At 43.7% G+C, this 1,153,433-nt stretch overlaps 3 protein-coding genes, 3 non-coding genes and 1 pseudogene across 19 annotated transcripts; 2 read left to right on the top strand and 5 right to left on the bottom strand.

Moving 5' to 3' along the window:
• Positions 1-17,281: 17,281 nt before the first annotated feature.
• LOC126277063 (mannosyl-oligosaccharide glucosidase) lies at positions 17,282-374,373 on the bottom strand. Of its 7 annotated transcripts, none has more exons than XM_049977330.1 (6): positions 374,316-374,373; positions 64,100-64,242; positions 48,375-48,613; positions 48,113-48,270; positions 30,144-30,321; positions 17,282-19,664 (listed from the first exon to the last, which is right to left on the bottom strand). In XM_049977330.1, exons 3-6 carry the CDS (start codon positions 48,579-48,581, stop codon positions 17,736-17,738), a joined length of 2,472 nt encoding a protein of 823 aa, XP_049833287.1. In that variant the 5' UTR covers positions 48,582-48,613; positions 64,100-64,242; positions 374,316-374,373; the 3' UTR covers positions 17,282-17,735. The 7 variants fall into 7 exon arrangements, with proteins under 7 accessions (XP_049833287.1, XP_049833283.1, XP_049833284.1 ...); XM_049977326.1 differs by lacking the exon at positions 374,316-374,373 and adding an exon at positions 73,407-73,797; XM_049977327.1 differs by lacking the exon at positions 374,316-374,373 and adding an exon at positions 70,557-70,657.
• On the top strand, positions 73,883-839,545 carry LOC126277139 (protein neuralized). Of its 4 annotated transcripts, XM_049977333.1 has the most exons (10): positions 73,883-74,153; positions 317,423-317,500; positions 820,980-821,146; positions 833,231-833,345; positions 833,429-833,823; positions 833,970-834,209; positions 835,102-835,300; positions 835,501-835,683; positions 836,064-836,455; positions 838,060-839,545. In XM_049977333.1, the coding sequence occupies exons 1-10, from the start codon at positions 74,120-74,122 to the stop codon at positions 838,321-838,323; spliced, it is 2,067 nt and encodes a 688-aa protein (XP_049833290.1). In that variant the 5' UTR covers positions 73,883-74,119; the 3' UTR covers positions 838,324-839,545. The 4 variants fall into 4 exon arrangements, with proteins under 4 accessions (XP_049833290.1, XP_049833291.1, XP_049833292.1 ...); XM_049977334.1 differs by lacking the exons at positions 73,883-74,153; positions 317,423-317,500 and adding an exon at positions 765,398-765,968; XM_049977335.1 differs by lacking the exons at positions 73,883-74,153; positions 317,423-317,500 and adding an exon at positions 808,046-808,485.
• On the bottom strand, positions 278,814-278,931 carry LOC126288301 (5S ribosomal RNA; annotated as a pseudogene).
• Positions 334,672-334,761, bottom strand: Trnay-gua (transfer RNA tyrosine (anticodon GUA)). Its single transcript is given in 2 exon segments — positions 334,672-334,707; positions 334,725-334,761. It is a non-coding gene; the product is annotated as a tRNA-Tyr (tRNA).
• Trnat-ugu (transfer RNA threonine (anticodon UGU)) lies at positions 472,259-472,333 on the bottom strand. Its single transcript has one exon. It is a non-coding gene; the product is annotated as a tRNA-Thr (tRNA).
• On the top strand, positions 560,369-560,443 carry Trnal-caa (transfer RNA leucine (anticodon CAA)). Its single transcript has one exon. It is a non-coding gene; the product is annotated as a tRNA-Leu (tRNA).
• Positions 839,546-849,068: 9,523 nt separating the features above from the next.
• LOC126277228 (major facilitator superfamily domain-containing protein 6) lies at positions 849,069-1,066,234 on the bottom strand. Of its 5 annotated transcripts, none has more exons than XM_049977341.1 (10): positions 1,065,868-1,066,234; positions 929,696-929,797; positions 912,082-912,380; positions 899,063-899,414; positions 892,451-892,641; positions 892,211-892,347; positions 879,815-879,930; positions 871,273-871,518; positions 849,436-849,588; positions 849,069-849,336 (listed from the first exon to the last, which is right to left on the bottom strand). In XM_049977341.1, exons 2-10 carry the CDS (start codon positions 929,754-929,756, stop codon positions 849,260-849,262), a joined length of 1,632 nt encoding a protein of 543 aa, XP_049833298.1. In that variant the 5' UTR covers positions 929,757-929,797; positions 1,065,868-1,066,234; the 3' UTR covers positions 849,069-849,259. The 5 variants fall into 5 exon arrangements, with proteins under 5 accessions (XP_049833298.1, XP_049833297.1, XP_049833299.1 ...); XM_049977340.1 differs by lacking the exon at positions 1,065,868-1,066,234 and adding an exon at positions 1,018,272-1,018,437; XM_049977342.1 differs by lacking the exon at positions 1,065,868-1,066,234 and adding an exon at positions 955,756-956,171.
• Positions 1,066,235-1,153,433: the final 87,199 nt, after the last annotated feature.

Consider the following 1,153,433-nt stretch of genomic DNA (forward strand, 5'->3'; position numbering starts at 1 on the left):
TAATTTTGACCATATTTACAACGCTTATGAAGCTCAAGAGAAAGCTTTTGACATTGTTGACTAGAATACATCCTTTGAAGTTCTGAAGGTGGAAGGGGAAACATGCAGGGAGCAAAAGGCTATTTACAAACTGTACAGAAAACACATGGCAGTTATAAGAGTCGAGGGGGCATGAAATGGAAGCAGTTGTCGAGAAGGGAGTGAGACAGGGTTGTAGCCCATCCTTGACGTTATTTCTATCTACATCTACATCTACATCCGTACTCCGCAAGCCACCTGACGGTGTGTGGCGGAGGGTACCCTGAGTACCTCTATCGGTTCTCCCTTCTATTCCAGTCTCGTATTGTACGTGGAAAGAAGGATTGTCGGTATGCTTCTGTGTGGGCTCTAATCTCTCTGATTTTATCCTCATGGTCTCTTCGCGAGATATACGGAGGAGGGAGCAATATACTGCTTGACTCTTCGGTGAAGGTATGTTCTCGAAACTTTAACAAAAGCCCGTACCGAGCTACTGAGCGTCTCTCCTGCAGAGTCTTCCACTGGAGTTTATCTATCATCTCCGTAACGCTTTCGCAATTACTAAATGATCCTGTAACGAAGCGCGCTGCTCTCCGTTGGATCTTCTCTATCTCTTCTATCAACCCTACCTGGTGCGGATCCCACACTGCTGAGCAGTATTCAAGCATTGGGCGAACAAGCGTACTGTAACCTACTTCCTTTGTTGTCGGATTGCATTTCCTTAGGATTCTTCCAATGAATCTCAGTCTGGCATCTGCTTTACCGACGATCAACTTTATATGATCATTCCATTTTAAATCACTCCTAATGGGTACTCCCAGATAATTTATGGAATTAACTGCTTCCAGTTGCTGACCTGCTATTTTGTAGCTAAATGATAAGGGACCTATCTTTCTATGTATTCGCATCACATTACACTTCGCTACATTGAGATTCAATTGCCATTCCGTGCACCATGCGTCAATTCGCTGCAGATCCTCCTGCATTTCAGTACAATTTTCCATTGTTGCAACCTCTCGATACACCACAGCATCATCTGCAAAAAGCCTCAGTGAACTTCCGATGTCATCCACCAGGTCATTTATGTATATTGTGAATAGCAACGGTCCTATGACACTCCCCTGCGGCACACCTGAAATCACTCTTACTTCGGAAGACTTCTCTCCATTGAGAATGACGTGCTGCGTTCTGTTATCTAGGAACTCCTCAATCCAATCAGACAATTGATCTGGTAGTCCATATGCTCTTACTTTGTTCATTAAACGACTATGGGGAACTGTGCCAAACGCCTTGCGGAAGTCAAGAAACACGGCATCTACCTGTGAACCCGTGTCTAAGGCCCTCTGACTCTCGTGGACGAATAGCGCGAGCTGGGTTTCACACGATCGTCTTTTTCGAAACCCATGCTGATTCCTACAGAGTAGATTTCTAGTCTCCAGAAAAGACATTATACTCGAACATAATACGTGTTCCAAAATTCTACAACTGATCGACGTTAGAGATATAGGTCTATAGTTCTGCACATCTGTTCGACGTCCCTTCTTGAGAACGGGGATGACCTGTGCCCTTTTCCAATCCTTTGGAACGCTTCGCTCTTCTAGAGACCTACGGTACACCGCTGCAAGAAGGGGGGCAAGTTCCTTCGCGTACTCTGTGTAAAATCGAACTGGTATCCCATCAGGACCAGCGGCCTTTCCTCTTTTCAAGCTGTACACTGAACAAGCTGTAAAAGAAAAGTTTGGAATAGGAATTAAAGTTCACAGAGAAATAAAAACTTTGAGGTTTGCCGATGATGATGTTATTCTGTAAGAGACAGAAAACGATTCAGAACAGCAGTTGAACAAAATGGAAAGCATCTTGAGAGGAGGATATAATGTGAACATCAACAAAAGCAAGACAAGGGTAATGGAATGTAGTTGAATTAAATCAGGTGATGCTGAAGGAATTAAATTAAGAAACAAGACACTAAATGCAGTAAATGAGTTTTGCTTTTTGGGCAGCAAATTAACTGAGGGGATATAAAATGTAGACTGGCAATGGTAATAGAAGTGTTTCTGAGGAAGAGAAATTTGTTAACATCAAATACAGATTTAAATGTTAGGAATTCTTTCCTGAAGGTAGTTGTCTGGAGTGTAGCCATGTATGGAAGTGGAAGTGAAACGTGAATGATAAATGGTTTAGACAAAACAAAGAATAGAGGCTTTTGAAATGTGGTGCTACAGAAGAATCCTTAAGATTAGATGGGTAGACTGCATTGCGTAACTAATGAGAAGGTACTGAATAGAATCAGTGATACAAAAATTTTGTGCAACAGTTTGACTAGAAGGAGGTATCAATTGGCAGAACCGATTCTGAGACATCAGTGTAGTACTGGAGGGAAGTGTGGGTGATAAAAATCGTAAATGGAGACCAAGAGTTGTATACAGTAAACAAGTTCAAAAGGATTTACATTGCAGTAGTTATTAGGAGGTGAAGAGGTTTGCACATGATGGAGCAGCCTGAAGAACTGCACCAAATTAGTCTTCAGAGTTAAGACCAGAACAATAACATAAGATGACATCTTTCATTATTTTGTAATCTCCAATTTAATACTGATTTTCACTTACATTACCGTGAATATTTTTACTGTCTCGCTCTGGGTCCTAGTAGTGCTCTCTCCGCATGCTCTCCACAATGACACCCTACTCACTGTTCTGGGGAACCAACAACGCACAGACATCTATCGTCACTTGACTAAAATACAAAATGTGGACAATTCTTTTCTGGAAAAAATCATTGTGGATGATAAGACTTGGTGTTACCAATTCAAACCTACCAGAAAATGACAAAGAGCAGTAAGTGACATGAAGGCTCAATGCTTTGACAACATAGCTGACAGTTGTGTCAATATAGCACGCGAGTTGAATAACATCCCACAGATGGACATTTCTGACAGTTTCACACAATTATAAGAATGTTGCATGTGTTTGCTCATGGGGGAGACACTGTAGAACACCTGAAGCATTAAAACCGTTATTTTACCTTTTCTCTGTTTTTTATTGATCCAGTCTCAACCCTTGTAATCAATCAAGTAATGATAATAATTATAAAATAATAGCAAAACAAAAGTAATAATTTGACATTTTTAATACAAATGAAGCTCTAATGTCTTGAAAATACAGTTTTATCACCATTCATGAGCTACTCATGAAATGTAATTATATTAACCAAGAAAGGGGGGAGGAGCTGCTCATTTATAGGAAACAAATGGTCATGACTGAGAAACAGAAATGCACAAAAATAACAGCATACAATTGGGAAAAAAACGAAAATGAATCTATAAAATCAGCACAATAAAAGTGAGGCAATCAGAGAAAAGACTGCAATAATTACAAGTTTTCCAAAGGTACTTTCATAATTTTACCAAACTGCACAGGAAACGAAACTTAAATGGCTAATGAACTAGAAAATTCTCATCGCAGGGAGGGAGCTTTATCTTGTTGAAAAACAATCATATGAAAACTGGTTTGATGCAGCACTCTTCACTAGTGCACAATATTCCGATGAGCAGCCCAGCTGTCTTCTTCAGGCACTGTGAGTTTTGTTGTTACTCACTGCCTGGTCTCAGCCAAACTGTGAACTATTGTTGGTCTCACAAAGCTGTACACGGCAGAGTTCAACTCCCGATGTCCACTACGCACTTTGACTCTTGTTTTCAGAGCTGGCACTGATATTCTGTGAAATGCAAATTCTCTCAGCGTGTTCCAACTCTGATAGATGCAATGGCTGGTGAGATTTTAATAAATTGAGCGCTAGACTCCAAGCTTTATTTAAACTGAAACTGCTTAGGTTTTCCGATATCTCCATTTCAGTAAAATCCTTAATTATACTGTCCCAGAAACTTGGTGTTTGCACAATGATACTGGTCTCATCGTATTTCATATCATGATTATATTCGAGGCAGAGCTCAATCACAGGGGATTTGCTTGATTGTTTTATTACTCGGGTGTATCACTGATGTTCCTTGCATCTGTCCTCAACTATTCTAATATCTAATAGTCTGCCCCTTGTAAGACATATTACATACGCCGGGAATGCGATACACATCTGGCCTACATCATATTTAGCATTACAAAGATGCCTTTTTATCTTAGCTGAAGGGAGCAAAATATGGTTGATGCCGTGCTTCCATATGCTTCTACCAATTTTTTCAGATATTGGGGAAGCACAACATAGGTAAGTGATCTTTGGCTTCTTTTCTTTGGACTCAGTCACAACCTCTTTCTCGGGCTGTCTTGATTTTGACTATAACACCTGCTCAATTTGACAATCATTCCTAAGGAGGAGTATTTGTGGGCATTGTAATTCTTTGGTTAGGTTCTCCTCGTCTGAATGTGTACAAGCTCTATGGAACAGAATCTTCGGCACCGCATTTCTTTGTAATGGATATTGCGCGTATATTTTCCGTCCACACTTGTGACCCAGGGATCCATCTGATCTTTACTTAACGAATACTTTGAGGAAAGGTAGTTGACCCTCTTTTTCAAGTTCCTTTGTAAATTTTATACTTCGATGGATGGAGTTTAAATTTTCCAGGAACCCTTTACGTTTCTTCTGCTCCATGTGGCCAAGTCACAAATGTGTCATTTACATACTGACAGAAACATATTGATTTCAATTGGTGGATTCTAGAACATTTGCCTCCGTGTGTTCCATATATAGGTTCCCCACAGGTTCCCCTGGTCACAGTATATACAGAAAGCTTATGTACACTGGCTTGTTATCTCCAGACCTTGTAAACTGTCAGACAGGGAGAACCTTGCAGAAGAGTTACAACACCTACAAATAGTGTTCTGAAGGAACGAGTGCTCAAATTGATAAAAAAGGCATCTTTGTAATGTTAAAGATGATCTAAGTCTCTGAAAGGCAGGTGTGTATCACATTCCATGTGTGCGTGGTATGTCTTATATGGGGCAGACTATCAGAACGGTCGGGGAGAGATGCGAGGAACATCAGTTGTGTGCCTGACTAATAAAACAACAAAACAAATCAGCTGTTACTGAGCACTGCCTCAAGTAGAATCCTGAATTAAAATACGATGAGACTAGTATCGTGATACAAATGTGAAATTTCTGGGACAGCATCATTAAGGATTGAATTGAAATAAATATGTCAGAAAACCTAATAAATAGGGATGGAGGTTTCAATTTAAACAAAGCACTCAATTTATCAAGATCTCGCTGAACCTCACATCTATCACAGGTGGAAAATGCTGCAAGAATTTGCATTTCACCAAAAAGCAATGTGGGCTCTAAAAAACAATAAGGTATCAAATGGTGTAATGGATGTCAGTAAGTGGCACAAAACCAACAATAATTCACAGTCTGGTTGGAGCATAAACAGCCAGTATGAATAACAGCAAAACTTCGAGGACCTGAAGAATATGGCTTGGCCAGATTTCAAAATATTGTGCATACAGTGGAAACAACTCAGCATAACACCCAGAAGCATGCCATTAATCAGTCACAGTGAGAAAGCCTGGTAGATCACTGCTTACTGTAGTCAAATCTTAGTCTCCTTCTACAATTTTTACTCCACACTTAACCTCCATAACCAAACTTACTACCTGATGCCTCAGGATGCTTTCTATCAACAAAACTTTTATTTTATTTTTTTTTATCCATCGAATGTTCAGCACTCTTGTCTGAACTGTTTGTGTCCCACGCATCATTTCCATATAAGACTACACTCCAGGCAAAATCCCTCAGAAAAACCTTTGTAACTATTAAATTTGTATTAGGTCTTGAAATATTTTTCTTTCTCAGAAATTTTCATGCTATTATTAGCCTCCATTTTATGTCCTGTCTAGTTACCTTGCTACCAAAACAGCAAAATTGTTCTACTATATTTAGTGTCTCGTTTCCTAATGTTATTCACTCTGTAGCATTGGCAGCACCCGATTTAATTTTTCTATATTGCAATACTTTTAGTGAGGTTCATTTTAAAACCTCTTTTGAAGACACTAGACATTCCATTCAACTACTCTTGCAAGTCCTTTGCTGTCTCTGTGAGAATTACAACGTCATCAGCAAATCTCAAAGTTTGTATTTCTTCACGCTCAACATTAATTCCCTTTCCAAATCTCCCTACTTCCTCAATGTACAGACTGAATAACATGAGGGATAATCTACAACCATGTCTCGCTCCCTTCTTAACAACTGCCTCCTTTTCATATCCTGGTTTCTGTACAAGTTGTAACTTCAACTTTTCTCCCTGTACTTTATCCTTGCTACCTTTAGAATTAATGTTTCTACATCTAAAAATGCTATGAATGTAAGTTTGCCTTTCTGCTAAGATAAAATAGATAACTACAGACAGTAAACTCTTGATTACTCGCAGTAATTGTGGACCTGAAAATTGTGGTTAATCAAATTCTGTTGATAATCCAAATCCACATTTCATGTGCACAGTAACATATTAGGGTTGTTCAAAAACAAAAATTAATTACAATATCATAATTGAAATCATTAATTAAAGTTTATAACTAATTCTGCTTTAATCGTCATAATATATGTGAAAATTCGGCAGTTACAAAGAATACAGAACAATCCAATTACACATTACCTTACACTACTTTGGAACAAAATACTGTCTGGCTCTTGTAGTATTCGAGCAGCACATTGTTTACTTCATTTGTGCTGTAATGTGTGATTATCACTCACCCGCGACCACTCCCAGGTTAATGGAAAATTTTCAGCAGCAAAGAAAAAAGTGGGAGGAATAGGTCATGGATAATCCATCTGTGGGTAATTGCGAGTTTACCATATTCCGAAAAAAATTTTGGCTGCCAGGTCATTAATTTGCAATATCAACAACATGGCTGCCAACATACTAACCTGGAGCATACCTGTTGGTGACTCACTATCCTACCTATCAAGAAATACTGAATCCAGTCACAAATTTCTTTTACTATGATAGTGCTTTCATTAGTAAGTGTTAGTGTGGTACGAAGACAAATATTTTTTGGTAGTCAAGTCTGAGTCGTGGTCACCTTTGTGCTAATACGGCAAAGACTACCAAATCCACCGGTTAGTCCCTCAACCGTTAGGGGTAAAACTCAATGGGACTCGGGGCAAGTAAGGCTAGCAACCTGCTTCCCCGATACTTTAAATATGATGCTGGCAACAATCAGAGCAAAATGCCTCGGACCTTTGGAGGTGACGGAGTCCCACCTCTAACTGACAAACCATGGACTCCTAAGATACGACTTGGCAAACAAATGATAATGAGATGGGGAGCTATTAATATCAATGGGGGCTAGCCTGGGAAGAAGGTAGAGCTGGCAGAGGCTGCAAGTAAGATGGGGCTGGACATTTTAGCTGTTAGTGACATTCGGGTAAGGGGTGAGAAAGAAGAGAAAGTGGGAGAATACAAGGTCTACCTGTCAGGAGTCAAAGCAGGAATAGCACAATGGGGTTAGGGCTTTACATCAGGAAAGAAATGGAACCTCGCGTAGTTGCAGTAAGGTATGTAAACAAACGACTGATGTGGATAGATTTGACAGTGTCTAGCAAGAAAATTAGGATTGTGTCAGTATATTCGCATTGTGAAGGGACAGTTCAAGGTAAGATAGATAGTTTTTATGAGGCACTCAGTGATGTAGTTGTTAGAGTAAAGGACAAGGACAGTGTTCTGCTCATGGGTGATTTTAATGCCAGGATTGGAAATCGAACAGAAGGGTATGAAAATGTTATGGGTAAATTTGGAGAGGATATGGAGGCCAACAGGAACGGGAAACAACTCTTGGATTTCTGTGCGAGTATGGGCTTAGCAATCACAAACTCCTTTTTTAAACATAAGAACATTCACCAGTATACTTGGGAAGGCAGGGGAACCAGTCTGTCATTGACTATATAATAACAGATCAGGAATACAGGAAGGCTGTGAGGGACACACGTGTATTCAGGGGATTATTTGATGATACTGATCACTATTTAATCTGCAGTGAAATTGGGATTGTGAGGCCGAAAGTGCAGGAGGTCAGGTCCATATGTAGGAGGATAAGAGTGGAGAAACTTCAGGATAAGGAAATCAGGCACAAGTACATAACAGCGATCTCAGAAAGGTACCAGTTAGTTGAATGTAGTCAATTACAGTAATTGGAAAAGAAATGGACAAGGTACAGGGACACAGTATTAGAAGTGGCTAAAGAATGTCTTGGAACAGTAGTGTGTAAAAGTAGGATGAAGCAAACAGCTTGGTGGAATGACACAGTCAAAGCAGCCTGTAAAAGGAAAAAGAAGGCGTATCAAAAATGGCTACATACTAGAACTCAGGTAGACAGAGAAAGTTATGTTGAAGAAAGAAACAAAGCCAAAAAGATAATTGCACCATCCAAGAAGAAATCTTGGGAAGACTTTGGAAACAGGTTGGAGACTATGGGTCAAGCTGCTGGAAAACCATTCTGGAGTGTAATTAGCAGTCTTCGAAAGGGAGGTAAGAAGGAAATGACAAGTATTTTGGACAGGTCAGGAAAACTGTTGGTGAATGCTGTGGATGCCTTGGGCAGATGGAGGGAATATTTTGAAGAGTTGCTCAATGTAGGTGAAAATACGATCAGCAATATTTCAGATTTCGAGGTAGAATGGGATAGGAATGATGATGGAAATAGGATCACATTTGAGGAAGTGGAGAAAATGGTCAATAGATTGCAGTGCAATAAAGCAGCTGGGGTGGATGAAATTAAGTCGGAACTCATCAAATACAGTGGAACGTCAGGCCTTAAATGGCTACACAGGATAATTGAAATGGCCTGGGAGTCGGGACAGGTTCCATCAGACTGGACAAAAGCAGTAATCACACCCATCTTTAAACATGGAAAACAGAAAAGATTGTAACAACTACAGAGGTCAGCGTTGTGGGTAAAATCTTCTCAGGTTTTGTTGAAAGGAAAGTGCGAGTATTAGTTGAGGACCAATTGGATGAAAATCAGTGTGGGTTTAGGCCTCTTAGAGGTTGTCAGGACCAGATCTTTAGCTTATGGTAAATAATGGAGAAGTGTTATGAGTGGAACAGGGAACTGTCTCTATGCTTTATAGCTCTAGAAAAGGCATATGTCCGGGTTCCTAGGAGGAAGTTATTGTCTGTTCTACGAGATTATGGCATAGGAGGCAAACTTTTGCAAGCAATTAAAGGTCTTTACACGGATAGTCAGGCAGCAGTTAGAGTTGACGGTAAATTGAGTTCATGGTTCAGAGTAGTTTCAGGGGTAAGACAAGGCTGCAACCTGTCTCCACCGTTTTTCATATTACTTATGGATCATATGTTGAAAACAATAGACTGGTTGGGTGAGATCAAGATATGTGAACACAAAATAAGCAGTCTTGCATATGCGGATGACTTAGTTGTGGTGGCAGATTTGATTGAAAGTTTGCAAAGTAATATTTCAGAGCTAGATCAGAAATGTAAGGAGTATGGTATGAAGATTAGCATCTCCAAAACGAAAGTAATGTCAGTGGGAAAGAAATATAAACGGATTGAGTGCCAAATAGGAGGAACAAAGTTAGAACAGGTGGACAGTTTCAAATACTTAGGATGCATATTCTCACAGGATGGCAACATAGTGAAAGAACTGGAAGCGAGGTGTAGCAAAGCTAATGCAGTGAGCGCTCAGCTACGACCTACTCTCTTCTGCAAGAAGGAAGTCAGTACCAAGACTAAGTTATCTGTGCACCGTTCAATCTTTCGACCAACTTTGTTGTATGGGAGCGAAAGCTGGGTGGATTCGGGTTACCTTATCAACAAGGTTGAGATTATGGATATGAAAGTAGCTAGGATGATTGCAGGTACTAGTAAATGGGGACAATGGCAGGAGGGTGTCCACAATGAGGAAATCAAAGAAAAACTGGGAATGAACTCTGTAGATGTAGCAGTCAGAATGAACAGGCTTAGATGGTGGGGTCATGTTACACGCATGGGAGAAGCAAGGTTACCCAAGAGACTCATGGGTTCAGCAGTAGAGGGTAGGAGGAGTCGGGGCAGACAAAGAAGTAGGTACCTGGATTCGGTTAAGACTGATTTTGAAGTAATAGGTTTAACATCAGAAGAGGCACGAATGTTAGCAATGAATAGGGGATCATGGAGGAATTTTATAAGGGGGCTATGCTCCCAACTGAACGCTGAAAGGCATAATCAGTCTTAAATGATGATGATGATGATGGTGATGATGATGATGATGATGAGTCAAGAAATACTACAAAAGAACTACTGCAGCCATCTGATACCCATGACCCACGACTTTCAGGATGTCACATGACAGAGGTGTGAGTCGGGTTCCAAATGATCAACATTTCTGAAACCCATGTTTGTTGGCATGGGGGAAGAAGTCGTTCTATTTGAGGTAACTCATTATGTTTGAGCTCAGGATATGTTCTACAATTCTACGACAGATACATGACAATGGTATTGGATGACAGTTTTAGGGTTCACTTCTGCTAACCTGCACTTTTCTCCCATCTATTGGACACATACTTTTGTTTGATGGACCTCAGTATATTACGGTTAAAATAGAGGCCAACTCCAGCACAAATTTGGTACAGAGTTTGACAAGCATTCCACTGGACTGTGGAGCTTTGTTTAACTTCAGTAATTCCATCTGTTCCTCAACACTGCAGACACTAATGGTCCACCTCCTTAGCTGAGTGGTCAGTGTATCTGACTGCCATGCAATGGGCAAAGGTTCGATGCCCACCTGGGTCGGAGATTTTCTCCACTCAGAGCCTGGGTGTTGTCTTGTCATCATCATCATAGACAGACAAGTTGCCCAATGTGGCATCAACTGCAAAGACTTTCAACTCGGCACCCGATCTTCCCCAGGTGGGGACTCCTGGCCATCAGTGCCATACGATCATTTCACAGACACTAATGTCTACATAACTCATCTTTGCTATTATGCAAGTATTACACTAGAGCACTGCTCTTTGATCCTCCTTTGTAAACTAACATTTGAAAACTGAGCACACCATTTCTGATTTTGCTTTTCTACCCTAAATTTCAATTACAGTGTCATCCATGAGCGTCGTGGCACCAGTCTGGGTGCCATGTACAGCCTTTACATATGGCCAGAATTTCTTTGGTTTTTTAAGAGGTCTTTTGATAAGAGTCTGCTGCAGCATTAATTGAAGCCTTCATGCAGCCAAACACGTTGCATTTAGCATTTCTCTATTGATATGCTTTGTTTTACGCCTATTGTGCAGTAGTCATCATTTTCGTGGTGTATGGACTATACACCATGAAGGGTCCCTCCCATCATGAACTCTTCTAGTACCAAGGGGATCTTACAGATTGATCTACCCTCTCTGGTTTTCTTCATGCTTAGGACTTGAAAGTCAGTACCAAGGCATCAATTTCCTAAAGCAGTATAATGCACTTTTCAAAACAACTTGAAAAATTTGCCTTTGAAGATTTCCATGTGGTGATATGTACAAAAGATTTCAAGCATTCTAACAAAGCTGCCAACAGCTCAGTGTGTAGTATTAGTCTTTGAATGACAAAGTTGGTGATTTCACTCTCACTAGTAGCACTTTTTTTTTTATTCTACATTTACTATTGGATGAAAATGTTCATCAACAAATACTGAAGGGAGCGGAGGAGGAGGAGGAGGAGGAGGAGGAGGAGGAGATTAGTGTTTAACGTCCCGTCGACAATGAGATCATTAGAGACGGAGCACAAGCTCGGTTTTGGGAAGGATGGGGAAGGAAATGGCCGTGTCCTTTCGAAGGAACCATCCCGGCATTTGCCTGATGTGATCTAGGGAAATCACAGAAAACCTAAACCAGAATGGCCGGACGCAGGATTGAACCGTCATCCTCCCTAATGCGAGTCCAGTGTGCTAACCACTACTGAAGAGAGCCTCTGAGAACGTCTTCCCATCTTCATACGGTCCTTCCTCTTGCCATGTTACTCTAAATACCGAGTCAGCAATATCTTAGTTAACTACAATAGGTGACTGTGGACAGACTATTACAGTAAAACTGTAGTATCAACCTCATTTGCTGCTCGATTTCTTTTTCCCCTCCCTTTGCCTTTTCCTTATTTTTCTTTCTTCTTTGTTTTTCTCATTTTATACTTATTTATTGGCACTTTTCCAGCCATTTCACTTAGCACTGATTTACAATAAATTGATAACAGTGTCCCCATTTTTAATCGAGGAAAACTGAATTAAGCAGTTCATTCTTCCAGCCCTTTGATTGTCAGACGCATTTGACAGGTTATTGTAGTGAGACTGGATGAAGAACAAAAGATGGATAAGTTGTCAACAAACAAGCAAAACTGAACAGACTTCTTACTCTCTTTATTATGTTATTAACTGCTATGGCACCCACAGTTTCACTTAAAACAATACCTTGAGGGACACAATTCTCTGATTCAACGCCATCAGTGGGGATATTGCAGATTCGGGATTTAAAATAACATGGAAGAAAAAGGGCCATATAAAGATGGGAAGACACCCTTGAAAGCAGCATTCATGAAGCTGTCTGAGGATACTGTGCCTCCATGCAGTATCATAGGCCTCCTCAATATCATAGTAAACCCTTGATATGTAGCATCTGTGTAGAAATACTTTTGTATGGCTGCCTCCCATGTGGTCAGGCCATTAAACAGGGGAGTGGTATCTCCTGAACCATCACTGGAAGTGACTAGATTCAAAGCTGTGGACAGTGTGGGAGTTGACAAGCTTCACAAGCCATGCTAAGAATCACCTTTTAAAGATTGGTATGACTCATGAATGTCTTACACCATGCTCAGAGCACATCATTACCTTGGCTTCTTAGATATCAAATTACTTTGCATTTGACAAATTTCAAAGAGGAATGTCTAGATGTAAAACTTAATTTTATGACATTTTAGTAAGCACCATGATTTGGAACCCCACTCATGATGAAATTCACTCTAAGACACAAAATAAAACAAAAAAAGGACAAACCATGAAGGAATTATCTGAACAGTATAGAAATCGATAGATGTGATGTACATGAACAAGCAAACAAATGATTACAATTTCAGAAAAATTGGATGATTTGTTCAAGACAAAGAGCTTCAAAAATTGAGCAAGTCAATAATGCACTGGTCCATCTCTGACTATTATCCAGGCAGTTATTCGGGTTGGCTTTGATTAATAAAGTTGTCGGACATCCTCATGATGGATAGTGGGCTAAATTCCGTCCAATTGGTGTGTTATATCATCAAAATACCAAGCTGGTTGGGGGACCCTGCCCCTAATTCTTCAAAAGCTATCCGTTGGGCAAAGATCTGGTGACCTTTCTGGCCAAGGTAGGCTTTGGCAATCACGAGGACAAGAAGTAGAAGTTGTCACCATGTGTGGGTGGGCATTATCTTACTGAAATGTAAGCCCAGGATGGCTTACCATGAGGGTAACAAAATGGAGGTGTAGAATTTCGCTGATGTACCACTGCACTGTAAGAGGGCCATGGATGACAACCAAAGGGATCCTTCTACGAAACGAAATGGCACCCTAAGCCATCACTCCTTGTTGTCAGACTGCATGGCGAGCAACTGTCTGAGGCATCTCCAAAAATGTCTTCACTAGTCATCGGGGCTCAATTCGAAGCGGGATACATCACTGAAGACAATTCTACTCCAGTCAATGAAATTCCAGGCCAAAGACATTTCTGGAGATGCCCTGAACAGTGGTGGGAGACCAACCTGACTGTTGCCCACTATATAGCTGACGACCTGGAGTGGTAGTTTGGGGTGCCTTTTCTCTTCATAACAGGACTCCTTTGATTGTCATCTGAGCCACCCTTACAGCACAGTAGTATGTCAATGATATTCTACACCCCATTCTGTTGCCCTTAATGGCAAGCCATCCTCGGCTTACAATTCAACAAGATAATGCCCACCAGCACGCAGTGGGAGTTTTCACTGCTTGACTTCATGCTTGCCAAACTCTACCTTGGCCAGCAAGTTTTATGGATCTCTCCTCAATTGAGAACTTTTGGAGCATTATGGACAGGGCCCACAAACCAGCCTGGGATTTTGATTATCTAACAAACCAATTGGACAGAATTTGGCACAAAATCCCTTAGAAGGATGTCAACAACTCTACCAACCAGTGCCAAGCCAAATAACTGCTTGCATAAGGGCCAAATGGATGGTATTGTCACTTGGAAAAAGACTAGAAGAAGCAGTGATTCTCACTGTGTCGCTGCTGCAGGTTCCTCCAGGTATTTTCCCTGAAAAACAACTTCTCTATTGCATCATAGTGACAAACACTTTTTTGGGGAGGAAACACACACTGTATAACCATACGTATAGTCTGAAAAGTGCTCAAAGTCCTTTGCAGAACGTTTCTATGCAGTAATCAATGTATACAAGTTCTCCCCACACTGTGTCTCTCAAAGCCCGCACTCACCACAAGGGTCTACAATATGTTGCAATTACTCTTAAGTCTGCAAATATCAATTTAACAGTTTGTCAAAAGAAGTAGTTACAGAACACAGGAAGTTCCACTCATTATGAGGTAATATACGTTGACATCACATGGGAAATAGTCAGGCTACTAAAAAAAAAGCTACAGTATGAATGAGTTAGAATCTTCCAAGAGTGTAAGTCCACCATCTAACATGCTCGAAAAATTTCTGAGTCCACCATACAACACTTAGTTTCTGGGTCAGAGCACAGAGTAGTACAGTACCAGTGTCCTTGTACTACCATGCCTCGTTCCCTGGCTGCTGAGGGTTACAGCTTTCATCTGGTGAAGTGGACAGGCTATTCATCCTCATTTCACTAGTGGCTATGTTCAAACTGAGCTAATGTGGTCCATCGAACCAGCTAAATCATTCATAGCATTTCCCAGTTTGGTCTCTGTATTAAGTTTGACAACAGTTTTTATCCCTCATTTCCTGAGAGAAACCCAGTAAAAAGTGTTACTTTAATCTGCAAATTAAAGGCACAGTAACTTTTTAAAGGCATGGCATGGTCACCTGTGGGCTCTGAAGGAACTCATAAAAACTTTACTTTGGTTGGAGTATTACTAGTACACCACCCAAAACCCAGACATTCCTATTCATTGTAAAATATAATAAAATATCTAAACTGAGGGCTTAAAATGAACATTAGTTGATCTAAACATGTTTTTACTTTTTTTAATGAGAGTCACCAATTTCAGAATAACTTCCTCAAATCGAAAGATATTTCTAAATGGGCATAGGGGAAGCTTACTGTATAATAAATACATATTACTATTGAATTACATTTCCCTAATACCATTCCTTGGTCCAAATAATTCATTTAAAAAAAAACACCAAGATCTCAAAAAGTACATGTTTTGGGGGAATGTTAGTATTGCTGTACACAGAAAATCACACACAGTTTTATCTCTGGCGGATAATGGGAGCTGTTCAGTTCACTCTGTGACTTAAGTAATTGATGTCATGTATTATTGCATGTATTGTGTTTCTTAAAATAAAGTGTACTCCATACCACTGTGTCATCTATCATTCGTTCTCACTACATCTGGAGTTCTGCACCGGTGATCCTCTGGTATACCATCATGATAAGTATTTCGTACAAACTGGCAGTGATTTTCCTGCAGCCTTGTTTTATGTGTCATGCTACAACATAGAACATTCACATGCAATGTATCAAACTGTGTTCAAATATCATCATAACTGTATTGTACTAATTGCCCAGTGCATCCATGGGGTTCTGCGTTCCATCAGTGCACAAGAGATGGCCCATTTCGACATGGAATATATAACCCACATGTTTGGTGCTATGCAATGTTGCAGCCAACAGTCTCCATGGGACTTAAATTCAGATACGAAGTGTCATTACAGTGCTGGACAGACACACACTATCCAAATAGACAGCATGCCCTCATCGACGCTGCTGTTTTGACTACGCCACTTTTGGATAGTAAACATTTTCACGAGTGTGCCTTTCAGACAGTTGAATAGTGCTCAGACATTATTTTCCACCCTACTATTATGTACAATTGACAATGTGTAACTGACACCGACAACAATGGCAGCCACCTTGCCTTGCCACAACCTCCAGTTGCCTCACAATGGCGGGAACCCAAACTTGCACGAATTCAACTGGCTATCACTGAGCATGACACCCTAATCACCACACCATTGCAGAAGAAGCCAGCATAGAGAGGGAATGTTTGATATGGAAAGGATGGCAACTATCAAGTTGTAAGTACTGTTGCTTGTTAGTAGCCTTTATGTGAACAGAAGTGGGTAGCTGAACATCGGTTACTGGACTGAACAAAATGTTCCAGCAACATACCACAGTTCCACAGACTTCTATTGGGAAACTTGTTACACACAAGAAGCCATCTGCACAACATCTGTTTCCTCCTGAATGACTGCAACAGCACCATGTTTCACTGATGATGGCCGTCTAGCCATCTCCAAGACTCACCCGCCCCCTCTGGACAGTGAGTTCCTTACGGACCTATGGTTGTCGGCTCCACACTATGCTCTGGTATGTAGTGGCAGTGAATGATAGACGACATATAAGACACATTATTTTAAAAACTCAATACACGATATAACACACTCGAGTCACAGAGCAAACTGAACTGCTCCTGTCAACAGTACGAGATAATATCAGGAGTCATTTTCTCTGGCCAGCGATGCTAATGTTCCCACATGTTTAATCTTAAGAACGCCTTACTCATTTCCCCATGTTCACCTACACTGTGTACTCATTGTAAATAATGACATTTTTTGAGGTTTTCTGTGCTGTGTGTTTGGAGATGATGCACATGCGTGTGAGAAGGAACACACATTGTACTAATACATATCACAGCCTGTATAGGCAAAACAAGAATAACTAATGTTGAACAAGTCTGTCTCGTTAAGCCTGTAGCGGAACTTCAGGTAAACTGCAAGCAACAGGCATGCATACAATGTGACATATGGAGGTTCGGATCAGTCTTGGATGTGTGCACAGATAGGTAAGATGGTTAAGGTGAACACTCGTGATAAGCAGGAAATGCAAGTTTGAGTCCCAGTCCAGTACAAATTTTCATGTGTCACCAATAGGTATGATTTCCATGCCTAACTCAGCTGGTGTTGAAAATATTCATATTTGTAACAAAATTGCATAATATTACTACAACTGCAGAGTGTCACAAATGTCTGTTTCTTCAAACATGCATGTGTGTCTGAAAACACAGACATTGTAATAATAAATAATGATACTTGCTTACTGTCAGTTTCTTTACGAAGCATAATATAAATCATTGTAATGAATCAAAAATAAAATTTTATTTTAGAGTCACAACCAATAATGAACAAGGAAAGTTCTCACCTTTCAGTTTCTTGTGTAAAATGAATCATGTACAGAATGTACAAGATTTTGTTGACAGACGTCACAGTTAAAATTGTTACATTCTTATGGGACTACTTTAGAATATCAAGTTAACCCTTCTTAAAATAGAAGGAATGCTTACTGATAGCAGAGTCACTTCACTCTCAGTAAAAAGGCATATATTAAGAATTAATCTTTACCAAAGTACCAACAAAATATATTGAGATCACAATATCAACAGCAACAACATCAGAAAGACACATTTTAATGGAAGTACCTCTGAAAATATATTGTTTCCAGTGCAGCAAATGTGGCATTTTTCTTTAAAATGTAATCATGTTCAAAAGGATTACTTGATTTTAAAAAATCTGTTTATGCAGTGATGTTTTGTTTCAGAATAATTCTGCCATCATTAAAACTACTAATGATGACCACCCTGTAAAAGGTCTTGATCTCTGCCCTTCTCCTGTTTCATCATTATATTGTTCCCAAAGATAACCAGTGCGTTTATACTCCTTGAAAATATTTTTTATCAAATTTTGCCGAAGTTCATTATATATTTCTCTTGATTTCTCCATATAGGGTCCACTGATTTCACTGTAATAATGTAGTGCTCTAACAGCAAGGTAGTTCATATTAATCCAAATGGGACCTCGCCAATAAGGTGGGTCATGTTCCGTATTGTATTTCATGTATAAAGGAGAAGTTTTAGCTAATGATCTTAACCCATATTTAGTCCAAAGCAGCTCTGGACGTTTTATATCATCTAATACCTTACCAAGTTTTGGAGAATCTGGTTTCATTAATTGTAGTAAGAAGGGAAATAAGCTAACATAACCAAAATGTGAATCAACAAACTGCAGTTCTGGATCTTTTAGAACAACACGAATTTTCTCTCGTTCTTGTTGTGACTGATAAGGCTGTCCTGGTTGCCTTCCTGGTTGAGGAGGTGGTCGCTTCAGAACTACCTTGTCAGTGTGCAACCCAAAATCTGCAAATGAAGATGAGTGTTTTGACCAATGTAGTTCATCTAGAAGAGTCTCTTCAGATAAATATGAAACAGTATTCATGTACTTTGCATTGTTCACATTCAACAATTTTGCTATTTCAGCTAGAGTAGAAGATGCAGCAGCAATCCAGCACCGCAAGTCTATATGACGTTCATCTACATTGGGATGTGATGCCCTTGGGTAATCATCCAAGCCAGATGTCAGTGTTTTGGGATTTATTTCTCTGTTTGTAGTTGAATCTCTACCTCTCCACCGGTACGAGCCAGGCATATCACCTACTTGCGTAGTATTAAACCATTCAAACCACACTTGCAGTCGTGGATAAAGACGTTCCAGTGCTTCCAGCCGCCCATCTTCCTCAGTAAGCTGGTATGCAAAATTTTGTAGTATAAACTGTAAAGTAATAAAAAATGTAGGTGGGTTGGCATTAGAATTTCTCTGGATAACAAATTCCTCAGGTACTTTGCTCAGAGCCTCTTGGCCTAATATTTGCTCTCGGGGTATCCAGCCTTCAACATTCATTAAATCAAACCAGTGACATATAATATCCAACTCAATATCTAGATCCCACGATGCAATGAGCAAACCATGAAAGCCTTCATCCCATAAAAATCCTCTTGGGAAAAAGCTTCTAGATGGTACTGCAGTGTATAAAGGAGCTTTCCAGTATGGAACAGGTCCTCTAGTGTAAGGTGACTCTACGCGGGATGCACCATAAAAGTATCCAATTCCACCAACCAAATTACTAAAAGCTGCCTTTGCAAATTCTTGTTCATCTGTACCAAATCCTTTTTCCTCCAGGTGGAATGTGTTTTCAAATCTATGACTGAAGGCATCCCTCCATATTTGTAATTCCTTTGTATAAACTGCTCCTTTCAGTGATTCTGTTCTTTCGAAGGCACTATTTGACTCAAAAATAATATCTATTTCAAAAGGCGCTTTTCCAGTAATTTGTGTCACAATAAAATTTGTTGGTAGCTCATTCCCATCAGGTCCATTAAGTCTGTGTTCACCTGGAAGAACTATCCACTTTTTATTTTTATATTTTTCACTAACAACACGAAAATTGCTTAGCACAGTTTCTTTTAGCAAATGCAGGCCAGGAGCTGTTGTACTCAAGAATGATTCATTTTCTATTATTCCTGAATTATTAACTATCTTCAGGGAGAAACTACCTAACCCATCTGTCTTTCCTGTTACACCTGTTATTTGACTATCCGCAAACTTTTTGGGTTTGATGAAACCCTTAGTCTTTTCCTCCGTTGCAGTATACAAAAGAAGAGAAATATACTGTTGCTTCATAGTCACGTCCTGAAAAAAGGAAAAAAAAAAGAGTAAGGAATTTTTCTTCAGACCACAAAAAATATTTTTTTTTTCCATACATTCACTCAATCTTCAAACATAAAGGTAAAAAATAACATTAGTTTTGAGCACCAACACTTACACTACAGCCAGTGGTGTACAAACATTTCTTTTCACATTTCTATACACTTAAATATACAAATGATTAGCATATCAGTGCAAACTGAACAAAGTAGATATGAGTAACATTATCTATGATCTGTGTACAAGGAAAGATCAAACAGCAGGTTTCTCATTCATGAACTGCATTTGAATGTTGGTTGTTATAGCTCATGTATCGAGTACAGGCATCTACCAGCACTTGTTGGAGTTCAACAGCAGAATAGGGGCTTATCAAAACTAGGGTTTATTGTTCTGTGATGTTGCTACTCACTTTCATCAGGATCCCATATCTGTCGTGTAAATATGGAAATGATGGGTCCAGAAGAGTTCTGCATGATCTCAGTGGCCCCCTGTGACTGGCAGCCAAGAGGGCAGACATATTGTTCATTTGTTCTTGTAAGATCTTGTAGACATGTCACAAACCTTGAGTTAGAAAATTGCCCTGTTTGCAGCAAGACAAGTATCCACAAAGATAATGCAACAATGTCGGGAGTACCAAAGACTATGCCCTGTGCACCATGTCATCTTTTTCAGCCAAGCCCAGTTCTGGGTACATCACATTGGACATATACTTGAGTGGAGGGTCCAAGGACAACAAATGTTGCCAGACAGAATTTTTCATCATCATATGGTCCCAGTATCTGATGTGATGTCATGAAGTGCCAATGGATACACAACTCAATTGCCTCTAGTTCCACTGATTTGTACAGCAGATGTTGCATTTCTGACATGTTACAGCCAGCACCTACATCCTCTCCAGCACATTATCTATAAACATAATAATGCAAGACCATGCTTCTCTAGCCTATGCAATGCAAAGGCTCTTTGACTGTTGCCCTGGCCAGCTGATTCTCCAGAGCTGTCCAACTGGAAACATCTCGTAATGAGTTGCTGAGAGACTGCCACACCACACTTCACCAAACAGTATGACCGGTGAACTCAGTCCTAGAGTTGAAGCAGTATGGAATGACATGTCCATATCTGTCACCCAAGCTCAGTTTGGCTTAATGCTAAGCTGTGTTTGACCCCAAATCACCTATAATTTAATCATGTATGACACAAAGGAATTACAAGACAATGGCTGCAAGCGAGCATTGATTGAAATCAATGGGGAAAGTTGAATATTTGTACCAGACCAGTATTTTAACCTGGGTCTCCTGCTTACTATGCAGATGCTCCAACCACTAAGCCATCTGGACACAGTGAGCATTACAACTGCACGGCCTACCCTTGCAAGCCTCCCATCAGACCCAAATTCTCAATTTATTCAAATACCACTAATGTAGTGCCCCTTGCACATTAATTGGATGGGGAAAAAAAATCTACTCATCAAATGGTGGCAGAAGAAAACACATATAAAAGGAGGTTCATATGTATTCCTAGAAGCATAAATGCCTGGTATGGTCTCAAGAATGTCATGATGCCAAATAGGAATCCCCTAATAAATCTTGGGGAATGGCTCCACAGGTTTCGTTGTTATGTAAGGTATCACCATTTTGATCTAGCAGCCATCATTATTTAAGACACAAAGGATGTACAGATATTGGCTGCAAGTGGGCATTAATTGAAATCAATGGGGAAAGTTGAAAATTTGTGCCCAACCAGGATTCAAACCTGGGTCTCCTGCTTACTATACTGTGTTCATTATAAAAAGAAACCTGACGTAAACACTGCACCATGTATTCTTTCATGTTTGATTGAATCTCATTGCATTTCGTTTTACGCGGAGTACAAGCCAAGCTTGTCCAATACAGTCATAAAGACAGGTTTTATGCTGTGTTGCATGCACATAGACTGAGTGATAATCTGAGACAACAGATTTACCAGCACATTTAACTTAGACAGCACTGGTCAGCCAGATGGTCCAACTAACCTGCAACGATGTGAGCAGCTGCAGTTCAGATATAAAAAGAGACAACAAGAGAAACAATATAACTTCAAATGTGATTTATTTTTTAAACACAATGACATAAGATTTGCAAAACTCAAGCACTACTGCATGCTTCTTATATGACCAGACAGAATGCATAAAATGCTCTCGTTCTCACCTAACATAGCATCCTAATTACAAACAACAAACAAGAGTGACGAAAATTTCTAACTTAAACAGAGGGTAATTTTTCTGAGCAAGCTATCTATGATGCAAAAGCATGCTGCAGGGACTTAACTGTATTGTTGAATACTGAAGCCACTGAAAGTATTCATTACAATCAGTTGTCTGGTAATCTCTTAGCCCCTTCCTTATCCAAATCTGAGAAATACATTTCAGTTCTGGAATTGTCATCTGTTACGCTGATAATGAGTCAATCAACAACAGAATCCATGAAGCCACCCAGGCATTGCATTTTCTCCTCTTCTTTTATGACAAACATGCAGTGTGTAATTAGAAACAAGAAGACATGCATTATTCATAAAAAAATATAGACGAATTTTTACAATTACAATTTGTCAGTGTTTCAAATTTTAAAAAAAAAAAAAAAAAAAAAAAAAAAAAAAAAAAAAAAACCATATGACTGAGGCAAGACTCAAACCAGCGATCCATGAACTGCACCAGATTACTAATCTGCTAATGATTCCATTATACATCCAGCCCGTATTTATATCTCAACTGTATCAAATACCACCCCTCAAAAAACTTCAAATCCAATTTTTTTCTGTAATCTTATGAAAAACATTAAGAACAACCTACTTCTCAGCATTTTTTAACCATGTTCTACACGAGTGTTTCACTACAGAGCAGGAAGCAGTGGCAGCCCATTTCATACTGTATATTAATAGTCTGACAGAGAAAAACAGCACTGAGACTGTGACTGAACACAATTTTTGAAATAAGAACTGTGTACCTAAAGCATGATTAAGAAAAACATTGATGGCTGTTAATACATTAGAATATCTTAAAGTTTCATTTAACATCACTTTGTAATAAGATATCTAATACATAAGTAGGACCTACTTCCAAGAGCGTAACAACATCAGTGTACGTGTGTTACTCCTTCTACCGAATCATCATGTTTGTGTTTGTTAACATCAGGTTTATTCTTATGATGCTCTGACTACTAAACCATCCAGACACAGCCAATGTCTGATATTCCTTTGTGTCTTAAATCATAATGGCTGCTGTATCAAAATGATATCTGATCTCTTGGAGATGCCCAAAAAACAGGCACCATATGTTGACTGACTGACTGACTGACACACACACACACACACACACACACACACACACACACACACACACACACTTCTTGCACGAGGTGCATCAACCAACATTCAAATGCAATTTATGAATGAGAAATCTGCTGTTTGATCTTTCCTCTTTCCTTCTATACAGATCATAGATGACATTATTTGTACCTACTCCAGATGGCTTATTGGTCTCAGTATCTGCCTAGTATGCAGGAGACCTGAGTTTGAATCCTGGTCCAGCACCAATTTTCAACTTTGCTCATTGATTTCAATCAATACTCACTTGCAGTCAATGTCTGTAATTCCTTCGTGTTTCACATCATTATGGCATTATGGCTGGTGGACATATCCGAAAGAACAGACACCACACACATATTTACTCATGTATTTTTTTTACCATCCTGTATATGTACAATATGTAATATTTCATTATTTGATATCCTTCCTGGTGTTGGAATTTGAATGACCAGGAGCCTGCAACCCCCCCCCCCCCCCCCCAACTGCAGTCACAGAAAAAACTGGTGCCCACAGGAAAGAAAGTAAACCAATCCCTCGGGGTCTTAAAGTAAAAATATGCTGGCTAAAGTATTTACTCCCAAAAAAATCAGTTATTTAGGGGAGGCCTTGAAATGGAACCCCACCACTTACCTACTGAGGAGGAGGTCAATAGACTCTCGTGAGAAAATACTTGTAAAAACAAACTTCACCAATAGACTCTCGTGAGAAAATACTTGTAAAAACAAACTTCACAGATGAATACAAAATTTCATGTTTTTTTTTATAATTTCTTGTCATCCTTGTTTGAGAATCAGTTTATTAAAACTGTTGATATATAACAAGGAAAATGGAAGGAATACTCAAGACAACAACAAAGGGAAGGAAAACTGCTTAAAACAACAGAATAAAAATTCAAGACTGAATACAACACGTATTTGTGTCATGCATCAAACTATTGCATCTGGGCATATTTCTTGACAAAAATAGCATTTTTTTTTTTTCAGTCTAGCACAAGATGCACTTTACCAAAGAAACCAATGTATGCTTAACAGAACATATAAACAAAGATTCCAAGACTTACCAAGCGGGAAAGCGCCGGCAGACAGGCACATGAACAAAACACACAAACACACACACAGAATTACAAGCTTTCGCAACTGGCAGTTGCTTCGTCAGGAAGGAAGGAAGGAGAGGGAAAAATGAAAGGGTGTGGGTTTCAAGGGAGAGGGTAAGGAGTCATTCCAATCCCGGGAGCGGAAAGACTTCCCTTAGGGGAAAAAAAAGGACAGGTGTACACTCGCACACACACACATAATATGTCTGCTTGTGTCTGTGTATGTGCGGATGGATATGTGTGTGTGTGTGTGCGAGTGTACACCTGTCCTTTTTTTTCCCCTAAGGGAAGTCTTTCCGCTCCCGGGATTGGAATGACTCCTTACCCTCTCCCTTGAAACCCACACCCTTTCATTTTTCCCTCTCCTTCCTTCCTTCCTGACGAAGCAACTGCCAGTTGCGAAAGCTTGTAATTCTGTGTGTGTGTTTGTGTGTTTTGTTCATGTGCCTGTCTGCCGGCGCTTTCCCGCTTGGTAAGTCTTGGAATCTTTATTTTTAATATATTTTTCCCATGTGGAAGTTTCTTTCTGTTTTATTTAGAACATATAAACAGAAACACAAAGATTTAAATATATAGTGAGACCTAACTGCAAAGCACTGCTTTTATTGGTATTAATGTCTGGGATTTGCCCATGGTTTTCTAGATCCTGTAGGGCCACCCTACATACATATTGCTAACAATACCTTGGGTGTAGACCTGGTGAGGGAAAAAGAAATTCTTATACAATATATTCCACTCAGGTAATAGAGACATTATTGAAAAGAATATCACAAATAAATTGGTGAAAAGAAGAAACTGTTAGAGAGGCTGCACATTTCGACAATACCATGAAGGAAGATTGGGAAATTAGCAGTAACTCAATTTCCTCAAGTACATCTCAATCCTGGTTTTATACAGACCTTGTCCTGTAAGCTCACATGAAAATAAAATATAGTAAGTAATGCACTAAATGCAGCTGTACAACAAAAGAATGTCTTAGTGTTGAGATTATTGCCTTTTTACTGAGGAATAAAATGGGGGGGGGGGGGGGGGAGGGGGGGGGGATTTTATTATTATTATTATTATTATTATTATCATCTGGAATTACAAACTGTCAAGAATCCTGGAATATTGTCAAACATTTCTTGCTTAAAACAAAAAGCATAATAGAAACTGAAAGGCTTTCTATAATAAAACATTTATGAGATCACTGCATACCCACAGCATAACATCAAGGAATACTTTTCTGTGGATAAAGACTTTTCATGTAACCTCACAGCCAGAAGTCACACAGATTAAGATGAGGAATCTGGACTGCCAGGCTATAGCGAAATGATGGTTGATAATTCTAGTATTTACGAAACGCCTCTGCAGCACCCGCTTCATTGGCTGTGCAACATGCAGAAAAGCCATCTTGCATAAAACTGATCCTACCCAGACATCCATGCTGTTGAAGGGTGGAATGATGTGGGTGCACAAAAGACTCTCATAACATTTACCAGTGACCGTACAGGTAACAAGACCCACAGGACTCATCTTCTAAAAAAAACATGGTCCTATCATAAATGGTGCAATCAACCCTCACCATACAGTCATTTTTGCAGAATAAAGTGGTACAGGTTGATGTGTGTGCAGATTTTCTGTTGCCCATATTCTGCAATTCTGTGTATTGACATATCCTTGGAGAATGACTGCCTTTTCACAGAATGTTCCATGGCCATTCCTTGCCCACTTCCATATGGAGTGAGAAATTCCCCACAGAATGTCTGTTTTGCTAGGAGGAAGCAAATCCTGAAATGGGTGATTTTGTAGAGACACCAATGCAGGATGTTTTGTAGGATTTTATGCACTGTGCTTGCAGGCATATCCAACATCTGGAAAATTCCCGGTGCACTTCACGTTTGCACAACACTGCTCAACCACTCCTGCAACACCGTGGCCACATCTTTGACAGATGTAAGATCAACTGCTTTCCTCCCTCTGCCAATTGCCCTTCTGTAATCGTTTTCTCCAGTCCCTTAGAAGACACCAAATCAATGCATTTTTTCATACCCTTGAGTGTCCAGAACTTCTACAGAGCCGCTGACATACAATTATCATTCTTATAAAAGAGCTCTACCAGCAGTGCATGATCCTTCATAGCAACAGTCATGTTGGGTGTCTTGAATGCAAACTAAGGAACAGCCGTATGCTGTGCATCTGTTGGTGAGCATATTCTGACACTTAAAGTGCCATCTATTTCTCAATTTTTCATATTTTCCCTGCATTAAATAATTTGCTGTTCAGATTTGATATTCTGAACAGTGGTTCTCTCTCTGCAGCATTTTGAAACTGGAACTTTAACTTTGGACTCCCTGTATAAGTCACTTCTGAGCAATTTCTACACTGGAGGATGTGAATACTCAGATGTCTTCCAAAACAGTTTCCACACATATTTAAATTATCAGCCCCTTCTGCTACATGCCTGGAGTTTCCCACCGTCTGCCTATATATTTGAGACATCATCACAATTCCTACTGTCACATTTACCTCTGACAATGATTATCATCAAAAGCTCAGGTTTCACACTCAATTTGATACAGCTTGTTGTTGTTGTTGTCTTCAGTCCTGAGACTGGTTTGATGCACCTCTCCATGCTACTCTATCCTGTGCAAGCTGCTTCATCTCCCAGTACCTACTGCAACCTACATCCTTCTGAATCTGCTTAGTGTACTGATCTCTCGGTCTCCCTCTACGATTTTTACCCTCCACGCTGCCCTCCAATGCTAAATTTGTGATCCCTTGATGCCTCAAAACATGTCCTACCAACCGATCCCTTCTTCTAGTCAAGTTGTGCCACAAACTTCTCTTCTCCCCAATCCTATTCAATACCTCCTCATTAGTTACGTGATCTATCCACCTTATCTTCAGTATTCTTCTGTAGCACCACATTTCGAAAGCTTCTATTCTCTTCTTGTCCAAACTAGTTATCGTCCATGTTTCACTTCCATACATGGCTACACTCCAAACAAATACTTTCAGAAACGACTTCCTGATACATAAATCTATATTCGATGTTAACAAATTTCTCTTCTTCAGAAACGCTTTCCTTGCCATTGCCAGTCTACATTTTATATCCTCTCTACTTCGACCATCATCAGTTATTTTACTTCCTAAATAGCAAAACTCCTTTACTACTTTAAGTGTCTCATTTCCTAATCTAATTCCCTCAGCATCACCCGATTTAATTTGACTACATTCCATTATCCTCGTTTTGCTTTTGTTAAAGTTCATCTTATATCCTCCTTTCAAGACACTGTCCATTCCGTTCAACTGCTCTTCCAAGTCCTTTGCCGTCTCTGACAGAATTACAATGTCATCAGCGAACCTCAAAGTTTTTACTTCGTCTCCATGAATTTTAATACCTACTCCAAATTTTTCTTTTGTTTCCTTTACTGCTTGCTCAATATACAGATTGAATAACATTGGGGAGAGGCTACAACCCTGTCTCACTCCTTTCCCAACCACTGCTTCCCTTTCATGCCCCTCGACTCTTATTACTGCCATCTGGTTTCTGTACAAATTATAAATAGCCTTTCGCTCCCTGTATTTTACCCCTGCCACCTTTAGAATTTGAAAAAGAGTATTCCAGTCAACATTCTCAAAAGCTTTCTCTAAGTCTACAAATGCTAGAAACATAGGTTTGCCTTTTCTTAATCTTTCTTCTAAGATAAGTCGTAAGGTCAGTATTGCCTCACGTGTTCCAACATTTCGACGGAATCCAAACTGATCCTCCCCGAGGTCTGCATCTACCAGTTTTTCCATTCGTCTGTAAAGAATTCGCGTTAGTATTTTGCAGCCGTGGCTTATTAAACTGATAGTTTGGTAATTTTCACATCTGTCAACACCTGCTTTCTTTGGGATTGGAATTATTATATTCTTCTTGAAGTCTGAGGGTATTTCGCCTGTCTCATACATCTTGCTCACCAGCTGGTAGAGTTTTGTCATGACTGGCTCTCCCAAGGCCGTCAGTAGTTCTAATGGAATGTTGTCTACTCCGGGGGCCTTGTTTCGACTCAGGTCTTTCAGTGCTCTGTCAAACTCTTCACGCAGTATTGTATCTCCCATTTCGTCTTCATCTACATCCTCTTCTATTTCCGTAATATTGTCCTCAAGTACATCGCCCTTGTATAAACCTTCTATATACTCCTTCCACCTTTCTGCCTTCCCTTCTTTGCTTAGAACTGGGCTGCCATCTGAGCTCTTGATATTCATACACGTGGTTCTCTTCTCTCCAAAGGTCTCTTTAATTTTCCTGTAGGCAGTATCTATCTTACCCCTAGTGAGATAAGCTTCTACATCCTTACATTTGTCCTCTAGCCATTCCTGTTTAGCCATTTTGCACTTCCTGTCGATCTCATTTTTGAGACGTTTGTATTCCTTTTTGCCTGCTTCATTTACTGCATTTTTATATTTTCTCCTTTCATCAATTAAATTCAATATTTCTTCTGTTACCCAAGGATTTCTAGCAGCCCTCGTCTTTGTACCTACTTTATCCTCTGCTATCTTCACTACTACATCCCTCAGAGCTACCCATTCTTCTTCTACTGTATTTCTTTCCCCTATTCCTGTCAATTGTTCCCTTATGCTCTCTCTGAAACTCTGTACAACCTCTGGTTCTTTCAGTTTATGCAGGTCCCATCTCTTTAATTTCTCACATTTTTGCAGTTTCTTCAGTTTTAATCTACAGGTCATAACCAATAGATTGTGGTCAGAGTCCAAATCTGCCCCTGGAAATGTCTTACAACTTAAAACCTGGTTCCTAAATCTCTGTCTTACCATTATATAATCTATCTGATACCTTTTAGTATCTCCAGGGTTCTTCCACGTATACAACCTTCTTTCATGATTCTTAAACCAATTGTTAGCTATGATTAAGTTGTGTTCTGTGCAAAATTCTAATAGGCGGCTTCCTCTTTCATTTCTTAGCCCCAATCCATATTCACCTACTATGTTTCCTTCTCTCCCTTTTCCTACAATCGAATTCCAGTCACCCATTACTATTAAATTTTCGTCTCCCTTCACTATCTGAATAATTTCTTTTATTTCATCGTACATTTCTTCAATTTCTTCATCATCTGCAGAGCTAGTCGGCATATAAACTTGTACTACTGTAGTAGGTGTGGGCTTCGTATCTATCTTGGCCACAATAATGCGTTCACTATGCTGTTTGTAGTAGCTTACCCGCATTCCTATTTTCCTATTCATAAGTAAACCTACTCCTGCATTACCCCTATTTGATTTTGTGTTTATAACCCTGTAGTCACCTGACCAGAAGTCTTGTTCCTCCTGCCACCGAACTTCACTAATTCCCACTATATCTAACTTTAACCTATCCATTTCCCTTTTTAAATTTTTTAACCTACCTGCCCGATTAAGGGATCTGACATTCCACGCTCCGATCCGTAGAACGCCAGTTATCTTTCTCCTGATAACGACATCCTCCTGAGTAGTCCCCGCCCGGAGATCCGAATGGGGGACTATTTTACCTCCGGAATATTTTACCCAAGAGGATGCCATCATCATTTAATCATACAGTAAAGCTGCATGTCCTCGGGAAAAATTACGGCTGTAGTTTCCCCTTGCTTTCAGCCGTTCGCAGTACCAGCACAGCAAGGCCGTTTTGGTTAATGTTGCAAGGCCAGATCAGTCAATCATCCAGACTGTTGCCCCTGCAACTACTGAAAAGGCTGCTGCCCCTCTTCAGGAACCACACGTTTGTCTGGCCTCTCAACAGATACCCCTCCGTTGTGGTTGCACCTACGGTACGGCCATCTGTATCGCTGAGGCACGCAAGCCTCCCCACCAACGGCAAGGTCCATGGTTCATTCTACTGGGAATCTCATCTCCATAAAATCCATTGCAGATACCTGTTAGGTCTATTCTTCTGTGTCATGGAACACTTATTTTAGTGTTTATATGTTCACTAATACTAACACTTGCACCAACCTGGAAGCCACATGGCATTTATTTGTGTACAGAAGTTGGAAGAAATTGAAAATTGTCCTTGCCTGTGTGGTAACACTGATCCTTGCAGTCCAATCACCACCATGGCTGCCACCAAGCCTCTTAACAAAAGATGTTGTTATCCTGAATGGACCATCATCAATTTCCTGGATTCCAAAATTTCTTCCATCATGTGCAGTCCATGTGTAACGATCCAGATTGTCACTTTGCTCACACCAATGCCTGAAGAGAGGAAACAAAGTAATACATAAATGTCACAAACAAGAATACAGGCAGGTGCTACATTATCTTAAAAGCAAAACAGACATAAAGTCAAATATTATTCCATAACGGAAGAGTCCATGGCATTGATTCTATTTAGTGTAGATAAGTAAAGCTGAGCTTAAACTTGGAAAAAGACATTCTGTTTTATTCATAGATGTATTTTTCAAACCCGTCTTGTTATAGCAGAAATGGGAGTCTATGGCTTTATGTACTGTACAGATAAGCATAATGCTGAAATAGTTGTTCTTAGCTCTTGTCTAATGGTATTATTATGGCATGATAAGTGTTCTGGCACTTTATGCCTGTGCTGTTGCACTCTTTCACTTCGTATTGCTATGTTCTCATTAATTAATTGAAGTTGGTGTCATATAATAAAGCTGAACAAGGAGCCCATTCTCAGTGACACAAGTGCCACATCATCCTCTAAGTAGTACAAAATTCAAAAAAAGTAATGAAGAGTCAGATTAAGTGGCCTATATCCAGGTTGTAATTTGTGTGTTCAAACTGATGACAAACACATAAATACCACCGTGTATCCAAGAATATTTTGTGAATACTGATCTCTTGGTTAACAGTAAAAACTTAACACTGTACTGTAAAATTTTATTCTACATTCACATTGTTATATTTTGACATATTTCATTTATATTTGAATTTTTATAGTGGTTGTACCAGTAACACAAATGCATACATCAACAATGTAGCACAAGATATTTAACTCCAGGGCTTGTCCCCATGGACATGGTGGGTTGGCCTGCATGCCTCAGTGATACAGAGAGCCATACGATAGGTGCAACAACAATGGAGGTGTATCTGTCGACAGGCCAGACAAACTTAATGGTTCCCAAAGAGGGGCAGCAACCTTCTCAATAGTGGCAGGGGCAGCATTCTGGATGATTGACTGATCTAGCCTTGTATCATCAACCAAAATTTTGCTGTGCTGGTACTGCAAATGGCTGAAAGCAAGAGGAAACTACAACAGTTATTTTTTCTGAGGGCATGTAGCTATACAGTATGGTTAAATGATGACAGCATCTTCATGGGTAAAACATTCCGAGAGGTAAAACAGCCCCCATTTGTATCTCCACATGGGAACTGGTTAGGAGGATGCTGTCATCAGGAAAAACAAGACTGGCAATCTATGGTTTGGATCTCTGAATTGTGTAGGTAGGTTTGACAATATAAAAAGTGAAATGGATAGATTCAAGTTAGACAGAGTGGGAATTAGTGAAGTTTGATGGCAGGATGAGTAGGATTTCTGGTTGCTAAGTATAGGGTATAAACACAAAACCAAAAAAGAGTAACGCAGGAGTAGTAGTAAAATAAATAAGTAAACATGAATGCAGGTGAGCTACTAAGAACAGCATAATGAATGAATTATCATAGCCAAGATAGAAATGAAGGCAACACCCAACACAGTAGTAAAAGTTTTTACGCTGACTAGCTCCACAGATGAAGAGATTGAAGACATGTATGATGAGATAAAAGAAATTATTCAGATAGTTAAGGGAGATGAAAATTTAATTCTGATGGGGGACTGGAATTCGATAGTAGGAAAAGGAAGAGAAGGGAAAATGGTAGGTGAATATGGACTGGGGGAAAGGAATGAAACAGGAAGCCATCTGGTAGAATTTTGCACACAACATAATTTAATCATTGCTAGCACTTGATTTAAGAATCATGAAAGAAGATTGTATACATGGAAGAGGCCAGGAAACACTGGAAGATTTCAGGTTGATTATAGTAGTAAGACAGAGATTTCAGAACTAGATTTTAAACTGTAAGACATTTGCAGGGGCAGATGTGGACAATTTATTGGTTATTAACTGCAGATTAAAATTAAAGAAATTGCAAAAAGCTAGGAGATCAAGGAGATGGGACCTGGATAAGTTGAAACAACCAGAGGTTGATGAGAGTTTCAGAGGGAGTGTTAGGCAATGACTGACTGAAACAAGAAAAGGAATACCGTAGAAGACAAATGGGTAGCTTTGAGAGATGAAATAGTGCAGGCAGCAGAGGATCAAACAGGTAAAATGACATGACCTAGTAGAAATCCTTGGATACCACAAGAGGTGCTTAATTTAGCTGATGAAAGGGAAAAAAAGAAGGCAGCACACGAAGCAAGCCAAAGAGAATACAAATGTCTAAAAAATGAGACTGACAGGAAACACAAAATAGCTAAATAGGAATAGTTAGAGGACAAATGTAAGGATATAGAAGCATATCTTGAGGAATGATAGCCTATAGGAAAATTAATGAGAAAAGAAAAGCAGTCGTATGAAAATCAAGAGATCAGATGGAAAACCAGTACTAAGCAAAGAAGAGAAAGTTGTAATATGGAAGGCTTATATAGAAGGGCTATACATGGGAAATGTACTTGAAGGCAATATTATAGAAAGAGAAGAGATAGAAGGTAGGAGATGTGATACTGCAAGAAGAATTTGACAGAACACTGAAAGGTCCCAGTTGAAATAAGGCCTATGGAGTAGACAACATTCACTCAAAACTACTGATATCCTTGAACGAGCTAGCCACAACATAACTATCCCAGCTAGTATGCATGATGTATGAGGCAAGCAAAGTACCCTCAGATCTCAAGAAGAATGTAGTAATTAAAATTCTAAAGAAAGAGCTGACAGATGTAAATATAACTGAACAATTAGTTTAATAAGTCGGTTGCAAAACACTAACATGAATTATTTACAGACAAATGGAAAAACTGGTAGAAGCAGTTCTTGAGGAAGATCACTTTGTGTTCAGGGGAAATTTAGGAACACGCAAGACAATATTGACCCAACAACTTATCTTAAAAGATAGGTTAAGGAAAGGCAAACATACATTTATAGCTTTTGTACATTTGGAGAAAGTGTTTGATAATGTTAAGTGGAATACACTCTTTGAAATTCTGATGGTAGCAGGGCCAAATACAAGGAGCAAAAGGTTATTTACAACCTGGACAGAAACCAGATGGCAGTTATATGAGTAGAGAGTCACTAAAGGCAAGCATTGATTGAGAAGGGAGTGAGACGGGCATGTAGCCTATCATCAATGTTATTCTATCTGCACACTGAGCATGCAGTAAAGGAAACAGAAAAAAAATGTAGATGGAAGAAAGTTCAGCGAGAAGAACCAAAACTTTGAGGCTTGCTGACAACATTGAAATCTGTCAGAGACAGCAAAGGACTTGAAAGAGCAGTTGAAATGAATGAACAGTGTCTTGAAATGAAAATATAAGACAAATATCAACAAAAGCAAAACAAGGGTAATGGAATGCAGCCACATTAAATATGCACTGCCAAGGGAATTAGATCAGGAAACAAGAGACTAAAAGTTGCACATGAGTTGTTCTATTTAGGCAATAAAATAAATGATTACAGCCAAAGTTGTTGTTGTTGTTGTGGTCTTCAGTCCTGAAACTGGTTTGATGCAGCTCTCCATGCTACTCTATCCTGTGCAAGCTTCTTCATCTCCCAGTACCTACTGCAACCTACATCCTTCTGAATTTGCTTAGTGTAGTCATCTCTTGGTCTCCCTCTACGATTTTTACCCTCCACGCTGCCCTCCAATACTAAATTGGTGATCCCTTGATGCCTCAGAACATGTCCTACCAACCGATCCCTTCTTCTGGTCAAGTTGTGCCACCAACTTCTCCTCTCCCCAATCCGATTCAATACTTCCTCATTAGTTATGTGATCTACCCATCTAATCTTCAGCATTCTTCTGTAGCACCACATTTCGAAAGCTTCTATTCTCTTCTTGTCCAAACTAGTTATCGTCCATGATTCACTTCCATACATGGCTACACTCCATACAAATACTTTCAGAAATGACTTCCTGACACTTAAATCTATACTCGATGTTAACAAACCTCTCTTCTTAAGAAACGCTTTCCTAGCTATTGCCAGTCTACATTTTAGAACCTCTCTACTTCGACCATCATCAGTTATTTTGCTCCCCAAATAGGAAAACCCCTTTACTACTTTAAGTGTCTCACTTCTTAATCTAATTCCCTCAGCATCACCTGACTTAATTCGACTACATTCCATTATCCTCGTTTTGCTTTTGTTGATGGTCATCTTATATCCTCCTTTCAAGACACTGTCCATTCCGATCAACTGCTCTGCCAAGTCCTTTGCTGTCTCTGACAGAAGTACAATGTCATCGGCGAACCTCAAAGTTTTTATTTCTTCTCCATGGATTTTAATACCTACTCCGAATTTTTCTTTTGTTTCCTTCACTGCTTGCTCAATATACAGATTGAATAACATCGGGGATAGACTACAGCCTTGTCTCACTCCCTTCCCAACCACTGCTTCCCTTTCATGTCCCTCAACTCTTATAACTGCCATCTGGTTTCTGTACAAATTGTAAATAGCCTTTCGCTCCCTGTATTTTACCCCTGCCACCTTCAGAATTTGAAAGAGAGTATTCCAGTCAACATTGTCAAAAGCTTTCTCTAAGTCTACAAATGCTAGAAACGTAGGTTTGCCCTTCCTTAATCTAGCTTCTAAGATAAGTCGTAGCGTCAGTATTGCCTCACGTGTTCCAACATTTCTATGGAATCCAAACTGATCTTCCCCGAAGTCGGCTTCTACTAGTTTTTCCATTCGTCTGTAAAGAACTCGCGTTAGTATTTTGCACCTGTGACTTATTAAACTGATAGTTCCGTAATTTTCACATCTGTCAACACCTGCTTTCTTTGGGATTGGAACTATTATATTCTTATTGAAGTCTGAGGGTATTTCGCCTGTCTCATACAACTTGCTCACCAGATGGTACAGTTTTGTCAGGACTGGCTCTCCCAAGGCCGTCAGTAGTTCCAATGGAATGTTGTCTACTCCAGGGGCCTTGTTAAGACTCAGGTCTTTCAATGCTCTGTCAAACTCTTCACGCAGTATCGTATCTCCCATTTCATCTTCATCTACATCCTCTTCCATTTCCATAATATTGTCCTCAAGTACATCGCCCTTGTATAGACCCTCTATATACTCCTTCCACCTTTCTGCTTTCCCTTCTTTGGTTAGAACTGGGTTTCCATCTGAGCTCTTAATATTCATACAAGTGGTCCTCTTTTCTCCAAAGGTCTCTTTAATTTTCCTGTAGGCAGTATCTATCTTACCCCTAGTGAGATAAGCCTCTACATCCTTACATTTGTCCTCTAACCATCCCTGCTTAGCCATTTTGCACTTCCTGTCGATCTCATTTTTGAGACGTTTGTATTCCTTTTTGCCTGCTTCATTTACTGCATTTTTATATTTTCTCCTTTCATCAAGTGTAATGTGATGCGAATACGTAGAAAGATAGGTCCCTTATCATTTAGCTACAAAATAGCAGGTCAGCAACTGGAAGCAGTTAATTCCATAAATTATCTGGGAGTACTCATTAGGAGTGATTTAAAATGGGATGATCATATAAAGTTGATCGTCGGTAAAGCAGATGCCAGACTGAGATTCATTGGAAGAATCCTAAGGAAATGCAATTTGACAACAAAGGAAGTAGGTTACAGTACGCTTGTTCGCCCAATGCTTGAATACTGCTCAGCAGTGTGGGATCCGCAACAGGTAGGGTTGATAGAAGAGATAGAGAAGATCCAACGGAGAGCAGCGCGCTTCGTTACAGGATCATTTAGTAATTGCGAAAGCGTTACGGAGATGATAGATAAACTCCAGTGGAAGACTCTGCAGGAGAGACGCTCAGTAGCTCGGTACGGGCTTTTGTTAAGTTTCGAGAACATACCTTCACCGAAGAGTTAAGCAGTATATTGCTCCCTCCTACGTATATCTCGCGAAGAGACCATGAGGATAAAATCAGAGAGATTAGAGCCCACACAGAAGCATACCGACAATCCTTCTTTCCACGTACAATACAAGACTGGAATAGAAGGGAGAACTGATAGAGGTACTCGGGGTACCCTCCGCCACACACCGTCAGGTGGCCTGCGGAGTATGGTTGTAGATGTAGAATTAAATTCAATATTTCTTCTGTTACCCAAGGATTTCTACTAGCCCTCGTCTTTTTACCTACTTGATCCTCTGCTGCCTTCACTACTTCATCCCTCAAAGCTACCCATTCTTCTTCTATTGTATTTCTTTCCCCCATTCCTGTCGATTGCTCCCTTATGCTCTCCTTGAAACTCCGTACAACCTCTGGTTCTTTTAGTTTATCCAGGTCCCATCTCCTTAAATTCCCACCTTTTTGCAGTTTTTTCAGTTTTAATCTACAGGTCATAACCAACAGATTGTGGTCAGAGTTCACATCTGCCCCTGGAAATGTCTTACAATTTAAAACCTGGTTCCTAAATCTCTGTCATACCATTATATAATCTATCTGAAACCTGTCAGTATCTCCAGGCTTCTTCCATGTATACAGCCTTCTTTTATGATTCTTGAACCAAGTGTTACCTATGATTAAGTTGTGCTCTGTGCAAAATTCTACCAGGCGGCTTCCTCTTTCTTTTCTTTGCCCCAGTCCATATTCACCTACTATGTTTCCTTCTCTCCCTTTTCCTACTACCGAATTCCAGTCACCCATGACTATTAAATTTTCGTCACCCTTCACTATCTGAATAATGTCTTTTATTTGATCATACATTTCTTCAATTTCTTCGTCATCTGCAGAGCTAGTTGGAATAAAAACTTGTACTTCTGTAGTAGGTGTGGGCTTCGTATCTATCTTGGCCACAATAATGCGTTCACTATGTTGTTTGTAGTAGCTTACCAGCATTCCTATTTTCCTATTCATTATTAAACCTACTCCTGCATTACCCCTATTTGAGTTTGTGTTTATAACCCTGTAGTCACCTGACCAGAAGTCTTGTTCCTCCTGCCACCAAACTTCACTAATTCCCACTATATCCAACTTTAACCTATCCATTTCCCTTTTTAAATTTTCTAGCCTACCTGCCTGATTAAGGGATCTGACATTCCACGCTCCGACCCGTAGAACACCAGTTTTCTTTCTCCTGATAACGACATCCTCTTGAGTAGTCCCCGCCCGGAGATCCGAATGGGGGACTATTTTACCTCCGGAATATTTTACCCAAGAGGATGCCATCATCATTTAATCATACAGTAAAGCTGCATGCCCTCGGGAAAAATTACGGCTGTAGCAAAGTAGAGAGGGTATAAAATGTAGACTGGCAATGGCAATAAAAGCATTTCTGAAGAAGAGAAACTTGTTTATTAATTTAAGTGTTAGGAAGTCTTTTCTTAAGGTGTTTATCTGGAAATTTGTGGCATAACTTGACTAAAAGAAGGAATCGGTTGACAGTACACACACTGAAACATCATGGGTCACCAGCTAAGTAGTGGGGAGAAGTTCAGGAGGTAAAAATGTACAAGGAGACCAAGAGATGAATACAGAAAGCAAGTTCAAAAGGATGTAGGTTGCAGCAGTTATTTAGATATGAAGAGATCTGCACTGGATAGATTATCATGGAGAGCTGCAGCAAACCAGTCTTTGAACTAAAGTCCATCACCGCCACCACCACCACAACAACAGCAGCAGCTACTGTTAAATTCTGCCCTTATTTGTTTCAGGTGTAAACAAGGCTCGGTGTTCTGTAAAAAAAATGAAATGATCGAATGGCATTGCTGCCCGGGAGGCCCCATCCAGGGAAGTTTGGCCATCAAGTGTGAGTCTTATTGCACTCAACGCCACACTGAGTGACTGATGTGCCAGTGATGAGGATGAAATGATGATGAGGACAACACAACGCCCAGTCTATGAGCAGAGAAAATCTCCAACGCACCCGGGAATTGGACCCGGGCCCACTGCATGGGAGGCAAGCATGTTATCATTCAGCTAAGAAGGCAGATAGTGTTCTGTAGATATATGTTTACAAAAGATTAAATTATCTATTAACACTTTCCACTATGCAAGTTCTTCCCCAGTGTTCTGTCTGTAACGTATCTCTAAATACTGTGATTTAGTCACTTGTTATGGTTCTACAGTATAACACTTTTCTTCTATGAGCTGTATTCAACTGGTCAGCATATTTTATTGTCACTTAAAAATAATGATGAGAAAAACCACCGACTGTTGCTGCTAAGTCGGTGCAGGTTGTTGGGTCTAAAACCAATTGTCAACAGCTGTTGCAATGTGTATTGTTGGTCAAAATTATCTGGAAGAACTTTAACATTAATATCTCAACAAATAGCGCTTCTCCAGTTAAGCCTGCTTGAACTTATTAAAACTGTATCTAGGTGCTTTGTGAAGTTTAATATACTTCCTGCTGCTAGATTGTAAACTGTCAGTACTAAAAGCTTGTAATTTTCCTGACAAATTAAAGTGACACAGCATTTAAAAACCTGTTAAATACAATAGGGTTAGTTTGAAATTCCTCCGACTACCCACTCTTCCTTTCTTTTTATTGGTTCTACAGTTGTACATTGGTATGTGTCCATAACTACAAATCTGTTTAGTTTTACAGATTTCCATGTGATGATTTGATACACACAAGGCTGTTAAAATTCCATCTGTAGTTTCATTTTCCTATATAGATATAAGAAGTTCATCCATTTATTTATAAGGCAACTGATATTTTGATGGAAGACACTAAATCCATTCTCTTTAAATCTTTGAATTTGTCCAAGTAGATGAGGGAGATCTACCCTATTCAGTCAAGATCTAAAATTCCATTGCCACCAGTATTATAAAATCCTCCAGTCATGGGAAAAGTAAAACTCTTGTACTATTTTCAAAAAAATACAATACTCCAAAAATAAGAAAACTATGTAGAACATTATTAAGTAAGAAACAACAAACTGAATTAGTGACCCAAATGAAATTGAGCCCATTGAAAACATCTCTGACAGAAACAATGAATTTTCAAATTTAATTCAATTCAATAATTACTTCTGCACAGTGACAGCACACATTGCACACAGTAATAAACAACATAATACAAATTCATTAGATTCACTAGTGCAGACACTGCATGCACCACCAACAGACATCTGTTTCCAAAGTGAAACCTCGAAGGAGATTACAAAATTCATGCAAATCACTAAGAAAATTTCTATCACAATAATGAAAATTTTTGCTGGCTTGATAGGATTTCCCTTAAGCTACCACTATCATTAAACAATGATTATGGGCATATTTCCTAGCAGATTTTTTAAATATGCCGCAGTAACACTCATCTACAAAATGGAATATAAACTAAAAAGGAACAAGTATTCTGTCAGTATATTCTGTGATCTTGCCAAAGTCTTTGATTACACTCATAAAATAAGTTAAATATATTTCCAAATTTCCCACCAATAGTCACCATGGACATTTCTTTCATGTTTATGTACAAAGGTGGTTGTGTACATAATGCGAAACTGTTTATCATTGCCATTGTGCTTCGTCAGGGGCCATGAAATCACATCTCGTACACAAACACAGTACACAAGAGCTAAGTTGTTGTGAATGCACAGTTGGCCATTTGCCTAATAGTGCAGCACAATGCCTCAGAACAGTCTCTCCATGGCAGACCATATCAAAATCATCACATTGCTGGGACAAAACATGAGACAAGTTGACACTGTGAATATTGTTCACATTAATCAATGTGTTACCTCCAGATTGAGGAAAAAGTTCCAAGAAACACGTTTAATAGTGGATCGACACAGCGAAGGCTGTTCACACAAAACTACAGCAGCTCAGGGCCCTATAAAGACATCGACCACTCTGCGCCATGAGTTTGAGAAGCCACAAGGGTTAACATAAGTACCCAAATTGTAAGCAACAGACTTCATGATGGGGGGTTGTACAGCAGAAGACCTCTCACAAGGGTGCTCATGCATGATGGTGTATTGGCGTAAAAGTCAAGCACCAGCACAATGGTCAGGGACGGTAGAGCAGACAGGGCTGTGAAGAAGATGTTAGCCAATAGTACGCTGACTGACCCCTCTCTAGGATGACACCGATACAGCAGCGGCCTCTAGGCAAAGAGAATGTAAGTGCCGCACCACCTGGCTACGGCCCAGTTGAAGGTGAGTCATTCTATGAGTTCTACAGCAGCGACTTAGGAACTGTATTGTTTCAATTGTAGTAGGAATTGTGTATACTGAAGAGATTTTCCTACATTGTCTGTTACCCACTGCTTGGCACACCATTGTGAATTCTCAAAACTGCCCGTCCCTACAAACACAGAGTTACGCTCGTGGCAAGAAAGGACACATTGTCATTTATCTTACTGTAAATTCATTAAGATGATTTTTTATTGTTGACTAGTGAACAGAGAAAGCAGGTTTCCTAAACAACCACATTTGACGAGTCAGTAGGACACAACATTGGCATCAAGGAAGTCAATGAATTCCATAGCGACAGACACCCCTGTTTCTCTGTTTTCCTTTTTTGTGGGCTTTTGTGTTTTGCTGGCACCTTAATTTTCTCTTATCTTCTCTTTGCAGAGGCGTTTACTTGCTTTAACAGTCTCTTATAGTGTTTTTGCTAATCAGGGTGGGTGGGTGTAGCGAAAATTTTCTTTGCTTTTGTACTTATTTTTCTTGCTTGCCTTGTCTGTTTATTGCCTTTGTATCTTCTGATATGAGAAACCCACCTATCCCACCCAATGATCAGATGCCACAGCTGCAAGCGTTAGAGGCAACGTAGCTAATGCAGATGTTTCAGTTTCAGAGTCAACAAATTGCATCTCTACTCAATATGATGCAGCAACTACTGGCCAATGCTGCAAACCTGCCAGAACAACCAACCACCCATATCGCAGCAGCCGGTGCCTTCTACATCTGGCTATGGGCTTCAGTAGGTGGATGTGTACCCTTCTGGTCCCTTTCCGGGGGATGTTTCAGCCACGTAACAAAAGAAAACTTAATCCTAATGAATCTGTATTTATTTGGATAAAAGGTAAAGGTGTATGTGAAGAAGTAAGATTTGTTGGTGATTGTGCTGTATGTTTTCATAAAGCATCAGCCACTAACCGGACAAGGGTACATCTAGAACCCGGGGCTCAAGGATGCAACAGTTTTGTTATGTAATCACTTTTCTCGCTTGGCGTTGGTGGCACGGCAGCGGGTACGCGCATACTCTAAAACACCTAGTATGCGCGTCTGGGATAATGTTCTGCTGGCCACCGCATAAACTCTAAGTCCCTTATCTAAGGTCAAAGTTTTCGCACGCTATATAAGCGAGCGCGCTCTCGCGCTATGCTCAGTCTGTGTCTTGCTGCTGCACAGGCAACTGCATTGAACGCCGCCAACATGCCTTACAGGAGATATCGACCTTGTCGTCGCACAACAGTTTACAAAAATATAGAAAACACTTAACTTACAACAACATCAGAAGACAAGAAAAACCGCATTCCAGTGAAGAGTGTTGCAGCCCACTGGAGGTGCTGTAGATTAATCTGCAGCACAGTAAAGGGGCCACTGCTGCCCTGAGCCACTGCCTGGGGGACAGAAAGTAGACGTGGCCCTGATACAAGAAACCTACTTTTATAAAGGGAACGTATTGGGCCTCGGTGGCACTGGAAGTAAGTTGATTTATGCTAGAAATCTAAGAAACTCCAGAACACGCATCTATTGAGAAATGGAATTCCTTTCATGTCAATGATGGATTTCTGTTCCAGGGACCTAGTGACTATCAGGATGTAGCAACATGAGGAAGGTGTGGCCTCAGCATACCTTCCTTACGAAGACAGCTCTCCTCCTCCTTTGGAGGTGAGGAGACTGACATAAGCTTGTCATCAGCAAGGTGATCAACTGTTGGTTGGATATGATGCCAATGCCCACAACCTAGTGTGGGGTAGCAAGGAAACCAACAGTAGACGTGAGTACCTTCTTGAATTTCTCTTGTCTAACAACTTGAAGGTCCCGAACAGAGGCAATGAACCTACATTTAGGAATAGCAGAAGGGAAGAAGTAATTGACATAACCTTTGGTTCCATGATGATGGGCAGCTACATCAAACAATATTATGTGGCGTTAGAGCCATCCTCATTGGACCACATATATACTAAATTTAAGGTTGAAGTGGGAATCAGACAGATCACTGCCTATAGGAATCTCAGGAAAACAGACTGGGAGACATATAGGAGGGACCTTGACTTAAGCTTATCAGAAATTAAAACCTCGATAAGGAATCCAGTAGAGTTTGAGGAAGTAGCACAGGCTGTTACTTCTGCCATAGTGACCTCATAGCAGGACAACTGCACAATCATCACGAAATGCACAAATATGAGTGTGCCTTGGTGGAACAATAACTTGGAAATGCAAAGAAAACAGGTACGGAGACTGTTTAACCTTGGGAGACATAAAGGACAATGGGAAAAATATCATGAGGCTCTTGTCAACTACAACCTTGGAATTAGACAAGCAATGGAGGTATCCTGGAAGGCATTCTGTGAGGAAGTGGAGAGCAGACTTCACAGAATCCTCACTACAGTACCAACTAATCCAGCTCTCCCGCAACAGGCAGGAGAGAATCTCATAAGAATCCTATGCAGGTTATTCAGGGTTAGCCTAGCAGTAGGAATCATTCCCAATGCCTGGAGGGCAGTGAAGGTTGTCTTTATTCCAAAGCCAGGGAGAATTAATCACACCAAGGCCAAGGATATGGGACCTATCAGGCTGTCCTCCTTCATTCTTAAAACATTGGAAAAACTGGTTAATGTATATGTTGGGGAGAGAAGACTAATTAGGGACCCCTCTAAACTCAAACTAACATGCATATCAACCAGGTAAATCATGTGAGACAGCTCTCCATCAACTCACTGGGAGGGTGGAGAAAGCACTTCACTTTCAAGAAATAGCTCACTGAGTCTTCCTGGACATCAAGGGGGCCTTCAGTAACACAACCTTCGATTCCATGGTTAGGGTAGCAGAGGTGCATGACCTAGGCATCACTATATGTAAGTGGACTAGTGCCATGCTTAGTGGAAGGAAGGTAGAGGCTACCATGATGAATGAAAAGATGGTAATTAACACCACTAGCGGTTGTCCACATAGATGAGTTTTGTCCCCTTTATTGTGGAATCTAGTGGTGAATGAACTCCTTGAGAAACTAAATTCCAGACAATGTTTTTGCCAAGGATATACAGATGACCTTGTCATACTAATACTTGGCAAATTTACTGACACATTTAGAAATATGGCACAAGGTACATTGGACATTGTGCAAGACTGGTGCATTAAACAGGATCTAAGGGTTAACCCTAAGAAAACTGTTGTGGTGCCATTCATGAAGAGGCACCTCCAACATTCAAATTGGAATCTAAAGCTCTTCAATGAAACTACCTGTGAAGGGGATAGTGGAATATCTTGGGGTAACCTTAGATTAGGAACTAACATGGACCTCTCACATTAAGAGCATCTGCTACAAGGTGAAAGGTACTCTAGTGAGTACCAGAAGGGCTGGTGATAAAAACTGGGGCCTAAGCACTAGAGATAAGCACTGAATATACACCACGGTGGTCATACCGAGGATTTCCTACGGGGCCGTAGTGTGGTGGAAGAAGGCAGAACAGCAGGTTGCAGCTAAGGAGCAGAGACTGGCCTGCTTAGCAACAACAGGCAGAATTAGCAGCACACCAACCGTTGGGATGGAAGCCATGCTGAACACCTTTGGGTGAAGATGGAGACAGCAGCTGGTGCATACAGACTCAAAACTGGTAAAAATTACAGCAGCTGGTGCATACAGACTCAAAACTGGTAAAAATTCGATATCACTATGTTCCACATCCAAAAGAACAACTTCAAATATTTACTGAAAATTGTGAAAAAAAATATAATATAAAATTCACTGTTTGAAGGAGTCTTACTATTTTTTGAGTTTTATCATGTCTAATCTTTCTCTTTGAGTGTGTGAAGTAGGTATATGGGGCACGAAAGAAGGCCTTTAAATATGTCTGCTTGTGTCTGTGTATGTGCGGATGGATATGTGTGTGTGTGTGTGTGTGTGTGTGTGTGTGCGGATGGATATGTGTGTGTGTGTGCGAGTGTACACCTGTCCTTTTTTTCCCCTAAGGGAAGTCTTTCCGCTCCCGGGATTGGAATGACTCCTTACCCTCTCCCTTAAAACCCACATCCTTTCATTTTTCCCTCTCCTTCCCTCCTTCCTGACGAAGCAACTGCCAGTTGCGAAAGCTCGTAATTCTGTGTGTGTGTTTGTGTGTTTTGTTCATGTGCCTGTCTGCCGGCGCTTTCCCGCTTGATAAGCCTTGGAATCTTTGTTTTTAATATATATATATATATATATAGGATTTGTTCAAAAGTAGTGTGTCACATTTTTTTTAATTTATTGCTCAGATAGGTTCAAAAACTTCCAATTCTTTGAAGTATGACCCTTCTGCATCAATATATTTTTGCTAGCACAATTTCCGAATAGTAAGCTATCTGCAGTCGAAGTAGTTTGCACACTGTCAACCAACTCAAGATGCCTTCCTCTGGGGTCCTATTTCAGCAAAAAAATCTGCCTTGGCCAGGTTGGAACTGTAGGGCGGCTGTGGCACCATTGTCAGACAGTTATAGCTCAGGTGGGCCATGAGAACAAAGTTGGTATGTGCCTGCATGTTCTCATAGTGCAGTTTCCATGAAACACTGAACTCCTTTCAGACGCATGTTACCCTGTTATTCACTCTCTAGAGCACTGCCTTGTAAAATTGAGCACTGATGCACAGACCAGGGGGTACAAATGCAATGTTCACATTCTCAAGAAAATTGGGATCATCTTCACAGAGTTGCTTGAGTTCTTCACACACATCCACTCGGCGCCACTTTTGCACGTTGGTCAAAGCTCTGGGCATAAGTCCTACGCAAATCTTCTGCATGGACAAGGCTTCTGATACAACCTCATGAAGAATCGTTTTCAGAAAGACAAATAATTCTGACATCAAATTAACACCATTTGACAGACTGTATTCAGTGACTGGCGCACTTAAGTCACATGGCTGTCTGTTTGCAACATTGACAGGTGTCCTGCATGGACCTTGTCAGCGAACTTCTCCTGATCTTCTCTAAACACCTTGTGCCACTTGTTCAAATGTGATCTGGAATGGCAATCATCCCTGAATGCTTCGTTAACCATTCCAAAAGCTTCCAGCAGTGTCTTCTTGAGCTACATGCAAAATTTTATCACACAGTGTTGCTCCAAAGTCTTCTCCATCTGAAGTTCGATGTGACCACTACATAAAGATTCACAGAAGAAGCTGTCCTAACCCTCCAAGATGGTGGAAGCAATTGAGAGACCTAGTGCCAAAAAGCTAAGGGTCTCCCTCACCATCCCCAACTGGTTCAACACTCTGCGACATATAGTCACATCACAAAAAAATGTGATGTATTACTTTCAGGACACACCCTATATTTATTTATATACCATATTTACTGAAAAACAGGTATATAAAAACAAGTGCATATTCAAATGCAGCACTGTGTCAAAATTTCAAGTCAACTGACATTACTTTTCAAGTTCTGTGAGCACAAACATACACAGGCTGAACTTTTTCCAAACATCCAAACATCTAGACTCAGAGATTGACAAGTCCCATTAGCTACATGGTAACTAGTAGTGTTCATTGCAAAGCTGCATGACAAGCAGTAAATTGCTATAAATGCAATTAGGGTATTTACATATGTAATGAAATACTATCTTTGAAAAATACAATTGTAGAAAATAAATAATAAGCTACCAATAGCAGACAAATAGCAGCTATACAATACAATTTGAGGAAGTAGTACCTTCTTTTATAATTTACTCAATTGAATGTTGGTGGCATAAGCACCAACAGCATTAAGCAGTACAGTGGTAGTTTATTGTTAATACAGTATACAGATTAAGTCTCTGTGATTTTTGTTAATGTATACCTTGGTCCATACCGCATCCCTGACATTTCTTCTTTATGGGATCTATGGAACAAGATGAATGTGTGAGTGACTAAATGAATGAATATACATAGATTAACTTCCTCTGCAGTTTTGTATTCCCACCCCCATACCATTCTTCTGCTCCCACATCAGTCTCTCACAGCCTTGTCATTTACCTACTCTTCTGTAACTCATCCATATATTCCTTGGCCTACCTCCTTCTCTTATTGCAGGTCCCCATCCTCACATTGCACTATTTTTCTGGGTTTCACTCAGCAACACTATACCTTAACCCCTGCCTCGCTATGTGCCCTACAGCCACCTACATGTTCCGCACTGGCACTATCTCACCTAATCTTCTTATGTTTCTTCCAATACCCGTCTGAGGCCTCTTATAAATTCCAACCTTCCACTCCAGCCACAATGAGAAATGGTCTACTGGAATACTCTCTTTCAAATTCTGAAGGTGGCAGGGGTAAAATACAGGGAGCAAAAGGCTATTTACATTTTTTACAGAAACCAGATGGCACTTATAAGAGTTGAGGGACATGAAAGGGAAGCAGTGGTTGGGAAGGGAGTGAGACAGGGTTGTAGCCTCTCCCCGATGTTATTCAATCTGTATATTGAGCAAGCAGTGAAGGAAACAAAAGAAAAATTCAGAGTAGGTATTAAAATCTATGGAGAAGAAATAAAAATTTGAGGTTCGCCGAGGACATTGCAATTCTGTCAGAGACAGCAAAGGACTTGGAAGAGAAGTTGAAAGGAGAATATAAGATGAACACCAACAAAAGCAAAACGAGGATAATGGAATGTAGTCAAATTAAGTCGGGTGATGCTGAGGGAATTAGATTAGGAAATGAGACACTTAAACTAGTAAAGGAGTTTTGCTATTTGGGGAGCAAAATAACTGATGATGGTCGAAGTAGAGAGGATATAAAATGTAGACTGGCAACGGCAAGGAAAGCATTTCTGAAGAAAGAAATTTGTTAACATCGAGTATAGATTTAAGTGTCAGGATGCCGTTTCTGAAAGTATTTGTATGGAGTGTAGCCATGTATGAGAGTGAAACAAGGATGATAACTAGTTTGGACAAGAAGAGAATAGAAGTTTTTGAAATGTGATGCTGCAGAAGAATGCTGACAATTAGATGGGCAGATCACTACTGAGGAAGTATTGAATAGAATTGGGGAGAAGAGGAGTTTGTGGCACAACTTGACCAGAAGAAGGGATCAGTTGGTAGGACGTTTTGAGGCATCAAGGGATCACCAATTTAGTATTGGAGAGCAGCGTGGAGGGTAAAAATAATAGAGGAAGACCAAGAGATGAATACACTAAGCAGATTCAGAAGGATGTAGGTTGCGGTAGGTACTGGGAACTGAAGAAGCTTGCACAGGATAGAGTAGCATGGAGAGCTGCATCAAACCAGTCTCAGGACTGAAGACCACAACAACCACAACATGGATAAATTTGACCTGCACATTTTGATAACACTTGATGAGGTATGTTACATGTTGCAGCAGCAAATAAGTCGCATATGGCAAGTTTCAACTGTAAATACAGAAATATATGACACATAATCAGTTCATATTTACTAAATGTACAACAAATATCCAACAAAAAGCAATTTTACATTATACAATTCAATGCTTATGTGTCATACCATACACCACCTCATGCGTTAAATTTATCTGTGAGAGGGTGTAACTAACCATCTCCACCATTATTTTTCTCTCTGTTTTGACAACAGCCCTGTGAAAATAATTCTGTTCTCTGATTTTCAACTTTTATTACCAACTTTCTGAGTTAGTATAAGCTGCGTGTTTTTTGTGCATTTAGTATTTTTGTGTTAACTTGGTATCAAACTCTCTTTTATTGCAAGATAATACATAATTGTAGTGACTTAACCAACTGTATAGTAAATAATGTCACTGGAGAAAGTGTACCTTATACCACTGCCATCTGGCCTTAACATGTGTGGAAGGTACCACATCAGACCTGTAACTAAAGAATGTGGATCTCTCGTCTTCATCCCAAAATAAACTCCTGGGCGGTATGAACCCCAATATCTATCTGGAACCTCAAGACCAGACTTGGCAACAATCTGGAACACAGAATTTTTAGGTTTAGTGGCATGCAATGACACAAGTATAAGAAAAACAGATTCTGGTGGAAATGAAACAAATGAATTAGAAAACTTCAACATACTTTCGTGTCATCATATGGAGTATTAACACGAGTCTCAAGATAGCCCATGTAACCAATACAACCAGCAACTGCTAAACAAACAACTGTAACAGCTTTCCAAACAAATGGCATGCCTCTAGACTTCTTGGAGTTGTCTTCCGCTGCTTTCTTTTTGCCAGGCTTCTGGTGTGTACTTTCTACTGATAAAGGTTTACGTTGTCGTGCCATAGTCTGTACTGCAATTAATATGCGATGGAATTCTGGAACAAAAGAAAATTTTATATATTCTCTGTTATTTTTGCTATATTGCTATGGACATCACAACTAACAAAATATAATAGATTGTCAATGAATTTAATACAAAAATAGAATCAGTAAGAAGGACAAAATGTGTTAGGATTATACTGATAAGAATTTAAAATACTGGAAAATCATGTAGTGGATTTCTTAGCAATTGTTGCCATAAAACTTTTCAGACTTTTGGGAATGGTAATGAGTGCTGTAAAGTACAATATTTGAAAGTAACTCTTGAATTATACAAACATCAGGAAGTTCTGAGAAGTTCATGTGAAGTCTGCACGTATATATCTTGCCAGCATGGATCAGAACAATTAATAATCATGTTAGTGATTCCACAGTGATCTATTCTGTAGTGACTTTTTCAATGCCAACAATGCACTCAACATCGAAACTAAGAGGAACACTCACAAATGTAGTACTTTACAAAACACCGACTAAACTGAATGAGGCAAAAATTAAAAGAAAATGGTGTGCAGCATCCAGTTATATAATATACCCAGGGGTTAGTTAATCTTTAGTAATGAAGACTGAAAAACAACTGTCCCACTAAAACAGCAAACAGAGGAAATGTCACAAGGCTTTGTAGCCTCTAATAAATTGTGAAATATTTTCACAGAAAATCGTGTAAAGATTAGGTTTCAAGAAAAGTGCAAGTAATAACTCTTAACTTCCTTGGTGAAAGTTATTTGTAAATATATTACCTGTTGGCAAGTCTTAGTGGGTGTCAGAGTAAAAATCCAATCGTTTGGGGTTCAGTCCTCTGTCTGTTCTCAGATTTTTTCTGCTACTTATGTCTTTCACTTCTGGCATTGATTTGTGAATGAAAAAAATGCCAAATGGCACCATGGTTTGGAATCCCCTATATGGTTAAGTCAGTTCAAAGGTCACAGAAGGCAAGGGCACACCACTTCCAATAAAATCGTGCCCTATAAAGCACTGCAGTGTTGAAACTAACATTTGGGTTTGGAACTGATTTACTTATAATTTGTTGAGAAAGCTCAGTAATCATGTATGCTGAACATCTTTACAGATTATGCCAATGATGATAATGTGTATTTTAGGGCAGCGATATTACAGGTGCTTGAAATTACAACGATGACAGGAGGGGTGAGATGGTTGGGGGAGAGGGGGGGGGGGAGGGAGAGAGAAACTGGGGGGAGGGGAGAGGGAGAGGGGGGAAGGAGGGAGAAAGAGGGGGGGATCAAAACCCCACACTCTCACATTATCATCTCAGAATTTCTGAAGAACCCTGTGAATCCTTGAAAAATAATTTATTCAACACATTTCTTAGGAAATGTATTCAACATGCATACCTATGCTTTTTTATCTTAATGACTGCAAAACCTGCCAAGCTATTTATATCATCTGCAGTTACCGTTCTATTGCCTCCTAAGCTCATTGAATCGCTACTTTATAATAGATAAGAAGTTAACTTTATTCAGCTGTTGTCAATAATTTGCTACTGGACGTCGATATGAACATTATCGAGGTTTTTTACCACCATAATGAGAGCAAATACAGTTCAAATTGTATATTTTATCTAGTTACAAGAAGAACCCTAGTAACCCCAATTAGCACTTAACTTGCTCTCTTTCATTTAGCTCAGTCCTCCCGACTTCCCCCTAGTCTAAACATATGGGCAGATCTGGCAGTAGCTTTTGTTCAGCCTGGAAGGAAATGATGAACCACCCTTTCCACAATCTTTTTACATGGGTTGTGATTGGAGATGACTCAACTGACATAAGGGCTTGTGATATTCCATGGCTGCTTGTGTTTTTCAATACCCACTGAAAAACATTTCCTGGTAGGAAGTACCACCATACAGAGAGTGCTATTAGCAAGAGCAGGAAATGACCAATGGGAAAGCCTAAATTTGTTTACTGAAAATGACTGGCTGAAAGGTCTAAATGTTTTTAATTTCGTGGAGCTCGCAAAATCTGAAGTTAGTCAGCAGTCCTTAAGGGTGTAGGTGTAGGTGTAGGTGTAGGTGTAGGTGTAGAAGTCCTGTGTCTTCTGGTACAGAGGTGACATTTTTGTACCGAATTTCTGAAATTGGGAACAGGTGATTCTTCAGGATCAACCAAGTTATTTCTTGCAATATGGAAAACAGAGAGGATCTTGAAGGGTGGTTCATAATTTCCTTCCAGGCTGAACAAAAGTCCCCAGTTCCTGAATACTACTCCAGGAGTCCACATTAGTGTACAGGATGAGCTGATGGGTGTGACCAGGAAGTAAATACTTTAAAATGTAACAACGCTGTGAAGCACGCAACCACTTTGACACCCTGAGCAAGCTTTAGGTAGTTCTATAGCACCCAGCAGAGACACAACTTCAAAATATACAGTGCTCTCCCTAGCATAAAGGGAAAGGGATGTTGTTCTGCTGCACAGCAAGGCATATGGAAATCTGGAGAACTGAAATAGCTAAGGAGACCCACTAGTGGAGTTACTGCAAAAAACTGTGCTGTTTGAACAAATAAATTGTAACTTTTGTGTAGACTGTGAAAACTATAGTGCATATAAAGTTGCTGTATCACAGCAGTGTATGTAAAATAATGTAAAACTTCTGTATTACTCTTATAAAAATATTTCATTGTAAATCTGGGCATGTCTCCTGTACACCAAATAAAATGATTTTGAAACTGTATATTGTGAGATAAGTAAATAATATTTCATGTGTCTCCTTATGCTCTGTGGCGTTTCTGCTGAGACAGCCATGTGTCATTGGAGGGACAGTGGCAGGGAGAAAGCGAAATACACCACCTAACCATTGCATATCTCATTCCACTCTGCTAGGTTGAAGTTATTTTAAATTTACTTCGGACTGAAGTTTGCTTACAATACAAAGATTCATCCTCCATTGAGATGACCTGGCCTGAGGTATCCAAAAATTGCAATACGTCGTATTTCAGCCTTGAGCAGTCATAGATTTCTGCTTGAGGTGAGTAGGTGAGTTTTATCATTTAGCAAGTGTGCATATCCTCCGCATGCAGATACCTCAAATTAGGAGGTGGAGCCAAGTAGCTATCTGAATGGTGTTGTTAGGGTGAAAGGCATATTTGGTGAGGTTTAATTCAAGTTAATACATTATATACATGCCTTTGAAAATTTATGTATTTGTGTTTTTGTGTGAGTTTTCCCCAATTAACTTTGTATCCCTGTTTTGTTTGTGTGGAGATTATCAGGGGAAGTACCTTGAAGTCAATGGGAGATGATATATGAACTGTAAGCAGTGTACGTATTTCAGGCCACTGACCATATCTTGGAATTTTCCTGAGGGTAATTGTTGACACTAGATTATGGAGAAGTTTAGCCCTTTCTCATGGCTAAAAGCAGAGCTGCCAATCTATATTCAGATGATTTGATAATGTTGTGATTCAGAGGTTTAACAGGTCTGCCAATAAGCATTTCTGAGTAAATCCATGGAGCAATACATAACATAATTCCTCTCACCTGCTGCACATTGCCAGATGAATGTGGATTCTTGTCACGACTGTTTGGGGTCACAGAATCTTCAAGAATGTATGAAAGGAGCATTTCTCCTGGCAACCTTGCATGGACTGGAATCACTGCAGATAACAGTGGCTGCACATCATTGAATCCTATGGTTTATCACGTAGAGGGGACATCTTTGAATAAGTCTCTGGAAGATTCCATATTACTCTATTTCCATAGGCTTTTGAGGGGAGAGTGAAACAAGAGAGATGGTGGAAAGTCAATTAGGTATCCAGGAACTGGAAAGGGAAGGAACCAGAATTGAATAAGAATATGCATTTCACATTCTGCTGCATAATGTACTAAGGCAGCTTCAAGATGATGTGCAGAAGGATGTGCTGAACAACTTGCGCAGTGCAAAATGGAAAATATAGAAGAAAAAGGTGTGGTGATGAATCTAGACCATCTTCTGAATGAGCAAGTAAGATTTTAGAAGAGAGGAATACACAGGATTAAAATTATCCAATGTAGTGCTCACTGTAGTTACTACTCTCCCTAAGGTGAAGCTTCAATTTCAGTTTAAGAAATTCGTTTTACAAAAACCTTTCTACAAGTTTGTCCACAAGAAACAGTAAGCAGTAGACACAGGTAGATGCCGTATTCCTTGACTTCTGAAAAACATTCAGTTCCAAACTGCTGCCTAATGAAAAAAGTATGAAGTGTAAGGAACATCAGATTAACTATCTGACTGAATTGAAGAGTTTCTAGCAAACAGAACAACACATGTTATTGTGAACAGAGACGTAAAAGTAAGACAATTACTTTTCAAAATATACGTATATGGCCTAGCAGACAATGTTGCAAGTTACATGAGGCTTATACAGAGAAGTCCTGACGCTAGAAAATTGTAGCGAAATGTAGGAAGGTCTGCATAGGATCAACGCTTGGTGCAGGCAGTGGCAACTGACCCTCAACATAAACAAATGTAACATACTACATATACATAACACAGAAAACCCTTTACTGTATGATTACAGATAGCAGAAAAATTACTGGAAGCAGTTACTTCCATAAAAGATATAGATGTAGTTACTTCCATAAAATATCTGGGAGTATGGGTACCAAGCAGTTTGAAGTGGAACGACCACATCAAGTTAACTGTGAGTATGGCAGATGCCACACTGAGATTCATTGGAATAATCCTCAAGAAACGTAGTACATCAACAAAAGAAATAGCATAAAAAGCACTTTTTTTACCAAGACTTTGATTGTGCAAGTCAATCTGGGATCTGTACCAGATAGGACAGCCAGGACTGATAGAGGAAATAGACTAGTTCCCGAGATGAGCAGCACATTTTGTTACAGGTTCATTTAGCAAGTGCAAAAGCATCATGGAGATGCTCACCCAACTCCAGTGTCAGATGCTGCAAGAGCGGCACTCTGTATCACGTTATGGTCTAATGATAAAAGTTCTGGGAAGCTACATTTCTAAGGCAAACAAATAACCTGTCCATTTGCATTAATTCATTAGCAATGTTTTTGATAGTTCAAGCAGAAGTATATGGAGGTCACCAATAAAACACAGATTCGTGTGCCATTTTCTTTTGCTGTTAGAGATGATGGTTTTCATGAATCATTGTAAATTTTATTATTCTTGTGTGCAGTCAATTTTTAATTAGCCCTTTTTTCATAAATTATTCTATGATGTTACACGAGGTGCATTCAAGTTCTAAGGCCTCCGATTTTTTTTCTAATTAACTACTCACCCGAAATCGATGAAACTGGCGTTACTTCTCGACGTAATCGCCCTGCAGACGTACACATTTTTCACAACGCTGACGCCATGATTCCATGGCAGCGGTGAACGCTTCTTCAGCAGTCTGTTTTGACCACTGGAAAATCGCTGAGGCAATAGCAGCACGGCTGGTGAATATGCGGCCACGGAGAGTATCTTTCATTGTTGGACAAAGCCAAAAGTCACTAGGAGCCAGGTCAGGTGAGTAGGGAGCATGAGGAATCACTTCAAAGTTGTTATCATGAAGAAACTGTTGCGTAACGTTAGCTCGATGTACGGGTGTGTTGTCTTGGTGAAACAGCGCACGCGCAGCCCTTCGCAGACGTTTTTGTTGCATTGCAGGAAGGAATTTGTTCTTCAAAACATTTTCGTAGGATGCACCTGTTACTGTAGTGCCCTTTGGAACGCAATGGGTAAGGATTACGCCCTCACTGTCCCAGAACATGGACACCACAATTTTTTCAGCACTGGTGGTTACGCGAAATTTTTTTGGTGGCGGTGAATCTGTGTGCTTCCATTGACCTGACTGGCGCTTTGTTTCTGGATTGAAAAACGGCATCCACATCTCATCCATTGTCACAACCGAAGAAAAGAAAGTCCCATTCATGCTGTCGTTGCGCATCAACATTGCTTGGCAACATGCCATACGGGCAGTCATGTGGTCGTCCGTCAGCATTTGGGGCACCCACCTGGATGACACTTTTTGCATTTTCAGGTTGTCACGCAGGATTGTGTGCACAGAACCCACAGAAATGCCAACTCTGGAGGCGATCTCTTCAACAGTCATTCGGCGATCCCCCAAAACAATTCTCTCCACTTTCTCGATCATGTCGTCAGACCGGCTTGTGCGAGCCCGAGGTTGTTTCGGTTTGTTCTCACGTGATGTTCTGCCTTCATTTAACTGTCGCACCCACGAACGCACTTTTGACACATCCATAACTCCATCACCACATGTCTCCTTCAACTGTCGATGAATTTCAATTGGTTTCACACCACGCAAATTTAGAAAACGAATGATTGCACGCTGTTCAAGTAAGGAAAACATCGCCATTTTAAGTATTTAAAACAGTTCTCATTCTCGCTGCTGGCGGTAAAATTCCATCTGCTGTACGGTGCTGCCATCTCTGGGACCTATTGACAATGAACGCGGCCTCATTTTAAAACAATGCGCATGTTTCTATCTCTTTCCAGTCGGGAGAAAAAAAAAAATCGGAGGCCTTAGAACTTCAATGCACCTTGTAGTATTTGGACATATTATGTATGTAACATACAACTGCACACCAAGTTTCTGTTCTTCAGTCCTATTTTTCGAGAAGTGTGTATGTGTGGCTTCTGCAGACACCAACCAGCCACCCATTGCTCCAGCATATTACATAAATTTATTGGCCTAAGGGTTTCATTATCCTGGTTAGGAGTAATTTCCTCTGTCACTGAAAAAGGGAGGGGCTGTGTAACATATCAGTTCCCAGCCATATCCATCAGTTCTTCTGTTCGCTTTCTGGAAGATAGAGCCGGTCTCTGGATCTGGAAAACAGTGACTTATGTAGATTGGTGATGATAGGCCAGTGCTTCCATAATCCTTTTAAATGGGTTGTGGTCAGCACCGATTAGGCTGGCTTAAAGCTTGTGATTTCTCATGATGGTAGTTATTTTCCAGTAGCTAATGCAAAGAAATTTCTCTAATCCTGGCAGAAAGCCGCACCTTACAAAAAATTCTATCAATGGGAGCATGAAATAGCTAATGGGAATGCTTGAATTCTGTTGTTAAGGCTGATTGACAGAATGGGGCTAAATGTTAAATAATTCCATGAATCAGAATTGGAACTTGCAAAAATGGCAGCACTTGTGGGAAGAAGTTGGGTGCCCTCTGAGGAAGTGGTCATTTTCTCACAGTGTATATCTGAAATTGATGGAAGGTGAACCTTCAGGCAACCAAGTTATTTCTTGTAGTACAGAAAATTTAGATAATCCGAAAGTGCATTCCTGAGAATAGGTACTGATTTCTTGTGCAGACATTTCTAGTTTTGTAGGCAAGTGTTACCATATAGCAAGTATGCACACAGTTCACGAAGAGCTCATATGAGGTTGTGGAGTTAAATAGATAGCTGGAATATTGGTGTTTTTGTGAATGGTAATGTATCTCTTCTTGTTGCCTCTATTCTACAGGCACGTGAAATGAAGTTCGTAAGAAATAGGACAGAAATAACAAATCTAAAATGGTATGAGAACTTTCCTAGTAAGATACATGAAATGAAGATGCAAAGCAAATGAGTAAGAGGAAGACCAAGGGATCAGTGATTGAAAGGTGTGGAGTGGTGCGTTGAAAAAAAGAGGTGAGGACTGGACTAGAGTGAACAAAGGAAGATGGTGGGAAAACTGGACTAGGTGGCAAAAAGACCCAGCCTGGGGCTGGAAATTTTTCATGATGATGATGATGATGATGATGATAAATGAGATACACATGGCATGACTTAATTTAATCCAATACATTACACTTATTTCTATGGAAATGTAAAAGTGTTGATTTTTTTGTGTGACTTCTACACAACTGTCTTTCAACTATTCCTGATTTGGTACTGTGGTGACTATAAGCACAAGCTGGCTGAAGCAAACTGAAGGTGGTGTACATACTCCAGGACCGTGGTTGGATCTCAGAATTTTCTTGAGAGTGTAGATAGTAACTGTGGAGAACAATATATATCATAATGCCTCTCGAATGCCACACATCGCTAAGAGTGTATAGATTCTTGCTACAACCACAAGCAGGACTTAATTGACATCGCAGAATTCTGTGGACAAATAAATGGGACATTTCAAAATTGCATCTGCTCTTTTGGTCACAAGACTGCACATCACTCTAAAATCAAGGGTGTTAACTTTTGTGTCAGCTGCACCTTGGAAACAAATTCTGGGCTTACATCAACATCTGGGCTTGCATCAACATACGTGTTCTGCAAGTCACCATACGGTATGTAGTGGATGGTACCTTGTACCACTTTCAGTCATTTCCTTTCCTGTCCCACTTGCAAATGGAGCAAGAGAAAAATGACTGCCTCTGTACAAGCCCTAATTCCTCTTATCTTGTATTCATGATCCTTATGTGAAATGTATGTTGGTTGCAGTGGAATCATTCTGCAGTTAGCTATAAATGTCCATTCTCTAATTTTTCTCAGTAGTGTTTAGAAAAAAGAATGTATCCTTTTCTCCATGAATTCCCATTTGAATTTATGAAACATCTCTGTCACACTTGTGTGTTGATCGAACTTATTGGTAACAAATGTGGCAGCACACCTTTGAACTGATGAATTTAACCTTACCTGGACAGTATCCCAAACACTCAAGCAGTACCCAAGTACGGGTTGCACTATTGGTATATATGCATTTCCATCTATGTATTAGCTACACTTTCATAGCAGACTCCCAATAAATGGAAGATGACCTTCCCTCCAACCAACATTACATGCTTGTTCCATTTCATATTGCTAATGTTAAACCTAGATATTTAATTAATTCGACTGTGCCAAGCAGCACACTACTGGTATTGTATTTGAATATTACAGGATTATTTTTCCTACTCATCTGCATTAGCTTACATTTTTCTACATTTAGATCAAGCTGCCATTCATCACACAAAACAGAAATTCTGTCTAACAAGGGAACATTCCCAGGTGTAAATAATCAATTTTCATAAAACTTGGTGGGCAAGTAGAGGGGTCAAAATAATGCAATATGGTCATTTTTGCCCAAGTTCAATTTTAAGGGATAAAATATACCCCGAAACTAATTTGGCATATTAAACAGGGAGAATATCTTCAAAACCATGATATGTAAAAAAATATGTTTTATATAAAAATAGAAATGTAGTTAATGTTATTTAAAACTGTATAATGAACTTTTGTAATAATTTGAAAATTTGGAAAATACCCCACCACCATTAATTAATTTTGAAAGATGAATACTTTTGGTACAAAATAAATTACAGAAGTTTTCATGCCACATCCATCCATGGTTTGTGTAAAACCATTTTTGGAAAATAAGCTGCATACAATGTGCTGTCTGAGCATTTTCAGCATATCTAATCAAAACATCTACACATTCATTATTATTCTAATTAACTGTTTTGCCTTTCTTGTTTTTGTTATTTTACATATCAAATTCATATTTCTTTAGGCCACCATTTCATATATGTGTATTTTCTTAATTGAAAATAATATGTAACTCATTATATCTACATCTACATTATACTCTGCTAGCCACCTAATGATGTGTGGTGGAGGGTACTTTCAGTATTCAGTACCGCTATCTGGACCATCCAACCCTGTTCCACTCGCGAATAGGGCATGGGAAGAATGATTGTCAATAAGCCTCTGTACAGGGTCTAATTTCTTGAATTTTCTTCTCATGGTCAATACGTGAGATGTATGTGGGGGGGACGTAGTATGTTGACCGACTCCTCCTGAAAAGTGCTGTCCCGAAATTTCATAGCTCCATGAGGCACAACATCTGTCTCGTAACATCTGCCAGTGGAGTTTGTTTAGTATCTCTGTAATGCTCTCTCAACAGTTAAACGATCCCTTGATGAAATGCGCTGCTCTTCACTGGATATTCTCTGTCTCCTCTATAAGTCCTACCTGATAGGGATCCCAGATAGATGAATAATACTCAAGAATTGGGCGAATAAGCGTCTTATAAGCAATTTGTTTCATGGATGAGTTACATTTCCTTAAGATTCTTTCGATGAATTTGAGTCTGGTGGCTGCTTTTCCCACTATCTGTTTTATGTGGTCATTCCACTTAAGGTCACTCTGGATAGTTACTCCAACATATTTTATGGCAGATGTTGTCTACAGCTGTTTGTCATCAATAGTGTAGCTGTACAATTGTGGATTTCTTTTCCTATGTATGATGTGTGGTGGACCCCCACCCCCCCCCCCCCCCCCCCCATGAACCATGGACCTTGCCGTGGTGGGGAGGCTTGCGTGCCTCAGCGATACAGATAGCCGTACCGTAGGTACAACCACAACGGAGGGGTATCTGTTGAGAGGCCAGACAAACGTGTGGTTCCTGAAGAGGAGCAGCAGCCTTTTCAGTAGTTGCAAGGGCAACAGTCTGGATGATTGACTGATCTGGCCTTGTAACAATAACCAAAACGGCCTTGGTGTGCTGGTACTGCGAACGGCTGAAAGCAAGGGGAAACTACGGCCGTAATTTTTCCCGAGGGAATGCAGCTTTACTGTATGATTAAATGATGATGGCGTCCTCTTGGGTAAAATATTCCAGAGGTAAAATAGTCCCCCCCTCGGATCTCCGGGCGGGGACTACTCAAGAGGATGTCGTTATCAGGAGAAAGAAAACTGGCGTTCTACGGATCGGAGCGTGGAATGTCAGATCCCTTAATCGGGCAGGTAGGTTAAAAAATTTAAAAAGGGAAATGGACAGGTTAAAGTTAGATATAGTGCGAATTAGTGAAGTTCAGTGGCAGGAGGAACAAGACCTCTGGTCAGGTGACTACACGGTTATAAACACAAACTCAAATAGGGGTAATGCAGGACTAGGTTTAATAATGAATAGAAAAATAGGAATGCGGGTAAGCTACTACAAACAGCATAGAGAACGCATTATTGTGGCCAAGATAGATACGAAGCCCACACCTACTACAGTAGTACAAGTTTAGTGATGGGTGACTGGAATTCGAGTGTAGGAAAAGGGAGAGAAGGAAATGTGGTAGGTGGATATGGATTGGGGCTAAGAAATGAAAGAGGAAGCCGCCTGGTAGAAATTTGCACAGAGCATAACTTAATCATAGCTAACACTTGGTTTAAGAATCATGAAAGAAGGTTGTATACATGGAAGTACCCTGGAGATACTAAAAGGTATCAGATAGATTACATAATGGTAAGACGGAGATTTAGGAACCAGGTTTTAAATTGTAAGACATTTCCAGGGGCAGATGTGGACTCTGACCACAATCTATTGGTTATGACCTGTAGATTAAAACTGAAGAAACTGCAAAAAGATGGGAATTTAAGGAGATGGGACCTGGATAAACTGAAAGAACCAGAGGTTGTACAGAGTTTCAGGGAAAGCATAAGGGAACAATTGTTAGGAATGGGGCAAATAAATGCAGTAGAAGAAGAATGTATTAAAAACAAAGATTCCAAGACTTACCAAGCGGGAAAGCGCCGGTAGATAGGCACAATGAATAAAACACACTAACACACACACAGAATTTCGAGCTTTCGCAACCGGCGGCTGCTTCGTCAGGAAAGAGGGAAGGAAATGGAAAGATGAAAGGATGTGGGTTTTAAGGGAGAGGGTAAGGCGTCATTCCAATCCCGGGAGTGGAAAGACTTACCTTAGGGGGAAAAAAGGATAGGTATATACTCGCGCACACACATGCATATCCATCCATACATACACAGACACAAGCAGACATATTTAAAGGCAAAGAGTATGGGCAGAGATGTAAGTCAAGGCGGAAGTGTGGAGGCAAAGATGATGTTGAATGACAGGTGAGGTATGAGTGGCGGCAACTTGAAATTAGCGGAGATTGAGGCCTGGTGGATAACGAGAAGGGAGGATATATTGAAGGGCAAGTTCCCATCTCCGGAGTTCGGATAGGTTGGTGTTGGTGGGAAGTATCCAGATAACTCGGACGGTGTAACACTGTGCCAAGATGTGCTGGCCGTGCACCAAGGCATGTTTAGCCACAGGGTGATCCTCATTACCAACAAACACTGTCTGCCTGTGTCCATTCATGCGAATGGACAGTTTGTTGCTGGTCATTCCCACATAGAAAGCGCCACAGTGTAGGCAGGTCAGTTGGTAAATCACGTGGGTGCTTTCACACGTGGCTCTGCCTTTGATTGTGTACACCTTCCGGGTTACAGGACTTGAGTAGGTGGTGGTGGGAGGGTGCATAGGACAGGTTTTACACCGGGGGCGGTTGCAAGGGTAGGAGCCAGAGGGTAGGGAAGATGGTTTGGGGATTTCATAGGGATGAACCAAGAGGTTACGAAGGTTAAGTGGACGGCAGAAAGACACTCTTGGTGGAGTGGGGAGGATTTCATGAAGGATGGATCTCATTTCGGGGCAGGATTTTAGGAAGTCGTATCCCTGTTGGAGAGCCACATTCAGAGTCTGATCCAGTCCCGGGAAGTATCCTGTCACAAGTGGGGCACTTTTGGGGTTCTTCTGTGAGAGGTTCTGGGTTTGAGGGGATGAGGAAGTGGCTCTGGTTATCTGCTTCTGTACCAGGTCGGGAGGGTAGTTGCGGGATGCGAAAGCTGTTTTCAGGTTGTTGGTGTAATGGTCCAGGGATTCAGGACTGGAGCAGATTCGTTTGCCACGAAGGCTTAGACTGTAGGGAAGGGACTGTTTGATATGGAATGGGTGGCAGCTGTCATAATGGAGGTACTGTTGCTTGTTGCTTGTTGATGTGGACGGATGTGTGAAGCTGGCCATTGAACAGATGGAGGTCAACGTCAAGGAAAGTGGCATGGGATTTGGAGTAGGACCAGGTGAATCTGATGGAACCAAAGGAGTTGAGGTTGGAGAGGAAATTCTGGAGTTGTTCTTCACTGTGAGTCCAGATCATGAAGATGTCATCAAGAAGAATGGGTAGCTTTGAGGGATGAAGTAGTGAAGGCAGCAGAGGATAAAGTAGGTAAAAAGACGAGGGCTATTAGGTATTAAAATCCATGGAGAAGAAATAAAAACTTTGAGGTTTGCCGATGACATTGTCATTCTCTCAGAGACAGCAAGGGACTTGGAAGAGCAGTTGAAGGGAATGGACAGTGTCTTGAAAGGATGATATAAGATGAACATCAATAAAAGCAAAACGAGGATAATGGAATGTAGTCGAATTAAGTCGGGTGATGCTGAGGGAATTAGATTAGGAAATGAGACACTTAAAGTAGTAAAGGAGTTTTGCTATTTGGTCAGCAAAATAACTGATGATGGTAGAAGTAGAGAGGATATAAAATGTAGACTGGCAATGGCAAGGAAAGCGTTTCTGAAGAAGAGAAATTTGTTAACATCGAATATAGATTTATGTATCAGGAAGTCGTTTCTGAAAGTATGTGTATGGAGTGCAGCCATGTATGGAAGTGAAACATGGATGATAAATAGTTTGGACAAGAAGAGAATAGAAGCTTTCGAAATGTGGTGCTACAGAAGAATGCTGAAGATTAGATGGGTAGATCACATAACTAATGAGGAAGTATTGAATAGGATTGGGGAGAAGAGAAGTTTGTGGCACAACTTGACAAGAAGAAGGGACCGGTTGGTAGGACATGTTCTGAGGCATCAAGGGATCACCAATTTAGTATTGGAGGGCAGCGTGGAGGGTAAAAATCGTAGAGGGAGACCAAGAGATGAATACACTAAGCAGATTCAGAAGGATGTAGGTTGCGGTAGGTACTGGGAGATGAAGAAGCTTGCACAGGATAGAGTAGCATGGAGAGCTGCATCAAACCAGTTTCAGGACTGAAGACCACAACAACAAACAATGTATGCACAATATGTCACATTTATTTACATTCAGGGTCAATTGCCAGAGCCTGCACCATTCATCAATTCTCTGCAGGTTGTTCTGCAAAATTCTTACTATCTTATGACACAAAATCATTACAATAATGATTATGCATAAAGAAAGGCTTAAAACATAAGTTATTTTCTTACAAAATGCACATAAAATTAACAAAATTTCTTCACATAATGCACATGGCGAACAGCACAATATAAAACAAAGTTCAGCACGATTCACAAATTGTGGCTGGCAACCCTTTAGATATCCTGATCTGTATCAGGCATATTTTGTTCATTGAAGAACCTTGGCAACGAGAAGTGATTATGTACTAGTGAATTCAGTTTGATTGCAGTGTTTCCCAGTTGGAGACTGATTACATAATCATGTGGCGCAACCTGGTTTGAAAATTTTCTCAAGAAGTTCTTCCAACATTGAATACCGTTTACGTCCAATGGTTATACCTGTCCTGTTGAGCCTTTTGGGATCACCAGATAAACAAGTTCCTTGTCCTCATGTACGATTCTCAAACCAGTTCTTCCACAATGACCACCCCGAGAATCTAACAATAAAACAATTTTTTCTCCTCCACTGAAAAAAAAAATGCCTGCCAAATACCTTATGACGACGGCAGACATTATTTTACCAGATTTTGAAGCTGTCACAAGAACATTTGGGGCTTCAAAAAGAGATTTTCGAATTCTTGTTTGTCTGGTGATCCCAAAAGGGTCAATGGGACAGGTACAGACTTGGGACATATACAGCTTTCAATGTTGGAGAACTTCTTGAGAAAATTTTCTGATCTAGTTTTGCTGAATGATTAACATTTCATCCTCCACTCGAGAAACAATATAATTAAGCTGCAGTCACTAGAACATAACATATCAGTTCCGTTCACTAAGGTTTTGCAATGCACCAAAATATGCCTGGCACAAATCAGGCCTAAATATGGCTGGCACAAATCAGGGTATTTAGAGGCTCAGCCGACACAATTAGAAATCTTGGTGAATTTTTTTTTTACATTGTGTTGTTCATCATGTGTATTGCATTACAAAATTTTGTTCATTTTATTTGTGTGGTGTAAAATACATTATGTTTTATGCCTTCCTTTATAGATATCATTATTGTAATGATTTTGTGCCGTGATAATGAGTCAAAATAATTAAACTAATAAGGAATGTTTTCAAATTTTAATTAGTTATACTGAAAAAACCCTGACAGCACAATGTGTACAGCTTACTTTGCAGAAATGGTATTTCAAAAAACAACTTTATTACACATGAATGGAAGTGGCGTGGAGCTTTTTTAATTTGCGTTGCATCAAAAGTTTTCATTTCTGAAAATTAATTAATGGTGATGGGTTATCCTGCCAAATTTCTAATAATTACAATATTGATTATACAGTTTTCAAGAATGGTAATTACACTTCAGCATTAATATAACACACATTTTTATTTTCCATGGTTTTGAGGATATTCCCTCTAAACCGAATATGCCTAATTAGCTTTGTGGGTATGTTTTACCCTTTAAAAGTGAAACTAGGCAAAATGAAAAAAATCTGTATTGCATTTCTTTGAACCCTCTGCATACCACCAAGTTTCATCAATATCATTTATTTATACCAGGAATACCCCCTTGTAAGTCATCCTGTATCCTACTAGAGTGACTCAATAACGATACTTTTCTGTACCTAGAAACTCTGCTGTAGATTTAAAACTGCTCAAGCAGTTTACAGACTAACACAATTAAAATCGAGTCTCCTCTGGAGATGATAAAAAGCTGGTGGTTGTTGTCCATCATCCAACTGCCTTTCTGTCAGTCATAATCATACGGCTGGAAAAAAGAGTAAAAATTGCACAGTTGTTAAAAGAACAATGTACACTGTACTAAGTTCTTTACCACAGCAATATGCTATGATCATGATAACAAAAAAGTGACATCTACAATAGAATTTAATGGAAAACATTTCTCTTGCACTAAACATCACCAATAATGAATTGACACAATCAACAGAGAACAAAGAACCATATACGAATGGAGAAGTGTTTATAATATCCTCAGCCACAGAGCTTTTGGAGAACATCATGCTTCCAAATAATGTTTTATGCTTTTCCAAGATTTAAAAATGGAAATTCGCTACTGGATGTTATTTGCCCAGGAAACCATTTGCAACAGGATCAAAAAAATTAAAGTGAATAAGAAGCTGTCATGTTCTAAGATGCTGGTAGATTCCAAAATGCAGACTCCTCACCAGTTCTCATAGTTAGGTGGAAGTGGATGAATTATTTATCACATGCGTAAGTTCCATAAAAGCTTACTTTTGCTGTGTTTAGTTGTGCACCGATACTTAGCCCTATCTACATTAACCATTTATATGACAGGATCTTGTATTAATAAAGCAAAGAATATCAAGATCCAGAATCTTGTTGGAAAACATTCTCTAAATTTACACATGCAGCTGTGGCCCCAGCTGAATGGCTGTTTTGGGATACCTATATAAGGGTATACATGTAGAATCAAAACACACACATCATATACTGATTGGGCACAACTATATCACCACAAAATGAAAGAATCTTCAGATCCATGATACCAGAATGGACTTCTGGTACAGAAGTGGTATCTGCCTAGGTTACTCAGCCAATAGGAATATGAATGTACAGGTCACAAGGTCATCTCACTTTTACTTGTTTGTGTAAATCAGTGCTCTGTGTTTCATAATTTGTTAGGTCTCTGTTGTGAAATTACAATCAACAACTATTGTTCCATGTTTCATTCTATGTACAAGATTATTTTCCAGTTTTTAAAAGTTTCAATACTATTTATAGAGCTTTTTTTCCCAACCACACAGTAACAGTAATCCCTTTTTACTAAACTGAGGAAGATAATCCATTTGCACTTGCTCTATTGCACTACATATCAATTCAGTCTCAAATCTGTTGAGTTTACTATACAAAAGGATCACACGCCTACATCTACAAACATACTCTGCAAGCCACCATCAAGTGCCGTATGGAGGGTACCCTGTACCATTACTAGTCATTTCCGTTTCTGCTCCACTCACAAATACAGCAAAGGAGAAATGACTATCTATATGCCTCCATATGAGCCCTAATTTCTCATATCTTTATCTTCATCATTGTTACATGAAACGCATGTTGGTGGCAGTAGAATCATTGTGCAGTCTGCTTCGAATCCTGGTTCTCTAAATTTTCTCAATAGTGTTACTTGAGAAGAATGTCGCCTTCCCTCCAGTGATTTTTATTTGAGTTCCCAAAGCATATCTGTAATACTTGCATGCTGTTCGAACTCAACAGTGACAAATCTAGCAGCACACCTCCAAACTGCTTCAATATCTACCTTTAATCCGAACTCGTGCAGACCCCAAACACTTGAGTAGCACTCAAGAATAGGTTGCATCAGTGTCCTATATGTTGTCTCCTTTACAGATAAACCACACTTTCCAAAAATTCTTGCAATATACTGAAGTCGACCATTTGCCTTCCCTACCACAATCCTCACATACTCATTGCATTTCACATCATTTTGCAACATTGAGCCCAGATATTTAAACAATGTGACTGTGTCAAGTAGGACACTACTAATGCTGTAACCAAGCATTAAAGGTTGTTTTTTCTCCTCATCCGCTTTAACTTACATTTTTCTGCATTTAGAGCTAGGTGCATTTCATTACACCAACTAGAAATTTTGTCTAAGTCATCTCATATCCTGCTACAACCACTCAACTTTTGACGTCTTCTTGTACAATGCAATATCATCAGGAAACAACTGCAGTTTGCTGTTCACCCTGTGTACCAGATCATTTATGTATACAGAAAACAATAGCACTCCTATCACACTTTCCTGTGGCAGTGCAATATGAAATTACTCTAGCACTTAGAGACATCAAATTTACATTATGATACTGGCCCACAAAAGAAACTATAGATACAGGCATGATAAAAATCCTGTCCTGGCTGCATATGATTAGCAGAGCTGATAATGTCTTATTTGTCAGTAAAACTCAGGTTCCAGCCTGAGGTAACAATTACCACAGCTGTTCACAGTCTACCAAGCCATCTCTTTCACCGTCTTGGATTTGGATGAAACTTAACTTACTGATTCATACCAAATTCTAGCATTTCATCTACCTCTGTTTCCATTTTATGGCATTACAAAATTTGCAAGTTTAGAAACTGTTAATACCATACTGGCCCAAAGAGACACTAGCTAACATTTTTAAAAACAATTATAATTTTTTCAAACAATACATGTGAAATTTGGTGCTTATGTATTTGAAAATATGATAGTACATAAAATTACTTAACACCTTTACGTAAACTCACTGAGACAGGAAAAATGTATTTCACAGTTTTGTGTTTTATTTTGTAAATCACGTTTCAGAACTGCATATAGGGAAAGCAATAATCCTCAAAACCTATATTATTATTATTATTATTATTTTACAAAAAACCTTCAAAGTGAAGGCCATCCTGTGGTAGTATAAAATTTGTGGGTTTCATCTATGTGCACACCACTGAGAAATGTGTGGATGAAGGTACTTCACATTGTACTATGCACAGTATTAAGGTTTCTATCGACTCCACTCACACATGGAGCACACAATGAGTGATTGCTTACATGCTTCTGTGTATGTTGTATTTAGTGTCATCTTGTTTTCATGATCCCTATGGGAGAGCAGCAGTGTATTTTTGTTCTTTATGGGATTTTTCTTGTTGTATAGGAAATTTTAGGTCTTTTAATATATTTGGCTGTCTCACAAAATATGTTTCTCAAATACTTGTAAAAATAATCTTTTAGAATTTGTTTCTCCTTTCAGAGTTGTTGTCATTTATAGTAATTACATTTTTTTTTAAGCAAGGAACAAATAGTAAAACACATGGTTCATGATAGACAAATTGGCAACAGACAATTTCGTAGTCCTAAGCTCATGACAAAAACTGAAAGTTTAAGTCATTACATTTATAAAACAAAAATGTTCCACTGATAGTAATTTTAAAAAATACATTCAGGCATTCATAAAACTACTGATTTATTCTTTTTTTTAACTATCTATCTAAAGTTAAAATTATTTCCTGCAGCAACATTTTTTTCTGAGTGAAGCACATACACTATTCTGTCCTAGGTAAATTCCTCGACATAAAGTTTTAGAAGTTCAACAATAGCCAAATGGAGAGAGTTAGGCACCACAGAACTATCATCTAATTGGGCTAATGGAATGACTGTGATGGTTCTGAAGGATGCATACAGAGAAAAGTAATATCATATCTTTTGTAAGATCCAACATAATTAAAGATAGGCTCAAGACAAATGTATTGCAATTATCATCACATTCTATTATATTCAGATCAGTAATATTAACTCCATGTACTACTGATTGCATAATTTACAAGCTAAATAATTTGTTGGCACCAAGGGAAGTCAATTTACATCTCAAATTACATTTCGAGGATGGGGTCAGCATCACAGCTCATTCTACTTGGTGCCAACTTTCCTAATCAATCTACTAGTTTGAAGTTATGGAAACTTCTGTTTTTTGAAAATGTTTGAAGTTGTACAAAGTACTCCACAAGATGCAGATTAAGTGTGATTTACAGACTCTTTGGAAATGAAATAAAATTTAGCTTTGGTGTCAACATTAAAAAACTGAAAAAAAATCTGATGAAAATGTACTGCTTGCACAGCCATCACTAAAACTGTGGATTATATTTTTTGGATGAAATCTGTCACAGTGTATGGAATTCTGCAGAGCATTCAGACATCATGTTTTATGTCATCAGGCATGACACAAAGACACTTCACTTATCTCTCACCTTCAGTATTTTTCAGATTAACTACAATGTGATGTATAGTGCAAGAGTAAAACAGGAACAAGTTTTTCAAATTTGTTCGTAGGTTTTGCAATGTTCGCAGAATGTGTGGCTATTTGCATTCTTTCAGTTGAAAGCCATTGATAAATATTATATTTTTTTCTAATTTTTTTTTTCTTTTGAACGGGATTCACAACAGTGGCATATTTTGGGTTTTCGTACATTAGCATTTTTTGTCTATTGTTTTATTCAAATGGTAATATGTTAATTGGTACAATCATGTTTGGCTGAATCATGTACACGCATAATGAGTGGGTACCATTAGCGTGTACTACAATGCTCAATTTGGGATACCAAAGGGGGAGGGGGGAGTACAGTGGTTGGCACACTGGACACGCTTAATGCATTCGGGAGGACAATGGTTCAAATCCACATCTGGCCATCCTCATTTAGGTTTTCCGTGATTTCCCTACATCTCTTAAGGTAAATGGCACGATGGGTCCTTTGACACAGCACGGCTGGTTTCCTTCTCCAATCTTCCCTAATTCGAGCTCATGTCCAACTCTAATGACCTTGTCAATGGGATGTTAAAACACTGATTTCCTCTTCCTCCTCCCACAATTTGGGTGCAGTAAACAGAAGTTAGAAGACTGACTTTAGTTTCAGAATATTCACTTTTAAAATTTGAATACATTTTGTACCAACTGCTTAAAATCAAAAGTTTTCTTTCACAGTTTTCTCCCTGTGCATACTCCATCTTTTTTACCTGGCAAAACTTGCAGGTGTGTGTGTGTGTGTGTGTGTGTGTGTGTGTGTGTGTGTGTGTGTGTGTGTGTGTGCAGTTACAATATGTTAAATTATAAGCCCTACTTATAAGCCCTATTTTAGCATTGTATTTTTTCCCTTCCTTTTCCTTCTGTAATACTATATTCCCCCTATTTCTTGAAGCGGCCTCTACGGGTCTGCATTCTCGTCTTGGGATATTTACAGAAAAAAAGTCAAATAAAATGAAGATAGGAGATTAAGATAGTACACTGAAAACATAGGTATTATTATGAGACTAATACCTCGATTTTCTACCGTAAAAAAAAAAAAATCATCAGGTGGTGTTTGCTAAGTAGGAATACTCTAGGAAATACCCACATTTATATGCTGTAATGTTTACCCTATAGTCCAAGTTGAATGTGACTACAGATGGCTTTCACAGACATCAATAACATTCTGAAACATGCTCAATAATCTCTTTTTACTTCTATCTGTGACTGAACTGTTTAAAATTAAAAACTACGTCTTTTTATTTTATACATGGGACATTAAATGCCGGAAAATAGTCAAAATCAAATATCCTAGTACACCCAGAAAAAACAACCAGTGCTGGAGATAGATGCATCATATACCTCCAGAACAACAAGGAAAGGGGGGAGGGCAGAAAACATGGCTGTATCCATGCGAACTGCACATATTTGGAATAATTTCCTGGGACCATATAACTTATAGTTTGTTGAGTTTTAAATAGTAAAATCTTATTAAGAAGGTTAAGATTGAAAAACAGAAATATTCTAAGAAATAGTTTTATTAATTTTTGAACAGCAACAGATTCCAAGGAAACTGAAAAAAAAGACCTAAATATTTCAATATAGCAAGAAATATACCATACAGGTACAAAAACACTACTAATTTTCTTTTTCCACTCGATGCACAATGGTTTAAAAATTATTTTAGGAACAAGATTTTGGGATTATGTCCATTCTAGCAACAGTTAATGATACGTGGTCCTGGCTGATTGTTTAAACCTGCCTGTATTACAGAAGAATGTTTCCTACAGCAAGATGCTTTCTCTGTTAGAAAACTTCTAGGGAGGAGTACCAGTCCACATAAGGCATACTCTTGATTCGTGAAAGCAATATTAGCAGGACTTTGACTTTCTCATTTTATCCACAGGGTGGTCATTACCTCACTTAATATATGTTGCTATGATGATGTCTTCAGATACACGGTATACAAACTGTGAAGGTAGAATATTCACAGGCTGCAGATGCATAGATCCAACTTTTATACAAAATATAACACAAAAATTAAAGTACACATTTTTTTCCTGTCTCACTGGGTTTGTATGCAAATATCAGACAATTTTCTTCACAAACTCTAATTTTAGAGTACATAACAACTGAATTTCGCATATGTTGGACAATGAATGAAAAAATTGTAATTTATTTCCAAAATGTTGGCAAGTTTCAACACACTGGTTACAGTTTCAATTCCAAACTTTAAAATGACAGAAAATAGAAAGGCAAGTGATAAATTTTGTATACTTACTTATCTCTTTAGGGAGAGCTACTATCATAAAAGCCAAGTATCACCCAACTCAGACACAGTGGGTGAAAAAAGGATGCCCCTCCCCCTTCTTCTTCTTGAATTGACAAGACTCACTAACAAATACGTCAACAATTTTTACAAAACTAATAAGGCCTAAGAACGCACTGTGAGGGGAAGCCAATATTTCATCAAACTTCAGTAGTAAACTACTCACACCCACTTCAGTAGTAACATGCAAATTACACATAGCGAAATAAAGTTAACCTTCCACTTATGTGTGAATTAATTCTCCATCTTTACTTCTCTCAGTAAAGGTTACATACTGGGGTCCTCTCACCCTTGTATTTTTCCTACATATGAGTGATATATATCTATAATATGCAGAAAAATACTCATAATTATATAATATAGCTTTTCTAAATTTACCCTGCAGTTAGTTTTTATTTTAATGAAATGTGTGTTAAATATGGCAAAGGGCTTTCATTTATGGGTTGGGGGTTGGTTTGGGGGAGGAGATCAGACTGTGAGGTCATCGGTCTCATCAGATTAGAGAAAGACGGGGAACGAAGTCGGCCGTGCCTTTTCAAAGGAACCATCCCGGCATTTGCCTGGAGCGATGTGAGGAAATCACGGACAACCTAAATGAGAATGGCCGGATGCGGGATTGAACCGTCAGAGAGAGAGAGAGAGAGAGAGATTGAGAGAGAGAGAGAGAGAGAGAGAGAGAGAGAGAGAGAGAGAGAGAGAGAGATTGAGAGAGAGAGAGAGAGAGAGAGAGAGAGAGAGAGACGGGGGGGGGGGGGGGGGGGGGCACACGCGCAATGACGACTAATCATCCCAGAACACAGTACAGAGGTGTGTTGCATTCAAGTGGCAACAGGTGTTCAAAAGTGCAACATACATGGTACATGCTCAGAGGAATTGTTATTCATCAGCATCATCTACCACAGCAACAATGCACTTCCTCCATTTTCAGTCAGGAATCCGTCCCTGTGGTTTGTCGGGTCTATTGATATTCACCCTGTATATGTATGTATTATTACTGCAATGTGTCTAACATGACTGACACTGTTATGCTGAATGGTTTAAGGACAAATAATAAGCATTGCTGCATTGATTTACAGTTTTTATGACACTATACAGTGAACATCATCAGTATATCATACAATTTGCACTTTAGAAATCACTGCTTCTTGCTGTAACCAGACTCACTGCTGGACATTCACTTGGTAGTGAGGTAATTTGACTCCAGTCTAGCTGGACTGGTAAAGGGATTTATTTAAATCTTTCTTAAAGATGACATCACAGCATTCAGCTTGAATGATGCAACAAAATCACTGAAATGTATAAGAAAGTTGTTTGATATGTATTTTATTGCCACTAACTGTGAATAAAAGTTTTATTTTAAAGGGTACGAGACCTAACTCTGTAGCCAGAGATACCCTCCTCTGCAGTCTCAAATCTAAACTTAATTATTATTTAAAACAGTGCAGGAGACAGATGCCAGTTATTTCTTCTCAATCTCCCTCCTGTTCTTTTGTATTTCTGAACTCTTTGTGACAATTCCGCGAGCACTGGCAGTAATTCAGATAAAAAAGAAAAAACAATACCTATAACTAGCTTCAAATTTTATTAGAATCTATATCAGAGTACATAAGAGTCAAAAGCTTCACTATTTATTTTCAGTGAAAGTGACAGTCATGTCCTTAAATTTTTCTTTTATATAAAATAACAGTATTCTGAGGCCATTAAAGTATTCAGTCGCTAGTCATGGTAGATACAAACGCAAAGAAAAATACAAACAAAAACTACTATCAGAACAGAAAAAATACAATGTAATAAAGAGGAGGAACAGATGAAAATATTAACCTGTAAAATACCTACATGAAATTCTACAAAAGCCTCAACAATAAGAAATTACACAACCTGGCTGCTTATAAACACAACTTTAATGAGTAGGTGCATAAAAAGAAAAAGAAAAAAAAAAAAAGAAGTCAGCTAACCAAAAGTTTGATATCTGCAGGTTTATAACAATCTTTATAAAAACAATAGAGTGACCTTTGATGCACAAAACACCAAGAGTAATTTACTATACTAAAGCTGTTTTGTACTGGAACTGCTATACGCTATTAAAAAAAAAAAAAAACTTATTTTCCTTTGAAAATGAGTTGTAATACATCGCAATTTACTAAGAAAAGTGTGTTTTGAATAGTTAATAAAATGATACACCAAGATTAAAGGCATTCTGACGATCAAGTGATGATAATTACCGTTGCACAAGGCACAAATATGGTTTGCCTACAATATTTAGGGGAAAGAACTTACACGATTTCTGATAAACGAGAATATTTATCGCGAAGAAAAGAAATGAGCATCAGCCGAGTGGGTTTTGGCTGAAACGTACAATGTCGGTTGCGTTGAATAACAACTACTTCAGGCCATTTCCGAAACGGCTGGGCTAAAATCACTTTAAAGACAAGAAGGCTGCGCCTGATAATAAATTTTGTATTGTCAGATTCTTCTTCTGATTTAAACTTGATAAGAAAATTTACTATACTCTAATTTTTATCTTTATATGAATCACAGCATACTTGTAAATTAACTTCAGGGTTTTTTAAAATTTATCCATGTTATATTGATGTTGTTTGAGGTCTGTGACTGTATTATAAGTTTATGTGGAAGAATTTATACTGCTACAGCCATTTACGACTGCAGGAGAATAAATTATTCCACATAACTCAGGTTTTTTTCTTTTTAATTTTTGGGCGCTTTCTGCTCACGCCGCTAAAATTATGAGGGCGTTACACACTATAAGAAAGCGTATACCATACTAAATACCGGTACGCGCACCTTTCCTGAGAAGAGTTTGTGCCTGTTTGTCGTACGCATGGAAAAACAACGTCACTCCTGAAGGTGCGCCCTGCTCTCTGGCCACGTAGTTCGTAAATCGAATACTAACATCTCTTTGATTTTACTATGAGGACGAGATAAATTTTGCAAATTTAGCAATAATGCATGCGTTTGCTGTTAGTTTTCCAATCACTCACAGCCGACACAGGCTATAAAGTGTCAGAATACCGTTTTCTACAAATCAGCATATTTATAACTTTAACGCTGTTCATTAAAATACTTGGCAACTATATTTCGCTACACACTTTAACAACACAACACACGTGCCAGACTCATAACATACGTAAACATAGTCACTTCAGATATCAACATTGATCCAGTGACACATCTTTGCCATAAATTCTTTGCATTGCATAGCATAAGTAGTGATACCAACCCTTTATAGTAATTACATCCTTTATCCAATCCTACCAACCTTTAAGGAGTCAAGTGTAACGACTCCATCATAGATGGCAATACCTGTAACGAGTTTGTAATTCGTGAACAAGTGCAAGGTGAAGAACCTTTGCCATTTTACAGTAGTCTGAAACAGTGGAAGTTGTTCCGTTAATTAGCCAAATGTTTGCAGTTGTTCAGTGGGACATTATTTGATAATCGTCATCGGTTCACCTGAAACTTCACAAGAATTCGAAATTCTGGAGATGTCTTGAGAAATGGGACAGACATCCAGCAGCCTTGGTCAAAACAGTGAGTGATGTCATTATTTACTTTTTATCGTAGCCAGAGATATATTGGAATATTATGTCGCCGTCATTCAAGCGTCAGAAGCAGTCGCACGTGATTATGTTGACAGTTGGATGCTTATCGTGTGTGTGTGTGTGTGTGTGTGTGTGTGTGTGTGTGTGTGTGTGTCGTAGAGACTGTTTTTTATTTGACAGCTAGAAGATTTTGAAACGACGTGCAGTGTATCAGTGTTCTTGTGCACAAATTACTGAACGAACATTAGTATTAGATATTTATTACAAATATTATTTGTCCATTTGGATTGATCAGAACTTTTAGTTCTACATTATTGTTGGCACGTGTTTGATTAGGCTCCTTTAGAATGAAATTAATGTCCGGGCCCTTACATAGAGTTGCTCCTGTTTCCACGAAACATTAAAATTATCTCGAGCATTTTTGGTGTTTGTCGTGGAAATTATTTATCTGGATTTACATACATATATAGCTTCTAATTAGCGTTTGTTTATTTTCCTATATTTTGTCTGATCGGATTTAATGCACTTCTTTATTAATATGCAACCTATTCAATGATTAGCCACTAATGAGAGGTATTGATAAAACTTATCGAAAGGCTGCACCTGAAACAATCACAGAGGCAACTGTTTTGCTGTTAAAATTGTTGCGTCGTTTTAATTATTCGATTCATGATGAATTTGCTGTGAGATTTTTCAGTAGGTTTTAAAGACTAATTATGCAAAATGTAAGTAGCATAATATGTATACATGTCAACAGTGAATTTGTCGTGAACGCAATCGCCTAACTTTGTTCCATAGATGGTTTCAAAGCCATAGGCATAGTTCGTTTAATAAACTGTAAGACTTTGAATAATAAAAATTTATCGCAGGTGCCTTATACCGCTTTGGGCACGTACATAATGTGCAGCTTATTTTTGTACATTATTTGTTAGTGTAGTGCTTCACAAGAAACTCTTTCGAAGCAAAACATAGGTTTCTCAGTGTCTGTCGTTTGCGATCATAAGGCGAGCCGTATTATTTGGTACAGACCGCCCCGCCCCCTTTCTTACATTAAATACGATTCTCTCTCTCTCTCTCTCTCTCTCTCTCTCTCTCTCTCTCTCTCTCTCTCTCTCCTTTCCTGGAAATTAAATAGAATGTTGGTGGTTGTTATGTAACTTTTCACAAGAGATCATCATTTCTGATCTGTAGACTTTTTCATACTTTCAAATCTTTGATGACGCTCGTCAATCGAGTCGCTATAAATCTCATCTGCATGTCTGCATGAAGTGCATTGCCCACGAATCACAACAATTCGTGTTTTAATTCAGTGCTGCAGCAAAGAGTCGTTAGTAGACTGAAAGATGCTGTAAGAGGACTTTATGAGGGAATTATTTTATCCCCGCGTGATTAAGCCTTTTACATTTCACCCCTTTTTGACCATACAAGTGAGTGTTACGTTTCTTTTTTTTTTTCAATTCTCGTTCTGTGCACTTTTATCTTCTCTCTTGCGTTCTTGAATTTATTTGTTCTGTCCTGGGCACTTGTTAATTTATTTATTTTTGTTTCTATATTTTGTTCTACCTGCTTTGGAATTTGAGCCCGCCTCCTTTCCCATTTCTCTCTCTCGATGGAATTAAAAGCATTATTTCATTTTTCAGATTTGATTGATTGCGAGCAGATACTGCAAGCAAAAGGGGTGCTGGTGGAAAATGTCTTCCATCGGGTACCTTGTCTGCTCTGGAGTGATGTCTAGTGAATGACGATTAAGATAAATAACAATAGATATGTTGCCTTCCCTAGCCGATTCAAATTCTTTTGTCCGATGTTTCAGGACTCGAGACTAGTCGATTTACACAAGTCGTGCTTTCGTTATTTGATATCGGCTTTCGGAGATGGCTTTCATTTTAAACGCAGTAATAGCAACCCACAGATAGCAGTGTCAGATAAGGATGTTTAAATGAAATATTTTTGTTTATTAATGGTTATGTTTGACGACAGCAAGAAATTAATTTAGAAGTTGAATTCACAGGAGGGTATTGCCGTTCTGCCAAACGAAACGCGAGTTTTACCAAAACAGTGACTACACCAGCGTTTGGTGTGAGTTCTGTTTCCGATTCGCACATTACTGCCCCTCAGCGCAGTGTTCTGTGCCCTAAGGACCTCAGCTATCGGACAAGTCAGTGAAATTATGAGTTCATTATCGTTGCGTCCTTCCTCAGACAAACGGGTTTATCACACACGAGCGCCCTTTTCTTCAAAGATATTTAAGCTAACGCACAATACGAGCACACTATGTAAGTCTCTAGGAAGAAAGCGGATTTCAATACAGATCTTCATTGTTTACGTTTTGATAAGGTGCTGAGAACTAGCTGCTGAGTTAATTCTGATGTCCGTCATTAATCCCTGGCCTTGTTAGACTAAAATACTCTGACCCGCCCAGTCGCGGCCGACTCTGCGATTTTATTGTATGATATCACCGCTAGATTTCGTTCCTACGGTTCCGGACAAACACATTTCGCATTGTCATTTTAATGGCATGTGCAATTATTCATATTGGCTCGCTACTAAATTCGAGTGCAGTGATCCATCAGAATTTTAATGTTCGATAATCGAGAAACGTTGCAGTGACTGCACATTATAAAGAAATTGTTTCTAGTAGACAAAACAAGCATTTCTTGACGTGGGCTGCAGCGGAGGGTATTGCTACCAGAAATAAGCGCCCCAACTATGTGTGACAGTCAACATGTTTGGCGATGTGCGAGAAATGGTCGCGATCGGGAAATGAATTAGTGTTTTCCAGAAACCCAGTGACAAAAGGACTCCAGTAAAGACCGTATTTCAGTAGCAACAAGACCCATACGTAAGTTGATCCTCAAACTATATTTCCCTAGACACGGCCAGTTTCTTTAATACGAAAAGGGATCCATCCAGCTTGCTTTAGTGGAATACGCAGTGGACCATAGTGCATATTATAATTTTTTATCAATCGCTAGGAAAAAATAAACAAACATGCCTGATCTTGGGCTGAACCCCAGGCATGGGAACTGTAACCTGACAGCTGAGCATAGGCCGAGCAATAGTGAAAGTGATCAAACTATGTAAATAAGTGTACAATGTAAACTGTTAAATGCGTGAAACTGGTGCATTCATTTGATGATTTTTTTGCGTAGTTCAAATCCCCGACCAATCATCCAGATTTAGGTTTTCTTTAGTTCGCTCCAAATCGATTGCGGCAGATGCCCAGGTACGTACAATCCTTAAAAAAGGACACAGCCGAATTTCTCACCCAATCCGAGGCAGTGTCTCATTTCTAATGCGCTCGTCTAGAACAAAACATTGATTCTGTGTTCCGTCCGTCCTTTTTTGTTCAGAGAAGCAATACACATCCTTCTGAAGAACACTAGCGGTGTCATTACTCTTCTTAGCAGTTGTTATAAACTTCCTGCAATCAGTACGTATTTAGGTAAGATTTTGAAAAAAAAAAATGCAACATTTCTCATTACTACTATGTTGGTTGAAGGAATTGAGTTGGTCATTGAAAGACTCTCCCTCCCTCCCTCCCTCCCTCCCTCCCTGGTCCCTCTCCCCCCCCCCCCTCCCTCCCTCCCTGAACGAACCACAGTTCAGCAGATCATTCATCCATTAGATGGCGGATAAAAATATGGAAAGAAGATTGATTTGTAACGTTCTGTCAAGGCGAGCTCATTCGAGGCTGAGCTCTAACTCGGATACGACAAAATTGAGGCGTGCTTTTTAAAAAGAACCACTTCCGCATTCTACGTAATCTATTTTGAGAAACTATATGAATCAGCATAGCCGAGTGGGTAATTAAACTCAGCTCTTCGTGAGTTAGTGTGTCGTGCCCAAATCGCTGCGCCATCTCGTGCAGTTGGATAACAATAACAGATTATGACCAACGACACACCTAGAACCATCTCATTGTTATGCGATACCGAAGATACCTTCCATTGTGTGTAATTTTTATGCTCACTGCACGTAGCTGGGCATAAGAGATCAACAGAAAAAATTCGCCTGTGCTGATGAACACATTGATAGGGCTCGGGTGGAAACGCTTTCTCACTCTTAGCGCTGGTCGAGTGTACCCCTTTTCTCCGAAGGGCCGGCCGCCTTAGTTTGCTGTCACCTGCTGAGCTGTGCAGATTGTTTGTTAGAAGTGAAACTCTCAATAGTCTGTGCCCTAATTTTCGTATTTGGTACTCTAGCCAGGGACTGAGACTTGTAGAATTACATGTCGTACTGGCATAATGTGATTATAGGTTTATTTTCAGACTCATAAGCTGTAGCCCAGAAGTTTTGCTTGTGCATAAGCTTCAGCTGTTGGACAGCACCTCCCCTATCCCGCGGTGACCTTTTCGCAGCGGACACCCCACCATTACAACGCCGTCTGCGCAGGTAGGGGCCGAGTTTTTTGTGTGCGTTCTATAAACCTCTGGCAGGGTATGACTGCGTCGAACGCTACGTGAGACGATGCGTCCCACGTACCAGTAGGGAATTATTCCAGTAAGTGGTGGAGATATTCCGCAAAATTACTGACCAATATCCTTAACATCGGTTTTGCTGCAGAGTTCTAGAACACATTCTGAATTCGAATATAATAAATTTTCTAGGAATTGAAAAGCTTTTGTCCGTGAATCAGCCTGGTTTTTAGAAAGCATGGCTCTTGTGAAACCCTGCTTGCCGTTTCCTCCCATTATATACTGTGAGCTGTGGGTGAAGTTCAACAGGCAGATTCCATATTTCTAATTTCCGAGATGCGTTCGACATATGCCGCACTGCAGACTGGTAACAAAAGTACGAGCATATGGAATAGGTTCCCAGATATGTGAGTGGATCGAAGACTTCTGAAGTAACATAACTTTGTATGTTGTCCTCGGCGGTTAGTGTTCATCGAGACTAGGGTATCGTCAGGAATGCCCCAGCGAAGTGTGAGTCGAATGCTGTTATTTTCTTTATACATAAATGAACTGGCGGACGGGGTGGGCACCAATCTGTGCTTGTTTCGTGTGATGCTGTAGTGTTTGGAAAGGTGTCGAAGTTGACTGACTGTAGGATGGTACAATATGGCTTAGACAAAATATCTAGTTCCGTTTGATGAATGGCTGGCAGCTCTAACTGTAGAAAAATTAACATTAATGCGGATTAGCAGGAAAAACAATCCCATAATGTTCTCATACAGCGTTATTAAGTCAGTCTTGTTGTTTAAATATCTGTACGTAACAGTGTAAAGCGATATGCAATGGGACGAGTAGTGAGGATTGTGGTAGGAAAGGCGAATGGTCCACTCCAGTTTATTGGGAGAATTGTAGGAAAGTATGGATCTTCTGCAAAGGAGACTAAATATGGGTCGCTAGGGGAAAGAAATACAGTAGAAGAAGAATGGGTAGCTCTGAGGGATGTAGTAGTGAAGGCAGCAGAGGATAAAGTAGGTACAAAGACGAGGGCTGCTAGAAATCCTTGGGTAACAGAAGAAATATTGAATTTAATTGATGAAAGGAGAAAATATAAAAATGCAGTAAATGAAGCAGGCAAAAAGGAATACAAACGTCTCAAAAATGAGATCGACAGGAAGTGCAAAATGGCTAAACAGGGATGGCTAGAGGACAAATGTAAGGATGTAGAAGCTTATCTCACTAGGGGTAAGATAGATACTGCCTACAGGAAAATTAAAGAGACCTTTGGAGAGAAGAGAACCACGTGTATGAATATCAAGAGCTCAGATGGCAGCCCAGTTCTAAGCAAAGAAGGGAAGGCAGAAAGGTGGAAGGAGTATATAGAAGGTTTATACAAGGGCGATGTACTTGAGGACAATATTATGGAAATAGAAGAGGATGTAGATGAAGACGAAATGGGAGATACAATACTGCGTGAAGAGTTTGACAGAGCACTGAAGACCTGAGTCGAAACAAGGCCCCCGGAGTAGACAACATTCCATTAGAACTACTGACGGCCTTGGGAGAGCCAGTCATGACAAAACTCTACCAGCTGGTGAGCAAGATGTATGAGACAGGCGAAATACCCTCAGACTTCAAGAAGAATATAATAATTCCAATCCCAAAGAAAGCAGGTGCTGACAGATGTGAAAATTACCGAACTATCAGTTTAATAAGCCACGGCTGCAAAATACTAACGCGAATTCTTTACAGACGAATGGAAAAACTGGTAGATGCAGACCTCGGGGAGGATCAGTTTGGATTCCGTCGGAATGTTGGAACACGTGAGGCAATACTGACCTTACGACTTATCTTAGAAGAAAGATTAAGAAAAGGCAAACCTACGTTTCTAGCATTTGTAGACTTAGAGAAAGCTTTTGACAATGTTGACTGGAGTACTCTTTTTCAAATTCTAAAGGTGGCAGGGGTAAAATACAGGGAGCGAAAGGCTATTTATAATTTGTACAGAAACCAGATGGCAGTAATAAGAGTCGAGGGGCATGAAAGTTAAGCAGTGGTTGGGAAAGGAGTGAGACAGGGTTGTAGCCTCTCCCCGATGTTATTCAATCTGTATATTGAGCAAGCAGTAAAGGAAACAAAAGAAAAATTTGGAGTAGGTATTAAAATTCATGGAGACGAAGTAAAAACCTTGAGGTTCGCCGATGACATTGTAATTCTGTCAGAGACGGCAAAGGACTTGGAAGAGCAGTTGAACGGAATGTACAGTGTCTTGAAAGGAGGATATAAGATGAACATTAACAAAAGTAAAACGCGGATAATGGAATGTAGTCAAATTAAATCGGGTGATGCTGAGGGAATTAGATTAGGAAATGAGACACTTAAAGTAGTAAAGGAGTTTTGCTATTTAGGAAGTATAATAACTGATGATGGTCGAAGTAGAGAGGATATAAAATGTAGACTGGCAATGGCAAGGAAAGCGTTTCTGAAGAAGAGAAATTTGTTAACATCGAATATAGATTTATGTATCAGGAAGTCGTTTCTGAAAGTATTTGTTTGGAGTGTAGCCATGTATGGAAGTGAAACATGGACGATAACTAGTTTGGACAAGAAGAGAATAGAAGCTTTCGAAATGTGGTGCTACAGAAGAATACTGAAGATAAGGTGGATAGATCACGTAACTAATGAGGAGGTATTGAATAGGATTGGGGAGAAGAGAAGTTTGTGGCACAGCTTGACTAGAAGAAGGGATCGGTTGGTAGGACATGTTTTGAGGCATCAAGGGATCACAAATTTAGCATTGGAGGGCAGCGTGGAGGGTAAAAATCGTAGAGGGAGACCGAGAGATGAGTACACTAAGCAGATTCAGAAGGATGTAGGTTGCAGTAGGTACTGGGGGATGAAGCAGCTTGCACAGGATAGAGTAGCATGGAGAGCTGCATCAAACCAGTCTCAGGACTGAAGACAACAACAACAACAGTGAGACGTATTCCGAGTAGTGCTCGAGTGCTTGGGATCCGCACCAGGTCACATTAAAGGAAGACATGAAGCAGTTCAGAGGCGGGCTGCTAGATTCGTTACCGGTGGTTTCGATCAACACACAAGTGCTGTATAACGAGATTCTCCAGAAACTCAAGTTGGGATCGCTGGAGGGGAGGCAACATTCGTTTCGAGGCTCACTATTGAGAAATTAAGAGAACCGACATTTGAAGCTGATTGGGGAACGATTCTACCGCCGCCAACATACATTTCGCGCAAGGACTACGAAGATAAGATGTGAGAAATAAGAGCTGATACGGAGACACATAGGCAGCCGTTTTTCTCTCGCTGTATTTGCGAGTGGAACAGGAAAGGAAATAACTATTAGTGGAACCAGGTACCCTCCGCCACGCACCATACGGTGGCTGGCGCAATATCTATATAGATGTAGATATGCTCAGGTGGGGGAGGGGGAGGGTTATTTATCACTGATGACGTCTGCCATTGTTCGTTACAGGCGAACTGTACAGGAACCTATTGGCCTTACTGAAAGAAGTATAGCAACCAGCTGTTTTATATACAGGGTGTTACAAAAAGGTACGGCCAAACTTTCAGGAAACATTTCTCACACACAAATAAAGAAAAGATGTTATGTGGACATGTGTCCGGAAACGCTTAATTTCCATGTTAGACATCATTTTAGTTTCGTCAGTATGTACTGTACTTCCTCAATTCACCGCCAGTTGGGCCAATTGAAGGAAGGTAATGTTGACTTCGGTGCTTGTGTTGACATGCGACTCATTGCTCTACAGTACTAGCATCAAGTACATCAGTACGTAGCATCAACAGGTTAGTGTTCATCACGAACGTGGTTATGCAGTCAGTGCAATGTTTACAAATGCCGAGTTGGCAGATGACCATTTGATGTATGGATTAGCACGGGGCAATAGCCGTGGCGCGGTACGTTTGTATCGAGACACATTTCCAGAACGAAGGTGTCCCGACAGGAAGACGTTCAAAGCAATTGATCGACGTCTTAGCGAGCACGGAACATTCCAGCCTATGACTCGGGGCTGGGGAAGACCTAGAGCGACGACGACACCTGCAATGGACGAGGCAATTCTTCGTGCAGTTGACGATAACCCTAATGTCAACGTCAGGGAAGTTGCTGCTGTACAAGGTAACGTTGACCACGTCACTGTATGGAGAGTGCTACGGGAGAACCAGTTGTTTCCGTACCATGTACAACGCGTGCAGGCGCTATCAGCAGCTGATTGGCCTCCACGGGTACACTTCTGCGAATGGTTCATCCAACAATTTGTCAATCCTCATCTCAGTGCCAATGTTCTCTTTACGGATGAGGCTTCATTCCAACGTGATTAAATTGTAAATTTTCACAATCAACATGTGTGGGCTAACGAGAATCCGCACGCAATTGTGCAATCACGTCATCAACACAGATTTTCTTTGAACGTTAGGGCAGGCATTGTTGGTGATGTCTTGATTGGGCCCAATGTTCTTCCACCTACGCTCAATGGAGCACGTTATCATGATTTCATACGGGATACTCTACCAGTGCTACTAGAACATGTGCCTTTACAAGTACGACACAACATGTGGTTCATGCAAGATGGAGCTCCTGCACATTTCAGTCGAAGTGTTCGTACGCTTCTCAACAACAGATTTGGTGACTGATGGATTGGTAGAGGCGGACCATTCCATGGCCTCCACGCTCTCCTGACCACAACCCTCTTGACTTTCATTTATGGGGGCACTTGAAAGCACTTGTCTACGCAACCCCGGTACCAAATGTAGAGACTCTTCGTGCTCGTATGGTGGACGGCTGTGATACAATACTCCATTCTCCAGGGCTGCATCAGCGCATCAGGGATTCCATGCGACGGAGGGTGGATGCATGTATCCTCGCTAACGGAGGACATTTCGAACATTTCTTGTAACAAAGTGTTTGAAGTCACGCTGGTACATTCTGTTGCTGTGTGTTTCCATTCCATGATAAATGTATTTGAAGAGAATTAATGAGTTCTGACATGGAAAGTAAGCGTTTCCGGACACATGTCCACAAATATATTTTCTTTCTTTGTGTGTGAGGAATGCTTCCTGAAAGTTTGGCCGTACCTTTTTGTAGCACCCTGTATATAAATCTTCGTAAATAAAACGTTTTGCCCGCATCTCGTGGTCGTGCGGTATCGTTGTCACTTCCCACGCCCGGGTTCCCGTGTTCGATTCCCTGAGGGGTCAGGGATTTTCTCTGCCTCATGATGACTGGGTGTTGTGTGATGTCCTTAGGTTAGTTAGGTTTAAGTAGTTATAAGTTCTAGGGGACTGATGACCATAGATGTTAAGTCCCATAGTGCTCAGAGCCATTTTTAAAACCTAATCCGTCGACTGCATTTCGAACCGCATTTCCAAAATAACATAGCCAGACCACTGGCGGTTGCACAGCCAACGTTTTCTGTCGAGCAACACCGGCACGACACTCTTCTTGCACACATTTGTTGAAGAGTACTGGTGTACAGCCAGCACGGTCTACACTGTAGCCAAGACGCCACGCACCGTCCGCCCCCTCCGACCAGGAACCAGTCCACATGTTGATAAAAAGCTGCCATTTGCTCAGGCCTGTACTTCATGCCTGTCTGCTCCACTACTGACCACGTGAAATACAGTTCCACCCGTACTGCAACATGACCACCTCTGTTTCTCCCTTGCCGCTGCGGCCTTTCTCGTTGGCTCTCCACAGACGGAGCCGCTGCGCCCAGCTGAGGCCCAGCACAGCTCGGGTGGGGCGGCGTTGTCGGCAGACCGCCGCGCCGAGGTGCCCCTGGACGAACAGGGGACGAGCAAACGCTGGACACAGTTATCGTAGTGGGAGGGAAATTATCGCGGTGTAATTTACAGCACATTATTAATGTTAGACAGCAGGGTCAGGTGAAAGTTACGGTGACATACACTACTGGCCATTAAAATTGCTACACCACGAAAATGACGTGCTACAGAAGCGAAAATTAACCTACAGGAAGAAGATGCTGTGATAGGCAAATGATTAGCTCTTCAGAGCATTCACACAAGGTTTGCGCCGGTGGCGACACCTACAACGTGCTGACATGGGGTAAGTTTCCAACCGATTTCTCATACACAAACGCCAGTTGACCGGCGTTGCCTGATGAAACGTTGTTGTGATGCCCCGTGTAAGGAGCAAAAATGCGTACCATCACGTTTCCGACTTTGATAAAGGTCGGATTGTAGCTTATTGCGATTGCGGTTTATTTTATCGCGACATCACTGCTCGCGTTGGTCGAGATCCAATGACTGTTAGCAGAATATGGAATCGGTGGGTTCAGGAGGGTAATACGGAACGCCCTGCTGGATCCCAGCGGCCTCGTATCACTAACAGTCGAGATGACAGGCATCTTCTCCTCATGGCTGTAACGGATCGTGCAGCCACGTTTCGATCCCTGAGTCAACGTATGGGGACGTTTGCAAGACAACAACCATCTGCACGAACAGTTCGACAACGTTTGCAGCAGCATGGACTGTCAGTTAGGAGACCATGGCTGCGGTTACCCTTGACGCTGCATCGCAGACAGGAGCGCCTGCAATGATGTACTCAATGACGAACCTGGGTGCATGAACGGCAAAACGTCATTTTTTCGGATGAATCCAGGTTCTGTTTACAGCATCATGATGGTCGCATCCGTGTTTGGCGACATCGCGTTGAACGCACATTGGAAGCGTGTATTCGTCATCGCCATACTGGCGTATCACCTGGCGTGATGGTATGGGGTGCCATTGGTTACACGTCTCGGTCCCCTCTTGTTCGCCTTGACGGCACATTGAACAGTGGACGTTACATTTCAGATGTGTTATACCCGTGGCTCTACCCTTCATTCAATGCCTGAAAAACCCTACATTTCAGCAGGACAATGCACTACCGCATGTTGCAGTTCCTGTACAGGCCTTTCTGGATACATAAAATGGTCGACGACTGCCCTGGCCAGCACATTCTCCAGATCTCTCACCAACTGAAAACGTCTGGTCAATGGTGGCCGAGCAACTGGCTCGTCACAATACGCCAGTCACTACTCTTGATGAACTGTGGTATCGTGTTGAAGCTGCATGGGTAGCTGTACCTGTACACGCCATCCAAGCTCTGTTTGACTCAATGCCCAAGTGTATCAAGGCCGTTATTACGGCCAGAGTGGTTGTTCTGGGTACTGATTTCTCAAGATCTATGCACCCAAATTGCGTGAAAATGTAATCATATGTCAGTTCTAGTATAATATATTTGTCCAATGAATACCCGTTTATCATCTACATTTCTTCTTGGTGTAGCAATTGTAATGACCTGTAGTGTGTATCTGATAAAAATTATCCGAACACCTGCTAGTGGACATTAACAATGGGTTTTTTCCCCCTTTACCTTTATAATTGCTTGAAATCTGCCGGGGACACTTTAAAGGACAGCAATCCTTTCTTCCTCAGTAGCACACACAGTGATGTCGGGCGCTGGGGTTTGGAGCGGAGTCGACGTTCGAACTCATCCCAAAGGTGTTCCATTGGGTTCAGGTCAGGACTCTGGGCAGGCTTTCAGGAATGCTAGTGCCCGCAAACCATTTCCTCATTAATGCTACTTAATGAAAGGATGCTTTGTCGTGCTGATACAGTCATCGTCTCCGAGCTGTTTCTCCACTGTACACTGTACGCAAAGCTGTTAAATATTTTCATATCATACTGCACTTATCTTCTTAGGTGCAGTGAAGGACCATAACTTAACCACAACACCCCCATACTGTAACAACACGCCCTCTGTAATTCGCTGTTGACAAAAAGCCTTCTACAGGCATTCGTCAAACTCGAACCCTTCCATCGGATTGCAGCAGAGTTTGGCGTAATTCATCAATCAAGAAGACTCGTTCCCAGTCAGCCACTGTCCAGTGGCGTCGCTCCTTAACCACCTCAAGCGTCACTAAGCATTGAGTACAGAAGTACACTACTGGCCATTAAAATTGCTACACCAAGAAGAAATGCAGATGATTAACGGGTATTCATTGGACAAATATGTTATACTAGAACTGACATGTAATTACATTTTCACGCAGTTTGGGTGCATAGATAATGAGAATACAGTACCCAGAACAACCACCTCTGGCCGTAATAACGGCCTTGATACACTTGGGCATTGAGTCAAACAGAGCTTGGATGGCGTGTACAGGTACAGCTACCCATGCAGCTTCAACACGATACCACAGTTCATCAAGAGTAGTGACTGGCCTATTGTGACGAGCCAGTTGCTCGGCTACCATTGACCAGACATTTTCAGTTGGTGAGAGATTTCTAGAATGTGCTGGGCAGGACAGCAGTCGAACATTTTATGTATCCAGAAAGGCCAGTACAGGAACTGCAACATGCGGTCGTGCATTATCCTGCTGAAATGTAGGGTTTCTCAGGGATCGAGAGAAGGGTAGAGCAACGGGTCGTAACACATCTGAAATGTAACGTCCACTGTTTAATGTGCCGTCAAGGCGAACAAGAGGGAACCGAGACGTGTAACCAATGGCACTCCATACCATCACGCCAGGTGATACGCCAGTATGGCGATGACGAATACACGCTTCCAATGTGCGTTCAACGCGATGTCGCCAAACACGGATGCGACCATCATGATACTGTAAACAGAACCGGGATTCATCCGGAAAAAAAATTACGTTTTGCCATTCATGCACCCAGGTTCGTCATTGAGTACATCATTGCAGGCGCTCCTGTCTGTGATGCAGCGTCAAGGGTAACCGCAGACATGGTCTCCTAACTGATAGTCGATGCTGCTGCAAACGTCGTCGAACTGTTCGTGCAGATGGTTGTTGTCTTGCAAACGTCCTCATATGTTGACTCAGGGATCGAAACGTGGCTGCACGATCCGTTACAGCTATGAGGAGAAGATGCCTGTCATCTCGACTGCTAGTGATACGAGGCCGTTGGGATCCAGCAGGGCGTTCCGTATTACCCTCCTGAACCCACCGATTCCATATTCTGCTAACAGTCATTGGATCTCGACCAACGCGAGCAGTAATGTTGCAATACGATAAACCGCAATCGCGAATGGCTACAATCCTACCTTTATCAAAGTCGGAAACGTGATGGTGTGCATTTCTCCTCCGTACACGAGGCATCACAACAACGTTTCATCAAGCAACGCCGGTCAACTGCTGTTTGTGTATGAGAAATCGGTTGGAAACTTTTCTCACGTCAGCACGTTGTAGATGTCGCCACCGGCGCCAACCTTGTGTGAATGCACTGAAAAGCTAATCATTTGCCTATCACAGCATCTTCTTCCTGTCGGTTAAATTTCGCGTCTGTAGAACGTCATCTTCGTGGTGTAGCAATTTTAATGGCCAGTAGTGTATATGGGTTTCGAGGATCTGCTCGATCATTGTACTCACGTCTTTTTATCTCCCTCCACACTGTCGCTGTGCTATTTGGACTGATTGTAGGACTTTGGCACTCTCAAACCGTTCCTCCTGCTGATGTATGCGATACTTTACAACCACCGTCTGCAATGCTCGGCGGTCCCGTTCCGTCAGTACGCGAGGGTCTGCCAAGTCTTGGTTTACCTGTGATTGTTTCTTCGCTGTTCCACTTCACAGTCACATCACCAGCAGTCAACTTTGACACGTTCTAAATCAGTCAGCTGTGCTGACAGACCCATTGTGCAGTAACTGCTTCTCTAGTGACATCACAATGCTGCGTGCCTCCCTTCACCTTTCGCGACATCTAGTGATCGGTTTGGAGTGTTCGGATACTTTTGATCATATACTGTATCTACGAGAAAGTAGACTGTCTTTTTATCACTTTCCAGGCACAGGTTCTCTGCGTTTTACGAGTGAATTACGACGCATATTTCGGCCCGTTCGGGTCCTCTACATGTGGATATCACCCATGTAAGGCTTATCGTATCCGCAGTTTGTGGTCTTGCGGTAGCGTTCTCGCTTCCTGCGCATAGGGTCCCGGGTTCGATTCCCGGCGGGGTCGGGGATTTTTCCTGTCTCGAGATGACTGGCTGTTGTTGTGTCGTCTTCATCATCATCTTCATCATCATTAATCCCCATTGCGGCCGGAGGAAGGCAATGGCAAATCACCTCCACTAGGACCTTGCCTAGTACAGCGGTGTGGGTCTCCCACATCGTCCCCTACGCTCCTCGAAGTATGGGAACTCATCATCATCAAGGCTCATCGTACAGTCTCATACCGATTCATTCACGAGTGTCCACTATCATTGTTATTATTAACGACCTTCACAACCTATAAATCCTTCTCCTTCCGACTTGGCATTTGATGTTTCAGTTCAGGTTTCCACAAATGGAGAAAATCACACAAACAGTTGTATTTGACAGTGAAAATAAACTTTGGACTTGAAATGTGAGAATTTTGTTACCACTACAGAGCTCCCCAAAACTCATTGGTGCACCAGCGATGCTGCAGCCCGCTTTCGTCATCTATACTCGGCAGACGACTTCCTGTTTGAGAACAGGATGACAATCGGTGCCGTAAAGATGAGAAAAATACTATCGAGGTAGACAGGAGGATGAACTAGTGTCGAGGCATTTGTTACTGAACGAACTGTGGTGGAGGGACATTGGCAGATTGAAGGAGTTCAACATTAGACAGTCGTGCCCAACTGGCTAAATGTAAACACTCCTTTTGTACACAGAGTGGCAACAGTTTTTAAGAAAAGTTCGTTGATCAAATACTAAACCAGATATTGGCGATCATACACTCGAAGAAATATGAGTGCGGCAGTATAGCGGCCGCCACCAAAACAGGCACCTCATGGTCATCTCACGGTCCGACAGCATTGCCAGTAAGTTATAATTTCAGACGTTAGTAAGAATTCCGTAAAAAAAATTAGACATCTCTATTTTTAGTCTAGATATGATGTTCTTTCCAAAAGAAAATTCTTGCCATCTGCTACGAAAAAAATAAAAAATGACGTTACAAGAAATTTTGAAGGGAAGTAATTAAAAAAGGAAATTTCTTTTTACTTAAGCTTTGGGAAAAAAACTAAACGACTCTCATAATTGTATTGAAAATGATATATGTACATTCTCAAAATTTATATATGCATTTGATAAATACTTTACTGCGAAAACATAAAAGTTGCTAAAAACAGTCTTGGATCGCATAAATATTTTATTGAAACCGGTGACCAGTTTCGATCTATTGTACGTAGATCATCTTCAGATCCTGTTCTCTGCAAAGAGAGTACTAAACAGCTTGGAGGTAAAAATATTATTATAATAATGGAGCGAAATAGTTATACAATATAATTAGTGTGAATAGTACACCCATAATGGTGACTGGAGCAGGGCTTGCTGAGCAGGCTGAATAGACAAAATCAGTGTATATTAGAAGTAGCTTTTATTACTTACACTCACGATCCATAGCCATTGGCCAGTAATGCCATGCTGGAGGCAGGGGGCGGGGCTATAACTGTTTAACGACGAGCCGCCGAGCCAGAGTCAGCAGTCGATTACATCTGCCTAGAGTAGCCCGCTCAAGCAGCCCAGCTCCAGTCATCAATTATTTCGCTTTATTATTATAATGATATTTTTTTAGTTTATTGGTAAACCGAGATCGCTGTTTTCCTGGAACAATGTTCCAGAAAATATGTGAAAGATAAAAGTATGTCGCCGCTGATGAATTTGTGTTCTGTTAGATTTTGTAGAAACTTCCAGCGAGAAAGTTGTTAAACTCTGAAATTGATTTTGGTACCATCTCAGACGTCATTATTGTATAGTGTCACGTACGGACGCATTTTATTTACAAGGACGATGTGCGTGACAGCGTCCAAGTACTTGTGTGACGCCGCCAGGATTTTAGTTCCGACAGCTCGCCTTAATAGCACCGAGAGTATTCCCTACCTCCAGAATTTTTTGGTATTTGCAGCTGTTACTGACCCTTCGTCTCTGCAACCATTACCCAATTCGCCGATATATACTATACAAAAGTAACTGTAGGTATTTTTTTTCATAATATGAGGCCACAGTCAAAATATATTTCTTTAAAGTCAGTACCGCCATCAGACTGTTTTTATGTGCGGTGTTACTTTTACACGATCATGATTTCGGCTTCAAAGTGCCATTATCAAGTGTTTTAATGTTATAAAGTGCCGAAGATGGCATACTGTCGTATTAAAAATCCAGTATTAGACACATTGTCTAAGGGTCAATATTTCTGGTAAAAGCGTACTTGGTTTGTTTCATCACTGAGTATACCAAAAGCAGTATACCACTGTGTCTAATAGTGTACTTTAAGTACGGCAGTATGCCATCTTAGGCACTGTATAACATTAAAACACTTGATGATGGCACTTTGAAGCCGAAATCATGATCGTGTAAATGTAACACTGCAAATAAAAAAGTCTAATGGCGGTCCTGACTTTAAAGCAAAAGAAAAAGTAACTGCAGGTACTTTCAGGCCCGTATTTCCCTTGAAGGCGAGCATAATATACTTTTGCGTGTGCTTTTGTGAAACCCAAGTTATATCGAAGTACATCAAAGGACTATTGTCATCATCGCGCAGTAAGTGCATTTTACACAGAACTTGCTGTTGCAATGTCTACATTCCACTGCAAATTTTCGTCCACCGTTACACTTTCTGGATCAACATGCACATGAGCGGAGAAGACAAAGAATAGCGGTTTCTGAGCTAGAATAACTAATATTTTCACAGTGATCCCCTGTATTTTTGTGGTCCTCGGGTACCCTTCTCTGTCGCCAGAATTTGGCGATTTCCACAAAACGTTTGTGCGTAGAATTGTACATCGATATGTACAATTCTACGCACAAACTTATTGTTGAAATAGCCAAATTCTGTAATATCAGTTTTAATTTCTATGCCTTTCACATGCTCACATTTAGAGGTTCTGCTGATGTTACTGCATTGTTCAATATGGGATAAGCCTGTAGTAGATTCTGACATACCACAAGATTTTATTGTCATTTTGTATACTTGTACGAAATTTGTTTTATACCTGGCTCACGTCATGCTCGCATTTAGGTGTTCTACCGATGTTACTGCACTGTTAATATGGAATACAGTTGATTCGAAAATACTAATGGTTTTTGTTGTCATTTTATGAACTTGCGCAGAATCTGTATGATTCCTGGCTTCTTCGCTGTTGACCATAATAATAAAAAAAGTCCAGTACATTCGATACGACAATTTTGGATTGTTTTCGAATGACTTTACACCCTTTACGCACACCGTCCGGAGCAGTAGTTCGCGTTGGCCCTTGGTCCTCCATTCCACTCACTACCAGACACAAAATGCCTCGTTCCACGGAAGACTGAAACCACCCATGAGCACACGATATTGCACGGAGACACTGAACATTCCATCTGATGCTGACTTGCTGCCCTGTTAACAATGTACATGAGCCAACAAAGCTATGAAGCGAGCGAATCACAGCGGGTATGAAGGTTAGTTGTCGAATTTCGTGACGGCCACTCTAATTATAATCTGGCCTTCTTGCAGCTATCGTGTGGGTGGCACATCGTTGCGTGGGCCTACAAACCACCAGTCTTCCTTTGTTGAATATGACTGCGCAGGTATATAGAGATGACAAATTTTACGTATTCGTAACTCCTTTTGCATGCTCCTTGATTCCACCGCTAGTCTAAGCCAGGAGTTCCTAAACTTTTCGTCTAACGGAACGCTTTGAGAATCCTGGCTCTTTGATGGAACACCTTGTTCATTTTGAAGATCAATAAAAATTTAAAAAATGAGAGAACCTCGTTTTAGTCAGTGATTACTTCAATTTTAAATCATAACCAATAACGCAGAAATCATATTTTTTCAAAAATATTTAGTATCGTCAGAATGCTGAAAAAACGTTATCTTATTAATAGTTTTTCGCGGCGCTCTCATTCCCTTCTCGCGGGAGAAATTAACTCATCTGAAAGTAGTTCACACAGAAAAATGTTTCACTGAGAATGAAATTGAACGTACGCATCGAAGGCGCAACGTGCAAGGGATAAAGTTCTGCATCGCCCATTATAGTTCGAGAATTTAAAATGAAAATGGACAGAGATGCATTCATATTGGACACTCTTGTTCAGAAAAAACAGAACACCTTGAACGAATAGAGATTGGATGTTCATATTCTCAGGACATGTACATCAGTGTGTTCTGCAGAAATTATCAGCATTTGAACAATGTTGGCCTGCAGGTTCAAGATCAACATCGATATTGCGGCGCAACACCACCTACCGGTAAGATGTACCTGCGGCAGTCATTGTCGCTATAAACCAAGGGTAATGGATCTGCGTGGCTTGAGTAGACGAGCAGGATGGCTCGTAGACTTATGCACGAACTTTATCGTCAAATCAGTGAGTTTAAAAGAGGGCGCATTTTGGTATGAGTGTGATGCATCCATCCGGGAAATTGCTGTTCCTGTGGGACAAAGTTTTTCAGCAGCGCAGCGGATGTGTACAGAATGGTTCACGGAAGGCCGTAGAACACGACGAGATGGGTCAGGTCGCGTCATCCAGACCCCCCCCCCCCCCTCCCCCACCCCCTGCCCGCCCCCCGAGAAGGTCGACACCTCATCCGCATGGCATTGCTGGACAGATCTGCGTCCTCCTCGGCTCTGGCGCAACATTGGAACGATGTAACACATCGTACACTATAAGGGGTGACAGTCCGTCGCCGTTGATTACGGCATGGGATTCGTGCGCATCGTCCACTTCTGTTCCCACCTTTGACGAATGTGCAGAAACATGCTAGACAGCAATGGTTTATGGAACAACGTCACCGGCTACAGGAATGGCGCCACATAGTGTTTTCGGACAAAGCCAGGTTCTGTTTGTTTAAAAATAACGCCCGCATTTTGGTTCGCCGCAGACAGGGGAGCAACATCACAGCGACAGCATTCGCAAAAGACATACAGCGCCAACGTAAGACCATGTGGTGTTGGGTGCAATTGGGTACAACCAGAAATCACAGTTGTCCAGGGCACTTTACCCATTGAGACCTACATGAATGGTGTCCTGCGAACAGTAGCCATACCCTTTCTGCACAACACTCTAGACGCCATTTCTCGGCTAGACAATGAACAACCACACGTTGCTGCAAGAAGATGTGCCTTCATGGTGTCACAGGATGTCAGCGCCTTACCCTGGACCGCCAAATCACCAGACTTGTCGTCAATCGAAAATGTGTGGGATATGGTGAAACGACAGTTGTAGTGCTGTGACTCAATACCAACCGTCACAGATGAACTTTGGAACCAGGTGAATGCACCAAGGATGGCTATACCGCAAGACGCCATTCGCGCCTTATAAGCGTCGATGTCATCACGCATGGAACAAGTTATCAGGGCCCACGGCGGACCTTATGCTACTAGGCAACAAGTCACATGCTGAACTGCTAATCATTGCTGCAGAACATATTGATGTACATGTCCTGTGAATATGAACGTCCTAATCTCTAGTCATTCTAGGTGTTCTGTTTTTTCTGAACGTGAGTGGTGTTGTACAGTTATCTGGCCATTTTTATGACAATATTTAAACATATAATTCTGGAATGCCATTAGGTAGACTGAACCGTGAAGTGTATCTGTGTATCAGTTGCCGAGGATACAGTTTTGGGCGAGAATAAATGGACTAATAAATATGTTTTGAAAGTATTCTACCTTGCGCATACAAAATTTTCTTATTTTTTCACCTATACATGTTTCAGTGAAGTTTCCCTTTGTTTTTATAAATGGCACTTACTATTGTTCAGATAGCTGTCTGTCATGTACAGCACAGCAGATGGTTTCGATAAAACTGAACGAGAAGCATATACAAAAACAACTAACAAATGTTATGGAAGCTGAATTTCCAGATGACATACTGTACTGAAATACACCAGCTGTACTGCAGATGACAGATGGTACCTACCTGAACAACAGTATGTGCTATTAAGAAAAATAAAGGGAACTCACTGATGATGAAATTACTCTAGAACATATATGGGCAAAAACGAAAGAAAACAGTGGTTGCTCAAGACATAGTTCGTACAAAACATTTATTTGTTGAATCAAACATAGGTAAAAGTGATGTTTAACCTCAGGATGAATGAGTAAATTGGCTATTTGTTCATAAACAGCAAATTACTCAAGTTGTTCACTTACCTATTTTAGTTAAGTATCACAGATATAAGTGTTGAAAAATCCCCTCACGCACCCCCTCTCGATTACACAGTTAATTAATTAGTAACTAGTGTGTTGCTAGGTGGGTAAGTATCGGACGAAAGTCCAAAGATCCGGATTTAATGTTCAGTCGCTCAAGGGTTTTTTTATATCTCTTGTCACTTTTTATATGTAAAAAAATGTGAAGTTTTACGGTAATTCGCCGTACATGTTATAGTGTGTCTGCTAGTAAGTGGCTGATCAAGTTATCCCAAAGATCAGGGGAAGGTAAGCGTATACCAACCCCAACAGAAGCATTATTAAAGTACTGCTGCGTTCAAACCAACCAGGGGGTTGAGTAGGGTTTAGATTCGGTCGTATCTCTGATTTATTGCTCCAAATAAGGGATCTGTTTCGCGAATACTGTGCAATTTATTCCGCTGTAGCTTCCCAGTAGTATTTATCTATTCAGTTGTATTTATTTCCTGTAGTACTTATTACAAGATCGATTATATCTGTTCTTTCAGACGCTTGAAGCTACAGGTAATAGGCAGGGTCCAGTTTGGTTTCTTTCTGCTTCGATGGTAATTTTTGACCTTATGATAGCTGGCTGCAATTGCTAGTGCCATCGTTCAACTCTACAGTACTATTAGTCAATAAAACTTGGCAGTAATAGAATTAAATTATCGTCAACTAATTTTCAAATGACAGCATCGCTTTAAAGAAATTTCTTCATGTCCACAGGCATACACAGACGAGCAAAATTCAAATACCGTGGGAGCAGTGGACACATGAACATTATTTGTCGGAGATTGAGCGGTTCTCGTCGGTTTAACTACGATCTTACATCTACTCTAAACTATTTTAGCATTTAAAACATCAAAACTGTTGTTACTGTGAGTCTATGATGAGTCTGTGTTGAAAAGTAGTGGACGACAAAGCTTCAAAGTCGTGTAAAATATATTACATTGAGGGGAATCGAAATGCTAGTTTTAAAATATCTCCATTTCTTTTGGCAATGTGATCTCTGAGGTATTCCTGGTGAAACTGGTAGATGGAATGTTTTCTGGTATCCAACCGTATTGACATTTAAATGTCATGAAACTCAAAAGTTTCAACGCAACCATATAGCTGAAATTGCTGTGAAAGAGGTCGGTGTCTACTATTATGTGCTGTGGTGGCATACTTAAGAATATGGAAATCTTATAATTGCTCACTGTGATACAGTGTACCTCACATATCCCCAAACACTTGCATTTGATGATGAACTGACTTCCGTACCTGATTATGCCGTTCCTGAGTAACTTGCAAAATTTAAAGCTTTGTTAGTTTCCTGGTATTAAATTACCACTGTGTCACATCAGAAACATCTTATAACAACGAAAACAATTTGCTAACCTCTTAACCAATTAGTTAGTGATTTTATTTTCAGCCTCTGCGTCAACAATAGCCGACCATCTCTAAATCCCAAATTTCGAAGAAGAGCTTACATTACTTTATGAAATTGATTTTTCCTTGCGTTTAAACAACATGGGGCTAATAATTTATAACGCTTAAAATTTGTAGAAATGTATTTGTATTTTATGTGTTTCATTCTAGAAATAAATGAAATTCGAATTGATGTAAAGTTATTTTATTTATTCATTCTCTCTTTTTTTGCTCCCACCATTCCTTGTAGCTATTACCCAATATCAGTTGTAGCATATCCATCTTATGCAACATCTATTCCAGTTACGATGTTTCGTAAGTAATCCTTCATTTATGTTTATACTTTAATTTATGTAACGTTTCATAAGTTCCTTATCCCACTTTATCTTGACATTTCTAATGGACAACACGTATTATTTTTTTAGAACCTAAAGTACTACTATGTAAATTATTCACGAAACTGGCACTTCATGACATGGAATACAGCACCTTACTTCTAAGCCCTTTGCGAAGTAATCTTCGCCACAGAAAAAAAGTCCGCATGTTTATTAAGGACACAGGGACAAAAAGTCTGCGGGCAGAATAAACATGTTAGTTACTCGCAGCAGTTAGACGATGTCAAATTGTAATTCACGCTTTGACAGCGACGAGGTATGGTGCACACAAATAACCACTACTGCACTCTGAGGTTGTGAGTTGCTTTTTTATCTCTTTTAACTGCCCTGTGAAACATATATTAAGTTTTTGTGTGCCCATCCTTCTGACTGAAGGTGTGTGGGACTTCGGCTTCACTTACGGTATAAAATGAAGTATCTGCCGCCGTCCTTTCCGTGATACCTGTTATGTAGCAGTCAGTTTCGGTGGCTCTGTTAAGGCCTGAAAATGGTGTATTGAGTCACCGAAATTGGTTGCTGCGTAATAAATAACATCGAAAGGATAGCTACATGTGTTTCATTTTATGCCGGGCACTATTTTATGTCCGTGTTCACATTTCAGTGGCTATCTCTGCCCGAAATTTGCCATTGTAAACATCTAGAGATTAGTGTCACACACTTATCCACTGGATTTTATCAACTATTTTTGGACGCTGTAGTGTTCAAATAAGTATAGTCTGATGATTTTTCGGTGCTCTCAGCAACCACTTATTTTCACATACTTGTCAGTTAGACAAATAGACTGCATTTTCGTGCTTAAAATCCGTCAGTGTTACCATTGCATTTGCACCTTTGTGGTCTATTGCTGTCTTTATGAATGATGAATATTTGGCTTTTACGGTCCAGGCCTCTCTTCAGGAATTTTGTCATGAAACAGTTTAGAATATTGGCACAATATTCGCCAGTTATTGTATTGTCCTTTTGCGAGGTAATCAGTAAAGAAAACGCCTTTTATCCATGAAAATGAGGTTCGTGCCTACTGTGACGGAGAGGTGGTTGGAGGTTGGTCAACAATGCCGTACAATCCTTTCTTCTTCCTTCATCGGATTTGTGAAATATGTCTGTGCCAGTTCGAGAACTGTTCAATTTTCCTTCTTACGTTTCTTTCCCTCTTTTCTGAAGATGCATTAAAAGACAGCGAAAGCAGTTTGTGAATTAATTTTCGTTGGAGACTTGTCCTCTCCAGTTTGAATCTTATAATAATGAAGGTTAACCAGTTTCGAAACTTTAACATTGCGGATACCTTTCTCTCACATACATCGCAGCAAAAATTGTATCAGTTAGTAAAACAGAAAGGTGACTCCATAAATAAGATACAGATAAAAAAGAATCTCTCGCGCTATGGTAAAGTGGACCGCTTTGCTTGACTTTTCCATTTGTCGCACACTGATTTGTAATGAATTGAGCATATCCATGGGGACACTACGGAACTGTTGCAGTATCACACTTCTCCTAAGTTCCAAATTCATATACGTAAAATTTGTTTCCCACTACACATACAGATGCTTGGACCCTTATGCATCCCAAACTCCACTCCTCACCTCAGTGCATTTCATCTCTGTAGGTTTGTCCTATAATTTTAACCTGTCGTTCAGTTCGTCTTCTACATTCTATGTTGAAGTCCTTTTCTGATGACTGAACAGAAGTCACGGTGCAAGGTGATGGAACAAAAAAAAAAAAAAAAGAGGAGCCTATTCATATATGGGATGAACAGGGTGTATACGACCCGGAAAAAATCCAGCAAATTTTCATTCGGGAGAAAACCAGGAAAAAGCCGGGAGTTTTTTTTTAATTCCGGGAATTTTTCATTGTTTCAGTTTTCAGTTAAATTTTTGTGATTTTGACTAGTAAGAAACAATACTCTAACAAAAATATTACTGTATCCCGCTTCTGCAGAATAATAACGCAGCAACAAAACATGAACGAGAGAAGAAAAAACGAAAATAAAACTTAAGTCGCAAAGGAAATACGCCATATACAACAAAACACATTGCTCACACAAGCGTCTGCCGACAGCAAAGTGTGTCAAAGGCTTTAGGAAGACTATGCAATGCTTCTTAACAACAAATTGCCTCCAATGAGCGTGACGTGACAGCTGTTTACGTTCGATTTGTTTTAATGCAAGATCTTTTAATGTTTCACACGTATGAATATGCGGGCTTCCTGCGTCATCGTAGCTGCCCAAGTGCAGAGACGCCTGTTATCTGGCGCTCTCTGGTAACTGCTGAAACGAAGCTATTTCTAATAGGTCACGGAAAAATATTGTGAATATTGCTTTGAAAAGCGTTACTTTCAAAGTAAACTATGTGAGAGAATGTACGACAAATTTCTTAAATCACAGAGCGTTTGGATCTCATTTAAAAATCAACTCTTTGGGGACGACCACATGAAGAATTTCGAGCCCAGAAGATGAGACATTTATGTCGTTATTAAAAATTTTTGTGGCACATTTATGTGATGCATGACGCGCAAAAAAGATCAACATTATATGTGGAAGCTTAGCTTCTCTTGCAGCTTATTAATCTTAAAGACCAGTATTATATGTGTTTGCTTTGCTTTTCTTGTAGCAACAATATGTATATTAATTTAAGCCATTAACTTTTCTTATTTGTCTGTCGCGCTACTTAAGAGTGATCTTGCTATTGGCGGACTACATCACGTGTCAAATGCTGTTATCAGCTCTGGCGAGATCGTGTCATGTGCTGTGACTGGCTTACAAAAGCGCGATTTTAATGCTTCGGAAAGTAACATGCGGTGTTTGGTGGAATTCGAATGTATACCTTCGTAACACGAAAATGGCGTACATATTGCTGCACATCAAAAATCTTTCCAAAAAGTGTTTTTTCCCCTGAGTTTCATTTTCTAAAGTGCCGGGAAATTCTACGTCGTTGTATAAAACCATAAACCATCAAAGTATTGATAAGGTCTACAGTGCCGAGGAAAAGTATTGTCACTTAACACGGAAAAGTGTATTTTCACCCGAGAGAAAGTGTATTTCGAACCCGGAAAAATCCGGGATTTTTTTTTTCCTTGTCCATGTATACACCCGTGATGAAAGATGTTCAAATTTCTATCTGACCACCCTGATCAGCATTTCCATGGTTTCCTTTCATTACTTCAGCCAAACCCCGGGAGGGTTTCTCTAGTATGACCATAAGTGATTCCTAAAACCCATCGCTGTTCCATTCGAGCTATTCCTCATTGTGCAAGACGTCGATCTTAACGAAATGTTGAACGATAACCTATCTTCCTACCCTCCTAGACCTCCTTCCATAAGATAGTTGGGAAGTAAAGCTCGCTCCCAGAGGTCTGGCAGTGATACCTGTGACGACGCACTTCGTTTCAGCACGCTCAGTCTGGTTCAAGTCAACAGACACCATATGGTACCCCATCTCCAACGTGACTGTCGCCCACGATGCGGCCCTACAGCCAGTAGTGATGGTCTAGGGTGCCATTTCTTTTCGTAGCAGGACCTCTTTGGTTGTCATATGCAGCACCCTTACAGCACAGCGGTACGTCGACGATATTCTACCCCCTGTTTTGTTGCCCTTCATGGCAAGTCGTCTTGCTTGCCAAACCCCGAACAATGTCCCAGTAAGCGCTGCGCTTCGTTATTCTACATTACGTTAGAAGACACAGTCGCGAATACGGCTGGCATCCAACCTGACAATATTATGTCGAAGAAAGCAGTGAAATGAAATGATCGTACGGCATTGTGACCCATGTGGGGTATCCGGCCGCCGGAATTGCAAGTTATTTTTAGCTGACGCCACTTCGGCAACTTGCGTCCAATGGTGATGAAATGATGATGAAAGACACACATCACTCAGTCAGCTCGAGGTAGAGAAAATCCCTGACCCCGCTGGGAATCGAACCCGGGACCCTGTGCGCGGGAAGCGAGAACGCTACCGCAAGAACACGAGCTGCGGACAAGCAGTAATGGATGTCGATAGGACACAACAATGCAGCTTTTTAAACCCCACCGTCTTTCGCTGTTCAGCAGAAAAATGGAAAAGAACAGGAAGGGAGAGAAAGGTGCTCAAACGAAAGAAACCTATATTCCATAGTCCAGTGCCTGGTGTTATCCGTTGCATTTTTTAACAGAGAAGATGTTTTTCTCGTCATAATTTGAAACTTCTATAAATTCAGCTCGACATTCTCACATTTACTCTTTAAAAAAGTTTTAATTTAGGTGCGAGATGGGCCCTTTAAGTGATGTCTGGTCCCCAAAGGTAGAACATCGCCCCTATCTCCACTATCGCCAGGCATGTTTCTAGAACTGTAGTTACAGGGTTTGTCGTGAGTAAGAGTACAACTTTCAACCGACACAGACAGCTCTAAGATTTTAGCTATATGTTTCGTAATAACATTGACAGGGACGAATGACGAAGAAAAAGAACGTAAATGTGCGGCATTTTGACATGTGGTCGTTTATAATTTCCTAGCCCATTACTGAGATTGTCATTTGCAGCCGTCAAAATTAATAAAAAGGTTGTAAATCTCTTATTTGCTAAGTAGGAGGTATCGTAATTGTTCCGTAGAGACTTCAGCAGGTCGTTGGTGTGATCAATCTCAAGTAAATCCCACTGGCTGAAGATGAGAGATTTAGTTTGTGTGTGTCCGGCAAGGAGATGCAGTGATGCGCACTGCAGATCGTCACTACACAACTCGAACGGCTATTGAGAAAAAGGTCATGATCAAGTTCCATCGGCAACCATAATTCGTAGGGTGTAGTGTACCTGTGGCTATCATAGAAGAATGTCTTCTTCCTTACATGTTACGGAATGTGTTCAAGGATGTAGGGTGGGGGTGCAGATTGTGAGATACAGGCTCTTTGCATCATCTCCCCCTAATAACGACAGGACATAATTCAGAATGTTCCAGAGTTCGCATCGTATGTGTGCTGACATATAATCAGCGAAACATAAGTTGTACTTGGGATGGTTAGCTGTATTATGAAACTACGTGTACTACTGCAAGTTTTCATGATGCTGAAGATCTGACGAAGCGACGCTCTTAAACAAGAGGGCAACATTGGCGCTCTCCGGGATCCTGCTGAAGAGTCTGGCGCAGCCGGGACTGGAGAGGTAAGTTATGCTGGCTCAGTCCTCACATCTGGCCGCATGGGCGTTTTGTGGTGCGAGCGCTTCATTGCGGTCAGCGTCCGCGACTCCCCCTGCTGTGAGAACGACTGTCTCGGGCGAGTCTAATGGAAGGCGCCGCAGCGTCCAGATTTTGTACGTCAAGCGAATCACAAGTGCCGTGTCCCAGAGGAACTGCCAGATATCGTTTAATGGTTATTAGCAGAGTTTCCGCTAGATCAAATTGAAGACTTCATTTGTCGATGCTCAAGTTTTAACGCAGTCTCCAAACAGACCGTAAGGCATATATTGAAAGACTTCAGACACATGCTGCTGGGATTATAACCGTTACATTTGTTGCTTACTGAATGGTTACTGTGAAATTCGGGGCTTCGAAATACCGGGTGATCAAAAAGTCAGTATAAATTTGAAAACTGAATAAATAACGGAATAATGTAGATAGAGAGGTACAAATTGACGCACATGCTTGGAGTGACATTGAGTTTTATTAGATAAAAAAAATACACATATTCAAAAAATGTCCGACAGATGGCGCTTCATCTGATCAGAATAGCAATAATTAGCATAACAAAGTAAGACGAAGCAGAGACGATGTTCTTTACAGGAAACGCTCAATATGTCCACCATCATTCCTCAACAATAGCTGTAGTCGAGGAATAATGTTGTGAGCAGCACTATAAAGCATGCCCGGAGTTATGGTGAGGCATTGGCGTCGGATGTTGTGTTTCAGCATCCCTAGAGATGTCGGTCGATCACGATACACTTGCGACTTCAGGTAACCTCAAAGCCAATAATCCCACGGACTGAGGTCTGGGGACCTAAAAGGCCAAGCATGACGAAAGTGGCGGCTGAGCACATTATCATCACCAAACGACGTGAGCAAGAGATCTTTCACGCGTCTAGCAATACTTTTTCTTTTTTTGGTTCTAATAAAACCCCATGTCATTCCAAGCATATGTGTCAATTTTTACCCCTCTATCTGCATTATTACGTGGTTTATTAAGTTTTCAAATGTATACTGACTTTTTGATCACCCGGTACATCATACGTTTTGCGATACGCTTCTGGAAATTCCCAAGACAATCAAAGTAATAGAACGTAAAACAATTCATCTATCTGAGTTGCTAATTCAGTGAAGCTGCAGTAGATGAAATGATGGTGTGACATGTGTCCGAGGCTGGTTTGATACAGCTCTCCACACTAGTTGATCCTGTGCAAGCCTCCTCATCTCCGAATAATTTCTCAGCCTACCTCCATTTGAAACTGCTTACTGTATGCGTCACTTGGTTTCCCTCTCCAGTTTTTCACCCACCCTTCCCCTGCCCACAATACATGCACACGCTTCCCTCCACACCAAATATTCCACGTCAGTATCCGTGTCAGAGGGAACACTGTATGTTTGTGCGTTCCGAACTGCGTTATACACAACCTTATCACGACATTACTGCACTTTTTAAAGAAGTATAGTGTTGACCGAGGGAAAATCATCGCACTGTCAATACTGTCAGGTCAGTTGTGCATGAACTGTCAAGTGGTTCGTCTTATCCTCGTGAAATACCATCAGTAGTGCAGTGTGGTTTTATCCATAATGATAAATACCTCTTAGATTGGAAAGCAGAGGAAGGTGTCCCAAAATTGAACACATTTAGGTGAAAAAGAGCTGTGCACGTTTGTCGAGAAGAAAACAGAATCAGGTAATGATATCTCGACAGAAAGCGGCCTTGTGGGCGGCGAGAACAGTAGATAAGTAAAAAAAACAATAAAATACATTTTGAAAGACTTTAAGAAATCAGAAGAAACTACGGAAAAAGTTTAAAGTATTAGAAAACAGAGGCAATCTACACTCCTGGAAATTGAAATAAGAACACCGTGAATTCATTGTCCCAGGAAGGGGAAACTTAATTGACACATTCCTGGGGTCAGATACATCACATGATCACACTGACAGAACCACAGGCACATAGACACAAGCAACAGAGCATGCACAATGTCGGCACTAGTACAGTGTATATCCACCTTTCGCAGCAATGCAGGCTGCTATTTTCCCATGGAGACGATCGTAGAGATGCTGGATGTAGTCCTGTGGAACGGCTTGCCATGCCATTTCCACCTGGCGCCTCAGTTGGACCAGCGTTCGTGCTGGACGTGCAGACCGCGTGAGACGACGCTTCATCCAGTCCCAAACATGCTCAATGGGGGACAGATCCGGAGATCTTGCTGGCCAGGGTAGTTGACTTACACCTTCTAGAGCACGTTGGGTGGCACGGGATACATGCGGACGTGCATTGTCCTGTTGGAACAGCAAGTTGCCTTGCCGGTCTAGGAATGGTAGAACGATGGGTTCGATGACGGTTTGGATGTACCGTGCACTATTCAGTGTCCCCTCGACGATCACCAGAGGTGTACGGCCAGTGAAGGAGATCGCCGGGTGTTGGCCCTGTGTGCCTCGGTCGTATGCAGTCCTGATTGTGGCGCTCACCTGCACGGCGCCAAACACGCATACGACCATCATTGGCACCAAGGCAGTAGCGACTCTCATCGCTGAAGACGACACGTCTCCATTCGTCCCTCCATTCACGCCTGTCGCGACACCACTGGAGGCGGGCTGCAAGATGTTGGGGCGTGAGCGTAAGACGGCCTAACGGTGTGCGGGGCCGCAGCCCAGCTTCATGGAGACGGTTGCGAATGGTCCTCGCCGATACCCCAGGAGCAACAGTGTCCCTAATTTGCTGGGAAGTGGCGGTGCGGTGCGGTGCGGTCCCCTACGGCACTGCGTAGGATCCTACGGTCTTGGCGTGCATCCGTGCGTCGCTGCGGTCCGGTCCCAGGTCGACGGGCACGTGCACCTTCCGCCGACCACTGACGACAACATCGATGTACTGTGGAGACCTCACGCCCCACGTGTTGAGCAATTAGGCGGTACGTCCACCCGGCCTCCCGCATGCCCACTACACGCCCTCGCTCAAAGTCCGTCAACTGCACATACGGTTCGCGTCCACGCTGTCGCGGCATGCTACCAGTGTCAAAGACTGCGATGGAGCTCCGTATGCCACGGCAAACTGGCTGACACTGACGGCGGCGGTGCACAAATGCTGCGCAGCTAGCGCCATTCGACGGCCAACACCGCGGTTCCTGGTGTGTCCGCTGTGCCGTGCGTGTGATCATTGCTTGTACAGCCTTCTCGCAGTGTCCGGAGCAAGTATGGTGGGTCTGACACACCGGTGTCAATGTGTTCTTTTTTCCATTTCCAGGAGTGTATAAAACTATTTTCTCTACATCACTTCGATATAGCATTTACACGAAGAACATTTTTGAAGTACAGGGTGACAAATGTACCACATTGTAGCGGATCTCAAAGAACTTATATTCCCGTGTTAGAAGTGCCAATTATCATCGCATGAGTGCAGCAGGGTCGCATGAAGTGAAAATGGCGACTCCACAGCAGTGCGCGCAAGCAGTAGTGTGGTTTGCAGAAACAAAATCACCGATTATTGTGCAAAGAAATTAACGTCGTGTGTATGAATGTGATGCACCTGATGTGAAATCAATTAAGGAATGATATAGGAAGCATCTGACGACAGGAAATTCTGAAACTTTCTGGGGGTGCACATTACGGAGTTTCAGAAGAGACAGTGGAGGATATCAGACAAACGTTCCTCAGAAGCCCACGTAAGTCAATTCGTAAAGCATCTAGGCAAATTGACGTACTTCGATCAACATTGCATCGTGTAGTTCATCAGTGTCTTCGTAGGTGTGCTTACAAAGCAAATTATGCAACATCTGACGCCGAACAATAAACCATGCCGACAACAACTTGCTGTGGATATGCTGCAGCCCATTGATTTGGATGCCAGCTTCCTGGAAAGATGTTTATTCTCAGATGAGGCAAACTTTCACGTATCAGGAAGGGTTAATAGGCATAATGTTCGGATTTAGGGTTCGCAAAATCCGCACATTGTCATTGAACATGTTGGTGACAGCCCTAAACTAAACGTCTGGTACGGGCCAATGCTCGACAGGATTGTTGGAGCGTTCTTCTTTTCCGAACAAACAATGAATGGGTCAGTCTATTTGGACATCTTGGAGCAGTTTGTGTACCCTCAGATACAAGACTTGCAACCCAACATTATTTTTCAATTGGTCATTGGTCAACGGCTGTTCGCAAGTTCCTGGATAGGAAATTTCCCAATCTTTGGATTGGACGCGGAGGACCCATTGCCTGGCCACCACGTTTACCCGACATTACGCCGCTTGATTTCTTCATGTGGGGATTCGTGAAGGACCGCGTGTTTGGGACCAAAGTAGACGATATTCCTGCGTTGCGACGTCGTATCACTAATACGATTGGAACAATAACAGAGGAAATGTTACAAAGAACGTGGCAAGAAATTGAAAATAGAATCGATATTCTTCGTGCTACAAATGGCTCACATGTAGAGGTGTATTGATGAAAAATAAATAAATTGCGTGAGATTCTCTACAATGTGGTGTATTTTTCACTGTCGTATCTACTGTGGTTTTTTTTTCCAGTGTCTTTGAAATCAGGGAGGTTTGAGGGGATCACCATGTATTGTGAGCAGAAGAAGGAAATCCCTATGTTGAGAAAACTGCTTATATTTTCAAAAAATGAGATACATTTTCAATAGGGGGGGGGGGGTGATGGGTATCATTTCGGAATATTGGAAAAGATGGGATTTCGTCTCAAAAAATGCAAAAATAGCACAACCATCTTTAGAGAACTTCCGACATTGCTACAATACTTGACAGCAATCAGAAATAATTAAATGGGGTGAAATAAACCAGTGGTATTCATGGACGAAGCATGGCATTATAAACTACCATGAAAAAGTGCTGGCACATGAAGACGTTCTGGATGTAATCACTAATAGCAGTGCAGGCCGCAGAATTACCGTTGTCCACGCTGGAGGAACAATGGATTTCATAGATGAAGCAGAGTTAAGTTACGATTCGTAATTGAAATCCTGTGATTATCACGATAACATGAATGGGGATAATTATTAAAAGTGGTTAGAAAAGAAATTGACTTCTAACATCCCAGCTGGTAGTGTTGTTTCTGATAACGCAGTGTTGCACACTACTCAGGCAAAGAAGCCCCCACTGGTAGAACTCGTGGGAAGGGCATAACTGAGTGGTTTATTTAGGACAAAATCAGTTTTGAAATGAGCTTAACAACAAATACGATTTTATAAACTGCGTTATAATAAGTCAAAGCATGTGTTTGAAGGAGATACAGTTTAAGAGCGTAAGGGACATAGTTTGCTGAGGCTCCCATCGTACCTCTGCGAATTGAACCCTTTATAGGTAATCAGGAACATAATGAAACAAAAAAAATGCATAAAATATGTTACTTCCATTAATTCAACCACCTTACGATAAATAACGAATGAGTCGTTATCTAAGATTACCCAACATGATTGGTTAAAAAGTGCGAACATGTAAAAGGAACTGAAAATGATTATTGGTTCTGAGAAGGGTTAATGAAAGAGGCAGTAGAGAATATAATAGTGTTGGGCTCGAAAATGAAGATGAATATGCAGCACATGACGGGGACAGTGATGTGGGTTATGACTCAATGGAACGGATTCCAGTGAAACAGATACAGCAGATGAAGAACTTTGCGTTAACCCCTTCTGTAATGTCCAACCGCTTCACAACTCTTAACCATCAAGGCTAGTGCAGTTTTCATTAACAGAAGTTGTGCCGTCCTTCCTTTCCTCGGCAACCCCAATTACTCGCTGACCCACGTAAGCCGATCGAACCGTCGTCACTCCCAGATTCAGTAATATTGTGAGCGACTAACACGGGAGAGCAAGGGTACATTCCAGATAATAACCAAACACAACGTCAAACAGTGCATCGGGGAAGCTTGTCTTTCCTTGACACGGACAAATTTACACCTGACCCTGGTTTAGAAGGCGCACTGACATGTGCATTGTCAGTCAGGAAAAAGCACTCTCATTTCAACACATCACTGAAATAAACATTCCTATCTCCTTAACTAATACTGGTGTAAATTTAACTCTTTCACCAACATTTTTCCCGGAGTGGAAGACACTGATGTATAGGTATTATAATTAATGTTGTAGTCAGAAGTAACAACATAAAAAAATATTTCGCGCCGTCTCGTTTTGCAATGCGGGGAGGGTTGAGACACACAGGATTATTCATAAGTACCTTCTAGACTTTCAGATGAGCGCACAGAAAATACAAAACACACAGTTCAGTGAGTAGAGCATCTATCAAAGTTTTTGACTCACATTACAGGTGTTCAATATGGGACCGTTTCTGGCGCTACAAACGTCAATACAGGTGTGCAGTTCACTGACACGAATTGTGCAGGAAAGCACGGTGGCAGTCCGTTTTGGAAACTTGTTGACTGAGTTGCCTATCTGCAGGCGAGGAAAGGTTTAACAATGACATGCGAAGATAGCACAACCTGCAGTTGAAATCTATAATTCTAAGAATTCTACAAACCATTAGCAGGTTTCCCTTTACCAGTGGGCCAATGATACGTAACAATAACGCGTAGCAAATTCGCACTGTTTCTCTTCTAACCTATCATGGGACACACAAATCCCAATCATAGTGAAAAAGATAAATTGATTTGTACACAGTTGGTTTAATTACATCAACTTCATGATACAAAATGATGTTCTATTTAAAAATTTATAATTCTTTGCTGTAAGTCTCAGGAAAATAACTAAATAACCTATGGTCATAACTCTGCAGAAAGATTTTCTTACATTTGGTTTCGGACAACCTGACATTAAATAAACTAGAAGGGATAGATAATATTTCGTCGGAATTTCTAAAATCAATATGGGAAGTGACAACCAAACGACTATTCAAATTGATGTGTAGAATATGAGAGACTGGCAACATAAAGGGTGACAATTATTGAACTATATGAAAAGAAACGTAAATTAGTTAGAAACTACAGAGTGTACATACTTTATTCTACATGTAAACGTCGTACAGATATTCGGATTTAGGTTATGATATTTTCGATATGCCTGCCATCATTGCCGATGATTTGGCGCAGACGAATAGCGAAATTGTGCATGACCCGCTGAAGTGTCGAAACATCGATACTCAGTGGCTGTTTTCAGCTCAGCAATGGTTTTGGCATTATTGCTGTACACCTTGTTTTTAATATAGCCCCACAAAAAAGAGTCACATGTGTTCAGATCCTGATAACATGGCGGCCAATCGAGGCCTTTGCCAGTGGCCTCTGGATACCGCAGAACCAGAATGCGGTCCCCAAAGTGCTCCTCCAGGACATCAAACACTCTCCTGCTTCGATGAGATCGAGCTCCGTCTTGCATGAACCACATCTGATAGAAACCAAAATCACTTTGGATAATGGGGATGAAATCATCTTCCAAAATCTGCACGTACCGTTCGGTAGTTACCGTGCCATCAAGGAATATCGCCCCGATTATTCCGTGACTAGACATTGCATACCACTCAGTCACCCGTTGAGGATGAAGGGACTTCTCGATTGCGAAATGCGAATCCTCAGTCTCCCAAATGCGCCAGTTTTGTTTGTTGACGAACCCATCCAAATGAAAGCGGGCTTCGTCGCTGAACCAAAACATACAGCGCACGCAAATTCCCATCATGCCCCGAGCCCAACCGTGGTGTTTGAACGTCCTAATGCAAACCTTTCAGAAGTTACGACGATTTTATTTCAAATAGTTCAATAATTGTCACCCCGTATACCATTGGAGTTTCGGAAATCTCATCCATTCTGTTCCGAACATAGCAAGAGCAGGTACGTGCCAGAACTATCGGACAGTCAGGTTAATAGCTCATCCATCCAATTTTCTGGTGAGGATAATATACAGAAGAACAGAAAAGAAAACTGAGGAGCTGTTATCTGAAGCCGGCCAGAGTGGCCGAGCGGTTCTAGGCGCTGCAGTCCGGAACCGCGCGACCGCTACGGTCGCAGGTTCGAATCCTGCCTCGGGCGTAGATGTGTGTGATGTCCTTAGGTTAGTTAGGTTTAAGTAGTTCTAAGTTGTAGGGGACTGATGACCTCAGCAGTTAAGTCCCATAGTGCTCAGAGCCATTTGAACCATTTGTTAACTGAATATCAGTTTGGCTTTAGGAAAGGTAAAACCAGCAGAGGTGCAGTTCTGACGTTGCCCTTTATAGTGGAAGCAAGACAAGAAAAATCAAGGCACTTTCATCAGATTTGTCGACCTAGAGAAAGCGTTTAGAATGTAAAGTGGTGCAAGGTGCTCACATTCAAAGAAAAATAGTAGAAAGCTACAAGAAGCAAGAGGGCACAATAAGACTGGAAGACCAAGTACGAAGTGCTCGCATTATAAAGAGAGTAAGACAGGGATGCAGTCTTTCGCCCTTACTGTTCACTCTTTACAGCGTGAACAATAATAAAACCGACAAACTGCAGGGACGGATTCGTGATTGGAAATGAAGGGAAAAAGGTCCTATGAACATGCGTCCAACTGCTTCGTTGCCACGGTGGATGGCGCTGACGAATGAAATTTCCTCTGACCGCCTGTTCCATGTGTGTACAGGCTATGTGATTGACGCAGGGTACGCCGATGTCGAAACACACTCGTTGTGACGAAATGACATCGATTAAATGAGTTCACTTACCAATCGAAGTTTTTTTTTTGCACGATTTGGATTAGTTTTCGGTACTTTCCTGTCCGTATAAATAGGTTTATCATTTTAAAGCACTCTCTTTTTACTACGCATAAAGGAAAGAAATGAAATGACAAGTTAAGCATAAGCGGGAAAAAGCACGTGTTTTTAGACTGTTTGCCATATACGAATCATATTACGACGGGAAATCTTGTTGAGAATAGTATTTTAGCTGATACTAATGCCCTCTGTGATACCATCCGAAATCAGTAGCACCTCGATTCTATTGGTTGCATCCGAGTGCCAGAATGCGCCAGACCTCCAAGCAGGAAATCGCGTTTTTAACATACACTACTGGCCATTAAAACTGCTACACCAAGAAGAAATGCAGATGATAAACGGGTATTCATTGACATGTGATTACATTTTCACGCAATTTGGGTGCATTGATCCTGAGAAATCAGTACCCAGAACAACCACCTCTGGCCGTAATAACGGGCTTGATACGCCTGGGCATTGAGTCAAACAGAGCTTGGATGGCGTGCACAGGTACAACTGCCCATGCAGCTTCAACACGATACCACAGTTCATCAAGAGTAATGACTGGCGTATTGTGACGTGCCAGTTGCTCGCCACCATTGACCAGACGCTTTCAATTGGTGAGAGATCTGGAGAATGTGCTGGCCAGGGCAGCAGTCTAACATTTTCTGTATCCAGAAAGACCCGTACAGGACCTGCAACATGCGGACGTGCATTATCGTGCTGAAATGTAGGGTTTTGCAGGGATCGAATGAAGGGTAAAGCCACATGTCTTAACACATCTGAAATGTAGCGTCCACTGTTCGAAGTGTCGTCAGTGCGAACAAGAGGTGACCGAGACGTGTAACAAATGGCGCCCCATATCATCACGCCGGGTGATACGCCAGTATGGCGATGACGAATACACGCTTCCAATGTGCATTCACCGCGATGTCGCCAAAAAAGGATGCGACTATCATGATGGTGTAAACAGAACCTGGAGTCAACCGAAAAAATGACGTTTTGCCATTCTTGCACACAGATTCGCCGTTGAGTACACCATCGCAGGCGTTCCTGTCTGCGATGCAGCGTCAAGGGTAACCGCAGCCATGGTCTCCGAGCTGACAGCCCATGCTGCTGCAAACGTCGTCGAACTGTTCATGCAGATGGTTGTTGTCTTGCAAACGTCCCCTTCTGTTGACCCAGGCAACGAGACGTGGCTGTACAATCCGTTACAGCCATGCGGATAAGATGCCTGGCATCTCGACTGCTAGTGATACGAGGCCGCTGGGATCGAGCACGGCGTTGCGTATTACCCTCCTGATCCCACCGATTCCATATTCTGCTAACAGTCATTGGATCTTGACCAACGCGAGCAGCAATGTCGCAATATGATACACAACAATCGCGATAGGCTTCAAGCGGACCTTTATCAAAGTCGGAAACGTGATGGTACGTATTTCGTCTCCCTTACACGAGGCATCACAACAACGTATCACCAGGCAACGCCGGTCAACTGGTGTTTGTGTATGAGAAATCGGTCGGAAACTTTCCTCATGTCAGCACGTTGTAGGTGTCGCCACCGGCGCCAACCTTGTGTGAATGCTCTGAAAAGCTAATCATTTGCATATCATAGCATCTTCTTCCTGTCGGTTAAATTTCGCGTCTGTAGCACGTCATCTTCGTGGTGTAGCAGTTTTAATGGCCAGTAGTGTATTTCAACATTTATGGCTCAAGTGGTGTGAATGAATCTTATAAATCGACTTTCTAAGGAACATTTTAAACCAGTTAAAAACATAGGCAATTTTTTTTCAACCTTGGTCTGTTCCCTTAAGAAGGAATCGACATACTACAAGAAATACATAAAGGACTGGCTGGCATAGCAGTAATCTTATGGTGATGAAGATTCGTAATGAGAAGCAGCTGATACCGAGGTTGACCGTGACGCTACGTATGCAGATAAGGAACGCGCCAACAGAAAGCCCTGAAATGCGTCGCCCAGCTGGTCGCGGGCAGCTGATCGCGGGCGCATTGTTTTGACTGGGGCAGCGGCGGCAGCAGCAGCTGTGGGTCGCGTGGCAGCTGAGGCAGACAGCCAGGTGCTTCCCTGGCTCGGTCGTGTTACTGCGACCTGCCGCCAGCTGCCGTCTGCCTGCAGCTTTTATTTCCATCTTATCCATTATGCACTCCTTGTTTTCTCCCACATTTAACTCGTACCGCGGATGCTGGTCCACACGAGCTGCTCCCTGCATTATCAAAGGTTCAGTTGCAACTTTATAGAGTGATGCACGGCATTAAAGAATTCCGAAGCTCGTAATTCTCTCGTCACCATTTACGTAATATGTTGAATGAAACTGTTATTTATGTATTAGATCCGTATTATAACCACATACCTAGTGTTCTACAATATGCCTAATTTTTCTCTGCGGTTCTACTTTATTCATCATCAAAATCCACTTATTCACTCCTGGCGGCCGGGCGGTGTAGCCGAGCGGTTCTAGACGCTCCAGTCTGGAACCGCGTGAGCGCTACGGTCGCAGGCTCGAATCCTGCCTCGGGCATGGATGTGTGTGATGTCCTTAGGTTAGTTAGGTTTAAGTAGTTCTAAATTCTAGGGGAGTCATGACCTCAGATGTTAAGTCCCATAGTGCTCAGAGCCATTTGAACCGTCCACTCCTGACTATATGCCTGACTCAGTGGGACCATAAGGCAGTAAGTAGCTGCTAGGCTGAATACCGTAACACCTACAACCATCAAAAAGAAACACAAAGTACATCTATTTAAAAAAAGCTGACTAAAATGCTCTTAACGGCTTTTTAAGAGACAGTCTCCACTCCTTCCCATCTGATCACGTAAGCGTAGGAAAGATGTGGAACGATTTCAGAGATAGTATCGACGGCTATTGAGAGATATATACCACATAAATTAATAAGTGATGGTACTTATCCCTCATGGTGCACAAAACGAGTCAGATGGTTGTTTAAAAAAAAAAGTTTCAAATGGCTCTGAGCACTATGGGACTTAACTTCTAAGGTCATCATTCCCCTAGAACTTAGAACTACTTAAACCTGACTAACTTAAGGACATCAAACACATCTATGCCCGAGGCTGGATTCGAACCTGTGACCGTAGCGGTCGCGCGGTTCTAGACTGTAGCTCCTAGATCCGCTCGGTCATCCTGGCCGGCGATCGCTGTTGCAGAAGCAATGAAAAAAGCATGCCAAATTTAAAAGAAAGCAAAATCCCCAAGACTGACAAAGCAGAAGTTCGGGATATGGCGCGTACTTTAATGCGAGATACTTTTAATAATATACGTTAATAAACCCAGAGAGATACTGGTCATACATAAAGCACACCAGTGGCAAGAAGCAATCAATACCTTCACTGCGCGATAACAACGGTGGAGTCACTGACGACAGTGCCACTAAAGCAGAGTTATTAAACACGGTTTTCCGAACTCCTTCACCGAAGAAGACGAAGTAAATTTTCCTGTATTCCAATCAAGAACAAGTGCCAAGATGAAAAACATAGAAGTAGATATCCTCGATGTAGCAAAGCAGCTTAAATCACTTAATAAACGCAAGTCCTTCTATCCAGATTATATACCAGTCAGGTTGCTCTCAGAGTATGCTGATGCAATAGCTCCATATTTAGCAACTATATATAACCGCTCGCTCGCAGGGAGTGCCGTACCGAAAGACTGGAAAATTGCTCAAGTCACACCAATACCCAAAAAAGGAAATACGAGTAATACGGTGAATTACACGCCCATATCACTAACGTCGATTCACCGTAGAGTTTTGGAACATATAATGCGTTCGAACATTATGAATTACTACGAGGAAAACGATTTATTGACACATAATGAGCACGAATTCAGAAAAAAACGTTCTTGTGAAACACAGTTAGCTCTTTACTCATGAAGTAATGAGTGCTAGCGGCAGGGGATGTCAAGTTGATTCCATATTTTTAGATTTCCAGAAGACGTTCGACACCGTTACTTACAAGCGTCTTCTAACGAAACTGCGTGCCTACGGAGTATCGCCTCAATTCGTGATTTCCTGTCAGAAAGGTCACAGTTCGGAGTAATAGACGGAAAGTCATCGAGTAAAACAGAAGTAGTATCTGTCGCTCCGCAAGGGAGTGTTATAGGCCCTCCATTGTTCCTGATCTATATTAACGACGTAGGAGACAATCTGAGTAGCGTATTAGATTCTTTGCAGATGATGCTGTCATTTACCGTCTTGTAAAGTCATCATATGACCAAAACGAATTGCAAAATGATTTAGATAAGATATCTGTGTGGTGCGAAAAGTGGCAGTTGACCCTGAATAAAGAAAAGTGTCAAGTTATTCACATGGGTACTAAAAGAGATCCACTAAATTGCGACCACGCGACAAGTCACGCAAATCTGAAGGCTGTAAATTCAACTAAATACTTAGGGATTACAATTACAGATAACCTAAATTGTAAAGATCACATAAATAATGTTGTACAGAAGGCAAACCAAAGACTATGTTCTACTGGCAGAACACTTAGAAGGTGCAACAGATCTACTAAAGAGACTGCTTACACCACGCTTTGTCCGCCCTATTAGGGAGTGTTGCTGTGCGGTATGGGATCCGTATCAGCTGGAGCTGACGGATGACATCGAAAAAGTTCTAAGAAGGGCGGCTCGTTTTGTACTATCGCGAAATAGGGGAGATAGTGCCACAGACATATACGTGAACTGGAGTGGCAATCGTTAAAACAAAGGCGTTTTTCGTTGCGACGGGATCTTGTCATGAAATTTCAATCACCAGTTTTCTCCTCCGATCGCGAAAACTTGCACCCTCCTACATAGTGAGAAATGATCATCACGATAAAATAAGAGAAATAAGGGCTCGCACTGAAAAATTTAAGTCTCTTTGTTCCCGAGCGCCGTTCGATAGTGGAACGGTAGAGAGACAGCTTCAAGGTGGTTCATTGAACCCTCTGCAGGGCATTTTATTGCGAATATCAGAGTAATCACGTAGATGTGTAGTGCTCACATGTATTGTTATTTGTAGCCAACAATCAATAAATGTGAGCATTGACTGTTGATGTCTGTAGTCACATATAATGTGCTCACTGATGTCCCACCCCAACAATATGAAAGATATAAAGAGGTTATAAGCTTCTTCCATTATCCATTTTTCGCGTATAAGTTTTTATCCTGATTCTTTCTTTATTCGTGAGTCTTTCTGGCATTATGTCATCCTCCAGGTCTTCTTTATCACGACGAAGCCAATCCAGAATATACGCAGTCAGTCTCCCAACATTTGCTCTTGCTGTATGCCCAGGGCATCCCAATTTCAGTGTAACAATATCTCGTCCTCAACTCGTGTCTCTTGTCTTTTTACCGCCCCAACATGCAACCCTCGATTTAATGTCCATCATTTACTTCTGTAAGTTAATGCTGGTGGAATACACTAGTTGCAGATTTTTCATTTCACCCCCTTGGAAATCTACTTCTGAATACAGCATTCATTTTCTAAAATGAATTCCAAGCAATTTTTGCTTGCAGTTTATTTCTACTCTGGGCCTTCAGAAAGTAAGTTACTAATGTCGAGCCGACCGCGGTGGTCTCGCGGTTCTAGGCGCTCAGTCCTGGTACGGTCGCAGGTTCGAATCCTGCCTCGGGCATGGATGTGTGTGATGTCCTTAGGTTGGTTAGGTTTAAGTAGTTCTAAGTTCTAGGGGACTGATGACCACAGCTGTTAAGTCCCATAGTGCTCAGAGCCATTTGAACCATTTTTTACTTATGTCGTCCCTTGCTGAGACACTACGCAACAAGAGTGGCGCACTCAGAAGAGAATACCTGTTCCTGGTTTCCTGTAAACACAGTTATGCTGTGGTAAGGATCACAGATGCATCACAGTGTGAGAGTGAAATGGTGAGGGGACTGGCAGTGTACGGACCAGATGTAATGTCGCATTCAGCCGTAGCGAAGTAGTGGCAGCAATTTGACCAAGGCCGCACAGGCGCATGTCGTGCAGTCGGCAAGCTGGAAGAACATCTGGGGGAAAGAGATTTTCCCAACGAGGAGAACGTCCACACAGCGGTTCTCACACACCTCTGTGACTAGGGAAAATTGGAAATTTGTGGTAATTCCTATGAGACGAAACTGCTGAGGTCATCGGTCCCTAGGCTTATACGCTACTTAATGTAACTTAAACTAACTTACGCTAAGGACACCCATGCCCGAGGGAGGACTCGAGCCTCCGACGGATGCTGGATGGGTAAGGAAATGGGCCGTGCCCTTTCAAAGGCATTTTCCCTAAAGCGATTTAGAGATGTCACGGAAAACTTAAATCTGGATGGCCGGATGCGGGTTTGAACCGTCGTCCCGCCAAATGCGAGTGCAGTGTTCTAATCGCTGCGCCACCTCGCTCGGCGCCTAATGGTTAGACGACAGCTCGCGGTAAGCGGGAAAACCGGTTCGAGTCCCGGTCCGCCACAAGTTCTCATTGTAGTCATTCCATTAAACAGCTGATAGTTGTCCATATTCGCAACTGCGAATACGTTTCATGTATCCACATATACAGCTGAATGTACCTACGCAAATACAACTTTGACGACACGTAGTTCGAGAGATATGACGTCACAAGCGCTGATATGCATGAAAAATGCCGCATCTGGCACGAAGGTTTAATACATTTATTCTTTACTTCTAAAAAAAATCAAGTCAACTTAAGGAAATCCCTAATACCTGGGAGTGCTTTTGACAGTTTTCAGCTTGCGAAGCACAGACTGCTGTAGGCAAAAACAATCGCCGTCTATAGAGCTGTGAAGAGCAGTTGTCATAGAGACGTTTATAAAATCGCGTTGTAGACGTGTGAAGCAGCTGCGTCCAACTTACATATACTGTATGGATTGTTATACTACAAACAGAGTTTGGTTTTTCTATTCATTTCTAATAGAAAACTGGCAAAATTAGTATCCGGGAAATGCCGTGTTAATCAGCTAGTAAAATTATAAATACAATCGGAAAACTATGTAAGGATCTTGGAGACTCATGCTCCCTTCATATTGAGTATAAGTGTGTAGGATTTACAGTACTTGCACATTTACATACCAACTTTAAAGAAACTCATCTGCAATTTTTTATACACTTGCATGATTTGAAAAGTAGCTTATTGTGGTATTTAATGATGCCGACAGCTTTCATGTGATGCATTGTATGACCAGATAGCTCTAGTGGTTTATTTGTTATTGCTTTTATAGTCTATCATAATTCAAATAATTTCAGCTTTCTTAACATTAATCCTAGAATCGTACTTGAAGTTGCAGTGTGCTCATCTCATTTCCGCCATTTTTCTTGTGTACTCGGTTATTCTGTATCAAGTTTGTCACGTCTGCAACATAGTTTCTTTGACACATAATAGTCATCTTTGATTTCAACCATCTCAGCCGCCACTGAGTCGCCACTCTTCGCCTGCCGCGCACACTCCATCCACGGGAAAATCTCTCGCATTCGGCTCTCAGCCCACACCTTTGCCGCACGATCCAGCGGCTCTCAGTGTCATGGATGCACATATAGGACGTAACAGGTCATTGTAGCCAATATGTAAGATTAACGGAGATAATTGGAGAACCTAAATGAATACTTGAATAAGTACAACTGGACAAGTGGCTGGTTCTGTGCCTCTTCAAGTATCAGCCAGAGAGCCTAACTACCAGTATCATGAGTAAACCGAGTTTAATCTTTGGAAGAAATGCGATGTTTTTTTTTTGAAGTCCTACTAGATAAATTTAGAAAAACCATATTCGAAAAAGAATGTGCAATAGTTCTATTGCCGCTATCATATATATATATATATATATATATATATATATATATATATATATATATATATATATATATCACGAAGGATCGTGATTATAAGATATGGGAAATTAGATCGTGGAGAATCATATAGACATTTCCCCATCGCTCAGTATCGTGCAACAGGAATGAAAATTGATAATATTGGTATTAAGTATAGTAGCTTACGGAGTTGATATGTCGAAGTAGATGTACGTATCTATTCTTTTTATAATTAAGTAATTAGAATCCATATTAATTTTATGTCAGGAACTTCACTGTCCTGGCAGGAAAGCCAGATAGAATACAAATTTGGCATCTTCTGATAGAACGAACTTTGTTATAAGCGGAGATATTTTCTGCATATGGTACGTGAGTATGTACACACATCAGTGTGTAGTTTGTTTTACCTCTGTATCGAACAGTCTCCCCACAAACAAGTCACAGACTTTACTACCTGATAATTTCTGCAGGGTCTTAACTGTAGTATTAAGTGGACTACGTCTGTCAGTATAGACTAACCGTTTTGCGTCCATGCGTCCATACTTCAACAGCTGACCTGTTGCACAGAAGAAAATAACCATTAATGGCTTGCTCTTCCACGTGTGCTTGGAGGTACTAACCAATCTCGAAACGTACTACTTCTAATAGCTGTAATTATTAGTCTGCAAATGAAGTAGGCCTAAATATTTATGTTATGTTGTTCAGTACACTGACCTCAATCACCAGTCAAAGTATCTACAGTTATACCCGTTACACCCTGTATAAGGTGTTCGAAATTCCAGTTATAAACTTGTATTTCTAGAGAGGACTTAGTACATAATATATTTTGAATAGGTAACCATCCCCAGAAACATACCGGTTCCGTTCTGCAAATACTTCAACTTATCGGTCCGAGCTATTACTGTTTCCCTCAGCAGAAGCGGATAAGTTAAACACCTAATTTGAAATGGTTGTAGAACGGAAACGCTACGTTTATGGAGATGAGTTCCTGTTCATAATGTAGTATACTCTGTATCCTCTAGGCGTCCTATAACTTTGTAGCCATAATATAAGAACACTCTGAGACTACTATATATCTACCTTTAATGTCTATTATTGCCGCAAAAATCTTGTCCTCATCGCAACATCAAAAACTGAGTCAACATACGTCCTCAACTCTGTAAATGGTTCAAATGGCTCTGAACACTATGGGACTTAACTGCAGTGGTCATCAGTCCCCTAGAACTTAGAACTACTTAAACCTAACTAACCTAAGAACATCACTCACATCCATGCCTGAGGCAGGATTCGAACCTGCGACCGTAGCGGTCACGCGGTTTCAGACTGTAGCGCGCATAACCGCACGGCCACTCCAGCCGGTCAACTCTTTAAAACCAACGCCAGTGGGAAATATAAAAAAAAAAAAAATGTTCGAATGTAACAATGACACATCGAGGTGACCCTTGAGAACTGCTTTGAAATAATGAAAAAGTCTTAAATTTTGTCTAGAAGTTCTGGGCGGTCTTTTGGTGTTGATCGGCAATGAGCCGAAATATAATACAGCCTCTTAGCAGTCTTCTCCTCTGGAGTTTGGCGAATTATCAGTGCTGCTACATAAAACTGGTTCTACACTGACTTGTTAACACTAGAAGAAAATCGTCGTCCTCCATCAGTTTTCGTGTTTCTGCATCTGTTTTTTGAAAAATGCAACTTTCTAGACGCCTTTGAAGCCAGGTTAGAGAGTCAGCCCCGCATTCGCTGAATTGTGGATTCCCCCTAAACGCCAACGCAATGTATAGTCAAAGGACACCACTTCCGTTCGAGAAGCCAACCCACTGAGGCACTACGGACGCTGCACCTGTCACAGAATAGGGTAGTTGTCCCCATAGGGTCACACGCCGAACCCACCAACTTCTCACTTAGCGTTAATTTTCAACTCACTCTGGAGCAACTTCCGCTAATTAGCAGTTCGCTCGAAATTCGAGAGTTGCGTTCGGGGGTTTCTGCTAATGAGACAGCCCTGCTCGGAGGGAACTGTGAACTTCCAGTAAGCTGTTATGCCATCGCGATAATATGTGTACGATCGCGAGACTTTTTCTGCGGGAAGTGAATAAGTGCTCCGCAAAACCTATTATAATGTGGCCGTTTTTCCATCATTATTTATTTATAATTTTATTATGATTTGTGTGTTATTAGCTACGATTAAAATTTTACATAAGTACTGAATAAACAAAGTTTCCTCATTTTTAAAATTTTTATTGACCAAGGTGTTCCATCAAAGTACGAGGATTCTTAGAGTGTTCTCTCAGAGGAAAAGTTTTGGAACCCCTGCTCTAGGGGATGTTTACGTTCGGTTCTTTGGCACTTCGCAGTGCCAGTTTCTGCGTGAAATCATGATTCATTAAAACGTTTGCATCAGCTTGGGCAACGAGAAATCACTGTTAAAAGATAGACTTCACTTCATTTCGATCAGGTCTGTACATCAGCACTGTACCAAAGGGTGAGCTACAGGACACCAAAACATAAGAAGTGCACTGCCCTTGTTATGTTACGGAAGCAGGGAACGATAGTAGCGTTGTTGGTGACCTGGTAGTGAATTTCGAATATGGGAAAATATGGCACGAAAGTCGGTGTTCTTACTTTGCGAAATATAAGGATTAGATGATAATATTTTTGTTTATACTTTTTGGGTGTTGGTCAACTGCATGACTGGAAACGCTTTTGTGGCCTTCTAAAGTATTATATTCGGGAAATCTCAATCAAAAACTACGATTAACTTCTAGTAGCTGGGGTTCAGAGTCATGTAGAATTTTATAACTGACATCATGATCGCCTTTAGGCTGGAAAATTATTTACTTGTTAAAAACCCCATGTTCCAATTTCGACCATGTGGCGCAAATCAAGTGGAAACAATCACCTAGAAACCATCCAACATGATATGTCATATAAACTGGTTTCACCGCAATGCGTTCGTGATTAAGGATTCTAGTGTGTACTACAGTCTTTGAATTCATTGTAAGTATGTTGCTCGTTTTCTGCATGATTTTTGCTCGCATCCGTACTGTTGGCAGAAGTAAATGATTCCTTATTTATTTCCGTTTCATATAAAACAGAATCTAGTTTCATCGCATGATGTTCTGTGAACTGGTGTATACACTCTAAGACAAGAAAAAACACACACCACGAAGAAATAATCCGAATGGGGCGGAATTCGGTTGTGATGTACATGAGAGACAAACAAATGATTACAGTTCCAAAAACAAAAAACAAAAAAAAAAAAAACAAAAAAATGGATAATTTATTCATCAGAGAGAGAGATTCACAAATTGAGGAAGTCAATAACAGTCTGCTTCACCTCTGGTGCTTATGCAACCCGTTATGCCGTCTGGCATTGATTGATAGAGTTGTTGGATGTTCTCCTGAGAGATATCGTGCCAGATTCTGTCCAACTGACGCGTCAGATTGTCAAAATCACGAAGTTGGAAGAACCTGTCTATGATGCTCCAAATGTTCTCAATTGAGAAGAAATCCGGAGACCTTTATAGCTAAAGTATGGTTTGGGGAGCACGAAGACAAGCAGTAGAAACTCTTGTCGTATGCGGGCGTTCATTATCTTGCTGAAATGTAAGCCCTAGATGGCTTGCCATAAAGGGGAACAAAACGGGGCTTAGAATATAGTCGGCATACCGCTGTGTTGTAAGGGTTCCGCGGATGACAACCATATGCATCCTGCTACGAAATGAAATAACACTCTAGACCATAACCCCTAGTTGTCGGGCGATATGGCGGGCGACAGTCAAGAGTGCCATCCCATCGCTGTCCGGCGCGTCCCTGACACGTCATCGCTGGTCATCGGGACTCAGTTCGAAGCGGAACTCATCACTGAAGACGATTCTATTCCAGTCAATTAGATTCCAGGCTGAGTGTGCCCGACACCACTGCAAATGGGCTTCTTGGCGTGCAGAGGTCAGCCCCCTTTGTGTGAGTCGCCTATTGCTGGTCCTTGTGCTCAATGAAGCACGAGCGGAACGGTGGATCGACAATAATGATGAAACGGGGGCTCTGAGTGGCTCTCTGACGATCGCTCGGTCGACCGCTTTCTTTCTGACGCTGTGTTCGGCCATGGTTCACCCATTCCTGCCAACAGTGTAGAATAGTGCCATCACTCCTATTCAAATGTCGAGTGATTCGCCGATTACTCCAACCGGCTTGTTTGAGCCGAACCACAGTGGTGTAAATATTTATTGCATCATCATGAATTACTTCGTCTTTTTGTCTTTCGCAGCAGTTTGCTTCAGGTCATATCAGTCCCATTGTTGCTACACTTTGTTGACATGTTCTTGCCTTAATAATGTGACTTATTCACGCATGTTTTCCAACAATACACAACTCTTTGTTGTTGTCGTTTGGCTTTACAACGAAAGCAGTGTTTATATTGCCATTTTGAGTTGAGACTTTGCAGTGAGAAGATGGGCAGATCAGTTGAATTAACGCTAGAAAAGAAAGCTGCTATACTTGGTTATTCGTCTGTTGGTCTCAGCACCAGAGAGATAGCCTCTATGACAGGATTTAATCAGTCTACGATTTCGAGGTTACTGAAAAAATACAGGGAAAAAGCAAATGTTGGTCGCGAGGAAGGAAGAGGTCGGAAAAGGGCGTCTACTGCCAAACAGGACAGGGTATTGAAAAGGCTTTCGCTCAACGATCGTCGCCTCTCATCAACTGAAATAAAGCGAGGCTGGGAAGGTATGTGCGACATCTCAGTAACCAGCAGAACTGTAAGAAATAGACTACTGGAGGTTGGACTCTCAGCCCATCGTCCTAGAAGGAAGCCTTTATTGACCAAGATAATGCGACAACAGCACTACAATGGGCAAAGGGACATGCGACATGTACACTAGAGATGTGGACCGAAGTAATCTTTTCAGACGAGACCAAATTTAATCTGCATGGCTCAGATGGAAAAGTGTTCGTGCGTCGAAGAAAAGATGAAGAATTTTTGCCATAGTGCATAACACATACAGTCAAACACCCTCAAGGACAGATGGTCTGGGGGTGCATTTCCAGTCACGGAGTAGGTCGTCTGGACTTCATCAATGGAACTGTCTACGCAGATTCCTATATAAGCATCCTTGGAAGGAAGCTTATGCCAACCATTAGAGACCAGTTTGGAGATTTTTCCCATTGCATTTTTCAGGATGACTCCATAGAGCTTTGAAGGTGAGTCCTATGACTAATATTTGTACTAAACACGAAGCAGATTACTTTCTTGGTTAATTATCAAGTACTACATTTTAGGTAAAATCTTTCGTTCACAAAATTGGGTTCGAGTATTAGAGTGGTCAGGAAACAGCCCTGATCTCAATACTATTGAGAACTGTTAGAAGGCTATGGGAAATGCTATCACTAAAAAAAACCACGGAATAAATGAGATCAGTTGGAGATCCTTGTGCGTGTGTGGTTTCGTGAACTGAGTGAGGAGGAAATAAAAAGTTAATTCTTTCAATGCCTTCATGATGCCAAGCGGTAATTAAGGCGCGTGGTGGAGCAACAAAGTATTGAATGCAACAGTGTGTTCATATGAGGCAATACAAACACAAAAATCCATCAGTGTTATGTTACAACATAAATATGCAGCGTTTCTTTCAACATTAGTATTCATATTTCAGAATAGCTGACAAATCCACTTTCACTCATTTTTCAAGAAAGTGTTAAATTATACAAAACATTTTTATAGAAAGAAAAATTAAGGATAAAAACAAATTGACAAAAATTATTGTGTATATTCATCTCTGATAAAAATGAAGATAAATCAGGGAAATTGAGCTCAGGTATTCAATGGTTCAATGGTTGTAACAAAAATTGTTAATTGTAACAGATGATGCAATAAATATTTCCACCACTGTACATATCCTCTCAAAAATGGTGACATATCCGTATACGATTGTTCAAGCGCCTGTCTACGAGGCATAGTTACTACACAACTGAGAACACGGAATAAAATTCTCAAAGACTTTATGCTCTGGTATCGACACGTCACCTATTTACTATCATGCCAGTTGTGTGGTGCAGTTGCGCTGTAAGCATCACACAGTCATCCATTGGTCGCCAAGGTTCACAATTTTGGATTTTCCGTTGATGCTTGTATGAATATCAGTTTGTGACCAATTTGCATATCCTTCAGGGCGCGTCTTTTTTTTTTTTTTTTCTTAGAGTGTATTCGTTCTTGCTTACAAATCTGTGTGTGAACTGCTTGATTTAAGTGCTTTGTTAGTAAATGCTGATATTTTACTTTATATTTCGTAGCTTCCGTTTTTCATACTTTCTCACGTCTATTGGAGAACTCCGAAATTTACATTGTAGTGGAAGGATGATTCTACTGTCTGCACATACTAAGTTGACACTCGGACTGGTGGCTGATGGGAGCGACCGTAAATACATTTTCCATTTACGGTCGCTCCCATCAGCCACCGCGCCATGTGTCAACTTAGTTTGTGCGGACAGCAGTACATTCATTTCTGCTAAAATGCGTTGTTTTAGTACCTGTTAATAACGTTTGAACACATTTGTGAAACTACCGGTACTGTTGCGTTATAAGCATTTGCAAAGTAGGATGCTCTTGTCACGAAGACTACAAAGCATACTCAGTGGCAAGAAGCTACATTATTTAAATCAGAATTACAAACTCATTTCGTGGCGAAATGTAATTAAGTTGAATATCAATTCTGTCAGAAGCTAATACCACTGAATTTTCCATAAATGGAAGAAATTACGGAAAACGTATGCAAACAAACATAAAGCAGAATACGAGCAATATACTTACAATGCATTAAATCGAGCAGTTTACACACAGGTTCGGATATGTGGGTGTACAGAACATCATTAAACGAAACAAATATGCAATCATTTACCTCACCCAACATTACGAACGCGAGTAAAAAGCAGGCTGAATTCGAGCAACATATTTACAATGCATTTCAAAGCGTGCAATGCACACAATAAGTCGTAATTACGAACACGTCCGATGAAATCAGCTTTTTTTTACTACAAAACAAAAAATATGAAAGAGTTTAAATCCCACAATATGAAAACGCTATGACGAAAGCCCTGAATAAAGAAAGTAGCGACAACCTTGTCTTTGTGTCTTACCGACAACTACTCGCTGACATTGGTCAGTTGAACATCACGTGGTACAAGTCAGCCATTTTGGACCAAAATAGTATGAGAGCAACTTGGAGCATTGATCTAGTAAGTGATTATCTTAGTATGTAGGGGTGTGTGGAACATACATTCTCGTTTTATGTTAAATAAAGAGCCTTATAAAACGTGTCGACTTTTCTGTGGTGAAGAACGGCGCAGTGTTCTGCAGTACATTGCTGTTCGAGGGCAGAGAGGATGGTAACAACTTTTTCCGAATTCCATAAGGCGGAAATATGCAAAACATGGCTGCATCAAATTGAAGGGAAAGATACATTTCCGTGCGAGTCTGCTAAACTATGTGAAGTAAATAAAGATTTCTCACATTGTGGATTACTTAACAATGAACTTTCGTAACCCATTATTTAGTCGCTACAACTCGTTGTCGCCTGTTTCGTAATTGGTAACGTGATGGAGTTCTAAAGTGAGGTTTGCAAGGTAGAACGTCATTTAGAACTAGTTTCTTTTATCTTTCCTTCCTGTTCACTTACTACTGTCTTCCTAAGTTTAATTTATTCGTAATACAGTTATGTAAGAGATTTAAATTCCATTTCATATTACATTTTAATACCTATTTTCATTTACTCGCTTCATTCTACATCTGATCAGTTTTTGATGAATAACAAGAACGGTGTTAAGAAACTGTATTTCGTGCCTAATGTAGCTCTTATTCTAAAAATCTGTGGCACCATTTAACAGTTTCTGACAATTCATCTTTCCAAACAAGATGTTAGAGACGATAATTTGCCAATTCCAGTTTTTCATTGAGCCTGTTGTAAAGATCAACGATTTTGGCAAGAAGAAAGAAGTGTACATTGCTTGGTACCTACGGGAAAATATAATATGGCCAGGAAATTACGATAAAATGAAGGCTGGTCCTGCCTAAGCACTTTTACGTCATAGTGTTGCAGCAGCAGTTAAGTATGCAGTAGAACAACAAATATCTTAAGGTTCTCCTGCGATCAACTGCATATCCTACACTGATGATTCAAAACATTATGACCAGCTGCTTAATAGCTTGTTTGTACGTCTTTGGAACGAAATACATCACTGACATTGCATATCAGCAATCCGACAGATTGTTGGTAGGTTTTTGGAAGTAGGTGGCATGAGATGTCTGCGTACAGGTCATGAAATACCTGTAAATAACGGGCCGCAGATTTGCGTATGTGGCGATAGTGACCCAGATGGGTTTCAAAGGATTTACATCAGGCGAATTAGGTCGCTGAGACATCAACGTGAGTTTCCCATAGTGCTCCTCGAATCACTGTAGCACAGTTCTGACTGCGAGAAACGAACAGTTATACTGCTGAAAGATGGCATCGCCATCGGGGAAGACATAAAACATGAAGGGATGCAGGTGGCTCCCAGCTGTCAACGTGTCTTCGATTACCACCTCAAGTCCCATGCAAGAACAGAAGAATTTCTTCCATAGCATAATACTCCCTCCAACCTGCGTCCGCGGCGCGCTTCATGTTTCGAGCAACCGTTCACATCGATGACGGCGTTCGTGGAGGCGACCATCGAGATATCGTAGCAAAAATATGATTGACCCATTGATCCGACACGTTTCCATTGATCAAAGATCGAACAGCGATGGCCCCACTGTAATTGTAAGTTGCGATGTCGTTGGACTAATGTGAACAAGTAGGGGTGGTCTTGCGCGGAGCTCTACGTTCAACAATGTGTGATGAATGGTGCGCTCCGAAACACTGGCGCATGCATCAGCATTGTGCTCCTTCGTCAAGGATGCCACAGATCACCGTCTATCCTACTTAACAGAGCAGACACGCCTTGAACCCCACGGTCTGTGAAGAGTAGTGGATCATTTAGCGACCAGTGGTAGTTTCCACTGACCTCCTATCTCTTTCTGTAGATACTCATGACACAAGCATTGAACATTCGACCAGCTTTTCTGTTTTCCAGATACTCGTTCACAGGCTCTGTGTAATAGTAATCTGCCCTTTGTCAAAGTCGCTTGTCTCAACGGATTTCCCCATTTGCAACCCATATCTTCTCCAGGTTGATCCCCCGTCCGTGTATGCTCCGCTTACATACTTTGCTTACCGTGTGATATGCCGGCAACGCCACCGGCTGGCATCCTACGTCGCGGTGGGTAGTGGTCATCACGTTTTGGCTGCTAATTGTATGATTTTATGGCGGTTTAAATTAATGACCCGGAGGAACAGAAAAACTTCTATGTATAAAGCTGTTGAAGCAAATATGATGAAGCTCTGCAGCTCGCCAGGAGTGTTGTTACGCTGTTTGAAAATCTTATAAAGAAGTGCCTGGAAAACGGTAGTTGTTCCAGAAATACCCACGGTAATTAACAGTCAGAATTACCTTCTGAATGAAAAAAGGTTTCCACTATATTTTATTGTGCAGGCTTTCACAAGATGGGCTGGAAAAACTTTTCGATAAAGTTCGAGTAAACAATCCATTACAGATTCCTTTAGTTTTAAGACAATTCTGCAGCTTAGTGCTCTCTCGCGGTGTTTCCGTCACAGTCGCCATGGCAGTGAATGGTGAATTCCTCACTCTTTGTCGACTACTCAGACACTGGCGTAATTGTGACGAGTCACAAAGCAGCAACGATGCAGACGTGAAGTTCAAATTTAGTCATAAGTGACGTAGATGAGAACATTTTATGAATTATCTAGCCATGACAACTGTAAAACGAGTTATGGAGACATATGTGAGAAAAAGTTCGTAGGTTAACCGAACTCGAAATTACATAACCGATGACAGCTTGTATTGTAAGCAGTTATAGATATTATTCAAGTGGCAGAGAGAGTTTCCCGCGTTAGCGAGGACCAAATTTTGGAATGAAAGTTTGTTGCTTGATGTACTGGTGGGAGTTGCATGTTAATCAGCCACAGAAACTCTTTCAGAGTGTTCCATCTTCTCACACTGTCACAGAAAATATTGTACGTATAGTTTTTGACAAGAGCGTATGTTCTTTTGGGGAAATATAACCGCTCGGCATAGATGGACACCACCGCGAGACGTGGCAATACAAGTATAGGCATCAGAAATGTGATAAAGTTATTTTAAGAGATAGTCACCAGACAGATAATTTATTTCCAGAAATTTTCGGCTTATTATGTTATGTAAATGTAAAAAGAAGTACAATCTGCAAAACTAACAGAAAAATTTAAGACGTTAACATGTAAACAGAAGTATGCGTTTATGTTTCAATATGGTCTACAATTCATAAATATCTACCTCAAGGGATCTGAAAGTGCATCATATATAACACTATTTCATGTGTAGCATGTATTACCTATCGTTATCACAAAAGTAAGCGTGAAGAAGATTTATCCTTAGTACAAGGAGAGTAAGATGTAATGATTCCAGTGACAGTCTTACGAAAGTCGTCATTTTAATCACTTTAGCGATTAGAAACCAGGGAACAAGTAAAAAAACTATAGCACATTTTTTCCTTTACGCACTAGGATATCATAAGCATATAAAGTCCCTTTCATCCCATCATAAACGAGAATTTAACAGTTCTGTACGTAGCGCTGCTGTAGCCCCATAGCACCAAAATGGCGGCCGCCACCGAGTTGGCGATACTTTTTTCAGGGCTTTGGGATTGGTGAACTTGCAGCGCTCCAAATGGCCTGGCAGCGAACCATGGTCGTGTTACGCTAAAAAACATTCAGGGTGATGGTAAATTCTTGTAGGGCTTATAGAGGTCAGAGGTGAGTGAGTACATAATATTTTGAATAGGGACCCATGTCCGGAAAAGTACCATTTCCGTTCTACGACGGTTTTAATCAGATGTTTATCTCATCCACTTCTGCTTGAATTAGTCGTGGCACAGTACAATTATAAGGTAACAAATGGAAAGGAAAGATACCGGAACATATTTTTATCAGTTACGCACATTTGTTTGTATTGACATTTAAGCATTACGTGTTTACTTGATTCCAAAACAAAAGAGAACCCAGCATACTTTACGTGTAGAACGTACTGTTTAAATGTTAATACAAACAAATGTGCTTAAGTGACAAATGGATGTTTCATTGTTTCCTTTCCTATTGTTTCCTAATAACTGTACTGTAGAAGTTTGAACTGGGGAAACAAACCGCATACATCATAATTAAGTTATTTCTTTGTAACGAGCCACCGGAGACGACAAATTTCTTATACCAGTACACTAAAAAAAAAATCCCTGAAAGACCTCCCAAATTTTGTCTGTGAATTTGTCGTTCACACTGCATATGCAGCTCACCATAACAACTCCTTTTAACAATTTCGGTCATTGATTTTCACTGTTTCATCGTCAGCTTGATCCTGTAGATTGAGCATTGACCAGAAGTGACAAAGGTTCAGGGTTGAATCGGATTTTTGCTTCTTTAATGATCACTCAGAGCAATCAGCAATATTCATCATAACTATGCTAAAAATGAATCGGCAACAGAGACGAGAAAATTTTTCCACCCAAATTTGAGATTAATGGAAACTTATCACCCTAACTTTTGCGAGAAGTTTTTAAAATAAGCAGTTGCATGCTTCTTCATCTTATTATTCGGAGATTGTCTGTTATGTAGACGGACTGGGGTGCCCACCAGCCTGCTGTATTGTTATTCGACAGCTATTGGAGGCATCCGACTGTCCGGAAGCTGCGGTCTCTTAAATAATGCGACATAACTAAAAGAGGAAGCGCCCGTCGGCGGAAGGGTGAACAGGGAGAGAGGGTAGTACTGGTGGCGTCCGCTTTGTTATCGACCATCTGTCGTTACTGTAGCAACGCCAGCTGCGCGACTGCTGCGAGATCATCCGAAAAAAAAACTTATGTGCGGGAATTTCGCTCTTACTGGCTGAGAACAGTGGCGAATGCTCCATTTTCGTAGCTCTGCTGGATAGCTGCATCTATTGTGCGGTCTTCTGACACAAGTACTCCAGCCAAGTTCACTGCATAAGCGTCAGCAGTTGGCTGCACTGTTAGGTACTTTAATAGTATACCCGGTAGCACTGATAGTTTTGCACAGTCATTCACTGAAACTGGGAAGAGGGCAACAGCCCAAGTTCTTAAGCATTACATGCCGAACCGAGAAAAACCAGAAGAGATTGCTGACGAAGAAACTTACGACACGAACACAGCAGGACAATGAAGAAGCCAAGATGATGGTAGCGAAGATGCTGAAGAAGAAGAAGAGGAGGAGGAGGAGGAGGAGGAGGAAGAAGAAGAAGAAGATGCTGATGATAATGCCGTTCAAGCTGGTGGTGACGACACTGTATCTCCAGCCTCTAAAAGAAAGAAAAGCTTATTATTGTGGTAACAAAACGTGAAACGTATATAATGTGTCGACAAAATTAAAATGATCGTTCCGGATGAAATCAATGAAGACGCAGTGGTGTAAAATGATGTCAGTGCTAACCGAAAGATGAACTTGCAAAGTGTGAAGACTGTGTCAGGCCTGGATGCGTATTCAGATAGTCTAATGGTTACAGCGGTTAACCACAAAAAAATAATAAACAAAAATAAAAAATTGTCAGGTGCGAACAGGAGTCGTCGTGTACTCAGGGTTTCGTACAAACGTAATTACTTATATGGACAGTTCATCCATTCCGGGAATTGAGAATCTCGAGATTTTTTCCTGTTGTTGACATTGATTCTGGGAAGATAACGGACCCAAGGATTCCAAGACTTCCGATAATGTTTTAATTTCAAGTCTGATATCGGGTAGCAAATGGCAAAAGATGTTTCTTCGTATGATGTAATTACCGATTAATAATTTTCTGATTTTTGTCCTTAACTTGTTCCGTGAAACCTTGCTTCTTGCCAGAATTCATTACTCCGGGTCAACGCGAAGTACCCTATAGGTTTTGACGAGTGAGCTCTCGAGTGTCAAAATATGTGACATGAATGGCCGTCTCTTGTGGAAGCATTGACTTGCGAGCTTACATTTATTGCACAGCCAAGGCACCAGAGATGTTGGTATGTGACATAAAGTTCATCTTGATACGCGTACCTGTTCCTGGAAAGAAAAGGCGTCTTAACAGGCGGGCAGACAGACAGACAGACGGACAAGAAAATGATCCTATAAGGGGTTCCGTTTTTACCGTTTGACGTATGGGACCTTTAGCACACATTTTCAGTTGTCACGACACTTTCATTAGTCTGTAAATGTTCCTGCTCTTCGTCACGATGCGAAATTTTCGAAGAAACGCATCTGCATGGGCCATGTGTTCCAGAAGTGGTGGAGTGCTCGTTATTACTGTATGGGATGTAATTTTACCCCCAACCGTGACAAAAACATTGATTTGCAGACATGCGTCAATCTGTAACAGACCTTACCTGTAACACTGTGTTTTGATAAGGTTCTCCAGTCTCCCTTTGACCTATGAGACATCGTTAACTCGGACACAATTGATACGAGCCTTAAAGCTGTTTGATTGCACTCGAACTCCTGCTACGACCATTGAACCAGAAACAATAACTCCTGTAGCGGTCTTATTCCACAGGTTAAGGTCTCGTTGTGTGCGTCGAACGTTATGTTGAAGTTAGAGCTGCAGACTGACTACTTCTATCGCAGACCGGCATGTGCGAGAACTATGGGATGGAATCTCCTAATACAGTGGCGAGCGCGGAGTCAAGAACGCTTAGTCAACAACAACATTGTTCATTAATTGTTGTTGTCATGCAAAAGGTCGACGTCTGCGTCCGGAGGCCATGACTCTGAAGGCGGAGAGTGTGTACCTAACAGAGGCTGGCAGTGTGCGTGGCCTTGCTGGTGCAAGATTGGAGTCAGCTCAGTAGCTTACGGTGGGACTTGCATATACTGCCAGCACCCAAAGTCGGCTGTCGAGGGCGCACAGACGCATCACATTGAACCCAGAACGCTCGGATACTGGACGGAGTGTCAATGGCGGATGACCTCTTGTTGGCGGTACCATTTCGAAGCTCGGAACCATGAGGCGTATCTGAAGGCTTGTAGACCAGCGGCTTTGTCTAGTTCATGGATCCCCAAGCTTTACCTCTCACGGAACACTTTGAGATTCCTAGTATTTTGATGGAACACCTTGTTTATTTTGAAGTTTAATAAGATTTTTAAAAATTAGCTAACTTGAAACACACAAATCATTATATCTTTTTTAAAATAATTAATATCGTCAAAATGTCAAATAAAAGTGTTATTAATACACCGTGCAACACAACGATCATCTTCTTCAAATCCTTGTCTCCTAGCTACGACATAGAAGTTTGAGATCTGGCTCTAAGATGCCTGCGGCCTTCCTCCGTAATGGTGCGAAAGCGTGGCAGGTACCCTGCAACATCTCCCTCAGGCTCGGCAGCACTTCAAACAGCAGAGTGGTGACATGATGATGATGATGATGATGAGTCCCATACTTCTTTACAGAGCGTAGGGGAGCGACGCGGGAGACCAGCGCCGCCTTGCTAGGCAAGGTCCTATGAAGGTGGTTTTGCGATTGCCTTCCTCCGACCGTAATGGGGGTGAATGATGATGATGGAAACGACACAACAACACCCAGTCAACTCGACGCAGAAAAAAATCCTTGACCCCGCCGGGAATCGAACCCCCGACCCCGTGCTACCGTGAGACCACGAGCTGACATATGTAAATAAAAGACCAGAGCTCAGAAATTCATGTAATGCGGGTCAATGATGTCCCATGGTCACCAAGTTCCACCACAATTGCGCCCAACGCTGGACGTGGCTCACGATGGGAAGATCGTCGCATTTCTTATTATCTGCATCTCATCCCTTCATTTGACGCCTCTGCAATGGAGGTCAGCTCCTAGCGTTAAACGCATGTATCTTATGAGCGGTCCAAAAAAATAATAAATAAAAAAATACAACGTTTCAAACATACCGCCACTCACAAACTCACAATCGACATAAAAGGCCTCATGGGGTGGCATGAAGAGCGCCGATGAAACCACCTTTTTCCTAGGGGTGTTCATTTTCAGACATTTTGCACTAGAAAACGGCCGTTATCGATACGATGTAAAACAGGACGACGTGTCTTGACAAAGTTTGAAGTTTTACTGCCGTTGCCCCCCTCCACGCTTCCCCGGAAGATTGTCTTTTCTCAGGACACGCAGGGCTGCAACTCCATTTAGCGTGATGGCAGGGTGGAACCACTAGGGACCATTCAAAAGCATTCGACGACTTTGGAAATTGATCCAAAGCAGAAAAGGGTATCGTCTTTCTAGACCAGAGGCCATCAGATATTTTTTCACAGCGGGCTGGATAACTGACTAAATTACGGGCTGCATCATCATTGTGAACAATAGTTGCACGAAAGAACGAGAGCTACGGGAAAAAATACGGAAAACTAAGTTAAGCATTCCGTGTTAAACGTGGATGAGTGACACGGAAAGCACAAAAATGGACAACCAACATAATTATTTGCTAAAAAAGTTATCAAAGAAGGCGACATTAACAAAAATGTAGTTACGTCAGCCCTAGTGCGCACATATCCAAATCTCACAAATTAAGCAGCAAAAAACATTGGTGAGATATGTGAAATTCACGTTTGGCTTTCAAGACACCTTCAGTTTTTGGTTTGATATTTCTTAATCCAGTCAAAAGAATTGATTTAAAATGTGTGAGTCAACCTCGTCCTATGTGCTGCTATAATTTACTGCATTTCTGAAAACGTTTGCTCACAGGCATGAGTTTTCCCAAGCGCTGAAGCCATATAAGCGGCAAATTTCTTCAGTTTCGGAAACTCTACATCAGGCAAGCAGCGCTACCATTCAGCAAGTTTTCTTTCTCGGTGCTTCTCTCACAGCACGTCATTTTCTTGCAAATTACTGAATGCCAAATGTAGCTCAACTGGCACGCCATCAAGGATACTATCAAATGGATTTTCGAAAATCATTTGACACGGTACCACACTGCAGACTATTGTCGAAGGTACGAGCATACGGAATATGTTCCCAGACATGAGAGTCGCTTGAAGACTAATAAAGTAACAGAACATCGTACGCCTCGACAACGTGTGTTGATCAGAGACTAGAGTGTCGCCAGGATTGCTCCAGGGAAGTGTTACAGGATCGCTGTTATTTTCTATATATGTAAATGATACGGCGGGCGGGGTGTTCAGCAATCTGCGGCTGTTTGCTGACGATCCTGTGGTAGCCGGCCGCTGTGGCCGTCCGGTTCTAGGCGCTTCAGTCCGGAACCGCGCTGTTGCTACGGTCGCAGGTTCGAATCCTGCCTCGGGCATGGATGTGTTTGATGTCCTTAGGTTAGTTGGGCTTAAGTAGTTCTAAGTCTAGGGGACTGATGACCTCAGATGTTAAGTGCCGTAGTGCTTAGAGCCATTTGAATCATTTTTTTTTAATCCTGTGGTGTACGAGGTGATGTCATCATTCAGTGACTGTAGGAGGATACAAGATGACTTTGACAAAATTTCTAGTTGGTGCGATGAAAGGCAGTTAGTCATAAATGTAGAAAAATGCATGTTAATGCAGGTGAGTTGGAAAAACAAACCCGTAATCTTCGAATACAGCATTAGTAGCATGCTCCTTGGCACACGCACATAGATTAAATATCTAGGCGTAACGATGCAAAGCAATATGAAATGGAATGAGCATGTAAGGATTGTAGTACGGGAGGCGAATGGACGACTTCGGTTTATTCGAAGAATTTTTAGGAAATTGTGGTTCAACTGTAAATGAGAGCGCATATAGGACACCAGTGCGTCTCATTGTTGAGGACTGCTCGAGTGTTTGGGATCCCCACCAGGTCGGATTCAAAGAATAAATTAAAGCAACTGAGAGGCGGTCTGCTAGATTTGTTACCGGTAGGTTCGAACGACACACAAGTATTACGGAGGTTCTTCGAGATCTCAAAGGGGAATACCTGCAGCAAAGGCGACGTTCTTTTCGAGGATCACTGTTCAGAAAACTTAGAGAAGGTACGCTTGAAGCTGAGTGCAGAACAATTCTACTGCCACGAAAGTAAATTTCGCTTAAGGACCACGAAGATAAAAAAAAAAAGTTCTCGCACGGAATCATCTACACTACTGGCCATAAAATTGCTACACCAATAAGAAATGCAGATGGTAAACGGGTATTCATTGGACAAATATATAATACAACAACTGATATGTGAACATTTTCACTCAATTTGACTGCATAGATCCTGAGAAATCAGTACCCAGAACAACCATCTCCGGCCGTAATAACGGCCTTGATACGCCTGGGCATTGAGTCAGACAGAGCTTGGATGGCGTGCACAGGTGCAGCTGCCCATGCAGCTTCAACACGATACCACAGTTCATCAAGAGTAATGACTGGTGTATTGTGACGTGCCAGTTGCTCGCCACCATTGACCAGACGCTTTCAATTGGTGAGAGATCTGGAGAATGTGCTGGCCAGGGCAGCAGTCGAACATTTTCTGTATCCAGAAAGGCCCGTACAGGACCTGCAACATGTAGTCGTGCATTATCCTTCTGAAATGTAGGGTTTGGCAGGGATCGAATGAAGGGTAGAGACACGGTCGTAACACATCTGAAATGTAACGTCCACTGTTCGAAGTGTCGTCAATGTGAAGAAGAGGTGACAGAGACGTGTAATCAATGGCACACCATACCATCACGCCGGGTGATACGCCAGTATGGCGATGAGGAGTACACGCAGAACCTGGATTCATCCGAAAAAATGGCGTTTTGCCATTCGTGCATCCAGGGTCGTCGTTGAGTATACCATCGCAGGCGCTCCTGTGTGTGATGCAGCGTCAAGGGTAACCGCAGCCATGATCTCCGAGCTGATAGTCCATGCTGCTGCAAACGTCGGCGAACTGTTCGAGCAGATGGTTGTTGCCTTGCAAACGTCCCCATCTGTTGACTCAGAGATGGAGACGTGGCTGCACGATCCGTCACAGCCATGCGGATAAGATGCCTGTCATCTCGACTGCTGGTGATACGAGGTCGTTGGGGTCCACCACGGCGTTCCGTATTACCCTCCTGAACCCACCGATTCCATATTCTGCTAACAGTCATTGGGTCACGACCCACGCGAGCAGCAATGTCGCGATACGATGAACCGCAATCACGATAGGCTACAATCCGACCTTTATCAAAGTCGGAAACATGATGGTACGCATTTCTCCTCCTTACACGAGGCATCGCATTAACGTTTCACCAGGCAACGCCGGTCAGCTGCTGTTTGTGTGTGAGAAATCGGTTGGAAACTTTCCTCATGTCAGCCGGCCGGAGTGGCCGATCGGTTCTAGGCGCTACAGTCTTGAACCGCGCGACCACTACGGTCGCAGGTTCGAATTCTGCCTCGGGCATGGATGTGTGTGATGTCCTTAGGTTAGTTAGGTTTAAGTAGTTCTAAGTTCTAGGGGACTGATGAACTTAGAAGTTAAGTCCCATAGTGCTCAGAGCCATTTGAACCATTTTTTTCTCCTCATGTCAGCACGTTGTAGGTTTTGCCACCGGCGCCAGCCTTGTGTGAATGCTCTGAAAAGCTAATCATTTGCATATCAGAGCATGTTCTTCCTGTCGGTTAAATTTCCGCGTCTGTCGCATGTCATCTTCGTGGTGTTGTAATTTTAATGGCCAGTAGTGTAGATAGACGTTTTCCCCACACTCTGTTTGCGAGAGGAACAGGCTGGTAGTGGTACAGGGTACCTCCATCTCTCGCCATACTGTGGCTTATGGAGTCTATATGAAGACGTAGATTCTGGAAAATAGGATTGTCACTATTCTTTCTGTCAAGATCTGAAAATCTTTCCAAAAATGCTTCTTCAACTCACGAATAATTTTTTTTAGAAAAATCAAGGATGACATCTTCGGGTATTGTAGCAGAAAACTCTTCGAAACAGTGAAAATGAGGAAAGTTTCTCCTTCCAGTTGTACTACAAACAAAGACAGATTTCTCCGAATTGCATTGATGAATCTGTAGAGATTACACACGGCATTATCATTTTCTTTACGTTTAAAGTTCAGCTCATTCTTGTGAGTTGTGGTGTCGATTACAAGGGATAACATTGACAGCCAGGCAGTATCTGACATCTGACGATCAGCTGTTTCTTTCTCAGTCAGAAAAACATCTGTTTCGCATCGGAGTTTGTAATAATGAAACTGGACTTTACCGCAGTTGATCCACCTCACTGCTGTGTTAGACAAACTACGAATTCAGAATCAGTTTCTTCAAGAAAAGCGTAGAACCGACGGTGATTGAGTGTGTGTCCCTGAACGATGTTCACAGCAGAAAAGACTGGTTTCAGTATACAGATATATCTAAGTTTTTCCCATAGAGTTCTTGACGATGTATGATGCAACGTATGACCAGAGTACCTGGAGTTCGTAAATATTCCAGCTGAATCCTGATCATTGAAAATAGTAAATTTAAGGTACGTAGCAACCAGGAGGTCTCCGCATTTGTGAAGATCTAGTATTTTAAATATAATTTTTAATTGCATCACAACTTATCCTGTTTCATACGTTTGATCAGGAGAAATCAAGTACCTTCGGTGGGCCGGATGAATGACGTCACTGACCGGATCTGTAGTTCGGTGAGCCTTATTCTAGACGGACATCCAACGAACGTCTACTGCGGTCTCAGTAACCAAAAAATACGCCAAGTCTGGTGTGATCTCTTGTGCACGTTAAATGTAAATAAAACTTCTTCCCGAAATTAGTATTGGATAACAGCCATTGTGAAAGCACCTCCCTACAACTTTGAAAGTGATTATTGCAAATGCAGTACGCACATCTGAGGCTGAAAAAATGAGAAACTTATGTATAAAATATCAGGAACGTCTTGCCGCGCTTTAGACAATAAACACCATTAGTTCGTCAGCAGCAAATGATTGTCCTGGCTACTGCTGTGGTGACGTTATACAGCCCATCAACTGCTTATGATTGGTCGGCAATTGCGTATGCCGCCACAGATGGTGTAAATGTCCGCGCTGGTGGTTACACCGCTCCCGTGGGAGCGTAAACGATGTGGCGAATTTCTCCGTTTCTTCTCAGCGTCTCTAGCTCGCTTTCATGCATCTCTAAGATATTGTCCGTAGTTCCGGATGAAGTTGTTCTCGCTCATTCTATCACCTTTTTAATAACATAATACCAGTATGTAGTAGGCAGGGACAAAAATTTTGTTTCATCAAACAGTATTCTGTGTCTGTGAAACTGTACTCGGCAACTGCTGATTTCTCAAGTCCGCGATTTCCTGAGAAAGAGGATGGTGGTAATCGTCGAAATCTCGAGGTTTACCGAGAGCTGACAAGAAATTCAAGAATATTTTACACGTAAGTGTCGTCATGTGAGACTTCACTCTCATACGAGAAACTTACGTTTAGTCTTGCCCCCAGATAGAACTTCTAATGTTGTAATTTACCACAACGTTCAGAAAAATTTCTACATACATCGGGGGGTACCCAGTGGCATTTCCGTCAGCTTAGAAACTCTTAGAATACTGTGAGCATTTTACTACTTCCTCAAACTATGCTAACCTTAGGGACACCCAGTCCATCAGCTTAGGATTGCTGACAAAGGGAGCAGCTCTTTTCGCTTGTAGACATCTGTGCATCCCTTCTCAGTAGGCAAGTAACTTCTGCCAGTGTTGAGTATCTCGACTGGTAGACGAGAGTGTCAGCACTGTCAGCAGCGCCTTTTAGTTGGGCAATGAGGTGTTTCATGGTGATCCGTCGATCACCTGGAATACGAGTGCCCGCACGTTCCTATATTGCAGGGTCACGGCTGTGTATGGTCACCCGGCACGCGGGAGATCGGACGGGCTTGTTCGACCGTGTTGCTATGACGACAGACGCCTCGCCCAACGACTCACCGTGCTTTTGTTCATTTCCAGTTCTCCGTAGACATTCAGCAAGCTCCTATGAATATCTGCGATGCTGTTGTTTCCCGTTAAAAGAATCTCAATGGCAGCTCTGTGCTTCGAACGCGCCAGCGATACAGACGCCATTTTGAATGATACGTATAGCGCCGCCACCTTCAGGAAAAAAAAAGTTCAAATGTGTGTGAAATCTTATGGGACTTAACTGCTGAGGTCATCAGTCCCTAAGCTTGCACACTACTTAACCTAAATTATCCTAAGGACAAACACACACACCCATGCCCGAGGGAGGACCCGCACCTCCGCCGGGACCAGCCGCACAGTCCATGACTGCAGCGCCATAGACCGTTCGGGCAATCCCGCGCGGCACCTACCGGAACTTCATAAAACTATAGAGGCTGAAATAGGAATATTCCATGATGTCCCACAAGAAATTCCGCATTTGTTCTAGCGAAATAGAGCAAGAAAAAAATTTGTTGCATTACTTACTGAATGCCCCTCGTATAAATAAGATACTAAATAGATCTTAATTTACGCCATTCCTGTATTATTACCTTTCTTCACAGGTATACGGTTGGATATTAATAACAGTTTCTTCCAAATATTAACAGTTACATGTGCTGCGGACAAGTAGGCGAGGTACTGCTGTGAAAATTGTTACCGTCTGACAGTTGGACCTAAGCTAGCGCCCCTAGCGACGAGGAAGCAGCCGTAAGATAAACGTTTGTTTTTAATTATTTTTCTACTTAATTAACGAAATAGTTATTATATTGTTACACTCCAGCCTAAGTAAATTATCGAGAGACTTGAGTGATCGTGAAATAAAAATAAAAACAGCCGAATGTCACTGACTGAGTGCCATAAGTCGCAGCATAGATGTATAACTGCAGCGTATACCGCTGAAATCAAGGTTACATAAACACATATTTCATGCATGAGGCACATATATTTATGTTTCTCGATACGTAACAATTTTGTATGGAGTCGCACATTCTTACAATTCATTCGACTTTGCAGTGCACGAATATTTTTGTGAATGTAACTACTTTTGCTACAAAAGCGAATGTGTTGTAGATACTTTGCGTTTGTTACTCAGATGTAGGAACAATAGTGGAACTTGTTTCTCCTGTGTTGGGAAACATGTTTATTACCGTTGACACTTTACTAGCACATCTGTCTGGTTTTCTCTTCAGCTACAGTTGTGGTGGTTTGTTTGGTACATTGTAATATGTAGGTATTGCATTCCATACAACTTTCATCTGCTCCACATACTGATTTGACTGGAAGAGTAGTCACCAAAACTTAACATTTCTGAGTGGATATAGGCCTACGACGTCTTTCTGCTGTTTACAAGCCTTTTTTTCTTTTTGTTCTTAAAAGAAAAAGACATTCTTCAATAAATATCCGTCCGTTACTGTGGTGTGTGTACTGTAAGACCTTCGGTACACACACCATCAGATTATTTGACTTGTCGCTCTAACGAAGTAGGCGAGTGTCAGCAATATGTCTCGTGGTCTTATCGTGGCGTGTTTATCTTCTGCCGTTAGGTCACACGGTTGAAATGCCATTTGCACGCTTAGAGTAGCAGATTGACAGTGACCATCTTTAAACAGAACTTGATTAATTTTCACACACATTTATTAAAATAATAACAATCATAGATATTACGTAACTTGATTCTGGATGCTGTTTACAATTGACAATCTGAAGTTTCTTTGGTCTTGGTACGTTAATCTTATTCTCACATATCTCTGATACTTGACAAAGTGTCTATACATTTCTCTTGATGGCTATGTACAGGAATATGGTAATCTTATTAGGCGCAGACTGAAACTTGACTATAGACTAGTACAGACAAATGTAGTCTGGTACAGACTGATGCAGACTGACTAGTTGGAGGTATGTACACTCGTTATAATACCTCTGGCGTTCAGGTAACACTGCGCGAGTGTGATCCGCGAGGAGAAAAGGTTCTACGTTAACAGCAATCTCATTGGCTGCGTTACATATTAATACACTGATCGGCGGAAGCAAAATTTGGTCCGTCTCTCAGCCAGCGCCATCTCGTAGTGCGGAGACGGACGAGCGCTGAGCCTGCGCGGTTGTGCTTAGCGAGGCGCGCTCTAGTGGGAAAGTTCTGTACGCTCTGATTACGCGCAACTATGTACACAATAGTTGCAAACTGTTCTGTAATGTCCCTCGAAGAAAACGGTCTATTGGCACACAGTCAACATGGGTTTAGAAAACATCGTTCCTGTGAAACAAAACTAATTCTTTATTCACAGGAAGTGTTGAGTGCTATTGACAAGGGGTTTCAGATCGATTCCGTATTTCTGGATTTCCGGCAGGCTTTTGACACTGTACCACACAAGCAGCTCGTAGTGAAATTAAGTGCTTACGGAATATCGTCTTAGTTATGTGACTGGATTTGTGATTTCCAGTCAGAGTTCGTAGTAATTGAGGGAAAGTCATCGAGTAAAAGAGAAGTGATTTCTTGCGTTCCCCAAGATAGTGTTATAGGTCCTTTGCTGTTCTTTATCTATCTAAACGATTTTGGAGACAATCTGAGCAGCCATCTTCGGTTGTTTGCAGATGACGCTGTCGTTTATCGACTAATAAAGTCATCAGAAGATCAAAACAAATTGCAAAACGATTTAGAAAAGATATCTGAATGGTGCGAAAAGTGGCAGTTGACCTTAAATAACGAAAAGTGTGAGGTCGTCTACATGAGTGGTAAAAGGAACTCGTTAAACTTCAAATGGTTCAAATGACTCTGAGCACTATGGGACTTAACTGCTGAGGTCATCAGTCCCCTAGAACCTAGAACTACTTAAACCTAACTAACCTAAGGAAATCACACACATTCATGCCCGAGGCAGGATTCGAACCTGCGACCGTAGCGGTCGCTCGGTTCCAGACTGTAGCGCCTAGAACAGCTCGGCCACCACGGCCGGCCGTTAAACTTCGGTTACACGATAAATCAGTCTCATTTAAAAGCCGTAAATTAAACTAAATATACCTAGGTTTCACAATTACGAACAACTTAAATTGGAAGGAACACATAGAAAATGTTGTGGGGAAGGCTAACCGAAGAGTGGTAGGACACTTATAAAATGCCTTCACTACGCTTGTCCGTCCTCTTATAGAATACTGCTGCGCGGTGTGGAATCCTTACCAGTTAGGACTGACGAAGTACATCGAAAAATTTCGAAGAAAGACAGCACGTTTTGTATTATCGCAAAATATGGGAGAGAGTGTCACAGAAATGATACAGGATGTGGCCTGGACATCATTAAAAGAAAGGCGTTTTTCGTTGCGACGGAATCTTGTCACGAAATTCCAATCACCAACTTCTCCTCCGAATGCGAAAATATTTTGTTGACACCGACCTAGATAGGGAAGAACGATCACCACGATAAAACAAGGGAAATCAGAGCTCGTACAGAAAGATAAATGTGTTCATTGTTTCCGCGCGATATACGAGATTGGAATGATAGAGAATTGTGAAGGTGGTTCGATGAACCCTCTGCGAGGCACTTGAATGACATTTGCAGAGTATCCATGTAGATGTAGATGTAGATATATCCCAGTGTCAGGGAAGACAAATTAGGTGTCATTTTTTTAGCTATTACCGTTTTTTATGGCACGACATACACTCCTAATTGTAAAAACTATGTTACAAATCAGTGTAAAGCGATATTATTCACACTCATCCGATATTGTGTTCAGAAGTGTAGCTTGCTGCCCGCTTGGAGCTTTGGTGTCGCACAGTAGACCAAAAATGAGCGGGAATGTCTGGATTATATATGTTAGACTGTGTCTAAAACTAACTATCTTCGCTTATTATCTCCGTCTTGGTAAAGAGAGAGACCAAAGAAAGGAATTCGCGGGTGAATTACTATTATTATCTGTGGCCTACGTAAACTTAGGTTATATTTATTAATTACTAATAGCGTTATTTATTTGGGATAAATAATTTGGTTCGTAACCTTGTTAGAGGCGTAAAATAAACAGATATTGCATGTTCCGTTTTTAATTTGTGCTTTGTAATTGACATACAAAACACATACTGCAGCCACCTTAAACCTGTAGTGCACGCCTTTGTTAGCAGTGCGGTTCGTCTCCTGAGGAGGCTGCAGGCTACCAGTTGGCTACGCGCCGGCTAGTGGCTCCCTCGAGGGTGGTGAAGTTGTGTCGGGCTGGCAGGGCTGCGGCGCTCAGGTTTCGCTCCTGAGGCGACGCGCGCTGCTCTCCCAATCCGGCGGCTGACGCTATCGATCCGGGCCTCCCCTCTCCCTGCGGCGTTCATCCTTCCATTGAGCGAGAGGAGGTCATGGTTTCTTGGCGAGCCGGCGAGGGCCGAACAGCCCCGAGCTGCAGGTAGCAGGCGCTCTCAGCTGATGGTTTTGTTCCCAACAGCTGGCCGCCTGCACGGGGAGGAGGCGTTCCTGTTCGTCCGAGATCAATGGCTGCACACACGGACTGCTTGTCCTCCTGTTTCTTAACACAGCGTAAGCGATTCAGCCTTCATTACAGTCTAGTTCATGCGTCACGTGCAAGTCCCAGTATACGAGTACTTGTACTGGCCGGCGAATATTCTACAGAAACAAAACGAGCATCGGACATAACCCATGGGCGCGTAATAGCACCTCCAATGATCTCAGACACACACGTCAACAAAAGTTTTTTACCGCCTCGGTATGTCGTGTAGGTTCGTTGCTATTCTGACTGTTCCTGTACTGCACAGAGTTGCCATGAGCGCCACCTACAAGTAAAACATCGTACTCGAATGGCTTGCAACATTTCAACTGAAAATAAAGCAGAATGGCTTGCAGCATTTCAGCTGAAAATAAAACAGTATTAGGAAGGCATTAGAGTCGTCTGTGAACAGTAGAGAGAACATACACTACTGGCCATTAAAATTGCTGCACCACGAAGATGACGTGCTACAGAAGCGAGATTTAACCGACAGGAAGGAGATGCTGTGATATGCAAATTAGCTTTTCAGAGCATTCACACAAGGTTGGTGCCGGTGGCGACACCTACAACTTGCTGACATGAGGAAAGTTTCCAACCGATTTCTCATACACAAACAGCAGTTGACCGGCATTGACTGGTGAAACGTTGTTGTGATGCCTCGTGTGATGAGGAGAAATACGTACCATCACGTTTCCCACTTTGCTAAAGGTCGGACTGTAGCCTATCGCGATTGCGGTTTATCGTATCGCGACATTGCTGCTTGCGTTGGTCGAGATCCAATGACTGTTAGCACAATTTGGAATCGGTGGGTTCAGGAGGGCAATACGGAACGTCGTGCTGCATCCCAACGGCCGCGTATCACTAGCAGTCGAGATGACAGGCATCTTATCCTCATGGCTGTAACGGATCGTGCAGCCACGTCTCGACCCCTGAGTCAACAGATGGGGACGTTTGCAAGACAACAACCATCTGCACGAACAGTTCGACGGCGTTTGCAGCAGCATGAACTATCAGTTCGGAGACCATGGCTGCGGTTACCCTTGACGCTGAGCGCCTGCGATGGTGTACACAATGACAAACCTGGGTGCACGAATGGCAAAACGTCACTTTTTCGGATGAATCCAGGTTCTCTTTGCAGCATCATGATGGTCGCATCCGTGTCTGGCGACATCGCGGTGAAGGCACATTTTGAGCGTGTATTCGTCATCATCGCCACACTGGCGTATCACCCGGCGTGATGGTATGGAGTGCCGTTGGTTACACTTTGATCAGTGGACGTTACATTTCAGATGTGTTACGACCCGTGGCTCTACCCATCATTCGATCCCTGCGAAACCCCATTCCAGCAGGATAATGCACGATTGCATATTGCAGATCCTGTAGGGGCCTTTCTGGATTCAGAAAATGTTCGACTGCTGCCCTGTCCAGCACGTTCTTCAGATCTCTCACCAATTGAAGACGTCTCGACAATGGTGGCCGAGCAACTGGCTCGTCACAATACGCCAGTCACTACTTTTGATGAACTGTGGTATCGTGTTGAAGCTGCATGGGCAGCTGTACCTGTAGACGCCATCCAAGCTCTGTTTGACTCAATGCCCAGGCGTATCAAGGCCATTAATACGGCCAGAGGTGGTTGTTCAGGGTACTGATGTCTCAGGTTCTATGCACCCAAACTGCGTGAAAATGTAATCACATGTCAGTTCTAGTATAATATATTTGTCCAACGAATACCCGATTATCATCTGCATTTCTTCTTGGTGTAGCAATTTTAATGGCCAGTAGTGTATATCATGCCACAAAGGACAATCGTGACCAATGAACGGGTCGGCGTCATCAAGTTATGCACAGAAGGCTTGTTAACCAGGAAATTTGCTCAGACTGTGGACCAGATTCAAAGTGATGTGGTGTAGACATAGAATCGGTTCCAATTGACAGGTGGTATTGAAGACTTACATCCCACAGGTCGACCATGTTCAACAGGTTCAGTGTATTATTGACATATACGATATTTGAGTCAAAGGAACCGTGGCCTGAGTGTTCTAAAAATGAATTTGAGTTTTGAAGAGGCTACAAGAAGTCATGTATCGCATAAAATTGTTAGAATGCGACTGCTTGATGCGAATCTCCATTCCCAACGGGCATGAAGAGCTCCGAGTCGTACACCACAATACCATGGACTCTGTTTTAGTTGAACAAGAAATGATGCAGAATGGGCACCCAAGGTTTGGATGCTGTTTTCGGATGAAACTTGTATCTGCTTGAACCCCGATGATAGCAGACAACGTGTTTGGAGACAATCCTGTAATTTCGAACACCTACAACACAGTGTCCTACATGTTTAACAAGATGGCGGAGGAGTGATGTTCTGGAGTGGTGTGACATTGGGGCGACCCTACGCTTCTTGTGGTTGTTCAGAGCAATCTCACTATTCTACAGTGCAGTGACGAGATTCTGCAACAAATAAAGGGGACTGTATCGCCATCGTTTTGGTAACAACTTCATCTTGATGGATGATAACACTCTTGCCCACCGCGCTATTCTCGTGAACACGTTCCTTCAGCATCCTAAAATTACCAGAATGGTATGGCTTGCCTGTTCCCCAGACATGAATCCAATCAAACATATGTGGAATAGATTCAAACAAGTTGTTTTTTGGACGCTGACAACGGCTACGTACTCTGCACGACTTACGCAAAATCGCCATTGGACAGTGGAACAATTTGGGTCAGTGTTGGATTGATGATCTCATCGATGGTGTGCCTCGACGTATTTAAGCCTGCATCTGAGCAAGGGACGTTCCATCAAGTACTGACGTTGCTCAGGAGTGCCGTGGAAACCCCTTCCCCGCCCCTCATGGGAAACAGACGATTTCTCCGTTACACTTAATGTTTTTTTTTTTATTTGCTTATCTGGACAAACTGCAAACAAGTGTATATACATATCTCAGCCAGTTTTTTTTTTTCTGTGCCATGAATTTCGAAATAAAGGGGTGATGACTTTCGCAAATTATTAAGGTAAATACATTGTTTGTTGTCTATCAAATTCTTTCATTTGCTAACCATGCCTGTCAGTAGTTAGTGCCTTCAGAATCTTTTATTTAGCTGGCAGTATTGACGCTCGCTGTAGTGTAGTAGTTTAGAGTAACGAAGATTTTTGTGAGGTAAGTGATTCATGAAAGGTATAGGTTATTGTTAGTCAGGGCCATTCTTTTGTAGGGATTATTGAAAGTCAGTGCACGTTGCGTTAAAAATATTGTGTGTCAGTTTAGTGATGATCAGAATAAGTAAAGCGAGAAATGTCTGAGTACGTTCAGTTTAGATCAGCTGTTTGAAAATCAAATAACGTGAGGTTTTACAGCACTAAGGGGACGTTTCAATATACCAGGGAACCTATTCCGCGTCCTTGCACCTTCGTTCACAGTCGGAAGTGTGGTGCCGTATCAAATACTTTGCAGCAATCTAGTAATATGGAATACGTCTGTTGTCCTTCATCCATAGTTCGCAGTACATCATGTGAGCGATGCTTCCTTAAACCGTGTATATTTGTGGACAGAAGCTTTTCCCTCTCAAGGAAATTTATTTTATTCGAACTGAGAATATGTTCAAGGCTTCGGCAACAAACATATGTTTAAGATATTGGTCTGTAATTCTGTGGGTCCGTTCTTTTACTCTTCTTATAAACAGGAGTCGCCTGCGCTTTTTTCTTTTCTAGTCGTTTTGGACTTAGTGCTGGGGGAGAGATTCGCGATAGATTCAAGCTGACTAAGGAGCCGATGCTGTATAGCACTCTTTGTAAAACCGAATTGGAATTTCATTAGGTCCTGTTGACTCATCTATTTTCAACTCTTTCTGATTTTCTCTCCACCAGGGATGCGTATTATTACGTCAGCCATACGGGAGTCTTTGCAATAGTCAAACGACGGGATTTTTGTACGATTCTCGTGCGTGAACGATATCTTAAATGAGAAATTTAAAACTTCGACTTCACTTTTACAATCTTCTACTGGCACACCAGAATGGTCAACGAGTGACTGGATAGAAGCCTTAGACCCACTTGACGATTCTGCGCAGGAGCAGAATTTTCTCGGGTCGCCTATCGCTCAATACGCGGATGGGATAGGGCGGAAAAAAGGTAGTAATGATGCCATGTACTTTCGCCCATGCGCTGCCAAGTGGCTTGCCGTCTAATGAAGTTGATGTAAAATTAAGGAAAATAAACGGCAACAATATTGCAAGAAAACTTACAGTAGCTGACACAAAATTCGAGAATGATGCTGCTACCTTCGGCTTCATGAAACTGACACGCCAAAAACGGTGGCGCTACAATATACTTTTGACATCTGATTGTAGCATACAACTTGGAAGGCGTCACAGTCGCTAGTTCTTGGACAATGGGAGAAGACAGGTCGGCTGGGCGACTGAATCAAGTGGTGGTGTGGGAAATTTACCGGGAGGACTGTGATGGTAGGCCACTGACAAAAAGTCTTTCCGTAGTGCCGTATGACTTAGCCGCGCGTGCCGCACGCCGTAGTGAATATACCGAAATGAAACTCAGTGAAATACAAGTTATCAATTTATTGAATATTCATTTTTACTTACAAATTTTCACATTAAATGTTGAAAGTGTCCCCCCTGTTGGTGAATACACAATTCAATTCGTCTAAACATGTTTCCAGACACAAGCTGTAACATTTCTTTTGCAACAGAAGGAGTGAAAGTGGATATTGCAGTTTTCAATTCATCGATGGATTTTGGACGGCTTTTATAGACAGTTGCTTTCGCTGCATCCCAGAAGAAAAAGTCAGGTGGTGTTAGGTCAGGCGATCGTGGAGGCCAAAGTCCCTGTGAAATAATGCGATCACCAAAAACATCAGCAAGCAGTGAGATTGAAACGCGAGCTGTATGTGCGGTTGCACCATCTTGTGGAAAATAACCGTACAGTATTCCTATGAATGGGTACAGAATATCACTGAAGTATAGTTGTGCGTTTGTTGTTTCGTTGAAAAATATGGGACCCCACAGTCTGACGTCTAGAAATTGCAATCCAAACTTCTATTTCACGGAATGAAGTGGTTCCTCATGAAAACGTAATGGATTTGCAGTACTCCACTTACGAGAATTTTGCGAGTTCATGTACCCGGATAAATGAAACCATGCCTCATCAGTGAAAAAAGTTTCAGTAAGAATATCCCTTCCATTTCGTTGAGCGAAGTTTTTGAACCACTGACAATAATGCAGTCTCTTGCCATGATCAGTATTTTTCAAGTATTGCACAACTGTCGCTTTGTATGGGGGAAAGTTTTAATTTATTCCTTACAGCTGTGTAGGCCGTTGCGACACTAACATCGATTTCCTGGGCGAGTTTTCTTACTGACTTGTTCGGACTCATGGACATTTTATCGGAAGTATTGAGTAGTTTATCCTCGGACAAAACGCTAGGACGACCACTTCTGGGTGAATCTGTCACTGAACCCGTACTTCGAAATCTGTTAATCAAATCTCGCACAGTATCGCGATGTGGGGGTATAGTCTCCGGGAAAACTGAATTAAATGTTTGACGAACTGAAACTGTGTATTTACCGCCAGCTTTGAACACTTGTTCGGCTAAAAACACACGTTCTTCAATAGTTAGCATTTTAACAGAGACAAAAACGAAACAAACGAACAAAGCAACTAAACTTAAACGTTCACGTCAGCACGTAACGACACACACCAACGATACTACTGACGCTGGCTGAGATAAACGAAACAGTGCAATGTTGGGAGAGTCCACTTGAAGGGAAGTAACTCAACGCAGGCGGTTAACAATCATACGGCACCGCGGAGAGACTTTTTGAACATCCCGTATAAGCAGCCCCATGCCGGAGTAAATTGGCCGTGTTCCCGAAACTTAAGTCTTCCAGAGGTCATAGACTGGCGGCAACGTACACTGTCTGATCAAAAGTATCCGGACAGCACTATGTAATACGGAATTGACCAATAGATGCCACGAGAAACGGCTCCAGGCGGGAAGTATTGTGTTTGGAGTAGAGAAGCTGTAACAGCCAAAAGGGTCGTCGGTCATGAGAGCTCAGTGACCTAGTCACTGGATGCCACCTGAGTCACAAATCCATCTGGGACATTTCAGCTCTTCTAAACCTGTTCAAGTCGACTGTGAAGTCGAAACGCGAAGAAACAACCAAAACTAAACCAAGGCCGAGCGCACTTCATGTACTGACGGACGGCGGGGAACGTCAAACATTGCGGAGGGTGGTTTTTAAAAAAAAGCTCATGAAGTCAGCGGAAGGAATCCCTAGTGAGTTCCGGCGTTCTACCAGCTGTGCAGATGGCATAATGACTTCCGTAGCGAGTTAAACAGAACGGGGCACGAAGGTCGAGCAGCTCCTCATAGGCCACATATCGCTAAGCGGCGATTAAGGTGGTGTAATTAGTGACAACTTTGGACAGTGGATGACTAGAAACAAGTGGTTTGGAGTGGTGAATCACGCTATGCTATGCTATGTGACAATCCGCTGGAAGGGTTTGGGTCTGGCGAACGCTTGTACAGTGTTACCTGCCATTATATACAGTGACAATCACTGAAGTACAGAGGAGGCTGTCTTACGATCTGGGGTCTTCTCGTGTTTGGGTTGTGGTCTCCTTGTTGCTCTCAAGAACATGTTAAATGCGGAGGATGTGAGCACATTGGACAGCACTGTGTACTGCGTAGTGTAGAGGAACAGGTCGGAGACGATGCACTTTCGTATCAGCACAACAATGGATCCTGTCATAAAGCAGAATTTGTGAGGAACTTATTTGCGAGCAATAGCAGTGAACATCTGTGGAATCTGTTAGCACTTCATGATCTTAGACACTGTGAAAAAAATCTCTTCTTGTGCAAACTCTTTATTTTCTATATTTTGGGAGGAGGCAGGAGGGACCAAGACAAGAAAAAAATTGTCTAGTGAATATGGTCTCTAAAATGCGTACCTTAAGAGTTATGAGCACTTGTTCCGTAGAAGAGATGGGTTTCACATTGGCCTAGATGAGCAAGTGCTCATAGATCTTAAAGTATGCGTTTTAGAGCCCATGTTTACTAGTTTTCTTCGAATGATCGTTCCTGATATATCCCTGAATATTTCGCATCCCCCGCGAAACACCCTGTGTTTTAGTTTCACATGGCTACTTTTTCACTCCTCGAACTTCTTTAATCTTAGCCCGCACAAGATCGCAGTTATGTAGTTAATGGAAAACGTTTTTAGCCGTTTAGTAATTTCGTTTTCCCTGTGCCGAAAGAACAACGTTTCTCACTTTTGGCATTACTCTGTTAGGAGTACCATACGTCAAGAAATTACACTATCCGAAGAACAGAGACGTAATGCTTCATTGGAAAGCTGGACGACAAGAAATGCGAGGGAATCCTGACGGGTAATAGCAAATTAGTATTGCGTCCTTCATAATTATACTACTACTGTTATAAAGTGAGTCGAGTTTGTAGCAACTCAAAAATTCATTGATGACACATGTTTGCGAATGATCCCTAACATAACAATATTAATTATTATTATTATTGATTTGTTTCTCGTTCCACTACGGAGATTTGTGTAACTTTAGACAAAATCTACACTCCACTACAAGTCGGAGGTAGATGTCTTAGCGATGGATTTGATGAATTACAAAACTAATGTAACATAAAAGCTCTTGAAAACACGGCGTTCACCTACTGCAACCTACCGTTTGTGATTTTTATTCTTCGATCATTGTGATGTAGATACCAAAATATCTATTCTCATAGAAGCAATTTCAGTGATATCCCTATTAAACTATGCTGTTGTTATTATGATTACTACACGTGCATTCCCTCTTTTCGTTGCATCTGTGAAATCTTAGGTTTTGAGTAGAACAAGGCGTTCTCCTCCATTTTTTTCGTCTATTTTCCTCTTCTCCCTCTTTCCTTTATACAGCAACATGCGCCATCAAATGTTCATTTTCTTGCAGCCAATCCATCTCATCTTTCATATTCATATGTCTTTGCATATAGTTTCTCTCTCTCTCTCTCTCTCTCTCTCTCTCTCTCTCTCTCTCTCTCTCTCTCTCTCTCTCTGTGTGTGTGTGTGTGTGTGTGTGTGTGTGTGTGTGTGTGTGTGTGTGTGTGTGTGTGTGTGTGTGTGCAGGCAGAGAACACAGAGGACATCATAAATACGAAGACGGAAATAATCTTGCATTTCGAGGGGCTCGTACATTTTATCGTGTGTTGACAAGGATCAGGGAGCGAGTAACTCTTTTAGGAAGAGGCACATCTGATAGTGAGCTTTGGAACATCGACTATAGAGAGGTAGTCTTTCACCTCTTGAATGGAATCCCACAAGGTAGTATATTCCGTATAGACCCGTGTGCGGTCTCAGAGACGTCGAGGGGAGCCACCCCTCTAAGCGAACATACTACACACCGTTATCATTCTTTCCACGTAACGGTGCGACTGCCGCCCATCTCGATCGATCGACACACACACACACACACACACACACACACACACACACACGTACGCACTCATGTTGCCCGAAATCAGTCTTCAGAACTCCACAGTCGGTTCCGCTTGAGTCCACCAATTTTTTTATTCAGAAAAAAAACATTAATATGTTTCAACCAACTGTTATTTAGCCACGCCGGGTCATTAACCAGCACTACTGCCTTTCTCGTAACTTCATCCATTCCTGAAATATTACCAGTAGTACGTCGTTTTTAAACAGCACCCTACATTTTTTTTATTCTGTTAACCACTTCCTCTCCTCAGGGCCTATTGAGAATCATGGTAACAAAATTCGTCCATTTACTGGAGTTAACAGTGACTAAATTGAAACACAATGAATATGTATACCTGTCATTCATTCAGCCGTCTTCTGCTGAAGGTTTGTGTTAATCTACACTGTTCTCACAAATTTCACGAAACCCTTGAGTGATCTCCAGGGAACACAATGATTCCGCGGAACATAGTTTAAGAAACGCTGTTCTTTGAAAAGGGCATTTCTTCTTTTGCACGTAGCCACTTGCACTAAATAATGACCTGAGGACAGGCTTTAACGAATACATCTGACTCTATCGCTGGTATCACCACCAACATCGCTAATATATGTATCAGTCACTTTTATTTCCCTTCACGACGCGTTTCGAAGGCTTACATCTTCATTTTATGATGGACCAATTGATCACATTAGAATTTCTTTTTCTGAATGAAGCCAGTTGTCGAGTTGTGATGCGTCGGTCGGCACGAATGATGGCATCCGCATGACTCAACATGTCTGGAGCAGTGGCTGTGACATGACGTGCCGAGCGTGGCTGATGAGCTCTGTTTCTGCATTTCCTGAGACTGTAACTTATTTTGCCCGTTGACCAACTGTACTTCTATCAACTGCAGCACCGCCGTACACTGCACTCAAACGCTTATGGATGTTCACCACGATTTCTTTTTATGAACACAAGAATTCAATAACAGCACGCTGCATGTAACGTGAGTAGTATGTAGACGCCATTTTGACGCTGTACTACTGCTCTGCCATCTGTCAGAAGGGTTCGAAACTGCGCAGGGAACAAACATCAAATGTGAAGCACCAACAAGTACGTTTGTCTATGTTAATGGCTTAAAAAAATGTGGGGCGTTACTTACTGAACGACCCTCGTATTATTGTTGCCCTTCATGGCAACCCATCCTGGGCTTACATTTCAGCGAGATAATGTCCTCCCGCACGCTTGTCTTCGTTCGTGCCAAACCCTACCATGGCCAGCAAAATACTAACGCGAATTATATGTAGACGAATGGAAAAGCTGGTAGAAGTCAACCTCGGGGAAGGTCAGTTTGGATTCCGTAGAAATATTGGAACACATGCGGCAATACTCATCTTACGGCTTATCTAAGAAGATAGATTAAGAAAGGGCAAACCTACGTTTCTAGCATTTGTAGACTTAGAGAAAGCTTCTGACATTGATGACTGGGATACTCTCTTTCAAATTCTGAAGGTGACAGGGGTAAAATACAGGGAGAGAAAGGTTATTTACAATTTGTACAGAAACCAGATGGCAGTTATAAGAGTCGAGGGGCATGAAAGGGAAGCAGTGGTTGGGAAGGGAGTGAGACAGGGTTGTAGCCTCTCCCCGATGTTATTCAATCTGTATATTGAGCAAGCAGTAAAGGAAACAAAAGAAAAATTCGGAGTAGGTATTAAAATCCATGGAGAAGAAATAAAAACTGTGAGGTTCGCCGATGGCATTGTAATTCCGTCAGAGACAGCAAAGGACTTGGAAGAGCAACTGAATGGAATGGACAGTGTCTTCAAAGGAGGATATAAAATGAACATCAACAAACGCAAAACGAGGATAATGGAATGTAGTCGAATTAAGTCGGGCGATGCTGAGGGAATTAGATTAGGAAATGAGACACTTAAATTACTAAATGACTCATGCTATTTGGGGAGCAAAATAACTGATGATGGTCGAAGTAGAGAGGATATAGAATGTAGACTGGCAATGGCAAGGAAAGCGTTCGTTTCTGAAGAAGAGAAATTTGTTAACATTAAGTATAGATTTAAGTGTCAGGAAGTCATTTCTGAAAGTATTTGTATGGAGTGTAGCCATTATGGGAGTGAAACATGGACGATAAATAGTTTCGACGACAAGAGAATAGAAGGTTTCGAAATGTGGTGCTACAGAAGAATGGTGAAGGTTAGATCGGTAGATCACATACTAACGAGGAGGTATTGAATAGGATTGGGGAGAAGAGAAGTTCGTGGCACAACTTGACTAGAAGGAGGTAGGGCATCTTATGAGGCATCAAGGGCTCACCAATTTAGTATTGTAGGGAAGCGTGGAGGGTAGAAATCGTAGGGGGAGACCAAGAGATGAATACACCAAGCAGATTCAGAAGGATGTAGGTTGCAGTAGGTACTGGGAGATGAAGGAGCTTGCACGGGATAGATTAGCATGGAGAGCTGCATCAAACCAGTCTCAGGACTGAGGACCCCAATAACAACAACAACAACAACATATAGGTGAATGTTATTTGAGATAGTTTTCATTTCTGTTGCAACTGATGTGTTTACAGAATGTAAACAAAAAAACGAAAAAGGTTTCCCCGATAAAATTTGTCATAAAAAAGCATTCCATTAATCGAAACGACTAAGAAATACTGTCCTGCAAGATCTGGTCAGGGTGCAGCACATTTTGGGCTACACACCCTGCTCAGTAGCCGTGTTGCCGCGTCGGTCAAGTGGAAGCGCACTCGTCGGCAGCGGTGTGCCGTAATGCAGTGTGCAGCACCGGCAGCAGCTGGCGCCAGGTGGGAGTCCGCTGGGACGGGACAGGTGATGATGCTGCAGCCGCGGCCAGCTCGTTACGGCCGCTGACTCGTCGCCGGCGGCCCCCGCATATGCCGCGCGGCGATCGCATTTCTCCCTCCTCAGCACTCCGAGGCTTCCGTCTCGGGACTAGCCCCGCCTGCTCTCTGTACGGCCGGTGAGCTACAGCACCGACGAAGGCGATAAATCCTACCACGGCGACTTCAGCACCGTTCTGTTGTGCGGTTAAAGTAGGAAGGAGGGACGCCTTCTGATAAGGAAAGGTGATTTGGTGGCTGAGATGTAAATAGACGAATAAGCGGAGATAAAACCGAATCTGCCAAGTGCTTCAACAGGTTTTACATCGTTACAGCATTCAGCCGAGATACGTAAGGACTTTAAAAACTGTCCGCTGTAATTCATCCGGGGAGGCGAAGTTGGAGAAAATAACATGGTAGTCTAACTGACCTTGATATGACAAGTCAGCATGCAGAGATCGTTACGGGTGTGCAGTTGCCTCTTTTCTCCCACCTTACCAGAAAATAAAAAAAGTTCGCAAACCGATTTCGTATCCTGTCCGGTCTAATAGATAGACGTATTAATTCGGTATCACTTTGAAGAAAGGTGAAACATGTAATTTATAGTGATTAGTAGAGACATATGCCGTGAAATCAGAAAACTATTTCTTCATTCCAAACGAAAATACCTGAGCTGCCTCCCCCCTTTTCGAGATCTTCGAGAGCTTCCTCAATTTTCAATAAAAACAGTACCAATCAGCGTTGTTTAGGTTTATTTCTAAACAACGGGTTTCGACGTTACACTACGTTATCTTCAGATGCCTACAAATAAACCTACACTCCGTCCAGTGTGGCGATGCGGTTCTAGGCGCTTCAGTCTGGAACCGCGCGCCCGCTACGGTCGCAGGTTCGAATCCTGTCTCGGGCGTGGATGTGTATGCTGTCCTTAGGTTAGTTAGGTTTAAGTAGTTCTAAGTTCTAGGGGACTAATGACCTCAATAGTTAAGTCCGATAGTGCTCGGAGCCACAGTTACAGTATTGATGTATTTATCACAACGAATGGTTTTTCAAGTCCTTACATATTTCGGCTCAACGCTATAACGATGTCAGACCTATTACTGTATTTATACAGTGAAAATGCTTATTTTTGACGAGGACATGTATACATGTGGGAGGATTTTAAAGTCTGACACGCGCGGAATCAAAATCTTTTGCAATACCTTTTGTATCCCGCCTGGATAGGCGTTGCATGCATCTGCTCCTGTGAACTGCTTCTGCAAAATAGGCCGAGGGTGAAGGACGCGAGTAGGGGCAGGAAAAGGTGAAGTACTTCGGTAGTGCAAGTAAAGTTAAAGCACCTTTACTGGTGTATAAACAGATACAAATACATTATTTAACTTTTGGTACAGATGAGCACGTAGGCGCGAAGCCGTTCATGTATCGAAGCTAACAGTAACTAGAAGTTAACAAAGGCAAAGTCTATAATGGGTAGCCCCCCATACAAGTAGAAGCCGCGTTACTAGGTCGTCTGCTCTTGAGCAAATGGGCTGAATCTGGAGCGGCGCTCGTCGAGTTCCACAGCGTCGGCTGTGGTCGGCGTAGTTCGTCCGCTCTCGTAGTGCCAACCTACGAGCGTGCACCTACGTTGTAGCATCATAGCTATCGATACCACAATATCACTTGAAAATGGCCCAAAGAACGATACTACAATTGTGAACTATTAATTTCTACAGTTATCGGCGAACATGGTGTCGTTTCAAAAGTTCACTCGTTTAGTTACTAGCAGGTCTAACGAGAGGACCAGCGGGAATCGAATTATTGTAATTTGTTGTATTTATAATAGGTGAAGTTCAAAACTCAAATACTAATCTCCAAAATAATTCGATGCAGATCTCAGAAATTTTGGAGAAAATAAACTATCAAGTTTTCCGATCATCGTTAATGTACTACACCAAGGCCGATTTTTTTTTTTTTTTTTCGACAGGCTGTGTGGCTGCGTGGTAGAATGCTCACCTGGCACGTGTCGCTGCTGTTCATAGACGCTTATAGAGTATCTGCGGACACCTGTCAGTGAACAAAAGCACGGTGAGTCGTTGGTCGAGGTGTCTGTCATCATCGCAGCAAGGTCGCGCGAACCTGTCCGGCCAACCCGCGTACCGGTCGGCCGCACACAGCTGTGACTCCTGCAGTGTCGGAACGTGCGGATACTTTCATCCGAGGTGATCGATGGGTCACAATGAAACAACTCGCAACTCAACTGGACGCCCATGCTGGTAGTTGAGTTTCTCGCCACCTAAAACAGAATACCATAAAGAACGACGGAGGAGCGTCTGTGGGGAAGTGCTTGTGCGTTACGAGGCAGATCGTGACAAGTTTTTGCTGAACATCATCACAGGCGACGAAACATGGATTCATCAGTTCAAACAGGAAACAAAACGGGAATCCATGGAGTGGCTACACACCACCTCTCCTCCGAAGAAAAGACGCGAAGCCGCACCCTCTGCCTGTAAGGTCATGGCGACGGTCTTCTGGGACTCTGAAGGGGTTCTTCTGTTTGATGTCATCTCCCATGGTGCAACGATCAGCTCTAAAATGCATTGCGCTATCCTCAGGAAACTAAAGAAATGATTTCAGTGTGTTCGTCGCCACAAAAATCCAAACGAAATGCAAATGAAAACGCGAGGCCTCACACAAGTCTGCGCACCCGAGAGGAACTCATTGGACTGTTTTTCCTCATCCACCCTGCAGCCCGGACCTCGTACTTTCCAACTTCCATCTGTTTGGCCCAGTGAAGGATGCACTGCGCGGGAAGCAGTACGCGGATGACGGAGAGGTTATTGATGCAGCCTGACGTCGACCAGTGGAGTGGTACCATGCTGACACGCAGGCCTCCCAAGTAAGGGGGCGTAAGACCGTCGCAATGGACGGCGATTCCGTTGAAAAACCTGGTTTTGTAGCCAAAAGAGTGGGGAATAATATGGCTTATTGGAATCATGAATGAAATGAACCTGCTTTTAGAAAAAGAATAGTTGCATTACTTTTGAAAACTTCTCGTATTAACTCACTGTAAGTTTGAAGAAAGCTAGAACATGTGATGGATATATATTGACTAGTAGAGACATTTGTCACGGAATCTCAACCCTATATCGTTATTCATCGCGAAATTTACCTGAACTGCTAACTCCTCCCTCCTCCCGCTCCGTTTTCGACGCCCACTTTTATGTTACATGCTTTGAAAACTTCTGCTCTTTTAGTTACTAGCAGGTCCAAGACGTTACCCTCAGGCAAAACGGAAATTAGCGTTTGGCGTCATTGGCCCCTTGTGGGGCAAGTCTGGCCGCCTTGGTGAACGTCTTATTACAGTCGACGCCACATTGGGCGACCTGCGTGCCGGTTAGGGATGAAATGGTGACGAAGACAACACAACACCCAGTCCCTGAGCGGAGAAAATCCCCGACCCAGCTGGGAATCGAACCCGGGCCCGTAGGACTCTTTTTTCATTTTTGTTCGATATTGTTCGTTGCGTTTGGTCTGGGCGGACGTCACGAGACATCCATTCAAGTTGATCGTTGACTCTTTGAATCAGTTTTTTTTTTTTTTTATTACAGAGAGCACGTAGCCCTCTGACCGCACACGCTGATCTACCGTGCCGGCGACCACTCATCTATCGGGGTGGACACCTCACGTGTCGGTTCTGTAACTAATTGCTCGGAGTAATTTTCAGGCAAGATATTCAGAAAAATGTCACAGGAATCCTTATGTCTATCACTAATTTTGATCGCACAACTCTCCCATTCCGCAACTTTCCTGTTCAGGACCGGTTCGAGATCATTTTTCCAGCCAATAATGTGGCGTTCTCTCATTTCCTTCCCTCGTTTCCCTCGTGCAGTTACACCTGTGTCAGCTATCACTACTAATTGCGGTAAGTTCTGTAAATAAACCTTACACTTTGGCGCCCATGGCGTGCCTTTCAGCTTGGTGCTTCAACCGGCGGCTGCTAAGTATGAAATGCTCCGTATAGAAATATTACAGTGGCGCACCAAGCGGCGGCTTTTGTCGCTTGTGTCTTAAATCAGCCCTGCCACTATTACAATAGTGTGATCAGGAAACTCACTATGTTCTCCAAATTTTATCTGAAGCGCACTGCTGCTACATCTCCTGATGAACGTGTCTATCGCCTAAGCTATCCAGAAGCAAATAAAATAATGTCACACACCAAGAAAGTGTATTTGAAAGCCCCGCATCATGTGTCAGTCTGTAGAAAACCGCTGCATAAACTAACGTTGCCTCCTGAGCGTATCCTAACGAAATGGGCCATGGGTTAAGGCTGCCGGTTTTTATAATGGACATTTTCAAACCGTGAAATGCTTTCACTGAACCTAATATTGAAAATACTCTCGCCTACGTCCGTAGCAACTTCGTATTCCTTGTCGGCAGAATTAAAGAATTTATCGCTCCGCCTTTGAGTAAATCTTTAAAAATTTGTAGATACTATCAGATACAAGCTGAGTGACATTGGAAGTGATACTTAGCAGAGGGTAGTGGATACGTCTGACGCTGTTTTCGCAAGAAATCCAAGCTACTCGACTTTTAGTACTACAGTGAGGGAGAAGACGACGCTCCAGCAGATATCTCTCCAAATATATTTCATCTCCTAAACTTTGCGCCATCAACGGACATATATGGACGATTTATTGGCATACTGGAAGAAGAAGAACCTTCAGAGTCATTTCTGCAAAGTGTTCAAATGCATTAGTCATTCAAGAATAGCTGCGGCCTGAGGGAATCCAAACAGAAAACGTTCTTGTAATGTATTCAAATGCTGTAGCCTACATGCTGAAAGCAGCAACTGCCCTTCGCGTACTCTATCACCATTTAATCCACTTCAATCTGGCTCTTGCACCGTAACGTTTCCCGAAACGCGGCGACTGACCAGAAAAAAAATGCACTGCCTACCCAAAAAATTGAAGTACGTAGAAGAATGTAACTTCTTACACGTGCACAATCTCGACGAGTATTTAAATTATCAGGGTTCAAATTCTCCGTGACAGATTGAACGGTCATCAGAGAACATTACTGTTGTTCTTGTTTAGTGTTATTTCCAGGCCTCGTAGGATATAAAAGAGACGCGAACAGCGTCTGAAGTTGAATGATCAACTGCTGACGCAAACTCCAATGAAACCTCTTTATCACCACCGGGCAGGGTGTGAGAAGGGTCTCAGTGTGGCGGCTGGTCGAATGGTGCAGTATCCAGATTTGTGGGGCATTCGGATGTGACAGTGGCCCGATGTTGGACTGCATGGGAACGTGAGGTCAGGCGTACTCGTCGTCAAGGTTCCGACTGATTGCGCCTGGCCACCACAATGGAGGATCGTCGTGTTGTGCATCAAACACATCGTAACCCCCTTTATATCTGAGCTTGCCGTCCGAGAGTAATGGACCCCTTCCAACATTGTTTCATCCCACACCATTGATAAGAGACTAGCAGCAGACGGACTAGGGTATGGGTGGAGTGCCGCTACCACAACAACACAAACGCCTCCTTAAGGAGTGGGAAGCATGGACTGGTGATGAATTTTGTTCAGCGATGAATCGTGGTTCTGTGCTACCTCTCTCTGGAGCACCTCGTCGGTGAATATGGCGGCGGATTGGGAAGAATCCCATTCTTCCATTGTGTTGGAGAGGCACAGCAGTGTTACAGCTGACGTCATGGTGCGGGAAGCCATCAGGTATGCCTCAGGTCAAGCTGGTAGTGACTGAGGAACCTCATCACTTATCAGTACGTCACGGACATACTTCAGGGTGTCCAGCGAAGGAGTTCCCGATTTCAGAGTTAAATATATCGAAAAACTAAGATCGACAGACGAGTGCAACAAACGGTATGTTTATTTTGAAAGCCGTAAGAATTTTATTCAGAAGTTACACAGCAGTTTCGAAATAGTTCGAAAAGTTGCTTATAGATGGCGCTGTAATCGCAATACACTGTGTCTATAAATAGTGCGCCTCAACTCAGAGCGACCAGTTCCACTGTTGAAATGCGGTAGGAGGTTAGCGTGCCGAAGGAATGCATTGAAATCGTCTGGCGCTGGAATACCACAGGTTAGAACACAGTCCTGTGCCAACAAGGCGTAAATTTCCAACACGATTTAATGTTCCATAAGGTCCCGACTCGAGAACCATTCGCATGAGGTTTGGAAATTCCAAACCACAGTATTCTTCCAAAATTCCTATTTGGACTGTGGTATTACAGCAGAGGAATTATTGGCAGAGATGAAAGTGAGAGATCGACCAGACGCCGAGTGAATCATGCAAGACGGGGCTAGACCACACAGCACCGAAAGGGTGTTTATCTTTCTTGATGAATACTTCGGTAATGGAGTCATTGCGCTGGATTACTGCAAATTTACTGGCGCAAGGGTGGACTGGCCTCCTCATTTGTCGTATGCACATAATTGGTACTGCCGTCACATTATAAAGTCTTAGTACAGTCTCTTTACGAACTTATGAGTAGTGTCTGTGGGAGGCAGTGGTCAGGTACATCTGCTCGCAGCACCCTCCGATTTAATCACCAAATTATATTTCGTGTTTAGTACTCATGAACACTTACAAATTCCGCGTAGGTGGGTGGAAAATAGGTGGAAATGAACAGGTACTTTAACGCCAAGCGAGCTACATGAAGGTGACAGTTCGAGCTTTTACTAACGAAACGTCGACCGTTTTGAATACGAAGGGCAATATACGTCCGCCGTATTCAAACACCAAAAAATTCAGCGTTTTGAAACCGATGGAGGTTCCGCAATCAGTAGTAAAAGAGTACATCTAATCCCTGTCAGATGATCCATTTTTAGGTTTTCCGTCTCATCTCTCACACTTAATGCAAATGTATAAAATGCGTTATTGACCATCTGTTGTTTTTATTTTAAACCCGAATATCAACCAGTTTCAGTTTTGGACCATCTTCACGGATAAGAGTTAAAGTGGTTTAAGCCACCACATTACATTTGTCATTTCTTAAATAATGTGTATAGCATGTCATGAATATCAATATACAACACAGGACCTACAGAAGGAAACATACGGATACTAAATGTATACAAAGCAGTATTGCTATGTATGCTACTCGTATGCTTACTTTTAAAAGTCCTGTGTCTATATTGATATTAGTAACATGCTCTAAACGTTATTTTGGAACGTCCCCTTAGAAGAATTTAAAAATTACAGTTCTGGAAAACCTCTTACGTTATTAGCTTTTCAAACAGCTGAGCAAAAGTTGGACGTACTCAGACAGTTCTCTCTTTACTTATTCTGATCATCACTAAACTGACACGCAATATTTTTTAGCGCAACGCAATCTGACTTTCAATAATCCCTAGAAAAGAATGGCCCTGACTAACTATAACGTATACCTTTCATAAATCACTTACCTCACAAAAATCTTCGTTACTCGAACTACTGCAGTACAGCGAGCGCCAATACTGCCAGCTAACTGCTGATAGGCATGGTTAGCAAATGAAAGATTTTGATAGAGAACAATGTATTTACCTTAATAATCTTCAAAAGTGTTCATATATATGTATCCATCAATTCATGACATCCATCTTTACAAATTTCCTTTTTCTGGCGGACACACTTCCAGGTCGTCCGCTTATAGCCAGCTCTCAAAACTCTGGCATCTCTCTCTCCACATTCGCCACTGCTGGCGGCTCACCTCTAACTACGCAACGCTACGCGCTGTTCAGATCCAACTGGCCAACACTACACAAGCGAATATTTCAACAATGAGTCCAACCAGCCACAGACTGCACACAGCACAGTCAGTGATTTTCATACAGAGCACTAGGTTGCGTTACCAACATAAAAACCTAAACACCCTGGTTACAATTTGAGTAATGACAAATGTAATGTGGTGGCTTAAACTACTTTAACCCTTATCCGTGAAGATGGTGCAAGATTGAAACCGGTTGATATTTGAGTTTAAAATGAAAACAGCCGATGATCAAACATGTATTTTATAATGCAAATGTGTCCGTATGGTTTCTATAAAAGAGCACCGCGTATTTCCTTCCCTATCCTTTCCCATCTGCACTTGTATTCCTTCTCTAATGAGCTGAGCTGGCGGTCGACTGGACGTTGAACTCTAATCTTCCTCCCTTCAGTGTTGTCAAGGCACTGTTGTTGTTGTTGTTGTTGTTGTTGTCTTCAGTCCTGAGACTGGTTTGATGCAGCTCTCCATGCTACTCTATCCTGTGCAAGCTTCTTCATCTCCCGGTACCTACTGCAGCCTACATTCTTCTGAATCTGCTTAGTGTATTCATCTCTTGGTCGCCCTCTACGTTTTTTACCCTCTCCGCAGCCCTCAAATACTAATTTGGTGATCCCTCGATGTCTCAGAACATGTCCTACCAACCGAGCCCTTCTTTTCGTCAAGTTGTGCCACAAGCTCCTGTTCTCTCCAATTCTATTCAATACCTCCTCGTTAGTTATGTGATCTACCCATTTAATCTTCAGCATTCTTCTGTAGTTAAGGCACTGTCCAAAGAAATCAAAAAATCCCGTGCTTCAGTGCAGCTCCCCCATCTTAACTGTTTCTCCGAGGCAACTTGTTTAACTTAATCTGAAGTTTATTTCTCTACCACAAGTCTGCTCTGAGAAACACAGTGAGGCAGTAGTCGTGAGGCGGGGTAAGCGCACCCGCCGCCTCCATTCCAGATGAGCGTGGTCCGAGGTGAGCTATTCCAGGGCGTGAGTTAACGAAAAGGCGGGCGAGGCGCACATGGCACCAGATGGCTGGCCGGCCTCCAGCTCGAGAGCGGCACTGAGGCAGCCGTCGCAGATGAGCCCTCGTCGGCGCGCGCCCCGCTGCGCGAGTGCCGCTCGCACAAGCCAGCCACTTGGCCCGGCCGCCCAGTGTACACGTGCTTCTGCGCTCGTGTGCGGAAGACGCGTGGACTTGCAGCTGGCCGTCCGCCCGAGGCGCCACATTCGGACTTAGCTCACCTCGTACGAGCCGTCACTCGATCCAGCGTGTATTCCTTGGAAGTCCAAAATAATTGCAATTTTCCAATTACACAATTCTGTGTTTATTGTGATGCCAAAAAATCGTTCAAATGGCTCTAAGCACTTTGGGACTTAACGTCTCAGGTCATCAGTCCCCTAGACTTAGAAGTACTTAAGCCTAACTAACCTAAGGACATCACACACATGCATGCCCGAGGCAGGATTCGAACCTGCGACGACCGTAGCAGCAGCGCGGTTCCTGACTGAAGCGCCTAGAACCGCCCGGGCACAGTTGCCGGCCCCTGTGATGCTCAAAAGATGGTTTGTCAACTGTCCTACCGGTAGTACTGTTCATCCTACTGTAGGTACATAAATAAAATGCAGTACATAATAGTAAGGAGCAGACTTGCTCAGCATCAATTATACACTCCTGGAATTGAAATAAGAACACCGTGAATTCATTGTCCCAGGAAGGGGAAACTTTATTGACACATTCCTGGGGTCAGATACATCACATGATCACACTGACAGAACCACAGGCACATACACACAGGCAACAGAGCATGCACAATGTTGGCACTAGTACAGTGTATATCCACCTTTCGCAGCAATGCAGGCTGCTATTCTCCCATGGAGACGATCGTAGAGATGCCGGATGTAGTCCTGTGGAACGGCTTGCCATGCCATTTCCACCTGGCGCCTCAGTTGGACCAGCGTTCGTGCTGGACCTGCAGACCGCGTGAGACGACGCTTCTCCAGTCCCAAACATGCTCAATGGGGGACAGATCCGGAGATCTTGCTGGCCAGGGTAGTTGACTTACACCTTCTAGAGCACGTTGGGTGGCACGGGATACATGCGGACGTGCATTGTCCTGTTGGAACAGCAAGTTCCCTTGCCGGTCTAGGAATGGTAGAACGATGGGTTCGATGACGGTTTGGATGTACCATACACTATTCAGTGTCCCCTCGACGATCACCAGAGATGTACGGCCAGTGTAGGAGATCGCTCCCCACACCATGATGCCAGGTGTTGGCCCTGTGTGCCTCGGTCGTATGCAGTCCTGATTGTGGCGCTCACCTGCACGGCGCCAAACACGCATACGACCATCATTGGCACCAAGGCAGAAGCGACTTTCATCGCTGAAGACGACACGTCTCCATTGGTCCCTCCATTCACGCCTGTCGCGACACCACTGGAGGCGGGCTGCACGATGTTGGGGCGTGAGCGGAAGTCGGCCTAACGGTGTGCGGGATCGTAGCCCAGCTTCATGGGGACGGTTGCGAATGGTCCTCGCCGATACCCCAGGAGCAACAGTGTCCCTAATTTGCTGGGAAGTGGCGGTGCGGTCCCCTACGGCACTGCGTAGGATCCTACGGTCTTGGCGTGCATCCGTGCGTCGCTGCGGTCCGGTCCCAGGTCGACGGGCATGTGCACCTTCCGCCGACCACTGGCGACAACATCGATGTACTGTGGAGACCTCACGCCCCACGTGTTGAGCAATTCGGCGGTACATCCACCCGGCCTCCCGCATGTCCACTATACGCCCTCGCTCAAAGTCCGTCAACTGCACATACGGTTCACGTCCACGCTGTCGCGGCATGCTACTAGTGTTAAAGACTGCGATGGAGCTCCGTATGCCACGGCAAACTGGCTGACACTGACGGCGGCGGTGCACAAATGCTGCGCAGCTAGCGCCATTCGACGGCCAACACCGCGGTTCCTGGTGTGTCCGCTGTGCTGTGCGTGTGATCACTGCTTGTACAGCCCTCTCGCAGTGTCCGGAGCAAGTATGGTGGGTCTGACACACCGGTGTCAATGTGTTCTTTTTTCCATTTCCAGGAGTGTATATTGCATGGCCCCAGGTTTTTCGTTTTAAATTCTCTAAGTGTTTTCAGAGCCGTTGAAAATTCAAAAATTTCCACGGCTCTCTATATGAGGCTAGGAGAAATTATTTTATACTTTTTAGTCCGTTTTAAAAACATGCCATGTCAAGAAGTTTGTTATTTAAATAATTATTTTCTGTATGCAGGCTGAAGCCATGGATGAAAATTTGTAGCAAGGCCGGGAATCGAACCCGGATCATCTGCTTACAAAGCAAATGCGCTAATCACTACGCCACACTGGCACAGTCGCTTTGGACAACAGTGCGGACTGCCCTAGCACGCCTTCCTTCTCAATCAATTTCCCATTTACGCATGAGCCCACTTGGTATTCCCCTAAATTCGAACAGCCCCGGATTCGAATCCCAGCCTTGGTACAAATTTTCGTTCGTTGTTCGAGTCTGTATATATACATCATAGATCTTTGAGACTTGGAAAGGTCTCTGCAGCCAAATAGTTTCTTTAATTCTTTTGTTTCTTAGTCTTGTGTCGGTCATATTTTTCAATGGATTTGCAACAGATGCAGATGAGGTTGCAACAGAGACATGTGGTAAATTCCAGGATTATTTCAGTTTCTCTTCACCAGAATCACCCAATACAGCCGGCCGCTGTGGCCCAGCGGTTCTAGTTGCTTCAGTCCGGAACCGGGCTCGTGATACGGTCGCAGGTTCTAATCCTGCCTCGGGCATTGATGTGTGTGATGTCCTTAGGTCAGTTAGGTTTAAGTAGTTCTAAGTCTAGGGAACTGATGATCTCATATGCAAAGTCCCATAGTGCTTAGAGTCATTTGAACCAACCAATATATTGCTCACTTCTACGATTATCTAACAAAAAGAAATCCAAGGCAAAAAATTGAAATAGTAGAGTTCACACGGAGGCTTACCAACAACCGATCTCACCATGAAACATTCGCAAGTGGAACAGGGAAAGGCGGAAATAGGTGTGACGTACGAAGTACCTCCCGTCACACACGAGAGACATAATAATAATAATTTTAATAGTCCATTGTCATCGAGTTCTGAGCTGTGTTGAAAATTTTGAGGTCTCTAGCTCATCGAGAAGTTAGTTTGAAATCAACTGCAAAGCTTGTGCCGAACAAACAGACAAGAAAGCGACCTAATAAAACCGTGTTAAAAGTAAACATTCTATCATGCTTCTACATCAACGTAGTGATTATAATAAGAATGTATCTTGTGTTAATAAACAGAACACAGAAATTCGCAGCTCATAAGTGATTTAATGATAAAACAGACCTTTAATACACTGAAAAGGAGCAAGGTAAGTGCACTTTTCTGTGCTAAGCATTGTAATATTTGTCTGCTAACATTTTACTATGATTAGAGGAAAACGTATTGCGGGCATACATTCAGTTAAGGCTACTACTGTGTTCCGAGGAATCCTTTCGGATCCAGACTGCAAAATTTTTGGAAATTTGCTTAATTTCAGAGCTATCGTCTTCCAACAGGTATGTCCAGTGTCTGCAACATATACTCTGTAAGATTTAATCCGAACTTTGACTTGGTCACATCAAAATTTTTATCTTTACCGCACGGTATTCATGGACGAACACTCACGCCCTGATCGACGCTTTGGATCATTTTGGTTTTAAAAAATCCAGTTTCGTGGCATGTGCTTTCTAGAATATTGTAGCATATGTTTGTCTCGTATGTCCCTATGGCCAGGACGTTTCCTAGTATCTTCTATGCACACTAAAGGACCACACCTTTGGAGGAAAAGCATCCACGTACCAAAGTGTTTCCTTCTCCATGCTTAATGTGTGAAATCTGGCTCGTGGATTGCATCTTCAGCTATAAGACGATGAGCGTACTGAATCTCATCGTAATATTTCAAATTAAATTTACTTTCGTTGCTCCATAACACCTTGGACCAATCATTTGATGTCTTCTTGAAGGGTTCTTTATCAAATACAATTCTTATATTTCTGTTGCCTGAACTTACGAAAGATTTCTTGCAAATTATTGACTTGAGCATAATCCAAACAGCGATAGGCTACTGCAGTTCGTGTGTAACATAATAAATGTTGATTGTATACTCCAATTGCCGTTTTATATTACATAATAGGTATCACATGCAGTTTCGTTTTCCAATAGTCGTCACAAAGCATTACTTTTGCCGTCAAATCAGTTATGCCAACCAAACGGCAAGCGATTTGTTGATCTTCTCAAGCACTAAAAAAAAAAGCATGAAGAGCTTCGGGAACTGACGAGCAACGGGAAGCAAGACTAGTACGTACCAGACGGAAAGACAAAATATTGTCTATCGTCAAGAACTTCAATAAACAGAACTTAAGCACATGCACTTTCTTTCTCTTGGAAGAGTTCCATCAGCCCTGTTAACGACGGATTTTGCTGGGTACATTGTAGAGGGACCGTTTCTGAGTATCTGGTAAGCGGCTTTTCATGCGACGGCCCGCAGTTCCTGAGAAAGTCACTGTTTAAGTTATATGCCTACCTATTGTACCCGTTAAGTTAAATAAGTTTCGATCGAGCGGACTTACTGCAGGGGCTAAGGTTCACGGCTACCTCGCTGACGGCACGGGTTCACACCCGGCCCTTGCGAATTTTTTCGTTTCATGTTCATTGTATAGAATATCATTAAATTATTCAAAACAGCCATTTTAGCCGTAGGAGTTTCATTAATAAATCAATTACTACAGCAAAATTTCTTCAAACTTGAATTCTGTTCGTTATGGAACAGATTAGGAAATTGCCTCACTCGCTGTCACTTGCATAATTGCTGCGCTATAGCAAAATTCCAGGTGGTACAGTATTCGTCGTAGAAATTACCGGAACAGAAATTCGTAGAGCACCGCGCACCTTCAACGATAGCTATTGCCCTTCAGGCACACGGATTTTTCAGAAGCGATACCGGAAAAAACCACTTTGTTTCTATTCAAAAAAGACTGTTCTTTCTTCGATCTTAACTGTGAAAGCAGGTGTACTAAATTGATGCAGATTTAAATAATTTACTGTTTGGGAGTCTTCTGTGGAAGCGATTTCTCTGTTAGTCTTTAGAAAGTAGGCAGCATATTGAATTTTTTTCCTGAAAAATTGAATTTGACTAAAAGTAAACATCATAGGATTGGCAAATCCAACCCTGATGAACCTTAGCTTCAGCGCTACGCTCTGTTAGACGAAAGATGACGTATATTACGGCGTAGAAGGCATGCATGGAACTTCACCATCGATTTTCTCGGAAACTGGGAGCCGTCGCTAGAAAATCCGCTAGTCAGGTACCCACGACTGGTCCCTCTACAACATGCTGAATACTCGTCAAAATCCTTGATTAACAGGTCTGATGGTACCCTTAGTGGAATTGCAACATATGCCGGATACTCAATAGTAATAAATAAAAAGATACCAGTTCAGAAATATCTCTGAGGCTGGTGTTAGGCCGAACTCTTCAAATATCCCGCAAGAACGCGCGAAAACATTGTATCCACTACGAACTGGTTGTTCGCTGAAGGAATTCTTAATTATTAGTGTCTTGTAGGCTGGGGGCTGCCCTAGTAACTGTTGTAAGTGGTGAAACTGTACTTTTGCTGCCCGAAGACTCCACGTAGGTCTCTGTGGTCAGCTGTTTAGCTGAAGACCGCAGACATTACGGGGCGCTGTTTCCTGTTAGGCAGGAGGAGGCGACGCGTGTGTCAAGAGCAGATGTTCCAGCCCATCAGCTGCTCCTAAATTTCGGAAATTGCGCGTTTCCGGCCACAGGTCAGACGCCCCAGTTTGCAAATGTTATGACCAAGACAGCCAGCAGGCGTTTTCCTACGCCCTGCGGAAATTCCCGATTAATTACAGCTTATCAAAAACATAGCGTGCGCTCCACAATTTTTGTATTCCCTCAATTCAGCACTTCCGACATCTGGTTGCATTAATTACGGTGGCATTTCTTTCTTTCTGTTCTCGTTATTGTGCGTTAGCTAATCGTACTTTCTTGTTAAATATTGAACGTCAGATCCGATGGATAGCACAAGTCTTTTTCTAACACACAGATTTTATTAAACAATATTTTCTACTTTCTTACTAAAAACGGATTTTTGGTTCTCCTCCATTACGCTGTAGTTTTGTTATGGCCGTGGAGCATGCTACCCTGTGGAGACAGTAAGACAAGATGGTTATGGTTAACGTCCTACGGATGTCCAGGTAATTGGAATGGTAGAAAAATGGAAAAAATTTGCTGTGTTCTTGTTGATAGAAAAAATGTTTCAGATGGCTCTGAGCCCTATGGGACTTAACATCTGAGGTCATCAGTCCCCTATGACTTAGAACTACTTAAACCTAACTAACCTAAGGACATCACACACATCCGTGCCCGAGGCAGAACTAGAATCTGCGACCGCAGCTGTCGCGCGGTTCCAGACTGAAGCGCCTAGAACCGCTCGGTTACAACACCGGCTGTTGTGAGAACCATATCGTCATTCGTCTCAAGTGATTTCAACCACTGTGTCATATGGCTCGTTGGATTTCCGTAGGTGTTTAATTCAGGGTAAAGCGGCTAGATAAGTATTGGCAGACAGCATACACCTCGAAAAACTAATCTGCACTCTCGTACGTAGTGGTAACTAACTTGATCGGAGCCTGTGTGTAGGCAATCGCGCTCAAATGAACGACTGTTTATATCGAAGTAAATTCAGAGTTTAATAACTGGCCGAAATGTAGAGGTAGCATTGCCTTTATGGTTTAGTTTTAAAAAGGAAGGACGAAAGTTTGTGGCAGTACTATGCCATTCGTAGCGACCGTGTATCTTGAAACAGTGCACTAGCAAATTGAACTAATGATTTAGGACCTCCCGGATTCGACACATCGCAATAAACGGGATAGTTTTTCCCGTTTTCTCATCCGTAACAAAGGTGCGTCATAGAAGGTGTTACAAAACGATACCACAAACTTCGACGAGTTGCAGAGGGTGTCTTGAGGAACAAATTGATGACAGGAACCAGTATCCAGAAACATCATCCAACGATGCTGCAGAGCTCGGAGCTTTAGACGGTGATGCCTACCGCCAGGCCACTCCTTCGGCAGTAAACGTGACTTTGTTTACTGACGGACCATAGGCGGGACGTCTCACAATGTAGTTTGTTATTCAGTGATAGCGGCTGATTGCCACGACCGCCAGTAGAGAAGATGCAGCTAGCTGTTGCGTGGACGGGCCGTCTCTCCTATGAATGCGATGCTCTGTTGCCTTGGTGGACGACTGTTTCGAACAATGGTTTCCATCTGTAGTTTATTTTCCCCTGCATACCAAAACATTAGAGGTTTCAAAGGGTTCCAGGAGAAAAATAGGCTGCGGATCGTAAACTGTGTCCGAAACCTTCACCCACAAAGGCAACAGAGCATTGCATTCAAAGGAGACAAGACCTGTCTACGCAGCAGCTTCCACCATCTTATCGACTGCCTATCGTAGCAATGATTCGCAATCACTGAACAACAAACAACGTTAGAAATCGGTATAGAAACGCTTATTCAAATACAGAGATATGTAAACAGGCAGAACACGGCGCTGCGGTCGGCAACACCCATATAAGACAACATCTGTCTGGTGTAGTTGTTAGATCGGTTACTGCTGCTACAATGGCAGGTTATGAAAATTTGAGTGATTTTGAACGTGGTATTATGGTCGGCGCACGAGCGATGGGACACAGCATCTCCGAGGTAGTATTTGAACTGGTAATTTTCCCGCACGACCATTTCACAAGTGCACCTTGAATACCAGGACTCCGGTAAAACGTCAAATCTCTGACACAACTGCGGCCGGAAAAAGATCCTTCAAGAAAGGGACCAACGACGACTGAAGAGAGTCATAAGTGCAACCCTTCCTCCAATTGCTGCAAATTTCAATGCTGGGCCACCAACAAGTGTCAGCGTGTGATCCATTCAACAAAACATCATCGATATGAGCTTTCGGAGCCGAAGGTCCACTCGTGTACCCTTAATGACTGCACGAGACAAAACTTTACGCCTCGCGTAGGCCCTTCAACAGCGACATTGGATTGTTGATGACTGGAAACATGTTGCCTGGCCGGACGAATCTTGTTTCAAATTGTATCGAGCGGATGGACGTGTACGGGTATGGAGACAACCTCCTGAATCCATGGACACTGCATGTCAGCATGGGATTGTTCAAGATGGTAGAGGCACTGTAATGATGTGGGGGTGTGCAGTTGGACTGATATGGGACCACTGATACGTCTAGATACGACTCTGAGAGGTAACACGTACGTAAGCATCCTATCTGCTCACCTGCATCCATTCATGTCCATTGTGCATTCCGACGGACTTGGGCAATTCCAGCAGGACAATGCGACACCCCAAACGTCCAGAATTGCTACAGAGTGGCTCCAGAAACGTTCTTCTGAATTTAAATTACGTCCGCTGACCACCAAACTCCCCAGACATGAACATTATTCAGCATATTTGGGATGCCTTGCAAATGCTGTTGAAAAGAGATCTCCAGGCCCTCGCACTCTTACGGATTTATGGACAGCCCTGTAGGATTCATGGTGTTAGTTCCCTCCAGCACTGCTTCAGACATTAGTCAAGTCCATTTCACGTCGTGTTGCGGCACTTGTGCGTGCCCGCGGGGGCCCTACACGATGTTAGGCAGGTGTACCAGTTTATTTGGCTTTTCAGAACAGTTCTTCTTCTTCTGTACGTGGGAAACAGGAAATAAACCTTAAGGAAAAAAAGGAAAGGTATTTGATTTTCAAGACGATCCCTTTGTGTATATGTCAGATGGTTGAAATTCCCAGAACACTAATCGTAGGTAACAATGGTTTCACATTTATTCTACATAGATTTCCATTTGTTGGATGAGCGCCTTAAGGGATAGCTATTCATTAGCTAGAACCAACCCTTGTAACCCTTTTTCCACGTAACTTCGTGGAATATAATTAAACTACATGAGGTAAAACTCTTTCTTTTCTTCTCGCCAAGACGTGTCAAGTGTGTATCCTTGAGGTACGACTGATTTGACACTTTCAAGTAGAGTGAGTGTTGATTCTTTCCCGTGGAAAGGTGCAAATTCATAGATTACGCTCCCATCCATCTGGAATAACGTCAAGGGGATAACCGAACCTGACGATCCCATCTGATGGCCCTGTCGTCACCATTGTTACTGGATTCATCGAACAGATTTAGGTTTTACCTTAGTACAATGGAGCACCGCCACATTGTGGTTAGTCACTTTTGTGGATCATCCTTTCTCCATGTTGCCAGCCAGGTACTGTGATGAGAATATTGCTCCGACTGGTTGCCGTAGAACTGTGCTCGTGCAGTAGTGCTGCCGGTCCCGGGGACGAGTGTTTCGCGTTAGAGACCTCGGTACATACTATCGTGCTGTTTGTTGTTTAATGTAGTAATACTTTCGGCTTAATAATCTGCTTTTATTTGCTGTCTTTTTGTATATCGCTGTGGATTTCCATAATAGTTGTTTCAATTAAGTGAAGGAGCTGAAGAAACTGAAGTTTCTCTTTCCTCGCACATTAAATGTCTGAATGATGCATTCACGTGATACTACACTCATGCTCATAAATTAAGGATAATGCTGATACATGGTGAAACAACGCTCTGGTGGGCGGTTTGCGGTTTTAAAACACATATTGATGGCGTTATGAGGGGTACGATACTAGGGCAACTGGAGGCTGGTCAAACACAGCAGGTCGTAGCACGGGCCCCCCGTATGCCACAAAGTGTGATCTCAAGATTATGACAACGATTCCAGCAGACACGTAACGTGTCCAGGCGCTTCAGTACGCGACGTCCGCAGTGTACAACACCACAAGATGACCGATATCTCACCATCGGTGCCCGCCGACGGCCACGGAGTACTGCAGGTATGCTTGCTCGGGACCTTACCGCAGCCATTGGTACAGTTGTTTCCAGACACACAGTCTACAGACCTGCAAGGTGCATTGCACTGACTCCTGGTCACAGGAGAGCCCGTAAAGCCTGGTATCAAGAACACAGGACATGGCCATTGGAAAAGTGGTCCTAGGTTATGTTCACGGACCGTCCAGGTATAGTCTGAACAGTGATTCTCACCGGGTTTTCATCGGATGTGAACCAGGAACCAGATACCAGCCGCTTAATGTCTTTGAAAGGGACCTGTATGGAGGTCGTGGTTTGACGGTGTGGGGTGGGATTATGATTGGTGCATGTACACCCCTGCTTGTCTTTGGCAGAGGAACTGTAACAGGTCAGGTGTATCGGGTCGTCATTTTGCACCAGTATGTCCGCCTTTTCAGGGGTGCAGCGGGTCCCACCTCCCTCCAGATGGATGATAACGTACAGTTCCACCGAGCTGCCATCGTGGAGGAGTGCCTTGAAACAGAAGATATCAGGCGAATGGAGTGTCCTGCCTGTTCTCCGTCGACGTATCGCGGCACGTGTTCAAACCCCTACGACACTGCAGGAGCTCCGACAGGCACTGGTGCAAGAATGGAAGGCTATACCCCAGCAGCTGTTCGGCCACGTGATCCAGAGTATGCCAACCCGTTGTGCGGCCTGTATACGTGTGCATGATGATCATATCCCATACTAATGTCGGGGCACATGCGCAGGAAACAGTGGCGTTTTGTAGCACATGTGTTTCGGGACGGTTTTCTCAACTTACCACCAATACCGTGGACTTACAGATCTTTGTGGTGTGTGTTCCCTATGTGCCTATGCTATTAGTGTTTTGTAGTGCCACGTTATGTGGCACCAATTCTGCAGTTATGAGCATGAGTGTTGTAATGCTCTTTGCTCTTACTGTCCGATTCCCTAGCGTGAGTTAAAAATACCGGCGCCGGAGATACGGAATGCATGCTACAATGTTATCAGGCTGTGCCAATCTGTATCTGCCAACAGACAATGTTATAAACATCTAACGTTTTCATCTTTATTTCGGCGCTAATGGCGTAACCGGATTTTTTAAAATTTAATTTTTTTACAATCTGTTCACGAGGATGTTATGTGTCGATTATGAGGCATTGTGCGGTGGACGACGCTATCCAGAAACAGGAAGCAGGCAGTTGCTTCACAGCGTGTTCCAGGAGATAAGTTCGCTAGCGAGCAGATACAAGTGGATCACCGGCTACGTGGTCCAGAGATGTATTGAATAACGCATATTTCTTGTCTTCAACGTGGTGACGATGTCAGAAGAAAAACATTTTAGCACAAGCTACTAAAATTCTGAAAGCAGCAGGTAACCGAATAACCGAACCTACTGAGTGTGCAATATACCCCATCCGTCAGTCCAGGCGGGAATGGATTAATAAAGAAACAGAGAAAAGTTAAAATGCTAGTTTTAAGCATTCAGGTGTTCTACGTAGTTTCCCCGCACTTGCGGAAAACACATACAGGGTGGTCACAAAATCCCCTGTAGAAACTTCTAGGACATGTAGAGGGTAGTGAGTACAGCACATTTTGAATAGGAACCCATATCCGGAATCGTATCGTTTCCGTTCTACGACAGTTTCAATTCAGATGTGTACCTCGTGAACCTCTGCTTAGGGTAAGAGAAACGTCTTATAGTTCCCTGTCCTGGTATGCAACAGAGTAGACTCTATGACGTGTACTACGTCAAACGATTCACTATCTCAAACAATCCCCAGATGTCACTTATTGTCTGCTTTGCTGTGAGACCGAGTCAATACCTATGCATCACCGATGGAGGAAACATGGTGCAGTACACGTTTGCGGAATACACAGATATGCTCCTTGTGTATGGAGAAGCTGGGGGTAACGGACGAGCTGCTAGTTGGCTGTATCACGAACGTTTTCCACACCGTCACACACCATCGCATAAACTGTTTGCCCAAGTTACACAACGGCTACGAGAAACGGGTACCTTCACCGTGAGGAGGCAGGACTGTGGTGCTCCACGGCGACGCCGCAGTCCCGAATTTGAAGAAGTTGTACTGCATCGCATTGAAGATAACTCGTCAACGAGTTCGCCAACAATTGCTCGTGCAATGGCTGTCAGTCACAGTACCGTCTTGGACGTCCTGCATCAGCAACAATTACAAAATGGCTCTGAGCACTATGGGACTTAACTTCTGAGGTCATCAGTCCCCTAGAACTTAGAACTACCTAAACCTAACTAACCTAAGGATATCACACACACCCATGCCCGAGGCAGGATTCGAACCTGCGACCGTAGCGGTCACGCGGTTCCAGACTGAAGCGCCTAGAACCGCACGGCCACACCGGCCTGCCAACAATTACATCCGTACCACTTACAAAGGGTACACGCTATTGGTCCACCAGACTTTCCAAACCCGTCGCCTTCTGCAAATGGTTCCTAAACCGTTGCATCGACGCGCCCCTGTTTCCACGTCGAGTTCTCTTCACAGATGAACACAAGGGATTGTGTTCTGAATGCTCTGGGCGGACGAAAACCGTCATACCACGCATGTTCAGGTATTTCAAGACACGTTTGGAATTAACGTATGGGCAGGTATTCTGGGCGGTTATGTGATTGGACCATTCCTCCTTCCATCCAAGCTCACGGGTCCCGCATACTTAGTCTCCCTCGACACGTAATGGATCCATTCTTGGAAGCTGTGCCATTGAATGTCCGTCAAGAAATGTGGTTTCAGTATGATGAAGAACCACCTCACATTTCACTGGCTGTCAAGAGACATCTCAACAGACGGCATGGTGAAAGATGGATGGGCCGTGGTGGTCCAACCGCGTGGCGGCCACGATCGCCGGATTTAACCCCTGTGGTCTACTTCTTGTGGGGTTGTATGAAGAGCCTAATTTATGAGATGCCTGTATAGACAGATGAAGATTTGGAGGTACGAGTTCTGGCCGCTGCACAAGACATTGAAGAGACACCAGGTGGGATGGAGAGAGCGTACCAGAACATGCTTCGGAGGTACAGAGTGTGTAAGAAGAACCTTGGTGGTCGCCACATTGAGCCGCTGTTGTATTGCATCTGTACGTTGCGGCTGGTGCCGTAGATGCTGGGTTCTTGTTGTTGTCGACTAACGTAAACCATAAGGTGTAAGTTGTAATGCAAATGCGTAAGTAATAAAGGAACGAATCAGTATTCTTTTCAAATGGGTTGCAACAATTGTACTCGGTCACGCCTAAGTACATTCCTCACGTGGGTATGGATGAGATAATTATCCGCATTGAAACTGTCGTATAACGGAAACGATACGTTTCTGGACATGGGTTCCTATTCAAAATGTTATGTACTCACTACCCTCTAGATGTCCTGGAAATTTGTAACGGGAATTTCCCCCCACCCTGTATAACGATCATATAAACTTGTGAAAAAAGAAACAGAAAAGTCTCTTCTTGGGATGTTCAACTCGCTCGTCACATCAGCTTAAATATCGGTTATGTTGTCAAAACGTTGACACTGTATGTGAATTTCTGCACATTGTCGTTTTGTGGTAGGTTCATACTGATAACAGGAAGTCTCGCCACACGTGGTGATTTTTTCCAGAAAAGATCTTCCGCGTTATACTTTCTATTCAAGTCACGGCAGGCGTCCACGTGTCATCGTTTTTGTTCGGGAGTCAACGTGCGGGACAGACTTTGCACAAACCTTTCTCTTCTTCAAAACATCCTTCAACACTTGATTCAGAGATGTTACTACATTGCGATGTATGTCACGACTACGTTGACACACTGCTCTCGCGCGTTCACTACCTAATACCGCCTGCTCACAAGTGACTGACCGGATGCACATCCGTTGTGAACAATGTGTGGTGCCCAATTGACATTAATTCTCCCTAAGAAGACATGTTCTTAAAATATCCGAAGCAGGTTTGCAGCAGAACTATGAACTACTACTTAATGTAGTAATGTAATGCCAATTCAGCTTTTGGCACTTCTGTGACTCTGTTGTTGGTTATTGAACAAGTATGCCATACGAAGCTCTTGGAAATCCATTTTTCTCTAACATTAAGATACATATACTCGGACAAGAACTAACTCAGACGTTATATTAGAGATTATGAGCAATTTACTCGAGCAGAATGTTGGGCCAATCTGTTCCAATGAACGTCTATTCGCAACTCTTCTCTGTGCAGAAGATACCGCCGCAACAAAAACGCCTGGCCGGCCGGAGTGGCCGAGCAGTTCTAGGCGCTACAGTCTGGAACCGCGCAACCGATACGGTCTCAGGTTCGAATCCTGTCTCGGGCACGGATGCGTATGATGTCCTTAGGTTAGTTAGGTTTAAGTAGTTCTAAGTTCTAGGGGACTGATGACCTCCGATTTTAAGTCCCATCAAGCTCAGAGCCATTTGAACCATTTTTGAAAAACGCCTTTCTTTTAATGATGTCCACACCAAATCCTGTATCATGTCAGTGACGCTCTCTTCCCTATTAAGCGATAATACAAAACGTGCTGCCCTTCTTTGAACTTTTTCAGTGTATTTCGTTAGTCCTATCTGTTAAGGATCCCACACCGCCTAACAGTATTCTAAAAGAGGACGGACAAGTGTAGTTTAGGCAGTCTCCTTAATAGATCTGTTATGTTTTCTAAGTGTCCTGCCAATAAAACGCAGTCTTTGGTTAGCCTTCCGCACAACATTTTCTATGTGTTTCTTCCAATTTAAGTTGTTATTGTAATTCCTAGGTATTTAGGTGAATTTACGGCCTTAGATTAGACTGATTTATCCTGTAAGCGAAGTTAAACGGATTTCTTTTAGCACTCATGTGGTTCTCCGCCCCCCCCCCCCCTCCTCCATCAGAGTTAGCAGCACTCCAGTGGCAAACGATACAAGAGAGGTGGTGTGCATTGCGGGGAGGTTTATTATTGAAATTTCTGGAGACTACTTTCCGGGAAAAATCGGTCTGTATATTACTGCGTCCTTAACACGTACCGAGCGAGGTGGCGCAGTGGCTAGCACACTGGACTCGCATTCGGGAGGACGACGGTTCAATCCCGCGTCCGGCCATCCTGATTTAGGTTTTCCGTGATTTCCCTAAATCGCACTAGGCAAATGCTGGGATGGTTCCTTTGAAAGGGCACGGCCGACTCCCTTCCCCGTCCTTCCCTAATCCGATGAGACCGATGACTTCGCTGTCTGGTCTTCTCCCCGAAACAACCCCAATCCTTAACATGTCTCGCGGAATGACAACAAGAAAATTCGAGAAATTACGAGCTAATACAGAGGCTTACCGACAATCATTATTCCCGCGCGCCCGTGGCGAATGAAAAAGGAAGAGGGGCTCAGTTAGTAGTACCAGAAGTACCCTCCGCCACACACCGCCAGGTGGCATTTTGAGTATTGATGAAATGTAGATGTGGAACACGGAGGAGAAGAAGAAAACTGGGGCACTGTTGCGCATGTCGATTCACAGCTATGGAGGTGACAAAATGGACACTCTTGGAATGGAAGTAAAGGATTGTACGTGACAAGTAGCTTACCTCAGATGACAGTCGTAAATAACTCCATTTGCGCGCTTCCCTCGCGGTGAGGGAGCGTCTGAGTGAGGGAGGAAGGGAGGCAGCACCAGCTCGGCGTTAATTCTCGCGCGGCGTCGGCGGCGATTGTTTGCTTAGCTAGCAGCAGCAGCAGCAGCAGCAGAAGTGTTCCGCTCGCGTCTCGCCTTTTGTGGCGGCCTCTGGGCGCACAGCTGCGGCATCGGAAACAAACACCTCTGCGCCGCGCTCGCCTTTCTGGCCGCTTCCTCCCTGTACACATAAAGGAGAGAGAGGCGCCCGCACCGCCGCTGCCACACTCACTTCCTTCCGGCATCCCACAGGAGGAGGGCGTGGAGGGGAGGGGCACGACGGCTGCTTCAATTTGGTGCCCCCTGCGGCCCGGCCACACCGCCTGTCTGCTGCACCAGCTTTAGGGTTTGTCATTCCAGGCGGCTGACACGGAAAGGGCGAAACAGTATTACTGTACTCACTCAACTGCTAGCGGTACGCTCCAGCCCCCCCTCCCCCGTTCTCTCTCTCTCTCTCTCTCTCTCTCTCTCTCTCTCTCTCTCTCTGCGTGCGTGTGTGTGTGTGTGTGTGTGTGTGTGTGTGTTTGTAGAAGAAGAGAGGAGGGCAGAACAGGCTTAGACCCTGTCGTATCTTCACCTCTACGTCTACCGGGTGTTAAACAACTCAAGTAACACACTTCTAGAGGTGGTAGAGGGGACTTAGTAGATCAAGTCTGACATAGGAACCCATGTCCGGAAACGTCATCCAAAGACGCTGTAGAGCTTCAAAGCTATAGGTGCCGGCGCTTGTAAATGTATGTATACAGGGCGTTACAAAAAGGTACGGCCAAACTTTCAACTGGTTCAACTGGCTCGGAGCACTATGGGACCTAACATCTGTGGTCATCAGTCCCCTAGAACTTAGAACTACTTCAACCTAACTAACCTCAGGACATCACACACATCCATGCCCGAGGCAGGATTCGAACCTGCGACCGTAGCAGTCACGCGGTTCCGGACTGAGCGCCTTAACCGCCTTAACTGCCGCCGGCCAAACTTTCAGGAAACATTCCTCACACACAAAGAAAGAAAATATGTTATGTGGACATGTGTCCGGAAACTCTAACTTTCCATGTTTGAGCTCATTTTATTAATTCTCTTCAAATACGTTTATCATGGAATGGAAACACACAGCAACAGAATGTACCAGCGTGACTTCAAACACTTTGGTACAGGAAATGTTCGAAATGTCCTCCGTTAGCGAGGATACATGCATCCACCCTCCGTCGCATGGGATCCCTGATGCGCTGATGCAGCCGTGGAGAATGGAGTATTGTATCACAGCCGTCCACAATACGAGCACGAAGAGTCTCTACATTTGGTACCGGGGTTGCGCAGACAAGAGCTTTCAAATGCCTCCATAAATGAAAGTCAAGAGGGTTGAGGCGAGGAGAGCGTGGAGGTCATGGAATTGGTCAGCCACTACCAATCCATCGGTCACCGAATCTGTTGTTGAGATGCGTACGAACACTTCGACTGAAATGTGCAGGAGCTCCATCGTGCATGAACCACATGTTGTATCGCACTTGTAAAGGCACATGTTCTAGCAGCACAGGTAGAGTATCCCGTATGAAATCATGATAACGTGCTCCATTGAGCGTAGGTGGAAGAACATGGGGCCCAATCAAGACATCACCAACAATGCCTGCCCAAACGTTCATAGAAAATCTGTGTTGATGGCGTGATTGCACAATTGCCTGCGGATTCTCGTCAGCCCACACATATTGATTGTGAAAATTTACTATTTGATCACGTTGGAATGAAGCCTCATCCGTAAAGAGAACATTTGCACTGAAATGAGGATTGACGCATTGTTGGATAAACCATTCGCAGAAGTGTACCCGTGGGGGCCAGTCGGCTGCTGATAGTGCCTGCACACGCTGTACATGGTACGGAAACAACTGGTTCTCCCGTAGCACTCTCCACACAGTGACGTGGTCAACGTTACCTTGTACAGCAGCAACTTCTCTGACGCTGACATTAGGGTTATCGTCAGCTGCAAGAAGAATTGCCTCGTCAATTGCAGGTGTCCTCGTCGTTCTATGTCTTCCCCAGTCGCGAGTCATAGGCTGGAATGTTCCGTGCTCCCTAAGACGTCGATCAATTGCTTCGAACGTCTTCCTGTCGGGACACCTTCGTTCTGGAAATCTGTCTCGATACAAGCGTACTGCGCCACGGCTATTGCCCCGTGCTAATTCATACATCAAATGGGCATCTGCCAACTCCGCATTTGTAAACACTGCACTGACTGCAAAACCACGTTAGTGATGAACACTAACCTGTTGATGCTACGTACTGATGTGCTTGATGCTAGTACTGTAGAGCAATGAGTCGCATGTCAGCACAAGCACCGAAATCAACATTACCTTCCTTCAATTGGGCCAACTGGCGGTGAATCGAGGAAGTACGGTAGATACTGACGAAACTAAAATGAACTCTAACATGGAAATTAAGCGTTTCCGGATACATGTCATCTTTTCTTTATTTTCTTTATTTGTGTGTGAGGAATGTTTCCTGAAAGTTTGGCCGTACCTTTTTGTAACACCCTGTATATATGGTGATTCCGTATTCATGTTAGAATCTTTGTAGGAGAATGATAGATGTGTCATTTTGAGGTAAGGCTTTCTGTACGGGAAACGAACGAGTCGAAATTTATATACGAAAACCGTTGTAATACATCTGACAGTGGACTACATGTACTTGTACTGTTGTTGCTAAGACTGTAGGGTGGGCATCTTGCTGAGATGGTAGTATGGACCAAAACAAAAAATATCCTTATATGGATATGGTGTCTGTTCTTTCGGACATGTCAGAAAGAGCAGACGCCATTGATGACCTGCAGCCACCTCGAACGAAATTAGAATTGTATATTAATACCTTCAGCTGCTAACGGGCGTTGATACATATATATCAACGGGGACTGGTGAAAATGCGTACCCCGACCGGGACTCAAACCCGGGATCTCCTGCTTACATGGCAGACTCTCTATCCATCTTTTTTTCGGTATTGTACGTTGCATTTGGTCTGGGCGGACGTCACGAGATATCCGTTCAAGTTTATCGTTGATTCCTGTACTCAGTTTTTTATTTTTTATTACAGAAGGCGAGCAGCACTCTGACCGAACACGCTGAGCCAGCTATCGGAGCCATCGAGGGCACAGAGGATGGTGCGACTGCAGGGACTATCTCGCGCACGCCTCCCGCGAGACCCACATTCTCACCTTATATGTCCACACACTACATTCGTAGTGTCCCTACCCAACACGCTCATTACTCGTGGAAGACATGCTTACCAAGTCCCGTAAGATTTCGGGTGATATGTGTGCATCCGCACAGAAGAAAAAGGTCATGGCCGATATTGTCAGAACAGACACCATATCCACATGTCCCTGTCTGGGGAAGATACATAATGGATGTACGAGTACCGATAGTGGACGCATGGTTGACGACATGTGGAGGTTTGGGTCTTGCCGTGAGTCGTGCACGGATAGCTAAGTGTTAAGGTGACTGTTCACGATAAGCGGGGAATCCGGGTTCGAGTCCTGGTCCGGCACAGATTTTCACTTTCACCATTCCATTCTACAACTGATGGTAGTCCGTATTCGAAACTGCGAATTCATTCGATGTGTTTCGTAACGGCTGTGATCACTGCATTGCCTGTGCCTTTGAACATGCATGCATTTCCAAAAGAACTTTGCATCGTTATCTCAATAACATAGCACTGCAACATCGAATATAAACTGTGTTTTTATCTCCACCATTAATGTCATAGTAATTTGTAAATGTTGCATTCTGCATCAGATGTACCTTATAATTTGCTTGTCGTAATGAACGGAGTGTAATATATGTAGACTGCCTAATTAGATGCAAAAAGGGGACCTGATATCCCAAGTCTTGCCAGGTTATATTGGTACATATTATAAAAGTAGATTTATCGTTGTGTGTATGTGTGTATGTCCCACATCTCCTCCTAAAGCACTGGACCGGTTTCAACCAAAGTTTGTACCCATACAAGATACTGTCAGGCAACAATCGCTGTTGGGGTTAGATCCACCTACGTATCATAATTCAGGAGACGTGAAAAACTGCTGCGTCATGCATGACGTTTTAATCTGTTACTTCTTTACTACTAACGCTACTCGCAGCACATTTCCCAGTCAGTGTTCAACATATGCCACTGGATGTACCTGCAGAATTGTATAACTTACGAGACATAGTTCAGGAGAAATTACGTCATAAACGTAGAGAAGGGTGAAATCGAAACTGCAGGGCGAAATTCACTAGAGATAAGAGATGAACTACGTGTACATATGTGTGTGAAATATGTTAAATATATACTCATATTCGGGAAGAAACAGAACATCTTGAACGACTAGAGATAGGATGTTTATATTCACATGACTTCTACATTGTATGTTCTGCAGAAATGGTTAGCATTTGAACAATGTCGGCCCGCGAGCTCAAGGTCAGCATCGATGTGGCGGCGCAGCACCACCTACAGCAAAATGTGCGTACGGCTGTCGTTGTTGCAATAAACCGAGGGTATGGATCGGTGTGACTTGATCAGACGTGCAGGATGGCTCGCAGACGTATGCGCGAACCTTATAGTCAAATCAGTGAGTTTGGAAGAGGGTGCAGTATTTGGTATGAGCGAATGTGGTGCATCCATCCGGGAAATTGCTGTTCCTGTGGGACGAAGTGTTTCAGGAGCGCAGCTGGTGTGTGCCGAATGGTTCAGGGAAGGCCGTGGAACACGACGAGATGGGTCACGTCGCACCAGGTGAATGCAGCATGGATGGTTATACCACAGGACGCCATTCGCACCTGATACGCTTTAATCCCATCATGCATGGAACAAGTTATCAGGGCCCATGGTGCACTTGTGCCTACTAGGCAACAAGTCATACGCTGAATCGAGATGACTGAAATGATAATCATTTCTGCAGAACACACTGATGTATTTGACCTGTGAATATGAACGTCACATCTCTAGTCGCTCAAGGTGTTTTTTTTTTTTCTGAAGATGAATGCATGTGATATGTATATACACGGGCAAAGCCATGAGTATAAAGCTCCTCCGAAACCCCTGGATCGATCTCAACCAAACTTGGTACACATAATTTATTAATTGCTGCCCGAAAAAAATACTGTGACGGTAAGAATTAGCAACCTTTTACTGGCCTAAGGGTGATAATATTGAGAGAGAACGGAGAAGTGTAGGAAACTGACAGACGGGGGAAAGGAGGAGATTAACAGATAGAGGGGAGGGGGAAATGGGTAGAGAGAGGGAAAGCAAGATCTGGACAGAGAAAGGGAGAAGACTGACAGAAGGAGGGGAGAAATAGGACAGAGAGAGGGGAGGAAGAGGTGATGGACAGTAAGACGGAAGAGGAGATACAGAGAGAAGTTAGGGGAGTGGGGATTGAGAGTCTGACAGCGGTGGGGGGGGGGGGGGGGGGGCAGGAGGAAGAGATGGACTAATAGAATATTGACGTAAGTACATACCCGCGTAACGCCGGCCATTCAGCTTGTAAAGAAATAAATAGTACTGCGCGATTTCCCTGAAACACTAAAGGCCAATGCCAGAATGGTTGGACGATTACCAGCACTACGCTTTTCTAATAAGAGCTTGTGTTCCGGCTCTAAAGACTTTGTCCACCCTGGATGGTAAATTGATTTTCCAGCTTGCCAACACTCTGTAATCTTGCGTGATAGAATGGTTGTAGTAAACCCTGCACCTCAGATTCTTTGTGTAACACAATTTCAACCATCCAACTGCTTTGCCGTTGAGTTAATATATCAGTTAATTCACGCAAGCGAGAGAAGTTTTAGAAAACTTTTGCAGCGATGTTTAAAGTTCTCTCATCATCAAACACTGGATGTGTATAGACTGGGTAATTTGTGCTCCACTTTAGGCAAAAGCTAGTTTTTCACGCATCTGATTGTTTATGGCATCGCAGCTGCTCAAATACGTCTCGTACAATGATATAATTTTGCAGGTATATTCATTTATGTAAGCGGATACTGTCTCCAAAATGTGGTGCGAATAGAGATAGCCATAAAGAAGTAATAAATTTGAACGTTACACATGGTGCTGAACTTTTACTGCATGAACAGCCAAAATGTAGTAAGCGATAAAGTTTCTTCCTTTCATCATTTTGTGGAGGGTGTCAGCAAGGAAAAGTTTAGAAGGTTTGAAATTATATGTGAAGTTTGTTACAAGTCATTAAGTGATCTCACTCACAAATATTGTATGAATATATTCTGGGTAATTTGCGCGCTGTAAGTTCCGCCACAGACATATACACAACTTCTTACTGTAACACTTACAGGGTGTTTCAAAAATGACCGGTATATTTGAAACGGCAATAAAAACTAAACGAGCAGCGATAGAAATACACAGTTTGTTGCAATATGCTTGGGACAACAGTACATTTTAGGCGGACAGACTTTCGAAATTACAGTAGTTACAACTTTCAACAACTGATGGCGCTGCAAGTGATGTGTAAGATATAGAAGACAACACAGTCTGTGGGTGCGCCATTCTGTACGTCGTCTTTCTGCTGTTAGCGTGTGCTGTTGACAACATGGTTTATTCCTTAGAACAGAGGATTTTTCTGGTGTTGGAATTCCACCGCCTAGAACACAGTGTTGTTGCAACAAGACGAAGTTTTCAACGGAGGTTTAATGTAACCAAAGGACCGAAAAGCGATACAATAAAGGATCTGTTTGAAAAATTTCAACGGACTGGGGACGTGATGGATGAACGTGCTGGAAAGGTAGGGCGACCGCGTACGGCAACCACAGAGGGCAACGCGCAGCTAGTGTAGCAGGTGATCCAACAGCGGCCTCGGGTTTCCGTTCGCCGAGTTGCAGCTGCGGTCCGAATGACGCCAACGTCCACGTATCGTCTCATGCGCCAGAGTTTACACCTCTATCCATACAAAATTCAAACGCGGCAACCCCTCAGCGCCGCTACCATTGCTGCACGAGAGACATTCGCTAACGATATAGTGCACAGGATTGATGACGGCGATATGCATGTGGGCAGCATTTGGTTTACTGACGAAGCTTATTTTTACCTGGACGGCTTCATCAATAAACAGAACTGGCGCATATGGGGAACCGAAAAGCCCCATGTTGCAGTCCCATCGTCCCTGCATCCTCAAAAAGTACTGGTCTGGGCCGCCATTTCTTCCAAAGGAATCATTGGCCCATTTTTCAGATCCGAAACAATTACTGCATCACGGTATCTGGACATTCTTCGTGAATTTGTGGCGGTACAAACTGCCTTAGACGACACTGCGAACACCTCGTGGTTTATGCAAGATGGTGCCCGGCCACATCGCACGGCCGACGTCTTTAATTTCCTGAATGAATATTTCGATGATCGTTTGATTGCTTTGGGCTATCCGAAACATACAGGAGGCGGCGTGGATTGGCCTCTCTATTCGCCAGACATGAACCCCTGTGACTTCTTTCTGTGGGGACACTTGTAAGACCAGGTGTACCGCCAGAATCCAGACACAATTGAACAGCTGAAGCAGTACATCTCATCTGCATGTGAAGCCATTCCGCCAGACACGTTGTCAAAGGTTTCGGGCAATTTCATTCAGAGACTACGCCATATTATTGCTACGCATGGTGGATATGTGGAAAATATCGTACTATAGAGTTTCCCAGACCGCAGCGCCATCTGTTGTTGACAATTGTAACTACTGTAATATCGAAAGTTTGTCTGCCTGAAAATGTACTGTTGTCCCAAGCATATTGCAATAAACGGTGTATTTCTATCGCAGTTCGTTTAGTTTGTATTGCCGTTTCAAATATACCGGTCATTTTTGAAACACCCTGTATCCGGCTGTGCTAAAGCTTTAACAACATAAGGTTATAGCTCTTAATGATCTGATTATGACAAGAATTTAAACTGTTAAATTCGGTCAATAATTACGTGTAATACTGAGAACCAAATTTTTGTTGCCTCTAACATGTTAGCGGAATTTGGTACATGTGTTAATGCAGAACCGACGTACACTGGAAAAAAATAGTTCCAGTTTTGGCTCCCATGTCCAAATCTGGCGCTGTAAACTGTTTATATGACATTGAAGCTGTCATCTGGCGAGCCATAATGGGTAATAATAAAACCAACGTTACACCTATCTCACTTGTTGACTTTTTATGCCCACATCGCGTTCGTAATCCATTACGTATGGAGACATTTTTATACGTATATCTTGCATTCACAACGCCAGGTTTGCACCTGCTGGCCACATTTGTAACTAATTTTTTCCCTCGTAAATCAGTTCCGCTTTAACGTATTAGCTTATTTATAAAATTCTGCTCCCATGCGATAATTACGGCCCACACTGGACTTCTGTGGGCATCTGCACTTTAATTAGAACCACCTGGGGACTGAAATACTATACTGTCTAAAAACATTTTAAATATATGTTTTCTAGGTGGACAGATTAAACAGAGATTTTTATTTTAACGGAGAACTGATTCTGACCACCAAACGCTCTTAAACGATTCACAGAAGCACCACATTAGACACTCCTGCAGTAAATGACGTCCTCGAGCCTCGCAGACTTTGAACATTCGTTCTGTAAAAGATTTCCAGGAAACTGCAACGTGCATAAAATATGCGGTGTTTTATGGCTTCCATAAGCTGTGTCGTGCGCTGTAACTGCGAGACCAGAGTGAATGGTGCTAGCAGAAGTCGTCAGAGCCCCAAATGTACAACGCTGCGCGGCTCACCTTTAACGTCCATTGACTAAACGGACAGTTTCCGTAAAACTGCGGGATCCATTTCAAGGGAGGAGCATCCAGGCAGTTCGCACTCATCGGGTGCTCCGTAAATTGGAGGGGGACCCGTGCCTCCCTTAGCCGCCATTACGAGACGAGAGCCTTTTCGCTTCCTGGCGTAAAATATTCACGAATCAAAAGCGCTCTTTCGGCTTTATGGCCCGAAAGAGATGCGGCTCTTTTTCTTTCTTTTCAGCGAGATGGAGCTTTGTTTCACTGTCGGTTTCCGCTCTGCGCCGAGCGCGCCGCTGTCCGTCTCGCAGACAAAGCGCGCCGCGTTTGTTTTTAAACCTCTCGCACGCTTATAGGATTTTTTTTTTCCCTGAAGTGCAGGGCACAGGCGCCCCTTTTGGATTTACTCGCGAACATTAGTAATTATTTTAAGCAAACTCGCGGCCGCGGGAAAGACTGCGTTGAGCCGTTCCATTTGTCTCGTGCAATAAACGCTGCCGAATATCGACGAAAGTGCGAATGAAGTCGTCGCCTTAATGTCGGTGCTTACCAAGAACTGGAGGAGAACAGTATAAGACCGGTATTTCGGCGCAATCTTTTCTTTAATTCTGACGTAACATTCCTCTCGTGAGTATAAAAGGAGGGTATTTAACGAATAAAGCAACTGTTTCTGTTGTTTGTCTTTCTCATTAAAAACAAAAATCAAAAAATAGAAGAAGGGGTGTGGAGAAGTCCGAGTAGACGCGCTCTGAGAGTTCTGTACAAACTTAATTGTGTGCGTAGATAATCATATTATTATTATTATTATTCCCATTTAAGAGAGCGCTTGAACTTGAATTCCTTTATGATGATTTTTTATCTTTTTTCTGAGCCCAAATTTTCTTCATGTGCTCACTGTGTTGTTTCTTTCGCTCCGCTGACCATTTGCATCCTGGTCTCTTCTGGGTTGTGGTGTCAAATTTATGTTTTTTGATGATGTTCCTGAATTCAATTCTATTTTCTGCATCGTTTACTGTTATGTGTGCTTGTCTGTGGTCCTCTTCAACTTCTTTTATCCATTTTGTTTTTCCCCTGCTTGAGTTGATGACTTTAAGAATTCGCTTTGAAATTCTGTTCTCATTCATCCTGTGGATATGTCCGTAGAACTGCATTCTTCTTTTCCTTATTTTATGTTTTATCTTGTCTGTGTATTTATATAATTCTGATGTTGGTCTCTTCTTCCAGATACCTTGCTCTTGTATCGGGCCAAAAACTTCCCTGAGAATTTTCCTTTCTTGTTTCTCTATTTGTGTTGTTTCAGATACATACAGTGCCTCCGGGAGTACGATAGTGTTGTAGTGCCTCAATTTTGCGTTAATGGATATGGACTTTTTGTTATAATAGTTCCACGTGAGTTTATATGCTTCCTGTAGTTTTTTTATTCTTTCCTCATTGGCCTTTTTGTTGATCCCTGATGGCTGGATGATTACTCCCAGGTACTTAAAATGTGGTGCTTGTACAATTTTCCCATGGGTTGTCACAATAGGCAATTTGTCTTGGTTCAAATGGCTCTGAGCACTATGGGACGTAACTTCAAAGGTCATCAGTCCCCTAGAACTTAGAACTACTTAAACCTAACTAACCTAACGACATCACACAACACCCAGTCATCACGAATTTGTCTTGCGGCACTCTTTGTATGTACTGGGTTTTATTATCTGCATATTCCTAACCTACTCCAGATATCTAACTGGGGAAAGGGGCTCTACAGCTTAACATGCAGTCCGAACGATTGTCAACGATAGTCAAGCAGTATATTGCTCCCTCCTACGTATATCTCGCGAAGAGACCATGAGGATAAAATCAGAGAGATTAGAGCCCACACAGAAGCATACCGACAATTCTTCTTTCCACGTACAATACGAGACTGGAATAGAAGGGAGAACCGATAGAGGTACTCAGGGTATCCTCCGCCACACACCGTCAGGTGGCTTGCGGAGTATGGATGTAGATGTAGATGTAGAACGATGTGTTGCTTCTGACAGCTCCTGGCATCATTGCGAGATGAAAGCTAGCTTGAAACGATGATTGAAAAAAATCGTGGTCCGACCGAGATTCGAACACGCGACCTTTCTGTTTCTAGGAATGCGCTTTACCGCTTTTTTCAGTTGTTTTATTCCACAAAAACACTAACAAAAATAGCTAGCTTACAATGAAATGACATAAATAAGGTGACAGATAAGTGCAGTCATAAATTACAGCATTCAAAGAATGAGAAATGATATGCAGCCTTTAGCAGTAGCACTCATTTAGCAACTCCACTGTCACCTTCAACTGGTGGCAGTTCATCAGGACCAATTTGTTTATAGATAGTTCCTATAAAGCTTTTGATCAGTGAGTTCGCAAGGATCAAATCATGTGACATGCAATATCTTTTGATCGCATTGACTTAGAAGCTTAAATTATTTAGGACTGTCCGCGGACCGTAGCTCTCATTATTTAACATAAATTTCAGGGTTGATACCTTCACCCGTTACTGAGAAAAGGGGTCTTAACATTCGCACAGACACATACACTGATTGACGGATGAACAACAAAGTAATCGTATGAGGCCAGTTTTGTACATACTAACTTGAACTGTGGGCAGCCGTAGCCAAATGTCCACATCGTCACCTAATGATGCGCCTGAACAGGCGTGAAACCGGTCGTGGTATTAATAAACCTTATACAGCCAGAACGGTGTTTCTTGCCTTCACATAAAAATGATCCCAAAAGGGTTTCGTTTCTACTGTCTGTAGTACGGGCTCCTAACAAGAATAATTTAAACACGACCTGATTCGAGACAATTATATTCCCATCTTCAGGTATACAAATTGATTAGTTGGGCATTGCAGCGTGCTGCGGAGTAGTGCTAGCGGACACATTACCCACTCGCACCATTCTTTTTATCAGTATGTACTGATATTAAAAAGAAGGGTGTCAGGTTATGGATGACAAGGTTTTCTGATGAGGTTGCTGTCCTCAGTCAAAGAGAGCAAGGACTGCAGGACCTATTGAAATGGAATGAGCAGTATACTGAGCACAGAGTGTGGATTGAGAGCAAACCGAAGAAAGAAAAACGTAATGAATAGCAGCACAGATGAGATTAGCTGTTGCATCAAAATTAGCGTTCACGATGTAAAGCGAAGGCTTCCTGCTATCTTGAAAGCAAAATAGCGGATGGCGGGAACAAGGAAGATATAAAAAGGGGAAGAGGGTATTCCGTCAAGAGAAGTCTACTGTTATCAAACACAGGCTTTAATATGAGGAAGAAATTTCTGAGAATGTCGGTTTGAAGCACAAGACTGTATAGGTGTGGATCATGAAGCATGCGAAACCCAGGAAAGAAGAGAAACGAAGCATTTGAGTTGTGGTGCTATTGAAAGATGTTGAAAAGTAGGTGAAGTGATAAGGAATGAGGAACTTCTCCGCTGAATCGGCGAGGAAGGGATGGCATAGAAAACATCGACAAGAAGAAGGAACAGAACATGTCACGGAATAACTTCTGTGGTATTAAGGGAGCTGTAGAGGATAAAAATTATGCCGGCCGATGTGGCCGAGCGGTTCTAGGCTCTTCAGTCTGGAACCGCGCGACCACTACGGTCGCAGGTTCGAATCCTGCCTCGGGCATGGATGTGTGTGACGTCCGCAGGTTAGTTAGGTTTAAGTAGTTCTAAGTTCTAGGCGACTGATGACCTCAGATGTTAAGTCCCATATTGCTCAGAGCCATTCGGACCATTTGATTTGAACTTCTTTCTCGTGTTATCCCCTGTATGCTTGTCCCTGCCGCAGATAGAGGTCGTGAAGTTGGTTGCATTTATACCTCTTTGTCCACTTAAATTGTTTGGCAACATCATGGATAGCCAAGGATTCGGCAGGCGAGCAGTGGTCTTTGTCGCGTGCTATTGCTTTCTCGCCTGACTGCACACCTCCCCCAACCCAATTTCATGCTGTCTGAGTGTGAGAAGGGGGAAGAGGGGAAACTGTGAAAGTGCCACATTGAAATGGCAACGCAGTCGCGTTTCATACGACTCGATTTAGTGTTTCTCATCTTCATAGATTACAAACAAAACAAATTTTCATTATTATTTAATTATATTTGGCACACTGAAGACATAGCTCCACTTCGGCCATCGTCAATTATCCAAAGAAGGCGGTTGCTCATAGGTGTGAATAATACTGAATCACCAGTGTAATAAGTCATAGTTGGAAAATATTGACCCGAATTACTTACAGAAGAATGGAAAACTGTAAGCGCCGATTTCAAAGAGAACTACCAGATGCGGTCATACTATCCCTACGACTTATCTCAGAAAACAGACAGAAGAAAGACAAGCCTTCGTTTGTAGCATCTGTGTCTTAAGAGAAAGGTTTTGAAAATGTTGACCGGGATACAGTGTTTGAAATTCTGAAGACAGAGATAAAATGCACAAAGTAAAAAGTTATTACGAATTGTGTTGAATCCAAACTGTCGAAGGACAAGAAAGAGAAACAATGGTTGAGAACAGAGTAAGACAGGATTGTAGCATATCCGCGATGTTATTAAGTCTGTAGATTGAGCAAGCAATAAAAAAATGAAAGGTGAAATGTGGAAAGGGAATTAAACTTTAGAGAGAAGAATATTCGAAGTCAGATGACAAAGTAAAAAGATTTCTTTTTGGGTCAATTTGATCCAAGCGCTACGTCCGTGGTAATTGCCATTTTCGGAAAACTATTTTTAACAATAAGAAACTCTTTTGAACAGCAGACTGCTTTCTAGTTGTGGAAAAAGTAAGCGACTTCCACAAACATATATATTTCTATAAAAAAGATAACAATAAAACAATATTGGTTTTCGAGTCATACAGACCCCAACAGAACAGGAGAGTTAATGCCTTACACAAATGTGGAACACTTTACCATATTACGTGTTGGCGTGTTTCATGACTGTGATGAGTCGTCGAAGGGAAAGAATGTCGGAATTACTATAAAAAGATTCGGGAGGAATTATCTGTAAACCACTGAAATTACAAGAAGACAAATACAACTATACAAGAGTATGTTAAAATATTTAATATTCAACGTCAATAAGTGATGTAGTAATCCAATAAGAAGAAGAAGCGAAGACGAATAACAGGGAAATTAGTGCTGTCTCTAGACAATAACCTCGGGCATGGATGTGTGTGATGTCCTTAGGTTAGGTAGGTTTAATTAGTTCTAAGTTCTAGGAGACTGATGACCTCAGAAGTTAAGTCGCATAGTGCTCAGAGCCATTTGAACCATCTAGAAAATAAAATATTACGGATATTTATACCGCTGAAAAAACAATCCGATGCAGATCGATACTTAGCAAAAAGCAATGGAATTGGAATGCCAAAGCGAATTTATATATTTTTATTCATTAGAATACTTAAGCCGACGAAATGGAAGTGATACTTGGACGATAAATAGTTTGGACAAGAAGAGAATAGAATCTTTCGAAATGTGGTGGTACAGAAGAATGCTGAAGATTAGATGGGTAGATCACATAACTAATGAGGAGGTATTGATTAGGATTGGGGAGAAGAGAAGTCTGTGGCACAACTTGACTAGAAGAAGTATCATCAGCATGCTTCAAACTTTCAATAAAGGCGAAGGATGGACACTCCTCATATTAATGTCCAGTAATAGGTGTTCGGATATTTTTGATGTTGTCCTGAGACTGGTATGATGCAGCTCTCCATGCTACTCTATCCTGTGCAAGCTTCTTCATCTCCCAGTACCTACCGCAACCAACATCCTTCTGAATCTGCGTAGTGTATTCATCTCTTGATCTCACCCTACGATTTCTACCCTCCACGCTTCCCTCCAATAATAAATTGGTGATTCCTTGATGCTCAGAACATGTCCGACCAACCGATCCCTCCTTCTAGTCAAGTTGTGCCACAAATTTCTCTTCTCTCCAATTCTATTCAATAACTCCGCATTAGTTATGTGATATACCCATCTAATCTTCAGCACTCTTCTGTAGCACCACATTACGAAAGCTTCTATTCTATTCTTGTCCAAACTATTTATCGTCCATGTTTCACTTCCATACATGACTACACTCCATACAAATACCTTCAGAAACGACTTCCTGACACCTAAATCTATACTCGATGTTAACAAATTTCCCTTCTTCAGAAATGCTTTCCATGCCATTGCCAGTCTACCTTTTATATCCTCTCTACTTCGACCATCATCAGTTATTTTGCTCCCCAAATAGCAAAACTCATATACTACTTTAAGCCTCTCAATTCCTAATCTAATTCCTGCAGCAACGCGCGATTTAATTTGACTACATTCCATTATCCTCGTTTTGCTTTTGTTGATGTTCATCTTATATCCTCCTTTCAAGTCACTGTCCATTCCTTTCAACTGTTCTCCCAGGTCCTTTGCTGTCTCTGATAGAATTACAATGTTATCTGCGAACCTCAAAGTTTTTATTTCTTGCCCATGGATTTTAATACCTACTCCGAACTTTTCTTTTGTTTCCCTTACTGCTTGCTCAATATGCAGATTGAATAGCATCGGGGAGAGGCTACAACCTTGTCTCACTCCCTTCCCAACCATTGCTTCCCTTTCATGCCCTTCGACTCTTATAAATAGCCTTTCGCTCCCTGTATTTTACTCCTGCCACGTTTACAATTTGAAAGAGAGTATTCCAGTCAACATTGTCAAAAGCTTTCTCTAAGTCTACATATGCTAGAAACATAGGTTTGTCTTTCCTTAATCTATTTTCTAAGATGAGTCGTAGGGTCAGTATTGCCTCATGTGTTCCAACGTTTCTACGGAATCCAAACTGATCTTCCCCAAGGTCGGCTTGTACCAGTTTTTCTAATCGTCTGTAAAGAATTCGTGTTAGTATTTTGTAGCCGTGGCTTATTAAATTGATAGTTCGGTAATTTTCACATCTGTCAACACCTGCTTTCTTTGGGATTGGAATTATTATATTCTTCTTGAAGTCTGAGGGTATTTCGCCTGTCTTAAACATCGTGCTCACTAGATGGTAGAGTTTTGTTAGGCCTGGCTCTCCCAAGGCTGTCAGTATTTCTAATGGAATGTTGTCTACTCCCGGGGCCTTGTTTCAACTCAGGCCTTTCAGTGCTCTGTCAAACTCTTCACGCAGTATCATATCTCCCATTTCATCTTGATCTAAATCCTCTTCCATTTCCATAATATTGTCCTCAAGATCATCGCCCTTGTGTAGGCCCTCTATATACTAATTCCACCTTTGTGTTTTCCCTTCTTTGCTTAGAACTGGGTTTCCAACTTTTGATAGTATTGTTTAAATCTGCCTTTCGACTCGTTGATGACGTAATTCAGCGAAATTAACATTTTCCTCGCAGATGTTATTATTTACTTGCTGCTCGGCGTGTGAAGAGGTAGGTAAATTGCGCCTTGGGGAGCTGCTGGTTTCCTACGAAATAAGACGTCTAAAATAAACTGTGACTCCGAGCAGCGCTTTAGAGGGGGCCACCTGGCTCCTTTATAGAGGACTTCCGAGAAGGGGCGTCTCGTTTAATTAAAGAGAACCTGCGAGAAAATGGGCGCGAGCCCCGTGGAGGCGACGCGGGCGTCGGCGTGAGCGAGCGTACCTCTGGAGTGAGCTCAGTCAATTAGAAGGCGCGTGGGCGACGGCCGCGCAGCTGCCGGAAGCTGGAGCTGGAAGCGCCGGCGTTGGCGGGCCGTGGGCGGCTCCAGGGGAGCATCTGCCCTGTCTGTCAACTCCGCTCCCCGCCGTGTACGGAGGGTTTTCGAAAACTACGTTGCTCACTCTTAGGGCCAGGGCCAGCAACTTTAATTGGGTGCTGCACTGTGCGAGCGGCGTTCAATAAGTAATGCAGCACTTTTTTTCCTTATAGCTGGTTGGTTTTATTAAGGTCTCCAATACACCATATTATTCCCCACTCTTTTGACTACAAAACTATATTTTTCGTCATAACCTCCGTTCATCTACATCTACATAATTACTCTGCAATTCACATTTAAGTGCTTGGCAGAGGGTTCATCGAACCACAATCATACTATCTCTCTACCATTCCACTCCCGAACAACGCGCGGGAAAAACGAACACCTAAAACTTTCTGTTCGTGCTCTGATTTCTCTTATTTTATTTTGATGACCATTCCTACCTATGTAGGTTGGGCTCAACAAAATATTTTCGCATTCGGAAGAGAAAGTTGGTGACTGAAATTTCGTAAATAGATCTCGCCGCGACGAAAAACGTCTTTGCTTTAATGACTTCCATCCCAACTCGCGTATCATATCTTCCACACTCTTTCCCCTATTATGTGATAATACAAAACGACCTGCCCGTTTTTGCACCCTTTCGATGTCCTCCGTCAATCCCACCTGCTAAGGATCCCATATCGCGCAGCAATATTCTAAAGTAGGTCGAACGAGTGTAGTGTAAGCTGTCTCTTTAGTGGACTTGTTGCATCTTCTAAGTGTCCTGCCAATGAAACGCAACCTTTGGCTGGCCTTTCCCACAATATTATCTATGTGGTCTTTCTAACTGAAGTTGTTCGTAGTTTTAATATCCAGGTACTTAGTTGAATTGACAGCCTTAAGAATTTCGCTATTTATCGAGTAATCGAATTCCAACGGATTTCTTTTGGAACTCATGTGGATCACCTCACACTTTTCGTTATTTAGCGTCAACTGCCACCTGCCACACCATACAGCAATCTTCTCTAAATCGCTTTGCAACTGATACTGGTCTTCGGATGACCTTACTAGACAGTAAATTACAGCATCATCTGCGAACAACCTAAGAGAACTGCTCAGATTGTCACCGAGGTCATTTACATAGATCAGAAACAGCAGAGGCCCCACGACGCTTCCCTGGGGAACACCTGATATCACTTCAATTTTACTCGATGATTTGCCGTCTATTACTACGAACTGCGACCTTCCTGACAGTAAATCACGAATCCAGTCGCACAACTGAGACGATACCCCATAGGCCCGCAGCTTGATTAGAAGTCGATTGTGAAGAACGGTGTCAAAAGCTTTCCGGAAATCTAGAAATACGGAATCAACTTGAGATCCCTGTCGATAGCGGCCATTACTTCGTGCGAATAAAGAGCTAGCTGCGTTGCACAAGAACGATGTTTTCTGAAACCATGCTGATTACGTATCAATAGATCGCTCCATTCGAGGTTATTCATAATGTTTGAATACAATATATGCTCCAAAACCCTTCTGCAAACCGACGTCAATGATATAGGTCTGTAGTTTGATGGATTACTCCTACTACCCTTCTTAAACACTGGTGCGACCTGCGCAATTTTCCAATCTGTAGGTACAGATCTATCAGTGAGCGAGCGGTTGTATGTGATTGCTAAGTAGGAAGCTATTGTATCAGCGTAATCTGAAAGGAACCTAATCGGTATACAATCTGGACCTGAAGACTTGCCGTTCAGTTCTATGGCCTTGCGCTAAATTTCTGGTAGGGCCAGTATGCCGACATGGTACCACTCCACTGGTCGACTTCGGAACCAACGTCCTGCAACATCAATAAACTCTCCATGATCCTCGTACTACTTCCGGCGTAGTGCATCTTTCATTGGGCGTATCAGACGGAGGGAGGAAGGTGCGAGGTACGGGCTTGAGGGTGGATAAGGGAGGACAGTCCAATGAAGTTCCGTGAGCTTCTCTCGGGTGCGCAGACTTGTGTGATGCTTTGCAATGTCGTGCTGAAGGAAAACTTCGTTTGCCTTTTTGTGGTGACAAAATCAGTTCTTCAGGTTCCTGAGGGTAGTACAGTTCAGAGTTGATCGTTGTCCCGCGAGGGAGGACGTCAGAGTCTCAGAAGACTGTAGCCATGACTTTACCGGCTGAGGGTGCAGCTTTGAATTTTTTCTTTGTAGGAGGGAGTTGTGGCTTCTCTCCACGGATAGCCGTTCCATTTCCAGTTCGAAATGATGAACCCATGTTTCATCGCCTTTGTCAGTGTCCGCCAGAAACTGTCGCGGTCAGCCTCGTAACACGCAAGTAACTCCGCACAGATGGTCGTTCGTTGCTCTTTATGGTGTTCTGTTAGGCGGCGAGGCATCCAGCGGGAACACAACTTCTAGTACACCTACTGGTGGACGAGCGTCAGCACTACCGGTTGAGCAGCGAGGTGTTTCATTGTGATCCTTAGATCACCTCGAATGAGTGTGTCCGCACGTTCCAACATTGCAGGAGTCACAGCTGTGTACGGCCGGCCGGTACCCGGGTGATCGGACAAGTTTTCACGACCTTGTTGTGATGATGACAGACGCTTCGCCCAACGACTCACCGTGCTTTCGTTCACTTCCAGGTCTCCGTAGACGTTCTTTAAGCGCCTGTGAATATCTGCGATTCCATCCTCAGCGCCGACCGTGGTGCTGGTGGAACTCGTGCAAATGGCGAGTTTCTATGGTATTGGCACCAGCTTGCATCTTTGCGCCTGTGATGCCTTTTGCAGTGGCTGTGTCTTCTTAAGACGACACAGCACTATGTGTGTATAATTCTTTCACAATCCACTTCGCATTTCTTCCGCGGTGGCGAGAAGACGTGTCTCCATTCCACAGACGGTTTCTTTGTTGCAGATGTGAAATGACGAGCTCATGTCCCATCGCCTATTGTGACGACGCAGCTTAGGAAATGTTTGCCTTCCACTGAGTAAGAATCAAGGAAGTCCTGAGAAGCATAAAAGTTGCGCCTTTGAATGCAGGTTATAGTGATCGCGGAACTCAATATGAGCATAGTTTTCGATATTGCGAAATATCTCGGACTAAGCAATGAACACTGTCTATAGCGTTGCGTATCTACTGAGCAAGATCTGCAATAGCCACTGGGAGATTACTGCGAATCAGTTCCTCGTTTCCCTGGACATTGTCGTCTGTATACATTAAAAAATATTCGCGATTGCGAAAAAGGACAACCATCAGCTGTAGAATGGAATGGCGACAATGAAAATTCATGTCGGACCGGGACCCAAACCCGGATTTCCCGCTTATCGCGAGCGGTCGCCTTACCATTTGGCTATCCGTGCGTGACTCACGGCCGGACCCAAACTCCCATACGTCGTCAACCACGCATCTACGACCTGTACTTGTACACTCGTTGTGTCTATTCCCGCACAGGTCAGACGTTATACACGAAAATCACTTGCCCGGTATCGGCAGATAAATACGGTATTGCAGTGCCTGTGTTATTCTGAATACGATGCAAAGTTCCTTTGGACAGGGATGCACGTCTGTGCACGGTGTCCATGGCCTTTCTTCCCCGTCTGAATCATCCACTTCTGTGCGTCCTTTGTTACGTTGAAGCATATTTTACGATTTGGGCATCCACAGCTCAGATGCGTGATAGAAATACCTTAAAATTTAAAAAAAAACTTAATATTCTGGAAAACGCTTTTGTTAGCCGCATTAGCTGTTAATAGCTCATTTATTGTAGGATCATACACAAGCGGTTTCGTTGTGATATAATCGTATCCTCGCATTCTGGGCTGTTATATGGTCTGGCCTTCCTGCATCAGGCATAGTCAAGTCTGCACCGTGTGGCTTTTGCGGTCAGTTGTTGATTTTTCATCACTGGTCCATATCAACGACGAACCAGGAAGTGACATCCCGTCGGAATACGAATTTTGTTGTTGTTTTAGGTTACACTTCAGTTACTTTTCGTACTAGAATATGTCTGGTTTTTACTGCTATCCAAATATCTGTGAAAAAACATGTACCAAATTTTAGGGCTTCTCCCTTTAATAAATGCCTTAATATTGCGTTAAATGAATATTCCTTCCACAGAATATTTCACTATAGTGTTGACTAAATGCATGCCAAATTTAAGTACTGTAACGTCAGCAGTTCGTGAGGAAAAAGTACGTAAAGTTTCCAAACTGTAAGTTACGGCCTTACCTTCTGTGGACGAACTAATGCAAGCCATATGTATACTTCTGTTCATTCTCAAACATTCTTTTCTTTGCTTGTCTTCTCTGGTTAACCTGATTTCCAAACTGAGCATCAATTCTCATGTTACCGATTTCCTTCTGTACCTACAGTGTGAAAGCTCCCAGACCATATGCTAGCCTCCGTACAGTTCGTAGTCTGTCGAGATTATTAATGTGTAGTAATTATACTTTACTGGAACGAGGCATGCTGCAGATTACAATAATAGATCTACACGCAACTTCCGTAATCTTTACTCCATTGCAACCACTTGTAAACGAATGCCACAAACCAAAGAATATAAAACCAGTTGCAGTGATGCTATTTCTCATCCTTCTTGATGTCCTACACAAACATCTGGTAGGCAGGTGATGGTTGAAGTGGTCGCTATAGCAAGCAGAAATCTACTAATACCAGTATTGCTGGCCCCTGATTTGACCAGAACCGAGGAAGAATCTTCCTACACGTCTGCCAGGCACCTGAAGATGGCGTAGTAAATCGCCGAAACAGGTAGCCAAATAAAATAAGTTTGGAAAGTGAAAGGTGTTTCAGTTGACATCCTTTTTTGAAGAGCCGAGTCCCACAACTATCTTCTAAAAGATAGACGTACAGAAAATTATGTTTGGCTAACGTTATCCTGGAACAAATAATAAACGTTGTGAAGGGTTGCACACAAATACAGTAACAGCTTTAATAAGAAACTGCGTAAATATTCATACGGAGCAAAATGCAGAGCAGTATAATTCGTAACAGGGACCGATTCAGAGAGAATGCTGCTCAGAACTTGTCTAAACAAAATGTAATGGGAACGTGTGTCCCAAAGTTTTCTAAACATTGACCCTGTGCATTGTTTTCAGGTTTCGTTAATGTATGAATAGGTAATGTAAATGCCACGTCAACCTGTTGCGTGGGAGTAAACTGTTTGCGACCGCTGTGATTCGCAGCGTCCGGTTGCACAACACGATGAGCGTATTTTTGCTCCATCTGTAAAAACCGTTATCTCTTGCAGTACAATCAGCCTGGTTTTTTAACGATGGAGTTACTCTGCAGTTTACAGCGGCGAGATATGGCTTTCCACCACTCAACTGACATTTACTCGCCGAACAGTGTAAATAAAGTTATCTTTAGGATATCATACTGTAAATATTAGTGTTTTACACTATAGGTGTATTATAGTTTTTTGTTTGGAGTTAAATAATTTGAAAAATCGATTTTTTTTCATGAAAGCCCCTAAATCAACAGGAGTCTTGATTGTTTTTTGAGACCTTGGACTGTTGTGTAATTACTTTGGAGTATTAAATTAAGAAAGAGTGAAAGAAAGTTGTGTATCAACTACAAGAAGACAAATCATTCGAGTTCATCTATCAGATAAAGTATGTGTCTGTTTGAAAACCTACCTTCTCACTTTGTGTAGTAGTTGCTGAGATAGGAACGATTTCGTTAAAGGTAACACTGTGCTTTGTTAGGAGTCTGTTACAAGTTGTCTTTGTGATGGGAACACTTGGCAAACAATCACTTATCGAAAGTTCCAGCGGACTGTTTCGGTTCGGTTGATATCGTTGGGGTATGATCTTGATCTCGGCACTTAAAACAAGCGCTTTGTTTTAGTAACGACAACTGATCAGTTACTTCTTGTCGGTGGCAAAATGCCAGACTCAGACGTTTGTTTTGGTTCTCAGTCCGAAAACTGATTTGATACGGCGCTATATGTCAGTGTTATCTTGATCTCTGCACAACTACTGCAACTGACCTCCAGCTGAACCTTTTCACTGTGATCTAGTCTTGATTCGTCCCTCTATAGTTTGTATCTTCCCACATACACACAATTATTTTCCGTTGCCTATTGATGCTTTAGGATATTTCCTATCAACAGATCCCTTCTTTTAGTTACATAGCACCATAAATTTCTTTTCTCTCATTTCAGTTCAGTAATCTATCAGTCTTACAAAATCTTCTCTTGTCTTCTTGGCTGTGGTGTTCAAATTTTCAGTTGCATACAAGGCTCTTCGGACAAATACCGTTACTCTTAAACTCTTTGCCGGCCGGAGTGGCCGAGCGGTTCTAGGCGCTACAGTCTGGAACCGCGCGACCGCTGCGGTCGCAGGTTCGAATCCTGCCTCGGGCATGGATGTGTGTGGTGTCCTTAGGTTAGTTAGGTTTAAGTAGTTCTAGGGGACTGATGACCTCAGAAGTTAAGTGCCATAGTGCTCAGAGCCATTTGAACCATTTTTTCTTAAACTGTTTTTGAGAAATGCTTTTGTTGCTATAGTCACTATCCAGTTTATCTTTTTCACTTCGGCAATCTTCATTTATTTTGCTGCCAAAGAGCAAATCTACTATAATACCTTTAGTTTCTCTCTTTCTAGTCTCATTCACTCAACGTAGGCCGATTTAATTCTATCACATTCTGTTAACATTTCTTTACGTATGTCAATTTGTATGTAACCTATATTCAAGACGTTACCTGTTCCGTTAAACTTATCTTCCAAGACTTTGCCGTCTCTGACAGTGTTACAATGTTTTTGGTTAACCTCAAGGTGAACTTGAATTCCCTTTCCAGTTTTGTCGTTGGTTGCCTTTACTGCTTGCTCAATGAACAGATTGAATAACATGGGGGATAGGCTACAACAATCTCTCTCCAGTCTGGCTTATAACAGTTGTTCCACTTTTCTGTACTTTAAATTTACCCTCGATGAATAATGATGGGGATGCAAGGAAACATTGGACGTAGCCCAGTTTTGGGCAAAAATGCTTTGATATTTGGACACGAACAAGTAAAAGTATTATTATAATCACAATGCACATATTCTTATCTGTAAATTTCACGCTCTCCTAAGACGAAACAGACATTTGAAATGTCATTAATGGTCATTTTGCTACAACTATTGCATTGTCGGTTGCGCTGATAGCTGTCCTGCAGGAAGGTGTGTGTGGGCTTTAGCTGTGCAGGTTGCTTATACGTCGCCAGTAGGCGCGTATTTTACTCGCGTCAGCAAAGATGTTTGCCTCTCTCTCTCTCTCTCTCTCTCTCGCAGTGCAATTATTTGTGTGAAATTTAATACATAGTTAATTTCTGCACCTCAGATTGTAATAGTATTAAAGTGTTTGTTTGCTGTTTATTAAAAAAAAAAGCAGTTACTCTTCCTCGGAGGACGAAATGGTTTGCAAAGACAAACTGTTACGAAGACTGCGATGGCTCCCATCATCCAGGAAGGTGTGTGTGGGCTTTAGCTGTGCGGGTTGCTTATACGTCGCCAGTAGGCGCGTATTTTACTCGCGTCAGCAAAGATGTTTGCCTCTCTCTCTCTCTCTCTCTCTCTCTCTCTCTCTCTCTCTCTCTCTCTCTCTCGCAATGCAATTATTTGTGTGGAATTTAATACACAGTTAATTTCTGCACCTCAGATTATAATAGTATTAAAGTGTTTGTTTGCTGTTTATTAAAAAAAAAAGCAGTTACTCTTCCTCGGAGGACGAAATGGTTTGCAAAGACAAACTGTTACGAAGACTGCGATGGCTCCCATCATCGTTCCCAAAAACTGCTGCAGAGATAAAGGTGCATGATGTTAGCTACAGTTTTTAATTTCTGGAAGTTGTCTTAAAATTTTATATCGACCCTGTTAAACATGCAGAGATGATCGTTGTTACTATCTCCGGCATTTTACAAAATTGTCTGTTGTCTTACTCGTCACAGTGTGAGCCGATTTGACCCGTGTTGAAGCTCTGTACTAGTTTACGCCCAAAACTTGTTTACAATGGCAAGTAGGTACAAAGTATATAACGTTATACCAGCCTCTGTACCAACGTACTAATGGTGCAAATGACTCTGAGCACTATGAGACTTAACATCTGAGGTCATCGGTCCCCTAGAACTTAGAACTACTTGAACCTAACTAACCTAAGGAAATCCCACACATCCATGCCCAAGGTAGGATTCGAACCTGCGAGTCCGCAGCTCGTGGTCGTGCGGTAGCGTTCTCGCTTCCCGCGCCCGGGTTCCCGGGTTCGATTCCCGGCGTGGTGAGGGATTTTCTCTGCCTCGTGATGACTGGGAGTTGTGTGATGTCCATAGGTTAGTTAGGTTTAAGTAGTCCTAAGTTCTAGGGGACTGATGACCATAGATGTTAAGTCCCATAGTGCTCAGAGCCTGGGTGCTCGAACCTGCGACCGTAGCGGTCGCGAGGTTCCAGACTGAAGCGCGTAGAACCAAGGTCCTACCGCACGCTAATGCGGTGGCGTCTGTCCTTGAGGCAGGTGATTCGAACCTTGTTGATGAGACAAATATTAATCATAATTATGGAAAAAATGATAAATTGTCCATGAGGATTAAGTAATTATTTTCTTTGACGTTTTGTATTTTATTGTTGGCAACACGACGGGGATGTTGCCCACGCTTGTACTCGTAGCAAACAAGCGCGCGTCTAGGGTTCTGTCGTGTTGTTGGGAGGGCGCGTGGGGGGAGTAGAGGATGTGAAGGGTGTCAAAGTACGTTCTCTTCCTCCCCCCCCCCTTCCAACGTCCCCTCCCCAGCTGCACATATTTTCATAACCGGCAACGTGCGACGCAGCCCTATGGGATTCGCGCACAGGATTACCTCGCTGCGATGTCTATGGCTGGTCTTCGTGTTCTGCGTCGCGGTTGGAGCAGATCTCCACCTTGGCTCCTCCGGAGACCCAAACTTATTTTAGATTTGACTAATTTTAAGAAAGATCGCACACCAGATTTTACATTCCAATCTCTGTTTTTTAACATTTTAGATGTGCATCACGGTTTCACTGTCGTTTACACTGATGGCTCCAAACAGGAGAATTTTCTTGGCTGTTCTGATCAAGTTACCAGGATTCGCCTCCCTGCTGAATATACCGTTTTCGCAGCGGAGCTCCACGCGATCCTGAAGGCACTGGAGCAGATGAATCGTGTTCGGGGCGATCGATTTCTTCTCTGCTCAGATTCTCTTAGTGCCTTAGAATCACTGCAGAACCTGTACCCGACTGAGTAGATGGTCCAGCTGATACATGACCAACTGTACTTGCTCCAACGGCGGGGTACAGAAGTATCCTTCTGCTGGGTGCCTGGTCATGTCGGCATATGGGGCAATGAACAGGCCGATCGGGCTGCCAAGGAGAGCAGGATGTGGTCCAGTGTCCTATTCCCTTGCAGTCAGTCATCGCTGCACTCCACAGGAAGTGCATGGAGTTGTGGGAGGACGAATGGCTGGCGGTGACGGCCAATAAACTGCGGTTGATAAAGTCAACCACTCGGTCGTGGCGTTCCTCCTGCCGGTTGCTCAGGCGGGAGGAGGTGGCCCTCACACGTCTTCGGATCGGGCACTGTCCTCTCACACATAGCTTTTTATTACGGCGGGAGGATCCTCCGTTTTGTGATGCTTGTGGTGTGCACATCTCTGTCCGGCACATTTTAACAGAATGCATTTTACGCCTCCCCTGAGTCCGTCAACACTATGGACTGTAGATGACTGCAAACATTTTGCTTGGTCGCACGAGTCTCGTTTCAGATAGTATTGGGCGGATGGAGGTTATGAGTGTGGAGACAGCCTCATGAATCCACGGACCCTGCTGTCAGCAGGGGACTGTTCAAGCTGGTGGAGGCCCTGTAATGGTGTGGGATGTGTGCAGTTGGAACGATACGGAACCTCCTGATACGTCTAGATACAACTCTGACAGGTGACACGTACGTAAGCATCCTGTCTGGTCACCTGCATCCATTCATGTCCATTGTGCATTCTTACAGACTTGGGCAATTCCAGCAGGACAATGCGGCACCCCACACGACCAGAATTGCTACAGAGTGGCTCCAGGAACACTTTTTCTGATTTTAAACACTTCCGCTGGCCGCCAAACTCCCCAGACGTAAAAAAATAACGAGCATATATGGGATGCCATGCGACGTGCTGTTCAGAAGAGATCTCCACCCCCTCGTACTCTTACGGATTTAAGTACAGCCTGCAGGATTCATGGCGTCAATTCCCTCCAGCACTGCTACAGACATAAGTCGAATCTATGCCACACCGTGTTGCGGCACTTCTACGTGCACGCGGGAGCCCTGCACGATATTAGGCAGGTGTACCAGTTTCTTTGGCTCTTCAGTGTATTGTGGTTAAAAGTATCGGGTCGTGCAGGAGAGCTCCGTGACCTCGAAGAGGGACTAGTCACTGGGTGCTACCTGAGGAAGAAATCCATCAGAGACATTTCAACCCTATTGAAACTACACAAGTCGACTGTTGGAAGAGGGAAGGAACCCGAATATTAATAAAGATTAGTCAGACCTCATGTATTGACATCTACATCTACATGGATACTCTCAAACCACATTCAAGTGCTTGGCAGAGGGTTCATCGAACCACCTTCACAATTCTCTATTATTGCAATCTCGTATAGCGCACGGGAAGAATGAACACCTATATTTTTTCCGTACGAGCTGTGATTTCTCTTATTTTATCTTGGTGGTCGTTCCTCCCTAAGTAAGTCGGTATCAACAAAATATTTTCGCATTCGGAGGAGAAAGTTGGTGATTGGAATTTCATGTGAAGACTCCGTCGCAATGAAAAACGCCATACCAAATCATGTATCATTTCTGTGACACTCTCCCCCATATTTAGCGCTAATACAAAACGTGCTGCCTTACTTTGAACTTTTTCGATGTACTCAGTCAGTACTATCTGGTAAGGTTCCCACACCGCGCAACAGTATTCTAAAAGAGGACGGACAAGCGTAGTGTAGGCTGATGGACAGAGACGGCCGATATTGCTGAGGGTAGCTGTACAAAATCGCATGAAACCAGCGGAAGGAATCACTTACGATTCCGAAGTGCTACCAGCAGTTATGAGGGTCATGACCCTCCACGTCAAAACATTTCACTAAAATCGTTTGTTTCCAGAATGAATTTTCACACTTCTGTGGAGTGTGCGCTGACTTGAAACTTGCTTGCAATATAAACGGTATGTCGGACGGGGACTCGAACATGGGACCTTTGCGTTTCGCGGATGAGTCCTCTGCCGACTCAGCTATCCAAAAATGACTCACGGCCGGCCCTCACAGCTTCACTTCCGCCAGCCCCTCTTCTCCTACCTTGCACATTTCACAGAAGCTCCCCTGCATTTCTCCTGAAACTAGCACTGTTGGAAGAAAGGATACTGCGGCGAAATGGCTTAGCCACAACCTATGGGATTAGGATAAGTGATACTGGCCGAAATGAAACTTCGAGGGCGGGTCTTGAGTCGTGTTTCAATAGCTCAGTCGGTAGGGCACTTTCTCGCGAAAGGCGGAAGTCCACGGTTCGACTTTGAAATCGTTGAAGTTCCAAATCATTTTTAATTTGCATATTACATTAATTTACAAATTTTCAGCTGCTTTCACGGAGAATACAGCATCGCGAGAACTAAGAGTGTCGAAAACAGCATGAAATTCTAAAAAAATTAAAGGCTTCGTTCAGCACAGGATAATTTTTAGGTGAGTTCCAGGAGGTCAGCCCGGCAGTATAGGGTTGTGGCCTGACTGCCTGTAGATAACATTCCAGCCAAGAAAAGGCGGCCATTTACAGGCTCACCATACCTGCTGACACACATAAATCTGACAATGATCGTTAGTCTACAGGAAATTGGAGGGGAAGGGGGGGGAGGAGAAGATGATGCTCTGCTAAGAATAAAATAACCGAAACAGAGTCTTTCCAGAAGGTAGGTGAAAACGACAGAAAGATACAGCATCCCCCCCCCCCCAATTTATATCCTTGCATACCCGTAGTCTTATGCTGAAGCGAAATCTTAAGCACAGATGTAAACCAACGATTTAAGCGATAACAACAATAGTAATTATTTGTAATATAAAAAGGTATTCGTTAAAGATGAGGGAGGTGTAAAGATATATGTGCAGTAGTAGTAGTAGTAGTAGTAGTAGTAGTAGAGGGGTTTTGGGCGCAAGACAGCAAGGTCTTCAGCGCCCGTTCAGTAACATAGTGAGACGGGTGTCAAGACAAATCCCAGAACAGGAATATAAAACGAAACAGAAAACATGGGTAACAATCGTTGAAAAACATGTGCTCACCCACACCAAAGCGTGGGATGAAGCAGAGCGTCAGCAGTAAAACATGGACAAAACAGGAAGAAAATGATAGAGGGAGCTAAAGCAATGTAGCAGATGGAAGTGGCTGGCTGGCCGCAAGGAAAAAAGGGGAGGAGTCAGCCACTCTGCAATACACTAAAACCTCCAGCCTAAAAGTTTAGGCCAGAGTCCAGACCGGCGGTACACCTGTGGGCTGTTCGAGTTGATTAAAAGATGATAACAGTATTAATGCGAAACTCAAAAATAGCACTTACAAGAGGTGAAGGATATGAAAGGGAAGAAGTAGTTGAGAATGGAGTGAGACGGCTCGTAGCCTAGCCCAGGCTCTCAGGGAAACCATGGAGAAGTATGGAAAAGGTATTAAAGTTGAGAGATAAGCAATAAAAATTTTGCGGTTTGTCAGTATATTTCTATCAGAGACGGCGAATTACTCTTAGGAGCAATTGAATGGAATGTATAGTTTATCCAAAAAGATGTTATAAAGTAAACGTCAACGTAAGTAAAGCAAGGATATTGGAATGTAATCGAATTCAATGAGGCGATGCTGAGGGAATATGAATAGGACATGAGTCACAAGAAATAGTAGATGAGTTTTGCTTCCTGGGCTGCAAAATTACTGACAATGGCCAAATCAGAAAGTTTATAAAATGCAGACTGACTATAGCAAGGAAAGGTTTAATGTCAGGAAGCTCTTTCTGAACGTATTCGCGTGGTGAGTTGCGAGTAGAAATTTGGTGTTACATAAGAATGCTGAAGTTTTGGTCCGTAGTTATGAATTTGGAGATATTGAACAGAATAGCGGAAAAATAATGTATGATAGAAACCTTCCTGGCAGATTACAACTGTGTGCCGGACCAAGACTCGAACTCGCGACCTTATTCTTTCGCGTGCAAGTGCTCTACCAACTGAGCTACCCCAGGCAAGTGTACGCTGAAAATAAACTTCCTGGCGGATTAAAACTGTGTGCCAGATCCAGACTCGAACTCGGGACCTTTGCCTTTCGCGGGCAAGTGTTCTACCAACTTGGGTAGCTCAATTGGTAGAGCACTTGCCCGCGAAAGGCAAAGGTCCCGAGTTCGAGTCTCGGTCCGGCACACCGGTTTTATCTGTCACGAAGTTTCATATCAGGGCACACTCAGCTGCAAAATGAAAATCTCATTCTGGAAACATCCCCTAAGCTGTGGCTAAGCCATGTCTCCGCAATATCCTTTCTTTCAGAAGTGCTAGTCCTGCATGGTTCTCAGGAGAGCTTCTGTAAAGTTTGGAAGGTAGGAGACGAGGTACTGCCGGAAGTAAGGTTGTGAGGACGGGGCGTGAGTCGTGCTTGGGTAGCTCAGTTGGTAGAGCACTTGCCCTCGAAAGGCAAAGATTCTGATTTCGAGTGTTGGTCCGGCACACAGTTTTAGTCTGCAAGGAAGTTTCATATCACTAGACACTCCGCTGCAGAGTGAAAATCTCCATCTGGAATTTATGATAGAACTTCTCTCAAGAAGGAATGCTTGATAGGACACATGCTGATGCATCAAGAATTTATCAGTTTCCTAATAAAGGGAAGTGTGGCGGGTAAAACTCGTGGAGGTAAACCGAGCTTTCTAACACACACACACACACACACACACACACACACACACACACAGAGAGAGAGAGAGAGAGAGAGAGAGAGAGAGAGAGAGAGAGAGAGAGAGAGAGAGAGAGAGAGAACGCACCACGAGAAAATATCCGACTGGGACGGAAATCGGTAGATGTGATTCACGACGTGGATGTGCAGACGATCAAATTTCGGTTTCAGAAAAACATGATGGTTTATTCAAGATAAAGAGGTTCACAAACTGAGCAAAGCAGTAACGCGTTGGCCCTCTTCTGGCACTGTTGTTGTTGTTGTGATCTTCAGTCCTGAGACTGGTTTGATGCAGCTCTCCATGCTACTCTATCCTGTGCAAGCTTCTTCATCTCCCAGTACCTACTGCAACCTACATCCTTCTGAATCTGCTTAGTGTATTCATCTCTTCGTCTCCCTCTACGATTTTTACCCTCCACACTGCCTTCCAATACTAAACTGGTGATCCCTTGATGCCTCAGAACATGTCCTACCAACCGATCTCTTCTTCTGGTCAAGTTGTGCCACAAACGTCTCTTCTCCCCAATCCTATTCAATACTTCCTCATTAGTTATGTGATCTACTCATCTAATCTTCAGCATTCTTCTGTAGCACCACATTTCGAAAGCTTCTATTCTCTTCTTGTCTAAACTATTTATCGTCCATGTTTCACTTCCATACATGGCTACACTCCATACAAATACTTTCAGAAATGACTTCCTGACACCTAAATCTATACTCGATGTTAACAAATTTCTCTTCTTCAGAAAAGCTTTCCTTGCCATTGCCAGTCTACATTTTATATCCTCTCTACTTCGACCATCACCAGTTATTTTGCTCCCCAAATAGCAAAACTCATTTACTACTTTAAGTGTCTCATTTCCTAATCTAATTCCCTCAGCATCACCCGACTTAATTCGACTACATTCTATTATCCTCGTTTTGCTTTTGTTGATGTTCATCTTATATCCTCCTTTCAAGACACTGTCCATTCCATTCAACTGCTCTTCCAAGTCCTTTGCTGTCTCTGACAGAATTACAATGTCATCGGCGAACCTCAAAGTTGTTATTTCTTCTCCATGTATTTTAATACCTACTCCGAATTTTTCTTTTGTTTCCTTTACTGCTTGCTCAATATACAGATTGAATAACATCGGGGAGAGGCTACAACCCTGTCTCACTCCCTTCCCAACCACTACTGCCCTTTCATGCCCCTCGACTCTTATGACTGCCATCTGGTTTCTGTACAAACTGTAAATAGCCTTTCGCTCCCTGTATTTTACCCCTGCCACCTTTAGAATTTGAAAGAGAGTATTCCAGTCAACATTGTCAAAAGCTTTTTCTAAGTCTACAAATGTTAGAAACGAAGGTTTGCCTTTCCTTAATCTAGCTTCTAAGATAAGTCGTAAGGTCAGTATTACCTCACGTGTTCCAGTATTTCTACGGAATCCAAACTGATCTTCCCCGAGGTCGGCTTCTACTAGTTTTTCCATTCGTCTGTAAAGAATTCGTGTTAGTATTTCGCAGCTGTGGCTTATTAAACTGATAGTTCGGTAATTTTCACATCTGACAACACCTGCTTTCTTTGGGATTGGAATTATTATATTCTTCTTGAAGTCTGAGGGTATTTCGCCTGTCTCATACATCTTGCTCACCAGATGGTAGAGTTTTGTCAGGACTGGCTCTCCCAAGGCTGTCAGTAGTTCTAATGGAATGGTGTCTACTGTGGGGGCCTTGTTTCGACTCAGGTCTTTCAGTGCTCTGTCAAACTCTTCGCGCAGTATCGTATCTCCCATTTCATCTTCATCTACATCCTCTTCCGTTTCCATAATATTGTCCTCAAGAACATTGCCCCTGTATAGACCCTCTATATACTTCTTCCACATTTCTCCTTTCTCTTCTTTGGTTATAACTGGGTTTTCATCTGAGCTCTTGATATTCATACAAGTGGTTCTCTTTTCTGTAAAGGTCTCTTTAATTTTCCTGTAGTCAGTATCTATCTTATCCCTTGTGAGATAAGCCTCTACATCCTTACATTTGTCCTGTAGCCATCCCTCCTTAGCCATTTTGCACCTCCTGTCGATCTCATTTTTGAGACGTTTGTATTCCTTTTTGCCTGCTTCATTCACTGCATTTTTATATTTTCTCCTTTCATCAATTAAATTCAATATTTCTTCTGTTACCCAAGGATTTCTACTAGCCTTCGTCTTTTTACCTACTTGATCCTCTGCTGCCTTCACTACTTTATCCCTCAAAGCTACCCATTCGTCTTCTAATGTATTTCTTTCCCCCATTCCTGTCAATTGTTCCCTTATGCTCTCCCTGAAACTCTGTACAACCACTGGTTCTTTCAGTTTATCCAGGTCCCATCTCCTTAAATTCCCACCTTTTTGCAGTTTCTTCAGTTTTAATCTACAGGTCATAACCAATAGATTGTGGTCAGAGTCCACATCTGCCCCTGGAAATGTCTTACAATTTAAAACCTGGTTCCGAAATCTCTGTCTTATCATTATATAATCTATCTGATACCTTTTAGTATCTCCAAGGTTCTTCCATGTATAGCCGGCCGCGGTGGTCTCGCGGTTCTAGGCGCGCAGTCCGGAAACGTGCGACTGCTACGGTCGCAGGTTCGAATCCTGCCTCGGGCATGGATGTGTGTGATGTCCTTAGGTTAGTTAGGTTTAAGTAGTTCTAGGGGACTGATGACCACAGCAGTTGAGTCCCATAGTGCTGAGAGCCATTTGAGCCATCTTCCATGTATACAACCTTCTTTCATGGTTCTTAAACCAAGTGTTAGCTATGATTAAGTTGTGCTTCCTCTTTCATTTCGTAGCCCCAATCCATATTCACCTACTACGTTCCCTTCTCTCCCTTTTCCTACACTCGAATTCCAGTCACCTATGACTATTAACTTTTCGTCTCCCTTCTCCCTTCTGGCACTATACAAGCAATTATTCGGCTTGCATTGATTGATAGAGTTGTTAGATGTCTTTCTGAGGGATATCGTTCCAAATTCTGTCCGACTGGCGCGTTTGATCGTCAAAATCCCGAGCTGAGTGGAGGGTCCAACCTATAATACTCCAAACGTTCTCATCTGGGGAGAGATTCGACAATCTTGCTGGCCAAGAATACAAGCAGTAGAAACTCTCGCCGTATGATGGCGGGCATTATCTTCATGGAATGTAGGCTGAGGATGGCCTGCCAACAAGGGCAATGTAACGGGGCATACAATAAGACACCTCCGAACAATACGCCTTGTGAGGTATCATCCACTGACATTAAACCATCGCCATTTGCGACTTCAATGGTGTCAAGCGAGAGCTCATTGGAGGGAAAGTTGGAGATGTTTCGTGATTTCTGATGAAAGCTAGTTCTGCCTCGGTGCCAGTGATGGCCGTGTGTTGAGTAGATCGAGGCTACTTAAGGGCTTTTCTGCATGCTAGACACACTACATCTACACCTCGAGTTATAGCCTAGGGTGCAATTTCGTAACAAAGCAGGAGCACTTTCGTGGTTTTCCACGCACCCTGACTGCAAAATTGGGCTCACTTGGTGATTCGACCTGTCGTGCTGCCGTTCATAAACAGCATTCCAGAGGGTGTTTTCCAACACGATATCACTGTTGTAACCCAACATGCTCTATAAAGCGTCTACATGTTCCTTTGGGCTGCTCGATCACCAGATCTGTCTCCAATCGATAACATGCTGGAAATCAGCAGACAACGACTCCAGCGTCATCCACAAACAGTATTAACCGCCCCTATATTGATCGAGCAAGCGCAACAGGTATGGAACTTCATCCAACAAATTGATATGCAACACCCGTGCTACAAAATACATGCTCGTTGACATACTTACATTAAACATACCGACGGTTATACCGGCTGGTAATGTTCCAGCATTTCAACTGTGCAGCGTCAAAAATGGCTCTGAGCACTATGGAACTTAACTTCTGAGGTCATCAGTGCCCTAGAACTTAGAGCTACTTAAACCTAACTAACCTAAGGACATCACACACATCCATGCCCGAAGCAGGATTCGAACCTGCGATCGTAGCGGTCACGCAGTTCCAGACTGTAGCGCCTAGAACCGCTCGGCCACTCCGGCCGGGTATGCAGCGTCATCTGACGCTTAGGTTAACCTGTGATCTCGCAGTGTTAATCTCTTAAATATGGTACCTAGATAGATGTATTCCCGAAATTTCGTTACTCTGCATTAATTTGTTTGATGTTGCAACTTTGTTCCGTCTGTGTAAGAAATGTGCCTAGTTAGATGTAGGAGAGGCCCCTGGCAAGGTACATAATAAAATAAAGGGAGAAACCTACTTTGGGAACATTCCGACATTCGTCTGAGTGACGTAGAGAAATCCTTCCGAACAGGCCATAAGGCCCAACGGTACCTACCGGCCGGAGTTTCATCCTCAGCTCACAGACGTCACTGGATGCGGATATGGAAGGGTATGCGGTAAGCTCACCGTTCTCCCGGTCGTATGTCAGTTTCCGAGACCGGAGCCGCTACTTCTAAATCAAGTAGCTCCTCAGCTTGCCGCAAAAGGGCTGAGTACACCCCGGTTGCCAACAGCGCTCGGAAGACCGGATGGCCGGGCGGGGTAGCCGAGCGGTTCTAGACGCTACAGTCTGGAACCGCGCGACCGCTACGGTCGCAGGTTCGAATCCTGCATCGGGCATGGATGTGTGTGATGTCCTTAGGTTAGTTACGTTTAAGTAGTTCTAAGTTCTAGGGGACTGATGACCTCAGAAGTTAAGTCCCATACTGCTCAGAGCCATTTGAACCAAGACCGTATGATCACCCATCCCAGCCCCACAGCGCTTAACTTCGGTGATCCGACGGGAACCGGTGTTGCCACTACGGCCAGGCCGTTGGCGATCTAGAGAAACCATAAAAAAATCGTGTGTCCTATCAAGTTCGAACCAAACGTCTATCCGTCTCCTTGTTCGGGGTTGCTAAAGCACACTTGTGCGCGCAACTCGACTCGGAGGTAACGAGTTAGAGTCGTAAGTAAACCACCCTGCAGTGTCTCATGAAGTGAGGACATGTGCTACTGTTGATATGGATCCGTCCGACGTTAAGACAGCCTCGATACTATTCGAGGGGAGTAACCACGCAATGATAGCGGGTTTCACATGCAGCCTACTTTCATCATCATAAAACTCAAATACGAGGCCACACACGCATCAGTCACAGTCACCTAGACTCAACAGATACGATTATTTGTATAAATGTGTGGTGTCTGTTCTTTTGGAAATGTCCTTAAGAAAAGACACCACACTCGATCCGTGGCTGTGATGCACAGTGTGTAAACTGAAAGTGGAGGGGAGAGAAAGGAAAGGAAAAGAACTAATGATATCAGCAGCATCGGTACCTTTGGCGGAATCAGCGGCGACTAGTGGAAATGTGTGTCAGACTGGGACTCGAACCCATGGTGTCTGTTTACTCGGATATGTCCGAAAGGTGGACAATGCATCCTCAACCTATAGTGCGGATGCATGTTTACGTTCGACCTCCAGTGGGAATCTAAAAGTATGAACACGGAGGACATGGAAGCAGACTTCGGAAAGATGGCGCTAGGTGAGTGCGAGTCGGCCAGGGAGTGTGCCGAGAAAGTCTGTGCATTTGCGGCAAACATCGTGTCCGGGTGGCGCAGTGGTTAACGCATCCGCCTGGTAAGCAGGAGATCCCGGTTTCGAGTCCCGCTGCGGCACACATTTTCACTCGTCGCCGCTGCTCCCGCATAAAGTCCCGAGGCAGGCTGATATCATTACTTCCTTTCCTTTGTCGCCCTCCACCTTGAGTTTACAAAAGATGCTGTTAAGCCGCATTTTAAACACCACGTGGGAAGAGGCCATTGCTCACGAAGAAGGGAAACTTTCTTCGATTAGGCAACTAAACGTACACTGCTATGTTTCCCCGCCAACAGTGACGTACGACTGTTCTTTTCTCTTGCCTTACCCGCTGTCGTTCTAGTTCACTCTAAGTGTTAGTGTACGACCTAATAACTGGGCAGAGACAGATGTAATTTTATCAATTAAGTAAATAATTTACTGCGCCAACAAGGAACGGAGCGTGTAAGTAATAACCATGGAGAGAGTCGTGCATCAAGTACTCTTAATTATTTTTGAAGCGCCGGGGAGGGGAACGGCATTGCAATTAGCATCGTTCGCCAACCTATAATTGCTCTTATGACCAGGTGAAGAAAAATGTCGTCAACCGTAAAACTTACGGTTTCATACCACTTTGGACGGCTTTCAGAGCTTGCAGCTGTCCGCGGAACACGGATTCTAAAAGGCGGTGACATAAATTGGAATTTTAATGGGGGAAGAATCATTAGCGAGGTAGCCTTAATCGGGAAATTGGCTCAGCTTCACGCGACGCCGCGCCGTCGCCCTAGCTTTACGACGGAGTTAACTGTCTTGGCGGCATTAAGAGAGCTCATGAATTTTTTTTACATTCATGGCCGAGGCTTTTTCTAATTGCCCTCTCCACCGCGGCTGTTGCATTCCTCCATTGGATTGTGTGAGAGCCATGAAAGAATATAAACGGCAGCGTTGGGGGAAAATGCTTCACATTGCAACGTTGGTACGGCCATCATTTTATCTGAAATTATCAATCGATAATTTTGAAAACCAGTTTGCCAGTCCCTTCGTAGCATTTTTTTTATTGTCACCTACTCCTTAAAGCAGAAACGTACGTCGTTTAGGGGTTCCCGTAACGTCAAGTTCTAATTATTGATCACTGTTGTTACCCGTCTTTTATTTCCCTGGGCCATGATCGAGCTAGGCGAAATGTTCTGAGTTCCAGTTCCTGTCGATGGTGCTGTACATGCCAAATAATTGCAAAGTTTTGCAGGTTTCCAGGTAAACATCAGTTTAATGACAGTGTTGTTCTCCTCTAAATGTACGGTCGACAGTTCCTGCTTTTTGGAGTAAATCCCTCGCTGTGTGTGGAATGCTGGATATGCCATCTCCGCCATCCAAGTTTTCCAATTACTTTGATATAATTTTAGGGAACTTGAAACACTTAAGTGAAGGAAGTATGAGAATTGCTCAGAAGAAGCTGTGTCAACAAATGATCGAGTGAATGGAATTTGTGTAGATGTCGATGGTACCTAACAGAAACGTGGGCATACCTCCCATCATGGTGTTGTTGCTACCACATGATTTGATACTGGTAAAGTTATTGATGAAGAGGTTAGGTTCTAAAACTAGTGTCGAGGGTGTAGTAATGAAGTGACTAATCGTAAATGTGACAAAAACTATGTTGGGCTTGGTGGAGGTGTGGAGGTCCAGGGTGCTGTAGAACTGTTCGAACGACCGGTACACAAACGTGGCGTGCTTTATTTTCAGTACCTCGGCGGCAGTGACTGTAAGGCTTACAGGAACGTTAATGAATCAAAGGCAATGATGATGGAGATGAAATTGTAAAACTGGAGTGTGTAGGGAAATTCTTAAAAACGGTGGGAATAAGGCTACGTAAACTGAAGTCACAACTAAGTGGGAAAAATTGAGTGACAAGTGACAAGTAGTGGGGCTGACCGACTTAAAGAGAAAGAAATAGGCCTTTTTCAAGTATGTTATAGTAATTCCATTAGAAGTAATGCAAATGGTATAGAAGCTGAAAAAGTTGCAGTACGGGCTGGCTTCTTGCATAAAGCTTCAACAAACACAAACCTCAAGATACGCTGTGCCTTCAAGAGAGTTGATTGTGGTGCGCTGTTGTTGCTGGTGAAGCTGCAAGTATAATCACTCACTTCTCGATGCTGTCACTCATAGAATAAAAACTCCCTATAAGAAACTTAGTAATGAGATGTTGCTGAAAACCTGAACGAAACCTTGAACTGTGTACAGGAGCGTCTGCCAAAAACAGCTTTTATTCAACAAAAAAAAAAAAAAAAACTGCACAGCTTGGAGTGTATGATACAGCCTGATACTTCAGTAGTGGTGCTATGATCACGACAAAAGTTTTCTATGAACTTGGAATAAAGTCAGGAATGAACGCTGCCGAAGCTCTTCGCCAGACTGATGAACAGTGGGGCTTGTATGCAGATCGAGAGGGTCCTTCTAAGGAGGCAGGAGTGCAGGAAATACTTCAAAGGAGGGTGCGCCGCGCGGGGTAGCCGCGCAGTCTTAGGTGCCTTGTCACGGTTCGTGCGGCTTCCCCCGTCGGAGGTTCGAGTTCTCCCTCGGGCATGGGTGTGTGTGTTGTCCTTAGCGTAAGTTAGTTTAAGTTATATTAAGTAGTGCCTAAGCTTAGGGACCGATGATCTCAGCAGTCTGGTCCTAAGACCACACCACAAATTTCCAAAGGAGGGTGCCAACCAAAATGATTATGGACCTATAATGTTTTGAGGTAACAAAAACAAAGAAGAATATTTCTTTAAATAAGTACTGCTAAAAACTACATTTCGTGTTATTTAGGAACCAGTTTCTCAAAAGCTGTAAGAGATGGATCACTGAGATTTGGCACAGTTGTTTTAAACCCTCCACAGTATATTTGTCACAATTTATGCATCTTTGAAGTTCGTACATCAGATATTATATGATGCTTTGTGAAAGAAAAACTGTACAATTTTCAAATAATTTCTTTATCAAACAAACAGTGTTAAAATAGATGTACTATTTGCACTAAAGGCGTAATTATCCCCACACTTCACAAGAATATGCCATACAAATCGCATGTAAAGTTCCATCAAAATAACATTTATATTTCTGATGAAATGATTACTGGAAAGGACTGTATTTTTGTACTTAAAAAATTAATATTTAGTAACTATCTATATTTTATATTTTGATATCCAAGGGCCCTGAAAATTTACACAAATGTTGATTCAGATATATACTATGTGAAGCAAAATATTCATTGACATGCTTTCAGAGCTTTAAGAGCTACAACGATTCATCTTCGGACGTAGTCTACCTAGATTCCCTTGAGCTCGTTACTTTATTTTCAAAATAGTGCAGATTCATAGCCTGCATACGTTTTGCAAATTAGTAATGTCATTTGGATACCTTATACAGCATCTCGGAATACCAAACACCTTTATTCCGAATGTGTTTGTTTCGAAGATCCTCACGACTTTCTGTTACTATATTAAACCAATATAGTGAGAGGAAGCTCCCTGTAAACCTATTTATAATTTTAGATTTTTCTTTTCGCCCACGAATTTATAATTTTTGTTTTGTGTTTTGTATGTATTGGTTATTTATCTTATATCTTTGCGATCAAAGTGTATAACTTTCAAGATCCTGAATAGTTTCTTGCAATCAGGATAGCACGGTTCGTCTATTAAAAAAATGTGCATATCCGTGTTTATTTCTGGTCTTATCGGTATAAAATAATGAGTATAAAAATAGCTTCTCCGATTTCCGTTTGCTGCCTAGATCCAAACTTGCTTTGTACAGAGAAAAATATGAAATAAAAAAGCAATTTCGGGAAGCAAACTGTTCTGTACATAGTTCAGCGTAGTCAGCGCGTACACAACTTTCCCAATAGAGCGCGCCCCATTAAGCACAACAGCGCAGGCGCAGCGCTCGTCCGTCTCCGCACTACGAGATGGCGCTGCCTTAGAGACGGACCAAATTCTACTTCCGCCGATCCGCGTATTAATATGTAACGCAGCCAATGAGATTGCTGCTAACGTAGAACCTTTTCTCCTCGCGGATCACACTCGCGCAGTGTTACCTGAACGCGCGAGGTATTATAACGAGTGTACAGACCTCCGACTAGTCAGTCTGCATTTGTCTGTACCAGTCTATAGTCCAGTTTCAGTCTGCGCCTAATAAAATTACCGTATTCCTGTACATAGCCATGAAGATAAATGAATAGACACTTTGTCAAGTATCAAGGATATGTGAGAATAAGATTAACGTACCAAGACCAAGGAACTTGAGATTGTCAATTGTAAATAGCATCCAGAACTAAGTTAAGTCATTTTTACGCTTGTTATTATTCCAATAAACGTGTGTGAAAATTAATCAAGTTCTGTTTAACGTTTGTCACCGTCAATCTGCTACTCTAAGCGTGCAAGTGGCATTTCTATCGTCTAACCTAACGGCAGAAGATAAACACGCCACGATAAGACCACGAGACATATTGCTGACACTCGCCTACTTCGTTAGAGCGACAACTCAAATAATCTGATGGTGTGTGTACCGAAGGTCTTACAGTACCACACAAACGTTCTAACAGAATCGCTGTGACGTTGTAACCAAACAGAACCTGTTTATATTTGAAGTAGCCATTAACATTTTTTTCATGTTAATTAGACTGCATGTGCTGCATCCTTTCTCCTGCGCATCTAAGCGACGTGGAAGAAACAATTAAAATCGCTCAAAGGAGGAAAGGCCGCTGGACCTGATGGGATACCAGTTCGATTTTACACAGAGTACGCGAAGGAACTTTCCCTCCTTCTTGCAGCGATGTACCGTAGGTCTCTAGAAGAGCGAAGCGTTCCAAAGGATTGGAAAAGGGCACAAGTCATCCCCGTTTTCAAGAAGGGACGTCGAACTGATGTTCAGAACTACAGACCTATATCTGTAACGTCGATCAGTTGTAGAATTTTGGAACACACATTATGTTAGAGTATAATGACTTTCCTCGAGACTAGAAATCTACTCTGTAGGAATCAGCATGTGTTTCGAAAAAGACGGTCGTATGAAACCCAGCTCGCGCTATTCGTCCACGAGACTCAGAGGGCCATAGACACGGGTTCACAGGTAGATGCCGCGTTTCTTGACTTCCGCAAGGCGTTCGATACAGTTCCCCACAGTCGTTTAATGAACAAGGTAAGAGCATATGGACTATCAGACCAATTGTGTGATTGGATTGAGGAGTTCCTAGATAACAGAACGCAGCATGTCATTCTCAATGGAGAGAGTCTTCCGAAGTAAGAGTGATTTAAGGTGTGCCGCAGGGGAGTGTCATAGGACCGTTGCTATTCACAATATACATAAATGACCTTGTGGATGACATCGGAAGTTCACTGAGGCTTTTTGCAGATGATGCTGTGGTGTATCGAGAGGTTGTAACAATGGAAAATTGCACTGAAATGCAGGAGGATCTGCAGCGAATTGACGCATGGGGCAGGGAATGGCAATTGAATCTCAATGTAGACAAGTGTAATTTGCTGCGAATACATAGAAAGATAGATCCCTTATCATTTAGCTACAAAATAGGTCAGCAACTGGGAGCAGTTAATTCCATAAATTATCTGGGAGTACGCATTAGGAGTGATTTAAAATGGAATGATCACATAAAGTTCATCGTCGGTAAAGCAGATGCCAGACCGAGATTCATTGGAAGAATCCTAAGGAAATGCAGTCCGAAAACAAAGGAAGTAGTTTACAGTACACTTGTTCGCCCACTGCTTGAATATTGTTCAGCAGTGTGGGATCCGTACCAGATAGGGTTGATAGAAGAGATAGAGAAGATCCAACGGAGAGCAGCGCGCTTCGTTACAGGATCATTTAGTAATCGCGAAAGCGTTACGGAGATGATAGATAAACTCCAGTGGAAGACTCTGCAGGGGAGACGCTCAGTAGCTCGGTACGGGCTTTTGTTAAAGTTTCGAGAACATACCTTCACGGAAGAGTCAAGCAGTATATTGCTCCATCCTACGTATATCTCGCGAAGAGACCATGAGGATACAATCATAGAGATTAGAGCCCACACAGAGGCATACCGACAATCCTTCTTTCCACGTACAATACGAAACTGGAATAGAAGGGAGAACCGATAGAGGTACTCAGGGTACCCTCCGCCACACACCGTCATGTGGCTTGCGGAGTATGGATGTAGATGTAGATATCAAGATACTGCATAAAGCCACGCATTCTACGATCCAGGGACAGGCAGTATCTGCCGAACCTTCCCCATAAATAAACAGAAGGTGCTTCCGTACACACTATCGCCGCCGTATTTCTCCGTGCGAGCTCCCGAACATATTTTGCGGCTGACACAATGGGCCTAGCAGAAAACCCACAGGGCGACATGCGTGTTCGGGGTGGACCCCTGCCCTCAGATTATCGGGAAAGAGGAGACAAACGCCGGGAAGACTCGCTGTTCCACTGGCACGAGGCAGGCGCGCCGGGCGCCTCAGTGGCGCCGTTTCACCCCAGTTAATGAACTTGTCAGCAGCGTACCTGCCGCCCGCGGAGAACTCGTTACGGGCGTTGCCACGAGTTCGCAGTCTTCGCGGCCGCGCTGTTAAAACTTGACGCCTTTGCTGTCTGCGCCGGGAGAGGAGGATGGAGCTGCGCGCTGTCGATCAGCTTTCCGAGCCGAATCCACTGCAAAAGGGAACTTGCGCGGCCAAGTTCGTGTTACCCGACAACACTTAACAAACTTCTGTCAAAGACACGTTAGGCTGTTCCGCTTCTTAGTTGCCCATGTGCCTAAACTTTTGCCGATGGAGTTTCTCGATAGTAAAATCTTTAACCTGTTTTACAAAACTGTCTAGCAAGAATGACGCCACGTGTGGAGCATTAAATCTATCCGTAACAATAGATAATAATCAGCTGTATGCTGGATAGAATACGGATATGTTCCGTCTATCTACATCTACATCCATACTCCGCAAGCCACATGACGGTGTGTGGCGGAGGGTACCCTGATTACCTCTATCGGTTCTCCCTTCTATTCCAGTCTCGTATTGTTAGTGGAAAGGATTGTCGGTATGCTTCTGTGTGGGCTCTAATCTCTCTGATTTTATCCTGATGGTCTCTTCGCGAGATATACGTAGGAGGGAGCAATATACTGCATGACTCTTCGGTGAAGGTATGTTCTGGAAACTTCAACAAAAGCCCGTACCGAGCTACTGAGCGTCTCTCCTGCAGAATCTTCCACTGGAGTTTATCTGTCATCTCCGTAACGCTTTCGCGATTACTAAATGATCCTGTAACGAAGCTTGCTGCCCTCCGTTGGATCTTCTCTATCTCTTCTATCAACCCTATCTGGTACGGATCCCACACTGCTGAACAGTATTCAAGCAGTAGGCGAAAAAGCGTACTGTAACCTACTTCCTTTGTTTTCGGATTGCATTTCCTCAGAAATCTTCCAATGAATCTCGGTCTGGCATCTGCTTTACCGACGATCAACTTTATATGATCATTCCATTTTAAATCACTCCTAATGCGCACTCCCAGATAATTTATGGAATTAACTGCTTCCAGTTGCTGACCTCCTATTTTGTAGCTAAATGATAAGGGATCTATCTTTCTATGTATTCGCAGCAAATTACACTTGTCTACATTGAGATTCAATTGCCATTCCCTGCACCATGCGTCAATTCGCTGCAGATCCTCCTGCATTTCAGTACAATTTTCCATTGTTACAACCTCTCGATACACCACAGCACCATCTGCAAAAAGCCTCAGTGAACTTCCGATGTTATCCACAAGGTCATTTATGTATATTGTGAATAGCAACAGTCCTACGACACTCCCCTGCGGCACACCTGAAATCACTCTTATTTCGGAACACTTCCCTCCATTGAGAATGACATGCTGCGTTCTCTTATCTAGGAACTCTTCAATCCAATCACACAATTGGTCTGATAGTCTATGCAACTAATTGAAGGCAGTTTGTTTATTGCCAACGCGTTTCGCTTCTTTTATTTGTAAAGCATCTTCAGTAGCGATATCCAGCACTGTTAACTGATACGTGTGGTCCTGCAGATGTATTCGTTAGTTTCCATGCTCCAGCTGGCCGATTTCCGGCGTTCTTTCGTCCACATTTAATTCAGCACGTCGCATATGTCACTTGCACTTTCCATTTTGTGATCAACGTGTATGTGTTTTCCATACACATATAAAACTAACCTAAACTCCTCCCACACAGGCCATGAAGGCCGAAGGTACCGACTGGCCACCGTGTCATCCTCAGCCCACTGGCGTCACTGGATGCGGATATGGGGGGGGGGGGGGGGGCGGGGGCGTGTGGTCAGCAAATCGCTCTCCCGGCCGTAGGGCAGTTTCCGAGACCGGAACCGCTACTTCTCAATCAAGTAGCTCCTCACTTTGCCTCACAATGGCTGAATGCACCCCGCTTGTCAACAGCACTCGGTAGACCTGACGGTCACCCATCCAAGTGCTAGCCCAACCCGACAGCGCTTAACTTCGCTGATCTGACGGGAACCGGTGTGACCATTGCGGCAAGGCCGTTGGCGTCCATACACATATGTTGATCATAAAATGGAAAGTGCAAGCGATACATGCGATGTTTTGAAATCAAATGTGGGCGAAAGAACGCCGGAAGTCGGCCAACTGGAGCATGGAAAGTAACGAATACATCTCCAGGACCACACGCATGAGTTAACAGCGCTGGAAATCGCCACCGAAGATGCTTCACAAATAAAAGAAACGAAACACGTATGGCAATAAGCAAAGTGCCTTCAATTAGTTGCAAAGACGGAACATACCTCCACGAATTTTAAAGCATCTAAGGAAAGACGGAAAACAGAAAAAAATGACGAGAATACAGATATTTGAAAAGCGAGTTATGGGTGGAAAATGAGGAGTAATGAGAAGATCTACCAAAATATTCGGAAAATATCAGAAGTAATTGCAAACGAATTAATGAGAGCAGACTAAGGAAACAAATATTCCTATATTTCTGCAAAAGAAAGTCAACAGTAGCAAGGATTAAGGAAATGAGGGAAGAGCTAGAAAGAAGCAACATGGAAAAAAAAAGAGAAGACAACGTGGGGAGAAGATGAACGAGTTCTGGAAAATTACGAGAGGTTAAAAAATATCGATGAGCCGAAATTACTGAAATTACTGAAGACTGTTACCAACCTTATCTCATTCTAGAATCCATTAAAATCTCTCAGGGTGTACTGCCGCGTCATCTTATAAAATATCTAACATTAATACCAAAATGTCCGATGTTCGCGGTCGTGCTGCAACAGCTTTTACCAGGGCGTAAACTCAGTCCAGAAGGATTTCAACGAGGTCGACGCCGGCTCCGGAACTGTACTTATTTGTACTGCATTTCAGAACATTATTAAATCTTGCCATTTCAACACATACGCAAATAACGAGGCTCATTTGATAGCGGAGCATCATTAATGCCTATAAATACAAAATATTATCGTACTGAGTGGATCACAACATTAATTATAACGCTATGTCCGAGAATGTCAACCATCATCTAAACTAGACAGGTAACACCTCAACCTAAAATAATCGTAATTCATGCACAACTCTGTGGTAATTATGGAACGGCACATTTGTCGACTGAAGAGTGCCTACATTGAATAATGCTTTGTTCTCTCTCTCTCTCTCTCTCTCTCTCTCTCTCTCTCTGTGTGTGTGTGTGTGTGTGTGTGTGTGTGTGTGTGTGTGTGTGTGTGTGTGTGTGTGTTTCTCTCCCCCCTGTATTCTTTAACTGCATTTTCTCTCTCACCTTTATTCATTGACTATGCCTGTAGATAAGCAATACAAGACCAGAGCTTTACACACATTATAGTTATGTTTATGCTGCAATGGGTATGAAAGGCAGTGAGACTGAATGAGGGTTCCTTCTGTTGCTTGTATCGAAGAACAGTCTTCTTCTTCATTCGGATCAGCGGCGCCACTTCATCATATAGGCCGACGGACTGTGTTTTAATCTGAGACAACTGAATGTCTCTAAATGAACGCACCGCACGAAAAAGACGTTCCAAGCAAAAATTTAATATTAGTAAAGGGCATATATGAAGGGCTTATTTCAATAGTGGTATAAGTACATTACCTCCACTTTTCTGCCCACAATGCTTCTGAAATTAATGATCCAAACAAACAGAAAGAAAGGTTCATCTCTAGCAAGAAGCCGTATGCTTGAATATTTCTGGTATCTCAACTACATGTTTTTCAGCGCTCATTTAACTTTAGGACTCTGTATCTCAAAATGAACAAAAATGGACTTGTACCACTATTGAAATAAGCCCTTAATATGTCTGTGCTACAAGTGGCCACCCCCTAACCACCACTCCTCCATGAGGGGGGTTCAACATTGTATTTTCAAATGGGAACCCCCATTTTTATTGCACATTGGCATTCTACGCCAAAAAAATAGTTACGATTTACCCACACCATCGCTTTTCATTCGTGGTAGATGGCGCTGTAATCGATAAATGCAAAGTGTGCCTGTTTTTGCAATTATAACCGATTTATTTGATTCTGCATTTGATTTGCGTTGGAAATGTACAGCTTTATGCTCTAACCATTGATATTTATGTTCGAAATTTAGAGTTAGCAAACTGATTGTACAATGCAATACGGTTATTCGTTCCAATGTCTGACTAGGAACTGCGTACGTTTAGCGTGATCCTGGAACAACGGCGTGGATGTAGTAGTTTTCTGTTCAGATCTTTATGCTGGATATCGGTAAGTCCCCTTGCCTCTCACCACTGGGACGCTTGATTTCGGCGAGTATCGAACGGTTGTCGTTTCTATTTCGCCGGTAGCCACGTAACGATCAGCGCGAGAGTTACGGCTGTTGGATGGAAACACACACTGAAAACAATCGCTCTGATGGCGGAGTTAGAGCCCGGCAATCGAGTCAAGCACTCCGATGGTATGGAGACTCACCGCAGTCAACCCTGTGACGAACACAAAACTAAGTTACCGTGGAAATAGCTTACACTGAGCTGACAAAAGTCACGGGATAGCGACATGCACATATACGGATGGCGGTAGTATCGTTTACACAAGGTATAAACGGGCAGTGCAGTGGTGAAGCTGTCATTTGTGCTCTGGTGATTCATGTGAAAAGGTTTTCCGAAGTGATTATTGCCTCACAACGGGAATTGACAGACTTTGAACGCGGAGTGGAAGTTGGAGTTAGACGCGTGGGACATTCCATTTCGGAAACCGTTAGAGACTTAAATATTTCCAGATCCAAAACGTCAAGAGTGTGCCGAGAATACGAGATTTTAGGCATTACCTTTCAGTTAACGGCCGTCTGCAGCGGCGGTTGCATAGAGTTGTCAATGCTGACAGACAAGCAACACTGTGTAAAATAATATCAGAAATCAATGTGAGACGCACGACGAACGTATCCGGCAGGACGGTGCGGCGAAATTTGTCGTTAATGGGCTATGGCAGCAGACGAGCGACTCGAGTGCCTTTGCTAACAGCACGACATCGCCTGCAGCGCCTCTCATGGGATCGTGGCCACATCGGTTAGACCCAAGACTACTGTAAAACCACTGTCTGATCAGATGAGTCCCGATTTCAGCTGGTAAGAGCAGATGGTAGGGCTCGAGTGCGGCGCAGATCCCATGAAGCTATGGAACCGTGTTGTCAACAAGGACTGTGCAAGCTGGTGGTGGCTCCATAATGGTGTGCGCTGTGCATGGAATGGACTGGCTTATCTGGTTCAAATGAGCCACTCATTGACTGGGAATGGTTATGTACGGCTACTTAGAGACCATTTGCAGCCATTCATGGATTTCACGTTCCCAAACATCGGTTCGAGATTGATTTGAAGCAGAGCTGAGCAGAGTGAGATTTTCACTCTGCAGCGGATTGTGCGCTGATATGAAACTTCCTGGCAGATTGAAACTGTGTGCCAGACCGAGACACGAACTCGGGACCTTTGCCTCGGTCCGGCACACAGTTTTAATCTGCCAGGGAGTTTCATATCAGTGGACACTCCGCTGCTGAGTGAAAATCTCATTCTGGAAAGATCCCCCAGGCTGTGGCTAAGCCATGTCTCCGCAATATCCTTTCTTCCAGAGGTGCTAGTTCTGCAAGGTTCGCAGGAGAGCTTCTGTGGAGTTTGGAAAGTAGGAGACGAGGTACTGGCGGAAGTAAAGCTGTGAGGACGAGGCGTGAGTCGTGCTTGGGTTGCTCAGATGGTAGAGTACTTGTCCACGATAGCCAAAGGTTCCGAGTTCGTGTCTCGGTCCGACATACGGTTTTAATCCGCCAGGAAGTTTAATATTCTGGGCAGTTTGAGCGAGTGATTTGGCCTCTCAGATGGCCTGACATGAATCCCAATGGACATTTATGGGACGTAGTGGAGAGTTGAGATCGTGCACCACACCTTCCACCGCCAACACTCTCGTAATTATGGGCAGGTATAGAGGCACAAGTCTCGATATTTCCGCACGGGACTTTCAACTTCCAACGACTTGTTGAGTTCGTTGCTAAGTCGTGTTGTTGCATTACACCGGGCAAAAGGAGTTCCGACACGGGGTTAGGAGATATCCCATGACATGTGTCACCTCAGTACATCTGCGAGAAGTATCGATATGTAGCTATATTATATGTACTGTACAGTCACATTTGCAACAGTCAAGTAACGTCTGAACATCTACCTCAACCGTTAGAACACAGAGGTTCACGTTTACAAGGGCTGGTCAACAAAGATTGAAACTTATTCTGACAAATGTTTATTACTCCATTTAACGTTTATATTATATCTTTCATAGTTCTCCTCTTACTTGACTGCACTTTCTATAATGTCAGTGCCTGTGCACCAACACGTAGTGCAGGCCATTCTCTGTCAGGTATTTGAAAACCGTCTCACTTTTCTTGAACACTGCTCCAGAGTTCTCAACTACAACACTGGCCATTAAAATTTCTACACCAAGAAGAAATGCAGATGATAAACGGGTATTCATTGGACAAATATATTATACTAGAAATGTCATGTGATTACATTTTCACGCAATTTGGGTGCATAGATCCTGAGAAATCAGTACCCAGAACAACCACATCTGGCAGTAATAATGGTCTTGATACGCCTGGGCATTGAGTCCAACAGAGCTTGGATGGCGTGTACAGGTACAGCTGCCCATGCTGTCCGAGAAAGTTCTGGCCGCGTCCTGGCGGTGTACTTCCTCAGTTTAGCCAGTACTGACGTGTCGTACGCTGTTGTAATAGACGTCTAAGGGGGAACTGCATGCTGGTAAATCATTCCTCGACAGTCAAATAAACGTGGTCACCATCACTTTTCCTGCAGGTAGGACAACCTACGCCTTTTTTGGTGTTGGAGAACATGGCGATCTACAAACTGTGCTGGCTCGTTTTATTTCGGGATCATAATGTTGCAACCATGACCTATGGACATCATACATTAAAACCCGCTCTCTTCAGGTAGTCGTGGTACAGATAGGAAACTAACTCGAAAGCCACAGGAAAAAAACAGTCTCAGTGTTTGTTGATCTGTCCTGGTACATAGTAAATGAAATGTAAAATCAAATGCATCGGTTCTTAATTGCAAAAACAGGCGCAGCTGATATTTGTCGATATAGCGTCATATACTACGAAAGGAAAACAACGATTTGAGTAAACTGTACGTATTTTTTGGGATAGAATCCAAATATGCAATAAAATGGGGGTTCCCTTGTGAAACCACAAAACTGAACCCAACCAAGCAGGAGGGGAAGATTAAGATGTGGGGATCTGTAGTACATACAGATGTCTCCTCTGCTAACAATAATTTTTCACATAGAACACTTTTTCCCGGACGATGCATCGTTTTCGAGATATTTGGTTGTCTTAAGTTAAAACAAACACCCTGTATATTCCTGAGATGGCTGACCAGTTGTGTTCTACTCGGAAAGGCAGAAAAGAGTTCTTGTTTTACGACCTATGCGGTACAATGGAGACATTGCAGCAAATGGTGCATCGTTCGTACTGCGTTACTGGAAGGAAGGTTGAAGATGACGATAAAGTTTCGGGGACAACGAGGTCATCAGTGGCAGAGGAAATTGTATGGTGTAGGAATGGAGAAGAAAATCGACCATGTACTTCCCAAAAGAATTATACAGATATTCGCCTTAAATCTTCTAAGGAAATAACAGAAGACATAAATATTTATTTCCAGAGATGGGTTTTTGTTCCTCGCGATAGCAAGTCTACTGTGCTAACCACTGCACTACGTTGCTCGGCAGTGCTGCGGGAGCACCGAAGATCGTCACCATTTCAGTAGATTGTCCTTGGAAGAATCATCTAGAGTTGTCAATGTGAGGGACTCTAATACGGCTTGAGTTGCTGATCAGAGAATAAGTCACCAAAGTGAAACTGCCTGTCCCACGATTTTAATTAGGAAAAACTTACAATGGCTTGACCTCATCCTAAGTTTACTTAGGGTTGTGATAGTATTATCACGAGATGACAGTACGGAGCATCGGACTCGTTTCCTCCCTATGGCAACTTAAGTGTTTCACTGCCGCAGCTTTTCGCTCAGCCTTTACGAAAACACAACACACGTTAGATATAAACGCTGGTTGCACCTTTCATCATTAACAGGGGAATCAGGCAAGGCTGTATGATAGGTTTATGAATGGAAACCCAAGTTTCATGCAGATTTTAGGAAAGGACAGAGAAACTACTTCTAATTGTGTTTTATATGCAGACGCTGTCACAGTTTTAATAGAGAAAGAGAATAGTGTGCAGGAGGAGATTTATCACCTAAGTAAAACAGCCGAAAACGACAATTAGACTAAGGTGGCGTGAACAGGACGGATGACACAAATCCCGGAATCGTGGTAGCCTGACGAAGAAACCAGTGACAAAACTGCTCCAGATGTGGAAATTCTGTCGCTAGTAAACTCTGCACACGTTGTGAGCGATAAGGATAGTAACAGTTGTGTTGGAGAATTTTTCACACGCTCGTATGGCTTACCCTGTACTGGCGGGCCAACTGCCTGGTGTCCGAACATTTCTGACGCGTACTTCATGATTTTCTGCTTCCTGAAACGACCCTGCCCCAGACAAACGGAGACACAGTGTGTCAAATATTGAGTGCTGTGGTGTTCTGATACAACCTCGCTGCCCGCCTCCCGTTGTCGTTTGCCTTTCCACAAGTAAACACCTTGTCGGCAAGATCTTGATGCGAATAGGTAACCATTGTGTATAACGCTGCATCACATCCACCACAAGGTGAGTCAGCAAGAGGAATGAATCGGACGCATTAGTAATTACTATGGCAGGAGAGGGCACTAGGGCATGACATATGGGGAACAATACCAACTTCTAGCAGGAAACCATGCATACTGCAACCGTAGGTGCACGGTACAACGTCTATTACACCGCAATCTCTGTAGCAAATTACGATCAAATAAATGGTCTCTAGCATGGAACTCATGCATTTTTGGACATAAGTTCATTAGACCTTTTTTGTTCCGTATCCTCTCATCGACCAATCCGTAACATTTGTAAACGGTGGAGGAAATGACGCTATAATATCGAAACGTGTAAAAGTTTCAAGTGAATCAGTCAAGTACTTTTCAGATTTCTTTCCTCTCTCTACGTATATACGTATACATTTATATATTAAAAAGATATAACCTATGTCTGTCCGAACGTTCAGTATAACATAGTGTAAAAATTTGAAATAAATTGGTGAAATACTTTTCGAGATTTTTGGTAGTAAAGTTACCCATGTACATATTAGATGTATTGAAAAATAGGCATATGAAAACACGGACATATTCAAATACGACGTTGTGTCAAAATCTTGAAGCAATCGGTGAGAAACGTTAGGAGATTTGAAAGCTTGAATAAAGGAACATTTGCATTTTTGTTGAGATTTCCTCTATAATTATTAAATATACATTTATATCTGAAATGAGACTTTCACTTTGCAGCGGAGTGTGCGCTGGTATGAAACTTTCTGGCAGACTAAAACTGTGTGCTGGACCGAGACTCGAACTCGGGACCTTTGCCTTTCGCGGGCAAGTCCTCTACCATCTGAGCTACCCAAGCACGACTCACGCCCCGTCCTCACAGCTTTACTTCGGCCAGTACCTTGTCTCCTACCTTTCAAATTTACAGAAGCTCTCCCGCCAACCTTGGAGAACCTTGCTAGTTCTGCAAGGTTCGCAGGAGAACTTCTGTAGAGTTTGAAAGGTAGGAGACAAGGTACTGGCCGAAGTAAAGCTGTGAGAACGGGGCGCGAGACGTGCTTAGGAAGCTCAAATGGTAGAGGACTTACCCGCCAAAGGAAAGGTCCCGCGTTCGAGTCTCGGTCCGGCACACAGTTTTAATCTGCCAGGAAGTTTTATAGATTTATTTACTGCACAGGTATGTGGTGCTTCGGTAGGTATAGAAAACACGAGTGCAACATGGTGTCAGATTTGAAAAAAAAAAGTAATAGCTTCCGCCACATACCGTTCGATGGCTTACGGAGCACGGATGCAGACGTGTGCCCCACTCCGCCGATGCAGTGTGTACGCCAAACGCGCGGTAGCCGCTGGCGCAGGCCGACGCGGGACGCAAAAACAAAGTGTGCGCCAGCCGCCCTGCTTTACGCCCGCAACTTTTTGCGGCGCTCGCAGAATCCGACGGACGCGCTGGTAGTCCCCGAGACGACATTTGTCTTCCGGCGAAAGCGCTTTATCTCCTGGCGGCTGGGGGCCGGGGCCGCATCTGGCTCCACGCCACGCCGGCCGCGCTGCGCCCATAAAGAAGAGCCGTGGCGCGCCAGCAAAAGTGGCAAGGGGCGGGAGGGGCTGCTGAGAGCGCCGCGCGATAACCCGCCGTCGCGTCAAGAAACACGGCTGCAGTACTGGGCCGTATCGAAGACTCGTATGCCGCTTTTCGAGATGATCTGCAGCCGCGCTCTGAGCAGACAACAGCGACGGTCGTTTATCTACATCTACATACATACTCCGCGAGCCACCCCATCGTGCATGGCGGAAGGTACCCGTAGTACAGTGTGTACAACTTTGCTTCCGCCGTTTTTCCTCCCAACGTACACTACTGGCCATTAAAATTGCTACACCAACAAGAAATGCAGATGATAAACAGGTATTCATTGGACAAATATATTATACTAGAACTGATATGTGATTACAGTTTCATGCATTTTGGGTGCGTAGATCCTGAGAAATCAGTACCCAGAACAACCACCTCTGGCCGTAATAGCGGCCTTGATACGCCTGGCCATTGAGTCAAACAGAGCTTGGATGGCGTGTACAGGTACAGCTGCCCATGCAGCTTCAACACGATACCACAGTTCATCAAGAGTAGTGACTGGCGTATTGTGACGAGCCAGTTGCTCGGCCACCATTGACCAGACGTTTTCAGTTGGTGAGAGATCTGGAGAATGTGCTGGCCAGGGCAGCCGTCGAACATTTTATGTATCCAGAAAGGCCCGTACAGGAACTGCAACATGCGGTAGTGCATTGTCCTGCTGAAATGTAGGGTTTTTCAGGCATCGAATGAAGGGTAGAGCCACGGGTATAACACATCTGAAATGTAACGTCCACTGTTCAATGTGCCGTCAAGGCGAACAAGAGGGGACCGAGACGTGTAACCAATGGCACCCCATACCATCACGCCAGGTGATACGCCAGTATGGCGATGACGAATACACGCTTCCAATGTGCGTTCAACGCGATGTCGCCAAACACGGATGCGACCATCATGATGCTGTAAACAGAACCTGGATTCATCCGAAAAAATGACGTTTTGCCGTTCATGCATCCAGGTTCGTCATTGAGTACATCATTGCAGGCGCTCCTGTCTGCGATGCGGCGTCAAGGGTAACCGCAGCCATGGTCTCCTAACTGACAGTCCATGCTGCTGCAAACGTTGTCGAACTGTTCGTGCAGATAGTTGTTGTCTTGCAAACGTCCCCATATGTTGACTCAGGGATCGAGACGTGGCTGCACGATCCGTTACAGCCATGCGGATAAGATGCCTGTCATCTCGACTGCTAGTGATACGAGGCCGTTGGGATCCAGCACGGCGTTCCGTATTACCCTCCTGAACCCACCGATTCCATATTCTGCTAACAGTCACTGGATCTCGACCAACGCGAGCAGCAACGTCGCGATACGATAAACCGCAATCGCGATAGGCTACAATCAGACCTTTATTAAAGTCGGAAACGTGATGGTACGCATTTCTCCTCCTCACACGAGGCATCACAACAACGTTTCACCAGGCAACGCCGGTCAACTGCTTTTTGTGTATGAGTAATCGGTTTGAAAATTTCCTCGTGTCAGCACGTTGTAGGTGTCGCCACCGGTGCCAACCTTGTGTGAATGCTCTGAAAAGCTAATCATTTGCATATCACTGCGTCTTCTTCTTGTCGGTTAAATTTCGCTTCTGTAGCGCGTCATCTGCGTGGTGTAGTAATTTTAATGGCCAGTAGTATATTTTCCATCGCTGGCCACTACTTTCGGGCAGTGTACGAATCCCGCGTCGAAAAAAATGGTTCATCTTTTGAATCGATCCAGTCGAACTGGCGACACGCTGATCATATATTCCACGATCAAGTTAACAGCAGCTGGCCAGTCGGAACAGGCCTAAGGTCCAATGCGTAAGTGGTGGTTACTTCATGTCGTATGACATATGCAGAGAAAAGTAACGTCACCGAACTTTGATTCCGGTAGGTGGAATGTTCTACAGCAACGTTCATGTCGCTCCATGACAGTTTCGGTAATTACTTGAGTGGCGTCTGTTACTCCAAATCAAACAGTAACGACTAAGATGCAAGAGAAAACGAGAAAGAAGTTTTTAGTCTTTTTACGTGTCAGCCGGCCATGGTGGCCGAGCGGTTCTAGGCGCTTCAGTCCGGAACCGTGCGACTTCTACGGTCGCAAGTTCGAATCCTGCCTCGGGCATGGATGTGTGTGATGTCTTTAGATTAGTTAGGTTTAAGTAGTTCTAAGTTATAGGAGACTGGTGACTCAGATGTTAACTCCCATAGCGCTCAGAGCCATTTTTTGAACCTTGCACGTGGAACAAGCCATCTATTCTCTCCAGCCCATTCTCGCGATTTTATCTTTCTCTCTTCAGGACTCTAGCGACCAATACAGTGTCATTCCGCCTCAAATGGGTGATAAATACTTCGTGCAACAATTACGAGAGTAATCCCAAAAGTAAGGTCTCCTATTTTTTTAATAAGTACATAGACCTGTTTGTTTCTACAATGGTTTATATCAATTTACAGCTTGAACATTTAGCTATTTTTTGACATAATCACCATTTCTGTCGATGCATTTTTGTAGACGCTGAGACAGTTTTTGTATGCCCATGTCAAACCAGCGCGCCGCCATGCTGTTCAGAAAGTTACGAACCTCTTATTTCACCTCGTCGTCGGAGCTGAATCGCTTTCCGGCCAAATGTTCTTTTAACCTAGGAAACTGGGCTCCAAGTCAGGACTATAGGTGGGTGGGTGATTATGTTCCACTGAAACTGTTGCAGGAGAGCAACGGTTTGCCGAGCGGTGTGTGGGCGAGCGTTGTCATTGAGAACGTGTACGCCCTTGCTCAACATTCCTCTTCTCCGGTTCTGAATTGCCCTTTTTTTCAGTCTCACAATACCTGTCAGCGTTGATTGTGGACCCAGCAATTCAGCTCCGACGACGAGGTCAAAGAAGAGCCGGCCGTCGTGGCCGAGCGGTTCTAGACGCTGCAGTCTGGAGCCGAGAGACCGCTCCGGTCGCAGGTTCGAATCCTGCCTCGGGCATAGATGTGTGTGATGTTCTTAGGTTGGTTAGGTTTAATTAGTTCTTAAGTTCTAGGCGACTGATGACCTCAGAAGTTAAGTCGCATAGTGCTCAGAGCCATTTGAATCATTTTTGAAAGAAGAGGTTCATAACTTTCTGAACAGCATGGCGGCGAGCTGGTATGACATGGGCATACAAAAACTGCCACAGCGTCTACAAAAATGCATCGACAGAAATGGTGATTATGTCGAAAAATAGCTAAATGTTCAAGCTGTCAACTGATGCAAACCATTGTCGAAATGAACAGTTCTATATGTACTTATAAAAAAATAGGAAACCTTACTTATGGGATTACCCTCGTATTACAATTATCATGGATTATATGTAATGCGAGTAGACGAAAATGGTAATATGAGCACAGTCATTTAACTTTTAACCACAAAGTAATTATAATTGCGGATAGCGGCAGAAATAACCGCAGATATTGGCATCGGCATTGGCGCAGGCTTTTATCTGAAAAGTAATGATTACTACAGGTGTGGAGTTATTTGCTTAATTTTTTTTCTTTACGACCTGTAAAGTGTACTGTAGAGGAGGCTGAAGATTATTCGTATTTTCTGTCCTGAAAGACGAGTCTTAGTTTAGTAGAGAAATCATAACGACATACATTGCCGTCAGAGGAGAAAATTACGCCTAAGGCGAAAAGGAAACGAAGTGAGACTTCACGGGCTGAGTGAGTATATGTGATGTTATTTCAATGATTAGGCCTGCAAACTCTAGTCACGTTTAGAAAGACCTTGGCAATATGTGTCTGCTTATTAGTTTACGTTGCATCCCCTGTAATCTGGATGTACGCACTGATTCGGCTGGAAAGGGTGCTATAAAGCTATTGTATCATCTCCCAAGGCAAAGTGGCCCACAACTGTTTCATCTGATGCTTGATGTCCTGGATATTGGCAATGAGACAGAACTGATGTCCGAGCTGGTCGCACACGTGTTCTATCGGACCCAAATATGGGGATCTTGCTGGCTTCAGGAGTACTTCTACATCACGCTGACTGTTTATGAAGACACGTGCCATATGTGGACGAGTGCTGTCCTGCTGAAAAATGACATCACGATACTGCCGCAACAGAGGTAACACCTGAGGACGGAAGATGTCCGGGGCATACCGTTGTGCCGTCAGTAGCTACTAGCGGTAGCCTGAACTGATTATTCTCGATGGCTCCCTACACCAGGAAACATTGGAAGTATGGGACCTTTCACCAGATTTCTGGCACACTCAAGGACGATGATCATCTCGAGAGGTGCAGAACCGCTGTTGATCCCTGATTACAGTGCGACGCCATTTATCAACAGTTCATGCTTCCCTTTCACGACACCACTCCAAACACAGCCGTTTCTGTTGGGGTGCTATCAACAGCCTAACCACGGGAGGGTAATTTCCTTGTCCAGCTGCTGCTGGTCTTCGACCAGTGGTGCGGAATGACAAAGAATGTTGCAAGGAATACAACGCTTGTTCTCCGATGGCAGGCACAGATGTGTAGGGATTGCGATGTGCTTGGTTTATGATACGGCGATCCTATCTTATAGTGGTTCAAATGGCTCTATGCACAATGGGACTTAATATCTGATGTCATCAGTCCCCTAGATTTACAACTACTTAAACCTAACTAACCTAAGGACATCACACACATCCATGTCCAATGCAGGATTCGAACCCGCGACCTGTGCAGTCCAACATCGGGCCACTGTCACAATGTAATGCCCCTCAAATGTAGATGTTGCGTGATTCCATCTGCTGGCCAAATGGAGACCCACAATGAGGCCGCTTCCAAATTCTGCGTGGTGCTGCTAATGCTGTCTCACACGATTACGCAGCATCTCCGTGTCCTTCACAATGATCACTCATCATTCGACGCTGTTCACGCCATTATATACCCTACCAGACCTGATGACTACACTAAACGACAACAACACTAAGACTGTGGTGGATGTCCTATCTGCCACAAAAAAAATTACCGAAAGTACCCTCCGCCACACGCCATTAGGTGGCTTACAGAGTATGATGCAGATAGGTAGATAGATAGATGGTGTGTACGTGTACAAGGTTGCGTGACATCCGCATACGACCATATGTTCTAGGTACTTCACTTTTTGTGTCAGACAGTGCAATTTTATGATGATTGCTGGGAAATCAAAAGATAGTTTCACCTATTAGGGATGGTCTTAAACTTAGTTCTTTCACTCCACACGATCAAGGATGCACACTTATTGTAGCTCTTTCCTCAAGCTGTTTCCTCGAGCTCGCTTTTACTAACAAATGCAATTCAAATGCTTGTACTACCGGCCCACAAAACATCTGCCTATCAGTGCAAGCTGGTCGCAGCTACTCCTTGTGGAGTCCCAGAAAACTGGGTCATACACAATTAAAAGTATATAGTACTCTCTACGAGCAGGCATAGACAATCATCCCCATTCGTCAAAGTGTCACAATCTTTTTTTACTGCCAATGTATGTGGTACCGCTTCTGAATCGTTAATTAATTTGTAATATCTGCCTAACAGTGCGCTAGACGCGATGCGAACGAATTTTCATCCGTGGACGGCACACATTTGGTCGCGGGATGGGTGGCTGAGAGGAGGAAACGTTCCTAACTGTGTACATCTGGTAGCCAGCGGGCCCGTTCAGACTCGCTAATCCGTAACCGCTGAGGGGCCGTGACTCCCTGCTGCTGAGGGGATTATGCCGCTCTGTCAGCGCGGATGGCGAATCTCGCTGTCACCGCCCCTCAGCCGTGGGAATGAACACGCCGAGGAGGTTATGCGGAGGGCACATGACGCAGGGCGAGAATCCACTCAGTGTGGGGGAGCAGCTGAAGCATTCAGTCGCGTCTGTCTTTAGAGAGTTCGGGAAGCTGCTTAACTTAAAGCCAGGTAGCGACCTCCCAGTGCTCGCGAACATGTTTAACAGAATTGCACTCTGCTATTATTGACGTTTACGTTTTAATATAGATGGGTAGGAAAAACAATACCGTAAATGAGTGATTTGAGAAAATCAACGAACCAGTTGCAGGTATTAAGTTTTTTTAACAACCACTGACTATATTATCAACAATCGTAAAATCGGCTCCTTCAGAAGTACATGTTGTTGTCGTTGTTGTTGTTGTCTTCAGTCCTGAGACTGGTTTGATGCAGCTCTCCGTGCTACCCTATCCTGTGCAAGCTCCTTCCTCTCCCAGTACCTACTGCAACCTACATCCTTCTGAATCTGATTAGTGTATTCATCTCTTTGTCTCCCTCTACGATTTTTACCCTCCACTCTGCCCTCCAATGCTAAATTTGTGATGCCTTGATGCCTCAGAACATGGCCTACCAACCAGTCTCTTCTTCTCGTCAAGTTGTACCACAAACTCCTCTTCTCCCCAATTATATTCAATACCTCCTCATTAGTTATGTGATCTACCCATCTAATCTTCAGCATTCTTCTGTAGCACCACATTTCGGAAGCTTCTATTCTCTTCCTGTCCAAAATATTTATCGTCCATGTTTTACTTCCATACATGGCTACACTCAATACAAATACTTTCAGAAACGACTTCCTGACACTTAAATCTATACTCGATGTTAACAAATTTCTCTTCTTCAGAAATGCTTTCCTTGCCGTTGCCAGTCTACATTTTATATCCTCTCTACTTCGACCATCATCAGTTATTTTGCTCCCCAAATAGCAAAACTCCTTTACTATTTTAAGTGTCTCATTTCCTGATCTATTTCCCTCAGCATCACCCGACTTAATTCTACTACATTCCATTATCCTCGTTTTGCTTTTGTTGATGTTCATCTTATATCCTCCTTTCAAGACACTGTCCATTCCGTTCAACTGCTCTTCCAAGTCCTTAGCTGTCTCTGACAGAATTACGATGTCATCGGCGAACCTCAAAGTTTTTATTTCTTCTCCATGTATTTTAACACCTACTCCGAATTTTTCTTTTGTTTCCTTCACTGCTTGCTCAATGTACAGATTGGTTAACATTGGGGGTAGGCTACAACCCGGTCTCACTCCCTTCCCAACCACTGCTTCCCTTTCATGCCCCTCGACTCATAACTGCCATCTGGTTTCTGTACAAATTGTAAATAGCCTTTCGCTCCCTGTATTTTACCCCTGCCACCTTTAGTATTTAAAAGAGTGTGTTCCAGACAACATTGTCAAAAGCTTCAGAAGTTCATGGATACGTATATTTACACGTTGGCGATGACAAACTTCAAAGGAAAGAAGCTCTTGTCGAGTAACATGGTGTGTGTGACTATCAGTAAAACCAAATAAAATCCATTGAAAAACATTCCCATCGGAGCTGAGCTAAGCTCAAAATTCTTATTATTAAAATATACATGGAATTAAACGGCGGTGAAACGGCCCGTATGCGGCACTGGTTTCGGAGGTGGAGATGATGAAACAAAACACCACATAATCACATGAACAGCGTGAAGCACCATGACGTGTGTGAAGACTTAATAAAACTCTTACGTTTTGCATCCGTGGCTAGCTGTGCTTGCCATAGAGTAAACTTTTTGAAACCTACCTACACAAGATTTACAGTGCGTTTTTGCATAATTAGCCACAATGGGAAAAATCATAGTGGGTAACTACACAGTCATATATCAGGTATGTACACTCCTGGAAATGGAAAAAAGAACACATTGACACCGGTGTGTCAGACCCACCATACTTGCTCCGGACACTGCGAGAGGGCTGTACAAGCAATGATCACACGCACGGCACAGCGGACACACCAGGAACCGCGGTGTTGACCGTCGAATGGCGCTAGCTGCGCAGCATTTGTGCACCGCCGCCTTCAGTGTCAGCCAGTTTGCCGTGGCATACGGAGCTCCATCGAAGTCTTTAACACTGGTAGCATGCCGCGACAGCGTGGACGTGAACCGTATGTGCAGTTGACGGACTTTGAGCGAGGGCGTATAGTGGGCATGCGGGAGGCCGGGTGGACGTACCGCCGAATTGCTCAACACGTGGGGCGTGAAGTCTCCACAGTACGTCGATGTTGTCGCCAGTGGTCGGCGGAAGGTGCACGTGCCCGTCGACCTGGGACCGGACCGCAGCGACGCACGGATGCACGCCAAGACCGTAGGATCCTACGCAGTGCCGTAGGGGACCGCACCGCCACTTCCCAGCAAATTAGGGACACTGTTGCTCCTGGGGAATCGGCGAGGACCATTCGCAACCGTCTCCATGAAGCTGGGCTATGGTCCCGCACACCGTTAGGCCGTCTTCCGCTCACGCCCCAACATCGTGCAGCCCGCCTCCAGTGGTGTCGCGACAGGCGTGAATGGGGGGACGAATGGAGACGTGTCGTCTTCAGCGATGAGAGTCGCTTCTGCCTTGGTGCCAATGATGGTCGTATGCGTGTTTGGCGCCGTGGAGGTGAGCGCCACAATCAGGACTGCATACGACCGAGGCACACAGGGCCAACACCCGGCATCATGGTGTGGGAAGCGATCTCCTACACTGGCCGTACACCTCTGGTGATCGTCGAGGGGACACTGAATAGTGCACGGTACATCCAAACCGTCATCGAACCCATCGTTCTACCATTCCTAGACCGGCAAGGGAACTTGCTGTTCCAACAGGACAATGCACGTCCGCATGTATCCCGTGCCACCCAACGTGCTCTAGAAGGCGTAAGTCAACTACCCTGGCCAGCAAGATCTCCGGATCTGTCCCCCATTGAGCATGTTTGGGACTGGATGAAGCGTCGTCTCACGCGGTCTGCACGTCCAGCACGAACGCTGGTCCAACTGAGGCGCCAGGTGGAAATGGCATGGCAAGCCGTTCCACAGGACTACATCCAGCATCTCTACGATCGTCTCCATGGGAGAATAGCAGGCTGCATTGCTGCGAAAGGTGGATATACACTGTACTAGTGCCGACATTGTGCATGCTCTGTTGCCTGTGTCTATGTGCCTGTGGTTCTGTCAGTGTGATCAAGTGATGTATCTGACCCCAGGAATGTGTCAATAAAATTTCCCCTTCCTGGGACAATGAATTCACGGTGTTCTTATTTCAATTTCCAGGAGTGTATAAATATAGATGACGTGTGTTACCCACAGCGAAAACAGTTAAATCTTTTGGTGGAATAGTGCACAGGGTGTTGTGTCCACTCGTACAGACATACTCTACACACGAAGTGCATTGCCACATTGGGCATGGTACCAAATGGTGCGGGTTTTCCCGTTCCAGTCGCGTAGGAGGAATTTTGTGTTCATAGTCCTCACTGGAACGATACGAAAAGAGATTCTTCGCTTAATAATGGCACTTGTAATTTTGTAAGTAATCTTTCGCGGGGTAGTTAACACCTACTTCAAATGTCTGCCAGTTCAGGTTTTTTTAATATTCCCGTGATACAAACAAATCTGTGACCATTCATGCCCCTTTCTTTGTATACCTTCAGTATCCCCAGTTAACCCTAGTTTGTACGTGTCACACATACTTGAACAATATTCTAGATTGGAGCGCACAAGTGATTTGTAAGCGGTCTCGTTTGTAGACATTCCATTTTCCCAGTATCCTGCCAAAGAAGGGGAGTTTGCCACCTGCCTTACTTACGATTAAGCCTATGTGATCATTCGATTTCCTTTTCATTCGTGACAAGTCTTCTGTCATTTGAGATAAATCTCCTGTTTCGTTCCATGCATTCAGCTACGAATTCCTCTCCTGCGTTAAACTCTTCATCTGAGCAGCAATCGCACCCTACGTCCTCAGTTATTTCTAGGATATATTCGAATCTCTGTCTTCACCTACAATTTTTACCGTCTGCACCTCCCTCTAATACTATATAGTTTGTAACACATGCCCTATCATCCTTTCCCCCATCTTACTATTGCCCATATATTCCTTTCTTCGCCGATTCTAATTTTCATCGTTCATCTGTAGCACCGCATCTCAAACGCTTCGACTCTCTTCTGTTTCCGTTTTCCCACAGACCACGATTCACTACCATACTGTGCTGTCACCTGCTCTAATCTGCTTGTTATATCCTCCTTACTTCGTCAAATGGTTCAAAGCACTATGGGACTTAACATCTTAGGTCAACAGTCCCCTAGATTGAGAACTATATAAAGCTAACTCACTTAAGAACATCAAACACATCCATGCCCGAGGCAGGACTCGAACCTGGGACCGTAGCAGCAGCGCGGTACCGGACTGAAGCGCCTAGAACCGCTCGGTCAGACCGGCCGGTGCTTACTTCGTCCATCATCGTGTTATTTTGTGTGCAGGGTAGTAGAAACCTTAGCTTCGCCTACTTCGTGGTACTCAATTTCGATGTTAAGTTTCTCGCTAATCTCATTTATGCTACTCCTGATTACTTTAGTCTTTCTTCGGTTCACTGTCAACCATAGTGCGTTCTCATCAGACTTCTCATTCCGTTCAAACATACTGTATTTTTTTTCCTGAACCTTACTTTTATTTCCTTCATTACGTCTTCGATGTATTGATTGAACAGTGGGAGGTGAAAGACTTCATTCCCATCTTACAACCTTTTATTCGAACACTTCGTCTTGGTCTTCCGGTCTTATTGCTCCCTCTTGGTTCTTGTACATACTGTGTATTATTCGTTTTTTCCTGAAGCTTTCTCGCATTGTTCTGAGAATTTCGAGCATCTTGCACCATTTTACATTGTCGAACGCTTTTTCTAAGTTGACAAATCCTATGATTCTGTCCAGATTTTTCTCGTCTTGCTACCATTGTCAAACACAACGTCAGAACAGCCTCTCTGGTGCCCATACTTTTCTTAAAGCCAAACTGACCACTATCTACCAGATCCTCAATTTTATTTTCAATTCCACTGTATTTTAGTCTGGTCTGTGATGCATGAGCCGTTAAGCTGATCGTGCGATAGGGTCCTCGCACTTACGTGCCCTTGCAGGCTTTGGAATTATGTGGACAATATCTTTCCGAAAGCCTGATGCTATGTGCTCAGATTCATAGATTCTACACATCAACTTGAACAGTCGCTTGGTTGCCGCTTGCCCTAATGATTTCAGAAATTTAGAATTAATGTTGTCAATCATTTCTGCCTTATTTGATAGAAAGCCTTCCACAGTTCTGTTGAAATCTGACTGTGACTTCCATATCGAATTCCATTTCTTCGTCAATCAAATAATCAGGTAGTTTCTCTCCTCGTAGAGGCCTTCAATATACTCTTTCCTCCTGTCTGCTTTCTCCTCTGCGCTTAGCAATGGAATTCCCATAGTACTCTTAATGTTCCCACCCTTGCTTTTAATTTCACCGAATGTTGTTTTACCTTTTCCACATGTTGAATCAGTCCTTCCGACGGCCATTTATTTTTAGACTTCTCCATGCTTTTCTGGAGATATTTCGCCTTGGCTTCCTTCCAGCCCCTATTTATTTCATTCGTAAGTGGTTTACATTCCTATATTTTTGAATATCGCTGAACAGTTTTGTATTTCCTGCTTCCATCGATCACCTGAAATATTTCTTCTTTTAGTCAAGGTTTGTCTGCAGTTACCTTCCTGTCGAACTTCCGTAATCGCCCTTTTTAGTGATGTTTATTCCTGTTAAACCGATCTGCCTCTTATGGTATCCATTATCACGGTATGTACAGCCTTAGAGAATTTCAAACGTATCATAATCGTTCCTCAGCACGATTGTAGGCGTAAAGGAATGAACTCCACTTTATAATGAGATTTCCCGATCCAAACACACTTCGAGTGAATAGGGAGAAGTTATGACGAGTAACTGTTTTATTGTGTGTATGGTTAGAATGTGCTTAACCGAAATAAATAAGAGAGATGATTGACTTGCTCTAATTCGTTTCTGACTCACGTGCAGTTCCGTCGTGGAAAGTACTTCCTTTCGCCGAATGTTTCTACCGGTATCTGGTGTTACCGCTTGTAGAATAATTCGACTGTTGACGTGAGGGTATCTGCGCCGCCCTAGTCACTTCCTGACAACAAGGAAACAGAGTGCAGGGAAGCGAAAGGCGTGACGGCTGCGTGTCTGGTTTCCCCGTAACCCGACGCACACCGTGCCCCGGTGACGTGGTCGCGTGGGAAGCGGATATCCTCGCTGATAGTACTTATCTAATAACGTGCTACTTCCTCCCGTACCGGAAGGTCATTACACTTCGCACCTTCATTGATTACAGCTCCACCTTTCGCAAACTTTGAACTTTTCTGACTAATAGTATCCTTCTGCCATGTTGATGGCGCCCACCGCTAGCAGTAGAACGAGAAAGGCTCAACTAATTAAAAGTATTTCTTTTTCCTACATTACGCTCCTTGACCAGTAACTATAGGAGACGTATGTTCTCACCTTTTCTGTCTCTTACGTGTTTCTGCAATTCCTACAGAATGAAAGTATTAAAAAAACAACAGTTGTATGTAAAATGACAATGTCCAGCTATGGTAGTAATAATAGTAGCGATAGTAGCAAGCTGCATTTAATTTTGGAGTGTACTAAAGCCCACGCCGTGGTAATTCTCCCTCCATCTTTGTTTCACGTGTTTATCCTGCGTATCATCTGAAGTGGTGTTCCTTCTACGTGGGTAGAAATAACAATAGGCGAGTACAGGGTAGAGCAAAACGTTAGTGGAGGCGGCTGCAGTTAAATACATAAATTTTCTGAAAAGGACTCGCTTCGGTTCGTCTTTTTTCCATTTATTTTCTGAAGTGCAAAAAATATGTGCAATCAGCCATCTCATTTGTATAGGATCTATTTTCTTTGTATACTGTTAGGAACTAAATTTCATGTTTTGCTTCCGAATGCCAAGACGAATAAATTTCATAGTTTTCCAACTCGTGAGCACGCCACATATAGAGTTGGGCGTTGGAGAAACTCACTACTTTTAAATTCACTCTTCAAAACTGGAATGTTTGCCCTTACGCGTTGTTGATAGTCTTACCAGAAACTGGAGCCTCTTAAAGCAGAATGTTCAAAATGGTTGAAATGGCTCTGTGCACTATGGGAGTTAACTTCTGGGGTCGTCCGTCCCCTAGAACTTAGAACTGCTTAAACCTAACTAACCTAACGACATCACACACATCCATGCCCGAGGCAGGATTCGAACCTGCGACCGTAGCAGCAGCGCAGTTCCAGGATTCGATCATGGTTCCAGACTGTAGCGCCTAGAACCGCTCGGCCACCTCGGTCGGCTGCAGAATGTTAAGCTGGTCGAAATGAGAGGTATTTGTGGTATGAAAATTGACTTCATTTTTTTCCGGTTTCTGTTTAAATTCTATTACGTTGTTTAGAAACACTTTTGCGAGGACATACAGCGAACACTGAGCGAATTCAGGAACTCTGTTAAAAAGATTACGTTTTTTTTATTGCTTCATCACTGGATCAATGGATTTAAATATTCTAACTTCTCCTGCTATATTATTCTGTATTCCGTGATTTGTCTGTTGAACTGCGTCATTTATTGTAGCTATAGTTGTTCGCTAACGCAAGCATTCTTTGTTTACGTAGTTTCTCTCTATAAGCGGACATTATGTTACACAACTCTTCAGTGAAGGTGATTTTGCTGAAGTGCTGATGAATGCGAGAGGCTGTGTGCCTTTTCCAAATTGTATTCTAGAACATTTGAAAACATTCATTACCGTTCGAGGATATCTGTAAAAGTCCGAGAACATTATACAACAATCTCGATTTCTTCCCTTGATAAGTGCGTTGATGCGAGAGAGAAAATATGTCCTGGTGAACACCACGATGCTGCCGTACCTCATTAATTTATAGTGATTTCCGCCACAAATTTGCGCAAATCTGCCGCCCTAAGTTAAAAAAATTGTTTTAACTTGCCTGTTATGACCTACCCACTGGCTAAGATTTTTTTTCTTACGACAGGATATGTAGTCCATACATCGAGGTTTATATATCTTTCCATCCCATTTTCTTCTGAACCCCTTCACTCTTTCATCCCATCCCACGATTCCTAAACGGGAAGTGATGCAAAATTCTTGATACATGAGTTTTAAGCTAATGAGACTCTCAGCAGCCATTTTTATGCATGTCATTAAATGATGTTGTTTTTCAGATTATGACAAGCTGACATTGGGTTTATTTACTAAATCTGCCAGACCTGTAATAAAAATAGCAATTGTATAATATTATGAACGTTTATTTTATCCACGTAGGGCTCTCATAATGATGCATTGTTTATACCAGTATGTTCAGCTTTTCCTCTGGAAGACATTAATTTTCAGTAATGTTGAACATTGTGTGTGGAAAAACAGCTAAACGTCTGCGATAAAATTGCAAAAGCTTATAACGCGTCCTGTTCTCTGGCTCAGCTTTCTACCTCACGTTTCGAACCACTTGCGATGTTTCTTTCTTATCGCCGTTTTGGTTAGGCTGTGCATTGAACAGTGATAAGCCGTAAGAAGGATGTCATATAGAAAACTGGAAAATTTTACAGCTGATGACAAAGACCTATACAACATTACATGATTTACAGAGTTTAGAAAATAGATCTTTTGCGTACCAAACTGGATTTTATGTCTTTAATTTTTTTGTGTGGGTCGCGTGTACAGCCAATCATTTAATTATTCGGCTTTCTGACCTGTAAAATTGTAAAACAGATGGTACGTAAGTTAGCATGACATAATACTAGCTGTTGACACATCGTGCTTACTTGGCGACTTTAGTTATCTGTGTCACGGCACTGGTCTGAAAGATAAGAGGGCTTTATATAAATTCGTGAATCTACAATACGTGTCTAACAACTGACAGTTATCAATATTTATATGACAAAGAGATGTTAGTGTTGTGAAGTGCTGTGGCGGATGAGGTACGAGGGCTGTTCGAAAAGTAAGGTCCAATCGGTCACGAAATGAAAACCATAGTAAAAATCAAAAATGTTTTATTCGCAACAGTTAGTCACACCATCTTCCTCTCTAAATAGTCGGCGCTCAGACTAAGACATTTGTCGTGGCGTTGTACAAACTTCCCAGTACCCTCGTCGCAGAAAGCAGCCGCCTGTTCTTTTGGCCAGTTCTCTACGCTGGTCTGGTGTGCCTTTCGTTGTTTGTACCAAATTGTTGTCTTCGTAGCCAGCGGTTCACGTGAGCACAGTTGAACAGCGGAGGGAGCCAATTAAGGGCTGTATTGTGGGTGGTCAAATACTTCCCATCAAAAACGCTGCAAGAGCGCCTTCATTGCCACTGCAGCATGCGGCTGAAAATCGTCTTGAAGAAAGAAATGCATGACATTTATGTTACGTGGGCTGCATAGCTTCAGGCGAAATCTCTCCTCAGAACCACATACTTGGCAGGAAACACTGTTATTTTAGGTATTTCTACGTGATCACTTTGCGCTCTACGTGAAGCGTTCGAAGGCACACCAAAGACACTGCCCAACTCATCTGTGCAAACTTCCTACGGATTTTCACAGTGGTTTCCATTTCGCACCTAATCGGACCTTACTTTCCGAATACGCCTCGTAATAGGAACCTTTAGAATGTTCCAGTTAAGCACGTCTAAGTATGACACCACTCTTTTTTTCCTGTTTATAATTAAGCTTATTTCGCTCCCGCGGAACATCACGACTACAGCTGTAATACCCATTCGTCCAGACTGAATCTATACTGCCTGGTTTCTGAAGGAAAATGTGAAACAGACTTGAGTTCCAAGGTAAAGTGAACTCGGTAGTGTTTTACTATGCGTACTGTTCATTGAAGTCGTATATACGTGTCTTATACCGCCTGCTTGCCTGAGTGGTTACGTGTTTGCCTACGATGCAGTGGGCCCCGGTTCGATTCCGAGACCAGATTTTCTCCGCTAATGGGCAGGGTGTTGTGTTGTCCTCTTCATCATTTTATCACCACCGTCGCGCACATTGCCCATGTGGCGTCACTTGAAGTAAGATTTGCAACTCGGCGGCCGAACTTCCCTGGATGGGGCCTCTCGGCCAACAATGCCACACGATCTTTTCGTCTTTCCTCAGAGCTGTAAACAGGCTGATTTGAACCACTGCACAACTTGAATATTCATCAGCTGAGGGGAAAAAACCTCGGGGTAAGGACAGAATGAACTAAAACCTAGAATATGCAGGTCAAGAGTTGCCCGCTTTCATTCTTTCTCAAAATTTTATTTCACAAATAACGAAATTCTCACAATTACATTATAATAACAGAATACAAACTCACTTCATAAATAATATCCACATTGTTCACACATTAACACTTCAGTTTTCAGTGTCGAAATGGTGATTACAATGAATTTGTTTTAAAATTTGATAACATAATACGCCATAATTACTATCAAGAATCTTGCAAAGTTTCTTCCTTTTATTGCGTTCGTTTGTAATGTACCGCAATGACAGTCGGCTAATTCTCCAGGCTTGTCTCGTTTCTGCTCCTGAAATATGCAGGGTGTCCTGGGAGGAACTGTCAGTATTGAGGAATGTGACAGGAGCGCTCATTTGAAGCAAAACACTTCGTATGGACGTATGCACTTCTTCGAATGGTTTCCGAGAGAGAATACATTTAATGTACATTGTCGTCGTATGCAGGTAGGAATGCGCTGCACCATTTCAGTAACGCTCCTGTACAGGTTGTTGAACTGCACGTTCAGAACAAAAATGAGAACTTGGAAGAATACCTGTTTCGCGCGTTGTGCTGAAAACACCACGGTCAGGAATCCTACGTATCGGAGAGCACCGACGCTATCCTTCGACAGCATTAGCTACCATCGCAGAAGCCGTAAACATCCATCATAAAAAAATGGTTCAAATGGCTCTGAGCATTGTGAGACTTAACTTAGGTCATCGGTTCCCTAGAACTTAGAACTACTTAAACCTAACTGACCTAAGGACATCACACACATCCATGCCCGAGGTAGGATTCGAACCTACGACCGTAGTGGCCGTGCGGTTCTAGGCGCTTCAGTCTGTAACCGGGTGACCGCTACGGTCGCAGTTTCGAATCCTGCCTCGGGCATGGATGTGTCTAATGTCCTTAGGTTAGTTAGGTTTGAGTAGTTCTAAGTTCTAGGGGACTGATGACCACAGATGTTAAGTCCCATAGTGCTCAGAGCCATTTGAACGTATCGGTTGCGCGGTTCCAGACTGTAGCCCCTAGAACCGCTCGGCCACTCTGGCTGACAATCCATCATATCTCCATATTCTTCGTTAGTGTAGATGTGTGGCATTTTAGCCACAGTGTGTAGACACACAGTTAACCGATGCTTCTCGTTGATGCAGTCTCAGTCCCTCGTACTAATTCACTGATAACATATCATGGACAACTGCGCATTCAACGGCCTAGTATAATGGCAGGAAAACATCGCGAGCAAAGAGGTTGAAAGCAAAAGCAACGAGATAGGTTGGGCTGGACTAAAACGTCACAGAGGCTGTGTGGGTAAGACACGGATGTGCGCCACTAGCCCAAGAACAAATGTACATCAAATGTGTTATCTCGGAGACCATTTGGAATAGGACACTTGTGCATATGAAGTATTTCTTTTTCCGTCCGGGAACAGTGTGTCCTCTGTGATAATTGTGTGAGCCGATGTTATTATTATAACAGATAACTTTTCTTTCGCCAGTTTCAGTATTGTCGGTCTGCGTGCAAGTTGCCTGACTGACACTTTCTGAGGCAGCGCAGCAAACTAGCGCACACGACACCGGCGTCTTCGGCTGGCGCTTTGGCCGGCCACCTGCACGCTGCACTGCGCTTCTGCAGCCTTGCAGCCGTGCGGAGCGGAATTGCCTCTTCCCCCACCACGTCCCCGGCGACCAATAGGCGCGCGAGGGCGGAGCGTGCCCCGCTAGCCACGTGGCGGGCCGCCTTCCACCTGTCACCTGCGCACCTGTTCCTACTCACATACCTGAAACAAAAAAACAGTCCAGCCAGCACGTCAATTTGAAGGGCGATCTCGAGATGCCTGCACCTACACATTAATATACGGTTACAGTACAGTTTACATCATACTGATTACGACACAACACCATAGTTGTGACCCTCTGTGACGTAAAGGCACGGGTTGCCAACATATTCGTTGACGCCTCAACTATTGACAATCATCAAGGAAATTTTGGTCAAAATGGACTTTCCATATTCATATAAAGCGCAATTATGAAGGATTTAAGCCTGCAATAATCTTCTTCTCTATTTTTACTGGTCTTATCCTAAATAGTCACGGGGTCGACATGTTAATGTAGATTTGGCAATGTTAATGGTTGAGGGTGGCCGGATGCCATTCATAGATACAATGAGGCGACAAAATCATGGGCTATCTGCTAACATAGTGTCTGACCTCCTTTTGCCCGACGTAATGCAGGAACTCGACGTGGCATACACTGAACAAGTCAGTGGAAGTCCACGGCAGATATTCTGAGCCACGCTGATTTTATAGCCTCCACAATTGCGAAAGTGTTGGTGATGTAGGATTTTGTGCACGAACTGATGTCTCGATTATGTCCCATAAGTGTTCGATGGGCTTCATGTCGGGCGGTCTGGGTGGTCATATCATTCGCTCGAATTGTCCAGAATGTTCTCCAAATCAATCGCGAACAGTTGTGGCCCAGTTACGTGACAGCGATGCTTGGGAACACAAAGCCTTTTTTTCCCCCCTCTGGTCGTCTAGGGACGAACCGAAATGGTCACGTGTTTAGGGGAGACGGTGCAGGCGATGTCGTGCTGCTAGCAAAGGCACTTTCGTTGATCGTGTGGTGCCGTATCCCATTTACGCACTCTCAAAAACGTTCAAATGGCTCTGAGCACTATGGGACTTAACTTCTGAGGTCATCAGTCCCCTAGAACTTCTTAAACCTAACTAAACACATATCCATGCCCGAGGCAGGATTCGAACCGGTGACCGTAACGGTCCCGCGGTTCCAGACTGTAGCGCCTAGAACCGCTCGGCCGGCTCGTTGCACTCTCCTAATGGATACGTTCGTCGTACGTCTCACATTGATTTCTGCTTTAACTCAGTGTTGCTTGTCTGTTAGCACTGACAGCTCTACGCAAACGCCGCTGCTCTCGGGTCGTTAAGTGAAGGCTGTCGACCACTGTGTTATGCGTGGTGAGAGGTAATGCCTGAAATTCGATATTCTCGGCACGCTCTTCACACTGAGTATCTCAGAAAATTGAATTCCCTAACGATTTCCGAAGTGGAATGTCCCATGCGTCTAACGCCAACTACCGTTCCACGTTGAAACTCTGTTAATTCCCGTCGTGCGGCCATAATCACGTCGGAAACCTTTTCACATGGATCACCTGTGTACAAATGACAGCTCTACCAATGCGCTGCCGTCATAAACCTTGAGCGCGCGATGCCATCTCCATTTGTATGTGTGCATATTGCTATCCCATGGCCTGGTTCATTGTAGGTGTAACTTTTGCTTCATTAAGAAATGCCCTTTAAAATTTTAAACTCAACATTGAAAGGGTAAAAATAGAACACATACGGGATCACTTTGTTGTTTATCTGTCTGCCTGTTCGACTGTAAAAAACACTTTTTCTCAGGAACAAGTAGAAGTATCAATTTACGTCTTATACTAGGGTCAATGAATACATTTATCTTTCTAAGTCAACGTAAGCAAAAGATAAGGCAATTTTTTGAGACTCGCAAACTCACTTGTATAAACATATAGAATGTTTCCTCTTGACATAGAGTCTAGAAGGTGGCAAGAAGCAAGATTTCACAGTACAAGTGAAGCAGAAAACCCGAAAATTGTTAGTATGTAACAGAAAGTTGGCTGAAACCAGTTGTAAAGAGTAATGAAATTCTAAACTCATATTGGAATGTATACCGCAGAGACAAGCTGGACAGTGAAGGGGGAGGCGTGTTTATAGCGATAAGAACTGCAATAGTGTCGAAGGAAATTGACGGAGATCCGAAATGTGAAATAATTTGGATGAAGGTCACGGTTAAAGCAGGCTCAGACATGGTAATTGGATGTCTCTATAGGCCCCCTGGCTCAGCAGCTGTTGTGGCTGAGCACCTGAAGGGTAATTTGGAGCCGGCCGAAGAGGCCGTGCGGTTCTAGGCGCTGCAGCCTGTAACCGCCAGACCGCTACGGTCGCAGGTTCGAATCCTGCCTCGGGCATGGATGTGTGTGATGTCCTTAGGTTAGTTAGGTTTAACTAGTTGTAAGTTCTAGGGGACTAATGACCTCAGAAGTGGAATCCCATAGTGTTCAGAGCCATTTGAACCATTTTTTGATAATATGGAAAATATTTCGCGTATATTTCCCCACCATGTTATAGATCTGGGTGGAGATTTTAATTTGCCGGATATAGACTGGGAGACTCAAACGTTCATGACGGGTGACAGGGACAAAGAATCCAGTGAATTTTTTTTAAGTGCTTTATCTGAAAATTACCTTGAGCAGTTAAACAGGGAACCGACTCGTGGCGATAACATATTAGACCTGCTGGTGACAAACAGACCCGAACTATTTGAAACAGTTAACGCAGAACAGGGAATTAGCGATCATAAAGCGGTTACTGCATCGATGATTTCAGGCGTAAATAGAAATATTAAAAAAGGTAAGAATATTTTTCTGTTCAGCAAGAGTGACAAAAGGCTGATTTCAGAGTACATGACGGCTCAACATAAAAGTTTTATCTCAAGTACAGATAGCGTAGAGCATCAGTGGACAAAGTTCAAAACCATCGTACAATATGCGTTAGATGAGTATGTGCCAAGCAAGATCGTAAGAGATGGGAAGGAACCACCGTGGTACAACAACCGACTTAGAAAACTGCTGCGGAAGCAAAGGGAACTTCACACCAAACATAGCCAAAGCCTTGCAGACAAACAAAAATTACGCGAAGCTAAATGTAGTGTGAGGAGGGCTATGCGAGAGGCGTTCAATTAATTCGAAAGTAAAGTTCTATGTACTGACTTGGCAGAAAATCCTAAGAAATTAACCGAGCGAGGTGGCGCAGTGGTTAGCACACTGGACTCGCATTCGGGAGGCCCGTCTCCGGCCACCCTGATTTAGGTTTTCCGTGATTTCCCTAAATCGTTTCAGGCAAATGCCGGGATGGTTCCTTTGAAAGGGCACGGCCGATTTCCTTCCCAATCCTTCCCTAACCTGTGCTTGCGCTCCGTCTCTAATGACCTCGTTGTCGACGGGACGTTAAACCCTAATCACCACCACCACCACCTAAGAAATTATGGTCTTATGTCAAAGCGGTAGGTGAATCAAAACAAAATGTCCAGACACTCTGTAACCAAAATGGTACTGAAACAGAGGATTAACAGACTAAAGGCCGAAATACTAAATGTCTTTTCCAAAGCTGTTTCACAGAGGAAGACTGCTCTGTAGTTCTTTCTCTAGGATGACGAAATGGTAGATATCGAAATAGACGTCAGAGGGATAGAGAAACAAATAAAATCGCTCAAAAGAGGAAAGGCCGCTGGACCTGATGGGATACCAGTTCGATTTCATACAGAGTACGCGAAGGAACTTGCCCCCCTTCTTGCAGCGGTGTACCATAGGTCTCTAGAAGAGCGTAGTGTTCCAAAGGATTTGAAAAGGACACAGGTAATCCTCATTTTCAGGAAGGGACGTGGAACAGATGCGCAGAACTATAGACCTATATCTCTAACGTAGAGTATAATGACTTTTCTGGAGACCAGAAATCTACTCTGTAGGAATCAGCATGGGTTTCTAAAAAGACGATCGTGTGAAACCCAGCTTGCACTATTTGTCCACGAAACTCAGAGGGCCATAGACATGGGTTCTCAGGTAGATGCCATGTTTCTTGACTTCCGCAAGACGTTTGCTACAGATCCCCACAGTCGTTTAATGAACAAAGTAAGAGCATATGGACTATCAGACCAATTGTGTGATTGGATTGAAGAGTTCCTAGATAACAGAACGCAGCATGTCATTCTCAATGGAGAGAAGTCTTCCGAAGTAAGAGCGATTTCAGGTGTGACGCAGGGGAGTGTCGTAGGACCGTTGCTATTCATAATATACATAAATGGCCTTGTGGATGACGTCGGAAGTTCACTGAGGCTTTTTGCGAATGATATTGTGGTATATCGAGAGGTTGTAACAATGGAAAATTGTACTGAAATGCAGGAGGATCTGCAATGAATTGACGCACGGTGCAGGGAATGGCAATTGAATCTCAATGTAGACAAGTGTAATTTGCTGCGAATACATAGAAAGATAGATCCCTTAGCATTTAGCTACAATATAGCATGTGAGCAACTGGAAGCAGTTAATTCCATAAATTATCTGGGAGTATGCATTAGGAGTGATATAAAATGGAATGATCATATAATGTTGATCGTCGGTAAAGCAGATGCCAGACTGTGATTCATTGGAAGAATCCTAAGGAAATACAATCCGAAAACAAAGGAAGTATGTTACAGTACGCTTGTTCGCCCACTGCTTGAATACTACTCAGCAGTGTGGGATCCGTACCAGATAGGTTTGATAGAAGAGATAGAGAAGATCCAACGGAGAGCAGCGTGCTTCGTTACAGGATCATTTAGTAATCGCGAAAGCGTTACGGAGATGATAGATAAACTCCAGTGGAAGACTCTGCAGGAGAGACGCTCAGTAGCTCGGTACGGGCTTTTGTTGAAGTTTCGAGAACATACCTTCAGGGAAGAGTCAAGCAGTATATTTCTCCCTCCTACGTATACCTCGCTAAGAGACCTAGAGGATAAAATCAGAGAAATTAGAGCCCACACAGTGGCATACCGACAATCCTTCTTTCCACGAACAATACGAGACTTTAATGCTAGGGAGAACCGATAGAGGTGCTCGAGGTACCCTCCACCACACACCGTCAGGTGGCTTGCGAAGTATGGATGTAGATGTAGATATCACACAAACATACTGTAATCCGTCAAAAATCTCAAGAAATGCTGAAGGGATTTTGATCTCACTTTCAGTAATAGGCAGAGGTGATCACAAGGAAATGTTGTGAATATGATTTACAAATTTATCGCTGTAACTGGCTTAGTTATGATGAAGTGAAGACTCCTGACGCTGCGAAAGCGATGCCTGTGCCATTTACCGGTGATAGTTGTAAGGCTGTCCTACTACTGCGTCACGATAGTGCTAGCATTGCTAGTTCTTTACGAGAGCTTATTCTGTGACAGTTAATGCATACAACACTTACAGCATTCAAATCAATGTAGTATTAGTAACTGATGCAGCATCGCACTTCTACTGTTTGAGATGAGACTCCGATAGCCCATGAAGTACCCGTCGAAGCATTCCACAGAACAATTCGACATTTGCGTCTTATCTTACTCTTAATCGCAAAAGGAACGAGAGCAGATGAAGCAACTGCTAAATTAACCAAATTAATGAAAAAAATTATAATTGCGAATGCAAAATTATACAAAAAATGTAAACGTAGAAGCAAAGCATTCTCTAAAGTGATGGAATTCCTGAGACCGATAACCTACTAACTTCGATATCGATAAAATCTATCTACATTTACATCTACGTCATATTCCTCAAGCCACCTAACAGTTTTTGGCGGAAGGTACTTCTGGTACCAATAATGGATCCGCCCTTTCCTGTTCACTCGCAGATGGCGCGTGGGAAGAATGATCGTTGGTAAACCTCTGCGTTAGCACTAATTTCTCGAATGTTGTCGTCTTGGTCATTTCGCGAGATGTGTGTGGGAAGAAGTAATGTGTTGTCTGACTCTAACCGAAATTTCGTGAGAGTATTTTCGGGAAATCTCTCCACGATGCACAACACCTCTGTGACGAAACGCACCGCTCTTCGTTGGATCTTCTCTACCTCTTCTCCCATATTAATGAACAGCACTCAGGAATCGGTCGAACAAGCACTTTATACGCCACTTCCTTCGTGGATGGGTTACATTTCCTTTAGATTCTTCCTATGAATCTTAGTCTGGTATGTCATTTTCCTGCGATTTGTCTTACGTGATCATTCCACTTAAGGTCGCTCTGGACACTCCTAGATATTTTACGCTACATAATTCGTTAGTCGTCCGCAGGTCACTCTGCAGGTGGGTACTGTCTTCTGGTGTTGCTACTTTCATGCAGACAACCGCATCATCTGCGACCGTCTTAAAGAGCTTCCGACACTCCTGCTAGATCATCATATACCTTATAAATAGTAACGGTCGTGTCACGCAGGCAAAACTGTCGAGATTCTCTATTTCCGGGATGGATGAACTATCTACATACATAATTAGGTTTGTATGTAACCCAAAGAGTGCGAGTCTTAATATCATTTTCTTTCCATAGAATGTACGCCCTACGTGAAACTACTGAAGTCGAGTATCCCGTTTTCAGTCTGGTACTGCAAACTTCATTCGTTAAATTCTAAAAGGCCACAGCGTCGGAAAATGGAGTGTGCGGAAAGATAGAATACGAACAAAAACTAATGAATAATTAGTTCTTTTATGTATGTTTTGAAGGCGTTAGTACAGGGTGTTTATAAATTAGTTTTACGAAGGTGACCTTTAATTGTGATAATTCTAAATAACTTACAGAACTGCATGATATAGCACTGAATGCAGTATATCTTCAAGTTTTATTCCCGCCTAACACTGTTAGTTCCCGACGTTCCCGCTGGGTGACATGCGCGAATGAGTTACTCCAACAGTTATAATGGAATCGAACTGTTATTAATTAGCAGAACTGGTTCACCGAAACTAAATGAGTATCACGTAGGATGGCGGGTCATCTATAATAAGATTTACGGTCCTTTCTTTTTGAAGAGTTAACTGAAACTGGCTTACTGTATCTGGATATGCTTGAACACTATCTAAAGCCTCAATTACTACTATACATGGGCACAGAATTTATGCTTTAGTAAGATGGCTCGTCACCACATTATCATCGTGACGCTGTGGCGCAATTCCGCAGGAATGTGGCGACTTGGATTGAACGTGGTGGAACAGTATTCTGGCCACCGTGATCTCCTGATTTAACTCCAGTGGAATTCTGCACAGGGTTACGTCGAAGACACAGTGCCTATTCCACTTGTTCCGGGGCGATCTGCTATACCAGATCACACAAACAGTTGCCACCACACATCGGCATGCTTCATAGGTTTTGGCAGGAAACTGATTACAGATGGGACATCTTTATGCTAAAAAAAAGGTAGCCACGATGAAAATTTGCAAATAAAACTTGAAGATGTTCTGCGTTCAGTGCTGAACAAAACAATTCTGTATTGTATGTAACTTTTTCTCAATTAAAGGTAACTTTTCTGTAACTAATTTATAAACTTCCTGTGCATCGGTCTTCCTTGTCTGAAATAACACGTCGTAGCATTCAGTCTTGGGGTTAGCCATTACAGAGAGGGATAATAGCGGGTGCTGATGATGCAACAGATCCTTGACATAAAGACTATGATTTGCAGTATCTCAGTAAAGATGCTGATGGCAGAGTTGTTTCTAACGTATATGCCCGTCATGGTTGCTGCTGCCGCAACTCGTTCTCAAAGCTTTCTCCTGAGAACCTAATAAACCGTCGTAGATATCATCGAAAAATATGCTGGGAAAAATGTGTGCTGTAAGCTAAGCGAATCATGCTGCAGCGAATAATTAGCGCGCTCTGAGCTGCACAACATGCTTTCCGGCGCCGCGACGACTCTTATCTTACGTAATTACTGCTGGCGAGTACATGAGCATGTTCCTTCTGCACGATTCGATGGAACTCATACGTGTTTCGGAGAAGTAGTCGCTCTGATTGATACGAAAAATCGAGTGAAGTATAGATCGAGAAAGAAGGGAGTTGCCTATAGAGTGGCATAAAAAAATATATAGGGTGAATCACCTAAAGCTTTCACTGCAAATAGCCTATAGCAGAAATGGAAAGTGCTATTGATGTGAGGCTTTCACAGTTTGGATTGGTCGTCAGAGGCTCGTATTGTTAGCCAATACGCAGTCTGTAACAATATTTAGAAAGTATATTTTTTGTGCAAACATACACTTTTTTAAATCGACCAGTGCCTGTTCACATTATTAAACTAAAAGTAGGGTAAATTAGAATGCCTGTGATGTTTGTTGCAGGATTCTAGTGCGACTCGTTTACGAGGTATCGTATTTTGGAAAGTTTCCACACCGACACTTGTTTGTGCCATTCAACCTGCGTAGTTGCTACGTGCGATGTTGTTATGTTTGCTTGTAGTGTGTTTCTGTGTTCCTCTAGTGCAGTGGTTCCCAAGAGGTGGTCCGCCGACCCCCAGGGTTCCGGAAGCTATGCCAGAGGGGTCCGCAAGATGCTATTAGAGTAAAAAATATATTAAATATATTTCGTATGATAACAGATTTTTTTGTTTTGGCCGCTTCCTGCATGACCAGAGCTTTAGCGAACGCTAACTTCAGCGTCTAGCGTCTTCCTACAGTGTAAAGATATCGGCAGTGAGCATGAGAAACATCTTATTCATACGGAAATAAGATGGCCTTCTCGAGGTAGGATCTTGTCAAGATTTTTTGAACTTAGAGAGGTTCGTGTCTTCCTTCTTGACATAAAGAACGCCGATTTTGTCACTAACTTCTCTTGGCTTTGCTCTTTTGCGTACTTAGCTGATGTGTTTGAACACTTGAATGTGTTAAACTTGAGTTTACAAGGAAAAAATGTAGACATGTTCAAAGTTTAGGATAAGATTAGTGCTATGGTCAAAAAGTATCAGATCTGGGCATCAAGGATAGTAAACTAGTCACTAACTAACTTTTCTACTTTAAAACAATTCTTGGAGTCGTCAGAGGAGAGCTTGCCTGGCCAGCTCAAGATCATTGTACCCGGGCATCTACGCACCCTGGCCACCATTTTTAGAGAGTATTTCCCTGAACCTGACCCTGACGACAGATGGATTCGAAATACCTTCAGCTGTGAAGAAATGGACAAAATCCAAGCCCGCATCTCGTGGTCGTGCGGTAGCGTTCTCGCTTCCCACGCCCGGGTTCCCGGGTTCGATTCCCGGCGGGGCCAGGGATTTTCTCTGCCTCGTGATGGCTGGGTGTTGTGTGATGTCCTTAGGTTAGTTAGGTTTAAGTAGTTCTAAGTTCTAGGGGACTGATGACCATAGATGTTAAGTCCCATAGTGCTCAGAGCCACTTTTTTGACAAAATTCAAGGCCTCACTGAAGAAGAGCAAGATCAACTTGTGGATCTGTTCAGCTATGGTACGATGATAAACATTTTCATCGGTGATAAAATTACAGACTTCTGGGCATCAGCATGCAAGGACTACAAGAAACTTGGAGATAAGGCAATGAAAAAAATCCTTCCATTTGCAACCACATATCGGTGTGAGCAAGCATTTTCTTCCATGTGTTTCATGAAAAACAAATATAGGAATCTGCACGACATGCGGTCGGATTTCAGAGTGAAAGTTTCAAGTTTGGAACTTAAATTTCAGAAATAATGGACTCAAAGGTCAGATTGAACTCATCTCATTAAGAACTGAAAATTAAAACTGTCTACCAATGGAGTACTCTATTGTAACTGTATTTTTTCAAATAAATAATACCTTGTATGAAATTAATGTTTTCTTATTTTTCATACATGTCTACTCAATGCAATCTCAAGTTTAGTACACTTGAAAGACCAGTACACTCAGTTTTTATTTTTTCCTGTCATTTTCAGTTCATACTCAATTTTTATTTTTAAGGAGTTTTTTTTATACTAAACACCCAGTTTTGAAGACAAAGATTTTGAGCAGTAATAAAATATTTAACAATAATGAGTATGGCTAAACTGAAAAAGTTTTAAGCTCAATGAATATGTCAATGTTTTTTTCTAAGTACCAAAAATAGAAAACGTATAAAAAGACTATTGATTTTGCTTTTTTAATTACTTGATACTGTGATATGACAAGGTACCAATCATGCTCGATGAGGGGGTCCTCCAGAAAATTTTGTTTGGAACCCCCTGCTCTAGTGCATTACCACTTCCTTGTCACTTAGTGTGTGGTAGTTCAAGCTGTAGGTCGTGAGCGGGTGGTGGGATTTACTAACGCGAATAAAGCCGTAATGTTGATGGTGTATGGCCTGTGTACGAAGAATGCAATTCGTTATTCTACGGTGTATGCGGCAAGATACCCCAATAGACGTCAACCATCTCAGCAATTATTTGTCAGCCTCTTCAACCAATTACGTGAAAGTGGTAGTGTAACATGGGGACAACGTAACAGAAGGAAACAAGTGACGACAGAAGAGGAGAAAATTAATGTCCTTGAAACCGTTGCAGTTGAACCGCAACTTAGCTCCCGCGCATCGCACGAGGAAGTGGCATGAGCCAGGCTAGTGTCCTACGCGATCCCCGTCGCCACGTCTCTCCCTACACCAAGATCTACATGGAAATATTTAACTCCTGCCGGCCGGAGTGGCCGAGCGGTTCTAGGCGCTACAGTCTGGAACCACGCGACCGCTATGGTCGCAGGTTCGAATCCTGCCTCGGGCATGGATGTGTGTGACGTCCTTAGATTAGTTAGGTGTACGTAGTTCTAAGTTATAGGGAACTGATGACCTCAGAAGTTAAGTCCCATAGTGCTCAGAGCCATTCGAACAGATTTTATGATTAACTTCTGTACATGGGCATTAAGGTAGAATATTCCAGATGTATCATGTATCCTGTTTATTGATGGAGCCACATTTATCAATCATGACCAGGTTAACAGTCAAAACATGCATGTCGGTCTGATGACGATCACCGTTATCTTCGTCAGGATAACGTCAGCGTCCATGGAGTGTAAACATATGATGTGGGATAATGAACCATCAACTCATTGGCCCGTTTTTTATAGAAGGAAAACTGAATGCACACAAGTACCGAAGCCTCCTAACGACCATCTTCCACGGATGCTAGAAGACGTTCCTCTGGAGACTAGGAGTGGATCTACGATACCAACATAACTGTCCAACCCAGAGTGTACGAAGAACTACGGCGTGTCTTCACGAATCTTTAATCTTTAGAATGGACACGGAGAACCTGTACCTTGGCCGGCCCGTTCCCGGCATTTGAAGCCTGTAGGACTTTTTTCTGTGCGGAAAGCTAATAGACGCTATATGCAAGGACATACCATTTACACTCGATGATATCCAACGACTTGTTACTGCAGTCCGCACCCGCATCTCCGGCCAAATGTTGAAATGTGTGTGAAATCTTGTAGGACTTAACTGCTAAGGTCATCAGTCCGTAAGCTTGCACACTACACAAACACAAACACCCATGCCCGAGGGAGGACTAGAGTCCGCAGCTCGTGGTCGTGCGGCAGCGTTCTCGCTTCCCGCGCCCGGGTTCCCCAGTTCGATTCCCGGCGGGGTCAGGGGTTTTCTCTGCCTCGTGATGACTGGGTGTTGTGTGATGTCCTTAGGTTAGCTAGGTTTAAGTAGGTCTACGTTCTAGGCTACTGACGACCATAGATGTTAAGTCCCATAGTGCTCAGAGCCATTTGAACCCATTTTGGAGGACTCGAACCTCCGCCGGGACCAGCCTCTCAGTCCATGACTGCAGCGCCCTAGACGGCTCGGCCCGGTCAAATGCTGGCACTTGTGCAACAGTTGTTCCATACCAGATTGGAAGCGTGTATTGCCGGTGCCGATGGTCATTTTGAAAACATCCTTTGATGGTAATTTGTCTCGTTCTCGGCCAGAATCCACATAACTAGTACAGACATTCTAATTTACACTGCTTTTAATTTTTTTAAATGTCATTAGGTATTGCTCCATTTTAAAAAAGTGCATGTTTGCACAAAAAATTAACTTTCTAAGCTTTATTACAATCTGTCGAGTGGCTAAAAATATGATCCTCAGACAACCAATCCATTCTGTTGAAACCGGACATCAACAGCGCTTTTCATTTCCGCAATATTTGCAGTGAAAGTTTTAGGTAGTTCTCCCTGTGTGTTTTTAACCGACAATATCTGTTACTGTAGAGGAGAACCAAGGCTTGACTACAATAATTCTACAACAAGAGAATCTTCCAATGGATGTAGTTTGCCGTAATGTGCAGCGATGAAGACGCTTGCACGTGATAGGCTAATACGGAGAACTACATCAAACCGATCTTCGGACTGAATGCTGCAAACAGCACAACACTCACTTCGCATCACAGTTGTTGTCGTAAGTGCATGAGCATACGCTGTCTCAGCCGCAGTACTATTCAGTAAAACTCTTTTTGACATGAGGCTGTATCATTTCGTAAAATAAAGTAACAACTTACATATCGGCACCATTGCAATTCGCCTTAACTGGATCACTCAGACTTTATGAGCATTGTCAGCATCAGTAACCAAACCTTCGGTAGATATTTTGTTGTATCATGTCGCTTTCAAACACCCAGAAAAATCAAGATGAAATTTGATGAGAATGTTCTAAACTGTAGACACTCTAATTTTGTTGCTAGTTCATCGTTGATATACGTCGCTTCCCCGCAGTTACTAGAAACGTCTCCGGGACAGAGTAACCCTATTTAATTTTTTCTCATATGTAATGAAAAACAACAGCTAGAGCACAGCGAAACTGGAGTGCTGAAGTTTGGGGTCAAAGACCCCAAGATACACTGAGGTGACAAAATTCATGGGATACCTTTTACTTGTAATTTCGTGTCAGAACTCCTTTTGCCTCAGCGTATTGCAGCAACTCGACTTTGCACGAATTCAACAAGTCGTCGTAAGTCCCCTGCAGAAATACTGAGCCATGCTAGCTCTATAGCCTTCCCTAATTGCGAAAATGTTGCCGGTGCAGGGTCTTTTGCACGTACTGTCCTTTCCGTTATGTTCCATAAATGTTACATGGGCGATTCGGGTGGCCAAATGATTGGAATTGTCCAGATTGCTCTTCAAACCAGCCATGAACAATTTTGCGGAGTGGTCGCGTGGTTTGAGGTGCCAAGTTACGGACAGCGCGGTCTCTCCCGCCGGAGGTTCGAGTCCTCCCTCGAGCGTGGATGTGTGTGTTGTTCTTAGCGTAAGTTAGTTTAAGTAGTCTAGGGACCGATGAAAAGTGTTCAAATGTGTGCGTAATCTTATGGGACTTAACTGCTAAGGTCATCAGTCCCTAAGCTTACACACTACTTAACCTAAATTATCCTAAGGACAAACACACACGCCCATGCCCGAGGGAGGACTCCAACCTCCGCCGGGATCATCCGCACAGTCCACGACTGCAGCGCCTGGGACCGCTCGGCTAACCCCGCGCGGCTAGGGACCTATGACCTCAGCAGTTTGGTCCCTTAGGGTTTCACACAGACAATTAATTGTGGCCCAGTGACATGGCGCTTTGTCATCCATAAAAATTCCATAGTTGTTTGGGGACATGAAGTCCGTGAATGACTGCAAGTAGTGTCCTGGTAGCCGAGCGTAACCACTTCCAGCCAATGTGGGACCAGAGGACCCAGTCCATTCCATGTAAACACAGCTCACACCAGTCACCACCAGCTTGCACAGTGCCTCATTTACAGCTAGGGTCCATGGCTTCGTGGGGTGTGCGCGACACTAGGACTCTACCGTCAGCTTTTACCAACTGAAGTCGGGACTCGTCTGAACAGGCTACGATTTTCCACTCGTCTAGGGTTCAACCGATATGGTCACGAGACCGGGAAAGGCGCTAGAGGCGTTATGCTGTTAGCAAAGGCATTCGCGTGAGTCGTCTGCTGCCGTAGCCCACTAACTCCAGATTTCATCGGACTGTCCTAATGAAGACGTTCGTCGTACGTCTCACATTGATTTCTGAGATTATTTTATGCATTGTTGTTTGTTTGGTAGCACTGACAACTCTACACAAACGCTGCTGCTCTCGGTCGTTAAGTGAAGGCCGTCGGCCACTGCGTTGTCCGTGGTGAGAGGCAATGCCTGAAATTTCGTGTTCTCAGCACACTCTGGACAGTGGTGGACCTCGGAATATTGAATTCCCTAACGATTTTCGAATGGAATATCCCATGCATTTAGTTCCAACTACCATTCCGCGCCCAAAGTCTGTTAATTCCCGTCGTGCGGCCATAATCACGTTGCAAACCTTTTCGCGTGAATCACATGAGTGTAGGTGTCAGCAATGCCAATGCGCTGCCTGTTTATACGCATATCGCAAGGCATATATGTATGTGCTATCGTGATTCATGTTTATATGCATATCGCTATCTCATGTCTTTTGTCACCTCAGTCTATAAAAGAAACTTGGTTTCATTAGTCTGAAACTACTTACGCCCGAAAAGGACAAAATAAGTGCGCCCTCAAACGATCCATGATTCCTTTCAAGGAAGAGACTTAAAAGAGATAAAGCTTGAAACTTCCTGGCAGATTAAAACTGTGTGCCGGACTGACACTCGAACTCGGGACCTTTGCCTTCCGCGGGCAAGTGCTCTACCATCTGAGCTTCCCACCATTACTCACGCCCCGTCCTCACAGCTTTACTTCTGCCAGTACCTCGTCTCCTACCTTCCAAACCTTACAGAAGCTCTCCTGCGAACCTTGCAGAACTAGCACTCCTAAATGAAAGGATATAGAGCATTTTCCCGCAACAGGCAAAGGTCCCGAGTTCGAGTCTCGGTCCGGCACACAGTTTTAATCTCCCAGGAAGTTTCATATCAGCGCACACTCCGCTGCAGAGTGAAAATCTCATTTGAGATAGCCGGCCGCGGTGGTCTCACGGTTCTAGGCGCGCAGTCCGGAACCGTGCGACTGCTACGGTCGCAGGTTCGAATCCTGCCTCGGGCATGGATGTGTGTGATGTCCTTAGGTTAGTTAGGTTTAAGTAGTTCTAAGTTCTAGGGGACTGATGACCATAGCAGTTGAGTCCCATAGTGCTCAGAGCCATTTGAACCATTTTTTTCGTTTGAGATAAAGATTGTTTTAACCAATATCAGGAACCGATAGTTCAAGCGGTGAATTTCTGTAGAGCAGAAAAAAAACTGAAATATTTCTGAGAGGAAGCGCGGTGCGTGACTATGGCCGTCACAGGGCCGACAGTTACACGGACGAGTGGATATCCCGTAGCGTCTCGAAGGAGTTCGTTTCGTGGAAACAGGGTTTGTCCTTGGCCAATGTCACCGCTGCTATCTGCGATCAGTGACCCAACGGGTCGAGTATTGATCACAGAATTGTTCCCTATTTAGAAATGATGCTGCTCCTCTTGGAATTATCTGTGCGAGAAGAAAATATGTTACATGCGACAGCGCGCCTTCTAGGCGCCAGCGGCCGTCAGCCAAACCTTGGTTCTTTTACCCCAGCCAGCTTCAGCACTCCTGCTTTGTTGTGCCCTTGCTGTTACTTTCCATTACATTTACAAGCTTTGTCTTTTCGGTTGCTTGAGAAAAACTGTATCTACGTTGGAAATAGACAAAAACACCATTCAAATGTTTCATTCCTTTTCATTAACATATATTGTCATAGCTTAGTATTCTTGGCTTTCTTCGCTCGACTGGGTAGAATTTTCTTAGTAAATACTGAGACTAATGCAGTGCATTGACATCTGTACTCTCTAACACTAAAACCATGACAAATTATGTGCAGGGCTTTTACATACTTAACACACAAGCGTTATTCTCTGTTCGTTGCAGAGAAACTGCAGATGAAACCTTGGATTTCATTTAGCCGAGTAGCTCAGTAATGGATTGGTAAAGTCATTCGCTTGCTCATATGTCTGTGGAGTGGCGATTCTAAGTGTTATGTGGTTAAAGAGGAATGAACAAACGACAATAGGCAAATATTCTAGTATGATAAAGCGAAACTTAAATACGAAAGAAGGTTACGCAGGTTCAACCAGTTCATGATTCCAAAATGTAGACTTTCACGGCCGGAAATATCATGTCTATTATAATTATCCGGTCTGTTATGCCGTGGTCGCCCACCTACTCGTTAGTCAAGTTTTTGACTACGCTGTTAAAACCACATATGGGCCGTTCGGGCTCTTATACAAAGAATTCGACACATTTCATCAGGAGATTGAATGGCATTGTGGTCCAGCCGGAGGACATATTGGTCAGCTTCGATGTGCTATCGCTGTTTACCATGGTTGCACTTAATGATGTATTGGAACAGCTGGATCGAATTTTTCCTGCCGATATTTCAGAACTGTTTAAGTGTTGTTTGACGACCACATACTTCAAGTGGAATGAACAGTTTTATGAGCAAACGGATGGCGTGGCTATGGGAAGCCCCCTAAGTCCCGTAATTGCAAACTTCTTTACGGAGAAATTCGAAGAACAGGCCTTAGGTACTGCCAGCAAGAAACCAAATGTATTGTTTCGATACGTAGGTGACGCGTTTGTGCTGTGGAGACATGGCAGGGAGGAACTAAGCCGGTTCCACGAACATCAGAATAGTACTGGAGGAGGAGGTAGACGGCAAATTACATTTCCTCGATGTGCTTGTTTTTAGAAACGAAAGAGGTAGTTTGGGCCACTCAGTATACCGCAAACCTACGCACATGGACCGCTATTTGCACCGGGATTCGAACCACCGCCCACAACAGAAGCGGAGTGTTATCAAGACGTTAGGGGACAGAGCTAGAAATATTTGTGAACCTGAGTTGCTCGACGCTGAGATGGAACATCTCCACAATGCACTAATGATGAACGGATATTCGTCCGCCGAAATAAGACGTGCGTTGAGGCAGCCACGCAGAAATCATACTGACGTACAGGCTATTGTAAAATCTAAGGTTTTCCTGCCGTTTGTTAAGTAACGGAAAGAATAGGGAGGATCTTGATGAAGCGGGATATTACCGGAATTTACAAGCCCACCAGGAAGGTACAGGAATACCTTAAGCCTGCCAAGGATGCTCGCAAACCATTGGAAAAAGCTGGAGTGTATAGGATCCCATGCAGCTGTGGAGATGTTTATGTGGGTACCACTAAAAGAACTGTTTCTAAACGTTTGGAAGAGCACAATGGAAATTGTAGAAGAGGAGAAACGGAACGATCAGCTGTTGCGGAGCATGCTTTCCAGCCAGGGAACCACAATATTCGTTTCGAGGAGACGCAAGTACCAGCGGCCACAAGCGGATATTACGAAAGGCTCTACAGGGAGGCAATCGAAATCGCTGAACACCCAAATAATTTCAACCGAAAGGAGGAGGGCGTGAAATTAAACGATATATTCATGCCGGTGTTAAAGAAGATGTGTACCACCCGTCCACTACTGGGTGATGGCAACGGCGATCGACGGCGACGAACAGCGGCCAATTGCACTGACGTTTTCAAAGCATGTGACGTCACGCCGCGGCGTGGGAGCGCGCGGACACGGAATTTAGCGGCAGTCAGCAGCGAGCCAGTGGGTGTGTTGGACCTTCCATCGACCTACGGACTCGCTTGAAGATGTTTCCCGCAGTCGGAGACGAAACTTTGGGAATTGACACAGAATTCATCAACCGACCACGGCATAACAGCCCGGATAATTATAATGGACACAATTCATGATCACTGATCGTGTGTCTAGGATTCGCAAGAAGATACTGTGATGGAGACAATAATTCAGAAACAAAATATGAATCCTCCCACTGCATGACCATGATGTAGGAACCTTGATATATCTTCAGTAGGAAAAAACAGCCTAGGTTGCAATGACATCAGAAGCTGTATTGACACGTTTCATCTTTTTGAGGCACCTTCAGAATTTCTTTAGGAACTGCGGATAACGGTCACATAGGAAGCCAAAATTTTGGTTGTGCACCTTCGGCGAAGGCACGCAGCTATGTTAAGACAGGGCCACTCTCCTGAAATTGACACAAATACTGAAATACAAATTGTAGTGCGCGGTGAATACGTGACAGCATGTGCGCACGCTGCATGAGACTGGTAATTTGTATTCCAGCATTTGTGTCAAGATGGGAAGTGTGGCACTATTTTACCACAGTTGCATGCCTTCGCCGAAGGTACACATCAAAAGTTTTGGCTGCTTATGAATATTACGTTACACGCACTTTCTAAACAAATTCTGAAGATGCCTCAAAAAGGAAAAAATGCGTCACTAAAGCTTCTGCTGTCACTGCAACATAGGTTGTTTTTTTCCCACTCGAAAAAAAAACTGTATGATTAAGAGTGTCTTGTAAGATTTCGATGTACAGATACTATATAGGAAAATTTAAATCTGTCACGCCTATGTCGTACCCTCGTTGTGTAAGATTTTTATCAAAAGAAGGTTTTTAAATCCTTACAAGAGCTCTTGAGTTGTGTATTGTTGTAGGTTGAGATGTCTTGTTGCTTAGTGATTACCGTGTACAAATACGGAAAAGCATTCGACATTTGAGTCTCACCAGTACTTTTCTCTTTCTGTACGCGTAAACTTCACAATTTAAGGAACACGTTTCTCTGTCTCTTCATCATGCGACTCAGCGAGGAGGCGTTGGAACCTGTTCCGGAATACAGTAGGAAGATTAGTGTTCAACGTCCCTCCGACGACTCTATCATTAGAGACTGAGCATAAGATCGGAGTGCGAAAGTATATGATGCGCTTTCCAACAGAATCGTCCAGGAATTTCCCTCAACGATGGAATACCGAAACTGTTGGCTGGAGGGTATTTGAAGTCCCGTGTTTCCTTGCGATGCGCCACGGCCGCTTTCCTTCCCCGTCCATATTTATGATAATTTCTCTGGCATTAATGAACTAGATGTCGACGGGAAGTTAACACGTAAACTTCCTTCCTTCCCTGTTAAGTTCAGAAAATTTTTGATTGAGACTCATAGCCATTGTCGCTTCCTCTAAAAATGTGAAAGATCCTACATTCAGTCGCAGTTACTCATTTACAAGCTCACTGACAAGCAGGGAGATGTATTCGTTATTACTTTCGAAGAGCTGTATTCTATAACGTCAGCATCTTTTCTGCACTCGGGCTATGGTGTAGTAGTGCAGTCTGCAAAACTGCGACTGAAGATTGGCTTTCATGACCTGTTGAATGTGCAGTCAGAGCAAACATGAAAACACCTTTGTTACACTAAGAAGGACCAGGGAGTGAGTGTTTAGGGCCCTGCTGGCGCAGCAGAGGCGAGAAGCCCCATGTCGGGGAGAAGGGCGTCTGCCATCACAAAGCTACCCTGTGTCAGGGCGACAGTCCCTACTAAAAGAACTTTCTGGTTTTACTAGTTACTGCAGAGCGGCTATACTGGTTGGTTGCAGTAGTATGGCCGGCCAGTGTGGTCGAGCGGTTCTAGGCGCTTCCGTCTGGAACCGTCCGACCGCTACGTTCACAGGTTCGAATCCTGCATGGGACATAGATGTGTGTGATGTCCTTAGGTTTAAGTAGTTCTAAGTTCTAGGGGACTGATGACCTCAGAGGTCAGTCCCATAGTGCTCAGAGCCATTTGAACCATTTTTTTTTTTTTTTACAGTAGGAGGACATAAACGATGTTTACAACAGTGATGTCGCTGATCCCGCATAACACATTACAGATCCAGTCACAGATTTTTTAATACTCCTGTTACCGATCGCTTCACATATTTACATCGCCATCTACATGATTACAATTTACAGTTAATTGCCTGACAGAGAGGTCATCGACCCACCTTCAAGCCATTTCTCTGCTGTTCCACTCTCGATCAGTGCACGGGGAAAACGAACTCTTAAATCTTTTCATGCGAGCTGTGATTTCTCTTATTTTATTATGATAATCATTTCTCCCTATGTAGGTGGGCGCCAACCAAATTGTTTCACACTCTGAGGAGAAAGTTGGTGATTGAAATTTGATGACGAGATCCTGCCGCAACGAAAAACGCCTTTGTTTCAATGACTGTCATCCCAGTTTACGTATCATATCCGGGGCACTCCCGCTCCCCTTTCCCCCTATTTCGCAACAATAAAAAATGAGCTGCCTTTCTATAAACTTTTTCGATGTGCTCCGTCGATACACCCTGGTAAGGATCCCATAAAGCAATACACTAGCAGAAGACGGACAAGCGTAGCTTACTCAGCCTCTTCAGTAGACCTGATCCGTTTTCTAAGTGCTCTACGAATGTATTGTAGGCTTTGATTTGCTTCCCCCCACAACATTATTTATGTGGTTATTAGTGAATCTTCGCATCTGTGTGGCCGGCCGGTGTGGCAGAGCGGTTCTAGTCGCTTCAGTCTGGAACCGCGCGACCGCTACGGTCGCAGGTTCGAATCCTGCCACGGGCATGGATGTGTGTGATGTCCTTAGGTTAGTTAGGTTTAAGTAGTTCAGGAACGTTTCTCTTGCTACTGTCAGTCTGTATTTCATGTCCTCTTTACGAGGACGTGCTGGAAACTTGTGACGTCAGATTTTTTATGTGAAGACTCTTAAATGTTTTTAAATAAAAAAAAACGTTATTATATCTTTATTCTTCATGTCTACATATTTGCAGCCCTCTGCCTCTGGAGGGCTTCGAATTGTAATGCGTGACATGGCGGTGAGTAACTATGTTGGTGCGTTAGAAACAGCTTCCTGTAATCGAGTTTCAAATTTTCGTCCACACGTGAAGCACCCTCTGGTGCAGCATGACAATTCCAGATCACACAAGAACACTAAATCTGCAAAAATCCAACGCCTTGGCTTCACTTTCATCGATCATCCTCCGTACAGTCCTGACTCGGCCCTATCTAATTTTCATCCGTTTCCAAAACTTAATGAACACCTTCGAGGAGTCCTCTTTGATAGTGACGAAGCGGTGCAAACAGATGTGAGATTGTGGCTCCCACCGCTAACACCACCCTATTATACCCCCCCCCCCCCCCTCCAGAACACAAAGTATCTCTTAATACGGCTCTACCTAACGTAGATGCATTATACGATTTGTCCTTAACCGAATACATTTAACAGCAAGCATTAATTTCACACTATTAAAAGGCAATTTTTAATAATCTGCGGTTTTTCATTCCCATGCTAAGCTAAATTGTTAGTGCTAGAGAAAAAATGAATATGATCTTTTTTGCAGTAAAATTACTGTAGTTTAATTTTGTACTCGGAAGCATTTTCGTTAGGAGTTGCGGTTTTCGAGTTATTCCAGAAAAAGGTACCCCCCCTCTCCCAACCCCAACGCTCACATCCCACCGGTCAGGATTTTTAGTATGTTGTGTCTGGCACTCGTGCCTACAGAGGTACAAAAACTTGCAACTACTCGAACTTTTCCCCTCTAATTTTCCTTCTCTGGCTGGACTGTCAGGGACTGACCCTGCAAGGCCAAACTCTAGTGCTCTACCCGCTAAGCCACCGCAACCACACAAGAAATGAAAACTTTAATAATTGTCGATGACATTGTAATGCTGTCAGAGATGGCAGAGGATTAAAAAGATCAGTGTGAACGAGATCCATAGTGTCTTGAAAAGTGGTTACAAGACAAACATGAACAAAAGGACAACGAGCGTAATAGAACCATCTCAAAGTCAGGCGGTGTTGAAAAAAATACGCTAAAAGATGGCACGCTGGAAGCAGTAAGCGAGTAGAGCAGCAAAATACCTACCGATGGGAGAAATACGAGAGCGTGATGAAAAGTAATGCCTCCGAATTTTTTAGGTGAAAACTGTTAAAGCCAATTAAACAAAACAAACGTTGTTAACATTCTGCATCTGTTTTCTTTATGTCTACATTTATTTCTCAACATATTCACCTTGTCGACAACACATTTCTTCCAACTATAGTCCAGTTTTTGGTATCGTCGCTGTTGAATGTTTGACTTTGTTGACGGAGCCACAAACTCACCTCTGTTTGCTTCGCTTCTTCACAAAGTGAAGTCCTCGATGGTGTTCTTTAAGTTTTGAAAATAGATGAAAATCAGATGGAGCCAGGTCCGGGCAGTACGGATGGTGATCGATGACTGTGAACCCAAGGCGTCGCATTTTTGCAGCTGTCGCAGCGCTCTTGTGTGGTCTGGAATTGTCATGCTGCAGCAGAGGGTGATCAGTATGTGGACGAACTCCTCAAATTCTAAACTCGATTACAGGAAGCTATAACGCACCGATATAGTTACTCATCGTCATGTTACACGTTGCAATCCGAAGCCCTCCAGAGGCAGAGGGCTGCAAATATGTAGACATGAAGAATAAAGATGTAATCGGTAAATAACGTTTCTCTTATTTAAAACGAATGAAGTGTTTTCACATTAAAAAATCTGGAGTCATAACATTTCAGCATGTCCTTACGAGGACCTGAAATACAGACTGGTAGTAGCAGGAAAAACGTTCCTGAACAAGAGAACAAAGTTACGTCAGATTTAAATTTCTGTAGTCTGCCTTCTGAGACGGATGCGTAGCTCCAGAAACAAACCATAAATGGCGTAACAATCATATAACGAAGCCTATTGTTTAGCAAGTTACATGATGAATCACACTATTGTTAAAGGTGTAAATTATACTAAACACGGAACTTAGGGTTTACAATTAAGAATAACTAAAACTAGGACGATCACATACATGCTGTTGTGGGGGAATCGAACCAAAGACTGCGATTCATTTGCAGAACACTTACAAAATGCATCAGGTCTACTGAAGAAAAAAATGTTCAAATGTGTGTGAAATCTTATGGGACTTAACTGCTAACGTCATCTGTCCCTAAGCTTAAACACTAATTAATCTAAATTATCCTAAGGACAAGCACACACACACACACACACACACACACACACACACACACACACACACACACACACACCCATGCCCGAGGAAGGACTCGAACCTCCGCCGGGACCAGCCGCTCAGTCTACTGAAAAGCCCCTGCGTACGCAACGCTCGGTCGCCCTCTTCTGAACTGTTGCTGTGCAGTGTGGGAGCCGCACCAGATGGAGGACTTTGAAAAAGGACGACGTGGTTTCAACGTACATAGAAATACATTCGTGCAGTAATCTTCTCTGACATAGGTAGATAAATGAAAATCAAAAATAAAAATAATAACAGAGTTTCGAACGCGTGGCATAGAAGTGTGATGCCACGACGCTAGCCATTGTGTCACTGCTTGAGGTGGATTGTTTCCTCGCTAAAAAGCACATAAATTACCTCGAAAACTTTGACAATCATCTACGGATAAACCGAGACACGTGGCGCTTATTTTGATCGATCTTGCACTGAGCAAAGTTCCTGGGAAACCGGGATATGGCACTTGCCGTGTTCTACTCGTTATAAATTTTGACTTTCCACACTTCAAGTGGTCTTGACGATGATTTGCCATCCTCATCTTTTGTTTCTGGCATCCCATCTGCGGGCTCTTCGCTCCACATGAAAACTACGACGACGACGACTCGCGTGTCACATTGCCGCAACTGACACCAGCACTGCCCCTTTCAATCCTTGGTCCAAATAGTGCGCGTCACAGGATTACCTGTGCCAGTGTATTAGCTTAGCACGGACAGCAGGCACGAAGGCGTTGGCGCTGCAGAGTCCAAAGCGAAAGAGAGCACAAGGGCGGCTGGCTAAACGGGGCGAGCCGTAATTGGCTGTGTGTGTCGGCACGTGCCGCGCAGATGCGCGCCATTCAGCGATTTGCAACATCGGGGCTGGGCTGGGCTGCGCCTCTGCAGATGAGGCGAGGAGACTCGCACAAGGCGGGGCCCGGTGTGCTCGCGCGCGCGCGCGCCTAGCTCCCTTTGTGACTCGCCGCCAGGTGAGCCGCGCGCCGCTAAGGGCGATTTTGCCCAGCTCCGAGCAGCGCCGCTCGCCCTTACGGCGGCACGCGACAGCGCACCACCTGGCGCCGGCGTTGCCGAGGCCGCGCCGCGGGTCCCCGAGGCGAGACAAGGCGAGGGGCTGAAAGGCCCAGCCGCCCTGCCGTCTGCGCCCGGCCCCGGGGTCCCTGACCTCCCCCTGCAGGCTCTTCGCGCCACGTCACAACTGCAACTTCCGCAGCTAACCCCAGCCCCGCACCCTTCAATCCCCGTTGCAAGTGGTCCGACTCAACACAAAAACTGTCTGTCCAGCTGTGGCGGGTGAATGACGTGGAATGGGTAATAAACGTAATTAAGGTAATAATCAGCCCCGCCAATGTATTAGGTTAGACACATGCAGGGTAAGACCACCCGTACTGGAACACCGAAGAACTTTGGGATTATAAAAAAAAGAACGAAGAGTGACATTAGGGCAGAAATACACTGTTCAAAAGAATTAGGGGAACACGTGAATCAACGTCTGGTACGTTAAATCTATTTTTATGCACTGTTGTTGTTGTGGTCTTCAGTCCGGAGACTGGTTTGATGCAGCTCTCCATGCTACTCTATCCTGTGCAAGCTTCTTTATCTCCTAGTACCTACTGCAACCTACATCCTTCTGAATCTGATTAGTGTATTCATCTCTTGGTCTCCCTCTATAATTTTTACCCTCCACGCTGCCTTCCAATACTAAATTGGTGATCCCTTTATGCCTCAGAAATGTCCTACCAACCGATCCCTTCTTCTAGTCAAGTTGTGCCACAAACTTCTCTTCTCCCCAATCCTATTCAGTACCTCCTCATTAGTTATATGATCTACCCATCTAATCTTCAGCATTCTTCTGGAGAGCCACATTTCGAAAGCTTCTATTTTCTTCTTGTGCAAACTACTTATCGTCCATGTTTCACTTCCATACATGGCTACACTCCATACAAATACTTTCAGCAACGACTTCCTGACACTAAAATCTTTACTCAATGTTAACAAATTTCTCTTCTTCAGAAACACTTTCCTTGCCATTGCCAGTCTACATTTTATATCATCTCTACTTCGACCATCATCAGTTATTTTGCTCCCCAAATAGCAAACCTCCTTTAATACTTTAAGTGTCTCATTTCCTAATCTGATTCCCTCAGCATCACCCGACTTAATTCGACTAGATTCCATTATCATCGTTTTGCTTTTGTTGGTGTTCCTCTTATATCCTCCTTTCAAGACACTATCCATTCCGTTCGACTGCTCTTCCAAGTCCTTTGCTGTCTCTGACGGAATTACAATGTCATCGGCGAACCTCACATTTTGTATTTCTTCTCCATGGATTTTCTTTTCTTTCCTTCAGTGCTTCCCTTTCATGTCCCTCGACTCTTATAACTGCGATCTGATTTATGTACAAATTGTAATAGCCTTACGCTCCCTGTAATTTACCCCTGCCACCTTCAGAATCTGAAAGAGAGTATTCCAGTCAACATTGTCAAACGCTTTCTCTAAGTCTACAAATGCTAGAAAGGTAGGTTTTCCTTTCCTTAATCTAGCTTCTAAGATAAGTCGTAGGATCAGTATTTCCTTACGTGTTCCTATATTTCTACGGAAACCAAACTGATCTTCCCCAAGGTCGGCTTCCACCAGTTTTTCCATTCGTCTGTAAAGAATTCGCGTAAGTATTTTGCATCCGTGACTTATTAAACTGATTGTTCAGTAATTTTCACATCTGTCAGAACCTGCTTTCTTTGGGACTGGAATTATTATATTCTTCTTGAAGTCTGAGGTTTCTTATGCACTATGTGGTTAAAAGTATCCGGGCACGTGGCTGAAAATGACATACTAGTTCGTGGCGACATCCATCAGTAATGCTGGAATTCAATATGGGTTGGCCCACCCTTAGCCTTGATGGCAGCTTCCACTCTCGCAGGCACACGTTCAATCAGGTCGTGTGAGTGGGGCCTCTCGTTGGGTAGACCGTTCGCCGGGTGCAAGTCTTTCGATCTGACGCCACTTGAGCGACTTGCGCGTCGATGAGGGATGATGATGATGATGATGATAACACAATACCCAGTTCCCGAGCGAAGAAATCTCCGATCCAGCCGGGAATCGAACCCGGGCCCTTAGTAATGACATTCTGTCGCGCTAACCACTTAGCTACCGGGGGCAGGCCATTCTTCACGGGGTGCTGCACTGAGGAGAGGTATCGATGTCGGTTGGTTAGGCCTGGCACGAAGTCGGCTTTCCAAAACATCCCAAAGGTGTTCTATAGGATTCGGGCCAGGATTGTGGAGGCCACTCCATTACAGGGATGTTATTATCGTGTAACCACTCCGCCACAGGCCGTGCAAAACTGGTTCAAATGGCTATGAGCACTAAGGGACTTAACTACTGTGGTCATCGGTCCCCTAGAACTTAGAACTACTTAAACTAACTAACCTAAGGACATCACACACATCCATGCCCGAGGCAGGATTCGAACCTGCGACCGTAGCAGTAGCGCGGTTGCGGACTGCAGGCCGTGCATTATGAACAGGTGCTCGAAAGGTGGTGAAAGATGCAATCGCCATCCCCGAATAGCTCTTCAACAGTGGGAAGCAAGAAGGTTTAAAACACCAGTGGAAGCCTGTGCTGTGGTAGTGCCACGCAAAACAACAATGGATGCAACCCCCTCCATGAAAACACGACCACTCCATAACACCATCGCCTGCAAATTTTACTGCTAGCACTACACACGCTAGCAGATGTTCGCCGGGCATCCGCCGTACCGACACCCTGCCATCGGATCGCCAAATTGTGTACCGTGATTCGCCACTCCACATAACGTTTTTCCACTGTTCAGTCGGCCAATGTTTACGCTCCTTACACCAAGCGAGGCGTCGTTTGGCATTTACCGGTGTGATGTGTCGGTTATGAGCAGCCGCTTTACCATGAAATCCAAGTTTTCTCACCTCGCGCCTGTCATAGTACTTGCAGTGGATACTGATGCAGTTTGGATTTCCTTTGTGATGTTCTGGATAGATGTCTGCCTATTACACTTTACGACCTTCCTCAACTGTCGGCTGTCTCTGTCAGTTAGCCGGCTTGTGTGGCCGAGCGGTTCTAGGTGCTACAGTCTGGAACCGCGCGACCGCTACCGTCGCAGGTTCGAATCCTGCCTCGGGCATGATTGTGTGTGATGTCCTTAGGTTAGTTAAGTTTAAGTAGTTCTAAGTTCTAAGGGACTGACGACCTTAGAGGTTAAGTCTCATAGTGCTCACCATTTTTCTGTCAATCAACAGACGAGGTCGTACTGCTCACTCACGATGTCTAATCACTACTGGCATCGCCGATATGGAGTACCTGGCAGTAGGTGGCAGCACGATGCACCTAATATGAAAAACGTATGTTTTGGGGTTGTCGGGATACTTTTGATCACATAGTATACAAACAGTATCTGTGGTCGTATTGCATGGAATGACATCTTCGTTATCAATGTACGCAATAATTAAAGCCATTTCCCATTGTCTGTGTTACGTTATGTGTTACAGTGTCAGGTATCCACTCAGAAAATAAGTGAGTACCTGTAGCCCAATGTTTTCTGGTAAGGTTCACAGATGGCACGTTGTCATTTGTGGACGCTGTATTCAACTAAGCACATGCGGTGGGACATATTAATGCTGTTCAAGCTGCAAGGGCGGTCTGTTTTATCTAAAAAGAATGGAATTTCGGTCGTGTTGCTGCAGATGCCAATGCCTCGTCATGTGTCATCCACAGGTTGTGGACGCGCTACAGGGAGACAGGTCAGTACATAAGGCGAGTTGGACGAGGTCGCCGACGCATTACAACCGCACGTGAAGACCGACATCTGGCCATGTGGGTTGCGGCGTCGTACGGATGCCGCCAGGGCACTGCAAGACGATCTCAGATGGGCCACTGGTGTCACTGTGTACGATCAGATCGTAATGAAGAGTTCACGGAAAGGATGATACAACTTAGACGTCCTGTTCGAGTACCCTTCTTGACAAGAAGTCTTACACCTAGCTGTAGTTTTGTCGTGCCCATGCCATTTGGCAGCTTCGTCTCTGGCGAAACGTTTTGTTCACAGGCAATTGCAGATATCTTCTGACGCAAGGTGATGGTCGTGTTCGGGTGCGCGATACCTGTGGTCAGCGGTGCCTGCCAAATGTTGTCCAGGAAAGCGACAAGTTTCTGTGATGTGTGGAGGCTACAGTGTTGCCAACCGTACGGATCCCGTCATTGTTCATGATCGTCTTACCGCCAGGCAGTACATCGAAAAGATCCTGTTGCACCAAATGGTAGCTGCTGCTTATGCTGGTACACTGAATTCGTTCTCATGCCAGGGCCTGTGTGGTGGGCGTCAGCAGGGATGTCTTACGAAGCTTGGACATAGCCCTTCGTCGCATATGCGGGATACGCTTGACAGACATGTCCGTGGCCGTCCTGTTCCACTACGGACTCCCCACGAACCCTCATGGGCTTTCATTGAAGGAAGGGAACGGATACCACAGGATGGCGTCCGTAGAGTTACATGGATTATGCCACATGCGTGTCAGGCGATGATAAGGATGTAATGATGATTTGTTGTGTACTTAATTTGTGAAAGACAAGGATATAATATGGTAACATACCAGTCCTCAATTATTACTCAGTGTAGCATGGCAGACACCCAATGTCATGTTGCCCTACTTCTTTTGAGCAGAGCATGTTTTTGGAAGTACTTTTACTGTGATTTGCAGCAGTAGACTTCGTAGCAGGGTAATTTCAGGCACAGTAACGTTTATATTCTAAGACAGAGTATATATTTGTTATATCACATGTTATACCTATACGGAACAATTCAAGGCTGATTAGCTATTGTAAGTGTGAAATTCAGAGTTGAATACTTCTTTTATGGCCCGAAGATTGATAGTCAAAAACTTTATGAAACGTGCCCAACATTGCCTAAATTGAAAATTTATAAAGTGTATTAAAATATTTTTATTAACCAGCATTGGTACAATGTAGGAATACACTGCCTTAAATCATGTCTTTAGTTTCCTAACCTGAAAAAAGCACTCCGTATTCAGGCCACAAGTAGCCCATCGGGACCACCCGACCGCCGTATCATCCTCAGATGAGGTTGCGGATAGGAGGGGCGTGTGGTCAGCACATCGCTCTCCCGGTCGTTATGATGGTTTTCTTTGACCGGAGCCGCTACCATTCGGTCGATTAGCTCCTCAGTTGGCATCACGAGGCTGAGTGCACCCCGAAAAATGTCAACAGCACATGGCGGCCCGGATGGTCACCCATCCAAATGCCGGCCTCGTCCGACAGCGCTTAACTTCGGTGATCTGACGGGAACCGGTGTATCCACTGCGGCAAGGCCGTTGCCTTTCCTAAACTGAAGTACAATAAAAATAAATATAGCATTTTATAAATTTTAAAAATAGTGCCTAACTACATTCAACGCAATAATTTCTTCCTCTGAAACCTCCCTAGAATAATCTTGATGTGTCCACTCCCTGCTCTTGATACACTGAATCATATCTCTCTTTTCATACTTTGCATACTTTTCCATAGTTTGCAAAACCAGGCGACTATGCTATTCGTCGATGCTACCTTGACAGGGAAATTATTCTTCATTTCCTTGATTTCTAGCGTTTTGTGAGGCGACAAAGACAAAATTGTGAAGTGCGATGTCTTCCTGTTTCTTTCATGTTTCCTTCTACGGGCTGGGAACATTCCGCGTGCCTTTCTGCAGGCCTCGTACGTTGAAGAACTGTAATGTTGGTGGGAAATGAGATAATTTCTAGCACCTGCACCTACACGCAGAGCTTTCTGCTCAAACTGTTGCTGCCTAGTTGCTGTTAAGGGAAACGTTTCTGTAACAGGGCAAACCCTAACCCTTTTGAACCCATTTACAGAATTTCCTAGAGTTGCAGCTCTCCCAGAAGAATTTCAGATCATTTCACTTATCTAAACTCAGGTCATCAACTGAATAGGACCACTCCAAATAGCAAGCCCAGTATAGGAAAATGTACCATTGTTATTTTAATTAATTGTTACGGATGACAAAGCGTACAGCGAAACGACAAAATTCATAATTTTTCTCACCGTTAAGGGCCACTTACAAAGTATGTCGTACTACTTAGTCTCCTTCAAGAATACCCCCGTCTGATATAAACACCAAAAATTTCAAATTACAACCACTGAAAAGAAAGACACTATTGACAGCACATCGCATACTCGTTACTATGTTCAACTTCCTGTCTTTAGCGAAAGCACTGGAAGCTTCACTAAAGCCGTTAGAGCGCTGCACGACAGTTGGCTCTCAATTTTTCCCTCAAAAGAGGGAATCTTCTGTGACATGTTAAGAATCACCTCAGGACTTACGTGGAGATAATCAGGAAATCGAAGGAAATTTTAAAACTAGATAGCCGGATGGAGATCTGAATTCCACTACTTCGTAATAGAATTGATATATGGATAATAAGGGTACAAGGTAAGAATAGAAACAACAGAAGTGTGATTTTTGATAAGCTGAGGGGGTGATTTTACGAGCTAGAATTAAATATAGTGTTATCCGTAACGAACTGAATGTAAGATGACCGATTAAGCACAGTAAAACTACATATAATGGCTCTCACATTTTCAACGTATGACTAGTGACAAGAATCAACACAAAAAAACGACGCTTCAGCAGTTCCATTAGTTACTGATCGAGATTTTTACTTCGGCTTGTTTGGAAAACAATATCGATCCCTCTGAACTCAAAAAGAAATTTCAGTAGCTATTACTCCCTAGCGAACGGAAAGGCGCTTCTGATTTTTGCTACCCGAAGTTTCCCATGTGCAAATTATCTGCCTCAGGGTCAATTAAAGCTCTCGGCAGGGCGGGTTAGCATGTTATTTAAGCCACTGGTTAGTGGTAGGAGGGGAGGAGAGCGTAGGTATTAAATCGTCGCCGGGGTGTTCGTTTTTTGGTTTTTCGTAGTTTTCTTAAACTACTTGAATTGAATGCTGAGATTCTTCCTTAAGCAATTTACAGCTGCTTTGTTTCCCCTCCCGTCCCACTGGCAGAAGAGACAGCTAGAAAATGTAGCCATAGTTTTATAATTTGCAACCTTTCATTCGCCATAAACGCCGTAACTGGATCCAGTTCATCGTGAGACTAAAATCAGGCCGTGTACTGTTTTCCGTCAATCACTCTGCGTGATCTCTGTCTTCAGTGATTGTTTCAACTATTCTCTTTTACCTCTGAACTACTGTCTGGTACTGTAACCGAAAAAGCCACTGTCAGGCAGTGATCGTCGTTTAATAATTAGAGTTCACGCCCCGAGGACTACGCGATGTCGACCAGTTGCTGCTTCGTCTCCTAACAAACACACCATAGCGTGGCTGTATAGGTGGTTTATGTGGTATGCACTCCGTTCTCGTCCGTTAATATCGGCTTTGTTTACTGATAACAGCGATGTAATGTAGATGCTCATCTCATTGATGACTTTTCATTTAATACCTCAACTAATCTGACCGAACATCGTGAAAAAGTGTTCAAGGTACTAGAATTGTATTCTCCGGCATTCCTGATTTAGGCTTCCCACGGTTTTCCTAAATCACTTGATGATGTCTGGATGTTTCCTTTGATAAGGCCACGACTGATTTTATCCCTACCCTTGTCAAACTGATCTTCCTCAGCGACTACCATCACGACGCATCCCCAACATGCTTTCATTAGCATATTCAGAAAAGACTTGTGCATCATAAATAGCATGGCACTTTGTAACATACCCAGATTCGGGAGCTCTTCAGAGGGGAAGGAGTCTCGACATCGCGTGAATGTAATTCAACTGTCAAGGTATTTCCCAGGAGGAACGAGTAATAATTCAGGCTTTTTTCACCGTAGTGGAACTTTGAGGCAATTAGGACTGTTTCCCATGAATTTCCTTTGTCGCCGTTTCCTGTCATTCTTCACGCCCGGAAAGTGTGATCTTCCACGTAGCTCACCTAAGCGTCCGTGTTGCAGCAGTAGAATATAAATAACAAAGAAAGACTAAGTGAATGTTGTAAACGTTTAACTATTTACTAAAAATCGCAGAGTCTACTACTGCAGTACTCGAAATGCCTGTCTGAAGACGCTCACAGTTTTTTTTTTTTTTTTTTCTGCATCCTGTTGTATCGTCGTGAAAATTTCACTGCATCTTACGATTAGGATATGAGACCAGATATCACACATTACATAAATACAAACTTTTATTCAATGAAATGTCACATTAAAAGAACACACTTCCAAGTACAGTATAATTCGGTGATGTAGTCGCTGGTTAATTCTTGCAACATGACTCAAAGTGAAACAGTACTCAGAAACAGGTTCACATCATTAGTCTCCTAATACCTCGGGGGTCGCCGCGAACTGACTACACTGCCTCGCAACTTCAATCATAAATTCACTTATTGAATTCCTGGAGGACTTTCTGCCATCTACGGGACAATTTTGAAAGATGGTGACAATAGGACACAAGTACTGAGAGCGACATTCAAATGATTCCCGCACGTTCAAAAAAATGGTTCAAATGGCTCTGAGCACTATGGGACTTAACTTCTGAGGACATCAGTCCCCTAGAACCTAACTAACCTAAGGACATCACACACATCCATGCCCGAGGCAGGATTCGAACCTGCGACCGTAGCGAATTCATGTTCACACCTGTCAACACCTATTTTCTTTAGAATTGGAGTTATTAGATTCTTACTCCTGGATATTTTACATGTCTTTGTGAGCACAGCCTACCCGTGTCAGGAACTCTACACAGACATATCATTAAACTCCCAGACACGGTGGAGTTGTAGGAACATGTAGTGAGTAAAGCTGTTTTTAAGCCTGAGTAAATGTCTTCAAGCCGAAATGGATTCGAACACAACAGTGCTTTCCTAACCATGACCCTATTGAGTTCCTTGCCCTTGCCTTCTTCAGACCTTTGAATAGTGTTACGCACCCTGTTGTCGAGGAAGCTATGTGGACTCCAGAGCACCGTGCGGCTCGGCATTTTTTTAACTGATCATTACCTTTGAGATACAAGTACCTATGGATATGTTTCCGTACAGCTTTAGTGATACGTCAGGCGAGTTATAGGCGTTGCTTGCGACATAGAAGGGCCTGCTGATTCGATGCTTCCCCTCGGGGCTTTGGGTTAACCGTGTCGCTTTTTTATGCCTTAGCACTCCCGTTAGTTTTATCCTGGAAGCTAGTGTGTGGCGACTACCCGTATCTTGGTTGCGTACCGGGTGGTACCCAGCGGCGGAGTGCAGACTGCCGTGACCGGACGCCGTTCATTACCTGCGAATCCGTGCGTACAATATCGGGTTATGTCGAAATGAGCCCATCTAAACGGCTGGTACGGGCGATCCCGCGCGAGCGCTGCGCTTCTGCCATCTACCCCTTATTTAACGCACGCGCTAGCGTCGTTTCGATGTTCTGACGGGCCCACTAATAGCATTCCTACCGTTGGCGATTTACACTGCTTGCAGATGAAAAGCAGTTTTTCTTCATTTTCGATTCATATTTAGGTTACCGTATGATATCATTAGTTTCACGAGGTTTATTTCAGAGAATCGCGGGACTGTTCGGCATGTCGTGCAGTGTCTGATACATTGAAGAGCCAAAGAAACTCGTATAGGCATGCATATTCAAATACAGAGATATGTAAAGAGGCAGAACATGGTGCTGCGGTCGGTAACGCCTATATAAGACAACAAGTGTCTGGCGCAGTTGTTAGGTCAGTTGCAGCTGCTACAATGGCGGGTTGCCATGATTTAAGTGAGCGTGAACGTGGTGTTACAGTCGGCACACGAACAATGGGACACAGCATCTGCGAGGTAGCGATGAAGTGTAGATTTTCCCGTACGACCATTTCACGAGTGTATCGTGAGTATGAGGAATCCGGCCAAACAGCAAATTTCCGACTTCGCTGCGGCCGTAAAAAGATCCTGCAAGAACGGGACCAACGACGACTGAAGAGACTCAATCGTTCAACATGACAGAAGTGCAATCCTTGCGCAAATTGCTGCAGATTTCAGTGTTGAGACATCAGCAAGTGTCAGCGTGCAAACTATTCAACTAAACATCATCGACAGGTGCTTTTGGATCCGAAGGCCCACTCGTCTACCTTTGATGATTGCACGACACGAAGCTTTACGCCTCGCCTGGGCCTGCCGACACCGACATTGTACTGTTGATGACTGGAAACATGTTGCCTCGTCGGATGAGTCTCGTTTCAAATTTTACCGAGCGGATGGGCGTGTACGGGTATGACGCGTTCTTCTTGCATCCATTTATGCCCATTGTGCTTTCCGACGGACTTGGCCAATTCCATCAGGACAACGCGACACCGCACACGTCCAGAATTGCTACATAGTGGCTCCAGGAACACTCTTCTGAGTTTAAACACTTCCGCTCTCCACCAAACTTCCCAGACATGAACATTATTGAGCATATCTGGGATGCCTTGGAAGGTGCTATTCAGAAGAGATCTCTACCCCCTCGTACTCTTACGAATTTAGGGGCAGCCCCGCAGGATTCATTGTGACAAGTCTTTTTAGTTGACGCCACTTCGGCGACTCGCGTGTCAATGATGATGAACATGAAGATGAAGGACGCCCAGTCCCCTGCCGGGAATCGAACCTGGATCTCCTTGCGTGGTAGGCAGTAACGCTACCGCTGCGCTACAGAGGCGGATGCCTTATTGCTGCATAATTAGCATATGAGACAGGTATCGACGTTAGAGTCCACGAACAATAAATAGTTTTTGCTTATTCGGTTTTTACATTTCTTATGTTATCCCCTTATTAGCATCACGTTTCGTTGCCTCCCGCATGTTCGACTGAACCCCTCAGATACCAAAGTTTGTATATAAGTTAACAGATTTTTTTTTAGCTTCTGGAAGTCGGCTTGCTGCAGGAGGAAGAAAACTTGAGCGCTCGGCTGCGACTCGATAGGTGGAGGGGCGCGATTGATTTGCTGTCGATAGCCTTGCGTGACCTGGCTCCTGGCTCCTGGCTCGTGGCTCGGGGTAGCAAATTGGATGCACGGGCGCGCCTCAGTCGTCTTGTGTTCGCCTCGTCTTGACAGAGTTTCATCGCGGTCTCAAGGGTCGGATTGAACCCCTGCTTGATTTTTACTTGTGTAGCACAATGAGAATCGTCTTGTTCCGTTTCCAGATTCCTGGCTGAAATAACGCCCGCCTCAACAGTGTTGACCAGCTTCCGAAGGAATGAAAAGTATCGAAATTGCTCCGTAACAGTAGATCATCAGTGCTAGAAGAAGCAGGAAAAGCAGGAATTTTCAGGAAAATTGAATTTACTGGTTAAATCAGGGAAATCTGAGGGGAATTCCAAAAGGTTTGAGGAATTCTGGGAGACTTTGTGGGGTGGTGAACTGTTCATTGACGGAAAGCAATGGTCGAAGTCAGTCTGTTACAAGTGAGCCTGATATTCTGGTTTGAAAACAGTCTGTTCTGGGGTAGCGTAAGGAGAGATGAAGGAGGACACTAAAGTTGCTTGAATGTTTGTTGCTCGATCGCGACAACCTCCGCCGCGCACGTTAGTTATTTTCTGTGGTTTCCAGGAGTCCAGGTCCAATTTCCAGTGCATGGGTTTGTGGGCGATAGAGTGCAACGTGACCGTGTGAATTTATCACGTACCGTAGCTATAAATTAGCCATTCGCACAAAAACAAGAATAATTTTTATTTTATAAAAAATATTAAGCTAGTCATTGTTTGAACACGTATGTTTTGTAACTGACACTGAATGTTCGGGCTTGGGTTCTTTTTTACCAGTTTCAATGCAAATTAGTACTTTGCAGACATTCCTGCAGTGTTATGTTCCAAGTTAAGAATGACCACAATGTGAAGAGGTCAGATTTTGAATGAGCTATCTTGCTGTAGTCAAAGTCTATTGATTTTACTTCCCAGTGACAACAGTTCGAAGCGTGTTCGTGCGAGCATTTGCCATATGAATTTACCTGAGGTTCTCGCACAATGACACGACATGGCCTGTTAATAAAACTGTAAATTGGCTGAATCTGGAATAATCGCCAATATCACGTAATAATCACTAATACATAGTGATAAGTCAAATTTTCTTTGCAGTAGTGTAAACTATTAAAGTAAAGCTTGCTCTCATATACAACAAAAATTGGTTTAGGAAACTATGGAATGTCAACATGGGAAAAACTGGGAATCTGAGGGAAATCTTTTGCTCAAACAAATTGCCATCCTGCTCGATCAAAAAAAAAAAATAAATGGTATCGATCGACTAATTTAGTATTTGCTTCCAATCGGGTGGTCAATGTCTGTAACGATTGACGAATACCTTGAATACCTTGAACTGCGGTGGTTCCTGATCTATATAAATGACCTGGGTGACAATCTGAGCAGTTCTCTTAGGTTGTTCGTAGATGATACTGTAATTTACCGTCTAGTAAGGTCATCCGAAGACCAGTATCAGCTGCAAAGCGATTTAGAAAAGATTGCTGTATGGTGTGGCAGGTGGCAGTTGACGCTAAATAACGAAAAGTGTGAGCTGATCTACATGAGTTACAAAAGAAATCCGTTGGAATTTGATTACTCGAGAAATAGTACAATTCTCAAGGCTGTCAATTCAACTAAGTACCTGGGTGTTAAAATTACGAACAACTTCAGTTGGAAAGACCACATAGATAATATTGTAGGGAAGGCGAGCCAAAGGTTGCGTTTCATTGGCAGGACACTTAAAAGATGCAACAAGTCCACTAAAGAGACAGCTTACACTACACTCGTTCGCCCTCTGTTAGAATATTGCTGCGCGGTGTGGGAACCTTACCAGGTGGGATTGACGGAGGACATCGAAAGGGTGCAAAAATGGCAGCTCGTTTTGTATTATCACGTAATAGGGGAGAGAGTGTGGCAGATATGATACGCAAATTGGGATGGAAGTCATTACAGCATAGACGTTTTTCGTCGCGGCGAGATCTTTTTACGAAATTTCAGTCACCAACTTTCTCTTCCGAATGCGAAAATATTTTGTTGAGCCCAACCTACATAGGTAGGAATGATCATCAAAATGAAATAAGAGAAATCAGAGCTCGAACAGAAAGGTATAGGTGTTCGTTTTTCCCGCTCGCTGTTCGGGAGTGGAATGGTAGAGAGATAGTATGATTGTGGTTCGATGAACCCTCTGCCAAGCACTTAAATGTGAATTGCACAGTAGTCATGTAGATGTAGATGAAATATTTTGTTTTGATCAAACAAAAAAGGCTGTCGAATTCAGTGTGGGGCAGATTTATTTCTAAGCGGCTTAGTGGATAACACACTGAACCGTCATTCGGGATGACCGAGGTTCAGTTCCTTCTCTGGCCATCCTGATTTAGGATTCTGTGCTCTTCTTAAAGCATACGGCCATTTGTAGCGGCACATCCTCCTTTAATCATGTTTTCGCTTTTAGTAATTACCTTAAACTCTAACATTCCTTTATCTTTGTAGTTAGTTGTTCGAAGAACTTACGTCAGTCTCAACTGTAGCTGCAGTAGGTGTACTGGTGCAATACACTCAGCACAGCTACGATCTCGAGCTGCTCATGCTCTTGCAGGTTCCTTATTCCTCTGCACGTCACTGTACTATACGTGGTTGTTGCCGTGCTTCCCTTAAGCAGAACCCCACAGGTCCTACAGCGTTGGAAAACCGTTAGCAGTTTTCCATGCCCTGTAACCCTACTGTTAAAATAAGTAACCGGATACGCGATAAAAAGTGTTTGTGTTGTTGCAAAAAAGAAGGAAAGCCAAGAAAAAAACAAGGAGAGGAGAATGTAAGTAAAATGAACAACTGATAGTGTGTGACTTGAAGTAAATGATTTGGAATCGTTGCTTTTGCACAGGCCTGCTGCAGCATCCAAACTGCTGTCGAGATTGTACTACTGTAGTAACTGAAGATCCATGTAATTTGACAGCTGAAGATGGGTGCAAACCCGAAATGCATATTGGCGTAAATAAAAACGCATTAAAAAGTGGCTGGTTGCCGTATTTTTTCAGTGAAATAAAACCGGAAGGTTGTTTTAAACGCCGTAGTCCCTGTGAATTTTAAAATTTTCCCGTAGAGATTTGCAACCGGTGGTCACCAACTACACTCCGCGATATATCGACTGCGGACCATCGAAGACTGACGATGAATCCTCCTCCGCGCAATATAAATCACGCTCTGAGTGTTCAGAGCATGCGTCAAAATAAAGTTGACAGACGGACCACACTACGCGGTGGCTGCCAAAACCGCATAACTCAGCTATATATTGTGATACAGGGGGTGTCTGGGTCAGTCTTCGATGGCTCGCTTGTTACAGTAAAAAGACAAGACGTGACATATCACTAGTTAAAGGTTTCCTGTATTTGATGTCTTTAGTGTTGTAACTTGTGTGCTAGGAAAGTATACCGTTTCAGTGCTACGGCACATTGATGTACCAGAAGCGCGTCGTTTTGCTGATATTTTCTATAGTTAAATATCATATAATGACATTTACAGTTACAGTCTTTACACAGTGTATGGTACATATGGAGGCCCGGTTTCGATGCCGAAGGCGTGACGTTGTTGATAACGTCGTGAGCCAGAGAGAGATAGCGGTCTCATATCCATCTCTTTCCAGTTTTTTTTCAGCTTTTGTTTTCTAAAAGATTCTGGGTCTTTCTTATTAATTTAATACACGTACTATCTGCAATAGTCGATGTTATTTATTAGAAATAATTTATTTGTTGCATAGGCGAACTACTGGAATGTTTCCCCAGTGCCCATAAATCTTAACATGTCTGCCAGTCTGTGTCAGAATGCAAACACTATTTACATACTGGAAGTTTTCGCTATTGTGGAACTTCGTGTAAAATATATTTTCTTATCCTGTGGTTTTATGGACTGCTTCATGATTGTATCTTGACGGCAAATATCTTTTTCACTGATTGTGAGTAGCTTCCAAAAATTCTTCTCTTCTATTCTAATACAATTACGAAATGAATCTCGATCTTGAAATCTATATAATGAAGTACATTACTTCAGGATGATAGCAGGCAATATAACATCGAGAATATTGATATTGTGCATGCGTAAACTGCCATTAGACACTACACTTTAACGTTTTATATTTAGTTTAAAACCGAAAATGGGGTGAAGATTCAATTGAGTTAAAAATAATTTCTACTGATTGTATCTCAAATCGTTGTACCGCATTACGTAGTGTTGCTCTACCAGCAGTTCGTTGTTCAAGTTATCGACAAGTCCAGAATCTTCTTCGCGATTTTCTGCACTCTTCTTCGACAGTCGCTAAGAGAGTTAACGCAGCGATTTTACGCGCGTTCTTTTTCGTATAGAAACTGCGTGATTAACGCGCCAGATGTATTCGTGAACTGCCGCTGGAGAGCGTTGAGGCCGCAGATTACTAAGAGGACCACGCTCCGTGAGATGTAGCAGGTCGTTTGAAAGCGTGTAGCAACCACGAAAGACACAACATATGGTGTGCTTCCTGAAGGGAAACACTTCTTCTTTGAGGACGGCTTAAGCTGACCTACTTGTGTGGCTACATTGTAGCTTTCGGCCGCAGCTTTTAATTAAGTAATCGATCTTTTCTGAAACTGTCGACGAAAGTAATTCCACACATGTCCTGCGGGATCGAAGGCATAACTGTTAGTGGTGGATTTTCCCAGACGCAGTTAACTGCTTTGGTAATAGTTTGATAGGAGCCGTCAGCAGATTCGCGGACCTTTATCCGGCGATCTTCCATAACCGTACATTGAACTTCAATAGTCATTTCAGACTAGCTTGCCACCTCTGTGACTTACTTCGTTAATGCCAAACGACACAGTACTTAATACCCAAGCAGATTCCCCACGAACGTGGTTGAGGTTGGCTTCTTAAACTGCAGCGTTTCAACATTTCATTTAAGATATCACTTCACGTAATCTACTTACTTTCTTAACACAATCACTAACACAGACGGAACATACTCTTATAACACGTATAAATACACTTCGCTGAAATGTAAAATAGCTTTGGTGGAAGAATGATACATAGGTACACTATGTGATCAAAAGTATCCGGACACCTGGCTGAAAATGACTTAAAAGTTCGTGGCGCCCTCCATTGGTAATGCTGGGATTCAATATGTTGTTGGCCCACCCTTAGCCTTGATGATAGCTTTCACTCTCGCAAGCATACGTTCAATCAGGTTCTGGAAGGTTTCTTGGGGAATGGCAGTCCATTCTACGTAGAGTGCTGCACTGAGGACAGGTATCGATGTCGGTCGATGAGGCCTGGCACGAAGTTGGCGTTCCAAAACATCTCAAAGGTGTTCTATAGGATTCAGGTCAGGACTCTGTCCAGGCAGTCCGTTACAGGGATGTTATTGTCGTGTAACTACTCCGCCACAAGCCGTGGATTATGAACAGGTGCTCGATCGGGTTGAAAGATGCAATAGCTATCCCTGAATTTCTTTTCAACAGTGGTAAGCAAGAAGGTGCTTAAAACATCAATGTAGGCTTGTGCTGTGATAGTGCCATGCAAAACAACAAGGGGTGCAAGCCCCTCCATGAAAAACACGACCATACCGTAACACCATGGCCTCCGAATTTTACTGTTGGCACTGCACACGCCGGCAGATGTTCACCGGCATTCGCCGTACCCACAAGTTGCCATCGGATCACCACATTGTGTACCAAGATTCATCACTCCAAACAACGTTTTTTCCACTGTTCAATCGTCCAGTGTTTACGCTCCTTACACCGAGCGAAGCGTCGCTTGGCATTTACCGGCGTGATGTGTGGCTTATGAGCAGCCGCTCGACCGTGAAACCCAAGTTTTCTCACCTCCCGCCTAACTGTGATAGTAATTGTAGTGGATTCTAATGCAGTTTGGAATTCCTGTGGGATGGTCTGGATAGATGTCTGCCTACCACACATTACGACCTTCTTCAACTTTCAGCGGTGGACCTGAACACTTTTGTGCTGTACGTGTCTCTTCACGTTTCCATTTCACTATCACATCGGAAGTAGTGGACCTGGGGATGTTTAGGAGCGTGGAAATCTCGTGTACAGACATGACCGAAGTGGCACCCAATCACCTGACCACGTTCGAAGTCCGTGAGTTCCGCGGAGCGTCCCAGTCAGGTCTCTCACTATCTCTAATGACTACTGAGGTCGCTGATATGAGGTACCTGGCAACAGGTGGCAGCACAATGCACCTAATATTAAAAATGTATGTTTCTAGGGCTGTCCGCATACTTCTGATCACATAGTGTAGTTATCAGTTGCAGATTTATCGTAAATGTCGAACCGGCCACACAGTAATGTAGATATTGTGATTCCAGATTAATGTAGGTCACTCACGTAGCGAAGTGTACGTTGTAATCTGCACGTATTAGACAGGAACGGGGCCTCAAATTCTAGTTTGTCTAAGCTGAGACTCGCTTCCCAAAAAATCACTTCAGTTGTCTCCCTGCATGGTTTTTCAAAGAAGATCGCGGCCAGTACATTCCAGTGTCCGCGGTCAACTGAACTGCTGTGTCGCCTGGAACGCCGCCCCAATCGACTAGTCTTATTCCACCCTCCCCCCAAACTTCCCCCTCGAACACATCGTACCCCCCCCCCCTCCCCCCCTTCTCCGACATTAAAAGAGAGACAAAAGTGTAAAGCATGCGGAGGAAGTTGAGTGGCTGCGAGTGGACCGTTGAGTTTGGCGCGCTTTTGCCGCATCATTAGCATGACTGAGGCGGGTCGCAGCTGCGCGCGGCCCTCGCTGGCGCGGCAACCGCGACTGGGCTCGCGTGCCGGCTCCAGGGGAGGGGGATGGGTGGCCAGGGGTGGGGGTGGGGTAGGGGTAGTGTCCCTCCGTTACCGTCCCAGGAATAGACCCGACCCGCCCATCCACACACCGCGCCGCGCCACGCTATTCACACTCCCCGTCCCTCTCACGTGAGTCCGCGGAAAAAAAAAACTGCAGGTGGGCGACTCTTCCCGTAACGAAGCGACTTGCTCGCGCCCTAAATTATCTTTCCTTGTTGTGTATCTCCTCTTCCTCCACTGATTCAGTACTCTCCATACGCAGAATACGTACAAACACACCCATACAGAACAATACTGACGAGAATTCAAAATGATGACACCAACCATCACTGAGATTCCTACTACACCAGGTAAACATATGAAAACACAAAAACGCAAACACTCAGATACATGCACTCATTCTTCGCACGTACATAGACTATATCACAGCTGGCTGCTGTTCTTGGTTTTTATATTTATTTTCTTGATGTTGTTGTTGTGGTCTTCAGTCCAGAGACTGGTTTGATGCAGCTCTCCATGCTACTCTATCCTGTGCAAGCTTCTTCATCTCCCAGTACCTACTGCAACCTACATCCTTCTGAGTCTGTTTAATGTATTCATCTCTTGGTCTCGCTCTACGATTTCGCCCTCCATGCTGCCCTCCAATACTAAATTGGTGATTCCTTGATGCCTCAGAACGCGGCGGGGTCAGGGGTTTTCTCTGCCTCGTGATGACTGGGTGTTGTGTGATGTCCTTAGGTTAGTTAGTTCTAAGTTCTAGGGGACTGATGACCATAGCTGTTAAGTCCCATAGTGCTCAGAGCCATTTGAACCAGCCTCAGAACGTGTCCTACCAACCGATCCCTTCTTCTAGTCAAGTTGTGCCACAAACTTCTCTTCTCCCCAATCCTATTCAATACCTCCACATTAGTTATGTGATCTACGCATCTAATCTTCAGCGTTCTTCTGTAGCACCACATTTCGAAAGCTTCTATTCTCATCTTGTCCAAACTATTTATCGTCCATGTTTCACTTCCACACATGGCTACACTCCATACAAATACTTTCAGAAACAACTTCCTGACACTTAAATCTATACTCGATGTTAACAAATTTCTCTTTTTCAGAAACGCTTTCCTTGCCATTTCCAGTCTACGTTTTATATCCTCTCTACTTCGACCATCATCAGTTATTTTTCTCCCCAAATAGCAAAACTCCTTTACTACTTTAAGTGTCTCATTTCCTGATCTATTTCCCTCAGCATCACCCGACTTAATTCGACTACATTCCATAATCCTCGTTTTGCTTTTGTTGATGTTCATCTTATATCCTCCTTTCAGGACACTGTCCATTCCGTTCAACTGCTCTTCCAACTCCTTTGCTATTTCTGACAGGATTACAATCTCATCGGCGAACCTCACAGTTTTATTTCTTTTCCATGGATTTTAATACCTAATAAGAATTTTTATTTTGTTTTTTTCACTACTTGCTCAATATACAGTTTGGTCGTAGGGTCAATATTGCCTTCCATGTTCCAATATTTCTACGGAATGCAAACTGATCTTCCCCGAGGTCGGCTTCTACTACTTTTTCCATTCGTCTGTAAAGAATTCGTGTTAGTATTTTCCAGCCGTGGCTTATTAAACTGATAGTCCGGTAATTTTCACATCTGTCAACACATGCAATCTTTCAATTTTTTGAGTCATGAGTGTTGTGATTGGTTTGATTCGGCCCGCCACGAATTCCTGTGCCGACTTCTCCATCTCAGAGTAGCACTTGCAACCTACGTCCCCAATTATTTGCTGGATGTATTCCAATCTCTGTCCTCCTCTACAGGTTTTAACCTCTACAGCTCCCTCTAGTGCAATGGAAGTCATTCCCTGATATCTTAACAGATGTCCTGTCCTTTCTTCTTGCAGGGTGTTCCGTATATTCCTTCTGTTACTGATTCTGCTCAGAACCTCGTCATACCTTGCTTTAGGAGTTCATTAATTTTCAAAATGCGTGTGTAGCACCACACCTCAAACGCTTCGATTCTCGTCCATTCCCGTTTACCCACAGTCCATGTTTCACTACAACACAAAGCTGTGCTCTAGACGTACATTGTCAGAAATGTTGCCCTCAAATTGCCTATGTTTGATACTAGTAGACTTCTCTTTGCCATGAATGCCCTTTGTGCCACTGATAGTCTGTTTTTTTTATGTCCTCATTGCCCCGCCCATCATGGGCTATTTTGCTGCCTAGGTAGCAGAATTCCTTAACTTCATCTACTTTGTGATCCCCAATTCCGATGTTAAGTTTCTCACTTTCCCATTTCCGCTACTTCTCATTATTTTTGTGTTTCTTCGATTTGCTCTCAGTCCGTATTCATTAGACTCTTCATTGCTTTAAGCAAATCCTGTAAGTCCGTTTCACTTTCCCCCTGAGCATAGCAATGTCATCAGCTAATCTTATCATTGCTATCCTCTCGCCTTGAATTTTTATCGCGAAACACTCCACCCCTGTCTTACATCGTTTTTAATCCCAGCGCTTCGTACTTGGTCTTGCACTCTTGGTGATGCCTCTTGGTTCTTGCATATACTGTATATCATCGGTCTTTCCCTATAGCTATCTTAGAATTTCGTTTATCGTGCACCATTTACTCCCGAACGCTTGTTCCAGATAGGCAAATCCTGTGAACGTGTCTTGATTTTCCTTCAGTCTTGCTTCCATTATCAACCCCAACGTCAGAAATGCCTCTCTGCTGAGTTTGCCTTTCCTAAAGACAAACGGATCCTCATTAAGAGATCCTAAATTTTCTTTTCGATTCTTCTTGTCAGCAACTTGGATGAGTGAGCTATTAAACTGGTTGTGCGATAGTTCTCGCGCTTGTCGGCTCTTGAAATCTTCGGAACCGTGTGGATAATGTATTTCTGAAATTCTGATGATGGTATATCGCCAGTCTCACACATTCTGCACACCAACATGAATGGTCGTTAAATCTTACAGTTCTCATATTTTGTTGTTGACATCTGCACGTTACAGTTATCGTTCTTGAGTCGGTATCTCATGGTTAGCATTGCTGACTCTCGATCACGGGGCCCCGAGTACGATTCCAGGCTACGTCGCGGATTTTCTGCGCCCTGGACAATGTGTGTTGTCCTCATCATCATTTGATCGTCATCGACGCGCTTGTCGCCGAAGTGGCGTCAACTAAAAAGACCTGCACCAGGCGGCCGAACATCCCAGATGGCGTATCGCGACGAAAATTTTGTCATTCTTTTGTTTATAATGATTAACATTAATTTTTTAAGATCGAGTCTTCAGAACTAACTTCTTCCACTGAAACAGCGATAATGTCCAACAGCCACAAACACACTTTAAAACACAGATTGTACGAAACACACATCAGAAAAGTACAGAATACCATCTGCTATTGCATTACGGCTATTAATTAACGTATCCTCAAATTATAGTAGTGAATTGCTTTTTCGAAATAAATTCAATAACTGCTGTAAGAAATTGCACATTCCTTTCGTTGAAAAATTAATTACGCTCTGTGGGAACTGGATGCGTGTTGAACTCGAAAGCTGCTAAACATTTTCGTCGATACTTGACACTTCCTGCCAGGTAATTATAGACTGATTACATCTCTGAGCCACTCATTGTCAAACACCTACTAGATAGCGCTGCCTTGATGTCGATTCTGTACAGGTGAGTCGTAAAACATAAATGTCGAAGTCTCATCCAGAAAATCGTGGTGATGGTACCTTATTGATAAACTGGGATCATTTAACCATGTTTTGGTCGGGATGGTGGGAAGTAACTCGTAGTAATGCCTTCCCCAAACTGGTTTTGACATCAGTCGTAGTTTTTGATACTCGGTCACGATTCTCGCTGCCGGCTGGTTTTGATAGTCTTAATGTGGAAGGTTAATATCAAGACAGAATCTATCATAAGTTGCCTCTTTTGAATTTATATTATGTAAGTGTGGGCCGGCCGAAGTGGCCGAGCGGTTCTAGGCGCTACAGTCTGGAACCGCATGACTGCTACGGTCGCAGGTTCGAATCCTGCCTAGGGCATGGATGTGTGTGATGTCCTTAGATTCGTTAGGTTTAGGTAGTTTTAAGTTCTAGGGGACTGATGACCTCAGCCGTTAAGTCCCATAGTGCTCAGAGCCATTTTTGGACGTAAGTGTGGATCATGATTGGTTGCTGTAAACACATAAATATGTAAAAACTGTAAACAGTACAAATGGTAACACAGAATTAGCACAAATACACTACTAACTACAATTAAATTTTTCATAAGAGTATCACACACATTTCTAGCACTGCAGGCGCCTTATGGGTCTATGAGAATCCTGGCCATCGGGAAACTCACTTTCATTGTGGAGAACTACTAAGTTAGAAGGACGGGCTGCCAAAACAAGATATTAGAGCTCGATGTTCTATTGCAAGGCCTCCATCTCCTAGTGGCGTTGGTGGTCAGGTTCTTCATATTCCTCGTATACTATTCTATCCAATTTTTTCACTCCTGAAATATTTACAGTTAACATCCTCCATCTCCTGTAACTAATTTACAGTTTGGAATGTGCTACATTTTCTTTTTAATTCGTTGTTATTGCCGTGAATTGTTTTTTATCTTTACTAAAACACTAAATGTTCGTAATATGGAACAATGTGTGTTTTTGTGATAGAAGAGTGGAAAAGAAAATTTGTGGATCTGGTACGTAACGATCAGATTGGCTTTAGGAAAGGTAAAGACCACCAGACAGACAGTTCTGACACTGCTCTTCGTACTGGAAGCAAGACATAAGAAAAATCAAAACACATTCATACGAGTTGTCGATCTAGAAAAAGCGATCAAGATGTTCGAAATTCTGAGAAACATAGGAATAAGCTACAGGGAAAGACTGGTGTTACACAATATGGACAAGAACGAAGAGGGAGACCAACAACGAAGTGCTCGGATTAAAAAGAAGAAGAAGAAGAAGAAGAAGAAGAAGAAGAAGAAGAAGAAGAAGAAGAAGTGATGGATTAAAAAAAGTCGAAGAGTGAATTTAAAATTAATGGAGAAAGGATGTCAATTATGAGATATGCTGATGACATTGAAGTCCTCAGTGAAAGTGAGGAGCAATTGTGGACACGTTGAGGGTATACTGAAGAGAGATGAAAGTAATGAGAAGTTGGAGAAATGAGATTAGCGATAAACTTAAAATACAAACAGTTACCACAAAAACAGACGAAGTTAAGGGATTCTGACACATTGAAAACAAAGTAATCCATGATGGGCGAAGTAAGGAGAACATAAAAAACGGACTTGCAGAGGCAAGGAGGGCATTGCTGGCCGAGAGACGTCTACTGGTATCATGCATAGACCTTATATTTAGAAAAAAATTTCAGAGAATGTGTAATAGTTAATAGTGGACTGTGGCACAACTGAAAAAGAAGAGAATAGTGGCCTTTGAGATGTACTAAAAATAGTGTTGAAAATTAGGTGGACTGAAAAAGGTAAGGATTGAGGAGGTCCTCCCCAGAATCGGCGAAGAAATGAACTTAAACTCCGAAAAGAAGAGGGGTCATGATGACAGGACTTACGTTAAGACATCAGGGTATAACTTACATTGTACTAGAGGGAGCTGTAGGGGCTGAAAACTGTAGAAGAAGACAGAGATTGGAATATATCCAGCAAGTAACTGAGGACGTGGAGTGTAAGTGCTACTCAGAGATGAAAAAGTTGGCGCAGGAGAAGAATTCGTGGCTGGCCGCAGCCAACCTGTCAAAAGACTGATGCCTAAAAAAAATTGTGAAGTATACTACCTGTCTTAAAACTAATGAGTAATTTATCTTTAACTACGCAATTAACAAGATTGAAAAGAGGAAATTTGCACTACTCTTTCCGTTAAAGCAGCAACTTTTACACGATTGGGGAAAATACGATTATTATACTTCAGGGAAATCAATGTCAGGATGAGATACCTCCATAAATGGGGTCCCCAAGACGCGCTCGTCTACTGAAGCTCGCCGCGCGGGATTAGCCGAGCGGTCTGAGGCGCTGCGGTCATGGACTGTGAGGCTGGTCCCGGCGGAGGTTCAAGTCCTCCCTCGGACATGGGTGTGTGTATGTTTGTCCTTGGGATAATTTAGGTTAAGTAGTGTGTAAGCTTAGGAACTGATGAGCTTAGCAGTTAAGTCCCATAAGATTTCACACATTTTTTTGTCTACTGAAGCTCGACGTAGACGTTGCTATTTCTAAGGCTGATCATTAAACAGTGTGGTAATACCTTGGGATAAATCTTACATCTCTTCCTATTATGACTCGGATTGAGAACATGTGACACTCTTAATGCTAATTCATACATCGGATGAGGACCGGGAAACTAGCGACACAGGTTTTTATATCTCTTCTTTGACTTTAATACTGATTCATAAACACTATTGTAGCACGATAATTGTGATCCCCCTCCCCACCCCCTCTGTCCCCTTGCCAAAGGTACCTCCTCCCTCCCTCCAAGTATGTGCCACATTTCTGTTGCTCTTTCATCCCCTATGTGCCCCTCCCAGATCCTCCTCACCTTCGGAATACTATCTATCCGCGTTTTTTTTATTTTTCGTGCGGAAATACAGAAAATTTGTAAGTAGGTGTAATAAAAATGCTGAAATAGCGAATTTTTTATAAAAATTATTATAATGAGTTGTATTGATGAAAGATACGGTGCACTTTTACCTAATAGAGTGTATCACTGCAGTAAATAAATTACAAATACGTATTTTGTATAAAAATGGAAGTCAAGTAGATTATTTTCGCATCTCTCTGTGTGAAACGGCAGTACGAGGTGCATTCAAGTTCTAAGGGCTCCGACTTTTTTTTCTAATTAACTACTCACCCGTAATCGATGAAACTGGCGTTACATCTCGACGTAGTCGCCCTGCAGACGTACACATTTTTCACAACTCTGACGCCATGATTCCATGGCAGCGGCGAAGGCTTCTTTAGGAGTCTGTTTTGACCACTGGCAAATCGCTGAGTCAATAGCAGCACGGCTGGTGAATGTACGGCCACGGGAGTGTCTTTCATTGTTGGAAAAAGCCAAAAGTCACTAGAAGCCAAGTCAGGTGAGTAGGGAGCATGAGAAATCACTTCAAAGTTGTTATCACGAAGAAACTGTTGCGTAACGTTAGCTCGTCGTGCGGGTGCGTTGTCTTGGTGAAACAGCACACGCGCAGCCCTTCCCGGACGTTTTTGTTGCAGTGCAGGAAGGAATTTGTTCTTCAAAACATTTTCGTAGGATGCACCTGTTACCGCAGTGCCCTTTGGAACGCAATGGGTAGGGATTACGCCCTCGCTGTCCCAGAACATGGACACCATCATTGTTTCAGCACTGGCGGTTACCCGAAATTTTTTTGGTGGCGGTGAATCTGTGTGCTTCCATTGAGCTGAGTGGCGCTTTGTTTCTGGATTGAAAAATGGCATCCACGTCTCATCCATTGTCACAACCGAAGAAAAGAAAGTCCCATTCATGCTGTCGTTGCGCGTCAACATTGCTTGGCAACATGCCATACGGGCAGTCATGTGGACGTCCGTCAGCATTCGTGGCACCCACCTGGATGACAATTTTCGCATTTTCAGGTCGTCATGCAGGATTGTGTGCACAGAACCCACAGAAATGCCAACTCTGGAGGCGATCTGTTCAACAGCCATTCGGCGATCCCCCAAAACAATTCTCTCCACTTTCTCGATCAGACCGGCTTGTGCGAGCCCGAGGTTGTTTCGGTTTGTTGTCACACGATGTTCTGCCTTCATTAAACTGTCGCACCCACGAACGCACTTTCGACACATCCATAACTCCATTACCACATGTCTCCTTCAACTGTCGATGAATTTCAGTTGGTTTCACACCACGCAAATTCAGAAAACGAATGATTGCACGCTGTTCAAGTAAGGGAAACGTCGCCATTTTAAGTATTTAAAACAGTTATCATTCTCGCCGCTGGCGGTAAAATTCCATCTGCCGTACGGTGCTGCCATCTCTGAGATGGATTGACAATGAACGCGCCCTCATTTTAAAACAATGCGCATGTTTCTATCTCTCTCCAGTCTGGAGAAAAAGAATCGGCGGCCTTAGAACTTGAATGCGCCTCGTGAAAATGGAAATGCCGTGTGGCTAGGGCCTCGCGGCGAGTAGACCGTTCGCCTGGTACAAGTCTTTCGAGTGGACTTGCGTGTCGATGGGGATGAAATGATGATGATAAAGACAACACAACACCCAGTCACTGAGCGGAGAAAATCTCCGACCCAGCCGGGAATCGAACCCGGGCCGTTGGATATGACATTCCGACACGCTGACCACTCAGCTACCACGGGCGGACGAAACGGAAGTAGGCAAGAAGGAATACAGACGTGCAAAATATGTGATTGACAGGAAGTACAAAATGGCAAAGCGGAAATGGCTGGATGAGAAATGGAAGGCTATAGAAGTATGCGTGACTATGGGAAGGAGTGATGCCGTCTGTACGGAAATGAAAGAGGCCTTTTGGCAAAAACGAAGCACCTGTATGAATATTAAGAGCTTAGATGGCAAACCAGTTCTAAGTGAAAGGTGGAAGGAATATACAGGGAGTCATTGCGAGGGAAGCAAACTTGAAGACACACAATGCAGTAAGATCCACTGTGTTACATACCATAATCTAGAGGAATTAACATTGTTGTCTGTACTAAGTTACTACCACTCTTTTTGAGAGTCTACCGAAGGAAACAATACGGGGCACTTTTTTTATCTTCAGTTTAGTTAAGTTTCTGAAGTTGATAATATTTCTCCATCGGAATAATCTCTGTCCTGATATGTCTGTCTCGGTATATCCTCAACGGGCGATTGCGTCATCTGGGGCGCTGCTGCTCCAGGAATAACGTTATCCTCCAGTGTTTTACGACTCCTCGCAGCTGCTGAAAGAAGATATGCACACGGTTGAGGTCCAGTTCTAAAAACAGACTGGCAAGGCACCTATCCCGGAATATGACGGCCCGTCTGACAGCAGTCTCTCATTTTAGAGTGGAGAGATACAGCTAGATAGATTTTTGCTCTGAGATAGTAGGAGAATAAAAAATTGAATCCTAAACTCGGTCGTACGTTGTGTTTGTAAGAACTACTGTGCTTGTTTGGAACATCTGTGATCGCTTGGAAGCGATTGAGTATTCACATAATGGCCTGCACATTCATTTCGACATGGATGAAACGTATGGGGAAAACTAGACCAGCAAAATTATATCGCTGTCATAGGTACTGTGAAGTACAAGAAGGCTAACGGCATCTAGCAGGTAGGCGTGTAACACAGTCATTATAATGATCCTTCTGTCTGTGAGTCTCTGAAAGTAGACGTGTTTGCGGAAAGATTGTGGGCTGGGTGCCATCTACTTTTACAAAACAGAAATCTTCGCTTAACGTAAAAGTTTCCTCGGTATGGTACTGCGTCATACTGTAAATAACTATCGCTGACGAGACCAACGTTTCTGGTTCTATTGGTCTTGAGTAGCCCCAGAACAAGGTAACTGTAAGCATGCCGAAGCGTTGGTGATACTACACTACTGGCCATTAAAATTTCTACACCACGAAGACTACCTGCTACAGACGCGAAATTTAACCTACACGAAGAAGATGCTGTGATATGCAAATGATTAGCTTTTCAGAGCATTTACACAAGTTTGGCGCCGGTGGCGACACCTACAACATGCTGACATGAGGAAAGTTTCCACCGATTTCTCATACACAAACACCAGCTGACGGGCTTTGCCTGGTGAAACGTTGTTGTGATGCCTCGTGTAAGGAGGAGAAATACGTACCATCACATTTCAGACTTTGATAAATGTCGGATTGTAGCCTATCGCGATTGCGGTTTATCGTATCGCGAAATTGCTGCTCGGGTTGGTCGAGATCCAATGACTGTTGGCAGAATGTGGAATCGGTGGGTTCAGGAGGGTAATACGGAACGCCGTGCTGGATCCCAACGGCCTCGTATCACTAGCAGTCGAGATGACTGGCATTATATCCGCATCGCTGTAACGGATCGTGCAGCCACGTCTCGATCCCTGAATCAACAGATGGGGACGTTTGCAAGATAACAACCATCTGCACGAACAGTTCGACGACGTTTGCAGCAGCATGGACTATCAGCTAGGAGACCATGGCTGCAGTTACCCTTGACGCTGCATCACAGACAGGAGCGCCTGCGATGGGGTATTCAACGACGAACCTGGGTGCACAAATGGTAAAACGTCATTTTTTCGGATGAACCCAGGTTCTGTTTACAGCATCGTGATGGTCGCATCCGTGTTTGGCGACATCGCGGTGAACGCACATTGGAAGCGTGTATTCGTCATCGCCATACTGGCGTATCACCCGGCGTGATGGTATGGGGTGCCATTGTTTACACGTCTCGGTCATTTCTTGTTCGCACTGACGGCACTTTGGACAGTGGACGTTACATTTCCGATGTGTTACGACCGGTGGCTCTACCCATATTCGATCGCTGCGAAACCCTACATTTCAGCAGGATAATGCACGACCGCATGTTGCAGGTCCTGTACGGGCCTTACTGGATACCGAAAATGTTCGACTGCTGCCCTGGCCAGCAAATTCTCCAGATCTCTCACCAAATGAAAACGTCTGGTCAGTGGTATCCGAGCTACGGGCTCGTCACAATACGCCAGTCACTACTCTTGGTGGACTGTGGTATCGTGTTGAAGCTGCATGGACAGCTGTACCTGTACACGCCATCCAAGCACTGTTTGACTCAATGCCCAGGCGTATAAAGGCCGTTATTACGGCCAGAGGTGGTTGTTCTGGGTACTGATTTCTCACGATCAATGCACGCAAATTGCGTGAAGATGTAATCACATGTCAGTTCTAGTATAATGTATTTTTGCAATGAATAACCGTTTATCATCTACATTTCTTCTTGCTGTAGCAATTTTAGTGGCCAGTAGTGTAGGTGATCACGACAGACGACCCGCTTCGCCGTTTCAGAGATTCTCGCTTCCAGTCGCAGCCCCACAGCAATGTGACCTTTGCCAAAACCGCTTATATGGGTGGATTTCCGCATTTGCGTCCCTTATCTTCTCTTTAATGACTGCCCATTCGTGTCTCTTGCGTTTCAATTCTGTCCTTTCTGCGTCGCACGCCTGCAATGTCACCACGGGGCATTCAACCTCACGGAGGGTCATAATGTTTTAGGCTCATCACCGTACATCGTCAGGAACCCATACCATCCAGCAGTACTTGCGAGTCGTGGATGGCAGTTGTGAAACAGCCTATAGAGTGCTGTGTGTGTACCGAGCTGATCCAGATGTGTAGGAACCCCGGGTTTGCCCCACATCGGAAGGGACGGAGCGGCGTGCAGCTGGCCAGCTCTCGAGGCCCAGCCGGCTATTGTGCGCCGGAACCGGATGGATGGGTCGCAGACAAGGGGAGCGGAACTGTCCGGATGCCGCCACTGCGTCTCGCTATACCGCTCGCTCGCGGGTGTCAACAGCGGAAGGCACCGCTTGTTTCTAGCATCAGCCACACTTGGTATCCAGTGTCGCGTTTTAACAGATCAGCGGGATAGCCGAACCTGTGGTTTAGGCGGTGCGCTAGGTTTGTGGTTCGCAAGGCCTACTCGTCATCACCGATTTCGTACGAGTTTATGGGATATCCCCGGCTTGGCCAGAAATGAAACTGATGGAAGCGGGAGCTCCAAATGGCCAAGCGTTTATGAAAAAAAGTAGCATTTTTGGAGCGGCATCAGCCATTTATGCCAGCGTAGTTTTCCAGTCAGCAGTCGGCGCACCAAAAAGAGCACGCAACGGCAATCCGAGGGTCGTGAGATCGAGTACCAATGCTGAAAGTAGTTCGTTTATTTTCAATTTTTACGTTACTTAAGCTGAAAATAAGCAGAAAATGAACAATGCAACCCACTCGCGTACTTCACAATATTCTATAACCGGTTGTGGAAAATTATTGCGAACAGCCTACGTGTGCCTAGAAGAGAGTATTGGCTCTTTTGGAACGCGAATCCAAAAGACAGTGTATGAATACGGGGTAAAATATAGGAATGTAGTCGTTAGTACGTCAGATTCTGGGAAAACAACACCCTTATACAAATTTTTTTCGACTGATGTGATGGAAGCTCTACGTGCAGGAGAATAAACTTCTTCTGTTCATTCAAGAAAGGTAGTAGGAGTAATCCACTAAATTACAGACCCATATCGTTAACGTCGATATGCAGCAGGATTTTAGAACATATATTGTGTTCGAACATTACGAATTACGTCGAAGAAAACGGTCTATTGACACACAGTCAACATGGGTTTAGAAAACATCGTTCCTTTGAAACACAACTAGCTCTTTATTCACATGAAGTGTTGACTGCTGTTGACAAGGGATTTCAGATCGATTCCGTTTTTCTGGATTTCCGGCAGGCTTTTGACACTGTACCACACAAGCGGTGACTGGATCTGTGATTTCCTGTCAGAGAGGTCACAGGTCGCAGTAATTGTCGGAAAGTCATCGAGTAAAACAGAAGTGATTTCTGGCGTTCCCCAAGGTAGTGTTACAGGCCCTTTGCTGTTCCTTATCTATATAAACGATTTGGGAGACAATCTGAGCAGCCGCCTTCGGTTGTTTGCAGATGACGCTGTCGTTTATTGACTGATAAAGTCATCAGAAGATAAAAAAAACTGCAAAACGATTTAGAAGAAATATCGAAATGGTGCGAAGATTGGCAGTTGATCCCAAATAACGAAAAGTGTGAGGTCATCCGCATGAGTGCTAAAATGAAAGCCTTAATCTTCGGTTACACCATAAATCAGTCTAATCTAAAACCGTAAATTCAGATAAATACCTAGGTATTACAATTACGAATAACTTAAATTGGAAGGAGCACATAGAAAATGTTGTCGGAAGGCTAACCAAAGACTGCGTTTTATTGGCAGGACACTTAGAAAATGTAACAGACATACTAAGGAGAGTGCCTACACTACGCTTGCCCGTCCTCTTTTAGAATACTGCTGCGCTATGTGGGATCCTTACCAGATAGAACTGATGGAGTACATCGAAAAAGTTCAAAGAAAGGCAGCACGTTTTGTACTATCGCGAAATATGCGAGAGAGTGTCGCAGAAATTATACAGGATTTGGGCTGGAATCATTAAAATAAAGGCGTTTCTCGTTGCGACGGAATCTTCTCGCAATATTCCAAACACCAACTTTCTCTTCCGAATGCGAAAATATTTTGTTCATACCGACCTTCATAGGGTGGAAAGATCACGATAAAATAACAGAAATAAGAGCTCGTACGGAAAGATATAGGTGTTCATTCTTTCCGCGCGCTATACGAGATTGGAATAATAGAGAATTGTGAATGTGATTCGATGAATCCTCTACCAGGCACATAAATGTGATTTTCAGAGTATTGATGTAGATATAGTATTTACTCGTGGGTAGAACATACAAATCCACAATTATACGATGAGATTTTTCAAGATGAGCAAGGATTCCACCGTGCGTTATTAAAGCGAAGCCCTTAAATTCACTCCTTTAGTGTAACTTGCGATGTCTACTTGTGTTGTCAGGTGAAGAACGTGACCAAAAAACTTCAAAACTGCCCTTGTCTCATCGACAGAGAAGAATAAATCACAGCCCAAAAAGATTACAGCAAAATACAGTTGTCCTCGGCAATATTTGGCGTCATGAAGCGTTCCGAGTGGTTAGCTGCCAAACTGTGCGATGAGAGCGAACGTTTTATAAATGTAAACCATGTCTTGTTTTTCGACAGAAACGTTAACCCTTAACGTCCCAGGTGCGGTCTCACATACTTCCAGCGTTTATTGTTAATCTGTAGCTAATACATAGGGGCGGGAGGAGATTACGTTACCAAGTCGTTGTTTCCCGAAGTTGCAGTGATTCCCTTTGTCAATACCTACTTCAATGTGACGTGAACATGTACTTTTTACTGCTTGTTCCGTGCTAGCGGTCTCAGAGTCCGCACTTGGGACTTGGCGTTATGGATTCAGTAGCCAAGTCTTCCTCTGCTGTTCATATTAAGAACCATACCAGGATACTGTTCTAAAATGGTTTGAGGTCAGTTTAGGAACTTACGTTGGATTAGATAGTGACAACGAAATTGAAAATGAATATAACTCGGAATAGGAGCAGTGCGAACGTGAAGAAGAATTTGTTTTGCCACCTGTGAAATGCCTGAATGAGACAAGTGATTAGAGTGATGAAGACAAGGTTGTAGAGACTGAATCTTTGGCCAAAGGTTCCGCTAGAAATGTATTTAGTCGAAACGTATATCGCTAGTCATCAAGGCATCTTCCAACGATGGACAATGGCAGTATTTTTCCGCATGTTGGACGTAAGTGGGGGTGAATGCGTTTATCGTCCACAATTCCTACAAAAACAATCCTCAGGTGACTCGCATTGATTTTTTGCAGAAGCTTGGTCACATCACAGATAAAAAGTGAGTCATCAGGTATCACGTAGCCCGTAAACTTCGTGCATATATTTACCGTGTTTTGGGTGTAGGAGAACCAAGAGTAAAACTCGCTGTAGAACTATTGGGAAAACGCAAAAAATGCTCCTCCTGTGACCCAAAAAAGAAGAAAAAGACATCTTATATTTATTATTGTTGATAGAAGATTATCTATATTTCCCTACAAAAAGTTCCAGCGAGCATTAAGAAAACCTCTGAGAACAAAACTAAAAACCTAAAAATTGCTGTTGTAATTTTCATTTTTTTGAATGTTTTATGGGAATTTTTTATGTTTTTATTATTACACGCATAATAATAAAAATGAAGTAGAAAGTAAAATTTACATTGCAGGGTATTTGACTTTTCATAGCATTAACGTTATCATGCAGTGTTTTGCTAAATTGTGCACATTTTTGTTTAAATACATTTTTTCGTAAAAATAAACTTTAAAATTTATTTGAATATATTTTGTGTGTGTTATTAATGTAACGTTTTACACAAAATCGGAACTGTTTCACTGAAATTGCCGAATAAAATTTTCATAGCGGTCTGTCAGAGCGCACCTGGGACAGTGTGACAAACAACAACAACAACAACAACAACAAAAATGACCTGGGAAGCTAAGGCTTAAAACAAACATGTAACTGTAAATATGCGGCCTTTATAATGCGTGAAAGATGCCCGGAAAATTACTGCTTTCCCTATTTTTACGCTGAATATCGCTCGGGAAAGTGTAAATGGTCAGCTGTAAAGTAATGAAATTTTTTAAATTCTCGTACACGCCTTATAATCGCTTCCTGGAAATTTATTTCCAATCCCAGAGTTTGCTTTGCCTTTTCTTTTCATGCTATTACGGAACATACGAATACAAACAATATACTGAACTTTATTTCGGTTCGAAAATAAGAAGAAAGATTCCACATAAGAATTCGACACCATAACCCTCGGGTTACCGTTCTGTACTCTTTCTCCGGATCCAATCGCTGTCTCATAAATGGCTCATGTCTCGTCCGGCCAGAGCTAAAAAATGCAATTACTTCTAAACGCTTGGACGTCCGAAGCTCCCACTTCTGTCGCTAGTATCATCATCATTTAAGACTGATTATGCCTTTCAGCGTTCAGTCTGGAGCATAGCCCCCTTATAAAATTCCTCCATGATCCCCTATTCAGTGCTAACATTGGTACCTCTTCTGATGTTAAACCTATTACTTCAAAATCATTCTTAACCGAATCCAGGTACCTTCTCCTTTGTCTGCCCCGACTCCTCCTACCCTTACTGCTGAACTAATGAGTCTCTTGGGTAACCTTGCTTCTCCCATGCGTGTAACATGACCCCACCATCTAAGCCTGTTCATCCTGACTGCTACATCTATAGAGTTCATTCCCAGTTTTTCTTTGATTTCCTCATTGTGGACACCCTGCTGCCATTGTTCCCATTACTAGTATCTGCAATCATCCTACCTACTTTCATATCCGTAACCTCAACCTTTTTGATAAGGTAACCTGAATCCACCCAGCTTTCGCTCCCACACAACAAAATTGGTCGAGAGATTGAACGGTGCACAGATAACTTTGTCTTGGTACTGACTTCCTTCTTGCAGAAGAGAGTAGATAGTAGCTGAGCGCTCACTGCATTAGCTTTGCTACACCTCGCTTCCAGTTCTTTCACTATGTTGCCATCCTGTGAGAATATGCATCCTAAATATTTGAACCGTCCACCTGTTCTAACTTTGTTCCTCCTATTTGGCACTCAAACCGTTCATATCTCTTTCCCACTGACATTACTTTCGTTTTGCAGATGCTAGTCTTCATACCACTGTCCTTACATTTCTGATCTAGCTCTGAAATGTTACTTTGCAAACTTTCAATCGAATCTGCCATCACAACTAAGTCATCCGCATATGCGAGACTGCTTATTTTGTGTTCCCATATCTTAATCTCACCTAGCCAGTCTATTGTTTTCCACATATGATCCATAAATAATATGAACAACAGTGGAGACAGGTTGCAGCCTTGTCTTACCCCTGTAACTACTCTGAACCATGAACTCAATTTACCGTCAACTCTAACTGCTGCCTGTCAATCTATGTAAAGACCTTTAATTGCTTGCAAAAGTTTGCCTCCTATTTCATAATCTCGTAGAACAGACAATAACTTCCTCCTAGGAACTCGGTCATATACCTTTTCTATATCTATAAAGCATAAATACAATTCCCTGTTCCACTCATAACACTTCTCCATTATTTGCCGTAAGCTAAAGATCTGGTCCTGACAACCTCTAAGAGGCCTAAATCCCGCATACACCGTAAATTTTGACTAAATCGGTGATGACGAGTACTCATTGGTCCTCTTGTAAGCAGTGCAGGCAAGGTAGCTCACCGTCTTTGGACAGGAGACTGGCCACGATCTATAATCTTAAAAAAAAAAAAAAAACGATCGAACTTGTCATTAATGAATGTGAACGGCGTCCAAAACGTTCAAATGTGTGTGAATTCCTAAGCGACCAAACTGCTGAGGTCATCGGTCCCTAGACTTACACACTACTTAAACAACACATACACCCATGACCATGGAAGGACGCGAACCTCTGGTGGGAGGGGCCGCGCAATCCATGACACGGATGAAAGATGTCATGCGACATTCCCACGGAATTACTCAAGAAAAACTACGAAGAAACAGATAGAAAGTAGAAGAAATAAAAGTGGTATAGTGCCAGAATACTAACCCAAAGGTCTCGGGTGCGACCCCAGTCACTCCTAGGATTTTCTCTGCCACTTACCACGTCTTTCACCAGGAAAATGTTCTTTAGTGTGAAAAATGCCGAATTTCACCCTGATTTTGAGTGCACGCTAAATTGTTGGTCCTCTGATAACACACTGGGTAAATCAGTTTAAGAGTTCCAGGAAAGTAACGCCATGCCACTTCCAACAGGACTGTGGCTAGTTGTTTTTGTTTTTGTTGTTGTTGTTGTTGTTGTTACTGAAGACCACAACAACGCCATACCACTTCCAACAGGACTGTGGCTAGTAAAGCTCTCCGGTATTCAAACAAACTGTCGTGTTTGTGACTTCACAGAGATACTGCCAGAAGTAAAACTATGAGTACCGGGCGAAGGTCGTGCTTCGGTGGCTCAAATGGTAGAGTACTTGCCCGTGAAAGGCAAAGGTCCCGAGTTCGAGTCTCGGTCGGGCACACAGTTTTAATCTGCCAGGAAGTTTCATATCAGCGCACACTCCGCTGCAGAGTGAAAATCTCATTCTGGTATAAGTTAATGTTAGTAAGGGCCTTTTTTTTTGTACAGATTTTTGAAAGTCAGATTGCTTTGCGCTAAAAATATTTTGTGTCAGTTTAAGCACAGTCATGTACAATTTTTCTAAGGGGACGTTTCAGCTGAAGTTCAAGACATTAGTCAGGAAGAATCAATACACAAAGAAGTTGAATACGGAAGTTCTAAGGAATGACGAGATACGTTTGAAGTTCTCTAACTCTATAGATTCTATAGATACAGCAATAAGGAAAAACGCATTAGTCAGTACAGTTGAAGAGGAATGGACATCTCTAAAAAGGGCCATCACAGAAGTTGGGAAGGAAAACATAGGTACAAAGAAGGTAGCTGTGAAGAAACCATGGGTAACAGAAGAAATACTTCAGTTGATTGATGAAAGGAGGAAGTACAAACATGTTCCGGGAAAATCAGGTATACAGAAATACAAGTCGCTGAGGAATGAAATAAATAGGAAGTGCAGAGAAGCTAAGACGAAATGGCTGCAGGAAAAATGTGAAGACATCGAAAAAGATATGATTGTCGTAAGGACAGACTCAGCATACAGGAAAGTCAAAACAACCTTTGGTGACATTAAAAGCAACGGTGGTAACATTAAGAGTGCAACGGGAATTCCACTGTTAAATGCAGAGGAGAGAGCAGATAGGTGGAAAGAATACATTGAAAGCCACTATGAGGGTGAAGATTTGTGTGATGTGATAGAAGAAGAAACAGGAGTCGATTTAGAAAAGATAGGGGATCCAGTATTAGAATCGGAATTTAAAAGAGCTTCGGAGGACTTACGGTCAAATAAAGCGGAAGGGATAGATAACATTCCATCAGAATTTCTAAAATCATTAGGGGAAGTGGCAAAAAGACGACTATTCACGTTGGTGTGTAGAATATACGAGTCTGGCGAAATACCATCTGACTTTCGGAAAGCATCATCCACACAATTCCGAAGACGGCAAGAGCTGACAAGTGCGAGAATTATCGCACTATCAGCTTAACAGCTCTTGCATCGAAGCTGCTTACAAGAATAATATACAGAAGAATGGAAAAGAAAATTGATAATGCGCTAGGTGACGATCAGTGTGGCTTTAGGAAAAGTAAAGGCACGAGAGAGGCAATTCTGACGTTACGGCTAATAATGGAAGCAAGGCTAAAGAAAAATCAAGACACGTTCATAGGACTTGTCGACCTGGAAAAAGCGTTCGACAATATAAAATGGTGCAAGCTGTTCGAGATTCTGAAAAAAGTAGGGGTAAGCTATAGGGAGAGACGGGTCATATACAATATGTACAACAACCAAGAGGGAATAATAAGAGTGGACGATCAAGAACGAAGTGCTCGTATTAAGAATGGTGTAAGACAAGGCAGTAGCCTTTCGCCCCTACTCTTCAATCTGTACATCGAGGAAACAATGATGGAAATAAAAGAAAGGTTCAGGAGTGGAATTAAAATACAAGGTGAAAGGATATCAGTGATACGATTCGCTGATGACATTGCAATCCTGAGTGAAAGTGAAGAAGAATTAAATGATCTGCTGAACGGAATGAACAGTCTAATGAGTACGCAGTATGGTTTGAGAGTAAATCGGAGAAAGACGAAGGTAATGAGAAGTGGTAGAAATGAGAACAGCGAGAAACTTAACATCAGGATTGATGGTCACCAAGTCGATGAAGTTAAGGAATTCTGCTACCTCTCGGCGAGGAAAATAAAGTTTGGAGACACTATTAGAAGGGAGGGAGTGTCCAGAGATTAGGGAATAACTTCCATTGTACTAGAAGGATCGGTAAAGGGAAAGGAACTGCGGGGAACACATAAATTGAAAAATATCCAACAAATAATTATAGATATTAAATGGGGCTGTTAAATTGAGCCGGCCGGTGTGGCCGAGTGGTTCTAGGCGCTACAGTCTGGAGCCGCGCGATCGCTACGGTCACAGGTTCGAATCCTGCCTCGGGCATGGATGTGTGTGACGTCGTTAGGTTAGTTAGGTTTAAGTAGTTCTAAGTTATAGGGAACTGATGACCTCAGAAATTAAGTCCCATAGAGCTCAGAGCCATTTCAGCCATTTGTTAAATTGAGATAAAGCGGATTGGTAAAAGGTAAAGCATGAAATTTACTTGCAGCTGTGAATGTAGACAACCATTAGCTGTATAATGGAATGACAACATGGAACATTTGTGCCGTATCGGGAATCGAACCCGGATTTCCAGTTTGTCACGAACGGTCGCCATCCGAACACGCCTCACGGCCATACCAAAACTTCAACACCATGTGTCTGCTACCTGCAGTCGTACATCCATATTGTATATTGCCGTACAAGGGCGACCTTTTAATTGAAACTCGCTTGCCCTGTGCCTGCGGATAAAGACGATACGGCAGTGCCTGTGTTGTTCAGAAATACGATGCAAAGTTCCTTCATCGTACTTCTGAACAACACGCACTGCAGTATCGTAAAAAGTAAAGTAGTCATCAGCCTTGTTGGCTCCCACCGACCTTTGAACTGAATTAGCCAACCACAGGCCCGCCGTACTCGCCACGAGTCTTGCCGAACATATGATCAATCCGTGCGTCGCACAGATGCGATCAAGGAACTGAACAAATCGAGGGAACCATGCTACAGCCAGCGACTTTGGAGGTTTCCTTTGGTCGTAAGTTGAATGTTGAAGCCGTCCTGGAAAGACCCATCACTAGAAGCAATCAAACCCATTAAAATCTAGGAGTATGCTTATGGGGCGATATAAAGTGGAACGGCCACATAAAACGAATGTTAGGAAAGTCAGACGCCAGCCTTAGGCAGGCTATAAGAATTCTCAGGATGAGTGGTCCACCCTTGTTCGTCCGATAGTTGTCTGTCTGAGACGTTTACCAGTGTTGACAGAGGGAACAGAGGAGATCCAAGGAAGAACATTGAGTTTCGCCACAAGTTCATCTACCAAACGCGAAAGCGTCGTAGAGATGTTAATCCAACTCTATTTGCCGTCGCTTTAAGAGATGCGTTGTGCAACACGATGTGATTTACTGCTAAAATTCAGATAGCGTCCGTCCTAAGGAAATCAAAATATTGCTTCATCCTACGTGAATCTCGTGAAGGTAAAATTGGAAGTCACACGGAAGCCTGGCAGCAATCGTTATTCCCGCATGCCATTCGCGAGGGAGGAATAGTGGTTGATAAGTACATTCCTCCACACACAAAAAGGTGGACTGTGGCGAACAGACATAGATACCCTTCCAACTAGACCCTAGCTGGAAACGCAAAATAAAGAGCTCTCTCTCTCTTACAAAATTAGAAATAAACAACGTCAAAACAGAAATCCATAACCTTATTGCCCATTATAGCAGGGCTTCCTCGTGTCCTGCCTACAACCCTTTGAGGGAGGGGAAAAACGATATTGGAAGGAAAACTGTCTACGATGTCCAGATCCTTAGAGTTCGACGTATTCGTTCTTATTTCGGTTCAAGACACTGTGCGCTCACTGAACATCTCGCAAGCAAGAAAGACCTAATACTTAGAAGAAGATGATGACGATGATGATAATGCTGGTCAAATTAACACACTGTTCGAGGAGTGTTTTTATCTGTACCTTACCTACATATTGATAAATGAAAGATAATACGTATAGGTAGGCTCAGAAGTCTGGTAGTGTTAATGGTACAACGTTGGACTCAGTCACATGGAACGAATATCCGGGTGCAACGTTAATCAATATAAGTGGAACGAAAACGGAGAATTGGTTCTTACGCGTAGCTTATAGGCGACATCGATTCACTGTGAAAATTCGATATAGTGTAGCTCATCTGCACTGGAGATAGCGTGCGAAATCTGAGGCGATCTTTGATCAGTTGTCGAGAAAATCATCTCACTGCATTTGTCTATGGGAACGTACACACTCGGATAAAAGAGGAGGTGAAAGCATTCGGAAGCAAGCTGCTACAATATCAACTGAATAGTTCGGTTAGTACGACATCCTCACGGAGATGCAATCGTACATGGGAATCATTGGAACAGTGGTCTTGACTTTTTTGTTGTTGCGCGGAACGCTCCTGAAAAAGTTGAAATTACCAATATATGAGAAAGGATTTAAAACGATGTTGTTGCCATCAACGAATGTGACGAGGAAGGATTGTAAGACAGAGGTAAGTGAATTGGGGCTACTAGAGAGGCGTACAAACAGTTTTTTGTGCTGTGTCCATTCCAAGTGGAACTGGAAAGCGTGTGAACAAAAACCATCTGAATACGTTCCACTGTGTACAGTGTTCAATAGTCCGCAAATGATGAAATGTAAATGCATGCGTGGCTCGATGTGCCTGTATAATGCACCACAAAACTGTCGCTGCTTGATGGGAGTACGTACATTCAGTCAGGATGTTTAACCTTCTGCTCAAAGCATGGGAGCAATTACTTGCAGTCTGCCGCAACGTACTTTTACGTGCTCCTTTATTACGTCAAAATTGTGAAGGGGGAACATCCGGACATTATTGCAGGAGAAGCTAGGAACTGTGTGGTCTGGAAAAGCACAGTTCACGTCGGCGGAAAATTTTAACCACCTTACTATGAGATCCCCGTCAATGGCACTACTCAGTGGCAAGCTCCGTTGAAATTACTCTCTTAGAGTCCAAGCGCGGAGGGTCGTTATAAAATCGCGTTCCCCTGGTGGACGCATGCGTCATTAGTTTAATGGGCATGCGGCCTTTTTTCTGCGGTATGAAATGCTACAGTGACCTCTCACACGAAATAAAAAAAAAGTGCTTCTGCGAAGTGACGTAAATTCCTGAATTCTTTCAATACGGACGAATACGCAGAACCGTCGCTTAATAGCATCACAAATATACTCAGATCGAATGTGGTGCGGATTACGCCGACCAAGAGAGCCCGATAAATGAGTGTGACAGCACTGCGCTTATGCATCACAAATTTCTTTTATTTATAGGAGATAAAACTCTTTTTGTCTCTTCAAATATGAGTGCCGTGTGGATACATATCGCGGCAAAATTCTTCCATTTCTGGTGAAACTAATGTTTTATGTTTGAGATATGTATGGTAAATAAAACGGAATACCTCTTTTAGAAGCCAGTCGCTGTTCTAGGCGCTTCAGTCTGGAACCATGCGACCGCTACGGTCGCAGGTTCGAATCCTGCCTCGGGCATGGATGTGTTTGATGTCCTTACGTTTCAGTAGTTCTAAGTCTAAGGGACTGATGACCTCAGATGTTAAGTCCCGTAGTGCTTAGAGCCATTTGAACCATTTTTGAACCTCTTATAGATAATTTTAAAATTTGAATCTCCTGTGTTTATAACCCTACCACAGGGTTTTCCACTAACGATATGGGCCATAGCAGTGTTACTGAAAGGTAACTGATTTAGCACACAATCGTTTACGTGTAAATATCGAAACTACCCTAATGTCTGGAATTCGCCAACCCACCCCTAATGAACCAGTTTAAAATTCCACTTTAATACTTGAAGTCTGCCACAATAAACCACGTCCCTGTGTAACCAGGACAAGACTGTCGCTTTGGAATAAAGGGATAGGCGTGATTTTCAATACAGATTTCTTTGAAAAACTAGTGGATGTTGTTAGCAAACCATTACCCTAACTCTGTATTGCTAGATGTTGAATGGGAACGGTATATGTGGCGGTTGTTGGGAGTGATGGTGCCGGGTTCGAGAGGTAGGCGTAGTAACATTCCCCAGATCATCACTTCTTATTAAACAACGCAAAACCCAACCAGTTACGAGATCAGCCACAGAACTACAGTTTTACAATAAGTATATACAATGATACCCAGAATGTAATATCATTTGAAACAGTACAATTAGCATACCTTAGGAATTTTATAGTTGTCTTATATGTTGTTGTTGTTGTTGTCTTCAGTCCTGAGACTGGTTTGATGCAGCTCTCCATGCTACTCTATCCTGTGCAAGCCTCTTCATCTCCCAGTACCTATTGCAACTTACATCCTTCTGAATCTGCTTAGTGTATTCATCTCTTGGTCTCCTTCTACGATTTTTACCCTCCACCTTGCCCTCCAATACTAGATTGGTGATCCCTTGATGCCTCAGAACATGTCCTACCAACCGATCCCTTCTTCTAGTCAAGTTGTACCACAAACTCCTCTTCTCCCCCACTCTATTCAGTACCTCCTCATCATATATGTGATCTACCCATGTAATCTTCAGCATTCTTCTTATTTCGAAAGCTTCTCTTCTCTTTTTTTCTTGTCTGAACTATTTATCGTCCATGTTTCACTTGCATACATGGCTACACTCCATACAAATACTCTCAGAAACGGCTTGCTGACACTCAAATCTATACTCGATGTTAAAAAATTTCTCTTCTTCAGAAACGCTTTCCTTGCCATTACCAGTCCACATTTTATATCCACTCTACTTCGACCATCATCAGTAATTTTGCTCCACAAATAGCAAAACTTCTTTACTACTTTAAGCGTCTCATTTCCTAAGCTAATTCCCTCAGCACCACCCGAGTTAACTCGACTACATTCCATTATCGTCGTTTTGCTTTTGTTCACGTTCATCTTATATCCTCCTTCCAAAACACTGTCCATTCCGTTCAACTGCTCTTCCAAGTCCTTTGCTGTCTCTGACAATTACAATGTCGAACCTCAAAGTTGTACCTATGGACAAGAGAGGCCGGCCGGTGTGGCCGAGCGGTTCTAGGCGCTTCAGTCTGGAACCGCGTGACCGCTACTGCCGTAGGTTCGAATCCTGCCGCGGGCATGGATGTGTGGGATGTCCTTAGGTTAGTTAGGTTTAAGTGGTTCTAAGTTCTAGGGGACTGATGACCTCAGAAGTTCAGTACCATAGCGCTCAGAGCCATTTGAACCATAATCAATAGAAAACATTGAGGCAATCTTGTTCGTTTTCGCTAATTATGGATACAAACACCAGAGTGACTGCTATATTTTTTCATCTAATTATTGATACAAACAACGCAGTGCATAGCTATTAAATGAAACATCTCCGACATTGTTCACTGTTGATTCTGTTGCGAATATCTTTTCTAATGAAGATACAGTTTTTCCTTTAAAAACGAGGCACAAAAGCGATTATGATTTAATAGTACACGATTGGAATAATAATTTCAGCACGTTCCACCTACAAGGAAGGCTGACTACAATTTACGGCAACATTTTGAGGAAAGTTGATCCGCAGCGGATGACCCCAAGCTTAAAGTTTTTCAAACAATTTTCCAAAGAAAGAAAGTTATAATTAATCAGTAGGTTCAATAGAGTATTCAGCTATTTCAGAATTAGAATCTTTTTTCAGTTAGGTTTCGATGGGCTATGACTTTCGGCCCATCCTATACTTTGTTCTGTCTTCCATTTCTTGCTTATTTATGCCAGTTTTGTTCTAGATCTTAATGCATTGTCCTAAACTTGTTGGGGTTTCCTTCTAATTGTTAAAAAAAGCCGTTCAACTTTTCTTTTCGTCCTGCTAGAACTGATTCGTTAGATTGCTCCTTCTCCTAATTTCTTTTGTAATCATTTCTACCTGATTGTACAGCTCTGTATTACTTCTTTTTCTTAATGATTCTACGGTTGTTGTGTGTTGTAATACATTCGTCACAGTTTCTCTACCCTTTTTTCTCGTTTCATCTTCTTTAATTGATACCAAAATTAGTAAATCTAATGAGTATGAGCTTTCTGGCCGAATTACTGTCTTGTAATTTTTGTGTGTATTGAGAATGATTCATAATTATTATCGTATGATAATTGAAAGCCGGCCAGGGTGGCCTAGTGCTTCTAGGCTCTACAGTCTGGAACCGCGCGACCGCTACGCTCGCAGGTTCGAATCCTGCCTCGCGCATGGATGTGTGTGATGTCCTTAGGTTAGTTAGGTGGAAGTAATTCTAAGTTCTAGGGGACTGATGACCTCAGAAGTTAAGTACCATAATGCTCAGAGCCATTTGAACCATTTGATAAATGAAATACTAAGCTCACATTTCGTAATCTTGCTCTGATGACTGTTTTCCCCCTCCATTAGGTTGATAACCTCCCTTGATGCTTAACGTAAAATTGGTCTGTTCTTATGATATATCGATACTTTATGCTTAATTTGATGGTTCAACTTTGTTGCATCTCATTACCTCTGTTTTTACGATGGATATTTGTTGTCCTGTTTCTCCTGGTGTTTGTTCCAGTATTTGTATCAGTTTCTTTGGTACTAGACCTTACTGATAACAGAGGAGCCTAATTACCTGCTAACCATGAGGAGCGCAGCGAAAGTGTTGTTTTCTCCATTGTGTGATCCTCGCACGTCTGTTTTTGCCGCTTTCAGAAGGGGGTGCAGGGAGTGGAGGCAGAACGGTCCAGCCAGCAGTAAGCGTGTCGCAGGGACCTGTGCGGTGCGAAAGGGGTAAGCTCCGCCTCCTTCACCTTGTGTTGGCAGCAACGAGAGTAGACGGGCGTTTGCGCTCGTTGCAGAACATCTATAGTGCATAAGACTGGCGTGCTAAGTGAAGCTCTTTTACGTGTTTCATGTCACTGAACTGGCATGGGAGACGAGTACCGACTGTAGACGACGAACTATAGCTGTTATTCAAATTAGCAGTTTATGTAGGTATGATATGCAAACAGTCGCTCTTTGAATTTAATATGGTTTACTGTATCATTACCTAATATTTATGGAATATTCCGTCGATTCTTGGATGAACACAGACATATTAATAACTTGAATAAAAAGTATTAAATTTCCATAATAATATTTATTCGTTCGTTTGAATCAGCTTTCGGCTTCATAGGTCATCGTCAGATAACTTAATGCTAGTACAAGAACATTATATTCGGGACTTTGTGCAGTTAGATGCTGGGGTCGTAGTACTGTCGGAAATAAGGGAAATTTAGGCGTAAGTTAATGAAATATGTACGGATCAAAAAAATCATTATATTTTTGGATACTTGGCATCCTGATATCCATATGAAAATCAGTTCGATAATGTACATTTTAGCCTACTACACACACACACACACACACACACACACACACACACACACACACACGCACGCTCACCTACACACACAGTGAAAAGTGCGCCTTGGAATGTGCGCTGTCTGATCGCTTTCAACAGTACTGATTGTGCAATCCATTGGTGTGATACCTCTTACAAAGTCGTCGATTCGTTCGTCTAGAGCAGGAGCAGTCAACATTTTGTACCTACCGCCCACTTTTGTATCTCTGTTACTACTAACATTTTCTAACTGCCCACCGGTTCCAAATAATGGTAATTTATAAAGTAGGGAAGTAACTTTTATTTATAAAGCAGAGTTACAGCAAGTTAAAGCATGTAATAAAAATTACTTCCCGAACACGTTATGTCAAAATGTTATGAAAACGTAATGAAAATATTTTAAAAATGCATACCGCCCACCATGATAGCCAGAACGCCTACTAATGGGTGGTAGAGACCAGGCTGACTGCCACTGGTCTATAGTTTGTTTTTTCTGTATCATCAGGAAATTCTATTCGGCACGCCCTGCTTGGAATCTGCTACAACACACACACACACACACACACACACACACACACACACACACACAAACGCATGCGCACTCGCACGTGTACTTATCTTTCTTTATCACGAGCTAGACGTGGATTTGTACACCACCCTCCATAAGTTTGAAAACAACAAGTGATTATGGACAATGGACAAGAAATACATTACAAAATTGCATTTCATTGTTTTCTAAATGTTTATCAAGCTCAAACAGTACATAGATAAATGCAGTTATTAAATTTTAGATTCCCCAGAGTAGCCACCCTTTGCTTTAATCACCGCCTTGCATACTCTCGGCATGCGATTTATCTTTTTTGCAAGGGTTTCGTTTAGAGTTAGTCTCCATTCTTGCTGAAGGATACCCGAAAAATGTATCTCACCCATGATTCGCCGTTTTTGGATTGCCTTGTCCATCTCATCCCGTAGTAGCTCGATTGGGTTACAAACAGTGGACTGGATAGGCCATTTCAGGTTTTTCAAAGTTTTCTGCGAACCCACAGACTTCACGTAGTTCTGACACAGTTTCGTGTCCTTACCGTGTTACAAGAGGAACTCTTTCCCAGTCAGGAGTAAACCAAGTGTCTTGGCACGTCCCTGGAGAAAACATGATAAAACTTTTGGTTCCCATGCTGTTCAGTGTTGATGTCTGTTAGCTCAGGGAAGCCTTTTTCTCCTTGTTAACAGGGCGCAACAATGGTTTCCTTGCTGCCACATAACGCTGGAGGTTGTATTCTGCCAGGTGGCATCTCATTGTTGGCCACTCACTAGTGTATCCCTAGTTATGTTTAGTTCAGTGTAGAATTCACGGACACTTTTTAATCTGTTATATTTACTGGTCACTACTAAATACTTTTACTGGCTTTCAGATATTTTCCTGGGTACTCCTGAGCGGGAATGATCATCATAGGAACCTGTATCTCGATGACGGCGTATGGTCTTGGCAAATCCCCTAATGAATATCTTCAATTTCTTTGGTTTTGGTCGCAGGCTTGCCTTCTTGGTGCAAAGTAATTATCTTTACATGTGAATAATAAGGAATCTGACCCTTTTTAATTACTTTTGGTGCGTTTACTACCTTCTTTCACGGATTGTTCTGCCTTCATACAAACGGAACTACAAGTGAACAGAACTGTAAAAAAACGTATCTCTACAAGTCTTGCCGTCTGTTTGCGCCACCTGGAGTGCTTAGTAGAGCTGCTTGGATAGATAAAGTCAGTTTATATAAATCTGAGCAATACCAATATGTATGTATATGTACAGTAATTACCTATAGCCTGCAACACTGTGTCGTTATTAATCGTTATCTGAGCATCATATCCTGTACTCTAACCAATAACTCATATGTTTCACTCCCATCTTGCCCCGTTGTAATATGCGGCACGATGTTTCCAAACGTATGGAGCCTACTGTATATAAGGTTCGCTGATGAGCAAAGTGGTTATTAACTACACCTACACATACAGTGTGATTGCGCTGATGCAAACGAACTGTAGCAAACGGTACCTGAGATGATAAGGAACAAAAAAGATTATATGTAGATATGGCTGGAAATGCGTTGCGAGGTAGCTAAACCCACTTGAAAGTCGAAGCAAAAGATCTTTGACAGTGACCCAGGTACCAGCACCAGGCATTGGCCGACCAGAATGGGGTAAGCCAGATGACCGTGTGGAACATTCTCCAACTTCCACTATCCGTATCACTTAGGACGCGTGTAGGTCTTGGTGTCTACGGACTTGCCTCCGTGGCGACGGTTTTGTCGATGGTTCGTCGCACAAGCTGCGGTGCTGGGACTTCTATAGTCGATCCTGTTTACTATTGGGTCTATCTTTACGAGGGAAGGTATCGTCAACCTTCACAACATTCACCTGTGGGCTATGGAAAATCCTCGTGGTATGGCGAGCAGCGAACCATGAACAGCGGTTCAGCCACAACATACGGGATTATTGGCAACCGCCTCGTGTAACCAGTTATCCTTCCCCGACGCCTTACAGGCGAGGCATATCCTCACTTCCTGCGGGTGGCGTTGCCTCCTCTGCTGGAAGTTGTCTCTTTGGTGGCACTAATGTCAATGCGGCTACTTCATGATAGTGCTCCAGCTCACTGCCCTCTTGAGTGTGGAACTGAAAAACTGGTACAGACACAACATTCCCGTTTGCCTCGTGTGTTCTCATGCGAGCTTTCAACCATTGAGACCTACAATGTCAAAGATCGTATTGAAACTGACACTGACACTGTTAAAGATCGTTTATCGGAACCTTCAGGTGGGTATACATGCTATGGAACGCATCTCAGCGCACATGTCCATATGACTCTTTTTGCGCCTTTTCCTATCAGGCACTTGGTCCCCATTTAGCAACATCACCCTGTATGAAATTTTGAAAGTGAGCGATATAAATGAGGTAGCATGGGTTGAATATTTGACAGGGTTGTTTAAGGATAAAAAAATTACCAGAAAACGGAAATAAATCAGAGATCAGTATACATGTAAACGTTGATGTAAGTGTTGCACATGCAGAAGTAGAAGAAGATGTAAGTTTGCTAAAAAAAATAGGTAGTCTTCAGAGAAAGATGGGATTCCCAATTAATTATTGAAGTATGGAGGATATCCACTAACTGAACAACTAACCAAGTTGGTTAACAATGTTATAATTCGTAAGAAAATTCCAAATGAGTGCAGGACTTCTATTACTATCCTGGTGTAGAGAAAAGGAAGTAACAAAAATCCGTCCAATTACAGAGGGATAAATCTACTCAGTCAAACTCTTAAACTCATAACAAAAGTAATAGGAAATAAAATAAAAAATAATACAACCATTCCGTTGGAGCAGAATGGTTGTAGGTCTGGTAGGTCATGCACAGATGCAGTATCCATTCTTAGACCGGTTGTAGATGTGTCCACTGAATACGACAGACCAGCTTATCTTTGTTTTATTGACTTAACAGAAGGCTTTCGATAGGATTCAGTGAAAGGATGTGGTAAATCTCCTCTACAATCGAGGCATTCCTTCCAGCTAATTAAAAACAATTGAGACATTTATTTCAACAACTATACCCAGGCGTATATTGGTTCCAGGTTAACTAGCCACATAGAAGTTAATAGTGGTATTCAAAAGTTGACTCTCTGAGCCCACTACTCTTTAGTGTAGTCATGGACTAGGCGATAAAAAAGGTATTGGCTGGCAGTGGTTATAGAAGGGGGGACGAAGTTTTTCTATCAGTTAGAGGATATAACCGGCAGAAACTTTTACGTATATTTAATGTGACAGCCAAAAACCTAAATATAGTCATATCCACCCAGAAAATTAAATATATGAGCATATCTGTGGAATCAATTAGAAACAACCTGGAAGTAGATGAAAAAATTATTCAAGATGTAATGACATTTAAATTCCCTGGTATTGAATTGTCCAGCAGTGAAATGTCGTAAAAGAGGTTAGAGAACACGTAGCAGAAGGAAACGAAGTGGCAGGATGTTTCAGTGATACGGTTTCCAAATACAAACGTCTAGGAACTGATGCAAAGGCAAAAATAGCCAAAACAATAGCGAGACCAAAAAGACATTCACAAGTGAGATAATACTTAAAACATAAGAAACTAGAAGACTTTTCGAAAACACGGTAATGAAAATTCTGCGGAGGGTTGTAGGGAAGACACTGAGATATAGAGGGAGAAGTAAAAGCATTAGGAAAGCATGTGAAGTAGACTCCGTTAATGAGTGGTTACACAAGCGAAAGCATCAGTGGAACGAATATATAGACAGGATGGATGAACGGAAAATTGAGAAAATCGTAACTGGTAAAAGAAATAAAGGTCGTCCAAAGAAAAGATGGAGTCACATCCTCAGAGTAGATTGAGGAGTACTGAAGGAAACAGATTTTGTCGAGAGAAAAAGGAAGAAGCACAAGAAAACCCTGTATACTCTGCCAGCCATTGTGCAGTGTATAGTAGAGAGTACAGCTTTCTAGTATTATCGATTTTCCGCCCTATTACATTCGCACACTGAGCGAGGGGGAAATGTCTGTATCCGTCAGTACGTGTCATAAACTCTCTTACCGAGCGAGGTGGCGCAGTGGTTAGCACACTGGACTCGCATTCGGGAGGACGACGGTTCAATCCTGCGTCCGGCCATCCTCATTTAGGTTTTCCGTGATTTCCCTAAATCGCTCCAGGCAAATGCCGGGATGGTTCCTCTGAAAGGACACGGCCGACTTCCTTCCCTAATCCAATGAGACCGATGAACTCGCTGTTCGGTCTCTTCCCCCAAACAACCCAACACAAATAAACTCTCTTTCCTTATTCCTACTCTGGATACACGATGTTGGTAGCTTAGTGATCGACAGTGTTCTTCGAGTACGGGTCCATAAATGTATCCGATTGAGTTTCGCAAGAACTACGCCGTCGTTCTTCGAATTATTCCCTTTTAAGTTTCCCATTTACGTCTCTTTTTCGTAACGTTTCTACTAACCTGTTGGATCATAACAGCTCGTCTCTGCGTCCGTTCGATGTATATAGTCATGCCTACTGAATAAAGATCTTTAACGCTGGAACAATACTCTAGAATCGATCGCACTCGCGCACTGTTTGCTGTCCCATTTATAAAAGCACCGCGCTGCCCCAGAACCCTTCCAACAATCTTCCCTACTACTGATTTTACGGATCTTCCCATTTCACATCGCTGCTTACTATTACCCCTAAACGCAAATGTAAACTACATATACACGCCCTAGCGGGCGCATCAGTACCGACCGATCGCCGTGTCATCCTCCGCCAATGTCGTCACTGAATGCGATATTGATGGGCGTAGGTTCAGCACACCGCTCTCCCTGCCGTTGTCAGTTTTCGTGACCTGGAGCCGCTATTACTCTGTCACATAGATCCTTAGCTGGCATGACGAGGCTGAGTGCCCCGTTCCAGTCGTTCCACCAAGGAAAAATCCGTGGCAGTACCGGGAATCGAACCAGAGTCCTCCGCGTTGACCACTTGGCTGTGAAGGCGGATGTTACCCGTAAACACTTTTACTCTTTTCATTGTTGAAGATGTTCACCACTGACCTTGTCATCAGACACTACACGGTTCTTTCTCATTTTTATGTGCATTTAAAAGAGAGAGACATGTTTCACAGGTTAAGGCGCTAGACTCGCAATAGGGAGGATCGGGCTCAACTCTCTGTTAGATCATCGAAAATTAAGTACTTCACGGTTTTCATAAATCGCTTAAGGCGAATGTTTTCTGAAACATGACCACGACTGATTTCTTTTCCATCGTCGTCTAATACGAGCACACGCTTAGCGTCTGTTGACCTTCTTATCGACAGGACGTTAAATTCTAATTTTCCCCTCTTTTACGCGACGATTACTCTTCCTCTCAATATATTTGCAAAGCAACAAATATTTGCACCTTTTAATATTACTGAGCAGTCATAATTACAGGGTACTAAGCATTAGAGTTCATTGAACATCGTACAGGACATTTCTCTTCACATGTTCTCCAGATTCGAGATAGGGGGGGGTGAGAAATTCTTCTCATCGCACAGTGAAAATAATTCCAAACTGCAGATGCAAGATGCAGTGGTCCGAAACACCTGCTGTACGGCTGGTCACAGTTGCGACATTTGCAACGTCTTGTGGCCTTTTCACATCACGCCACTAATATGCTGCGTGTGACATGCATTGCAGCCTTTCATAGTTCGCAAGCTCATGCGTTCCCGGTGTGCGTTAATTGTTTCTTGCTTTCGGGCCTACTGAAGGTGGGGAGGTTCCGTGGACTAGAGAATGATGGTGCATTTTATCTCCCCTTTGTTTGTGAAGCTTGTACTAGATTTTCGAATTGAGAGAGTCACGACTGCAGAGCACGTCGTGTAAGAGGCTGTTGTAAGTACTGCTGCTGTAACGAACTAGCGCGCAGTTTTTGGTTTCTAGGTCCCTGTCAGTACGAAAGTGAGAAAATGTGGTATCCGTCTGAGCCCGCACTACCACCTTTTCTACACAGGTTACACCAGTCAACACAAGAAAAGGGGGCCAGTGGGTCCCAAAAAACTCTTATTCGGCCGGAGTCGGTGGACAAAACCCCGAGCTGACAATCACGATTTCGGTTCTCGGAAATGACGGCCAGCGAACGAATGGCGATGAATGAAAACTGAACTTACGTGCTTGCAGTAGTAAGATGTAGTAGTAGAGCTGCACATGGTGTCAAAAGTAGGGAGCACAGATTAGGGTTGTGACATGTTGTTGGCAACGTCTTTAGAAACGTAGCATGAGCTGTCCGCGTAGGCCACTACCACGTCGATACCAGTGGTTGTGTTTTATTACTTGGAGTTATCGCGAGCTGTCGGTCGCTTCCGCTTATTTGCTTGTATACTCCGCAGCGGTATAAATTGTTGTGTGAAAAAAATCACTTTTTACATAAAAGTTGAACGTGAGCATAAAATAAGGCTCCCAGATCGGTAAATCCACGTAAACGCCTCTGTGCGCGCTGTGATTAGTTTAATCACACTTCGCGATGGGTACGGGAAAAATACGTAGGAGTTGTGGTGTATTCTTAGAGTAATATTTAAAGCTGGTTCTTAAATCTTTTGCGAATATCTTCGAGCGTCTATCAGTTCAGTTTTTCCAGCATCACCGTGACGCTCTAATGTGACTCAACCCTGTGGCCATTACTGCTGCCCTTCTTTGTATACGAGTGCCTTTAATATCCCCTTACATTTCTCCAGTAACCTACCAATGAACCGAAGAATATTTCAGTCATCAGCTTTTGACTGGTTTGGTGCGGTCCGCTACGAATTTCTCTCCTGTGCCAACCTTTCCATCTCAGAGTAGTACAACCTACGTCCTCAGTTATTTGCTGGATGTATCCCAGTATCTACACTTCTTACCATCTACAGCTCCTTCTAGTACCATGCAAGTTAATCTCTGATGTCTTAACAGCTGTTATGTCATTCTGACCCTTCTTCTTGTCAATGTTTTCCATAAATTCCTTTCCTCGCCGGTTCTGCAGAGAACCTCTTCATTCCTTACCTTAACATTTCACCTAATTTTTAATATTCTTCTGTAACACCACATCTCAAATGCTTCTATACTACACTGTTCCTGTTTTCCCGCAGTCCATGTCTCACTGCTGTGCAATGCTGTGCTCCAAACATAAACGTACATTGTTAGAAATTTCTTCCTCAAATTAAGACTTATGTTTGATACTAGTAGACTTCTCTTGGCCAGGAATTCCCTTTTGCCGTTGCTGGTCTGCTTTCCATGTCCTCTTTGCTCCGTCCGTCAAGGGCTATTTTGCTGCCTAGGTAGCAGAATTCCTTAACTTCATCTACTTCGTAATCACCAATTCTGATGTTAAGTCTCTCGCTGTTCTCATTTCTGCTACTTCTCGTTACTTTCGTCTTTCTTCGATTTTCTCTCAATCCATATCCTTTACTCATTAGACTGTTCCTTCCATTCAACAGATCCTGTAACTCTTCCTCACTGTCACTGAGGACAACAGTGTCATCAGCGAATCTTATCACTCATAACCTTTCATCTTGAATTTCAATCCCGCTCTTGAATCCTTCTTTCATTTGCGTCATTGCTTCTTCGACGTATAGATTAAACAGCAGGGGCGGAATACTACATGTCTGTCTTGCACCCTTTTTAACCTGTGCACTTCGCTCTTGGTATTTCAGTCTTATTATTCTCTCTTGGTCCTTGTATATTTGTATATTACCCATCTTTTCCTATAGCTTACTCCTATTTTTCTCCGGATTTCTAACATTTTGCATTGATGAACGCATTTTACAAATCGACAGATCCTATGTACTTGTCTTAATTATTCTTCAGTCTTGCTTCCATTATCAACGGCGTCAGATATGCCTCTCTCGTCCTTTACTTAAATCTATCACCTGCTTAACCTACATTTGACCCTCCCATTTCGTATCCCAACAAACTGTTACATCCTGTTATTTCTACAATCTGACTGAGTCCATTTGTGACTCATTGGCGTTGTAGTCACAGGATACAATGTTTTCACATTTTGTGAAGTTGACCGTTATTCACAACGGAACATTTAAAGCAAGGTGCCAGTCTCTGCTCCAGTTTAAAACCTTATCAAGATCCAACTGAATGTTAACGCACCTTTTTTCAGACAATACTTCACTATAGATGATGATGATGTTTAGTTTGGCCGCGCTCAACTGCGCAGTCATCAGCGCTCGTACAAAGTCCCAGTTTTTACACTACTCAGTCCAATCTAGCAACTGTCACGAATGACGGTGATGAAATGATGAGGTCAACACAAACACCCAGTCCCTGGGCAGAGAAAATTCCCAACACTGCCGGGAATCGAACCCGGGATCCCGTGGTCTCGAGGCAGCAATACTAGCCACTAGAGCACGAGCTGCGGCCAGTACTTCAGTATAGATAAGTGCATCATAAGTATAATATCGTATGTTTCTGTTAATATTGTCTGCAAGCTACTTCTAGAAATCTCGATTACTCTCCATCCAAGATAACATTCAGTGTCCTCCCTTCAAAGAAATCATCAGTCCAGTCACAATTCCTCTTGATACCCCCATACGATCACACTTTCGATAAGAAGCGCAGATGTGGCTCTGGGTCAAATAGTTTTCGGGGAAGGCAAGAAATACTCTAACCAATTGCCTGTCTTGATCCATCACTTTCAGATTGAATCGTGAGAAAAGCACGATTTGGGTATCATGCAACCGATGTTGTCGGATACGAAGCTTCACGAAGGATACTTTGCCGAAAGGTGATTTTAGATGGGCATTATTTTACGGAAATAGCGTTGCCGTCAACATTGTTTCGTTGTGACTGCAGTAGACCGCAATTTTGCGGTATAGCTGGGCAATATTGCTGATGTTGCAGGCTGTTGAAGGAAGTTGCCAACGTGTTGCCTAGGAGTTGTCAATGTTATCGTCCTCCGTGGGTGGAGAATATTTTATTACTAGCTTAGCGCCCCCTGCTTCCCTCGCGTCGACTTTTTTGTGTTTCGATTTCATCGAATTTTTATGAATGGGGGGGCTCCATGTGGTTCCCAAATTGTGCAGCGACCGTCAACCATAAAATTACCAAATAAGCAGCAACCAGTCGCAAGATCATGTTTTCTTTATTTAATTTTGGATATAGATTTCAACTGATTAACAGCCATCATCGGTGCTTTCAACGTGTATGTTCCCTGAGTAATAACACTGTCTTAAACAGTGGAGTCATCCATGTTTGACGTCTGTGTAAGGCAGTGTTATTACTCAGGGAACATACACGTTGAAAGCACCGATGATGGCTGTTAATCAGTTGAAATAGATATGCAAAATTAAATAAAGAAAACATGGTCTTGCGACTGGTTGCTGCTTATTTGGTAATTTAGAATTTTTATGTTGGTTCACAAACTGCAACACCTTCTAAGCTCTTCATGATAATTAAGCCCATATAAGCATGGTCTTTTCCTAAAGTAAATCTGACCAAAGAGCGATTCTGGTTTATTAATCATGCCTTTTGCGTTGTAGAGGAGATATTTCCACAGCAACTTTCATCCTCTAACAAATATTTCCTTGTGTCTAACCTAGAAGTGAAATACCAGTTTTCATAAATTTAGCTTAAATTTTTTTGTAATGTGTCGAAATATTTGATACAAAATTTTTATCCCCTATTGCACTCCCTTAGGGGTTGAATTTCCAGAAATGCTGAAACATGTATTTTTTATTTTCTGGCTGAGGAAGCAAATACCAGTTTTCGTAATTCTAGCTTCAGAAGTCCGTTAATAGCGACATACCTTTAAAAAGCCTTTCATCTCCTATTTCACGCCCTTAGGAGTGGAATTTCGGACAATCCCTTCTTAAAGAATGCCTACAATAGAAGATCCACACCCTCTCCAAACTTCAGGTTTCCATCCTTAGCGGTTTGGGCCCTTCTATGATGAGTCAGTCAGTCGGTCAGGACATTGCCTTTTACATGTAGAGATTACATGGCAATATCTATCTCTGTTATTGTCTGTAAATGATTCCCTCTCGCCCTCGCCTTTGTTTCCCACTTCTCTCACGGAGAATGATGCGGCGACGTGCCTGGGTGAGAAAAATGTCGCTTCGCTTTCGTTCGAATGTTTTCGCGCGGACATACAATCACATGTGTTTTTTATTGTGTACAGTAATGGAGAAGTGGGCAAACGAGAGAAATGTCAATATTATATATCCGATTCAGGTACGACCATAGCCATGAGGCGTCGAAATTAATGTAGCCTATACAACGGTCAAAAAAAGAAAAAAAAAGTTGGCAAGCTGTTGCTAGTGAGCTCAAAATGAAGTCCTCGAACTTTTTGCCAAATGCGTGGCAAAAATATGCATAAGAAGAGTGGAAGCGCAGGTGCTTCATCTATGCGGTTTGTGTGTTTGATGTCATGAGTTTCATACCGCTTGCAGACATACCTGAAGCAGAAGTATCTATAAAGAGGCGACTGAAATTAGGTTGGCTGATAATTGAATCAACAGAGACAATGGGTCCTCTTAGCAAGACGTGGAATCCTGTATCATCTCGCATCAAAACTGAACGTTCGTCGGTGCGGCCTCGATTGCGATATATCGTTGCCAGCAGTGTTTCACTAAGGGCGGCGCCACCTCCCTGTTTTTGAAGGCAGAAACCGTGATGGGCGGCGCATGCGCCGTGCACTGAACGGTGGCCTATATAGGACGTCGATTTGAAACCTGGCGTCAGTTCTCAGCGGGACTCATCAGCAGAAGCAGCGTTTTCCTGAAGATGGCGACCAGTTGGATGGCCGAAATATCGAGTCAAGTTGATTTTAGGATCCTGCAGCAAACCCGAAGAGACTTTCATGACTTATTACGCCGGCAAAGCCTACGTAATCACGTCAGTAGTGTAATTTTAATGGCCCATTTAACAGACATCGCAATGCTGTCGCAGCATAGTCAGACAGGACAGACTTATAAGGTGGGGGGGGGGGGGGGGGGTAGGCGCTATGTCAGAAGACACCCGAGGGGCGCAGCTGCTAGTCGTTGCCAAGGTCGAATATCGTAGCTCCCTACGGGCGCCTGTGGGAGGCGCGTGTCTGTCGCGCGACAGGTGCTGGGGCGCCATGTGGCGCACGGCTCCGGGACACGCTTCGCCTGCTGTTGCACCGGTCACCGGCCCGCTCCACACCGACCTGCCGCCGCCACTAGATTTATTGCTGCGCATCCATCTTACGCCAAATTACATTAACGCTCTCCATTATTCGGCCATTCCGCTATCAAAATCCACCCAATCGTTATCCCGCCGCTACAGTACTCCATCCCTCTGCCCCCTTCTCTTCTGAAGTGGTGCCGGCGACGTGTAGCTGCCATTATTGGAACACCACTTAATCGTTTTAATTTCCCCCTCCCCCCACGACTTCAAAGCTGAATCGGCGACCGTCGTTAAACCTGTTAACTCGACGGTCTGTATCTCGCTTCCAATCGTTTGTTTACAGCAACAAAAATGGTGTACCATTTTTTAAGGTTCGACCGAGTGCCACATCGTCTCTGGTTAGCTTGTGCATAGCCAGGTGAGCTGCTCCAGACCATCGTGGTTCTCGTTTTTCATGTTCATCTGCATTTTTCTTGCCCGTAGATCGATCGTATTTTCGACAGCTGAGATGAAAAGGTTCGCAGAGGAGACGAATTCGTGTCGGGCCGTATCAGGCCATTCAGAAGACTGATGACCCAAAAGAAAAAAGAAAGAGAGAGAGAGAGAGAGAGAGAGAGAGAGAGAGAGAGAGAGAGAGAGAGAGAGAGAGATCTATAGTTCCGCTAAGAATCGAGTACCTCTCGAAGAGATCTCAACTGTAGTACAGTATTACGACTTATGTGTAAGACTACAGGCTCTTAAGATGAAAAGAGTTTAATTTTTTTTATTTATTTATTTTTCAACAGAGAGCAGTTTGGGTTCAGGAGAAAGGTAAAAACGCGAGAGACAGCACTGTTAAAAGATTTCAGAGTCTCAGCCGCATTTGAACATTGATATGTATCAATGGTAACGGGTGAAAATTTGTGCCGAACTCGACCCGAATTTCCCGCTTTACGCGAACGGTCGCATTGACCGCCACGACCATCCCAACACGCTTCCCTTCAAACTGAAATTTCCAGCCTGTCACACAACACTGTTATAGCAAAATTTACCTATGAACCCATTTCTCGCAGATCTTGATTCTCGATCCGTGCTTTCAGTGCGGATGCACACCGTACCCGATCTCTCATTGGAATAAGAATGTGTTCATGGGTAGGTGATGCTATGTCAGTTGAGGGAGGTGGTTTTAAGTGACCACTCTAAGTGAAATGGAATTTTCGTGAAACCATGGCTGTTCACAGAAGCTTGTGGCGTATACATCTCCAGTCTACATACTGTAAGGTATCGACCAAATCAAAATATCCACGGGTGTACTGCCGGTCTATAGTGTCCAACGGGCACAATATTTCGGCGATCAAACATGTCGCCATCATCAGGTGAACTGACGGACTGAGCTCCTGTGAACGTGCCGGCACGGAGATCCGTACGCTATGGCTGCTCAGGGGGAACTGGGTTCGGTCGCGGCGGCGGCCGATTTAAATACCCTCCGCCCGCGGCGCGCTCCCTCCGCCGTCCGCGCCCCGCGCCACGGTCTCGCGGTGGAACAGATTGCGACGGCGTCTGAGATGACGTCGGTGTGATGGCTCTGTCCGCCGTGGTCGTCACAACTATGCGTTTGCTCGATTTACTCTTGATTAATCCAATCGCTGGTTCCCAAGCCTTGCTAAGATTATAGCCACAGTCACGGTTTATGAGGTCGTCATTGGTGCGAATTTCTATGGCCTCTCTAACAACGCTGTCCCAGTATCTCGACGTCTGTACCAGAATCCTCGTGCGGTCATACTCCATAGCGTGATTTTCCGACAAACAATGTTCAGCGACCGCCGACTTGCTCGGATACTTCAGTCGAGTGTGCCTCTGGTGTCCACGGCATCGATCCTCGACAGTACCCATCGTCTGACCAATATACGAATTGCCACATTGACACGGAATCTGGTACACGCCGGCCTTCCTCAAACCGAGGTCATCTTTGGCGCTCCCCACCAGTGCACGAGTTTTATTCGGAGGACAAAACACAGCTCCGACCCGGTGTTTCTTCAGAATGCGGGCGATCTTCCCCGAGAGTGCGCCTGTGTATGGAATAAATGCAGTGCCTACCTCCTCCCTCGTGACTTCATCCATCTCAACAGGTTGTGCTGCAGTGGTTGGGCGGAGAGCACGTTGGGTCTGCCACTCTGAGTACCCATTTTTTCGAAACACAATTCTCAGATGTTCCAATTCCTGGGGTAGACTCTCAGTGTCAGAGATAGTGCGCGCCCTATGTATTAGAGTTTTAAGTACCCCATTCCTCTGTGAAGGGTGGTGGCAGCTGTCTGCGTGCAAATACAGATCAATGTGTGTCTGAAAAACACGTCCAAAAGAACAGACACCACATGTATTCATATCAGTATTGACCCTACAGGTTATCTGAGAAGATAGCTGGAAAAAAGAGAAACCTACGATTACCGCAATTGTAGATTGAGAGAGATCTTCTGACAACGGTGGCTGTGATATTCTCTTTGAAATTCTGAAGGGATAAAGTACAGGGAGCGAAAGGCTACGTGCAACGTGTACAAAAAAGAGAGTCGAAGGACATGAAAGGTTTGCAGTAGTTGAGAAGGCTACTAGCATCGTTCTGTCAGCGATAGCTTCTCCTGTAAAAAATGGTGGGTTATCCTTCTATACTTGTAGTTGGCGCCCCCCTAAGAACGGAAAACGATCGACTTAATGCTTTAATTTTCAATAGTTGATTCAGTAGTTAATGGACGCCATGTGCTCAGACCACCGTACAGGATGGAAATGCACTATTTCAAACCTGTTTCCAGGTCATCGTTTTCACTTAACGAAAAAGAAGAATAGACGATATCATTTTCGGCTGAATGTCACTTTTCGTCGATGTTAATTTCAAGTGTTCGCTTCTCTCGTTAACTGCGTATTTTGAAACCATTTAAAGTACAAAAAAGCACTAAAATGATGCCGAAATTAATCATTTCGCATCACGTTTCGACGTGTCCATATGGTGATGGAAAATCGGTTCTGTCTCCCGTGTAAAAGGCAGATGCTCCAGTTCGAAACTGGTCGTTGGATTTTAACAAAACAGTGTCAGTATTTGTACTAGTGACACCGTTTTTCACTATAGAGCTGCCAGGGATTTTTCTTTTTCTTTTTTTTGTTTGCCGTTCAGTTTTCTATTACATGTATCAATACATTACTTGTAAACTTCAAACCGAAAACTTGCATTCTTTTTCTCTGATATGTCAAAGTAAACGTAGATTTTTATTTTTTATCTTTGATTTTTATTTTCTAAATTTTTAGTTTGTATTTTTTATGTATTTGTTGATTTTATTTTATTTATTTATTGAATTTATTTCTTTTAATGCTATTTATACTTTCGTTGTCATTATTTTATTTTTTATTCTTTTTTACTCTTGCAAGAAATCCTGTGGTAGAACGTCATCAATGAAGATTTCACAGATTCCTCTTCACAGGTGAAATCGTATCTTACATGTAATCATCGACGTTACTAAATTAAAGCTTCCGATTTTCGGACGTTTGAAAATGTAATTTCGCTCACAATATGACCAATCCAATAATACTACACAGAAGACTGGCAACAAGTAATCGGCAAGTGCCACCCTGTTGCAATCTACGTTTATAAGTTTACGTCAGTGAACTAATGACGTCAGGATAGCTCCGTTATATTCACCAAGGTAAGCTCAGACTTAATACTGGTTTGAATATCGTAGGACTTCATCAGAGAAGGCAACATTGTACTTCTGTGATCTTTGCATTGGCTCAGATATTAAGCAACATACGTGCAGTTTAACATGAACAACAGGAAACTGTACAGACGATATTTTTCGGAGAGATAAACTTGCCACAAGACGAGTAAAACCTGTAAACCTCCAACTGCTGTATCTCTTCCTGATTATTTCATCTCGACGTAAGTCCCACCCACTTCGTAGTCAGTAATCTCTGTCCAGACACATAAAATGGTTCTACTGTACTCTTTCTTCAGTTGGGAAGTTAAATATTTCGGAAAAATTTCTCAGTGTTCATCACATTTTCTGGTTTTCCATAAATTTCTCTCCTCGACTGTTGATTGTAATGCGCCCTCATTTGATATATTCTTTCTCAACCTACTTTCTATCATGTTTCCGCAGCTCCGTATTTCACATGGTTCTAGATTATTGTTTCCACTTTTACCCAAGGTCAACGCTTCAATTTCATACAATATTTTTGTACGAACGTTGATTTAGAAACAACTTTCTCAGGTGTATTTCGATACTTGTTGTCTTTTAAGGAATCTTTCTTTGCCCCTTATACTTCCAGTGCATCCCAAATGTCAGCTATCGGAACCCTTGTTCTACTTACAAGGGAATTTTGAGCAGCGGCGACAAGCTGCAAGAGACGGGCCCCGAAAGGATAAGAAACAAGTGTCACCAGACGAACATACGTCTCTAAATATGTGGTTTCCGTGGAAAAAGCATTTTATTCGCACTGACAGCGTCGTATTACTGGAAATGAGAGGTGAGATATAAAATGACGCTCAGCAAAAATTTAATGCGACAGTGGTTTCGACAGTGAGCTAACCAGTTTCGCACCTGCAGAGTGGAAAATGCAAGATAAATCCATTTAATGTTGGTTTAAACCAAGTATCGCCCTTGGTGAATATGCCACTCACGTCGAGTAAACGCGTCAATGGAACCCACACGCATATGGCGGTGAATTTCTGTGTTGTTGTGCGGAGATATGAGTCGTGAACATTATGGTAACACACATTTAATATCTTGCCCGAGGTATCAAGTTTCATGTCATCTTATTTTATCAATTGCTGTTCAGTCACATTAATTTCAAGGATTACGTAACAGAGTATGATTCTCAAATGTGTTTTGAATTTAATGTAAATTTGCCCTGCTTCTCACAAAAGGCATACATTGAGTCGTCATTGGCGTAAATTAAAATATTCCTTCGGGCCGGATTTGAACCAGCGACCTATGGATATCTGCTCTGTTCTCCTCTACAGTCCACCGCTCTACCAACTGAGCTACCGAAGGGACACAGAAAGCTGGCGGCAGCTCTGGTACACACCGAGTACTAATTGTGGCGCTTTCTTCTGTCCTTGTTGAAGGTCGTTTACTCTGGTTGCAAACAGTGGGAAAGCATATCGCAGAAGTCAATTTGTATTAACACGCGAGTACAGTTCATTCGTAATTCATACAGACGTCCACGTAATAAAGACGCCCATTAGACAGTACAGCTTTACAGTGCGTCCTACGTGCAAGCAATGTATTATCTGTATGATGATTCACTGGGCTAAGAATAACTCCGTTTACAGCACATTTCATTGGTCAAAACCATGTGCTTTCATGCCAGATAGTTGCTCTGTTCTCCAGGACGGAAACGGTATTGTGCATTACACATCATATGTTCGTTATTCCAGCACTAGTATCTGAGTACTTTCTGTGGAATTCACTGCTTGCGTTACTGAAAATGCTTCAGGCGGTAGGGTTGGGCAGGAAGTCTGTCGTGGGTCCAGTGTTCGGTTCTTGGCGGCGCGGGGTTGACATTTTGTTAGTGATTTAGGATGAGCTTAAAAAATATGTTTTATCATCGGCGTTTCAGATGGGAGGGAAGAGGGAACCGCAATGATGCCTTTCCAGACTTCTTTTACCGTTGTTCATAGTGTAGGCCACTATATTTGGAGATTCTCGATTCGATTCGATTAATTCCTTTTGGAGATTCTCCATGTCCACAGTAAGTATCTCTTGCCATAACCCCCTATTTTTCAAGTGCAACAGATACCAGGATTTTAATAACAATAAAATATTTTAAAATAGTATTTCGTTTACTCTCAGAATTCAGGCAACTGCAATTTCGCATTCAGTGCTAGCTAGACGCTGATTCTTTCGGACGTCATTGTTGTCATTCTGCTTAGTGGTGGATGATTCCCTGTTTGCCTTGCGTCATTCAACGTTCTGTGTTTTCTGGTTCCATTTGTGGACTCACAAACTGTCTTTTGTATGTTACTGGCAGCCTGTGAAGAGTCGCCTTTAATTGCACTGAATGGTTTCTGCTGCAGATCATGCGCCAAACCCTGGACCTCCCGCGAGCAACTGAAAACTGAGCAGTGTTAAATATAGCTTGTAATTTTTCAGAATTCCTCGCAGTTTTCGAGACCCTCAGTTCCCACGCCACTTTGTTTTCCGAAAGTTGGAAGCTTATTTGTGTAAAAATATAAAAGGTAAACAGTTTTTTGGATGGAAGGGAAGGGCAGGGGGACGGGTGGTGGTGCCCTGAAAGATGGGCGAAACTATTGATTACGAGCAAAGAGTTTCGAAGTTCCAATCCCAAAAAGGTAACACTTTCCAAATAACCCCTGTCTTACATGATTAATACATCTTGCTGAATTTGTGGTATGTAAGAGTTAGAGTGTTAAACAAAGATTCCAAACTCTGAAAAAGTGTATTCATAACTCCTTTATAAATAAGAGGACATATTAAATTTTTTTTCGTGCCTCATGCTTTACTGTTCTTAGCTGTGTTGTAGTACGACAAGATTGGATAATAAGCGAGAACAGGACTACCGGCAAGAGTTCACAACGAAGAGGACTTTGCTTAATGATAACAACATTGGCTAGCAGGAATGTTTTTGCGCCGAGGTTAAGGTCTCTTACTGTCTGTTATTACAAGGACAATGGAACGAATGATACGATTTGTATTAATTTACTGAAATTAAAACTTGAGAAGAAAAACGTTGAAATAAAAAACTGGGCGGTTTTCTCTTAACTACTTAAAAATGATACGAGTGTTGAAAATTCGCTACTTCGTTAGCGTACCCTTATCTATTGAAATAACGTTGAATCCGACGTATACAGTAGTATCTGCGTAATACATACGACTCAGTAACAATGTTGTTTTTACAGTTTGTTAAATATGGTCGTCCCTATTGTGAGGTAACGGGCGAGTCGTCGCGCCCTGAAAATATTCTAAGATCGGCGGAAGCTGTGATCGCACGGACCGCTCGGCCGGCAAGGGCCCGGCAGCAACCACGTGGTGCCGAACGTTAGCCGGACGAGAGGGGCAGCTCCAGCGCGTGGTCCGTCGAGCACGTGGCTGGGAATTCCTTGGTGACGTTGTGCGCCGGGAGGACCAAAGATGGCGGATTTTGTGAAACAGTCATGGCAGACATTTCGCAGTTCGTATAGAAATCAACAGTAGCCACATGAATCATGACACCTGAAAAACAAACATGTACATTACCATTATTTGCACGACGATTCTGATGGTGTAATCAGATTTTTCATAGCTTTACAAGTTTAAAGTTTAGTATCTGACTGTAAATTATACAAGTAACACGCAGCAACGAATTTCCAAAATGTAAACGCTTCATCCGATCTCGACGATCGCCGTGTATTTAGAAAGCTATTAGTGTAAACCTAAATTGGTTCAAATGGCTCTGAGCACTATGGGACTTAACTGCAGTGGTCATCAGTCCCCTAGAACTTAGAACTACTTAAACCTAACTAACCTCAGGGCATCACACACATCCATGCCCGAGGCAGGATTCGAACTTGCGACCGTAGCAGTCGCGCGGTTCCAGACTGTAGCGCCTAGAACCGCTCTGCCACTCTGGCCGGCTGTCCATATGGTTTTATAAATGTTAATCCACGTTTCAGATCTGATGATGGCACCTTCAGAATGCTGAAACCGGTCATCTAATAAACGTCTGAAGCAATCGTGGCTTTTCAATAATTTAAAATAAGCCCTTTGCCGAAGTCGCTTATGCCAGTGTATTCCCCCACTGGCGACCCGTACCATCGTTAGAAGGATTCTCCAATCGTCTCTGCTCCGCTTATATACTTTTCGTACCACGCCACATACCCGCAGCACCACCATACCGCATTGTATCTCGAAGTTGGCTGTGGTCTTAATGTTTTGACTTGCCATTGTAGTTTCTTTACTGTAGATACCGAAGCTGCAATGTGTTGTGGAAGCGATTACACTAATCCTAGGGAATGTACAGAGAAGCAGTGCGAGATGTGCTTGAATAGGCGTCTCATTCTTATATCAAGATGCGGAACACTCTTCTAATCAAAGAACCTGATGCAATTATGCTAGAAGTAAATATTTGAATTGTTTGATTAAGTGCATACCGTCTGATCGGACTACGTGAAAAAAGTATTTGTAGATATAATATTCGTAACCCTTTCTTTTCCTTTTCTAAATTGGCATCTTTGACTGCCAAGGCATCCCAAAATACGCTGCGCACGGAATACTAAAACACGCAAGAATTTGCTCTGCGTCGCTTGCGTCTGTCACGGCCTCTACGACTTTTGGTTCTGAGGTACTGCCTGTATGGCGGCTGACGTCATGCCAGCCTTCGATAAAGCGTCGGCTGGCAGAGGGGAGAGGAGGGGGGGGGGGGGGGTTGCCGTGTTATAAGGGGCCATTTATCACCTGCGTGGCGGCGTGACCAGACTGCGAACGGCTGCAGCCTCCTCTGCGGCCTGAGATTGCAGACGGCGGCGGGCATTGGCGAGGCGCAGGGCGATATTAATTGTGGCTGCTGCTGCTGCTAGCGAGGGACAATGCGAGCGGGCGCCCCGGGCGCGGCTTAAAGACGAGCGCGGCCTCACGGGTCGCAGTGGCGCTTCTGCCTGCCTCCCAGCGCTGTGGCCCAAAAACCGAGCGTCTGCAGCCAGCCTCTCTACCACCCAACACCCCAGAAAATAGTTCACGACGCGACTTCGGGAATGCATACTGTGATATCTCTTAGATACAAGAGGGCTGTTCGGAAAGTAAGGAACGTACGGTCGCGAAATGGGAAACACAGTGAAAATCAAAACCGTTTTATTTGCAACAGTGAAAGGAGTCTACTGGGGCACATTTGTATGTGGCACCCGAATATGATAAAAGATGTACACCACTGGCTATTAAAATTGCTGCACCACGGAGATGACGTGATAAACGATGTACACCACTGGCTATTAAAATTGCTGCACCACGTAGATGACGTGCTACAGCCGCGAAAATTAACCGACAGGAAGAAGATGCTGTGATATGCGAATGATAAGCTTTTCAGAGCGTTCACACGAGGTTGGAGCCGGTGGCGACACCTACAACGTGCTGACATGAGGAAAGTTTCCAACCGATTTCTCATACACAAACGGCAGTTGACCGGCGTTGCCTGGTGGAACGTTGTTGTGATGCCTCGTGTGAGGTGGAGAAATGCGTAACATCACGTTTCCGACTTTGATAAAGGTCGGATTGTGGCCTATCGCGGTTGCAGTTTAACGTATCGCGACACTGCTGCTGCTCGCCTTGGTCGAGATCCAGTGACTGTTAGCAGAATATGGAATCGATAGGCTCAGGAGGGTAAAACGGTACGCCCTGCTGGATCCCACTAGCAGTAGAGATGAGAGGCATCTTATCCGCCTGGCTGTAACGGATCGTGCAACCACTTCTCGATCCCTGAGTCAACAGATGGGGACGTTTGCTCGACAACAACTATCTGCACGAACGTTTGCAGCAGCATGGACTATCAGCTCGGAGACCATGGCTGCGGTTACCCATAACACTGCATCACAGAGAGGAGCCCCTGCGATGATGTACTCGACAACAAACCTGGGTGCACGAATGGCAAAACGTCATTTTTTCGGATGAATCTAGTTTCTGTTTACAGCATCATGATGGTCGCATCCGTGTTTGACGACATCGCAGTGAACGCCCATTGGAAGCCTCTATTCATCATTGCCATACTGGCGTATCACCCACCGTGATGGTATGGGGTGCCATTGGTTACACATCTCGGTCACCTGCTGTTCACATTGCTTTGGTAGCGCTTTGAACAGTGGATATTAAATTTCAGATGTGTTACAATCTGTGACTCTATCCTTCATTCGATCCCTGCGAAACCCTACATTTGTCCGCAGCTTGTGGTCGTGCGGTAACGTTCTCGCTTCCCGCGCCCGGGTTCCCGGGTTCGATTCCCGGCGGGGTCAGGGATTTTTTCTGCCTCGCAATGACTGGGTGTTGTGTGATGTCCTTAGGTTAGTTAGGTTTAAGTAGTTCTAAGTTCTACGGGACTGATGACCATAGCCATTAAGTCCCATAGTGCTCAGAGCCATTTGAACCAAACCCTACATTTCAGCAGGATAATGCACGACTGCATGTTGCAGGTCCTGTACGGGCCTTTCTGGATACAGAAAATGTTCGACTGCTGCCTTGGCCAGCACATTCTCCAGATCTGTGACCAACTGAAAACGTCTGGTCAATGGTGGCCGAGCAACTGGCTCGTCACAATACGCCATTCACTACTCTTGATGAACTGTGGTATAGTGTTGAAGCTGCATGGGTAGCTGTACCTGTACACTCCATCCAAGCTCTGTTTGACTCAATGACCAGGCGTATCAAGGCCGTTATTATGGCCAGAGGTGGTTGTTCTGGGCACTGATTTCTCAGGATCTATGCACCCAAATTGCGTGAAAATGTAAATACATGTCAGTTCTAGTATAATATATTTGTCCGTTTGTCATATGCATTTCTTCTTGGTGTAGAAATTTTAATGGCCTGTAGTGTATGTCTCTGATAGGCTTTATAATGCGGATCGCTGTCTGTGCACGAACCAAGAGCCAAAGATACTGTGTCTGGTATGAGATGGTAGCGTTGGAGTAAGACAGCACTGGGCATACTGTTGTAGTCTGTGAGCTAAAGGCGATGGGGTAGGCAGTTTTTGTGGTGCGCTCTGTGAAGTCATCGAGTGTTAGATTAATGTAGGTATGTCAATATTGTCGAACATGGGAACAGAGGCCTTCATGCAAGCAAAGTAAAAATGTTAAATAATTATGTTTTTAGTTTTGCCAGAGCGTTAGTATAGATGAGTTGGCTGATGATTTGTAATTGTTGAGAAACCCCAGAATCTACGTAAATTGATTTGGAAAGGAAAGTTTAGTTAGACATTTCACTTTTGTAATGCTTCTAAGATTTGTTAACAGAGCTCTATGTAATTTGATGACTTGCATTTATGCTGAATTAGTGAATATAGATAATACTTGCTGTATAAATCTCATTGTTTGTGGATCAATTAGAAAATATGATATATTATTCTAAGCAATGTAACTTCAGTTGAAGATGTTTTTGAAAAGACAAACTTAAGACCAAGGAACACGTAGAAGCAAGAGATCTGCAGCGTAAGAATATGCATGACAAATCCGTAATACCAATACATTACATTATTGGTGACTTAGTATTGTTCGAAACCCATACTCAGTCATGTTAACAGAATCTTCCGTCGGTTCTTGGTAGAACAACATTATATTAAATGAAAAGCACCAGTTTTCTTTTGCTTTACAGTATTAATTTTATTGTCTTAACCGGTTTACGGCTTACAGGGCCACCTTCAGATATTTACTGAGTATTGTCACCAAAGAAGTTACAATGTTTACAAACAACATTGGAAAAGAAGTAAAACGTCTAGATTGAAGCAGAAACATACAGTAAGTATGCCAAAGATGTTACTTCTCTTCCAATTTTGTTTGTAAGCATTGTAACTTCTTTGGTGAGAATACTCAGTAAATGTCTGAAGATGGCCCTGTAAGGCGAAAACAGGTTAACAGAATAAAAGTAATATTGTAGAACAAAAGCAAACGTGTGCTTTTTATTTACTAAACACAGTCGCCCAAGGAAACAGAGGAGATCAGGAAATTTGGCAATAAATATGTGAGCCCTTACCTTATTATACCCCAATATATCGAAAGTAGAATCATCCTAGAAACAATTTTCTCAAAACAGTATGAAGGCAAATACCACGTGGGAAACATTATTTCTTTTTGCTGACCTGATGACATGCATTCAGATGCAGAAAAGGAAGCTACTGAGCATTTGGAATTCTTCAGCAATGGTAAACGTGATAGTACAGTGAAGGAGGAGAAGAGAGTGGAACGCAGGCGGGGAGAAAGCAGTTGGGTACTCAAAGAAATTATCAACATTATATACGAAGGCCAACACCTCCCTTTTAAACTCGTTTCAAGCAAACTCCACTCATAGACAATGTGGAAAGAGCTGGCGAATTTTTATGAAGAGCGGGAAATGGGAAGAAAGAATTGCTGGTGTGCCCCATTCAGGAACAGACACATATGTGAGTTGAATATCGTGTCACTGAGAGTAATGCACATCAGAATCTCTCTCTGCGAACTCGCGAGTTTACATCTTAGAAAATGTGTTCTGAAAATTGTGTTCAGAGCACTGGTAATTGCAGACTGAGGATAGGAAAGGAGGAAAAAATGCACAACGATTGTGATAAATAAGGAATACTTGGTAGAGTAAGGCTTCAGCTGTGACCCAGAGTCATGGCAAAACTCCAAAAATAAAATGATCAATAAGTCTTCCTTCTCGACCATTAGCGTTCTTCCGTAGTATCGTCGTACGCGTTTCATCCGTACCTCGTCGAATATGCATGAGTCGTAAAGCACTAAACCCATTCCGGGATGCAGTATAAATGATACCAAGTCAGAAAATGCGGACTTCTTGCTTCGTGAAAGGTCGCAGTAACAAAAGGCAAGCGATGCTTTATCATTAGTGAAATGAGTGTCGTCAGGAAGGGCAGCATCTTTAGTCACAGGGCGACGGAAGTGCTGGTGCAGATCAGGCAAGCTGCCGACGTAGCTATGTTGGCAGACGAGAGAGGATTTTTTTCACCAACAGTAGAGTAGTTAGATTAAAAAGAACACGGAATCTGATACAGTTGCATTTTGGATATTCTTATCATACCTTTACGTTATAGGAACTCACTACTGTATATTCCATCTGTACACACACACACACACACACACACACACACACACACACACACACACACACACACACACACAAATACACCTGTACTTGTACCGTACTTGAATTTGAGGAAAGTCTAGTTACCGCTAGTGGTAATTACAAGGCCCCAGGCAGGATTCGAACCCGCGACCGTAGCAGCAGCGCGGTTCCGGACTAGAACGGCTTGACCACTCTGGCCGGTTGTGTTCGGTCTGTATCTGACAAAAATAGTAGCGCAAATGAAATTTCACGGATTGAGGGACATGAGATGTTATTTCCGCGATTACAAAGAACATCTACATCTACATACATACTCCACAATCCACCATACGGTGCGTGGCGGAGGGCACCTCGTGCCACAACTAGCATCTTCTCTCCCTGTTCCACTCTTAAACAGAACGAGGGAAAAGTGACTGCCTATATGCCTCTGTACGAGCCCTAATCTCTCTTATCTTATCTTTGTGGCCTTTCCGCGAAATATAAGTTGGCGGCAGTAAAATTGTACTGCAGTCAGCCTCAAACGCTGGTTCTCTAAATTTTCTCAGTAGCGATTCACGAAAAGAACGCCTTCTTTCCTCCAGAGACTCCCATCCGAGTTCCTGAAGCATTTCCGTTACACCCCCGTAATGATCAAACCTACCAGTAACAAATCTGGCAGCCCGCCTCTGAATTGCTTCTATGTCCTCCCTCAATCCGACCTGATAGGGATCCCAAACGCTCGAGCAGTACTCAAGAATAGGTCGTATTAGTGTTTTATAAGCGGTCTCCTTTACAGATGAACCACATCTTCCGAAAATTCTACCAATGAACCGAAGACGAATCTGGCTATTGTAAGAATAGGGCAGATGGCCAAATGGAGACCCATGAGGTCCCTCTGTTAGGTGCTGATAACGCTGTCTAATACAAGTACGCAGCATCTCCTTGTCCTCCTTAGTGATCACTCAGCATCGGACATTACTCACACCCCTTTATACCCTAAGAGGCTGGGAAACAACACTAAACACGAACAACTCTAATGCACTATGTTGCCCTGCCCGTTTGTCACAGAGAATTGCACCTTTAATCATTTAAGCTGCCCAAGCACGACTCACTCCCCCTTCTCACAACTTTACTTCCTTTACTTCTGCCAGTACCTCCTCTCCTACAGTAAAAACTTTACAGAAGCTCTCCAGCGAATCTCGGAGAACTAGAACTTCTCAGAGAAAGGATATTGCGGAGACATGGCTTAGACACAGCCTGGGGGATGTTTCCAGAATGGGATTTTCACTCTACAGCGGAGTAGGCGCTGATATGAAACTTCGCAGGAGAGCTTCTGTAAAGTTTGGAAGGTAGGAGACGAGGTACTGGCAGAAGTAAACCTGTGAGGGGGCGTGAGTCGTGCTTGGGTAGCTCAGACGAAAGAGAGAGAGAGAGAGAGAGAGAGAGAGAGAGAGAGAGAGAGAGAGAGACGGTAGAGCACTTGCCCGCGAAAGGCAAAGGTCCCTAGTTCGGGTCTCGGTCCGGGACACAGTTTTAATCTGCAAGGAAGTTTCGTTGCAGTTATGACTGAAGTTTTCGATTAAAATCAGGTACGCGACGTTATTTTTCTTTTAAGTTGATATGATAATAATTATTTAAAACTTCCATGTACAGAAAGAAAGATCCTCATTTTTTTAAATAGTTCTGCTTTTCATTTATGAATGGAATATTTTAAAAAATTTCCGTGTGGTGAACTTAGACACTGATGAGATAAGGTGGTGCAGAGCAGGTGTTGTGTAGGCAGGGCTGCGCGACACACAGTTGCAGCAGTAGCGGCTGCGGCTGCGGCCGCCTGCCTACCTGGCTCCCCTGCTCCACTTCCTTCCGTCTGCAGCGGAACAATGCCAGCAGCCGGCGCCGCCGATGCCCGGTGTTTCGTTTCCAAGGGGGGCGCAAACCGGACCGCTCCGGCTCCCTTACAAGCGCTGCAAACCGAGAACCGGCTTCCACTTGCGTTTGTTGCGATTTTCGCAGATGGCCGGAGGCGAAGTGCACCGCACGCGAGTCGAAACAAAGCAGCAAGAGACATAGTTTACCGATAGGCTTCGTTTCGTCCAGCAGCACGGGATGGCGGAGTTGTTAAGGCAGTTGGCTTGTGTGTGGGAGGTGGTGAGTTTCAGTACTACATTTGGCCGTGTTGATGTGGTTTTCCGTGTCTTTCCTACATAAAGAATATGTTGTCGTTGTGGTTGTTGTGGTTGGCAGGAGAGCCAACCCGTATAACTAAAGGAGGCCGAAATGCACGCGTTTTAGCTCACGCAGGCTGGCGTGAGGTCTGGAACATGGCAAGGGAATTAGACTTGAGAAAACCGGACGTAGCTGGTGGAATACTTAACTTTAATCCATTAATGACGAACGTCGCTCTTGACGGTACATGATTCACAATATCAATAGTACGGATACTGGCACCTTGCTAGGTCGTAGCAAATAACGTAGCTGAAGGCTATGCTAACTATCGTCTCGGCAAATGAGAGCGTAATTTGTAAGTGAACCGTCGCTAGCAAAGTCGGCTGTACAACTGGGGCGAGTGCTAGGAAGTCTCTCTAGACCTGCCGTGTGGCGGCGCTCGGTCTCTAATCACTGATAGTGGCGACACGCGAGTCAGGCGTATACTACCGGACCGCGGCCGATTTAAAGGCTACCACCTAGCAAGTGTGGTGTCTGGCGGTGACACCACAGTGGTCTTCAGTCCTGAGACTGGTTTGATGCAGCTCTTCGTTCTACTCTCTCCTGTGCAAGCTCCATCATCTTCCAGTCCCTACTGCAACCTACATCCTTCTGAATCTCTTGGTCTCCTCCTACGATTTTTACCCTCCACGCTGCCCTCCAGTACTAAATTGGCGATCCCTTGATGCCTCAGAATATGCCCTACCAACCGACCCCTTCTTCCAGTCAAGTTGTGCCACAAATTTCTCTTCTCTCCAATTCTGTTCAATACCTCCTCATTAGTTATATGATCTACCCATCTAACCTTCAGCATTCTTCTGTAGCACCACATTTCGAAAGCTTATATTTTCTTCTAGTCTAAACCAAACATGGCCATACTCCATAAAAATACTTTCAGAAACGACTTCCTGACACTTAAATCGATACTCGATGTTAACATACTTCTCTTCCTCAGAAACGCTTTCCTTGCCATTGCCAGTCTATATTTTATATCCTCTCTACTTCGACCATCATCAGTTATTTTGCTTCCCAAATTGCAAAACTCCTTTACTACTTTAAGCGTCTCATTTCCTAATCTAATCCCCGCAGCATCACCCGATTTAATTCGACTACATTCCATTATCCTCGTTTTGCTGTTGTTGATGTTCATATTATATCCTCCTTTCAAGACACTGTCCATTCCGTTCAGCTGCTCTTCTAGGTCCTTCGCTGTCTCTGACAGAATTACAATGTCATCGGCGAACCTCAAAGTGTTTATTTCTTGTCCACGGTTTTAATTCCTACTCCGAATTTTTCTTTTGTTTCCTTTACTGCTTTCTCAATATACAGATTGAATAACATCGGGGATGGGCTAAAACCCTGTCTCACTCTCTTCCAAACCACCGCTTTCCTTTCATGCCCCTCGACTCTTAAAAGTGCCATCTGATTTTTGTTCAAAATGGAAATTGCCATTCGCTCTCTGTATGTTACCCCTGCCACCTTCAGAATTTGAAAGAGAGTATTCCAGTCAACATTGTCAAAAGCTTTCTCTAAGTCTACAAACGCTAGATATGTAGGTTTGCCTTTCCTTAATCTATTTTCTAAGATAAGTCGTAGGGTCAATATTGCCTCACGTTTTCCAACATTTCTAAGGAATCCAAACTGATATTCCCCGAGGTCGAAATAAAGAATATAAGAAGCACTTTTCATAATAAACGCGAGGGACTGGTTAGCTATCCTTACTGATGTTTGATTGTAAATCGATGACTGGACGATATAAGATGCGCCTGAACCTCGCACGTGGCACATAACAAATAAAGTTTATAGGCCTACAGAATTTTGAGAAGGTGGGAATGTCACCCGAGATCAGTCTGTCAAAGCAATCCACCCACTCTTCCGTCGTTCCACAGTTCAGCCACATGCCATGCCAGATCGTACAACGCCTGCTGTTTCGCGATACTATACTAGAGACTAGAGAAGAGTATGTTAAATAATCTTCCACAAGTTACGGCTGCACTTGTGTATTTTTCGACTGTGCTCAATAGAAATTACTCAGATACGTTTTATTACATACACTGATTTATTTGTCGGCAGCGCAGACTTTTGGTAGACCAGTTATAGTTGCTGAATGTTCTGCGATAGTTATGAGAGTTTCCATCTGCAATTACCTACATCGTGCTGCTTTAATTTAGTCTTCTCGACTCTGCTGAAAAGTCGGCCGATGTGGCCGATCGGTTCTAGGCGCTTCAGTCTGGAACTGCGTGACCGCTACGGTCGCAGGTTCGATTCCTGCCTCGAGCATGCATGTGTCTGATGTTCTTATGTTAGTTACGTTTAAGTAGTTCCGAGTCTAGGGGACTGATGACCTCAGATGTTAAGGCGCACAGTGCTCAGAGCCATTTGAACCATTTGAAAATATGCTACAAAAATACTTCTGAGTTTGTTGACCAGGTAGTATCACCTGAGTGTGTACTCGTATATACGCGTATTTCTCTAATAATCAGCCGTTTTCTGTTCTTCATATCCTATTACAGTAAGCTTTCCTACAATACGTAACTCGTTTCTAAAGCATCACCACCACATTACAATAACAATCTGAAGATAATAACAACCCACTTCGACGATCTGGCGGGAACCAGTGTTAGCATGGTGGAAAAGCCGTTGGCGGTAGTGTAACTCACAGCGCACAAATTACACAGACTATATTCATCCAGGATTCTAGAATAAGATCGCTTAGCAACTTTCAGCCAAATTTACACGTAACCTCTAATCTTTACGAAAGTTTTCCTTCTGACACCCCTCACGAAATACTGAGAGGAAAAACGTTTATCAAAATGAAATTTTTACTCCGCAGCGGAGTGTGCGGTGATATGAAACTTCCTGGCAGATTAAAACTGTGCCGGACCGAGGCTCGAACTCGGAACCTTTGCCTTCGTCGTTCAAGTTCTCTAACTATTTTTTTTTATTGTGTTCGGTAATGTTCGTTGAGTTTGGTCTGACGCCATAGGACATCCGTTCAAGTTGATCGTTGATTCTTTTACTCAGTTTTTTTTTAAATTTTTTTAATTTTTTTATTACAGATGTACTAACTGAGCTACCCAAGCACTACTAACGACCCATTCTCATAGCTTTACTTCTGCCAGTACCTCGTCTCCCACCTTCCAAACTTCATAGAAGCTTTCCTGCGAAAGTTTCCCGCGAAAGCCAAAGGTCCCGAATCTGCCAGGAAGTTTCAAATCGTTTATCGCTTACTACGTTTTCGTTGTTAATGCAGTAAAACTACGGAATCAAGCATTAAATTTTATTTTATTACTTCTTTCTTCTAACTCTATTTGCAACCCATTTTTAAGACAGTGTCCAGATATACCACTGTAGCTGTATGGCATATACACTCCTGGAAATTGAAATAAGAACACCGTTAATTCATTGTCCCAGGAAGGGGAAACTTTATTGACACATTCCTGGGGTCAAATACATCACATGATCACACTGACAGAACCACAGGCACATAGACACAGGCAACAGAGCGTGCACAATGTCGGCACTAGTACAGTGTATATCCACCTTTCGCAGCAATGCAGGCTGCTATTCTCCCATGGAGACGATCGTAGAGATGCTGGATGTAGTCCTGTGGAACGGCTTGCCATGCCATTTCCACCTGGCGCCTCAGTTGGACCAGCGTTCGTGCTGGACGTGCAGACCGCATGAGACGACGCTTCATCCAGTCCCAAACATGCTCAATGGGGGACAGATCCGGAGATCTTGCTGGCCAGGGTAGTTGACTTACACCTTCTAGAGCACGTTGGGTGGCACGGGATACATGCGGACGTGCATTGTCCTGTTGGAACAGCAAGTTCCCTTGCCGGTCTAGGAATGGTAGAACGATGGGTTCGATGACGGTTTGGATGTACCGTGCACTATTCAGTGTCCCCTCGACGATCACCAGAGGTGTACGGCCAGTGTAGGAGATCGCTCCCCACACCATGATGCCGGGTGTTGGCCCTGTGTGCCTCGGTCGTATGCAGTCCTGATTGTGGCGCTCACCTGCACGGCGCCAAACACGCATACGACCATCATTGGCACCAAGGCAGAGGAGACTCTCATCGCTGAAGACGACACGTCTCCATTCGTCCCTCCATTCACTCCTGTCGCGACACCACTGGAGGCGGGCTGCACGATGTTGGGGCGTGAGCGGAAGACTGCCTAACGGTGTGCAGGACCGTAGCCCAGCTTCATGGAGACGGTTGCGAATGGTCCTCGCCGATACCCCAGGAGCAACAGTGTCCCTAATTTGCTGGGAAGTGGCGGTGCGGTCCCCTACGGCACTGCGTAGGATCCTACGGTCTTGGCGTGCATCCGTGCGTCGCTGCGGTCCGGTCCCAGGTCGACGGGCACGTGCACCTTCCGCCGACCACTGGAGACAACATCGATGTACTGTGGAGACCTCACGCCCCACGTGTTGAGCAATTCGGCTGTACGTCCACCCGGCTTCCCGCATGCCCACTACACGCCCTCGCTCAAAGTCCGTCAACTGCACATACGGTTCACGTCCACGCCGTCGCGGCATGCTACCAGTGTTAAAGACTGCGATGGAGCTCCGTATGCCACGGCAAACTGGCTGACACTGACGGCGGCGGTGCACAAATGCTGCGCAGCTAGCGCCATTCGACGGCCAACACCGCGGTTCCTGGTGTGTCCGCTGTGCCGTGCGTGTGATCATTGCTTGTACAGCCGTCTCGCAGTGTCCGGAGCAAGTGTGGTGGGTCTGACACACCGGTGTCAATGTGTTCTTTTTTCCATTTCCAGGAGTGTATTTCGGGAGTCATTACGTTCTGCACGTGGGAGTTCGATTACTTAAACTGTCGGTGAGGGCTTCCTGGTCAACCATTAATCTTCCTTCCGCTGTGTATCTATTCCATAGAGATTGAGCAGGTAAAATCAGATACATAAAAATTTACACAGATGTACAAGCAGTCATTGCTCGCAACAACCCACTTTTGAGTGGAACGGGAATAAACCTTAATATACAGTACAATAAAAATACCCCGTGTATCGTACACCAGGAATTTTCCAAGTATAGGGTTTTCCCAGTGTGAGCTTGAATGTGAATTTGCGCTCCTGAGAACGTTTCACATTTCCAGTGAGTGATAGGCACTTGTCTCTGCGGCTGTTTGTCGCTCCAGCGTTGGAGCGGCTGTGGTTATCGTTGGTCGCCAGCCAAACGCCACCTCCCGCCTGTGTATTCTTAGTCGCGCCCAAACTCGACGTCACAGGAAATTTGCCGCGGACGCGTTTAGCTATACGTTTCTTCCTCGAGAAGTTAATTCCGTTTCCAAGGACTGCCAACATTCTTGTTTACCTCCCCGAGTTCAGAGTAGAGGTGAGAATGTAGGCGAAAAGAAAAAATCTAAAAGGTTCAGTTTTATGGCACTGTCAGCTGCGAGACCCTTCTTTCTCAGAGACTGAATACAATGTCTTCGATGTTTCTCTTTAGTCGGGGTGATTCATGGATAGACTGCAGCGTTTTACGTTGATGATAAAACAAACGAGAAGGATGAAAGCCAGTGCACTCACATTCAGATCGATCACGGTGTCTCACAGCCTTCTCACACGAAATACCCTGAGGAAGTTTGGCAGTTAGCGCAGAACATTCCGCGCGTTCCAGTAGTCTGTACACTCAGGTGGCAAAAATCATGGAGTACCTCCAAATATCGTGTCGGACCTACACTCATGCTCATAAATTAAGGATAGTTCCAGAATGTGGTGCCACACAACGTGGCATTACACAAAACTGGCGCTAATAGCACAGGCACACAGGGAACACACACGACACAGATATGTAAGTCCACGGTATTGGTGATCGTTGACAAAACCGTTCCGAAACACATGTGCTACAAAACGCCACTGTTTCCTGCTCCTGTACCCCGACATCAATATGGGATATGAGCACCATGCACACATACACTGGCTGCACAACACGTTGGCATGCTCTGGATCAGGTGGTCGAGCAGCTGCTGGGGTATACTCCCCCCCCATTGTTGCACCAGTGCCTGTCGGAGCTCCTGAAGTGTCGTAGGGGTTTTAAGATGTGCAACGATACGTCGACCGAGAGTATCCCAGACGTGCTCGATGGGGTTTAGGTCCGGAGAACAGGCAGGTCACTTCATTCGCCTGATATCCTCTGTTTCAAGGTACTCCTCCACGATGGCAGCTCGGTGGGGCCGTGCGTTAGCATCCATCAGTAGGAAGGTGGGACCCACTGCACACCTGAAAAAGCGGACATACTGGTGCAAAATGACGTCCCGATACACGTGACCTGTTACAGTTCCTCTGTCAAAGACATGCAGGGTTGTACGTGCACCAGTCATAATCCCACCCCACACCATCAAACCACGACCTCCATTCAGGTCCCTTTCAAGGACATCAAGGGGTTGATATCTGATTCCTGGTTCACGCCAGACGAAAAGCCGGCGAGAATCACTGTTCAGACTATACCTGGTCTCGTTCGTGAGCATAACCTGGGACCACTATTCCAATGACCATGTACTGTGTTTTCGACAGCAGGCTTTAAGGGCTCTCCTGTGACCAGGGGTCTGTGGAACGCACCTAGCAGGTCTTCGGACGAATAAACAATGTCTGTTCAGTGGGCTGTAGACTGTGTGTCTGGAGACAACTGTTCCAGTAGCTGTCATAAGGTCCCGAGCAAGCCTACCTGCAGTACTCACTGACCGTCTGCAGGTACTGATGGTGAGATACCGGTCTTCTTGTGGTGGACGTCCCGTACTGTATCTCCGAGGCACGTTTGGGATCGTTGCCATAATCTTGAGATCACACTTCGTGGCACACGGAGGGCCCGTGCTACGGCCTGCTGTGTTTGACCAATCTCCAGTCGCCCTAGTGTCCTACCTCTCATAACGTCATCAGTATGTGTTCTTTGAGCCATTTTCAACACACAGCCACCTTCAGCACGTCTGAAAACGTGTGCACACTTACTTGCTGCACTGTACTCGGACATGCACCAACACACCTCTGCGTATGTGGACTGCTGTCAGCTCCACCGTGCGGCCCCGAGGTGATTTAAACCGACAAACCGCCCACCAGAGCGTTGTTCCACCATGTATCAGCATTGTCCTCAATTTATTAGCGTGAGTGTACTTCCGCCCGGCACAGTGCAGCAGCTCGACGTACCATAGACTGAACAAATCGTTGGAAGTCCCCTGCACGAACACTGAGCCGTGCTTCCTCTATAACCGTTCATAATTCCGGAAGTGTTGCTGGTGCAGGATTTTGTGCACGAACTCACCTCTCGATTATGTCCCATAAATATTCGATGGGATTCGTGTCGGGCGATCCGGGTGGTCAAATGATTCGCTCGAATTGTCCAGAATATTCTTCAGACCAATCACAAACAACTGTGGCCCGGTGGTATGACGCATTGTCATCCATAAAAATTCCATAGTTGTTGGAAGCATGACGTCCTTGAATGTCTGCAAATGGTTTCCGAGGAGCCGAGCACCCTGGTCATTTCCAAGCAAACACAGCCCACACCACACATGGGCGCTCTCGGTCGTTGAGGAAGACCGTCGGCCACTGCTTTATACATGGTGAGATGTAATCGCTGAATTCTGCTATTTTCGGCACACACTTACCACTGTGGATCTCGCCGTACTGAATCCCCCAACTTTTTCCCAAATGGAATGTCCCATGCGTCTAGCTCCAACGGCCGTTCTGCGGTCAAACCTGCTAATTCAAGTCGTGCGGCCATAATCACGTCGGACACCTTCCCACATGAGTCAAATGACATCTTTGCCAATGTACTGCCCTTTTATGCGTTGTGTACCCAATGCTACCGCCATCTGTATATATGCATATCGCGATCCCATGGCTTTTGTTGCCTCAGTGTATATGTAAGCCGCTACGTCTTCTCCCATTAACGATCACATACTGACGAAGAATCTTATAACTGATTGCTTATTATGATAACAGTTGCGATTTAACCAAGGCGATTACAAGATTCGGCCGGTGTGGCCCATCGTTAGACCTTTTCAGCTTAGTTCCATTGCTTAGTAACATGGCAATTTGATCGTTGAAACATGATTGACCTCGGAGCTTAATTGTTGTCATTGTGGTCATCAGTCCGGAGACTGGTATGATGCAGCTCTCCATGCTACTCTATCCTGTGCAAGCTGCTTCATTTCCCAGTACCTACTGCAACCTACATCCTTCTGAATCTGCTTGGTATATTCATCTCTTGATCTCCCTCTACGATTTTTTACCCTCCACGTTGCCCTCCAATACTAAATTGATGAGCCCTTGATGCTTCAGAACATGTCCTACCAACCGATCCCTTCTTCTAGTCAAGTTGTGCCACAAATTTCTCTTCTCCCCAATCCTATTCAATACCTCCTCATTAGTTATGTGATCTACCCACTAATCTTGAGCATTCTTCTGTAGCACAACATTTCGAAATCTTCTATTCTCTTCTTGTCTAAACTATTTATCGTCAATGTTTCACTTCCATACATGGCTACACCCCATACAAATACTTTCAGTAACGACTTCCTGACACAAATCTATACTCGATGTTAACAAATTTCTCTTCTTCAAAAATGCTTTCCTTGCCATTACCAGTCTGCATTTTACATCCTCTCTGCTTTGACCATCATCAGTTATTTTGCTCCCTAAATAACAACACTCATTTACTACTTTAAGTGTCTCATTTCCTAATCTAATTCCTCAGCATCACCCGACTTAATTCAACTACATTCCATTATCCTCGTTTTGCTTTTGTTGATGTTCATCTTCTATCCTCCCTTCAAGACACTGTCCATTTCGTTCAACTGCTCTTCCAAGTCCTTTGCTGTCTGTGACAGAATTACAGGGGCATCGGCGTACCTCAAAGTTTTTACTTCTTCTCCATGGATTTTAATACCTACTCCGAATTTTTCTTTTGTTTCCTTCTCTGCTTGCTCAGTACACAAATTGAATAACATCGGGGAGAGGCTACAACCCTGTTTCACTCTTTTCCCAACCACTGCTTTCCTTTCATGTCCCTCGAGTCTTATAAATGCCATCTGGTTTCTGTACAAATTGTAAATAGCCTTTCGCTTCGTCAACATTGTCAAAAGCTTTCTCTAAGTCTACAAATGCTAGAAACGTAGGTTTGCCTTTTCTTAATCTAGCTTCTAACATAAGTCGTAGGGTCAGTATTGCCTCACGTGTTCCAATATTTCTACGGAAACCAAACTGATCTTCCCCGAGGTCGGCTTCTACTATTTTTTCCATTCGTCTGTAAAGAATTCGCGTTAGTAGTTTGCAACCGTGACTTATTAAACTGATAGTTCGGCAATTTTCACATCTGTCAACGTGTGCTTTCTTTGGGATTGGAATTATTACATTCTTCTTAACCACTGAAATGTTCGAAATGTTTGATGTTCATGGAATCTACTCTGGATTAGAGATGAGGCACTGCTGAAGTAAAGTTGTGAGTAGGTGTAGTGCACTTTGGTTGGATAGCGCAGTCGGTAGAGCACTTGCCCGCGGGAAACAAAGTTCCCGGATTCGAATTTCGGTCCGGCACACGGTTTTAACCTGGCAGGAAGTTCAACTGATATCCTCTTCTAGTGAAGTTGTGCCATAAATTTCTTTTTTCCCCGGTTCGATTCTATATTTGGCCAATTGTTATTCGACCGACCCATCTAATCTTTAGCAGTCTTCTATAGCAACACATTTCATTAGCTTTCCTCCACCAAGTGTCCGAATTGCGTATAGTGCACGTTTCACTCCAGACAGATGCCTAAAGAAAAAAAAAACTTTCTGAAGACCTTAATATTAAATGTTAACAAAGTACTCTTTTTCACTGTTGTGGTATTGCCAGTCCTCTTTTATATCACCTCTATTTTGGCCAATATCAGTTATTTTGCTGTCCAAATAACAAAACTCATGTACTAGTTTTGGAGTCTCATTTCTTAATCCAACTCCCTCGGCATCGCCTAATTTGAGTCGACTACATTCGTTGTCCCGCTTTTCTTGATGCTGATCATATCTTCAAGACACTAACCTTTCAGCAGCTGTTTGATGTCATCTGATAGGATTACAGCGTCATCAGCAAACCTCGATCTTTTAATTTCTGAACTTTAATACCTTTCCAAATTCACCTTGCATTTCTTGACAGCTTTCTGAGCGTGCAGATTGAATAACACTGGGAGAAGGCTACAACACTGTGTCACTCACTTCTCAGCTACTGCTGGTCTTTGTCCTTCGGTCCTTTATAACTTGTAGCCTGGACTCTACGCAAGCTGTACATAATCTTTTTCTCCCTGCATCACATCCATCCTACTTTGGGAAGTACAAAGAACAGTGAACATGGTCAAACACTCTCTCTTAATCAACAAATGCTATAAATGTACGTCTTGTAAGATAAGTGGTTGAGTCCACGTGGCTTCCTCTGTTCTTACCTTTGGCCGGAGCATCACCTGATATTTCTACGAGTTTTTGCATTTTTCTGGAAATAATTCTTGTCATTATTATGCAAACACGATTTATTAGACCTATAGTTCGGTAATACTCTCATCTGTCATCAACTGCCACCGGTAAAGCTGGAATTATTCTTCTCAAAGCCTGTGGGTCTGTCGCCTATCTCATAGCTCACATACCAAATGGAATAGAGTCGTCACGGAACAGGGTGACAATTATTGAACTATATAAAATAAAATGGTTATAACTTCTGAACGGTTTGCGTTAGGACGTTCAAAGTGCACGGTTGGCCGCGGGGCATGATGGGAATTAGAACGCGCATGCGCACTTGCCTTTTTGTCGGCCATGTGTGGTGTGCAATGTGCAGTCACGAATAATCAGTGCGATATTCCGTGATGTCACGGTGACCCTGATTTCGACAAGACGTGGTTCACGCAAGACGGAGCTCGACCCCATCGATGCAGGAGAGTGTTTGACGTTCTGGAGGAGCACTTTGGAGACCACTCTGCGGTACCGAGAGGCTGCTGGCAAGGGCCTTGATTGGCCGCCATATTCTCCGGATCCGAACACACGCGACTCCTTTTTGTGGGGTTCTATTTAAGACGAGGTTTACAGCAATAATCCCAAAACCATTGCTGAGCTGACAGCAGCCATTGAGGAGGTCATCGACAGCATCGAATTCCGCCACTTCAGCGGGTCACGCAGAATTGAGCTCTTCGTCTGCGACACATCATCGCCAATGATGGTAGGCATATCGATCATTTCATAATTTAAATCCGAATATCTGTAGTGACGTTTATATGTTGAATAAAGCGTGTGCATTTCGTAAGTTGTAGTTAATTTACGTTTATTTTCATATAGTTCAATAATTGTCATCCGGTATATTGTCCCAAATATCTCGATAATTACGAAGCAATGAGGCTTCGTTTCCACTTAGATTTCGCAGTGCCCTGTTAAATAATTCTAACAGTATCATATCACGCATCTCATCTTCATCTACTTTCTTTTCTCCTTCTATAAAATTGCCTCCAGGTTCGTTTCCCTTGCATGAACATCCTGCACTGAGTGATTCACCTCACATTTTTCCGGATTCATTTAAGATATTTGCGATTCCGTTTCATCCAGACCAATTTTGACAAAGTCCTCACTTAAGTGCGTTTAGTATCTTTTCACACGTATATTAATTGCAGACACAGTACCACCTTCACGTTTTTTAAATACAGCTGCAAGTGTTAAGTTCTAACTATTGTAATTTTTCCGAAGCCACTAATCGGACTTTGAAGAGTGGAACGTTGTTGAATATCTCTCTTGTAGAACTAGAATATTAGCAGCAGAAGTCACTACAGTTTGTAATGGTACTTGAATTACATAACCATTACGGCACCTTACCTCAACCCCTCTTTACCAGCAATATTCTACTGTGTTTCTGTAAAGTAGTTAACATATTTCTGAGACAACATTCAGATTAAATTTCATTAATGTAGAGGTACTTTGATACATCGATATGTTTATATTGCAATGATATTATTCTTATGTGAATTCTTCCTTTTGTCACTATGATCTTTGACGTACTTGTAACTCTGATTTTTTTGGGCGCGTAAGCGGTTATTAGGGTGTCAAGTCTTGGCCGTCATGTTCAGATCTGGCGAGTTGGGGGCCAGTAAATCAACTAGTACTCGGTACTGTGTTCCTCGAACCACTACACCATACTCCTGGGTTTGTGACATGGTGCATTATCTTGTTGAAAAATGCCACTGCCATTGGGAAGCATGAAGGGGTGTACGAGGTCTGCAACCAGTGTGCGACACTTCTTGGCCGTCATGTCCATTGCTTTTTCTTGTGTACATTAATGATCTCTCATCAGTTACACTGCCAGAGCAGAGTGCGTTTTGTTTGCAGATGACACAAGTATTGCAATAAATAGTATGTCGAGTGTAGTTCTAGAAAGATCTGCTAATGATATTTTCATGGATATTAATAAATGGTTTAAAGCCAACTCACTGACATTAAACTTCGAAAGACTCACTATATGCAATTCAGAACCTGTAAGAGCTTCCCACTCAGCTTTCCTATAGGAGTTCACAACGAGACCAATCGTGGGAAACACGAAAATTTGAGTGCCTAGTTTATCCCTTATTTCATGAAATGACTTTATTAACTGTGCTCTAATGACACCTACCACATAATATAACATTGTTGTTGCCAGAAAATGCAATATTTAGCAGCGTGAGCAACACTACAACCATAATTAATTTTTGACCTTTGTTGTGGTAGGGTTGTTAGAAGTTCCACCTGAAAAAGCAAAGTTGATAGCGATTTCTGCGTAATTAACATATTGACGCGGGACTTTTTCACAGCACATTTGGGTGAAGACAGAATTACTATTATCTTGAATGGTTCAAAGTCCGCGTCCATTGCTGAGAGGTTAGCGCGGCTGACTGCTATGGGGAGAACCTGCGTTCGATTCCCGGTACTGCCAAGTATCTGCCCTGAGCGGCGTGAGGCAAACTGAGGAGCTACTCGACCAATTGGTAGCACTTCCAAGGTCAAGAAACCCGGCAACGCCTGGGAGGCCGATGTGCTGACCACGTGCCCCTCCATAACGTATCCACTGACGCCATTGGATCGCGCCGGATTAGCCGAGCGGTTAGGGGCGCTGCACTCATGGACTGTGCGGCTGGTCCCGGCGGAGGTTCGAGTCCTCCCTCGGGCATGGCTGTGTGTGTTTGTCCTTAGGATAATTTAGGTTAAGTAGTGTGTAAGCTTGGGGATTGATGACCTTAGCAATTAAGTCCCATAAGATTTCACACACATTTGAACATTTTTTGACACCATTGGCATATGAAGATACGGCGATCGGTAGCGCCCGATTGGCCCATATAGGGCCAAGATGCGGAACTTAAATGATTCAAGATATGTCTGAGGTAAACAGCTTAGCTGGGTATTCCTTCCACATCTCAGCCTTAGTATTGGCTTGCCACCTGAGCTCTTTATATTCGCACAAGCTATTTTCTTCGAAGGCTTCTTTAATTTTCCTCCGGGCCGATTCTTTACCGCAGTACGCCTAGTCTGCGTAAATTCGTAGCAACTCGATGATAGAGAGGTGTGTGCTCGTAATCAAGTGGCTTCATTATTTCGCCCACGGCGGCTTGTCGGTGGTGCAGGTGGCGCCCCTGGAGACAAAGGCAAGCAGAGCGGCAGTTGTTAGCGGTGGCGCGGAATGCGCGCGCAGTAGCTGCCGCGGCCGCTTTGGCAAACGGCACAACTCGCGCCATAATGGAGCCAGCCGGCTCCTACGCGACGCCCGCCTTAATTAAGGGCCAGCGCGAGTTTTTCCCAATTACGGCGGCACCTCAGCCGCCCTGCTCTCCTCTCCTCTCGACTCTTCTGCAGTTGTTCCCTGCGACTTTCTGACTCCCCCGTCTGCGCGCCTGCTTAGCGCCTCAGTCGGACGAGAGACAGCGCTTGCCGCTCAAATGCCGCGGGTCCTCGACTTCCGCTTTTCTTCTCGGGCGGCGTCTAATTCTCGCGAAAGAGTCGCAGACGGTTGTCCGACGCCGGAAGAGCACGTAAGCGCACCCGCCAGAGATGTTCCGGAACGAGCACCTAATTAGCATTTACGCCGAAAGGCGTGGAAAGCGGCTCGAGAGCTCTCTTCAGAAATATTCTCATCGCCAGGGCGAGAGAAACGGCGTTTGTTTCCTTTCGGTTACACCTGTTTCGTAGAGTATTTTGTTTTCTCTCATTTCAAAAAAAAAAAAAAAAAAAGAAGGGCACTTATATACGCAGTTTTGTGCTTTTCGCGTAATTCACGCCGGTCCAACCTTGCAAACAGGAAAGGAGCAAAATACTGTTTTCAGAATGAACCTTTCGCTCTGCAGTGGAGTGCGCGTTGTTTTGAAACTTCCTGGCAGATTTGTTTATGTGAAATTTTTTTGTGCTTGGTACTCCATATCTCGTAAACACTTGTTAAGACATCTTCCTGTAACCATCAAATGCATGTAAATTCGGGCGTAGAACCCGATCGACTCTGATATCTGATACACAGAACATGCAAAGCATTGTACGAAATGTGGTTTTAAAATAGTGGGACTATTACTGTGAAACATTTTACTTCATAATCATACATATTTAGTTTGCATGCGAGTGTCACTCTCGATACACTCTGGTCCTGTAATTCTACAACGCTCCACGTGAATTTTCCATTGATGAAAACAGTGGCGCAAGTATTCGTCAGTGACTACCGTGGCGCTTTTTCTTTAAGCCGGCCACTGTGGCCGTGCGGTTCTAGGCGCTTCAGTCTGGAACCGCGTGACCGCTACGGTCACAGGTGCGAATCCTGCCTCCGGCTTGGATGTGTGTGATGATGTCCTTAGGTTAGTTAGGTTTAAGTAGTTCTAACTTCTAGGGGACTGATGACCTCAGATGTTAAGTCCCATAGTGCTCAGAGCCATTTGAACCATTTTTTTTTCTTTCACTTCTTCAACGGACGGATATCTTGTGCTTTTAATTAATGCAGATTTGACTTTGAGGAATAGATACGTCACAAGGTGCTCGGTAAGGCGTTTAAGGTGGGTAGTCTAAAACTGGGATGCTATACTTCGCTAGAGACCTCTTGACAAGCAATGCGGTATGAGCCGGTGCTTTTGTCTTGATGCAGAACCCATGATTTGTTCTTCCACAATTCGGGTCGTTTTTTTCTTATTTCTCACGGGGTTCAGCAAGAACCTCAAGTTAATACCGTTGATTAATAATTTGACCTTCAAGAACCCAGTGAAGGTACACAACTCCATGACTGCCGAAAAAAAAACCAACCATATCGCTTTTAATCTTGATTTGGTCATTCGAGCTTTTTTCCGTCACTGTAATGACGGGCCCTTCCGTTCTATGGGTTGGAACTTAGTTTTTGGATCACAAGTGCAGAACCAAGATTAGTGACATGTTATCACGCTTGCCAAGAAAAATGTTCAAATGCGTGTGATATCTTATGGGACTTAACTGCTAACGTCATCAGTCCCTTAGTTTACACACTACTTAACCTAAATTATCCTAAGGACAAACACACACACCCATGCCCGAGGGAGCGAGGGAGGACTCGAACCTCCGCCGGGAGATCGCTCGGCTAATCACGCGCGGCGCTTGCCAAGAAACCAGAATCATTTTGAGCAGTATTAAAAGTGTCAATAGAAACATTTTATCTCTCGTGAGAATTTTCGGTATCAGTATCGCACACACTTTTCTCATGTTGGTTATGTAAATTTTGCCTTAGACATCCATTGTCAATACCTACAGTTTCAGCAATCTGTCGAATATTCAGCTGACGGTAATATCGAATTATATTACCTGCTTTTTCGATATTATAATTCATAAAATATTCCAGGCTGTTATGCCGTGGGCGAAGGGATTTTGCTTTAAAACCCGACGTTTCGTCCCCATCTGCGGGGGACAATTTCAGGGGGGATCGTAGCTTTGCCGAATGTTCGATTCGCAGCCTGGCTCGCTACTGACTAGAGTAAAATTCCGTTTTCGCGAGCTACCGTGCAGAGCCAACGTGTGAATCGGACATTCGACAAAGCTACGGTCCTCCTTGGAAATGTCCTGCGCAAACGGGGAATAAACTTCGGGTTTTAAAGTGAAATCCCTTCGACCGCGGCATAATGGCCAGGAATACTTTATGAATTGTGACATTTCCGGCCGTCAAAGTTTACATTTTACAATATTTCGATATTGTCATCCATTTTTTATGTTGAGCGGCGTCCCGGGCGTCAGACATCTTCATCATCTTCTTGGCCATTTTGGAAACGTCTGAACCACTCAAAAACTCGCGTACCTCACAAACAGCTTTCGCCACACATCTCTTTCAGTATAATTTAGATTTCAGTGTCAATTTTCCAAGTTTGATGTGTCACTTCACGACAGTTCATAGCTCTGTGATTACACTTATCATTTTTCGGCAAAACAAAATAACAGCTCATACACAAACGAACGCCACGGCCACACTGATTTGTCTCTAGACACCAGAGATGCCGCGTTCTACTGAGAGGGCTTCACGCTTCGCAGCTATTGGTCGTTCATCTTTGGAGCATGCGTATTTACTCTGTGACAGCTTTAGTCCAGTTATTTTATAGTCACACCTCGTTCAATTTCGATATTGAGTATTGCCTTGCAACGTGCTGTTCAGAAAAGACCTCCATCGCCACGTATGTTACGGATTTATGGACAGCCCTGCAGAATTCATGGTTCCCTCCAGCAGTACTTCAGATATTAGTCGCTTCCATGCCACGTCGTGTTGCGGCACTCCTACGTGTTCGCGGGGGTCCTACTCGATATTAAGCAGGTGTTCCAGTTTATTTGGCTCATAAATGTAGTCAATCCAATCGCCGTCATTATCGATTGTAGCTTGTCATCTTTCTGGCATGCTTCTCATGAGATTTTCTGCATATTCTTTCGATAACGATCTCCATATCGTCCTGATTTTCTATGAGAGCTACTCCAAAGTATATATTGGCGTTCCTTTAATCTTCGTATTAATTTATGACCGAACATTTCTGATCGGATTTGCATCCGGATACATGCAGGCCGATCCATCGCGGACACCCCATTTTCTTGTTTCTATGCTGTACATAAACGGCTACGAAGTTTCGGATCATTATCCTCTTGAAACACCCAGTTTGACTCCTTCGAACCAAATAGCTTCTCAACAGACCTCAGAAGACATTTTTGATAAATATTGCACATTTTTTCACCGTTTAAATTGGCTATAAATGAGTCCAAAGCCAAAACTGCAACCGACAAAACGAAACATTGAACTCTCATACTGTTTATCTATACACTGTGCAATAGCGCATAGATTGCAGATTCGAGACCACTACCAAAGATGTCTCTGCGCACGTTACATTTAAAATTAAGGCGTACGGTTTATTGTGGAACTGACTGTTCTTGTACGAACACTTTCAATGTTGAACTGTGTTTTTCGAGGAGCGCTATACTATCTTAAACTGTTGCCAAAGAGTATTCTGATAGTTTGCTTCCCGAAAAGGGTGGAAGATATAAGGTGCCATTGAAGACGTGTTCTTTCGAGATGGAGCACAAGTGCAGATAATGTGCATTTACAAGAGGGTAAAGTCTGCTGAAAGCGTTTCATAACTTCCAAATTGTTTTAGCTTACTTTCGAACAATAAAATAGCAAGAGAACTGCCTTGAAAATTACAAGCTTTGTTTAAGACTGAACACTCTTAATTTGCTAACAGAGGCCTAACACATGTGGATGGGCTACAGAAAATATTCCAGACAGTGCTGTCCTGTGTCACAAAACTGGTACTAGTAAGTGCACACGTTGTCAAAGTTATTCGAGATTTCTGTTATTATAGCTCTCAAATTATTCCCCTTAGGGATGTATTTCTCAAATTTTTGACAAATGCTCTTCAAAGAATGCCTTTCTCTGAATTACAATTTCTCGGAAGTCATATTAGAATTAAGTAGTAAGCTTTGATACAATAAGTTATTATTGTTTTAATAAAACATGTTAGTAACACGCAAATCTTGTGGAAAATTGCAACTTGTGTTTGGGGGGGGGGGGGGACCAAAGTGTAGAATCAGCGCCCCCCCCCCCCCCCCCCCCCCCGAACCGGAATCTGGCTCAGCCCCTGTTTTCGGATAGGGTAGGGTTACGAAGCAAATTAACAATATCTTTCAATATCTTTTCAAAGGAACTATCCACTCTGTAACGGACGGCGAATGTTCAAGAGAAACAAGGGCATGTCCCAAGGAACGAGTGTTTCAACATATGTAAACGATGCAAAAACAGACATAAAATCAGTGATTTTATAATGTTACTTAAAATCCGTCTTGATTGCAAGTTTTTTATTCATTTGACCGGTTTCGGTTCATTCAGAACGTAGCATGCGAAAATTGCTGGATTTGGACGGTTACTCCTGTAACTGATAAATCAGATCTGAAGATGGTTCTGAATGAACCGAAACCGGTCATACGAATAAAAAATTTGCAATCAAGACGGATTTTAAGTAACGTTATATGTAAACGACTTGCTAGATAGGGAAAACAGCGTTATCAAATTGTTCGCAGTGTTGAATATGGCTGACCCGGTTGTAGGCCGAAATATCGTGGCAAGACGTCGTCATCCGGCTGGAATCTCGAAACCTTACAGAATACTTTCGTGTTAAGGAGAGTAACGTTAGTGGACGGTCTCAAGGAAACAGATGGTTTTGGACCAAAATTTACCCATAGTTTAATGAGAAGTACCTCTTTCTTTAAATGTAATGCTGGTAATAACCCAATAGTATCCAGTTACAAGATTAACGATGTAGTTTCATACGAAGAAACTGGTGCAATCGTTCGAATTTGTGCTCGAATGTGATGCATCTTGAACTTACAAGGACGCCACCGCGAAATACTTCAACTGACTGGTCTTCTTTGTAGATGTTCAATGAGTACCGGGCTAAGACGCATACTAATAGAAGTGTGAGATCAGCGCGGAACCCGAAATAGCACGAGTGGCAGTAAAATCTAGCGTTTACCGCAGAGGCGACGAGTTTATCCGGAAGGCCGAGCCTTCGCTGGCTGCGTACCAAACTCTGTTTGGAGCTACCTGCTCCCAGCCCAATACAAACATAAGCGCCAGGTTTTATTCATAACGAGCACATCACGGACACCTACTTTACATCTGCATGTACACTGATACGTCACCAACGCAGTATTTTGTGTAAGGTTACTTGAATTAATTCCTTCTCTCCCTTCTTCCATTCGTAGATGACGTCCGCAAAGAAAGTAAGCCTGTTAGCCTCGAGGCCTATATGAACTTCAAATTTTATCGTAACTGCCTTCGTGTAACACATCCATAATGCAGCACTGTGTACTTGGAGAATTCTGCTAGATAGGTTCTGGAGATGTTCACATGTAATGCACCTTATTTGGAGTTTCGAGCATCCAGTAATTCTCGGGTACTGTCTAAATAAACTTGTCACAAATCGCTCGGAAGTATTTTGTGAACTTTTCCTCAATTCAGTTAGACGAGAGTGCTTGAGAATTCGTGGCACGAGCTTCCTGTAAATTTCACTTCATAGATAACCCCCCCCCCCTCCTTTCCTACTCCTGCAAGTATCTTTTACAATGAATCTTTTAAGGAAGAGCCAGATCCTGCGTTCTAAACATTTCGAGGAACTTCTACATATCGGTAGGAGGACACTCAAGAACAGTTCTTATAAAAGGATTTAGGATACTCCATTCCGTTTGTGAGAAAAAAATGACCAAATTCTGCATGTCAGATGTGCAATACAGTCGTTTCCATGGATTTAAAGAATAAATTATTTAATACGCCACAGATCTACTTGAGGACTGTGCTGGGGCTGGCACTTTGACCGAGTAATCAACGTACCTGGCAACGATCTTCGAAAGTATAGGTTCAGTTCTCGGTAATGGTACTGCTACTGACAGGGGATCTCGAGTTGATTTCATATTCTAGATTTCCAGAAGGAGATGACACCGTGCTTGTGGAGTACATCTCAGCTATGCGACTGGGTTCTTGCTTTCCTCGTAGTAATTCACGACAAAAGCCGCCTAATAAAATAAATATTATATCTGGGATTCCCCAAGGATCTGTTATAGGCCTTCTGCCGTTCTTAATCCAAAACGACTTAGGAGGCAATCCTAGATTATTTTCAGATAATGCTGTCATTTGCCGCCTAATGAAGTCATCAGAAGACCATAATGAAATACAAAATAGTTTAGACAAACTATACGGATGGCGCGAAAAGTGGCAATTGACCCTAAATAATGAAAAGTTTGAGATCATCCACATGAGTGCTAAAAGAAATTCGCTAAATTTCGGTTACAAGATAAATCGCACAGATCTAAGGGCCGTCAAATCAACTAAGTACTTAGGGATTACAGTTACGAATAACTTAAGAAAAGACTTCTTACACAAAGCTTGTCTGTCCTCTTCCGTTGTGTCCTGACGAAGGACATCTAGAAAGTTCAGTGAAGGGCAGCTCGTTTAGTATTATCGCGAAGTAGGGAAAGGAGTGTCATTGATATGATATGTGAGTTGGGGTGGCAGTCATTAACACACAAGCGTTTTTCGTTGCGGCGAGATCTTCTCACGAGATTTCAAAAACCAAATTTCTCCCCTGAATGCGAAAATATTTTACTGATTCACATCTACTTAGGGAGAAATAACCATCGTGATAAAATAAGAGAAATGAGAACTCACAAGGAGAGACTTTTTTTTTTTTTACATATTTGAGAGTTGAATGGTCTATGAACCTTCTGCCAATCATGGTTCACATTTACTGTGCAGCAGATGAAATTCATCATAAAAGTCTAACAATTTCTGTACCGAGCTCATTACATGTAACCAATTTCACTGCACCTATTTGCCGCCCTGTATTCGTTAGGAGCTAGAACTGGATGGCATTTGTGGGGTCTCTTGTCTCTACGGTTAATTTCGAAGCGTATCGTGCATACTGGAGCACGGAAAAGTTCTTAGGCAACAAGGGAGACCCACAGCATATTTCTGTAGCAGCCAACACGTTGGAAAAATTGAAGTTATGCTGTTTAATTAACTTCAACACTCAGTTTTTGAATAATTACTTTGATTTGTTCCCTGAATTCTGAGATGAGCGCGCCAAGACATCAGAGTGATAAAAAGACGGGATCAAGGCCGCTGGAATACCAATATGATGGGAGATTACTGTTGGTCACTAAACCGAGACATACAACAGGAAACTCATCGTAGAAAAATCTTCATTACATACTCTAGGGAGACTATACAAAGGAAACGAATCAATGGACACGTTACTCCTTTGTCTTTGTGCTTCAATGACATCTTTGTTTATATTGAAAAATTAATTTTCATTTCAAAATTTCATTTCATTTCAGTTAATGTCTTTTGATAATTTTCTAGTTTATAATAAACTCACGTTGTGACGAAACCATACATGATGGAAGAAAACCTGATATCGATTATGGATTCCGTATACAAAAAACTATTACCTATTAACAGCAACAAGAAAAAAATGTCTTAATTGGCCTGATGCTAGATTCAAACTGTTTTGGCAGCTTAGGTCTATTAAGACAATTTTTTTGCGTTTAATCACGTGTAGGAAGAACTCCCCGATGCTGCAGCGCGTGCTTCTCTTATGCAAATCCTTCTAAATATCACATCTAAATTCTAACTTTTTTAGATCTCAGTTTTTACTTCTGGTAGATAAACGCATTAGAGACAGTTATAAAGTTGATGCTATTATCGGGTGGTACGAATGAAGTACTTACATTGAGACCACAAAATAACGTTATATCCACGCTGAAACCAGTTTCTCATAGGCATAAACTTTTACCTTTTTTCACTTGTGAAGGTGCCTCAACTTTCCTTTGTTGCCGTCGTGGAGCAGAACCACTTCCTGTGAGTTTTACAGGTGAACGACAAATGCCATCAGCAGCTAACGAGTGGAATAAGACACAGCACTGCGATTTTATTATGGTTTCAAACAACCACGTACGATGGTTCACTGCTTGTCTGTTTTTACGTCACATGTGACGCTTACGGCACGTTCTTCGAAAGCTACAATAATTATCGCGGAAGAATCGTTGTTCTCAATCATCTTGCTCTTATGCACCAAAACACACATTCGTAGCGAATTTGTCAGTTTGACGTTAAGAATAACTGATTTATGGCAGCAGAAAAAAAGATAAATGAGCGGAAGTTGAAACAGTGCGCCGCTACTGCGGGTGCAAACTGACCTCCCCACGACGAGAAGAGTTCGTTCAGACAGAAGCAGACCGTTCCTCCCTCCACCGGACCGCCGCATCCCGTGTTGGGGATTCTGTTACAACAATATCATCTTAGGCGTCTCCGCCAATCATTTCGCGCCTCCGACAGTAGCTTGACTGTTAGCGCCAAGGTGCAGAGACAAGGGGAGCGGCATTGGGGCAGGTCGGTGTCTATTGTTCAGGAGTTCCGGTCCTGCCAGATTCCCCCTGACCTACCTCACGATCGTGTGAATTTGGTGACTTGATCCTCCCCCTAGTATTCACTGTATCTTGTAGCCTGCAGAAAAGTCTGACTGGCACTTTTTATAGTCACGTGACAGAAGCGATTTTCAAGTCGTCACCCACCGAGACAGGTTTGTAGCTGTTAAGACAATAGACTACCATTCACGAAGACCAGCATAAAATCCCCTTCCGGCGATACAGTTCCAAATTTTCTGTGCTTTATTTCACCGAAAGGGAATACCAAGGCGGTTTCTTCCCCCGTCATAGTCCAATCCGAGGTTGTAGGTAATTCTTACTTCTTTCAAGGGCCCTATGTTGCTGAATTTCACAACTGTGGATTCGCTTCGGAATAACGGGTGATATTCGAAGACAGTCTCAGCAGTATCGTCCATGCTACCAGAGTAAATAGCGATGATTAATTTTTGGCCACAATTCGTCAGACTAGGTGAAAGACGGTGACTATGCAGCGACCCTCTAAAGTGGCCACAGCATTCAAAATATCGACTCAAAATGTCTTCAGTCTTCAGTCTTCGTGACAGTGACCCTTACGGACGTAAGTCTATGGTGTCTTAGGTTTGTGTGTGTGTGTGTGTGTGTGTGTGTGTGTGTGTGTGTGTGTGTGTGTGTTTTACCGTTCCATAAAAAAGCTTTTACCCATAGGGAGAGCGCATAATGCGTAACAGTAGCATATTTGGTCCTTGGTGAATCCTATCTTTTACTGAAATTCTGAGATAGGATCTCCCTTCCTTTCTTCTCCAGCACGTCAGTAGTGTGTCTGTGTTATATGGATCACAGTGACCCTTACGGACGTAAGTCCATGGTGTCTTAGGTGTGTGTGTGTGTGTGTGTGTGTGTTTTACCGTTACATAAAAAAGCTTTTACCCATGGGGAGAGCGCATAATGCGTAACAGTAGCATATTTGTTCCTTGGTGAATCCTATCTTTTACTGAAATTCTGAGATAGGATCTCCTTTCCTCCCTTCCTTTCTTGCTTCAGCACGTCAGTAGTGTGTCTGTGTTATATGGATCACTGTGATGCGCGCTCCTCCACTTCAGTGTTGTGTTTGTGACGTTTTGGATGAGCGTGAAAAAGAGCGAGACATGAGTGTTGGCTATCCCCAGTGTTATTAGACATGTTCGTTGAGTAGGCTGAGAAGGGAAAACGAAAAAAATTGGAAATGGGTTTGTGGTTCATGGAGAAGAAATAAAACCGTGAGATTTGCCTGTGGCACTGTAATTCCATAGGAGACGACAAAGGACGCTGAAGATCAGTTGAAACGGAATGGATAAAAATAAAGGAAATGGACATCTGACTGAATTAGATTGGAAAGCGTTAAGTGGGTGGTCGCTATTTTGGCAGCAAAATAACGGATGGTAGCAGAAGTAATGAGGATATAAAATGTAGACTTGCAGCAGCAAGAAGGGCGTTTCTAGAGAAGAGAAATTTGTTAACATCGAGTCTAAGTGTTAAGAAGTCTTTTCTGAAAGTATTTGCGTGGAGTGTAGCCATGTATGGAAGTGAAACAGGGATGATAAACAGTTTAGACAAGAAGAGAAGAGAAGCTTTTGAAATGTGGTGCTACAGAAGAATGCTGAAGAATAGATGGGTAGATAGGATAACTTATACTGAATCGAATTGGGTAAAAAAGAAACTCATGGCACAGCTTGGCCAAAAGAAGGGCTTAGTAAATAGGAAACATTCTGGGTCATCGCGGAATCGTCAGTTTTCTAATGAAGGGAAGTTTGGAGGTTAAATATTATGGAGTGAGACAAACGTTTCACTACAGTAAGCAGCCTGAGATGGCTGTAGGGTGCAGTAGTTATGGAGAATGAAGAGACTTGAAAAGGATAGATTAGCGTGGAGAGCTGCATCAAACCAGTCTTCGGACTGAAGACCACAGGGCAACAGCAGAATGAAAAAGCCACCACATGGTCTACTACTTCTCTGGAACAGTATAGTTTGACGCTGAACTAAGTATCTCTATACGACGGAGGAATCACTGTCTGGTGTGTGAAATTTAATAATCAAGTAATTGGAAATATGAGGATTGTCCAGAAAGTAAGTTGCGATCGTTCGCGAAATGGAAACCACAGTAAAAACCAGAAACGTTGCATTTGCAACACTTAGGTACACCTTCCACCTATTTCTCTACATAGTCGCCGCTCCAACTTCGAGTTTTGTCGTAGTGTTGTATCAACTTTCCAATATCCTCGTCATAGAAAGCAGCCGCCTGTACTTTCGGCCAGTTATCTGCACTGGTCTGCAGCTCGTTGTCTGTGAAAAGTTTTTGTATTCATAGCCAGCCGTTCTTGTGAGCAGAGATGAGACTCGGGGGGAGTCAATTACGGACTGTATTGTTGGTGATCAAACACTTCTCATTAGAAACGCTGCAGGAGTGCAGGAGCGTATTCATTGTCCTTGCAGTGTGCGGTCAGGAATTGGCATCAAGAAGGAACTGCTCTACAGTTGTGTTATGTAGACTCCATGATACAGCCGAAATCTCTAACCACGCCCTCATACTTGGCGGGAGACGCCATTCCCTACGCATCTTCCCGTGCTCACTATTCACTCAAAACTGCCGGCCACGGTGGACGTGCTGTTCTAGGCTCTGCAGTCCGTAACCGCGGGACTGCTACGGTCGCAGGTTCGAACCCTGCCTCGGGCATGGATGTGTGTGATGTCCTCAGGTTAGTTCGGTTTAAGTAGTTCTAAGTTCTAGGGGACTGATGACCTAAGATGTTAAGTCCCATTGTGCTCAGAGCCATTTCACTCAGAACTGAAAAGAGTGACGAAACACGATCGACGGAGATACTAGAGACGCTGCCTAACACATATGTGAAAAGCTTTACCGGATTTTCCCAGTGGTTTCCATTTCGCTAACGATCGGAACTTACTTTCTGGACAACCCTCCTCGTTTTGCAACCAAAAGAGTGTGAGCGTGCACTTTAATGCACAGCATGCCGAACTTCGGGACAGCGAGTTGCGCCAGAGCTAGGTCGAATACGTAAGCTCGATTGTCGATCGTTGATCCAGTGCAGCAGAGTGTCATTTTTAGGCTGTTTCCCTACAATCGTCGAAGCATACACCGAGTAGTTTCTGTGCCTGCCCCTCCGAAGTACACCATACAGACGTAACTGCAAATGCGTACGATTGAAACTGCGCGATTCACAGATACAGGAGACATGCAAATAATTCGGTGTCCGCGGCCGGTGTCAAAATCTTATTAAAATCATGCCGCGTCGTCTTATAGGAAAATATCTGACGTTTCGGTCGGATTACAGCGGCCTTCCTCTGACTGATGACATGGCAGTACACAAATAAGGATTTTAATGAGGTGGGCCATACCTCTGTCCATAATTGCGGTAAAGGAAGGAACGTAGACGTTGATAACAAGGTCGTTACGAAGTGAAAAATTGATTGGATTAGGATACAGTAGTCAACTGGCTGTGGCATTTGCCAGGGAGCTATTCTGACATAGGTATAAGAAACACATAGAATACCCAAATTCGGATGGCCGGAACGATTTGAGCCCTGCTACTGACTGCAAAGTGTAGCGTCTTAATCCCTGTGTCACGTCTCTCGTTTCCGTCACGCAGACAGGCGTGCGTTAGCGGCGACAGGAGGAACTTATGGCCGTAGAATTCACGTTAGACAAAAATGTATTCGTTAGGTCGTGAAAAGATGGTTGCCTCTGGGCCAGAAATGACCACAACCCGCTCGCGATCCGCTTTCGACTTTTGGCTCAGTCTAGTGCGTCTCTTGTCTACTTGGAATGATTTACATTGTTTCTTAATAAATTCAAACGGTTTCGGAAAGACTTTGAGGGTAAAACATTCGCTTGCTTCTAATGAAGAAAGTTACTGGAACACTTCGCGAAGTTCAGGTGGAAACAGAAGATTTTAAAATTATTTGTATAAAGTGTCTGACGCTACTGAAGGAGTAAATGGCAGATTTCTTGATCTAAAGACCCTTGACGTTTATTTTGATACGTGGGAAATACGTTTGCTATTTGATGTTGTAGGGAATGGCTGCCTACTTTCACCGCAAGTTATAAAGAACTAGCAACCTGCACCAATCTTCCACGTGTAGTGAGCGCTGAGTTCGGATATCTGCGGCCGTACGACTTGTCTGGCATAGCGATAAATTCATAGGAGACAAGAACTTTCTACGCAACAGATACCTGGAACTTCTCCACTGGCGATCCTGGCAATCAGTCGCGATCACTGAATAATAAACAGCATTGCGAGACGTTCCACCAACGGTCCGTCAGTGTGCAAAGTCACGTTTGCTGCCGAGGCAGTTGCCTAGTGCTAGGCGCAGGCGCCTATAATTTCGAGACCCTTTAGCGTCGTTGGATGACGTTTGCGGACACGGGTTCCTATTCTCGATTTGTTCCTCAGGACACCATGTACAACCCCACGAAGTCTGTCCGAACATTTCTGGGACTCCTAGTACACAAACATTCCTCGTGAATCCCATTACTAGCGTAAACTGTATCAAAATCCGTATAGTGTCCTGAGATAAACCTTGATGGACTTTTTTCCGGACGCAGCGATGTCGGAGATTTGATGTCTTACTGGATTCCTGATATTCACGGTATACTCGTGAAATGGTGGATTCCTGATATTCACGGTATACTCGTGAAATGGTCGTACGGGAAAATTCCCACTTCATCGCTACCTTGGAGATGCTGTGTCCCATCGCCCGTGCGCAAAATATAACACCACGTTCAAACTCATCTAAATCTTCATAACTTACTATTGTAGCTGCAGAAAGTGATCTAACAACAGCGCCGGTCAGTTGTTGTCTCATATAGGAGTTGCCGACCGCAGCGCCGTATTCTGCCTGTTTACATACCTCTGTATTTGAATACTGAGGTCTACACCAGTTTCTTTGGCGCTTCAGTGGGGTAGAAAAGTCCGTGTAAAGGTATCGAGGTCATGTGAGTAACATTTTTGGAAAGAACTCACACCAAGTTTCAGCTATATTGGTCTATTTCTTTGTGTTTGGCATTCGTGTGAATCAAGGAAGTCGAGTGATTGTCAAAAAATGGACGAAAAAGAATTTCGTGTGGTGATTAAACATTATTTTATGAAAGGCTAAACGCCTCAGGAGACTAAAGAGAAGCTTGATAAACATTGCGGTGACTCTGTGCCTTCGATTAGAACAGTTTATACGTGGTTTCAAAATTTTCGGAGTGGCCATATGGGCACAAGTGATGCTCAACGTTCTGGTCGCCCTGTGGAGGTTACGACTCCAGAAATAATTGATAAAATTCATGATATGACGATATATGACATAAGAGTTAAGGCGTGGGAGATTGCTAGTGCTTTGGGCATCTCGAATGAACGGGTACATAATGTTTTGCGTAGACCTTTGGACATGAGAAAGCTATCCGCAAGATGGGTTCCGCGATTGCTCGCGCTTGACCAAAAACGGAATTGTGTGAAGTGTTGCAAGGATGATTTGCAGCTATTCAGGAAGAATCCGCAGGATTTTAAGCGTCGTTTCTTCACTATGGATGAAACTTGCATACATTACTATACTGCTGATACCAAACAACAATCTAAACAATGTGTTAGCAAGGGAGAATCTGCACCGAAAAAGGCGAAGACCATTCCTTTGGCCGTAAAAGTTATGGCGACTGTCTTTTGGGATTCGCAAGGGATAATCGTCATAGATCATCTGGAAAACGATAAAACTATTACAGGTGACTATTATTCATGCTCATTGGACCGTTTGAAAACCGAGCTGCAAGAAAAACGCCGGCGATGGAACCTTAAAAAAGTCCTTTTCCATAAAGCACACATCTCAGCAGTTGTGGTCGCAAAATTAAGGGAAATAGGATTCCAACTTGTTTCACATCCTCCCTATTCTCCAGACTTGGCTCCCTCGGACTACTATTTGTTATCCAATTTGAAAAAATGGCTGGCGGGACAAAGATTTTTTTCAAACGAGGGGGTGATTGCAGCAACTAATATCTATTTTGCAGACTTGGACAATTCCTATTATTCGGAAGGCATCAACAATTTAGAACAGCGATGGATGAAATGTCTGAGACTAAAAGGAGACTATGTCGAAAAATAAAGATGGTTTACCCCAAACACTTAAGTAGTTTTTATTTTTGCACGGACTTTTCAAACGCTCCTCGTAAGTCAGCTGTAGAGCTGGAAGCATTGCAAGAGGTCGAAAAGTTTTAAAGGATTGAAACGGAGTCGTTCAACTGCAGAATTTGGCAAGAAGTTTTCAGGAGAAAAGTACCCATTAACACAAGAATAAGCGAAGAGACTCATCTCAGTTGTTGAAACAACAAATATCCGTGGATCACTATACTCAGCATTCGAGTTGATCAAATCTAAAAATCATTGTAAACTAAGGAATGGGAATTCGAGCGAAATTGTGCGGACCACGAGCACTATTTATCAGACAGGCTTAAAAAAGTAAAAATATGAAAAGGAAGACTAAAGATATATGTGTTAAAAATAGGTTGTCTTATTTGTTGTGTAATCCAGTGACATTAGTGTTTCAATTAAAAAATATTTCTTCGTAAATAAAATAAAAATGTTTCTTCATCAGCCTCTAAACAATGCGGTTCTCTTCGTAAATTTCCAACTCCGAAAGGTGAGATCAGTGGCCTTAGACCACACAGAGGGTAAAAATGAAGAGCTCATTCTAACCAACTGGCTCGGTACATCAATAATACAACGCATCTAAAAAATGGCTCTGATCACTATGGGACTTAACATCTGAGGTCATCAGTCCCCTAGAACTTAGAACTACTTAAACCTAACTAACATATGGACATCAAACACATCCGTGCCCGAGGCACGGTTCCAGACTGAAGCGCCTAGAAACGCTCGGCCACACCGGCCGGCACAGCGCTTCTCTTGGAGTATTAATTGACCGGATGCTAAACATACAACACTAAATACTAATTAAAAGGGCAACATATGAGTCTAGCCCCAAAAGGTAATGAACCTGCAACTTCTATGTGGTAGCTCCATTTTTTCTGTACACAGGTTTATTTTCCCTGATGCATAATGTTGTAGCCTTTTATCAGCAGCGCAGATACACGGAGCGTAATTTCTATGTGAAAGAAATGCTGCTAGAGTGGCGTCGCTGCGATGCCCCCCTGTGCGAATACATACCCAGCGAGTGCGCAGATGCCGGGCGAGTGCGCTGGTGACGGGCTGACACGTAACACTGCGCCTCCCCTCTTTCTGAGCCCTTCCCACGCGACCACATGTCCGTATCACTTTACTCCCGTGTTATCGCGTTTCCGCCGCCTGTTGGCATAACAACGCGACGCGACAGCTATTGGCTTTCTCCCATTTACTGTGCTCCACCGGCGCCTCTCATTTGTTGCGAAAGGGGGAGAGACTGTTCGCTGAGCTAGGCTCGAGCTGTGCAATTGAGTCCACCGTAACGCGGCTCCACTTAGACGCGGCTGTCGGTGTCGATATCAGAACATCGCCTGTACTGCCACTGTCTTTAAAAGGAACAGTTGTTTCATCATTCGCGTGGTGTCTTTTTATTAAAAGTATAAGTAACGATTAAGACGATCCAGGCCTGTAACGCCTTGGAGGGAATTATGTAATTGATTCGTCACCCTACGTGACGAAATTAACTAAACGAAAAGGCGGCGTTCGGTCGATCAAAAACGTACCAGTAACTCTGTCATTCCCTCCCCGCTATTTTAGAGGTAAATTAGGACTTAGGTACAAAACTGCCTGTCCCTTTGGCCGTTCAGGTTCGGAGCTTGGATACGAAAACAGGTGTTTCATTTGAGAGTTGATTAAATTACTTGAGGGTTCAGGAAAAATCTTAGGCAAATTTATCTCATCAACGCAAGAAATGACACACAGAACACTTGTTCGAGCGATTCTTGAGTATTGCTCATCAATCGGGGACCCGTAGGCAGGTAAGAGTAAATATGGCTCTGAGCACTATGCGACTTAACTTCTGAGGTCATCAGTCGCCCAGAACTTAGAACTAATGAAACCTAACTAACCTAAGGACATCACAAACATCCATTCCCGAGGGAGGATTCGAACCTGCGACCGTAGCGCTCGCTCGGCTCCAGACTGTAGCGCCTAGAACCGCACGGCCACTCCGGCCGGCAGGAGTAAATAGAAGAGACAGAGAAGATAATTCCGAACCCAAAGAAACAGGTGTTGACAGATGTGAAAATTACCGAACTACCAGTTTAATAAGTCACGGCTGGAAAATACTGACGCGAATTCTTTACAGACGAATGGAAAAACTGGGGTAGAAGCCAACCTCGGGGAAGATAAGTTTGGATTCTGTAGAAATAATGGAACACGTGAGGCAATGCTGACCCTACGACGTCTCTTAGAAGATAGATTAAGGAAATGCAAACCTACATTTCTAGCATTTGTAGACTTAGAGAATGCTTTTGACAATGTTGACTAGAATACTCTTTCAAATTCTGAAGGTGGCAGCAGTAAAATACAGGGAGCGAAAGGCTATTTACAATTCGTACAGGAACCACATGGCAGTTATAAGAGTCGAGGGACAAGAAAGGGAAGCAGTGGTTGGGAAGGGAGTGAGACAGGGTGGTAGCCTATCCCCGATGTTATTCAACCTGTATATTGAGCAAGCATTAAAGGAAACAAAAGAAAAATTCGGGGCGGGTATTAAATTCTAAGAAGAATAAATAAAAACCTCGAGGTTCGCCGATGGCATTGTAATTCACTCAGAGACAGCAAGGAACCTGGAAGATCAATTGAACGGAATAGACTGTGTCTTGGAAGAAGGATATAAGAGGAACATCACCAAAAGCAAAACGAGGATAATGGAACGTAGTCGAATTAAGTCGGGTGATGCGGAGGGCATTAGATTAGGAAATGAGACACTTAAAGTAGTAAATGAGTTTTGCTATTTGGCGAGCAAAATAACTGATGATGGTCGAAGTAGAGAGGATATAAAATGTAGACTGTCAATGGCAAGGAAAGCGTTTCTGAAGAAGAGAAATTTATTAACATCGAGTATATATTTCAGTATCAGGAAGTAGTTTCTGGAGGTATTTGTATGGAGTGTAGCCATGAATGGAAGTGAAACATTGACGATAAATGGTTTGGACCAGAAGAGAATAGAAGTTTTCCAAATGTTGTGCTACAGAAGAATGCTGAAGATTAGATGGGTAGATCACATAACTGATGAGGAGGTACTGAATAGAATTGGAGAGAAGCTAAAGTTGTGGCACAACTTTACCAGAAGAAGGGATCGGTTGGTAGGACATGTTTTGAGGCGTCAAGGGATCACCAATTTATTATTAGAGGGAAGCGTGGAGGGTAGAAATCGTAGAATGAGACCAAGAGATGAATACACTACGCAGATTCAGAAGGATGTAGGTTGCAGTAGGCACTGGGAGATTAAGAAGCTTGCACAGGATAGACTAGCATGGAGAGCTGCATCAAACCAGTCCCTGGACTGAAGACCACCACAACAACAACAGAGAAGATCCTTCGAAGAACAGTGCGGTAGTTCATAAGACCGTTTAATCGGCGCGCGAGCGTTACAGAGACGCTCAAAAAGCTGCAGTGGCAGACGTTATAAGAGAGGCATTGTGCATCACGGAGTGGTTTGCTATTGAAATTCCGAGAGAGTACGCTGCGGGGAGAGTCCGACAACATTCACTTCCTCCGACCAGCGTTGCACGAAATGACTACAAGGAGAAAATTCGAGAAATTAGAGCTAATACAGAGGTTTACCGATAATGGAAGGGGGAGGGGGTATCACATAGTGGTACCATAAGTACCCACCGCCACATATTGTCAGATGGCTTTCGATGTATTAATGTATATATTTTAAACAATTTGTGGCTATGACCTCAGAACCGTGTATCCAATTATATAAATTGTAATAGTCAGTCAACCGGTTGCGCACATAAAAAAAGACATTAACCAGGTTTCGATAGTTCTAGGACTATCTCCATAAAGAGACATCAAACTATTCTGATGCCTTCTGCGCTGTTTATGTGCTGCTCTTAGTCTGCTACACCAGTTAATTAGTGCTGCCAGTTGCAACCATGGTTTTATCATTCTGTGATAATTGTCTTTTCTATTATGACTTTTACTCTTCATTCATGGAACACAAACATGTCATTTGACGACGAGAGCACTGCTGCTGAAATTTTAAAGTTGTTATGTGATATCATGTAACTTTCACCTTTCTGATGAAGATAGTCTTAGAACTATCGAAACCCGGTTAATGTCCTTTTTTTTTAAAAAAAAGTGTGCAACCGGTTGGTTGACTATTACATTTTATATATTGATGTACATGTAGTAGTAGGTTTAGGGGCAGGTGGAAGGACTAGAGAAGTAATATAGAAGTAAAGTCGAATTAAAATCTGTGTACTGGTGTTAAGAACAGGGAATGGGCCAGACAGCCGTCACTATAAGGAGAAAAGCTCAGAACCAACAATTGTGGAAACCTGCTGTCATAAGCAGGCTATCCACGGAAATAATTCTCGAAATATTAAAGAGGAAACCAATCACAGGCAAATACACAAATAATTAATGAGCCATGAGAGAGACTGAAAAGGGGACGGCGCCTAATTGTCATCAGTGACTTCGTCCAAATTTATGGAGTATGTAGAGCTTACCCGGAAATGGAGGAGACAAAACTGGGAGCGTTTAGAAAAAATACCATGGGTAGGGCGAGGCAGAATGCATTTATGTTGGCATGGTTTCCACGCAGCGGTTGACTCGGCGGAAAGAGCACAGAACGGTAATCAGAAGGTCCTGGGAACGAGTCTTCATGCGGAAGTTGTTGTTTCTTTGTCTTTTATTTTCAGTTTTTACACTACTTACACTTTAAATATACCTACGTAGTGCTTAGTATATTGTATCGATTAAAATTTCCTTAAAAGCATGAAAAGGAAAGGCAAATGGAAATTTAAAATTTGCGAATAAGTTTCAAGAATGGATTGTAATTATACACGAAATTTTCGTGTACGCCTTACAGTCCCTCCTGGAAATTTATTCGGAAACTCAAATATTCCTATCCTTTTCACGCCTTTTATGAAAATATTAACAAATACAGCTACTGAGTGTTATTTAGGTCTATTTGCAGTGTAAGTAAAGCAAAAATTGAAAATGAAGAGCCGGCCGTGGTGGTGTAGCGGTTCTAGGCGCTCTGTCCGGAACCGCGCGGCTGCTACGGTCGCAGGTTCGAATCCTGCCTCGGGCATGGATGTGTGTGATGTCCTTAGGTTAGTTAGGTTTGAGTAGTTCTAAGTTCTAAGGGACTGATGACCTCAGCAGTTAAGTCCCATAGTGCTCAGAGCCATTTGCACCATTTTTCAATCGTATGCGGAACACTATGGTCCTTCCTCTCAGTATTGTTACGTGGCGTTCAGGAGCCCTGTGTTCTTGCGATTATAGACACATCAAAAAAAGGTTTGGCATCACCCCAGTTCCCAGAAGTCCCGAAGACGGACTTTGATTGTGGATATTGTATCACAGACACAGTCCCTTAACTGTTCAGAGACGTCACTAAACCCGTCCAAAGATGTGAACAATCATTCATGAGCAGTGCCTATTAGACGGAGGAGGTCCGACAGCCAATCAGTTCCATTCATTCCACCACGGAGGACGGCTCGTGTTGTTTGCAGTTAAACCATGCCTAGACGGTCAATACCGCGGTTCGATCGCGTCCGCATTGCTACTTTGTGTCAGAAAGGGCTCTCAGCAAGGGAAGTGTCCAGGTGCCTCGGAGTGAACCAAAGCGATGTTGTTTGGATTTGGAGGAGATACAGAGGGACAGGAACTGTCGATGACATGCCTGGCTCAGGCCGCCCAAGGGCTACTATTGCAGTGGATGACCCCTACCTACGGATTATGGCTCGGAGGAACTATGACAGCAACGCCACCATGTTGAATAATGCTTTTTGTGCAGCCATATGACATCGTGTCACGACTCAAGCTGTGCGTAATAGGCTGCATGATGCGCAACTTCGCTCCCGACGTCCGTGGCGAGGTCAATCTTTCAAACCGCGACACCATGCAACGCGGTACAGATGGACCCAACAACGTGCCGAATGGACCGCTCAGGACTGGCACCACGTTCTCTTCATCGATGAGTGTCGCATGTGCCTTCAACCAGACAATCGTCGGTGATGTGTTTGGAGGCAACCCGGTCAGGCTGAACTTCTTAGACACACTGTTTAGCGACTGCACCAAGGTGGAGGTTCCCTGCTGTTTTGAGGTGGCATTATGTGGGGCCGATGTACGCCGCTGGTAGTCACGGAAGGCTCCGTAATGACTGTATCATACGTGAATGCCATCCTTCGACCGATAGTGCAACCATATCGACAGCGTGTCGTCTTCATGGACGACAATTCGCGCCCCCATGGTGCACATCGTGTGAATGACTTCAGGATAACGACATCGAACGTGCCTGGGATAGACTGAAAAGGGCTGGCTGTTTATGGACGACGTGACCCACCAACCACTGTGAGGGATGTACGCGGAATCACCTTTGAGCAGTGAGACAATATGGACCAAGAGTGCTTTGATGAACTTGTGGTTGGTATGCCAGGACGAATACAGGCTTGCATCAGTGGAAGAGGACATGCCACTGGGTATTGGAAGTGCCGGTGTGTACAGTAATCTAGACCACCACCTCTGAAAGTCTCACTGTATGGTGATACAACATCCAATATGTGGTTTTCATGAGCAATAAAAAGGGCGGAAGCGATGATTATGTTGATCTCTATTCCAATTTTCTGTACAGATTCCGAAACTTTCAGAACCGAGGTGATGCAAAACTTTTTTTTGATGTGTGTATATTCTTGTGACGACTACTGCCGGCTGTCATGTAGAGTGCATAGATTCCTGCCAAGTCTTTCTGCAGTATCGGAGAAGGAACATCCCTCTTCTCTTAACCCAAATACACGACCTTGCTCAAAGTCAGTGAGTGTGTATATTGGTGTCGTTGTCACCTTAATGGCATTCTCGACTAACATCAACTCATCACGTTCAGTCTCAAAGGTAACTAACGCTTACGACTGTTTCAGCGCCTATTTAAAGCAAACCTGATTTGTTTCCTCACCGTGGCGCTACTAGAGATGGGGAAACTCGTTCATCCTTGGGAACTGGTTCACTGCTGATCGTTTCTTTTTGGAAGCCGTTCATTTTTACTCGTGCAGCGTTCATTTGCGCTTGGTATATGCTTATGAAAAACTGAAAAACTAGTAGTGTAGGTGACTGAGGGATGGAGGGCACCAAGAGGGGGCAGTTGCCTCCCCCCTGGAGTATAGAGTCTTTATTCGTTAGAGAATTCTTACTCACTTTTAGAAGTAATTTCTGTGATTCTGCAGAACCTCTCGTTTAGCCAACCGTAGCCTTGTGTGGCTCATAACAGGGAAATAATACAGGGTGGCGCACAGAAAACCGGCCCCGAGTACAGACTGCTCGCCAATTACGGACGATGTGTTGCCCGTTATGAGCAGAGACAACAAACAGACAAACATGTAATAATTAGGTGGTGAAGAAATAACAAGCTAATGCAAGCAACAATTGCGAAACAATTGATGACGATGTGTAGAGAGCTGGAGAAGAGAACATGAAAATCTCATGCGACGCGCATGGGCTATAGCTCATATTGTCTTGTAAAACTGTTGGTGGCTGTTTCCCAACTTAATAGACCACAAGTGTCGTTCATAAAATTCTTCGTTTCAACTTGCACTACATAGCTATGCTACGTTGTAAACAATAATCGTTTACACCCTATGTATACTTCACGTTTTCTCTGAGTTCGTAGGCCAAGTACTAAGTAGAGACTTTATGGAAGCATAAAATAAAATGTGGTTTTCTCATACTTGCCTCACACACTTAGTAAAAATTAGGTTTTTATGTTGCATTATTAAAGTTAATGCAGCAATAATAATAATAATAATAAAGTTCGCAGTAATAAAGTTTTTGAGATGATAAGTAAATACGATTTTATGGCAATCTATGTCTTTTCAAATGGAGAGCCACTGCTTTTCCTACTGAGCCAAAATGACCCACAACCTATTTTTTTTTTTTCAAAGAAACCAAACTAGCAGGTAATGCAAATTGGAAACAACCAAACTTAAAAATAATTAGAGCCTTCCTAAATTTAATGTTTTGTATATGAAAGATACACGAAAATCGTTTTATATGAATTTTCTTACACTAAAAATTAAGCAAATTATTGAAAGTTAGCTGCTAAATCATGTCGATGAAACCAAAAAACATATAAATAACAAAAAAACTTGCCTTGTTATAAGTATGTCTTCTGCTGTTCATCGATATAATGAAGTGAGCTGATATGCCTTTTTGTTACCTGAAAAGAAGTACCTATTACATACAACGTAATTTTTATGTAATTTACGTAACTATAAAAGACTTTTTGATTACCGGTCGTGGAAGCTGAATAGCCAGAACCAAGTGCAAGAACAGTTTGGAACACTTGTAAAATAGGCGAGCGCAGTGAACGAAACGAACAACTGGATACTGAACTAACTAGGAGCAGTCGGCAGTGGAACTGAGACAGGTGGTCATGCGAAGAACGACGAGTGCGGCCGAGGGAGACCGAGACTGAGACGAGCACGCGACCGAGGCTGGAACGAGAACTGCCGAAGTGGCCGCCGCGACCGAAGTGAACTAGTGAACTATGAACCGATCGTTCCTCGGTCCCGGTAACTACAAGTAGACCGCCGCGAGCGAAGTGAACTATGAACCGATCGTTCCTGGTTCCTGGGAACTGTAAGTAGACCGCCGCTACCGATGTGAGCTATGAACCGATCGTTCCTTGGAATTCGTTCCTCGGTCCTTCCGTTCATCTTGGTGAACCGTTCCTTTGTACCCGTTCGTTCGCGAACTACCCATCTCTAGGCGCTACTAGCGCCGCTCTGATAGGACTAGCGCGAAATTTGAACAGACACAGTCTTTCAGATGTAAAAACACAACTGACAGTTTTCGTTTATGTCACACAGCTTGTTCCTGGCATCTCATAATATTTTTTTTTATTTTTTTATATATATATATTTTTTGTTCGGCAGTCTAGTAGTGGTAGCACTTGCTATTAAAGTTGTAGTGACATGGTGAAAAACGAAATGATTTCTAGTAAAGCAAAGACTGGACAGATGCAGTTTCCATAGCTCCACAATCGATCGCCTTCCGTGGCGCCTCCGTGGAAGGGGGAAAGGGAGAGGGAAGGGGCTGCATATGGCAGCCAGTAACTAGAGTGGAGCAGAGAGGCGACGTGTTTCGATTGCGAGCTCCCCAGAGCTGCGTGGCCGGCTGGCGGTGTGTAGCGGTAATTGTAGCAGGCCAGCGAGTTCTGGTAGGCTGTCCCACGCGGCCGCGGCCGGCGCGGCGACGCATCTCGCGTTTCGCATTTCGGCCGCTCTGCTTATCTCTGCGACGCACATGGTGCCTTCCCATACCACCGGCTGCCCCAGCACAAGTTCTCTTTAGCCGGGGCGCTGTTGCAGAGCGTATTAGTTACGTAATTCTACACTGCCGTGTCGAGGGCTGCAGGGTGTCGCAAATATTGTCACGGCCGAGTAACGTGATCAAGCCAGCTTTGAAACAATCACAGAAGTCGGTCAGGAAAACTTATGTGACCGGATCTACAGCTGCCTCCACTGATGGGACTTCTAGACACATCTGCTTGAGACGCGATAGTTTGCTCTGCAAAACTAGTTACAAGATGGAAATTTTTGTCTTAGAAGGTGACCTCCAATTAATTAATTTACAGAAAGGCCGAGTTATTTCGCAGGATTAATTTATTCTGTGAGAGGCCAGTCGAAACAGTGGTTGTTAAAATAACATAATTTTTTTTACTGAATTCAGTTTTTTTCGTACTCTAATATGTGGCACTTCTTTTCTACATTATGTTTTTTTTTTTAATTTTAAGTATTTGGTTGTTGAAGAACTCATTGCTCAGGAACCACTTTACATCACATTCTCTTCTTTCGATAACGAATTAGTTCTTTTGTTGGGCAAGGGAGAATTTCCGAAAGGGAAGGGAACAGTAGAGTAGAAGGGACATGGTGTCAGCTGAAGCGCAAATTGACTATTTCAGCCAAGACAATTGAACGAATACATTGATCAGTTACAAAATACCCCATTCATCCTCCAAAGGCGTCAAATTTCATCGGAATCCTGGGAAATTCATACAACAAATACACATGAAATGAATTCTTGAGGGTATTTTCGTTCTGTCGTTGCAGCCAGAAAAAAAATCGTGTTTTTTCACCAAACACGTTCCGCTTTATTGAGGTAAAGCATCATCAGTGATCCGTAATTAACCTATTTACATTTACAAAAACTGTTTGTTTACATTTCGATTTGCTTTAGGGGTCGAAAACCAGCTCGTGAACAATATGTTGGTTTTTACTTACAGTGACTTCCACTTGATATTTTGCCTACATCGGGAAATGCCGTGTGTCGGCACATCGATCATGTTTTTCTTCTTTAGACACTGATAGTTGTGTGTATTGTGGTTTGTGTTTTGTGGTGTTGCCAACATAACCTTGCCACTACTTTGTCTTTGACCTATACTCTTTTTCTCTTTTTCCTATGTGTATGCTTGTAATTAATTATGTTGGTGCGTTTATATACTGTGTAAGAGTAGAGAAGGAACAGTGATTTTTTTTTTTTTTTTTTTTTTTTGCGTTGGAAGGCGTTGGATAGGAGAGTGGCACAGGGTGATGGATGGAAAAGGCTCTTTTCTTTTTCATGTAATTTCATCCATTATTTTCCATAGAGTCAGGTTTCCAATATTTATTTGCTCATTGAGCATGTGCTTATTTGCTTTATGTACATGGAAATTTTCTTGGGCAGGGAGGAGTATAAAACAAACAGAAAACGTCTGCTGTGAAAACCATAAAAAATACATTGCGCTGCAGAAAAACTAAAAATTAAACCACAGCTATTAGTATCTAAAGAAGAAAAAATCAACGGTATGCTGGCCGACGGCATTTCCCGATGTAGGCTCAGTATGAAGTGGAAATCACTGTAAATAAAAACCAACATATTGTTAACGAATTGTTTTTCGACCTTAAAGCAAATTGAAATATAAAGAAGTTGATTACAGACAACTGGTGATGCTTTATCTCAATAAAGCGAAACGAGTCTGCTGAAAGAAAACACGTATTTTTGTAGTTGCAACGACGGAACGAAAATATCCTCAAGAATTATAAAGCAACAACGGACAATATGGCCAGACAAATAAAGAATACATAATGCGAAGACTCTCATTCTTGCTGCCATATACACGTCATCGATAAATATCGCATTTTATGAGGGTGATCCAAATTAAAACCTTTGTTATTTATTGTTATGCAAATGCGGTAACACAGCAAAATTACAGTTTTTTTCAACGTAGCTCCCATAATGTGTAACACACGCAATTCACTATTTCGAAGTGTACTGACGAATGCAGCAACCCGTGCACAACCGTTTCCACCTCCTCATCTCTTCTTAAATGCTCGCTTCCCCGTCGCATACTACAGGCGGCCGAACACATGAAAGTGACTGGGGGAGAGCTGTGGATGGTAATTTGGGTGTTTAAGTCATCAGAACTTCATATCCTGTGTTCTTGCTAGCATTGTACGGACAGTATGGGGACAAGCACTGCCGTTTTGCAACAAAACACCTGCAGCCAGAAGTCCTCATCGTTTACTCCTGACTGCTAAGCGAATGTGACTTCGTAATAGATCCGAGTATGAATTACTGCTTGCTGTTTATGATTTCCGAGCAATGCTCCAAACCCTCCCGTATTGGATCCCAAAAAAGTGAGTCAACATGCACCTGATGATTGTTGAGTGCGGAATATTTTTGGTTTTGGCGAAGTGCTATGACGCCATTCCTTGCTCGATCTTTTCGTATCAGCTTGGTGATAGAGCAGCCGGATTCCATTTCCTGTAACATTTCTGTCCACAAATCAATCACTTTCGGCCTGGAAACGATGCAAAAGTTCGAGGAACGATCTATCAATTCAATAGTCATTTGGTGTGGCACCTATCTTGCGGACACTCTACTGAATCGCAGCGCGTCATGGACAGTATTGTGTGCTAACCAACACTAATATCCGAAATAGTGGCTGTCTCCAGTACAGTAATACCGTGTTTTCCTTCACAAGCTCTTCCACTGCGCCAATGTTTTCGTTCGTCACTATGCCATGTGCCTGGCCCGGGCGCGGAGCGTATTCCGCAATAGTTATGCCTGTTCTAAACTTTCTGCCCCACTCGTACATTTGATTCAAGGACGCACATGAATCACTGTACTGTACTCTGGGGATGCATTTCACCTGGTTTCACAGCTTCGGTGCTTTGAAAGCGTATGACAGATCGCTGCTCCAATTTACTGTGGGGCAGCCATCTTTACACTGACGCAGGTTCCTTTACTGTGATGCAACAACAGGCTATCACCTGTTGCTCATTTGTCGAAACTCTAGGATAACTCATGCCAACCACCAAATCGCTTGTACAGCTTTTATCAGTTTTATTGCGCTGTTGAGGTTTTCATTGAATCACAAATGGCTTCCTCATCACCGCCCGAGACGAACAGCCTCGGATTTCCACTCAAGCAGTCGTGGTACGAGAGTTATTTTGAAAGGCAAGATACAAAACAGAGATAACATATCTGATGCTTTATATTTTCCTCTGAAATTCCGTTTTTTCCCTTCGAATGAAAAAAAGACTGTTTTCTTACCGCTAAATCATCAACGATTGCTGTGCGTTTCGTAGCCGTAGCTACTTCATTTGAAAACTGTTGTGGACATGAGTTATTACGCCAACATTAACGTGGAGATTGTAAACCCCACTTAATAACGTACATGCACGAGTAACGAGCTTCGACACACCGAGGCTGCGTACTGTCCCTAGATTTTTAGGTAGCTGCCAAGGACTCCTTCCTCATCTATCAGTTTACGCATGTAGCATTTTACACAGCTACGATGTACTATTCATGATCCCTTCGTCGTTTAAAGTGGGATAAAAGACTGCTGCTGTCTATATCCCCAGTGGAGTAAAACTCTTGAAATCTGGAAAAAGGAGGAGGGTGACCTTGTAAAATGCGCCGATATAACATTTTATTACCTTTCTTTTATTTGTTCCACTATCATACTCTTCTGTCATGCTCAGTATTATCCCTGTTAAGAATAACTGTGTATAACAGGTATGGCCAATCTTTGGTGACCCGCGGACCTGCTTCACGTACTTCATTACGGTATATTGATAATTTTTACTTATGGACCGTCAGACAGCAACTGAATAAAACACAATTTTAGTGCCATACGCATTTCGCCTTTATTTTCTGCAACGCATCATCAGTGGCAGGTTGTGTGGACAATTTTACATATTACGCTCCTGTTGCATTTTTGGTGTTGTTCTTCTTCTTGTGAATGCAGATTTGCGGTTTTTTCACCACATTCCATAGCACTATGAAGTGAATGCATGTTTCAGTGCAATGTTTTGGTTTCTGTTGCCGATGTCAAATGTTTTTGCCCATTTGACACAGCTACAGTCTTTTATTCCGTTGCTGTCAGACGGTCCATAAGTAAAAATTATCAATACACCGTAATATTACACGCAACTGAGGAAGACAGGACTACAAAAGTTGAAGATGTCACATACTTTAGCTCGCTGGGTTCTTCGTCATGCGAAAGCAACGCTCCTACCGCATAAAGTCAAAACTATAGCATCCGTAAAGTTAATGTTCATGGGATAACGCACCAATATGAATGGCACCCCTTTCCCGACACGCCACGCCAGCAAAATATGCCGCAATACCTGCATTTTGAGGATACATTCGTTTTGTGTTCACCCGGAATTTCTTCCTCGGGCCGGATTGAAACCGATCGCGGGCCGAATGCAGCCCGCGGGTCACCAGTTGCCCACCAGTGGTGGTATACTTTTCGTAGTATGCGATCCAATATCGTTTTATTTCATAGCTAGAAACGTGTTGTCGGCGCTGTTTCGAGTTCATAAATGGAACATAGTTTCATCTTCTCAACGAGTGTGCAGAGATTGTAATGTATATTGAAATATTATTAAGAAGTACGATGCTATGTTCTTTCGGACATGCATCGTACTTGATAATAACACAGGCACTGCTATTTCGTACTTACTTACCAGTACCAGGCCTTCGACTCTCAATAAATATGTCCTTCCTGGACGGATATAGACATAATGCACGAGGGCAGGTTGTGACACATGGACTACGACGTATGGAAGTTTGGATCTGGCCGTGATTCGTGCACTGATAGCCGAAGCGCTTAAGGCAACCACTCGCATAACGCGGGAAATCCGGGTTTGGGTCACGGTCCGGCACAAACTGTAATTGTCGTTAATCCAATATACAGGCGGTGGTGCTTCATATTCGCAGCTGTGAATACAGTTTCTGGAAGAAAGTGTTTTGGGTGTATGTGTAGATCTTTTGTTACTACTTTGTGATAAAAGCTACAAGTTTGGAGAACAGGCCACCAGTACGAGGGCCCAGTCCATTATCCAACATTCCCATGGTTATTATTACATGCATTTCTTTTTTATGTCTCGGTAGCTCTGAGTCGGTAGCTGTATTTCACTCACCGTCACACAGTCGCGAGCAGAGGACGAAAACGTTATGCACGAAAAAGAATCACTAGTCACTATAAGTGCATCAAACATAACTCTATCAAGAGAAGTGTGACGCTGGAAAAACAACAGAAACCTCGGAAATGTTTTATTTGCATAGTACGCAAGACTTCCTTCCTTTCTGATATGTTTTCTTGTACCAGTGGGACAATACGCACAGAAAAGGAAGCTGCGTCAGTACAGAGACGGCTACCACATTGTCAGTTTGCACCACGTTGGAGCCCCATATTTATTCTTGCAAAGGACAGTAAGATATTGTGCTGCCCACGTCATTAGGATGTAATGTTGATGCATTAATTTGTTCTGAAAGCGGTGCTGATATTCACGACAATAAAAGCGGGTTAAAAGCTGTGAGCTATCTGAGGAAGTTAGCCTTGCATTACTGTGCAACTGTTTCACCAGACTAACATTAATTATAATCTTTTAATAGTGATCTTACGACAACCGGTGATATATATATATATATATATATATATATATATATATAATGAGAATTTAAATAAAAAGAAATAAATAAGTTTATATTTGGACATTTATTTTAACATTTATCATTGTTCCGTTGAAGTTTCAGCATATTAAACTTGATTCATAACTAAACTGGTGCCTTATTTAGGATTGTGAAAATGTGAGTTTGTAATCTTACGGAACACATCAAATATGGAGCCAATATTGGGAGACTGCATACAACATTGCATTCATAAAATAACACACGAAGAACGTTGAAACATATGAGGGAATTAACCACAACCAACCGATTCAATTTTCACCCAAAGAAGTTACGGTCATAGCGCAATCCTGTCCGTCATGAAATTACCACACACTGGTATACTAAATTCATACTTACTCTCTCTGAAATCTTCCCGAAAAGAATAGCTGTGGGCTAGTTTGATGATTACACCACATGCTTCACGTAGTCAACTTGGTTTACACAACGAGTGTAACTCCAAAATAATTTTGATAATTAAAATAAATTACATCGAAACGCAATTTTCAAAAGAAAAACCTCGAACTGGTTACTATCGTCTTACTATTAACCTGATGGGTCAAACAATTGTATAAGCACGTGGTACTGGTCTCACAAAGTACACCCCACGTGGGTTAAACATAAAGAAAAGTTGCTATATTGAAAAATATTGTCAAGACGAGACGTCATAATCTCACGCACATTCACATTTAAGATTGATGATCTTCGTTAGAGTTACGGATCCTCAACACGTGGTTCCACTTTACTCACAAAGTAGTGACAAAGCTACTACTGGAAGATATTCTGAACTTCGCACTCGAATTACACTGCGTTGCAATTTAAGATAGCATATTTTAGATCTAAACCTGAAATAAAGGTGATTAAATTTTCAGTTAGGCTGAACTTAAGAAATCCATTGTCCTACGGCCTTTGCAGAGACGCGCTTAGCCGGAGATCTTACCCCTTCAGACGCTCGCCGCGGACAGACTGGCGTTTGCCCCTACCGAGGGTGCTTCACAGATACAAATGGAAGTGACCTATACCAATATGACAAGGGACGGACAAGACCGTACCAAGAATAGAAACCTCATTGCTTTTAGAAAGCGTAGCTATCTGTTCCGACGTTGGTCCTACTGTTCTCTAGCAGACAGGCTTATCTGTACCATCAAGCATGAAACTAGAAATACATTTGCTCATTCATCCTTTCACACAGAAGGGAAGGGGGATGGCAGTATCTTATCATATACAGTATATAAAACAAAGCGGATGTAGGTTCCGTATGAGACTGTGTGGCATGAATTACATATAAACTGTGTGTTAAAGTGACGTTGTCTGACAGATCGTTCTTGATTATGTGTAAAAGTAACACGTTCCACTACTCAGTCTCCTCCCAGATAGAGTCAGAAACACCACAGTAAATTTAGAAGTGGAATGTATGCCGTAAATGACAACAGATTTAAGAAATTAACATGAAAGGAATCCAACAGAGGCTTTTCAAGGAACACCATCTGCGGTTACTTGCCTCTTGTTTTACGTGAGTATTTTGCTTGGTGATTACTTCTGTTTTGTGTCGAACGAATTTAGAATCGTTTAAAGGAGCATTGTTGCCGAGTTGTAAGTAGGGCAGCGATGAGAAGAAGTCGCCTGTCCGGCCGCACCTTGAGGCACGCTGCACCTGGTCCATTATTCCTTGGTCTCGGCCGCTAGAGCATTCTGCGGGCAAACACCTGCCTCGGTGCTCCTGCCGCTTCTGTAGGATGGGATCAACAGCAGTGTTTCAGTACTTTTTTAAATTTCACCTTCGCCATTGACTATACATTTATTACAATACCCTACTATTGCAGCTTCGACTTTTTGGTCATTTTCAACTGGTTCAGGCTCGAAAATCACGGCAGTAGTCAGTATTAATACTTCTGCGTTTTCAGCACCTGTAACGACCTGAAAAGGTCGAAATTGCAATAGTGGGTATTGTAATAAATGTACAGCCAATGCTGAATGTGAAGTCTTTAAAAAAGTATACGAAACTGTGAGCCCACAAAAACGCAACTTAAATGCATTAGCAAGCGAGGAGCTAGGAGTGGTATGGTACGAAGCCACAAAAACATAGCACTTCACCCAGTAAAGACAAATTTATTTTATTTAACGAGATGTGCAAACTGTTATTATGAATTTATTTACTTATTTATTTCATATGAAATGAATGCAAGAGAATCAGTAATAAATATTTAGTATTTGAAGTTCGAGCAGTTTCAATCTGAGGCTTGAAACCGTGACATTGTATAGTGTCTTACCTCACGCAGGTGGTTCTGTTCCAATATAAATTCAGTAAAGCACAGTGTTAATTCGGGTAATATTAGAACAGACAGAAAAATATTAAGCATCAATAAACATTTAGTTAACACATCAGTTAACACCTGTTAGCACATCAGATCATGGCAAGCATTGAGAGGTATAAAACCAAAATCAGAAAAATATTCCAACTAGCAGTAATAAAAAGCCTGAAATTACGAACAAATAGCTAAACATTGAGTTAGGAAGAATGCAAATTTCAGTCAAGAGAGAATTTACCAATGTACGTAGCGTGATTTTAAGTTGTGATAATTCACGATAGTTCCATAAAAGAAAATAGAAATAAAACTTAACGCCCGCATTGCTTAAACTAAAACAGCAGGTAGTAAAACCGAACTTGCATTAATCCCGAGAACAAAATAAATTAGACATAATCCGCGCATATAACATTCATAAGTTACTATCAGGGTTCAAACAGGATAGACAGTAACTAGGCAACCGGCCCCGAATATCTGTAGCATAAACAATTTAAGCAGAGTAAGTCTGCCAAGTTAGAACCGTTAAACTCTTTAAATAAAATTGGGCTCAACTCTAATCTAAATATTATGCACGAAGTATAAAGATCACTATTGCACAGCAGACAGTTCTAAATAACTATTCGTACACTCTACGCACGATGGTGCTCACCAAATACTGCAAGTCCAACAAGCGTTGACAGTTACAGCTCCGTAATACCACTCTGAATTCTGTAGACACAAATAGCAGACAAATTTCCAAGGCCGTCTTCCACCAAGTACGAGCGACAGGCTTCTCAGACATAGAAGTTGGTGCAGTAGAGAATCACATTCACGCTCAATGTGATATTCAACTTCGGTAAATCCTCGTAGCATCCGCGGTCCACATGAGTGACGGCACTTCTCTTTGGATGGCCATCCTGCAGTTATAGTTGGTGAGCCAACGTCGGCAAGTAGGCGCGGTAGAGAGCTCGCATGTCCGCTGGTGGGATGCGGAGGAGGTGGTTACTTAACTACCCGGACAACGAAGCTGTACCTCGCTTTCGAGTTCATATCAAAACATCGCACGAGTCAACAATTGTATAATGTTTTAAAGTTTACGCAAAACAATTCTTACTCACACTGCCGGAACAAAATACCATCCACATCTGGGTGCATTGAAATGGTGGCTTATATATGTGGTACATACTGAGGCATAGTATTGCCAGTCAGTCCTACGAGACTTATTCAAACAACAATGACACTGCATTCTACACTCCTGGAAATTGAAATAAGAACACCGTGAATTCATTGTCCCAGGAAGGGGAAACTTTATTGACACATTCCTGGAGTCAGATACATCACATGATCACACTGACAGAACCACAGGCACAGAGACACAGGCAACAGAGCATGCACAATGTCGGCACTAGTACACTGTATATCCACCTTTCGCAGCAATGCAGGCTGCTATTCTCCCATGGAGACGATCGTAGAGATGCTGGATGTAGTCCTGTGGAACGGCTTGCCATGCCATTTCCACCTGGCGCCTCAGTTGGACCAGCGTTCATGCTGGACGTGCAGACCGCGTGAGACGACGCTTCGTCCAGTCCCAAACACGCTCAATGGGGGACAGATCCGGAGATCTTGCTGACCAGGGTAGTTGACTTACACCTTCTAGAGCACGTTGGGTGGCACGGGATACATGCGGACGTGCATTGTCCTGTTGGAACAGCAAGTTCCCTTGCCGGTCTAGGAATGGTAGAACGATGGGTTCGATGACGGTTTGGATGTACCGTGCACTATTCAGTGTCCCCTCGACGATCACCAGAGGTGTACGGCCAGTGTAGGAGATCGCTCCCCACACCATGATGCCGGGTGTTGGCCCTGTGTGCCGCGGTCGTATGCAGTCCTGGTTGTGGCGCTCACCTGCACGGCGCCAAACACGCATACGACCATCATTGGCACCAAGGCAGAAGCGACTCTCATCGCTGAAGACGACACGTCTCCATTCGTCCCTCCATTCATGCCTGTCGCGACACCACTGGAGGCGGGCTGCACGATGTTGGGGCGTGAGCGGAAGACGGCCTAACGGTGTGCGGGACCGTAGCCCAGCTTCATGGAGACGGTTGCGAATGGTCCTCGCCGATACCCCAGGAGCAACAGTGTCCCTAATTTGCTGGGAAGTGGCGGTGCGGTCCCCTACGGCACTGCGTAGGATCCTACGGTCTTGGCGTGAAATCCGTGCGTCGCTGCGGTCCGGTCCCAGGTCGACGGGCACGTGCACCTTCCGCCGACCACTGGCGACAACGTCGATGTACTGTGGAGACCTCACGCCCCAAGTGTTGAGCAATTCGGCGGTACGTCCACCCGGCCTCCCGCATGCCCACTATACGCCCTCGTTCAAAGTCCGTCAACTGCACATACGGTTCACGTCCACGCTGTCGCGGCATGCTACCAGTGTTAAAGACTGCGATGGAGCTCCGTATGCCACGGCAAACTGGCTGACACTGACGGCGGCGGTGCCCAAATGCTGCGCAGCTAGCGCCATTCGACGGCCAACACCGCGGTTCCTGGTGTGTCCGCTGTGCCGTGCGTGTGATCATTGCTTGTACAGCCCTCTCGCAGTGTCCGGAGCAAGTATGGTGGGTCTGACACACCGGTGTCAATGTGTTCTTTTTTCCATTTCCAGGAGTGTATATCGACCTTCCTGACACACCATTTCATCTTAACATCTACATCTAACTTCTACAAGCCACCTTGTGTGACTTAGGATACTCCTGGTACCATTGTCCTCCCTCTCTCCGCTGTTTCAGTTAACGAAAGATGCTTGGGAAAAATTGTAATTACATATGTGTGGTCTAATTTGCTCAATTTTCTTGGGCTATTTCGAGAAATGTATATTGGTGGAAGTAATACTTGCCAGAATCTTTTAGGAACGTACGATACCGGAATTTCAACAGCAACCCTCTGTCATAACTCATACTACTGGTGTTGGTCGAGCAACTCCTTAACGCACTCGCACCGACTATACGAAACCGCGACGAAACTCGCTGCCCTTTGTTAAATCTTTTTGTCTTCCATTAATCCAAACAGGTAATGCCACACTGACGAGGAATATTCAACAGTTGAGTTGCTAGTGTTCTGTAAGTGACTTCTTGCGTGGATTAATTGCATTTCCTTAAGACTCTTCCAGTGTATCTTAGCCTGGCAGCAACTTTTCCTGCAATGACTTTTATGTGGTTCAAATGGCTCTGAGCACTATGGGACTTAACTTCTGAGGTCATCAGTCCTCTAGAACTTAGAACTACTTAAACCTAACTAACCTAAGGACATCACACACCGGTCGCGCGGTTCCAGACTGTAGCGCCACCCCGGCCGGTCTTTTATGCGGTCATTCCACTTTAGGTCGCTCCGCATCGGTTATTCTAACGTATATTACCATAGCGTTATTCGGTGATTTATAGCCAACAATGCCATAAAACAGTTCTGAATCTGTTCACTTATTTGTGTACAGGATTTTAATTTATTTTTACATTCAGAGTCTGGCGTTGCAATCAACCTTAACACAACAGCGTTGTCCGCGAGTAGCCTCACGATGTCTTCAACATTATCCACATCATTGACACACAGGTTGTTTCACAGTTCCGTTTACAAGCTTGTAGGGGCTGTAGAAGGAGCTTTGTAGATAAAGTTGTGACAAGGAACCGAGCGAGGTGGCGCAGTTGTTAGCACACTGGACTCGCATTCGGGAGGACGACGGTTCAATCCCGCGTCCGGCCATTTGATTTAGGTTTTACGTGATTTCCCTAAATCACTCCAGGAAAATGCCGGGATGGTTCCTTTGAAAGGGCACGGCCGACTTCCTTCCCCGTCCTTCCCTAATCCGATGAGACCGATGACCTCACTGTTTGGTCTCTTTCCCCCAAAAACAACAACTATCTGTGATAAGGAACCCATGTCCGGAAATGTACGGTATGGATGTAAGATAAGTTTCAGGATCGAAACATTTTCAAATCTTCCGCTTCATGTTACGCACACATTAATGAAAAAGAGCTAACACAACACTCGAGCAGCCTAAACTGTGCAACAAAGTCAGAGGCTCCGTTTTTTTGAAATCCCGTCATTACGGAGCTAGTTACATGTGAATATAAGTCTGTATGCTCCGGCTTCCGCTAAACTTTGTGTCTTAAGGTGGCATGTTGCTGACACGTTTGTAGTGTGGTTCCACGGCGAGGATAAATTACAAGAATTTTTAAACCATTTAAATTCCATCCACGAAAAAATTCAATTTGCAATGGAAATCGAAAAGAACGGACGTCTTCCAAACAGGTGTTTTGTTACGTCGCAAAGATGATGGCACAATAAGGCAGACAATAAATTGTTTTAGGATAGATTCCTCCTTGAGCATCAATTCTATCGCTTGAGCCTTGTCCCGCAGTGACGCAGGGTCAGCCATCGTTAATCGGATTTGGCATGTTAATGCGAGTGTAATCCATGGAATAGTGCGAAACTGTTCAGATGTCTGCGAGCCGTGTGACTGGGGCGGAACATGGGGAACAGCCCGGTATTCACCTAGCGGGATGTGGAAAACCGCCTAAAAACCACTTTCAGGCTGCCTGACACATCGGCCCTCGTCGTTAATCCGCCGGGCGGATTCGATCCGGGGCCGGCGCGCCCATCCGAGTCCAGGAAGCAGCGCGTTAGCGCTCTCCCGCCTTGAGCTTCAATCTGAGATAAATATCAGGACATGCAGTTTATCGAAAGCTGGCGCGTACAGACTTACATTTACGTCAAAATAACTGTCACCACTCTTTACAGATGATGTGCGTCAGCGAAACTCTGCTTCACAGGGCACGTAACATTGCTGACGAAAACAGTCTGCAGTGAAAATTTCTACACTTAAAGAGAATATTTGAAGGAAATCAGTGTTCCCCACAATAGATACTTAGGAGTCTTTGAATAAAATCAAAGATAAAGAAAGAGGATGACGACTGAGAGAGATTTAAATCGATAGCTTTCTTGCCATGTGGGATACCTGTAGTTAAAGGTCCAATCCTCATCAAAGCTAAGTGATATTTAGCCCTCCATCGAAGGCAACAACACTTTAGGGTGCCGTGAAGGACAACTTGATGTCCCGCAAGCTGGTGTTTACAAAATCCCATGCGAATGTGGCCTTTGATCAGACGATTCATACTTTTTTTTTGGTCATCGGTCTTCTGGCTGATCTGAGGCGGCCCGCAACTAATTCCTCTTCATCTCAAATAGTAGCACTTGCAACCTAGGTTCTCAATTATTTGCTGGATGTATTCCAATCTCTGTCTTCCTCTATGGTTCTTACCCTGTACGTCTCCCTCTAGTACCATGGAAGTTATTCCATGATATCTTAATAGATGTCGTAGCATCCCGTCCCTCCTTCTTTTCGGTGTTTTCCATATATTTCATTCCTCGCCGATTCTCCGGAGAACCACCTTATTTCTTACTTTATCAGTCGACCTAATTTTCTACACTCTTCTGTAGCACCACATCTCAAATGCAGCGATTCTCTTCTGTTCCCGATTTCCGCTGTCCATGTCTCCTAAGCTCCAAATGTACATTCTCATAAATTCTTCTTCAAATTCAGACCTATGTTTGATACCAGTAGTCTTCTCTTGGCCAGCAGTAACCTTTTTCCAGTGCTAGTCTGCCTGCTATTACCAACTTGTTCCGTTTGTCGTGGGTTATTTTGCTGCCTAGGTAGAAAACCTTTCCTACTTTGTGATCACAAAGTTTCTCGCTGTTCTCAAACTTTGCAGAAGCTCTCGTGGTTCGCAGGAGAGCTTCTGTAAAGTGTGGAAGATAGGAGATGAGGTACTGGCAGAAGTAAAGCTGTGAGGACGGGGCAAGGGGGCGTGATTCGTGCTTGGGTAGCTCAGATGGTAGAGCACTTGCCCGCGAAAGGCAAAGGTCCCGAGTTCGAGTCTCGGTCCGGTACACAGTTTTAATCTGCCAGGATGTTTCAAATCAGTAACAGCTTGCTCAGTACGTGCTTGAGCATTGCCCTGCAAAATGATGGTCGGATCCAGCAGAAAGTGTCATCACTTCTGTCTCTATGCTGTTAATTTTTGGAACACAACCTACGATCAGCTTAGAGAGAGAAGAGATGACACTTTCTGCAGGACCTGACCATGAGTTTGGAGGACTATGCTCAAGCACGTACAGTGCAAGCTCTTACTGATTTGTTTGACTAATAAGGCTGCTAAGTGCTTTACCTCCTACTGCACTCCCCTGACTTAGCCCTCGTGAGTTCAACTCGATTTCTAAACTGAAGGAAACACTTCACGGCATTCGCTTCAGAACTGCTACAAATTCGTCTGTCAATAGACCGCGCCACTCTTAACTGTCAACACAGCTGGCAGTGCTAAGAGTATGCTACGACTTCCACATCGCTGGCAATGGCTTATACACAATGCTGGTGACTACTTTTGAAGGTCAGTAAAACTTTTAACGCGTATCTATTTTGTACCAGCTATTAAATAGTTGCCACTATTAAAGTTCTAACCCTCGTACATCACTGATTATGTGTATCAAGGATCCGACACTTTGTTGGTGGGTTTGTGGAGGTATGTGGCATTAGAAGTCCACGCACAAGTCATGTAGTTCGCGTAAATAACGGGCCGCTGATTTTCGATCGTGGTGATGGCACCTGATAGCGATCCGGGTAGGTTTCATAGGATTTACATCAACGTGAGTCCTCTACAATGCTTCTCAAACCACTGTAGCACAGTTCTGGCTCCGAGACATGGACAGTTATACGACATCGCCGTCGTGGAAGACATCAAGCATGAAGGGATGCAGGTGGTTCGCAGCTGTCAGCGTATCCTCCATTACGACCACATTTCCCATGCAAGCGTAACATTGCTCTCACCAGCTTGCGCCCTTGGCGCGCTGCACGTTTCAGACTGCTGTTCAACCCGATGACGGCGTTTGTGGAGACGATCGTCTACCTAGTGTAGCAAGAATATGATTCGCCCGATGAGTCGACGCGTTTCCACCGTTGACGGTCGTATCCCGATAGTCCCGTGTCCACTCCAACCATAATTGGTGATGTCGTTGGGTCAACATGTGAACACGAAGGGGTAATCTGCAGCGGAGCTCCGTCTTCAACAATGTATGATGAACGGTGTGCTCCGAAACACTTGTGCGTGCTCTAACATTGTGCTCTTTCGGCATAGATGCCACAGATCACCATCTGTCCTATTTTACAGAGCAGGCAAGCCTCCGAACCAGACGTTCTAATGGTTCAAATGGCTCTGAGCACTATGGGACAACATCTGAGGTCATCAGTCCCCTAGAACTTAGAACTACTTACACCTAACTAACCTAAGAACATCACACACATCCATTCCCAAGGCAGGATCGAACCTGCGACCGTAGCAGTCGCGCGGTTTCGGACTGAAGCGCCTACAACCTCTCGACCACCACGGCCGGCCCAGACGTTCTGTTATGAGTCATGGACGTCCAGCCATTAAGCGCCTATGGTAGTTTCACTGTCTTAACTATTTCTGTAGATGCTCACGGCAATAGCACGTGAACATTCAACCAGCCTCGCCGTTTACGAAGTATCTTTCAGAGGCTCTCGTTATAAAATCTGCCGTTTGTCAAAGTCGTTTATTTCAGTGGATATCGCCATTTGCAGCCTGTATCTTCGCGGTCCGTTTCTGCTCCGCTAACAAACTTTTGTTACCGAAACGCCACCAGGCGACATCGAACGTCGCGATGGATAGTGGTCATCATGTTTTGGCTTATCTGTGCACTCACCCATTGTTTCATGACGAAAGCGCTTAGCGACGTCCAGCAAGATTAGAAAAACCGAATAGAGGCCATTATCAAGGTAATAACCAGTGTGACGATATGTTAGCGTGATGTCTGCTACAGATGAGTAGTTTCTTTCCCGTTTGCTTGTAATGAAATGGTATTAGTTTGGCATTACTGGCCTGGAGACCTTGCCTGAGCTTGTTCGGCCGCCTTGTCCAAGCTTTTCTATTTGACGCCAATTCGACGACGTGTGGCTCGGTGAAGATGAGATGATTGTGATGAGGACAGCAGAAACACGCAGTCCCGAGCGAAAAAAATCCCCGACTCTTCCGCGAATCGAACGTGGAACCGCACAATGTAACCACTAGACCATGGCCAGCGGATTCTCTGTGCGTAGTTTCTAGTAGTCAGTAACGGAGATATCAGTGGAATGCGGTAAAAAGACGCAGATTAGACCCGTAAGGCTACTCCGTTTAGGAAGCAGGTAAGGAAGATCTCGTAAAAGCACTTAATGCCGACACTTACCGCTTTCTTTGTTTGTCATTTGCCTGTAAGTGGTCTCTGGTGCAAGCTCGGGCGCCTGTTCATTCCGACAGTGCGTGCACTAGCACCTCGGAGCGTGTTCGCCAGCCGGGCCAGCTGATCGGCGCGGCGGCAGCAGGTGCGTGCCCGCCACCTGTCGTACGCAGGTGTGCCCGCAGCGCCGCCTAGGCGCTTTGTTGGCGCCGCAGACGCAATACATCATCATCCGGGCCGCGCTGCGCTGCGATCTCTTCCGCTGATACGGGCGGCTGCTGCTGCTGCTGCTGCTGCTGCTGCAGACTCCGGCCGTAATGCGGGCGCACAGCCGCCAGTCACGCAGGCCGCGCCACTTACCGCGAGCCGTTCCCCAGATGTGCCGAGTGCACCTCTCGACCACCTTGCATTCCAGTCGCCGACATCTGGTTCTTCGTGCCGGCCCGCATACACCTCTTACCATTAACCCCGCCCTCCACCCCTTCCGTCCATCTTTAAAGAATCGAGCCCCTATGTAAAGTAATGACTGCACAAAAGCGAGCAGTAAGACTATTACGTGAAGTTCACACTCGGACGTGTCATGCCTTAGGTACCTCTTCAAAGAACTATGCATTTTAACTGCACTGTCGCAGTACATATCGCACTTCGGCGAGAACAGCGACAGCTCGAAACTACAACACCTGAGAAAAATCAACTTAAGGAATTGAATAAAACTTACACTGAAATAGTATACGCTTGTTTTAAATTTCAAGTACGTATTTTCGTCAGTAAATTCCACTGTACTTTACATTATGGCAACATGGATATGTAGCTCTACGTGAGCTGTTGCCAGGTAATTATTTCTTACTTCTTTGAACTATGTCATTTTTCTAGCTTTTCAAAAAAAATTTTTGTTTCTATTGTGACCTCACATGTAATACTTTTGACAATTTTCCGCCCCAAACAATATATATATATATATATATATATATATATATATATATATATATATATATATATATATATTACTTGTTTTTCACGCACAAACACAAACGTAAGTTGAAATTGTTTTAATAGAGAAATGCAAAATCGTAGTTTATGAAAATTAATACCATTTAGTAAGGAATATTAATTAGGTAAAATTTAAGGAACACAACATAAGAAAACGCAGAATCATGAATGGGCTTATATAACATAGAACAAGTTTTCACAGAGGTAAGGGATTCGGTGTGAACTGTAATTATAAAAGATATTTCCATTGTTTTCTTGTGCGCTGCAATGCACGAAATTTCGTAATATTTACAACATCTGTAATAGTCAAAACAATGTCTGTTCCTTAAAAGCACTATGGGAGTGAACATCTGAGGTCACTATTCCCATAGACTTACAACTACTTAAACCTAACTAACCTAAGGACATCACACACATCCATGCCCCAAAACAGGATTCGAACCTGCCACCGTAGCAGCAGCGCGGTTCCGGACTATAGCTCCTAGAACCGCTCGCCCACCGCGGCCGGCGGCAGAGCGTTGTTCAGTTTGTTTCGCTCTGGTCTCGGTGTTGCCTCTCTATGGTATTCGATCTGAAGGCTTATAATGAGGTGATAAAAGTAATGGGATGCCTCATAATATCGCGTCGGGACTCATTTTGCCCGGCGTAGTGCAGTCACTCGACGTGGCGTAGAAAAGTCTTTGGAAGTCCGCTGGAGAAACACTGAACCATGATGCCTTTATAGTTGCCCATAACGGCGAAGGCGTTGCCGGTGCAGAACTGTGTTCGCGAACTGACCTCTCGATTATGTCCCATAAATGTTCGATTTGATTCGTGTCGGCCGATCTGGGTGGCTAGATCATTCGCTCGAATTCTCCAGAATGTTCTTCAACTGTCGTGAACAACATGGTACGGTGATATGACATCGTTGTTTGGGAACATGAAGCCCGTAAAATAGCCTCCAAGTAGCTGAACATAACCATTTCCAATCACTGATAGCCGCAGCTCGTGGTCTAGTGGCTAGCGTTGCTGCCTCTGGATCACGGAGTCCCAGGTTCGATTTCCGGCCGGGTTGGGGATTTTCTCTGTTCAGGGACTGGATGTTTGTGTTTTTCACATTATTTCATCGTCATTCGTGACTGTGGCTCGATCGGAATGTGTAAAGATAGGGACTTTGCTCGGGCGCTGATGACCGCGCAACTGAGCGCACCACAAACCAAACATCATCATCATCCAATCATTGATATATTCAGTTGGAGCAGAGTACACAGTCCATTCCATATCAACAAAGTGCTCATCATTATGCAGCCACCACCAGCTTGCCCAGTGCCTAGTTGACAACTTGGATCCATGGTTTCGTGAGTTCTGCGCCACAGTCGATCACTACCGTCAGCTCTTACCAACTGAAATCGGGACTCATCTGACCACGCCCCCGTTTTCCATTCGTCTAGTGTCCAATCGACATGGTCACGAGCCCAGGACAGCCGCTGCACGTCACTTCGTGCTGTTAGCAAAGACACTCACGTCGCTCGTCTGCTGCCACAGCCCATTAATGTCAAATTTCGCCACACTACGCCGCTGCTCTCGGTCGCTAATTGAAGGCCGTTGTCCATTACGTTGTCCGGAGAGTGTGTGTTGGTGGAGGGGTGGGGGAGGGACATAATTCCTGAAATTTGGAATTCTCGGGACACTCTTGACACTGTGAATCTCGAAATATTGAATTCGCTAACGATTTCCGGAATGGAATGTCCCCTGCGTCTCGTCTCGTCTCGTTCCAACTACCATTCCGCATCCAAAGGCGGTTTAGTCCCGTCGTGCGGCCACAATCACGCCGGAAACCTTTTCACATGAATCACCGGAGTACAAATGAGAGCTCCGCCAATGCACTGTCCTTTTATACCTTGCGTATACTGGGTGGTCAGAAATTCCCGTTATACACTTCCAGGACTTGTAGAGGGGAGTGAGTACATCGTATTTTGAATAGGAACCCATGTCCGGAAACGTCGTCCAACGAGACTACAGAGCGTCAAAGTTATAGGCGAGGGCGTCTGTAAATGTACGTAAACACGGGGTGATTCCGTGATGATGTTACAGACTTTCTAGGATGATGGAGAACGTTAAGTGTATTAATTTGAACTAGGGATCCCTGCACTGGAAACGAACGAGTCGAAAGTTATAAACGAAAACCGTTCTAATACCTCTGACAGTTGAATACACGTACCGGTTCTTGAGTTGCGAAGAGTGTGGGGTTGGTAACTTTCAGTGGTGGTAGGGTGGACAAAAACGAGAAAAAATGTCCAATAAACGTGGGCTCTAAATTGCATACCTGAGGAGCTATGACCATTCGTTCATCTTCGCTAATGTGAAACACATCTCCACTACTGAGCAAGTGTTCATAGCTGTTAAGGTACGCACTTTACAGCCCACGTTTACTGGACATTTTTTCTCGTTTTTGTCCCCACTACCACCACTGAAAGTTACCAACCCCACACTCTTCGCAACACAAGAACCGGTACATGTATTCAACTGTCAGAGGTATTAGAACGGTTTTTCGTTTATAGTTTTCGACTTGTTCGTTTCCAGTGCAGGGATCCCTAGTTCAAATTAATACATTTATCGTTCTCCATCATCCTAGAAAGTCTGTAACATCATCACGGAATCACCCCGTGTTTACGTACATTTACAGACGCCCGCGCCTATAACTTTGACGCTCTGTAGTCTCGTTGGACGACGTTTCCGGACATGGGTTCCTATTCAAAATACGATGTACTCACTCCCCTCTACAAGCCCTAGAAGTCTGTAACGGGAATTTCCGACCCCTGCATATACCCTCCGTATATTCCTTCCACCTTTCTACTTTCCCTTCTTTGCTTAGAAGTGGGTTTCCATCTGAGCTCTTGATATTCATACACGTGGTTCTCTTTTCTCCAAAGGACTCTCTAATTCTCCTGCAGGCAATATCTATCTTACCCCTAGTGAGATAAGCCTCTACATCCTTACATTTGTCCTCTAGCCATCCCTGCTTAGCCATTTTGCACTTCCTGTCGATCTCATTTTTGAGACGCTTGTATTCCTTTTTGCCTGATTCATTTATTGTATTTTTATATTTTCTCCTTTCATCAGTTAAATTCAATATTTTTTCTGTTACCCAAGGATTTCTACTAGCCCTCGTCTTTTTACCTACTTGATCCTCTGCTGCCTTCACTACTTCATCCCTCAGAGCTACCCATTCTTCTTCTAATGTACTTCTTTCCGCCATTCCTGTCAATTGTTCGCTTATGCTCTCCCTCAAACTCTGTACAACCTCTGGTTTAGTCAGTTTGTCCAGGTCCCATCTCCTTAAATAACAGTAAAATTCCATAATAGCGGATACCAGTAGAAGAAGATTCAGTATTCGTTAGTATCGACACGCATAGTTACGAGTTAACAGGTGTGGAAACGTAGTTTGTGTACTGATTTGAGCGAGCGAGCGAAGGACTACCTTCGTGACGTACGCGGCGCGGGCTGTGACGACAGGTGGCGCGAGGGGTCTGCGCCACGTTTCAAACGTTAAGCATCCGCTGTTGCTTCCTTTCGACATCCAAAGCCCGCCTCCACGCCCTGTATAGCGTGTAGCTCTGGTTTCTTTTGAAACTGTTGCTGTTTATTCTTATCTCAGCCGCCTCTTTTATACCGGTGTTCCAGTATGTTGACGCATGAGCCAAGACTCTTGTGTTCTCAAACTGTATTTTGTGTCCGTTTTCGAGGCTTTGTTCAGGTATGGCCTACTTCTTGAGCTGTCTTTGCTTAGTAAGTCTCTTATGCTCTGTACTACGCTCCGCAACTGTGCGAATTGTCTGGCCTATACAGATACTGCCGCACCCGCAAGGGACACCATACACAATGGACCCACGAAGAGCTATATCGTCCTCAACAGGGCGCAACATATGCCGCATCTAGAGGCGGGCCGGAGCCTATGTCTGAATCCATGTCTCTGCAGTACACGTCCTAACTTGCTGCTCGTTGCCCCACAGTATGAAAGGAAAGCCGCCGGCTTGGCTTCTTCTGCCGATTCACAAGGCGTCCTTTTTCGGTGACACCTGAAAGCGTTTGCATTTTCTCGTTTGCTGTAGCCATTCTCCGTGAACACGTGCCTCAAATGGTGCAAACAGACCGTAGGTGGTCGTCGTCAGAATTAACTCTGGCTCTGTGTATTAACGTGTTCAGGATCGCTTTTTTGTGTACAGGGTGGCGAAAACTAACGGCGTTCAAATACCGATGAGTGTACGTCGGTTTCCTGTACACTGAACGACCAAACCGTCTTGTAAATAATTGTTAACGCTTATTGCATGAAAGGTGACGGAGTCTCTTTATTATAAAAACGGCGTAATGAATGATTGTCTATACTAGCAGAGGTTGGAACGGCAGTGGAGATGAAATGGCAGGCAGAACTCGAGCTCTGCGTGGAAGGCCCGCACAGGTGTTGGTTCTGCTTAATCACAGGAAGTACGTACATGGACATCGTGTCACCTGAGCTCTGGATCAAAATAGGGTGATGGCTGGCTGCTACTGTAGTAGGGGCCGGAAGGATGACTGGATAATACTTCCGAACGCGGAAAATCTTGGATGCAGGTGAGAGGAACGAAGAAGCGGCACCTTGGAAATCACGCAGACTGGGTTATTTCCAAGGATTTTTACTCAGAAACGTACCATTGTATGACTATAGATCTTTTCCTCGCAAACTTTCCGTGCTGCACGACAAAAGACTAAAATATGGTTGGTCGGCGTTCGGAAGAATCTGTAGAGAGGGAGAATATTCCGTGGTTTCGGGAATATGATTCGTTTTCGGAATTACGGATGGTGGGGAGCCGAGCCTTGCTGGGAAGCCAGCGCTGGAGAGACGAGGTCTTCCGTTTTGAGCGTCTGTGTGTGACGGTCGTTCGATATGAGCTTTGTTGGTACAGATGGACTAGCTGTCTTTGCTCTCAGGAGAGTTTACAGTGAGAAGGATTAGGCACTGTACTGTTGCGAACCTATACGATTCTGGACTTCACCTGCGGTTGGAAGTAGTCGTTGAGTACGCAGCGTTCAGTAATTGAGAGCACTTCCTCTGCCTACATTAACGTTGAGACGTTATCTGAACTCCTTCCTTGCGGCTGGGAGTTCGCGTTTCTCATCTGTAGAATACAGAGAGGAGAAGACAGTATCAGAGTGTATTAGTCACAGGACCACCTTCTGCCGTCCTAGTGTATGAAAGAGTTTATTTGTGGCTGGAATTGTTCCATCGTCGCAGACGAGTACGAAAACCATCACTTCGACGCACCGGACGCAGTACATACGGTGGTATCGCAAACCGGTTCGGCTTCTTAGGGCTGTAAAGCTAAACAGCTGTGATAACGTTAGTTTATTTCCACTGAGGTTCCACACCACCGTAGATCATCTTTGAAAGTAGTGTCATCTAGTGTTTGGTGTGTAGATGATGTCAGTCAATTCCTGTTATTGATATTAGACCGCGCAGTCATAATAAGGGGCAGAGTTGAGCAATTGATTAGTAACTTTACTTAGGAAAGCCCGCCGGTGTGACCTTGCGGTTCTAGGCGCTACAGTCTGGAACCGAACGACCGCTACGGTCGTTCGTTCGAATTCTGCCTCGGGCATGGATGTGTGTGATGTCCTTAGGTTAGTTAGGTTTAATTAGTTCTAAGTTCTAGGCGACTGATGACCTCAGAAGTTAAGTCGCATAGTGCTCAGCGCCATTTTAGTTAGGTATTGTAAACTTTGTAATATATAGGATTTTTTTAAATCTGCAATAAAAATGTAAGCAGGAACAACGTTTATCATTTAGTAGGATTAGTTGCCTTCATCATTCATTTATGTTTACAATTAAGAGATCGTAAGATCTGCTTCAGCCGGCCGGGGTGGCCGAGCGGTTCTAGGCATTAGTGTCTGGAACCGCGCGACCGCTACGGTCGTTGGTTCGAATCCTGCCTCGGGCATGGATGTGTGTGATGTCCTTAGGTTAGTTAGGTTTAATTAGTTCTAAGTTCTAGGCGACTGATCACCTCAGAAGTTATGTCCCATAGTGCTCATAGCCATTTTGATCTGCTTCAGGGGGTAGTCAGACAGGGCCAAATCTTCATTTTAGTGTTTATTATTTTCCGTTGCGCACAGTCATTTTGCACCCTCCTGGAGTAGCATCTTGGACACGACCTGCTGCAGTGTATTTTCACCGTGAGGCCATATCAGGAAGGTGTCGTCGATGTACCTAAGGAAGCAAGACGGATGCAACACCGCAGAGTTCAGAGCCTCCTCCTGAAAGTGCTCCATGAAGTCAAAGCGCTCCATCTAGCCGCACCGCCGCGAAAGACTCCGAGGACACATATGTGCATATCGGTATGACCTCAGTGTACATACGCTTTTAGGAATACCGGTGTGTTCTTTGGTTCTTTGGGGAAGGGGAGGGTACGAGACACCGCAGCCCCTCCCCCACCCTCCTTTTTACGTACGAGCACCTGGTACTGGCTGTAACCGGGTAGTTCGGCGACAATAGCAGCAACGGCTCTCCGAAACTGTGCCGCGCGAATTCCAGCGCGGCGCGGCGGTACTCGCCAGCCTGCCCAGGGCCTCCACAGCCACAGCCACAGCCGGCGCCCGGCATGCGGATAAGTCAGTGCCCGGCGCCGGTCCGAGCAGCCCATTGTCCGCTATCTCGGCCGTCCGCTGCCAGCCCGCGTCCTTTTTCTGCTCCCGTCTCAACTACTGACGCTGTCTCTGCCCTGAAATGTGAGTCTGGGGCCAGAGAGATAAGCCCGGCTATTGGTTTTACGTTAGTTCCTCCGAATGTACGGTGCGTGGTTCGCAGAAAAGCGTATCTGCACTAGTGGTGTAGTCGGCACTGGCACAGAGAGCTGCGAGCCAGGGAACAAACTAAAGTAGGTGCATAGGGACAGTAAAAAAAAAGTTTTTTAAAGTGGGGACCTTCTATGCGCCTCTGGCATGAATACAACCGTACAGTCCCGCACTGTCGTCTGATGAACATGATACACAGAAGCACCAAAGAAAATGGTATAGGCATGCGTATTCAAATACAGAGAAATGTAAAGAGGCCGAATACGGGACTAAAAATGGTTCAGATGGCCCTGAGCACTATGGGACTTAACTTCTGAGGTCATCAGTCCCCTAGAACTTAGAACTACTTAAACCTAACTAACCTAAGGACATCACACACATCCATGCCCGAGGCAGGATTCGAACTTGCGACCGTAGCGGTCGCGCGGTTCCAGACTGTAGCGCCTAGAACTGCTCGGCCACTCCGGCCGGCAATACGGGGCTAAGGTCAGCAACGCCTATAGAAGACAACAAGTGTCTAGCACAGCTGTTAGATCGGTTACTGTTGCTACAGTGGCAGATTATCGAAATTTAAGTGAGTTTGAACGTGGTGTTAAAGTTGGCGTACGAGCGATGGGACACAGCGTCTCAGAGGTAGCGATGAAGTAGGGATTTTCCCGTACGAACATTTCACGAGTGTACCGTCAATATCAAGAATCTGGTAAAACATCAAATCCCCGACATCGCTGCAGCTGGAAAAAGATCCTGCAACGCGACAGAAGTGCAACTATTCCTGAAATTGCTGAAAATTTCTATGCTGGGACATCGACAAGCATCAACGTGCAAACAATTCGACGAAACATCATCGATATGGGCTTTCGGAAACGAAGGTCCATTTGTGAACCCTTGATGAATGCACAACACAAAACTTTAGGCCCTGCCTGGGCTCACAACGCCGGCTTTGGAATGTTGATGACTGGAAACATGTTGCCTTGTCGGAGGAGTCTCGTTTCAGATGGTATCGAGCGGATGGACGTGTACGGGTATGGACACAACTTCATGAACCCATGGCCCCTGCAAGTCAACAGGAGACTGTTCAAGCTGGTGGAGGCTCTGTAATGGTGTGGGGCGTGTGCAGTTGGAGTGACATGCTTCCGTCTGATGCGTCTAGGTACGACTCTGACAGTTGACACGTACGTAAGCATCCTGTCTGATCAGATGCATCAATTCATGTGCACTGTGCATTCCGACGGACTTGGACAATTCCAACAGGACAATGCGACATCCTACACGTCCAGAATTGCTACAGCGTGGCTCCAGGAACACTCTCCTGAATTTAAAAACTTCCGCCAGCCACCAAACTCTCCAGACATGAAAATTATTGAGCATATCTGGGATGCGTTGCAACGCCGTTCAGAAGAGATCTCCACCCCATCGTACTCTTGTGGATTTATGGCCAGCCCTGCAGGATTCACTGTGTCAATTCCCTCCAGTACTACTTCAGACGTTAGTCGAGTCCATGCCATGCCACGTAGTTTCGCGGCGCTACTGCATGCTCGCGGGGGCCCTACACGACATTAGGCAGGTGTACCACTTTCTTTGGCTCTTCAGTATGTGAGCGAAAGAAGTCAACCAAACTAGCGCTCCGCGAAGAGCACATTCCATCGCATTTCATCCTCTTCATATTTCGCCGCATCTACAGCTACTTGACAGTGGCTTCCAATATTGGTTGCAATTGTCCAAATTTTATCTAAGAAAAACGCAAATTGATGCATATCTGTGCAAAATTTTGTTCAAAGGATCATTTGGATCATTCGGTATGTCAGTCGTGATAATAAACACACGAACTGAACCTGAGTTACATGCTTCCTTCCATTTAGTGTAGCAGAACAGACGTTTGTGGAACCTATTCTCCTGACGGCGTAACTGTAATATACGGCGCTATTATCTTGATACTGTGTGATCACGTCCCACACGTGAATGTCGTTGGTGTTCTCTTAAAAGCTTCTCTTAAATGCCACAGAAAAAAGTACATAGTTCCATTAAGAAAAGACAAAAGTCGGTATGGTAATTCGTTGACTATAAACGATAATAATTACTTGCAAACGTCAGGAAATTTGCCATATTGTCCCCTATAAGTTGGCGAAGACCGCAAATCGATATATTTATTCATTCCGGATGTATAGTCTAAGACAAATCAAATCGACCTACCACGAAAGAATTACCGGAATGGAGCGGAAACTGTTAGTTGCGATGTACATATACAAACGATTACAGTTTCATAAAAACTGGATGATGTATTCAAGAGAAAGAGATTCAAAAATTGAGCGACTCAGTAACGCGTCGGTCCACGTCTGACGCTTATGCAGGTAGTTATTCGGCTTGGCATTGACTGGAGTTGTTCGATGTCCTCCTGAGCGCATCGTGCCAAATTATGTCCAACTGGCAGGTCAGATGACCAAAATCGCAAGCTTCTTGGAGGGTCCTGTCCGTAATATTCAAAACGTTCTCAAATGGGGAGAGATTGGGCGACTTTGCAAGCACAAAGAAAAGCATTGATGTGTGCGGGCTGGCATTATCTTGCTGAAATGTATTCCTATGATTCCATGCCATGAAGGGGAACAAAAGAGGGCGCAGAATATTGTTGACGTCCTACTGTGCTGTAAGGGTGCAGCGTATGGCAACCAGGGAGGGGCGGGGGGGGGGGGGGGCGTCCTGCACCATAGACCATCACTCCTGACTGTATGGCGCGCGACAATGAACTTGGTATCGTACCACTGTTCTGGGCGCTTCCAGACACGCCATTGGGGCTGTTCGTTGCGGGACTCATCACTGAAGACAGTTCTATTCCAGTCAATGAGAGACCACCCGAAGATGTGGCTGGAGACGCCCTTGACAAGACCGTCGTCTTGTCGAATTATGAGACTCTCCTTACCTACATCACAACACACTCGTCTTCAAAAGTCAAACTTTCACTTCTTGGCCACCAAATTTGCTTAGTCTGAATACCTGTAGAAAATACATTATTGGCCTTTAAAATTGGTACACCAAGAAGAAATGCAGAGGATAAGCGGGTATTCATTGGACAAATATATTATACTAGAACTGACATGTGATTACATTTTCACGCAATTTGGGTCCATAGATCCTGAGAAATCAGTACCCAGAACAACCACCTCTGGCCTTAATGACGGTCTTGATACGCCTGTCAAAAAGTCCTTGGATAGCGTGTACCGGTACAGCTGCCCATGCAGCTTCAACACGATACCACAGTTCATCGTGAGTAGTGACTGGCGTATTGTGACAAGCCAGTTGCTCGGCCACCATTGACCAGATCTGGAGAGCGTGCTGGCCAGGGCAGCATTCGAACATTTTCTGTATCCAGAAAGGCCCGTACAGGACCTACAACATGCGGTCGTGCATTATCCTGCTGAAATGTAAGGTTTCGCAGGGATCGAATGAAGGGTAGAGCCACGGGTCGTAACACATATGAAATGTAGCGTCCACTGTTCAAACTGCCGTCAATGCGAACAAAAGGTGACCGAGAAGTGTAACCAATGGCACCCCATACCATCAGGCCGGGTTATACGCCAGTATGGCGATGACGAATAGACGCTTCCAATGTGCGTTCACCGCTATGTCTCCAAACACGGATGAGGTCATCATGATGCTGTAAAGAGAACCTGGATTCATCCGAAAAAATGACATTTCGCCATTCGTGCAACCAGGTTCGTCGTGGAGTACACCATCGCAGGCGCTCCTGTGTGTAATGCAGCGTCAAGGGTAACCGCAGCCATGGTCTCCGAGCTGATTGTCCATGCTGCTGAAAACGTCGTCGAACTGTTCGTGGCAGATGGTTGTTGTCTTGCAAACGTTCCCATCTGTTGACTCAGGGATCGAGACGTGGCTGCACGATCCGTTACAGCCATGCGGATAAGATGCCTGTCATCTCGACTGCTAGTGATACGAGGACGTTGGGATGCAGTAAGGCGTTCCATATTACCCTTCTGAAGCCACCGGTTCCATATTATGCTAACAGTCATTGGATATCGACAACCGCGAGCAGCCATGTCGCGATACGATAAACCGCAATCGCGATAGGCTACAATCCGACCTTTATCAAAGTCGGAAACGTGATGGTACGCATTTCTCCTCCTTACACGAGGCATCACAACAACGTTTCACCAGGCAATGCCGGTCAGCTGCTGTTTGTGTATGAGAAATCGGTTGGAAACTTTCCTAATGTCAGCACGTTGTAGGTGTCGCCACCGGCGCCAGCCTTGTGTGAACGCTCTGAAAAGCTAATCATTTGCATATCACAGCATCATCTTCCTGTCGGTTAAATTTCGCGTCTGTAGCACGTCATCTTCTTGGTGTAGCAATTTTAATGGCAATTAGTGTATCTGCGACGCTATCGGGCGACGGCTCTACGTCCACAAACACTGGCCCGCAGTTTACTGAAACTGCGCGACCTTTACGTAGGCATCTGGCTGCCACATACTCTGGACCTACCAATGACTTCGACTGCATGCCACGCAGAATTGTGTTCCAAAAGGCGGGCAAGTAAGCAGGTGGTGCAAATGGTTCAAATTGCTCTAAGCACTATGAGGCCATCAGTCCCCTAGACTTCGAACTACTTAAACCTAAGGACATCATACACACCCATGCCCAAGGCGTGGTTTCGGACTGAAGCGCCTAGAACCGCTCGGCTTCCGCGGCCGGCTAAGCAAGTGGTCGTAATGTTTTGGCTATGGCTGTAAGGCATGCCTATGGCTGTAAGCCATGCACCGTCGTTTCTCTGTCTCTTGAGCCCTTCTTGTTTCCCATCCTTCCAGAGAACCCTCTCATTTTTCTGCCAATACTCTTAGAGCAGTTCTCTGTACTTCTCGTGGTTATTGTTCTGCGCTTGGGCCAATTAGCAGCGCGCGCTCTGTGTGCACGCTGTAGATGATTGCCAGGAAAGGCACGTCGAGGGAACTAGGGAGCAGCAACGGAGAAGGTGGCAGTGGCTGCGAGTCGGCCGCCCCCCTCGTGGGCAGACGGGCGGCACCCCGGACTGCCCGGGCAGCCCTAGCCGGCTGAGAGGAGGCACATCCGCGGCATTGTCTCAGCCCGGCAGCGGGCGCTGTGTACACCGCGGCGTGCTATTAGAGGCGCACACAGCCGCCACTGGCGGCGGCTATAAATGGATGAGAGCCGGCCAGGCTCACGTGGAGGACACGTTGCCGTCTGCCGGCCGCCGACAGCTGCTTCCTGCCGACGCCGCCGCCGCCACCGCGCGCTCGTTTCCTGTGCCCGCCAATAGCGAGAGCCGCCGCGTCTGCAATAATATGCCCGCTTTCGTAGCACGGTCCACTACCTCTGTAATTAACCCACTGGCGCCGTGTTCTGTGTAGCTGTCCTTCAAACCTTCCTCTGATCATCCTGACGCAACTTTTCCATCAATTCGGGAGAATATTGGAATATTTACACTACTGGCCATTAAAATTGCTACACCACTAAGATGACGTGCTACAGCCGCGAAAGGAAGAATATGCTGTGATATGCAAATGATTAGCTTTTCAGAGCATTCACACAAGGTTGGCGCCGGTAGCGACGCCTACAACGTGCTGACATTAGGAAAGTTTCCAACCCATTTCCCATTCACAAACAGCAGTTGACCGGCGTTGCCTAGTGGAACGTTGTTGTGATGCCTCGTGTACGGAGGAGAAATGCGTACCATCACGTTTCCGCCTTTGATAAAGGTCGGATTGTAGCCTATCGCGATTGCGCTTTATCGTATCGCGACGTTTCTGCTCGCGTTGGTCGGGATCCAATGACTGTTAGCAGAATATGGAATCGGTTGGTTCAGGAGGGTAATACGCAACGCCGTGCTGGATCCCAACGTCCTCGTATCACTAGCAATCGAGATGACAGGCATCTTATCCGCATGTCTGTAACGGACCGTGCAGCCACGTCTCGATCCGTGAGTCAACAGATGGGGACATTTGCAAGAGAACAACCATCTGCACGAACAGTTCGACGGCGTTTGCAGCAGCATGGAATATCAGCTCGGAGACCATGGCTGCGGTTCCCCTTGACGCTGCATCACAGACAGGAGCGCCTGCGATGGTGTACTCAACGACGAACCTGGGTGCACGAATGGCGAAACATAATTTTTTTGAATGAATTCAGGTTCTGTTTACAGCACACCTCTTGTTCGCAATGACGGCACTTTGAACAGTGGACGCTGCATTTCATATTTGTTACGACCCGTGGCTCTAGCCTTCATTCGATCCCTGCGAAACCCTACATTTCAGCGGGATAATGCACGACCGCAAGTTGCAGGTCTTGTACGGGCCTTTCTGGATACAGAAGATGTTCGACTGCTGCACTGGCCAGCACATTCTCCAGATCTCTCACCAATTGAAAAGTTCTGGTCAATGGTGGCCGAGCAACTGGCTCGTCACAATACGCCAGTCACTACCCATGATGAACTGTGGTACCGTGTAGAAGCTACATGGGTAGCTGTACCTGTACACGCCATCCAAGCTCTGTTTGACTCAATGCCTAGGCGTGTCAACACCATTATTACGGCCAGAGGTGGTTCTTCTGGGTACTAAATTCTCAGGATCTATGCACCCAAATTGCGTGAAAATGTAATCACGTGTCATTTCTAGTGTAATGTATTTGTCCAATGAATACCCGTTTATCATCTGTATTTCTTCTTGGTGTAGCAATTTTAATGTTCAGTAGAGTACTTCATCAGGTTGCTACCCATCAGAAGTACACTGCCTGAAAAATCAGTGTTTACAAACTCTAATGAAATTAACAAAGAACTTGGCAGCATGTGCCCATTTATCAGTATCATGTTGCACCGCCACTGGCCTGGATACATGCGCTGATTCGGTTGAGAATTGTGTCTTAAAGCCTTTGTATCGAAAGGCATGCTTGCCCAAAACTGTTATAAGTGGTCTTTAATTTCCTGAATACCGCCACTGCGATGGAACTGACGTTAGAGCTGGTCCCGCAAATGTTCTCTCGGGGACAGATCTGGTATCGTGCTGGACGCCTGAGTACCTCAGTAGCACGCAGACACTCGATATAGACAAATGCCATATGTAGACGAGCATTGACCAGTTGAAAAGTCGCACCCTGACATTGTCACGTGAGGCGTACATACGTGGACGCAGTCCTGCAACCAAATTTTTTTCTTAATCCAACATCGAGGTCGCAATCTGCTTTGTCGATATGAGCTCTCAAAGACAATTACGCTGTTATCCATAATTGTAACTTAATCTTATGATCATAAATTATGGATCAAAACAACTAACATAAATCAATGATATAATAATGAAGAGTTTATTTATTCTTCATGTCACTCCAGTAAAACATCTTCAATAAAAATAGAAAGACAAACAAAAAACTATATAAAAGTAAAATGTTAAGCTCTATAGGGTCTTCTGTCGTTGTACCGTAGAGTTATCTCGCCACCACGCTGCCACTCGTGTTGTGCTGTTGACGGCGCTCTACACATAGGACTAAAATTTCCTAGCCCGTCTGTTGCTGATCTCCGACTAGTCGTGCGGTATGACGCAGAATGGGACAGGGAGTCCGTTACGTGTTCACAGAGGGCAGGCACAGATGAGAATAGGTTTCGGTGAATGTGCTTGTTGAGCAATATGCCGATTATCTCTTGTGGTTGTCACGGGAACCTTCACGACGGGTATGTCTGCCATGACGTTCTCACGCTGTTCAACGTCGGGCCATTGCCACATCCGAACGTCGCACTGCTCTGGATAATGCATCATTTGACCAGCCAGCCAAATGAAGACTCTCGATGAAGGCCCTTTCAAACTCTATCAGGTGCTGATAATGCTGTCCCACACGAGTAGTTTCCTTCATAGTGATCACTGGACATTCGACGCTATTCACGCGCAGTGTATACCGTGTCACGCATGGTAAAAGCACTAAACACGAGCAACACTAATACACTAAATCAGTTACATAACCGCCAATTGCTGACTGCTAATACTTGGCCTGTATTTAATGTCCTCTGATTCGGGCCACATTTTACATCGCACCCTTTTCTTCTGTTCGTTCTTATTTCTGTATGGAACTAGACAGCGTCGGGTCGTGCAAACATTGCGCTACCCTCGTATCGTCAGTGCTCTAGCGAATTCCCCCTCAGGTGACGTACCTTGTTAAGATATTTCATATCCTGTTTTGCAAATTGTCTGAAGGGCTACAGGAAGATCGGCCGTCGCCCAATCTCATCTTATTTATCGACAGTGTGGAAGCTTCTATCTGCTTCAGCACTCCAAGACTTAATCCATAGCGAGCTTCTGTTGTAGGATGATAGCAAAGGCTCTCGTCGTTATGTGTAGCTGCCCCTCACACGTTCGTCTGACCTTACTAATATAGATGCTACATCACCTCAGGAGTGTGTCGGAGAATTTATTTCAACAAGCCACCATCGATACGCTCTTATTTTTGTTCGACTGAATTAATACTCCGTCTGTAATAGTCCAAATGTGAATAGATATGCTACGCTATTTCGTTTGGATATTGAGAAAATAGTACGTTCTATTCACTGAGGAATAAAAGCGTTTTCCTTACTCATCCATTTCACTGAGTTCTGTGTCATTATCTCAGTACTTGCGGTGATTTCATAACCTGTTATCTTTGGGCTGTTCCAATGCAGAACCACCTTATGGTTCTAGACTGATGGAATCTAGTGAGGTGTTGCAGTGGTTACCAAATTGGGCGAGCATGACAGTTCAGATCCCCGTTCTGCCACCCAGATTTAGGTTTTCTTTGATTTCCCGAAGTCGCTCCAGGAAAATGCCGGGATGGTTCCTTCATAAGGGCACGGCCGATTTCCTCCCCCATCCTTCCCTAATCCGAGTTGATGCTCCGTCTCGGGTAAACCTCTATACAACGGGATGTTGACAACTAATATTCCTTCCTTCCTTCCACCCGGTATTTAGAGACTGATGTAAATGACTTTGGAAGATAGAGCTGTCAGGCCCTCTCTTACATCTAACCAGGTATTCTACATATTTTGCGTTACATTCATTAGAATAAGCCTCTTATAAGTATCACCTAGTATAGTACGCAAGGTTTAAAAATTACTATAGCTCAGAAAAAGCCATTTCACTTTCGGTCGTGTGAAGTACAAGAATTAAGACAAAATACAGGCAAGTAGAATTAAATTGTAACTGCTGGTAACAAATACACTTGATAAACGGATTGGAATGGAATCGGGAACGTGATAAATCATAGTTAATGTGATAGGGGAGTGACGCAACTGACAAATGAAAAGATCGCGTAAATGGGTGAAGATAGGGACATTTGCTTTACTGTTTGACGGAGAAAAACTGACTGTATACAATAATTCTTGGGGTAAGCGCTTCAGCTTCTTCGTAAAAGCGAGAGGGCATAATTTGTGCGCAGAGTGCAGGGCAGCTTGATCCAGAGACGAACGGCAGCGACAGGGGGAAGAGTTTGCGAAAGTTTATATTTTGTGGATGGGCACAGCGAGGATACTAGACAAATGAGACATTGTGATGATTTGACAGTTCTTAATCTCTGATGCGAGCTGTTTGGGGTACATGTGTACTGAGGATCGGAAGCAGACGTGGCGTTTGATAGTCACTTAAGTTGTCTCGCCAAAGGACCGACGATATGCCAGTAACATACGGGAAAAACAATCGTGGGCCCGGGACTGACCCCTGTGGCACTCGTGAGAGAAAATGCTTCTTGGGCGACTATTCATTTTCACAGACAACACGTTACTCACTGTTATTCAAGGAGATTTCAAACCACATCAGTGCACTATTTGAAAATTTTGGCTGTCGGGCTTTTTGAGCAGTATATCGAACTTGACGCAATGACATGCTTTGCTGAAGCCTTGTACTGTCAATATTGTAGCCTCACAGCTATCCTGGGTAGTTTTCAGGTCATCTGTTTCCTTAATTAACGCATTGTTTGTGCTAAGGTGTTTACAAAAGCTGGAATGATATTTATTATATAAGTTGAACCTGCGTAAGCATTCTGTTATTTCTTTGTTTGCTTGCCCATGTCCCGCAGCAGCTGTTGTAATCAAATATTGCGGATTTTTCCGCCTTATGCTTACTGCAAATAAAGAGTATTTTTCACCAGACCCGTCTCGCTATTTATTTGGAAAACATCTTCTGTTGTCATTCTGGAAATATGGACGCCTAATGCGGCATTACATTTTGGCCCTTGTAGGTTAAAAACAGTATTTCGTTATAAAACTGGTGTACAATTTACTCACGCTATTTTTGCCTCTTGTTTATATAATCTGCAAACCACTGCTTTTTCATTCACTGGCGAAAGCTGAAGTCGTAAGAAAATTGGTTAAACGTTCAATTTTAACAACTTCTCGCCTTTTTTGAACCCACTTTTTCTTTTTTTATAAAACTTCACAAGACAAATATAGTGTAGTTTCCTGCTGTGTTCAGCGGTCAGAACTGGCTTTATGTTTATTCATTCATTTCGTCTGCAGCTTTGTCGGTTGTGAGTGTTGCCGGCTAGTGAATGTAATTTTCATCTTTTTTCGCATTTGTGAGTTTTGGGTTTTGGAGAGAGAGAGAGAAGAGTGAGAGAAGAGAGTTTAGGGTGAAAGGGAGAGGGAGGGGAGAATTGAGAGAGAGTAAAGAATGTGTGTGTGTGTGTGTGTGTGTGTGTGTGTGTGTGTGTGTGTGTGTGTGGATGAATGTAAATTAGTGACGATGTCTTAGCTAGATGTTCAGCAGGTATGTGAGTGTACGAGGTGGGAGATGGGGGCAGTTAGTGCAGTGGTTCCAGTGTGTGTGTGGGGGGGGGGGGGGGGAGTAGGGAAGAGGCGGTGATTATAGGGAAAACAGCTGGGTGGAGATGGTAGCAGTAAAGGAAACTGAGCGGGCTGGGCGATGATTGTGAGTGACATATGTAGAGATATAGTCTTAAGCCTATATTAATTTGTCTAACACACGAATACACCTTTAAATCCCACTCAATACTATTCTGTCCCTCTCCCACCTGCCCCAAATATGCTTCCCGTATAGTCACTGCCCCCCCCCCCCCTCCCGTTCCCAAACCCGAACCACTAGTTCCCCCTCTCCTCTGTCACCCCCCCCCCCTCCCCAGACAATCACAACACTGCTCAACATGTAAGACATCGTCACCAATTTACACTCACTCATATCCCCCCCCCCCCCCCCCCCCCCACACACACACGAACAAGTGTGTGAACTTCGTGTCTGCGCAATAGGTTTTTTTGTAAGAACGTCGGTATAAAATTCATGTTTCGTAGTAATATGTAAATTAATCATCAATCTCAATAATACAATGGTTACACAGAGAAGTGTAATCATCTCAGAGTAGACAAATCACAAGTTTGGACTTCGCTGGTCGCTCTATAACCCAGCTACATAATCGCTTTGTACCACTTTTTCATTTCCTTTTTTCTACGCTGCCGTAGCTCCACGCTTTTTGCATTCGATTTTATAAATCTGTGCATATTTACGAGTCACATGAGACGACACGTTTCATTATATTGTCATTTTCAATGTAATAAAGATTTTTACTTGTATTCCGACAAATATTTTTATTCACTCACTCTGGGTCCTATTTATGCTCCGCAAACTTTTCACAGAGGTACACGACTCAACGTCCTAGCTAAACGCGTTTCCAGGCTCCACAACTTTACATCGCTACACGAAGGTAATTCGTAACAACCACGTTCACGCGCCTACACTGGTACGATGACTTTACAGGCAAAGCAAACACTGCACGACAGACACGTACAGACATGACTAGCGACTAGACGGTTTTAATTTTTAAAAAATTGTATTCGCAGGTTGGCAACATTCGCAACCTACACAGCAAACAAAAGAATAAACGTAAACACTGTGCTGAAGTCAAGTAGAAATAACGTCGATGCAGCATAAGAAAAAGCGAATTTAAGAAAGACGAAAAATTGAGTCAATGTGCAACCAAGTTTCTTTCGACATCAATCTCCGCTAAGACCGAAAAAAAAGCAGCGTTGCAGATTACGTAAACAACAGGCAAAAACAACGTAAGTAAATTATAAGCTGATTTTATAGAAAATATTGTTTTTAGGGTTCTTTGCGTCAGTCTTTAAAAACGCAACCCTTTCTTGTCCGTCTATCTGTCTGTCTTTCCGACTGTTCAAAATCCATTTCCTCAGGAGCGAGTAGACTTCGTCAAGTTCAAATTCATGTCATGTTTTACGGTGTTTATCCCTCGGCGGTGTAACAGTTTTAAGCTTCTATGTCAATGCAATCAAAAGATACGGCCATTTATGTCTCATATTGTGATACTCGAAACCTCAGTCATGAAAACCTATAGGATACTTCTCGTTGACCTTGAATCGTGAAATTTGACAAGAGGAAGTTTCGCACTAAAGGTAAAGGGAAAAAACAGAAAGTTGTTAATTTGTAATTATATCACACGAAATAAATACCTTTTTGCCATTTCTTATGCATCTGCCTGTCTGTTCTTCTGTTAAGACCAATTGCTCTGTGCAACAGGTTGGCGTATTACTTTCAAATTTATTTCACCTATTAAAGTCCATGGTTTCTTGGCGATGTAAAAAATTTAAGTTTCTATCTTAATGCGATGAAAAGATTCTACCTTTTATGTCATATTTTTTTAAACTCAGTCATCAAAATCTGTAGGATACTTCCCGTTGACTTAGAATAATGAGATTCGGCGAGAAGCAATGTTTCACAGTATAATTAACGTGAAAAATCTGAAACTTGTTGAGTTGTAATTATATCACATAAAACTGTCTTTTTGCCATTTGAACATACATGTCATTCATCATCTGTCAAAAGCATAATAGCCGAACATTACTTCATGCAAAATTAAATGTAAGCTGTAGTCACGTTTCAGTAAGTAAACAAAAAACTATTTTATTAATTTTCTCTCTTTACATATACAAGTATAAACTGAAGTCACATGCTCGATTCTTAGTGTATGCCTGGGCTTGTCTGAGGAATTACTGTAGTGATTTTGATACGGTTTGGAGTTCCCAGGACCAATATCTTGTCATTATCAATATTGATATAGGGCATAAATCATTCCCAGGATGGATGAAATATATTTGTGTGTAAATCAGTTTGTACGAAACTCTCACCGGCCGCTGTGGACGAGCGGTTCTAGACGCTTCAGTCCGGAACCGCGTTGCTACTACGGTCGCAGGTTCGAATCCTGCCTCGGGCATGGATGTGTGTGATGTCTTTAGGTTAGTTAGGTTTAAGTAGTTCTTAGTTCTAGGGGACTGATGACCTCAGAAGTTAAGTCCCATAGTGCTCAGAGCCATTTGAACCATTTTTTTCTAGTGACTGCTTATCTTAGTGTGTTTACCGTAGCGTATTTTATGTAGAAGTTTCGTAGTTAGTGTATAGTCTCCGGAATCTTGCGAGTGATATTTCTTTGCAGCTATAGGTTTATGTTAGTGGAAGTCCGGTTCGTACTTAGGAGTGCTGTAATGAGTTACCTTTTGTATGTCCCTATAAACTGCTAATGACCTAAGCTGGGATGTTCCTTCAGCAAGACCTCAAGCGATTCCACCCGTCATCGTTATTAATTTGAGCTAATGTCCCTTCCCTAATGACCTCGCTCTCCACAGGACGTTAAACCCTACAAAAACTAAAGGTCACACTTGGCCGCCGTAGCAGGGCAGGTGTCTCCGACTGACCCGTAAGTGCGGGCGGCTATTTATAGGCCATGCGGGTACTCATCCGCCCTTACGCTCGGCATGTCCTTCTGACGTGTCCCTTCTGCGACTGTCTGCTTCGCTACCTCTTCACCTCCTACCGCTGTCACTCCAAACATCTTTCCGTTTCCGAACTGGTTTGATGCAGCTCTCAATACAGTAAAACTGCATGCTCTCTGGAAAAATTACGGCTGTAGTTTCCCCTTGCTTTCAGCCGTTCACAATACCAGCACAGCAAGGCCGTTTCGGTTAATGTTACAAGGCCAGATCAGTGAATCATCAGACTGTTTCCCCTGAAACTACTGAAAAGGCTGCTGCCCCTCTTTGTCTGGCCTCTCAACAGATACCCCTCCGTTGTGATTGCACCTACGGTACCGCTGTCTGATCGCTGAGGCACGCAATCCTCTTCACCAACGGCAAGGTCCATGGTTCATGGGGGGCGGGAATTGCACCATATTCGCTGTCAATTCCCAGCTTCTTTTACTCTGCGTTTTCTAGTCGATCTGCACTAAGATGACAAAAGTCATGGGACAGCGATATGCAGATATACAGATGGCGATATTGTCACATAAACAAGATATAAAAGAGCAGTACTTTTGACGGGACTCCCCTTTGTACTTAGGTGATTACTGTAAGATTCATCGACTTGATTATGAACGCACGATGGGAATTAACAGACTTTGAACGGGGAATAGTAGTTGGAGCTAGGCGCGTGGGGCATTCCATTTCAGAAATCGTTAAGAAATTCAATACTCCAAGATCCACGGTGTCAAACGTGTGCTGAGAACACCAAATTTCAGTCATTACCTCTCTCTACGGTCAACGGAGTGGCCGACGGCTTGGCTTAACCGATGGCAGCGCCGTTTTCGTAGAGTTGTCATGCTAACACACAACCAACATAGCGTGAAATAACCGCAGAAATCAGTGTGGGACGTACGACGAAAGTTCCAGTTTGGACACTGCGGCGAAATTTGGCGTTACATCTACATCTACATTCATACTCCGCAAGCCACCCACCGGTGTGTGGAGGAGGGCACTTTACGTGCCACTGTCATTACCTCCCTTTCCTGCTCCAGTCGCATATGGTTCATGGGAAGAACGACTGCCGGAAAGCCTCCGTGCGCGCTCGATTCTCTCTAATTTTACATTCGTGATCTCCTCGGGAGGTATAAGTAGGGGGAAGCAATATATTCGATACCTCAATCCAGAAACGCACCCTCTCGAAACCTGGCGAGCAAGCTACACCGCGATGCAGAGGCCACTCTTGCAGAGTCTGCCGCTTGAATTTGCTAAATATTATCGTAACGCTATCACGGTTACCAAATAACCCTGTGACGAAGCGCGCCGCTCTTCTTTGGATCTTCTCTATCTCCTCCGTCAACCCGATCTGGTACGGATCCCACACTGATGAGCAATACTCAAGTATAGGTCGAACGAGTGTTTTGTAAGCCACCTCCTTTGTTGATGGACTACATTTTCTAAGGACTCTCCCAATGAATCTCAACCTGGTACCTCCCTTACCAACAATTAATTTTATATGATCATTCTACTTCAAATCGTTCCGCACGTATACTCCCAGATATTTTACAGAAGCAACTCCTACCAGTGTTTGTTCCGCCATCATATAATCATACAATAAAGGATCTTCTTTCTATGTATTCGCGATACATAACATTTGTCTGTGTTAAGGGTCAGTTGCCACTCCTTGCACCAAGTGCCTATCCGCTGCTTATCTTCCTGCATTTCGCTGCAATTTTCTAATGCTGCAACTTCTCTGTATACTGCAGCATCATCCGCGAAAACCCGCATGGAACTTACGACGGTATCTACTAGGTCATTTATATATATTGTGAAAAGCAATGGTCCCATAACACTCCCCTATGGCACGCCAGAGGTTACTTTAACGCCTGTAGACGTCTGTCTATTGAGAACAACATGGTGTGTTGTGTTTGCTAAAAGCTCTTCAATCCAGCCACACAGCTGGTCTGATATTCCGTAGGCTCTTACTTTGTTTATCAGGTGACAGTGCGGAACTGTATCGAACGCCTTCCGGAAGTTAAGGAAAATGGCATCTACCTGGGAGCCTGTATCTAATAATTTCTGGGTCTCATGAACAAATAAAGCGAGTTGGGTCTCACACGATCGCTGTTTCCGGAATCCATGTTGATTCCTACATAGTAGATTCTGGGTTTCCAGGAACGACATGATACGCGAGCAAAAAACATGTTCTAAAATTCTACAACAGATCGACGTCAGAGACATAGGTCTCTTAGTTTTGCGCATCTGCTCGACGACCCTTCTTGAAGACTGGGACTACCTGTGCTCTTTTCCAATCATTTGGAACCTTCCTTTCCTATAGAGACTTGCGGTACACGGCTGTTAGAAGGGGGGCAAGTTCTTTCGCGTACTCTGTGTAGAATCGAGTACGCGAAAGAACTTGCTCCCCTTCCAAGTGGGCTACGGAAGCAGACAACCGACGCGAGTGCCTTTCCTAACAACAGGACATCGCCTGCAGCGCCTCTCCTGGGCTCGTGACTATATCGGCTGGGCCACAGGCTACTGGAACACCATGACCTGGTCAGATGATTCCCGATTCCAATTAGTAAGAGCTGGTGGTAGTGTTCGAGGGTGGCGCAGACCCCATGAAGCCATGGACCCAAGTTGTTAACGAGGCTCTGTAGGAGCTGGTGGCGACTCCATAATTGTGTGATCTGTGTTTACATGGAATGGACCGGGTCCAATTGTTCGCTAGTCGTTTGAAGATTACTGTGAACGATTCGAGTGAATTGTCTGGCCATCCAGATCACCCGTTGTGAGTCCCATCGAACGCTTATGAAACATAACGGAGAGGTCAATTCGTGCAGAGAATCCTGCACTTGCAACACTTCTGCAATTATAGACAGCTGTAGAGGCAGCATGGCTCAATATTTCTACTGCGGATTTCCAGCGACTTGTTGAGTCCGTGCCACGTCGAGTTGATTCCCTACGCCGGGCAAAAGGAAATCAGACATGGTATTAGGACGTATCTCATTGCCAAAAACTTGTGTAATTAATGCGGAGCCCAAGAGTAATAAAAAAAAAACGTCGATACCAGTAGTGGAATACGATCAATTTTACTGTCGTCTGAAAAATGAGAAGTACCGTGTCGTGTAATTTTTTTGTAGGGCCTTTTCAACCGAAAAGAATTGGTAGTGTGTTGTCTCTGCGGTGACGGGAAAACAGTCTCTTGTTCTGATGTTATTCTAAAGTTGAAACTCTACTTGTTTTGTTATTTACTCTGCTGTTGATAGCCGGCCGCTGTGGCCGTGCGGTTCTAGGCGCTTCAGTCCGGAACCGCGCTGCTTCTAAGGTCGCAGGTTCGAATCCTGCCTCAGGCATGGATATGTGTGATGTCCTTAGGTTAGTTAGACTTAAGTAGTTCTATGTCCAGGGGACTGATGACCTCAGATGTTAAGTTCCACAGTGCTTAGAGCCTTTTTTCTGTTGATACCGCGTCGATCATTGTAATTATAAAATGCTGATATCGATGCATTTGCTACTGAACCAGTTTCACCTGCTGTAGTACATAAGTAGCGTTATCTGTGGTATGAATTTCCTTCCCAACATTTATTTCATCACTAATTCTACGAAGGTGTCTCATAAGCTACTTTCGTTTCCTGTGGCAATCTCTCAGTTAAATGGAAATGTGAACTTATTGCTTCATGTGATGCGAGATGACACGAGTACTTAACGATGTACCCGTCCTACCCGTCCAACGTTCACCGAAGAAATAATAGTGGGAGTGGTCGAGAGAAGAAAAGACATTAACGTCGAAAGTGTAGATTTGAAGCTGGTTAAGAGGAGCTAGATCGAGATAATCTCTAAACCAATTCTACGAATGGGTGAAGGAAAAGAGTGTATGTCATATTATAAAAATATTGTCTTTTTCGTTGGAGCCACAGCTTGGAGAAATATTAAATATTGAATCCATACAAGGTAGCAGATATAAGACGACCTAAGTTTCTTAACTCAGCAGGAAAGTGAGAAACTATGAGATTGTTTAGTCTGACATCCAAATCTGGACACGGGGACATTCCATCGGCGTCTCCAGAAAGTCCACACAAGTGTTGAACTACAAGTAGATGTGGGGCATAACAGTCTGGAAAAAAGCAGAAATAGGAGTGTGGTAACCCTATTTATAGGTAGGAAAAGTTAAAAATGGCAAAGATATTTCCATACTATTCGAGGTCCTGGGGAAAGCCTGCTCCAATCTAAAGTTTTATAACGTGATGGGAATCTTGGGGAAAAGTAGACTAGAATACAGAGAATGTCGAGAAACGTGAGACTGAGTTGAGATGATAACTGCTGCCTTCCGATTAGCAGTGAATGAATGACTTTTGCAACAGCAAACAGCAGTAGAGATGCAAAAGTGAACTGACAACGATGCTGAAACTTCCTGACAAATTAAAAGTGTGTGTCGGACGAAACTCGTACTCGGAACTTTTGCCTTTGACTTTAGAAAAACAATTCGAGTCTCAGTATGGTCCACGTTTTAAATCTACCAGGGCGTTTTATATCAGCTCACACATCACTACGGAGTGAAAATTTCATTCTGGTATACCAATACTAATATTTGCAGATTTTAGCTTTGCTTATTCTGAATATACGAAAGACGGTGATGAGCCGTTGAGTGAAATTTACGAGTACTGGATACTTCGGGCAGATTGACGTTATGCATGTGGGTGTGCTGAAAAGTATTACGTCCAAATTTTTATGTGAAAACTCTTCCTTTTAAACGTCTACATCTTAATTCCTCATATGTACATAATTGCAGCCCTGTGCTGTTAGAGAGCTCCGAATTGTAACGTGTGACATGTCGGTGTGGAACACAACTATGACAGTGTATGAGACACAGCGTGCAATGTTGTGGAAATTTGAAGCCGACTGCGGATCGATTGTACAGCTGGCAACATACATTCCATGTAAGGACGACGAAGGTAAGATGAGAGAAATTAGGGCTCATGCGGAAGCTTATAGATAGTTGTTTTTTCCTCGATGTGTTTGCAAGTGCAACAGAAAAGGAAATTTGTAGTAGTGCTACGTGGTACCCTCCGCCTTTCACCGTACGGTGGCTCTCATATTCATATGTACTGTCATAGACTAGACAGTTACGAGGGGCGTCGAGTAAGTAATGCAACAACTTTTTTTTCTGAAAGCAGGTTGTTTTATTCAGGATTCCAATACACCATATTGTTCCCCACCGTTTAGGCTTCAGAGCTCTGTTCTTCAACATAATCTACGATATGTGCGATGGCCTTACGCCGCCTTACTGGGAGGACCTGTATCCCCTCATGGTGCCACTTTATTGGTCGACGTCGGAGCCAGCGTCTTCCTGTATCAGTAAACTCCACGTAATCTACGTACTGCTTCCTGCAGGCCGCATCGTTCATTGAGCCGCACAGATGGAAGTCACAAGGTGCGAGAACCGGGCTGTAGGTGGATGAGGAAGAACAATCCAATGAAGTTTTGTGAGCTCCTCTCGGAAGCACAAACTTGGGTTGTGCGTTGAGGCCGAGCGCTTCTAGGCGCTTCAGTCTGGAACCGCGCTGCTGCTACGGTCGCAGGTTCGAATCCTGCCTCGGGCATGGATGTGTGTGATGTCATTAGGTTATGTAGGTTTAAGTAATTCTAAGTCTAGAAGACTGATGACTTCAGATGTTAAGTCCCATAATGCTTAGAGCCATTTGAAATTGGGTTGTAGCCCTGCCTCGTCATGGAGAAGGAGTAGTTCGTTTGCATTTTTGTGGCGGCGAACACGCTTAAGGCGCGTCTTCAGTTTTTGGGGGGGGGGGGGGGCAGGGGGATAGTACAAAATAATTAATAGTTGGTCTTTGCCCCACGAGGGAGGATATCAAATAGAATAACCCCTTCAGGGGAGGTTATAAAACATATTAATCTCCACAAGACCGTCACCATAACTTCACGGGCTGAGGGTACAGCTTTGACTTCTCACCCGGGGCAGAGGTGATGTGGGGCCACTCCAGGGGTTGCCATTTTGTTTCCGGTTCAAAGTGATGAACCCATGTTTCATCGCCTGTGACGATGATCACCTCGTAACGCGCAAGCAATTCTGCACAGATGGTCTTTCGATGCTCTTTATGGCCTTCTCTTAGGCGTAGATGAGCCCACGGTGCACACACCGTTGAGTACCCCAAACCGGTAGACGAATGTGTGAGCACTACTATCAGAGGTGTCGCGTTGAGCAGTGAGGTGTTTGATTATGATCCGTTGGTCACCTCGGATGACAGTTTTTGTATGTTCATCCTTCTGACTGGAGATCTTGGGAACGACGACCGTTCACTATTGTAAGAAAATGAAACGCCTACAGCCGTCCTTCTGATCTTATTTATTATGTAGCTACAAGGTTCGGCGCTGAAGGATCTACATCTACATCTGCGTGATTACTCTGCTGTTCACAATAAAGTACCAGGCAGAGGGTTCAATGAACCACCTTCATGCTGCCTCTCTACCGTTCCACTCTCGAACGGCACGCGGGGAAAACGAGACTTAAATTATTTCGTGCGAGCCCTGATTTCTCTTATTTTATCGTGATGATCATTTCTCCCTGTGTAGGTGGGTGCCAACAGAATGTTTTCGCAATCGGAGGAGAAAACTGGTGATTGAAAGTTAATGAGAAGATCCCGTCGCCACGAAATACGCCTTTGTTTTAATTATTACCACTCCAATTCACGTATCATGTCTGTGACACTATCTCCCCTACTTCGCGATAATACAAAACGAGCTGCCCTTCTTTGTACTTTTTCGATGTCATCCGTCAGTCCCAACGGATGCGGATCCCACACCGCACAGCAGTACTCCAGAATAGGGCGGACAAGCGCAGTGTAAGCAGTCTCTTTGGTAGACCTGTTGCACCTTCAAAGTGTTCTGCCAATCAATAGCAGTCTTTGGTTTGCTCTACCCACAATATTATCTATGTGATCGTTCCAATTTAGGTTATTTGTAATTCTAATCCCTAAGTATTTAGTTGAATTTACAGCCCTCATATTTGTGTGACTTATGACGTAATCAAAATTTAGCTGATTTCTTCTAGTACTCATGTGAACAACTTCGCTCTTTTCTTTATTCAGGGTCAGTTGCCACTTTTTGCACCATACAGATAACACGATCCATAAATACGCTGCATCAGTGGCCAACTGCAGTTGATGGTTGGAGTGCTCACATAACAGTTACAGATAGTCTGCGTAATCCAGTTATGTTGGCCACTGATGGAGCGTGTATATGGGTCGTGGTACCTCTTCAGCATCAACTATGGCCTGAAGATGGCGCACTGAAGCTCCGAAACTGGTAGCTGCACAATAAATAATATCATAAGGACGGCTGTAAGCGTTTCATTTTCTGCGAAAAACAGTGTCCGCAGGTTCCAACACTGTCGGAACCACAGCTGTGTCGGGTCAGCCAGTACGCGGGAGATCGGTCAAGTTTGCATGACGACGATGACGACGACGATGATGATGATGATGTTTAATCTGTTGGGTGCACACGTCGATGATGACAGACGCCTCGCTCACCGTCTTACCGTGCTTTTGTTCACTGTCAGGTCTCCGTAGAAATTCTGCAAGCGCTTATGACCTTCTGCGATGCTCTGGTTTTTCGCCAAAGGAAACACAATGACAGCTCTGTGCGTAGAGCACACCTGGATTACAAACGCTATTTTGAAGGCTACGTATAGCGCCGAAACATATCACATATCAAGAAACTCCAGCGGCTGAAGCGAGAATATTCCACGATGTCCCACAACAAATTCCGCATTTTTTTCAACCGGAATTGGCCGAGGAAAAAAATGTTGCATTATTTATTGGACGCCGCTCTTAAAATACGCTACTGGCCATTAAAATTGCTACACCGCGAAGATGACGTGCTACAGACGCGAAATTTAACCGACAGCAAGTAGATGCTGTGATATGCAAATGATCAGCTTTTCAGAACATTCACACAAGGTTGGCGCCGGTATCGACACCTACAGCAAGCTGACATGAGAAAAGTTTCCAACCGATTTCTCATACACAAACAGCAGTTGACCGGCGTTGCCTGGTGAAACTTTGTCGTGATGCCTCGTGTAAGGAGGAGAAATGCGTACTATCACGTTTCCGACTTTGATACACGTCGGATTGCAGCCTATCGCGATTACGGTTTACCATATCGCGACATTGCTGCTCGCGTTGGTCGAGATCCAATGACTGTTACAGAGTATGGCATCGATGGTTTCAGGAGGGTGATACGCAACGCCGTGCTGGATCCCAACGGCCTCGTATCACTAGCAGTCGATGCGACAGGTATCTTATCCGCATGGCTGTAACGGACCGTGCAGCCACGTCTCGATCCTTGAGTCGACAGATGGGAACGTTTGCAAGACAACAACCATCTGCACGAACAGTTCGACGACGTTTGCAACAGCATGGACTACCAGCTCTGAGACCATGGCTGCGGTTACCCTTGACACTGCATCACACACAGGAGCGACTGCGTTGGTGTACACAACAACGAACCTGGTTGCACGAATGGCAAAACGTCATTTTTTGAATGAATCCAGGTTCTGTTTACAGCATCATGATGATCTCATCTGTGTTTGGCGACATAGCGGTGAACGCACATTGGAAGCGTCTATTCGTCATCGCCATACTGGCGTATAACCCGGCCTGATGGTATGGGGTGCCATTGGTTACACGTCTCGGTCACCTCTTGTTCGCATTGACAGCACTTTGAACAGTGGGCGTTACATTTCAGATGTGTTACGACCCGTGGCTCTACCCTTCATTCGATCCCTGCGAAACCCTACATTTCAGCAGGATAATGCACGACCGCATATTGGGGGTCGTGTACGGGCATTTCTGGATGCATAAAATGTTCGAATGCTGCCTTGGCCAGCACGCTCTCCAGATCTCTCATCAACTGAAAACGTCTGGTCAATGGTGGCCGAGCAACTGGCTTGTCACAATACGCCAGTCACTACTCTTGATAAACTGTGGTATCGTGTTGAAGCTGCATGGGCAGCTGTACCTGTACCTCCCATCCAAGCTCTGTTTGACTCAATGCCCAGGGAATCAAGGCCGTTATTACGGCCGGAGGTGGTTGTTCTGGGTACTCATTTTTCAGGATCTATGCACCCAAATTGCGTGAAAATGTAATCACATGTCAGTTCTAGTATAATATATTTGTCCAATGAATAACCGTTTATCATCTGCATGTGTTGTTGGTGTAGCGATTGTAATGGCCAGTGTGTAGCAAGAGAGGTGAATGTGTGCTAGTCGGTGCGGACTCGCAGAGAACCATCTGAAGGAACTTCCAGCCGAGGGCAAGTGAGCCGCGCCCGAGCAGGTAGCATGCTGGCACGGAGGCTGTCGCCATCCGGCGGAAAATTGCCCGCGGCCTGGGGACGGCCGCTGTAACAATCCCGGCCAGGTCAGGGCGCGCTCCGTAATGAAATGGCGGCCCGCTGCAGCCGCTGTAATCGCGGAGCCCGCCTCCTCGGCGGATAATCCCGCCTTACCCGGCACCGCCGCGGGACAGCCGCCCGCTCTTCTCATTCCTCTTTTGTTCTCCCGCGCAATTCCGCTGCGTGGCGCCCGCTGACCAAAATATGAAGAACAACATCTCGCGTAATGAACGCAACTAATTGCGTGCTGCTCGTAATGTTTCTCCAGCGTAAGATTCCAATTATAGCTGAAGATCTTTCTACACCCTCATAACAGGCAGCTGCAGGGATATATTCGTCGCCAGGAGAAAAAGAAACTGAAATTTAGGGTGTGATATCTTGTCGATGACAAGGTCATCAGAGAGAGAGCACATGCAAAGACAGAGAGTACTGGGAAGGAAAGAAAATACACTCCTGGAAATTGAAATAAGAACACCGTGAATTCATTGTCCCAGGAAGGGGAAACTTTATTGACACATTCCTGGGGTCAGATACATCACATGATCACACTGACGGAACCACAGGCAACAGAGCATGCACAATGTCGGCACTAGTACAGTGTATATCCACCTTTCGCAGCAATGCAGGCTGCTATTCTCCCATGGAGACGATCGTAGAGATGCTGGATGTAGTCCTGTGGAACGGCTTGCCATGCCATTTCCACCTGGCGCCTCAGTTGGACCAGCGTTCGTGCTGGACGTGCAGACCGCGTGAGACGACGCTTCATCCAGTCCCAAACATGCTCAATGGGGGACAGATCCGGAGATCTTGCTGGTCAGGGTAGTTGACTTACACCTTGTAGAGCACGTTGGGTGGCACGGGATACATGCGGACGTGCATTGTCCTGTTGGAACAGCAAGTTCCCTTGCCGGTCTAGGAATGGTAGAACGATGGGTTCGATGACGGTTTGGATGTACCGTGCACTATTCAGTGTCCCCTCAACGATCACCAGAGGTGTACGGCCAGTGTAGGAGATCGCTCCCCACACCATGATGCCGGGTGTTGGCCCTGTGTGCCTCGGTCGTATGCAGTCCTGATTGTGGCGCTCACCTGCACGGCGCCAAACACGCATACGACCATCATTGGCACCAAGGCAGAAGCGACTCTCATCGCTGAAGACGACACGTCTCCATTCGTCCCTCCATTCACGCCTGTCGCGACACCACTGGAGGCGGGCTGCACGATGTTGGGGCGTGAGCGGAAGACGGCCTAACGGTGTGCGGGACCGTAGCCCAGCTTCATGGAGACGGTTGCGAATGGTCCTCGCCGATACCCCAGGAGCAACAGTGTCTCTAATTTGCTGGGAAGTGGCGGTGCGGTCCCCTACGGCACTGCGTAGGATCCTACGGTCTTGGCGTGCATCCGTGCGTCGCTGCGGTCCGGTCCCAGGTCGACGGGCACGTGCACCTTCCACCGACCACTGGCGACAACATCGATGTACTGTGGAGACCTCACGCCCCACGTGTTGAGCAATTCGGCGGTACGTCCACCCGGCCTCCCGCATGCCCACTATACGCCCTCGCTCAAAGTCCGTCAACTGCACATATGGTTCACGTCCACGCTGTCGCGGCATGCTACCAGTGATCAGACTGCGATGGAGCTCCGTATGCCACGGCAAACTGGCTGACACTGACGGCGGCGGTGCACAAATGCTGCGCAGCTAGCGCCATTCGACGGCCAACACCGCGGTTCCTGGTGTGTCCGCTGTGCCGTGCGTGTGATCATTGCTTGTACAGCCCTCTCGCAGTGTCCGGAGCAAGTATGGTGGGTCTGACACACCGGTGTCAATGTGTTCTTTTTTCCATTTCCAGGAGTGTATATCGTCTTCTTTCAAATGAACCATCCCGACATATGCTTTAAGCATCTTAGAAAAGTCACTCGATACTTAAATCTAGATTACCCGGCGGGGAAATGAACCATATTTCTCTCGAATGCTTAATTCTCTCCATACCGCAAAGAAAAGTGATGTAGATACGAGGGCTGTCCAGAAGTAAGTTACGATTGATCGCGAAATGAAAATCACAGTGAAAATCAGAAATGTTTCATTTGTAACAGTTAGCTACACCTTTCAGCTACTTCTCTACGTAGTCGCCGTTCTGACTCAGACATTCGTCGTAGCGTTGTACCAACTTTCCAATACCCTCATCATGGAAGGCAGCCGCTAGTGCTTTCCGCCAATTCTCTACGCTGGCCTAAAGCTCTTTGTCTGTGCCAAAATGTTGTCTTCATAGCCAGCGGTTCGTTTGAGCAGAGGTGAAACACATTGGGAGACAATTACGGGCTGTATTGCGGGTAACCAAACGTTTCCAATTGAAACGATGCAGGTACATCTTCATTGCCCCTGCAGAATGAGGCTGAGAATTGTCTTGAAGAAGGAACCGCACGACAGTTATGTAATGTTGGTTGCATAGCTTCAGGGGAAAATTCTCACCACCCCTCGTACTTGGCGGGAGACACTATTTTCTATAACATCTTTACGCGCTCACTAAGAGCTCAGGAATGGAACGAGCGACATAATTCTACCTAGAGTCATACTAGAGACACTGCCCAACACATCATTTGCAAAGCTTTATCGGATTTTCATAGTCGTTTCCATTTCGCGACCGATCGTAACTTACTTTCTGGACAGCCCTCGTATTAGTGTCTGTGGCGTTGCGAAACAGCTGAAATCGTTAACATTGAGAGTAGCTTGAAGCTTACCAGATTCCACACGGAATTTGCAGCTGAGTTTGCCCCTCTTTCAACCGTAAAGTACCATAGATTTCTCGAGCTCAATAGTGATATACAGAAATAGAAGAAATACACTGATGAGCCAGAACATTATGGCCTCCGACATAGTGGTCCGTGTGTCCACCTTTGGGACGGATAACAATGGTGACAAAATGACTCCTTGGTAGGTCGCTGGAGAGAGTTGGCACCACATCTGCACACACAAGTCACCTAATTCCAGTAAATTCCAGGGAGGGGGCGGTGAACTCTGACGCCACGTTCAATCATATCCCAGATTGTGTTCGATCGGGCAGATCAGGCGAGTTGAGGGGCCCAGCACATCAACTGGAGTTCACCACTGTGTTCGTCGCACCACTCCACCACACTCTTGAGCTTGTGACATGGCGCATTATCTTGTTGAAAAATACCACTGCCGTCGGGAACGATGGTCGTCATGAAGAGGTGTAAGTGGTCTGCAACCAGTGTACAATGCTTCTTGGCCGTTAAGATACCTTCTGCGAGCTCCAATGGACCCAGGAATGTCCACGGGTATGTTCCCCAGAGCATACTGGACCCGCCTCCAGCTTGTTTGGATCCCGCGTTACAGGTGTCAAGAAGCTGTTCCCTGGAAGATGACGGATTCGCGCCGCCCCATCGGCACAGTGGAAAAGCTACTGGGATTCATCAGACCGTGCAACGCTCTGCCACTGTCCCAACGTCCAGTGCCGATGGTCACGTGCCCATTATAGTCGTAGCTGCTACGTCGTGGTGTTAACAACTGCACATGCATGGGTCGTCGGCTGCGGGAGCCCATCGCGTGTTCGGAACACTGTCGGTTCAGACAGACTTGTACTTCTGTGCGAATGCACACGTACTGCCCGAACTCTTACGGGTCTCGGTAAGATTGTCTGCCGCGAGTAATGAGTGTAATGGCTAGGGGCACTACGAATGTAGTGTGTGGACTTTAAGCTGGGAATGTGGGTCTCACGGGGAGCGTGCGAGGGATAAGTCGCTGCAGTCGCACTATCCTCTGAGCCCTCGGTGGCTGAGATGGATAGAGCGTCTGCCATGTAAGCAGGAGATTACGGGTTCGAGTCCCAGTTCGGGCACACACTTTCACCTGTCCCCGTTGATGTATATCAAAGCCTGTCGGCAGCGAAGGGCCTTGATTTAATTATCATTACAGTTGTATTCCGCTCAGCATTAAAGTCTGATGTTAGCTCCGCCACTGTTCTCCGCGTGTCCTGCTTTACCAATCTGTCCCACCTACGACGTCCGACATCTGCTATGAGGGCTACCCGCCCATCCCCACGACGTCTGGACCTTGGTTTCGCCACGTGTTGAAGACACCGCAGCACTCCTCCAACACCAGACAAGTCGTGCAGTTTCCGAAATGCTCATGCCTGGTCTCCGGGCCCTCACAGTCTGCCCTCGGTCAAACTCATCGCACGGCTTTTTCCATTCTACACATGGACAGCACGCTCACTGGTAATATACGCACCGTGTGTGTTTCTGATTAGCAGTGCTCCTTCGCCAGGTGACGCTGCTGTCGCCTGGACAGGTTTATATCGATAGTAGGTCGGAGATCATAATGTTCTGCCTGATCACTGTAAATATTACGTTAGAGAAAAAGAGTAAAAAGTTCACCAGATTTTTCTACCACGTAGTACGAAGCTGTTTCTCGGCGTGTAGGTTCAAATGGTTCAAATGGCTGTAACCACTATTGGACTTAACATCTGAGGTCATCAGTGCCCTAGGATTAGAACTACTTAAACCTAACTAATGTAAGGACATCACACACATCCATGCTCGAGGCAGGACTCGAACCTGCGACCGTAGCAGCAGCGCGGTTCCGGACTGAAGCGCCTAGAACCGGTCGACCACAGCGGCCGGCTGCGTGTAAGTGCCTTGGAGATCACCGGCTTCTGCCTAGCTTCTACACTCGATCCTAGGCATGATTGGAGCCGATCCAACTAACGATACTAACAACTGTCAACTCTATTGGATTCATCTAAGAGAACTTCGAATATTCCGTACCTAGAATTACATTACCCGTGACAATCTCCGGTTTAGACCTCTCTTTATCGACTAGAGCTTTCCGTCCTTTAAGTGGAGAACATTTGATAAAACGCAGTTCTAGGCAAACCCTGATTACACAGTAGGCAGCCTTTTCCGTAACAACATGTCCGTCAGAAATCATACAGGGTGTTCGGAAATTCCCTTTGCAAACTACTAGGACTTGTAAAGATGACTGAGTAGATAATATTTTGAATTGGACTGTACCATTCCCTTGTTGCCACCATTTGATATCATGTTGATAAAGCGACCACTTTTACAAGTTAATTGATTAGACATGACCCAGAACATCACTTATTCTACAGTTGCACTCATTAACAGACAAAGAAATTGCTGATTTACTCGTTGACGGAGTCTCTTCAACGTGGCGCAGTACGGTTTCTGCCATTTCGGGTGTTCGGCACCACAGTCAGTCCTGCTGGTGGTGAAGGTACTCCTTTCTCGAAGCCGTTCCGTTACTGTGGTGAAAAGGGTATGCAATGGAGTCGAACGCTGTGGAGAATGATCTTGATAAAGGCGACGAGCAGCTCTTCCATTACCGTGAGCTTCGCCCTTCAGAGGTATCATGTCAGGGCATTCTGCAAACGTATCCTCAGCCACGCTGCTCAAACATTCACAGCACGTGAAGGACGCTTGAACCGGGTCAGAGAGGTAGGATAGCCGTCAAATGACATCAGCCGATCCGGTGCAACGAGCCCTACCATGACTACCCCGTTGAATACTTACCTAACAAACAAGTTTTGAAACGGCTGTAGTGCGGAAACGGTACTCTCCTAGACATGGGTTCCTATTCAGAGGCCGAGCGATTCTAGGCGCTTCAGTCCGGAGCCGCGCTGCTGCTACGGTCGCAGGTTCGAATCCTGCCTCGGGCATGGATTTGTGTGCTGTCCTTAGGTTAGTTAGGTTTAAGTAGTTCTAAGTCTAGGGGACTGATGACGTCAGATGGTATAAGCCCCATAGTGCTTAGAGCCATTTCCACCATATGAATCTCATTTGGAAGGACGACGGTTCAAATTCCCGTCCGGCCATACAGACAGGTTTTCAGTGATTTTCCTACATGAAATGTAAATGTAATATGCATGTGGCGAGGACCTCCGGTCGTGTAGATCGGTCGCCTGGTGCAATTCTTTTTAGCTGACGTGACTTCGGCGACTTAGTGTCGATGAGGACGAAACTATATTGAGGACAGTACTACACCTAGTTCCCGAGCGGAGAAAATCTCCAACCCGGCCGGGCATTGAACGTAGGCCTTATTGACAACTCAGCTATAGAGGCGGACGTTTCCCTAAATCGCTCCAGGCAAATTCGGAGACGGTTTCTTTCGAAAGGGCACAGCCGGTTCCTTCCCCATCCTTTTGTAATCCGAGCTTGTGTTCCGTGAATAGTGGCCTACCTGTCTACGGGGCGTTCCCGGCGTAGGTTCGAGTCCTCCCTCGGGCATGGCTGTGTGTGTTTGTCCTTAGGATAATTTAGGTTAAGTAGTGTGTAAGCTTAGGGACTGGAGACCTTAGCAGTTAAGTCCCATAAGATTTCACACATTTGAACATTCTACGAGACGTTAAACTCTAATTTTCCTTCCTTCCTTCCTTCCTTCCTTCCTTCCCTCGTGCAAAATGTCCACATTCGAGGTAGAGTATGATGTAGGTTACGTTTTTACCGTGTCACATCCTCCATTTTTGCTATGACAGCCTGGAGGACCGCCCTGCATAGCACCAGGGTTCCGTCGGTTTGCAGTGCATTGTGAACACACGACCTGCAGCAGAGTAGTTAACCCAAAATCGAAGATAGGAATTTTGATCTTTGTATTCCGGAGCTGATAGTTACTCAGAAGAAACATCTGAATAACGTCCGAAGTTTTATCGGTGTTCAGTGTAATTGTCCATTTAAACACGTTATACACATCTAAAACTGGAAAACAACTTTTATGATTGATTAGTCGTTTACCTTTTTAGTTATTTCTCAAACAATTGACTTGACTTGGTCCATTTTAATTCTGGATCACTCTGAAATCAACTGGACAAAAAGTGTTCGGTTCGGTATGGAGTCTGCACTATGCGTGACTCAGCTGCTTGGTTGGCAGAGCAGCATAAACAGTCTATCGGTCCGTTCCTTGTCTCCCTGACATATGTTGAAAAGCGTGCTCTATTTCGTATCCAAACGATTACGCAGAATAAAGAACATCTACTGTTCCGGCAGGCCCCTGTGAAAACAGTTTATACCTGTACCGTCAAGTGATCGGCTAACTATAGGCTCAGTTGTGCTAATTCGTACAGTGTAATTTGTTGAAGTATCGTAGGTGATCACTGGGAGCGTCTGATGATGTAAATACAGACTGCTGAAATTCAGGAGCAGCTGCCTGTGCATTAGTTACTCACTAGGTTAGCCTTTCGTTTAATTTCCGTCTGTAAACTATCGAGTAAACCTCCTGGCTTCGGGTAAACTTTAGTGTGTCTCATATACACTGAAAAGCGACTGGTAGAAGTATCGCCTCATTTTGTTTGAGAAGCAAACAGTAGAGAGCAAGAGTGCTCGGTCGCAGCAAATATGACTTGGAATGGGGTCACCTGTGATAGGCGACGTTTGCCTCTGGTCGCTACTTGCGTGCCATGCGATCGGCGTACGGAAGGTGAGGGCAGTGAACTCTCGGATAAAGGGCAGGAAGTGCAGAAATTGAGCGGAGGATGACATGCAGTTGTCGTACGGTTATCTGAAGTTAAGCCGCGCTCTGAAACTCAAATTGATGTAGAACGTGGAAGTTAAAGACGGTGTGCACGATGGCAGGAACTGAATGTATATTCACAGTGTTTGCATTTGCACAAATGCTACTTGAAGCAAATTTAAGCTAGAACAACGTACAGCAAATGAATGCTGCAACACAAGGTGGTTAAAAAAAGTTGAGATCAAATGAAACTACATATAGAGACCTTTCCAGCTCTTAAGCGTCTATGATGTATGCAGGGTGGTCCATTGATAGTGACCGGGCCAAATATCTCACGAAATAAGCATCAAACGAAAAAACTACAAAGAACGAAACTTGTCTACCTTGAAGGGGGAAACCACATGGCGCTATGGTTGGCCCGCTAGATGGCGCTGCCATAGGTCAAACGGATATCAACTGCGTTTTTTAAAAAATATGAACCCCCATTTTTATTACATATTCGTGTAATACGTAAGGAAATATGAATGTTTTAGTTGGACCACTTTTTTCGCTTTGTGATAGATGGCGCTGTAATAGTCACAAACATACGGCACACAATTGTAGACGAACAGTTGGTAACAGATAGCTTTTTAAATTAAAATACAGAACGTAGGTACGTTTGAACATTTTATTTCGGTTGTTCCAATGAGATACATGTACCTTTGTGAATTTATAATTTCTGAGAACGCATACTGTTACAGCGTGATTACCTGTAAATACCACATTAATGCAATAAATGCTCAAAATAAAGTCAGTCAACCTCAATGCATTTGGTAATACGTGTAACGGCATTCCTCTCAACAGCGAGTAGTTCGCCTTCCGTAATGTTCGCAACTGCATTGAAAATGCGCTGACGCATGTTGTCAGGCGTTGTCGGTGGAGGCCATGGTGCCTCGTCGACCAATCCACCTGTCATGAAATATGCTATTCAATACGGCTTCAACCGCACGCGAGCTATGTGCCAGACATCCATCATGTTGGAAGTACCTTGCCATTCTGTCATGCAGTGAAACATCTTGTAGTAACATTGGTAGAACATTGCGTAGGAAATCAGCATACATTGCACTATTTAGATTGCCATCGATAAAGTGGGGGCCAATTATCCTTCCTCCCATAATGCCGCACCATACACATACCCGCCAAGGTCGCTGATACTCCACTTGTCGCAGCCATCGTGGATTTTCCGTTGCCCAATAGTGCATATTATGCCGGCTTACGTTACCGCTGTTGGTGAATGACGCTTCGTCGCTAAGTAGAACGCGTGCAAAAAATCTGTCATCGTCCCGTAATTTCTCTTGTGCCCTGTGGCAGAACTGTACACGACGTTCAAAGTCGTCGCCATGCAATTTCTAGTGCATAGAAATATGGTACGGGTGCAGTCGATGTTGATGTAGCATTCTCAACACCGACGTTTTTGAGATTCCCGATTCTCGCGCAGTTTGTCCGCTACTGATGGGCGGATTAGCCGCGACAGCAGCTAAAACACCTACTTCATTTGTTACAGGTCGTGGTTGACGTTTCACATGTGGCTGAACACTTCCTGTTTCCTTAACTAACGTAACTATCCGGCGAACGGTCAGGACACTTGGGTGATGTCGTCCAGGATACCGAGCAGCATACATAGCTCACGCCCTTTGGGCATTTGATCACAATAGCCATACATCAGCACGATATCGACCTTTTCCGCAATTGGTAAACGGTCCATTTTAACACGGGTAATGTATCACGAAGCAAATGCCGTCCGCACTGGCGGAATGTTACGTGATACCACGTACTTATACTTTTGTGACTATTACAGCGCCATCCGTCACAAAGCGAAACAAGTGGTCCAAATAAGACATTCATATTTCTTTACGTATTACATGAATATGTAATAAAAATGGGGCGGGTCTTATTTAAAAAAACACAGTTGATATACTTTGACCTATGGCAGCGCCATGGCGCCATGTAGTTTCATATCGTGAGATATTTGGACCGGTCACGATCAATGGACCACTCTGTATATGCGGACTAAAACGAAGAATGACAATTGCGAGTGATTACCGTATTTGCTTAGTGAGCAGAAGATCCGGGTTCGAATGATGGCATTGCTACAGATCTTCATTGCTAGCTTCAGTGTGCATATATACATTATCCGAGTAGAATTGGAGATGCTGAGTTTGGCGTTTGGAGGAACAAATTGGTGGTGAGAGGTGGTGGCGTATGTCGAACATAATTATAGGCCCTAGTTCACAACGTCAGTGTGGTGTAGAGTTATGTAACATGTTTTATGTTCGCGTCTTATGACCTTCAAGGGCGCCTACAATCTCGCCTATAGGAATCAACAAGTAATTCGCAAACAGCGATCGAGTGCTCCTCAGCTCGCTCTGTTGGATCATGATATCCGGAGGGCAGTAAACAATAGTGCTGCGGCCGATGTCCCGGTGCCTGACTTCCGGAAGGCATTCGATCCAGTTCCGCACTGTCGCCTAGTGAACAAAATACGACCTAACGGAATATCGGCCAGCTTTGTGTCTCAGTTGAGGACACCCTGCCGAGCGGAGTGGCCGCGTGGTTTGAGGCGCCTTTCACGGATTGCGCGGCCCCTCCCGCCGGAGTTTCAAGTCCTCCCTCGGGCAGGGATGTGTGTGTTGTTCTTAGCATAGGTTAGTTTAAGCAGTGTGTAATTCTAGGGACCGATGACCTCAGCAGTTTGGTCCCTTAGGAATTCACACACACATTTGAGGACGTCCTGGGAGTTAGAACTCAGTATATTTTTCTTAACGGGACAGAGTTATAGGACGTGACAGTAATTTACAGAGCCGTTACTATCCACGATATCTGTAAGTGATCGGGAGGATAACGTCACAAGCTCTGTGAGGCGGTTCACTGTTGTTGCAGTTATCTATAAGAAAGCCGCAACGCCAAAAACTTTCTAATGAATCGTAGGAAGACTTGCAGAGAAACGACACTTGATGCAGGAACTGGCAGTTGACGCTCGCCCTAGATATGTGTAACGGATTGGTTACAAGTAGGAGGTTGCATCCATTATCGATGGATTACATGTTTTGTGATAAATCACTGGTAAGAGTAACTCCCGTAAAACACGAAAGAGTATGCGTTCGAAGCGCCATAAACAGGAACGACCACATAAAACTACAGGGCGGGAATTAAAAACGAACCGGATGCCTGTAAACAGAAATTTATTGTTCCTAGGGCTGCGTCGTGAGGCAGTTCCGAACCTGCTACTTGATACGCGCCGGCCTCTGTGGCCGAGCGGTTCTAGGCGCTTGAGTCCGGAACCACCCGGCTGTTGCGGTCGCAGGTTCGAATCCTGCCTCGGACATGGATGTTTGTGATGTCCTTAGGTTAGTTAGGTTTAAGTAGTTCTAAGTCTAGGGAACTGATGACCTCAGATGTCAAGTCCCTCAGTGCATAGAGCCATTTGAATCTTTTGAACTTCATATCCTCGTCTGAAATGAATCGTTTGCCTCTCGAAGCCTTCTCTAGCTTACACCAAAATTGGTATAGTCGCAGGCTATGAAGCGTAACTGATGATCTCTCATTTGAATGCAGTTTAAGGTAGATAACTCAACTCACATGTTTCGCACCCAGGGCGTATGATATGAGTTGGGTTGCCTCAAAGGTGCATGAGATATTTTCGAGCCTCGTTTTATGCTGCCCACTGTGTAGTAGTAGGAAAATCAGTTAGACTTTGACTGATTGTAAGACTCCTACAGAAATGTAAGCCTCCAACGAAGACGTATCGTACAAAATCTGTTTAAGACCAATTCTTAAGTACTGTTCGTCAATCTGAGACTTTTAAAAGGAAGAATTTATAGCGGAGATAGAGAAGATCCGAGTGTAGGAGCCTCTGGTCACGAATTCCTTTACAGAGTGGTGCTTCTCAAATTTTACAACTACATCCACACTCCGCAAGCCATAGTACAGTGCATGGCGGAGGGTACATCGTACCAATATTATCGATTTCTGTCCTATTCCATTCGCGTATTGAACGAAGGGTAAATGAATGTCAGTCTGCCTCTGCACATGCCATAATCTCTGTTACCATATTCTTGTGATACCTACTAGAGAGATAAGCGGTGGTTGTAAAATGGTCGCACCGTCTTCTTCGAATGCAGCTACTGTAAATTTAGCCATTAGGGTGTCGAGAGATGGCGTTTATCTTCCAAGGATTCTGCTAGAGAGATAAGCGGTGGCTGTAAAATGGTCGCACCGTCTTCTTCGAATGCAGCTACTGTAAATTTAGCCATTAGGGTGTCAAGAGATGGCGTTTATCTTCCAAGGATTCTCCTTTAAGTTCCTCTGCTATACTTCCGTGTAGGCTACACCGCCCTTAAATTCATTCGACGCCTATTGTCATACCTACATGTTAACGGCTCCTGACTCTGGAACAATGGAACTTACGGAACTCACGTATATAGATAACAAAACAAAAAAATTACAAATGTACTTACATCTTTTAGCTACTTTTCTACATATTCACCAACGTTCTCAACACATTTCTCCCATCGTGGTACCAGTTTCAACATACCTTGTTCGTAGAAGTACGTTTGGTTGCAGTATACCCATATACGGACTGCTGATTTATCTTCCGCATCTGTCGCAAAGCGTTGACCGGCCCGGAATGTCTTATGAAAATCCGACGCGGCAAGGTCCGGACTGTATGGTGGATGCTGGAACACCTCCTACCAAAATATGGAGACTACCTCACGAACAGGGTTAGGAACATGGGGGCGAGCATTTTCATGAAGAAGTCTGAGACCACCAGCATTAATGTTGTGGTGTTTGTCACGAAGGGCACGTTGCAACCTAATCAAAGTTTTAATGTAGGCTGCAGCATTCACAGTGACCCGTATTCAGCAAACTCTACTAGTAACACACCATACATATCCCAGAACACCGTCAAAAGCACTTAGCACTTCCCTAGAAGACTGAGTCAGTCTTATTTTTATTCGCTCTGAGGAACTAGCACGTTTCCGCTCCGTAAAGGCCCGCTTTCTTTCGGGTGTGTAAAGGTACGCCGTCGACCCATCACCATTGACGGTTCCTTTCATCAAGTCATCCCCCTTCTGCGGCGTAACGCGTTAAGTGATCCATGCTTGTCACCATTATCTGGTCCTTGTGGTCGTCTGTCAGCTCCTTAGGCATCCAGCGAACACTAACTTTACGAAATTTCAGCGTGTCGTGAGCAATATCGTACATCGCACCATAGGAAAGATTGAACTACTGAGATAAGATTCGCAGTTGCATACGCCGGTCCTTCAAAATTGCTGCCTCAATGGCTCCAACATTGTAGCCCTCTTGGAAGGATGCACACCACCTGGAGACACGGCGGAGCATACAGTCGTCCCCATACACGCCAGGCATGTCCCTGTGAATTTCACTCAGTTTATGTCCTTCGGCCACAAATATCGAACTTCGCTTCGCTAGAGCTGCGCATGAAAGCAAAATACCCTCTGTGGCGCAAACTTCAAACTATATCAGCTGAAATACCAGGGAAGAAGAAAGATTATTGTGCGTTACTTTTCGATCCTCCCTCGTATAAAAGTTCTCGTTACTTACGCATTACACTTAACAACAAATCTATAACTAAATTCCCCTTCACTAATACTGAGTTAAGTGATCATTCCATTTCATATCGATTCTTAGCATTACCACGAGACTTGCTCAAGATGTTCATCACTCATTGTAAACGAATACTGCCTGGTTCCTTTTTCCGGCGATAGAGAGGCGTTGTGCATCACGGTGATTGTTGTTGAAATTCTGAGATCACGCGTTCCAAGGAGAGTCGTGGAACTATTACTTCCCACCAATACGTCTTGTGAAACAACCTCAACGAAAAAATATCAGTGACTCTAAAGTTCATACGGGGGATCACGGACGGTTCTTACCACACACCAGTCGAGAGTTGAGCAGCGAAAGGTGGAGAAAGGTAGTGAGGAATGGCCAACGGCGGTACAGAGCAACGGAAATGAAGGAACCAACGCCTTCGTTATGCCACCCGAACAGCGCTAACCACCACATTCATCGCTGCTCACTGTGTTAATCGTTTGAGACTTACAGTATAACTAACAGAAAAAGTCTGAAAATGTGGACTGTTTTCTATAATACGGTAATGAAATGATCGTATGTTAGGCCGAGTTGTTGTTCTGGGGCTGTTCGGCTGTCTAATGCAAGTCTTTCTGTTTAACAACATTTTCAAATTCCATCGATAAGAACAGCTTTTTTTATTGCGAGTACAGACGGTAGCTAGCCCCTGACAGGACATGCTGTGAGCTATCATCCCAGCACCACCAGACCACCAGCTGCGGACTTCCGTAATGTAAATGGATGCAAGAAAATACTAAAATGAAACGCAAATAGATGTAAGTACTATTATTATATAAGGTTACATCTCACAGTGGCAACGGCCTTGCCGCAGTGGATACACCGGTTCCCGTGAGATCACCCAAGTTAAGCGCTCTCGGGCGTGGCTGGCACTTGGATGGGTGACCATCCAGCCGCCATGCGCTGTTGCCATTTTTCGGGGTGCACCCTGCCTCGTGATTCCAATTGAGGAGCTACTCAACCGAATAGTAGCGGCTTCGGTCAAGAATACCATCATAACGGCCGGGAGAGCGATGTGCTGACCCCACGCCCCTCCTATCCGCATCCTCCACCGCGAGGATGACACGGCGGTCGGATGGTCCCGGTAGGCCACTCGTGGCCTGAAGACGGAGAGCTTTACATCTCACAGTAGACCTTCAAAACACCTTCGACAGCGTTTTCGCAAGCCTGACGCCTGCGTATTATCCAGTGACATCATCATTTTCTTTTTCTTCTTAAAAAGTTTCCTGATGAAGAGGACCATTAGAATCAGGATGGACGAGTGAAGTTACTAGACGCTACAGGCTTTGTAACATCGTAGGCATTCCTAACGGAAATTCCTGTCCTTAGTTTGTTCATTCAGGCAAGCTCTGCAATACCTTGAAATCTTGATATATTATAAAGACCGTGCGTAACTCACTTTCAGAGAAGTGGTTCGCCAGGGACTTGGATTACGTGAGCTGATTTCTGGGATACTTAAAACTGAGAGAGCGAACATTCGTAGCAGCGAAGAACTTTTGAATTCTCTTTTGTTGATGTAGACCTTCCCCAGTATTATGTTCACAAATCGCAGCGGTAATTTGAATTTCATTGTAGTGAGTATGTTTATGTGATTAAGAAAGTAATGTTAATTGTAATTTAAATTTGGTTCTATTAAATTCTGCTTCTGTGTACAGGGCTGAAAGTGCCTCTGTAACCCATGAACGGAAAACCTAAAGCAGTGCCGCGACACCGAATCACCAAATCGGATTTTTTAATTAAAAAAATTATTCAAAGAAGCTAGAGCTTTCTATTAAATTAAAACTGTCTATGGGACTGGAACTCGAAGCCAGTTCACAATGCTTTAATATGTTATGAATTTTCGTGTTTGTGTGTACTCTAATGCAAGGTGGAGGATTCATTTAAAAAGAAAAAAAATCCTATACTACATCCAGTCCCATATTCTTAAATGCCTTAAGACTTAACATGTAAGGTATGCCCCAGATTCAACGCCAAAAGCATCTAATTACCTTTTTTTCCTTTCCTTGTAAAACATTTGTAATCTCTCTCCCTAAGTTGTCAACAGCTGGCCGGAACTACAGCCGCGGTAGCGCCTGCCAACAATGACGTCCATTTGTTTAGTTCACATTCTAGCCGCGGGATGGCGCTGACGTGGCCGAAGCCCGTGAAGCAAAACTTGGTTAAATAATTAATGCTCTAGTTCTGACTATAACATATGTACTCACTTCCTTTCAAAGTTTTTCTCGCTCGCAACTCATTTGAGATTTATAATGAAGACCGATTACAGTGAAAATGCTTAACAGAAAACATTAATTAACGCCAAATTATACTGCTACTTCAACAAAGCACTATGTGTTTTCATCCTTTTTTTCTTTTAACACACAAGAATTTCTTAGTAGGTAACGATTTCACTTCTCTTACAAGCACATTTCCCTGCGAGAGGAAGATGATTGTTTTGTGGGACGCTCAGCTGCTCGGTCATCAGCGCCCGCACAAAGTCCCAATTTTTACACAGTCCAATCTAACCACTTGTCACGAATGATGATGATCAGATGATGAGGACAACACAAACACCCAGTCCCCGAGGAGAGAAAATCCCCTAACTCGGTCGAGAATCGAACCCGGCATCCTGTGATCCAGAGGCAGCACTGCTAGCCACTAGACCACGAGCTGCTGACTTCGCTAAATGAATCCCGCTTTTTCCCGCTGAACTTTAATTTTTATTGAATGAAGGCGGAAATTTTACAGTTAGCCTGTTATTTATTTAATCTTTATTTATTGTATTATTGTTTCAAGGCTAATTTCAACTTTTTAAGCTAATATCTAGTTATAAAAAAGTTACTGCATTTTCTCCAAGAACAGGGGAACGCATTGATGTGAACGTAAAGTAAAGGAAAGATAGTTACCCAGAAAAACATGCCATATGTGTAAAAATGGCAGAGCATTCGCATTATGCGCTTCCTTTCTGTTTGGTTTCTGACGTTAAACGTCCCCTGACTAAAGCGGGAAATATGCAAAGATATATCTGACCAAAGACGTTAAATGTTCCCTGACTAGTTGACAGCGCGTAAAGCGGGAAATATGCAAAGATATCTCTGACCAAAGACTAAAAAATGAGGCCGGTCTGACCTTTTTCATTGGAAACCTGGGGTAAAATAATAAATTCATATTTCCGCACAAACTTGCAAATGATCTTCCTGCGCTGGTTCAAAATGGTTCAAATGGCTCTGAGCAATATGGGACTTAACTTCTGAGGTCATCAGTCCCCTATAACTTAGAACTACTGAAACCTAACTAACCTAAGGACATCACTCACATCCATGCCCGTGGCAGGATTCGAACCTGCGACCGTAGGGGTCGCGCGATCCCGGACTGAAGCGCCTAGAATCGCTCGGCCCCTGCGCTGGTCTTATAAGGCAAAAATACAAGACAACTAATAGATAACATTGGATGGTTATAATTAAAGTGCAGCTACTCACGGCCACAGTGTGGGCTGTAATTACCGTATGGCAGGTAAATTTGGTAGACACTCTAATGCATTAATGCTGGAACATTTACATTAGAAAAAAAATCAGTTCCACTTTTGGCCACCAGGTGAAAATCTGGTGCTTTACACTGTTTGTATGACATTATGACACCCATGCTGCCATTTGACAAGCCATAACGAGGCTGATAATTAGTGCTATCGACAACAGAGCCCGTGCGCTGTTAGTGAAACCGTTTTATGTGAACGGCAGCATTGAGAGATTATGGCCGACTGAGAGGTCTGGGGCGTGGCCCATTAGCATTAAATGGTTTAAACAAGACAATAACGAAATTCGAAAACACGGGTGGGCTTGGTGTAGCGTTTATAAAAGGAAGGCGTCCTACCCGGGTGGAAGTTAGTGACGAGATTTCTGTTGCTGTAACTGACCATTCAGCGCGTGCCTCGGATAGCGTTAGTGCTCCTGCAGTGTCAAGAGAATTGTCCCTGCAATGGACAACAGTACGGAAAGTTTTGCTGTGTATTTTACGCTAATACCCGTAGTAGATCCAGACGGAGGAGCAACTGAAACGTCATGTTCCACAGCAACGTTCTGAATTTGCTCTTTGGTTTCTGGCACGGATCGAAGTTGATGACATGTGGCCAGGTAATATACTATGGAGTGGCGGGGCACAGTTTATTCTACAGGGTGTAGGGAATACACAGAACTGACGAATTTGGGGTAGAACTTTTAACATTGCAGCGCGTCAGCAATCGCGAATATTTTAATGACTATAAAGAAACAGGCGTGGTTGTCCGCGCCGAAACCTAGGTCAACATCCGGTTTCTATTTGCAATCGAAGCGGATTCCTTATAATCATTGATTTTGGGGTACCTTTAAAACGAGTGTTGTGCATGAGTAGCCACTGCACTCGTCGTATGTGGCCGTGTGGTGTGGACATACGAGCACCGCACCCAGAGGGCCCGCCAGGTGTACCGTGACGTCAGTACGTTATCGAAACCTCCTCGTACAGCAAGTGATCCCTGCTTTGGCAGAGCGCAACTGTGTGGACACACTGTTTTCGTGTAAGATGGGGCAACACATCATGTCGGTCGCCTAGTGCAACGTCTGCTTAATGCAACCTTAGCCCGCATCTCGTGGTCGTGCGGTAGCGTTCTCGCTTCCCGCGCCCGGGTTCCCGGGTTCGATTCCCGGCGGGGTCAGGAATTTTCTCTGCCTCGTGATGGCTGGGTGTTGTGTGGTGGCCTTAGGTTAGTTAGGTTTAAGCAGTTCTAAGTTCTAGGGGACTGATGACCATAGATGTTAAGTCCCATAGAGCTCAGAGCCATTTGAACCATTCACCACGTCCAATCTCAAACAGTTAGAGCGTGTATTTAAAGTAAATCTGTTTTACATCCTCATGCAATTTTTTTTTAATGCAACCTTCCACGAACGTGTTATCTCCAGAGGTTTCCCAGACGCACAGCTTGCAAGATCACCTGATCTGAACCCTTGTGACTTTTGACTCTACGTAAATGAACGCATTTACCAACGACACTTTCGGTCCCTACCTGATCTGAAGGGCGTTATCAACACTTTGCTCAGATTCCATCGGAAATGCATGAGCAACTGTTGTTGTTCACGTCATTTTACGTATGCAGCACCTCGTCGTCGTGTCTGGTGCTCATATTAAATAAACATTGTACGCGGCGGTTAATAATGAAATCAACGTTACCCCTTCTCACTTGTTTGATATTTTCTGCCCACGTTCCTTTCCTAATCCATCACAAATGGAAACACTCCTATAGATTAAATGTATTCGCAATTGCGAATATGGACAATCGTCAGCTGTAGAATGGAATGACGACAGTAAAAATTTCTGCAGGACCGGGACTCGAACCCGGATTTCTTGCGTATCACAAGGGCTAGCCGTACCTTTTCTTTTTCTTTTTTTCTTTTTTTTTTTTTAAATTTCCATTCTGTTCGCTTTAGTTCGTTGCATCTGCTCGGGGCGGAGGTCGTAAGACATCCATTTAAGTTCGTTGTCGATCTGTTGACTCAGTTTTTTTTTTTTTATTGCAGAGGGCACGTTACCCTCTGACCCAACACGCTGAGCTACCATGCCGGCGCTTTTTCATTTTGTTCGTTGAATCTGATCGGGGCGGACGTCGTAAGACACCCTTTTAAATTCGTTGTTGATCTATTAACTCAGTTTTTTTTTATTATTATTACAGAGGGCAGCTAATTCTTTGACCGAACACGCTGAGTTAACCGTGCCTACCATTTGACTATCCGTGCACGACCCACGGTCAGACCCAAACATCCATATGTCGCCAGCCATGCGTCTACAAACTGTACTCGTACATCCATTATGTGTATTCCCGTACAGGGAAAAGCATGCGTGTCCAGAGGAACTTTGCGTCGTAATACGGAGTAAAATGTCTCACCTGTACGGGAATATAACGGATGTACGAATACGAGCTGTAGACCCATGGTTGACGACATATGGAAGTTTGTATCTGGCCGTGAGTCGTGCACAGACTAGCCAAAGGATGCCGGCACGGTGGCTCGGCAGAAAGCCGGCACGGTGGCTCAGCGTGTTCGGTCAGAGGGTTTGCAGCCCTCTGTAATAATAAAAAAAAAAAGAAACTGAGTTAATGGATCAACAACGAACAGACATGGGTGTCTTTCGACGTCCGCCCCGAGCAGATACAAAGAACAAAAACGAACAAAATGAGATTTGAAAAAAACACATCGATCAACAACGAACAAAACGCAAAAGAAAGCGTGTTCGATCGGAGGGCTAGCTGCCCTCTGTAATAAAAAAATTGAGTGAATGGATCAATAACGAACTTCAATGGGCGTCAGGGGACGTCCGCCACGAACAATTGCAACGAACTATAACGAACAAAGTGAGATTTAAAAAAAAAAAAAAAAAGGTAAGGAGAACGCTCGAGATAAACGGGAAATCCGGGTTCGAGTCCCAGCCAAGCACAAATTTTCAATGTCTTCATTTCATTCTACAGCTGATGGTTGTCCACATTCGCAATTGCGAATACATTTAATGTATTTCATAATGGCTGTAGTCGCCGCAGTGACTGTTCCAGGAACTTGGCATTATAATTCGGAATAACACAGGCATTGCAATATCGTACATTTGTATACGTATTTATTGCAATCATAACGCCATATTTAGACCTGATAGCCAAAATTGGAAACAATTATTTTGCAGCGGATATCGGTTCAGCATTAATGCATTAGCAATTCTATCAAGGTTCGCTGCCATACCATACTTGCAGTCCACACTGGAATTCTTTGAGTAGTTGTATTTTAATTATAACCACCCGGTATTTTTAACCAGTATTCACTCGAAATAAGAAATATTCGTACGTTTATTGCTTCTGTGCTTGCAGCGACGTGGTGAACAAAGGGCAGGTATTATTTCGAAAATAAATTCGGTTACCGTACAAGTCACACACTACCTCTCTTGCTTTCAAAACAACCGCAGAATGGCCACACACAAAATGACACCGCAGACAGAGCTAAATGACGCGCCATAGCCTGTCAACGAACACCGACGTAAAAAGAAGCGCAACACCACGAAGTTGTGCCACGCAAACGAAAGTGTGTAGCCGCGTTTCTACATCTGAAAGATATCTATTCGAATTTCGCGCCAATCACATAAGAGGGGCGCTAGTAGCTCCTCTACCAGGATTCAAATCGAATTTGCCTTAAATACTCGAAGTAATGATGGTGGGCGGTAGCTACCTTTGAGACTGGACGTGTTGTGAGAGTCGATGTTAGTAAAAAATGCCCTTCAGACGACAAAGATGCCACAATCAACACGTCACTGAGTTTGAACGAGACCGTGTAACAGGCCTACGAAAGCTGGACGTTCCTTCGGCGGTACTGCAGAAAGACTTGGCTGGAATGTAGCCACTGTACGTGACTGTCGTCAGCTGTGGTTACGAGTGTGTATGGTCGCAAGAAGACAGGGCTTCGAACTGCCACATGGCACTACGGAGAAGAAAGAAAATGGCTGAAATGGCTCTAAGCACTATGAGACCTAACATCTGAGGTCATCACTTCCCTAGACTTAGAAATACTTAAATCTAACTAACCTAAGGACATCACACACATCCGTGCCCGAGGCAGGATTCGAACCTGCGACTGCAGCAGCAGCGTGGTTCCGTACTGAAGCGCCTAGAACCGCTCGGCCACAACGACCGGCCGAGAAGGAAGACCTTTGTGTTCGGCGTAAGGCTCTGGCGCATCGTACTGCATCGGCAGCAGCAATTAGAGCAGCTGTTGGCACCACAGTGAAACAACGTAATGTTACAAATCGGTTACTTCAAGGACAGCTCCGAGCCAGAAACCCTGTAACAGGCATTCCACTATCCCCAAACCACCGCCAATTCCGACTGCAGTGGTGTCAAGCAAGAGCTCGTCGGAGGGCAGGATGGAGGCCTGTTCTATGTTCTGATGAAAGCTGGTTCTGCCTCGGTGCCAATTATAGCAGGAGGCCAGGCAAGCGCCTGTAACCAACCTGTCTGCGTGCTAGACGAAGAGGACCTATACCTGGAGTTATAGTCTTGGGTACGATTTCGGGTGACACCAGGGGCACTCCCGTGGTAATACTACACACCCTGACTGGAAATTTGTACGTCAATTTGGTGATTCAACCTGCTGTGCCGCCATTCATGAACAGCATCCAGGGGGTGTTTTCCAACAGGATAACGCACGCCTACATACCGCTGTTGCACCCCAACATGCTCTACAGAGTGTCGACATGTTGGCTTGACCTGCTCGACCACCACATTTGTCTATCGAGCACGTATTGGATATCATCGGACGACAACTAAAGTGTTATCCACAAACGGCATGAACTATCCTTGTATTGACCGATCAAGTGCAACAGACGTCAAACTCCATCCCAAACTGACATCCGGCATCCGTACGACACAACCCATCCACATTTACATGCTTGCATTTAGCATTCTGGCGGTTACATCGGCTATTAATGCACCACCATTTCACATTTGCAATAGCTTACCTTGCGCTTACATTAACCTGTGATCTATGCAAATACATTCTTGAAATTTCAGTACTCTGCATTGATTTTTCTTGTGCTGCGATTTTTTTCTGTGGGTATGCAGGGTGTTACAAAAAGGTACGGCCAAACTTTCAGGAAACATTCCTCACACACAAATAAAGAAAAGATGTTATGTGGGCAAGTGTCCGGAAACGCTTAATTTCCATGTTAGAGCTCATTTTAGTTTCGTCAGTATGTACTGTACTTACTCGATTCACCGCCAGTGGGCCCAATTGAAGGAAGGTAATGTTGACTTCCGTGCTTGTATTGACATGCGACCCATTGCTCTACAGTACTAGCATCAAGCACATCAGTACGTAGCATCAACAGGTTAGTGTTCATCACGAACGTGGTTTTGCAGTCAGTGCAATGTTTACAAACGCGGAGTTGGCAGATGCCCATTTGATGTATGGATTAGCACGGGGCAATAGCCGTGGCGCGGTACGCTTGTATCGAGACAGATTTCCAGAACGAAGGTGTACCGACAGGAAGACGTTCGAAGCAATTGATCGGCGTCTTAGGGAGCACGGAACATTCCAGCCTATGACTCGCGACTGGGGAAGACCTAGAACGACGAGGACACCTGCAATGGACGAGGCAATTCTTCGTGCAGTTGACGATAACCCTAATGTCAGTGTCAGAGAAGTTGCTGCTGTACAAGGTAACGTTGACCACGTCACTGTACGGAGAGTGCTACGAGAGAACCAGTTCTTACCGTACCATGTACAGCGTGTGCAGGCACTGTCAGCAGCTGATTGGCCTCCACGGGTACACTTCTGCGAATGGTTCATCCAACAATGTGTCAATCCTCATTTCAGTGCAAATGGTCTCTTTACGGATGAGGCTTCATTCCAGCGTGATCAAATTATAAATTTTCACAATCAACATGCGTGGGCTAACGAGAATCAGCACGCAATTGTGCAACCACGTCATCAACACAGATTTTCTGTGAACTTTTGAGCACGCATTGTTGGTGATGTCTCGATTTCGCCCCATGTTCTTCCACCTACGCTCAATGGAGCACGTTATCATGATTTCATACGGGATACTCTACCTGTGCTGCTAGAACATGCGCCTTTACAAGTACGACACAACATGCGGTTCATGCACGATGGAGCTCCTGCACATTTCAGTCGAAGTGTTCGTACGCTTCTCAACAACAGATTCGGTGACCGATGGATTGGTAGAGGCGGACCAATTCCATGGCCTCCACGCTCTCCTCACCTCAACCCTCTTGACTTTCATTTATGGAGGCATTTGAAAGCTCTTGTCTGCGCAACCCCGGTACCAAATGTAGAGACTCTTCGTGCTCGTATTGTGGACGGCTGTGATACAATACGTCATTCTCCAGGGTTGCATCAGCGCATCAGGGATTCCATGCGACGGAGGGTGGATGTATATATCTTCGCTAACGGAGGACATTTTGAACATTTCCTGTAACAAAGTGTTTGAAGCCACGCCGGTACGTTGTGTTGCTGTGTGTTTCCATTCTATGATTAATGTGATTTGAAGAGAAGTAATAAAATGAGCTCTAACATGGAAAGTAAGCGTTTCCGGACACATGTCCACATAACATATTGTGTGTGAGGAATGTTTTCTAAAAGTTTGGCCGTACCTTTTTGTAACACCCTGTATATTCTCACTTTCGGTTATGTCACCTCATTACATAATTATGTGATTAGGTGTAAACATATCCACGTGCCAAAAGTTTCGCAACGGGATTTTTTCGAACAATTAGCAAGGTGCGCACGCTTTAAAAAGCGCGATCGTCGTGAGCTGGAGTGATGAAGGGCGCAGGTAGTTTTGGCGGCAGGCGGGCGGCGGACGCGGAATAATGCAGTGGCCGGCTGTTTGGCGTGACACGTGCCCGGCTTGGACCGCGGGCCGCCGCCGCCCGTCGCCTAGCAACGGCGCCGGCCAATCGATGCGCTGACCCTGCATCCCCGCCGCTCGCCGCTGCACTGGACAGACGAGCAGACGCCGGTACCGGCGCGTCCGATCGCGCCGCGACGCCTCTTGGCCCTATCGACCGCCGCCCCCTGATTTACTCCCCGCGCTAAGCCGTCGTTTTATCGCCTCCTCCGGGCCCTCCATCCCGGCCAGCCGTTATGCCAGGAATTCGGCAAACGGGCCGCGGCCCGCTGCGGCGTCTCGCAAATGTTTGTTTACTTCGGCTTTAGTGGGAAATGGCCGCGCAATCGATCTAGTCGCGGCGCAGAGCTGACTTCGGCCGTGACGCCACCGCCGGCAGCCGCTGTTTACTAACAGCGCGTTGCACTCGAAACTGCGCTCTTGTGTCGTAATACTAAACGGCACTGACTCGGCAGAAACGCTGTAGCGTAATGCGAACTGCGGTGTTTGTTTACTACATGTTTATTCCCAAAATACCGTTGTTTTTAAATTCTTTATTTTAGTTTTGGTTTACAAGGACCAACAGCCAACAACAGTTATGAAGTACCAAAGGAACCTAACTGCAAAAAAGCAAAATAGTTCAGAATTACGAAGTTAGCAGAGAAACACACTCTTAACGTAAAATAAAAGCGCAATTAGAAAAACACTAGACTGTCGGCGGCAGTGACTACAGTGACATTGGAACAGAATTACAATCAGCGCTATACAGCAACATTATGTCAAACAAGCATATGCTCTTAAAAGGCAAAACATGAAATGGCATACATCGTACAGTACAACAATAGCTGAAGAATAAAACTGCAAATAACATCATATAACAATATGAGAAGTGTAGCATTCAGACGTACTTAAAGCAAAAGAAAAACCCAAATTGACAAACCAATACAACCAACGGTCCGTACAATAGTACCAGTGGAAAAGTGACATGTCAGTTATAGTATAATATATTTGTCCAATGAATATCCGTTTATTATCTGCATTTCTTCTTGGTTTAGCAATTTTAATGGCCAGCAGTGTAAATCACTATGCTGTTTTGAGGCACGGTGCTGATATTCCCGAACTAACTGTTCATACCCTCTTGAGTGGTGCCGTGCGTCTGCTTATACCCGACTTTGCGGATCGATGTTCACTTGGGAACTATTTGTGTGGCCTAAGGTGGAAGCATAATACAGTCCGTGTTGTTGGCGCCCTCTGTAGTGCCTGGCCATAGCTCCGTTGCGCCTCCGTACAGGCTGACCTTGCCGTGTGGCGTTCTCTCTGTGTATGTTTGTGTACCGTATCTCCTGGCGGAAACAGCGCTGTCCTCCTTCCCACAAGAGACTTCCCGTTCTCGTTCATAATGACTAATCCGGTCTGCTTCATTCATAATTTTATTATCTACATCTACGCGTATACTCCGCAAGCCACTATACGGTGAGTGGCGGACGGTAGCTTATATCATTACTAATCGTTCTTTTCCTGTTCCGCTCGCAGATAGAGCGAGGCAGAACACAAATGTCCATATGTCTCCGTATTAATCCTAATTTCTCGTAGCTTATCTTTGTGGTCCTTACACGAAATATACGTTGGCGGCAGTATGATTGCTCTGCAGACAGCTTCAAATGCCGGTTCTTTAAATTTTCTCAGTAATGTTCCTCGGAAAGGACGTCGTCTTTCCCACAGGGATTCTCGTTTGAATTCACGAAGCATTTTCGTAACACTTGCATGTTGTTCGAACCTAACGGTAACAAACCCTGGACCTGCAAAATCACAGGCTAGTATCCTTGACATCGGTTTGCTGCAGACTTCTTGAACATATTGTGATTTCGAATATAATAAATTTTGTAGGTACTGAAAAACCTAAGTCCACGAATCAGCACGGTCTGTAATGCAGGGTGTGGCAGAGAACTTATTGCGTACGAGGAGGGAGAGAAACTCCAACCCTGTGTTTCGTATTTGGTCATTAGCGCTCGAGAAACTCGCTACTCTACCTTTTTTTACGAGATATAAAATGCAATAGCAGGGAAAGAATGCTTCAAATGGCTCTACGTACTATGGGACTTATCTTCTGAGATCATCAGTCCCCTAGAACTTAGAACTACTTAAACCTAACTAACCTAACGACATCACACACATCCATGCCCGGGACAGGATTCGAACCTGCGACCGTAGTGGTCGCGCGGTTCCAGACTGAAGCGCCGAGAACCGCTCGGCCACTGCGGCCGGACACACATACACAGCTAAACAGATTAACAAAGTCACACTAAAACGCCCACAAGCAATATAGGCTATAAATTTAAGTGTTATGAAGCCTTTTCTGAAGATATTGACCAGGGGTGCAGTCTTGTATGGAAGTGGCGCTTGGACAACAAAAGTTCAGACAAGGAACGAATAGTTGTAGTGCTGGAGATTAGATGAATAGATAGGATAACTAACGAGGAGGTATTTAGTCGAACTGGGGATAAAATTAATTTATGATACTACCTGCATAAGCCGGCCGGAGTGACCGTGCGGTTCTACGCGCTACAGTCTGGAACCGAGCGTCCGCTACGGTCGCAGGTTCGAATCCTGCCTCGGGTATGAATGTGTGTGAGTCCTTAGGTTAGTTAGGTTTAATTAGTTCTAAGTTCTAGGCGACTGATGACCTTAGAAATTAAGTCGCATAGTGCTCAGAGCCATGTGAACCAACTACCTGCATGAAAAAAGGAGATCGGTTGACAAACATCCTGAGGCATCAATAAATTTGTGTGTATGTGTGTGCGTGGGGGGGGGGGGGGGGGGGGGTAAAAATTGTAGAGGAAGACCAAGACTTCATTATAGCAACCGTGTTCAAATGACTGTTGGTTGGAGTAGCTTTGCAGAAATAAAGAAGCCTACACAGGAGCGAAGAGCTGTATCAAACCAATCTTCGGACCGCAACGAGAATAACAACAACAACAACAGTTTTTATTTATCAGTGTCTGGCTTGTAGAACAGTCGCTATTACGGTTGCTGTTCATCAATTCCAGAATGCAAGTCACTACAAATTATATTTATCGATACATTTTTCTTAAGACCGTACTTAATACATACAGACATCTCTTCGGAGCGATAGGAACCTGTGGCCTCTGTTATACGAGACTACAGTCTTACCCGGAGACCACAGACGACGGCGATCTTTCCGACTGGTACACTTCCTTGTCAGTGCCAGAAACCGTTAAATATTCTACTTTCATTGCTAGCCTTGTGTGCTGCACAGTTTGCCGAAGCCTAGGTTCTTGCAACGTTCGAATCATTAACTAACGCAGATTATTAACTGATACTTAACCACAGTGTTGCTGGAAGGAATTAATATGAGTGGCAGTGGTTTGGCTCGTTCAGTTATTGTACCACGTTCAAATGCTCTAAAGTTTCCGGCTGACTCTGCTGCTTATTGAAAAGGACGTTCGTGAAGAGTAAGTATACATTTTTAGCTTATCGATCATGTGTGTCTATTAGCTAGGACTCAAGTGATTCTTTGCACAAGTGCCTTACTTACACTCTTATTTTCCCTGTTCCTGAAATATAAAATAAACACTTTCTATGTATTACAGAATTCTCACGCATTTCTATCTATGTTTGTCTGTGATTGTATTAAACCGTAACTATAATATTGCCCAGAGCGAAGGTAAATATTGTGGCTTTAGCGATTATTTTATAATTTGAGTGTTTCAGGAAGTTCAGATTAAATAATTCCTTTTTGGTCGGCGCGGCTCTGGTTTCAGCACTGTATTGAAGACAAGGCGGACGTAAAGATTTACAGAACATTGCCGAAATAGAGTCCCCAATCTCTTCTCTGTCCGTTCGTCGTCCAGCGCTAATCGACTTGCCGCAAGGGACCACTCCAAGATAATGACACGCGAATTCCAGCGCCTATTCCCAACATACGGTAAACGTAGATGTCGTATACCTGCCAAACATTCGTCAATTTCCGACAGGACAACCCTTACCCCTACTACACAGTTTAATCACAACAGTAATCTGTCTTGTCTGTGGATAAAGAATAACTGTCACAGTTTCCCGAGACCTCATTCGGCTTTAGAATTGCAAAAAAATTGTAGTAAACTCCCAAAAAGACAGTCTTACTATACCGTAGATATGGTCTTCTGTACTTCATTTATATGGATTCAAATAAATCAGCCGAAAAGAGAAAACATCAGTTTCTGTTTTAGATGTGAGGCAGAAATGTGTGCAATTTCAAGACCAAATTCCACTCCAGGAATATTGACCTCAAACTGCACTGGGCACAACATGGTACAACATGCGGTTATAGAATTACGAATTCAGCAGTCAAGTTAGCTGGTGCACCCAAAACATGTAAAAATGGGGAGGCAAGGACCGTCTTGGTTAAATCGTTGGCTTTTTATAGTTGGTTATATATGCCAATCTGAGGTTTTTCTGGTGGGTTCCCCACATTCAGTTCTTCGGACTCGTGCTCAGTTTTACAAAAGCTGTCTAAAAATTGCAAAGAAGATATGACAATAATGCAATAATTCTATTAATACGATCTGATGTGTTTTTCAAGCGAACTAAGTTCTATAGAGTGCATCAAAGTTGAATAAATGTTTTAAAAGTGTATTTCGTGTTCCTCCATTTTCGGGAGTGTTAATGAGTCGTATGTTTGCTACTTATTTTTATTAAAAACTAATAGGGTTTTCTCAAGTGTTTAGATTTTTTCACCATTCTGATTTTAATTTTCAGATCCGATGTAACATAAAGCAAAAAATGTTTTGTGAATTTTTTGTTGCTTTATTTCCAAATTTTTATGATACAGTGGATTTAATCAAATGGGGATGTGGAATATGACATCGTTAAATCAGTGAGGTGATATCTGTGTTCATATTGATAAAACAAAAATGTGTACTTTGCATATACTAATGAGGTATTCTTACGTCTGAAGTAAAGAAGTAACGTACTTTCAAAATTACTGAGTTGAAACAATCAGTCGTTTGACATATTGTACGCTTCGTGGACTACCTGTCAAATTTAGTTCTGGAGTGCGACACATAGTCACACTCAATGAGTGAGTTAAACAGGGCGTCCCATTTATCTTGAGTGCTTAAAAAACCTTTTCGTGGAGCAGCAAAACAGAAAAACTGGTCAAGCAATTGTTGTTCGGTTACCAGTTGGGCATTACACTGCATGATTGCTTTCCATGTATCTTTGTTCGTTTTGAGGATATGACTACCATGTCTTTTTTTAAGTAGCACTCCTCATTTTTTTCGGTAACGTGTCAGTATTGTACTACATATTCCAGTATTACAAACATTTTTATATCCAGGGTATCCGCAACTGCTGAAGGTCATAAGTCATAACCAATAAAAACTCGCTGACAGGTGGTGGTAAAACTTGGTTTTAATTGGCCACACTAGCGCTTTCAGGGCTTACAGACGCATTTTCAGGTCCAATCTGCATACTTAAGAACTGAAATATAATTACAAAGTATTACAAATTAGTGCTATTGTATAAATATTATTTGAAGACTTACGCTCAAAAAAAATTATTACATTAATCGACCTTGGGTGAGCCAACTCTCAGAAACCAGGTATTTCCATACACAGGAGACCGTGAATATTGAAAAAAACTAGACGGTCGGAGGCTGCGTGGGAAGATGGTCCATGTAATATCCTCTGTTAATGTGGCCGGGTAGATCGAACCGATATACTGGGCATTCACTGCAGTGCAGCTACCTATTAGAGAAAGAAACAGCGCTGAAGGCTAAAACCGATTTCGAAGAATAGCTTAAACGTAGTTCACGATGCAATTAGTACAAAACCACCGTCAATTGACGTCTGATCAAGTCCAAAGATATTTAAAAGATGTTTTCTTTCGCAGTGAGGGAGAAAAATCTTTATTATTGTTAGATTCTTGGGGTGGTAGATGTTTAACAACAGTTTCCAGTATCGTACCTGAAGCCAAGAAACTTGTTCATCTGAAGTACCCAAAAGGCCCGACCAGACAGGTATATCCGTTGCCCGTATATGGCTTATGTTCTTGGAAGAACTTCGTGAGAAGATTTTCAGATCTACTTCTGCTGATTGATTATAATGTCTATCTCCACTTGAGAAATAATATAATCAATCTGTAGTCATTATAATCATTTCTCTTAGCCAAGCCGGCCGCGGTGGTCTCGCGGTTCTAGGCGCGCAGTCGGGAACCGTGCGACTCCTACGGTCACAGGTTCGAATCCTGCCTCGGGCATGGATGTGTGTGATGTCCTTAGGTTAGTTAGGTTTAAGTAGTTCTAAGTTCTAGGGGACTAATGACCACAGCAGTTGAGTCCCATAGTGCTCAGAGCCATTTGAACCATTTTTTTCTCTTAGCCAAGATTTGATTTTTCATTGTACTTAAATGTGCTTGATAGAAATCAGTATATTTAGAGACTTTCCCACCACAACACGAGAATATTCCAGAATTTTGTTTTATATTATGTTGTCTGTCGTGCGTTTTGAGTGAAAAAATTTCGTTTATTGTGTGTGCACAGTGTAAAAAAACTTATTTTTGGACATTTATTTACAGATTATCGTTATTGTAATGATTTTGCATCGTAATAATGAGTTACTTATTATTTTCAATTAACAAAATACAGGCATATGAAGCAGTAAACTAAATATGTACATAAATGCAAAACGTAAAGCTAATAATAAGATTACCAATGAACGTTTAGATATTTTAATTAGATATGTTGACAATTCTTCGACAGCACATTGTGTACAGCTTATTTTCCAAAAATTGTCTTTCAGGAATCAGTTTTATTACTCATGGACAGCTTCTTTTAAGTACTTACGAAAGTTTTCATTTTTCAAAATTAATTGATGGTGCTGGTGTACTTGCAGAATTTCAAATTATTATAATAGCTGATTATGCAGTTTTCGAGAACGTTATTTACTTTTGAATTTTTATATGAAACACATTTTTTATGTATCATGGATTCGAAGATATACCATCTAAAGGTAATATGCCAAATTATCCCTCAAAAGTGCAGCTGAGCACTATTTTTTCCCTTGTACATACCCGCCAAGTATCATCAAGATCACTCATTTACACCAGGGGATGTTCTCTTGCCGGCCGCTGTGGCAGAGCTGTTCTAGGCGCTTCAGTCTAGAACCGCGCTGATGCTACCGTCGCAGGTTCGAATCCTGCCTCGGGCATTGATGTGTGTGATGTCCTTAGGTTAGTTACGTTTAAGTAGTTCTAAGTCTAGGGGACTGATGACCTCAGATGTTAAGTCCCATAGTGCTTAGAGTCATCTGAAACATTTTTGATGTTCTCTTATAAGTGAAGTTGACACCAAGGTGACGGGGTTATAGTGGGGACTACCTACAGTACAGAAGGCGCGAAATATCTACAGTCATTTTCCGTTTGTGACGAAAATGTTTTATTAGATTACTAGGCAGATAGGCGCCATGTCACGGATTGCGCGGCCCCTCCCGCCGGAGGTTCGAGTACTCCCTCGGGCATGGGCGTGTGTGTTGTTCTTAGCATAAGTTAGTTACCGTTAGTTTAAGTAGTGTTCAAGTCTACCTCAGCAGTTTGGTCTCTTTGTTTCAAATGGCTCTGAGCACTACGGGACTTAACATCTCAGGTCATCAATCGCCTAGGACTTAGAAGTACTTAAACCTAACTAACCTAAGGACATCAAAACAGCAATGCCCGAGGCAGGATTCGAACCTGCGACCGTAGCGGTCGCACGGTTCCAGACTGAAGCGCCTAGAACCGCTCGGCCACCAGCGGCCGGCTGGTCTCTTAGGCATTCACACACATTGAACGTTGGTAACGTCGAAAAATGTTTTAGGAAATGGGAACTTCTTATCGAGTCGGAATATCGTTCAACTTCACAGGCGCTAAAGGCATCGCCCTTTGAGTCTGAGTGGATCTAAATTGATTCCACGCCTAATTTCAAGCTGAGCAGCGGGGAGCGGCGGTTATTGGACGGTTTATATTTCCGGAAAACGCAAGGTAACGCGCTGTGTGTGATATCCACCTGTCGCGCCGCTGTGGGGCGGCGTGTTGTGTGGACGGATCCACCCCGCGGCCGGCGTGTATTCGTTTATCGATTTCGATGCAAGAGCACTTCCACGTGCAGGACGCTGCCCACCGAAGCGCCAAGTTTACCCTTCACTCTGTACAAACGCGACGCGCAGAATGGCCGCTCGCTCTTGGCTTTTTGCAGATTGGCTTCGGATATTCAAGCAATTCGATTGGCAGGTACAATATATGTTGCGTTTTACGTTCGTTGCTTCCTAGGCGGCCATTGTGCATGCTGGGAATTCGAGCTTGCAGTTCGTTCGAACTGCTGGAAGACAGGGTGGCAACCAACTATCGGTATGCCTTTTACAGGTGCATTACATTAAAGTGATCAGCGGCTCCCGCGAAGAGGTGGAAAGATATCGAGGATGTACATTTTATTTGAGTGCAATACATTGAAGTAAACTGACTGTAAGATATATTATGGTATTAAAGTGACAATCTGTCGCTGAATTTGCAGAGTACTGCATTCGCCATAATGCCGGCACGGTAGCTCAGCGCGTTCAGTCAGAGGGCTAGCTGCTCTCTGCAATAAAAGAAAGTGAGTTAATGGATCGCTGGCCGCATTGTTCTCGCGGTTCTAGGTGCGCAGTCCGGAACCTTGCGACTGCTACGGTCGCAGGTTCGAATCCTGCCTCGTGCATGGATGTGTGTGATGTTCTTAGGTTAGTTAGGTTTAAGTAGTTCTGAGTTCTAGGGGACTGATGACCACAGATGTTAAGTCCCATAGTGCTCAGAGCCATTTGAGTTAATGGATCAACAACGAACTGAAACGGGTGTCTTCCTACGTCCGCCTAGACCAGATACAACGAACGAAAAGGAACAAAATGAAATTAAAAATAAAAAAATAGTGTAGTGGTTATGATACTAGATTGTGGCATAGAGGGACGAGAGTTCGAACCTCACCTGAATTCAAAAATTTTAATTTCTATATTCGGTTCGAGTACATCTAGAAGTATCCACAAATGGCAAGAAATCATTATACTAGGATGTTCTGTAGGAGTATATAAACCGTATGTGTTCTGGGCGGAGGCAGTTCGCTCCGCACTCTCGTTTGTGGAAGTGCTGTATAAACCTTCAGTGTTCGTCATTCATCTACTTACACCTTCCTCTACGTGACAATACTATTAGGAATTAACTTAAAACATAAATTGTATAGGAAGATTTGCCAGCAGAAAGTTTCTTACTTCAGTGTTAAACTCCACAACATTATTCGTAAGACATTTAATCTGCTTTGGCATCTTGCTGACCACACTTGCTAAATAAAGTTCCATTTTCAAAACGCTGTAGAAAGAGAACCAATGCTCAGAATGACGTCAAATTTGAACAGGATATTATTGACACAGGGAACAAAAATTTAACGGAAAATTTTACCAATAGATGGCGCTGTAGGAGCCTCAATGTAAATGAGATCCGTTGCGTATGACTGATGTATTATAGTAGTACGGCTGTGGTTTGAAATCCACGTTACGCCATCCGTACTGTTCAGTGTGTAAGACAGCACAAGTTCGGCAGTGAACAGTTGTAGCACTGTTAGTTAGTTAAGCCCATCCACCACCGCAAGGCCGTGCCACATCGGATGGGGAAAATCGTTTTTAATTGTCCTGGGGCCAAAAAAAGGCAAAAAACCAAAATGACATCGGTTTTCAATTGTCCTGCGGCGAAAAACCGCATAAAAAGCAAAATGACATCGGTTTCTAATTATCGTGAGACTGGCGTAAGACATGTTCAGTACGCTCTCCACCGTTTCCTGACACAAGTTGAAACCGAGAAACAGCATGTTCCACAACATATCGCACTGTCTAGGGGATCACGTTCAGAATGTGTTGCGCAGCGCATGCCTTCAGTTCAGCTATGCACGTAATTCGAGCACCGAACACAAAATCTTTCAGATAACCCGACAGCCAGAAGTCACAAAAATTAATATCAGGTCATCTGGATGACCAAAAGTCTACGGCTGATAACTGTAGCATTTTCCAAAATGCCTCTGCAGCAGCCGGTTCTCTGCGTCCTGCTTAAAGATGATCCCACCCACACATCAACGCTGTTAAAGCATTGGAATGACGCTGGTGCGCAAAAGACTCTTACAGTGTTTGCCAGTGACGGTACAGGTAACAGGACCCGCAGGACACATATCCTCGAAAAAATACGGTCCTACGATAAATGATGCCGTCATCCCGCACCACACAATTACCTTTGCAGAGTCAAGTGGTACCGGTTGACGTGCGTGTGGATTTTCCGTTGCCCATATTCTGGCTCAAATGGCTCTGTGCACTATAGGACTTAACATCTGAGGTCATCAGTCCCCCCGAACTTGGAACTACTTAAACCTAACTAATCTAAGGACATTACACACATCCATGCCCGAGGCAGGATTCGAACCTGCGACCGTAGTAGTCGCGCGGTTCCGGACTGAGCGCCTAGAACTGCTCGTCCACCGCGGTCGGTCCATATTCTGGAATTCTGCGTATTGAAACGTCATTGGAGAAGGAAATCGGCTTCGTCTGCCCACAGGATGTTCCATTGCCGTTCATTGTCAACTTCCATGCGAGCAAAATTCCAGAGCGAACGTCTGTCTTGCCGGCAGATCAGAAGAATAAACTCCTGAACATAGGTGATTTTGATGGGTATCAAAATGCTTCATAGGATTTTATGCAACGTGCTCGCAAGCATGACCAACTTTCGGGCAATTCCCCGTGCAGTGCATGTTTGCACACCACAGACCGACGCGTCCTGCAATGTAATGGCCGCATCTTAGTCGTCGGATCTGACGAATTTTCTAATCAGTTTCTCCAGACCCTTAGCAGACATCGGACCGGTGCCTGTTTTCATACCATTGAGTGTCCAGAACTTCTGTAGGGCTACTGGAGCACCGTCACTGTTCTTGTAAAAGAGCTTTACTAGCAGAGCGCGATCCTTCATGGAGACAGCCACGGTGAGTGTCTCGAACGCAAACTGAGGAACAGCCGTGTGCCGCGCATCCGTGGGTGTGCATATTCTGTCGCTTACAGCACTACCTATTGGTCAAATTTTCCGTGATGTTTCCCTTGCATCAATAATATGTTCAGATTTGACATCATTCTGAGCAGTAGTTTTCTTTCTAAAGCATTTCGGAACTGGTATTTTAATTATGGACACCCTGTATTTGCGTAGTGAAACAGTTGCAAAATAATAGGTCTTTTTTAAGAGTTCGCTGCGGAATGTTCTTATATCACACTTCCGAGTTCTGAAAGTACTATCCTTCCAAGTTTAGTTTCCTCAAGAAATGGCCCCGTAACTTACAAATGAATGCAAATATACAAAGAAATGCTTTCTTCGTCTTTAAACCATCGATAGCAGTTATTACGCGCATTGCAAATGTAGCTGAACTAAGGTACTTCGTTGAGTATACTTCTTGTATTTCATTGATAAAGCAGACAATTTTTATAGCTTGTAGAATTCTGTGAGACGCACTCAGTTGTTCATACTAAGACATTAAAAATTAATGAGAATTCACTAGCTTAGTACCATCTGTTGATATTCTCATTTCACTAGCTGCATTTTCGATCAGAATAAAAGGACAAAATGTGCGTCTTCTGACGTTGCAGGTGGAAGATCATTTAAGAATATCAGAAATGGCAAGAGACGATATACCCGAGCGAAATCTCCATGTGATCTCCTCGAAATTCTGACCCTGTGTTACTCTGTCATCGACATGGAATTGGTACGCTCTGCTACCAGTTTATTTGTTTACAATTTTTTTAACTTCTGCATGAGTGTACTTGGGTCACACATTCAAAAGTCTTAGCCCAATTACAAAATATTCCCGATGACAAAAATTTCTGGTTCATTGATTCTGGTATACCATTTGTCAAACAAAGCAACAGCCTGTTTAAGTGACAATCCTTTACTATCGTATTTGTGTTGTTACACTTGTGGTTGCTGTGTAACATCGTACGAAGTAAATCTATCTGGTACTAACTGAAAAGTTAGCACCGTGTTTTTCTGAAACCGAGGAAATAATAAGATATTAGGAAACTGTGTCTTTATCCGTAAAGATAATTTTAGGACGTACAGAAGTAAAACATATTGCATCGGAAGTTTCTAAAAGATTAAAACTCTGTGTCAGACAGGAACTCAAATTCAGTGAAAGGACTGCTGCATTAACAGACAGACTATGTCCAGATGAATATTAACTTATTTTAAAGGTATTAAAGTAACATTATATCTAAATTTGACGACATTTTGCAATTCTCAAGCTCTCATCTCTCTGACGGTTGCTTTGAACGCCTTATTGTTTCACTAGGTTTGGCAAATAGTTCAAATGACTCTGAGCACTATGAGACTTGACATCCGAGGTCATCAGTCCCTTAGAACTACTTAAACCTAACTAACCTAAGGACATCACACACATGCATGCCCGAGGCAATATTCTAACCTGCGACCGTAGCGGTCGCGCAGTTCCAGACTGAAGCGCCTAGAACCGCACGGCCACAACGGCCGGCACTAGGTTTAGTACTCGTAATTTACAGACTGATGTACTTGGCCAGTTTTAGAGGGATCTACAGTTAAAGAGGAATCTGAATCATGGTGGAAGGTGGCATAAATACGCTATGCTCTGTCGGTGGTAAAAGACGTAAACAGCTACAGGCGAAAAACATCTAGTAGCTGCTGGGAATCGAATTCTAAGCCTTTGGTTCCATTCTTATTACCTGCAACTACATCACTGGCTCCATCGTTATAATTTTGACCTGTGGATATCATTTTCGAAGGATCTTACACACCCTGTGGATAACGACTGCGTCTTTTTCTCACATGGCCTACTGTTGGACGAATCACAACTCCATAAGAATCGTATTATTAATGCATGTACTATTGGAATGTGCTCAAATCTCATTGAGGACGTCAAATATCTTTTTCGTAGATATTGAGATGTGAAAGTATGGCGTGGAATGGTGGATGACCACGTCATTCCTGTGGCGGGCGTGTTACTGGAGCGTGCCACTTGCAATTATTCCGTTGTTACCGGTCTGTGTTCCTTTGCTGGGGCGATGCAGAATGGGGTTTCAACGTGACTAGGTTGCACCATTCTCGGCAGTGCTTGCCCGGTATCATCTCCATGCTACGCATCCTGGTAAATGGATGGGAGAGGATCCAACTATTGGCCCGACAGAGTGTGCGACCTTATGCCAATCGACTTATTGCAGTAGCCATTTCAAATATTGTGTAATGCACATAAGCTGGCGAATGCTGACCAGACTTCGACACCTCTGTTGAAAGGGAGACCTGCAACGTTCACACAGTCGTGCGTAGTTCCCAGTCCTCCAGGAAGGTCACCATTTCTAAGGAAGAAAGATCAGGATTTCACGTCCCGTCGACAAGAAGGTCATTGCAGGAGGAGCAAAAGCTCAAGAGTTCGGAGTGGGGAGCAATGGGGAGGGAAATAGGCCCTGTCCTTTCAAAGCAACCATCTCGGCGATTTAAGGAAATAAGGATTGCCGGACTGGAATTTGAACAGGCGTCCTCCAGAACCAGTGTCTCACTATGGCGCCATCTCGCTAAAAATCGTCATTTTGAGCAGGTGCTTCGCTAAAAAGCATTGCCAACGGAAGGTGTTGTACTCCGTTGTTTAGTTAAATTTCAGGCTGTTCTCCGCGTAGGCCAGCCAAGCTTCATAATCCAGCACGCGTTGGTTCTTTTCAGAGCTAAATAAGAAGTTTCTGAAAGCATATTAGCCACCTTGCAGCATCCATGGTAACAGGCAAATACAACAAAAACGTAGAGGTAAAAGGCAATACCAATATGAGTCTTGAACACTCATTTAATACGGAAACTTTTTCTAGCCTCCGTGTCCACTTTAATTTGTACTGTATGCGTGATTCTCATTTGTAATATTTTGCATTTTATTTCCTATACCATTACTGAATTAAGAGTTGTGCTAAAAATTTCTGCTGTCTTATAGGGAGTTAACCCATTGAGGTCGTTGTATTACCTTGTCATATTACCGCGAGTTGCGTAAAACTATGTTTGAAACGAGCAACTGACCACTGTGTAAACTGTTCTGCAAACCTTAAGGACGAGGTAGATAAAGTGCCGTAACATGTCAGCTGTTCAATGGAAATGAATGAAAGTGCGGCGCGTGCTGCCAGAGGTTTCCCAGTGGTCCACATAAAGCTGAATGTCAAATGGCACGAGGGCAGCGTGATTGTAGCGCCATATGGTTCTGGCCCCGAAGCACGAGGCAGCTGGAGGGACGGATAAAGACAGTGAGTGCCAATCGGCGAACAGTTACGGTGCACTGTGGTGGTGATCTTCGTTATAACATGGCCCGGAGACAACATCTGGACGACTTCACAGGGGGAAGAACCATCGGGTAACTAGAAGAGGGACGATGTGTGAAGAGTGTAGGCCAGGAGACGGTATTGCTCACAGCATTGTCTCATATGCATGGGGAGCGTTCCGAGCCATAGGCAGTGCTGCCTGAAGGAGAGGAGGTGGTCGACCATGGTCAACTATAGCAGCAGATAACGATAAATTATGCAACAGGGAAGAAGGGACCCACGTCAAATAGCGGGTGCAACTGCAACCACGTTTAACAAGAGTGCAAGGCAGTGGGAAGCGGAGTGCATGGAGTGGTCTCTTTGTCCGACGACCATTACTTTGTGTTCCGTTGCCACTCGCACACCGGAGGCACCGTTTAAGATGTCGCGAAGAGGATTTGGAGCAGACCAACAAGGAGTGGGATCACATACTCTTCTCGGACGAGACGATATCCAGTCTGAATAGTGATTCTGGACATACCCTTCATATGGCGAAAGATAGGAACACACAAAGCCCAATAGCACAGTCGGACGTGATCGTTTTGATGGTCCAAGTGTTACGGTGGGGTGAGGCATACGGTTGCTTGGGCGTACTGACCTCCAAGTTTTCAAACACAGTACACTCACTGGTCAACATTATTGACACTGTACTCTTTTCAGGTATGCATTCAGCCCTGACCTCATTTTTATGGATAGCAATGCTTGACGTGGAGGAGCTTTTGGAAGGAGAATGGACTGTGTGGAACGCGTTGGGGAACCGTGTTGCAGCACTTCCACATTCACTAACGACCATCAATCAGTTGTCAAGCGCGGTGATGGAGCAATGGGATGCTGTACCACAAAAATTCCTTACTATCCTTAGGTCGGTATGGGAGAAGTTGCAGAGCATGCATTGCTCTCCGTGGTGATTGCACACCCTATTACGAAACATGCCTTGCCATTTGTAATGTCCAGGGGACCATCATAAATCGCTATGACTTCAGTGTAGTTATTGTCTTTGAAGGAAAGCGTGATATCTGTTCGTCTCCTTGCGTATTTATTTCAATTATTTTCTGCATTGTACTTCTAGCAGTTCAAAAATGGTTCAAATGCCGCTGAACACTATGGGACTTAACATCTGAGGTCATCAGTCCCCTAGAACTTAGAACTACTTAAACCTAAATAACCTAAGGACATCACACACACATCCATGCCCGAGGCAGGATACGAATCTGCGACCGTAGCAGTCACGCGGTTCCGGACTGAAGGTCCTAGAACCGCTCGGCCACAGCGGCCTCCTCTTCTTGCAGTTCTTTCTTTATGTTGACCAAGTTTCAACCAGCTATGTTACTTTTCAGTGACGCAACAAAAATTACTTTGGTCGTTAAGTTTTGCACAGCACTGTAACAATAAGAAGGGTTATTACACTTCCTGTACCTCGAACGATCTGATGTTACTGGCACAAAAACATGATTATTGAGCGCAACTGTCTGTTTTAATGGCGCAGCAGTACTTCTTTCGCAATTCCTATGTTATAATTTTGTGTACACACTTCACGTCGCGCGGGATTAGCCGAGAGGTCTTAGGCGCTGCAGTCATGGAGCGTGTGGCTGGACCTGGCGGAGGTTCGAGATTTCACGAACATTTGAACACACTTCGCATAGGTCTGATCTAGGCGCAAGATTGTCCATGCATCACCACGCTATGTGTTATACAGTACTTGTCATTGTATTTTTTCTCTTGCTTAATTTAATTTGTAACTGATAAACATAATTTTTTGTGTTTTAAAAGACTAGAAAAAATTGTTTTACGAGGGTAATCCCAAAAGTAAGTTCATCTATTTTTATAAGTAAATAGACCTGCTTATTTCTACAATGGTTTACATCACTTTACAGCTTTAACATTTTGCTGTTTTTCGACATAATCACCATTTCTGCCGACGCATTTTTGTAGACGCTGTGGCAGTTTTTGTGTGCCCGTGTCATACCAGCTCGGCGCCATGCTGTTCAGAAAACTTATGAACCTCTTCTTTCACCTCGTCGTCGGAGCTGAATCGCTTTCCAGCCAAATGTTCTTTAAACTTAGGGAACAGGTGATAGTCACTGGGCGCCAAGTCTGCACTATAGAGTGGGTGGGTGATTATGTTCCACTGAAACTGTTGCAGGAGAGCAACGATTTACCGAGCGATATGTGGGCGAGCGTTGTCGTGGAGAATGTATACGCTCTTGCTCAACATTCCTCTTCTCCGGTTCTGTGAGCGGTGCTTCGGGAAACCTCAGGAACCAACGTCCAGAGATCATCCAGGGTGATCCGCCGATCTTGACGCATGCTTTGCTGAACCTTCAACATTGACTCCTCAGTAACTGACGGCCTCCCGCTCCTTTGTTTGTGGTGAATTTCGGTCCGACCAGCTGCGAACTCTCTACACCACTTACGAACATTTTTGACATCCATGCTGGACTCACCATACACTCCCTTCAATTGGCAATGGATTTCAATCGGCGCAGTGCCCTTTTCGTTCAAAAACTGAGTAACTGCGCGCAATTTGCACTTGGCGGCAACATCCAACGGGAGGTCCATTGTCAACGGGTGCCAAGCCAAGACTGAGCGCATCAGCGCGGCGTGCGCATGGTTACACACAGCGCGTGAACCACTCTTCACAACAGTGTGACCAACTGCCACACAAACAGGTTTCTGTACTTATAAAAAAATAGGAGATCTTCCAGAATGAGGTTTTCACGCTGCAGCGGAGTTTGCGCTGATATGAAACTTCCTGGTAGATTAAAACTGTGTGCCGGGCCGAGACTCGAACTCGAGACCTTTGCCTTTCGCAGGCAAGTGCTCTACCAACTGAGCCACCCAAGCACGACTCACGCCCCCTCCCCACAGCTTTAATTCCACCAGCGCTTGCGTAGCTCAGTTGGTAGAGCACTTGCCCGTGAAAGGCAAAGGTCCTGAGTTCGAGTCTCAGCCCGGCACACACTTTTAACCTGTCAGGAAGTGTCATATCAGCGCACACTCCGCTGCACAGTGAAAACTTAATTCTGGAAACATTCCTCAGGCTGTGGCAAAGCCATGTCTCCACAATATCCTTTCTTCTAGGAGTGCTAGTTCTGCAAGGTACACAGGAGAGCTTCTGCGAAGTTTGGAAGCTAAGAAACGAGGTACTGGCGGAATTAAAGCTGTGAGAAGTGGGCATGAGTCGTGCTTGGGTAGCTCAGTTGGGAGAACACTTGCCCGCGAAAGCCAAAGGTCCCGAGTTCGAGTCTCGGCCCGGCGCACAGTTTTAATCTGCCAGGAGATTTCAATAGGAGACTTTACTTTTGGGATTACCCTCGTATTTGACTCTAACCTATTTTCAAGACAGGCCACACAGTAATGTAATTATTTACACACTTCGTTGTGGAATTATTGACGCCTCAGATAACACGTACTGGTAGTGTTATGGAGTAACAAAACATCGCGTAACTGGTCCTCATTCAGAGCAACCTCGAAAACTTGTCGGACAGTGGCCTGTGTGCTCGGAGCAACAGCGGGAAGATGCACAGAATATTTGCAGTGTCGCCGGTAACACAGAAGTGTCGGGGGACGGCGCACACGAGCGGAAGCGAGCGGCTCTCGAAGCGCCTGTTTCCCTTTAATGCGGCGGCCGTGGCGCCCGCTGCACATAGCAACAACCAGCGCGGCCCGCCGACGCCACTGTGCGCCCACACACGGCAGCCCAGGACGTCAGCCGTGCCGTCGGTACTCGACCCACAGTACGATTTCCGTTTCTCATTCCGGTTAGGATACAGTGTCCCACGTTCCTTAACCCCTCGATCGGGCTGTTCCTTGCACCGCAATCTGTTCCCGCCTGTGTAATCATTCCCGTGCGTCGCGGAGCTTTCTCGAGCACGACGTAATCTGACACTTTTCAGTGCACTTCTCTCAAATGATATATTTATATGGGTATGGTGTCTGTTCTTTTGGACATGTCTGAAAGAACGAACACAATTGATGACCTGGAACCGTCTAGAACGAAATTAGAATTATATTAAACTTCCTGGAACATTAAAACTGTGTGCCGGACCGAGACTCGAACTCGAGACCTTTGCCTTTCGTGGGCAAGTGCTCTGCCCACTGAGCTACCCAAGCACGACTCACGCCCCGTCCTCACAGCTTTAATTCCGCCAGTACCTCGTGTCGTACTTTCCAAACTTGCCCGCGAAAGGCAAAGGTCCCGAGTTCGAGTCTCGGTCCGGTACACAGTTTTAATCTGCCAGGCAGTTTCGTATCAGCCCACACTCCGCTGTAGAGTGAAAAGTTCATTCTAGAATTATATTAATACATTCAGCTGCGCCGGGCGGTATCGCCGAGCGGTTCTAGGGGCTACAGTTTGGAATAGCGCGACCGCTACGGTCGAAGGTTCGAATCCTGCCTCGGGCATGGAAGTGTGTGCTGTCCTTAGGTTAGTTAGGTTTAAGTAGTTCTAAGTTCTTGGGGACTAATGACCTTAGAAGTTAAGTCCCATAGTGCTCAGAGCCAGCCTTTAGCTGCTAACGGTCGTTGATAGATATCAACGGCGACAGGTGAAAGTGTATGCCCCGACCGGGACCCGAACCCGGGATCTCCTGCTTACACGGCAGACGCTCTATCCATCTGAGCCACCGAGGGCACAGAGGATAGCGTGAGTGCTGGGACTATCTCGTGCACGCCTACCGCGGGACCCACATTCTCACCTTGTATGTCCACACACTACATTCGTAGTGTCTCACCCCAACACACTCATTGCTCGTGGAAGACATTCTTACCAAGTCGCGTAAGAGTTCGGGGATTATGTGTGCATCCGCACAGAAGAAGAATGTCATGGCGGTGTTGCCAGAACTATGTACTTAAATGGATATAGTGTCTGTTCTTTCGGACGTGTCCGAAAGAACACACATCATTGATGACCTGCAGCCGTCTAGAACGAAATTACGGGACTTGGTAAGAATGTCTTCCACGAGTAATGAGTGTGTTGGATAGGGACACTTGTAAGGTGTCAGGCAAATCCAACACCTTACATGAAAACCCTGACACGATAAGCAAATCCAGTGGTATGTCACATAGCTCGGAATAAATCGTGACATTAAATTAACCAAAGTAATACGAGTAACGAGTGAGCAAATGGAATACCACAGACTAACACAAGAATGCCTAAATGCATGTCGTACCTTCCCACCGTGAGGCAGACGCAGTTCCGAGGGGAGAAACGAGGACAGAAGCCGAGAGCAGAGCCGTGTTAAGCTAGAAGGCCCTACGATAAGGGACGGACACCCACGTCTCCAGCTAACCACTAGGGCTTACCACCCGCCCGTTTTAGCGTGAGACTTTTTCGCGTCTCAGGTATGTCAAGGACAACCCCCAGCCCATGTTAAAAGCAAGAGCCCTCCAGAAAAGCAGTATAGATCTTACGATAACACAAAAAGGGCCACCACCACCCGCAAGTTTTAGCGTGAGACTTTTTCGCGTGTCTGTTACATTAGGACAATCCTCCAGCCCATGTTAAAAGATAGAGCCCTCCAGAAGAACAGTATAGATCTCACGATAACGCTAAAAGGACCACACCAGCTGCAGGTTTTAGCGTGAGACTTTTTAGCGTCTCTGTTACGTTGCAAACTTTAAAAACATTGCCCCACCACGAAAAGTATAACGTTTCTCATTGGATAGACAAAATTTTTGTAGGCGGAGCTTAAGGTTAACATTGAGACCCTGATTGGTCAGATGAAAACATAGCCAGATAGTTTTTTAAAACTAACTTCGGTAAATTGTAGTAAGGAGAAGTTAAGAGAGAGTTGGTTCCGAGACGGCGAGCTGGACGGCTGGTGCGCCGGCCGCTGTCGCCCTGACGCTGCCTAAACACCGACAAGGTAATGAACGCACGCGATGCCGCATTTTTGAGCGCATAAGGCTTCACTCAGAACTGCAGAAGTCTCATCTGTTACACCCCTTTTTTCCATAAAACTAATGGTGATCGTTAATTAAAACTCATGGTGTTCACATTTGCCACTTGAAGAACAGATCTGAAACGCGATGGTTTTTCTTTTATATAGTTATTGAGAAGCCACATCAGCCACTGTAATTTACGACAAGTTAGATAAGTTATTAAAGATAATTGAGAGTCACTGTAGACCATTTTGATAGTTTTCTCTTTTGTGAAACTTAAATTAAACCTAGATTATAGATGTGATATGGCATAGGTCATCCTTCGATCGCTTGTAGAACTTGGAAACCCATTTAGGGAATATTCGTTCACATTTTTGTTGAACGCTGTTGGTTTTTACGATCCTGTATTAAAACATTTCCTTTTATCAATAGTGCAATTTATAAACGATGTTTTGTGATTAGAATAAATTTCCAATGGTAAACTCAACTGCTTTTTCGACGTTATTTTACCAGCTAACTAAAAATAGGAAAGCCTTGAACCCTTTCCACTATATTTAGTTAGAATTAAGATTCTTTTATAGGGAGTGCAGTGGAGCTGACGCTGAGATCATTTAGTATTTGGTTATATCATCGCTAGTCTCACTGAACTCTTCTGAATTCTACATGTCATGTGTGGTCTGGCGTCTCCTTACCAGCAGCAGGTCCCAGGTTCAAACGAGTTAATTCCCTAAAAAACACGCTCAGAGCGTCGTTGCGCGAAAGTGGTAGGGAGACACGATATAGAACAATCAGACACCACCATGAATGTTTAGACACTACGAATGTAGTGTGTGGACATACAAAGTGAGACCGTGGGTCTCGCGGGAGGCGTGCGCGAGATAGTCCCTGCAGTCGCGCTATCCTCTGTGCCCTCGGTGTCTGAGATGGATAGAGCGTGTGCCATCTAAGCAGGAGCTTCCCGGTTCGGATCCAGGTCGGGGCACACATTTTCACCTATCCCCGTTGATATATATCAACGCCCGTTAGCAACTGAAGGTATTAGTAAAATTCTAATTTCTCCCAAATGAAATGATTATCGCGATTGTAGCTTGTAAAAAGATCGAAGCTTTTGGCAGCAGGAATGTCTACTGTGAAAATAAACACTCTGCAATTGATTTATTTTGACAGTCTCATGGAACTGCCGGTGAACATTAAGCGGAATCAGCGGGGACGAGCGAAAATTTTTAGCGGACCGGGATCAGAAATCGTGATTTCCTGCTTATTAAGCAGGTGTGGTAACTACTGGGCCATCCGGGACATAGTGTTATCGCAACTGCACAACTATCACGGTACGCCACACGGTTGTTCCACACTCCCACCAAGCGGCACCTACCCGCTGTCCCTGCCCATTACCCTCCCATTCCCTACTTACGAGGTTCCTACAGAAGGTCGGACGCGTTTCTGCATTCGTACTTAAGAAAATGGCAACGGCCTTCCCGCAGTGGATACACCGATTCCTGTGAGATCACCGAGTTGAGCGACGTCGGGCGTGTCCGGCACTTGGATGGGTGACCATCCAGCCGCCATGCGCTGTTGCCATTTTTCGGGGTGCACGCAGCCTCGTGATGCCAATTGAGGAGCTACTCGACCGAATAGTAGCGGCTTCGGTCAAGAATAGCATCACCATGACCGGGAGAGCGGTGTGCTGACCGCACGCCCCTCCTATCCGCATCCTCAATGAGGATGACACGGCGGTCGGATGGTTCCGATTGGCCACTTGCAGGCCGAAGACGGAGTGTTTACTTAAGAAAATGGATCCATTGCCCAACCAGGCTTGTCAATTAATTGGATGCGTGTTGTCTGTTTCTTCAAAGGATCAGACAACCATGCAGATCCTCCAGTTGTGAAACACTATATGAAATTGAAGGCGGATCACTGCTATCAGCTGCAGCGGGACATTAAGCGGAAGCAGCGGCAACGAGCGAAAACGTATACCGGACCGAGATTCGAATTCGGAATCTCCTGCTTATTAGGCAGGTGCGGTAGCCACTGGGTCATCCGGGAAATAGCGTTATGTTTCAAGAATTTATTTCCTTGAGTAGTACAGGGTGATCAAAAAGTCAGTACAAAATTGGAAACTTAATAAACCACGGAATAATGTAGATAGAGAGGTAAAAATTGACACACATGCATGGGATGACATGGGGTTTTATTAGAACAAAAAGAAAGAAACAAAGTTCACAAAATGTCCGACAGATGGCGCGTGAAAGATCTCTCGCGCGCGTCGTTTGGTGGTGATCGTGTGCTCAGCCGCCACGTTCATCAAGCTTGACCTCCCAGGTCCCCAGATCTCAGTCCGTGCGATTATTGGCTTTGGCGTTACCTGAAGTCGCAAGTGTATCGTGATCGACCGACATCTCTAGGGATGCTGAAAGACAACATCCGACGCCAATGCCTCACCATAACTCCGGACATGCTTTACAGTGCTGTTCACAACATTATTCCTCGACTACAGCTATTGTTGAGGAATGATGGTGGACATTTTGAGCATTTCCTGTAAAGAATATCATCTTTGCTTTGTCTTACTTTGTTATGCTAATTATTGCTAAAGCGCCATGTGCCGGACATTTTATGGACTTCAGAATTTTTTTGGTTCTAATGAAACCCCATGTCATTCCAAGCATGTGTGTCAATTTGTACCTCTCTACCTACATTATTCCGTGATTTATTTAGTTTTCAAATTTATGCTGACTTTTTGATCACCCGGTATATTTCAACATCTGGATTCTGAACTGTCCCTTGTAGAAATAACGTTGTGAACAATGAATATATATCTCAATTGTTGCTTGGTACCCATCTGTGCACAAACGATCGTTGTTGCAGTGTACCCACATGTGGGGGTTGAGTCACAACGACGTAACTGCAAAATGCATGTTCTGAGATGAAGGCAAAAGAAATTGTTCAACTGTAGAAACACTATCACAACCACCACCAAATTCACGTTGCTGATAATCGTGATCCTTTCAAATGGCTCTGAGCACTATGAGACTTAACGTCTGAGTTCATCAGTCCCCTAGAACTCAGAACTACTTAAACCTAACTAATCTAAGGACATCACACACATCCATGCCCGAGGCAGGATTCGGACCTGCGACAGTAGCGGTCGCGTGGTTCCAGACTGAAGCAGAACCGCTCGGCCACAGCGGCCGGCTCGTGATATCTCATGGTTCTTAGACTGTGTTTACATTCATTCAGCAATTTCGCAGCTTTAGAGTGAAGACAGTGGTAAAGCAGACATGTCAAATGACCAATTTTGTGGATACGTCGTTATGAGTCTAAACCCTCGATTTGTACGTGAAACTGTACAGCGTATTTGTTCGTATCATTAATTTCTATTGTTGACAACCTGTCGTCGAAAACGAATGCGAAAATACCAAGTGGACCTTTGCGGCTGGTGTAAAATTCTAAACACCCATTGTAGAGCCTCGACAATGTTGCCAACTGCAGGCCAGAGCGCCATTCGCCGAACGCGCAACGTAGCGCAGTCAGGCACGCACGCCGAACTCAGCTCGTCGAGTACGCACGCATGTTTAAAGCACACAGTATGAACTGTGTCTACGGAAAGGATTGGCGTTATTGAATTAGTAACCACAGTACTGCATCTAAGTGATTCGGGAATCTGAAGAAAATGAAAATTGAGGACAACAGTATTTAATTTTGGGTACTGTTTGACCATTGAGCCACGTGGACCAATGTGGAACTTTCACTCCTACAAGAGGACGTTACGGACTGGCTGTCTTCGATTTTCTTCATACGTACAGTATTTAGAGCTCAGTGCGCAGAGGTGAATTTTCCCAAACAGTACAACGCTGTTCTCAAGAGAGAGAGAGAGAGAGAGAGAGAGAGAGAGAGAGAGAGAGAGAGAGAATCTCTGAAAAACGAAGTGATATTCTAGCCACAAGTGTGTTGGTTGAACGATGTCTATTTCATTGCACCTAACAGTCTGCTCAACTCCGGGACTGCAATTTTTTGAAAGCGTTACGACGTGGTTCTTGTTTGAAGTAGAGATCGCGTGCAACGCTGTTCTTTTGTACAGGGTGACCCAAAAGTTGGTTAACATTTGACAATTCAATACTTCACGGAATAACGCAGGTAGACAAGTAAAAATTGACACACGTGGTGGAAATTACATGGGTTTTTATTTAAACAAAGAAGAACACAAAAGTTCTACAAATGACACTTCGTGTGATAGTATAGCAATAATTAGCACAACAATTGGCTTCTTAGCAAACACGATCTTCGCCATAACAAATGCTCAAATGTTCGCCGTTATTCGTCAATAATACCTGTAGTCAAGAGACCAAATTGTGAACAGCACTGTAGGTATGGTGAGAAATTGCCTTCTGATATTGTCTTTTACCATCCCTAATGACGTCGGACGATCGTGATAGACATGCGACTTCAAGTAACTCCAAAAACAATTATCACACAGATTGAGGTCTGAGTATTACTCTGCCGTTTTACACGGACGAATAAAATGGTAAAACAAACAACCTTATAGGTAGGACAACCATAGCTATGAGTATTCATCTTGGATCCGCAGGTAAGTTTACTTTCTTGCCGTCAATGTGACACAGCACGCGGGCGTGTCCCCTGTACGCGGTTCCATATACACTCATGTTCATAAATTAACGATAATTGGAGAATATGGTGCCACACAATGTGGCACTACACAAAACTGGCGCTAATGGCATAGGCACATAGGGAACACACACGATACAGATCTGTAAGTCCACGGTATTGGTGATAAGTTGAGAAAACCGTTCCGAAACACAGGCGCTACAAAACGCCACTGTTTCCTGCGCATGTACCCCGAAATCAATATAGGATATGATCACGTACACAGGTCGCACAACGGGTTGGCATACTCTGGATCAGGTGGTCGAGCAGCTGCTGGGGTATAGCCTCCATTTTTGCACCAGTGCCTGTCGGAGCTCCTGAAGTGTCGTAGGGGTTTAAAGACGTGCAGCGATACCTAGACCGAGAGAATCCCAGACGTGCTCGATGGGGTTTAGGTCTGGAGAACAGGCAGGCCACTCCATTCGCCTGATATCTTCTGTTTCAAAGTACTCCTCCGCGATGGCAGCTCCGTGGGGCCGTGCGTTATCATCCATCACAAGGAAGGTGGGACCCACTGCACACCTGAAAAGGCGGACATACTGGTGCAAAATGACGTCCCGATACACCTGACCTGTTACAGTTCCTCTGTCAAAGACATGCAGGGGTGTACGTTCACCAATCATAATCCCACCCCACACCATCAAACCACGACCTCCATACAGGTCCCTTTCAAAGACATTAAGGGGTTGGTATCTGGTTCCTGATTCACACCAGATAAAAACCCGGCGAGAATCACTGTTCATACTATACCTGGACTCGTGCGTGAACATAACCTGTGACCACTGTTTCAATGACCATGTATTGCGTTCTTGACATCAGGCTTTACAGGCTCTCCTCTGACCAGGGGTTAGTGGAATGCACCTTGCAGGTCTCACCTGCGAATAAACCATGTCTGTTCAGTCGTCTGTAGACTGTGTCTGGAGACAACTGTTCCAGTGGCTGCGGTAAGATCGCGAGAAAGGCTACCTGCAGTACTCCGTGGCCGTCTGCAGGCGCTGATGGTGAGATATCGGTCTTTTTGTGGTGTTGTACACTGTGGACGTCCCATACTGTAGCGCCTGGACATGTTTCCTGTCTGCTGGAATCGTTGTCATAATCTTGAGATCACACACACGGAGTGCCCTTGGTACGACCTGCTGTGTTTGACCAGTCACTAGTCGCCCTAGTATTCTACCCCTCAATGCCATTTTCAACACACTGCCACCATTAGCACGTCCGAAAACGTCTGCACACTTACTCGTTGCACCATACTCTGACTAGCACCAACACACCTCTGCGTATGTGGACTGCTGCCAGCGCCACCGTGCGACGACCGCAGGTCAAATGCACCGCATGGTCATACCCCGAGGTAATTTAAACCCGCAAATCGCCCACCAGAGCTTTGTTTCACCATGTATTAGCATTATCCTTAATTTATGTGCATGAGTGTAGATTGGAGAAACGGTAAATGCGTATCTCAGGTTCTGCTTTTCCGCCGTTAGCTATTTAATTGACGATTTTGTCTAGATAGTGCATCCCTCCACTGTGTGGCATCTACTTCTTGGTTTTTCATTCTGGCCCAAGATCAGGTTTTAATTGTATTAATTTCTTTTCTTCTTACCAATAGATCACCATGATACATTTTGTTTTGGACCCATCCACTGTACTGGAATTTGGATTACGGCGCAGTCGCAACTGGTAGTTAGCCTGTTACTAGTTCAGATACGTGAAATACAGGGTGTTTATAAATGAATATCGAGGATTTAACGCTTTATAATATTTACTGCATTATAAATGATATGTCAAATGAAAGAGCAACTCAAACAGTTTTACCAAGACCCTTATAAATGTTGAATGTGAGCACCATTTGTCACACGGCACACATCAAGTCTATAGCCGAGTTCTTCCCCAACGTTGACAAGTGTGTCTTCAGTGATTGTAGCAGCAGCTGCTTCAATCCGGTTTCTTAATTCAGGGAGGTCTGCTGGTAGCGGAGGCACGTACGCACGATCCTTGATGAAGCCCCAAAGGAATAAAATCGCATGGCATTAGGTGGAGGCCACGCAAAGCAAGCACAGTCAATGGGCCCCTTGCGGCCTACCCAGCGCTTGGATACAGGGAAATTCAACCAATCGCGTACTTCGCTATGCCAGTGAGGTTTATAAGGTTCTTGATAAAACTGTTTGAGTTGCTCTTTCATTTGACACATCGTTTATAACTGTAAAGCTAATATAATAAATATTATAAAGCGTTGATACCCCGATATTCGTTTATAAACACCCTGCATTGCCCATGTCCGAGAAGGTAGTAGGCCGGTCGCCTCGTTGACTGAAAAATGTTAAATGTGTTTACGTGGTTCTAGAAACCTTCTCGAGTTTCAAACATTTATGATGTATGTACGCAGACTGAAGCCACAATTGACAAATTGTAGCAAGGCCAGCATTCGAACTCCAGTTTCCTTCTCACTATGCAGATGCGATAACCACTATGCCATTCTGGCACAGTGGCTTTATACAGCTGCACAGCCTACGGTAGCACGCCTCTGTCCTCAGTTCAAAAATTCCCTTTTACGCCTTGGCTCACTTGGTATTCCTCCTAAACTGTATTGCAACAGCACCTCGGGATAGAACGAAACGGGAGATCCTGCATCAAACTGAAGCATAGAAACTATATAGCTCCAGAGACCTTTTCAAGTCTCAAACGTCTATGATGTGTATATGGAGACTGAAGCGCCGAATGAAACTTCGTACCAAGGCCAGGATTCGAACCTGGATCTACTCCTCAACAGGCAGACACTGCAACCATTACGCCATCCTGGCACAGTGGCCTTTCGCAATTGCATGGACTACCCTAGGACGCCTCCCTGTTCAATCCAAATTCTCATTCACACCTCTACCTACTTTATATGCGTTTCGAATTTGGCGGAATACCAAGTGGGATGAGGTACGAATGCGAACTTGATTGACGAGGGAAGCGTGGTAGGGTCGCCCATGCAATTGTCAAAGACCACTGTGCCAGGGTGGCATGGTGCCTAGAGCATCTGCCTGGTGAGTAGAAGACTGGGTTCGAATATCGGCCGTGGAACAAATTTTCAAATGGTTCAAATGGCTCTAAGCATGTGGGTACACTGAAATAACTGTCGCTTGTGCACAGATGGGTACCAACCAACAATTGAGATATCTGTTCTTTTTTCACAACGTTATTTCTAAAAGGCACAGTTCAGACTCCAGATTCTGAAATGTATTACTCAAGGAAATAAATTCTTGAAACGTAACGCTATTTCCCGGATAGCCCAGTGGCTACCGCACCTGCCTAATAAGCAGGAGATTCCAGATTCGAATCCCGGTCCGGCACACGTTTTCACTCGTCGCCGCTGGTTCCGCTTAATGTCCCGCTGCAGCTAATAGCAGTGATCCGCTTTCAGTTTACATATAGTGTTTCACAGCTGCAGGATCTGCATGGTTGTCCGATCCTTTGAAGAAACAGACAACACGCATTCAAATAACTGATAAGCCTGGCTGGGCAATGGAACCATTTTTTCAACGCGAATGCGCCCTACCTCCTGTGAGAAGCTCTAAGTAGCGAACGGGAGGGTAATGGACAGGGACTGCGGGAAGGTGAGGCGTGCCGAGATGTTCCGTGCAGTTGCGATAACGCTGTGTCCCGGATGGCACAGTAGTTACCGCATCTGCCTAGTAGGCAGGAAGTCCCGAGTTCTGACCCCGATCCATTACACATTTTCGCTAGTCGCAGCTGATTCTGCTTAATGTTCGTCTGCAGTTTCATGGGACTGTCAAAATAAATCAACTGCAACGTGTTTATTTTCGTAGTACACATTCCTGCTGCCAAGAGCTTCGAACTTTTTACATGTTACAATCGCGATGATCACTTAATTTGAGAGAAATTAGAATTATATTAATACCTTCAGCTGCTAACGGGCGTTGATATATATCAAAGGGGAGAGGTGAAAATGTGTGCCCCGACCGGGATCCGAACCCGGGATCCCCTGCTTAGATGGCAGACGCTCTATCCATCTGAGCCACCGAGGGCACAGAGGGTAGCGCGACTGCAGGAACTATCTCGCGCACGCCTCCCGCGAGACCCACATTCTCACCTTGTATGTCCACACACTACACTCGTAGTGTCCCACCCCAACACACTCATTACTCGTGGAAGACATTCTTACCAAGTCCCGTAATTTCGTTCTGGAAGGCTGCAGGTCATCTATGGTGTGTGTTCTTTCGGACATGTCCGAAAGAACAGACACCATATCCATTTAAGAATATAGTTCTGGCAACACTGTCCATGACCTTCTTCTTCTGTGCAGGATACGAACCTGCGACCATAGCAGCAGCGCGGTTCCGCACAGGAGCACCTAGAACCGCTCGGCCAAAAAAATTTTCTTTCGTCGCTTCAGTGTGCATATATAAACTAAAAAAACTGAACTCCTCCCGAACAGGCCATGAGGCCATGAAGGCTCAAACGCACCTCAGAGCACAGGCGTCACTGGATGCGGATATGGAGGGGCACGTTGTCAGCACACCGCTCTCCTGGCCGTATGTCAGTTTCTGAGACCGGAGCCGCTGCTTCTCAATGAAGTAGTTCCTCAGTTTGCCTCACAAAGGCTGACTGCACCGCGCTTGCCAACAGCGTTCGGCAGACCGGATGGTCACCCATTCAAGTGCTAGCCCTGCCCGACAGCGCTTAGCTTCGATGATCTGACGTGAGCCGGTGTTACCACTGCGCCAAGGCCGTTGGCCTGCATATATACATAAAAATATTACCTGAAGCCTTTTGTTGGCACCAGGAAGGGGTTAACGGATAGTAAAAGGCTCCGGTAAACAGTATGAGCGTAGCAGAAAAGGCAGGCCGGCGGATGGAGGAAACGGTGGCTCGCAGGCAGCGGAGCAAGGAGCAGGGAGCAGGGACCGGGGCTACTCGTGGCGGGCCAGGAGAGCGTCTGGAGATTTTTTCCCGCCGGCCGGCGCCCGAGAGCCCTCGAAAACGCGATTAGTGGCCGTTGTGAAAGCGGGCTCTAACTGAGGCCTCTACCGCCGCCGCCGCCGCCGCTGCCACCGCTGCCTGGCAACGCGCGCACCGCCATCCTTGAAATAGATTATCGACCCTGTCACCGCCGCTGCCGCCGCCGCCGCCGCCCGCCGCCCCCGCGTTTAATTGTGCCGAGATTTCCTGCCGCCGCCACGCCGGCTCGTTCCGCGCGTTTGTTTACACATCTGATGCAAATCTCGCCTGTTGGCCGAGCTTCCGCCGACAGATTTTAATTTTTTTGTCGGTTTTTATCGCTCGCCGACTCCTGCTGTTCATTACGGCGATGGGAAACTTTTCGGCTGGCTCCGGTGCTCTTCCATATTTACCGCTTTAGCCCCCGCGCCGGGTGTATACAGGAAGCTCACCGCCTTAAGTGCTGCCTGAGGGAAAACGGCGCCAGTGAGCCAGGGTACGATGCGCACACTGGGTACTTTAAAGGGACCACAGCAGTCTCTCATTACCTGCTTCAGATCCTCGAGAATTAATTAAACTTCTAGTTCTTTGAAACTGTACTTCAACCAGAGAAATCAAACGATTTTGTACAAGAACCTAACTATAAATGTATCAGCAAACCACCCCGCCCCCCTCCGCCCATTACCATCGCAACACTTTAAACAATCGAACACCCATGCATGAAACGTAATACCTCCCGAACTAGGTGTCTTACGATGATATAATTTTGCAGATACGTTCGCCGGCCGGAGTGGCCGAGCGATTCTAGGCGCTACAGTCTGGAACCGGGCGACCGCTGCGGTGCAGGTTCGAATCCTGCCTCGGGCATGGATCTGTGTGTTGTCCTTAGGCTAGTTAGGTTTAAGTAGTTCTAAGTTATAGGGAACTGATGACCACAGCAGTTAAGTCCCATAGTGCTCAGAGCCATTTTTTCTGCGGGTATTTCACCTGTCTCAAACATCTTGCTTACCAGCTAGAAGAGTTTTTGTCATGGATGGCTCTCCCAATGCTATCAGTAGCTCTACTGGAATGTTGCCTCCTCCCGGGGCCTTGTTTCAGCTTAGGTCTTTCAGTGCTCTCTCAACTTCTTCACGCAGTATCATATCTCTAATCTCATCTTCATCTACATCCTCTTTCGTTTCCATAATATTGCCCTCAAGTACGTCTCCCATGTATAGACCATCTATACAACTTCCACCCTTCTCCTTTCCCTTCTTTGCTTAGTATTGGTTTTTCATCTGAGCTCTTGATATTCATACAGATGGTTCTCTTTCCTCCAAAGGTTTCTTTAATTTTCCTGTAGGCAGTATCTATCTTACCCCTTGTGATATAAGCTTCTACATCCTTACATTTGTCCGCTAGCCATCCCTGCTTAGCCATTTTGCATTTCCTGTCGATCTCATTTTTGAGATGTTTGTATTCCTTTTTGACTGTTTCATTTACTACGTTTTTATATTTTCTTCTTTCATCGGTTAAATGCAATATCTCTTCTGTTACCCAAGGATTTCTACTAGCCCTCGTCTTTTTACCTACCTGATCCTCTGCTGCCTTCACTATTTCATCTGTCAAAGCTACCCATTCTTCTTCTACTGTATTTCTTTCTCCTGTTCTTGTCAATCGTTCCCTAATGCTCTCTCTCAAACTCTCTGCAACTTCTGGTTCCTTCAGTTTATTCAGGTCCCATCTTCTTAAATTCCTACGTTTTTGCAGTTTCTTCGGTTTTAATCAACAGTTCACTAATAAATTGTGGTCAGAGTCCACATATGCCCCTGGAAATGTCTTACAATTTAAAACCTGGTTCTTAAATCTCTGTCTTACCATTATAGAATCTATCTGAAACCTTCTAATGTCTCCAGCCCTCTTCCACGTATACAAAGTCCTAGCTATGATTAAATTATTCTCTGTGCAAAATTCTACCAGACGGCTTCCTCTTTCATTCCTCACCCCTGGTCCATTTTCACCTGCTACTTTTACTTCTCTCCCTATTCCTACAATCAAATTCCAGTCTCCCATGATTATTAAATTTTCGCCTCCCTTAACTATCTGAATAATTTCTTTTATCGCATCATACATTTCTTTAGTCCCTCATCATCTGCGGATCTAGTTGGCATATAAACTTGTACTACTGTGGTAGACGTGGGCTTCGAGTCTATCTTCGCTACAATAATTCGTTCACTATGCTGTACGTAGTACCTTATCCGCGTTGCTACTCTTTTATTCATTATTAAACCTAATCTTGTATAAACGTTATTTGATTTTGTATTTATAGCCCTGTATTCACCTGACCAGAAGTCTACTTCCTGCTGCCACCGAAATTCACTAATTCCATCTATATCTAACTTTAACCTACACGTTTCCATTTTTAATTTTTCTAACCTACCTGCCCGATTAAGGGATTTGACATTCCACGCTCCGATCCGTAGAACGCCAGTTTTGTTTCTCCTGATAAGGATGTTCTCCTGAATAATCCCCGCCCGAAGGTCCGATTAGGGGACTATTTTACCTCGGGAATATTTTACCCAATAGGAGGCAGTAAAGCTGCATGCCATCGAGAAAAATTACGGCTGTAGTTTCCCCTTGCTTTCAGCCGTTCGCAGTACCAGCCCAGCAAGGCCGTTTTGGTTGATGTTACAAGGCCTGATCAGTCTAGCATCCAGGGTGTTTGTTGCCCCTGCAACTACTGAAAAGGCCACCGCCCCTCTTCATATAATTATATGAAATGCTGCAAATCAAATTTTTGTTTCCCTGGAAACCGTTAGACAGACAACGTTGAAATTGAAGTCTTCCAACGAACTCTGTGCAGCTTCTTGGCCGGTTAGTAACATACAAGGTCTTAACAGAAATGCTTCATTTTTGAGACTTGGTAGTATGTGCCAAAATAAGTAAAGGAAAATTCAAGAAACATGGGCTCTGAGATACATACCTTAAGAGCAAAGAGCACTCATTCGGTACACTGAAGACGTCTCTTTGCTTTCCATATTTTGACGTGGTAGGAAGGACCAAAAAAAGTCCACTGCCATATGCTCGTAAATGCATACCTTACATTTTTTCTTTTTCTTGATCCCGGGTACGACCTTTTAAACACTGAATACTTTTTAAAATTATTATTTATTTATTTATATGTTTTCTGTATTCTCTTTATTTCCCTTGGTCTTGTAGGCAATATATAACATCTATTTAATTATCTTCTGGAGCCACAGAGACTTCACAATTAAATATTCCACAGAGTTGAAAGATAATTAAGAATAAACTATGGTATTCTATTTTAAAGTGGAAAGAATAGTCTTACACTTACTATAGTGTTATTGTAAGAAAATAAATGATAAGGGAAAGTCGAATGGATAATATTTGAATGTATCCTCTTCCTGTTTGAAACTTCCTTGCACATTAAATCTCTGTGCTGTAGCGGGACTTCAACGTGCAGCCTTATCTGTCGCGGTTAATGCTCTTACTGACAGAATATTCGGGATCTTCTGTAGCTTACGTTTAAAATTCTCCCATTCTCCTCTTGTCCCATTTTTTGGAAGACGCATTTTAACCCAGAACGTATTTTCCTCCAGACGTCCAATTTCAGAAACGTTTTCCACACTTCCATGTCAATATATGAATTTAGCTATTTTCTTTTCTTTCACTTCTTCTGCTGTCTCTTACCCAGTTTCACTGCTCAGCAGGTGACTCGTGTCACTTTCAAAACGATTATCCAAGCTTTGCGTATACAAACCACATTCTGTAGTAAGGTCTCCGTTCCATTCGACAGTTGCTAGGTCTTTGGTAAAGAAGAAACATACACTAAGTGGTCGCCATCTGCAGCAGAAACCGGGCGCTGTGTTTCACATACTGAATACGCATAGTGGGGGACGGCATTTAAGGTCCCCATCCGGCCTAGTTGGGAAGGTACCTCCGGAAAGAACGTGGCCGATTTCCTTCTCCGTCGTCGTTCAATCTAAGCTTGTGCTCTGCTTTTAATGATCTCGGTGTCGGCGGGGCGTTAAACCCCCACCCCATTATCTGACGTGCATGTGCACCGTTGACCGGAAGTATTGAGGATCCTAGAAATTTTGTATGTGTGCGATATACATAACAGAAAAAAAACCTTTGGTTTAAAAGGTAGTTTGTCCGCTTCGAAAAAGACCAAAACACACTACTTAAACTAACTTATGCTAAGAACAACACACACATCTATGCCCGAGGGAGGAATGGAACCTCCGGCGGGAGCGGCCGCGCAGTCCGTGACATGGCGCCTCTAACCGCGCGGCCGAAAAACAATGGTCCACCTCAAAGCCACCAATAAAACATCTGGTGTACTAAAATTTGTCATTTGAATGTTTTCCTGTGTTCTAATCAGTCCACTACGCTCACGCGTTGTGTACACATATTACTAATCTAGTGTTCTTTTCCTGTTTAGAGGCCGGCCGTTGTGGCCGAGCGATTCTAGACGCTTCAGTACGGAACCGCGCTAATCCTGCCTCGCGCATGGCTGTGTGTGATGTCCTTAGGTCAGTTAGGTTTAAGTAGTTCTAAGTCTAGGGGACTGATGACCTCAGATGTTCAGTCCCATAGTGCTCTGAGCCATTTGAACTTGTTTAGATCTGTGATACTGCTGCATTATGCCTAAAAGAAACGAATTTAGTTTAGAAAAATGAGCGCAAGGGAAATCGTAGGTGGAGATTTCGAAAACCATGAAATGTTGACGGCGATTTGTACAATTCGCTATTGGGCGATTCGCCATGACCGGGTCGCATGTTAACAGGCCCAGAGCCGGGCGTAAGCGGATCACAACAGACCGTGAGGACTGAATGATAGTAAGAGAGTCGTTAGAAATACGGAGAAAACATCTGTAGACGTCGCTGCTGACTTGTCTGAAAGTTGTAACAAAACAATATCTGTTCGCACCACATGTAGACGACTTCAAGAAACTGGTGTAAAAAGCTATAAAGTCAGGAAGAAGCCATGGCTCTCTGACAAGAATGAAAAGGCACGGTATGAGTGAGCTCTGAAACATTCAGGTGGTTTTGTCAACTTGATGCTGTAACAGTCCATACCAATTTGGGTACAAAAAAAAACCTATTAATATAAAAAATCTTGAAATAAGTCTCTACAACATTTATTCACATATCAGATTGTTGGTACACCAGTGTGACGCATGTCCGTCTCCGGATGGCCAAGGAATATAACCCAGAGTGTGTGGTACCTTCCGTGAAACACGACGGGGGGAGTGTTATGATCTAGGGCTGCATGAGCGCCTGCGGCAGTGACATAAATGGTCGTATCTGAAGGCCAAAGTACATAGACGTCCTAGAATCTGCTTTACCGCCTCTCTTATAATCCTGTTCGGCGATACAAACATGGCCTGCCGTGGATCTGTCCGCAGCTTTGGACAAATGACATCGAGCTTCTGGACTGGCCTGCCCAATCACCGGACTCGAGTCCCATAGAGAAGTATAGGGCTTATGAAGCCCAAGGTCAGGTGAAATACAATTAAGTCAAAAGAAGAATTAAAAGGCAGCCTGCGCCTTGAGTGGAACGGCATAAGAACCGAAGTTTGTTAGGCGCTAACGTACTCCCTACCAAAAAGAGTTTCTGCTGTGATAAGGGCAAGAGGTGGGCCCACGAAACACTGACTTTGTGTTACTAATAAACATTATAAACCCGAACAAATTGTTTCTATTTATTTAATTTTCACAACACTCAAAGTTACCTATGCTGCTCAATACTTTTGGACAAGGGTGTAGCGTATGTTTATCAATGACTCTGCCGAAATATTTAGATTTGTAGCAAATTAATACTACACTCCTGGAAATTGAAATAAGAACACCGTGAATTCATTGTCCCAGGAAGGGGAAACTTTATTGACACATTCCTGGGGTCAGATACATCACATGATCACACTGACAGAACCACAGGCACATAGACACAGGCAACAGAGCATGCACAATGTCGGCACTAGTACAGTGTATATCCACCTTTCGCAGCAATGCAGGCTGCTAATCTCCCATGGAGACGATCGTAGAGATGCTGGATGTAGTCCTGTGGAACGGCTTGCCATGCCATTTCCACCTGGCGCCTCAGTTCGACCAGCGTTCGTGCTGGACGTGCAGACCGCGTGAGACGACGCTTCATCCAGTCCCAAACATGTTCAATGGGGGACAGATCCGGAGATCTTGTTGTCCAGGGTAGTTGACTTACACCTTCTAGAGCACGTTGGGTGGCACGGGATAAATGCGGACGTGCATTGTCCTGTTGGAACAGCAAGTTCCCTTGCCGGTCTAGGAATGGTAGAACGATGGGTTCGATGACGGTTTGGATGTACCGTGCTCTATTCAGTGTCCCCTCGACGATCACCAGAGGTGTACGGCCAGTGTAGAAGATCGCTCCCCACACCATGATGCCGGGTGTTGGCCCTGTGTGCCTCGGTCGTATGCAGTCCTGATTGTGGCGCTCACGTGCACGTCGCCAAACACGCATACGACCATCATTGGCACCAAGGCAGAAGCGACTCTCATCGCTGAAGACGACACGTCTCCATTCGTCCCTCCATTCACGCCTGTCGCGACACCACTGGAGGCGGGCTGCACGATGTTGGGGCGTGAGCGGAAGACGGCCTAACGGTGTGCGGGACCGTAGCCCAGCTTCATGGAGACGGTTGGGAATGGTCCTCGCCGATACCCCAGGAGCAACAGTGTCCCTAATTTGCTGGGAAGTGGCGGTGCGGTCCCCTACGGCACTGCGTAGGATCCTACGGTCTTGGCGTGCATCCGTGCGTCGCTGCGGTCTGGTCCCAGGTCGATGGGCACGTGCACCTTCCGCCGACCACTGGCGACAACATCGATGTACTGTGGAGACCTCACGCCCCACGTGTTGAGCAATTCGGCGGTACGTCCACCCGGCCTCCCGCATGCCCACTATACGCCCTCGCTCAAAGTCCGTCAACTGCACATACGGTTCGCGTCCACGCTCTCGCGGCATGCTACCAGTGTTAAAGACTGCGATGGAGCTCCGTATGCCACGGCAAACTGGCTGACACTGACGGCGGCGGTGCACAAATGCTGCGCAGCTAGCGCCATTCGACGGCCAACACCGCGGTTCCTGGTGTGTCCGCTGTGCCGTGCGTGTGATCATTGCTTGTATAGCCCTCTCGCAGTGTCCGGAGCAAGTATGGTGGGACTGACACACCGGTGTCAATGTGTTCTTTTTTCCATTTCCAGGAGTGTATAAGGCAATTAGCGAAAACCAAGTTAGTACTAAATAGGTTCCTAGTGCGAACCTCGGTCCAGCACACAGTTTTAATCTGTCAGGAAGCTTCAGATCAGCGCACACATCGCTGCAGAGTGAAAATCTCATTCTGGAAATATCCCCCAGGCTGTGGCTAAGCCATGTCTCCGCAAAGTCGTTTCTTCCAGGAGTGCTGGTAGTGCAAGTTTCGAAGGAGAACTTCTGTGAAATTTTGAACGTAGGAGACGAGGTACTGATGGAAGCAAAGCTGTGAGGGGTGTTTTTGGGCAGCTCAGTCGGTAGAGCACTTGCCCGCGGAAGACGAAGATCTAGAGTTCGAGTCGGCACACAGATTTCATTTGGCAGAAAGTTTCATATCAGCACACACTCCACTGCAGAGTGAAACGTTCTTTCTGGATGTCGGTACTGCATTCCAGCTTCTGCCTGAGTACATTAGCAAGCACCCTGATATACAGAAGCTACAACTAACGGCTTGTTTCAAACGGTTAGAAATGCCAGGCACATAGTTGATCCTTAAACTGTGCAAAATTATGGATCTTCCACATATTTCGCGGACTCAGTCCCACACTGAATCACAAATCATTCGCACTAAACACAAGTTTTCACATGCGAATTTGTAGTAGCTCACATGTCATGGAGGAACCTCTTGAATGTGACAAGCCATCTCCGCGCCCCCCCCCCCCCCCCAAACAAAAACAAAGAAGAACTAAATATTAGCAATTCTTTCTTTTTTTAACTATTAGTTTTCTGCCTGGTTTGATGCGACTCGCCACGAATTCCTGCCCTGAAGGTTATTCCCTGGCGTCATAACAGGTGCTCTATTATCCTGTCCCTTGTTCTTGTCAATGTTCTACATGTGTTCCTCTCTTCACCGATTCTGTGGAGAACCTCCTCATTCCTTATCAGGCCAACAGATTTTCAACATTCTTCTATAGCACAACATCTCAAACGCTTCGATTCTCCTCTGTTCCGGTTTTCTCACTGTCATGATTCCCTGCCACCCAGTACTATGGTCCAAATGTACATTCTCAGAAATGATGATTTTGTTCATAGCTGTTTTTCAACAGCTGCAGAATATTTCAACAAAGATAAAAAGTCAGTCGTCAGCTGCTGAAGAAAACATTTCAGTTTACCGGTTTCGACAGTTTAGACTATCATCTTCAGAAGTGAAATAGGCTCAGTTTGGTGGTTGACTTTTCTTGCACGTACTATGTACGATGCGAAATTTGACAGTTAATTTTTTTTCACTTGTCTCATGTATCATATATTTTTAAAAATGTCTCTCCTTTTCATTGACTCTGTAGCAAAGGAATTACCGTCCGATTCTTAGTTTGACGTTGGATTATCAATGATCTGAGCCTATTTCACTTCTGAAAGCGACAATTTAAACTGTCGAAACAGATGAAGAGAACCAAATAAAGGTTTTCTTGTGAAGCTGACGACTGATTTTTTGTCTTTGTTGATTCTCGATAATTTCTTCCTGAAATTGAAGTTTCTTTCCGGCAGACTTCTGTTAGCCAGGTGTGCCCTCTTCGCCTGCGTTAGTCTGTCTTTTATACCTTCCTTGTTTTGTCTGTCATGGGTTGTTTTGCTCCCAACGTAGCAGGATTCCTTAAATTCGTCTACTTCGTGATCACCAACTTGTATGTGAAGTTTCTCCCTAGTCCCATTTATGCTATTTCTCAATACTGTTGTCTCTTTCCCATTTACTCTCAGTTCGTAATCTGTACACTTTAACATTCCATTCAGTGAGTCTTACTCACTTGCACTGATACCTGCGATGTCATCAGCAGATCTTATCACTAATGTCGTTACGCCCTGAATTTTAACATCACTCTTGTACTTTTCATTTATTTCTGTAATTGCTTCTTCGATGTATAGATTGAACATTAGGAATGTAAGACTGTATCCTTGTCTTACCCCCTTTTTAATACGAACACTTCATTCTTGGTCTTCCAATTTTATTGTCCCCTTCTGGTTCTGGTACATGTTGTACATCACCCGCCTTTCCTTGTAGCTTCCTATGTTTCTCAGAATTTCGAAGGTATTGCACCATTTTATATTGCCAAACTCATTTTCTATGCCGGCAAATCCTATGAACGTCTCGATTTTTCTTCAGTTTTGTTCCTATTGTCAAGCGCAACGTCAGCACTGTCTCTCTGGTATCTTTACCTCTCCTAAACCTAATAACAGATCCTCAGATTTCATTTCCATTCTTCCGTATATTATTCTTGTTAGCAGCTTAGATGCAAGAAATGTTAAGCTGATAGTGCGATGGTTTTCCCACTTGTCTCCCCTTGCAATCTTCGGAATTGTGTGGATGATATTTTTTTCCGAAAGTCTGGCGGTACCTCCTCTCATAGATTTCACACAACAACTTGAATAGTCGTTTGGTTGTCAGTTCCCTCAATGATTTTAGAACTTCCGATGCAATATTATCTATCCCTTCTGCCTTATTTGAACTCAAGTCTCCAGAGCTATTTTATATTTTGATTTTAATACTGGTTCTCTTATCGACTCCAACTTCTTCTGTCAAGCCATCAGACAAGTCCTGCCCCTCATAGAGACCTTCAACGTATTATTCCCACCTATCCGTTCTCCCCTTTGAGTTTAACAGTGGGATTCCCAAAGCACTCTAGTGCTTGCGGCAGTCATTTTTTTTTTTTTTTTTAGATTTCTTCACATTTTTCCTTGGCTGCCCTGCACTTCCTATTTGTTTCATTTCTCACCTGTTGTATTCCTGTCTTTTCACAAACATTTTTGTACCTCCTTCTTTCATTGATCAATAATTGAAGTATCTGTTTAGATTATGCTTATCCATTACGGATATTTTAGAGCCGTGACTGTATATTGAATGTAAATAAGTTATGGAGAACTGCAACCAGACACTTTTTTTTGAATAATTATGTTTTATTCCATGTACCGGTTATCGAAACTTTTCAGGTTCATCTTCAGATGGTTTCAGAAAGTTACATCATTATTGCCAGCATAGTGCTGGGTGCTGGCTCTTTGATAAAAAGATGGAACACACTTTAATATATCGCCATGACTATAGCTTATCTGTGGATATGGATGTAAATTTAGCTTTTTACCTACTGCGACAGTCGCAGTTCCTGGGCAGGCCGGTGTGACAGCCACCGTACAGTCCTGACCTGGCACCGGCGGACTTCTTTTTGTTTTCTGGAATAAAGGGAATTTGGGATGGTAGATGCTGTGAAAGCCGCTGCGAGGAGGTGTCAGAAGGGGATTCCAGTCAGCATGTTCCAGGAAGCCTATCAGTGCTGTCAGAATCGCTGCAAAATGTCTATTGATAGCCAAGGGTGCTGTTTTGAAGAATGCTAAACATTTGTATTTTTATTGTCAATAAATTGTTCCTAATGGATTTATTCAACTTATTTTCCGAACACACACTGTGTATTCAAGCACATATTTCTCTCGGAGTTTCCATTTTTTTGTCCAACCCCTGTACGTTCTTCAGCTAAAATTTCGATGTTTCCTGTAATGACTAGGTTGTGTTTATACATGGTGATGGGCGCCAACGCGAGTCCGGTTGTGCAGTATTGAAGCACTTAATACCAAGTGTGATGTAGCAGGTAAGTTAATAGAAATGTGTGGATTTGTTTATAAATAACTTCCCTGCTACCAGTTGTAAGTAGGCTGTTTAGGTTTTTATATTGGTAACGCCACGTTGCGCTCTGTATGAAAATCACTGGCTGTGCTCTGTGCAGTCGGTGGCTGGGTGATATTGTTGTAATATTCGCTATTGTAGTGTTGGGCTGTTGGCTGTTAACAGCGCGTAGCGTTGCGCAGTTGGAGGTGAGCCGCAAGCAGTGGTGGATGTGCGGAGAGAGATGGCGGAATTTTGAGTGCGGACGATCTGGACGTGTGTCCATCAGAAAGAGTAAATTTGTAATATTGGGTATCATGGACTGATATATATATATATATATATATATATAATGACTTTTGAACACTATTAAGGTTAATACATTGCTTGTTCTCTATCAAAATGATAGTAGTTAGAATCTCTTATTTAGCTAGCAGTATTGGCGCTCGCTGTATTGCAGTAGTTCGAGTAACGAAGATTGTTTTGAGGTAAGTGATTTGTGAAACGTAAGGGTTAATCTTAGTCAGGGCCATTCTTTTGTAGGGATTTTTGTAAGTCAGATTGCGTTGCGCCAAAAATATTGTGTGTCAGTTTAGTGTTGATCAGAATAAGTAAAGTGAGAAATGTCTGAGCACGTTCAGTTCTGCTCAGCTGTTTGAAAATGAAATGATGTAAGAGGTTTATCTGCATAGTAATTCATTTAGTTTTCTAAGGGGACGTTTCACAGTGACGATTTTCTTTCATTTGTATTTTACACAATGCGTTTCGGGCCATTTTTAAGTGAGTTTTTTCTTTGTAATATGCCATTTTTACGAAATGTTTTTGATGTGTGTGGATCTCCTTTGATTTGTTGATTTTACCGCAATATATAAAAAACACGCAATTTTAGTTACCTATCGATTTTTAAATATAGTTAGTAGCGAAATTTGGAACAACATGTCGTTACACACTTTTCTTACGGTCCATGTGCATAGAGTCTCACACACGCTAAACATCACACGCAATTTTCAGATCAGAGGAAACATCGAGAATAACTTACATAAACAAACATTTACGAAGATGTTTTTTGATGTAGCTGACAGAGATAATGTTACAAGTCTTCCAAAAAAATAGTTCAAATGGCTCTGAGCACTATGGGGCTTAACATCTGTGCTCATCAGTCCCCTAGAACTTAGAGCTACTTAAACCTAACTAACCTAAGGACATCACACACATCCATGCCCGAGGCAGGATTCCAACCTGCGACCGTAGCAGTCGCGCGATTCCGGACTGAGCGTCTAGAACCGCTAGACCACCGCGGCCAGCACAAGTCTTCAACAGAGTATGTATGATATGCTTTTTTACAGAGGGTATTTACCTTAGTAGCATGGATCATAATTTGCTTGAGTCTATGATGTTTATACTCGTAAGCGAGACAAAGGTTGCGTTTCATTGGCAGGACACTTAGAAGATGCAACAAGTCCACTAAAGAGACAGCTTACACTACACTCGTTCGTCCTCTGTTAGAATATTGCTGCGCGGTGTGGGATCCTTACCAGGTGGGATTGACGGAGGACATCGAAAGGGTGCAAAAAAGGGCAGCTCGTTTTGTATTATCACGTTATAGGGGATAGAGTGTGGCAGATATGATACACGAGTTGGGATGGAAGTCATTACAGCATAGACGTTTTTCGTCGCGGCGAGACCTTTTTACGAAATTTCAGTCACCAACTTTCTCTTCCGAATGCGAAAATATTTTGTTGAGCCCAACCTACATAGGTAGGAATGATCATCAAAACAAAATAAGAGAAATCAGAGCTCGAACAGAAAGGTTTAGGTGTTCGTTTTTCCCGCTCGCTGTTCGGGAGTGGAATAGTAGAGAGATAGTATGATTGTGGTTCGATGAACCCTCTGCCAAGCACTTAAATGTGAATTGCAGAGTAGTCATGTAGATGTAGATATATAGTGCTTATTTCTATGTGTTACTGTTTTTATTTTAAGTGTATAGGAACTGAAGAAATTCACCGATTCACCTTCAAGTTTTTCGTTTAACATTTTGTTTTCATATTTTCTGTAATGTGAATGTATCTCCACTTCTTCTAACAAATGCATTTTATGTCCTTTATAAATTTTTCTCTACTTTTCCAAATAAGTGTCCTTTATTATGTGTGTGTGTGGCTCTAGCTGGCGTTGTCTGCTTGTTAGGTATGTGGGCATTAGCTTGCTGTTGTGTACATGGCGTTGAAATTTCGATCCTTTCGTCCTGGATAGAACATGGAGTATTCCTGGCATGTTTCTTTGTATATTTCACAATCTGAGCCAGGGTACATGATTCCATTTTATATTATGGAGTCATTTTTGTTGTAGTTCATTTTATGTAGAAAATCCAACTTTTACTTCGTGATTTTTGCAAATATTTGCAATCTTTTGTGATAAATTGCCAATATATGGGATGCTAGATAAACATTTGTGTTTATCTTTTTTTTCTGTTATGCACTTTGTGTTTGGTCATTTGTCTAGGATAATGTCAACGTTGGAAGCAATATAATCATTGGCAACTGCAATCTGTTTCACCATATTTATTTCTTGTTTCATGTTTTCTTTGTTCAAAGGTATTTTAGTTATTATGTACCATTAACATGTAGAGCAAAACGTCAAGTACTTCATCGACTGACTAAAGGACATAAAATAGATTTAGTAGAGAAACTGGAGAAATATTCTTATTGTAGAAAATGCGAAGACAAAACGTTGATCGAAAAACTTGAAAGTGAATCAGTGAACTTCCTCAGATACTTTGACAATAAACTTGAATAAAAATAGTAACACATAGAAATAAGCACCATAGATACAAATACCATAGACATAAACAAATTATAATCCACACTGTTAAGATAAATCCCTCTGTACAAAAGCGTATCATACTCTGTGGAAGACCTGTAGCCTCATCTCCGTCAACTACATCAAAAAACACCTTGGTAACTATTTATTTATGTACGTTATTCTCGATGTACACTCTGCACGGAGAACTGCGTGTGATGTTTAAGATGTGTGACACTCTACAGAGATGGACCATAAGAAAACTGTAGGGACAAGTTGTTCCAAATTTCGCTACTGCCCACAAATAAAAAACGATAACTAAAAATCACGCGTTTTTTATATGTAACTGTAAAGTCAACGAAACAAAGGAGAACCTCACAGATAGTAAACATTACATAAAAAATGGCATAGTACACAAGAAAACACACTTGAAAATGGAAACTATTTCTCGAAACGCGTCGTGTAAGTTATGAATGAAAGAAAATCGTGATTGATAGCTGAAAAGTTATTTATAAACAAACCCATCGTTTTGACAGTCGCAGGCTTCGACAAAACCATTTATAATGGAAAAAATCAGCATATAAATCTAAATTTTCTTTTATTGACTCAGAAAGCCAAGGGCCTATTACCGTAACCATCGCCGAGTAATACTGTAGCGTCATGGTCCAGTCGACCTTAGCATTCAGAAGGTGTTTGCGAGACCAAAAGGCTACGATCTACCACTCGAAAGAGAAATGCAGACATCTATTAAGAGAGGGCGATGAGTGATAATGGGAGGCTGCGTAGCGCCGTTGCCGAGGTAACAGCGCTAACTAGGTGTAACGAGGCCGCTGTGACGTCACACCAGTGTAGGTTGTCTCCACGGCGGCCGTGACGCACACAACTGCGCTCCCATCTCTCTCTCTCTCTCTCTTGCCGAGCATCCCTTACCGTTTTTCTCATTCCAGTACCTCCACGACCGCACAAAACTTTTCCCGGCGGTTCCGCGCCCGTAAAGAATATCCCCCGTGTAATATAAGAGCGGTTTACGGGGATGAAAAACGGCGCCGGGGGCAGAGAGCGGGGGTGGAGGCGGCCGACTTGCTCAGTTCGGCCGCGACAGAACTGCCCGCGCAGCAAAAGGAGGAAAAGAAACGGCCCGGGGTGCGCCAAACTGCGTTAACGCCGCTTCTTTTCGCAGCCCGGGGGAAACTTCCGCGGGCCGAAAACAAGCTCTTACAGGCCACACAACAAAAGTTAACGATCTCGCTTTACAGCGCAATTTGTTTAGGAATGTTGTCCGCCTTTTTTTTTGTCCACTCGTTCCTTTGCCGCTTCCTAAATCGAGTCGGTGCCTGGGGCGTAATGAAGGCCGCGAACGGCCGAGGCGGCAATTTAATTACGCGTCGTCTGCTCTCGCAGTGTTGCGGCCTTGTTTCTTCTCGCCCGGCCGCCGAGCGCCAGCAATTACGCCGCAGAAAGACGGTTATCAGTGGGCCTGCTGTAGTATCTGTGCGGATTCATTAGGCCGACACGCGCCTAGCTCATACACTCCTGAAAATTGAAATAAGAACACCGTGAATTCATTGTCCCAGGAAGGGGAAACTTTATTGACACATTCCTGGGGTCAGATACATCACATGATCACACTGACATGCAGGCTGTTATTCTCCCATGGAGACGATCGTAGAGATGCTGGATGTAGTCCTGTGGAACGGCTTGCCATGGCATTTCCACCTGGCGCCTCAGTTGGACCAGCGTTCGTGCTGGACGTGCAGACCGCGTGAGACGACGCTTCATCCAGTCCCAAACATGCTCAATGGGGGACAGATCCGGAGATCTTGCTGGCCAGGGTAGTTGACTTACACCTTCTAGAGCACGTTGGGTGGCACGGGATACATGCGGGCGTGCATTGTCCTGTTGGAACAGCAAGTTCCCTTGCCGGTCTAGGATTGGTAGAACGATGGGTTCGATGACGGTTTGGATGTACCGTGCACTATTCAGTGTCCCCTCGACGATCACGAGAGGTGTACGGCCAGTGTAGGAGATCGCTCCCCACACCATGATGCCGGGTGTTGGCCCTGTGTGCCTCGGTCGTATGCAGTCCTGATTGTGGCGCTCACCTGCACGGCGCCAAACACGCATACGACCATCATTGGCACCAAGACAGAAGCGACTCTCATCGCTGAAGACGACAGGTCTCCATTCGTCCCTCCATTCACGCCTGTCGCGACACCACTGGAGGCGGGCTGCACGATGTTGGGGCGTGAGTGGAAGACGGCCTAACGGTTTGCGGAACCGTAGCCCAGCTTCATGGAGACGGTTGCAAATGGTCCTCGCCGATACCCCAGGAGCAACAGTGTCCCTAATTTGCTGGGAAGTGACGGTGCGGTCCCCTACGGCACTGCGTAGGATCCTACGGTCTTGGCGTGCATCCGTGCGTCGCTACGGTCCGGTCCCAGGTCGACGGGCACGTGCACCTTCCGCCGACCACTGGCGACAACATCGATGTACTGTGGAGACCTCACGCCCCACGTGTTGAGCAATTCGGCGGTAGGTCCACCCGGCCTCCCGCATGCCCACTATACGCCCTCGCTCAAAGTCCTTCAACTGCACATAAGCTTCACGTCCACGCTGTCGCGGCATGCTACCAGTGTTAAAGACTGCGATGGAGCTCCGTATGCCACGGCAAACTGGATGACACTGACGGCGGCGGTGCAAAAAATGCTGCGCAGCTAGCGCCATTCGACGGCCAACACCGCGGTTCCTGGTGTGTCCGCTGTGCCGTGCGTGTGATCATTGCTTGTACAGCCCTCTCGCAGTGTCCGGAGCAAGTATGGTGGGTCTGACACGACTGCATACGACCGAGGCACACAGGGCCAACACCCGGCATCATGGTGTGGGGAGCGATCTCCTCTGGTGATCGTCGAGGGGACACTGAATAGTGCACGGTACATCCAAACCGTCATCGAACCCATCGTTCTACCATTCCTAGACCGGCAAGGGAACTTGCTGTTCCAACAGGACAATGCACGTCCGCATGTATCCCGTGCCACCCAACGTGCTCTAGAAGGTATAAGTCAACTACCCTGGCCCGCAAGATCTCCGGATCTGTCCCCCATTGAGCATGTTTGAGACTGGATGAAGCGTCGTCTCACGCGGTCTGCACGTCCAGCACGAACGCTGGTCCAACTGAGGTGCCAGGTGGAAATGGCATGGCAAGCCGTTCCACAGGACTACATCCAGCATCTCTACGATCGTCTCCATGGGAGAATAGCAGTCTGCATTGCTGCGAAAGGTGAATATACACTGTACTAGTGCCGACATTGTGCATGCTTTGTTGCCTGTGTCTATGTGCCTGTGGTTCTGTCAGTGTGATCATGTGATGATGTATCTGACCCCAGGAATGTGTCAATAAAGTTTCCCCTTCCTGGGACAATGAATTCACGGTGTTCTTATTTCAATTTCCAGGAGTGTATGTCAAGCAGTAAGATGAACAATCCCTTGACAGAGTAAACAATTTACACTTCTAAATCAGTACAATCAGAAGATATGGTCATTTATGTCAAGTATTTTGATACTCACAAGAACTTGTAGATCTGTATACTTAATTAAGTCTGTAGGAAACCCTCAGCAGGAATCCTACTCGTATATGCCCAGTTTCTTATTTAATTTATTTTTACAAGGGAAGTAAATGCCATCTTTTTTTCTTCACTTGTGCTTTATCCCGCAGTTTCGCAGGGTCGGCATGGTTAGCAACGGATTTGGCAAGGTTAATGTTAAGGGGGTGTCTGGATGCCCTTCCTGCCGCCACCCCGTACCACCTGTCATGGTATTAATGTAGCCCCAGCTTTTTGCATCTAGTGTAATCCATGGAATAGTGTGAACGTGCTCAGATGACTACGAGTGGTGTAACTGAGACGGGACGTGGGGATTAGCCGAGTATTCACCTAGTGGGATGTGAAAAACCGCCTAAAAACCACATCCAAGCTGGCTTGCACACCGGCCCTCCTCGTTAAACCGCCGGGCGGATCCGATCTGGGGCAGGCGCGCCTACCCGAGTCCAGGAAGCAGCACATTAGTGCTCTCAACTAACCTGGCGGGTGGAAGAAGTAAATGCCGTATACTTAGAATAATAGCTCGAACATCAGGATTAATTTGCCTGTTTTCGATGTAATCATCATCTTTGTCCAGTCTTTTATCGCATCCTACTTCCAAAGCTAGGTTAAAAACAATTAACCCAAGTCTCGTCTCCAGTCACAATTTTCGCTAAAATCCCCTCCTCCTCCATATCGAAGTTCTACAACAGACTGGAAGCAATGGTTTTCCTTGATTCTTTATTCTGGTCGGTCAATGTTTTAGGCATTCAGGACGCCCAAATCTTGCCGTAGCCCAGATTTTCAGTAATGGGCATCACACCGCCGACGTAAAACTGGCTGCACAGTTCATCTGTTGCTACACGGCAGTCGTCACGGCTATTTTGGTCGACTCGCTGAATACTGTGTCGGTGGCCGGCCGCTTACGCTCCAAGTTGCATCAGCCAACTGTGTTTGTCCTTCGGCTTCTATGCAGTGACTAACCCGTCGTCTAACCCTGCTGGTGTCCACCTTAGCATCTCCATACACCTTCTGCAGCCTTTTATGAGTCCGATTGGACGTTTCACCTTCTACACAATGGAATTCAATCACAGAACCATCTCTTACATTAGACGGAGCAGCCAGAACATTATGACCACCGACCTACTATAGATACAAACCCGTCCAGGCGATAGCAGCGTCGCCTGGCGAGGAATTACTGTTAGCCAGATACACGCAGGGTGCTTGTGCAGTCAGTGAGCGTGCTGTCCGTATGCAGAGTGGCGAAGGCGCGCGATCTATCTCAGCTTGACCGAGGGCAGATTGTGTTGATTGGAGGCTCGGCACGAGCATTTCTGAAACTGCATGACTTGTCGGGTATTCAAGGAGTGCTGTGGTGAGTGTCATCAACACGTGGCGAAACTAAGGTGAAATCACGTCCAGAGGATTGGGCGGCCACCGCTCATTACAGATGTTGGACGTCGAAGGTTGGGCAGCCTAGTAAAACACGACAGGCGGAGAACTGTAGAGGAACTAACATCAGACTTTATTGCGGGACAGATTACAAGTGTGTCTGAACACGCAATACACCAGACACTCGTAACGGTTGACCCCAGCAGCCGACGACCCATGCATGTGCCAATGTTAACACCACGACATCGGCAACTACTGCTGAAATGGGCGCGTAACCATCGGCACTGGTGTTGACACAGTGGCAAAGTGTTGCATGGTCTGATGAGTCCCAATACCTTCTTCATCGTGCCGATGAGAGGGCGCGAATCCGTCACCTTCCAGGGAGGAGGAGGAGGAGGAGATTAGTGTTTAACGTCCCGTCGACAACGAGGTCATTAGAGACGGAGCGCAAGCTCGGGTGAGGGAAGGACGGGGAAGGAAATCGGCCGTGCCCTTTCAAAGGAACCATCCCGGCTTTTGCCTGAAGCGATTTAGGGAAATCACGGAAAACCTAAATCAGGATGGTCGGAGACAGGATTGAACCGTCGTCCTCCCGAATGCGAGTCCGGTGTGCTAAACGCTGCGCCACCTCACTCGGTACCTTCCAGGGGAACAGCGCCTTGACACCTGTACTGTGGGAGGGATCAAAGCTAGTGGCGGCTGCATTATGCTCTGGGAACATTCATGAGGGTCCGGCCGGGGTGGCCGAGCGGGTCTAGGCGGTTCAGTCTGGAACCGCGCGACCGCAGGTTCGAATCCTGCCTCGGGCATGGCTGTGTGTGATGTCCTTAGGTTATTTAGGTTTAAGTACTTCTAAGTTCTAGGGGACTGATGACCTCAGATGTTAAGTCCCCTTAGTGCTCAGGGCCATTTGAACCATTCATGAGGGTATCCATGGGTCCAGTGAAGCTCGTGCAAGGAACCATGATTAGATTAGATTAGATTAGATTAGTTTTTCATTCCATAGATCCGTGTTGAGAAGATCCTCGTGGATGTGGAACATGTCACCTTTTTTATGTTTTATTTTTTTAAGCTGAAATAACAATACTAATAGTATAAATATATACAACACATCATTTGGTTTTTATTAAAAAATCGTCAGTGGAGTAGAAGGAGTTGGCCACTAGTAAGTCTTCCAGGCTCCTTTTAACCTCATCTCTATTTGTAACTAAATTTTTTATGTTTGCTGGCAAATTATTGAAGATGAGTGTTCCTGAGTAGTGGACCCCTTTTTGAACTAAAGTAAGTGCTTTTAAGTCCTTGTGCAGATCATTTTTGTTCCTGGTATTGTATGTATGAACTGAGCTGTTTGTTGGAAAAAGAGATATATTATTTAGGACAAATTTCATTAAGGAGTAAATATACTGAGAGGCAGTAGTTAGTATACCCAGTTCTTTGAAGAGATTTCTACAAGAACACTCGAATTGCAAATACAGATTCGTTTCTGCAGTTCTGTGGTGTGCTCCTCCCAACTGAATTTATTATCAAGTTGTAATCCCAGGAATTTAAGACTGTCAATCTCTTCTACCTGCTCTTCTTCGTACTTTATGCATATGCTGAGTGGAAAGCTCTTACAGGTTCTGAATTGCATATAGTGAGTCTTTCGAAGTTTAATGTCAGTGAGTTGGCTTTAAACCATTTATTAATATCCATGAAAATATCAGATCTTTCTAGAACTACACTCGACATACTATTTATTGCAATACTTGTGTCATCTGCAAACAAAACGCACTCTGCTTCTGGCAGTGTAACTGATGAGAGATCATTAATGTACACAAGAAAAAGCAATGGACATGACGGCCAAGAAGTGTCGCACACTGGTTGCAGACCTCGTACACCCCTTCATGCTTCCCAATGGCAGTGGCATTTTTCAACAAGATAATGCACCATGTCACAAACCCAGGAGTATGGTGTAGTGTTCGAGAAACACAGTACTGAGTACTAGTTGATTTACTGGCCCCCAACTCGCCAGATCTGAACCCAATCGAACACATCTGCGATGTGATTGAATGTGGCGTCAGAGCTCATCGCCTCCTGCCCAGGGCAGATGTGGTGACTCGTGTGAGCAGACGTACTGACAGCTCGCTGCAGAGATCTACCAAGGCCTCATTGATTTCATGCCACGACACATCGCCGCTGTTATCTTTGCCACTGTGGACGTATCAGTCATTAGGTCTATGGTCATAACGTTCTGGCTAATCAGTGTTTATTATATTGCAGTGCCTGTGTTGGTTCGAGCACTCTGCAATATCTTCAGACACGCATGTATGGGTTTTTCGCTGTAGAGAAGCTGAATAGCGTCGTGGAGCGGACGTCTCGACACCTCGGAGACAGCACTTGACATATAATCGTATTGTCCCTGATGTAACTTCGCATAGCCGGCCAGTGTTGAGCTTCTTTCGTGGCTTCATGCATCAGCTATGTAAGGTATCTGAATTTTACTCAGGCGAGCCCAGCAAAATACACTCCTGGAAATGGAAAAAAGAACACATTGACACCGGTGTGTCAGTCCCACCATACTTGCTCCGGACACTGCGAGAGGGCTGTACAAGCAATGATCACACGCACGGCACAGCGGACACACCAGGAACCGCGGTGTTGGCCGTCGAATGGCGCTAGCTGCGCAGCATTTGTGCACCGCCGCCGTCAGTGTCAGCCAGTTTGCCGTGGCATACGGAGCTCCATCGCAGTCTTTAACACTGGTAGCATGCCGCGACAGCGTGGACGTGAACCGCATGTGCGTTGACGGACTTTGAGCGAGGGCGTATAGTGGGCATGCGGGAGGCCGGGTGGACGTACCGCCGAATTGCTCAACACGTGGGGCGTGAGGTCTCCACAGTACATCGATGTTGTCGCCAGTGGTCGGCGGAAGGTGCACGTGCCCGTCGACCTGGTACCGGACCGCAGCGACGCACGGATGCACGCCAAGAGCGTAGGATCCTACGCAGTGCCGTAGGGGACCGGACCGCCACTTCCCAGCAAATTAGGGACAGTGTTGCTTCTGGGGTATCGGCGAGGACCATTCGCAACCGTCTCCATGAAGCTGGGCTACGGTCCCGCACACCGTTAGGCCGTCTTCCGCTCACGCCCCAACATCGTGCAGCCCACCTCCAGTGGTGTCGCGACAGGCGTGAATGGAGGGACGAATGGAGACGTGTCGTCTTCAGCGATGAGAGTCGCTTCTGCCTTGGTGCCAATGATGGTCGTATGCGTGTTTGGCGCCGTGCAGGTGAGCGCCACAATCAGGACTGCATACGACCGAGGCACACAGGGCCAACACCCGGCATCATGGTGTGGGGAGCGATCTCCTCTGGTGATCGTCGAGGGGACACTGAATAGTGCACGGTACATCCAAACCGTCATCGAACCCATCGTTCTACCATTCCTAGACCGGTAAGGGAACTTGCTGTTCCAACAGGACAATGCACTTCCGCATGTATCCCGTGCCACCCAACGTGCTCTAGAAGGTGTAAGTCAACTACCCTGGCCAGCAAGATCTCCGGATCTGTCCCCCATTGAGCATGTTTGGGACTGGATGAAGCGTCGTCTCACGCGGTCTGCACGTCCAGCACGAACGCTGGTCCAACTGAGGTGCCAGGTGGAAATGGCATGGCAAGCCGTTCCACAGGACTACATCCAGCATCTCTACGATCGTCTCCATGGGAGAATAGCAGCCTGTATTGCTGCGAAAGGTCGATTTACACTGTACTAGTGCCGACATTGTGCATGCTCTGTTGCCTGTGTCTATGTGCCTGTGGTTCTGTCAGTGTGATCATGTGATGTATATGACCCCAGGAATGTGTCAATAAAGTTTCCCCTTCCTGGGACAATGAATTCACGGTGTTCTTATTTCAATTTCCAGGAGTGTATTTGTGTTACAATACATACGAATGACATTATTTGTTTTACATTACTAACTAAGTTCGCCTGAAAGCCGCTTCTGATAGTACACACACTCCCTACCCCTCCCAGCATAAAAAAAAGTTAAGGTTCAAATGGCTCTGAGCACTATGGAACTTAACATCTGCGGTCATCAGTCCCCTAGAACTTAGAAGTACTTAAACCTAACTAACCTAAAGACATCACACACATCCATCCCCCAGGCCGGCTTCGAACCTGCGACCGTAGAGGTCACGCGGTTCCAGACTGAAGCGCCTAGAACGGCCACACCGGCCGGCATCAAACTACAAATTGTTCGTTTGAATTAAGATTTTTGGTATCTACCTCACTCAGTGCTGTTTTAGAGGTCTTGTATTATGTTCCTTTCACTAATTTTGTATTCAGACAAAGTCTGTCAGTATATCTACCATGTGTCAGAGCATTTACTTAAAGTTCTTGCCGGCCGCTTTGGTCGAGCGGTTCTAGGCGCTTAAGTCCGGAACCACGCAGCTGCTACGGTCGCAGGTTCGAATCCTGGCTCGGGCATGGATGTGTGTGTCCTTAGGTCAGTTAGGTTTAAGTAGTTCTAAGTCCAGGGGACTGATGATCTCAGATGTTAAGTCCCATAGTGCTTAGAGCCATTTGAACCATTTTCTTAAAGTTCTCTTGCTTCCTTTAGTATTTAACCCATGAAGATATACCAGTTTCTTATTATCAGTGTGCGAAACATAGATTACACTTTTCCAACCGCTGTATGCCGACGTTTAATTGTGTGGGTCAGAACAACAGATTGTGTCGCTACACGTTGTTATGAACAGAGGTCTGAAACCTTACACGTTTATGGTACTACGCATTTTACTTTTTAAAGAGAGTTGTAATAATTTACAATCAGTTTAGAGACATTGTGTACAAGTCTCTGCAGCGGGAGGCAACTGTCGCTTCCGTTTGATGGCATTTGGAGCGATGGTAAAAAATGTTACTCTTCCGGCTTGGTGAAAACAAGAATAAGAGTCCTCTGGTCACTTGATCAGCTTCAGTGATTGCCCGGCGGAGGTAAGTTGCCCAAAAATATTATCTCAATTTTATGTCCTTTTCTTGCTATGTAAATTGAGAAATCTAATTCAGTTCTTAACTTGGGAAGTTGTTTATGTTATTATAATTCATTGTTAGGGTGATGTTCAATGAAACTGACAGTTTTTGTACGTCATTTTTACTGTAGGACACCACCAACTCAAGGAACTTTCGCCACAATCAGCGAACATCACATGTACAGCGTAATGTAATTTTAAAAGTGAACAGCCATCTGAGGATGAAGTTGTCGGTTCGAAACTGATGACGGTGCTCTTTGTTTCTAATAAATAGCGTTCTAAACAGTGGCCGGTTGCTGTTTTTACTATATTGCAAGAATTAACCTTGATTTTCACACAGACACGATCTCCACACGTCTGTTATTGACAAAATAACATCAATAAAATGGTACCGATAGATTTTGAGAACAAATCTCGTATAAAATAAATGTGCTCAGCAGAAGCCTTTCGATAGGACTGATGATTCGTTCCAGTCTTTTCTTGCCGTCCTTCTTGTTTGGATATGTCTTAAAATCAACGACTCTATAATATGTGTTCAATTTGCCAATCTTTATTGTTTCATACCGTTATTTCCCCTTTTCTCACCTAATGCTGGATGCCTTACCTCGTGTCTCTGTATGTAAATTGTTCTTCGATAAGATACCGCCATCTACATGTGCGTACATTTTCAGGAAGTTATAACTCGGATCTCTGTCAATATATGACAATAAATTTTTTTTTAAAGAAGACCTTATTTTGTAGACTTTCTACCTCCGGTATCTGTGTTGGTTCGGCGGTCTTTTGTGGTATTCATTTCTAGACATTAGAATTCTTTCCCTTCTTATGCTGTTTCTACACCATATTTGTTATTCAGGAAGACAATGATCTATTTTTTACAATTTACTTTATATGTTTATTCTGTGAAAGACTTTTGTGCCACGCAACCCGCCCATTCCTGTCAAAACCATCCAAAGTCTCTTTAGCGTAATCATAGTGTCGCACAGGGAAAAGTACTCGTTTTCTTTGTATGTTAATTACCACAAAAGAAAAGTACCAAACTGAAATTTGGCTGAAATTAGCCTAAAGTAAATTAGTTTGTTTGCTCAGTTTTGTACTATGATACTTGTAGTACTTCGGTGCTATTCGGTTGTAACCACATGAGGCATGGGGACAGATCCGACTTCTAAGCTTGTAAGCAGTTAGTTTTCATTCAGCAGCTTGCTTTACATTAACGGAAACAAATGAGAGCCTGTTATCTTAATTCGGAACTGAAATTTTCCACGTGCTGTATTTCGTATATCTCGTGCTTAATTTTTAGTGTTTGGTGGAGAGAGGAACTAAGTCAGCGACTTACTACCCTTCACCATTCACTGAGAAAAATGAGTACTTAGCAGTCTTCCCTTCCAACAGACTATGACGTGACCTTGGTTAATACATCACGAATGCATAATGAAGTGAAAAATCACTTATTTTAAACTTAGTTTTCTTCCCCAGTGGACGATTCAATTTTTTTCTGTAATGCTACATCTCTTCGTCGTTCCGCGACTTGAACGAATAAACACTCATATCTGTTATCGTGCCTGTATCCATATTAATCTTGCTCCTGAGATGCCTTCCACTTCATCTATCTCTATTAGCCACACAGTCTTCTTTTCCTTTATATTTTCCTTAATCATGTTTCTGTTCTTCTCCTCCCTTTACCATGAGTCTCCCTCATACTCCCTGCTGCCAGCACTCCTACGTAAAATCTTTCTCTTCAATAATGTATTTTTCGAGGTGTACCTTTCTAATTGTTTATCTCACTTTTTGTATTAGATGTAGTTTAACATGCCTACTAAAACATATGACTGTAAAATAAGTAGAATGTCTGGTTAGATGTAAGAGAGGGCCTGATGGCCCTAATCTTGCCAGGTTAAATAAATAAATAAATAAATAAAAAATAAAAAAAATTAATTATGCTGGCGGAAATGGCATCGAGGGCCATTACCTTCTATTTTTATACATCGCTATTTTGGTTTAGAGTAGCACGGCGTCAGGGTTTATTTTCGTCGCTTACGCCACAGAGTTGTCAAACATATTTATCTAATGAAACGGCTGCTTCAAGGGTGTTTACCGTCCGAATTAATAAAATAAGACAGTGTGGTAGAATGTACATTTGTAGTTACGGTAACTGCCTATGGTTCAAATGACTCTGAGCACTATGGGACTTAACATCTGAGGTCATCAGTCCCCTAGAACTTAGAACTACTTAAACCTAACTAACCTAAGGACATCACACGCATCCATGCCCGAGGCAGGATTCGAACATGCGACCGTAGCGGTCGCGCTGTTCCAGACTGAAGCGCCTAGAACCGCTCGGCCACCCCGGTCGGCTAACTACCTATGTATTTACATGTTATGTGCTGCTATGTTTTGTCGAATTATTTTTTTATGTAACAATCCGCCCAATGATAACAGAACGTATTGTAAAAGAGAGGTTGCTAATTGGTCGTTATGCGTGGAATAGTCTGAAAGAATGTTATAAGTGATCTGATGATTCCGCCATACTCACAGAGTGGTTGCGCTGTTCGATATTGTTTAATCGATGTAATTCATTCCATGTTGCTATATTGGTAACCGTCAGTCAGACACACACACACACACACACACACACACACACACACACACACACACAGGCGCGCGCTTAGAATCTCTGTAATTTAAAGTATGACGCCGTCTTCTTGGTTTCCCGCCATTGCTAAAAAATATTTTCATGATTTTTAACGTTGTTTGCTTTCCATTATCGTTGATGAATGTCTCTCGGTGCTACCGGAAAATATTGCTGTGGAGCACCATAAGGAAATTGGCAATTTGTTTCAAGTGCTTTTATGATTAAAGTCATTCTTGAGAATTTTACTATCGTCCAGACTTCCACATAGCAGCAAAATGAACTACAAAGACAATATGCGGGTGTTATGAATATTAATTCGCCCTTTCCAGGTGATCAGCGCCATTGTGAAGCGTGTTCATCTTATTACATTAGGACCTTACAGAGTGATGGTCTTCGACTTTTTCCATACTTACAGAATTGAAAGATCAGAGCTTGGACGTCAGTATGAAGCATTTTCAAAAAGATTCAAAAAATTCGCCGTTGAATATTAGAAAGTTTACGAGCGCTATTAAGTAAAAAGCATTTGATTTAGTCCAACAAGATCGCCGGTAGCTGATTTCTGGCAAACAAGTCGACACAATTACGCAACTTTCAAGGAAAAGGTAGTCTGTCAGAGTTGAAAGATCTGAAACGGGCCGTTGCGGCAGAGTAGTTCTAGGCGCTTCATTCCGGATCCGCGCGACTGCTACGGCCGCAGGTTCGAATCCTGCCTCGGGCATGGATGTGTGTGATCTCCTTAGGTTAGTTAGGTTTAAGTAGTTCTAAGTTATAGGGACTGATGACCTCAGATGTTAAGTCGCATAGTGCTCAGAGCCATTTGAACCATTCACCACGTCCAATCTCAAACAGCTACAGCGTGTATTTAAAGTAAATCCGATTTGCATCCTCATGCAATTGGAGAATATGACATAAAATCATTGCAAAGTTTAAATACTTGGGCGAAATAATAACACATAACCTGAATGAGAAATCATCATGACAGAGCAGAATAAACAAATTGATTAAAACGCGTCATGTTACCAAGAACACTTATAACAAAAAATGCCTCTTCACAGTAATTTGTAAATTTGTGGTAAGGTCTTATTGGACCAAACTGCTGAGGTCGTCCGTCCCTAAGCTTACGCACTACTTAATCTAACTTAAACTAACTTACGCTAAGCACAACACACACACCCATGCCCGAGGGAGGACTCGAGCCTCCGACGGGGGGAGCCACACGGACCGTGACAAGACCCCGTAGACCTCGCGGCTACCCCCCTCTCAAGAGTCACAAAATTGGAACACTACAAACAGTCAGACGACCGCAAATAATATATGCTAGCGAAATGTACTTGAAACAACAAATATCGTAGCAATAGACAGATTACTCAAAGCAGTAAGAAGGATAGTCCGAACATGTATTAATAAAAAAATACCAGAAAGACGAAATCTGGAGAATAGCTTCAAATGAAACAGTTTATAAAGAAAAAGATGGAATTAGCAGGACAGTTATTGAGAAGTTATGGAATAGTAAAGAGCGACATTAGACGAATCACGGAGATCGAGGAGAACACGGTGAAATTTCAGATTACAATGGAAGATTTGAAAGGCTACTTCAGGACAAAGATATCAGTAAAAATTAACGAACACAGAATGGGAAGGGTGATTTCGGATGAGGAGAGAAGGGCACGATGTGAAATCACGAAAAAGTATTGGGCCATCAAAAAACAGAAGAACCTAATTCATGTCGGCCGCAGGGGCCGAGCGGATCTAGGCGCTACAGTCTGGAACCGCGCGACCGCTACGGTCGCAGGTTCGAATCCACCCTCGGGCATGGATGTGTGTTATGTCCGTAGGTTAGTTAGGTTTAAGTAGTTCTAAGTTCTCGACGACTGATGACGTCAGTAGTTACGTCCAATAGTGCTCAGAGCCACTTGAACCAACGTAATTCATAATCGTAATCTTGACTAAAGTCGTCCAATGTAGGCCACGAAAAAGTGCAAATATAATTAAATTCACGTTCACAAAATCTCCGAGTGGAAAAAGAAGAAAATATGACAACAAAAGAAGAAAATTCACACGCTGATTAAAAATGACAAAGAAATAGAAATAAAAATTACATTTAATCCAATTAATTGATTAAAAATTTATCAAAATCATTTCGATAAAAATTGAATTATCCGGCGAGATTCCAACCCAGTACCATCTCCACATCAAGGCCTTATCCTATCCATTACACCTTACAGCCAATCAGCTTAATAGTACTTTTTTAATGCTGCTGAGCGACACGAGATGTTCCGATTACTTGCAAACGAGGGCCCACCAGACTGAATGGCTCTAGGGTGTAGTAGCTAGGATCGTAACCTATATAACAGTATAGATGGTTTCTAAAAGTCTATCCCACCACTGGGGACCTGTCCTCGTCAGCACAGGAATGTAAAAAAAGCGCCAGGGGCGCTGCAGGCAATTTGTTTGTATCGAGTAGTCAGTCGAGACAAGGAAGTCGATCTTGGAAACGAGGCAGTCGTGCAGAGTGGCGACGCGCGTGCGTTGCAGCCGGCGAAGCCCTCCGCAGCCAGCAGCCAGCCACGGCATGACGTCACGCTCGCCCGCTCCGCTGGGCCACGCTTCCGCTGGCGGAACGCTCCGTGGAATACCTCGCCGCGCCGCTACTCCCGCCACTTTAGTGGATTGCCCACTGCGATCCTTGCCACTTGCAACCTACAACTTTATGCCATATGGGCGCTTAAAAAACTGTCTTAAAAACCAAACGCTACCAGTACGACCTTTCCTGCGTGTAACACTATAAGAGATAATCCTGTATTTTGAAAGGGGTTCACGCAAGAACATGCTACTAGTTGACTGCCGCACACGCTCATAAATAAGACATGTCAATATAACTTTCCTCGATTTAGAGTCTTATCAAGATACGGTGGACATCTAAGCTACTTATATTGAATGTAACTTCTGTTTAATATAAACACATCAAAAAAAGTTTGGCATCATTCCGGTTCCCAGAACTCTTGAAGATAGACGTTGACTGTGGATATTGTATCACAGACACAGTCCCTTTGACTGTTCAGAGATGTCACTAAACCCGCCCAATATGAGCAGCCAATATTAGACGGAGGGGATCCGACAGCCGATCAGTTCCAGTCATTCCTCCAGGAAGGAGGTACACGGCTCGTCTGTAGTTCAACCATACCTAGACGGTCAGTACCGCGGTCCGATCGCGTCCGCATCACTAGTTTGTGCCAGAAAGGGCTCTCAACAAAAGAAGTATCCAGGCGTCTCGGAGTGAACCAAAGCGATGTTGTTCGGACATGGAAGAGATACTGAGAGACGGGAACTTTCGATGACATGCCTCGTTCAGGGCGCCTAAGGGCTACTACTGTAGTGGATGACCGCTACGTGGTGATTGTGGCTCGGAGGAATCCTGGCAGCAACGCCACCACGTTGAACAATGCTTTTCGTGCAGCCACAGGACGTGCATGATGTGCAACTTTACTCCCGACGTCCATGGCGAGGTCCATCTTTGCAACCGCGACACCATGCAGCGCGGTACAGATGGGCCCAACAACATGCCAAATGGACCGCTCGGGATTGGCATCACGTTCTCTTCACCGACGAGTGTCGCATATGCCTTCAACCGGACAGTCGTCGAAGACATGTTTGGGGGCAACCCGATCAGGCTGAACGCCTTAAACACACTGTCCAGTGAGTGCAGCAAGGTGGAAGTTCCCTGATGTTTGGCATGGCATTAGGTGGGGCCGACGTACGCCACTGGTGGTCATGGAAGGCGCCGTAACCTCGTAACCCCTGTACGATACGTGAATGCCATTCTCCGGCCGATAGTGCAAGCATATCGGCAGCATATTGGAAGCATTCGTCTTAATGGACGACAAATCGCGCCCTCATCTTGTGAATGACTTCCTTCAGGATAACGACATCGCTTGACTAGTGTGGCCAGCTTGTTCTCCAGATATGAACCCTAACGAACATCCCTGGGGTAGATTGAAATGGACTGTTTACTGACAACGTGACCCACCAACTACTCTGAGGGGACCACTCCGAATCGCCGTTGAGGAGTGGGACAATCTGGATCAACCGTGCCTTGATGAACTTATGGATACCATGCCACCACGAGTACAGTCATGCATCATTGCAAGAGGATGTGCTACTGGGCATTAGAGGTACCTGTGTGTACTGCAATCTGGACCACCACCCCTGGAGATCTTGCTTTATGGTGGCACAACATGCAATGTGCGGTTTTCATGAGCAATAAAAAGAGCGGAAATGATGTTTGTATTGATCTCTATTCCAATTCTCTGTACAATTTCCCGAACTGTCGGAACCGAGGTGATGCAAAACTTTTTTGATGTGTGTATTTGTGAGTCCGATCCTCGCTGTTTTCACAACATGAACCTTGTGTGATTCTTCATATGTTGCGTACAATATGGTTCTCCTATACAAACCTACAATTAATGCACGCCATTAAAGATTCATTTTAATACCGAAGCAGATCAGAATACGTACAAACTGTTAAATCAGACGTAACAATTCTATTGCTTTCAATGTCTCTAATTATACAGGCTGGTCAGGAAATGTCTGAGAAGTTTGTAAGGATGTTCCAGGGGAGGTTGTGCTGAGAAATGATTGTTAAGAAAAATAATCAATACGTTGCCCTGTTTCCGAGTTGTTTAACATTGAAGTTAGCCAATCAGGTCATTGCTTGCGCAAATTCAACCAACTGCACGCGCTGAAATGCTGTAATGCACCGATATCTGTGGGCCCGTGGCATACCACTTGTTGAAATGCTCATTACCAGTTAAAATGAACCTCTTTCGGAAGTGATAAATTTAAGCCAGGTGGAAAAAAAACTACGTTTGTTCGATTTGAGGAAGCCAAACGAAGCACAAGTTTGGCGACATCGCCTCTGGCAGCCTCCTTGAATTTGCGCGCGCGATTATCTGATTGGCTAACTCCAGTGCTAATTAACTCGGAAGCGGTGCAACGTCTCGAGTATTTATCTTAGAAGCTTTTCAGACCACACCGTATTTTCTTAATTTTTCGTAACTATGCAGGTTCGGCTTACTGGAGCCTGTATAGAGTTGTGAAAAGAAAGAAACTTTTAAATATAACTTTCAATAGTCATAGCAATTTCGGCTGTTAGGAGCTATTTGTATCACACCCCGCTCATCGCAGCAATCATGTGGATTCTGGCTGCAAACTCGCCTGAGACTTCGAGCGACTCAGTGGCATCTCCGTAGACGATTCAATGGAAGCCGGTACTTTGCAGTATGCCTTGTCACACGCTGAAGATAATAAAGTTTCCTTTTTTGACGGTGTCCCCCTTTTCTAATTCGTCTTACTATTTCTCATTTTCTGCTGTCAACAAGGCAAGGCGTTCAGTTTATCTTTGTTGCCTCCTTCAGTGTCTAAGCATCTGACTCGTGCTATAGAACTGTGGAAATAAGGTATTTCAATACCAGCAGATTGGTTTGAGTGTTCAAATGGTGCGTTATTGGGGGTCCCAAATGCATCATCCACGTCCGAACGTTTTGACTTTCTTGTGAGTCCGTAGATACCAATCTTGATTCCAGATACCGAATGCTTTCCAAAAAAGAGTCTCCCACAGTAACCAGGAAAGTCCGGTAGTAAAACTTAATCATCTTCACGTGAAACAATGGACCTCGCTTAACGCATCAGGCGCCTCACGCCGAGTTCGTGATTTAACGAAACCAGTAGCATGTCGAGATCTTAACACCTATTTAGCGGCGGCCATAACCTAGTCAGGATGTGTAAAATTAGTGCTGCCTAACTGCCCCTCATTCACAGTCTGCTCCGAAGAGTAACCGCGGTGTGCTACATCCGTTGGGAAACAAAGGAGGAGAGAATATGGCATTGTTGACTGGAATACCCGGCGAGCTCTTCAGGGGCCTAATCGGGAAGGATTTCCTCCTTCGCACTTGTTGCCAGCTTGTCAGCAGGCTGTGCGAGAGTTGTATCTTACATGTACATACCACTTGCAAGATTTTCATATTCTCTCGTCCGTTGTGCGCAAACTATTAGTCCTACAGAAAAAACTAACCGGATCTTTTTGTGGTAAATTTAATGTAGTTAAATTTGGATACAATTTCGCTTTAGGCCACGGTTTTTGGGTTATTGAAGAAAAACCTCCTGTTCTTTATTTATATTAACGAATTTGGAGACAATCTGAGCAGCCGTCTTCGGTTGTTTGCAGATGACGCTGATAAAGTGATCAGAAGATCAAAACAAACTGCAAAACTATTTAGAAAAGATATTTGTATGGTGCGAAAAGTGGCAGTTAACCCTAAATAACGAAAAGTGTGAGGTCATCCACATGAGTGCTAAAAGGAACTCATTACAAACTTCGGTTACACGATGAATCAGTCTAATCTAAAAGCCATAAATTCAACTAAATACCGAAGTAATACAATTACGAAGAACTTAAATTGGAAGAAACACACATAAAATGTAGTGGGGAAGGCTAACCAAAGACTGCGTTTTATTGGCTGGATACTTAGAAATGTAACAGACCTACTAAGGAGACTGCCTACACTACGCTTGTCCGTCCTCTTTTAGAATACTGCTGCGCGGTGTGGGATCCTTACCAGATAGGACTGACGGAGTACATTGAAAAAGTTCAAAGAAAGGCAGCACGTTTTGTATTATCGCGAAATATAGGAGAGAGTATCACAGAAATGATACAGGATTTGGGCTGGAAATCATTAAAAGAAAGGCGTCTTTCGTTGAGACGGAATCTTCTCACGAAATTCCAATCACCAACTTTTTCCTCCGAATGCAAAAATATTTTGTTGACACAAACCTACATAGGGAGGAACGATCACCATGATAAAATACGGGAAATCAGAGCTCGTGCGGAAAGATGTAGGTGCTCGTTTTTTCTCACACGCTATACGAGACTGAAATAATAGAGAATCCCGTATAGCGCGCGGAAAGAATGGAGAATTGTGAAGGTGGTTCGATGAACCCTCTGCCAGGCACTTGAATGTGATTTGCGGAGTATCCATGTAGATGTAGATGAGTAGTTTTGTAAGTTTTTCTTGAATAATTCGAAAGCTACAGCCTCCACCGAAAACCCATCCCGGTACGAAATTTAACTTCATTAGGTTTCGTACTAGAAGGTCCTCTTAATTTTTCTCCGCGGGACTAACAGTTTACACGAACCGAGCAACAGAATGTCAAAATCATGTGCATAGTATTTGAAGGCGTTGTGGGTTGCATAAAACTCAACGGTAGGGGCAGCTGAATCACGTGGTACAGATCATTCTTCTCAAATAATTACAGGGCGCCACTCCTGATGCGGTCTGTTCATCATCAGCAACACTACCTGAGAAGTTATGATTTTCAATCGCACAAAGTGTCGCACTGGTTATGCCACTGGACTCGGATTTGAAGCCGGTCGCGGTGGCCGTGCGGTTCTAGGCGCTTCAGTCCGGAACTGCGCTGCTGCTACAGTCGCAGTTTCGAATCCTACCTCGGGCATGGATGTGTGTGGTGTCCTTAGGTTAGTTAGGTTTAAGTAGTTAGAAGTTCTAGGGGACTGATGACCTCAGATGTTAAGTCCCATAGTGCTCAGAGCCCTATGAACCATTCGGATATGAAAGGAGCGCCGCGCGGGATAGCCGCGCGGTCTAAGGGCGTCTTGTCACGATTCGCACGGCTGCCCCCGTCGGAGGTTCGAGTTCTCCCTCGGATATGGGTGTATGTGTAGTCCTTAATGTAAGTTAGTTTAAATTAGCTTAACTAGTGAGTAGGCTTAGGGACCGATGACCTCAGCAGTTTGATCCCATAAGATATTACCACAAATTTACATAATAAGGTTCTCGAGAAACCCCAAATCTCGACCTAGACGTAATTCGAAAGAAACGCAAACGGCTGACAGCTCCTTACGTATCGCCAAGTAGAGATGTTGGTCAGACTTATTGTTGCCCCGTCTCTCAGACCTTCGATTGACTGATTGGCGCTGCAGACATGCCCTGCTGAGTTACAAAGCATTCTCTACACAGCTGACGCCCGCATCTATATGTATAGGACCACTCCGCAAGCCTCCTTATGATGTCTGTGTAAGGGAACTTTGTATACTGCTTTTAATTCCTCCTTTTCCTGTTCTAGCCGCGAGTGCTGCACGCATTGCTTTCGAAAAAGAGATTTGAGAGGACTCAATGATATTTTTATTTCCTTCATTAGCCTGCACAAGTTAATTTGAGACTACAGTGATGTTTTATTGAATGGGAAATAATACCGTTATTGCATACTATTTGGACTTATAATGACGCTGATTTCATTTTTATCTTCGAGAGTAATGTAAGAAAAATAATGGCTCTGAGCACTATGGGACTCAACTGCTGTGGTCATTAGTCCCCTAGAACTTAGAACTACTTAAACCTAACTAACCTAAGGACATCACACACATCCATGCCCGAGGCAGGATTCGAACCTGCGACCGTAGCAGTCACACGGTTCAGTAATGTAAGAAAAAGTTCTTTGTCGTCTTTGTGTCAATTGTTTGTACCTCTTCTCTTGTTATCTGTTCTTATGCTCTTCTTCTGGTTAGATCTGTAGGAACATATGGTCCATATAAGTCTAATTATTGAATAACAATATAAAAAAGAATCTGTTGCATTTTGGCCTTTTATTTTAATCACAATATTACATTTTAGCAGCTCACTTAATAGGACAGACAGTGTGACTTTTATCAAATCAGAATTAGCCGGTTTGGTCGCCATCTGTTCAGCTGGTTTGTGCCGTTTCATTAAGATAATTATTATTTAAATATGTTACATACCATCTGCTTGTTCTGTATTGACAAAGTCTGATTTGCTAGTGCGAACAGAAATTGGCGCACATCTAAATTTTAAATTTCGCAGACATTCGGTTTTGTTTAACCAAGCCTGTTAATCCAAAAGAAAAAACTTCGTGTTCAGTGCACTAATTGACAGGGTGAGAAAAAGGTATTTTGTCGGAAGACGTCTGTACTGGACTACTTCAAAGTAAACTTCTCTCTCAACGACGTGACTCGTCTTTTATGTGACCTGAAGCCACGATTCGTTAGTGAAACGGTCTGACTTCGGACATTATTTTGTCAGAAAGATTTTTGTGATTTCTTCTCTCTTCAGATCGCATGTAAGGGCTAATTTACAGGTCTCTCACAGTTTTTTTGTTCAGTAACGCGCTACTTGCTAATTGGTACTTTTTTCTTTGCTATTCATCGTGGCGTGCTTGAAGGTCAGAGCGATGAGGGAGGACCCATCAGATGGCGCAATGCGGAATATGAAACTGTCGCCCTCCACCGATAGCGGGCCAGACATTGTTGACAGAAGGGCATACGTGCCGTATGTTGATCGTCCGTATGGGTGAGCGGCGTAAGCCTCTCAGTAATGCAGGGTCATGCTGCACTGCACGACCGCACTGGCCGCTAAAATACTAACGAACAGAGTCTGTTCAGTAATATACTAGCAGTCTGAGTCTCAGATAGTGTAGTAAGGACATAGTATTTTCCGTACGAGGCAGGGTGGTAAACTGCTATTGTCGAATTCGAAATTAAGAGAATAGTTAGAAAACTTCTCGCAAAGGAACAGAGAGAAACGACTCATCTTTTTTCTTATTTTTCAGTGTAGTCTCCCTTTACACTAATGCAGTTGATCCAGTGATGTTCCAATGCCTTGATCACACCTCGAAAATTAGATTCCGCCAGGCATGCAAAATCTCCATCTAGTTCGGTTTTTTGTTCTTCGTTTGTAGAGAAAATTTTGAGCTTCAGGGAGAGATGGAACTTTGACGGAGCCAAATCAGGCGACTAAGGCGGGCGAGACAACAATTCGCATCTTAGTTCATGTATTTTTGCCACGGCAACGACACTTTTGTGTGGTCGCGCAATTATCTTGATGAAAGACAACTTTATTCCCGCCCAAACATGGCCTTTTTTTATTTATATTTCGCTGCAGTTGGTCCAGGAGTTTAAAGTGGTGTTGTCCCGTCATTGTTTGACCTGTGGGAAGATTTTCTTTGAGCAAACTGCCTATCCCATCCCAGACATGCCCAAAACAACAGACACCACTCATTCATGTACTTCATTCGCCTAGTTGGGCAATGGATACACATTCTTCAGTGCGGATGCACAAGTACGTCCGACATCCTGTGGGAATATCAATAGACAGGGTCTGCGGACAAGTGGCGTTCGGTGGTAATGTGGGTCGGCAGTGAGGCGTGCCGAGATAGTCCGCGATGACACTGTGTCCCGTATGGCGCAGTGGTTAACGCAACTGCCTACTAAGCAGGAGATCCCTGGTTCGAATCCCAGTCTGGTAAACATTTTACTCGTCGCGGCAGATCGCGCATTATGTCCCGATGCAGAGCTAACATCAGCAATCCTTTCCCTTTCCTTTCCTTTCCCACCTCCACCCACCTACACAATCAATTTTACAAAAAAATGGCTGCGAGCACTATGGGACTTACCATCTGAGGTCATCAGTCCCCTAGAACTTAGAACTACTTAAACATAACTAACCTAAGGACATCACACAACACCCAGTCATCACGAGGCAGAGAAAATTGCTGACTCCTCCGGGAATCGAACCCGGGAAGCCGGACTGCTATATTGTAGTTGAATGGTAAGGGATCTTTCTTTCTATGTATTCGCAGCACATTACACTTATCTACATTGAAATTCACTTGCCATTCCCTGCACCATGCGTCAATTCGTCCCAGATCCTCCTGCATTTTAGTACAATTTTCCATTGCTACAACCTCTCGATATACTACAGCATCATCCGCAAAAAGTCTCAGTGTACTTCTTATATTATCCACAAGGTCATTTATATATATTGTGAATAGCAACGGTCCTGCGGCACGCCTATAATCACTCTTACTTTGGAAGACTTCCCTCCATTGAGAATGACATGCTGCGTTCTGGACACAGATACATGCCACTATTTTTCAGCATAGTAACCAAGTTCCTGTAAACATCGGTCGGAAGGTTCTACCAATCGTTCAATTCCTCGACGATGGAAGCGCGCTCTTTGCTCACTAAATCATTCGGGAACCGATTTCAGATCGTCCGCGTTGTTGGAAAATCTACAACTTCTACGAATCAGTTCTTCGATTGCCAATACACTGTCGTCTGTGATTGATGTCGATGGTCTTGCATCCCGATCAGCATCACTTACGTCTGTGCGGCCTTGGTCAAATTATTGGCACCTTTCGCCCAAGACCGGACGCGACGTTGCGTTTGGTCCATATGGATCAAGAATTTCAGGGTGAATCTGTGTACAGTTTAGACCTTTGCTCACGAGAATCGCACAGTCCAACATACTTCAACTTTGGAGTACGTTGTCAGTTGCCGTGCCATTTGCGCTCTCTCACTGTGACACAGCACCTGTTGATATACAGGACATAAAATCCCGTCTGAGGCCTGCGATCATTTTTATGTTAATAATTGGCAGCCAATGCTGTACAATCGGAATAAAGTCATGAGATGTTCAATTGACTCTTTTATTAGAAAATCGTTTCGGGATTACACCCATCTTCAGACATCACAAACTTAACTCCTTCCTAACCAACCAGGCGTACAGCCTTGACAAGACTGCTCTGTTTCAAGACTGCTTGTGTCGCAGTCATATTTTATTCGACACTTTCTTTGAGTTGTCAAGGCTGTACGCCTGGTTGGTTAGGAAGGAGTTGAAGTTTGTGATGTCTGAAGACGGGTGTAAGCCTGACTGCGATTGTGCAGCATTGGTTGCCAATTATTAACAGCGGCTGTTATCTCCGTCGCAGCAGAACTGTGTCTTCAGGAAGCCCGGAACATGTCCTCTCTTCTGGCAACGCGCCACTCTTCTCGCGCGACGTGCAACTTAATTTTTGAAGTCCCCTCTTAACTCAGTTCCAACGTTGAACGAAGGAAGTCATAAGACTATGCATAGTTGAGCTATATGGTGTTCAAACCTACGACGCACACACTGTGTTAAGGTTAACTTCCTTGCTGCTGAGTTTCACATACACTTCACATATGTACGAAGCTTTTAATTCTGAATTCTTGAACCATGTTCAGAGATTGATTTGACTGTCTGAATATTACGAAACATTCTGATCCGATAATTTATGTTATATAGAACTGGAAGTCGTATTACTTTCGATGGACCGGGATTGCCGGAGATGAGGGCTGATTTCACGTCGGGGGTCGCTTGTCCTACCGTGACGAGTAATTAATAAGCCGGATCTGGTGGCATGACGCAACTGACATACTCTGCAAGACGGTGCCTACCGTGAAGCAAGGCCGCGTATTCAATAAGTGTGACCTCTGCTTGACAATAGGTGTTACGTAACCACCCTCTTTGGGTACACTACTGTTGACCGTCTTACGGCGTGTCTTTCCTAACTGAGGGGTATTTACGTATGGCGCTCGAAATACGACTAAAATCCTAGGAATGCCAGCTAGTTTTAGGAATCGGTCAATATTGAACAAGTAATAAACGAGATGGAACTGAACACAGAGGTAGGTGAGCGCACTGGTTCCATGATCGTGCACACATTTTTCTGCTGAGACGAGTTATTAGCAAGCCGAAAACATCTGAACGTGTACGAATCATTCTTGTCTGGGAGTAAATTTACACATGCTGTAAGATGCAAACAAAAGCAGAAAAGAAGAAAACCAAGAACTTTTTTGAAAAAATACACAGTTAGATCTTATGATGAAATCTTCTCGGGCGATCAACCGAGTGGTGTCGTCGCCTTTTTGCAACGTTTCTATGAGTTTCATACCCTTCGCTTGAAGATGATGGGTACGAAACTCATCGAAATATTTGCGACAAGACGACGCCACCATTTGGCTGATCATCCAAGAAGATTTCATCATTGGAATACGCCGAAAAAGCCTGCAGTCATATATAAAATGATATCTTGCGATGAGAGCCAAGTTAAGATCATGCATATAACAGGTGACTAAACCCACATTTGTATCGTCTGATGTTGAATATATCTCCAAGATGAAGTACCAGGACATTGGGGATTACTTGAAGAACGTAGGGTCTTTCGAAGATGGTTTATGAAGTTGAAAAAACACCTACAGTCTCTTATATAAATAGTCAATCTTTACTGAAGTGAAATTAGGGTTAGTGGTGCCTCACGCTGCATTAAAAGTGCTACAAAAGTGAAGAGTGAGAAAGTCATGGGGTTGGACACAGCAGAAACATTGTTTTCAGTTCACTTCGGAAAAGCTTTAAATTGAAATTTCTTACCGTACTTCACTTATTCTGGTAATGGGTTCCGACAAGTCTAGAGTTGCAAATCTACTGTAGGCTATCGTAGACTACCACAAGTAAGCGTTGACCATGTTAGTTTTCCTAGTACCTTCGCTCAGTTAAGGTTGTACCAACGTTACCTGTACGTTAGGTGTGTTGCGTAGCTATTAGGCATTACCTCATATCGATCGCTTTGTTTATGTATACGATAAGTGTCTTTCTAGATTCACATAGAATCTCGAAGTAGTGAACGGTCTAGAAACTGAGTTGGGATACGTAAAAAGCTACAGAAAATTTTTGTTGTACTGTTATCCTCCTGTCTGGTACTTAAAAATAAACAGTATCTATAGCAAAAATCGAAATTTTCAGTGTGTAAGTCAGATTTTGGTCGAAAAATGTTGATTTGTAACGTGAAACAGAGGGATTTTGTATTAAAGATAAAGCGCAATTTTCTCAAGATAAAAAAACGCAAAACACAAATATATTAAACATTGGTTCAGTAATTCGTAAGACATGTTTCTGCTATTCATAAACAACTTTCGCATTGATCATTAGATGAAGAACATTCTATTGAGCAGAAAATCAGAATAATCATTCTATATATTTGTGCATGTAAGCTGTACTTGCATCAAAAGTAATTGCTTTGGTTACATAAAAGCGTAGAAGTTATGCGACTAGCTAACTTTTATTATTTATAAAATACAATTTATATTCTGTGGGCGTATAAAACACAAAATGGACTGACAACGAATGATATGTGGTTCTAATTATGTGCAAAACAAACAAACAAAAGAGGAATCGCTGGATCCCAGTTTCCCCTCACACATTCATTCACGTTTGTTTCCTTACCGATGCTACCATTGCTGCCGATAATCCTACCATATATTACGTCATTTATATTCTGTACCAAAACTAACGAATCGTAGTATTGGTACAGCGCAACGCTATACAAGTGAATAATGCTATGAAAAGTATCACGCCACTTAATAGTTCTGCTATCTTTCCTTTAAAAATTTCCAGACCATTTACTAGGCAATATTGTCGAATATCTCAGTAAGTATATGTCTGTATTTTCTACCCGTTTGGACGGGGTACCTCCACACACAATGTGTTTTTGTTTAAGACATGTCATAAACACGATTTTTATTCACTTTGAGGTTGTAGTTGTTGTGGAGAATCCCGGTGGTACACACAAGCCTCCGTACCGTAAATTTAACTGAAAATATTGGTAGAGGTGTGCCAGATAACGATATTTGAAAATAGCTTTCTCATATTACTTTCTGAACAAAAAGGCAACATTACAGGTAGTCTCGAGAAATTTGAAATATATACCAAAAGTTGGCTAGCTCCCAACCTTATTATTAACGAGCAAACCTCTAGTAGTCGGAAGTGGTTTTTAGTATATCTTACAAACTGCTTTTGAATAAAAGAGAAATAGATAAATTAGCTGCGTTACTGAACGTCTACTGTTGTTAAGTCTCCATGTACTCTTCTTTAAGAAACAATAATAATAATAATAATAATAATAATAATAACCTACCAAACTTATTTATATTACTATTTTATCCTTACAGGATTCTAAGACATTGTAACCATAGAGAAATACTTGTCCTATTATTTTATATCAATCACGTTTTCTCTTCTGTCATCCGTTTTATATAAAATATTAAGTTGTGTATATAAAAAATATTTTTCATCTGTGTATTGTCTTTTGCCTAATACTGTAGGTTGGCATGAATAGGTCTTACAATTTATAAATACATATTTTATTTCATATATCACTTTTAACACTAACTTTTATGATGGACAAGTACATAACTAAAGAAAACGAAGAAATATTGTTGTAAAGCATCGCCGCTGTAGTTATGGCATCTGTTGATTGACAGTTTAACTGGCTGGCACAAGAGTCCGTTCCTATCATTCCACTGTAAGTTTTGTGCATGTTAGGTCATCATATCGAGTTACTGCTGCTATTTTGTTTAACTTCATGATTTTCCTGAGGATTTTCGACATAGTTGTCAAAGTTATATTTAAAATTAATTAAAATGGTATGTTTTCGCCTATCAAAAGTAATTGTTGTGCAAATATATTGCAAATGGTTCAAATGGCTCTGAGCACTATGCGACTTAACTTCTGAGATCATCAGTCGCCTAGAACTTAGAACTAATTAAACCTAACTAACCTAAGGACATCACACACTTCCATGCCCGAAGTAGGATTCGAACCTGTGACCGTAGCGGTCGCTCGGCTCCAGACTGTAGCGCCTAGAACCGCACGGCCACTCCGGCCGGCAAAAATATTGCAGCTGCATTGCCTATTTAAGACACTTGTATGTTATGCACACCATATAACATATTTCTCACTGTATCTCTATAAGGCCATCTGAAGATGGGCAGAGCCCGAAGGTCGTAATGAGAAATAAAATAAGCTGGTCTAAGAAACATCTAGTACCTGCTTTTCCGAGATAATCCAGCTTTTTTGAAATGGTTATAGTTTCTGTGATACATAATCCCGTTTATATCAATTAATAACTAATCACACTTTATAAAATCAAGAAAACTATAAAAAGAATGGTGTTAAATAACCCCAGCTGATGTTGTTCAAAGAAAACTATTAATTATTCTTAAGTTTAGTTAGACGCCAATGTTTACTATGCTGGGGGGTGAGGGGAGAGGGCGTGCAGCTAGTACCTGATTGTACATTGAGGTAATGGTCTCAGAAAGATTGGCTTCAGCTGGGTGTGGCATACCCGAAGAAACTAGTAGACTCTATTTCTCCCACAACAAGGTCAATATCACTGCTATAGGTGGCGTTACGCGGTATTAGCATGATTTTTTATTAATTTTATTGCTCTTTATAGCTGTGACTTATTTCGATCCGGAGTTAAGTGCATTCTTGGTATATACATATACCCTACACTGGTACAAAGTGGCTGTATGTTTTGTCATCCATGCTTTAGGTGTTTATTTTCCTTGTAAGCAGTGACTCGCCCATTTAAACAAAGAACGTTTATACCTGTGCAAACGTAAAGACAGAACAAGCAGGAAATTTACATAAAATACGTGTTGCATAAGTGTATTACAATAGCTGCAGATGGCTACGTACCTCTGTTGGCAGATAACACGGTACTTATAGATTCCACATCGTTACCATTACTAGCTGGCGTCCTTCTTGCCAATGGCAATTCATAACATCTTTGACGAATGGTCTAAAGTATGTTGTCCCCTTGGTTACCTACGGACCATCTTGGTTACATTTACGTTTGCCAGAAGGTCGGCCCACATTTAAAGAAGTCTTATCATTGGGTATGTTGTTCACAGCATCAAAATATATTCTTCGTTGTTTGCTCGTTTCTCTAGAACCAGACTCCTATAATTATACATCTAATACATGTTCTTCACACAATGTAAGTAAGTACCAAAAAATGGTTCAGATGGCTCCAAGCGCTATGGGACTTAACATCTGAGGCCATCAGTCCCCTAGAAGTTAGAACTGCTTAAAACTAACCAACCTAAGGACATCACACACATCGCTGCCGAAGGCAGGATTCGAACCTGCGACGGTAGCAGCAGCGCGGTTCCGGACTCAAGCGCCTAGAACCGCTCTGCCACAGCGGCCGGCAAATAAGTACCAAGGGCATTGACTACCAATGACGTTATACCAGAGACAATGGGTTGGTCTTTTGCTGGTTAACTGCCGGCAGCGGAGCTGTATGTAGCAGTGTTCTCCACGCCTGTGCAGATGGACCGGCTCCACGCCAACGGTTACTACATTTACCACACATATATCAGCTGCGCTTTTTTTGCTACATTATTTTAATTTATTGTCCGTTTCTATTGTAACTAAAGCATTTTGTTTTATTCCTCTTCAAATAATGTAAAATATTAAGGTGACGCCTTAGAAAATCGGAACCACTCATCTAAAAATAAAAATAACAACTTAAAAGCGATCACGACTGTGTTTACTGAAATAAGTTGTTGTTGTTGTGGTCTTCAGTCCTGAGACTGGTTTGATGCAGCTCTGCATGCTACTCTGTCCTGTACAAGCTTCTTCATCTCCCAGTACCTACTGCAACTTATATCTTTCTGAATCTGCTTACTGTATTCATCTCTTGGTCTCCCTCTACGATTTTTACCCTCCACGCTGCCCTCCAATGCTAAATTTGTGATCTCTTGATGCCTCAGAACATGTCCTACCAACCGGTCTCTTCTTCTTGTCAAGTTGTGCCAGAAACTCTTCTTCTCCCCTATTCTGTTCAATACCTCCTCCTTAGTTATGTACTCTACCCATCTAATCGTCAGCATTCTTCTGTAGCAACACATTTCGAAGCTTCTATTTTCTTCTTGTCCAAACTGTTTATCGTCCATGGTTCACTTCCATACTTGGCTACACTCCATACAAATACTTTCAGAAACGACTTCCTGACACTTAAATCTATACTCGATGTTAACAAATTTCTCTTCTTCAGAAACGCTTTCCTTGCCATTGCCAGTCTACATTTTATATCCTCTCTACTTCGACCATCATTGGTTATTTTTCTCCCCAAATAGCAAAATTCCTTTACTATTTTAAGTGTCTCCTTTCCTAATCTAATTCCCTCAGCATCACTCGAATTAATTCGACTACATTCCATTATCCTTGTTTTGCTTTTATTGATGTTCATCTTATATCCTATTTTCAAGACAGAGTCCATTCCGTTCAACTAATCTTCCAAATCCTTTGCTGTCTCTGACAGAATTACAATGTCATCAGCGAACCTCAGTTTTTATTTCTTCTTCATGGATTTTAATACCTAATCCGAATTTTTCTTTTGTTTCCTTTACTGTTTGCTCAATTTACAGATTGAATAACATCGGGGAGAGGCTACAACCCTGTCTCACTCCCTTCCCAACCACTGCTTCCCTTTCGTACCCCTCGACTCTTATGACTGCCATCTGGTTTCTGTACAAATTGTAAATAGCCTTTCACTCCTCGTATTTTACCCCTGCCACCTTTAGACTTTAAAAGAGAGCATTCCAGCCAGCACTGTCAAAAGCTTTCTGTAAGTCTACAAATGCTGGAAACGTAATTTTACCTTTCCTTAACCTTTCTTCTTAGATAAGTCATAAGGTCAGTATTGCCTTACGTGTTGCAACGTTTCTAGTGAATCCAAACTGATCTTTCCCGAGGTCGGCTTCTACCAGTTTTTCCATTCGTCTGTAAAGAATTCGCGTTAGTATTTTGGAGCTGTGACTTATTAAACTGATAGTTCGGTAATTTTCACATCTGTCAACACCTGCTTTCTTTGGGATTGGAATTATTATATTGTTCTTGAAGTCTGAGGGTATTTCGCCTGTGTCATACATCTTGCTCACCAGATGGTAGAGTTTTGTCAGGACTGGCTCTCCCAAGGCCGTCAGTAGTTCTAATGGAATGTTGTCTACTCTCGGGGCCTTGTTTCGACTCAGGTATTTCAGTGCTCTGACAAACTCCTCACGCAGTATCGTATATGCTATTTCATCTTCATCTACATCCTCTTCCATTTCCATAATGTTGTCCTCAAGTACATCGCCCTTGTATGGACCCTCTGTATACTCCTTCCACCTTTCTGCTTTCCCTTCTTTGCTTAGAACAGGGTTTCCATCTGAGCTCTTGATATCCATACAAGTGGCTCTGTTTTCTGCAACGGTCTCTTTAATTTTCCTGTAGGCAGTATCTATTTTACCCCTCGTGAGGTAAGCCTCTACATCCTTACATTTGTCCTCTAGCCATCCCTGCTTAGCCATTTTGCACTTCCTGTATATCTCATTTTTGAGACGTTTGTATTCCTTTTTGCCTGCTTCATTTACTGTATTTTTATGTTTTGCCCTTTCATCAATTAAATTCAATATATCTTCCGTTACCCAAGGATTTCTACGAACCCTCTTGTTTTTACCTATGTGATCCTCTGCTGCCTTCACTCTTTCATCCCTGAAAGGTACTCATTCTTCTTGTACTGTATTTCTTTCCCCCATTCCTGTCAATTGTTCCCTTATGCTCTCCCTGAAACCATGTACGACCTCTGGTTCTTTCAGTTTATCCAGGTCCCATCTCCTTAAATTCCCACCTTTTTGCAGTTTGTTTAGTTTTAATCTACAGGTCATAACCAATAGATAGTGGTCAGTGCCCCTGGAAATGTCTTACAATTTAAAACCTGGTTCCTAAATCTCTGTCTTACCATTATATAGTCTATCTGAAACCTGTCAGTATCTCCAGGCTTCTTCCATGTATACAACCTTCTTTTATGATTACTGAACCGAGTGTTAGCTGTAAGTTAAAGTACTATAAAGATCGCTTGGTCTTGGTTAGACGTGACAGCAGGAGGGAGCGTGGCGTGGGCGGGTGACCGGAAGGTCTGGCCCCGGCGAGCCGCCCTCGCCCTCGCCCTTGGAGCCGCGGCTGCTGCCGAGGCGGGGGTGGAAGCGTGCTTGAGCTGTCCGCCCGACGCCCGCCGCCCGCGCCCAGCCCTTCCTTCCGACCGTTCCGCACCGCGCGCCTGCGCACACTTCCTCAATTATATTTACATTCAGCGCCGGCATTTCATTCATCTGGCGTGGCTGCACCGCGCGTAATTGCGGCCAGGATGTTGTTGCGTCGGCGCTGGAATCTGCCACCGGAGATCGGCCTTCAGCGCCGAGGAGCGCGACCGCTGCCCTCCTTCTCTCTCTTTCTCTCTCTCTCTCTCTCTCTCTCTCCACCTCCTCCCCTTCCTCCTTCGCCCCCCCCCCCTCCCACGTTTTCCGACGGACCGCCGAAGCTGCGGCTTAGGGGAGGAATACGGGGACTCGAGAAACAAATGGTTATCGTGCTCCCCAGCGACTGTGGCCCAGGATCACCCAGATCGAAACGAGAGATGGGGCGGATTCTCAAGTGCGGCATCCTTCGGTTACGGGAAGATTGCTCTGTACGGCGCACTCGCTTACTCCTGGGAGATTTAAACAAGCATCACGCAACACGTCAAGTTCTTTTCCTCGTCGACCAGAAGTCTTTCGTTCAATTACCGTCCCTGCAGTCGTGATTTACGTTTTCATCTCTTTCTCGGAGTACCACCGCCACTGTCAAGATGGCTGTGGTGTGCGTACTGTAAGACCTCCGGTACATATACCATCAGATTATTTGACTTGTCGCTCTAACGAAGTAGGCGAGTATCACCAATATGTCTCGTGGTCTTATCGTAGCGTGTTTATCTTCTGCCGTCAGGTCAGACGATAGAAATGCCACTTGAACGCTTAGAGTAGCAGATTGACGGTGACCAACTTTAAACAGCACTTGATTAATTTTCACAAACATTTATTCAAATAATAACAATCATAGACATTACGTAACTTGATTCTGGATACTGTTTACAATTGACAATCTGAGGTTCCTTTGGTCTTGGTACGTTAATCTTATTCTCACATATCTCTGATACATGACAAAGTGTGTGTTCATTTATCTTCATGGCTATGTACAGGAATTTGATAATCTTTTTATCCTCAGACTGAACTTGACTATAGACTGGTACAGACTAATGTAGACTGGTACAGACAGGTGCAGATAAATGCAGACTCACTACTCGCAGGTCTGTACACTCGTTATAATACCTTGCGCGTTCATGTATCACTGCGCGAGTATGATCCGCGAGGAGAAAAGGTTCTACGTTAGGCAGCAATCTCATTGGCTGCGTTACATATTAATACGCGGATCGGCGGAAGCAGAATTTGGTCCGTCTCTAAGGCAGCGCCATCTCGTAGTGCAGAGACGGACGAACGGTGCGCCTGCGTTGTTGTGCTTAGCGGGGTGTACGCGCTGACTATGCGGAACTATGTACACAACAGTGGCCCGTTGAGCAGGTAGTATGTTAAATTCTCATCTTTCCCTAAACATTAGCTAAGTGTAATAGTAAAAGTCTCTCGAGCTCTCAACCGCATTAAGTTGTTACAAACTCACGAGGCCCGCATCTCGTGGTCGAGCGGTAGCGTTCTCGCTTCCCACGCCCGGCTTCCCGGGCTCGATTCCTGGCGGGGTCAGGGATTTTCTCTGCCTCGTGATGGCTGGGTGTTGTGTGATGTCCTTAGGTTAGTTAGGTTTAAGTATTTCTACGTTCTAGGGGACTGATGACCATAGATGTTAAGTCCCATAGTGCTCAGAGCCATTTGAACCCAAACTCACGAGCCAAGTGGTGACCAAGGCCGAGGAGCACTCTCACAAAGGGACCGTACGAACTTTCCCCCATTCGTGGTGACAGGGTGCCTAGGGCACGGATAGGACTTGAACATGTGTGAACAGGAAGATGCAACTCTCAACCGGTTTCGAGAAAATCGAGTTTGAAAATTTCAGGCGTGCTTATATACTTTATACACTGAAGCGCCAAAGAAACTGGTATAGCCATGCATATTCAATTACAGAGATGTGTAAACAGGCAAAATACAGCGGTGACGTCAGCAACGCCTATATAAGACAAGAAGTGTCTGGCGCAGTTGTTGGATCACTAACTGCTACTACAGAAGCAGGTTATCAAGATTTAAGTGAGTTTAAACGTAGTGTTATAGTCGGCGCACGAGCGATGAGACGCAATATCTCCGAGGTAGCGATGAATTGGGGATTTTCCCGTACGTCCATTTCACGAGTATACAGTAAATATCAGGAATCCGGTAAAACATCAAATCTCCGACATCGCTGCGGCCTGAAAACGGTCCTGCAAGAACGGAACCAACGACGAATGGAGAGGATCGTTCAACGTGACAGAAATGCAACCCTTCCGCAAATTGCTGCATATACCAATGCTGGACGATCAACAAGTGTCAGTATGCGAAACATTCAACGAAATAACATCGACATCGGCTTTTAGAACCGAAGGCCCACTCGTTTGCCCTTGATGACTGCACGACGCAAAGCTGCAGGCCTCACTTGGGCCCGTCAACACCCACATTAAGCTGCTGATGACTGGAAACATGTTGCCTGGTCGGACGAGTCTCGTTTCAAATTGTTTCGAGTGGATGGACATGTACGGGTATCGAGACAACCTCATGAATCCATGGACCTTGCATCTCAGCAGGTGACTGTTCAAGCTAGTGGAGACTCTGTAATGGTGTGTGGCTTCCGCCACATCACCGAACCCAAGCGCTGCCGGGCTTGGGTAGAACTTGAATGGGTGTCATCTGGTCTGCCGATCGCTGTTGGCAAGATGGGTGCACTCAGCCCTTGTGAGGCAAGTTGAGGACACGAAAACAGACAACGCCCGGGAGAGCGGTGTGCTGACCTCACACCCCTCCAAATACGCATCCAATGATGCCTATAGGCTCAGGCCGACATGGCGGTCGGTCAGTACCGTTGGGTCTCCCGAAACCTGTTCGGACGAAGGAGAAGGAAAAATAAACTACCGGCAGCGAGATTCGATCCAGAGACCTGGCGCTTATTCGCTGAACTGCGAATTCCGTGAACAGTGGTACCCCTACAAAGCATACAGCATAAGCTTGCCTATAATTTTCAAACCTAATTTCCTCAAAAACGGTTGAAAGCTGCATCTTACTTTTTACATGTAATAAAGAGCTTGTCGTTCCCTACACACCCTATCAATATGAGTCAAATCGCCGAGAAGGTCGTATTGTCGCCTTGTCAGCCGAAAGCTTATGGATCTCTACTGAACATCACGTATCAGCATATCTTGCCGTGAAACCACGCGCTAGTTGAACTAAATCCAATGAAATTTCGTAGCAGATTAAAACTGTTTGCCAGACTGGGATTCGAACCCGGGATCTTTACCTTTCGCACGCAAGTACGTGCTTATCGACTGATACGAGGAGCACGGCCACTCTCTAGCACCAATTTCGTCCACATTTATGGTACATCCAGGGCTTGGCCACAAATAAAACTGACAGAGCTGCGAGCTCGAGATGGCCGAGGGCTTAGAAAAAGTAGCGTGTTTGGCCTAGATAATTCGAGGCGTCATCAGGTATTTTTGTTTGCGTAGTTTCCAGGCAGCGATTGGCGCAACTGAAAGAGTTCAGGACGTTAATCAAAAGGTAATTTTTTCGAGTCCCTAGGCGGAAATTTTTACTTTACTTTCAATTTTTACGTTACTCACACGACAAATAAACCGAGCTAATGCGTAATAAACGCATTGTGTATGGGAATTTTCGAGCTGCCTTTCTGGATTTTGTGTTTGAGGATGTGTGTGTTTTGATAAGCAAAGGCGATGTCAGTTTTATTGAATAATTTGTTAATTTTGTTTGAAATGTTTCCTAGATAAGTTGTGGCTACATATTGTGTTTCCTTCTTTTTCGTTGTGTGCATGTTTAATTGTATTTCTTTAGCTATATTGGTCTTTGGTAAATTGTACGAGTATGTGATGTGGCGAAACCCTTTGCGCAGTACAGCAAATTTCTTGTGTTGATTGGCTCATGGGAAGGACAAACAAACCCACAATTGTACGAGTTTTTTCAACATGACTAAGGATTCTATCGCGCCGTATTAAAGTGATTTCCCCCAAATGCACTTCGCTAGCGCAAACCCTGCGACGTCTGTTTTTATCGTCAGCTATAAAATTTGATGAAAAAGCTCCGAAACTGCTTTTATCTCGTTGAGAGAGAAAAAAGAATTCAAATCCCGAGAAGACTGAATCAAAATACATTTCGCTGTACATTATCAGCTACCCTCTTTAACATTTGGCGAAATGAGGTGTTACACGTCTTTTGCTGCGAAATTGTGTGATGAGAGAAAACCTTTTATGAATGTAAACAAAGTTCGTTTCTGTGTAGCAACTTTAAAACAATCGTGTAATTGTAAAAACGCTGCGTTTATAAAGGGTGCAAGACACCGAGAAAATTACTGCTTCCCTGCTTTTACGAAGCGTGTTACCCCAAGAAGTGTAAATCATCAACTGTAAAATAATGACAATACGTAACTTTTATACACAAGTCCTCGTATACGCCTTGTAATCCTTTTCCGGGTATTTATTTGCAGTCCCTCATTTTACTGCGTCTTTCCTTGTGCCTTTCATGGAAATATTAATAAAATGTAATATATTCACAGTGTAAGCAAAGTAAAAATTGAAAATAACGAAGTCTCCACGCAAGGACTTGATCCCCTTCTGTACTCTCCGTTGCGCCAACTGCTGCCTGGGAATTACGCTGACATAAATGCCTCATGTTTCGCCCGATCAGTGCCAAAACTAGTATATTTTTTTAAACACCTAACCACCTGGAGCGCCCATCTTCTCTCTCTTTCATTTCTGGCCAAACCCTGCTATTACCTTAAATTTGAACGAAATTGGTGAAGACGAGCAAGTGCACCCCTCTTGTCCGCCAGAACCTCCTCTACTACATTCCAAACGTCACAGCATTTCTCCTGCATACCTTGTGGGACTAACACTGCCGGTAGAAAGGATATTGCGAAGACATGGCTTAACCACAGACTCATGGATTGCTTCCAGAACGAATTTTCACTAAGCAGCAGAATGAGGGGCTGATTTGGAATTTCCTGACACATAAAAACTGTGTGCAGGACTCATCAACGAATCTGAGACCTTTTCCTTTCGCAGGCAGGTATTCTACCGACCGAACTATCCAAGCGCGACTCGGTACCCGCCCTCACAGCTTTACGTGGTAAGTAGAAGAGGTACTGACCGAAGTAAAGCTATGAGAAAACGTCGTTAGTCGTATGTACCGGATGATCAAAAAGTCAGTATAAATTTGAAAACGTAATAAACTACGGAATAATGTAGATAGAGAGGTAAAAATTGACACGCATGCTTGGAATGACATAGGATGTTATTAGAACCAAGACAAAAACAAAGTTCACGAAATGTCAGACAGATGGCGCTGGACAGCAAAACGTCAGTGACTGCGCATGACAATCGTGTATAAAAGGAGCTGTAATGAGAGAGAGAATCAGATGCGCCAGCAGTCGCAGCATGTTGACGTTACCTGAAAAGGCGCTTTTAGTGAAGCTGTATTATCAGAATGGGGAATGTGCTAGTTCGGCGTTACGATCCTATCGCCATAGGAAGGGGATTCGAACGGGTAAAGGTCCGTTGACAAATGCAGCTGTGGCGAGAATGATGTCGAAGTTCGAAGCCACGGGTTGTTTAGACGATAGACCCGTAGTGGCCGACCGAGCACCAGGCGTAATGCTAATGAGACAGTTCAGGAACAAATGGATACTGTAGCGTGTTCGTCTATGCACGGGGAAGTCAGCGCTCGTGCAGTCGCACGTCGCACCGGCATTCCATACACGACTGTTTGGTTGGCACTGATGCGTTCCCTCCGATGCTATCCGTACAAAATCCATCGGCATCATGAACTGCTACCTGGCAATTTAGTGAAGCGGAGGGCATTTGCAGTGTGGGCGTTTCAAAAGATGGCGGAAAATGACGATTGGTTGAGTAGCGTGTTGTGGACCGACGAAGCTCATTTCACGCTCCGAGGGTCTGTCAACGCCCACAAACTGCAGAATTTGGGCTACCGAAAATCCTAGAACTGTCATGGAAACTCCATTGCACGACGAGAAGTCATGGTATGGGTTGGATTTACCAGATCTACCGATATCGGGCCTTTTTTCGTCGAGGAAATGCGTGATTCTGGTTTTGTAACTGCCGACTAGGCAAGGTCCTAGCGGAGGTGGATTGCCCTTGGCTAGAAGTAGAAAGTTGAAAAAAATGGTTCAGATGGCTCCGAGCACTATGGGACTTAACTTCTGAGGTCATCAGTCCCTTAGAACTTAGAACTACTTAAACCTAACTAACCTAAGGACATCACAAACATCCATGCCCGAGGCAGGATTGTAACCTGCGACCGTAGCGGTCGCGCGGTTCCAGACTGTAGCGCCTAGAACCGCTCGGCCACCGAAGCCGGCTAGAAAGTTGAAATTCGTGTCAAATATTGAAGTCTACGGTTACTCTGCGGTGTACAGAATTTAAGATTCTAATTCAATACAGTGAAAATAGATGGCCATTCATGTCGGAAGTTTCGATACTCACCAACTCACTCGTACCTACAGGGTATTTTCCATTCACCTAGAGCCGCGCGGTCTAGGGCGTCTTGTCACGGTCCGCGCGACTCCCCCCGTCAATGGTTCGAGTCCTCCCTCGGGCATGCGTGGTGGTGGTGGTAGTGGTGGTGGTTAGTTTTTAACGTCCCGTCGACAACGAGGTCATTAGAGACGGAGCGCAAGCTCGGGTTAGGGAAGGATTGGGAAGAAAATCGGGCGTGCCCTTTCAAAGGAACCATCCCGGCATTTGCCTGAAACGATTTAGGGAAATCACGTAAAACCTAAATCAGGATGGCCGGAGACGGGATTGAACCGTCGTCCTCCCGAATGCTCGGGCATGCGTGTGTGTGTTGTCCATAGCGTACGTTTGTTTAAGTTAGATTAAGTAGTGTTTAAGCTTAGGGACCGATGACATAAGCCGTTTGGTCCCATAAGATCTTACCACAAATTTACAAATTTTCACCATTCGCCTAGAATGATGAGATTTGGCAAGAAGCAAGTTTTTGTAGTACAAGTAAAGGAAAAATCCCAAAATTAATATTATTTTTCAGCCATAATGGCTATGTTTGTGCACCGTGACTGTATGGGATAATTACTTATTTCAAGTTCCTGCTACCAGTCACTTTTTATTTTATGCTTAATCTAACATAATGCAATGCGTTTCGAACATGTTCTGTTTATCTTCAGGCGTTTATACATACATACATACATACATATAGAGAAATGTTACATAAAATTCACAGTCTTAAACTAGATTAATCTAGTTTAACTCTGTTTATTTTTAAGTAACAATTCTCTATATGCATGTATGTATGTAGTTCAAACGCCTGAAGATGAACAGAACATTTTCGAAACGCATTGAATTATGTTAGATTAAGCATAAAATAAAAAGTGACTAGTACCGCAAAATTGTTACTTTGTATTTATACCACAAAAAAGTTTGCCATTGATTTTCGTCCGTCCGTCTCTTTGTAGATACGTCTGTCGTTCTGTTTATACACTTTTTTTTTCAGGAACAGGTAAACGTATCAAGTTGAAATTTATGTCAAAAGCTGAGATCTATGGACCCTTGGCGGTGTAAAAAAAATTAGGCTTTCAAGTCAATGCAGTTACCATATATGGCCATTTATGTCACATATTTTGATACTCGCAAACTCACTGATCCAAACCCATAGATCAACTAGCTATATACATAATTAAGTTTTACGGGATCCTCAGAGTGTGAGATCCTCTTATACTTGTCCTTTTTTATTTTTTTAAGGACGTTCCTCCTACTATCATTTATGTGTCCACTTGCCGTACCCACTTCCATTGTAATTGCATTGCTATTCTACCACTATAGTCTTAATTACTCACCAAATTACATGTTAAAACTATATTTTCAATCGGCACTATTTTCTATAAGGATAAAAGCTGAAGTAATGATTCGAAATTTGTGCCAAGGCGAGAACAAGAACCTAGGTCTCATGCTTAGTAGGCAGACACGCTATCCACTAAAGCACTATGGCAATGTGCTGACTACTCACACTTTCAGCGCATTGTCCTCTTCTTAAAAAGTCTGTATGTGAGGTCTGCCTGTGGTTGTTCACAATCACATCACCAAATTTCGCCATGGACAGCCTTAGAAGTGTTGAAATGTTCTTAATGGATTTGTTACTGAAGTGACATGCAATGAAATGGTGTCGTGGTTAGCACATCTGCCTAGTAAGCATAAGACCTGGCTTCAAGTCCCGGCCTTGGCACAAATTTTAATTCATTACTTCGGCTACCATCCTCATCAAAGATAAAGTTCAGACTCATATGTCTGGAGGAAAATGTAGTTCCGTTGTACATTTTGTTTTCGATGTGTTTATCATATATTATTTTAGTTTTATTACACTACTGGCCATTAAAATTGCTACACCAAGAAGAAATGCAGATGATCAACGGGTATTCACTGGACAAATATATTATACTAGAACCGACATGTGATTACATTTTCATGCAATTTGGGTGCATAGATCCTGAGAAATCAGTACCCAGAACAACCACCTCTGGCCGTAATAACGGCCTTGATAAGCCTGGGCGTTGAGTCGAACAGAGCTTGGATGGCGTGTACAGGTACAGCTGCCCATGGAGCTTCAACACGATACCACAGTTCATCAAGAGTAGTGACTGGCGTATTGTGACGAGCCAGTTGCTCGGCCACCATTGACCAGACATTTTCAGTTGGTGAGAGATATGGAGAATTTTGCTGGCCAGGACAGCAGTCGAACATTTTCTGTATCCAGAAATGCCCGTACAGGACCTGCAACGTGCGGTCGTGCATTATCCTGCAGAAACGTAGGATTTCGCAGGGACCGAACGAAGGGTAAAGCCTCGATCTCGAGCAAGGCGAGCAGCAATGTCGCGATACGATAAACTGCAATCGCGATAGGCTACAATCCGACCTTTATCAAAGTCGGAAACGCGATGGTACGCATTTCTCCTCCTTACACGGGGTATCAGAACAACGTTTCACCAGGCAACGCCTGTCAACTGCTATTTGTGTATGAGAAATCGGGGTCCGCAGCTCGTGGTCGTGCGATAGCATTCTCTCTTCCCACGCCCGGGTTCCCGGGTTCGATTCCCGGCGGGGTCAGGGATTTTCTCTGCCTCGTGATGACTGGGTGTTGTGTGATGTACTTAGGTTAGTTAGGTGTAAGTAGTTCTAAGTTCTAGGGGACTGATGACCGTAGATGTTAAGTCCCATAGTGCTCAGAGCCATTTGAACCATTTTTGAGGAATCGGTTGGAAACTTTCCTCGTGTCAGCACGTTGTAGATGTCGTTACCGGCGCGAACCGGGTGTGAATGCTCTGAAAAGCTAATCATTTGCATATCACAGCTTCTTCTTCCTGTCGGTTTAAATTTCGCGTCTGTAGCATGTCATCTTCGTGGTATAGCAATTTTAATGGCCAGTAGTGTATAATTGATTTCAGCTCTCCTTCCAAAATTACTCTATTATTTATTCTATTCTGCATCAGCTTCGTATTCGGACTGAAGCCAAGAATAACAATAGCAGCAGCCGCAGCAACGGTAATATGTTAAGGGGAATCCCCCCTTCATCGGTGGCCAACAGCCTCAGGGGGAGGTGGGCCCCTTAATTAAATTCTCCAGTCTAACAGTGTTAGTAATGTCGTGATGGATTATGCTTACCCAGCCGCTTGCGACAAGCTTGGTCCTTACCTGTGTCGGATGCCGGCGAATTTCCATGCGTCGGCTTTCTCTGACAGGACGAGCGCCTGCAACTACACAAGCGGCGGTAATGCCACTACGGCGAGGCAATCCATCAGCGTTGCGTCGACGTTTACCCCGCTAGTCGAGTCCAGTCTGGGCGGAAACCTGAGCAAATGACGGACGGCGTCTCCGGCAAAGGAAACGTCCCTCTCACCCAGCATGCCGGATACAAATTTTTTTCCCACAGGCATCGCGTTTTCATTTACGGCACGAGCGCGTCGCTGCCGGTGCTGGGACAGAGAGAAATAATCGGAAAAAATTCTGGCAGCGTAGGTTTGGTGTAATTTTGAAACATCTGTCACGAACGCTGTAATCAGGAGACGGCAGCAGCGTTTGCGACCTGGTCCCTCCGTTCCGTCGTTGGCGGCGAAAATTTAACTCCGGTCTCGGTCGGGCCAGCGGGTTGCAGCGGAGAGCTGTTATTAGGGCAGGTGATTTACAGGTGTTGCCGCGGCGTGCGGCACTCGTTACTCGTTCCGTGTTTTCGGTGGGCGGGCCGCAGGGGGCGAGCCCGACCGGGCAGCGCGCCGCTTTTTTCCCAGGCGCCCTCCGCCTCTGCCACCCCGCCTCGTTCCCAGCTAATTAGGATCTGCTCCCTGAAGACGCCGCGCACTGCACGCTGTATGCAGCCAGTTTATGGGCACATCATAAGCACTGCTGGCTCTAGCCGTTTGGCACTCTAAGTGTTGTCTATGTGAGAATTCGGAATTCTACAAAATCTAATGAACTATCTGATCAATAGTATCGAGATACGAGGCGTGTTTTTTAAGTAAGTACCGTTTTGCCACACCGCGACAGCAGCACTGCGGTCGGTATTCTGCGCATGCGCACTGGGTACCTACATCTGTTGTTTACGTACTGACGCCATTACAGTCTGTTTTGCCGGCCGGAGTGGCCGTGCGGTTCTAGGCGCTACAGTCTGGAGCCGAGCAACCGCTACGGGCGCAGGTTCGAATCCTGCCTCCGGCATGGATGTGTCTGCTGTCCTTAGGTTAGTGAGGTTTAATTAGTTCTAAGTTCTAGGCGACTGATGACCTCAGATGTTAAGTCGCATAGTGCTCAGAGCCATTTGAACCATTTTGAGCAGTCTGATTCTTCCTTGTTTACGTTGAGAGTTGAGTGTCCAAAATGCCTCCCATAATCGTGAGTCCCTCCGACTGTGAAGTACGGGCTGTTATAACATTTCTTACAAGGGAACCTCCCCATCGCACCCCCCTCAGATTTAGTTATAAGTTGGCACAGTGGATAGACCTTGAAAAACTGAATACAGATCAATCGAGAAAACAGGAAGAAGTTGTGTGGAACTATGAAAAAATAAGCAAAATATACAAACTGAGTAATCCATGCGCAAGATAGGCAACATCAAGGATAGTGTAAGTTCAGGAGCGCCGTGGGCTCGTGGTTAGCGTGAGCAGCTGCGGAATGAGAGGTCCTTGGTTCAAGTCTTCCCTCGAGTGAAAAGTTTATTTTCGCAAAGTTATAATCTGTTCGTCCGTTCATTGACGTCTCTGTTCACTGTAATAAGTTTATTTAGTGTCTGTGTTTTGCGACCGCACCGCAAAACCGTGCGATTAGTAGACGAAAGAACGTGCCTCTCCAATGGGAACCAAAAACATTTGATCGCAAGGTCATAGGTCAACCGATTCCTAAACAGGAAAACTCATCTGATATACAGGGTGTTACAAAAAGGTACGGCCAAACTTTCAGGAAACACTTACTTTCCATGTTAGAGCTCATTTTATTACTTCTCTTCAAATCACATTAATCATGGAATGGAAACACACAGCAACAGAACATACCAGAGTGACTTCAAACACTTTGTTACAGGAAATGTTCAAAATGTCCTCCGTTACCGAGGATACATGCATCCACCCTCCGTCACGTGTAATCCCTGATCTGCTGATGCAGCCCTGGAGAATGGCGTATTGTATCACAGCCGTCCACAATACGGGCACGAAGAGTCTTTACATTTGGTACCGGAGTTGCGTAGACAAGAGCTTTCAAGTGCCCCCATAAATGAAAATCAAGAGGGTTGCGGTCAGGAGAGCGTGGAGGCCATGGAATTGGTCCACCTCTACCAATCCGTCCGTCACCGAATCTGTTGTTGAGAAGCGTACGGACACTTCGACTGAAATGTGCTCGAGCTCCATCGCGCATAACCACATGTTGTGTCGTACTTGTAAAGGCACATGTTCTAGCAGCACAGGTAGAGTATCCCGTATGAAATCATGATAACGTTCTCCATTGAGCGTAGGTGGACGAAACTAAAATGAGCTCTAACATGGAAATTAAGCGTTTCCGGACACATGCCCACATAACATCTTTTCTTTATTTGTGTGTGAGGAATGTTTACTGAAAGTTTGGCGGTACCTTTTTGTAACACCCTGTATTCTATATGACACTGGTGACGGCATGAGCGTCACATGGCAGGAATATGTTGTCGACCCACCTAACTTGTACACTTGGAGAATGGGTAAAAAGATTCTTTTACCTTGCCCGATTTAGGTTTTCTTGTGGATGTGTTAATCACTCCCAAAAAAGTGATGAAAACATAAGAGTTTGTCACATAAACTGCAAGGAATGAATGCAACAGTTTCACAGTCGCACAGTTTTCCCTGTGCTCTGTCAAAACATATGTTTTTAACGTCAAATCCTGCGTATTTTCAAGCAAATCTGAACATGTCCTGGAATTTTGGAGAGCGAAGTTGATTATATAAAAAATTAAAGTTTTCACTCTAGGGAAGACTTGTACCAAGTGTCTCTCGTTCCGCAGCTGCTCGCTTACCACGGGACCACGGCGCTCTTGAGCTCATGCTGTCTTTGATGTTGCCTATCTAACATATGGACTACTCAGTTTGCAGATCTGGCCTATTTTTTTCATAGTTCCACACAACTTCTTCCTGTTTTCTCGATTGATCTGTGTTCAGTTTTTCAAGGCCTATCCACTGCGCCAACTTATAACAAAATCTGAGGGGGGGGGGGGGGGGTGCTATGGAGAGGTTCCCTTGTTAGTGCTAAAGGCCTAAAAGCTGATCGTTAATGAAAGTTTGATGCAGGAAGTGGACAATATGTTGAGAGAAAACATACGCTTTACGATTTCCTCCTTGCAGGATGACTTTCCTAATGTTTCTCGTAGTGTTTTGTATGGCATTGTGACCGAGCACTTGAATTACCGAAAATTGTGCGCACGTTGGGTACCGGAAATGTTGACGGATGTGCACAAAACCAAAAGTTTAGGCAGTGCGTTGACTTTCCTTGAGTGGTACTACAACGACTATGATGATTTCGTAAGCCAAATTTTTACGGGCGATGAAACATGGCTGGCCTACGTCACATCAGAATCAAAGCAACAGTCCATGGAATGGCGGCATTCAGATTCACCCAGAAAAGTAAAGTTTAAGCAAACAATTTCTGCTCGGAAAATCATGTGCACAGTTTTCTGGGACAGAAAAGGAGTATTGCTTGTTTAATTTCTGCCTCGTAATGAGACAATCAATGCAGCAGCTTACTGTAAGACATTGCAGAATCTGCGCCGTTCAATTCAGAACAAAAGACGTGGCAAGTTGAGCAAGGTCATCGTTATGCTTCAAGACAATGCCCGTCCGCATGTGGCCAATCAGACCAAAGATCTCATCACACCTTTTCGGTGGGAAACTCTAGATCATCCACCGTGCAGCCCCGATCTTGCGCCCAGTGACTACCATCTGTTCCTGCACTGGAAGAAACATCTGGGCGGTCAGCGTCTTGAAGACGATGGCGAAGTCAAAACAGTGGTGATGCAGTGGTTAACAAGTCAGGCGGCAGACTACTATGAGGAGGGTATTCAAAACCTGGTACAACGTTATGACAAGTGTCTCGAGATTGACGGAAATTATGTAGAAAAGGTACAGGCTTTCATGTAAAAATAAAATTATTGAGCTATCTTAGCACGTCTTTTTTTAATTTCAAAATGGTACTTAGTTAAAAAAAACACGCCTCGTATCTCTAGGCAATGCAAAATTCGCTACTAGGTGTCACGAGAGACGCATCTGCTTCTATAAAAGGGGGCTGGGGCTATTCAGTAGAGAAGCTGTAACAGCAGAATCGTTCGATCTGGAGAGCTTAGTGACTTTGTACGTGGACTAGTCAGTGGAGGTCATCTGAGCAACAAATCCGTCAGGGAGACTTCAGCTCTTCTAAGGGGTCCCAGTTCGAATACTGGCGATGTGACTGTGAAGTGGAAACGCGAAGGAAGAATCACAGCTAAACCAAGACAAGGCAGAACTCATGTGCTGAGTGTGAAGAACTGTCAAGCTTTTAGGGCCGTGGCTGTAGTGTGCGAAGGGTTTTAAAAAGAATGTGGTCAATGGTAAAATAGCTCCTCGTAAGTCACATATTTCTGTATTCAATGCTAAGCGACACTTAAGTAGATGTAAAGAGGTCACTAATGGACAGTGGATGAGTGGAAACGAGTGATGATCCACATTACACCCTCTGGCAATACGACGGGAGTACGAAGGAGATGGTCTTACGGTATGGGAGTATTTTCCATGGTTAAGGTTTGTTCCCCCCATTGCCCTTAAGAAAATACACTACTGGCCACAAAAATTGCTACACCAGGAAGAAATGCACATTATAAACGGGTATTCATTGGACAAATATATTATACTAGAACTGACATGTGATTACATTTTCACGCACTTTGAGTTCACAGATTCTGAGAAATCAGTACCTAGAAAAACCAACTCTGGCCGTAAAAACGGCCTTGATACGCCTGGACATTGAGTCAAACAGCTTGGATGGCGTCTACAGATACAGCTGTCCATGCAGCTTCAACACAATACCACAGTTGATCAAGAGTAGTGACTGGCGTATTCTGATGAGCCAGTTGCTCGGCCACCATTGACCAGACGTTTTCAGTTGGGGAGAGATCTGGAGAATGTGCTGGCCAGGACAACAGTCGAACATTTTCTGTATCCAGAAAGGCCCGTCCAGGACCTGCAACATGCGGTCGTGCATTATAATGCAGGATTTCACAGGGATCGAATGAAGGGTAGAGCCACGGGTCGTAACCCATCTGAAATGTAACTTCGACTGTTCAAAGTGCCGTCAATGCGAACAAGGGGTGACCGAGACGCGTAACCAATGGCACCCTATACCATCACGCCGGGTGATACGCCAGTATGGCGATAACGAATACACGCTTCCAATGTGCGTTCACCGCGATGTCGTCAAACACGGATGCGACCATCATGATGCTGTAAACAGAACCTGGATTCATCCGAAAAAATGACGTTTTGCCATTCGTGCACCCAGGTTCGTCGTTGAGTACACCATCGCAGGCGCTTCTGTCTGTGATCCAGCGTCAATGGTAACCGCAGCCATGGTCTTCGAGGTGATAGTCCATGCTGCTGCAAACGTCCCCATCTGGTGACTCAGGGATCGAGACGTGGCTGGACGATCCGTTACAGCCAAGCGGATAAGATGCCTGTCATCAAGACTGCTATGATACGAGCCCGTTGGGATCCAGAACGGCGTTCCGTATTACCCTCCTGAACCCACCGATTCCATATTCTGCTAACAGTCATTGGTTCTCGACCAACGCGAGCAGCAATGTCGCGATACGATAAACCGTAATCGCGATAGGCTACACGACCTTTACCACAGTCTGAAACGTGATAGTACGCATTTCTCCTCCTTACACGAGTCATCACAACAACGTTTCACCAGACAACGCCGTTCAACTGCTGTTTGTGTATGAGAAATCGGTTGGAAACTTCCCTATGTCAGCACGTTGTAGGTTTCGCCACCGGCACCAACCTTGTGTCAATGCTCTGAAAAGCTAATCATTTGCATATCACAGCATCTTCTTCCTGTCGCTTAAATTTCGCGCCTGTAGCACGTAATGGCCGGTAGTGTTTATACCTGTCACAGGTAGTATCAGCTCCAGTCATTTACGTACCAGCGGATGGTGTGTACGTGCACGAAGTTGCAATGAGATCCGGCCATGTTGTCTTTGTCAAGTTTTGGTCAGGTATTTACCCTTCTCCGTCATCCCTAAAAGTTTGTAATATCATCATGGTTACACCTTGTATATGGCCTAGCAGTAAGCTTTGCTACTTGGGAAGGATGACGACGGGAGTCAACTGAAGCTGCTACGATTATATGCAAGGACGTGACTTAGTAACACAGTGAGGTAACAGTACGTCTCCAGCGTTAGGAAGGTGGTAAATGGCTTTCCACGTTTAAGCTTGCATATGCTAGTTTGATCTTCAAACAGACTGAGGCAGTTCACGTGTAAATGCCATGTGTACGTTCGATTTTCATATCGCCCGAATCACTTAGAGAAAGTAAAACAAAATTTTCGTTCAATTAGCTTGCCGACGGACTGTGACGGTGTAGTAATATTGTCCTTGTAAATACGTCTCTCACTCTCTGCACACTGCTTTGCTTGGCGTCAAATCATCTGTTTCAGTAAACTGCTTTCATTCTTTCCGAAAAATTCGGTTGTGTTTTGTCTCCCAGGAATCACGTAGAGGCATAATTTGCGGAGAATAAAGCAATAACAACACCCTGCGTCGTAATTATTCACTTTGTTGAGCATTGAAATTGCAATACCAAAATACATAAAATAACAAAACTGTGCTTATACAAAGTAGCAGGAAGAATTGAACTACTAAATTTGTAATTCCAGAATGAAATTTTCGCTTTACAGCGGAGTGTGCGCTGGTTTTGAAACTTCCTGGCAGATTAAAATTGTGTGGCGGACCGAGACTCGAACTCGGGACCTACCCTTCCAGTAATGCTATCTTTTCTTCCAGTAGTGCTAGTCCTGCAAGTTTCAGAGGAGAGTTCTGCGAAATTTGGAAGGTAGGAGACGAGGTACTGGCGGAAGTAAAATTGTGAGGACGGGTCGTGAGTCGTGCTTGGGTCACTCAGATGGCAGAGCACTTGCCCGCGAAAGGCAAAGGTCCCAAGTTAAAGTCTCGGTCCGGCACACAGTTTTAATCTGCCAGGAAGTATCAAATTTGTAATTGTTTGGGAGTATACAGGGTGTGAATGGTACACAGAGCTGACACTTCTGACAGCAATAGTGGTTTTAAGACAACTCGGCGTCAAGTCGATTAAGCTTGGAAAAGATATTGGCACATCACATCACTTTTTACAGCTACTGCTGATCAGTCGAAGTACTGGCGAGTGGTTGCGTGCCGGTCCCTTGACAGCTCATAAACAGATGTTTTTGACGGGTGAGAGCACTGAAGAACCTGTTGTCGTGGCCAACCGTCGAACACCATCTGTATCTAGACAGATCAAGACAGCACGGCTAGCATGCGGTCCTGCGATACCTTGTCACAGGTACCTCGAAGACGGGAAGCAGCTGTCATCTTTAACGCACCAGAGATGTAACGGGTGCCGTCCAAATAACCGGCTGTGGAAATCAGAAGTAATGCAGTCCGGCAACGTTCATTCTCCTCTGAACCTCCACAGACATCTTACGTCCATCGTAGTGGTGTGTGCAGAACAGAGACTCGTGTGAAAATAGTAAATGGTGCCACTACTGAGTCCTGTGCTGTGCTAGGGCGCACAATTGTAGTCGCGCCTCTGTGTGTAGCCGCATCAAGGGCAACCGTAACAAGGCTGCCACACTGAAGCCCATGGTGCTCTAGACGTCATCGGACTGTCAGGGTGGATACTTGTTTTGCTGCAAACAATTCCATTTCTTGACTCCAGATACGCGTCGTGACTGTGAGATCCTAAACGGCCGAGCGAACAATATGTCTGGCTATTCTTTCGGGCTCTGGGCGAGTGGGACATCCGCATGGCAGAGTCTGGCTCTTCTGAACCCATCGATTTTACACTGCGCAAAAAATATCACTTTTTTCCGAAACCCCGTAATTGTCTCCCATTACGACGCACTGGCTGAAAGTGACTAGACACTTTGTCTGTTATGGCGCAGAAGCGTGGCGCTTCTGCGACGTTACCCTCTGGCTCAGCGAAGCTTCAAACGGCAAGACGTCAACAACAGCGACAGAGAGGCCAGAGTTCAGAATTTCTTGTGAAGTCTACGATGGGTGTTTTATGTCACATTGACACTACATTACACCATGATCCTGCCCAACGCCACCGTGGACATGTCCCACGTTGCGAAGATCGTCAAGCCCCCTACTACCCCCATTTCACCCCTTCTCTTGACGTTTCTGCGACGGATGTCAGAAACGCGACTCCCAGCGTTGAAATCATGCGGTTTTCTTATGGGTGACTGATGAAAACATTTCAGATAGACCACTGCTCAGAATCGACACGAAAAGCCATCATGAGGATGCATATCTGATTTTGCATTAATATCGTGCATCAATGGCTACTACAAAACCACCCCTTCCCTTGGAGCGTTGATTCCCACACATCTCCACGGTCGAAAATGATCGCTCACAGTCGGACGAGCAACAGGACACTGCTGACACCCAACGCATATTTTGCTTGAAATGGCTGTAAGCACTATGGGACTTAACATCTGAGGTCATTAGTCCCCTAGACTCAGAACTACTTAAACCTAACTAACCTAAGGACATCACACACGTTCATGCCCGAGGCAGGATTCGAGCCTGCGGCCGCAGCAGCAGCGCGGTTCCAGACTGAAGCGCCTAGAACCGCTCGGCCAAAACGACCGGCGCAATTTTTGGAACGGTGTAAACGGTGAAACCACTAGGGATCGTTCAAAACCATTGGACGGAATTTGAACGTGATCCGAAACAGCAAAGGGTGTTCGTGCTTTATCATCCCGTCTGTTTCACGCGCCCCAAAGGGGAATGCAATTTTTACATATGGATGACTGAAACGTCAAAGGCTCCCTCCAGGACCCGCCCTCCCCCCCCCCCCCTAGGACCCCCCCCCCCACTAGGACACCCCCCATTTCGTCAACGCTTTCGGTGCATATTAAAGACTTGCCTGTCAGAGACTTCGACATGCATTCATCTGAGTGGTGCCTCGAGGTTGCTGTAGCGCCTGAGGACAGGCAACCCCTTCGACAGCCCTTAGGTTAGGTTGCCTCTCCTCAGGTGCTAGAGCAGCTGTGAGCCACCTCTGAGATGGAAAATTTTGGAAATTTGTGGTAAGCTGTATGGGACCAAACTACTGAGATCATCGGTCCCTAAGCTTACTTACTACTTAATCTAATTTAAACTTTAAGGGCAACACACACACACACACACACACACACACACACACACACACACACACACACACACACACACACATGCCCGAGGGAGGACTCGAACCTCGGACGGGAGCCCCCGCGCGAACCGTGACAAGGCGCTCCCTAGACCGCAGGGCTACCCCGTGTGGCAACACTCAGATGTACGGGTGGAGAAGTGCGTGAGTGACATCGATGGTGTTGCCAAATTCAGGGTTCTTGAAAAGAACGTCTGCCGTTTTATTCACGGTGTCAGTGTTGCACCTGTCTTCCACGCCACAAAAGGTCGGAAACAGGATGGCTGAAAAAGCATGAACACTCTTTGCTGCCGTGGGACACATTCATATCTCGTCGAGTGGTTTTGAAAGGTCCCTAGTGGTTCTCCCCTTTACATCAGAGCAAAGGTATAAGGTCGCATTATGTTCAGTGAGGTCGTAGCCCCACAGTGTGCTTATAGTAGGGCTGAATCGTTTGGAGGTTTGTCAGCAGCGTCGAACGTTGTCAAGAACGTCGTCCTGTTGCCCATCCCACTGCGAACTGTCATTTTCGACGGCGAAGTGTGTGGGAATCAACGCTCCACGGGAATCAGTGGTTTTCTTGACGCCTTTATGCCACCTCCTGAGGGCGCTTCGAGCCGATACTGAGCATCGGTGTGCCTGAAGTGTTTACCTCCGTCACCTAAAAGAAAACAGCTTAATTTCAACGCTGGAGGTGTCAAAAGAAGGGGTGAAATGTGGGTAAGTGGGGTGTCTGCCGACTTTCGCATCGTGTGACACGTCCACAAATGGAGTTGAGCAGGATTGTGGTGAAATGTGGTCCCTAGTAAATCAAGGGCACGGTCGTGGCGCGGCAGCGCAAGACAGCCAACACAGAGGCAGCGAGCCTCACAGAGATGCTCAGAGGTGGCTCACACAGAGCATCCCAGGTTGCCCCTGAGAGTTACAACGCCAAGGAGAATGGCTTCTAGGCTTTTGGCAAGATGAGTTTGTAGTTTTATGCTTTTAAAAAAAATCACTGGTGTTAAGGGAAGGATAGGCACTTTAGTTTCTATAATAAAACGTAAGTTGACCAGTCACTTTAACTTTTGCACAATTTCCTTGGCGTTTAAAGCATACTGCGACGGATTCAGTCTCATTTACTTTACGATGATTCTTTGTCCGCACTACGTCGGGCAATTGCCACATCGCAGGACGAGCAGAGTTACCAGCGACGTAATAACGATGACACAGCAGGCTACCGTGGTGCGGTTGCCCCTTTACTTCAACACTGAGCTGTAGCCTCTGTTTGGGCTGCGTGATGGGAATCGTTGCCTTGGTAAACTAATAACGCACTAAGTCCGCATTAGTACCGCTCATTTTTAGATGAATGTAGGCAGTCTGGTAGCGGCAGGCTCCGACGAGAGGTGCACGCCGATCTACGAGACGACGAGACTCTACGAGCTGCACGATTTTGTGGACCTACCGCCTTCCAGCTGGCTGGTCACCTCTGGGCCAACTCCCAGTCGCTGCCAGCCTCCTAACTTGGCGAGCTTATTGCTCAGCCACCTTCGCCTGTGCACTGTATACCGTGACTCTCCGCCTCCGGCCGCAAGAACAGGCGCTACTGCTGAGAGCTGTCTTCCTCTACGGAGCCACGGCGGGATTCCGCACATTCCAGCGCGAACTACCCTGAGCTGCGAAACTGCGTCCAGTCGGCGGCGCACTTATAGCCACACACACACACACACACACACACACACACACACACATTGCGTCAGCGTTCCCGTTGAGCCACTGGCGTCACTGCGGGCTGCCACACCCACGGAGGGCGTTGCCTCCACATAGCGTTACGATTGGCGTAGTGTGCTCACTAATAAAACAATAAAATGTTTTTTTAATCGATGATATTTTCATAACACGGCATGCCAGCATGCAACCAGACAAGAACTCCCCGCCCTCTGCTACCCTCCCCCTACACCCCCCCCCCCCTCCAGGTGGTGAATTTACTATGACTTGTACAGGATGTCCCCATTACGAACTTCTAGGACTTGTAGAGAGGAGTGAGTACATAGTATTTTGAATAGGTACCCGCGTCTTGAAACGTACCGTTTTCGTTCTACGACGGTTTCAATTCAGACGTGTAACGCGTCCAAGTCTGCTAAGGAAAGAGAAAAGTCTCAGAGTTGCTTATCTTGGTGTGCAGTATGACAGAGAGGTTGACCTGTACTACGTCACACGGTCGCGTGACGATGTACTGCATCAGTACTGTTCTGTAGCACAGTGTGCTGGGTTCTTTTTTTTTTTAATAATGTAAACACATAATGTTAACACAAACAAATGTGCTTAAGTTATAAGTGGATGTTTCGTTATGTTTACTTTCGACTTGTTATCCAGTAATTTTACTTCGTTACGCCTAATTCAGTTCCTCAAGCGTAAGTGGACGAGTTAAAAATCTGTATTGAAACCGCCGTAAAGCGGAAACGGTACTGTTCCGGACATGGGTTCCTATTCAAAATCTCATATACTCACTCCTCTCTACAAGTCCTACAAGTCTGTAACGGGAATTTCGGAACACCCTGTATACATTGTAAGTAGGCTGTTTAGGTTTTTATGTTGATAACGCCACGTAGCGCTCTGTATGAAAATCACTGGCTGTGCCGTGTGCAGTCTGTGGCTGGTTTGCATTCTTGGAATATTCGATATTATAGTGTTGGGCAGTTGGAATTGAACAGCGCGTAGCGTTGCGCAGTTGGAGGTGAGCCGTCAGCAGTGGTGGATATGGGGAGAGAGATGGCACAGATTTGAGAGCGGACGATCTGGACGTGTGTCCGTCAGAAAAAGGAAGTTTGTAAGACTGGATGTCATGACTTTTGAACACTATTAAGGTAAATACACTGTTTGTTCTCCATCAAAATCTTTCATTTGCTAAGTATGCCTATCAGTAGTTAGTGCCTTCAATAGTTAGAATCTTTTATTGAGCTGGCAGTATTGGCGCTCGCTGTATAGCAGCAGCTCGAGTAACGAAGATTTTTGTGAGGTAAGTGATTCGTGAAAGGTATAGGTTATTGTTAGTCAGGGCGATTCTTTTGTAGGGATTATTGAAAGTCAGATTGTGTTGCGCTAAAAAAATATTGTGTTTGAGTTAAGTGATGATCAGAATAAGTAAAGAGAGAAATGTTTAAGTACGTTCAGTTTTACTCAGCTGTCTTTGTATCAAATAACGCAGAAATTTACCAGCACAGTAATATATAATTTTCCAAAGGCGGCGTTTCAACATTGCTGTGAATACAAACATATACGATAAACTGCCTCGTTCAATTAGCAGTGAGTTGACGGTATGTCTTGTCATAGAACTATAGCTGCAGCAGGCTCTCAAGGAGATGGGTTGTAAATCATGAGGGAGAAGACTCATAAGTACACATCAATGAAATCACCTGCGACGTGCACGCTTTGTAAGCTACAGTATGGAGGCTGGTGGAGCAGCTGTTATATCTCTGTCGTTATTATTATATGTAAACAGTGGTGCCAAAAGATTTTTGACCCATTATTCAGTATTGTCTATGGATCATGTTGTAATGCATTCACAGAGAGGGTGGTTGTCACTTGGATCAGTTTTTTTCTAGTTTAGTCTTAAGGTTTTTTAGGTGTAATTTGTTTATGGACAGTTTCTTTATGTCGTTAAAAATACTAAATATTCATTTCTGGTCATTAGTTCCTTATCTTAAAGTACCCAGTTTAAGACTTTAATCCATCTGTGTCGTTGAGACGCAAAGGTTTAATACGATACGGTGAAGAAGGAATACTACTCCCCCGTCAATGTTTTCAAATCTTGTATGAAAATAGGTCGCAGCGTTTGAGTTCAAACTAATGACTAGGTAGTAATAGAAGTGGAAACAGTAATTGGTGCTACAGATCTCACAGGTTCTGATTGTATATTAGTTCGAACTGTAACGATTGCGTTGTGGTATTAACTCCTAATAACTTTATTTACTGGAAAGGTCGTGTGTTCTAATTTAATCTCCTAGAATGGTTATGTACTAGCTCTCTTAAATTACTGAAGTAGATTCATTATACCTTTACATGGTTCCAGGCTATTTGTAACTTTACGGAAACATAAGAACTTCCAATGTGCCAATTTTGATGAGACGTGACATTTGATTTTGTATCTAACGTATGAATTATTCTCTATGAACTGATTAATTCACTGTTATACCTCGCTTAGATACCTTACGCATGCGTAACTCAGTACGAACTGTCATTACCTGATTAATTAATACAGACACTTTCCGTCGGCGATGTCATAGCACCATACAAGCTGTGCGAACAAATGTTGCAACCTCATATACTGAAATTCTCTCTCTCTCTCTCTCTCTCTCTCTCTCTCTCTCTCTCTTTCTCTCGCTCTCTTTTCTTTGTTTTTCCTTATTGCCATCTGTGATAGACATCATCTTACTAAAAGTATATCAATGGTAAATAATAAGCAAAGAAGTAGATGAATATGGCAGTTTGTTCAGTTATTTTTAATTCGACCACTAGTCCTCTGCTAATAACGAGAACGAACCATGCTTACTTTCTCATGCCACTTCTCATTTTCCTCTCGGAACTAAACAAATAACTCGAGTCATATATGACTTTTCGGCTCTCGTGATACTGATGTTAATAGACGCTTGCGGAGAACGCAGTGTTAAAAGCACCAACTTGCAATGCCAAATTCGTGACTGTGCGAAACGATATCTGGGAGAAGCAAAATAACCCGATAATCAACTCACAAGGGCACACACGTGTCTCGTGCAGCCTTACTTCGATGCATGACTTAACACCTGAAACCTGATTTCGCAAAAATAGCGCAGCTAATAAAAACTCACTAACGTTTCGACACGTGCTTATGAGGGACTATTTATTCTCGCTCATGAAACTATTCAACTCTCGGAATTGATTATCATGTGTAGACAGGTAGTGTCATTTCAGCGAAGCTGTAATAGACTAAACTGATCGCCTGATTCAGTTACGGCTAATTTTCTGAGAACGTGTTCTTTTATTTGGATTGAAAACAGTTTTTTACGGTGTTTTAGGTCCAGGAAAAAGTGTTTGAAGATTTTAGTAATGTCCTTTCACTATGCTGAATCTTGTAGGAACTAGATCTTAGGTGGAGCTTCTGCTTCAACATAAGCAACATCCTCTTGAGAGGGAAAAAGAAACACATCTGTTAAGGAAACATTCTCAATGTTAACAGCTGGAAACAATGTATAAATAATTTATAAAGCATTGATATTCTGAACACACTACTGTTTTTCCCAACCAAGAAAATAATTCCAAGAATTCCTTTTCGTTAGAAGCCTGCAAAAGAAAATGCGTCTCGTTATCGCAGGATTTCGAAAAAACACTCGACAGGGTAAACCACTCCTACCTCTTCCAGACTAAGCGAGCCATGAACTTCCCACTATGTTTTATCACCATCGTAAAGAAACTCGTACATAACTCCACTTCCTGAATTATCGTAAACGGTCAATACAGTATTCTCACCGAAATCTTCACCTAAGTAAGGGAAGAATGCCCGGCGTCTGTGGCACACTTCACCCTGTCCATCGACGCTCTACTTTCTGGACAAAATTATAACCTCCAAGAGTTAACAATACATGGTCAAAGGATCGAATGTAAGGTGTATGCCGCCAACATTGGATTTCTGGTGGTGGACGCCAGAGAAACCGAAAAAGCACTATAAGCAAATACGAACTAGCATCAGGAGCGAAATTTAACAAAAAATAGTTATGGGATAAGCTCTTACCCCAGACAAATTAAGATTACCAATATCAAATGTCTAGAGATAGAATTTAGGCATAATATACGACACACAGTTATCGTAAATTACGGAAAAATGTCGCCACCAAACGAGCCAGAATACATCACAGTCTGACTCTCGACGAAATACAGAGAGTAGACTTGGTGAACACATGCATAACGTCCGAAATAAATTACGTGGTATAAGTCCTGACACTGTCGAAAGACCGTTCTCGGTCCCTTCGTCTGCCACGGACTTAGTTTTAAGACGAAATATGAACACTGACGTTAACGACGTTCAATGGCGGGCTAGACCTTGCAGATGTGAACAGCAAAGCACAAGCGCTGTACATCTGTAAAATGTACCAACACAGTAAGAAGTCGTCTAAGAACATGGTGACATCTCTGTTACATGAAACAGCGACGGGCACCCTGCCCCACTCCCCAGTAGATATCGCCACATTCCGAATGAATATTGTACTATCTGAAACATTTCCTCACAAAATAAGTTAAATTAAAATGCGAAATCTTGAAAAACATTTTGCCGAAGTAAAACAAATGTACAAGAACTTGATCCAAAGTAGGAACGAAGTTTGGTTGTTGCAGTTAACGCTGTCAGTGCGGGGATGTTCGGTGAAGTGAGGTGGCGCAATGGTTACGAGTTACTGAACCGACTGCGGAAAAAAGAAAGAAGGGAGCCATTGACAGCACATATCCGGAGGCATCAAGGATTGACTTCTCCTCCGTCCTTCGCTCGCATATAACACCGGCGAGAATCATAAACAGATGAAGCACCTGAGCTGCTGACGTGTCGCTCTACACACACTTCAGAAAGTTTATTAACGCTTGAGATGTTAACAGTCGCGAAAATAACAAGGGAATGCAAGCAAGCAAGCTTGAGAGTTGATGTTACACATTACCATTTCTCAAACGAGGTGGCGCACTGGTAACGTCCTGGACTCGCATTCGGGAGAACGGCTTTCAAATCCCCGTCCGGCAATCTAGATTTAGATTTTCCTTGATTTTCTTTTATAGCAAAAGGCTAATGCCGGGATGGTTTCTTTGAAAAAACACATAACCACTTTTTTATCCCCCATCCTTCCCCAATACGAACTTGTGCTCCGTCTTCAACCACCTCGACACACGGGAATTCTTCCTTCAAGGGTGTCTTGGGAGGTGAGGTGCTTCATAAACTTTCATGGAAAATGAGAGAGAAAAATTTCGTTCTTATAGCGAATGGCTGTTGTGTATGTTTACAAAGCCAGAGTAATAGACGTATTGTACCCTCCAGAATAGCCGAGAGCGCTAACGCGCTGCTTCCTGGACTCGGGCAGGCGCGCGGCACCGGTTCGAATCCACCCAGCGTATTAACGACGACGGCCGCCGTGCCGGCCAGCCTGGATGTGGTTTTTAGGCGGTTTTCCACATCCTACTAGGTGAATACCGGGCTGGTTCCCACGTCCCGCCTCAGTTACACGACTCACTGACATTTGGAACACTTTCACACTATTTCACGATTTACACTGGACACATACAGCTGGGGTACACTATTTCTGTCCCAGGGGGTATGGGGTGGCGGCAGGAAGTCATCCGGCCACCCCTTACAATTAACCGTGCCAAATCCGTACTTAACCCTGCCGACCCTGCGGGACAAAGGCGGTAGCCAAAGAAAGAAGAAAGAAAGAAAATAATAGACATATTGTGACATGCTTCTACAGCCTCCTTCATAAGTATGACGTTCAAACACAGCAACTTGATAGGGAGGACATGTACTAAGAAACGTAGTTCTATTAACACACCCCGGTTCCCAGAACTCCTAAAGATAGACGTTGACTGTGGATTTTGTATCACAGACACAGTCCCTTTGACTGTTCAGAGATGTCACTAAACCCGCCCAAAGATGTAAACAGTCCCCTATTAGACGGAGGGGGTCCGACAGCCGATCAGTTCCAGACATTCCACCAGGAAGGAGGTACACGGCTGTAGTTCAACCATGCCTAGACAGTCAATACAGCGGTTCGATTGCGACCACATAGTTTAATTTGTGCCAGGAAGGGCTCTCAACAAGGGGAGTGTCCAGGCATCTCGGGGTGAACCAAAGCGAGGTTATTCGGACATGGAGGAGATACAAAGAGACTGGAACTGTCGATGAAGTCCCTCGCTCAGGCAGCCCTAGGGCTACTACTGCAGTGGATAACTGCTACCTAAGGATAATGGCTCGCAGGAACCCTAACAGCAACGCCACCCTGTTGAATAATGCATTTCGTGCAGCCACAGGAGGTCTTGTTACGACTCAAACTGTGCACAATAGGCTGCATGATGCGCAACTTCACTCCCAACGTCCATGGCGAGGTCCATCTTTGCAAGCACGACACCATGCAGCGCTGTACAGATGGACCCAACATCATGCCAAATGGACCGCTCAGGATTGGCATCATGTTCTCTTCACCGATGAGTGTCGCATATGCCTTCAACCAGACAATCGTCGGAGACCTATTTGGAGGCAACCTGGTCAGGCTGAACGCCTTGACACACTGTCCAGCGAGTGCAGCAAGGTGGAGGTTCCCTGCTGTTTTTGGGGTGGCATTATGTGGGGCCTACGTACGCCTTGCGGTGATTGAAGGCGCCGTAACGGCTGTATGATACGTGAATGCCATCCTCCGACCGATAGTGCAACCATATCGGCAGCATATTGGCGAGGGACTGGTCTTCATAGACGACAGTTCTTGCCCCAATCGTACACATCCTGTGAATGACTTCCTTCAGGATAGCGACATCGCTCGACTAGAGTGGCCAGCATGTTCTCCAGACATGAACCCTATCGAACAACCCTGGGATAGATTGAAATGGGCTGTTTACTGACGACGTTACCCACCAACCACTCTGAAGGATCTATGCCGAATCGCCGTTCAGGAGTGGGACAATCTGGAGCAACAGTGATTTGATGAACTTGTGGATAGTATGCCACGACGTATACTGACATGCATCAATGCAAGAGGACGTGCTACTGGGTGTTAGAGGTACCGGTGTGTACAGCAATCTGGACCACCACCTTTGAAAGTCTCGCTGTATGGTGGTACATCATGCAATTTGTGGTTTTCATGAGCTATAAAAAGGGCAGAAATGATGATTATTTTGATCTCTGTTCCAATTTTCTATACAGGTTCCGGAACTCTCGGAACCGAGGTGATGCAAAACTTTTTTTGATGTCTGTATTTTGCTTTATTCGCACTCTGCAGTGACAAAAGGCCAAAAAACTGCTCAGGCAGATCTAGAAGCTTTAGAATAGGGTATGAAAGTGATAATAAGTACGAAGAGCCAAATTATTGAAAAATAAATATATATTTCAAAATTATGCATCCTCATTTTTTTATAAAGTGCCCTCGCCGGTTTAGCGCCACCGTCCATGCGCTCCATATTTTGTTCAGTGCTTAATTTCTGCGTGCTTGCTACATTCATGTCTGCCGTATTTTTTCTCTCCGCTATAGCCCCCACTTTAGCACGCGCTCTTGTGGTTAGCTTTGGTGCCTCAAGTTGGGTTCCTGTTCGGTTCCTGGCCGGGTGGGGATGTTCTCCTCTCGGAAGTGGCTGTGTGTGTTGTCCTCGTTATGATTCCATCACCATCTAGCGTAAGTTGCCGAAACGACACCAGGCAGCCGATCATCGCAGATAGGATTCCTGGACAACAATACCATACGTGCTTTTCATTTTTTTCAACAGTCATCATTCCCAGTCATTTGTGAATATAATCCAGTCTTTGTTGTAACTACTATCCTTCATTCATCCAGTGACAATCTCTGATTACCTTACGACATATCTTGCTAATATTTCGTTCTTAATACTACAGGAAGAAAAAATTGGGGTGTAACGTGCCATTGAAAACGAGGTCATTTAAAGATGGAACACAGCCTCACGGTGGGGAAGGATGTGGAAGGAGAGAGGCCGTGCCGTTTACATGTAACCATCCCGGCATTTCTTAATACTGTTCTTCCGCATATTTGTGCCCATTAACTTTAACTTTCTCGTGTGTACTGCCTGACGCATTTTCGTATTTAGTCCATTCAGTTAAGTTTTTTTCAATTAAGTCCAGGCCTCGCTTCTCAGGATCTCCCTTTTCATCAGACTACTATTCCACGCCAATTTTAATTTTGTCGAAGGCAGCTGTCTTTCTCAACCCACATTCGTTCACTGACGTCAGAATCCTGGAGATAAGCAGCATGTTAAGTAAATTATCTAAAACACTAATAAATACATCCGCTTAAATTATTTCTGGTTTCCTCTCTAAACGACACGGTGGCAGTGATAAATTTTAGATAGGACAGAATAAGAAATAAATCCGTGAAGTGTGGCAGAGCAATTCAAGTAGTTCTCAATGAATTCTGTACTCACGTGGAGCGGCGTAGCGCTGGGAATTGTAGACGTCTAATTTCACTTCAAGGCCGAGGCGACGCGGCGGTTGAAGTCGCCCACGTACTCTCGTTAAACCGTCCACGCGAGTAACAGCCGCTGCGTCTCCAGAGCTTGTCAAGGTTCCCTCACAAACTTGCTGTAGCCATAAAGAGTGTTACTTTGCATCTGATGACGCGGGTTCTTAAGAACCACTGTCTGCTGAGCGGACCCACGCCTGGCCTTGAGAATGTCCGAATGCCCCATCTCCCTCCAGCTTGCGTGGTACACCAGATTCATTAATTCTAATGCTGAACGGTCATTAAAGAAGGGTAATCCTCGTAAAAGGAAGGAAAAAGACGATCAAGGTATAACTCCCCATCGACTGGGGAATTCCGAGGAAGAAAATCGTTCATGTCCTTTTCAAAGGAACCGTCCTGGCATTTGAATCAGACAATTTAGGGAAATCAGGGAAAACTTCCATGGCCTGTCAGGGACTTGAACCGTCGTCCTCCCGAATACGAGTGCAGTGTGTTACTACTGTGCCACTTAGATGCTTACAAAACACCTGTGTGACCCATCCTAGAACAGTACTCCCTAGCAACTGGTACTAACAGGTGATATTGGGGATATTGGACGTCTACAAAGAAGAGCTGCACGAATGGTCACTGGTTTGCTTAAACCAAGGGAGAGCGTCACGGAGATGCTGGCTCTGAGCACTATGGGACTCAACATCTATGGTCATCAGTCCCCTAGAACTTAGAACTACTTAAACCTAACCAACCTAAGGACATCACACAACACTCAGTCATCACGAGGCAGAGAAAATCCCTGACCCCGCCGGGAATTGAACCCGGGCGCGGGAAGCGAGAACGCTACCGCACGACCACGAGCTGCGGTCACGGAGATGCTGAAAAATCTGAACTGGCAGGCGCTTGGCTTGAAGACAGACTCAAACTGGTCCTTGGAAGCCTTCTTTCAAAGTTTCAAGAAGAGGAATCTAGGAATGTAGGCCTGCTGCAATCTCCTAAGTACCGTCTCAGTAGTGATCGCAAAGAGATGTTTAAACAGTCATCCTTCTCTCACTCTAAACATGTTTGAAACTGGAAGAAGGCCTAATAATGGAAAATACACTCAGCCAAGCGTTTCACAGTGTTTTACAGAATATACGTGTAGACGTAGGTAAATGGTAATGTGCGACATCACTCGTCAGGTTTATTTGCGTGCATTCCTTTCTAATTTGGACGACTGTTAACATCTCAAGCGTTAATAAAGTTTATGAAGTGTGTGAAAAGCGACACTTAAGACGATAGATGCTGCATCAGTTTATGATTCACGCCAGCGGCATGTTGGACTCAAGGACGCCATATTTATTTATGGGATGAGTTTTCATTCGGGAGCCGCAGAGGCTCTTACGATTCTCTTAACGACGCGGAACACACAACAGATGTCACTCTCTCTCTCTCTCTGTTACAAATCCGTAGGGTTTATTTACATACCGGAACTCAATTTTAACCCATTACGTCATCACATAAACACATCCACACAGTCTGCCTTCTTAGCTGGGTAGAGCCGGCACGGTAGCTCAGCGTGTCCGGTCAGAGGGTTAGCTGCCTTCTGTAATAAAAAACTGAGTCAACGGCTCAACACTGAACTTGATTGGGTGTCATGGGACATCCGCCAGTCTATGAATCTTAAATTAGAATGTCTCTAAGACGTCCATGCGTGTCGAAGGAACAGAGCCGGCCGCTGTGACCGAGCGGTTCTAGGCGCGTCAGTTTGGAACCGCGAGACCGCTACGGTCGCAGGTTCGAATCCTGCCTCGGGCATGGATGTGTGTGGTGTCCTTAGTGGTTCTAAGTTCTAGGGGACTTATGACCTAAGATGTTAAGTCCCATAGTGCTCAGAGCCATTTGAACTATACCTCCTAATAGCGTATCGGACCTCGTTTTCTCCGGCGTAATGCAGCAGCTCGACATGGCATGGACTCAGCAAGACGTTGGAAGTCCCCTGCAGCACAGTGCGCTGATATGATACTTCCTGGAATATTAAAATAGCGTGAATTAAAGGTGTGAGGACGGACCGTGCGTCGTGCTTGGGTAGCTCAGTTGGTAGAGCACTTGCCCGCAAAAGGCAAAGGTCCCGAGTTCAAGTCTCGGTCCGGCATACAGTTTTAATCTGCCAGGAAGTTAAAAAAACCATTTGTTTGCAAAACTAGACCTAACGCTTGGTACTCCGTTTGTCCATTTCCCATTCTTAGTTTGGCTATGTACCACTGCCCATTGTGTAATTTATAGGGCCTCTCAAACATTTGACCAAAAAGGAGCTCCAGATTACAATATAAAAGGCAGCCGCAGCGATCAAAATGTAATCGCTTAAACCTTTATGTTGATAAAGATATAAATACACTGTAAGACAAAAAAGAGATGCACAACGACGTAATCACCGGAATGGGGCGCAAATCGATAGACGCGATGTACATGTGCAGACAAGCAGATGATTACAATTTCAGAAAAATTGTATGGTTTGTTCAATAGAAAAACTTTCCAAATTGAGCAAGTCAAGAACGTGTTGGTCTGCCTCTATCCCTTATCCAAGCAGTTATTCGACTTAGGATTGACAGAGTTGGATGTTCTCCTGAGGGATATTGTGCCAAATTCTGTCAATAGGAGGGTTAGATGGTAAAAATACCGAGCTGGTTGAAAGGCCCTGCCTATAATGCTCCGGCGACCTTGATGGTCATGGTGGGGGTTCGACAAGCACGAAGACAAACCGTAGAAACTCTCGCCGTGTGCGGGCTTGCATTATCTTGCTGAAATGTAAGGCCAGGGTGATTTGCCATGAAGGGCAACAAAACGAGACATAGAATATCGTCGACGTACAGCTAGGCTATAAGAGTGCCACGGACGACAACCAAATGGGTCCCGCTATGAAAAGAAATGGCACTGCCCCATCATTCCTGGTTGTCGGACGACATGGAGGACGGCAGTCAAGTCGGTATCCCACCGCAGTCCAGAGCGTCTCGAGAAATACCTTCGCTGGTCACTGGGCTCAGCTGGAAGCGGAGCTCATCACTGAAGACAATACTACCCCTGTCAATGAGATTCCAGGCGTTAGGCGTGTCTGGAGACGCTCCCGACAGGGGTGGGGTACCAACCGACTGTTTCACTCACGCGGCCCGACAGTCAGGAGTGATGGGGTGCAGTAGCCCTTTGGTTCTCATCCGTGGCAACTTACAGCATAGCGATATATCGACGATACTCTAGGCCCCGTTTTTTGTACCATTCACGACAAGGCATTCTGGGCTTAGATTTCAGCAAGGTGATGTCCACCCACACTCAGTGAGAGTTTGTACTGCTTGCCGAACCCTGCCTTGTCCAGCAGGGTCGGATCTCTCCCCAATTGAGAAAGTTTGGGCTGAGCCAACGATCTCAGAATTTTGAGGCGCCGGTTGGCATGGTACCCATCAGAAGGATATCCAACTGTTATATCAATCAATGCCAAACCGAATAACTGCTTGCATAATGGCTAGAGGTGGACCAACGCGTTATTGACTTGCTCAATTTGTGAAACTGTTTCCCTTGATTAAATCTTCCAATTTTCCTGAAATCTTAATCATTTGTTTATCTGTACATGTCTATCACATCTACCAATTTCCATCCCATTTGGATAATTCCTTAGTGTGAGGTTTTTTTTTTTTTGTCGTAAAGTGTTTATTACGGGAACTGGAGCAGGATGAAAATCCGAAATACGTTGATGAAAATCCGAAATACGTTGGCGTAAATATAGTTGTATAAAAAGTAGTTGTTTCCGTATTTCTGCCAGCAGTTTAAATTGTAGCGGTGCATAGTACATCGGAGAGAGAAAAGGTATAACAGGTTGGTTTCAAAAAATGGTAATGAAAATGATAGTGCCAACAATTTCTATGTCTAAGTTTACATTTTCGTCCATGCTCTGCAAATGCATGTGGAGTACATAGCAGACTGTTATCTCACGTCGTGCCAACTGACAGCGATTCTAACCGTTCCATTCGCGTGTAGAGAGCACAAAGAATGATCGCGCTGCAATTAGTTCAAATGGCTCTGAGCACTATGGGACTTAACATCTATAGTCATTAGTCCCCTAGAACTTAGAACTACTTAAACCCAACTAACCTAAGGACATCACACAACACCCAGTCATCACGAGGCAGAGAAAGCGCTGCAATTAGTTTAAACTTGTTTTCGCGATCGCTGAACGAGCGATACGCGTACGTAAGGGATCCTAAATTCATCACTTATAATTGGTTATTGAAACTTACGAGGGTCATTGCAAAACAAATGCACACTATTTTTGTAAAAATAGTTTTAATTCTGCATGTGTGAAAGTTTTACACAGTGTAGACACGTCCTTTCCGCTTGTTTTCAAATTTAGTTCAACCTGTTCCCGTGAGTGGCGCCGTCACACCATGTCTTCAAGTTGGCTGCTATACTTGACGTTCGCCAGAAGCAATGTGCTGTCATAGAATTCCTTTGCTGTGAAAACGAGACAGTGGGAAACATCCACAAGAGGTTGAAAAAGGTGTATGGAGATGATGCTGTCGATCGCAGTACAGTTAGTCGGTGGGGAAGCAGGCCACGTGATGAAAGCGGGCACGCCAATATTGAGGATTGTCCTCGCAGCGGCAGGCCTCGTACTGCACACACTCCAGACAATGTGCAGAGAGCTAACGAATTGATGACTGCCTATAGACGCATCACAGTGAACGAATTTTCACGCTACGTTGGGATAGGGGAAGGAAGTGTTTGCAGAGTACTGAAAGTGTTGGCGTTAAAAAAGGTTTGTGCCAGGTGGGTTCTCAGGATGTTGACAGTGGTTCTCAAAGAAACAAGAAAAACGGTATGCAGCGAACTTTTGGAACAGTACGAGAATGGTGGAGATGAATTTCTTGGAAGAATTGTGACAGGTGATGAAACATGGCTCCACCACTTTTCACCAGAGACGAAGAGGCAATCAATGGAGTGGCGTCATGCAAATTCACCCAAGAAAAAAAATTCAGACCACACCTTCTGCTGGAAAAGTTATGGTGGCTACGGTGTTTTTCAGTTCCGAAGGACTCTTGCTTGTGGACATCATGCGACGTAGAACCACCACAAACTCTGATGCATTTGTGACGACACTGAAAATACTTCAAGCTCGACTGAGTCATGTTCGACCACATCGGCAAAAAGTAGGATGTTTTGCTGTTGCATGACAATGCATGTCAGTCAAAATCAATGTAAGCGATCACAAAACTCGTGTAGATAACACTCAAACACCCGCCTTACAGTCCTGACCTGGCTCCATGTGATTATCATCTCTTTGGGAAACTAAAGACTCTCTTCGTGGAACAAGGTTTGAAGATGACTCCCTTGTGCACGCTGCCAAACAGTGGCTCCACCAGGTTGGTCCAGAATTTTACCGTGTGTGTATACAGGCGCTGGTTCCAAGATGGCGTAAGGCAGTTGAGAGGGATGGAAATTATGTGGAGAAAATATTGTTCCTAAAGAATGTATCTACATACTGTAAAACTTTCAAACATGTAGAATAAAAGATGGATTTTTTAAAAAATGGTGTGCATTTCTTTTGGTGTGACCCTCGTACTAAGCAGGCTTTCAGGAGACAGCGCCACCTATCTTTAAGCTTCTGCCAGTTGAGTTTCTTCAACTCTGTGAAATTATCCGACGGTTCGAATAAAAAATGGTTCAAATGTCTCTGAGCACTATGCGACTTAACTGCTGTGGTCACCAGTCCCCTGGAACTTAGAATTACTTAAACCTAACCAACCTAAGGACGTCACACACATCCATGCAGGGTTCCAACCTGCGACCGTAGCGGTTACGCGGTTCCACACTGTAGCTCCTAGAACCTCACGGCCACTCCGGCCGGCACGGGTCGAATAAACCTGTGACAATTCGTACTGCTGTATACTTTAGTATCCCCTGTTAGTCCAATTTAGTACGAGTCCCACACACTTGAGCATTATTCTCGGATGGGTCACATTACTGATTTGTATACCGAATTGTGTCACTTTATGGATCCCAGCTGTGACTCATTGATGCTGCAGTCAGTACGGCTGTTGTGGCACTGCGCCTTGCTCTGTGTAGAGGTAACCGTGTGGCCATTCACAAACCTTTGTGAAAAAACAGCTGTGTCCGGCGTTAGCTGGAGCGGTCGCGTGAGCACAGTCTTTAGAGAGGCGGCGCGCGCAGAGGTCGTGATTTATCGCCAGCGCGGCGGCCACGGCGCTGTGTACGCTGTGTACTGTGCGCTGCGTGCAACCTGTTGCCCTTTCCTATGCCTCACGCCCCCGGAAGGCGCTGACCCCCGCCCCCGCCCTCGCCGGACAGTTGCCCTTTGCAACAAGTATTTATCTCCCACTGATGGCAGCTGCTATGTTACCTCCGGCTTGTAATTTTACCTTCCGTGATGCGGAGCCATTATGGAAAGCTATCCAATCATTCGCTGTGAAACAACAATTTCGGGTGTTTAACGTGCCCCGTGCGTTGTTTTAGTCGAACACGTGCGTTTGCGCCGCGCTTTTAATGTAAAACCAGGTGGATGAGTTCCTCTATCAAGATGTGGATGGAGCTAAAATGTGATTAATTTCGACACGGAGCAGCAGCTTGTAGCAGAAAATGAAAGTTGCTCTCAAAACGTAGAACTGAGAGAAAAAAAGTCTGTGTACGCAGTTCAGGTCCACGCCGTAGGTTTTTTGTGATAAAATCATATCAAGTGTTTCGTCTTTATGTTTTGTAGTTCTACCGTCCTCAGTTACGTGTAATATTACGGTACGTTGATAATTTTTACTTTTGGACCATTTAACTACAACAGAATGAAACTCACATTTTCGTTCCATACGCGTTTCGCTTTTATTCTTTGCAAGGCGTCTTTAGTCGTCTGGAATATGTACATATTTTTGCTATTTAGTTTACACTTTGGGACAATGTACATATAGGTTATAAACATTTCTCGTGGTTGGCTTTCCTATGGCGTATTAATATTTTAAATTCTACTCACAAGTTCTTTGGGTCGGTTCATTAACAGCTTGCTCATTGTACAGACTGAACAGCATTCACCATTTTCATCGTCGATCAAACAGTAGATCTTATGGTCCGTTGGAGCTCAAGTATGCATCTTGGCCACCATTTTATATCTAGTATGCAAACATTTATTCTTCCTCCTGGGTACCATTGGAGTATTACTTTGTTGGGCATCCACAGTGTATCGCACATGTTCGCTAACATGAGCATTTCTTGTATGGCTCCCTTGCGTGCTGTTACTAAAGCATAAGCAATATTACTGGCCAGTAGCATCCGTAGAACAGCTTGACCTAACCTTTTGAAATTAGTTTTTGATGTAGCGATAATGTGAACAAGCGAAAACCAAATGAAAGCTCGTTGGAAGGACTGTGGAGAGATTGAGTTGCTTTGTGGGAAAAGAAGCTATGTATAGATTTCTGCAGATCCCTGACTATTGCTTGATTATTTGTGATCCCTAATAAGTAGGAGAATGCTGAAGGTAAGGTAGGCCGGGTGTTAACGTTCCGTCGACATCGAGGTCATTAGAAATGGCAGTAGCTGAATAGATACAGACAGTTCATGGAAGTGGATTACTATCCCTCGTGGATTTATTTAGTCGGCATAAGAGTGTTACAGGCATGCCCAAAAAATACGAGACTACAAAACGGACTTGGAGCTACTTTTAAAATACCTAAAACCTATCCCCAGAGAGAAGCGTAAGAAATTATTGCCCTCTTCTTTACAAATATATGACAGAGCTCAGCAATGAGAGAAATCCTAAGCAAAGTGACGAGGATGGGATAGGAAAGGAAGAAAATAATACCGACACCATATGAACTTGTGAGCCTAAGGAGAGAACCGTGCAATGACTTTGAAAGTAAAATTTTTTCAGCTGATCTGACTAAAAACCCTAAGAGGCTTTGATCTTCTGTAAAATCAGTAAGCGGTTCGAAATCATCTAGTCAGACACTCGGCGATCGTGCTGACACCGAAACTGAAGGTAACAGAGAGAAGGCCGAAATACTAAATTCCATTTTCGGAAACTGTTTTACCTCAGGAAATCGGAGTACGATATCTCCTTTCAGTCATTGTACGAAGGTCGAAATGGCAGATAGTAAGATAACCGATCGTGGAATGGGAAAGCAACTACAGTCGCTTAGTAGTGGGAAGGCATCAAGATCAGATGAGATATCTGTAAGCTTCTACAAAGTTTACGCGAAAGTACTTGCTTCCCTTCCAGCAGCATTTTATCGTAGTTCGCTGGAGCAACGAAGGGGACGTAGCGACTGGGAAAAAAGCGCAGGTGTTCCCCGCTTTCAAGAAGGGCCGTAGGAAATGTGCACATAATTGTAGGCCTATATCGCTGACGTCAACCTGTTGTTGAATTACAGAACATATACTCAAGAATTACGACGTTTTTAGAGAACGAGAATCTCCTCTACAAAAATCAACATGTCTTCCGCAAACAGGGATCTCGCAAAACTCAGCTCACTCCTGCTCCTTAATTAGATCCATAGTGCTGTAGACAACGGCGCTCAGGTTGATGCAGTGTTCTTTGGCTTCAGGGCGGCATTGGACATTGTCCCGCACTGCCGTTTAGTGCAAAAAATACGAGCTTACAGAGTATCGGGCAAGATTTTTGACTTGATTCAAGACGACCGTGCAGATACTCGTACAGCTCCCAACAGAACAAAGTGGACAGATGAAAAGGTAATTTTCAGAGTACACTAAGGAAATGTAATAGGACTGTTAATGTTTACAATGTATATAAATGATCTAGTAGAAAGCTTCAGAAGCTCTTTAGACTGTTCGCAGATGATGTATTGTCTATAGGAACGTAACAACGCCAGAAGACAGTAGCGATTCTCAGAGAGACCTACAGACGACTGGTGAATGGTGCAGAGCACACGACCCTAAGTGTAAATAAATGTAAGATGTTGCGCGTACATACGGAGGTATAGAAATCCACTACTGTACAAGACACTATTGGTGCCAAACTGCTGTAAACAGATCTTTGCAGAGCGGATATACCTCTGACCCCAACGTTCTGCGGTGAAATAATCATCTTGGTATTGAAGCTCTTTTTTTCCGTGTTTGCTTTAACAATACATATGTTTTTGGATAGGGTCCGCCTTTAGCAAAACACAGTTTTGTTTTATAACCCAAACATGTTTCAATGCAGTTGCAGCATCCTCAGTGGGCTTATATTTTCCATCTGTTAAAGATAAAGAACGTTCTTTGTTGTTTTGTATACATGTAGCTATTAGTTTAAAAAAATGTAATTACAGATATTTGAAAAAACACATAAATTATGAAAATTCATACCTTTTTACCACACCATGTGGTAAAATGGTGGGCTTTTATTTTCCATCTGTTAAAGATAAACCATGCGGTAAAAAGGTATGAATTTTCATAATTTATGTGTTTTTTCAAATATCTGTAATTACATTTTTTAAAACTAATAGCTACATGTATACTAAACAACAAAGAACTTTCTTTATCTTTAACAGATGGAAAATAAAAGCCCACTGAGGATGTTGCAGCTGCAGTGAAACATGTTTGGGTTATAAAACAAAACTGTGTTTTGCTAAAGGCGGACCCTATCCAAAAACATATGTATTCTGAGGTGAAGTGTGGATGTCCAATACGTTGTCGCCTGTTGGTGGCGTCACCTTCCTTCGGCAACTTTCCATAGCTACTCAAGCCAGTAGCACGTGGACTGCCAACCAGCTTTCCCCTTTCCTAGATTCTAGTTTCCAGGCACCGTTCCGTAATAATCTGTCCTTTGTCAGAGTCGCTTGAGTCTCCCCATCCGCGGTCAAATGGCTCTAAGCACTATGGGACTTAACATCTGAGGTTATCAGTCCTCTAGACTTAAAACTACTTAAATCTGTCCTTTGTTCGAGTCGCTTGAGTCTCCCCATTCGTGGTCAAATGGCTCTAAGCACTATGGGACTTAACAACTGAGGTTATCAGTCCCCTATACTTAAAACTACTTAAACTTAACTAACCTAACGACAGCACAACGCCGGCCGGTGTGGCCGAGCGGTTCTATGCGCTTCAGTCTTGAACCACGCGACCGCCTCAGGCATGGATGTGTGTGATGTCCTTTGTTTACTTATGTTTAAGTAGTTCTAAGTTCTAGGGGACTGATGACCTTAGATGTTAAGTCCCATAGTGCTCAGAGCCATTGAACCATTTGAACAGTATACACATCCATGCGCGAGGCAGGATTCGAACCTGCGACCGTAGCAGCAGCGCGGTTCCGGACTGAAGCGTCTAGAACCACTCCGCCACAGTGGCCGGCTCATGCGCGGTCAGGATCGTCGCTAGAATGGTTACTTATTCGTCGCTGGTCCACTTATAGCTTCACTTACCACACCACGTGTTCGCAACTCTACGAGGCCTGAAGAGCGCTCGATGCTGTCCCTACACGCCTGCCTGCCTCCATCAGCGCCGCAACCATTAAAGTAGCTCAACCTGCCGCCCTAAGGACACAAGGGTACATGTGTACTAAAGCACAGTGGTTAAGGTAGCCCAACTTGGGTTTCTGCAAGCCTGGCAAGCTTCACTGGACCCCTTCAGCCTGCTCCAGGTTACAACAGGTTGCGCTATCAATCCAGCGTGACTAACCATGTATATGTTTGCGTCGTAGTTTTAGTGCAGCTCATGTACCATAACGGTGGCAGCAGCAAAATGAACAAACCAAACTTAAAGGAGACTCGGGAGAAATTAACAATTGGGAAAAGGGGAAACATATATCAGTCACGAAACAGCCCAAGTCCAGCAGGGGAGAAATTGTCGTGTGTTTATGAGGCAGCTTGAAAGAAATTGGTAGGTGTCTCGCTATTCGTATTGTGTAAATAGTTACTAAATACTCATTCTGGAATCCCGAGTATGTTACGACATGTTTGTAAATTTGACCAGCAGTCTCCTCACTCCGTAAATATTTTGAAAAGAAGGCAAAGACTTAGCGGCTGACAAGTGTGTGGAAATGTGTGCTGATGACTTGAGGTGATTTAAGAGTATACAGACTTTTTAAGTTTAGGATAAACAGTGACTGAAATAGGAAGATAGTGTGGCTCAGTGGACATTGAAAATCACATTCTGGTGATATGCAACGTAGAGCGAAGAAAGCTTAGTATTAAAGAACCGCTTCTTCTCTCAGACAAGTACTTTTTAGATTAATATAATATGCAAAAATCTTCTTGTTTGCTAAAATGCATTCGGCGAATTTAGAATGAACTATTTTGTTCACTTATAATGAATTCAGCAAACTCGAATACACGTCTTGGAAAAAGCAATTAATGTCGATATAACTGGGATTACAGAAACTAGGCTTCGAAAAGCTTATTTATGTTGGCGTCACAGTATAATAGTCTTGTCCTTCTTACGTGCACAGGCTATCGAACTTTCAGATATGGTTCTGTTTACTACAGAAAACATGTGTTAGAGATGACCTGGTGGTGGTTCGTATTGAGAACAATCAATACTAGTCGAAAGAGGGTGAAGTTGCAGAGAAAATCGTCCGTATCGAAATAGATAAACAAGTCTGAAATACGCAGAAAGGGGAAAAAAGGACACATCAGCCCCCTCATTTTTTTGGCCTACAATGACCGAAAATGAATAGATATTTCATTGACCCTAGCCTTGTGATACTCCCGTGAAAATGACTTTTCATCGACTTGCGAACCGTACTCATAACACTACAGTGAAAGCGTACGGAATAAACTTGTACGCAGCGTAGCACCGCAGGAAGGCGGGCAGGCATGCAAAATTCCTTTAGCCTGCCTGAGTTTCGCTTAGATGGGCAAGGCAGCCTGCCCATTCTGCTGATGAAGCGCGGCAGCTTGCCTGCCTTGCTAACGGGCAGGTTAAAAGCGGTATGCGTACACCTCTGCCTATACCACATAGCCTCTACTCATAACGAGATATGGAAGGGCATGTGGTCAGCACACCGCTCTTGCTGTCGTTAGCAGCTTTCCGAATCTTAGAGTTACTACTTCTTAGCTGCACAGCTGTTGTCACGACGCTGTGTGCACACCATTCGGGCCTAGTGGCCAAGAAAAATTCTTGCCTATGCTGGGAATTGATCCCGAGTCCTCAATACAATCAGCAGACGGGCTGAGCTCCCAGCTACTAAGGAGAACGAAGGATAAAAATGGCATGAACATTTTGCTAGCTCACTGTCATCTGCAATCAATTTTGACACCCTCCAGGACATCTACATCTGTACCAGTACTCTGAAAGCCCCTTGGCGGATGGTACTTCTTGTACCTCTAACTGATCCCGCTTTCCCTGTTCCACACGGAAATGGGACGTGGGAAGAAAGATTGTCAGTCTCTGTATTAGCCCTAATTTATCAGGTTTTTTTCTTCATCTGGGTCATTTTGCGCGATTTATGTGAAGGGAACTGATACTTTATGGGACTCTTGCCGGAAAGAAATTTCAATAATAAAGCTCTCCACGACGCACTACGCCTCCCTCGTTTCGTCTGCCACTGGACTTTGTTGAACATCTCTGTAACCCTTTTGGGGCAGCCAAACGATCCCGTGACGAAATGCGTCGCTCTTCGTTGGGTATTCTCCCTCTCTTTTGTATTAGTCCCGGACTGGTGAACGGTACTAAAGAATCGGTCGAACAAACGCCTTGTAAACCACTCCTTTCGTGGATGAATTAAATTTCCTTAAGATTCTTCGTATTAATCACACTTTTGCATCTGTTTTCCTTACTATTTGTTTCATGTCGCCATTCCGCTTAAGGTGCCTTACAAGTTCTTCAATTATGTTTACATCGAAAAGTTTCGAAAATACCAACTGGAAATTCAGAGTCTTTTACTATTCTTGGACTAGGTAAAATGTTTACAATATCATTTCTTGTTCTTTAAAGATTGCAATAACCTTGATTTTTACCATTTTGTAACTTTAACCTTCGCCAGCCCCTGTTTCATCTTCGTCCACTCCTTTACTACCCTCAATTTCACTTTCGGAATCGTGGTCAATATTTGTTATTTTTTTCTCACTCAAATCGAAATCGCCTTTTGATTCTGAAACTTACTTTCATTCTCTTATAATTCTCGTAAAGTCTATAAAATCTTTTAAGTTTTGCCCGGCTTCACCGAATAAAAACATTCTGCGTGTGTGTTGTTCTATTCACTAACATTAAAAATAAAAAACAAAAAAGAATTGTACTTACATTCCTGTAAAAAAACTGTGTAAAGAAGAATAAACGTGACCGAAAGCAATAAGAATGAGAGCGGTCTCGTGTCGTATTTCAGACAACAGCCAGGCACGTACTGACTAAATTGTTTGAGGGCACAGAAGTAGCCGCAACAAAGGCATGGAGAGGGGCAGGCGGAAAGAAGAGTACTGTCACTAGGAATAGTTAGCGCCAGTGTTCCAAAAGGATAGAAACTTGAAATTCTGAGAGGGTGTTGATCTTATACTGTAGCATCGTTTAAGAAGAGATTTTTCGAAATTCCGATTTTTCGATTTTTCCGATTTTTCGAAATTCCGATGAAAGGTTTTTCGAAAATATGTCTCTATTAAGGCAATTTCGGAGCTAGAACTACGAAAATTGGTATTTCGTTTCTCGTTCAGAAATAATCGTTTGTCGTTCAGAAATAATAATAATAATAATAATAATAAAATTATGTGCTTCGGCAGTTTTGCAAATTCAATCACTGAGGGGGGAAAATGGCATGTGAAAATTTCTTTTGGGGGAAATTATTGTTAAAGTACTAATAAAGCGTTTTTGAAAACCACGTTCTTCAGTGTCTTTGGAAATTCTCTTAAGGGGGTGAAAGAGGGGATGAAAATTTTTATGAAAATATTTCATTACATAAAAACATTTTTAAAGCTAAATCCATGAAAATTAGTCTTTGACTTCTTGTTTAGAAATAAAGAAATATGTGTTAGGGGATGAAAGTTTCTTTGAAAGTATTACCACAAGAATTCGAAAGGCAGGATTAATTAATATCTCCAGCTACCATTGTCGTTTTTGGTCAGAAGAGCGTTCGGAAAAACCATACATCTATGGTCTTACTTATTGTGAAAAGTTAAGATGATGTTGCAATTTGTGAACAACGTAAAAATCCGATGAAAGAAAAACACAAACAAAATCTCTGTAGACTATACACCTACGCCACCGAAGCAGCGGTCTCTAAGCTAGCTGGAAATGAATGAGAAAGGATTACCAGTCTTGGCGTTCGCTTACCAACATGAACCTTCGTAAAATCTTGATCTTACCGCATGATTGAAACAATTTTAATTTATTTCTGGGGCAGTGTTTTTCTGTCCTAACGTTTTTGAGATGAAATATCTTGTTCCATCAGTGGATAAGGTGAGCCGAACTTCACACCATTGTTGCGGCTCGTACCGGTTTTTCTTTTTTTTTTTCTTTTCTTTGTTTATTACAGGATTTATCTGTATTTTTTCAGTCAAATTTGTTCTCATAAACAAAATCAGTATTTCAGATGACCATTCATCAAGTGACCTTAGTGAAATTCAGATAGAAAACGAGGAATCAGAACGAAGTTCTGTTCCTGTGATGGAATGAATGAGAACGTTTGGCGTAAACTACTGCCGGTAGTTCTTAAAGTAAGTAATCAGAATGACTGGTTGTGCAGCCGTGGAAAAGCAATACGGCGCTCATTTTTTACTCGCGTAGCTCGGTCTGATTTCAGATCTTTTTGGTTTACGATGCGTAAGAGGTTTGTGTGTCAGGTATGTCAAGTGTAACTGTCGTTTAGGCCGTAATTAGTTCGTGTATAGTGTAGTGTAGCTTCGAGTCTTGCGTGTGTTGTTGTTGTTGACGAAGATGATAAGAAAAGAAAGACAGTGAAACCCGGTGCTAGCACATAGCCTGCTAATCTCAACAGCACCAGAGAGGTCGCGGCTGGTATAGCGAACACGTAGTGTCCACGGGGAGCTGGCACGTACAGTGGGGGCGGAAGTACAGGAGCCCCGCCCCGTAAATAGACCGCCGTAAGGAAGCGAAGCGAGCTCCGCAAATAGACCGCCGCGAGGAGGGAGGCCCCCTCCCCCCCTCTCTGTCGCACGGCACGTAAACTATACTTGTGTTTTGGCCTTCTAGGAAGACACAAGCGACGCGCAGAAGTAACTACCACGCATTAGGTCGATGCACAAGTTCCAAAATGCTACTCCAGGCGTGTGTAAAATGAATGTGCGCAACCGAAATACTGAACGCGAAAAATGAAGATTTGGCCCTGCTTGACTACCCCCTGAAGCAGATCTTAGGATCTGTTAACGGTGATTATCTCCTTGCTCTTTAACGTGTTAATTACAACATAAACATAAATGAATGATTAAGGGAATTAGTAACTACCAAATTATACATGCTGCTTCCGCTTGTACATTTATTGTAGATTAAAACCCCTTTATACTATTTCTATGGAGTGTAGCCATGTATGGAAGTGAAACATGGATGATAAATAGTTTGGACAAGAAGAGAATAGAAGATTTCGAAATATGGTGCTACAGAAGAATGCTGAAGATTAGATGGGTAGATCACATAACTAATGAGGAGGTATTGAATAGAGTTGGGGAGGAGAGGAGCTTGTGGCACAACTTGACTAGAAGAAGGGATCGGTTGGTAGGACATGTTCTGAGGCATCAAGGGATCACCAATTTAGTATTGGAGGGCAGCGTAGAGGGTAAAAATCGTAGAGGGAGACCAAGAGATGAATACACTAAGCAGATTCAGAAGGATGTAGGTTGTAGCAGGTACTGGGAGATGAAGAAGCTTGCACAGGATAGAGTAGCATGGAGAGCTGCATCAAACCAGTCTCAGGACTGAAGACCACAACAACATATTACAAATGTTTATATATCAATGTCCAATGGACATAAAGGGATACAAATGAATTTCCTAACTAATACGATTGATCAATTGCCCAAATCTGCCCCCTTTTATGGCCACGCGATGTAATATAAACAACGCGAGACGACTGACATCACCTACGTACCAAACACTAGAAGACATTACTTTCAAAGATCGTCTACAGTGGTGTGCAACCTCAGTGGAAATAAAATTTACGTGATCACAGCTGTTTAGCTTTATAGCCCTAATAAGCCGAAACATTAGCAATATCACCGTATGTACTGCGTCCGGTTAGTTGGAGTGATGGTTCTCGCACACGTCTACGACGGTGGAAGGGCCCCAGCCACAAAATAAAACTCTTTCAATCACTAGGACGCAGAAGGCGGTATTATAATCTAATACCGTCTCCTCCTCTCTGTGTTCTATAGACAAGAAACGCGAACTCCCACCCACAAGAACGGAATTCAGATAACGTTTTCACGTGAGTATAGACAGAACAAGGGCTCTCAATTACTGAACACTGCGTACTCAACGACGACTCCCTACCTCGAGTTGAAGTCCAGAATCGTGTAAGTTCGCAACAGTACAGTGCCTAACCGTTCTAACTACAAAATCTCCTGAGAGCAAAGACAGCTAGTGTGTCTGAAGAACTCCCAGCCACAAGGACGCAATACAGATAACGTCTCTACGTGAGTATAAACAGAACAAGTGCTCTCAATCACTGAACACTGCGTACTCAACGACGACTCCCTACCTGGAGGTGAAGTCCAGAATCGTGTAAGTTCGCAACAGTACATTGCCTAACCGTTCTAAAATCTCCTGAGAGCAAAGACAGCTAGTCTGTCTGTACCAACAAAAGCTGATACTCAGCGACCGACAAACCCGGGCGCTCAAAATGGAAAACCTCTTCTCTCCACCGCTGGCTTCCCAGTAAAGCTCGGCTCCCCTCCCCCGTAACTCAGAAAGCGAATCATATTCTCGAAACAACAGAATGTACTCCCTGTCTACAGATCCTTCCGAACGCCGACCAACCATTTTACTCTTATGTCGTCCAGCGCGGAAAGTTTGCTAGGAAATACCTATACTCATACAGTGGTACGCATCTCAGAGTAAAAATCTTCGGAAATAACCGAGCCTGCGATATCCGAGATGCCGCTTCTTCATTCCTCTCTGCTACGTCCAAGATTATCAGTGTTTCCGAAGTGTTGTCCAGTTATCCTTCCGGCCCCCACTACAACACGGGCCGGCCGCCGCTGTGTTGTGCTTCCGTGCTCAGGTGCCCAGAACGTCCATCTTGGCACTTCCTCTGTTAAGCAGGACCAACACACCTGTGCTGGATTTTCCACCCAGGACATGAGTTACGTCTGCCGTTTCATTTCCACTGGCGTTCCAACCTCTGCTAGTATAGGCAATAATTCATTACGCCGTTTTGATAATAAAGACACTCCATCACCTTTCATGCAATAAGTGTTAACAATTATTTACAAGATGTACGTGACGATGTCAGTCTTCTTTAAATATTCATATATATGATGTACAACCTATCAAATGATACCCGATTCCGGTTGTAAATCACGGCAAAGCGTGTAGATGAGTGCTTGTAAGGTGCAAAATTATAGTCACCTTACAAAGTTCGTAGCATTTTTGGTTTGTGTGTTGGTATTCCGAATGCTAAGAGTTTATTTATCGATTGTCAGTTTTTTATTTGTAGTTCGCTGTTGCTATTTGAGTTAACATAATGCCATTTTGTCATTTAGAGATGATGTGTGGAACTGTGGATGCTAAAAAGCCTAGTGACAGGCGGAGGAATCGAAACATGTCCGACATATTCTTCTGTTTCGTTCAGTAGAGGGGTGACAGCAGCATAGGTCGCCGAAAACATTTGCGCCATGTATGGGGATAATGCCACTGGACAGAACACGGCAAGAAAATGGTTTCCTCGTTTTGAGAAGGATCTTTTTGACGTTAGTGACTCTCCACATTGAGGGAGACCTTCTGGGTTTGATGAAGTTCGTTTAAACTCATTAATCCACAATGATCCACGTCAGTGTACTCGAGAACTGCAGATGTGTTGAACTGTGATCATTCCACCATCACGCAACATTTGTATGCAATGGTGAAGGTTCAAAAATAATGTGATATGTGGTACCGCAAGCCCTAAGCCAAAATCACAAAAATCAGCGGCTGGCCACAGGTAGCCGGCCGTTGTGGCCGAGCGGTTCTAGGCTTTTCAGTCCGGAACCGTGCTTCTGCTACGGTCGCAGGTTCGAACCCTGCCTCAGGCATGGATGTGTGTGCTGTCCATAGGTTAGTTAGGTTTAAGTAGTTCTATGTCTAGGGGACTGATGATCTCAGATGTTAAGTCCCATAGTGCTCAGAGCCATTTCAATCATTTTGAAGCCACAGGTATATCTCTGCTTGTTCGCCATCAACTGTCTCGCGAACAACACCGACCACTCCTATCATGCATCGTCTCTGCTGACGAGAAATGGTTCCCTTACGCTAACAAAAAGAAAGCAATGGTGGAGCCCACAGGAAGCCAGTAACTCCCAACACAATGACCTGCAAACAGTAGTACGAATTGCAAACTCAAATCCAAGAATAATGACTAGGAATACTGCATAAAGCTACTGCACGACATCTACCGCCCGCATTCTGCTATCTGCCAAAAAACACTATACGGAAATTAGGTTGGGAAGTCATTCGGCACCCACCTTATTCACCTGATCTTGCCTCAAATTTTCACCTTTTCCCCTCTCTATCGAATAACCGTCAAGGAACTTCCTTTCCGGTTGAAAATATACTACAACATGGCTCGACGAGTCCTTCGCCTAAAAATCACGTGATTTCTACAGTTTCGAAATCCAAAAGTTACCCCGAAGTTGGCAGACTGTTGTAAATAGCGAAGGAGAATATATTATTGATGACTAAAGTCTCTGTTATGTGCTTCTGTTGTGTTTATTAAACTTATGAGAAAACGCTACGAAATTATGCATCGATCCTGTGTATAAACGAAACTGAATAAGCTTTATACAAGATGAAGCAGCTAAAACGGGGCATCTTCCTCCAAATATCTAAAGAACGGGTAAACACTCGTATATTACGGACGGTGCGGTGTATTTTTTGATGCACGCAAGTAATTTTTAACGTTTGTAATTGCTGAATAGTGACACACTTAGTTTTCTATGACAGTAATAAGCAGACCACACGGCACTCGGATTTTTCTATTTTTTTTTTATTTGTGATACGCGGAGTCTGGTGCACCAGACCGAAGATGGAACACCCAGGAGTAGTCTCAGGTCGCACCTGATGAAGGTAACGAGTTGCGCTACCGGAATATCGTGCTAGTGCGACACTGATATTCGGCAGAACACCCGACAACCCAATATGTTACGTCAATGCTGTTTCTTATGTCGAGTAAATCACGTGCTAGCGGAGGTACACACACACGATCCTTTATGAACCCCCAAATGTAAAAATCTCATAGGGTCTGACCGGGGAGTGTGGGGGCCATGCGAAACAATCACCCGGCCCCTAGCGGCCTGTATAGAAGTCGGGTACAGCGTCGTTTAACATAACTGGGATACGCCAGCGAGGCGGCGCACCATCTAGCTGCCAAATAAAGTTCTGTGGTTCACCTTCTTCTGATTGAAGGAAGAGCCCTTGTTCTAGCACATCAAGATAAGAAACACCACTTACAGTTGATTCACCGAAAAAGAAAGGCCCAGATTAAGACATTAGCATTTTAATGCATCCCTTTGCACACGGTAAATTACGAAAATGAAATGGACTTGGGTTTGCAGTTGTGATCAACTTTCCACCGTGACAATTTATTTTCTTATCTTCTTAACGTCTTATATGATGACGTACCTTGCTTCTCATTGCTTTTTGTATACAGTGTTTACAAGTTTGTTCCTCGAGTGTGTGTTTTTCTATTAATCATTTGGCTTGTAGATCAGTAGAATCGGTTCTTACACATCAAGAATACAAGCAAGTAAGATTTTAGCAATGCAATGTTATCTCGTACACAAACCAATAACGAAACTAATCAGACGACGATACGTATTACAACATCTGTTTAATTACATGAGATGGGTGAGAGGCAATAATTTAGTCCTAAATTAGCAGTCTGCTGTTATAAAACTGCCCAGTGTTTGTTGTCCGGCATATGAACTCAGACGAGAAAAAAAAACCTATTGAATACTTTATACTTGCGCAACAGTTTGTTCCAGTTTGGTAGCTGACGAGCGTTCGTGATGTCACACACAGCAAAACAACGAGAAGCGTAAGTAATGCGGCGCGAAATGAGATTGTGTCTCCGAGTCAATGGTGCATAGCTGTTCATCAGTCCAGTTCACTTGTGGACGCAATGTCACCAAGTATTAATTAAATACGGAACACGTTGATCAGAAGGTTACGGCACGGCCTCGTCTCACTAGATTCATCATTCTTCCTGACAGTTCGAAGCTAATATGCATTTCTTCGTACCCAGTGCCCCTCTTATTGGTTTGTTAATTCGGGGGAGGGGACCAAACAGCATGCTCATCGGTCCCAAGGGATTAGGGAAGGGTGCGGCATGAAGTCGGCCGTGCCCTGTCACAGGAACAATCCTGGCATTTGCCTGAAGCGATTTAGGGAAATCACGGAAAATCTAAATCATAAATCAGGATGGCCGGGTGCGGGTTTGAACGCCCCTCCCCCCCCCTCCCACCCCCCGAATGCGAGTCCAGTGTGCTAACCCCTCTCTTCCAATGTTTTTTTTTTCTTTCCTGTACTTCCATTAACAGATATTTATTCGCTTCTTTTTTAGTGTCTCTTCGTACTTTACATAATCAATTAATTTTAACGTCCTTTTGCAACTCCACAATGATGACACGGCTAGTTTAGTTTTGCTGACTTTCGCGCTATCCGCGTTTCATTTCGCCACTGTAGTGCATGTATGCTTTGTATAGTGAAGGAACTTCTCTATCAGCTGTAGACAAATTTTCGATAAGAACTGAAACGGATCTCTTTTGTGTAAGAAAGCTTTCATAAATACATCTACATCTACATCCATACTCCGCAAGCCACCTGACGGTGTGTGGCGGAGGGCACCCTGAGTACCTCTATCGGTTCTCCCTTCTATTCCAGTCTCGTATTGTACGTGGAAAGAAGGATTGTCGGTATGCTTCTGTGTGGGCTCTAATCTCTCTGATTTTATCCTCATGGTCTCTTCGCGAGATATACGTAGGAGGGAGCAATATACTGCTTGACTCTTCGGTGAAGGTATGTTCTCGAAACTTTAACAAAAGCCCGTACAGAGCTACTGAGCGTCTCTCCTGCAGAGTCTTCCACTGGAGTTTATCTATCATCTCCGTAACGCTTTCGCAATTACTAAATGATCCTGTAACGAAGCGCGCTGCTCTCCGTTGGATCTTCTCTATCTCTTCAATCAACCCTACCTGGTGCGGATCCCACACTGCTGAGCAGTATTCAAGCATTGGGCGAACAAGCGTACTGTAACCTACTTCCTTTGTTGTCGGATTGCATTTCCTTAGGATTCTTCCAATGAATCTCAGTCTGGCATCTGCTTTACCGACGACCAACTTTATATGATCATTCCATTTTAAATCACTCCTAATCCGTACTCCCAGATAATTTATGGAATTAACTGCTTCCAGTTGCTGACCTGCTATTTTGTAGCTAAATGATAAGGGACCTATCTTTCTATGTATTCGCATCACATTACACTTGTTACAAGGGACAGTCAAATGAAAACGAGATAGGAGGAAGGAAGATAAGTAAACTGTTTATTATTTCAAAAGCAATCCCCACAACTGTTAATACATTTCTCCTACTGTGAGACAAGACGGTTATTTTCCTCGTGGAAAAACTTGCGCGGTGGTCTATGGAACTCGATTGTACCCAAGTGTGCACCTTTTCGTCCGAAGCAGATCGACGACCACGAACTTTTTCTTTTTTTTCTTCAGGGCTCCAAAAACATGGACATCGCATGAGTCTGTATGGAGGATATGTAAGAGATAAGGGCTTCCCACCGAAACTTCTGCAGCGTACTCGAAACAACCTTGACAACACGTGGACGGAGCCACATGCTGCCAAGGTTGCCTTGACTACGTTGCAGACGTTTCGCTGGGCAGCCCGTACACATCCTCCATACTGCCTCGACCTCTGCCCAAGCGATTGCCATGTTTTTGGAGTCGCCCCGAAGGAAGACCTTAGTGGCTGTCGATTTTCCTCCGACGAAGAGGTACAGTCGTAGTCCCATAGACAACTGTGTTCACTTATCCATGAAGGCACTGACCGTTTTGTCTCAGCGGGATTATTTAATTATTAGCCCTCCGTCTTCAGGCCACGAGTGGCCTACCGGGACCATCCGACAGCCGTGTCAACCTCAGTGGATGATGCGGACAGGAGGGGCGTGGGGTCAGCACACCGCTCTCCCGGTCGTCACTATGGTATTCTTGACGGAAGCCGCTACTATTCGGTCGAGTAGCTCCTCAATTGGCATCACGAGGCTGAGTGCACCCCGAAAACTCACAGTGGGATAAATGTATTAATAGCTATGACGATTACTTTTGAAATACTAAACAGTTTACTTAGTTCTTCATTTGAGTATTCCTTACACAAAACAGTGCTCTAACCTTACTTGCTACTGTTGGTTTTCATAATGCTGCTTTCTATACAACAGAACCTCTGCCTTCTATTTGTATTGGATCTCCAGCTGTGACAATATTCAGGTTGTTGTACTCGTTACTGTAACTTGGCGATACTGTAGTCGAATCGCAGTTAGGATTTAATTGTATTCATATTTTGCTGCTTCAAACGTGACTATATTAAATACGCTGAAGGTATGAATTAAAAAACGGCTTCAGTCACAACTTTTCGTATTTTATTAAGTGCATATTCCTGCCATGAAAAGGTTTTTCATGACAGCAACATGAATTTCACCTCATTCAAGTAAAAAAATAAAGCATGTTTTAAGACAAACTATACCTGATGATAGAACCACAGGGTCCGAAATGCATCGTGTACTTAATAAATCACGAGAAGTTGTGACTGAAGGCGTTTTTTAATTCATACTTCCAGCGTAGCTAGAATTCTGCTCTAATCAGCGCTAGCTAGAATTCTGCTCTAATCAGCGCGTCGACTCGATTTAAAGGCTTGTCAAAGTATTTCTCACTTGCATGTATATCACACACAAAAGTAAACGGCGCAGCGTTTTCCTGAAGCGTGATGGCGCACTTGTGAAGAGAACGGACGCACATTCTGAGTGATGTTCGAATCCCCGTCCGGCCGTATTTGCATTTCCCACGATTTTCATAAATCACTTACGGCGATTGCCAATGTGTTTTCTTTGAAAAGGATACGGCCGATTTCCGTCTCCAACCTGATCCTATCCCCACTTGTGTTTCCCCTCTGTCGACATCATCGTCAGCAGCATATTAAACGGTAAACTATCTTTCTTGGTTTTCCCGGAGGCATGATACTTACGTGCTGAACTTTTGTTCCGTTTTCGTTACCCTGTTTCTTATTTATGAGTTAAGGTGGTATACCAGGGTAAAAGCTTCTTTTACTCTGATTTCTTATTGGCTTAAAATGTTCCTTACAGAGTCTGATTGAGGACTCATTAGTGAAAAGTGTGCCATAAAAACAAAACACTAATTTATGTACTTGTAAATGTCGGACCCATCCTTAATTCATTATTAATTCGGGAAATTTACACAGAGTCATGGGAATTGAAACTGATCTAACGGAATTCCGTAATTGTCTCCAGCTAATTTCTTCAGCAACATGGAAATGATTGATTGCTTTCCTGAAAATTTGATACCGCTTCTCGTGTTACGTCACAGTACTCAACCAAGAAAAAGTGAAATACCCAGAAGGGGACTCGAAAACGAAGTGAAACTTCGCGGTTGAGAGGGTATGTCATGTTATTTCAGTGATTACAAAATCGAGTCTAATTTACAAAGAACTTGGCAGTTTGACCCCACTTATCAGTATGACTGTCTCTGGCCATATATACTGATTCCGTTGGGAAGGTCGTCACCATGCTGTTGTATCCTCTCCTGAGGCAGGCTGGCTCACAGAGGCTGTTATCTCTGACACTGGCACTGAGACGGGGTTCATCATCGAGCTGGTTCCATACATGTCCCATCGGGGACATCTCTGAGGACCATTCTGTCCGCGAAAGTAGCGTAACACCACACGGAGAGTTCACACAGTCACGTGTTATCTCTGGACAAGCATTGTGCTCCAGAATGAGTTATTTCACTTAGCAGCGGAGTGTGCACTGATATGAAACTTGCTGGCAGATTAAAACTGTGTGCTGGACCGAGACTCGAACTCGGGACTTTCGCCTTTCGCGGGAAAATGCTGTACCGACTGAGTTATCCAATCACGACTCGCGACACCTCCCCACACCTTTACTTCCACCAGTACCTCATCGCCTAACTTCCAAACTATACAAAGTTCTTCTGCGACGCTTGCAAGACCAGCACTCCCAGGAGAAAGGAGAGTTTCTGTGAATTGTGGCAGGTAGGAAACCAGGTACTGGTAGAAGTAATGCTGTGAGAATGGGTCGCGAGTCGTGTTTGGGCAGCTCAGTCGGTAGAGCACTCGCCCAGGAAAGGCAAAAGTAACGAGTTCGAGTCTCGATCCGGTATACAGGAATTTCATGTCAGAGTATTGTTGAGAAGTGGCACCACAATACTGTCGCATGAAATGGAATACATGAGGACGCAGGATATCCGTGACTATGGCTGCCCACACTACTACGCCAGGAGTAACACTGCCGTGACTCTCCAAAACGTTGTAAGAATGGGATCCCTTCTCATGTCACCGCTATACTTGCCGACGATGCTCATCCAGGCTAGTGCAAAACTGCTGGCACAGTGTGATACCATTCGTCAGCAGTCTGTGTTTCCCAGTCACAGCACCGCTCGAAACGCAGCCGTTTGTGTCGTGATCTCAACGGCAGCCCACAGATGTGCGGCTGCTGCTAATCTACGACCAACGGCCCGGCGTGACACAGAATGCCGGAGTCCATTACTTGTTCCCGGATGGCAGGTACAAATGTGAAACGATTACGCTTGTCCATGCAGTCCTGCATCGGGCCACTGTCACATCCGAATGCTTAACAAAACGGGGTATTGCACGACTCGACCAGCCGAACAAACAGAAACACGTAGTGAGTCTCCTTTCAAACTATGCCAGTCGCTGATAACGCTGTCTCACATTAGTATGCGGCATTTCCGTGCCCTTAACAGTAATCACTCAACATCTGACGCTGCTCACACCCCGTATGTGCCATGTCATGCCTGCTACTAGCACTAAACACCAACAACACTAATTCACACTCGGGGCACGTTCTACTTGTCACAGAGAACTGCAGCTCTAATACACTACTGGCCATTAAAATTGCTACACCAAGACGAAATGCAGATAAGAAACGGGTATTCACTGGACAAATAGATTATACTAGAACTGACATGTGATTACATTTTCACGCAATTTGGGTGCATAGACCCTGAGAAATCAGTACCCAGACAACCACCTCTGGCCGTAATAACGACCTTGATACGCCTGGGCATTGAGTCAAACAGAGCTTACATGGGGGTACAGGTACAGCTGCCCATGCAGCCTCAACACGATACCACAGTTCATCAAGAGTAGTGACTGGCGTATTGTGACGAGCCAGTTGCTCGGCTACCATTGACCAGACGTCTTCAATTGGTGAGAGATCTGGAGAATGTGCTGGCCACGGCAGCAGTAGAACATTTTTTGTATCCAGAAAGGCCCGTACAGGACCTGCAACATGCGGTCGTGCATTATCCTGCTGAAATGTAGGGTTTCGCAGGGAACGAATGAAGGGTAGAGCCACGGGTCGTAACACAAATGTAACGTCCACTGTTCAAAGTGCCGTCAGTGCGAACAAGAGGTGACCGAAACGTGTAACCAATGGCACCCCATACCATCACGCCGGCTGATATGTCAGTATAACGTTGACGAATACACGCTTCCAATGTGCGTTCACCGCGATGTCACCAAACACGGATGCGACCATCACGATGCTCTAAACAGAACCTGTATTTCATCCGAAAAAAATGACGTTTTGGCGTTCGTGCACCCAGGTTCGTCGTTGAGTACACCATCGCAGGCTCTCCTGTCTGTGCTGCAACGTCAAGAGTAATCGCAGCCATGGTCTCAGAGCTTATAGTCCATGCTGCTGCAAACGTCGTCGAACTGTTCGTGCAGGTGGTTGTTGTCCTGCAAACGTCCCCGTCTGTTGACTCGGGGATCGAGACGTGGCTGCACGATCCGTTACAGCCATGCGCATAAGATGCTTGTCATCTCGACTGCTAGTGATACGAGGCCGTTGGGATCCAGCACAGCGTTCTGTATTACGCTCCAGAACCCACCGATTCCATATTCTGCTAACAGTCATTGGATCTTGACCAACACGAGCAGCAATGTCGCGATACGATAAACCGCAATCGCGATAGGCTACAATCCGACCTCTATCAAAGTCGGAAACATGATGGTACTCATTTCTCCTTCTTCCACGAGGCATCACAACAACGTTTTACCAGGAAACGCCGGTCGACTGCTGTTTGTGTATGAGAAATCGGTTGGAAACTTCCCTCATGTCAGCACGTTGTAGGTATCGCCACCGGCACCAACCTTGTGAGAATGCTCTGAAAAGCATATCACATTTGCATATCACATCTTCTTCCTGTCGGTTAAATTTCGCGTCGGTAGCACGTCATCTTGGTGGTGTAGAAATTTTAATGCCCAGTAGTGTAGTTTGCGTACCTACCTATTTTTGGTTGGTGGGTTGATTGATTTGAGGGGGGGGGGGGGCTAGAGTACCAAAAAACGCGAGGTCATTGGTCCCAGCGGATTAGGGAAGGATGGGGAATGAAGACGGCCGTGCCCTTTCAAACGAACCACCCCGGTTCGAAGCCGTTTACAAAAATTTCGGAAAACCTAAATCAGGATGGCGGGACACGTGTTTGAACCATCGTCCTCCCGGATGCGAGTCCAGCGTGCTAACCATACGCCACCCTCCGCTCGATCTCTGCCGATAGTATGTACGTCATTGATGTTACATTTACCTCCGACAATGTCTTATAGATGCTTCACCTTCTCGTTATTATTGTGTTGATCCTATAGTTCCCCTGTGTGAGTTGAAATATCATTTTAATTAAGTTCTACGCTGCCCACTGTGCTGTAATGCTGACATATTGACTACATGTCACTGCTGAAAAAAAATATTGCCTAAAATTTAGTACACAAAAAAATCGTAAATGTTTTCATAAAGGGGACGAAGTTATTTCGTTTCATTACTTAATACGCTCCGGTAGAAATTCGATGACTATAGAGAATAAGACGCAGATTATACAGCACTTCGTCTGTGAAGCTAATGTAAGACCAGAGGCTGTCTACTGTTCTTTGTTATCTCGTTTCTTATCTGTTCTGCTTCATTATTCAATTAGCGGGAAGTGCCTTTATCACGAAGACGCCTTACTTCACAGCGGTTTTCGCCGTCCGTCCATTCACAGGTATATAAATGAAGCATATCTGCGCAGTGCTAACGATCGGCTGACGCCAAGGCAATTATCAGGATGAGCAAGCGCCGAGTGCCAAGGCGGTTCGGCCTAAGTTACGGGCTGTCGGAAATGTTCTACCCACACTTTCCTGCGTTTCAACGGTGCAGGGAACTCTTTGTGTAGCTTCACTGTGCTTAAATCGGATATGTCAGAAGGTGTTTCAGACTACGAAATTTGTGGCCTTATCTATTCTGTGTTGTTTATTAAAGGTTCTTCCGATTCTGTTGGTGCTTCGACAACAAAGAGGTCATTCGAAACGAAGCGCTGATTAGAGTACGTGTAAAGAAATCGTCCATGACCTTGGTGAAGAAATTATTTCACCATTCGCCAGCTACATTTTAGAAAAAAATTGGAAGTGCTTAAACAGTGTGCCAGGTTGGGGATCTGAACAATTCTGCCACAAATATGAGTTCACTGTCCTCCGCTTTAAAGGAAAACGAGCAATTTTTTATATAAGGAACATTGTGGCATGGATGATTTGAAGTCACCTAGAGATATCCTCAGCGCCTAATTGGAAAGATTTTCTCTCTTCGTGCAGAATTTCATCATTCCTTTACAAAGTGCGAGAATTGTCTCTCATGTGTACCTGATGAGTACAGGTGACTGCGGTGTACGTGTGTGTGTGTGTGTGTGTGTGTGTGTGTGTGTGTGTGTGTGTGTGTGTGTGTGTTAGGTGTTGTTGACGTTGTTGAGAGAAGAGTACATCTCCGTTCGAACAGCTATCTTCCTACGGATCAATCCGAGATATTGTGGAAATTTTCAGAATTTAATCCAGGGTATTGGTACAGAGTCTGGTGATCGGAAACTTTACGTCACCACCTCTTCTGCCTATGTTGGCCAAGTACCTGCGCTAGAAAGTTCTTATACCAGCTGGATTCGAACTGGCTACGTCCGAATCAAGCACCAACACACAAGCGTTCATCAGTGATATCGGTTACGGAGGTCACTGTTAAGAACTGAAAGTGCAGATAATGGAAGTATATTGTTGATAATTGTTAAGCTTTTCAGTTTGTTAAAAAACCCGAGTCTCAACAACAGGTAACTAAAGAAATAATAGGCCACGACACTATTCTGTAGAACACAGTCATTTAAATACGTTTACCTCCACGATGTACGATATGTTGAAGACCGGCCACTATTCGAGGTACTCACCACAGAACTTCGTGAGAAATTTTGAAAAATTGAGGAAAGAGGTGGAAGCCAACCTCGAGGAACATCAGTTTGGGTTTCGCAGAAGTGTAGGAACGTGCTTGGCAGTACTACCACTAAAACTTATTTTAGAAGACCGACTGAATAAAGGGAAATCTACACTTACAGCATTTTTTGATTTTGAGAAAGCTTTCGACAGTCCTGACTGGAATACACTCTCTGAAATTCGGAAGGCAGCAGTGATAAAACACAGATGCGAACAGTTTTCACCAGCTTGTACACAAACCAGACTGTAGTTATAAGAATCGAAGGACATGAAAAGGAAGAAGTAGTTGGGAAGGTCGTTAGGCAGAGCTGTAGCCTTCTCCCGATGACTCACAGTTTTTACCTGAGCAATTAGTTAAAGAGAAAAAGGAGAAATTTGGAAAGAATTAAAGTTCAGGGAAAAGAAACAAATACCTACGAGTAGTTTGAGTTTTACTGATGACAATGTAATTCTGTCAGAGATAGAAAAGGACTTCGATGATCGTTTGGACGGAATGGATATGGGTCTAAGCACTGAGACTTAACATCTGAGGTCAGCAGTCACCTAGACTTAGAACTACTTAAACGTAACTAACCTAAGGACGTCACACATATCTATGCCCGAGGCAGGAATCGAACCTGCGACCATAGCAGCAGCGCGGTTCCGGACTGAAGCGCCTAGAACCGCTAGGCCACAGCGGCCGGCTCGGGCTGTATAACATCTCGAAAAAGAGTACAAGGTGAATATCAACAAAAGCAAAACAGTTGATAGATGACAGTCAAAGTATGTTAGGTGATGCTGACGATATTAGATTAGGCAACGATACACTAAAAATTGTAAATGATTGTGTTATTTGAGCAGCATAGTAACTCCGACATCGAAGTACATAAAATGCAGACTAGCAATAGCAAGATAAGCTTTTCTGAAAGGGAGATTTTTTTTTTAAAATCGAAGAGTTCAAATGGCTCTGAGCACTATGGGGCTTAACATCTAAGGTCATTAGTCCCCTATAACTTAGAACTATTTAAACCTTTTAACCTAAGGACTTCACAAACATCCATGCCCGAGGCAGGATTCGGACCTGCGACCGTAGCAGTCGCGCGGTTCCCGACTGAAGTGCTTAGAACCGCTTGGCCACCGCTAAGGAGTATCTTCTGAAGGTATACGGAGTGAAGCCTTGTGCAGAAGTGAAGCGTGGAGTATAAACAGTTCAGACAGGCAGGGAATATAAGCTTTTGAAACGTGGTGCTACAGAAATTGCTGAAGATTAAATGAGTGGTATCGAATAATTAATAAGAATATATTAAATCGAACTAGGGAGGAAAGAAATTTATATTACAACTTGACTAAAAGAAGGGGTCGGTTTATAGGGCACATCCTGAGATATAAAGGACTCATTTATTTGGTAATGTGGGGTGTGGGTTTTGGAATTGAAGACCACAACAGCAACACGTGAGTAGAATGATGCACATTTGCAGCTGAGTAGGGGGCAATGAATAAGAAAGAGTCGCATGTTACTTATCAGTCGGGCGCGTTGTCAGTTTTCTGTAATTTCACCCAAAAAGAAACTGAATTATGGCTGTAGTTGACGAAATTGGTAAAAAAGAGAAAATCAAGTTAGTACGTAACTGAGGTGTGGTTCAAGCAACCAGAGCGTTAGGCAGTTAAGTATGGAGACTGGCATTTTAATGAGTTTTCACAGTTACAAAAGAAATATACCATCAGTACCATGGTGTGTTACGAAGCGGTTGTTTGCTGTCAGATTTATGGCTCAAATGGCTCTAAGCACTATGGGACATAACATCTAAGGTCATCAGTCCCCTAGACTTAGAAACTACTTAAACCTAACTAACCTAAGGACATCACACACCTGCGACCGTAGCAGCGGCGTGGTTCCGGACTGAAGCGCCTATAACCGCTCGGCTACCGCGGCCGGCGCAGATTTGTGTAACGATGTTTGAGGGGAACACTACCATAAAGGTCCCAGAAAAGATAACAGTCGTCACAGCGCGGAAACGCTGTAACAAATATGTCTGAAAAGGTCGCGTGCTGAATCGTTGTCCTTATTTGAGCTAGGAACGTGGAGTAAAAAGTTTTTGGTTTATCTCTAACCAGCGGCCATTTGTGTCGCCATTCGAACGTCTGACTTACCGTGGCTATGTTACAGTATCTTAAATAAGCTTTGAATGACGAACCGGAGCTGACGCCCTGCAGGCTGTGCGAATTTGTTAATTCGTTTTTCAAAACATTTTAATTGAACCGAAATTAATGCTCAGTTAATGGCGCGATTTGTATATGCTCCGTGCTGATTATACTTGCAAAAAAACACGTTTTTAGGAGGTTTTTGAAGTGCGCCATTTCTATAATTTAAATTTGTACGAGTCGGTTCGAACTTCGCACGGAGGTAGATAAATGGATAAAGTCAAAACCGATTACTTTTTATCCAATAATTTTTATCGTTATCGAGATACGATGGTTTAATGAAGTGAATGCGCGGAAATGATTTAAAGTGAATGAAATTTTAAAAAAAATGTGTTCGTATGATAAGATTGAAAACTCGCTTTCAGAAACCTAGCTTGATTAGGATTTTACGTGCAGAAATCACGTTATTTCATGATTTTTGTTACCCGCGCCACTTCTATGTTTCAGACTTGGGTGAATTGCTTAAAATTATGTAAGAAGATAGACAAATTCATGTAATTAATCCTCGTCAGTTTGCTTTGTGAAAGTTTTATCCGTTTCCACGATATAAGCGATATGATTCGAAAGACAAAAAAATTATATAGGATCAGTTGTCGCAACGAGTCAACAAAACTGTACGTTGGTTACCAAGCAAAGGCGGTCTAATGTCAGCATTATGGTAGAGTGAAAGTTGGGAACCAGAATGTGAAATTGTCCCACGTAGCGCGAACAAGAAGATTATATCCTGGGCAGAGTTACTGATGTAAAAGGAGGAAACTAGTTTTTCGAGTAATCTGGAAGCTTCAAAGATATTTAAATGAAAAAACGAGAGTGGGGGTGCATCTATAATAAAAAGTACCCCAGAGTGGGGATGCATGCATCCTGAACTTTAATGACACGTGTCATATTGCCACGCTGGATGACATAATGGTATGTATCATGTTACTTTACTTGACACCATGCATGGGTATTAATACTAACAAGTAAAAAACTGCGAATATGTCAAAATGTTTTGATTTAAATGTCTCTAAAGCTGCCAAATAGTGGATAAATTAGTTCCCTTATTTTACATCCCCAGCTCTGCCAGGACACATTCGCCTTTTTTTTTGCTACGATAGAAGCGTTTTTCATTCTGGTTAAGAATATTGGTGAGAAATTGGAAATACTGTTCGTTGCGACCGCGTCAGTAAGTACCCTTGGTGAAGTCCATTGTATTGAAACCGAAAGAGAAAAGTGCTAATGTACCAATGAGTCAATTTATATGCTTATCCACAGTAGTCTACCAGACGATAGTTCTTCGGTCATACATATTTGCGTGTGCGGCCAAACATAAAGATGTATGTCCATAAAAGCGTTTCTTTTCCTTCTTCTTCTTCTTTTTCTGTGATTCGTCTTCGTATATTTCTACACGTATGTAGTATTGCCTGAAATACGTAGCCAAGTTCGGTCAGGAGACTGCTAAAGTTTCCACATCATTCTCAACACGTATGAGACTACAACGTAACTTAGCAGCGCGGTTTCGCAGACAGCCACGGCGAGTTTCGAATAATAAATGGAATCCTAAAAGGAGTAGTGAAACCAAAACACATATCTGCGGAGCTACATGTTCTAAATTTAAGCGATTACTGATCTATTTGTCTCGATTTTGTTCTCACTGTACTCGCATTCGGGAGGACGAGGTTAAAATCCATTTCCGACCAACCTGATTTAGTTCCGTCATTTCTGTAAATCGTTTCAGGCAAATATCGGGATGGGGCCTTTGATAAGAGCACTGTCGATTTCCTTTCCCATCGTTGAAAGAGTCCGAGTTTGTTCTCCGTCTCTAATGATTTCACTGTCGATATTAAACCATAATTTTCCTTCCGTCCTTCCTTCTGAAATTGTTCATGTATCTACTAAAGAAACGTATGGTATTCAGCCTGGTTTACCCCTTCCGAAGGGGTGCCACTTCATCGGCTTGCGTGTAAAGTAGTTGTTTCGTTATTCGAGCATCATGTCAGTTGTCACGAAATTGACTGCACGCTGTTCTAAATGGTATCGCCGGAGAAAAATCTGAGGTGATACGTTGTAACCAAATTGGCATCTTCGCGTAAGTAGTCGACCACTTTAATTACATGGATAAAACCATCTTACACAGACACGATTGCCATAGGTCTGTTTGTCTGATAGCTGATTTAATTGCGTGTTGGTCTCATATCATTGTGTTAATTTTCACACGAAAAAGGGACACCTAAACTACATTTATTTGTGCAAACAGTTCACCACTGTAGGAATCTTAGCAAGATTTTTCCGTGGTCTCTGTTTTTAATGTTTGGTCTGACAATTTCGCATTAAATTTCTTGTTGTTTGTTTATAACGAGATTATTTTTTGTTTATTTCGCATTTTGCATTTGTTTTTATTTATTTTATTGAAATGGCTTTTTCAGCTATTCATCAGATCCTGTCGCCACGACAAGAAGTGAAATACGGAACGAAATTTTCACTGTGCAAAGGAGTTTGCACTGGTATCAAACTTTCTGGCAGATTAAAAGAGTGTGCTGGATCGAGACTCGGAAACAGGATCTTTGTCTTTCGCGGGCAAGTGCTCTGCCCTGTGAGCTACCCAAGCATGACTCACGATACGTCGTCAAAGTTGTACTTCCGCCAGTTTCGTGTCTCTACCTTCCAAACTTTACAGGAGCTCTCTTGCGAATCTTGCAAAGCTAAGACTTCTGGAAGAAAGGGTAGCGCGGGACATGGCTTAGCCGCAGCCTGGAGGATATTTCTAGAATGAAATTTTCACTCTGCAGCGAAGTGTGTGGTGATACGAAACGTACTCGCAGATTAAAACTATGTGCCAGATAGAGATTCGAAGTAGGGACCTCTGCCTTTCGCGGGCAAGTACTCTGCCGAGTGAGCTACCCAAGCACGAATCATGACCCGTCCTCATAGATTTACCTCCGCCAGCATCTCATCTCCTACCTTTAATCTACCAGGAAGTTTGGAAGGTAGGAGATGAGGTATTGATGGAAGTAAAGCTGTCAGGACGGGTCGTGAGTCATGCTTGGGCAGTTAAGTTCGTAGAGCACCTTCCCTCGAAAGGAAAAGTTCCCGAGTTCGAGTCTCGGTCCGGCATATAGTTCTAGTGTGCCGGGGTTTGATATCAGATGTATTGCTGAAAAATGGCGCCACGATACTGTCGTATGAGAGGTAAGACATTAGGTCGCAGGATGTCCGTTGCTATGACTACTCACACTATTACGCCAGGAGTATCACAGCTGCGCCTCTTCAAAACGTTAGAAAAATATATTTTTTGAAGGTTCGGATCGCAATTGCCATCAGTGCCATTAAGAAATGAAAAAATGGGGGATGTTGTGCCGATTGACTGATAATTTTACGTTTTACCCAGGATGTTTTGCTACTATCACTGCGTAGTGCCGGCCGGTGTGGCCGAGCTGTTCTAGGCGCTTCAGTTTGGAACCGCGTGACTGCCACGGTCGCAGATTCGAATCCTGCCTCGGGCATGGATGTTTGTGATGTCCTTAGGTTAGTTAGGTTTAAGTAGTTCTAAGTTCCAGGGGACTGGTGACCTCAGATGTTAAGTCCCATAGGGCTCAGAGCCATTTGAACCATTTTTGAACTGCTCTGTGGTGAGCGGTGGCGACGCGAAATATAGTGTTCGTGCCCATGGAGACCGTTGCTTGTCAAGACCTAAGATTAGCGTGTTGCTAGGAGTAACACCGCTGTGCCCCTCCAAATCGTTGTAAGAATGGGATCTCTCCGCAGGCCATGATTTCTCCGTCTAATATACACAGTGTCACATGTAGTCTGGAATATAGGGGTCTGCCGATTTTTTCCCTGATCTGTCATCTGACTCATTTTGGAGTGTTCTTCTGATGTGAATATCAACATCGGTGTAAGTGTAATGCGCATCATAAGAATACTCCAGAATGTATATAGAGTTGGCTGGAGACCAAAACCAGTAAATCTACATCCATACTCCGCAAGCCACCTGACGGTGTGTGGCGGAGGGCACCTTGAGTTCCTCTATCGGTAGCTCCCTTCTATTCTAGTCTCGTATTGTTCGTGGAAAGATAGATTGTCGGTATGCCTCTGTGTGGGCTCTAATCTCTCTGATTTTATCCTCATGGTCTCTTCACGAGATATACGTAGGAGGGAGCAATATACTGTTCGACTCCTCGGTGAAGGTATGTTCTCGAAACTTTAACAAAAGCCCGTACCGAGCTACTGAGTGTCTCTCCTGCAGAGTCTTCCACTGGAGTTTATCTGTCATCTCCGTAACGCTTTCGCGATTACTAAATGATCCTGTAACGAAGCGCGCTGCTCTCCGTTGGATCTTCTCTACCTCTTCTATCGACCCTATCTGGTACGGATCTCACACCGGTGAGCAGTATTCAAGCAGTGGGCTAACAAGTGTACTGTAACCTGCTTCGTTTCTTTCGGTTTGCATTTCCTTAGGATTCTTCCAATGCATCTCGATCTGGCATCTGCTTTACCGAAGATTAATTTTATATGGGCATTCCATTTTAAATCACTCCTAATGCGTACTCCCAGATAATTTATGGAATTAACTGCTTCCAGTTGTTGACCTTCTATATTGTAGCTCAATAATAAAGGATCTTTCTTTCTATGTATTCGCAGCACATTACACTTGTCTACATTGAGATTCAGTTGGCATTCCCTGCACCATGCGTCAATTCGTTGCAGATCCTCCTGCATTTCAGTACAATTTTCCATTGTTATAACCTCTAGATATACTACAGCATCATCCGCAAAAAGCCTCAGTGAACTTCCGATGTTATCCACAAGGTCATTTATATATATTGTGAAATAAAGGTCCTACGACGCTCCTCTGCGGCACACCTGAAATCAGTCTTACTTCGAAAGGCTTCTCTCCATTGAGAATGACATGCTACGTTCTCTTATCTAGGAACTCTTCAATCCAAACACCCAATTGGTCTGATAGTCCATATGCTCCTACTTTGTTCTTTAAACGACTGTGGGGAACTGTATCGAACCCGCCTCGCGGAAGTCAAGAAACACGGCATCTACCCGGGAACCCGTGTCTATGGCCCTCTGAGTCTCGTGGACGAATAGCACGAGCTGCGTTTCACACGATCGTCTTTTTCGAAACCCATGCTGATTCCTACAGAGTAGATTTATAGTGTCGATAAAAGTCATTATACTCGAACATAACACGTGTTCCATAATTTTACAACAGATCGGTGTTAGAGATATAGGTCTATAGTTCTGCACATCTGTTGGACGTCCCTTCTTGAAAACGGGGATAACCTGTGCCCTTTTCCAGTCTTTTGGAACGCTACGCTTTCCTAGAGACCTACGGTACATCGCTGTAAGAAGGGGGACAAGTTCCTTCGCGTACTCTGTGTAAAATGGAACTGGTATCTCATCAGGTCCAGCGGCCTTTCCTCTTTTGAGCGATTTTAATTGTTTTTCTATCCCTCTGTCATCTGTTTCGATATCTACTCCTAGGAAGGCTAATCAAATGATGATCTTTAAAAATGGATAGATAGAGAGATAGAGAGAGAGAGCAATGTAAAGGAGCGCACAGCCGTGAAGTTAGTTTGAAAACACTCTGCTTCATGAAGTATTATCCAGTTGGAGATGGTATGTCCTTGTCTTTTTCTGACAACTTATGAACTGACTTACGAGCAAAGTTATAAGGGGACCAGTGGTTTAGCGTCGAATCATGGCGCAGCTTTCAAACGCGTAAATCAACGCCAGATGTGAAAGATGTGGTAAGCGAAGGGAAGAAACAATCCTAGGACCGACTGATAAAGGTACTGTGCCGCTCTTCGTACTACTCCTAAGCCGTGCGGTGGGTCCCCGTGGAATGTGACTGAGAATCTGCGTGAACTGTTTAGCAAGCGGGAGGCGCTTCTCAGCAGATCCTTTGTCCGGGTCCAGGCATTTAAATGCGCGCGGGGCGGGTGGGAACGCGCTACCTGTTGTGGGTGGGAAGCCGTGAGCAAGCCAGCAGCCAGAAGCCAGCTAGGTGTAGCAGCCGGAGCAGCGGAGCTATGGTGCGGCAGTCACGGCGCGGAAGGACAATGCTCGGCGCTTCCGCGCATGGGCTAGCCGCCTGTAGTTCCTGCCGGCTCCTGTTACCGCGTCACGCGGAAATGCCTGCCCTTCCGCCGCGCCTGCCACTGGGCCGAGTTTAAATGTCCGCTTTGTTCAGGGCAGCTGCAACAGCTGATTCCCTTACGAAGCCACGAGGCTCCCCCAGTTCTCAATACATACACTACTGGCCATTAAAATTGCTACACCAAGAAGAAATGCAGATGATAAACGGGTATTCATTGGACACATATATTGCACTAGAACTGACATGTGCTTAAATTTTCACGCAATTTGGGTGCATAGATCTTGAGAAATCAGTACCCAGTACGACTACCTCTGGCCGTAATAACGGCCTTGATACGCCTGGGCATTGAGCCATACAGAGCCGGGATGGCGTGTACAGGTACAGCTGACCATGCAGCTTCAACACGATACCACAGTTCATCAAGAGTAGTGACTGGCGTATTGTGACGAGCCAGTTGCTCGGCCACCATTGACGAGACCTTTTCAATTGGTGAGAGATCTGGAGAATGTGCTGGCCACGGCAGCAGTAGAACATTTTCCGTGTCCAGAACGGCCCGTACAGTACCGACAACATGCGGTCGAGCATGCTGAAATGTAGGGTTTCGCAGGGATTGAATGAAGGGTAGAGCCACGGGTCGTAACACATCTGAAATGTAACGTCCACTGTTCAAAGTGCCGTCAATGCGAACTAGAGGTGACCGAGACGTGTAAACAATGGCACCCCATACTATCAAGCCGGGTGATACACCAGTATGGCGATGACGAATACAAAATTCAAATGGCTCTGAGCACTATGGGACTCAACTTCTGAGGTCATCAGTTCCCTAGAACTCAGAACTACTTAATCCTAACTAACCTAAGGACATCACACACATCCATGCCCGAGGCAGGATTCGAACCTGCGACCGTAGCGGTCTCGCGGTTCCAGACCGTAGCGCCTAGAACCGCACGGCCACTCCGGCCGGCGATGACGAATACATGCTTCCTATGTGCGTTCACCGCGATGTCGCCAAACACGGATGCGACCGTCATGATGCTGTAAACAGAACATGGATTCGTCCGAAAAAATGACGTTTTGCCTCTTGTGCATCCAGGTTCGTCGTTGAGTACACCATCGCAGGCGCTCATATCTGTGATGCAGCGTCAAGGTTAACCGCAGCCGTGGTCTCCGAGCTGATAGTCCATGCTGCTGATAGTCCATGCTGCTGCAAACGTCGTCGAACTGTTCGTGCAGGTGGTTGTTGTGTTGGCAAACGTCCCCATCTGTTGACTCGGGGATCGAGACGTGACTGCACGATTCGTTACAGCCATGCGGATAAGATGCTTGTCATCTCGACTGTTAGTGATACGAGGCCGTTGGGATCCAGTACGGCATTTGCCGGGCAACTGCTGTTTGTGTATGAGAAATCGGTTGGAAACTTTCCTCATGTCAGCCTGTTGTAGGTGTCGCCAACGGCGCCAACCTTGTGTGAATGCTCTGAAAAGCTAATCATTTGCATATCACAGCTTCTCCTTCCTGCCGTTTAAATTTCGCGTCTTTACCACGTCATGTTCGTATTGTAGCTATTTTAATGGCCAGTGGAGTATATTGATAAGGAAAAGTGATAAGATGTACTTGGAATACTATTTTGCCTCTATTCTGCAGTACTGCAGTCACTTGCACGAGGCGTTCTTGGGAAGTAAGGTCCGATTAAGCGCTAAATGGAAACCGCTGTGAAAATCCGATGGAACTTTGCACAGATGTGTTGGGCATTGTCTTTAGTGTGCCTGTTGGTTGCTTCACGTCGCTCTCTTCAGTTCAGAGCTCAAAGTGATTACGAGGCACGTCTAAAACAACAATGGCTCCGGCCAAGTATGTAGATCTGGTGAGAGATTTCGCCTGAAGCTATGCATCCCGCATAACATAAATGTCATGTGTTTCTTTCTTCAACACAATTTTCAGCTGCATTCTGCAGGGGCATTGAAGACACTACTGCTGCATGTCAATGGGAAGTGTTTATTCACCCACAATACAGCCCTTAATTGGCTCCCTTCGATGTTCATCTCTACTCACATGAACCTCACAGGCAACATTTTGACACAAACAACGAAAGGCAGAGCAGTGCAGAGAACTAGCGGAAAGCACAGGCGGCTGCTTTCTGTGACGAGGGTACTGGAATAGTTTCTACAACGCTATGACAAATTTCTAAGTCGGAGAGGTAGCTGGAGAGTGTGGCCAACTGTTGCGAATAAAACATTTTTGATTATCACTGTGGTTTCCATTTCGCGACCGATCGGACCTTACTTTCCCAACAGCCCTCGTAAAATCGCCGACAGCGATGATCATTTTAGAGAGCGTACTGTGACAGAATTCTTGAATGCAGAAGATGAAATACAAATTTGCTTTCATGTAAGATTAAAAAATGTGGACAGTGATGCAACAGTGGATATTAGCACTGTCAGACGATGGATTCATCGCTGTATCGAAGCTGAAGGGAAACACGCTCGGCTGACGAAAAGCGGTGCAGTAGGCCACAGACTCTACACAACGTTCAGCCAGTGGATTGCATCATTCGTGGTAACCGCCGGGTCACTGCAGATGATTTGTGTGCCATTACCTCCCTCAGTAAAGGCAGTGTAATGACGAATATTCAACATCTGGGATACTCAAAGGTTTGTGCAACTTGGGTAGCATGAATGTTAACCGACCAGAATAAAGAGACAAGAAAAACAACTGCCTCCGCAACTCTTTTAGCGCTCCAATTAGGAGGGAGAAGAGTTTCTGGAAAAAATTTGTGACCGGAGACGAAACAGGTGTTCATTTTCTGAACCAGAATCTAAGATGGAATGGCATAACAGAAACAAATGGAAGAAGAAAAACTTAAAAATTATGCGATTGTCAGGGAAAGTTATGGGATGCTGTCCGACATGGATGCAGGTGATCAGACAAGATGCTCACGTACGTTAAACCTGTCAGAGTCGTATCTAGACGTATAAGGGGTCCGATATCACTACAGCTGCACACGCCCCACCCCATTACAGAGCCTGCACCAGCTTGTACAGCCCCCTGCTGACATGCAGGGTCCATGGATTCATGAGGTTGTTTTCACACCCGTACACGTCCATCCGCTCGAGACTCGTCCGACCTAGCAACATGTTTCAAGTCAATAATAGACCAATGTCTGTGTTGACGGGCCCAGGCGAGGCGTAAAGCTTTGTGTCGTGCTGTCATCAAGGGTACACGAGTGAGCCTTTGGCTCCGAAAGCCCATATAGATGGTACTTCGTTGAATGGCTCGCACGGGGACGGCCCAGTACTGAAATCTACAGCAGTTTGCGGAAGGGTTGCACTTCTGCCACGTTAAACGATTCGCTTCAGTGGTCGTTGGTCCCACACTTGCAGGATCCTCTACCGGGCGAAGCGATGTCAGAGATTTGATGTTTTACCAGATTCCTGATTTGAAACGTCCTGGCAGATTAAAACTATGTGCAGGACCCAGACTCGAACTCGGGATCTTTACTTCTCGCGGGCAAGTGCTCTACCAACTGAGCTACCCAAGCACCACTCATGACCCGTCCTCACAGTTTTACTTCCACCAGTACCTCGTCGCCTACCTTCCAAACTTCACAGAAGTTCTCCTGATAACCTTGCAGAACTAGCACTTCTGGAAGAAAAGATATTGTGGAGACATGGCTTAGCCACAGACTGGGGGATGTTTCCATAATGAATTTCACACTCTGCAGCGGAGTGTGCGCTGATATGAAACTTCCTGGCAGATTAAAACTGTGTGCCGGACCGAGACTCGAACTCGAGACCTTTGCTTTTTCTGGGCAAGTGCTATACCATCTGAGCTATAGAAGCTCCGTTCACGACCCGTCCTCACAATTTTTCTTCCGCCAGTACTTCGTCTCCTACCTTCCAAACTTTACAGAAGCTCTCCTGCGAACCTTGCAGAACTAGCACTCCTGAAAGAAAGGATACTGCGGAGACATGGCTTAGCCACAGCCTGGGAGATGTTTCCAGAATGAAATTGTAACTCTGCATAGGAATGTGCGCTGATATGAAACTTCCTGGCAGATTAAAACTGAGTGCCGGACTGAGACTCGAACTCGGGGCCTTTGCCTTTCGCGGGAAAGTGCTCTACCATCTGAGCTACCCAAGCACCACTCACGACCCGTTCCCACAATTTTACGTCCGCTGGTACCTCGTGTCCTTCCTTGGTTTGGACGGTAGGAGTGGTGCTTGGATAGCTCAGTTGGTAGAGGAATTGCCCGCGAAAGTAAAGGTCCCGAGTTAGAGTCTGGATGTGGCTCACAGTTTTAATCTGCCAGGAAGTTTCAAATCAGCGCACACTCCGCAGAGTGAAAATTTCATTCCAGATTCCTGATGTTCACGGTACAGTCGAGAAATGGTCGTACTCGAATATCCCCACTTCATCGCTACCTCGGAGATATTGTTGCGCCGACTATAACACGACGTTCAAAGTCACTTAAATCGTGATAACCTGCTACTGTAGCAGCAATAACCGATCTGACAATTGCGACAGACACTTGTTGTCTTGTATAGGTGTTGCCGAAAACAGCACCGTATTCTGCCTGCTGTAATATCTCTGTATTTAAAAGCCGGCCTCTGTGATGGAGCGGTTCTAGGCGCTTGAGTCCGGAACCACGCGGTTGCTACGGTCGCAGGTTCGAATCCTGCCTCGGGCATGGATGTGTGTGATGTCCTTAGGTTAGTTAGATTTAAGTAGTTCTAAGTGTAGGGGACTGATGACCTCAGATGTTAAGTCCCTTAGCGCTTAGAGCCATTTGAACCATTTTTTATTTAAATACGCATACATATACCAGTTTCTTTGGCGCCTCAGTGTATATGTGTGTATGGTATTTTCAGGTATTACGATCTTTTTAAATTCTCATATTCTTGTATTCCATTTTAATGTCTATTCTCCTTCCATTATATTATATTGTTATGTTTATCCTTCAGGAAGATTTTGTTTGTTCCCTTGGATTATACCGACCGAGGAAAGATTTGAAACATACAAATTCGGAACACTACTAGCATCGCGCGTAGGCAGGTTTGTCACAGCAACATTTCTTCGCATACATCTCACTCTGGGAAGAAACGTTAACATTGCTGAATATTTTACGCGTTGGCAATAATTTCGCGTCATACCACGCATAACGGATCACTTTTCTGGAAACTGACGGTTTGAATTGATTGCGACTCAAGATACACAACAGGAATTTCACCGAAAACAATTTCAATTTCTTTTTTCATTTATTTATTTATTTCTTAGTTTTTTTATTCCGTTACCGAACATGCTATTAATAGACGAATAAGGAAAACGTTATTTCAATGTACATTGGAAAGCATTCGTGTAGTAGTATTCTACGGATATGCGTAGATAAACGAAAAACAAAAATAAAAAATGAAAATAATTAACGAATTTTGAACACGGGGCGCAAAAGTGTAAAGCCGCGACTGCTACTACTGTTCCACCGCTTCGCAGGCACCATTTACGCGCTCAAAAGCACGTAAACTACCTCGAAAATTTCGACCGTTGTTTTCTCAGAAGAAGTCGAGTACCTACTCGTAAGTTTTGGGACACGTGTCGTCTTAATTCGGCCTCCTTTGACTCTGAGCCAGGTTTCTGGGAAATCGAGTTATGACATCCGCCGTGTTCTCCTTGTGAGTGCGATGTGATTAATTAGATCTCGTCTTCGCGACCCCTACCGTGCCGATGCGTAGGATGGTGTAGATTATTCCTAGATTCGTCATTCAAAACTGATTCTTGAAACTTTCGCGGGGTAATTGACGTCTGTCTTCGTCTTAGGGACATTTTTGACAATACTTTTTGAATTCAAACGAGAGAAAGACAAAGGACAGAGAGAAACAAGAAGAAGTAATGGCGATCTCTGTGTTTGGACGTTGCTACGTTGCGTGATGAAGGTGAATATAGCCTGTAACGTCAACTTTATTTACGCAATCCAGCACCTCGTTAGGGCGCCACTCGTGTAGTGATCGATTCTGTGGTTCGCTGGTTAATCATGGGATGTTCAAATTAAACATTACTTAATTAATGCTTCATTAAATTGCGTACTTCAGATGTGGCACTTGTAATTAAAAATATTAAAACGTGATGTGCACCAGCTCCAAGGGAAAAATTTTCACTGTTATTACTTTCGTTTTCTACGAATTGTGTACTTCAGAGTCCATTCTCCTCAATCATCCTATAAAATGAGCGATTTTTACGAGTTTTCTTAATCTGATGAAGCAATCAACGTAATCATTTTGCACATTGTTTATTCATTCTTGGATAACATTTTCTGATTTGAGTTAAAGTTTCTGTGTCCAAAATTAGGTGTGTCCATGGTGGGATTCCTGCAATCAGCAGATATTACCTCAAATAAAAAAACGAACAATTTGGTTCATCTGTAGGCTAATGCGCAAAGAGTAATAGCACATTTTTTTTAAAAATTGCAACCTTAATTTGATTAACTTTAACTGATACTGTGACCGGGCACTGTAATTGCTGGTACAGAGCCGTTTTTTCTTGATGCACTGAAATTTATTCTTCCCAGTCGCGTTTTGCCTTTTTTTACTCTGAGACATTTTAGTGGCATCTAGGACGATTGTTACAGCTTAGTCTCGATATGTACGTATATCAAAACAAAACTGATAGTTTTAAATCCTACTGAAGACGCCGTAGAGTAAAAAAAAAGTGAAACGCGCCTGGGAGAGAAATATTACAAAACAAATATTTCTGTGCTTGCCGCGGAGGTTAGCCACGCAAACGAACTTGTTAACTGCTGTTACGATTTCTTACGAACAAAGCTGTAACTGTAGCGCCCCAGGCGGCTGTGATTAAAAATACAGCGCACATGAGACTGTTCAGTACGCCAATTGCAACAAACAGTTTAAATGATAATACATATTGTATAAAACAATAGTACCGTATATAAAAGTCAATATTGCAACCAGCTAATTGTAAAGTACAAGACATTTTTTGTGGCTAGACACAATTTACACATGTAAAATCATGGTCAATAGACCGCCGCACCTGTAACTGAAATGACTGGCGTTGATACTTTTTAATGTGGTTTAATGCAACGACTGTTACCTCCTCTGTGAAAATCTATGTCTGAGTACCTAGTATGGCTCATAATCAGAGGTCAGTCTGCGTAGTAACGAATCAAAAAGTTCATGCCTCTATTAACCTGAATTGCTGACGACTGTATGCTGTGCTTGCATAATCCTCGTTCGACCAATACTTGAATATTGATTGTCAATCTGGGATCCGTATCAGACAGGGTTGACGTTTCGTTACATATTCATTTAGTGAATGCGAAAGTATCACGGAAACGCTCAGGCAACTGCAGTGGAAGGCTGTGCAAGAGAGGCGTTCTGCGTCACTGTGTGATCTGGTGTTAAATTTTCGAGAGTCTACGTTTCTAGAAGGGCCAACAACATATTGCTCCCTCCTAGATGTATCTCGCGAAAATACTGTTGTTGTTGTAGTTGTTGTTGTTGTTGTTGTTGTTGTGGTCTTCAGCCCAGAGACTAGATTGATGCAGCTCTCCATGCTGGTCTATCATATGCAAGCTTTTTCATCTCCAAGAAACTAATGCAGCCTACATCCTTGTGAATCTCTTTAGTGTATTTATGCCTCACTCTACGATTTTTACCCTCCGCACATACCTCCAACACTAACTTGATGATCCCTTCATGCCTCAGAACGTTTCCTACCAACCAGACCCTTATTCTAGTCAAGTTGTGCGACAATTTCCGTACATCGCTACACTTCATACAAATACTTTTAGAAAAGACTTCCTGACCCTTAAATCTATATTCAATGTTAACAAATTTCTCGTCCTCAGAAACGCTTTCCTTGCCATAGCCAGTCTACATTTTATATACGCTCTACTTCGACCATCATCAGTTATTTTGCTCCCCAAATAGCAAAACTCATCTACTAGTATAAGTGTCTCATTTCGTAAGCCAATTCCCTGAGCATCACCTGATTTAATTCGACTACATTCCATAATCCTCGTTCTGCTTTTGTTAATGTTCATCTTGTATCCTCCTTCCAAGACACTGTCCATTCCGTTTCACTGCTCTTCCCAGATCCTTTGCTGTCTCTGACAGAATTACAATGTCGTCGGCAAACCTCAAAGTTTTTATTTCTTTTCCATGGATTTTAATTCCTTACTGCTTGGTCAATATACAGATTGAATAATATCGCAGATAGGCTACAACCCTGTATCACTCCCTTCTCAACCACAGGCTACAACGCTGTATCATTCCCTTCTCAACCACTGCTTCCCTTTCGTGCCCCTCGACTCTTATTACTGCGATATGGTTTCTGTACAAGTTGTAGTGGCCGAGCGGTTCTAGGCGCTTCAGTCTGGAACCGCGTGGCATGCCCCGGGCTTGGATCTGTGTGATGTCCTTAGGTAAGTTAGGTTTAAGTAGAATGAGATTTTCACTCTGCAGTGGAGTGCGCGCTGATATGAAACTTCCTGGCAGATTAAAACTGTGTGCCGGACCGAGACTCGAACTCGGGACCTTTGCCTTTCGCAGGCAAGTTCTCTACCAACTGAGCACTTGCCCGCGAAATGCAAAGGTGCCGAGTTCGAGTCTCGGTCCGGCACACAGTTTTAATCCGCCAGGAAGTTTCATATCAGCGCACACTCCGCTGCAGAGTGAAAATCTCATTCTGGAAACATCCTCCAGGATGTGGCTAAGTCATGTCTCCGCAATATCCTTTCTTTCAGGAGTGCTAGTTCTGCAATGTTTGGAGGAAAGCTTCTGTAAAGTTTGGAAGGTAGGAGACGAGGTACTGGCAGAAGTTGAGCTGTGAGGAGGGGGCGTCAGTCCTGCGTGGGTAGCTCAGTTGGTAGAGCACTTGCCCGCGAAAGGCAAAGGTCCCGAGTTCGAGTCTCGGTCCGGCACACAGTTTTAATCTGCCAGGAAGTTTCATAGGTTTAAGCAGTTCCAAGTCTAGAGGACTGATGATCTCAGGTGTTGTCCCATAGTGCTCAGAGCCTTTTTTTTTTTTTTTTTTTTACAAGTTGTAAATAGCCTTTCGCTCCCTGTATATGACCACTTCCACTTTCAGAAAGACTATCAAGATAAAATTAGAGAGATACAGAGATACGAGCCCACTCGGAAGCTTCCTGCGACCCAGAGGCTACTTGAAAAGGAGGAGGGAAAGCGCCACTAGTACACAAAGCACTCTCCGCCACACACCTAAAAGTGGCTTGCGGGGTACATAAACAAGTGTAAGATAAAATTAGAGAGATGCGAGCCCATTCGGAAGCTTCCCGCGACCCATAGGCTACTTGAAAAGGAGGAGGGGGAAGCGCCAATAGTACACAAAGCACTCTCCGCCACACACCTAAAAGTGGCTCGCGGGGTACATAAACAAATGTAGGTGTATAAGAAGACACTGCGACTACATGACCAGAGGTAATTTTTCCACGAAGAATATTTGACAGAACTTGTCGGAACGAAACAGGAGATGTAATTGCCCGCGACTGTGGGAGCATAAGATAATACGGCGGGCAATTGCAGCGCCCTTGAGGTAAAGCTTCCGGGGAAGGCGCGGTAATTGACTTTTTGCAGCTTTGTGTGGAGGCAGTCAGTGTTTTATGCGGCCGCCCACCGGGAAAGGCAACGATCGCAGCCAGCGGTTTACACTGGCGGGCGCTCAAAGGCGCCGCCGTCTGCGCATTCTTTATTCTGCGCGCCGCTTCGCACGAGCACTGGCTGTTTGCTTAAGCAGCGGAACTAAAATCAAATTACGCCGTTCCCAGCGGCCGCGCGGGCGCGCGCGCGCAGCACCTGTGCAGACTCCTCGCTGCCACCTGCCCCAATCCCAGCACCCCTGCGACACTGCGCTTCCGCTCTGCTGCGCCGCACCGTGCCGTGGCCGCTTGCCGCCGTCTTTGATCAACACCACCTAGACTACAGGCCTGCGCGCACACTTGTGACGTCACATACTGATGGCCGGGTCTGTATCGGAACGCTCCTGTAAAGCACTCTGCAGCTATACCAACTTTACGAATTTAGAACTGAGACCGCACAGAGATACTCATGCTTTCCTCTGCTACATGTCCTTGTAATGAAAGTATGGAAATTTATATCATTGCGTAAAGGAATATAAACAGGAATATAAAAAAAAGGAAGGAAGTTGTATCTGTTTAGCAACAGTAATAGAAGACTACCTAACAGATCAAAACGAAAATTACTGTTCCGACACTGACAATGTTGAGTGTTTATGGAAAAAGTTCAACGCAATCGTAAAATGCGTTTTAGACAGGTACGTGCCGAGTAAAACTGTGAGGGACGGGAAAAACCCACCGTGGTTCAACAACAAAGTTAGGAAACTACTGCGAAAGCAAAGAGAGCTTCACTCCAAGTTTAAACGCAGCCAAAACCTCTCAGATGAGCAGAAGCTAAACGATGTCAAAGCGTAAGGAGGGCTATGCGTGAAGCGTTCAGTGAATTCGAAAGTAAAATTCTATGTACCGACTTGACAGAAAAATCCTAGGAAGTTCTGGTCTTACGTTAAATCAGTAAGTGGCTCGAAACAGCAAATCCAGACACTCCGGGATGATGATGGCATTGAAACAGAGGATGACAAGCGTAAAGCTGAAATAATAAACTCCTTTTTCCAAAGCTGTTTCACAGAGGAAGACCGCACTGCCGTTCCTTCTCTAAATCCTCGCACAAACGAAAAAAATGGCTGACATCGAAATAAGTGTCCAAGGAATAGAAAAGCAACTAGAATCACTCAACAGAGGAAAGTCCACTGGACCTGACGGGATACCAATTCGATTCTACACAGAGCACGCGAAAGAACTTGCCCCCCTTCTAACAGCCGTGTACCGCAAGTCTCTAGAGGAACGGTAGGTTCCAAATGATTGGAAAAGAGCAAAGGTAGTCCCAGTCTTCAAGAAGAGTCGTCGAGCAGATGCGCAAAACTATAGACCTATATCTCTGACGTCGATCTGTTGTAGAATTTTAGAACATGTTTTTTGCTCGAGTATCATGTCGTTTTTGGAAACCCAGAATCTACTCGGTAGGAATCAACATGGATTCCGGAAACAGCGATCGTGTGAGACCCAACTCGCTTTATTTGTTCATGAGACCCCAAAAAATATTAGATACAGGCTCCCAGGTAGCTGTCATTTTCCTTGACTTCCGGAAAACGTTCGATACAGTTCCGCACTGTCGCCTGATAAACAAAGTAAGAGCCTACGGAATATCAGACCAGCTGTGTGGCTGGATTGAAGAGTTTTTAGCACACAGAACACAGCATGTTGTTATCAATGGAGAGACGTCTACAAACGTTAAAGTAACCTCTGGCGTGCCACAGGGGAGTGTTATGAGACCATTGCTTTTCACAATAGATAGTTTCGGTAGTTCCATGCGGCTTTTCGCGGATGATGGTGTAGTTTACAGAGAAGTTGCAGCATTAGAAAATTGTAGCGAAATGCAGGAAGATCGGCAGCGGATAGGCACCTGGTGCAGGGAGTGGCAACTGACCCTTAACATAGACAAATGTAATGTATTGCGAATACATAGAAAGAAGGATCCTTTATTGTATGATTATATGATAGCGGAACAAACACTGGTAGCAGTTGCTTCTGTAAAATATCTGGGAGTATACGTGCGGAACGATTTGAAGTGGAATGATCATATAAAATTAATTGTTGGTAAGGCGGGTACCAGGTATGAGATTCATTGGGAGAGTCCTTAGAAAATGTAGTCCATCAACAAAGGAGGTGGCTTACAAAACACTCGTTCGACCTATACTTGAGTATTGCTCATCAATGTGGGATCCGTACCAGATCGGGTTGACGGAGGAGATAGAGAAGATCCAAAGAAGAGCGGCACGTTTCGTCACAGGGTTATTTGGTAACCGTGATAGCGTTACGGAGATGTTTAGCAAACTGAAGTGGCAGACTCTGCAAGAGAGGCGCTCTGCATCGCGGTGTAGCTTGCTCGCCAGGTTTCGAGAGGGTGCGTTTCTGGATTGAGGTATCGAATATATTGCTTCCCCCTACTTATACCTCCGGCAACGGCCCTGCCACAGTGGATACACCTGTTCCCATGAGATTACGAAGTTAAGCGCTGTCGGGCGTGGCCGGCACTTCGATGGGTGACCATCCAGCCGCCATTTTTCGGGGTGCACTCAGCCTCGTGATGCCAATTGAGGAGCAACTCGACCGAATGGTAGCGGCTCCGGTCAAAGAGAACCATCATAACGACCGGGAGAGCGGTGTGCTGATCACATGCCCCTCCTATCCGCATCCTCAACTGTGGATGACACGGCGGTCGGATGGTCCCGATGGGCCACTTGTGGCCTGAAGACGGAGTGCTTTTTACTTATACCTCCCGCGGAGATCACGAATGTAAAATTAGAGAGATTCGAGCGCGCACGGAGGCTTTCAGACAGTCGTTCTTCCCGCGAACCATACGCGACTGGAACAGAAAAGGGAGGTAAGGACAGTGGCACGTAAAGTGCCCTCCGCTAAGCACCGTTGGGTGGCTTGCGGGGTATAAATGTAGATGTAGAACAAAACTGCCCTATGTTATTTCAAGATGTAACACCATTTTGACGATTTGCCTTAAATGCGTCTTTCTAGGCTTGAATACAAACTGTAATTTTAAATTCTGTCTTTTACCTCAGGAACTACGCTTTCTTGCAGTAAAAAACGGCAATATGCAACAACAAGCAGACGTTTCCGGTTTTAAATAAAGCAGCTGGAGCTTCTACAGAATTTAAAAATTTCTTTCCTGATAATTTTCGTAAATTTTCCTCTCCACTTCAAAATTTTTCTGATCTCACCCGGTACTCAAATCATTCGACGAAATGGAGCACCTCCTGACATAATGTTTAATAAATCAAAAAACCCGAAAAATACTTTATTTCCCTGTTTCTCTAGAAATTTAGAACCTTAAACATGGAAAGATTGCTTCTCTTATATCCTTGATTGAAATTGGTGTCACAGAGTGTTGTTAATTTAACCATAATGCACTTACCTCGAAATTATGCTTTCTATACAGCTTAATCTGTCGAATACTGAATTCATCAAAGCAATTTTCTAAGATAGTTTACTCAAATTGAAATTATTTCCGAATAGCTGTATATGTAAAACTCAACAAAATCATTCTGTAGCTCTTCCAAATAAAAGTACTGGAAACTCAATAATCTGGTAGGAATGATAAGGAATACTAAACATTTTCGAGTCACACTAATTAATATAACTATTCTGTGTGACAATAGTTGCAAATATGACGGACATTTCACAGCCAGCTTCGTATTAACCTCGCAGCAATGGTCCAGAATTAAGAAACAAATGATACTGGTACATGATACATAACTGCTTTTAATAACAATTGGCAAATGTGTTGCAATGGAAACAAATAACAGGCTACAAATTTTTTGTCATTTACTTACCCTTGAATGATGCGTAGACACAAATTCCTGTCTGGGAATAGCTTCAATCCAGCGATTTCTCAACTTCACACACTTGGGAAATCGTAATATGTGCACTTTTTTGCCTTTTTTTGATTTATAATTTCCCTGGCAAAAGGGAACGCAGCACTTGTATCTCATACTTCGAAGAACTGTAGGCAAATACTGTATGAAACATATATCACTTTCGCGTGTCACACACTTCCAACACAACATACACGCCAACAGGACTGCCGACTGAAGATACGATGGCCAACAGTTTGTGACATCACGTGCCAATATGGCCGAGAAGGCTTTGCCTTGATCACCAGTCTTGACAAGTGCATTCGCGTACCTAAATCGTCCCGTCTCCGGGTTGTGCTTGAGGCCGATTTAAACGCTATTGCAAGGCGCTTTCCATCTGAAGCGCATGTGGATTAACACGTTTTATGATCCGTCACAGCAACAACAATCCTTAACAACGATAACAAAACTTAGTTCCCACCAGAACGTCCTCCAGAACGCCTGTAACGTAGTCTCTTGATACTTACTTTTGTTGTCGAGGTTTCGTCTCGTGTGATAGCGGCCACCATCACTTCTCATCTCGTACTGCAGTCTTTCATCCCTCCGTATCTGCTGCAAACAGCATGCTTAATATTCAGATAACGGAGCCGGACGCAAGTAAGCGATGTAGAAAGGAATTACCTCGGCTTGCAGAGCAATTCCGAAAAGTAAAAATACACTCATCCACTCAAACAAACACACACACACACACACACACACACACACACACACACACACACACACAGAGTGAACAATAGCGACACCACACAACCAAAGAGATGACCGACGACAAAATGTATCGATGGTGAAAACTAATAAATAACAGGTGAAGTAGCATTAACTATCCCTCTTTTTTTCTCAAGGAAGGGACCAGGATTCCACGCAGAATTTAAGCGAAGTTACTTTATAAGTTACTTGCTAATTTCATTTCTACTGCCGTCCGCGGTGGCAGAACGGTTCTAGGCGCTCAGTGCGGAACTGCGCGACCGCTACGGTCGGCAGGTTCCAATCTTGCCTCGAGAATGGATGTGTGTGATGTCCTTAGGTTAGTTAGTTTTAAGTAGTTCTAAGTTCTAGGGGACCGATGACCTCATATGTTAAGTCCCATAGTGCTCAGAGCCATTTGAACCATATTTTTTTCTACTGCTTTCTTAAGGATCTCAGGACATGTTGCAATGTTGAAGTTTTCAATTTTTTTTTTTCAATGATCTTAATCTAGCGAATTTCTTCTCTACAATTATATACAATACATACACATTATTGCCTTATTTCTGATTTATTTATTCATTTAAACAAAACATTGCGTGCACATTTGAAAGTTCTCAGAACGAAATTTGATTTTTTGAATCACCCGCCTCCGAAGGCAGTTATGTAGGAGATGGGGATTCAGAAGCTTTCAAAGCAGATGGAGAAGAGAGACCATATGTAGAAAACGTAACTATCATTAAACTGGAGTGCGTAGTTAATCTACAAAAGCGAATGAGTACGAGACTGTGACGACTGAAAATTGCATACAAGGGAAAGAAATTGGAAGATCGCAGAACAGTAGATGGTAAGAATAGCCTCACAGAATTATGGCAAGGTCATCAGACAAACTGTTAGTAGTGTAGAAGATGTGACAAAAGCTGTGTGAGCAATTTTGTTTCCTCTCTCTTCAACAGACAATAAACCAATTCATGGCCTATGTCCCCCACGAAATGATTCGTGGTACAAATACAACACAACACAACAAAACAGCGAGAAATTTTTTCACAAGTAAATTTTTTTTTCAAACTTTTATTCCCAATAGTTTCTGAGAAAAGGTACCTTTCAAATGAATAAGTTTTACATTATTTTACATTGGGATTTTCCAACTTGTCGGAGCTCCGTAATAACGCTATCCCAATAGTTGGAAGTGCATGCCAAAATCTCCGTGTTATAACTAGGAATAACATAATAAATATATCACCATTCTAAGGTTTATTAACGCAGTTCTGATACAAATAATTTCGTTACCAAGCGCCAGGCTGTAGATAAACGTTTTATGGAAAATTATATAAACTGATGGTGGTTACACCAATGTCTGGGAAGTGCAAATGAAATGCAGAATTCAGGTGGAAATAACTAGTCCGTAAACATACTAATCCTAGTGAACACTGAAGTCCAAGTTCCATTCGGATTCTAAGTCCAGAGCGCAGCTGAATCAACATCAAACCGCAGGTCCACCGCAACGTAGCACGTCCGAGTTGTGGAATAGGAACGTAGCACGATGGGAACTGGGTTTCAGACGTCAGGAGCTGCGTTAAGTAAGGCTACATACACCACTGGCCATTAAAATTGCTACACCACGAAGATGACGTGCTACAGACGCGAAATTTAACCGACAGAAGGAGATGCTGTGATATGCAAATGATGAGCTTTTCAGAGCATTCACACAAGGTTGGCGCTGGTGGCGATACCTACAACGTGCTGACATGAGGAAAGCTTCCAACCGATTTCTCATACACAAACAGCAGTTGACCGGCGTTGCCTGGTGAAACGTTGTTGTGATGCCTCGTGTAAGATGGAGAAATGCGTACCATCACGTTTCCGACTTTGATAAAGGTCGGATTATAGCCTATCGCGATTGTGGTTTATCGTATCGCGACATTGCTGCTCGCGTTGGTCGATATCCAATGGCTTTTAGCAGAATTTGGAATCGGTGGGTTCTGGAGGGTAATACGGAACGTCGTGCTGGGTCCCAACGGCCTCGTATCACTAGCAGTCGAGATGACAGGCATCATATCCGCATAGCTGTAACGGATCGTGCAGCCACGTCTCGATCCCCGAGTCAACAGATTGGGACGTTTGCAAGACAACAACCATCTGCACGAACAGTTCGACGACGTTAGCAGCAGCATGGACTATCAGCTCTGAGATCATGGCTGCGGTTACCCTTGACGCTGCATCACAGACAGGAGCGCCTGCGATGGTGTACTCAACGACAAACCTGGGTGCACGAATGGCAAAACGTCATTTTTTTGGATGAATCCGGTTTCTGTTTACAGCATCATGATGATCGCATCCGTGTTTGGCGACATCACGGTGTAGCGGTGGAAGCGTGTATTCGTCATCGCCATACTGGCGTATCACCCAGCGTGATGGTATGCGGTGCTATCGGTTACAACTCTCGGTAACCTCTTGTTCGCATTGATGGCACTTTGAACAGTGGACGTCAGATTTGAGATGTGTTATGACCCGTGGCTCTACCCTTCATTCGATCCCTGGGGCGGAACCCTACATTTCAGCAGGATAATGCAGGACCGCATGTTGCAGGACCCGTACTGGTCTTTCTGGATACAGAAAATGTTCGACTGCTGCCTTGGCCAGCACATTCTCCAGATCTCTCACCAATTGAAAATGTCTGGTCAAAGGTGGCCTAGCAACTGGCTCGTCACAATACGCCAGTCACTACACTTGATGAACTGTGGTCGAGAAAAGCGGCAATGGAGCGTGCCGCTGCTCTGTGCGGAAGTTTAATGGTGGTGGATACCTCATCACCATCACACTCCGTGTTGTTATATCGATACGATGACCGGTGCAATGTTATGCAATAGCAGATTTGCTCGGCTGTTGTAAGCGTGTGTGATGCTTAGACTCAGTACAGCGTTCGCTGTTCCTCCACAGCTCTGATAGTCTGCCCAACATGTGACGTCCCATAAGACGACACCCGCCTTACGCAAAACGAGATTATCCTTTACGGAACCTGAAAGAACCCTATTCTTAAATGGTGGTCGAAAAGCACGTTTCACGTCATATTTCCGCAAAATACGACCAATTCTTATTTGAATATTGTATACGCCATGAGAAACTCTGCTGGACTTAGTATGTTTCTTTGCATATTGTACTCTTCGTTTTTCCTTAGTGTCAGATCCTTGAACGACGTAATAACATGTACTTTTTTTTTGCTAACGATGTTTTCCTTTGCAGTTTTCCTATCGAGTATTTCATAATCTGTCCACCTAATTTTTAAGATCCTTTTGTAACGGCAGAAATCAAATGCCTGCATTTGCTACATTTTCAGTGTTTTCTCACAGTCCACAATTCTCTACCATTCAGTTCTAGGCTGCAGAGATAAATTTTCATGGTTGTCTGTTCTTTTCCCTGTTATCAATTTCTCATCTTTCCATCTAATCTTTAACGGAGTTCTGTAACACCACATTTCACATGCTTTCAGCTTATATATTTTTCCACATTTTGACATGTTCAGTTTCTCTACAATACAGTTTCAGAAACCGGTGGAAAGAAGTGCACAATTTTGAATTGGTGGATGCGGCATTTCACTTATAATTTCTTCCTTGCTTCTCTCTGGTTCTTTCGGGAACAGTCTTGTGATTCTCGTCGTCAGTTGTTCTGATGACAGGTGGCCAATGCTAACTTGAAACATATATTGCAGGTTTGGCAGTGAAGTCGGTATGGAGCTGGCTGCATAGTCTGTATCTGAAACGACTGAAATAATTAATAGTCGTTGGTAAAAAATAATATACACTCCTGGAAATGGAAAAAAGAACACATTGACACCGGTGTGTCAGACCCACCATACTTGCTCCGGACACTGCGAGAGGGCTGTACAAGCAATGATCACACGCACGGCACAGCGGACACACCAGGAACCGCGGTGTTGGCCGTCGAATGGCGCTAGCTGCGCAGCATTTGTGCACCGCCGCCGTCAGTGTCAGCCAGTTTGCCGTGGCATACGGAGCTCCATCGCAGTCTTTAACACTGGTAGCATGCCGAGACAGCGTGAACGTGAACCGTATGTGCAGTTGACGGACTTTGAGCGAGGGTGTATAGTGGGCATGCGGGAGGCCGGGTGGACGTACCGCCGAATTGCTCAACACGTGGGGCGTGAGGTCTCCACAGTACATCGATGTTGTCGCCAGTGGTCGGCGGAAGGTGCACGTGCCCGTCGACCTGGGACCGGACCGCAGCGACGCACGGATGCCCGCCAAGACCGTAGGATCCTACGCAGTTGCTCCTGGGGTATCGGCGAGGACCATTCCCAACCGTCTCCATGAAGCTGGGCTACGGTCCCGCACACCGTTAGGCCGTCTTCCGCTCACGCCCCAACACCGTGCAGCCCGCCTCCAGTGATGTCGCGACAGGCGTGAATGGAGGGACGAATGGAGACGTGTCGTCTTCAGCGATGAGAGTCGCTTCTGCCTTGGTGCCAATGATGGTCGTATGCGTGTTTGGCGCCGTGCAGGTGAGCGCCACAATCAGGACTGCATACGACCGAGGCACAAGGGCCAACACCCGGCATCATGGTGTGGTGAGCGATCTCCTACACTAGCCGTACACCTCTGGTGATCGTCGAGGGGACACTGAATAGTGCACGGTACATCCAAACCGTCATCGAACCCATCGTTCTACCATTCCTAGACCGGCAAGGGAACTTGCTGTTCCAACAGGACAATGCCCGTCCGCATGTATCCCGTGCCACCCAACGTGCTCTAGAAGGTGTAAGTCAACTACCCTGGCCAGCAAGATCTCCGGATCTGTCCCCCATTGAGCATGTTTGGGACTGGATGAAGTGTCGTCTCACGCGGTCTGCACGTCCAGCACGAACGCTGGCCCAACTGAGGCGCCAGGTGGAAATGGCATGGCAAGCCGTTCCACGGGACTACATCCAGCATCTCTACGATCGTCTCCATGGGAGAATAGCAGCCTGCATTGCTGCGAAAGGTGGATATACAGTGTACTAGTGCCGACATTGTGCATGCTCTGTTGCCTGTGCCTATGTGCCTGTGGTTCTGTCAGTGTGATCATGTGATGTATCTGACCCCAGGAATGTGTCAATAAAGTTTCCCCTTCCTGGGACAATGAATTCACGGTGTTCCTATTTCAATTTCAAGGAGTGTATATTGTACTTAACTTGTGTTACAGTCTTCTTCATATCCAGAGAGGCATTACTTACGCCATACTTGACTAAGCGCCTTGTTAGCGGTTGCTTCCTGTTAGCTGAAGGCTGTGCCACATTCCTAGTTGACATCCCGAGCAAGAGTGGACGAGAGCTCGCTAGGTACTTGTCACAAGCCGCGGAGCGGCGCTGGCGGCGTGTCGCGGGTCCAGCGATATATATTACGGACCGCGATCGATATTTGCAACCCCTAACAAGTGTGGTATAGAACGCTCCTACCACAAAGAGAAGGTGCTACTTTGCAATCTGCCAACTAATATCAGATTTTTCACGATCTTCCTAGATCACTTATGACGAACACCTCGATGGTTCTTTTGAAAATGCCACCGCTAATTTCCTGTTCCATCCTTGTCAGTCAGAACGTGCTTTCTGTAGGGAATAGTTTCGTTGTCGCCCGCACGTTAGCTTCAAATCGTCCTTCTTTAGTAGGTCTGCCCAGAGTCAGTTACTGTGAAATCTCAATACTATTTCGTCATTCATCGCCGTTACTATGTCCTGGGAACGTAACCGTTGGTGCCAATACAGAATAATTTACGAATTCATTTTGTGATTACCCAAGTGAAAATTTTTCGAATTTTCTTGAGTTCCTACTACACGTTACTACATACAAGGTCCGCCTGCTACGCAAAATACTGTTTTTTCGTATGACTCAAACATGTTTCAGCACCTGTGTCATCATCAGTGGGTTTTCTTTATTTAAGACTCTTAAACTTTAATATATTTTTAAGTGATAACTAATCTAAGAAAATTAGGCGTAAAGACAGTTTTTGTTTTCATGATTACCTTGATTTTACACTTTACGGTTTTGCTGGACCGTTTGTGCCTTGTCCTGTGCTGGCAGCTTGTCATCTGCAACCAAACGACGCTCATGTGAGCTTCATTGACAAGTTAGCACCCCCATTTATGTTTAAACGTAATTTTGTTTTGGCATCATATTTCGCGCATATATTTACTATCACGTAAGTTTTGCTACGGCAGCTCCTTATTCTTTTGAATTCTGAATACCACACACAAATGCTACATATATTTTGTGGCATTGTGGTTGTAACGAACATTTTGCACTTCACCAGAAAATAGGTGGACCTTATATGCAGCAACCTTTACTGCAAACACGGCAAATACAAGAATTGCAAGCTCAAAAGATGAACATGTTTTAATTACATGTACATTTGGAAAACTGACGCATCGAGTCTGCAATAATAAGTTTTAACTGAGCGTACAGAAATCACGGTTTATAACACGGTTGTACATTCAGCGCTACTATAGAGCCGTGAAACGTGGACTATCTATAGAACTGAGACATCAGAAAGCTTGAGCACTTCCACCAGCCAAAACGTAGCCTTATTTTGAAAATAAAGTTAGAGAGAACAGTGTCACAAATATTCAGGCGCTTAGAAACAACGTGTGTCGATTGTTTTGAAGCCACTGGTGTTGAACATCAGTTGGGATAGCTGGTAGACATTCGCTGGAGAACTGATAACTGCCTTCCACATCAGCTGTGTTATTGTAAATTGTGCCCCACTTCAAAACGCCATGAAGCTCTTCTGAGATGCTACAACGACCAACTTAAACGAAGGTGGCCAATAGATGCACGGGGATAATTTGCAAAAGTCGTCAGCGTTGGCGCCAGATTGTCTATATTGCTTCTGACATCTTTGAAGAAAATCTCCTTACATAGGAACAGGAAATTTGACGAGCACGGGTACTTTGCTAACATCCCGCAGGTCTGAGTGCCGTCTAGAGTTTATCGTCAAAATCTCTGTACATAAGTGGCAGTGTCCTGACTGAGTAACTCATCATCGCCCAGCTCAAACCGCTAATGATAGATACTGGGAATTTGGAGGAGGTGTGGATCTTAGACTGTAGGCGTCGTTTAAGAAGGGATTTTTCGAAATTCCTCTCCTAAGGGGGTGAAATAGAGGAGTCAGGACTCTTTTTAAAAATTGCGCTATTAACACAGTTCTAAAGCTAGATCTACGAAAATTGGTATTTGGTTTCCCGATCAGAAATAAAGAAATGTGTTTCAGTATTTTTGGAAATTTAACTCTTCGGGGGTGAAATGGTGGGTGAAAGCTTTTTTGACAACATATTATTATTAAAGAATTATTAAAGTATTTTTAAAGCAACTTCTGTGAACATTGGTATCTGGCTTATTGGTTACAGATAAAAAATAGTGTTTCAGTGTATTAGGAAAGCCGGCCGCGGTGGTCTGGCGGTTCTAGGCGCGCAGTCCGGAACCGCGCGACTGCTACGGTCGCAGGTTCGAATCCTGCCTCGGGCATGGATGTGTGTGATGGCCTTAGATTAGTTAGGTTTAAGTAGTTCTAAGTTCTAGGGGACTGATGACCACTGCTGTTAAGTCCCATAGTGCTCAGAGCCATTTTTTTGTATTAGGAAACTGAGTCCCTAAGGAGGTAAAATAGGAAATGACATTTTTTAATGAAAAATTTTTATTATGAAATCATTTTCAAAGCTAAATCTATGAAAATTTAAATTTAGCTTCTCAGTTACAAATTAAGAAATACGTATTTGGAACGGGGGATCAAAGGTTTTATTGAAATATTTCACTGTGCAAGTATTTTTGAAGCTATATATGATAATTTGTATTTGGCTTCTCTGTTAGAAATAAAACATACGCTTGTCACTGATTTTGGAAATTCAACTCGTAAGGGGGTGAAATAGGATCACACTGATTCACGGACTCATCATTTCTCAGCCAAAACCGCTAAGGGTAGAAGGGATTGTCCGAAATTGCAGTCCTAAGGAGGTGAAATAGGAGATTAAAGGCTTTTTGAAAGTATGTCGCTATTAAGGGAATTCTGAAGCTAAAGCTACGAAAACTGGTATTTGGTTTCTCAGTCAGAAAATAAAAAATACGTGTTTCAGAATTTTTGGAAATTCAACCACTAAGGGGGTTAAAATATTGAGTGAAAGTATTCTTTAAAAATAAATAAATAATTACTAAAGAACTACTAACGGATTTTAAGTCTACATCTATGACAATTGGTATTTGACTTCACGGTTATAAATTTAAAAAAAATACGTGTTCCTGTGTTTCTGGAAATTCGGCCCCTAAGTGAGTGCAACAGGGAATGAAAACTCTTAAGAAAAAACTTCGTTGCATTAAAAAAATTTAAGGCTAAGTTTTTGAAAATTACTGTTTCACTCGTCGGTTAGATATCTACAAAGAAATATTTGTTGGCTGATGAAAGTTGCCATGGAAATATCTGCACAAGGACGCAAAACGCGTGATTAACAAACACTTTGGGCTGCAGCTACCAGAATCGCTTTTTGGTCAGAAGTACATTCCGCAAAGATGATGCTTATATGGTCGTAATTAACGTGAAAAGCCTAGAAGTTGTTGCAATTTGCGAACAACTTAAAATTCGATTAAATAAAAACAAAAAAATCTCTGCAGGCCATATAGTCTACGCAAGCGAAGTAGCGCGGGATAAGCTGTAAGAGAAATGTAAAACATGCAGACATGCCAAAAATTGAAGGAAACATGGAAAAAAATATATGCTTGGGAGCGAATAACATCCACCAACGCCCATGATGAGACGATTGCGGGTTATTCAGAATCAAAGACGCCACCGCGTCACCTGCCTTGACTGAAAAGAATCTACTTCTGCAACAATTTCGCCGCGCAACTTTCGGGGAACTGTATTTGTGAGCTCTTTGTGACTGCCGCTGTTACGACTAGATGATTTTTCGAGATAATACTCTTCCAGCTCAAGTGTACATCACTTGTTTCAAGTCTAGGCGGAAGAGCTTTTTTAAACGGAAGTCAAAGCATTATTTTATAATATGACAGCCGATGAACTTTTTATGAAGACTGTCGAAAAATAATTAAAAATATGTCATTCCGAAATAAAGAAAATATTGTGGTTGTATATAAGTTGATAAACGGATATTACTCTTCTGTAAGCCATTTTGCTCATAAAAAGTTATATTACAAGTAGCAGCAACAAAAGATATGAACAGAGAGGGTGTCCGCTTCTTGAAAACGGTATGAATTCATATTTTTTCTCATAGCAATTGAAATTAATACAAGAAGGGCCCTTGATAAGTACGTACAGTCCATCCTGTTCATTCCGCGCGCATGTTAGTTACATAAAAAGGCACGCAGAGTGTGGCCGACAGCATTCGTAGCCATGGATTTAATGCTTCCTGCGCTGCCGTAATTGAGTTTCTTCAGACCTTGGCTTCCTCGTATGCTGTGCGCGATAAGCCAGCACCGCACCACCACAGTAGGGTACGCTGTGTAAGTGGGCGACAGACGCGCACTTGGTATGAATGACAGCCGCTGTTCCAGCGGCCAGGTCCTGCACAGGGCACGCAAGGGGCAGGTTGCGCGCTGTTCTTCGGCAAAGCCTCCGGTTATTACAAGGGCGAAATATCCGGCCTTTGGTTATGTGGCACCAGTTTCACGGACTAAAAATTACGGTGACTTGCTGAAAAGTAATGCCTACGAATTTTTTATGTTTATTTCTTTATTTATTTAATCGGATCGCTAGGGCCCCCCGTCGGACAGACCCTTCGCCGGGTGCCGGTCTTTCAAGTTGATACCACTTCGGCGACCTGCAGTCGATGAGGATGATAGGGTGATGATGAGGACAGCATAATACCCAGTCCTGGGCGGAGAAAATTCCCCGACCCAGTTCGAACCCGGGCCCAGAGGACTGACAATCCGTCAGTTCCATTTTTATGAGAACACTCCTAAAACTTTTTAAATAAAAGCAACATTATTAACACTCCACGTCTTTGTTCTTCATGTCTTACATATTTGCAGCAGTTGCCGCTAGAGGAATGCGAACTGTAGCATGCAATGCTGTGGTGTGTAACGTAACTATGTCAGTGCTTGAGAAAGAGCGTGTTGTAACCCCACATGGGGCACCATCTGCTCCTGCATGTCAGTGCCTTACCACGCAAAAGCGCTGCGACTTCTGCAACACTCCGACGACTTGGGTTCACTATCGTTCATCGCCCTCCATACAGCCCTGACTAGGCCCCAACATATTTTCGTCTGTTTCCAAAAAGTAAAGAACAACTTCGAGGATCTCACTTAGACAGTGATGAAACGGTGGTAGCAGAAGCGAGGTTGCGGCTCCGTCGACAAAGCCATTTTACAGGGGCGGTATCAACAAACTGGTCACCCGCTGGGGGAAATGCGGTCGTCGCCAGGGTGACATACTGAGAAATAAATATGTCGACATGAAGAATAAAGATGTAGAATTTTAATAACGTTTGTTTTAAGCGCTTTAACATTAAAAATTTGGAGGCATAGCTTTCGAACACGCCCTCATAATCTGGATCTGTAATTGTGTATCTGTATTTCAGCAGCGCGTTATATGCTCTGTTTGAAATTCATTACCTGCTCTCAGTCGTCTCAGTAAAGCACTATTCTGGGTGACATAAACACGCCAGACAGAGAACCATTCCCTCCACTCACCACCCAGGCAAGCCTACGTATCTAGCATTCGTAGACTTAGAGAAAGCTTTTGACAACGTTGACTGGAATACTCTCTTTCAAACTATAATACTGCTTCTGGCCACCAAAAAGGCTTCAGTTCTGCAAGGAAGAGTACCCACAAGAGATGCAGGTACTCAGTTACGATTAGCTACTAACCTGTGCAGATGTTTAGCGCAACGGTTCTCCCGTTGTTCCAGATAGTTCGAGATACGAGGGAAGAATACAATAATCCCAATCCCAAAGAAATCAGGTGTTGACAGATGTGAAAATTACCGAACTATCAGTTTAATAAGCCACGGCTGCAAAATACTAACACGAATTCTTCACAGACGAATGGAAACACTGGTAGAAGCCGACCTCGGGGATCATCAGTTTGGATTCCGTAGAAATGTTGGAACACGTGAGGCAGTACTGACCCTACGACTTATCTTAGAAAATACATTAAGGAAAGGCAAACCTACGTCTCTAGCATTTGTAGACTTAGAGAAAGCTTTTGACAACGTTGACTGGAATACTCTCTTTCAAACTATAATACTGCTTCTGGCCACCAAAAAGGCTTCAGTTCTGCAAGGAAGAGTACCCACAAGAGATGCAGGTACTCAGTTACGATTAGCTACTAACCTGTGCAGATGTTTAGCGCAACGGTTCTCCCGTTGTTCCAGATAGTTCGAGATACGAGGGAAGAATACAATAATCCCAATCTCAAAGAAATCAGGTGTTGACAGATGTGAAAATTACCGAACTATCAGTTTAATAAGCCACGGCTGCAAAATACTACCACGAATTCTTCACAGACGAATGGAAACACTGGTAGAAGCCGACCTCGGGGATCATCAGTTTGGATTCCGTAGAAATGTTGGAACACGTGAGGCAGTACTGACCCTACGACTTATCTTAGAAAATACATTAAGGAAAGGCAAACCTACGTCTCTAGCATTTGTAGACTTAGAGAAAGCTTTTGACAATGTTGACTGGAATACTCTCTTTCAAATTCTAAAGGTGGCAGGGGTAAAATACAGGGAGCGAAAGGCTATTTACAATTTGTACAGAAACCAGATGACAGTATAAGAGTCGAGGGGCATGAAAGGGAAACAGTGATTGGGAAGGGAGTGAGACAGGGTAGTAGCCTATCCCCGATGTTAAAAAAAAATGGTTCAAATGGCTCTGATCACTACGGGACTTAACATCTGTGGTCATCAGTCCCCTAGAACTTAGAACTACTTAAACCTAACTAACCTAAGGACATCGCACGCATCCATGTCCGAGGCAGGATTCGAACCTGCGACCGTAGCAGTTGCGCGGTTCCGGACTGAGCGCCTAGAACCGCTAGACCACCGCGGCCGGGTTATCCCCGATGTTATTCAATCTGTATATTGAGCAAGCAATAAAGGAAACAAAAGAAAATTTCGGAGTAGGAATTAAAATCCATGGAGAAGAAATAAAAACTTCGACATTGTAATTTTGTCAGAGACAGCAAAGGACCTGGAAGAGTAGTTGAACGGAATGGACAGTGTCTTGAATGGAGGATGTAAGATGAACATCAACAAAAGCAAAACGAGGATAACGGAATGTAGTCGGGAATTAGATTAGGAAATGAGACACTTAAAGTAGTAAATGAGTTTTGCTATTTGGGGAGCAAAATAACTGATGATGGTCGAAGTAGATGATATAAAATGTAAACTGACAATGGCAAGGAAAGCGTTTCTGAAGAAGAGAAATTTGTTAACGTCGAGTATAGATTTAAGTGTCAGGAAGTCTTTTCTGACAGTATTTGTATGGGGTGTGGCCATGTATGGAAGTGAAACGTGGACGATAAATAGTTTAGGCAAAAAGAGAATAGAATCTTTCGAAGTGTGGTGCTACAGAAGAATGTTGAAGATTAGATGGGTAGATCACATAACTAATGAGGAGGTATTGAATAGAATTGGAGAGAAGAGAAATTTGTGGCACAACTTGACTAGAAGAAGGGATAGGTTGGTAGGGCAAATTCTGAGGCATCAAGGGATCACCAATTTAGTACTGGAGGACAGCGTGGAGAGTAAAAACCGTAGAGGGAGACCAAGAGATGAATACACTAAACAGATTCAGAAGGATGTAGGTTGCAGTAAGTGCTAGGAGATGAATAAGCTTGCACAGGATAGAATATGGGCACAAGTGATGCTGAACGTTCTGGACGCCCTGTGGAGGTTACGACTCCAGAAATCATTGATAAAATCCATGATATGGTGGTGGATGACAGAGGAGTTAAGGTGCGTGAGATCACTAGGGCTGTGGGCATCTCGGATGAACGGGTACAGAATATTTTGCATAAACATTCGGACATGAAAAGCTATCCGCAAGATGGGTTCCGCGATTACTCACGCTTGACCAAAAACGGAATCGTGTGAAATGTTGCAAGGATTGTTTGCAGCTGATCAGGAAGAATTCGCAGGACATTAAGCGTAGTTTCGTCACTGTGGATGAAACGTGGATACATTACTATACTCCTGAGACCAAACAGCAATCTAAACAATGGGTTACCAAGGGAGAATCTGCACCAAAGTAGACGAAGACCAGTCCTTCGGCCGGAAAGGTTATCTGCTGTGGGTTTCAGATTGGGTGATTCAGCGGTCCAGTCGAAGTCCAGTGTTGCTTAAACGGGGAACGTATCCGACTGTTGTCATCTTGGAAGATGGGAGTGTCCAAAGCATACTCATCATGTAGAAGAAAAACATAAAGACATAAACATTCTTGGCTCATGTCCACGGTCACGTGAATAAGTGAGCCCAAGTCGAGGTACGAAAAACGCCTCCAAAACTCATATAAACACCTCCGCCCTGAACTGCAGCTTCACTGCTTTCGGTGCACGCAGCGCGAGCTCTCGCCCTACCATTTAGCTATCGGTGCACGACTCACGGCCACACCCAAACTTCCATATGTAATCAACCCTGCGTCTACAATCTGTACTCGTACATCCATTATCTATATCCCTGTACAGGTGAAGCATTTTACATGAAAGTCGCTTGCCCTGTGTCGGCGGATAAATACTATATTGCAGTGCCTGTGTTTTTCGGAATTACGACGCAAAGTTCCTTTGGACATGCGTGGAATATCATATTGTTCCAGGCATCTTTACACTCACTGTGCGCTCAGAACTGAAAAGTAAAATGTAACGCGATAGACGGACATACTGCGCATTACACCTGTGCGTAGTTTCACCGAATTTTCACTGTGGTTTTAATTTAGCGACCCATCGGTGGTTGAAAAAAAATATCCCTCTTAATATAACTACTGGAAGACCAGAGGACACGCCACGCCTTGCACATTTTCCTTTCTTAAAGTAAAGCACTCATCGGTCGAAGGTCGGTTTGAACACAGTTGCCATCCTCTGACATTTGAACCGGCTTACGCAGCCATTTGTTTGAGGACATTTCGAACCGCAATGTAAATCGGCATTTTGAAATTAACTAACGTCGTATGACGTAAAAGCAGAGATAAAGAATACGTAAAACTCCATGAACTGACCGTAGATCAATCACGAAACTATTGGATCCATAGTCGGTCACTTTATCACTGAACCACCGAACTACGCTTTCTTCCTATGCACACAGTGAGCACATACTTCCTGCGTACGGAAATGTGTAGTACTGTACGTTGGCCAGTTCCTACACTAAGTAGTAAGTCATACTCCAAAGTAATACAGGATGGTCGGAAATTCCCGTTACAAACTTCTATGACATGTAGAGCGAAGTGAGTACATAACATTTTGAATAGGAACCCATGTCCGGAAACTTATCGTTTCCGTTCTACTACAGTTTCAATGCAGATGATTATCTCATGCGCACCCACTGAGGAACGTACTTAGGCGTGGCCCAGTACAATTGTTGCAATCCATTTGAAAAGAATACTGACTCGTTCCGTTATAACTTACGCATTTGCATTACAACTTACACCTTATGGTTTACATTAGTCGACAACAACAAGAACCCAGCATCTACGGCACCAGCCGCAACGTACCGATGCATTACAACAGCGGCTCAATGTGGCGACCACCAAGGTTCTTACACACATTGTACCTCCGAAGCATGTTCTGGTACACTCTCTCCGTCCCACCTGGTGTCTCTTCAGCCTCTTGTGCAGCGGCCTGAACTCGTGCCAGCAGATCCCCCTCTGTCTCTACAGGTGTCTCATAAATTAGGCTCTTCATACGACCCCACAAGAAATAATCCATAGGGGTTAAATCCGGCGATCGTGGCAGCCACGCGGTTGGGCCACCGTGGCCTATCCATTTTTCACCATACCGTCTGTTGTGATGTCTCCGGAAAGCCAGTGAAAAGTGAGGTGGTGCTCCATCATGCTGAAACCACATTTCCTGACGGATTTTCAATGGCACAGCTTCCAAGAATGGGTCCATTACGTGTCGTAGGAAGACCAAGTATGCAGGACTCGTGAGCATGGATGGAAGGAGGTATGGTCCAATCACATGACCGTCCAGAATACCTGCACACACGTTAATTCCAAACCTGTTTTGAAATCCCTGAACATGCGTGGCATGAGGGTTTTCGACCGCCTAGACATGACTATTTCGAGCATTCAGAACACAATCCCTTGTGAACCTACATTCATCTTTGAAGAGAACTCGACGTGGAAACAGGGGCGCGTCGATGCAACGGTGCAGGAACCATGTGCAGAAGGCGACGCGTTGTGGAAAGTCTGCTGGACCCATAGCTTGTACACTTTGTAAGTGGTACGGGTGTAATTGTTGCTCATGCAGGACGTCCAAGACGGTACTGTGACTAACGACATTGCACGCGCAATTGTTTACGAACTCGTTGACGGGCTATCTTCAATGCGACGCAGTATGCCTTCTTCAAATTCGGGCGTGCGGCGTCGCCGTGGAGCACCACAGCCCTGCCTCCTCACGGTGAAGGTACCCGTTTCGCGTAGCCGTTGTGTAACTTGGGCAACAGTTTGTGAGATGGAGTGTGACGGTGTGGAAAACGTTCGCCCAGTCGACTAAAAGCTCTTCCGTTGCCTCCAGCTTCGTCATACGCAAGGATCATGTCTGTGTATTCCGCAAACGTGAACTGCTCCATGTTTCCTCTATCGGTGATGCACAGGTGTTGACTCGGTATCACAGCAAAACGGACAATAAGTGACATCTGAGATCGTTTGACGTAGTACACATAATCGTGTCTACCCTGTTGCATACCAGGACAGGGAACTCTGAGACGTTCCTCTTGCCCTAAGCAGACGTACGCATCTTAGTTGAAACTGTCGTAGAACGGAAACGGTACTATTCCGGACATGGGTTCCTATTCAAAATGTTCTGTACTCACAACCCTCTACATGTCCTAGAAGTTTGTAACGGGACTTTCCGACCACCCTGTATAATATGCTCCATATAACTCAACAATATTCCCTCCGAGCTCTGCTTATTAACTAGGGCAGAGGCGGTACGCGAGCGTGAACCTGTCGAACAGCCAGTTGAGGAGAGAACCGGCTATGTGCTGTGTTAATAGGCTATTGACTCTGAATTGCTGAGTGTGATCGAGTCAGAGGAACGAGGATCCCAACGGAGCTTCTTACACCAGCAGCAGTCTTAAAAGTGCAGTTTGTAAGTTGTATATACCTGATCATCTGTCGACAAACAAATTGTGTCTACGGCGGCAAAACATTCCAGATTCGCTCTCTAATGACTTTCACGTGTGACAAGAGCAGCTGACGTGTGTAATTAACTTGTTTGTAGTTTTGTCAGCAGATGTGATTAAGGTGCGTCATACTTCACTGTCCTACGTGGAAATCTCACCAAGAATCTGATCTTCAAATCAGGCTGATTTATACGTGTGCTCAATTAGATGTTCTATATAGTTCGTAAATCGTACGAGCGGTGACAATGAGTAATAGGTGACCGTGAGGGCCTCTTTCGTGTTGATAGGACTTCTGTGTTTCTGGGAAGTAATTAATGCTAAAGAAGTGCCGTGTGTCTTGTAGATATCGTTATGGCATTGCGGCTTCTAAGGAAATGGTACTGCCGGTTACAGTCCCAGCGACCTGAATAACCGTCTCTGTAGTGGCGAGTCAAGCGTTACTGATTACTAACTCAGACGTCCCAGACAATGTCTCCCTTGCGGGGAATTGATTATCGACTTGAGTAAAACAGTCACTCAGGTCATGTTACAGCGATGAAGCAGTTTGTGGAGATGCATTGTACCTTGTAACTCAAAAAACAGATATAAATATAGAGGTGCGCTCCCGACAGCGTTCTTTATAATAATAATTTTAGACTACAGTCTTACCCTTTTTTACATTTGAGGCCACAGCCATTGTAAATTCGTCGAAGGAATTAATTTTCCCGCGTAGATTCTTTCCTCATTTTCAATAAACGCTTATTTTAATGTTTAGTAATTAGCTACCCACTCGGCGTTATGAAACTAAACTGTCATGTTTCCAGCATGTTATATACCACACGTCAGTAACAAAACCGGAATAAGGGTACCCCTTCTTCCGTTTTACATGTGGACTTCACATCTGGTTATGCACTTATCTACTATGGTTGCGCTACTATGGTTGTGCCAAAATCTTTTTAGGGACAGCACCACATGTTTCTTTCGCTCCTCCCCCCCCCCTCCCTCTCCCAAACAGATGTGTGATGTGTGAAATGTTATCTGCAGCATTGTAATAAAGCACGATAATGCCCAAGAGTGCCCAGGTGAATTAACTAATCACTAAATAACGAAATAAAGTGTTTGTTTCAAAGTAAAAGGAAAATCACTGCCATAAAGAAAATATCTGTATTTGACGAACAATATTTTTTATAATTTTTTGTTTGACTGTTTTCAGATCGCTTACAACATTTCGTAATTACTAGAAAATTTCTTTTTCCCACTTTTGCATAGTTCTGCATAGTGAGTATAAATTTTCAGTTGTGGTGTCATAAATGTTAATTCAATATGTTATGCACAATAATTAACATTCGCTATGCCGTTCCGACCGTAAAATGTTTACTGAAACATACACTACTGGAAAAAGGAAAATAGCTGTCTCTAGAGTTGTAACCTACAAACAATGCATGTGTGTGTGTGCTACTGGCGAACATGCAGTAAAGGCAGTAATTCGGAGCATACACCGTGGTACTGCGAGGTCAAAGCGGTGGATTGCTAACCAAATGTACCCGGGTTTGGTTCCTCGGAAACTGGATGTTTTATTGTCTTTACGTTCGTATCGTCAACAATGACATTACGCTATCGAGATGGCTGTAAGGCCACATTCCGAAAGTCAATAAATTAAAAAATCGAAGAATAAAGTATTCAGAACGGTATGTTGGGAGCAGGGTAGGAAATAATATTGTTGACATACCAGGACAACGTCGACATTTTCAATTAAAAAAAATTCAATAAGATTGTGTTGCGGACCTCTTGGAGGATGGATGCCATCCGAGGAATAGAAAGTGAGACGTAAGGTACGTTTCAGTTTTGACCCAGTGGTCCAAGAAAAGCGTTAGTTGTCCAGGTTAAGGCAGTGACATACAGATTCACGCATATACCGCCGTACAAGATACAGCTGAGACCATTAGGAACCGTCCGCGGTATACCAGGGAGCTGCATTTACAACCAACTCAGGGCAGCATGCTGTGGGATACAGTAGACTGCAAACCTCTAGTATTTACTGAACACAAAAGAACAAGGTCGAAAACACGTGAATGTGTTCCAGCCCATTTTGTCGACGTTCCAGAGTCAGGGTGCTGTAATGAACTACGTACACTCTCTTCTAGTCACCCACCTCGTTCTCCAAGATTTTCATCGACTTCCCTGACAGCTACATGAGCCTCACTGTTCATTTTGGTACGTTAATAGACAGCATAGCGCTTGGTATATATTACCGACATCGTTACTACAATTTTGACTATAGCTAAAAGTAAATAGGTAAGATGACTTCCATCACTTCTATATTTATACCTACATAAGATTGCAGGACTGCGTCGCCGCTAGAATTGGCCATACCATACATGGATGCAATTATCTAATACAACTGGTGTATATATATACTCACGAGAAAATGTCGCAACATCAAGAAGAGATGGTAGGCGACCGTAGCGGAGGCGCGGTTCCAGACTGTAGCGCCTAGAACAGCTCGGCCACCCCAGCCGGCCCTCAATTATTCGCTGAGTGTATTCCAACTTCCGTTTTCCCCTACAGTCTTTCCCTCTCCAGCTATCTCTAGAAACGTGGAACTTATTCTCCAATGCGCTACTGTCGCAAGTTCGAATCCTGCCTCGGGCATGGATGTGTGTGATGTCCTTAGGTTAGTTAGGTTTAAGTAGTTCTAAGTTCTAGGGGACTGATGACCTCAGCTGTTAAGTCCCATAGTGCTCAGAACCATTTAAACCATTTTTATTCTTCAATGTCTTAACACATCCTGTCATTGTGTCCCTTCATCCTGTCAGTATTTTTTCGTGTCCCTTTCTTTCCCGAGTCTGTAGAGAAACTTATCAGTCCACCTAATTTTCAGTATTCTTCTATAGCACCACATCACATCTGTTCCGGTTTCCTCACAGTCCATGAGTCACTACCACGCGACGTTGTGCTCCAAACGTACATTCTCAGAAATTTATTCCTCAGGTTAAGGCCCACATTTGATACCAATAGACTTCTTTTGGCCGGAAGTGCCCTTTTTACCTGTCCCAGTCTGCTTTGTACATCCTCGTTGCTTCGTCCGTCGTAGGTTATCGCTGATCTCATTACTGCTACTCCTCATTACTTCCGTCTTTCTTTGGTTTATATCAATCCGCAGTCTGACTGTTCATTCCATTCAATAGATCCTGTAATTCTTCCTCTCTTTCAGTGAGCGCTCCGTCCTTTGTCTTGAAATCTTATTGTTACCTTTTTGTTCTTGTACATATCGAATAGTACCATCTTTCACTATAGCTTACTCCTTTTTTCTCAGGATTTCAAATATCTTGTACCATTTTGCGTTCTCCAATGCTTTTTCTTGGTCGATAAATCCAATAAAGGTATCTTTATTTTTCTTCGCCGTGCTTCAGTTATCATGCGCAACGTCGGACCTGCGTCTGCGGTGCTTCCTTCAGCCTCTAGATATCCATATGGGACTCTTCTAAAGATTTCCATGTCGATCTTTTCTGGACGGTCTACATCCAGTTTTCTCCTGCACGTCGTTACGCGTTGTCCCTCTATGTCTTCTGAAGACGTGGGTCACTTTTTTTTTACTCCCTCCGACGCCAAGGCGTCAGGGTTTTGGCCCATCCTAAATTGCTAATGACTATGTCTCTTCCCCAAAGTCGCTTCAGCCTCGTTATCCTCTCGACAACGCCATAGATTTCCGTTCTTCTCCTTATCTGTTCGTCCTCGATCCTGTTTCTCAGACTTATCCTAAGCATTGCTCTCCCTATTGTCCTTTGACAGACCCGCAGTCGATTAGTGCATCTTGTTGTAATTGACGTTATTTCGAACTCGTATGTTCTTACAGGCTGCATGCATATGTCGTAAATCTTCCTCTGTGGGGTATGCATACGTGTGGTCGATTTACAGAGAACATAATCAAGTTTCTCGAATGCCATTCAGGAGCGGCCGATGCGCCGGGTGATACCTGCTATCTGGTTATTTTACCAAGCTGTATTTTATGTTCCAGATGAATGTATTAATTTACTACTTCCACAGCATGGTTTTTGATGGAGACCTTAATACTGTCAAGGCTAATGACTTTGGTCCTCTGAAGGTTAATTTTAAAGCCTGGGAAGCATCTTTGATTTCTCAGATCACTTTTGGAAGTTCTGTCCCGTCCCAAACGTGGGTGTAGCTTGAGACGGGGCAACAGGGACAGTGAGAAGGGAACCAGCCGGTTGGCCTAGGTGAGAGGGAGACCTGGCCTAGCTGCAGTGTTAAATCCCTTATTACAAAATGTAAGGATTGGAAGGATACTTGAAATTATGTTAAGAAGCGGTTTGCAACTTCAGTTTATTCGGAAACAGTGTTCACTTCTGCTCTGTTGCATTGATCGTGACTTAACCACGAAAATACCAAGTATTATCACAGAGACTATGCCTGGCTTGCACCGTACCGTCCCCCCGTAAATAGAAATATTACAAAAGGTAGGAAGATTTTTCTGTTTAGCAAAAGTGACAAAAAGCAGATTTCAGTGTATCTGACGACTCAACACAAAAGTTTCGTCTCAAGTACAGATAGTGTTGAGGATCAGTGGACAAAGTTCGAAACCATCGTACAATATGCATTAGATGAGTAAGTGCCAAGCACAATCGTAAGAGATGGAAAAGAGCCACCGTGGTACAACAACCGAGTTAGAAAACTGCTACGGAAGCAAAGGAAACTTCACAGCAAACATAAACATAGCCAAAGCCTTGCAGACAAACAAAAATTACATGAAGCATGAGGAGGGCTATGCGAGAGGCGTTCAACGAATTCAAAAGTAAAGTTCTATGTACTGACTTGACAGAAAATCCTAAGAAATTTTGGTCTTATGTCTACATCTACATTCATATTCCGCAAGCCACCCAACGGTGTGTGCCGGAGGGCACTTTACGTGCCTCTGTCATTACCTCCCTTTTCTGTTCCAGTCGCGTATGGTTCGCGGGAAGAACGACTGTCTGAAAGCCTCCATGCGCGCTCGAATCTATCTAATTTTACATTCGTGACCTCCACGAAGTAGAGGAAGCAGTATCTTCGAATCAGGGGGAAACAGTATATTCGATACCTCATCCAGAAAGCAGGGGGAAGCAGTATATTCGATACCTCATCCAGAAACGCATCCTCTCGAAACCTGGCGAGCAAGCTACACCGCGATGCAGAGCGCCTCTCTTGCAGAGTCTGCCACTTGAGTTTGCTAAACATCTCCGTAACGCTATCACGGTTACCAAATAACCCTGTGACGAAACGTGCCGCTCTTCTTCGGATCTTCTCTATCTCCTCCGTCAACCCGATCTGGTACGGATCCCACATTGATGAGCAATACTCAAGTATAGGTCGAACGAGTGTTTTGTAAGCCACCTCCTTTGTTGATGGACTGCATTTTCTAAGGACTCTCCCAATGAATCTCAACCTGGTACCCGCCTTACCAACAATAAATTTTATATGATCATTCCATTTCAAATCGTTCCGCACGTATACTCCCAGATATTTAACAGAAGTATCTGCTACCAGTGTTTGTTCCGCTATCATATAATCATACAATAATGGATCCTTATTTCTATGTATTTGCAATACATTACATTTGTCTATGTTAAGGGTCAGTTGCCACTCCCTACACCAAGTGCCTATCCGCTGCAGATCTTCCTGCATTTCGCTACAATTTTCTAATGCTGCAACTTCTCTGTATACTACAGCATCATCCGCGAAAAGCCTCATGGAACTTCCGAAACTATCTACTAGGTCATATATATATATATATATATATATATATATATATATATATATATATATATATATATATATATATATATATTGTGAAAAGCAATGGTCCCATAACACTCCCCCGTGGCACGCCAGAGGTTACTTTAACATCTGTAGACGTCTCTCCATTGATAACAACATGCTGTGTTCTGTTTGCTAAAAACTCTTCAATCCAGCCACACAGCTGGTCTGATATTCCGTAGGCTCTTACTTTGTTTATCAGGGAACAGTGCGGAACTGTATCGAACGCCTTCCGGAAGTCTAGGAAAATAGCATCTACCTGGGAGCCTGTATCTAATAATTTCTGGGTCTCATGAACAAATAAAGCGAGTTGGGTCTCACACGATCGCTGTTTCCGGAATCCATGTTGATTCCTACAGAGTAGATTCTGGGTTTCCAAAAACGACATGATACTCGAGCAAAAAACATGTTCTAAAATTCTACAACAGATCGACGTCAGAGATATAGGTCTATAGTTTTGCGCATCTGCTCGACGACCATTTTTGAAGACTGGGACTACCTGTGCTCTTTTCCAATCACTTGGAACCTTCCGTTCCTCTAGAGACTTGCGGTACATGGCTGTTAGAAGGGGGCAAGTTCTTTCGCGTACTCTGTGTAGAATCGAATTGGTATTCCGTCAGGTCCAGTGGACTTTCCTCTGTTGAGTGATTTCAGTTGCTTTTCTATTCCTTGGACACTTATTTCGATGTCAAAGCGGTAGGTGGATCAAAACAAAATGTCCAGACACTCTGTGACCAAAATACTACTGAAACAGAAGATGACAGATTAAAGGCCGAAATACTGAATGTCTTTTTCCAAAGCTGTTTCACAGAGGAAGACAGCACTGTAGTTCCTTCTCTAGATTGTCGCACAGATGACAAAATGGTGGATATCGAAATAAATGACAGAGGGATAGAAAAACAATTAAAATCGCTCAAAAGAGGAAAGGCCGTTGGACCTGATGGGATACCAGTTCGATTTTCACAGAGTACGCAAAGGAATTTGCCCCCCCCCCCCCCTTCTTGCAGCGGTGTACCATAGGTCTCTACAAGAGCGTAGCTTTCCAAAAGATTGGAAAACGGCACAGGTCATCCCCGTTTTCAAGAAGGGACGTCCAACAGATATGCAGAACTATAGACCTATATCTCTAACACCGATCTGTTGTAAAATTATGGAACACGTATTATGTTCGAGTATAATGACTTTTATCGACACTATAAATCTACTCTGTAGGAATCAGCATGGGTTTCGATAAAGGTGATCATGTGAAACCCAACTCGCGCTATTCGTCCACGAGACTCAGAGGGCCATAGACAGGGGTTCCCAGGTAGATGCTGTGTTTCTTGAGTTCCGCAAGGCGGTTGATACAGTTCCCCACAGTCGTTTAATGAACAAAGTAAGAGCATATGGATATAAGGCCAATTGTGTGATTGGATTGAAGAGTTCCTAGATAACAGAACGCAGCTTGTCATTCTCAATGGAGAGAAAAGTCTTCCGAAGTAAGAGTGATGTCAGGTGTGCCACAGGGAAGTGTTGTAGGTCCGTTGCTATTCACTATATATATATATATATATATATATATATATATATATATATATATATATATATATATATATATATATATGACGTTGTGGATAACATCGGAAGTACACTGAGCCTTTTGCGGATGATGCTGTAGTATATCTAGAGGTTGTAAAAATCGAAAATTGTACTCAAATGCAGGAGAATCTGCAACAAATTGACGCATGGTGCAGGGAATGCCAATTGAATCTCAATGTAGACAAGTGTAATGTGCTGCGAATACATAGAAAGAAAGATCCTTTCTCGTTTAGCTGCAATACAGCAGGTCAGCATCTGGAAGCAGTTAATTCCATAAAGTTTCTGGGATTAGGCATTAGGAGTGATTTAAAATGAAATCACGATATAAAATTAATCGTCGGTAAAGCAGATGCCAGGCTGAGAGTTATTGGAAGAATCCTAAGGAAATGCAGTCCGAAAACAAAGGAAGTAGGTTACAGTACATTTGTTCGCCCACTGTTTGAATACTGCTCACCGGTGTGGGATCCGTACCAGATAGGGTTGACAAAAGAGATAGAGAAGATCCAACGGAGAACCGCTTTGTTCCAGGGTCATTTAGTAATCGCGAAAGCGTTACGGAGATGATAGATAAACTCCAGTGGAAGACTCTGCAAGAGAGATGCTCAGTATCTCGGTACGGGCTTTTGTTGAAGTTTCGAGAACATACCTTCACCGAGGAGTCAAGAAATATATTGCTCTCTCCTACGTATATCTCGCGAAGAGACCATGAGGATAAAACAGAGAGATTAGAGCATACCGACAATCCTTCTTTCCACGAAAAATACGAGACTGGAATAGAAGGGAGAACCGAGAACCGTTATAGGTACTCTGGATACCCTCCGCCACACACCGACAGGTGGCTTGCGGAGTATGGATGTAGATGTAGATTAGATGATACGACACTGTTACTATGACCCGCACGCACGCCACACAGATTGACTGAACTTCTCGCCTATGACCCCATCAGCTGTGCTGATACTAATGTAGTTAATTCTGACAAGCCATGTGTGCAGGGCCGGTTCTATAACATTTATTATTTGGCGGAGCCCCCCCCCCCCCCCTCTCCATTTTCTGACGTACACTGTCACCCGCATCAGTTTTCGCCACTACTAGTCATAAGCATTGTGTACAAATGTTAGACTAGGCCGCCTCTTGATGCTCCAAGCGTACGCTATTAACTGCGATACGCCTTGTATAATAATCTTCACACTTATGGTGCCTCTGACGTCCCTCTCAGCTTGGCTCCCGAAGCAGCGGCTTGCGTCGCTTTGGTCTTAAACCTGTGCAGCTACTGATAATTCTGTTTTAGTCCTGCGTCACTCTTGCTACCTCTATGCACCTCATGCGGAGCTTTCCGCTCACCTGCTCTCTGGCCATTACTCTGCTTCCTAATCTGCTCTTCTACTCTGTCCCATAGCGTCTGGCTGCCCGAGTTCTATTCGTAGTTTTCTCCTCTATTCGAAATGTTCTCTCGTTATCCTGACTGTCCCTAATACGACGCGATCCCGAAGACGCGTCGCCATTTCATTGGCTTTAATTGTGCATTGTCTTCAGAATGTTCTTCGGGTGCGGGGCGGAAGGAGACAGGCGTCTCTTCTTACGTGGTCACAAAATGCGGTCTAGGCCTATCACTGGCTGCCTCTCTCTCTCTCTCTCTCTCTCTCTCTCTCTCTCTCTCTCTCTCTCTCTCTCTCTCCCTCCCTCCCCTCCCACACTCTCTGTCCAGTTATACTGCATGTGCTGTGTGCATAGTTCACTTAGAGCCATGTTAACGGGGTCGTGTAATGTCCTTGTTTACAGCGTAATCGCTCGATGGACTGGCGCCTGCATCAGGCAGATTGTTATGGCTATGCTGCAATACTGCGCCAGGCACTTTGTCGTCATCGGCCTCATGATTACACCGCAATACTTCGACGACATACTTGACTCTGTATCCGTTACTCTTTCCTCAAAAGACATTGATTTTTCAAAAATGGTTCAAATGGCACTAAGCATTATGGGACTTAACATCCGAGGTCATCAGTCCCGTAGACTTAGAACTACTTAAACCTAACTAACCTAAGGACATCACACACATCCATGCCCGAGGCAGGATTCGAAACTGCGACCGTAGCAGCAGCGTGGTTCCGGACTGAAGCGCCTATAACCGCTCGGCCACATCGGCCGTCCTGGATTTTTCTTTGTGGATGCTACAGTTCTTTTGCGTCGCAGCTAAAGAGGATGCTATCGTCTGCCAAGTATTCGAGACGTTTCCCATCTATGTTAAATTGAACGTGGATAAAAACGCAAACAGATGTTCAGTGTTTCTTTATTCTCGACCAGTTGCGCTGCGTTAAAGCAGCATCTTCCGCTGGTCCTACATGGAATGGAAAGCATCCTTTTAATCTATATGTTTAAAAAAATTAAGGCCAGCCAATAAAAGTAAACTCAAGTAAACGTACTTACAGTATTGTGATACAGATTAGCACACGAAGACGTCGCCATCGTTCGTAGTTACAGAATTCAACGCCATGAAGAGCGGAAATCGTCAAAAAATAATAACTGGCGGAGCATCGGGGAGAATAGCACAGGGAATGACGCACTATGGTAAAAAGATTGAAATGTAACACAAGAAGCATAAATTAAGATACTATCAGTGGAGCGTCTATCTGAGGAGCGTAACCCATTAGCCAGCACCTTTGTTGCAAACATAAAAACCCACAGAAGCGTTATTTACGCAAGATTAAAAATCGGGAAGAGAGAATTAATTAAGCTGTTGGGCCTACATCTGCATCCATGCTCAAATTGAATGCAGATGGACTAACCATATTAAAAACCTTGTAAGGTTACAGACTTTATTTCAGGCACTTATGACCGATGACCTCGCTGTTTGGTCCCCTCCCCCAAAACTGTGCTGGACCGAGACTCGAACTCGGGACCTTTGCCTCTCGTGGGCAAGTGCTTTGCCATCTGAACTACCCAAGCGCAACTCACGACCCGTCCTCACAGCTTCAATGCTGCCAGTACCTCGTCTCCTACCTTCCAAACTTCACAGAAGCTCTTCTACGAACTAGCACTTCTGGAAGATAAAATATTGCCGGCCGCGGTGGCCGAGGGGTTTTAGGCGCTTCATTCCGGAACCGTGCGACTGCTACGGTCGCTAATATGGAACTTCTTCAGGTGGTAGGGCACTTGCCCGCGAAAGGCAAAGGTCCCGAGTTCGAGTCTCGGTCCGGCACACAGTTTTAATCTGCCAGGAAATTTAATATCAGCCCACACCCCGCTGCAGAGTGGAAATCTCATTCTGGAATTTTGTGACTGTGTACGTCCCGTTTCGCGGAGTTGTGCGCTTAAGGCTGACTTCGAGCTGGTCAAATTAAGATGTTCCCGGAAACGTGTTTCAAATAACTTGCGTCTGACCCATACATCCCCTTGGACAATCACCACATTGATACTATAAAGACCGGACGCATCACATTAACTACCTGTAGAACGTGTTCTGCGCCTGTATTTATAACCAATGGTCTGAGGTATAAAATACACACGACAGATTTTTTTTACCTTTTAGGCTGGCATCATTATTCTCTGAAACGTTACCATAGTATGAGAGTCTTTGGTAACCTGGGCCTCAGAGTTGCTTCCATCCTTGTTGATACCTTTGGTTGCTGGTACCTTTACCTTTTCTACACTCAAACTGATCGTCATCTGCTAACAGATCCACTGTTTTATTTTGCGTTCTTCTGTATATTATTCTTAGCAAGGGCATAAAAGCTCGTATAGGATTAAGGGGAGGTAACGGTAAAATGTCAACCCGGTGACAAAAAAATCGCAGGGAAATGAAAATTTGTTCCCTAGCATATGTTGGCATACTGAATTTAGTGGGTAAATCCAATTTGCAAAACAAAATATTTTTCAAACGTTTTGATTTTTGAAAAAAATCAATATTTTTTTTTCAAATCCATACGTGTAGTTCTTGTTCATCACGGAATATGTTCACAAAAAATGTTTCATGTCAAAAAGTTTTAAAAATGACGGAGAATTAGCAGTTTTTCTTTTCGGCTATTCTGATTTTTTCAAAGTAATTGAAGTATAGTGACGTTTTTAAATTATTAAAATTATGTATTTATAATACGTGACAAGAATTTAGCGTAAAATGGAATTTCTACAGTACACAACGTTTGCTTAGTATGAAGGAAAAATAAATAAAAGATGACTCGATATGTTTGAAAATTGTATTCTTTATTTTCACTTTACATATTAGATCACTCAGTCCCGTCATCGCTTCATCCGTACAGGCATGTCGTCGGCAGAATGTGTAGCTGGCCATGCGGAATGAAAGCGACTTTTCTGGCAGCCATGCGTCGTTGTGTGATCAGTCGCCGGGCTTCCGCGTCGCTTTAAAGTTGTAGACAGGAGGGGCTGTAGCGCTGGAGTGAATGTATGTATCGTAGTATGATTAAAGTTATGTACAGTAATTAGCTGCGTTCGAATGTTGATCACCTGCTCGCCCCAAGACTCTCACAACCCGTCGCGACCCATCCTTGATCAGAAACCTCCATAAATATGTACTTTCCATTTCACTATGGAGTCCGCCGCGAACGTAAATAGCCATGTCTGGAAAATGCAAAAAAGTGTAAATTATAAGTACAGTTATTTATTCACGTTGAATTCGGATGTACATATAGATTAGGTACATACACACTGAAGCGCCAAAGGAACTACTATAGGCATGCGTATTCAAATACAGAGATATGTAAACAGGCAAAAATACGGCTCTGCGGTCGGTAAGGCCTATATAAGACAACAAGTGTCTGCCGCAGTTGTTTCGATCGGTTACTGCTGCTAAAATGGCAGGTTATCAAGATTTAAGTGAGTTTGAACGTGGTGTTATAATCGGCCCACGAGCAATGGGACACAGCATCTCCTAGGTAGCATGAAGTGAGGATTTTCCCATACGACCATTTCACGAGTGTACCGTAAATATCAGGGAAACGGTAAAACGTCAAATCTGCGATATCCTTGCGCTCGGAAAAAGATCCTGCAAGAACGGGACCAACGACGACTGAAGAGAATCGTTCAACTTGACAGAAGTGCAACCCTTCCGGAAATTGCTGCAGATTTCAATGTTGGGCCATCAACAAGTGTCAGCGAGCTATCCATTCAACAAAAAACCATCGATATGGGCTTTCGGAGTCGAAGGCCCACACGTACATCCTTGATGACTGCACGACACAAAGCTTTATGCCTTGTCTGGGCCCGTCAACAGCGAAATTGGGAAAAACGGAAATTTGTGGTAAGTTCTATGGGACCAAGCTGCTGAGGTCATCGATCCCTAGGCTTACACACTACTTAATCTAACTTAAACTAACTTGCGCTAAGGACAACACACGCAGCCGGCCGCGGTGGCCGAGCGGTTCTAGGCGCTTCAGTCCGGAACCACGCGACTGCTACCATCGCAGGCTCGAATCCTACCTCTCGAATCCTACCTCGTGCATGGATGTGTGTGATAGGTTTAAGTAGTTCTAAGTTCTAGGGGACTGATGACCACAGATGTTAAGTCTCATAGTGCTTAGAGCCATTTTGACAACACACACACCGATGCCCAAAGGAGGACTCGATCCTCCGACGGGTGGAACCCGCGCGATCCGTGGCAAAGCGCCTGAGACCGCACAGCTTCCCCGCGCGGCAGCGACATTGGGCCGTTGATGACTGGAAACATGTTGTCTGGTCGGGAGAGTCTCGTTTCAAATTGTTTCGAACGGATGGACGACTACGGGTCCATATCGCGTCGTCTTGCGGCATTTCTGCGTGCTCGCGGGGACTTTCTCGATGTTAGGCAGGTGTACCAGTTTCTTTGGCTCTTCAGCGTAGATTAGGCACATATAAATACACAATTACGCCACATACACAGCCACGTTGATATAAAATCAATGTTACAGTCCAATTTCTGCACTGAACTTAACTTTCTAGTGATAAGTAACTGTACTTAAACTTTATTAAAAAACTTGAAAATGGCCACAATAAAAATATGCTTATTCTCTGTCAATTTGAAACATTTTTCGCTCAAACTTTTTTGGTGAATACATTGCGCGATAACCGCTCCGCGTATGGATTTGAAAAAATTTTTGATTTTTTTTCAAACTTAAATTCAAAAAGTATGAAAAACATTTTATCTTCATACATCGATAGTTGAAATGGAGGACAGTGAGACGTCAGCTGGTATAAATTTATATTAAAAATCAAGAAATTCCTCCAGTTGTATTTAATGTGTCGATTTTATTTTGGAAACTAGTTTCAACGTTGTAACAACGTCATCTTCAGGCCCATACACTTGCTGACGTCAACTGCGTGCGGCTGATACTAGAAGTCAGCGGTTACTAGCTACCTTCCACACGGAGCACGTCCGTATCTCACCACTCACTTCTAGTATCAATCGCACGCAATTGTCGTCAACAAGTGTATGGGCCTGAAGATGACGTTGCTACAACGTCGAAACTAGTTGCCAAAGTAAAATCGACACCTTAAATACAGCCGGAGGAATTTCTTCATTTTCAATATAGAAAAACAGTTTGTTTAGCAAATTGGATTTACTAACTGAATTCAGCACTCTAAGGTATGTTACGAAATAAATTTTCAGAACCCTGCAATTTTTTTACGCCCGGTTTCAAATTTCACCGGTACGTCCCCTTAATGCGCCGTACTGATCGGACGAGGGAACTGTGGCTGGCTCGAATGCCGGACATTTGCCACACTAGCCCCTTCGACAGGTAGCGATCCCTCAGGTAAGGGACGCCCTTCCTCGTACTTCTACTGTCCGCTTTCAAACCGCCGTCTCCACATCTTACTCGATACAACCAGTACGTAAGGGACCTCCTTCTTCGACATCTTGGCGAAATACAGAGCTTCTTTACCGAAATCGAAATACTTATATATTTTGGGAAACGAAAGCAATTCCGACGATTATGTCATTATGTAATTAGTTCGGCCAAGTATAAATATAGATCTCTCTGTCTGTACGGTAGCTTCCTTTCACGCTTACTGATTGCGATAGAAACAGTCCATCTCCATGGGAGCAACAAGAAAGGAACGCTGTAAACAGAATGAGAATGTACGCTAATCATTTCTTTTTGATCACTGCATTTGTGCCTACTTTTATTACTATAACTGCATGCCCAAAAAACAACAAGAAAAGAAGAAATGGGTATGTGAATGTCTGAAAAGAAGAACAACCTACTCCATATTAATTCGCTCTCTAAAATCCGATATCCCTTGCGGCGGGACAATGTTCAAAACATGACTGAAAGTACGTTCATAAACAGAGATAAGAACATTTATGATTGACACGTCATGTAAAGTCGACGTACAATTTTAAAATGTTAGAAGTAAGGAAATGAAGTAATACTATGCTTGTACCATACGTTGTTGTTCTACATTGTTTACCTCTGGTATTTACAGGGTTACAGACAAAGCATCCTAGGTTTTGGAGGGAAAAGCCGTAATTGTAATGATCTCCACTACAACAGAAACAAGAAGCACAACTTAAGGAAAAATAATGTAATGCGTGTTCCAGCTCACAAGCGACAAGCAGGTAGTTCCTGTGACTTAGTGTGGACAGAGGTTATATTTGACAACCGGAATAAATTAATAACTGGCTCCTTTTACCAACCACGGGTTTGATGGAACGGTTGCTGAACATTTCTAAGAAAACTCGAGTCTAATCGCAAATATGTACCCTATTCATACAATTATAGTTGGCAGTGACTTCAATCTACCTTCAGTATGTTGACAAAAATACATTTTCAGACCCTAATGTAGATAGAAAACAACTTCCATAATTGTTCTAAATGTTTTTTATAAAATTATTTTGAACAATTAGTTCACGAGGCCATTCAAATTGTAAATGCTTACGAAAACACACGTGACCTCTTAGCCACAAATAATCCTGAGCATCACGACGGGTACAGGAATTAGTGAAGACGCAGTCGTAGCGAGGCTCACTCCGTAACAAAGAAATTCACCAAAACTAAACGCGAAATATACATATTTATAAAAGCAGCTAAAAATTCGGTTGACGTCTTTGTAAGTGACAGTCTCCAATCCTTCCAAACTATGTAAGTGAAGACCATATGTGGCTTAAGTTCAAAGAAATAGTATCAACAGCATACGAGAGATTCATACCAAATAAATTAATATCAGACGGAACTGATCCCCCTGGTACACAAAAAACGACAGAAAGCTGTTGCAGGAGCACCGAAAAAGGCACGTATAATTTAGACGAGCGCAAAATCTCCAAGATTGGCGAAGTTTTACTCTGGCTCGAAATTTGGTGCGGATTTCCATGCGAGAGGCATTTAATAGTTTGAACAACGAAACTCTCTCTAGAAATTTGGCGAAAAATCCATAGAGATTCTGGTCCTGTTGTAGTGCGGCGGGTGGAATAATTGTTAATGTTCCTATTATTTATTTAAGGCTGTTGTTTGCCGTTCTCAACACTGGCTCTCTAACTACAATATTGGCAACCAGAAAGTGATTAGCAAAACGTGAGGCCTGTAATTAGAATTCCTAGTGCCCACTTCATCTGAGAAATACATTTATAGCTACAGCTTAAAGCTCTGAGGAATTAGGAGATTGTCTGGGATTCATAATCAAAATCCATTCTCTCTAAAATGTTCACTATATTCTGAAAGTCGCAGACCAAAAAGAATCCACACAATCCAACTAGCAGAGCAGCTCAGAGTCTAATGCGCTGATGCAACTATAACTGTTTAAATTAAATGTTTAAGTGAATGCTCGCCATAATTTGATGATAATGTTCATCAAACGCCACGCTAAATAATGGTAGAATGTCTGCCCTGCGGCGGCACGTGAAAATACGACATACGCAAACTGAAGATAGATCATTAACGTCATCCCAAAATTAACACTTCACTCGAAAACGATTTCATGGTTACGCGTATCCCGAGTAACTTATTACTGCATCCGAGGCTGTTTATACCAACGACACCGACGCGAGGCGACTCCTCCTCCTCACGCAGCGTTCTTACATATAAAGCCGCGGTGCGGACGGCTAAGGGAACGCCTGATCAAATCTGCTCTCCCGACTAGCCGCTGGGCTAGTAATGCACCACTTTAAGTTAGCGAATAAATCATTGCTTCCTTTGTTGATGGCCGATGAAGCTCTCAATTTAAATGCGCAATCAGCACACAGGTAAGTAATCATAATAAAAGTCTGACCTGGCTAAGTCAATTATTTTGGGCGAGATAATTAATTTAATTACACTACACGCAGTAGACGAGCTCTGAACTTGCCCTTTGGAGATACGCTATCGCTATAGTTTTATAGTTATTCAGTTGAAACTTCTCACATCTTTATGATTATAGCGGATCTCCCTTCCACTTAAATTTAAACATCCTAGCTTTATTTATTTGCCTACTTAATCTATCTTGCTTCCTTAATTTTCAAGATAAAAACCAGAAAATAATGAATTTCAACTAAAATTTTAATTTGTGAGATCCAGAATACTGTTTCTACTAAATTATTATGCCAAAGGACTCTAAATATAATTTTTTTAAAGTTTCTAGCTCTTTTCTGTTGCGCCAATGACTTTTACAGGAAAACGTCCAAATTTCGAAAATGGTTAAAGTTATTGAACTGATATCCAACACGTATTGATTTAGTATTACTCCTGATATGCTAGAAACGTTTCAGGTTATTTACTTAATTTTTAAAGTACTGCGCAACATTTATGACGTCAGATCTAGTTACAGCAGACTGGCTGGTACACAGTGGAAAGACTGATGAGACTTTTATAAGGCGTGAGTAGGCTGCTTCCCTACACTGTGTTAAGAAAACCAGCGGAACGGCTCTGTAAGTACCTTTACTGCGGGTCGGGTGGCGAGTGAGGAGGAGGAGCAGGAGGAGGGGGAGACAAGGGACCCAACCCTTCGGAGCAGGTAAAATCGTGGCAAATGTCCGCACACCGGCTTGCTCTCCTGCGACCCGGGCCGCTGTGCGTGAGGTCGGCGAGAGATCGGACGCGGACGCTGCCCTGGCCCGGCGCGGCACGGCCGCGGGCGATCTCGCGGTGTGAGTCACGCGCGAGGCGAGGCGAGGCGAGGCGAGGCGCCGATCGTAAGGTGCGCAGATTTACGGCCGGCCGGCCCCGAGCCAGCGAGCCCGCCGCTCTAATCGCTTCCTCACGCTTCGACATGACGCAAATCGTTTCCTAGCCAGGCGCGGCGCTTTCTGCTTGCCCCCTCCCCCTCCCTCCCCGCCACAAACGATACTTTTCCTTGTCGTGAAATTTACGCTCGACCTCCTGCTAATATTTCATGCAGTCGTCTGGCGTATCAAGTCGTAACGCATTCTACATAATCACCATATTTTACAGTTGCGCAAATGAGACCGGTCAGAACTCAGGGGTAGACATTTGTACGTCTTTCAAGAAAATATGACGACGCAGAATAAATAAATATCTCACAATACGTCCACATCCGCACTGTGAAACTCACAGTGAAGTGCATGGCAGAGGGTACTTCCATTGTACCAGTTATTACACTGTGTAATGGTACTTGAATTACTTAACCATTACGGCACCTCAACTCAACCTCTCGATACCACCAATATTATACTGTGTTTCTGTAATGTGTTTAACATATTTATGAGACAACATTCAGATTTCAGAATGAGATTTTCACTCTGCAGCGGAGTGTGCGATGATATGAAACTTCCTGGCAGATTAAAACTGTGTACCGGACCGAGACTCAAACTCGGGACCTTTGCCTTTCTCGGTCCGGCACACAGTTTTCACCTGCCAGGAAGTTTCATATCAGCGCACACTCCGCTGCAGAGTGAAACTCTCATTCTGGAAACATCCCCCAGGCTGTGGCTAAGCCATGTCTCCGCAATTATTCTTTCTTTCAGAAGTGCTGGTTCTGCAAGGTTCGCAGGAAAGCTTCTGTAAAGTTTGGAAGGTAGGAAACGAGGTATTGGCAGAAGTAAAGCTGTCAGGACGGGGCGTGAGTCGTACTTGGGTAGCTCAGTTGGTAGAGCACTTGCCCGCGAAAGGCAAAGGTCCCGAGTTCCAGTCTCGGTCCGGCACACAGTTTTAATCTGCCAGGAAGTTTCAACATTCAGATTTGATTTCATTAATGTAGAGGTACTTTGATACATCGATATGTTTATGTTGCAATGATATTATTCTTATGTATATTCTTTCTTTTGTCACTATGATCTTTGACGTACTTGTGACTCTTGATTTTTTGGCGCGTAAGCGGTTAGCTGTTAGAGAGTCGGACCTTGAGAAAGTCAAGTCTTGGACGTCATGTTGGAAAGCCGCATATTGTAGTTAGCTTATAAAATGTGAGGAAGATGTTTTCAGGTGTGTTTTGTGTTGTGAAATGATGTTTTGCAACAAAAGCAATAAAAAAGAAGTGTAACTTGAATTCGGAGTGCTGATTACTTTTTTTACATCACCATTGTCCTGTAAAAGTGTAATCTTCAAGAATGGTTTGTGAAACCTATCTATAAAAACTTTTGAACGTTGGTGCTCTTGCCGGGATAGGCAGCTCAAAATATAAAAGAAAGAATATACTGAAACGTCCCCTTAGAAAAATTGTACATTACTGTGCTTAAACTGACACACAATATTTTTTAGCGCAACGCAATTTGACTTTCAATAATCCCTACAAAAGAATGGCCCTGACTAACATTAACCTATACGTTTCACATATCACTTACCTCACAAAAAGCTTGGTTACTCGAACTACTGCAATACAGCGAGCACCACTATAAAAGATTCAAACTATGGAAGGCACTAACTACTGATAGGCATAGTTAGCAAATGAAAGATTTTGATAGAGAACAAACAATGTATTCACCTTAGTACTAACTACTGATAGGCATAGTTAGCAAATGAAAGATTTTGACGGAGAACAAACAATGTATTTACCTTAGTAGTCATATATAGCAGTTCATGACATCCAGTCTTACAAATTTCAAAACTGCCCCATCTCTCTCCCCACATCCACCACTGCTGGCGGCTCACCTCCAACTGTGCAACGCTACGCGCTGTTAGCGTCCAGCTGCCGCTGCCCAACACTACAATGGCAGACAACAATGCAAACCAGCCACAGACTGCACACGGCACAGCCAGTGATTTCCATACAGAGCGCTACGTGGCGGCGGCGTTAACCAATAAAGAAACCTAAACAGCGTACTTACAATACATAAGAATAATATCACTGCAACATAAACATATCGATGTATTAAAGTACCTCTACGTTAAAGAAATCAAATCTGAATGTTGTCTCACAAATATGTTAAATACGTTACAGAAACACAGTAGAATATTGCTGGTATCGAGAGGTTGAGTTGAGGTGCCGTAATGGTTACGCAATTCAAGTACCATTACAACTGATCAACCAGAACATTATGACTACCGAACTAGCATGCAGCCACTCTCCTGCATAAAGATGCCGATGGGGAGATGCTCCATCTTGTTGCCAAATAAAGTTTTCAGGTGGACCTTCTAATTGGGGAAGGAGGCGTTCTTGCGAAATGTACAGATAAGCCACCCCTGTTGCGGTCGCTTCAGCTCGTGCACTTGACGACAACGTTTAACTTGCGGCCCCTTTCTGATAATGTTCATGTTCAAGAGGATGTTATGATTCCCCAGGTATGAATATTATCGGTATTTAGGTTCTCACTTAGATGAAAAGTTGCCTCATCATTGAACACCACATCACCAAGAAAGGAGAAGGACATTTTAGTATCCCGCCGGCCGTAGTGGCCGAGCGGTTCTAGGCGCTACAGTCTGGAACCGAGCGACTGCTACGGTCGCAGGTTCGAATCCTGCCTCGGGCATGGATGTGTGTGATGTCCTTAAGTTAGTTAGGTTTAAGTAGTTCTGAGTTCTAGGGGACTGATGACCTCAGATGTTAAGTCCCATAGTGCTCGGAGCCATTTGAACCATTTTTGTATCCCGCCAGGAAAGCGGCGCGTGGCTCTGTTCCTGAAAACTGAAAGGTTGGCCGAATGAAGGAAGAGAATAGGAGGAAGTGAGGTAAGATTCTCAGTACAGCTTTATAGGTGAAAGTACATTTAATTATTAGTCAAGGACATAAGTAACTTTACACTGAAGAGCCCGTAGGTGCGACTGCTACAGGTTTCAACGGTAAGGACTACTAGTAGTGAGAAAAACTATCATGGAAGTAACAAGGTCAGTAATGGCCGCCTATGAAGTAGAAACTATGTTGCTAGGTCTTCTCCTCGGCATCAAATGGGCTGAATCTGGAGCGGAGCTCGTACAGCTCCACGGCACCGGCTAGAGAGCGCTATCGTCGGTATCCGTCGTAGTGCCAACTTGAGGACTTGCACCTATGACGTGGCATCGTAGCTAACGATACCACAGAGATAGTGTTTAACGTCCAGTCGACGACGGGGTCATTCGGGGCGGAGCACAAGCTCGGATTGGTGAAGGATGGGGAAGGAAATTGGCCGTGTTTTTTTTTTTTTTTTTTTTTTTTTTCCAAAGGAACCGTAACGGCATTTGCTTGAAACGATTTTAGGGAAATCACGGAAAACTTAAATCAGGATGACTGGGCTTGTGTTCGAACCGTCGTCCTCCTGAATGCGAGTCCAGTGATCAAGAAAATAATCTTCCAACTGCATCACTTCACTTACAAAGCTACAACGTACACCATAGCCATCTGGCATGTACCAGCTGTACCCGGTATCGATGCGTGCTTGAATGTTTTTTTAAAACCTTCCACCCTGTCGTTTTTTGGCAACTGAAGTTCAAGACATGTCTTCTGAACACACTTCCTGAGGCTACGAAGGCAATATGCTCTGATACTTTCAACAGCCTCTTCAGACAATTATCCTCCCGTTCTTTTCCCTTTAGACACAAATCCGATCATTTAGAATTGATTATTATAACTTAAGTTCGGCAACTCGCAAACATCGAGAGTAGTGCAGCGAAACTGGCTAGATATTCTAAAGTGTTAAGGCAGGGCCGATTTATGCGGGAAAAAACAGTTCTAATTTTGGACACGAGGTGCAAATAAGGCGCTGTGAATGTGTTCAGTGTGAGCATCGGAGACGTCGAAGAGATGTTGTGCAGCGCCATAATACCAACTGGTGGCCAAAACTATAACTATTTTTTTTCTAGCGTCAATCGGTTCCGCATTAACATATTAGTATATCTACCAAGTTTCGGTGTGGCACGATAACTACAGCCCACACTGGACCACTGTGAGAAGCTGCACTTTAATGATAATCACCACGTATCATCAGCGGATGTTTCTCCCGCATGAGGGATCACAATTAAACTTTAAATGAAACGCAAGTTGAACTGACATTACAGATTCACTGTTAGCAAACTGCAGAATACAAAACACTTTATCCTCAGGAGTCGCCATTTCGCGTGTATAGTTATATTGTGCTGCTAGCGGGAAAAGAACCAGGTACTCGCGTATGCGCTTCTCTGAAACTTTTTCAGTTACTCTTTAATTGTCACAGTGAACCAACATTATACAACGCTTAAAGATGATACAGTTACATGTATAACTGGGACATTCTTTTATGGACAACCTGTACTACAATCGCCTACGTATCGCCCTCGCAGGGATCGTGAGGATAAGATTAACTACAGCGCGCATAGTGGCGTTTAAACATTCCTTTTTACCGCGTTCCATACTCACACCTAAAGACGTATACGTTAACGCGCCGCTTGTGGGCTTGCGGGATGCGAGACTGTTCCGGAGCGAATCCGCCTCGCGGATCAACGACGAGAGCTGATCATCCGACTAATCTGTACGTAGTTTTTCTACACTTTCCTATATAACACGGGGTTGATACCCACTTCACGCCTCAGTTACACGTTAGGCAAACATAGGAAACATTGTTTCATATTGACTTGAGTTTACTGTAGATGCAGACAGATAATGTACACAGAATCCGTCCCGGGGTAATGATGACGTCTGGAAGGGCATGTGGCCACTAACTCTCACTAAGATTGCCAAGAACCCATATAACAATGCCGACCCAGAAGACAATGGCATACTGAATTGCCAAAACTGGTAGCGAAAACAAAATAAATGAACTCCTTAATTTGCACGGATATGTGGTGAATTCGTTTGTTGAATAGTCCCACGTCGTCGATGGATCAACAGAGACAGAAGAGAATATATGTGAAGGTAGTATCTGTTCCCGAAAGAACAGATAGCATTGACGACCGTGCAGCTTCTATAGAATGAAACAGGCGTTGATATACGTCATTGGGGGACATGTTGAAAATGTGTGCCCCGACCGGGACTCGAACGCGGTATCTCCTGCTTACATGGCAGACGCTCTATCCATCTGAGCCACCGAGGGTACAGAGGATAGTGCGACTGCAGGGACTTATCTCTTGCACGCTCCCCATGAGACCCACATTCCCAACATGTCCACACCACTACATTCGAGTGCGCCTAAGAGACGTTTGCCCATGACACTCATTGTTCGTGACAGATTAATCTACCAAATCCCGTACGAGATGAGGCATAGGGTGTGAGTTCGTACAAGAAGGTCAATGGTCAGGTAGTTATATTTTAACTATATATGAAGGTAGTATCTATTCCCGAAAGAACAGATGCCGTTGATGACCGTGCATCTGTTCTAGAATGAAATGATAATTAAATCGACCCCCTAGCTGCAAACAGGCGTTGGTATACGTCATTGGGGTCATGTTGTCCTTGGTGTCTCAGATGGATAGAGCGTCTGCCATGTAAGCAGGAGATACCGCGTTCGAGTCCCGGTCGGGGCACACATTTTCAACATGTCCCCAATGATGTATATCAACGCCTGTTTGGAGCTAGGGTGTCGATTTAACTTTCATTACAGAAGAGAATGTTTGCAAAAAGGGCGAGAAATAAGAAGAAGTTTGTTCTCGCGTTCCGTAAGACATACACCAATCAGCCAGAACACTATGACCACCTGCATAATAGCCATTATGTCCACATTTGACACAGATAACAGCGGCGTCACGTCCTGGCATGGAGGCAGTGGAGCTTTGGTACGTGGCTGGAGGATGCTGGTACCACATCTGCACACACAAGTCACCTAATTCCCGTAAATTCCGGGGTGGGAGGCCATGAGCTCTGACGTCCCGTTGTCACATTCCAGATCGTTCGGTTTCAGATCTGGAGAGTTGGGTGGCCAGCACAGCAAGTGGCACTCGAAACTGTGTACCGTGTATCACTCCATCACACTCCTAGTCTTGTGACAGAGCTCATTATCTCGTTGAAAAATGCCACTGTCGTCATAATCGTCATGAAGCAGTGTATGTGCTCTGCGACCAGTGTACGATACTCCTCGGCCCTCGTGGTGCCTTGCACGCGCTCCAGTGGAGCCATGGATGCCCACACGAATGTCCCCCAGAACTTTCGTCCCGAAGTACAGGGGTCAAGAAGCTGTTCTTCTGGAAAACGAAGGATTCGCGTCTTCCCATCGGTATGATGAAGGTTTCATCAGAGCATGCAACGCTCTGCCACTGGGCCAACGCTCAGTGCCGATGGTCACGCGCCCATTTCAGTCGTAGTTTCCGACGTGGTGTTAACATTGGCACACGCTGCTATCACCTGGAGGGGTTAACACGACAGAGTTCTTTACCGCTAGCCTCCACGTTTGCCCGACCTCACACGTTGCGGTTTTTTCCTTAGGGACTTTATAAAAGATCATATCTACAATCCGCCACCACCCAATTATTTGCCAGAGTTGAGACATAGAACTGAGAGGCCATTACTTTCATTACCCCAGGCCTGTTAACCAAAATATGGGAAGAATTGGATATCAGGTTGGATGTGTTCCGTATAACTAAATGTACACTAATTGAAGCTTTATAAGAAAAACTAGGTTAGTTTACATTCAGTTTGATGTATAATTTGTTATAAATAGTCTAAATTAAACTTCAATGATGTAATGTTGAAACTGGAACATTCGTTTATGGACATCCTGTATATTCCTACACCCATCATTTAAGGTCGGTTGTTGAAACTTTGTGAGTAGGGTTTCTCAGAACAGTTTACGTCTCTGTTCTGGTCTCTGCCAGTTCAGTTTCTTCAGCATCTCTGTGGCACTCTCTCGCGGGTCAAACAAACCAAGATCTACGTTATTCTCATATACAGTGTTTGATGTCCGCAGCTCGTGGTCTTGCGATAGCGTTCTCGCTTCCCGCGCAGGGGGTCCCGGGTTCGATTCCCGGCGGGTTTAGGGATTTTTCCTGCCTGGAGATGACTGGGTGTTGTCTTCATCATCAGCATTCATTCCCATTACGGTCGGAGGAAGGCAATGGCAAACCACCTCCGCTAGGCCCTTGCCTAGTACAGCGGTGCGGGTCTCCCGCATCGTCTCCTACGCTCCTCAGAGTATGGGACCTCATCACCATCATCATCACAGTGTTTGATTGACACATTGTTTGCGACAGTACTTCTTTGTTTGACGTGTAGTACCTACAACTCCTTTTCGATTCGTATTGTTCTCCTGATGTAGTTTATATAGGAAAATACTGAATAAACAAATGCAGGCTTTCTTAACAAACGACGAAAGTACGAAGATTATGCAGAAAGTAAGTTCCGATCTGTCGCGAAACGGCAACCACACTGAAAACCAAAAATGTTTTATTTGCAACTTTCGCTACTTGTCTACTTAAACACCTTTCGTAGCGTTGTACCGACTTTCCAGTACCCTCGTCACAGTAGGCAGCCGCCTGTGGTCTCCACCAAATCTCTACTTTGGTCTGCACCTCGTTGTCTGTGCCAAATGTTATCTTCATAGCCAGCGGTCAATGTGAGCAAAGAGTTGAAAAAACAGAGGGAGTCACTTCCGGACTGAACGGTTGGTGATCAAATACTTCCCATCGTAAATGTTGCCGGAGCTTCACCATTGTCCTTGCTGTGTGCAGCCGAGAACTGTCATGAAGAAGGAAAGCCATGACAGTTACGCTATGTGGGGTTGCATGAAATCAGGCAAAATTTGTCGCGGGCACCCTTACTTGGCGGGAGAGATTATTTATCCAGGCATCTTTATGTGCTCACTGTACGCTCTTAACGGTAAAGCGCAACGTGACGTGATCGGTGGGCGTACTAGGGTCAAACTCAACACATCTGCGCAAAGCTTCATCGGACTTTCGCTGTGGTTTCCATTTTGCGACCCATTAGACCTTACTTTCTTGACGCCCTTCGTAGCTTTCCCCATATCAATATACGAAAGGCTTTTTAGTCTCGAAAAAATCACTCTCCGACTATGAAACTGGTGATGTGTTAGTCCTTTGCTACGTATTGACCCTTCATTGCGACAAATCTTTTTTTGGTCGCTTGAAGCCTTGGGTAAGACCATGGTTCCGGAAGTCGTCATTATGGAAATTCCTGCCACGGAATGGTTTCTTCATCAGAAAAAAGCGGAAGACGAGACTGTTGAGAGAACATGGGTGGTAAGGCAAAATATCAAAGCCCATCATGTGTAGAATGTGATGGGGCGTTGTTGTGGAACAACATTGTACCTAACAGTTTACCCACTACGAGCATAACCCGTTGGCACAACCCCATGGCAGTCACAAAAAATCACTTAGCACCACCTCCTGTTTTCTCCTTTTTGGCGGCGTTTAATCTACATGTTCCACTACTTTCTTTGTCTCGGGATCTTAGTGACATATCCAGCCATCGCCCTCGGTGATAAGATGGCTAAAGAAATCGCCTGGATTGGTCTGACACAGTTGCAACATTTGCGCTGGTGACTCGGTCTGGGAAAAATCTTACAAACATACCATCGTCTGACCATCGAACAGACTCGCTGGACGACACAGATATAAGCTGTCCTTGCGTAGAGAAACAACTGAAATAGTTGGAAACAAATGAGTGGCCGGGTACGAATGGCATTCCAATTCGGGTTTACAAAGAGTATTCTACTGCTTTGGTCTCTTATCTGGCTTGCATTCATCATGAATCTCTAGCCCAGCACAAAGTCCCAAGCGACTGGAAAAAATCGCAGGCGACTCCTGTAAATAAGAAAGGTAGTAGAATGGACCCGCAGAATTACAGACCAATATCCATAACTTCAGTTTGCTGGAGATTCCTTGAACATATTCTCAGTTCGACTACAATACATTTACTTGAGACCAAGAAGCTTGTGTCCACGGATCAGCTTGGTTTTAGAAAGCACCACTCGTGCGAAAATCAGCTTGCCCTTTTCTGACATGAGATCCTGCAAAACATGAATGAACGGCAACAGGCGGATTCCGTATTTGTAAAATTCCGTAAACCATTTGACACGATGCCACACTGCTGACTGTTAACGAAAGTACAAGCGTACAGAATAGGTTCTCAGGTACATGAGTGGCTCGAAGACTTCTTAAGTAACAGGATCCAGTATGATTTCCTCGACGACGAGTGTTCGTCAGAGACAAGGGTATCGTCAGGAGTGCCCCAGGGAAATGTGATAGGACCGCTATTATTTTATGTACACATAAATCATCCGGAAGAGAAGATAGGCAGCAACCTGCGGTTGTTCGCTAATGACGTAGTACTGTACGGGAAGGAGTCGAAGTTGAGTGACTGTGGGAGGATACGACATGACTTAGGGAAAATTTCTAGTTAGTTCGATGAATGGCAGCTCTCTCTAAGTGTAGAAAACTGTAATTTAATGCGGATGAGTAAGAGAAACAAACCCATAATGTTAGGATACAGCACTGGTAATGTCCTACTTGACACAGCCGTGTCGTTTAAATCTGTGGACGTAACGTCGCAAATCGATATGAAATGAAACGAGCATGTGAGAATTGTGGTAGGCTAGGCGAATATGGTAGACTTCGGTTTATTGTGAGAATTCTAGAAAGTGTGGTTCTCCTGTAAAGGAGAGCATGTAGGACACAAGTGCGACCTACTCTTGAACACTGTTCGAGTGTTTGGGACCCGTAGCAGGTCGGATTAAAGGAAACATCGAAGCAGTTCAGAGACAGACAGCGAAGTTTGTTACCGGTAGGTTCGAACAACACGCAGGTATTACGGAAATGCTTTGGGAACCCAAGTGGGAATCCCTGGAGAGATGGCGACCTTCTTTTCGAGACACCCTATTGACAAAATTTAGAGAACCAGCATTTGAAGCTGACTGCAGAACGATTCTGCTGCCGCCAACATACATTTCGCTTAAAGACCACGAAAATAAGGCACGAGAAATTAGGGCTAATACGAAGGCATTTCCCACGCTCTGTTTGCGAGTGGAAGAGGAAAGGATATATAACTAGTAGTGGTACCCTCCACTACGCACCGTACGATAACTTGCTGAGTGTGCATGTAGATGTAGATATAAATGTATATGTATATATACATTACCTGAGAGAAAAAATTATTTTCGTAAATTGATTTTTTCGAAGTGATAAAACTTTGTGGCTACCTCCCGCACAGACAATCACTTCATAAAGGGAAGTTGCCCATTGGGTTTTCTTGTACTTATGTTCAGCAGGGTTGGAATTTTTCAAAAGCTGAGTTTGATGATAACTTCTAAAGAAGTGACAGTTGCCGTCATAAGTAACGTAGGAAGTGGAGTATTGCAGACATTATTTAAATTCTCCACGTTCTACTACTGCAGTAAATTATCGTGGAAAATATTTTCGCCGTGGGCAGGACGATAAAAAGAGTTAGTCCTGTTGTTTTAATTCTTACGCACTTTTATCCTTGGAAACCCGTTTCGAAACGCTGTCCAGTTTCGAAACGTTCCAGATGAGCCAGCAACCAGCGACCTGTTAATACGTAAGCACATTCCAGTAACTGCTACGTCAGAGGAAAAGAATTCGTACCGCGTACGCACATGTCCTATCTAATCAGAAGCGACTGATGCGTTACTCACAGAAATACGAGGAAATATTCCTGTACTACTATGATTTTGTAACGCTTCACAGATCACTGAATGTCACATACTCCGTTGTTACGATAGTGATTATTTATATTCTTTTATGTCAATCATTTTATCAATAAGAATACTTGTAGGAGGAAGTTCCTCACTATCATAAGATGATTTTGGGATTCTCCTTGAAACTATCACTAACAAACGACCGAAGAACAGTTTTGTTTCATTTTAAACTTAGGTCTAATACTAAGTTTTCACCCTTCGAAAAGACGCAAATTATTCGTAAGAAGTAACAGTGTATATTTTGGTGTAGTGTTCTGAAGAATGTTTCAGATGACGCCTTGAAAGTAGGTTCTTAACTGACATACAAGGTACGTTCTGTTTCTCTGGCGTTACAAACTCAACTCCTAGCGACAAAAGGACATCAGTTAAATTCCAGCGTAACAGAGATTCGAATTGAAGACATATTGAACGATACACGCGCAAACGTAACAAAGAAAGAAATAACAAACCACATATATACACAACAACACAAAAAGACAAATAATAAACACACAGGCGACGATAGGCAACACTGTAAACACTAGCAATCAACATAAAGTGAAAAGCGGAAGTGAGGTGCTCAAGTAAATGTGTTCAAAAAAACGCCAAAATCGACCGTCTGGAATATGTAGACGAACTAAATACGACTCCAGAACTGCACACATTGATTAATAACATCAAAAATGGTAAGTAACACCAAATCGTAATTTAACCTCCCGTTATTTGTACTGCAAATGTCGTTTCTCAACTAAAAAAGAGATAAAAACTTAAACAAAAAATGTGATGCTGTAATATAATTATAATTATCAGAGGAAAGAGCCCAAACCAGACCCCCTTTTTGTTTTTCGTTTAAAAAAAATAAAAAACTAGTAAAAAATTATGCCATTGCCATTGTAACTTGATAAGAATCAAGTGAGCTGGGCGGCTTTGCACTCCATCACAGAGTGGTAGAGGTCTAAACTATTATTTACACTTGGTTCCACTAAACTAAAGTGCAGCAGAATGCAGAACCAAGAACCAGCGAGTTCGCTTTGGGGTGGTGGGGGGTCTAATTTGGGGCACTTTCGCCTCTACATCGCAATTATCGAATACATAAAACAAATATGTAGTACAAACTACTGCAAATGCTTCACAAATAAAAGAAGCGAAGTGTGTGTGGCACAAAACAAACGTCATTTACTCCCAAAGATGGAATACATCCCCATAACGAAATACTTATCCTTTTACATATAACCATTGCTTGTTAAGTAGCGTTCTAGAGGTTGCTATGTCTCCCATTTCTTATATATAAGCGGTATCGTGTTATTGATGTGCAACGTGACTATAATACTGTCTTTGAACGATGCATCACCATTAATAAATAATTAGAAATGAGTAAAATTTTTCTCGTTGTGTTCTCTAGTGATACCAAGAGACAATTAAATGGTCAGAACTACTACACAACACTACATGTCCAAAGTCAGTATTTAGTTAAACGAACAAGTTTTACGATAAAATACATCGTGTTTTTGAATCACTCTTAGGATGCATGCCTGATTAATAGTATACTATACAGCTTCTGTCTGACTGTGGAATTACACTGATGTGACAAAAGTCGTGGGACACCTCATAATATTGTGTCGTATCTCATTTTGCCCAGTGTAGAGCAGCAAGTCGACATGGCAAAGTCGTTGGAAGTCCCCTACAGAATTATTTAACCATGCTGCCTCTGTAGCCACCCTTGATTATGAAAAATATGGTGCTGGATTTTGTGCACGAACTGACTTCTCGATTATGCCTCAGAAATGTTCGAGGGGATTAATGACGGGTGATCTGGGAGGCCAAATCGGTTTGTCCGGAATGTTTTTCAAACCAATTGCGAATAATTGTGTTCCGGTGACATGTTTGGAAACATGAAGTCCATGAATAGCTGCAAATGGCCATCCACAGTGCCTTGTTAACAACTTGGGTCCATGGCTTCGTGGGCTCTTCGTCAGATTCGAACCCTAATGTCAGCTCTTACCAACTGAAATCCGACTAGGCCACGGTCTTCCGGCCGTCTGAGGTCCAATCGATATGGCCACGAGCGCAGGAGAGGCATTGCAGGCGATGTTATGCTGTTTAGTGGAGGTATTCATGTCGGTCGTCTGCTACCGTAGGCCATTAACGCCAAATTTTGCTGCATTGTCCTACTGGGTACGTTCATCGTACGTCGCACATTGATTTCTGCGGTTATTTCACGCACTGTTACTTGTCTGTTGACACTGACTACGCCAACGCCGTTGCTGTCTGATATTAAGTGAAGGCTGCCGGCCACTGCGTTGTCAGTGGTGAGATGTAATGCCTGGAATTTGATATTCTCAGCAAAGTCTTGACAATATGGGTCTCGGAATATGAAATTCCTAGCGATTTACGCAATGGAATGTCCCATGCGTGTAGCTCCAGTCACCATTCCGCGTCCAAATCCTGTTAATTCCCATTGTGCGGCAATAATCACTTCGGAAACCTTTCAGCGTGAATCACCTGACTGCAAATGATAGCTCCGCCAACGCACCGCCTTTTTGCACCTTGTGTACGCGAAGTATCGCGAAGTTTATACCACCTTTTTCTGCGCATATCGCTGTCACATGATTTTTGGCTCCTCAGTGCAGTCTACCCTGGCTACTTTGGAGACTCCAAGAGGGATGATCGAGATAGTCCCAGAGGATTTTAATTGGCAATAGGCAAATTCGAAGAACAGAGTAAAGTAGTACGTTTTGTGAAAAGTACTAGTCTTCAACGTTCCTTCCAATGTGGATCAGCGTTGAGTGGCGCAAAATGGTAGTTGCGAGAGAGTCTTCATGGAGAACGGAAAGTAAGGGCTGTTTTTGGAAGGCTATGAGGTATCCACGAATGGATTAGTTGCCATCGAAAGCAACAAACTGGATTCGAGATCCAGTCCGGCGCATACTTCTTCCCAGTCAATTAGTTCCCTAGCAAGGGTACTTCTGCTGCAGATTGATGATTCATTATGGAGTCATTTTCTCTGTTGAAAACCACTCCAGGAAGGCGCTAAAAGAACGTTACCACTTCACACCCAATAATTTTTTTTATTTTTTTTTTTTTATTGTTAGATCCGCTCAAGAGTAGAGTCCCATGTGAACACAGTTGATGCTGGCTTCCTTTTGGTGCAGAATGTGGTCACCCGTAACAATGGCAAAAGTTGTAGCAACGTGTAAGACAAAGCTCTAGTGCTATAGCGTTACAAGTAAGGCAACTGACATCCAGGGCTGACACCACATTTCATAGATGTAGAATTTAGAGCTCCCCTTTATGGGTCGTGTCACGCATATGCATCAGTGCAGCAACATTTCACTCCGTACAGACAGCCTGTTCTCTGTAGGACAAACAATATCCATGTACATTCGACTCTTTCAGGCTTCTTAACGTAGTCGGTGCGTGTACAAGGTATCGTGATTTCTCATGCAACGTTTAACGCTGGCGATAAAGAGACACGACATTCAGTTATCCTCTATAGCTCTTTGTATACACAGCGAAAATGGCACTTAGTGGTAGGTGCACAACCCACACACACACACAAACACACACACACACACACACACACACACACACACACACATCGCCACAGTTTACTTCCACGTCTACATGACTTGCCCGTCATTAAATGTTACTAAGTTTCATATCATTTGCATGCTTCCTTCCATGTGCTGGAGTCTTAACAAACAATAGCGTTTGTAGTACAAATGACAAGATATGCCGACGAAGTACGTTCCTGGCGATGAGGAGAACATTTTGGCGTTCTGAGATACTCAGAGCAAAAACGGAATTATTCTTATACTCTGAACAACCGAATATTAGAAAACTAACTTTAAACTGTTACAGGCAGTATTATTCTAATCTGCAAAAATCGAAAACAAATAATAGGCATACTAAACAAGGACGCCATTGCATGCTGCTCCTCATGTTGTTGCAGAATGTTCCACTGACACTCCAGGCGCACACTTTGGGTGGTCAGTTGTTAATGAGTGTTGTCAGAGATTAATAAGGATATGAAAGAGTTTGATACCAAGTACCGGGACATTAATATACATGAAATGTATTCCCAGTTGCGAATACAGACAACCATTAGCTGTGTAATGGAATGACGACAATGGAAATTTGTCCCGGATGGTGACTCCTACGTCACACCCTGTACTCATACACGCGTTTCTGTTTGTGATTTCCGTACAGGGAGAAGCCATGGGTTGTTATAGGAACATTACAAGTATTGGAACAAAGCCAGTACCATTCCAAAGTACCGTTATCCATGATGGCGGGCATGACGTCAGAGACCCCCTCCCTCCCCGCCTACATATATGCGCTAGGCATAGCCTTTCGTAAATATTTTCGTAAGACCACTACCATTCCAAACCACCGTTATTCAACAACAACAAGGTCGCACCCAGTGTATCCACCATGTGGTGCGTGTCTAGTTCCTATTGCCGTGTCACGATGCTATCCGTGCACAACTAGCAGCCAGATCCAAACTCCCATACGTCGTCAACCATACTTTCAAAGTGTGTCAGTTGCTGATAATTCTGTCTGACACGAGTATGTGGCACCCCTGTATCCTTCACAGTGATCACTCAAGTATAAAGACTTCAAACCCCTTCTGTTCCCTAACAGATACGGTTACAACATGTACTGCTTCTCCTGGGTGGACATGAATGTGAAATGTATAGATTACACTTTTTACATTAAGTATTGTATGAGAAGGTTGCGAGTTTTACCAAGGAACAATATATTATGCTACAATGTATGCCTATTCCATGGAATTGAAATTCTGTGTTTGAACTCTGACCTCTTCTTCTTGGCTTATGATCTGGACGCAAACCGTAAGGAGCATTTACCGAAGGTTCATCTTGCTGTATCAGCCAATGTAAGTTATTAACAAAACTGAAAAGAGAGTTGTTGTGATTGAAAAATTGTGTCCGTGATGAAATCATTTGTAATCCTAAACCTTGCTTGTCTAGAGTAGACATGGGCCTTAACAGAAATTCCTCATTGCTAGGCTCCATCTTAAAAAATAATTAAGAACTTCCTTTTAGCTCATCGTAGAGGCGTGCCGCCGGTTAGAAAACTAAACCTTTCTTTCTGACTCTACGAGCCTGGCGGTAGCTGCAAATACACTCCTGGAAATGGAAAAAAGAACACATTGACACCGGTGTGTCAGACCCACCATACTTGCTCCGGACACTGCGAGAGGGATGTACAAGCAATGATCACACGCACGGCACAGCGGACACACCAGGAACCGCGGTGTTGGCCGTCGAATGGCGCTAGCTGCGCAGCATTTGTGCGCCGCCGCCGTCAGTGTCAGCCAGTTTGCCGTGGCATACGGAGCTCCATCGCAGTCTTTAACACTGTAGCATGCCGCGACAGCGTGGACGTGAACCGTATGTGCAGTTGACGGACTTTGAGCGAGGGCGTATAGTGGGCATGCGGGAGGCCGGGTGGACGTACCGCCGAATTGCTCAACACGTGGAGCGTGAGGTCTCCACAGTACATCGATGTTGTCGCCAGTGGTCGGCGGAAGGTGCACGTGCCCGTCGACCTGGAACCGGACCGCAGCGACGCACGGATGCACGCCAAGACCGTAGGATCCTACGCAGTGCCGTAGGGGACCGCACCGCCACTTCCCAGCAAATTAGGGACACTGTTGCTCCTGGGGTATCGGCGAGGACCATTCGCAACCGTCTCCATGAAGCTGGGCTACGGTCCCGCACACCGTTAGGCCGTCTTCCGCTCACGCCCCAACATCGTGCAGCCCGCCTCCAGAGGTGTCGCGACAGGCGTGAATGGAGGGACGAATGGAGACGTGTCGTCTTCAGCTATGAGAGTCGCTTCTGCCTTGGTGCCAATGATGGTCGTATGCCTGTTTGGCGTCGTGCAGGTGAGCGCCACAATCAGGACTGCATATGACCGAGGCACACAGGGCCAACACCCGGCATCATGGAGTGGGGAGCGATCTCCTACACTGGCTGTACACATCTGGTGATCGTCGAGGGGACACTGAATAGTGCATGGTACATCCAAACCGTCATCGAACCCATCGTTCCACCATTCCTAGACCGGCAAGGGAACTTGCTGTTCCAACAGGACAATGCACGTCCGCATGTATCCCGTGCCACCCAACGTGCTCTAGAAGGTGTAAGTCAACTACCCTGGCCAGCAAGATCTCCGGATCTGTCCCCCATTGAGCATGTTTGGGACTGGATGAAACGTCGTATCACGCGGTCTGCACGTCCAGCACGAACGCTGGTCCAACTGAGGCGCCAGGTGGAAATGGCATGGCAAGCCGTTCCACAGGACTACATCCAGCATCTCTACGATCGTCTCCATGGGAGAATAGCAGCCTGCATTGCTGCGAAAGGTGGATATACACTGTACTAGTGCCGACATTGTGCATGCTCTGTTGCCTGTGTCTATGTGCCTGTGGTTCTGTCAGTGTGATCATGTGATATATCTGACCCCAGGAATGTGTCAATAAAGTTTCCCCTTCCTGGGACAATGAATTCACGGTGTTCTTATTTCAATTTCCAAGAGTGTATTATACTAAAACTGACATGTGATTGCATTTTCACCCAATTCGGGTGCATAGATTCTGAGAAATCAGTCGCACAACAACTAACTCTGGCCTTGATATGCCTGGTTATTCAGTCAAACAGAGCTTGGATGGCGTGTACAGGTACATCTGCCAATGCAGCTTCAACACGATACCACAGTTCATCGAGAGTAGTGACTGCCGTATTGTGACGAGCCAGTTGCTCGGCCACCATTGACCAGTCGTTTTCAATTGGTGAGAGATCTGGAGAATGTGCTGGCCAGGGCAACAGTTGAACATTTTCTGTAGCCACAAAGGCCCGTACAGGCCCTCCAACATGGGGTCGAGTATTATCCTGCTGAAATGTAGGGTTTCGCAGGGATCGAATGAAGGGTAGAGCGACGGGTCGTAGCACATCTGAAATGTAACGTCCACTGTTCAAAGTGCCGTCAATGCGAACAAGAGGTGACTGAGACGTGTAATCAATGGCACCCCATACAATCACGCCGGGTGATAAGCCAGTATGGCGATGACGAATACACGCTTCCAATGTGCGTTCACCACGATGTCGCCAAACACGGATACGACCGTCATGATGCTGTAAACAGAACCTGGATTCGTCCGAAAAAAGGACGTTTTGCCACTCGTGCATCCAGATTCGTCGTTGAGTACGCCATCGCAGGCGCTCCTTTCTGTGATGCAGCGTCAAGGGTAACCGCAGCCATGGTGTCCGAGCTGATAATTAATGCTGCTGGAAAAGTCGTCGAACTGTTCGTGCAGATGATTGTTGTCTTGCAAACGTCTCCATCTGTTGACTCAGAGGTCGAGACATGGCTGCACGATCCGTTACAGCCATGCAGATAAGATGCCTGTCATCTCGACTGCTAGTGATACGAGGCCGTTGGGATCCAGCACAGCGTTCCGTATTACCCTTCTGAACCCACCGATTCCATATTCTGCCAACAGTCATTGGATCTCGACCGACGCGAGCAGCAATGTCGCGATACGATAATCCCGCAATCGCGATAGTCTACAATCCGACCTTTATCAAAGTCGGAAACGTGATGGTACGCATTTCTCCTCCTTACACGAAGCATCACAACAACGTTTCACCAGGCAACGCCGTTCAACTGCTGTTTGTGTATGGGAAACTTTGCTGATGTCAGCACGTTGTAGGTGTCGCCAACGGCGCCAACCTTGTGTGAATGCTCTGAAAAGCTTATCATTTGCTTATGACAGCATCTTCTTCCTGTCGGTTAAATTTCGCGTCTGTAGCACGTCATCGTCGTGGTGTAGCAATTTTATTGGCCTGTAGTGTACTTGCCAGCCCGGTTCTAATGCCTTGGATGACTACCCATTGATGCGTTTCCAGTATGATGTCGTTACGATCGCTGTACACACGCGGTTGGCTGTTGGTCTGCCGTAACTGTTATTCTCGGAAGTCTCCTTTGCGTCGCCTCTCGATCTTTTTTTCGCGACCTCCCGTAGTGCAGTAGCCTGGGCTTGACTGACAAGTTAACGTGCTACCCGAGCCTTTCGCGTAACAGAGTCGGCGGTATTGTCGAGGATCCGCCATTCTGTCTCGCAACTCCTCGTACAGTGGAGAGATGAAAGGAGCCGCAGCGCGCGCGCCGCTGTGTGGGGTTGTGCGGCTTCCGCGGAGAGGAGGCAGCCGCGGGATGGCATCCGCCGTCGGCAGCTTTGTCGGCAATCACCTGTGCAGCCGCCGCGGCGGCCGCGTCGCGAGGCGATGCGATGCGATACGGCTGCAGCGGCGCGCCGCCGCCTCCGGCGCGCCGGAAGCGGCCTCATTAATTACGCCGGCAATTTATCACTTAGGCATTGAGCGCCGCGCGGCGTGGCCGGGCCCGGGAGCGCCGTAGCCGCCAGACTCTGCGCTGGCTGGCTGGGCCCTCTTCATTGATCGCGGCCTCCTCCTTGCCGGCTATCCGCAGCAGCAGCAGCAGCGGCAGCGGCAGTCGCCTCCTTCTGCAGCGCCGCCGCGGCGCGGCGCGGGACCGCCGCCAAGTCCGCAAAGCCCAGGCTTACCTTATCTCCTGGCCCGCCCTGCGCCAAACGGCGACCCCCGCGCTACCCTACCAGTATTTCTCCAAGTGTTGCTGGAGCCCGGAGCGCTACTGCTGTTTGCACGTTGGCAGTACGAACGTCCCCTGACTGATTTGATTCGTGTTCGCAGGGTGTGAGGGACACGAATAGGACGTTATCGTATATAAACAGCAAGTCTCAACTTTCAATGTCATGCTTGCTCTGTACGCTTGGTAGGGGCACAAGCGTTCACGGAAGCCGCAGCCGGGCGAGTAAGTGCTAAAGCGTGCAATGGAACGTTGAGCGTGCCGAGTTTCTGACGCCATAGCGCGGAAAAAGCATGTTGCGGAATCTACACGAACGTGCAGAGCAATATCTAGCATGACAGATATTCTGAAAGTGCGTTCGAACGTTGACCAATGAGTTGGAGGAACGCCACCTATGTCACACGCATACCATTCGCAGTCCTTTTCACTCTATCCGAGGCATGTTCTATAGGGTTCGTGTCTGGAGAACATGCTGGCCACTCTAGTCGAGAGATGTTCTTATCCTGAAGGAAGTCATCCACAAGATATGCACGATGGGGGTGCCAAATGTCGTCCATGAAGATGAACGCGTCGCCATTATGTTGCCGATATGGTTGCACTATCGGTCGGAGAATTTCATTCACGTATCGTACAGCTGTTACGGCGCCTTCCATGACCAACAGCGGTGTACGTCGGCCCCACACAACGCCACCCGAAAACAGTAGGGAACCTCCACCTTGCTGCACCCGCTGGACAGTGTGTCTAAGGCGTTCAGCCTGACCGAGTTGTCTCCAAACACGTCTCCGGCGATTGTCTCGTTGAAGGCATATGCGACATTCATCGCTGAAGAGAACGTGATGCCAATCCTGAGCGATCAATGCGGCATGTTGTTGGGCCCATCTGTACTGCACTGCATGGTGTCGTCGTTGCAAAGATGGACCTCGCCATGGACGTCTGGAGTGAAACTGAGCGTCATGCAGCCTATTGCGCACAGTTTGAGTCGTAACACGACGTATGTGGCTGCAGGAAAAGCATTATTCAACATGGTAGCGTTGCTGTCAGGGTTCCTCCGAGCCATAATTCGTAGGTCGCGGTCATGCACTGCAGTATTAGCCCTTTGATGGCCTAAGCGAGGTATGTCATCGACAGTTCATTTCTGTCTGTGTCTCCTCCATGTCCGAACAACATTGTTTTGGTTCACTCCGAGACGCCTGGACACTTCCCTTGTTGAGAGCCCTTCCTGGCACAAAGTGACAATGCGGACGCGATCGAACCGCGGTATTGACCTTCTAGGCATGGTTGAATTACAGGCAACGCGAGCTGTGTACCACCTTCCTGGTGGAATGATTGGAACTGATCGGCTGCCGGACCCCCCTCTGTCTAATAGGCGCTGCTCATGCATGGTTGTTTACATCATTGGGCGGGTTTGTTTAGTGACATCTCTGAACAGTCAAAGGGAATGTGTCTGTGATACAATATCCACAGTCAACGTCTGTCTTTAGGAGTTCTGGGAACTGGATTGATGCAAAACCTTTTTTGATGTATGTACCACATTGAGGCAGCGTTCCATATGCACAAGTCGCGTCGTTCGTGGGAGTTGACCAACACGCTCAACTCGACGCGTTCGACGTTGACGTTCGACAGGACGGTCCGTATACCGACACATTTAGTTTCATGTGCGCGAGGTCTCTGCATCGAACCTCGTTGTCGGCAGTTTATTTTTCATTCCTACGCAATTTTAACAACAGATTTATTATGGCCTCATAAAACATCAGTATCTAATTATGCAGTTGCTATTTTCCTAATCTTTAACACGGTAGCAGGAGGAAAAGTTTTTTCTTAAGGAGAGTGTAAATGAAAAAACCCATACTCGAGAATTTTCAATCAAGTTGGTTTAGTCATTTTATTTATATTATTGTATCTATGTTACTTACAAGTATAATGTGTGACCTATGCAGGACTGCACAAGTCAGGATGATACTGATAGTAGAAACATGGAAAATAATAATTATCGCGACGTACAGTAGTTGTAAGGAACGCCGAATTTTTGAGTGTCCTCGGTATTTTTTTAGTGTGTCTATTGCAAAACAAACTTGGTTTATATTCATAAACGGTTCAGGTCGTCACACAGTCTCTCGGGTACCGCGCATGTCGAAGCGTAGCACCGAATATAGGTGCAGATAATTTGCAAAATAAAAGTAGTACCAGCAGCTAGACCTCGCGCTTATAAAAATAAGCGCTTTCGCTTGCCCGTAGACACGTTGCGTATTAGCGATCACATAAAAGCATATAAACCGCCTAAAATTTTAAAATTTGATTTTCTCGAAAACGGTTGAGAGTTGTGTCTACCTGTTCATACATGTTCCTTTCCTACGTGTCCTATGCACCCTGCCAATACGTATCAAATCGGCGAGGGAAGTTTGTATTGTCCCCTTGTAGACAGCACTCTTTCCTACACCAAGTTTTTCTACTGTGCTTAAGACTACAGATCAGTGCTAGACATGAATTTGCTGTCACAGTCATGATGCAAAGCCCTGTCCCCTCACCTCTTCAAGAATCTCGCAGTTAGAACGCTTGAAAATTTTATTATACATACAGCTCAAGAAAAATTTTGTAACACCATCGTGAGGTGATAGGAAACAGAGCGAGGTGGCGCAGTCGTTAGTACACTGGACGCGCATATGGGAGGACGACGGCTCAAACTCCCGTCCGACCATCCAGATTTAGGTTTTCCGTTATTTCCTTAACTCGCTCCATGCAAACGCCGGGACGCTTCTTTTGAAGAGGGCACGGACGATTTCCTTGCCCAACCTTCCGTAAACTGAGCTTCCGCTCTGTATCTAATGACCCAGCCGTCGATAAGACGTTAATCTCTTAATCTTCCTCCCTCGAAACCTCTTTCCAAATGTACTACAGGAGAGTGCTACGTACAGACACCGATGTAAAGGAGGTAGTTAATTTGTGTACGCTGTCTCCGATAGCGCCGCGCGGGATTAGCCGAGCGGTCTGGGCGCTGCAGTCATGGACTGTGCGGCTGGTCCCGGCGGAGGTTCGAGTCCTCCCTCGGGCATGGGTGCGTGTGTTTGTACTTAGGATAATTTAGGTTAAGTAGTGTGTAAGCTTAGGGACTAATGACCTTAGCGGTTAAGTCCTATAAGATTTCACACACATTTCTTTCTTTCTCCGATAGCGACCGGGACAATGCAGTTTGTATACAATGTTTAGTATGTCAGCATAACTCGAAGATTCATGTCGTGCTTAGGCTCAGCCGGTGTTGTTACCTTCCTTTGTTCTCGTCTGAAGATCATCTCCTGTATTTTATCCACCGTGTGTCCCGCCAGCTCAATAACTGTAAATCCGCTGTCTTTGTGTCCTTTAACCTTAAGAAAGCAGATGCCAATGTGTCGCTTTCCAGTCTCCTTTTCAAACTCCAGAAGTATGTAGTTCAAAATAAACTACGTCCTCCTTATTGCATCCTTTCTCTCCAATGACCCATCATAGTAACAGTAAACAACATTAGCACCCGCATCATCCATCATACTCCAGGTGTGCCACAAGGCTCTGTCCTTTCTCCACTTTTTATATCCTCTAGAATGCTGATTTGTCTATTTCTCCAGCACAGCGATGACACTGCCCTCTTTGTCATATGCTCAACGATCCAGATATCCCAACGTTGTCTTTGATTCCATCTCAAAATGCCTGTCTCTTTCGTTTGGACTGTTCTTTCATTACCTGCTTCCCTTAAATTTGAGCCTATACACTATCGCAGATACGAGTATTATACAAAACTTATTGTGAACATATGAGAATGCAGGCTTTTTCGGAGAATTTCATTGATCAAATCTACCCGTCTTATCAGCTGCGTCATAATGTCTGTTGTCTGAGCGTCTCCACGAGTTTCTTATTCACCATCTTCCAGCGAAGTGTAGGGTGCAAAGTTCGTGTCCCGTACGTTCTTTAAAAGTTGCAGGGCCACTGTCTCCTCCGTCGAAGGCTGGACCAGTCGCATGCCTCTGCAAGAGAAAGGAGGGATGGATTCGGTCATCAAAGATGCAGTGTAAATAAGACCACATCACGATCTTGTCAGTTGGGGCAGCAGTTTCCACCTGCACTCTGTATGGGGTATCGTATTAGTAAAAACACGAGGCCTGTCGAGTATATAATGATCATAACTTTTTTATGGTCATAATTTCTCGCGCTAAAATTTTATCTTATGATATTCTGTTAGCTTAAAGCGCAACACGCCGTAGTAGTTTCATTCTTGGGACTCCTGGTTCCCGCTTGCGAGAGGCAGGCGAGGTCAGACATGTTAAATCACGCCTACCGCTGCAATAGAGCTAACACTCGAGGAACAATATGCAACGTTGAAATTCTGCTTTCGTCTCAACAAATCTTCAGCTGAGGCCTATACATGTTAAAGGAGGCCTATGGAGAGTCTGTTCTTCCCTACAGCACAGCTAGGTGGTTTAAAATGTTTAAAGAGGGGAGACAATCAATACCAAAGGAAGGTGGACCCGGTGCTCAAGTTACTGCTCTTACGGAAGAAAACATCAACACTGCTGCTGTCATTGTGAGAGAGGATCGACGAAGTACCTGAATATTTCATTGGGTGCCACCCACACGTTGGTGACAGAAAAATTACACATGACACGAGTTTGTGCGCGATGGGTTCCAAAGCTGTTGATTCCTGAACGAAGGACATTCGCGTGCAGGTCTGCATGCAATTACAGTTGATGTTAGAGGAAGATCCGGAGTTCCTTTCAAATGTAATCGCTGCTGATGAAACTTAGCTACATCATTTTGGTCGTGATAGCCAACAGCAATGTTCAGTCTGGAGATCTCCTTATTCATCAAACTCCAAAAAGGCAAACGTGGTTGCTTCTGCTGGCAAAGTTATGGTCATCTCATTCTTTGATGTTCATCAGCATGTTGTACCTGCACCCACATCACTAACTGGACAATAGTACAGGGTTGTCCTGAAAACATTGCAAGTCCATATCAGGCGCAAGAGACCACAGTTCCGTGAAGCAGGCTGGATGCTGCACCATGATAATGCGCGGCCGCAAAAAAAAATGGTTCAAATGGCTCTGAGCACTATGTGACTTGACATCTGAGGTCATCAGTCCCCTAGACTGAGAACTACTTAAACCTAACTAACCTAAGGACATCAAAAACATCCATGCCTGAGGCAGGATTCTAAACTGCGACCGTAGAAGTCGCGCGGTTTCGGACAGAAGCGCCTAGAACCGCTCGGCCACCGCGGCCGGCGATATGCTTGTTTTAAAAACCTCTGAAAAGTAGCGTACCAGCTGCCTCATTCTGTATTCCTCAATACCTTTAAAACGTGAAGTGCATCCCTCACTCTTTCTATACTCTGAATTTAGCCCCAAGTGACTTTTTTCTAATCCCTATCACGAAGAAACGCCTTCGTGAGAGGCATTATCAACTGTAAGAAGCAGTGGTGAAGGCTGAGGAAGCGATTTTGAAGGACCTCTCAAAAATGGTATCCAGCATGTATTTGAAGACTGGCAGAAAAGCTGGGACAAGTACATCGCATTCATGGGAGCCTACTTTGACAAGAACCATCAAAACTTTGAGAATGAGTCAAGGTATGTTGTCAAAAAAAAAATGACCATTCTTTATTGAACAGCCCTTGTACAATCCGAAGTGAAAGCGGCAGAGGCACCCAAACACCCCCCCCCCCCCCCCCCGCCCCCCAACACTGCCCTCGCCCCCTCACGTTGCACAACGCCACTACCCGTCGGTTGACATGTCCCTGGTGTATTTATTACTCGGCTGACATCTAATGATCGAAGTAGCTGAGATCTGCTGTTGCTGCTACTCTACTGACAACCCAGTACTCCACGCCTTCTCTTACACTGGCGGGTCTGCCTCTCGTGACATCACGTGGGCAATTCCATATTACTTACGGGTGTTCGGATTCTTTTGATCAGATAGTGTACTCCGCCCACTCTGTGAGAACTGGCATTTACACAGTCCTCCTAGCCCAAAATTCCTTTAATAGCTTTTTTGAGGACTGTTTCCAGTTTGGTGTCAGAAGTTATCCCACTGACTCGTTGTCGTATAGCGTTATATTTTTTGATGAGTCAACCAGAACATCATATCAACCAAACAGTTTTCGTTCAGGGATTGAAGTATTAGGAAATCTATATTCTGATCACGAGTTTTGCCTCGTACACCTGTACGAACGTATCAGTATCCGTTGCTTACATTTGTAATGAATCCTGGCCTTTTGGCCGGCCAGAGTGGCCGTGCGGTTCTAGGCGCTCCAGTCTGGAACCGAGCGACCGCTACGGTCGGAGGTTCGAATCCTGCCTCGGAATGGATGTGTGTGATGTCCTTAGGTTAGTTAAGTTTAATTAGTTCTAAGTTCCAGGCGACTGATGACCTCAGAAGTTAAGTCGCATAGTGCTCAGAGCCATTTGAACCATTTGAACCTGACCTTTTGTCTTTGTTCGATAAACTGTTGTATTAGTCTTCCCACGCGTGACATTCAACTGGCAATGGCAGAAAAACCTCCTTTACCCTGTATCTTTGACACTACTTGGCGCTTCTCGACCGATTTCTCTACCTTACCGACACATTCAGCGAACTTGTAGACACATTTGTACTCGTATACAACTTTAGAGGAATGTAACGCTTGTTAATGTTGGCAGGAAATAGTTCGCAGAACTAAAGTTAGTGTAATCAAGAAATAGTAGCATTTTCTGGATATAATGTGGAATGGGTACAGAATAAGGTAAAGCTTTATCTCAAATAGATACTCCGTACAAAGTCCGCCCCCGGTAGCTGAATGGGCCGGCACTGTAGCTCAGCTAGTTCGGTCAGAGAGGCGGTGGCTCTCTGTAATAAAAAAAACTGAGTAAAGGAGTGAACGATCATCTTGAACGGATGACATGTGACGTCCGCCCAGACCAAAATGCAATGAACAACACCGAACAAAATAAAGGAAAGAAAAAAAAATGGTCAGCGTGACGGATTTTCAATCCTTTGGGCCCGCGTTGGATTTCCGGCTGGGTCGGGGAATTTTCTCCCCCCAGGGACTGATTGTTGTGCTGTCCTCATCATCATCCTGATCCACTGCAGGTCGCCGAAGTGGCGTCAAATTGAAAGGCAGGCACCCGGCGAACGGTCTGCCCGCCGGGGGGCCGTAGCCATAGGAATAAATAAATGAAAACTGTACAGTATTGTCCAAAACATATAAGAGTTCTGGTATTGAAGATATACTTAAAATAAAACACCAATAACAAAACCGAGAACTCTCCTGCTTCTGATGTTGACTGTTAGAGCTGCAGTTATTCTCCCAAGTGTATCTCTGCTGTGCTCCATAGGATCTCGACTCGAAGCTCTCCGTCCCGTCCACGTGATGGACATCTTTCGCTTTGAGAAATTCATATTCCCGAGAAGATGAATGCAGGTGAGCGTTCTGATCCTCGAAAAGAAAGGCTAGAAAGTTACATATGGATATCTCTGGCCATGAACAGTGTATGTCCAATCGCCATTTTGCGAAGCTCCGTATATCCATTCAAGATCTCTCTAGGCGGCCAAGACTCTACCATTACCAGACTGATTTTCTTCCAGCCCAGATCACGTGATCTGGGGTTCCAGCCTCCTACGAATTAGTCTCTTGCCTACAGTTTGGCTGCGATAAATTTGCTGGTGCTGCCAGTAGCGGAGAGAATAGGCACTAGTTGGAAGATATTCGTTTGTCTCCGAACGCCGCCAATATTTTCGTGAATGTCACTCTTACTTTCCTCATGAGCTCACTGGCTTTCGAATAAGCGTAAATCACGGGTAATGGTGGCAGCACTGCGGGGAGGAGTCGGGACTGCCTTTCCTTCACCGCCCCTCGACAGTCCTAATGGTGGGAAAAGGCACGCCCTCCGACGTTTCCGACAGCCACTGCGCAAAGGGTCAATCTTGGCCAAGAAGTACCACTTTCCGTCCGGAAGAACGTGGGACGACGATCATTCTGCAATTCCGAAAACCACAGACTGTTTCAAGGCCCATCCTTTAAAGTGGCTCTTTCATTACAGAGGGTGCAATTTAGGTGAATTACTGAAAAACATAGAAGTTGGCTGGTAATCGGATATCACTTACGAGGATGAGGGGCTATTGGATTGAGCATCTGTCCGTGGTTTTTGCGTTTACAGAATGTTTCGTAGTTGTTACTTATTTGTTAATCACAGGGCTGGAATTACTTCCACAGTTTCTTGAGAAGTAATACTGATTTACCTGTAGTACCTCTCCAACATTTCTTGCTATGGTTTCTTGTATTATTCATATAATAAACTAGAAGAATCAGACGCTTTTGCGGTTTGGGTTAATTATTTTATAACACGGATGCGTCCTGTAACTGAGCCGCTACTACTAAATCTACAACTTACAGGTTGGAAATTTATATTACCACTTCATTTCAAAACATTAGTACGGTATATAAAGTACATTTTATGTACAACGATGTGTTAAGGGTGGACGTCCATGAAATTGATTGAAGAAGTCAACTTTAAATTTTTTGATTTATGAGTGGAACACATGGGCAATAATTTCCCAAAGCTTCAATGATCAAATCACACCCGAAATGCCTGAAAAATAATTAAATGTTTGAAGCGACCTTCGTGCCACGCCAACGTTTGAAGCAACACTTTACTAGCTCGGTGAACAACGATTCAGTGGATTACATTCACAAGGAGAGGCTTTCAAATTGTATCCTGGATATTGTCGAACCCACTTACAGGGTTCTGGCCGATCCTGATCTTAAAATGGGTGTTCATAGCAAAACCCAGAATCCAGATGAGTCTCCAGATTCACTCATTTGGAAACGGTGCACTAAAACCACATTTTCATCTGCTACGGTTGTCAGAACTACAACTTATAATGCAGTTCTTTTGTGCAAAGATGGGAACGTCGAGGGCAATGAAGGTATTCGAGAGAACGGACTTCAAGATAGGAAATTTCACTCAAGATATCTCTCAGAAAATAAATCTACAGCGCCTCTCTACAACTGAAAAGTCAGTTGAAGACCTGACAAAGAAAAGAGAGCAGAAAACAAGGAACCAGAAGAGAAGCGTTGAAGGGAAAGTGGACCCTGAGAAGAAATCTGAGGCCTTCCGAAGGGGTGCCATGAGAAAAAAAATCATTGGGTTGAACTTAAAATTGCCTTTCCAGAAAATAAAGTTTTTTAAAAGTTTATGTACCGTTTTCTCAAAACTTATGGTGGCTAGAATTATGAAATTTCTGTAAGCACAATAAATGCCTCAAGAGTAAATTTTGAAATTTTGAGTATAAGCTGAGATATGGGGCAAAGTGTTTGGAATTTTGCATGAATTATAATTGAAAAATATTAAAATTCAGCTATTCGATATATACAAAAAAACTTCATGAGGGAAGCTTACCATATGCAAAGAGATTACACAGGGAAAATTTTGAAGAAATCTATTGAGTAGTTTCTGAGAAAAGATGTACATTCTTTGAAAATAAAATTTTTAAATTCTGTAAAAGTTTTAAACATATATAATCCACGGAGCTTAATAAAAATGTGTTAATTTCATGTAAAGCATGGTGCAAAATTTCATTGCCCTATCTTCAAAATTGTGCATTTTTTCAATAGTCAGTGTTTCTCATGGTTCCCCACCTTGCATGCGTAGCAATAAACATCTAACCCATAGCGTGGAGGGAATAATTTTTATTTATGTAGCAGAGCAGTAATTAAATCCGAACAGAACAGCATCAGCGGTTCTTAGCGACCTCTTTAACATATCTACGTATAAAGACACGAAGGAAATGGTCACACACTGTCGACTTAGCATGTCGCCCGGCATCTGCATGTCAAATGACCGTGGCCCTGGGAGCGACACATCTTAAATAAAAGGAAGGAACAAAATGTGTTCCGCCTGCGATTTTGAGCTGAGGACGTTTTCTGTGGAATGATGAAAATGTTTCAGTGGAGCTTTTGCATTTGCGTAATTGCTATACTCGGGACCCGGCATAACAATCTCCGAGCATCGATGCGCGCTCCGGATCTCCCTAAGTGGGCGAGCGGGCGGAAACGGCGGTTCTTCTCTTGGACGTTGCATAACCAGGTGGACGCGGTCCCGTAATTATCCCAACAGGGCCCACTGCGTTGCTGATACGCATATTTAGGACGAGCCCCGTGCTTGTTCTTAAGTGCCGGAAGCTGCAGTCGTACAGTTAGAGTCGTTATCGAATCTCTACAAGCCGCCGTCACCGAAATTTCTTTCACTTGCCCCATAGCTTTTGTTTCGTCTGAATTCTTTCTTCTTTTAGTATTCAACCCTGAGATTGGTTTGCAGCAGATCGCCATTCCTCTTTTCTGTCTGCCTTCCTCTTCATTTCCACGTATGTTTTACATCCCACGTCATTCACGATCTGTTGCATGTATGATATCCTTGGTCGCCCTCGCCGATTCCTTCCCTCAGTATCTCCTTATTCTATTGTTAAAATGATGTTGTTGTGTCGTAGGATGTGCCCTACAAGTTTGTCTCTTCTTGTTTGGATGTGCCTCCACAGAGATCTGGTTTCCTGTTCTCTTTTAAGCACCTCTTCATTTGTTAGTTTGTCTCTCCAGCTGATCTTCATTATCCTTCTATGGCACCACATCTCCAGGGCCTCTAGCCGTCTTGACTCTCCTCTTCCAATTGTCCAAGTTTCACATTCGTATAGAGCCACACTCAAAACGAAACCAATCATGATATGTTTCCTTATTTTCAGACTGATGTTGTTGCGGGCGAGTAAGTTTCTTCTCCGATTAAATGCAATTTTGGCCTTTTGTATTCTGCTCGCAATTTCTTTCCGGCTTCTACCATCCGTTGTGATTTTGATTCCCGGGTAAGTGAATTCCTCTATCATTTCCAGTTCCTCTCTTCCAATTCTGATTCTCAGAGGTTCATATTCTGCTTCTGTACTGCATACCATCACTTTAGTCTTTTTCTTGTTTATTCTCATTCAGTGCTGATTGCATAGAATTTTTTTCATTGTTCTAAGGACTTCCTCTAGACCTTCGTTTGTCTCCGTGACTATAGCAATATCATCTGCATAACGTAGCATGTGTATCTCCTGCCCATTAATTTTGATCCCCACCTCAGTTGTTTCTCGAACTTAGTCTATAGCTTCCTGGATGTAAGCATTGAATATAAGAGGAGAGATAGCACATCCTTGTCTCACCCCCTTTTCTAATATTTGCTTCTTGTTCCTGGTGACGGTTCCTAATCACTGCCACCTCATTCTTATAGAAACTGAGTATCACACGGATGTCTTTGTACTTTAATACCACTTTTCCTCACCATTCTGAACATCTCTTGCCAGATAACGTCATCAAATGCCTTTTCCATGTCCACAAAGGCAGTATAAGTTGGTTTATTTTTCTGTAATTACTTTGCGATAACGAGTCTCAGTGCCAGAATCGCCTCTCTTGTTACCAATCCCCTTCTGAAACCAAGCTGATCTTCACTCAGCATATCCTCCACCTTCTCTTCAGTTCTCTTCATAACTATTTTTATGAGAATTTTTGATACATGTGCTTAGAGTTCGGTACTGTTCACATTTTGTAGCTGCTGACTTCTTTGGTTTAAGAACAATTATACATTTCTGGAAGTCTGTCGGTATCTCTCCTGTATTATAGAATATTTTCTTCTGAACATTTTCACAAAATCGCATATTGTTCTTTCCTTTGTCTTGTGTTCTCCCTGCAACGAACACAAGTAAGTTAAAAAATTACTTTGCTCGTTAAAATTCTTCTGGGTGTACTGTGCGCACAATAATACTAGAATGTCCAACAGAAACCAACACAGAGGAAATGAAATAGAAGAACAGCAATCGAGTGGCAAGGTGCTCCACCGGAGAGGCAACAGACCAATGCTCTAAGTGGCCACAGGATCGAGAATTTTGTTGCAGTAAAAACATATATGAAATATTCAGTGACAGCAAACAGGCTGCAAAGTTTGTAAGTGCAACGTGTGCTGCAGGGTAGGTTCTGCCGAGAAATAATTGTTAAGGAAAAACTCGATACGTTTCTGAGTTAATTGGCATTGAAATTATGCAATCAGGCCGTTGCGGGTGAAAATTCGAACGATACAGTTGGTGTCAGTTGTTGTCACACCGTAGATGACGGCGCACGAGACCACTCAGTCTATCGTTCGGGTTCGATCCTTACTACCGTCCCATCTCCAATTTTTGTGTAGGTCTATTGCTCCGTTGTAAGAAACTAAGAGAAGAACACGTTTGGCGACACCGTCCCTGGCGGGCTGCTTGAATTAACTTCGCAACAGCCTGATTGGATAACTTCAATGTTGATAGACTCCCAACGTAACGAATTTTTTCTCAACAATCTACCCAGCAACACCCTTGCAAGCTTTTCACAGTTTGTGGAGCCGGCCACTGTGACCGAGCGGTTCTAGGCGCTTCAGTCCCGTACCGCGCTACTGCTGCGGCCGCAGGTTCGAATCCTGCTTCGGGCGTGAATGTGTGTGATGTCTTTAGGTTAGTTAGGTTAAGGTAGTTCTAAGTCTATGGGACTGATGACCTCAGATGTTAAGTCCCATAGTGCTTAGAGCCTTTTGAACCATTTTTTAACTGTTTCTGGCCATCCTGTATAGTTAATAGTGAAAAATTGAAACGGGTGAAAATATTGGTTAATAGCAGGAAAAATATTCCGGTGAACGTCTTTCCCCCTCCCGCCGGAGTTTCAAGTCCTCCCTCGGGCATGGGTGTGTGTGTTGTTCTTAGCATAAGTTACTTTAAGTAGTGCGTAAGTGTAGGAACCGATGACCTGAGCAGTTTGTCCCCTTAGGAATTCAAACACATTTGAAAATTTTTGAACATGTGTCCGTAAATGAGCTATATGTGACATATGACGGGCAATCGAATGCAAACCAAGCACCCGCCACGACGGGGCCGTCGAATGGTTTCACTCAAAAGTAATCACAATACCTATTGAGACATTTATCCCACTGTGAGACGAGACGATCAATTCCTGTTTCGTGGAATGCTGTCGGACTCTGACGGATCCACAAGCGCACCCATTCTTGCACTTCCTCGTCCGCCTGAAGCCGACGTCCACGCAGACTGCCACCATTTCGAGCCCGGGAAAAGCCAGTAACTGAAACATCCCACATCTCCCCTTCGAACGAAATCCACAGCTGCTCAGACGAGTTCCGGTAAGGTCACGATGACCTCCTCCTTCGACTGCAGGGACCCTCTGCTCGTCGAGTTCGCTAAATCTGAAACCGCAGTCAGTACGCAGCGGTATGAAGACACTTTGCTGAAACTCCGTCATAAAGTCAAAATGCTCAGGAATGCTGTCGGACGGAATCATCCTGTAGCTTGATAACGCCCACCCCCCGCCCCCGGAAATTGGAAATTTGTAATACGTTCCTGTGCGACCAAACTGCTGAGGTCATCGAACCCTAGGCTTACACACTACTTAATCGAACTTAAACTAACTTACGCGAAGGACAACACACACACACACACACACACACACACACACACACACACACACACACATGCCCGAGGGAGGACTCGAACCTCCGACGGGGGGAGCCGCGGCTCGCCCCCCCCACTGCCAATAGGACGAAGCGATTTGGTTGGGAACATTGCAACATCCTCCGCACAGCCCGGATCTATAACCGTGTGATTTTCACACCTTCGGCTAGCTGAAGAAAGAAATGTGTGGACGTCGGTCTCAGTCGGACGAGGAAGGACGAGAGTGGTGGATCTGTCAGAGGCCGACCGCGTTCTAAAAAACTGGAATTCATCGTGGGATAAATGTCTTAACGTGTGTGGTGACTTCGAGGTCGACAACAAAGTGATGAGACCGATGTGGAAAAAAATTTTGCTTACCGTTTTAGTCAAGTTTCGTGTTGTGTCCTCCAAAGTAGTTCCCTTCCGATTGCACACACTTTCTCCGGCACTTCTGCCATTGATGGTAACATTTCTGGAACTCATCTTCTGTAATATCCTCCAATACCCTCGTCACAGCTTTTTGGACATCTTGTGTTGTTTGAAAAATGTGTCCCTTGACCGCCGTTTTGACTCTTTGAAATAGAAAAAAGTCGCACGGTTCGATATCTCGTGAATAAGGTGGCTGTGGTAGTACTGAAATTTGTTTTGAGATTACAAATTGCTGTACTGACAGCAGTAAGGGATGGCGCATTATCGTGGTGCAGAATCTAATTATCAGCAATGCTAGCAGGGACACGAAGACCTCTTTTACGAAGTCTTTCTAAAATTTCTTTGTAGTAATATTGATTAACTGTTTGTCCAGGGGCACCCACTTTTTATGAACAATTTCTTTGAAATTAAAGAAGCACACAAGCATGCATTTCACTTTTGACTTGAACATTCATTGTGCCTTCACTAAACATTTTATGCCAACGAAAAACTTGAGCTCTTCACATAACCTCCTGTCCAAAAGCCTTCTGAAGCTTACCGCAAGTTGTCGTCGCGTTTTCACCCAATTTATCGCAAAAAGAAATGGCGTACTGTTGCGCAATATTATGCGGTTCCATTTCCGTGACGAGAGACACAAACACGTCTTAACTTATTACAGCGCAACTGACGACTGATCAGTTGCATCGATGTGCCACTTGGACTAGAAGCAGCTTATTGACCAAGGTCAAAGTTATTGTACCTATGCAAGCCTGCAGGGTTGCCGCATATTGCAAAGAAAATCAGTCTCATTATTTTTCAAACGGTTCGAATGGCTCTGAGCACTGTGGGACTTAACATCTGAGGTCATCAGTCCAATAGAACTTAGAACTACTTAAACCTAACTAACCTAAGGCCATCACACATACCCATGCCCGAGGCAGGTTTCGAACCTGCGACCATAGCAGTCCCGCGGTTCCGGACTGAAGCGCCTACAACTGCTCGGCCACAGTGTACTTCATTGTCGCACCTCGTACTTTTGAATGGAACCATTCCATAGGCCCGTTTTGGCGGGTGTTCGGTTTTAATTTGACTGCCCCTTGTTGTGAATTTAGATCTTGTGTAATTCCCTTGAATTGCTTAAGGAGAATGCCATAATGGTAAATTTACAAAGAAGACTGGCAGTTCCTCCTATCCGAGCTTACACTCTGTTTCGAATGACCACATCGTCCACAGGACGTTAAGCACCAGCAGGAAACGATGGTCCATAAATTTATAGCTGTGAATGAAGTGTGTTCTTGGCAGAGAGTGGGGGGGGGGGGGGGTCTTGCGACTCGATTGGTTCTTTAGGGGAAAATGTTTTCCTCATTGCGCTAAATAGCACGGCCTGGCAACACTTCACATATTAGAATCCTATTTACAGTACGGTAGCTTACGCCTCATTAAGTATACAGCCTCTAAACGTTTGCTTACTTTTTACGATCGTATCTGGCTACCGAGATTCAGTCGTTCACTGCTTCGTGCGTCATACAATTCGGACCTTGCACTGCTATCTAGGCAGTCTGTCGCGAACAAGATTGAATGAGGTCCAAATTAGTTACGCAAGCACAGTTGACGCCGCATCTCAGATGAGGTAGCAAGTAGCGACCAAGTTCATTCCTCTCTCTCTCTCTCTCTCTCTCTCTCTCTCTCTCTCTCTCTCTCTCTCTGTGTGTGTGTGTGTGTGTGTGTGTGTGTGTGTGTGTCGTCATAATAATATTACAAAGGAAATAAACATAAGTTCTTTATGTCCAATGTACCACTCAGGTACTGTCTCTCTTTCTATGCATTTTGTAACATACAAACAAATTCTCATCCAGCGAAATTGTCATCTTAGTCCCTTGTGTTGAAACGTTTTAACACATGCAAAGCACTGGTGATCAGCTATATTGTCAATGTATTGACTGATGCTGATTCTCATACACCTCTTCAGTTAAACAGTGGCGCCAAAATTTATAGATGGTGCTGCACTTGTGTGCGAGATATGTGCAGAAATTATTCAACCTTCAGATGGAGAAGAGACGTGCTAAGTGTAAGCGGTAGTTAACTGAAAACGAGGCAGAAGGAAAACAAAGTAAGTTAACAGTTTATAACACACACCGGTGGGGCGGCTGAGGGGTGAAGTGGACTGTGGTAGTCGTCGTGGACCACTGCGGCTGCGGCGGGGACGGAGCCTCTCCGTCGTTCCTGGGTCCCCGGTTAACATACAACACAATACAAGTTAACAGTTTACATTCTTTCAAAAGCAGGCACCCTAACTGTTAATACCTTAATCCGACTGTGATAAAAACAGTAAATTCCATCATGAAAAAATGTTTGCTGTTGCCTACGGAAACAGGCATGCACCTCTTCTTTCCTAGTCACATTGACGTCTTCCTTTAGGGTTCCAAAGATACAGATATTGCACGGGGAGAGATCGAGACTGTATGTAGATGTGTAAGGGTTCCCCAGCGAATCATCTGCAGCGTACTCGAACAGCCTTGGCGACATGTGGGCGGTCATTCTGTTTGCAGGTTGTTTCTGTTACGCTGCAGAAGTTTCGCTGGGTCGCCCTTACGCATATCCATACAGTCTCGATCTCTCCCCATGGTGTACTTCTGGAGCCACGAAGAAAGACATTCGTGGGCGTCAATGTGCTTCGGACGGAGAGGTGCACACCTTAATATAATCATGTTTTCGTAGGTAACAACAAACATTTTTTCATGGAGGATTTGACCGTCTTGTCTCTCACAGTGGGATAAATTTATTAGTAGTTACGGTGATTGAAATAATAAATAGTTCACCTACTTCTTTTGATTTGTCTCCGTTTCATTTGACTGCCCTTTATACATTCCATTAGTGTGTCCAGTGCCCTTCGAAGGTGGTTCCTTGGAGTCACACACGTCTCTCGCAGTATCCCTTCCGTGGCTGGAAGCCATGTGAGACGACTGCCTCTGTACGTCTTATATTATTTCATATTCTCGTAATTGGTGCCTTCCGATGTCGTTTTCGTCCCTGGGGGCAGGCATAGGTCAGATTGAGTCAGTTAAAAATGTATGCAGCGTGGCAAATACACTCCTGGAAATTGAAATAAGAACACCGTGAATTCATTGTCCCAGGAAGAGGAAACTTTATTGACACATTCCTGGGGTCAGATACATCACATGATCACACTGACAGAACCACAGGCACATAGACACAGGCAACAGAGCATGCACAATGTCGGCACTAGTACAGTGTATATCCACCTTTCGCAGCAATGCAGGCTGCTATTCTCCCAAGGAGACGATCGTAGAGATGCTGGATGTAGTCCTGTGGAACGGCTTGCCATGCCATTTCCACCTGGCGCCTCAATTGGACCAGCGTTCGTGCTGGACGTGCAGACCGCGTGAGACGACGCTTCATCCAGTCCCAAACATGCTCAATGGGGCACTGATCCGGAGATCTTGCTGGCCAGGGTAGTTGACTTACAGCTTCTAGAGCACGTTGGGTGGCACGGGATACATGCGGACGTGCATTGTCCTGTTGGAACAGCAAGTTCCCTTGCCGGTCTAGGAATGGTAGAACGATGGGTTCGATGACGGTTTGGATGTACCGTGCACTATTCAGTGTCCCCTCGACGATCACCAGAGGTGTACGGCCAGTGTAGGAGATCGCACCCCACACCATGATGCCGGGTGTTGGCCCTGTGTGCCTCGGTCGTATGCAGTCCTGATTGTGGCGCTCACCTGCACGGCGCCAAACACGCATACGACCATCATTGGCACCAAGGCAGAAGCGACTCTCATCGCTGAAGACGACACGTCTCCATTCGTCCCTCCATTCACGCCTGTCGCGACACCACTGGAGGCGGGCTGCACGATGTTGGGGCGTGAGCGGAAGACGGCCTAACGGTGTAAGGGACCATAGCCCAGCTTCATGGAGATGGTTGCGAATGGTCCTCGCCGATACCCCAGGAGCAACAGTGTCCCTAATTTGCTGGGAAGTGGCGGTGCGGTCCCCTACGGCACTGCGTAGGATCCTACGGTCTTGGCGTTCATCCGTGCGTCGCTGCGGTCCGGTCCCAGGTCGACGGGCACGTGCACCTTCCGCCGATCACTGGCGACAACATCGATGTACTGTGGAGACCTCACGCCCCACGTGTTGAGTAATTCGGCGGTACGTCCAGCCGGCCTCCCGCATGCCCACTATACGCCCTCGCTCAAAGTCCGTCAACTGCACATACGGTTCACGTCCACGCTGTCGCGGCAAGCTACCAGTGTTAAAGACTGCGATGGAGCTCCATATGCCACGTCAAACTGGCTGACACTGACGGCGGCGGTGCACAAATGCTGCGCAGCTAGCGCCATTCGACGGCCAACACCGCGGTTCCTGGTGTGTCCGCTGTGCCGTGCGTGTGATCATTGCTTGTACAGTCCTCTCACAGTGTCCGGAGCAAGTATGGTGGGTCTGACACACCGGTGTCAATGTGTTCTTTTTTCCATTTCCAGGAGTGTATTAGCATTATCGCGTCAGGTAAGGCATGATGGGTTGAAAGCGGCCACTCCCCGTTATGATAGTATCCCACGAGTTTCTTGTTCACTTTATGTATTGCCTGAATTTTCGTCGGACCATCGTAGCGAAGCTTATTGGTCATGGAGCGATCTGCCACATCCTAATTCCCAAACTAAAAAAGTAAGCAACTGTAAGTAGGCCTACTAATAAGGGAAACAAGTCAGCCGTAACCTCAACTTTCCGATTTTAACCATCATGGTCATTTTGTGATACACGAGGCGTGTTTTTTTAAGTAAGGTCCGTTTTGTTGTAGATACTAATCAGTTCGAGCATACTGCAACGAGCGCGTGCGTCGTGTACCGGCATGCCTCGTGGACAACCGTGCTCTGTTTCAGCTGTGTAGCTAACCTGTACAGTTCTGTTCTGTGCTTACGAAATGTTTAAGACTATCAACTCGTCCGCCGCGTGTGAGGTTCGCTCAGTGATACGGTTTTTGTCAGCAAGGAACCTGTACGTTGCAGAAATTCGTCGACAGATTTGCGAAGTGTACGGTGATACTGTTATGAGTGAAAGCAAAATGCCTAAGTGGGTACGAGAATTCAAAGATGGCGGCGACAGCGTCCGTGATGAGGACCGCTCCGGTCGCCCTTCTTTGATTACAGCGGGGTCAGGGATTTTCACCTGCCTCGAGATGACTGGGTGTTTGTGTTGTCCTCATCATTTCATCATCATTCATGCAAATGGAAGATTGGTCTGAGAAACGGTTGGAACTTTGTACTGGCGCTGATAAGCGCGCAGTTGAGCGTCCCACAATCCAGACATCATCATCATCATCATAATCATCTTTGATTACAGACGATTTGGTGGCTTCAGTTGAAGCGAGGATTTGTGAGAACAGGCGCTTCACAATAACAGGTCTCTCAAACGAATTTCCTGACCTGTCGAGATCAGTGCTGTACAGCATTCTTTCTGAACACCTGAAATTTAGGAAACTGTGCTCCCATTGGGTCCAGAAACTCGTAACAGGTGACCACAAAAACCAAAGATTTGAGTGTGTGATGAAGTTCTTGAATCGTTGTCACGGAGAAGGTGAAGGCTACTTGAGTCAGATCGTAACTGGAGACGAAACATTGGTTTCGCATATCATGCCCGAATCGAAGCAACAGAGCATGGAATGGAGACACACACACGCCTGTAAAGGTGGAGGCCAAACAGACTCTGTCCCAGCGGAAAATTATGGCGTCGGTGTTTTGGGATAGGTATGGTGTTTTGTTGGTCGACTTCATTCAACGAGGAACCACTATTAATGCAGAAGCGTACTGCCAAACCCTGAGAAAGATATGCAGAGCGATTCAAAACAAAAGACTCGGCGTGCTGACAAAGGGAATTGTCCTACTCCATGACAGTGAAAGACCTAATACTGCAGGTCAGACCCGCGATTTATTGGACAGTTTTGGCTGGGAAGTTTTAGACCATCCACCCTATAGACCCTTGCGCCGAGCGATTACCGTCTGTTCTTCCACCTCAAACAACACCTCAGTGCAACCGTTACAATGATGAACACGACGAGGAAACGGCAGTGAACTCTTGGTTATCGGAGCAGGCGGCAAGTTTTTATGAAGAAGGTATTTTAAAATTGGTTGAAAGGTATGATACGTGTTTCAAGAAAGAGTGATGTATGTACTTTCGGAAAATAAATTTACTTTTTTGAAATAACTTTTCGTTGTGTACTTACGTTCAAACGGACCTTGCTTAAAAAACACGCCTCGTACATGTGGGAGGAAGTAATACGCCACTTCGCCCTTCTCGGAATTTTTCCAGTATATCGCCTTTGGACAACGCCTCCCTTGTAGCATCTGCCACTGGAGCTGAATTAGCATCTCCATGACGCTCTCGCTCCTAATAAACCTACCTGAGAAGAAACGCGTTGCTCTTATTTTATAGGGCCTGTCTCTTCAGTTTCCTCTATTAATTGTAAATCGTAGGCAACCCAGGCTGGAAACATTACGAAAGAACTTTTGGAACTTGTGTTTTATAAATTACTTTTCCTCGTGAGCTTTTTTCCTTTCTTTATCAATCTTCCAGTGAGTGGTTTTCATTTCTTTTGCAGTCTTCCAGTGACTGTCTGGCATTGGACCTATTCTGGGCTACTAATACCCTTTGGCAGTGTACGGTACCCCATAAAATATGATACCATAGCAGATAGGATTCCCAACAATGTTGTAAACATTTCTTGTCTCTGTGTCTGCAACTGGGGAAATGATCCTTCTATTCATTGTGAAGACGACAGCTCTCAGTTTTTGCACAAGTTGGTGAACGTGGCAGTTCCAAATTAATTTAAAAACTGGGGCAATTGTAAGATCTTAAATCTCCGATCTTGCTGATTATTTTATCATCTTGTGATAATTGAATGTCAATTTTACATGTGTGCAATGTGTTTTGTTGCAGTTAAGCTACAATCTATTCTTCGTACCCACAACTTCAGTCTCTCGCGTCCAGCGGCAGTCACGCACACGACGGGAGAATTTTTGGTAATACTAGTCACCAATATCCCACTCTTCTGGTATTTACTCCTGATGTACAATTCCCCAGTAGTTGTGTAATAAAATTCAGGCCCACGTTACCTAGGAACTAAAGCGACCTTGCGGTGTTGGTGAATTCCTTCGCTTGCGTTGCAACAATTAAAGTAATGTAAATAAGCTTACACTGAAGTCGTCGCTAGAAACTTAGAATCCCTTTTAGCTCACAGTATCATATTATCTGTGATATTCATATAGAGTTGTTCCTGTTGCATTCTAAACAAACTGCAGGCAAATGTATATATATGTGTGTATGTCTTTGGGAAGTGGAAGGTGTATGTATCTTCGTGTAACTAGTAACTTTTAGTTTCAGCAGTAGTAGTTTTGGTTGGCGGTGTTGTTTTTTTGAGAAAACGGGAGGTTAACTGTGAGTATATTGACCGAGCACTTTTATATCAGCTTATTATAGCTGTTCTGGTTCAGACTGATTACAGTATATCAGCTATAGAGAACAGCCCGTAAACGTGTTTTTCAGTACTTTCTTTGTGTATCAGCTTTTTTTTGTCGTCAGTGTGGGCGTTGAAGTATTGTGTGTGTTATGCTGTAGTAGTCTTTTCTAAAATGTGAACCTCTGAGCTCGGAAGTATATTTGTCTACAAACTGAATTTTCAAGCAAAATCTGTTTATCTTGGGTTTGCTCTGTTAAATATCGAACAGCAAATAGTGCAAGAAAATCAGCGCACGAGAGTGCATTACAAAATGACGTCCTGACAACTAAAATATACAAATATCTCCGATCAGATAGTTTCATTCTTATTTCCACTATCCATTTCGTAGTACTGTATCTCCATCATCAGATAAATTTCTGTAAATTCACATGGCATAGATGGTTTGTATTTAAGACTTTCTGAGCAACGTGGTGACACTATATTTCGGTGATCAGAGGCTTCTTTTCCGAATCATATTTACCTAAAGCGCAAAAGGAAATTCATTGACCAAAAAGAGCTCTACGTTGGAAAAAAATGCAGTTTGGCCTAAATAACAGAAGTTTTCACTACCAGGCCAAGACTTTTCCAATCCCCCCCTCCCCACATTTCTGTAGTATATAGTTCTGTAGAAAATAGCTTCAAATGTACCAGAAGGATTCCTTCGGTAACTCTGCAGGTGTACCCTTCTATGCACTCTTTTGTTATCCCAGAATTTAGCTGTACCCTTCCTTCCTTCCTTCAACTAAAGGAGTATACAAACGTATGCCTTCTTTAATATAACTTCAAGTGAAAGTCGTCAAACCCTTCCATGGCCGAAGTCCCAAACGCGAGAGAAAGCGGCGGTGCTTCTCTGGTTAGCGAAGACGATTAGAATTCTGGTGGTACTAGAAATCTTAATCACCAGATTTCGGCCACGGCATAGGGGAGACTTTGGAGCGTGCAGTTTCTTATCTCCAGATTGTACGCCAGCCTCTTATGGGATAACTTTGTAATGCCTTATTTATGAGGGCGTAAATCGCTGATGGAGATCGGTCGGGTGGAGAAGTTTACGATGTTGGAGAAATTCGAAAGTAGTTGGCTACTTACGGACTCCGGCTTTCAAGTTTTTTGTTCCCTCGTCACGCTCTTGTCACAAGCGTCTACGATTATCTCTCCTTTGTGTCAATTCAGCTCCTTCGCTCCGAACGAGGGGAATGGGCTTTCTGCTATGCATTTACGTCTACTTTTCAACCAGAAGTTTTAATACGAGACTAAAAAGATGCTAATCACTTTCGTACAATTGTAAAATTCGTGCTACTGATTTAAAACAACAATGGATGTACTTTTGGTGTTTACAAGTTATTAATATGCTTGACTGAAGTTTCATGACGAGATAATCTCATACAAATGAAGGGTGACGGTCATGCAAGTGAATATTTTACCCGAGGCCTTCCATCAGTGGTACAAAGAGCTCACAATGGACTAGTGTTTCTGTTAAATGATTATAAAGTATAATGTGTGGAGTAGCAGTAGGTGGCATGTTGTATGTGAAAGTATACAAGTTATGAAGGATTTAGTGGTGACTGGATGGATACTTAAGAGACATGGGTCTCGAACCAAGGCTTAGAATATAACAGGGACAGGTAGGTAGCTTTCCTGAGAGGAGCAAAAGAAAGGGATGACAAGATGTCAAGACTGATTTCCGTACTCTATAGTGGATACTGGTTTAAGTTTTCGTTCTACGTCTTCGTATATTCTCCTCCAGCTAAAGTACACTGCATGGTGGAGGGTACTTTGTACAAATATCTGCTATTTCTGTTTGATTATATTAGCTTATTGAGCAAAGGAAAAGTGATTGTGTAATGCCTCTATGCACTTCCTTATCTCTCTCTCACTATCACGATATTTATGCGACATACACAGTGCTGCATCTCAGTCGTCGCAGTGTTGCTTGAATATCCGTTCTCTGAGTCCATCCACCAGCGTTTTGCGAGAATGTCGCATCCAAGCATAGCTTATACGAGGTGCATTCAAGTTCTAAGGCCTCCCATTTTTTTCTGATTAACTACTCACCCGAAATCGATGAAACTGGCCTTACTTCTCGACGTAATTACTTCTCGACGTAATCGCCCCGCAGACGTACACATTTTTTCACAACGCTGACGCCATGATTCCATGGCAGCGGCGAAGGCTTCTTTAGGAGTCTGTTTTGACCACTGGAAAATCGCTGAGGCAATAGCAGCACGGCTGGTGAATGTGCGGCCACGGCGAGTGTCTTTCATTGTTGGAAAAAGCGAAAAGTCACTAGGAGCCAGGTCAGGTGAGTATGGAGCATGAGGAATCACTTCAAAGTTGTTATCATGAAGAAACTGTTGCGTAACGTTAGCTCGTTGTGCGGGTGCGTTGTCTTGGTGAAACAGCACACGCACAGCCCTTCCCGGACGTTTTTGTTGCAGTGCAGGAAGGAATTTGTTCTTCAAAACATTTTCGTAGGATGCACCTGTTACCGTAGTGCCCTTTGGAACGTAATGGGTAAGGATTACGCCCTCGCTGTCCCAGAACATGGACACCATCATTTTTTCAGCACTGGCGGTTACCCGAATTTTTTTTGGTGGCGGTGAATCTGTGTGCTTCCATTGAGCTGACTGGCGCTTTGTTCCTGGATTGAAAAATGGCATCCACGTCTCATCCATTGTCACAACCGACGAAAAGAAAGTCCCATTCATGCTGTCGTTGCGCGTCGACATTGCTTGGCAACATGCCACACGGGCAGCCATGTGGTCGTCCTTCAGCATTCGTGGCACTCACCTGGATGACACTTTTCAGCATTTTCAGGTCGTCATGCAGGATTGTGTGCACAGAACCCACAGAAATACCAACTCTGGAGGCGATCTGTTCAACAGTCATTCGGCGATCCCCCAAAACAATTCTCTCCACTTTCTCGATCATGTCGTCAGACCGGCTTGTGCGAGCCCGAGGTTGTTTCGGTTTGTTGTTCATTAAACTGTCGCACCCACAAACGCACTTTCGACCCATCCATAACTCCATCACCACATGTCTCCTTCAACTGTCGATGAATTTCAATTGGTTTCACACCACGCAAATTCAGAAAACGAATGATTGCACGCTGTTCAAGTAAGGAAAACGTCGCCATTTTAAGTATTTAAAACAGTTCTCATTCTCGCCGCTGGCGGTAAAATTCCATCTGCCGTACGGTGCTGCCATCTCTGGGACGTATTGACAATAACCGCGGCCTCATTTTAAAACAATGCGCATGTTTCTATCTCTTTCCAGTCCGGAGAAAAAAAAAAATCGGAGGCCTTAGAACTTGAATGCACCTCGTATAGCTGGGCCATAATGAAATGTTATGATTGTACAGTAGCTGCACGTCTCTGAATTCGTTCGATGTCTGCTGTCATGCCTACCTTATAAGGAGTCCAAACAATGGAGCAGTTCTCTAAAACTGGTCACACCAACGTTAGCATGTCACTTCTTTTACAGATGTTTTGAACTTTCCCTGTATATTACTAACAAATCCAAGCCTTGCCTTGGCTTCTCTATTACTAATTTTCAAACCAGCCTTCGGGTTGATGACAGTCTTGCGTTATTAGGTACTAGAGCGCAAAGAATGAGTTACCTATATGGAATATTTGCGCTTAAAATGACACTCATTCTTCACAGGAAAGTAAACAAAGTGAGTGCATTTACAATACATTTCCGTTTAGTGTGCTTGAAGTTGAAAAGTGTATACACAGGGTATAGTAAGTTTTGTAAGAAAATGTTATATTGAGGCAGAGATGGTCCAATGTAGTATCGATTGTGAAGTAGCGTCGCTGCTCAACAGCGATCGCCGATTCAAGGTGTTACGGGTAACGTGTTAGAGTACTAAAACTTTAGAGAGATGTAAGGAGGACTCTCAAGTGTAAAGACGTGTTGTATGTGATGTGTGCTGGATATATAATTACTCCGTACGGGCAGTAATGGTTTCATTTGTTTGATACTATGATGTTTGCTAACTGTAAAAGAAATCTGTAATTCAAATGGTTCAAATGGCTCTGAGCACTATGGGACTTAACATCTCAGATCATCAGTCCCCTAGAACTTAGAACTACTTAAACCTAACTAACCGAAGGACATCACACACACCCATGCCCCAGGCAGGATTCGAACCTGCGACCGTAGCGGTCGCGCGATTCCAGACTGAAGCGCCTAGAACCGCTCGGCCATAACGGCCGGCTAATCTCAACAGAAGTTGAAAATAATCAAGGTAAAGGAAGTTGTTCTGTTGCTAATGTAACGCGCATATTCATATGTGATGATTGAGAGAACGTATAGTTCTCACATCCAATGATTTTGTAAAGCTACTTGTTAATTTACAAGTATAATCAGTTTATTGAGTGTTAATTGTGAACATATTAATTTTCAAAGAGTCAAAATACAAGTTTCAAAGTTAGTTCCATATTGTTACTCACCCCAAGTCAATACCAGTTCCAAGATCCATGTCATTTTTTATTAACTATTTTTCTCGAGAAGTTAATATCTCAGTCATATTCGATTTAATTAAAATGTATGCTAAGCGACAGCCGTGCACAATGGCTGTATAGTAGCTATACAATTTAAAGTAACAAAAGAGAGCAATACGAAGAGCGTTACCACTGCGCAGATAAGGGGAAGAAATTTTATTATATCAGGGTTAGCATTCATTAAGCCCAGTGACCATTATTTTCAAACTGATCAAATTTACATTCTCGCAGCTAAATTAAATTTATATTCTCGCAGTTGAGTACAGGGCAAGGCTAGATAAATTACATATATACTTACATGTCCGTAATGGTGTCTGTTCTTTCGGACATGTCCGAAAGTTGTGATCAAAAAGCCAGTATAAACTTGATAACAATAAACCACGGAATAATGTAGATAGAGAGGTAAAAATTGCACACATGCTTGGAATGACATGGGGTTTTATTAGAAAAAAAAAAAAACAAGCAGTAGTAGTAGCAGAGATTGCCTAGAAGGTTCCCAGAGGAACCCTCTCCAGGAAGCAGCCAACCACAGCAAGTAGAAAGATGCGTTATAAGAGTTCCTCGGCCTCCAGCCGAGCCACAGGAACGACTGCTTACCAAGCATTCGTTAACAGGAGTAATTTCAGTACTCTTACGCTCCTTCCTATGCACGGTATATACCGGGTGATCAAAAAGTCAGTATAAATTTGAAAACTTAATACACCACGGGATAATGTAGATAGAGACGCAAAAATTGACACACATGTTTGGAATGACATGGGGTTTCATTAGAAACACCCCATATTGCTAGACGCGTGACACATCTCTTGCGCGCGTCGTTTGGTGGTGATCGCGTGCTCAGCCGCCACTTTCGTCATGCTTGGTCTCCCAGGTCCCCAGACCTCAGTCAGTGCGATTATTGGCTTTGGGGCTATCTGAAGTCGCAAGTGTATGGTGATCGATCGACATCTCTAGGGATGCTGAAAGATATCTGACGCCAATGCCTCACCATAACTCCGGACATTCTTTACAGTGCTGTTCACAACATTATTCCTCGACTACCGCTATTGTTGAGGAATTATGGTGGGCATACTGAGCGTTTCCTGTAAAGAACATCACCTATGCTTTGTCTTACTTTTTATGCTAATTATTGCTATTCTGACCAGATGAAGCGCCATCTGTAGGGCGTTTTATGAACGTTTGTATTTTTTTGGTTCTAATAAAACCCCATGTCATGCCAAGCATGTGTGTCAGTTTGTACCTCTCTATCCACTTTATTCCGTGATTTATTCAGTTTTCAAATATATATTGACTTTTTGATCACCCGGTAGTTCTGGCGATACCGGCCATTACCTTCTTCTTCTGTGCGGATGCACACATATTCCCCGAACTCTTACAGGACTTGGAGGAATTTCTTGCACGAGTAATGAGCGTGTTGGGGTGGGACACTACGAGTGTAGTGTGTGGACATACAAGGTGAGAATGTGGGTCTCGCGGGAGGCGTGCGCGAGATAGTCCCTGCAGTCGCACTATCATCTGTGCCCTCGGTGTCTCAGATGGAAAGAGCGTCTGACATGTAAGCAGGAGATCCCGAGTTCGAGTCGCGGTCGGGGCACACACTTTCACCTGTCCCCGTTGATCTATATCAACGCCCGTTCTAATTTCGTAGATAAACTACACGTCCGCATGCCATTCCCATTCTAACAGTTCTGTTTCAATCCTATTTCAGACGTACATGCTTCAAAGTGACTAGGCAACAACGCAATACGAGTTAACTGCGCAGTGTGGCCGATTTCTGTCGGTGGAAAGTCTCCGGTGAGTGCAGTACTTGTGTCTCGGAGAAGCGGCTTAGGCCGCTGTTTGGAGACAGCTGACAGCGGCCGGGCACGAGCGGCGCGGCTGGCGACGTTTTTGCGGCTCTCCTGCGACACTGCGGTAGCGTCTCTGAGAGCACGGCGCGTGACGAGGCGGCCTGCACGCGGATCGCTCGCGCTCGCTCGCTGCCTTTTTGCACGCCGAGTTCCGAGCTGCTCAGCGCAGGTACCCGCATTGTCGGCCACGGCGCTGGCGCATGCGCCACGACAGCTACCGTCGCAACGGTGATTTATAGCCCGTCTTCTATCGCTCGTGTGTTCCTAAATACCTCCAAAAAAAGTCAGATACAAGCTTCGTCGCTACGTGTTTTCTTGCGCTCAGTTTGACGGGATAGCACTTCAGATAACGCGTCTGCTAATGGCATGGCTCCCACGAAAGGAACGAAACACACTTTCCGGAATGAATACCACACGTTGTACAGAGCGCTGACTGCAATTTGTTCGTAGTGAAGTTATGATCGACTGACGCCCGTTTCCCAACAATTCTGCGCCATTTCTGATTTGACACTGGTCTCGCATTTGGGAAGACAGTGGTTCAAATCCCCGTCTGGGCATCCAGATTTAGGTTTTCCGTGGTGTCCCTAAATCACTTAACCTCCTCAGTGCTGATCTTTGATTTTATGAATGCGAGGTTTATTGCTCTGCATCAAACTAAAATTAAAATACTAAAATTGAGAAAAAAAGTGATTGGCCAAAATTTTAGGAGATGATTAGAGTGAATATTATTTATGTTATAAAATAGCTAAAATGTGGGAATACTCACTAAATGCAACATTAAACATCTAAAAATTATGGTCCCGGCGGACGTTAGAGTCCTCCCTCGGGCATGGGTGTGTGTGTTTGTCCTTAGGATAATTTTGGTTAAGTAGTGTGTAAGCTTAGGGACTGATGACCTTACGACTTAAGTCCCATAAGATTTCACACAGATTTGAACATTTTGAACATTTAAAAATTATGAAAACAGTGCACTGGAATCTGAAAGCTCAAGTCGTTGTAGAATGTTGTGATGAAATAAGAAATCACTTATATATTAGTATATTGGCATATTACGGCATGTTCCAAACTTACACTAGTCCAAAATTACCAAAAACAAACAGAAATTATCATTATTTCTCGGAGACATGCCGAGACTGCAGAAATTGCTTTTTGAAGCAGATGCTGCCACCTACTGGGAACATACAGAAACGAAAACAAGTGATACACAGACAACACTTGATGTAAAGTACGCGCTACAATCAGGTACAGCGCGTTTACTTTATTCCAAGTGACAAAAATTAAATAAAGTTTTCGAAATAAATTCGCTGTACGCGAATAACTTGGCTATGAATGTGTTGGAACGGATATACTTCCTATTGGTTACATGTGAAAGTTTGTGCCGGATCAGCACTCGAACCCTGTTCTCGCACTTACCGTGAGCAGTCGCCTTAACCATTAGGCTATCCGTGCACGTCTCCCGAACCGACTCAAACTTCCATAAGTCATACTTTCTGTACCCCTATATCATAGTCTCCCAAAAGGGTGCAGGTAGTGTGACATATGTAAGTTTGGGTCGGTCGGGGAGGCGTGTACGGATAGCCTAATGATCAAGGCGACCGCTCGCGGTAAGTGGGAAATACAGGTTCGAGTACTGGTCCGCCACAAAATTTCATATATCACCAATAGGTAGTACATCTATTCTAACACAGCTAAAACAAAATTATTTACGCTCAGCGAATTTATGTCGAAGTATTTTGGGACGGCTGTCTATCGTCAACAATGCATGTTCATCCAGACATGCAAATAAAAATAAAGAAATAAATAAAAGTTGGATGCTGAATAATATGCTACTTAAGGACTGACGAGGTTAAGATACATGCACGGACTCCATCCCTAACGACCTCGTCGTCGATGGGAAAACACCTAATCTTCCTTCTGTCTTACCACGAATCACATCCAAAAACAAATCGTACTTGAGATATCATTTATGCGCTGTTCATTCGAAACAGAATATTATTATATCACGCAAGTTTAAATACGAACGCTACTACATACTGCACTTTTGCTTAACAAAGACGTAATCCAACACGGACCTTCTCCGTTTGCTTCTATCAGCCAATCACAGGACACACGATGTTTCTGACGGTCTACCCTTGTATACACATTCCATCTTCAGACGTGTCACGGGAACTAATTACATCTATATCGATTCACTGCACTATGCCCACGCATCGTTAGTCGATAACTACCATCCTTTGCCAACCATATGGAAGTATATTCCGACATCGATCATGTAAGTTGTATGAATAGTGGAAATAAATAATGCGCAACATGAGGAGGCTCCTAATCTTTCACATAATAAAATACACTGCGGTTGCGTGCCTCTGAAATGCTATCTCCAACAACGATGGAGTCATTGAAAACACTGAGACTGTGATCAAAAATGGTTCAAATGGCTCTGAGCACTATAGGACTTTACTGCTGAGGTTATCAGTCCCCTAGAACTTAGAACTACTTAAACCTAACTAACCTAAGGACATCACACACATCCATGCCCGAGGCAGGATTCGAACCTGCGACCGTAGCGGTCGCGCGGTTCCAGACTGTAGCGCCTAGATCCGCTCGGCCACTACGGCCGGCTGAGACTGTGTATTTTAATATTTATTCACTGCTGGTTTTATTATTTTGCGGAATGAAGTCTGTGGTGTCAAAACTGATATGTAGTGCAGCCCTCTATCGAGGTATCGTTAAAAGGGGATAATTTTGCTGTGAGATGGCGAAGACTTCGAATGTCATTTGGGCAGAGGGTTTTTATTGGAATGAAGCCTATGGAGAAAGACTGCCCGAAATAGGCATTAGATCATAGGGTGATAATTTTGCTGTGAGTTAGCGAAGTCAACAAATTTGATTCGGCCACGACCTATCAACTACTTGTGCTGTATGAGTTAAATTCTTCCATCATCACGGATGACGATAATGCTGTTCGCAGATATAACATGCACTCTACTGTGATTGACCGATAACACCATTTGGGGCAGAAAAAGTACTTTATTTTGTGGTTTTCGTATATGAACAATATAAACATGAAGCGGTAGCATAGTACAGATCTCAGAAAAATCTTTTTTTGTGCAAAAATGTGGTGAAACGTAACGTCGGTGGTAAAGTAACCGTGTTTGCCTAATTTATTTATTTTGGAAATGAACAATTTACAATTTTTATGAGCGGTGAAAGTACATAAATTCACGACATACAATACTACAAGGCAGAGAATTACGTATTACCTTGACATAATCAAATGAAGGGAGTCAGCGAAAGAAAGTGCTCAGCTATGAGAGCACGTTTCGAGTTATTGTACATTCTGCTGCATGTCGCATGACGACTGGTCATTATCCACGGATATCATTCGAAATAAAAGCGTCTAGTAAAGGTGGGCTCTAAAGTACATACCGTAAGAGCTATGAGCACTTCTTCATCATCGGTACTGCGAAACACATCTCAACTACTAAAAAAAGCTCGTAGCGGTTAAGATGCGCATTTTCGAGCCCCATTTAACAGATGAAGTAGTGCTTATAGCTCGTAATGTACGCGTTCTAGAGCCCATGTTACTAGACTTTTTTCTTTCAAAAGATCGTTCCTGTCATATCCCTGAATACTGACCGTTCCTCAATAGTTCTGCATGTTGATTAAATTCAGAGTCAAGAACAGAAATATAATGACACAAATCAGTTTATATAGTAGATAAAGCTTTATAGTGGCACATTTTCTGGGTATAAGCGTTAACTCTTTACAACTTACCACAGTGATATAGGGAAAGTCGGGACGGACGAAATGATATAAGACATTCGTAGTCTATCAAGCTAGGAAACAGCTTCAAATTGGCCTACGAGAGCCACGTAAGCTACAGCGCAGATGCACCGCGTGGCGTTTATTAATATGCTCTCGCGCTCTCATGCCACAGGCCGTCGTTAACTTTAGTAAGATAACTCTTCCTGTGCGGGTAATGAAAGGTAAACGCTTTTGAACAAGTTACACAAAAACTAATTCCTTTTCCAGTTCCACCTAAATTTAACCCTTACAAGCACAGTTGTTTCGTAGTAAGAAGACCAGGGAAACAGAACGATATAACAGTTAATTTTACGCTGTAAAAATTCACAAAAATATGAGATAAAATTTACTCAGACGCCAATTTTACATTTTGTAAGTACAAGAGGAAGATATTTTCAAAATTCAAGGACGATTTTAGCCAAAATCTTGTGCGTCGCGCATGTGATGTGGCTTATGTGGGTTTGAGAGGCCAATTAGAGTTTGTTTCCCGGTTTGATAGGCCACAAGTGTCACCCCGGCACGGTAGCTCAGTGAGTTCGGTCAGAGTGTTGGCTAACCTTTGTAATAAAAAAAACTGAGTAAACGGATCAACGAAGAACGTGAACAGGTGACATCGGTCGTCCGTCCCGAGCAAATTCAACTAGCGATATAGAACAAAAGGAGATCAACCAAAAAAAGTGGTCAGCGCGGCAGAATGCCATGCAAAGCGGCCCCGGTTCTTTTCCCGACTGGATCGGAGATTTTCTCCGCTCAGGTACTGGATGTTGTGTTGTCTTCATCATCACATCATCCCCATCGACACGCCTGTCGCCGAAGTGGTGTCACCTCAAAGCACTTGGACCAGGCGACCGGTCTACCTGATGGGAGGCCCTAGCCACACGTCATTTCATTTCATTTGCTCGTCCCGACAGTTACCGCTGTCATCTTGTATAGCTACTTGTTACCAGCATGTGGTACATTCGAAAGTGCAATCGATGCCGTCTTCATACCAATCTTTACTAAATCAAAGGGTTAGCACTTTCTTCCACCGACGCCTAGAAACAGTACTGTCATGAAACTTACCGCTGCACCAAAGCGTCGTCTGTTTTGTGAATTTATTTTTGGTGTGTTACACCTCTACGACGGGGATAATAACAATAATAATGGCGTGTAACGAGGGCCTCCCGTCGGTAGGCCGCTCCCTGGTGCAAGTATTTCGATTGGACGCCATTTGGGCGACTCGCGCGTCGATGGGGATGAAACGATGATGATTAGGATAACACAACACCCAGTCCCTGAGCGGAGAAAATCTCCGACCCAGCCGGGAATCCAACCCGGGCCCTTAGAATTGACAGTCTTCCACGCTGACCACGCAGCTACCGGGGGCGGCCTACGACGGGGATGATCGTCTGGTATTGACCGTATTCACACAACGGATCTGGGCCGGTGGTTGTTGAAGGAGACTTACTCGTGTTCAGGAATGTAGAGCCCGTCTAGCGTATTTCAACAACAAACATATAAAAGATGGAACACACGGGCTCCCGGCCGCCTACAAACCTGAATTCAAACTAAACTTACTCCTGCAGCCAGACACGCACGTGGTGGCAAACAAAATGAGACGCAAAAACAGTTTACAACAAAATCTAGATAAGTCATTCCGTGCACTTCAAATAAACGGCGAGAGAATCTTATAAAGTATTTTAAATTATGCACTGGTGTAGAAGAAGCGTGGCATACAAGTATTTGTAAACTGCTTATGAAACTTCCTGGCAGATTAAAACTGTGTGCCGGACCGAGACTCGAACTCGGGACCTATGCCTTTCGCGGGCAAGTGCTCTACCATCTGAGCTACCCAAGCACGACTCACGCCGCGTCCTCACAGCTTTACTTCCGCCAGTACCTCGTCTCCTGCTTTCCAAACTTTACAGCTTTCCAAACTTTACAGAAGCTCTCCCGCGAACCTTGCAGAACTGCTTATGTTTCATAACATCTGGCTGCCTCGTTGATGTTGTGACGCTATCTTGTAAAACAATACGGAGTCGCCTGTGATGTGTCCTCGGTGAGGCTAGCCACTGCTTACAGTTCACGAGTGATTGTTGGAGATGGAGCGTTAGCCGTTACAAGAAATCCGCGGACATGCAGTTAATGTAAGGTGCAGCATGGTTTGGTGTCCAGAAAGTTACCGACAGTCCGAGCGTACGGATTAGATTTCCAGATATCAGAGTGACTCGAAGACTTCTCATATAACAGAACACAGTATTTTGTCCCCGACGTCGAGTGTGCTTCTGAGACAAGGATACGGTCAGGAGTGCCCCAGTATCATAGGTCCACTCTTATTCTCTATATACGTAAATGACTTACGGCCGGCCGTTGTGACCGAGCGGTTCTAGGCGCTTCAGTTCGGAACCGCACTGGTGCTCCGGTCGCAGGTTTGAATCCTGCCTCGGACATGAATGTGTGTGAAGTCCTTACGTCAGTTAGCTTTAAGTAGTTCTACGTCTAGGGGACTGATGACCTCAGATGTTAGGTCCCATAGTGCTTAGAACCATTTGAACATTTTTGACTTGACGGACAGGAAGAACAGCAGTTTGCGAATATCTGCCGATAGATCTGTGGTGTACGGCAAGGAGTCGTCATTAAGTGACTGTATTGCGATAAAAAACGACTGAGACACAACCTGTAGTTGGTGTGATGAATGTGACCTTGCTCTAAATGTAGAAATACGAATAAGTAGGAAAAACAAAATCTACACTACTAGTCATTAAAATTGCTACACCAAGGAGAAATGCAGATGATAAAAGGATATTCATTGGACAAATGTATCATACTAGAACTGATATGTGATTACGTTTTCACACAATTTTGGTGTGTAGACCCTGAGAAATCAGTGCCCAGAACAACCACCTCTGGCCGTAAAAACAGCCTTTATACGCCTTCGGCATGGAGTCAAACAGATCTTGGATGGCGTGTACAGGTACAGCTGCCCATGCAGCTTCAACACGATACCACAGTTCATCAAGAGTAGTGACTGGCGTATTGTGACGAGCCAGTTGCTCGGCCACCATTGACCAGACGTTTTCAATTGTTGAGAGATCTGGAGAATGTGCAAAGGCCCGTAGAGAACCTGCAACAAGCGGTCGTGCATTATTCTGCTGCTGAAATGTAGGGTTTCGCAGGGATCGAATGACGGGTAGAGCCACTGGTCGTAACGCATCTGATATGTAACGTCCAGTGTTCAAAGTGCCGTCAATGCGAAAAAGAGGTGATCGAGACGTGTAACCAGTGGCACCCCATACCATCACTCCGGGTGATACGCCAATATGGCGATAAGAAATACACGCATCCAATGTGCGTTCACAGCGAATTCGACAAACACGGATGCGACCATCATGATGCTGTAAACAGAACCTGGATTCATCCGAAAAAATGACGTTTTGCCATTCGTGCACCCAGGTTCGTCATTCAGTACACCATCGCAGGCGCTCCTGCCTGTGATGCAGCGTCAAGGGTAACCGCAGCCATGTTCTCCGAGCTGATATCCATGCTGCTGCAAACGTCGTCGAACTGTTCGTGCTTATGGTTGTTGTCTTGCAAACGTCCCCATCTGTTGACTCGGGGATCGAGACGTGGCTGCACGATCCGTTCAGCCATGAGAATAAGACGCCTGTAATCTCGACTGCTAGTGATAACGAGGCCGTTGGGATCCAGTATGGCGTTCCGTATTATCCTCCTGAACCGACCGAGTCCATATTCTGTTAACAGTCATTGGATCTCGGCCAACGCGAGCAGCAATGTCACGATACAATAAACCGCAATCGCGATAGGCTACAATCCGACCTTTATCAAAGTCGTAAATGTAATGGTACGTATTTCTCCTCCTTACAGGAGGCATCAAAACAACGTTTCACTAGGCAACGCCGGTCAACTGCTATTTGTGTGTGAGAAATCGGTTGGAAACTTTCCTCATGTCATCACGTTGTAGGTGTCGCCACCGGCGCCAACCTTGTGTGAATACTCTGAAAAGCTAATCATTTTCATATCACTGCATCTTCTTCCTGTCGGTTAAAATTCGCGTCTGTAGCACGTCATCGTCGTGGTGTAGCAATTTTAATGGCCAGTAGTGTATAACGTTCGGATACAGCATTACTAGCGTCGTGCTTGACACAGTCACGTCGTTTAAATATCTGGGCGTAATGTTGCAGAGCGATATGAAATGGAAACAGAATGTACGGACCGCTGAAGGGAAGACGAAAGGTGGACTTCTGTTTATTGAGAGAATTTTAGGAGAGTGTAGCTTATCCATAAAGGAGACCGTGCATAGAACTCTTGTGCGAGCCATTCTTGAGTACTGCTCCAGCTTTGTGTACTCAAACGGGTATCACTGTTGGGAAGACGATCTTTTTTCTGAAATACTATTGAGAAAATTTAGAGAACCAGCATTTGAAGTTGACTGCAGAATAACACTACTGAAGCCAACGAACATTCCGCGTAGTGACCGCGAATATAAGAGAAATTAGGTCTCGTAAGGAGGCATAGACAGTCGTTTTCCTCTCGCTCTGTTTGCGAGTATGACTAGTAGTGGTACGAAGTGCCCTCCGCCACGCACCAGTGGCGTTTGGTGGGGTGTGTATGTAGGCGCAGATGTAGTTGAAATTGAACTAATGAACATTAACAAACTTACACAAATCGGGCATAATGCTTTAAGGAAACACATTGACTTATTCTTTAATAAAATCACACACGGAAAAATTACGCAGCAGGCGTCCTCTCAACTGGAAGATATTTATTACCATGAAACGTGGTTTAGAGTTTTCGCAACGTTGCGCGAAATCATGCCAGCAGCCGCTGCCAGAAGTCATGCATTCTTAAGCTATGTGCGGCGAGGCAACTTATGCGACATATATTCCGCTTATTTAGTCGGTAACGTTTGTTGGCTGAACCAGATCAATTCTCTGGGTTGCTATACTTGTAAAATCATTGTAAGTGCCGGCCGCGGTGGTCTCGTGGTTCTAGGCGCTGAGTCAGGAACCGCGCGACTGCTACGGTCGCAGGTTCGAATCCTGCCTCGGGCGTGGATGTGTGTGATGTCCTTAGGTTAGTTCGGTTTAAGTAGTTCTAAGTTCTAGGGGACTAATGACCACAGATGTTAAGTCCCATAGTGCTTAGAGCCATTTTTTTTCATTATAAATAAGGATCGCCAACCTCACTTTGGCTCACGAGACGGCGTTAAAATTCCCACTACTCAAACGTCAGTAATCAAAGTTCTGAAGCAACCCAACCTCTTCCAGAAAGATTCTAGTCTAGGCTATTTTGTTCATTAAATTTTTATTATTAATTTTCTGATATTAGGTTTAAAATTCATTTTTCTGCCGTTTTACCTCAGTCTCGAACATATAATAACACTCTGTAATTTTTGCAAAGTCACTGGAGGTTTAATTTAATAATTTTTTTGTATTTACTTGGCAACCTGTGGAGACAGAAGCACCTCTTAGCTACCATCGTGTGCTGAAAAGTGACACGTGGTGAACTAATTCAGATAGTGTAGTATCGTAAACTGGGACAACTTTGCCTCATTTCTTTTTCTTCTGCCACTTTTGCCACCTAATAATGCCAAAAAGTTTTTGAAACTATCCTAAGACATTAGTTGTGATCTCTTGTTTCATAATACGTGGACAAATCACAGTTATCTTTATATACTGAAGTCAATGTGGTGACTGAATGACTCATCATCGCCAAGCCCAAACCGCTAAAAACAGAAACTTGAAATTTGAAGAGTACGACGATCTTATACTTCAGGCATCGTTCAAGAAGGTATTTTTCGAAATTCCGCACGTAAACAAGTAAATAGAGGGTGTAAGAATTTTTGAAAATTTGTCACTATTTGTCAGTTTTGAAGCTAGAACTACGAAAATTGATATTTGGTTTCTGGGTCAGAAATAAAGAAATACGCATTTCAACATTTTTTTTATAAATTTAACCTCTATGGGGGGGGGGGGGGGGGAGGTGGGGTGGACAAGTAATTGGTGATTTTTTTTTAAATGAATCATGACTAAATAACTACTAAAGTATTTTTAAAGCTACAGCTATGAAAACTGGTATTTAACTTATCTATTAGAAATTTTTAAAAAATACGTGTTTCAACGTTTTTGGAAATTCAGCCCCTAAGGAGATCAAAATTTTCATGAAAAGTTTTCGTTACGTTAAATTATTTTTAAAGCTAAATTTATGAAAATTTGGAGTCCTGAAGAAATGTGTATTAGGGACTGAAAGTTTCTATGGACGTATCACAACAAGACCTCAAAAGGCAGTATTATTTCGACTCTAGCTGCCAGAATCGCATTTTGAACAGAAGTACATTCGGAAAAATCCATGCTTCTATGGCCATAATAAGTGTGCAAAGTTCAGAAGATGTTGCAATTTGTGAAAAATACAAAAATTGACGAAAGGAAAACAAAACAAAAAAACTGTACAGACCATACAACCAACGCGACCGAAACAGTGGGCACTAAGCTAGCCTATTATTTTATAAGTTTAAAAAATTTAAACACGTTTGGCAAAGTTACCTGGAATACCGACAGACTTTGCCAGCTGTGTTAAAATCAAAGGAAAAAAATTACACTAAAAACGTTTAAAACATACCAAACAATTTACGCATTACTACTAAACAATTTAATGCAAAGATAGTTACAAAGAAAGTTATGCAGAAAGATAAACACAAAAATTAAAGTTGGACATATTATTCAGAAAAAAATTGCCTCGTTTTGAGTCTAAGTAGGATTACTAATGGCACAAGCTTCATCTGGCAAGTGTCTTAAGTAAAAACTTTTCTCCCTGTCTGTTGCACGAAGTTGCAGATGCTCGAACTCACCGTCTGCATAGAAATGAAAAAATTAGCCTCGAAAATGCTTGGCGCTTTCTTCGTCAAGAGTTTTACCACAACAAATATTCCAACGTTAAGTTCTGTAAGATCCTGGGCAATTCTGGCACTCATTTCATTATGCTCACGACTGGTTGAATTATTGTCCTCTTCACAGCACAAAGTGAGATCAACGTGATCGACTATTCCCTGTCTGGGTTCTTTCGTAGGCTCTGCATCCTGTTCAGGTCAGAGTCAGATGTATCAAGTAAAGAAAGCGCGCAGTCAGAGTCATCGCTGCTGCGATCGATATTCCCCTGAGTGTTATTCCTTCTTCCCTGCTTTTTTTTTATATGGGGACCTTTGCTTTGTTTTCCATTGTTCTCGAGGGATATTAAACTCTTTTGCAGCTTTTGCACTGCTCATTTGCCTACCGATAGCTGGCTGTAGCATAGTGTCATCATAATTTTCAAACCTGCGTGCTGTCAGTTTGGTTCTATAATTTTCCCATTTTTACCAATCTTTCTGGTGATGCACTGCCATGATATAATACGCTGACGGAAAGAAAATGGCAACATCCAGAAGAAGTTGTGCTACATAATCGAAAATTGGTAGGTTTGTTCCTACATCCGGAAGATGATGTCTATTCAGATTTCGCGCCAGTACGAGAATGCAAATCAGGTTTCCTTTAAACACACGCTGTAATGGTCTTGAGCGTTAATTACCTTTGAGATTGGGCGTGGTGAGTTGATATTAGTCAAGAATGCTTTCATGGCGACGAACACGCACATACCTCACTGAGTTTGAACGATGTCGTGTAATAGGGCTACGAGAAGCTGGATGCTCCTTCTGCGATATTGCAGAAAGACTTGGCAGGAGTGTAACCACTGCACATGACTGCCGGCAGCTGTGGTCAGGGGAATGTAAGAATGAACGGTCGCAAGAAGACCGGGATCCGGACGACCACTTGGCACTACCGAGAGGGAAGACCATCGTTTTCGGGGTATGGTTCTGGCGCATCGTACAGCATCTGCAGCAGCAATTTCAGCAGCAATTGGCACGACAGTGAAACAACGAACTGTTCCAAATCGGTTACTTGCAAGGACAGCTCAGACACAGACGCCTTTCATCGTGCATCTCACTGATCCCAAACCACCGTCGTTTGCGACTTCAGTAGCGTCAAGCGAGAGCTCATTGGAAGGCAGGGTAAAGTCCCATTGTGTTTTCTGATGAAAGCTGGTTCTACCTCGGCACCAGAGATGGCCGTGTGTCGGCTAGAATGAAGCCAATTGAAGGCCAAAAACAACCTGTCTGCGTGCCAGGCACACTGGAGCTACAGCTGGAGTTATGGTCCGGGGTGCGATTTCGTATGACAGTAGCACCACTCTAGCGGGTTATCCCACTCTCACTGACTGCAAATTTGTCCGTCAGGTTGGGGATTCGGCCTGTTGTGCAGCCACTCATGAGAAGCATTCCAGGGGGTGTTTTCGAGCAAGATAACGCTAGACCGCATACCGTTGTTTGAACCCAACATGCTCTACAGAGCTCGACATTTTGCCTAGGTCTGCTGCTCAATGACCAGGATTTTCCCCAATCGAGGACATATGGGACGACAACTCCAGCCCCATCCACATCGTTCCAATCATTTCTCTGAACATAGACGCTGACAGACCATTCCTCCTGGGACATGATACCGGGTGATCAAAAAGTCAGTATAAATTTGAAAAGTGAATAAATCACGGAATAATGTAGATAGAGAGGTACAAATTAACGCACATGCTTGGAAAGACATGGGATTTTATTAGAACCAAAAAAAATACAAAAGTTCATAAAATGTCAGACAGATGGCCCTTCATTTGATCAGAAAAGCAATAATTAGCATAACAAAGTAAGACAAAGCTAGGATGATGTTCTCTGCAGGAAATGCTCAATATGTACACCATCATTCCTCAACAATAGCTGTAGTCGAGGAATAATGTTGTGAACAGCACTGTAAAGCATGTCCGGAGTTATGGTGAGGCACTGGCGTCGGATGTTGTCTTTCAGCATCCCTAGAGATGTCGGTCGATCACGATACACTTGCGACTTCAGGTAACCCCAAATCCAATAATCGCACGGACTGAGGTCTGGGGACCTGGGAGACCAGGTATGACGAAAGTGGCGGTTGAGCACACGATCATCACCAAACGACGCGCGCAAGAGACCTTTCACGCGTCTAGCAAATGGGGTGATTCTAAGAAAACCACATGTCATTCCAAACACGTGTGTCAATTTTTGCGTCTCTATCTACATTATTCCGTGGTGTATTAACTTTTCAAATTTATACTGACTTTTTGATCACCCGGTATATACCATGCATAGGAAGGAGCGTAAGAGTACTGAAATTACTCCTGTTAACGAATGCTTGGTAAGCAGTCGTTCCTGTGGCTCGGGCTGCAGACCGAGGAACTCTTTAAGACGCATCTTTCTACTTGCTGTGGTTGGCTGCTTCCTGCAGAGGGTTCCTCTAGGAACCTACTAGGCAATCTCTGCCGCTGCTACTACTGCTTGTTCCTGACCGGTGGCTCTGTTTGGAATCTCGATAAGTAATCTGCACTGCTCTTTACATTCAATCCAGCTTGTAGCCATTTGAAAACTTGTGACATGTTTTAGTAAATAGGCGACGTCAACATTGGTGGCCGGCGCGAGCCTTACGGGGAACGAGAGTGTACATGCATTTACAGTATGTCAAAGGCTGCCTCAGCAATTCCTTGCTTTTTGTGACTTTAAAGGTTAGTGGCAAAATAAGTATTATGCTATAGGGAAAGACAAGGATTACGTTGCCGTTTTGCTCTCCGTTTTCGTAGCACACAACATGGAGTCTTCTTTACATGTGTTCCACAATTTCGATGTCCTATAAGGAACAATTATTTTATATATACCACCAAAAATTGTATTAAATAATACTTTATTTTATTGCGACTTGCTTCGACTTTTAGTAATGCGGCAGACTTCGTAGCTAAAAGTCGTATAGACCACGCCGCGCGGGATTAGCCGAGCGGTCTGGGGCGCTGCAGTCATGGACTGATCCCGGCGGAGGTTCTTGTCCTCCCTCGGGCATGGGCTTGTGTTTTTGTCCTTAGGATAATTTAGGTTAAGTAGTGTGTGGACTGTTGACCTTAGCAGTTAAGCCCCATAAGATTTCACACACATTTGAACATTTTATAGACCACGAGTCCATGATTATGTGTTAAGTACTGTAGAAACAAGTGGGTTTGGTGTATGAGACGACACCGTCCAGCACACAAACAAGCTGTAAAGCTGATGACAAAAAGCCAAAACCAGTCAATGTACACGGCCTTCTGCTAATGCACCATGTTTCTCCGCCGGCATTGTTGTTTGACAACCAACAAATTAAGGTGCAGCGGGCCCGTGTTTGATCTCCGGCTGGGTTGGAGATTGTCTCCGCTCGTGGACTGGGTGTTTTGGTGTTGTGTTGCCCTTATAATCATTCCATCCTCATCACCGGCACGCAAGTCACCCAATGTGGCGTCGACTGAAATAAGTCCCGCACTCGGCGGCCGAACTTCCCCGGATTGGGCCTACCGGCCAACAATGGCACTGACTCATGTAATTTCATTTTTGTACGGAAAGAAACAGTATGGAGTCTTGCGCCAAGATTTGTTTAACCACTTTCACTATTACGTATGCCGTCGGAAGAACTTCATTTTAGAAACATTATATCGGGTTGTGCGTCATTCCAGTGACATGTGCAACGTGCAGTAAAGAGATAAGAATTTTGACACCACCAAAGACGAGACTACACAACAAATCGAGCACAAATCTCACAGGAATCAGTTCTTACAGCTACTACTAGAAAACAGTGTGTGTGTGTGTGTGTGTGTGTGTGTGTGTGTGTGTGTGTGTGTGTGTGTAAGAGACTGAGAGAATTCGATTATAATATTTTAAGGGTGTATTGGGTTGGGTTGATTTGGGGGAAGAGAGCAGACAGCGAGGTCATCGGTCTCATCGGATTAGGGAAGGAAGTCGGCCGTGCCCTGTCAAAGGAACCATTCCGGTGTTTGCCTGAAACGATTTAGGGAAACCTCATTCAGAGTGGCCGGACGCCGGATTGAACCGTCGTCCTTCCGAATGCAAGTCCAGTGTGCTGAGCGCTACGCCACCTCGCTCGGTAAAGGATCTGTAAAAAAAGTTAATTCTCTAAGTACCGGTACTACCGATAAGGGAACGCCGTCAGTCAGCCATAAAGTAAAGTGGTTAGTCCTTGGCGGCGATCAGATTACGGGTGTTATAAATGAACAAGCTGCTTTACACCCTTTCCGACATCAAGATTAAAGTCAGTCAGTCAAATAAATAAATTCCCAGATGGCTCTTGGTAGTATTACGCTACAAAGGACGTAAAAATATATCATTTTGAAGCAGTCATTATGAGATGATAATTTGCTGTGTTCACACCGCGGAATATTGCGTTATAGTAAACAGTTCACAAAGTTTTGCATGTATACTGCAACTACATGTCGAGAAACAGATATACTTGAGCGAATAAAACAAAAATGTTGTCGCAGTTTTGTCTTAAGTTTAATTGGACACGTCAGTCCTGTAGATGTGGCAGTCGAAATACAATCGTACGCTATTTGCTACATTTCCTTACAGAATACAAAAAGCAACAGCGTGTGGTGTACACCAGAGGATAAAGGTGGTGCAGCTTTAAGACGCTTGACCTGTATTGGAAGGACGAATCTTGCACGTTGTCATAGCAGGCAGTGTCGTCTCTATGTCTAGTTATTTGTCAAGGCTTTTCGAAGGAGCCGTCTGGAGCAGGAAAAGTGTATGGATTACACAACGTAGCGTTGACTAAAAAGTTTTTGTTAATGCTCAAGATGATTCATATATGCTGTAAACTGGGACAATCTTGCCAAACAGGCTTTGCCACTTTTTGAATAAGATTATATTTGTTGCCCTAGCAAGTTCCTTAGTCGTCCAACAAAGGCACCTATGCTTTCATTGTACAGGAAAAACAATAGGTGACAGATATGGCCGTGTTTCCTGGTCTTTGTCAGTGCTTTTTCGTTCGGCTTGTGGAAGAAGCGTTTTATGATAGTCTACAAAAATGTCTCGCCATGTCCTCTCAATCTAATGCAAGTGAAAGTGACTTCTTTTGTTCCATGCAGTGTACAATTACGTTTCAGAATCACTTAAAAAAATAAAATTGTGTGGTGTATTTATTGTAATACATTGACGGAAAAAACGCATCACCAAAGAATAATTAATGTAGAGTAACGAAATTTCGAGAATAAATTTTTCCAGGAACATATGTTAAGTGCTTAACGATACAACATGTCAGGTTAGCATAAGAGCGAAATAAGGGGTTGCAAATGTGAATTGCTGATACAGTAATAACCGATATATTAGCAAACGTGCATGAAATGTGTTGTACAGGAGTCGGATGTCAATTTGTGGGATCAAGTTCCATGACTGTTGCGTTTCGTCGTCGGTCAACACAGCGACGGTTAATGCTGTGGGCTTGTTGATCTTTGATTCTGTGAAACGAATCTCTTCCACTGCAAGCTCTTTGTTTTACACATTTTGAGAGGTGGTGGTATGGACTGACACAATAAAAATATGTCCAGCAAAAATGAGCTGTGAAGCGCATACTTTAACAGCTACGTATACGTTACGAAAGTATGATACATTCTGAAGCTCGTGTGATCGCTGCAGCAGCAGAGCACAGACTGATGGAGTTCAGGCTTGCAGGTAAACACAACTTTCTCTGCCATACGTGGTTGCTTACATTCTGTACAATAGGGACACTCGGTGGAACCTCTTCGCCAGACGGAAGGACAGTATGTTATTTTAGGCGCTATTTTCTTGCTACTGGTGATCATGTTCAACATATGTCGTCGAAGTCGTCTTCCAACACTCTTTCCATTGCCACATGAAAAACATAGGCCTATTGAAATAAAACAGATTCGGTCTCATAGTTTGTCCGATATAACAGTTTAAAATCACTTGCGTAGGTCGAAAATTCTTAATATAACGAAAATAGCAACACTTAGGTGTATTTACTCGTCTGGATATACGCTTATGAGTCAAAACTAGAGATGGGCAAACTCGTTCATCCTTGGGAACTAGTTCACTAGTGATCACTCTTTTTTGGTCACCGCTCATCTTCACTCGTTAACCGTTCATTTTTTGCTTGGTATACCGTTCTCAAGAAAAATTGAAAATTAGTAGCATAGGTGACTGAAGATGGAAGGCGCCAAGATGGGGCACTTGCCTCCGCCCTGGAGAACAGAGTTTTAATTCCTAACAGAATTCTCATTCACTTGTAATATTCGTGATTTTGCAAAACTTCTCATTTAGCCAACTGTGGCGTTATGTGGCTGATCGCAGTGAAATTATATGAGGTGGTGAGCGAAAAGCCAGCCCTGAGTGCAGGCTGCTCGCCAGTTATACAGGATTTGTTGACCGCTACGAGCAGAATAGATAAACATGTAATAATTAGGCAGTGAGTAAATAACAAATAAGCTAACGCAAACAATAACTTCGAAACAATAGATGACGATTGGTAGGCGACAATGAGCAGTCTAGTACTCGAGGCCGATTTTTCGTGCGCCACCCTGTACCACTGTTGTCATATTCTCCTTACAAAATGTGACACCAGACACTCGTTTATGGAACGCGGACTTCTGCCTTCCACAACAATGAACATGCTCTGTTACTTTGGAGCAAAAAAACACGGAAAAAGGCCACTCGTGTGTGCCGTGCCGACTTCCTTTGCTTGTGCAATAACAAAAAAAATCTTGCCTTTTTACAAGTATTTCTTATGCTGTTTATTGGAATAGCGAAGTAAGCTGATATGCCGTTTTGTTACCTGAAGCCGGCTGTTGTGCCGAGCGGTTCTAGGCGCTTCAGTCTGGAACCGCGCGACCGCTACTGTCGCAGGTTAGAATCCTGCCTCGAGCATGGATGTGTGTGATGTCCTTAGGTTAGCTCGGTTTAAGTAGTTCTAAGTGTAGGGGACTGATGACCTCTGATGTTAAGTCCCATAGTGCTCAGGGCCATTTGAAACATTTTTGTTAGCTGAAAAGATGTGTGTATTACATACAACCTAATTTTATGTAATTTACGTAATTACAAAATAAATTTTAATTACCTGTCATGGACACTGAATAAAATACGAAACGAACCAGAAGTTCAGAGTTCAAAAAATGTTTGAAACAGATCTAGAGTGGGCACGCACAGCGAACGAAACGAACAACTCTATACTGAACTAACTTGGGGCAGTCGCAGTGGAACTGAGACGAGCAGTGTTGCCAACTCTAAAAAACCCGAGTCGCTAGATTCAATATCAAAAGTCTCTAGAAAGTCGCTAAAACTGATTTTACTAGGGGTGTACTGAAAATTTCGTGCTGTGAATGGTGCAATTAGCCCTGGGGGGGGGGGTAATATAATATTAATAAAAATGGTCTCATACGTAATTGCTATATTGTCTTAATTAATTGACGCATCGTTTGCAACAACAATCATATAAAATACGGTAACGTTTAATTAAATATGTTGTTATAATTGACACAACACATACATTTTTGTTTCAATCACAGTAGTCAAATATACTAGAAATATACAACTACATTTGTAACAAAAGAAAGCAAGAACTCAAATTAGGTTACAAAATATATACATATCGGTATTAGCTATTCATCGTTGTCACTCAGAAGATCGAATAACTCTTCTGTTTCATGCTCTGACAGAACTGTAGTTGATGTAGAGGGATGAACGTCGCTCAAAAGATGATGTAGCAGTTCGACTGGTTTTGTCGCAAAAGAGTAATTTTGTTCGTTCCAATAAACTCCTATACATCTGACGGTATGTCAAAAGATGCACACTCTTTATTTTGTTTCTTCAACTGGTCTCTCAATGTGATCAAAGCATTAATTGTCTTTAACGATAATCTGTTACGTTGTTTAGTTTTTATAGTTTTCATATAACTGAATATTCTTTCCACTTCTGCATTTGAATGCGATAGGCATAGAACAGTCATTGCTAGCTGTGAAACCAAAGAAAAAGGATTGTCCCCTGCGGCATTTTTATACTGCAAAACCTCACTCCAAAATAGAACAGTGTTATATAGTAGTGTTATTCCACCTAATGAAGTTGATATTATGCCATTCTTGCAGCATACCGTCTATGAAATCGCCACTAAAACCCAATTCTTTGGCTACATCAGCTACAGCATTATTTTTATTCACTTCTAGTGTTTCTTCAACATTCAGCATTGACTTTTTTGTCAGGATCGTAACGTTACTTGGCAGTCTTTGTTGAATTTCTTTTATGAGTTTCAGACTAAACTAAATGCATCTCTTCTTCAAATAAACTTTATTTTATTCAGACAAAGTTGACTCAGACAATTTCTGTTCAAACATAAAGCCAAGGTTCGGATTTGCGTACATACATTCGCTTGGAACTGGTGTTGTCAGCAAATCAACAGTTGGAAAAACTATTTTTTGTCCGAGTGACTGCATGAGAAATGGTCTAGTAATTTAATGGGGTCATTGTCTTCTCCTTCAAAAGCTTTTATTGGTATTGTACGTCTCTTGGTTCAAATGGCTTTGAGCACTATGGGACTTAACATCTATGGTCATCGGTCCCCCAGAACTACTTAAACCTAACTAACCTAAGGACGTCACACAACACCCAGTCATCACGAGGCAGAGAAAATCCCTGACCCCGCGGGGAATCGAACCCGGAGGTGGGAAGCGAGAACGCTACCGCACGACCACGAGCTGCGGACTGTACGTCTTTTAAAGCATGTTTAAGGTAAAACATGTAAAGATGATTTGAGTCGTCACAATACATCTTGTACAAAAGATCGGCAGTGTAACAATTGTCTTAAACCACTTGGCTAGTGAAAAATGTAGATCTAGTTCTTCCCACTGCTCCAGAACTCTTCGTATTGCTGGTTCAATTGAAAGCCAACGTGTTGCACAGACCTTCAAAATTTTTAGTGGCTGTTTTCCACAATTTATTGTCTCATAAACCATTTCATATTCCTCTTGTCTTTTGAGTGAAACGGAGAACCAATTGTAGGTTTCCCGTGCAAGAAACTCTATGTTTCTAGGTATGTTATTCACTGAGGCGTGCGAAAGTGCACGCTGAAGAGAGTGACAAATGCAACGGATCAATACCAAATGCTTCAAACCATATTCTCTCTTGAGTTGTTCGAAAAGCTCATTGTTTATTCCAACCATTGCAGAAGCATTATCTGTGCCATTTCCTACCATATTAGCGATTGGATGATTGAGATCTTTCAAAGAGTTCACAAGAACAGCAGCCAGGTTTCTTGCATCTTCAGTTTCTGCTACAGAGAGGTTGAGAAATGCTGATCTAATGGTTTGGTTGTTTACACTGTAGTACCGTATAACGATACCTAGCATTTTAGATGGGCGCTGATGACCACGCTGTTTAGCGCCCGTAAACCTCAAACAAACAAACACACACACACACACACACACACACACACACACACAGCATTTTAGATATTGATACATCTGTGGCATTTTAGGTATTGATACATCTGTGGATTTATCTATTATTACACCGTATTTTTGGTTATCTATATCTTCAACCAATGATTTATAAAATATGGAGCCAAAACTTCAGTTACAATGTTAGTTCACTTTGTACGACGTAATTGCATGTTTTTAGCGCCCTCATCACCGGAAAACACCTTCTTGCACAGTATTCCTAAATGATCTACAGCTAAAATAGAACAATGTTCAGCAATAAATAAAGAAAGGGCGCCTTCCGCTCTGCTTGCTATTCTAACTGTAGTTTTCGGAACAATTTTCACAGGTTAGGTGGTTTGTGTTATATTTTAATCAATTTTTTGTTTATGCTTAATAGTTTTCGAATGTTTGATAATATCACACAAATTAGCAAAAAACTCTGTTGCACATACTTGACATCTTGCCTTGGGTAACTCTCCAACGACTGGTTTCAGCCACACATTGAATCCAGGTTCTGCTTCTCACGCATCCCGATATTTTTGAGCGTACTGCTTCTTCTTCTGCAGTAAATCCATTATGTAAGCCACCACAACATAAGTTTCAGTTTCACCAATTTATAATCACTGAAAATACATTAAAACTCAGGCGAACTAGAGGTCATTAAACAATCTACTCACTCGGTAACTCGATATCAGTCCTATTGTTCGTTGTTTAAAACGTAAAAATGTCTGAGATACCCCCACAGCATTTTTCTTGCGTTACCACTGTGCATGTGGTAATAATTTGACTGCGAGGTAACATTTGGAAAAATTAGAGGTTGCTGGACAGAAATGTATTTTATCATACTTAATATTACGTACGTTTTTTGTCAATTCGAAAAATAAAGGGAGTTCAAAAGTTGAAGAATTATAGATCGATACGCTATCGACGATAACAGGCTAGTGGGTAATGAATAATGAATTGTTCTATAGTCAAGGTTTTCTTACTCTGTAGGCAATTACCACATTCAGGTTTACTAAATGCTGAACAATGCTACACGATCTGCTGAGAACTTACTTTAACTTAGTAAATCTAGAACAAAATCAGTGTAGTACCCATTCTATAGTTAAAATCTTAGTTCTGTTACTGAAAATACTGGCCCAAAATAGTTTTGATTTGTACTTCGAAAGTCGTCAGTACTCCAAACGTCGCCAGATAAGTCGCTAAATAATTTTTATCACTGTTGTGTGATGTCCTTAGGTTAGTTAGGTTTAAGTTGTTCTAAGTTCTAGGAGACTGATGACCATAGATGGTAAGTCCCATAGTACTCAGAACCATTTGAACCATTTTTGAACCAATTTTTGTCGCTAAAAAGTTTTTTCCTTGTGTCGCTAAGATGAAGGCAAAAGTCGCCATTTCTAGCGACGAAGTCGCTAAATTGGCAACACTGGCGTCGAGTGGCCACACGAAAAGGACGAGTCCGGCCGAACGAGAACGAGACAGATGGGAATGGGGACCGAGGCTGGAATGAGACCGGCCGACATTCCGTTGTGCGAAGGAGACCGACCGTTCCCCGTTCCCGGGAACTATATGTAAAAAGCCGCGACCGAAGTGAACTATGAAAGACCGTTCCTTAAATTCGTTCATCGCTCATTCCGTTCGTGTTGATGAACCGTTCCTTTGGACCCGTTAGTTCGCGAACGACCCATCTCTAGGGGTCAAAACATTATGACCACCTATTTAATGGCGTGTTGGTGCATATTTGGAACGCAGTGCCACAGCGATTCGGCTTTGCATGTTTTCAACAAGTCCTTAGTAGGTTTCCGGAGATACGTGTGACCAGATTGCGCAATTTTCGTAAATTAAGGGCCAATAGTTTCTGCGCACGATAGCGTTCCAGATGTGTTCCGTCGGATTCAGGTCAGGCGAATTTGGTGACCAAGACATCAACCCGATTTCACTGCCTTGCTCCTAAAACCAGAGTCGCACGATTCTGACACATAGAGTTGGTCTGCCATGGCCGACAGCGAAAATACCAAGTTTGAAAAGGTACAGGTGGCCCACAATAATGTCAAAGTATATGTAAATTGAAGGGGATCTCTACTATCAGCTGCAGCGGGACGTTATGCAGAATGAGCGGCGGCGAGCTAAAATGTTTACCGGACCGTGGTTCGAACGCAGGGTCTCCTGCTTGCTAGGCAGGTGCGTAAACCATTGCGGCATCAGGGACACAGCGTTACCCTAACTGCACGCACCACCTCGGCACGCTTCACGGCCGTTCGACATACTCATCGAGAACCTCCTGTCCGCAGTACCTGTCCATTATACTCCTGTTCTCTACTCTCAGATTCCCACAGGAGCTTGGACCTCATGCATTCATATAATGTCCACGTAGTCCACAAATGTCATGGAACCTCTGATTACCACTTCAAATCCCATGGAAGCCCAGTTGAATGTCATGGCACGGTGTTACTTCTTAAATATTTTTCACCGCGGGAGACTGTCAATATTTTATTTAGTTATATTAATTCCTTGTGTGAAGTAAAATACTATTTTACATATAAATGTGATATCTGGATACTTTAATACTCTGTGGATTAAAAAATAGTTCTCAAGTGTGAATACTAATATGTGGTTTCACACTGTATTTTTATACATTGAATTATGAAAATTATTGTCTTCTATTCCTAACAAGTCCGCAGCTCGTGGTCTCGCGGTAGCGTTCTCGCTCCCGAGCACGAGGTCTCGGGATCGATTCCCGGTGGTGTCAGGGATTTTCACCTGGCTCGAGATGACTGGTTGTTGTTCTGTCGTCTTCATCATCATCATTCATCCCCATTACGGTCGGAGGAAGGCAATGGCAAACCACTTCCACTAGGACTAGTACAGAGATGCGGGTCTCCCGAATCGTCCCCTACGCTCTGTCAAGGAGTGTGGGACTTCATCATCATCGTTCCTAACAAGTCCACTCTAAGCCAAAGTTCGAGTAACATCGATTCGTGAGATTTCCTTGAAACTACGAAATGAGTAATCGCCGTGTCGCCTGCAGAAAAACTACCGGACTCCTTTAAGGTAATCTGGAATCAGGTTTCGTTTTGCAGATGACATTGACTCACTGGTTGTCGGTGGAGCCGACCAAAAAGCTCTCCCACGAAAGGTTTAATTATTACAATGCTGAAGGCCACTTTTACTAATTGTTTTAAGATGCCAGAGTCAAGTATTTTGGATAGCTCTTGGTCTAGGAACCATTTGTATATCTATCTTACAGTACATGGCCAAAGTACGACTGTTACACACTTCCTCCTGCTTAGGTAAATCGAGGAAAGCGGTTGGTTCTTTTTGCATTTGATGTGGTGTACGATGGGCTTGATGGGACTCATGGAGGCACCATTAGTTCATGGACGATTCCTTGGAAAACCCCACATAAAGGGTTTTTTACTATTATTTTGAGGCCACCAGCGCACCAAAACCGAGCCAAGGATTCCAAGACTACTACGCACTGCTAATGGCTGAAATTTTTGCGAAATATTCATAAGATCCCATCTCGACCGCTTTGAAATTATGGACCCGTTTACAAGAAACAGAGGTTCAAGGTTACCCTACTTCGACGCGTGAAGTCCGGCATGAGGCGAAATCTAAATAATTAAATAACCGCAGAAAATTGCTCATATTTTAACGGTGTAATCTCTGGGAATTTACCTAGAGGAACCATCTCACTGTTTTCAAAAATCTTTAAACGTTATCGCGAAACATTCCAAAAACTTGTTTTTTGGGTACCAAAACACAGTCGCGGATTCCGAGACATCTATGCACAGCAAAAAATGGCCGAAATTATCACGAAATATTCTTAAGATTCCGATCGCGAACGCCCTTGAAAATTTTCTTGATACCTCTATCCGTTTCCGAGATAAGGAGATCAAATTTATAGATGTAGAGGTCCAAAGTTACCCTATTTGTACACTAAAATATTCACATAAAATCCGGTGTGACGCTAAAACGTAGTTTATAAAGTGACGTTTCTCGGTGAAATATGCCGTAAAGTGTCTGCATTATCATCGGAAGGATTCTGGGAATTCTGTGTTTTAATACCGAGCCACATGCAAAATTTTTGTGTACGTAAAATCCAGTCTGAGATGTAAAATTAGTTTTGCGTTATTTCAGTGCCACACAAGTAAACTATCAAAATCTTACATAACCATAAAGTTCTTTTCATCTGAGTGACAAGTCCTGCTGTAACAGGGAAAAAAGCGAGACGGCCGGAGTGGACGAGCGGTTCTAGGCGGTACAGTCTGTAACCGCGCGACCGTTACGGTCGCAGGTTCGAATCCTGCCTTGGGCATGGATGTGTGTGATGTCCTTAGGTTCGTTACTTTTAAGTAGTTCTAAGTTCTAGGGGACTGATGACCGCAGCAGTTAGGTCCCATAGTGCTCAGAGCCATTTGAACCATTTGAAAAAAGCGAATCAGCGAAAATATGCTTCTGTTTAAGAGACTCTGAAGTGTGATACAAAAACAGCTGCCTCATTACCTTCCTAAACACCTTTAAGAATTTTCCCTAAAACTTTGGGGTATTTGCGCTGTTTTATGGTGAGAGAGAAGGAAACAGTGACAGTCGAAGAGAGACGGAAAAGTAATAAATAGTGGGAAATATTAGACAATTTTTGTCTATAGAAAGATTGATGGAGGCAATGGCAGTGTGAGAAAAAGAGAGGGACTAATGGCAGTGGAACATACTTGACAGTGACAGAGGAGTGCTACGAAAAGAGTGAAGGGGGCAGTACCAGTGGGAGATAAATAAATAGGTTGAAGTGATAATGTTAGCCAGAGTCAATGACAATCAAGACGAGCAGCAGTGAGAAGGAAGGAATGAGATAGTAGGGATGAGAGAGAGCAAATGGGAGACGACGTAAGTGAGAGGAGACTGGAGTAGTAGGACAGAATGAAGGGGACTGTGGCTGTGAGACGGAGACACTGACAGGGAGACAAAAAGATAATAATAATGAGTCGGGTTGAATGGTGAGTGAGAACGGGCGAATGAGAGCGGATGGGTATAAGCGACTTCCAGCGATGGACAGCAAGGCATGAGCGAGGTACAGTGAAGGGAACGCATGGGAGGTGAGGTACATGTTAAAAAGAGCACGAGTATGTTCATACGCCAAAATTTTTGGTAAAAATTTTAAAGGTGTTGAGGAAAGCAGAATGAGGCAGTTGGTACGCCACTTTTCAATCAGAGTCGTTTAAAAGAAGCATATTCACCTTTTTTATGCTCCGATAGGAGCATTTTCCGGATGGTAATGCTTGGGTCGTCAGTGTATTTGGGTGGTCGTCTTAGCTGCGTCACCTAGTAGAGAAACAGTAAATAGAGGACGGATCGAGAAATCGGTCGCAGTTTGTGGGGAAGAAGCACCCTAGGATCTAAATCAGTGGTTCCCAACAGGTGGTCCGCGGACCCCCAGGGGTCTGCGAATTATGCCAGAGGGGTCTGCAAGATGCTATTAAAATAAAAAAAAAATATTAAATATATTTCGTATTATAACAGATTTTTGGTTTTGGCAATTTCGTGCGTGAGCAGAGCTTTAGCGAACGCTAACTTCTGCGTCTAGCGTCTTCCTAGAGCCAACTGACGCTAGCACATTCTAGCGAAAAACTAGAATTAGATAGATGGAAATAGTTCTGCTGTACGCCGTTAGACAACGCGCGCTGCCTCTTTGCAGCTGACAACTGAAATTCACTTTACACAGAAACTGGCATTTCAGACGACAATTGGCCATTGTTAATTTATTTCCAGTACTTTAACAGACCGTATGGTTTACATATCCAATATTCATTATTAAAACAGTAGTGTTTGTAAAGCGTTGTTTTTTGGGGAAGCCTTGCCGTTGGTGGGGAGGCTTGCGTGCCTCAGCGATACAGATGGCCGTACCGTAGGTGCAACCACAACGGAGGGGTATCTGTTGAGAGGCCAGACAAACACGTGGTTCCTGAAGAGGGGCAGCAGCCTTTTCAGTAGTTGCAGGGGCAACAGTCTGGATGATTGACTGATCTGGCCTTGCAACATTAACCAAAATGGCCTTGCTGTGCTGGTACTGCGAACGGCTGAAAGCGAGGGGAAACTACAGCCGTAATTTTTTCCGAAGACATGCAGCTTTACTGTATGATTAAATGATGATGGAGTCGTCTTGGGTAAAATATTCCGGAGGTAAAATAGTCCCCCATTCGGATCTCCGGGCGGGGACTACTCAGGAGGACATCGTTGTCAGGAGAAAGAAAACTGGCGTTCTACGGATCGGAGCGTGGAATGTCAGATCCCTTAATCGGGCAGGTAGGTTAGAAAATTTAAAAAGGGAAATGGATAGGTTAAAGTTAGATATAGTGGGAATTAGTGAAGTTCGGTGGCAGGAGGAACAAGACTTTTGGTCAGGTGAATACAGGGTTATAAATACAAAATCAAATAGGGGTAATGCAGGAGTAGGTTTAATAATGAATAGGAAAATAGGAGTGCGGGTAAGCTACTACAAACAGCATAGTGAACGCCCATGCCTACTACAGTAGTACAAGTTTATATGCCAACTAGCTCTGCAGATGATGAAGAAATTGATGAAATGTATGATGAGATAAAAGAAATTATTCAAGTAGTGAAGGGAGACGAAAATTTAATAGTCATGGGTGACTGGAATTCGTCAGTAGGAAAAGGGAGAGAAGGAAACGTAGTAGGTGATTATGGATTGGGGCTAAGAAATGAAAGAGGAAGCCGTCTGGTAGAATTTTGCACAGAGCATAACTTAATCATAGCTAACACTTGTTTCAAGAATCATAAAAGAAGGTTGTATACATGGAAGAATCCTGGAGATACTAAAAGGTATCAGATAGATTATATAATGGTAAGACAGAGATTTAGGAATCAGGTTTTAAATTGTAAGACATTTCCAGGGGCCGATGTGGACTCTGACCACAGTCTATTGGTTATGACCTGTAGGTTAAAACTGAAGAAACTGCAAAAAGGTGGGAATTTAAGGACATGGGATCTGGATAAGCTGAAAGAACCAGAGGTTGTACAGAGTTTTAAGTAGAGCATAAGGGAACAATTGACAGGAATGGGGGAAAGAAACACAGTAGAAGAAGAATGGGTAGCTCTGAGGGATGAAGTAGTGAAGGCAGCAGAGGATAAAGTAGGTAAAAAGACGAGGGCTGCTAGAAATCCTTGGGTAACAGAAGAAATATTGAATTTAATTGATGAAAGGAGAAAATATAAAAATGCAGTAAATGAAGCAGGCAAAAAGGAATACAAACGTCTCAAAAATGAGATCGACAGGAAGTGCAAAATCGCTAAGCAGGGATGGCTAGAGGACAAATGTAAGGATGTAGAAGCTTATCTCACTAGGGGTAAGATAGATACTGCCTACAGGAAAATTAAAGAGACCTTTGGAGAGAAGAGAACCACGTGTATGAATATCAAGAGCTCTGATGGCAACCCAGATCTAAGCAAAGAAGGGAAGGCAGAAAGGTGGAAGGAGTATATAGAAGGTTTATACAAGGGCGACGTACTTGAGGACAATATTATGGAAATGGAAGAGGATGTAGATGAAGACGAAATGGGAGATACGATACTGCGTGAAGAGTTTGACGGAGCACTGAAAGACCTGAGTCGAAACAAGGCCTCGGGAGTAGACAACATTCCATTAGAACTACTGACGGCCTTGGGAGAGCCAGTCATAAAAAAACTCTACTAGCTGTTGAGCAAGATGTATGAGACAGGCGAAATACCCTCAGACTTCAAGAAGAATATTATAATTCCAATCCCAAAGAAAGCAGGCGTTGACAGATGTGAAAATTACCGAACTATCAGTTTAATAAGTCACAGCTGCAAAATACTAACACGAATTATTTACAGGCGAATGGAAAAACTGATAGAAGCCGACCTCGGGGAAGATCAGTTTGGATTCCGTAGAAGTGTTGGAACACGTGAGGCAATACTGACCTTAAGACATATGTTAGAAGAAAGATCAAGGAAAGGCAAACCTACGTTTCTAGAATTTTTAGGCTTAGAGAAAGCTTTTGACAATGTTGACTGGAATACTCTCTTTCAAATTCTAAAGGTGGCAGGGGTAAAATACAGGGAGCGAAAGGCTATTTACAATTTGTACAGAAACCAGATGGGAGTCATAAGAGTCGAGGGGCATGAAAGGGAAGCAGTGGTTGGGAAAGGAGTGAGACAGGGTTGTAGCCTCTCCCCGATGTTATTCAATCTGTATATTGAGCAAGCAGTAAAGGAAACGAAAGAAAAATTGGGAGTAGGTATTAAAATCCACAGAGAAGAAATAAAAACTTTGAGGTTCGCCGATGACATTGTAATTCTGTCAGAGTTAGCAAAGGACTTAGAAGAGCAGTTGAATGGAATGGACAGTGTCTTGAATGGAGGATATAAGATGAACATCAACAAAGGCAAAACGAGGATAATGGAATGTAGTCGAGTTAACTCGGATGGTGCTGAAGGAATTAGATTAGGAAATGAGACACTTAAAGCAGTAAAGGAGTTTTGCTATTTGGTGAGCAAAATATCTGATGATGGTCGAAGTAGAGAGGATGTAAAATGTAGACTGGCAATGGCAAGGAAAGCATTTCTGAAGAAGAGAAATTTGTTAACGTCGAATATGTAGGTTTAAGGGTCAGGAAGTCGTTTCTGAAAGTGTTTGTATGGAGTGTAGCCATGTATGGAAGTGAAACATGGACGATAGATATTTTGGACAAGAAGAGAATAGAATCTTTCGATATGTGGTGCTACAGAAAATGCTGAAAATTAGATGGGTAGATCACATAACTAATGAGGAAGTATTGAATAGGATTGGAGAGGAGAGAAGTTTGTGGCACAAGTTGACTAGAAGAAGGGATCGGTTGGTAGGGTATGTTCTGAGGCGTCAAAGGATCACCAATTTAGTATTGGAGGGCAGCGTGGAGGGTAAAAATCGTAGAGGGAGACCAAGAGATGAATACAGTAAGCAGATTCAGAAGGATGTAGGTTGCAGTAAGTACTGGGAGATGAAGCTTGCACAGGATAGAGTAGCACGGAGAGCTGCATCAAACCAGTCTCAGGACTGAAGACCACAACAACAACAACAACAACATGACAAGGTATCAATCACGCTCGATGAGGGGGGTCCTCGAGAAAATTTTGTTGGGTACCCCTGATCTAAATGAAATGGTTTATTAGAGAGCAGAGCAAGTGCTTCAGATAGAGTGAATGCGGGTCTTCTCGCAAGTAGGCCAAAGGATATCTCCAAAAATGCAGCCATGAGTTCGATCACGCGGCTTATCAGTGGCTAGCTCGCCGCGTCGGAGCAGTTGTTCGCGGCGACACGTTTGCGAAACCGGCGTGCCGGTCTTGTTGCGGGGGCGGTCACGTCGCCGTGCGCTGCGCTGCCCGGGCCGCCCCCGCCGGCGGCGTCGTGTCTGCCCGCGGCCGTGGCGCGCAGCGGGCGTGAGGCGGAAGAGGCTTTGGGGCGTCAGCATTCCTGAGCACGGCCGGGGCTAACGGGCCGCCGCTTCCCAGGCCGCCACAACACCGACGGCCATTGTCCGGCGCCCATTCAGCGCGGCGCCCCGCCGCTCTCCGCCATTTGCCAGCGCTGACACCTCCTGGACGCGACGTCCGCAACAATACGCGTGAAAAATGGACGCATCTAAAGACTGAAGAAGAAGCGTCGCATTTGTTGGGGGCTCTGACGGGGGGGCAGTCGCGACAACACTTCAAAGGGCGGTGCTGTGGACAGAATAGGCTCTTGCGCGCTGAGACCACCACAAGAGAAATAGTCGATTGTTGTTTCGAGTCTGGGTCGGATGAAACTCGGATGCCAATCCCTATCCCCCCCCCCCCCCCCCCCCCGCCAGTGAGCATTTCCTACATCTGCATACATACTCCGCAATCCACCACACGGTGCGTGGCGGAGGGTACCTCGTACCGCAACTAGCATCTCTCCCTGTTCCACTCCCAGACAGAACGAGGGTAAAATGACTGCATATATGCCTCTGTACTAGCCCTAATTGACCGCAGCTGGTGTTCTCGCTTCCCGCGCCCGGGTTCGATTGCCGGTGGGGTCAGGGATTTTCTCTGCCTTGTGATGACTGGATGTTGTGTGATGTCCTTAGGTTAGTTAGGTTTAAGCAGTTCTAAGTTCTAGGAGACTGATGTCCATAGATGTTAAGTCCCATAGTGCTCACAGCCATTTGAACCATTTGAACTAACTAGCCCTAATCTGTCTTATCTTACCTTTGTGGTCTTTCCGCGAAATGTAAGTTGGCGGCAGTAAAATTGTACTGCAGTCAGCCTCAAATGCTGGTTCTCTAAATTTCCTCAGGCCTGTGACCCAGTGGCGCGGCCATGTTAGCCAAAGACCTTGAACGCCACAGATAAAATACTCCAAGTCAGAGATATTATGTTCAGTTCAAGGTCATGCTGGGAACCAATGTACCATAAGGCTGTTTAGCCAACAGTCCTGTAGTCTCAGTTATACTCCAAGTTCTCCAGGCCAGAATGTTAGCATCTGGAAATGCTTCATGGCCACCATAGTGTGCGTTATTGCCCCAAACAACTGCCAACTACATTGGTTCCCAGCATGCCATTCACTTTGTCTACCAGAAGAAAGAAGAAGTTGAATGGTGATGAGTATCTGTTTATATGGAAATGGCAATTGTAAAATAAAGATCAATGGTGACTGTATGTTGTATTACAAACAACAAAGTTCCTTATCTCCTTTCCTTATCTCCTTTTTTTAAAAAAAATATTAACAATTATCATATCTAGTGTGGACTTAGTTCCCTGCTAGGAAGCACTTGACCTTGAACGCCACAGATAAAATAGTCCAAGTCAGAGATTCACGAAAAGAACGTCTCCTTTCCGCTAGAGACACCCACCCGAGTTCCTGAAGCATTTCCGTAACACTGGCGTGATGATCAAACCTACCAGTAACAAATCCAGCAGCCCTCCTCTGCTTCTATGCCCTCCCTCAATACGACCTGATAGGGATCCCAAACGCTCGAGCAGTACTCAAGAATAGGTCGTATTAGTGTTTTATAAGCGGTCTCCTTCACAGATAAACCACATCTTACCAAAATTCTACCAACGAACCGACGACGACTATCCGCCTTCCCCACAACTGCCATTACATGCTTGTCCCACTTCATATCGCTCTGCAGTGTTACGCCCAAATATTTAATCGACCTGATTGTGTCAAAATGGTTCAAATGGCTCTGAACACTATGCGACTTAACTTCTGAGGTCATCAGTCGCCTAGAACTTAGAATTAATTAAACCTAACTAACCTAAGGACATCACACACGTCCATGCCCGAGGCAGGATTCGAACCTGCGACCCTAGCGATCGCTCGGCTCCAGACTGTAGCGCCTAGAACCGCACGGCCACTATGTCCGGCCAACTGTGTCAATTGCTACACTACTAATGGAGTATTCAAACGTTACAGGATTCTTTTCCTATTCATCTGCATTAATTTACATTTATCTATATTTAGAGTTAGCTGCCACTCTTTACACCAATCACAAATCCTCTCCAAGTCATCTTGTATCCTCCTACAGTCACTCAACGACGACACCTTCCCCTACACCACAGCATCATCAACAAACAGCCGCACATTGCTATCCACCCTATCCAATAGATCATTTATGTAGATAGAAAACAACAGCGGACCTACCACACTTCCCTGGGGCACTCCAGATGATACCCTCACCTGCGATGAACACTCACCATCGAGGACAACGTACTGGGTTCTATTACTTAAGGCGTCTTCGAGCTCGTACCTTAGTTAGGAGTCTGCAGTGTGGCACCGAGTCAAACGCTTTCCTAAAGTCAAGGAATATGGCATCCGTCTGATACCCTTCATCCATTGTTCGCAAGATATCATGTGAAAAAACGGCGAGTTGCGTTTCGCAGGAGCGATGCTTTGTAAAGCCGTGCTGATGCATGGACAGCAACTTCTCTGTCTCAAGGAAATTCATTATATTCGAACTGAGAATATGTTCGAGAATCCTGCAACAAATCGATGTTAAGGATATTGGTCTGTAATTTTGAGGATCCGTCCTTCTACCCTTGTTACATACAAGCCTTACCTGCGCTTTTTCTAGTCACCCGATTTTTGAGTGCGTTGTTTGTTCGTTGTTTTTAATGATGTGTAACTATCTGTCAGCCCCGCATGGGTTCATCTTTCTGGCGTTGATTTCCTTCCTTCTTCTTTTGGTTTGTTCCTTTAAGTTCTTCTGTTTCCTTAAACCAATTTTGTAAGGTTTTGTTGTGGCGGAAGTACGGGGTGTTCAAAAGGTCTCCCCGCAGTGCCGTATGATTGTTAGCCGCGCATGCCTTACGATTGTTCGGCTGCCTGGGTTACGTGCCTTCAAGTGGACTCTCCCAACATTCCACTCTTTCGTTTATCTCAGCCAGCGTCACTAGTATCGTTGGTGTGTGTCATTATGTGTTGATGTGAACGTTTAAGTTTTGTTCGTTTGTTTCGTTTTTGTCACTGTTAATATGCTAACCATTGAAGAACGTGTGTTTTTAGTCGGACAGGTGTTCAAAGCCGTCGGTAAATACACAGTTTCTTCAGTTCGTCAGACATTTAATTCATTTTTCCCGGAGACAACACTCCCACATCGCGATGCTGTGCGAGATTTGATTAACAGACAGATGCACCGAGAAGTGGTCGTCCTAACGTTTTGTCTGAGGATAAACCACTTGATATTTCCGATAAAATGTCCACGAGTCCGACCAAGTCAGTAAGAAAACTCGCCCAGGAAATCGAATTTCATGTCGGTATATTCACTGCGGCATTCGGTAAGCGTGGCTAACAATCATACGGCACTGAGACTTGTTGAACAACCCGTATTAACAATTTGTTTGGTTAGTCTATTTGGATTCCACAAGATTTGGTACGTAGGACATCTTCAACTGAGAGGCATGACAATTAATTTAGAGACATCCGCTTCATTTGTACTCATACAAACAGTTATTCAAACCACGACCAGTTTCGGGATTTTATAATCCCATCTTCAGTTGTATGCCGGCCGCGGTGGTCTCGCGGTTCTAGGCGCGCAGTCCGGAACCGTGCGACTGCTACGGTCGCAGGTTCGAATCCTGCCTCGGGCATGGATGTGTGTGATGTCCTTAGGTTAGTTAGGTTTAAGTAGTTCTAAGTTCTAGGGGACTAATGACCACAGCAGTTGAGTCCCATAGTGCTCAGAGCCATTTGAACCATTTTTTTTTCAGTTGTATGAAACTATAGCATCAGAGGAAAGGAGAGAAGAAATATAATGTAAAATATACAAAGCAAGAGACTGACGTTAATGACGTTACATTTTTAGCTGACTTTGACTATTGGGTCCTCCCCATTTTTCTGTTCAGTAGTTCCTTCTATATGCAATGATTGGAGCTCTTGCACTGACTGGCCCGACCGCATGTTATGTGTTACTACTCGTAAAAACGATAAGTAAATCGTCTTGTTTCGGCATTCTGTTCTTCTGGCTTTTACTCATATGTTGCATTATACAAGCTTCCGTCTTCTGCTTTGTTAGTTACAGTTTCATACACCTCTAAAGTACTGGAGGGGACTAGGAAATGCCATTAAGGTCTTAGACCCGATGAAGGGAAACTCCTGATCTACACCTCCAAGCGGTAGAGAGTGGGCAACATCACTTCATATGATGGCTAACGTAGACAGGGACCGAAGGATGACCGGGATAAGTCATCACCCCAGCATCTGCTGGACAGGGCACCCTCTTGCCCTGGAAATGAGAAATCATTTCCAAAGGCGGAAGAACCAGCTGATGGTCAACGGCATAGGATGTGGAAGGCAACGGGAAACCACCACATTAAAGAACTACGGTTATCCCAAGCATCAGCAGTAAACCATGTCAGTATCTTCTGTAAAATTTTCCGGAGATAAAATAGTCCCCCAATCGGATCTCCGGGTGGGGACTGCAACAGATATAGACAACGTGAAGGAAATGAATCCCAATTTTAACATAGCCACTTGGAATGTGAGAACACTGCTTTAGTGTAGCAAGCTAGAAAATGTAAAACTTGAAATGGAGCGACTGGAAATCGATATCCTGGGCATATCGGAGATGAGATGGCCCCAACCAGGTGATTTCTGGTCTGGAGAATACAGAGTCATTCACACCGGAACTGACCAAGATAGACCGGGAATGGGAGGAGTTGGAATAATTTTGAGGAAAAACTATGGCTCACGTGTCAAAGGATATGTGCAATATAGCTCTCGAATAATACTAGTCAAACTTGAAACTAAACCAAAGGACACTGTGATAATACAAATATACATGCCAACATCCAAAGAAGAAGATGCAGTCATTGACGAAATATACGAAGAAATAAGTGATGCGATGAGAAATGTTAAGGGAGATGAAAACCTGATTGCCATGGGGGACTGGAACGCGATTGTGGGTGAAGACCCGGAGGAAGGAATTGTTGGCAAATATGGACTTGAAAGAAGAAATGAAAGAGGTGATCGACTGATCGAGTTCTGCTCAAAGCACCAATTAGTTGTTGCAAACACACTTTTCCAATACCACAAACGAAGAAGATATACATGGAAGGCCCCTGGAGACCTGAGGAGACAACAGATTGACTACATTCTAGTGAAAGCACGTTTTAGGAACCAGATAAAAGATTGCAGGAGCTATCCATCTGCAGACATAGGCAGTGATCATAACCTGGTCATGATGAAAAGTTCACTGAGATTCAAACGTTTGAAGAAGAAGCCAGTAAAACTTAAATGGGAACTAGAAAAACTGTTTCATGAGCATAGTGCTTTGCCAGTCCCTCAGTTTTCAGACAACCTAATTAAAAATTTTCAACATGGTGGAGTAAATTAAGACTGGAATCAGATTAAATCTAGTATATACAAAGCAGCAGAAAAGATAGTTGGAAGAACTGAACCCAAAAACAAGAGGAAATGGATTACAGCAGATGTTATTGAGCTTATAGAAAACAGAAGATTATACAAAAATGCAACTGAGGAACAAGGAAAAGCTGAATACAGAAGACTAAGGAATTTAGTTAATAGAGAAGCTAGGAAAGCAAAAGAAAATTTTCTTAGAGAAATGTGCAGGAAAGTAGAAGAAAATATGCAAAACGGAAGAACTGATTTAGCCTACAGAACAGCAAATCAATTTTTTTTTAACAAACGTAAAACAGTACTCTCAGGCACAATAGAAAATAAAGAGGGGAAAATGCTGTTTGGTGAAGACATGCTGAAGAGATGGAAAGAATACATAGAGGAGTTGTATGCTGGAACACCTCTTTCGGAGGAAGTAATAGGAAGAGAAGAGGAAGTAGACGAAGACGACAAGGGAGATGACATTCTGCAAGAAGAATTTGACAGAGCTCTAAAAGAACTACAGGACAACAAAGCAACGGGTATTGATGACATCCCTGCAGAACTAATAAAGAATGCTGGTGACGGCATGAAAATGATGCTGCTTAAACTTATTAGGTCCATCTATAACACAGGAGAGATACCGACAGACTTCCAGAAATGTATCATTGTTCCTATACCAAAGAAGGCAGCAGCTACAAAATGTGAACAGCACCGAACTCTTAGCCTAATATCACATGCATCAAAAATTCTCATAAAAATAGTTCTGAAGAGAATTGAAGAGAAGGTGGAGGATATGCTGAGTGAAGATCACTTTGGTTTCAGAAGGGGATTGGGAACAAGAGAGGCGATTCTGGCACTAAGACTCATTATCGAAAAGCAATTACAGAAAAATAAACCAACTTATATTGCCTTTATAGACATGGAAAAGGCATTTGATAACGTTATCTGGCAAGAGATGTTCAGAGTGCTGAGGAAAATTGGAATAAAGTACAAAGACATCCGCGTGATACTCAGTTTCTATAAGAATGAGGTGGCAGTGATTAGGAACTGTCACCAGGAACAACAAGCAAATATTAGAAAAGGGGTAACACAAGGATGTGCTCTCTCTCCTCTTATATTCAATGCTTACATCCAGGAAGCTATAGACCAAGTTCGAGAAACTACTGAGGTGGGGATCAAAATTAATGGGCAGAAGATAGACATGGTACGTTATGCAGATGATATTGCTATAGTCACGGAGACAGAAGAAGATCTAGAGGAAGTCCTCAGAACAACGGAAAAAATTCTATACAATCAGTATGAGAATAAACAAGAAAAAGACTAAAGTGATGGTATGCAGTACAGGAGCAGAATATGAACCTCCGAGAATTAGAATTGGAAGAGAGGAGCTGGAAGTGATACAGGAATTTACTTACCTGGGAAGCAAAATCACAAGGGATGGTAGAAGCCGGAAAGAAATTGCGAGCAGAATACAAAAGGCCAAAATTGCATTTAATCGGAGAAGGAACTTACTCACCAGCAACAACATCAGTCTGAAAATAAGGAAACGCATCATGAAAGGTTTCGTTTGGAGTGTGGCCCTATATGGATGTGAAACTTGGACAGTTGGAAGAACAGAGAGAAGACGGCTAGAGGCCCTGGAGATGTGGTGCTATAGAAGGATGATGAAGATCAGCTGGACAGACAAAGTAACAAATGAAGAGGTGCTTAGAAGAGTACAGGAAACCGGATCTCTGTGGAGGCATATCCAAACAAGAAGAGACAAACTTGTAGGGCACATCCTACGACACAACAATATCATTGGAGCAATAGCAGAAGGAGTTATTGAGGGAAGGAATCGGCGGGGGCGACCAAGGATATCATACATGCAACAGATCATGAATGACGTTGGATGTAACACATATGTGGAAATGAAGAGGAAAGCAGACAGAAGAGAGGAATGGCGCTCTGCTGCAAACCAACCTCAGGGTTGAACACTAAAGAGAAGAAAAAGACACCTGAAGACGGAATCTCGAAACTGGCCGCGGTTTGATTAAATATTAGTACAACCGTAGCGGATCTCTCTAAATTCATTATGTTTGGATTCATTCTGAGGATATGCACCATAAAAATCAGTTCTTCTGTTCCTCGTTGTATTGTGAGTTTTTCGGTTATTTCGCAAAAAGTTTTATTTCTTATGGGAAACAGTTTGTTGTTATGGAATTTGAGGCTTAGGATTTTTCTTAATATCTTCGTTTCTGTGGTTTCCAGCCATTCACTTGGGCCATGCTTGGTGTAGGTCAGTGAAAACTGGAAGCTCTATACGCAAACAAAACAAATAGCTTAGGAAACGCAGCCATGTGACGTAGCCGACAACCGCCAATATTTCTGCAGGAAATCAGCCTGTCATTTTCAAGGCAAAACTGCTGCAGGAAAGTGCTGTGCAAGTAAATTTAAAACCTCAGTTCGGAGAGTAATTCCAGAAAGATTACACACACACACACACACACACACACAACATAAATCATAAATACTAGCGCCAGCTCACCTACCAAAGATGACCGACAGGAGAAGTTATCGGTAGTGAAAAGTAATAAACAACGGGTGAGGTAGCATTAATTCTGTCCGTCTGTTTTTCGACAAGGGAGAGAGCAGGATTTCATGCAGAATTTCAGAAAAACACCTCCATCCCTATTTACAAGGTTACTTGCTAACGTAACGTCAATTTCTTTCTTAATGATACTATCCCTGTGGCTGTAAGTGCGTGCCATAGTCTCTGTGTTGTTATATTCCACAGGGTAACCGATGCCAAGACAGTGTTCTGTAATAGCAGACTTGCTCGGCTGTTGTAAGCGTCTGTGCCCAATATATGACAAGCCACAAAAGCAAGGAATACAAGAGACTTCCGCCTTACGCAAACCAAGATCATCCTTAACGGAACCTAAAAGAACTCTAATCCTAGTTGGAGGCCGCAAACACATTGACCGTCATATTTCCGCACAATATCGCCAGTCTTATTGGAAATGCTGTCCTCCCACGGTTCCTGAGTGGACAGTCGCTTGCCGCCGGCACGGTAGCTCAGCGTGTTCGGTCAGAGGGCGAGCTGCCCTCTGTAATAAAAAAAGCTGAGTTAATGGTTCAACAACGAACTGCAACTGGTATCTTTCGACGTCCGCCCCGAGCAAATACAACGAACAAAATGAGATTAAAAAAAAACGTGGTCAGCTTGACAGAATGTCAATCCTAAGGGCCCGGGTTCTATTCCCGACTGGGTCGGAAATTTTGTCCGCTCAGGGACTGGGTGTTGTGTTGTCCTAATCATCATCGTTTCATCCCCATCGACACGCAAGTCGCCGAAGTGGCGTCAAATCGAAAGACTAGCACGCGGCGAACAGTCTACCCGACGGGATGCCCTAGTCACACGACATTTATTTATTTATTGGAAATGCTCGCTGTGTAAGGCAGAAAGGCCGTAGACCTTATTCCAACTCGGTATTATCATCACTCACCCGGTGCATGGTTGGTCGATGTGTGTGTGTGTGTGTGTGTGTGTGTGTGTGTGTGTGTGTGTGTGTGTGTGTGTTATCTTTTCGGGATAGCTACGTAAAAAAAAAAAAGGTTTTAAATGTCCTTGCACAGAGCCTTCCTGGTAATGTTTTGCTTGAAAACGACAGGGTGTCACCTGTCGAAATGTCGGCGGTTATTAACCCGTTCTGCATTCCCGTAAGTTATTTGAACCCGGTATAATCCGACAGAAATTCAAATTGCGGTATTATAATGTCTTATTTTTTAATTTCGTGACAGGGTCTTTTTGTTATAATAAGTGTTTTGCTGAGTTATTTATTTTGCCTTTTTCTCGAGGGCACTCCAGTTGATCCATTCTGCAAGATTTCTGAATTTTTTGATGATTTCCATTTTTTTGTTTCCTCCTTTAAGCGTTTCAGTGGGTTTTTTATGTTCTTCCTTAAATTCGTCTTGTCAAAGGATATTTTGAGACCCGTTTTTTTCTGTTTGTTTTTGTAATTCGAGAGCCTGTTCTTTGGCTCCTTCCCACGTCTAGGCTAGTAGGGCCGTATTATCTGTACAAGCTAGACAGTTGACTTTAATGCCTTTATTTTTTTTTCCTAGTCGGAGACCTTCATTGGTCTTCGTGTTCCACTCTGACTTTTCTAGGGCACATTTAAATATCAGTGAGGGGAGTCAAGCTCTTTGCCGTACGGCACTTTTATCTCAAAAGGGCTGCAGAGCTCTTCCATGAATTTAACTTCGGATTATGTGTTTGAAAGTGTTTTTCTAGCTACGTTTGTGATTTACTGTCTAGGTTTAGTTCCTTTTGTACAAGAATGAAGGATTCCCAGTCTGTTGAGTCTAATGCTTTTTAGCAGCCAATGAAAGTAATCATATATGATATTGCTATAAGCATTCTCAATTTTTCACATATGAATTTCAGAAATGTCTCAACCAGCTTACGAAGAATAACGCAGACTGAAAACTGAGGATATCGAAAATGCTTTTGAAATTACATCCAGTACGAAGTGCAACTCGTCGGTGTTTGTGCCAAGACAATGTACTAAACACTGGTATAAAGAAATTAATTATTATGGTTATGAAATTTTAAGTATCTTCTTACTGTTACTGTTGAAGTCCTAGTATCTGAGACACATCAAAAATCGCGGCGATGGCAACTTATAATTGGTCGGGAGGGGTACAAACTGAATCAGTTACGAACTGTGACCTTCCCCAGAGCGGAACCATGGAAGTGCGCTTCGCGTGGCTTAAGGTCGTAAACATGCTGTCGCTGAGTTTGCGAAGTGCAGAGTTCTTACATTCAAATGAATTGACTTAATCTCAGTGAGGAAGAAAAGGATATGTAACTAAATGTCTCGAGCAGCCAGCCAACGTGAATTCCAAAACCGTCATTCATGTGAAACTCAACTCGCGGTTTTTCCCCAAGACATCGTGAAAGCCATGGATCAAGGCAGATAGGTGGAGCGTTTCTTGACTCCCGAAGGACATTTGCCTCGGTACTACACACCATGTTACCTTGGATGGATAGCCGTCAATAGATATAGAAATAACTTCAGTTGTGCCCCAGTGAAGTGGTTAGCATACTGTACTCGTATTCTCGCATTTGGGAAGACGATGGATCAAATCTGCGTCCGACCGTCCAGATTTAGGGTTACCGCAGTTACCTTAAATCGCTCCATGTAAACGCCGGGATGGTTCCTTTGAACGGGCACAGCCCATTTCCTCCCCCATCCTTGCATCATTCCGAGCGTTTGCTTCGTCTATAATGATCGATGTTGACGGGGAATTAAACCCTATTCTTCCTTCCTTTTCCAAGTGGAGTTTGTTGGGACACTTAAAGTTCATGCTGTATATTAAAGACCTTGTAGACAGTATTAATAATAACATCGAACTTTTCGCAAATTATGCAGTTATCATCTCAATAATACTGTTCGGGCAGAAAAAGGTGCAAAAATATTAAGTCATATCGTGATAAAATTTCGAAGTGTTGCAAAGATTGGTAACTTCCTTTCAATGTTCAGAAATACAAAATTTTGCAATTCGAAAAACATAGTACTCTGCAACTGTAATATCGATGAGCCACAGTTGGTATCGGTCAACTCATACAAATAATAGGCTGTAACAGTTTGTAGGGACCTGAAATGGAACGAACTTAGTCGTACATGAAGTAGATGGGAATCTGCCGTTCATTGGTTGAATGCTAGGGAAGTGCAACCAGTTTACAAAGGAAACTGCATACAGTACACTCGTGCTACACATCCCAGAATATTTTCTGAAGTGTATGTGACCTGTACCAGATAGGAGTAACAGAGGATATTAAAGGTATACGTAGAAGGGCAGCATGCATGGTCTGAACCTTGGGAGAGTATAACGAAGATACTGAAAAGACTGAACTGGCAGACGTTTGAAGATGACGGAAAGTATCTAATTGGAAAAAAAATCATGCACCGTAATTTGAAAAATTGTTACGTTTTTCAATCTTAATAAACTGTGATCTTTTGGCGAATAATGTCGCTATATTAGACTTCTGCAATCATATACATTTAGTTGTAGACGGGTTTTTAATGATTTTAATGAGAATTTAGAAGTACGACTTATGGGAGTCAACGTCTGAAAAAAGGGCAATTTTAGTCTCTCTTTTACGTTAATTTAAAAGGTATTTATAACCAGTTATGAATCTTAGAAATGTGTTCATGCCCGTAAAAGTGGCAACTCTTGACCATCTTTATGACGTCAGCAGAGCCAACGTGAATGGTCTTCCTAATTGCCGTTTAATGTAACTACGAAAGTTCCATGCAGTTTGAAATTTTTTACCTTCGTGAGTACTCGTATAAGCAAATACTAGATATGTGCTTTGTAAATAAATGTGTATGTTGTAAATCTCTTCCTCTAATAGTTGTCGATGTAACAGGAAACGTACCACCAGGTCTGAATGATATGGCTGATCTACGTTAACATGCGTCAGATTCAGTACCATTAAAAACATGGAAAACTGTCAATTATAATTTTAATTTGTAATTTTACTACGATTTTCTGAAATTATTTTAATAACCAAGCTGTTTTTTTAGACTTGAATGTGTAAACCCCGAAAAAGCGGCGGATGTTTGCGGTAGTTTAGTGATATTCGTGTTTTTTGTATTACATAACTTTACATTAGGTTTCATGAGGTAATTTTAACGAAAGCGTATAATGATAAGGCTTTGACTCGATCAAGGTGAAATTGTATGTCTTGTTTGATCTCAAAATACACCTCATCAGAGAGCTTGCGATAACTGTACACAGCCCATAACCAACTTTCTCCTTTTTAAGTGTAACTATGGCAATCGGCTACGAAACGTATAAGTTATCTTATTGTGAGTTGACTCTGTGAACTTTATCTTATTGTATAGTAGTGTAACACATTGGATTTCCAGAGTTCTGATGATGCTCGCCTCGGTCGAGTGAAATATGTAAAATAAAGGAAATGTTACACGCAACTTAAGGCCTGCTTAGAAAGCAGAAACGGAAAAATCCGTAATAACTGGATAATCGGAAGTGCGCTTTGCCATGCGCTCCGCAGTGATTTGCAGAGTGTGAGTGTAGATGTAGAAGGTAACTTGGGCTTCAACGTCGCGTCGACGACGAGGTCGTTAGAGACGGATTCGGGAAGAAGAGGGGCGGAAATCGGTAGTGCTGCGTGCTGTTTGAAAGTGACAAGCGCAAAAAATGCTGAAGGGTGAAAGAAAAAGATGAAAGCGAAGGGGAAGCAGGGAAACGACTAGTAGGAGTGGTAGTAGATCAAGGAGGAGAAGGAGAGGCAGTGGATTCGAGAACGCTAAAATTGCGAGGGGCTGCAGATGTGTGAAGGGCAATCTTGAGCTGCTTTGAGCATCAAAGGCGCGGAGCCAAGCAAGACTCAGATACCTGTGATTTTGATAATAATAACACAACAATATATTTAAAATGTTTTAATATAATAGAATTTCTGTATGGTGCGAAAAGTGGCAACTGGCACTAAACAAAGAAAAGTGCGAGGTCATCCACATGGGTACTAATAGAAATCCGATAAATTCTGGGTACACGATAAATAGCACACATCTAAGGGCTGTCAATTCGACTAAATACCTAGGAATTACAATTACGAGCAACTTAAATTGGAAAGGGCATATAGATAATATTGTGGGGAAAGCGAAACATGGGTTGCGCTTTGTTGGCAGAACACTTAGAAGATGCGACAAACCCACTAAAGAGACAGCCTACATTACTCTTGTCCGTCCTCTGCTGGAATACTGTTACGTGGTGTGGGATTCTTACCAAGTAGGATTGACGGAGGACATCGAAAAAGTGCAAAGAAGGGCCGCTCGTTTCGTGTTATCGCGCAATAGGGGTCAGAGTAACTCTGATATGATACGCGAGTTGGGGTGGCAGTCACTGAAACAGAGGCGGTTTTCTTTGCGGCGAGATCTATTTACGAAATTTTAATCACTAACTTTCTCTTCCGAATGCGAAAATATTTTGATGACACCCACCTACGTAGGGAGAAATTATCATCATAATAAAATAAGAGAAATTAGAGCTCGAACGGAAAGATTCGAGAGTGGAATGGTAGAGAAGTAGTATGAAAATGGTTCGATGATCCCTCTGCCAGGCACTTAAGTGTGAATTGCAGAATAATCATGTAGATGTAGATGCAGTAATAATAATAATTTGTTTAGGTCCGTGCTTGTTCATCGCTTCAACATTAACTTGTAAGAAATTGTAGTTAAAGCATTCATCTGAAAAACAGATATTTAAATATGTCACGCAGTTGATTTAAGAACTATAACACAAACAACTCTCATAACTTTGACAACGTCATTATTTGGAAAACACAGAATCGAAGTGTTTACTCTCCGTTGTCAGTGTTTTACGTAAGGCTGTGTAAATACGTGTCTGCAGACTATAACTTTGCCGGCATGGCAAGTGCATGGTGAGAATTCTGTTTATTCCATCATTCTCGCCTACTTGCTGGAATGTCATTCTTCGTTATTTTTTAGGGTTCCGTACCTCAAACGGTACAAACGGAACCCTTAAAGGATCACTTCCTTGTCGGTCGGCCTCTCTGTCGGGCTATGGAGACCACTTTCTCTCATGAATCGGTGGAGGTAACAAGTTAAAGTTTTGCAATGTCACAGAGTTTACTTTATAAGTCAAAGGATACGGGCGTATATGTCGCGTGTTTCGATAATCATAAAAATCTACACGGTACTTCCCGTTAACATAGATTCATGAAATTAGACAAGAAACAAGGTTTCAGAGTAAAAGTAGAGGAAAAAAATCCCGAAATTGTCAGTTTGTGATTATATCAAAGCAAAAATATTTTTTTGCCATTTGTTTTCCGTCTGCCTGTCTGTCTGAAGACCCCTTTTTCTCAGGGACGGATAGAGGTATCAAGTTGATATTTATGTCAAGTACTAAAGTCTTCGGTTCCCTTGCAGTATAAATAACTTAAGATTTTAATTCAATGCAACCGAAAGATACGGCCTTATATGTCATACGACACTCGCAAACTCACTAATAAAAACCTTTAAATGAATTATCTTTAGACATGTCAGTCGAGGTGGTCTAGCGGTCGCCGGCACGGTACCTCAGATTGTTCGGCCAGAGAGCTGACTACCTTCTGTAATAATATAACAATATTATTATTATTATTATTATTATTATTATTATTATTGTTACACTACTGGCCATTAAAATTGCTACACCAAGAAGAAATGCAGATGATAAACGGGTATTCATTGGTCAAATATATTATACTAGAACTGACATGTGATTACATTTTCATGCAATTTGGGTATACGAATCCTGAGAAATCAGTACCCAGAACAACCACCTCTGGCCGCTTGATACGCATGGGCATTGAGTCAAACAGAGCTTGGATGGCGTGTACAGGTACAGCTGCCCATGCAGCTTCAACACGATACCACAGTTCATCAAGAGTAGTGACTGGCGTATTGTGACGAGCCACTTGCTCGGCCACCATTGACCAGACGTTTTCAATTGGTGAGAGATCTGGAGAATGTTCTGGCCAGGGCAGCAATCGATCATTTTCTGTATTCAGAATGGCCGTGTACAGGCCCTGCAACATGCGGTCGTGTATTATCCTGCTGAAATGTAGGGTTTAGCAGGTATCGAATGAAGGGTAGAGCCACGGGTTGTAACACATCTGAAATGTAACGTCCACTGTTCAAAATGCCGTCAATGCGAACAAAAGGTGACAGAGACGTGTAACCAATGGCACCCCATACCATCACGCCGGGTGATACGTCAGTATAGCGATGACGAATACACACTTCCAATGTGCGTTCACCGCGATGTCACCAAACACGGATGCGACCATCATGATGCTGTAAACAGAACCTGGATCCATCCGAAAAAATGACTTTTTGCCATTCGTGCACCCAGGTTCGTCATTGAGTACACCATCGCAGACGCGCCTGTCTGTGATGCAGCGTCAAGGGTAACCGCAGCCATGATCTCCGAGCTGATAGTCCATGCTGCTGCAAACGTCGTCGAACTGTTGGTGTGATAGTTGTTGTCTTGCAAACCTCCCCATCTGTTGACTCAGGTATCGAGACGTGGCTACACGATCCGTTACAGCCATGCGGATAAGATGCCTGTCATCTCGACTGCTAGTGATACGAGGCCGTTGGGATCCAGCACGACGTTCCGGTATTACCCTCCTGAACCCACCGTTTCCATATTCTGCTAACATTCATTGGATCTCGACCAACGCGAGCAGCAATGTCGCGATACTATAAACCGCTATCGCGATAGGCTACAATCCGACCATTATCGAAGTCAGATCGTGATGGTACGCATTTCTCCTCTTTACACGAGGCATCACAACAACGTTTCACCAGGCAACGCCGGTCAACTGCTGTTTATATATGAGAAATCGGTTGGAAACTTTCCTCATGTCAGCACGTTGTAGGTGTCGCCACCGGCGCCAACCTTGTGTGAATGATCTGAAAAGTTAATCATTTGCATGTCACAGCATCTTCCACCTGTCGGTTAAATTTCGCGTCTGTAGCACGTGATCTTCGTGGTGTATCAATTTTAATGTATAATTATAATAATTATAATAATAATAAATGTAGTATACAACGTAGAACGTGAAGTGGTATTAGGCGACGTCCGGCCAGGCCAACGAGAACAACAACAAAAATGGCGGTAAAGCGCATACCTGGAAACCGAAAGGTCGCGGGATCGAATCTCGGACGAACTATTTTGAATTTTCGGTCTTCGTTCTAATCTAGTCTTCACGTCTCAACGGTGTGAGGCCTCGTTCGGATTCCAGGTTAAACTGTAGTCCCCTTTCCCCGCTTGGATAACTGACGAAGGTGTCCAATCGAAAGACATGCACCAGGTCACTGAGCTACATGAAATTATTGCCTACATACGTAATTAAGTATGTCGGGAACACTCTCTGCGGAAGTCTTAGTGCACTTGCCCGGTTTTTCTTAGTAGAGGGTCATTGCCTTTCTGGCTTCCCTTACTGATTGACCTATTGTTTGCTAGTTCTACTTGTGAACTTAAGAATTGTGTCAGAATTGTTGTTGGCAGGAAGTGTCGACTTTGCACTTTTATAGCTGACCCACAGCTACTGAAGGAGACAGTAGACTGTCGTTAAGAACTAAAGATAAATACTATTCCCTCCTTGAAAGGAAGCTCATCGTCGCTGTGAGCTTCTGTTTTTCCTCCCTTGTGATCGAAACTAAGCACCGTAATCTTTCCTTGCTAAAGATATTCCTTCTGCAATAGACTCCAACAGTGTGACGTTAGGGAAACTTGTCATTTGCTACTTTGAACTGCACTACTTTATGTACCGCGTTTGTAGTAGCGTTCCTGAGATATTCATGGGTTTTCCTTTTTCCACTGGTTTGTGTGCATTTTTTTCACTAATCTCTTTAGGTTTTAAGCAATTTGGATGATATACTGTGTTTGGTTGTGACGGGTGGACAAATGTTTAGTAGATTTATCAACAATAGTAATCTATTGCTGTCGAACGCTGTGAGCAGCTACCTAAATTGTATCTCGAACCTGAATAGACGCTTCACTTTCCCGCTGGCGTAGATCCCAATGGTTACGTCAGGCCAACATACAACCGAAGTGATGTCACCCCAGCTAGGCGCCAGACGCACCAATGTGAGAAAAAGGAACCATCTGCTACACAAACTGCTGCCAACGGGGCTAATTGACTCCTCGTACTAAAGAGATTGTCTTCAAAACTAAGCTCAGTCCACAAGTTCTATAACAAATAGGATGTCACTGCAGTTCTCAGGAACTTCGACTTGTAACTTTGGGTTTTAACCTAAAACAACAGCTGTCTCCCATCGGCCGCATAAGTGATCTAAAAGGCTCTATGAACTGCGTGGAAGAGAGTATTTTTCAAGTAGTATCTTCATCTCTTCCAGTCAGTGGCTAATTATTGTGAAAATAATCTTTTATACAACTCTGTGAATGCATTAAATAAATTATACGCGCTACGGGAGTAGTACGTAAGGAGGTTATAAAATGTTGCAAAAATCCTCAAACCGGTTTCTAGTTATAGTGTCCATATTGCCTCTGTTATCCGTATCTTTAACACGGAATTAGTGTAGTCCAGCTTTCGAGATAGTCTAATAAATAGTAACATCAAGTAATAAGTATCTATATGAATCTGACTTTATACCAAAGATTACTACGATTACTTTCATATCTGTGAGAGAAAACGTTATAGTGCGAATAGCCTCTAAACTACGTAGTGAATAATCAGACGATCTTTAGATCTCCCAGAAAAATCTCCTGCGTGATTTGTACACGTGTCCATCGAGTATCAACAGTGAGTGATGGATGACCTTGACAGACACTTTGCCGACAAAGCATATCCTAAATACGTTCAATGTGCGACCTAACTGGCCATTGAAAGAACGTCGTTCTTCGAAGAAAGCTTTTCTCGCTAAATGTGACAGGGAACTATTCTGCTGAAATTTATAATCTGTAGTTACCTGTGAGAGGGACTTAACCTTGGCCACTAAAACATTTGTGACGTAACAGTCGCTACTCAGGATACTATCAGTACGTCCCTCTACAATCCAAATCACTTCCACATTATATACGTGGTTTACACCATCACGCACATTGGGGATCTAAGAAGAAGAAGAAGAAGAAGAAGAAGAAGAAGAAGCAGAAAGGAGAAGGCATGGACTGAACCGTGATCTGAGTCTCCTGGGTACGCCTTGCTATCCAACACCTGATTTCGGAATCTGTGTCTGGCCGTGATGTAATCCACTTGCAATCTTATCCAAGTGTACCAGCTCCTCTTGTGATTATTGATTTCCTATTATCAGTTGAAATTTATTGCAGAACTCAGTTATTCTTCCTCTTCTCTCATTCCTGCTACAAAGCCCATATTCTCCGGTAACTCTTTCATGTCTTCCCTCCCCTACTAATGCATTCCAAGCCTCCATAATTATTAGATTTTCATTCCCATTTGTATACAGTTACCCGTTCAATATCCTCATATACTTTCTCCGCTTCGTCTTCTGCTTGTGACGTCGGCTTCTGTGCCTGAATTATTGTTTTTGACGTACATTTGCCGTCGATTCGGATGCGAACAAGCCAATCGCTGAGTTGTTCACAGTAAATCATTCTCTGTTCTACCTACCTATTCAAACGAATGATAGTCGTTATACCATTTTATGGCTATGTTGATCTTATACTGTATTCGTATCAACCAGAAATTCTTATTTTCCTTTCATTCCGCTTCACTGATGCATTTGTCTTTTGAGATGTTTTGGCTTCCCTACTATGTCCAAACATCTGACACTCCACTTTCCGACACGTAGAACATAATCATTTCGTTGGTTATTCAGTCCTTTTCTCATAGTTACTTCCCGCATGGCAGCCTCTCCCGAAGATGCGAATAGGAGACTAAACCGGAATCTTTTGCCGATGGGGAGATCGTCATGACACTTTTCCAGTTACAGACCACATGCCTTGTGGATGCACATTGTGTGTCTTTAATACAGATATCTACAACCTAGTAACCTGTTAACTATGCTTTTTTGGGGTGGGGGAAGGAAGGGAAAGGGGTGGGGAGAGGTAACAGCCAATTTCACAAACACTGTCCAGGGTTTTGCTAACTGTGCTCTATCTAACTAATAATAGTGTTCCTTTTGTTTCAGACAGTGATAGGTTTCGCATTCAGTGTGCAGTGTCAATCAAGGTAACCGATTTCCTCATATAGTCACTTACGGTATTTGCACGATATGACATACTTCTTTGAACTGAGAGGTCAAACACTGATATTTTTTATGTTTACAATTTTATTTACTCTTTGCTAAGTTAGTCGCTGCTGTTATCCAGGCTCTCTCAGCCTAACCAGAAAGAGAAATGAAGCCGCGATGGCTTCCTTGAGCGAAGCATCTTGACATTTACCCAAAGTTGTAAGTAGGCCGTTTAGGTTTTTATGTTGGTAACGCCACGTAGCGCTCTGTATGAAAATGACTGACTGTGCTGTATGCAGTCTGTGGCTGGTTTGCATTGTTGGAATTTTTGCTATTGTAGTGTTGGGCAGTTGGATGTGAACAGCGCGTAGCGTTGTGCAGTTGGAGGTGAGCCGCCAGCAGTGGTGGATGTGGGCAGAGAGATGGCGGAGTTTTGAAAGCGGATGGTCTGAACGTGTGTCCATCAGAAAGAGTAAATTTGTAAGACTGGATGCCATGAACTGATATATATATTATGATTTTTGAACACTATTAAGGTAAATACATTGTTTGTTCTTTGTCAAAATCTTTCATTTGCTGATTATGCCTGTCAGTAGTAAGTGGCTTCAGTAGTTGGAATCTTTTATTTGGCTGGCAGTATTGGCGCTCGCTGTATTGCAGTAGTTCGAGTAATGAAGATTTTTGTGAGGTAAGTGATTCATGAAAGGTATATGTTATTGTTAGTCAGGGCCATTCTTTTGTAGGGATTATTCAAAGTCAGATTGCGTTGCGCAAAAAATATTGTGAATCAGTTTATTGATGATCAGAATAAGTAAAGAGAGAATTGTCTGAGCACGTTCAGTTTTGCTCAGCTGTTTGAAAATCAAATAACGTAAGGGGTTTACCAGCACATTAATTCATAAATTTTTCTAGGGGGATGTTTCAAAGTGATTTAGGGAAATTACTGAAAAACTAAAATAGGATGGCTGACAAGGATTTTGAAATACGAGTACATTATCTAAATCACTACACTGTCGTCGAACGAATGAGGGTGATGTCAAAAGCAGTCATAACGCGGAAGAGAAATATAAGTTCAAAAATGGTTCAAATGGCTCTGAGCACTGTGGGACTTAACTTCTGAGGTCATCAGTCCCCTAGAACTTAGAACTACTTAAACCTAACTAACCTGAGGACATCACACACATCCATGCCCGAGGCAGGATTCGAACCTGCGACCGTAGCGGTCGCGCGGTTGCAGACTGTAGCGCCTAGAACCGCTCGGTCAATCAGGCCGGCGGACGTTTCCATGATGAGTCCCATCGCATACCATAGGTCCACTGCAAGACCGTGCCTAACGTCGTTAACTGTGCGGTACTTGTGGTGTAAAGTAGGACAGCAATGTTTAGGCAGATGCGCCACCATAAATAAAAGCATCCAATGTTTACTGCAGCCAGCCAGGCGCTGGACTGTGCCGTTGTCGGCGCTCGGTGGTACGCCCCAAGTCGCTAGAGACGTGAGGTATATAGACTCAGAGCACCACTGTAGCTACGTTCTAAAAATAATTGCCGCTTTGGTAGCATAGCAGTACTGGTTGTAGTTACAACTTTGAGAATAGGAAATATTAAAGGCCCATCGCGAAATCCGTCGTTTTATTACAGCAATTCCAGATTTTGGGTATTACATGGTCTTATTCTGTGCGAGTAACAACAGGCGACATTAGTCCAAAATGTCACATAGTAAACGATATTGGCTGATACGGAACAAACAGGAGTCTCGCTGGAATTCCTGCATGTTCTGCATTAACCAATATTGTTTACTACGTGACACTTTAGACTAATGTCACGTGTTGTTATGCGTACTTAAGATGGCTATGTAATAGTGGAAATCCAGATCTCCTGTAATAAAACGACGTAGTTCGCAATCGATTGTTGTTCTTTTCTCCATTGGCTATATTCAACGATTCTTGTGAACAACTGGAGCATACGGATTCCACTGTAATTGGAAAAATTAATTATTCCGTGGATCAAGATAATTTTGCTAGTAGTAAGGGAACTAAAATTAAAGAACGACCTTTTTCCAACGGCAAACAAGAAAAGGTATTCGAAGTACTGTTACCAAGGAAGAACTATGAAAAGTCGACATATGTTCTCTGTTCGACGTGTACGACTTGTGCTTCTTATGTTTGTTGTATGTTCTACATGCTGCCATATGCTACAACATATTTTGAGAATTGTGGTAGTCAGAATGTTCGGTACAACACTTTTAGATGCTTCTTCTATTGATGTGAAAATAGCTGCGTCTTCTGTTCCGTAGTTAGGTTTCCCATAAGCCATCTCGCTATTCGTAACATCATTCGAAGTGTGTCTATTTGAAGTTGAACTAATTCACAATAACCTCAAATTTTTATAAGCATTCAAGGTCTCTGTTGTTTTTTGTCAAATATGTGATGTATTTGCGGAAAAAATCGATGAAAATGACTGTTTTGCACTTTGTTCTATTATTTTGATTCTTCCAGATCAGAACACTAATTTTTCACTGAAAAGTCATCTCTGGTGTTGATGATTATCAACTGAAAAATCCAAGAGCCGACGAGTGCGAGAATTATAGCACAATCACCTTAACAGTGCAGGCGTCCAAGATGATGACAGAATAATATACAGAAAAATGATAACCCATTAGATGACGATCAGTTTGACTTTAGGAAAGGTAAAGGCACAAAGAGGCAGTTCTGGCGTTGCGATTAATAATAGAAGAAAGATTGAAGAAAAACCAAGACACATCCAAAACACTTATCGAGATGGAAAAACCATTCGACAATCTAAAATGGTGCAAGATATTCGAAATTCTGAGGAAAATAGGGGTAAGCCGTAGGGAAAGGCGGGTAACGTACAACATGTACAAGAACTAAGTACGAACAGTAAGATCGTATTATGACGAACGAAACGCTAGAATTAAAGAAGTCTGTAAGACTGTTCAATCTATATATCGAAGAAGCAATGATGTAAACAAAACAAAGATTCAAGAATGGGTTTAAAATTCCAGACGAAAGGATATTGATGATGAGATTCGCTGATGACATTGCTGTCCTCTGTGAAAGGGAAGAAGAATCACAGGATCTGTCGAATGGAAAGAACAGCCTGATGGACAAAGAATGGATTCATAGTAAATGGAAGAAAGACGAATATAATGAGAAGTAGCAGAAATGAGAACAACGAGAAACTGAATATCAGATTTGGGGACCACGAAGTTAAGGAATCCTAGGCAGCAAAATAACCCACGATAGACGGACCAAGGAGGACGTAAAAAGCAGAATAGCACTGGCAAGAGGCGCATTACTGGCCAAGAGAAGTCTACTAATATCAAATATGGGCATTAATTTGAGGAAGAAATTTCTGAGAATGTACGTTTGGAGCACAGCATTGTATGGTAGTGAAAAATAGACTGTGCGTAAACGGGAAAATAAGAGAATCAAAGCATTTGAAGTGGTGCTGCAGAATAATGTTGAAAATTAGGTGGACTGATAATGTATGGACTGAGGAGATTCACCGCAGTATCAGCGAGGAAAGGAATATATGGTAAACACTTAACAAGAAGAAGGGACGGGATGATACGAAATCTGTTAAAACATCAGGGAATAACCTCCGTGATACTATGTTTACTTCGGTTACACGATAAATCAGTCTAATCTAAAAGCCGTAAATTCAACTAAATACCTAGGTATTACAATTACGAACAACTTAAATTGGAAGGAACACATAGAAAATATTGTGGGGAAGGCTAACAAAAGACTGCGTTTTATTGGCAGGACACTTAGAAAATGTGACAGACCTACTAAGGAGACTGCCTACACTACGTTTGTGCGTCCTCTTTCAGAATACTGCTGCGCAGTGTGGGATCCTTAGCAGATAGGACTGACGGAGTACATCGAAAAAGTTCAAAGAAACACAGCACGTTTTGTATTACAGCGAAATATGGGAGAGAGTGTCACAGAAATGATACAGGATTTGGGCTGGAAATCATTGAAAGAAGGCGTTTTTCGTTGCCGCAGAATCTTCTCACGGAATTCCAATCACCAACTTTCTCATCCGAATGCGGAAATATTTTGTTGACACCGACCTACATAGGGAGAAACGATCACCGTGATAAAATAAGGGAAATCAGAGCTCGTACGGAAAGATATAGGTGGTCATTCTTTCCGCGTGCTATACGAGATTGGAATAATAGAGAATTGTGAAGGTGGTTCGATGAACCCACTGCTAGGCAATTAAATGTGATTTGCAGAGTATCCATGTAGATGTAGATGTAGATGGGGAGCTGTGTATGGTAAAAACTGTAGAGGAAGACAGAAATTCGAATACATCTAGCAAATAATTGAAGGCGTACGTTGCAACTGCTACTTTGACATCAAAATGCACAAGGGATATATTTGCGGCAGAGCCGCATCAAACCAGTCCGAAGACTAATGACTCAAAAAAACACGCCGAAAATGGGATAAAACCTGACAGCGTTGCCGAGATGCTAAAATCCAAAATTATCACCTGAACTTGCAACTTGAGCTCTTAACCGTACCGTGACTTATAAATTTTAGTGACTTTTTACGAAACGTTTTGTTGATTCAACAGCTTAACACAGTTACGGACATGGCCTCCACAAATGTGGCGTGTAAATTTCAGAATGCGGTTCGAACTGCCCCGCGGTGGTGGTGATACCGAGCCATCCGGACTGTGATGTTTGCCGTTGATTAGAGCTCAAGCAAGGCAGGCTATAACCGCCCTCCGATTCTGCCATGAGCAATACGTTTAGAAGCTGATTATACACTTCCATCCTCACAAAAAGTACAGGTAACCCAGTATAAAAGCTACATGTTTATAAGACTTAAGGAACTGCGCGTCAGCGATCATATCCAGCGAAGTGATGCAGCTGATAATAAACCCGCTTTCAGGAAGAGCGGGTTTGAAACCTCGTCGGCCTCTTGTAATAAAGGTTTTCTGTTGATGGGAATCCCGGAGTGGTTCACTCAAAAAGACAAGGCCGACTTCCTTCAGCACTGTGTACACTACTGGTCATTAAAATTGCTACACAAAGAAGAAATGCAGATGAAAAACGGGTATTCATTGGACAAATATATTATACTAGAACTGACATGTGATTACATTTTCACGCAACATCCACTGCTCAAAGTGCCGTCAATGCAAACAAGAGGTGACCGAGACGTGTACCCAATGGCACCCCATACCATCACGCCGGTGATTCGCCAGTATGTCGATGACGAATACACGCTAACAATATGCGCTCACCGCGATGTCGCCAAACACGGATGCGACCATCTTGATGTTGTAAACAGAACCTGTATTCATCCGGAAAAATGACATTTTGCCATTCGTGCACCCAGGTTCGTCGTTGAATACACCATCGCAGGCGCTCCCGTCGGTGATACAGCGTCAAAGGTAACCGCAGCCATGGTCTCCGAGCTGACAGTCGATGTTGCTGCAAACGTCGTTGAAATGTTCGTGCAGATGGTTGTTGTCTTGCAAACGTCCTCATCTGTTGACTCTGAGATTGAGGCGTATCTGCACGATCCGTTACAGCCATGCGGATAAGATGCCTGTCATCTCGACTGCTAGTGATACGAGGCCGTTGGGATCCAGCACGGCGTTCCGTATTACCCTCCTGAACCCACCGATTCCATATTCTGCTAACAGTCATTGGATCTCGACCAACGCGGGCAGCACTGTCGCAACACGATAAACCGCAATCGCGTTAGGCTACAATCCGACCTTTGTCAAAGTCGGAAACGTGATGGTACGCATTTCTCCTCCTTATACGAGGCATCACAACAACGTTTCACCAGGCATCGCCAGTCAACTGCTGTTTGTACACTCCTCGAAATGGAAAAAAGAACACATTGACACCGGTGTCACGGCACGCACGGCACAGCGGACACACCAGGAACCGCGGTGTTGGCCGTCGAATGGCGCTAGCTGCGCAGCATTTGTGCACCGCCGCCGTCAGTGTCAGCCAGTTTGCCGTGGCATACGGAGCTCCATCAGTGTCTTTAACACTGGTAGCATGCCGCGACAGCGTGGACGTGAACCGTATGTGCAGTTGAGACTTTGAGCGAGGGCGTATAGTGGGCATGCGGGAGGCCGGGTGGACGTACCGCCGAATTGCTCAACACGTGGGGCGTGAGGTCTCCACAGTACATCGATGTTGTCGCCAGTGGTCGGCGGAAGGTGCACGTGCCCGTCGACCTGGGACCGGACCGCAGCGACGCACGGATGCACGCCAAGACCGTAGGATCCTACGCAGTGCCGTAGGGGACCGCACCGCCACTTCCCAGCAAATCAGGGACACTGTTGCTCCTGGGGTATCGGCGAGGACCATTCGCAAACGTCTCCATGAAGCTGGGCTACGGTCCCGCACACCGTTAGGCCGTCTTCCACTCACGCCCCAACATCGTGCAGCCCGCCTCCAGTGGTGTCGCGACAGGCGTGAATTGAGGGACGAATGGAGAGGTGTCGTCTTCAGCGATGAGAGTCGCTTCTACCTTGGTGCCAATGATGGTCGTATGCCTGTTTGGCGCCGTGCAGGTGAGCGCCACAATCAGGACTTCATACGACCGAGGCACACAGGGCCAACACCCGGCATCATTGTGTGGGGAGCGATCTCCTACACTGGCCGTACACCTCTGGTGATCGTCGAGGGGACACTGAATAGTGCACGGTACATCCAAACCGTCATCGAACCCATCGTTCTACCATTCCTAGACCGGCAAGGGAACTTGCTGTTCCAACAGGACAATGCACGTCCGCATGTATCCCGTGCCACCCAACGTGCTCTAGAAGGTGTAAGTCAACTACCCTGGCCAGCAAGATCTCCGGATCTGTCCCCCATTGAGCATGTTTGGGACTGGATGAAGCGTCGTCTCACGCGGTCTGCATGTCCAGCACGAACGCTGGTCCAACTGAGGCGCCAGGTGGAAATGACATGGCAAGCCGTTCGACAGGACTACATCCAGCATCTCTACGATCGTCTCCATGGGAGAATAGCAGCCTGCATTGCTGCGAAAGGTGGATATACACTATACTAGTGCCGACATTGTGCATGCTCTGTTGCCTGTGGCTATGTGCCTGTGGATCTGTCAGTGTGATCATGTGATGTATCTGACCCCAGCAATGTGTCAATAAAGTTTCCCCTTCCTGGAACAATGAATTCACGGTGTTCTTATTTCAATTTCCAGAAGTGTATATGAGAAATCGGTTGGAAACTTTCCTCATGTCAGCATGTTGTAGGTGTCGCCACCGGCCCCAGGCTTGTGTGAACGCTCTGAAAAGCTAATCATTTGCATATCACAGCATCTTCTTCCTGTCGGTTAAATTTCGCGTCTGTAGCACGTCATCTTCGTGGTGATGAAATTTTAATGGCCAGTAGTATATTTAGACGGCTATTGGGCTTTCAGTGATTGGCCTTAGAGGATGAGTAGTTTAACCCTGTCTCGCGGGTCAAAGCGTGGCCGGCGAGAGACATTTAATCCCAATCTGCCAGTAAAAGCCTCTGATTAAATATGTTGAACAGAAAGCCTCGTAATTACATTGCCCAGGCACATTAATGTGAGCACCTGGTAAAAGCCTGAATAACCGCCTATGCAACGTGGACCACTGCGACATGTGTAGGAAGAGGGTGAGTGTGGTCCTGGACAGTAGAGAAGAATGTGGAGCTATGCAGACTCCGGTGCCATGGCCAGCTGCTGAGGATCCATGGTACGAACAACCCGCTCGAGGTGGTCCCACAGATTTTCGATTCGGTTTAAATCCGGCGAGTTCGGTGACCCGGCGAGTATGGTAAACTCATTCTGGTACTCTTCGAAACACCCACGTAGACTGAGAGCTGTGTGACACGTTGCAGTGTGCTGCTGGTAGATGCAACTGCGTCGAGGAAAAACAACTGCATCTAGGGGAGGGCACGGTCCCCAAGGATAAGCATACTTCTATTAATTGATTGATTGTGCTTTTCGGAACGACGAGATCACCCAGCGAATGCCACGAAAACATTTCCCAGAACATAACGCAAGCAGGGTGTTCACGCAGTACAAGCCAACGGCCATCTGTCCGATGGAGCATAAAACGCGATTCCTTCGGAAAAGCCGGCCGGAGTGGCCCTAGCGGTTCTAGGCGGTACAGTCTGGAACCGCGTCGTCTGCTACGGTCGCAGGTTCGAATCGTGCCTCGAGCATGGATGTGTGTGATGTCCTTAGGTTAGTTAGGTTTAAGTAGTTCTAAGTTCTAGGAGACTGATGACCTCAGCAGTTAAGTCCCATAGTGCTTAGAGCCATTTGAACCTTCGGAAAAGGTCACCTGTCTGTACTCAGTGGACGTCCAATTGCGGTTTTGTAATGCAAATTCCAGCCTTCGTCGACGACGAACAGCAGTTAGCACGACCACAAGAAACAGGCGTCTGTTGTGCAGGCCCGTACGCAGTAACGTCCGATGATCGGCCGTTGAGGACACAATTGCTCTATCTGGACGGTCAGGTGCTCAACAGTTGAACGTGAATTCGCCAGTGTATATCTCCGTAGCCGTCGTTCATCATTGTCGTCTGCAGCCTTTTGGTGGACCACACTTTCCTCGGCGACAGTTTTAGATAGCGGGACTTTGCATACTTTAACCATGGCAGCAGGTTCAAATGGTTCAAATGGCTCTGAGCACTATGGGACTCAACATCTTAGGTCATAAGTCCCCTAGAACTTAGAACTACTTAAACCTAACTAACCTAAGGACATCACAAACATCCATGCCCGAGGCAGGATTCGAACCTGCGACCGTAGCAGTCCCGCAGTCCCGGACTGCAGCGCCAGAACCGCACGGCCACTGCGGCCGGCCATGGCAGCAGGCGAACAGTTTCCAATCTTAGCCGTTTGGGAAATGCTCCCACCCTTGGCTGGGGAACCAATGATCACGCCTTTTAAGGCGTCAGATAAATCGCCCTGTTTCCGCATTACGACAAAGACTACACAGTTTTCCGCCTTCCACCGAGCAGCTAATGCTTCCACTTGTCGCCTCAGTGGTTACTGCCGATGATGTCGAACACTGACGGTGGTCCAAATGGCTCTGAGCACTAAGGGACTTAACTTTTGAGGTCATCAGTCCCCTAGAACTTAGAACTACTTAAACCTAACTAAGGACATCACACACATCCATGCCGGAGGCAGGATTCGAACCTGCGACCGTGGCCGTCACGCGGTTCCACACTGTAGCGCCTAGAACTTGCTCACTCCGGCCGGAACGGTGGTCCCATTAAAGTGACTGGACCGTGGAGCTTCGAGCGCGCCGACACCGCCGAGGGAGCCGCGGGCCGCTTGTGATTTTGCATCATGCTACACAAGCTTTGAGGATGTACACTACTGGCCATTAAAATTGCTACACCACGATGATGACGTGCTACAGACGCGAAATTTAACCGACAGGAAGAAGATGCTGTGATAAGAAAATGATCAACTTTTCAGAGCATTCACACAAGTTGGCGCCGGTGGCGACACCTACAACGTGCTGACATGAGGAAAGTGTCCTACCAATTTTCTCATACACAAACATCAGTTGACCGGCGTTGCCTGGTGAAACGTTGCTGTGATGTCTTTTGTAAGGAAGAGAAATGCGTACCATCACGTTTCCAAATTTGTTAAACGACGGATTGTAGCCTATCGCGGTTTTCGTTTATCGTATCGCAACATTGTTGTTCGCATTGGTCGACATCCACTGATCGTTAGCAGAATATGGAATCGATGGGTTCAGGAGGGTAATATGGAACGCCGTGCTGGATCCCAACGGCCTCGTATCACTAGCAGTCGAGATGACAGACATCTTATCCGCATGGCTGTAACTGATCGTGCAGCCACATCTAGATCCCTGTGTCAACAGATGGGGACGTTTGCAAGACAACGACCGTATGCACGAACAGTTCGACGACGTTTCCAGCAGCATGGACTATCAGCTCGGAGACCATGGCTGCGGTTACCCTTGACGCTGCATCACAGACAGGAGCGCTGCGATGGTGTACTCAACGACGAACCTGGTTGCACGAATGGCAAAATGTCATTTTTCCGGATGAATCTACGTTCTGTTTACAGCATCATGATGGTCGCATCCGTGTTTGGCGACATCGCGGTGAACGCACATCGGAAGCGTGTATTCGTCATCGCCATGTTGGCGTATCACCTGGCGTGATAGTATGGGGTGCCACCGGTTACACGCCTCGGTCACCTCTTGTTCGCATTGACGGCACTTTGAACAGTGGACGTTACATTTCAGATGTGTTACGACCCTTGGCTCCATCCTTCATTCGTTCCCTGCGAAAACTTAACGTAATGCACGGCCGCATGTCGCAGGTCCTTTACGGGCCTTTCTGGATGCAGCAAATGTTCGACTGCTGCCCTGGCCAGAACATTCTCCAGATCTCTCACCAATTGAAAACGTTTCGACAATGCTGGCCGAGCAACTGGCTCGTCACAATACGCCAGTCACTACTCTTGATGAACTGTGGTATCGTGTTGCTGCTGCATGGACAGCTGTACCTGTACCCCCTATCCAAGCTCTGTTTGACACCCTGCCCAGGCGTATCAAGGCCGTTATTACGGTCCGAGGGGGTTGTTCTGGGTACTGAATTCTCAAGATCTATGCACCCAAATTGCATGAAAATGTAATCACATGTCAGTTTTTGTATAATATATTTGTCCAATGAATACCCATTTATCATCTGCATTTAATGTATTTAATGGCCAGTAGTTTACTTTCAAGTGAGCTTACGAAAACCGAGCACTGGTCTGGAATGTATTCATCGCTAACAGGTTAGTGCATTGCCTCCAACTGGTTGCTAGAAACCCCCAATGATAATCACAGCCGGCCGGTGTGCCCGTTCGGTTCTAGGCGCTTCACTATGGAACCGCGTGACCGCTACTGTCACAGGTTCGAATCCTGCTTCGGGCATGGATGTGTGTGATGTCCTTTGGTTAGTTAGGTTTAAGTAGTTCTAGGTTGTGGGGGACCGATGACCATAGATGTTGAGACCCATAGTGCTCACAGCCATTTGAACCATTTGATAATCACAACAACAAAACACTGAGCGAGGTGGCGTAATCGTAGTTTTCTGGACTCGCAATCGGGAGGAAAACGGTTCAAACCTGCGTCCGGCCATCCTAATATAGGTCCCTGTGATTTTCCGAAATCGCTTCAGGCAAATGGCGGGGTGGTTCCTTTGAAAGGACACGGCCTATTTCATTCCTCATCCTTCCCTAATCTGAGCTTGCGCTCGGTCTCCAATGGACTCTTTGTCGACGGGACGTTAAACACTAACTACTCCTCGTCCTCTACAACGACAACAAAATAGGGGCACAGTTCAAAATCTACAGGGAAAAGAAATATCAATGTCAGATTTGCACGGAAACAAATGAAATTTAAATTTATCGGTGTCAATGAAACCTAGTCTAGAACGAGACCACATAGCCGAACGCGTTATTGCGCCACTTGTGGAAAAGGGGGGGGGGGGGGGAGGGGCTCGAGACAGCGACGGAGACTGGTGAGCCGGACAGCGTGGATGTGGTTTTTGGCAGTTTCCCACACTCGACATGGTGAGCACCCGCGACCCGATCAGATACATAAAGAACTCCATCTTCAGGCCACAAGTGGCCCATCGGGACCAACCGACCGCCGTGCCATCCTCACCTAAGGTTGCGGATAGGAGGGTCGCTCTCCCGGTCGTTATGATGGTTTTCTTTGACCGGAGCCGCAACTATTCGGTCCATTGGCATCACGAGGCTGAGCACACCTCTGAACGATAAAATACATGCTACACAAAAATGAATGAGATTATACTGAAACGACTGGACAACTGGAGTGCACAGATTCCGCCCTCTGAATTGGGGGGTGGGGCGGGGGGGATGAGAGAGAAGGGAGCGTCAGAAAGGGCATCCGGCCACCAGCAGTCTTTTTTTGAGTCATGTCTTCTGACTGGTTTGATGCGGCCCGCCAAGAATTCTCTTCTCTCCTGTGCCAACCTTTTCATCTCAGAGTAGCACTGGGAACCTACGTCCTGGAAGTATTCCAATCTCTGTCTTCCTCTACAGTTTTCAACCTCTACAGCTCCTTGTTATACCACGTCAATGATGTCTTAACAGATGTCCTGTTATTTTGTCCCTGCTTCTTGTCACTATTTTCCTTATTCTTTTCCTTGCTGATTCTGCGGAGACCCGCCTTATTCGTTACTTCATCAGTCCACCTAATTTTCAACAGTCATCTGTAGCACCACGTCTGAAATGCTTCTATTCTTTTCTGTTCCGGTTTTGCCAAAATCCATCTTTTACTACCATCCAATGCTGTGCTCCAGGCGTACATACTCTGAAATTTATTCATCAAACCAAGGTCTTTGATAGTAGCCGACTTCTCTTGGCCAGGAATGCCCTTTACCCACTGCTAGTCTGCTTTCTCTACCGTCATTCCTCCGTCTGTCTAGGTAGCAGAATTCCTTTGTGAACCTCGTGATTCCCAATTCTGTTTCTCGCTGTTCTCATTTGTGCTACTTCTCATTACTTTCTTTGTCTTTCTTTACTCTCAATCCTTCGGTATCCTTTCACCTTGACTTTTAATCCTGCTCTTGGATGTTTCAAATATTATTTGCGTCATCGCTTCTTCGATGTATAAATTGAACAGTAAGCGCGGGGCGATACTACATCCCTGTATTACAGCCCTTCTAATCCTAGAATTTTATTCTTGATCTTCCAGTCTTATTGTGCTTGCTTTATTCTTGTAGATATTGTATGTAACCCATCTTTCCCTACCGCTTACGCCTGTTTCGAATATCTTGCACCATTTTACATCGTCTTAACACTTTTTCCGGGTCGTCATATAATATGAACGGGTTATGTAAACTATCATTGCCAAAACCGATATAACGGAACCGAGCCCGTAAGAGGAAAGGGATAACCACTTAAAATCACAGACTCCGACCCAGAGAGTTTACGACTTGCCGCCTCAACACAGCGGCGGTTCCCGCCCACTCCTCTATTTCGTGAGCTGCAAATCTCGTCGCCAAATTATTTAATATTTAAGCCTCCCAGTCAGTCGGAATGCAGAGTAGGATGTAGACATTTCCATTGGCCATTTCCTTTTCCTGTTTAGAGCGCTTTCGGAGGCTACTGTCTCCGCCAGGACTCGTAGTAGCTTCTCTGCAACGTTGGAGAAACACTCGACATCTAGACAGTCTCGTATGCTCACACAACAACCCATTAGGGAGGATTCGGGAAAAACAAGCCCATCAACTCCAGGTTGCGGAAGGTCTCTTACCCAGGCAGTAGCCACAGGATGAGCACACAGAGATCGTATAATACTGGAACATGCCTCGTCTCTCATGACTTTATGTCGAAATGCTGGTGATTTACTATTCTTGAATATTGCTTGAACCATCATGGTCTTATATGCTCTACGTTTCTATAAAAATAATTTACACCAAAACTATAACTATTCGTTTCCAAAAAACTATGCTCACCTAATCGGCACCAGTAATACCTTGTAATACATCATTATGTGAGCAACCAAGATTGTGCGCCCAGATATGACACCAATATCCAAAGATATCTCCTTAATGAATAACCTTATCCAGATCGCCTTAATGAATCACCTTGTCCAGCGATTATTTATTTTACCTATCTCTTAAACACGTTTACTCGCTTCGGTTAAGTTACTTTATTTATTTTGTAGAAGTTTTCCATTCAGTGCAGACACATGTAATTCGCATAATTTTCTGTAATTAGTTACACAAGAATCCTTAATGTGAACAAGAAACCGAATAAACAATGCAGACCCTTAGATTTATTCACAAATCAAAATAACAACTCACACACACATAAAAGGTTTACAACCAACTGGGCTAAACCAACTTCTCAAACAATATAACTCTGTGGAATTGAAATTGTTCTACCTAATATATAGTCTAGGCGACAGTGAGTTTGACGTGCACGCCTCACCACAGAGTGTGAAGGTCGGAGGCTTGACCGCTGTGTAAAGCGAGATATACGACGATCTTTGGCAGGTCTAACGCCAGAGTGCAGTGCTGGTGCAGGCACGAACCTCGGACCACGCAAATCAGAGCAACGTGTTGATCAAGGGACTCCATAATAGAGAGAGAGAGAGAGAGAGAGAGAGAGAGAGAGAGAGACTAAAACCTTCGTAATTTATAAAATACGAGTAATATTAGTTATATGTAAGACATGAACTTTCAATTTAAAATCTTATGTTTTTATAAAATGTCAAGTAGTTAATTTAATTTAAAATTTTATTTTTTTTCTTCATATTATAAAACACGAACTTTCAATTTCTTATATCACTAACTGCACCCATACAAAAATAGGAAATAAATAAATTGTACGTGTATACTAGTTGGCTGAAAAGAGCATACTGCAAGCTCTCCTACTTCATCCGCGTGGTGCGGAAAGAAATATCATTTTTAGCGTCGATACGGGCCACAAATGGAAAAATCCACTGACATAAGCGCCTTTGACAAGGGGAATATGTTAAGGTCCGGCATCTAAGAAAGTCTGAAAACGACGAGACTGGTCAGCTGGTCGCGGGTTACTATAATGAGTATCTACGGAAGATGGTTGAAGCACAGTGAAACAACGTCTAGGCGACAGTGAGTTTGACGTGCACGCCTCACCACAAAGTGTGAAGGTCGAAGGCTTGACCGCTGTGTAAAGCGAGATATACAACGATCTTTGGCAGGTCTAACGCCAGAGTGCAGTGCTGGTGCAGGCACGAACCTCGGACCACGCAAATCAGAGCAACGTGTTGATCAAGGGACTCCATAGTAGACGTACCCTACCTGTTCCCATGTTGACACAAAGAGATGGTCTCTTTCTACTCCTGTGAACAGCATCATCGAGATTGGGCCGTGGATCAATAAAGGCATGTCACCCAATCGGATGAATCACGTTTTTAATTAGACCAGATGGATGGTCGTATCCGGAAAAGCTATCATCTAAGCGAACGGCTCCTCGAAACTGATATTGCACCAAGGACACAGACCTTTGGCGACAGTAGTATGCTATGACCGATATTCAACCTGGGCTTCAACGAGACCAGGCGTAATTGTACTCTCCGTACTAGCTGCGGAGTACATGGACATTATTGCGAACCTGCATCCTTTAATGCTTTAGGCCTCCCCAAAAGCGATGGCATATTCCAGCAGGATAGCTGTCCGTGTCACGTCAGAATTTTCCTTCAGTTTTGGAAATTTATGGTAAGGTCTTATGGGACCAAAGTGTTTAGGTCATCGGCCCCTAAGCTTACACACTACTTCAACTAACTTACGCTAAGGACAACACACACACAGCCATGCCCGAGGGAGGACTCGAACCTCCGACGGGGGGAGCCGCGCGGACCGAGACAAGGGGCCTAAGACCGCGCGGCTGTTCCTTCAGTAATTGAGGAACGTGCTAGTGAACTCACGCTTACTTCTTAACCACCAAATTCACCTGATCTGAACCTGATCAAACACGTCCCGGACGCCATACGACGTCAGCTTGGTTTCCAAACCTCCGATGCGTTATTTACGGGAATTAGCTTACCTGTGGTTAGACGTCTAGTGATAATAATGCTTTAATTCATCGATGAATTAGGATGCAGCGACTAAAGAGTTGAAAATGTTGATTAGTTCTTCGTTTGTTGTTTGTATAATCCTCAATTCTTATACTGGTTTGATGCAGATGTCCATTCCCATTGCTCGCCAGCTATTTGTCTCCATTTCAGCGTAGCTGCTGCACTCTGCATCATTGACAAGCTGTTTTATGAACTGATATTTAGACCTGTTCCCTTCAACTACCGTCTTCAGTATCGACTCATATCGTCATATGGGCCTATCCATTATTAAACATTGTTTTCTCGTTGGTTCACTGTAAACTCTCTTCGTGGCTTAGTTCATCATACCAAATAATCTCAAATGGTCTTGTGTATCACAACATTTCAAAAGCTTCCAATCATACCCACGCTTTTCCCATACATCTCCGTCTACATACATACTCCCCAAGCCACCATACGGTGCACAGCGGAGGGTACCTTCTGCTATTAGTATTAATTTTCGTTCGTGTTCAACTCGCAAACACAGCAGAGCGAGGAAAAAACGACTGGCCTCCATGCGAGCTCTAATTTCTCTTCTTTTTTTTTTTTTGCCTTCGTCGTCCTCACGTGATATGAAATATCAGCGCAAATTCCGCTGCAGAGTGAAAACCTCATTCTGGAAACATCCCCTAGGCTCAGGCTAAGGCATGTCTCTGCAATATCCTTTCTTCCAGGAGTGCTAGTTCTGCAAGGTTCGCAGGAGATCTCCTGTGAAGTTTGGTAGGTAGGAGACGAGGTACTGGCAGAATTGAATCCGCGAAGACGGGTCGTGAGTCGTGGTTGGATAGCTGAAATGGTGCAGGCACAGTAGATCAGCGTGTTCGGTCAGACGGTTTTAGCTACCCTCTGTAATACAAAAACTGAGTGAACGGATCGACGTACAACCTGAACGGGTGTCATCGGACGTCCGCGACGAACAAATTCAAAGAACAATATAGAACAAAACGAGTCCAACAAAAAAAAAGATGGTAGAGCACTTGCCCGAGAAAGGAAAGGTCCTGAGTTCGAGTCTCGGTCCGACACGAAGTTTTAATCTGCCAGGATGTTTCAGCCTCTAATGCTACTATTCTTAAGTTTCTCTATACTATTCCGTTAAAAGAACATAGTCGTTCCGTCCAGCGATTCCCACTAGAAACCGTGTAGCATTCCCGTTGAATCGTCTGTTTATATGCACGAATAAATAATGCCGTGGAAAAATAATGGGCCCGGCCTTTAACTAACTAAATAAAGTAGCAAAAATGTTCTTTAACAGTGCGATAGGAACATCATTCTAGCATTCAACACTTGCTTGTAATGACATGTTTGTAACAAAGTAACAGAGTAACGTCTGAAGTGACGAAACGGATTCTAGCAGTGTGCGTGGACTTGCTGAGGTTCATATTCTGTTGGTTGGTTGGTTGGGTGTGGGATTGAAGGGACCAGACTGCTAAGGTCATCGGTCCCTTGTTCCACGATAAAATCACACGAAATAAAAACTGTCAGTCGTTAAAAACGGAGAACTGAGACAAGGGACGACACAATACAAGAAAGACTGACAAAGACCAGACAAACGGAACTAAAATCACACCGAGAGTGAAGGTGGTTGGCCGACCATGAAAATAAGGAAAAGCCAACCACCAAATGACATTAAAACCTACAGTTTAAAACCACAGGCCAAAGGCCCAAGTCAATACAGGAAATAAAAGGACAAACACTCAAATCATACGATAAAAACCCCCTGCCCGAATAAAACTCAACACGAGGTCCGCCATAGCAACGCCATCACATAAAAGGGCAGGGAGGGTATCAGGCAGCGCAAACGTCTGCCTGAGTCCTGTTAAAAGCGGGCAGTCCACCTAAATGTGGACCACCGTCAGAGCTGCCCCGCAGCGACATAGCGGTGGGTCCTCCCGGCGCAACAAATTGCCGTGCGTCAGACACGTGTGGCCAACGCGCAGCCGGCAGAGGACGACAGAGTCCTTCCGAGAGGCCCGCATGGAGGAGCGCCACACACCGATCGTCTCCTTCACCGCCCGAAGTTTGTTGGGCGTGGGCAGGGTGCGCCACTCGTCACCCCAGGCACCAAGCACTTTCTGGCGCAAAAGCGACAGGAGATCACACTCCATAAGGCCGAGTTCCAGAGCCGGTGAACTCACTGCCTGTTTAGCCAGCGTGTCAACCCGCTCATTGCCCGGGATGCCGACATGACCTGGGGTCCAAACAAAGACCACGGAGCGGCCGCAACGGGCAAGAGCATGGAGCGACTCGTGGATGGCCATCACCAGACGGGAACGAGGAAAGCACTGGTCAAGAGCTCGTAAACCACTCAGGGAGTCACTACAGATGACAAAGGACTCACCTGAGCGGGAGCGGATATACTCTAGGGCGCGATAGATGGCAACCAACTCGGCTGTGTATACACTGTTCCCGGGTGCCAGCGACCGTTGCTCACAATGATCCTCTAGAGTAAGAGCGTAACCAGTGCGACCAGAGACCATCGAACCGTCGGTATAGGCCACGGCAGATCCGGGAAACTCGGCAAGGAGAGAAACAAAGCGGCGGCGGAGGGCCGGAGGAGGGACCGAGTCTTTCGGACCCTGTGCCAAATCCAGCCGAATGCATGGTCGGCGCACACACCAAGGGGGCAGACGGAGATTGGCCCGGAAAACAGGCGGGAGAGGAAAAAACTCAATCCCACACAGTAGAGCCCGGATGCGAACCGCGATCGTACACCCTGACCGGGGCCGCCTGTCTGGAAGATGGACGATCGAGTGCGGGAACAGGAGACGGTAGTTGGGATGCCCTGGCAAGCTACAAACGTGGGCAGCATAAGCGGCCAGAAGTCGGTCGCGCCGGATCCGCAATGGAGGAACACCAGCCTCCACAAGTAAGCTGTCAACAGGGCTTGTCCGAAATGCTCCTGTGGCGAGTCGGATCCCGCAGTGATGGATGGGATCCAGCAATTGCAATGCCGATGGCGATGCCGAACCATAAGCCACACACCCATAATCAAGGCGGGACTGGATCAGCGCTTGATACAGCCGGAGAAGGGTGGACCGATCGGCACCCCATCCGGTGTGGCTAAGGCAACGGAGAGCGTTTAAATGCCGCCAGCATGTTTGTTTAATCTGCCTAATATGAGGCAGCCAAGTCAACCGGGCATCAAATACCAGTCCCAAGAACCGATGCGTCTCTACCACAGCAAGAGGTTTACCGTCAAGGTAAAGGCGTGGCTCAGGGTGAACCGTGCGACGCCGGCAGAAATGCATAACGCAGGTCTTAGCGGCCGAAAACTGGAAGCCGTGCGCTACAGCCCACGACTGCGCCTTGCGGATAGCGCCCTGCAGCTGGCGCTCAGCAACTGCAATGCCAGCGGAGCTGTAGTAGAGGCAGAAGTCGTCTGCATACAACGAAGCTGCGACGGACGATCCCACCGCCTCAGCAAGCCCATTGATCGCAATTAAAAACAGGGAGACACTGAGGACAGACCCCTGTGGGACCCCGTTTTCCTGGACCCGGGAGGAACTATGGGACGCAGCAACTTGCACGCGGAAGAAACGAGACGACAGAAAATTCTGAATAAAAATCGGGAGCGGGCCCCTAAGACCCCACCCATGAAGTGTGGCCAGGATGTGATATCGCCAAGTCGTATCTTACGCCTTCCGCATGTCGAAGAAGACGGCAACCAGATGTTGGCGGCGTGCAAAGGCTGTACGGACGGCAGACTCTAGGGAGACCAGATTATCGACGGCAGAGCGGCCTTTAGGGAACCCACCCTGAGACGGAGCCAGAAGGCCTCGAGACTCGAGGAGCCAACTCAACCTCCGGCTCACCATACGTTCTAGCAACTTGCAAAGAACGTTGGTGAGGCTTATGGGGCGGTAGCTGTCCACCTCCAGCGGGTTCTTGCCAGGTTTCAACACGGGGAGGACGATGCTTTCTCGCCATTGAGACGGGAACACACCCTCAACCCAGATGCGGTTGAAAACATCTAGGAGGCGTCGCTGGCAATTCACAGAGAGGTGTTTCAGCATCTGGCTGTGGATGCGGTCTGGCCCAGGAGCCGTATCAGGGCAAGCAGATAGTGCACTCTGGAATTCCCAGTCGCTGAAAGGAGCATTGTACGACTCCGCGTGGCGCGTGTGAAAGGAAAGCCTCCAACTTTCCAACTGCTCTTTCCGGGAGCGGAAGGCCAGTGGGTAATTCGTAGATGCGGAACACTGAGCAAAATGCGCTGCTAACCGGTCCGCAATCGTGCCGGAGTCAGGACACACCACTCCATTCAGCGAAAGCCCAGGGACAGAGACAGGCGGCCGATAGTCATGGAGTCGCCTAATCTTAGCCCAAACCTGCGATGCAGAGGTACGGATGCCAATGGTGGAAACATACCGTTCCCAGCACTCCTGCTTCCGTTGGCGAATAAGGCGTCGGGCACGGGCACGGAGCTGTTTAAAAACGATGAGGTTCTCCAAGGACGGGTGCCGCTTATGGCGTTGAAGAACCCGCCGGCGATCTCTAATCGCCTCTGCGATCTCGGGCGCCCACCAAGGCACAGTCCTCCGCCGAGGGGACCCGGATGAACAGGGAATCGCAGATGCCGCCGCAGAAACGACGCCGGTGGTGTCAGGAGAACAAGCCCCAATCAGCCTTATTCAGAGCCCATCTGGAGGGGCGTTCAGAAGAGTGACGCTGTGGTAGTGACAGAAAGATGGGGAAATGGTCACTACCACATAAGTCGTCATGGACACTCCAGTGGATGGATGGTGAAAGTCCGGGGCTGCAGATAGAAAGGTCGATGGCCGAAAATGTGCCATGGATTACGCTGAAATGTGTCGGCTCTCCCGTGTTTAAGAGGCAGAGGTCAAGCTGCGAGAGAAGAGTCTCGACATCTCTACCCCGGCCAGTAATCGCGGCTCTACCCCACAGGGGGTTATGGGCGTTAAGGTCGCCCAGTAACACAAAAGGAGGAGGCAGTTGTGCTATCAATGCAGCCAACACATGACGCGAGACATCACCATCTGGCGGAAGATACAAACTGCAGACAGTAATAGGCTGAGGCGCCCACATCCTTACAGCGACAGCCTCTAAAGGTGTGTGAAGAGGTACACATTCGCTGTAGACAGAGTTAAGGATGTAGACGCAGACTCCACCAGATACCCTCTCATAAGCTGCCCGGTTCTTGTAATAACCCTGATACCCACGTAGGGCAGGGGTCCGCATTGCCGGAAACCAAGTTTCCTGTAGGGCAATGCAGAGGAAAGGGTGACTGCTGATGAGTTGGCGAAGCTCAGCAAGGTGGTGGAAAAAAGCGCTGCAGTTCCACTGGAGTATCGCTTTGTCCATGTCCGAAAAAGGCGTGAAGGGGCCGAGGAGGCAGATCACGCCACTGGGTCACCTGCTGCCACCGATGGAGGACCAGTACAATCTGCTTCCATGGTGTCTGAGGGTCCGGCGAGATCCAGGTCCTCAGCGGACGCCCGGATCTCCACCTTATCCCCGGACGCAGAGCCTGTAGGGAGCAGTGGGGTGGATGCCACCGCGTGCTCCTTGGCCTTAGAGGTCTTCTTCTTCGTCTTGTCTCTCTGGTCCTTGGGTTTCATTGGCTGGGAGGGCTCCAGCGAGTCAGTCTCCGGGACGGAGGAGGAGCGGGAAGCCCTGCGACCAGCCGCTGGTCTGCTTTTCTTCCATTGGCTGACGTCACCCTTCCCAGAGGCGGAAACCTGGGAAGGAAGGGACCCAAGGGACCCTTTCCGTGCTATTCGAGCCGGGGAAGTTTGAGGCTTCCCCAGCTTAGAAGTGGGGACTGATGTCCCCGATGGTTGGGGGGTTGCTGCTCCTGAGGCAGGTAGTGCAGGAGCAGCAGGGAGTGAAGCGCCCCCCACCATCAAGGGGGCAGGTGTAGCATTCCGGCTCTGAGAGGTGGCAGTCTGAGGGAGAGCTAATGGGTCCATGACAGTAGTAGCCGCGGCGTAAGAGGCAGTCATTCGAACAGGATGGAGGCGTTCGAACTTCTGCCTGGCCTCAGTGTATGTCAGGCGGTCCAGGGTCTTATACTCCATGATTTTGCGCTCTTTCTGGAATATCCTGCAGTCCGGCGAGCAAGGCAACTGGTGCTCTCCGCAGTTTACACAGATGGGAGGCGGAGCACATGGAGTATTGGGATGTGATGGGCGTCAACAATCTCGACATGTGAGGCTGGAAGTACAGCGGGAAGACATATGCCCGAACTTCCAGCACTTAAAGCACCGCATCGGGGGAGGGATATATGGCTTGACGGCACAACGATAGACCATCACCTTGACCTTCTCAGGTAAGGTATCACCCTCGAAGGCCAAGATGAAGGCACCGGTGGCAACCTGCTTATCCCTTGGACCACGATGTACGCGCTGGACGAAGTGAACACCTCGCCGCTCTAAATTGGCGCGAAGCTCGTCATCGGACTGCAATAGAAGGTCCCGATGGAATATTATGCCCTGGACCATATTAAGACTCTTATGGGGCGTGATTGTAACCGGAACATCCCCCAGCTTGTTACAATCGAGTAACCGGCGGGACTGGGCGGAGGACGCCGATTTGATCAAAACCGAGCCCGAGCGCATTTTGGGCAAGCCCTCCACCTCCCCGAACTTGTCCTCTAAGTGCTCGACGAAGAACTGAGGCTTCATGGATGTAAAGGATTCACCATCAGCTCTCGTACACACCAGGTAGCGGGGCGAGTATGGTTCGCTGGCATCCTTAGTCTTTCGTTCCTCCCATGGTGTAGCCAGGGAGGGGAACGATTTGGGGTCATATGTAGTTGCGTTGTATTGAGCCCTGGAACGCTTAGAGACTGCTGGCGGCTGGCCACCAGCAAGAGATGATGTACCACGCTTCATTGCGGGTCATCCGCCCTGATGCCACCTACTCCGACCAAGGGCCCTCCCCACGGGCGCCACCCAGCCTCAGCAACGACCACCTGGCAGGATGGCCATTACCGGGAGTCCCAATGCCCCAAGGAGATAGGCATCTACTCCTTGGCATACGTGGGGAGTTAACGGCGCTGGCATCAGCAGAGCGATCCCTGTGTAGTCAGGGGGCTACAACCAACAGGGTACATGGCGGCCCCACCACAACGGACTGGCTACCGTGCTGGATTTCAGGTGATGTAGTCCAATATCGTCATTGGCGCATAAAGCGACACAGCATAGCAGACTGCAATAAACTGCACCCAAGAACAAATCCACGCCCAAGAGATGGTAGGTGAGCGGGACTGCTAAGCGATGACGACAAACCTGGCTAGAGATGGTAATGCATGATGGACACATCGCTCCTTGTAAGGCGCCCTTCTCCAATCGGCTCGCTCTTCGGAAAATTTAGAAGGATGGAGGTCAAACCCGTTAGGGGACCATCGCACAAGGCCAAACCGTTTGAGACTCCTTTTAGTCGCCGCTTACGACAGGCAGGAATACCGTGGGCCTATTCTTACTCCCGAACCCACAGGGGGCTCATATTCTGTAGAACAGTCAGTATTGTAAAGACTTTTTGTTATTTCAGTAATGATAATAATATTACAGTGACGTGGAAATGCAAACTTTATTTGTGCCTTTAGTGGTCGAAAGCCACTCTTGACACTAATTAAAATCCTGTGAAAGTGCGACAGTGTTCATATTGGCGCAATCACTGAGTAACGATCGTTCTACACAGTAATACAATGCTTTGGTACAAGATTAGGCACCATACCGGCAATGGAAATATTGCATTTACAGCACATGTGACCTATCAGAACCTGGACTAAAATGGTTCAAATGTCTCTGAGCACCACGGGACTTAACATCTGAGGTCATCAGTCCCCTAGGACTTAGAACTACTTAAACCTAACTAACCTAAGGACATCACACACATCCAAGCCTGAGGCGGGATTTGAACCTGTGACGGTAGCGGTCGCGCCGCTTCAGTTTGAAGCGCCTAGAACCGCTCGGCCACAACGGCCGGCGAACTATGGCTAACTCTTGAAACAAAACCTTTACTTTCCTATGTATCTTCAATGTGTTGTAGATAGCATCCTTCTACACAACACAAAAAATTTAGCAGTGGTGCTTTACGGAATGTGATTCGTGTGTTGCAGTGAGGATAAAACGTCTCCATTCATCCCAATGTTACTTGTAATTTAACGTGAGCTGGCATGGCAACTCATATACGTTAGACTGTTGTATAGAGATCACGTAATAACATCATACAGAAGCTGAGTGGTACCTCATGGGGGGTAAGAGGCACGACACTGCGATGCGCTGCGTTAGGGCTGGTCTGTTCTGTTGCTGAATACTGTGCCCCAGTGTGGCTCAATAGCACACATGTGAGAAAAATTGACGTGGAGCTAAATGCAGCAAAGAGGACAGTAAGAGGCTGCATCAAACCTTCTCCTCTATACTGGTTACCACCTCTAAGCAACTTTGCGTCACGCCCTCCTCAAGGAATACCAAAAATTACTTAAAATCCCCCAGCTTCAATAGCACTATTACGCCCCTACACTCTGAATGAACCGATTAAAATATAGGCAACCATCTGTCCTACTGGCAGAATCGCTGCAGGCGGCTACTTTCAGTATCAACAAAAAGTGGACAGAAATGTGGAACACTATTGCCCATGAGGAAGATCAGACCGTCCAAAAGACCTGACACAAGGCTAGCTGGTATGGAACTAACGCGACATGCCTGGAAAACAATCTGATCCTTACAGGCCACGGCATCTTCGCTGAAAACCTCTACCGGTGTGGAAGGGCTTCATCGTCTCAGCGTGAATGTGGAAATGAACACCAGACGATCCATCACATTGTAACAAGCTGTAACAGAAGAGCCTACCATGGAAACGTGGATGATTTCTTTGAAGTGACAGAGGCAGCCCTTAAATGGATCGACAAATTATATATTAATTTATAGACTTACTTTTTCAATTATAATTAATGAAATTAATATATTTTTGAAAAATTTTGTTATCCACAATTGCTAGTCGCTGTTCATATGTAATGCCATACGCTAAATAAATAAATATGGCTCGAAAAGAATTCAAAGTTGATTTTATTCATTGGAAAACGACTTTCGTCCTCGACAGACAACTCATTTATTAATGTACTGGATGATCGCGAACGATTCGTACAAGATAGCTATTACCATACCCAACATTGTGGATCCGTTGTTTCTTTGTGCTCGGCCGATGTGGCCGAGCGGTTGTAGGCGCTACAGTCTGGAGCCGCGCGACCGCTACTGTCGCAGGTTCGAATCCTGCCCCGGACATGGATGTGTGTCATGTCCGTAGTTTAGTTAGGTTTAAGTAGTTATAAGTTCTAGGGGACTGATGACCTCAGAAGTTAAGTCCCATAGTGCTCAGAGCCATTTTTGTTTCTTTGTCAATGTCGGTATGAGCTCTTCCGCGAGAAGCTGCGCAATCATATTAACTCCCGTACGAATAACTTCACTTGACGTCATCTTGAAAGTAGCATAACACTTTTCCAAATGGCTCTGAGCACTGTGGGACTTAACATCTGAGGTCTTCAGTCCCGTAGAACTTAGAACTACTTAAACCTAACTAACCTAAGGACATCACACACATCCATGCCCGAAGCAGGATCCGAACCTGCGACCGTAGCGGTCGCTCGGTTCCAGACTGAAGCGCCTAGAACCGCTAGGCCACAGCGGCCGGCAACACTTTTCCAACTTCAGCGAGTGGAAATGCCAACCTGCAAATAAGAGTAGTGGTGGGGGTACAAGCGTGTTTCAACTTCTTCTTTCTTCTGGTTGACAAAGCAAATCGCATACTCGGATAAGAGTGACATATGGGACTTTTGCTAGTATTCCTGCAGCCTTAGCTATACTCCATGTCTTCCAGACCAGAATGTTAGCATCTGGAAATGCTTCAACGCCACCATAGTATGCAAGATTGCCCCACACAACAGCCAAGGTAAGCCATGTTGAGCTTCTAAACACAGCTTGTACATCACATGTGAAGTTCAGGCGCAGTCCACGAAAAACACTTGGTCCTCCAATCAATTGTTGTTTGGAAAACGGCCCAGCCAAGTCAATATCAATGGCCTTTAAGCTCCGATGCACTGGTACACTGCGCTGCCAGCGACGACGGTAACCTAGACTTCGCAGAGGCACTGCTGAGTAATTGACGCCTGTGGAAGCACGGCTTTGAAAGTCCACTCGCACACGCATACTATTCATGTTTTTACTTGAGTTGGCGGTTGTCGTGCCTATTCGGTCGTCGTAAAGAAAAAAAAAATGCTGTTCCATGTCCGGGCCCCGACTCACTTGTTCACTGCATCAGGCGATCCCTCAAACTGCCTACGCGCCTTTTCTGCATCGACAAAAGCACACTCTATTGTCACACCCAAAGAACATCCGCGCGATACCTATGATCTTGGACCCAGCATTGACGAGTAATGGTAAGATTGATACATTGTAGTACAAGTCGCTTCTGTGTAAAAACAGCAACTAGTAAATGAAAGTAAATACCTCTAGTCACGTGACAAACTTAGTTCCCACTACGGCCGGCCCTACGGTTCGCATTGTCGAATAATACGTCATTTTCTGCTTCGTAAGATAGTTATTCCCGTGTGTTTTGAGGTTTGTGTGTGTCGACAGCACACAAACTCCGAAAGCTAGCAAGCCTTCCCTCACGGGACACGGCGCGACTGCGGCTGCGGAACAGGAACGAAACTGGTCCCCGTAGGCCGGCAGGAAGCGCGGCCAGCCGCTGATAAACAGCCAATCGCGCGGCGCGCCGGGGGCAGATGACAGCGGCCGCGGACACCGGAAGCGGGTGCAGCGAAAGGTGTTTCTTCAGGAGCGGTAGCAGGCACGCGCGCCGCCGAACATCTGCTGGGGGCGGGGCCACGGCGCGTGCGCCAGCCTCCCCTCCACGCCGCCCGCCGCTTCCCCCACCACCGCGCCCCGCCTGCGCTGCGGTCGGGGCTGCCCTCGCTCCGTCAGTAAGTGCCGTGTTCTGTTCGAGTGAGGTTGTTGTCGGTCTTGCGCGCTAGACACACCGGACCCGACTCAGCTCAGCCCCGGCGTTTTGTTTAATGGGGGTGTCGGGTCACGCCGACACAGTACTGTCGCCCATCAGAGGCAGGATGAAGGTGCTCAAGAAATTCAAGAAGCGAATGGGACTAGGTTCGTACCACTGCAGCAGCTCTATTTTGTAACCTGAACTAATTCTAAGTCTCTGTACTGTATGTCTGCATTTTCAAAACAAAAACTTTCCGTGTTTTGACTCTGTGATTATATCTCATCTATCATTCGATTTGCCTGCTTCCAGTTGGTAGTTCTCACTTTTTTAAAGAAGCTTCTCGGATTAGCAGGCGGTTGATAGTTTTGGCTGGAAGGAATTCTACGGCGTTTCCTACGCGTCCTTCGCGCGAGAATCGATAGTAGGAAACTTTGTACATCTCGTCATCATGAGCGAAAGTGATCCACTTGTTAATCCAGAAAAGTTTTCGTCGTTTATCTGGTGCGTGCTGTCTCATCGTACGTAGGCATCGTTACTGCTTACTCTGTAGGCCTTAACTAAGATTCTAACATCTTTTGCAGAACCTTGAATGTGCGTGCGGTTAGCATGAAAACTGGAATGGACTGTTCGCATGTTAGTGTTCACCATAATACTTGTTCTTCGCCCTTGCCTGTTCTACGAAACATTGTAGAAAGTTTTTCCATGTGATGACAAAGTGTTCCTGTGCAGTGTCGTTTCTTTGTAATGTTGTATAGAAATGTTAACGTTAGAGGTTGTGTCCTGGTCGATCTCCGTATCTCGGTGGCATCAGCCGATCCATAAAGTTTGCTCTTCCTGCGAGGCTTACGTGTGCCGGAACGGTCGTTCCGTTGGCACAGAGTGGTTGCGTGAGTCGCATTCTTAAATTTCGTTGGGAATCCGTAGCAGCGCTCAATATTGGATAAGCGGCCGGAACCTTTCGCCGGTCTGCTGACGCATGCAAGCATTTATCAAGCCAGTGTTGAGCCGTATCCAGACGACAGCGAGGAAGCAGTTGTGTTCCGGCCTCCTTATCACGTCTTTCAATGTTGCCAGTATGTTCGCTGGTATTAAGTAGCGCCTGTATGTAGTGATGCAGAGCGTCTGTTTTATTGCGTGTCTTTCCGAGGTGATTTTTCATGATGAAACATCTTCCCCTCGTCAGGCACTCCGAGAGTAGTGTCGTAGGATGCTGTGTCGGCTGCAGAACCAGTGCTACTTTTGTGCTGACGATCTTATTTTGGTCTAGCCTGAAAAGCGAAGCAAGGACGCAGAAATCGTGTGAGCATACAGCCATCACCATACTGTGCTGCTGAGGCAAACATTTCGACAATCCAATGAAATGAAATAATCGTATGACATCGATGGCCGGAGTCGCTGGGTAAGTTGGGCCGTAGAGTTGAATGTCTTTTCAAATGATGCTACATTGGAAAATTTGGATGATATTATTGACAACGACGATTCCCGAGCCGGGAATCGAACATGGGCCTTCTGTATGGCAGTGAGACGCGCTGTCCACTCCGCTTACAGTGCGGAACCAATGCTAATGGTGATTTTTATTTTTGGCCAGTTTAGTCGGCTGTCTCTGTACTATGTAAACTAAACTTTTTTTTTACAAACAAGTGCGAGTTGTTGGGTTAATAGCAAAGAAGTGATTATTCGTAATCGAGCGCGTTTGAGCTGTCTTGAAAGAAAATCAGTCTAGATGTAAAGGTTCAGAGAAAGCTATTAGCAAGGCTGGTTGTGTAAGTGCGTGCTTCACTTTGTACTACAGTTTAGAACGTAGTGGTAGTCCAAATATGAACAAAGTTGCGGCTGGCGTTTAGCACATTTGGGGGTAATTTCGCAGGCGTAATTCACGTTAAGTGCCTCGTGAAAATTTGATACCTCATTTGCTCTTAAAGGTGAAAATCCTAATAGACAATGAACTAGGCCGTTTGTCTTCTGTATTAGTTCCTTAGACATTGCTCGCTAACCACTCCTTTTCACAGCCCTGCCGTTTCGTGTTGTGCTCTTTCTCTGTTACATTCAGGCATGGGGTGAATGAGTCGCTCTTTTCTTATTTAATTCCTTTTGTACGAATATTCCTCACTAGTCAAATGTAATACACTGGTATCTTTCAAGATGCATGAGAAGCTCCAGAAGGCATGGGACGCCGGCGGTATGGAGGTGTCTTCAGTTTTGTTCTGTAGCAACTTCACTTGCACCAAAATGAGGCATTTATCAGACGCAGCGGGAGTGTAAGAGAAGTCTCTAGGGCGACGATCTTACTGCCGGCTGCGATATCAGTATGTCATATAGATTGTTGTGCCGTCAGACCTCCAGGCCATATCTGATAATTGTGGTTTGTGCTGCCAAAGTAGGCATCTCGTTTTGTGTGACTGCAAAATAGGTGTCATGGATATGATTAGAGAGTTGGAATGGCAATAATTCAAAGGCATATTTTCGCTGTGGCGAGATCTTTCCACGAAATTTTTTATTGGATTTTCTCCTCTAAATATCTGCCACCTTAGCTTGAGTGGTCAGTGTGTCTGCCTCTCATTCAGCAGGCCCAGTTTAGATTCCCGGTCGCGTCTGATCTAATCCTCTCTGGGACCGGGTATTGTCTTGCCCTCATTAATGCATTATCGACACGCAAGGCGCGCAGTCCAGCAGCTTCTGAAAGGACTTAGGCGACCGAACTTCCTCAGGTGGGGTCTCGCAGCCATCAATCGCATACGGTAATTTCTTCTCAATAGTTTGTCGCCAGCGTGCATAAGGAGAAATGATCAATAGGAGAAATCAGAGCTCGTACAGAACGGTTAAAATGTTCATTTTTCCCACGGCCTGTTGGTGTGGAACGGTAGAAAAATAGTCTGAAGATGGTTCGAAGAACCCTCTGTCAGACTTCCGTGTGTGAATTGCAGAGTCGTCTTGTGGATTTAGTGGTCACGCTAACATTTAGTTCTTGTAAGGGAAAGTACATTCCTAAAACATGATTTGCTGACATTCACTCAAGAGTAAGTTCTTGGAATTGGACGCCACTTCGGTGACTTGGCGCGCAGTTAACCTACAGTAAGATTGCTACTGGGGAAAGGGGCCCTACAGTTTAACGTGGAACCACATGTCGTTCCCGGCTTATATCGCTGAGCTGAGCTAGCGTAAAGGCAGGCTAAACAATTCCAGTGGCTGATCGGGATTAGATCTCATATTCTTACGATCTCCACACTCGCACTCTACTAGACCGTAACGTGACACTTTTTGATTCCGAACGGTATGTGCTTATGAATGGGTATTGAAGCTAATCTGGGGTGTTAACTTGATCGGAATGTTGTGCCTGGCCGCTCGGTGTAGGCTGCCAGCAGCTTTGACACGGCCTCGGTTCCGCTGGCAGAGAACATCCGGACGGCGGGTCCTCTGGAGCGTGTCACGGCTGCTCGGCCAGACCGCCAGCAGCCGCGCACCGCCGCCAGAGCGTGCCGTTCACACGCCGGGCGGGCTCGCTCCGATCCACGGCAGCCAGCAGTCTCGTTCACTTCCAGCCGTCACTTCCGCCAACAGCGGCCCGCCGGTACCCAGTGTAGCCCCAGGTTCGAGTCTTGTGCTTCTCAAGTTCCCTGCAGACAAATTTGACGCGTGTAGGCGATCCGACCGAGCCATTCCTTTTCGGACCACCGACTGCCACTCCACCCAATAGACTGTGCTGCGTGTATCGCTGTGGTGCCGACCTCCCGACAACGATAGTCGTTTGTCACTGCGTGTGGTATTAAACGCTGTTCTAATGTGCATGACAGGATGCGAGGCGGGCGAAACTTCGGCAGTTTCTGGAGAAATTTAAAAACTGCAGATGTTTGTGGGAAACGCTGTGCGAGGAGTGCAGCAAAACAGGTGCAAGAAATGACGCACTTTCTTCATTCTTTAACAAATCCATAATGGTTTCTTGTGGCACATAGAGAATGAAAGTCCGTCGACCTTAGGTATTTCTTTTTTTGGGTTTTATTTCCGATACTTATTGGATATGAAATCTAAAAGCAGAGACAGACATTCTACGGACGTTAATTCGTGAAATACACGATACTTGCTTCATTGTCATAAATCTTAAAACCCAATCTATATCCAGGCCTTGTGGGATTTTTTACAGGTCTAGCTGCTGCTGAATGCTTAATTTCTTATTTATCTCTTTGTCTTCCTTAGGTGACTGCGCCACCACCATGTTGAGCCTTTCTAGAATTTGAAATACAGGTCATCTTTTATGCTACATAAATGTTTCCACACGAACGTCTTTTGTTTTGTGTTATGATCTATTTTCTCAATCAGCTATAAACCTCGTAGCCGGGTTGATACATCATTTGAGTTAATAATTGTGAGGATACAACAGCACTGAATTTCATGTCGTATTAACTTGATCCAATGGCTTGCAGCCTCTCTGGTTATATATCTTTTTGTTAAGAATAGTCTGATGACCAGCAGCTTCGAAATGCACGATTCGTCCATTCATACATAATTACGAAAATATCCTGATCGCAACTGCTTAGCAGAACGTCGGTGAATATCTTTTCTCGATTTAGCCACTTTCATCTACAGCTGACTCTCGGCGTTTCTTTGGTCTTATCTCTAAAACAGCCAAGGCAAAACTTTGTTTTTGTAAAAACAAGTGGGATATCTAACATAAACACAGTGAACTTAAGATGAAGAAATCACAAAGCGGCGCTGTGATCTCTGTGCAGCCGGTCGGGACATTTGTAGGCTGTCAGGAAATTGGTCGGCCGACAAACTGGTGCGTGTATAGGAGCCTTCTAGTACATGACGTATGATCTGGTTGAGAGTTCCAGTCGGGCCGACTAAGATCGTCGGCGTGGTTCTGTCCTGTTTCGACTAACCTTAGCTCCTTCCTTCCCAGTACTACTTCCCTGTCCGTAGCCATTGTTTGCTTGTCTCACATTGTTTCTGCTGAGAGACAACGCACTCGTGTCGTAATGAGATCCTCCGAATATGGGACATCTTCTGAAGGGACAATGGTCCAAAGTATGTGCCATACTAATGTTTGGTGAGGGCTAAGAGCACAAATAGTCAGTACAGATTTAAACTTGCTATCACCGACATGCTTTCTTCGTGAAAGGGTTAAACTACTTTCACTCTCCTCGCTTAATGCACACAGCTTTGCAGTGTATTTCGTTAATTGGTAGCCTGCTTGCTGATGATGCTTCGGTGTACGGGAAGATATCGAAGTCGGGTGACCGTAGGAGGATCCGGAATGACAGACGATATTTCTCTCTTTGGTGTGATGAACGTCAGCTTCATCTAAATATAGAAAAACGTAAGTTAAGGCGGATGAGTAGGAAAAACAAATGTAATGTTCCAATATAGCAAATGCAGTGTCCTGGTTGACCTCAATGACGTCGTTTAGATATCTGTGCGTAACGTTGTAAAGCGATATGAAATGGGACGAGAATGTGAGAATTGTGATAAGGCGAAAGGTCGATTTCGGTTTATTGGGAGAGTGTTAGGAACGTGTTGCTCACCTGTAAAGGATACCGAATGCAGGAAAAGAGTGAGACCTATTTTTTAGTACTAATGGAGTATTTGGGATCCGTGCCAGATCCGATTAAAGGAAGGCATCGAAGCATTTCAGAGGCCGGTTGCTAGATTTGTTACAGGTAGGTTCGAACCTCAGGCAGGTATTACGAAGATGCTTCGGGATCTCAAGTCGGAATCTCTGGAGGGAAGACAACTCTCTTTTCGAGGAACAGTGTTGATAAAATTTAAAGAACCGGCATTTGAAGCTTAGTGCACAACGATTCTACTCTCGCCCTCATATATTTCGCGTAAGATCCACTAAGATTCGAGAAGCTCCAGCTCATACGGAGGCATACCGTATTTCCCTTTCTGTGAGAGTAGAAGAGAAGGGATAGACTATTAATGGTGTACGGTTTCCCCAACACACACCGTACAGTGGTTTGTGGCGTATGTGTATATCTAGGAAATATCCTAGTCGCTAATTTTTACTACATTTTTAGAGTATTCATACACTGGGTTCTGTACCAGATAGAACTGACAAGCGATATCGAAAAAGTTCAGAGGGCAGTTCGTTTTGCATTATCGCGAAACAGGAGTTATGATGGCATTCATTAAATACAGGTGTATTTCGCTGCAACGTGATATTTTCACGAAATTTCAGTCATCCACATTCTCTCCCGAATTGGAAAAGCGAGAAATGACCGTCGTGATAAGAGCTCGCGCCGAAAGCTTTAGGGCTTCCTTTCGATTTGACATGTGCCGTGAAGATGTACAACTGCGCGTTGCTATCAGAGCCCGAAAACAGTTTAGTTTCCAATCTCTAAAATTTACAATTTTATACCTCAGCAGCCTTTAGCTATCATATGGGTTAAGTCATTCTGATAAGTGTCCCTTCAGAAAAATTACGTCCAGTACTTAGGGGCCTTGCAGCTTTGTTTACGAACTTCTTCAGTTTGCTCCTAAAAATGAGGTGCAACTTCGACAGATCTTTTTACTCAGGGTGCTTCAACGAACATTCTTCTTTCCACGGCCAGTGTGTGCGAAGCAGTAAGGGAACTTGGCACTTTACTATCGAAGGACGAATTGATTAGTTTCATAATTTTCTTTTGGCTAGTATTGGTTTGAGTGTTTTTCTGCTGCGGAGAAAGTGAGAACTTTTAACGAGTCATATCGAGGATACGTGTTTTGTGGTGACGTCACGTTCTGTTTGAGGTTCGCAGCGGGAGACGGGGAACTGTTAAGCCTCAGCTCGCCCTACCTGTGTATTTGCGTTGCTCCCCCGCGGCTTTGTAAACGCGCACACGCCGCTGGCTTACGGCCCTCTGGACGTTAGCCAGTGGTTCCCCTGTATCAGCGCTCACTTTGTCAAGACTCCGTCAGTATAGCTTTAACATAAATAATGGTATTAGTGAAATTACTGAAAGGAACACTCAAACTGATTAAAATATACTGAGGTGTTGAAATTCTGATGAAACTGACTCCAGTTTGCCTCGTTAATTGTTTTACTGTAGTCGCTCAGCTGGTACAGCTGGTTTCGTACCATACAGGTACACCCGCAGGTGTATTTGTCTAATGTTTCATGTTATCTAAGTAGCTTAATGTGTGTTCAAAGGCTGCAGTGTGGAGCACAACAGTAGTCGTACTTAATGAAACCAGGTGTTGCTGGTAATTTTTACATTCGGAGAGCGCCAGGCGCTCATGTGGTAGCGCGAAACAGTCCAGAACGTCGGTCATTTAAATTTTGAAATGGCAGCCGTGAGTACCGGTCTGCCGCTCCCGTTTTTTTGCAACGCACATGTCCTCAGGAATGGTTAGGTGAATTCCACGGACATGTTCTCAAAATGAGAGTAGAACAAAAGTGTGTTCACCGTTGTCATCTCAAAATTCAGACGTTCAGCAGTCTAGACGTTTTCGCGTCACCACATGAGAGCCTGTCGCTCTCGGAATGTAAATTGTCAGGGACAGCTGGCTTTGACTATCGATGGTGGTTGCCTCAGCTAGTGCTCTTCATTGCACCTTGGAACACACATTAAGCCATTTAGACAACTTAGGACACTGGATCTTGGATTCACCTGAGGATTTACCTGCATGGTAAAAAACTGGTTGTACCAGCCTCTAAGCGGCTTCAATAAAACAGTTAACGCAGCAAATTGGACTCATCATTCACCACCATTTCAACATAACATTTTGAGTCTTCCTTTCAGTACATATAATGCCCTAATTACAGGAATGTTTGCAATATTTTTAGTTTTACATGGTGTGCTGTATAGTTTCGTCTCCTTTCGCTTCGGTAACGAATATAAAATCAGTGGAAAATAGAGGAATATTTCTGTTTCATTACACTAAATGGAACGTTCATAGTGCGCGCGCGCACACTCCGTTTATTTACTGTACTTCCCAGATAGGCCTCCTGATTTTAAAATTGTCTTCTACCAATATTTCCTTGTCCGTATTTCACAATCATTGAAAAAACTCATTTTCCGAGCTCTTGACATAATATACGCGTGGGTTCAGTGGTGCACTGTTTGGGAATTGGTTTGTCCTAATACCAACGGAGGTATGTAGTTACTAGTGCAGGCCTCGGTGAAACCATTTTTCCGTAGTCAGCGTAACATAAATAGGCAGTCTATTCACAGCAGGCAGCTCACTAACACAGCTCCGTCAGGATAGCAGTTAAATACCTTGAGGGAGCCATTGGTCTGAAACAGATAAGGGAACTGCGGCGTAATTTTGCTCGTGTCGGCATATCAGATGTCCCCTCGATATACGCTCATACTCACCCCAATTCGTATCGCACTGTATTGGATTCCGTGTAGTAGTAGTGCTGGCACGTGTCCTCAATGTTCCATGTCCGAATGGAGAAAGAAAAGCTTAGACTGCCTCCATATGCGCTATACTCTTAGTATGAAATATTACTGTCAGTCTGTCGAAAGCTGTGGCGTTTAACGTGAGGCCTTTATCCGGAAGAATCTTCCTGTCAAGTTCGTGACGTCTCAGTAACTTCCGCATGTTAAAATCGGGCCGGTTACAGGTTTCTGAATACCTAGAAGACATTTCACGTCGTTTGCGGTCTTTCTCGCTGTGGGGGAAGCCTTCCATACCACCTCCCGGAAGCAAGCTGTCGTCTTAGCTTCTACGCTAATACCTAGAACTAAGGCTTCAAGAGTTTGTAGAACAATGTTGTGTTTCATGGAAGTGTTAGACATGGAAGATGGTGATAGATACTAGGTGATTTCGTGTCTCAGTAATGTTCTCTTGGCACTAGACATATTTGTTTGCACATATTTTGTCTTGGAATGCCACAGGCGGCGTCGGAAGGTTTCTGTAGGTGACGAAAATACGGACTGAGGGGGGGAGAAAACCGGGCCTGTGTGTAATTTGGGAGCGGAGTCTGAGGGAACCAGTGTGCTGTTGTGTGCGGTGCTGTACCGTGTTGTGTTGAATGGGAGCACGCCGCGCCACGCCGCGGGAGAGGTCCGTGGCCGCTAAAATTAGAAGACCTCCCCGGCCGGCGCTCCCTCCGGTATCTCCCGAGGGAGGAATGCACGTCACATGCGTAGCTGTCGAGGAGCTGCTCCCGGCGGCTGTAGCTGGCTCACCCTAAAGTTGTGTGTACAGCGCGGCCCGATCCCCGTCTGGCACGTGGTAACGTGTCGCAGTGCGAGAAGCGCGCTGTATTTTGGATTCGTGTAAGACCCACTATTATAGCACGAGTGATGTCTTTGACTTGAACAGCCGCTAGGTCTTACCTTGTCTGCAAGTATAGACGCTGGTGGAGAACTTTTAATGTTTACCGGCCGCATAATGTGGTTTCGCTTATAGGACGAAAGGTGGCTTTCGTTACACCGAAGACACTGAGTTGCCCATATTGCTCATAAAGCGGTAGTGGTTCGGGACGACTAGAAAGTACTCTACGTTGCTAGAGGCCCTTTTTTCGAATAATTCAAGGAACATGTACAAAACTGGCCTTAAAAAGTTTGTCTTGTTCGAAAACTACAGGCTCTAGCGAAAAATTACCTCAGTATAAAATTGACATTGCTGAAGCCCTAATAGCTCGCGCTCGTAGTAGTGAGTTTTGAAGGAGTTGCGGGTTGCGTACAAACCACAGGTAGGGGTTTCTGAATCTCTCTATACCTTACGGGGGTGGGGTTCACTATTGATGGGTTGTCGTGGTTTCGCTAAAACATGAGATCTGGAGGTAAGCCATGGACTACACCTCCCATCCAAATCTGTGCTAGAGCATTCTCTTAAAGCATAGACAGTAAGGACGCTTGCTGTGTTATTCATGTCTAAAATGGCTTGCTGACCTCTACCACATACAGGTTGAGCGATAATCTCCTACTACTCTTGATCTATCAAGTATCTTCCCAAGCACGCGCGCTAAAATCATATTCCTGTGTCCATTAATCATTTCACATGTAATGCAGCTGACAATATGAATCCTGCAACTTTGTGGTGACCAGTTTGGAGTAAGAAAACACTGGAAAGACGTTACTCATGGTGTTCAACCTTACACTTCCAACAATATAAAAATTAAAAAACTCTCAAAATTAACCTTAAGTACCATAGTAAGAACTTAATACAAGATGAAATTGGCGAACAGTAAAGTTGTTTCATAAACGTGGTTTCACTTCAGAACCACTGGGACACACTTTTCAATCATTTCATGTGATATGCTTGAAGGCAATTTCGCATTTCATCTAGATCAGATCTCGAAAGTCGCATTATCTCAAAATGCCTAAATCCAGTAACAGTTCTAAATAAGCAAAACGGGCCTGAAATTTAATAAATTTATATCGAAAGTACACACTACCCCGGTGGTTTCATTTCGAAACCAATCATAAATGCAGTGGCAAAACACCGATTTACGTTACAATAACTGTAGCTATTATTACATCGACTGTTATTGATCCCCTAAATATGATCACTAGAGAAAAAAAGTCAATCTCTTACAATCGCGTAGCATAATCTCTCACCGACTGTTGCTATGTACGCTGTGACTGCTACACTGCACCACATTCGTACTGATAAGTCAGTTTACTACTAGATGTCCGTCTTGTAATAGCATCGGTAGTTTCGTGTGAAAGGCACTGGTACTTAAAGCTAAAATTAATGAAACCACTGATACTCAGAGGGTTTGCCACAAAAATCATTTAACACAAACGCGTGGATCGGTTTTTCAAGAATACAAACAGAACCGTTCTCTAATTGTTTTCCATTTCAATCAGCGTTCATTTAAACCACCTTGCTTTCGACAGGACGTAATCAGTCAGTAGTATGAAAAAACTAAAATTTCATGCTAAAACATGGAATATTTCCATTAATTGTTTATTAACCGGAGAAAGGGAACAACAGTTAATAGCTAAATCTGTTTACCTTTTAGCATAGAACTCTGCAAAATGAAATGGGAAGATATGTATTTCTCCTACTTTAATACGCATACGGAACTTACTGAATACGTATGCGAGGATCATGTTTCCTGTTTTCTCACGAGTACGGGCGCGTTTACTGTGCTTTGTAGTTCTGGGACCTTTGCTGTATCTGTACGTGGGGACGGGGGGTGTTACTTGGTGGCATGTTTGAGCAGACCGGTGCACATGGCCTGGCACAGTTTGTGGACACGGGAGGCTGATAAGCAGCAGGTTGTGATAAGTTTTGGCGCTGCTGTACCCCAGCACGCAGTCTGGCTTCTCCGGACGGCTGCTATCGATTGCGCAGCACGTGTCTGGGACGGTTCGTAACTCTCACCCGTCAGCCGTCTCGTCACGCGACGGCCTGTCCACTCTCTGCTTTTCGGATCCCTCGGCAAGCTGGCAGTAATGCGATACGTCGCATTTAATCACTCGCCAGGAGCCTCAACACGGCGGCCGCCGCTGTTAATCGCGGACTGCCAAACGTAACGCAAGAACTAATTACAGGTTAGCACACCTGTCTTGTACAGAATGACCATCATTTTTCGTGACAGCACATCTTAAGATGTTTCGGCTGTGGGCCTTGCCGTCATCTTCAGGGTCAGAACAACTCCAAGAATACGAAACTCATATTCTTGCTGATTCTGATACGGCCCTAAGACTGAGTTTCTTTCTAGCATCTCATTTGGCCTAGACGCCCTGTCGTAGCCGATGTTCACCTCAAGCATCAATAGCACGCTCCGCAATTCTTTTCCCTAACATCTACCCACAATGGTTGGTGCGTTGGTAAAGTGCTAGACGAAGGATCCAGAGGTCCTGGGTACGACTACAGTCGGTCTTGGTTAGTATTTTTGCGTAACTTATCACTTTCACCCCTTTCAGCGTTTATTAAAAGCGTAAAATGCAGAGTTAACTGTAGTTGAGAGTATCTGTTCTACTCTTGATTCCCATATAACAAAAGCTAGTTGGTTTGAATGTGTGAGGAAGGCAACAGCATACCACCACAGAAACATCTTCACGTTGATGACAGCTTTAGCTTAGATGGTGCGTGACAGTGCAATCGGGAAACTTTCTAATAAAGACGCGCGAGTAGTTCACGAATGATAAGAATATTGTCTTCTCTGTAAGACATGTACGACTGAAGACACCACTCCCCTCTATACCTCTAGGGACGCGAAAGCTGTCTAAAGAAAATGTTTCAGTGCTGATGCGAAACCAGCGTCCGAACTCTTGAGGAAATCAAGAATCTCGAGTATGGGGTAATGGGCGGAGTCTTTGCAGTGCGGCGAGGGGGAAGTCTGGTATTTGTGTCTGACGGAAATCGTGTCCGGATGGCCGATGCGGTTAAGGCATCCGTTCCCGAGAAGCGGAGCGTCCGCTTACGAAACTCAGCCTGGGACAAATTTTAAGCTCCCGCCGTTGCATTCCCGCAATGCCCTGTGCAACTGGAAGTCATTTCCTTCATCTCTTACCGATCACGCTTCCTTTCCATTCCTTTGAGCCCAGTCATTCACGTATAGCTCATTACTGTCGTTTCAGGAGTCCTGCCCTGAAAGCCTAGCATCAATAACATAAAAATTTTGTCTCGATTCCAAAGAATATTTTATCATATGACTGTTTTTAATGCCTTATGCATCAAGTTTCCTGCTTGCGGCAGTGCACTTAACATTGACGTCTTATTCGTAGTTAAGCATTTTATCTTGTAGTGGTGCGCAGAGCTTTGAAACCCGACCCATATTAGTAAAAATACGTGGTCGAGACAATTTTAAAAAAATTAGTAACGTTTTAGCTATCGCTACACCATTTTAGGTCTGGCTTCTGTCTTTTGCAACTTAAGTAGAATATTTTCTTGAAAAATGGCGACGGTGAGTTTACGTGTATGAGAAATACAAAGAAGGAAAGCATCAGTTGCGAGCCAGTAATGACTGTTGCTTCCATTGCTGCAAACTGTGTAAGGGTGCCGCTACTTATCTGTTCCGTGATAAGGCACCAATTACGAGGGTGGTTTGAAAAGTTCTCTGAACGGAATAAAGAAAATCACTGAAACTATTTCAATGCACTTAGTCCAACGATGTTCCAGTGCCTTAATCCCATCTCGAAAACGTTTCCTCCAGGCCTGCAAAATAGTCAATTCCGGCTATCAATTCTTAGATTGAAATTAATTTTCGTCCACGTAGAAAAATTTTCAGTTCCGGCAAGAGATGGCAGTCTGACGTAACCATATCAGGTGAATTAGGCGGGTGTGGAAACAATTCGTACCTTAGTTCGTGTAATTTTACCATGTTGACGTCATGCGGTCTTGATCCAGCGTAGTGTGTCTCGGCACCCATCTTGCAGATAATTTTTTCATTTCTAATTCTTTAGTTAAAATGTGATATGCCCTTTTAGATAACATCTGGAAAGTGTGAGCAATTTCACACACTTTCAACCGGCGATTCTCCATGACCATTTTGTGCACTTTGGCAATGATTTCTGGAGTAGTGACACGTCTTGGCCGACCGCTGCGCTGATTGTCTAAGCTCTCCCGACCAAATTTAAATTCATTTGTCCACTTTGCAACCGTTCAATATGAAGGAGCAGAGTTCGGTGTATTCTGGAAATCGGCATGAATGTCCTTTGCTTTCATACCTTTCTTCACGAAGTACTTAATCAGTGCTCGAATGTCGATTTTTTCCATCTTCTCAAGTCACTACGTTGGAACAGAGCCACGTCACCGCCACAGATCTCTTCCCAGGAGCACTGACGTGGCACGTTTCTACAGGCATCAGTCCAATGAATATCACGTGACAACTCGTTGCGCTAGCGCTGACCTCTCGTGGTGATTCCGAGAACTTTTCAAACCACCCTCGTGTTTGTGACTTACAAAGGCGTAACGCCGAAACTGCGCTGTTAAAATAAAACCTTCCACAGCCGTGAGCGGACTGAGACGTCATTTCAGAAACAGAGCTAAGTGCGGAGATCCAGCTTGTCGGCAGTGTGTAATACGTGATGCTCGCCTTGAGCTGTAGACTTGTTGTCAAGGCAGTGATGATGGTAATGCCACTCTAAACAGGTGCACATTGCGGTGTTCGCAAGGCAGATTTGCGGAAAGGGACGGATGGTGCAGCGCCGTGCGGCCCGTGGGAGAAGCGGCGGTGGAAGCGGCGAGTCTCGCGCGGTGCACAAAGAGGTCACCGCGGACACCTCCCGCGATCGTGGGAAAGCACTACCTGTTTGTCCGGTGTGACTGCCATCAGTCCGAAGCCGGGCCCGCTAAATATGCAGCCGTGTCGGCGGTTCGATGGACGACGCCTGCAGCAGTCGCTACCACGATCGCAGCCCGTGCCGACACTCTTGAATTACGCATACACGGGACACTGCCGTGTTACTGTAGTCGTACGTCATAGCGAACACGAACGCAACGTCGTGCTTGGAAGTGGTGTACATGTGCGTTGGAAACAGAGACTTCCCTTTGCGCCCTCGATGTGTGGCACTAAAGTAATGCAGCTCTCTTCCCGGTTGAGACGAATATTTTTCTTGTTTTCCAAGCGAACAGCGAGTGCCGCCCAGTCCTTATAATGCAGAAACAGTCTTCTTTCCCAAACACCCTGTGTGTGGTAAATATTTTTCTACATGAAGAGCTATAACTCCTACGCCCACCTCAGCTGGGAACTGCTGTGATACTGTCCGAATACAGGGTGCCCCAGGAGGAATGACTAATATTCAGTGACATGACAGCAAAGCTCGTTTGAAACAAGAACTTCATATTGTCACTCCGAATGGTTTCAGAGTTAGAACACATTAAATGTAAATTTGTTTCTGGACTAGGGGCGTGCAGTCTCTTACCTACCGAGTCTCTTTGATGTTCTGTTCCACCCATTTACCTTGTTGCCTTCAGCTTCTTTGTAGCCGACGGCCTTACCCCGTCAGGTCACGGGAGTTAAGCGCTGTCGTGCTTGGCTTCCGTCGGGCTCTGCAAAGCGCTGTTGGCAAGCGGGGTGCACTCAGCCATTGTGAGCCCAATTGAGGAGCTTCTTGCTTGATAAGTAGTGGCTCCGATCAAAAAAAAAACCTGACAACGGCTGGGAGAGCTGTATGCTGACCACATACTCCACCATATTCGCATCCAGTGACACCTATAGTCTGAGGATGACACGGCGATCGGTCGGTACCGTTGGGCCATCCAACACCTGTTAGCACATTGTTTTTCAGAGTTTGTCTCGTCTCTGCGGATGTTTTTCTCCTATTAAACTTGCTCGTTGAAGTCTGAAGTGTACATGCGAAAGGTTAACATGCGAGATGGGCTTCGTCGCATTATGGACGTTGCTGCTCTCATCACGGAACGTGCGGTTGCACTGACACGTCTCCTCCCAAGAGTGCATAAATGCACTGAAGTCGACGGTGGGATATTTGAACATTTATTGGAATTGTAAAGCAGCCGCAATGTGACGTGCAGCTTACAGATCAATGTGTTAAATATCTATTAAATAGATAATTCGTAAAACGCATGTTATAATGTTTACTATTGTGTATATATACAGGTGTAAACCTGACGATTTGTTGAATAATACAGAAAATAAATAAAATGTGCATTGTGTTCTACCTCCGAAACCATTCGGAGTATGTCAGTATGAAGATTTTTGTTTCAAATAGTCCTTCATATGTATTGACCATTCCTTCTAGGATACTATGTACAAAAATGTCTCCTAGTCTACAGTCTACAACATTGCGCTTTATTCAGTGACATTATGCATTACTTTCGTGACTAAAAATTGTCTGTTTCGTACTTCGAATAATTCGTTCAGACACTGCACATTTCTAGTACTGTGAAATGCTCTTCGCAGTGGTTTATTGGTTGCCTAGGGCTGGTCTGCTTTTTTAGGTTCCGGAGATGATTGTAATGAATACTTTAGGGATGTGTTTAGCGGTTGTATAAATGTAACTCACAAGGTACCTAATCAGAACAGAAGAAACTTTCCAACAGAGCGCCACATATACAAACCGAATAACTTCCTTTATTTCTGTTTCTCCTTCACAGGCATACCTCTTGCCTTCGTTTAATTTACTTCGGCCACTGTATGGCTTAAACAGCAGTACTTCATCTTGCAACAGAGCTATCAGTATGGGAATAGAAGTAACTCCCTACAGTTGAGATGGCATGTTAATGGAAAATGCCGCATCAATCTCAAACTACATAGTCGAGATGTTTAAAGGCGGGCAGCAATAATCAGCTTACTACATCCCTTCCAGCTGAAACTAATATAATTCAGTAACGTATGGCGGTGGTGGACATTAGCGGCTGACCGTAGTTTCCTGAAGCGGCCAGCAGTGACGACAGCCGGAAGACATGTGGTCGGCCATGTGTGGCTTCCACGTGGCCCCATTCCGTCCCTGCCGCTCATAGGTCTTCCGTTCTTGTGACTCTTTCCGCATGCTAAGTTCGCTCCGACGTTGGCTACGTCGGTCGCAATAAGCGAAACCTGATAAGCTTTACGAAACAAATGTGTTAAAATAGTCTTCAACACGTGGCCTGAGGATCGCTAAGCACGTGTCCAGAATATGGACACGTTTAATGCGGGTTGGACTTAACTTTCTCAAGCTACAACCCGTGTTGCGGGAGAAGTGGCGTTACTTAATAGATCATCTGTTCGTTATTGTCTTGCTGTACAATAGTCTGGAAACTAGGAAATAAGTGGCGCTAATTCGATTGACCCCTGTCTCACGAACGCTGTGTCAGTATTGTTGATACAACACGGAATGAGGCTTAGCCTTGGTATCTACTCGCATCAACAAAATTTTGCCTCACCCCGGTTCCCAGAACTCCTGAAGAGATGTTGACCGTGGATACTATATCACACAGAGTTAGTTTGACTGTTCAGAGATGTCGCTAAACCCGCCCTAGGATGGGAATAGGCAGCGCCTGTTAGACGGAGGGGATTCGACAGCCGATAATTTCGTCATTACACCAGAAAGGACTTACACGGCTCGTGTTGGCTGTAGTTCAATCATGCCCAAACGATCAGTACCGCGGTTTGATCGCGTCCGCATTGCTACTTTTGTGGCAGGAAGGGATCTCAACAAGGGAAGTGTCCAGGCGCCTCGGAGTGAATCAAAGCGATGTTGTTCGGGCATGGAGGGGATACAGAGAGACAGGAACTCTCGATGACGTGCCTCGCTCAGGCCGCCCAAGGGCTACTACTGCAGTGCATGACCACTGCCTACGGATTATGGTTCGGAGGAAACCTGACAGCAACTCAGTTGAACAATGCTTTTCGTGCAGCCACAGGACGTCTTGTTAACTCAGACTGTGCGCAATAGGCTGCATGATCCAAACTTCACTACCGACGTCCGTGGCGAGGTCCATCTTTGCAACCACGACACCATCCAGCGCAGTACAGATGGGCCCAACAACATGCCGAATCGACCGCTCAGGATTGCCATCATGTTGTTTCAACTGAAGAGCGTCGCATATGCCTTCAACCAGACAATCGCCGGAGACGTGTCTGGAGACAACCTGATCAGGCTGAACGTCTTAGACATACTGTCCAGAGTACAGCAAGGTGGACGTTCCCTGCTGTTTTGGAGTGGCATTATGTGGGGGCCGACGTACGGCGCTGGTTGTCACGGAAGGCGCCGTAACGGCTGTACGATACGTGAATGCCATCCTCCGACCGATAGTGCAACCATATCGGCAGGATATTGGCGAGGCATTCGTCCTCATGGACGAACATTCTCGTCCCCCATCGTGCACATATTCTCAATCGTTTCCTTCAGGATAACGACATCGCTCGACTAGCTCCCCAGACATGAACTCTATATCGAACATGCCTGGAATAGATTGAAAAGGGCTGGTTATGAACGGCGTGACCCACCTACCACTCTTAGGGATCTACGCCGAATCGCCGTTGAGGAGTGGGACAATCTGGACCAACAGTGCCTTGATGAACTTGTGGATAGTATGCCATGCGTCAGTGCAGGACAACGTGCTACGTATGTGTGTGCCGGTGTGTACAGCAATCTGGACCACCAGCTTTGAAGGTCTCGCTGTCTGGTGGTACAACAAGCAATGTGTGGTATTCATGAGTAATAAAAAGGGTGGAAATGTTAGTTGATCTTTATTCCATTTTTCTGTACAGTTTCCGGAAGTCTCTGAACCGAGGTGATGCAAAACATTTTTTGGTGTGAGATTCAGATTCCCTTGTTCGTGATGGATACGGCACGAAAGCAGCATTACGCAATGAGCTCCCGTTCTCGGAACTCTAAAGTGTAAGCAGATGGCGGCGCGGTGAGCAGGTCAGCCTGATTGGGAGAGGCGGCCGTGGCTCACGCACGGCAGGTTGCTCGAGGACGTGGGAAAGGCCGCCCCGGGGGAGCCGGCCTGTGAGAACTCGCCGCCTCTGATCAGCCCACCAAGTGGATGATGGCTCTCGCCCCACTTAGTGCTACACCGCCGCACCGTTTCGCGACCGACACTCTGTTTCCGGAATTAACGCGACGTCGCAGTCTTTGCCCCTCACGCAGGAATTGCCTCTGTACAGTGTCAGAGGTCGCCGTACCCCTAGATTAAAACAGCATGTTTTTGTATCGGAGTACATACTTCGCGAGCTGTTCTGCGTTCACACGATCGAGGGATTATACAGGTCCGTGGGCCTGTCGCCCTCGACGTCTTGCAGAGCATCTCAGATGTGCTTCGAAAGGCTTAAAAACTTCCGCACTGTTCGTATTGTACCTGCGGTGAGCAACATGACTTTATATCCCATAATGCTAAACCTTGGCAAGTTAAGGTCAGGGCTTCGCGGTGGCCATTCCGGTGGGTCAGAAGTAGTTGCTGAACCATGCCAAACCCAGTGGTCTCGAAGTTGTTGGTGGGGAACTCACCACCAAGACTAGAAAACTGTGCTGGAGCTCCGTCCTACTATAGCACATGACGCATGCAACAGTTCAGATGATGCAGTTGTCCATAAGCAAGTAGCTATTTCAGAAGACAGTGAGAATGACTTGCAGAGGATTGATAAATAATGCAGGCTCTGGCAATTGACAATGAACGTAAATAAATGTAACATAATACGCATATATAGGAAAAGAAAGCCATCACTATACAGTTGCACTATTGATGAAAAATGCTGGAAACAGTATCTACCGCAAAATACGTAGGAGTAACTATCCAGAGCGACATATAAAACAAATAGTAGAAAAACCAGATGACAGAGATCCATCGGAAGAATCTTAAGGAATCGTAACTCATCCACGAAGGAAGTGTCTTAGAAGTCGTTTGTTTCACCTATTCTTGAACACTGTTACAGTCTGGGAGCCTTCATAGGTAGACAGAAGAGGCAGAGATGGAGAACATCCAGCGAAGAGCTGCAAGTTTCGTCAAGTTTTATTGGTGCGAGAGTGTAATAGAAATGCTCCATAAACTCCAGTATCACACTTTACAAGAGAAGTTGTGCGTCATGGAGAGGTTTACTGTTCAAATTCAGAGAGAACACTTTCCTGGAAGAGTCGGACAGCATCTTACTTCCTCCTCCATAAGGCTTGCGAGATGACGACGAGGAAATTCGAGGAATTAAAGGTAATACAGGGGCTTACCAGACAATACTTCCCGCGCGCGCCATTCGCCAGTTGAATAGGGAAGAGAGATCTAGTGACGGAAGACGCCACACACAAGTTTTGTGACTTGCGAAGTATCATGTAGATGTAGATGTAGACGTCGGTATTAATCATGTATAAACATACCCAAATTTCCATTAAAAGATAACACCCGAACAGGTGTCGTTGCAGCTCAGTCGATAAAATGACATGAGGCGGGTTTCTTCCTAACCCTTGCACATCTCGATGTTTTGCCTTATACCAGAAAATCATGTTCCTTCATATATATATATATATATAAATAATTTCGCACATTCATCAGAAAGTAGCACTTGAGTGTAATACTGCAGCGAGTTACAGGAAATTCCTGAACACACTGTATACTCCGTCTGCTGGTGTTAAAAATCTGCCTTCAGTTCGAAAAAGCCGTCCAGTAGATACACGACAAACCCATAATCTAAAACTGCTGCGCAACAGCTCAGGAAGGAGTTTAGTTTTTGGAGGTTACAACTTCTGTGCGAGGTGTCTGAAGCCTAACGCAACTGACAACAAATAAAGATTTATAAATACGGTAGACGGGTGGTTTTTTCGAACTTGATAAGCTCTGAAGTCGTTTAAAGAGCTTTTGGGCACGAGGCGTTAAACCTACAGCAGCCCTTTGTTATGAAATGAACGCCTTACGTGCCACTCGTAATAAATCAGTCTCCTTCTGCAGGTCTCTAAACACTACAAACACAACAACTTATACATGGTTTGAAACGTACACTGTCACAAAGTAATCTGACGTCTGGTTTACAGAAAATGTTGCTATTTTCATTATTGAAGAGTTGTTGTTGTTCCAAAGGACCCAGGAACACATGGCGAATCTAGTACGGACTGGTCGTCACTAGGTCTTAAGTTCGTGATACTAAGTTGTGATCAAGATGTTGGATTCTTCCTCGGTAAAGGTGGTCATATCTTTCCCACTACCCAGATCTAAGATTCCCGGGAATGTCGAGGGTGTCAGACAATGCAATTGCGTCTTCCGGTATGAACTGTAGCTTCAACCTACCCAGCGTTATCACGGAGTTAGTAAAAGTAACAATTTAAGCGTGTGTCTGCATTATCTATACAGAATGGAGTCATCATTATCTTCGTAGATATCTTTGGACATCACTGACGTATGCTTTAACTGTCAGGACTTAATGTAGAGGTCAGGTTGTTAACCTGGTTCGTTTTTCTTGGGCTTGCCGTGCGTTTCTGTCCTAGCAACTTTATTTGCTGAAAAAAGTGGATGACGCCGCTCTTTCTAGAGTACGACAACCCGTAAGTCATCAGGCGCTAGATGATACATACAGCCACTGTTTGCACGGCACGTGACCAACGCAAGTGCTTCGCTGGTAGAACTTGTCCAACAGTAAATATTAGACATTATTATGGGTCAGCGCTGCAGCTTTTCCCTCAAGAAGTGACACATTGTGAAGGACGGCGGCGTCTATTGTTGCAGCGGACCTCGTTGCTTGGAACAGGCGGTGTGGTCCCACGCGTGATCTTGCGTAACTGTATCAGCCGGAGCGTGGCCAGATGCGCGGGGGTGGGCCTCGGCAGTGCAGATGGTGTTCCCACGGGGCGGCCTGCGGGGTAATTCGGCCACATGTGCGCACTTCCCGCGGGGCTATGCGCCGGCACTTGTTGATGACGCCGCCGCCTGAGTCACTGCCTCCTCCCGGAAACTGCGTGTGGGCGCGTGCTGCGCGATACTCGCGGATCTGCAAGCGTCCCTGGGGGTCGCTGGGAACTGAACGCATGTGTAGCTGCGAGCAAGGGGGAGGCATTTCGATTTTCGAAGCCATCGTGTTTTTGTTTGTAGTCATCGGCCCTTGGACCGGTTTCGTGCTGCCATCTGCACATGCTTGTCACACACCGCTGTTAATGTCTTAACTTGGTATTGATCCTTCTATTTCTCGATACTTGTGCACATGTCACACATTACTTACACTTACGTTACTAAAGAATTTGTAAACCTCTTCCCTCACGGAAATTTTGCAGCACCTGTCTGTAATGCACTTTGAGCCTGTCCAAAAACTAATGGTCTCTTGCACAGCATTACAAATGTTTTTTCTTGCTTTTACACAGTCCACGTTTGACCTCCACGCACAGCTGTGTTTTGGACAGTTTTTCGGAAACTTCAGTTAATACACTGACTAGTGACATAACTTATTTGGTTGTACATCCGCTGTGTATTTCACTCGGGGCCATTTAATTTTTGCTAAGCAGCGGCCTTATAAAATTCCAAATCTGGTAGCTCACTTGGACTGTAAAGTTTTTCGTCACATTTACTATTGCATTATAGATCTTAAAGATGAAGGAATTAGTCAATGAATTTATAATATTGTCTCTTAGCAGCATAAATTTTTATTTTAGCGGCTTCAAGAGGTTAAGCTATAATCATATGTTCGATGGAGTCGCAGACCGCTTGTTGGTATTCATGCCGTAGACGGTTTACTTTCAGCGATGCCAGTTTGTGTTCTTTACGGAAGTAAGTCATTAACGTCCAATCCTTATTTGACGTCGGCGTATTTACGGTTTTACACTGTACTGAACTTCCGAAGATGAATTTCTTGACCCCGGTAAAGTGAAACATTTTTTGTGGAGCTGATTACTGGTTTTATTTTGGTGAAAGGAATACACACCGCAGCTACTGAACAGCAGTTATAAACAAAATCATAACGTAATAATCAGTATAGGTAAATGTTTACTCGTACTTCTTGCTTACGCTGAAGAAAACGCAACGTCGACGACGCTAACTGTAGAGACAGTCAAGTGACATTCCCGATTACGTGTTTCTACGTGCACTCAGGTGCAGAGCGCGAGTAGTGTTACATACTTAGCAGTTTCAAAGTTACTGCAGAAAAAAACACTAGTACAAACGGTTGCTGGCCGTTTTAGCATTTATTACGTAAGACCATACTGTTGAGACATAGTGTGAATCACTGTACGAGCAGTGCACAGGCCGCGAGTTTCAGTATAGGTTAGATAGCGGTTCCAAAATCTTTTTGGAAGTGTGTGCAATGGATACTCCAACCATGCAGCTGCTCGAATAAATTTTCTCGCAAGTGTTCCCAGTGACGTTTTCACTGGAAGGCCGTTACGTCGCATTAAAGGTGAAACCTGGTTCCGAACCAGACGGCTGCTGCCGGAAGTGGCTCAGGAAACGCATTCAGTGATGCATGCTAATTTTCGCTGGGCGGTTTGTTCCACGTCTCCCATACCTCACGTCTGCGCGGCGAACACGCAACAAGCTGTGCGCGGCTACACCGTTCAGCTCTCCCGGAGATGGCGGGTCCGTCCCGACGGGACGGGGGGTTTGGCTGCGCGGAACGCAGCGCACAGCACAGCACGGCGCGGAGAGGCACTTTCTCGAGCGTTCTGGGCCGCAGGTCGGCGACTCGCAGCCGGATCAATCACGCCCGTCCCACCATTAATTCAGCCGCCCTCTGGCTCTCCCGTCTCCGCGTTTCTCCTCCTAGCTTTTTTCCTCTCGCTGACAGGTGTAACTCAACTTCCATTTGTTATCCGGCCATGTTTACTCATACTCTTTGTTCTCTTCGTTACGCGTACATAATTCATCTTAAGCGAATCTCCTAATTAGTTTCAAGTAGTCTTGTATATATAGCCGCAACTTCGCTGAAGCAGTTAGAAACGAAATTATGTTAAAGTACATGTTCTAACAACCCTACCACAGCAAAGGTCAAAAAATTGATTGTAGTGTTGCTCACGCTGATAAATATTGCATTTTCGGGCAACAACAAAGTTATATTATCTGGCAGGTGTCATTAGAGCACAGTTAATAAAGTCATTTCTTGAAATAATGTATAAACTAGGCACTCATCTTTTCGTGTTTCCCACGCTGGTCTCGTTGTGAACTCATGGCTCAATGGTCGAAAATCTAGGTAGTGAAGATTCCAAGAGGCCTAGGTGTTACTCTGCGATATTCAAAAGTTTTATAGATGTTTAATAAACCATTCTTGAAGATTAAACTTTTGCATGTTCTGGCAATGGTGATATAAAAAAAGTAATCAGCACTCCGAATTTAAGTTACACTTCTTTTTATTGCTTTTGTTGCAATATCACGTAACTCGTTCCAAAACATCACTTCACAATATAAAACATACTTGAAAATATCCTCCTCACTGAAGTTCACATTTCATAAACTGACTAAAATTTGCGTCTTTTTAACATGATGCCCATAGCTTGACTCTAATAACCGCTTACGTTACGTCAAATATCATAATGACAAAAGAAAGAATACACATAAGAATAATATCGTTGCAATATATACATATTAATGTATCGAAGTACCTCTACATTAATGAAATCAAATCTGAATGTTGTCACAGAAATCTGTTAACTATTTTATAAAAAAACAGAATAATATTGCTGGTCTCGAGAGGTTGAGGTGAGGTGCCTTAATGGTTACGTAATTAAAGTACCATTACAATCTACAAATTAATATCGTGAAACCACGTCCTGATGCTTTAGATTCCTGTGCAAGTGCGTATTTTGGCGATCAAATTGCTATTTAGCGAAAAGCGGTTACTTCGGTCCATTGATTGTTTGTGTGAAGAGTTACGGCGTTGCTTCTAATTCAGTGCGCCATAGCCGAAATTGAATGGGTCTGTACTACAGCTTGTGCTGAGCACTTTACTAAAGGTCTTCTGAATTTTTGTGAACAGTGATCCATAAACTTTGTTCGGCTCGCACTACCTTTTGAGTTTTATTGCAACCTAAAAAATCCATCATATATCCCCCATAAAAATACGCTATAGTATATAAAGTTTACATCCATAATGCATGTGTCAATCTGAAGTGTTATAACAGGCGTTGCCTAGCAACGGTTATTAATATATTATGTAGCTGCCAAGGTTCTCAGACTGTCAGTCATGTCCACAGATAGTTTTTGATCTCTGGAAACTTAACATCGAGACATACGTAGCGATCAGTCTGTGGAGGGGTGGGGGCGCCTATCTTAGCTAATTCAGTTGCTTCGGCTGCAGCTTTACAATCTAGCTCATAAATAACAAACACTGCAACGTAACTGCAGGGACATCCAGAGACGAGAAACTTTATACTTGTAGGACAAATCCTTTTTCCATCTTGACATTTATATAATTGTTTATACTAAGATCAGCTGATACTGGTCGTTTGCCATTTTCAAGTGCGCAGTTATATTATCTGTAGTCAGCCTTACTATAGGAATATAAGTACGCACTTGAAAATGGGAACCAGTTGAATTCGGGTAGTCGTGGTGTAACAAAGTGATTGTATAAAAAGCCCCAGGGTAGGAGACGAAATTCTTTAAGTAAACTTGTCTGCGACCCTAAATGGGAAAAACTTTGTTGCACATAGTTAAAAGTAGTTTCACTTTGAGCTACACGTGCTAATGCAAGCTGTCGCCGTATACTTTTATTGATTCCTACTAGTCCCAGGACAGCTGCCTACGTGAACACCAGTTAAGAAATGTCGACAGTTTCTTGCACGTCGACGTGAGGATGGTTTCAGATAAATTGTCATGGCGGCTGCTACAGAATTCCTATGTTCTGACGTACTCTAACGTCTTCTAATCTTTTTCCCTCGTTCTTTCTGAAGTTGTCAGATTTGGGGCGCTGTAACGTCGCATCAGATCGAATCCAGTCGGCTGTTGGGATTCGAAAATTTCGAACGCAGAGCTGGGCTGGGCAGATTGCGCCAACGGAAACTAGCGGCCCCTAGGCGGGCAGGGGTAAGATTCGGCTGGGGGTGTCCCTCGTAACGTACGCGGCCTGCCTGCTGGCTACCTGCGCTGCGTACACGGCTATTCAGCGACCGCAGGGGTGCGCCGGGGGCGCCCGCTGCCCGCCTCTAGCTGCCGTGGGAAAGCCGCGCCGCTTCGATCTCTGGCGCGCCGCGACGCCGCCGCCGCAACAGGTTGCAGCGCTTCCTGGCCCCGAGCCGCTCGTGTGTCGCTTCCGCCGGGGCTTCTGGACAGCTGCGCAGCGCACGACACTGCACGACAAACATACCGCACCTGGGCTCCAGCTGGCACACTTCCGTTCGCGAACTCTTTGCTCCCCAAAGTCGCTAGGGCTGTTGACAAAGTATCGATATTTCGATACCTTCTCCAAAAAATATACAGGGTGATCAAAAAGTCAGTTTAAATTTGAAAACTTAATGAACCACGAAATAAAAATTGACCCATGCTGGGAATGACACGGGGTTTGATTAGAACCAAAAATGTTCTCAAAACGTCCGACAGATGGTGCGTGAAAGATCTGCGCGCGTCTTTTGGTGATCGTGTACTCAGCCGCCACTTTCGTCATGCTTGTCCTCCCAGGTCCCCGGACCTCAGTCTGTGCGATTATTGGCTTTGGGGTTACCTGAAGTCGCAAGTGTATCGTGATCGAGCGACATCTCTAGGGATTCTGAAAGACATCAGACGCCAATGCCTCACCATGACTCCGGAGACGTTTTACAGTGCTGTTCACAACATTATTCCTCGTCTACAGCTATTGTTGAGAAATGAACATATTTCCTGTAAAGATCATCTTTGCTTTCTTACTTTGTTATGCTAATTATTGCTATTCTGATCAGATGCAAGTGGAAAAGTAGTGGCTGCTGCTAGTACGTCAGTAGCTATCTGTCCAGTAGCCAATCCGTATTCAGCTTTACGAAATTTTTAGTAACATCTTTACCAAATCAATATTTCAGTGAAGAGTTACTCTTGGACTTCCAGCGTTAGTAGCTTCAGATTTGAAAGGGCGTCACCCTAACCTTCTTTTGGCCTTAAGAACTTAGACGCAAATGCAGAGCAGCCAATTATCAGACCTGATTTCAAACAGCTGGATAGCGTGCCGTTTGACGAAGAGTGATTACCTCGGAACAGGTCACGCAATTAAAAATAAATGAGTGAAAAGTGACCGGTTGCCTGCTGTATTCTGTAGGTGAATAGCTAATGAGCTGTCCGTTCCGCCTTACTTCTCGAAGAACTAGCAGGTTCGTTGGCGTGCTGGACCTCGGCCATTCGTCCTATTGGAATTAAGACTGGACACTGCCACTCTAGACAAAAACTAGTTACGTTGTACGTATCCAACAGCTGTTTGTCCTTCATGGCACCAGGCATTGGTTGTATGCCTACTTCCTCCCTTCTCCATTCGCCCTAGCACAGTCTCCCGATCTGCCTGATTCTGATCTCTCTCTCTCTCTCTCTCTCTCTCTCTTTCTCTCTCTCTGTAGTATTAAGTCTGAAGACTGTTTTGGTTGATCTCCATGGTACTGTCCTATGTAAGCCTCTTCATATTCGAATATCTACTGCAACTTCAATCCTTCTCAGTTTCCTATACTCATCTCATTAAGTTGGTGATCCCTTCATGTCTCAAATGTTTCCATTCAACCAATCCCTTCTTCTAGCCAGGTTGTGCCACAAATTTTTCTCCCCAGTTCTGTTCAGTACCTCCTCATAAGTGAAGTGATGTACCATGTAATCTTCTGCATTCTTCTTTAGCACCGTATAGCTCAAAAGCTTCTATTCTCTTCTTGTCTAAACTGTTAACCGGCCGTGTTTCACTTCCATATATGACTACGCTCCAGACAAATACCTTCACAAAGGATTTCCTAGTTATTAAATTTATATTGGATGTTAGTAAATTTCTGTTCTTTAGAAGCGCATCTCTTGTCATTTCCAGTCTACATTTTATATCCTCCCTGCTTCAGCCATCTGTTATTGTACTGCCGAAATAGCAAAACTCATCTACCACTGTAGTTTCCTAGTGTAATTCCCTCAGCTTCGCCTTATTTAGAGTACATTCCATTACGGTTGTTTTCCTTTTGTTAATGCTCATCTTATCTCTTTTCAAAACACTATCCATTCTGTTGAACTACTCTTCGGTCCTTCGGCGTCTGACAGAATTAAGCTTTCATTGGCAAACAACAAAGCTTTGATTTCTTCTACCTAAACTTTAATGCCAATTCCAAATTTCTCCTTAGTTTCCTTCAGTGTACCGTTCGAATAACGTCGGGAGTAGGCTACAAACCTGTCTCTCAGCCTTCTCAACCAGTTTCCCTTTCATGCCCCCCGACTCTGCCGTCTTGTTTCTGTACAAATGGTACATAGCCTTTCGCTCCCTGTTTTTTTACCCCGGTCTAAGTTCAGAATTTGGAGGATAGTATTCCAGATTCTGATTATAGTCTGCAAAATTTGAAGGTAGTGTCGTAATGTAGTCATCCCAACCATAACTTGTCAAGTTGGGCAAGCGGCCAGAGAGCATCATCGGCTTCCTGTGACGAGCGGTCAGCGGGTTTTGTGGTGCGTAGGCGGAAGTGGGCAGCCGAAATACTGTGGAAATGGAGGTTAATGATCCGTGCCCAGGGCGACCGCACGGCACGGCGCGGCGCGGCAGAGGTAGCCTCCGTCCGCCGGCGCCAGAGGTCAGCAGCGGCGGCGCAGGTAGCGGTGGAGGCGGAGGAGGCGGCGGCAGCCGATCCGGAACGTGGGAAAGGGAGCTCAGCTGCGCAGAGCCAGCCAGCGAAACCGTTGCTGCGCCGCGTCCCGCCGCAAGAAGCCGCCACGGCTTGCACAACCCGCGGCGCGCTCGCGCTCGCACGCGGACGGCGGAATTCACTGCGGGCGAACTTTCTGCTGGCACACCACATACAACACTTTCCAACTCTACACAGCTAAGGGCAAACAGGGGTGAACGCTGGTGTTCTCTCGTTCATTCTCTGCTCCTAATATTGGCCCATTCACCTTCATTCCTACTGTGACCTTCACAGATAAACACGTGTGCTATGTACTACCAGCGATCCATAAAAAAGTATAAATTGTAACCTCGTGTGCTGTGTGGTCTCACTCGCGTCAGATATTGAGACATCAGTGAGTTTCAACAGCGCACACCTTGGCAATGTCACAACAGCACTTAGGTGAAAGCTTATGTATGTGTAACCTATTAATGGGACTCGACGTCCGAGAAGATTATATTGTTATACAGGATTATTCTGTGATGTTCCCAACTTTCAGGGATGAATGCGGAACGGTGAATGAATGTCTCAAGAGACCCTGGTCTGTAAAACGAAGGATCGAACGTTGTAAGCGAAAATCGTTCTGGTACCGCTGAGAGGGAAACACAGGTACTGGTACTGTTGTTACGGAGGTTCTAGGATATTCTAGGCTGAACTAGAACAAAGGAAAGTGTAGTAAATATTGGCTCCATAATGCATACGTAAATATCTATGGGCACTTACTTAGAAGAGAGATTTCAGAGTGGCGAAGATAAAAGGTCCTCATAGCTGTTAAGGTACACACTTTAGAGCCCATGTTTACTAGACATTTTTCTTCTTTTGTTACATACCACCTACTCTAAAAGCGTGGAAAACAAGAGCTTGGAGTAGAAGAGGTCTACTTTCAGAGGTATCAGATTGATTCCGGACGCGTCCCTTACCTTGAACTGATAAATTTACTGTCCTCCATCCATGAAAGTCTTTATCTTCACGGAATAACATTATATATTGTGCATTAATAGTCTGTTCTGAAATCTGACAGAACAAACATGTCTGCGTCGGTGGCTGCCTCACAACGAATTGTACTTATCAGGCGTCGACGGGGAAATGGTATAGCCATACATGTAACAGTTTTGCCCCATAATAATTGTGCTTAATTTCCTCATTTGCACTCGTAACTAATCCACGTTAAAGTTGTTCTGAGGTCTAGACAGTAAATGTTGATACTGTTCGCAGCAACGAGTTTGGTAGAGATATAATGAAGCCCTCCGCAACCTATATGTAGGTATGAACACGACAGGACTTCATTAGCGATGGTCCTGTTGGTGTTACGCCCTCTGTCCGACCTTCGAACTGACGTATACAGCCCGTTTAAGGGGAAACTCCAGTTCGTTGCATCTAGACTTTTTCATATACAGACCATTGGCACCGGTGAAAGATGGGACAAATGACACAAAGAGAGCCTAGGACCTATTGAGTATTAATCCTGAGTGTTTGGATTTGTCTCACATTAAGGGAGACTTACGTTCTAGCATACTTGAATCAGTATTCGTGCAAGGAACTACAAAGCTCTCACTTGTGCTAGCGATGTTCTTTTCCTCGCACTGTGCCTCTGTCCCTCTGCTGTAGCAGATGCAGCGGTTAATGGTGTGCTGTATGGGGAAAATATTGCCACGTGTTAACTTTTTCACCCATACCTGAGACAACTAGTCTGATTTCGAGTCGAAGTGATTCCACACTAGACCGTAATGTGTGTCTGTGGCGCAGCAGAGTCCTGCACGCCAGTAGTGTTGCTGCGGTGCGGCCAGCGCGTAACGCCTGGGAGGTGGGCTGCCCGCACGGCGGCGCTCCGTGACGGCTCGCCGGCCTGAGTTGGCACAGGCTCGGCCGCTGGTTGGGCAGCGCGTCGCGCGCCTCTCGGACGAGCCTGCCACTGCTGGCCCAACCCGGCGCACTTCTGCCTGCCTAAGCACAAGTCTGATCATTTGCTTCTGCTACTGATAACCCATTTTTACTGGCCACAGATCGAACAAAACTGACTGAAAAGTTGTAACTGAAGTTAAAATAAATATAATGCACAAGCATGACAGGAAAGACCGTAGGCGAACCAGGTTATCTGTCTGGGGCTAAAGCATTCTCCACAGAAATTAAAGCTATAAGCAATTAGGAAAATCGTAAAGCTAAGATACTGAAGGAATCTAGGGAAGAATAAATAAGTGAATTCAGAAATAACAAAACATTCATTCTGGTATGAATAAAATGCAGGCTCAAGTTCTATAGGAATATAAAACGAATGTATTAACAGGAACTGTCAGACCTTATTAAATAAAAACGTTTGTTAGATTTTAGTTGCGACAGCACTTAGTCACTACAGTGAAGATTATCATTTAATGTATGATAAAGTGCGTAACTATATTTCATTCCGGCAGTGTATTTTGTAAATATTAGCAGTTCCACTTGCCTGCAATGTATTCAAATATTTTGACGATCTCCTTTCAAATAAGGCTAGTGAGTTTTATACTCAAATGCTTTTTTGTATTATCTAACTTGTTCTGCACCCACGAGACTAATCTCGTTTTTGGGTCTATGGGTCTGTCACAGGGGATTCCAGCATACATCATACATTATATATAATCTCGTCGTAATACCATCGTTATAGCTCAACTGTGTGAATGTGCGGCGATGAAGACAATGTATTTTCTTTAGCTGCATGTACCAGGACGACTTGTTAAGTCACTGAGAAATGTTACACGTTCGGATCAGAGTTAAAGTACTGTTAGCATCAAAAAACATTTTAATACTCAGACAAAAAATGCGATGCATCATGAAGGAATAATCCGAATGGGACGGTAGTTATGTGATGTACATGTACAGTCAAAAAATAAGCTCCAGAAAAACTGTTTTATTCAAGAAAGAACGCTTCACAAAATTGAGAAAGTCCACATCTAACCCTTGTGCAAGCATTTATTTGGCATTGCATTGATTGAGAGTTGCTAAATCTCCTCCTGAGGGATTTGGGGGCAAATTTTGTCCAACTGGTGCGTTAGTCAAAATCACGAGGTGGCTCGGGGATCGGCTCCAAACATTCCCAGCTGGAGAGAGATCCAGCGGCTTTGCTGGCCAAGGTAGGCTTTGGCAAGTACGAAGGCAAGCAGTAGAATGTCAACGTGTGCGGGAGGGCGTTATCCTGCTGTAATGAAAGTCCAGGATGGCCTGCCGTGATGTAGAACATCGTCGTAGCACTGTGGTGTAAAAGTGCTGCGGATGACAGTGAAAGGGGTTCCGTTACGAAAAGAAACACCCCAGGCCGTTACTTCCGTTTGTCGGACTATAGCCAATTTTTGTCCCACAGTTTTACGTGGTGTTTTCACTGCTCATAGGACCTCAGTCCGAAGCGAGACTTGTCGCCGGATAAAATTCTGCTCCAGTCAATGAAATTCCAGGCCGAAGACTGAACCGTCGTGTTATTGACTTCCTCAGTTTAAGCTCTTTCTCTTGAATAAATCACATTTCTCTTAAACTGAAATCATTTGCTTACTGTACATGTACATCAAGGCTACATTCGGATAATTTCTTTGTGGTGCCTCTTATTTTCCTTTCTTGTCTTAGTGTATGTAGGACATTTCTTCTCAGTCGAAGTGATAAATACATTATCTAAAAACAATGATTTTGATGTTTAAGTCTGATCACATTTGGTTTATTTTTTATACTAATTTTAAAGCTACAATTATGCATGAGTCTGTTACACATTAGCTTATTAATTTCCTTCGTCTGTTACGTACGTATGTAGGTGGATAGTGTCCTCTAGAGGGTAATTAAATATGTATAAAAGATTGGAACTAACCAAATTAACTGGACAAGTTCTGGGAGTCTACCAAAATTACTGGTATAGATAAAACTGAAACAATAAAAATACGATACGAGATAAACTTTTTAGGTGGAAATCCCGAGCCTGCCTCCAGCGGGCAAAGACACAAGAATACTAGAAATACTAGGTGTGAGGAAAAGACGCAGTATTGAGAGACTGAAAGCAATATGATTTATTTTTATTAGCAAATTAGACACATTACGCAGACAGCGGCTCACATTGTCTTCGCCACTTTCGCGGCTTGAGACAACGTACAGAACTTGCGGCAGCGAATGTGCCGCGTGGACCGGGTAATGGGCGGTGGGTTTCATTGTGCCGCGGTTGCGCCCCCCGGCTGCAGCTTGACCCGCAGGGGCTCCTCCCGTGAGGTGAGGTGAGGTGAGAAGACAATCGTTTGTCCTGCGCCTTTGTCTGCGTGCGCTTTTTCTCCCCGCGCCACACTCCAGGCCGGGCGCTTTTAGTGGCGCTGCAATTACGACCACTAAACTGCAGAGGGTGCCTCTGTCCACCCCACCCCCTACCCTCCATTACCTTATTACATCCTCTCCTCTCCCTCCCTCCCTACCGTCGTAATGTTAGTTCGCGTGGCAGCCAGCAGCCTTCACAATACCTGTTTTGAAAAGCAATTCTCGAATTTGTACTCCGCGTTACATTAAACAAAAACAACCTCCATTTGCACTGCTGCTCCTACAATGACACTTATGTCACAAAAAAAATATTTAAGTCACAAGACATCGGTAAGAATTTTCATGGTAAGCGTTAAAGAAACACGTAAGTCAATCGGAATTTGAGGAACTAATTTGCTCTTTCCTTTTTTAATAACCACTTTATTTCATAATTTATGCACTAAGTAATTTTGTCCCCGTAAGTATTTTCAAGCTGCCCCTGCTCCTTGCACCACAGTAAATGTAAGCATGCAGTGTCTTAAATTACACACGTCGGTGTGTAGGAAGCAAAACTTGTCCTTAATAACTGTTTGTTACAACCATGGATATTGCGGGTACAACTCCTAGACGTGAAGATCGCTTGTGAGAAGAGTGATGAGACCCTTATGCTGGTTTTGTCGCAGTTTTCTCTTTCTATAAGCGGTCTTCACGTCTGGGAGTTGTCCATAACTTCGTTGCTTATAAGAAACCATTATTAAAGACGCCATAAGATTTTGCTTTCTCCACACAGATGCGCGAAATGTAAGGTGTTATAAGCTCACATTTACTGCGATCTAAATATCAGGGATAGTTCAAAATCTAAATCTCAAAGTTGTACGAAATTAGCTAATAGCTAGATCAAGAAAGAAGCTGATTTCAAAATAAAACCAGCTTACACAAGGAAAGGCTTCTCTAGCGAAATTCAGTGGTTGTGGACGTAAGTATACAAGACCATTTAAGTTCCTCTCATAAAGAGGTAGGTGAAAAAGTGACCCTCATTTCTAATTATGGCAGCTGCAGTCATAAATCAAATAAATCTGCTCACAAAGCTAATAGCAACTAAAGAAACACTGCCTCTTTGTCTCTAAGGAGAACTATTTACTGATGTAGCTAAAGATAAGTTTAAAGCTTTATTTTCCGATGTGTGTGTCGTATTCCTAATCTTGGTCGCTAGCATCCACAACAAAGGATAATGCACAATGGTTTCCTTGAAGACTAGTTTCTAGAATTAAGATTGCCTCTAAGCAGTCTGCGTTATACATATTCATAGAAGAAACGCTTGAATTAACTTAATTAAAATCCTGTCCGTGTGCTCCACAGCTGGCTATGAAAAATCAAACTACTTTCGAATTTTTGTGTAGTATTAAAGAGAACATAGAAATACTATATCTTCAAATGATAACCGTAATGATGAATTTTTATGATGAACTTGCAAGACTAGACTTGGGCCACTGCCGTGGCTACTTTCAAATCTTCGGACCTTTCCACGAGGTATGACCTTACACTTTTTTCAGTGTGTGAAAATCAGTGGTGCTGTAACATTGTTCCTCTCTGTCTCGTCAGGCAACAACGTGAGAAATGTTGATGCAAAGTAAATACCGGGCGTGTAGTTGAATCTGTAGACAGCAGTGGCTAATGCTCCACCTTTCACAATGAAGCTAATCTGTAGATATTGTAATTCCGTCGTGAGCAAATGAAATGGAACTGTGGCTGATCAGAGACTTGAAGAAACTAAATACCAACGGCTGTAATTGTCTTTACAGATGGGGTCTATGTCTAAGGATTAGAGGTCTACCGAAACCAGTTGGATATAGTAGTCCCTAAAATAGCACAAGCGTTCAGATAAATTATCTGGCTACGTCCATAGGGGCCTGAAGATAGCGCCAATGACACGCCGAACTGGTAGCTAAGTGAAATTACTGAATAAAATTACGGCTGTCTTCAAATTTATGGCAAGTGCCATAACTGAATTTGTGCAGTTTAGCGATGTATATATTTACTTTTTATCCTATGTACCCACTGTTCCTACATGCTATAACGGCAGTGAATGCTATTTTCTCTTCTTTCTTCTTCAAATCAGCTGTTCGCTGCGAAGTTAAATCTACTTGGAGATAATGTGAGTTGTTTAATCTCCTTGCTACCCTAGATGCAACTTCCAATCTAAAGTTAGAGCTTTCGTTTGACCACATGTTGTCACGAAACTTTTACTAGTACTATTCCATTTTAAATATCGTATAGCAAGCTATTTCTCGAATGTAAGGTGCAAACGGCGATAAGACGACGCAGATTTTTTTTTAAGGTAGTGAAATAACTTGTTTGACGCCTCGTGAGCGCACTGCGGAGATGCAAGATTGTCTGAATAGGAGCGGTAGGGGCGTAGGCTTCGGAGTGTATATATATAATGTGTGTGTGTGTGTGTGTGTGTGTGTGTGTGTGTGTGTGTGTGTGTGTGTCGTATCCAGCGACGGGATGGCAGATAATTTTTCCCGCCATTAAGGCAACCTGTTGCGCCGGCCGGTGCGCCGCGGAATAGGCGGGCGGCGCTGCTATTAGCCGTCTCGCTCCCGGAACGGGCCGCGTATCCGGATTCCGCTCCAACTGTGCGCACACATCCTTCCGACACGGCTGGCGGTCTACTGATTCTCGGAAAGGCTATTTGCTGTTACTGCGTCGCTGGCTGCAAGCAGACGTCAGCACGCGAACTTGACTGAGAGCGACCATGAGAGCTTGGACTGAAGATTGCCCCCAACGGAGCGGTGCACGGTTAAGTCAAGCCAATAAGTGTGCCGGTTACTTCATGACCACGATGTCATTGCACTTGATATCCCTTGGCCACGAACGCACGATGACGTCATAATAAAAAAGTACTGTGGCGACTAACGGAAACGCATCGCAGTGTGTGTGTGTGTGTGTGTGTGTGTGTGTGTGTGTGTGTGTGTGTGTGTGGCGCGCGCGCCAGATGCCTCTGTTACTCCGAGCTGCTTTCGTGATGTATCCTAATCGTTTCGTGTGACTGATTTGTTCCTTCAGTAAGATCCACGCAATTTTCTTCCCCATTATTCAAGGATGCTAATGTCACCGACGGTACCTTAAGCTGAAGTTTGAAAACACTCCAGTTCGCGTCGGTAACATTTTACGATCACGGCCATTTTTCTTAAACAAGTTTTCGTAGAGTTCAAAGATCATTGTAACTTATTCTCAAGAGTTCATCCATCGTCTTAAGACTTTGTGATATTATCAGTATGGTATCTCAACACAACAAATATCAAACGTAGCCTTCAAAATCATGGGATCTAGTCATTCTTTACTGTATCTCAGAGGAGTTAAACTGGAGGCAGCAGCACTACCGTGGAAAACATTTCCCCACAGCTTTTGCCGTTTATTAACATTACTCAGTTACTAAACTTTATACAATACCTTCGAAAGGTTTCACTGGAGAAGTGGGGGCTTGGTCCTTATCAAAGGAACCGAACTAAAATTTGTCTTACGCCATTAACAGAAATCATGGAACACGTAAATCTGGATGACGAAACAAGTATTTGAAGCCCATTCCCCCAATGGGCATCGAGCATAACCACTGAGTCACCTTGCTCACTAATAGGCTGAAAGACTTGAGCCGCAACATGACTGATTCAACATTTTAGTGTCGTCCGTTAAGGAAGAAACAGTGCTGTCTACGTTTTCGGATGGCAAACGCGCTAGAACGCATTTTGTCGTCGAAGTATAGGTGTCTATTAGGTAGTGAAGAGTAGAAATCAACTTCGGTAAGCTGTAAAATATACACACTTAGTAACACAATTAAGTTTTTAATGTACGATGCACTTTGAAGGTATTGCTGCGTCATTACGCGGCAGTGAGGTGTGGTTACCTCAGGTAAGTGGTCCTTGAAAAAAGCAACACTATCCGATTGGAAGCATTCTGACGCCTATTGTGGAAATTAAGGGGTGTGACCACTCTTTCCGAAGGCTTGAACTATGATGGGCACACTTCCAACAAGGTCTGAGTGTCCGTGGATGAATGGAAGCCCATGTTTCTTCAACAGGTGAAATCAGAGGGGGTAGTAAAGTTGAACGCTGGGGTCTGGAATAAAGTAACTTTCTAACCAACCAAACCTCCTACCAGTTATTTCACTTCGGGACTCTGGGTAGGCCAGTTGATTTCAGCAATGTTACTGTCTAGAGAAGATTGCTTCATAGTTACTACTTTTGTACAGTTACAATTACTCTACTATACGAGGTACAAACTCAGCGTTTTCTTCATCGCAATATGGGATCACACACCAACCATGAGAAACCATCCCATCCCATACCGTAGCACCACATCCATCTCACTGTTGGCACTGCACATAATGGCTGGTAACGTTCTCCAGAAATCTGCCAAACCCAAAAATATTCATGGTTTCGTCACAAGATATAGCGCGGTTCATCACACTACTTCACTGGTTTCCTCATCTAAATGGACTCGCTCTTTACACTACCTCAGTCGTAGCTTAGTACTGACAACAGAAAACTGTGGCTTATGAAAAGCCTCTCGGCCATTGTACTCCATTCTTAAACTCGCTACGCACAATAACTGTATTATCTGCTCCGCTGGTAGCCATTCCTTCGGCTGATTTTATGCGATTTTTGCAAGCACACTTAGCAGTACTCGACGGTCCATCTCCGCTAGTACATAGTCCTCGTTTTTCTTCGCGTTTCCTCCTCACAATCATATCACCAGTAGTTGACTTCAGCGGCTTTAGAAGGGCTACATTCAGGAGTAATGCAACTGTCTCCTGAAGATGAAACAAAGGCTCCGAAACATGTAAGTAAAAACTACTTTAGGGACTAAGTTATTCATTTATTTATTTTAGTGTGTTAAGTAAAGAGCCTACTAGACTGTGTGTGCAAAATTGAGCTGGTTTAAATTGATGTCGGAAGACAGTGGAGCTAAATTTCGGCACCGTATTGCTCCGACGGAATCTGGAGGAAATTCGTCCGCAGCGCCGGCGTGAGCCTGCTGGCCGCGATCGGGGATGCCTGTCTCGCGCGCGTCATATTTCACGGTTGGCCGCTGGGCAGGCCGGGATGGCGGCGCAAACGCTCCGCGGCGCGCCGCGACTGCGTCTGCGTGCCTGCCGGCGGGCCGCTGTCATTTCCCACGGGAAGCGCACCTCTGCCTCTACCCGTGCTGCTGCTGCAGCGCCTATTTGAATCGCAAAGCGCTTCTCGGTACACGGGCCGTCTACACCTCAAAGCGTCTCCCTCCCGTCTTTGGAAGGTCGTCAGACGCTCGTGTCACCAGATGATCACGTAGCTCGCACAGTGTGTCGTTCCTGCTGTCGCTACTACTCCCAGTGCGGGGCCGTGGCCAAAAAACCTCAGATGGGAGACAGAAACAGCGTGCTGGACTGTACCTGCAGATGTGCAAAGCTGTAGTGTAGTGATTCACACATCTGCCTAGTGAACAGATGATCTGATTTCGAATCCCGACGTTTGTACAATTTTTCATTCATCGCTTCAGTCTCCACAAAACAGCAACCAAAAATTTTATACACTACTGGCCATTAAAATTGCTACACCAAGAATAAATGCAGATGATAAACAGGTATTCATTGGACACATATATTATACTAGATCTTACATGTGATTATCACACAATTTGGGTGCATAGATCCTGAGAATTCAGTATCCAGAACAACCACCTCTGGCCGTAATAACGGCCTTGATACGCCTGGGCATTAAGTCAAACAGAGCTTGGATGGCGTGTACAGGTACAGCTGTCCATGCAGCAGCAACACGATACAACAGTTCAACAAGAGTACTGACTGGCATATTGTGACGAGCAAGTTGCTAGGCCACCATTGACCAGGCGTTTTCAGTTGGTGAGATATTTGGAGAATGTGCTGGCCAGGACAGCAGTCTAACATTTTCTGTATCACGAAAGGCCCGTACAGGACCTGCAACATGCGGTCGTGCATTATCCTGCTGAAATGTAGGGTTCTGTAGGGTTCGAATGAAGGTAGAGCCATGGGTCGTAACACATCTGAAATGTAACGTGCACTGTTCAAAGTGCCAAGAGACCAAGATACGGCAGTATGGCGATGACGAATACACGCTTCCAATGTGCGTTCACCGCGATGTCGCCAAACACGGATGCGACCATCATGATGCTGTAAACAGAACCTGGAGGCATCCGAACAAATGTTTTGCCATTCGTGCACCCAGGTTCGTCGTTGAATACACCATCGCCGGCGCTCCTGTGTGTGATGCAGCGTCAAGGGTAACCGTAGCCATGATCTCAGAGCTGATAGTCCATGCTTTTGCAAAAGTCGTCGAACTGTTCGTACAGATTTGGATCGAGACGTGGCTGCACGATTCGTTACATCCATGCGGATAAGATGCCTGTCATCTCGACTGCTAGTGATACGAGGCCGTTGGGATCCAGCACGGCATTCCGTATTACCCTCCTGAACCCACCGATTTCATATTCTACTAACAGTCATTGGATCTCGCTCAACGCGAGCAGCAGTGTCGCGATACGATAATTCGCAATCGCGATAGGCTACAATCCGACCATTGTCAAAGTCGGAATCGTGATGGTACACATTTCTCCTCCTTACACGAGGCATTACAACAAAGTTTAACCAGTTGACGCCGGTCAACTGCTGTTTGTGTCTGAGAAATCGGTTGGAAACTTTACTCGTGTCAGCACGTTGTAGGTGTCGCCACAGACTCCAACCTTGTCTGAATGCTCTGAAAAGCTAATCATTTGCGTATCACAGCATCTCCTTCTTGTCGGTTAAATTTCGCGTCTGTAGCACGTCACCTTCGTGGTGTAGCAATTTCAATGGAGAGTAGTGTATTTTTTATCAGTTGTCAGGTAACTGTTCCGTGGATGGAGGCTGGAGTCAGTGTGACATCCGAGTAGCAATTGCGAGATAGCCTCTGACATTTCCTCGGAGGCGTCTTCTGTGCCCGAAGAGTACTAGATCTTCATTAAGTGTCAGATTAAAATGTTTTAGCCATGTGCTGTGGACGTTGATCAAAAGAAACAACTGCTGGAAGATAAGTCTTAAGATACTTTCTGTTGAGTGAGAGATCATGAGATAATACGGGTGTAGCGGGAAAGCTATCGGCCGATGACAGCCGGTAACAGCGGAACGCAGAAGTCAAACTGAGCTCTAGACATAGGAAGCGGCGGTGTGTGGAACACGTTGTTTCTTCCATCCTTCTGCAACTGCCACAGAATTTTTCCCTCGTCCGGGACTGTCAACGTACACTAGTCTTAGTGTGGTTTCTGCTGCTGCGGCAGCGACAAAGACGTTTTGTAGAGAAAGTCTTCATTAAGTAATTAGGATCTTTTCAGAATTGATATTTCTCACTAAACTTAAAAGGTGTCTGATCTCGCGAAATGCTGAAACAAGAATCATGTGTTGAAAGCATTGACCGGGGATTAAACAATGGCGGTGTGTCCTGCTCTGAATGTCCGAGAATTCGGCCGCTGGCTGTGAAAGCATAAGCTTATAAATTACACTAACGCGTGGTTTCTCTACTCTTTATCGGCAGTCTGTTGATATCGTCAGTGTGTCTTCGAAATCTACATCTGCTGCAGTATCCATAAAGGGGATTTAGTTATCTAAGAAAGCCTGGAGCTAAATGTTCCGTGGACTAATGTTGTTTCTTATTCAACCCTTGAATTAGAGATACTTGCCGTTTGCCTGTTTAGAATTTGTTAGTCTGTCAGCAAATTGCGTTCTTCACGGCCTAAAAGTATTTCTCTTTGTCTTGTGTACTGCGATATAGTGCCGTTGCTGCATCCAGTCGCACAATTTGCCATTGTCCCGGCGGCTCCCCCTGTCCGCCGTATACTTCCACCCTCCGTCACTTGGCTGCGCAACGTGGGAGCTATTTCGTTCCCCTCCAGCTGCTCTTCTACGAGGGAGACTACCCCTGCCTGCCACCTGGGGACGCTGTCTCCGGGGGTCACAGCAGGCGCAGCAAACAATAAAGCATTGCAGCCACCTTAGAGGTCGCTGTTCTGCCACGATTGGTTGGGAAGAAGTTCCATTGTAGCGACTTGTTTGCGATGGCAGGAAACTGACGTTCACTGGATGTACGAAAAATTCTCCTGGATGTATCTGCTGCATCGTCGGAATATAGAGGACTAAGCAAGCATTTTGAACTCCGAAGTGGGAAAGCAATTCAACCAGTTAAACCTTATTAAAATATCAGTGCCGTGCAAACAACCCTAAGCCTACTAGCTTAAATAGTAGTAAACAAATTAACACGCAAGCAAATTAAATCAAGCCTTAAAATGTGGTATATGATCAACAAAAAAGATACTGCTGCTGTCTGGAATAATTTTTAAAGGAAAAGAAGCGATAAAATTTCTTGGTTAAGCAGAGGAGCAAGAGACAGTTAGTGATGAGATATAGTAGTAGTAATGTAATGAAAACCTAAGAAAACGTTGTTAGCAAGTACAGGTGGTTATAAAGTTCAACTACTGAGAGGTCAGCTGTGGTTCGTAATTACTGCGTAGAAGCGAAACTTGCAAGATATTTCAATGTGTTAATGCGGAACCGAATTACGCCGAAAAAAGTTCCAATTTTGGCCACCAGGTCCAACTCTGGCGCTGTGAATGCAAGAAAGACATATGGAAATGTTCCCGTATTTATTGGATTACGAACGGGACGTGGACAGGAAAGGTCAAGTGAGAGGCATAATGTTGATTTTTATTAATAGCAGCTTTACACAATTTGTTCAGTATAAGTAAGCATCAGAGATGTAGACGAGATGCTGTACAGCGCCAAATTTACACCTTCTGGACAAAATCGTAAGTAATATCATTCCGGCGTAAATGGGTTACGTAGTAGCATAGCTATACTTCCGCTGCCCTAAGACAATTACAGCCCACAGTGGACCTCTTTGAATAGCTGTACTTTAATTATAACCACCCGGTACACGTCTGAGATCCTCGTACACATTGTAATATTTGCAGCACAGTACCGTAGCATGTGGCTAGAGGATCCAAAATCTGTTGGAAACTGCACGATGATACTCAGTCACTTTAGTGCCAGATTTTTCTCACTCCTCTAGCCACATACTATGGTTCTGTGGCGCGGGATTTCAGTACGTACCAGGAGATGTAGAAGCGAGCAAACAAAACATACGTAACTATTTCTACGTTGTAACTGAACCTCCGATTACCTTACAATTTCACTAGACTTGTCCCAACATACGGCTAACACGGGTCGAGGAAATTCAACGCCTCCGCACCTACATTGCCAAAATGTCAATCTAAATCCCTGGATGGAATTTGAACACAGCTCCTCATAAACACCGCTAGCGTTTTAACTACTGTATTAAATCATTCCCCCCCCCCCCCACCCCTCCCATATTTCGAAAGGTATCGAGCAGTGTTCATAGAGGTCGTAAAATTTTGACTATGAAAGACACTTCAGAGCAGGAGTAAAAAAGTATAGTTGAGGCTCAACTGGCCAAGTGACTACACGGCTCAACTTCTGCAATATCGTGAGTGGGTGACAAACCTACGTATGAAACTTCCTGGCAGATTAAAACTGTGTGCCGGACCGAGACTCGAACTCGGGACCTTTGTCTTCAGCGGGCCAGTGCTCTACCATCTGAGCTACCCAAGCACGACTCACGCCCCGTCCTCACACTCTACTTCTGCCAGTATCTCGTCTCCTACCTTCCAAACTTTACCGAAGCTGTCCTGCGAGCCATTCTGGAAACCTCCGTAACTTCGCGCCGCCGCGTTCGAGCAGCATAAGTGGCATTGCTAGGGAGAGCGCTGGGTCACAGAATACACCTCGGAAACGAGGTAATTGCCGCTGGCGGCCGCCGTTTAAATTTCTTTAAATTGGCAGAATTTATCTCATTAAGTCCCTGAAGTCTGGCACGCTCGCTCGCTGTCCCATATCCTTTATTTTCTAACTCGGAGCGCGTTCTCCCCAGGAGTCTTCTCCGAGCGGTACCGCTCGCTTATCTCGCTTATCTCGGTCGTTTCCGGCGCAGTCGGCCGCCGCAGCGCAGGCAGGAGGGTGCGTATTACGCAGACGAGTCGCTAATGAGAACGCGAGGCGCCAGTCAAGGCCGTGCAATGGCTCGCGGGAGTGCAGCGCAGAAACAAAACGAGGAACGGCACGAGGCAGTGCGCCGCGGCGCTACGCGTCGGGAGCTGACGTCATGCGGCGCGCGTGACGTATAGGTTTCTGGTTTGGGGGCCGCGGTCGCGCCTCGGGATTGGCCGCCGGTTGAGTCAGCTCCTCCGCGGTACCTTGGCCGGCCCGCGCTCCGCCGGCGCGCCTCAGTCGCTGGCTGCTGGCCCCAGGACATGGTCGTCGCTTTCTGCACCTACCGGGAGCGGCCGCGCGCCCTTCCAGGTCAGTCGCCGCAGTAGCCATAACTTGCGCACGTCAGTCTCCGTTCTGAGCGTACGCGTCTACGCTGAAGTCGCTTTACCAAATCGGGATCCCACACGTATGCTCGGTTCGATTCTCAGTGCATGCAAAACAGCCCTCCCTAACGCCAAAGCTTGATATGTCTTCTGAGAACTATCGCGGTGCCCAGACGTTACGCACTCTGGCATTGGTGAGGGGCGCGTTCCTCGGGAAATAGTAAACAAGACCTCGGGTAGTGTTAAACAGGCAGGTAAATACGTGCGGCTGACGGCTTCAGGTGCAATACCGGAGCTACTTCAAGGGAACGGAAAGTTTTTGTGGCACGGCCATACGGAACACAGCTTTACCACCCAACTTGACACTAACAAAAATCAAAGTAGCCCATAGCTGAAGTTAATCAAATTTTGTTGTACCCAGGACCCACGTCGTCAATGGGAGCAAGAGTTTCTTAGATTCGGTGGAAAACATGTCTTCTACTGCAAGATCTTTGCGTTAAATATTTCGGGAAGAGGTAGTATGGGTAAAAACAAGAAAAAATATCCAGTAAGCATTACCTGCAGAGCTAAGAGCACGTAACTGGAAGGTGGTTCAAATGGTTCTGAGCACTAAGGAACTTAACATCTGAGGTCATCAGTCCCCTAAAACTTATAACTACTTAAACCTAACTAACCTGACATCACAAACATCCATGCCCAAGGCAGGATTCGAACCTGCGACCATAGCAGTCACGCGGGTCCAGACTGTAGCGCCTAGAACCGCTCGGCGTAACTGGAAGAGTTGTTTCACAGTAGTGAAGATGAAATGCTCATAACTTAGTGTGCACTTAGGAGCCCGTTTCCTCCTCCGCCCGAACAGGTCTCGGAAGACCCAACGGTACCGACCGACCATCGCGTCATCCTAAGCAGACATCGAGGAATGGGATATGGTTAGCACACTACTCTCCCGGCCATTATCAGTTTCCGTCACCGAAGCCGGTACTTCTCAGTCAAGTGGCAACTCAGTTGTCCTCACAAGGACTGAGTGCACCCCGCTTGCCAACAGCGTTAGGCAGAAGCCCACGGTCACCTATCCAAATGCTAACGAAGCGCGACAGGGAACCGGTGTTACCACTGCGCCAAGGCCGTCGGAAGAGCCCATGCTAACTGGGCATTTTTTTCTTATTTCGATGAAAGGAACCTGAAATTTTTCCAGGATTCCAACTTGTCATGTTCACCATATTCTTTTTTTGTACTTTAAACAATCCTCATTCTTCAGTCTCAGTTGCACACTTCGATCGCTGTGGATTGTCTTCAGATCTAAGTAGTTGAGTCAGCAACCGATTTTGTCTTTCCAGAATCTCATCTCGGGCTACTCTGTTATGGGATCCTGGACAGAGAAGTTGGCGTTGCTGACGCAACTACTTAATCTTAAGATGATCTACAGTGATAGAAACATGTCATGTAGTTCAAAATGTGCAACTGAGACCTAACGTTGCTGGTGTTCCATATCTAATGGCCTCAATCGCAATCGCAATTTTAATTCGTCACTTCAGCTAGCATATATACATATAGATGTATATTTAAATATATCTGGAACCATATAGTATCATTTGAAGTGGTAATTGTGTTGATCACACAACGCACGGCTGGAACGTAAAGATGAATTTCCTGTGCCCGCGCCAGCGGGATGACAGTTGTCTGTAAACAGGTAGCTCCATCACCGCGACTGCAGCGGTGAGGCGTACATATTTTGCTTCCTGTTTACCGCTTCCTGAGGGACGCTGCGCGCCAGGGCTGTACAAAGCTTGCGCTTGGCGCCTCGCTGTCGTCTGCAGTGGACACCTCCAGATTGCGTCGATGTGAAACTTGGCCCTCGCCACGCACTTTCCCTTCAGGCCTCTCCCCTGTCCTCAAGACAGTGTTTACGCCGCAGTCACTAGAGGTACACGTTTTCACATCGGACATGGGCCGCCACCAAGGTAGGCAGAGAGAAGCTGTGGCTCTTCATGCTTTCTACAAACATCGGAATATCGCGCAGCTAAGCTCCTGTACTATCACTAATTTTGATACATTTCCTTAATATCTCTTGCATTTTTCAAATTTCCTTTCACAAATATTCGTTTCAGAAAAGCAATAGCTACGTAAATAATGTTGTCATTAAGCTTGTGGAATAATAGATTTGTTTCGTGACATAAGGACCATAATGCTGAAACGGAGTCGACCATTGAGGAAGCCTTGTCAGGCGCTATCATGCCTGTGATACGTGTGAGAATGGTATCTTACTGCTATAGTTATGGTAAAGATGACAGGAATTACCAGTTAGGACTTCGGATGAACACATGAATTTTCCACTTACGAATGATGCGTAAAAGAAATGACACATCGGCAATGGAACCTAGCCTAACGTAGCAGTTATTGCTAATGGGAAACGCTTCCTACACTACTCGTAATAAAAACTCACTATGTAGGCTCGTCATGGAACACCATGTACTGCGGAATGGTAAGTGCTTAATACTGAAGCGTCTTTCGCGATCTGAAAATGACGTAGGGTAGTTGTTGAATAGTTCATTGGCTGCGCTTGCGAGGCTGGTGTACTCATATTATCTAAAAGTCGGTAAACGTCAGAAAAAACTGAAGGCGAAATGCGAAGGTCGGCCGGCCTTCAGGCTAGCGGTTGCTCCCATTAACTCGACCTCGCTGGAGCGCCGAGGTTTCTGAACGGAAAAGGACCGGAACCGCCGCGGCTTCCTCGTAACAATAGACAGCCGAAATCTGAAGACTTTCTTTTCTAGAGACAGAGCTCTGACCATTCCTCACTGTGGTCTTAAGAGGACTTTACGAATCTCTCCTCTCCCCCCCCCCCCCCCCCCCCCCCCCGGCTCGATCTGCTTCACATTGACAGGGCGTGCAGTACATGCCTAGGAGTTAAACATACCTGAACAGGAAGATGCAACTCCCAACCGTTTTCGAGAAAATAGTTTGAAAATTTTGGGCATACTTAGTGTATTATGGTCGCTAGCGTTCAAGCGGTCCGCAGCCGATGGAATTGGCTCTTACCTTTATAAGCATGGGGTCTCGGAGTCGAATCCAGCTGTGAGTACTTAAGTGTTTCCTTTCTCACTAACGATAGATTATGAGAATCTTTAATATGAAAAACGAGAAATATTTTTTGGTAGAGAAGCTCCAAATAGACACGAGGACTTTCAATCAAATCCGTACAGTCATTTTACTTGCTACTGTTTCATCATTTTTGACAAGTATGATGTGTAACCTATAGAGCACTGGACGAATTAAGATGATACTGATAGAAGCACCAAAAATCGTAATGACTGCGAAGTATATGTAATGAAAGCCTAATTTTTGCATGTGCATGGTTCTTTTCATGCCTCTATTGCAAATCAAACTTGGTGTGCTTTCATAAACGGTTCTCGCTCAAGACAGTTCCATTGCGCTCCACAAATCTGTTAGAATTACAGGGGAATGAAAACAAAAACAGCTGAAATTCGATCCAGAGACTTTATGCATAAGAAACAAAGCGCTTACTCTCGGCTGCGGTCACGTCGCGTCTTGACGACCTTGAAAAGTATATAAGCACGCTTGCAATTTTCAAATTAGATTTTCTCGAAAAGCGGTTGAGAGTAGTCTACGTCTCTACATATTTTGAAGTTGTCCTACACACCCCGTTATGAGCCAAATTGGTGAGGTGGGAAACTTCGTATGGTCCTCTAGTAAGTAAGAGTACTGCGTTGTTAACGAAACTCGCCTGCAACTTAATGCTCGGAACGAACTGTAGCAACCAACTGAAAGAAACTCCTGTAATCTCTGAGATTATTAAATTCAAAAGTTGATTAACTGTTTTGCACAGATTTTAAATAACTATTGGTTTTCCAGGCCGGCTTGCCACAACAGTATAGAAACAGCTCCTCTTAGTTGCATTCTTGTTGAAATTTCTGGCATGTGGTCTATAAAAAAAGTCTAGACGTACTAGGGATGTAAAACTACTCGGAAATATTGCATTTTAACGACTAGTTACTAGCCGAAATCTGGATATGCTTTAACAAAGCTAGAACGGGAACGAAAACGAAAACTGAATACTGCTCTCTACCGTTTTGAACGTTATACCACATTTGAGCGCATTCTACTTTCCTAATGGAAAGTAATTTGATGTTCCACGTGGACATGGCGCCAAAGGTAGTATGTAATGTAATTTTGTGACAAGCTCGTTACCAGCAGATTTCGTAGTCGGTAGCTACAGTCGTTAGAAAGCCCCGTGCTCACTTGTTATTCATAAATTCTCTTGATCGTCTTTTATTCGGACTTCACACAGGCCTACTCGCCACGTTTCAGCGTTGCCATATAGTCTGACTCCGCGTTGTCGCGTAGGTGACCTTAAACCCTCACCGAGCATTGTAGCACTTTCACTATAATAATAATAATAATAATAATAATAATAATAATAATAATAATAATAATAAGTTGTTTGGACCTACCTGATCGGACAGAATCTGTAAAATATCCTGTCTGGATCCCAAGGAATCTGAGATAGTTGCAATCCGCTCTATCAATAAGTCGATTATCTACAAAGCTTAACAATTAAATTTCGCAGGAAAAAAATTAAGACAACATGTAATCGAACTTTCAGCTATGTAAGCTACTTCGGAGCTGCATCTAGTGCTTCTCACTGAGACATCTGCCTTAGTTTGTCTGTAACCTCTCTTGCTGACTTCTATAGTCCAGGTATCGGCCCGGCAATGGAGTCATCCTTGGGCCCAGGTTCGTAAATCGGATTTCGCGGCCTGACCTCCTTTCGACCCGCGGTGTTTCAACAAACTCACGTCACCCCCGCCGCATTTGCAAACCCGTACCGCCACCCACTGGCCGTAGCTGTCTATCGCAACTTTCTCCTGCTTGAAGTAATCGTCTAATCTTAGAAGTGGGTTACATGGTTGCTGCGAGTAGCATTATACAACGTATCATCTAGCGTGCAGTACCTTCCTGGAATCTCGCGTAATAGCGGCAATTTTCGTTTCCCGATTGCTCCGCCTGTCTGAGATGGAGCGATGAATATTTCCTGGACTATTCGGTACTGGATTGACTTATTGCTGTAGTGTCACGCACACACGCAGACACGCACACGCGCTGTGGTCTCAACTGCGCAGTGACGACACCGCTATAGTATGCCCAGAAACAGGATTTTGCGGTGCGACCAGAAGGGCGCTGCCTTCTAAAGCTGTGGAAACGGCTGCGGCACACTTTATATCGTGGTTTCCTCTGACTCAGCAACGTATATAAATAAGGCAGCGGAGCTCGCTTTGTTTGGGAGGCGGCGGCTTCTGTATTTCCTTCCAGGCCGAGGCTGCGGGCTGTGTTCGCCGTTTCAGAGAAGGCAAGACGATGCGGGACGGGTTCCCCCGCTCAAAATGGCGCGGTCGGTACAGCGAGGGCATGGGCAGATGCCTGATAGGAGAAAACACAGTACTACCCACTAGGCACGATCACCTGGGAACAACTATAGCTACAGCTTCCTGCGATATAACGTATTTTCTTTCAGGCGATAGAGCAGATAAAACACCAGGTTGTGGAAAGATATACCAAACTTCAGATTCTCTCCGTTTCCATCACATATTCAGATATTGTGGATATGTTTCATTGTACTATGCTGCCTATTTCTAAAAGATTGCTTAAGTAACCCTTCTGGTAACATAATGAACAATGAAATAATTTTTTTTCGAGAATGTACAATTTATTGATTTGAAATTGCTCCATGATGTTTCCTTTTATTCCCAAATACTGGTTTGAACTAAATGATTCTATTAGACCCATCGCATCTGATGATACGAATAACGAAAGATCAGTAGGGAAAAGAAATAAGAGTATGTAACACTTAAGTTTTCCAGTAGTAGCCTATTGGCAGGAGCAATTTTCCTTGGCAGGAGCAGTTAATTAGTAACTAAATTTAAGATTTTATTCATAGCAGTTATTTTCTCAGCAACTGTCACAAAATTCGTCAGTTGCACAATTAGGCAATTCTTCACTTTACCCGATTAGACAGATTAATCTGTCATCTTATAAAACAGCATTTGGGATATCATAAGTCAGAACTTGGCTGTACAAGTACGTATAATATAAGATACTGACATCTGCTAAACCGATTTTAAGTTTCGTTGCACACTTTCCTATGCTTAAATGATGGCTAAATTGTAATAATCATCTCAAATTTTGTAGGCTTCTGAAGGTCAGATTAATCTGTTGAAACCGCTGGAGTGATATATCCTATTTTTTCAACTGACAACTCAGTTTTGTTCTAAAACGCTACGTGTTGGAAAATTGTTACAGTGCATATTGCCGACGGAGTATGTTTGTAATAAAGCGCTTGAACATCATGTGCAGTAGCTACTAACTGGCTAAAATCGTGTTAGCAGATAAAACGAGATGGTACTGGATGCAGCTCTTTACAAATCATCCTTAACTCCTTGATCTAGGCAAGAGGTTCCCAACGATTTCTTCTCTAAGAACAATTTGAGAAGCCAGGTACTGTGATAGAATACCTTGTTCATTTTGAATGGTAATGAAATCAATAAATAACAGAAATCACAATTTTAAGAAACGTCGAAACATAAACGCTACGTTTTTTGCGGGGCACTTATTTTCGTCCCGCTGGACACATTTTGGGAAACCCTGATCTAGACTATTTAACATCCTATCTTCTGAAGCCGACGTTCTTGGCGTACTCCGTAAGTGGAGGTAACCGAAAGAGCAGCTTATTTTATGTAAGTCTGCAGGCTTTCGTGGCCATTGTCATTGAACTTAAAATCTTCTGGGTTATTAGGCCGCGTTGTGTTTCTTCTAAAATGTTCGACGTTTCGACCCCCCTGCTGGCATCTTCCTCAGGATCTTTGTGTCCTCTACTACTAGAACACTGTCAGACGAGTGTCGCGTCCACTTATAAATGGTGAGTTTTCTGGCGTCCATGCTGGAGAAGTGATAGTATTGGTTAAAATTCATGTGGCTACCATTGGTGGGCCATGGTCATAGGCTAACATTCCTGCTCTGATCCAGAAGGGGCGTTGGTAGCTCATCTCCCGTGGAAACGATTGGCGGTCCATCGTCATTGGATAGGAGGCACTATTCCACACTTATCCTGGAGAAGGGTTATTGGTTGACATACCTCCTACCGCTATTGGTTGGTCATCAATTGCTAAATTCGAAACGGACAGAGGGAGAGGGGAATGTTTACACAAAATATTGTCCTCCGAGATGAGATGCACTTCCTTGATGGCGGGAAGCCACAATGCCGGAAGCCTATAGCCGTCCCCTCTATTGAAATTATATACTTATTTGGTGCCAGACAGCGTACATACGCAAGTGGTTGGGGGGTGCAGTTCACGGAAATCATACCCAACGATGTCAGACTCCGCTCCATCCCCCTCCCGTTTTCCCTTCGCCCTGCTGGTCCCCTCTTCACTCCTAAAAACCACACACGTTATTCGGGATTCGTGAAGTAACACATTCAGAATTGCCGTGATGGTCTGATCAGCACACACTATTCTGCCTGTCGCGTAAGCTGGGAGTCCGGTAGGCAGGTAGTAAGACACGGCGGTGGCTTTTGAGGGGGACGCGTGAACGAGGCAAGAGTGCGTGTTATCGCGGTGGCAAGGCAGCTGCGGGCCGAGTTTCCTGCAGCTGCCACGCGACAGCTGTGGGCCCGGCGCGTGCCGCAGGCAACCGCGATGTGGGCTGTCACACCGGCAGGCCTCTGTCCGTTCTCTCTGGTTCCCAGAGCAGGCAGAGGTCCTATGTCGTGGGGTTGGATTTAAGTGGGAGCCTCTTCTGATCACCATTCAGCTAATCAAACCATAGGAAGCGAGTTCAGCCCTGCAAATAAAACTTTTAAAAATACCTTCTAGTCTCCGTGGACGGCAGAAACTTATTTTCACTACTGCAGTTTCTGCCTTCACGCAATTATCGAGCGGTACACTGCAAATAAAAAGGCTCTGAGTACAATGGGACTTAACGTATGTCATCAGTCCCCTATAACTTAGAACTAGTTAAACCTAACTAACTTAAGGACATCACACACATGCATGCCCGAAGCAGGATTCGAACCTCTGACCGTAGCAGTCGCGCGTTACCAGACTGTAGCGCCTAGAACCTCTTGGCCACTACGGCCGGCGGTACACTGCAAAAGACTCTCGTAGCACGTAGCAAATGTCAAAAATGATTCGCACACGTTTCATCCTTACGTCTGAGCCTTCGAACAACGTTAGCTTCGACACGGAAACTTCCTGGCAGATTTGAACTCTGTGCCGGACAGACTCGAACTCGGGACCTTTGCCTTCTGCGGGCAAGTGCTCTACCAATCTGAGTTACCCAAGCATGACTCCCGATCCATCCTCACAGTTCAGTCGTCCTCTGTATCTCAGTTCGTATAGCACTTGCTCGTGAAAGGCAAAGGTCCTGAGTTCGAGCCTCGGACCTGCAGTTTTAAACTACCAGGAAGTAACATATCAGCGTTCATTCCGCTGCACAGTGATGATCGACGCTGCAAGGCCGGCCAGTGTGGCAGAGCGGTTCTAGGCGCTTCAGTCTGGAACCGCGCGACCGCTACGGTCGCAGGTTCGAATCCTGCCTCGGGCATGGATGTGTGTGATGTCCTTACGTTAGGTTTAAGTAGTTCAAAGTTCTAGAGGACTGATGACCTCATATGTTAAGTCCCATAGTGCACAGAGCCGTTAGAACCATTTTTTTGATGCTGCAAGACGTTGTCTCCGACGCAGACCAGTAGAATGTATCATGCGGCAATACGGGTCCTGAGTAAGGTGGCGTAAAGTTGTCGAGTTAAACAGAGATTATGTCGATAATTAGGAATTCGTGGCCAAGAGAGTGAGGAATGATAAGATATATTGGAATCCTGAGTAAATCCGACCAGCTTACAGAAAAACTTATTACTTATTAAGCGCGTCTCGTCTTACAGAGAGCGAGTTTGCTTGCCTCCGATATTTAACTGACGAGGAAGGCAAATGTGACGACTGATCTCCGGAGGCCATTTGTGTAAAAATAATTTGACCAGTGTAGAAAAACCGCTTCATGCCTTGGCGTATGAACAAGACCACGGTGAGTTGTTACCGAAAATCGGTTTCACTCTTATGTAAGTTGTAATGTAAACGTATCATACTTCGCAGTTCGACGTACTCTTATACTCGTATTTGAGGAGTTGGGGGGATACTAATGGGCGAGTTAAGGTATTGATGAGGTAGTCCATAAAGTTAATCTGACGAAACCCAGAAGATATCGGTGTTGACAATAACTGTATATCATATAGCTTGCTCTCTACGTGTGGCTCTCGCAGTTGTTCAGAGTAGGGGCACTCACGGAGAGCGCGAACAGGAACAGGCGGCCGGATGCAGATTACGCGTGGACAGCCGCGGGCTATGGCGGGCAGCTGCCCCAGGCGGTTAGGTGCCGCCCCTGACGGAAGCGTGTTCGGCTCGATAAAGGCGTGTCGCCATGGCAACGCGTCTGCGATCTGCATGCGCTCCGTTATTGGCTTAGCGGGGCTGCTGCTGCCGCTTCTGCTTCTGCCTCTGCCTCTGCCCGTGCTTCCGCAGCCGTCGTGAATGCGAATGGCCTCGTTTGGAACTGTTCTGCGCGCGCCGGCCGTCGCCAAAGGGCTTTGCGCGCTGCGTTCGCCAGCACCGGCTGCTCCACGGTCGACACACCATCTCTTTTTTTTCCAGCCTCACGCTGTTTCGCACTCCCGCCGTGAGAATCTGCTACAGCAATTTTTTCTTACCCATCTATCTCTGTTTATAATGCGAAATGTGTGTTTCCAGCGAGTCCTGTTGGCATTTGCTTTCTCTCTCCCTTCTCAGAAATCTGTACATATCTCAGCATTAAGCAACTTCATAGTGTTTTCGTAGCCGAACTCAAAAACGTACGCCAGCGTCATAACTACAATCGCAGGAAGATGGCTACTTTCGTAAGTGGAAAATCTTCACTCAGTCGGCAAAAGGATTTAGCTGGTGTACGGTTCGCGATTCCTCAACAGTAAGTGTCCCGACAAGTTACAAGTCTCTCCCATTCTTCTTGGAATGCATCAGTCTTCTCCTGTCAGTGATGGCGATAGGTTCATCAGATGTTTGGTAGCTGCCTTGGCGATATCCGCGAACAGTGCGCCAACAGCTTCCACCCAGCGCCACACATCGCTTCTGTGACTCACACATAGACCTGTTGCTCATAGTTGCGGGCTTGTGCAAGCCGCCTCCAACAGAACCTACAGAAAAGTCACCACCACCATTAGCATTACATGCAGGCATTTATTACTTTGTGGCTCTTTGTCTGTCTGACAAGTCGTCATAGAATCTGTTGGTCCATCACAGCCAGGGGGACATTGGCTGGTAAGAAACTTTCAGTGTCAATAAAATTCACCAACAGCCGTATACTTTAAGATATTTCACTTTATTCTGAACGCAGCCAGTTTCGGCATTTCTTTTTGCCATCTTGAGATCCCATAAGATTCTATCCAAATAAACGAACTTTTCGTATGGCGCCATACATCACTGGATTTAGTGAGTTGCTGTCACGTCTTCGTTTGAAGCAATTGTATAACGATTGGAATTCACAAAATCCAATGATTCTTGGCGTCATACGACAATTTCGTTTATTTGGATAGCAGCATATGGGGCCTCAAGATGGCAAAATGAAATAACGAAACTGGCTGCGTTTGGAACAACTTAAATTTTAAGTCTGTTGCTGAATTTGACACTGAAAAAAGTTGTAAAGTCCGGGTCGTTAAAAGAATGCTTGTCATCGACCCCTTATTTCAACTCTTACATTAATTTGTATACGTTGGACTGTAGTATGGGGTGACACCTCTGACGGATAAGCAGCGGATTGTGCTGGATATCGGCAGTGAGGCGCCAGATACTGCGCCGCCGTTCTGCTTGGAAGATCGCATTTGTATGCACGAGCGGTTGTTCCTTGGCGGTCGCTGGTAGGTGGTGCGTGAGCTCTGGAGGTAATTAGAATTCCGTGCTCGCAGCGTGAGAAAGTGCGTGATAGGGAATGGCGGCAAGAGCTGGCGCCAGGAGTCGGATATCTGCGCGTGGAAGACTGCTAATTAGCCGAGAGAAGAGCAAGTCGCTGCCTTCGTCTCCGGTGGTCTGCACGGCCGCTATAGCGCCGGGTAACGCGACCGACGACACGGGAAGTGCCGCATAACGAGGTCAGGCGTCGTGTCCCGCAGCGACGCGAGGCAGCTGGCGGACGCGTCCCGTTGGCGGCACCGACCTCTGGGGACGCTCTTCAGCGGACAATGCCGCCGGCGCGAGCGGCCGCGGGTTCGCCCTCTGCCACCGCTCGTCGACACTATGAACCGTCCATTCAATCGGCGAGGTATTAGAAACTGTCACAGAGTGATGTACTTGGGGCATGTGCACTCCGTCGGATTACTCGAAAGTTTGAAGCTCTTTCGATCGCTAGTCGAAGTACTTAAATTGACCATCGCTAGATGGCAGCACTAGTCATAAAACAACCTAAAAGGCGTAGCGTAGGATCTGATAATTCGTTAAAGCGCTAATCGAACAGCTACAATCGCAGTACAGAGCGGCAAGAATGTAATCAGTTGCCTTTACAAATGGCACTACAAAACATGTCGCGTGATAATTCACATGAACTTAACTGCGTACGCAGGCGGTTGTCGTCGAAGAGCTTGTTGCGTGGTGGGACAATCGCTGCAGTAAGCCCCCTCGTAGTATTGCCGCGTGACGTGCGTCCAGAATTCGTGGTTCATAACGGCAATCGCGGAAATTGTCTGCTTAGGGACTGATGACCTTAGCAGTGAAGTCCCATAAGATTTCACACACGTCACTCAGTTACGACGGATCGTTGTAGCGAGAACATAATTATAACTTTTCTTACAGAAATAGTTATGAAGGGTTAATAACTCGGTGTTTGCGTATTTCTGTATCTCACGGACCCAATGACTGCATAATCCTGACAAATAGCAAGGGGAGGATCTCAACTGAAGACGCAAAACCCACAGCCTCTTCCTTCTAACTGTTTGCTGAGTCTCACATCAGTTTCTCTTGTTCTTTGTTAAACAATATACGAGTATCTGGTTAATTCCGCCCATTACTCCTTTTCTATAAAGGTTCAAATTTTCTAGCTGCATACCGTTTTTCTATGTAATGTTATACTTAAAATGTAATATATTTTGGTATCCGTATTTGTTGGGCTCCATGTATTATCGGCGGATACCTAAGAGCAAATTCGGAGCAGTTTATGGAATTAAGAATTCTGGCACACACACATGTTCCTCTTGCTGAGTTTGTGTGCCTCGTGCACACACATTGTGGCGCTGCCGGAACTGGGGGCAGAACCAGCAGCTGCTGGCCCAGGTGGCAGGCGCCGCTTCCGGGCGTGGGGCGTGCAGCGTGCAGCACGGGGGCTGGGTGCCTCAGCTGTCCGTGTTTTGACCGTGCCATTCTTGTGTTGCAGCGCCGCGCACGGGCGGCAGCGGAACCAACAACCTGCCGCCGCTGCAGTTCCACCAGGTGCACGGCGACAACATCCGCGTCTCCAGGGACGGCACCGTCGCGCGCCGCGCCGAGAGCTTCTGCAAGGGCGTCACCTTCTCCAGCAGGCCCGTCAAGATTTCCGAAAAGGTGGGTTCAGCACCGCTTCCCATCCTTGAGCTTATTAAGGGTGCAAAGTTCGTCAGTCTCGACCTTTCAGAAATGCCAGTCGGAGGAGTTCTGAAATATTAACTGATCAAAAGTATATGGGCATCAGCATACAATACGCGACTGACCACTAGACTGTGAGAGGCGGACACATTACAAGAGGCGAGAGTAGGTCGTCTTGAGTGGAGAAGCAGACCGGGTCGGTCAGGAAGCTCAGTGACTTTGATCTGGACTAGTCATTGGATGTCGCCTGAGCAACAAACTCTCGCGAACATTTCAACCTCTCTAAAGCTGTCAAAGTGGAAACGCGAAGGAGCAACCACAGATAAACTAAGATCAGCAGAAAAGTACTGACGAACAGGGACCCCTCTAGCATTGGTAAGGGTATTTGTAAAAAATGGCATGAAGTCAGCCGAAGGATCACCCCGAGTTCCAAAGTCCTACCAGTAATCCAGCTAGCACGAAGACAGTGCATAGGAAGTTCCCAGGAATGGGGTATAGTGGTCGAGCAGCTTCTAATAAGACACACATTTTTGTGGTCGACGGTGAGCCATCCATGATGTTGTGAAAAGAGCAACACAGACTGGCGAGATGTAAAGTGGTGATTTGGAGTAACGAATCACGTTATGTCCTGTGGCAATCAGTTTGGACTGGCTGAGGGACTGGAGAAAGTACGTAGGAGTAGTGTTACTGTATGGGGGTGTTTATCATGGTTAGGATATGGTCCTATTATTGCGCTAAGGAAAATGCTAAGTTGCAGAAACACATTTTACAGCATTTACTGCGTAAAATAAAGGAACAGTTCAGAAAGGGCGATTAATTGTATCAGCTTGGCACCCTGGCGTAAAGCAGTATTTGTGAGGCAATGGTTATTGGACAAGAACATCTCTGAAACTGACCGGCCTGCCTGGAGTCCTAGAGTGAATCCAATGGAATACGGTTGGGATGAGCTAGAACGTGTAATTCGTTCCAGACAATAGCGCTCGATATTGCCACCTTTCTGGTTTAGATGATGAGAGTAACACGGCTTAATCCTCCCGTTAAGATGGTCAGTTGATCAAACAAGCTCAGCCCCTGTCAGTTTCTTCTTCGATTAACTCTACTTCGTCTGGATTCAGATGCTAAGACATACGTTACTCAATCGATACACGGGGGACTACTGCTTAATAGTACACTACCGTTCTTAAATTTGAGACTAATTACATAAGGTTTCGAAGACATCGAATTTGACTCGTTGCGTCAACTACGTATTTGGTTACTTTACATCCCAGCAAGAGACGAGAAACGGTTAAATGTAGTATTTTGTTGACCTCCAGTTGGCCCGGACCGAAATAGTTTCGGGATCCTTACAGTGCTGCTTCGCTGCAGTGTAAGCCACGAAAAAGACCATATGGCTGGGGCGGAAGCAGGTGCAAACGATACGCAGCCGAGTCAGGTGTGCCTATGTTGGAGGGCTGGCAGTCTGCGGGACCCCACTGCATCATCGTGGGTCTTAGATCTACTTCCAGACCCATTTCATCTTACGCAAATACAGGTTGATAACGAATTTGTCTGAGGAAGTGTGCTAGATATAACTATGCGGTTTGTTGCAAATAATAGTTTAACTCAATTTTTATGAGTATTGCAGTATGTCTAGTCCGTAGAACGTCTAGGTGATACTAGATTTCTCTCCATGTCTTTATCACAATGTCTTCCGTCAGCACCTCTACAGCAGTGTAACGACAAGTTCCAACATGTTCAGGTAAACTTTCGCCATAATGGCAGCTCAGTGGAAGAAAACGGCCAATAACTGCGTTGTGAATTGAGCAACGCCGCGCATTTACTTTTGGGTTGTCCGTCATCTGCTGTACAACGAGAATCCTCGGAGTAACAAATCCGGACATTAAACTTGTTTACTTTCCGGGAGATGCGAAAAGTCACTTCATCGGAAATTTTTTTATTTATCTGATTATGGATTCGTTGCAGCTAGTTATCAGGGAACTCGACACGCCTGGACCCGTCATCTCGCTGCAAAGCTTTCAGGAGTTAAACTTCGTATGCATCGAAATGCAATCGTTTGTGTAAAATCACAAAGTGCTCTGCTGTATGCACTTTCCCCTGGAAACAGGGCGCGTAGGTTTCCGCCGACTGCCTTGTAAATTCTGTACGCGTGGTTAGCAACAGTATCGTCGCTCATTCCCAGTCTACCGCTTACTGCCTTATCACAAACACCGTGAGTCGCTTCAAACTTCACGTCCTATCTTTTTCTCAGTGTTCATCACATCTGACAGATCTCGACGATAAGCAAATCGGAAGTGAAAAGAAACGAGATATTGTCAGCACATGCAGAAGTGTCTATAAAAACTAAATGGAGTTAAGGTACCATTTGCAACGAACGGCAAAGCTTTATCCAGCATACTTCCTTGAAAAGTTGTGTAATTTTAGAGAGAGATTAGGGACTTCACACTTACCTCGTATTGTACATCATTCCGTGGAAGTCGTTCTTAACCCCCTCCAAACATGAGGCTAACGACCGTATTCTGAATATGAAACCATGCCACAAGTAGGCTCTACTCTGTCTATTAGCCGCGTGCAATTCGCAAATTTCAACCGTGGGTAATTTTCAATTGCACGCTTTAAGCCTCACGTTTCGTTTCACATTCTGATACATGTGGACAAGTATACATCGTATTTCTGTGCGTACGTGGCACAAAAACACACAGCTCTGTGTCTGCTAATGGGTGTAACCATATACACTACTGTACTGTTCACATGCACTTGCCATGTATCAGAATATGAAATGAAGCCCAACCCTTCCAATATGCGCTTGAAAATGACCGGCGTTTGAAGCTGGCAAATTGTACTGGTAAGAAGCGGAATACAGCCAACGGCGTTGCAGTGACAACACCGGCACGCGTCAGCTCACCGAACGTAAGCGCTGTCGGACTTCGCTCGCACTCGGATGGATGACCGGCCGGATGTGCCGAGCGCTATTGGCAAAAAGGGTGCATTCAGGCCCTGTGAGGCAAATTAAGAAGCTACTTGATCCAGAAGCAGCGGCTCCGGTCACGAAAACCGACAACTACAGGAAGAGTGAGGTGCTGAGCACGTGCCACTCCATATCCGCATCCCGTAAGGATGACACGGCGATCGGTCGGTACTGTTAGCTTTTCTTAGTCTACGTGGTCCAGGTTTTAATTCACGAAATACGTTGAGCCTGTGGACTCCCGCAAAAATAAAATATGAAACTGAGTAGGGACTTTGTTCAGTACTCTAAAGATCACTTCTACAGTCAACTGATCTAAGAGATTTTGGTTTCTCCTATGATGGCAGCTTGGAGCTGGGAATTTGAAGTGCTGGGAAACTGCATCGGTTGGTGGTGTGACGTCAGCAGGGGAAGTCGGTGTCGCAGGTTGTTGTTAGTGTGTTCCGCGGAGCGCCACCTCACGACACAGTGGTGCAGCGGCTGTTTCGCAGTAGCGGCCGGCCGCTTCTCGTGCAGCTGTGGCGCTGACGCACGCGGCCAGCGGGCTGTTGTCCGCCGGGCCTGCAGCCTTGGCGCCACGGCCGCGCGGCGAAGCGCACGACCTACGTCATCGCAGCTACACTTCCGCCACCTCGTCTCGCTTCCGGTGGACACGTCCTGCCCTGACACCCGAATAACACTTTCGCGAAAGCGTCGCGGACTATTCCGGTGGCGGTCTGTAGGGATTTTCTGCCCACCAGTGGTCCGTGGTAATACTTCTGTGGATTTCCAGTTAGTGCGCATCGTTTGCACTATAATAGTATATTCAATAGTACATAGATGCGTGGTACTTACACCGACGATGGAAACCTGGAACTTGCACGTAAAAAACGAAAGTACGAGCGTAGGCCATAGATTTCCAGACATGGCTGGTTCGAAGACTTCTTAAGTAATAGAACACAGTGTATGGAGAGCCTCATGGAAATGCGGTAGGACTACTGTTCTCTATGTACATAATGATCTGGCAGACATGGCGGGCAGCAATTTGTGGTTGTTTGCTCAGAATGCTGTGGTGGACGTAAGGGGTCGAAGTTAAGTGACTGTTGGAGGATACAAGATGACGTAGACAAAATTTATTGTTGGTTTGATGAATAGCAGTTAGCTGTAAATATAGAAAAATGTAAGTTTATGCGGATAAGTAGGAAAAACACACATAATGTTCCGATAGAGCATTAGTAGTGTCCTACTTTACAAAGTAACTTCGTTTAAATATCTGGGAGTAAGGTAGCAGCGCGATATGGAATGGGAGCATTTGAAGACTGTGGTAGGGAAGGCGTGTGGTAGACTTAGTTTTATTGGGAGACTTGTAAGAAAGTGTGGTTAATGTGTAAAGGAGACTAGAAATAGGACGTTCATGCGTCCTAAATAAAGTGTTTTTAATCTGCACAATGTCGGTTTAAAGGAAGACATCGAAGCAAATGAGGCGGGCTGCTGGATTTGTTACAGGAGGTTCGAATAACACGGCTCTAAAAGTAATGGGGAGAGATAGGGAGTATGTGAAGTATGTGTAAGGGTTTCCCAATGAAACTTGTGGTAGAAACAACTTGGCAACACATTGCCTGCCCCCGTATTCCCAACGTTGTTTCTACTACAATGGAGCTTCGCTGGGAATCCCTTACACTTACTCCAGATAGTCCCGATCCATGCGGTTTACATATTTTCGGAGACCTGAAGAGACATTCGTGGCAGTCTATTTGCTTACGATGAAGAGGTGCATGCTGGGTACAATTGTGGTTCCGCGGGCAACCGCAAACATTTTACCACGAAGACATTGACCGTCTTATCCCAAAAAGGAATATATGTATTAAGACGAGTCCTTTTGAAATAATGAACAGTTTAATTTTTCGATCTGTCTCGTTTCCATTAGACTGCCCACATTATTAATGTAACTAATAGCTGATATGCCGACCAAATCAGTAGTAGGGTACTGTGTGCGCGCATTATCAGCGGCTGTGACGTCGCACAGTGGATGTGGGAGTGGCTCAACAGAGAAAGGTCTGGGCTATATATACCGTTCATGTCTAACGCGTTGTGGTTAATAAGAGTTTAGTGTTAGACTTCCATTTGATCTATTACATTTATTCGTGTATCTGAAGTTATTTACCAGTTTTTTTCTTAGAACTATGAACGAACATGATAGCACCGAAACATAGCTCCCGCAAAGCGCGACGCACAAATAAGTTAAAATGACTTCGTGGAATAGAAATAGTCTCGAAGAATAGTGCTTTCGCGTAGGAAACAAATGTTCACTTGCTTGCTTGAAGCAAAAGTTTGTCGTTAACTCTTGAAACTCTCCATTCACTTGGGAGATGGTTTTTATGGTGTTGGGTGAGGTCATAGGCAATTTGGTTTCTTAGTGTTCCCCGGTTTCTGCAGTCCGCTCTAATGTTGTCACCTAAGGCAGTTTGGCTTCCGCGAGCGCCCAACAACTCGGGGAAAGTGTCCGTGTAACGGCGGAGTGTCATTGTCGCTGGAAGCTTTCCAGACAAGGTGGTGAAGGTGCGTCACACGACGCTCGGACTCGGAGCCTTTACTTTCCCCGAGCTGCGTGCAACATGGGTCGTGGTCAGTGTAACATCTTCCAACGTGCCTTGTCTTTCTTCATCGTCGCAGCGGGATTTGTACGTTAGCGCCGATGTGATGCACCGCCAATACCGCTTGTCACAGCGTTCAAATTAGTAATGGTAGAATTCATCGGTCGTATGTAAGTCAACCAGTTCGGGTTTTATCTGGAGTGATGATCTAGACGGTAGACGCGGTCTAAAACGGGTTACGCGGTAGTAGCTTGCTTGCACTGGAAGCAGTTTATATTTTCGGCGAACGTGGTAGCTCGGAAATGGACAGGGAGGCGGCTTTCGCGAGTCGTGGCTGGCGTTCGGCCGCGGTGGCTTTCACTGGCGCGAGGATCCGGGTGGGAGCATCCCGCCGAAGGCCGCCGCGCCGGACTGGTCTGTCTGCGCAGCTGGGGGCCAGACAAGCGCTGCGCGCCTGCCGAAAACCACAGCCGTGCGCGGTTCATCTGAGCCAGCGAGCGTTCAACACACTGGCTGCCGCGCGTGTCAGATTTATACAGAAGGTGACTTACCTGGCAGGTAATGCGCATCAAATTGATACATACACACTGCAGAGCCAAACTGGTACACCTGCCTGATATCGTGTAAGGCCCCCGCGAACACGCAAAAGTGCGGCAACACGGGGTGGCATGGACTAATGTCAAGTAGTGCTGGAGGAATTGGCACCATGAATCCTGCAGGGCTGTCCGTAAATCCGTAGGAGGGGTGGAGATCTCTTGTGAACAGCACGTTGCAAGGCATACCAGATATACTCAGTTATGTTGTCTGGGGAGTTTGGTGGCGAGCGGAAGTGCTTAAATTCAGAAGAATATTCCTGGAGTCACTCTGTAACAATTCTGGACATGTGGTGGTGGGGGGGTGTCGAATTGTCGTGCTGGAATTGCCCAGTCCGTCGGAATGCGCAACGGACAGGGATGGATGCTGGTGATCAGAAAGGATGCTTATGTACGTGTCACCTGTCGTAGTAGTATGTAGACTTATAAGGGGTCCCATTTCATACCATTAGAGCCTCCATCAGCTTGAACAGTCCCCTGCTAACATACAGAGTCCATAGGTTCATGAGGTTGTCTCCATACCCGTACACGTCCATCCGCTCGATAAATTTGATACGCGACTCGTTCGAAAATGTTTCCAGTCAATAGTCCAATGTCGGTGTTGGTGGGTCCAGGCGAGGGGGTACATAAGTGGGCCTTCGTCTCCGGAAGCCCATATCAATTGTTTCGTTGAATGGTTCACACGCTGACATTTGTTGATGGCCCAGCATTGAAATCTGCAGCAATTTCTGAAAGGGTTACACTTCTGTATCGTTGAACAATTTTCTTCAGTCGTCGTTGGTCCCGTTCTTGCAGGATCTTTTTGTTTGATGTTTTACCGAATTCCTGATATTCACAGTACACTGGTGAAATGGTCGTACGGGAAAATTCCCACTTCATCGCTACGTCGGAGATGCTGTCCCATCGCTCCTTCGCAGACTATAACACCACGTTCAAACTCCTATAAGTTTTGACAACCTGCCATTGTAGCAGCAGTAACCGATCTAACAACTGCGCCAGAAACTTGTCTTCCGTAGGCGTTGCCGGGCGCAGCGCCTATTCTGCCTAATTACATATCCCTGTATACGAATACGCATAACAATATGTTTTGAGCTTCAGTGTAATTCAAACCGTGTGTATAATTGATGTATACAGCTACGTTGAATTCAAATGTCTACAGTTGCCCAGGCCTGCTGGGGATGCCGTTGTACACTTAGTTGCGAAATTCGTTGACGAAAGCCGTCCATATTTACCATGTTGTTTCTGATGGCCCCTTCAGTGGTTAGTAGCTCTGTGTAAGGTTGTCCGAACGAAAAGTTAGTGTGCTTGGACTGTCTTTTCGTCATTCACACTTTTATAGTAAAGCAAAGTATTAATTAAATCAGATATAACTGCTGTGAATTTGTGAACCAACTCGGTGACTTATTACAAATTCGGCATTTGTATTATTTTGCTTTATTCTTCCGAAACATAAATGCCATTCGTCTGAAACGCTGAAAAGTTTTGATTCGTTAATAAATGTTGTCCGTAATTCCTGTACTCTTGGCCTAGCAGAAATTATATTGAAATTAACTTCACTGCCCATGCGTCCAACAATTACACACCTGAAAAAAAGATAAAGATCGGCGTTACACAACACTGTACGATTCAGGTCCGACAGCGTGTGTTAAACAGCTAATGACTAGGTGGCTTACTAGTTAAATGTCGGACTGCAGACACAAAAGCGGCACAGTGCGTGCTATTAACTGTGTGTTGATGGGCAGGTGGAATTTGCTGAGGGCGACATGTCTACAATCATAGCTACAGCCATCCACCTTTACGTCTGGAAACACCCAGGCAGCTTTTTAGCAAACGGGAATAGTTTGTGGGGTCATACCTTAAAATAAATTCTTTCTTAGCTTTCGATTCTACTTTGTCTATTTTTGAACTCTGGATGCCACCAGTTAAAAAGCGCTTGAACTGTTTCGTGCATTTTTGTTCATGTGTAGTTGGAACACTAATTTATTACTTAAATTATTCAAAAATAAAAATGATCTTATTCCCATATAGTGAATTAAACATTTATTAACCTTGACATATTCCCCCTTCAGTGCTTTATAAATAGCTTCACACGTTTCTGGAATGGTTTAGGTTAATGTACAGTGTGATATTAGTCCTCTTGTAGACTACAGTAGCTCTCCCCCGTATCAAGAAATGTCAGTCAGTTTGTCTTCTGCGCATGTAGCATTCTTAGAGTATTCTGTTTTGTAGTATGAGAAGCCAATTTACTGAGCAGATATTGAAATACTCTCACCCATCCGTAAGTAATTCATATATGACTTGACGTCCTCCAGTTGCAGCTCCCGTAACAAATTTTGCTGAATGTTTTTGTCTCGACGTAATACCTGTGGCTTCATCCAAGCATGTTTCCTTTTTTCCGCCGCTTCTCTTCCAAATACGCAATGAAATTGTGGTACTAGCAACTGCAGGTCATAAGAAGCTGTTGTCCGCCATCTTGAAATTTGACGAAAAATGACGACAGTTGAATACCCCTTTAGCGCCATGTCAAAGATATTGTCAAACTAATTTGACTAATATTTGGTCGAATTTCTTTGTTAGAAAAAAATGATAGTGTAATACCGGCCTTAGCCAGCTGCGTGGGGTCAGCAGCCTGCTACGTTTCCTGTCGCAGCAGCTGCTGGGCTGGCAGAAGTGCGTTTGGTTGGCGCTTGGCGGTGTGTGGGGTCAGGTGCCCGGCGAGTGGTGACGTCGCGTCAGCAATTAACCCGGCGCGATGCGCGCCCGCTTCCGGTTCTCACGGCTCAGGGAGCACACGCCTCTTACGTGCACGGCTCCATTAGGTTGCAAACACCTTGCGGAAGAGGCTGTTTAGTGAGAGCTTTCACACACGCCCTGCTCATTTCGGTTTCTCTCAAATGTTCGCGAGAAGTAACAAAGCGAACCTTAGTTGTCGAAAGTCGGCATTTTAAGAACTGTGGCTGTAATACTATGTTTTATAACTGAAACAGCAATGTGCCACAAGTAAGGCTAAACGAGGTTCATTTGAATCCAACCGTAATCAGTTTTGGATATCTTAAAAAAAAAATCTTCAGACGGTTGTGCCCTTGCTGGGGCAGCGTTTAATATCTGTTCTGCTGCACTAAAATAGAAAAAAGTTTGTTCACTGTTTGGTCAAGTTCATGAGATGTTGTTCTTATTACCTCTGTCACATCATTTGAAAGGGTTTTAAAGTTATTAAAACGTGAAACGTGATAAATCCTCACTTGCTGTGTGATTCTGTGTGACGAAATCACTCTATGAAACACTTTTGTAGAAGTGCGCTATGCGACTGCTGTTCAGTTCACTGGAAAGTATCTTACACCATATCGTTTTGTTTAATGGCAGCGCGCAGACACGATACACATTTGCAAAGCGTGGCCCAGCTTCGCAGCGCAGTTTTGTCGCACAGAATCTCGCAGCACGTAGGTTTTCAATACATTTCACGTTTTAATAACCTTAAAACCTCATAAATCCTTTGAAAGACCTACTCAGAACTAGATCTCCTGCAAACTTCACCAAATGGTGAACAAAAAGCTTTGTCTAACCTAGTGCAGCAAAAGAATAACGGATACAAAACGAGGCCTCAGCAAGAAAACAAAAACTTGTAACGACCACCCGAAGATGGATTTCTAAGAAATCAGAGACCGGTAATTGTTTTATCCAAATAAGCCTTGTTAAATTATACTTCTGGCTGGTTGCTGTTATAAATCTTTCAGTATAAACTTGGTTCCTTACCGGCGTTCGGATGCATTGTGATATGCTCCCACGTAATGCATTCGCCTAGTATTTAACAGTACCTTCTGCTTAAAAAAATACCTTCATGAAGTTCTCAAATTTATTCCTCTTATGAGCAGAGTTAAAGATATTACGACAGTAGACTTAGTCAGACCGATCATTTAACGAACACGACGCAACGGGCACGCTGTGTACATTGGCATAATTACTCTGAACCCAAGCAGACAGAAAAAACTGATTACAGTAATTGCCGAAAGATGATCCGTGACAACTGGCAGAGCTATTGTGAGCTTTCAGTTGCGAAGTGGGAACGGCTGCAGACGAAAACTCTTGTCGTTTATAAAGATCCGATTACACTGAGGCGTTGCCACATAGCGTGAACAAAATCGCGTTATGTGATTGGCTGAGGCAGACTCGTGAAGCCGCCCCAAACCCACTGTGAGTGTCGAGGATTTTTCACCGACCCTACTACGGTTTTGTATTTGATGGCCGTTTTAATTCACTATACTACCTTTGTATGATATTGCCCTACACTTGATTCAGAGCAATGTGTTGGTATGTGTAAGTTCACGCATAAACACAAGCTTTGCATAGTGCAACAAAAATTGATAAGGCCAGAAACTAAGATCTAATCTTAAGATTATTAATTTTACAATAAAAGGCAAAAACAAATGCACCTTCTATACTGACCGTGAGCCGCATCTCTTTGCTATCAGCGAATCACTATGTGGTCTTGATCAGATGCGAGCGAGCTGAAAGTTTTGTTGATCTTCGATCTAAGCTGTTTGTGGTGCGAGAGAAAAACTTGGAGGCACCTTAAGGGTGGTAGTACTACTGGGAGAGATCGAATAGCAGATCTAGTGGTTCGGCAAAAGGCGAGAGGAAGATTTACTACAAGCCTATTTGCCGTGGAAATTGCTAGGCGAATTGGAATTACTAACGAAAGATCCTGACTATCTCCACTGAGCTGTAACGTGCCACGTTCCCATGGGGCCCTGACGACTTTGGCAAAACAGCTGACGTCAGTGTTTTTCCGAGCAGCTGATGAAAGCGCAGCGGAGGAGACGAGTGCGTCCTTCGCTGTTTATCGGTAGAAGTCCAGCCGGCCCCCGTAAAACTGGCGCGAAGCTGGCCGCTTGTCAAAACTGTGGCGCTCGCGTATGGCATCACCACGGCGTACGGGACGACTGGACGCTTCAACGCGGCCTCGTTTGCTTTGCTAGTAGCAACCTTCCCAGTCAAAAATTTCGTTCGTGCTCTGGCAACGTCGTATTTATTCGCACTTGCTCAGAAATCTGCCCTTAGGCACCAGATACGCAGTTGGACTACTTCTGATCAGATAGTTTACCGTCTACCATAGTCTGACAGATTATAAATCTCTCAAAGTTTATTCCATAATGTGAAGATATATTCCACTCCAGAAACTGGAAGAATTCGGGGTAACATACATCAGCCATTATCGTAAATGATTGTTACTTGCACTTATCCCGCAGCCAAAAATCTGTGGGGACGTAGAACCACTGGCTCCCACAACCGCCCCCAATAATATCGCTGCCCTACCGCAACAAGATCCTTGCCACATCAGTTATTTGTTGTAAGTGCTCTATGCTCTATGTATTATGTATATGCTGCGAGAATAAAAGTATTCATAGTGGCGGAGTGAGAGTGATTATTTAACGTCGTAATTACCACGTTCGCTCCCCACTACCGACAAACCAAAACAACAATGGCATGTATGAAGGAGCACCATTCGGCTTTATTCATTGTTAAATACACCAGTCCTATACGAAAGCAATATTAATCCTCTGTGATTGTTTGTACCAATATTGCCATAGCTGTTCGCAGAACATTCTTTATGTAAGCAACAGAAATTGTAACAAACTTGAAAACTATATGTCAGTACTTCACTAAGCATGATCTTCCGCCTATGAATAGATTTAACTAGGAAATTACAGGCAACTTATGTTATACCTGTAAGCACCACGTGAAACATTTGAACTTTCAATTTAAATGACACATTCGCATATGTGAAAATCGTTGCAAGTAACCAATAAAAAGCCTTGTATCATTGCGGAAAGAACTTTAGAAATTTTAATTTATTGGTTGTCTCTTAGGCAGATGCTAGTAAAGTAAAAAGGACCCTAATTATGCACTACTAAATAAAAGGGATCTTTTGTTGCAGGTCTGTGTGAAGTTCCTAGAAGTTTCTAATAACTGGAGTGGCGTCATTCGCTTTGGATTCACATGCAATGATCCAAATAACCTGAGATATGCTCTTCCAAAATACGCTTGTCCAGGTGAGTTCAGTTCGTATTAGTGTTTCTCACATCTGCAAGCATTATATGAGAAATTACCTAAACGTCAGTTCCTCTGTCCACAGATCTGACGAACAAGCCCGGCTACTGGGCAAAGGCACTTGCCGAGCGGTTTGCGGAGCGCGATACTGTACTCTTCTACTATGTGACTCCGGCCGGTGATGTGCACTTCGGTATCAACGGCGAGGAGAAGGGAATCTTCTTCAGTGGTGTGGAGACACGCGGCCCCCTCTGGGCCATCATAGACGTGTACGGAAACTCGACGGCCATAGAGCTGGTGGATCCACGCCAGCAGCTGAACAACTCGCGCCGCAACCTGTCGCCGCAGCAGTCGGCTGCCACAGATTCCAGCCCTGATGCCATAGAGCGGCTCATCCTGCCCTCACTGACATCGCTCTCCATCCACCAGCCTCGTCTGGAAGACACCCCACAGCCTCAGCCACCTCCATTGCCACCACAGGTAATAAACAATATTTGTGCATAGAATTATTATTCCAGCAATTTTAACCATTGACTTACTTCAACTATATACGAGCGCAAAAAGAGGGTTTACTCCACGAGTTTAGTAGTAGTAGTTCTGTAATTTATGAAAGTACTCTTTTGCAGGAGTCTGGTGCTGTGGTACCTGTTACCTCTTCGTATCAACATCAGCAGCAACAACAGCAGCAGCAGCACTCACAACCTTCTCATCCATACTTGAGCCCGTTGCCCTTTCACCGTACTCGTGGACGCAATATTCGACTTAGCAATGATCGCTGCATTGCTACGAGGAGTGATGCAGAATTTTCTCTGGGCTATGTTTTCACTTCGCGGCCAGTACATCTGGGTGAAAAGATTGTTATCCAGGTTGGTATATTTATGTATATGTACACTAAATGGATGGTTTATGTAAAACTGTATTAAATGACGTGATTTAACATCATGCATGTTCTTATTCATATAAGTACAAATGGAATTGAAGCTTAGAGGACACTTAAACAAATTAATGATATTTTGATAATAAATATAGATCATATTCCAACTGAGTACATGGATACAGTTCCAGAGGATCGAAACTACAGATAGGCCTATGTATTTGAGGACAAATACATAATATTGTGACAGAATAAAACATATACAGCCATCTTTAACGTCATCCCAGAGACCTCATGGCAAAAGGATGGACACACAAAAAAATACATAACAAGTGTTCACATGGCCACCATTCATGTGAAGAGATGCTTCAACATTTCCCATTGATGCCAGTACATATTCATAAAGCTGAAGTGTGTTCAGAATCCTCTAATAGCTGTTCACAATGCTTTCCCACAATTACCCTGTCACCAGAACTTTTAAACATCCCCACAGAAAGAAACCCAATGCATTAGTCAGCAGATCTGGGGGGGCCACTGTATTGATAAGCCACAACCTATAAAATTGTTGTCAAAGATTCATGCTGTGTATTCCTGGATAGGACACTTGAGTGTGCTAGTGCACCATAAAGCATGTACCACATAAGTTTCCTGTGACCATAAGGAGTAAAACTAGAATATAAACCTAGCCTCAGATATTATTGTAACATTGACATGACTGAACTAGAGCATATGTCATATCATGGAAAATAATTGGTTTCCAGGCTTGTGTTAAAACTGTTTGTTTCATTACCCTCTGCTTGACCACTTTTGTTTGTACATATTAGTCATACTATGTAATTCAGTGGTTTCTTTATTAACTAAAACTGATGTTCATTGTTTCACAGGTTTTGGCAACCCAGTCTCTGTACGTGGGCTCACTGGCATTTGGCCTGACGTCTTGTGATCCAGCTACTCTTCAACCAGCAGATCTGCCAGATGACTCTGATCTCCTGTTGGACCGTCCAGAGTATTGGGTAGTCAGTAAATATGTGGTAAACTCACCACAAAGAGGGGAAGAACTCTCATTTTGCATTACTCATTCAGGTGAATAATACTCATTATCTGCCACAAGATAGTAAGATAGTTAGACCTAGGCCTAGTAAAGAGGCCTACTAAAAAAAGATCTCTATTGTTTAAGAATAGTCTTGTGGTTGTGTGGGTAGGATGTAGCAGTTAATTTCTGTTCAGACTTGTAGATAATAATTCATCCTTTCTCACTACAATTTTTTTTCACTTCTAAACAGGTGAGGTACAAGTTTCGAGAAATGGAGGTCCACCTGCAGTAGTGATGCATGTTGACCAAACATTGCAGCTGTGGGCTTTCTGGGATGTGTACGGCAACACTCAGAAGATTCGTATCCTAGGGAGTCAGATGGAACAGCCAGCACCACCACCACCTCATTTACACCATCCACGTTCACTGCCAGGTAATACCTTAAATCTGTGTGCTGAAAAATCAGTTGTGTTGTGAATTATTTGACAAATATCCATAATGCATTCCCAAAATTCCCCAGTATCAGCTGCATTTAATCACTGAAACATATAAAAAAGTTGAAGTGTTAAGTGGACTTTCTATTCAGTAGTTCACAAGTAGCCTCAGTTAGGGCTAACAAAAAAGTACTTAATCTTTTCTTCAATTTTCTCTGACAAGGCACATTTGCAGAGTCACTGGAACATCCAAAAGTGCCCCATTAATAAATTGGACTTAGGACCTGAGAGATGACAACATTTTGATTAGTGTCATATCTTACGTGCATGCAAAATTTCTGAACTCATATTCTGAACATTCATTATTTGTTCCTTTCAGGTTCCCGAAATTCGTCTCCTCCTCCAAGGACAGCTGAGGCATTGGCTCCAGGAAGACTCAGAGTGAACCTTCCAGCAATGAACGGCGCAGTTTTAGACCATGCAGACAGACAAATCCGCTCTCCTGAAGGAGCGGCGGCACCAGTCCAACCTCCACCTTCTGTACCTGTCCCCGTCGCTGTGCCTGTCACGACCGCACAGGCGGAGCTGGTGCAGTACCAGTCAGCGGCAGGTCCGGGCTGTGGCACGGTGCTCGTTGTGAAACTTCCACCTGCTCATTCCAACTACCTCAATCAACAAAACCAACAAAACAGGCACAACCATAGTGTTTCACCTGGGGAACCATCGTCTTCTGGAACATTGTTATCGACGTACTCGCATACTTACATAGAGGTAAGCAAAATCTGAGTGAGAAGGCATATTGTAACATTTCCTCTAGATTGTAAAAAGTTTCCTTAAATATAATTACTTCGAAAATTCTCAATGTCTTGCCTAGCAGCCTATAAATAAAGTATCCCACAAGTAATGCAACATTTGAGTTCGTAACATACAAATTTATTGACTATATATTTGCATTGTATGTATGCTACATAGGATTATATGAAATACATTACTCAAAATGCCACAATGGCACTGCAGGCACACTCTCATCCTTGATGAAATCTTTTGTGACATGCAGGCCTAGGTCTGAAATGACATGCTGTGTGATTTCAAATACCACCACAGAAAGAAATCGCAACATCTAGGTGGCAAATACACGTCACCATTGAGAGAAATCACCTTTCTAGAGAGCAATTCTCGTAACAAGTATTCTGCTCTAACCAGTGTGTGACATCTTGTGCCCTCTTGTTAAGGCCGAACCTGTTCATCATTCACAACATCCAATCCAGTTCAATCTGCAAAAACCCTTATAACATATTGCAGTAGTGTCATTCTGGCCACTGTTAATGTTATTCCAGTGTCACCTTTGAAGTACAGCCAATCACGCCCTCACCTCAAGAGTCACATCAGTCACTCATTGTGGATGTAATGACTCCTCCATAATTACTATAGGGTTTTCTGTGCCCAAAATCCTGCAATTTTGCTTTCTAATGAGGTCATTCAGTGGATCTAGTCATGAACATTGTTTTCTTGGTGAAATTATTCCATTTTGCAAACACCCAGTGGGCAAATGCTCTGTGCTTCTGGTATTGTTGGGCTTTTCTTGGATTTTATGGGCCCAAAGGTGCAGATCTGTCAGAATTGGTTGAATTCTGGAAATATCAAATTGTTACAAGCATCAGTATAGAGGTTTCCCTGGAGCAACACTCACCCAAAATGGCAGTGGTTTTTTTTGAGATACCCTGAGGGTTTAATGTCTGAAACAAAACCAGTTTCCTAAAATTTATAAATCTGTCTCTGAACAGATAATTTACTTAATGCATTATGTTGAACATGCATTCCATGGAGTTTGTGAACAGCCTTTGCACCGCATTTGCAATAAGTTGTCTCTATGACAACACACTGTTCATCATGAAGCACTCCATAGCTAATCAGAAAGAAAACCAATGGAAATAGAGCAACACTCACTGCTGCTAACTTACAAGAATAGAAGTGGTGGCATTTCAAAAGTTGTTCTTCATGGGACAAATATTGTGTTAGAAGATGTAATTCAAAACACCAATAGCTGCAATGCAATTTTTTTGAGGGTAACTCAGGACATGTTTCACACTGTCATTTTCAGCTGTATGATATATAATAATGTAGTATTAACAACATTTAGATGCCCACACTTTTAAAATGATGCAAATCTGTCAGACATTCAAATCTGGAATGGCCTGAAATATTTTGTATGAGTTAGTCAAATTGTCTCTAATTTTTTTAAAATAAGTTTCCCATGTATATTAAAGGGTAGTATGCCAAATAATTCCTCTTAGACAAACTGTGCATTGTTCATGCTCTGCCATCTGCTAGAGCTAGTGAGCTTACTTTAGTAATATGATCCTTATGTCTTCCAGCCAGTATCAGCTACTTCGTACTCGACTATAGACTCGACGACGACACTTCAGCAGTGGGCAGAAGCTACAGGAACTTCTGGAGGAGGTACTGGTACGGAATGCACAATCTGCTACGAGCGGCCCATTGACAGTGTACTCTACATGTGTGGACACATGTGCATGTGCTATGAATGTGCTGTGCAGCAGTGGCGTGGGAAGGGTGGTGGCCACTGCCCTCTGTGCAGAGCAGTCATCCGTGATGTTATTCGTACTTACAAGTCCTGATAGTGGGCCCCAGGGCCCTCTTGCGGTGCCCCGCTGACTCCCTCCTGCCTGAGGTCATTTCCAAAGAAGCCTTTCGCTGTGCGATCATCCGTGTTGTTGGACTAGGACTGTCTTTTATACTAGGATAAGGTGTAAATTTGTCATTGTTAAAAATAATGTATAAAAGCTTTTGTGACTGTGTTGACACTGATGTATTTTGCAAAGTTACCTTAAGAATATTATTTAAATTTTTTTACTGTAAATTGTTGGAGTGTGCTTTTCTACTTCAAAAAGTGGTTTTTGAGATTTTCTAAACTAATTTACAGAACTTAGTACTGTATAGGATGTGACATTCAGATTGTGTGTGTCTCATATAGTGTCAAAAACACATTAAAGCTGCAATATTGGTTTATAGTACAAATATGAAAAAAATTGTGACAGTTTCTATGGAAATGTCTTTATGGAATGCTAAAAGCCAAAAGATTGTATCTGATAAAATGTATCATTCAATGGCTGGCAATTTGTCCTGTACATTTTTGCATTGTGATGTCAGTCAGTTTTCCAGTGAAAGGTCTATTATATAGGTCTAATCACTTAAGAAAATTAACATTCCATTAATGTCCTGAAAGTGTAGTAGAACTCTAGTCAACTTTTATAACATCTCTTTTCCACCATTCTCAAGTATTTAGAAGATTGTCTAATATCTGATTATTAAATTGTTTTGATGTACTGTGTACATAAATCTTCCAGATATTCTGTAAGTTGTGGTGACACCCATAAACTTATTTGAAGTGCTTGAAGCTAGTCTGACTGGCCAGGAAAGTTTAAGATCAGTTTCTTCCATTAACCTGTCTGTATGACTGGGATGATTTGTGTGTACATGGATATATTAAAATTTATCCCAAAAACTTGCTGATATTTTTCATAAAGTTCTATTTATGCTTTGTGTATAGATTGAAGCACATGTAATTGAAAGTGCAATTTTTATTTATTAATGTTTGAAGAAGTATGTATGTCCTTAAAAATTTTTCTTGGTGTTCAGATTTAATTCCTCCTGTTAATTTAGTCAGTAACATTCATTCTTCTGTTGTCTTTCTTTAACATCAGCACAAGTGCAATTGTTACACCAAACTGTTTTTGTTTACATCATTTCTTGTATAAAAATGTACATGGTTATTACATGTGCTTAGTATGTATTTGGAATGTGTAACATTGTATCATAAATAAATGTTCAAAACTGTAAGCATCTCTTTATTTGTTACCTTTTGGTAAAAAAAGTTAATGAACTGTTCAAGAATGTCATTTAGTACTGTGGAACTGTAGTTAAAATAAACCTTGTCTTTGGTTAAACATGTGATTTGAAAACATTTTAACTGCACATACCAGATAGCACACCTTTGAAAGGTCTTCTTACAAATCTAGATAAAAAAATGTAAGCACAGCCCACAAACAGCCAATGTGGCACTAGTTCTTGATTACCCATCTCTCTGAATGTTGTAGTGACTTTGTACTAGCCTACAATGTTTCTAATAATTGCATAGAGAATTTCTTGAACCAGTTTGATCTATATTTTCTATGCCTTCAGTGAAGTGCTGCCATTGAGGTCCAGTTGCAGTATCTGTTCTTACCAACTGAGTTACTGTCCCTATCTACATCTAATGACCTATGTTAGCCATTTAAATTCATTTAACATGTATGACATTAAAGCTTGTAAGACATTAATAGTTTAAACAGTATTGCAATAAGTTTGTCCAGTAATTATGGTTGTTAACATACATATTACCTGAAAAAGTTCTGCAGTAACAGTTACTCAAAGGGTCTGGTGTCTTGATGGACAGAGTAAGAACACACATTCATATACACAACATACACACGTGCATGTGTTTCACATACCATAAAAAAATCTAAATTTGTTATACTGAAACTAATTTAGCCATGCCATCTTATGGAAATGAATTGTAGCACAATTTTTACATGTGTTGTTGGGATATACACAAGTCTTTCATTGCTGCTGTCAGATGCAGCATAGAATTTAAGAAATGCTTTAGGGCCAGTTACACAATTGACTGACTTAGAAAGTTAACACTGTCACCACAGTGATGCAGCATTGATACCTAAAAGCAGCTACACCCCCTCCCAAAAGCAATATAGTCCCTTACAATGGCTCCAAATGTTTGAGAGTACCATGCTGGATAGCATCAGAAAGTTATTTACAGTGCAGTGGATTGAAGATTTCCCCAAGTAACTGATCAAGTGAATTAATAACTGAGGATTTTACAAGTATCAAACAAGTCGTATGGCTAAACACGTACAACAAACTTCACTTCGAACAACAGAAAATATGGGAGTGAATTGGGTGGGTGTGGGGGGGGGGGGGGGGGGGGGGGGAGGAGGGGAAGGGATTAAATGTCGACTATGTAATTTGTTTCAAGGTATGTATGTATTTTATCAGTTTTTAGACTTGTCAGAGGCAACAGCACAAGCAATGAGGGGGGGAACGTAGATACAGAGCTCAGTTTAGAATAACATTTTTGTGCTACAGGAAGAATGTATGAATTTAAATGGTTCAGTGAATACATATTCTTCCTATATTTGCATTGTTTACCAACCATGACTAGACAGCCTTCATACTAACAACATCCAGAGTTGTTTCTTTGTTTGTATTTTATCTTTTGAAGAACCACTCTTTTCATTGAGCTTATGTTGTAATATAGTTTGTGCAGTAGTTCTTCCTTAACAAAAGAGTGGTGTCATTAATAAACTGTGTGGTTATTACATGTCATTGACAGAGGTGAACAGGAGGGATGGATCTGTGGGGTATGTAATATTCTAATTTTTGTTCTTGGGTGATTGCACCATTGACAGACCATAATTGCCTTCAGTTCTCAGGATAAGATTAGTTGGCAGCACATTACCCCAACACCATAACACTTTTGCAGAGGAAGCAGTAACTTGTGAGATGCTGCAAAAGGCTTTGCTGAGGGCCCAGGGTGTGAGTGCTATCTGCAAACACCTGCCTTATCTTTGTAATTTAGTCCAGTGATACAGTAACCACTTATTTACCTTCTCAGAAACCATGCTGTGTATCTTGGAAGAGTGTCTTCAAAGTAAAATTCCTTATATCTCATTACAGACCACATAACTTTACCTAAATGGGGATTATTGAAATTACTCTGAAACTGGACACTTTACTTGAATCACATTTTTCATAGGCTGGTTCTGTACGTAAAGGTTTCAGGAATTCTGGGAAAACAATGGGTGAACATTAGTTGATTAATACAGCTAGTGGTTGAACAAGCTCTGGATTAATTTTATTTAGGACTGCAGGATATGCCATAAACATCTCTACAATACGTGAATGTTTGTTTTAAAAAAAAACTATTTTTACAATGTCCTGAGAGTTTCACATTTTAGTGAACTGTAGGATCTAACAAAGTACTGTTTTAATTTTGCACTCTCCACTCGCTTGCTGTAAATTTTCTTGATTCTCACATAATGACAATGAAACACACTTAGTTGGAAGTTCTAAAGCTGTCTTCAGCTGGACTCTGAACACTAAGATAATACCTTACAGGATTCTTCGTGGAGGTTATTGGGCACCTGCCCTCAAATTTCATTCTTAACATATTCAGATGAGTCAGATCAGGTTGTGATGTAATCACACTAATCAGGAAGGACAAGGATGCAACAGCAGCCATGACAATCTACCTTATGGCAGCTAACAATTAACCTGTAACGATGTTTGGCAATTGCAAGCTGACTTGGGTTTCAGTGGAAAGTTCCATGGAAGTTCATGCTTACAGACATGGTTGAACTGGTCTTAGGCGAGAACTTTATTAATCTACAAAGGCTGGAGATAAATCATGATGCAGTGCAGATTATGATTTACATTTAGGTCATTACAGATACTAAAGGCAGAGGTGCTACAAATACCATCTCCTTGTGCCATGGCTTGATTGTACAGGAGACCAGACAGGAAGCTGATGGCCAAATAGGCAATGCCACCTCCACACTTCCCTCCAATACTAAACTGGTGATCCCTTGATGCCTCAGAATGTGTCCTATCAACTGATTCCTTCTCCTAGCCAAGTTGTGCCACAAATTCCTCTCCTCCCCAATTCTATTCAGCACCTCCTTGTTAGTTACACGATCTACCCATCTAACCTTTAGCATCATTTTTAAAAAGCTTCTATTCTCTTGTTGCCTAAACAGTTTATAGTCCACACTCCATACAAATACCATCAGAAAATACTTCCTAACACTTAAATCTAAACTTGATGTTAACAAATTTCTGTTCTTCAGAAACATTTTTCTTGCTATTGCCAGTCTACGTTCTATATCCTGTCTACTTCTACAGTCATGTTGCTGCCAAAATAGAACTAATCTACTACTTTAAGTGTTTCATTTCCTGCTATAATTCCCTCAGCATCACACAATTTAATGTGACTACATTCCATTACATTCAATTTGCTTTTGTTCATGTTCATATTGTATCCTCCTTTCAAAATACTGTCTATTCCATTCAATGGCTCTTCCATGTCGTTTGCTGTCTCTGACAGAACTGTAATGTCATCGGCAGATCTCAAAGTTTTTTTTATTTCTTCTCCTTGAATTTTAATTTCTACTCCAGATTTTTTCTTTGGTTTTTATTAGTGCTTGCTCAGTGCACAAATTGAATAACGTCTGGGATAGGCTTCAAACCTGTTTCACTCCCTTCCCAACCACTGCTTCCCCTTTGTGCCCTTCAACCCTTATAACTGCCATCTGGTTGCTGTACATATTATCAATAGCTTTTTCCTCCCTGTATTTTACCCTCACCACCTTTAGAATTTGAAAGAGTGTTCCAATCAGCATTGTCAAATTCTTTCTCTAAGTCTACAAATGCTATAAACATAGGTTTATCTTCCCTTAACCTCTCTCCTATAATTAGTCACAGGATCAGTTTTGCCCCACATATTCCTAAATTTTCACAGAATCTTAACTGATCTTCCCAAATGTCTAATACTAGTTTTTCTATTCATCTGTGTGGAATTCGTGTTCATATTTTGTAACTGTGACTTATTAAACTGATAGTTTGGTAAGTCTCACACCTGTCAGCACCTGCTTTCTTTGGAATTGGAATTACTATTTTGTTCTTGAATTCTGAGGGTATTTTGCCTGTCTCACACATTTTTCTCCCCAGATGGAAGTGTTTTGATGTGGTTGGCTCTCCCAAGGCTATTAATAGCTCTAACAGAGTGTTGTCTACTCCCGGGGCCTTGTTTTGACTTGGGTCTTTTAGTGCTCTGTCAGATTCTTCATGCAGTATATCTCCCATCTCATCTTCATTTACACCTCTTCCATTTCCATAACATTGCACTCAAGTACATCACCCTTGTATAGACACTGTATATACCCCTTACAACTTTATGCTTTCCCTTCTTTGCTTAGGACTGGTTTTTTTTCCCCCTGAGCCCTTGACATCATGTGGTTCTCTTTTCTCCAAAGGACTCTAATTTTCAAGTAGGCAGCATCAGTCTTACCCTAGCAATATATGCTTCTACATCCTTATATTTGTCCTCTAGCCATTCCTGCTTAGCCATTTTGCACTTCCTGTCAACCTCATTTTTGAGATGTTTGTATTCCTCTTCGCCTCCTTTTTATGCATTTTTATATTTTCTTCTTTCATCAATTAGTTTCAATATCTCATGTGTCATACAAGGACTTCTACTAGCCCTCGTCCTTTTTCCTAATTGATTCTCTGCTGCCTTCACTATTTCATCTCTCAGAGCTACCTATTCTTCCTCTACTGTATGCCTTTTGCCTTCAATCATTTCCTAATGCTCTCTAAGAACCTCTGGTTCTTTGTTTATCCAGGTCCCATATCCTTAAATTCCTTTTTTTTTGCAGTTTCTTCTGTTTTAATCTGCAGTTCATAACCAATAAATTGTGGTCAGAGTCCACATCTGCGCCTGGAAAAATGTTACATTTTAAAACCTAGTTCCGAAATCTGTCTTACCCCCATATAATCTATCAGAAACCTTCCGGTGTCTCCAGGTCTCTTCCACATGTACAGTCTTCTTTCATTATTCAAGTGTCAGCTGTAATTTAGTTATTCTCTTTCATTCCTTACCCCCATTCCATATTCACCTACTACTTTGCCTTCTCTTCCTTTCCCTACTATTGAATTCCTGTCCCCCCATGACTATTAAATTTTGATCTCCCTTAACTATCTGAATAATTTCTTTTATCATACATCTCTTCAATCTATACACCGTCTTTCGAACTAGTTGCCATATAAACTTGTACTGCTATGGTAGGCATGGGCTTTGTGTATCTTTGCTCCAATAAGGCTATCACTATGCTATTCGTAGTAGCTTATCTGTGTTCCTATTCTTCTTTGTTCATTATTAAACCTACTTCTGTATTACCCCTATTTGATTTTGTTATTCAAAACCCTATATTCACCAGACCAGAAGTCCTGTTCCTCCTGCCACTGAACTCAACTAATTCCCATTATATCTAACTTTAACCTATCTATATCCATTTTTTAAATTTTCTAACCTACCTGCATGATCAAGGGATCTCACATTCCATGCTCCAATCTGCAGAATGCCAGTTTTGTCTCTCGTGATAACACTATCCTCCTGAGTAGTCCATCGCCAGAGATCCAAATGGGAGACTATATTATGTCCAGAACATTTTACGCAAGAGGATGCTGTCATCATTTAACCATACAGTAAAGCTGCATGCCATCCAGAAAAATGACAGCGGTAGCTTCCCCTTTCTTTTATCTGTTTGCAGTACCAGCACAGAAAGGCCATTTTTCTTGATGTTACAAGCCCAGATCAGTCCATCCAGACTGTTGCCCCTGCAACTACTGAAAAGGCTGTTGTCCCTCTTTAGGAACCACATGTTTGTCTGGCTTCTCAACAGATACTCCTCCATTGTGGTTGCACCTACAGTATGGATATCTGTATCGTTGAGGCATTGCAAGCCTCCCCACCAACAGCAAGGTCTATGGGTTATACGGGTGACCAGTAAATATCCAAATGAAAACCTTAAATTTGTAATAAATCGAAATTTCATGCCGTTATCCTGTAAGTTGGTAAACGTGCTACAAACAGTGTGCAGAGTGGCCTGTAGGTGGCAGCATAGTGCTGATGCACACATACTGTTGCAGTATCAATATAAAGATGGCTGCCCCACTTGCGGCTTGCACCAGGGAAGAACAGCATTCTGTTATTCAGTTTTTGCGTAGTGAAGGTGTGAAACCTATTGAACTTGTTTTGCTGCAACCAAAACAGAGCTTGAAGCAATGCTACAAGCTGGCATTATACACAGATTGGACAGCCCTTGGGCATACCATTGTATGTGGTAAGGAAGAAAGATGGCATCTGGAAATCCTGTGGAGATTACCATACCTTAAACGCACATACCATCCAGTATTGCTATCCAGTCCCTGATGTAAGCAATTTCACAGACATGCTAGCTGGAGCTACAGTCTTCAGCTTGGCTGATTGTAAAAAGTCTTACATTCAGGTATTGCTTGCAGAAGAACACACACCCAAGACCATATTAATAACAAAATTTGATCTTTTTTAATATTCATGTATGCCATTCAGTTTAAAGAAAACACCCAGAAATAGCAGCGCTTTGTGGATGAGTTTCTGTTTCATTTATCTGGACGATATGCTGTTATTTTCTCAAGTGGCTGCATTGCATTAAGAATACCTCAGAGCAGTGTGCAGCAAAATGTGTTCTGCGCCAGAAGCACGTAATGTTCCGCGGGCAGTCTGCTTTGGAAGTCGGTGTTTGTCTGTTAGAAGAGGAGACCAAGGTCATTAAGAGCATTCAATGCCCAATGAATTTCCAGCAAATGATAAAGATTCATGGGAATCATTAACTTTGACTGATGACATCTATCAAGGGCAGCAGATGTTCAGGCACTGTTGGCAGCAGCACTGTCAGGTAAGGACATGATGGGCCGACGTCTGCTGCCATGGACACTAGATATGCACGTCTTCAAAAAGGTAACAAACTCACAGGAAACAGTTCTGTTGTCCCACCCAGTTCAAGATGCACCCTTAGCTATAGTGGTAGACATTAGCCAGAAGGCCGTTGGCACAGTTCTCCACCATTATGCTGAAAACAGTTGGAAGCACTTCGCCCGCCCCCCCCCCCCCCCCCCCTTTCCTGTAAGCTTACAGAGCCTCACTAAGTGGAGCACATAGAACAGAGCTGTTAGCAATATATAAAGCTGTATAGCACTAGTATGGGCAGAAAATGTGATAGACTTTTTTTTTTTTTTTTTTTTTTTTTTAAGAATTGGGGCCATATCGTGTACTGTTAATTGCTGGTAACTGAGTTCAGTGCAAGCAGTAGCTAGGTAACTTCAAGAATATGTACAAAACATTTCAACAACTCTGCAATGTAAGAAAGTACAGTTATTACATGCTGAAGACCTTATTTAGTGTGATGTTTCCAGGCCAACCCCCAGATCTTTCAAGCCTGAAATATTAGGCAAAATAACCTCACCCATCATAGATCAAAAGCAAGAATTTGGTTGATGGAGATGTTTGTGTGGCCTGGTACAAAGAAAGACTGTTGTAAATGATAGAGAATATGCATAGAATGTCACCTGTATAAAGTGGGCACACATGTACGCAAATCAGTGGGAGAATTCCAAGAGACAACAGGGCATTTCTTCTACACCCATACCGATGTTTTTGGTCTTCCACCACCACCAGAAGGATCTCGCTATACATTTACTGTGGTCAATAGACACACTTAATGGACAGAGGCAATTCCAATTGGTGACTCCTCAGAGAGACAACAGCAAAAACCTTGTTAATGAATGGCCTGAATATACCGTTTTGGCTGTCTTGCTCACTTTACAATGAATCAGTGACAGCAATTCAAGTCGATGCTGTTTCTTGAGCTGTCAAAGTTATGTGGTTTCCAACACCACCATACATCGAGCTACCATCTGGCAGGCAGTGGGATTATAGAGCGCTGGCATAGAACATTAAAAGCTGCAATTATGTGTCACTGAAAGAGTTGGACCTCCACACAGCATGTAAGCCATACATTGGAACACTGACAGCAAAGATGGTGTATGGAGAAACATTACACCTACTATCTGAGGCTTTTTTTTCCTTCTCCAATACACCAGTTACCAGTGGAGACAGAACTGCCATATTTTATGCATCAGTACAAAGTCAAACTATTCGAAGTATGATGTTCACCAGAATTCTGCCATGGGGAGCAGAAAGTTTTTGTACACAAATTCCTCAAACCATGATCTCACCTACTGTTAAAAACTGATACAGTGTACCCATCATTACAACCACCATACACTGGGCCATTCAATTTTAATGGATGATGAGCACAAGGTAGAGATAACATGTAATGACAGGCCACTGATGGTGACACTCAAATGAGCAAAACCAGCATATTTGCTGACACCGGAAACAAAGGATCCTGTGTCGGCGATTGAGTCAAACCTGTGGCGAGGCCTGGACATACAACCCCAGTGTCATCCTCACATCATCATGCAGACCCACAATGAACACTGGAGATGCCAGCAGTCTACACCAGAGCAGGCCAATGAGTGCATTAAAAGTAACCCCACATTCGGGGATCTTTTCTCTTCCCTGGGAGAGCTGTGAGAGAAGCATCAGCTTGAGATTCAAGTACATTTTATTATTCTTTGGGCTTCAGGCACATCTTATCATTGTTACAGTTTCTCTTAGTCTTTAAGTTTGACAGTTCCTTGTTTACTAATGATCTTGTTAAGTTGAATTTTCCTAACTGTGAAATAAATCAGCTACATGAAATATCACTGACTATTGGATCAGTATAATTGCTTAAAAGATTACAATACTGATTGATTGTTATTCTGCAATAGTGGATTTGCTTATCATAACAATGAGCAGTTCTTTTCTTATAACATACCTCATGCCAACCTGTATTTGTATCAAATGAAAGTATATCTTTTGAAACTCTCACAGAGGTGTAAAAACTATTTTGATATCAGCTTTTGTTGAATTAAAAGAAATATTTTTCACACAAATTATTCTTCATTCCTACACAGATTGTTTACTAAACAGTAATAATAATACGTACTCGTTCCGACTTGCCTATTGTGGTTGCCGTGTGTTTTCTTATCCACACACTATTTCTTTTTTAAAGAATTTTGAGAACTTGACACACTGTGGCTCTAGTTTTTAGTGTCTGTACCAGAGCTGTGTGTTACAAACTCAATGAGTGACTCTTGATTTATAGTTAAGCATGTAGTGGGAGCATGTCCAACCGGGTTTAGTAGGGAAATACAGGGTGTATGTCTAAGTTCTTTGCAGTCATGACCAACAAATAGGTGATGCTGGATGTTGGATGTAACAGATGGGAACTTAAGTGTTCTAATTACCATAATCAGTGTTATTGCACGACAAAAATTACTTTTTCACAGATTTTGAGTACTTTTATTTGTAACTGAAACAGGGTAGGCATTCCATCATGTCTTATATTATTTGTAAGACTGAGTACTTACTTCATTTTTGTATTTTATTTACTTATTTTGTGGTTTCTCTAGCAATGAAACTAATGTTGGTGTTGGGTACAAGGAGCAGTATTATCAGAATGCTAATTTTTTAAATGGATAAAGTGCTTTACAACCACAAATTACATACATAATGATATACTGTGTTTACTCCTCATATCTCCAAATTATTTGACTGATGTGCGGTCCTGTAACTTTGGAAACTATTTCTTTGTAACAGTGGCAGTACAGTGTCATCAAAACATTTATTACAAATACACATATACATAGAAAATATAAACTCTGATAGATACAACAACATACAAAATGTTTTGTACATCATTTGCATTATTTACATATCAGGCACTGTTGTGACATCTTCAAGGAACAGACAGATAGTGATTTCTTGAATTTAAGAAATTCAGATTTTCTGATTGATCATTTCTCATCATCAGCAGCAGCTACATCTGTCACCTGAACTGCATCATTTGGAGATTTATACTGTTGTGATGTACCTAAGGAAACAATATGATTTTGGATATAACCATTTTCATAATAAAAGAACAATATTATAATTATAAGTTGTGTATAAATGAAGGGTGCAAATGTCTCACCTGCAGGGACCATAGTCTTCTTCAGAAACATTTGGTACATTATATAATGAGCTAGGCCACATACTGCTGCTGTGGTCCCAAACCATTTAAATGCTTTAGTTCCACCAACCCACCGATATAACAAACCACCTATCATACTGCCAACTGCATATCCTGAGAAATAAAGAAGAAATTTATTGAGTTAAAAAGACTGCCCAAACATAACAGACACAATTAGCCACAGTTTTCTTATTGATAATACCTACATCTAAGCTGCCCTCTATGACTGAAGGAGGTTAAGTACTGTAGGAGCACAAATTGTTCCTGCTTCTATTGTGTAAGGGAAACATGATTGTACACATTGTAATTGGCAACATTAGAGTACTTATCCTGTAGTTTAAATGTGAAATACCCATTAAAGCTCTTTCATTGAATCAAATTTGATTCAAAGATGATGAATTTCTACAAATTAGGTGCCTCGACTGAATGACAAATGAGGAGGTAATGAACTGAATTGTCAAAAAATGAATTATGGTACAACTTTATTAAAAGGAGGGATGAGTCGATAGGACACAGCTTGAAGTATCAAGGAAGTCAATATGATAATGGAGGGAAATGTGGGAGGTGAAAACTGTGGAGGGAGTATTGGCAAGAAAAGAGAAAGCAGGTTCATATAGAGCAGTTATTCAGAGATGAAGAGGCTTGCACATATTGTGTGAATTTTCCAGTGGCTGCTGACTGTTAACATTTGATTTCTAGTTTGATTTTAAGGCATTATTACCTATTAATTTTTTCAGTTATACTTCACTTTCTGCCAGTCCTGCTATACCTACCTACCTACCTACCTACCTACCTACCTACCAACCACACAACCCTCCTGTCCATGCACTTGACTGACTCACCCAAAATTCAGGACAGATGTTCACATTCAACATAAACACTTTTCCCAAATCAATAAAAGTTATGTACATTGTTTGAGTTTTATTCAGTCTCTTCTTTGTGCCCAAGTTATTCATGAACACTGCTTTTATTTTTCTGCCTATTGTAAAATTGACTGACTTTCACTAAGATTAGACACTGTTCTTTCTGGGATTACTACAGTCAGTACTTTAGGTGGATGGATTAGAATGATCGTTGTCTGGCATTATGTTGCTTGGATCTGTTACAGCCACCTTACTTGGAGGGACAAGAAGTATAATAGACGAAACTTTTAGTCAAAAATATTCATTGGATTACATAATGCAATTTGGTCATTGTAGGTCCAACATCATATGTAATTTGTTCCTTGCATTAGTTCTGTCAAAAGCAACTGATCATAAAATTATGTAATTTAAAATAATTGAATGGATAAGAAATCTACTCACCAAGTGGTGGCAGGAGAACACACACAGGAAAGTTAAGGAAATCTGCAAGGTTTTGGAACCAGTAGCTCCTCATCCTGGCAGAAAGGTTGAAGGGGAAGGAAAAGTGATGAAGGAAAAGGATTGTGAAGGTTTAGGAACAGAAAAGAGTTATGGAAAAGTTGCCCCGGACCCTGGGTCAGGGGAGACATACCAGACAAGATGAGAAGAAAAGAGTGTTGAGGACAGTGTCAAATGATATTTTAAAACCTGAGAGCTTACAGATGGAAGATAGGGTAATATACAAGACATATATTACTAGTACAACATTGTTTAAGAGTTAATAAGAATGAGAAACTAAGTGCATCGTATGTGATAGATGTGAGGCCTACTTACATCATCTGCCTCAAGATCCCATCCCTGCAATACAAACTGACCTAACACTCCTTAAAACATCAGGCCCCTCACAAGGACTAACACCTCAGCCCACAGAACCTCTTACCCCACCCAAACTACACACTCCCACCTTTTAACTTCTCTCTAACATCCACAAAGCTAATCACTGTGGGTGTCTAATAGTTTCTGGCTTCAAAGCACCAATTGCACATATATCTACCCTGTTGATCAACACTTGTAACCTATAGTGCAATGACTTCTAACTATGTTTAGATTGTCTGAAATCTGTGCCCATTATACCCCCCAGAACACACCTCACTTGTCACTGCTGACACCACCTCCATCCCCCATTCCCTATGTACATGGTCAATCTGCTGTTGAACATGACCTCAACCAGCACTCATCGGATTACAACCTATGACGTCCTTTCAGCTCACCTTATAGTCCACTTTATTCTTATGAACAGCTATTTTACATCTGATGAGCAGACAACAAATAGATCATGGGCATGGTCATGGGAACCAGGATGGCTCTTTCCATGCCACCCTTCTCATGGGTTGCATGGAAGGGACTTTTCTGGGATTCATTAGCCTTCAGTCTGTGATTTGACACCTTTATGCCACATGGACCCATTGTGAGGCTGACCCATTAAAATTTTCGGAATCTCCAAATACATTCTTCCAGTTAAATTTCACATGGCTCTACTCTAAATCCCATGCCTCTTTCTTTGATGTTCATTGGTTGATTCAAGGGAGAGAGGGAAGGGACCAAACTGTTAGGTCATCAGTCCCTTGTTCCCAGTAAAATAATTACACAAAGGAAAGAAGAAAAAGGAGACATACAGCACAATAACAGGAGAATGGAAGACCCAGAAGAATGACAGGAGGACAACCAACACTACTATGGACAAAACAGGAAAAGAAAACCACAGAGAGAAGCAAGAAACAAGTACATGGGATAAAAACAAGAGAGCAGATGATTGTAGCTGGCCGACCATGAGAATAAAAAGGAAAAGCTAGCCACTCTGCAACACACTAAAACATCCACCCTAAAAGCATTAGAGTGGAGAACACAAAGGGATGAAGGACATGCGTGAAAACTTACATAGAATGATAAAACCCACTGTCACTGTAAAACTAAATTAGCTGATGAGGCATTGTCAGCTAAAATTAATGGCAACAAGTCTGGTAACTGAAGAGTCCATCACAGGGCACCCAAAGGAGGACAGCTCACTAAGGTATGGGCCACTGTCAGCCGGGCACCACATAAAAACTGAGGTGGGTCACCATGGCGCAGGAGGTAGCCATGTGTCACCCAAACATGCCCAATGCGGAGCCAACAGATAACCACAGTTTGTTGTGCATACTGAGGTTATGCCATTCCATTTCCCAAAGCCACAAAATGTTGTGGCGTAGTACTACATGCAGGTCAGTTGCAGAGAAGCCGATCTCCATAAGTGGTTTCCACATAGCCTGTTTGGCCAGCCTGTCGGCAAGTTCGTTGCCTGGGATTCCAATGTGACCTGGGGTCCAGACAAACACCACTGAATGACTGGACCATTCCAGGGTGTAGATAGACTCCTGGATGGTCGTTACCAAAGGATGACAAGGGTAGCACTTGTCGATAGCTTGTACGCTGCTCAAGGAGTCAGTACACACAAGAAACGACTCCCAAGGGCATGAACAGATGTGCTCAAAAGCACAAGATATAGCCACAAGCTCAGCAGTGAAAACACTGCAGCTATCGGGCAAGGAATGATGTTCAATATGTCTTCCCTTGACATACGCAAAGCCGACGTGATCATCAGCCATCGAGCCATTGGTGTAAACAACTTCATGGCCTTGCTACATGTCAAGAACCAAGAGGAAGTGGCAGCAGAGAGCTGCAGGGTCAACTGACTCTTTAAAGCCATGTGAAAGGTCCAGGCAAAGCCATGGTCTAGGTGTACATCATGGAGGTGTACATGAATGGACCTCAAGTATAAGTGGTAAAGGCAAGGACTCCAGTTCGTAAAGAAAGAATTGGACACAAACTGCAATTGGAAGTCCTGACCTGGGCCGCCAAAGCAGGAGATGAACTGCCGTAGGTAGGAAAAGGAGATGATAATTCCGATGTGCAGGAGAACTATGAACATGTGCAATGTAACTAGCCAGCAGCTGCGCATGCCTAACCTGCAATGGAGAGAATTTGGCCTCTACCAGGATGCTGGTCACCAGACTCATCCTAAAAGCTCCTGTCACTAGGCGAATGCCACAGTGGTGCACTGGGTCAAGTAAATGCAACAATGAAGGGGACGTCAAACCATAAACCAGACTCCCCTAGTCAAGGGAGGATTGAACAAGAGCTCTGTAGAGCTACAGCAGCGTAGAGCGATCTGCACCCTAGTTGGTGTTGCTCAGGCAGCAGAGGGCATTGAGGTGCTGCCAGCACTTCTGTTTAAACTGACAAAGGTGAAGAAGCCAAGTTAATTGCGCATTGAAAACCAGTCCTAAGAAATGATACGTCTCCACTACCGTGAGTGGATCATCATTAAGGTAAAGTTCTGGTTCTGGATGAATGCTATGCCACCGACAAAAGTGTATAATACACGACTTTGCAGTTGTAAATTGGAAACCTAGGGCTAGAGCCAATGACTGTGCCTTGTGGATGGCTTCTTGTAGGTGACACTCAGCAACACCAGTACTGTGAAGCAGTACAAAATGCAGAATTCGTCTGCATACAGAGAGGGTGGGACCATGGCCCTACAGCTGCTGCTAGACCATTAACAGATACTAAAAATATACACTCAATACAGAGCCCTAAAGGACCCCATTTTCCTGAATATGGGGGGAATTATGGGAGGCACCAACTTGTACATGGAACGTACGAGGAGACAGGAAATTCTGGATAAAAATTGGGAGCGGGCCTTGGAGACCCCACTCACATAATATGGCAAGGATATGTCGCCAGGTGGTGTCATATGCTTTTCATAAATCAAAAAAGTTGGCAACAAGGTTTTGGCATCTGGAAAAGGCTGTTCAGATGGCAGACTGGAGGGACACAAGATTGTCAGTGGTAGAGCAACGCAGGTGGAAACCGTCCTGGCACAGAGCCAGTAGACCACGTGACTACAGGACCCAACCCAACTGCTGACACCATACATTTCAGCAGCTTACAGAGGACGTTGATGAGGCTGATGGGCCAATAGCTACCCACATCAAGTGCATTTTTGCCAGGTTTGAACACTGGAATGATGGTGCTCTCCTACCAGTGCGATGGAAAGACGCCATCACACCAGATCCAGTTGAAGATCATGAGGAGATGTCGCTTGTAGTCAGTTGAGAGATATTTAATCATCTGACTGTGGATCTGATCTGGCTCATGAGATATGTCAGGGCAATGTGCAAGGGCACTGAGGAGCTCCCACTTTGTAAATGGGGCATTATAGGGTTCACTGTGACGTGTAGTGAACGAAAGGACTTTCCTTTCCATTCACCGTCAGAGTGCAAAAGGCTGGGGGTTAGTTCTCCGACACAGAGGTGTGAGTATAGTGCTCAGCAATCACGTTAGCATTGGTAGATAACAAACCATTTATGTTCACACCGGGAACATCTGTTGGTGTCTGGTACCCAAAAACTCGTTTGACCTTTGGCAAGTCTTGAGAAGGTGATGTATGGCCCCCTATGGTCGAGACGTATCTCTTCCAACACAACTGTTTCCAGCATTTGATAAGCTGATGAACATGGGAAAGGAGCCATTTAAAAGCTATGAGGTGCTCCAGGGAAGGGTGCCACTTATGCCACTGTGGAGCTCGCTGACACTCCTTAATTGCTTCCGCGACTTCCGGCGACCACCAAGGGACTGTCTTTCGCCAGGGGCACCTTAAAGAATGATGGATCATGCTTTACACCACAGAAATGATCGCTGTAGTTACCTGCTCAACCACCACATTGACGTTACCATGTGGAGGAGGTTCAGTGGTGACAGCATAGGCGAAGGCTACCCAGTCCACCTTTTTTAAAGCCCATCTGGGTAGGTGTCCATGGGCCTGATGTCGGGGCAGTGACAGGAAGATGGGGAAGTGATCCCTACCACACAGGTTGTCATGTGCGCACCAGTGGATAGATGATAGAAGGTCAGGACTGCAAACTGAGAGATCAATGGCCGAATATGTGCCAAATGCCGTGCTGAAATGTGTGGGGACCCCTGCATTTAAGAGGCAGAGGTCAAATTGTGACAGTAAATTTTCAACATCTCTGCCTCAGCCAGTAAGCACAGTGCCACTCCACAGCATTAAAATCTCCCAAAAGTAGGAAAGGTTCAGGGAGTTGATCAATCAGTACAGCTAATGAATTCAGGGGTACAGCACCATCTTGAAGAAGATATACATTGCAGACAGTTATTTGCTGCATCATCCTTATCATAACAGCCACATCTTCAAGAGGGGTTTGAAGGGGCACAGGTTCACTGCATACTGAGTTCAGGACATAGACACAAACTCCACCCGACGCACTATTATAGCCACTGCAGTTCTTGTAATATCCCCTATAGCTGCAGAGGGCAGGGGTCTGCATTTCCAGGAATCAGGTTTCCTGAAGGGCAGAGCAGAAAGCACATGCAAAGCTTAAGAGTTGCTGTACCTCAGCCAGGTGGTGGAATTGTCCACAACAATTCCACTGGAGGATGACATTAGCATGAGGCTGGAAAGGCATGAAGCGTGCAAGGAGGCAGGTTATGCCTCAGAGTCACCTGCTGCCTCCAATTGAGTATTTGTAGCCATTTCTATGGTGGATGAGGCATCAGTGAGATCCAGGTCCGCTAAGATCTCCACCACATCCTCAGATGCGGAATTGATAGGGAGTGGTGGTGTTGGAACCACCAGAGGGTCCTGTTTCTTAGCAGACTACTACTAAGTTTCTATTTAGGGGCTTGCTGGGATCATTTCTCTGAAGCAGCTTCAGGTACAGAGGAAGACTGTGAAGCTCTTCGTCCAGCAGCTTTTGGCTCCTTGAGCAGGCATTAGTGTCGACCTTGGGAGAGAGGTCCCCAAGGGACCCCTTACACACAAGAGGAGCCAGAGGAGGCTGTTGCTTCTCTGGCAGGGGCAAGGGGACCAATGTCCCTTGCATTTTGGGGTCCTTGCTCCCGAAATAGGTGCTTTGGGAGGAACGGAGGAAGATATGCCCCCTACGACCAAGGGGTGGATGTATTCTTGTGGCCCGGAGGGTCCACTGTTCATGACACAGAGTGAGGAACCACTGGCACTTGGGACAGCAATGGTGACATAACTGCGGCATATGTCGATGTCAACCAAATGGGGTGTAATCTTTCAAACTTATGTTTAGCTTCTGTGTAAGTCAATCGGTCCATGGTCTTTTACTCTATGATTTCCCCCTCCTTTTGTAGTACTAAGCAGTCTAGTGAACAGGAGGAGTGGTGCTCTCCACAGTTGATGCAAGTGTGAGGTGGCATATCTGGATTATCTGGGTGCAGTGGACGTCCACAGTCTCGACGTGTGGCACTGGAAGTGCAGTGGGAGGACATGTGCCCGAACTTCCACCACTTAAAGCACGGTATAGGGAGAGGGATGTATGGTTTAACGTCACAACAGTAAACCATCACCTTTACCTTTTCAGGCAATGAATCACCCCCAAAGACCAAGATGAAGGCACTGGTGCCAACCCTATTATCTTTGGGTCCCCTGTAAACACGCCATTCTAAATTGGTGCAGAGCTCGTCATCAGACTGCAAGAAGAGATCACAATGGAAAATAATACCCTGGACCATGTTGAGGCTTTTATGGGGAGTGATGGAATCAGGAATATCACCCAGCTTGTCACAGGCAAGTAATGCTCAGGATTGGGCTGGGGATGCTGGCTGAATGAAGACTGTGCAGTTTCGCTTCTTGGACAGTGCTGTCACTTCTCCAAACTTATCCTTAAGGTGTTCATTGAAAAACAGGCTTTGTAGGTAGAAAGGAATCCCCATCAGTTCTGCTTCAGACTAAAAACCGTGGTGAATATTACTGTCTCTGTTCTGTAGCTCCCATGGTATAGTGAGGGAGGAAAACGATTTAGGGTCATATCTGTCAGCATTGAATTTGATCTTGCCCTTTGTAGAGACTGCTGGTGCCGTATGGTCACCAGCAAGAGATGACTTGGTCCACTTTATTGCGGGTCATCCACCCTGATGCCACCCACTCCAACCAGGGGCTCTCCCCACGGGCACCACCCAGCCACAGCAAAGGCCAACTGGCATGATGGTCATTGACAGGAGTCCTGACATGTCAGGAAGACAGGCATCTACTCTTTGGCATATGTGGGGAGTTTACAGCTCAGGCATCAGCAGTGTGATCCCTGTGTTACCAGGGGGTTACCACAAAATGGGTAGATGGCAGCCCCACTACAACAGACTGGCTACCATGCTGGATACTGGGTGCAGAAAAATCCAATATTGTCATGGGGGCAAAACAGGACACGAGACAACAGGAGAAGATGACATACCCCAGAAAGTGTCCTCGCCCAAATAGTTGAATCGCAGGTGGAGATGCAAAGCCATGACAATAGATTCAGGAGATCGAATACAAGGGCACTATGGATAACTTGTGCACCATGTAAAGCATCCTTCCCTATATGGACCACACTTCTGTAGAATTTTGAAAATGGCAGGTCAAACCACAGAATGGGAGCTGAAATCATAGGGCTGTAGAGTGTGAGACTCCTTTTAGTCACCTCTTATGACAGGCGACCGCGGTGGTCTCGCGGTTCTAGGCGCTACAGTCTGGAGCCGCGCGACCGCTACGATCGCAGGTTCGAATCCTGCCTCGGGCATGGATGTGTGTGATGTCCTTAGGTTATTTAGGTTTAAGTAGTTCTAAGTTCAGGGGACTGATGACCACAGCTGTTAAGTCCCATAGTGCTCAGAGCCATTTGAACCATCTTATGACAGGCAGGAATACCTCGGACCTATTCTGAGCAATGTGTTCCTGTATATTGGCTTGCAGATCAGATAGAGACAAAAAAGTCCCTGGTAAAAACATTCTCTTACTTATCCCCAGAGACAAATGTCGCAGGGATTCAGGTAAGGTGATCTTGCAGGCCATGCATCTGGAAACTTCTGGAGATAACAGGTTTGTGGAAAGCTGCATTAAGCAGACCTTTCACCGGGCAAGCAACACGTTGTGGTGCCCCATATTGCACGAAAACTGGGGTTTTCACACAGGTGGACTCTTTCATAGCTGGAATCACATGCCCTACAAGGAGGACTCGATAATATGCAGATGTCATGGTACACCTGACAGACCCTGTGAATGTAGGTTCTTCACAGAAGAATGGATTGAACATGTAGGTGCTTGTTAATCCAGACCACACAGTCACAAATGGTGAGTAAATGGCTCTTCATGGACAATGCATGCAGTACTCCCATTTCAGCAGTCTAGTGAATTCCCTGCACCCATTAGTATAATATGTGTCTTGCCACTTCACTGAATATTGCCCAACCATATGTCATCACATTATGGAGTTGTTTTTCCTACTCGTTTGTATTATCTTACATTTACCTACATTTAGAACCAGCTGTCATCTACCAGAACAACTAGAAACTTTGTGTAAGTCATCTTTCTGTACAACATAGCTTCAGTAAACAGCCACAGATTGCTGCTCACCCTGTCTGTCAGAATTTATGTATACAGAGAATAACAGCATTCTTATCGCATTTCCATGGGGCACATCTGATGATACCCTTACCTCTGATGAACACTCACCATTGAGGTGAATCTGCTGGATTCTATTACTTAAGAATCCTTCATGGCACTCACCTATCTGGGAACCTATTTTGTCTGTTTGTACTATTGTTAACACTTTGCAGTGGGGCACCATATCAAATGCTTTCCGAAAATCTAGGAATATGGAATCTGTCTGCTGCCCTTCAGCCATGGTTCACAGAATATCATTGAGAAAAGGGCAAGCTACGTTTGCACAAGAGATGCTTTCTAAATCTGTGCCGATTTGCAGGCAGTAGCTCTTCCACCTCAAGAAAACTTATTATATTTGAAATTAGAATATGCTAAAAAATACTATAGCAAACTAATGTTAAGGCTGCAACTCTGTAATTTTGCAGGTCCATACCTATAGCCTTCTAACCTACAGGAGCCAACTGGACCTTTTTCCAGTCACTTGAGATGTTGATCTGGATAAGAGATTTGCGATATATTAATATATATGTAAGGAATCAGTACTCTCTGTAGAATGAAATTGATATTCCATCTGGACCTAGTAACTTCTTTGTTTTCAACTCTTTCAATTAACTCTCTGTACCAGGGATGCCTATTACAACTTATGGTAGTCAGCCTGATTGTCGTATGAATGTATGCCTGTATGATCTTCCTGCATGAATGATTTTCTTAAATGCAAGATTTAAACTTCATCTTTTCTTTTGCTGTATTCTACTGCCACCCCAGACAGATCAATGAGTGACTGGATACAAACTTTTGATCTACCTAGCAATATTACTTAGGCCAGAATCGTCGTCGTCGTCGTCGTCGTCGTCTTCTTCGTCTTCTTCGTCTTCTTTGGATTGGCTTGGTTACAATGGATTTGGCAAGGTTAATTTGAAGGGGTGGCTGGATGCTCTTACTGCCACCATCCCGTACCCCCAGGATGGAATCAGTGTACCCCAGCTGTCTGCGTCTAGTGTAAATCACGAAATAGTGCAAACATGTTTCAAATGTCTGCAAGGCGTGTAATTGAGGTGGAACGTGGGGACCAGCACAGTATTAATCTAGTGGGATGTGGAAACCAGACTAAAAATGACATCCAGGCTGGCCGGCACACTGGCCCTCATTGTTAAGCCTCCAGGCAGATTCGATCTGGGACCAGTGCACCTACCCGAGTCCAGGAAGCAGTGCATTAGTGCTCTCTGCTAACCTGGCAGGTACTTGTCTCTCACCATCTGTCTGTCCTTTCTTAGAACTGAGGGTGCAACAGTCTGTTTCCTCAGCAGTTTTGTTATTAAACCATAGTGCATCTTCTCTGTTTACTTGGTAAACACTTCTCGAGGGCAAGATTTACAATCTGTTTAAACTTTGCCCCTAATTCCTCTACCACCATCATACTGAAAGTAAATTATGTGAATTCATTTTGTAAGTGGAATGCTAACAACTGCTTATCTGCTTTTTCTAGCAAAAATACTCTCCTAGGCTTCTTGATGGATTTAGTAACTTTTATCACTAATCCCGTATCACTGTTTCTATACCAACACCATCAACAAGATCAGGCCTGTTTGAAGCTACATTTCTGTAATGAGTGAGCAGTCAAACTCGCTGCTCAAGACAGTTTTCTGAAAACATTTTCAAAAATACTTCACAGGACTGCCAGTCCGTATCACCTGCAATGAATCCATAGGCATCCCAGTCTATATCTGGTAGGTTGAAGTCAACTCCAACTAATTTCTCATGTTCTGGATATTTCTACACTACTGATGTAGACTTACTTTCACTAATTCTAAAACTCTCATGGCAAAACTCCTATGGTATCTAATCTGTCTTTTGAATATACAAATATTTCAGAATTTTCTATTTCAGGTTCCAGCCACCTCTCAGCTCCAAGAATAATAGAGTGTGACAACACCCTTGGAGGGCAGAAAATTAAGGACCTGTGTTACGAATATTCAACAATTTACTGTTAAAAATGTGGCAGTCTACTTCATACATGGTCTGATTTCACTCTTTGCGTTTTCACTGACAAATGTTCATCAGGGGATCTCAAAACACCACGTAGCCTAAAAAAAAACCATGTGCACTGTGCTAGTACTCTGCTACCTCAGTAACTGCTTCCTTTGTCTAGTGCACCCCTGATCTACAAAGAAGAGTCATAAAATTCTTCATTCCATAAAGCAAGTCTAGAAATCTGCAACCAAGACACTTACAGAATCAACAGAGCCTTTGGTTGAGACCCCCCCCCCCCCCACTCAGCTCAAAACTGAAGTACTATGATCAGTTCTGGGAACGATGCTGTAAATTGTGAGCTCTGCTTGCACTCTGCAAGGGAGGCCAGCAATCTTCTCCACCTCTACCAGCTGCCTGCATGAACTGAAGATGGCCTCAGAACCCAAACAACAGACATCATTGGTGTTGATGTGAGCCCCAACTTGCAGATGACTTCACAATGCATGCTCAATAGTGGCAGGCAGGGCATCATCCCCATCTTGGATGAGGACCATCAACAGACATACTGAGTGCACATTGGATTTCTTTTTGACCATGGATGCTATTTTCCTAAGGGGCTCCTTACCAAGTCTAAAATTGCAGCTCCCTAGAAGTATCAAATCCCATGCCACCCCATGTGCCTGCTTGGATTCTACTGAAAGGCCGACCACCTGTTCAGTCACAAGGTGCTTGGACGAGGACAGAGGGCCAGCCTCCACACTAACTCTCCACATCAAGCAACAGAAATGAATTACTATTTGCCACTTGCTCTGTGATGAGAACTGACTCACTACATTGCATACACTGTCATGTGCCTTGGCAGGAGAGCAAGATGATTCTCCACTACCAGTACACCCTGAGGCAGCACCCTGGAGATGACTGGTCAAAGCCAAAAATGTCTTCAGCTGTTCATGAACAGCAGCCAGTTCCTGTTACACACACACACACACACACACACACACACACACACACACACACACACACACACACACATTCCAAGACTTACCAAGTGGGAAAGCGCCGGCAGACAGGCACAATGAACAAAACACACAAACACACACACAGAATTACTAGCTTTCGCAACCGATGGTTGCTTCTTCAGGAAAGAGAGAAGGAGAGGGAAAGACGAAAGGATGTGGGTTTTAAGGGAGAGGGTAAGGAGCCATTCCAATCCCGGGAGCGGAAAGACTTCCCTTAGGGGAAAAAAAGGACAGGTGTACACTCGCACACACACACATATCCATCCGCACATTCACAGACACAAGCAGACATAATATATATATGATCTCAGATGTTAAGTCCCATAGTGCTTGGAGGCATACGAACCATTTTGTAAAGACACAAACAGAACGCTAAATATATAGCTTGCTACCCTCCTTATGTGCAAACAATAGAGGCTGACACCTTCATGAGATGTGTAGCTAGTCGTTCAAAAGGAATGACAACTGTGCTACCAGCTATGTGAATTTACACTTTACAGTTACCAAAATGCAAGATTACACCTTTTAAACATAAAAACATGCGTAGAATTTAAGTATTAAACTATGAAAAAACACAGAAAAGGCTAATCGTGTGACTTTTTTCTCTGATGGTGCATATAGGTGGCAGCTGGAAACTAAATAATCAACTTGTGAAGCTCATAAGTGTTGATCCTTGCATCAAGATCAACATTATTTAGTAAAAGAGAATACATGATCATTTCAAATGGTACTATGTAGTATTAATTAATTAATTAATTAATTATGTTCTGTAGGTACTAGCAATGAGGATAATCTTCATTGATGCAAACAAGTTAAAGTATACACTAACTAAACAGAACAATCTCTTAACAACTTAATGTGTACATTGAATCAACAATAAACCATCACTACACTGCCAAATACCGTTTGCAGTCAAGCCACTACCATGTAATCCAGTTATATTTGTGGAAAATCTACTTCTTTTATAAAAGCTTATTCTTTCTAGTTTACATAGAATAGTTGCCATTTATTTCCTACAGGCAGCTTACCATTTATATGAATAAATTTATTCAAGGGTCATCCAGAATCTAATTCCTCCTACCATTTTGTATTTACTCTGAATGTCAAAGCCACTTTACATTAGTGTAATGCTAATGTTTGTTTTGTTTGTTTGACTAGGGTCATACATGCCCATGTTAGAATTGTAGAACAAGAAGACAAATAGGGGAGTTCAAAGTGATTACATGTCAATCACAATCTTAGGAAAAGAAGACAGCGAAGTACAGGAACATGGAGAAAGGTCTATAAAATATGCCATAGAGAAATGGAGGTCCAGAACCAAAAATCAAATGGCCACCACCATATTGCTTAGAAGGATAAAAAGAAAAATATGGTTGACAGCAAGTGTGTTGTTCGCTAAAAAGGCCAATAACTCAGACAGCAAACAAAAACGGGAACGTAAGTGGTTAAAAAAAAAAAAAAAAAGGGCACTGCATCAGGAAATGTTGGACAGTCAAAAGTTTGGTGCAATCTGCACAAAGTGGTGTGGTAGCACCACTTAAATGGTGATAGCAGAAAACACAGTACCCAATCTGCAACCTAGTTAAAATGATCTCACGGCCAGAGGAGAAAGTGACACCACCTGCTGATAGTCAGCAACACAGAGATTATTGGAGGTAATATAAGAACTGGCAGGCTGAGGTACAAGGACTGCAGCCTTGGCAGCAGCATCAGTGGCCTTGTTTCCTGTCAGACCAACATGACCAGGAACTCACAATCACAGTGGCTCCATCAAGATTGAGCCAGTGCCAGCTACCCTGGACCTATTGCACTAAGGGATGGACGGTATGCAGCACACAGATGCCTCGAAGGGAGCTAAGAGAGTCTGAGCAGATGATGCAATTGAAAAGTCTGTGTTCCTGGATGTACTGCATGGTCTGATACAGGGCAAAGAGCTCTGCTGTAAATATTGAGCAGTGTTTTGGAAGCCAATAATGAAAAACATGGGTGCCAATATGGGAGGCACACCTGACAAAGGTAGGTCCGAGAGCCATCAGTGTACACAAAGGTAATATCACAAAGTTTGTGCAAAGGTCATGAAACTGAAGGCGATAGAGTGAGGCTGGAGTAGTGTTCTTAGGAAGTGAATGAAGGCCAAGGTGAACAATGGCTGTTGCATCAAGCCAAGGTGGTGAAGGGTTCGCACCCACCAGGAAAGTTACAGGTAGTGTGAAGTTAAGTTGCTGGAGTAAGGGCTAAAAGTGAACTCCAAAAGATAACAGAGAAGAGGGATGTGCCTCATACTGGTGATCAAAGGAGTCATTAAAGGAAGAGGCATAAGATGGATGGCCATGCATGGCAGACAAACAATATTCATATCTGCTGAGAAGAAAGTCACTGTGGTGGGACAGCAGTATAGCAACTTCTGCATTAAGACTCTCAGCCAGGCTAGTCTAAAAGGTGCCAGTGGCCGAATGGATGACGTGATGGTGGAGAGTATTGAGATGGAGTAAGAGGGATGGATGTCTAGGTGGATAAATGAAACCACAGTCTAGTTTCGAATGGACAAGAGACCAGTACAAACAGAAGAGAGTGGTTAGATCTTCTCCCAGAAAGTACCACTGAGGACACACAGGACACTGAGGCTCCACAAGCAGTGGGCTACCAGGTAAGCATGTGGGAGGAAAGACATGTGGGAGGAGCAGGAGTGTTTCCTATTGAGTGTGAGCCCCAGGAATTTCATAGTTTCAACGAACAGAAGAGCAGCAGGCCTAAGATGTAAAGACAGAGGAAGAAACCAATTCCGCCACCATAAATTCATACAAATGGTTTCATTAGCAGAAAAATGAAATTTGTCAATAATCCACAAGTAAAGACTATCAAGACATTGCTCTTCTGCCCAATGAGACAAGTCCGAGGAGAACTGCAATACGTGGCAAAACTGTCAACAAAAAGCTAGCGAGAGATGACAGGTGGGAGACAAACCTTTATAGGATTAATGGCGACACCAAAGAGGATGATGTTCAGGACCTGGCAACCAGAGGCACACTGATTTCCTGGATAAATGTGTGACAAGGTAGAACCCACACGTACCTTGAAAACTCTGCCTTTTAAAAATTCCTGAAGAAAATTGGGCAGGCAGCCGTGGAACCCCTATGTGTAGAGATTACAAAGGATATCAGTCCTCCAGCAGGTGTCATAGGCTTTCTCCAAATCAGTCTGGGATTTCTGACATGGGTGGACAAAGTGACGAGATGGTCAACTGCAAAATGGTGCACTCAGAATCCCCACTGTGCAATGGTTAGTAAACTGCGAGACTCAAGCCACCATACCAGATGGGCATGAATCCTACATTTCACCACCTTGCAAACACAGATAGTGAGAAAAAGAGGGTGGTAGCTAGAAGGAAGGTGTTTGTTCTTACTGGGCTTAGGTATGGGTATGACAACAGCTTCACACCAGCATCTGGGAAACGAGACTTTTGCCCAGATACAGTTGTGCCTGTGCAGGAGAAAGTGCTTCCCCGCAAGTGAAAGGTGCTCCAACATCTGAATGTTAACAGCGTATTGCCCCGGGGCAAATGATTGGGTTGAAGTGAGAACATGATCTAGCTCCCTCATAGTAAAGGCAGATTTGTACCACTCACAATTTGGAGAAGGGAAAGGTATTATGCGAGCCACCCCTGCTCGTTTCTGATGGAGGAAGGCAGGGTAATAGTGTGAGGAGCTCAAAATCTCCACAAAATGGCGGCCCAAGGTGTTTGAGATAGCAGTATTGTCCATGATGACATTATCTGCTAGTGTCAGGCCAGAAACAGGTGAATGGATCTTGGTCCCAGAGAACCATCAGAGGTTGGCCCACACAATGGAAGAGGAAATGGAACTGTTAAAAGAACTAGTGGATGAAATCCAGCTAACTTTTTTGCTATCCCGAAGAATGTAATGACACTGTGCACACATCTGCTCATAATGAAGGCAGCTTTCCATTGTAGGATGGCAGTTAAAAACGTAGAGAGCACATCTCTGCGCAAATTGCATCATAGCAGGGGTCATTCAACCTTGTAATTGGGACACAGCTTGGTAAAGGTGAAGTGTGATGAATGCAAGATTCTGCAGTGGTAAGGATAACATTTGTAAGATATTCCATCTGGTAAGCACAACTGGGGAAATGTTTGTCGAATGTAGCCAGGGAAAAGTAAGGCTGTCAGTCGGTCTTAGTAAGCTGCCATTTGGGTGTGCATGGAGGAGGGGTAGGAGTCAGCAAATGGACAGCACATGGGAAATGGTTGCTCAAGTACATGTCAGAGAAAATGGAGCACTCAAGATGATGGGCAAGCTGGGCAGTGCAGAAGAATAGGTCCAAATGGGAATAGGTGTGTGTGGAGTCTGAAAGGAACGAGGGTATTCCTGTGTTAAGGCAGAAGAGGTTAAGTAGATTAAGAAGGTCAGTCGAGAGGGCACCTCCCTGGCAGGTTCTGGGAGAACATCAGAGGTGATAGTGCACATTGAAGTCACCGAGCAGCAGGAAGGGGTGAGGTAGCTGCCCAATAAGCTGGAGGAAGTGTGCCCTGGTGACATTGTGTGATGTCAATGGTACAAAGGGAAAAGGTCAGTTGCCACAACTTGAAGGAAGGTAGTCAGGGAGATGGGTTGACTTTGAATGTCATTCCGTACAAGCAACACTACTCGCCCTCAAGACAGAATGCCAACCTCGAGGGAAGGTCAAAATGGACCGGGAAGAAATGCGACAGCTCAAAGCAGACATGAGAATGCAGTTTTGTTTCCTGAAAACAGAGAACAAGTGAATACTGTGATTCAAAGAGCAGCCATAAATTGTCTTTGTTGGATTGAAGGCTGCAAATGTTCTATTGAAGGGGAGTCATGATGATGATAAAACGAAGGGGTGTTACATCGGCTACTGAGTGCCAACCTTTGAAGACTTATTGCTACAGGGCACAGAGGCAGGAGGATCCTGCTCCATGAGGTTTACAGAAGTGTTGACATTCTTCTGCTGTTGGCCTGTAGAGAACAGGCCAGAAAAACAGTTGGTGGCATGCACCAGTGACACAGAGGTCAGCCATGCAAGGGTATCATGTGACGACACCATTAAAGAGGATCTTTGAGTCAATGAAGTAGAAGACCGTTTGCCTTTGTTTGACTTCTTCAAGCCTCTTTGATTAGCAGAGGAAGACACAGATGTAGGTTGTCTGGAGGGATGTAGGAAGTCTTCACAGGAGTCTGCCTTCCTTCGCTTCTGGCCTGCTGGTTGTGTAGCTGGTGACTTTGCCCCCTGAGGTGAAAGTTCGGTGGCGTGTTGCACAGCTGGAGGAGGGATGGGGATGCTACCATGATTAGGGGGGATTTTACAATGATTGTGCTAAATTTGGGGTCACATGTCTGCATGGCCATGTTGTTTGTGGAATGGGAGGTAGCAAGAACAGTACTGTAGGTGCCAGACGGTAGAAAGCAGGGTTTCTGACTAGCCAACAACTTCCAAGGACTTGGTAAGGCATGTTTTCCTTCATTTGTATGTCCTGGACAGCCTGCTCATTGAGATGGATCAGACAGTTTCTGGAGGATGTGACAGTCGCCATTGCAGTTGATGCAATGGTCAGAAGGAGACGGACAATCTCCCTCGAGGCTATCCATATAACAGGTTACACATTTGGCTGGGTGTCAACAGGACACACTAGTGTGGTTGTAATGACAACACTGGTAGCAGTGCACCGGGTTTGGAATATAAGGTCTGACTGTGATAATTTCGTAACCTGCTTGTATCTTTGATGTAAGAACCACTGGCAGAAGTGAGAAAGAGTGTGCGTGTGGGCACTAATGAGGCATCTACTTTTTTCCATCACCTGATGAATGGCAATGACACACTAATCAGAGAGGTATGTCTGGATTTATGTCTTGCTCAGACTATTGTGCAGTGTCGTGTAAAGGGGAATCAGCCCGCATTCACCGATGCAGATGGAAAACCACCTAAAAACCATCCACAGACTGGCCGGTTCACCGGACCTCAACACAAATCCACCGGGCGGATTCATGCCGGGGACCAGGCACTCCTTCCCACCTGGAAAGCCATGCGTTAGACCGCATGGCCAACTGGACGGGCATTAGCTAAGGTAATCACCGTCGCCCCTCCTTCCCTGGACCTGAGCTGTACCATAGGGTACATGCGAACCCTACCTGTCGACCCAGAGCTGGGAATTACGTATTACCCAGTCACTTGTTACACATCAGACATGTGAGATGGCCTTCAGGAGTGCACAGGGAGGAAGAAAAAGAGGAAACTCAAATGCTGAAGCAGAGGAAGGGCAGGAGAAGGTGAAGCAAAAGGGGACAGTGGATATTATTCTGATATTGACTACTGAAAATGCAGAATACATTTCCAAAAAACAGTCCAGACATGTTCCTTAAGGAACAGGGAAAAGAACAGCAAGAGGATATACATGCAGCATAGAAGGGAAAAGATGCTGCAAAGGCAGGAGCTCCATGGTAGCCAAGCACAAACCTGCCAAAGAGCAGCGAGCTGCCTGGGGAGGGGATAGTGCTCATGTTTGAATCTTCCCACTAATGTCCTGTTGGTTTCATTGTCCTGTGACAGACAGCAGCAACAGGGAAGCATCCCAGAATGGCAACTGACATTGGGAATCAAACCCTAGGTGCCAAATTGTGAGTTCACACTTTTAACCTTCTGAAAAGTACTGCTCAAAATTTCCTCACACTCTGCGCATAAAACTTTAGAGAGCATTTTACCTTTTCTATGGCTCAATCAGGCAAAGTATTCTAGGAACCTGCTTCTATTCACAGTCTGAGCCAAATCAGTGAGCCTCGCCCCAACCCTCCTGTTAGATTTACTTTTGGAGAGGATGTATCTAACACTCTAAATCTCACTTTCCCCTCCTAAGATCTACTGGGAAAGGGGCTGTCTAACAGATCTTAATACTTTTGTACTAGAAGAAGGTGGTGTTTTCCACTTTTTCATATTAATTTTGTTTGTTCATATCAAGTGTCAGTCTCCTAGGCCAGTCTCAAGTGATTTTGTGGTCCTGCAAGAGGAAACTATGTCTTACATATTGAAATACTAGCGTCTTTAAATTAGTGTTTTCTATTCATTTTGGTTCAAAAATACTGTCTTGTTGGTTTGACAGTCTTTGTAAATGTCAATTTGGCTGAAACTAGTTGTGAACAAGTAAAATTAACACAGCAAAAGCAAGAAATGCCATCTTTTTTAAAATAAATTCATTGCTGTGGTACCAATTATGGGGGGCAGGGAGGGGGTAAGGAGGGAGGAGGATCACTGTCATACTAAATTTGCTCATAATCACTTTTTTATGATCATAAAATGGAAATTTGTCAGGATCTGTTGGACCAATACAAGGCTGAAGGTGACAATTTTCTAAATACCACCACCGCTGGAGATGAGATGTGGTGCCACCACTATGAGTCAGAATCCCCACAGTAACTGACAAGATGTGAATTCTTCAACAAAGAGAAAGTTCAAAAACAGCCATTTTCAGGCAAACTAATGCAAACTGCCTTCTAGGATAGCCAGGGTGGGGTTCTGTTTGATGTGTTGGGGCCTAAAGCAACTGTCAATTGAGAACACTACAACATGACACTGACCAGGATGAAATCCCAAATTCCCAGAATCAGGCTGGAGAGGACAAACTTCTTGCAACATGATAATGCCAGGTACTACAAAAGTTTCCAACCCAACTAATTGACAGATTTGGCCGAAATAGCCTTCCATATCATCCATGCAGTAATGATTAACAGCTTCAAACTTCCATCTCTTATAGCCTATGAGAGAGACTCTGTGGTCAACATTAGCAAGACCTTTATCTTTTGATCAACGCAATGAGAGATTAATACCGAATTTCTTGAATAATTCACCTGTGTGTTTATTAAATTTGTATTCAGCTTTCCTCGCAGAATTTTACACATGATGTTTCATTTAACTTCGTCTGGTAAGCACGAGTTTTGATTCCGCAGTAACTATACTTGTGCCATCAGTCAGCATCACAGTTTCTGAGCTGTCATTTAACCAAGTTACAAATGTTGTCACGACCAGAACCAATTCGAGAACATTTTTACACACAAGCGACTTATCATTCAATGTCCTCTGTCCTCCTCCACTTTATCAACTTTCAGCCATGTCAGTTTTCGCTATTAATTGTGATAAGCACTGTACCGTATAGAAATCTTACACTTGGGTGCCCACAGTTCTCCTCTCAGCTTGGCACCACAAGTGGTGGCTTGTGTCACTTGGGTCTTAAACTGGCCCTGATAGTGACCATCAGCGTCCGCCATTTGACATCCCCTGCTGGCAAAGGCGTACCCTATATTTTTCCACTTGTTAAGGTCTTCAACTAAATCACAATGGCATGCTTTCTAAAGTCATCCACGTATTTCCCTTTACGTTATCATCTTAGGTTTTTCTCATATTTTTTTCCTTCTTCTTTTATTATACCAACTATGATCTCAAAGCGTGTGTGTGTGTGTGTGTGTGTGTGTGTGTGTGTGTGTGTGTGTGTGTGTGTGTGTGTGTGTACTATGACATTCCTCATGCTGCAATACTAATTTGAAGAAGGCTGTGAACAACAGCTGAAACCAATAATTGTAAGATTAAAATTAATGTTTGTTATCTTGTTTAATAAATGAAGAAAAAATTTTTTAGTCACTGCATTCTCCGAATCAATGATTACCCTTAACTTTTCTGATTTCTTGAAATTCAGGAAAGAATTTTCTTGATCCATCTGCCATCCATTAACTTGGTTACATGCCCCTCCCACATCTTTGTTTCACCTTCATTGCAGATGTAATAATGTCTTCCAGTCCAGTCTCCTCTGTGATCTATAGTCCCCACCCTCCCTCTCCTGCTCCCCTCCGATGTCTCTCATAACAATTTCCAACACGTATCCCTCTATCGCTCATTTAGCAAACCCTCAGTGTTTGAATAGTTTTTGCAGAAAGGATCCTTGTCTCATTGCCATGTATCAAAACAGGTACTACATACTGGCTGCTTGCTAACTTCCCTCTTGAAGAACATAAAAAGGTTTGTTTCAAAACATCAGTTTAGTTTACCAAAAGCACTCAAGGTCATTTTTACTCTTCTCTTTATGCCTTTTATTGTTCACCCACTCACTGTCCAAAACTGTCAGACATCACCTGGTTTTATGACTTCATTATTTATTTGTACTATTTTCTTCTCATTTTGTTGATCATAAATTACTTGAGTCTAATTATAATTGATTTTTAGATCTACTGTCAAACTTTCTCTATTAAGTTACTGTATTAGAAAGTGAGGTTCCTCCCTGCTAGAGATAGAGTCATAGTATATGACTACCACAATATATAGTCAACTGTAATACAACTCACTGCTCTCTTGCCAGAAAAATTTGCAACTATTAATGGAAGAGGGAAAGGTGTTACTAAATGAAACAGATAACATTTTATCATTAAGAATAAGTACAAACCAAAACCATCATCCATGCCAGCTACAATTCCCTGCATTGTAGCAGATGCTCCTGGCGGTGAGACAGCACTGGCATAAGCAACTATTGTTGTATAGCACATTGCATATGTAGGACCTTGCATGAATAGTTCAATTGGCAACACCCACCACGGCGAGGGAATCAGTGATATAAGGGATAATCTAAGGGCATATGCCAAGAAGCAAAGTGTCAGTGAATGACCATATCCTATAAGCTTCAAGATTTTACCTGAAACAAATACATAAAGCAACCATTAAAGTACAATAAATACAATCACAGTAGAACTTTATTTCAAAAAACCAATGTGAGCAGCAAATGGAGTAGGGAGGGAGGGAGGGAGAGAGAGAGAGAGAGAGATAGATAGATAGATAGATAGATAGATAGATAGATAGATAGATAGATAGATAGAGAGAGAAGGAAATACTAAATTCCTTCAAGATACAGTCTCAAAATGTAATGTTTGTAATTCTAACTTTTGAAAGAGAAAAAAGGGTATAAATACAGCCAAGGCAATACCATAGTTTCATCTTTATACAAAACTATTGCTTTATTCTTCAATATAATTGAAATAAAATAATTCATAGGTCCAGTAGCTTACTGGTATGGTTTCTTTAATATGTGAGCCAATTTGTATCCTTTGGATTAATCATAAATTATTGATAGCTCTATTAAACTGTATCATTTCACACTGGTGTGTATGAAAAAATGCTTAGTTTGCAGAGATTAAAACTGTAAAACAATGCTCTACTTCTTATAGTTAATTTACGTGAATATGGTTCATTATCGGCTTGATGATCTTTCCATTACACTATAAATGAAAATCACAGTTTCTTTTACTGTGGTTACATTATCCATTGACAGGTGGGAAATCATATAGGAATATACATCCATCTATAAACTTACCCCACAAGCCACCAAACGATGCGTGGCAGATGGTACCTTGCTTCTATATGAGCCCTAATTTCTTTTATCTTGTCTTCATGGTCCTTACGTGAGGTGTACATTGGTGTCAGTAAAATTATTCAGCAGTCAGTTACAAATGCTCATTCTCTAAATATTCTCAATAGAGTTTCATGAAAAGATCATCATCTTCCCTCTAGGGATTCCCCTTCAATTTCATGGAGTGTTTGCACAATATTTGCTTGTTGATTGAAACTAATGGTAACAAATTTAGCATCATGCCTCTGAATTGCTTTAATGTCTTCATTTAATCTGAGCTGGTGGGGATTCCAAACACATGAACAGTACTCAAGAATGGGTCACACAAGGGCTCTATATATCTTTTAAAGGTGAGCTACAATTTACCAGAATTCTCCATTCACCTTCTGTGGTCAATTGGAAGCCTCATATCCTAGGTTCTGATGATCTTAACTGCAGGTTTCTTGAAGGCTGCTATCAAACGGAGAAATGTAGGACCCTTCTTAGTAAGTTCTATACAGAGGTTAATACTGTTGTAATAGGTCATGCATGCACTTCTCACAGGAAATAATTCATGCTGCATCAGGAAATGTGTGGAATCCTCATCTGAGTTTTTTAGGGTAGAAACTGCCCTGAATTTCATAAAGGGAAGAATAATGGCCCTATTAAATGCAGATATTAGCATTTGTATGCTACCAGTCACAAGTTGTGCATATTTATTGGAATAGTCATATGATAATGTGGTTAGCTGCAAAATAAGTGGAGAATTATGATGAATAAGCTGTGTGGACAATTCAGCAGCAGTGACAGAGTGTGAGAGGTAATTCTTGGCAAAGATCACCTCAAGAAATATCACAATGCCTAATGACAGTGCTGTGTCAAGGTGAATGGTACTCTTTCTAAATAAGCATTCACCTGAACTATGGAAGCAGTTAGTTCAGTACAGGATGAAGGTAATGATGGTAATGACATGCTGGCTTATTGTGGCAACAGAAATAAGCAGCTGTCAAATGGTGATTTGGTCATATACCTGCAGCAAGGAAGGCAATGAGAAACCATCTCATTAGATTTCCTAGCAAACAAATGGAGCAAAGATGAGTTTTCCCTGGGAAAAAATATTCTGGAAGCAAAATACTTCCATCAGATTTCCTGGCAATAGGACAGTCCCAAGAAAGTGGCTATCAAATTATATGATTGGTAAAGGGAATACGAGGTCATTACATTATTGTGGAAAACTATAAAGTGCTAAAATAGAAAAGAACAAATTACAAGTTGATTTGATGAGTATGACTGAAATTAAATGGCTTGCAAAAGGAGGTATCTGGAGAGATAATATGGTATATTTTTCTCTGGAGATTGAAACAGAGTAACAAGAGTAGGAATAGAATGAAGGCTATCATGACAGGATGACATAGCTGCTGGTAAATGTTTCAGAATGTGAGGTTGTGGTCCAAGAAACTCTTCTGTCCCTGATGTTCGATGCATGACTGTGCTGGACATCCACAGAGGTGCTCCTCCACTGAGTCTTGCTGACTGATCGGTCAGATAACCAAGGGCAACATATATACTGTACAAAAAGGGGGTGCGGTCGAAGTAACACATGATGAGCAGAGACAATCCTTGCCAAAGATAAAACTTAACTATCTATTGTAGTCTTGTCAAAGATCAAATTCTGCAGAGCTACTGTCCATACATCACTAAGTTTCAGTGCCTTATCTTTCCTATTAAAATTATTCTGATGCTTATAAATTTCAGTGGCTTCTCTACATAGTAGTGGATAATAACTTAATGTTGTACATAAAATTTCTATTTAAGAAAACTTCACTTCATTGTTTCCTAACTGAACAGCATGACCTGCTACAGCTGATTTCTCTATTTTTCTTAACTGGCTCTTAGTAGTTCCAATATAAAATTTACCACAAGTACACAGAATTTTGTATACACCACATGTTAAAAGAGGAGGGCATTTATCCTTCACAGATTGGAGTACTTGACTTATTTTCTTTGTTGGTCTAAAGACCGGTCTGTTGTCATGTTTCTGTAAAATCTTACCAATCTGATCCATTACTTTTTTAATAAAAGGGAGGGAAACTGTATTCTTCCATTGCCATGGTTCATCCTTGTCCTTCAGTCTTCTGTTCCTTGGTTCTCAAAATTCTCTGTACCTCTTTTCCTGAGTATCCATTTTTCTTGAAGGCTTGCTTCAGATGGATGATAATTTAATGTTGTACATAAAATTTCTATTTCAGAAAACTTCACTTCATTGTTTCCTAACTGAAGAGCAGATGTTTTATTTCAGTGTCCAGGTGTTCCAATGTGCCTATCCATTTGGCTATATTGACAAGACTTTTAAAGACACCTCTCTTTAGTTGTGGATATGATTGGATCTGAGAATGTCCAGCGCAGTCCTGTATCAGGAACAGAAGAGTTTCTTGGACCACAATCTCACATTCTGAAAGGTTTACCAGCAGCTAAGAGTAGGAATAATTCTTACTAAAGAGTTTGGGAAATGAGTAAAAAATTATTTGCAGAATAGTGACAGTAAAAGTTTGGTAAAACTTCAGGCATATTCATTTGATTTAATTGCTATTCAGGTTTACATGCCAACTGTGGGATACTCAAATGAAGAAATTGAAGAAATAAATGAACAAGCAAATGCAGTTTTGACCTTGTAAATGAAAAGGAGAAGGTTATTGTCATTGGATACTGAAATGCAGTAGTTGCAAAGAATCCAGACAAAAATATTGCTGGAATTTTTGGGCTGGAGAAAAGAAATAACAGAAGAGTGGTTGGTTGATTTTTGCCAAAAAGAAGGAAATGACAATTACCAATTCACTGTTCCAACAGGAGAAGAGGATGAGATACACATAAATGGTGTCAGAGGATACAGGCTGATACCAAACTGATAACATTATTAAGAGAGAGAGAGAGAGAGAGAGAGAGAGAGAGAGAGAGAGAGAGAGAGAGAGAGAGAGAGACAACAACGAAGTTCATAATAAGACTCGATGTGACCATACTCTGCAAACCATCATGAGGTGCATGGCAGAGGATACATCTCATTGTGCCAGTTATTAGGGTTTCTTCCTGTTCCATTCATATATGGAGCACAGGAAGAACGATTGATTGAATGCCTCTGTGTAGGCAGTAATTATTCTAATCTTATCTTATTGATTCCTATGCAAGTGATACGTAGTACATTCCTAGAGTAGTCGTTTAAAGCTGATACTGGGAAATGAGGAAGATATGGTTGGAAAGAAGGATATGCAGTGGTAATGAGTGTGTACATGAGCATTGGTAGTCATTATTGTTGCTTAATTGTCTGCTGAAGCTGGAGATTTTATTCAGCTCTCTAATGAAAAGGGGGGTGGGGTGGAGGTTATTCCAGAGTTGGGTTCCTGCTTCTGGGAAGGACTTTGAGAAAGTGGCTGAATGATGTGATGGTGTAAAACAGAAAGGATTTTGCTCTGGTGTGTCGTGCAGAAGAGAGTGTTAAGGTTGACAGTGTATGTTAAGACTGTAGAGAGGTCAGAGCACATGGGAATCTCTGTATTAGTTTTAAACGGCCAGGATAGCTGTGCATATGATGGTGAAATTTAGTCAAAGTAAAAAACACCACAAACATAACGAACACACACGCACACGCACACGCGCACGCGCACGCGCACGCGCACGCGCACGCGCACGCGCACGCGCACGCGCACGCGCACGCGCACGCGCACACGCACACGCGCACACGCACACGCGCACACGCACACGCGCACACGCACACGCACACGCGCACGCGCACACGCGCACACGCGCACACGCACACGCACACGCACACACGCACACGCACACGCACACACGCGCACACGCACACACGCGCACACGCGCACACACACACACGCACACACACACACACACACATTCATAATCAATTCCAGGTGCTGTGAGCCTTGCAGAAAAAGATCACTGTTATCAATAATTGGATGTGTTTGTATAACTTTCTTTTGCGGGTCAAGAGGGAGGAGCTTTTATATTTGTGTAGGTCATGGAGACTCTAATGCCTTCTTGCACATTGCTGTTACATGGTCAGTCTAATTTAGATTTCCATCTATTTTTACTTCTAGACTCTTTGATGAAGGAGAGGAGTTGATATTTGTACCATTTAGAGTTAAATATGGTTGGGATTTACAGTATTTCAAGCTAATGAGCCTTGAATGATCAATCAGTACCACTTGGGTTTTGGACAGATTGAGCTTTAACCATTTTGAGAGTGCAAAAGTGTCAGCACTGAGATTATAGATAGCTGTCTTAATGTTTATTTGCTTTGCACTTAGATATAATTGGAGATGATCAGCGTGCATGTAGTATTTGCAGCAAGACAAAACTGACAGCACATCATTGACATACAGCAAAAAGAGTATAGGACCTAATACAAAACCCCAGGGGACACATGATACTATTTGGCTCTATTATGACTTCATAATGCCAGACATGATGCATTGGTGGCGAGATGTCAGGTCTGAGTGAAACCATCACACTGCACTTGGCAAGAAATTTAGGTTTGGAAGTTAGGCAAGTAAAATGTCAAAGTCAACAGTGTCAAAGGCTTCGATGAAGTCTAAGACATACATGATAGTTGCCTCTTGTGCATCCATGACCAGCTTCAGGTCATCTGTTACCATTATTAAGGCAGATGTTGTGCTGCAGTGTTTACAGAAACCTGATTCGTATTCATCTAGTATGTTGTTTGTGGTTAGGTAGTTTGTTAGCTGGTCATGGATTATATATTCTAAGGCCTTGAACAGTGCAGGAAGAATATAAATAGGTCAGTGATCAGGGGGTACTGTGGCAACATCTCTTTTGGTAGTGGCTTAACCAGTCCCTGTTTCTAGCCCTCAGGGAAAATACTTGTGGTTAAGAAGTGACTGAAGAATCTGTTATAGTTGGCAGTAGACAATAATGGTTTAACATAAGACTGGAAGTAATACATAGGGAAGTTGTGTGGCAGACCTAGGATGAAGGATGAGTTAATGAAAAAGGCAAAGATGTATCACAGGATGAACTTGGACCAAAAATACTCAGATGAATTCAATAAAGTGGTGGAAAACTGAATCTAAAAAAATCTCCTGGTTACAATGTTCGAAGCACCAGATGACAAAACAAAAAGTTTTCTGTACAAGTTCATCAGAGAGAGGTATGAAAAAAGAGAAAGCCCTGAAGATATCGAAAGATCAGTCCTTGTGTCAGTAGCAAAGAAAACAACATCAGACTAGTGCAAAGACTGTCAGACCCTAAGATCATAAGCCATGCCTCCAAGATACTTAGGAAGATCATAAGCAATAGAATATCAAATAAAATTAATCACAACCTTGCTGAAGATCAATTTAAAGTCAGGGAAGATAGAGCAGCAATAATACTGTGTGATAAAAAATTCTTAGAACTAATAAACCACAGTTTATAGTCTTTATTGATTTAGAAAAGGCTTTCAACAATGTACGACATTCCTATCCACTATCCTTCCCACAGCTGCCACAATGGTGACTCACCACCCAACAAACCTACACAATATCCTTGTCCACCCCTACACAACCATTGCTCACAACCCCTTGCTTCATGGCTCACATCCCTGTAGCAGACCTAGATTCAAGACCTGTCCCATACATACTCCTACCACCAGCTATTCCAGTCTGGTCACAAGCATTGCCTGTCCCATCAAAGGCAGGGCTACCTATGAAACTAGTCATGTGATCTACAAGCTGAGCTGCAATCACTGTGCTGCATTCTACTTTGGCATGACAACCAACAGGCTGTGTCCACATGAGTGGCCAACAACAAACCATGGCCAAGAAACAGTTGGACCACATGGTCACTGGGCATGCTGCCCAACACAATGTTCTTCATTTTAATGGCTTCTTCACAGCCTGTGCCACCTGGATCCTTCCTAATAGCACCAGCTTTTGTTAATTGCACAGATGGTAACCCTCCCTGCAATATATCCTATATTCCTTTAGCCCTCCTGGACTCAACCTTTGTTCCTCATTGTCCTTCACATACCTATCCCCTTTTCTGTTCCCACTCCCACACTACACAGCCCTCTATTCCACCAATGCACCTACAGCATTTTTACTTCTCTCCTTTTCTACTGAAAATTGCCACTGTATGTGATTTTTAATCTGAGAAACCTCCCTGAGGGAGGAAGCTTCACAGTTGGTATTACTGTAAAAGCAGTAGTTTGTGATGGTATTAATTTCAACCCACAGCACACATGTACATATCATTTTGGAATTGATAATTTATGATCTGAGCACAAAAAATCTTTGTAATAGGCTACACCATGATTTTTCAAAGCAATATTTAAGGAAAAAAGTGTCCTATATTCCTGCAAATATGGTAATAGAGAACTGTTTATGTTCACAGATTATGTTTCTGCAGCTTACTACAATGCCCTTCCTGTCTCCAAATCCACCAAAAGAACCCAAAATGCCCCAATTGGGAGAGCCCGGTGTCCTGACAACTAAAGAATGGCTCTCCCATCCCCCTGTAGCTGTCATTGCACCCCCGACCTGCTGCAGTATACAAAGAAGTCACAACACTAAAAAATGAAGCACAATATAGGAAGACCTCCAGAGTATTGACTCTTTGTGCAGGAATTGAAAGCTGACCCTCATAATAAACATTGTGACACACTGTGCGTAAATGGGTGGAAAGAACTATCAATGTACAATTACACAATTGTTGAACAATCACTGGAAATAGTCACATCAATTAAATGTATGTGGGAATGCGTATAAAGAGTGATTTAAAGTGAAAGGATTGCATAAAACTAATTCTAGCAATGGCAGATGTCAGAATGAGATTCAGGGAACAAGCTTCAGGACGTGTAGTCTACCTGTGAAGTAGTTCACTCAATATCGGCAAGTGCCTTATCAGTCTGGGACTCCTGCCAGATAGGATTTGTAGAGCACATAGAGAAGGTTCAAAGAAGAGCAGTGCATCTCATCTCAGGTTCAATACAACGTGCAATCACCATACTGTTAATATTTCATGATTGTACATTCCTAGAACAGTCAACCAATACATTGCTTCCTCCTGTCTGTGTGTCATAAAAAGACTACGAAGGTAAAATAAAGAGGTTCAAGCTCACACAGATGTTTCCAAAATTTTTTAGTTTCTCCATGTTTGGATGATGCTGATCCAAAAAATTATTCTTCTCTTGCACCATTTATGACAGGAACAAGAAAGGGGGACAGTGACATTGGTGCACAAAGAACCCTCTACCACACTCCATAAAATGACCTGTGGAGCATAGTATAGATGTAGGAAATATACTAATAGGTGATTAATAGGTCCAGGTAGTTTGTTTCTTACAGTTCTTGTGTCCTGTAATTGTCCCTTGAAGATATTCAAGTCTGAAACTTTATGAAGAAGAAATTTCAAATACATTTCCACACATAGCAAATGAGAATGATAAAATCATATGTTACTGTTATAACTGTGCACACCATCCAATGAGTTAAAGAGTGTTTTCCATATAATTTCTGTTTCATGACAGGAAAATGCTCATTCCAGGAATGACACATCTATCATTATTGTGACAACAGTTACTTGAAATGACAGTTACCTGATATGGAAAAGAATATCACTTCACCGACCAATGTCTCAGCTGCTATTGTGAGACCCTCAAGCAGTTTCATATTATTCATGCCACCTCCCATCATTGCTAGGTCTTCTAAGTACCTTAAAAGGAGGTGGATATTTGAAAATGTACAAGTTTATATATTGAAAGTAAATCACATATAATACACAAAGAGTGTAAACAAATACACATGGCATTTCAAGAACAGAAAGTACAAAGTCCAAATGAAACACTAAATTGATATAAACATAAGATGATGAATACTAATGAACTATTTCCACAATTACTGCAGATGCCCAAAATGATCAGTACCAGTTTCCAAATTCACTGGAGTTTCAATATAAGCAATAACATTCTCTTCTGAGATCACTGCTAGGGCAGCTTGCTAGGCAGCATCATAAGTTTAACTCCAGGCACATTTTATGTGAAGAGCATGGAGGAAATTCAACTGAACCTATCTTCAGTCCAGTTCCCATCATATTTTATAGTACATTCACACAACCATTCTAATATGCCTGAATTTCAACTACATGCTGAAGTTTCAATTATCACTTTAAATTTTTGACTTTTTTATGTGCTTGACAATATTACTATAGTTTCAATGACTAGTTGCATGGCAATGGCAACATACTATATTTAAATTATATGTATTGGAAGAATGTTATATTTCAAAAAAGGAAGATTAGATGAGAATGCAGGCTTTCTCAGTGAATCTTGATGATAAAATCTTCTCTGGTTGACAGCCGAGTCAATTTGTTGTTTTCCAGTAACGTTTCAGCAAGTTTCTTACTTGCCATCATCAGGCGAAATGTTGGGTTCATGTCTCGTCTGGATCTTTATAGCCTCTGGTCCAAGGACTTCTCTGCATCCTCAGCACCGGTTGGGCCAATCACGTGTGAGCGGAATCGGCACGGCAGTGCATGGTGACGGGGGAGCTGTGTTCCACATTATCACGAATGAGACGAGAGTGCACCGATGGAGGTAGGTCGGTGGCGGCGGATGGAATAAACAGGCCGCACTGAGACGAGATGCCATGATGCCAGGACCTGACGTCCACAGCTCCTTCCCTCCCTTCCCCTCCCCTCCCCCTCCCCCCCCTCCTCCTCCTCCTCCTCCTCCTCCTCCTCCTCCTCCTCCTCCTCCCCCCCCTCCCCCCCCACCATGTGTCACCGCGATAATCCCACTCGTGCCTGATTGGCCTGACTGGCGCCGAGGATGCAGAGAAGTCCGTGGTCCAGCAGCTATAAAGATCTGGACAAAACATGAAGCCAACACTTCGCCTAAAGATGGCAAGTAAGAAACTTGCTGAAACATTGCTGGAAAACCACACACTGACTCAGCTGTCAACCCCGAGAAGATTTTATCAAGGAAGATTAGAGTTAAAATATTGTCGAGAGGTTATATTTCAGTTTACCATCTATCTGTTGTCACCTAATATAGAATCCAGGTCCATAGGAGACTTGAGGACTGCCTCCTGTAAGCAACTAAAATAAAATTAACTTATGTGTGACACACAGCTGGTGCTAAGTCACAAGCAGTGTACACTGCTGAGTCATCTTTCTAGAGAACAAACCCACTCATTGGGAGAATGTGTTTGGTATGGAAGTGTGCTAATACCACTCCATTGCAGTTCTTTGATTGGAAAGAGCTTCACTACTATTGAGTGGTTGACTCTACCAAGTGCTATTTGTTACCTTTAACTTCTAGCCTCTTTTCCTCCCAACAACACACGAGCTTATGCCTTGTCCACAATATCACAGCATACAGAGGGAGCCACTGTTGGTTGGACACCTTGGCTGCTGCATCCACCAACTCATTTCTCTAAAGCCTAACATGGCAGAATGTCCTCTCATTCTCTAGATGCCATAGGCAAAAGAGGGTGTCCTGGATGCCTTGGGGTGTTTTCTCTATTGGGTACATGCATGGAGTCAGAACAGACAAGGAACTTTGTAGCTCAAATAGCTCTCATCTGCTCCAAGTCTCTATATTATCTGTACATCATATCATACAAGTACACATTGAATTCATTTGGTAAGCTTATCTCGACAGCAGAATAGCCTATTTTTACCCTGCTCGGACCAATCAATGTAGATGCATTTATCTACAGAATCGGTTTAAAATATTGTGAAATACAGTTTTAAAAACGTAGTCTGCAGTACCATATTTCCTGAATGTTGTTAGTTTCCAAGTAATATTGGGCGTCAAAAGCAGCCGTGTGAGCAATGACTACAACCCAAGAGCCATTAGGCCTGGTGTCAGATGGAATCCAAATTGCTTTTCTTGTTGTGGGCAGTCTGCAAGAGCCAGTTTCATGGGTGGTCACTCATGAAAGTGGAATACCATTGACTGTTGATCAGCTAACAATCTATATGCCTGATGGCCTATGTGTAGTTACCAGTGGATGGATAGGTACCAGCCTCACCACAAAAGCAGGAAATGGTACTGATCCTACAGGCAACCGTTGCTAGATTTAACCTCCACAGTGTATGGCATCTAAGGTCCTTAACATGAAAGTCTTGCTTATCTATACAACTGTCATCCATAATAAGACTACCCAGAAAGAAAGTCTGTAGAACGGGTAAGTGCATTCTGTTGGCTCCCCAATATCTATGACTAAGGCACTTGCAAATGTCAATTGCTTTGAGAGACAGTGCTTTAAAGTCTCTCAAATGTGGTATCCATGTGAGCTTTTCATCACAAAATAAGGCCCAGTAATCTCACCATTCCTCTGACACTTAAAATTCTGTCCCTCAGTATCAGTGCAGGTGGTTTACATATGTGGGTAGTGGATCCCCACTTTCTCTGCCAAGTATTTGAACCTGGGGCTTGTAGTCAACTCCTTCAATCTATTTAACATCCATTGTAACTGATACATGGAAGTTGCAACATTAGAGGACAAGCAAAATGTAGCATATAACTCAATTTTTGTGCTCTGCTGGTCAAATGGAGTATTGCAAGAATTTTGGAAAGTTCCCACTTCAGATTTCTTGCTGTCCATTGTAGGTCAGTTTGACACACACCATTCCACCACTGTGCCACATATTGGTCACTGAAACATGTACAAAGCTCACAGCTAAAGAGAACTCTGGAAACCCAGATTCATCATTTTCATATCCAGCCAAGAGCTTATTTTCCTGAGATGTTCTCAGCATGGTTAAAAGAAGTTATTATGCAAAGAAAATCTCTTATCTTTTGGTAGTGACATGTTGCACAATAATGTGAGTGATGTGTCATTTGATCTCGCAAGCAGTTTTACTTATGTAGCTACTTAAAGTAGTCATGCTGTGCATTCTTTCAAATGGATAAAGTGGAAATTATTTGGTATTGACAGTTTACTGCCAGCAGCAGTTTGTGGCAGACTGCTGCTTCAGTGTCAACAATGGCAACTGCATTCATGTGAAAGACTTATCAGCAACTACTCATGATAAATACTGAGAATCACACAACACTGCATTTGACGACTAGTCATCAGAAGTGCATGACAGTCACTGGCTCTACAAGCACGTTGGAAGGAAAAGTGTGGTACATTTTACAGGAAGAATTACTTGTGCAGGATAGTGACTTTGTTTCAACAAAATATTTCCAAGCTAATATTCCAAATTTCTCTGAACCAATTTTAATTGCATGTGATCGCAAGTTTTATGTTACTAGTATTCAAGGTTGCAAATGAAATTTTGAATTGTCACCTCACTTTCTAACCATTATTCCAAGTTGAGCTACAATTTAATTTCTGTAAGCCACGGGGCTTCATCAACTTGGGAAGTTCCCTCATTACCATTGTTGGTCATCATTCAATGCTAGGCCATGCCATTGTGTGATAACTGCAAGTATATGAGAAAGCCTCATGGGAACATGCTTCTAACTGTTGTTACAAGAATTTAATAACAATAGACTTTGAAAGGCAATGAGACACAGTGTGTGTGTGTGTGTGTGTGTGTGTGTGTGTGTGTGTGTGTGTGTGTGAGTGTGAGTGTGTGTGTAAGGGCTTCACAAAATGGAAAAAATCAATGAGTCATGTTGGAATTTGCGAACCCATACAAATACCTGGGTGTAACACTTTGTAGGTATATGAAATGATGGAATGATCACATAGGTTCAGTTGTGGGTAAAGCAAGTGGTAGACTTCAGTTTATTGGTAGAATACAGGAGAAGTGCAATCAGTCTACAAAGGCGATTCCTTACAAATCACACATGTGACTGGTTCTAGAACATTGCTGAAGTGTGTGGGACCTGTACCAGATAGACTAAAGAGTACATTTAATACATACAGAAAAGGGCAGCACAAACGGTCACAGGTTTGTTTAATCCATGGGAAAGTGTCACAGAGATACTGAAGGGACTGAATTGGAAGACTCTCAAAGATAGATGTAAACTATCCCAAGAAATTGTATTAACAAAGTTTCGGGAACTGGCTTTAAATGATTACTCTAGCAATTTTCTACAACCCCCTTTGTATCACTCACATAGGGAGCATGAAGATAAGATTAAAATAATTACTGCATTCATAGAAGCATTCAAAAAGTTATTCTTTATGCAGTCCAAACATGAATGGAATAGGAAGAAACCATGTTGATAATATTCGTACCTCCAGGTGGGGACTATTCAGGAGGATGTTGTCATCAAGAGGAACAAAATTAATATTTTACAGATCAGAGCATGGAATGTTAGATCCCTTAATTGTACAGGAAGATTAAAAAATTTAAAAAGGAAAATGGACAAGCTTAAGTTAGTTATAGTGGGAATTAGCAAAGTTTGGTGGCAAGATGATGGTGACACCCTCCTGAATAGTTCCCAACTGGAGATACAAATATTATCAACATGGTTTCTTCCTATTCCATTCATGTTTGGACTTGTCAGGTGAATACAGGGTTATATATACAAAATCAAATAGGGGTAATGCAGGAGTAGGTTTGATAATGAATAAGAATATAGGAACACATTTAACATGCTACAAACAGCTCAGTGAATGCATAATTGTGGCCAAGATAGACACAAAGCCAACAACCATGACAACTATCTCTGTAGATGATGATGATGAAATTGAAGAAATGTATGAGGCAATAAAAGAAATTATTCAGATAATTAAGGGAGATGAAAATTTAATTGTGATGGGGGGGGGGGGGGACTGGAATTCTATAGTAGGAAAAGGAAGAGAAGGAAAAAATATTAAGTGAATATGGACTGGGGGTTTAAGAATTATGAAAGAAGACTGCATATGTTGAAGAGACCTGGAGACACTAGAAGGTCTTAGACTGATTATATAATGGTAAGACAGAGATCTTGGAACCAGATTTAATATTGTAAGACATTTCCAGGGACAGATGTGGACTCTGACCACAATGCATTGGTTATGAACTGTAGATTACAGCTGAAAAAATTGCAAAAAAGGTAGGAAATTAAGGAAATTGGACCTGTATCAGTTCAAAGAATTAGGGGTAGATGATATGACAAAAAGTTTCCCTCCGGTGTGCAATATGTATGAGACAGATGAAATATCCTCAGACTTTAAGAAGAATATAATAATTATCATTCCAAAGAAAGCAGGTGCTGACAGGTGAGAAAATTACTTAACTATCAGTTTAAGAAGTCATGGTATGCAAAATACTAACATGAATTTTCTACAGAAGAATGGAAAAAGCTGATCTGAGGAAGATAGGTTTGGATTTTGGAGAAATGTAGGTACATGTGAAGCAATACTGACCCTATACCTTACTTTAGAAGACAGGTTAAAGAAAGGCAAACCTACATTTATACCATTTATAGACTTAGAGAAAGCTTTTGACAATGTTGACTGGAATAATCTCTTCTGAGGGTAGTAAGGGCAAAGTACAAGGAGCAAAACAGTATTTACAACTTGTACAGAAACCAGATGGCACTTATAAGAGTCGAGGGGCATGAAAGGGACGCAGAGGTTGAGAAGGGAATGAGTCAGGTTTGTAGCCTATACCAGACGTTATTCAATTTGTGCATTGAGCAAGCACTAAAGGAAACCAAAGAAAAATCTGGAGTAGAAATTAAAGTTCAAGGAGGAGAAATAAAAAACTGAGATTTGCCAATGACATTAAAATTCTGTCACAGATAGCAAAGGACTTGGAAGAGCAGTTGAATGGAATGGGCAGTATTCTGAGAGGAGGATACAAGACGAACATCATCAAAAGCAAATTAAGTATAATGGAATGCAGTCAAATGAAATTGGGTGATTCTAAGGGAATTAGAGCAGGAAATTAAACATTTGAAGTAGTAGATTAGTTCTTCTATTTGAGCAGCGACATAACTGATGATTGTTGAAGTAGAGAGGATATAGAATGTAGACTGGGAATGGCAAGAAATATGTTTCTGAAAAACATAAATTTGTTAACACCAAGTTAAGATTTAAGTGTTAGGAAATATTTTCTGAAGGTATTTGTATGGAGTGTAGCTATGTATGAAAGTGAAACATGAATGATAAACAGTTTAGACAAGAAGAGAATAGAAACTTTTGAAATTTGGTTCTGCAGAAGACTGCTGAAGAACAGGTTGTAGATCACATAACTTATGATGAGGTACTGAATAGAATTGATGAGAAAAGAAAATTTTGGCATAATCAGACTAGAAAAATAGGTAGGCTGATAGGACACATTCTGAGACAATAAGGGATCATAAACTTAGAAATGGAGGGAACGGGAAGGGGGGGGGGGGGGGTTAACAATCACAGTGAAACCAAGAGATGAATACAGCAAGCAGGCCCAGAAAGATGTAGCTTGCAGTAGTTATTTGGAGACAAGATGCTTGCACAGGCTAGAGTAGCATGGACAGCTGCATCAAACCAGTCTTCAGACTGAAGACCACACCAACACAACTTTCAGTAAATTAATAGCTATGTACCGGGCGGGATGGCTGAGCAGTTCTATGCACTACAGTCTGGAACCACACGACTGTTCTGGTCGCAGGTTCGAATCTTGCCTCGGGCGTGGGTGTGTGTGATGCCCTTAGGTTAGTTAGGTTTAAGTAGTTCTATGTCCTAGGGGACTGATGACCTCAGAAGTTAAGTCCCATAGTGCTCAGAGCCATTTGAACCATTGCTACGTGATAAATCCTTGTGCGCATGTTGCACTCAGTCATTCATACCATTATGTGAAGAGAAATGACCTGGAGCATCAGATCAGAAGGGCAATTATGAAGATTCCTAAGGTCAGTGAGCACAACATAAGTAACCATGACAGAGCAACAAAGATCATAATAATGCAGTGCTGTTGTTCAGCTTTCTGGACATTATATCACAGCTAACTGTTTTTGAAGCAGAATCTCATGATGATTGGTAACAAAATAACTCAGAACATTTCTTCCCATCAATGAATTCGCTGAGAATTCCCAATTTTTCTAACATATTGTCATTCTGTTATTGAAAAACATTGTGTAAAATTGGTGTAGTATTTGTTGAACATTGACTAAAAGCAAATGCACAAATTAATTTCTTAGCAGTGTTTCTATATTTAAAAAAAATCGTCCTAATTTTTTCCACCAATTTGTTGCTGTGGGTGAGATCTGGGATCAGTGCTTCAATTTATAAATGAGACAGCAATTAAAATAATGTGTGGAATCCAATGACACTGCACTAAAGGAAATACTGTCAATGACAGCGACAGAAAAGATTTTCGCCAGTGTTTTCTCAGATACAAATGTGATTTCTCTTGTTGATTATCTTAAAAAAGACAGTCTATTGAAGTCTTTTGGACCAATTAGATGAAAAAATGCACAAGAAGATACTTGTACCACAAAAGAAACAATCATCTTTCATCATCACAACATACTTGTCTACAAAGCTATTTTGGTGAGGGAAAACAAGCCGGGGGATTATAATGCGATTTTTTGGAGCATACATCATATTAATTAGATTTGGCACTAGCTGATCTCACTTTATTTCCACATTAAAAAAGTGTGTTACCAGAGACTGTTTCAAATCAATATATATAACAAGCATAGTACAGACATTGGTAACACAGATTGGTGTGTGTATAGAAGTGCCCTCTACTGGGAAACAAGAAGGAACTTATGGCAGTCATTACTGTGTATTTTGCAGACCTTCTACAAGTGCACTTAAAGGATGCAATCCATTTACTAGAAAACTGTAAAGCAAATATGAACAATACGGCCACACAAATGAAGAATTTTTAGAAAAGTATATACAGTTTTCCTAAAACAGTCTTTTGCCACCTGTCTGGGAAAATTTCTCCTTGCTCATATAACCTAGCTATTGTATAGACAACACAGTGTTCCTTTTGAAGAAATGATTAAAGCTGAACTTTCAAACTATTGCTCCTCTTTAGATATTACTGGAGACAGCTGAAAAGTTCAACATTGTAAATGATTGGTCTCTCAATAATTATTTTCATTTACATTTTTGATTGTAAACTACAATGTCTGACAAAAAAAGTGAAGAATCCAGCACTGACAGGTATGCTTTAAGGGCAATCAAATGAAAACAAGACATACTATATACTTAGCATGGCTTGGACATTAATACTGCAGGAAGGTATGTGTATAGAAGAGCCCTCTAATGGGTATTAAAAATGAGGAGTGCGACCACTGTGTCATTTGTCTGTCTGGCATGCTCAATGTGAGGTCAGTGAGAAAAAAGGAACAGGAAGGTGTAGTGCAGTTTTCACTGCAGAAGGAGTGTTACAAATTGAAATACATGCCCAAATGTCTGCTATGCGTGTCAAACACATTATGTCACATGTACATATTTTTTCCAAGGAGTAAACAGTTGTGAGGTGGTCATGTGTTACTGAAAGATAACAGTTAGCTAGGGCAGATGTATCAGGTCATTATCCCCTTATGTCATTGCTGTGATAGATGCTGTAAACAGAAATGACCAACAGTGGATGATGGAAGACTATCGACTCATGTTGGTCATCAGTCATGCCATCATGACAGAGCATCTAAGTTCTAGAAAATACACTCCTGGAAATTGAAATAAGAACACCGTGAATTCATTGTCCCAGGAAGGGGAAACTTTATTGACACATTCCTGGGGTCAGATACATCACATGATCACACTGACAGAACCACAGGCACATAGACACAGGCAACAGAGCATGCACAATGTTGGCACTAGTACAGTGTATATCCACCTTTCGCAGCAATGCAGGCTGCTATTCTCCCATGGAGACGATCGTAGAGATGCTGGATGTAGTCCTGTGGAACGGCTTGCCATGCCATTTCCACCTGGCGCCTCAGTTGGACCAGCGTTCGTGCTGGACGTGCAGACCGCGTGAGACGACGTTTCATCCAGTCCAAAACATGCTCAATGGGGGACAGATCCGGAGATCTTGCTGGCCAGGGTAGTTGACTTACACCTTCTAGAGCACATTGGGTGGCACGGGATACATGCGGACGTGCATTGTCCTGTTGGAACAGCAAGTTCCCTTGCCGGTCTAGGAATGGTAGGACGATGGGTTCGATGACTGTTTGGATGTACCGTGCACTATTCAGTGTCCCCTCGACGATCACCAGAGGTGTACGGCCAGTGTAGGAGATCGCTCCCCACACCATGATGCCGGGTGTTGGCCCTGTGTGCCTCGGTCGTATGCAGTCCTGATTGTGGCGCTCACGTGCACGTCGCCAAACACGCATACGACCATCATTGGCACCAAGGCAGAAGCGACTCTCATCGCTGAAGACGACACGTCTCCATTCGTCCCTCCATTCACGCCTGTCGCGACACCACTGGAGGCGGGCTGCACGATGTTGGGGCGTGAGCGGAAGACGGCCTAACGGTGTGTGGGACCATAGCCCAGCTTCATGGAGACGGTTGCGAATGGTCCTCGCCGATACCCCAGGAGCAACAGTGTCCCTAATTTGCTGGGAAGTGGCGGTGCGGTCCCCTACGGCACTGCGTAGGATCCTACGGTCTTGGCGTGCATCCGTGCGTCGCTGCGGTCCGGTCCCAGGTCGACGGGCACGTGCACCTTCCGCCGACCACTGGCGACAACATCGATGTACTGTGGAGACCTCAAGCCCCACGTGTTGAGCAATTCGGCGGTACGTCCACCCGGCCTCCCGCATGCCCACTATACGCCCTCGCTCAAAGTCCGTCAACTGCACATATGGTTCACGTCCACGCTGTCGCGGCATGCTACCAGTGTTAAAGACTGCGATGGAGCTCCGTATGCCACGGCAAACTGGCTGACACTGAGGGCGGCGGTGCACAAATGCTGCGCAGCTAGTGCCATTTGACGGCCAACACCGCGGTTCCTGGTGTGTCCGCTGTGCCGTGCGTGTGATCATTGCGTGTACAGCCCTCTCGCAGTGTCCGGAGCAAGTATGGTGGGTCTGACACACCGGTGTCAATGTGTTCTTTTTTCCATTTCCAGGAGTGTATATGTACAGTGGATTTCCAACAGCTTGATACAAGAGCAGACGTTGAAGAGAATGTCGACATCATGGCAGCACCTGGAACAGTATCATGATGATGAATATCATTTCTTGTCATGTATTGTCATGGAATATGAAAGACATCAATTTGAGTCACAGAGCAATTATCAGAGCCAACAATGGAACCACATGGATTCACCCCAGCTGTAAAAATGCAAAGCTGTGCATGGCAGCTCCAGGAAAGTCATGATATTTTTCTTTCACTGCAAGGGCCCGCTACTCATTGACTTTCTGGAATGCAGAGCTACAATTAACCCACGGTGGTATGTGGACAGTTTGCAAAAATTGAAATGCAACATCAAGTTCAGACACTCAGGAATGTTGACCGACAGCATCATTCTGCTTTAGGATAATGCCCTCTCATGTGTTGCCAAGGTTGGTTCGATTACTCTGCAGAAGTTTTGCTGGAAAGCCCTTATACATCCTCCACACATTCCCAATCTCTCCCCATGTGATTTCCATTACTTTAGAGCCCTGAAGAAAGACATCTTTGACTGTCTGTCTGCTTCAGATGAAGAGTTGCATGCCTGGGTACAATCATGGTTCCATAAGCAACCACACAGTTTTCCTTGAAGGCATTGACTATCTTGTCTCTCAGTGGGGTAAATGCATGAACAGTTATGGCAGTTACTTTTGAAATAATTAACAATTTACTTGCAATTTTACACTGACTTCTTGTCATTTTAATGACCATTTTAATGCTTAGTGTTGTAATTCTATGTGACAGGTAGTATTAACGTTGTTTATGTGATGATCTGTTTGAGGCCACATGATGCCGCTCAAAGGGTCTGTAACCAGTTCATCATGCTCGACTGCCATGTTCCCTCTCATCCACCATACTTTATGCTACTCTTCCACTTCACGTATTCGCCACAATGCAGCAACCATGGCTGGCTGGCCTCATTCAAGATGATTTCACCGCCTTCTCCTTGACTGGGAAGGAATGTTACGTATAAGCCGTAGGCTGTGTATGTCCACTGCCAGTCCAGTATCTCCATACTGTGTAGTTGTCTACACATTGCTTGCAAATGTTTCTCCATGGGAGATTGTGTGTCCATACAAGACGGGCATCACGTCACAACACAGTGCTGTATACAAACAGTATGTTTATACTCTGTCTGTTTTGGCTGCACCTGGGAGCACCAGCTACACTTTGGATCAGCACACACCAGGAACCTGGTGGTGCTGCTATCAAAGAACAAGCACAGTCTGCTCATCACACAGTCACAAACGTACTTCCACCTGCTAAGTACATAATGCCAAGCACAGCATCCAGCAGGAGTCCAGTTGTTCTCATAGTAGTGCTGCCACCTTGCTGTAAGTGGCGTTGTCCCCCATGAATGCCACTGTACTGCCATATGGGATGAAACTACCCACAGAACTGGTATCACACCAGCGAACTTTGAATTTGTTGTTCCAAGTGATCAAGAATGATTTTTCAGTAGTTGTTTTTGGGAATATGTCATTGTGAATTTGTGGAGTTAATAAAGTGTTCTGCATTGCAACTTGAGAATCATCTCTTAACACAGCAAGAAACCACATATAATGTGTAGGATACTGAAGTATGCATCAGTTTCACGTATTTAGTAATCACTGGAAACATGTCAACATTAACTCGCTTCACACTGCACCACAATTCATGACATCAAATACGTCATGATCCTTTTGAAACTCCTTGCATATACATTTAGCTTTATGCAAGTACAAAAAGACACCAACAAAAAGTTCACCATCTTGAGGATGGAATTCTACCTTTCTTTCACTGCAGTAGTAGAGCAATAGTATGTTGAAAGGAATCTTCAAGATGATATTCAGGTGTACTATGAACTGAGATCTCTCAAAACTCATAAGTTTGTGGACACTAGATTCTAAAATATGACACAAAGATGCAGGCTTATTACTGTTAAGATGTATCCATAACATTTAAAACATTTTACACTGTGTCTTTGTATTACCACAACTCACCAAAACAGGAAGTATATGATGAAACTGTCTACAATTCCAGCTAATGTTGCAAACATTAGAAATACTAAAATGTGTTTCAATCTTAGCAGCCCCTTAAGATCTTTAAAAATACTCTCTGATCGTGGAATCACTGGAAGCTGTAATAGAGCAAATGGTCATCATTCAAATATTATGATGGTTGTAATGAGCATTCAAGTTGGCCCATGGTTCATGAATTCTTAATCATGAAAAGCTGTTTACCTCCAGTTTTGTACAGAAGTATAGGTCAATGACAGCAAATGTTAATACAAGAATGAATGCTGGTGTGTAATCTTTCAGTCCACTGTCTCCTGACCACCAGTCAACAGCATAGCCAGATATCAGAGCTGTCACACCAAATCCAATAGTGCCCCAAACTCTTTGCCTTCCATATTTCATTTCACAACCACTACCTGAATAACAAAAATTTAACTCATATCAGATACGAATCAGAAATAAAAATTAACTTAATTTTTAAATTGCAGCAAACTGATAAAATTCCTTAAAGTGTTTGTTAATGATTCTGTCAACAGTTGCAGTATTTATATAAGGCGAGTAGTTTCGAACCTTACAAATTTATTTTCAATTCTGGCCTACTGAGGCTGCACTAACAGTACCTGATCTTAATAATAAACACTGAAGTGGAAAGACATGCTTTATAAATGTTTGCAGAATGAATGCCACAATCCACACATGCCTCTTACAAAGTCAAATCAAAGATACATAAATATCTGTATTTGTAAAAATACTATTACACGAAATATCATGGAAAACTGCTAGCTGGGACACTGAAAATTGTTCAGTGGTGTTAGGTGTATTTTACCTCACACAGGGGCATTTCTAAGGAAAATTCAAAAACATGTCAACCTTATTTGATCATTTAGTTTGTAATTTTTTTTTTAGTTTCTAGAGTTAGTTTATCAATTATTGTTACAAAAGTGTACTTCATAAAATATGATGTTACCCCCTGCAAGATAAGGAAAGTAGCCCCTGTGGTCAATTTCACTATTGTATAATGCAATTTATTATTATAAAGAATTCTGATTTGATTTTATTCAAAAATATTGATTTAAAGTGAATAAATGTGTAAAAATGTGTTTTGCAGGGTCAACTGTAGGGATGCATTTTACTCTCTAAATCAGCATATTAGCAGCTAAAAAAAACATGTGTAATACTTTTTCATGTTCTACTTACATGTAAAGTTTCAAGAAAATCAGGAGGAGGACATCTCCCAGATTTCCCTGCCTTTATGTAGGGAGTCTGAAGTAGCAAAGCTTTTATGGGTAGGTTGCACAGAGATGTAACAGTTAAGGAAAAAAAATGTTGTGCTGGCTCCAAGTTAACTAGCACTGAAGTTAGCCCATCAGTCAGTGTGTGTCCAAAGTCAAGCAGCCAGACAGAGGCAGTGTCACCAAATGTGGTTTTTGTTTGGTTTCCTAAAACCAAACAGGAGAGGGATACAAAAACTGGACATGGGACAGTAGTAAGAATCAAAAGTGAGCCAAAGGATGAGCAGTCTTACACTATCTTCTTTTCATTACTCTCTCTAGTTTCCTTGCTTTACATCTACTGCATCTTCACTAATCATCTCCATGCTGTCCCTCCGTACCCCTCCCCTTCCCTTCCCTTCCCTTCCCTCCCACATTAACTCACTCTCAAGCAACTACTCTTGATACATGATCACATGTCTGTTTCTTTTTATTTACACTTATGTTTTGAGTTTCTGCATTGCAATGTGCTATAAAATTTGCCAAACTGCATTGATGTTAGCTTTGTTTTCAGATTTGTTTTTGCTGCCTGGCAGCAAATGTGTTAACGTATGCACTTAGAAGCTGTAAGCAGATTTTTTGAGTGCAACTCTGCCAGTAATGTAATTAGAAAAATTGCCTTCTGTCTTGGGCACACTGGCCGAAGTTTGACAATTTTTCTGATGTTTCACCATCCCAAGTGCCTGGCATTGTCAAAGCTTCACTCCCCACTGCTGGTGGCACACTGGAATCAAGCTCACACCTGCAGATTATATTTACCGGCTGTGGCAGCATCTTAAGGTTTTTTCCTTGTCATTACACCTTGAGACATCGAACTTTCTTGATGAAGTTGCCGTCATTTGGCAATTTCTATGGCTTCTCTGTGCAAGTGGGCATGATAGCTCTTTTCCATGGTGAGAAGTTATACTTGTCCAGGGAAACCACAAGTCCACAAACATGACAACAGCTTCAACAAGGAAGAGGAAAATCAAGTTACTGTCCCTAAGAGACTTAAATGTGCAATTGTGAAACCACTGTTCAAAATAGGTGATGAAGCTCATGTTTCCAACTACCAGCCAATTTCATTGTTAACAAGTCTCTCTAAAACCCTAGAGAAACTAATATTCAAGAGAATCATGGATCACCTTAATAAAAATGAAATCCTAAATAAAAATCAGTCTGGATTCCAAAAGGGTACTTCAACTGAACACGCCATTTTCTCATTTTTCACCCAACTCCTTGAATCCATAAACAATAAAATGTCACCAGTTGGAATCTTCTGTGATCTGTCTAAAGCATTCAGCTGTGTAGATCACAAAATTCTGCTTACAAAGACTGAGCACTGTGGATTGAATGGTAAGGTAAGGATGTGGCTCCAGTCATATCTAGACAGCAGAAGGCAGTTTTAAGTAATTTTGCAATGGCACGTGCCTGCTCTGATTGGGGCACAGTAAAATGTGGAGTGACACAAGGCTCAGTGCTGTGTCCCTTACTCTTCCTCATCTTTATCAATGATCTGCCATGCTGTATGACACTTCACCCTGTTTGCTGATGACACTGTGATTATGATTGACAAAACAAACAATTGCAGTTAAGAGAACACTGTGACCACTGTCTTCAAAGAAGCTCTAGATTGGTTCACTTCAAATGGTCTGTCACTTAATGTGAACAAGACTCAATTCATTCAGTTTCAAACAGCAAATAAAAATAGGAAAATATTGAAATGAAAAGTGGTGACAAAGAAATATTGAGAGTAGTGTCTTACAAATTCCTGGGATTACACATAAAGAACAATTTAAACTGGTCAGTTCACCTATGTAAAATACTGAACTCAGCAGCATTTGCCATTCTCTCAGTTTCATGTGTGTGTGACTTTGAAATACCTAGGATATTTCCATTCACTTATGAGATATGGCATCATATTTTTGGGTAATGAGTAATGAGCAAACAAAGTCTTTAATGCACAGGAAAGAGTCAGCAGAATTATGGCTAGAGTGCACCCCAGATGTTCTTGCAGAAACTTACTCAAACAGCTCAGGATCCTCACCATGCCTTCTCGGTACATTTTTCACTAATGTGCTTTGTAAACAATAATCGTACAATTTACGAAACAAACAGTGAATATCTTGGTAATGATACAAGAAGTAAACATGATCTTCAGAAAGATACAAAAAATCTCAGCATGGTACAGAAAGTAGCACATTATTCAAACATAAAAGTATACAATAAACTTTCATTTCATGTTAAATCAATCATTGAGGATATGAGTATATTTAAAAAATCCATAAATCTTTATCTTTTGAATAGTTTTTTCTATCCTTCACAAGACTTTTTTGACAGTGTGTAACAATTAGTACAATGTATTTAATTTTAAGCATTCCTATAAGAACTGATTATGTAGCACTAGCATATCAATTAATAACAGAATGCTTTTTATATGTATTAGAATGTAACACTTATAAATTGCTTAACAACTATAACCTGTTTTGTTGTTTAAACACTTGAACATCATGTATCTGTTAATATATGATTCAGTTTGTAAGCCTCATGACCACTTAGGTACAGTTGTTACTGTAATAATCTGACATGTTCTACATCCTAGCAATACACTCACAGCAAGGATCTATGGAACACAAAAATAAATAAATAAATAAATAAATAAAATAAATCAAGGTGAAGAAATCCTGGATCCCCAAGCTGCAGCAAATGATTGTTGATGGTAGTAAGTGGAGAACCACACCAGTAATTACCAAGGAAAAGCCATCAGACATCAACATGACAGGTACATATAATCCTCTGCTGTGGTCTTTACTTCCTCCCCCACCACCAGCAGAGTGTGAAGCTTTGACAATCCCAACCTCTCATCGTGGTGAAACATCACATAAATCTTCAAACAAATGTCAATAAGAGTCCAAAAAATTTCGAAATTTTGTATTATGCCTCTTTTGGGACAAAATTTCAAGATTGACTAACACCTTGACCAACAGTGGAAGAAAAAAGCCTGTTTACTGCCCTCCATCACCTTTCTGTCACAGTGCGGGGATGAAGGAGGCAACATTGAAGTTCCTGCAATGTAAGTGTCTACTCATCCTCACCCAGGCATCTGCAATGGAATGGAATGTTTTCTTCATGATTGATTTCATGAAACAAAGAGAGAATTGCAAGAACAGATAAGCCACTTTTGGACATTTTCTGTCAACAAAGTGGCAGGATGTACTGAGGTGGGTGAGATTGGCAGCATCACTCACAGGAGCACGTGGAATGAGTTCAACTGCTGCACTGAGTGAAAAAAAAAAAAAAAAAGGGTTTGATATATGCAAAAAGCAAATCAATGAGCCAATTCCAGACATGTGAAAAACAGTGGCAAACCTCATTAATGACAACTAACCTCAAAAGAACAATCTGGCCATCATAAGGAAGCTATTTTGCTATCATCTCCAAAACTTTACCTATGGAGAATATCATTAATAACATCAAAATAATCACTAGGACCATTACTTGTGAAAAAAACTGAGGAAATATGCACAGAAACTACTTAGTCTAGTGATGGTCATTTCGAAACACATACACTAGATGTGGCACCTTGCAAACTTCTGTGAGGTTTGGAAGGTAGGAGACAAGGTACAGGCAGAATTAAAGCTGTGAGGATGGGGTGTGAGTTGTGCTTGAGTAGCTCAATTGGTAGAGCACTTGCCTGCGAAAGGCAAAGGTCTCGAGTTCAAGTCTCAGCTCGGTACACAGTTTTAATCTGCCAGGAAGTTTCACTTCTTTGTTGTATGTTGTTTTGACTTCCCTTTGGGCTCTCCTTTGTGATGGGATCTACAGAATTTGAATGAATGAATGAATCACTGAATGAGTTACTTTACAACATATTTGTTTGTCTCCTTTCTTAGCTCTTCTCTTCAGCTCTACGAGAATTTTTTAAACTTTGTGTGTGTGTGTGGGGGGGGGGGGGGGGCTGAGCACACATGTGCCCTCATTTTACTACTGTCAGTAACTATTTTGGTAAAGTGATTTTATTTATGGTTGCATTTTTCACATGTTTATTTCAGAACATTTGTGAAAAGCAAATAAATAAGTAAACATATCATCAGTTTTGATAGGGAAAGCATAGAAATTACCTGTAAAATAACAATACACATTTTTCTGGGAAAATTATTGTAACATAATGCAGCCAGCTGCAACAGACTACTAATTATGAATCTGATACTTAATCTCTATGACATATGGGATTAGACGAATTGAAGAGCAAACATGATGGTGGGAATTAAAAGTCAAACACTGAACAATAATAAAGAAAATAGAAAAATAATCACAGCAGAAAATATGTGCCCTGACTGGGACCTGGAATCTCATCCTTACATGACAGACGCTCTATCCATCTGAGCCATCAAGGATACAGATGAATGGCTCGAATGCAGGAGCTTACCCCTTGCAAGCTTCCCATGAGACCCACATCCCAAACTGTCCACAATTTACATACATAATGTTCCTAATAGATACTTTGCCCATCCACTCATTACTCATGCCCACCAAGGTGACGATTCCCATAAGAGTTCGGGCAACCTGTGTGCATTCACACAGACGAAGGGCAATGGCCAGGTAGCCACTTAACTACATATGAAGATAGAAACTGTTCTCAAAAGAACAGATACCATTGATGACCATGCAGCTTCTCTAGAATAAATGATAATTAATTGAAACCCTCAGCTGCCGGCAGGTGTTGTTGACATACCTTGATGGGGACAGCTGAAAATGTGTGCCCCGACCAGGACTCGAACCCAGGATCTCCTGCTCACATGGCAGACACTTTATCCATCCGAGCCACTCAGGACACATTAAGTGGGTGCGAATAATGAGTGGATGGGTAAATTATCTATTAGGAACATTACATATGTAGATTGTGGACAGTTGGGAATGTGAGTCACACGGGAAGCTCTTTATCTGTGTCTCCTCAGTGGTTCAGATGGATAGAGCATCTGCCATGTAAGCAGGAGATTCCGGGTTCAAGTCCCGGTCGGAGCACATATTTTCAGCTGTCCCCATCGAGGTATGTCAACAACACCTGTCGACAGCTGAGGATTTCATTTAATTATCATTTACACCACATTATGCCAAAAAGATGTATATCATGCAGTAACAAAACTTTACAACAGATTACCAAGACATGTAAAATCTCTTCCTGAAGTACAAAGCTTTAAAAAGTCTGTGACAGCCTACCTTCTGAAAAACTGCTACTATTCAATCTCTCAGTATCTTATGCAAGAAAAAAATGTAATTTGTATCTTTAAATGCAGAAATAAGTTATAAATATACAGTATTTTAAAAAATGGTAATTATTAACTGTATAGATCCAATTTGTTATAAAAATTCAAATAATGTATGTTTGACATTTGAAAAACCAATAGCTAAAAAGGTTTTCTGTCCAGTATCCTTAGTACAATATATGTACTGTAAAAGAGATTTACATGGACAAATAAATAAATAAATCATTAAAAAACTGATTGTTCCATAGTATTTCACTGTTAAATATCTACTGGACTGTAAACCTAAAATGGAAGATTTGATATACAAAAAAATATCTTACCTAGAACATCAAAGCAGATGGCATCACTTACACTATTTGAAACATTGAAACCAATTGTTCCCAAGGACATGAGAACCACAAATATCCAGAATGCTGCTGTACCATACAGACAGTCATTGCTGCTGTTCTTATCCATAGCACATCTAAAATCACAGCTTGTTCTCGGGTCCATGAGAAATGGATAAAATGTTGCATTGTTTACAGTCAGACACAAATGAAGGCTTGCATGAGAAGATGTTGTACTGTCTGTATACAGAACAGCAGGAAGACCAGTTCCATTAAAAGAATCATCACAAGTCCAGTCACACAGCACAATTTGCGTATCACCACATTTTGTCTCATTATGTACACTCTGAAAAGAAAGTTTCATTTACAGTTGTATCAGAAAATTAACAACAGTCAATCACACATTGGTAACAAAGGTTAACTGTGAGTTAAGAAGACAGGGGATTTGGTTTTTCTTGAAGGAAAAGGATGGCTGTACTTATCATAAGGTATGTCATATAATGGGAAGTAGCAGTTGACACTAAGGCAAATGAAAGTCTATTGTATCTGGACATTTGGTTATTAGGTAACAATCTTACTTAATTTTTTGGATTATCAATCTTCTGTGTGGTTTGTAAGCTAAATTCAGGTCAATGTCTTCCCCTGCATTTTTGTACACTCTACATATTTTTCAAATAAAACAGAAATTTTCATATTATCCTCTCCATCCTGCTTGTCAACAAATGCTTTGATTCTTTTCTGGTTTGCCCACGGTTCACGATTCACTTCCACATAATGTTACAAAAGTATATTCTCAGAAATTTCTTCCTCCAGTGAAGTCAAGTGTTTGATACTAGTAAACTTATTTTGGCCATCAATGCTGTCATTGGCTGTGCTAACCTGTTTTTATGTCCTCCTTGCTTCATCTGTCATGTTTTAAATTGCTTTCAAGGCAGCAGAATTCCTCAATTTGATGGTCCCCAATTTTGATATCAAGTCTGTAGCTAATCTCATTTCTGATACTCCACATTATTATACTCTTTCTTTTGTTTACTCTCAATCCATATTCTGTATTAATTTTTTTGTTCATTCCATTCAACATGTCATGTAATTCTCTTTCAGTTTCACTGAGGGTATCAATGTCATCAGCAAATCTTATCATTCATATCCTGTCACCCTGAGTTTTTATCATTGCTTCTTCAGTGCATAGATTGAACCATGGGGGTGAAAGACTACATCCTTCTTGGTGCTTGTGCATGTGGTATTACCTCGTCTTTCCCTATAGCTTACACTTATTTTCCTGAGAATTTCAAACATCTGGCATCATTTTACAATGTCCACCACTTTTTTCCAGGTCAACAAATTGTATGAAAGTGCCTTGATTTTTCTGAATACTTGCTTCCGTTATTCAGCACAACATACCTGGTGTCATTACCCTTCCTAAAGCCAAACTAATTATCATCTAACAGATGCATATTATTCTTGTCAGCAACTTCAACACACGAGTTATTAAACTGAATATGAGGTAGTTCTCATGTCTGCCTGCACTTAACTTCAAGATTATGTGGATGAAATTTTTCCAACAGTCTGGTGGTACGTCTCCAGACTCGTAGATCCTACAAACCAACTTGAATATTCAGGGATGTTATCTATGCCTTCTACCTTAGCTGATACAAATTCTTGTACAGTACTTTCTAATTCCTGACTTAAACACTAGATCTCCCATTTATATGCATACTGATATGTCTGGCAATAGTTATAGTTGGCCACAGTCGGTGGTAGGATGATGTCCCACGGAGCCAAGAGCTTTGAGATAATAACAGAAGTGACGTCCCCTGAAGCAATGCAAAGTTGGCACTCTGAGATGGCCCACCACTGACACACATTCTGTGATGTGCTCCTCAGTCTTTGATTTTGGGCGAAGTTCATAGTAGGTGGTGTCCCATGAGGTAATAGCTTGGTTTTATTGTCAGAAGTGATGTCCTGCAAAATGATGCAGCGAAGGCACCAGGTGAGTGGCCAGCAGTTGACAGCCAGCCAGCATGGACTCTGACTGGAGGGACCATGAGATGTAATCAGCATTGATCCTGGAGCAACTGATGTGCTCAGCAAATGGGCCTCCATATTGAGGGTCTGTGGATGGTTGGCACTTGCTCACAGAGTGGCTCCCAATGTGGACTGGTGCACTCAGCGAAGCGAGCTCCTTATTGAGGAATCACAGACAGCCAGCTCTTGGCCACAGAGTGACTTGATGTGGACTGCTTTAGAACAGCCACAAAGTGACCTTCATAGCTGGGTTGTGAATAGATACAGGAGCAATGTCAGGAGGCTTGTGATTGGCAGTAGCAATGTAGTGCTACCACTGGCAGCACCACCTGTTGCAAGGTTCATGTCACCAGCAAACGAGACAACTGCTGGAGATTATCAGGGAAACAGTCCCACATGTTTATGTGCATGGCAGATTGTTTACCTGTGATTCCCAGGGCACATATAGTAAGCTAGTGAGGAAGGCAGCCACCTGAAATAAACAGCTATACGAGTGGTGGATGGGTCACAGTCACAAGCAGTACAATGCAATACCGAATCCACCATTTTCTACTGCTGCTGATATTATCCTATATTCATATGACTAGAAATTCTCAATTTCTTTGCATTTCACTTTACTGACCCACACTGTATCAAAACTGAGCTATTGCATTTCTCTCTTCAGATTTTATAGTTCCCAACTACATTCAGACTTCTGACATTGGAGGCATCATCTCACTGAATATTACATTTCTGCTGGTTATCAATCATCATCTTATGGTCACTGCTGCCTTCACCATCCCCTCCAAGAGGTCCAAATTGGGGACTAATCCAGATTCTTTTGCCAATGGAGAAACCATCATGACAATTTTTCAGTCACAGCATCATTTCTTGTGGATATAAACCATGTGCATTTAAAGCAATGATTTTCATTGCCTTCTTCATCATGTTGTATATCTTTGCTCAGTATTTTGCCTTTTAGGAGGTTTCCCACTCATGGGCAAAACTGTGTCCCCAACCTCAGTTCACACTCCACCCTCTTTGGAAAAGCTGTTGCCAGTGAGTGTCTCCTTATACCATAAGTCTTTGGTTGCCATTGCTGATGATTTATATTCAGAATTTAAGCAATGGAATTGGGCCTAGGACACATGACATTTTAACTACTTGTGAAAGATGCTACTCCTAGGTCATGGTGACCATTGACTGAATTTATAGCACAAAATTTTAATATTTGGATAAAATTTTCTGAAGCTTCCTGCTATGTAAAGTGGTTTAAAATCCAGAGCTTTTGACTGAGGGCTCCTTGGCCATTTTCAAGTGGTGTCAAATGATTACTGCTGCTGTCCTCATACAGCCACACTGCCTTCAGTGAAATCACTGGTGCTCACTCCAGTGCCATATATGATAATGTTTTTGTTGCATGCTTGTTACACCCTCTTCAACCTTTTTTAGTTGGATTCCAAGCTGTGCTTAGCTGCAGGCCACTGTCTTTATTGAGGGTACTGTCAGAAGTTTTTTATCTTGATTGCTTCTTTTATAATGTTGACCTAGATGTCTGTGTATGCAATATGGTACCTGTTTTCAAGAGCATGTTCTGCTATTGCTGATTTCTCAGGATGTTGCAGTCAAAAACATCTCTCATGGTCTACACAGCACTGTTCAATAGTACAAACAGTCAGTCTGACATGAAATTGTCCACACCCACATGATATCTTATATGTTCCTGGCTTTCAGAGACCTACATCTTCTTTCACAGCCCTCATTAGTTGTCAAATTTTTGCTAGGGCCCTGAAGAGCAACCAATTTTGTGCCTCTTTTGGGGTCAACTAACCTTTCATGTTATTGAGCCACAGAATGGCAAAAATGGAAGCTTCTTTGTGTCCTCCTTTGGGGGCTTACTATGAACATTTCTTCAGCAAGATGACTTGCAAAATCTGGCAGTTATTGTAGCAGTTTTCCTCAAATACTTTTCTTAAGTGGCTCAATTCCTTCAGAAGGTTGTAAGCATCCTAAGTGGCTTCTGCGTGATGCAACCAGGTCTTCAGAGCAGAACCTTTCTGCAAAGGGTGATGATAGCAGGTAGCATGCAGATAATGGTCCATGTGGGTTGGTTTCCAGCAAACAATGTTTCTAAGACACCCATTTTCTTTACAGTTGATGAGAGTGTCTAAAAGAAGTCAAGGCACCATTAGTTTCCACCTCTATCATGAACTTGATGTTATCAGAAATGCTGCTGATGGGGTCCATGAATCCTTCCGGCTTTTTATGTTCATGAGACCATATAAATGATAAAAACAATTAGGCTTTGCAGGAGCCATGTCCACATGGATTTCTCACAGTAAAGAAATTCATAATAGTGTTGTCAAATAATTGGGAGAGTAGATCTATGAAATCTCTAATGGAAATGTGCATAAATAATGACACCAAATCAAAGCTTACCATCATATCTCCTCCTCTGAGATGATGGTGTCAGCCATATTCTTGATATGGTGCCCAAAATAACCAATGAGCAAAGTATGGAGGCTGACAAGATGTTTTGTGGGCCTGTAATCTGGTGATCCAATGGCATTCATGATGGGACATACATGTGTACCCTTCTTATGAACTTTGGGTAGGCCATACAAAGTAACTCATCAAGGTGCCCGAGAGAGGAGTTTTTTAATAACATTATCTTCTTGAGAAGCCCTGACATCTTCCTCATTATTCAGGATGTTGGGTTCTTGGTAGTTTACGATCTGTCTCCTCCTCCAGCATCAACTGGATCTTCACGTCATAATTAACTTATTCCATAATAAAAGCCTCATTTCCATTGTCGGCTGGCAGAGCTATGATAAGAGGATTGTTACAGAGCTCATGAAGACCATTACGGTCAGCTCTTGTCATGTTCAAGGTTGGTTGCTTGGAGTTTGAAAGAATGCAGCTCATTTGGTCATCCTGCAATGTCTAACCTATCGAAAAAAACTCCAATTAATTTCATGCTATCTTGTACTATTTAGTCACAATGGACAATTTTACACTGACTCCTAAAACAACAGGCCAATGATTCACCTTTTTTTCAGTATACTAATAGTTAACAAAGCTCAAAAAAAAAAAAAAAAAAAAAATTACCATCTCATTACCTAACAATTAACAGTACACTCAGTGAAGCACAGAAAGATGTTATGGTGAGTCAGTCACAACAATATAATTTACAGAGACAAAGCTGGAGTGAGCATATAAAACTATTTTGGAAGAAAAGCAGATACAAGGGTAAGATTTTTAGAAATGTCTAAAAAACTATAATTAATCAGTAGCACAAAAGTTGGCAATTGGACACTCATGGAAAAAAAAGGTAGCAGAGTAAAAGCAGAAATGCTGAACTCTGTTTCCTGATGTTGCTTTACAAAGGAGGCTCCAAGAATACTGCCTGAGTGTAATTGTCACATAACTGAAAAAATGAGTGGTGTAGATATTAACGCCAGTAGTGGTGAAAAACTGCTGAAATTGAGCAGGGCCCAAGTGTCCAGTGTACTCGCTCTCGGACTCTATACAGAACTTTCAGTCAAGTTAGCCCTTCTTCCAACCATAATATACAAGGCAGATTCCGAAAATAAGTTTCCCTATTTAAAAAAAAATCAAAGACAACATATTACATGAAAAGCTTTATTGGCAACAGGTAAATCAAAGTTTGAGCTGTTTTTTGACATTAACCAAAAGAATTGAGACACTTGTCATATCATGGGATCAACTTTTATATTCCTGTGTCATACAAGGCTGCAGGCTGTAAATGGAACCAGTCCGTGTAACAGTCATCTTCATCTTCAGCTCTTTGTCATTGTCAAAACACTGGCCAGAGAACAGAAGTTTCTTGATGTGCAAGAAAAGATGGAAATCACTGGGAGCAATATCAAGATTGTGTGTTGGAAGATCAAACAGCTCCCAGGCAAACTTCTGTATTGGTGCTGTGCACTGAACTGTATCAGGACAAGCATTTTCATGGAGCAGCACACCACCTCCAGTAAGCATTCCACAACTCTTGTTCTGAATGGCACATCACAGTTTCCACATTGTTTCGCAGTAATGGTCAGCATTCACTGTTTCACCTCTGGGCAGGAAGTCAATGAGCAGTATGTCTTCCTGTCCCAGAACACCATGCACATCACTTTCTGCATCACACAGTCTGTTTAAATTTCATCTTAACTGAAGATACATTGCGACTCTAATGTACAGACTCCTGCTTGGTTTCTGGGTCAAGTGAGAAATTCATGTCTCATTTTCCATGACAATCCCCTCGAGGAACTCATCACCGCCATCATGATACTCCTGCAGAAATATCAGTGCTGCTCAAAGCTTTTCCTTTTGTGCTTGGGTGTCAGGTTTTTTTTTGCAGCCACCTGGCACACAATTTCGGAACAGCAGGGGCTTAGTGACAGTTTCAAGCAAAAAGGATCACAACTTCTGTTGAAAATGGCTGCTGAGTTCAGTAATCATAAAGCTATGTTTCTCCATGACGCACTGCTGCACCAGCTCGACCTGGTGATCATTGATGAGGGGTGGTTGCCCATGGCACTCTTCACGATGGACACTTTAACAACCTTCAGAAAAAAACCTACAGCAGCAACACACCATCTGTTTGCTCATGATGTTCTGCCCATAGACCTAACAGAGCTGCTGATGAATTTTGATGGACACTATGTTTTGTGTGTCAAGGAACCTTATCACTGACCAAACCTCACAGGTGGCAGGAGAATGAATAAGAGATGCCATTTTGGTGCACTGCTGCTGAAGTACTGGCACCAGGTGGGACTTGTCCAGCTGGCATTTGATTTTCACACCTTAGATCTGTTGCACATCCAGAATTTCCTCAGCTAAATGTGTACTTTAAAGGAAACAACATTGGGAAACTTACTTTTTGGTTGTGCCCCATACAATAGATACCTTGATCAAAAATCTGTGCTCAGTACCTATAAAAAAGCACAGGTCGCTCTTGTATACAAGAAAATTTGTACAGAAGTGACCCATAAAATTACTGTTCAGTGTCAGTGATATCCACTTGTTGCAGAATCTTGGAACATTTTCATCTCAAATGTAATGTGTTACCTTGAACAAAATGACCTCCTCCATGTCACCCAGCAGGGATTATGGGAACATTAACCATGTAAAACACACTTCATGCTTTTCTCACATTACATTTTGGGTGCCACAGATCAAGGTAGTCACGTAGGTGCGAGTATTTATTGACTTCCAAAATCAATTAATTCAGTGGCACACCAAAGCTTATTAACAGAAGTTTGATTACATGGGGTATAAGACAAAATTCGTGAATGGACTAAGGATTTCCTGGTAGGAAGGCTACAGCATATTATCTTGGATGGTGAATTATTGACAGTTGTAGGTAACTTCAGATGTGCCCCAGGGACATGTGTTTGTACTCTTGCTATTAATGACCTGGCAGACAATATCTTACATTAATAATCTCAGACTTCATGCAGTTATCTGTAATGAAGTGCTACCCGGAAAAAGCTCTACAAATATTCAATGAATTATTGACAAAATAATTAATTGGATAGATAAAACATCTACTCACCAAGCAGGCAGAACACACACATTGCTTTCGGAGCCACTGGCTCTGAAAGATTGCCTAATTACAACTCTCTTTTATATGTGCATTCTGCCACTGCTTGGTGAGTAGATTTTTGTCTATAACATTAAATTATTCCACAAATATTCAGTCAGATCTTGGTAAGATTTCAAAGTGGTGTAAAGAGTGACAACCTGCTTTAAATGTTCATGAATGTAAAATTGTTGTCGGCCGCAGTGGTCTCGCGGTTCTAGGTGCGCAGTTCGGAACCATGCGACTGCTACGGTCGCAGGTTCGAATCCTGCCTCGGGCATGGATGTGTGTGATGTTCTTAGGTTAGTTAGGTTTAAGTAGTTCTAAGTTCTAGGGGACTGATGACCACAGCTGTTAAGTCCCTTAGTGCCCAGAGCCATTTGAACCATTTTGTAAAATTGCATACTACACAAAATGCAAAAACATCGAGCCTATTGTTACAACAGCAATGAGCCCCAATTGGAATCAGCCAGCTTATACAAATAACTGTGAGTAACAACTTGTGTGGTTATGAAACAGAATGACCATGTGGGCTCAGTTATAGTAGGCAGTACACTTTAGCTGGAAGAAAAAAATGGAAATGCAATCAGTCTACAAAGAATATTGTTATAAAACTCCCATGCAATCCATTCTAGAATATTTATCAATTGTATAGATTGAGTACCAAATATGACTAATAGTGCTACTCATTGTAAACAAAGATGGGAATCCTGAATGGTGACAGCTTTGTTCAATCAAAGTAAAAGTGACACAGAAATACTGAAAAACCTGAAGTGGCAAACACAAGAAAATAGAGGTCGTGAAAGTAACTTGTTTGATGTTCAGATAAATATTTCACTAACCATGAATGCTTACTCAGGCATGGGTTGAGTTAGATACTGTTCCTGACCAGTAGAAAATCACTCTGTTGTCAAGCAATGGAAAGCTGTTTTGAATGGATATGTTGGGTGAATTTCTGACAGCCATGCACCAAAGGTACCAAGGTACTTTCCTCTCTCATGGATATTGTCTCCCCTAAATGAAGTACAGAATCTTTCAACATTAGTCCAGTTGACTGAGTGGAATGTCAGTGGAAGGTCTAGTGGCCATGTACAGTAGAGTTAGGGATAAGGGGGAAATCAGGTAACTACATCCACCCCCCAAACCTATCAGTCTGAAACAAACTGACTCAGTGAGACAAACTTTACCCCTAGTGAAGCCTGCTGCATCTCATGTATGGGCTAGCAAGTGCAGTAGGGTAGGCATGTCAATCACTGACAGTTCAAGTGTTTTGAATAATGATACCCCTTAAGGAAACGGCAGCAAGGAACAGGAGAAATCAATTTCCCTCTCCATTTGTGTATCTGGTGGCCTCATTCAATATGCTGAAGAGGCTGTTCTGGCAGTTACTGAGGGAACAAGGTACAAACAACTGCAGATTGTGGCACACATTGAAACAAACGGTGCCTGTTCATTCTAGTGACTGTCAGAGACTGTTGAGAAGAACATCTTTGCTCATTAAATTTCAACAAAGTTCACAGTCATCAAGCTGAGCCAATTAGAAGACTCAAACAAAGGATTTTGGAAGTTCTGTGACAAGCTAAGCTATGACGTTTTGGACTTGAGAACAGTAGGCTCCATCTAATTGGGTCAGAGGAACAGTGCATACAGTAGGCTGCCACCCAGGTGGCCGAGCTTCTATGAAAGGCACACAACGGTTGTTTTCTTTCGATTTGCTGATTTTCTATCCAGCCCAGACATGATATCTATAAAAGACCCAGATAAATCCTCCTAATCCTACTCATATGAAATGATTAAAAGCCCAGCGATCAACTGCCAAAGCATTCACAATGTAGTCCCAGAGTCTAAAATAGCCAGAGACAGCTGTGAAGCTCAAATCTTAAATTGCAGCAATGAGATTTTTGGAATAATATAAATGTATATCTGTGAAAGATAGGCTGACGTGAAATGGGGGTGGTGCATTTGTCACAGTTTACAAGAAACTCAAATCCACTAATATAGAAACTGAGGCAGCATGTGAGAATCTTTGGGCCAGATCAGCATCACAAGTGGGCATAAACTTTTAACCGGGTCTCTCCCTTGTCTGTCAGAGTTCCCTCAATCCAGCCTGTGGCCTGGAGTCATACACAAAGGCTCCTCACATTATGGAACCAGGAGTAACACTGCAGTCCGGATCATTAGGACTTCTTCCCAGGACATTGCCACACTCACCAAAAATGGTCACCCACAGCAGTGCAGATCAGAGATTGATCACTGAACACAATGCAATGCCATTCATCAGCAGTCTAAGCTTACCAGTAATGGCACCACTCCAAATGCAGTCATTTGTGTCATGGTGTTAACATCAGCCTACACATGGGATGGCAACACTCTAATCTGGATACTTCTAGTCTCTGATCAATGGTTTAGGATGACACAGAAATGTGTTGGGAGCTTATTCTCAGATGGAATGCACTAATGTGAAGAGGTTACGATGTGCTTGGTGCCCAGCAAAGCAACCCTCCCTTGTGGTTGTCAGATGTGGATTACTGGAAGCTAGACATTGAGTATGCCTGTCCTCATCTTCCCATGGGGGTCCTACATCAGGCCACTGTCACATCTGAATACCCCACAGATCTAGATACTGTATGAATCAATCAGGCAGCCAGATGTAGACCCACAAAGAAGCCCCTTTCAAGCTCTCATGTAATGATAATGCTATCTCACACAAGTATGTGGCACCTTTGTGCCCTTCACAGTAATCATTCAACATCTGATGCTGGTCACAGCACTTTTGCAAAATTTCTGGGACTGGTGCTGCCATCTGGAAAGTAGGAGTAGTAGATCTTTGCACCATTAGGTTTCAAGAGCTGCATACCCGATGAGTCAGTGTGTGGAGTGGCATTCAGCTGGGAAGAGTTGTTGCATGTCCACAGTGATTTCCATAATACTCTGTGTTTGGTGTGCAGTGATTTTATGATGGATCCATGAACAGAACAGCATGTGTGTATCAAATTCTTTGCGAATCTTAGGAAAAGTGCTATAGAGGCCCTCGCAATGACTCAACAAATGTTTGGGGGACAGAACATGAGCCATACACATGTGTTCAAGTGGCTCTCCAAGACCCAAATAAGTGAGACAGGTGAAGAGCAAAGTGAAGAGCATGATCATTGTTTTCTTTGATACCAAGGGAATTATGCACAAAGAATTCGTTCCAACCAAACAGTGAATTCTGCATATTACTGTGACGTTTTGCGATGGCTCCGTGACAACGTACGCTGATGACAGCCCAAACGTTGGCATCAAGGGAACTGGCTGCTGCCTCACAACAATGCACCCTGTCACATGTGTTGCTCACCATGACGTTTTTAGCAAAAAATAACATGGCAGTTGTTCCCCACCCATTGTACTCGCCAGATTTGGCACCTTGTGACTTTGCGCTGTTCCTGAAACAAACTCAAATTAAAAGGCCATCAGTTCAACATTCTAGAGAGGATTCAGAAGTATCACTGGTGGTGATAAACACCCTCAAAGAGCAGAACTTCCAGAAAACGTTTGACCAGTGGCATAAGCGCTGGAACCAGTGTATGCGTTGAGATGAGAACTACTTCGAGGGTTATGGTGACCATTAGTCCAAACGTAAGGTTTTCAACAGATTGCAGCACCAGTCCTGAAGATTTTGGATAGCACCTTGTATATCCTACAAGCCCATTAACAACACTAAATACAAACAACAACAACAACAACAACAACAACAACAACCTCTGGTGGCCATTCTACCTGTCCCACCTGCTAACGGTGTGTGTGTGTGTGTGTGTGTGTGTGTGTGGGTGTGGGTGTGTGTGTGTGTGTGTGTGTGTGTGTGTGTACGAGGCTACAGTGACATCCAGCCATGTCTTCTGGATCTTTCAGTTTTTTTTCTTTATTTTTTTCCCAGGCAATGTAATTTATGAATAAAGACAACGACTACTGAACAGGCAAGGTAGTGATACTTTGACAGATCACACTTTTATATGTCAGTTTCATCAGCACTGGAATTTTGCCTCTTATGTATAAATACTGGACAGCCTTTTCTGTCTCCTTGTAGTTTTATAGAAATATTTCTTTGTAACATTATGAGCTAACTTCCATTTGAAAATTCTTACTTGAAGGGATTGTCCCCTTACACAATCCCAGGTCAGTGTCAGGAGGAAGAGACAAGGTGACAATCAGTTTTTTGATCAATCCTTACCAAATGTGTGTTATGTCATTGTGTCCAGTTTACTTTTAATTGAATTTTACTAGAAATGAACAGAAAAAAATTAAGCACTCCACCTTCCACTGTTTGATGTGAATATATGCACAAGGTTAAGCATGTTAGTCCTCTCATTTTTATCTGTATGCTTACGTAGATGTGTTGTTTTTTATACTGCCAACAGGTACCAAATAAGAATTCACCATTTGTTGTTGTTGTTGTTGTTGTTGTTGTTGTGGTTGTGGTTGTGGTGGTGAGGGTAGTAGTCTTCAGTCTGAAGACTGTTTTCATGCAGCTCTCCATGTTATATATCCTGTACAAACCTTTTCATATGTGCTTCTCTTGATATCTCAGGGAATATCTGCTTAACCAGTCTCTTCTTTTGGTCGAATTCCCCCCCCCCCCCCCCCCAAAAAAAAATCAATTCAGTACTGCCACCATTCGTTAATCAATACAGACGTCTAATCATCATTCTTCTGGAGCACCACATTTCAAGAGCTTATGTTCTCTGCTTGTCAAAACTGCTTATAGTTAACATTTCACTTCGATACAAGGGTACACTGTAAATAAATATCTTCATAAAATCTTCTCAACACTTAAATTCATATTAAATATTAACAAATACCTCTTTTTCAGAAATATTTTTCTTGCTAAAAATGTAATCTGTATTTCATGTACACTCTTCTTCAGCCATCATAAATTATTTTGGTTCCCAAATAGCAAAACTCATCAGTCTGTTTTAGGGTTTCATTTCCTGCTGCAATTCCTTCAGCATTTCTGGATTTAATTACATTCCATTCAATTACTCTTGTTTTAATTTTGTTCATGTTCATCTTACAATCTCTTTTGAAGACATTATCCATTCTGTTCAAATGTTCTTCCAAGCCCTTTTCCATCTCTGCCAGAATTACAATCTCCTCGGAAAATCTTGCTTAGCTCCACACAATCAGGTACAAATATTATTATAGTAACTTTGATAAAAATTGAAATTCACTTAAACCATTGAAAAAAATGTAGAAGTTATAGCTATCACTGCTATAGAATTACAAGTCCTTTTTATAATGTCACAACACTTTTACATTACTGTGTGCACTTTTCAAAAGAGAAATAAACTAGCTTACTATTCAAAAATGAGTTTATTTTGCTGTTAGATAATTGCCTAACTAGGCTAAAAAAAAATGAAGTATGTAACTGTGAACTTACCAAATTCGTGCATTCATGAATCAAGCTGGTGTTAATAGCATTCAGTCTATATTCAGCAAGGAAGGGCACCTTGGGCTGAGGTACAAAGTACAGAGACACAAGAGACACATTCATGGAGCAGACGAGCAGCATGAAGACCAGTTTCCTCTGGCTTCTAAAGTAGTCGGCCACGAAGCCAAACACAGGTTTTGCAAGCAGGAACAAGATGGGCAAGATTGCGTTAATCCCCCCAATGACGACTTCTGAGACACCCAGCTGCTTGCCAAATACATTCAACTGGTGCAGTATGGGTCCCAAGGCTGCAATGTAAATTATAAAAATTGTTCACATGCATTATTAAATGGCAAATGCATTAAAAGTAATATACACAATATACTGCAATGAATGTTTTTGGCCTATGTGCTCTTTGCAGGAGCTCATCAATTTGATCAGCTATATTATGTGCTCCCCAGAAACACTTTGCAACTCAAGCTACTTTGTATTTAAATATATATTAAAAATAATACATATACGATCTAACCAGGACAGTGTCTCGGGGGGTACATCAGATGATTCAGTCTTCAAAGAAAGAAGAAACACTAATATTTTAGTAATTTCTTCAGCTTAGCAACATTGGTAGCATTCCTACATTATTTTTAAATAAAATCATGACTTTTCAAATTATTGAACAAAAAGTACAGGTCAAGGAAGTGAAAGGCATGACATGATTGAATTTTCTTCATCCACACATACTAACATTACTTATTTACTGAGACAAAATAAGCAGGTTAAAAATATTACTGGGCATATGCATAACATGTCAACACAATTGTGACAAGTTTTGAACTGAAATTAACAGTGTAGGTTCACAACAAAAATTGTGTGAACTTGTCATGGCCTGCACCTGACTAGGAGGGGGAAGGAAAGGAATTGTAAGGACAACACAGGTGCACAAGACAAAATCCCTGTGATGACTGGAGTCATGTGGGCACATATTTTAGATCACAATTATCTTATAGACAACAGTCTTGAAAGAAATTAGGGCAGAACAGGACCAAAATATATGTAACAGTTTCCAGAAAGATAAAATTAATTTGCTTCATCAAAACATTAAAGGGTTGAAAAATAAGATAGATGAGCTTCTTGTATGCCTAGAAGATGTGTGAAATTCTTAAGAGATGGATGTTCTGTACCTCTTTGAACGTCATGTAACGACAGAGACAAAGAGGTTAAAAATCAGGGATTGCAGATTAGCAGTATTTTTGTGTAGAGTTAACATGGAAAAACAAAAGTTGAAAAGAAAATTATGTAAAAGTTTGGCAGTAAGTCAAAACAGTTTTTTTATATCATGACATGAAATGATACTCAAAAAAACTTTTATGTCAAACAGTTTTCATGCAGATCAGAACTTTGAAGCAAGTTGTTATTACACATAACTTCTCTGGTAATTATAACAGTCTACAGATCCCCTCTAGGAAACATTCAGCTATTAATGAGAAATCTAGATGCATTACTGATCTACCTGATAGACAAGAAGAATCTGTAGTTTGCTGAGCTTTCAGTGTAGATTATTTTAAAAGATATGGACAGGAAAAATGAAGTGAAATCTTTATTTAAGTATTTCAATCTAATTTCAGTAGCTAATTTTCCAGCTCTTATCAGCAAGATAGCAAGACTCTGGCAGATAATATTTTTAATGACAGTATGCAGGCTGAAGCAAATAATGTGTACCATGTACAATTAATGGAAATAAACAGAATAGCATGTGACAACCCAGATGCAAGTTCTTGCAAAACAGTGAAGTTTATTAATGAGAACAGATACAATAGTTTAAGAGAAAGTCATATACAAATTCAGTTTATTCCTTAGCAAAATCATGTAAACAATTTAAAGTCACTTTCCTAAACTGTTGTCCAGAAAATCCAGTAAAAAAAACAAGTAACCCATGGACAACTAAAGGATTAATCAGATTGTATTCCATTGGAATCACAGTGACTGTGGTGTAACTCAAAAAGGTAGGAAGTCAGCAATTAGTCATGATTCAATCTATAATTTATTGAAGATTTAAATTTCAGCTACAGTACAGATATTATCAGTGATGGAAAATGTAAGACATACAAAGGAGTCGGACACAGAGCAGTCATATACAGGATGACATGTAATGATACATCATAGTTATACAGAATTGCAGACCTCATACTAAGTGATGTCTGTATGAAACGAGTCATGTAGGGAATTAAGATCTCATGTAAGAGGTAAAGGGGAAGTTATATAAAAGGTCAGTACAAGTCAAGATCTGATATCAGTTGTATTCCACAAAAAAATACTGTAATATTTTAAGAAAAGACATTAAAATGTCTAGAAATATTTGCATTCTGACAGAAATTAGTAATGGAGATACTAATATTAAAATTATATAGTATATTGTCAAACAGGAGACAGGATAACCAGTCATTGTACAAGACATGTATAATTTGTGGTTTTAATGTCCATATTTACGACACTAGAGGCACAAATGATCCATTACAAAATCTTTCAGTGTCTCAGAAAGGTGTTCAACCTACAGCAACAAAAATCTTTGATAATTTACCCAACAATGGTACCATAGTGCCATAACAAAAAATGTCTGACATGTAGCAAAGCAAGTTTTTAAAATTCAACCTAAAGTCATTTCCCCCAGACAACTCCTCCTGTTCGACAGACGTATTTAAGAACTGGTAGCCTGTGGGGGGGGGGGGGGGGGGGGAACTATACTTCTTTTTATATCTAGTTGCTTTAGTGGTACTAAAAAATAATGTGTTCATTAATGTTAACTGATAATTATTGAAATCAATTATGCACTTCTTCAAGACTGTTGGTAAGTTGTTCCACACTGAATAGTGCGATTACATGTGTGGTAACTGTTTTAGTTTGAGTGCATGAAAACTTCTGCTTAAATAGCATTTCAATCATGTCAAAGATGCAGTTCATCAGCCTAGAACACTGGTTATACATAACAGTGTGCTACATAAATGTAGCTAACTGCAAGTTATTTTTCCATATCTGTAGGCCCCAACTGTTTTCACTGACATATTACTATAACCAGAATATTTAAAGTTCTAAAGAGAAAATTCATGACTCCTTGGCTTCACATCAGTTTGTAATTGTGTCCAATGACAAATTTCACACAACAGACCATAAGGCGAACATTCTCACACTGCTCTTTATGCAGTCTATTTTGTTTGTTTACTTTGTTTTTCTTTAGGACACAAAATACAACTGGAGTCATACATGCCCAAGACAAAACTATACATCATGAAGATAGAGAGGAGTTAAAATGACTATACATCAGTCTCAATTGACGTAAGAGAAGATGGCTAAAAACAGGCATGTGGCGAAAAAGGGCTAAAAAAGACCTTACAGAAACAGAGGTCGAATAACTAAAAATTAAATAGCCTTCACCATATTGCTTTGACGTATGAAAAGTAAAACATGGTCAACAGCCCACACATCATTTACTAAAATGGCTAATAACTCAGACGGCAAACCCAAGCGGGAACATAAATGGTTAAAAAATGGGCATTCCATCAACAAGTGACAGACAGTTAAAAACCTAGGGAGCAATGTGTTCAAAGTGGTGGGGTAGCGCCACTATCAAATGACAGTGACTACAAAGGGAGCCTAATTAAAATGACCTCCTCCCAGCAGGAGGGCCAAGAGGAGGTTGTCCAAGCCTCAGAGAGGCTTAATAAACCGGAGCTTATTCCCGTGAAGGGAGGACCATTGGCTATGCCAAATGGACACCACATCCTGACAGACAGCAACACAGAGATTACTAGAGGGAATGCAGGAACTAGCAGGCTGAGGTATGAGGACTGCAGCAGTGTCAGCAGCCTTGTTTCCTGGTGGACCGACATGACATGGCACCCATATAAACATCACAGTGTCTCTACCAAAAGTGATCAAGTGACAGTTTTCCTGTACCTGCTGCACTAAGGGATGGGTGATGTACAGCGCACATAGACGTTGAAGAGTGCTGAGTGAGTCCCAGCAGATGACACAATTGAAAAGTCTGTCACCAGATTTCCTCTGTGGCCTGATAGAGGGCAAAGAGCTTGGCTGTAAATACTGAGCAGTGTGCCGGAAGCCAATATTGGAAGACACGGATGCCAATGACGAAGGTACACCCGACCCCACCGTCAGTCCGAGAGCCATCAGTGCATATAGAGGTAATATCACAAAGTTCCATGCAAAGGTCGTGAAACTGAAGATATAGAGTGAGGCCTGAGTAGTGTCCTTAGGAAGCAAATGAAGATCAAGGTTAGCACGGGCTGCTTTACGAAGCCAAGGTGGTGAAGGGTTCACACCAACTGGGAAAGTTGCATCTCTACCTTTCTGAATAATAAACGGATTTACAGTAGCGAGGGACTGACTGTCTTCAGTACGTGAAATCATGAGGAACTGTGGTGGGCCAGCCGGAGTGGCCGAGCGGTTCTAGGCGCTACAGTCTGGAACCGCGTGACCGCTATGGCTCTGAGCACTATGGGACTTAACATCTGTGGTCATCAGTCCCCTAGAACTTAGAACTGCTTAGACCTAACTGGCCTAAGGACATCACACACATCCATGCCGGAGGCAGGATTCGAACCTGCGACCGTAGCGGTCACGCGGTTCTAGACTGTAGTGCCTAGAACCGCACGGCCACACGGCCAGCATCTGTTTGGACCAATGAAGGATGCACTTCACAGGAAGCAGTGCATGGATGATGGGGATGTTATTGATGTAGCAAGACGTTGGTTCTGACGTGGAGCAATAGAGTGGTACCATGCAGACATAGAGGTCATCCTAGTAATGTGGCGAAGGCCGTTGCAGTGAATGGAGATTATCTTAAAAATAGGGTTTTGCAGCCAAAAGATGGGGAATAACAGGTGTATTGGAACCCTGAATAAAACCAACCTGCTTTCGGAAAAAAAGTGTGTTGCATTACTTATTGAACGCCCCTCTTACTACAATCCACTTTCACTTACAGAGGAATCAGGAGGACGAGGTTAATTACAGCATGCAAAGAGGCATTTAAAAAATCTTTCTTCCCGCGTTTCATATGTGAATGGAGCGGGAATAAACCTTAATAACTGGTTCAATGGGACGTGCCCTCTGTCGTGCACTTCACACTGGTTTGCAGAAAACAGATGCAGGTTTAGACGTAGAACAGGTGCGTGTATGTGTGTTTTGTAGGTATGTATCACGTTTGTCTTGTTGTTACTGGTTATATGTGGTGTTTCAGCAATGTGTTAACATACTTCTTCCAACCACTATTATTCCGTGCACTTTATATTTTAGTTCACACAGTTTATCGACCTGCTATACGCTATTCATATTTGTTATAGATGCATTTGAAAATGAGCCAATCTCGATTTTTTTAATTTATTTGAAACATGCTCCATTCCAATATTTGTGATACTACATGTATTTGTGCGCTTGTGTAGTGTAAGGTTCATGTAGTGTGGTTGTGGTGGTGGTGGTGGTGGTGGTGGTGGTGGTGGTACATAGCCTACTCCTCGCGAATAGCACGAAGGGGTCACCAAGTTTAACGTCCCCATCCGATGGACAGATAACCATCAACAGTGTCATATGCCCTCACTTCATGAGACATTGCGGAGCCGTCTACTATTTAAACCAAGACATTGGCGCAAAGTCTGGTGATAAGAAACTTTAAGCCGCCACCTCTTCTCTCCTTGTCGGCCAAAATTACTTGGCGGTTGGCGTCTGTCACTTGCCGCTGGAGTGCTGCGACGTCGGCTGCCGGCTACCTCTCGGTTGTAGATGATACACAAACACGGCCGGTCACTTCACAAATGCTGTTAATGTGTAACGCGGAGAAATGTTGGAAGCAGCCGGCGCGAAGTATGCCGGAAATGAAAGATACACTGTCACGATCCAAGCACAACAGTAAAGAAAGTCGGACAAGGAATTGGTTGTTGCGACAGTTTGGCAACGGCGAATCATTCGGACGTGTCGTTGAGCGCTGTGACTGAAGGAAACCGGCTCCAACACGTGAAGTGTCAACTATCATGTAATTTTAATCAGACTATAATAGTGTTGAATAAAGTAGAATTTTAACAGCCTGGTGAATTTTTTTCCCAATAGATCTTCGCTTTGATGATCACCCGAAAGAAAGCTGTAATTTACCTGCGAAAAGCTGCTTACCCAGCAAGCTGCTCCGCAGGCGCGTCACTCCGCACAAGTGTTTCAACACCGAGATTGGGGACCAGCCCAGCATGCGCCTAAACTAGCGTGGGAAACTGCGAGAAAACCACTCTCAGACTGGGCTGTGTACCAGCGTGCCGCGCGGATCTGGTTTAGGGGTGACGTTATTGCTGAACCAATTGGTTTTCACTTGCACCAATTCCTTTCGTGATGTTTAACCCGAGTTTTAAAATCGCTCAAAATATCCGCTTTTTGAACTAACCAATTTTCAGTATTTTATTGCTATTTCTTCCAGAAGTAATCTTGGACTTCGAACGAAGATTGAAAAATTCTAATCAAAGTGAAGGCGTAGAAGATCACAGTCGATATGGGACTGAAGCTCCGGCATAAATCTATCTCATTGCCTTCAGCAAATATTTCTAAGGCAGAGGCGCGCGCGGCAATGGCGAGAGTGAAAGGCCGCCAGTTCGTGGCTTCCCTGTATCGTCACTTTTGGATTGTATCAGTTTTTCACCCTGAAGCAATCCAAAATTAACGGTTCAGTTATCCCGAGTTTACAGTTCTCAATAAAATTGTAGCTATGTTTGTTGCTAGTTTTTGAATGCAGGCGTTGTTATTAAAATGGTGCTGGTCGCTTTCCCCAATTTCTATAATACTCCTACATTTCAAAGCAATGGAAGTTTTATGAATAAACAGTACCAGTAAAAGTTTTATTTGAAAACCAAAAGTCTTAGCGTTGCTGCTATGCAAACCCGGTTATTAGTAAGTAATGAAGAAAAGTTGTTATAACCGAGATCAAACAAATACCAAAAATGTAACATTTATTCAGAACTAAAATACCGGTATCGGTATTAACCGTTCGATTTTTCCCATCCATTGTATGGCTCAGCTTCCTATGTCGCAAACTAACGAGCTGCTGATTAAGCTACCATAAGCAGGTGTAAAGAAATCACCAGCAACATCTTTAATAGAACCATTGTGGAACAGTCTGAAGAAATTTAAGGAAACAACGGAAAAGCGAAGTTTAAATTGTGCTTGAGGGTATAAGAACACCTTTTCCCCTCGAAAGAAAAAGCCAGAAGTAGGAGGATGAGAGCGCTGTGGACAACGAGGTCATTAGAGACCGAAAGTAAGCCGTATAGAGGCAAGGATAGGGACAGGAAATGGCTGACAGCCTTTTGAGTGGAAGCACGCTGCCGTTTTCCGTAAGTGATTTAGGAAAGTATACATCCCAATGGCTGGGTGGGGTGCTGAACCTCGCTCCTCCATGATAGGATGAGATGTGATAAGCACTACGTCATCTGCCTTGGTACCAAAGTTGAAATTAATAGTCTCGAATTGGGAGATGATATATAGATTTAGAAGGATTTGTGCGCAGCAAAGCTCTTTGGAACGTTACGACGGAAAACATTTGGCGCGCACAGCTCACACGGTTGACACGTGGTGGGCACGGTGCCAGTCTCAAGTTCGCTGCACCCACCAGCAGCGGCCGAGGCCACCCGGGCGCGCAGCGAAACTGAAACCTCGAAACAGCCTCGCGAAACAACCAGAGTAGTTCAAAGCGAAGAAGCTTTAGATTTGATGTTTCTCGAACCTCTAGCACCTTGAGGCCACATGCGCATCAGTGAAGGGCAATCTCAGAAAGAAAGACGTGTACATACGCTGGTTCACAAAGTCGTCAAAGTGTCCTCAATGTAACAGCCAGCTATTCACAAAACCAGACAAACGTCATGCTCAAGCGCCTAACCACGCTAGTTTAATCCGAACATTCCCACAGCCTACTCTACCAGACATTGACTTGTCAGTTATCCTGCAACCCACTCATATCTCTATCCTTTCCTAACAGACACTCATACAACCTTCATCTTCACTGAATCATTGCCTCACCTACCTCATCCTTTCCTATATCAACATACTGTGACATCTCCTGGCAAGATATTTACAAAATCGTTATAATATATAAAAAATAATAAAAATAACATTTATCTGTATTATTGTTATTTCGTTCCTGTATGAATGGTTGTTGATTATGTATAAAAGGAAATACAAATTTTCAGTTTTATGTTTGAGCAATGTTTATGTATCTATATTTCACAAATAACGTCTGTGGCCTGCGTATGTATGTATCGGAATATAGAAATTGTTAAAATTATTACCTGTAATAATTTATTGCTAGCTTCCCCAAGATTCCATTCCACATTCACAGCCGTTTTCAGTATATTAGGAATTTTTCATAACGCAGCCGCAGTGCCGTGCAGTGATCGCTGGAACCGCTGCCGCGGCAAATTCAAATTAAATTGAATGAAAGCAGTTTTCCCACAACATAGCGGGCAGGTAACGGCACATTAAAATTCTCTCTTTCAGATTCCTGGAGACTTCAGAGGGAAATTGTGGATTTTATTATGCCATTTTCAGGTGGACATGGGCAGCTGCTATTATGTTATCAGTTACGTAAATAATTCATGAGTGATAAAATTTTACTTGTATGTGATCAAGACTGTTGCGCAAAACATGTTCTGGCTACTAACAAAAATCAAATTTCATTTTTTGTAGTTTCATGCTCTCATGTTAGTCGTGGCAGTTAATAGTGTTCATATATACACATGTAAGTCCACTGCAGCTTTTACTTTTAGCGAACGTAACATACTGTAACTTCCGTACAGGTAATAAGAGTAATTTTCAGTGAATTCAGTAGATTAAAGTCGCGAAGGCTATATTTTTTTAATTCCATAATTAGTTACAGCAATTATACCATCTTCCATATCTAACAAGTCAGATCAGTGCTATATAAAAAATAGTTTGCAAATTAAAGATAGTGCGTCCACAGCAGGAAATCTGTTAGTGTCGTGCGTATCCCCACATAATAAGTCTAACTGCATAAAGTTAAAATATTTTCAACTGCTGAAACTAATAGTGAGAATCGTATTTTATCTGTAGTGCTCGCAACAATAACCAATAGAAAATTAATTAAAATATTATGCCATATAAACTGCACATAAAGTAAAAAGAGTGTGCGGTGGGGATTACGCGAGAATACACAGACTAAGGAAAAAAGGATCACTACAAAGGACTTATCCGAACGGTACGGAAATCGGTAGATGTGATGCACATGTACAGGCAAACAAATGATTACAATTTCAGAAAAAAACTGGACGATTTATTCAAGAGAAAGATCTTCACAAATTGAGCAAATCAATAACGCGTTGGTCCACCTCTAGCCCTTATGCAAGTAGTCCTTCGGCTTGCCATTGATTGACAGTAGTTCGATGTTCTCCCGAGAGATATAGTGGCAAATTCTGACCAACTGGTGCCGTAGAGTGTAGAAATTCCAACCTGGTTGGAGGACTCTGCCCATAATGATACAAACTTTCTCAATCGGGGGGAGGGATCCTGCGATCTTGCTGCCCAAGAAACGGTTTGGCAAGCATGAAGACAAGCAGTAGAAACTCTCGCCGTGTGCGGGAGGGCATTCTCGTGCTGAAATATAAACCGAGGATGGATTGCCATGAAGACAACCAAGACATGCGAAGATCGTCGTCGACGTACCGCTGTGCTCTAAGGCTGCCGTGGATCACAACTAACTGGGTCCAGCCATGAAAAGAAATGGCGCCCCAGAGCATCACTCCTGATCGTCGGGTCGTATGGCTGGCGACTGTCAGGATGGTACCCACCGCTTCCAGGCCGTCTTCAGACACGTCTGGGTTTGTCTTTGGTGCCCATTTCCAAGTGGCAGTCAGCACTGAAGACAATGTTACTCTGTTCAATGATATTCCAGGCTGAAGACTTGTCTACAGACGCCATGGATAGAGGCGGGATACCAACCTCACTGTCACCCACCATTTGCCCGACAACCAGGACTGACCGTCTGGGGTGCCATTCCTTTTCATAGTAGAACCCATTTGGTTGCCATCAATGGTACCCTTATGTCGATGACATTTTGCACTCTGTCTTGTTACCCTTCATGGCAAACAATCCTGGGCTTACATTTCAGCAAGATAATGACTGCCCACAAGGCGACAATTTCTACTGATTGTCTTTGTGATTGCCAAATCCTTCCTTGGCCAGCAAATCGCCGTCTCTCTCCCCTGATTGAGAACGTTTGAAGCATTATGAGCAGGGCCCGCTAACCAGTTTGTCATTTGACGACCTAACGTGCCAGTTGGACAGAATTTGGTACGATATCCCTAAGGAGAACATCAAACAACTATTAGTCAGTTGGAAATTTGTGGAAAGGTCTTATAGGGCCAAACATCTACATCTACATCTTTACTCAGCAAGCCACCTGACGGTGTGTGGCGGAGGGTACTTTGAGTACCTCTATCGGCTCTCCCTTCTATTCCAGTCTCGTATTGTTTGTGGAAAGATTGTCAGTATGCCTCTGTGTGGGCTCTAATCTCTCTGATTTTATCCTCATGGTCTCTTCGCGAGATGTACGTAGTAGGGAGCAATGTACTGCTCGACTCTTCGGTGAAGGTATGTTCTCGAAACTTCAACAAAAGCCCGTACTGAGCTACTGAGCGACTCTCCTGTAAAGTCTTCCACTGGAGTTTATTATTTCCGTAACGCTTTCGCGATTACTAAATGATCCTGTAACGAAGCGCGCTGCTCTCCGTTGGATCTTCTCTATCTCTTCTATCAACCCTATCTGGTACGGATCCCACACTGGTCAGCAATATTTAAGCAGTGGGCGAACAAGTGTGCTGTAATCTACTTCCTTTGTTTTAGCATTGCATTTCCTTAGCATTCTTTCAATGAATCTCAGTCTGGCATCTGCTATACCGAGGATCAACTTTATATGATCGTTGCATTTCAAATCACTCCTAATGCCTACTCCCATATAATTTATGGATTGAACTGCTTCCAGTTGCTGACCTGCTATATTGTAGCTAAATGATAAAGGATCTTTCTTTCTATGTATCCGCAGCACATAACACTTGTCTACATTGCGATTCAATTGCCATTCCCTGCACCATGCGTCAAGTCGTTGCTGATCTTCCTGCATTTCAGTACAACTTTCCATTGTTACAACATCTCGATATACCACAGCATAATCCGCAAAAAGCCTCTGTGAACTTCCGATGTTATCCACAAGGTCATTTATATACGAGGTGCATTCAAGTTCTAAGGCATGCGATTTTTTTTTTCTCCAGACTGGAAAGAGATAGAAACATGCGCATTGTTTTAAAATGAGGCCGCGTTCATTGTCAATACGTCCCAGAGACGGCAGCACCGAACGGCAGATGGAATTTTACCGCCAGCGGCGAGAATGATAACTGTTTTAAATACTTAAAATGGCGACGTTTTCCTTACTTGAACAGCTTGCAATCATTCGTTTTCTGAATTTGCGTGGTGTGAAACCAATTGAAATTCATCGACAGTTGAAGGAGACATGTGGTGATGGAGTAACGGATGTGTCGAAAGTGCGTTCGTGGGTGCGACAGTTTAATGAAGGCAAAACATCGTTTGACAACAAACCGAAACAACCTCGGGCTCGCACAAGCCGGTCTGACGACATGATCGAGAAACTGGAGAGAATTGTTTTGGGGGGTCGCCGAATGACTCTTGAACAGATCGCCTCCAGAGTTGGCATTTCTGTGGGCTCTGTGCACACAATCCTGCATGACGACCTGAAAATGCGAAAAGAGTCATCCAGGTGGGTGCCACGAATGCTGACGGACGACCACATGGTTGCCTGTGTGGCATGTTGCCAAGCAATGTTGACGAGCAACGACAGCATGAATGGGACTTTATTTTCGTCGGTTGTGACAATGGATGAGACGAGGATGCCATTTTTCAATCCAGAAACAAAGCGCCAGTCAGCTCCTCAATGGAAGCACACAGATTCACCACCACAAAAAAAATTTCGGGTAACCGCCAGTGCTGAAAAAATGACGGTGTCCATGTTCTGGGACAGCGAGGGCGTAATCCTTACCTATTGCGTTCCAAAGGGCACTACGGTAACAGGTGCATCCTACGAAAATGTTTTGAAGAACAAATTCCTTCCTGCACTGCAACAAAAACGTCCGGGAAGGGCTACGCGTGTGCTGTTTCACCAAGACAACGCACCCGCACATCGAGCTAACGTTACGCAACAGTTTCTTCGTGATAACTTTGAAGTGATTCCTCATGCTCCCTACTCACCTGACATGGCTCCTGGTGGCTTTTGGCTTTTTCCGACAATGAAAGACACTCTCCGTGGCCGCACATTCACCAGCCGTGCTGCTATTGCCTCAGCGATTTTCCAGTTGTCAAAACAGACTCCTAAAGAAGCCTTCGCCTCTGCCATGGAATCATGGCGTCAGCGTTGTGAAAAATGTGTACGTCTGCAGGGCAATTACGTCGAGATGTAACGCCAGTTTCATCGATTTCGGGTGAGTAGTTAGAAAAAAAAATCGGAGGCCTTAGAACTTGAATGCTCCTCGTATATTGTGAATAGCAACGGTCCTACAATACTCCCTTGCGGCACACCTGAAATCACTCTTATTTCGGAAGACATCTCTCCACTGAGAATGACATGCTGCGTTCTCTTATCTAGGAACTCTTCAATCCAATCACACAATTGGTCTGATAGTCCATATGCTCCTACTTTGTTCATTTAACGACTGTGTGGAACTGTATCGAACGCCTTGTGGAAGTCAAGAAACACGGAATCTACCTGGGAACCCATGTCTATGGTCGTCTGAGTCTCGTGGACGAATAGCGCGATCTGGTTCCTACAGAGTAGATGTCTAGTCTAAAACGGCAGAGGTCATCGGTCCCTAAGCCTACACACTATTTAATCTAATTTAAACTAACTTACGCTATGGACAACACACACACCCATGCCCGAGGGAGGACTCGAACCTCCGACGGGGGGAGCCGCACGGACAGTGACAAGGCGTCCAAGACCGCGAGCCAACTATCAATCAGTGCCAAGGCGAATAAGTGCTATGATGTGACCCAGAGGCGGACCGACGCAATACTGACTTGCTCAATTTGTGAAGCTCTTTCTCTTTAACAAATAATGTACTTGTTCTGAAATTGTAATAATTTGTTTGTTTGTTTATGTACATCACACAGAGTTGCATACCCGTCGGATAATTCGTTCGTTGTGCGTCGTATCTCTCTCTCTCTCTCTCTCTCTCTCTCTCTCTCTCTCTCTCTCTCTCTCTCTCTCTCTCAAGTGTATTTCGCGAGGCACCGTATGACGCAAGACAGAGGGTGCCTTGTACCACCGTTAGGCCTTGCTTGTTGCACTCGCACAGGTTGCGTGGTTTAAAAGAAGGGGGGGGGGGGGGGGGGGCGTGGAGAAGGGACCAAACTGAGAGGTCATCGGTGGTACCTCGTTCCGGGTAAAATAATTACACAAGGGAAAGAAGAAAAGGAAGGAGATCTACAGCACAATAACAGGAGGAAGGAAGAACCAAAAGAACGACAGAAGGACAACCAACACTACTATGGACAAAACACGAAAAGAAAACCTCAGAGAGAAGCAAGAAACAGGTAGAAGCGATAAAAACAAGAAAGAAGATAACCGTAGCTGGCCGACCACGAGAATAAAAAGGAAAAGCCAGCCACTCTGCGACAAATTAAAAAAATCACCCTAAAAGCATTGGAGTGGAGAACACAAAGGGACAAAAGGCCATGCGCTAAAACTTATATACACTCATGCTCATAAATTAAGGATAATTGCAGAATATGGCCCCACACAACGTGGCACTACACAAAACTGGCACTAATAGCATAGGCACATAGGGAACACACACGACACAGATCTATCTGTAAGTACACGGTATTGGTGATAAGTTGAGAAAACCGGCCCGAAACACACTTGCTACAAAACGACACTATTTCCTGCGCATGTACCCAGATACCAATGTGGGATATGATCACATCCACACGTACACAGGCCGCACAACGGGTTGGCATACTCTGGACCAGGTGGACGAGCAGCTGTTGGGGTATAGTCTCCCATTCTTGCACCAGTGCTTCTCTGAGCTCCTGAAGTGTCGTAAGGGTTTGACCGAAAGCATATAAGACGTGCTCGATGGCTTTTAGGTCTGGAGAACAGGCAGGCCACTCCATTCGCCTGTTATCTTCTGTTTCAAGGTACTCCTTCACAATGACAGCTCAGTGGGGCCGTGCGATATGATCCATTAAGAGGAAAGTGGGACACACTGCACCCCTGAATAGGCGGACATACTGGTGCAAAATGACGTCCCGATACACCTGACCTGTTACAGTTCCTCTGTCAAAGACATGCAGAGGGGTACGTGCATCAATCATAATCCCACCCTACACCTTCAAACCGTGACCTCCATACAGATCTCTTTCGAGGACATTAAGGGGCTGGTATCTGGTTCCTGGTTCGCGCCAGATGAAAACCCAGTCTGTAGACTGTATGTCTGGAGACAACTGTTCCAGTGGCTGCAGTAAGGTCCCAAGCAAGGCTACCTGCCATGGGCGTACCCAGCGAGGGGCAGGGAGGGGGCAGCTGTTCCCCCCCCTCCCCTCCCATAGAAGATATTTGAACTCGTTCGCGCAGATCCGGGAGCAATTTTTTCGGCTTCGGCACGTTATTGTCGGCAAATTCTAGAAGATTATTACTGAATTAAAAAGCTGTATTTTTAAACGAGTGCATTCTTATATTTAAAATGTTTATTGAAAGCAGTTTTTCACTGGTTTACTGTTTTATTCAATCAGAAGTGCTGTATGTTGTCTCGAGTCCTTGTTTCCTGAGACAAGTATGGCCTGCCGCCGCCCCCCCCCCCCCCCGCCCCCTTTTAGATCCTGGGTACGCCCTTGCTACCTGCAGTACTCTGTGGCAATCTGCGGGCACTGATGGTGAGATATCGGTCTTCTTGTGGTGTTTTACACTGCGGGCGTCCCGTGCTGCAGTGCTGGACACGTTTCCTGTCTGATGGACTCGTTGCCATAATCGTGAGGACACACTTCGTAGCACAGGCATTCCGCGTGCCACAACCTGCTGTGTTTGACCAGCCTCCAGTCTCCCTAGTATTCTGCCCCTCATAACGTCATCACTATGTGTTCTTTTAACCATTTTCAACACACAGTCACCATTAGCACGTCTGAAAACGTCTGCACCCTTACTTGCTGCCCCGTACTCTGACATGTACCAAAACACCTCTGCGTATGTGGACCGCTGCTAGCGCCACCGTGCGACGACCGCGGGTCAAATGCACCGCGTGGTCATACTTCGAGGTGATTTAAACCCGCAAACCGCCCACCAGAGCGTTGTTTCACCATGTATCAGCATTATCCTTAATTTATGAGCATGAGTGTAGAATGATAAAACCCATCGTCATGTATAAAACGTAAAACTAGATTATCCGATGCGGCCTTGTCAGCTAAAATTAATGGCAACGAGTCCGGTAACTGAAGAGTCCGTCGCAGGGCAGCCAAAGGAGGTCAGCTCACCAAGATATGGGCCACTGTCAGCCGGGCGACACTGAGGTGGGTCATCGCAGGAGGTAGCCGTTTGTCACCCACTCGCACAGGGAGCGACGGGAAAGTGAGTGTCCATATGCTTCCGTACGTGCACTGATTTATCTTGTTTCCGTGATCCCCACGCGATATTTACGTTGGTGGCAGTAGCATAGTTCAGCCGTCTGTCGCAAATGCGGGTTCTCTTTTCGCGTGTCGCGAAAAGAACGTCTTCTTCCACCCAGGAATTCCCATCTGAGTTCACGGGCAATTTCCGTAACACTCGCGTGTTAAAGTTAGCGGTATCAAGTCTAGCAGCATGTCTTTGATATCATCCTTTATTCCGACCTATTGGAGTATGATTCAAGCAGTACTCAAGCTTTAGTCGCACGAGTCTTCCTTCCTTCCTTCCTTCAGACAGGGAGATTCAAAAAGAAAGAAAAGATTTCAATTGTTCATTACAGAAAAATTGTGAACTATAGAAACTCACTGCGCTAGTCTCTAGATAGAGGAAATTTCCAAGTTTTATGTTCGCACAGATACTATCCCGTCATACACGTACATGAACACCATGTGTTGCTCGAGAAACATCGAAACGGTAGTCCATTTCATTCCGCACACGAATCAACAGGTTCCTGTTTATTGAATCGACATCTTCAACAAATCGGTTTCTCAAAACCTTAAGAGTACTGCCTCCACCTTCCCCCACTAGAAAAAAAATTGCAAGGTCTGAAGTCTGGTGACCTTGGAGACCAAAAATCATGAATAAGATCGTGTTGTCCACATCTTCTAATCCAACGTTGCGGGATGGTGATGTTAAGACAACGCCCCACCTCAGTGTGAGGCTGATGTGGGGCACCGTCATGCATAAAAATTGAATAATTGGAATGTTCATGACGTAGAGGCAACAGCCAGTTATGCAACATGGGCAGGCATCTCTATGATGATGATTAATGGGGTTAAAAAAGAGTCAAAAACGACGAGATCGTAAGTCCTTTCTTTCTCTAATAATCAATGGCTGAAGGATTCCTTACGGAGAAGTGGTGGCCAGACAATTAGACATTTTGAAATAGGAAAGACGAAAGAACGAAAAAATAATCGTATTAAAATAGTAAGATACACGCCGGCCAGAGGCAAGTGAAGCCCCGCGGCGGTTAGTCCTGAAGCATCTAATATCATCAGTTCCTTTACTTTCTGCTTAAATAGAACCTAAACAGTCTAAACACTGAGACGAGTAATTGGTGCGCCACAGGAAAGATCGTGCTAGCTGGCGCACTGCTACTAAAGCTTCTGTTTTACATTTTGATCACGTACACTAAAAGCTGGAAAATATGAATCGCCAGAGATAAAAACTTCACCAGGCCCAGCTACGCCCTCCACCCTCTATATGTCTAATCTAAGTGGCAGCATGTGTAATACCAGGGTTGGTCTCTTAAGACATCGAAGGCATCTCTACACCTAAACTATGACGTAATGAAGGAAATACAGGAAGAAAATGAAAACTCTGATACGAGTATCAGCAGATGACGGAGATCACTGATCAGCCAGAGCATTATGACCACCGACCTACTGTGGTTATAAATGCGTCCATGCGATAGCAGCGTCATCCGAGAACAGGAAATCTTGTCCTGTACCTAACCCGTTCTCTCCTTACAGCAGCCACCAAGAAAACATTTCTCTATAGTCAAGTTTTTTTACAGATTTTTGTCTTAGACAGGTAAATTTTTTTTATAATGTATGCATCTAGGAAAAAGAATCAAAAGAGAGTAAGTGCAGTACCGGTCATACCTGTGTCAAAGTTAAGCAATTTAATTAATTATCTTTTATTTACGACGTAGAAGAGTTCATTTTATGCTCCTGGGACTCCCTATAGTAGTTTGAAAATATCTGATCGGTCCAAAGTTTATGAAATAATATTCTCTTTTGCCAGAAAGGCATAGCGCCCTAATTTTAAATTAAAAAAAAAATATCACACACACCTCTGGAGATCTGACGAAGGTCATTGTTAGCAGTCGTCCATACTTACAGGCCATGAAGAAGAAGTAATGCGCCTTTACAGGCAGTAGTTTGTAGTTTATCTTTGGCATTTTGTGTCCAATCCATTAAGCAGTTCAGGGGCAGTACAAATCTGAAACAAATTACAACGAATTATGCAACAGACGATAAGAGTAATAATTTTTTTTTTTACGTTAATGACAGTTCGAAGTGTTCCTGTCGACAGAAGAAGCTATTGTCATAGTAAATACACGGTTTAGGGACAATAACATAGAAACTGGTGAGCAGCCAAAACAATATCACTGATGAGTTATTGTTAATAATAATGGTGTCACTGCTGTTCAGAGCTTTATTCCAGTTACAAACAAGACAGAGGCCCATTTACAAATAAAACTGGCCAAGTGTGAGTTGGGCTCGCGCACCGAGGGTTCCGTACAAAATTCAGAATGTACGTAAAACTTGCGCCGTAAATATTTCAGAAAGGGAAAGTGCTATTGAGGTGTGGTTTTTACAGAATGGATTGGTAGTCAAGCGCTCGTATTGGTAGCCAACCAACAGATTGTTGTAATACTTAAAAAGGGTATTTTTTGTACGAACATACACATTTTCAAATGGAACAATGCCTGTTGACACACACTAAAAGTAGGGTAAATTAGAAAAAAATGGCTCTAAGAGCTGTGGGCCAACATCTGAGGTAATAAGTCTCCTAGAATTAGAACTACTTAAAGCTAACTAACCTAAGGACATCGCACTGGTCCATGCCCGAGGCAGGATTCATATCTGAGACCGTACCAGCAGCGCGGTTCCGGACTGAAGCGCCTAGTACCGCTCGGCCACAGCGGCCGGCGCGATAAATTAGAACGTCTGTTATGTTTGTTGGAGGATTCTAGTGCGAGTCGTTTACGACGTACCGTATTTCGAGAAGTCTCCAAATCGACATTTGTGCAATACCTGTGGCAGCACACGCCAAAGAACACCCTAGTAATGCGGATGCTGACCAGTGACGAGACAACTGACCAACCTAGGTTGTGTTCAAAATGACCACCAGCATCGGCAATACACGGTTCCAGACTGGTATTGAACGACTGCTGCATACGTGGTAGCATTTCGACGGAGACGTTCGAGCAGGCTGCAGTGATGTGTCGTTGCATAACGTCGGATGCGGTTGGTATGTCTTTATACACAGCGACTTTCAGCTTTTCCACACACGAAAGTCTACAGGCGTCAAGTCTGTGTCAAATACAACGATTTGGAAACAGTTCGCGAAGATATGCTGAAGTACTTGCGTGCACTGTGGGCTGGGCAGCCATCATGTTGGTAACACAGGTTCCTCCTAGTCTGCAGAGGAACGTCTTCTAGCTTCAGTAGAAGATAGTCTGTTAAAAGGCTTCAGTACTTGTGCGCGTTCAGTGATCCGTCTATGAAGAACCGGCCTATGAGCTGATGGTGCACGGTAACGTTCTTGCTGATAAAGCTAACGGGGACTATCCACAGACCAATAGTGCATGTTTCGGCGGTTTACCTGGCCATGATCAGGAAATATGGCTTCATCATTAAACAAGAAACATGACACATCTAGAGTATCCTGTCTTAATGTTTATGTACAGAAGTTAACATGGTTCTCATAATCGTTTCCATGTAGCTCTTGTTAGGGATGAAATTTATGTCGTTGGAGAATGCGTAGGACACTTGCACGACTCACGCCACTTCCTCGTGCGATTTCGCGGGAGGTAAAGTGCGGATCAACTGCAACATTAGCAATAACATTAATTTCTCCCCTCTTCTGTCGTCACTTGTTTCCTTCTGTTATGTTACCTGTATGTTAAACTATCACTTTCACGTAAATGGTTGAAGAGATTGATAAATAATTGCCGATATGGTGATGCATATTGAGTATCTTTGTACAAAAAGCACACTTTCTAAATACTATCACAATCTATTTATCGTCTTACTACCAATTCATTCTGCGAAAACCGCACGTTAATAGAACTTACCATTTACTCAATATTTGCGGTGCAAGTTTTACGTGATTCTCCTTGTATATAGTTTATCCATCTTGGGAATCGAGAATCTTAACCATTTTTGCCTGTTTTCGATGTAGATACCGGCAAGGGAATTCCAAGACAGTATCAAAATGTCTACAGTAGTTCCTCAGTCAGACAAAAAGCAGCGAGCAGGAAACTACAGTTTATCTGTGTGTGTAGAGAGAGAGAGAGAGAGAGAGAGAGAGAGAGAGAGAGAGAGAGAGAGAGAGACTCATTAAAACTTTGACTACAACATACATTTTATGGCTGCATGCAGTAAGGCTCGTGTACTACGCTTTTTGACGCATGATGAATCCAGTGTCTGTTCAAATGGCAAAAAGATATTTTTATGTGATATAATTACAATTTAACAAGTTTCAGATTTTTTGCTCGTACTGATATACTTTGCTTCGCTCCGAATATCATGATTCTAAGTTTCCGCGTACCATACCATAAATGGCTGTGTATTTTGATTGCATTGATTTAGAAACTTAAAAATTTTACACCGCCAAGGGACCATAGACCTTAAGTGGCATAAATTTGAACTTTGTAGTCTACCTGTTCATAAGATAATAGGTTCTTAACAATCGGTTAGACAACAAAACGACCCTGTAAGAGTTCCATTTCTACTAAGTGAGGCACAGAACCCTAAAAACAAAACAATCAGGACATTGCAACTGTTCAGTCTCATACGCCCTCATCCGTTACAAAACTGTGTCCGAAATTGTTTTTCATTCACAAATATTTTTATTGTGAGACTTCTGAAGAACTTACTGGCCAGGCCAACAGTCTAAAACCCTCTGTATCGCGGTAGGCCAAGGCAGCACGAAAAATAAAGCTGTCTTGCGTTATCTTGCTGAAAGATATAATCACGGAGACGTCTAAGATAGCCTACAAGCACGAGCGCCTTACCACGTCAGAAGTGTAACGACTACAGTTCAAAATGTCGGCTATGCGCACCGGAGGTAATCGTTTTCTGTGCTCAGTGGCACCCCTATCAGGCGATAAGGAACATGATGAATGAAATCTGGCAACGTCCGTTCTCTTCGGATACACCTATATCTACATGGTTACTCTGCAATTCACACTTAAGTGCCTGGCAGAGGGTTCATCGAACCATTTTCATACTACTTCTCTAGCCATTCCACTCCCGAATGGCGCGTTCGAGCTCTTATTTCTCTTATTTTATTATTATGATCATTTCTCCCTACGTAGGCGGGTGTCAACAAAATATTTTCGCATTCGGAAGAGAAAGTTGGTGATCAAAATTTCGTAAATAGATCTCGCCGCAAAGGAAACCGCCTTTGCTTCAGTTACTACCACCCCAGCTCGCGTATCGTATCAGTGACACAAACGAGCCGCTCTCCTTTGCACTTTTTCGATGTTCTCCGCCAATCCTACCTGGTAAGGATCCCACACCGCGCAGCAATATTTCAGCAGAGGACGAAAAAGTGTAATGTAGGCTGTCTCTTTAGTCGATCGTGGCTGTGTATGCACAACAGGGACTCGTCTGGGCAGACTAGGCGTTGCCAGGTGGGGGCAGCACTTGTGCTGCCGCGTCAAGGGAAACCATAACGATGACTGCTGCCGCGACAATCCGTGTTGCTCTACAAATCGTCGCAGTCTCCGTGTGGAGGATTATCGCGCTACAAACAAGCCAGATTTCTGAATCAAAGGGACGTGATGTCAAGGGCGCCCGTACACACACACACACACACACACACACACACACACACACACAGGGAAAGGAAAGACTACGGTGTAGTCAGGAATTTTACATTAAAGAAAATTTAAAAGTCTGTATCACACAGGTTTAACAGACTTTGAACTAAAACCTGTTTAAGAAGCCGCCATTCGTCTTCCAAGACATTAAAAACACTCGATACCCCAGGTCCGCCCCCCTACTCCCAACCGTTACAAATTATAATACGGGCGCCCTTTATGATGTGACTGTGCGATAGTGAATAGCCGAGCGAACAGTCTCTGTCGTCTCGGGCGTTAGTTGCGTCGGTCCGCTATGACACTGGATAGGGCGATCCCAAACCAACGCGAGCAGCAGTGCCATATATTAGTGGACCACAACATTATTGCACCAGAAAGTGAGGGCGCTCCGGTCGGCTTATCGCAAGTGTGCGTGTGTAATCGAGGCTGACAGTGTATGCACAGCTGACTCGAAAGCAGTGCTCGCATGATGCGTGTAGTCACCACCGCACTGGTTTACTGCAACATCACCGCGTGTTTCCGATAGCGGCCAAGTGCAATAATATCTTCGCTGAATAGTGACGGTGAACCGCAGACTGTGCAGGCCACGAATCTGCTGCTGCCGAATGCTCTATCATACTGTTAGCCTTGCTTTCAATGCTGATTTTGTCAAGGTTTTTTGTGAAACTTCCTGACAGATTAAAACTGTGTGCCGGACCGAGACTCGAACTCGGGATCTTTGCCTTTTGCGGGCAATTGGTCTACCACCCGAGCTACCCAAGCACGACTCACGACCCGTCTTCACAGCTTCAAATTTGTCAGTACCTCGTCTCCTACCTTCCAAAGGAGGGACTGACAGATTTGAAGCTGTGAAGACGGGTCGTGAGTTGTGCTTGGGTAGCTCGGATGGTAGAGCACTTGCCCGCGAAAGGCAAGGGTCCCGAGTTCGAGTCTCAATCCGGCACACAGTTTTAATCTGTCAGGAAGTTTCATATCAGCGCAGCCTCCGCTGCAGAGTGAAAATCTCATTCTGGAATGTTTTTTGTCTTTACGAAATTTACTTCTGCCTTTTAGTGGTAGTGGTAATGTTCCTGGCGTTTCGTTATGGCCCTGTAGTTTATGAGAGATCAGATTGAATTACCTGGTTCTAATGTGCGATTAGGAGTGTGGGTGTGGATGTTGTCATGTGACTAATTGTCAATTAACGATTTAGGGGTTTTTATTCGGAAATCTCTTAGATTGTAGTTCCCTAGGGAGATTATTAACTCTTTTGGTGAGTGCCTGGCTCTTTGCTAGATCGCTTCGGCGAGGAATTGAAACCTCACTTTTAGCGTCTCTATGTTGATAGCAGTGTGCAGGACGTCTTTGGGAAAACGGTTGTCTACTTGTACAAGGTCTGTTAGAAAAATTCCGGAACTTTGTGCACAAAATTTTTCTACGCTTACCTTTTACTTATTACGCATGGTCTCTTTCCAGATACTCTCCTGCAGACCAAGTATACCGCTCCCAACGCCGTTCCACTTACGAAAGCAGTCTTGGTACGCCTCTTGCTGGATCGCACAAAACACAGACAGCGAATTTTGTTTTATCTCGTCCATTGTGGCAAAATTTCTTCCTTTCAGGGGGGTTTCTAACTTTGAAAATGAAAAAGATCGCAGCGCCTAGGTCTGGAGATAACGGAGGATGAGGCAGCACAGTGATATTTCTTGTGCGACAGTCGCGCACCAAAAGGGATGAATGTGCGGGTGCTTTATTGTGATGAAAGAGCCATGAATTGTCTCGCCACATTTCAGGCCGTTTCCTTCCCACATTTTCTCGAAGGCGGCGCAACACGTCTCGATAGTACCATCGATTAATAGTTTGTCCCTGTGGCACGAATTCATGATGAACTAATCCTTCAAAGTCAAAGAAAACTATCAGCATGGTTTTGACATTTGACCTGACCTGACGAGCTTTTTTTGGTCTTGGAGAATCTTTCCCGACCCATTGTGAAGATTGGACCTTGGTCTCAACTTACAACTGTAGACGCACATCTCTACACCAGTTACGATTCCCTTAAGCAGTATCTCATTTTCATTTGTGCGATCCAAAAGCTGTTCAGAGGTTGTGAGGCGAAAGTCTTTCTGGTCTTGGCTCATGATCCGCGGGATGAACTTGCCGGCAACACGATGCATTCCAAGATGCTCTGTCAGAATTTCACGCCACGATCCAATTGAAATGTTACATTCTTCTGCAATCTCTTGGACAGTCAGTCTTCGATTGGCACGCACACTTCCCTTGACATTCCTGAAACGAGCGTCGATGGGCGTCCTGAACGAGCGCCATCTTCCGTCCGGCCATTTTTCAAGCTAACACCGAGTGCGGCTTAAGCATTCATCCATACAGGCTTCCTGCATTATTTCGTGTGTGTCTAAAGGTTTTCTTGAGTTTCAGACAAACTTTAACGCAGACTTATTGCTCCTCTAACTCTGCCACCTCGAAATTCGCAAACTGTGCGAGACGTTCTACTCAATGCAAAACTGAACAGTAAGTAACAGACATACAACAATGAAACTTCAGACAGTTATACAACAAAGAGACGTGTGCACGGACGCCAACTGCATTTCTCTCCAACACACCAATGGCGCGAAACTACGAATGTTCCGGAATTTTTTTCCACAGACCTCGTATGGCTCGTTTCAGAGCTCTGTTTTTGATTGCTTATAGTATTTTAACGTGAGTTTTTGCAGCGTAGCCCCATACACGGCACGCACATACCAGGATGGGGCGTACTACAGTGCAGTACACCCTTGCCGCAAGGCTCACTGCTAGGCAGCTTTCTCTGCTTAGTAAGGTGTAGAGTGCGTGGACCCTTTGACTTGCTTTTACCCTCAGGACTTCCGTGTGCCTTCGCCAAAAGAGGCGCTGGTCAACAGTCATCCCCGAGGTATTTTACATCAGGTCGTCGCTCAATGTTGCGTCTGTGGAGACGGAGGGTGGGGTGTGGGCGACGGCATGGTGGCCTTTTTCCTTTCCTGTGTATAAACATTACAGCTGTTCGGAGTCATTCGTCATTTCTCGGCCCTTCTGTTTGTTTTGTGTAGGACATTCTGTAGTTGTCTTGTGAGTTTCCTCTGTGCGAAAAAAGCCATTGCACAACATATCTAATCAGGAACAACTAGAATTCAGATGTAACTTCCGAATGAGAGCTACTTTGCATAACTTTCCTTTATGTATAGAATGTATGTGATGTAAGTCCTGCTAACTTGTGCGGTTCCGCTGAAACGCTAATCATTTGCAATGGTAAGCATGTAGTAGTAAACTTTATACGAATTTGTCGTTTGTAGTACGCAGTCCCCATGACGTAATTTTAATGGACAGCATGGTAGGAAAAAAAACTGAAATATGTGCGGTGCAATGGACAGACATTTCAAAAGGGAAATTGGCAAAGTGTCAGTAGGATTCTCACTGTGAGCGTTCCGTACACACTTCTTTATGTGCAAAGACAGTTTATCTATCCCGGAAATCGAGAAACTCTACGATTTCTGTCTGTTATCTACATTGATAATGGTACCGGGAATTCCAAGACTTAAGTTTGAAGTTTGACAAACCATGACAAAAAAGATTTTTCGTGGTAAATATTTACAAATTAAACTTTCCGAATTTGTTTCCTTTACTTGCACTGTTAAACGTTGCTTCTTTCCAAATTTCAAGATTTTAGGCCTATTCTGTAGTGATGAGTGGGTTTGCAAGTATCAAAATATGTGACAAATGGCCGTATCTTTTTACTGCATTGACAAAGAAGCTTAAATTTTTTGGGCCGCCAAGGGACCGTTGACCTTAGCATTTGACATAAATTTCAACTTGGCACCTCTATCCGTTCCTGAAAAAAAAAAAAATAAAAAAAATAAAAACAGGGCGGGGCTCTTAACAGGTAGATAGAGAGACAACAAAGTAAAGTGACGTTACGAGTGTTCCATTTTTACAGGTTGAGTTAGTGAATCCTAAAGCCATTGAAATTTAAGTTTTAAGAAGCAAAGGTCGAAGTGAGTCGTAGCTCATTAGCAAACAGTAAGTAAGAGGCTGGGAGCTGAGGTGAGTCCTGTTAGGGCTGTCAAAGCTTCTACCAGAGCAGACAGATTAATAAACAACGAAATTAAGGACGACGTAAATATATTTAGCGCAAGAAACAAAATCGATAAGAAAGCCACAAAATGGAGGGAAAATTCCGGCAGAATAAATTGTGACAAAAAAATCCACTAGGTCGAAGAAATCTGTCAAAGCCCAGGGACTGGCATCTTAGCAGACAAAGGCATGTGAAGCGTACAAGAAGCTATCGCGATGAGCGACACTGTTTCTGCAGAAACGACGTAAGTACATTTTAATGTTATCGTCTGTAGACGACCGTGATCCCTAAAATACTTAATTTTTTCCCTACTCTATCGCAGGTTACCGATTTCTACCGACTGACACGTCCATTCGAGACGATCCAAACCAGCAGTCTGAAAATACGTTTGTGACTGTATGGAAAATAATAAACATTTTTTCTAGAAACGACTTAGCATGTAGGTGCACCAATCTTGTTTTTGTGCTGTGTGATTTGTTTCCAAACACGAGAATTTCTCACCGAGAACACTACGGATCTCCCAACAGCTCGCTTTGGGATGGGCCCAGCATTCGCCAGAGGCTGCCTTCCAACGCTGGGAGGATAACTGGGATATGAAACGTGATCAACGAAGAGCAGGAACGGGCAGAGTGTCTCCAAGTTTTCGTCCAAGTAACAAATACGTTATTCACGTTCACATTCGAGCAGTTCTTCAGTAACAAGGTGATAATAGATCTAGTGCTTCCTCGGAAGGGCCTTCTGGAAGTTCGGATGGAAGATAACCCCCAAAGACTGCCCATCACATGTCGCCACACCGACTGGATGCTTCATATTCTAGATTTAGATACATCTTGTCTCGCGACAAAGTGAATGTATTTTTTTGATTAATTCTTAACAAGAGAGCACAGAAAAGTACCCAGATTTAATCCTGATCTTCTGTATTTTGTATGTTGTTTATTACATGAAATACATTACAACAAATATGCTCGGCGTATATTAAAACATCGCTCTGAACACTATGGGACTTAACGTCTACGGTCATCAGTCCCCTAGAACTTAGAACTACTTAAACCTAACTAACCTAAGGACATCACACAACACCCAGTCATCACGAGGCAGAGAAAATCCCTGACCCCGCCGGGAATCGAACCCGAGAACCCGGGTCAGCGTATATTACTACGCGGCTACAAGCACAGGGTGAGTTTATCAAAGTATTTCTTCCTCCTCCTCCTACTCATTTCTTCCTTCCTAGGCTACAGCGTTTTTCCTTCAGTCTACTTGAGGTTGTCACTCCATCTTTTCCTTGGACGCCTACATTTCTTTTACCAGTTCAGTTTCCATCTAATTCGAGCCATAGATGAGGCCATGCATTCGGTTCTTTGAGTGGATAAGGCCATGTTTAGGTTTCTGGCTATCACGTTACGTATATGTAAAAGTTTCTGCGGGTTGTCTTCACTGTTTGCCAGCAGAACTGCTGCTACAGCATAACAAATAAGGTTTGTTTGTTCGTCCCCATTCTATAATCACTACAACGAAGATCTTTCTCATCAACTCGTCCACGACTATATTAAATAGCAATGGGATCAAAGAGTCGCCTTGTCTAGTACTGTATCTGCTATACAGCTAGTTAGCCTGGAACCAATTTTCACCTGGCTGTAGATGTTGGAATAAAGATCTTCAATTGCTTTTATTAAGTCTGAAGGAAGTCCCCGACTGTAGAGCAGGTTTACTACAACTGTTAACTGAATCCTATCGAAAGCCTTCTCTCAGTCAACAAAACAAAAATAAGCTGATCAGTTGCATTCAACAGACTAAGAATGACTACTGTATCTATGCATGACCCTCCGGATCCTCTGCAACGATTTAATGCTTTTCGGTTTTTCCCTATTATTTTTGTTATGAGCTGAACTAAATAGATTTATCCCTCTGTGACTGAACGGATCTTTATTATCTCGTTTCTGTACTTGTGAATAGTGATACAAGTTCTCCCTATAGTTTGCATTTTATTAAGGGTTATAACATGGTTGCCCAATTTGGTTGATCTTATAGTTAGTGAATATCCTCGATACTTTAGTAATTCTTTGGGAATTCTCCTTTTTTCCTGAAGACTTCATAATTTTTTTAGCGGACTTACAGCCTTTTCTATCTCTGTATGCGAAACTGTTACATCACCGTTTACTTGTATGCTGGTCTCTTGATATCTTTCCGTTTTTGGTAGTTTTTATACCTTTAAACAAATGATATTTTTTCTTTAAACAGCTGTATTAAAAAGATAACCCAGGATTTCTATTTATATCGTTCACTTCCAAAATTTCATTTAATTCTTTCGTCTGTTGTATCATACTCCAAATTTGTTCCTGCTGCCCATGGAAGACATTTCTACATTTTTAAAAAAATATTTGCCAGTGTTTCATCTTAAAACGATTCACAAGTGATTTTTGTCTCATTACGAGATCTTTTTGAGTCTCTGCGCGTTTTATACTTCAAATAAGCCTATTTTTATACATTTCTCTAAGCTATGTGTATGAGGAACTCAGTGTGATTCCAGTGTCACTGCGCCGATCCGCGAGCTTGTAGCCCAGCGTAATCCCTTTTACTTTGCGGTGGCAGGTAATGGAGTCCTTGCGCTGACCGTGACCTCTCCCTGGAACACTACTTGTTGATACAGGTCAGCGAGCGGCAGCCACAGCGCTATTAGATCGAAGTGGTGATCCTGTCCGCCCGAGCGCTCACTCAGTTATATTACAACTCGGCCTAGTATTTCACCTTAACAGGGAACTACCAAGCGACCAAAGTCGTCATATATTACCAGGCTTCTAATTCTGAAGTGCTATCGCAGTTCTTAAGACAAACGTTTCTTCTTAGTAACTTCGTCGGTCTCCACCCGTGGTAGATCACATAGATCACACATGACAGAGGAGACAATCATTTGATAGGACGATCTGTCACTGATGATTAAGAATTATGGAATACCCTATTGTTAACTAAAAATACTCCAACGCCTCAGTTCTAGTAACCGTGTAACAAGACAAACGGGGATCTGGCGAATATTTTATTAATTCTTAATAGACAATAAGATGTTGGATCTGAAAAAATGACGTAATTTGGTGGAACCGTAATTTTGCTTCTTGAAGAGTGCCGATGATTGCTGATAAGAAGTCCTCGCCATTACAGAGCAGACAGTGGACACCTCGTATTACACTGTGATCGAGATGAGAATAAAAGGCAGTTCGGGACAAATATATGAAAGATGTGATGTGACAAAACTACCAACATATCAATTATTGAACGTTTATCAGCAGCAACCTTTTACCTAGTCCTGGCGAATACGAAATTCATTCTATAGGACATAGGAAAAAATTGGAAACACCAAAAGCGCAACTTATTGCCATGGTTAATACGGTCTATCAAAACCGTTGCCGTTCAAAACAGCTTCCAGACGTCTCGGAATGGTTACATAAGGGTCCTGGACGATTTGGTCTTGTTCAAAAAATGTTGAAACGTGTGTGAATTCCTAGGGGACCAAACTACTGAGGTGGTCGGTCCCCATACTTACACACTACTTAAACTATCTTGAACTAACTTATGCCAAGAACAACATACACACACCTGTGCCCAAGGGAGGACTCGAACCTTCGGCGTGAGGGGCCGCGCAGTCCGTGACATGGCGTCCCGTTCTTCCAGGATCTATTTCCGGCCGCAGCGATGTCGAATATTTGATGTTTTACCGGGTTCCTGATATTCACGGTGTGCACTGGTGAAATTGTCGTACGGGAAAATCCCCACTACATCGTTACCTCGGAGATATTGTTTTGCCATTTAGTGACAATACACGCACAGATCTCAAAAATGGCTCTGAGCACTATGGGGCTTAACTTCTAAGGTCATCAGTCCCCTAGAGCTTAGAACTACTTAAACCTAACTAACCTAAGGACATCACACACATCCATGCCCGAGGCAGGATTCGAACCTGCGACCGTAGCGGTCGCGCGGTTCCACCAAGCACAGATCCCCTTAGAGGCTTTTATTTGTCTGTGAGAAATGTTGCCCAGAGAAACGTTATGCACCAGTGTTATGAGATGCAAAAGTAGTTAATATGAAACTTCTAGTGTACCTTTAAATGAGCGATCTGTTTAAGACTTACCTAGAAAAGAAAGGCGAGTAAAAAAAAGAAGGAAAATTGTTTTCTGTAATTTAGCACCAACCGAGATGACGTTTCGCTAAAATGCCTGATCTATTCTCAAATTCATGTAATTGCAAAGTTCGTGGTGTTCGTTCTTGCATGCCGTAGAGTTAGAGAAGACTCGTTTTAAAATTCACCGGACAAGTGACATCAGATTAAAGTAAGTAGAATGGTGCCTCAAGCACTCACCAAAGGAAGTTTTCAAACCACGTCATGCCCTACGAAAACTAACACCAGTCTTCGTGGATGCTGAAACCAATGCGCGGTACTAACGTTGCACGTGCAGGTCAACGAAAGCGACATCTGCTGCAAGACCCTTGAAAAATTGCTTCAGGCTATTTGTTCATTGCACAATGACAGCCCTTTCTCATGCTGCGTATACCAAACAAAGTGTTTCAACCCTGTGGAAAAGGAGTTTTCGACTATTTATCGTACAGTCCAGATACTGCACCAAATTTTATTTGAAATGTCTAAGCAACATTTGGAGGGAGGGAGAGGAACTTTCTAAGGCTAAGACAACACGGGAGTTTTTTTAACGCAACAGTTTTACGGAATTCACGGCAACGTATTCTTAGCGCAGACACATGGCTCTACCACGTGTTAAATAACGCATAGATGACGCAGGATTGGGAGCGCACTAGGTATACGATGTGTTGCCATGGAAGTTTCCTTTGTGGCACAGTCTATTGGGCACCGACTGGAACGAAGTATGCCTATCGAGAAATGAGAAGTACGATCACAGAACTGAGTGTGGCATGAAAAGTGATTATTTCGTTATTGGTTATCAGACGACGAAAACAGAAGAAACAGAGAAGGTGGTGAATACGTCCAGTAAAGTAGAACGGCCTCGCATTGGGAAGTTCATAATGTACACGAAATAATTCACCCATCGCTCAGTGGCAGTGGCTTTTTTTAATTACAAAACGTACTTCTCTATAGCACTAATGGTTGCAGCGGATGCTGATACTGTTTCGCGTGCAGTGATGTCGGTACATTTGCAAGTTACATAGAGCAGCAAATCTACTCAGGTATCTTCGATTTACCTTTACCACAACCACTTCAAAATGGACCCCAACCAAATTCCTATGTATTTGAAGCTTTTGCACTTTGTCAATAAGTAATGTGGCCTTATTAAAACACTTATAACCCTCGAAAAAACCTCTTCAATTATCAACTCATCAGAACCTGAAGCTTTGTCGAATGTGCGTTTGTAATACTAGTCAGTAAGTGGCGCATTTTTCACTGTCCTCTTGATGTTCATGCTGAATTTGCGAATTCCATAAACAAAACATGTTTGTTACACGACTTCCTCAGGAAAAGGGATGGTTTGAGTCTAAAAGACGCCTTGTGTGGAACTAGGACAATCTATGTAAAATAAAATTTTGCGGCATATTTCAAGTCAAGGGCTACTTCCCTGGCGAAATGAGTGCATATAGCTGCTGGATCTGAATTACCTTCAACACAAAATAAGATTTAGCTAACAGTCTTAAGACTACTCATTCTGTTTTCATTGTACCCTAATTACTAGTCAAACGAACTTCATACAGCCGCTTAGTATCCAGTGAAACTGTCATAGCATTAATGTGCTCATGAAGTTGTTATTGCCATACTATTTTTAGTACTATAAATAAATAATAATACAAAGGCTGACATATTTTATTTCTTTCTTCTGTTTCTGTGTTTCCCCATCGTTCAAAAACTGTTTCACATACTATAACGATTAGTATAATCAGTGCCACGAACATCATATAAACATTTGTATGTAATTTGAAGGTATGCCAGATGGAGATTCGAACGCAGTATCTTCAACTTACTATATTTGTTTCATCATAGGAATAAACCTGACGTAAACAAACACAAGTGCGATGATTGGTCAGCAAGTGTAACTCTCTTACACTTACGTTGTTCTGCTCTTGGAAGTAGGTCCAACTTATTACTATGTCGTAAATGAAACTTTAAGACATTTTTGTGTTGGCATAAGCTGTCGCCAGCACAATGGTCGGCAAAGATCCAGCGTCAAGATCGGTAGTAGTCACTGCATCTAGCGTGCCTATCAGGAGAGAGACCAGAGACACACCGACAAGCAACATGCCGCCAACGCCCTCTCGACAGCTTGTATTTAGGGCGCTGCCGCTAACCGAAGGGCCTCACTGATTAATTCTTCGAGTTTGGCGTCTGTCAGTCCTTCGCAGAGCGAGCTCAATTCACATCACATGTTATGACAATACAAAGCGACCAGATTATTTATTTTGCATTTATTTTACCTGGCAAGATTAGGGCCTTCAGGCCCTCTCTTACACCTAACCAGGCATACCCAGATTGAACGAGTTACAGTTTCTACAGAACATTAAGGACATATAACGTATTATGCAGTTATGATGTTAAAGAAAAGAAATAGAGATTATAACAGTAGTACAATAATAACTATAACAATAAAAATAATTATAATAATCAAGAATAATAATAATAATAATAATAATAATAATAATAATAATAATAATAATAATGACTATGTACATGAAAGTAAACACACTTTTCTTTTGTGAATGTCAGTCCTTTGTTAGTTGGGAATTTTCTCTATGTTCTTGCAGCTTGTGAGTTATTCTCATGGAGCAGAGACATAAGACGATAGAATGGGGTAAAAGAGATATAAGAGGTAGACAACTTGGAGGAAGAGAAATAGAATGAAAAAATTCGAAGCTGTGATGAAGAGGAGAAAGAAAGAGATGAGAGGGGCACAACAATGGTGGCTACACCGTCCCTAATATGTGAGTTTTGAGTTCCCTCTTGAATGTTGAGTAGTTCTGGGTAAGACGCAGATCACAGGGGAGCGCGTTCCATAGTCGTATGGCTGAGATGGAGAATGACACGGAGAAAGATTTTGTGTTCTGTAAAGGTACAGTGATTACAGCGAGACTATTACTGATGAGCTTATACACAACACATTCACTCTATTCCAGTTAAGTAAATACTTCCAAGACAAGTAAATAAAGAAACTTATTAATCCATGTGTGCTTTTGTGTTGTAGAAAGAGGATAACGGCCACCCGTAACACCCTCTCCTTTGCTTCCTTGCGAGATGAGACTCTACAATTCTGATTATTAACAGCATCAAAGTTTTTTCTTCATCTTACTTTAGCTACGTAATTTTTATTTCAAAAACTGTGTACAGTGACAGTCTCCATAAACATTACTTGTGTTCTGATTGCCTCGCTGTGAATAAGTACTGTGAAAATAGATGACACTGCTGCTTCCTTTGTAGTGAAACACGTACGTGGAATACCGTTAATGGTGAGAAAGAAATTGTTCTTAATGTTTTCCACAAGCTTCTGAGAAAAATCAGCTGCCATTTTTTCGAGAAACACTATATAACAAACATGTGAAACTGTACACATGGCGTATTCGGCAGCGCCGTAGAATTATACTCGTGCATTGTTTGAAGCAGCATTTCCAATCTCTTTGTGATCAATAACTTTTTTCGGCTTGAATACCTAGATCATTTAAATATGAAATTCATCAAATATGTTAATTAACTCATACTTAACCATCATTTTTCAAGAAAAGTGCACTACTTCTAGTTTCTAATTACATAATGCATCCAAAATTCTGGTTTTCATTGCAGATATAAGTTATTAAGTATCTATATTTTATAAAAGATCGTTAGAGACAGTTGAAGCTAGGAAAACATTACACAATAAAATTTTTTTGGACAAAACTGAAAAATCAAACACACTATTTGAATACGAACATTGCTTTGTAGGACAGATGTGGTCTCACACGAGCCAGAGTGATAAGCGCCGTAGAAACATTGAAAACAATTTTCACGGCGACGAGCACACTGTACATATGCTGAATTTTTACATTTGTCACTGTACTACTGCTTTCTGAACCCAACAGAACTGACCTAGTGCCAAGTTAAGGGATTCGTCGCAAGTAATAACAAGACATTTAAGCTACCAAATGTACAGAAACTAATGCACAAAGACCAGCCGCTGTGGCCGATGGTTCTAGGCGCTTCAGTCCGGAACCGCGCTGCTGCCGCGGTCGCAGGTTCGAATCCTGCCTCGGGCATGGATGTGTGTGATGTCCTTAGGTTAGTTAGGTTTAATTAGTTCTAAGTTCTAGGCGACTGATGACCTCAGAAGTTAAGTCGCATAGTGCTCAGAGCCATTTGAACCAGACGACTGACTAATATCTTTAGTTGCTTCAATATTTAACTACCAGGGGCGTTCGAAAAGTCCGTGCAAAGTCAGAGATGGCACCACCGGCGCGTACCGAGGTCATTTTTAGTTAGTAGCATCTTTGGAAAGAACGCACACCAAGTTTCAACCATATTGTTCTATTTCTGTGTGTTTGGCATTCGTGTGAATCAAGAAAGCCGAGTGATTGAAAAAATGGGCGAAAACGAATTTCGTGTGGCGATTAAACATTACTTTATGAAAGGCAAAACGCCTCAGGAGACTAAAGAGAAGCTTGATAAACATTACGGTGATCCTGCACCTTCGATTAGAACAGTTTGTAAGTGGTTTCAAAATTTTCGGAGTGGCGATATGGGCACAAGTGAGGCTGGACGTTCTGGACGCCCTGTGGAGATTACGGCTCCAGAAATCACTGATAAAATCCATGATATGACAAAAGAGTTAAGGTACGTGAGATTGCTAGGGCTGTGGGCATCTCAGATGAACGGGTACAGAATATTTTGCATGAACATTCGGACATGAAAAAGCTATCCGCAAGATGGGTTCCGCGATTGCTCACGCTTGACCAAAAACGGAATCGTGTGAAATGTTGCAAGGATTGTTTGCAGGTGTTCAGGAAGAATTCGCAGGACATTAAGCGTCGTTTCGTGACTGTGGATGAAACATGAATACATTACCTTACTCCTGAGACCAAACAACAATCTTAACAATGGGTTACGAAGGGAGACTCTGCACCAAAAATGGCGAAGACCATTCCTTCGGCCGGAAAGGTTAAGACTACTGTATTTTGGGATTCGCAAGGGATAATCCTCATCGACTATATGGAAAAGGGTAGAACTATTACAGGTGCATATAATTCATCGTTATTGGACCGTTTGAAAACCGAGCTGCAAGAAAAACGCCGGCGACTGGACCGAAAGTCATTTTCCATCACGACACTTAACCAGCACACACCTCAGCAGCTGTGGTGTAAAAATTAATGGAAACAGGATTCCAAATCGTTTCACATCATCCTATTCTCCAGACTCGGCTGCCTCGGACTATTATTTGTTCCCCAATTTGAAGAAATGGGTGGCGGAACAGAGATTTTATTCAAACGAGGAGAGGATTGCAACAAGTAATAGCTATTTTGCAGGCTTGGACAATTCCTATTATTCGGAATGGATCTACAAATTAGAACAGAGTTGGACAAAGGGTGTAAGTCTAAAAGGAGACTATGTCGAAAAATAAAAAAAGGTTTAACCCAAATAAGTAAGTAGTTTTTATTTTGCAAAGACTTTTCAAACGCTCCTCGTACATGGAAAATCAGAAGAGCGCTTTTACGCTGCGCATAGCTCATGCGGAAAAATTACGCTTATTAAAGTCAGGAATGTTCACCACTTTTTTTTTAGTTGTAGAACTATTTTAGCCAAGATCGAAGGCAGGTTTTCCGTGAGGTCACCTAAGAAGGATATCGACTGAGTTACGCCATATAAAATTAATTTCTGTTTAAAAATGAAATGGCGTTCAAAACTTTGTTTTTCTCTGCTCGTCTTTTTAAAAGTCTTTACCGCAAATGTTCAGATCACTACAGTTAGTTGGATCAATTGCCTGGCCAGTTCTGTCCAAATTAAATTCGCCGGTAAAGTTGTTGCTCCGTATCATCGCTGCTCGAGGCACGTGTAACGCACAGCATAAAACGCATTCTCAGTGTCTTAATTGATTGTACTAGAGACAGCTTGGATTCCGCTCCACATGAAAGAAATCCAATGTGGTTCCAGCAAACTTGGAAGAATACATAGTGTAACGTTTACATGAGGTTTATTCTTATGATGAACGGGGTCTAGGCAGTTGCTTCACCCGGACACAGCGTTTCTCGCAACTGCTCGGACTATCTCGGCACGCCATTCACAAACTCACACTTCCATCCAGCGCCACCTATCAGCAGTCCCTGTTCATGCCCTCTATGGTCGCTACTAGGGGATTCCCGCAAGTGGTCGGACGTAATTAGGCATCCGCACTGATGGTGATGTATTCGTTGTCCATCGAGGCAAATCAATTAAAAAAATGGTTCAAATGGCTCTGAGCACTATGCGACTTAACGTCTGAGGTCATCAGTCGCCTAGAACTTAGAACTAATTAAACCTAACTAACCTAAGGGCATCACACACATCCATGCCCGAGGCAGGATTCGAACCTGCAACCGTAGCGGTCGCTCGGTTCCAGACTGTAGCGCCCAGAACCGCACGGCCACTCCGGCCGGCGGTGAATCAATTATACGAATGTTTAGTGTGTGTGCCTTCGGACTTTACCGAAAGAACACACACTAAGCATTCATATAATATATACAAGGGTTGCCCAGAAAGTAACGAATTTTTTTTCTTCGACAATTCTTTATTGAACATAATGAGAACTACACACACGAAAGAATGACGCTTTAACTACACACCCTGTTTCTCCACGTAATCTGCATCGCGTTCTATGGCCTTCCTCCAGCGCGAGACAAGGGCGTGTAAGCGCTGTCGGTACCAATCCTTGTCCTGGTGGCGGAGCCAGTGCTCCACTGCGTGAATCACCTCCTCATCGTTCTTATATTGTCTTCCAGGTGTGACAGCCGTGGATGGTCTCCCCGACCGCAGACTCTGCACAATCTTTTGTGAAAATTCCCCATAGTTTCTTTCTCTGCAATGAGAAATTCAGTGACGGCACGTGCATCACCTACAGACGCCATTTTGAAACTGTTCTCCAGCTACGCTGTCTGTCGGCAGCAACTGAAACTTGGCGCGCTCACTCGGGAGACCTCAAATAGTAGTCCGTCCCAACAGCTGAACGGTCAGCGCGTTGGAATGTCGCGCATGGGGGCCCGGGTTCGATTCTCGGCTGCGGTGGGAGATTTTCCCCCCTCAGGGACTGGGTGTTGTGCTGTAATCATCATTTCTTCCAAGTCGCCCAATGTGGCGTCGCACTCAGTAAGTCTTACACTTCCCGCCTGGGAACTCCCGGCCGCTGACGCCATACGTTCACTTCCATTTTCAAATCGTGCGTACGTAATGTTTCGCATTAGTAGCATTGCTTTCGGCTGAGAAAAAAAAGGGGGTGCATTACTTTCTGGGCAACCCTCGTATCTGAGTTATTCAATCCTCATTATTAGCACTTCACCGTCAATAAAACCCACTGTGAGTGTCGGGCCACCGACGCTTACTAAGGTGAATGTAGGGCAACCCCAACAATTCTGGTCGACGGCAAGGTTTGAAAAATAGGCCAGCGGTAGCTGCTGGCCACAACATTGCGTTATTTGATGTACGTGTGTGTAGCCGCTACCATTTGCGCCTCCTGTCTCAAGAAAACGACCACGACCCCATCCGTCTGCTGTACGGTCTTGACAACGCGCCTGTCGTTAATTTCCGTACCGTGTAGCCACGTCTTATGCAACACTTCGTGAGTATTTCTTGAGTTATTTATCGCACAAAAGTTACGTTAAGAAGCTCACGTGTAGCCTTAGCCTAAGATACCGATGCTAAAGAGGGTACGATTACGTGACAGAAAAGCCGGTGCAGTTGTACGACGTTAGAATTAAGAAGCTTGTACCCAGGATCTGGAAATGTATATGTCGCATCCAGGGGTGTGATGAAGCGGAACGGCCGCGGCAGTGCCCCACGGCGTCCGGCAGGAAAATCAAAGAAATGAGGGGGAAAAAACGAGGAAAAATTAAAATTCGATTTCTGTCGTTCCCTGCGCAGTACACACGTCCACCTGCCTACAGCTAACTAAATTATAAACTGAACTGCTTCTAATGATTGGCGCGCATTCTCAACTGACCTAAGATATTCTGATGACTCACTTGAAGAAAAAAAATCAATGAGAGCAGTGGAAAAAATGAACAGAGGAGTGTGAAGGCAACTGTACATAAGGTACAACGGGGTCACGCACTGCAGCGGGAAACCACAAAATTCTGTCTGATAAGACTCGTGCCTTGGCAACCACGAGCGGATATTACAGTAGGTTAAACACATGGGAACAGTTTTATTCGGAAAGGGAAACGCTCGTAGCTCAATGATATCTGAGTTTGGTTATGAACAGGAAATGCTGAGAGCGTTTACCTACAACTTCTTAGGCTACAGCGTGCTTCCTTAACATGATTCAGAAACTTGAGCTGTGATCCTTTATAGGTAAGGCCACTAAAATTAAAGCATTAGCCTGGAACATACGATGCCACCAATGCACTTTAAGATTTGTTGACCCTCTTCTTACTCTGATAAACGTAATTCTTACGGGTAACAAATGTTATGAACGAACTGTAGCAATAGCTTTCAATAGAAAATTGTTTTGTAGGACTTTGTTGTCCTTTTAAAGTAAGATATGTGATAAAGTGATTAAGATGATTAAATTCTAGAGCTTTGTTACTCTTTTCGCAATTCAATGTAAAGTACTAGGAAAAAATCATTAGAGCGTGAAAGCTAGTAAACTTTGAAAATAAGGACGTTGAAGTAGGTGATGTGGACAACTGAATGAAAACAATCGATTCATTGTGTTGTAGCTTTTCAGTGAAACCATTCTATCTGATCAAACTAATATTTGATAAACTATAATAACACGTTCTTAGAATAACAGAAACAATATAGTAGTGTGCATAAAAGTGTGCCGTGAAAAACATAAGAAATGCATAGTGCTGCAAATAACTAAAAATTAGACAAAAATTATCAGTGTCTAACACAGAAAAACAACGATGTACTAGCACACGGCATTTACAGATGCAACCGAGAAATAAACGGAAAACCACCGTAAGTACAAATCAACTTATTTTTAACGAACTGTTTTTCGATCTAAACGCAAATCAAAAGGTGAATAAATAACTTAACTGCAGACCCACTGATGACTTTACCTCCATAAAGCGAAACGCGCCTGGTGAAAAAAATTACGCATTCTTGTAGCTGCAACGACAGAACAAAAATACCCTCATCAATAAGATTTGATAACTGATTCCGTCGGTTGCAGTTGGGGATGTTCATTTCTTTCGAATGAAAGCAATCTGTGGGGAGCAACCAAAAGAAAAGAACCAACACCGTTTTTGCCATTAATTCTTTTCAAGTGAAACCGAGAAACCGATCTGTAGTTTTTCTGACTGTTGAACCATGCATGCATTTTATTCATGCTTTCAACTGAAACCACTCTTTTTGAAACGTTTCATTCCACTGCAAAAAAAAAGATGTGAATGAGTCCCGCGCGCTCCACGTCAGCCTCCGGCTGCCGTTGCGGCGGCCAGGTATACAGCCGGCGCGAGGAGGTGGCGTGGATGCCCGCACAAGGCTGCACTGCGCCAATGGCAGTCGACCGGGCCACCTCCTGGCGCCGGCTGTATCCCTGGCTCTCGGAGGCTGTCGGCGGCGGCGCCACGTGCCCTGCCCCAAGGGCGTCAACCGCCCCCGGACAGAGAGAGAGAGAGAGAGAGAGAGAGAGAGAGAGAGAGAGAGGTGTACATGTAAGTGAAAGCACTCGAACGTGAAGACTGAGTAACCGTTAAGGCTACGGTTGCAGTGGCACCGGTGGATACAGACGACGATCTATTTGAAGCAGTGCGCCTGCCTCACTGTAGCCGATCTCGTCGCCCGACGACAATCGTTGAAATTCAGATCAATTTGTTTTCTTCGGTCAAATCGACCGACTTCCTCACACACTACGTATATATAGCCTGTGAGAAGCTGGTAACTTGAGCCCAAGAAAGTGTAGGTTTTGTGGCATTCTAAGGATGAAAAATGTCGTACTCGGGATATAGTTCTGAATCAATGGACTAAAAGTGCAGGTTTGTTAGAAACAAGTAATCAAATTCTCTATCGGAAATTTTAGACGAAAATTGTAACCTAATAATAATAATAATAATAATAACAACAATAAAGATGTAGGACAGAGGTGGAATCGTGGTAAGGACTATGGGACCAAACTGCTGAGGTCATCGGTCCCTAGGCTTACTACTTAATCTAACTTAAACTAACTTACGCTAAGGACATGACAAGACGATAGAGGTGGAATGCCCGCAGACTTGGAATATAGTAGTTCCAATTCCAAAGAACAAAGAAAGCATGTGCTGACAGGTGTGAAAATTACCGAAGCTTCAATTTGACACGTTACGTTGCAAAATACTAACACGAATTCTTTACAGACGAATGGAAAGACTGGTAGAAGCTGACCTTGGGGACAATCAGTTTGGATTACGGAGAAACGTAAGAACACTCGAGGTAATACTGACACTATGATTTCTCATAGAAGATAGGTTAAGGAAAGGCAAACCTACGTTTATAGCATTTGTAGACTTAGAGAAAGCTGTTGACAATGTTGACCGGAATGCTCTCTTGCAAATTCTGAAGATGGCAGACGTAAAATACAGGGAGCGAAACGCTATTTATAATTTGTACAGAAACCACATGGCAGTTATAAGAGTTAAGGGACACGAAAGGGAAGCAGTGGCTGAGAAGGGAGTGATACAGGGTTGTAGCCTATCCCCCATGTTATTCAATGTGTATATTGAGTGGGCAGTAAAGGAAACAAAAGAAAAATTTGCGTAGGAATTAAAATCCAGGGAGAAGATATAAAAACTTTGAGGTTTGCTGATGACGTAATTCTGTCAGAGACAGCATAGGACTTTGAAGAGCAACTGAACGGAATGCATAATGTCTTGAAAGCAGGATATAAGATGATCAACAAAAGCAAAAAGAGGATAAAGGAATATAATCGATTTAACTCAGATGATGCTGAGGGAATTAGATTAGAAAATGAGAGACTTACAGTAGTAGATGAGCTATTTGGGTAGCAAAATAACTGATTATGCTCGAATGAGAGAGGATATAAAATGTAAACTGGCGATTGCAAGGAAAGCATTTCTTAAGAAGACAATTTTGTTAACACCGAGTGTAGATTTAAGTCTCAGGAAGACATTTCTGAAAATATTTGCTTGGAGTGTAGCCATGTACGATAAACAGTTTAGACAAGAAGAGAATGGAAGCTTTTGAGATGTGGTGCTATAGAAGAATGCTGAAGATTAGATGGATAGATCACGTAACTAATGAAGAGGTACTGAACAGAATTGGGGAGAAGTGAGATTTGTAGTAAACCTGACTAGAGGACGGGATCGGTTAGGAGGACACATTCTGAGGCATCAAGGGGTCACTACTTTAATACTGGAGGGACGAGTGGGGGATAAAAATCTTAGACGGAGACAAAGAGATGAATACAGTAAGCAGATTCATAAGGATGTAGGTTGCAGTAGTTACTCCGAGATTAAGAGGCTTGCACAGGATAGAGTAGCATGGAGAGCTGCATCAAACCACTCTTGGGAATGAAGACCACAACAAAACCATAAGAATAATAATTTGTTCAAGTGAAATGGGTGGCGTATCTTATGTTTATACTACAGAGGATCTTTTTTGAGCTCTGGTAGGTGGGCATTAGCTGTCTAGCAATTGATACTGCTTACTGGTGTTTTTCTGTCACCTTGGTTGTGATTCTCTTCTATAAAGTGGTTTGCAAATGTATATGTGTTTCTACTTACCAGTGGTTTGTGTGTTCAGAGTATCTTATTCTAGACTTTATGCTTAAATTTTTCACACTTATGCTGAATGACAGCCATTGAAGATTAAGTGACGCATGGTGCACAATTTCAAACAAATATAGCGATTCAGAGTGTTTTTAATCTTGCTATTCAGTGTTACCACGAATCATATCGAGTGCGCAACAGAATGTTTCTCCCTTCATGTTATATATTTGTAAAACTGGTCTGGTTATACTGATAACATTACCGTGTACAGTACTCGTCACGTTCTTTTCGACATAGATCTAGCTCAATCACACGCATTTTGCGTCTTTTTAAAAGAATAAGACGCAATGGAGCACTCACCACCCCCCCTCCCCACCACCACAACTAGTCAAGGTCCTGCAGGCACCAATCACCGGTGGTGACTATGTTTAGAAGTTATATTCAGATACGTAGAAAGGCGCTGATAACCATAAGAGCCTGAAGCACATCGTCATTTGTGAGATCGTAGCATTTATGCATGCTTCTGCCATCTGTTGAATTTATATTGAGTCAGATTTATCTGTGTTGTAGACTGAAACTGTGTACATAGACATTCATGAAAAGCTGCCTCATCGATTTCTCTTATATTCACTTCCATATGGGCAGGATGTCTGTGCATTAGGCGTTTTTGGTTCTCAGCGCCTCATATTACTGGCGATGTGTCAAAGCAAGGTAGTGTGCAGAATGCGTAAGCAATATATAGAATGTCTTGAGATTTTCCGTTTGATACTTTTCCCGGTAAATATATAAAATGCACAGGTATTTCATGAAATGAAGACGTGCGCGGAAAAACGGGCTAATCCTCAAATGTAAAAGCTTACTGGTAAGTGTTGCCATCTCTTACTGGGTACGGACACTATCAAAATTGATATTGGTCTCACCCCTAAGTAATGTTTACTGGTGAGATCAATGTCCATTTTGATAGTTCCCGTACCTAGCAAAAGATGGCAAAACTTTTCTCTAATCTCTTACATTTGAGGATTACTCCATTTTTCCTCGCATGTCTTCAAATGTGAAATGGACATGGGCAAAGAATAACAACAAAATGAAAAAGTGTTGAAGCTCGAAAGTAAAATTGAAACACCAAAATTGTAACACTTGTTTACTTATCCTGCAGACCATGTTTTAACAGTTTAAAGACTATTAACATGTAACAAAGAATGTTTTTAACAACGGCCGGCCAGGTTGGCCGTGCGGTTCTAGGCGCTACAGTCTTGAACCGCGCGATCGCTACGGTCGCAGGTTAGAATCCTGCCTCGGACATGGACGTGTATGATGTCTTTAGATTAGTTAGGTTTAAGTAGTTTTAAGTTCTAGGGGACTGATGACCTCAAAAGTTAAGTCCCATAGTGCTGGGAGCCATTTGAACCACTTTTTAACAGAGATTTATGAAGTGCATGAGCAAAATAAATGCCAAAGCTTCCTGAGGTGTTTGTGAGTAAAAAAAAATTATTTACAATTTAAAATCTCATTTACAAATGAATATTATTTATTGCGGTTGTGACTTCATATTCATTTTTAAGTAACAAATAAACCGCTGTACTCCAGAGAGACATGTCCTCAAAGATTACTAAAATCTCATTTCAGTTTTGCTTGTTTCAACAAAATAGTATAATTTCGAAATATATAAAATCTGAAATTTTAGACACAGTTATTGTTTATAATTACTCTGTTGTAAGTGCTAAAAATTGTTTATTACATTTTAGTGATTTTTAAAAAGCTACGAAGTGCATCTACTTCAGAATAAGGCAATTTTCAGACAATCGCAATATTTTTCGTATTTTAATTTAACTTTCAATAAATATATAAATTTCTAGTTTGAACATCGCTACAACGATGATGCCTGTGGATCTTGTATCTGTCAAAATATTTAAATTATCTCCCCCCCCCAAAAAAAAAGGTTCAAATGGCTCTAAGCACTATGGGACATCTGATGTCATCAGTCCCCTAGACTTAGAACTACTTAAACATAACTCACCTAAGGACAGCAAACACATCCATGCTCGAGGCAGGATTCGAACCTGCGACCGTAGCGGTCACGCGGTTCCAGACTGAAGCGCCTAGAACCGCTCAGCCACAACGGCCGGCTAAACGTAGTCTACACTATTAAAATGCGTAAGTGAAGTATTAAATAAGATGATCTCATACCCCGTCTAATGCTTTTTAGTACTCTATAATGCCTGTTTATTCCATAAAATGGCTGATTTCACAATTTGACGGCAATACGTAAGTTAAAGTAATATGGAGGGGCAATAAGCCAGAAATATATTAATTTGTTTATCCCCAGTATTTCCGCGTACCGTAACTCTCGTAATTAAGAGTAGACAGAGAGAACTTTCAGATTAATCTACTTACTTTCAGTAGCGGAAGCCGAGAAATGCCGAACGGTTTTCTGCGTCTTCACCCCTGATGAACGTCGACGGTCTAGTTCGTTGTTAGCGAAGCCACTGATGGAGTAACAAGAGACAAGAGGAACACTCCAGAAGGCATACCGTTCATCGTCTGCCTCCGTAACAGCGGGTAACAAGAGGTCAGAAGAGCACAGGGTGAGCGCCGTTCGTGCTGGAGCAATTGCTCAGCGTGGCGTGCCAGCCGGGCCGCGACTGAGATGTGTTTGTTGACGGACCGAGCCGAGGTGAGGTCAGGCAGCCGCCCCAACCTGTTTGGCTGCTCGCCACCCGTGGCCACCAGCTACGCCTCTCTCTGTACACGAGAGCTGTGTAGCTGCCGCGTAGACGTCGACGAGGCCGCGGGAAGGCCTCCTTTCACACAGAGTTCTCCAGCCACGGCATTTCGATCACATTGGTATACAGTCACTACAAAGAAAACTTATAAAGAAAGAGAGACTGTTGTGTAATAGTTATAAAGCAAAGCACAAGGCTGTGGACAGAGAGATGCTGACTGAAACGCGGTTGGCAGTCAAGAGAGCAATATGCGTCAAGCCTTCAATGACTACCGCAGCAGAATATTATCAAAAGAACTTTCGAAAAACCCAAAGAAATTCTGGTCGGATGTAATGGTCGTTAGTGGCACCAAAATTTGTGCCCAAACACTCGGGGACAAGACAGGAACTGAAACTGTGGATAGCAAAACGAAAGCAGAAATGCTTAACTCTATTTTAAAACGTTCCTTTACAACGGAAAATCCGGAAGTATTCCCCCAATGTAATCCTCGTACCACTGAGAAGAGGAGTGAAAGAGAGATTGTCAGTGGCGTTGAGCTACAGATGAAATCTTAAAATTGAACGAAGCCCCAGAGCCTGATGGAATCCCTGTCAGATTCTACAAGCATTTTGCGGCTGAGTTAGCGCCTCGTAACTATAATCTATAGTAGATCCCTCGAACAAAAAACCGTGAACAATAGTTGGAAAGAAGAACAGGTCACACCTGTTTAGAAGAAGGGTGGTAGAAGTGAACCATGACACTGCCGTCCAGTATCCTTGGCACCGATCTGTTGTAGAATCTTAGAACATCCTCCGAGCTCAAACATAATTAGCTATCTGGAATAGAACGAGCGCCTCTATGCCAAGGAGAATCGATTCCGAATACATAGATCATGTGAAACCCAACTCGCAACTTTTATGACATCCTGAAAGCCATGAATCAATGCAGCCAGGTAGATGGAGTTTTTCCATTCATGACTCCTTTTAACCGACGAAACAAAAACAAAAAAAGTCAGGGGAGCCAGGTCAGGACTGTAAGGGAGGCTGGGGAACCAATGGGGTCTTGGTCTTGGCCAGCAAGTCGTTGACAATGAAGGCGCTGTGATTTGGCGCGTTGTCGTGGTTAACTTTCCACATGTCCTTGATGTCGCTTCGGCTGCGCGAGGCCCTCTTTTTCAGTTTTTTGAGCGCTTCCAAGTAGAAAGCTGAGTTCACTATAGTCCCGGCTGGTAAGAATTCGTGGTGGATCAATTGAACGTACCTACATAATTATAGCATTCTACAATATATTCTTCAGAAAATAAGAAGTCATACGAGAAAAACTGCCGCATCGTGCATGACGTTTACATTTATTGTTTCGTTGTTACGAACTCCGTTCGCAACATATTTTGCAGGCAGTATCCGCATGTGTCGCTGAATATACCCACAAAATTATATCACTGTGCGACATGTAGTTCAGGAGATATCACGTCATAAACATTAAGCGCAAGGCCAGGCGCTGCGTGTTGCGGGCGTGGTCTTACACCTCTGTAAACGACACCCGAGCAAAGCCGGCTTTCTCTGCTAGTATTAAACGGCGAACACCAGAATGTTTGTCAATCGTCGGCCTTATAGGCGTGACATCGATGTGCTTGTTGCTTGGAGAAAAGTAGCTTTGATTCTCAAGATGAACGATTTAATTGAACAAGTTGTTAATTAGTCACCTAATAAGTTCTTTCTTGGTATCAATCAACTTGTCATCTCGCCAGCAATATGAATTTGTAATCAGATTTTCATAATTAATTTTACGTCCTCATCTCTCTCTCTCTCTCTCTCTCTCTCTCTCTCTCTCTCTCTCCCTCCCTCCTTTGTCTCTAGCTTTGGAAAGAGCAAGTGTTAAGTAGGCTGTTTAGGTTTTTATGTTGGTAACGCCACGTAGCGCTCTGTATGAAAATCACTGACTGTGCTGTGTGCAGTCTGTGGCTGGTTGGACTCATTGTTGGAATATTTGCTTGTGTATTGTTGGGCAGTTGGAGGTGAGCCGCCAGCAGTGGTGGATGTGGAAAGAGATATGCCAGAGTTTTGGGAGGTTGCTATAAGCGGGCTATCTGGACGTGTGTCCACCAGGAAAAGGAAATTTGTGTGACGGATGTCATGAATTGACATATATGATGATTTTTGAACACTATTAAGGTAAATACATTGGTTGTTCTCTATCAAAATCTTTCATTTGCTAACTATGCCTATCAGTAGTTAGTGCCTTTGGCAGTTGGAATCTTTTTTTTTAGCTAGCAGTAGTGGCGGTCGCTGTATTGCAGTAGTTCGAGTAACGAAGGTTTTTGTGAGGTAAGTGATTCATGAGAGGTATAGGTTATTGTTAATCAGGGCCATTCTTTTGTAGCGATTATTGAAAGTCAGATTGCGTTGCGCTAAAAAATATTGTGTCAGTTTAGTGATGATCAGAGTAAGTAAAGAGAGAAATGCCTGAGTACGTTCAGTTCTGCTCAGCTGTTTGTGCTGATAAACCTCTTACATTATTTGGTTTTCAGTCATTCATAATTTTCTGAAGTGGACGTTTCACAAGGTGTACTTTGTTGTCCAGCGGCCATTATATTTCGTCATGACTCGTCTACAGAACGTGACACTCCGTCACAAATTTTAAAATCCGTTAATGTTATTAGTCTCTTGCGGTGGAAGGATTGTTGAACTCCATTAGATTGATTCCCTGTGGTGTAAGGAGAGGGGATCTGCTGTTATCTGTTGCCTCTAAGTACGAGTCATGATTGGCAGTCACCGGCGACTAGGGCGTTCACACGCTGCTCGCGTGTCAAGTTTATTTGTGCGGCCCGACGGGCTCTGATGGCTGGCAGCCAGGTTAGTGGATCCTCTCTATTCAAGTTGTCAGTGGCCACCCTGATTTTGTCCTACCTCGTCCCTGGCTGCTTGCCAAGTGAGCAAGTCTCGTTCAATTTTATTCTCTTGCTGCAGACCACCTCGTGTTCGGCCATCGCAGAATTGTTGTGCTGTCCAAGTCTAATGTAGCGCTCACGCTCCCCAGGTGCGTGTCGCTAATGGCCTGCCGGTTTCGCCGATACGTACTTTTCCACATCCACAGTCTGCCCTGCATACTTCCACATTGTGTGGAGCACAAAGTAAAACTTTGTCCAATGTGACTCAAAGAACAGATGGGAACGAGGAAGACGATGACGGCATCTAAGCCAATGAACCTACGACTCTAGTATCACACACAGACGCCAGAAGTGCCTTTGATATACAAGTAGCTCTTCAGTATATCGAACAATACTCTACGTCCACTCCAATAGACAATTTATGGATTAGGAAATGGCGGAACATCGCGACAAAAATCAGGCTGTCGTCTGCTAAATAAAAGAACATTACAGGATTTTTTCGTCTTATTTAAGAACGGAGTATTTAAGAACGGAGTATTTTTTAGCGTGTCATTTCTCAAGTTTTGAAAAGTTAAATGCAAATCAGTTGTGTTCAGTGCAGCACTGTAATAAGCTATGCACACTTGTTAACCTTTCACTAACAGTAATGTCTTACAGCGCGATACAGACATTTTATAGTACAGGCACTACTGTGCATTACTCTTTGCTGTAAGTTCTATCAGTGTGTTACCGTTTTATCCCAGATCACGTAAGATCTGGGGTTTTATTTTCGTTTTATTGCTGTTTTGATATGGAACTATATTTCAGATTGTATTTCTCGTTCAAAATTAAAGTTGTAATATACTGTGATGTTATGGGCCAATAGCCCGCCTGCTTAGCTGGGTGGTAACGTGCTTGCCTCCCACGCACTGGACCCGGGTCCGATTCCGTTTCTACTCTCGGGACTGGGTGTTGTGTTATCATCATCATTATTTTATCCTCATCATCGGCCACAAGTCGCCCAATATGGCGACCCGACTGGGACATCCCGTCCAACAATGCCATACCACCATTACATTTCATTTTATGGGCCAATGAAAGTGTTCCTCTGAAAATCGACCTTTCTACGTTCCGACCGTGCGTCTTGTCCCGTAGCAGACGGATTAGTAAGGTCCGACTGCATATTTTGTCCTTAGTGGAGGATGACTCGTACTACATCCTATTGTTACTGTACAAGAGCGTGTGGATACCAACCCAACGATGACGTTTACCCATTCCGTCACTGACACGCTACACATAATGTGTACCGCGTGGTCTCGGGCGCCTTGGGACGGTTCGCGCTGTTTCTCCCGTCGAAAGTCCGAGTACTCCCTCGGGCGCGCGCGCGCAAGTTACGTTAAGCTGGATTAAGTAGTGTGTAAGCCTAAGGACCGATGATGGTTCAAATGGCTCTGAGCACTATGGGACTTAACAGCTGAGGTCATCAGTCCCCTAGAACTTAGAACTACTCAAAACTAACTAATCTAAGGACATCACAGACATCCATGTCCGAGGCAGGATTCGAACCTGCGACCGTAGCGGTCGCGCGGTTCCTGATTGTAGCGCCTAGAACCGCTCGGCCACGCTGGCCGGCTAAGGACCGATGACCTCAGCACTTTCGCCCCATAGGAACTTCTCACAAATTTTCACGTAAGGTGAGCATTGTGTTGATTGCAGTTCATTATGTTTGCCTATGTTGCGTTCTTCATTGGCTGCCATGGTTGTGAATAGCAGTCTTGTATTTTAGTCATTAGCCTTTTAAGCTCAAATGACACACCTTCAGCATCACTTACATGCCCTATGCAAGTGGTCAGCGAGCGGAGAACTGTGTTATTCTGCGCTGGGCGGTGATGAGATTCACATGTACCAAGCATGTTCAGAAAGTAAGTGTAGTTGACTGTTTTTCCACGTAGTCACCACCCTGTTAAATGCACGTCGCGAGTCGTGGAAGAAGGTTCTTTATGTCCTCCTCGAAAAACACTCGCCAGCTCCTTCACTCACTCCAGAAGCTCTTTCTGATATGCTCGTCGGCTGAAAATCTGAAAATTTAGTTCTGTTCATGTATGCCTTCAAGGAGGTGAAAATATATCTCGAAAGCGCCAGATCAGAGATCAGAAATATGGGGGAGCGGGTTCAAGACATCCCAACCAAATGAGTCCAAGAGCGGCTTGGTGGCTAGGACTGTGTGAGAACGGGCGTTGTCTTGCTACAGGCACGCACCCCTCTTCAGTAATCCCCCTTTTGTTCTGAATGCTCCTTTTGAGTTTTTTGGGGCCTCACAATATCATTACCTATGGCTGGTCTCCCCTGAGGCAGAAATTCGACCATAATGATGCCGTATCGGTCCCGAACCACTGAGACTGACTTTTTTGCCCGTAATTGCCGTTTTTAATTTTTTTTGGCAGATTGCGAATTGGTATGACGCTACTGTATTTTGCTGTCTCAGGCGTATAATGAGTTACCACGTTTCAAAAAATGGTTCAAATGGCTCTGAGCACTATGGGACTTCACATCTGAGGTCATCAGTCCCCTAGAACTTAGAACTACTTAAACATAACTAACGTAAGGACATCACACACATCAATGCCCGAGGCAGGATTCGAACCTGCGACCGAAGCGGTCGCGCGGTTCCAGACTGAAGCGCCTAGTACCGCTCGGCCACACTGGCCGGCTACCACGTTTCATCTCCAGTCGCAAGAGAGCTCAAAAATTCCTCACCTTCCAATTCAATTCGCTCAAGATACTCGCAGGCGCTAATGGCCCGATTTTTCTCATGCTATTGTGACATAATTCTGAAACAACGACATATTAAACAAGCAACTGACGACCATAGAAGGCAACATCTTATGGAAAACCTCATTGTTTCAGTTTGCAGCAACATAATAGAAGGTATTTCATATTTATTTTCATACCAGCAAAGTCTCTTTTCAAAAGCTGTCGAGGATTATTTAAAAAAATGCAGTACTGGATTAAAAATCATAGCTTCTGCTGTATCAGCATAGATAACGGTATGGCAAAATGTTCTCCCTCTGCGCACTATCACTTACTAAAATCTCATATAGATATCTTGAACTCCTTAATTTACATGAGAAATGTTATAAATATTTCATTCTCGTTCATATGCAGTCGAAAGTGAATGTTCTACATAAACTGCATTCTCTCATGATTGGAGACCGATAGAAGCTCTTTCCCGAGCCTAAAGAAAAATTCAGTATCCCAGCTAAATGTCATTCGCAGCAACGTGTGGAGTATAAGCACGAAACGACGCAAAATCGTAGCGACAACTATTTTCATTGCAAACTTATCAAATTTCACGCAGCCTCATGCTTAAATGCAAATATCACGTTAAGTATGACCATTATCGAAATGTGTGTCACTTCTACATCTACATACATATTCCGCAATCCACCATACGGCTCGTGGCGGAGGGTACCTCGTACCACAACTAGCATCATCTCTCCCTGTTCCAGTCCCAAACAGAATGAGGGATAAATGACTGCCTATATGCCTCTGTACGAGCCCTAATCTCTCTTATCTTTGTGGTCTTTCCGCGAAATATAAGTTGGCGGCAGTAAAACTATACTGCAGTCAGCCTCAAATGCTGGTTCTCTAAATTTCCTCAGTAGCGATTCACGAAAAAACGCCTCCTTTCCTCCAGAGACTTCCATCCGAGTTCCTGAAGCATTTCCGTAACTCTCGCGCGATGATCAAACGTACCAGTAACAAATCTAGCAGCGCGCCTCTGAACTGCTATGTCCTCCCTCAATACGACCTGATAGGAATCCCAAACACTCGAGCAGTACTCAAGAAGAGGTCGCATTAGTGTTTTATAAGCAGTCTCCTTTACAGATGAACCACATCTTCCCAAAATTCTACCAATGAACCGAAGAGAACTATCCGCCTTCCCTACAACTGCCATTACATGCTTGTCCCACTTCATATCGCTCTGCAATGTTACGCCCAAATATTTGATGGACGTGACTGTGTCAAGCGCTACACTACTAATGGAGTATTCAAACATTACGGGATTCTTTTTCCTATTCATCTGCATTAATTTATATTTATCTATATTTAGAGTTAGCTGCCATTCTTTACACCAATCACAAATCCTGTCCAAGTCATCTTGTATCCTACAGTCACTCAACGACGACACCTTCCCGTACACCGCAGCATCATCAGCAAACAGCCGCACATTGCTATCCACCCTATCCAAAAGATCATTTATGTTGATAGAAAACAACAGCGGACCTACAACACTTCCCTGGGACACTCCAGATGATACCCTCACCTCCAATGAACACTCACTATCGAGGATAACGTACTGGGTACTATTACTCAAGAAATCTTCGAGCCACTCACATATTTGGGAACCAATCCCATATGCTCATACCTTAGTTAGGAGTCTGCAGTGGGGCACCGGGTCAAACGCTTTCCGGATGTCAAGGAATATGGCAACCGTCTGATACCCTTCATCAAGACGATATGTGAAAAAAGGGCGAGTTGCGTTTCGTAGGAGTGATGCTCTCTAAAGCCGTGCTGATGCATGGACAGCAACTTCTGTCTCAAGGAAATTCATTACATTCGAACTGAGAATATGTTCGAGAATTCTGCAACAAACGGATGTCAAGGATATTGGTCTGTAATTTTGAGGATCCGTCCTTCTACCCTTCTTATATACAAGCGTCACCTGAGCTTTTTTCCAGTCGCTCTGGACTTTACGTTGAGCAAGAGATTCGCGATAAATGCACTTCACGATGAGGCTGACACATAAAGCTACAAATAATTTGAAAATAAAGATGTTATTTTTTTGTGTATTATTTTCAGCAAAATCGTTTGAGTAACACTGCCGGGCTAACGCCGAAAGTGGGCGAAGAATGTCTCGCTCCTTCCAGCTCGCCGGCTGGCTCGGAGCCACGCCAGTCCGGGCCACCACCCGGGAGCCGCAGATAACAAGGTGATATTTTACGCCCAGGGTCAAGCCGACTGCGACTGGCCCCTCCTGCGTAGGTAACCCGCTTTTTTTCTGTATGCACCCGTTTACCCTGCATCGAAACTGAAGTTATAAAAAAGCATTTCATCACGTTAACACTTTTCACATTTACAGTGATTTTTATTTTATTATTTCACAGGTTTGTTTGATCGCGAGCTGTCCAAAACAAAAGCAGACATCTGGTTAAGCTAAGGCACCCACCAGCAGCAATGAAAATGCAGGACGAGACACACAGCGGGGAACTCAAAAATCGGAGAACAACCTAAATGTCACTGAAAAATAATTATTACTCGTCGTTAAATTTTGTCACGCAAAAATACTGGTGATTATTACTGGAAAGAGGGACAAGCGACAAGCACTGTTCTTTTTCCAAACTAAATGAGCTGGTAGAAGCTGACCGTGTACGATCCTGAACGGACGTCTTTGTTGGTAAGTGGACCCTAATGCTATATTGCAGTGAAGTACAGGCGACCAACAGCGCTTTTTCTGTTCTGTGTTTTATGTGGGTAACTACTGAGCATCTGCATTTGTAATTTTAATTTGTATGACTAGAAATAATGGGAAGAGTTAGCGCAAACATATCGCACCTGGACTGACTGAGAAGTGTTCGTTTTGTTTGGTAGCCAAAAAGGGCGCCTTCGACTAAAGAGTACTTTTTTATTATTCATTTCTTGGGAAAAGGCAATAGGAACTGTGGGGAAGTAGATTTCATAAGCTGAATACGTTCCGCCACGAGTGTAGTGAATACATTTTTTTGTGTGTTTTAAATGAACGTGGAGAGCTACATAGTACTGGAGTAGTAGCTAAAGGTCATTTTAATTAGAATCTGTGGGCGGTAAAAAGCATTCAACGCTGGCGTGGTCGATAAAATTGAGATTTAAAAGACAAATTAGTTAATTACAGTGCGCACATTAATCTTACTTGTATGAAATACAAGTGACAAAAATGTTTTCAAGCAAAAGGCAAGTATTAAGTTTGAATATTCTTTAAATAAAAAACCCAGATTTAGGTTATTCCAGTTTGACTTCCATAGCTACTGTGGTACCATAAGCAGAGTAAAAACTATCACCACTATGGTAAGATTTCTACCAGCACAAACTAATCTCTTACTTAACATTTTTCAGTACTTATACACTACTGGCCATTAAAATTGCTACACCATGAAGATAATGTGCTACAGACAGGAAATTTAACCGACAGGAAGAAGATGCTGTGATGTGCAAATGATCAGTTTTTCAGAGCAGTCACACAAGGTTGCAGCCGGTGGCGACACCTAAAACGTGCTGACTTGAGGAAAGTTTCCAACCGATTTCTCACACACAACAGCAGTTGACCGGCGTTGCCTGGTGAAACGTTGTTGTGATGCCTCGTGTGAAGAGGAGAAATGCGTACCATCACGTTCCCGATTTTGATAAAGGTAGAATTGTAGCCTACTCCGATTGCGGTCTATCGTATCGCGACTTTGCTGCTCGCGTTGGTCGAGATCCAATGACTGTTAGCAGAATATGGAATCGGTGGGTTCACGGGGGTAATACGGAACGCCGTGCTGGATGCCAACGGCCTCGTATCACTAGCAGTCGAGATGACAGGCATCTTATCCGCATGACTGTAACGGATCGTGCAGCCACGTCTCGATCCCTGAGTCAACAGATGTGGACGTTTGCAAGATAACAACCATCTGCGCGAACAGTTCGACGACGTTTGCAGCAGCATGGACAATCAGCCCGGAGACCATGGCTACGGTTACCCTTGATTCTGCATCACAGACAGGAGCTCCTGCGATGGTGTACTCAACGACGAACCTGGGCGCACGAATCGCAAAACGTCATTTTTCGGATGAATCCAGGTTCTGTTTACTGCATCATAATGGTCGCATCCGTGCTTGGCGCCATAACGGTGAACGCACATTGGCAGCCTGTATTCGTCTTCGCCATACTGGCGTATCAACCGGCGTGATGGTATGGGGTGCCATTGGTTACACGTCTCGGTCACCTCTTGTTCGCATTGACGACACTTTGAACAGTGGACGTTACGTTTCAGATGTGTTACGACCCGTGGCTCTAACCTTCATTCGATCCCTGCGAAACTATACATTTCAGCAGGATTATGCACGACCGCATGTTGCAGGTCCTGTACGGGCCTTTCTGGATACAGAAAAGGTTCGACTGCTGTCCTGGCCAGCACGTTCTCCAGGTCTCTCACCAACTGAAAACTTCTGGTCAATGGTGGCCTAGCAATTGGCTCGTCACAGTACGCCAGTCACTACTCTTGATGAACTGTGGTATCGTGTTGAAGCTGCATGGGCAGCTGTACTTGTACACGGCATCCAAGCTCTGTTTGACTCAATGCCCAAGCGTATCTAGGCCGTTATTACGGCCAGAGGCGGTTGTTCTGGGTACTGATTTCTCAGGATCTATGCACCCAAACTGCGTGAATATGTAATCAAATGTCCCGTGAGGTTCTAGGCGCTACAGTCTGGAACCACGCGACCGCTACGGTCGCAGGTTCGAATCCTGTCTCGGGCATGGATGTGTGTGATGTGCTTAGGTCAGTTAGGTTTAAGTAGTTCTAAGTTCTAGGGGACTGATGACGTCAGCAGTTGAGACCCATAGTGCTCAGAGCCATTTGATTAGTTTTTTTTTGTACTCACATGTCAGTTCTAGTATAATATATTTGTCCAATGAATATCCGCTTATCATCTGCATTCCTTCTTGGTGTAGCAATTTTAATGGCCAGTAGTGTAGTTTTAACAGTCATACACGTTCAATTTGGGTTCACTGGGTTTAAATTCACTAATTGCTCGCAATAGCATTCCTCTTCAGCAGAAACTGATCTAGGAGGCGCGGGGGGGGGGGGGGCGAAATGGGAGGGGCGGGGGGAGCGACGTGCAAGACAAGCTGCCATGGAATGAAAAGTTCTCCAACAATTGCTAAAGCTATAACATTGCCTTTCTGAGATCAGCTACGTAATGCTTAATAGATTCGTGGGGGAATGACTTCTAGGAATGTATGAGAATTCTCTAATGAATAAAAACTCTTTACTCCAGATTAAAGGCGGAGGGGAAAACGTCCCCTCTTGCCCCATATCCCAACATACTGCTTGCAGACATACACTGAACAGCCAAAACATTATGACCACTGTTCACCGCGACGTTGGATGCCACCTGGTGGAGTTGAGGGCATGTGATACAGCAGGGAAAATATATAAGCGGAGCCGAGACGGATGTGGCGTCACCTTGGTGTAGATGTGGGCGGAAAATGGAAAAAATCCATTGAGGATAAGCGACTTCGATAAGTGCAGATTACTATTACGCAGTCTGCGAACGAGTATCTCGAAAACGGTGAAGTTGGTCGAATGTCCACTTGCTTGAGCATCTACGGAAAGATATAGGAGGACAGTGAAACTATCGTGGTGTCTCTGCCGAAAGGGTGAAGTGTTGTTGCACCCGCAAGTGATCCGGAGCACACCGTTCATCTTACATTGTCGAACATGGAACTTTACAGCAGACCATCCCCACGCGTTCACATATTGACCCAATGACATCGACAATTACGGTTGCAGTGGGCACGCCATCATCGGGATTCAACCGTGGATCTTTGGAAACGTGTCGGCTCTTGGGAAGAATCATGTTTCTTGCTGTATCAGGTCGATGGTCGTCTCCACAAACGATATCATGAAGGCGAACGGTGGCTCCAAACATGCATCACGCCATAGAGGCAGGCTGGCGGGAGCAGTATTATGCAATGGGAGAAATTCTACTGCAATTATAAGGGAGCTGTGGTAGTAATCTAAGACATAATTTCAGCTGCGGACCAACTGCGTCCCTTCATGCTTGATGTCTTCCCTGACGGCACATAATTTTCCGTGTCTCGAAGCCAGAATCGTGCTACAGTGGTTGGAAGAGCATGATAGTGAAATCACTTTGATATCTTGGCCACCAGATTCGCCTGATATGAAGCCGGTGGAACTCTTCTGGGTCGCTATAGGGCGCCATCACCAAGTACCCAAATCAATGGTCCGTTATTTACGGGAATTCCGTGACTTGTGTGTAGACATCTGTTGCCAGACACGTCCACAAAGCAACCAACAAATTGTAGAATCGATGATACGCAGAATCGGTGCTGTATTACGTCCCAGAGATGGACCAACAAGTTATTTAAACAGTTGGTAACAATGTTTTGGCTCGTCAGTGTACACGCACAACAGGTGCAGCTCGCCAGCAGCCTCGCTGCATTGTTAAAACTGCAAAAGAAAATAGAAACGAGTAGCGACATTGGTGCAGGCAAGATAACATCTTTCGATTTTCTTAATATCAAAAAAGATCGAAGTATTAATAAGGAAATATTATTAAATGGATTTCGACAAGAAATGTTATCAGTAGATATCCGCTCCTATATCAGTCACTAGCCTTTCCGCGTAGAGGACGATTGCTTTACCGATAACTGAGTTGCCACTCAAAGCTGCATTCGTTATCGACTTAAACCGAATGATGTGCTGCGCGAATGTGGACAGTTAGGACCCAGCAAGTATAAAGGGGCAGTCAAACGAAAACGAGACAGATGGAAAATCAAAAGCAATCGCCACAACTGTTAATACATTTATCCCACTGTGAGACAAGACGGTCAGTGCCTTCAGGGAAAAATGTTTACAGATGCATACGGGAACATGATTGTACCCAGGCGTGCACTTGTTCATTCGAAGCAAACCGACGGCACGAATATCTTTCTTCAACTCTCCAAAATATGGAATCACATAGGGAGAGATCGGGACTGTATGAGAATGTGTATAGGTTTCCCAGCGAAACTTTTGTAGCTTAGTCAAAACAAATGTGGCAACATGTGGGCGTAACGGGAAGCCGTTACAAATTCTCCTCCACGCGTTTTATCTCTCCCTATGCGATTTCCATATTTTTGCAGCCATGAAGAAAGACATTCGTGATTGTCGATCTGCTTCGAACGAAGACGTCCACACTTGGGTGCAATCCGTCTTTTGTCACAGTGGGATAAATATTTTAATAGTTACGGCGATTATTTTTGAAGTAATGAAAAGTTTACTTTTTTCCCCATCTGTCTCATTCTGCCGGCCGCTGTGACCGAGCGGTTCTAGGCGCTTCAGTCCGGGACCGCGCTGCTGCTACGGTCGCAAGTTCGAATCCTGCCTTGTGCATGGATGTGTGTGATGTGCTTAGGTTAGTTAGGTTTAAGTAGTTCTAAGTCTAGGGGACTGGTGACCTCTGATGTTAAGTCCCATAGTGCCAGTTGAACCATTTTTGTCTCATTCTCATTTGACTGCCCATTATACAAGCCCCTGCTGGGGGGATATGGGGAAGAACATCTGTGAATATCTGCTCCTCAGGGATCTGAAATCAGACGGGAATTTGTTTAATACCAAGACGCACACATTTAATCTGTCAGCAAACCGACCCACACAGATCTGTATCTCAACTGGTGGAGCTTTCACCGTCCAGTTCAGCGGAGAGCTATGCTGAACGCCCCAATCCATAGAGCCAGGACTATTTCGGACAAGGAGCATCTCAGCTCCGAGATGAATAATGTGATGACGGTGCCCAGAAGGAACGGATATTCTGTCCATGTTATTAGACCAACGATGTCGAGAAAACCTAGGTGCGATGCCTTTCAACAAAGCCACAAGCCTTAACACACAGCGCAGCTTCCATTCTGAGGTGCGTGCAACAGATAATAAAATAGGTAGGATCCCAACAGACAAGGAATCAGACTGATGTTGCACCCCAGGAACATTAAGGAAATGTTGCGACTTATTAATCTTGGCCTGAGAGTGCCATGGATTTGTAAGGTCAGTCTATAGAACTGTTGCCGACTGCTGTGTGGAGCCTCAATCAAGTGAAGTAGAGGAATTTTGAAAAATTAGCGGTGACTGAGGACAGTCAGTTAAAAAAGCATAAGATTATTTTTGGACATACGATAATTCCAGTTCATGCTTCCAAGTGTTGGGATGCGGTGATTAGAGAAACAGTAGAAAATATGCTGTGCGATAAAACCTCGGTAGAGACACCGTCTATGCACTTAGCAAAGCTTGGAAAAGTGCACTTGATAAAGAAAGCGGAAAAAGGAAAGTTTCCCATAGTTTACTACTTGACACGAGTGACGGTGCTGCAAGCTCAGACATAATCTATGGACGCAGAACGCGGCCATCTCTGTGACGTCATCATGACATAATCCAGCCAATCATATGATGTCCTCGGGGCATAAAACTGGGAGCTTCTCCAGTTTAGGAGCTGCAAAAGATCAAAGAAGCGCTCGAGGATGTCAACTGAAGATCTCAATTCCTCTCTCTACAAGAGTGGGGGAACCGAGCAGCAGCCATCCTGCTCAAGCTGGGGTGCCTCGTCCTCTTCCCGTCGAAAGTCGGACTACGGTGAGAAGTAGGCTCCCTATCCGAATCTGTCCGACCGTCACTTTTCCAAACCGTAAGTCAGTCCTACCGAATTGCTATCTATGTCTAGGACGCCAGAACATTATCAACAGATAACGAGAAGCTATCCCTCAAATCATACATTTAGATCCTCAAAACCGCCATCCCAAACAACCACATTCGCATCAGAAGTGAGACGGGCACATCCAGCCCTGTGGAGCTTTGAGATAAATGTAACAGACATCCAGACGCTTTCACGACGATCAGGCATAACCCTTGAAGTCGATAATGGAGGTAGTCATCGAAAACTCGGTATTTTATCCAAATCCGAAGCGGCAACTTCACCGAGAATATTTTATCCAGTGCTCTGTGGTATTCAGAGCGAAGTTTCTGGCTGAGGTCAACTTTACTTCTAATACGCGATATTTTCACATGACAGGTACAGTGAGCAAAGGGCTCATACTAGCTGATTGGGCTTCATCCGTACTGCGAGATAAGCATTCAACCGACCGGATTCCTGAAAACATGCCGCCGAAGATCAGATATGTAAATAGTGATAGCTTTGAAGGCTGTAAACGGCTATCTATGAAATATCTACTATTTCATGTATGAGCTGAATTGTTCAGTTATTAAAGGGTGAAAAGTAAATGCTCAGTTGCCATGACATTAGATCTTTGGTGACAGCCTATGCAAAATTAAATCTAACCTCTGGTGCTTAGCCGCTAAGCAAGAAGGAAGCGCATGAGGTTTGGGAAACCAATAACATGCAATGCAGAAATTTAATAATCCAGCGCAATGGAGGCCGTCTCTAAATTGGCATTGGACTGATTCCCAATTTGGTATCTAGTAAGTTGTGACCAGTTTAGGCTACAGTGCCAGAACCTGGAAAGGACCCACTCGGTACATAGGTCGGCAAATTGCTCTCGTGATGACAGGAAAGAACCATTTAAGAGACGGTTAATGTTCCCAAGTGGAGGACTGCTTTTGTGGGAGTATTTCTGTAGCAAACTGCAACGGAAACCTCCAGCCTCGCGTGTTACAGAATGGGAGCGACACTCTTATTATTTCGTATAAGACGTTGATCCACCGAATAGACTGCCTATACTACTCTTGCCCGTCCTCTGGATTATTGTTGCGCGGTATGGGATCCTTAACAGATACGATTTGACGGTAGACACGTTCAAACACGGGCAAATCCTGTTGTATCATTGTGAAATAGGGAAGAGAGAATCGCGGTTAACATAGGCGAGTTGCGGTGTCAGTCATTAAAACATAGGAGTTTTTTTGTTGCAGCGAGATCTTTTCACAAAATTTCAGTCGCCAACTGTCTCCTTCGAACATCAGACCATCGTGTTGACGTCAACCTATGTAGAGAGAAATGTTCATCCTTATAAAATAAGAGGAATCAGTGCTTGCACGGAGAAATTTAAGTGTTTTGTTTTACCTGCTCACTGTTCGAGAGCGAAACGGTAGAGAAGTAAGGCTAAAATGGCACGTTGAAATCTCTGCCAGGCACTTGAGCGCGAATTGCAGAGTAGCCATGCAGATGTAGATATATCTGACTTATCAGCCATTTACATACGTAGAAAATTACTCGTGTATGCAGATCGCGATAGATAAAGACTCAGCGAAGGTGGTCTATACTAATGCTGTAGAAATCAAGCTATGCCACCACCAACGAAACATAAAAAATTCATTAGCGTTCACGATGGAACACAAGAGTGTCATCTTTAGGTGTATATAATTTTATTAGAGATTCAAATTACATTCGAAAGTTACGGGAAAACTGTTTTAGCATTCTAGTGGAAGGGTTTGCTTACAAACGATGATAAGTGTCTGTAGTAACGACGGAAATACAGGTTTAGCGTGGTCAATGAGTATGTATCACAAGCACGAAGGATGAAGGAAATCGAACGTGTTGTTTTCAAATGATTCTTGTGGAATTTACAAAAGCGATTAAGGGAAATCACGGGAAACCTAACTGTCGACGACCGAACGGGGACTTGAACCGTCGTCGGCGACCCTCGTAACAAAAAAATAAAATAAAAATCGGGATTGTATAGCGTCATTGAGTCATTAATGCGAGCGAGGGTCCTCTGTGTTACCAGAGATGGCACGTAAATGTCTTCACTTGTACTGGAGTAGCAGCACGTGTAAGCGTCCTCGTTGTGTCTTGTCGCGACATAGCAAAACATACAATTTTTAAAATGGTCACCTATGTGCCGCCTTCAAGTGCTGGCGTAGTCCCAGCACAGAGATCTCGAGTCTGCTATCTCTGCCGTGAGACTTCGATGGAGCTACCAAGAAACAGGTAAAGGCTCTGTCTTTCAGAGATAAATAATGCTGAAGTTTATAGGGATGCTACTTATATTTTATTTTGCATATTTCTCCAGACGAAATAATAAATAGCAAAATGATATAGTGTGGTAATGGGTACATGTACAGAATCATACACTAAGTTACTAATTATTCTTAGTGTTCAAAATGTAATTCTTTCTCATTTTCAAAGTAGCAAGTGCTGTTGACATTTCACAAACCAAATTACACTTTCCTGAATTCAGCTATATTCTGTATTGCTCACAGAGTTGCAATCTTAGTAGTGCATTGTAATCGATTCAACCTAAGTGCACTGACCATGGCGCGTAACTTGCAAGTTAATTGGTTAGCGCCTATTACATAGAATGAGGCAAATGTCTTAATATTTGAAAGTGCACAAATTCACCAAACAATGTAGGTAATTTGGCACACAATCCTGAAATGGCATGGAGTTTTATTGAAACAAGAAAGGGTGCAAAAACCGGCCAACAGATGGCGCTGAACAGCAACATGTCAATCAAGCCGTGTGAGAAACGTGACGGGTGCGAGATAAGCTGGTATGTTACAGAACCGGGTCATCCCTAGCCTGGCTGATAAAGCACCTGCTTTTATGCAAGATGGCGCTCCACCCCATTTTGCTACATGAGTAAAATCTCTTGCGCACACCATCTTGTGAAAATTGAATGCTGAGCCGACACTTCGTCGTGTTTGGCCTCCCAGGTCCCCAGATCTCAATCCGTGTGAGTATTGGTTGTGGGATTACCTGAAGTCTGAAGTCTATCGCGATCGTCCGACCAGATTGGGGATGCCAAAAACAACATTAGACGGCTATTTCTCACCGTCCTGCTCATAATTATATTGTACAGCGCTGCTCACAACACTCTGGCTCGACTGAAGGTATCGTTGATGAATGTCGACCGTCATGTTGAGCATTTGTTATAAAGAACAACACCTTTACTAAAAATCAAATGTTATGCCAATTATTGCTTTTGTATCATATGAAGCGCCATCTGTCGATCATTTTGTATTCTTTCTTTGGTTTCAATGAAATCCAATGCAATTTCAAGCACGTGTGCCAATTTTTATGTATCTACATTATTCCGTTAAGTACTGAATTTTCAAATGTTAACGGGCTTTTGGGTCACCGTGAACTTCCAAACAACTGTTTAGCCCGAACCGGTCGCTTGGTCATACGGCGCGAAGCCGATGACACATGTATCCTAAAAACTGATAAAAATGTTATTTTGATTATGTAGTGATAGATCATTATCAAGAGTTCTCCAACATTATTATATACAAAATCCGACTGTTACTTTAATAGTAACTAATGAAAGGAAATATGAGTTCTGGTCCGCAGGACTGAGGCCTCCATCTTCCATTGCAGCAGCAAATCAAACACAATCTAATTCAGTTGGTGCAGCTTCCCTCTTTAGGTTCAAATGGTTGGTATTTATCTCCCACGATAGGTTCAACTGGTTGGTAGCATCTGTTGTTACTGTCTCACTTCACTTCATGACATCATGCTTCAGCTACTGTGTCTTCTCTCAACTGACGTATGAAACATGGGGATAAAGCTATGGTTCCCAGAGCCAGAAATGTTATATAGCCCAGGATCTTACGACAGTGCCACCACACTGTGTATAAATCAGAAATTAAACCGTAATTTTTGAGATAATTTCTCGTGGAGAACAGAGATATGGCAAAAAGTACCTTAAAACTGAGCACAAACAGTCTCGACCGCAATAAATATTTATTTTGTTGTAACCGGTTTCGGTCAGAGTTTGGCCATGTTCAAACCTAATACCATGATCGTAGGCGCGGTGAATGGAACGGCTGTTATAGATCCATGAAGTTGAGTTGACATTCGTGGAGTTATAACAGCCATTCCTTTTACTGCCGCGACTTAGAATCATGGTATGAGGTCTGAAGAGGGTCAAAAACTGAGCGAAACCGTCCAACACAAAATAAATGCTTTTTGTGCGTTCTAGAACTGTTCATGCTCATTTTTAAACGCCAATTAAACAATTTTTTTAAGTTATGTTAGTCAATAGTGGCTATAAACGTATAGACATGTGGTTATCAAAAAGTCAATGTTGCTGCCGTCATTTTTATGAACTAGTACAAGTAAAGATTTCACGTTATGTGCAACTGTAGCAACCATTCGAGCAATGTATCAGACAATATCTACATCACACAATATTGTACGCTGAAATTGCCTTAGAAATATTTCTACGCAGTTTATATGTGCGTTTTGAGTAGTGATGTTACTAAACAAAATTATAATATTTAGTCGAACAATGCCTACTGACAAATTTGCTTGTTTTTTAGAGTAAATAGGTACCGTTACTAATATTATTAACATACGTAATCACAAGCGCTAGGTTACTTCATCCATAATAGATAGTTTTTATAGTTCCTTTATTTGTACCCAAATGGTGTAAAATTAAGGCTGGAATCTTCCTCAACCTTCTTGCGCACCAACATCAGTTTTGACAGAGTGCAGCATGTTTCGAACGATAATTTGGTAAAAAGTACAGAAAAGGAACACTGAACAGAAGGCAATATGCTTAGACACTGCTAACTCGTCTGGACTAACTTGAATTGTTCATTCTTTGTTGGAAAATCCACTAACAGGACACTGTTTTATTGGAAGTTTCCAAATGTTGTCTCTGGACAGCTGAATAAATAGATACATTTGCATCGAAAGGTTTCGAAATGTGGTGCGACATAAGAAGGGAAGTGTAGATAACTAATGAAGTACTTAATGTAATTGGGAAGAAAATACATTTATGGCAGGAAACAAAAGAAAACAATAGGTTGATAGGACACATCTTGAGGCATCAAGAAACCGTCTATTTGGTAATAAAGTGTCAGGCGTAAACCTTGTAGCCGCGCGGCACTAGCCGAGCGGTCTGAGGCGCTGCAATCATTGACTGTGCGGCTGGTACCTCACTCGGGCACGAGTGTGTGTGTGTGTGTGTGTGTGTGTGTGTGTGTGTGTGTGTGTGTGTGTGTGTGTGTCCTTAGGATAATTTAGGTTAAGTGGTGTGTAAGCTTAGGGACTGATGACCTTAGCAATTAAGTCCCATAAGATTTCACACACATTTTTTCGTAAACCTTGTAGAAGGAGACCAATGGATCGATGTAGGTTTAAATATGAAGAAGACAGCACAAGACTATCTAGTGTGTAGAACTGCAGCAAACAAGTATTCCGATTGAAAACCACAACAACATTTACAACACACATAAACCTGTAAGTTAGATTGACCGTATTATGCGATATTTGTGTGACGAAATTGGACAATCTTGTCATTGTAACGTCATACCCTGTGGTTTCCCTAGTATCAACAGATACTAAATTTAATCACATTTCCACACTCACATCCAAGCTGAAAAAATCAAAATAGGAGGCTTACGACTTAACAGTTATAACAAAAGTAAAACATCGGAAACAACAAAGACAAAAACAACAAAAAGAATAACGACGATAAATAAAAACAACAGCAACAACAACCACGAAGATTGCTTAAATTGCGACGGTGACAACAACAAAGATGTCGATAACAAAGCCGGATGACAAAGATAGCACCATGGTTGTCGCCGAAATAAGCACCAACAACGACTTTAGTTTCAGCTTCTACAACAATGAGGTCAACAGTAACTACATAATAAGAACAGCACTAATGAAGAAGCTGCTACAGCAATTATTTGTTAGGGTTGTGACGTAAGTATTAAATTTTTCAGTGCCTGTCTTCTAACAATTCTATAATTCAAGACCATTACATTGAATCAGTTTGCATTCTTTCCCACATTTCAGGAAACACAAATTCCTGTTGGTCATCCAGACTGAGGCTTTCAGTGCTTTCCTGTAGTCACCCGTGGCAAGGGCTGCAATAGTTGAAACTTCCTGCAGACCAAACCTGTGTCCCGGACCGGCAGTCTAACATGTGGCCCTTGGCACGACTTACGACCAGCTCTCACAGCTTTACTTCCGCCAGTATCTCCTTTCTAGTTTCTTTGAAATGGACACGACCGATTTCCTTCACCGTTCTTTCCCAATCCACGATAGTACGCTGTCTCTGATCTCGTCGTCAACGGAACGTTAGATCGTACTCTACTGCATTCCCCAAGTTCCCGTTCATTAGGAAACACAAGTCGCCTGAGTGGCGTCCAATTGAAAGACGCACCAGTCCGTTGGTCCACACGATGTATATTTATTTATTACAACCCAAAAGCCGAATACTCACGACGTTTTCCATTAGCGACCCTTTTTTTTTTTTTTTTTTTTTTTTTTTTTTTTTTTTTTTTTTTTTTACAGAATACTTACAACAATATCGATCCTCTAAACCATGTAAGGAATCTTTCTGCTTGAGCAGAAAACATAGGCATCGACGTATTAAGCTGTAAAGGAAGTGGTTGTTTTCCTCACCACATTACAAACAACTCTGACGCTGAACCTAGCCTTACTTCTAATATTTGCTCATAGCTGTACTGACATGTGTGAGTATTTCCGGACTATCACTTTCACAAGTCAGAGCTGCAAGATACGAAAACGAATCCTTTGTAGAACAATGTAAAAACTGGCAAACGCCAAACTCGGGGAAGATCAGTTTGGATTCCGGAGTAATGTGGGAACACACGAAGCAATACTGACACTACGACTTATCTTAGAAGAAAGGATAAGGAAAAGCAAACCTACCATTGTGGAACTTAGAGAAAGATTTTAACAATGTTGAATGGAGTGCTCTCTTTAAAATTCTGAAGGTAGCAGGGAGAAAATACGGAGCGAAAGGCTATTTTTAGCTTGTACAGGAATCAGATGTCAATTATAAAGCTGAGCAGCATGAAAGGGAATCAGTGGTTGAGAAGGGAGTGAGACAGGGTTGTAGCCTGTGTGTACATTGAACAAGCAGTACAGTAAACCAAAGGAAAATTTGGATTAGGAAGTAAAGTTCAAGGAGAAGAAATAAAAACTTTGAGGTTTGTCGATGACATTGTAATTCTGTCAGAAACAGCAAAGAACTTGGAAGAGCAGTTGAATGAAATGGACAGTGACTTGAAAGGAAGATACAAGATGAACATTAACAAAAGCAAAACAAGCATAATGGAATGTGGTCGAATTACACCAGGAGATGCAGAGGGAATTATAATGGAAATCGAGACACTTAAAGTAGATGAGTTTTGCTATTTGGGCAGCAAAATAACAGATGATAGCTGAAGTATAGAGGATATAAAATGTAGAGTGGCAATGGAAAGAAAAGCGTTTCTGAAGAAGAGAAATTATTTGAAGCCGCATATAGATTTAAATGTGAGAAAGTCTAAGTATTTGTATGGAGCGTAGCTATTTATGGAAGTGAAAGATGGTCGATAAAGAGTTTAGAGAAGAACAGGATATAAACTTTTTACATATAGTACTGCAGTGGTAAGTGATGATACCTGAGTAGTTATCTGCGTGCCTCTCTCACAGTTCAGTTCTCAGTTTTTCAATTAAAATGTCTGTTGCGGCGGAGAGTGCGCTTTACACTGGCAGCTGGACGGTGTACGAATATCAAAGGTAAGGACACGAGATGCCAGGGAGAACGTGCTAAACATAAATAGATCACCACCGGTGTACCCAACACACAAGCATCGCGCTTGCTCGAAACATCTGCTTCTCGTGTTCAAATTCAAGTCCAGGTCCAAACAAGCCTGTATATTAACTACAGATCTTTCACTGGACGCTGCGGTCACCACAATGGGTCGCTGCCCTCCGCGCAGACCAAAATTGGCCGAGTGCTGGGAGGTCCGTCGAGCTGACCGAATCCACTGTGCAGTCCCGGATGCCGCCGACTACGAACAGCGGGAGCTCCGCCGCCTCCATTCAACCTCTGGCGGATTTCAATTGGCAGGAGGCGGCCTTTCAGCGTTTCCTGCTGATGCAACAGCGGTCACGACGGTCGCTCCTGTCGCAAGAGGCCGATCGCTCAGCGTCACATCACATTAAGGCTGTCGGTTCACGCACGCCATTAGTCATTAATGCTAGGGCGGCCAGAACCGAAAAACGGCCTTAGCTGACGGCTTACGTATATTTCTGAGACAACCAAAGGTGTTAAGTGCTCAGTATCCTAAGGCAGCTGTTAGTGTTAGGTCTCTGTATGTCCATCTTTACATAGATGGTCAAATTAAACACCTTTCAGCCGTACAGTTTCCAAACTTACTTTGTTTGACTACCAGTTTCGCCTTTTTACTATGCCATCTTCAGGGCATGTGTATAGACAACAATGGTACCAGTATGAAATAGATAACCAAAAATGGATGCGATGCAAGTCTCAGATGCAGTGGTAACATGTACTAACACTACAATACCAACCAGTACAGAAAGTTGCATAAAGTAACAGACAAACTAAGGAGTAAAATAAGAGAACAGTTGCGCACCACATTAATTTGGAAAGTGAATCATGGGTGATAACCAGTTTAGACAAGAAGATAATAGAATTTCTCGAAATGTGGTGCTACAGAAGAATGCTGAAGATTAGATGGGTAGATGACGTAACTAATGAGGAAGTAGTGAACAGAACTGGGGAGAACAGAAATTTGTGGCACGACTTGACTAGAAGAAGGGATCAGTTGGTTGGACATGTCCTGAGGCATCAACGGGTCATCAATGTAGTATTGAAGGGAGGCGTGGAGGTAAAAATCATAGAGGGAGACCAAGAGATGAGAACACTAAGCAGATTCATTAAGGATTGGGTTGCAGTTGTTATTCGGAGGTGACGAGACTTGCACAGCATAGCAGCATGGAGAGCTGCATCAAACCAGTCTCTGCAAATTAGGAAATTTGTGGTAAGATCTTATTGGACCAAACTGCTGAGGTCAGCGGTCCCTAAGCTTACGTACTAGTTAATCTAACTTAGACTAACTTACGCTAAGGACAACACACACACACCCCCATACCCATACCCCTGGGAGGACTCTAACCTCCTAGGGGGGGGGGGGGGGGGAGAAGCCGCGCGGACCGTGATACAGTAATCGTGTTTCTAACACGGCACGCAAAAAGTGAGGGGCCACGCCGCCGCTAGTCGCAATGCTACCACGTGGGCCGGACTCATCGAGCAACAAAAGTTATCTAAATGGTTCAAATGGCTCTGAGCACTATGGGACTTAACTGCTGTGGTCATCAGTCCCCTAGAACTTAGAACTACTTAAACCTAACCAACCTAAGGACATGCGACCGTAGCGGTCAGGCGGTTCCAGACTGTAGCGCCTAGAACCGCACGGCCACTCTGGTCAGCAAAAGGTATCTAAGGTACTTCGAAAAGAGTGATGGTCGTTTTCTCAAGAATGGTCGAGTATCTGTGAATAAGCCGGGAAAAGTATTCGCTTATTTGGCTCCTCTTCCACTCGCAGAAGAGTCTAGGAAATCACGTTATGCTACTTGCTATGGTCTATTCGTTAGTACACTGTGCATGATTCAGATCAGATATGTCAGTTTGATCTTGATCACAGGATCGAGGAACTAGACCTTTTATTCGATGTAAATTTGCGGGCAACATTCACGCTCCAGCCTCATACGAATGGTAGATGTCACATGACGTTTACAGATTTGCACATACTTTGACTACGGTCGGTGGGGAATGTCCGGTTGCGTGGCCGCTAGATGTCTGCCGTTATGTTGCTGAGATACATGCAACTCACGGTTCCGTACATGGTAAGCAGCTTTCTTTATCTTAGGATTAAAGTCAATATGAGAGATGGATGTTAGAGGGATTTATCTTTGAGTAATACTCCTATTTGCTAGGTGGTCGACTATACTATCTCTACCATATCCAAAACTTCTCTCTTAATTTCCTTGTAGAATTTTGGAATTTGAAATTTTTACAGCTTTGGGAGTCCGTGAATGTCAGTGTGAGCTAAAAATGCCTGTACTCCGTAATAAAACAATAGCAACACTATAAAATAATTAACGGAGAGTGATGAAATTATGTGAACACTCTTACATTTGTCTAAATAACGTATTCAAATGCCATTGCAAATGTGAAATGCTGGAACATTAATAACCGATGTGATCGACAGAATGTTGAATGCAAGCGTGAAACCATGCTTGAATTGTGTTATACAGGTACCGGACGTCAGTCTGTTGGATGTTGTGCCATTCCTGTTGCATTTGGTCACTTAATACAGAGACGGTTAATGCAAATTGTGGATGACACTGGAGTTGTCGTCCGATGATGTCACATATGTGCTCGATTGTAGATCAATCTGTGATAGAGTAGGTCAAGGCAACATGTCGACACTCTTAAGAGCATGTTGGATTACAACAAGGTTATATGGACGAGCTTTATGCTTTTGGTAAACACCCTTTGGGACGCTGTTCATGAATGGCAGCACATCAGGTCAGATCACCAGTCTGACGTACAAATTTGCAGTCATGGTGTCCGGGATAATCACGAGAGTGTACTTGCTGTAATAGGAAATAGCACCCCAGATTATAACTACAAGTGTAAATCGAGTGCGTTTAGCAGGCAGGCGGTTTGGTTGAGGATTCTGAACTGGCCTTCTCCTAACCAACACATGTCCATCACTGGCATTGAGGCAGAACAAACTTTCATCAGAAAACACAACAGAATTACACCTTACCCTCAAATGAGCTCTCCATTGACACCACTCAAGTCACAAATTACGGTGGTTTGGGGTCAGTGGAATGTACTCTGTAGGGCGTCTGTCTTCGAGCTGTACTTGAAACAATCGGTTTTTAACATTTCGCTCTGTCACTGTGGTGCCAATTGCTGCTGAGATTGCTGCTGCGGATGCAGTAAAATGCACTAAAGTCATACGCCCCCGGGGATTGGATGTTTGTGTCATCATCATCATCATCTTCATCTTCATCATCATCAGTGACAGTGGCTAGTTCGGACTGTAAAAAATTGGGACTTTGTACGGGTACTGATGAGCGTACAGTTCAGGGCCCCACAAACCAAACCACCACCACATGCCGAATGTGATGGTCTTCCCTCTCAGCGGTGCTATGTTGCCGTTTGAAGCCCGGTCTTCTTGCGACCGTACACACTCTCGCAACCACTGCTGCCAGCGATCATAAACAATGTCTACATTCCTGCCAAATCTTTCTGCAGTATCGCAGAGGGAACATTGTAAGTACGCTGTTTAGGTTTTCTAATCGCTGGCTGTGCTGTGTGCAGTCTGTGGCTGGTTTGCATTGTTGTCTGCCATTGTAGTGTTGGGCAGCGGCAGCTGGATGTGAACAGCGCGTAGCGTTGCGCAGTTGGAGGTGAGCCACCAGCGGTGGTGGACGTGGGGAGAGAGATGGCGGAGTTTTGAAATTTGTAAGAATTGGTGTCATGAACTGATTATATATATATATATATATATATATATATATATATATATATATAATGACTTAAGGTAAATACATTGTTTGTTCTGTATTAAAATCTTTCATTTGCTAACTATGCCTATCAGTAGTTTGAATCTTTTATTTAGCTATTAGTAGTGGTGCTCGCTGTATTGCAGTAGCTTGAGTAACGAAGATTGTTGTGAGGTAAGTGATTTGTGAAACGTATAGGTTAATGTTAGTCAGGGCCATTCTTTCGTAAGGATTTTTGGAAGTCAGATTGCGTTGCGCTAAAAATATTGTGTGTCAGTTTAAGCACAGTCATGTACAATTTTTCAAAGGGGACGTTTCAACATCCAGCTTCACGTAGCCCTATTACACGATTTCGTTCCAGATCAGTGAAGTGCTGATAATGTTATATTTGTTGCCTTAAAGACTTTCTTAACTAATATTAGCTCACCATGTCCAGTCTGTAAGGTAACTAACGCTCGCGACCCTTAAAACGTGTATGTAAAGCAAACCTGATTTGCATCCTCATAGTGGCGCTACCAGCGCCACTCTTATGTGCTGGCGTCAAATTTGAAGAGACATCCTCTTGTAGATGTAGAAACACGCTCACCAACTTCTCGGTGTTGCGGTTTTTCCGTCCGAATATTAATTCTGGACATTTCTTAATCGAGTTTATTGCAGATGTAAAGGTCTTACGTTTTTAATTGGCTGAGGATTGCATTTATTAAAGGCTGTGTGTGTTTTGTTTGTAATGGGACTTTTTCTGAATGTCCATTTTGCACAGTGGATCTGAAAGTGTCAAATAAATGTTATTTGACGGGTTTCTTTTGCAATTCTCATTGGATCCAGTTCTAAACCACTTCCCAATCCGCACCCTGCCGTTTCTGTTGAGCTAATCAAATCACGACAGTGATCCTTGATACCTAAGCTTCAAGTAAAGTCTAAGGAGAAACGCTTGATGCCGCAAGGCATAAAAGGAAAACGATTACCAAAGGAAAAAAATAATTATTCCGGGGACAATATGGCTACAGGGAGTGGTGTCTTTACGTTTGAAGGTCCGTTGTAGAACTTATCTGAGCTGAGTTGCTGCAGTGCAGTATCGGGTGTTTTTCCTGAACCCCTTAGGATGACTAAACACTCGCCGAATCCGTTGATAGCTATCTGCTTGCTTCGTTCACAGAAGTGCGACTGATAGTGATGTACACAGGTTAGTGACTGCCGACAGATGTGTGAGGCAGAAAAAAAATACTTACGTTGAAGTTTCGCGCAGTTTTCTAGGTTGAACGCGACGATTTCTCAAATGTTCACTCTGTTTCCAATATTTTTCACACAGCTCTTATAGGAGATTCGACTCAGTGTACGGGACGATTTTCTTAATCAGTGCTACGTCTTTTAGATGACAGAAGTACTCAAAAATGATTTCTTCATGCGTTTATTTCGTCTGTTAATATTAGGACTCGAGGGACCACTGCAGTCTTACCAGAAATTATTTATTATTTTGATGCTAATATCATCAAAAACATCAGTGGATGCCGATTGAGTGATACGAAAGCTGCAGATGTACGTATGGACAGACGGGAAGAAAGATCTCAAAACCAAGAACCAGTTGTGTGACATAAACGGAAGTTGGTAAGCGTATTTTTACATTTGAAAGATGTCGTCCATTCAAGATTGCAGCCAGTTGCATAAGAGTGGGTTAGCGCCAGATGAGGATGCGAATCGGGTTTGCTTTAAATACACGCTGTAACGGTTGTGAGCGTTAGTTATCTTTGAGATTGGACGTGGTGAGTTAACGTTAGTCAAGAATGCCTTTAAAGTGACGAGGAAGCCATTATCAACTATGTGGACATGTAATAGGAATACGAAAAGCTGGATATTGCTTCTCCGATATTACAGAAAGACTTGGAAAGAATGTAGTCACTGCACATGACTGCTGGCAGCAATTGTCATGCGAAGGTGGACTCCGGACGGCCACGTGGCAGTACCGAGAGGGAACACCATCGTGTTCGGTGTATGGTTCTGGCACATCCTACTGCATCTGCAGCAGCAATCTGAGCAGCAGTTGACACCACAGCGACACAATCTGTTAAAAATAGGTTACTTCAAGGACAGCTTCGAGCCAGACGTCCTGTAGCCTGCATTCCACTGACTCCAACCCACCGCCACTTGCGACTTCAGTAGTTTCAAGCGAGAGCTCACTGGAGGGCAGGGTGGACGTCTGTTACGTTTTCTGATAAAAGCTGCTTCTGCCTGTGCGCCAAGGACGGCCGTGTGTTGGTTAGCGTGAGGCCAGTTGAGGGTCTGGAACCAACCTGTCCATGAGCTAGACACATTGGTCCCACACCTGGACTCAAGATGTGGGGTGCGATTTCTTATAACATCAGGCGACTCTCGTGGTTATCCCACACATCATGACCACAAACAAATCTGGTAATTCACAAACAAATCTGGTAATTCACCCTGTTGTGCTCATGAACAGCATACGAAGGGCTGTTTTCCAACAGGATAACGCTCGCCTAAATAACGAATATTAATTCTGGATATTTCTTAATCGAGTTTATTGCATATGCTCTTCCGAGTGTCGACATGTTGCTTTAGCCTACGCGATCACCAGACCTGTATCCAGTGGAGCACATATGAGACGTCATTGGACGATAACGGAGCGTCATCCACAAACAGTATTAACCGTCCCTGTATTGATCGACCAAATGCAGCAGCAATGGGACTATATCGCAAAAATTGACATCCGGAACCTGTATAACGTAATACAAGCACGTTTGCATGCTTGCATTCACCATTCTGGCGATTACAGCGGTTATTAATGTACCAGAATTTCACGTTGGCAGTGGCTTATCTCAAGCTTACATTAGTCACGTAAGTTACCTAGACAAAACATTCTTTACTCTACATTAATTATTGTTTTGGTGTTGCAATTTTTTTCCGTCAGCGAATACATGACGATCACTCCAAAAGAAGTGCACACCATTTGTGTAAAAATACAATTTTCATTCTGCATGTGTGAAATTTTTACAGTGTGTAGATACATCCTTCCCGCTTGTTTTCAAACTTAGTTCAACATGTTCCCGTGAGTGGCGCGTTACAGCATGTCTTCAAGATAGCTGCTACACTTTACGTTCGTCAGAAGCAACGTGCTGTCATAGAATTCCTGTGCTGTGAAAACGAGACAGTGGGAAACATCCACAAGAGGTTGAAAAAGGTGTATGGAGATGCTTCAGTCGATCGCAGTACAATTATTCGGTGGGCAAGCAGGTGTGTCCTCGCAGTGGCAGGCCTCGTACTGCACACACTCCAGACAATGTTCAGAGAGTTTACGAATTGGTGACTGCTGACAGACCCATCACAGTGAACGAATTGAGACTACGTTGGGATAGGGGAAGGAAGTGTTTGCAGAATACTGAAAGTGTTGGTGTTAAAAAAGCTTTGTGCCAGGTGGGTTCGTGGGATGTTGACAGTGGCACACAAAGAAACAAGAAAACGGTATGCAGCGAACTTTTCGAACAGTACGAGAATGGTGGAGATGAATTTCTTGGAAGAACTCTGACAGGCGATGAAACATGACTCCATCATTTTTCACCGGAGACGAAGAGGTAATGAATGGAGTGGCATCATTCAAATTCACCCAAGAAAAAAAAAATTCAAAACCACACCTTCTGCTGGAAAAGTTTTGGCTACGGTGTGTTTCGATTCCGAAAGACTCTTGCTTGTGGACACCATGCCAAGTGGAACCACCACAGATTCTGATGCATATGTGACGACACTGAAGAAACTTCAAGCTCGACTGAGTCGTGTTCGATAACATCGGCAAAAGCAGGATGTTTTGCTGTTGCAGGACAATGCACGGTCACATGTCAGTAAAAAAAATCATGGATGCGATCACAAAACTCGGATGGACAACACTGAAATACCCACCTTACAGTTCTGACCTGGTTCCATGTGACTATAATCTCTTTGGGAAACTGAAAGACTCTCTTCATGGAACAAGGTTTGAAGATGATTACTCCCTTGCGCACGCTGACAAACAGTGGCTCCCAACCGTGTGGGTATACAGGCGCTGGTTCCGAGATGGCATAAGGCAGTTGAGAGGGATGGAAATTATATGCAGGAATGGAAATATTGTTCCTAAAGGATGCATCTACACAGTAAAACTTTCAAACATGTAGAATGAAAGATGGATTAAAAAAATAGTGTTAATTTCTTTTCGAGTGACCCTCGTATGTTCCCACGCTCAGGGAATGAACGTAGGGGAAGCAGGCGCCTGATCTGTACCGCCGTTGGGCAGTATTATAGAGCAGGTCGTTTGCCGTTGCCTCTCTGAGCTCTTATGAAGTTTCAAGTGTGTGAGTCGTGTGAATGAGTGATGAGTACTTGCACATACAAGTACATACACTAGTTAGGTGGATTCTGCTCAGTAACGGGACACCTGACCGTCACAGGTTGCATTCAAAATGACCACAGTCGACGGAAATACAAGCTTCGAGTCTGGTATGGAACGATGGCTGCACACGTGCTAGCATTTCTGCGGATATGTCCGAGCAGGATGCATCGGGTATGGTTGGTATACCTTTGTAGACAACGTCTTCCAGCTTTCCCCACAGTAAAAAGTCTACAGTCGTCAAATCCGTGGAACAGACCGGCCAGAGGAAAGGTCCTCTGCGTCCAATCCTATGATTTGGAAACGATTCGTGAAGACATGCTGTAGCACTTCGTGCAGTATGGGCTGGACAGCCATCAGGTTGTTACCACAGGTTTCTCCTAGCCTTCAGAGGAAGGCCTACAAGCATCCGTGGAAGATGGTCTGTTAGAAAGCTCTGGTAGTTGTGCGCGTTCAGTGTTCCGTCCATGAAAAACGGAACTGTGAGCTGATGGTTCACTATCTCACATCACGCGTTTGCACTACATGGGTGCTGGTGTTCCACCTGAAGAATGATTCGTAAATGTGGCTTTATCACTAAACAAGACACATGATACGTTTGGAGTATCCCGCCTTAATGCCCATGTCCAGACGTTCCATGCAGCTCTTTATGGCGAGAGGTGTGCCACTTTCTCGTGCGGCTGCGCAGGAGCTAACACGCGGATCAACTGCAACAGCAGCAAGAACATTCATTTCCACCTCTTCTGTCATCATTGTTTTCCTTCTGTTACGTTCTCTAGATGCTACAACCACCACTTTCACGAAACTGTTTGAAGTGGTTGATAAATAGTTACCGAAATGGTTTACGTCTATTGGGCGATCATGCCACGTACACCGTACAAAAATGAACTGCTTTCTACCTACATCCTCCATACACTTGAGCATGTCGGCTTTTTCTACGTTGATAAATCCCATTATCCACTTACGGCCTGTTGTTTAGACTGTCACACACTAACTGACTACCAAGTTGCAATGCACTGAAGGAACACACAAGAACACTAAGTCATCATAACGTCGCACCTAGCAACTAAGCTGGTTGAATGGCGCAAATAAGTGTCTGTATGGGAACATTGCACAATACAATAACTCGTTAACGACTCGCTCTAGAATTCTGAGACAAACGCCACTTACATTCTAATTTATATTGTTAATGCCAATAGGCATTATTCCATTTAAAACGTGCATGTTTGCCCAAAAAACACACTATAAAAGTATTTTTACAATCTGTTCATTGGCTGACAATACGAACCCCTGCCTACCCATTCGTTCTGTGAAAACCGCACATCAGTAGCACTTTCCATTTCCGCAATATTTGCGGTGCCAGTTTTAGGTGATTGACATGGCAGTCTAATGAGTAAAGTCCTGGACATCAAGGTTTCGATTGTAGGTGGTATTGGAGGACTTTTCCTGGTGTCAGTCCCTCCAGGATGGGTGCAGGCAAACTCAAACTGCAGTCAGAATGAATACCGGGATTCCTTCATCTACATCTACATGAGTACTCTGCAATTCACATTTAAGTGCTTGGCAGAGGGTTCATCGAACCACAATCATACTATCTCTCTACTATTCCACTCCCGAACAGCGAGCGGGAAAAACGAACACCTAAACCTTTCTGTTCGAGCTCTGATTTCTCTTATTTTCCCAGAGGTAAAAGGTAGACACAGAGAGGGACTCGCCACACCTTCTCATACTAGGGCTGTCGCAGATAGAAGTGCTGCATTCTACCTTCCAGACAAGCCGATTGTCCAATCATGGGCTTGCATAAGTGTGTGCGTTTTCATTTCCGCCCCTAAACCAGTGAACTGATTTCAACCAATTTGGTACACATACTACACTACTGACCATTAAAACTGCTACACCACGAATATTACGTGCTACAGACGCGAAATTAAACCGGCAGGAAGAAGATGCTGTGATATGCAAATGATTAGCTTTTCAGAGCATTCACACAAGGTTGGCGCCGGTGGCGACACCTACAACCTGCTGACATGAGGAAAGTTTCCAACCGATTTCTCATACACAAACAGCAGTTGACCGGCGTTGCCTGGTGAAACGTTGTGATGCCTGGTGTAAAGAGGAGAAATGTGTACCATCAAGTTTCCGACTTTGATAAAGGTCGGATTGTAGCCTATAGCGATTGCGGTTTATTGTATCGCGACATTGCTGCTCGCGTTGGTCGAGATGCAATGATTGTAAGCAGAATATGGAATCGGTGGGTTCACGGGGGTAATACGGAACGTCTTGCTGGATCCCAACGGCCTCTTAACACTAGCAGTCGACATGACAGGCATCTTATCCGCATGGCTGTAACGGATCGTGCAGCCACGTCTCGATTCCTGAGTCGACAGATGTGGACGTTTGCAAGACAACAACCATCTGCACGAACAGTTCGACGACGTCTGCAGCAGCATGGACTAACAGCTCTTAGATCATATCTGCGGTTACCCTTGACGCTGCATAACAGACAGGAGCGCCTGCTATGGAGTACTCAACAACGAACCTGGGTGCACGAATCGCAAAACGTAATTTTTTCGGATGAATCCAGGTTCTTTTTACAGCATCATGATGGTCGCATCCGTGTTTGGCGACATCCCCGTGAACGCACATTGGAAGCGTGTATTCGTCATCGTCATACTGGCGTATCCCCCGGCGTGATGGTATGGGGTGCCATTAGTTACACGTCTCGGTCACCTCTTGTTTGCATTGACGGCACTTTGAACAGTGGACCTTACATTTCAGATGTATTACGACCCGTGGCTCTACCCTTCATTCGATGCCTGGGAAACCCAAAATTTCAGCAGGTTAATGCACGACCGCATGTTGTTGGTACTGTACGGGCCTATCTGGATACAGAAAATGTTCGACCGCTCCCCTGGCCAACACATTCTCCAGATCTCTCACCAATTGAAAATGTCTGGTCGATAGTGGCCGAGCAATTGGCTCGTCACAATACGCCAGTCACTACTCTTGATGAACTGTGGTATCGTGTTGAAGCTGCATGAGCAGCTGTACCTGTACAAGCCATCCAAGCTCTGTGAATGCCCAGACGTATCAAGGCCGTCATTACAGCCAGAGATGGTACTTCTGGGTACTGATTTCTTAGGATCTATGCACCCAAATTGGGTGAAAATGTAATCACATATCAGTTCTAGTGTAATATATTTGTCCAATGAATATCTTTTTATCATCTGCATTTCTTCTTGGTGTAGCAAATTTAATGGCCAGTAGTGTACTTACTACGATAGAAGTACTTCCACAATAAGAGCCACACAACATCCATGTGGGTGGAATGGGATGAAATGCGTTGGTATGCCCTGCCATCTGGTTTGTCCTATGTGACATATGTTACACAGGCAGTAACGGAATGTGTTCCAGGGGTGTATGTGTTAGTTGACACAGCTGAGCAGAGAGAGAGAGGAGGACGAGATGGACAGATAGAGGTGGAAGAATGAGGTAGAGAGGAGTTGGTGGACAGATAGGAGAAAGGAGGAGATTGTTATAGAGGGGATAGGACGACTTTCTGAGAGAGAGAGAGAGAGAGAGAGAGAGAGAGAGAGAGAGAGAGAGAGAGAGAGAGAGAGAGAGAGAGAGAGAGGGGGGGGGGGAGGGGTAGGAGGCAGGTGGAAGATGGAGTTAATGAGCAGGTGGAAAAGGAAGAGAGGGACAAGGTGGAAGAAGAGATAGATAGCGCAGGGGAGTGATGGCGAAGGGGAGTGATGGCGAAGGGGAGGAGTAGATGCAAAAACATGGGGGAACAGTAAGATCACAGTAAAAGGTCAGAGGAAAGGTGGTGGAGGAGGAGGAGGAGGACACAGAGATTGGAGGACTGTTTGCAATTTATGTGCTGTTCATGTATGCGAGCGAAGCTGTGGGTAAAATGCCAGTATGTAGGTAAAGTATGCTATTATGGATCCTGAAGCAGACTGAGAAAAGAAATGACGTGGCGCATGTAAGAGGATCCTGCAGCCGCAGTAGCCATGAAGAACGAGGACGACTTGTATTCAACCACACGTTACCACGCTGCCACACCAGCGAGACAACTTTCTCCGCAGATGTAGAGGAGGCAGCGTCGAGCACTGAATAAAACGGTTTGAAATACTTCTCGCCGCGCTGGTGCAGCTGATTACGAAAATGTGTACGCTAAGACGTTACAGTGTGTCGTGGAACCGACTGTTCCAATGGACGCGCTGCTGATGTCCTGCCCTATGCTGAAGGTATCTAGCGCCATCATCCAGACGGTGCAAACTCTGATGATGGCCCGTAATTAAAAGGCAGAAACCGGTCAGAAGTATAGCATCGGCTGCGATCAAGACTGCTTTTACATAATTTTACCACAACAATATTGCTGTTCTACGAAAATGTTATACAAAATTGTGTGTGGCTGTCGATCGGGTTAGTTTGATGGCGGATAGACAGTAGCGAGGACAACCTTCTACAGTTTAGACGACCGTAATTAATAAAAGCAGAAGTTACTGACTTTACTAATAAAATCTGGAGTAGGAACAGTACTATTAGTTAGGTAGTTTACAACAATTATTTAGTGGCAGAATTTTTTCCCTTTTCGGTTTCTTTGTTGTAATATTGAGTTTCTTAAGTGTTATTTTTTCTGGACGTGTTTGCAAGAACCAAGTATAAATAATTGATACACACATTTTTATTATCCAAGCAAATTTGAGTTATATGTTAGCTTCGCAGATAATAATGTTATAGTGGGGAACGGATAAGTAGTAAAATATCGTACAAAATTCTTTAAATCGAATCATTTGTAGAGACCTAGTTTCAGCGAAATGTATCAAACTTCCCTTTTCTTTTGCCTGGCTTGTTTATAAAGAAATCCGTCATGTTTCCGGGACTTAGTGCTCTGACTTTTTGCGGGGATGTATAGTCATCCAAGTGATGGATTACTAGCCTAACGCCTTAATCGCACCCTGGAATTTTCTGTAGCTGTTTGTTCACATACCTTATATGTTCCAGTTTTAAGGCGACGGAAACTCGCCTCTCGCCCTCTACCGTCAGCTCCATACCGCACACCCATTGTTCGCTTGCATTGCCCGGAAGACACGACGAGGATGTCGTAGTAGGGCTTGTATAAAGATAACGTGTACTTTTATAATAAGCGTTGCCACAACAATTATGCCAAACATCTCAGGCATTACTGAAGCTAACATATTGGCGAAATTATTTGCCTTGTATCATGTCGAACTGCTTATCTTAGCTTGGACACGTATGGAATGGAGCAGAAAGCGCCAGATGTCTTGTACTGGTTTTATAGATACATTTATCAACTTCACTTCGTTGTGGAATCTATTCCTTTTGAAGTCTTGCATTTTTCATACTACAGATCTGATGGTGGGGTTCTACTGAAGCGCCTCATGAGATGATAAAGCTTCTCTGGAGATCAAACAAGAGCATCATCATTTTAAAGAGAAAGTGTTCGTTCCTGCTCATACAATGTACGATGATAATGAAGTTAAATTAAGCATTAGTAAAAATTAAAAATTAATGGTTTAGTCCTGGGTACAAGTCTCAATTCACGCTCAAAATATTAAGACTTCATGTTCTTGGATCTGGTGGCCACCAACATAAAGTAATGTTTAGGGAGAACACACGAAATAGTGCCTAGTGCCTTGGATCATTCCTAAAAAAAAACCCTGTCGCACAGCGAATATTCGTTTGCAAAGACAATACATTATTGTGTGTTTTACAAATAGACATATAAACACTTCAAAAGCTTTTCGAAAAACTTCGTTCTGCAGTAAAGCACTATCAACTCATTGTAACCTGGGCACATCCCACATCAAGAAGTGTCAACTCACTGCAACCTGTATATTTTAGGACTGTTTAAACAGACACCATCGGAAAACCGCTATGTTCTATCAGCGATCATTTCTCAAGTCATTTTGTGACGATCAGCATTCCAACTCAACAGGTGTACACAAAAGCATATGCGATGGTATCTAATTGGCTGTGTATGATTGATGACCCTTAGACGATGATCACGGGACGAGATACCAGTTCATGTCAGAGCTTATGAAACAGTTGTGTCACTTGTTACATATTTATAAACTAAGAGTTATGACTTTACATCCATAAGCTAACAGGATGATAGAACGCATTCATAGGTAACACAATGACCTATTACGATAATAGTCACCATAATGACTGGGATATTTGCTTGCCATATGTGATAGTCCTCCCCCACATGAACCATGGACCTTGCCGTTGGAGGGGAGGCTTGCGTGCCTCGACGATACAGATAGCCGTACCGTAGGTGCAACCACAACGGAGGGGTATCTGTTGAGAGGCCAGACAAACGTGTGGTTCCTGAAGAGGAGCAGCAGCCTTTTCAGTAGTTGCAGGGGCAACAATCTGGATGATTGACTGATCTGGCCTTCTAACATTAACCAAAACGGCCTTGCTGTGCTGGTACTGTGAACGGCTGAAAGCAACGGGAAACTACAGCCGCAATTTTTCCCGAGGGCATGCAGCTTTACTGTACGGTTAAATGATGAAGGCGCCCTCTTGGGTAAAATGTTCCAGAGGTAAAATAGTCCCTCCTTCGGATCTCCGGGCGGGGACTACTCAAGAGGACGTCGTTATCAGGAGAAAGTAAACTGTCGTTCTACGGATCGGAGAGTGGAATGTCAGATCCCTTAATAGGGCAGGTAGGTCAGAAAATTTACAAATGGAAATGGATAGGTTACAGTTAGATATAGTGGGAATTAGTGAAGTTCGGTGGCAGGAGGAACAAAACTTCTGGTCAGGTGAATACAGAGTTATAAATACAAAATCAAATAGGGGTAATGCAGGAGTAGGTTTAATAATGAATAGGAAAATAGGAATGCGGGTAAGCTATTACAAACAGCATAGTGAACGTATTATAGTGGCCAACATAGACACGAAGCCCATGCCTACTACAGTAGTACAAGTTTATATGCCAACTAGCTCTGCACATGCCGAAGAAATTGAACAAATTTATCGTGAGATAAAAGAAATTATTCAGGTAGTGAAGGGAGACGAAAACTGAATTCCAGTCACCCATGACAATTGGACAGTAGGAAAAGGGAGAGAAGGAAACATAGTAGGTGAATATGGATTGGGGCTAAGAAATGCAAGAGGAAGCCGTCTGCTAGAATTTTGCACAGAGCATAACTTAATTATAGCTAACACTTGGTTCAAGAATCATAAAAGAAGATTGTATACATGGAAGAAGCCTGGAGATACTGACAGATATCAGATAGATTATACAATGGTAAGACAGAGATTTAGGAACCAGGTTTTAAATTGTAAGACATTTCCAGGGGCAGATGTGGACTCTGACCACAATCTATTGGTTATGAACTGTAGATTAAAACTGAAGAAACTGCAAAAAGGTGGGAATTGAAGGAGATGGCACCTGGATAAACTGAATAAACCAGAGGTTGTACAGAGTTTGAGAGAGAGCATAAGGGAACAATTGACAGGAATAGGGGAAAGAAATACAGTAGAAGAAGAATGGGTAGCTCTGAGGGATGTAGTAGTGAAGGCAGCAGAGGATAAAGTAGGTACAAAGACGAGGGCTAGTAGAAATCCTTGGGTAACAGAAGAAATATTGAATTTAATTGATGAAAGGAGAAAATATAAAAATGCAGTAAATGAAGCAGGCAAAAAGGAATACAAACGTCTCAAAAATGAGATCGTCAGGAAATGCAAAATGGCTAAGCAGGCATGGCTAGAGGACAAATGTAAGGATGTGGAGGCTTATCTCACTAGGGGTAAGATAGCTACTGCCTACAGGAAAATTAAAGAGACCTTTGGAGAAGAGAGAGCCACTTGTATGAATATCAAGAGCTCAGATAGAAACCCAGTTTAAGCAAAGAGGGGAAAGCAGAAAGGTGGAAGGAGTATATAGAGGGTCTACACAAGGCTGATGTACTTGCTGTCAATATTATGGAAATGGAAGAGGATGTAGATGAAGATGAAATGGGAGATACGATACTGCGTGAAGAGTTTGACAGGGCACTGAAAGACCTGAGTCGAAACAAGGCCCCCGGAGTAGACAACATTCCACTGGAACTACTGACGGACTTGGGAGAGCCAGAACTGACAAAACTCTACCATCTCGTGAGCAAGATGTATGAAACAGGCGAAACACCCTCAGACTTCAAGAAGAATATAATAATTCCAATCGCAAAGAAAGCAGGTGTTGACAGTTGTGAAAATTACCGAACTATCAGTTTAGTAAGTCACAGCTTCAAAATACTAACACGAATTATTTACAGGCGAATGGAAAAACTGATATAAGCCGACCTTGGGGAAGATCAGTTTGGATTCCGTAGAAGTGTTGGAACACGTGAGGCAATACTGACCTTAAGACATATGTTAGAAGAAAGATCAAGGAAAGGCAAACCTACGTTTCTAGAATTTGTAGGCTTAGAGAAAGCTCGTGACAATGTTGACTGGAATACTCTCTTTCAAATTCTAAAGGTGGCAGGGGTAAAATACAGGGAGGGAAAGGCTATTTCCAATTTGTACAGAATCCAGATGGCAGTTATACGAGTCGAGGGGCATGGAAGGGGAAGCAGTGGTTGGGAAGGGAGTGAGACAGGGTTGTAGCCTCTCTCCCCAATGTAATTCAATCTGTAAATTGGGCAAGCAGTAAAGGAAACAAAAGAAAAATTCGGAGTGGGAATTAAAACCATGGACAAGAAATAAACACTTTGAGGTTCGCCGATGACACTGTAATTCTGTCAGAGACAGCGAAGGACCTGGAAGAGCAGCTGAACGGAATGTACATTGTCTTGAAAGGAGGATATAAGATGAACATCAACAAAAGCAAAACAAGGATAATGGAATGTAGTCGAATTAAGTCGGGTGATGCTGATGGAATTAGATTAGGAAATGAGACGTTTAAAGTAGTAAAGGAGTTTTGCTATTTGAGGAGCAAAATAACTGATGATCGTCAAAGTAGAGAGGATATAAAATGTAGACTGGCAATGGCAAGGAAAGCGTTTCTGAAGAAGAGAAGTTTGTTAACATCGAGTATAAATTTAAGTGTCAGGAAGTCGTTTGTGAAAGTATTTGTATGGAGTGTAGCCGTGTATGGAAGTGAAACATGGAAGATAAATAGTTTGGACAAGAAGAGAATAGAAGCTTTCGAAATGTGGTGCTACAGAAGAATGTTGAAGATTAGGTGGGTAGATCACGTAAATAATGAGGAGGTATTGAATAGGATTGGGGAGAAGAGAAGTTTGTGGCGCAACTTGACCAGAAGAAGGGATCGGCTGGTAGGACATGTCCTGAGGCATCAAGGGATCACAAATTTAGCATTGGTGGGCAGCGTGGAGGATAAAAATCGTAGAGGGAGACCAAGAGATGAATACACTTAGCAGAATCAGAAGGATGTAGGTTGCAGTAGGTACTGAGAGAGGAAGGAGCTTGCACAGAATAGATTAGCATGGAAAGCTGCATCAAACCAGTCTCAGGACTGAAGACCACAACAACAACATGTGATAGTATCACGTAATACGAAAATGTATGATTGCACTGGTCTTTTGCTGTATGAGGTGGTGTATGGAAGGAAAATGTCTTAGCCAATTGATATAGTCAAACCGAAAGTCGGGAAGGAATGGGGAAATGGTACCGAATGGCACTAGAACAGTGAGGGATGTGCGGAAGTGGGTCCGAAGAGCGAATACCAAAACCGTTGAACTTCAAGATAGAATGGGGCCTCGTAGGGGTAAATTACCGGATTATAAGATAGGTCAATGGTTAACGTTAACAAGCCCCTATAAAGACGTTCATCGCTTGGTAGCAGGGCCATAACAAGTGATTGAGAGTGTGGAGCTACGAGAATCAGCAATGTGGCTTGATGGGGAACGATGGTGGCTGTTGCGTCGAGCTGAGACCCTGGGACTACTTTCCGCTGGCTGCACAAAGTGCGCACAGTTAGGAAGTGACGGCCTTGTGATAAGCGGACATGTCCCGACTCATGTGACGGGGATCAAGGCAGCTCAGACTCCTCGCACAATCAGTATGCAGAGCTACAGCAAACAGTTTGTGCGTACACCCAACACCCTTTAACTCTTAGTAAACAAAGGCGTCACAAGCACATGGGCCACAGCACAGATGCTGAAGCAGCCATAGGTTGCGGTTTATTTCCTTTACTACACACCTGATGGCAGTACGTGAAGGTTGAAAACTCCGCTCAGCACCGTCGTCGTGTCTACGATGGAGCTGAACAGAAACTGCAACTTTTACTGTTTCCGGACACAACCACTGATCTGGCTTAACAAGGAAGGTGATTAATCCTACGAGGCACGGGCCAGTCTTTGCTACAGGGTGGCGCACGAAATGCGTTACCATTTTGTTTTTGAATATAAACTTTATTGTCAATACAATCTGAAAGGAACATATACTACAATGAAGAACCGTCCATGGAGATTTGTTCTATCTCAGCACATGCTCAATATGTCCACCATTTCGCTTCCTAACTTCCTTCAAACGAACACTGAAGTTAGTGATTACCCTACGGCACATGTCTTCCGTAATTTCACTGCAAGCTTGAAGAGTAAGTCTTCTGAGCTCCATTAAATCACGTGGACGTTTCGGGAATTTTTTTTCCTTTATGTATCCCCAAAGAAAAAAGGCACGTAGATTGAGGTCTGGACTATAGGGGGGCCAATTTTGTCCGTCGCTGAAGCGACCTGGAAACCTGAGTGAAACGATCCGCATGTCGAAATGCTCGTGTAAAAACTCCAACACAGTGTTTGCAGTATGTGGCCTTGCTCCATCTTGCATGAACCACTGCGTCCTGAAGGGCAAGGCAGTAGCAAGAAGGTGTGGAATGAAGTTATTGCGAAGCATGCTCAAATAACGCTCGCTGTTCACAGATTCTTCAAAGAAAAAGGGTCCAATAAGTCCGTGACTGGAAATTGCTGCCCACGCTGTAATCCTCTGAGCACAATGTTGTCGTTCATGAAGCACTTGTGTGTTTTCAGTGACCCAAAAGGGTACATTTTGTTCGTTAACCACACCATCTAAATGAAAATGCGCTTCGTCTGAAAACCAAACGTTGTTGAGAGTTTCTTCCCTATCCTCCGCCCACTGAACAAACAGTGGTCTCTGCTGCTTGTGTTCTTCAGTGAGCCTCTCTGCACAGGTCATCTTGTATGGGTACATATGGAGGTCACTTAAGAATGCGTTGAACGGAGCGTCTGGATATTCCCAGTTGCACTGCTGCCTTTCTACACGATTTCCCGGAACTTCTCTGTACAGCAACTCGTACCGCTTCAATATTCTCCGGCGAACAAACAGGCTTAGGCCGAGGTCGCTTCGCTTCCAATACTGTTCCTCCCCGTAAACATTTATCGTACAGCCTGTGGATGGTCTTCTTGCAAGAGACCCATCGTGTGTTAAACTGTTGTCGAAAACGCCTCTGAGTCACAATAAGGCTTTTCGTTTCATGAAAACGAACACAATTGCCGATCGTTGCTGTGTCGTCAGTCTTCCAATGTCAGCCATTGCTGCTTACTAGTCTCCTAGCGGCAGTATCGTGGATTACACGTCATTTCGTAACTCATTTGTTTTTCCAAGCTCTGCTGGTACTGCTGTAGAGATCCCAGCGGGATATCCAATGTGCGTCGTAAATAGTGAAAGAAACAATTGGTAACATTTCGTGCGCCACCCTGTATGATCTCGTGCTCACTGCAGTTGTGGCTGAGGATGTCGTTAGGTCCACATGGGATCACCTAAGGGTCATCTTCCGTGTAGCTTCAAGTTCAACAATGTGCGCTGAACCCCGTGCTCCGAAACAGTTGTGCCTGCACAGTGTGACTGCCACAGATCGCCGACTATCTTGCTTCACAGAAAGGCAAGCCTCCGGCTTCCACTGTGTGACGTCCCAAAACCATGTCGTCTACTGATGGTTTCACCATCCTTCAACTACTTTTCACACATGCTCACGATAGTAACACGCGAACAGACGACGAGCTCCTCTGTTTCCAAGATGATCGTTCCCAGACTCCGGCACATAATACGCCTTTTGTCGAAGCCGGTTATGTCAACGTGGTATGGTGGTAACAGGCTTATTGGGCGCCATGAGAGGGGCAAGGAAGGCGCGACGAATAATTTTTTAAGGCTTATCTAAGGCAAGCCGCGTAGCCACTGTGCCAATACAACCCTGTACAATGCCTTTCTTAGGACGTTTCATCAGAGCGGTTTAGTGTTTCAGTCTTCGCATCCTCTATAATATCTAATGTATTTGACTATGCTATGGGATGAAAAAAAGAATCAGTTTCAGGATCTTTTATAACTTGTCATTCCTCTCTTACCCAACTTGCCCTTGCTCGTGACTCAATTTGTAACACGCGGTGTGCGTTCTATCGCCAAGCACCAGCGCTACTCAGTCGCTGTTGGACTTACTGTTTATTCTTCGTGTTTTACTGTCCCATTTTACTTCCCTGTTAATATATATCGTCAAACCGAATATTGCATTAGACTAATTTCTGGCTGCTATATCGAATGTGCCAGTTATTCCACAGCTTAAAAACATTTTGTTTGAAACGACAGACAACCTAACAACTCTTAGGAAACACACATTGTCGGCATTTCCATTCTTCATTTTCTACTCAAGTAATTAGGATACTACCCTGAACGGGCGACCACCTGTCTTAACAAACCAACAAGCCAGTGATTTTTTTTCATTAAGTCTGTTTTTTCAGTCGAATAAAAGCAATGAACGAAACTAGTCTCAGCTGCCAAGCCAGCTATATGAGTGTTTTAACTCACTTCACGGTCTTAATATGAGAAAACAGACACGTCTGATAGTTACGTCAGTTATATGAATGTTTTCGCACGGTCTCCGGTTTTAGTGATTTCACTTACATACTATCTGAGTTTTTTCCGGTACTTACTTACACATGAACCATGACTTAGGTTGACTACTTTATTAGAGACATTTAAATAAATGAATAATTACTTTTTATTTAAATTTATTTAAATTTATTGATGCTCTGTCTTTGTCTTCTTGGTCATTTGCACCGACTATCGTAACTCAATCTCGGTAAATGCTCAGGTAATGTGAAGAGAAAGCGTAGAAAATACAATTTGTTTAATTGTTTGGTGACTGTTTTTGAACATACGCTGTCACTTGTCGCAAGTACTTTTTTGATAGAAATATTAATTTTCTTTGAATTTCCTTAATTCATATAGTCTCAGAATCTGAATCACACTTGCAAATACTCTGTATCTCAAAGAATTGGTCTTGAGGATCATTTTCTTTCTCGTCATACGATTTCGTACATTACTACGCGACGGAGCTTTTCGGTATTTTGATCAAGACACGAAGGTCGCAATTAAGTAAATAGCTAGTCGTGAATATGGACGAAAAACCGAACTGAAAGCTGCATATTGGCACTCAGCAACGAGCAAATAGCGTAAAGACAATAACAGCGGCTGGAGGTGTGGGGTGTCCAGCCTTTTACGTTATCTGGTTCACACGAAGAAAACTAGTATTTTTGGCCCGCACTGAATATACTTAACGTTAGCGATAATCACTGATATAAACGAAGAAGATGAAAGAAAGAAACAAAGTACAGTGAGCACAAATCACCGTGAGTCTGAAGTTTGAAACTGAAAATATTCCATTTATTATAACTTTACATAAACGGAATTTTATGGGATTCCTATTATTTTTTAATTAGCTCTCGTGTGATATATGCTCATTTCTTGGGCGAAATTGATACTCGCTTTTGGCCACATGTGGCCAGTGGGCAGCGGGTTGGACACCCATGCTGCAGCCAACAACAGGGTGGACTCAACAATAACTGTTTAACTACGCTAAACTACAACAAACTGAGTAGACTGTGTTCATTCGGTTACTCTAAAAAACCAGTTTCACTCGATAGAAATGATTGAATAACAATTACTCCAACCGACACGTAAGCCTATCACTTACTGAATGGATTGTTTCCATTCGCTTGTATAGTATAGACGACTATAGAATCCTCGGTTCTTTTCAAATAAATCGCACCGAGAAGCGAATTGGGCTGTGGAAATCCCCAATACCGAATATTTGCGACTCCCGACAACATGTTGAAATATAGGACTGAAGCTGATTTAAGTATTTTACTGGAACAACATTGTCGGAGACGAAAATATGAAGGCCTAATGTGTAGATGTACATCAGTGTGTGTAATTAGTGCAGTCGGTGATTCGCTCGATGTGTTCTGTGTTTATCTTCATCGTCTGGCTTTCAAATAACTTTTTGAAAAAATAGTCTTGTTGCTTTTCAGCAGTACGGTTTAAATTGCGCTTCATTCAAAATTAATAGTATTTAATGATGAGAGTACAGCATGCTGCATTTATCGGATCCGTTCTACGGAAGAGGACTATGCAAGTAATGAAGCTTTGCAAGAAGTTGGTTCGTGAACGTCAAATTGCCTTTGGCACGTGTGAACAAAGGTGCGTTTAGACACCAGTTTTTACTTTCCGTTCGGCTGCAGACAATGAGTTACGCTATCTGACTTGAAGCTTTGTAGCGACTTAGCAGAGCTTTTGTTAAACACGTTTGCCTGCTATAATGTCCTTTAGAGGCAGTCTTGTGCGAATGGTAACCTTTTAGGCGGAGACGCTTGGAAGGAATCTGGCAAACAGCTAAGTTACAATGTAACACATTTGGAGGAAGGCTGTCACTACTGCGGTCTTCTATCTTACCGAGTATAACCCCGAGATTTACAAGCAACTTGATACCGCTGCTAATGCTTAGGTGGTTTATTCCGCTGTAGTTGTGTCACCATATGCTCCAGCTACACCTTTATCACTCATTGAAAGTACGGTACATAAGTGTGTGTTTTTTTTTTTTTTTCAAATCGTCACTGTTTGGCCTGGTGTGATGCCATTTACATATCTTCCTCTCTTAAGCTATTTTTTACTTCTATATGCCCAAGGCTTTCGACCACATGATTCTACGATTATGCCCCACAAATGTTTCTTCTAGAGTCAAGCTAAGTTTTCTTTGATGCTATAGATCGTAGTACATAACCTACTGTGGTGTCCCGCCTTAACACTTGCCAAATATTTCTTTCTTCACTCATTCTTTCGCTTGGTTTTTAACTTTCTTCTGTCCCACAACTTTTTCAGGAGCTTCCAAATTCGTCTTCTATGATTTTGAGCAGTACACATTCCATTTGACACAATGCTATACTCCAAAACCACTACTTTAGAAACATTTTCTTTAATACCATTCCAGTGTGGTTCCCTGTAACAAAAGGCCAGAAGGCACTTAATTTGCCAAAAGTAAATAACGAGACGTCAACTGGCTGCCGGCAGATCCCGAAGTGACCAAGTATTTGGACGGGTGTCAATCCGGACGCTGTTGACAATTTACCCTTCGCCTTCATGGCAGAGGGGATAGGAGGGGTGGTGGTATAAACAACCTGTTCACTAGTCTTGGCGCCTCTCCGCAGTGCCTCAAGAAGTGAGAACATGCAACACAGTTGACAGTTAGCCATCCTTCGGATGGGAATGTTAAGCTCGGCGTCCACTTTCATAATCTTCGAGAGGAGTGGGCCATGTGCCGTTATCAGGTTTCATCCTCTCCCTTCCATTCATAACGTACGACTTTACTTTTGATAACAAGATAAATAAATGTCAAACAGTGGAAACTCCAGCTAGGAATGTCAACAATATAGGAAAAGACAGATTGCTACACGCAGTATAGGGGACACGTCAGGTTGTAGACAGGTACCGTTAAAAGGCACTTACATAAAACTTTCGGCGACAGCCTTCATCCGTAAAAGAGACACACAGCATTCACTCACACACGAGTGCCAACCCCAGCAGCCTGAGCCGAAATCTGGAGATGGCGGTCGTGTGTGCGTGAGATGTGCTTGCTTTTGTTTGTGAATGCTGTGTTTCTTTTACTGTTGAAGGCTGTGGCCGAAAGCTTCATGTAACTGCCTTTTAATTGTGCCTGTCTGCAACTTGACGTGTCTTCTTTACAGTAAGAAGTAATTTGTCTTTTCCTACGTTGTAGATAAATGTGTTTTGTCCATGTAGATTAAAAAACGCTCTCAGCACATGGGTCAAAATAATGATGATTTTTCTCCCTTGCTTCAGCAATCTCGTGTTGTACTTTGTTTTCTACAAGGCATCTTCTAGTGCGACAGAACAAAGAAATAGGACGTGTACTTAGCCAGTGGAGGATAAACGTACTATGCACTGAGCCCCTATCAGCTTAGAGTAAGGAGCTAAGCCAGAAAATTATTCCATAACAGATTATCGAGTGAAAATATGAAGATTATGTTAGGAGTTGGATGAGTACCAATTATACCAAGAGCGAAAGTAGATAAACTATCTGAGCAGCTCAGTAACATGTTTCTTCAGCTGATGTTTCCATTAGTATGTAAACAGAAAATTTCCGAACATTCTACCCTGCTACTGATCCCTGTTCATGTGCTACGTCAGTTGTCGGTATGAAAATTTTTCTGTACAGAACTGAACATGATACCGGTAGACATCCATCGGAGAGGAATGTGTATGGGACAGCCTCATCTATTCAAGGAACCCGGTATCTCCATCACTGGAGAACTGTACTGCGCAGCGCTGGAGAAATTACGACGCGGGATGAAGTTGAAACGTGCGGGAAAACTGCGACAAGTGGTGCTGGTGCTCCATGGTAACGAACGTCCCCATATTGCAAATGTAACGCAGAAGTTACGCAAACTCAAGTGCAACACACTCGAGCACCCGCTCTCCATCCCGATCTCTTACCATGCGATTATCACGCCTTCGGTGCTTTAAAAAAGGCCTTGATGGGTCGGCGATTCCTGTCTAATGATATGTGCAGCATGTCAGTCACGGACTTCTCCAAGCAGGAGGAGAACGGAAACTTACTGATCGCCTTCCAATTCCGCTTGATTAATCTTGAAAATAGAGTTAAGTGTCAGGAAGACGTTTCTGAAAGTATTTGTATGGAGTGTAGCCATGTATGGAAGTGAAACATTGACGATAAATAATGTTGCGGTTGGCAGGAGAGTCAACCAGGGTTAGTAAAAGAGGCCGATTTGCACGCGTTTTAGCTCACGCAGGCTGGCGTGAGGTCTGGAACATGACAAGGTAATTAGAATTGAGAAAAACGGACGTAGCTGGTGGAATACTTAACTTTAATCCATTAATGGAGAACGTCGCTCTTTATGGTACACGATTCACAATATCAATAGTACGGATACTGGCGCGTTGCTAGGTCGTAGCAAATAACGTAGCTGAAGGCTATACTAACTATCGACTCGGCAAATGAGAGCGTAGAAGTCAGTGGACCATCGCTAGCAAAGTCGGCTGTACAACTGGGGTGAGTGCTAGGAAGTCTCTCTAGACCTGCCGCGTGGCGGCGCTCGGTCTGCAGTCACTGATAGTGGCGACACGCGGGTCCGACGTATACTACCGGACCGCGGCCGATTTAAAGGCTATCACCTAGCAAGTGTGGTGTCTTGCGGTGACACCACAAATAATTTGGACAAGAAGAGAATAGAAGCTTTCGAAATATGGTGCTACAGAAGAATGCTGAAGGTTAGATGGGTAGATCACATAACTAATGATGAAGTATTGAATAGAACTGGGATAAGAGAAGTTTGTGGCACAACTTAGAAGAACGGATCGGTTGGTATGACATGTTCTGAGGCATCAAGGGATCACAAATTTAGCATTGGAGGGCAGTGCGAAGGGTAAAAATCGTAGAGGGAGGCCAAGAGATGAATACACTAAGCAGATTAAGAAGGATGTGGGTTGCAGTAAGTACTAGGAGATGAAGCTTGCACAGGATAAGGTAGCATGGAGAGCTGCATAAGACCAGTCTCAGGACTAAAGACCACCACCACCACCACCACCACCACCACCACCACCACCACCACAACAACAACAATCTTAAGTGGAAAGTTTCTCTAATATATAAGGAGTGGATCCAAAACTGAACGCTGTAGGACTTCGCGATTTGCCTCAGTCGCTAGATTTTTTTATCCTTCAACGATTTGAATTATTTGGAATAACTTTTTGCTTTCTGTTAGTTAGGTAACGCTCAAACTAGTTGTTTGTAATGCCATCAACTCTATAAAGCTTACGATTTTCTAAGAGTGCCGGCCGGGGTGGCTAAGCGGTTCTAGGCGCTTCAGTCGCAGGTTCGAATCCTGCCTCGGACATAAATGTAGTTTTAAGTAGTTCTAAGTTCTAGGGGACTGATGACCTCAGCAATGAAGTGCCATAGTGCTCAAAGCCATTTGAACCATACGTGGAGCTGTTGTCGTGGAATGTATTCTCAAAAATGTTTGAGCGAAAAATGTTTAAAATTGACAGTGGAAATTACTATGGAAATTTTCAAGTTTTTTAAAAAAAAGTTACAGTACAGTTACTTTTCTATCACTAGATACTTATGTCCAGTGCAGAAATTTGACTGTAACATTGATTTTATATCAATGTGGCCGTGTATGTGAATAATCATTATGTACATCCGTAATTGTGTATTTATATGTGCCTAATCTACGCCAAAGAGCCAAAGGAACTGGTACACCTGCCTAACCACGAGAAGGTCCCCCGCGAGCACGCAGAAATGCCACAAGACGGCGTGATATGGACCCGTACTCTTCCATCCGCTCGATACAATTTGAAACGAGACTCGTCCGACCAGTCAACATGTTTCCAGTCATCAGCAGTCCAATGTCGCTGCCGCGGGAGGTAGCCGTCCGGTCTACGGCGCTTTGCCACAGTAACATGACCTACGCAATCAAATGCCTTGAAAAAGTAACAAAAAATACCAACTGGCGATTTGTTATTATTTAAGATCTGTAGTATTTGGTAAGGGCATGTACGAATAACGTAGTTAGTCAAACAATCCCTCTGGAACGCAAACTACGATGTGCTAAGCTAATTTTTTCTACTTAAATATCAGACTGCTCTTGAGAACATTACTTTTTTGAACAATTTGGAAAAAGACTTCAGTAAGATAAGTAGTACTGTGTGAGTTCCATGTCTACATCTACATCTACATCCATACTCAGCAAGCCACCTGACGGTGAGTGGCGGAGGGTACTTTGAGTACGTCTATCGGTTCTCCCTTCTATTCCAGTCTTGTATTGTTCTTGGAAAGAAAGATCGTCGGTATTCCTCTGTGTGGGCTCTAATCTCTCTCATTTTATCCTCCTGGTCTCTTCGCGAGATATACGTAGGAGGGAGAAATATACTGCCTGAATCCTCGGTGAAGGTGCGTTCTCGAAACTTCAACATAAGCCGTACCGAGTTACTGAGCGTTTCTCTTGCAGAGTCGTTCACTGGAGTTTATCATCTCCATAACGCAATCGCGATTACTAAATGATCCTGTAACGAAGCGCGCTGCTCTCCGTTGGATCTTCTCTACCTCTTCTATCAGCCCTATCTGGTACGCATCCCACACCGGTGAACAGTATTCAAGCAGTGGGCGAACAAGTGTACTGTAACCTACTTCTTTTGTTTTCGGATTGCATTTCCTTAGGATTCTTCCAATGAATCTCAGTCCGGCATCTGCTTAACCGACGATTAATTTTATATGGTCATTCCATTTTAAATCACTCCTAATGCCTACTCCCAGATAATTTATGGAATTAACTGCTTGCGGTTGCTGACCTGCTATATTGTAGCTAAATGATAAAAGGATTTTTCTTTCTATGCATTGCAGCATATTACACTTGTCTACATTGAGATTCAATTGCCATTCCCTGCACCATGCGTCAATTCGTTGCAGATCCTCCCGCATTTCAGTACAATTTTCCATTGTTACAACCTGTCGATATACTATAGCATCACCCGCAAAAAGCCTAACTGAACTTCCGCAAGGTCATTTATGTATGTGAATAGCAACGGTCCTACGACACTCCCCTGGGCACACCTGAAATCACTCTTACTTCGGAAGACTTCTCTCCATTGAGAATGACATGCTGCGTTCTGTTATCTAGAAACTCTTCAATCAAATCACACAATTGGTCTGATAGTCCATATGCTCTTATTTTGTTCATTAAACGACTGTGGGGAACTGTATCGAACGCCTTGCGGAAGTGAAGAAACATGGCATCTATCTGGGAACCCTTGTCTATGGCCCTCAGTCTCGTGGATGAATAGCGCGAGCTGGGTTTCACACGACCGTCTTTTTCTAAACCCATGCTGATTCCTACAGAGTAGATTTTTAGTCTCCAGAAAAGACATTATACTCTAACATAATACGTGTTACAAAATTCTACAACCGATCGACGTTAGAGATATAGGTCTATAGTTCTGCACATCTGTTCGACGTCCCTTCTTTAAAACAGGGATGACCTGTGCCCTTTTCCAATCTTTTGGAATGCTGCTTTCTTCTAGAGACCTGCGGTACACCGCTGCAAGAAGAGGGCAAGTTCCTTCGCGTACTCTGTGTAAAATCGAACTGATATCCCACCAGGTCCAGCGGCCTTTCCTCTTTTGAGCGATTTTGTTTTTCTATCCCTCTCATCTATTTCGATATCTACCATTTTGTCATCTGTGCGACAATCTAGAGAAGGAACTACAGTGCAGCCTTCCTCTGTGAAACAGATTTGGAAAAAGACATTTAGTATTTCGGCCTTTAGTCTGTCATCCTCTGTTTCAGTACCATTTTGGTCACAGAGTGTCTGGACATTTCGTTTTGATCCACCTACCGCTTTCATTTAAGACCAAAATTTCTTAGGATTTTCTGCCAAGTCAGTACATAGAACTTTACTTTCGAATTCGTTGAACGCCTAAACTGAAAGCATGCGAGGACTATATGGATGCGTACAGCTGATGACCATAATACGTGGAAAAATTTAGTGGAGGCCTTTGTCAGCTGTGGAGATGAAGTGGTTGCTGCTGCTGCAGCAGCAGCAGCTGCTGCTGCTGCTGTTAATTGATCTTAACCCAATCCAAGAGGTGTACTGTACAAAATCTAAGCACATTGAGGACAACACAGGGGCATGAATCAGCAGATGTATTTCCATCGGTGACGCAAGAACAATGCGTCTGCCTTCTGTGCGCAGAGCCACGTCGGCAGTGCAGCGGTACAGGGAAGGCATACAGAGGAGGCGCCCCAGACAGAGAAAGCCGTGTCACGTGACGCAGGAAGCGACACAGCTACAGCTGCGACACTATCAGTTGCTCCGACTGGCCGACAGCACGAACGCTGAAATGCCAGATATCGAGATAAGCGGTTCCGGAATAGAAAGCCAACTAAAACTGCTCAAGGCATATGAGATACCAATGAGGACAGAGATTACGGGAAAGGTCACAGGTCATTGGGGCAACCAAGGGTCCCTAACGATCGAAAAAGTAGCGCAGGTCATTTCCATTTCCAAGAAGGATCATCGGACAGACGCGCATAATAAGCCTACATCTCAGTGTTTTAGAATTATGGAACATGTTTCATCCTCGGGCCGTATGACGTTTTATGGAACGAAAATCTCGTCTGTAAAAATCAAAATGGAATCGGCAAACAGAGATCTTGCGGAACAATGGTATCCAGAAGGACGTAGACAACGGCACCCAGCTTGATGCCATGACTCTTTACTTCCGCAATGCGTTTGCCACGGTTACGCACTATAGTGAAAGTAAATGAAATACAAGCTTAGCGAGTATCGGACCACATTTGTGGTTCGATACAGGACTTGTCTGCAGATAGATCCCAAAACGACGTTCTTAACGGAACAGAATTGACAAACGTGGAGATAATTTCGGGAGTGCCCCAAGGGAGTGTTATAGGGACTCTCGTATAAGGGGCAATGAAATGAAAGCGAGACAGTTAGGGAAAAAATTAAGTAAATTTCTTTATCTCAAAAATAATCGCCATAACTGTTAATAAATTTATCCCATTATGAGACAAGACGGTCAATGCCTTCATGGCAAAATGTTTGCTTTTGCAGAGATCGGAACTGTATGGAGAATGTGCGAGGGTTTCCCAGCGAAACTTGTGCAGCGTACTCTAAACATGTGGGCGGGTTGTTTCGACTAAGCTGCATAAGTTTCGCTGGGGAGCCCTCACACTTCCTCGATACAGTCTACTGGGCTCTCCCCATGCGATTTTCATATTTTTGGAATTCTGATGATAGACACTCGTCACCGTCGATTTGCTTCGGGTTCCATCATAATTCCATAGGCAATGTATTAACAGCTATGCCTGCTACTTTTGAAATAAAACAGTTTACTTACTTTTTTCCCATATAACTCATTTTGATTTGACTGTCCGTTATATTTACAGTTTATATAAAAGATCTAGCGGAAAGCCTTGGAAGCTCCGTGACGCTATTAACGGACCATTGTGATGTGTATAGGAAGGTAGCAACCCCCTTGAAGACTGTAGCAAAATACAGGCAAATCTGCAGAGAGTAGACGATTAGGACAGGAACTGACAGTTGACTCTGCACGTAAATAAATAAATAAGTAAATAAAACGTATTGCACATAAAGGCAAAGAGATCCACTACTGTTCCATTACACTTTTGGTGATAAATCATTGGAAGCAGTGATTACTATACAATATGTAGGACTAAGCAATCGAAACGACCTTAAGTGCAATGACCACATGAAACAAACTGTAGGTAAAGCAGATACCAGTCCGAGATTCATTGGATGAATCTTTAAGAAAAAAAAATACATCCACGAAAGATGTGGCATACAAAATAGTCGTTCGAACAACTATTGTGCATCAGTTACTGCAGTAAGACAGAGGGCATGCAACGAAGAACGATGTGTTTTGTCACCGTATCATTTATCAGGAGCGAGGGCGCCACGGCGCGATTTTCCATCACGGAGCAGTTTATTGTTGAAATTTCGAGAATAAATGTTCCGGTATTGGTTGGGCAACATACCACTTCCCCCCCCCCCCCCCCCCCATATACTCACCGACTGTTCTCATCCTGGATAACGCATTGCCACAATTCATTGCTGAACACAATGCGACGCCATTCATTAGCAGTCACTGCTTCGAACTCTCAACACCACTCCTAAGGCAACTGTTTATGTTTGGGTGTTAGCGGAAGCCTATGCACTGGACAGTAATTCCCTTGTCTGGCTGCTGCCAATCTCTGACCAATGGTACGGGATGAGACAGAATGTTGCACGGAGCCCATTACTTGATCTCTGACGGCGGGTGCAGATGTGGAGGAGTTACGATGTGCATGGTTCCAAATATGGCGACCCTGTCTTCTGGTGGTCAAATGTAGTGGACCGAAACCTTGATGATGAATATGGTATGACTGCCCTCATGTTCTTATGTAGTCAAACACTGGAATGCTGTCACAAACGAATGCTCCATAAATCTGGACATTGTGCGATTCGACCAGCTGGCCAAATAGAGACCGAGACCCCATTCAAATTCTGTCATGTGCTGATAACGCTGTCTAAGACGAACGCGCCATCTCTGTGTCATTAACAGTGGTCACTCAGATCTGACGCCGTTCACTCACCCTCATACGCTCTGATGACAGTAAAAACGAACAAAAACGAGTGAACTCTGGTAGGCGTTCTACCTGTAAAGCCGTCGGCGCACGGACCGTGCATCTGAACGTTGAGCGTGCCGAGGTACTGGCGTCAAAGCGTGGAATAGCACGTTAAGCCGTCGGCACACGGACCGTACATACGAACGTTGAGCGTGCCGAATTTTTTGACGTCGTAGCGTGGAATAGCACCTTCGGGGGTCTTTCCGAACGTGCAGAGCAATATATAGTATGTCAGATATCCTGAGCGTGGGTCTGAGCGTTGACCAATCAGATGGCACAAAGCCACCTACGTCACATGCACGCCATCTCCCTTCAGCACAGGGTTGTGAGACGCCATATTGGCATTCATATCAAGCCCATATGTATATGTGCCGTTACTGAGCACCAGCAAATTGAGAATCACCGGAAAACCTGTTGTTAACTGTGTCACTTGTTCCAATAAAATAATGAGAAACATCATATTCGTCGCAAAAGAATTATTGTAACTTGCGTGTTATGAGAGTATATCATTTGAAGGTAGCGACAATTAAATTTCAGTTAGTAACATAGTTACGGTTAAAGCTTTTAGCAAGTGGCAAGATCTTAAAATGTGGCGTATACTGGCTGATATCACTTTAATGTAGTGAGTAGCGTTGGTGATTCAAGACCGGAAACATGATGTGATGACAGTTCGCTTCTCGCCAAGTCTAAATTTTTTTTCATAATATTCGCATATATAAATGTTCTGGTGCTTTATTATTAGTTAAATGTAAGTATATACTACAGTATTTGATGTTTCGTAAATATAAGTTCCCCTTTTTTGAGCAGTGAGTGTTCGATTGGCTCAATATACAGGACAGCTTGCGCTACTTGTATAAAGATATTTTGTTCCTTTTTCTTTTGAGTTTCGTGATTTACATATTGTAAAGTTTCTGCTATTGGGTAGGAACAGTGATCAAGAAAGAATAACTTTAGGGTTTTACTAAAATGTGGGGGAAGATAAAATAGTGTTTATCTTATGTGCAGAACTATTGTAAATTTATGTCGCACTGTTTGTAATGGAACTTTTATAAGCCTGTGTCCTTATTGATTGGACATGGTACTTTCCTTTTTGTCTTAAAACATGTTCATCGGTATTTGAAGTTTTTATTTGGGTATATTACATATAGAACAACTTGAATAGGGTACAACAATGTAGGAAATGTGCGCTTTAATAGAGCTAAAGTGGGAATTTTACACAGTCTGTTGAGTAAACATCCCACAACTGCCGCTGAAGTGCGCTGTGATCGTGTATATCACGTTCGGGCCCACGTACCGTATGCACAAGTCGCATCGTTCGTGAGCGTTCAACAGCACGTTCAACTTGGCACACTCATCGTTAGCGTTCGGCAGTACGGTCCGTGTGACGACGGCTTTAGGGAGTCTTTCCGAACGTGCAGAGCAATATCTAGCATGTCAGATATTCTGAGCGTGCAGAGCAATCTCTAGCATGTCAGATATTCTGAGCGTGCAGAGCAATCTCTAGCATGTCAGATATTCTGAGCGTGCCTCTGAGCGCCGACCAACGAGATGGCACGACGCCACCTACATCACATGCACGCCATCTCCCTCCAGCACATAGCTGTGAGGCTCCATATTGGCATTAATTTCAAGCCTATACATATATTTTCTGTTTATAAGCACCAGCAGATTGAGAATCACTCGAAAACCCGTTGTTAACTGTGTGATTCGTTGCAATAAAATAATGAGAAACATCATATTCGTGGCAAAAGGATTATTGTAACTTGCATATAATGAGAGTATTTGAAGGCAATGACACACCTGAGGATCCACCTAAAACGCATTGTTCTTGGTACAATTTGATATAATTAAATTTCAATTAGTAACATAACTACGATTAAAGCTTTTAGCAAGTGCTAGGATTGGATAGTGACAATGTGTTGTTGGTTTAGCGTAGATAGTAGCTTCACTGATCCATATCAAGAGTGATAGGGCGGTGATTCGCGTCTCGCCACATCTAAGGTTTTTTTCCCTTCCTTTTACGTTTTTATTAGTTTCTGATGCTTTATTATTAGTTTAATATTAAGTATATACTGTAATATTTGATGTTATGTAAATATAAGTTCACCTTTTTTTTAGGTGTGTGTTTGTTAGATTGACTTAATCTACAGGACAGCTTGCGCTACGTGTATAAAGATATTTCGCTCCTTTTTCTTTTACGTTTCGCAATTTACATGTTGCAAAGATTCTGCTACTGGGTAGGAACAGTGCTCAAGTAAGACTGACCTTGGGGTTTTACTTAAAAGTTGGAATGATGAAATAATGTTTATCTTATTGGAGAAGTATTGCAAATTTGTATCGGAAAGTTTGTAATGGAGCGTTTATAAGCCTGTGTCCCTATTAAACTTCCTGGCAGATTAAAACTGTGTGCCGGACCGAGACTCGAACTGGGGACCTTTGCCTTACGCGGGCAAGTGCTCTACCAACTGAGCTACCCAAGCACGACTCACAGCCCGTTCAAAAAATGGTTCAAATGGCTCTGAGCACTATGGGACTTAACATCTATGGTCATCAGTTCCCTAGAACTTAGAACTACTTAAACCTAACTAACCTAAGGACAGCACACAACACCCAGCCATCACGAGGCAGAGAAATCACAGCCCGTCCTCACACCTTTACTTCTGCCAGTATCTAGTCTCCTACCTTCAAAACTTGACAGAAGCTCTCCTGCACACAATTTTAATCTGACAGGAAGTTTCATATCAGCGCACACTCCGCTGCAGAGTGAAAATCTCATTCTGTTCCCTTATTGATTGGACATGGTACTTTCCTTTTCATCTTAAAACATGTACATGGGTATTTAAGTTTTTATTTGTGTATATTTCATCTACAGATTATAAGTCCTCGTTCGGGCTCAGGGTCAGGGATTTTCACCTGCCTCGAAATGACTGGGTGTTGTGTCGTCTTCATAATCATGATCATCATTCATCCCCATTACGGTCGGAGGAAGGCTTGCCTAGTACGGCGGTGCGGGTGTCCCCCAACGTTACCCCGCGCTCTGTCAAGGAGTATGGAACTTCACCACCACCACCACCACCACCACCATGTATAGAAGAACGTGACTAGCATATGGACGATGGAGGAAATGTGCGTTTTAATAGAGCTAACGTGGGAATTTTAGCCGCGACTGTTTAGTAAACAGTGCGATTTACGAACTAGAAACATCCCGCAACTGCCGGTGGAGTGCGTCGTGATCGCGTATACCACGTTGGGGCTCACGTACCGTGTGCACAAGTCGCATCATTTCTGAGCGTTCAGCAGCACGTTGAACTCAGCACTCCCAGCGTTGACGTTCACAGCACGGCCCGTGTGCCGATGGATTAACAGAAAATTGTTACCTAAATCACTCACATAACCTCCAATGGTGTGTACGTGTACGAAGTTACGTTAACATCCGACTATGTCTTCTGGGTGCTTCACCTTTTTTCTCATGCAGTGTACTACTACAATGTAATTCATGTGACATATCTCATGAGACAGACACTCCACACGTCCACTTAGAATGTGGTCATAACAACAACTCGACAGTAAATAAAGGCCTTCGCCCGGAAAGAAAGTAGGCTGAGAGCAATGTCTAGTCTCTATTTAGGAACGAATCCATCATTTCAGTCCGTTAGCATAACTGGTGTAACGCCGTGGACGGACAATACTTGCACAGAGGTCACTGTATCAGCTGAGGACACGCAGGTGTTTATTCATGAACTCTCGCTTTGCATCTCCTCATTTACAAATGCTGCGTCGCGCACGCTGGCCTGCGCCGATAAAAGCCGTGGGGCGCTTAGCGTTTCAGGACACTCGTAGCGAACTGCTGGCATCACTGAAAGTTTTAAGTGTCTGTCCGCACACGGTCGAATGATCCGTTACGTACGCCAACTGATTATTTCCAACCTGCCTGTTGTAGGCGTGACCGGACGTTTCTAAGCATTTTTAACAATCGTCGGGAGATGATCTCTACGATAAAAAGAAGATCCTATGTTCTTATAAACACTCGATGTCTCAAACCTTCTCTAGAGATTCTGATTCAAAACTATTGAATATTTCGGCGGTACGAGAATTGAAATAGCAATGGGTGTGAGGCACGTTCTTGGGCTCTGTGTATGTTTCATAGCAAACAACTGCCTGTCACATTGACTTTTGTGGTGTTCCCTTGGAAAATAATAGACAATAAACAATAGTATGTGACGTTGAAACGCCCCCTTCAAAAAATTATGAATGACTGTGCTGGTAAAATTCTTACGTTTTTTGATACAGAAACATCTGAGTAAAACTCAACGCACTCAGACAGTTTTCTCTTTACTTATTCTGATCATCACTAAACTGACAATATTTTTTAGCGCAATGCAATCTGACTTTCAATAATCCGTACAAAAAATGGCCCTGACGAACAATAAACTGTACCTTTCATGAGTCACTTACCTCACAAAAATCTTCGTTACTCAAACTACTGCGATACAGCGAGCGCCAATACTGCCAGCTAAATAAAAGATTCTAACTACTGATAGGTATAGTTAGCAAATGAAAGATTTTGATAGACAACAAACAATGTATTTACCTTAATAGTGTTCAAAAGTCATAATATATGTATATAATTTTGTGACATCCAATTAAACAAATTTCCTTGTTCTGACGGACACACGTCCAGATCGTCCGCTCAAAACTCATCTCTCTCTCTCTCTCTCTCTCCAACCCCCCCCCCCCCCCAATCCACCACCTGTTGGCGGCTCACCTCCAACTGTTCAACGCTACGCGCTGTTCATACAACTGCCCAACAAGACACAACCGAATATTCCAAAAATGAGTCCAACCAGCCACAGACTGCACATAGCGCAGTCAGCGATTTTCATGCAGAGCACTGTGTAGCGTTACCAACATAAAAACCTAAACAGCCTAATTACAACGTATCCGTTGAGGAGACCATCATTGTTTACAGTGAGTGACTGGTTGTGGAAGATCAATTAGTGATTACATATAGGGCGTATACTCCGCAAGCGGCTGTGGAAGAGTGTTCTTCGTAACAATAGTATCGATTTTTCTATTCTTTTCAGTTAGTGTACTGAGCGACAGAAGAATGACTGCCTAAAGGCCTCTGCTTGCGCGATAATCTGACATTTTCACGGCTCCTACACAAAATACACTATGCTGCCAACATTATGTTCGCACAGTTGGTATCGAATACTGGTTCTCCAAATTTATAACACAGGGTTTCGCGCTGTCTTTCTTCCAAGGATTTCTATTTAAGTTACCCAAGAATTTCAGTTACGCTTTCTTATGGCTCACCAACCAGTTACTACCATAGCAACAAGTCCCTTTTTTGTGATCTCTGTTACGCAAGCGACCAAACGCTGGAACAGTACTCGCGAATTGATCGAACTAACGTCTTGTATCCGATTTCCTTTATAGATGCTCCGAACTCCTCCAAGAAATCTACGTTTTTCATTACTTTGATTTTGTTTTGTAAAGACTTATACGATGTGACGTGCCCATTTGTTCACCACTAATCTTGTAATCGGATACTATCCGGTTTTTCTCCTTGTTGGTCATTTTTTGGAAGACAAATGCATGTTGCGGAAATATGCACGACTAGGGTAAAGATAGATGCGGCCGACAAGAAAGTCAAAAAGGCCTTTGGAGATGCCGGCCGGAGTGGCCGAGCGGTTTTAGGCGTTTCATTCCGGAACCGCGCGACTACTACGGTTGCAGGTTCGAATCCTGGCTCGGGCATGGATGTGTGTGATGTCCTTAGGTAAGTTAGGTTTAAGTAGTTCCGAGTTTTAGAGGACTGATGACCCCAGCTGTTAAGTCCCTTAGTGCTCAGAGCCATTTGAACCATTTGAACATTTGGAGATTCCCTCAGAATCATTGAGATCGTTGGAAGACCCAGGCATTGCTAAACTATTCCACCTGGTGTCCAAGGTGTAAGAGACAGGGGAAGTACGTTGACAATTCAAGAAGACTGTAATAATTCCACTTCCAAAGATGGCAGGTACTCACAGCTGGGCATAGTATCTAACAATTAGTTTATTGAAGTTTGGAAGGTAGGAGACGAGGTACTGGCAGAAGTAAAGCTGTGAGTACCGGACGTGAGTCGTGCTTCGGTAGCTCAGATGGTAGAGCACTTGCCCGCGAAAGGCAAAGGTCCCGAGTTCGAGTCTCGGTCGAGCACACAGTTTTAATCTGCCAGGAAGTTTCAATTAGTTTATTGAATCATGATTAGAAAATAATGGCACGAATTATTTACAGAAGAATGGAAGTACTGGTAGAAGCTGATCTCAGAGAAAATCAGTTTGGGTTCCAGACAAATACAGGAAGACGAGAGGCAATACCCTACGACTTATCCTGGACGATAGGCTGAAGAAAGGCAAACCTATGCTTATACAACCTGCAGATTCAGAGAAAGCTCAATGTTTATGGACAAGACCGTCTGAAATTTTGTAGGTAGCAGGGTAAAAATACAGGGAGCGAAAGGTTCTTTACAGTATGTATTAAAAACAAGACTGCTGTTATGAGAGTCGAAGAACATGAAAGGATAGTAGTGGTTGAGATGGGATTTAAACGGAGTTGTAGACTACCCCTCACGTTGATCAATGTCTACATTGAGCAAGCAATAAAGGACAGCAGAAGGACATTTAGAAAAGCGTTATAGTTCAGAGAGAAAAAATAAAAACTTTAAGGTTTGGCGATGACGTCATGCAGCAAGCAGTTATTTCGGCTCGGCATTGATTGGCAAGAGTTGTTGGATGCGCTCCTGAGGGACACCGTGTCTAATTCTGTCCAACTGTCGCGTTGGACAGTCAAAATCCCGGGCCGGTTGGATGAGCCTGCTCATAATGCTCCAAATCTTCTCAATTGGGGTGCGACTGGCGACCTTGTTGACAGAGGCAGGGTTTGGCAACCACAAAGACCTTGTTGGCAGAGGTAGGGTTTGGCAACCACAAAGACAAGCAATATAAACTATCACCATGTGTGGGCGGACATTGTCTTGCTAACATGTAAGCCCAGGATGCCTTACCACAAAGAGCAACAAAACGAAGGGTAGGGTGCTGTCTACATACCGCTGTACTGGAAGCGCAACGGGGATGAAACCAAAGGGATCCTGCTATAAAATGAAATGGCACCCCAGACCATGACTCCTGGTTGTCGGGCAATATGGCGATGGACAGCCAGGTAGGAATCCAACCGCTGTCGGGGGCGTCTCCAGACGTTTCTTCGGCCTAGAATCTCACTGAAGGACGTAGAATTGTCTTCAGTGGTGATTTCCGCTTCTAGCTGAGCTCCGATGACCAGTGAAGCTCTCTCCCCAATTGGGAAAGTTTGGAGCATTATGGGCAGCGCACTTATCTCGGGATTTTGACGATCTAACGCATCGATTGGACAGAATTAGGCACGATATCTCGTAGGAGGGCATCCAACAATTCTGTCAATCAATTCCAAAGTGAATAACTGCTTTAATAAGGACCAGAATTGGGCAAAATCTTTATTGTCTCGCTCTGTTTGTGAAACTCTGTCTTGAGTTATCAGAGTTTTCTGAAATTGTAATTATTTGTTGTCTGTACCACTACAGATTTCCGTCCTAATCGGATAATTCCTTCGTAGCTCGTCTTTTTGTGCTGAAGTTACCGTAACACGGATCGCTTATCGGGACATATTGGAAGAATGGATCTTTCCCCAGTTAAAAGTGAACCCGAATACTTAATTTGGCAACATGATCGAGCTCTCCCGATTGGCAGTTCTTTGCAAGAGAGCGGTCTAACGTCGAAATCCCTGACCACTGGGTTGCTCTTAACGGTCAATACGACACAGCTCTTTTCCGCTAGCCTCCACGTTCACCTGTCCACATGCCATGCGATTTTTTCGTTTGGGGCTTTATAAAGGATCGTGTGCACGTTCCACTACTATCTAACGATTTGCCAGAGTGGAGACGCAGAACTGAAGAGGTTTTTACTTTCAGCACTCCAGACTACTAAAAACAAGACTGCGATTATGAGAGTAGAAGAACATGAAAGGGAAGCAGTGGTTGAGATGGGGGTGAGACGGGCTGCAGACTATCTTTATTATTCAATGTGTATATTCACCAAGCAATAAAGGAGACCAAAAAGAAATTTAGAAAAGGCGTAGTTCAGGTTGGATGTCTGCCATGTAACTAAAGATGCACATATTTAACAGCTGTGAGAAAAACTAGGTTGGTTTACTTTGAATTGGATGTGTGATTTGTTGTAAATAGTCTAACTTTAACTGTTATACCATTGAAACTGGGATATTATTTTATGGGGACACGGTCCTGTATACGCACAATAAGTAAAATTTCGGTACGTACTGTGCTTCCTTATGTGGCAGCTTTAACGGCCATCAGTTTATCACCGGAGGGTAGAGACTCTGTGCACAGGATTCTCCTTCCACACAGCTGTCGGCCGCGCTTGACAGGTTTCTGTGGCCGGAATACTCCTGAAGTACGCGCTCTTGGCCGTCTGCTCTTATTCACGTCTGCCTGTAGAATCACACAAGGACACGCAGTGTGTTGCGACCGGCTCTTAGTTAATGCAGAGCAGCGAGACGCCCTACTTAATGCTAGGATCAACTATCACGGCCTGTTGTCATGAGCGTCTGCACTCATCCTGAGTGATAAGGGCGTAACATTATTACTGCTGCTGAAACGAGCTGCCGGTTGCCGTAATTAGCGACACGTGTTTGTAGTAAGAAAGACTACCATTTGACACTAACTTGTCTTCTGTACAGGGTATTATAAAACCAAAGGACAGATTTCACACTTTTTATTGCAGAAACTGTTCTAGAATAATTTCTAATGGTATCCTCATAGTGACTACATTTAATATTTCCTTTACATTACTTGACCGTAACCAGTAAACCCATCATCCCCGACTCCTTAAAGAACCGCACTTCTACATATAAAACGTCGTACTTTCCGAACTGTGTGTCGTACAGTGATATAATCTTTCAGGTACATTCAGTGGTATACCTGGATATCGCCTGCAAAATGTGTTGCGAACCGAGTTGTTAGTAGTAGTTGATACTGCAGTTTTACTGCATAAACAGCGAACATGTAGTAAGTGAAATTTCTTTCCTATCGTCAGCGAGAAAAAGTTTTGCAAAGATTTGAAATTAAGTGTAAAGCGTATTGGAAACCGCAGAGTGCTCTCATTTTCAAACTTCGGATGAATATAGTCTGGGTAACTTGCGTGCCGTGAGTTGCACTGTCTCAAGACGCATTCAGTACTGAAAATTATACAGTGTTTTTACCAGCAATACTAGACTTATTGGCGCTAAGCAATATAGGACTTAACATCTGAGGTCATCAGCCCCCTAGACTTAGAACTACTTAAATCTTACTAACCTAAGGACATCACACACATCCATGCTCGAGGCAGGATTCGAACCTGCGACCGTAGCTGCAGCGCGGTTCCGGACTGAAGCGCCTAGAACCACTCGGCCACAGACTTGACTTTTTGTGTTAAAGCTTTACCATAAGATTATAACCCTTAATGAGTAAGCCATGACAGCATTTGAAATGTTTATATTCTATCAAACGCATTCAGTACTGAAAATAATACAGGGTGTACATGAAGTCCGGGAACTCTCAATTATTTATTGCACAAGAACCAAACATTGTACAGTTATCATACATATATCGTTTTGAAGAGAAACCCTGGAAGTTTCTTTTTTTTAATTTTTTTTTCCACGCATACCGCCACAGTGTAGTTTGGTAATTTGCCGATAGTCAGCGGTAGTCACAAAATAGGGAGTTTAGGTGCGCAGCGAGCTTTCTGTGTGGTGGAGTTCGCAAGAACAAGTGTGGCACAGCGGATGTTTAGAACCAAATACAGTAAGAAGCCACCACCAAGGAAGGCTATTTACCACTGGCACAACAAATTCGTTACGACGGGTTGCTTGTGCCCGGCAAAGAGAAGCGGACGTCCCAGTGTGAGTGAAGTGAATGTGTGGAGCGTATTAATTACCGTATTGTCGTCTGCCGGGTCACTCATAGTACGCATATCGAATATTTGTAAAAAGAAAAAAAAACTTTCAGAGTTTCTCTTCAAAATGTAGTATGTATGACATGTGTTCAATGTTTACTTCTTGTGCAATAAATAATTGACAGTGTTCCCGGACTTTATGTACACCCTGAACTTTGCTGAACCTGGGACCCCATAGGCAACGTGTAACTAGGACCGTGCCCTGGTTATCTATTTAGTAATACAGGTGACTATGTTTGTTTAAATTTTCTCCGTACCCTCATTGTTATGGGAAGGTATAAATGAAACGTTATACGTGCTACAATTAATAAAATGAGAGTTCTTCATCCAAGCGCGAAGAGCCTGAAGCTAAAGAACCATGGCACACAAAGAATGAAGAATTTTGCATTTGTATTTCGCGAAACCGGGCACGCTGCATCAAAATCCCGAGCTGGTTTAAGGCCCTGCCCGCAATATTCCAAACAGTCTCAATTGGGGAGAGATCCGGCGACCTTGCTGTCCATGGTAGGATTTGGCGTTTACTAAGACAAGCCGTAGACACTTTCGCCGTGTAGATGCGCGTATTATATTGCTGAAATGTAAGTTCACGATAGCTCACCATGAAGGGTAACAAAAGGGGGCACAGATTATCGTGGACGTACCGCTTTGCTGTAAGGAAGCTGTAGATGAAAACCAAAGGGGTTCTATTATCAAAAGAATGGCACTGGTGATATGGACCACTCTTGATAGAAAAAAAATAGTAAAATCTGAATACTACTCTCAGCAGTTTTGGAAGAAAGCTGGCTGTCTGCAACACAAACCCGTGAAAGAAGCCATAGAAGAACTCAACGTAAATAATTGCTAAACCGCTTTTTACTGTTAAGAATATTGAAGCTTTCCACCAGTTTAAACAATGCTGAGACCTAATTCACGTAATATTACATATAGATTGTTAGATTTTGTGAGGATATGACAGTAAGATTACTGTGTCTTCAGGTTATGGGTAGTCAGTTCAATTTAAGGTAGAGGTGTGAGGGGAGTAGTATGTGATTGAAGTGACAGAAGTAACCAGAGTACTAAATAAATGCAAGGAGAAAAGCAAATGTGTATTGAATCATTTGTCATCAGAATTAAGTGTTCGTGAACGATAAGGTTTTGCTTTAACTAATGTCCTAAAATTTTTGTGGTTTTTATTCTTAACGTTCAGTTAATGTTACTGTTTCACACACAGATACCTTAAAATACAGTCATAGGATTCTAGTGCGAAGTTAACCATGTTCTGGTATCCATGACATCAGTTATAATCTTGCAGTGACTAAGGTGTAGGATTGCGTATTTATCATTAATTTTTTTCCTTATGTGTAATACCTGTATGGCGAAATCGCCTTTTCAGCTCAGAGCACTTTAGATGACACACACAGTGCCTTCTAGGTGTGACTAGGGCAGCAGAAGTTTTGTTTCAAACTATATTTTTCAGATATAGAAACCATATTTACGTAGAAAAAGTAGAGCAAAAGAAGTTATAATAAATAAATAAATCTACGCTTAAGATAATAAGGGGCAATACCTTGACGAGAAACAAAATGCCGATAGGACCGTAAGAATGCACTTACGTGTAATGCTGATCATAATGGTTAGAATTCGAACCCATAAGATAACACACTGTAACGACAGGCTCATTGTATTTCGTTTGCAAAAAGACTGTAGTGCTTCGCCGATTTAACTTTAATCATTACCTCCAGAACGCAATTACTTACTTTTACAAAGCTATCGAAATTGGCCCTCTTATCGAGGAGCAAAATGTGATTCCAATGCATACAGCTGTGCCTTGTTCGGCGTCACTGTAGACACTCAGTTTCTTCTTTATCTGAGATATAAAGACACTGAAACTTAAACTACGAACAAGTATTTTAATTCATGAGCCTGTGCTGGAATATTCAAAAGCTTAAGAATTTTATTATTATTGACTTTTTAATATTCATGTTTATGTCAATGGGAATTATTTATTCTATTCTTAGTTATTTTATTTTTGTGGGCGATGAAGCACACTGAAGACATGGTCCGATGTCACTGCAACTACGTACATACACAAACCATCGGCGGGTACTATTAGAGTTGCAGTTCTCTGTGACATGTAGAAAAGCAACCAGAGAGCGTTAGTTTTGTTCGTGTTTAGTGCTGTTACCAGCCTGGTAGAGTATATAAGGGGCGTGAACAGCGTCTGTTATTGAGTGATCACAAAGATGGCGCATAAGGGTCTCATACAGCATTATTGGCACCCGACAGTTTGAAAGGGAGTCTCATTTGCGGTCTCCATTGATCCAGCTGATCGAATCGTGCAATATCCAGATTTGTGGGACATTCGGATGTGACGATGGTTCGATCTTGGTCCGCTTGGTAACGTGAAGGCAGCCATAATCGTCGTCGAGTTTCCGCTTGACCACGTCTGACTATAGAGATGGGAGGATCACTCTACTGTGCATGAAGCACATCTAACTCTTTCACACCTACACTTGCCAACTGAGAACAAGTAAAGCACTACCTCCAACATTTTGTGTCATCCTGCGATATTGGACAGAGACCAGCAGCAGCCAGACTAGAGATTATCGTCTCATGCGTAGGCTGCCGTTTGTAGGAGGGCCATACAGGAAGTACGGTCCCATCGATCGCGAAATGGAAACCACAGTGAAAATCCAGTGAAGCTTCGCATAAACGTCGCTCTTTTCAATTCTGATCGCAAAGGGGGCGCGTGAACAAGCCTGGGAAACTGTGTGTCTCGCCGAGTACGAGTGCCTGTGAGATTTCGCCCGATTTCATGCAGCCCACACAATGTAACTGTCATGCATTTCCTTATTCACGACAATTCTCGGCCGCACATTAAAAGGGCAATGAATTGAATCCTGCAGTGTTTTTGATGGGAAGTGTTTTTCGTCACTTGCCATACAGCCCGGACTTGGATCCCTCAGAGCTCTCCCTCTCTACTCACATGAACCGCTGGTCATGAAGACAACATTTTGGCACGGACAACAGGCTGCAGATCGACGTAGATAATTGGTAGCAAGCACAGGCCGCACAGGCTGCCTTCTGTGACGAGGTTATTGGAAATCTGGTACAATGATACGACAATGTCTCAGTCAGAGCGGTGACGGCGTAGAAAAGTAGTTGGAAGGTGTGGTTAACTCTTTAATATAAAACGTTTTTGACTTTTGCTGTGATTTCCATTTCGCGGCCGATCGGACCTTACTTTCCGAACAGCCATCGACCACAACACAAACGACTGCGTTGGAGCGGTGTCGTCATCGGTGAGAGTGGATTGTTGATGAATAGTGTCGCACTGTGTTCAGAGACGAATCGCGTTTCTGCACTGTGCCGGATGACCGTCGTTGGCGATTATTGCGGCGGCCAGGGAAGAAGTCTGACTCTTCTAATTTTTTGGAGGGGCTCAATGGTGTTACTCATGGCGCCATGACGTGGGGAGCCTTAGGTATGGCTTTAGGTCACGGCTGATGGTGACAGACAACTCTGACGGCACAACAGTACATTAAAGGACATTCTGCACTCTCTCGTGGTACCTCTCATGCGACAGTATGGTGGGGCCATTTATCAACAAGACAATGTTCGTCTACGCACGTCACGTACATCTATGAACTGTCTGCGTGATACTGAAGTACTCCAGTGACCAGCAAGATCCCCAGATGTGTCTCCAGTAGAAGATGTGTGATACCAGCGCGAATGTCAACTTCGTCCCAACGCCAGTTGCCAAAATATCGAGGGCCACTTACGTCATTTGTGGGCCAGCGTGCCTCAGAAGTGGATATAATGTATTTACTATGCCTTTCCCAACCGAATCACCGGCCGGTGTGACCGAGCGGTTCTAGGCGCTTCAGTCTGGAACCGCGTGATGGCTACGCTCGCACGTTCGAATCGTGCTTCGGGCATGGATATGTGTGATGTCCTTAGGTAAGTTAGGTTTAAGTAGTTTTAAGTTCTAGGGGACTGATGACTTCAGATGTTAACTCCCATAGTGCTCATTTTTTAGAGCCATTTGAACCAACCGAATCGGCGCATGCATCCAAGGCAGGGGTTGCAACGCCATAATGTCAAGTGGGCTCAAACTGTAAAGTTTTCTTATAAATTAGACTTAATTCTGTCATCACAAAAATTACAGCATACCCGCTTAACCTGCGAAATTTCATTTTGTCTCGTCTCGTCCTTCCCTTCTGAATGCTTCACTTTTTATGTCACGCAGTGTATATATACACAGTAAACTGCGAATAAGTTCATTTTTCTCTCTGCCCCTTCTCTGAACAAACAAAATTTCAGTTTTTTTAAAATCACTTGTAGCGTGCGTAAATTTGGCAATAAACGAAATAGGAACCACCACTTAATAGTCCGTCAGTCTCAGGGCTGTACGACCAGTTTAAGGTAATTCGGTGGATTATATTGTTTGGTTCAAAATGGCTCTAAGCACTATGGGACTTAACATTTGAGGTCATCAGTCCCCTAGACTTAGAACTACCTTAACCTAACTAACTGAAGGACATCACACACATCAATGTCCAAGGCAGAATTAGAACCTGCGACGGTAGCAGCAGCGCTGTTCCGGACTAAAGCGCCTAGAACCGCTCGGCCACAGCGGCCGACTTATACTGTTTGGTTTTATTGCACAGACGTTTTGCCATACAGAACGATGCATGTCAACGGACTAATCCTCACTCTGGCCTTTTAGTCAATAACGCGCTACAACAGAGCTGGGAAACGAGATGAACAAAAAGGGTGCACTTATGGAGTGATACTTCTGTTCTGAGAAACCGAATAGCTTCATATACCGTGGATGAACTATGAGGAACAGCTCATTCAGTGGAGCAAATGGTTCAAATGGCTCTGAGCAATATGGAACTTACCGTCTGTGGTCATCAGTCCCCTAGAACTTAGAACTACTTAAACCTAACATCACACATATCCATGCCCGAGGCAGGATTCAAACTTGCGACCGTAGCGGTCAAGCGGTTCCAGACTGAAGCGCCTAGAACCGCACGGCCACACCACCCGGCTCAGTGAAGCAACCCATGAATCTTTTGCTGTCTTGCAAAATTGTTTCTGATACTAGTAACTCTTGCATCTACGCTCTTCGGATTCCTCAGACCGAACAATCAAGATAAATAGAACAAGATGAAGGCGCTAATGTAAAATTCGACAGTTTTACTTCCCGTCTCGATATCTGAATTTAGGTTTTATGTCAGCTCCGTGTTCACTTCAGACAAATGACCTCGTGCTTCCTCTAAACGCAGCATGACTGATTTCCGTCCCCTTGCTTGTCCTTCTGAGCTGCTACTCCACATCCAGTGACCACGCCGTAGACAGGATGCCGCTTTCCTTTGTGTAACCGCATTACTGCCTTACATTCCTTCACAGTGATGAGACACTGGCGTGAGATGTTTACCGTCCATCGTACCGTTACGGTAGACTCACATCCGCTCGTAACGTGACAGTGCAGTGATCGGTCCGTGCGCCTTCCGGCGAAGTTAAAATTATCCCCCAGATAACCAGACTGGGTGCGTTTGTACTCCACCGGCGTGCGATCCTGCCAGTGCAACTGTGCTGTCGTTGCCACCGTAGCGAGGTCGTCGGTTTACAGCAACTCCGGACTGTTGGAGTTTTTCTGTGTTTCATTTTGCAGTCCATTTATAATCAGAAACATGAGTGACGAATACCTTACTGCGCAGTATCCCGTGTTGCATGAACTTTGCAATTAAAAAATACATCAATGAGAGCTTCAAGAATTTTGTTGTTCTTGTGATCTTCAGTCCTAAGACTGGTTTGATGCAGCTCTCGAGGGGACTCTATTCCTGCCCATGCCTCCATCTCTAAGTAATTACTGCAACCTACACCCTTCTGAATCTGCTTACTGTATTCATCTGTCTCCCTCAACGATTTTTACCCACCACACTCCCCTCCAATACTAAACTTGTGATCTCTTGAGTTCTCCTCTTCTAGCCAAGTTGTGCCACAAATTTCTTTTCTCCCCTGTTCTTTCCAGTGCCTCTTCATTTCTTACGTGATCTTACACTTAATCTTCAGCATTCCCTTGTAGTATCACATTTCAGTTTACCGACCATGTTTCATTTCCATACACTGTTACACACCATTCAAATACCTTCAGAAAAGACTTGCTAATATTTAAATCTAAATTTGATGTTAACAAACTTCTTTTCTTCAGGAATGTTTTTGTTGCAACTGCCAGTCTACATTTTAAATCGTCTATACTTCAGCCATCATCAGTCATCTTGCTGCCCAAATAGAAAAATGCATCTACTGTTTTAAGTCTCTCATTTCCTAATGTAACTCCCTCAGCATCACCTGATTTAATTCGACTACATTCCATTATACACTTGTCTTGCCTTTGTTGATGTTCATCTTATATCCTCCTTTCAAGACAGTCCATTCCGTTTACCTGCTCTTCCAAATACTTTGCAGTCTCTGACAGAAGTACAGAGTCACCTGACAAACATCAAAGTTTTTATTTCTTCTCCCTGTACTTCAATTACTATTTCAAATTTTTCTTTGGTTTCCTTTGCTACTTGCTCATTGCACGGAATGAATGACATCAGGGATAGATCACAACCCATTCTCACTCCCTTCTCAACCACTGTTTCCCTTTCAGGCATCTGGACACTCATAAATGCTGCATGGTTTCTGTATAACTCATAAATAACCTTTCGCTTCCTCTATTTTACCCCTGCTACTTTCAGAATTTCGAAGACAGTATTCCAGTCAACGTCATCAAAAGCTTACTCAGACTACAAATACCACAAACGTAGGTTAGCCTTCCCTTAACCTATCTTCTAAGAGAAGTCTTCTGGTCATTCTTGCCTCGCATGTCCGGAATCCAAACTCATCTTTCCCAAGGTAGACTTCTGCCAGTTTTTACATTCTTCTGCAAAGAATTCGTGTCAGTATTTTGCAACCACGACTTATTAAACTTGTAATTCTGTAATATTCACACCTATCAGCACCTGATTTCTTTGGAATTAGAAGAATTATATTTTTTTTGAAGTCAGACTGTTTCACCTATCTCATACAGTACATCTTGCACTCAGGTGGAATAGCTTCGTCATGGATGGCTCTCCCACGGCTATCAGTTGTTACGACAACTTCGTTTACTGCTTGAGTTTCTTTAGACTAAGTGTTCTATAAAAATCTTCTCGCAGTATCATGTCTCCCATATTATCTCCATCTATATCTTCTTCCATTTCTATAATATTGATCTGAAATACATCTCCTGTGTATAGAACCTCTACATACACCTTAAATTTTCAGAGTTCCATTCTTTGCTTAGGCCTTCATATTCATGCAGGTGCTGTTTATCCAAAGGCCTCTTTAATTTTACTTCAGGGAATATCTCTCATTTCCCTAGTGAAATGCGCTTCGAAACCCTAACATTTGTCCTCTAGCCATTCCTGTTTATCCTTTTTTGCGCTTTCTGTCAGTCTCAATTTTTAATTGTTTGCATTCGCTTTCGCCGGCTTCATTTATTGCATTTTTAATTTTCTCCTCTCATCAGTTAAATCCATTATCTCCAGTGTTATCCAAGGACTTATACTAGGTCCTATCTTTTCACCTATTTGAGTCTGCTGCCTTCACTATTTCGTCTCTCAAAGCTACCCATTCATCTTTTACTGTACCCATCTGTAGTAAAACTGAAGTGGAAACAAACAGAACGAAATTGATGTTTACTGGTTATTATTACATGAGTATCAACAATACCTTATGAACATTGATTATAAACCATTTTTAAAGTTTTCACCTCCGTTGCACACATTGTATTTTAAACTTATATTTACTTATATCTAAGTATCCCGTTAACGAGGCAGACACAGCATCGAAATTTAATCATTCAGTGAATACCCTCTCTTACATGAAACGGAACTGCCACTGGGCTCTCTCCTAGCAAATATAGATTTTCTAACGTTTAACCCCCGTCCAAAAATGTAGTTGCTACTTATGTAGTTATAATTATTTTTAATAAAATTACACAGTAAACAAATGGCAAAAATCATGCAATCTGCGTGTTCTGGAAAAGTCTGAAACAACCTACTGGTAAGTCTAAATATTTTAGGGATAACGTCGAAAGAGTTTTGAAATGTCGCCCTCGCACGCTCCCGTGAGCTTTAGGCCGAAATGCCTTCTCAGCTAATATAACGAATGGAACGTGGGCATCTTATTTGGTTCGTTTTAGTTTGCTAAAACATGTTGTGAACGGCAAAAAATTCCGCATGCCTATTTTTTCTGCCATCAGCAACCAAACTGGCCACATCACCGTTGCGTCACGGGCGTATGTGAAGCAACTTGGGTGACAAATACGGAAGTGGAGCCAAACGACTCACCGCAATAAGTCAGTGTTCACTTGTAGGAAGCAAAGACATTTAGCGGACTTCTATAGTCTCGGCCTTAATAATAGCTTGTGAATGTGACAAGTTGCGACATGGTCGCGAATTGAACAGTGACCCAAATACAGCATAAATTTCCTTTACTTCATGTCAATGGTCACAAATTTTTTGCCATCAGATTACCGGTTTCGGTCTATAATGACTATCTTTAGATGGCTCTGAGCATGATGGGACTTAACAGCTATGGTCATCAGCCTGACTATCTTTAGATCTGTTTGCTTTTAACAGTAGTGCTGGTGACAAGATGATTCTTGTATATACCATTATTTATATACATTTCACAATGGTGGCGCTGATTTTGTGTTTAGCATTCGACGATGCCGTTAAGGCTCCAGTATATTAGGACACCTCTTAAAGAGACCTCGAGCACTCGAGAGATCCTGGTCGTACAATAAAACGTGACCCCTGCGACGTTTTGGGCTGTTTTTCCTGAGTTCGTCGATGGAATGTGGCCAAAAGATGCTTCTGTATCATTGAAAGTCACACGCAGATGTTTTTTTGAAACAACCGATTTTCGTTGACCGTCACGAAATTAATCTATTTCATTCAGCACGACCCCGACGGATTTCTGCAAATCAACAACTGCATACAGTATTTTCTGCAGTTGACTGACAATAGCTGAGCGGAGCAATTCGAGGCATCATTGACGAGTTTTCTTTTCCACGGCGGTGTTAGGTTAGACCAGGGGTACTGAACCGTTTTTGCCCAGTGCCTTCTTTTTGTATTTCTGTTCGTAAATTTTCTGAACGCCCACCGTTTCCACAGAAATGTTAATTTATAAAGCAGGAAATTGTTGTTGTTGTTGTTGTTGTTGTTGTTGTTGTGGTCTTCAGTCCTGAGACTGGTTTGATGCAGCTCTCCATGCTACTCTATCCTGTGCAAGCTTCTTCATCTCCCAGTACCTACTGCAACCTACATCCTTCTGAATCTGCTTAGTGTACTCATCTCTCGGTCTCCCTCTACGATTTTTACCCTCCACGCTGCCCTCCAATACGAAATTGGTAATCCCTTGATGCCTCAGAACATGTCCTACCAACCGATCCCTTCTTCTGGTCGAGTTGTGCCACAAACTCCTCTTCTCCCCAATTCTGTTTAATACCTTATTAGTTACGTGATCTACCCATCCAATCTTCAGCATTCTTCTGTAGCACCACATTTCGAAAGCTTCTATTCTCTTCTTGTCCAAACTATTTATCGTCCATGTTTCACTTCCATACATGGCTACGCTCCATACAAATACTTTCAGATATGACTTCCTGACACTTAAATCTATACTCGATGTTAACAAATTTCTCTTCTTCAGAAACGATTTCCTTGCCATTGCCAGTCTAAATTTTATATCCTCTCTACTTCGGCCATCATCAGTTATTTTGCTCCCCAAATAGCAAAAACTCCTGTACTACTTTAAGTGTCTCACTTCCTAATCTAATTCCCTCAGCATCACCCGACCTAATTCGACTACATTCAATTATCCTCGTTTTGCTTTTGTTGATGATCATCTTATATCCTCCTTTCAAGACACTATCCATTCCGTTCAACTGCTCTTCCAAGTCCTTTGCTGTCTCTGACAGAATTACGATGTCATCGGCGAACCTCAAAGTTTTTATTTCTTCTCCATGGATTTTAATACCTTCTCCGAATTTTTCTTTTGTTTCCTTCACTGCTTGCTCAAGATACAGATTGAATAACATCGGGAAGAGACTACAGCACTGTCTCACTCCCTTCCCCACCACTGCTTCCCTTTCATGTCCCTCGACTCGTATAACTGCCATCTGGTTTCTGTACAAATTGTAAATAGCCTTTCGCTCCCTGTATTTTACCCCTGCCACCTTCATAATTTGAAAGAGTATTCCGGTCAACGTTGTCAAAAGCTTTCTCTAACACCACAAATGCTAGAAACGTAGGTTTGCCCTTCCTTAATCTAGCTTCTAAGATAAGTCGTAGGGTCAGTATTGCCTCACGTGTTCCAACACTTCTACGGAATCCAAACTGACCTTCCCCGAGGTCGGCTTCTATCAGTTTTTCCATTCGCCTGTAAATAATTCGTGTTAGTATTTTGCAGCTGTGACTTATTAAACTGATAGTTCGGTAATTTTCACATCTGTCAACACCTGCTTTCTTTGGGATTGGAATTATTATATTCTTCTTGAAGTCTGAGGGTGTTTCGCCTGTTTCATACATCTTGCTCACGAGATGGTAGAGTTTTGTCAGTTCTGGTTCTCCCAAGGCCGTCAGTAGTTCCAGTGGAATGTTTTCTACTCCGGGGGCCTTGTTTCGACTCAGGTCTTTCAGTGCTCTGTCAAACTCTTCACGCAGTATCATATCTCCTATTTCATCTTCACCTACATCCTCTTCCATTTGCATAATATTGTCCTCAAGTACATCGCCCATGTATAGACCCTCTATCTACTCCTTTCACCTTTCTGCTTTCCCTTCTTTGCTTAGAACTGGGTTTCCATCTGAGCTCTTAATATTCATACAAGTGGTCCTCTTTTCTCCAAAGGTCTCTAATTTTCCTGTAGGCAGTATCTATCTTACCCCTAGTGAGATAAGCCTCTACATCCTTACATTTGTCCTCTAGCCATGCCTGCTTAGCCATTTTGCATTTCCTGTCGATCTCATTTTTAAGACGTTTGTATTCTTTTTTGCCTGCTTCATTTAGTGCATTTTTATATTTTCTCCTTTCATCAATTAAATTCAATATTTCTTCTGTTACCCAAGGATTTCTACTAGCCCTCGTCTTTTTACCTACTTGATCCTCTGCTGCCTTCACTACTTCATCCCTCAAAGCTACCCATTCTTCTTCTATTGTATTTGTTTCCCCTATTCCTGTCAATCGTTCCCTTATGCTCTCCTTGAAACTCCGTGCAACCTCTGGTTCTTTTAGTTTATCCAGGTCCCATCTCCTTAAATTCCCACCTTTTTGCAGTTTCTTCAGTTTTAATCTACAGGTCATAACCAATAGATTGTGGTCAGAGTGCACATCTGCCCCTGGAAATGTCTTACAATTTAAAACCTGGTTCCTAAATCTCTGTCGTGCCATTATATAATCTATCTGAAACCTGTCAGTATCCCCAGGCTTTTTCCATGTATACAGCCTTCTTTTATTATTCTTGAACCAAGTGTTAGCTATGATTAAGTTGTGCTCTGCGCAAAATTCTACCAGGCGGCTTCCTCTTTCATTTCTTTGCCCCAGTCCATATTCACCTACTACGTTTCCTTCTCTCCCTTTTCCTATTACCGAATTCCAGTCACCCATGACCATTAAAATTTCATCTACCTTCACTATCTGAATAATTTCTTTTATTTGATCATACATTTCTTCAATTTCTTCGTCATCTGCAGAGCTAGTTGGCATGTAAACTTGTACTACTGTAGTAGGCGTGGGCTTCGTATCTATCTTGGCCACAATAATACGTTCGCTATGCTGTTTGTAGTAGCTTATCCGCATTCCTATTTTCCTATTCATTATTAAACCTACTCCTGCATTACCCCTATTTGATTTTGCATTTATAACCCTGTATTCACCTGACCAGAAGTCTTGTTCCTCCTTCACTAATTCCCACTATATCTAATTTTAACCTATCCATTTTCCTTTTTAAATTTTCTAACCTACCTGCCCGATTAAGGGATCGGGCATTCCACGCTCCGATCCGTAGAACGCCAGTTTTCTTTCTCCTGATAACGACATCCTCTTGATTAGTCCCCGCCGAGAGATCCGAATGGGGGACTATTTTACCTCCGTAATATTTTACCCAAGAGGACGCCATCATCATTTAATCATACAGTAAAGCTGCATGCCCTCGGGAAAAATTACGGCTGTAGTTTCCCCTTGCTTTCAGCCGTTCGCAGTACCAGCACAGCAAGGCTGTTTTGGTTATTGTTACAAGCCCAGATCAGTCAGTCATCCAGACTGTTGCCCCTGCAACTACTGAAAAGGCTGCTGCCTCTCTTCAGAAACCACACGTTTGTCTGGCCTCTCAACAGATACCCCTCCGTTGTGGTTGCACCTACGGTACGACTATCTGTATCGCTGAGGCACGCAAGCCTCCCCACCAATGGCAAGGTCCATGGTTCATGGGGGGGGGGGGGGAGGGGGGGGGAGCAGGAAATTAGTTTTACAAATTTTATAAAGCTGAGTTAGAGAAGGATGAAATAGACCACTTAGCAAAATCTTTAGGCAGAAATTTCATGAGAACAAAATGAAGATGTTTTTAAATCTTTACCATATACCACCCACCAATAATGATGGAACGACCATAGGGACCAAGCATATTACCTCTAGCTTAAATGCTCGCAGTAAACAAAATACTCGGCCAGTTTCTGAGCTGGTGTTGTTTCCGCAATAAGAAATAACAATTTTTAAAACTCTAGTAGCGTTACGTCTCAATGCTGCCATCTAGTGGTTTCTTGTTAAAACTTGAATGACTCCCATACATGACAAACTGTGAATTTGACGGTATTCTAATAATACAGTAAATTATTTTCGTTTATGATCTTTGATGCTCTTGTAACCGGCCAGTCATCGCGTTTACATGGGGCTCCCAAAACTGGATTTCGTTAACCGATTTCCTAGTACCGCTTCTGGGTGGTCATGTAAAAATTTGAAAACCGATTCTGGAAATCCGTTTCTAGTTGCCAGTTTCGCAATTCCAATCCATTTTCTCTCCCATGTAAACGCGACCGGTTTTGAAACTTGCTTGGACTGTCAGGTTTCATCATCTTTTCAAAAAATTTTGGCTCAGGTAGACGGAGCGGCTTTTATGCGGTGAAGGGTAAGTAGAAATATTAGAGTGAAACTGTTTACAGCTAGTCTAAATGAAAAGAAATTGTGATTGTGCTGAGTGAATAAGAAACTGTAACAGCTGTTTTTCAAGTGCCGTATTTAACTGGGCTAGCAAATCCGCTTCAGACCTTAAAACACAATATATATATATATATATATATATATATATATATATATATATATATAGTCTGGAACCGCGTGACCGCTACGGTCGCAGGTTCGAATCCTGCCTCGGGCATAGATGTGTGTGTAAATGGCCTGGCAGTATGATTCCGTTTATGTTTGTGTGTGTGTGTGTGTGTGTGTGTGTGTGTGTGTGTGTGTGTGTGTGTGTGTATGTATGTGTGTGTGTGTGTGTGTGTGTGTGTGTGTGTGTGTGTGTGTGTGTGTGCGCGCGTGTGCGTGTGCGTGTGCGTGCGCGCGCGGAGGGAGGAGGGGGGGGGGGCGGTGTGCATTATTAACAACTCGCACTCACATTTGGTGTTTCCACAGAGTAAAATACCCATTGGCCGCTACGTTGAACAGGCTGTTACGTCCAAGCTACTGCTAGATTTGCAAGAGGGAAGTGATGTGCTTTATAAGCAGGACGAAACAGCCAAATACCGCTGAAAAACAAAAGTATCCAACGTTGAAGCAAATATGTGCCAAAGTATTACCGGGCAATTTAATTATTAACTGCTTGTATAGTACGCAGACCTGAATTCTTGTGCCCTAGCGAATTGATTAGCATTAATAAGAATTTTGAAGGACTATTTTACTTCATCATGGGTCTCAAAAAAGCAGTAAGCTGGGCAATTGCTTGCAGTATTCAGCACTGCTTCTCCTCCTTCGACAACACGTGAAATCGAGCAGTGAGGAAGCATTGTAACACTGTCGGCCTTGTTTATGCATCTGCCATCGAGCAAACAGATGGTAACATTTATCTCCGTCTGTAGTATTTGAACTACAGCTAAGAAAACCATAAGCTCAGCAGTATGGACTACACCAGTGATTCTCTATGTTTCTGAGACCATTACCCCTGAATGCTATCATATACACTACTGGAAATTGAAATAAGAACACCGTGAATTCATTGTCCCAGGAAGGGGAAACTTTATTGACACATTCCTGGGGTCAGATACATCACATGATCACACTGACAGAACCACAGGCACATAGACACACGCAACAGAGCATGCACAATGTCGGCACTAATACAGTGTATATCCACCTTTCGCAGCAATGCAGCCTGCTATTCTCCCATGGAGACGATCGTAGAGATGCTGGATGTAGTCCTGTGGAACGGCTTGCCTTGCCATTTCCACCTGGCGCCTCAGTTGGACCAGCGTTCGCGCTGGACGTGGAGACTGCGTGAGACGACGCTTCATCCAGTCCCAAACATGCTCAATGGGGGACAGATCCGGAGATCTTGCTGGCCAGGGTAGTTGACTTACACATTCTAGAGCACGTTGGGTGGCACGGGATACATGCGGACGTGCATTGACCTGTTGGAACAGCAAGTTCCCTTGCCGGTCTAGGAATGGTAGAACGATGGGTTCGATGACGGTTTGAATGTACCGTACACTATTCAGTGTCCCCTCGAAGATCACCAGAGGTGTACGGCCAGTGTAGGAGATCGCTCCCCACACCATGATGCCGGGTGTTGGCCCTTTGTGCTTCGGTCGTATGCAGTCCTGATTGTGGCGCTCACTTGCACGGCGCCAAACACGCATACGACCATCATTGGCACCAAGGCAGAAGCGACTCTCATCGCTGAAGACGACACGTCTCCATTCGTCCCTCCATTCACGCCTGTCGCGACACCACTGGAAGCGGGCTGCACGATGTTGGCGCGTGAGCAGAAGACGGCCTAACGGTGTGCGGGACCGTAGCCCAGCTTCATGGAGACGGTTGCGAATGGTCCTCGCCGATACCCCAGGAGCAACAGTGTCCCTAATTTGCTGGGAAGTGGCGGTGCGGTCCCCTACGGCACTGCGTAGGATCCTACGGTCTTGGCGTGCATCCGTGCGTTGCTGCGGTCCGGTCCCAGGTCGACGGGCACGTGCACCTTCCGCCGACCACTGGCGACAACATCGATGTACTGTGGAGACCTCACGCCCCACGTGTTGAGCAATTCGGCGGTACGTCCACCCGGCCTCCCGCATGCCCACTATACGCCCTCGCTCAAAGTCCGTCAACTGCACATACGGTTCACGTCCACACTGTCGCGGCATGCTACCAGTGTTAAAGATTGCGATGGAGCTCCGTATGCCACGGCAAACTGGCTGACACTGACGGCGGCGGTGCACAAATGCTGCGCAGCTAGCGCCATTCGACGGCCAACACAGCGGTTCCTGGTGTGTCCGCTGTGCTGTGCGTGTGATCATTGCTTGTACAGCCCTCTCGCAGTGTCCGGAGCAAGTATGGTTCGTCTGACACACCGGTGTCAATGTGTTCTTTTTTCCATTTCCAGGAGTGTATTAGCTGGTACCCCTCTTCTCCTCCATGTCATCAACGTTAGCCCCTAACTAAACTACAGAGCGAAAAATCGTTTTCTTCGAAAACTTATTTTTTAAATGACGAAAGGTAAGTGTTTGTAGACGTTTTGTTAAAACATTACGAAGTGAGTGAATGAGACTATAGGTACTGCTTGTTTCTAACAACCATTATTAACAGAATGATTAATCAATTCTCAGTGTATCGCGAGTGTTACCTACAATTCTTTCTCAGTAGAGAAAGTTAACTGTCCACACTGAGGTTAGACCTTTCTTACAGAACATGTTCCCTCTGCACTACTTCTCTCCGTGCCGACACTTGCTTCAACCGAGTTAAAAATGCATGCTCTATACTTCTGAACTGGCAGACCTCATGCTGGCAAAGCTTCGTGTTTGATCACTGCCACTAATAATAATAATAATAATAATAATAATAATAATAACCAATTACTAAAGATAACAGAAGTATTTAGCAATGATATAAATATGGCTTTTGGAACAGACAAATGTAAGAAAAATAGCATAGTCAAGGGAAAACACACTAAACAAGAAGATTACATATTGGATAACCACAGCGTCTGCATAGAAGTGATGGAAAAAACAGATGCCTATAAATATCTAGGATACAGACAAAAAATAGGAATAGAACTAAAAAATACAGGCAAAGACTAACAAAAATATTGAAAACAGAATTGACAGCAAGAAACAAGACAAAACTATAAATACCTATGCTATACCAATATTGACGTACTCATTTGGGGTAGTGAAATGGAGTAACACAAACCTAGAAGCACTCAATACACAAATATAGAATACATCACACACATTCAGCACCAGAAAGATTCACATTAAGCAGAAAGGAAGGAGGAAGGGGATTTATCGACATAAAAAACCTACATTATGGACAGGTTGACAATTTAGGAAAATTCTTTATAGAACGAGCAGAAACTAGCAAAATACACAAACCAATCACTCATATAAATACATCGGCTACACCATTGCTATTTCATAACCACTTCTACAACCCTTAAATCACATAACGTCAACAGATACGAAGAAAGGAAATTGGAAAAAGAAAACACTACATGGCAAGCACCCGTATCATCTAACACAGCCACACATCGATCAAGACGCATCCAACACATGGATAAGAAAAGGCAATATATACAGTGAGACGGAAGGATTCATGATTGCAATACAGGACCAGACAATAAACACCAGATATTACAGCAAGCATATTATTAAAGATTCCAATACCACAACAGATAAATGCAGACTTTGCAAACAACAAATGGAAACAGTAGATTACATCACAAGCGGATGTACAATTCTAGCAAATACAGAATACCCCAGAAAACATGACAATGTAGCAAAAATAATACATCAACGACTTGCCCTACAACATAAACTAATAACACAACACGTTCCCACATACAAATATGTACCACAAAAAGTACTGGAGAATGATGAATACAAATTATACTGGAACAGAACCATTGTAACAGATAAAACAACACCACATAACAAACCTGACATCATACTCATAAAAAGAAGACATAACACAACTAATCGAAATATCCATTCCCAATACAACAAATATACACAAGAAAACAGGAGAAAAAATACATCCAACTGGCTGAGGAAGTCAAGGACATGTGACACGGCTACATCCAAAGACGTTCAGTTACCCGAAAGTTCCTAAATGCAATGTAACATATACCGTACATTTGAAAGGAAGTCACACTTGTCAAGGTCCGCGTCACTTTCCATTTTTAACCAGACAAAATGTCTGAGAAAGGAAAGAAATAATAATAATACTGTGTAAGACCTACAGCAATGTAGTAGCCAATACAAAACTACTTCAAATGGTTCAAATGGCTCTGAGCACTATGGGACTTAAGTGCTGTGGTCATCAGTCCCCTAGAGCTTAGAACTACTTAAACCTAACTACCCTAAGGACATCACAAACACCCATGCCCGTGGCAGGATTCGAACCTGTGACCGCAGCGGTCGTGCGGTTCCAGACTGAAGCGCCTAGAACCGCTCGGCCACTCCGGCCGGCTACAAAGCTACTGTTGTGTTGTACTATAAATTTCGTTTGTACGTTGCGATGTGAATAATGAAGTATAAAGTAATTTCTGGTTAACTGCAGGAACTACCTAGAAGCAGGTGAAGGCATTTCCATGAGATATTTAAGAATATGTGATATGTAGTTATCCCAATTTTACAAAGCAAAAAGTACGTGTGCTCTGGGAGGGCTATGTGTATAGCTCTATCCAGCGCGAACCTGAATCATGTACTAATTCTGGTAGGTGCAGTTACTGGTAACTTCAAAACGAAAAGATATCAATAATAAGATACGCTGATGACATTGCTATCCGCAGTGACAGTGAAGAAGTATTACAGAATTTGTTGATTGGAATGATCAGTCTGATGTGTACGGAATATCGATTGAGAGGAAAGCAAAGAAAGACGAAAGTGGTGGGAAGTAGCGGAAAAGATAACAGCGAGAAATTCACATCAGAGTTGGGGGTAACAAAATAAACGAAGTTAAGGAATTCTGCTACCTATTCAGAGAGGAAAAAAAAAAAACGATGAGCGGAACAAGAAAGACATAAAAAGCAGACTAGCTTTGGCAAAAAGGACATTCCTGGCCAAGAAAAGTCTACTATTATCAAATATCGGCTTTACTTTGAATTACTTTGAAGAAGAAATTTTTGAGAACGTACGTTTGGAGCACATTCATTGTATGATATTGAAACATGGGCTGTGGGATCACCACAACAGAAGAGGATCTAAGCATTTAAGATGTGATGCTACAGAGAATGTTGAAAATTAGGTGGGCAAATATGATAGGGAATGAGGAGGTTCTCCACAGAATCGGCGAGTGAAGGATATATGGAAAACATTGGGAAGAGGAAGGGACAGGATGGTAGGAAATCTTGTAATACATCAGGAGATGACTTCTATGGTACTAGAGGGAGCTGTAGACGGTAAACTTTGGAGAGGAAGGAGATTGGAATACATTCAGCAAATAATTGAGAACGGAAGTCCTAAGTGCTACTCTGAGAGGTAAAGACTGGCACAGGAGAGGAATTCGTGACGGGCAGCGTCGGATCAGTAGAAGACTAGTGATTCAAAAAAATCTTACTGAATAGATATAATAGTAAAGTTCTTTTAAAAATAATTTAGTTTCGTGCCAGAAACCATTTGTCTGTACCCCTGAAAAATTTATTATTATCCTTAAGGAGGTAACCACCCCCAAGTTGTGAAGAACACGGCCTGGCCGTACGTGCGTTATTCAGATGGTACATACCTGTGCAACGTTGGCGGCTGCTCATGAATGCGTGCTGGTTCTTCGGGCGTTGGTGAAGTTAGGGATTAGGGCGCAGAGCGGTGGCCTGTTTTTTGTCGTTGTCGAGGGCGGCGTGGGTGATGGTGGTGGTGGGGGGGGGGCGGAGAGGGGGTGTACGGACGGGTGCTGTCGACCTGACGGCGCTTAGCGCGACTGGCTTTTAAACGCAGAACTCTTCACAGCAAGAACAAGGTTCTAACTACGAGGGCGATCTTAAAAGTAGTACCTCCGAATTTTTTTTCTGTTGTCAATATCGGCTGATGTATTACATGTCATGAATATCACTCGGTCGACTTTCCGGCTTCGCCGACGCAGGTTGCAACTACCGCCGTCAGAGAGCTCCGAATTGTAGCATGTGACATGACTGTGTGCAACGTAACTACGTCAGTGTGTGAGAAAACTGAAAGCACGAATTCGAAGCATTCGACAATGCTGACCCCCCACACGAGTGTGCTGCTGCGACAACAACAACAATCTGACGCCTTGGTTTCACTTGAACAACAACTTCGAGGACGTAGCTTTGATAATGATGAAGCTGTGGAAGTAGAGGTAAGGTTTTGGCTCCGTTAACAGAGTCAAACATTCTACAGTGACGGTGTCAAGAACCTGGTCTCTCGGGAGAAATGAGTTCGTTCGCCAGTGTGACTACGCTGAGAAATAAATATATAGACATAAAGAAGATGTAAAATGTTAATAAAATACGCTGTATTGAAAAAGCTTTAAGCTTTTTCACATAAAACATTCGATGGCATTATTTGTCAGCACGCCCTCTTACCATTACATCCCGAATTCAAGGGAGGAAGATTCATGTGGGTCATTTGTGTAAGCACCTGAACGCCTGAACACGTAGTGATTATGTTTCGACCGTAGGGTCACAGCAGATGAAGAGATGGTCTGTCTAAGAGGTCGTAGTTTACACTAAACAATACGTGACGATAAAATCAGCAATGTCCTAAATAGCAGGTATTTATTCGAGAAAAATGTTACCAAAAAATTGGAATCTTCAGCGAGAAGAGAACGTGAAGCTCTATTATAGCCAACAGCACTTTAATAACATACAGCAGCCTGTTGTGTGTGGCAATCAAAAGTCATTCTGGAAGCACGTTCCCTCAGGATTACCACGGGGACCAGTTCTGTCTTCTATCGTTCTCGTGTGTCAGTCGCATCACAAGTTCTGTCCTATATATTCTCTATGCCAACGACTTTCAATTTTATTTAAGTGCCCAAGACCTGAAAACTTCTACTCTGCCATCGCCCAGACGAATGACAGTCTGTTTTCAGTGTCCAGACGGTCACAACACCCGGCAATCAAACGCGAAAAGTCCCATGTAACTTGAATATCCCATCAGTAACTGATTGGTTCTGGTTTCCTGAGTAATTGCTTGCTACTCTTCGTGGAAACATTACAGAGAAGAGTTAATAATCTGGGTGTAACGCCGGACTAGCACCTCAGTACTGTCCCCACGCGCAGGAAGACTTCCGAAAGTGTATGTCCTCCAACAGTTTCGGAACACATTTTCAAAAAATACGAAACGAAAACTTGTGCACTCATTCACTCTATCGAATCTCCACTACTGCAATGCCCCCAACCCTATGCGAGTAATGAAACTGTTGACGGTTAGAATAAACAGTGAGTGATTGTGTGCGTTCCGTCTACGACATCCGTCTGTTTCAGAACACTGTTTCATACTCTCAGTTTGGTTGGTTACGTCGCAGTAGCTCCGCTATTTTGCTGCTGACCGCCTCTGGAACAAGCTACTCTGCTGTGCGTACAAACAGTGCCCTGCTGCATATAAGAAAAAGTTTTATCAACCTCATAACGTCACACTACAAAAATAAACTTACATGGTCTGTTCGTCTCTTTCAAACAGTAAAGACTTAATCTTTTCATTTCTCAACCAGTGACGCCACTTCTTTCCACCTATTTTAGTTACTTGTGTTTTATTACGTTCGTGTTCCTCGTCCTCTCTGACCTCTTCTTCAGCTCTGCCAGTCCCCCTAGTTTAAATCTACTTGCCTGTAATTTCTTTTTGTCGTTCTACGTTCCCAGCACGAATAGAAACTCGTTATTTTCTGCTGCAGCTGCTACTGTTCCACTATTTAGGCCATTTCTAGATGTCGCACTCTATATGTAAGATCTGTTACAACATTTTTGTCGTAATGAACGAAAAGTTAATTATGCAGAATACCAGCACGGTCGCCCGGTTTATCCACGGTAGATTTATTTTTGCAGGGATGTCTAAGGAATCCTATTTATCACCGAACCCACCCCCAATCCCAGATGACTTCGAATACTGCGTCAAGAATGCTGGTCGCTCCGTGCCAACAGCGACTTCACAGCTCGTCCGCAGGTCATTTGGAAGGCGTTCTCATCTTCATCTACATCTACATCCATACTCCGCAAGCCACATGACGGTGTGTGGCGGAGGGTACCTTGAGTACCTCTATCGGCTCTCCCTTCTATTCCAGTCTAGTATTGTTCCTCGAATGAAGAATTGTCGGTATGCCTCTGAGTGGGCTCTAATCTCTCTGATTTTATCCTCATGGTCTCTTCGCGAGATATACGTAGGAGGGAGCAATATACTGCTTTACTCCTCGGTAAAGGTATGTTCTCGAAACTTCAACAGAAGCCCGTACCGAGCTACCGAGCGTCTCTCCTGCAGAGTCTTCCACTGGAGTTTATCTACCATCTCCGTAAAGCTTTCGCGATTACTAAATAATCCTGTAACGAAGCGCGCTGATCTCCGTTGGATCTTCTCTATCTCTTCTATCAACTCTATCTGGCACGGATCCCACACTCCTGAGCAGTATTCAAGCAGTGGGCGAACAAGCCTCAGCAGTATTCAAGCAGTGGGCGAACAAGCCTACTGTAACCTACTTCCTTTGTTTTCGGATTGCATTTCCTTAGGATTCCTCCAATGAATCTCCGTCTGGCATCTGCTTTACCGACGATCAACTTTATATGATCATTCCATTTTAAATCACTCCTAATGCGTACTCCCAAGTAATTTATGGAATCAACTGCTTCCAGTTGCTGACCTGCTATTTTGTAGCTAAATGATAAGGGAACTATCTCTCTATAGATTCGCATCACATTACACTTGTCTACATTGAGATTCAATTGCCATTCCCTCCACCATGCGTCAATTCACTGCAGATCCTCCTGCATTTCAGTACAAGTTTTCATTGGTACAACCTCTCGATATACCACAGCATCATCCGCAAAAAGCCTCAGTGAACTTCCGATGTCATTCACAAGGTCATTTATGTATATTGTGAATAGCAACGGTCCTACGACACTCCCCTGCGGCACACCTGAAATCACTCTTACTTCGGAACACTTCCCTCCATTGAGAATGACATGCTGCGTTCTGTTATCTAGGAACTCCTCAATCCAATCACACAATTGGTCTGATAGTCTACATGCTCTTACTTTGCGCATTCAGGGAAGTGAGGTGTCAGTTGCACAGTGCACTTAAGTCGACAGTCCTCCGCCAGAACGTCCAGCTGTACGCAACCGACTATGTACAGCATTTTGCATCCATCCCGGCAACTTCGAAAGTTTCTGGCTCCACAACTAAAACTGATAGAAATTTGATTCAAACATTTATACACAGTTGATTGAAATATATCAGGAACAATATAGAAAAAAATTATATTCTATTGAAAAGATTGTAACTCAATGTTGAAGTCTCTGGAAAACAGCTAGATGAACTTCATATTTTCGCGGCGCAAGGAGTGGTCCATAAAATTTCGGGCGTGCAGCATTCGAAAAGATGAGTAGACTGTATTCAGCCGAAATATTAGAAGATGTAGAATTTATGCGGCTGCACGCCCCAAATTTAATGGATCAGTTAGATGAACTATTTTCTTTCCGGGAAGAGTACGGTTTATTGCATTTACCTACCTAAATAAATATTCTTTTCACTTACTATTTTGTAAGTCACAGAGAAAAATATTTTATCTGCAAGACCCTGCGAGTCGAGGACTGCGACCGATGGACTGCCCTTTTATTATGTGCAGATAATAGTACGAGAGAATCATGACTTATCATAAGAATTTATTTTTCATTGCTACTGGTAGCTTGTTTTCCTTATTCAATAAATATTTATAGTCCCTTTATGATTTAAAAAATGCGGTTTGCTGTGGTTGCTAAACGCTAGTATATTTTCCATTATACTCTCTGGCCACGCTTATCTGGGAAATTTTTAATGCAGGGAGTAAATTTCGTACTTAAGTCCGCAATCATTATAAATATTTTGTGAATAAGACCCTGTAGAAGACTTAACATTATAAGAGGTCCATGATTAAGGAATTTGTTGCTAGCGCACTCGAGCAGATGTAATTTCGATGTATTGCTCACGCGCTGCCTGCGATATGCAAGCTATAAGAAAATCTCAGACCAGAGAGCAGTGTTGTCAGCAGTAAGAACTGTGTGTTAGTAGCGGTAAGTAGTTGCTAGCGAGCAGTCGTGTGTATCGTGTTGGCTGGGCCGGTCGTGGTGGAGCGATGGCGGAGCCTGAGCGTTGTAGGATAAGGTAAAAGCAACCTCGCGCATATGTAGTATTGTTACATCAAGTCCCATGTAAATGTTTTAAAAAATCTCTTAATAATAATCTTTCTCATAAAAAGTAACGTTTGACAATCACTCATTTTAATTTAAAGAATTTACTAATTTCTCCAATCCTTGGTCATCCCGATTATTGAAAAGAAAAATCAGTTGTTTCTTTTTATGCATGACAAATCTATCTGCCAGCAGTGCACTGAGCTGCGCCAGAAAAATTTCTTATAGGTGCAGATATATACGCGTTATCCGGCGACCTTATTGAGGTAAGATTTTTCAATTTATTCAGAATGATCATTCAGGGCCATGACGCAGCACTGCTGACGTCCTAAATTTACCAGTTTAAATTCACAGTCAATTATTGAAAGGTTATTTAAGTGAGTCGCAATTTAATTGAGAGGTTAGTCATATTGTATTATTGGTAGGTTACGGAATAATAAACTGTTGCTAGGTTTCACTAAATGTCAATGCTATACATATTTTCACTGTTGGAAAGTTACGCTGAATGTGAATGAAATAAATAATTGTATTGTTTTTACTGTTTGAAGGTTACGGAATTTATCTGTTGGTAGGTTACGCTAAATGTCAATGTTATGGTTATATTTTTTACTGTTGGGAGGTTTCGGGACTTCTACTGTTGGGAGGTTACACTAAATGTGAATATTATTTATATTTATTTTATTGTGGGGAGGTTACAATATATTTATATATTACGTCGTTTCGGCTAGTGCAATCATCAAATCAGAGCTTTTAATGCTTTTCATACTGACACAAACTTTTTTTACAAGTTTTAAATTTTGATCTGATGATGGCACTAGCCGGAACACAGTAATGCGCTTAAATAAAGAAACATATTGAACGATCAAGGAGTTTTATTCACGAAATAATCTGGTAACTGTCCGACAGCCCCTTTCCTCACCGTCACATAGCCGTAGGCTGTCATTTCCATCTTTTAGGCGAAATTAGCCGTAGACACTTGCTAAATCACGACTGATGTGATTAAACCTGCTATTAGAAAAAAAGGGCAGGCTAGGAGGAGCTTACAACCCTACACAAATAAGGATCATATTCAGACTCAAATATACAACATGTACAAAATAGACCTGTGTTTGAAAATTGTAATCTCACTGACGGAAGTAGCTAAGAGCATTTTAAGTTGTTGAACATAGCAAAGAATAAATGTGGTGGTAATTTATCGGTTGACTGGAGAGTACAAATCAGACGACGTAAAGCAAGAGACAGGCGAGCGACAGAAATGTCTACAAATAACAATAAAATGGAAGTAGATCATTTAGTGTTACCTGAACGGCAAGTTAAATGACCTTGCGACGTGACGATCGTATTTTCTAATTACCATCGTTGTTTTATCGGCGTTGGGTATCGCCGCTAGTGAGCAACAAGATGATCGTCAACGCTTGTCGAAAATCAGTAGCCTTCCTTAAGCGTCCGAGGCTTCACCACTCAAGCAAACTTTTCGAGATATGACGTCTAAACTGCAGCTTTATGCAGTTTGAAGGCTGATAAAACCAGCAGCGGATACGCCTGGTATTCCCTAGAAAACAAGCTAAAAAGTTATGCTGAGTGTTCTTCTCGGACCTTGTTCAGAGTCTCTGCTCCTGAAAAGAGTCGTCGCTTTTCTTCATGACCAACATGATTGGGTCTCTGTAGCAACGACAAGTCTGCGACCTTAGGCTGCCAGGTTCTGGGGAACTTTTACAGCAATCTTCACCTTGGAGGTGTAACGCTGCTCTTGAAGGCAGGCTTTTATCCCTTGGAGACTTTGCTTTAATGGAAACCGCCACCTTACTGATAGTTTGTTAATTATTAAGGCCCTTATGTATCGACTCACAAAAATCAGGGAAAAATACTCTTTTTGTTATCATCAACATTTCTCGGTCGTTCTCTAAACACATAAAATTAATATTCAGATTTCCGTTCTTATGAATAAAGGCTATTCATTAACTTTTAGCATCAATGGCTTATTTAAATCTGCATAATTATGCAAAATATAACAGACTCTTTCCGTACCGGCGTTCAGCCTCATTGTTATTTTTTCTCCTGTAACTTTCTTCCTTTGTTGTTCACATCACTTTCATACAAATCTTAATTAGAAGAGTTTTTTTTTTTTTGAAAAAAAAAAGGATCCTTGTGAAATATTGCCTGCATTAGCTTCTAGGGTCCAGGTTACATGTAAAAGCAGCAACCAAGCTGCTTCCTTTTCCTGTGACATTATCCCGCATCGGCGCAGGGTCGGCATGGTTATAAACGGATGCGGCATGGATAATTTAAGGCAGTGGTCGTCATACTGCGCCAAAATCAATTATTTGTGCAGTGAGCGATTCTCAGTAGAATTTCGTAACAACATGGGTTTAGCACTTAACAGCCGACCCAAAAACGTCAACTAAGGTTGAGAGCCTCTTAAGAGTCTAGTTTTCTTGCTCAATAATTGATAAAAATAGTTATACAGGCAGTAATATTTTAAGATGTGCTTAATTCAAATTAACGTTGGTGAATTCGGCTATGAGCTATGTAAAACTGGCTTGTTACAGCAAGGGAGAGAGAGAGATAAATAAAGCAGCAGTTTAAAATTATTATTTCCTATATTGGAGGATTTTAATGTCAAAAGTAGCTAACCGTTGTTACCGACTGCTCAGTAATTTTATTCGGCGAAGGAGTCGGCCACGCAGGATTAGCCCAGCGGTCTGGGGCTCAGCAGTCATGGACTGTGCGGCTGGTCGTGTGTGTGTTTGTCCTTAGGATAATTTAGGTTAAGTAGTGTGTAAGCTTAGGGACTGATGACCTTAGCAGTTTAAGTTGTTGTTGTTGTTGTTGTTGGGATGTTTAAGGGGGACTAAACAGCTAAGGTCATCAGTCCCCCATTCCAAAAAACCGGCGAAACAAAATTTACGGAACAGGTAAAACCCCAAGGGGGGAGGAGACGCCCCTCCCCCCAGTCACTGAAAGAACACCAATGTGTCAGCGAACACTAGAGACAAGAAGAGTAGAGACAAGAAGAGTACAGACGAACACTGGACAGAAAGAAACGGAAGAAAATAAGAGGGTCGGAGACTGGTTGACTGACCATGGGTACAAAAATTGGGAAAGAGTCAACCATCCGAATACACACATTAAAATCTGCAACCAATGAGACACTCGAGGACAAGATACACAGAAAGGGAAAGGGACAGGTCCCCCCTAAATGGAACCATAAAAAGGACTACCACGGATAAAATTTAAAACGTCGTCAGCCATGGAGGCATCGTCGCATAAAACCAAAGGCAACGTGCCCGGGAGATTAAAAGTCTGCCGGAGGATGCGCAGGCAGGGACACTCCAACAAAATGTGGGCGACCGTCAACCGGGACCCACACTGACACAGGGGGGGATCCTCCTGACGCAAAAGATGTCCGTGCGTCAGGTAGGTATGGCCGATGCGGAGCCGACACAGGACGACAGAGTCCCTGCGAGAAGCCCGCAGGGAGGACTGCCACACATCGGTCGTCTCCTTGACAGCCCGCAGTTTATTCGGAGAAGTCAGGCTACGCCACTCGTCACGCCACATCTGAAGCACCTTACGGCGCAACGCCAGCTGCAAATCACGAGCCGGGAGGCCGATCGCCAAAGTGGGGGCGTCGACCGCCCCTTTGGCCAGCCTGTCGACACGTTCATTCCCCGGGATGCCAACGTGACCTGGCGTCCAAACAAAGACCACCGAACGACCAGAGCGGGTAATGGCAAAAACAGACTCCTGAATAAAGGATACCAGAGGACAAGAGGTATAGCAGCGGTCGATAGCCTGGAGGCTGCTCAGGGAGTCACTGCAGATGACGATGGACGTACCTGAGCAGGAACGCATATGCTCAAGAGCGCGCAATATGGCCACCAGCTCTGCAGTAAAAATACTGCAGCCAGCCGGCAAGGAGCGCTGTTCAACATGGGCAGCGTGAGCAAAAGCGTAGGCAGGACGACCATCCACCAGGGAACCATCAGTGTAGACAGGCTCACAGCCTGAAAACGAGGCGACGAGCGCAAGAAAACGGTGACGGAGGGCCACATGCGGAACCGAGTCCTTGGGTTCCCGTGCCAAGTCCAGGCGGACGGACGGACGGGTCATACACCAGGGAGGCGTGGGTGCACAGGCCCGGAAGGGCGGCAGAAGAGGGAACGACCCCAGTTCCGACAGCAGGGACTGGACACGGACAGCAATGGAAAGCCCAGACCTAGGTCGCCGGTCGGGCAGAGGGAGAACCCTGGCAGGGAAAAGCAGGCGATGATTGGGATGGCCCGGTGAGCAATGCACATGGACAGCATAGTCGGCGAGCAGTCGGTGGCGGCGAATCCGCAGCGGGGGAACCCCGGCCTCCACCAGCAGACTATCCACGGGGCTCGTACGGAAAGCACCAGTTGCAAGCCGAACCCCACAGTGGTGTATGGGGTCCAACAACGTCAACACTGAGGGCGATGCAGACCCATAGGCCAGGCTCCCATAATCAAGCCTGGACTGCACAAGGGCTCTGTACAATCGCAACAGCGTGCTGCGATCTGCACCCCAAGACGCATGGCTCAGGCAGCGGAGGGCGTTGAGGTGCTGCCAGCACTTTTGCTTCAGCTGAGTAATATGAGGAACCCATGTGAGCCGGGCATCAAAGACGAGTCCTAAGAAGCGGCTAGTGTCCACCACTTCAAGTAGGTGACCGTCGAGATAAAGTTCCGGATGAGGGTGGACCGTCCGACGCCTGCAGAAGTGCATAACTCGAGTCTTGGCCGCAGAGAACTGAAATCCATGAGTCAGAGCCCATGATGCCGCCTTGCGAACGGCTGCTTGCAGCCTGCGTTCGGCGACTCCCGTAGTCGTTGAGCTAAATGAGATGCAGAAGTCGTCGGCATACAAAGAAGGAGACACCGACGACCCCACAGCTGCAGCCAGACCATTAATGGCCACTAGAAATAAGGAAACGCTCAATACCGAGCCCTGCGGGACCCCATTTTCCTGTATATAAGATGAACTAGAGGCGGCACCGACTTGCACCCGGAAAGAGCGGCGCAATAAAAAGTTTTGAAGAAAAGCTGGAAGCTGACCACGAAGACCCCACTCGCGCAACGTAGCAAGGATGTGATGCCTCCATGTTGTGTCATATGCCTTCCGCAGATCAAAAAATACAGCAACGAGATGCTGACGGCGGGAAAAGGCCGTACGGATAGCAGATTCCAGCCGCACCAAATTGTCCGCAGCAGACCGGCCCTGACGGAAGCCACCCTGGGATGGAGCGAGGAGACCGCGCGACTCAAGGACCCAACACAAACGCCGCCCCACCATACGTTCGAGCAATTTGCACAAAACGTTGGTTAGTGTAATGGGGCGATAGCCGTCCACCGCCAGAGGGTCCGCACCGGGCTTCAAGATGGGAACGATAACACCCTCTCGCCATTGCGACGGGAACACGCCCTCGCTCCAAATGCGGTTAAAGATGGTGAGGATGTGTCTCTGGCAGTCCCTGGAGAGATGCTTCAGCATCTGCGCGTGGATGCAGTCCGGTCCTGGCGCTGTATCAGGGCAATTGGCGAGGGCAGCAAGGAATTCCCTCTCGCTGAAAGGAGCATTGTATTTTTCAGAACGACGTGTGTGGAACGATAACGGCGTCCGCTCGGCGCGCTCCTTTAGAGAGCGAAAGGCAGGAGGGTAAGTTGCAGTCGCAGAGCTCGTAGCAAAGTGCGTGGCAAGGTGGTCAGCAACGGTGGCGGCGTCCGTGCAGACAGCGCCATCCAGGGAGATTCCAGGGACACCCATAGGGGTCTGGTATCCATAAATCCGCCGGATGCGGGACCACACGAGCGACGGGGAGACACGGGAGCCCAAGGATGAAATGTACCTCTCCCAGCATTCCTGCTTACGCCGTGCAATAAGACGACGGGCCAAGGCACGGAGCTTCTTAAAGGCGATGAGGGTCTCCAGAGACGGGTGCCGCTTATGACGCTGGAGAGCCCGCCTACGGTCGCAAATAGCCTCAGCAATCTCCGGCGACCACCAGGGGACAGACTTCCTCCGAGGGAGTCCAGAAGAGCGAGGGATGGCAGTCTCGGCCGCAGAAATAATTGACGAGGTCAAGACACGGACCACCTCGTCAATGTCACCCTGTGGGAGAGAAGCAATGGTGGCAGCGGAAGTAAAAGCCGGCCAGTCAGCCCTGTTGAGAGCCCAGCGGGGCAGGCGACCAGAAGAATGACACTGGGGCAGTGACAAATAGATGGGAAAATGGTCACTACCACACAGGTCAGGATGCACTCTCCAGTGAAGGGATGGGAGAAGTCCGGGGCTGCAAAGAGAGAGATCGATGGCCGAGAACGAGCCATGGGCCACACTGAAATGCGTGGGAGCACCGGTGTTCAATAGGCTAAGGTCGAGCTGAGCCAACACATGCTCCACAGCGCGACCACGGTCATCGGAGACAGTCCCACCCCATAGAGGGTTGTGGGCATTGAAATCGCCCAGAAGCAGCAATGGCGGCGGGAGTTGAGCCAGCAGCGCAGCCAAGACATGTCGGGGGAGTTGCCCATACGGAGGAATGTAAACAGAGCAAACAGTAATAGCCGGCGAGAGCTCAATCCTGACAGCGACTGCCTCTAAAGGCGTCAGAAGGGGTACTGGTGAGCTACAGACAGAGTGGTGAACAAAGAGGCAAACTCCACCTGAAGCTCGTTGACAGTCAGCGCGGTTCTTATAGTATCCCCGATAACCGCGAAGGGCAGGGGTCCGCATTGCTGGAAACCAAGTTTCCTGAAGAGCAATGCACAGAACAGGGGAAACACTCAAAAGCATCCGGAGCTCAGGCAGGTGGCGGAAATAACCGCCGCAATTCCACTGGAGAATGGAAGCAGGAAGGGACTGGGAGGGCGTTAAGTCCACTAAGAGGCAGACGGCGCCGCAGAGTCAACGGCCGCCACCGAGCGAGAGTCAGCTGTGTCCATAGGAGACGTCCCCGAGGGTTCCGTGAGGGCGAGATCCGCGGCAGAGGCGAGGATCTCCACCGCATCCCCAGAGCCAGAGCTATTGACAGCAGGCGGTACTGAAACTGCCGGAGCGTCCTTCTTCTTGGACACGTTCCGGTCCTTCTTCTCGCGTCTGTCCTTTGGCTTAGAGGGCTGGGAGAGTTTCTCTGAAGGAGCGTCGGAGGCTGACGACGACGCAGAAGCCCTACGACCAGCAGGTGGATGAACCTTCAGCCACTGGCTGACATCCGGCGGGGTAGCAGAAGAAACGGAAGAAGGGAGGGCCCCGAGGGACCCCTTCCGCGAGAGAGGAGCCGGCAGAGACGACGCCGGCGGAGACGACGCCGGCAGAGAAGGGGGAGGGGGAGGGGGAGGGATCGAGCCCCCTGGTTTTGGAGCAGATGTCACTCCTGAAGCATGTGCGGGGGGAGTGACAGAAGGGGGTTTGCCCCCAACTGCTAAGGGGGCAACAGAGGAAGGCTTGCCCCCAGACACAAGGGGGGCAGACAGAGATGGACGGCCCCGAGGGCCAACTGAAGGCGGCACAGAGGAGGCGACAACTGCCGCCCGCGAGGGCGACGATAACGTAGCTGCAGCATAAGAAGTTTGAAGAGGGACAGGATGCAACCTTTCAAATTTCAGTTTTGCCTCGCGATAAGTAAGCCGGTCCAGGGTCTTAAATTCCATAATCTTCCGCTCCTTATGAAGAACGGGGCAGTCCGGCGAGCATGGAGAGTGGTGTTCCCCACAGTTGACACAGACAGGCGGAGGCGCACATGGAGAATCGGGATGGGAGGGGCGTCCGCAATCTCGACATGTGGCGCTGGATGGGCAACGGGAGGACATATGCCCAAACTTCCAGCACTGGAAGCACCGTATCGGGGGAGGGACGTATGGCTTGACGTCACAACGGTAAACCATTACCTTGACCTTCTCAGGCAATACAGCACCCTCGAAGGCCAAGATAAAGGCACCGGTGGCCACCCTGTTGGTCTTGGGTCCTCTGTGCACACGACGGACAAAATGCACACCACGTCGTTCCAAGTCAGCTCTCAGCTCGTCATCGGACTGTAACAAGAGGTCGCGATGGTAAATAATCCCCTGGACCATATTTAAGCTACTGTGGGGAGTGACAGTAACAGGGACATCTCCCAGCTTATCACACAAGAGCAACGCCCGTGACTGGGCTGGGGAGGCCGTCTTGAGGAGGATGGACCCATTCCTCATTTTAGACAAACCCGCCACTTCCCCAAACTTATCCTCCAGGTGTTCCACAAAAAACATAGGCTTTGTCGAAAGAAAGGAGTCACCATCACTTCTGCTGCAGACAAGGTATTGTGGTACATAAGGCTCCTGCTTGGCAAAAGATCTGCGTCCCTCCCATGGCGCAGCCAACGAGGGGAACGACTGAGGATCATATTGTGCAGCATCGAATTCAATTTTACCTCGCTTAGAGACGCTGGTGGCAGTGCGGCCACCAGCTTGCTGAGATTTATTGCGCTTCATTGCGCCACATCCGCCCAGATGCCACCTACTCCGAACGAGGGCTCTCCCCAAGGGCGCCACCCAGCCAAAGCAACGGGTACCTGGCCGATATCCCATTGCCCGGAGTCCCCGTGCCCCAGACAAGATGGGCACATACTCCTTGGCATGCATGGGGAGGAAACAGCTCTGGCATCTGTAGTGCGATCCCTGCGTGGTCAGGGGGCTACCACCAAGAGGGTACATGACGACCCCACCACAACGGACTGGCTACCGTGCTGGATTTTAGGTGTTGAAAGGGTCCACAATTGCCGTGGGCGCTAAGAAGGGGATTGCGCACAAGACGAGGAGGCAACCCAGAAGACATGGGGTGTAAATCCCTCCACACGACAATAGATAGCATGCAATATGGAGGTGCACGATGGACCAATAGAAAAACACCACGTAAGGCGTCCTTCCCCAAATGGCACGCACTAACAACGGAAATTTTGAAAATGGCAGGTCAAACCCAAGTGGGGACCATCACATAAGGCCGAAACTTTGAAGACTCCTTTTAGTCGCCTCTTACGACAGGCAGGAATACCGCGGGCCTATTCGTACCCCCGAACCCGCAGGGGGGAGCAGTTTAAGTCCCATAAGATTTCACACACATTTGAACGAAGGAGTCAGGAATAGTCAACAGCTGCGAATGCAAGTTTATTCTCTACCGGTTTCCAATATACGTTTCCATTTGTAACAGATGATGTTTACTGGCTTTGGAAGGAGGATTACTCGTGTAACCGAAACAGGTAAAGAATAAATCCCTTTTGCGACTGGTGCCTGCACCTAACTCCAGCATCTAATCAGAAATACACTGAAGGAGTTGAAGGCGAGCGAAAATTTGCCCATCACTTCAGGGGCGAGGTTGGGTGCAGTGGCAGAGAGATTTAACCTTGTGGGGTTGGTGGTATTTGTCTTGCAGCGCTGACAACTCATAGGCGTGTGTCTCGTAGCGATCAGCTACTAAGGCAAAAATTTCAAATGAGAGTAACATGGATTCATGAATCCAGAGACAATTATCTTCAGATCCGGTACACAGTTGTAGCAGGGAATATGAAATTAAATTAAGTAAACTCTTGTGATCATGTCTTTTATTGCACAATATATAGGGTGGCGCGCGGAATGTGTTACCATTTTGTTTTTGAATATAAACTTTATTGTCAATGCAATCTGAAAGGGATATATACTACAATGAAGAGCCGTCCATGGAGATTTGTTCTAACTCAGCACATGCTCAACATGTCCACCATTTCGTTTCCTAGCTTCCTTCAAATGAACACTGAAGTTAGTGTTTACCCTACGGCACATGTCTTCATAGTTCACTGCAAGCTTGAAGAGTAAGTCTTCTGAGCTCCATTAAATCACGTGGACGTTTCGGGAAATTTTCTTCCTTTAGGTACCACCAGAGAAAAAAGTCACGTGGATTGAGGTCTAGACTATTGGGCGACCAATTTTGTCCGTCATTGAAGCGACCTGGAAACCTGAGTGAAATGATGCGCATGTCGAAATGCTCGTGTAAAAACTCCAACACAGTGTTTGCAGTATGTGGCCTTGCTCCATCTTGCATGAACCACTGCGTGCTGAAGGGCAAGGCAGTAGCAAGAAGGTGTGGAATGAAGTTATTGCGAAGCATGCTCAAATAACGCTCGCTGTTCACAGATTCTTCAAAGAAATAGGGTCCAATAAGTCCGTGACTGGAAATTGCTGCCCACGCTGTAATCCTCTGAGCATAATGTTGTCGTTCATGAAGCACTTGTGTGTTTTCAGTGACCCAAAAGGGTACATTTTGTTCGTTAACCACACCATCTAAATGAAAATGCGCTTCGTCTGAAAACCAAACGTTGTTGAGAGTTTCTTCCCTATCCTCCGCCCACTGAGCAAACAGTAGTCTCTGCTGCTTGTGTTCTTCAGTGAGCTTCTGTGCACAGGTCATCTTGTATGGGTACATATGGAGGCCACTTAAGAATGCGTTGAACGGAGCGTCTGGATATTCCCAGTTGCACTGCTGCCTTTCTACACGATTTCCCGGGACTTCTCTGTACAGCAACTCGTACCGCAACAATATTCTTCGTCGAACAAACAGGCTAAGGCCGAGGTCGCTTCGCTTCCAACACTGTTCCTTCCTGTAAACATTTATCGTACAGCCTGTGGATGGTCTTCTTGCAAGGGACCCTTCGTGTGTTAAACTGCTGTCGAAAACGCCTCTGAGTCACAATAAGGCTTTTCGTTTCATGAAAACGAACACAATTGCCGATCGTTGCTGTGTCGTCAGTCTTCCAATGTCAGCCATTGCTGCTTACTAGTCTCCTAGCGGCAGTATCGTGGATTACACGTCATTTCGTAACTCATTTGTTTTGCCAAGCTCTGCTGGTACTGCTGTAGAGATCCCAGCAGGATATCTAATGTGCGTCGTAAATTGTGAAAAACAACTGGTAACATTTCGTGTCCCACCCTGCATTTATTAATCGATTAATCATTCGGTCACACAAGACAACACAATAACAATGAGGATGTAAGCAATCTGAAACATAAAACAGTCGACATAAAGCGTTTCGAACGCCACCGATTTGGGTACTGGCGGCAACTACTCGCGCCCTTTCTACAAGAAGTCTATTGGCAGGTCGTAACAACCTAATTAATAAAAAGATGGGTGCACTTGTGGGTCAAGGTGCTCCCAAACAATGTTGGTATTGGCGCTTGAGCTAAAGAGTTTGACGACTGATGATTTAAGGAGTTGCCAGATGCCCTTCCTGTCGTCATCTCATTATTCCCCCGCCCCCAAAATATCTGTACCCCAACATTTTGCGTTTAGTGATATTCACCTGTAGGTGATTAAGTTTTGTAAATGTTTTAAAATCGGTTAACTGAGGTGGGAGTTCGGTACCAGCCCGGCATTCACCTCCTGGGAAGTGGGAAACCGCCTGAAAACCACATCCCTGCTGACCAGCATACAGACCCTCGCCGTTAATACGCCGGGCGGACTCGACCTGGATCCGGCGCACCCTCCATGCCGAAAACGGCGCATCAACACGCACGGCTACCCGGGAGGGTTAAAAGCAGCAACCAATAAATAAATAATAAACATAACTATGGTCCAATCGAAAAATTTACGTCCTCTTACTACAACCTTGCTTACTCATGTGCGTCAACTGCAATCACGGCCTCGCTTAGAGTTGTATGATACACCGTCAAATTTTCGAGAGTAACGAGGATTCATTGCTGTGTTTAATGAACACTCGAGTGCTAACGTTATGCCGAGGGGGCTGTGCTAGTCAGCGAGAGGGGAGACGTGTGTCGCGGTGTCAGACGCGCCAACACGAGCATGACGCCTGCTGTTCAAATATTGGCTCGTCTGGCTCCCACGGCTCGTCCACGGCCGCACCAAACACTCAACAGTCAGCGAGGCTGAAGTCTAGACTGCCCGTATCTTCCTTTCTGATCGTAGACTACTCTCATTCTTTATTAATCTGAGCGGAAAACTGCCTTTGATTGTTTAAGGGGCTATACTTTTAATTACAGGAAGACGCTGATCCCTTAGCAAATGTTGGGCAGGACTTGCGACTGACTGTAGCTCTACTCGCAGTGTTAGTGCGTTAAGTCTACTAACATGGAAGTAACCTTTTTCCCACTGTTGTGGACACAGCTGTTCCTCCGTTGTCTGTCTAACTCTCCGCGATTCGGATGGGACCCCACTGAGGTCTTGTAGGCCTAAATGATGAGTTGAAATAGGCCGTGCGGGATTCAAATCCAGTCAAGTGCGAACTTTGTACTGTGGCGGACGAAGATGATAAAATGGACTGCACTGAAGCAGCCTAGCTCACCACACACACAATAGTCAAATGGACTGCCATCTTATCACTCACCTTAAACAAAAGTGTTATTTACAGGTTGATTCAAAATTCCTATTACAGGCTTCTGGGGATTGTAGATGGGGAATTAATAGATGAATTTTTGATCACGAATCCCTGTCCCTGGCGCACGAAATGTGTTACCATTTTGTCTGAATATAAACTTTATTGTCAATACAATCTGAAAGGAACATATACTACAATAAAAAGCCGTCCATGGAGATTTGTTCTAACTCAGCACATGCTCAATATGTCCACCATTTCGTTTCCTAACTTCCTTCAAACGAACACTGAAGTTAGTGAATACCCTACGGCACATGTCTTCTAAGTTTACTGCAAGCTTGAAGAATAAGTCTTCTGAGCTCCATTAAATCACGTGGACGTTTCGGGATTTTTTTTTCCTTTAGGTACCCCCAAATGAGAAAAACGAAAAGAAGTGAAGAAATACGGCATACACACACTTTATTCAACATGTAAACGTCACTACAGACGTTCGGATTTAGGGTATGACATGTTGGATATGCCTGCCATCATTCGCGATGATGTGGCGCAGACGAATAGCGAAATTCTGCATGACTTGCTGAAGTGTCGGAACATTGATGCTGTCAATGACCTGAGTTGCTGGTTTCAGCTCAGCAGTGGCTTTGGCGCTATTTCTGTACATTCAATTTACCGCACAAAAAGGAGTGGCATATGTTCAGATCCGGAGGATATGGCGGCCAATAGAGCCCCATGCCAGTGGCCGCTGGGTACCACAGCATGAACCACATCTTGTCGTAATCAGGGTCACTTCGGGTAATGGGGATGAAATCATCTTCTAAAACCTTCACGTACCTGTCGGTAGTCACCGTGCCATCGAGGAATATCGCACGATTATTCCGTGACTGCACATTGCACACCACACAGTCATCCTTTGAGGGTGAAGAGACTTCTCGATCGCGAAATGCGGATCCTCGGTCACCCAAATGCACCCATTTTGCTTATTGGTGAGCCCATCCAAATGAAAGTTAGCTTCGTCACATGCATGCGCATGCTCTGTCCCGTCATGCCCCGCGGCTAATAGTGCAGTTTGAACGTCCTAACTCAAACCGTACAGAAGTTATGACGATTTTATTTCATATACTTCAATAATTTTCACTCCGTAAAGCAATCTGAGTATCTGATAGACCTTCAAATCTCCTGCTTCATGGATCACACACAACGCAGGCAATGAGCTCTGACCTGTGTGCCGCGGAGCACATGGCAAGGGCAATGTTTCGAGAACTCATCCTCGGTTCCTCTACTACGTGACGAAGAACATCCTCTATATCAACGCTGCACCGCGTGCATGGAGCAACACAGCCAACTCTCCTAGTCTCGAATGTACCAGTTTCTCGCAGCCGCTGCTGTAGCTGAACGGTGTTACGTGACGTCACAATTACAACAGAGACCGAGACGGCGACCTCCTCTCAGCTTATGTGCGTACCGTGAAGAGGGAGACCCGAAAGTGATCCGATCGTCAAACTTATTTTATGTCCAAATGCTTCAAATGGCTCTGAGAACTATGGGACTTAACATCTATGGTCATCAGTCCCCTAGAACTTAGAACTACTTTAACCAAACTAACATAAGGACATCACACAGCACCCAGTCATCACGAGGCAGAGAAAATCCCTGACCCCGCCGGGAATCGAACCCGGGAACCCAGCCGCGGGAAGCGAGAACACTACCGCACGACCACGAGCTGCGGACTATTTTATGTCCCAACGCTAAATTTCCGGACATGCGCTTCTTACCAAAACTACTTCTACTAAGTCCCCTCTACAAACCATACAAGTCTGTAATGGGAATTTTGAATCGTCCTGTATTTCTAATTTACACCCAATAATATGAAAACAGATTTCTAAGGGCAAAGAGGAGCCCTACCATTAAAAGAGTTTTTGTCTCAAGAACACACTAATAATGGGATTAAACGTTATAGTGAACTCTGAGCTGTTGAGAATAGGAGACGAGTTTGCATTTTTGGTCACCGGTCTCCCGACTCTTTTCATGCGACCCACAACGACTTCCTTTCCTGTGCAAATTTGTTCGTCTCAGATTATCATTTGTAAGCAATGTCAATTATTTGTTGCATGTATTGCAACATCTGCCTTCCCCTACAGTGTTTACCCTCTGCAGCTCCGTCTAGTATCATAGGTCCTATTCCCTGATGCCTTAACATATGTCCTGTCATCCTGTCACTTCCTCTACTCACTGTTTTCCACTTGTTTCACTCAGGCGATATCGTCTGGAGTAACTGTGACACTACTCATCTTATTCTGCTCTTATTCTATGTGTGCGTACATGATCTGACATTGGGTGACTGTAGAAGGACACAGGATGGCTCAGACAGAATTTACACTTGGTTTGATGAATGTCAGCATGCTCTAAGAGTACAAAAACTTATGCATATGGGTAAAAAAGAATGTAATGTTCGAATACAAAATTCGTGGTATGCTGCTAAAAAAAGTAAGATCGATTAAATATCTAGGCGTAACTACGCGTAGATCTGTAGTTTAGCTGGCTAGATCGAATAAAGAGTCACATAGTAGACGAAGAATGACTATGTTGATCACTTGTACTCTGAGTACGCTTGAGATGTTTCGGAAGTACTTCCATCTTCAGAAATCCCAACACCGAGCGAGGTGGCGCAGTGGTTAGCACACTGGACTCGCATTCGAGAGAACGACTGTTCAAACCCGTGTCCGGTCACCCTTTTATAGGTTTTTCGTGATTTCCCTAAATCGCTTCAGACAAATGCCGGGATGGTTCCTTTGAAAGGACACGGCCTACTTCCTTCCCAATCCTTCCCTAACCCGATGGGACTGATGACCTCGTTGTTTGGCCCCCTCCCCGAAATCAACCAACCAAATCCAATCACGCATACTTTGTGATCAATAAAATCGTTCTTCACCTGCTGTATGACACTTTATGCGATCTAGCCAGCTTAATTACAGATGTATGCATATTTATTAGAATGGTCGACAGCCTCCTACGTGACTGTAACAGCTTTATACACTCCTGGAAATGGAAAAAAGAACACATTGACACCGGCGTGTCAGACCCACCATACTTGCTCCGGACACTGCGAGAGGGCTGTACAAGCAATGATCACACGCACGGCACAGCGGACACACCAGGAACCGCGGTGTTGGCCGTCGAATGGCGCTAGCTGCGCAGCATTTGTGCACCGCCGCCATCAGTGTCAGCCAGTTTGCCGTGGCATACGGAGCTCCATCGCAGTCTTTAAGACTGGTAGCATGCTGCGACAGCGTGGACGTGAACCGTATGTGCAGTTGACGGACTTTGAGCGAGGGCGTATAGTGGGCATGCGGGAGGCCGGGTGGACGTACCGCCGAATTGCTCAACACGTGGGGCGTGAGGTCTCCACAGTACATCGATGTTGTCGCCAGTGGTCGGCGGAAGGTGCACGTGCCCGTCGACCTGGGACCGGACCGCAGCAACGCACGGATGCACGCCAAACCCGTCTCCATGAAGCTAGGCTACGGTCCCGCACACCGTTAGGCTGTCTTCCGCTCACGTCCCAACATCGTGCAGCCCGCCTCCAGTGGTGTCGCGACAGGCGTGAATGGAGGGACGAATGGAGACGTGTCGTCTTCAGCGATGAGAGTCGCTTCTGCCTTGGTGCCAATGATGGTCGTATGCGTGTTTGGCGCCGTGCAGGTGAGCGCCACAATCAGGACTGCATACGACCGAGGCACACAGGGCCAACACCCGGTATCATGGTGTCGGGAGCGATCTCCTACACTGGCCGTACACCTCTGGTGATCGTCGAGGGGACACTGGATAGTGCACGGTACATCCAAACCGTCATCGAACCCATCGTTCTACCATTCCTAGACCGGCAAGGGAACTTGCTGTTCCAACAGGACAATGCACGTCCGCATGTATCCCGTGCCACCCAACGTGCTCTAGGTGTAAGTCAACTACCCTGGCCAGCAAGATCTCCGGATCAGTCCCCCATTGAGCATGTTTGGGACTGGATGAAGCGTCGTCTCACGCGGTGTGCACGTCCAGCACGAACGCTGGTCCAACTGAGGCGCAAGGTGGAAATGGCATGGCAAGCCGTTCCACAGGACTACATCCAGCATCTCTACGATCGTCTCCATGGGAGAATAGCAGCCTGCATTGCTGCGAAAGGTGGATATACACTGTACTAGTGCCGACATTGTGCATGCTCTGTTGCCTTTGTCTATGTGCCTGTGGTTCTGTCAGTGTGATCATGTGATGTATCTGACCCCAGGAATATGTCAATAAAGATTCCCCTTCCTGGGACAATGAATTCACGGTGTTCTTATTTCAATTTCCAGGTGTGTATTTAAGCGTAACGTTACAAATCGATATGAAACAAAACGAGCAAGCAAGAATCCTAGTAGAGAAGGCGAATAGTCTTTGGTTTCTTGGGAGAATTTTAGCTCATCTAGAAAGGAGACCGCATATGAAACACTACACCCGGATAAGAATAACAAAGCGATTGACAGTTGCGCAAGGAAAGGTGGGAATGTTGCGGTTTGCTATTACGCGCAAGCAAAATGTAGCTCTGGCAACAGCAGTCTTGCAGTTCCCTGTGGAGTACGTTCCCTTTTAACGTGCAGTAAGTTTTCTATGTATCTCAGAGAGATAATAAATTATTATATGTGCAATTCTGAGTTCGTTTTGCAGGTTCATAGCTGTTTTATAACTTTCGTAAGGACTTCTCAGCTTCACACACCCCGTAAGAAACATGTTGTTGTTGTTGTTGTTGTTGTTGTTGTTGTTGTCTTCAGTCCTGAGACTGGTTTGATGCAGCTCTCCATGCCATTCTATCCTGTGCAAGCTCCTTCCTTTCCCAGTACCTACTGCAACCTACATCATCCTGAATCTGCTTTGTGTATTCATCTCTTGGTCTCCCTCTACGATTTTTACCCTCCACGCTGCCCTTCAGTGCTAAATTTGTGATCCCTTGATGCCTCAGCACATGTCCTACCAACCGATCCCTTCTTCTAGCCAAGTTGCGCCACAAACCTCTTCTCCCCAGTCCTATTCAATACCTCCTCATTAGTTACGTGATCTACCCACCTAATCTTCAACATTCTTCTGTAGCACCACATTTCGAAAGCTTATATTCTCTTCTTGCCGAAATTATTTATCGCCCATGTTTCACTTCCATACAAATACTTTCAGAAACGACTTCCTGACACTATAACGAAGTCCTCTTGAGTAGTCCCCACCCGGAGATCCGAATTGTGGAGTATTTTACCTCCGGTATATTTTACCCGAGAGGAAGCATCATCATTTCAACATACAGTAAAGATGCATGCCCTCAAGGAAAATTACGGCTGTAGTTTCCCCTTGCTTTCAGCCGTTCGCAGTATCACAGCAGCAAGGCCGTTTTGGTTAGCATTACAATGATCCAGACTGTTTCCCCTGCAAAAGGCTGCTGCCCCTCTTCAGGAACCACACGTTTGTCTGGCCTCTCAACAGATACCCCTCCGTTGTGGTTGCAGCTACGGTACGGCTAACTGTATCGTTGAGGCACGCAAGCCTCCCCACCAACTGCAAGGTCCATAGTTCATGGGGGTGGGTAAGAAACATACCGGACAAAAAAAGGAAAAAGAAATCACAATTGCTGAACGTCGCAGTTGTCGTCCGCAATTGAGGTAACAGGGAGATATGACAACTGTACACAGGACAGAGAGGGTGAACTAACCCGTGTTCTGATTGGTTGTCGCTACGTTAGGTGTCCTGTCACTGAGTACTTCCTTATTCTGAAACTGTTAAAGTGTGACCCATTCCTAAGTACTCTTCGAGTGTTTGGGATCACAACCGGGTCCGATTAAAGACATCGAAGCAGTTCAGAGGCGTGCTGATTTGTTACCGGTAGATTCGATTAACACACAAGTGTTACGGAGATGCATCGTGAAATTAAATGGGTATCACTGTAGAGAAGAAAACGCACTTTCTGTGAAATACTATCGAGAAAATTTATAGAAATGGCATTTTTAGCTGACAGCACAACGATTCTACTGTCGCCCAAGATTCATTTCTGGCAAAGGACCGCGAAAACGAGAGAAATTAGAGTTATTACTGATGCATATAGGCAGTCGTCTGTTCCTCGCTTCATTTGCGAATGGAACAGCAAATTAAAAGACCAGTAGTGGTAAAAGGTACCCTTCGCCATACACCATACGGTGACTTGCGGAGTATGTATGGAGATGAATACCTCCTCGTAGCTCACGTCTACTTCATTTTCAAAACTCTTCTATAAAACTAAATTTCAAACACTTCGATTCTCACCGTTTCTGGTTTTCATAATGCTCAAAACGTCTCTCGTAACCAGCCAGTTTCGTTCGTGGAACTTAGGTCACATTTTTGGCACCTAACATTTACGACAATCCAGTCTGAATTTATAGTTTCAAGAAGAACTGTCCTATGCACTTCTGGAAAATATTCGTGAAGTTACTCAGCTGATAACGGATAAATTTACACTCAGATGAAATGACACCAGTTCAGACACTTGACTGATCTCATACAGACATGATTTATGTATGTAGACTGAGGGCGGCGTGTGCAAATTTATACCAAGGTCGGTAATCAAACCCGCCTTGGTACAAATTTTCGCTTGCACCTTCAATCTCTATACATAAAACTTTCACTCGTTTCATCATGTACTTCACGCCTGCTCTATTAAAATGTGTGACATTTCGCCTTATTTGGCATATAGGCAACGTGAACCTGAATTTAACCGTCAAAATTTCGGAGTTCGTCCAGAGATATTTTCTGAGTATTTTTGTAACTGAGACAAGTTATGTCCAATGTCTCGCTATATAATAGTAACGTAATTACTAGTAATTCAGTTTGTTACCGCAAATATCTTTGTTTCTGTAAAAATACTTCCACAACAATGTAATAGGCAATCTTTAAAATGTACAGCACAAAACATGGATCAGTGCAACAACTCTCAAGAACCGAGATTTGGTTGCCGTCACCATGGGAAGAGCTCGGCATTGCGTCTTTGTCCGCTCTGCATACTTTGAATCAATACACGAAGAACACATCTTACAACTTTCCATCAAAAAACCTATCCATACTGCTGTGTATCACCGTTAACGTAAACTAACATCGCAAATGAATAAACCCGACTGAGAAATTAGCAGTACTGAATCAAGTCTGAGGGCAAAGAGTGAAGGGGGCGATAACAGTTCTCAATAGCAGATACTGCAAGTGAATGGAAGTAGACACGCGGGGATTACCGTCGACATTTTCAACGCAGTACGGGGACGAATACGTGAATGTAAGAAATCAGACGAGATGTAACTATCTGTTACGAGCCACCAGAGGCAACCGATCCATTATACCAAAATAATGAGAAAATACCTGTATTCTTGAACAACATCAGAAATTTTGTCCACAAATAGGAACAAACTAGAGTTTGTTTTTGTGTGCAGCAAACAAGTAGGAGCACAAATATCACACGCGACGAGATCTAGAGAGAACGCAGCCGTTTTAAAGTCAACATTCATAATAGTACTGCAAACAGTTATGTCTGCCTAGTGTAGAGATCACCGGTTGCAAGTGAATCAATCATTAACTGTTACACGTCAAGCGAACAACAGAATTGTCATTTGCGAAAAAAATGGATCTTACTTGCAGAAAAACCCTCGGAATTTCAAAAATGTCAAACTATACGTTACCTATTCACTTATAATGGAAAGTGCTGCTACTTAGTAAACGTATGATGTCATCTTCATCTTGCATATCAAACTACTCGGATCTCTGTTACAGCTACAACGTTTCTGCTATGCCCTGACACATTTAGAACAAGTAACTCTCTTACCGTTTCGGTGTGGTTCCAGCAACATGGTGGTGTTTGCCACTCACCCAATAGCTGTCTGATAGCGTATCACACCTTCATAAGAGCCAGTTTATCACAATGTCACTGAGGCTTTTGGCATCTTATCTGCTCCCCGCCTCGGCGAATTTTGATGCCAGTCTCGTCCGTATGACCAAAATTTTACTTACGCAGAACTGGCTCCTTTGGTCAAAAATCTATGAACTTCTGGGTTACTGAAGATGGTTATACAGGAAATCGGGATATCTATGATGGAAGAGACTACGATTTCTAGATGTCATCCATGATAAATCTTCAACTTTTGCAGCCTGATAGGGACCGAGCGGTTCTAGGCGCTTCAGTCTGGAACCGCGCGACCGCTACGGTCGCAGGTTCGAATCCTAGCTCGGGCATGGATGTGTGTGATGTTAGGTTAGTTAGGTTTAAGTAGTTCTAAGCTCTAGGGGACTGAGGACTTCAGATGTTAAGTCCCATAGTGCTCAGAGCCTGATAAGGGATGCAGCAAGGAAGTTTCGAATGGTCCCATTTGATGCTCGATATTCGCTGGCCGTTAAGTGGTGAATAAACGCTCATCCAGTGCTTTGAGTAAAGAGATGTTGTTCAGCTTGGTCTTCCGCTTCCATTCAGCTGTCAGGAGCTGCAGCTTGTTCAAGTGTTTACCTTAAGATAACGCAATCTCAACATACAAAGCACTGGCCAGTTGATGTTATCACCAAAGTTCTGGGGACAGTGCATTACCCTCATACACTGCGACAGATCAAGAATTTAAACTGCTCTCTTTTCATTTGCCTTCACATCTTCTAAATCTACCTTAACAGTAACTTAAAGTAAGATCTACATCCTCACTTTACGTAGGCCGCTGTATACATGGTATTACAGATCAATGTTTAAAACTCAATCTTGCCACTTTGGCAAATTGCAAGACACGTAATTTGATAAAGAAGGCAAGGAGTAGCAAAAGGTCTGCAAAAGCATTACAACTCTCCTTACAGATACGTGGGAAATGTCCATTTCCACCTACCTCGCGTAACGAAAGCGAATAACTAAGTAATATAGTGCTTACCTAACTGACGTAACTGGAAGAAAAAAATCCTTTCACCGTACCTAATCCTAAGGTGATTTCTGAATATTTCGGACCCAGAGTTCCCTGTTTCAGTCCTGTGCTGTGCTACGAACAGCTTTATACATTAAGTAACAATAAGCAGCAAGTTCTTCAAAAACACCAGCACACAATCCTGTGCTGTTATACAGCTATTCCTATTAGGATCTATTCTCATTCAAGGGGTTTCTACACTTCCATCAATCACCGTCCCCATTATAGAGGAACGTAAGCAACAAATAAGGCATCACTATCATGTTTATACGTTTGTGAAAACGATGCCTTGTCAAGTTCGCGAAGAACAAACGTCTGATTTTGGTAAATTAAACAAGAAAAAGCACTGTGAAATTTGTGTAGTTTCCGTACAAATTATTTGAGTACGATGAAATCAAAGATTAGTCTGACAATAATATGGATTGCTCAGTCGGCAAAGCATTTGTCCAAGGAAGACAAAAGTTCTATGTTAGAGTCCTCGTCCGGCAAAAAGTTTTAATATGTCAGGAAGTTTCAAACGAGCCCTCACTCTGCTGAAGTGTGCAAATTCATTCTGAATAACAAAAATGCTTTCAGCAAGGCAGACCGAAGTCTAGTTCACAGGTACGCCTTGTTAACGAAAGTAACACTTCCAATCTACTATCCAGTTGTTCACCACACAGCCCATCACTTCGTCAATGACTCACAACTGAACGAAACTATACATTACAATGCCGTACTATGCGTCGTTTTATAGCAGAGAGATCATTCAGGTCAGCTTCTTCATTCACGGCCTGTATCCCGCGCCACTCGAGGCTCTAACCCTACGCGTGATAAGTTAACAGCTACTCGAAAAGCAGAAGTACTTTGGCGCAACAACAGATCACGCAGAGAAGAAACAATAACCTGGCTGCCGTCCAGTTCGTGTCACTTCGAAAATAAAGCCGCAGTACTCCACATCGCTGCTCTCAATAGCGCCGACCACAAGAAGTAGCCCAACAGCTGCATCTACTTACCCCTCGAAGCGGTCAGAGTCAAGGCCGTCGCTGTCCGTTGACCCCACCAGTCAGCTGATCTGTCAAACAAGGGACTGTTGTTCCATCGCAGCACACGACGTGCTGCGAGCATGCGCGCCTAACAGCTGACTGTCAGAAGATGGCACAGGAGCGGCCAGCCGATGTGCGCATGCGGAAGGCAGTGCCGTTCAATGTGGCCTTCCTTCAACCGACCGTTGCAGTTGATTACGCGCAGACGGAGCGTTAGTTCACGGAACGCACCACAGATATCTCTAGTGGGCGGGAGCACTGGCGTAGCGTCGGTTTTTAAATAGAATCCACGCTGTGAGACACAACTAGTTACCGAGGTCACCGCCATCACAACACTGGCGCCACTGCTCGTATCCCACAACCACTACTATTTAAGTGTCGTGAGTGCAGCGAGCTTACTGGGTGAGCGTGCACCACTCGTTTTTCTAACTACAGCTTAGTGATCGACTTGCATTGGGTGACATCCCATTAAAAATGGTGCTGATACATTATAGAATAGGTTATACGTATAAAAAACAATTTTAGTTGATCGCAGAAAGCAGATAGCAGATGTGAAGTTTTACTTAATATTTACTGTTTCACTCATAAATATCTGTAATATTAAGTTGCTGACTCGGTTCATGGCACACTACTACACTTGCAAGTTGCCTCTTCCAGGGGCAACGGAAATTTGATTTTGAATATTTCGTATGATTTTTGAGCGAATTAAAAAATTCAAAATGCTGCCGTAATCTAGTCCAGTGGTTGCCAACCTGGGGGTAATTACCCGGTGGGGGATAAAACGAAATTTTCCCAGAAGTAAAAACTAAACGATTCTATTCTGTTTCAAACAAAATTATTTTCAAAAGATTACTACTATTATCATAATTTTGTAAGACTATAGTACTGATTATGTATGTTATTAATAATTATTTTTTCTCAATTACTAGCATTAATGCGGAGGAGGCTACAGGTTCCTCGCATAGTCCAACCAGTACACACATGATGTTGTGCTTTGTCCTGTACATCGCTGATGATAAAAGTGAGACATGTACGTAACAAATGCTAAATATCGCAAGAAATTGTGTTCTCCAAGTTGTATACAGTACCTGCAGTAGTCCAGAAGTTGCTTCATTACTCGCTTCGAAACGGATAAATGAATTAAATGACAGCACAGCACAGCGGTCACTACATAACGGCTACTGTTGTGCTGTACACAGTATTATTATTGTTATTGTTACTGTTACTATTAGTGGCTGTGGTCAGACAGAAAACATTAATTGCCTGAAGTCTTCCAATTTTTGCCAGTTCAGAAGTAATGAGTGCAGCAAACAAGTGATTTACGAATAGTAAGTACAGTGCAAAAATTTTAATTTAGTTGGTTTTAAAATGGGGTTGCAGTGTGCAGGTCAAACAAGTGCAGCAATGGAGAGGAGAAATATAGAGGAAGTATGCCTGCCCTCACTGTGGATAGTTAGATGTGGGTAGCTCAAAAACACACACACACACACACACACACACACACACACACACACACACGAAACTAAATACCACTCATCATTTGAAAACAAAAGATTTCCAAGGAAAGACTTCCATTCTACAGTTTAGTTAGATGCTATAAGTTGGTGATAATGAGGGTATGGCGGGGCAACAGACGGAAAAGGGGCATGTAGGGGGAGTGAGCGGTTGTTGTTTTGGGGGGAAGAGACCAGACAGCGAGGTCATCGGCCTCATCGGATTAGGGAAGGAAGAGGAAGGAAGTCGGCCGTGCCCTTGCAAAGGAACCATCCCGGCATTTGCCTGGAGCGATTTAGGGAAATCACGGAAAACCTAAATCAGGATGGCCGGACGTGGGATTGAACCGCCGTCCTCCCGAATGCGAGTCCAGTGTGCTAGCCACTGCGCCACCTAGCTTGGTGGGGAGGGACGGTGGAGAGGAGGGGAGGGGGAGGGAGGGCAGGTGTACTAGTTAATGTCTGTGAAAGGTTGGGAACCGCTGATATAGTCATTAAGAGATATAATAGTACGTTACAAGTTTAACCCGGTAAGGTAAGTATTACAATTATAAACTGTGTATATGTCTTGACAGCGTGCAAGCAGCCAGGCTACATTCGTTCAGCATTTGAGAATGATAGCAACTGGCGACCTCCAGCAAACTTTACAAATAATTTCAAACTTTTTCTCCCTGACACCTCCCGCAGAATGACGAGAGGAAAAAGTTTATCGCTTACTACATTTGTGCTGTTCATGCACTATAACTCTTGCATCAGGCGTGAAGTTTTAATTTATTACTACTGTACTAGTTACTTCATTGGCAACACATTTTGCAGACAGTGTCCACATATTCTACTGAATGTACCTGCATTATGTCACTGTGTGATTAACGGTTCAGGATTATGACGCTATAAACATTGTGATGCGTGAAATACCAGTTTAGTTTAAAACGGAGTGCATATTACGCAGACTACTCTCATCCAATGTTTGATTTTGATTGCACTTAGCTACTTTCAACAAACTTTAAACATTGCTTCAAACCTTTTCTAAACTTTTTTTTTTCATTTCCATGTTTAACATCATATATTGGACACATTAACTCGTTTGTGAAGTAATCAAAAGTTTGAAGCTCATTTATACATAGTAGTTCAATAAAGCACGAAAAAAATTATCAGGTATGCAGAGTGAACAACGGTACAAATTAATACAGAGATGGTGCCAGACTCCATTATTAGGGCCTATTAATAATTATTTGTATTTCTTTTCGCTTTGTTTCACATGATCATGAAGCATATAGTAAATTAAATGAGTAATGACGTTATTTTCAGTTTTCAGTAATGGATAAGGTGATGACTGTGACTTAGAGTGGTATGAGGAAACGACCACACGTGTCTAGCGATTACACGCGGGAAGGTCCCGATTTCGAATCTGGATAGATCCATTTTGTTAATACTGGACTACTAAACCCTCGTAAAATTTAAGACCGCAGTTGGTATCTCATCGCTGTTCCCGCCATCGTGGACACATGAGCGACGCATGCTCTTGAGTACCTTCATGGCAAACAGTGTTGTTAACAATGACTGAATCGAAACTTCCTGGCAGATTAAGACTGTGTGCCAGACCGAGACTCGAACAAGGGACCTTTGCCTTTCGGGGCAAGTGCTCTTCCAACTGAGCTACCCAAACATGACTCACGGCCCCTCCCCAGAGCTTCAGTTCTGCCAGTACCTCGTCTCCTACCTTCCATACTTCACAGAAGCTCTCCTGCGAACCCTGCAGAACTAGCACTCCTGGAAGAAAGGATAATGCGGAGACATGGCTTAGCCACAGTCTAGGGGATATTTCCAGAATGAAATTTTCACTCTGCAGGTAGAAGACGAGGTACTGGCAGAATTGAAGCTGTAGGGACGGCTCGTGAGTCATGGTTGGGTAGCTCAGTTGGTAGAGCACTTGCCTGCCAAAGGCAAAGGTCCCGAATTCGAGTCTCGGTCCGGCACACAGTTTTAATCTGCTAGGAAGTTTCAAATCAGCGTACAATCCGCTGCAAGAGTTAAAATTTTATTAATGACTGAATTATCTACTGCCTGACACCTGTGGTTTGCAGACACTGGTGCCCTTGTAGTAAATATTACAAATATTAATAATGGCTGGCCTGCTTTCTAATATTCGACATACATGTTTTATCGCTTAGAATTTGTCTTAGTGTGGTATCTTGGGTGAAATATCAAGCAGTCACAATTATAAATGTTAGCTTGTGTCACATCGGCGCTCTTCAGTGCTAATCTCGTCTTCAGCTCCACAGTATGGATGGACTGAGTTTGATTTTGACACTACCCGTGGACAATAGAGAATTTAGTGAAGGCGAAGATTTTCTTGAAGAAAATAATACGTGAATGGATGACAGTAAAGCAGACCCAGACTTCGAAGCAGCAAATGAGGAAAACGAGGAATTGGCGGAAGAATCCTTGGATGGCTGTTGAAGACTGAGCTAGATCTTGCTTAGGTTGTAACAATAGTGCGTAAAGTTAAGGTGTAAAGCAGAAGATTCTCTAATCGTTTCTTCGCTCTATAGTGATAAAATTCTCACGAGCTTTTCCGGCCGCGTCAAGTGGTTGGTGGCTGCTTACTTTTTTTTTGGTGGGGGGGGGGGGCGTGGGAGGAGGAGGGGTCATCACGAATTCCTCTTCTGTGCTAACCTCTTTATCTCCGAGTAGCACTTGGAACCTACCTTCTCAACTATTTGCTGGATGTTTTCCAATCTCTGCCCTCTATAGGTTCCTGTAGTACCATGGAAGTCATTCCCTGATGTCTCAATCGATGTCCTATCATCCTGTCCCTTCTCCTTGTCATGTTTTCCACATATTCCTTTCCTCTCAGATTCTTCACAGAACCACCTCATTTCTTACCTTATCAGTCCACCTAATTTTCAACATTCGCCGTTAGCACCATATATCAAATGCTTCGAATCTCTACTGCTCCAGTTTTCCCTCAGTCCATGTTTCACTACCATACAATACTGTACTCCAGACGTACGTTCTCAGAAATTGCTTCCTCATATTAAGGCCTATGTTTGCTATGTTTGATGCTGGTTGACTTCTCTTGGTCAGGAATGCCCTTTTTGCCAGGGCTAGTCTGCTTTTGGCGTCCTCCTTGTTCACTGGTTATTATACAGACTAGGTAGCAGAATTCCTTCTTCTATTTCGTGACCATCAATCCTGATGTTAAGTTTCTCACCGTTCTCAATTCTGTTTCTTCTCACCACTTTCGTGTTCCTTCGATTGAACCTCAAACCATATTCTGTACTCATTAGATTGCTCACTCCATTCAGCAGATGATGTAATTCTTATTCACTTTCACTCAGGATTGCAATGTCATCAGCGAATCGTATCACTGATATCCTTTAAGCTTGAATTTTAATTCCACTTCAGAACCCTTCTCTTATTTCCGTCAGTGCTTCTTCGATGTACAGATATACAGATATTGAACAGTATGGGCGAAAGAATACATGTCTTACACCCTTATTTAATCTGAGCATTTAGTTCTTGCTCGTCCACCCTCACTATTACCTCTTGTATATTGTATATTACCCGTCTCTCCCTATTTTTCTCACATTTTGAGACATTTTGCACCATTTTATATTGTCGAATGTTTTTTCGAGGTCGACAAATCCTATGAACCTATCTTGATTTTTCTTTAGTCTTGTTTCCATTATCAACCATAAAGTCAGAATTGCCTCTCTGGTGCCTTTACCTTTTAAAAGCCAAACTGATGGTCATCTAGCATAGCCTCAATTTCCTTTTCCATCCTTCTGTATGTTATTCTTGTCAGCGACTTGGGTGCACGAGATGTTAACTGATTGTACGATAATTCTCGCACTTGTCACCTCTTGCATTCTTGGGAATTGTGTGGATGATATTTTCCGGAAAGTCAGATGGTATGTCGCCAGAGTCATACTTTGTACGCACCAACGTGAATGGTTGTTTTGTTGCCACTTCCACCAATGATTTTAGAAAATCTGATGGAATGGTATCTATCCCTTCTGTCTTATTTGATCTTAAGTCCTCCAAAGCTCTTTCAAATTCTGATTCCAATACTGGATCCCCCACTTCTTCTAAATCGACTTCTGTTTCTTCTTCTATCACATCGGACAAATCTTCCCCTTCATAGAAGCTTTCAATGTATTGTTCCCACCTACCTGGGCTCTCCTCTACATTTAACACTGGAATTCTCGTACACTCTTAATGTTGCCACCCTTGCTGCTACCGTCCTTACATACCTTCTTTGACGTCGCTGGTGCTCCCGCCAGCGCCACAGAAGATTATGTTTCTGTTGCGCACCCGCGGCGCTCGCTCCAGCCACCCTATGGCCGTGTCCCACGTGATGTTTAGCTGCAGGTCACGGTCTTAATGAAGGTGTTGTCACAAATTTTTATCTCGATCGCTTCTTTTGTTACGCCGCCCCAGAAACGATTAGTCCAAGTAATGACAGATGTCTCATCGAATGCTGTACTGCTGATTTCTCAGGATACCAAAGGCGAAAACATGTCTCATATTGTACACAGCGCTGTTCAGTAGTACGCAAAGTCTGCCCGACATAAAACTGTCCACATCTTCACTGTATTGTACATGCTCCTGACGTTCTGAGGCCCACACAGTCTTTCACAGACCTCAAGAGTTGCCGATTTTTTTTTTGTTGGAGCCCTGAAGACCGAAGCGATTTTATGCCTCGTTAGGAGCCAACCAATTTTTCCTGTTATTGAGCCAAACGGTAAAAAACGCAAGTTTTATCGAGTCCTCCTCGGGGTCCTTATGCTTCCGTCACTTGACAATGCCCGATGAGTACTCTGCCGGGCATATATGCAAGTAATTACAAATTTCAATACCTGTAGTTACAAAATAAATGTAGTGGATGCATTGATAGCAGACCACAGTGAATTAGTCATGAAACTACAAACGAAGACTCTGGGTAACCAACAGACAAATACATGGCAATAAAATTACATTTTTCACAGAAGAGTAATGCCAAAAGAAAAACTAGACACTTTCAATGCCTCACTGTCCAGTATAAACTGGCGACAATTAATTACAGAAGCAAAACCCAATGGTGCCTTAAATATTCTTTTCAGACACTAAAAACCAAATTTGATGGGATGTTCCCACTGGTACCAAAGGAAAGCCACACAGGTAAAGCACAAGGAAAACAGAAAACAATAAATGCAAAAAACATGGTACACACCTGAGCTAGCCAATCTAAAAGAAACATTGTCCTAATGTGGAATGACTGTGCCAAAGCAGCCACAGATCCTAATAGTAAACAACTGTTACACAGCAATTAATTAGAGGCCAATTCATAAGAGAAGCCAATAATCCGTACAAAGCAGCCTGGACTCTAGTAAATGAACATAGGAAGAAGCCTACTTCCTTTTCCAATGCCTGCAGTCCTGATGACAATTACTACTTTATCAAAGTTATAGAAAACACTGTTACTGAAATCCCACACTCGGTTATAGTTCCTGCTGTTTACTTAGCAAGTAAAACTCACAGTAAATTTGAAACATGGAAAAAGTACATACAAATGACATAGTGAAAATAGTAAAATCTTACAAAACTTCGGAGAGTCAAGATATCTACGGGATGCCCTGTACTGTCTTAAAGAAAATTATTGGAGAAATAGCACAGCCATTAGCAACAACTATAAACAACTTCCTATCTGCAGGAGTTTTCCCAGATTTCTTGAAATTTGCAAGCACAATACCAATCTACAAAAAAGGAAACCCAGATAATATGTCAAGTTTTAGGCCAATATCAATCATTCCTATACTAGCAAAAGTGATTGAATCCATCATGAAAGATCAGATCCTAACTTATTTAGGAGAAAACAATCTCTTCAAAGATGCAGAACACGGGTCCTGGAAGGAAAGTCCTGTACCATTGCATAATTAGACTTATTAAGAAAAGTAATGCAGGCATTCGAGGAGAGAGAGTTTGTGTCACTCACACTGTGCGACCTAAGCAAAGCTTTCGACTGCATCCCCCGCAAGATCTTGCTCAAAAAACTAAAATACTATGGTGTGTGAGGTACAGCCCTAGCTACACTTCAATCTTAAACCGAAGGTAAATTGTTTCAATCCAAGGAGCAACATCCCAGGAACAGAAGGTAGAACACGGCGTGCCACAAGTTTCTATCATCGCCCCACTCCTCTTCCTCGTTTTCGTAAATGATCTAAGTGAAGATGGTGAGACACTAAACTTTGCAGACGACACCACTTTTATTGCCAAAGGGGAAAATTCTGTCCAAGCAGTCATGAAGTCTGATGTACGGTTCGAAAACGCTACAGAATGGTTCATCGCCAACAATATTAAAGTAAACGAAGAAAAAACCCCATGTATGGTATGCAGCTTTAGAAAAAACTCATACTCTGACCATATAGAATCTGTGAAACTGTTAGGCTTCACAATAGATCACAAACTCTCATCAAATGGACACACTGTGGATGTATGTAAGAAACTCTATCTTGTACTATATCTCCTACGAAGATTTAAAAAAAAACTGATTACATACCAGTTTCTGACAAATGTCTACTACACTTTGTTCCATAGCCACATTTTATATGGAATATAGCTATGAAGTCATTCGGCAGGCTGCAAGGACGTGCTGCTACTGCAAAAGAAGGCAATAAGAATTATTACATCGAGCAGAAGCCAGGAACGCTACAGGCCGTTATTCAGAACATTGGGAATAATGAGTGTTTATAGCCAATATGTATTATTATGCCTCATCCACATAAGGAAAACCTAGACACCTACAGCAAGAGGCATAACATCCATAAACATAATACCCGCAGCAAAGAAGACATAGATCTACCAACCTGCCGACTGTCCAAAACAAGAGACAGTTTCCAGAATGAGGTTTTTCACTCTGAAGTGGAGTGTGCGCTGATTTTTTCTGGCAGATTAAAACTGTGTGCCGGACTGAGACTCGAACTCGGAACCTTTGCCTTTCGCGCCAAAGTGCTCTACCAACATTTTTTTTTTCATTTTGTTCGTTGTCGATCGTTGTTTGCTTGTTGCGGACGTCACATGACATCCGTTCTAGTTCGTTGTTGATCCTTTTTCTCAGTTTTTTTTATTACAGGGGCCCACCAGCCCTCTGACCGAACACGCTGAGCTACCGTGCCGGCAACTGAGCTACCCAAGCACGACTCACGCCCCCTCCTCACAGCCTTACTTAGGCAAAGGTCCCGAGTTCGAATCTCGGTCCGGCACACAGTTTTAATCTGCCATGAAGTTTCAAGAGCCAGTTTTCCTGTGATCGCTGTAAAGATGTTCAACAAACTATCTGTTGAATTGCAGCCCCTGCCGCTGGACAACTTCAAGAAACAAATTGCTGAAGGCCTAAAACAGTGCCCACTACACTCGGTCCAAGAATTCTTTGACTGTGAAGAAAGCGAATGGACACAGTGAACGTGACGTAGTTTATACACATTACCTGTATTAAGCTCAGATGTTATTTTGTAGTTCATTATATTGTAAATCGCTTGATTATAACTTTGACGCAGTCTGTCCAGCCATGGCCAGTGAACGACGAAGACCTGGTAATAAATGGTAATAATTACTGAAAACGAGTTTACCCCACGTTCATGACTTGTATAAGTTTGTCTTTTGTTGTTATTGTTGTTGTTTTTGTTTGGAAACCTCAATCTCACAACTTTTTTCTCCACAGGATAGTAATCGGTACTTACGCACATCTACGTAATGGAGGTTGAATTACAATTGCATTATCAGTGCAGTTCCACTCATGAACGGGACACTCTTCAGTGCAGCGGTTGGACCAAACCGTGAAAACAGCGCGAGAAACGCAGGCTTGAACTTAACTGCAGATCCTAGCCGAGCCTGTAAGTTGCGATGTTGTATTCAACTACAAAAAACATCTGTGCAGTGTCCTCGATATATAGCAAGTGTCAGTCTTCGTCATAAGTGTTCTGTGTAGTTGTGAGTAAAATATGGCGTTTCAAGCTTCGATCGCTATTCTTTATTTTCAGGTACCGGTTTCGGGCTAGCTGCCCATCTTCAGATCATATATTGTAGTTACAGAGTAACTTGTCCGTACAGAACACTGTCATGACAGAGAACCGTGTGTTCTGTACGGACAAGTTACTCTGTAACTACAATATATGATCTGAAGTTGGGCAGCTAGCCCGAAACCGGTAACTGAAAATAAAGAATAGCGATCGAAGACTGAAACGCCATATTTTATTTAATGAACGATCGCGGGATTCCCATTGAGACAATCATGTCTAGTTTTGGTAGTTGTGAGTGACATGTCAGAGCGAAGTAAATTCAGACGTGGACAAACTGTTGTTTCTCGTAACCAAGGCAGCCCAAGTGTTTGCTATTCCAAGAGGCCCAGTATAGAAGGTTTAGCTACATACAGAGGAAGTGGAAAACATCATTTGCTAAGTTACAATGCGGGCGTAGGTATGTGTTATCATAAAGTCGTGGTCAGCTGAGTGGTCAGCGCGACAGAATGTCAATCCCAAGGGCCCGGGGTTCGATTCCTGGCTGGGTCTGAGATTTTCTCTCCTCAGGGACTGGGTGTTGTGTTTACCTAATCATCATCATTTCATCCCTATAGATGCGCAAGTCGCCGAAGTTGCGTCAAATCGAAAGACTTGCACCCGGCGAACGGTCTACCCGACGGGAGGCCCTAGTCACACGACATTTATCATCACCATCACAAAGTCGCTCAAGAGGATTGTGACAAAAAATAAGAGGACTACAGCTGCAAAAGTCATTGAAGAACTGATTGTCGCACCCACGAACTCCGTCGGCACCAAAACAACACGAACTGAGCTCCGCAGAGAGGGAAGTGTAGAGCGAACTGGAACCAAAACCACTCATCAGTGACGCAAATGGCCGTAGGAGAAAACTGTGGTGTCGAAGCCAAAAAATCTTGATCTATGGAGCTTATTCCCAACTTCTGGCCTAGTTTTCGACCCAAAAGTGAAATACGACGAGGGTTTGGGCACCACAGTTACTCTGCAAGGTTCCATTACTGCCAAGGGTTATGTGATCATTTTGGCTGATCATGTCCTTCCCAAGTTGCAATGTTTGTTCCTGTGTGGTGATGCTGAGTTCCAAGACGACAGAACAACTGTTCACTTAGTTCGCAGCACTGATTTTGTGAGCACGAGAATGAACTGATGCACCTTCCCTAACCAGCACAGTCACCAGATCTCAATATTATCTGGCCTTTGTGGTCTACATTGGAGAGAAGGGTGCCTCGTCACTATCCATTACCATCATCGTTAGTTGAAGTTGCCATTATTTTGAAGGACGACTGTGTGCCGTATGGTCCTACTCTTTAGAGTTTTTGAAACACTACTACGTGCCTTGTACGACGCTAATGCCAAAGTTAAGCTCTATGGCGGTTGTTTTCGCGCTGAGACATGGAATAGTGCGGAACCAGCCAGCAGTATGGACCGCCGCTTGCGGTTGTGGTCACAGGTTTTCCTCGTTGTACCGCCGAGGCGTGAAGTCATCTTGTAACACCAGAGCTCCATAGATCTACTGACATAACTTTTTATGTTTTGTCTGTTCTACCTTTTTTAATTACACTCTCTTTCAAATTCTAAAGGTGGCAGGGGTAAAATATAGAGAGCGAAAGGCTATTTACAATTTGTACAGAAACCAGATGACAGTTATAAGAATCGAGGGGCATGAAAGGGAAGCAGTGATTGGGAAGGGAGTGAGACAGGGTTGTAGCCTCTCCCCGATGTTATTCAATCTGTACATTGAACAAGTAGTAAAGGAAACAAAAATTCGGAGTAGGTATTAAAATCCATGGGTAAGAAATAAAAACTTTGAGGTTCGCCGATGACATTGTAATTCTGTCAGAGACAGCAAAGGACTTGGAAGAGCAGTTGAACGCAATGGAAAGTGTCTTCAAAGGATGATATAAGATGAACATCAACAAAAGCAAAACGAAGTTAATGGAATATAGTTGAATTAAATCGGGTGACGCTGGGGGAATTAGATTAGGAAATTAGGCACTTAAAGTGGTAAAGGAGTTTTGCTATTTGGGGAACAAAATAACTGATGATGGTCGAAGTAGAGAAGATATAAAATGTAGACTGGCAATGGCAAGGAAAGCGTTTCTGAAGAAGAGAAATTTGTTAACATCGAGTATAGACTTGTCAGGAAGTCGTTTCTGAAAGTATCTGTATGGGGTGTAGCCATGTATGGAAGTGAAACGTGGGCGATAAATAGTTCGGACAAGAAGAGAATAGAAGGTTTTGAAATTTGGTGCTAGAGAAGAATGCTGAGGATTAGATGGGTAGATCACATAACTAATGAGAAGGTATTGAATGGGATTGGGGAGAAGAGAAGTTTGTGGCACAACTTGACTAGAAGAAGGGATCGGTTGGGAAGGCATATTCTGAGGCATCAAGGGATCACCAATTTAGTATTGGAGAGCAGCATGTAGGGTAAAATTGTAGAGGGAGACCAAGAGATGAATGTACTAAGCAGATTCAGAAGGATGTAGGCTGCAGTAAGTACTGGGAGATGAAGAAGCTTGCACAGGATAGGGTAGCATGGAGAGCTGCATCTAACCAGTCTCAGGACTGAAGACCACAACAACAACAAAAATGTTGTTTGATTGAATCAATAACACAAAATTGTATACTCCTTTCTTTGTAAAAATTTTGATATCTTGGTTTGATTCTATGCGATGTAGTGTATCTGTCATTTAAATTCTTTGTCCCATTTGGAGGGAACAGAACTTACTGTATATAATTGTAATTTATGTGTGAATAATTTTTTGTAGAAATGTCAATGTGTGCAAACGTTCTGTTTTCTCTAATATGTTTGGTTGCTGTTATGTAAACTGCTGACCTTCACTTAGGGTCCTTAGTTATTTTGTATGTAAAAGTTGGAGTGGTTCCTCTTGGGAACGGAACTGTGTAGCGCGCACAAAATGTGGTTGGCATGGATAGAAGGGGTGGATTAAGAGTCAGTCGGGACGAGCTACCAAACTATCAACTGCTCATGTAAAAGTTGTGTATTGTGTTGGTTCCGAGAGAGGCTTTTCCTGACGCTTTCCAATGCCTCGGATGGATGGATAAAGAGCTGGAACTATTCTGGAATTTATATCTATCATCGCCACCAAGAAATGACAGAGTCCAGCAATTCTACCTGCAAATCCACCTACCAACATGCAATCGCCACCACATTGCGCAATCGCGCTAATTAAACGCTATAGTAATCCACAGTGAAGGATCAGCTCATTGGATGCGTTAGTGTGCTCAAATATATGGTAATTTATAATTGAATTTATGTACTACCTTGATTTGTTCCTTATCATAACTCCTCTCAGGTTCCTCTCCGTTTGAACTAAAGTGATTACCGAGTGTCCTTTATTGAAAGCATATTAAAATTGATAAGGCATATTAAGTGTGTGCTAAATTTAATATTTTTTGTTGAAAGGATCTTATAAATATCTCAAATTTGTGTTTTACTGTAGTAAAAGTTTAGAACTGCAACTGTTGACAGTTATATGTTCATGCTTGTTAAGTACTTGTTTCTCCTCCATTGAAAGTAGTTCAAATGCACCAAGTTACTTAACGATTAATAGAAAGACAACTATCTATGAAAACAGTAAGTTCTTTATTCAAAAGGCAAAAGGCAGTGAGAAGTAATCTGTTAGTGAATTCCATTTAACTTTCATTTTAAATAGAAAAGTATTTAGCTGAGAGAGACTCAACCTGTGACCAGTTCATAATTTTGCAGTGAACTACATTTACAATTTTATGTCAGCTAGGAAAATGTTTGAAAAGTAATACTGAACCTATGTCCAGTTTATGATTCTACAGTGAATATTAATAGTAATGTTATAAAGACCATTCAGTTTGAATAAGCCCTGAAAGTAATAGTGTGTATTGTTATCTGTTATATTTATATGCAAATAGTTTATTCTACTCTGTCAGCTCCAATCTTACCGTGAACATATGCAGCTGTCAGAGTTAATTGCACTCGCGTGTGGCAAAGTATAGGTTGTGTTTTTCCGTTAAAGTTACTCATACTTATTTTCTTGAACAAGAATTTCAATCATTTTCTTGCCTAATTAGGCTGACGACCGTTTTCTTTATTCTTTAACAGCGTAGATGGGTAAAATATTGTTTGTTACTGTTTAAACATTTGCGTAATTTTGACTTTCAGTTCCGATAATCCATGTCCGTTAGGTACGACACGGTCAACATATCAAACTTCCTCTCAGAGTTTAACACTGCTCTGCTACTTTACACTATAACTACTTGAATAAAAATAATTTCACTATACGAACTGCCTCCAGCTTTGAGGATATAGTATAACAGGAGCAGACGGTAGTGTTATAGTGTATTTAGAAGTTGTTGTGACAGGTTTTTCGTCGTGCCGTCACGGGCAGTGCATTGGATTTGCGTATTGCACTCCCTGCTGTCGTCTGTTCACATTCCCACAGCGGCAAGTTACGTACTTAGCTTTTCATAGAAGTGTATTCCTTTAATTTTGTGAGTGTTCTTCTGTTGAAGAGGTTCAGTCCCGCGTATTGTTGGTGTAAATTCAGTCTATAGCGCAGTAGTTGCTCATCTGTTTTGTTTCGGAGACAAGCGTCCATTCGTTTAGTAAGCCAGTCAGCTAGGTCCCCTGCCGTCGCCTGCTCGCGTTTACAGAGCGACAAGTTACGTATTTAGATTTTCCTATGTTTTCTAGCAGTATATTTATTAAATTTCTATCGTATTTTTTATATTTAACTTCGTTTTTTTAACTGTTAAGTGCAAATTCATCCAGTATGTAAAGCAGTTACTTTTTAATACATCGTGGGAGCAGATAGTGATCACTGTTATTACTAATAGTTACTATTAGTACCAGTTTTGGTAACCGGTCTCGACCACGCCAGCGGTCATCTTCAGACCTACGACTCAGATACAAAGCCTGATCAGAGGGCTCCATACATTAAAGAAAATTATATAAAACTACAAAGTTATAAAACGATGAATTACCAGAAAGTTGTATGAGCAGGAACCTCCTTCTGGTGGTAAATCACTTCTAGAACGTGACAATCCCAAAAACTACAGGCCGATCTCTCTGCTATGCCATATGTACAAGGTTTTGGAAAGGATAATACTCCACAGAATCACGGACGCCATCGAGCACCTCCTGATCCCACAACAAGCAGGCTTCAGACAGGGCAAATGCTGCACGTCACAGGTGCTAAAATTAACGCAACACTTAGAGGTTGGGTTCGAGAACAGGAAGATCACCGGGGCTATCTTCCTAGACCTATCAGCAGCCTACGACACAGTCAACCATCGACTGCTCCTGGGGAAAATATACTCAATGCGTATGGACTGCAGACTAACCTTACTCATTGGAAACCTACTCCAGAATCAAAGATTCTTCGTGGATTTTCAGAGACAGAAAAAATGGCCTCCCCCAAGGAAGCGTACTGGCCCCAACACTTTTTAATATATACTAATGACTAGCCCCTCCCCCAAGGCACCGAAAGCTTCATATATGCACATGATTGCGCCATTACCGCTCAAGCAGACAGCTTTGAAACTGTTGAACGGAATCTGTCAGAAACCCTCAAACAACTTGCCACCTACTGTAAGGGGAACCATCTCAAACCCAAACCTGCGCCTTCCACCTAAAGAACAGACAATCTGCAAGAAGACTACACTTTAACTGGGAAGGAGTGCCCCTGGAAGATTGCGAAACACCAAAATACTTAGGCGTCACCTTGGACAGAACACTCACCTATAAAAAGCACTGTATGAACACTAAACACAAAGTAGCCGCGGGAAACAACATTGTGCGCAAACTAACGGGCACTACATGGGGGGCACAGCCTGGAATAGTGAGAGCGAAAGCTCTTGCTTCATGCTATTCAACAGGGGAGTACGCGTGCCCAGTGTGGTACAATTCTAGCCACGCCAAGCAAGTGGACATACTGCTTAATGAATCCTGCCGCATCTTCACAGACTGTCTGTGGGCGAAGTTCTAGTGCAACTGAGGCGCTTCTCCTTCTTACATGAAGATTGATGTGGGATGTCATGACGGTTTGATGTTTGCTTGACTTTTGTGCTGGTTGTTTTTTTTAAATTAAAATTTGAAAGGATAGTCAGGGCGATGGTGGAAGAAATGGGAAAACGAACGGCTCAATTGACTGGCCATATATAAAAATAAAAAGAAGACAGGGCAGTGGAAGGGACAGTAGAAGAGTGGGGGAAAACGAATGGCCCATTGACTAGCCGGGGATTACGATTAAATTACAGAATAAAGGAGAGGAGGAGGAATAGTGAGAGTTAGTGAAAGCGAAAGGCCATTATCCTGGCCTCTTCTTCTTCATAGCGGCGTCTTGATGGTGGTGGCAGACAATCTTGAAGTGGTGGGTTGGGGAGGGGGGGGGGAAAGAGAAAGAAGTCAGAGGGTGACAGATGAAGAAGTGGAAAGAGGAAGGGCTTGTCGTGATTAGGCCAACATTGGGGACAGTGTGGGTGGAAGGAGGGGGTGGCGTTCTTGGGGGAGTGAATGACATGACATGTTGGGGGATGATCGATGATGTGAGGGAGAGTAGTTGACATGAGATGAGGTGGCTTGTGCATGCGAAGTCATGGGGGGCGGAATAGGTCAGGCCATCGAGTGGTGGCTAGACGGTGGACACGGGTATCCAGGGAGAGGATTAAGGGATTAGGACAGTGACGGGTTCGTTGGTAATAGGAATTGGCTGCGGAGAGGATGCGGGTACGAAGGAGCGGCACCTCGACCAGGTTGTGAAGCTCTTGGGTTGGAAAGTCGAAGGGGAGGAGGAGGGCACGCCGGAGAGCCCGATTCTGGACGGTTTGGAGTCGGCGGAGGTGGGTGGGGGCAGCGTATTCAAGGATGGGACGAACAAGGGAGGTATACAATCGAACTGCAAGGTGTGTGGGGAGTGAAGAGGTTGGTTTGATGAGAGGGTAGAGCAGGCATAGCCACCCCGTTGCCTTACGACGCACGTCATCGATGTGGGGGCGCCAGGTAAGGCGTTTGTCCAGGGTAACACCCAAGTACTTTGCAGTACAAGTCCAGGGGACTGGGGTACCAAGGACCGTCGCCTGAGGGAGCCGAATGGGAATATGGCGTCGGCAGATGATAAGGGATTGAGTTTTGTAGGGATTAAATGCCAGACGCCAGGTCCTAGCTCAATCGGTTAGGGAACCTGTAGCCCCCTGGAGCCGCTGATGTAGACCTGCCGCACTCCGAGAACGAGAGAAGAGTGCAGTGTCATCTGTGTAGAGAACTAAATGTACACTCAGCGCAGAGGGCAGATCGGCTGTGAAGAGGGAGTAGAGTAGCTGTCCAAGTACGCTGCCTTGTGTTACTCCTGCCCTAATGCGTCGTCGTATAGATTTACCGTCAGGGATCCTAACGTGGAAGGTGCGACCTTCCAGGTATGTGGCTATTAGCCGAACATTGGACACTGGAAAGCCGAGGGAAAATAATTTGTAGAGCAGCTCTTCGTGCTAGACCGAGTCAAACGCTGTGGACACGTCGAGGAGTATGACCCCGAAGTACTCCCTACGTTCTATGGCGTCCAGTGCCTCTTCTACAAGGCGCAGGAGTTGGTGAGTGGTTGCGTGTCCCTGCCTGAAGCCAAACTGCTCATCAGGGAGGACTCGTTCGCGGGCAATGTGGATGAGCAGTCGTTTAAGGTACAGCCTCTCGAACACCTTGGAGATGGCGGACAAGAGGCTGATGGGGCGGTAGCTGACAGGGGAACGAAGATCCTTCTCAGCCTTGGGGATGGCGACCACTTCAGCATGTTTCCAGGCAGTGGGATATTGCCTGGTTGTGAGGATGTTTCTGAAGAAGAGAAATTTGTTAACATCGAATATAGATTTATGTATCAGGAAGTCGTTTCTGAAAGTATTTGTTTGGAGTGTAGCCATGTATGGAAGTGAAACATGGACGATAACTAGTTTGGACAAGAAGAGAATAGAAGCTTTCGAAATGTGGTGCTACAGAAGAATACTGAAGATAAGGTGGATAGATCACGTAACTAATGAGGAGGTATTGAATAGGATTGGGGAGAAGAGAAGTTTGTGGCACAACTTGACTAGAAGAAGGGATCGGTTGGTAGGACATGTTTTGAGGCATCAAGGGATCACAAATTTAGCATTGGAGGGCAGCGTGGAGGGTAAAAATCGTAGAGGGAGACCGAGAGATGAGTACACTAAGCAGATTCAGAAGGATGTAGGTTGCAGTAGGTACTGGGAGATGAAGCAGCTTGCACAGGATAGAGTAGCATGGAGAGCTGCATCAAACCAGTCTCAGGACTGAAGACAACAACAACAACAACGTGAGGATGTTGTTGAAGGTGGCCGTCAGGATGGGATTAGAAACTGGGGGTAGCTGCTTGAGGAGGGCTTTCGTCAGCATATCGGGGTCACCAGCTTTATTGGATTTGAGGTACCGCAATTGCAGATCAACCTCCGCTTCATTGATGGGGGTGATTTCATCCTCAGGGTCCTGGACAGCAAGGAGTTTTGGGAAGCGTGCCATTACCAGTCGGATGTGGTCGGGGTCAATGGGGTCATTGACTGGGGTGAAGTTGTACGCGAAGACATCAGCCAAGGCATTAGCCTTGGCGTCTGGTTCGGACACAAAATCATTACCGACCTGGAGGGGGGGAATCCGTTGCTCTCATCTCAAAAGGCTTTTTGTGAGCCGCCAAGCAGATGAGTCACTCAGGTCAATGGCAGAGATTTTGTTCTCCCATTCCTGATTGCAGTGGTCTTGCACTGCAGCCTTGATTTGGCGCTGTTATCTATTGATGAGGCGCTTGGTTGCCGGATTCCGAGTGAGGTGCCATTCTAGGATGGTCCGGTTTTTCTCTGTGATGAGAGCAAGGATGTTGGGGGGGGGGGGGAGTGGACGCAGATGGTCTGGGGGCAGGTGTGGACGGTGAGGGGTCGCTGCTATGGTGGTGAGGTGTATGAGGGTGCGATCTGCGTCAGTTTTGTCGGCAGCAGGGATTGTGGGTAGGGCTGCTTCGACCCGTCGCTGGTAGAACTGCCAGTCAATACCGCAGATGTTCAGGCCTTCACTCGGCGTGGTTGTGGTTCCAACAAGATCGATGGAACAGATGACTGGCCAGTGATCAGAGGCTAGAGCGATGCAGGTGGCTGCAGTGATGGGGTGGGGTAGACCTTTCACCACTGCGATGTCTAAGACATCTGGGGGACGTCCTCCAGTGGGGTATATGTTGGGGTTGTGCAGGCCGATGGTGCGGGCATGGTGCCGCTCAGCGACACGGAGAAGTCGACGACCAGATGTGTTTGTTAGTCTACTATTCCAGGCAGCATGTTTGGCATTAAAGTCACCGCCAACGAAGACTTCGTTGCAGAGCGACAGCAATGCCTCATAGTCTGGTGTTTCAACAAGGCCTCGAGGTGGTCTATAAAGAGCCACGACCGTGATGGGACCCCTCATTGTGTGGACAACAACGCCAGTGGCTTCCACGGTATTAAGTTGGGGGAGGGGAATGGGGTGGTGGCGGAGGGAGTTATGCACGTACACAGCTGTACCACCATAGGCAGTGAGCCTGTCTGTCCTGCAGCAGTAGTAGTTTGCTACACGGACAAAAACACCAGGTTTGAGGTGCATCTGAGCAACAAGGCAACTATCAACCCCCTCATCAAGGAGGAATTGTCGGAACTCGCCCTGTTGTTTGGGGAGACCATTGGCATTCCAGATCATGGTTGTCAGTCCGTGATGTCTAACAGCCATGACTGGTTGGAATGGGAGTGGTAGTGGTGATGGGGGACATGGATTGGGAGAGGACAGTGGCAAGTTGGTGTGGGATGGTTTGGAGGAGGGAGTTGAAAGTGGTGGAGATTGCTAAGGTCAATGCCTCAACAACATTGGTGATGAGATCACCGAGATGGGTGGGAACAGAGGGTGGGGTGGGGTGGGGTGGGGTGGGGAGAGGGTGCTGCTGGGATTGTACTGGGGTGGGGAAGGGGGCAGCAGTGTTTAACGCCTACTGGTGGGCTGGGAACGGAACAGTGGAGCGTGACACCCGCTGTGGGGAGGGGGAAACAGTGCTTGACGCCTGCTGGGTGGGGAGGTGAGGGAAGTCTGTTGGGGGGGGGGGATGGGGATGGAGAGGAAGGGGGTGGGTAGGAGTCCAGAGGGGCAGGATGGGAGCGAGACGCATGTTGGGGGTAAGCCCACGGCGCCGATCCCACCAGGGCACCAGAGTAAATGGCGCCCCCACGGGTCGCCGCCAATGGCCTTGCAAATCGTTTCTGACTTGCCCTAAACAACTAGATTTTTGGGCAGCTCATGCAGCTGCCCGTGTGATTCCCACCACAGTGGCCATAGGTGGGGGGGCGTCTCGGGGTTTAGAGCCCTCCGAGGAGGCGTGGCCACCGGCACACTTCACGCAACGCAGCTCACAGGTGCAGTCACCTGCAAAGTGCGCCAGTCCCTGTCAGCGATAGCATACCGGGGTCATCCTCCTGGAGCGCGGTTTCTCCATCGTCACCCTAACGTGATTCAGGAGTATGAGGGTTGGGAGGCGGCGGTTCTCCGGCGTGTCAGGGGCGGAGACGAAGAAAAGTGGTGTGAGGCGACGGGTTCGGGGGGAAATAATTCTGGATATGACGGTGGGGATGATTTTCAGCGATGTCAGGGCCGTCCTCAGGTCGTCATCAGAGTATTGCATAGGAAGCCCCCTGACGACTACCCGGAGGCGGCGGGACCTGATTGGGGGGGGGGGGGGGGAGTATTTTATATTGAACTTTTTAACGATAATGAGGGTCTTAGCTAGGTCGGCTGCTGACAGGACATGTAGTTTGAAAGTATTGTCGCCTGACGATTTGAATCTGAAGGGGGAATCAGTGTTGGAAACAAGAATGTCTTCGAGTTCTTTGATGTGTCCGGAGAATGTTATGTTGATGGGTGGGGGCGGGGGGGAGCAGGGAGGGTGAGGAGGATGGTTTGATTGTAGGGTGCCTGCGGCACCATCAATGGCCGCGAATGAGTTGTGGACGGGTACTTCCTTCGCAGTCGCGGCCAGTTGACGGCGGGTTGCTGTTTTACGCGGCACCTGGAAGCCTTCCGCGACAACAATGGCCTTTTTCTTTTTGGACTGCCCGCGTTCAGCGGGCTGAGTGGCCTCAGAGTCGGAGGACGAGGCTAACTGCCGCTTCCGAGGCTCAGTGACCGGGCGCGGATGGTCATCAAACTCCATCACGCTCCCGTCATCGCTCCCGTCGGCCGCGGCAATCATGTTGGGGTAGAGGAGGGCCTGAAGCCGAACACTGTCGACCTGCTGGCCCCCCTCCTTTGCGACGTCAGAGTGCAATCAGTTGCTCTTGTAGCCCCTCCTGTATGTCTGCGTCGGACATCAGCGACGACGCGAGGTCTTCTTCAGGTGCTGGAAGCGGTTGTGGGACGCATACAGCGTCCTGTTTGTCCGACATGTCGAATGGCGGTCTGGTGGGGGAGGGGGGGAGGAGGGGGGGAAGGGGCGAGCGGTATCTAGAGCGCGGCGCACGCGGGCTTGTTCCACGTGAAGGGGGCCCTGATGTGCAAATTTCCCTATTCCTGGCCCTAGGTGCAGCTTCATTGATGGCTGCATCAATGAAGCTGCGACCGGGAGTGGCAGGGGAGGGGCAGATGACTGTGGATGTGATGGTGATAGTGGAGGTGCAGATGGTGGTTATCGGCCATGTAATTACATCGCCGGCTGCGGCTGTCTTCCATATTTTGGTAGACCCAATCGTGTCCGTTGCTGTGTGCGTAGTCGTTGTAGATGAGGGACCGGATGGGGCCACCGACGGAGCGAGCTCCGCCGGACGGCGATCCGCCACACCCGTCGGATCTGAACGCACGTCTTTCTCCCGCGGCATCTCAGCTTCTAGGTAGAGCAGTGCACGTCTTACTTATATACTGGAGGCTCCGCCCACTTTTGACGGACTGATGTCATCGCTAACCAATGGGTTGAAAGTCAAATAACAACGTAAAATTTCGTAATTAAAAGAACAATGACAATAATGAAAAATAAAAATACATGAAACTTAGCTGGTTCAACAGCTATTGTCAGATAAAATATGTAAAAATATTAAACATATGAGATAAATTGAAATCGTTTCGACAGTACATGGGTTGCCCTCTCTGGGCCTGTTGGAAAAACATTTAGAAGCCACTGGTTGCCATGGTAAGTATAGACCCATTCCAAAGATGTGGTAGCAGGCTACTCTCCAACGAGGTTGTTGTAATATCGATAGGCAAACACTGTCACGTCAGATGACGTACCATGAACAGCAACATTTTGTTATGAAAACGATAGACGCTTTGTCAGGGCGCTTTCCATTAAGGAGGCTGCAAAAATCGTTGACTAATATGTTGTAAATGCTGCACAGATACAATTTCAAGGTGTAACAAGAGACATCCATTAATATAGATTATTCGATAGATAATAATTGCAGATGAAAACTGAGAAAGAAAGTAATCGAGAGGGCAGAGTATTTGTGCATATACTTAAAATACTGGCTATGACGCTCCTATATATATTGCAAATTCTTGTTATTGTTCTTTTAAGTACGAAATTTTACGTTGTTATTTGACTTTTAACCCATTGGTTAGCGATGACATCATTCTGTCAAAAGTGGGCGGAGCCTCCAGTATATAAGTAAGATGTGCACTGCTGTATCTAGCAGTGATTTAGCACTAGAAGGAGGCTCCTGCTCATACAGCATTTTGGTAATTCATCGTTTTGTAACTTTGTAGTTTAACATAATTTTCTTTAATGTATGTAGCCCTCTGATCAGACTTTGTATTTGACTTGTAGGTCTGGAGATGACCGCAGGCGTGGACGAAACTGGTTAGCAGAATAAATAAATTTGTGATCAAGACTGGTTTTAATAGTAACTATTAGTCTATAAAGCAGTTTTCATTTCTTTTGAACATACCGCTGAGGCTTCAGCGTTCATTGGTGACAAAGCAGGAGGGAAGCAAGATGCATACCTAGGTTTCTGTCCGCTTTTAAAGTTTACTTCTTCATTTAGTCTTCATACGACGGATTGGATAACTGCATGCTGTATGCGAACATAGGAGGAGTTGGCCGCAGTTGCGAAAAGTTAAATGCGGATTTGGCTAAGATCATCCGCCCTCAGGTTGCTGCCTCAGTGGCGGAGGATCTGGCGCCCCAGGTGTCGCTTATTTCTCCCACGGGCTTTGTTGCCGAGGCATCTCCTAGTGTACCCGACGTACCCGCCCGGTTAGCTGTGCGATCTAACGCACTGTTTTCTGGGCGGCAAGGCGTGCTGGTCCCCGGCACGAATCCGCCCGGCGGATTAATGTCGAGGTCCGGTGTGCCGGCCAGTCTGTGGATGGTTTAAAGGCGGTTGCCGGCACGGTAGCTCAGCGTGTTCGGTCAGAGGGTTAGCTGCCCACTGTTATATAAAAAAAAAAAAAAAACTGGGTTAATCGATCAACAACGAACTTAAACGGATGTCTTACGACGTCCGCCTCTAGCAGATGCAACGAACAAAAAAACAGCCGGCAATGTAGCCCAGTGTGTTCGGTCAGACGGTTAGCTACCATATGTAATAAAAAAAACTGAGTGAGCAGATCAAGGAACAACCTGAACGAGTGTCATCGTACGTCCGCCATGAACAAAGTCAACGTTCAATACAGAACAAAATGAGATGGAAAAAAAAAGATGCAGTGGATCCGCCCTCACAGCAGGATGAGTGGTGGCTCGTAACGTGTTCCTGTCACTCGAGGCGGAGGACCAATGTGGAAGCTGGCCATCTGGCTTCGCCTCTTCGCCCGTGAGTGAACAGGGCCAGAGCAGGCACGCGTTGGCAGGGGTTTACTCCAACATTAGGTGCATTATGGAACTCCTTAGCGTGATAGCATTCAGGGTTGGAAAGAAAGCCAGTATGCACTCGCCATATCTGCCAGGGGCCTCATCTTGAAAGGTCATTCTCAGTTCATACGGACGGCTACCAGGGGTGGAGGCTGCTGGCCTCGCACGCAGGGTGCAAACAGGACGCGCAATTTACAGCACTGTTCCCAGAGTTAACGAGTGAGGTGGCGCAGTGGTTAGCACACTGGACTCATATTCCGGAGGATGACGGTTCAAACCCGCGTCCTACAGTCCAGATTTAGGTTTTCCGTGATTTCCCTGTGCTGGGATAGTTTCCGTTGAAAGGCATGGACGATTTCCTTCCCTGTCCTTGGCACCACCCGAGCTTGCACTCTAATAACCTCGAAGTCGACAGGACTTTAAACCCAATCTTCTTTCCTTCAGGTCTTAAGTTTGGAGCCGAGTTCAGTGACTCATCCAAGGGCTTCGCGAACTCTGTGACAGTCTTGGCTGTAGATTTCTAGACCTGCGTTATCAGATGGGGATCTGTAGGACTCCTCTTGATAGGTCATGGGTGCACCGTACGAAGGAAGCAGCAACTCAAGTGGCAGAGTACTTGTGGAGCACGTGGGGTTTTATTGGGCTAGGCGGTAGTTTGAGGTACTCTGATGAACACTCGCTAGTTGAGACGCCCAAATGGAAGTCAGACTGTGTACAAAGACACTTCGACTGTCAAAATTTCATCAATAAATTGTCGAAGTATTTGTAAGAAAGTTAAAGAATTTACTGCCCTCCAAATTATTCTTGGGACCGAGAGCCGGCACGAACCCGAAGTAGAAAGCTCTTAGGTATTTAGCGAGTCATGGGACGCATATCGGAAACACAGGTTACACGCCATAGGAGGGGGGGCTGTTACCTGGAGTTGACAAAAATGTTATCCTTATTGAGCCAAAGTTGTTTGTAACAGTGAAGTTATCTAGTTTTTGTATGTCCATCCTTGTGACTGGAGGTCTTGGGGATTATGGCCGTTCACGATTGTAAGAAAATGAAACACCTACAGCTGTCCTTACCATGTCATTTATTGTACGGCTACCAGTTTCGGCGCTTCAGTGCACCATCTTCAAGCCTTAAGCTGATGGTGAACGAGTGAACACAATCCGTATACACGATGTATCAGTGGCCAACATAACTGGTTTACATAGACTACCTGTAGTTGTGATGTCTCTCCAACCATCAACGCTTAGAGAGACAATTACAGGTAGCCTATGTAAACCAATTATTTTGGCCACTGATGCATCATGTATGCGGATGGTGTTAACCTGTTCAGCATCACGGTGCATTGAAGCACCCAAACTGGTAGCTGTCCAATAAATGACATCGTAAGGACGGCTGTAGATGTATCATTTTCTTACAATAGTGAAGTTATCTGGTCGTGTATAACAGGTATAGGTGAAACCAAGTTAATTGCTGGAAGCCTTTACCGGCCACCTGATTCCGTTGTGACAGTTCTAGAGTCATTTATAGGAAGACTGCGGTCAGTAGTGCATAGATATCCACATCGTGCAGTGTTAGTTGGATGCGCCTTAACCTACCGCTTATAGCCTGGGACGTTTGTGGATTCATTGCAGGGGGTACAGATAACCAGTCTGGTGAAGTATTTTTGAGTTTCCACAAAACTATCTTGAGTAATTACATTGGCAGCACACACACATTGGAAATATCTTAGATCTTGTAGCTACAAGGCCAGACTTTATCAACAGCTTCACTGCAGACACAGGGATTAGTGATCGTGTTGTCAGTACAGCAAATGTGATAACGAAAGTTAATAAATCAAACAAGAAGCCTAGGAGAGTGTTAAAGAGTAAATAAGCAGTTGTTAACATCTTAATTAGAAAGTGTATTAAAGTTACTTAGTTCAAGAAAGGTGGACGTAGAGGAATTATGGACAAAGTTTAAGCAGACTGTAAGTTGTGGTCTGGAGAACTAAGTGCTTAGTAAGTGGATTAAGAACGGAAAAGATCCACCATGGTTTAACTACGAAATTCGGAAAAATGTTGAGGAGGCAAAGGCTGTTGCACTCTCGGTTCGAAAAAGAATGTGCAAGTGACGACGGGCAAAGGTTAGTAGAATTCGTATGTCTGTGAAAAGATATATGAGCGAAGCATACAACTACCACCGTCATACCTTAGCAGAAGGTCTGGCCGAGAACCCGAAAAATCTTCGTTACTCAAACTACTGCAATACAGCTAGCGCCACTACTGCCAGCTAAATAAAAGATTCAAACTACGGAAGGCACTAAGTACTGGTAGGCATAGTTAGCAAATGAAAGATTTTGATAGAGAACAAACAATGTATTTACCTTAATAGTCATAATATATATATCAGTTCATGACATCCAGTCTTAAAAATTTCAAAACTCCGCCATCTCTCTCCCCAAATTCACCACCGCTGGCGGCTCACCTCCAACTGCGCTACGCTATGCGCTGTTAACAGCTAACTGCCCAACACTACAACAGCCAACAACAATGCAAAACAGCCGCAGACTGCACACAGCACAGCCAGTGACTTTCATACAGAGCGCTCCGTAACGTTGCCAATAAGAAAACATAAACAGCCTACTTACATAGCCCTCATGCTCCCCACAAAAAATTTTACAAATTGTTTTGGGCAATGGCCAATAATGATTTGAAATTTTTTTTCATAATTACAATAACAAAGATATCAAATGCACACACTTATTGATACAATTTTGGTCAAAAGCTAAAATTTTCTCACAGTCCATAAAGACAGTCCTGATCTTTCATCATAGTAAAATTGCAGTGTTTTTTTCTCAAAGTCTGAGCAGTAAAAGAGAATGCACACGGAAGTAGTGGATTTCCATGCAGTCTTGAAGAAGTAGTGTTGTCCTTCCAATGGCAAGACAGTGCTGATTCTTGACATGCAGACAGGTAATGGGCCACAACAGAGGAAACCCACAGCAGTCAGTCTCAGTTTTGAAGAATGTTGATAGGTAGGTCATCACAGACCCACTGTAGTCCTCATAGAGAGTATGGTATTGGTGGGCCACCAGAGGTGCCGAACCACTGCAGTCCTTGTAGAAATTGTGGTATTTGTGGGCCATCAAAGATGTATACCCACTGCAGTCCTTGTAGAAATAATGGTACTGGTGGGTCATCGAAGATGCAGATCCACTGTAGTCCTTGTAGAGTTGGCCAGCAGTCATCTGTTGTGACTGTGGGGGTGCACAATCACTATTGAAGAGTCTTGCAGATAATATAGCAAGTCCATAACCACCACTTGTGCACTCACATTTTTTGTTTTTTTGTTTTTTGAATGTCCTTAGAACCAGCAATGCTGTTAACCAGTCCGTTGCTGAATTATTAACACACGTGCAAGCACTAACAGTCCCAACTTCTCACATACTGTGCATATATTATTACCAACAGAAACGTGTGCAGTGAAATGTAACTTACAAGTTACTTAATTTGATGAACTGGTGTCAATTACAATTTCATAACATAAGAATACAATAACAAAGATACAAAATACATAATTAAAGAACATGACAGTACAGATAACATTTGTAGTAACACAGGCTTTGCAAAAGAATAGAAATAAACATGTACATCAGTGTTACAAGAATTATTGCATAAGTACATACATAAAATATCAGAATAACTTTTGAAAACAATGTGTAAACATCTTTACAAAGTAAATAACATAGTATTAGAAAAATTCTACAACATAACTCTCATCAGCTAAACGCATAAACACAGGAAAACACATAAATATACAAGGGTACACCAACACATATCAGAATAACACAAGAGGAAAGTGCAGGGTTTGTTTTCAGTGTAACATTTGGTACTGCAGTCCAACCCAAAACTTCATTCCATAGAACTTTCGTCTTATTTCAACATTTGTTTCCACCAAAAAAATTCTATCCAAGCACGCTTTCTGTACTCTGTTCACATCCTCTTTCAAAAATAGTTTTTCTCCACTGTACACTACTTTTTTGGCCAAACCATTTTCTTATAGCTTCTCAATGCATTTCTTCCAATTCATCACAACTCATTCTCTTATATAGTCTACCCCCTCTTAAGCTAACGTAAATCTATTGAGCTCAGATGCTAAACTAAGGGACGGGGCAATGCAGCAGCACAAAACAATTAATACAAACAGCAATGAAAAAAATGCAAATTGGCAAAGCTAGCAGCAGTAAATGGAATAACTTATATCTAAACATGACAAACCCACAAGCAGAAAAAATGGTACACTAAAGACAACAACGCAGATAAGGGAAATGTATATTCACATCTTAATGTCTATGTAATTAAAGTGGTGCACCACAAAAACTTCTTCTATGAAATAAATTCCAAGTACTTGAAAAGAAAATTATTTATGCAGTTCCTGCGAAGGGAAATGTCTTTCTGTGCTCCCTCATTTTTTTGGAAGTATATCACAAAATTATTATTTACTGGATCTCTAGACAGAAAATATTTATATTAGTACATCTATAACATTTTATTTTAACCAATACTGCAGTGCATCTAGAAACTAGATATTAAACACAATGAGCAATCTCTCAACGAGAAAGACAATAGATGTAAAATGTTTCTCATCATTTCACTAGGCATTTTTGTAAATATCATAAATTAAGAGCTCCACAGTGTAATCATATGTTTTCAAGTTTGAGCGTGTTGTATTTGCGATGCTTTCTACAAAGAAATGTCAATAGCGAGGAAAATAGCCCCTTTTTTTCTCCATCTAATGGCTTTCTTTTTTCAGACGACTTATCTCTCAGCTGGGCGCCCAAAACGCATTATGTCAAGGTCACTTACCTCTCTTACCGAAATATTTACGGCAGCAGTTTCCACTACAGCCAGTCTTACCTCAGAGAACTCTTAAAAACGTCGTAGCTTTCTGCAATAATTTCAAAACCTAAAAAAAAATTCTCTGCTCATTTCAATAGTGTCATCTACCTCAAACGTACTTTAAAAATCATGATCCCATACGTCATTCAAAGCTCTCATAATAGCACAATGGTTCCAAAACATATGAACAGTTCACACAGTACAGACAAAATACGATTTCATAAGTTATCCAACTGTGTAATTGCGTAAACATGTGTGACTGACGTAGTAAAAAATTATTGTTTCTCTGTTAAGTAATCAGATAGCTGTGTAATTCGGTGTTAGAGAAATATGGTGCCGATGTGTAAAGTTTTATAAGCAAATACCATATTTGGTAGGGCTCCTTGTGTTTGCCACACACATGATACACAAAGTAAGCGTGTACTCCCCCTGAGGATTAATGTAATTATACCCTCAGGTGTTACAGATTACTGCAATGGAATGAAATGTATCACGGAAAAATTTCTCTCTACTTCAAAAATCGTGAAAAATAAATGGTTCAAGTACAAAATTAATCACTCAAATGCCTGTCCTGTAGCGCTAAATGTGCGTCTTGCTGTAAGATAATCTCTGTGGAAGTGTCGTAGTTATCGTCCTCCATGAGCTAAGTTCTGCAGAAGCCAATGTACTTACATCATGATAAAACAAAAGTGAAATGCTTCGCGTATAGATATCTTAGTTATTACGCTTATTGCCGTGATGAAGAAAGTACTGTGCTGTAACGTATTGTTGTGCTACAGAAAAGGCAGTCTCATTGTAGCTATACCACAAAAGTTACTACTAAAACAGGTTTTACTTTCCTGAATAGTACAGAAACACTATGCAGATATAAAACAGAAACACCGCAAAAGCCACATTGTAATTTGTCACTCATTAGTAGCGTAGTGATAAAATCGTGAAGCTGTCACATAAACTAACCACTGTGTCATCTGGTATCTCACAGAAAGTACTTTAAATCCAGAATGTATTTTCAAGTAAACCAAAATGTTGCATTAAAATCTTATTAGCAGTATGTATTCAAAGTATGTAAGCCTTATAGTCGTTACATAATCGTGCAATTAACAAGCAAGAATGTACACACAGAATAACATTGTGTCGTCTATTCACAATGACAAGGTATTCGTAATTTTTGTTTAAATAAGTTCTCTTGGTTCCTGACTGGATATTTAACTTCAAACATAGTTGCATGTTAACAGATTCTAAGTCTGACAAAGCATACTAGAAATGTGAAGTGAAAAGTTTTATGGCAAAGACTTAGTTAAACAGCAGATTATCATTCAATAAACGGTTTTACATGTGAAATGTGGTGTAAACCTTTACTCTTCCTAGTACGCAGACTTTCAACTGAAAAGCAATTATCATGTTTTATACGTCGGTAAGGAATGCTAAATCTTTTCTCAAGGTTAGCGTCTACGTTATTTTTCTCTGAGCCGGCCGGCGCAGGTGGCTGCCTGCGGTGTGAGTCACTGTCTGCCTCTTTGCTGGCGCGCGCCGTTATTAGGATTAGGAGACCTAACTTCTACAAATTCACCTTGCCGAGAGGGTCCTGCCCTGTTTGAAACCCGCCAGTTCTGATGAAATTCAGGCCTGTCGTTACGATGATATCGTCTGTCGTCATGTCGGTAGATTCCACAGTTTCTTTCTTGTCGGTCACGTGGTGGAGAATTTCTCCCTGAATCGTAACTGCGCTCTGGACCGTTGCGTCTAAAGTTATTCCGTCTCCCTTGATAATAATTATTTTGGTTCCCATATTGTTTGTTTCTCTGACTGTCTCTGTGTTAGTCATTACCGCGGAGAGGTGATTTTTCCCTGTAATTATTACTACTCTGCCAACGGTTGTCATACGGGTGGTGTCTGTTTGGTCACGATTTACGTTGTAAGAATAGCCTTGTCGTGTATTATTTCTGTCATCGCGGAATTGTGACGGATGTGACCTGTAATTGTTGTATTCCTGTTTCCGCGTTCCGCGATTGTCAGTGTCAATTTCTCATTCTTGTAAGAGTCCCTGAAAAGCTTCAGTGTCGTCTTTGCAACGTCCTGCCAAAATAATATGTCGCAAATCTTCAGGTAGTTTGATTAAGCAAATGCTGATGAGTTCTGAGGGGCTGTATGGGTTTGACAAGTACTGATTCTTGTGCAACATGTCTTCAAAATATTTCACAAGACGAGAATTCAGATTGTTCGAAATGTTTCATCATTATGATGCTATGTTTTACTCGGTCTTGTGTAAATTGAGACCAATATGCTGAGAGGAAGGCATGGTAAAATTCTCCTTCACTGTGACAATTGTGAATGACCGATCGCATTCTTACACCTGGTTCATTCTCTAAATTGCCACACTTAAATTCTAATCTGTGCTCTAATGTCCAGTTGGGAGGAAAACAATGAGAGAATTGATGGAGCCACGCTCGTGGATGAGTGTCGTTGCCAGAATTCTGAAATGTTTTGAATTTACGTGTAGTAATAAACAGCTTATAGTCAAAATCATCATGTCGGCGAGTCGCATATCGGTCATTGTTACTTCGTTTCGGCGGTTCCATCTCAAAATTCGGTGTACCTTGCCAATTTCTTTCATAATTTCCGAAGTGCCCTGTGTTATTATTTTGTGGCTGTTCCGTATTTCTAAGTCCCTCTTCCCGTGTTGGCGCGCGAGTGTCCTCTGAAATACATAATTTTTGTATTACTTGTGCCAACTGTTCTTGTAATTCCCGGATTTCGCTTTGGTGTTGCGTATTAATTTGATTCTGATTTTGTTTGTATTTCCTAATTTGTTCGCACTCTTCTGTGTCATTAAAGACTACCGGTTTTGTGTCATTCAGATTATCATCTAACTTTGTAGATAAATTATTTAGCTGATTCGAAAGTTCAACTACTTTCTCTGATAATGAACTAATTTCCTCCATGTGTTTTTCTGAACCAATTTTCAGAGTGTCCATTTGTGTTGAAATCGTATCTACTGCGTCCTTTAAGTTTTCCTGAGTTTTTGCAAGTTGTGTAACCGAATCGGGAGATGCAAGTGAGTCAATTTTAGCTTGCAAGGTGTCGTGACTTTCATGAACAATAGTTTGCAGTTCTTTTATGGCTGCTTCGTGATTCTGTAATGCATTTTCATGACGCGAAGAAATAGGTTGAAAATGCTCGCAAATTTGTGTTTTTACGTCATTACAGACTTTTTGACATTTCGATTCAATGTTATGTAACTCAGTATGTAAATCTTCACGTGTTTGTTCAAGTGTGGTGTCTGACTTTTGAAGCTTTTGCTGTGTTTGTCTCTGATTTTGTTCCATTGTGTCTAACTTTTGAAGATTTTGTTCCATTTTGTCTAACTGTTCCTGTGTTTGTCTCTGGTGTTGTTCCATTGTGTCTAACTTTTGAAGCTTTTGTCCCATTTGTTGCATTAATTGTAATAACAATGCACTACTGTCTGAAACATGTTCCTCAGTGCTATTCGGCAATGCATTTGAACCGGCAATATTCGCATTTTGAAAAGCAGAAAATGTGTCTTGACTTATTTGAGAAAACGGCGAGGACGCAAAACCTGGATCTACAGTATTTGCAAGATTGTGTCCTGTCATTTAGGATTCCTGAGGCAAGCTGTTGCCGACCGATCGATCGATAATGCTTCCCTGGTCACTAACTGTTTCAATGTCTACACCACTGTTTGCAGCCCGCTCCATTTCCCTATGCACAATTACCAAATTACTACTTTTAACATTAGTTAATTCATTACTTGGTGGCGCTAACACATTGCTTTCGTGTTCACTCAGTTTACTTTGGAGCCTAGTATTACGTTTTCCACACGCCATTATTGTCACAATATTTCACACGATAACACAGAAAAGCACAATTTGAAGAGTAAAAATAAGAGAACACATTACCGTAGCACTGAAAATAATATCTCGTTAATTGCAAGCGCAGCTGCGAAATACTTGCTGCAAATCTACATGCATGCTACAACTGTTTTACTGTACAACAATGAAAAACTACAACTACAAAGGAAATTCTTTCTATAATTACGCGCTACCAATAAACAATAGCTACACTAATTACAGAAACTACAAGAAAAAATCAGAAGATTCCAGTGAGGTATCCTCGGCTAAGGGTCGACATATGAAACGTCCCCTTAGAAAAATTATACAGGGCTGTGCTTAAACTGACACAAATTTTTTTTATTTTTTATTTTTTTATTTTTATTTTTTTAGCGCAACGCAATCTGACTTTCAGTAATCCCTATAAGAGAATGTCCCTGACTAAATTAACCTATACGTTTCACAAATCACTTACCTCACAAAAATCTTCGTTACTCAAACTACTGCAATACAGCTAGCGCCACTACTGCCAGCTAAATAAAAGATTCAAACTACGTAAGGCACTAACTACTGGTAGGCATAGTTAGCAAATGAAAGATTTTGTTAGAGTACAAACAATGTATTTACCTCAATAGTGTTCAAAAGTCATAATGTATATAGCAGTTCATGACATCCAGTCTTACAAATTTCAAAACTCCGCCATCTCTCTCCCCACATCCACCATCGCTGGCGGCTCACCTCCAACTGCGCTACGCTACGCGCTGTTAACAGCTAACTGCCCAACACTACAATAGCCAAAAACAATGCAAAACAGCCACAGACTGCACACAGCACAGCCAGTGATTTTCATACAGAGCGCTACGTAACGTTGCCAATAATAAAACATAAAAAACCTACTTACAAAGTTTTAAATTTTGCGTTTAATAAATCATTTACCCACGAGAATCGTACAAGCATACCGTCGTTAGACCATCCTATCGAACAGTCTCCCGCATGGACGACATAGTAAAAGCATCCTTAGCGTAGAGAAACAACTGAAATAGTTGAACACTAATAACTCGCCATGTCCACATGGAATCTCAGTTCAATATTACGAATAGCACTATAAGGCATTGGCCCCCTTACTTAGCTTGCATTTATCGGAAATCTCTCGCCCAGCGCAAAGTCACAAGAGACTAGAAAAAAGCACAAACAGGTCCTGTAGATGAGAAGGACAAAAGAAAGGGCACACTAAATTGCAGACCAAATCCATATCTATATCCTGTAGTAATTAACACAAGTGATCCAGAAAATTCATGCACACCAAATGTAAAGGAAGTTACAAAAAAAAAAAAAACTGCTGTTTGAACTAAAAATGCAAATAATTTTATAATCATTTAAGAAAAATGTTCACATTGCAAAATAAATGTAAACGAAAACCCACTGATGATGGCACAGTGGTGCCGAAACATCTTTGGGTACTGGGAAAAACGGCGTTTTGCATAACTGGCGGACCTCACATCCAAAAATTTTTAACTGCAAATACGGCGAGCACAAGGAGCTGCAAATCAAAAAGATGGATAATCCATAACATCGGTTTGTTGCAGAATTCTTGGACATATTCTGAGTACAAATATAATTAATTTCCCTGAGACTCAGGAGTTTATGTCCACTAATCAGCGTAGTTTTAGGAAGCACCGCTTGTGCGAAACTCTCGTTGCCCTTTTGTTACATGGTATAGGCCTCCTACGAACTGTGAATGAAGGGGAACTGGCAGATTCCATGTTTCTAGATTTCTGAAAGGCATTTGACAGGGTGCGTCATTGCAGACTGTTAAATTACGAGTATATGGAATACGTTCCCAGATATGTGAGTGACTTGAATACCTGTTCAGTAATAGAACCCAGTACGTTGTTCACGACGGTGAGTCCTCATCAGAGACAAGGGTGTTGTCAGGACTGCTCCATGGAATTGTGGTAGGACTGTTGTTGTTTTCTGTGGTACACGAATGATCTGGCGGAGAGGATGGGCAGTAATCTGCGGTTGTTTACTGGCGATGTTGTGGTGTACAGGAAGTAGTTGAAGTTGAGTGACTGTTGGAGAGTACAAGATGACTTATAACTGATATGGTGAATAGCAACTAGCTCTAAATGCAGAAAAACATAAGTTAACGTGGATGAGTAGGACGAAAAACCCGTAATGTTCGCAAGTATCGTTAGTATGTCTTGCCTCGCACATTTCGTGGTAACGTTGCAAAGTGATATAGGATGGAACGAGCATGTGAGGACTGAGGAGGGGAAGGCGAAGACTTCGGTTTATTGGGAGAATTTTGGGAAAGTGGCGTTCATCCGTAAAGGAGACCGCATGTAGGACGCTGGTTCGATCTGTTCTTGAGTACTGCTCGAGTGTTTGGGATCCGCACAGGTTCGGATTAAAGGAAGACACGAAGCAATTCATAGGCGGACTGCTAAATTTGTTACCAGTGGGTTCGAGCAACATGCAAGCATTGCGCAGATGCTTCGCGATCTCACATGGGAATCCCTGGAGCGAAGGCACCGTTCTTTACGTTGGATACTATTGCCAAAGTTTATAGAACCGAAATTTGAAGCTAATTGCAGAATAATTCTACTGCCACCAACACATATTTCGCATGAGGACCATGAAGGTAAGATGCCATAAATTAGCGCTCACACTGAGGCATACAGATAGTCGTTTTTCCCTCGCTATGTTTGTGGGTACAACGGGAAAGTATATGATTTGTAGTGGCAAAAGGTACCCTCCGCCATGCACCATACTGTGGCTTGGCGACCTGACAGAATTCTCACGTCTGTATCACCTTTCAGTCGTATATAGACGTGTCAGGAGCCCCATATCACTCCAACTGCACACACCCTTCACCATTCCAGAGGCTAAACCACCTTGAGCAGTCTCTTGCTGACATGCAGGGTCCATAGATCCATGAGCGTGTCTTCATACCCGTATACGTCCATCCGCTCGGTACAATTTGAAACTAGACTCTTCGGAGCAGGCAACATGTTTCCAGTCATCACCTATCCAATGTTGGTGTTGACGGGTCCAGGCGAGGCGTAAAGCTTTGTGTCGTGCTGTCAGCAAGGGTACACGAGTGGACCTACTGCTCCGGAAGCCAATATAGATGATGTTTTGTTAAATAGTTCGCACGCTGACACTTGTTGATGGCGCAGCACTGAAATCTGCAGCAATTTGCGGAAGGGTTGCACTTCTGTCACGGTCAACAATCCTCTTCAGTCGTCGTTGCTCCCCATCTTACAGGATCTTTTTCCGGCCTTAGCTACACTCCTGGAAATTGAAAAAAGAGCACATTGACACCGGTGTGTCAGACCCACCATACTTGCTCCGGACACTGCGAGAGGGCTGTACAAGCAATGATCACACGCACGGCACAGCGGACACACCAGAAACCGCGGTGTTTGCCGTCGAATGGCGCTAGATGCGCAGCATTTGTGCATCGCCGCCGTCAGTGTCAGCCAGTTTGCCGTGGCATACGGAGCTCCATCGCAGTCTTTAACACTGGTAGCATGCCGCGACAGCGTGGACGTGAACCGTTTGTGCAGTTGACGGACTTTGAGCAAGGGCGTATAGTGGGCATGCGGGAGGCCGGGTGGAAGTACCACCGAATTGCTCAACACGTGGGGCGTGAGGTCTCCACAGTACATCGATGTTGTCGCCAGTGACCGGCGGAACGTGCACGTGCCCGTCGACCTGGGACCGGACCGCAGCGACGCACGGATGCACGCCAAGACCGTAGGATCCTACGCAGTGCCGTAGGGGACCGCACCGCCACTTCCCAGCAAATTAGGGACCCTGTTGCTCCTGGGGTATCGGCGAGGACCATTCGCAACCGTCTCCATGAAGCTGGGCTACGGTCCCGCACACCGTTAGGCCGTCTACCGCTCACGCCCCAACAACATCGTGCAGCCCGCCTCCAGTGGTGTCGCGACAGGCGTGAATGGAGGGACGAATGGAGACGTGTCGTCTTCAGCGATGAGAGTCGCTTCTGCCTTGGTGCCAATGATGGTCGTATGCGTGTTTGGCGCCGTGCAGGTGAGCGCCACAATCAGGACTGCATACGACCGAGGCACACAGGGCCAACACCCGACATCATGGTGTGGGGAGCGTTCTCCTACACTGGCCGTACACCTCTGGTGATCGTCGAGAGGACACTGAATAGTGCACGGTACATCCAAACCGTCATCGAACCCATCGTTCTACCATTCCTAGACCGGCAAGGGAACTTGCTGTTCCAACAGGACAATGCACGTCCGCATGTATCCCGTGCCACCCAACGTGCTCTAGAAGGTGTAAGTCAACTACCCTGGCCAGCAAGATCTCCGGATCTGTACCCCATTGAGCATGATTGGGACTGGATGAAGCGTCGTCTCACGCGGTCTGCACGTCCAGCACGAACGCTGGTCCAACTGAGGCGCCAGGTGGAAATGGCATGGCAAGCCGTTCCACAGGACTACATCTAGCATCTCTACGATCGTCTCCATGGGAGAATAGCAGCCTGCATTGGTGCGAAAGGTGGATATACACTGTACTAGTGCCGACATTGTGCATGCTCTGTTGCCTGTGTCTATGTGCCAGTGGTTCTGTCCGTGTGATCATGTGATGTATCTGACCCCAGGAATGTGTCAAAGTTTCCCCTTCCTGGGACAATGAATTCACGGTGTTCTTATTTCAATTTCCAGGAGTGTATGTCGGGGATTTGATGTTTTACTAGATTCCTGGAATTCACGGTACACTCGTGAAACGGACATTAGGGAAAATCCCCACTTCATCGCTACCTCGGAGATGCTGTGTCCCATTGCTCGTGTGGCGACTGTGACACCACGTTCAGACCAACTTAAATCTTGATAACCTGTCATTGTAAAAGCAATAACCTATCTAATAACTGCACCAGACACTTGTTGTCTTTGATATGAGGTTCTTTCTGGAGTTAAGGAAAACGTGGATGGGAGGAACCACCAATATAACTTTCTTTTTACTCAACCTGTATATGTAACAATATATAAAATGTGTTTTACAGATAATCGATGCATTTCACCATAAAATTTTCTTTAACAATGAATAAATTTGCAAAATTCTTTTGACCTTAAACCTCAAGGTCTTTGCAAAAGAAATCTGAAGTGCTGTATTGTCAAACAGCAAACACCATGACAATGATTACAAGACGGCCGGACCCGCAGCCCACCCGTTATCGGATGAAACAGCGGTGTTTACTACCGCGCTGGACACAGTCTGTCCCTCTGCAACACATGAAAACTATACAGGGTGGTCCACTGATAGTGACCGGGCCAAATATCTCACGAAATAAGCATCAAACGATAAAAATACAAAGAACGAAATTCGTCTAGCTTGAAGGGAGAAACCAGATGGCGCTATGGTTGGCCCGCTAGATGGCGCTGCCACACGTCTAACGAATATCAACTGTGTTTTTTAAATAGGAACCCCCGTTTTTTATTACATATTCGTGTAGTACGTATAGAAATATGAATGTTTTAGTTGAACCACGTTTTTCGCTTTATGATAGATGGCGCTGTAATAGTCACAAACGTATAAGTACGTGGTATCACGTAACATTCCGCCAGTGCGGACGGTATTTGCTCCATGAGACATTACCCGTGTTAAAGTGGACCGTATACCAATTGCGGAAAAGGTCGATATCGTGTTGATGTATGGCTATTGTGATCAAAATACCCAACGGGCGTGTGCTCTGTATGCTGGTCGGTATCCTGGACGACATCATCCAAGTGCCCGGACCGTTCGCCGGATAGTTACGTTATTTAAGGAAACAGGAAGTGTTCAGCCACATGTGAAACGTCAACGTCGACCTGCAACAAATGATGATGCCCAAGTAGGTGTATTAGCTGCTGTCGCGGCTAATCCGCACATGAGTAGCACACAAATTGCGCGAGAATCGGGAATCTTAAAAACGTCGGTGTTGAGAATGCTACATCAAAATCGATTGCACCCGTACCACATTTCTATATATTGCATGGCGACGACTTTGAACGACGTGTACAGTTCTGCCACTGGGCACAAGAGAAATTACGGGACGATGACAGATTTTTTGCACATGTTCTATTTAGCGACGAAGCGTCATTCACCAACAGCGGTAACGTAAACCGGAATAATATGCACTATTGGGCAACGGAAAATCCACGATGGCTGCGACAAGTGGAACATCAGCGACCTTGGCGGGTTAATGTATGGTTCGGCACTATGGGAGGAAGGATAATTGGCCTCCATTTTATCGATGGAATTCGAAATGGTGCAATGTATGTTGATTTCCTACGTAATGTTCTACCAATGTTACTACAAGATGTTTCACTGCATGACAGAATGGCGATGTACTTCCAACATGATGGATGGCCGGCGCATAGCTCACCTGCGGTTGAAGCGGTATTGAGCAGCATATTTTATGACAGATGGAATGGTCGTCGAAGTACCATATCATGGCCCGAACGTTCACCGGATCTCACGTCCCCGGATTTCTTTCTGTGGGGAAAGTTGAAGCATATTTGCTGTCGTCATCCACCGACAACGCCTGACAACATGCGTCAGCGCATTGTCAATGCATGTGCGAACATTACGGAAGGCGAACTACTCGCTGTTGAGAGGAATGTCGTTACACATATTGCCAAATGCATTGCATTGTGGTTGACGGACATCATTTTGAGCATTTATTGCATTAATGTGGTATTTGCAGGTAATCACGCTGTAACAGCTTTTGTTCTCAGAAATAATAAGTTCACAAAGATACATGTATCACATTGGAACAAACGAAATAAAATGTTCAAACGTACCTACGTCATGTATTTTAATTTAAAAAACCTACCAGTTACCAACTGTTCGTCTAAAATTGTGAGCCATATATTTGCGACTATCACACAGTGAAAAAAGTGGTCCAAGTAAAACATTCATATTTCTTTGCGTACTACACGAATATGTAATAAAAGTGGGGGTTCCTATTTTTTTTTTTTAAAAAAAACGTAGTTGATATTCGTTTGAGCTATGGCAGCGCCATATAGCGGGCCAACCACAGCGCCATCTGTTTTCCCCCTTCAAGCTAGACAAGTTTTGTTCTTTGTTGTTTTTTCGTTTGACGCTTATTTCGTGAGATATTTGGCCCGGTCACGATCCATGGACCACCCTGTATATTACCTGTTGTCCCTATAGCCTACTGCTTTTTTTCTCAGAATTTCGAACATCTTGCAGTATTTTACATCGTCGAACGCTTTTTCTAGGTCGACAAATCCCACGAACGCGTCTTGATTTTCCTTAAGTGATACTTTCACTAACCGCAAAGTGTTCTGCCAATAAATCGCAGTCTTTTGTTAACTTTCCCCACAACATTATCTATATGATCGTTCGAATTTCAGTTATTCCTGACTGTAATCCCTAAGTATTTAGTTGAATTTATAGCCTTTACATTTGTGTTATTTATCTCGTAAAGGAAATTTAGCGGATTTATCTTAGCACTTATATGGATGACTTCACATTATTCATTATTTCGAGTCAACTGCAGTCTTCGCACCATACAGGTATCTTTTCTAAACCAATTTGCAATTTGTTTTGTTCATCTGGTGACTTTACATGACGGTAAATGACAGCATCCTCTCCAAAAAGTCTAAGAGGGCTTCTCAGATTGTCTCCTATGTCGTTTAACAGCAGGAACGGCAGGAGAACTGTAACACTTCCTTGGGGACTGCCATATATTACTTCTGTTTTAGTCGATGACTTTCCGCCAATTAGCGCGCACTGTGACCTTTCTGACAGAAATTTACGAATCCAGTCACACAACTGAGACGGTACTCAATTTGATTAGAGGTCGCTTGTGAGGAACTATGTCAAAAGCCTTCTGGAAATCGAAAAATATGGAATCAATTTTATATCCCCTGCCGATACCACTCATTACATAGTGAGAGTAAAGCACTAGTTGTGTTTCACAAACACGATATTTTCTGAAGGCGTGCTGACTATTTGTCAATAAATCGTTTTCTTCGAGGTAATTCATTATGTCTAAGCATAGATTATGTCTCCCCCCCCTTATGTCCCCCCCCCCCCCCCCCCCATGAACCATGGACCTTGCCGTCTGTGGGGCGGTTTGTGTGCCTCAGCGATACAGATAGCCGTACCGTAGGTGCAACCACAACGGAGGGGTATCTGTTGAGAGGCCAGACAAACGTGTGGTTCCTGAAGAGGGGCAGCAGCCTTTTCAGTAGTTTCAGGGGCAACAGTCTGGATGATTGACTGGTCTGGTCTGGCCTTGTAACTGCCTTGCTGTGCTGGTACTGCGAACGGCTGAAAGCAAGAGGAAACTACAGCCGTAATTTATGACAAGGGCATACTGCTTTTCTGTATGGTTCAATTATGATGGCTTTTTTTGGGTAAAAAATTCCAGAGGTAAAATAGTCCCCCATTCGGATCTCCGGGCGGGGACTATTCAATAGGACGTCGTTATCAGGAGAAACAAAACCGGCGTTCTGCGGATAGGAGCGTGGAATGTCAGATCCCTTAATAGGACAGGTAGGATAGAAAATTTTAAAAGGGAAATGTATAGGTTAAAATGAGATATAGTGTGAATTAGTGTAGTGCGGTGGCAGAAGGAACAAGACTTCTGGTCAGGTGACACAGGGTTATAAATACAAAATCAAATAGGGGTAATGCAGGACTAGGTTTAATAATGGATAAAAAAAATAGGAACACGGGTAAGTTACTACGAACAGCATAGTGAACGCATTATTGTAGCCAAAATAGACACGAAGCCCACGCCTACAGCACTAGTACAAGTTTAAATGCTAACTAGCTCCGCAGATGATGAAGAGATTGAAGAAATGTGTAGTTGTTGTTGTTGTCTTCAGTCCTTAGACTGGTTTGATGCAGCTCTCCATGCTACCCTATCCTAGGCAAGCTTCTTCATCTCCTAGGACTTACTGCAACCCACATCCTTCTTAATCTGCTTAGTGTATTCATCTCTTGGTCTGCCGCTACGATTTTTACCCTCCACGCTGCCCTCCAATGCTAAATTTGTGATCCCTTGATGCCTCAAAACATGTCCTACCAACCGATCCCTTCTTCTAGTCAAGTTGTGCCACAAACTTCTCTTCTCCCCAATCCTGTTCAATACTTCCTCATTAGTTATGTGATCTACCCATCTAATCATCAGCATTCTTCTGTAGCACCACATTTCGAAAGCTTCTATTCTCTTCTTGTCCAAACTTTTTACCGTCCATATTTCACTTACGTACATGCCTACTCTCCATACAAATACTTTCAGAAAAGACTTCCTGGCACTAAGTGTCAGGAAGTCTTTTCTGAAAGTATACTCGATGTTAACAAATTTCTCTTCTTCAGAAAGGCTTTCCTTGCCACTGCCAGTCTACATTTTATATCTTCTCTACTTCGACCATCATCAGTTATTTTGCTCCCAAAACAGCAAAACTCATTTACTACTTCAAGTATCTCATTTCCTAATCCAATTCCCTCAGCATCACCCGACTTAATTCGACTACTTTCCATTATCCTCGTTTTGCTTTTGTTGATGTTCACCTTATATCCCGCTTTCAAGGCACTGTCCATTCGGTTCAACTGCTCTTCCAAGTCTTTTGCTGTCTCTGATAGAATTACAATGTCATCGGCGAACCTCAAAGTTTTTATTCCTTCTCCATGGATTTTAATACCTTCACTGAATTATTCTTTTGTTTCCTTTACTACTTGCTCAATATACAGATTGAATAACATCGGGGAGAGGCTACAACCCTGTCTCACTCCCTTCCCAACCACTGCTTCCCTTTCATGCCCCTCGACTCTTATAACTGCCATCTGGTTTCTGTACAGATTGTAAATAGCATTTCGCTCCCTGTATTTTACCCCTGCCACCTTTAGAATTTGAAAGAGAGTATTCCAGTCAACACTGCCAAAAGCTTTCTCTAAGTGTAAAAATGTTAGAAACGTAGGTTTGCCTTTCCTTAATCTTTCTTCTAAGATAAGTCGTAAGGTCAGTATTGCCTCACGTGTTCCAATATTTCTACGGAATCCAAACTGATCTTCCCCAAGGTTGGCTTCTACGTTTTACCATTCGTCTGTAAAGAATTCGCGTTAATATTTTGCATCCGTGACTTATTAAACTGATTGTTCGGTAATTTTCACAATTGTCAGCACCTGCTTTCTTTGGGATTGGAATTATTATATTCTTCTTGTTTACCAGATGGTACAGTTTTGTCAGGACTGGCTCTCCCGAGGCCATCAGTAGTTCTAATGGAATGTTGTCTACTCCCGGGGCCTTGTTTCGACTCAGGTCTGTCAGTGCTCTGTCAAACTCTTCACGCAGTATCGTATCTCTCATTTCATCTTCATCTACATCCTCTTCCATTTTCATAACATTGTCCTCAAGTACATCGCCCTTATATAGACCCTCTATATACTCCTTCCACCTTTCTGCTTTCCCTTCTTTGCTTAGAATTGGGTTTCCATCTGAGCTCTAGATATTCATACAAGTGGTTGTCTTTTCTCCAAAGGTCTCTTAATTTTCCTGTAGGCAGTATCTATCTTACTCCTAGCGAGGTAAGCCTCTGCATCCTTACATTTGTCCTCTAGCCATCCCTGCTTAGCCATTTTGCACTTCCTATCGATCTCATTTTTGATACGTTTGTATTCCTTTTTGCCTGCTTCATTTACTGCATTTTTATATTTTCTCCTTTCATCAATTAAATTCAGTATTTCTTTTGTTACCCAAGGATTTCTACTAGCCCTCGTCTTTTTACCTACTTGATCCTCTGCTGCCTTCACTACTTCATCCCTCAGAGCTACCCATTCTTCTTCTACTGTACTTCTTTCCCCCATTCCTGTTAATTGTTCCCTTATGCTCTCCCTGAAACTCTGTAAAACCTCTTGTTTAGTCAGTTTATCCAGGTCCCATCTCCTTAAATTCCCACTTTATGCAGTTTCTTCAGTTTTAATCTACTGTTCACAACCAATAGAATTTGGTCAGAGTCCACACCCGCCCCTGGAAATGTCTTACAATTTAAAACCTGGTTCCTAAATCTCTGTCTTACCATTACATAATCTGATAGCTTCTAGTATCTCCAGCATTCTTCCATGTATATAACCTTCTTTCATGATTCTTGAACCAGGTGTTAGCTATGATTAAGTTATGCTCTGTGCAAAACTCTACCAGGCGGCTTCCTCTTTCATTTCTTAGCCCCAATCCATATTCAAGTACTATATCTCCTTCTCTCCCTTTTCCTACTCTCGAATTCCAGTCACTCATGAATATTAAATTTTTGTCTCCCTTCACTACCTGCATACATTTCATCAATTTCTTCATCATCTGCAGATCCAGTTGGCATATAAACTTGTACTACTGTAGTAGGGGTGGGCTTCGTGTCTATCTTGGTCACAATAATGCGTTCACTATGCTGTTTGTAGTAGCTTATCCGCACTCCTATTTTTTATTCATTATTAAACATACTCCTGCATTACCCCTATTTGATTTTGTATTTATAACCCTGTATTCACCCGACCAAAAGTCTTGTTCCTCCTGCCACCGAACGTCACTAATTCCCACTAACTTTCACCTATCCATTTCCATTTTTAAATTTTCTAACCTATCTGCCCGATTAAGGGATCTGACATTCCACTCTCCGATCCGTACAACGCCGGTTTTCTTTTTCCTGATAATGACGTCCTCTTGAGTAGTCCCCGCCCGGAGAGCTGAATATTTTACCCAAGAGGACGCCATCATCATTTAGCCATGCAGTAAATCTGCATGTATGATGTGGTAAAAGAAATTATTCAGATAATGAAGGGAGACGAAAATTTAATAGTTATGAGGGGCTAGAATTTGATAGTAGGAATAAGGAGAGAAGGAAACGTAGTAGGTGAATATGGAATGGGTGTAAGGAATGAAAGATGAAGCCGCCTGGTAGACTTTTGCACAGAGCATAACCTAATCATAGCTGACACTTAGTTTAAGAATCATGAAAGAAGGCTGTATACGTGGAAGAAGCCTGGAGGCACTGGAGAGTTTCATATAGATTATAAAATGGTAAGCCAGAGATTAGGAACCAGATTTTAAATTGTAAGACATTTACAGGGGCAGATGTGTACTCCGACCACAATCTATGGGTTATGAAATGTAGATTAAAACTGAAGAATCTACAAAAAGTCGGGAATTTAATAAGGGACCTGGATAAACTGAAAGAACCAGAGGATGTAGAGAGTATCAGAGAGAGCATTAGGGAATGATTCACAAGAACAGGGGAAGGAAATGCAGTAGAAGAAGAATGGGTAGCTTTGAGGATTGAAGCAGTGAAGGCAGCAAAGGATCAAGTAGGCAAAAAGACGAGGGATAGTAGAACTCCTTGGGTAACAAAAGAAATACTGAATTTAATTGATAATAGGAGAAAATATAAAAATGCAGTAAATGAAGCAGACAAAAGGGAATACAAATGTCTCAAAAATGAGATCGACAGGAAGTGCAAAATGGCTAAGCACGTATGGCTAGAGGACAAATGTAAGGATGTAGAGGCTTACCTCACTAGGAGTAAGATAGATACTGCCTACAGGAAAATTAAAGAGACATTTGGAGAAAAGAGAACCACTTGTGTGAATATCAAGAGCTCAGATGGAAACCCAATTCTAAGCAAAGAAGGGAAAGCAGAAAGGTGGAAGGAGTATATAGAGGGTCTATACAAGGGCGATGTACTTGAGCGCAATGTTATGGAAATGGAAGAGGGTGTAGATGAAGATGAAATTGGAGGTATGATAGTGCGTGAAGAATTTGGTAGAGCACAGAAAGTCCTAAAGCGAAATAAGGCCGCAGTAGTAGACAACATTCCATTAGAACTACTGACAACTTTGGGTGAGTCAGCCACGATAGAACTCTACAATCTGGTGAGCAAGCTGTATGAGACAGGCGAAATACCCTCAGATTTCAAGATTGTTGACAGGTGTGAAAATTACCTATCAGCGAAATAACTCACGGCTGCAAAATATTAACACAAATTTCTTACAGACGAATGGAAAAACTTGTAGAAACCGACCTTGGTGAAGATCATTTTGGATTCCGTAGAAATATTGGAACACGTGAGGCAAAAAAGACCCTATGTGTTGTCTTAGGAGATACATTAAGGAAAGGCAAACCTACGTTTCTAACATTTGTAGACCTAGAGAAAGCATTTGACAATGTTAACTGGAATAGTCTCTTTCAAATTCTGGCAGGGGGAAAATACTGGGAGCGAAAGGCTATTTACAATTTGTATAGATACCATACGGCATTTACAAAAGTCGAGGGCACGAAAGGCAAGCAGTGGTTGAGAGGGGAGCGAGACAGGATTGTACCCTATCCCCGACGTTATTCAATCTGTATATTGACCAAGCAATAAAGGAAACATAGGAAAATTTGGAGTAGGAATTAAACTACAGGCACAAGAAATAAAATCTGAGGTTTGCCGATGACGTTGTAATTCTGTCGGAGACAGTAAAAGGACCTGGAAGAGCAGTTGAACGGAATGGACAGTGTCTTGAAAGGAGGATACAATATGAACATCTACATGAGCAAAACGAGGATAATGGAACGTAGTCGAATTAAATCAGGTGATGCTGAGGCAATTAGATTAGACAATGAGACACTTAAAGTAGTAGATGAGCTATTTGAGTAGCAAAATAACTAAGTATAATTAGAGACGATATAAAATGTAAGCGTTTCTGAAGAAGAGAAATTTGTTAACATCGAGTATAGATTTCAGTGTCATGAAGTCCTTTCTGAAAGTATTGCTACAGAAGAATTCTGAAGATTAGATGGGCAGATCATGTAACCAGTGAAGAGGTACTGAACGGAATTGGTGAGAAGTGAAATTTGTGGTGCAGCCTGACTAGAATAAGGGCTCGGTTGGTAGGACACGTTCTGAGGCATCAAGGGATCAGCAATTTAGTAGTGGAGGGAAGTGTGGAGGGTAAAAATCGAGGGAGACCAAGAGATGAATACAGTAAGCAGATTCAGAAGGATGTAGGTTGCAGTAGTTCCTCGGAGTTGAAGAAGCTTGCACAGGATAGAGTATCATGTAGAACTGCATCAAACCAGACTCTGGACTGAAGACCATAACAAGAACAGTATACGTTCCAAAATCCAACTGCAAATCGATGCTAGTGACATGGGTCTATAATTCAGCGGTTTACAGTTAGTTCCTGACTTGGCTGTTAGCGTGATTTGTGCAACATCCCAGTCTTTAGGTACGGACATTTCGACGTGCGAACTGTTGTATATAATTGCTAAGTACGGAGCTATTGCGATATAGACACATGCGTTATTATGAGGCAACAGTATGCCTTGTCTCGCAGCATTCCATAACGGTTTTTTCGACAAACAAGCTGCTTCATACACATTCTTCATTCTGCGATGAATGTCTACTGGTGTTTATCCTGCGACAGTGGTCCTGTTTGGACGCATTTGGTAATAACGTGGCCATGGCTCACGTTTCCTCATTTACCGCACACATGCCCGAAAGACACGAATGCCACACTAATCCCTTGCCTACATGTCTGTGTTTATATACTTCATCGGAGTCGCAGTATGCTGCATATACACTGCAGCAACGCTCTCAAACGCGAACTTTGTGATCGATCCTTTCTTTCTTTCTTTCTTTTTGCTACCGCCTTTATCCCGCATCGTGCGCAGGGTCAGCAGGGTTAAGTACGGATTTGGCATGGTTAATTGTAAGGGGTTGTCAGATGCCCTTCCTGCCGCCACCCCATACCTCCCGGGACAGATTAGTGTACCCCAGCTGACTGCGTCTAGTGTAAATCGTGAAATAGTGTGAATGTGTTTCAGATGTCTGCAGGTCGTGGAACTGCGGCGGGACGTGGGGACCAGCCCGGTATTCACCTAGTAGGACGTTGAAAACCGCCTAAAAAACACAGCCACGCTGGCAGGCACACAAGCCGCCGTCGTTAATCCTTCGGGCGGATTCGAACCGGGGCCGGTGCGCCTACCCGAGTCCAGGAAGCAGCGCGTTAGCGCTCTCGGCTACCCTGCCGGGTAAACTCTATGATCGATCCTTATACACCACAAATACGCTGATGAGGCAAACCATTATGACCATCTACTTAATGGTGTATATTAAATGTATTTGCAGTTGCGAATATGTACAACCATTAACTTAATAATGGAATAACGACCGTGATAATTTGTGGCTGACCGAGACTAGAACCCGGGTTTTCAGCTTATCGCGAAGGTCGCCTTACCATTTGGCTATCCGAGCAAGTTTCACTCAAACTTCCATATGTCGTCACTATCTGCCAACAGACTGCACTCGTACATCCATTGTGCATATTCCCGTACAGGGAAGACATTTTAAATGAAAGTCGCTTGCTCGGTGTCGGCAGATGAATACGCTATTGGAGTGCCTGTGTTGTTTAGAGGTATGATGCAATGTCTCTTCGGATATGCGTGCATTTCCGAAGGAACAAGCACTGTGGCAGCTATAGCCATTATGAAGTATATTAAATGTATTCACAGCTGCAAATATGGTCAACCATCAGCTGTATAATGAAATGACAACAGTGAAAATTTATGCCGGCCTGGATTCGAACCCAGGTTTCCTGTCCATTGCGAGCGGTCGCCCGACCATTAGACTATCTGAGCACGTTTGACGGCCAGACCCAAATTTTGATATGTCGTCAATCGAGCGTCTGCAACGTGCACTCGTATATCCATTCTGTATGTTCCCGTACATGTGAAACACTTTATTTGAAAGTCGCTTGCACGGTGTCAGCGGATATTACGAAATTGCAGTGCCTGTGTTGTTCAAAAGTACGATGCAAAGAAACACTGCATCGTAATTCTGAACAACACAGGCAGTGCAATATTGTACTTAATAGCGTTCGTGTTGGTCCATCTTTGAAACGCAATACAGTAGCAATCCTGCTTGCATGGGTTCTACAAGTCTTTGGCAGATTACATAGATTTATGGCACCAGGTGTCTACGAGGCCGGTCACGTAGTTCCCATAAATTGCTGTCCGGTGGTTTTGGTGCAGCAGGCGTTCAGTAGGGTCCTAGATGTGTCAAGATTAGGCGGATTTGGTGGCCAGGACATCAGTTTTTCACCATCGTGCTTCTCAAACCACTGTAGCGCCATTCTGGTCTTGTGACACAGGCAGTTATCTCGCTGTAAAATGCCACATCCGTCGGAGAAGAGATCAAGCATGAACGGGGTGGAAGTGGTCCGCGCTAACGTTTACGTAGTTCGCAACTGCAACGGTGCCTAGTTTACTGCTACAGGACCGTTGGAAGCCCAGGTGAATATAGCACAACACTGTCCCCACCGATTTACGTCCAGGGATAATGGTGTATCCGGAAATGACTATCGACTTGGTGTAAACGTGATTCACCCGTACAGGCTACACATTTCCACTGATTCAAGGTCCAATCTAGCTGATGATGTTTGGTTTGTGGCTAGCTCAACTGCGCTGTCATCTGCGCCCGTACAAAGTTCCAATTTTTACAGAATCCAATTTATACACAGCCAAATCTAGACACTGTAACGAATGGTGATGATGATGAAATGATGAGGACAACACGAACACCCAGTCCCGGGCAGTGAAAATCCCCAACCCGGCCGGGAATCGATCCCGGGACCCTGTGATCCAGAGGCAGTAACGCTAGCCACTAGACCACGAGCTGCGGACGGATGATTCCTTGCCCGTTGAAATCATAACGGGCGATGTAGTTGGGCTAATACTGAAACATGTAGGTCGTCTTCTGTGGAGCGCCATGTTCAGGTACGTATGATGGAAGATGCGCTGTGAAATACTTGTGCCGGCACTAATATTGCAGTTTGTCGTGGATCTGTCACAGATCACCGTGATGAGGCGTAAGTGTCCAACACATTATCGTCTACTCACCGTCCAGCAACCATTCGCCATTTTCGAGAAGATCTTCTCCATTCGCGGGGCCATAACAATCTACCTTTTGTCATTGTCGCTTACATCAGAGGTTTTCGCCATTTGCGACCCACAATCACTAGAATGATTCCCCTGTGATCTCCGCTCCGCGTTTTTATGAGGCTGGCTCATAAGTTCGTAGGTTTTTCTTTTGCATGCTGGTGTCCTGGTTGATATGGGGTTATTAATCGATTGTCATTTTTTTTATTTGTAGTTCGCTGTTGCTATCTAAGTTTTCATATTGTCATTTGGAGATAGTGAGTGGAGCTGTGGACTCTTGAAAATGGAGTGCCAAGTTGAGAAATGGAAATGTTTCCGACATATTCTTCTTTTCAATTCACTAGAGGGGTGACTGCTGTGGAGGCAATCAGAAACATTTGCACCGTGTATGGGTATAATGGTTCAAATTTCTCTGAGCACTATGGGACTTAACAGGCCGCCATGCGCTGTCGCCATTTTTCGGGGTGCTCTCAGCCTCGTGATGCCAATTGAGAAGCTACTCGACCGAATAGTAGCGGCTTCGGTCAAGAATACCATCATAACGACAGGGAGAGCGGTGTGCTGACCCCACGCCCCTCCTATCCGCATCCTCCACTGAGGATGACACAGCGGTCGGATGGTCCCGGTAGGCCACTCGTGGCCTGATGACGGAGAGTACTATGGGACTTGACATGTGAGGTCATCAGTCCCCCAGAACTTAGAATTACTTAAACCTAACTAACCTAAGGACATCACACACATCCACGTCCGAGGCAGGATTCGAACCTGCGACCGAAGCAGCCGCACGGTTCCGGACTGAAGCGCCTAGTACCACTCGGCCACCGCGGCCGGCTGGGTATAATGCCATTGGACAGATCACGGCAAGAAAATGGTTATCTAGTGTACTCGAGAACTTGCAAAGGTGACGAAATGTGATCATTCCACCGCTGTGCGATAATTTCATGTAGTGGGGAAAGTTAAAAACTCCAGGCCAATAGCACCGGGTGGCCATAGGTGCATCTCTGCTGCTCTCATCAATTGGCTCGTGAACAACAACGACCATTCCTATCCTGTATCGTTACTGGTGACAAAAATGGTGAATTCTAACGTAAGGACAAGAAAGAAATGGTTTAGCCCAAACAAATCAGCTACTCTCTGTACAAAGACCTGCGGGCATCCACATAGGATAATGCTTTTCATCTGGTGGTACAACGACGGTGTGATGTACAATGGATTGCTTCCCTGAGGTGTCACCGTGACAGCTAATACACTCCTGGAAATGGAAAAAAGAACACATTGACACCGGTGTGTCAGACCCACCATACTTGCTCCGGACACTGCGAGAGGGCTGTACAAGCAATGATCACACGCACGGCACAGCGGACACCCCAGGAACCGCGGTGTTGGCCGTCGAATGGCGCTAGCTGCGCAGCATTTGTGCACCGCCGCCGTCAGTGTCAGCCAGTTTGCCGTGGCATACGGAGCTCCATCGCAGTCTTTAACACTGGTAGCATGCCGCGACAGCGTGGACGTGAACCGTATGTGCAGTTGACGGACTTTGAGCGAGGGCGTATAGTGGGCATGCGGGAGGCCGGGTGGACGTACCGCCGAATTGCTCAACACGTGGGGCGTGAGGTCTCCACAGTACAGCGATGTTGTCGCCAGTGGTCGGCGGAAGGTGCACGTGCCCGTCGACCTGGGACCGGACGGCAGCGACGCACGGATGCACGCCAAGACCGTAGGATCCTACGCACTGCCGTAGGGGACCGCACCGCCACTTCCCAGCAAATTAGGGACACTGTTACTCCTGGGGTATCGGCGAGGACCATTCGCAACCGTCTCCATGAAGCTGGGCTACGGTCCCGCACACCGTTAGGCCGTCTTCCGCTCACGCCCCAACATCGTGCAGCCCGCCTCCAGTGGTGTCGCGACAGGCGTGAATGGATGGACGAATGGAGACGTGTCTTCTTCAGCGATGAGAGTCGCTTCTACCTTGGTGCCAATGATGGTCGTATGCGTGTTGGGCGCCGTGCAGGTGAGCACCACAATCAGGACTGCATACGACCGAGGCACACAGGGCCAACACCCGGCATCATGGTGTGGGGAGCGATCTCCTACATTGGCCGTACACCTCTGGTGATCGTCGAGGGGACACTGAATAGTGCACGGTACATACAAACCGTCATCGAACCCATCGTTCTACCATTCCTAGACCGGCAAGGGAACTTGCTGTTCCAACAGGACAATGCACGTCCGCATGTATCCCGTGCCACCCAACGTGCTCTAGAAGGTGTAAGTCAACTACCCTGGCCAGCAAGATCTCCGGATCTGTCCCCCATTGAGCATGTTTGGGACTGGATGAAGCGTCGTCTCACGCGGTCTGCACGTCCAGCACGAACGCTGGTCCAACTGAGGCGCCAGGTGGAAATGGCATGGCAAGCCGTTCCACAGGACTACATCCAGCATCTCTACGATCGTCTCCATGGGAGAACAGCAGCCTGCATTGCTGCGAAAGGTGGATATACACTGTACTAGTGCCGACATTGTGCATGCTCTGTTGCCTGTGTCTATGTGCCTGTGGTTCTGTCCGTGTGATCATGTGATGTATCTGACCCCAGGAATGTGTCAATAAAGTTTCCCCTTCCTGGGACAATGAATTCACGGTGTTCTTATTTCAATTTCCAGGAGTGTATTATTGAGCCGTGCTCTGGTTCGCCTTCGTGCAATTGACAGGTTGGTGTCGTGTATTCGGATGGTCACCTCTCATTTTCTAGTCTGTTCACTGGCGCCACTACATTTGCTCACTTTCTCTGCCCGCGAGTGGCAGCAGCGACGTTTATCGACAGCGGGTATTGTGGTACTATCCCGCTGGCGGCACGCAGGCATTGCCGGATCGAGGGGGCTGTAGTTGCGAGGGCCACAACCTCGTTGTCCATTGGACCCAGGACGTTTAATTGAGTGAACATTAATCCAGAAGTGAAACCCACATTATTTTGTGATTACGCCGTTTGTTCGCGTGTTGCTGCACGCAGGGTCGCCGTGAGACGAACAGCAACAAGTCGTGCGTGTCGAGTTGGCAGAATCTATTGGCCTTCTTCTACTACCTGTTATTAGTTTTTGAATTTTGTGTTATTATTGGTGAAGTGCAACGAGCGGTATTTTACTGCCTAGTGGCCGCTAACGCTCCAGTTACCTGCCCTGGAGGTTAGCGTATTTTTACGGCAGTGTACTTTCCCTCGTCTTGCCGGTGCTGTCCGACATGATGTGTAGTTCGACAGCCTCCTTGATTGCGGTGTGGACTGAGGTTTCTTTTGTCTACCTTGGCTTTAGTGGTTCCTTCTGCCTTTCGATGTTTTAAGCACCGGATTCTGAAGACGCAGTGCTGTCTGTTAGTGCTTGAATTATTTCATCGTTGTACTGGTTGTCACACGTTAGGTGGATTTGGTAAGAGGATTGATCGGCGTCCCTAGTTTGAGTTGACATCCTGTTAGGTGGGTAGAACTCTTAGCTGCCTATCTCACCGCTTACGCAGGTGTAAGGTCTTTTCTCAGGTCGATCCTTGGAGCACTGTCTGCAGATCACTCCGTTCTTTATTTGGTCTGATTGCGTCAATTGTTTAAAAATAATATTTTGTTTAAATTGTTCCTATTGCTTGTGGCCTTCAGCCGACAAATAATTTGAATTCTTCTTAATAAGGCCTTCAGCTGTCAGTGTAGGTTGTGTTACAGACAAAATTTTTAATGACTGTTTTAAATATTATTTTGGTATTTTCAACGGGCAGTAGTTCAAAAATGGTTCAAATGGCTCTGAGCACTATGGGACTTAACATCTTAGGTCATCAGTCCCCTAGAACTTATAACTACTTAAACCTAACTAACCTAAGGACATCACACACATCCATGCCCGAGGCAGGATTCGAACCTGCGACCGTAGCAGTCCCACGGTTCCGGACTGCAGCGCCTAGAACCGCGAGACCACCGCGACCGGCCAACGGGTAGTAGTCTTCCTCACTTGTAATTCAGGCCTTCAGCTGTTAATTGCTCTAAAGTATTGCTCGTGACCTTTCAGCCGGCAAATAATTTGAAATCTTTCTAGATAAGGCCTTCAGCAGTCAGTGTAGCTTGTGTTACAGTCAATTTTTTTTAAACTGATTGTTTTTTTAAAAGAAATATTTCCTTAAATAAAGTGTATGTGTTTACTGTGCAACCAACGGTAACTGATTAGGCCACGTTCACACCTTTTCCTGCTTTTTGTAAGTACCACGCATCAATTATTGTCAACAACGACCAGGAAGACTGCTTGAAGTTATCCTATTCCACGATAATGCCGGCATTCTACAAGACTGACAAAAAACACTTTACAGGAGTTGGGTTGGGAAATATTCCACACCCACCTTACCCACCTGATCTTGCGCACACAGGTTTTCACATTTTTCAGCTTTCTATCGAAGAACCCCCAAGAAACTTCCTGTCCGGATGCAAATGCGCTCCGAACACGGGTCGTCAACTTTTCAGCCTCAAAACCACGTGATTTCTGCAGTCGCAGAACCAAAAAGTTACCCCAGTGTTGGCAGAACGTTTAAACAGTGGAGGAGAATATATTGTTGGTGACTAAGGCCTCTGTTATGTGTCTCTGTTGTACTTATTATTAAACTTACGGAAAAACGCTGATAACGTGTGCAACAACCCAATACTTTCGTTAGCACATCACTTGCCTGCGTCACAATCAGGTGCCGTTCATTCCAGCTGTGGACAGTGGTCATAGTGCTCTATCTTACTGTAAGGGAGGGAAAAACCCTTTCCGATTTGAGGTCTGAACATATCTCTCGGACTTTCTCAGCCACTAATGCCCAATGACTCTTTCCTTCTGTTGCTCTAAGAATACTTTTTTTAGCACAGGGGAAAGCAGGCACGCCTGTATCCGGAATGATTAAATTAAAAGTCAAATCTACTAAAACACGTGTTGACTGTTTTCCTTCCTGCCTGCATCCGATGTGTATATACGTTTGGGAAACGCCTCACTTAGCTCTGACACGAACCATTGCGTGGAAGTGTCGACTATATTGCGCACATCGTCCGCACGCGATAGGTGCGTGCGGCAGCTGTCATTTGTCTTTGTCTTAGACGCGTGCTGTAGCTGTCATTTGTCTTTGTAGTTTTTAGCGAGAATGTAACTTGTGAGCGACCCAGACGCCTCACTCTTCCCTGGAAACGTCAACAACTCTCTAAAAGTGCTGCCTTGCAGCACTAATAACACTTTCACTAACGCAGGAAATTTTGTTAGGGCGGTAACATTTAATTGGAATCACGCTACAATAATGGCGTGACAAACATTTCATTATTAAAAAGGTGCACAGTTCGAACAGAATTATTTCTGAAGAAAGAAACTACGCTATACGAAATAAGAACAAGAGTAACTAAAGCTATGCGAAATAATTTAAATGAATTAGAAAAGAAGAAAGTACCTGCCCAGTTATTAAGAAAACCAAAGAAGTTTTGATCCTACGTAAAATCGGTCAAAGGAACGTAGTATTTTGTTCACATGTCCTTTGTTCAAAATGAGGCCCAGTCACAAGATGGTAAAATGGAATGGGCCACTACGCAATTCCACCTGTACACTGTCGATAGCAGAAATGGTCACAGTGATAAGTGGGAAATACTGGTCTAGTCCCGGCCTGGTACAAATTTACATCTGCCAGCTGAGGTCAGTAAGTATTCGTAATTTCCGAATCCATTTCGTAATATTCACAACAGCTGTAATCGTCAAAACAGTGACTGTAATGTAATGTACAGACACTGTTGTAAACACAGACATTGTGGAAATCACTGGAACTACAGAAGTAATTGAGAGCGGAGTTGAAACTCAACTATGTGTGTATAAGAACTGACCACACTTTTAACAGCAGTTAATTGTAGGTCGCCGATACGACTAATTGGGCCCTATGACTGGCAAAAGGAACAAGCTGTTCCAGAATGCAAGAAGATTCGGAGGAGAACAGGAGTGCTAAACTATAGACGTGTCGGTAACAATTTTGGAACGTATTTACAGTTCAAATGGCTCTCAGCACTATGGGACTTAACTGCTGAGGTCGTCAGTCCCATAGAACTTAGAACTACTTAAACCTAACTAACCTAAGGACATCACACACATCCATGCCCGAGGCAAGATTCGAACCTGCGACCGAAGCGGTCGCGCGTTTCCATACTGTAGCGCCTAGAACCGCACGGCCACACCGGCCGGCGAACGTATTTATGATTGCATGCATTGACTTTACTGGAGGTCGGAGAACTCATATGAAAGAATTGATCGCCCAAAACCAAACTTTGTCGGTTGATTCAAAAGATCCAAAAGGCAGCAGATAGGTTACGTTGATGCATTGGTGCTAGATTCCCTTCTAGATTCCTATCAAGTTTTCTACGCAGCTTCGCCCCGGCGCCAAGCGAACAAAATACGTGCGCACGAAGTACTGAAACGCACGTGTGACTTAACTGAAAACTGCCTACCGAACGAACGAACCTAATACGTCGTTCTTAACAGGAAGGCATCGTCAATAACGAAAGCAATACCCTATGCGTCTCAAGATACTAGGCTACCTCTGCTAATAGTGCTTGCTTAGCAAAACTAGAAAGGATTTAGATTTTTCCAATACAACATTTGTTTTTTTCTTCATTCAAAAACGAAACACATCATATTTCAACCACCAGATATTGCCGATAAATCATTCTGTATTTACAACTTTTCGATCTTCAGATCATTGTTAGGTGTCTTAAGAGCAGATGTTCATGAAAAACATACGCTATTTAAAATATGCATCAAATCCACACTGTTGAAGATACGGAAATGAAATTTTGTACTATGCTTTACGTGTATTTAATCCATTTACTGTTAATTTCTTTGGATTATATATATTTAGCTTTTTTATGTAATTTAAAAATTCTATTTTCAAAAAACTAATATGTATCTTTTTCTCAGAAACTATTCAAAAGATTTCTACAAATTTTCTCTATGTGATCTCTTTCCACAGAGTAAGCTTCTCTCGTGACGTTTTCTGAAAGTATCGAATAAAAGAATTTAAGATTTTTTAATTGTATTTTTGTAATTATAATGTGAAATGCATGCAGAATTGCAATCACTTTGCCCATATCTCACCTTACACTCAGAATTTACGAATTTATGCTTGAGAAAAAAATTTATTGGGTTTATAGAAATAAGGGTACAAAAATTCATAATGCTAGCTTTCATAGATTCCGAGAAACCTAATTTTCCTTATGTCACCTCTTCAGAAAGCCCCAGATTTGTACTCAGGAACCTCTTTCCATTCAACACTTCTCTCTTGGTTCCTTCGTTTCTGCCTTACTTCCTTTACCAGGTCTTCAATTGACTTTTAAGCTGTATAGAGGCTCCGTAAAACTATTTGTCTGTAGATATCTTGAATGAAATTTCCTATCTTAAAACCCATTTACTCTAGTACCTTTATCCTCTCTCCGTTCCCATAATTAAATACAAGAACTGCATCATAAGTTGCAGTTCTGGTAATTGTGTCAGATGAAAATGTAGTCTTAGGGCATCGTTTCCATATGAGTGAATTTAATTTTCTGAGATTCGAACAGAGTCACAGATGAGCTATAAAATTAAAGTGTAAATATCACAGCTTTCTAGCTGTATCCGGTGCATGTTTACTGGAAAGTAATCCACGGGATCATTGTATTGAAGTGTTGCTTAAAATTTGGGCGTGGCAGGAAGGTAGTGTCACCCATTTAATTACTTTTCAGGCACTTCAGATGCAATTCCATCACTGAAACTGTGGAGATTTATTGTCAGTGAATTCTACTAATAAATAAAAAATAAATTGAAAATTGGCATTTTCGGTCAATTTCATGATCTCCCCACCCCCCCTAAAAGCTGCTTGCAACAGCCTACAGCAATATTAACACTGTGACGTCAAGTAACATAAAAACGCTTCTGCATCAGCTGTTAATTTTAGTTTACTGTTACAGCAGTGTTCCACCATTTCATGTGGAGGAGCTCGAAATACGGTTCGCGCTACTCCTCCCATCAAAGGTTCGAGTCCTCCCTCGAGCATGGGTGTGTGTGCTGTTATTAGCATAAGTTAGTTTAAGCTAGTTTAAGTAGTGTGTAAGTCTAGGGACCGATACCCTTAGCAGTTTGGTCCCTTAGGAATTCATACACACTGCACACAATGCACGAAAGGGTGGAATCCTACTACAGCAGTACAGACTTACAGGCTTTTCGTCTCCAAGTTTTTCCTCGTTATTTCCTTATGTCATTAAAACCTTCGTCGTCTAACTCTTTTCTGACCAAGATGAATGAAACACAGATTCTCCTTAGTCAATCTGCCATCACTTCCTCTCGCTGTGTAGCCTAGCCCATCTCCACTCCAGTCTCTTAACAGTCATTGTCACGTCCTCAGTCCTTGTCTTTTCTCTTATCCATTTAATTGTTTTTCTGCCCCTTCTTGTATGCGTAACATATTTATATCTGTTGCTGGTTATGCAGACCAGAACTATTTGTGCTTTCAAAGTCCCCGTTTCACTTCCATAACTTACATTTTTCCATGTGAAATGGATGTTATTTGAGGGCTCCGACTGTATTGGAAGATTTTTATTAAATAATACGTACTGCAACGATCACTTGTTACTGGCGACGGTATTCCTATTTAAATTTATACAGGTAATTTACTTTTGAACTACAAGCAACCCTGCTTCGTAAGGGCAGCACTAAGCATCCACGGCCTTACGACTTGTCAGACATAGCGAATATAAATTATATACACTTACTTTATTCGTGAATCAGTCCGCCTAATAATGAAAACCGTATCAAAATACCTGCAGTAGCTCCTGAGATTAGCTTTTACACGCAGACGGAAAAGAGCAGTGGGGGACTTCAGTTTAGTAATATACACTGAAGACAAAAGAAACTGGTACAGGCATGTATATTCAAATATAGAGACATGTAAAAAAGCAGAATACGCCTACATAAGACAACAGGTGTCTGGCGCAGTTGTTAGATCGGTTACAGCTGCTACAGTGGCAGGTTATAAAGACTGAAGAGAGTTTGAACGTCGTGTTATAGTTAGAGCACGAACGATGGGACACAGCAAGTCCGAGTTAGCGATGAAGTGGGGATTTTCCCGTGCGACTATTTCACGAATGCACCGTGAATACCAGGAATTCGGTAAAACATCAGATCTCCGACATCTATGCGGCCGTAAAAAGATCTTGCAATAATGGGACCAACGACAACTGAAGAGAATCGTTGAACGTGACAAAAGTGCAACCCTTCCGCAAATTGCTGCAGATTTCAATGCTGGGCCATGAACAAGTGTCAGAGTGCGAACCATTCAACGAAACATCCTCGATTTGGGCTTTCGGAGCCGAAGGCCCACTCGAGTACTCTTGATGTCTGCACGATACAAAGCTATGCGCCTCGCCTGGGCCCGTCAATACCGACACTGAACTGTTGATGACTGCTAACATGTTGCCTGGTCGCACGAGTGTCGTTTCAAATCGTATCGAGCGGATGGACGTGTTCAGGTATGGAGACAACCTCATGAAGCCTTGGACCCTGCATGTCAGCAAGAAACTCTTTATGCTGTTAGAGGATCTGAATGGTGTGGGGCGTGTGCAGTTGGAGTGATATGGGACCCCTGATACGTCTAGATACGACTCTGACAGGTGGCACTTACGCAATCATCCTGCCTGATCACCTGCGTCTATTCATGTCCATTGTGCATTCCGAAAGACTTGGGCAATTCCAGCAGGTCAATGCGACACCCCAAACGTGCAGAATTGCTACAGAGTGGCTCGAGGAACTCTCTTCTGAGTTTAAACACTTCCACTGGGCACCAAACTCCCCTCATATGAACATTATTGAGTATATTTGGGATGCCTTGCAACGTGCTGTTCAGAAGAGATCTCCACTCTATCGTACTCTTACGGATTTATGGACAGCTCTGCAGGATTCATAGTGTCAGTTCTCTCCAGCACTATTTCAGACATTACTCGAATCCATGCCACGTTGTATTGCGGCACTTCTGCGTGCTGGCTGTGGCCCTATACATTATTAGGCAGGTGTACCAGTTTCTTTGGCTCTTCACTGTATACAGAAGATGATATGTACAGATACATAGATTCAGATAACAATAATTTAGTGTAGGTCAGTGGCCTGGTACAAGTCTTTCAAATGGCGCCATTTCGGCGAATTGTACGTCTCTAAAATATCCACCTGGGGAAAAGGGACCGACAGCTTGACTTGTAATCTGAACCAAGTGTCATTTCTGGTGGATCTCCAGATCATTGAGATGTTAATTCTAGGTCCAAAGACAAACTGAAAAATCCTTGGTCCGACTGGAATTCGACGCCGCGACATATGAGAGTTGAGACATGGGCTTTATGGCTAGGTGACCAGGCCCAATAGAGGTTCCAGTCAAGCTTCACTGTTCTCGGGATTTGAGGCAGCCGTTACTGCTTTTCCTGTCAGATACCGCCTCCTCTGTTTCTGACCAGCTCGTATCTCATATCATTGCCACGAGCTGTCAAACGCCAATTAAATGTGGAACTCATAACAGTACACGCATTAAACACTCATCATTTTTAGCGGTAATAAATTATCTGTACGAATCTTACTTGCGAATCACTTTGTGTGCCAGTGAAAACCGCATCAAAATCTCTACAGTCGTTCCAGAGATGACCCTGAACATACACACACAAACTACGATCACTGTCTTTAATATATATACCATTCAGTTTCCCAACTCCAAGCCATTTTTACCTTAATCTTTACGTCTTTAAGTGTCCATCCGCTTATTATTTTCATTTGCCCTGAAGATACAATCTCGTCTACTACTACCTAAGTTTCATCATTAATCTTTACTATTTTCGACCAGGACACTGATTGCATAGCTGAGAATCATCATACGTCCCAAAAGAAGAGCAATGGTGATCGAACATCGGTTTACTATAAAAGGCGTCCGCTATTCATTAACTAAAACTAAACTCTGACGGAACAGGCCTCGGGAGGCCCAGCGGTATTGACCGACCGCAGCGTCCTCCTCAGCTTATAGGCGTCACTGGATGTGGATATGGAGGGCCATGTCGTCAACACGCCACTCTCCCGGCCGCTGACGCCTTACGGGATCTGAGCCGCCACTTCTCAGCCTAGCAGCTCCTCTATTTGTCTCATAAGGGCTGATGATGATGTTTGGTTTGTGGGGCGCTCAACTGCGCGGTCATCAGCGCCCGCACAAAGTCCCATTCTGTGCCCAGCCCAACCTAGCCACTTTCACAAATGATGATGGAATGATGAGGGCGACACAAACTCTCAGGTACCGGGCAGAGAACATCCCCAACCCGGCCCGGAATCCAACCCGGGACCCGGTGACCCGGAGGTAGCAACGCTAGCCACCTGACCACGTGGTGCGGACACAAGGGCTGGACGCACTCCGCTTGCCAAAAGCGGTCGTTAGATTGGACGGTCACCCATCCAAGTGGTAGCCAAGCCCGACATCGCTTAACTTCCGTGATCTGATGGGAACAGGTGTTACCACTGCAACAAGGCCGTTGGCACTCTTCATTAACTACCGTATCGAACATGTCTCAATATAGCACGTTGTTTCTTCTTTTGCTATATACACTACTGGCCATTAAAATTGCTACACCACGAAGATCACGTGCTACAGACGCGAAATTTAACCGACAGGAAGAAGATGCTGTGATATGCAAATGAATAGCTTTTCAGAGCATTCACACAAGGTTGGCGCCGGTGGCGACATTCACAACGTGCTGACATGAGGAAAGTTTCCAACCGATTTCTCATACACAAACAGCAGTTGACCGGCGTTGCCTGGTGAAACGTTGTTGTGATGCCTCGTGTAAGGAGGAGAAATGCGTACCATCACGTTTCCGACTTTGATAACGGTCGAATTGTAGCCTATCGCGATTGCGGTTGCGGTTTATCGTATCGCGACATTGCTGCTAGAGATCCAATGACTGTTAGCAGAATATGGAATCGTGGCTTCAGGAGGCTAATACGGAACGCCGCGTTGGATCTCAATGGCCTCGTATCTCTAGCAGTCGAGATGACAGGCATCTTATCCACATGGCTGTAACGGATCGTGCAGGAACGTCTCGATCCCTGAGTCAGCAGATGGGGACGTTTGCAAGACGACAACCAACTGCACGAACAGTTCGACGACGTTTGCAGCAGCATGGACTATCAGCTCGGAGACCATGGCTGCGGTTACCCTTGACGCTGCATCACAGGCAGGAGAGCCTGCAATGGTGTACTCAACGACGAACCTGGGTGCACGAATAGCAAATCGTCATTTTTTCGGATGAATCCAGGTTCTGTTTACAGCATCATGATGGTCGCATCCGTGTTTGGCGACATCGCGGTGAACGCACATTGGAAGCGTGTATTCGTCATTGCCATACTGGCGTAGCACTCGGCCTGATGGCATGGGGTGCCACTGGTTACACGTCTTGTTTGCATTGACGGCACTTTGAACAGTGGACGTTACATTTCAGATGTGTTACGACCCGTGGCTCTACCCTTCATTCGATCCCTGCGAAATCCTACATTTCAGAAGGATAATGAACGACCGCATGTTGCAGGTCCTGTACGGGCCTTTCTGGATACAGAAAATGTTCAACTGCTGCCCTGGCCAGCGCATTCTCCAGGTCTCTCGCCAACTGAAAACGTCTGGTCAATTGGTGGCCTAGCAACTGGCTCGTCACAAAACGCCATTCACTGCTCTTGATGAACTGTGGTATTGTGTTGAAGCTGCATGGGCAGCTGTACCGGTACACACCATGCAAGCTCTGTTTGACTCAATGTTCAGGCGAATGAAGGCCGTTATTACGGCCAGAGGTGGTTGTTCTGGGTACTGATTTCTCAGGATTTATGCACCCAAATTGCGTAAAAATGTAATCACATGTCAGTTATAGTATAATATACAGGGTGTTACAAAAAGATACGGCCAAACTTTCAGGGAACATTCCTCACACACAAAGAAAGATAACGTTATGTGGACATATGTCCGGAAACGCTTACTTTCCGTGTTAGAGCTCATTTTATTACTTCTCTTCAAATCACATTAATCGTGGAATGGAAACACATAGCAACAGAACGTACCAGCGTGACTTCAAACATCAAACACTTTGTTACAGGAAATGTTCAAAATGTCCACCGTTAGCGAGGATACATGCATCCATCCTCCGTCGGACGGAATCCCTGATGTGCCGATGTAGCCCTGGAGAAAGGCGTATTGTATCACAGCCGTTCACAATACGAGCACGAAGAGTCTGTACATTTGGTACCGGGGTTTCGTAGACAAGAGCTTTCAATTGCCCCTATAAATGAAAGTCAAGAGGGTTGAGGTCAGGAGAGCGTGGAGGTCATGGAATTGGTCCGCCTCTACCTATCCATCGGTCACCAAATCTGTTGTTGAGAAGCGTACGAACACTTCGACTGAAACGTGCAGGAGCTCCATCGTGCATGAACCACAAGTTGTGTCGTACTTGTAAAGGCACATGTTCTAGCAGCACAGGTAGAGTATCCCGTATGAAATCATGATAACGTGCTCCATTGAGCGTAGGTGGAATAACATGGGGCCCAATCAAGACATCACCAACAATGCCTGCCCAAACGTTCACAGAAAATCTGTGTTGATGACGTGATTGCACAACTGCGTGCTGATTCTCGTCAACCCACACATGTTGATTGTGAAAATTTACAATTTGATCACGTTGGAATGAAGCCTCATCCGTAAAGAGAACATTTGCACTGAAATGAGGATTGACACATTGTTGGATGGACCATTCGCAGAAGTGTACCCGTGGAGCCCAATCAGCTGCTTATTGTGACTGCACACGCTGTACATGGTACGGAAACAACTGGTTCTCCCGTAGCACTCTCCATACAGTAACGTGGTCAACGTTACCTTGTACAGTAGCAACTTCTCTGACGCTGACATTAGGGTTATCGTCAACTGCACGAAGAATTGCCTCGTCGATTGCAGGTGTCCTCGTCGTTCTAGGTCTTCCCCAGTCGCGAGTCATAGGCTGGAATATTCCGTGCTCCCTAAGACGCTGATCAATTGCTTCGAACGTCTGTCGGGACACCTTCGTTCTGGAAATCTGTCTCGATACAAACGTACCGCGCCACTGCTATTGCCCCGTGCTAATCCATACATCAAATGGGCCTCTGCCAACTCCGCATTTGTACACATTGCACTGACTGCAAAACCACGTTCGTGATGAACACTAACCTGTTGATGCTACGTACTGATGTGCTTGATGCTAGTACTGTAGAGCAATGAGTCGCATGTCAACACAAGCACCGAAGTCAACATTACCTTCCTTCAATTGGGCTAACTGGCGGTGAATCGAGGAAGTACAGTGCATACCGACGAAACTAAAATGAGCTCTAACATGGAAAGTAAGCGTTTCCGCACACATGTCCACATAACATCTTTTCTTTATTTGTGTGTGAGGAATGTTTCCTGAAAGTTTGCCGTACCTTTTTGTAACACCCTGTATTTGTCGAATGAACACCCGTCACCCGTTTATTATCTGCATTTCTCCTTGGTGTAGCAATTTTAATGGTCAGATGTGTATCATAGAAAAACAGTGCTCATCTTATTCTAACTTCCTCTGAATGCCATGTCATCTGGCATCTGAAGTCACATAGACATTAACTGAATTTAGGCATGTAATCTATCATCAAGAAATCGTTATTTAACTAAAGGACTTCGCATCTACCGATCAGAGATTGAATTTTACTAAATGCTCCCTAGGATCTTTCACTTACAGCGTACATCAGATGAACAACCACAGGAGGGGAAATTGTGTGTTGGTATGCAGTTTGGCGCAACGTCTAACGAATTAAGTTGATTCAAAATTGAGTTTTATTCACAAACAGAAGCGCACTTCACGACTTTAAAGACACTTAACGTGTATAAATTCATGTCGCTATGGCTCCGTAAAGGGAAACTGTTGGTCATCTCCAGTATTCAGAGAGTATTGCATAGATTAAGGAAAGCAACATGGACGCTCAGTTGCTCACACACAAATACTCAAACACTCACGGCACAACCGAAAGCAAAATTCACCATTTTTATATTTATTTATTTGTAATTGGATTTGTGTGGCAAAATCCATAAAGTCAACAGTAGGTAAAAAAGTGCAATATTAAGATAAAAACAATTTCTACAGCAGAGTAGTAAAAACAGACCGATATATAAAAATAAGTTCTTAATGTAAAGTAGAAACATTAAAAGACTAACAACAGACAGCCAGCAGTAGGTATAATGGAGTCATTATCAGTGCAGTTTTCACAATGGGACAATGAAAAGTGTATGTAGTACAAAAATACGTTAAGGTAGTTATATAAATTAAAAAAAAACACAAAAAATTACGACCCAGGGTCCGAACCAAGCCGGCTACAGAGGAGAATGATATCCGCAGCAATTTACAATTGAAAACTGAACAACGGTGTCGTTTACAATGATAAGTTATTAACGCAAAGCAAAAGTACAAACAGACGTCCCAGTCTTCGAACCGAGTTAGTTCCACGGGAGCATAAGATCCGCACAACTTATAGGTCAAAAGTGGATACCAGCATCTCTTAATTTGTTCGCAAGCAAGTAATATCTGTATTTTTCGAACTGGTGAAGTAAAGCAGTTACTCTTATAGCGAGAGGATAACGCCTTGCAACCAATTTTTTGAGACCGCATCTGCGTCCGAGTACGTGGTACATGCCAATATGACGTGGTTTCTATCTGCTACCCGCTTTGTATCCATATCACAGTGTCCAGAAGCGATGATTTTCAACCACTATAGGTGAGTGGGGTAACACCCGTGTCGCAGCCTCTTGCAGATGGAGTCACACGACGTCTATGAAGCTTCAGCGAGGTGAACCACTGCCGAGAAGAGACGTTCGCTTGTATGGCCGTCAGGCGGCTGCCCTTGTAGTGCTGGGACCCGTGCCATTCACAGCTGCAGTCGTGATAAGCAGGTTTCTTAACCGTCGAGTTGAAATCCATATGAGCCGTTGATGTTGGGCGGAATTGTCCTTCGGTAATTCTCCTCTTAGTGAGGGAGTCAACGCTTCCATTATGGAGAATGCTTTGATGTCCTTTTATCTAAAGTAAGCAGACGTCAGTGCCCAAAGTCTGTATGTCTGTTATAGTTTCCAAGACGCCCAAGACATACCTGTTAGTTTATTTACGAAACGTCGGATGTCATAGTTTCTGTAAGGCACTGTGGGTGTCCGTAAGGAAAAGCAGGAGCAGGTAAGCTTACGTGCCATAGTAAATAGCTTCCCTCGCAGCTAGTAACTCCACCGTGTAGATAGACGATTCAGGCACCACTGCAAACATTTGATACGTGAAAATCCACTATTATCGACTACTGACTTAGTCGTCAAATATGGCTTGTGGCTCACAACCAAAAGGAACTCAAAACCTAACCGACATCACGATCGTGAGGTCAATCGCTAGCAGGTATTGTGCAAAGTCAGCCCCATCTTAATCCAGTTAAACGAATAACAAGATTATCATTAGTAAGAGTCCCTTACTGCTCTTAACGACTGACTTTTAAAATCATAAGGAATCCTAACTCGAAAAACTGAACTATCTCCCACCCAAAATCACTGTCCAACCTCACACAGGAGCTGCACGTCATACTCACCTGACAGCAGGACAGAGACTTACTGCCACCGACTAACTCTGTGCCAAATCCGGGCTACCTCGCTTCCGAAAGCTTAGAGGAGGCGAACTGACCAATCGAAAAGATGATTTTTTTCTGTGGTTTCAGGCATCTCCTTCAGTCAGAAGACACGAGAGACGACTCCTGTTTTCCTCGCTCAAAATCTTTCTTGGATTCAGCGTCTAAAACTTGAACGAACGCGTGCCTTACGTTTTGGTCTGAGGAAACAAATTGCAAAGCCGCACGTTAAGAAAGGCCAAGTAGATGAGGCATCTCCCCCCACTCAACTACACTGATCTCCTTGCATCTTGAAGACGGTACTAGCAAGTAGAATGCCCTCCAATCCATTCGTAAACGGCTTTTGGAGGCACATAGTTAAAACTGTAATGACGCTAACGCCAGAGCAGTTTAGAGTTTCCTCATGTCTGCTGTACTCAGTGTCCACGCACTGGCTGAGTGAGCTGCGTTTTGCTTTATGGTAAAAAAATATATATATTATCAACAAACTTTCTTAGGCCAACAATTACAAAAATGTCTAAAATGGCTCAAATGGCTCTGAGCACTATGGGACTCAACTGCTGTGGTTATTAGTCCCCTAGAACTTAGAACTACTTAAACCTAACTAACCTAAGGACATCACACACATCCATGCCCGAGGCAGGATTCGAACCTGCGACCGTAGCAATCGCACGGTTCCGGACTGCGCGCCTAGAACCGCGAGACCACCGCGGCCGGCAAAATGTCTAAAAATGGAGTTTCTGGTCTCGATCAGCCAGTGATCATGATAAGACAGTCTGCGTGCACAAGCTACATTCGGTGACGTAAGGTTTCGGTAGCGTTTTCGACACCACGTGCAGTACATCTGATAAAGACGAATGGTTCGAATGGCTCTGAGCACTATGGGACTTAACATCTGAGGTCATCACTCCCATAGAACTTAGAACTACTTAAACCTAACTAACCTAACGACATCACACACATCCATGTCCGAGGCAGGATTGGAACCTGCGACTGTAGCGGTCGCGCGGTTCCAGACTGAAGCGCCTAGAACTGCTCGGTCACACCGGCCGGCTCTGATGAAGACCACTTGTTCGTTGAAACCGTGTTCTCCACCTTTCATTATTATTTGTATTCATTGGCGTCTGTTTGCAACGGAAACGAGGAGCCAAGCAGTGTTGTATACAGCTTTCGTAGCTGTTGGACTGATGCCTTCCACGTCTGTTACGTTTAGTGGCATCAGGACGCCCTCATCTCGATACCATCGGTAGGCCCACCTGCTGCTGGGGATTGTTGCCACATGGCGGTGGTGTCTTTGTAAGGCTGCGTAGGCGAGGGTGTAGCCCAGGCAGGCGAAAGTCGAAGTGTTGTTGACTGGCGGCGTCCGGCGGTGGACCGAGATGGTATCTGTGGAGAGGCTGGGTTGTCATCCGCTACCGGTGTTGGAGTTTGCATTATGTGTGACCACCAAGTCCAGAGCTGGTCTTGGTGGTGGTGACAGGTGGCCCCTTGCCAGAGGATGCCTTGGCAAGTCACTAGTGTGGCGGCTGTACAATTACCGGTATCGAGACTGATGTTTCAGGACGGAATCGACGTGTGCAGCGTTGGTACGGCGTAGTGCCTGCATCACAGTAATGTCGGTAGCATCCTAAGCTGACAACCGTGTCGCAACTCCAGGACACATTTTTCGTTGTTTGGCGCTCGTTATGATGGTTATATAATTTTGTACTCCCTGCTAAAATATTAATTTAAAATCTAAAACAGAAGATAATGAGTCTTAAATTGTTGCTGAGTGATGGGAGAAGGGCGACATGTGAGAAAAATTCATTTTTTTTATCAGTTTTGTCAGAAATCTGTTGCATGTTTACCGTAAAGAACGTACGAGCCGCTACCCAGCTTCGCACTCAGTCCTAGGAATGAGGTACTCTGGATAGTTATGTAAATAGGGTGCAGGTGCATAGCAATGATCTAAGAACAAGAGGCACTACATAACACTCTTGCAGAAGTTTTTGAAACGCAATGACTTTCTTTTCTAAAATTTGTAACTAATTACATACTTTAAAACTCCTACTCCTGGAAAAAAAGTTAGTACACGCTTTTAGAGGTTTCCAATTCACTCAATATTTATTCTTGCAGCAGTGCATATGGGGTATATGACATGATTACCTTTACAGTTTTGAAGTACCAAGTATCGAGACACCCATATTAGTATTTGGTGTAGCCTCCACTGGCGGCAATGCACGCGACAACTCTGAGATCCAGTCCATAGTATACAGTTGGCGAATACTGCCCTGTGATACGTTATGCCACGCCTGCTCGACCTGTACACGTAGTTCAATAAGAATTGTTGGTTGACGAGTCACATAGTCACTTCTAGTGCCGTCATATCCCACAAGTGCTCGATTGAAGACAAATCCGGAGATTGTGCTGGCCGGGGAATGTTGAGTTTCACAGGCAGTGTTTGGGTGAGCATTATCCTGTTGGAACAACACATCGTCTTCCTGTTGTAATAACGGCAAAATAACGGGTTCAACAACTTTCTACACAAAAGGCCTGTGGTAAGGCCACAAATGTGAGATTATTCACGAGGCCACTGAAATCAGGATTGTCGCACAACCGACGCAGCACATCCAGCTTGTCTGGTAATTCTCCGAAAGAACCATCCCGCCACTCGGAAGACCACAGTTTGACCCCTTTTAGCTCATTTGGCTGTAAGGAGCATGAGTGCATCTCCGTCACTTCGTTGCCTGCTTGCTTCACACGTTGAAATCACAATGAGCCTTCTGGCCGTGAGCATTCACTATTAAAGGGCGTAAACAGATGGCTCTCTGGTAGCTATGCTGCTACGCTATGTGTTGGCGTACGATGCTGAAATCATTAACAGTATATGTACTATCCCTCAAGTGGCATATGGCGTCATGGGATCAATATGAACGTCATCTTTCCATGTACTTCATTTTTGCTAGTAGTGCATACGACAGCTCCCATCTACGTGACATTCACGGTTTCTGACGTATAGAGAGATCTCGAGCGGCTGTGACGGTCAAGCTAAAGTTTCGGAAGAAATGCGGGAGGCTGCAGCATCTGTCTGGAAGAGGTGTAACAGATTCCACATGGTGTCTGCCTTAACTACAAGTTTCTACACGTTCATGAAACTCAGTATGAGTTGTTCGTGTATTAACCCTTTGTGCACCACATTTAGAAAAAAATTGGGGAATATTTTTTTGGGATGAATGTTTACTGTATATGTTGCACATATGCCATATCCATTGCAAAAGTTCTTTTGAAGCTATTGGTTACTAAATAAAATAATAATTGCAAAAGGCACCATTAGAAATGACATAATAATTACTCAAAAAAATGCATACATAACTGTATTGTAAACTTACCGTATTTCTTTTCCTTTCCCTTGAGGAACTACGTAAAGTTGGTTGCATAACCGTATTCCAGTATACACAGAATAAAACTAAACACAAGAGGTATTGATCACTCACAAATGCAGTGGCACAACTCACGACACTTCTCTGTTCTGCACTTCAAACAAACGGCGAGTCACGAAAGCAAACACCACTGTGATTTGTTGGTCAAACTTGGAACTACGTGAAGCGATGCCAAACGGTATCATTGAAGCATTGGGAAGCTCAAAAATGCCAGGAATACTTAATGATGCCATTTGGAATCCCAGACGCAGAAAGGGTTAACATCATTGATATAGTCTCTTCTGACTTTACTATGTTCAGTGTCCTGAGGAATCTGGTAAATTTGTACGTTCATCTCAATAATATCAGCTACGAAATGCGACATTTAGCGATTTGAATTGTTTGTTCATTCATGTTTTGTGGTCCTTTATATCAAAAATTGTTCATCTGAATAACGTAATCATTTCTACTGAATCAGCTACTACAAATAATGACGAGTATGAACGACAGAACGGTACAAAAAATGAAATGTCCACTGCCATCACCACCTCCCCGATGAACAGGCTCTCGTTTCTAGCACCCATAATCACCACCCACGACCTGATGCTACGCAAGAGAATTACTTCTATGCGGCTGTGAAATACTGTGTGAAATTATACCCTGGGCTCAGACTCTCCGCTCCTAAGAGAGGCAGCAGAATCATCCATGGTCAAAGTACAAAAATTCGGAACATGGCCCAATCTTCCTGATGTGTGTTGTAAGGCATACCAACTTGTTTGCCGAATGGATCCACCACGACAGTTTACACCAGGTGTCTTCATCGCTGACCCGACCTGAAGCAGTGAATTTCCTTGTTCAGTTCCTGTTCTCTTACGTGTGTGTGTTTTTCTATTTTTACATGAATGCTTTATATTCTTTTTAAGATCTCTATTCAAATTTTAGTTTTTGAAGTGTTGTGAGTTAAGACTGACAATATGTGGCAAGTACAATGTGTAGATTCCAATACAGGTACTACAACAATGTGACACATCTACTGTGCAAGAAGTTTCTATGCTAAATGACGACTGGCATACAGTTGCACAACTTGAGATCTCAACAATGTGTTCTCGAAAGAAATTCTCATTCCTTCTATAAGAGATAGATTCTTTTGAAAAGACTGATTTTTGAAGGGGAGATGTGTAGCTATGTTCAGTAAAATCCTCAGCCTTCCACGTGAAATATTAAGAGGGTTACCTTTAAAAAACCTCAAAAAGTGTCAGAGTTGGTGAGCTTTACGGTACTTTTCAACACATTCACCTTTCAGTCTTCAAGACGGAAAACTGTAAGACGTTGTCCGTTGAGCAATTTCGTAGGTAACGCAGTTTAGAATTCACATTACAGTTCTTTTGAGGAAGAATGCATATTTACTATAATCATCCATATTTTTTGTAGTTTGTGGCATTTCGTAGTCAAGTACAATCAGAAAGCTTCTTCAGTCCTGTCCCTTTTTAAGAATATACGATATATCCTACACTCTTTTAACCAGAAGACGACATTTTCTTCATTTTCTTGCGGTACTTCTTCTGGATGTAGGGGGGGTCATCGGTGTTATGCCACTGGACGATGTGCTTTGGATACTTGCTGAAACTGAACTGCAATATAGTCAGTCTTTGAACTGCTTCCATTCTGGACTGAACTGCTCATAACTGCGCCAGACTAATTTATCATTGACTCTTATTCATGTTATTCCCTTGCCTTAAGATCGAGCCAAAGGATCTATGAAGATTTAAACGTTAAACATTTTTTAGACAAGACATTTTAACAGTTTAGTTTCAGATAAGCCATTTTCAGATCTGAAATGGTACAGAAAATTGCAGATAAAGGGGAAGGTAATGAGAAGTACACTGAAAAGTTCAACAGGAGGTAAATGACGGAAGTATTACAGTATGTATTATTTAGGAATAAATAAGAAGATTGAGCGAAAGGCAGAAGTGCTGCGTCGTCGACAGATAAACAAACAAAAATATAGAGCATTGCTAGCTTTCGGAATGAACTGCATTTTTCAAGCTGGGACTGGAACCCATGCCTCCCGCTTACTAGGCACATGCTCTGAACACTGCATTGCCCTGACACAGTGGTCATTGCAACTGCACAGACGAGCCGAACACGCCTCCCGTCAGACTCAAATTCTTAACTCATTCGCTCACTACTGGTGTGTCGCCCATTGCCCATTATCCTCATTACTCACGGCATTTCGCCAATTTCCTTAAGAGTTCGAGCTTGATGTGCATCCGCACTAAACGGATCATTGGCTGTCCTCACCTGACTTGTATATACTATCAACTTATCCACACACTACTGATGTAGCGCCCCTTGTCCGTTATCCACATTACTCGCGGCACATTACATGTGCTACTGTATCCCGCGCAGTCGCGATGACCACCGTGACATGATGGCGTAATGGTCAGAGCATCTTCCTAATCAGCAGGAGACCCAGGTTCCAATTCCGCTCTGGCTCGTGTCTTGAGAGTGTATTGTGTTTCAAATCAGTGATAGGCGGCTTACTTTACAAACTGAATTTCTATGAAAGTGTGCCCACTCATTCTCAGTAGCTGTGCGTAGTGTACAGTGGTTAAGTCGCTGCGTGAAGCTAACTCGAACATTTGCTCGTCAGAAATCTTACTTTTAATTCACTTACCAGTGGCGCTCGTAGCGGCGGAGCACTTAATTGCACAGATCCACAATGTTGTTCAAGTGCACAGATCCACAATGCTAAAACTAGGGCCGCAGTTATCAAGTAACTTATTTTTTTCAGGGGATTTTTATTTTGACCCTTTACTGCAGTGGTTCACCCGAGAATGACCGTATGAAATAGCTTAAATTTTTAATGAACCTTTAGACTCGTGTTTAGAACCAAGCGTAAAAACATTAAAATAAATCAGTTCCTTATTTTAAGAAAAAGAGCCAGCCAAATAGGATCTATAATCTTGCACAAGCGTTATTTCGTTAGAGAAGGTTCAGGAGATGTGACTACGAGTACGAACTACATGAGAGACGATGGATCGCTTCTCCCGTCTCACTGAACCTGCTGCAACGCTTGGCGTATTTGGAGACCTACACGAGACCAGCTGTCCAGACCTAGGAATTACAATTCGAACAGCATAAATTGGAACGATCACATAGACGATGTAGTGGGGAAGACGAACCGCCGGCCGGTGTGGCCGAGCGGTTCTAGGCCCTACAGTCTGGAACCGCGCGACCGCTGCGGACGCAGGTTCGAATCCTGTCTCGGGCATGGATGTGTGTGATGATGTCCTTAGGTTAATTAGGTTTAAGTAGTTATAAGTTCTAGGGGACTGATGACCTCAGCAGTTAAGTCCCATAGTGCTCAGAGCCATTTGAACCAAGACGAACCAAAGGCTTGCGTTTTACTGGCTGAACACCCAGAAGATGCAACAGGTCTACTGAAGAGGCAGCCTACATTACGCTTGCCCGTCCTTTGCTAGCATACTAATGTGCGGTATGGGTTTCCTTACTAGATGGGATTCACGGAGAACATAGAAAAAATCCAATGAAGTGCAGCTCGTTCTGTATTAGCGCGAAATAGGGGAAAGAGTGTCACGGATATGTTGCGGAAGGTGGTGTGACATTAAAACAAACGTTTTCTTCTTTGCGTGAAATCTCTCGACCAACTTTTTCCTCTCAATGCAAAAATAGTTCTTTGCTGCTAACCTACATAAGGACAATTTACCATCGTAATAAAATAAATCAGAGCTTGTACGAAAAGATTTAATTGTTCACTTTCCCCCAAACTATAAGGGTTTGAGCTAGTAGAGAACTTGTCTGAGGGTGGTTGGAAGAATCACTTAAGTGTGATCTGCAGAGTAGCCTTGTAGATACAGATGCTAACGGACGTCTGGTGATCGACTACACTTACTTCGAGAGGGCATGGACGGCACCGCCATTACCTTTACGTGTTCGGTGCTGGCTGAGAGCGTATTGGCTTGCTCACTCAATGTGAGGCGACACGACAGTTTGCTGTTGTCAAGAGGGCTTAGCCCAATCTGTTGGTCCTGTAACTGACCAGGAAGAGGCTTTATATAGCCTCTGTCATGTAGTATTCTCTTGTACAGGTTACTCACAACCACAATTTTCCCCAGTAACTGAGTGGTCAGCACGTCTGACTGTCATCCAGTGGGCCCCGATTCAATTCCCGGCCAAGTCGCAGATTTACTCGTCTCGGGGACAGCGTCATTTGATCATCATCGACACGCAAGCTGCCCACTGTGGTGTCAACTGAAAACACTTGCGCCTCGGCCAAACTTCCCCAGATGAGGAGGAGGAGGAGGAGACTCCCGGCCATCAATGCCATACGATTATTTCAGTTTACTACCACATTGTTTATCAGGTATGAAACGAAACCACCGCCATGAAAATTAGTTACGTCAAGTGAACGTGGATTCAACTTTTCTGAGGGAACATTTGTTCTGACGGTCTGCCGCCGTTCAGAACTTACGACTGCAACACGTGTGTTCAGTAATCCTCTTTACTCGCCCCATGTTGTCCACGGCTACGCCTTCTGTCAGCCGGTTAGGCAGCCCGCGTATCAGTTAAGCTCAACGAGGTCGCAGACACAGGGAAAACCGGCCTCTGGGATTCCCCTCAGCTCTACCTAAGGCTACTTTACACGTCGCTGGTTCCAGGAACGATGATTCGGATGTTACGGTTATAATGTAGCAGTATCGTGTGCACGGCGCTGCCCAGCGGGCCCTCTGGCTACAGCGCCTGCTATTTACTACTTCTAACATGTCAACCAGCCCTTCTGTGGCAAAATAATCCACACACACACACACACACACACACACACACACACACACACACACACGTATATGTGTATGCGTGTGTGTGTTTGTGTGTGTGTGTGTGTGTGATGAGACGTTTGAGAAGTCCGCGCAAAAATAAAAACTATTTACGTGTTTGGGGTAAACCTTTTTTATTTTTCGACATAGTCTCCTTTTAGACTTAAACACTTCGTCCCACGCTGTTCTAATTTGCTGATCCCTTCCGAATAATGGGAATTGTCCAAGTGTGCACAATAGCTATTAGTTGCTGAAATCACCTTGTTTGAATAAAATCTTTGTCCCACCAGCCATTTCTTCAAATTGGGGAACAAATGGTAGTCCAAGGGAACCAAGTCTGGAGAATAGGGGGGATGTGAAACGAGTTGGAATCAAATTTCCATTAATTTTGTGAGCACAACCGCTGAGGTGTATGCTGGTGCATTGTCGTGATGGAAAAGGACTTTTTGGGGTCCAATCGCCGGTGTTTTTCTTGAAGCTCGGTTTTCAAACGGTCCAGTAACGATGAATAATACGCACCTGTGATAGTTTTACCCTTTTCCAGATAGTCTATGAGGGTTATCCCTTGCGAATCCCAAAGACAGTCGCCATAACCTTTCCGGCCGAAGGACTGGTCTTCGCCTTCTTTGTTGCAGATTCTCCCTTGGTAACCCATTGTTTAGATTGTTGTTTGTCTCAGGAGTATAGTAATGGATCCATGTTTGACCCACAGTGACGAAACGACGCAGATTCTTCCTGAACAGCTGCAAACCATCCTTGCAACATTTCACACGATTCCGCTTTTGGTCAAGCGCGAGCAATCGCGGAACCCATCTTGCGGGTAACTTTCTCATATCGAAATGTTTATGCAAAATACTATGTACCCTTTCATTCGAGATGCCCACAGCACTATCAATCTCACGCAGCTTAACTCTTCTGTCATCCATCACCATAGCATGGATATTATCAGTGACTTCTGGAGTCGTAACCTCCACAGGGCGTCCAGAACGTTCAGCATCACTTGTGCCTATATAGCCACTCCGAAAATTTTGAAACCACTTATAAACTGTTCTAATCGAAGGTGCAGGGTCACCGTAATGTTTATCAAGCTTCTCTTTAGTCTCCTGAGGCGTTTTGCCTTTCATAAAGTAATGTTTAAGCACCACATGAAATTCTTATTTGTCAATTGTTTCACAATCACTTGACTTCCTTGGTTCACACGAATTTCAAACACAAAGAAATAGACCAATATGGCTGAAACTTGATGTGCATTCTTTATAAAGATGCTACGAACTAAACAGGTCCTTGATACGTGCCAGTGGTGCCATCTCTCGGACATTGCACGGACTTTTCAAACGCCCCTCGTACATGTATGAGTGTGTGTGTGTGTGTGTGTGTGTGTGTGTTAACAACAGTCCTAGCAACATGGGTGAAGACGTTTAAAATGACATTGCCTGGACAGTCTCGTAATTTTCCGAGTCTCCTTGGTCAATGACTAATGAATGGCCTATTTCGACAACAATTCGTGGAGCGGCTTCAAGGGAAAAAAACACGGCCGTAGTTAATAAAGCAAAAAGGAGTGTGACGACAATGCGCAGATAGACTATGCTAAACAAACCTATGACGTTCTTGCATTTCATGTAAACATGTGGTTCTAATGCCTCAGTTGAGTTGTCAGTTGTATTGAAGCGATTGTAATGTACTGTGTCCACGACGTGATAGCAAAAGTAACACAGAAAATGGCATGCATGCTAAATTTGATAAATTTGTGTTCTCAGTTCTACAATTCAAACGAACAGAAAACAATAACTGTTTTGCTCATGATGAGTACAATGAATGCATGAAACTAGTAAAACAATCTAAGGAAACGCTGAAAACCTTTGAGTCGAGAGAACAATAAAAATTATAGAAGTGTTCTGAAATATAGTGTCATAACAATCAATGGAAGCGAGAAACTTACAAAACAAATAGAAGTAAATACAGGTAAGTTACTTCATTACGTAATAAATGACGAATTATTTGACATTCTTCACGCAAAATATTCGTCAATAGGTCATCGCGGAAGAAATAGAATGGTATCCGAACTAAAGAAAGAATATTGTAACATCGCCAAGGAAATCTCATGATATTTGTGTGCAGTGGTAAAAAAAATCAAGTAATTTGGGAAAAAAAGGGGACAGTATGCAAACCTACTCTGCATCCATCTTTTAATTCCAGTGCGGAAATCAATCTCATTAATATGCAATGGCATAGCTACAATGACTTCCCATTTATAATGGTTTATCAAGATTATCTGACAAAATTCATTAGTTCGAAACCATTTAAAAGTAGGTGCGCAGCAGAAGTAGCCATTAATTCGCTTGATATTTATACAACTTTCAGAACTCCTGCATTCCGATAAAAGGACGAGAGGCTCTAAACTCTATTTTCACGGAAATACTCATTATGTGGTATGAGATTAAAATCGTCCGTGGCATACCAAGACACAGCCAAAGCCAGGGTTCGATGGAGAGACCGAACTGGGGCACTGAAGAAATGTTAGATGCATGGATGGAACAAAATCAGACTCCAAAATGGCCTATGAAATTGCAGTTCATTCAGTTTCAGAAAAATCGTTGTCTCCGTTCAAGTAAGGATTTTTCATAACATAGGCCTATATTTCATAAATATCCCAAACAAATGTTGTTTGTAATCTTTATAGTGTTTTTGTGCAAGGTAAAACCTTCATTGTTGATTTGTGGGAATTGGTTGATCGGCATATGAAGCTATATTTGGATGTTGTGCTAGAGTAGTGTTGTTATGGGATAGAATTCCTCACGACGAAATTAGCGGTGTACTTAAAGAATCTTTATTTGATAATCATGGAGAGGAGAACTAGCAAGCAGAAAACGAGGATTAAGCAGACGTAAATGATACACAGACTGTGAGTACAAATGCTGTAGACGATCAATTTTTTATTCGTCTTTTATTTTATTTACGTTACAATATATGTTGAAAAATATTGCACTGGCACTTAAAATTCGCGGTGCTAATTTTTTAATGTTGACTGTTTCAGAATCTTCGAATGCTGCAAGTGGCTCAGTTGAGTTTGACAGATCTCTCATTTATGAGAGCACAGATAAAGTTACTGTGAAACGCAAAAAGTCCAGAGAATGTTTGCAGAAACAAGCAGCTAAAATTTTGAGGCTGTCATCAAGCAAATTTCCACCGATTAGCAAACGAACAGCTGTACGTAGCCCTTCACTAGATGTGGACCATGCTCGGCGGTCTCCTCGGAATCTACCGACTGGTGTCACATAATAGCACTGCCTTAATGTACTATGAAGTAAGTTTCAAAATAGCATACCACTTTCGATTCACAATCAGTATATTCTACGATATGCTCGTACGAGTATAGATAGGCTATACTCCTTGTAATTATTCAGGACTTCTATAAAAATCTACCGTATTTAATGTTACTTTATTCTTATAGGTACTCCTTCAGATATATTAAGATATAAACATACCACATCAGAAATGAACCCCTGCATTTGAAAAAAGTTTTTGGAGCTGGACGAAACTCTGGAGTCGGAGAAAGAGAGAGAAATAAGTGTAAGAGAAGCAGCTTCAGCTAATAGTATATCAGGATTACAGAATTATGGGAGATGTCACTGTAAAAATAAGTGTACGAACAGGAGGTGTAAATATCGTGCACTGAAAATGTTATGTGATTCAGAGTCATGGATGTTTGTGTTGTGAAAACAAATGAGAGGAAGTGGCATGGAAGTTTGCATTAAAATAATTCTATATACACAAAAAAAGTGTCGTGGTTGAAAGTTGTTGAAAGAAGTTCTGTATTTTGACCTAACATTCTGCTTGTTCTTTATCAACAGAGCCCAATAGCAATTGGCAATTAACGTCATTGTCCAGCCAAATGTAACGAAATTTGAGTTTTACATGAACTATACAAAAATTCTCTAATTGACGTTGCTGCACAGACGAATAGGGGAGTATGACGTTACTGCGTCGGACGTAGTGTTGTCCGTAACAAATGTAAATGTCCTTGTGGATAATGCCTGAAGATCCATGAGGCGGGCCTGGGATGATGATATCGTAGCGTCGTATAAAAGAAGCAGAACGTAGGAAGACATGCACGCAATCGACAACTGGTGCAGAGACTGGGAATTAACTCTCAACTTCTACGTCTAAATATATAATGCCCAAGCCACGTTACGGTGTTCAGCGTAGATTGCTTCTGGAAGCAACTTCCCCTCTGATTTTCTCGTCTTTTCGCAAGACATATTGTAATTTTTTTATAGCTACTTGCCTGCTAGAGAGTCACACCGCTTAAGTGAGGAGAAGGGAGTTCCAAGATGCTACTCCAGGCGGGTGTAAAATGTATGTGCGCAACGGAAAATAATAAACGCTAAAAGAATATTTGGCCCTGTTTGTTACACTACTGGCCATTAAAATTGCTACACCAAGAACAAAATCAGATGATAAATGGCTATTCATTGGATAAATATATTATACTAGAACTGACATGTGATTACATTTTCACGCAATTTGGGTGCATAGATCCTGAGAAATCAGTATCCAGAACAACCACCTCTGGCCGTAATAACTGCCTTCATATGCCTGGGCATTGAGTCAAACAGAGCTTGGATGGCGTATACAGGTACAGCCGCCCATGCAGCTTCAACACGATACCACAGTTCATCAAGAGTAGTGACTGGCGTATTGTGACGAGCCAATTTCTCGGCCACAAGTGATCAGACGTTTTCAGTTGGTGAGATATCTGGAGAATTTTCTGGCCAGGGCAGCAGTCGAACATTTTCTGTATCCAGAAAGGCCCGTACAGGACCTGCAACATGCGGTCGTGCATCATCCTGTTCTGAAATGTAGGGTTTCGCAGGGATCGAATGAAGGGTAGAGCCACGGGTCGTAACACATCTGAAATGTAACGTTCACTGTTCAAAGTGCCGTCCGTGCGAACAAGAGGTGACCGAGACGTGTAACCAGTGGCACCCCATACCATCAGGTCGAGTGGTATGCCAGTATGGCGATAACGAATACACGCTTCCAATGTGCGTTCACAGCGATGTCGCCAAACACGGATGTGACCATCATGCTGTAAACAGAACCTGGATTCATCCGAAAAAATAACTTTTTGCCATTCGTGCACCCAGGTTCGTCGTTGAGTACACCATCGCAGGCGCTCCTGTCTGTGATGCAGCGTCAAGGGTAACCGCAGCCATGGTCTCCGAGCTGACAGTCCATGCTTTTGCAAAAGTCGTCGAACTGTTCGTGCAGATGGTTGTTGTCTTGCAAACATCCCCATCTGTTGACTCACGGATCGAAACGTGACTGCACGATTCGTTACAGCCATGCGGATAAGATGCCTGTCATCTCGACTGCTAGTGATACGAGGCCATTGAGATCCAACATGGCGGTCCGTATTACCCTCCTTAACCCACCGATTCCATATTCTGCTAACAGTCATTGGATCTCGACCAACGCGAGCAGCAATGTCGCGATACGAATAACCGCAACCTCGATAGCTACAATCCAACCTTTATCAAAGTCTAAACGTGATGGTACGCATTTCCCCTCCTTACACGAGGCATGACAACAACGTTTCACCAGGCAACGGCGGTAAACTGCTGTTTGTGTATGAGAAATCGGTTGGAAACTTTCCTCATGTCAGCACGTTGTAGGTGTCGCCACCGGCCCCAACCTTGTGTGAATGCTGTGAAAAGATAATCATTTGCATATCACAGCATCTTCTTCCTGACGGTTAAATTTCGCGTCTGTAGCACGTCATCTTCGTGGTGTAGCAATTTTAATGGCCAGTTGTGTGCAACTTGGAATCCATGTGGTCTTGCCTAGCTGCCACATGGCCTAATTCCCTATTCTAATCAGAAAAATCATGACCTCTGTTCTGATAACTCTAACAATAATGTGTAAAAAAAACAAATAAATAAATTTAGTTATGAAATAAAACATTAAAATGCCTCTGTACAACATTTGACACAGCCGTTATGGTTGCTTACCCTTCGTCTTGCAAACTCAACGAATAACGGTCGAGCGGGGTCCTCTCCGTGCTGCTAGAATGGTGGGGGAAGCCCTTGACCAACCTCTGCTCGCATAACTGTTAACTTTGGAACATCTTTGACCTAGCCTCCCTGTTCTTGTTTTTTGCCTACCTACAGAATTAAAGTTAGTGGAACATTCAGTAACCCACTACATCTCTTTTGTTCATCTGCTACTTCTTCATAGCATTCATAGTTGACCGTATACGTTAAGAAGGGGTAGAAATGGGGAAAGTACAGAGGACGCGCACAGTATACAAACACAAATAAACGCATTTGACCCATAATTTTTCCCCATGCATGTGGCGGTGGGATAGAAACCATAGCACGGTTCATTGAGCACACAAAACAATGAATTTATAGTAGTATTCAGGTACCCGTAAAACATACATAGCTTGAACAAGTATGGAACACTGTTCTTTTAATTATGGAATGGCATCGATTGTGACGTTCCATGGTGTCTATTCAAATTTCGCGCCAGTCGCATAGGATTTTTCATCATTGTTCGCAATCATATTACTATTTCCCTGGTAGTTTTTGCTAAACAGAGAGGTTGTGGTCTGATGTTAGGTAGTCCATCTCTGTTTTGTTAAAAATCCTATCAAAATCGTACGTTAACTCAGCTGGTCCATTCACACAGTCATTTTAATGCTAGCTTATTCCACTTTTTATAGTACAGCCATGTGATTTTTATAATCCTTTGATATGGTTTCCCATGCCTCCTTGAGAGTTTTTTCCAATATAGTTCTTGCTGTCACATTGTCATTCCCATTTAGGAGAAATGCTGGTTTTGCTTTGGTGCCATATCTCACAGAGATGAAATTGGAGAATTTACCATGTAAATAATTGTTAAAATTGTCACAAATATCCTTCTGTAACATTAAATTCCTGCCCTTCTCTAATTGTTCTGGACAGTCCGCTTGATCATATATTTTAATCTCCATAACGTTGTCCCAAAACAATTTTGCAATGGGTATAGGAACATTTTAATTTTCTTCTCAAAGAAACATGCCATTATTGGTGGAATTTATGTTACCTATGTCAGCAATGAGACTGTCCACGTTCTTCATTGCTAACCATAAATCTAGGTGTTCGTCATTTGCTCTAATTTTCTTCTCTAATGGCTGAGGGGTGTTCAGCAGATTGGAGGCGAGACATGTTGACACTTTATACTACTTCAGAATACTTATCAGGTGAGGTTGTCAAGGACTGTTATATACTCTACAAGTTCTAAGACGTTGGCAATTCTGATCAAATGACCATGATGCCATATCTGGTCATACCTCTTAAATTCAGTTCTACACTGTTAAAATAATCGTTAGATAGTGTATGTATAGCAAAATGTATGGAAGAGGATTCATTTACTGAAACGTTTCATTATTTCTTAATGTGTACTTTAACAAATTTACAGCCCTATTTTTCCTGCTAAAGTAAATGTTTTAGGGTAGACAGTAATAGTAAACATACAAAACACAATCAAATTGCTTATCGTGATATGCAAGTACGATCACAAATTTCTGCTCACAAACGAAAAATTTAATCTTGCACCCAGGGCATAATTGTCTGTATCATTTATCAGAGTGTATAATATTCTGAGTAGAAAACACACTTGGCATTACTGTCGTAGATTAACTGCTTTACGACATTAAAAAAATATACATGACCAACACACAGGCACTATTGTCAATTAAAATACATAAAGATTTTTTCTGTAACATCACAAAACACACTTGGCGCTAAAAGTGATCTAACTTACAGTTTAAAGTGCACTTGTCAACAAGAATAGTTCGAATTTGTCGTCTTCTGCTGATATTTCTAAGTCCAAATTGCCTTTTTTACTTGTCAAAAACTTTACTTAGTTCAGCTAAAACTGGTACCAAAGATGTCCACACACTATAGCTACCCTCTATGCTGCGGTCTAAAATTTATCTTTCAATGCAAATGATATGTCTTCTCCTGCTGAGGTAAATCTAAATTGTCCATATTATTTGTCAGAAAAACTCGTTTTAGTTCGGCTAAAAACCGATGTCTAAGATATTAATTAATTATTCAAGCTGTATGTAACCGCTCCATGTTGTATCAAAAAATTGTAACAAATTACTCCATACATCACTATATTAAAGAATAATTCTAACAAAGTATTCAGAAATTCACACCCAATTGCTTGGTATAGGATTCACAAACTATTTCACTACCATTCGATTTTCCAGTAGGAACTGGGAATAAATCAACACCTAAAATTTCTCGTCTTAACTCTTCTCTTATACTGTTATGATGGCCATTTCTCCCTTTGCAGGACGGATCAGAACATTTTTACAATGCACTTAAAGTCTAATTGTAAGCTGTAATCACCAATGTATGCTGACGCCAAAGAGCACATAATAATAATAGTATTTTGCCGTTCTTTATTTCATTAACCTAATGCAAACTAGGCAAATCACAGCAACGAAGCGCATAGTGCTGATGAGGATCCCACCAGTATCTAACAGTGATGGATCCCTTCGTCTATTTTTACTGCAATATGTTAAATTTATTTCCGACCAGGGTCAGGTACACATCCCTGTTTGTCTGCCAGAACTTCCCAAGGTTTCTAATGTAGACTGTAACAACCCTATAACCTCCTTTGACCCGAACATCTGTCGCTTTAGTGCCATTATGTTTTATTATGATGTATAGGGAACACAAGCGTGGATGAGATCTGTGTACTTACTCCAATAAGTATGAGAAAACGCGTCTCAGTTCGGCTAAGACTAATATCAGAGTAGCTATATGTACCCACATAAAAAAAAAAAATACGTCACCCCAGTTCCCAGAACTCCTGAAGATAGACTGTGGATATTGTATCACACACACGGTCCCTTTGACTGTCACTAAAACCGCCCAGAGATGTGAACAACCATGCATGAGCAGCGCCTATTAGACGCAGGGGGTCCGACAGCCGATCACTTCCAGTCATTCCACCAGGAAGGAGGTACACGGCTCGTGATGTCTGTAGTTTAACTATGCCTAGACGATCAATACCGTGGCTCGATCGCGTTCGCATTGTTACTTTGTGCCAGGAAGGGCTCTCAACAAGGGAAGTGTCCAGTCGCCTCGGAGTGAACCAAAGCGATGATGTTCGGACATGGAGGAGATAAAAAGAGACAGGAACTGTCGATGACATGTCTCGCTCAGGCCACCCAAGTGCTACTACTGCAGTGGATGACCGCTACCTACGGATTGTGGCTCGGATGAACACTGATAGCAACGCCACTATGTTGAATAATGCTTTTCGTGCAGCCACAGGACGTCGTGTTACGACTCAAACTGTGCGCAATTGGCTGCATGATGCGCAACTTCACTCCTGACGTCCATGCAACCACACCATCCAGCCCGGTAAAGATGGGCCCAACAACATGCCGAATGGACCACTCAGGATTGGCATCATGTTCTCTTCACCATGAGTGTCGCATATGCCCTCAACCAGACAACGGTCGGAGACGTGTTTGGAGGCAACCCCATCAGGCTGAATGCCTTAGACACACTGTCCAACGAGTGCAGCAAGGTGGAGGTTCCCTGATGTTTTGGGGTGGCATTATGTAGGGTCGACGTACGCCGCTGGTGGTCATGGAAGGCGCCGTAGCAACTGTCGAAACGTGAACGCCATCCTCCGACCGATAATACAACCATATCGGCAGTTATTGGCAAGGCATTCCGTCTTTATGGACGAAAATTCGCCCCCCCCCCCCCCCATCGTGCACACCTTCTAAAAGACTTCCTTCAGGATAACGACTAGAGTGGCCAGCATATTCTCCAGATATGAACCCTATCTAACATGCCTGGGATAGAATGTAAAGGGTTGTTTATGGATGACGTGACCCACCAACCACTCTGAGAGACCAACACCGAATCGCTCTTGAGGAGTGAGACAATCTGGACCAACAGTGCTTTATCGCTGTTGAGGAGTGAGGCAATCTGGACCAACGGTGCTTTGATGAACTTGTGGATAGTATGCCACGCCGAATACAGGCATGCATCAATGCAACAGGACGTGTTATTGGGTATTAGAGGTACCGGTGCTTACAGCAATCTGGACTACCACCTCTAAAGGTCGCACTGTATGGTGGTACAACGTGCAATGTGTGGTTTTCATGACCAATAAAAAGGGAGGAAATAATGTTTATGTTGATTTCTATTCCAATTTTCTGTACAGGTTCCGGAACTCTCAGAACCGTGGTGATGAAAAACTTTTTTTGATGTGTGCATTATAGTCATTCCATGATAGAATATAAAATGTATCTTTCTGTAATGAACGTCTGTCGTCTTGTTTTGATAATGCTACGTCTATATTATTTGTAAAAATCTCGTCTTATTGTCATTTCGACAAAAACCCGAGCGATAAGTGTTTAAACGTGCTACATAGGTACGGCACATTAAGTATGTCGAAATTCGCAAAATTCTAAGAAAATTATACATGACAGTGGTCGAAGCCGTTTCATCAAGTCATCCTATTATATTTCTGTTTTCATTAGCTTAGATACGTGCATGTACACAATAACAAGAAAAACGTGATTGATAGTAGAGGTCTTATTTACAGCTGTGGAGAATAGAAGACGACCAACAGAAAGTGGACTAAATGATGAATTTTGGTATGTAGTAAATCAAAGTAAAAATGCTTGTATTAAATACCTAAATTATTTTATGTGAGCTCTGTTTACTCTTAAAGTATCTTTGCGATATGGTGTTACCTCGCCGGGAAATGTTGCAGTAAATTCTTCCAGTCTGTGATACATAGTAATGCACAATTATTATTAGTTAAATGATGTAAATTACTATACAGCCAACAACTGACAAGAGGATGTACTCTTAATGTGATGGATGAAATCTGTGATACGCTTCTAACCACATTCGGTATTTATCTTCTAGGTAAATTATGTGTTATCATAATTTCACATTTAGTCAACTGCACTAAGTGTGGAATTGTTTTAAGTGACAACTTTGCAGCTCATGACTGGTTACAAAGATGGTGCTCCGTAAATTGAATCGTTTAATATGTATTGAATGTTAGGTGTATTGAGAAAAAGATGAATTTTAAGAGAAATAACATGACGGTGATTGAATCCGAAATCTCCCTGGTTGAGTGCTGTGCCTGGCAGCAGTGTCATCGGCAAGGCTTACCTGCAGGACTCACGAGCATGGTTAGCACATATGCAGGCCGCGAGATCGATCAGCAGAGTGGTGAGTGGTGGAGGCATGCTCGTCGCCATGACATCGTGACGCTGCAGCTAAAGTGGGCACTGGCAGACCGTATATTACCCTAGCATCTATCCCAGCAGCGTGCAGAGGCAGTCCTGGTGCGCACTCTGACAGGCAGAACGCTTATTGGAGCACCGTAATTATTTGCAAATAACAACCAAACACTCTCTGTATGTAATATCTTCATTTATACTTGCTTACAAGTTCAATCGCAACCACCAAAAATGTAAATGTAGATGATAATAAAACTATGGCAAAGTGCTCCTGTCCACAAGCCTAGAGTGGAACGGGCTGCACCAACTGTTTCAATATTATTATTATTATTTTTGTTAGTATAGGTTCTGTAGCTGCATTTCCAAGGGCACTCAGATCTGCTGATCGATAGGGCCAGTCCCCCCTCCCCCTTTCCCTTATGACAGGTGCGCACATCATCTGAAACAAGCCAGACCCTCTTGGGGTGGCGCATATCTGATGTGGGAGGGATGTTGGCCAGAGAGATGCCGTCAGCCAACTCCTCATTGGCAGATACGTGTGTTCTGTGTGTGGCCAGCATTCACGCATAGTCTGCAAGGTCATAATGTTTTATAATAAAAATGTTTTAATAACGCTCTTCTTACTACTACTGGCAGTGCAGAACTATACTGAATCTCTTCTGGAAGTCAAATTATACATGTTATTTGGTCATGTGACACAGCATTTCTAATGTCATCCACAACTTACAGATGCCACCATCTTGGCACGAGCTGTCCATACCCCCCCCCCCCCCCCCCCAAGGATGTGAGATGGACTAGTTCCATCATATTGGACCCTGTCTCGATTAGGGGCATCTACCACAGGGCATAATTATTTTCTTTGCATATCCACTCTCCTAACGTTCAGTTACGAGCAACGGAGTGAGGGAGTACTTCAGGTCCCAGTCATTAGCCCTACTATATCTTTTGTGGGTCACTGTGAGAGAGTGCTCATAAATCTTTCTTTTGTGTTCGTATTCCCTAACCAAAAAGACACTTGGCCAAGTGGCCAAGAAGTGTGAAGGGAGCGAGTGTTATAAACCATTATTTTCTCCTCTTATCCCTCAATCAATAGGACAGGTTCACAAGTGGCCTAGAAGAGGGGGCAGAGAAGGGGCTAATAAGTCATTAATTTGTATTTGTATTCCAAACCAACAGTATAATTAGCCTAGAGTTATGTGGGGAGCCGTCCATGAATCATTCATTTGTTCTGGATGGCAGGTGGGAGGAGGAGGGAGGAGATCTGGCAACAATGCAGACGGTCCTCAGACTCTCATATCTCACATGCTGATGCGTATTGTATAACGAACGAGTGAGCAAGCAATCTTTCTGCAACAGAGAGATCTCAAACTGCAGCCATGTGAACCGACAACTTAAAAAGTAAACTTTTAATTTCCATGGATCAGTTAACATTTACCCCAAGTTTCTTCTTCATTCATGCACAAGATACAGTACTTGAAATCAGATACAGGGTGAGTCACTTAACATTACCGCTGGATATATTTCGTAAACCACATCAAATACTGACGAATCGATTCCACAGACCGATTGTGAGGAGAGGGGCTAGTGTAATTGTTTAATACAAACCATAAAAAATGCACGGAAGTACGTTTTTGAACACAAATTTAAGTGTTTTTTAATGGAACCCCGTTAGTTTTGTTAGCACATCTGAACATATAAACAAATACGTAATCAGTGACGTTTCTTGCATTGTAAAATGTAAAATTACATCCGGAGATATTGTAACCTAAAGTTGACGTTTGAGTACCACTCCTCCGCTGTTCGATCGTATGTATCGGAGAGCACCGAATTACGTAGGGATCCTAAGGGAACGGTGATGGACCTTAGGTACAGAAGAGACTGGAACAGCACATTACGTCCACATGCTGACACCTGTTTATTGGTCTTTTTCACTGACGCACGTGTACATTACCATGAGGGGCGAGGTACACGTACACACGTGGTTTCCGTTTTCAATTACGGAGTGGAATAGAGTGTGTCCCGACATGTCAGGCCAATAGATGTTCAATGTGGTGGCCATCATTTGCTGCACACAATTGCAATCTCTGGCGTAATGAATGTCGTACACGCCGCAGTACATCTGGTGTAATGTCGCCGCAGGCTGCCACAAAACGTTCTTTCATATCCTCTGGGGTTGTAGGCACATCATGGTACACATTCTCCTTGAACGTACCCCACAGAAAGAATTCCAGAGGTG

The sequence above is a fragment of the Schistocerca gregaria genome, chromosome 1 (genome assembly GCF_023897955.1).
Source record: "Schistocerca gregaria isolate iqSchGreg1 chromosome 1, iqSchGreg1.2, whole genome shotgun sequence".
Taxonomy (NCBI): domain Eukaryota; kingdom Metazoa; phylum Arthropoda; class Insecta; order Orthoptera; family Acrididae; genus Schistocerca; species Schistocerca gregaria.

What these genes read in the sequence shown, in the direction of transcription:
- LOC126277063 (XM_049977330.1), bottom strand. Translation starts at nt 48,581, where the DNA reads ATGGCACGACAACGTAAACCTTTATCAGTAGAAAGTACACACCAGAAG. An exon ending in CTCCATATGATGACACGAAA is followed by an intron (nt 48,271 to 48,374) that starts GTATGTTGAAGT and finishes TCTGTGTTCCAG; the next exon opens with ATTGTTGCCAAGTCTGGTCT. An exon ending in CCAGATGGCAGTGGTATAAG is followed by an intron (nt 30,322 to 48,112) that starts GTACACTTTCTC and finishes TCCTCTCTTCAG; the next exon opens with GCATTGGTGTGAGCAAAGTG.
- LOC126277139 (XM_049977333.1), top strand. Translation starts at nt 74,120, where the DNA reads ATGGGACAGACATCCAGCAGCCTTGGTCAAAACA. An exon ending in TCCAAAATACGCTTGTCCAG is followed by an intron (nt 833,346 to 833,428) that starts GTGAGTTCAGTT and finishes CTCTGTCCACAG; the next exon opens with ATCTGACGAACAAGCCCGGC. An exon ending in ATTTTGCATTACTCATTCAG is followed by an intron (nt 835,301 to 835,500) that starts GTGAATAATACT and finishes ACTTCTAAACAG; the next exon opens with GTGAGGTACAAGTTTCGAGA.
- LOC126277228 (XM_049977341.1), bottom strand. Translation starts at nt 929,756, where the DNA reads ATGCCAAAGATAAACTACAAACTACTGCCTGTAAAGGCGCATTACTTC. An exon ending in CATCTGCTTTGATGTTCTAG is followed by an intron (nt 892,642 to 899,062) that starts GTAAGATATTTT and finishes TTTGTTATTCAG; the next exon opens with GTAGTGGTTGTGAAATGAAA. An exon ending in GATATTCTTTTCCATATCAG is followed by an intron (nt 871,519 to 879,814) that starts GTAACTGTCATT and finishes TATTTGTTTCAG; the next exon opens with GTAAAATCTTGAAGCTTATA.